At 29.5% G+C, this 1,153,433-nt stretch overlaps 5 protein-coding genes across 10 annotated transcripts; 3 read left to right on the forward strand and 2 right to left on the reverse strand.

Annotated features, from left to right (window-relative positions):
• The first annotated feature begins 189,087 nt into the window (after nucleotides 1-189,087).
• On the forward strand, nucleotides 189,088-205,843 carry LOC129973604 (meiotic recombination protein SPO11-like). Its single transcript, XM_056087506.1, has 12 exons — nucleotides 189,088-189,195; nucleotides 191,784-191,872; nucleotides 191,954-192,020; nucleotides 192,108-192,216; nucleotides 193,044-193,130; nucleotides 194,280-194,316; nucleotides 194,410-194,519; nucleotides 199,077-199,176; nucleotides 199,397-199,434; nucleotides 202,730-202,806; nucleotides 205,506-205,617; nucleotides 205,724-205,843. The coding sequence occupies exons 2-12, from the start codon at nucleotides 191,809-191,811 to the stop codon at nucleotides 205,841-205,843; spliced, it is 921 nt and encodes a 306-aa protein (XP_055943481.1). The 5' UTR covers nucleotides 189,088-189,195; nucleotides 191,784-191,808.
• Nucleotides 205,844-211,841: 5,998 nt separating this feature from the next.
• Nucleotides 211,842-212,639, reverse strand: LOC129967954 (H/ACA ribonucleoprotein complex subunit 2-like protein). Its single transcript, XM_056081924.1, has one exon. The coding sequence runs from the start codon at nucleotides 212,532-212,534 to the stop codon at nucleotides 212,034-212,036; it is 501 nt and encodes a 166-aa protein (XP_055937899.1). The 5' UTR covers nucleotides 212,535-212,639; the 3' UTR covers nucleotides 211,842-212,033.
• Nucleotides 212,640-213,042: 403 nt separating this feature from the next.
• On the forward strand, nucleotides 213,043-229,828 carry LOC129979278 (conserved oligomeric Golgi complex subunit 6-like). The gene is made up of 15 exons (XM_056090702.1): nucleotides 213,043-213,314; nucleotides 213,404-213,547; nucleotides 213,958-214,029; nucleotides 215,448-215,506; nucleotides 216,135-216,246; nucleotides 217,215-217,297; nucleotides 217,402-217,472; nucleotides 217,977-218,147; nucleotides 220,823-220,966; nucleotides 222,462-222,621; nucleotides 223,541-223,787; nucleotides 225,903-226,070; nucleotides 228,092-228,253; nucleotides 229,244-229,323; nucleotides 229,424-229,828. Exons 1-15 carry the CDS (start codon nucleotides 213,210-213,212, stop codon nucleotides 229,569-229,571), a joined length of 1,926 nt encoding a protein of 641 aa, XP_055946677.1. The 5' UTR covers nucleotides 213,043-213,209; the 3' UTR covers nucleotides 229,572-229,828.
• A 23,721-nt stretch (nucleotides 229,829-253,549) lies between these two features.
• LOC129971512 (maltase-glucoamylase-like) lies at nucleotides 253,550-377,831 on the forward strand. Of its 4 annotated transcripts, none has more exons than XM_056085377.1 (21): nucleotides 253,550-253,625; nucleotides 335,253-335,871; nucleotides 351,132-351,307; nucleotides 352,310-352,460; nucleotides 353,634-353,727; nucleotides 354,831-354,943; nucleotides 355,951-356,076; nucleotides 356,745-356,975; nucleotides 359,388-359,501; nucleotides 360,865-360,949; nucleotides 362,632-362,761; nucleotides 366,285-366,456; nucleotides 367,740-367,865; nucleotides 370,160-370,308; nucleotides 370,407-370,491; nucleotides 371,675-371,731; nucleotides 373,707-373,846; nucleotides 375,997-376,085; nucleotides 376,306-376,355; nucleotides 376,479-376,652; nucleotides 377,467-377,831. In XM_056085377.1, exons 2-21 carry the CDS (start codon nucleotides 335,296-335,298, stop codon nucleotides 377,530-377,532), a joined length of 2,904 nt encoding a protein of 967 aa, XP_055941352.1. In that variant the 5' UTR covers nucleotides 253,550-253,625; nucleotides 335,253-335,295; the 3' UTR covers nucleotides 377,533-377,831. The 4 variants fall into 4 exon arrangements, with proteins under 4 accessions (XP_055941352.1, XP_055941343.1, XP_055941324.1 ...); XM_056085368.1 differs by lacking the exon at nucleotides 253,550-253,625 and adding an exon at nucleotides 292,658-292,807; XM_056085349.1 differs by lacking the exon at nucleotides 253,550-253,625 and adding an exon at nucleotides 306,493-306,607.
• Nucleotides 377,832-378,467: 636 nt separating this feature from the next.
• On the reverse strand, nucleotides 378,468-847,021 carry LOC129964882 (tyrosine-protein kinase RYK-like). Of its 3 annotated transcripts, none has more exons than XM_056079139.1 (14): nucleotides 846,365-847,021; nucleotides 443,410-443,537; nucleotides 434,425-434,524; nucleotides 427,982-428,119; nucleotides 423,717-423,749; nucleotides 422,681-422,813; nucleotides 396,824-396,915; nucleotides 387,679-387,828; nucleotides 387,460-387,549; nucleotides 386,517-386,716; nucleotides 383,658-383,767; nucleotides 382,257-382,416; nucleotides 381,361-381,497; nucleotides 378,468-380,186 (listed from the first exon to the last, which is right to left on the reverse strand). In XM_056079139.1, the coding sequence occupies exons 1-14, from the start codon at nucleotides 846,498-846,500 to the stop codon at nucleotides 380,075-380,077; spliced, it is 1,719 nt and encodes a 572-aa protein (XP_055935114.1). In that variant the 5' UTR covers nucleotides 846,501-847,021; the 3' UTR covers nucleotides 378,468-380,074. The 3 variants fall into 3 exon arrangements, with proteins under 3 accessions (XP_055935114.1, XP_055935113.1, XP_055935116.1); XM_056079138.1 differs by having other exon boundaries at nucleotides 422,681-422,816; nucleotides 846,365-847,016; XM_056079141.1 differs by lacking the exon at nucleotides 846,365-847,021 and adding an exon at nucleotides 515,328-515,843 and having other exon boundaries at nucleotides 422,681-422,816.
• Between the last annotated feature and the right edge of the window lie 306,412 nt (nucleotides 847,022-1,153,433).

Below are 1,153,433 nucleotides of genomic sequence, written 5' to 3' on the forward strand. Positions count from 1 at the left end.
AACGTTTTCTACAGGTATTATTATTAAAATTTATTGCTATTTAAAGTTATTTTATTTTATTGACAGTTATTTTATGAATTATTTACATGTCATTCTTTAACTGGTGATTTGATATTAGGCAAATCATTAGTTTATGTAATAAAATGTTATAAAATTTCCCAATATTTATATCCAAAGAAATCCTTGATATTTGAGAAATATTTATGTCAAGAAACATGCTCCTCTTGCAAATACATTCCCCATACAAAAGTTTTTTTCTTTAAAAATAACTCTTAAAGAATCGACAAATTGATTATTAATTCACATAATATGGTATTTAATCAACGGTTCTAAGAGACAAAATTTATCAAGGTTTTTTTAATAAAAGTGAATAAATGATAGTAGTGTAAAAGTAGCATTTAAAGAAATTTAAATGCGTATTTCTTAATGTGGCAGTAGTCTTTAATATGGCAATTCATCAGTATGTAAATTAACTTAGATTTAACAAACGTATAGAGGAACGCAATGCATTTCTAAGATAAAACTTTATTTTCATCAATTGTATTTTGAAAATTTTAAGAAGCATTTTAAATGCATGGGACAGAATAAAGAGCATTCAGACATATTTCTGGTCTGTAGGCAATATAAGTAGTACAAGAAAAGTTATAAATGGACAAAAATTTCTGACATTTCTCATTTTAAAAATTTTTGACAACTTTTATATTATGTAAATCTCATAATTTTCCTCTAATGTTATTAAAAATATATATAATACTTTTCGAATCCATATATATATTTATATATATAATACTTTTGGAATCCTGTCGACTAAATAATATGTAACATTATTTTGGTTGAAGTTGAATGAAGGTTCCAACAAGCAATGAAGAGACTTTGTATTTTTAATTTCGTTTTATTCTGTCTCGAGTGGCAAACATGATTATTTACAAGAAGGCGCAGCGTGGAACAAAAGCAAAAGTAAGAAAGAAGGCAAAAAAGGGACGACTAAATGATCACTAGTCTTATATAACATAGGATTTCTGGTCAGGCGCCAATTCAATACACGTGGTAACCTTTGACACCTTTTCAAGGGCAACCGGAGATATCACTTTCTCTTGATACGTAGTACTGATGGCTCATTATTTTTACAGAGAAATTAATTAAACCGAAAGTGGAATTGGATCATGATATAAGAGAATATTTTAGAATGAAGTTACGATGGGCTAAATTAAGAGTTTAAAATATCATTATATTGAGAAAGTAAAGAGACAATAGCCAACTTTGCAAATTCAATTAAGTTCTCGTCTTCTTTTCCGTAAATGAAACATATTGCATGCTAAAATTCCCTATCTCAACCATAAATAAGTGCCTTTATTTATTATTTAACTATAGGTTACTAAATTTAATTTTAAAAAATATTGTAAATAATTTTTGAAGTAACTTAATTTCTTTCATTTTATCAGTCTTAATTCAAAATATGTTGGAATATATTATTACTTAAAAAAGAAAAAAAAATTTAAATAATGAAAATGTAATTTTAAGGTATAAAATGAAATAGATTTATGACTTTGCATAAGGTTATAAGCAGATTTTAAGTAAGATAGATGTTAAGTCATCAGAGAATGGGTGCATCAACGAAGAATTATAAAATTCTTGTTGATTGCTCTAGGGAATTATAATGCTCGATTAGAGGTTCGCGTTGCCAGATGTCGCCTAGCTCATTTATCTTTTGATTAAAAATATATTTTTCCTTGCAAATGCTATATAAATGTGTGGAAAAATAGGAAAATTACAGTAAATTAGGAGAAGCTTGGGATTTATTTATTCAATTCAGTAATCTTAATAACGCTTTTAAACAAGGCGTCCTCAAAAATGCAATATGTATTTTTCAGGGGTTTTTTTTCCATTTCTTTGTGATGGCCTAAAAATTAATGAATCATTTATACATCATTCTGCAATGTAATAAAAATAAGATAGGATTAATTTATTTTTCTTATGCTTAGATAACGAATATATTATTTTTTTAATGTATGCACATATTTTCATTGCCCTCTAATCAAAATGATATCTCAAATAAACATTTTCTGCACCAATTGGATGCGAAAATAGCTACTGATTTGTTGAAGAATGCAGGGAAAAGTATCGAGTTGTGTGGAGAGTCAGGAGAATTTTCAAAATTTTTTTTCCCCTTTTATTCCTGTTGTTATCTTTTTTATACTCATCTGACAGACACAGTTTTCTGGTTAGATTTCAAAGCAATATTTTTTAGACAGCAAACGAGGGACTTCAGAAAGTGATAAGTTAGTAGAACAGAATGATCTGCTAAAGAATCGAATCAATATATATATATATATATATATATATATATATATATATATATATATATATATATATATATATATATATATATATATATATATATATATATATATATATATATATATATATATATTCGCTTTAAACTTCTGAATTTTCAAAAACTGTAACGATGTTTTTTCAAATCTTTATCAAAATACTATTTATTTTCTGATTTTAGATTTGTTGGAAAGTAAATAGTGTTTATTTCCTCTTATTTTATACGATTGTAGTGTATTTTATTTTTGATAACTCTAAATAGGAAGAATTTTTGAGCACAGGGCAGCTTAAATTATTGGATTCATTTTGTTCTTACAATTAAGTTTTAAAAAATTCGAATAATCCTCAAATAAAAAATATTGTATTTTAATATTTCTTTTACCGAAATTAATCTTTGAAATAATAGTTATACAGATAAGAACATATATTTTGTATTTTAATTATTATATTTGAATTGAATGTATTTTGAGGAAGTACAGAAAAAACTATTTGGCTCTTAATTCAATCTATTAACATACGAAATTTAGGTATAAGCATCTAAAAAAGCAGTAAGGATCCCTAAGCACTAACAGAGCAATAAAGAAATAAATTCCATATGTTAATATGTTACGTCATAAGGTGTCTTTTTAGTTTAAGCCAAATATATTTGGAAGTGAAAGAAATTTATTTTAATAAATTCTTTAAAATTCAATCATTAAACTGTATTTAGGAATCATGGAATTTAACTCTCTCTCGTTGATAAAGATGATGTCTCAATGAGATCTTGTTTGAATTTTATTGATTCACCAGCAGTGTGATGATAGAACAATTAAAATAAATACATTGCTTCTAAGAATCATTAAGGAATTTACAAGTTCACATTGATTCTAACAATAAATCATGCAATGCGAATTCAATGCTTGGTGCCATATGAGTTAACATTTAATGACATTTATGTTCTTACATTAAATTTCATAAAACACCACGCCAGCCGGGGAACATTTAGTCCCGATGACTTTAAGGTGCACCCGACAGGCTTACACTGAGGTTCTTTGGTGAAATAGGGTCTCGAACTCAACATCTTACCATGAGGCCCCCGCAGTTTATCACAAACTGAATTGATGCAAAATCAAATGCTTCAAACATCACTGACATTAAAAAAGATACAATATGTCTCGTAACATTCATTTCTAATGTCGAATCCCTCGCACCATTCTCAGCAAGAAAAAGTAAAAGGATAAGAGAAAACAAAGGCTAAATAAGGTAGAGTAATCATTCAAAATTGAAAGATAGATTAGGTTTGTAGTATTACAAATTCCTTCTGTCTCCGTTCAGAATATTTGAAATTGGACTTAGATTTCCATAAAAAGACTTACGCTGAAGGATCGTAAAGAAAGGAACGCTGCAGAAATTCTGCTGTCTTATTTTGATTTTCGAAGACATATTTTGAAATATCGATAGCACAGTCTGATTGTAAAACAGAGAGCTTAGATTCTCTGTCATCGATGACATCAAAGAAAGAGAACGGAGGCAATGATCTTGCAGGAGCAATTATAAGGAGTTCTTGTCTACTCATATATATTACACAAGTTTTATTTAAAAATATTTCAGAATTTTTTTTCATTTAGATTTTATATTTTTCGGAATATACAGAAAACTATGCATTCACTTTTTACATTATTTATATGAGTGCTTAATAAAATTTATTAACATATAAATGCTTAGTACATGAGTGAAACACTCATATATTTATTAATATATGAGTGTTTAAAAGATTTTTTAATTCCATTTATTCATAGTCAAAAAACATTTATTTTTGAACTTAGTTTTCAGGTTCCTGCTTCATAAAATTTGATTCAAGTATATGTACTTTAAATTGTAAATGGAAATTGAAACTCACAGTTAAAAAATGGTTAATTTCACATTATGTATTATAAACACATTTTTAAATTGCCGCTAACAATATTAAAATAGCTTTCATTTTTTTAAAAATTATTATTAACATGTGTAAAAATTTGATTTCTGCTATTTCTAGAGACTGCTTGTCTAGAGCAAAACTATTCAAATATTAGAAATTCAAAAATCTTTATGGCAACAGTTAAAAAATAAAGGCGCAGACAATAAAAACATTTCTTGATATTTAATATTGCACATGGCACATTCTTTTACAAAATTTATTTAAAAGCGTTTGGTTACAGATGCCTTGAAATTTCACCAACCTTAATATTTCGCACCTTTTTACTTTTTCACAATCTACGTTTTACAATCATTCCTAAATATAAAATTGTCAAACAAAGACGCATTGAAATTTTGGTGAATATAGATTTCATATTTATTCTTTCATTCATAAAAATAGGAAACTATCAAATTAATAAACATTGGGCATTTCAGAAAGTTGTAAATAAAAACAAAGACAAACAAAATTTATAACAACATTAGAATACAAAAATGGAAGTTTATCATATGGGAATGGAAGCAGGTATTTAAATATTTTGTAAATTCCTTGTTCTACTTGATTTTGGCTTGGTTATAAAATGCGTTCTCAATGAAATATTCAGCATCTGAAAAATATTAATTTTATTATCAAGTGAGAACATTATGTTGTTTTGAAGATCGAAATAGCGTAGGCAATGAATATTGAAGCTCGAAATAGCGTAGGCAATGAATATTGAAGCTCGAAATCGCGTTGGCAATGAGTAAAGCATAAATGGCAATTTTCATCATCATATTTTAATCACTTATATTCTTTACCTGCTTTTACCAGTATTGCATTACTGTTGTGTATACTTCTTTGAAAGCAGATGCGTTTTTAAAAGATTTACCTGCTTTTACCAGTAATGCTTTATTATTACATATGCTTCTTTGACAGCAAATATGTTTTTAAAAGGTTGATGTAGCACTATGACGTCATAGCTGTTATTTCATCTCAAAATCGATCGAGTTCCAAAACCTTATTTGCCAGCTAGAAAAATTGAAAATGAAAGTTTAAAAAAAATTATCATTATATATATATACAGAGAGAGAAACTAATAGAGAAGTCTCCTGATTATTTCAACCCGGTTTAAATTGGTAAATGACTTAAATTAATTAAGACAAATAATGACTCAAAAAAATTTTCTCACATGATAACTTGAAATTCGTGATCGAAGATTTCATTAAAATTTTTTTATTATCTTACTTTTATATTCTATTTAATCCTGTTATTGATGCAAATGAAGCCGAAATGTATTGAAATTACCCCTTAGTAATTCTAAATTATAAATTAATGCTTTCGATTAGAGAAATGAAATTACGAATAATCATAGTTAAATATTTAAAATTTAAACTGTAATAAATGTAATCTGTATTTGATCCCTGTTGAAAAATGGAAATTGAATTCAGTATTTCAAATGAATAAACCACTTAGCATAATTTATAGCTTTTCAGGTGAGAAAATTTAAATATTTAAGACTAAAGATTTTTCTGTAAACCTAACATTTATATTATATTCCTGCATCTTCGATTATTATTCTATTACCCTGACGATAGAATATTTATCCAAAATCTTTGGTTATAACTTTAATTAAAAAGAGTTTAGCTCAAAGAATTGGCCTACTGAACATTATGTTTATATTTTTTTTGAAGTAGCTTATTTTCATCTCAATTATCCCAAATAAATCTTTTCATGATTTGTTTAATGAAAATGATAAATTTTTTTTTAATTTTTTGAAAACCCTAAGCTAAACTATAATTATTTTGAATCATATAATTAAAAATATATGTTTCTATTACATAATTTTCCCGGAAATATCATGAAAAGAAAAGCAAACAAGTTTTTATTTTAGAAATCATTGAAAATATTTTTTGGAAGAAATGATTTCATAAATTTCAGCTATGCTAAAAGAAATAATTTAAAAATAAATAACACTCTATTAAGGCTTAATTCTATTAACTAAAAAAAGGCTTTCTTTTGGCCCTGCCTAAGCAATCGGGATAACAACTGATGAAGTCAGAGAATGGAAGTGATATAAACCCCACACCATTACTTTAATCACCAGGGAAGAGAAAATCATCCATCATATCAGGAAACCTCTTATTCCCATATTTGAAGTACTTCCTTTGGGGCTATAAAATAATAGTAATAAAGCATTTTAAGTCTATGTTTAAATAACCACATTTTTAATAGAATTTACCCAAGAAACTAGAATTATAAGTGTTTAAGTCTTGCAAAAGTAGTCTAAAATGTTCGCTTTTATTTCTTTACATAACATTTGTGCTAAGGCACTTTCCCAATAGTTTTGTTAGTTTAGTTTCAATTAGTTTTTTTTTTCAATTTAAATAATTGCAAAGTTATGAATATTATAAAGCGGCCCAAAACGTGCTAATCAGTTCTTCCTTTTTCCCTTTTTGTCAAAATTATTTCAATTTTTAACTGCATTATTATAAAATTGATATGAATATAAAAAAGTCTCATCAAAAATGAAACATTTCATTATGTTCCTTTAGATGATGTTTCAAAGCAAATAGTGAAATGAATATAAGATTTTAATAAAAATAGGATTGAGTCATGCACTATCTTCTTTCTCACCTGTCAAGTGTTTCAATAAATTTTGGGCATCAATTGGTCAGTTTTCAAGACGAAAGTAGTGGAGTAATGAAAGAAAACACACAATAAAATAATTAATCCTTACATAAAGGGAGTTAATTTTGTGCATCTGCAAACTATTCCGTCACGTGAATAGATTACTTTCCATTAAATGAATAATAAATCTGGTTAAAGTCAATTCTGAATCATTAAACCATTGGCTATTTATTCACATTTCTTTTTCTCTCTCGTTTCATTCAGAAATATAAGAATTGATGTACAGAGAAAAATTATTGCAATGAAATTCAAAAAGAAAAAAAAAATCAATTTTCGAAAAGAAAAATTTTATTTCGTATAGAGATAGGAAAAGTTGTAATGTATTTTCTAAGAAAGTTTAAGTATGGTAGCTATACTTCTATTTAAAGAAGCATCGCTTATTTATGAAATGAATTCTAGATATGTATTTGAAAATATAAAACTGAATGAAACTGAAATGAACGATTCCTTGAATTATCCTAATGTTTTAGATAAAAAATTCTTGTATCATTTATTCGATAAAAAATTCACTTCGCCTTCATCTCTTAAATACCTTAATATTGAAAATATATTTCCAAATCGCATTCAAAAGATTCCTTATTTTACTCCCAAATCCAAATTTTAAAAAATGGCATATATTCAATAATTTCTTGCTATATTACGAATCGAAACTGCTCCACAGAAACTGCCCTATTTTCATTTAAATCATCTCTCTCTTGGACTGATCATTAATATTGTAAGCTACGAATGACTCTCTTACCCTACCGTCTTGAACATCAATAAAAATAATGCAGAGCTAATAATAGCCCTTTCTACGGGCAATGAGGTTTCTATTTCATGTGTATCCTAAGTCGCTGTGCAATTACCCCTACACTTGCTTCGATAAATCGCATCTATTCCTGAAAGGGTGTTATGCATTCACTTTAATTACACTCGCAGTGTTTGTTCTCAAGGTTCATTATGGAATCATAACTTGTGAGACTTAATAAAGCACAACATGATTGACGTAGCTTTCAAATCATGGTAATTAGGCATTAGTTGAACTATAGATGCATGGTTTGCTGGAAGGATGGCTTCGACATGCACCTGGAATAGTGGACCATCGTGATTAAATGGAAAGGAAGTTGCAAAGCAGTTGGTGGGTTATTGATACGAACAGTGGAAACTCATATTATGACAGTTGAACGGTGTAAAATGTATATGAAGAGTGTAGCATTGTTTTTGTAGCCGAAAGGAGAACTCGATTATTTTTTAAGTATTTAGCACTGATGAGAATTGAATTCGTTATAATAATTAATTTATTTCAGGGTTATTAATAAATTCATTTCATGCTGAATTGAAGTGCATTCTTTTCTCATGGTAGAAAAAAAAAGTCAACTCATTTTGAAGCGGGGTGATATAAAATGAAAAAAATGTTAATTGAAAAATTCAAAACATAAATGTACAACTTAATTTCTATACATTGAAATTAATTGAATCTAATATCGCTATGCAATCACCTCTACACTTGATGGGATAAAGCGCATTTATTCCTGAAAGGGTGTTATGCATTCACTTTAATTACACTTGCAGTGTTCTCAAGATTCATTATGGAATCATAGCTTGTGAAACTTTATAAAGAGCAACATGATTGACGTAGCTATCAAATCATGATAATTGGGCAATAGTTGAGCTATAGATGCATGCTTTGCTGGAAGGATGACTTCCTAGAATAGTGAATGATTAACTGGAACGGAGATTGGAAAGCAGTTGGAGAATTATTGGGGACGAATATTGGAAGAAAGCAGTTGGAGAGTTATTGGGGACGAATATTGGAAACTCATTTTATGGTAGTTGAACTGTGTGAAATACGTATGAAGAGTATAGCTTTGTTTACATAGCCGAAAGAGGAATTCGATTAATTTTTAAATATTTAGTTCTGATGCGAATTGAATTCATTAGAATAATTCAGAAATGTCACGGTTATTAATATATTCATTACATGCAAAACTGGCCTGTATTCTTTTACAATGGTAAAAAAATCAGTATCAACTCATTTTGAAGTGGAATTATATAAAATGAAAAAAAAATATCAATTGATAAATGCAAAGAATAAATGCACAGAATAATTTCTATATATGGAAATTGATTGAATCTAATATAATAACTATTCGATTTTTTTATTATATTATGGGAAATTATTGAGACTCTAAAAGTTTGGCACAGAATATATAAGATTTTCAGGGCTGCTTTTTTTATCCAATTAAAACTTTGCTTTCTAAGGAAATTTACAAATTCCTTAATTGTAAGACCATTGAAAAATAGGAATTTGTTATTTTTTAAAAAATCTTAGCACTCGACTGTCCCCTCTACGGGGACATAACTCCACATATATACCTTAAATTTAAAATATACATACTTTATTATTGTATTCAAAAAGAACACAGAGCGTCTCTGAGATAACAATGACTAATTCTGATTGCTAATCAAAATAAATGAATCGTTTTTTTAATAAGTTTAACAGGGAAATATGATAATCAAAGCATTATAATCATCTAAATTGCTTTTGAATAGTAAAGGAGCTTTTAGGATTTAAAAGAAAACGCCATGTATTCAGGTCAGTATATAATAATTTGAAAAGATTCTACAAAATTTTTCAGCAGTTTTGAAGTTGATTGCAGAGAAGACTTAGGAAGAAATTAGCTGAATTTTACTATGCAATTTTAATTCATTTCATTCTGTTCACCGGATTTTCATCAAAAGAGATTTACCTGAACTATGAAGTTATTTGCTCTTTCTTTAACAAATTAGTTGTTAATTCCTTGTACTTGGAAGTATTTATTTTAAGTGATTTTTTAAAATCACATGATTACTGATAATACATAAATATTTATATAAAAAATTCCAGTAAATATAAAATTTGGCGCATTTTCATAGGAAAGTCGCAGACTTACATAAAGCAAAATGGTTTTTTAATGTGAAAAGAAGGATGGCGAAATCATAGCATTATCTAAACAATTTAAAATTCAAATGTATTTTAATTATTATGAAATATTTATTTAACTTTTTTTTTTAATTTTAGAGCTCTTACTTTATGTGTTGTTCCCCCTCGATAAAATATCATGTATCTTAACAGCCAACTAAAAACATTAAGTTGTGAAATTTCGCATCAGATCAACATGAGAAAGAGCTATCCTAATCCTTGATTTAAACAAACTTTTAACTAAATTTGAATTCTTTCAAATAAAGTTTTTTTGTTTTGTTTTTAGTTTACTCTAGAAAAAACATTTCATCAAATTTACACCGTAAATATTTTCATTTTTTCATTCTGATTCTATAATTTGAACAAATCAATAAATTTTAGGTATTAATTATCTGAATAAAGATTAAAAAATTTTAATTGGCTAAAGAATGCGGTATTGCTATTCATTTAATTACTCTCGGTTTCCAAAGCATAGTATCTCTCAGAAATTCTAGAATGGATTCTTCAATTGTTTTGAAATGAATTTTGTTTTCTTAAATGTTTATTGTAACACAATTAGTTTAATTGTCGTTATTTTTAGGTAATTAAAAGCAAATCATTCAGATGTTCCTCTTTTAAAGTTTATCTTCATTAGTAAAAAGAATTAAAATTGACTAGAATTAGAAGAGATTGATTTGTTCGTTCTATAGATAAAAAAATGAAATCAGAAAAGTCTTTACTCAAAGAAACAAAAGTTATTCGTTTTCCCAATGGGGCTAATTTTAGTGTCATGTGTGCTATGTATATGCAAAACGAATTTGAGATTTTTCTTGAATCTTCACTTTTCAGATCTCTCTGAATCTGAATTATGTCTCGTTGTAGGTGAACTTGATAATTCTAAAACGTAAAATACTAAAAAGGTGAATTTTGGTTAACTTTTTAGAGTTTAAAAGAATAGATTTGCACCATGAATTTATAATCGTGCTTCTCTGCACAGTCACTATCATAGTAAGGAAAAGAGTTTCCATGATAATTCTCATTGATCAGTGAACTCGGTGTTGATTACATATTTTTCCATAATTTGGCGACTTCGCTTAGAATTTGTTGACTATCGCGAAAAAAAGGAAGTTTTTGAAACTGATAGGACAAAGAAACTAATAGAAAAATATCCTAAATTCCTTCCTAATCGATATATTACCAAAATTACAGCATTTTCAAGAACTTTCGAATTTGGCAACATTGCCAACTAAAACGAAAGTTTCTAAAACTGACAACAGACTTGAATTGGTAACAGTGTTCTGATTAAATCTGTTTATATAAAATCTACCTTTCTGATTGTATGGGCCTATGAGAAAGGAATAACTCAAATATGGAAATTTCTAAATATAATAAATTCAGAATATGACTTAAAATTCTAAAAAAATATTTATTCAAAATTTAACTTTAGTCATCTCCTTTTGTTCTCATTAGAATAGATTTATAGAAATTTTTAATTGTGAAACATCAATTAAAATAGCATTCAAAACTTCACAATTTATTGTACTAGGTTTTGCTGTTTTTAAGATACAAATAGATCTATAAATATTTCTTCTAAATAAAAAGGATAATTTCAAATTTCTAATTTTTTATCCTTAACTTATCCTAAAACCCCAAATTTTATCTTTAACTTATTTTTTACCCTAAAACACCAAATTTTATCTTTAACTTATTTTTTACCCTAAAACCCCAAATTTTATCTTTAACTTATTTTTTATCCTAAAACGCCAAATTTTATCTTTAACTTATTTTTTATCCTAAAATGCCAAATTTTATCTTTAACTTATTTTTTATCCTAAAACGCCAAATTTTATCTTTAACTTATTTTTTACCCTAAAACCCCAAATTTTATCTTTAACTTATTTTTTATCCTAAAACGCCAAATTTTATCTTTAACTTATTTTTTATCCTAAAATGCCAAATTTTATCTTTAACTTATTTTTTATCCTAAAACGCCAAATTTTATCTTTAAATTATTTTTTATCCTAAAACGCCAAATTTTATCTTTAACTTATTATTTATCCTAAAACCCCAAATTTTATCTTTAACTTATTTTTTATCCTAAAACGCCAAATTTTAGGGGTGTGTCAAAGATTGAAACATAACTTTCCCATCTGTTTCCCTTCCTTTCAATTCACTCATCCAAAATTTAAGCTTTTCACCCTCCTGAACAGACAGCTTAAAACCTTTATAGACTAGAATGGAATACAGAACTCTCAAAGTAAAGGTCAAAAGAAGTACGTTAAGCAGAAGCAGAGCAGCAGAATTGCAAATTTAAATAGCAGTGTACTCGAACGAACAGATTTCTATTTGAATAATGTAAAAGTCTCGCGCTCTTCAAGACATGAATTAATTGCATTGAAGCTCCCATATTTTTTTCTACTTTCAGCTCGAGTGTCGTGAAAGACAGAGGCAGACTGAAAACTTGTTTCCTAATTTGTCCCTTTCTTCAATTACCGTTGCATTTAATTCCTTGCGTGGATTCTATTAGAAGAAAAAGAAGAAAATTATTGAATATTGCTAATATTCTTCCTTCTCAGTTCTTGGCTTAACAATTTTGGACAGAGTAGAAAATTGCTTTGATTATCGTTTATAGAAATATGTAATTGCATTGACAGATGAAAAGAATTAGGTTATTGAAATCTGAAAATTGGAAACGTGTTGGGATTTATATTTATTTTAACAAAGTTTTAAATTGATAAAATAAATAAAAATTGCCATACCTTTAAAAATTTAATGTATCAACCCTTTAACCCTGATAACGATTCATATTTTATTTATCGACATTTTTTATTTAATCCTCACAGAATGGTTATGATAGAGAACAGAAAGTTGTAGTTTTTATGATAGATAAGTCTCTCGACTAATTATAGAATTGAAATTGTATTTAACGAGTTAAAACCTGTAATATCTAACGAAAAAAAATTAAAGATTACAATCATATCGCTAAAAATTCTGCACTTTTTCTTGGATAGGATATAAAAGTAACAGAAGTTACAGAATAAGAATATTCTATTGATTTTATGAAGAAAAACATTCCTATTGCAGCGAAACCTATAAGCAGAATGTGGTTTACTTTAGGCGCAGAAGTAGGAGGAGAAACCTTGAGGAAAAGAAAAATATTTGGACATTAGATGATTCCAAAAAGAAAAGGAATTATAAAGATGATCTTCTGAGGTTGGATATGAGAACAGAATGGCACTATAGAAGTATGGCTTCAAAAAAGAATTTCGGAGAGAGAAGATGAATGACTGTATGAACTTTATTGAGAAATGTGTTAAATAACATTCAGTCTCTTTTAATGAGCATTTCGTATAACGAGTGATTCGAATAAAAAGTAAAATAAAAAGTAAAAAAATGACTCGCTTAGTGAATAATTTTACTCAGAACGAGTGTTTGGAGATGCCATGACGTATATGCTGGTAGGTTCGTATCTGTCTGAGATGAGCGCTTATTTGAAAACAACTATTATATTTACATTGAAGAAATTTAGTCCGGATAGCGTTGTGGAACGCGATTCCGAAGAGTTTGAGTAAATGCTTGTGGAACCTTAATCAACGAGATTTTGCCTCTGACCAAGATTATGGGGCTGGAGGTGGATAGGCAGAATTATCGAAGAGCTTATGGAATTACATTATGTGTCATAGCAAAATGCTGCAGAGGAGATTTGATCAGGACAGGAAGAACAATACACGCAACAAAGTAACAACCTTCTAGTGCTATAAGGCAAGAGCTGAAAGCTGAAAGAATGACAAATTATCCCATCGTATGCTTAGAAGCATTGACTTGATAAGAAAATTGCTATGAATGCCACAAATTCATTAAATGATAAAGATGCGTGTCATTTTTGCAAAACACAAATGTCTTTTCATCAATGCTATTTTTGCATCTCATAATCACTATTTATAAAACTGATTATATCCGAAAGAACTGTCCATATCGCAGACAGTTTAATACCAAAATATATTTCTTGTTTGGAAATGCCACAATTATTTATTCGATAGTTTTATTCACCGAAACAACGAGTGAAAAATTATTCTTAAAATTAAGTCATTTAATCGATGATTTCAATAATAGATAAACTTGATCATAGCTAAAATAAATATATTACATTAGAGGAAATATATCATTTTAAGAAATGAAAACGAATATTTTAAAATTATTTTTGCTTTTGTAAAATAGTAAAATCCATATTATGTCTTTTAATTTTCATATTAAATGGGAAGAACAATCTTTTTTCTTTAGAAGTGCGTGCGTGTGCGTGTGTGTACATTATTTTCAAACAAATATTTAACATAAAAAGTACTTCATGCCACTGCTTTTAACTTTAAATAATACAACATAATTAAAATCCACGTTTTGTCATCTAACAGTTTTTTACCATTCTTTAGTTTACTCAGAAAACCATTTCTTTACAAAATTACTGCATGGGGTATTCCAATCAAGATTCTGTTTAAAAGCAATTATCAGAACTTTTCTTTTAAATTCCGTGCTGATTCCCATTCAAGCAATACCCTCTTTCTATCTAAAAGAACAATGAAAATGACCTATGTTAATTTGATACAATGGTTCTCTCACTGATAAAAATATATAGCAAATCTTTAGCAAATGGCAAGCATTAATCTTAATGTGTTTTAATATAATTTATAACCTACGAGATGTGACGTTTATGAAGTTAAGTTTTCATTGAAACAACCTTGAGAAGAATATTTATGGGAGAGAAGGGACGGCATTTCCATTCCGGTTGAGGGGATAAGTGAGAGCTTTGAACTCATTAAATAAGAATTTATTATCTTCCATTTTGATGTGTTTCTGGGTGAGCTTTAGCGATTGCTGATACGTAAATGAAATACTAAAGCGAGATTTTTCAGTATAATATGGGATATGTAAATTGAAGGATTTACAATGGAAATTCAATTATTATTGATTTATCATATATCATATTATTATTGATTTATCATATATCATATTATTATTAATTTATCATATATCATATTATTATTGATTTATCATATATCTATTAAAATGAGGATAGGTTGATATCGATAAGAATAGCGTTCAGTCATGTAGAGTTATACATTTTAAGAATTCTTTCTGAATAAGACTAAACCTCATTTAAAAATATTCTAAATTAATGGACAAGGGCAAAGAAGTGCCTTGAAAAATTAAATATTTAATGGGGTTATTATACAAATAAATAAGCAATACATTTTTGTACTTGAATTAAGTACAAAACTTGATTCATTTTTTCCACATTCATTCAACATGTTAATTTTATTTTAAAAGCAATCGAAAACTTTACGGATGCTAACTTACTCTTTTCAATTTTTAGGTTATTTATCAAAAAGGATAACAAATAGAGTAATAGTTTAAAAATAAAACAGCATTTAACATATAAATTATTGTCCATCAGTCATCTAGTGGATAAAGACAAGACATTTCTGAGGGAAGCGAATGAGGGAAAGATGTTTATGGTTCTCTTTTCCGTCCCTACTGTTAAACAGCATATTTCAAAAACTGGCAGATCAACGTGTCATATTCAAATTCCGTGCAAAAGTAGAAGGTAAACAATGTTTGAATTGAAGTGGACTTCAAAATACAGGAATTTGAGTTTTTATAGAAATGCAAGTTTTTGGAGGAGCATTGTATAAAAAATAATAAGGCCAAAATTTATGTTTTCTTCCTAACACTTTGCAACACTCTGCCATCATACTTCCTGCTACTGACAATATCTTGAATGTATATCATTTTAGATACGAAAGAAAACTTATTTCCTCTCAAGAGTGAAGATTATTGTTCACATTCGACATGCAAATAATTTCATTTGTCAATTCGAGCTTTTTCAAAATTAGATTTTAATTATTTTTAAGTACATAATCAAACATTCAAGCTTATATGCTGCCATTAATGCTTTGCCACAAATATTTTTATATGCCTCGAATTTGACGTATTTTTGTCAATTTATATTTGTATCATGACTTGGTTCGAGTGTCGTTTAGTAAAGAATCCATTAGTTGAATTAGTTGCTGGAGGCTGTCTTCTATGTGGAACAAACACGTAAGCTTTGCCTGAGATGACCGAGACTCTAAGATGACTGAAAAACATATAAGCCAGCCTCAACTGAAAGAGCTCTTGGAAGTTAACCAATTTTCCTTCACCGGGTGCCATGTCACTTTTCTTTCAGATATTTCGTAATGGCATTGGCCAATAGTAAATACCTAACTTCCTCTTTGCCATGAGTTTTAGGTCAATTACACGGGGTAATCACTACAAGAAGAGATTCTCTGTAGCTTTGAAGAGTCTAAAGTTATAACAAATAATTTTTTTAGGATTTATTCCAAGATTTGGGGCTGCAAAAAATTTTTAGTTCGTATTTAAGATATATCATATCTGAGCATGACTTTTACCATTTTGAGTCACGTCATAAAAGAACATCGTATCCCCAATCAACAGAAGATTTTATACGGTATTCTGAATGCCGTACTATTTCGTTAAGATATCACAATAATATTGTTGGATGCTAGTAGAGCTTTTATGTTTTCCAATCACAATAGAGAATCCTCTGCAATCACTGATGACCTTCAGGTTTAATTCACCTTAAGCACGTTTAAATAACAGATCTTTGGTGAAATCGAATTTTGAACCCGTCCAAATTATGTGTTCGTTTCAATTTCTAGTCTCGTTGCTTAGGATCTACTAAAAAGCTACTGAATCATCTTCTACTGTTGCTAGATATTAAATTTTTGCATTAAATCAAAAAGAAATTAAGCTTACAAGATCAGATATTTAGAAGAAACAAACGTTTTATTAATTCTTTGCACTCCGATGTCGTATGTGACTTCCATTCTGAAGAATGCATTATTTTCACATTCTTGTTAAATGATAATTATCATAAAAACCTCAAACATTTATATAATAGCAAAACCTCTCATATTCATTTTAGAAATTTTAACATATTTGTAATTATTTTTGAATATGCTAAGCACTAAAGCAACTTTATCTCACATGAGAAAAATGTTGCATCTTATTACGTTTTATATTACGAAAGTGAAGAAAGAGATAAAAAACATAATTATAGCATTATTGTACTTATGATTTTTACTAAATACACAGTTACTTACGTTTAACGTAAGAAATATAATAATATTTCTGCAGCTAATCTTGGGTTCATTTTTGAAGAAGCTTCTTTTCTATTGCATAACATATTAAAAATAGACTCGATAAGAAATATTTAAATTGTCCCTAAATATGTCTTTCTAGAACACAATGCAAAAGCATTGAATTTTTCAAAAAATAATAATAACTTTCTACACTCACCTCTTCTATGATGAAAGAGAATGTACGTCATCATCCAGTTTCACATAAGCCCATCTGAAGCTAAATTGAGTTCTTATATAAAGATTTTACTCGGCAACAAAGTATCTACTTTCGCTTGTCACCAGCTGTCACTAGATCACACTAAGGCCATATAAAGGTCTAGTAAGATAGAAAGACCGTAAAATGTGAATGAATTTCGAAATATCTTAATAGCATTTTCTTGTTTTTCTTGAGAAGCTGGCAGCCGTTTCACATCAGGTGACTGTTTTTCTCCTCTTCACTGTTTCAGTTTGGTAAACAATATTTTTATTTTATGAGCCATCCTTTTATATCCGCCTTTATTCTGAGAACCTAAAATCTATGAGAAAAATACTGAAAATTTAAAAATTTCTGAAATCAGAAATATTTTTTTATGCTCAAATGAACATAAATCATTTTTAGCAAAAATAAAAGTATAAAGAATTTTACAGCAAGTTAACCCTAGAATGCATGACTTTTTATTTTTTTATAAAAAATTGGTGTTTTGAATACATACATATAATTTAGGAAATTTATTTAAAAATTTTTAAATTATTTTTTTTTGTGAAATTTAAAAATTAGAGTGCGTGAAATAGCTACATAATGAATTAAAGAAAATAATTATTATAAATCACAGTATAACAATTCTGTAATACAAATAAAAGCCTCTTTTTATCAATACAAGAAAAAACAGATAGAATTTTTAATGGTAGAATTTTTTATACAACTACCATCTTGATACTTTTGCAAGTTTCGAGTTGAAATTGAATTCTAGTATCGATTTTGCCATATATCGGTCTTTTCTAAATATGCTTATCAAAAGGATTAAAAAAAAAGATTCCCAAATACTCAATGGTTCCCTTTGTAACAGTTACGAAAAAGTTTTACGAAACAGAGAAATGCATTGATACAGAATCTTTAAATAACTTGTCAACGCAATTCATAGCATCCCTAGGAAAAAATATTCAGAATCCATTTTAACAACATAATCAAGATTTAGCAGAACCTCAATGAAATCTTTGTCATAGTTGCAAACGATCTTGAACAGAGTCACATAGAGTTTCTTGGTAAATACATTTTACTCCGTTGTACTATCTTCTTCCTGGAGTGTAATCTAAGAAGCTCAAAAAGGTTAGTGTAAAGTTTAAGGTTAGTTTTATATCAATGTATGTATAATTTTACGAGTAGATGTATAATAGTTTTGGAACAAACCGGCGTACAGTCAAAAAACTATTTTTCTAGTTTATATTTAAAAGAGTTAAATTAGAAAATAATAATTTTGTTTGAATTTGAAAACTAAGTAATGGTATATAAATTTGTTTCGTACACCCGTTTCTGCAATCATCACACCACTGAAGGGTTAAATAGGCAAGAAAACGTCACCATTAATAATTATTCAACTAATTTCCTTTTTAATTACATAAGTAAGGAACACGTTTTAGTTCGCAAATATTGGATTAAATTTAATTAGGAATCCGTGGAGCATTTCCTTTATTATCTAATTAGGAAACACTTTCCAGCTCGTACACTGAATGAGTTAATTATGAATCCATGGAGTGTTTGAAGTGGCTGTGGATTATGTGTAAATTGGTATTTAATAGCAGAACATATAAATAGTTTTATTTTAATAACTGGAGAAGCGATAATTCAATAGATGTATGATAAAAAGGTATTACAATCAAGGGTTAAAAATCACACAGACAAAATAATTTGAATATTATTCAACTGATTAGGAAAACACGGAAGAAAGGAAAAAAATTCAGTTGTTATGCTGAAGTCAGTATTTACTTTCAAAAGAGCATAAATTAAATATATTTGAATTTTTTTAAAACGAGAAAAAAAACACTGATAGTTCAGAACATATGATAAAGGAAGTAAAATGGCGTTGCAAATACATAAAAGATACAACATAGCCTAACATTGATAGATCACAGGGGCAATAACAAAAAAAGATTTTTTACAAAATTCTCGCATTTTATGAAATGTTTAAATTTATAGCATACGATTTGATAAAATAAAGCTTCACGTAATAACACAAGATAAAATCCATATGAAGGAAAATTTACACATACGAAAAACGACAAAAGTTAAGAGTCTTATAAATTTTTATGATCGAATTTCGCTGATAACTAGTAAAAAAAGTCATTCGAATTTTATTTGAAAAACTCGCCATCTCACAACATTTTCTTAGACACCCAAACAAACTCGCAAATGTATTCTTAAATTATGCCCTTTATGACAGGTATTAACTTAATGTTTTGTAAAATGATTTCAGTATTTTTATATTTTCAGGGGCGTTTTCCAAGTTTCTTACTCTGTTCACGCATGGCTGTAAGTAGAGTTTAAATCTAATAGTTTCACGCGCAGCTAACTTTTGCGACGGAGGGATAAAAAATGTTCTTGGAGGCCTATCAACTTTATGTCAGCTCTGGTGTGTGTGAGCAAAAAGATGAAAAAATAAAGAGGGAATGTTTCCAAATAATGCATTCAGGCTTTTCAGTTCTTATTTATCTTTGCATTCAACGCCTCATGCACTATTCATACGGTGGATACATCGCTTGGAATATTGATGGCGTTGTAACGTGCTGGTAAATGATTTGGGCCATATTTATTTTGCAGGAGGGGAAACTGCCGAATATTAATAAAGATAAACATTCATGGGGACATGAAGTGGGAACAAATGATTTCATTTTCAGTTTCGTGGACAGTATTATTTATCATAAATGGCTTCATTTTTATCGTGGTAGCGCATCTAAATTTATTATATCTGTTTTATTATTCTTAGATTCTAGTTAGAGTAAACTTTTATTCGAAATACATAACACTCATAGAGTTATAGTGATTATATAAATATTTAATTATGATAGAACTACTCAGAATAGAATGAGACATTAAATTAAGAGAATTAATATAAATAAAAGCCATGTTTGCTATTTATGCTTGATTGAATATTTCACTTTTCTACTAAACTTCTAAAAGCATTTTACCATTATTTATACACTTATAATTTAAGGCAGAAGAAAAAAAATTATGGAGCAAAATTTAATTAAATTATTAATAAATACAAAATTAATCGTAGTTTTTATCGTTTTTCTGCAATAACTTTAGATTAATTTATTCTGAAAAATATATATTCATGCTCTCTTGAAATTCATAATTGAACTTTTCTTAATAATATCGACTTCATTCCTTCATTTTTAATATTTTTTTATTATCTAATAAATAACTGAATAGACCAGACAATTTTGAGAAAAGGAAAATAATACATGTTCCGTTGCTTAGCAGCGGTAAAAAATTTGAACAATTCTACTTTAATTTTTGATATTTCTGTTTGTTTGTCTGTTTAAAAAAAACCCTAAAATTTCCTTATTAAGATTAAAAAATTTCTGCCATTAATATTTCGTACGGCTTTTACTTGAATCTTTTACAATTAAATAAATAAGTATTATAATTAAGGAAATTATATAACTTAAATATGAAAATTAATTGACGGCGAATTTTAAAAATCGTCTGCTTTATTTGATATTCTCATTTTAATTAAAAAATTATTCCAGAAGATAAAGTGACATTTATATTTTATAATATTTTATATAAAAGTAATATTTGCATTAAAAATATTAAATATAGACTTATTTTAACTGCGAGCAACGTCGGATGTATCAGAGAGTTATAAATAATTATTTGTAGCATCTTTGGTTGGACGATTAATATCAAAATCTAAAGTATGAACTAAATTCTATTTCAAAATTAGCAGTAGCTGTTTTAAAAGGTGATAGAATAGACAAGTCCAAATTAGCTTGCGGTATATGCTGGGAATTATAAGGCGCGGTCCAGCATTCTATATCATTTATCTCGAATATAAAACTAAGGTATTTAATTTATATTAAGGTATGTTTTCTTATATATAAACCACCATATGTTTCAAGAAAGTTGAAAATCTCAACCGAATTCGTAAACGGATCATCCATCATAAAGCCAATTTTAAAATACTGAGAGAGATTGGAATTTTCATATTACCAGAACTCTTTTGCTATTGGAAAGCAAATTCTGATATAACAAATAACTCAGTGTTGAATATTTTTCGATAGCTGTAATTTTACAGAAGTTACGAGCTGAAATATCATTTTCAAAGACTGAATGAAAAGAAAATTTCTGTTTCCTATATGAATTAATACTACATGCAATTTTCATAAAGACTTTTGAGGATGGATGAATTTTAGGAATGAATACAACTCCTCGATCCAAAGATATGTCAAAGACTTCAGTTAAAGGTAGAGCAACGAAAATCTAATATTTATTTATATCAAAGTTGTGGTGCAGAGTTTCGAAAATACATTTCATTTTTGCACTGAAATCCATTCTGTTTTTACTATTTTATCGAATAATTAATTGCATAATATTTCTTCCTTCTTGAAAGCGAACGAAGAAAGATTTAGCTTCTTATCTACGCACCTTACTTGAAGAATTAGAAAGTGAAATTTCATTGCCAAAAGAAGCTAATGTGCCATTTAAAATAAATTACTCAGACACTTAAGACTTTAATACTATTATGACGTCAAGGAACGTGACATCATTAAAAAGATTTATGCACACAAACTTAAGAGATGTCAGATTATTTAAACAACATGGTATAACGTCTGCAACAATTTGATTCATAAAACGTTTTTGTCGAGGAAAATATGAACATCACGTAATGCGTAAGAGATTAAATAGACATTAAATGTTAGAAATGTTTGCGACAATCAAACCAATTGCCAAAGTAATTTTTTAGATGTTTTAAATGTACACTATATTTATAAATCACATAAAAATACTAATGAACATCAAAAAGTTTTTATATTGTTTAAAATCAAAATTGTATTATACGAATATATAGATATATATCGTTTAAAAGTCAAGAATAATGGATTTATGATTATTTTTCAGAATGAAGATGCCATCAGTATTTCATTTCTGAATATAATAAAAAGATTATAATTAAGAAATGATTTTGGAAATTAATCATATTACAATGGAAACATTAAATGTCAAAGTGACTTATTTCTAATTAGACTATTGCAATGCTAAGTAAAATTTCATTATCTAAGAACTATTTTTTCAACGTATTTTTCAAATCCAAGATTCAGGAAGAATTTTATTTCTGAATGTCATAAATAGATTATTGTTATGGGATGAAAAGTTCTTCATCTCTTCGGAAATTAATCATATTATTAAGGTCAAAGCAACATAATTAGAAAATGGCAATTCTGGATAATATTTTATTCTCTGAATAATATTCATTAAAAGTTTAGTCATAAATTGTTTTATTGCATTTGGCATCTCTACTTAACAATTCCGAATTATATTGTTTAATGAAATAAGTACAGATTTTATTAAATTACGGATTTATAACTCTCCTATTTCTTTTAATACGTTTAGAATAACATGATTTCTTTTGATAAATAGTTCTTAGAAGAATGGAAATTTCTCAATTTAAAATGAATAAATCCATTAATCTACTTTAAAAAATTATAAAAAGTTATTTTCATTAAAAAATTGGATTGTCTGGAAGCCGCAGTCTATTATTGATTCTAAAGGCGAAAGAGTTTCTTTTCTTATGCTCAAAAATTGCATATTTCTAAATTTTTTCTGTTCGATTTTCTGAATTTAATTACATAAACTTCTCAGGCAAGACTTATTATTTATCATTGCATTTCACGAATGCGTATTGAGAATATACAAGTAATACAGATTATTGTACTTATTGTGTTATTGATTTTATTGATACCATCTATGTATTTTAACTTTAAAATATTTTTAAATATCTTATGCTCATATAAATTTTTCATTTTCTTATCGAATGTATATGAAAATTTTCAATTAAAACATAAGTTACTTGGCAAGGCTGAATTACCATTGAAATGCTTCTTGAACCAGAACTCACAGAATTTATGTGTTAATGTCTAAATGTTAATGTCTAAATACATTATGTTTAAATGTCTATAGATGTTGAATGAAAGGTTGTTTAGAAAACTGCGTAATGAGTAATTTTATTGAAGTGTGGAAGGTTCAGTTTACGACATCAGTAAAAAAGTTATAAATGAAAATACCAAGTGGCATCTTTAACCAGTTCTGCATATCAAAGAAGAAATGTTACTTTTGTCTTAAAAAATATTCTACTAGGCTCGGGAATTAGTTTAAAAAAAGTATATATAAGAAATCTTTACAGTAACGAATAACAGAAACAATTTTAAAATGGCACAATTAGAAGAAAATATTACCATAGAATTTGCATATAATTATAAGGTTATGTTAAAATTAAATACGAGTATATGGAATAAGAAAATATGTATACGGGAGCTTTATTCATAATCACCTAATATAATATTTGATTACAAGATGTTCCTGCTTTAAAATTCTTCCTTTCATATATATATATATAATGATACTTTAAACTCTTAATTTAATCCAAATTAATTTCCAAAACTTTAATCTTAATTTAGCCCATAGTAAAATATTCTCTTATTTACTGATCTAATTCTATTTTCGGTTTGATTAATTCCTTTGTAAAAATAATGCGTCATCAGCACTGCGTATCAAATGAAAGTGATCCCTTCGTTGCCCTTGCCAAGATGTCAAAAGTCAACACGAGTATTCAATTGGCGCGTGGCCCGAAATCACATGTTATATAAGATTAGTGAACATTTGTTTCTCCCCTTTTTGCCTCCCTTCCTTATTTCTGCTTTCCTTCTTTACTACGCGCTGCGTCTTCTTGTAAATAATTATGCTTTCACGAAATGAATATTAAAATTAATTAAAAATACAAAGGCTCTTCACTGCTTGTCAAACCGGCATTCCGCTTCAAACGAAAATATGTTATATAATATGTTATATAATATATATATATATATATATATATATATATATATATATATATATATATATATATATATATATATATATATATATATATATATATATATATATGCTACTTAAAATGAACAATGGAATAGGCGAGGGAATGTTGAACTTAACGCATACTGCTTTAAAAAATATAGAGACAAATTTGAAAGTGAAAATATGAATTTACAATTATTTGGAAAATGTAATGATGTCCTGGATTTTATTTCTCGACAATTTTGTAGCAGACATTCTTTTAAAGTTTTGAAATATTTTCATCAGATAACTCCGATTTGTTACTTTTTTTTTAAAGTTATACTTCAAAAATTATATCTACTTTGTTTTAATTTGATTTTCATTTAAACATTTTAAATATATATATTCAAAAATATACCACAACTCATTAACAATTCATCGACTTTCTGATTTTTCAATCTAAAAACAACTTCCATTTTATGATGATATAAAGAGGTGCAACCAAAATACTTTCTCTCTAAACTCATACTTTGCTTTCATTCAAATAATTCTACCCATGGGAATCTCTTCTTGTATTTTATCTCCCATCACTTGGTCGATAAAGCGATTTCATTACTTAAACGTTGAACGTTTCTTGTAAAAAGAAAACAAATATTTTTATACTAGAAGAAATTTGGCTACTTCAAAGTATTGATTGCAAAATTAGAAAGAATGTTCCCTAATTTGTTCGATAATTCAGATTAATTGCCGTTTTGGACCACAGATTTCGGTATTTCCACTTCTATGGCTGTTTCCTTTTAAATCGTCCCTCGTTAGCAAAGTTGTTTCTTTCCCGAATTTCCTAATAACGATGCCATGGAGACGTATCTATGCGACTTAATCATCATTTACCGAGTGTTCCAGAGATCCCGCTAATACTCCATGCCGGTAAACAGGAAAATAAAAAAGGACACTTAGCTCTAAAAACTCGCGGGATGTGAGGATAACCATTGGCAACCAAATCGCTATTGCATTCAGGAAGTATAAATACTTAATCCTTTAGTCATATTCGTAAAATTCTAATGGCGTTTATTCTACTTTAGAATCTATCCTTTGATGTGTTTGAAGAAGCTTATTTTATTGGATGCGAAAAGGATTAAAGTAACAATAATTATCGCTTTGAAATTTAGTGGTAAGCGGTAAAGACATTCGTATCTGTTGGAATAAAGACATAATTAAAATGAGCGCCAATGATATGAAGAAGTAAATATTAAACTGTATTAAAATCTTTGTACGTTCATAGAATGAAGATAAATGATCTTCGGAGCTAAATGCCAGAATTTTACTTTTTCTCTACTTCAAAGAATGGAACTGAGGGCAATTTGTTGTGTGCTAATTAAGATATTATGAGGCAATAATATTTGATTAAAATATTCTTTAAATACTATCCAATTTGAAAGATTTATCGTATGAATTAACTTATTAGAATATATTGTAAAATAAAATATTTATTTTTGTAATTAGTGAAAGAAACTTTTTATTTCTTTTCGTGGTATTAATTAAACATTTCATTTTTATTATGCATTTTGTTGAAAATATCCAGATTATGTAATTGGCATATGTAATACTTCCTACCTTTTTAAGTTTTTTTTTTTCTGAGTTAAAATACCATTTAATTTAAAACCAAGAACACAAAAATAATTATATAAATATTATTTGAATTTTTAAATAAGAATAAATAATCTCAGATTTTAGTAGTTATTTTCTTTTTATGTAGTGTTTTTGATACTTTCAATATTTTTTCTTATATTAAGAAAAAGGAAAATAATTCAGTAATAAACGAAAACGAAGTTTTTTATTCTTCTTCCGAATTTCTGCTTTTATGAGTCAACAGTATTTCTCTAAAGTATCTTTTCTCTACACTTTGATTCTTTTAATCCTTTCATTTATTTTGAATCTATATTTGGCTGTTCTGATATTCGCAATATTATGAAAATAACTTCTTATGTTAAAAGCTGTTATAAACCAATTTCTTTTGTTGTAGGCATGATTTTTAAGTAAGCTAGATTCATCTTTGGCTACTAGCTGTTTGGTTTGGTTTAATTATATAAACGACCCGTTTGAAGCAACACTAGGGCTATTTTGGGACGGACCTCGTCATTTGAAACCGCGGTCAGATGATGAGGACGACACCTGAGCTGGCACACCCCCCCTCTCCACACCACACCAGCAGGAGGACGTTTGGTCATGACGGATTTAACGTGCAACAGACCCCCTTCTTCGGTGGAATCGGGTCACGAACCTGAAACCCTCCGGTTCCGAAGCCCAGACCAGGCTACTGCGGTAAAACTAGCTGTTTGCCAACCATATTAATAGCACTTATTTAATAGTGACAATCAAGTGTGAGGAAATGTATCTTGTCACGCGAAGCGAAAGTACTCAAAATTGGATCTTGAGCAAAATTGAACAAATTTGTCTTCAAATTTGGGCAGCCGATATTGGTTAGGATAGTTTCTTTAGTTTTCTAAATTATTTTAACAAATTTAATTTTCTCATTCGTATAGAATTGTTTCTACGCGAGTAAAATAAAGCTATAATTGCGCTTTAAACTTCATTACACGTCGAAATAGGTGACAAGGTGCCATATTAAGGTGTTTTATCCCTTCTTTCCTTTCTTCTGCATGAAGTTCTTTTCTTTTTTGTTACTTTTTTTTATTAATGTTGCAATATTTGTACGCATTTATTTTTTTACTTATTTCATGTTTGAATAATAGAAATTTGTATTCGATTTTCTATGCAATTTCTGACATATCAAATATTTCAATTTTCGTACCTATATATTATTGGTGGTAATACATTATTCTAATATTTTCACTTCTGAATCATCATTTAAATGGTTCAGATAAATATATTTCTTTCTTTTTTTTTTTTTCTTTTTTTTGTATCAGTGGTGTCAGTCGAAAGAAAAAACTGAAATAAGTTATAAAAACTGAATTAGAAGTTAAAAATTTGAAAACAGAAATTATAAAATATTATATTTTCTCGTATACTAATAAATTTATTTTTAAAAAATGTTTGTATTAAATTTACTTTTTCCTCTAAATTGTTTTGCTTTTATTAACCAAAGTTTGTGCCACAAATATCATCTACGATTGCTCTTGTTTTTACTTTGAATAGTAAAAAGAAAGTCAGGCTTCATTTTATTGATTACTAAAAAAATTTATTAACGGTCATTATTGATTTATTTCAATGATATTTGTCTTCAACTTAAAAGATATTAATGTAATTTAATAAATTTTTCGTTCAAATTTATCAATTAATCTTCTAAAAATGAGTCACTTACAGATTAAATAATTCAGACACTAAATAAAAGGCTATTATTCCATTAATATTGAATTATAGCTTTGTATAAAAAAAACGAATATATTTCAATTGAAAGACATTCCAGTATTGCTTAATAGAATGTCGAGTCATTTGACTGAAGAAAAGAGCCTATTTGATATTTTTTTCTACTGAATCCATGCCTTTATTGATAGGTGTAACATCCAGAATTAGAGATTGAGGTATGGAATTTTATTCTAATAAATGAATGCGTGATTCGATACCTTTGCCATATGAACATGAGCACGAAGTCGGATTTCAAATGAGAAGCTACTTAAAAGCCGATGGACTGAAAGAAGACTCAGGCAAGTTCTTTAAAAATGTTATTAACCTAATTGTGAACTAATTTGTAAAAAAACACCTTTTAGAATTATAAAATATTGCAATAATATGAACATGATGTTATCTATAATCGATCATTTACCCATTTCATTACGCTTATTTAATTATTAAAATATTTATAAGTTTGAACATTGGCTTCAATATAATACAATAAATTTGCATGCCCTGTAATAAATAGGAAAGATATGTGACCGATTTATTAAGGCCCCATGCTGCACAATGTGCACTGCATTTAGCCTTAAAATATACTTAAAAGCCATTGACTGTACAACATGATGGACCTATACAGAATCAAGGTGGAATCATTTGAAGGTGAACTTTTATTCCTGATGCAAAAATGTTCTATTGACCATTAATCATATACTGCAGAAGGAAAGCAATGGCAAGTTACCCTAAAAGTATACCACCTGTTGGACTTGAAGGGTAAGAACGTTCCATCCTATATTATGATGTACCATCTCTGGAATACAAGGACAATATCGTTATTTTATTATTAAAGTAATGACTACAGAAGCGAGTAAACCGTCGTTCACCTGATTTAATTTTTCAAAGATTGAAAAAAATGGAGACTCCAGGACATGAGAATAATCATGTAATTTAAAGAAGTTCGTTAATATTCTATATTTGCGATTAACAGAGAGAATAAAGATTCGGCAACAGATTTTGGTTAAATTTCGAAAAAGATTAACAAATAAATATATATTAAACGGTTGTTAATTAGCATAATTCACTGAAGAAAATAAGTCTTTCTCAGCATATGAAACATTTCTGTGAGGACCTGGAAGCTCGAAAGATAATACAAGAGCAAAATGACCCTTAACTCCAGCTATTGTTAGCAACTTTGGAAATATACAGTCTTTTCAAGTTTTTTAAAAGCAAATATATATTTCCTTTGACTGCTGATCAAGCGAATTGATGAATTTGGTAAAAACATCGACTCATTTGATTCTTACATGCCACTAGAGACTGAAAAGTTTGTGAACAAAAATTCCTCCAAAACTCTTGCACATCCCTTAGAGTTTGATCACGTGCCTGAAAGAATATTCCCCTTGTCACGCAGATCACTCAAATGGAAATATAAAAGAAATGTTAAAATAATGTAGAGTCGATAAAACTTAAAAAACGAGAACTTTCACAGATAATTCGAGCAATTAAAATGAAGATGCATTAACTTCCTAAATAAGAAGGGTATACTAGAAAGAAAAGGAATCAAATACCATAAAACCAGTTAACAGTTTTATGACTTGAGTTCGTATATTTATTGGAACGATTGTCAACCCTATTGGAACAAGATATTGTACGAGGGGTGATCCAAAAAAACGTTTACAAGCAGCAGCACTTGGAAAGTAGAAATTGTGGATGGAAATATTGTTACCCAGAGTGGAGACAGATGGCACTAGTTCTCTTCGAGCAGATAGAGTTAGTACCGAAACCTGAAACAGCGACAGTAATGGCAAGACGTCTAAAGAAATGGTCTCGCACAGAGGTGATACGATGGGCCAAGAATGTGTCCTCATCGGACATTCACAGACAAATCGCTGAAGTGAACGGGGGCGAAGCAATGAGTAGACAACAGGTAGCGAAATGGTGTCCTTCTTTTGAAACGGGCAGAGAGATTGCTGGAAACGTTTAGGTGAGAGGTCTGGAGCCACCCCCATATAGCCCAATTTGGCTCCCAGTGACTGTTAGCTTTTTCCGGCATTGAAGAAACACTTATTCGAAAAAAGTTCATATCAGATGGAGATGTTCAAAAGGTGCCGAGAATTCGCTCAATAGCCAGAGACCTGATTATTACCAAGACGGATTAAACAAATTGTTCCAGCGGAGTGATAAATGCCTCAATAGGTTTGGTGATTATATAGAGAAGTGACCACCAAATAATTCTCTTGATTGTCATTTATATCCTGTGTCTATTGTTGATAAAGCATTTTTCCTTTTCCTTGTAAACTTTTTTTTGGATCATCCTTCGTACGATATCAACACGATGTTATTTGATATTTTGAACGCTGGGCATTATCGTGGAGATATCTTACAATGTTGTTGAGTAAATTGTGCTAATTGGGAATAAACAAGAACTACTTAAAAATTTTATTTTGGCTATGAAATAGGGGACATAAATAATATATATATGCATCATAGAATTTTACAGTAATAAAGGATTTCTACTCACTAGATAATAATAAAATGAAATGAACGATGATAAACATTTCAAGTTCTTATTAAAATAAAAAACACTTTCATACTTACAAAAAGAAACAACTATATAAACTAATTTAAAAATAGCTATTTATTCACCTAATATATATTAAAAATGTTTTTCTATTTATGTCAAACATTTCTTTTAAAAAATATTAATAATCATGTCATTGATTAATTTTTGAACAATGCTGCATAAATCAAAAATTGTTGGTGCTGATGAAGTAATATAGAAAAAAAAATTCTTCACACAAGTAAAGTGCCTTCAAAAGAAACTTTTTTTTAACTGTTTACAAAATAACTATTTCTCAACATCAAAATTTTATTTAATAAAATAAGATATTCCATTTTTTGTTCTTTAAATAATTTTGAAAAATCAAATGAATCCGTCTTAATATTTATTGTTTTATTTTTTAAGCAACCAAATGTTTACTAAATGAACTTCATTTTTTCTTATTATTATTATTTCATTATTAGTGTTTCTTCATTATTATTATTATTTCCTTATTATCATTTCTTCATTATTATTATTATTTCATTATTATCGTTTTTTCATTATTATTATTATTTCCTTATTATCATTATTTCATTATTATTATTATTTCATTATTATTATTATTTCCTTATTATCATTTCTTCATTATTATTATTATTTCATTATTATCATTTCTTCATTATTATTATTTCTTATTTATTTTTTTAATAAATATATTTTTACATTTTGCATAAAAACAATAATTTACTTATTCCGGATAAAATTTAATCTTGTTAAAATCTTCCTTGCAATAAATGAACTGCAAAAAACAATATATAAAATAATTATAGAGTTGCTATTATCAGCATAAAAATAATTTTTCTGCAAGAAGTGATTTTATTTTTAAAACTTATAAAAAAGATAGAATGAAAATTTTGAAAGTCGTTTGCATGAAAGTAAGTTTATTTTTACCCGTTTCTAAATTGATTCTTTTCAAAATAATTCATTAATTTTTTAACTACACATAAAATATCCATTAACCTAAATGGACGCTTTTTTGATTAATTGTATTCCGAATAGGATTAAACTGAATAGAATGTTTTATTTTTAACTTTATAGAAATTCTCCATTAACATATATATAGTTAATTTTGATTAATTGTATTCCTGATAAATAATAATCCTAGCGTAGGATAATCATTAAAAAAAAGCAAAAAAATAATTGTCTTTTTTTAAGAAAAATAGAAAAAATGATAATAAGCAAATCAAATCTTTGTAAAAATCTAAAATTTATGAGAGCTTCATTCATCCGAGGAAAAAAAATTATCCATTTATGCGAGAATTAAAAAATTGTCTGCTATTATTATTGATTAAAGAACACTTCACTTAAGCCGCTTGATCCGGTTATGAAAGTATTTCTTTTAATGTAAGATTTAAATTAAATAAATTTCTTCTTTGTTCTTGAGATTCGTCAAAATGCAGATAAAGGTGTTTTATGAAAAAGAGTTTTTCTAAAATATACGAGTTCCTTAAAATTAAAATGTATTTAATATTTTGTTTACAATTTGCAAGTTAAAATTTTTAAAACAGTTTCTAATTTCATTAAATTTTTTTATTTAATTGATATTTTATAGATTTCAAGAATATGCGCCCTTGATTATTTTTCGAACAATTTTGTAATCACTAATTTCTATCTAATATTTTTTTTAATTTAATGTTACTAATGTCTTTTTGTAAAGTTTGCAATGACACCACAAAACAATAAGTACTAATACTAAAAATGAGAATTTATGGAAAAAACATTTGTAGAAAAAAACTACCCTGCCCTTAATTAAAAAAAAGGATTTTACTACTGTTAAATTCTTTTTTAATTAAATGAAACTTAAATTATAATTGCAGAACTTTCAAGAAGCAAATTTTTAGAATAGAAAATATAAGCTTTTAAGTAGTTTTTGGAGACGGTGTTATTTTAAGCAAAACAATTGATGTAGACTTATTTTGCAAATAAATGATTGCAGCATTTTAAATTTCATTTTCTACATGCTTAAATCGAATAATGTAACAACATATTATGCTAACTATAATTTAGGAACTTTATTATTTACTTTCTTCCATTTTCCAAATAATTTTTGATATTTTATATATGGTACAAAGCCGTTTTTAATAACTGAGATAAACTTAGCCATACTTTAACTTGACATTGTCAATTAGTTTTTCTACATATTAAACATATTTTATATTAAAAAATTCTACATAACATCGAAATTGTTTTTTTTTTAATTTATGAATTTCAAAAAAGTATTCAGTTTTGAAAAGGTTTAATTTTTATATCATAACTGGCTTTGAAAACAATATCAAATAATCCATATTAAATAATTCCCTTATCAACAATATCTATGACATATTATATTTTATAAAAATAATTTAATAACTTAATTCAAAATTTTAATAAGGGGAAACTTAAAAATGTTGTAAATAGTTAGCCTGTTGTCGCATTTGAAATTCTAATCATTTTGATAATAGGATGAATCTAATATTCTTTTGTTTGATGCATGTTTTAAAAATTTTTGACAGAATCAACAAAAAAAAAAATTTCATTTATTTGCCTGAAATGTTTATTTAGAATACTTTCCAGCGAATATTTTCTTCTGTTTTGAAGCTGTTTATCCAATTCTCGAAATTATTTTATGTTTGCTCAAAATAAACATTTCAATGAGATATTTACATAAGATTAAAAAGGCACTTCCTATCTAAAAATCAGATTGACTTTTTTGGTTCTTTATTTCTTTTTATTTCTTTGTTATTTCTTTTTTCACTTGTTAAAAGAAATAAAAAATAATACAAGTTGAAGGAATATTGCGAAAATTTTTATTGCATACAGCAAACGTATTTTGGAAGTAAATGGTAGCAGTACTTTAAATTTCATTTTTAACATACATATATATTATTATCTTTTCAGCATTTAGATTTTTAATTTAATACTTTATTTTAATTTCTGATATTGTTAGTTTCTATTATTTGCTATAAATATTCAAGCTAACAAGGAAATTTTTTAATTGAAGCATTATTTTATATTTTATTATCTTCCAAATTTCAAATTTTTATTTGATTATTTATTTATAAATTATTATTAAAAATAATTTGATGATCTAAGTTTAATCTAATTTTTAATGGTTATTTATTTAATATTACAGATATTATTTTATTATTTTTCCCCTTATTTGTCCAAATTGATAAGGGAATTTTAGCTACTACAATTATTCAAGGAATTTATTGGATTAAAAATGTTTAAATTAACTAACGAATAAGTATTTCCTTAAATTATATAAGTTAGATATAATTTAAGGATAATTTAATGTAATTTAATTATATTAAATTATCCTTAAATTAAGGATAATTTAAGGATAAGGAATTTTCTGTGTGATAAGAAATTCAAAAGTAATAACATCACAACATACTTAGCTTTAAAAAATCGAAATATTTTCCTGCTGTCCTTTTGTGTCAAAAACAGTGGGAAGAAATAAATTTAGAGATTTATACAGGAAATTTAGGGAATTTTACTCTACATTTTGTCTTTAAGTAAATAAGACTCAATGATTCTCTTTGGATTAACTTATATTTCTAAATTTGAATTGATGATAGAATTTCTAAGAAACTATTTTGTTAAAGTATTTCAAAACAATCTATCTTTTCTTATTTTTCATTAACTCAATAGTGACGCGTTTTCAAAAACAAGAGAGTAAAGAGTATCTTAAATAAGATAAGATTCCATACGCTTTACAATTCTATTGCAGTTTAGACTTAAAATTATTATTTAAAATGTCAGTTTGTATGGTAAATGCGCTTCACTTTCCTTTCAGTGCGTGTAAGTATTTTATTATCTGTCTTGATAACGATATATTTGTATAAAAGCTTACTTTTAAGAATATTTTCTAAATATTTTAGAATAATTATGTCTTGATGATGATGATGTTGAGTTCACGTTAAAACGAAAGGGGGGATGCTGTAGCTTCTGAAGGTAAAGACCTCTGAGCACCCGAGGGCAGAAATCTGAAGTCTAGCTCATATGAAGATGACACTCACACATTGGCTTGCAAAATCCTATTATACAGAGGGGGAGGGACTCTTCCACACACCTCACAGACAGAACACAGGTGAAGAACAACCACGCCCGAACCGGGATTCGAACCCGGGACTCCCAGATGACGGGAAGCCGAGCGGGCTTCCCATAGGCCAGGACGCCAGCAATGCTTTGATTTTATTATAAATTATGCCTTGATTATATTATAAAATAAAACATATCAACTGGAAAAGTATTTGCCTTAGAATATATTATTAATATTACATTTATAGCGTGCATTGTAATTGGTAGACAATTAAAGTCTAATTTTTATAAAACTAGAATTTATATATATATATATATATATATATATATTAAAGCTTTAAGAAGCAATTTTATTTTCATAAATAATGATTTTTATAAATCCTCACATGAAATTATTAAACATTAGTACTTTCTCCCGAGCAATATTTTTAACTTTGAATTATCTTGAATTCTATAAAACAAAAATGTTAGGAAAACGCTGGTTGAAAGGCTTTATTAATACGTATATTATAACTTGAATGAGCAAAAATGCTTCCTGCAGTTTAATATATATTAATGAAAAATTTACTATTGATTCAAGAATCATCTGATCACGCTATGGGAATCTTCATTAACTTGAAATGTGTATTTTAATTTTACAATTCTCACATTTTAAAAATTAGGTACAGTGACTCAGTATAGTTAGTACTATCAAGAAACTCAACAATTCGCGAATAACAAAGATAGAAAGGTGACGTTTGAATAGAAAGATTGGTAATGAAATCGGATATTATTTGATAAAATTAAAATTCATTAATAACAAAGTTTCCGAGTCAAGTCATAAGATTATTTTGATATTGATGGATGGATAAATATTTGTTCCGAGTAATTGTTAGCCAATATTTATCCTTCATGCAAAACTGTAATCTCTTCCGAGGCAATTTTAATCAATATTTCTGCTGAATATGTTATTTCATATTATTAGAAATTATGTTTAATATTGCAAAACGTAGTACCAACTTTCGAAAATTTTGGTCATTTCTGATATTATTTCTTTGACACGCACACAAACAAAAAAAATTATTTAAATTCATAATGTACCAGGAGAGTTTCTACGAGGTTCTTTAGATTATTCTTCGAATGAGCCTTGCTCTATAACTATTAACTATATATATCTATATAACTATATATATAAATATATAGCTTTATGAATTACTTGAAACCGTCACCATGTATGGCGTACATAAAATCTGTCATCTCGTATGAAGTCCGTTGACTATGATTTTGATCTGAATGACTTTTCAAACATTATCTATCCTTGTCTAGTGACTACCATTACTGATAATTAACAAATCCTAAGATATTAAGCAAATCCTAAGCGTTTGACAATACATAAAAGTCATTCAAATTTAATGATTATAACTGAAGCCCTGAGGGTTTGATTTTCTTCCTTATTAATATAGATTGGACACCACTTAATTCCAAGCGTAATTCGTAATTTTACGTTTTGGAGTATCTATAAATTACAGTTCTTTGGAATTCGTAGTTCCTATCGTAAAGTTATTTTGTGCTCAAACTATATATTTAATATTATAATAAGATATTATAAATAAAAAATAGGATCTTAAGATTTTTTTTTTAAATCATAGTACCTTAATTTCATCCAGTTTAATTTCTTAATTTTCAATCAAGAAGTAGTTTATTCAATAGAAAATTTTAGAACGCAAAAAAGGCAGAAAAAAAGAAAAGAAAATGGTGATACTTTATCTTCTCACGGATATGAAAATTATGTACATTTCTTAATTGTCATTTACATATAAACTTTGAGAGAATAAATAAATCTGTAATATTATTGTTGTACTTGTAAGGAATCTTAAATGATTTGAAGCGACTTGAATTTATGAAAGATCTATTTCATGAAAGAAATTTTATGTGTGTCACTTTAAGATTTGTAATTATTATAAAAATAATTGTTTTTGTATTCATTCGAGTAATATGCACTTAATCTTATTAGGCTTATTTTCATGATGGATCATTTCATAAGCAATCTGCATACATAATTTTTTACAGTAATTCGTTTGGGTTAGCAAAGATTACTTCTTCAAGTGCGAAATTTTTATAGATTTGCACAATTGTGTGCTTTTAGTAGCAATATATAATTTCCAAATTTTCAGAATTATAAAATCGGATAATTGAATTTCGTTTCCATGAAAACGTCGTCATCAACTAGCTCATTGGAGAAACGTAATATTTAATGATTCTTTAATATTTATTATAAGAACTTTTAAACTTATAAATAAACGAATATGAAAAATTTGAAAGAATAATTTTAATAAAGATGATTTTACTTTGTTATGCGCTAATTAAAACTGGGCTAAAAAACTGTTTTGCTTGTCAAGTAACTAAAAAGAAACTTAAAGCTTTAACATTACTGTTTTTTCTTTTACAAAAATGTTGAACTGAAATCGTATATATCAGTAATAAGTCCTAAAAATGCCTCTCTTTCTAATATTTTGATATCTAAGAAGATATAGCAGAGGAAGGTACAATTACAATCATTGGAGAAACGTAAATAATCCATATTCAATTTTCCTACAGAAATTTTTAACACAAGCTGCTGGCGCCGGGTTGAAAGTCTAACATTTTGTTTCATTGCTTTTTCTTTTCTTTAAAGAGAGTTTTGTTTTCAAGAAAGAAGGAAAAAAATTCAAATTACCTTCGTCTTCCGACAACGAAGCATCGTTCCACTTTAGTACTTCAGGAGTTACTTTTCTCAGCTTTTCCTTCTTCATGGTTTGCATTTGGAAATCCCCCAATCAGATTTCTGAAATTATTCGTTCTTTTTCAGTTGTTTCTGAAAATTACATTTCGTTTAATGTTCTGTGTTTTTAAAAATTATCATTGTTTACGCAGTCTTGTGGTATGAGTTTTTAGATATTAAAAGTTTATCTTAACAATTTATTTTGTAATGATAGAACAAAAGTTTGTTTGTTTGTTTGTTTTTTCGTTTTAATGGAAAATGTGTAGAAAGCAAACTTTATTTTATGCGTCTTTTTCTTTTAACTATTCGTAGTGTGTTTAACTGGTAGAATTTCAAAATTAACTTTACAGAACAGCTTGAATTTTTTTATTTTTTATAACTGACTTTAGTTTCAGTCATTAGCTCTTCTAGCTTCGTTGTTCAAACACCAAATATATCTTTTGCTTCAAACATTTTATGCCAGAGTTATGTAAGAATTTCACACACTTTTTTTGAATCACAGCTGAAACTAATCAATATAAAATAGATAAGAGTCTTCACACATATTCGTTTGCAATTCTACATAGACTAGTAAATGTTTATTAAACTATCGTCGAGTAGCAGAGATTTTTCTTAGAAATAACAAAGCGCGTTTTGTTAAGAATCATCTTTCTCAAATATTGAACAATGCATGGGAAATAGAAAGTGATCATTTCCTACCTTACTTTGAAATTATTAATGAGGTCTTCGTGTTTTTCTTTGATACCGTTTCCAGCATTTGACCAGAAATGACTCAATTAGTGAATTACAAGTACGCAATATTTATCAAAGAATTTCAACCTAATGTCATTCAGAATAAATAGTCAAATAATTTTCTCAGATCGAAGGATTTTATTGTAATTTTTTTTTAACTTTGCGATATTTTTATTTTTAAGAAAAATGTGAATGATTCCTTTTAGACTGCCAGATAACTGAATATTTCAGTACCGTGGAAATCGTATTTAATAAAATGATTATACTCTCTCGCCTATAGTTATTGTGAGAAATTCATACAAAAAATGAAACCTATTGAGGATTTTAAGAATATCTTAACAAAATTTAAAAGGCAATATCAGACAAGTAATTTGAAAAGCGATTTCTCTGCCTTGTAATATGAATTTCGGACGATATAAAACTACAGATAATGCTTAAACAATTCAGTTTTGATTTAGGGATTTATCATCATGCGATATGTTAGCACTAGATTTTACTTAATAAAATTGAGGATAAATATCCCCATAGATTGATAAAGTATTGTTACGGAACTTCAGTTCTAATGAGTCCTTAAATTCACCGGATTTGATTATAGTGGGTGCATGGCGTGAAAACAATTTCAATCAACTGGCTTGAGAAGAAAACAACGACGACATTTATTAAACACGAAGACACTAATACAAAGACGACAAATGCACAGCCGAGACGAGCACAGGACAGCACACAGCAGCACATTACAACATACAGTTGCCCACAAGTAGTAATCGGTAACAATAACAAAATTTTGTCAGAATTCCGCAGAAGGAGGGAATTCACGTCGGTTCACACTATGGCTTCTCCAAACGTCTGTAATTCTCCACTGTCTCCTCGCTTTAGCTATATCCAACTGCCAACTCACTACTACACGATTGGCTACTCCCCACACGACATGATGATGCTTTTATAGTAAACGCCAGGACTCGGTACATAGCTCAGTTCAGCAATCGCTTGAACTCCACACAACGCTGATCCAACTATTCCACCGTTGCTTCGCTATCTTCTCGTTGACTCAATTCTTGACTACGACTGACTGCAGCGAGATTTGGCGAGATTTGGCGAGATTTGGCGATTACAGGAGCATCCCCCTTGAACCCGAGGCTATCTTCTTCTTGGCGTGTGAGGTCTGGCTTCTGGGATGGATCTGAACTGTTAACGTCCTGGAGACAAAATGAAGTAGGCTCTGATTTCCGATCCGAGCAGGCACTAGAGCCTGGGAGAGGGAGAAGAGGAGATGTTTTTGGAGCAATAGGATGGCTGTTTCTAAGTGGAGTAGGAGTAGGAAAGGGTGAGTTGTCTGTATTTTCGGAATTCTCAGGGTGTGATGGAGGATAATCTATTGTTCTTACGTGTCGAATCGGGAGCTTACTTATGAGAGGTGGGCGGGTGAGGTGGAACTTAGTCAAGTAGAGCATTAAGGAGGATTAGTTTTCTTTCTGCTTTGGAATTGGCTTCTTTTAATTTTGCTGCTGCTGTCAGGAGTCCAAAGAATTCTTTAATCAGATTCTTAATTTCTTTAAATGCTTCTATTAACTCTCATTTCTGAGATATCAGGAAGAGAGTTATGGACTTCTGAAACTGGGACATTCTCTAGTGACTGTTGTGGGTACCTGGCCTTTGTTGTTGTATAGGTGGACTCTGAGTTCTGGTAGGAACTTTTTTAGTGAAGCGATTTCGAAGGGCCTCGGCGTATGACCTTTTGGGTCCTATAATTTGGGTTGTAGATAGGAAGGCAGGGAACTCCTCCCATGAAGCCAGGTATCCTATCCCTTTGCAATTTATGTAGACAGGATCGGGGATTCTTTCCTTTAACTCGCACTCCGCCGTTGTGTGTTTTCCTTTGCATTTGATGCAGCACGGATTGCAATTGCATTTCCGCGCGCTGTGGTGGAATCCTGCGCATCTGTAGCACATCGTAGCTTTAGCTGGTCTTCTGTAGGTTCGATTTTAATTCTCATGTAGGACAAATGACTTGGGTTGTAGATATTGTTGTAATTATCAGTTTTCTTTATTTCCACGAGAAATATAGGATAGAAGGTTTTTGCTTGGAAATTTTTTAGTTGTGAGATCTGTCCAGTTGTGTACTTTAATGATTCTAATTCTATCTTTAAATCCTCTTTGTTGTGGTTTCGGTGGTGTCCCTTGATAATAATTTTTATAGGTCTATCGGAAGGGGTCTTCAGATATTACATACTCCTTCTTGCTGTTTAGCATTTCGATGATTCGCAGTCTGTCTTACCGGAGCCTGGGGTGATTTTTCTGAAGCCATTTATGTACATGTTGTCTGTGCTGGGATATTTTCTGCAGATTTCTTTTAATATTATTTTGTAGTCTTCAGTTAATTTCAGGTGGATTGAGGGCGTTTCTTTACTGAGGAGGCACTTTACTTATTTCAAGATTACCTACGGATTTTTTTTTCTTTTCTTGAGAATGTCCGACTTTGATAGTTCCTGGGAGGTGGTCAGAGAAGGTTCTGGACCAATCAGACGTATCTCAGTTCCTATCAGCTCAAATGCTAAAATTCTAGAAGTTTCCAGTAATGTCTATATTGTGGCCAAATTCGTCGCCTAATCACCAAATGGTCGCCAAGTTTGTCGCCAAGCTCTGAGATCACTGATGCGGCACCCGATCAGTACTGAACAGAGCTGATCGTAAAACGGTCTGTCCATGCTGGGAAGCAACATTACAGGTTTGTAACAGTATCAATACCTCCAAAATTTTGAGACTACAAGAAAGACTCTCAAAAGATCAATTAAACTCCCTGAATCACCACTTAGCAGTACACTATTGAAATGACACAATATATTGAAGTCATAGTTACATGTTGATCAACTCTTGCTTATTGAATGCCCTGGTAAGAGTGAAATATTGGAACTTTCTTGATAAAGATTTGATTATAACCATATTTTGAAAATATTATGATGTCTTTTCAAAAGAAAAAAGATACTGAAATAAAGCATTAAGATTTTACAGAAGTGTGTGAAGCTGTCGATCCGGAACAAATATATTTGTTGACCAGCAAATAGCTAAAACACCAAACATTCCGAGACATCGCTGCAAAAATATCTGAATGTTTGTTATGATTAATAAAAAAATCAGTATATGCATGGCAATATGCATCAAGAAGTATTGTACACTAAAGAAATAATGATGGAGTATGCATCGAAACCCATCAAATAATGATCAATTTCATAAGATCACGAAGCTTAAACGGCGACATTTCTCTTCTTTCTTAAGCGTATTTGGAAACTCCTGTCAGACATTTACCAAAGAGGAGAGCTGAAATTAATCAAAACTGACAAGATTCATATCTCAAAAAAAAGCTTCTATTAGATAAGAATTCACAAATGCCAGAATGGAAACATTAAATTTATCACTGTCCGGTACTTTTTTAAACTGTGTATTTGAAGTAAACCTTCATTTTTGTAAATAACAAGAATTTTTTGAAGTCCATATACATTGCCTGAAAATGAAATCGTTTTATAGTTTTTATAAAACTTTTAAAAAGAGAAATGCATAGTATAAAAGCTTTCATATAATGCATAAGTATAATATATTCAGAATTTAATCGAATTGATTCACGTGATGTGATTGCTTGTGGTAATACTCAAATGATTATTCAAAGAAGTTTCTTAAGATAAAAAAAAACATTTCTCATATATTTAATTTTTATATAAAGAAGATATGGAAGCTGATTCGTTATTATTTCTGGCAATATAGTCGTCTCTTTTTGTTTTCTACTTATCATAATTATATGATTTTCTTCTGATCTTAGAATTTTTAGTAATTTTTTTTATTTTTTATTACAATGTAAAAAAAATTATAAATAGCTTTATGTGTGTGTAATGATATCCTCTTTACCTAATTTGTCTTAATTAATTTCCTTATATCTTAATTTAGCCCATATTTACTTCATTCTAAAAGGGTTCTTTTATTCCTTGATCCATTTCCACTTTTTATTTAATTACTTTTAAGAAGTGCTCTAGAAAACTATAAATTCAGAAGGTTCTCAAGCTGTGAGAGAAAGGATAAAAATGCCTAATGCTTACCATACTCTTTTAAAGATACCTAAAATTCCCTTGTCTAAATCGACACGTGTCAAAGAAATAACCTATCAAATTATCATTTTAAAAACCACTGAAGGCAAAAATTTTGGTCTCTTTTGCTCTTCTGTCGCAGTGTAGACTGACGTATTTTTTATTACTTTTTATCAGTACAAATTATGCCTCCCCGGATGGAATAAATAGAAAATTTTCTTTATACATATATTAATTTTTGTTTTTTTTTGATAGTTTCAACAAATAAGAATCGCAAAATGTAATATCAGCTTTCTTTTTCAGAAGTATCAGGCGGCATATATCGACATTTAACTTTAATTACCACTCAGGATGGAAATTAAATACCCCTGACATTTTAGAATTTATACACTCATTTAACTCATTGCTAAAGATTCCATACTAAGCAAGCTCTTTTGTTGGCTTGCAGACCAAATGCAGATTTTTCCTCTGCATTCATATCATTCATCACAACATGACTTTCCACTACTTGTGGGCAATAACTCACCATCTGCTTTGCAACCACCATATCTGACAATTACTATGGTCTACTATTCAAAGATGGACGACAAGGCCATCCTCCCAGCAAGATTTCCAGAATCTAACTGTCGTCTGATAACCATGATTCGGAAACTGCATCGAGTCATAATGCTTCCTACCGTGTTTCAAAATCCATGCTTCTTAAATGACTAGAGACCACTGTGAATATAAATGCATAGCGCCCTTTCAAAGATAAATGCAGTTAATCTTGGCATGTGTCGTAATGATTAAATGCAGAATGAGGGAAGTCAAGGAATGGAACCCTCTTTGCTCGCGTGAAAGGGCTATTATTAGGTCTGCATCATGTTTACTGATGATCGCATTGCTAGGATTTAAGGCGGTTATTCTGTGCGAATTATGAATACATAATTAATGAGCAGTTCAAGAGAAAAGTGGATTAATTGGGAATGGGGAAATTGTTCTAAAAAGCATTTGAATTCTTATGCTGTAAATATATAATAGAATATTTGCAGTTTTTCATTTTTTTTATTTGAAAAAATTTTGAAAACCATCGGTGTAGTTTCTAAAACAATTTAAATATTAAAGAATTTTAATTTGTTCGATATGAATTTTCTCTAATAATTAAATGATAAAAATGAATATTTTTTTTATTTTAAAAAGTAATATGTAAAAATGATAGAAAGGATCACTAATTTTGATATTTAAAACAATATTTGTTATGAATTTATAAATGCATTCGATAATAATCTATAATACATTTACAAAGTTTTATATAAGAGTTGTTCCTTTCTTACTGTTAGTGTATTATGATGCTTCCTGGATCTTACCTAAGTATGTGATTTTAATCACAATTTTTCCTTTTGAAGTTTAAATTATAATTTTTTTAGTTTAAATGTCCTATTTGTATTCCTTACGCAGTAATCTTTATTTGTCCCAAAAAACTAGTAATAATTAATGCTTAGATTTCCCATAAAAATGTATTGGAAGTGTAAATATAAACACACAAAGAAGCGTTTCAAATATTCAGAGCTAATTTTAAGCAAACTAATTTTAACTCACGTGACGTCAATATTGCAAGAAAAATGCTATTTCGCATTCTGTATGATATTTAACAATATTTTATTTAAACTTCTCTTTTTTTTTCTCTCTCTCCATATTATCCCCACCATGCAAAATAGGCGCATAGATCCCAGAACTACTCTGGCCCAATTTAATTTGGGATTTTTTCTAAAATCTAAACTTATAGCGATGTCATCTTGAAGCCTTTCCATGCTATTAAAGATATATAAATTAAAGATATTCCACGTTAGATCTAATATCTAACTCTGCGTTATTTAAAATGGCTCTTTTCCCCACTCACAATGCTCTTTTTTTAATCTTAAATATATATATATATATATATATATATATATATATATATATATAATTAACTTAAAAAGGATGAATTACACAAAAAAAATCATTATAGAAGACGTAAAAGAAAATAAAAAAATGAATACCATAAATGCATATATGAATAAATTAAATTGCAAAAATCATATCAATATCTCCTTGAAGCGTTTCTATGGTTTTCCGTTTTTAGAAGTCAATCAAATGTTTCATTTTAGACAAAGAAAGAAATTAAAGGAACAAAAAAAGAAAATTTATAAAGAAAAAAGATAGAAAGAACCTATTGGTATTATTGGTGCTTCAATATAACATTTATCCTATTTACAATTAGATATAACTAATTCTGTACAGGGATAGATTTTTAACAAAAAAGCCAACAGTAAAACGTTTTGACTATCATTTAAAATGATAGCTTAAAATTATCAGTTTTAAATACTTATATATCATACTAATATAATTACAATAAATACCTCCTGGAGGCAACTCGGATATGGGAATGTAGCGCTACCTGTAGTAACTGGTTCTCACTGCCCTGTTGAGTACAGAAGCAGTGTGGAGTCAGCTACACACTACCAATGGCTGGATAGGTTTCCTATGGGAGGGATTGAGCCGTGATGCCCCTTACAACTCAACCTTTATTCCTGCCAATGATGGCGCGGCGTCTGATCATGCAGATTTTTCAATAGATTTCTGGATGAACCTACGGAAAATATTTAATTTCCTGCCAATGGCAAAAAGTACCCCCCCCCCCCAAAGAGGGGGCGGCTGCGGTGTAACAGATGATGGACATTAGAACTCAACCATAAGTCCCTCCTATGTTGTCGCAGTCGTTCAATCATTTTAATAACTGTAAGCCATCCAGTAGCTCGCAGTGATTTAATTACGCTTACTATTACAATAATGTATCGAATTAACTGATAAAATGTTGAAACTTTTAGACTTTTAACATATACCTGCATGGCAAACGTATTAATAACGAATAAAATCGATTTTAGAATAATTGAATCTTAAAAATTTCTCATAAAAAATCACTAGCAATAATACAACATGAAAAAATTCGTTAATTTTCTCTTTCGATAATTTCTGTTTTGGATAATATTACTTCGAATTATATAAATCATAATATAGAGTATATGAAGTTAATATTATCAAAATTATACTGCTAAACTCTGGTTTCTATTAAATAAAAATTTACATTTCTATTGCCAAGAGTGATCAAAATACTTTTCTTGAAAAGAAAAATGAATGAAATATTCTTAGAACGGAGATATAATTTTTAAAAATTGTAACAAATAATGGTGAATAAATTTTCTACTACCAAAAGAATCAAATTTATAAAAATAGAGAATTTAAGTATTAGATTTGCAACAGTCTGCAATCAAAAATAATTTATTTTTCTATTTTGAAGAGTTATTGTCTTTGAAACTGTTTCTGAATTCAATTTCAACTTTTGAAATAGGATCAAACAGAGAGTATGCAGATTAAAGATTTAGCAATTACTAAAGGAATAAATGGACTCATTTTTTAATGAAAGCATTCATTCGCAATTGAGAATTACCAAGGAACAGTTTAATTTTTTTCAATTTCATTTATAACAAAAATAGTGCTAATTGAAACAAAAAATATTTCTCATATATCGATTATAATTATAAATAAAGCCTGTTAGAGCCAAATTCATAATAAAGAAACAAAGCCAGATCAGGTAGTCTCCCTGTGATTTCTTCATATACTCTCTAATAAATGTACTTTTGTATTATTAATCGTTTGCCATTTTGGAACAATAGTTACAAAAAAAAAGGTCTATAAGTGTGCGATATTTGGCAATTAATCATTGAAATACGGTTACTATAGAAGCACCAGAGCATTGATTGTGTATTTTTGACGCCTTTTTCTTTCAGCTGGCTGAAACAAAAATTTAACACAGTATTCCATTTATAGTCACAAAATCATATTCCAATTTCTGCATGTTTTATATCACTGCATTTACTGAATCATCTTGTTTACATGCATATGAATGTACAGACCTAAAAGCGGTCATTCCTAGGTGAAGGTTTTTTTTCTAATTTCGATTGATATCTACAAATAATAAGATGATAAATTTGTGAGCCAGAGTTCTCTATATAGCTCTTCGTTTCGTAATTAATGTAAAAACTAATATTTTGACAGCGGACAAACATCCATCCTCTGAATGGGTTTCGGTCAAAATTTGATGAAACTCTCCAAATTTGGTGTCATTTGGTCATATCTGAAATTTAGTCCGTCTAGCTTAAAGCATTTATAAGATTTTTCCCACAGATAAACATAATTTTAAAAACAAATTTTCCGGACTCTGGGTGGTCTAAAGCGCGGAAATATGTCAAAATCTTGAGTTCGAATTTCTTGGAGATAATAATATGTTCCTCTTGTATGCGTTCACAAAATAATGGAAATCTAAAATATTTTTAAAAAATTACTCTATTTTTTTTTAAACTTATTCATGTTTTTCAGATAGTTTGGTTTGTTTAGTTCAGTTTAGTTATATTAACGCCCCGTTTAAAACAACACTAGGGCTATTTTGGGACGGACCTCGTGATTTTGAACCTCGGTCAGATGACGAGGACAACACCTGAGCTGGCACCCCCCTCGAATTGGGACACGAACCTGAAACCCTAAGGCTCACAAGCCGAGACCTTACCACCAGGCCACCGCGGCCCCATGTTTTTCAGAATAAATTCAGAACAAAACTTTAATTAGCAACTTGATTGAGGCTTTTTTGTCATATTTTTATATATAAATTTCGTTTGCCTTTGTTTTTATTTTTTGCTAAGAAATATCCCCGGAATTACTTGAGCTGAAATTTTCATATTTTTTTATTAATAAATAATTAATAGTTTAGTTTGTTTTCTGAAACAATTCACTAAAACAATGCTTATTCTGCGATATCTTTTTTAAAAATTATAGGTACTGGTCGTTTGCAAATATATATAAAGTTATTTGATATTTACACTTGACAGAATCTCAACTAAATTTTTGAATTCATTAAATGTTTTGAGAAATATGGTTGGTAGCGCTTAGAATTCAGAATTCTAACCTTTGATTTTGCATAGATCTATGTTGTATTTTCAAGAAATTTCGATATGATTTTTTTATAACATGTGCATATTTAGGAACAAAATATTTGTTCCTAGACTGATAAAAGGGTCTCAGAAATTAAAATTTAACACAACAGAAATATTTGCTGGGTGGCGTACATCGAGACGTAAACATATCCTCTCGAAAACTCATTCAAATGTTAATTCTGTATTCAGTCTATTGCATACGCGATTTGACTTTTAAATTGGGAATAAATTATATCTCAAAATATCCTTTTAAGGGCATAAAACACAAGGCGGCTTCCGAATAATAAAAACGAACTTAGTGAATTTTATCTAAGCTATTAACTTTGGTAGGCGCTAATAAATAATCAATTTTAAACCGATACCACTAAATTTTCCATTACTTTGGCGCAAGTTATTTCTTGACTAATATTCCAGACATCTAGATGGAATATTTTAAACCAGAAAATGTGGGGTTTTTTTTTTTAAAGAAAAAAAATATAAAATTGCTTAGTTTATGGAATGAAAATATAAACATATAGATTAAAATAAAATATAAACATTAGAGTTAGTTAGTTTAAGAAAATATTTATTTTAATCAATATCGTTAAACATTATAAGTATCACCGCACATGTTTTAACTAGAACACAATATTATCTCTGGCAAAAGAACAAAAAGTCTTCAATTATCCAGATAGTTTTTACTTACCTTTAAAGAGATGACGTAGAATGAGAATTTCCAGATATGTAGAATGAATTTTTCGAACTAGAAAATGGAAGTTCTTTCTTTCTAAAAATAATACAAAATTGCTTAGTTTATGGGAGGAAAAAATAAACATTCATCAAGTATAATTAATTAATTTAATAATTTTTTTAATTTATTTAATAACATTATATATATCACTGCATGTGTTTTAACTAAAACTTAACGTTATCTCTCGCAAAAGTACAAAAAAGTTTTAAATTATCCAGATAGTTTTTACTTGCCTTTAAAATGATAACATAAAGTGAGAATTTTTGAAGAATTGTTATATCTATCTATCTATCGATCTGATGTAAAATTTCTGCGTAATATAATTTAAGCAGACATAATTATAAGATTTTTAGGAATTGTATAGACTACCAGAAAATTAAAAACCCAAAGAATTTAATGAATAGATTTTTGAAAAACCGGTATATAATGTAAAATGTCTGCATAATATAATTTAAGCATACAAAAGAATAGAATTTTTAAGATAATGTATACACTACAAGAAAAATTAAAAACCCAACGAATTTGAAGAATGAAAATAACACTAAATTTCAACTTTTATGGTACCACAATGAAATCATTAATATTCAGAAATTCATATTCTATTATCAAAATTAAAGCAAACTTGCAGATTTCTTAGAAATTCAATTATAGAATTCAATAAATGATCCTTAGAAATTCAAAGCTTGTTTTAATTATATTATCATCGCAAATCTTAGTGAAATAATAATCTTCCAGGAAGATCTCTTTATGGCTTTACCCTACCTCATCAATGTAAAAGAGTGAATTTCCTTGAATCCCAAGTTATAATTTAATCATCAGAATTCTTGTCAAAATTTAACGTACTGATCTGATGAAATTTCAATCAATTCCTTCAAATATTTCGTCGAGTATATTTCTCAATCATGTAAGCATATATTTCGGAAGTTGTCAAGTATTTGGAGCATATATCGTTCATTTTTAAGAAATTTAATTAAAATTAGAGCTGAGCATCGGGAAACAGACATCGATATTTAAATAAGCGGATGTTTAGAACTGGATCCGTTAAATTGAGCACTAGTTATAATCACGTTCGAGAAAAGTGAGGGTTGACAATTTCAGAATTAAGTATAAGAGGTGAAATAATGATTTCCAGCTAGATCAGGATGTATTCTAAATGTTGTAACTTTGAATATTATTGGCTCTACTATAATAACATATAGCATTCATTCATTTCTTTATCACATTTTTAGGTGGTTATTAATGAAATTCATTAGTTGAGGAACAGTTGTAGAAGAAAAGATTTTTATATTGTGTTAAAAATAAATGTAGAACAAGTAAGGGAAAATAAATACTGAAATATTGTATTCGATTACTTTATCAAATGCATATATCGCATTGAACATAATATGTTGTATCAAATCAAAAGATAGATCGAATTTTAAAGCTTCTGTGTAAAAAAACATTTGATTCAAAAGAAATCATATAATTTACTTCCAAATATATTTATTTATCTAGTATATAACAAAAAAAATTTAATAAATTTAGATGAAAGAAATGGTTAGATGCAATTCTTTTATTTAAAGACGATTCTAAAATAATTCAATTTTAGAGTAAGAATAGATTGATTCCAATAGTTTAAACTTCACAATGTAAGCTTTCAGCAGTTTTTCAAATATATAAGGAAAATAAGCGCAATTTATTTTTGAACAAATTTTCAGTTAGAAAACAAATATTATTTTAGTAGAGATTTAAAGAAACATCGATATAGTTTTTAAAAAGCTTTATAGTAAAAATCACAGATTCAATTCTTCAGCAGATCATTTCTATCATCCACTCCGGGAAATTTTTTATTTGCTTCTACGAAATATAGCTTTAAAACAAATCAAAGCAGACACTGCCCTATGTCTTCTCAATACATAGTAAGTAAAGTTCAAAAATAAAAAAAAAAGCAGAAATGCTTGAAAATAACGCAATCGTTTCGACTTACTAAGTTTTTATCTACCATTTTGCAACAAATATAAGACTGCATTCATACACAGCCAATTAAGGGGAAAAATAAAATTTCCTTTGCCAAATTCTATTGATAAAAACAGCAGAATATAATATAATGTCTCTATACAGAACATCAGCAAAACACATTATGATTTTTACTATTAATAAAAACAAAACATAATAAACTCTCTAATAAGATGACAATGAAAATATGTACGCACATTAGGAATTTATCTCTGCCGTTTAAAAGGAATCAGGTACGCCTTACTGCATTATATCATAGAATGGCATATAACAATTTTCTGGCTATCAAAAGGACAAAAAAATTAATACTACGAAAAATATAGTAAAAAATGTGATGGAGTGGTTTAATTTTAAAGGAATGTCATCCTTCCAATCATTATCCAGATTTGAAACTGTGTATAAAACCTAAAATAATTTCAACTGTTCGACTTCTCTTTTTTTGACATGTATCCACCTCATTTTGAAATTAATAAAGGGTATTTTGGGGAGCACCTGATAATATTCAATAGCAGAAAAATAATGCGGAACGATGATTCAGTAAACTTTCAACGGCATATTCACATCTCTTCAGTAATCAGTATGCATCCTGTAATTCTTCAGTGATATCTCCATTTTCTGATTTTTTATTGCTATTACATAACGTAAGCGCAGCCTAAACTCTCCATTTAAATGACTTTTTATAAGTAAAGTCAGTTAAATACATTTGAGGATAAACTCATAAAAGAACAAAATATTAGTTTAATTCATAAAAATATTTAAATGATTTTTAATTAAATTTAATAATTAATTATTAAAATAATTCATCATGGCCAAAATTAAAAAATCAAATCATATGTTAGGTTTTTTTATTTAATAAATTGATGGAAATTTAAACTATCTTTATTTACACCTTTAAATAAATGGTCATAATAAATACAAAAGGGTAACAAAAATAATGAATAATTTGTTTCTTGAAACCATTAATCATCGAAAAAATTTCATAGTTAACATTTTTCATTAAACGTAGTTTAGATATTGTAAATATGTACTGTACTTATGCACCAAAGACTGAAAATTACGAGTAGCTAAGAATTCTTATTTTTTTAATAACATTTCAATCAAAATTATCATATTAAGAGATAGTGTTTTGTCAGATACATTTTTGTATTTGAGCAGCTTTCGCTTAGATTAATAAGATATTAATCGATATATATTAGTAATTTGATTTAACTCAATTTTTAATGTGCATCATTTATTATAATTTTAAAAATATTACTCTTCGTTAAGTACAACTCAACAAAAAGATTTACACCAAAATGTTACTCTGATTAAGCACGTCAGTATAAATATTTTCAAGTAATATTTATTTTTATTCTAAAGAACACTTTAAATTATTAGATCTACATGATTGAACTTCTTTCTTATCTACATCCACAATTTAAGAAATATTATTAAATCGAAAACATTTGAATTTTCTAGTAATATTCTTTAAGTATCTGTTTTTAGTACTTTATTTTTTATCATAAATTATTATAACTTACCAAAAAACAAATCAAAATGGCGGATTTGAAACATGCCATAACTTGGAAGATTATAAATTCTTATTTAATGAGTACAAATCTCTTTTACACCATCCACTTGAAGCAAATTGCTTCCACTTCTCCCCCCCTCCACTTCCCCCCTACATACATACCTTCTTCTTAGAAGTTCTATTTTGTTGAAAACTTACGACATCATAAACGTCAACTTGCCATAGATTATAATCTATATTAAAACAAGATATGATTAGGAACCACCCTTTACTGCCGTTTTTCATTCATTTTCATCACTGTGGGGGCGTTTGCATCGAGTTAATGCGTGAAGTTTTCATCGTGTTTTGTAGACAGATGAGGGATATTTCCTGCCTGTAAATAACGTTTTTTGAAAGAATTCGAAGGTTTTGAAAATTGTTTTCTAATCAGAACGCTCATTGTCATGCCCTTTGTGATAAATTTTGCATGGAGAATGTTTCCTGACTTAAGGAAAAAAAAATGATTTAATCGGAAAAATATTTGATATAATATGAAGTTTAATCAGAATTAGAATACGATTTTGAAACTAAAATCAAAGTTGTTTTTATGCAAGAAAGTTCTTTTAAAATAATATCAAAAATTATTACATTTTGCTTTAAAGGAAAAAAATTTCCTTATTTCAGGTAAGAAATCAAATTTATTAGATAGTTTTATCAATCATGATTACTTTTCTTTATAATTATTTTTCATATATTTATGATTAATATGATTAATTTTACCAATTCCAGAAATATCTGTGTAATTTTTTTTATTTTATTTTTCTTTTTCATATTGTTTATTTACTTTTTATTAGTTGCATTTATAGAATTTATATATTTTTTTTATTGAAATCCCGATTTAATACTGTACAATGTTTTATCATTAACCCTTTAAAGGGCCATTTTTTTCTAGTCATATTATGTTAAAATATTTTTAGGCTTGAAATTAGAATAAGAAAAGGTATTCATTTAGTTTATTAGATGAATTTAATTTGATTAATTAATTAATTTGGTTAATTAATAATTAAGTAGCAAATCAAGACATCATTTTGTCTGAGATAAGGAACTGAAGCATCCAAGTTTCTGACTTGCTAAAAAAAATTGTCAAAACATGCCACCTACATAATTTCATACAAAGATTGAGTAATTTGGTGGGAACCATACTTCCCACGGCCCTAGAAAGGGTTAACATGATTCTTCAAGAATTGTCTCCATAAAGAAAAATAATTATTAATGGAGATGAAGTTAGCAAATAGATCTTGCTTCTCAGTATTAAATCATTAATCATACAGAGTGTTTTATACAAATGGGTAAATTATACTTTTATTTATTAACTATAATTAATAATAATATATTATTTATTAAATTATAATTTATTATATTATTTATTATTTATTTATAAATTATAATAAATGAAAATTTATTATGTTATTTTGTTTATAAATTATAATTATTATAAAATTGGAAATAATTACAAAGGTTTCATGAAGATTTCCAACAATAAAAGGCAGAATACATACTACATTTTTATTGAGTCCCTTTAAGAGTCACTTAAGGAAATTCATAATGTTAAATTTGGTATTATCATAAAAGGGAAATAACAAACCCACCCGTCCAATCAGAAATGTGAATAAGTGTCATCTATCACTCTGATGTGCCATTTATGTCAAATATTTCATCACAAATTATTTTTATTTAGTCCGCTCTGTTTGTCTTTATATTTTTGCCAGATATTTTAAAATAGCAATGTATGAAAGATATTATCTATAAAATAAATATCAACTTTTATGCACAGATATAAGAGTGTTTTTATTTTAAAACAAGATTTAAATTGTATGTTTTGAGGACAGATCTTCGAAAACCAACTTAATTATTCTATACACAAATTAATTATTCTATACACAAAACTTAACATTCCTGAAGACCAAACGATAAACGAATGTGACTATAAAACAATGATGTAGAGAAGAAAGAACGCATGAGTAAATATATCCAACAACAAAAAATCAAGAAAATATTTTATTAAAAAATGTACTTAGATTCAAATTTAATTGGAAGGCGAAATTTGACTTCATTCATTGATTCTGCGGATTCAAATTATTTATAAGACAGAAAATTATCCATCGAAAGGAGCTTTATATAACAGACAGAATCGAAAATCGTCAACATGAAGACGGTCAGTAAATTAATTATGGAAAAAGAAAATATAAGAAGAAAAAGTCGAAGACGTATGACAGAAATTATAATTGTCTATTCATTATTTCTGTTCAACCGCTACTAAAAAATAATGAAGCAATTACAAATATTGTTTAACTATCATTATTTGGAAACAAAGCTGAATTATATGTGAAAAAAATGGAACAAGAACGTAATAGAGAATATTAATATTTTGGGTTCTAGATATTTTTGTTTTTCTTCTAGAGAGATTCGTGTTAACTTTCTTAGTTTTGTTTCCCGCACATGACAAAAAATATAATTTGTTATGTATGAATGTGGCCCTATCCTTTGGTAGGAATTTTATATAAATAACGGTGAAATATTCTTGAAGAAAGAAGACATTTAATTTGATTTTTCAACAAAAACTTTTTAAGATTTCTCTAAAATTGATTCTTTTACTGATTTTCTATTGAGTTCTATTAAATAGTCTGCATTACTTTTGCCTAAACTATTATTAATTTTTTTATCATTCAGTTTGCTTATTTTTCAAATAAATAAACTAAATAACTATTAGAAAATTATTATAATATAAAAATAAATTATTCCTAGAAAAATCCGGCAAACAGAATTCTTTTAAAGGCAAATAAATATCATTAAAATTCCTTTAAAATAAGAACGTTAATAAAAGCGTTAAAACAAAATTATTTTATATTCTAAGATGAAAATGAATGTTAAATATAATATCCCTCACTAGCAATTCTTTTATTTCGCATAGAATGACAATACGATATAAAGAAAATTTTACTTTTGTCTTATAAACTATATTCTTAAGTACCATTTCAGCCATGTAAGAATAAAACATTTAACATTTGTTAATAAGCATAAATTCACTTGCATAATTTGTCCTAATTTGATTATCATTCACTTTCTGTTAAAAAAGCTTCATCGAACTAAAGATATAAATTTTTTTGAATTTCTGAAAATTACATTATTTTTTACTCTACTTTTCATTTCCCTGACCATTGAAGGTTTTTTTAGCAATAAATGAAGTTTTAAACTGATCAAAAAAATAATTACACTAAGAAAAATGTTCGTTCTTTTATCTTTAAATTAATTCCACATCCTCCAAAATTAACTTGAATAGTACATTACTTATGAAACAAGCGCAACCTATTTATTGTAGTCAAAAAGACTTTTAATAAAGAAAACCCGTTTTAATTTTGGCAGACGACTTTTAAGAATGTTGATATTGTTTCTCTATTAAAATACGTTGTTCTTGAAACAAAGCTATATTCGGAAGTTTATAAACAAATAGCTTCCCCGTTATTAATATTTTGTTGAAAATGTAATTTTACCACATCAAGTAAAATGCAGAATCTTTTTGAAAGAAATTTTTTTAAAAAAAATTATTTCATTTTAATATATAATTTTGGTAGTATTGACAGTTTTGCTGCATTATCAAAATAATTTTGAATATATAGCGAGAATAAAATCATTTGTGCAACAAATTTCTGTATCTAAAAAACATTTTTTTTAAATCCAAATTCTTCTTGCACACTTGTCTAATAAAATATAATTTTAAAACTGAAAGTAAATTGAAGTTTACACAATATTCCCACATCTCTCCAAGGCCGAATCAAGTCTTCTAGTGACTCTTAGGCAATGTTAACCTTAGAAACGCCCCCCTCATTTCCAGTCTCCTACTTCCTATACCAAATATTTTTCATCTATTTTAATTATTTGAGTAAGAAGTTTAATGTAGCAAAATCCTTATTATCTTACGAAATTTTTAACTATGAAGAACTTTTGAGATAGTTATTTCAGTATTTCTCGAATAAAAAAAAATCAAGGCTCGAACTTGAATCTATTTTTAACAAGATATTAAAATTCTTTGAGAGCAATTTAAATATTATTTCATTATACAATCAACCTTTTATATACATTACACTGATTCTTTAATGAAATACTATTTAGATTATGTTTACTGTGTGTGTGCGTGTGTGTGTAAATTGTTAGTTATGTATAATTAACGATGAGTATTCGTAACTACCAATAAATTTAGTGGTGATTAACACTAAATTTATGGTGGTGATTACCAGTAACTATCATAATCACCGGATTAATCACATTTATCGTAGCAAATATATAAAGTTTGTAACATGATATAAAACATAAAACATAATAAAGTAGGAACATTAAAACAATATTTTAACATTTAATCGGTATGTAAACTAAATTTAAATCTGTCCGATTTCAAGACCCTTGTAAATTCATGAAAGCATAATTAATATAAAAAGCATAATTATCACAAAATGTCTCAAAATCCTATATTGAAATTTCGGAGTCCCTAGGCACATGCCTGCTTAGCCTATTTCATAATCCGATCTTGTATCTTCGACAAAAGATCTTGTATCATTAAAGTTTTAAATGTAAATAATTTTAAGTCTTTCTATAGTTGACATTATTTTTTACCGAATTTATAAAAAAAATTTAAAGTTGATAAAATCTTCAGGAAGTCAAATATTTTGAACATTTTTAAAGTTCGGTGAAAATATATTGTTTATATTTCAGCATAATATGCTAAGATATTTTATTAAATAAAGCCTCATAAATATATAGCATCGATTTAAAATCAGATTTTATTTTTCTTTTCAGTCTTCTCTTCACTGCTTTTAGGCATATATGAGTTAACAATACAAGGCAATTTTATATTATGTTTCAAAAAATGTAGATTTATACAATATGCATAGCGTCCGCTCAATTCGTTGCCTATTTCATGATTTTTAAATTTAAAAAAAAACATTATTTATGCTAAAAAAAACAATGTTCTAAATGTTGTTGTAATTGTTTCCTATAGCACTTGTCATAGATAAGGCCACTAATGAAGTTAGCGATTCCTAGCCGAATTTTAACGTCTCTTGTTTCAGCAGCGCTATCTATGGCCGTCTACGTCTTAGCTACTCATCCGTCACGGCCCTTTTCAGGCGCTGGACCCCATTCATACATTTCATTCACTCATCCACAGATCGTAATTTAGACCTGAATCAGAGAACGATCAGCTCTGAACTAGTAACCACAGTGGTATTGTCTCGACTCTAAGGATTTTGTGGCTGTGACAGATTTATACGTGCACTAGTCACCATGTACACTGAGAGTCTTAAGCCTGTGGGGTTCGCATTTACAATCCAAGGAATGCACATCCAACGTCCTACCAACCAGGCTATCCAGGCCCATGCTCTAAATGTACTAGATAGCTATATTTTATCTTATTTTAAGCAATTGTATTGCTGAAATATTACGAATTTTAGGTTTTTATAAAATTTTCCATTTACAATAAAAATGTTTAGTAAAATATTTCTGACACACTAAGATTTTAGGCAAAATAATTCCACTTTTCTATTCAAAATTGACAAAGTAGGAAATATTGAAGATCGCTATTTCAAAAGATTGTTCATTCATTTTAAAGATCTAAGACCAACTCTAGGGTTGCTTCAAAAAAATTTCTTCTACCAAGGCGCGGCAATTCTACAAGGCTGCCGCTGATTAGTTTAAAATAATGAAATTGCAAGTTTCGCAATTTTTTTGATTTTCTTCGCAGAAAGAACCGTTTTTCATGTTAAAGTATCAAATATTTTACTAAATATGAAAAGAATACTGGAGGACTGCATAATTTTTTTCTCGTTTATTTCTATTTGCCCTTGACTTAAACAACACAAAATCTAACTCTATGCATCTATTAAAGAATGTTTAAAATTGGAAGAATATGTTTGTAATGGTTTAGAAAGTGATTATTAGACCGTAATTAAGGTGGAAACTTTGTATACTTAGAGATATTCTTCCAATGTTAATATTTTAGGAAAATGGGGAGAATTGATATGTCGAGATAGATTTGGTTTTATATAAATCTCCATTAGATTTGGAGCAACATCATTTGTTTTAATGACATCGGTTTCTAATCTTATAGTTACAGATAAACACAGTCGTTACATATTTAATTTTAAATGATATTAATCATAATTAGTCTACCATCATAAGTCTGTTTGAATACATTAATCATTTATTACTAAGGATAGTTCCTAAATCAATGTGATTCCATTAAATATGCGATAATAAGAAAGTCAATAAATCAAATTATACAATATTTATCATTTCATGTTCAGAATGATTAATAATTCTATTTAACTATATTGATTCATCAGCTTAGAAATCTAATCTCTCTTGACGTAATAAGTAACCTGATAATTATTATTTTAAAACTAGACAAGCGCAATGAATTGACATGAGCAGCTATTAAATTTATATAAGTTTTATTTAACTGAGCGATTAGTTTATCTGATGTTAAATAGCAAATAAGCAAGCATATTTACAAAAATTAGGTGACAACTAGGGATTGCAATACCGGTATACCGGGATACCGAATACCGGTATTTCGAGCCATTTGTACAATTTCGTGATACCGGTATTCACAAGTTTAAATACCGGTTTTTCGGTATTTACCAGAATTTTTTTAAATTTTCTCCACTATATGTTCAGGGATCGCAAACACAGCAAAATAGTATGCGTTTTTGTTTTTACATGGATTATCCCTGAAAGAAGATATTGTATCCTTAACGACTGATGGAACAACAATTATGAAAAAAGTTGGAAAGTTGATGGGTGCAAATCAGCAGTTGTGCCACGCTCATGGAATTCAATTAGGAGTAATAGATGTATAATGCCAAAAAAATAAAGAACAGAAGAATCCAAATACTGTGGATATAGAAATTTCGGATTCCAACTTTGAAAAGAGTAAGAGTGAGAGTGATATTGACAATGAAGATAATGACAATGTAATTGTTGAAGAAGATATTGCTAATGAGGCTTAATGACAGTACAATTGATGCATTATGTTTTTTAAGATCACATTTCAAAAAGTTGTAATAGTACCCCAGAATAGTGATATTTACACTTTTTTGTGATTTAAATAAATAAGATGTTTCTTTACTTTTTTGTGATTATATACTGTTATGATTTATAAGTTACAAATTATTTTTTGTGATATTTACACTCTCTAATAAAACTGGCAAATAAAACAAAGAAACACCTGCGTTTTCTTTCTTTTTCTAAAATTTCTAATACCGGTATTAAAACCGGTATCCCGGTATTAAGATTTAAAAAATACCGAATACCGGTATTGAACTTTTGGTCCGGTATTGCAATCCCTAGTGACAACAGAGAGATTTATCTAATATATAAAAATGAATTTTTGTTTGTTCGTACCTTATGCGCTGCCGTACTTTTCAATCGATTGTGATGAAACTTGGCCAACTTATTACTCGCACTTGTCTGAAAGTTATGTTTTTAAATTGACAAAAGACAAACAGTAAACGACAAACGGCACATGTGATTCGGAATTAATGGCACATATATCAAACAAAATAAATTATTATGATTGATGCCTATCAGTGTCGGTGAAATGAAACCGAAAATATTTAGTGCCGAAAATATATAGTCCTCTTCACAGGATGCTGTCATTCAGCATGCACTATATTTTGTCTGCGGGAAACCACATGCATTATTCAGAGTTTATCTCATACATACAGAGTTGAATTATTATTATCGATGCCAATCAAGTTCAGTTATTATATAACAAAAATTTTCCAGTAATTTTTCTATTTATTCTGTGAATCGACAAACGATATTTCGGTTATACAAGCATATATCGTATCGACAAAAAAATGTCCCCAAATATGTATCAATTCGACACAAAAATATATCCCGAAACGTTCATCACTTGATTTATCTACCAAAGCAACACGTAGAAAAAAGCGAATTCGAGCTTCTCAAACAAACGACAAGCGAGCAGTAAGGCAGAGCGCTTACGAATTGCAAATTCTAGTGTGTCAGAATCTCAAGATCAACATGTGGCAAAAATCGAAAGACAAGGTTAATATACTACTTGATCAAGCGTTCAGAATCAAAAGACCAACATGCAGCAAGAAGCGAGGTAACTATTCGTAATGGAAAGTCGATTGGTGAAGATGTGCTCATTCTACGCATTGCCATTATTCCCACCAACATGCCTTTTGATTTCAAACGACTGTAGTTCCTCATTCGACCTGCATTCTCGATGACTATCAATAAGGCGCAAAATCAATCTCTTCAAGTGTGCGGACTGAACCTAGAAAATCCATGTTTTTCACATGGCCAATTATATCTTGGCTGCTTACGAGTCGGACAGCCAAGAAATTTATTTGTTTTTGCTGAAAATGGAAAAACAAAGAAAAATATTGTCTACCCAAAAGCACTTGAATAATAAAGAAAAAAAATAGAATATTATTTGTACTACTCCTTTATGTACCATTAAATTTCAATGAATGTATTCATATCCGATAAGGAAATAAATTTCATTCTTTCTATCATTCCTAATTAAACAAGACAGCTATTTTAAATTTCGAACGATATTTCCAAAATTATTTCTTCTGAGGCAACAATGCACCGGGTACCAGTTAGTAAGGAAATAAATTACATTTCTTAAAACCCACTCTTAAGAAGTTAGTAAGTTTGGTATTTAAATTCGGCAAAAAGATTTTATGATGATTCGTTTTTATATTCGGCAGACACATTTCACACATAAGCACTTGCCTTTTAGTGGGAGTCACATCCATATTATTTAGTTCGAAATATTCTATTTAGTTGTACCTAAATTTAATCGTATGCCCAGTTTTTAACTTCAAACGACTATTATTTTAGTGCAACCGTTTTATGGCTTAACGATAAGTGGAGGGAGAAGGGATCCTCGCCTTAATATTTTCTGTGTTTTATACTTGATTTAGCTTTTTACATTTGAATGATTGATTTTATCATCATGTATACTATCTTTTAACGACTCAAAATGAGTAGATTTTAATTAATTTAATATGTTTCACCTTGTTTTTATGTTACTATGTACCTATGCATTTGCCATATGCTTAGTGCTGTGTAATCAATTTTAAGCTTGTGTTATTAAAACCAAACAGTGGAAAAAGTTTGTTCAGATTGAAAAAAAAGGAACAATATTTTTTTTTTACTGTTAATGTATATAGAAAATTCATATTTTACAATAAAGAACAGGTTCTAATAAGAATTATATCAATTTATTTGTTATTTTTTATGTAAATGCTGTAAACATCTTTAACCCAGATGAAATGAGATAACCCCTGCCTAAATATTGATAATTTTTTAAAATGTAACATATACCAAAATTTCCCAAACTCTGGGGCATGAATCAAATTTTCTTGGATCATCATATTATAGTGAATATATATGTATCTTACCACAATTTACTAAAATATGATACTAGGATAATATCTTCATCAAACTAAACATTAGAACTATTTTAGTTAAATGATTATTAATAAAAAATGAAATTTCTTTTCTTCATCCAAGTTCCTTCTGGACTCCTAAAACCTCTTCCAGAATGATCGTGTGTTGTTTATATCTCAAAAACTTCAACTCCGTCAGAATAAAGGGGATCGCAATACATCCGATTTTTTGAAAATTCGATAGCAATATTTAAAAGTTTGAGCACTAATCATTAACTACTTAAGCACTCCATTCACTAAGCAAGAACTATTAACAACTGGTCCCTTTTAGCACAAAATGCTTAACAATATTTCTCGATATCTGTCCGACATTGCCGGCATTCAAAACATCAAACAACATCGTGGGAATATAGTACAAAATCTTGTGCTAATAAGGAAGTATCTCCTTCCGCTCAAAAGTTTTAAAGTGGATCATGTTTTACCAGAACAATTAATGATACTGAAATTCATACTGAAAATTTATGTCTATTTATCTATTATAACACTCTAACTAAATCAACATGATCTTTAAAAAAAATTTGACTTTTGAATAGTATTTTATAAACCAATTAAATATATCCATCATAGAAAACGAACCTTAATTTTTATGAAATGCTAAATAAGTAAGACTTTAGACTTTAATTTCACTGCTTATTTTCAATGTCTGATTGAATAGGAATAGGAACGTAGTATTTTTAAAGCCAGTTTTTTCCTTTAAAATTCTTACCAAATAATATAAACTTCCAAAATTCAAAACAGATTTTAATGGCACTAATGAAAACTGTTCTAAACATCTTTTATATATTAAAAGCATAATATATCAAAGTGATAATATTATTGGTCTTTATATCATTGAGTAAAGTCGGGATAGCCCTTGAGTTATAAGTTCGGACCAGCCAACCGAAGACTCTCCGTGTGTGGTGGTGGCTGGCGCACGTATAAGTCTGTCTTGGTCGCAAATTTCTCCATGCCGAGAGTAATACTACTAGGGGTACAGGATCAAAGGTGATCGTTCTCTGGTTCAGATCTAAATTATGATCTGTGGTTGAATGAATGAAATCGGCCCCGTATAAAAAGTTGTGACGCATGAAGTAGCTAAGTCGTACTCTCAGCTCTAATTGGCGCTACTGAAAAACAAGAGACGCAAAAATGTCGCTCCAAATTCGCTAACTTAGTCAGCGGTCTTGACAAGTGCTATCAGAAACAACAACAACAGATCATTGAGTTCTGAACAATCACCTATTCCCTTCCCCCTCAGGTATGTTTTATAATATTAACACATTATATTAATACTTGGCTTCAGTGAAGTATCTACCCATTCATGAACAGATGAAAATGAAGGTGTTATAGCTTGAAATTAACCCCGAAAGCATGGCACAGTCTCGAAAGTGATGAAAGAAGTAGCCAGTGATGCGAATAAATTTTTGAACGGCGAGAAGAACCGACTCGATGTCATCGATTCTCTTGACTTCTGGAAAAGTGGTCAGAGGGGAATCCTCTATATCTTTTGTCCACCTCTAATATGTCAACATTAGACTAGAAATCAAGTATATACATTAACATACATCCACAATCTTTTTTTATTACACCTTCATTTGAACCAAAGTAGTGATTTAACAATGTTTTAAAAGGAAGCTTATATCAATCGCAAGAAAAATAAAACACAAGTGAAATAGATGGACGTTATGAAAAGATCAATTCATATTTTTTCATTATTTCTGCGAACACTTTGGAAACAATTACATCATGAAATTAAAAATCTTAGAAGTACTCTAAAACTTTGTAGGTACTACGCTGCTGAGCAAAATTTAGTTTTTGACATATTCTACCGCTATTTTTCTTAACTTTCCCTTTTATTTTATACATATCTTCAGACAACATTTTTAATTGTATTGATGTAGTGATTTAACTTTGCATAGAAACAAGCACAAAATCGTTCAGACGGATGTAGAAAAATTTGTTTCCACACAAAAAACGAAACAGATATTCAATAGCAGCTGCGGCGGCTTCAGATTATATGATGCAATCAAAATTTTTCTTGTCTTCCATAATATATTATGATATATTTTTTTCCATAATATATTGTGATTTATTTTTTTCCATAATATATTGTGATTTATTTTTTCCATAATATATTGTGATTTATTTTTTTCCATAATATATTGTGATTTATTTTTTTCCATAATATATTGTGATTTATTTTTTCCATAATATATTGTGATTTATTTTTTCCAAAATATATATTTTTACACCATTTTAAATTCAAAATTTCACCTTCCCTATTATATCACATTGGCTTTTGTGCAATGTTTTTAATCGATATAATGTTTTTTAATTAATACAGACGATTCTGAAGAAAAGAAAATTTGCAAGTATTATTTTACTAAGCAATGTTAAGAATTTGAATTACTATACCGCTATCTTTTTATTTTTAAAATTTATATGTTAATAATTTTTTTGTTTAAAATTAATGATTTAATAAGATTAAAAGTAAGCATAATTGCACCTCTGAAAATCAAATGAAAATTCGAAAAATATTTTGTTTACAAATAAAATGTATTTCATTGTTAACGAAAAAAAAAATATATTTACTAAGAGCTAAGAACCCCCGGGGGGCACCTCGAAATGAGGAGGAGATGCTTCTGGCATGGTAGTTGAATCTCGCACCCTGGAGGGTACACAAATAGGGGGGGATCTGACTCCTCCCATCGATGACGGGACGAACTTCCTTTTGGAAGGGTTGTAACGTGGCCGGTGGTGGCCCTTAGGACTCAACCACAGTTTCCGCCAGTGTTGCTGTTGCGGTGGTCCGATCATTCAGTTTTATGGTTTAAATCCGTGTGCCTTCTTGGCGGGTCAGAAAATCAGATGGAGGACTTACTAAGAGCTAAGACTTTTGCTTTCAGCAAAATTCTACGAAAAAAACTGTAAATGCAAAGGCAATTAATAATTTGCATCAGAAAGATTTATTTAGTTTATTTTTAAGTAGTTTATTAATTTAAAAATTAACTATTTAATTAATAGTCCTTTAAAGTTTTCTTGGCATTTCAGCATTTGTGGAAACAAAATTTGTAAGACTAATAATACAAATATTTCAAATTTATGGATAAAAACTCTATATGCGATTTTTAAAATCGTCTGTTTTAATTTATATTTTAATTAAAATACATTTTAGAAATTAGCTATTTTAATATTGCAAAAAGGCAAACGATAAAGCGATTAATTTATTTTATATAAAAAAAAAATGTTTGTTAAGGAAAAAAAATAAGGGCTTGATAAACTTTCATAAAAAGATTTCAATTCCGGGTAGAATCAAACATATCATCTAATAAATAAAGAAGTTATAATCCACTAATCAATTTGTATAATAACCATATTCACTACCTGTAAATCAGAAAAATAAGAAATTATCTTTGGAATAACATTATCAAGACTGAATACTAAAAAAAACATTTATAATAAGAAATGATTCTATTTATTATCTATATCTATACTTATAATAAAGCTCAATGTGTGTGTGTGTGTGTGTTGGCGCTCTACAGGCCAGGTCATTTGACATACAGCTATCAAATTTGGTACATGTATACCTTAGAGGTCGGGAATGTGCACCTGCGGTCCCTTTTTTTGAAATTTTAATTAGAATTTTAATTATTAATTAAAAACTAACTTTTCCGCCAAAAAAATCTTCCATTTTCCCCATCGCCAAATAAGTAAGGCATCAGTTGTTTTTTTCTCCCAACAGTAATTAGGCTAGGGTTAACATTTTTCGACGGATTATTTCAAACGATTCTGTTTATTTTCTGAATGTTTTATGCATTTAAAATTAAACATTGTTAATTAATCCATGTTTCAGATTCATTCTGAAGTACTTTTGAATTAAAATAACACAGAATAAAGGAAATAAAAAATGTCTAATCTGCATAGCGTTACCCCAACTGGCGTAGAAAAATTTACGCATTTGCGTTAACGTAACTGGCGAAGAAAATCCACGCATGCGCATTGTTCTGATTGTTGGCATGACAACCAACGGACGATTTAAATTATTTTTAGGTTAGTTGCATGCTTTTGTAAGTAAAATGTATTTATGTTAGTTATATATTTTTTGTATATGCTTATAGTTTTAAGTACATCGTTTTTTAAGTAGTTTTTTTTAAACCTGTTTTCGACGGATTATTTTAAACGATTCATTTTATTTTCTTAGTGTTTGATGCATTTAATATTAAACATTGTTAATGAATCGATCTGTTCATGATGAATCTGAGAAATTTTTGTTGACAAATTCTTGAGATATTACATAAATTAAGAAAGATATTCTTTAGTGACCATAAAGTTTAAACGCTCAGTGACTCTATTATCAGTAATCATATTATTAAAAAAAATGCTTTGTTTCTGTAAAAAATATTATATTAATTGCAGATTAATCATTTACACTTTAATTTAAAGCATAAATTCTACGGGTGCTAACAGAAAATGAGAGAGATATATATCACGCTATAACTGAAGGCCTTGATAATATTATGAGTGAATTATATGACTATCAAAATTTGAAGTTTTAAAATATTTTGCTGAAGAATCTATTAAAGTTGGAATTGCGTAAAATGTTTAATGGTACGACCGGAGTTTTATCCCCTGCTTGGCGAAATTTTTAAAAATCGCAAACAACGGCCTTGCGAAATGTTCAAAAGCAAAGAAGCAGATGTTCAATTATAGTGCATAATAAAAATTGCCAGCTTTGGTGCGTTATCGCAACTTGGCGAAGAAGGGGGTTAAACTCCGGTTCAACCTATTTAATTATTAAAATTTAAACGAACATTAAGATTGGCGAACCGGCTGGTCGCCAAAGGCGGCTAGTCTTTAATAAAAATGAATATAAATTTGCAATTCTGTTTTAAAATATTTTTAGCTTAATATTAATGATATTATTTTTGTAATAAATAAATGGCTTGTCAAACTATTTCCTCATAAGAGCTGTCCAATTATTTTTTTAATTAATTTTGCTGAAAAATTATGTTTATATATAATTTTGCAGATATTATAAAATTTCAACTAATTATAACTTAATAATATTATGTCGCAGTTTTAGATAATGTCTTCAGTATTTTGTATTTTTCATCTGAAAGTTACTTATTTTATTCATTGTTATAATATTAAAAATAAAATAATGTAAACTTGTTAAATGATTTCAGATTATAGTAACTAAACACTTTCATCCGTCAGGCCAATTTTATAATCGAATAACAAATAGTAAAAGCAATTTCCCACCCTATCTTAATATCTGTCTAAAACTGTTAAATCAATAATTGTTCAAAGAAGGTAGCAATATTCAATAATTTTCTTCTTTTTCTTTTAACAGAATGCATGATATGAGCGTACTACAATCGTAACTGCGAAACGGAAAAGCCATGAAGATAGTTTCTTGGTTGCCTTTACCTTTTACCGAATTCGCGCCGAAGACCGAAAGAAGGAAACTTCACTGAAATTAAATCACGTCCTGGGGCGTCTCAGACTCCATCATTATTCAAATAGAAACCTCTTCGTTCGAGAGCACGGTTGTTTAAATTTTAAGTTCTTCTGTTCTGCTTGTAGCACTCTTGTTCCAACTTTCACTCTGCGAGAGTGAAATTTCAAAGTTTTATAATCTCTTTTAGCACACAAAGGTTTCAAATTGTCTCTCTTCAGAAGAGCGAAACACTTTTAAGTTGGTGCAGTGAACTGCACCGCATTGAAGGAAAAGATAATAAATGTGTGTTTAAAATCTTTTTAAATCTGTTAGATCACAAATATTTTCGGATTTTGTCATGGAACAATAATAAAATCATTCATGATTTTTAATTTCTAGAAATATACAAGAGGAAGTATTGCAATTGAAATTTTTTGAGAAGTATATTTGTATATGTGTGCCAAATCGAAATTCAACTTATTACAGACATTTCTGCATCCTAAATACATACTCTGTCAATGAACATAATAACTGAAATAAGTTTTGAGCTAGAAAGACGAAATTTTATTTGTATTTTTACATCATATTTCATTAAAAATTTATTACACCACAATTTACACCATATCTAATTAAAAAATTAATACCCACAATTTTACTAAAAATGCACAACCATTTATTACAAACGCAATACCATTAATTAAAAATACAATACCATTAATTATAAATACAATACCATTAATTATAAATACAATACCATTATTAAACCATTTTACCATTATTATACCATAATTAATACCATTATTAACCACAATACCATTATTATACCATAATTAAACCATTAACTACAAATACAATACCATTATTAACCACAATACCATTATTATACCATAATTAAACCATTAACTACAAATACAATACCATTATTTATAAATACAATACCATAAATTACAAATACATAACCATATTTAAAAAAAGTTAATACACTTCAATTTACACCAAATCTAATTAAAAATTTAATACGCCACAATTTACACCATATTTCATTAAAAAAATCAATACATCACAATTTACACCATATTTAATTAAAAAATTAATACACCACAACTTATGTCATATTAAATTAATTATTATTTATAAAATGAATCTCCTTATTTCAGATACGAAATCTCTGCAGCTAGATTTTGCTATTAATCATTACTATTTTTTATTTATAGTTACTTTTTCACAGGAATCTCTATTTATGGTAAATATGCTTAATTTTATGAATGCATAAAACATCCATATAAATTTTTTAATTATATATATTTTTTTCTTAATCTTGCCTTTTTTATTAATTGCATGTATACATTCTATCCTTTTTTTAATTGAAATCCCAATTTAACACCATTAAATGCTAAATAGTTATCTTTAATACGATTCTTCAAAGATTGTCTCCATGAAGAAAAACATTTATAAATGGAGCTGGTGGTAGCAAATATCTCATGCTTCTTAGTATTAAATTATCTACAATGTAGATTGTTTTCTATAAATGCGTAAATTATTCTTTGGTTATAAATTGTAATAAAATGTAATAATACAATTTGTAGTTTACGTTATTTGTAGTAACTTAACGTATTTGTAGTTTTCCCAACAAAAAGTGATAGACCAACTGCTGCATTTTTATCGCATTCACCTTTTATAGATTATACTGTTTAAGACCCTTTTCAGGAAATCCATGCATGCCAAATTTGAGTTTATCATGATGGACAACTAACAAACCCACACATCTAAGCAAAATTGTCAATAGCTGCCTTATACTACCTTCATGTGCCCTTTATGTCACATAGTCACTTACAAAATATGTTTAATCAATAACCTCTATTTGTCTTTATATTTTTGTCAAATATTTGAAAACAAAAATATATGAAAAATAAATATGTGTAAAAATATTCAAAATCTGTTATGCTCAGATATAAGTGCCTTTTAATTAAAAAAAAAAACATTTAAAAGTTTGGTTTGGTTATATTAACGTCCCGTTTGAAGCAACACTAGTTAACATTTAAACACTAGTTACATATAAAACATTTAAAAGAGCATTGAAATATATGTATTTTTAATATATCTTCCAAAACCAAACTATCTATTCTGTGCACAAGCCTTGACTTTCTTGTAGTCCATGAAAAAGGCGTGAAGGTTAACACACTCAACAAAAAAAAGAAATCAAAAAAAAAATTTACTTTACTATATATTTTATTACTAAAATAGGGAAAGTACCTCCAAACTTAATTATAAAATAAAATTTGGTTTCTTTCAATATATCTGTGGATGCAAATTATTCATTATCCAGAAAAATACACACAGAAAGGATTCTTATATAAAGTGCATGACCGAAAATCATCACCAACAAGAAAAAAAAATCAGTAAATTAATTATATGAAAAGAAAATATAAAAAGAAGAAGAAATCCTAGAAGATTGCCTGGAATTTTTATTGTCTTAATATTCTTTTTCTTCAGCCTCTGCTTAAAGATAATGAACTGATTTTAAATATCGTTTGGCTATTTTTTTTCTCGAGACAAGACTTAATTAGGCATAAATAAATTGAATGAGAATATAAACGGATTTATTAATACTTTATACTCATTTACTTTCTATTTCTTCTTGAATAAGTTATGGTGTAACTGATTTTTGTTTTCTGGGATGGCGGAAAATACAGATAATAATAAAGAATAAATAAAATTTTGATTAATAATTTTTTTCTTTTTAAATTTTTAAATTTTTCTAAAACAAGTACTCTTACTGATTTTTCTAAGCCTTAGTTCGAGACAAATTAAATGTCCTTTAATGCATTTGCGGAAACCACTATATATTTCTTACTGTTCATTCCGTTTCAGTATTTTTTCCGACATAATTATTTAATTATTGCATACAGAATACCTGAAATTTCTGAAACGTGGTCAACAACAAGGATTAGAGCATTTTTTGACATTATTAAGAAATATGTTTTTATTTAAATACTTTTTATTACTTATTTTACTCTTTAATTTCTAATATGTAATCTATATATATTTTTTTTAAATTATGATACCAGACGTTTGATTACTGTTGATTTTATTTGACACATATAATAATGATAAATCATCTCTTTTTCCCTTATTTAATTTTTTAAATATGTTATATTTTGTAAATAAGTATTTTTCCAAAAAAGATTAAATATATAACGTATAAAACTTGCATACTATAAACAATAGATAAAGCATACAGGAACTCAACAAACTATAAAAATAATAATTGATAAAAATATAAAATTCATTGAATATACAAAAATTAAAAAGAAAAAAAATTTCGTTATATTTACAAATGAAACTAGATATTAAACATAATATCTCATACTAGCAATTATTTTCTTTCGCGAATAACGGTAATCCGATATAACGAAAAACTTTATTACCGTATTTGCAATTTCTTAATATCATTTTTAGCTTAAAAGAAAGTGATAATTGTTAATAACACTAATGGCATTTATTTAATTTAGCGTAATTTTATTATCTCTTCCTTTCCGTTGAGAACGCTTTCAGAAAATACACTGTTTTTGTTTTTAATTTCTGAAAATCAATTTAATTTAATTTTCCATTTCCTATAACATCATAATTTTCTTCTTGGTAACAGATAAATTCTGATTATTAATAGAAATGATTACTGTAATTAAAATATCTTTTCTTTCTTTTCTGTATTAGCTCTCTGCGAAATTAACATAAATAAGATGTTAATTAAAGGCAATCTATTTCCTTGAATTAGGTTCAAGTTTTTCAACAATTTTGCTTTAATTTTAGCAGACGACTTCTAAGAATTTCTAAGCTGTTTCTCAATTTAATATATTTTGTTCATTAAACCAAACGATACTTGGAAGCTTATAAATTAATACATTTTCAATTATTAAAAGTTTGTGGAAATTGTATTTTTATCTCATAAGTTAAAAAAAAATTTTTTTAAAGAATTTATTTAATTTTATACTCATGTAATTAAATCGATAGTTATACACATTTTTCTTACTTTTTCAACATTAATGAAGTAGAACTGATAATTCAAATAACTTATTAAAATAATTCTAAATGTATAATGAGAGTAACACCATCTGTTCATTAAATTTCTATGTCTAAGAGCATATTTTAAATATCAAAAAGGAAATTCTTTTGTTGATAAATGCTAATATATATATAATAAAACTATAAATTCAGTAGTTTCCAAAATATTTTTTTCTCATTTATATAAATTTATCTTTTTTCCTGATATTTGAAACTCGCTTATCTAATGAAATGTAATCTAACCCATAATTATTAATTGAAACTCCAAGTAAATTGCAGTTTGCATGTCATTCAAACTAAATTTTAGTAATAATACAATCTAAAAAAATGCATAGTATCCAAAATATAAAAAATTCCAAAATATAGAAAAAGTTTTAAAATACATTTTGGCCCTAAATATCTTGCTTATTATCAAATTATTAAAAATATAATAATTGTATTTCAACATAAACATAGAATTCACTGCAAAATCTTATTAAATAATGATTCAAAATTATGCAATATTGATTTAGGGACATAATATTTTTCTTTTCCATCTTCCATTTGTTGCTTTTAAACATATATCACAGCACAATATAAAGCAAAGTGTTAAAACAGGTTGCGAACCATAATTTATTAGATGATTATGGTATGACATGAAATAAATCTGTTAAAATTCTGAATATAAACATAGAATATTATATTCTATATATAATTATATATTTAAACTTTCTTTTCTTATGAAAAGAAATTTTTATATATTTTTTATATTTTATATATTCAAATATATCAATATTCTTATCAATACATGCCAATTTTCAGTACTTACTAGGTAACATCTAAGCAACAGCCAAGTGGTTCTCACCATATAACTAATGTCTTGGCAGCTGAGGATATTAGCGCTTTGGGATGATTCAGGTAATTTAATTGATCCCAAGAGAGGAAGTCATAATTGTCCTACAGAAAGTTTGACGTGTAGACAATTCATTTATAGATTATTCTGTTCATCCGTAATCTTGAAGAAGGAAAGAAGCGTTTCCATCTCAGATGGCGGTATGCTGCCATATTTAAAATAAATTGCAAGCTTATTCCATATGGTTTCCTACAAGAACAACGAAATGTTTAACAATGTTCCTTCATGTCAAATGAGAAGCTTTAAGCATGCTTAATAGTTTGCAATAAGAATAAAATTACTTAGATAAATTTGTTTGAAATATACTAATATTTAGTTTTAAGGTAGTTAGAATCCTTTTCTGGCATATTTTAAAACAAAACAATGGAATTTCTAAGAATTGAAAATAGATGTTTGGTAAAATTACGTTTTTCGAAAAAGTTGATTTAACTGCTTTTACTCGATAATAGATTTTAAATTAAGAAAATCCTTTTGAAACACATTTCATATAAATATCTAATTGTATATCTAAAAAATTTTATTAAAATGAATTTCTATAAATTTTCTCAGAATCACGACCAAGAATCCTTTATATATTAGAATCCAAAATAGAAAATCTCACAGTGTTCTTCGGAACTTTTTAAAGTTCTAAAGAACAGTGAGACTATGAGATATAAAGTCTTCCCTTCTTAATCAGATTCAATTTATGTCACTGGCCCTCACAGTCACTAGGTACTTACCTTTGGTGAAATGTGCTTTCAGTCACGCGCACAGGATAAAGAAGGTATCGTCATTTCTTCGAAGGCAGAGTGAGATTCTCGAAAAGAATAAAAGAAAGAGAGAGTGAGGTGAATACATCTAAGGTGCGTGAGATTTTTCGATGGCAGATAACTGACTCGATGTCAACTATCCACCTATTCGCTAGAAAGAAAGTCAGAAGAAATGCATTAACTATTTTTTGTTCTGTCTTAATAAAATCGTGATATCTTCTGAAATTATTGAACTTAAAAAACTATAATTAAAAATGCAAATTCATATTTTCCACCATACTATAATAGATTGAATCCCTTTATTTACAAATGCTAATTGCATACTTATAAATGTATACAACATAAAAAAACTAAATCATTAGAAAACTACCTTCAAATATAACACAAAACTAAAATTTACTTGCATAAAACATTAAAATTAAAACTACATAAAATAAATTTAAGGCCCCCATTTCATAATTTAATGAAATAGATTTTAATTTCTTATATTGATTGCAGAAAGGAAAATGAATAAAAAATAAATAAGTAAAAAGCTTCTCAGTGAAATAACAGATCTAATAAATCGATGAAAAATAAGAAAACTTCAAACAAAATGTCATTGATTTATATATTTTTTGATGAATTGTAATATTTAAAGCTGCAAATCAAATATTATTATTATAACGAATTTTTATACTGATGGTGAAAATATTTTGTTTCTATGAAATATTTCTTCATAATAAATGTTTTTTAAATAAAATTTATACCATAATTTATAAAAATAACTGAATTTATAATTGCAACATTGGTTCTTTATACTAATTGTATGTATATCATACATTTGGAACAATTTTTCGGATGGATTATGTAGAAAGCAATTTCAAGCCACAACTAAGACGGATTAAGATGAATCCTTTCATCTTGATAACATAATAATTACTTATTTAAGCAGTCATCAGTGTTTAGTATAAACAATAATTTTCAAGCGAATTAGCCGTCTTTTAAGACAGGTTTTTCGCCTAGAATTTGGAACAAATTTAATTGAATTAATCAAAGCAAATTTATAAGTTTTAACGCTTGATACTTACATGTACATATAATACAATATAAAAGCAGAAGTGAAAAGCCTACTTCGAAATTAGTGTCCAGAGGAAACTTTTTTAAATCGCAGTTGACATTGGAATAACACACAATTGAATGTTTTGATTGATGAGTTCAAATTTCAAACCATTAAAATGTAATTGTTACAGTTTATGTAAAATATTTTTAAATTTATTAAAAATAAAGAGAAAATCGCATAGGAATGAAATTGATGTTATTAAAAAAGTAATATTTTGAATTTTAAGATAATGCAATAAAACTTTTTTTATGAAAATAATATTTTTATGGGAGATATTATATTCAATTTCTATAAGTACGGCATAGCAATAATTCATTTGGCAGTGATTAAATTCATTTTCACGCAAGATTAAACTTTGTTTGATGCCTTTTTTTATTTTAATGCCTCTCGGTTCTTTTAAGTGAATATAGTTTTTAATCAGAGTTCTTTTTAATAATGTTTTTCACCTTCATTAATTAACGAAGCATTGAAATAAATGGAGTTATATAAGCGTTCAATGAAGCGATCTTAAAGCGCTCATTTAGGTATTTGTTTACATTTTACTGTTGCCATTCGACAATTAGTAATAAGAGTGATATCTATACCATGCAGTTAGAGTTTTATATTGAGAGAATATTTCTTGTACGTTAAAACATTCCTTAATAAAGATATTAATAAATAAATACGCATACAAAATTATATTAAGTTTTATTATTATACTCATTAACTTAAATTCACTAATTTTTTTAAAAACTGTATTATCATATTTCTGTTACATGGATAGATTGTGTGATTTAAAATATCACGCATTCTATTACAGAAAATGAAGTCGGACTTTGGTAGGCAATTTGTTTTCTTAAAGGCTTTATTTATGTATATTCTAAATTCTTTTCTCTCTAAAACATTCAAAAGAACAATAATGTTTTCTTTATTTTTATGGACAAGAAACTAAAAGGGGTGTGTATTGTTCTTTAATATTTCTAATTTTTCAGCTGCACCATGTTGATATGTGAAAGAGTATTTAGATCAAGCAATCCGTACTCTAACTTTCGAATGCCCTCTTCTCTATTAAGACGTAGATCTTATAACAATTGTGTAATATCATTTTCTGTTCTACCGATCACATGAATTTTCAGACAATATTCGTGTTTCTGGCTTTTCAGCCGATCATGTGAAGCAAAACATGAAACTTTAAGGTAAGCAAATAATCTTCAGAAATATGAAATTTCGTCCTATTACGATATGTTCCATTGATCTTTTGCTCATATTTGCGGCTTTTTTTTTTTCTTTCTCACTAAACACGTGACTTTTAAGAATTGATATGGGGGTTGAAGTTCACACTCAAAGAAAAAAAATTACGATATGATAAAGTGAATGATAAATTATTTATCAGAAATTTTGCACCATTTACAAACAGTTGTGCCCCCATTGATAACTAACTTTATTTGAGTATATATTTCATATTATTCCTCAAATATTTATATATCAATAAATGATTATAGTAGATATTTATAATATTGCATGGCAAATATTATTATTATTAAATCTACTGAGAATTGAACTGCTTTTCTTACTTCAGGATCAATGCATGCTCCTGATGAAGTGTTTCTATTGCATGCCATTATTACAAGAAATAAAATACAATAATTTTCATGATTTTTTTTACTCTAATCACTTGCCATCTTCTTTTACCATCTTTAGTTAAATCTTAGTTAGTATTAGTTATGGAATATATTGCCAAAAACCAGTTGACATACGAAATTTACATATAATCCCAAATATTCTAATAAATAATACCATAATACAGTCAACAGAACTGATTATAGTTCACTCTCTGAATTGGAAGTTCAGCCTACATAATACAGATACGGCAACGGGAATTTGATTTTCGTTACGTCAAGAGGCGCTACAAATTCTTCTGAAGAGGTTTCCTAGGCAACTGGAGGTTCATTTGTTTCCTAGCAATCTTTATTAGCCTTACTGCTATGAAAGACGGTAACGAGACGATTAACAATCAATATACCAAAATATCGCTTCAAAATTTGCAAACTTAATGCACTAAGATTTTAAAAATGGAGGATACTTATGACTTATTGTTTTAATTTCGTGACTCTAAGAAACGTGAGGATTTCCTTTGCTTCTCAGTATTATATGCAATTATATATTTTCATAATTATATTAAATGAAGGATTGAAACAAATATGAATATTTAATTTCTAAAACATCTTTTAACTATTTTACATACAATATGATTTTAAAGATTATCATTACATAGATTATACATCAAATTCTTACTCATATATCTAACAAATCTTGAGTCTACATTGCAATAGGTAAGCGTTAAACTCAAATGTGAATCCGTAAGAAGAATAAATGATTAAACCAATCGAGTTATTCAACATACAAAGGTTTTTTTTTTATTATTCGCATCAAAAGACATGCAAATAGAAATTCAAGGCTGAATCTATCTTTCTACAAAATAATAGAATAAATTTAAAAACACGCAAATTACCCTTATAATACATAAAAAAATATTCATATTGCGTGGAATTAAATGTTAAATCGATATTTCAACAGAATTTTTAAAAAAATACTAAAATAATCCTGAACTAAGTATTAAATTATTATATCTAGATTATAACTATTAATTACTTTCTACTTGTCTTATGCATACAAGCATATTATTGTATAGTTATAATTAACATTTTGAACAAAATTACGTATCTATAATGATACAATCAGTATCAAAGGACGTCACTGGCAGATGGAATTAGGGATTATGCATGACATTTAAACATGAAACTAGATGTTATATTATTCAATGCAACATTTACCTATTCTATAACATACATCTTTTGCTGTGAGAATACTTTGTTGAAATCCAGTGATTAGAAATAATTTTTTTTTAATTCTAAACATTAATTTCTTAATGCATTAAAATATAGGAAATATTTAGGCAAAAATACAGAAGTTGAAAAAGAATCTTTAAAATGGGAAACGCTGACACAGGAACTCTAAATAATGAGGTATTTTTCCATATGTAATACTTGTTCTGTAGGTATTCTTCTCGCGTTTTTTATTGTGGCTTAGTTTCTGTTTGAATTGTTTTCAATGCTGGGCAATTTCGTTTCACTTTTCATTTTTTTTCAAAAAAAAATTTCTACTTCTTTGTATGATACCAAAAGTGCGTTTTCTTAAATATTTTCCCGTTTACGAAATTTAAAATTTTTAATTCATTTCATCTTGATATAAATAACTGTTTTCAATCTACAACAATTATATATTTATCTAAATGTTTAATTTTCATGAAAATAAATATTTTTCTTACTTTCTCCTATTATAATTATTTTTCCTGCTGCCAGATATGTATTTTTAAATATTTTGATACTTTTTTCTGATTTATAGCTTTTAATTTATGTGGTAGGTTAATATTGTTACGGAATTTCCGAGGTTCGTTTGGATAGTGGGAGTTATATGGTGTGGAGAACACTCAATCAGCAGGCGGCAGTAGAAAATAAAACAACGACGTTTATTTACACGAAGACACACAGGACAGTACAAAGACGACAGCTATATACACCACAAAAGACGATTATCTTCAGCCGAGATGTGCAGAATACAACAGTACACACAGCAGCTCTACTCCGTCGCTGCTCCGCTAGTCCCTGGAAGACGAGTTCTTCACCGTCGCTTCCGACTACTCTTCGACTCCACTGGTCCACGACTACTCGGCAGCGGCAGGACTGCTTCCTTTTATAGGCATCAGGAGGCGGGGCTAGAAGCCTCTCAACCAATCAGGAACGTTCGAGGCTTATCTCCATTCCTACTGGACGGATCGGGGAAATTCTCGATGTTTCGGGTATAATCTATTTTGGCGCCAAAGTCACCAAATTCGTCGCCAAATGGTCGCCAAGCTCTGGGACCTCCCATGGAACCAACTATGCTGGAAAGCCGCATCGCAGATTCGTAACAATATTAAACAACAATACAAGATAAAAAGCTTTTGTAGGAGCAAGAAACTTTTTTTGGAATAACATTGCCATGACTGAAACTCCAAAAAAGATCTTTGGTAAGGAAAAGAAATTATTTTCTTTCATGAAAAATTAACTTTAGTTTCATGTGTATATGTGCTTATATTTAAAGATTTTTTTTAGATTTCTATTAATATTATTAATATTGCATCGGTAATGAGTCATTGTCTTGTTAAAATATTTTCAAATAAAATTTATCCTCTGTATTTTTACTTTTTATGGACAGATTATGTTATATATATATATATTTGCAGGCATTAAAATTCATTTAATTTGTTTCTTAAAAGTATTATTCTGTGATTTCAGATTATACCCTTAGTAAATTTAGTGTTTGAATTTAAAGTAATATTTTTTCTTCAAGACTTCCTTCTTCGTTATAATACAAATAAGATAAATAAAAAAAAATTTCTAAGACTTCAGATTTAATAAACTAAGTTCCTTTCATTTGTCAATTCAATACCACAATCTAATAATAAGTAATACAAAAGAACCCCATAATGTAATAATAAGAAGTGAGACGATTTTCTTCTCGATTCTCAATTCTGTCCAAAAATGTTAAGACATTAGTAAGACAATTAGCGATATCCAAATATATGCTCTGCCAATGGAATCTGCGGTATGAGCATACTGCAACCATAACTGTGAAGAGGGTAACCATCAAATATAGTTTCTTCCGTGGAATTCACGCCGAAGAAAGAAAAAAAGTAAACTTCAATGAAATTAAATCACGTTCTCAGGCTCTGTCATTATTCGTATAGAAACCTCTTCGTTCGAGAGCACGGTTATTTAAATTTTCAGTTCTGCTTCTGAAGTTCTTGTTCCAACATTCACTTTTCGAGAATAAAACTTTAAAGCTTTGTAGTCTCTTTTAGCAGAAATAGTTTCTACATTTGGAAAGTGGGATTAACTGAAAGAAAAAAGAGAAAAGTATGATAAAAAATATTTTTCAATCCGGTAGATCGCAAATATTTTCGGATTTTATAATTGAACAATACCAAATTTATGCTTACTTTTTACTCTCACGTGTAGGAAGTATGCAAAAAGAAAGTATTGTATTCGTAAAACAGTCGAATCCGAGATTTTGACGAATTTTTTCGTTTCAAATTTGTTTCAGTCCAAAAAACATATTTTTCTAATTATATATGTCTGTCTGTTTTCGAAAATGTTGAGTCAAAAATTATTTGATCTAAACTGTAAAAATTTGATATCTGAACTTTAAGCCAAATTGTAAATTTTTATTAAAAAGTAGATTAAACCCATTTTGAGAAGTGTTTAGTTATATTAACGACCCGTTTAAAAGCTATTTTTGAAAACTCATTGTAATTTTGAACTGCTGTCAAATATTGAAGACTACATTTGAAAATTTGTAATCGATTTATAAAGTTTAAAATTTGTAGCTAACTACTAAATTCCCAAATTTCCTGAACATTTTCACTACAGCCTCCGGGCTGTCTGGTTCATTTTTATTCAATAAGGCTTCCATAGATCATAATTTTAATGTATCATTTTGAGGAAATTTATACCTTACTTATAAAATCTATTAATCTTGCTGATCAGGCCCTTCTGTTTACTCAGAAGTAGTATTAACTCCTTAGGTATATTTGACGCCTAAGACTCGTCATATACCCATTTCTCCTAAGTTATAGATGATGCTTTATTCATCAATAAAACTTTTGTTTAACTTTATTCTTCTTTATAATAATAAATTTAATAAAACCATGATCATCAGTAAATCTTTTATATACTGTTCCCCACCTCACCAATTTAAAGCTACTCCCTTATAAAACATGGTACCCAGGGCCAGTCTACAATTCGGACTATCTGTTTGTGTCATAAATTGCAATACAGAATGCTCTTATTTCAATCTTATCTATCTGCATTACGGAATGTTCTTATTTCATTCTTATCTATCTGCATTACGAAATGTTCTTATTTCATTCTTCTCTATCTTCGTTACAAAATGTTCTTATTTCATTCTTCTCTATCTTCGTTATAAAATTTTCTTATTTCATTCTTCTCTATCTGCATTACAAAATATTCTTATTTAATTCTTCTCTATCTTCGTTATAAAATGTTCTTATTTCATTCTTCTCTATCTGCATTACAAAATATTCTTATTTTATTCTTCGCTATCTGCATTACAAAATGTTCTTATTTTATTTTTCTCTATCTGTATTAATATTTTTCTATATATTTGAAAGGCATTGTGTTTGAAATATATCGCATATATAGATAATCACCAATTTCCATGCAAAGATATCGGTGCCTTTTGTATTTTAATATGCCTCTTAAGATATCTTTTAAGATAACTATGAAAAACAACACCTCTCTGATGGGATCATTCCAACACAAAGGGCCTATTCTATGTACGAGCCATTATTTCCTAGAATATAAAAGCGATGAATAAATATGATGCTAAGGAAATATGTGCGGTTCAAGCAAAAGGCAAAAAAAAGGAATTATACTTAACAGAAAGATTATGAAAAGTTTTTCACTTCATCCGAAATTTAATTACAAAAAAAAGAACATACATTCAAATTTAATTATAAGAATAAACTGGGCTTGGTCACTGTTTCTGTGGATCCAAGTAATTCATTTTCCGGAAAATTACCTACAGAAAGGATTATTATATAATTCTAGACAACGTTTCGTCAACAAGAAGAAATTCAGTAAATTAATTATTAACAAAGAAGATGTAAGATGGAGAAATCCCAGAAGTTTGCCCAAATTTTTATTGTGCTTCTATTCTTTTTGTCCATACAGTAGTGAAAGGTAATGCACGGATTCAAATATCGTTTGGCTATACTGATTTGAAAACCATCTTGAATTAAATATGAATAAGCAGAATGAAAATACAAATAAGGTTATTAGTATTTGGAGATCCCCATTTCTTTTCTTTTTCTTCTTGAATAATTTGTGATGTTCTGAGCTTTGATTTCGGGATACAAAAGATGTCCTTTTATGCATGATTGTGTTCATTTTTATTTGGAAAAATATTATATAGATAGTGTTATTAAAGTATATTTGAAAAAGTTAGGGAAATTTGTTTAGTACTTCAACATGAAGGTATTTAACCCTATGATCCCTGACCACCCGATATCGCCCTGTTCGATAGGAGTATAATTAAGGCGCTTTGGGGCGGTTAAAGGAGTTTAGGGGTTGAAAGGTATTTCTCGACGAACGCTCATTTAATCTCATTTAAACTCATTTAACCGCCCCAAAGCATCTGAGTCAGGCCTTTAAAACTGGCGATATCGGGCGGTCAAGGCCCATAGGCCCAACTTTTCTGAGGCATATATCTTTACAGCTTTTATTGCCTTAGTTTAAAAAATTATTGAATGAGCTTCAGCTCTTTTTTGAAAATTGTAATATATTTCTTTTTGCTAAATAATTTTTACCACACCTTAATTATTTAGCGAGGATATGAGAGATATCAGAAAATCTTTAAACGAAGTTATTAAATCTCAAGAAGAAGTAAACAACAAAATGTTAGAGCTTTTCTTCATGTGAAATGTATTAATATACTGGTATACTGATTACACTTGGCACTAGCATAATAATAATGAATTAAAATATGGCCTTAAACTTTGTAAAATCAAAATCTTTTTTCTTCCTACATTTTATATATATTGATAGTTTGTAAATTGCTAAGTGACAGTAATACAAAATTTAACGAATTTAAAAAAAGAAACTTTAGATGTGTGTGTCTATGTCGGGTTGAAATTTTGAGAAACGTTCAAAAATAGTTAATATAATAGTGAATATCTTGCATAAAGTGATTAAAAAACATCTATAAAACAAAATACACCAGTAAAGGACCAAAGTTTTTATAAAATTAAAGAAAGGGACCTTTTTTTTGGCTGCTTACCCATTTTGCATTTATAATTATCAAATTAATTACTAATTCGTTCAAAATTTGATATATATATACAATTTTGATCGTAATTCCAGATACCAAGTTTCATCCGTTTAGCAGAAAGCATTTTTGAGTCATAATATTCACAACTAAAAATAAAGACTTAATATCCAATTTTTAATAATAATTTTAAGTACACATGATAGTAGAATATAAGGCATTGTGTAATTTTCCAATGTGAGAGGGAATATGAAGCTAATTTAATGCTGGATTATGATAATCCCTTTTCAATCCTGAATATAAATTCCATATTTATATAATTACATTTTCTTTTCTTCTGGAAAAAACATGCAATATGAACAAAACAGTAATCACAACATTATCATGAAAAGAATTTATATACCTGCTAGACAACATTTAAATTACAGCCAGAGTATATCACCATGAAAACAATGCCATGGCAACTCAGAAAATTAGAGATTCATGATAATTCATGTAATTTAATTAATCCCAAGAGATTATCTTGTTTGGGCCCATGAAATCATGGACTTACTGACGCTTTAGTCATCGATTGGTCTATCGGTCAATAATCGTGGAAAATGAAACCTGGTATTTCCACCCCAGATAGTACGATTGTGAAATGAGTTGCATGTTTATTCCATATAGGTTCACGCAATCTTAAATACCCAACAGATATAAAACCCATCAAAATTAACCAACAGGTAAAAAATCTATCTAAAATATCCAATAGAAGCAAAAAAACTACTTTTCTTAATATGTGTCTGAAGATTAAAATATTGTTTAAAATGTTTGAAGGACTTAATATCTTAAATATTTCTTGCGGGACAGCAAAAGCAAGATCCAAAATCATTTTAATATATACAGCTTCCATATCCCTAGAAAAAAAATTAAATATTTTTTTTTATTTCCTTTTATGTATATGACAGTTTTAAATCTTTTCCCCTCTTCTTATGTTATCCGGAAAGTAAAGCTTATATCACCTTATACAGTATATGAGATAAGATTATTTTTTCTGAAATACTCAAAAAGGAAATTTTCTATAGATCGATGCAATATTTCAACTCCACTAATATTATATAATGGAATACAAAATCAGCTACTAAAATAATAAATGTATGATTTATGTCACACAAATTTCAATTTTATGGGAACATTTCTATCCAATATAACAAAATTTATAGGCGTCAACAGAAATTTGCTTTCAATTTCTAGAGAATTTTGTTCGAATAAATGATGAATGATGCCAAACAATTGGAATATATATCAAAGAGCAAATCACTGTTATATATTGCGTTATTTTTCTGTCTGGTATTCTAAAAATACCTTCAGAAATTATGTTGTAGACGGATTTCTTAACAGTTCATTTTTGAAAGGGAAAGCTAAATAATAAGATTAGAACAAACATATTTAACATATAAAGTAATATAAATTATGAAACTAATATAAAATTGAAATATAGCAATATAATATGCAGAATGTGCAGTCTGATTTTAATGAATTAAGTTATTAAGTTTTAATGAATTAAGTCTTTCTCCTTCTATATCGAAAGAGAAAGACTTGTTCTTCCAGTTAGAAGTATGCGCTAAATGCCGTAAAGAAACATATATTATGATGCATTTATAAATATTTTTAATGATGTATATTTATGAACTCAAAATTTATATACTGACTTTATGTTATATTTATCATGTTTAGTAGAACAATTTTAGAAACACAAAGATTTTAGTCAAGAAAAAGCCTCTACTCGTCCACAAACAAACCTACCCGAGTTATGAATCTCTAAGTATCGATATTTAAAATATTCTAAAATCAAAGATAAATGAGAGGAGAATCCGCCTATCAATAACATGGCACTTCATTAAGACGATGATTACAATATAATTTTAAAATTCGGGGTTCTGCTGTTTTGGTGGTATAAGTAATTCGATTTTTTTAATGCGAATGTACCAAGAATAATACGATAAATAAATAATATAATATCAAAAACTTGAGTCTTGTTTTTTCCCCCTCAGACTTAAGCAACTTAAAATATAATTCTATACTTTATTTAAAGCATTTATACAAATGCAAAATTATGTCCATCTCTATCATCTTAGAAAATATCTATTGAGTTACGATTAGAATGGAAATATTACATACATTAGGAAATATTCGTTCTGAAGCCGGCGTCCTTGCATACGGGTAGCGCATCTTCCCCTTGATCTGGACATCCCGGGTTCGAATCCTGGCTCGGGCATGGTTGTTCTTCATCTGTGTTCTATCTGTGAGGTGTGTGAATGTGCCTCCCTGTAAAAAGGGGTTGTGCAAACGAATGTGTGAGTTTCATCTTCATATGAGCTAGAAGTCAGACTTCTGCCCTCGGGTGCTCAGGGGTCTTCACCTTCAGAAGCTACTGCACCCCCTTTCCGTGGTAACGCGTACACGACATCATCATTCGTGCTGAAAGTTTAGGTAGTATGGAGAGAAGATATACCAAGAAAAGAATTTTTTTTAAAACCTGTATTAAGTTTCAGGTAGCATAATTCGTTCCAATAACATCGATTGTTAATTACGCACTTACAGCTAAGAATAAATATAGGGTTATATAGTTAAATATAGTGTTACATAGTTAAATAAAGTGTTAGATATAAATATAGTACTTAGAAATATAGTGTTAACTGATCAACGGAAAATCATCCGATTGTAATGACGGTAAATAAATCATTTAGATCTTAATAATCATTCTTTTAATAAGGATAGTTGATGAATCAATTTGAATGCATTTATTATCCGATATACGGTGTTTAATGAAGCAGTTTTATTTTATTATTTTTTGCCGTAAAATACTTTTTTATTAGTAAAATAATAATAACAGAAACTGTATTTAATATTTAGTATTAAACATATATGCAGAATTCCTATTTAGTAATATAATAGCAGAATTCTACTAAAAATTATATTATTTTTCTATCTCCATTTTCCAACCTCTTCACTAACGAATTTCTTTAATCTCCTAATTAGGTGAGCCATCCTAGTTGAACCATTTACTGTTATTTCAATTCCTAAAATAATATAAAAGACACTTTAGATATTGAAGCTATTAGATGATGTATTAATTTCACTTAATTTTACATTTAAGTGCTAAAAATTCAATAATTCATTGCATGTGGTCGATACATGTCGGAAAATATTAAATTCTACATTAATTCAATAATTTCATAATGAAAATTCAATAATTCAATGCATATGGTCGATACATATCAGAAAAGATTAAATTCTGCGTTAATTCAATAACTTCAAAATAAAAATTCAATAATTCATTGCATGTGGTCGATACATGTTGGAAAATATTAAATTCTGCGTTAATTCAATAACTTCAAAATAAAAATTCAATAATTCAATGCTTGTGGTCGATACATGTCGGAAAATATAAAATTCTGCGTTAATTCAATAACTTCAAAATAAAAATTCAATAATTCAATGCTTGTGGTCGATACATGTCGGAAAAGGTTAAATTCTGCGTTAATTCAATAATTTCATACTAAAAATTGAATAATTCAATGAATATGATCAATACATGTCGGAAAAGATTAAATTATACATTAATTCAATAATTTCATACTAAAAATTCAATAATTCAATGAATATGATCAATACATGTCGGAAAAGATTAAATTCATACAAAAAAAATTCAATAATTCAATGCATATGGTCGATACATATCGGAAAACTTTAGATTCTACAATAATTCAATAATCGCATGCTAAAAATTCAATAATTTAATTCATATGGTCTATACATGTTGGTAAACATTAAATTCTACTTTAAGCTTTGTCAAGTTTCTTCCCAAAAATATACGCACTGAGTTGGCAAACAGGGACCAAATGAAGGTGGAGTGCGACTGCTTTATGCTCATATAATAACATAGTACTGGTTGATTTTGCTAAAATTATATCTCTTTTTTTTATGCAAATTTTATACATTTGACAAACAATGGGCGATAATTTCACTTTATATGTACACTGATGCAAGAAATGTGCAATGTGGTATGTATCACGATATTTGCATAAAGTTCTAGCTATTTACATAGTTCTACTCATGAATGAAGTGGCAATTATTTACTTTTAAGAACCGATTCGAAATTCATCTCAAACATGGCACATGAAATAGTTTATGTATATGTATATGTATGTATATATAATAGCCTGAAAATGTTAACCATCCTGCTGTAATAAAATTTGAAAACTATCGTAAGTGTATAAAAAAAACATGATTCTCTTGGAGAATACTTGAACTTTTTTTTATTTGCTCAAACAAATTCCTATTCCTTCATTACACCTTTTACAAAATTGCATAAATTTCTGAACAATAATTTTATAAGCAATTTTAAAATAGGACCTTTTAATTATGGGGTACCATGTGTAAGGGAGGGGGGGAGGGGAATGCGTTCTAGTAAGTTATTTCCTATTAAGAAAAAGAAACAAACATATATTGTAATGTAATTTTAGAAATTCGATTCCCATATTCAATTTTATAATTATGAAGCAATTAATTTTTGTTTCCTGGTTTATGAATGATTTTTCGTATATGTAACTGAAATGCTAGCATCATAAATATATAACTCACGCTTTTTCAGTTTCGTATTCGTTTTACATCAATTTCTGTCATGTAATTAAGAGATATAAATGACAAATTACGAGAATTTGCCCGGTGTTTGCTTTAAAATCTTCTAATCAACTTTGCACTAATCCTGGTGCCGATACCTATAGCATTTTATTCCCCAAAAAATATTAAATGAAAAATACAGCACCAGAACAATTAATTAAAACAAAGATTAACAATGTGTGTTTGACGCTTTTGAAATTCTAGTAAATCAGGTAATTCTCAGAAAAAATTCTAAATACGTTTTAAATTTTTATTCTAAAATACATTTTAATCATATTTTATGAAATTGTCAAGGAATGGTGTTTATTTTAATGAAGTGGTAAATAATTAAAATGCGAAGTCGCTGATTTCACTGTCCATGCTCAACGTTAATTAATCCATATGATCGAACGTTTTTGAAAGTATGAAAACCCCATTTAAATAGCTTATCAAACCATAGAACACTTTAAAAATTTAGTTGGATAAAAGTTGGAAATTTTCTTAAAACAACCTTCCAAAAAATCTTTCATTCATTAAAAATCAAGAGAAACTATCATAATGGTAAAATCATTCATCTTTCAATCACTGAAGCTATAAAGCTATAAACTCGTATCTTCCTCTCTCAAGTCCACTTTAAAACATTGGCATAACCCTTCAGTACTTGCCTTGGGTGAAATATTCACTCAGTCATGGGCACATGTCAAGAAACAGATAATCGAATTCGAACAGATAATCGACTCAAAGGTATGGTGAGAATCTTGTAAAGAGTAAAGGAAAGAGTAGTTGAGATGAACATATTTGGAAAGGATGAGAATTGACGGTGGCAGAAAATTTACTCGGTGCCATTGATCCGCTTGACGTCTGGAATAAGGGTCATATAAAGGTCATTTTCTACTTTTATCCATTTCTAATGAGGTCACTATTATCACTTTCCTCATGACAAAATTTACATTAACTCTTCTGCAAGATTCCTAGAGAATAAATCATGTGCATAGCTCCGGAAGAGAGTTGAGTGAACTTTATATGGATTGGTGCAGGATATTGTGATTTATCTCATTGTTTTAATATAAAAGGAAAATGAATCAGACAAAGATATTGACAATCCAAAATGATGACTAAAGTTCTCTTATATAATGGGGAGACAAATTTTATTAGAGTTTGTATCTTATTTAAAGAGAAATATAAGGGTGATTTGAAATACTTAAAAATAAATTTAGGAAGAAACGTATTCATCTAGGTATAAATATATTTTTAGAATCGAGCGTTTAATTATGCTATAGTATTTTAAGCATTTTTAAATTATAAATTTTTTTAAATTACCATTCCGAAAAAATATTTTATATTATAGCGATAATATAATAATCCGAATATAAACAAGTCTTTCATTAATGGTGAGAAAGTAGTAAAAAGCGTAACTGTTTTAAGTGAAACTCATTGTTTAAAATATTTTTTAAAAAACATTTTTTTTCACGCATTTAGAACGCATTGTAATCGTCAGAATTACTCGAACTAGAGTATTTGAAAGAATCTCTACACTTGGTATTATGTCTGCCCATTTGTCAATCTATAACAAATATAACTAAAAGACTCTTTGAGCTAGACTATTGAAATTTTTCAAACCAAAATTGTACATTTTTCTCAAATTTCGAACCAAATTCATTCGGAAGAAGTCTGGATGTCTGGATTCCAATTATAAATTAACATTATAAACACAAAACAAAATGAATTAGATTAAATTTGATTACCGATTTAATAGCTAATATGTAGATACCTATCAAATTTTGAAATCTTGAAATGTAATAAGGGCTTGACTTTTTTTTCGTCTGTGCTTTCAATAGCATATAAACTCGACAATTAAGTAATAACTTAATGTATAACATATGATATGTGATTTTATGATTACAGTTGTAAATTCATATCAGATTGTGGTTTTAAACAATAGGACACAATATGTATAGATCATCAATTTGATTTTTGGGTATCTATGGCTAAATGCCAGATATTAATCGCCAAAATAATTGCCGTGGATAATCTGATAGATTTAGTAAGAATACTGAATTCACGCCATAGATCTATATTTCATAATTATTGTTTACCAATGCTATGAAAGTCATTAGAGAACTTAACCAAGGTCCACAATTTTATGGGGAATGAAGAGACATATCAGTTTTACTAAAGACTGAGAGAAAATTTTGCGCAAACCACTCCTACTCATATCTATTTGTTGTTTTCTTCATTGCTATTTCTTGATACGAGTTAAACGATTCAGATTTTCTTTCTTATATTTTGACACAAAATTTTGAAAAGTTTTTCTGCGCGTTCACTCGTTAATTAAGTATTAGTTTGTGACTCAGTAACTAATATCTAAAAATTATTAGAGATAGGAATATACCTCTGCACATAAAAAATAATTTAAATGAAGTAAAAAATATTATGTTAAGTTTTAATAAACGTAATACAGAAAAATATGAAATTCAAATTTTAATAAATTCCTCTCTGCTATTAATTTATTTAGTAATACAGCAACTCTTTAAAAAATTGCATTACAAAATTTTCAGTCTTCTATGATTAAAACTAACCGAGTTATGCATCTTTAAAGCAAATAAATAGTAATAAAACAAGCAAATATCATTTGCCTTAAGACGCTTTTAACGACTGAATTTTGCAAAATCAAGAGGCATCTTAATGGATCATATTTAAATAAAATTTATGCACGTTTGAATTCTTTATTAAGTTTGAATTTCTTACGATTACTTATTTTGAGGAAGAAAGAATACAGCTTCGAAAAGATTTTATTATTAATTATTTCCGGAGAAGAGATTTAATATGATTTAATTTTATATATCTTTTTGGAAGGAATATACGTATAATATATATTCGAGAAAAATTATTATAATAATTAATAATATCTGTTTGTGAAAGGTGAACTAATTTAATTATGGATATAAAACAAGTGTTTTTAAATCTAATATTGTAAAATAAGATATCTTCAAAATTTCCAAAAATAATTCATTTATGTAATTAATGATAATAAATATGTTGAAAGATCACTATTAAGTTAAACCAGTTGTGTCAACTTTAAGATATAAAAGCAAAAATATATCACTTTAAGTATATTTGCTAGGTGGTAAATATACTTAATATTTAGTTTTGGACAAATTAAACAATTTGCTGGTATCATTTAACACAAAACAAGAGAATATTTAATAACTGAAATTAAGTGAACTTAATTTTGAATTAGATTGCTTGTAAATTTCACTGCTTATACTCAGCGCCAGATTTCTAAAGTAAAGAAGTATTCTTAAAACCTAAAACTTGAATATGAAATTCTCGTTAAATTGTATAACAGTGAAAATTAGAAAAATGCTCCGAGAAACACCACATATCTTTTGTATATTTGAACTCGAGTTAGAAAATCTCTCAACAAAAATAAATTACTCTTTAGAACACTAAGCTATACATTATCGACTCTGCCTTTCACTCTCAAGTCTCCTTATAAGAACTGCCCATTCAGTCAGCGCCTTAGGTGGAAAGTCCACCTAGTCAAGTGCAGACAACAGAGAAGAGACCGTCGTTTCAAAATAATCCCGAAGGCCAGCGAAAGTCTCGAAAGGGAGAAATGAAAAAATGAAGCGATGCGAATGCTAAAAAAGCCCAGCGCGAATGAGGTCTGTCGGTAGCAGTAATTGCTTCGATATCATCGATCCATTTGCACTCTAGAAAAGAGGCTGGATGCTGGTTGTCTTCCTATTTTGTCATTACCCTTTGCTATAATAAGAAAGCAATATCTTCTAAAACTATTGAAATATAATTTATTATTTAAAAAAATTAATTGAAATGAAAGATTTGTACAATAACAGAAATTATACGTAACAATCTATTTATTAATGAATATAGTATAAATACGCTATAAATATTTCCTTTCCAAAATGCAGTATAAATATTTTCATACATGAATTGCATATCCATCTAGTATAACAATATAGAAATAAATATTATTACAGAAAAATCAAATCTAATGGGTATATGGTGAAACTTTCGACAGGCTAAGTAAGGGATAAAAACGCTTTATCATAAACGAAAAAATATATTCACTGGTTACAAAGAATAGATGAAGTGCACACACAGAGAGAGAGGTGAAAAAAACGTCACTTTTTGTTAACAAACGAGTCACACAAGCATTAATCGTCACCAAATAACTGCAACAACACGAAACGATCAAAAACAGATTTCACTCAAAAAAAGACTACACTACTCGCCTGATGAGACTCGGTCTTTCGACTTTTTATAATTTTAATGACAAAGTAAAAGAAGTTTCTGAAAGGATATAGTATCTTCGCTCATAATCGAAACATTATTAAAATTTCAGTAGTTTCAGGAACTTTTGTTTTTGACAGTAAGGCAGCTTTTCATTGACTCCAGCATACATTCAGAATTCATTAGAGCTATCTGTAAAAGTCTCTTCCTTACCATGAAACTAAATATGCAGGAAGGCAATATTACAAATTTGTGATAATAGTAACTTCACCATTTGAAACCTTCTTTATAAATTTTTAGATCAAAACATTAACATAAAAACTGTTTTTTTATGCAAAATAAATTTAAGTTATCTTTTCTGTACTTTTGAGTTAGATTTTAATCTCTTCTAGTTACTTCAGGGAAGAAAATTAATCAAAAGAGATAAAAGAAAAAAAATATCCTGTGATTTTTTTTTTCAAATGTAGCCATGTAAAATAAATAGAAAAGCACGTGCCAGAAGGTATTCAACTTTCTTAAAGATATTTCTCAACTGCTAGAAATCAAACGTATATCGTATTCCAGAATGCTATAACACTCTGAAATTTATCTGACAATGTTTTAATTTTTTTCAAATAAATTGTAATTTGTAAAAAGTTTTTGTATAAAAAAATTTATTCTAAATAGATTTGGGATGAAGTATAAATGATTACAACTAAATGATTTAAAATTTTAATGTTGACTCATATCATTTATAAATTAATATCTAGAACATGTTTCGATAATCACGTGGCTCAACTAATGTGTTGAGTTGAGAAGAGTCTTTTCTTCTAGAAAACACAAAAATTGTTTATCTTGCGCCATCTTTGTTCAGTAACCATTCTCAAACAAGTGTTGTTCGTTTATTGTATCGGTGTAATTAAAAACATTATTTTAGCTTTATTTCCTGATTTTTTCTGGTTGTTGTTAAAATTATTATATTTTACTGGATTTATATACATAACAAAGAAGTTGTCATAACATTTCTATCATTCATAGGCTACTATCATTTCTATCATAGAAACTACTATCATTTCTATCATTCTTTTGTGATCTGCAGAAGCGAGATTCATCTGAAGCAGGTCAAGCAGTGCTTAGTAAACAGTTTGTTTTCTTGAACCCATCTTACTGTGGATTTTTTTTTATTTCTTCTACCCCAAAAACATCATAGATCTGGTTGTATTTCCCTTGTCAGTATAGACTGCATTAAAAAACGAGTTGAAAATTGATTCGTACTTCTCATTATTTATCAGCTGATACAAATCTGGTATTAAAAAAGCTCGTTTAAAGCATATAAGTGATCCATCTCTATAAATGGATTCGCAGAGTTTGTGTCAATTACGTTATACAATTTCCTATCTCCACAAATGATATGAAGTTTCGGAGTGGTTCACTGTTCCTGGCTTGTCACTCAATTACAGGAAGGTGAATAAAAATTTTGAAGTGAACAAGTGATGATGTTTCTTTTGGTTCCATTAGGTCCATATTCATTACTTAATATTCTTTCATTCATACTGACTATTGATTCTATGAGGCGAAACAGGGACATGCGCAATTTACCCAGGGGAGAAAATTACGAAATAACTTTTCTGAATAATTATTTCTGATTGGCATTGCATCCTTTTATATCTAGTTGCACACCAGTTTTGTTTATTTGCAATTTTATTAAAAAAAATTTTCATATATTTACTTACAAATAATTAAATTTTGTGCTCTTTAATACTAGTTTTACCATGACATATATTTCTACCAAAGGGGTAATTTTGTCTCTTTTCAGTAGAAATAGAAATTAATTAGAAAACAGAAGGTAGAATATTCGATAGAAAACAAATTAATTAGAAAAAATATAAATTGACCTATCTATTATGAAGTAGAAAAATAAAACATATATTTTCAATATATTTGTTGAGGGGTGGTGGGATGAAAAGGCAGTTCCTACTTGTTTATTTACTAAAAAAGTGCTTATTTTTTAATCTAGGTCTTCAAGACCATCTAATCTCCTACCAAAACATTGACTCACATCTTCTTACTAACAACCTGGACTTCTATTTGATTGACTTTCGACTTCGTCTTCCTGCTTCTTATGTACACACAGTTTACTAACACATACTTATTTCTATATTTATACCTATATCTATATCCGACCCTATCAAGCAGTTACATATTTCAATATAAATGTATGCATTCTCAACAAAATTTAATCGAATGGTCAAAATGATTCCTTCGGTAAAAATTGGTATACTATATACATTCCGCCGAAACTGCAAATAGAATAATAGAAGATAATATTTGCAATCATATGACTTAAGTAAAAATTAATTAATCATGTAAGTAAAAATTAATTAGAATATTCTCGTAAAATATGAAAATAATTTTTTTTAGGAAAACTCAAAGTTTTCTCGGAGTGAGGGTGGTTTAAAATGGCCCCTCAGTAAACCTAATATCAAGTCTTCTAAACTTAGGATTGCTTACGTATATTTAACCCTTTATTTACTGAATTATGTTGCCATCAATTTTACAACTTCCTTTTTGCACCAATAGTTAAGTTTCCTTGCAGAATAATCCCAGGGAACCCAAGAAAAAAAATTAATAGAAATATCTTAATTTAATTATTAATTAAATATTTTTAATTCTTACTAAATAGCTTATATGAACTTTTTGCTATTTCGGTTACATTTTGCTATTTCACCGCTTTCTTTTGAATATCATCAGCAAACTTAGTTATATTACGAAGATATAAGCCAGATTTAAATGGTACTTTTAAGTACCGTCAGTCAATAAAGGGTTAAAATCATTGCCCGCAATGTCATAATGCATCTTACTATATATAGCAGAGTTAAAATAAATTAAATATGTTTGATAAACTTTCAAATCAAATTCCTCGATATATCCCTTAATCATTCAACGTTTAAAATCACTTTTCCATACTGTCAGATTTCCACACCCACATTTTCCATAAACTAGGTTAACTACTTAACACTTTAATTTACATCCACGTCCACTTTTACATCTTAAATACCGTGAGTCACGGATACGAAAGAATTTTCTGTAAACAAATTAATTGCTCAGACTCTTGGAATAGTTAATGCCATTATACATTCCAAGGAGCAGAAGACAGTTCATTCCCAGAATTGGAAGCGTCAGCGCACGTAATGGAGAAAGAGCAGCCGGAATTGGTGTTGACAAGGCTTGACAATAAGGCCCGATAATGCAGATTAGAAAAGACATCGAAAGCTGCTTCTAATTTTCCTTATGACACGAGCCGAGCATATTTTTCTGAAGATGTCTCCTTGGCAACAAGAAACGCATTGGTTTCCTAGAGATCTTCATTCGCTTCAATGAGGTGAAAGACAGAAATGAGGTTAATGAGTGATCAATGAACTAAAATGTCGCTTCAAAGAATTTAAATTTGGAAATGCTTGAATTTTGATTCTTTTAATTTGCGAATATTTTTTTTTCTGTTTTCTGGCACAAGTACCATGTTTAATTATATTGCGCCAATCAAAGTCAAATCCAAGTGTAGGTAATAGAGCATACACTTGTTAATGTACGAAAACAAATGAACCCAGATAGAAACGGCTAAAATATGAGGGGAAATGTATTTATTTACAAAGATGTTTCTTTGGTGATCTGTAAATATAAATATTTCGTTTTAACTTTTCTACATATATTGACACTTCTGACGACCAGCTGGTTACCTATCATAACAATTTAATTAAAATTTATGCAAACCAATAAATTATTTCCCCTTTTTTTCGCCCATCATAACAGCATTTCATATATTTGCTACTACTCATTTCTTGTAAAAAATACATGCTTCCTTCAAATTATCAATTTTTTCTTAAATACTAATTTCCATAGCCAAATCATAGCGAGTATATATTTGGCAATGATTAAGCCTATTTTAACGCTCTATAAAAATTTTTGTTTGAAGCCCAATTCTTTCATCTTGCTTTTTTTGCATATTTTTCCTGTGACTGAATGGAAGTTTTGATGACTCGACTAGTACTATTCCGCGCATTTCTAAAAATATTTTGTAACTCCATTAATTAAATAAATTGAGTGTTGAATTAAGTACCGCTTTTAAAGCGTTCATTGAAGCAGACTAACATTTTTAATGGTTTAATAAATTTCATTGTTGCCATTCTACTATAAGTAATAAAGGCGATTTCTATCCTGTATTTAATACATATATATATGTTAGATATAAGGTGGAACAATGTTTAAATTTTTGAATATTTCTCAACATGATGCACGTTTATGAGAAGTTGGATTAAATCCAATATTAAAATTATTGCTATATGGACTATTTCAAAAACACTATCACATTGAAAATAACACACTAAGAAGAGAAGAAAAAAAGGTTCAGTCGTGAAATTGCAAATTAGTATAAGGAAATCCGATATACAAATAATCCAAGTTTCTTGCCAATGAGCATGGACATGCAATCTGCGATGGAGTTGCAATCAGGGTCCTACATAAAACAGTGCATAGTGGAAGATTCATAATCGTGACGTTCACATTCCAAATCGCGAAGCACTGCAGTAAGAAAAGAATGCCAGATTGATGAATGGGAAGACATTTTTCCCGCTACAGCGAATTTATGAAGTTAAGCGAAGAACGTTGATGGCATTTTTCGACTCCACGAGGGACTTTTGCTAAAAGGCCACCCAAGGGCAATTTTCCAGAAAGACAATGCTGCTCCACAAACGGCTAGAGCTGCTCAAAATTTTTTTACATCAAGCTCACTCTTCTACGGCTTTATTCACTATACAGAAAGTGTGGAAGAAGCTGAAGAAACAAATGTCGGCGTGTCACTCTTTGCATGATTGGTAGGTGACATTTTAAGATTTGCAGACCTATTTGCCTTCAGACAAAATCAGATTTCCAATCAACATAACACTGGACTGTTTTGCGGCAACATGTAGTTTGCTGCGTTATTGAATTTTCAGTGTATTTTAATAGTACACACTGTATTTATTTAACTGTTTTGATTTTGGGATCAAGTAAATCTCTCTTGTATATCAGTATGTGTATTTCTTTTCAATCCGATGCTCTTCTCTAGGTGCGTCAATTTTAATTCACCTGCGTGTATAAATACTCAAGTTAAACGCGTTCATTATGATTAGTATTAAAACATTCTCCACGGATTATTTCAAACATGAAGAATTGCATTTTTACTATACACAATTAAAGATATTTAAAACGTTTAAAATTACATAGCAGATCTATATTAAAAGGGAAATAACAAAACTAAATTATCTAAATGTCGTCACTAGACATTTAAAAATGTGTAAATCATTTGAAAATGAAATTCGAATTCATTTTCTCATCGAAAATAGTGGAGAAACCACATTTAAAACTAAGCCAATCTTTATAATGATACATCCCAACTTGAATGGCATATCTATATTTCAACAGAGATAACAGAACAACTAAAAACATGCTAAAGAACAACTAAAAATATGCTAATCGTCTTCATTATGCAATAAAAAAATTTGCAATAATAAACCTGAATATCTTAGAAACACTCAAAAGTGAAAAGGAAATCTATATTTCAACCGAAAATTAATGTTCTTTTAGGAATCATGTATAAACCATTAAACTTTTAAATTTTAAATAGTTGTAATTTCTTCCTCTTTCATAAATGCATGAATATATATTCATAAAATGTTCTACATTTATAATTATATCTTTGTCAGTAGCATGTGTTATCTATAATAAAATAGTCATTATCATATGACGTCACACTGATAGGGGATAGAAAATTTCAAATATAATTTAATCATGTATAGAATGCTGCATTGATCTACTAATCGTATATTGCACATTTGCTTAAAATATTTACAATGCTTACAATTGGTTGATTAGAAATTATTGATTAATTAAGTTAATACAAAGTTTAGAAACATGTTTTTATAAATGTATTTTAAATGTAGAAAATAATTAAAAATATTGATGCTGAAAACAATCAGTTAACAAGAAATTGCATCATAATACATGAGCAAATGTTAATGAATGTTTAGTATCTTCTCCCAACATTTATTACGGCTTAATTCCTGTATAGAATTGTTTTCAATTCTCTCGGTTACAAAGATTTATTTTAACGTTCCTTTCTTTTTGATAAAAATTCTAATCGAGATATAATATATAAATAATTGAGTACCATGTCACATTTATTCGGGTGACAACAAAAGTTCGCACTCTTTTGTTGTTGTTGTTCCATGATGACCTCTGAAAATGTATGTGTTCCAATAAACTGAACTAGAATTTGATGCGAGTTGAACACACGCTTATGTTTAGTATATATCTCCTTGTTTTATTTCATTGACCACATCGCATGTGATTCACACCTAATAACCAGTTATATATCCTCTTCTCGAATATAATTAAGAGGTAGTTAAAAAGAAGCATCTTATTAGATAGTCACCCGATTCACAGGCATGATTCATGGCAGAGAACATGTTGATATGGAATTTAGATTGGCACTAATAAAAACAACGAATGTCTGTATTTGAATTTGTAGCAGAACAGAAAGTTGGTTCTAGATTTATTATATTTGGATGACAGAAATGTGAATCTTGGGGTGATACAAAAGTATGTTTTTATTAGTTTAATATTAAGCAGAATTTTGTTGATTGGTATTAATAACATCAGCGAATGTGTACATATTTATTTGTATCAGAGCAAGAAGTTGGATCTAGATTTATTAAATTTGGCTGAAATAATTTTTGGATGTTGGGAATGTGAATCTCAGATAAATACAAAAGTATGTTTTGATGAATTTAGTATTAAATGAGACTTTGTTGATGTTCCAGGATAACTTCGGAAAATATTTGTGTTCGAATAGATTGATAAAAATAACTTTATTTCTATCTCTTTTGCTTCAAACCAGTTCCCTCCTCTATCCTGGAAACGTGACAAGTCTGAAGAGAAGCATTCTTAAAACTTTCTAGGTTAAAATTGATTACAAACTTTGAAATTTCGATCTCGCAGAATGAATATTAGAACATGTACTTTAGGTTCAGAAGAGGAAGACAGCAAATTTGAATAATCGTGCTCTCGAACGAAGAAAGTTCCATTTGAATAATGATGGAGTCTGAGAGGCCCCAGGACGTGATTTAATTTCACTTGAAGTTCCCTTTTTCTTTTTTTTTTGTCTCCGGCGAGAATTCGGTAAAAGTCAGAAGCAGACGAGAAAATTATTTCCGATGGTGCACCTTTTCACAGTTACGGTTACAGAGAGTTCATATCGCGGATTCTGATAAAGGAAGAAGAAAATTATTGGATATTGCTGGGCTGTCTTTCCAGTCAGTTCTCGGTTTAACATTTATGGACAGATGTTAGGATAGGGAAGGAAATTGCTTTTAGTGCTTACTATTGGATTACAGAATTGAATTGACAGGTGAAAGGAACTTAGCTTCTGAAATCGGAAATCGCGTAACAGTTTTCTTTATTTTTGTAAGTATTATAACAAAGAAGAAAGTTTTGCAAAAAAATAATTTACCACAAGCTTAAAAATTTTATATATTCAAGACTTTTTTATAAACTGATATGACACTATTACGCAAAAAATAGATACTTTTTAACCTGCAAAGAAAGTTAGTGCAATTTTTACTGTGTAATTATATTATAATTGAATAAAGATATATCTTTGGAGAAAATAATTTGAAATAAAATATATCCATAAAAAAATATAAGATAGTCAATACAAAGTTATTTTTAAACAAAATTTAACTCATCACAGAAACAGATGGGTTCCTTATTTTATTATTAAAGACAGTATATAAAATAATTTGTTACAATATATAAATAATTGCAATCGAGAAGAGGATATATAACTGGTTATTAGATGTGAATCACATGCGCGGTGGTCAACGAAATAAAACAAGGACTTCAACTCGCATCAAATTCTAGTTCAGTCTATCGGAACAACTATTTTCCGTGATCATCATGGAACAACAACAACAAAATGAGTGAGAACCTTTGCGGTCACCCGAATATGTGTGACATGGCACTCAACGTGTTAATATCCGTTTCGACACAACAACGCTATCACAGTCGCATCTTCGAATGTTCCTAGTAATCATTTTCATGTCGTTTTACATTGTGCACTAATGGCCATAAAATCAAAATGAGTAGCAATTAAAAGCATTTCCTTCAAATCATCATTATCGTTCCGTATCCGCCATAGAACTTGCATAAGAAATGTAAAAGCACAAGGAATATTTCATTTGTAATATTTAAGCGATTTTCTCTCAGTTTTCCTTCAATTGTGGTGGATTGTTGTAGTTTGTTACTTAAGCAACTGTAATCTTCATCTATTAATCATTGCGTTACCAATTGAAAAGTCAAAATTCTCAGGATTATATAAATACCGGTAGTATATCAGATTTGTAAATAGTTGTCTCTAATATGGCATAATTAATGTTTGCTGATGCACAGAATAGAATGCGTATATAAAACAAAATAAAAGTATGGCTGCTTTTTTTTATAACGTGTTTCTGTTCTCAGTAATTCAAATAACTGTCATTATAATTGACAATTCTTTGCTGTTTGTTGTTTTTTTTATAAATAAAATGTATTGTGGTGGATTGAATTGAGCGAGGATAGAACCTGGGATCTTGTGGTTCGCAGCCGAGTAATAAGACCACAATACAAAAGCAATTGCCCGTGTTTCGTAGCTGTTAACTGGCTTATAAGGTTCACCATAGTACTCTCCCTCCAGTGAGTTGAGATGAACGACATTGTTGTTGAGTGGTGATGTATTTAGTTGTTGGGTCTAATGTGCCTGTACCCGTTTGAGCATTTGAGAAGCGCCAAGCGTTATGGCAAGCGTGTATGGGTGAGGGGTTGCTGTTGCGCCAAGTGAGTCTGACGTCTTTGTGTTGCTGCGTCAAATGAATCTGACGACTTTGGGTTGCTGCGGGTAGATGTCGTCACAACAGCTGTACGAAAGTTGAAGGTTCATCGTCCGAAGTCACCAATATGGCGGATTGTTATGAGCGAGGATAGAACCTGTGACCTTGTGGTTCGCAGCCGAGGAACGAGACCACAATACAAAAGCAATTGCACCTGTTTCGTAGCTGTTAACTGGCTTGTAAGGTTCACCACAGTATCTTTAGCATCGATCTAGCAAACTGTTTATCTATATTCTGATTTCAAATACCATGACAATCTTCTTCAAAAATTTCAGAACATATGAACCTTTATTTAGAAATATCATGATAAATAACTTCGTTGATTCAATTAAACAGAGTTTCTTTGTATCAATTACAAATTCTACGACCATTTTATCATGCATCATTTCCTTTCAGAAGTATTTGAGAAAAAAATTGCATGTCAAAATACAAGTAAAAATCAGAATTTTAAAAAGACATATTTGAAAAATAAAATATTAATGACCATCTTTACAATAATTGTTTCAATATAACCAGCAGAAATCGGATATCCTCATATTCTGAGTGAATAGAAAGTGCTCTGTTCATAATTCCTCGCAAGAGTTTACATATCCAGTGTATATCAAAAGAGAATGTTCAAAGTCAACTAGAAAACTATGAACCAAGAGACTGCAACAAGCATTTAATAGCTAATATCAGCAGAGATTTCTAGTAACAACCGTGTATTCCGATATACTTCTGGTAACAATCTTGTGTTCTGATACACTTTTCGTGACAATCATGTGCACGTGCGTGGTGCGTTTGTGCTTCGTTGTATCGTGAAAAGAACTCGCAACCCATTTTAGAAATCTACATTTCAACTGATTTATGCAAAGTTTTGCGCTTTTGAATTATTCTATTATCTGTATTGCATATAAACAAACTAACAGATACTCAGACCGTTGTCGAAAATTAATGTACTTCCATAATTCTGGATATAAAGTCATGCGCAGTAAGGCATACGGTCGGAAAGTTACACCTAACACATATAGGTTTCGTCCCAAACTAGATAGAGACTACAAGTTTGGTGCAAGAGTCTTATATCAAATTTTATTCGTCCATTTAAGTGCATTTTGGGGCTTTTCAGGTTCACAAACAAATAAATTCAGACATTGTAGAGATTGAAAATTACAGATGAAACAAAATCTTAAAGTCGAAATATTTTTCGATTGCAATATATTCTCTTTATCTATAAGAAAGTAAAGTTAAGTTAAAGGTGAAAGTGTGGGGAATCGCATATAAGCCTTTCTTTCACTTTGTGGGTTAGTGCTAGTTTCAATTACCTAACCTACAAATTTTCCTGCCTAATTTAAAATATGCTAGAGCTAAGAAAACAAGGTTTAAGTTAAAGAAAATTTAATTACAACATATTTACAAGACTTTGTAGAATTGCGAGATTAGTGAAAAAACGCTTAAAAATTCAGTTAGCATCGTTCCGGTCGCGGCAGCGTTTTTTTGTTTTTCTTTTTTCTCTTCTTGCTTCGCGAGCTTACGCGTGTAGAGAGCGTACGCATGAGACTGAAGGAGTCGCTGATTTGCATACTTGCCGAGATCAAAAATAACCACAAAGCGGCACTATCAATTTGATTTGAACCTCGTGGCAAATGTCAGTTTTTAGTTGCACGTTGTAGTACCGCTACGATTTTGCTAAAACAGCTGCTCGGGCAGAAGCGCTGTTACTGGCTTATATGCGATTCACCACAGTACTCTCCCTCCAGTGAGGCGAAGGGGAGACGAACGATATGACGTTAAGTGGTGATATATTGAGTAGTAGTAGCTGTTGTCTTAATGGGCCGTACTCAGTTTAAATAGCACCAAACGTTATGGCGAACGTTTTTTTTTTTTTTTTTTTTTTTTTTTTTTTTGTGGGTGCTGATGCGCCAAGTGTGTCTGGCGACTTTTGGGTTGCTGTGTCACGTGAGTCTGACGACTTTGCTAAGCCAAGTGAGTCTGGCGACTTTAGTTGCGGGTAGATGGCGCCACAACAGCTGTACGAAGGTTGAAGGTTCAGCGTCCGAGGTCACCAATGTGCGGGTTGAGGTTCGAACTCGCAATGTTAGGGTTCATAGCCGAGTAACATAGCCACTAGACAAAAGTGTACACTCTTCTCCGGAAGTTGTTAACTGGCTTATAATGTTACCACCACAAAAGCGATAAAAACAATGTTTCTTTCAATAAAAGATTTCTCTTCATTTTTCATAGTTTCTTTTTGAGAGAAACAAATTGGGTCTTTCTATTTTAGCAACAAAACGAGTGCAATGATTAAACTCTCATTTCCTTCATTCATTCATTGCCTAATTTACTTTTAATAATAAGATAAACCTTTCCTATTAATTCCTTAACTATTAATTGTTTAAAGCTCTAGTTGATGAAACTAAACTAACAAAACCAATTTCGCAATGGCAATATGTAACCTTCACAAAATCTTTGATATCTCGATTCTAGAATTTCTGAGTTTGCTGCTTTTGATATAAAAAAATAAATAATAGAACACAGAAATTATGGATCTTGAAAATTACAAATTTTTCCATTCTGAAAATCAATCCAAAAATTTTATGTCCTCATCATATAATAGCTGATAAATTGATAAAGTAAAACATCTTTTGGCACAAATTCGATAAAATTTGTTCCAAAAAAAGTTAAAAAGAAAACTAGAAAAAAACTTTAAATTAAAAAGAAATCGGTTTCAAAATGAGAAGGAAAAAAAAATAAAGAAAAACTTATGAAATATGTTTTTTCTTTAATCCTTATCATGGCAAGATTGATTTTTTGAAGAAAAGCAAAAAAAAATGTATATAGGTAGCTTCTTTACGCTATAAAAAATTATTTATTTCTTTATTTATTTTCTTTTATTTTTTATTTATTTATTTATTATCTTCTTTATTCTCTTAAAAATTATTTTATAGTGGTAGTATATTTTTATAAAGTTGTATGTATGGTATACTATACAAAATGAACATATGAGCTAATGAGTGATAGGATTCGTTAATTTTATGAAAATTACTCACGCTATTGTAAGATGAGATCAGTAAAGTTATTGCGTTTTTGAGTTACAGCGTTTACATGTTTTACATTTTGCCGGCGTCCTGGCATAGGGGTGGTGCATCTTCCCGTGATCTGGGCGTCCCAGGTTCGAGTCCCAGATCGGGCATGGTTGTTCTTCTGGTTCTATATGTGAGGTGGGTGAATGTGCCCCCCTGTAAAAAGGGCTTGTGGAAACGAATGTGACGCATGAAGTAGCTAAGTCGTACTCTTGGCCGTAATTGGCGCTACTGAAAAAGCAAAAACGCTCACTCGGCTAAACCGCTGACAGATCTGGCAGCGGGCTTGTAAAGTGCCATAAGTCACAACAAAATGTTTTAAGGGCACAGACCGATAAGCAGACAACCCTTTTTTGGGTTTGGTTCATATTTTGATTGCTGTCTACACTATAGATGTTACATCTGTGTACCGAATTTCATCTATCCAGCTCTCTTCGTTTTTTAGTTATCGTGTTAACTTATATTCGAGCCGGTGTCCTGGCATATGGGTAGCGCGTCTTCTCCATGACCCGGACGTCCTGTGTTCGAGTCCCAGTTCGGACATAGTTGTTCTTCATCTGTTCTATCTGTGAGATGTGTAAATGTGCCCCCCTGTAAAAAGGGGTTGTGCAAGCGAATGTGATGCGTGAGTAGCTAAGACGTACTCTTGGCCCTAGTTGGAGCTACTAAAAAAAGAGACACTCCCTTGGCTTAAAATCGCTGACTACGTCAGCGACCTTGTCCATGGCAAGTGCCATTATAAACAACAACAACTTATATTCGAATAGCAAAAAGTCTTCCGAACGGATTTTGCTCAAAATTTGATAGAAATCTACGAATTTGGTATAAAGACCATATACTAATGTTCATCTATTTCGTTTCAAGTGTTTTTTCAGTTATCTTTGTCACAAACAGACAGACGGACATTTTCCAAAAATGAGTTTTTCGAATTAAGGGAGGTTTGAAACATGGAAATTCATCAATATCTCGAGTTCGAACTTTTTGGAAGATTACTATACTGTCTCTATACAATGTATACGAGCAAGTAAACAGTGAAATCTATTCAGTTTCAGACTGTCTGAACGCCTTCTTTGGAATATCTTTTCTTCATTTGCTTTCTAGTCATACATCTACTATAACACACGATTTCGCACCTCTCGTGTATAATAATTCTCCAACTGCTTGGCGACCTCCGCACCTGACAATTACTACGGTTGCGCTGTTTAACATAACTGACATCCCCCCCAGGAGGCTCCCAAGTCTGTCATCTAATTTCCATGAATTAGAAACGAACCAGATTTCGCAAGCTATACTTCCAGAATGAAATACTGGAAAACTACAAAGGCAGTTTAACTTAATGCATAACATCAATGTCTATTATTATAGTTTCTTGTGTCTTATCTTAGAAGATCATGTTACTGTGATTAAATATAGTCATTCTAATAGGAAAGTGTGGCATTTAATAATGAACATACAGGAGAGAAATGAACTATTAGATTTCAGCAATTATTGTGAATCAAATTGGAGTTTGTGCGTAAAAGTAATTAATTGAATATTTACCGAATATCTTTTTAAACTTCCATGGAAGATTAGGAAATGTTCCTAGTGAATTTTAGCATTAAATTTTAAATATTAAGACAGTTAACTACTTTCAAAATGTTTTGTTGGTGTTTTTTGCCATTGGGCTATTCTTAGAGAGATTTTTTTTGTAGAATTACAAAAACATAAAATGCAATTCAAAGAATTTTTTAAATTATAAATTATTACAGCTTATGACGATATTTAGTCAAAAATTTACAAGAAGTTTCAATACATGCCAAACCTTTAATTTAATATCAATCATTTATCTTGTCTTCTTTCGAATATTGGTGTAGTTTTTAGTAAAGTGCTACAAAGAAAATATATGACAAAGTATATGCATTTTAACATTTTCCTGTTTAATAAATTCTTTAATTAATAATTTATGACAAAAAAAAGATAAACTTTATGTCAAATTATGGCAAGTTTCCCAGTTTAATACTTTAGGATTTTCTAAAGGAACTGAAAACATTGGAAATGAAAGCATAAACAAGCCATTGAATAATTATACATTAAGTATAAATTTTAAACAAATTTATCCCAAACGTACTTTATTATTGAACTGAATCTATTCATGTGACTTCGCAGTCTTAAGATGAACATTTAAAATTGTTGAATTTTCACCAATGTCTCATTTGAAGATTTTCTATGCATACATTCTTTCTTACAAGACAATGTTAACTTTTCAATATGATTTCTCTAAATTTATATTTTCTTTTCTGTAGGAATGCAGTTAGCAAGAGAAACTACTTCAGTCAAATGCAAAAAGTTAAAGTAAAATAAGGAAGGAAGGAAAAAAAGATTTTTTTAATTAATAATATAAAATGGGATAAATGATTTTTTAACAAAAAATGATTTTAAATTTAGAATTTAACGAAGTTAATTTAATTAATTTCGAAGTTTAATAAAAGCTTATAAGTATAAAATTTATAAGACAATTTATTAAATTTAGGCTCAAAAGTTTACAAAAAAGTTTATTAATAAAGCATCCATAATTGTATAATAATTTTTTTATAAATTTGAAACTAATTACATAATGAATTTTTCATTTTTCTTTAACAACTACCATTTAAAATTCGTATGAACAGGAATGAATACAAGAGAATAACGCATAATTCCATAAATTTTTTAGCTTTGTCTTAATACCTTAAACATAGTTTTTAGTTCTGCTTCTTTCTTTTAAAACAAAATAAATATGCAATATCTACCTTTATGCAATACATACATAAAATCTATATAACTTTTATGTAGATATTGCATGATTATGTGCATGCAAAACAGTACATTAAATGTTAACAAAAAGCATACATCTTCATCAAATTTTGACAAATATGTCCAGTTATATGGGTGAAAAAAAGACAAATTCAGCGCTTTTAAAACGAAATCTTCCTATATAACTTACTCACAATTTGGAATTTCTTAGAATCGTTCTTGCAAAATAACAATTTTCCTTTTTCTTCCTTAGTATTATTGATCAGAAGTCAATTAAAATCTCTCAGTTTTATAATCGGAATTTTCTATCCATATTTCTGAAAATATCTACAGATGCCCGAAGCCAATCTCCATTACCATCTTTTTTAATCATTATGAAGATATTTCTCTGTTTCCGAAGACTGAAGTTCCATTTCAAATATCCAATAAAGACGAAAAGCAAAATGAATGGAGTTAAAACGATGAGTGCCCCATCTATTCATTGGTTTAGAATATTTATTCTCCTCTATTTTGTCCTCGAAATATCTTCCTATTTTACTTTATGTCCCTTTAGAATTTATATTTCAAATTTACCATTCGACATGAGTATCTCTTAGAGTTCATAGCTGTAATATTTGATTTTGCATTGATCAGGTGTTGAGTTTTAAAATAATTTCTGTAATATTACATATGATGCTATTAATAAAGACGCAAAATATTAATATAACAGCTATTTTCATTTTTATAAATTCAGTAATATAAAACATTTTGGGCACTAACTGAAAAGTTTCCGAAACTAAAATTTATCTTAAAGAAAAATTTACTTAGTAATAAGATTCAGTCTTTTTCAAATACTGAATATTATAGGGGCTGTTTATTGTTTTTATTAATAGGGAATTAAACCTCAAAATATTCTTTTAAGGCAGAAATATATAAGAAGGTTATCGCCAACTCCCTTAACAACAGAAAATGAACAGATCAAGTTTCCTCTGAACAGCGGTGCCGATTCATTTTTCAAAAGTCACTACTTGTGTTTTTTTATATATCACCAACTTTAGTTGAACTGTTGATTGGGTATACTTCAGACGTCAAACGCAGATATTTATAAGAAGCATTTTTTTTTTTCTTTAACAGGTATTTGGTAATGATGTGATAAATATTTGCATAATTCATTTGGAATGACAACAATAGGAATATAAAATATTATTTCTAGGTTATTAAACATCGATATGTTTATTGTTTGAGGAAAAAACATATTTGGTTGAAAAACCTTTTTTTTTTAAATATGATATAATTCAGAAAGTTTTCAAACCATATGAATTATAAAAGATGAAAAATCATTGAAAAATTAGTATTATAAGTAGGAAAATAGTATTTATCATAAATATATATCAAACAATATGAAAAACAAAATTTTTAGAAAACAGCATGGACCAGCAGAAAAATTTAAGACCTAAGAAATTTATAAAGAGAAATATCATTAATACATAGTCCCTCTAATGGCATAATTAACTCATATAAATTAAACAATTCTTGATTTATTGTCTATATAAATCAAATAATCAAATTTTGAAATGAATTTTAGAAATTCCGAAGATTTAATTATATTACCATTTTAAATTCCAGTGAAATATCCCTGAATTAAATCGATATGTTTTAGTGACATTGTTCTCTTCAACGGGTAAAATTCCCTTAGTACAAAGTTAACATTTAATCAGCGAAATTCTTACCAAGATGTAATCAATACTTCGAGAAAATTTCTTTCCTTTTCTCAAAGTACATCAGTAGCATAGACCTCAATAATAGACGTAGATTTCGGAATTTGATAAGTATAAATCCAGTAAATTTCTAATTGATGGCAACTGGAGTGTTGTTAAGTAACAAGAAATAATGCAACTGAGTGGATGTCTAGCCTGGATTGTCTAATAATGTCTGAGTGGATGTCTAGACCTGGGAGACATAAACTGAATCCAATTAGAATCAGGTTCGAGAAGAGTAGAGATAAGAGTTGCAATATTAAATGTAAGAATTAAGGGTTAAACTTTCTTCAAAGATTAGACCTTAATGAAATCAAACTCTCGTAATTTCTCATTTGATCTTAAATTAGAATATGAATTTACGATGTAACATGCAGCATTCTATTCTTTATCTCATGCATGCAATTAAGTTTTTATTGATGCTCATATCATACAAACAAGTTTATTTATCTGTTAACCAAGTATTGAACTTGATTGATTTATTAATTGCATATTACTATTCATTGTGTGATAAGGTTAATTATGAAATATGAATGCATATTATTTTCAGAACTTGTGAAAAATATATTTCATTTTAGTCTAATCGGTTAAAAAAGAATTCAACATATATTTTCTTTTCTAAATAACTGTCATTTTTAAAGTGAATTCCACATTTCTCATTTGATTTGTAGAATTATAGTGTATATATATATATATATATATATATATATATATATATATATATATATATATATATATATATATATATATATATATATATATATATATATATATATATATATAAATTTCTTATAGTTTCAAGAAATGTTAAGAACCGCTCATTCAGTTTTTTTGATAGGTCATCTCTACTAACGTATCACTTACTGAAATCTTTCATTTCTCGTTCTGAACGAAACCAATCAGGAGCCTGTGTGTGCCATCTCGATTAACAGAAAGAATGGTATAAAGATGAAAATAAAAAAAGAGATCCCATTTTTAAAAAATGGCTTCTGTAGTTAATTACTTTAATATTTTTCTACGGCCTTTTTAAGCAAATAAATAGCAGTTTTCACACGAAGCCTGTCAAAAAATGTATAGTCGAATTTTATTAAATATACTCATGTGAACATTGCATTCTGTTACAAAAAAAAATCAATATTTTTTTTATCGGAGAAATATTGAAAATATGTAAATATATTAAGAATTATCTCTATCGTATATAAGAAAAATTAATACGGTGATGGAGAGTAAGAGAGCTTAACAAAGATATTTAAAAATGATGAATTTGAATTTAAGAATATTCTTCCATAATACCATTTGAAGGAATTAAAGTATCAGTAAGATTTATGAATTATTTATTTTCCATAACTTCCACTCATAACAAATGCGAAAACGCTACATCACAAAGATTAATCCATTTCATTGGAGGGTAATTAGGATAAAATTCTTATATGCATTATTTGTATATAAAAGCGAAAGAAAAAAAATGCGAGAGTAGTAGCATCCTTTCTATTTTAATTTTAAAGGATGTTCCAAAATGAATGCAAGATATATTTGAATATGCTACCATTCGTGCAGTGAAGTGGTAGTAACCTATTTAAAAAAAAAAGTTTTGACAGTTGATAGTTTAGGGTTAGTAAAAATGGAATGTTACACGATAGAATAAAGTGTTTAAATTTTTGAACAATATTTCCAAAATAATGAGAGTCTGGCGGCTACAGTGCAAAATTCCCCCACCCCTTTCAGATCGTGTGATTTAACACCATTGGATTTCTATTTATTTAGTTATTTGAAGTCAAAGGTCTGTGCCAACAAGCCCACAGGCACGCACTAAAGGAGGAAATTCAATGCTTCATCAACGAAATTCAGCCACATTTATGCAAAATGGTCATGGAAAATTTTGGCAAAAGAGTGCAAATGGGCCAAAACAGCCGTGGAAGCCATTTCTCTATGTGTTATTCCATACATATCCTGTGTACTTTAGGATTTAATAAAAATGTAACAATTTAAAGAAAAAAACTTATTTAATTCAAATCTTGCGTTAACACATTTTTCTATTATGTAACCTCCAGTTTTATCAAGCCTTATCTATCAGCTGTCTAATCTTTTTTAATAAGGTTGCCAACACTTTACTATGAATGGTGTCAAATAAAATCTTGTATTAATTTTGGGACACCCTTTATTTCAAATAAAACTATCATATTTCTAAGGTTATAATATGTTAGCAGTGAATTTTTATTTTAAAAATGTAAATTAAAAAATATTAATCAATTATTAATTTATTCTTTTGTTACAGCACAATAGAAATCTTGATTCCAAGATATTACTCTGATTTCACATTAATATAAATTTTTTCAAATAATTATTATCTATTCTAGATGCATATTTCTTCATGAGTGAACTTTAATGAGCTTCACCAAATCCTCCTTTTAAAAGACACATGTGAAAGATAATATTAAAATTCCTGTAATAAACCCTTTAAATCGAGATTCATTCTGTACTGAAAAATCTCTTTTGCACTTCTTTTACATACCATCAAACGCTAAACTCCTCCGGCAACAAATCAAAATGGCTCAACGAAATAAACTGTACCTTGAAACGTTATAAATTCTTATTTAGTGATGAAAACGCTCTCGTTTATGCTTCTATTCTTCCATCAAAATGCTATCCTTTCTCTTACAAACGGTTGTTCATAGCCGTCATTTCAACGGAAACGTATGACATCGTAAACGCCAAACCGTCAAAGATTATAAGCTGTGTTAAAACAAGATGAGCTTGGAACTCCTCGTTTACTGCTATTTTACTATCCATTTTTATCAAGGGGGAGTTATTTCCGTCGAATTACTGTGTAAAATTTTCATCGCCTTTTGTAAATCAATGGGTGGGTAGCACCTTCGTAAATGAGTGGGGTTTTTGAAAGAACAGACGGTTTTCTAAAATTGCTTTTTGATCAGAAATGGTATTTCTATAGCAATGGAAAAAGGCTTTCAGATAAAAGACATGATGGCTGATTAGAAAGATATTTGACCGAATCTGCATTTCAGTAAGAATTATTATGCGTTCTAGGTATATTATATTATATTATATTATAAACTCTTAATTTAATCCAAGTTAATTTCCAAAGTTTTATCTTAATTTAGCTCATAGTAAATTCTTATTTCCTGATCCAATTCCACTTTCTGTTTAATAAATCAACTGTAGCTGTATAAAAATTACTGCGCCATCAGTTGCCCTTGCCTAGTGAAAGTGATCCCTTCAGTGCTCTTTTCAAGGTCAACACGAGTATTGAATTGACACATGGCCAGAAATCCCATGTGATATAAGACTAGTGATCATTTGTTTCCTCCCTTCCTTACTTCTGCTTTTGTTTCACGCTGTTGTGGACGTGTTCCGTCCGCGCCTGCTTGTAAATAAATTGCCTTCCCGAGATGGATTAAAATTAATTTAGAAATGCAAAATGTATCTTCTACATCTTCGAATCTGCCTTCTACTTTGAAGAATTAAATGCTTACACACACACACACACACACACACACACACACACACACACACTTATATTATATATATATAAACAATTGGAATATGTTGTTAGAAATGTAAAAATCTTGGACTAGTTCGTAAACGACCCATAAAGCTCATAGGGCGTTGAAATGGTGGAGAGTTGAAATTTTCATTTCGATACAACTTCCTTAATAATGAAGATCGAAAAATAAATGAAATTAGCGGCTTTTTGCAACGAACAACTTTTGCATTTCCAGTTTTTCGATAACTGCAATATCTTAGATGTTAGAGGGCTGAAAAGTGATTTTCAAAACCTAATATTGACTTTTTCTAGCATCTATAGTTTATGTTGCCAGATTGTAAACTTAAATGCAAAGGAATCTTTTTTTTAAATTCTAACTATATTGTTTTAAGAAGACAACAATTCAGTATGTTACTTCAATATGTTAATTCAAATTAAAAAAATAAATATCAACCCGTGCTTCAAAGTGGAAATCAAAATATCACAATTTTGATAAGAATCATTTTATTTTCTGAGTATTTCACTTAAATTTAAGAATCAAATTCTGGCATTTTAATGAATTGAATAAATATCAATATTTAATTTGAATTTGAACGATATTTTTCTCGCTATAAATTTTATTTAATGGTAATTAGCTGCATAAATGCCTTGGGAGTTTTCCTGAAAGGGATGGTTAATTGCTATACGCCAAATAATATCTGATGATATTTAACGCCTTATATATTTTACTTAAATATTTCAAATGAAGCCACGTGCTCTGTGAATAGTAATATTCCGTTTTGTTGTTTACAAATGCGATCAATACATTTCTTGGTATTAAAGCATCATTAATACATAGCGCAGCCTATAGGCAAGATAAATGCTCACTGTTTTGAGTTTGATAGTTATCAAACATGCAATGTTATCAATGAAATTGCTATTTCTCGCTGCCAATATAACTAGATTAGGATTCAGTACAAACATGGTTCCGATTTATCTTGAAAACAATATAAATGTTTAATGCCTTATTAAAGTATATCTGCTTCGGAAATAGTGAATTATTAGTTCGTTAATATCAAATGTTTAAAAATTTAAAGAAGCATTCTACATATATTCGAAAGTTCAATAATAATGAAAGAAGGAAAAATATTAAGAGTTTCGGACTTCAAATGGGAAACATTGTAACAATCATATTTTAGCAAATTTCATATAATAAATATATTATTCATATATTATTAAACATATATTTCATATATTATTTGTATCTTATTATTTTCAAATTGACTTTTATTGATTACTAGCCGCCTTTGGCGACCAGCCGGTTCGCCAATCTTAATGCTCGTTAAAATTTTAATAATTAAATATTTTATGTAATGCCTACTTTAATATCTTCATCAAATATTTTAAAGCTTCAAATTTTGATAGTCATGTAATTCACTCATAATAATATAAAGTCCTTCAGCCATAACGTGATATGTATCTCTCTAATTTTCTGTTAGTTCCGGTAGAATTTATGCTTAAAATTAAAATGGAAATGACTAAACTGCAATTAATATAATAATATTTTTTACTGAAACAAAGCATTTTTTTTAATAATATGATTACTGATAATAGAGTCACTGAGCGTTTAAACTTTATGGGCACTAAAGAATATCTTTCTTAAGTTATGTAATATCTCAAGAATTTGTCAACAAAATTTTCTCAGATTCATCATGAACAGATCGATTCATTAACAATGTTTAATTTTAAATGCATCAAACACTAAGAAAATAAAATGAATCGTTTAAAATAATCGGTCGAAAACAGGTTTAAAAAAACTACTTAAAAAACGATGTACTTAAAACTATAAGCATATATCAAAAAATATATAACTAACATAAATACAATTTAATTACAAAAGCATGCAATTAGCCTAAAAATAATTTAAATCATTGAAAACAGGTTAAAAAAAACTACTTAAAAAACGATGTACTTAAAACTATAAGCATATACAAAAAATATATAACTAACATAAATACAATTTACTTACAAAAGCATGCACCTAACCTAAAAATAATTTAAATCATTCGTTGATAGTGGTTGTCATGACAACGATCAGAACAATGCGCATGCGTGAATTTTCTTCGCCAGTTAGGTAACGCAAATGCGTGAATTTTTCTACGCCAGTTGGGGTAACGCTATGCAGATTAGACATTTTTAATTTCCTTTATTCTGTGTTATTTTAATTCAAAAGTACTTCAGAATGAATGTGAAAGATCGATTAGTTAACAATGTTTAATTTTAAATGCATCAAACATTAAGAAAATTAACAGAATCGTTTGAAATAATCGGTCGAAAAATATTAAGCCTATCCTCATTAGCATTGGGAAAAAAAACTGAAGCCTTACTCATTTGGCGGTGGGAAAATGAAGATTTTTTTGGCGGAAAAGTTAGTTTTTAATTAATAATTAAAATTCTAATTAAAAATTGAAAAAAGGGATCCCAGGTACACATTCCCGACCTCCAAGGTATACATGTACCAAATGTGGCTAAAATGTACCAAATTGAGCTTTATATAAGTATAGATTATTTTCCAATTTAAATATTTAATGAAACATTCATGAGAAAATGTAAGCAGCGCAGTTGTATTAGCCGATATTGTATTTTTGTTATTAGAGCTATAGTAATGAGTGCAATATAAAATATCGTTATGATTTCTTTTGTTTGTCTCAAAACAAAATATTAAGTTAACGAAATATTTTTGGCTAGAAAATATGTTCGAGTAGCTTTTACAACGGCTGAATGTTAGAGTTGCTTGCACTCACTGAAGAGAATAATATCGATTTCCGAAGAATTTTTTGGCGAAAAAGTTGGCGGTGGGGAAAATGGGAGATTTTTTTGGCGGGAAAGTTAGTTTTTAATTAATAATTAAAATTTCAAAAAAAGGGACCCCAGGTGCACATTCCCGACCTCTAAGGTATACATGTACCAAATTTGATAGCTGTATGTCAAATTACCTGGTCTGTAGAGCGCCAACACACACACACACACATTGGGCTTTATTATAAGTATAGATAGATATAAAGTCCAATGCAATAAAAATGTGTAATTTAAACGTATTTAACATATTAGTAATGTGGTTGAAATAAATAATGATACGAATTTGTAATATTGCTTCCCAGTGCAATTAGTTCCATGTTAAAAAAGACAATTTTACAGATAACCCTGACGGATTGTAAATGGATATTGAGTCAATGATCCCTGCTCTTGCAGACGAACTTTGCAATCATTTGGTGAATTGGCAACTAATTTGGCGTCCAAATCGAAAATTCCAAAATCTACAAGAATCTTTGGCAACAGCTCTATTAGAATGAGAATTATGAAAATACTTATAGAAACTTTTGTGCTCTGCCTCGGAAACTATAAAAAATCCTGGAAACTATGGCGTAGTTACTCAACAGTACTAATTCCAGTAGTCAGCCAGTACTGTGCCAAACACTGAATCATTACTGAGACAGCAGCTGAGTTAATTTCAAACAAATAGTCAATGGAGAGTGTGTGACGACTGAGAGGCCTGAATAGTTGCGTAACGTCTCTCTACTGCGGATTTCTTTCTGAACTTCCTGCCCTGTTCGGTTGCTTACTACCTATTTTTCGTTTGTCAGCTGTTGTTTACTATAAGTACACTCCATGTGAACGCTCAGGCTTCGTTTTGTAAAGAGTGTTCGCTCTTTGTGTAGAAGCAATCTTATTTGTTAATGAGCCTATTGGGTTATGTTCACCGTATCAGATTGATTTTCGGAAAATTTTTCCATAGCAATATCCAGTAACTAAAACAATATATATTGTTATATATATATTATATCCAGTAATATAACAAAAAATATTGTTGTAAAATATATTTAAAAATTTAATAAATCTAGGGGGGAAATGTAACTGATATCTCTGGCATGCTTATTTTTATATAATAAGAATAAAAATATTTTTTCTGTGATAAGTGATTGGAAGATGATTAGCAAAAATGTCAAGATTTTATTTAAATATCTTATTAAAATGCTTGAAAAATCCTCCTTAAAACGCATCTATTATGCAAGAAGTTACAGCTGCTAAATTTGGTAGTCCTAAGCATAACACTATGTACAAAAAGGCCTTTAATGGTGCATGAAATTTATGCTTGAGAGATGGAGGAATTTCATGTCTTATAATACAATTGACTCATGTATAATGATGCAATTGACGCATAGTATTTCAATATATAATATAATAAACCCTTACCGTAATAAAAAAAAAATCCATTGGTAGGGAAAATGGCTTTTCCTCTGCAAAATCGTAATATAATACGGTCTCCTAGACATAACAGTCTCATAGTCCCTTTTCTTCTTAGAATCAGTCAATGGGAAAAACCTCACAATTCCAATAGTTTTTTTGGAATCCTATTGTATGCAAATAATTCTATAACAATGTTTCATCTCTTAATGACATCTCTGTTTACATATTTATTCTGAAACCCTCCTGTCAAAAGTTTTCCTTACAAGGAAGTTAGAATCAGCATATTATGTAACTTGAGTATCTCAAAATATATCTGAAGGATTTCTACCGAATAAATTTCTTGGATTTCCTTCGGAAATCGATATTATTCTCTTCAGTGAGTGCAAGCAACTCTAACATTCAGCCGTTGTAAAAGCTACTCGAACATATTTTCTAGCCAAAAATATTTCGTTAACTTAATATTTTGTTTTGAGACAAACAAAAGAAATCATAACGATATTTTATATTGCACTCATTACTATAGCTCTAATAACAAAAATACAATATCGGCTAATACAACTGCGCTGCTTACATTTTCTCATGAATGTTTCATTAAATATTTAAATTGGAAAATAATCTATACTTATATAAAGCTCAATTTGGTACATTTTAGCCACATTTGGTACATGTATACCTTGGAGGTCGGGAATGTGTACCTGGGATCCCTTTTTTCAATTTTTAATTAGAATTTTAATTATTAATTAAAAACTAACTTTTCCGCCAAAAAAATCTTCATTTTCCCACCGCCAAATGAGTAAGGCTTCAGTTTTTTTCCCAATGCTAATGAGGATAGGCTTAATATTTTTCGACCGATTATTTCAAACGATTCTGTTAATTTTCTTAATGTTTGATGCATTTAAAATTAAACATTGTTAACTAATCGATCTTTCACATTCATTCTGAAGTACTTTTGAATTAAAATAAAACACAATAAAGGAAATGGAAAATTTCTAATATTCATAGCGTTACCCCAACTGGCATAGAAAAACTCATGCATTTGCTCATGCACTCATAACTGACGTTGAAAATTCACGCATGCGCATTGTGTTCTGATTGTAGACAATACGGACTTGGTTTTGAAGGTTTAATATGTTTTCGACAGATTATTTCTGTGCATTATTCTGTGTATTTTCTTCTATTTGATGCATTTAAAACTAAACATTGTTAATGAATCGATCTGCTCATGATGAACCTGAGAAAATTTTGTTGATAAATTCTTGTGATATTACATAAATTAATAAATATATTCTTTAGTACCCATAAAGTTTAAACGCTCAGTGGCTCTGTTTTTCAGTAATCATATTATAAAAAAAATTATTTGTTTCAGTAAAAAATATTATATTAATTGCAGATAAATCATTTCCCTTCAGTTATAACATAATATGTATCTAATTTTCTGTTAGCTTCCGTGGAATTTAAAGCCTAAATTCTACGGGATCTAACAGAAAATTAGAGAGATACATATTATGTTATGACTGAAGGACTTTATAATATTATGAGTGAATTATATGACTATCAAAATTTGAAGTTTTAAAAGATTTTGATGAAGAAGCTATTAAAGTAGGAGTTGCATAAAATATTTAATTATTAAAATTTTAACGAACATTAATATTGGCCAACCAGCTGGTCGCCAAAGGCGGCTAGTTATGTTATAAAAGAAGGTAAAATTTTACAACTGGAACAAATGTTTCCAATATTGTTCAACAATAATTGTGTCATTATTTAAATGTCACTATTAAATAAGTGTATAAAAATGATAAAATACGATAGAATACGTTTTTATTTGCTTATTGGAAGTTTAACAAGACATAAGGGTTTAAGAATAGATGGATTTTTAATGTATTATTTTGTTACTAATTCAGCAGAAAAAGTTTTATTAACTGAATAATCAGTAAAAGTTTCTGCGAAATTATATTACATTGATATTTCTGAGACAGTACTTAACAGAACATTGCAAGCAAATAGTGCAAAAACTACTACAAGCTGCTAATGTATTTTCTGTTTTAAATCTATTTTTTCGTTAGAATCGGTTTTACATCATTTCCACAGGAAGAAAAATTACTCTTCACAAAATTATCTTTAAATTTTTTCTCAGAATTAGATTAGCGGTATATCACTGAAGCACTGAACAGAACATCAAAAATTTTAGAGACAGAACTTTTCGCACCAAAATCTGCATATTCTCAGACCTTCTGCCTAAATGTGCCTATGTAAGTAATAGAATATTTTTTAAGCGCATTGTAAAATTTAAAATACAGTCAATCCTCCTATAACGCGGTAAGTGCGTACCGCGTTATATTGAAACCGCGCTATAAGAAACTCGGATTTAACCGTAGAAACCAGGCTAATTCGTAGCACGTTGTATGGAAACCGCGCTATAAGAAACTCGGATTTAACCGTAGAAACCAGGCTAATTCGTAGCACGTTGTATGGAAACCGCGCTATAAGAAACTCGGATTTAACCGTAGAAACCAGGCTAATTCGTAGCACGTTGTATGGAAACCGCGCTATAAGAAACTCGGATTTAACCGTAGAAACCAGGCTAATTCGTAGCACGTTGTATGGAAACCGCGCTATAAGAAACTCGGATTTAACCGTAGAAACCAGGCTAATTCGTAGCACGTTGTATGGAAACCGCGCTATAAGAAACTCGGATTTAACCGTAGAAACCAGGCTAATTCGTAGCACGTTGTATGGAAACCGCGCTATAAGAAACTCGGATTTAACCGTAGAAACCAGGCTAATTCGTAGCACGTTGTATGGAAACCGCGCTATAAGAAACTCGGATTTAACCGTAGAAACCAGGCTAATTCGTAGCACGTTGTATGGAAACCGCGCTATAAGAAACTCGGATTTAACCGTAGAAACCAGGCTAATTCGTAGCACGTTGTATGGAAACCGCGCTATAAGAAACTCGGATTTAACCGTAGAAACCAGGCTAATTCGTAGCACGTTGTATGGAAACCGCGCTATAAGAAACTCGGATTTAACCGTAGAAACCAGGCTAATTCGTAGCACGTTGTATGGAAACCGCGCTATAAGAAACTCGGATTTAACCGTAGAAACCAGGCTAATTCGTAGCACGTTGTATGGAAACCGCGCTATAAGAAACTCGGATTTAACCGTAGAAACCAGGCTAATTCGTAGCACGTTGTATGGAAACCGCGCTATAAGAAACTCGGATTTAACCGTAGAAACCAGGCTAATTCGTAGCACGTTGTATGGAAACCGCGCTATAAGAAACTCGGATTTAACCGTAGAAACCAGGCTAATTCGTAGCACGTTGTATGGAAACCGCGCTATAAGAAACTCGGATTTAACCGTTGAAACCAGGCTAATTCGTAGCACGTTGTATGGAAACCGCGCTATAAGAAACTCGGATTTAACCGTAGAAACCAGGCTAATTCGTAGCACGTTGTATGGAAACCGCGCTATAAGAAACTCGGATTTAACCGTAGAAACCAGGCTAATTCGTAGCACGTTGTATGGAAACCGCGCTATAAGAAACTCGGATTTAACCGTAGAAACCAGGCTAATTCGTAGCACGTTGTATGGAAACCGCGCTATAAGAAACTCGGATTTAACCGTAGAAACCAGGATAATTCGTAGCACGTTGTATGGAAACCGCGCTATAAGAAACTCGGATTTAACCGTAGAAACCAGGCTAATTCGTAGCACGTTGTATGGAAACCGCGCTATAAGAAACTCGGATTTAACCGTAGAAACCAGGATAATTCGTAGCACGTTGTATGGAAACCGCGCTATAAGAAACTCGGATTTAACCGTAGAAACCAGGATAATTCGTAGCACGTTGTATGGAAACCGCGCTATAAGAAACTCGGATTTAACCGTAGAAACCAGGATAATTCGTAGCACGTTGTATGGAAACCGCGCTATAAGAAACTCAGAATTATTAGAAATCACATCATTCGTACTACGTTATATGGAGACCAATAAATACAAAAGACAAGCGATATAAGCTTTCTTTTTAATCCTTTCCTCGTTTCTTTTGTGTTTGACATGATGCAAATCTAGGGTTATAATTACTTTATTATTATTATATTAGAACAATTGAAGAATATTACTTACAGTATTGTGTAATGTTGTCCAATTATAAACCACAAATTAAGCAGCAAAAAGCCAAACGAATGGACGGTGCAGACAAAATTTTAGAAAGAATTGGTCACCAACGAGACGTACTGTGAAAGAGCTCTGAGACGACTAAAACCGATGCCGTAAACGGCTAAGAGATAAGCTTGAATGTTCATATAAACATATCCAGTTAAAACCATTCATTGGGTGCACGGAAAGAACTGACGAGACGTTGTTGAACGGAAACCGCGCTGTAAGAGTACCGCGTTATAGGAGGGCTGTCGCAATTTCAGCTCCGCGTTATATGGAAACCGCGTTCTGAGAGTTGACTGTATATACGAATTTTGAACGAATGATGGTTTTGGGTTTTAGGAACCATGATTGAGGAAGAATTTTTCTCGGAGTCTTGCCATGCAAACCATCGCAATAGATAGTCTTCCTATAGGAATTTACTTTAAAAAAATTGGCGTACAGTCTTGTGTACAAAATTATAGAATCTGTATCAAATTTTGGATCTAATCAGTGGAAACGAGGGCGCCCTAAATGCATACACATTTTATTACCTTAAGAAGCACAAGAGCTCCGCGTTATATGGAAACCGCTTTCTGAGAGTACCGCGTTATAGGAGGGCTGACTGTACTGGAATCGTAACAAATGTAAAAACAATGGATATCACAGTATATATTTTTGGTTTTATATAAATAAGGATTTTAAAACAAAGCAAAAAAATCCGTGATTATGAATATCTCTACATATAAAACACTAACGTACGTGGAACAGAAATCTCTTTTAATACTTAAATTCTAATGGCAACAGTAATGTAAACAAATCTGTGTACAAATGTTACTGATTGCTTCATTGGATGGTATCATGCTTCATAGAATATAATTATAGCTGCAATTAAACCAACGGTTAGCTTTGCTAATATATGGTGCCTTAAAAGAATTATTAGAAACATTTGTGAGAGATTCATTTAGTCACCGAAAACTCCAAACCAAGATGATAAAATAGGCGTCAAACAGAAAGATTTATCAATCTCGAAAATCGTCTTAATAGTCGCCAAATGGGTCATTATAATGGCTTGCCTATGGAAATTGATGTTTATATCTTTAAAAAATATTAACTCATAAAAATTGATATTGCATAATCTTAAAATTGGAAAAAAATAACTTTTTTAATTAAATCAGTTTTATTCTAAAGATTTTTTCTTTACTGTTAATCATTTTAATGCAATACACTTTTTGATATTATGATTTTAATGTCATGATGAAACTCAAATTCATCCATCCAACCAGCCAAAATACAAAAACCAAAATACGCATACACCAAGCTCGTCCATCAAACCAAAGATAAAATTATGTCTTTAAATATTGATTTCTTTGCCTTTTTACTTCGAAGTAAAATTTTCATTTTATTTATAGAATTTTTGCTTTTATTTTGTAGTATATACATTTTTTTTTAATTTGCACGCATACCTCTAATAATTTGTACTATACATATTCAAATAATTTCCCATTTTTCTATTATATCCAATAAATTGAAATTTTTAAATAATTCCATATTAATCGCTTTACAACCTAAAATGTCAATAATCTGGACGAATAAGCTGGTCGACAAAGACGGCTAGTTCATAAAATACATATTTATTTTGATACGTATACGCATGTAATGTACACAAATACTCAAATTCTCCATAAACTGATTAATTACAATGTATTCTAGCACTTGTGACTAAAGGGAGATTTAACGGTCAATTCAGTTTATATTCAGCTATAAGGTAAGCTGATAAGAGGTGCCTCTAGAATATTTTGGACCCTCAATACATGTAAATAAAACAAATTTTCAAATACGAGAGCTTTATCTTTTAATATTATAAATTAATTGAAAGAAATATGGGTGTTAGACAAATTTTCGACGGCTTTAAGAGATCCACATTATTCATTTTGTGCGCAAATCTTTTCTCTCTAGAGAAACCAATGAACATAATGCTAAAAACGTATAGTACAGGCAAAAGACAAATACACCAACAAAAATGAGAAACATTTTATATCTCATGTACTTAAATATAAGAAAAGAACATATTTCAAACTTAATTATAAGCGAAGAGTGCGCTTTATTCACTGTTTATGCGGATTCAAATTATTCATTTTCAGGAAAAGTACTCATGGAATGGATTCTTATAAAATAAAAAGGAACAACAATCATTGAGAAGAAAATCAAATAAATTCATTATAAATGAAGATACAAGAAAGAGAAAATAAAGAAAATTACCCAGAATTTTTATTATAGTTATATTCTTTTTTTAAGTAATTACTTAAAGGTAATGAACCGATTTCAAATGTTGTTTGACTATCTTTATGTGGAAATACGTCTGCGTAAGATATTAAAAAAATAAATGGAGAAATAATATAAATGAGTTTATTAATATTTTGCAACCCTTATTTAGTTTTTTTTTTTCTTCTGAAATAATTAATGACTTTCTGGATTTAGCTTCTTGAATAAAAAAGTTGTTCTTATCAGTTTGAAGGAATATCTTACAAATAATGGTTATGTGGACAAGAAGAATGTAAGAATTCTTATTTAGATTCTCAGCATAAATTAATTTAATTTTGCTGAAATGGATTTTCTATGAAATAAAATGTTTAAGTAAAATATTAAAATTTACATTAAAGGGGATTATGTAATATTTTTCGTATAGTTATTTTAGTTTTAAAAAACAGCAGTAAAAATCTTTACAGATTTATAGAAATTTTATTTTTATTATCTATCAAGTACGGATGAATTATAAGAATAACCCAGAAGAAACATTAAAACCCAGATAAAGGAAGATATACAGTATAATTTCTATAAGTGAAATCTTTTATGAAATATCAAATGGTTACCTACTTTTGTATAAAAATATATTTTTAATAAATTAATTTCCGGGACTTGTCCACACTTATATTTTATATATGCTGTTAAAATCGTCAGCAAATTCTGAAATAAGAGAAACGAGAAAAAATAGAAAATTTTTATAATTATTAGTAACCAGCCTTTAAATATATTAACAAATTTTTATCATTTAAAAAAGGTATATGTAATTTTAATTATAAATTTAAGATGTTTGACCTCCTTATTTATTTTAATTTTACTATCATAATTAATACTTCTATGTGAGTATATTAATAAGGAATCTGGATACGAAATTAAGCCATTGGATATTTGAAAGATACTTTTCTCCCATTTGGTTTCTAAACTATTTGCTTTAACATTTGTACCGTTTACTTGTTAAAAAATAAATATATTTACGAAGATCTAAAATATTCTGGAAAAAAGTAAAGAGGTTTAAAAAAATTAAACAATTTAAATGCGAGAAAACTAATTTCTGTAGTTAAAAAAATTGAATAATTAATATAAAATTATCATGATTTAAGAAAGTAGTAATTTTAAATAAATCAGTACAAACTACTAACGAATTTTTTTAATGAAATATGTAATGAAGAAATACAGTGAAATACATGAGGCAAAAAAAGAAATGTAAAAATTGTCATTACATCTATATACATATTTCTATAGCACACATTTTTTTAAAAAAAATTACTGATTTCCGGATTTTGCAACATAAATTTCAACTGGTAAATCACGCAATTTAATTTTCCAAATAAAATCTTGCGATTTGGTTTTGAGTTTTATGTTAAATTAATCAATTTAATCTCCGCGTTTCACACATCTATAATTCAGAAAATACATTTATATTATGTCTGCCAGTAACAGAGATGATTAAAAATCCTTTTGAGATAGTCGAATAACATTTGATACATGGTTCTTACACCTGATTTATAGATCCATACTTAAGTTGCACCATTTTATACATAAAGTGTAAATACATGTCAAATTTTGAATTAAATCCGTCAAAGGGCTGACTTTCTGGTGGCCTCTATTTTCACATGCAAACACGATAGTTAAAAATCATAATGATTTGAGAATCTGAAATCTAATATGTCATTATTACTAAATTTTTAATCAGGTGTCCAATTTTGATATCAATCAAAAACGCCTATAAAGCATAGATTCGGTTTTAGAGTACCATTATCCGCATATCAAGGATTGGTAGAAAGAAAATCCGTAAAGAATCCTACAATAAATTCAGTAAAACTGCAAATTCGTACTAAATATCGATATTTCATAACTATAGTTCGCCAGTGCATTCACGATCTTGCATGAAATCCACAATTTAATGCCAGGGGAAAGAGATAACACCTTTATTAGAGACTACACAATAAAGTTGTGTAGACTTCAGCTACTTATTAATTGATTAATTTAAATAAATTAATTTTTTGCATTATAATAATTGCTTCAGAGAACTTTCACATTCATCAATATATTTATTATTTACATGATTGTAAGCGTACTATTTATAATAAAATATAAAGCTATTGCAGTTTTAAACCTTTTGTAATTTTCTTCTTTCATTTGTTAAATATGTTTTCTTAATGCCTTCGTTATACAAAAAAGGGACCTTTTCAAGGATGACAAAATTTAAAAGTCGATTGTCTTAAAAACAACCAAAGAAGTTCAATACATGATGTTTTTATTCTATAAAATATCTCCCATTTATATTAGTGGAGATAAGTTCGTACACACTAAATTCTTAACTTCTAAACCTATATAATTTATTTCCAGGATTCTCTTTATGTAACTTGAAACTTTTATTTAAAACTTTTAGGGCACTCATAATTTCATTTGTAAGTCATCGGAATAGTTCATTAATGCAATAGCCATAAGTATAAGAATACGAGTTCAAGAGACAAAAATTCAAAAGTCAAAAATTGAAAATAAGTTTATAGTTGAATTTACCGTCTAAATGTTTACTAAACTCAAGGAAAAATTCTTCAGAGGTAATATATTTTGTACTGTGTTTATTTAATTTAAACCATCAAAAGCCAAAAATTAAAAAGTCACCATTTTTATTTATAAAAAAAATAATGATGCAAAACATCCTCATTATACCCAGGGTAGGGACCAGAGTTTGAATAGCAGTTCTGTTGAAAATGGCGAGCGTCAGCTTAACGAATACATTCCTTTCATAAAATAAATATTGTGAAGCTACATTTCTATTCTAATAATTAATTTTGATCCGCATTCAGCAATCGCTCCAAAAATTAAAAAGTTTTCTCTTCCATCTTGTAAAGATTCTTCGTTCTTGTACACATGCAAGAATGAAAAATTCCATCTATTAATTACTGGTAATTCATTCGTTTAACAATCTTGATCATAACTTCATTACTTTTAAGGACCAATTATAAAATTAAAAAGGCTTTTTCACAATTTCTGAAATTCATTTTGCCCTTTTTTAGATATTTCAGTTTCGTAAACAATGAGAAATTTATATCGGCAACGATGGTTTTGCAGTGTTAACGAAAATAAATTTTCTATGGAAAAATGCCCACACTTTCACTTTAATTTTTTTTTAATTTCAACAAAATTAGTAAATTACGGTGTTAATTTGCCTCGTCATTCAATTTTAATTAATAAGCTCGTTTTACATTTGGTCAATACATTATGAATATCAGAACTGTTTCTCTCTTTAAAAAGCTATTTTCATTAATTTAACTCTACTTGAGCACTTATTGACAGATTCTTCGTAATTATATTATAGAGGAAAAGTACATTTTTAAAAATTAAAAAAGTAGTACACAGAATTTAATACTTATTCTATAATAATAATAGCAGAATTGGTTTAATATTCAAATTGTCATTTAAGTATGAAGAAATAATTCTTTCGCTCATAAAAATGGTTTAAACGCTATTCATTTAGCTAGAAAGAAAGTTCAAAACTGTATACGTTTGAAAAATTTAGACTCAATAACCAAAAAAGTTTTAATAAATTCATCTAATACTTTAAAAAAAAAAGGATAGTTCAGATTCCTTTTACTTTCTATTTTGTTACTTCATGCCACTTCTAGAAGAGTTCAAGTGGTTCATTTCAGTTTTTTATAACTGTTTCTAGGAAATAAGTATTGGATTTCTGTCATGAAATAAAAATTGAAAAATATCTTCGTCTACAAAGTTTTTTTTTTTTGACAGTTTGTTCAGTTTTAATTTTTTTTTAGATCTCATCCCACATTTATTTTGCTAGCATGGAAAATTGAAATGTTTTCGACAGAATACTAATGATGGCATTGAAGTACAGTAAAAACTGTTACAGGTGTGTATATACAAGTAATAGAATTATGCAAACAATCATCAAAACATGATGTTGTCCTCAGCACCTATATTAGATCAAAGTTGTCTGTAAAAGCTGTTAGATCGGTTATTGTTGCTCCCTTTGAAGGTTATCAAGATTTAAGTGATTTTACACAGTGTTAAAGTCGAAACACTAGAAGTGGGACACAGCATCTTCGAGTATGATGATTTTAAGTGTTCCATGAATATCGAATATCCAGGAAAACATCAAATCCCCGATATTGATTAGGCCGGGAAAGATCTTGAAAGAACAGTACCATCGAAGATTGACGAGAATCGTTAAACGAGATTGACATGCAGCACTTCCTCAAATTGGAGCAGAATGCAATGCCGGGATTTCAAGAAGTATCATTGTGCAAACTATTCAACTGACCATCATTGGTATGGGCTTTTGGAGCCAAAGTAGGTTCAACGTCAAAGGCCACCTTCAACACTATCTTTATTTTACCTTCCAGGAGTACGGAATCATTTTTATTATTTCCAAGATTAGTTTTTTAGATAATTAAAATTATATTTTGAATTATGTACTCAAGAGCCTTTTCACCAATCACATAAGGAGGAAGATAACTGGTCATTCTAACTTTCTTTCTAAAAAAAAAATTTGCATTCGAAACCAAAAGCATTTTAGATAGTCTTTACTCACCAGGATAATATTTTTCAACAGGTCTAAACTTCTTCATTTATAATCTTATTGTCAAGAAAATTCTGCAATTTTTCTAAGCAGCTCAAAGATTTGGCCTTTTTTTACTCTGCCTTTTTTTCTTCTTTTCAAATCTGCCTTTTTTACTCTGCATTTGTCTGAATAAAGGGTTCCTGATTGATGACTGACAAATGAAAAAAAAAAAATCGAGAAGCAGAAAAGTGTGTGTGTGTGTGTGTGTGTGTGTGTGTGTGTGTGTGTGTGTGTGTGTGTGTGCCTTAGATATACTCTGCCATTAATGTAAAATAAGGTTGAAGGGAAGTGCTTGACAAAAGAAGATATAATATAAAAATTGCTTGAGTTTAATCTATTGATTTTTAAAATTAGTATATGTCGAAAATTATTTTTATATAGAGCAGAGAAAGTACTACAGTAGGGTTATTATTTATATATATTCATTACAATATATTTTACATTTAATAATATATTTAGCATAATTATAAACTCGCTGCTTTAGTTTATGTTTTCATGTCAGTCCATCCTTCGAAGTATTCCTTGCTGATATTCATCCATAAAACTTTTAAACTCTACAGAAAAAAACTCCTGCAAAAACACAAGATTTTCATATAGTCCAAAAATCTGATTTTCCATCGTCTTTCTTAAAAAAAATTGACAATATAAAAAAAAGCATTTTTTCGAAACAAATTGTTGGGTTCATGGAATATTTAACGCTGCTATATATTCTTCAGAGTGGAAGACAGTTCACTCATAGAAATCGGAAGTATCAAAGCGTGTAATTGAAAATGGCAACTGGAATTGGTGTTGATAAATCTTGACAATAAGACCAGATAGCGATCTAAAGATGCAGATTGGAAAAGACAGCTAAAATCGCACCTAATTTGCCTTGACAAGAGCCGTGTTGGATTTTTATAAAATAAGCTTCTATAGTAACAGGAGATTTGTTTATTTCCTAGAAAACTTCAGTCGTATTATAGCAGTTAAGGATTCTAGATATTTATAGGTTCTAGGTTTTATAGCATTATAGATATTCAGTGTACAAAAATTGCGCTTCGAAAATCTTACCGAGCCTAAAGGGTAAACATTGAAAGTGATTCAAATTTATTTTCACCATATGGACTGGATTTCACAGAAATGCCATGTTAACTGGTTTGATACATACTAAATTTGACGAACTCCATTGCAACGTGTTCCTTTTCGTGTGGCCCAGATGGGGGATAAGGAATGCTATTCAACATGCTGTCCTCATGAAATGACCACTGTTCAAAATAAGGTGATCTATCACAAAAGAGCCCTAACATTGCTTCATAGTGAGATGCTAATATGATTTACAATAATATAATATATTGTTGAGTTGCAATGCGTATCTTCACAAACTTCAGCTTTCCAAAATTATTCTCCTTTTTTCATAATCTGTAAAATCTTTTTCAAGTGGGGGAGTTGAAATTTCTCCTTTTGTTTTCCACTGTGAAACGTGCGTGTTGCAACTTATCTCTATTACAGCTAGCCCCTGGCTCCCTTAATTAATCTTAATTTGTTGCTAAATGCATGCGAAATTTAAATAATAAATTTTATAAAAATATGGTTTTTAAAAATTGTTTATATTTTTTTTTTCTTATTCTTCAAAAATATCTTTGTCTTTGATACAAAGCAAAATAAAAATCAATTAGTAACTATTACAATGATTTTAAAAACTATTACAATTTTTATGGCGTATATTTAATACCGTCAAATTTCAACATACGTTCCATTTAATTGGGTTTTTTTAACTGAAATCAAAAATAAAGGATGCTAATTCTCCTATCGCATTCATTTAATAATTTTCAATTTCAGTTAAAGCTATACAGTTTTTTCTTTTAAGGTTAAAAAGAAATGTCCTCTCTTGCATTTAAAATGAAAAAACTATTTTCATGATGAACTTAATGTTTTTCAAGTGAAAAATTATTTATATGGAAGAAATTAATGTTTTGATAATAACAATTTGTAGTTCTTTATCATAAGCTTCGAATACTTTAAAATTATCATAAAATAAGAATGTTTTCTTGATATGCAAATATCAAAATAAATTAAAAAAGGGGGGGATAGACTTTCGCAATATATTTTGAACAGCTATATTGCATTAAAAGTCATCAGTCTGGAACATATCGAATGCCAAAGCTTATTTTCTTTAAGCTTTTAAGTTTCTAGAATATTTTTAGAAAGTTTTGCAAATAGATTTTGAATAAAATTTGGTTTCGAAATTAAGGTGTTTTTTTTAATTTATTTGATAATACAATCTCATTTTTAAGGAGAATTTGTTATTTGAAAATTTATATCTCAATGTTTTTTCTACATATTTAATTTCCCTTTAAAGAAAGTGGCATTTATTTCATAAGAATTTTTCTTTCAACCAAATTAACAGATGGTCTTGAAAAAAATTAAAATTTCCTTTCAAGTTTTTCTATTAGAGCGAATCATCAGGTAAAAAAAATTATTTGAATACATATATCATGAATTTGCATGAGTTCAACAGCTGAGAAAACTTTTTGAGAGGAGAGATGATGATAAAGTGCCTTTAGAACTATTTTAGTTTTAGATACTTTAGATGGGATAAATATCAAATAGGTCGAAGCGTGTTCGATAAATTTAAGAATTTCTAATTCCAATTTTTACTTAAAGTTATAATATTTATTTAAATAATACATTTTACCATCGCATTGTTCATTCTTCTTCATAAGTAGTCTCAATAAAAGTCTTTACATTAGCTTCTTAACGGTATTATCTAATTAAATCTATTTCCATAATATTTTGTCTTATTTATCCAAATAAGATTCAATAAGGTTTTTAATGGATTATGAAATATTTTTATGAAAAAATAAGCCTATCTGTATAAGCCTAAAGTTTCATTTGAAACTGCCATAATTTAATGCACTTCAAGTACACCAGTTAAGCAGTTAAATTTAAATACTAAGACAAAAAGCAAATAAATTCTATTTTCAATACCATTTTCGATGCAATTATTTAAAGATTAATATTTCAAAAGGATCATTTTGCAGAAAAATTCTCCATTTTATGATCATTGCCAATTATAAATGTAATTGTATTTTTTAATTCATATGTCCCTTTACAATTCATTGCAGTGTAATATTTTTATTAATTTTAATAAAGGTCACCTACATTTATATCAAACCAGAAAATATCCACATAAGATCAAGAAAACGAAGTTCAATGTGGTGTTAAAATCTTAAGGTGATTGTCAAAATAAAAGAAAAAGTATTTGATGCAACAAAGGAAAAAACAACTACTGAATGATCAAAAATACATTATTCCTCCTTATGTGCTGGGATAATATACACAAAAAGATATGTTCAAAGTTCTTTTAATTTGACAGATCAATTTATAATCCAAGAACAGAGAAAAGTAATCTTCAGCTTTCTCCTCTCATCATTTAGTTCAATATTGTTAGGAACGTTTTAGAAAAATAACATAACCAGCAATTTTCTTTTCCTTTCTTTAACAGACGATATAAACTCACTACAATCGTGACAATAAACCAGTGGGAGTGTTTTCCTTAAAAGTTTCTGGCGTCCTCCCTAATAAAATTGTCATGCCAGACAACGGTTTGCATAATATTGGCGAACAACAGTTAAGAAATATTAACCTTTGGCGAGTTTTCCGGCGATATTTTCTGCCGTTAATATTATCCGGAAATTAAACTTGTCCTTTAGAACAGGTTTTTCTCAACCGATTGAAACAAAGATTTGAATAAAACTGCACTTTTAATCGCAAAATCCCACACTAAATTTCATATATTTAAGTCATTGCATTTTTGAACTATCGTGTTTACATTTTTCCGAAAATACAGACCGACAGACAGACAATCAACCCGTCGTCGGTTTTGGCTCAAATTTTGATAGATGTCTACACCATAGATGTTAAATCTGTGTTTTGAATCTTATCTATCTAGCTCTCTTCGTTTTGTAGTTATCGTGTTATATTCGCAGAGACGGACTTCCTCTGAATCGAATTTGATAGAAGTCTGTAACTTTGGTGCAAAGACCATATACCGAATTTCATCCATCCAGCTCAAAGATTTTGAGTTATCTTTGTCACAGAGAAAATTTCCGTCTGTCACAGATATAAAAACACACTTTTAGAAAATGTCTAATTCAGGGAGTCTAAATCTTCGCGATTCGTCAAAACGTCGAGTGTGAAGTTTTTGATGATTACTATACTTTCTCTATACTACGTAGGCGAGAAAGTAAAAATACCCTTGAAACAAGAGTAATTGTTTCGTTTATTTTTACGTTTCACCATATTAGCTTCGAAAAAAAGAAAACTTCTAAAACTTTCCACTGCAATTAAACCACGTCCTGAAGCGCACGAAATTTCCTCATTATTCAAAAAAATCCTTCTAGAGAACGGTTGTTAAGATTCGCAGTTCTCTTCGTCTGTTTTCTCTGCACTCTTCTTCTAGCATTACACCTCCGAGAGACTGAAATTTCAAAGTTTTGTAATCTATTTCACACTAGAAAATTCTCGAATTGTCTGCATTCGGAATGGTGGAACGATTTCAAGTCAAAGGAATGTATTAGATCGAAGAAGAATGAGTAGAAAGTGCGTTAATGTCTCTTTCAGTCTGATTGTTCACAGTGAAAGAAATTCGAAGATTTCATGGGACGATAACAATCGAAAAGTTAGCAATCACAATGAATTCATCTGATCATTAAAAATGCATATTTCTTTTATAATATTTACGTCGAACTCGCATCATTTAATGCTTCTACTTCATTAAAATCTCTCGGAATTAAGAGACCATTAGAGTTGAATCTACTAACCAGAAGGAATAAAACGAATTACCAGATTTATTTGATTGTTGCTTCAAATGCATCTATATTTAAGAAAATTTCGTGACAGATGTAGTTGCTCTTATGATATTAAAGAATCTTATAAATCATTAGGTTGACCTGTTTTTTTATGACTTTTTTAAATAGCTATTTTGTGAAGAATATATGTTACGTGTACTACTATAACATGATTATTGCTCTTTTACTTGCAAAAGTATTGATCACAATGTTTACAATTAATTAATGCAGCTTTTAAAGAAATTTCCTTGATTTTTTTATTAAACATAATTAAATTTTAATAGCAATAATATTAAATAATGTTTCATTTTATGGAGGAAAACAGATACGAGCTTGCGTCCTGGCATAGGGGTAGCGTGTCTTCTCCCGTGATCTGGGCGTCCTGAGTTCGAGTCCCGGTTTGGCATGGTTGTTCTTCCGATGTTCTATCTGTGAGATGTGTGAATGTACCCTCCTGTTAAAAGGGATTGTGCAAGAGAATGAGTGATGCGTGAGTAGCAAAGTCGTACTCTTGGCCCTAGTTGGCGCTACTATAAAAATAAGAGACGCTCCCCCACCGGCTTAAAATCGCTGCCTTCGTAACAGCGGGCTTGTCCGTGGCAAGTGCCATAAGAAATAACAACAACAAACAGATATAATCCTATAATTATTTAATTTAACTTCTTGACGAAAAAGTTTCTTGATCTTTTATTTAAAAGTGCCAAGATAAGGAAATGCTATATAAAGGATTTGCTATAAGTGTCATGGTATATTTTTTTTATTAATTTCACATTACAGTTTCAGTTGGCACCTGCAGAATTGATATTGTATTTTTTTTTCTCGTTTTATTGAACGAGCTACAGTCTAAAAAAGGTTGCATTTTTGAAAAAGGGTTAGTAATAAAAAATAAGAGTCATCATCGTTCTTTCAAACAAACCCTTTATATTTGCCTTATTTCTCTTTCAAACCAACAAATCAGCCTTTTATAATTTGGCAACAATGATCACAGAATTTAATATTCTGTATTTGTATTATTTAGCTTACTTTTTTAATAAAAAAGAATGTCAACACAAAGAAATACTTATTCTTAATTCTTTGAAAATTTTAATAAGAAAACTTCTTAGACCAACTTCTCAATATTTTTAAAAATTTTCAATATTGTTTTCCAGTACCATAAATCTCTTGGCAGGGACGATAGTTTTGAGAATAACTTTGATGGATATTGTATGCATGACTATTTGTTGAATGCCAATCTTGGCGATAAACTTGGCAACGAATTCGACGACTTCGGTAACAAAATCGGAGATTCCAAAATGCACAGGAATTTTGGCAATATTTCCATTAAGATGTAACTTATAATAATCTTTCTAGAATTTTCTTTGCCCTGTCAAAGAAACTATCAAAAGCAAGAAGGCGTAAAAGACAGTCGAGTATTGAAGCAATATTTGGTCATGTGCTGAGCAGCCAGTCAGAATTGAGTTAGTCATGGGCTGAGTAACCATTCGTATAATCAAGTCACTTCAGGTGAGCTCAAGTTAATATGTCAGCATGTTCTCTCTGAGCGCTTCGTGCTATTTATTATTGATTTGCCACAATTCTTTTTGTACGAAGTTGTGTACGCTTATACGAACTTGTGTACGCTTTGGTTTTTTTTGTTTTGTTTGTTTGTTTGTTTGTGTGTTCATGCATTCAGGTAAAATAAAGCGTCGATTTTTGTTACAAAGCCCGTTAGACTATTTCATCATACACTCACGGAACTGGATCAGTTGATTTACGGATTTTCATTTTCCTTAAAAATACTTGCAAACTTTCTACCAAAATAGTGACGCATCGATTGAAAATTTCTGGCATCATCTGCTTGAGATAAAAACATTTGTGCTAGAAACCAAAATTTCACATCCGTTCGCTTATAATTTTTTTTTTCAATATTCTGAAAAATGTAGCTTCAAATTTAATGATTTGGCCAAACGATAATTAAAAAAATGAACAAGATGAAAATATCATCTGCGTATAAATTCAATGAAATCTTCGCTCTAGAGCGAATTAGAAGAAAAAAATATTTTTGGTTGAAAGTTTGAAAACGACGAGAAAATGAGAAAATTGCTGCCTGGAGTCTTTCTCTTTTAATGAGTTATTGGATTAATTAACTTTTAGAGATTACATGTAGCAGAACCAAGAGAATAATTCCAATAAGCGTCTTTTGTTTTCTATTTTATAATCTTGTAGTGAAGACTTCGAAACTTAACAAGTTGAAATTAGGAAAAATTTATGTAATGGCTTAAAAGTAAAGAATTATTAAGCTCACTAATCATTTATATACTACTTACTTACTATTTTTCATGTAGATCTGCTTAGGAATGTTTAAAAATTAATTTTTATCTATCATGATATTATTCTTATTATTTATAAATTTTAATTTTAATTTATCTTAAGGTATAGTAAACGGTAATTAGTTCTTAATGATATTTGAATTTTACTTTAATATGTAGCATGCGTACATAAATTATATATAATTTTAAAATATATTTTTTTTCATCATCTTCTTTGCATATAAAAAAATAGATAAGTGAAAAATAGAAATTTCATATCCGTGTTTTAATATCAATTTTTTTTATTTAGAAAACTGTATCCCTAAGTTTTAAAACTTGACCGCATATTATGACAAAAAATAAACAAGATAAATACATTTTTGGCACAAATTCAATGAAATACAAGAATTGTTTAAAATGGCGCAGGTAAAATTCATGAGAAAACTCTTGTTGGGAAAATTTCTAATTAATGAGGTGTCGGATTAATTCATTTTTAGATTACTCGAGAGGAAGAAAACGAATAATTTTAGAGGAATTTTTGTTTCCTAGTTTTAATTTATGTAATTAAGTTTGTTTAAATTCATAGGCTGTAGGTGGTGGAAGTTTCCATATGAATTAAAAATGAAGTAAATGGATTATATTGTCTGTCCGTCTTTCTGAAGGCCTTCTTTGGGATAACTGTTCTTCAAATTATGCTGACAATTGATAATGTTTACTTAAGATATCTGAAGCCGATTACCTTTCATCAATCATGATATTCTTCTGTTTATCCATGACTTTCATTTTCGACATTACATTAGTTAAATAATTTTATTTTAAAAGAAATCTCTAAGATATACCATGCAAATATTTTTTTCGTTTTGTTTTATTTTATTTCGGAATTTTTGCTGAAGTTTTTATATCATAAATCGCCATGTGTTTTACTACTAAATTAGAAATATTATTAAAATATGTGAAGCATGTGAGAATATGTTCATTTTTTGATAATTTACAAGTGAGCTGAAACACGTGAAAATCCACTAAATGATACAACCTTGTCATTATATTTTATTACATTTTTACTTTCTTGTATACGAAGTGTGCAGAAAATATTGTAATCAGCAAAAAATTCGAACTTGAGATTTTGACGATTCCTCACGAATTAGACCACTCTTTCCAAAACGCATTTTTGGAAAGTTCCTATCTGTCTGCCTGTATGTTTCCGACAAAGATAACTCAAAAACGCTTTGAGCTAGACAAATGAAATTTGGTATATGGTCTTTACATCAAATTTGTAGATTTCTATCAAATTTTCAACAAACTGAGGAAGTCTATCTATCCGATTGTTCGATTATAAGTGAACACGATAATTACAAATCGAAGAGAGCTTGAGGATTAAAATTCGGTACACAGATTTAACACCTCCAGTGCAGGCATTTATCATAATTTGAGCCAAATCCAAAGAGGGGTGTTGACCGTGTATCGGTCTGTACTTTCATAAGCATGTAAACACAACTCAAAAATGCCATGACATAAATATATCAAATTTGATTTTCGATTACAAGTGTAATTTGATGCTAAATTTTTTTTTCAATCGGTTGGAAAGAACGCTTCTAAAACACAAAGTCTATTTTCGAATACAATTAACCACATGTCATGAACTAATCGCCCCAAAAAGAAACTCGTCAAGAATTACACATTAGACTCTGAAAAAGAATGATAAATTCCCGCCAAAAGTTTATATTTCGTACGCCAAACAAGATGTTCTCCGAGTTAACACCTTTATTAAAGAGTATTCGAGAAAGTTTTGGGGAGACCATGCATGATGGTTCTCTCTTATACAGAAAATATATTCTAAAAACATAAGCCATTTTCATTCTGAAATTATTTATATTTGCAAGATTTATCATTTTTGATATCGGATACGTTATTACTAAACTTACTCTTTCGAATACCGAATAATACTGAATTTCGAATAAAATTACCATTTTGTTACCGAAAGGCACATGGAAAACCTTGAAGGATCGAACCGCCGAAAGAGTAACACTGTTGGGAATTGTGGTTGAGTCATATGGGCCATCACCGGCCACGGTACAATCCTTTCAATGGAAAGTACGTCCCGTCATCGATGGGCGGAGCCAGCCCTCAAATTTTTCGTGTACCCACAAAAGTAGTGAGAACAACCACCAAGCCTGAAGCTTCTCATCCTCAATTACAAGGTCCCCCCTCTATGGGACTGGCTATGAGAATAATCGAAATTTCTTTCATATTTAAGACAAAATATTGACTGATGAGATTAAGATGATTATTTCATCATATTTGGCAGTTTATATATTATATAATTATAATGGCAATTTAAGTAATTAAGATCTTCTAATAGCTTTTCACTTAAAAATTATAAAAACCCTTCTGGTAAGTTTGATAGAATTAAAAACAGTTAAGTACCGAAAGCGCAATAAAACAAATCAGAGCAATAAAGCCGGATGTGGTCAGATATCTTTGTAAAAATAGTGGTTTCTGATGGTTTATCTAGTACCTCTTATGAATTTAAATTGGATCCTCTAAACAAAAAAAAACAATAGGGAAAGTTCTATATGGTAAAAAAAACATCAATTCACCAAAGGCAAGTCGCTGACAAATTTATTATTATTATTACTATTACTGTTGAAGTAAGGGACTTCCAATATTTTTCGAGTATTATATGTTTCAAAAAGCGCAGATGTAGGGCTAAAATTAAGGGTTTTATGTTATCTTACTTCCAATAATATATTTACTTAATAGTTTATTAATATTTTTAAATGATAATGAGAATTTTAAAAATTCAATTTTTTCCGAAGAATTATATGTATAATATTTTGATACAAATAAAAGGAGAAAGACTCCAAATCTCAGTCGAATTTGTTTCGTCTATGCAACTAAACCAAATAATCATCTTCATTTAAATTACAAAATAAAATTCAATTAATTTATCCCAGTTTATTCGGTGCAAACAGCCTCGAGAATTGTTTAACAATTTAGTATCGATAGCTGAATTCTTCCTTAAACAAATTCTATGAATTCTTAAATAGCCTTATTCATGTTCCATTTTACGATTCTACATATCGTTTGGTTGAATGAAATATCGAATCAAATAATTAATAAAAAAAATCAAGACTTAATCAGTTAAATTAAGATTAGAGAGAATATGTATTCTGTGCTACATAATTAGAAATTCTTTGATTTCGAATACTGAAATGTTGCATTCGTTATTAAAATTTTAATTTCATTTGAATTCTGTATTCAGAAATTCCGTAATACATTGAGTTTATTATTTAACATTCATTCATTTTATATTAAATCATTGAGAAACATTAATTACTTTTACTGTAAATATTGTAGATTTCAATTTAGCATGTATTGTGTACATAAATACGGGAAGTAGATAGTTTATACATTTACAATTGAATTTACATCCGCGATAAAGACTTAAGGTATGTGTCTACATTCGGGATGAATTTTTTGAAAAAAAAAAAGAAGAAAAAAAACGTTGGAAAACTAATATTTTTGTGAAAAAATATCTAAAAAAACATTTTTGAAACTAAAGTATACTTGTTAAGTGACAAAAAGTTTTGAAAAATTGAAATAAAGGCTGTTTTTTTTTTTTTTTTTTTTTTTTGCCAAAAAGAGGTATGAAGCAAAAATTTTCTAGTTTTTAGGTTATCAAATGATTTGCTTATCATTTTTCAGATAGTATATTATCTAGGTCCTGAACTAAAATATAAACAGTATTTCCATCCATTCTTTAAATATTGGGTATAAATCCGCTAATAAATGACCCGAAAACATTTTTTTTCAAAGTTTTGAAGCACTAAACCAATTATAAAATATTTCTAAATGAATAGATTATTTATCCTCTAGTTCAGGACTATACAACATATTGAAAAATTATTATACAAAATTTAAACAAAAAATATGCATTAGATTTTAATTTATGAGATTTTTGTAACAAAGAATTATTAAAGATTAGAACTGGAGAAAATAGCATTTAAACATGTAAAGTAGTAATGAAATGTGCGTACATGCAAAGATAAAAATCAATGTAACTTCCCAACAAGTAAACTTAGAAACAAAATTTTAACGGTTTTATAAAGAAATCAGTTCAAACATTAAGAATATTAAATGAAAAAAATTTCATCATTTCGCAAAAAATCGTCTTTTTAACGTAGTCATCTACCACCCAACTTGGCTCTCCGGTTGGTTATTTGAGCAAATCCGGAGGCTTTATCTTCATTTCACGCCGTTTAGTTACCATAACACCTCATTTCCCACACCTCATATGCAAGAATGCTTCTTCTCATTCCTTCCGAAATGCACTGCGACCTCAGCATCTTATAATTGTGTTCAACTGTTCAAGGTACACGACGAGGCAACGCTCCGAAGTCTAATTGTCGTCTAATTACCATGATTTAGAAACGTCGCTGACTTAAAGTGCTTCTGGCCGTTTCACAAGCTATAGCTCAAAGATGAATAGCGCAAAGATTGCAAATGCAGTTTAGGTAAATACATAACACCTATGTACTATTTTACCTCATATTTATTGAAGACCATGTTTCTAGAATTACATTATTCTGTTTATTTATGAATAGTCAAGAGAGAGTTAAATGAGATTTGGGCAATTATTGTGACAGTGAAGTTAATGTGATTGTGATATGTTAGTTGAATATTTACCGAATTTTTTTGTTAACTTCTGTGCATTGGAGAAAAATATTTAAAAAATGTCTGAATAGTTTTTAGAAATAATTCTTAATACTAGGACCTTTGACGGTTTTCAAGAATTATCTGTGATAATAAAATAATTAGCTAATTTATCTTATTGAAAAAATAATAATGTAATGCAAAGAAATTCTAACATTTAAGATTATCATAAATATTGTTGCGAATTTGTAATATTTATTCTCTGCGCAGATATTTTCATCGTAGAAAAGAATTTTATTCTTAGCTCTATTGGAAAATGATCGGATGTGGGCTTGGCGACAAACTTGAGGACCATTTGGCAACGTTTCGACGAATGGGGCGACTTTGGCTACAAAATGAATGATACTAGAATCTTTAAGAATTTTGGCGATAGGACCAATAGGAGACGACTTATGCTCGATTCTTCCAGAACCTTCTCTGGCCTAGTTCAAGAATTATAAAAGGCCGTGAGACTGAGCTGGAGTCAGATATTTGAGTTCATGTTATTTATTGAAAGAGTTCTCTCCTGAAGTCTACGAGTTGTTTATCATTGTTGTACTGCTTGCACTCTGCTGTTTGCTTCAAGTGCTGCTGTTTCTTGTTTGTGTTAGCCTCTGCTCTGTTTTGTCATCTATGTACTTGTGTCTTCGTGCTATTAAAAAGCATTATTTGTTATTGAGGCCTGTTGACTGCATCACCATACACACACTACAAGTGAACCCATTAACTTTACAGATTTTGTACAGGAAGTTCCTTGACAATATTTGTAAGCCCAAATTGTAAAAATATTTGCAAAAACTCATTTAAAAACAGAATTTAAAATAAACTATACTCTGGTCCCATTTTAAATCTTATTATAGTGTGCGTGCAATATATATGTACACACACTCTAGTGTCAGTATGCATATATGAATAGAATGCCATAATGCATTTTCCGAGTAATCAGTAAATACATTACTTAGAAAATAATTTGAGATTATTTCCAGAAAATACATGATTTAATAAGTTGTTTATAACATTTTCTCTCTTTTCAAAATGATAATGTCTTTGCAAGAATCTTATATTTTCCATTCCTTGAGTTTAATTATTTTATTCTTAATGCAATAATTTCTACTGTTCCAAAAGCAGTGAACTCAATAGAGATGCAAACGTAAACAAATTAATGAAGTTTGGCGTCATTTATAACAAATTTTTAATAAATTCTCCATTTTTTTAATAAAATGAATTTTATTCACATGATGTTACACTATAAAGAAAAATATATTTCCCTTTCCTGTTTACCTTTTAACTGCTTTTGCTTAACTGATACGTTGCTTTTAAATTGCTTTTTTCTTCATTCATCAAATTCAGATTCTTTTTTCTTCTGGCAAAATGATAAATTCGAAAATTAGTCTGGCGTGTTGCAGTTCTGAGAAGAAAATTATACCCCATATTTATATCTGAATCAAATCCGAGATTTTTTTTAAAAAATATTAATAACATATCAATGCCAGTTTTGAATAATTTGTATCATTTTCTTTCTTATCATTCAGTAAAATGTTTCATTACAGTTGTTAGTTTCTTGCAATCATTATTTCTGCAGGAATACAGATAATAATAAAAATTATTTGTCTAAAGACAAAGAATGAAACAGCAAAAGAGAAAATGAACGGCACACTTCTCTTACTTCGTTGGATAAGTATAATTGAGGGAAGCCATTTTTTAAGGGAAAAATAATTTTCAATTGGACTAGCCAAGTTTATATAAGATCCACCTATATAGAGTGCTTAAGAAAATCAATTAAATGTGTACTAAGTTCTTTTAAAAATAAGTTTATCATAAGGCTTCCATAATTTTACAGTTTTTAAGCTAAAATTGGTAATATAAAGTTAGTTTCTCTTTCTTCTTTAACAAACGGCATTTAAAAATGGTATGGCATTAAGGAATTCATTACTTGACTACTCCGATTCGCTCTAAGGCACACGGACCAGAATGCCAGAATGACTGTATCTAAAACAAAACCAGAACGACTGAACAACCACGACAAAAACACAGACCTGAACTATGGTTAAATCTTAAAGTCGCGTTCCTACGCCCTGTGCATCTGCAAACATGGCACACTTTCCCCCGTTTCCCCTCTCTTGAGGTTTTCCGGGATTCTTTTATGCCTGTGAACATAATCCGGAGTTTCTCGCAAATTGTCGGTAAACAGGACAGACATCAAAGAACCCCAGAAAACAGTAAGAGAAGGGAAAGGGAGAGGGGAATGTGCCATGTCTGCAGACGCAGAGGTCATCGGATCGCGGCTTAAGGGGCATCACCAACCACGTTGCAACCCTTACCGTGCAAAGTACGACCTGTCATCAATAGGAGGTAGCCAACCTCCACCATTTCTGTACCCAACAGGGTGGCGAAAACCAACTACCATAACAGAAGTTTCTCATCATCAATTTTGAGATGCCCCCTGGTGTTAATGACAAAGAAAAAGCGCATAATTTCAAGAAATTTATTGAACAAAATTTTTAGTTCCTTTTTTTTTATTATTATTCTTGTTGTCAGTGCACATCCTTATAAACAGTACATAAATCCATGTTCAAACAAAATGCATACACTGTCTTCAAATTTTAAAAAATACTATGACATGAAAGTCTTAAAAAAATTGAAATCTGATGTCACAAATTTCAAATTATCATGCGAGAACAATTGTGTTTTGTTTGACAATACTAATTTTGAGAGTAAAAATTGAATGTTTAGATCATCGTTCCTTCCATGAAATGCATTGATAAATTGAAACATCAAAATCATTTTGAAGAAAAGGACTTTAACTTCGCACTATGATCATTCTGCAAAAATATTTTTAATAAAACTGTTGGATGGTTTTGATTCAGAAACTAACATGAAATATTCGAGATTTGGAATATTTTCTCATATTTAATGGTTCCGAACAAAAAAAAAATCCTATAATTTATGAGTTCAAACAAATCATACTTTTTTTTTCTGCATACACAAATTAAGGTTTCATAAACTCTTAATGGTAATAACATGTTCTGACATGATAACAATCCTTTTCCTAAATAAAGCCCAAAATAATAACTAATAAATGAAAGATGGAAATGACGCTTTCTTTATGATTTGATGTAAATGATGCACCTTTTATTTTCTGCTTACGCTTCAAAAACCCCAAACCAAAACATCTTGTTTTCACATGATAAAAGGAAACAAAAAGAATTATTTTAAAGCAAAACCTATGTAACCTTACGTATGCCGGAATTCCTTATAATCGCTTCTAATATAGTTTCTTCTTCTTATAGTTTTCTTTTTTGTATTATGGCAGAATGGAGTAGAAATGCTATGTTTAACTATCGAATTCGTAATCTATATTTTCGGAAATGTCTCCAAAGAACATATAAAGACAGCAGCCTTTCTCCAAAAATAGAAGTCTGGTATCAAACATTCTCATTGAAAGACTGAAGGAAGTTGAAGCGTCAAGTTACCCCACCTAAACTTCAGTTTCGAATATTTATTCTCTCCTATTTTGCCTTCTTCCCTTTTACAACAGATAAGACATTCGAAATGAATGAATAAAGAATTTATCTTGGAATTCATATTTCCAGCATTAGGCTTCGCAATGATCCGATGTTGTGCTTTGAAACAATTTTGTAATTCTATGCATAGAAATATTATAAACATGCAGAATTTTAGTATAATAGCTCTCTTGTCTTCTTTATTAATTCAGTAACCAAAAAACGCTCTAACAGAAAGGTTTCTGAAACTACTACAGAAAGACTTACTTGTGATAGAATTCAATCTATTCTATTTACGGCTTAATCCTTAGATTAGAAATCTATTAAAGATGAAAATTTATTTTTAAGGGCAGAAACATATCAAGACTTTATTACCGATTCTTTTAACAACTAAAGAGCTGATTAAGTTACTTCTACGCAATTAGTCCGACAGATGATTATGCAGATTCAATTTTCGATTGAATCCTGAATCGAAGAATGTTTAGTTTAGTTATATTAAATTCCGTTTTATAGCAACACTACGGCTATTTTGGGACGGACCTCGTAATTTTGAACATCAATCATATGTTGAGGATGACACCTGAGCTGACAGCCTCCTCTGCAAGTTTCCACACCACACTAGCGGAGACGATTGGCCCCGACAGATTTAATCTGTATCCGACCCGCTTACATGACGGTTCTTTGGTGGAAGCGGGTCCCGAACCTGACACCTTCCGGTTTCAAAACCGAGATCTTACCACCAGACCACCGCGGCCCTTCAATTAACTTTCGGGCAATAACTAATCCGAATTAGCAAAGCTTCCATAGTTATTTTAAAATGATAAAAATGGTAGTAAAAATAATCCCCATAGCTCTATAACAGTTTAAAGAGGCACTAAGGTATGATAAAGCATTCCACTTCCACTCCGCACCAGTATGAGAAAATTACACAACTCTAATGTGCATTACTTTTGTCTCAAAAGTAAAATGAAATTATTCCCATAAGCAGCAAAGTATTCTAAATGTTTTAATCAAAATTTCAAGAAAAAGTATTTTATTTCTTATATCTTGTTTATATTATCTGAAAATTTTAATTTTTATCATTGTTGCCTGAATAAAATCAGTGGCTGCAGGCTCCCCATAACTGGCTCGCACACTCTCTAATAAATATACTTTCATATTATTAGCCATATAGAAATGACAGTTCTTTTCAGAACAAAATCTCTGAATTGATTTCTTTCAAAATCTACAAATTTGATGTAAGGTCCATTACCAAATTTCGTTACTCAAAAACATTCAAAATCTTTTGAAGTATAGTGACAGACAGACAATTTCAAAAATGTAATTTTTGGGAATCTGAAACGCGAGATTTCTCAAGATACCTAAATTTGGATTTTTTTCTTGATACACTTCGGATACGAGAAAAAAAAGATTTAATATATATTAGCAAAATAAAAATTAATTCAATTATTAATAAGCATCAGTTATTATAGTTTTAATGATATTTAATTGCTTAATTTAATTCTCAAAACAGATAACAAATCCTCATTTTAAGATTTATATACATAATCGATATTATTAAAGATTTCATAGCAAATCCTTTATATTAAGAGTTTAATACTGAAAAATTACTCTATAGCCTTTATTTCACACTTCATCAATCGCTAAATCTCCCCCAACTACAAATGAAAATGGCGGATTCCGAACAATCAATATTTTGCAAGATTATAAATTCTTATTTAATGAGTACAAAGCTCTCGCTTATCTGGAATCAAAATGCTTCCCATTCTTCTAACCAAGCTCATTCATAGCCGCTGTTTCGATGAAAAGTTATGACGTCATAAACGTCAAACCGTCCAAGATTATAAGCTGTATTAACTAAGATAAGATTAGACTTGCCATTTACTGCTGTTTTACTATCCATTTTTATCACTGGGGAACCGTTTGTGCCAAATAACTGTGTAAAGTTTCATCGCCTTTTGTAGATCGATGTGTGGTATAGCTTCTGAAAATTAGTGAGGCTCTCGAAGAAACTGAAGATTTCGAAAATTGCTTTTTGATCAAAACCGTAATTGGCATGTCCCCAGTAATGGAAGTGAATTTTCTGGTAAAAGAAATGATGGCTGATTAGAAAGATATTTGACAGAATATAAATCTTGGTGAGAGCTATGAATTGTTCCTGAATTTAAGAGAAAAATTGTCCAATTCTTTTAGTCAAGAAGTATTTTTAAAAAGATGTCAGAAATTCAGAAAGTAAAGAATAGTTGTTAATGTTTCAGTTTGAAAACCACACTGTCATTAATATGACAAGAAGAATTTTATTCTATAAGCTTAATTCTTTCAATGAATTCCATAAATATCAGATTCTGTTTTTAGATGGTATTTTATTCTGTAGTTGTTTATTTACTTGTAATTAGATGTCAAATTGCATTTACGATTTTTCAGAATGTGCTTATTAAATACTATATCGAATCTAATACCACATTTAACCTAAATAAATACTATATTATAACTACTCAGAAAAAAAAAAGAAAATTATATGTAGCATTTATTATGTCGTTTTGTAGTTTACAAATGCTCATCGGGATTTATTCGTCACCAGAGGGCGCTATCTACAGACATGGTAATCTCTTATTTTATAAATTTGAGTTCAGATTTGCAAATATTAGTAAAGAAATTGTTTCTGCTAGTAATAAATCCAACAGTACTTCAAATTCACTCTCAATTCCGGCTTCATTTATAAAAAACGCAATAAATAGTTGATGCCTTATTAAAATATATCAACTTCGAAAACCGTGATTAAAGAATACGAAAATATCAGATCAATATAAATCTTTGGTAAGCTCTTCTACATATATTCGAATTTTGAATGATAATTAAAAAAAATGAAGGAAAAGAGATTCTGACTTCAAACTAGTCCAAACATCATAGCATAATCAAATTTTAGGACAAATTCATATATAGTTATACCATTTTCAAAATTAATGTTTAGTTATATAAGATTGCATACAATGATAACATATATCCAAAATATATAGAGAGTGCTTTGTTAATGAATCGACAAACTCAAAGGATTGTTAGTAAGTATGAAGAGAACAAAAGTTGTAATGGAACATGGTGTTGCAAACCACGTCGAAAGACACCGAAAATCGCTAAAAATGCATATTGGGGACACAAACTCCAGAAGGTATTGTCGACGCACATTATACACAAACATGGCCTAGGGGCAATCCCCAGTCCCCTAGTGAACCGTTGAAATCATAACAGAGGTTTAATTGTAATGATATTTTAGAAAACTATTAGTCTTGATAATCTTGGAGAGAGAAACTTGGTGATAGCATACTAAATGAAAATGCATGAACAAATAAAATCTGGCATGTGGTCTTGTTGCTTAGATGGCACATTTGCAGCAAATATGGGTTCGGTCATGAAAAAGAAGACAACAAAAAACATTATTCAAATTGCTACAATGCATTATAAAAGATAAAATGTACCATATTGCATTAGTACCATACATACTACCACAGGATTAATTTAAAAAATATTTTAAGTATCTTATCTTCATATTATTATACGTTTCATTGATAAATTAACAACAGGCGTTGTACAAAAATGGCATTAAAAAAAGTGACTAATAGTTACAATACCGATTCATAGACTTCATTGGCAATGTCCAAATAATAGATATCACATCAACGAATGACTTTTCAAAATGCATCTGTCACTATGTTTTAAAATACTGATCAAATTCTTTACAACTTATTTCAGCAACCAACACCGTAAGTACTCCTAATAATCCAATGATACCAACTTTCCAAGAAATATTTCAAAATACCACTTATGTATTAATATCCAAGATAGAAAATATCTCAGTCGTAATAAAAATGTTCTTAGGTTTGTGGGGGTATGGATTGTTTGCTGCATTTAAATGTTCAGATCTTCAAGAAACGCTACGGCATTTTCAACAAGAACAAGGGTAGATTTATTTTATACAAAAGAAAAATTATCAAAACAAGTAGAAGTAGCTCTTTAGAATTGGGAATGAAATATTAAATTCTTGCCGGTCAGATTACATGGTGGGTAGTGATACAACAGTTCCCACAAGCTATAATGCTGTTAACTTTTGCCATTCTTACTCCAATTCACTTTATGCCGCTGGCTCATACTGTCAGTACTTGCCTTGGGTGAAACATCCACCCAGTCACGCGCAGATGACATGGAAAAGGTCGTTATTCTAAAATACCCCGCAGGCACTACAAGAGTTTCGAAAGGGATCAAAGAAAGAGGAAGCGAAGCGAATAAATCTAGGATGGATGAGATCTGTCGGTGGCAGGTAATTGACTCGGTGCCATCGATCCACTTATCTTCTGGAAAAGGGGTCAAAAGAAACTCGTCTGCCTCTTTTGACCATCTCTAATAAAGCCACCATCTATGCATCCCTTGAGACAAAGTGGAGCTCATCCAAGATTTCAAAAGAACGAATTATATACGGAATTATATGGAGCGAATTATATGGAAAGAATGATAATTATATTTTGGATGGGGTGGGACAGGACATTGAGATTTGTTTCTCTCTACTGATATTTACAAGATGAAAATGGTAGGACAGAATCAAATTAAGGTATTAATAGGTATATGGTATTAAAGAAAGGACGGTAAGGTAAAATTTTATATGCATAATTTACAATTAGCCTACTAATATATAATGAAAGCTAAGTTTTCCCGACAGATTTCCATAATGCGTCTCCACAAGCACTAAATTAATATGAATGGTCCATTGATAAGAAAATAATGTGAACTATATTTCTACTTTTAAACTTTCGTTTATGGCTATTCTATAATATTCGTTATTTAATTAGTAGGCAATCCATATATTGTAATTTATTATACTTTATTATTGGAAAAGTATATATGCATGAAGTATACAAGACATTTTAAAATGGCTATAAACTGTAAAACTAATACTTTATCTACCAAAGGGGTCAAAATGGCCCCTTTCGGTATTTAATTAGAAAAAATATAAATTGCCATATCTATTATGAAGTTAAAATAGAAAAAACAAACTTATATATTTCCAATATATTTGTTGAGGAGTGGTGTGATAAAAAGACAGTTCCTCTGTGTTTATTTACTAATTTAGGTCTTCAAAACCATCTCTTCCTCTACCATCATTTTCTACCAAAACATTGACTCGCACGTCTTCTTACTAACAACTTATACTAGCTTCTATTTGACTGACCTTCGGCTTCGTCTTTTTGCTTCTTATATACACATATTTTACTAATACATACTTATTTCTATATTTATACCTATATCTATGTGCGCTCCTATCAAGCAGTTACATATTTCAATATAAATGTATGTATTCTCAACAATACAATACGGCAATCTAAGATGGACTTGCACCATTTTCAAAATAAACTGATTTTCAATACTGTTAAGAGCTAAAACTTCCATCTCCAAAATACTAGAATCTAAATATTTTTTTACTATTAAATTTTTACTCATAAAAAGATCACAACAAGTTTTATCTATAACTACCACTATCTCCATTTTTTTTTCCAAAATGGAACTTGCCCCACTTTCAAAATAAACGGCTCATATGTCTTATGAATGCAAGTAAAAATTAATTAAAATATTCTCATAAAATATGGCAATAATTTTCTTGAAGAAAATTAATGAAAAAATTTCTCAGAGGAGTCAAAATAACTCCTTGGTAAACCTGGTATTAATATATCAAAAAATCTGGGGGGGGGGGGTTCTCAATAACTACCATGAAGAAAGCATTTAAAATTGTAAAATAATCCTATTAGAAATTAACTTTATTTTCACACCAAGAATTGAAATTGAAAAGTATTTGTAGATTTTTTTCGACAAGAGTCCCCTCACCCTTCCTTTTTTCTCTTTCCTCCAAAGTCATTAATTTAAAAAAAAAAAAAAGTAATTCGTTTATCGATCTGGAATTTACCACATTTCCTCCTTTATTGTGAGTATTTCCTTGGAGCAAAATCTTCGCTCAAATAAAATCTGCTAATACATTTTTACAGCAACTTCCAAACATTTAGCTCTAAGCAATTTCTATTTCACGTGCTCACATGCGCAAATATGCAAACTTCCCGCTGATGGATTTCGTTCAAAGTTGGATAAAAATCAACAACTTTGGCATTAAAAAAACCACATGTCGCACTTCATAACTTCCAACTCCTCAAAAATAATTGCTTTGCTTAAAATGGGTGGTTTAAAAAGCGGTGAAAATCTTGAAGTAGAATTTTTTGACGACCACAGTACTTTCCTATCGTAAGCGAAAAAATAAAGATATTCACTATAGGTTTTATTAAAATCTTGATATAACTTGTTGGTCCATGGACTGTATTAGAAAAGAATGTGGTTAGGAATATTGATTTTCTAAAGTTTAAATATTTGAAATTCGAAACAGAACCGAATATGTCTTCTGGTTAAATGCTGTTTTACACTTCTTTGACGAAGAACCCTAATAAATATTGAGAGGTATTCATAATTTCACATTTTTTTTATGGAATTACCCTTATTATTATTCAATCAAGTCGGATTTACCTTTAGGCAGAGTACATTATGTGAATATTGTTTTCGTAATTGTCACATTTAGTTAATAATTAGGAAATATTTTTAATTTATTTTTCACGTTAAGATTTGTTTTAGACTAATTTTTTATTTTAGTAACTTTCTGATGATTCATATGTTTTATGCATATATTATGATTCATGGGTGTATAACTTCTTCGCAAGTACACAATTTTATCTAAGTAGACATTCCGTGTTAACAATTACAGCAATGAAATTGAAGGTTATGAAATAGATAAAAATCTGATTAATGATATTGACAAAATGTTTATATTTTATAATCCACAGCATTTGTACTTTTTGCAAATGCCTTATTTGGCAATTAGGCTTATAACATATTTAAACCAGCTATTACCATATTTAACCAACCTATATACATCCTCATGACTGAACACAGGCAGTTGTTTAATTAAATTTATCGCAATAGTTTTTCAATTCCTACTATCAGTTCACACTCTCCCTATATATATGTTTATATATCTTGTTCAAATTTTGAATCGTTAATAAAATACTTTTTATTGATCAACTCGGGTTCAAATACATTTTTTTTAAACTTGTAGTGGATGACACTTGATGTTAATGAATTAATATTTGAAAAAACTGTATTAATTATTAAATTTAATTAATTTTTAATACTTGAAATAGAGTTTTAGCAGTTTGCAATGAAAATTGAAATCAACAGACAGTAGTTCAATCTGTAAAATGCAAGGATTTCAGTATTTTTCATGTGAAAATGAAGATAGCTAGCAATTCTTGCGAAAGTAAGAATCGACTTAAAAAAAACTTTTTTGTATTACTTGTTTTTCTTAAACTTTTAAAACAAAAAAATAGTTATTAATATCAGAGCGTAAAAAAAAAAGACATGTTGATTTTTAGGAAAACTGACAGCCTGCCACTTGAATCATATTCACATTGTGTCTAGCATTTTTTATAACTTTAGTTTCAAACTAATACACTAATTTTTTTATTTTTTTTACTTCCTTTATAGGAAATCTGTAATATAGCTTCGCAGCAGTGTCAAAGTGCTGTTAACCCCTTGCATATAATGGCACGCGCATCGAATTACGAATCTTTAGTTTTAAGTTCTGCAATTAAGCGACGAAATTAAGTTTAAGTTATTTGTATTGCTAACAGCAGTAAAATAAATAAAATTTTAGAAAAATACATGATTCTTCAAAATATTTTATATTTTTATCTAATTCTTCTAAATTATCTTTTGATACGAACTAAAATAAAAATCGATGCAACGATTAGAATGATTTTAAGAAGTTTTGCCTATTTTTTGTGCCTATTCTATCGTAAATTTTCATTACAAATTCAACCCAATTCATATTTTTAATGAAATAAATAGAAGACACTAATCTTTTCGTTGCATTCATTTAGCAATTTAATTTTCAACTTGAATTAAATGTATCCATTTTTTTTCTCTCCTTTTAAAAGAAAATGTGGTTTTTTTTTTTTTTTTTTTTTTTTGCTTTCAAAGTGAAAAAACTAATTTCATGAAAAAACAATGTAACACAAGAGAATTCAATTACGATTGGTTACAAGGATTCAATTCTTTAGAATTATACAAAATGAGAATGTTTTTTAGATGAAAATATCCAAGGTAGCAAAACAAATTAATTAAAATTTCGTAATCTTCATTGAACTAATGTGTTACATTAAAAATCGCCAGTCTCGAATAACCGAATATCAAAATTCGTTTTCTTTTATGCTTTGAAGTTTTCCATACACTTTTAGATAGCTTTTTATAATTAGATTTTGAATTAAAAAGTGAATTTCGAAATATGAATGTTTCGGTTTTCTATTTATATACTAACAAAAAAAAATTCTTGATTTTTTTTTTTTTTTTTTTTTTTTTTTTGTTCTAGCCGTCAAAAATTTATACCTGAATGCTTTTCTTTCAATTAAATTTACATTTTGATAAAGATGCGTGTATTTTAAGAAGTCATTTTTTTTTTTGTTCAAGTTTCTACATAGTCTAATACAATCAGAATTTCTTTTCGAAATTATCTGCCATAAATATACCATTCGAAAGAAAAATAAATTTTTAATGTATATTTATCCCGAATTTTTCTAAATTAAAGTAACAGATTAAAAGGGCAAAAATTTCTTTATCAATTGAAATGACAGACTATCATAAAATGTTTTTGAAGCATTTTATTTTTAGGTGTATTCCATGAGTTAATTAGTAATCGTTAAATGTGCTAAGTGCACTTTATATAAAGCAATTGTTACTTTAACTAATATCTTTATTTAAAGCACACTTCTATTAAAGTGCTGAAAAGTAGAATTTTTTATTTTAATATTTAAAGTCTTTACTTCAAAATACATAACTGACAAAAAATATTCTAGTTATTTCAATTCATTCAATTCATTTCCAGATCGCATAATTAGTTTCAAAATTTATTTAAATCATTTTATTAACCTAATATTAAGTTCTGAGAATATTAAAATACTGTATTTTCAATAAGAATTCATAATTGTATAATATTTTATAACATTTTATAATTATCAAAGAAAGTAGAATCAATCATAAAATTCAAATTTTACAATCATGAAACAAATCAAGATAAATAAAATTTTGTAAGGAAAATAGAATATTTAAAATGAAAGTGATTAATGATTTTCTGTAAGAAGCACAAGTCAAAAACAGAAAGGAATGACAATATTTGTCGCTGTTTCCTCCAACAAACGATTTCTATTTTCATTCTTTAAAATGAAAACATTTCTGTCTTGATATAAATGAATACAAATACATTTTTTTTCTGAGTCCAGAATTTATTAGTTCATTTTTCGTAATGAAGATCAACTTAGATGTGAAAGAATCGGGATACTTTTTCTTTTAATGATTGAAAAGAATAACAAAGTTTAGTAGCCAATAGCTATTTCTCACCATTTACAAATTCCCCAACAAAACTAGTGTTGCTGCATTTATATAATTTTTGTTATCATATTCTTTAAATAAGTAAATAAAATTGCAAAATTTCCATTAACTCACTAATTTGTAGTTCTTATCTTAAAAATGAATCTTAAAATTTAATAATTTGACCTAACTATAGTAAAAAATGATGCATATAAAAAAATATATATTTGGAATAAATTCTATGAAATTTCCTTTAAGAAAACAAATTTTAGAAATAATACTGAAAACTTATTGCTAATCGATTTCGAGTTGGAAGAAATATGAGAAAATTGTCGTGACTTCCACTTTAATGATTTATCAAGTTAGTTAATTTTTAAAGATTATACATGGAACATATATGAAGAATTATTAGGAGAACATACATGGGGAATTATTATTAAAATTACATTATTAGCTTTGCTGTCTCCTAAATGCACAAAAGGATTTGCAATATCATAATTTTACGATACTGAGTAATATTAAGAATACCTGGCAATATTATCTAGTTTCGATTTCGTATTCAGAATAATTTTAATAGATTTATAGTGTGTAATACAAGGATTGATTGAAACACTTTCGAAATTGAATATGTAACTGAATCTTTGACAAAGATAGTTTAATTTTTAATATTCCTCATAAAGATTACATTTCATAATTAATACATTCATGATTTTATTTATAAATTTATTTTTAACTCTATAAGAACTTGCCTGAACAAGCAATTACTTTCCCTTAGGAAAAGAAATAAGACTTCTTTTCTTTCTCCTTTTCATTTGATTAAGATCTTCTACGTGATCCTTAATTGCTCACATTCATCTTGGATTAGTTTTGAAATTAATGACAGCGGACAAGATTCTCCTTGAAGTAGTAAAGATGGTAGCAAGAAAAAAGATTCTACGTATCTGATCGAAAACATTTATTTTATCACCTTTTCATACTACATTTTCGAAATAAACCCTCATTTCTGTAACTAATCAGGCATGTCAGGCAAAATATGTCCTATATTTATAGAAAGAAACTATATCTTCTATTTTTATTATTTTGATTTACATATCTTTTACCCCTTTTATTATAGCCATAAATCTTAGCTCCTCTCTTGTTACTATTGTGATCACAAGGATGAAGGCAATTTTTTTTACCTGATACATATCTGATAATAGTATGTTAATTATACTGTTATAATGAAGTATACTTAACTGAATTCGGGTGGTTTTCAATACTGAGGAGTTTTTCACACAACAATGTGCAAGCAAGTCTGGTATATTTGGTTTGATTAGATAATTAAAGTTAATTACCTACAATTTACTATTTTAAAAATCAAAAGGACAAGAAAATCAATTCCAAAACGAACAACACTTGAATAAAAAATATTATGGAGTTTAAATGTATAAGTTTATGGAGTGCAAATACAATATATTAAAAATTTTAGAAAAGCTTCCGAATTTTCGTTCAATTATGAAACAAAAGAATCAAATAAAAGAAAAATTATATAATACCATTAATATAAATGCAACAAAAGAAACAACCAAAACTCAAAAGCAATGTTCCTGAATATTAAAAAAACATTTCCTCTTAATCCATCAACAATTTGAAATTCGAAATGAAATTTAAAAATGAAAATCAAAATAAAATATGAATTATTAAAATGAAGGGAGAAAATAAAATAAATTATATAAAGACAATTATGGATTAAAAAATTACCCCTGAAATAATATTTATCTTAAAAATAATAATTCCACGAAAAAAAATTTCAGTCAAATTCTGGAATTTAAGTAACTCAAATTACTGTGGATTTTAAAATAAAAAAGCATATGACTGAAAACGGAAAAGAAAACTGTATGGAAATCTGAAAAGAGCGCAACATATATTCTAGTCATATATACTGAAATAAATCAGACTAATAAATATTGATCCATTAAAAATAATCTTTACCTTAAACGCAAAACCAAATAATTTAATAAAAAATGTATTATAAAATTGAAAATAAGCATTTTTTAAAAGTTTAAAATCAGCAAAACTATACATTTTTAAAAATATAAGCACATGTACTTCTAAGAAACATGCGGATTAGAAAATAAAAACGTACTTTCCATTCATATACAAAACAATGTTTTTAAATACAATCCCTTAATATTCTTTTGATTGATTATCGATATTTAAGAAAATCCAAACAAGACCAATCGCGCACTCGAATCAATTTTGAAAGAAGTTGGAAATTCTAATAGCCACTAATGGGCAGTGTTTTAGGAGGATTGGTTTATTTTTTTATGATCCATTCCTGCGTCCCTTAAAGCGAAGAGGAAGGAATTCCCACTCACAAAAAAAGGCATTTACATAAAATTTCAATTCATTTATGTAAAAACCTCTTGTTGGAACAATCGCATGAGATATGTTATATGTGTAGAAAGGATTTTATGGTTTAAGTTTCTATAATTCTTTCTTGCATTAAAAACACTGATACCAATCGTAGCAGTCTCCCATAAATACATCATTGTAGGATGATCTAAAAAAAATTCAAAGAATGTTACACTTTTTTTAAATTCAGATTGTATGAAATCACATACAGATTCATACATATGTGTAAATTTTTAATTCCAATGCGCTACTGAAACTTTCAGTTTTGCACTTTTATTTTTATATTTTTTGTATTTTGAACGCAGAAGGAAGTTATCAGTAATACTAACTTTGAGCAATGCCAGGGAACAAAACTCGTCTGTATTTAGTTGTTAATAATGTATTATATAAAAGATAATATTTGTATTCCTTACTAAAGGAAGTTACATTGTAATGTGAAGTTTATATTAAATATATTTATTGTATTAATATATTTATATACTGGTTGGAGAGGAGGGACTTCCGTTTACTTGGCTTTCTAGAACGACAGTATAAAAAAATTTTTAATGTCCGCTTTGATAATAATGTTTTAAAGAATTTATTATGATGAATTAAAATTTTTCGATGTTTTTAAAAAATTATTAGAACAAGAATTTTGAAAAAAGGACATTCGTTCTATTTGTATGCATCATTAAAATGGAAGCAAACTGAGTTCAAACAATTGTGAAAAAATCAGGGCTTTAAAAAAATTCAAGAAAAAAAAAAAGAACCGAAAAAACTGCATTCTTAATTACCTAGTCGGATACTCATTTGTTTTTAATATTAAAATAAATCAATCTGTCATCCCCATTTGCGATTATTATTTCTAGATTCAATTACTTTCTATAAAAAGGAAACTTCAACAATTTCAAATAATCGCAGGAGATGCGAAATCGCAATTTTAACAGTTAAGACATGATACGTTTCCCATATTACATACAACAGCACGCCCTGCACATGCATCTAATTACATGAATTTTATTTTGTTCAAAAACAATTTATACTTCATAAATGGTTTGAATGAGAATGGTTCACATTTTCCAAAAATGATGTGTCACCTAATTAAGAGGTTAATTAAATTCGTAACAGAAGGAGTCATTTTTATTACCATGGTACTGGACCTAAAAAATTAGTATATGATATATTTATTAGCATAAAATATTACTATTTAGCTTAAATGTGACATTTATAATGTTTATGTGCAACCCAATCTGTTTATGTGAAAATATTATTCTTTAATGTGTCTTTATATAGTGGCAAGTCATAATTACCACATTTTTTTCACCGATTTGATTTCGAAAAAGGCCGATTGCTTTTTCTGAGAAAAAGATTACATTTCAGCTTAGAATGCAAAAATAATCTTTGAATGGGAAATTTGTAAAATCATTTAAATTTGCATCAGCACTAAAGACTTAAACTTAATCCAGCTCTTATTTTTACTAGCAGAGGAAATAAGCTTTTCATCTACGTATAAAACCGTTCAGCTGTTATCCAATTCGACTTCCCACAGTAAGAGGGCAGTAATTCTCCAACTGCTTTATAATCTCTTTACCTGAAAATTGCCCTGGTCTACTGTTCCAAGTATCAAACGAGGCCATATTCCTAGCTATCTTTCCAAAGTTAACTGTCTAATTGCCATTTAAGAAGCTGCGTTGAAGTATGTTTCAACCTAAATCTCAAAAGCTGTGGTTGCAAAAATAATCGCAAAAACACAGCAAGTCTATTTAAAGTAAATGCATAACACCCTTTCAGAAATGAATGCATTTATTTTTCACAAGTGCTGCGATCATTAAATACAGGCTTAGGAGAAATAAAATAACGTCCTCCCTGCTTAAGTGGAAAATATTATTGTGGATTCGTCATGATTGTTGATGTCATTGGTACTTAAGAGGGGGATAGTCCGCAAACAGTGGATAATAATATTAAAGTATAATTCAGAAATTATAGTGAGGCAAGTGAGATTTGAACAAATATTGCGCAACGTAAACAAGGTCAACAGCAGAAGCGATGTTAATTTAATAAATATCAAATTTTCATACATGAATTTGGAGAAAAGTAATAACAACCGAGTTAAACAATTTATTAAGATTAAATAGAATTAAACGTTTCAATATTTACAATATTAGACTATTTACAGTAAGACTTTAAATAAAGAGCATGGTTCATCTGTCAGATGGGGGTGCCAAACATGGTCAAGGCCTAGAGAATAGGCCCATAGAATCATCAGACCTGACACGTCCATTCCCGACGAAAGAAATGACTTTTCTCTCAGAAGCCTTTAAAGCGCCTGAAGTCATGCGCGCGCGAACTTCTCTCATTGGGTGTTAAAATTCCACTAGATCCGATTTGACATGATTGGTGTCGCCATCTCTTACCATAGAAATTAACTAAACATTTTAATTATTATCCCTTAATTGAAACAATTTTACAGTTCTTAAAATTACTTTCAACATACGTGCACCTATGACTGCTTATATGGTGTCCATTATTCTTGCTCTTAAATATAAAACTATTTAATATATTCCAAATTTATTTTATCAATAATTTTAAAACCGCATTTTACAGTAAATATTAATGAAGAAATTTAATACTTCATTAAATAATCCGGATTAAACTTTTGCCTTTTTACTATGTAACTCATATTTTCCAACATAGGGGACATTTCTCTAGCGAAGTATTTCAGCACTGTTCGTGAGCACATACCCAGTACTCCTGTTTTCAAAAAAGAAGATTCTACGCGAGAAAAACCAAAAATAAGTTTTCTTGACCAGTCATCCATTTATTCACCTCGAGCCACTCCTTATTTTTATGCACTTTCCGATAAGCACTTAATTCCATATCACGGTTACGAATATTTCTTAAAGACAAATTTATTTTCTTCTTAAACTACTAATTTCCCGAGAAACTCGTTGGGTTTCCGTATGATCTCCGAAATAAATTTGCTCTGCTTTTTTTTTAGCGAGCTACTGATCGCTCACACTCAAGTTAACGTCTACTTTTCTCGACTGCCAAGCAAACAAGAAATATTTTCTGTATAACTTTCAGGACAACCGTGAATGCGCTTCCATCGAGTTAGGAAGGGGAAATAATCCCGGCACATGCGATGGACAAACTACGTATAGGCGTAAAAGCATATACTATCTTCAAAATTTAAAGAATGCATTCAAGTTTTGAGAAGGGGGAAATATGATTGAATTCTTTCGAAATAAAATATGTTTAATTTATACAAAGATGGTAATTCTTTATATTGATATCCTGCAAGTACGTTCCTTTCACTATTTTCTGTGGTATCATTGGTAAAAGAGTCAAAAATCTTCCTTTACAGTCGGATTTCATTTGTCGATATTTTTGACGACGTCTCTAAAGAGAAAACGACAAATACTGCCGTTTTCCAATAACATCGTTTTGAATCATTATGGAGATATTTCTTTTCCACCGAAAATGGAAATCCGATATCAAATATCCCATATGAAAAATGTGTGGGATGAATACGAAACGTTGTGTGCTTTGCCTATCCTTCCGGTTTCGAATATTTATTCCCCTTTATTTGACCTTGGACCTACTTAATCTCTTACCTTCTTTCCCTTTGGATCGTCTGCATCAAATCCAACATTCCAAATGGAGGAATAAAATCTTGCTTTAATGTTCAGATTTCCACCATTTGATCGTATCGATCTGGTGTTTCGTTTAAAAGAAATTTCGATAATATCTCTTGCATCACAAATTTCATAATATGCAAAATGACTTTTTTTTCATCTCGTAAGACTCAATAATTAATTGAATGCAAAATGAATAATTTAAGGCTCTACAATAATTTAACTTAAACACTCATTTAAACGAAAAGTTGTCTAACACCTTGGGTACCTTTAACATCCAAGAATCTTTATATAACTGATTTGCCTATGTTACGGCTGACTTATTTCATTCGATAATAAAAACTTATTTCACTTTGTCTTTATAATAACGACTAATGAATGAATTTAATAAAAAAAATATTCACCAGAAAACGTTTTATGTACTATTACACCGATCTAAAAATTAAATCGGTTCTAAAAATCTGTAATAAAGGATTAATCTCTTGAAATGAAATGACCAAACCAACTCGTCCTGACAAAGTTCACAAGAAGCAAACTGATGCGATTTTCTTGAGTAATCTTTCTTCGTAAGAAAATTCAATTTTCTGCCTGAGAGTGCCGACTAAAAATGTATTGCAGTTCATGAGATTCATCTTCTTTTGGATAGTAAATCCATTCATATAAATTATTATTCTTTCACGACATTAAATGAATCTCATTCAAAAAAATAAATATATGTAGCTATATTTTTATATTTTTTTCTCGTATTATTTAAATTTCATTATAACTCGCAGTGTCTTAGTTAAGAATCATTTATATGTCTATATCATAATAGATAAATTTGCCGGCGTCCTGACATAGGGGTAGCGCGTCTTCCCCGTGATCTGGGCGTCCCGGATTCGAGTGCCGGTTTGGGCATGGTTGTTCTTCTGTTGTTCTATCTGTGAGATGTGTGAATGTGCCCTCCTGTAAAAAGGGGTTGTGCAAGCGAATGAATGATGCGTGAGTGGCAAAGTCGTACTCTTGGCCCTAGTCGGCGCTGCTATAAAAAATAAGAGACGTCCCCCTCAGGCTTAAATCGCTGTCTTCGTAACAGCGGGCTTGTCAGTGGCAAGTGCCATAAGAAACAAACAACAAACAAACAAACAGATAAATTTGCTCCAAAATGTGTGCGAAACTTTCCGTTGTTTTGTGACTCCTCTTAAATGTTTTTTTTTTTTTAAAAAAACAACGAATGCACTATTTCAATGTACATTTGTAAATAATATCTTAACTTTTTTTTAAGGAGCATTAATCTTTATTAATTATATATAATAAAAAAGGCATGAAAAGAAAGTTCCAGTGCCGGCAAATGATGCAAATTCAAAGCAAAATCGCTCATATTTTATCTTTATTCTTTAAAATAATATTCTTCAAATGATCGTGAATTTTTATGACTTTCTCATTCTCAATAATTGATTATGTCAAACACGCACTGTTGACAGGAGTTCTCCATTTTAAAAAATAGTATTGCTTTAACAGCCAAAACTTTTGATGCAACTTAATACAAATAAAAGTCAATGTCGCTATGTATGTACTATGTTCCATATCTTCTCTTAAGCAAATGGATCAAGTTCAATCAAATTTTGTACTCTAATATTTTAAATAATAAAAAAAAAATACTGCCAAATTTTCAAAGCTCAAAAATTAAATACTTAATAAATTAGAAATTAATCAAAATTTTGAATTTTTTCCAAAAAATTTAGGAAATTTTTTTTCAGAATATATTAAAAATTTTAAAACTATCTTAAAAATCAAAATTTTACAATTTCAGCTGTTAATTTCATTTCTGAGCAACATTTTTTTCAATTATTAGTTTAAGTTTAAACGCAGTGAAGTTAATGTGAACGTTGAATAATTCAGCCATTATTTTTCTAATTTCGATTCTTCTGTTTTAATAGTACTTTTTTTTACCAAGATTTCATTTATCTCAAAAAATGATTTAACAATGTCTGAAAACAAGCGTCAGTCAATCGCTGAAACGCAAGCAATAAAAGTAAAGCACTAAAAGTAAATAAAATAGATATTCGAAGGCAGCAGTGGTTTCAGATTATGGGAACTAAAGTAATAGCATGCTTTTTCGCCATAGAAACTTCAAAAGATATTATTCCAAAATAAGTTACACCATCTTAACACCAAACATTATCTTTTCAACGATACCCTTTTCACTTTTAAGAAATTGTTTCAATTATTAATTCTTTAGAAAATTTAATACAGGTGGTTTTAAAATAAGGAAATTTACAAGTTCTGTTCTGCTAAATAACGTTAAAACTTCGCATTACTTTACCATTGTTATTTTTTTTAATTTCTCTTTATTTCAACACATATGTCTTGAAAAAAAATCTTGTATATTTTAATATAGAGAATAGTTTTTATTTAAAATATAATAAGCAAAAGAATTTATTCCCAAACAATGCCCAGTGTATAAAAAATGTAATAAATTTGTGTTTTTTCCCAACGATAGTAAAAAAGTTTCCAAAATCCATCTGCTTTGAATAAAAAAAAATGAATGGACAACAGAAATTTAGCAATAGTTCGACAATTCCAAATTTTAAAATAAATACTTAAGAACTTAAGAACTAAATAACCAATTTAATTTGAAAAATGAAAATTTCCAAATATTTTCCTTTATTCTTGCCCTATAATTTGTAAGTGAAAAAAATACTCCTATATTTGTATAACGGAAAACACACCGATTTTTTTACAAAAGTTCGAAACTTTTATCCTTTAGAAGTGAACCCAAAATGTGTGGTGAAGTAACTTTTATGTCATCAGGCAACTAAAATAAAATATTTGGGCACTATCAGTATCATACATAGTTTCGGGCTAATGTAAATTTTAATTTATTTGGTAACATGTAAAGTCCCAACCTTTGAGCAGAATTCGAAGTTGGAAAAATCGAATTTTGCCTCCAACCCTAATGTAGTATATTCTTAGATAGTACGAACAGTTATACACATGCAAATTGATGTCCTTTCTTCAATTCCTAAAATCTGACATCCATAATTCACAAAAAGCGAAACTAAACTCCTCGATAGAAGTAACAAAAGTTATTTGTATCTAGATTATACATAAGTCATAATTCTTTATAATCATTCTTGCGAAATCAGTTTTCATTCTTTTTTTCTTCTGTGTTATTGGCAGAAGAGAATCAAAATTCTCAGCTTGTAATCGGATTTCTTTGTCGATATTTCCTAAGATGTCTCCAAAGACCATATGAAGGTAGAAACCGTTCTCAAACACCACCCATGTGAATCATTATGGAGATATCTCCCTTCTTCCGAAAATGGAAGCCCAATATCAAATAACCCATACGAAAGACAGAAAGATAAGTGGAATGAAGCTGAAACGTCGAGTGACCCAACTATCTTTCGGTTTCGAATATTTATTCCCTTATTTTGCCTTCAATCTGCTTTTTTTTATTCTCTCCCCCCCCCCCTTTAGAATTTCTACATCAGATTTAACATTCGGAATGAATAGAGTATTGCTTAGAGTTCATAATTCTAGAAATATATTTTCTGTATGGATTCGATTCTGTGCTTTAAGCGGTTATTGATGCTAATTTTAAACCTTTAATTTTTTGAATTATTTTATTTTATTTGATAACTGAACCACTTCTGGACATTTTAAGGTATTGCGCATGTGCAAACAATAGTTAGATGTAGAAAATATATAGTCAAAAACGGGAAGGTCAATGTTGACTTTTCACTCAAAAACGTGAGGGTCAATAGTATTTAATTGTGGTATTCACGAATAGAATGATTTTTTTTTTACCCTAAAGTCATTTTTCTCAATACTGCATTTTCGGGGCTTGCACTCAGTATTAAACAAAAATAGTCCATGGTATCATAAAAAAAACTTGCAAAATCAAAGCATTTTTATATACTTTTTCTTTTAGTGCTTGCTAAATGCTAAAAATGATTTTTTAAAGCATTAGCATGTTTTTACAACATAAAAAGTAAAATAACTCCAGTAAATATATTAAAATATTTGATTTTGCGTGATTATCAAGTTATATTCTTTGGGTGTAAATTGGAGTAACATTTGTTAACATGAGTTGCTTATTTTCGAAAAAAAACTTTGAGCGCAAGCAAATTCTGTCTTTGACAATTCATACGGAACATGCTACTTTGTACATATATTTTAATTAAGGAAAATTATTTCACTGACTTAAAACTCATTATATTAATGTTAAATGTCTTATAAAACTGTGATAAAAAACTATTAAGTTTAAGAATTTTTTATATTAAGAAGAATCACACTTGACCAGCTTTAGCCCATAAGGGAATTTCGATAATATTCTAAATATTAATATATTCAGTAGAAAGTTAGAATGACAAACTTTTTTCGTTATATTCCTAAATTCAGCAACCAAAAAAAAAAATTTAGCGCTCACAGAAAAGTTTTTAAAATTAAATACCATAATTAGAAAAGCGCTTAGTGATAGAAGATTCAGTTGGTGTCAAATTATAACTTGCAATTAAGTCTTCAATAAATGTAATATAATCTTAAATTTATGAATAAAACAATTCTCAAAACATTTAACAATAAAAACATAAGTTCATTGACAGCGACTTCTTTAGTAGCAGAAGACAAAAAGAGTTTATTCTAGGAGAATTTCCCTGTAAGACAATGCCAATTCTGTTTTCAATACTCACAACTAGGTTTTTCACTTGAACACTATTAATTGAACTATTGACGTATTATTACTCCAGTCTTCAGTAATGTATATTACGAATAAAGATTGACTCAACATAGCCAATTCTGGCTTTTGCGCCATAAAAATGCAGATGGAAATGGTATAGATTTCGGGAAGCTTAATAAATACTTCAGAAATGGCAAAAGCAACAAATATTATTTTTATATTAATATAAATATCTGTTTTGTATTTACAAAAATACCGACATATGTTTGACGAATGAACATAAATAATCAAAATAATAAAAAAATACTTCCGAATCCGAAAGTAATCCGAATAATCTAAGAATCCGAAAATAATCCGAAAGTATTTTACTTACCGTCACAGAGATTATATTAGGTTAATAAAAAAATTAGTATAAGGATGTAAAGTAACATTTCTAATAACATTTTTTAAAAAAACTGAAAAATTGAATATTTTCATGATTTTGTGGACCAAAAGAAAAATATAAAACCTTAAGTTGATGAATAAAAGTATCAACATTTAATTCACATTATATTATAATTTATAAAAATTCAGCAGTTCACATTCTATTATTCATATAAATGCATCCAGAGTGAGTTTTTGAAATACCGATTTCTATTTTAGTTTTATTGTCATCTAAAATTGTCATATATTAGTTATATTGTCATCTAAAATTGTCATATATTAGTTATATTGTCATCTAAAATTGTCATATATTAGTTATATTGTCATCTAAAATTGTCATATATTAGTTATATTGTCATCTAAAATTGTCATATATTAGTTATATTGTCATCTAAAATTGTCATATATTAGTTATATTGTCATCTAAAATTGTCATATATTAGTTATATTGTCATCTAAAATTGTCATATATTAGTTATATTGTCATCTAAAATTGTCATATATTAGTTATATTGTCATCTAAAATTGTCATATATTAGTTATATTGTCATCTAAAATTGTAATGAAATAAGAGTCCGCAAACTAGATCGTTTTCTGCCATAGAAGACATTTACATATCTTTTAGAACTATTTCAATAAAAAATTTCAAATAAACAAATGTTTTAAAATAAAAATTTCTGGCAATAGATTATTTGAAATGAGGATTATCGTCCGTTTCTTTTAAAGTTATTAATTTAAAATGTTGCATGTAAACAAGCTGTGGATTTAAGAATATATTTTTAATTCGAAAAACATGTTCTTCCTTCCATGGTTTATTCATATTCTGCAATTCAAACACATTATGAAAGTTTGGCATTGAAGTTTCTAAGTGCAAAATAAGCAACATACTTAATCAGTAGACAAGAAAAAACCATTGCTTCTAAATGGATTCCAAACGAATGTCTGAAACGGGTAGAACCGTTTCAAATATTAATAAAGTAGAATCGATGGTAACAAAAGAAAAGTCGGTGCAGAAATAACAATATCTTTAAATACATTTGTACCAAAATAAAAATAAAAAATAATAAACCAAGATTTACAACTTTAAAAAAGCTAAAATGCCTAATGTTATCACCAGCTTTTACAGAGGTTGCGGTTCAATGCAAAGCAGTTTGTAGTACCCGAAAGAAAACCATTTAACAGGGAATGACTGAAAATGCACTCTCACTCTTGACGAAGCATAGGTTTGCCCTAAGTTCACTGCAACAAAACTGGATGTATTTATTATCGAAAACGAAGAGAAAAAAATGTGCAATCTTTGTTCTATCAGTGCGAAGAAAGTTTCAGTAACAGGTTTATGATTATCAAAAGGTTTTTCTACAATGAAAAATTAAAAATAAGGAGAACGAAAAGAATTGAAGTCAATTCAATATATTGAACTGGAGAAAGTTTTAAGCCCGATATTTACAGAAGAGATTCCATTTCTTTATCCCATTGACTTACAAAGAGTGAAATTTCATTGAGATAAAGCTATAACTCATGCTCCGAAAAGTATCCTACATTTTTTTAAATGATTACTAGTACAGATATTGAATATATATTTCTTCAAATTATTCCTACATAGTCTCCTAATGCTTCTCCAATGGACTATTGTGCATTTTGTTTGCTGAAAATAGCTTTTTCTAAGTACAAACGCACCACAATATATTAACTTCGGAAAGCAGTGGAAGAATAGAAATAAATAACCCCGGAATGTTTAAGAAATAACGAGGTATATTAATAATCCAGCAAAAAGCTATAAAATTTAACTTTAAAAATAATCTTTACATTTTAAATATTATTTAAATGGCTCCAAAATTATCCTGAAAAAAAAGTAAACACCTTTCCAACGATTCTGATCTATGATTCGATACATCACCGCCTTCGAGCTATTTATCAAGTTAATATTTAACCCTTTGCATTCGGAAAGATAATTCGCTGCATATTTACTCGCTTAAGACAAGGACTCGTTCATTATCCGAAAAATAAAAATATATATACAATTATTTTAATTTAGATTTTCCTGAATTATTTTCCACATATTCTTACCATTCTGTAGATGTTTTTAACAATCAAAATAAACAAATAAAACGCCAAATTGATGCACTGGCTTGAATGGTGAGTAAGTCACCATCCGAGTTCAAAGGCTTAATAGCGAAATTCTTACAAGATTTAATGCATTAATCTTGGAAAATTTCGATGATTTGCTTAAAATATATTGACAGTATATTTCTCAAACCTGTTAGCCGAGATTTGAAGAGTTGGCATTTGGAAGTGCCAATTTCGCTCAATTCTAAGGGATGGTAATTGGATCATAGTTGGGCAGCGAGAGCATTGCATCAGCATTTATCTAAGCGGATATCTAAATCTGTAATAATTAAACTGGAATTTTCTAATAATCAGATTCTCTGAGTGTAGAGATAGACAATTTTAGCATTAATAGTAAGTCTGAAAGGGCTTCAGACTGCATTCAAACAGATGCTCTTTAACTTCTGGCTTAATCTTGAATAAAAGTTATGACGCAACATGCAGCATTCATTTCAATAAATCTTCAATGCATAACAATTTATATTTAGCAAAAAAAAAGAAGAATATTTATACATTAAAAAGAAAAATGAAATTTTCGTTTATCGTACTCCATTCTTTTTTTTCTGATGCATATTATTTTAGATTGCACGGGAAGTTGTATTAAATGACGAGTCTATTTTCAGAGCTTTTCCAAAAAAGTTCCATTTTAATTTAATCAATTAAATTGGATTAAAAATATGATTTCTTATCTAAATTATTGACATTTTTTAGGATCAATTTCAGCGAGATAAATAATTGTATAAAATATTGAAAAGAACTTTTGAGTAACAGCGGAATAATTTCATTATTTAAACAAGTTGTAATTTATTAGGAAATTATCAAAAATGAAATACATGTACTACAATTGTGAAAAATCAGATACTAGACAAAATTAGATTAAATAGTTAAAAATATTTCAACATTCATCTTAAAACTGATATATTCTACATAATAAAAACAAAGATAAAACGATCTTTGAAATCTGAAGATCTGAAGAAAATAACTAACATTAACAAGTGCACTAGCGATAAATGTGATTAAAAATTGAATACAATTTCGGGCTATTGTTTTTATAGAAAAATAAAATTTCTACAAATGGTGCTTAAGTTTGAAAATTGATGAAAAATTTGAGAAAAGCTGTACGAAAATGAAATTAATGTCGGTGAAGGATAAATTTTTAAATTGAGTTTTAGGACTGTATAGAAATAAATTGTGCATAATATGATAAGAAGTTATGATGAGAAAACATTAAAACGATTCATCCCATATTTCACCTTTCTAAAGAGGGTGAGATAACTTGATTACTCAATCTTTCTAGATGCACGTGTGCCAATTTTCATTAAAATCCATCGGGGGGGGGGGGGGAAGAATCATATAAGGTTCAAGTAAACTGGCATTCAAATTTAGATTTATGAATTTTTAATATTTATTCTTTTTAATTATTTCAGAGATATTTCATATCATTTCACATAGATAAATATAACGAATGATATAAGATGTCAAATTAGCTTTTAACATTATTCTTTAAGAATCCAGGAAAATATTTCAACATGATTAAATGTTATTCTGAATAAATTCAATGAATCAATTTTTTTTTACTAAAACAAAATCGATAATATTAACATTTTCGTATTAAATTCTTCAATTTATAAGTTTAATTAAGCATTGAAAAATTGCTCTTATCCCTTTAATTCACACTTCATCAATCGATAAACCTCCCCCCCCCAGCAACAAATCAAAATGGCGGATTCGAAACACCATGCCTTGACAGATTATAAATTCTTATTTAATGAGTACAAAGCTCCCGCTAATCTTGAATCAAAATACCTTCCATTCTCCTACACAAGTTCATTCATAGCCGCTGTTTCGATGAAAAATTATGACGTCATAAACGTCAAACCGTCCAAGATTATAAGCTGTATTAACTAAGATAAGAATGGACTTGCCATTTACTGCTGTTTTACTATCCATTTTTATCACTGAGGAACCGTTCGTGTCAAATTACTAGGTTAAATTTTCATCGTCTTTTATAGATCGATGAGTGGTAAAGCCTGCTTATTGATAGAAGAGGGAAAATTTTGGAAATTGCTCTTTGATCAGAAACATAACTGACAATCGAAACGGCTTTCTGACAGAAGAAATAATGGCTGATTTGAGTGATAAATAATTGTGAATTTTAGAGAAAATTATGATTGCCGTTCTTTAATATAAAGGGAAAAGTTGTCGGTAATATTTTTATGAAAGTTTTTTTTTTAAACAATTACCAAAAATTCAAAGTCGCTATTAATTTTTCTTCAAATTAAAATAATTGTCCGTGTTTTATGTTGGAAAATATACTATCATAATTTTAATAAAATTCATAGATTTAATGCGTTTTTTTTTTACTTGGATGAATTCAATAAATGCCAGGCTTTGTCTTATTGTAAATAGCATTTTTCCGTAATTATTTACTTTTAATTAGATCCATAAATTCCTTTTATTTTTTATGAATGTTCTGATTAAATGCAATATTGTAGATTATATCTAATCTGAAGCTACAAATTATACTTATAAAATATACAAAAAACTTTACTCGCCTTAATAAGAGGAGTTTCGTTGCATGCAAATACAAGTTCTCTTGATAATAAAATCATCCTGAATACAAAATTCTTTCAGCAAGCATCACAAAAATGCATTGATATATAAATATTATTTATCATAAATTCAAATGTTACTAACTCCTTGACCTACGAATTTACTTATCTTCTTAATTATATGGCACATTCTATTTGGGACATTTATTATCATTTTAATATTTAAGTGCGTTTCCATCATTTTTTTAAGTTTTTATCATTTTAATAGCATAAGTGCGTTTGGCATATTGAATCGATTTTAAATTATCCCTATATTTTTGATTACTTAATAATTTTAACAAATTAGAAATAAATTCAAATTCAAAAGTGAATAAAATGGAATAAAAAAGAAGAAAATGATGTTTCGGCCTGAAAACTTCATGAAGAGTCACCCTCAGGAAGAGATTCAAACCGCGGAATTTTTTTTTTTTTTCTGTAAAGGGTCTGATTTTTGTTTAAGTATAGACCTCTCTTGGTCCTATTAATCTCAAGAAATTGATGTTTTATGAAGACAAAATTAATATCAATAAAACAATTGCATTAAAATTAGACAATAATAATGAGCAAAATATTTCGAATTTCAAAGCTAAGCAAGGCCGTAGCAAGATTGAATCAAACCAAACCATTATCAAATTATAAAATCAAAAAACATCAATAAGATATAAAAGCAAAGAACATACCTCTCCAAATATACTCCAAAATATTTTGTGAAGGAAATTGAACTTATTACTGCAAATAATTATACTAAACTAAATTCAACTTTCCCGCTTAAAGCTGAAAATGCCTATAACGCTTCGGCAAATGCTTCGTCATCAAATGAAATAAAGTGAACGACCTCAGCGCCATCTATTGGATTGGGCAAATGCCTCGTCATCACATGAAATAAAGTGAACGATCTCAGCGCCATCTATTGGATTGGGCAAATAACTCGTCATTATATGAAATAAAGTGAACGATCTTAGAGCCATCTATTGGGTTGAAAATAACCAAAAAGAATAAACTAAAAATCATATCATTTGTTGTGAAAATATAAGAATTAGGTTAGAAAATAGATAAACCTTCTTTTGTTAAAACTCCTATATAGCAATTGTTTTTCAGAAAACAATTAAAAGTGAAGTTTTTAATAAAACTTTTGGTTGTTTCAATATCAGAAATTTTGTTATTACAATTTTTTTATCCTGCTAAATTATAAGAAAATCAAATTTTTGAAAACTTTAGACTTCAAATTAGAATTGTAATAATTAAATATAATTACTTTGAAGTTAAATTCATCCCTTTTACCGTGAATACCTATCAAAGCTTTTCCATTAGAAAATTTTTTTAATCCAAATAGACAGTTTTGTATTGGTTTAAATACTTGGACGAAAGTCAGATCCATCACAGAAAATCCCCCCCCCTGAGAGTGATCCTTGATAAAGTCTTCAGGTCGGATTCATTATTTCCTTCTTTTAATTCCATTTTATTCATTTTTTGCAATTTAAACTTAATATTTATTTTTAATTTGGTTAAGTTAATTTGTGCTTTAGATGTAGCAGCATTGGCGTGCTCTAAATACAATGCATTTTCCTTTCAATAGTTTTGACTCAGAAAATATTTATTTATTTTTTTTTTAGTTAATTTTATAAAATTGATTTAATTTTTGATCGGTAGTTTCTTCATACTTTCACTTAATTGCAGATCTAATTAAAAATTCGATAATTTGATGCACGAATCTGACTAATCGTATGTGAGGTTTTGTGCATGAATCCAGATTAGTGTTGGAATTCAGGGTGGCTACCAATTTTTAATAAAAGTGTAATAAATATTTCGTGCCTAATTAAATTATTAGAATCAGTCCATACAATCGGATCTATACAAATGTTTAATAAATAGCTCTACAAACATTGGAAGTTGAATAATAATGGAAAAGGAAAACTTTAAAGCGATAGGAAGCTCTAATTCAAAACATCGTAAGATAAGCATGTTTGAGGATTAATTCTTGTATTTTTGTTATTTTTTAAAGTTAATGCCTACTTATATATAATAACATTCAAAAATGTATTTAACATGGCCTTAACGTTCGGGAATATATCATGACAATAACTAAAACAATGAAAAATGTTGTTCTAAAATATATATAAATGTTTTCTAAGTTATTAAAATTAGAGAAAAAAATTAAATAAAGAAATTTTAATTGGACTCACTAACAAGTCATTTTAAAATTTTAGAGAAGTGTAAATATGGTTTTTATGCAATAATTTAAGCTTCAAAATTATTAAGGAAAAACTTAAAATTTTCATTAAATTTAATTTAGATTTTGAAAGTTTTTAATAAGCATTTAATACCCTCTCCTCACCTAAAAAAAATACCTTTCGAATGTAGCAGTTCAAGATCCGACGATCAGCGCTGTAGATAGTTTGGTATGTTTCTTTGCGGTTTCAAAATTAAATATCAGTATAAAATTTTGTTTAGTTTAGTTATATTAATACCCCGTTGTAAAGCAACACTAGGGCTATTTTGGGAAGGACCTAGTAATTTTGAACCGTTCTCAGATGACGAGGACGGCACCTGAGCTGGTGTTGTCCATACCATGCCGCATCAGTGGAAGGGCGTTTGGCCCTGACGGATTTGGCGTGCAACAGGTCCCTTTACATGACGGTTCTTCGATGGAATTGGGTCTCGAATCTGCAACCCTACGGCTCACGAGCCGAGACCTTACCACCAGGCCACCGCGGCCCCTATCAGTATAAAAGTATAGAAATGTAAGAAGTAAGAAAAATAAACCTCTGCGAATTACTAATATATTATTTTTGACATCAAATATCAAATAACAAATTATGGATAAAAGCATGTAGTAAAAAATGAAAATGGCATTTTTTATATATTTTGATAATTTTTATATATTTGGCATTAAATATAATTTTCCGTTTTTCTTCACATGTATTGACTGCTCGAAATGTTGAAAAGCTTTCTCTTCAATCCTTTAAAGGATTTTAAATATAATCTGCAATTGTATTCAAATAGAATATTCTGTCTCTAATGAATATCTTTAGAGATTGGTTAGTTTCTAAAAGTCAACTCGTCTTTATTAAATTTTTGAATTACAAACAACGAAAATCCCATATTAGTAATTGATGAGATCCAACTTGAGAGTCTTAATAAAAGTAATTACTCTTTGGGAAAATGCCTTTGCTTTCACTTCTGTTCAATTTCCGAGCATCAGGAAAATTAGCTAAATTAATTCGTTAAATATTAGTCAAGGACAAACTCTCCGTTCACATTTTAAACGTAATAAAACTCTTTCTACTTTTAGCCGATACTTTTATGGATATTAAAAGTATTCTTTTCATTAAAAGGCTATTCTCATCAATTAAGCACTAGTTGAAAGCTTGTTAAGGAACAAATTTTCCGTTCCTTAATTTTAGAGGAGATGTGCCTTTCTAGCAAATAACCCTAGACAAATTTTTAAAGGAAGAATCTATTTAATGTTTATCGTGCGGTAATTACGTTAGAATTGATTTTAAATTCCACTTCTCTTTCAAATATAAATAAAGTAGAAATATTAGCCCGCTCATTATAATAGTTTTGAATTTATAATAAGAATGAAATAAACGATGGAATTGTAATGAAACTTTACAGTTGCATAATTCTGTAAAAGGCAGACACAATAACTAAATTTTTTCAATCAAAATTGTATCAATGCATTTAAAAAAAATTAAAATACAGATTGTATTTATTTTTCTATTAAGTTATTACATGAATTTGTTTTTAAAAAATCCACTTTTATAAAGGTTTAGTCGATTTACCTCAAGCATTTTGAAAAGACTCATTGAAACAAGTATTGGATTTCCAACATAAAATTAAAAATATTCCTCTCGCAAGCTGTAAGGCAAAGATTTACATCTGTGTAAGGTTACATCCTTTACATCTGTGTTACTATCTGGAAACATAAATTGTTAATGTTAGAAACAGTCAAAATTTGGGCGTGAAAATCACCTTTCAGCCCCCTAAGATATTGCAGTTGTTAAACACTTTTAAACACAAAAGTCATTCGTTTTAATAAGGCGCTACTTTGACTAATTAGATTTATTTTTCTATCTTCAATATTAAGAAAGTTACAGCGAAATGAAAACCTCAACATCCCACCGTTTCCACCCCCTTGGAGCTAGAAAAGCCATTTATGAACTCGTCCGAAATTTTTGTATATCTAACAACATAGTCAAAGTTAGTTCAAATCCAAACAAAATTACTCGAGTTATCCTGTTCACAAGATAACGTGAGCAAAGCGCTACATGCGTTATGTTATGTTACACTATGCTATGCTATGCTAACTTTTGAACGAAGGGTAGTTCTAGGGACCCTGATCGGTGAAGAACTGAAGAAATTTTCCCGAAGCTTTGTCATGAGAACCATTTCAACAGGTAGTCTTCCTATAGGAATCTGGCTAAAATGCAAAAATATCTTTGTGTATTAGTTTTTAAGAAAGGGAAGTAATAAATAAGAAAATTCAATACAGTCAACAGTCAATTAGTCAAATACAGATTATAATAAAACAGCCTTCAAAAAAAACTTTTTAAATTGCTTGAGTAGAAAAAAATTATATCTAAAAGAAGTTAATTTTCATGCTTTTTTTAATTATTTGACTTTTTGGAGCATTAAAACAAAAAAGGTAGTAAAATTCAAAGTGAATGGCGGCTGAAAATTAAATATTACCCATTCGCACGCACACCTAAAACATTTTGTGCAGCGAAAAAAAATACATAATAATTATTGTATATGATTTTTCATTTGTATTTATGCCTTAGATTTTTCAAAAAAAACATGAAAAGGGATAAATTCTTAGTATTCTTTTTTTAATAATATTTATAAAACTCCTTTAAAAATTGCTATTAAAGATAAGAATTTACTCAGATCTTATTTAAATATCTCATTAAAAATATCTTATAATGGAAGAAAAGTCTGAGTATACAAAACGCATTTTTTTTTCATTTATTTAATCTATCATAACTTTTATTATTTTAAATCATAACATGGATGAATTTCAGGAGTAACTTAATTCTGTAGATGTACATATACAGGGTGTTTATAAAGTCCCGGACCCATTTTGATGTTTAATAACTCATAAAATAATAAAGATATAAACAAACTTATGGCATTTATTGATGGAATAACTCATATATTTTCCTTTTCAGGTTTGAATATTTTTACTTTTGTAAATATCGTCTGCACGTGTGGTTATTTTCAGATAATTTCCTTTTCCAGTCTAAATATCTGTACTTTTCTAAATATTGTCTGCTTATTAATTGCATTTTTCTCTCTTTTGTTTTTGGCAACTATTGCAATGTTATGTTTACTTTTGATGTGTTTGTTCCATGTAGTACTTTTGTATGTGATGTTTTATTCGAGTGGATATTAAGGAGAATGCGTACACCACAAGAGAAAGCACAGATTTTATGGTGGTTCATAGAAATGAAATCGATAGTGCAAGCACAGAGAAATTTCAGAAGAATTTACCAAAAAGATCCTCCATCCAAAAACAGCATCTTGCGGTGGAAAAAGAATTTTCTAGAAATTGGAAGTATCGAAGATAAGAAACGTTCCAGACGTCCTTGCACAAGTGATTTTGATGTTGAGAGTGTCAGAGAGACATTTTTACACAATCCTAGAATATCTGTGAGATCAGCGGCAACAGAATTGGATATCCCAATTTCGACGGTGTACAAGGTTATTAAGAAAAAATTAAGACTGCATGCATACAAAGTTCAAATTGTTCAAGTTTTGGAACCGAACGATAGGCCTAGGAGGATGGCCTTTGCAACACATATGCTAAGGAGGATAGAAGATGCTGCTGATTTTCTGAAGAGCATAATGTTCTCCGATGAAGCATCCTTTCATGTTTCTGGCATTGTTAATCGCCATAATGTGCGCAAATGGCTCTGTGGATGCCGACATGCTTGTCGCTACCTGGCGTGAAATTGACTATCGACTTGATATTCTCCGTGCGACGAAGGGGGCACACGTGGAAGTTCATTGACAAGGGTCATGAAACTTTTTGAGTCTATTTAACCATTTATGTTATTAATTTTAATCTATCTTTATTATTTTATGAGTTATTAAACATCAAAATGGGTCCGGGACTTTATAAACACCCTGTATTTGTGTATTCAAAATAAAGCAACTGAAATTTATTAAGAATATATTCCCTAAATATTTTCTTTATTGAGGTGCACTCTTGAATTAACAGGTTTCTAGTTGTATTTTATAAATTGAGTTTATGTATGATTGATTGATTTTTATGCATAGATTACTTACAAATGGACTCATAATCTTCAACTGATAGTTAGGTATCTTTCTCTTTTAAGAAAATATTTATTAACCCAGATTTTGCACGAATCAGAGTATTAAGAATTCCGTTAACCACGTGATCTTCCTGGGAGGAGCTAGCTGCAATCATGCATCACGTGGTCTCCCTGTTGTTGTTAGTATATTTTTTTTTCCAGTAGAAAAACACTCTTCCTGTACTAGAGGGAGTGTGATCTCGGCTCTCACTCTCCCGAGAAATTTTATGTGTAGTTCTCTAGGCCTACTACACTTTGGCGTAATCATGTGCCTTTTGTTGTTGATGTTACTAATAAACCCCATAAAAGACAACCTGCGTCTTCAAGTCATTTCATCCAGACCACAATCTTCACTATCAAATAAATTATTGTGTAATCAAGAAACGCAACGATAATTTAATTTACACAGAGGGAAGATGATTGACGAACAAAATTACATGGTGTGCATTAGTGCATCAGATCAAATCTCCTGACGAATCTTCCGTACAAGTTTAGTTCAGTTCAGTTCAGTTATACTAACATCCCGTTTTAAAGCAATCACTAGTAATATTTTTAATTTTAAAACACAGTCAGATGACGAAGGCAACACCTGAGCTGGCACCCCCTCCCAAGCTTCCACACCACAATGAAGTGAGAACATTTGGCCCCGACGGATATAAAGTGCACCAGGCCCGCTTACACGACGGTTCTTTCAGTAAAATTGGTTATCGAACCTGAAACTCTCCGGTTCCGAAGTCAAGACCTTACCACCAGGGCACCACAACCCCTGAATCTTCTGTGATATCGAGAAATTTTTTTATCGACATAATCTACAAGTTTGATCAAAGATTTCAAACCATTAATCAGAAAAAGGTTTCTTTATACGATATGTTACAATGATCATTTCATTTATTTAATATAACAGATTATACAAATTTTAATGAAGCATAAATTTCACAAATTGCTGCTGATCAAACATGAAGGAACTATCTTTTAATTATCTAGAATTGATTGTAATTGAGACTGTTATTCCTGATATAACACTCACAAATGCATCGCTTTGATTTAGTTATAAAATCCGTTTTGCATCGTCCATTTGCTGCTAATTTCTTCGAGTGCTGTGATTTTATCGTTTCGAAAGTTTTTAGATTTCATGTAAAAGATTGAATCTGAATTTCACTAACACTTTTAAAATTTGAAGGTAATTATACCTTTATCTAAAAATTTCGATATTCGATTTCTTTCAAGCAGTATTTAATAATCTCAAGGTATATTGCTATAGTATTCATTTTTATTGTAATGTAAAGTAATATAAATGCAATAACATAAAATTATAATCCTTATTTTGATATATTCAAGTCTATATAGCATTAATTTTTTTATAGAAATAATGGCTAATTGATTCATTGCATATTTTTCTACGAATATGTTAAACAGCAGCTAAGTGACTTTCATCGAAAATCCGACGTTTTGACAGTTCGTTATATTACCGCATTGTTTTGCTTCAACTTAATTGATCTCAAGACAGAATCTGTCAGATCCTTGCAATGATGGACGTAGCGAAATTTAGGGAATCATCTGGTCTCTTCTTCAGTAATCTTGTAGTGACGAACTTGGTTAATCTACATGTTACATCTTTTGGGTTTCTATTTTTTCTTCTTTTTTTTTTCTTTTGCAGTAAAGTGAAATCAAATGAAGAGATTAAATTTTGGGATCAAGTGAGATCAAACTTTGGGATCTATGTCTATCACATACAAGGCGATAGTCACAGATTCCAAAATGTGTTTTTTGGTCTGAAGCATAAAGATTTGCCAAAATCTCGCGATTGAATTGTTTGAATATTACAATGCTTTGTCTTTGTTTACTTCGCGTACAAAAAAGTAAAAGGATAGATCTTATTGAGTTATAAACATCTACTGAAAAAATAGTATTAAGAAGATTTACTTTAAAAAAAAAGGTTAGAACGTAAGAAAGTATATAAAGGTTAAAAAGAAGTTTATAAGTAACTCTATAATAATATGAGAACATGTAAGATTTCAGCGAAATTGAAATTTATATTATAATTATATTAAATCACTTATTGACATTTTTTTTTATAAAAGATCATTTGTGCGATGAAAAAATATTTTTCTTTGTATCCGAGTTTCCTTTGTGATATTTTGTTATAGCAATAGTTTTATTTCAGAAATATCTTTGTTTTATGGTTATTAGATTGATTTTGTACTATTACTACTGTTTATAACTTTAGAACTAATCTATCCATGAGGCGACTGCCTACACTTCCACATATTTACGAACATGTGAATGTGAGAACTGAAAAATCTCACCAACTCAAACAAATAAAATTTAATACTTACGTCATCTTTCTACCAACATTATTGATAAGTGTAAGAAAAACTTGCCCAAATCGTTTAAAAAGACGATGAAAATCCATATTCAGTTTTAATCAGTGTATTATGTTTCGTAAAACCCGCCACATTTTATTAGTATAAGCAAAAACCCTTTCCTTGGTGCATTTTCATAAAGAGATTGTTCAACTTCCAAATTATGTTTCATAGATATATTAATAATATGCATAACACAAAACAGAATTTTAAAATTAGCGACATAAAACTATCTTACATACTATAATATATGTACTTATGTATTATTAATTATGTTTCATAGATATATTAATAATATGCATAACACAAAACAGAATTTTAAAATTAGCGACATAAAACTATCTTACATACTATAATATATGTACTTATGTATTATTAATTATGTTTCATAGATATATTAATAATATGCATAACACAAAACAGAATTTTAAAATTAGCGACATAAAACTATCTTACATACTATAATATATGTACTTATGTATTATTAATTATGTTTCATAGATATATTAATAATATGCATAACACAAAACAGAATTTTAAAATTAGCGACATAAAACTATCTTACATACTATAATATATGTACTTATGTATTATTAATTATGTTTCATAGATATATTAATAATATGCATAATACAAAACAGAATTTTAAAATTAGCGACATAAAACTATCTCGCATACTATAATAAATGTATTTAGGTATTAATCCCATGACATCGGCGAACAATAATTATGAAAGGGCCTATTAGAGCGCAATTTTTGTCGATAAATCGCAAAAGTGTGATTAATACAACATAACCAGAAAACCGAATAATTTTTCCCGGTAGTTTGATATCAAAACTTGACATAAAATATTTTTCCTTATATGTAATATGAAGTATTGTATTACTAATCGCATGGCATCGGCGAACAAGTGTTATGATAGGAACTATTAGTGTGAAATTTTAGGTGAAAAATCGCAGATGAGATTAATGCAAAATAATCAGAAAACCCAATGCGTTTTTCCGGCTGTTTGAAATCAAAACTTGACACAGAATATTCTTCGTTAAATTTCGAAGCACAAAAACAAGTCACAATATCACATAGAAAGTTGTGGTTTTTGAGTCATTACGTTTATATGCTTTTGAAAGTACAGACCGACAGACGATCGTACAAATAATGAATTTGGTTCCTACTATGAAGGGCATCTACATTTTGGATGTTAAATCTGTGTTCTAAATTTTAACCATTTTGTTCTCTTCGTTTTGTAACTATCGTGTTCACTTGTTCTCAAACAACCAGGTATACAAGCTTCCCCTGAATGAATTTCGTTTAAAATTTAATAGAAATCTACAAACGTGGTGTTTATACCAAATTTCATTCTTCTAGCTCAACACGTTTTCAAGTTATCTTTTTCACAGACAAACAAACACTCATTAATTCCAAAAAAGTATTTTTCAGACTAGAGGGGGGGTCTAAAACGTGGATATTCGTTAAAATTGCGAATTCGAATTTTTCGACAATTACTGTACTTAATATACTTTATATATGAGAAGGTATAAAGGGAGAATTATTAATATTCGCATTAGTAAAAAACGTTATTTATGCTTATATGTCTGATATCAATTAAAAAGATGTCATTTTCAAAATCCAACTACAACAACTAACTTCAAAACACTAACTGGACTCTATACGGCTAACATTACTAAAAGCCAACATAAATTTTTCTAATAATCCAAAGAAATATAACCAGTTCTCTTAGAAGCACCTTAAAATAACTTTTACCCATTACCCTTCAAGACAGAAAACATCTCAGTTATAATATAGTTGCTCCTTTGATCACTGAGCTATAAGCTCTCAACTCTTCGCTTCAACCTTCTTTAGATCCACTTTATACCACTAGCTCATACAGTCAGTACTTGCCTTGGGTGAAGTACCCACGCAGTCACGTGCAGACGACATGGAAAAGATCGTTATTCCGAAATAAACCCGAAGGCACAGCGAGAGTTCCGAAGGGGATAAAAGAAAGAGGAAGCGAAGCGAATAAATCTAGGTTGAATGAGGCCTGTCGGTGGCAAGTAATTGACTCGGTGTCATCGATCCTTTTATCCGTTGGATAGAGGTCAGAAGAAGATCGTCTGTCTCTCATGTCCATTCCTAAGGTCACTATCTACGCTTCCCTTGAGACAAAGTGGACATTAAGGTTCGTCTAAGATCTCTGGAGAAAGACTTATGAACGGAACTTCTGACAAAAGCTGGACGGATGTTATTTGCAATGGGATAGGATATTGAGATTTATTCTGCACAATTGATACTTTGGAAGGGAAATGGTGCAAAAGAATAGGAACAAGGGATTATGTCCACAGGGAGAAGGAAAACAAAATTCGATATACATAAATGGTGGTTAACTCGCTCCTAAGTAATGAAAATAAGTTTTATCCTTATAAGTTTCTTTGAATTGGAATAAGAAACTTCTGAGAAGTTATAGGATAGTTATATGCAAGGATATTGGAATTGAGAAAAATATGCAAGGGATAATATGAAAATGAATTATGCAAATAGAAATAAGAATAAAGGAAAAATGTTTGAATAGTTGTCTACTATCCTTGACTTATTTTATCCTTGTAGATTTTTCTTTATTGAAATAAGATACTTCAGGGAAATAAAGGATAATTATAAATATATTGTGGAAAATATGCAAGGAATAAGAAGAAAAATAATAATTCAAAAAGAAATAAGAATATAGGATAAATGTTTGAATACTTGTCTACAAACATTGTTTTGTTTTATCCTTGTAATTTTCTCTGAATTGAAATAAGATACTTCTGGGAATTATAGTTATAAATATATTATGGAAAATATACTAGGTATAAGTTGAAAAAGAATTATGCAAAGATAAATAAGAATATAGGATGAATGTTTGAATGCTTACCCAAGTAGCACAGCCTGCTGCACAGTATTGTGTGATTTTTATGATATTAAACAATATTTCACAATATTATACAATATTGCGAATATTGATCAATGCCATACGATATTGTACACTGTACACCGTTTAGTTTCGAAAGAAATTTCTGTAATATCAGAAATTAAGACTTAAATTAATGCAGTCAGAAAGTAGTGAAAGTGATCTCCTGGAAAATTTTCTCGTGTATTCTCTATTTTTATACATTATTAGCCGTATACCATTGCGAACAATTATTACAAAATAGTATATTAATGCGAGATCTTGGCGAGTTTTTGGCGATTAATCGCAGGGATATGGTCACTACACAAGTACCGGAACACCAAATGTATATTTTGGACACCTTTTTTTCCGACTGATTAAAATCAAAATTTGACAGAAAACCACAAAATTACATGCCAAATTTCATAATTTAAGCCTGTGTTTTTGAGTTATTGAATTAACATCCTTGTTAAAGTACGTACCAACAGATAGCCAAACCCTAATCCCTTGACGAATTAAAATTAAACGATATGGTCAGCGAACTAAATTTTATCCGTATAGATCTCTTCGTTTTGTAGTCATAAACTTATATTCGGACAGCGAGGCCACCTCTGAAATGAATTTCTGTTCAAATTTTAAAGGGATCCACATATTTGGTTTTGAATCTCGTCTTTTTAGTTCAAATCGCTTTTGAGTTATCATTCACAGACAAATAGACGGATATAATTCAAAAAATGTATCAAGGAGATCTGAACTTGGATATTTGTCAAAATCTAGAGTTCAAGGCTTTTTTTCATGATGACGACGACTACATTTTCTTTTTGAGTATTTTGTAAATGAGAAAATAAAAATCGGTAATACATATGTCATCTCTCTTTCTCTGTCTTACTATTGGCATGAGAAATTTTTAACTTTGTAGGTTACAAGTAAGATACTGCTAAGGTTTCAAAGTTAAAAACTATTTAAGTAATTGCTCATTGTTTTGACTTACGGCACTTTACAAACCCACTGACAGTTATCTGTCAGCGATTTAAGCCGAGTGAGCGTCTCTTGTTTTTTCAGTAGCGCCAACTAAGGTCAAGAGTACGACTTAGCTATCTCATGCGTTACATTAGCGTGCACTACCCCTTTTTACAGGGGGCCACATACACATCCCTCACAGATAGAACACAGAAGAAGAACAACCATGGCCGAACCGGGACGCCCAGATCACGGAGAAGACGAGCTACCCCAATGCCAGGACGCCGGCGCTCATCGTTTTAAAAATAGAATAATCAGTAATAAAAATAATGAACAAGAACATAGATGAAAAAAGGAATTCATACAAATTAAATGTTATTTTACTAAAATTCGTTCTTTGTAAAGATCTAAAAAAAAAAAAAAAAAAAAAAAAAAGGAAATTCGAAATGATAGGAAAATTTTTTTAGAACTTGTTTTCCTTTCGCAACTTAAATGCAGATAAAATTTAGTGGATTGACAAATAAATATCAAATTTATTATTAATTTTCGGTATTAATAATTGTCTTTGCCTTATCAGTAGAAAACTCTAGTTAAAATCATACATCTTAAAAATATTAAACTTTTCAAATGAATAAAAAACAAATTCTTCTGTAAATACACATGTTTTCATTCCTACACATCTACTTTTTCTATATATCGCTTTATTGAAAATATGTTTAATTCAAAAAATCATATGATAAAAGAATCAGGAGAATTAATAAAAATTTTCATTCTCATTTTGAACTGATATTTTTAAATTCAATTGATTTCTACCCAGGGAAACTTCATTTTAGCCGTTTCAAACCGTCACAGAAAATGCAAGACCCAGATTTCAACCATTATTCACGCCACTTTCCACCCATTCGCATACAGTGGCATGTCTTGCACGTGAATCTAATTATATAATTCTGAAAGTAATTAATTTATCGATCATAAATCATCTGAACATATTTAAATATTTCAATTCTTTTAAATTGAATGAATAGGGTAGCGTCTTATTTTCCAAATGGGATGTGCCATATAATTAGAATGTTGAACAATTTCGTAATTTAGTGTTTAAACTTTTCAAAGTATAATTTATTAGGTATGCCATTATATGATTTATAAAATAATATAAAAATTTTAACAGTTATTTACATTAACAAAAATATTAACAGTTATACTATTAATATTAACAAAAATATTAACATTCCGTAAGTGTCAAATAATTTATTCTCTTTTTTGTTACCGATTTCGTTTTAAAAAACACTGTTTAACATTTCAAAAAAGAAAGGAAGTTCATTTCGGTATGTAATGAATTTTTCATTAACACTAGAATCAGAAAATTTATAAAATCATTTAAATTTACATCAGCACCAAATACTGAAGTTCAGTAGCTCTCCTGATAGCCACTGAAGAATCTAGACACGTCAGCTACCTTTAAACCCATTCAACTAATATTCCGTTGTTAGAAAGCAATAATTCTCCAAGTGGTTTATGAGCTGTAATACCTGATAAATACTACGGTCCACTGTTCCAGGTACTCGGCGGGGCCATCCTCCCAGCAAACTTTCCAAGGTCCAACTACTGCCTAATTACCGTGATTTAGAAACTACGCAGCCTTATGTTTCATCTAAGTTTGGCGAGCTATGGTAAGCGTTCACAAGATGAATCGCGGAAACGCTGCGATTGCAATTAAAGTAAATGCCTAACACCCTTTCAGAGATAAGTGCATTTAATTTTGGCAAGTGTTCCGATGATTAAATACCGACTTAGGGTAGTCAAGGAATGGAGCTTTCTCTACTCGAATGAAAGGATTATTATAATGGTTGGGTCGTGTTGATTGATGATCATTTTATGTGTATTTAAAATGGTCACACTTCGCAGACAAAGGTACATTACATTAATAAATAACTCGGAAATGCTTATGAGATAAGTGGATGTTAAATAATTATTGTGCAATGTAAAGAAGCTCGTATGCTCAGAAAATGTTAATTGAAAGCTAGCCAAATTTTCATATACGTCAATTTGAGATAAATAAATAAAATTTCACGTTGGGAGGGGGATGTAGATACTCTTAAAAATTACGAACTTATGATTGTTTATGTGGTGTCCTAAATCTTGGATTTTAAATCTAATATTAATCCTCCAACTACGTATTTTCGATGGTTGGCAATCCATTCTATTGGATCCCGCGTTTTTCGCAGTTTAGTGCGTTTATTTTTACGATTACAGATTTTTATTATATCATATTATTATCGTGCAACATATAGTATCAGTTCACTTTGTTTGAAAAATATTTGGTCTTATTTGCAAACGTCGTATCTAAACAAGAATTTTTAAAAATTTACGAAGTCAGTGGGTTAATATTCGGCAAACTTTAAAATTTATTTTATGAATGACTTTAAAAGCAACATTCCGTTGATAAATATTAACATAAAAAAAATAGTACTTCATTAAATTATCCTGATTATTTTTCATTTTATTATGCATCTAAAAAGCAGATAAAATTTTGGGAAAACTACGTATAGGCCTAAATGCATTGTAATGTCTTGATCTAGACTGATCAAATAACGAAGCAGAATTTCGAGACAATTCTTTATTTTACAGCCCTATATATACAAAAACAACTTGTTCTAATCTTGGTTAAATAAATAGTTATTTACACCTGTAGTAGGAGATACAACAGTGGAAGTCGAAGGCTTTCTTGAAACTCAGTTGGTTCTCGGACTCCGAACTCGTGGGCGTAGTCCAACAGTCCGCCTGCAATTCGTTTCTTCTCTCCTCCTAAAAAAAAATCTCCGCACTTTATTTCGGCGACAATCTCTGCCTCTTAATTTACATTGGTCATTTGAGCTCTCTTTCGGCCAATCGGGGTTCAGCAATATGCTCTCTCAGCGGCGCCAGTTGGTCGTGGGGAGGTCCTTTGTGTGACGCACCTTTCACAAATGACTATTCTGGAACACGGAGTTATCATAGTCCTTTCACAATGAGAAACATTTAGCATCCAGATGTTTGGACACCCCTTTCTCTTTGAAGGTACGATCAATACCTCTTGGACGAAGGATTCCACATGTGGTCTCTCACTGTAGTCATTAATGAACAGATGCGAGACCACCCAGGTGAAAAGATCCACCATCTGGCTATCTCGAGGAGTTTAGTATTTAACAGCGTCGACACAGCTGGCTGAAAATGTTTTATCAGTACTGGGAAACGGGGAATATTACAGCATATACTCTCTTCAAAATCTAAAGAAGGCGAAATCTTGCACTGTAAGGGAGAGGGGAATAAACTTTTTCAAAATGAAAGATATTTATACGAATGGATTAATTCCTTATAATCATGTCCCGCAATATCGTTGCATTCCTCTTTTCTTTGACATTATTAGCAAAAGTGAATCAACGCTTTGCAATCAGGTATCATTTATCGACAATTTTGAAGGCATTTTCCAATAGAAAACGATAAGTACTGCCTTTCTTCAATATCTTCTATGTGAATCATTGTGAAGATATTTTTCCTTCACTGAAATATTTTATATGAATGTATTAATTCCTTCTAATAGTGCCCAGCAAGATCGTTGCCTTCTCAATTTTTTTCCGGTCTTGTTGGCGTGAGAGTCAGCTTTCTCCATTTTAGAATTAAATATCATTTGTCGATAGTTTTGAAGGCCTCTCCTAAGAGAAGACGACGAATACTGCGTTTCTTCAATATCACCTATGTAAATCATTATAAAGACATTTCTCTTCCACCAAATTACCCGATACAAAATAGATGAGTGTGCGAATCCCAAATGTCGAATACTCCGTTTCGGTTTCGAATATTTTTTCCCTTATTTGAATTTCCATTTACCATTCTCTTTTATTTGTTTCCCTTTAGAATGTATATATCAGATCAAACTATGAAATGAATTAATAAAACATCGCTTCTGCCGGCGTCCTAGCATAGGAGGTAGCACGTCTTCCCCTTAATCTAGGCGTCCTGGGTTGGAGTCCTTGTTGGGGCATGGTTGTTCTCTACCCTGTGTACTATCTGTGAGGTGCGTGAATGAGTCCCCTTGTAAAAAGGGTTGTGCGAGCGAGCGAGTGTGTGTGTGTGCTATCTTCATATGAGCTAGAAGTCAGACTTCTGCCCTCGGGTACTCGGGGGGTTTTACCGTCAGAAGCTACTGCATAAAAACTTGGCTTAAAATAGCCACACGACAAAAAAAAATTAGTTATTACTAGCATCTGATTTCAGGTCCATTTAATGTTTCTCTAAAAAAAAATTGTATAATATATCATAATTTGCAGAATAATCAAATCCTTTTTTTTTTCTTATTTCATCCTTATACCATTTTATATATATCATATCTTACATCATTATTTTTTCCTCATATCATTTTTTTTTCCTTATTTTCTTTAAGGACTCAGTTACCAATTAAATGCAAAACAAACGGATGTAAGACTTCTGAACTACGTTACGATTCACAGAAAGTTGTGTTTAAATGTATGCTTAAACTTTTTCTTCAGAGCAATACAAATTATGTACCATCAACCTATTAGAATTTCTTTTAATTCGCGACCTTAATCAAAGGAATGTTTATGAAATAAACATGTAAAGTTACATTTTTACAGTCCTTCTTTATTTAAATTTCACTTTGTGTCACCTAGAGTGCCAATTACATCATCAATATAATCAAGAAATGTATCAAATAGAAAGAGTCAATTACATGTCTGTATCTCAACAGATCGTGTTTTCTGAAATATGAATGAAATTAGCAATTGTTTGGGGGAGATCTCTTTGCATACTTGTGAATTTAGCAATTTTTTTAATTTTAATGGTCACTTTATAAATGATATCCTTCTAAAAAAATTATCTATTTATTTGCTTATTTTTTAAAGTAATCTTCTCTTATATCTAGTAAAATGCAGGAAAATGAAATTCTGAAGCATACCCGGTATTGTATACACATATCCCATTTCAAGCACATATGGTATGAATTTAAAGAAGAAAGGGTCATATATTCATTCCTAAAAATGATATTTTTAGGATAAATGATATTTACTGATGACGGATGATATTTTCATGATTTTCTCTCGTCTATAATAATTGATAAAAGCTGTCAGAAACGCGCAAAGTTTTCAAAAATCTATCATCTTAGAACAGATCTGCTAATTCCTCACTATTTTGCTCAAAATAACGAAAAATAGATTTAGAGCAATAGTCCGTAAAAAAAGGTTAATTTTTAAGGAACAAACATTCTTATGTAAATATTTTATAACTTTAAGTGATCCATTATGTGTCTAAAACATTTAAAAGGGTTATAAGAAAACTTAATAAAAAACTTTTTTTAATTTTTACATCGCTAAAATTGGATTATTAAAGACTGTTTTAATTCAAAATTATCTAGTTAAAAATTTAACTCTTTCAAAAACAAATAATTATGCCTCATAAAATTGTACTAAAAATCTCTTGAAACAGTTGAGAATAAACTTCAGAAACTATGTCGGAGAGACTGATGTATTAATACTTTGTTCTCAAAAATATAATAAAGTTGGATCTCTCTTTAACGAAACATCGTAGTCCTTTATACAGAAAATTGATTACAAAGCATTTTGTAATTTAGTTATAAAATAGAGGGGAAAAAACAAAAACTGAAACAAAAATTAGATTTTATTTACTTTTTCATTTATTCTAAATTGTGGAAATGTACATTAGCATGCTTTGTATATGTTTAATACGACGAACACGTTTCTTTTTGTAAACATTGAAATAAACTATAAGTAACGCTTTCTTGAAAACTTAATCCCCTTCCTCTTTCAAATGACATTAGATTTTTTCTTGTAAAGGCTCTTTAATAACTTCTTTATTTATAATCATTACTCACTAACTTGTTTTCGCAATTTTTTAGGTCACTGCAGAATATGTCATACTTCATACAATATTTAGCAACTCCAATATTTTTATCAAAGTTGAGAAAATTAGACAACTCTGTACCTTCTAAGCCTTTGGCTAATTGAAGTGGCAAAAAGCCTTTCAGGAATAGCCCGAAGAATATTTGTAATATCCATAAATGTAATAGATTATCTACAGCTATTAATCTTAAAATGTTATCAAAAATTCAATAGCAAAAAAAAAGCGTTTTAACATAAAAATAATTATAATTTTATAAAAAGGTGAATTACCAAATTTTACGAACAGAAATCTTTCGTTTATTCATCATAAATTAATGTTTAGGCCCCTTATAGTAAACACAATTTACTCTATATTCTTTAATCAATAATTAGTATCTTTTTCGGACAATCTTGCAAGTTATCCACAAGTTTTAGGCTTCCTAATATCGCGAATAATCCGAATCCACTTTATTGTTAAATGTAAATATATTTTCTCATCCCTATTTTGACAAAATAAACGCACCTTGAAACATGCGCTAAAGTGCAAAAGGTTTTCAAATCCGAGAATGAACATTACTTCAAAACAGGAGGAATATACAGTTATATAAAGCAGCCTAATCAGCTCTTAAATTCGCATACAAGTAGAGCATTTTGAAAGTTGACTAATTTAAGATGGTCCTCTGTTTTCAGATTTTCTTTTAAATCGTATTCAGATGCAACGTCTGCAAACAGGCTCACATATTTATAATGTGAAGCAAGCTGTTATTATACGCTAACAGATGACAGCATAATGTAATTCAACTCAGTAATAGCGAAAGATAAACAAAATAGTCTGCGCAACTCGCGGGATAAGCAGAAAAATAAATTGATTTCAACCATCGGAAATCCCAGGAAAAATTCTGTTCACTCATAATGGTTCACATGGTGAGAGAGAGCACCTGTACTGATTTTACAATTCATCATATTTTAATCGAATGCGCTACTTTTAATGTTCGTCGCAACCAGCTTTTTTTTCACTTATTGTCTTTAACTCTCATTGAATTATTGGGAAAGAACCATCATCTAAATATATTTAATTTCTTCAACAGTTTGAATTTTTAAAATTGCTGTTCATTTTAAATGCATAATCAATTGCTGTCGTTTTACCTACGTGTTTTTTTTTTTTTGTATGTATATAATTAAACAAGATTTTATATAATTTTAAGCGAGAATTTGAAGTTCTACTTTACCATGTTTATAGCGCAGTATGACTAGAAATGGATTTTGTGCCAAAAAAAATGCATACCAACTAACCCAGAATAAACACTTGGACAGTTAATCAATAACTTTCTGCGCTGATAATTACTTGAAAAGAATATTTACCTTATATTCTGTTCTATAATACTCTCCTAAAAGTGCTCTTATATTAACTAGACGTCAACTGTATCCACTACTTGGTGGTTAATTGTTGAAACAGAATATTTGGAAAGTTGATATCCAATATTTGGATCCAAAATATTGGAAAATTGATATCCAATATTTTGGAATATTATTTCAAAATATTGGAATTGTTAGACGGAATAAGTTTAGCTAAAATTTAGCAAGATTTAGTCTCAAATTTAGAAATAATGTTTTGTTTAAGAGTACTGGTTTTAAAAGAGGCCCATTACTTGATTGTCTCAAAGTTTAAAAATGCAACTACCATTTATTGTTGTCAGGAACGTAATACTGACAGAAGAAGAAGCATTCATCTCAAGGTATCAGTAAATTCTCCAGAGAGTAATTTCTTTAAAAAATTTTATAATAACCATTAGATTTCGAAAATCTCTTTCAAATGGAAACAAAATATAAGAAAAACATTATTTATAAAACAAACTATGAGATACTAGAAAAATGTGGTAATAAATATATAAATAAACACAAAATACAGGTGTTTGGAGCTTTTGCGAAATGCATTTCATTTATAAATATTTATTTGAAAAAAAAAATCCAAATATTTTCCTACTATTCTTTATAATTTTTTAAAATGAAATGAAATGAAATATATATTTATATAAAACATTTTTATCTAAGAGATTTTTCGGATTATTTTAATTTTAGACTATGATTGGAAAGGTTCAAATATTCTGAATTTTATTGAAAAAAAATGTGCTTTCTTCTTCATTTCTCTCAAAATAAAATATACACTACAATTCAAAAAAAAAAGATAATAATTCCATTTCCTCTCTAACACATCTGTCGTTTGAAAATAAATATTATTTCAGTATAGATTTCAAAAACAAATATTGCCACGGATTTAAAAAGTAAAAGACCTGAGAAAAATCGAAAATAAAAAGTACAAATTTAATTCTTTGATAGATCTTTTTTATCTAATCAACAAATGAAATCTTATTTGCAGTCTGCGAAATATCCCTTTGAACCAAAACAAACAAGGAATTGTATTTGCCATCTGGGTAAATAGTACAAAAGGCACAAAGACAGAAATAAAAAGAAAAAACATTTGAAAAATCGTCTGTTTGTTTACTTGGCTCGCTATTTTCCTCCACAGTTCTACAAAAAATAAGTAGTTGTTTTCACACCTAGTCTGTAGAAAAGAATATAAACTCTATATCGACAAATTTTGCTCTTGTCAACAACAGTATGTATGCATTTTAAATGTGATAAATATTTTTCAACAGAGAATAAATAACGTCTGTTCTTGCAACCAATGTAAATATTATTTGAATAAGACTAGAGCCCACAGCATCAAAACATTTAAAAATTTTAATAAAATTTTAATTATTTTTGTTTCTAAATGGCTTCTTTATTTGTAATTTTAATTATTATTTTTCTAAAGTATGCATAAATTTTGATAATAAAATATCATCCAAGTAAATGATTCCTTCAATATTATTACAAACTTAATGCAATTCAGCGTGTGGAAAAAAAATCGTAAAACCATTTATAATACCTTAAAAATTCTTGTATTTGTTTATTTACTACAAGAACTTAGATATCGAAAACAATAGCAAAATGAAATTTTAATATGTTTATATATGAGTCAACATTGTTTCTTTCAACATAAAAAAGTAATTGTTTTTAAAGATATTTAATTAAATAAAACAAATTGTCAAATGTTGGTAATTTTGTTAAATTTTTTCTCTAATACTTTCTGAAGTAATTGTAACACAAAAATTATTTATACACCAATTCAATGATTCACCTTTCTAATAAAGTCAGTTTAAATAATATAGGATGCCCAACCTAATTTTTACAGATTTTCAAATGATCACGAGTGCTTCAAACGATCGCATTTGCGATCATTATACGAGGTTATAGTGTCACATTTCTAACAAGGCGTTGGAGGAGAGAGGAAGGGTGGAGGGGGGGATGAAAAGACCGTAAATTATTAGTTTCGGTTTCATATATCCTGCATTTGTATTTTAAGTCCAGTATCGTACCATTTATTTATTTATGATTTTTGTTTATTTGCTTTTATTTTTTATCTAATATCAACTGCAGATGAAATAAAGAATTTTGTAAAACAGATGACAATATATGTGTTCGCAATGTCTTTCGAACAAGGTGGTTGATTCTGTATCAACCAGATGCTTTGTATTAGGTGCATGAAACTAATTCAGATTAAGAGTATCAGATATTAAGTATTGTTTTTGAATACGATTCTTACTGTTTGGTAATCTATACCTCATTCGTCTTCAGTCGGGTGATGCTGTATCCATCTCATAAAAAGTATTACTTCGATAAAGCCTAGTTCGCCTTCCTGAAATGACAATACGTTATGAGCATAACTGTCCTTTACTCCATGTAATGGTGCAATGAATTAAAGAGATAAAAAAAATAACTGTTTAATTCTCACAAATTTGTCTTCAAAACTTTCTTTAAGCTTGCTTCATTGTCAAAATTTATAGAAAATATATTGATTAATTTAGAATTCTGAAACATATAAATTACTTATTCAAGTGTGTTCAAGTGTGTGTCATTTTCAAATGTGTGCGTGTGTGTATTTACAAAGAAAATTTTAAAGGAATATGACAATAAACAATAAAAATGGCAGAAATAATAAAGAATCATGAAATAGGTTACTCAAGCACATAATAATAAGCGCATAGGTTACTCAAGCGCATAATAAATAACTTTGAGAGGTTAATAAATCAGATACCTAAAATAGTTGCTTGCTTTAAATTAAAAATATTGAATTATCATAGAATGCTTATAAAACGTTTAAGCTCTCCGATTTTTGTTCCATACAATGAAAATTCGTTGGAAAAAATCTGAATATGCAAATGGTTAAAATGGAACAACAGATTATTCTATTGTTTTTACTTAAACAGTGCACTACTGGCTATTTCTGTACAGGGAACAAGTTTCTATAAATACTATTTTGTATTTATAGAAATACTATTCTGTATTTATTATTTTGTATTTTGTATTTCTTTTGTTTGTCATATACTTTTCTGAAAGCTAAGAATGTTTAATGGAAAAAAAAACTTTGGATAGAATCGACATATTTCTCTTTTGAATCTAATTAAAAAAGAAGAAAAATATTTTTTTACTTTCAAGAGAAAATTTTATGACTGCGACAGAGTTTTTATGAAAATTGAAATTCCTGATGAAATAACTGTAAAATTAGTTGTTTTTAAATTATAAGGCTTCTATATTTTTGCCATTATTTCACTCGCACAATATGTAACAGGTTTTAATTATGAATTAGTTTTATAGTTTAAATTTCATCTTTATTCATCCGATCTTAGTAAATAATTGTTAGATGATATTTTTAACATCATATTTGTAATTCCTCTTTCTATTTTTATCTAAAACTAGAAACTAATAATAAATACAATGCAAAACAAGCACGACTGAATTCAAGAATTTTAAAATCATATTTATGTTTCCAACAAAATGTTAATTATTTTCGGTAGAAAAAAATAGTTCATAGAAATAATATCGTACTTCAAATATTGTTTGCTAATATTTTTAGAAAAATATTGTAATTAATTTTTAAAACAAACTTTTTAATGAATGGCACTTCTAAATATCGTTTGCACATAATTTTTATTATGAGAAACAATAAAAAAACGAATAAGAAATAAAACCAGTAAATAGAAAGAGGAAAATATGATGCATATTGAGTAAACAGTAGTTAGAAAGAATTTGATTCGTAAATATGACTTTTGAAATTCAAACGCGATATGGAAATGATGAAACTTTTTGGACAAATATTGATAAATTACAAAGAATTCTTTCCTGTTTTTCGAAAGATACTGTGACATCAGAAGTTAATTTGCAATCACAGCCTTTAGAAGATCAAAGCGAAGTTATGGATTCAAAAGTTTTAAATCAAAAGAATTTTGAGTCCCAGTGTTTGAATAATAAGTAAGTATAATCATGATTCTTTTTCTTTTTTTTTTTCATTCTTGTCTTTTATTTGTTCAAATTTACATTTTCCCTTTCGAACTTTTCTTCTTGCTAAAATATAATCTTTTTTCATTAAGGGAAATTCTTCTAAAGAAAATAGAACATATATTTCAGAATTATCTCATTAAAAATGGAACGAATAAATTTGGTTCCATACAGATACCAAACAGACAATCATGGAAAAACACAAGGTAATGAAACAGCTGAATTTTACTGCCTAAATATTTACAAAAATACGTTCCTTTATTTGAAAAATTTAAGATAACTTGTTTAACTTTATTCCGTACATAAAAGGCTTTATTTTTTTATCCACTATTGTGGAATTATAAATAAGTATTATTACTATAAGAAAACCATTTAAAATTATTTTGAACTAAATTTTATAGTTATTATAATTTAATTCAGCATTTGTTCTGAAATATTTTGCAGCATTTAGTCAGAGTCATAATAGGCATATAATGTCATCTGTTAATTATTATATTATTGAACACTAAATTTAATAAATAAAGTGTAATTCATGAAATATATATTACTTTTCACTATAACGTTATATAGTATTTGTATTTAAAATAGGTAAGCTATATTTTCATTTTACAAACATTTATACTGTGTTAGAAATATAATTTTATTCATTCATTTCAAAAAAATGAAGAACTAATCTTGGAAAACATGCTTTGGAAATGAAATTGAGAAAGAGAGGGTAAATATATTCTCGCATATCTTAGAGAAAACATGTAAATTCATATTAATTAAATTTTCTTATTAGACAAGCATCACAATTAAATATTTTTGAGGGAAACCGAATGAAAAAATATCGAACATATTCCTGATTTCAACTTTACGGAATAATGATCAATATATATATATATATATATATATATATATATACACACATAACAATCTTTAGGAATATTTATGAAGTTTCGAAAGAATTCGACATTTCACATCTCATTATCAGGAAATTAAATAAGAAATTTTCATCTCGACCTTTTCTTCTTTTTCTTTTCCAATAGTTATTTTAGAAAAGAACTAAAGCTTAAAAAAAGTAATGCAATATGTATTAGATTTGTTGCATTCTTACATGAACTTTCAAAATATTAAAGAAATACAAATTCGAAAACCTTGCAATTACCTCACTTTCTTACAGATATATTTTATCAATTTCTGATAAAATATTATATAAAAAAATATTGCATATCCCCAAAATGATTACGATTTATGCTTTGCGATTTTTTTTATATCTTACTTTTACTCTTATCTTTTATATATTACTATAATCTAAATTCGCTTCTCATTTTATCCAATTGCTACTAAGAGTATATTGTTCATATTATCATCAGTACAAATTTCCATAACGAATGATGATGCCATGGTGAATAAATGATAATAAATGCCTCTGCCGCCATTCTTAGTGGAGCCAAGAAGTCAAAATGTTAGTGTGCATATGACAATTTAAAAGCAAAATATGACGAAGGGAAGAGAAATATACATTTGGCACCATTTGCCATTTTTATATCACTGACGGCTACTATAGACGAAAAATAATCATCTTGTTGTTTCTGATGGCACTTGTCAAAAACAAGCCCGCTGACTAAGTGCGAATTTAAGCCACAATTTTTAAGTCTCTTATTTTTCAATAGCGCTATCTAGGGCCAAAAGTATAATTTAGCTACTAACATCACAACCTCTTTTATGGGGCGGGCTTCATTGATGCATTTCATTCATTCAACCACGGATCGCAATTTAGACCTGAACCAGAGAACGATCACCTCTGGTCTAGTACCCCCAGTGGTATTACTCTTGCCATAGAGGACTTTGTGACTACGACAGATTTATACGTGCGCCAGCCACCACCACACGCGGAGAGTCTTCGGCTGGCGGGTTCAAACTCACAACCCAAGGGATGCGAATCTAACGCCCTACGAACCAGACTATCCCGGCCTTCAAAACAATCATTCTACCCCATTGGCGCCATACGTTCTCCTCGTCAAAGTGATTGAACATTGTTTAATTAGGATCAAATTAATAAAATGTACCCGGTAGTAAGATAAACGGAACAGCTAAAATTATTTAACACGCAACTGTTCTTTACATATACTTTTTTTCTTCCTCGTGTACTTAGTATAGAGAAAGTACAGTAATCATGACAAAATTCGAACTTGAAATTTTCACTTCACTTCGCGTTTTAGAACTCCCTCAATTTGAAAAACCTATCCGTCTGTCTGTCTGTGACAAAGATAACTAAAAAAATGCTTTGAGCTAGACGGTTAAAATTTGGTATACAGTCTTTACATCAAATTTGCAGATCTCTATCAGATTTTGTATAAAATCTGCTAAGAGGAAGTTCGTCTATCCGGCTGTTCGAATTTAAGTTAACACCATAACTATAAAACGAAGAGAGCTAGATAGATCGCCAAGGGTGACACGATTGATTCAATAAAAGTGCTAAATTCACGCCAAAAGTTAATATTTCATAACTATTATACGTCCAGTGCCATGCAAGGCGTTCTCTGGCATGACAAATTTGTTAGAGAGTATGCGAGAAAGTTTTGGGAAGACTACTTCCGCTTGTTCCCTGCAAAATTGTGAATGCATTCTAAATTTAATGCGTAATTTAACACCATTTACATGCGTCTAGCAAGCATGAACTCGTAATTATAAACAATCGAAAAAAAGTTAAGGTTTCCTGCAGCAATACGTTTAAACTTTGAAAATAATCCATTTTATATAACTTTCAAATGTTTAATTACTTCGTCCTCTTATTCATCATTTGGTTTAGTTTCGAAATAAATAGGGGAATCAAAATGATAGCAAATCCGACTTTGAAAACTGTTGGCACTCAAAGAAAAGGATCAGAAAGAAAATTGGGTAAATCTTGAATTTATTTTTACAATTTTTTCCAGAACTTTAAAAAATATGTACTTATATGAATTTTTTATACATTTTCAGTTAAGTTCTTGCATGTCCTTACTAAGATACATAAGCTTCTTCAAACGAATAGCTATAGAACTAAAAGGTAATCCAATCTTAAAGATCTTCTAATATATATTTTCAGTATATACTGGCTGGCAAAGAAATAAAAAACAATTATTTATTTTTTCAGAGAACTTTTCTACGAAGACGTCGGTTTATTCAAAACACAAAAAACGTTGGATGATATTTTGGACGACATAGCTTGCCTGTTACAAACTCCAAAAATAAAACTTCATGTGGTAATGTGTATAAAATTAATATTCCAACGTTCTCACTCAATATTCTTTGAAAACAGGGCATTGAATATTAAGGCGATTCAGTGGCAATTTTGAAAAGTGATTCAACAATCAGATTTTTTCAAATTTTTATTTATAAAATGATCATAGTATGTCCCATTTCAAGTGTGTATTTGTTGTATACATTCCTGAAATATAAATAAACAAAATCTATGTTTTTACTAAGTTTCTGGATTAAATTATTAATAACTTAAAATCATTAATATTAATAATAATTTCTTGAAATTCATAATAAATTTATAAAGTGTGAAAAATTTGATTATACTACCAAAATTTTATCATTTTTACATTAAATGAAAGATTACGTTTTGCAAAAAATTTAAAAGAAGGATTTTGCAACAAGCCACAATGGTTGAATTCTCTAAATTCATGGGTTGAACGTAAACAAATTTTTTTTATATATATATTATACACTTTTTTTTAAAAAAACTACTTTTTTTTTTTTTTTTTTTCTAGTTTTGACAGAAACATTTTTATTCTTCATAGTGAATTCTTTGACAGCAGAATGAATTACATTTTCTCCAAACTGATAGAGAAACGGTGTTTTGGATTGAAAACAAGGTTAAAAAGATGAAATCATTTGACTTTGAACATCTTAAAAAAATATTTTTAGCCATTTTTTTATACAAATCTTTCATTATGAGTGCTTGTTAGATGAAACAAAAACATCACGCAGAAATGATGTTTCATTGTAATTATCATATATTAAACAATATTTTTATTTAATTTTCTAGAGAAAGTCTTAACCAAAATTTTATTTGTACCTACAGTTAACAACATCAAAGGGCTGTATTTCTGGTAATCTGAGATACAAAGAATCAGATGGTAGCTATATTGATTGCAGTGAATCCAATCAAGTAAATTTTTCCCAATTTCTTTTTCCTTTTAGATTCTATATTTTTAGATGGACTTGACTTCAATATCTTTAATCTATTTAATGCATCATACAAAATAAAATTTATTAAAACTAGTTTAAATACAAAAAAATTTACTGTCTGAATGTCTATATCAACGGTTTCAAAAATCTTGACTTTTCCATCAACAGTACGATTCATGATAAATTGAAAAATTCCCAATAAATATGAAAATCGAGGGATTCTCTGAAATTACAAAAAGATTTTCTTTTTCTATACTTTATAAGTGAGAAAGTAAGAAATGAATGGATTAAGCAATCAATGATTTCGATTCCGTCCAGATTAATAAGTTCTGTAAAGTATCTCTTGAGTTCATTGTACAAATTAGGGCTAACACAATTTAGTCTATCAATTTTTATCTTTGAAAAGACTAATATGTTATGCTTTACTAAAAAATCTCATTTTCTAGCCCTCTTTTAACAAAGATAAAAATTAAATTGTCTTTATTAAGATTTTATCATTATTTATTATTTAGCCTATTTTATATTATAAAACTATAAATCAATGTAAGAAAACTCCTTAAAAAATAGCTATTCTAAATACAATACTTTTAATATCTATAAGGAAAATCATTTATATATTATAATATATCTTTATCACATATTTCTCAAAAAGAATGGATTTTCAAATTGTTACTGTACCATTGCAATTAAAATTCAATAAATTACAATATCATTTCAATTTTTTAAAAGATTTAGATAACTTTATCTTTTTTTCCATTTTCATGCTTTTTTTTAATATTTCTCACCTTTTAATAACCCCTACTAATTAAAGGTTTACTCATTATTTAAAAAAGCTTCATTTTCAAGAAATTTAGTTACTATGTTACTGCTACCTCTCAGCACAAAACTGTCATAATAACAAACTTCATAAATTTCATTTCAGTATTTAATTAAATTCTCTTTAAAGATTAAAAGAAAATATAATGTGCAATAACTACTTCATTAATACACTTGCTTTTTCACTGAAATGACAGTAATTAAGTAGATAATTCACGAATAATCACAACTCTTCAAATGAATTTTTAATTTTCTGTTTTTCACATTTCGACATGTCTTTTAAAATTCCATGAATGATTATTTTTTGTTTCAGGGTGTTTTAATCTCTAATGATGTTGACAGTATAAGCTGTATCCTTTCATATCTAAAAATGGGATAACTTTTTTTAATTTTTCTCCTCTAATAATTTCATTTTTTTAAAAGAAATATCTTAACATAATTAGATATTCAATCTGACGCTCGCTTCATTTTAGTGGTGGAAAAAAGTGCTGTTTTCCAGATGCTTCTTGACTGTAATATCACCAAGCTACTTTATCCTTGTATTTTGATCACAGTATGTAACAAAGTTTGTTAAGATTGTATAAGTTTGATAAGATTGCTGTTGAATAATGAATTAACAGTGTCCAGAATTATAAAACCTTATTTTAAAAGTGTCTACAGATAAAACTATTGTTCAGAAAGTCACATAATGTTGTATAGGACATAATAAAAGGACTGGAATTTGTTTGAAAAAATGAAAATTTAGTTTCAAATTTCGCTGATAGAGGAAGTTTTTTTTAATTAATTACAACATTTACATCTGGTCCTTCATTTAAATTTCACCACCGTTATATCAAAAGGTTACTTTAATACAATAACTCATATTCATTAAATTACACAATCTCTAAAGTAAATGTTAATTAAAACGCTTAAAACTTCTCTTGGTTACACCTTCGATAACAAGATCATTACACACATTCGATATCATAGTTCTCAACATATTACAAACGGATAATTAACGCGAGAAGAACAAGACATTAAAGCCGCGAAATGCCTTTCGATACAGACATTCGAGTTCCCTTACGAAATTTATTTTATCTTCCAGTGCAACTGTTAAGGTACACAGCACAGTGTCTTTTAACGAGGTGTTCTTCGATAACTGCCCTCGATCGAAAACTTGCTCAATAACTAATTTTCGATCAAAAGATTTTTAAAAAAAAACAAAGAGGAAAAACATAAACGTAAATTTTTATTCACGTTACGCAGCAATTGTAATAAATTCTATGAAATTTCGTTAAAACTTTGTTTTCATTAAGCTCGATATTGTTAATTAGAATGCCGTTATATTATCAGTTCAAAGTTTGTTAGTTAAATTTTTTTACTAGAACGATAATACTGCAGTAGTTGCTCTACGAAAATCTCGGGCTTTAAAGGGGATTCAAGAAAATCGAATGACTTTTAAAAATCTTCTACTAACAGTAAACAATTTTGAAGAAACACATGCTCTTGTTGTTCGTTTCAGAAGAGGTAGAGAACCTATTTCCACAGAAGCAATAATAAAAAGTTGTTTTTCAAATAATTCAGGTGGAAGACAAAGTTTCCAATGTACAGGCTATTACTAGTATTCTTCGTGTAGCAGAAGAATTGGATATCCCACGTTTATCGTCCAGATCATGAGGTGTATTCTTCAGTATTATCAATATAAGTTTCAACTTATGCAGTGTTTACATCTCCGTGATTTTGAAACTCGACGCCGATTCTTATTTCGGTTTCTTACTCGCAGAATGACATTGGAACATAGGTCAGACGAAGCGTATTTTTATTTGGACGGTTCGATGTCAGTTTTAGCTCTCGGGACATTTGAAACACTTGATAAGTTGATCAAATCTTTGATAACTTGATCTTAAAGATAATATTTCAAAACACATTCGTACCTTATCGGAACATTTTACGATTAACTGTTCGAACATGTTATCTCACGATTTAAAATGGTAGCTGAAAATGATGTTCATCTTGTTGAACAAAGTTTGAAATTAAATTTCAAATAACAGGAAATGTGTGCTGAAGCCTAATTAGCTAAAAAATACCCTATGGTAGTGAATGTTTGAACTTTTTTTTTTCTGGCTCAAACAAATTTTCAATCCTTTATTTTGTTCTATACAAAATTTCATAATTTCCTGCATAATAGTTTCATCTGTAAACAACTTTAAAATAGAGTCGTTTAATTATGGACACCCTATATATGAAAATGGATGTAAAAAATGTTTATGTTATGCGAATCGGTGTTGTATTGAAGAAAGAACTAAAATCAGAAACAGCAATCTCTCCTCAATTTCCTCGTATAGTTTACATTACAGCTTATCTTTAGTTTAGTCGTGCCATAATGAAAGAAATCGATCATGTATTGTATACTTTTATCCTTTGATATAAAACATGATATGGATTTACAATTTTTGTATGAAAAATCTATACAAAATTTAGTTTATTTAGCTTACTAAGTTTTAAAGTATTCACATTCTAATCCAGTTATGCAGATAGTGATAGAGTAGCCGTATTTGATTCAAATTTTGATATATAACTACAATTTGGTAATGAAATCATATCCTTATCATGCCTGAAACCATAACCTATCATATATCTAGCTCATTACGTTTTTGAATTAATATCTTTTGCAAACAGGTTGACAGAATGACAAACTTCCCTTTGATCATTTTTTTTTTTTGAAAAATTATTATAAAGATCAAATAATAAATTCCATTTATCTAGCTCATTTCACTTTCGAAATATCGTATTCATAGACTGATATAATTTAAAAAATGGATTTTAAAATTTATAGCAATCTATATTAAATTAACTTTTTGAGAGATCTAAAGTATAAGGCTTAAACATTGAAATTTATCAAAATTTCAATGTCGAATGATTTGATAATCATTTTTTCATATATTTCATATGCAAGAATATAAAAAACGCTATTAAATTTTAAAACGCATAGTATTGTATATTTTTAATGAAGAGAAATGTCTATATTAAAAGAAATTTCGTGTTCAGTACATCATCCCTAATAAGTAACTCTAACAGAAGGGATGTTCCTTTTTGGAAAGACATATTCAGACTCTAAACCATTTTCAATTTTATTTTGGTTTTTATCCTGTACTTTTTGGAGAGAAAAAGATGCCCCCCCCCCTTAGATTACTTGCTTTTAGCTAAGAGATATTTATAAATCTCGTTATATTACACTACACAATTCTGAAGTTCTGACTCAAATTTTATGATGCTTTCAGTGAAAGTATATTTACTTAAAAAATTGAGTTGTACTTGTTTCTTCTAGGTCTTTCCTTACTACTTTTAGAATAAAGTGCTTTCCTTTGCTTCCTCTTGTGCAATAGTCTCCTGAACTATGTCGGTATACTCTAAATGTCATTTCTAATTTCTTATGATTTATCGTTTGCGTTTTAAAACTTTTACTGCATTTTATTAGGAAATATTCCCAATTATGCATCTTTGTGCAAAAACAGCAAACTGCGCGAAACTTTGTCGCAATTCTGGATAAATGTTATAATGAAAAAGTGTAATTGAAAATTTCATTTTAAATCTCATTTTTTTTCACCATCGTAATTTGAATATAAAAGACTATATATTTAAAATAAATAGCGAAATAAAAAAATTTTTTAAAAAAACAGTTCTCCAGCCCCAAGTAAGGGTCTAATTCGTCAATTTTTAATTTATATGAAAGATTATGACTTCCAAATTTCTAATCAATCATCTCCTTTAGATATGTAATGAATCGACAGAAATTTTAAAAATATTATTTCCCAGAATAATTTCTATAATGAATAAAAAATATTGATAAAATTCAACAACCATTAAATTAATTTTGCAGCTCTATATTTCATATGAAATATAAATGCATAATTGGGAATATTTCCTAATAAAATGCAGTAAAAGTTTTAAAACGCAAACGATAAATCATAAGAAATTAGAAATGACATTTAGAGTATACCGACATAGTTCAGGAAAAGTGGTCGTCTATTCTACGTCACCCCCCATCTTCGAGAAATCGCAAAATAAAACTGACAGAGGTCGAGCTTCAGGAATTAATTTCGCCGCTTTGAAAATCTTAGCTAACCATTCAGAAAATTCTTTATGCTCATTAAACAAATATAATTTTGCATAGTATTTATTTTATTAGATCTGGTTCACCACAGTTCCTTGAAATGACTCAATTAAAATTCTTAAGATAGTAGGTGAAGAGATGGTAGCCGAAGGCGATTAGTTAATTTTAAAATTGAAAAAAAGAAACTTAACCATAAATCTCTTTTTGGCAATTTTGATTAAATTTCATTGGAAATTTCCAACGTTAGCTTTCGACCTTCGTGATTTTGAGTCTCAACTATACACACACAAATGCTTTTGAAAAGTAAATTTTAAGAAAGTTTATCAAAATAATACTTTTTGCAAGATTTTATTTTATTTTTTTCGCCTTGATTAATGGAACTGATGTACTTATAAAGAAAACAATTAAAGTTATTTATTCCTACCAACCATGATCTAACAAATTTATTATTCATGCACATATTGCGACAATTTATAAAATTATTAGCAAGTAATTAGTTCAATTATCAACAACTATTATTAGTTCCATAAAATTTTATTACCTGATACCATCTTAACTAACAGATGCCTGAAATTTTAAAAAAATGATTACATTAACAGATTAATGAACTATTTGAAATCATTAAATAGTGGTATGTATCATTGCATGGATTTTTTTAAACCAACAAATAAAGGGGGGAAAATTGATTTTATGAATTGCTGGTATTTAGGAAACAATGTCATCTAAGAAAAATAGTGAACATTTACAAATTTTTGAGAAGTAGATTTTTTTTTTTTTTTTTTTTTTTTTTACTTATTTTTAGACAGCAAATTTTTTTTAACTTTAAATCCTTTTATCATTTTTCTCAGTGAAAATTTGATATAAAGTTAAGGAAAACGGGTCTATATTGATGAATTTATATGCATCACTCAAAAATGTTCCTCAATCTAATATGAGTAACGAAACTTTGACTATTAATACTTTGTTTACAGCATTTTTTTATTGGAAAATTTTTTAATTAAAAAAATTTTCTTGCAGGGAAAAGGATTTCCCGATGTTAACACAAGAGAAATGCTTCGAAAACTATGGAATTGTCTAAAAATTCCAGTTTTAGGCTTGATGGATGCAGATCCTTATGGTAAGAATAAATTAGTATATGTTTACAATTAGTTAATAAACTACCATATGTTTACCATTAATTAAGAAATTACCATATGCTTACCAATAATTAATGAATTACCATAAATATTTCATTGTAAATGAAAATTAAAGCTTAAAATATGCATATATATCATACAATAATAAAAATAATACAGTTAAAATACAGTCCATATAAATAATGAAGTTTTGTATTTCAGGTATCGAAATATTAAGCATTTACAAATATGGATCAAAGGTAAGAATTTTTTATTTACATTTGAAAGAATTTTTAAATATTTCATTTTAACTTAATCAGTCCTGTTCTTATTAAAAGTGAGATTATTTAACTGGTGATCTGTATTTTCTATGGAATAGCAGACATTTAGAATAATTCTTTTATTCCAGAACATTTTTACTTGCTAATCCTTTTAAATGTTTTCATGTCTGTGTCCGATAATATTATTCTCGAATGTGTTGATGATCATTATCATAAAAAATTTGCATTCTTTCTTATATCATATAATAAAAATTCCTTCAAAATAATAAAAACATTTTTATTATTTTGAAAGAATAAAGCACGTGAAAATAGATAATAAAATAATAAAAACATATTCATTTAAAATAAAAACATTTTTTTCCCACTCCTACAGTTTAATTTTGCTTGTTTTATTATAATTAATAACTATAAATTTGAGAATAACTAGAATTTGCAACTTAATATTTTTTTATATATAAAAGTGTGTGTGTAACATATTAAAAAAGCACGTGAATAGATAATTAAGTTAAAATTTCTCAGTTATTCCAAAAAAAAAAAATAATCGAAGAATAAAACAGTCATATCGTTCTTCAAAGCATTGTTTACAGCTTTCTAATCATAAATTAGATATTAAATGCATTATTATTTGCCAGTTACTATTCAGATAATCGGAGGGGAAAACATTATAGCGGAAAAGTACATTAGATGTCTTCAGAATAGAGGGAAAGCCATTAAAACGGAAAGAAACATTTTTGTTAATAATTAAAACCATACATATAATTAATTTCCACCAAAAGCATTGAAATAAGCAAAAATTAAATCTATGATAATTGTGGAGCTTATACTTAGCATAGAATTCTAAGATAGAAATAAATAAGTAGATCATGCAAAAAATAATAACTACTGATTCGTTTTATTTCAATCATTAAAGTAAATGCATTAATAATATCAATGCAATTTTATACCTTCAATACAGAAGAATCTAAATTAAATTCATTCGGAATATATATATATATATATATATATATATATATATATATATATATAAAAATTCAGGAAAAAACGCTTGATTTTTTTTTTTTATTGCCATCAAATGTTTTATTGCACTCAACCCAACATACAACGTGTTCATTCTAATCGAAGTCTTATAAATACTGTACTTCAGATTGCTCTAAATGACATAAACAACTATATTTTATGTTTGAGTGAATAAATGAATTATTTTAGTCCAATCAAAGGACCAGTTCAAAGAAGAGCAATGGCTTTAATGCCCACTCAAGTTTTCTATAATAGTAATAATCTAAGCTTCACGGCTCTTTAAATTTTCATCGTAGAAAAGTGGATTTCTTTTTGTTTGTTTGTTTGTTTACGATTATTTACAACTAGCCGCCTTTGGCGACCAGCCGGTTCGTCAATCTTAATGCTAGTTAAAAATTTTAATAATTAAATATTTTATGTAATTCCTACTTTAACAGCTTCTTCATCAAAAAAATTAAAACTTCAAATTTTGATAGTCATATAATTCACTCATATTATAAATGTCTTCAGTCATAACGTAATATGTATCTCTCTAATTTTTTTGTTACCTCCCTTAGAATTTATGCTTTAAATTAAAGTGGAAATAATTAATCTGCAATTAATATAATACAAAGCATGCAATTAACCTAAAAATAATTTAAATTAAATTTGGATCCGTTTAAAATAGTTGTCAACAATCAGAACACAATGCGCATGCGTGAATTTTCAACTTCAGTTGGTAACGCAAATGCGTGAATTTTTCTACACCAGTTGGGGTAACGCTACTCAAATTAGAAATTTTTAATTTCCTTTATTCTGTTTTATTTTAATTCAAAAGTACTTCAGAATGAATCTTGAAGATCTATTAATTAACAATGTTTAATTTTATATCCTTCAAACATTAAGAAAATAAACAAAATCGTTTGAAATAAACGGTCGAAAAATCTTAAGCCTAACCTTATTAGCGTGGGGGTAAAAAAACTAAAGTCTTATTCATTTTGCGGTGGGGAAATGAAGATTTTTTGGCGGGAAAGTTAGTTTTTAATTAATAATTAAAATTCTAATTAAAAATTCAATAAAAAGGGACCCCAGGTGCACATTCCCGACCTCCAAGGTATGCATGTGCCAAATTTGGTAGCTGTAGGTCAAACGGTCTGGCGTGTAGAGTGCCAACACACACTCACATTGAGCTTTATATAAGTATAGATTTTTACTAAATATGAACTAATAGACTAGGGAATTGACTATCAAATAGGAAACTGTAAAAATTCAGATCGCAGTTTTTTCGCAAATGATTCTAACAAAACATAAAAATATAGTTCTTTACATCATTTATATATGTGTGCGTGCGTGCGTGCGTGCGTGCGTGTGTGTGTGTGTATTCCAATGAAAGTATATACTTATCTCTAAAAGTTTAGAAATTCAATTGCAGTTAGAATGGGCACCCAGAATTTAAAATGCCTCGTTTCTGAACAGCAAGAAAGTATTTCCTTCCTTGCAGTTTTTGTTAAATAACTTAATTGCTTGTATTAGTTTAGAATAATTAATTGCTTAGTGATAAACTTATTATCTAAATACAAAAGAAAATTAGACATTCCGTGAGAAACGCTAAAAATTTCCATTTAATTTAAAGTACCCTAAATTTAAAAACAAATGTTGCATTGATAATTCCAACTCTAATTATATTAGACACAAACTGATAATTAAGTTATTCAAAACATGATTCTTTATGTCATCAATTAAGAATAAAATAAAGCTATAGAATTAGTTCAGCACATTTTCCAAAGTCTTTCATTATACAGGAATCCCTACATTCATGATATGAATATAAATTACGATAAATGAGAGGATTGCATCAAACTAAATTTAAATTTCGATTGCCTAATCTGATGTCTGCTGAACATTTGGAGGGTATAGAAGCGGAAAAAGAAACGTACAACGCTTAAAAGACAGAATTAACTAAAGTAAAAAAATTGCTTTGATATATCAAAATCGTTTAAAATTCAAAATAATTGGATCATATTTTAAATTGAATAAATTTTTTAACTTGTTAAATAATTCACTATTCTGCTTAAAGTTAAATACATTCCAAACATCTTTATTTCTTCAACGCAGCAAAATATTTTAACTTATTTATTTAATTAATAACTTAATAAATAAATTAATATGTTAAGAATTTAAGAAATTGCTTTCATACAAAATCTTAAACTATGTATATTAATCTCATAATATCAATTACAAAAGTATGTTCAATACATTGCAATATCCTTTTTTTTAGGCAATGTCTTTTGATGTTGAAAAGTTGGCAGTACCTGAATTGCGCTGGCTTGGTCTCTTACCATCCGATATCCAGAGGTATTTTTAGCTATTTTATGTAAAGAATCGTTCTAATCTAGTGTTTGAATCAAATGGATTAATAAAAGAAATGAATACTGAAATAGAATAGAATAAAACCATATTAGAAAATGATGGGAGGGTGGAAATTGATATTATTTATAGAACATGTAGGATACAAAAATTATATATATAATGATACTTCGAAGTTAAATCTAAATTAATTTCCTAATTTTCATTTTAAATTACCCTCATATTAACTTCATTCTAAAATGTTCTCTTATTTCCTGATCCCATTCCCACTTTTTATTTAATTATTTTTTAAATGCTCTTTAAAAAACTGATGTCTTTAGTATTTTTACAAGCTCCGAGCGAAGGGATAGAAATCCTTAATGCTTACAATATTCTTTTAAAGATACCCAAGATTTCTTTTCCTAAGTCTACACGTGACAAAAAAGAAAATCCTTATCAAAATCTCATAGTAAAATCACCGAAGAGAACATTTTCAGTTATTTGTTCTTATTTCGCAATATAAACAGACATCAATTTGATCATTGTTCGGCTCTTATACAAATTATGACTCCCGTGGTGAAATAAATCGAAGTTAAAATTTTAAAAATTTCTTCCCTTTGGACATGTATTTGCTAATATATATATATATATATATATATATATATATATATATATATATATATATATATATATATATATATATATTCCACTAAGTCAATATTACACTGAAGAGTCAGAAAAACTGGTTACCTAACTAATATGATGCAGAGCCCCCCACCCCCACCCCACGAGCATACAAAAGTACCACAAACGACGTTGCATGAACTCAACTAATATCTAAAAGTGTATTGGAGGCAATTCATATTCTGAATTACCCAGGGCAGTTTGCATATCTATAGAAGTGTGATGTAATGAAAATCTCTTCTGAACAGCATATTGCAAGACATCAAAGATGTTTTCAATAAATTTCATGTCTGGGGATTTAGGTGACCAACAGAAGTGTCTAAAGTCAGAAAAGTGTTTCCGAGACCACTTGATAGCTACTCTCAATATGTGGGTTGTCGCATTGTACAGCTGGAATTGTAGAAATCTGTCGGAATGCAAATTGAAAATGAATAGGTGTAAGTGAACGGACAGAATGCTTAAGTACTTCATTTGTCAAAATTATCTCTCGACTTATCAGAGGTTTCATATTACACTAACAGCACATACCTCATATCCCAGACACTACACCAAATTGAAGACAATATGTAACGTTCATGGATTCATGAGGTCTGTTCATTGTATTCATGCGATATATTCAGTTCCATACAGATCCATCCGCCCATACAATTTGAAACAAGATTCTCCAACATGGGAACGTGTTTCGGGTCATCAAAAGTCCAATAGTAGTGTTGGTGGTCCCAGATAAGATTTAAAGCTTTGTGCCATGCAATTAAAAGTATGCACAAGTGGGCTTTCGGCTCCAAAAGCCCCTATCAATAATTGCCCATTTAATAGTTCGCACACAGACACTTGTTGATACCTCAGCACTGAAATCCACGGTAATTTTAGAAAGTGTTTGCACATCTATCTCGTTTAAGCATTTTTTCCAATCCTCGATGGTCCCGTTCTTTCAAGGTCATTTTCTGACCACATCGTTGTTGGAGATTTGATGTTTTATTGATATTACAGTGATACAGTATTCGATATTACAGTGTACTCGTGAAATTGTCATACTAACAAATCCTAATTTCATCATTACCTCGAAAATACAAAATCCCATCTTGAATGTGTCTACTTTAACACCACGTTCAAACACATTTACATCTTGATAACTTGTCACTGTATCAGCAATAATTAATCTAATAGCTTTACAAGACACCTATTGTCTTATATAGCCGCTGATGATGATATCATGTTAAGCTGATTGGTTTTATAGTTCTTTATTACATATGCACGTCTGTACCAGTTTTTAAAGCTCTTCAGTGTATTTTAAATTCTAGAAGAATTTTATTTATTTTGATCAAAATTTTTAAGTATGGTTTAGCGTCTCTTATTAGTCTTGTTGGGAATAAGTAAATTTACGAGAAGTTTCAAACTTAATATAACTGAACTTGAAGATTCCTGGGAATAAATTCAATGCATAGGAATTTCAATACACAGAAATAAATATTGAAATACTGATTTATATTTCTAAATTAGTAAAAATCCTCTTACTAAAATTTATTTCGCATAATTTTTAAAGTTAAAGAAGATATAAAGGAATTAAAGTATCAAGGAAATTCCTTTTTTAAAAATGTACAAATAATGGTTTTCAAATTTGTTAATTCAAATTAGTCGCAATTTCATACAGGCTTTTTTTTACACTTAGTTTTTATTTTTGGTTCTGGTTTTCTGCATCTTTTAATAAGTTGAGATTTATTTTTACACTTAAAATTTCTGTTGAGGCCATTCTCACAATAAGAAATGAATTTTAAAATTTCACTTTAAGTTAGGAATGGGATATTTAGAACAGAAACTAAAAGTAACATACGACACAGGTAAGTATTTATTGCTTCATCATAAGTAGCTTCCAGTCTTCTAAATTTTTTTATAAAATTCAATATAAATTTATGAAAGCAATCACTAGAAGTTTTTAGATTGCAAAAAGGATACATAATCTCTGATGTGAAAATGATTATATAAAAAAAATTATGTTCAATGCATAATTTTTTCTCTTATTTCAGACTCCAGTTTCCAAAATCAGCAACAATACCCTTAACTGATAATGACAAATTAAAAATTACAAAACTATTACAACGACCCTACATTCGAAACAATGTTCAATTTCAGAATCAGGTAAGGAATGATTCTTAAAGAAATAAATTCAAATAATTATAATATGTCATTTTTTTTTCTAATTTCAATTATTTTTGATGCTATTTCAAATATATGTATGTTACAGATTCAGATTCTCCAGGAGAAAGCAATTAAAGCTGAAATTGAAGGTCTCAATAAAATAAGTGATAATTTTTTGTCCAATATTTATCTGCCTAATAAAATAAGATACGGAGGTTGGATTTAAATATTCAATGATACTTACCAAAATTTGATGAAGATGAATTTGAATAAAACTTTGAAGTACGATTGAGTGAAATGATTCTTTAGAAATAAAATAAGTCAACATTTTTTCAAATTTTACATACATGGAGAAAAAAAAAAATTAATTCAAAGTTGTAAAGACCCCCAGAAAAAAGAAAATGGATTAAAAATTATAACATCCTTAATTATATTTTAATTTTAGTATTATTAATAAGTAATTGCATGAATCAATATTTTATTTTTCTACTTAGCAGTGATGTAAAAAAAACATTACATTTACTTATTAATGATGTTTTTGAGTTTAGAAGAAAAAAACATGCATATAATCTTCACTGTATGTAAACTAGTCTACTGTAATTGCAGTCAATCTCTCAAAATACTGTAACTGCAATACATAGCCGTATTATTAAATAAGGAAATGAAACATTTACCTAATTACCCTTGAAAAGCTTAATTCGAACCTATTACAGTTTGTTCTTACTCTAGGGATATTATGAAATAACAATGTTTTAAACTGTCTTTTGAAGCTAAATTTATGCATACATGCTATGATGAATAAGAAAAAAATTACTGTTTTATATAATAAAAAGAACCTAACAAAAAATTTTTATGTAACTTTTAAAAGAAATGTTCAGATGTAAGCTTAGAAATATCTTAATCCAAGAGGACATATATCAGGCTTCTGAAAAAATATTTTTAGCTTTAAAAAAAGCTTCTTTTGCAAAAAATCGGTTTTTCAATGGGGATTTCAAAAAGCTGCATTCATGGTCATTCGGAAGGTCTTTTAAAAATTTCCCCCATTTTCTTATCTCAGAAAATACGAAAGATCTGATGTGTGCCATTGTATTTAATATTACAATCTTTTGTTATCAATAAATAATGATTTCAATTTTTCATTTTTTTAAAGTACAATAATCCTTAAATTCCTTTTAAAAGTTTTATGCTTAAAATATTTATGTGAAACTGTAAGGGATTATTCATCAGACAATATTCTTTAGTATTTTATTTATTGTGCTTTGTGCAATTAACATTTTCTATAACATAAATATAATTTTGTGTTTTGTTAAGTAAAATTTCACTAAGTCTCATATATATTCTCAAATAAGTGCAAGGTATATGCTTCTTTACAGGTTAAAGAGAAAATTTTGTTAAAAAATTTCATTTACATTCATGACAACAATACTGAAAAAAATATATATATATTCTCCAACATTTGAGTCTTATCTTTAACGTATGAAGAAATATTTTTATCAAACTGAAAAACTGTATTTTATGAATTTTTACTATAAGAAAATGCATATTAACATATAGCAAAGCTTCAAGAATTTAACTATATATATATATATATATATATATATATATATATATATATATATTATTATGATAATAACAATCTTTTTATTTATTATTTTCCTGACAAAATTCATTATATTTTAAAAATAATTTCAAAAATATGATTATATATATATATTGCATTTTTTAATTAATTAAAAATTAGAATAGCTAATAGAAAAAGTTTATGTACAATTATAATAAAAAAATATATATTTTGCAAGCAAAACGTTGATTTTCTTATAAACACTTATATAATGCAGGTAAGTAAACTTACAATACTGCATTTTCGGGGGTTTAGAAAGATAAACTGAGTAAAAATTAAAATAGATTTAAAAAGAAAAGAGTTAAACTAAAGAATGAAAAAAAAAAATTCCATTCAAGAATATGTTTATATGCATTTCTCGAACCAAAGTGTTATTAATAATTCATTGAAATGTTATTGCACACTTACTTAACAAATACCTATCCAAGATGAGATCCAAGCCCAAGCCCATGAAAAGAGATACATTTCTAAATCCTAGCATTACTGCATCTCGAATTGCAAATGATATTAGAGAGTGATAACGACAAAATATTTCATAAAAACATCATGCAGAAATTTAAAAAAAAAAAATTCATTATTATGACACTATAGTTTATAGAACCTATCATCTATCAATAAGCAAAAGCATTAAAATTTAGCAGAGGAATATATTGATAGGTCTCCAGGTTAGAGAAAAAGTTATTTGCCCTGACAAGCTAGTATGAATAAAACATGATTCAGAAGTAGAATCTTGTGCTAACAGTTAAATACATTGGAGAAAGATTAATGATTTAGGAGTATATGGCAGTCAGTGGTTTCGGTTATTTAACCTTTATAGATTCAGTACTTTCCAGGTCATATTGGATATAAAAATATTTTAAAAGAAAATTTGAAATAAAGAGCACAGAATTTGAACCTTAGAAATTACTTTTGGTTTATGAAGGAGAATGATTCTAAACACACTGCTCAAAATGTGTTCTAGCTGCTATATGATGTAAAAAAAATCAGTTGCATTCTCCTCATAATCACTGAACTTAAACCCAATCAAGCATTTAAGAGACTTGTTGGAATGAAAAACTCATGATTATGATATAATCTCATAAGACACATTGAAAAGAATGATTATCTCAGAGTGGAATACTATTTCTTCTATAGAAACACCTAAACGGCTCTATCTATACCTAACTATATCATGGAGCAACTGGTTTAGCTTACACTCCATGGTAATTAATTTTTGCAAGTTTTTTTTATATGTATGCAAACTTTTTCTGGTAGCCATTTATCTTTTTTTAATTTTAATTATTTTTTTAAAGCAATGCGATTTCATTTCTGAAATTGCTATTAAACGCTAATGAATTATTTAAGGAATATAATAAATAAAAATAAAACTGCTATCATCATACTATGCTTTTTTTTAATTCCTGAATATTTGCTAAGCATTTGAATATATATTTTTTTCTCTGATAAAAATATGATTTCAGAATCTATATTAAATATCTAAATATGAAATAAAATCATTACAAAAATCATTTTTAACCTTTATAATGCACAGCAAAAGCTAATCTTAAATAATAAAAGTTTTAGATTACTTCTCCTAATCAATAAAATGAAGTTGAATAAAAAGGATGCCAAAAAAATATTTTATCAATAATTTTAATATACAGTATTGAATGTTCTGCAAAATGCATCAAGAATGAGAAAGAAAAAATTATAACAACATTCGTTCTATAACTGTATGGCTAAATTTCACATGATCAACCAATAAATAACTCATACCAAATAAACTCTTTTTTTTTTTTTAATTCAAGCAATTGATATTTTACCAAAAATTAAACATTTTTTTTCCCATCAATAAAAATATATATATATATAAATAATAACATGAGAGAAATAATATGCTCCACTTCTAAATTATATGAAACCAGTATACCAACAAGAATCATATATCATTTTGAAAGATTTCATTACTGAAAATAAAAGCCATATGCAATTTATCATACAAAACTTAGCCCAACTATAGTAATAAAATAACAAATTTTGACAATTGTAATATCAAAATTTTTCTTTTTAATTGAACTAAAAGAGTTGTGTCATAAAATTTTTACTTTATAATTTTCTTTAAAAAAATTTATAAAAACTATCTAAAAGATGGCAAACCTACTTTCCCTTTTATTGTTTTACTAATCACTTTTGGCAACTAGCTGGTTTGTTGGGAAAATTGGTTAGATTTAATTTCAGTTAAATCATTGAAATATAAATTCATGTCTACAATATCATCAAATGGTCAGACATTAAAGTTGTATTATTTTATTGGTCTTACATTCAGTTCATCATGTGTATTACTTTTTTAATGGAAATCAGTAATAATGGAAAGATATCATTCCAATATTAAAAACATAAATGTTCAGTCATCTATCTTCTAACTTTGGCAGTACTGTAACTTAACATTTTTTTTTTTTTTGTCTTATAATGATGCACAAATATTAAATGAATCCGTCTCCTTTACCTTTAATCAATGGAAGAAAATCATACCATTTTCAAGTCTTTGATGAAACAATGAAAACAATTTGAATTTCAGGGTAACAAAGTAATTTATTGTCGGAAATTACACAAAAATTATTTTTAAAAAAACTGCCAAAATTCAACAAATATTTGCATGGCAATTAAATTGGTATCACTAAAGAGACATTTTTTTAAATTTTAAAAATAGATAAAAAAATTTAAAAATTGCACTAAGAAGCACATTTTTACATTCAAAAGAATATAAGCTTATGAGCTTAATTAAGTACCTGCAGGTCAAATACTCTGGCCTGTAGAGCACCAACACACTTACATTCATTATTATTATAATTAGTAGAGATTTTGTAATTGCAATTTTTTCTCATGTTAACCTAAAAAAAAATTCAAAAAAAATCATACTATCAATAAAGAATTAATTATTCAATCAATAATGCCAATAAGATTGCAAAGCTTTTCAGTTTTTTTTTTTTCAGCTTTTTTTCTTAAGCAAAAATAATTTTTGCTTATAGAAATGAAAACTTATATTTAAATAAATTTATTAAACAGTTTCATCAGGACAGCAGCAATGTGCATGCAAATAAATATTAAAAAAAACAAAAATGCATATATTTTCTTTGAAAATAAAAAGATATGTAATGGCAAATAAAGAAAATAATTAATATACGCAACATTCCCTCGGATACGACACGCAAAAATACCATTTTAAAAAAAAATCTGCAAACATAACTTTTTTGCATAATCCCACAGTATAAAAAGAAAAAATTATAATTATTTTTGGATAGTCATTAAAATATATCTTTACATTAATTAATGGAATTACACCAAAATTGAGAGAGACCTGCAATTTTGATATTAGGATAGCATATTAAATTTTAAGCATAAGTTGTGTGTTTTGACTTATTGAATTTATATAGAGAAAGATATGCTTTTCATTTATGAACTACCATGCTTATATATATATATATACCTGCTTTTTCCAGACTAAAGCAAATCTGGAACTTTATCAAAATCAAAAAGCCCAATTTGTTGAATACAGTATTTTCCGAAGATATACTTCCTTTATCAGAAAGTAAATATATCATTTAAAATACTTTTCGAATCAAATAACATTTCATTTCATAATAATACATTTCTTACACAATTAACTCATCACTTAGTTTTCCAAAATGATATAATTTTATTATTTAAAGCTAAAACAGATCATTAGTTTTCAATAAATATTGTATCTTAATTCATTTGAAATAATATTTAACAAAATTTCTTAGACTTACTTTAATTTTTCCTCCGATAAATATATAAAAAAAAAACTATAGTAAAACTTAATATGAAATAATAATCGACTTGTTCGGCAAAATAATATCTATTCATTTATTATTTTCCATTCTTAAGCAGGCTAAACCAGTAAAACAAAAAATTCAGCAATTAATTTTTTAAAAAGTAAAAAAGCTTCATGAACAAAAAATATTTTAAGGTTTTTAATATTCATTATTATTGCCATTAATGTAAGACCAATTGCATAATTTTTTACAAATATAAACATGGAGAAATTAAAATTATGTAACAATAAATGGTCAATGACAAAGCCTGATGTCTCTTAGATATTGAGATTGAATATGTTCAATAGGATAAATAAGAAACCATCCTTATTCTTATAAAAATTAATAACAAACATTTTTCAATAGATCTAAAATTGACTGGTTCTACACTTAAAAACCAGTGAAATTCAATTAAATTCACAAAATAATTTTTAGATTTATTAGTTAGTGTAATAAAATGTAAACTTAATGTATGTTCATTTTCATATGAAAATATAATAATTTGCATGACTGTTATAGTTTAATGGAAATTATTTTAGAGTTATCTTGAAACTATATAACAGACTGATTCATTAATATACTTGGCAAAAATAATTACAATTTAAAGAGCCAGATAAATGATCAAAAATTGTTTAAACATAAAACACTCTTTTGGGTGAAAAATAATTCCTCAATTCAGAAGCACAGGCATATCTTATATTCAACTAACTGTTGTTTATTTTTAGTATCACTATGATAAAAAACAGTGTACACAAAACAAATAAAAAAAGATGCATGTCAAACAAATGTACAAAAAAAAGACTTTATTCTTACCAAAACTTAAGATGCTTCATTTAATATATGATTGTACATATGATCTGCACACATGAAAGAATAAAATCACAAAATGATCTGGCGGACATTAAAGGCAATCCTCGTATAACAGAAATCCCCAATATGATGAAATGCAGTGAGTACAATATATTATGTCAAAAGTACAGTTAATTGAGAAAGGTTTCATTAGCAATGGATTTCATCTTTTTTCTGCAGTCATCATACAAATCTTTGTAATCTGGATGCTCCTTTATCAGCATCATGAGACAACTTCGCTTAACACCCATGGCTAAACCCAAATCTTCTCTAGAAGGAGTGTAAATATAATCAATGCCTTTTTCTTCACAAACACCAGGCATATGGCACATAACTTCAATAGGAGTTACATCACCTGCAAAAATAACAAGTCCGGTTTCTCCTTTTCGAATACAGGCTTGTACATCTTTTAAGCCATGGCGCAGATAACCTTTGTATTCCGCTGCTTTCTTAATAAGCTTATACAAACGCTTTGCCACTTTTTTGGTTGCAATAGGTTTAGCTATGATGCTTACATTTTCTAACTGTTCTTCGTACGATAAAGTTGGTGCTTCTTCTATTTGAGAATCATCTCCAGCTTGAGAGTCATTGGCATCTGCAACATCTTCATTTGATTTTTTACTTTTACCCATTTTGGAAGAGGAAAGAAAATATTAAAGAAATAAGAAAATAAAATCACAAACACGTGTCCAAGACCCCACGTTGATGAATGAACGTGAGAATAAATACAAAATAACAGATTAGATCAGCAGTTACAGTTACAATGAAATATTTCAATCAAGCCGGTTTTAAAATTTATTTTTAAGTACATTCGGAGGATAAATTCTATATTATATTTTATGAAAGTTGTTTTCAAAGGAAATAAAATCTCAATCAAAATTTATTCTCTGTAACTGTAAAATTATCTTAAAAATGTCATTCCATAAAGTCGTGCTGGAACTCCTGAAAATGTTTTTATCGAGAATTCAAGGAGTAATACCAATTTTCAACATATAGAAGAAACTAAAACTGTCTTTAACATTAAATTAGTTTACTTTCTTCAAGAATTTTCAGTTTTTTGCTATTCTTTTTTCAAATTTATTTTAAGCAGGCGACTATTCATCAAATCATAAGAGGCTAAGCCGATTAGATGTCGTGGCAAAAGGGGAAAAAAAAAGAAAAGAAAAAGACAAATTTTGTTTTTATTTACTTAGTTTTCAGCCGCTACTGCAAAACAAAATTTTCCAACTTCATAAAAAATTCTGTGTTATGGACAAGTGACTTATTAAAGATATGCATTTGTGAACTTTTCAAAAAGAAAAATTAAAATGAGTAATTTGGAAACCTTAGAAAGTATTGATCCTGATAGATCTTCAAATCATTTGTCAAGAAAATTAACTAAACTTTTAGAAGCTCGTTTGGATACAGACAAAGTAACTTATTAGAATCACAGATTTTAAATGTTTTTATTTCAGTTCGCAATGATTTACGTACTAAATTATAATTTTTTTTATAATTGCAGGACACACTTGATGCTCTTAAAGATTTGTCGACTTTCTTTACAGAGAATAATATCAAGAACAGGAGAAATTTGCGTAGTGAAATAGAAAAACGAAGTTTAAGAGTAAACGAAGAATTTTTAGAATCTTTTCGTGATGTTAAAGAGGTATGTAATGATACGGTTACATTATGTTTTATAAAAGTTGTGGTAATATGACATTAATTAAGATCTTTCCCTTTTTATAAAAATATGTTAATATCGCATTAAGTGGGATCTTTTCCTTTTTATTAATTTACTAAAACATTATTTTAGTAAAGATTCTGTAAGAATTGATGATTTAAAAGTGCTTGATATTCTGCTACAATTGCCTTTTTTGATTCAATGTTGTGAGAAGAATGAAATATATGTTTTCTTGGTTTCAAATTTCATTGCTGTATTTTGATATTGAAATGTCCGTTATATTTTTCCAATGTTTTATGGCAGTAACATGTAACAATATTAATTTTCATTAACTTTAATTTTGCGTAATATTTAATCACTTACCTTCAATCATTTACTGTTTCTTATTATTTCAGGCTCTTGATCATTTATATGAAGATGTTGCAGCAATGAATGAGTGTTGTAATGATATGATGAGTCGACTGCAAGTAATTGTCAATTTCTTCTTCTTTTTTTCTTTTTTTTTTTTTCCCCTTACTGCCTTATTATTGAAAAATATGTTGGAATATTTTTTTTTTCTGTGATAATTTGTAGTGACAAAAGGATTTAAATCATATTACTTCTTCCAGCTTCATGATGGGCAAGAACATACTCTTAAAGATGTAAAAGTATACATTTGATATTTAATGTCAATCAACTTTTAAACTTGGGGCTTTAATTTTTTAGTGTTCTAAAAGCATTAATTGAAAAACCGTGAAATAAAAAACACCCAAAAATACATTTCACTAGAAATATATCATGATTTGAATTGAAATTTGATGCATAAGCAGAATGAAAATGCATTGAACATTTTGTATCTAACAAAACTAATAATTTAGACCCTTACATTCAATTGTTAAAGGAGTGCTATTCAGGAGGATCCTAAGAATGTGAGATTTAATTAAAATTGCTTTTATTTCTGTCTTCCATAGTTCTAATTTAAATTACAATAATGGCTTACAATTTCACTAATTATAAGGTTTATATTTAAGTTAATTATGAAATGTAAATGAATGCTATAATGTCAAAAAATTGTCATATAATAAATGAGAATATAATTTTTATTTTGTAATTAAAAAGTATATTTATAAGAATTTGGGTTTATTATTGTAATTAAAGAGAAAATCTATAAGAATATGGGTCTATTCTTGTGAGAAAGAATAAATTTACAAAATGTAATGTAAAAACATATTGTTATTTTTCAAGAAGGTTAGAAAAAATGTGTAAAAAATATTTTTTGAATCAATAAGAAATTTATAATTTAATTTAGAATAATTGAAGAGACCAAACATTAGATTAAATATTGTTAAATATTAATATTGGTAATATTTACCAATAGTAAATGAAGATTAAATATTGGTAAAGCAATGAAAATGATTTGCACTGTGTTACAACAAAAAGAGTTGATGTTACAAAGTATATTAAAAAATTAATTTAAAAATGTCATATAAGCCAAAATTAGAAACATGATGTCTGAAATACACACTCCTGCTGTCAAGGGTAATTTGTTTATGTCTAAATTTGCTACTTAATGACCAGTGTTTTGTTCTGCTGAACAGTGACTGTCAGTAACATGTATATTTCTTCTTTATTATAAATTAATATGGTAATTGGAGATATGTTTAAATTAAATTTAATGTTAAATATTTTATATATTTGTATTTAGTAGTTGAAAAGGATAAAATCTCTAGATGCATTCATTTAAAATATATCTGCTAAAGTTTTTAACAGTCTTAACATTTGGATTAATTTTTATTAACAAATTAGCTCCATTTCAAATTTATGTTTCTTAATATATATGTGCTGGGTTTTATTTTAATACATAGTTCCTCAACATTCTTATTCAATTATATTTATGCATTTGCAGGCAACTAAATCTCAAACGCATGACCTAATAAATGAAACTACAAAATTGCAAGCAGAAAGGTTCGTTATATTTTTTTTCCTTTAGAAAATGCATGTAAAATTTATAAAGAAAATCCATTTTGAGGCATTAATAGTTGTTGATTGATATTTATGTGATAATTATGTCATCAATTTTTATGTGATCTACTTTCCTCCTAGTACTTACTTTGACCAGAATAAATAATGCTTTCCAATATATATTGTAAAAATATTTTGCTCCTTTTAATGTTGTCTATATAAGAAACTGTAATAAATGCTTTGTTTTCTTTTATATAAAATTTTAGATTTAGAAACTAAGTTATTTATTTTTTTTTTTTTTTGTCTGTTTGTTTTTCTAAGTTTGTTTTCTAAATTTGTAAGCAGTTTTTGTTTTTATTTAGAACTGAATTTAGTATAGATATTGAATATTTATTTTTTAATGATTTATGTTAGGAGTTTATATAGTATAAAAAATTATTATGAAAATATTTTTTATTATTAGAATTTTTTATCCCATACTAATATTTTTTTTAATTTTATGATGGCTTAATTTACTTCATTTTTTTTCATTATTTTGAAATTGAAATTTGATTTACTGTGTTTTATCAATATTATTTTTTATTATTTGCAATTGTTGCTTTGCCTCATCTAAATTAATTTAATTTTTCAGCCAGAAGATTCAAATGAAACAAGAAGTTACTCAAGCGTTTCTTGACACTTTTCATCTTAAGCCAGAGGAAATTAAAATTCTTCGAGGCACTAGAGATGGTGGATTAGATAAGGTTAAAATTAATTTTTTGTTTCCATAGAATTATATATATATATAAATTTATGGAAATATTTATTTCCTAGTTAGTTTTGTCTTTTTTGTTTATATATTTCTTCATTCAGTTTTTAAATAAAGTAAAATAAAATTAATTTATTTCTGTCCAACAGAAATTGTAGAGAGGATGATCATTTATATTATTTTGTATGTTATAATATAAATTAAATGATTCTGCAGTTATATTTAATTGTGTAGAAATCCTCTAATTTAGGAATAAAATATTATTTATTTTAATATAATTTCAATTTAACCATGTTCTAAAAATTATTATTTTCTAATCACTCGAACTCTAGCTTCGCCTTAACTTTAACTTCTGCATTGCATGGGCTTTTAGCCTTTCAGACTGACTAACACATACTGAAACCAAATATAATTTATTGCAAAATTCCATATTAAGGCTATGCAAGTTCAAATAGTTTTAAGATACCACTAAAGCCTCTCCTTCCTTTTTGTCTTTTTCTTCAGACTGTTCATCAACTATTACAAAGAAATCTTAATAAGAGATAAAAATTTATCTCTGTCTTTAACATCATGAAAAATAAAAGGCATTGTTTAAAAACTCCATGCATGCTTCTCTTCAAATCAAATAGTGTTTTAAATGTATAGCATTTAGTTGTGATGTTAAATGTTTGGATGAGATTTAACTAGAATGTTTAATATTTAATAAATTATTGCTGAAATGTTTCATAACTTGGTCTTAATTTTTTCAAATTATTGTTAGTAATGATAATCCAGTACATTACTGTGTTGAGTATGTGCACTTAAATAATTTTTACATTTATAGAGCTTAAATAAAGTCATGTTTTAGAAATTGAATCTTTATTATTCATAATTAACATAGAAAAATAATTACTGAAATTTATTAAAAGCATTTTAATTATTATGAATTTTACTTACCATATATATATTTTCTTAACTTTTCAGCAATTCTTTGAAGTTCTGTCTAAGGTTAAAAAAATTCATAATAATTGCAAGGCCCTTCTGAGAAGCAGTCAACAAACAGCAGGGTAGGTTTTTTGTTGTTATTTTATAATCATGTTTTTGTCTTTAAATTTATTTATTTGCATTTATTTCTATCCTCAATTTCAAAAGTTGTTATTAATTTTTATAGAATAGAAATTATGGAAGCTATGGCATTACAGCAAGAAGCTGCATATGAAAGATTGTATCGATGGACTCAAAGCGAGTATAAATTTATGTATCTGTTTTATAGTATTTAATTATTATTTCTAATATTTCCAAAAAATTATTTCTTTTTTTAATATAAATCCATTATCATACAAGCACAGTTATTGTTTTATGTTGAAGTTAAAGAAGCTATTAAAATTTTGAACAAGAATAAAAGGATTTGTTTTCCCAGCTTCAAAATTAACATTTACTCAATAAAAATGATATATATTTTTAAAATTTTTCCAATTAAAATTGGTCTTATTTTTAACCAACCATGTATCCTTTCAGATATAAATGAAGACATTTCTTATCATATTAGAATATAGCTGTCTGCTGTATTTCTTCTAATTTATTTAAATTCTCCTTTTTTTTGTTTGAAAAACCATAGGTAAAAGTATTCTTAAAACAGAAAAATAGTTACGATTTCAAATTCCCTAACCATCCCAATTCCTCCTCTTTGTATCTGAGCAAATTTATTTTGATTTGTCAGTTTTAATGTGATTCCCTCCCCCTTAGGCGAATGTCGCCTTCTGAATGTAGAATCACCAGAAATAAATCCTTTACTTAGTCAAGCAATGGAAAGTTTGCAAGATCGCCCTGTATTATTCAAATATTCAATAGATGAATATGCTAATGCCCGAAGAGCTGCTATTGTCAGAGCTTTTATTGATTCATTAACCAGAGGAGGTAAATATCAATTTTTTTTTCTAAAATTATATTTTATTTTATGATTTTAGCATATTTTTAATTAAAAAAATATTAATTATTCTAAAAAAGTTTTTTACAAAATAATTTTACTCTTTAGTTATGTTATAATATTATGAGAGAAGCTATCTTTATTAGCCAGTGATCGAACTCTCTTTATTTTTATTATTTATTATCTCTACATTGTTGAATTCTCTTTAAATTATACATGTTATTCAAAAAAAAAATATTTCCATAAATCCTAGATCTGCATACATTTTGTATTTATTTCAACCTGAATATTGTATTTTTATAAAATTATCATCCTGTTTCCAAAATGTTTTATTTAGACACTTTAAATGTGTATTAATTTAATTTTTTTTTTCATGTTATTTTGTATAATTAGTTTTCTTGAAAAAGCAATATATATGAATGTGAAGCTTATTTTAATTGTGGAAAATTAATTAACCAAGAATTTAATGTGTATACACTTGATTATTGCAATTGGTTTTGATAATTGTGCCAAAAAAAGAAATTTGCTCTCATAGCAAGGGGGGAAAAAATATGCATTATAAGTAGTTGCTAAAGTACACTGGGTAAAGTTTGCTTTTTAATTTTTTTTTTTAAGTAATCTTTAATGAATTTAAATTATTAGTTTCGTTAACTGAAATTTTTTTTCAATTCAAAGATATAGATTTCAGATGCACTTCTCTGGGTAGAAGCCAAACATCTTTTAAGCAAGCAATCACAAGCTCAAATATTTAAGCACTGATGAATTTGCCTTAACAACTTTTCACATTCTAGCACCAATTCTGCTAAACTGATGACAAGTCCAGAAGATTTGAATATAGCCATCCTATATGCATAAGTGTCAAGGATAACTGATATTTGATATTGTTAACATAGACACACAATGATACTTGTGTATTAATTGCATGCCATTGATGAACTTAATCAGTAAACTAGCATAAATATCTGGTAATTATTTTGACATTTAATTGTTGATTGCAATGAACATGATACTTTTGACTACTAATTTTTGACATTTTGGTTAATACACAAATACCCACAGAATATTTTCTGTTTTAGAGCAGTTTTCATTGCATATAGCATCTACTGAAATATATATATATGCATAAATCATGTTTTGAAGAATTGAGGAAGTTAGCCTTGATACAATTAGACCCATAATATACCTTGATTCTATATTTTTTCACCATCAAGTTTCTTTGCAGCTTTTTCAACAAAACCAGCCTTAGAATCCTGATGAAAGGACTTTTGATTTCCTTCTAAAAGGGTCAAAAACCTACAAAGCAACAATTTTTGTTAATTTGCCTGAAGAGAAAAGAAAATTTGTATCCTGCGGGCCATAACTTTTCTTTACACATAGTAGCACATTTATTTTAGAAAAGCATAATGATAAATGGCTGTCCATTTCTATACATTATATGGTAATAAAAATGTGTGCTATCAAAATTAAAACCTACATTTTACATAATTCCTTACGAAATTTTTGTGATGTAGTTGTTCATGACAATAATGGCCATCTTCTCAGAATAAACTGTATCAATCACTATTTTGAAATCAAAAATATTTGGAGAATTTATAAGTCCACCAAATCTTTGACTTTAACTCAATAGACAATTTTTGAAATTTCTTTAATTGTGAAATTGCTGCTCATTATCTTCTATCCAGAACTGTAGGACCTATGAACAAATTAACAAAGAACAAAATTCCTCTTGGCAAGAATTATGGATAGCTTCATTAAAAATGCATTTTGCTTTTATTATTTATAACTTATATCTGTTGTATAAATGTTGTTAGTACTCAGAATGTATATTTTATACATTTTTAGTTAATATACAGATTTTTTTTAAAAACTGTTCACTCTTTTCATGTTTAAGTGACAAACAAAACTGTTTTCTTCAATTCATCATTAATTGTGATTTTGCCCTGTTGTTGTAAGTTAACACCATTTTTAGAATGCATTCTTATTTTTCTTCCCGGTCACTGTATCATGGTTTTTGTATACTAGAATAACAATGCACTGACAGTGAAACTTAGTTTATCCCATGTTTTATATGGTACTTTTAGTGCTGAAGGCATGTGTATGTGTTCACTGTTTTAATGCATCCCTTGAATTTTGCTATGAGGATTTTAATATCTCTGTCTGTACTTATAAGTACTCATTTTAAAAGATTCTAAAATTGTCAGTAAAATAATTGTTTACAAATATTGAAATTTTATAGATAAGAAATAAAATTTTTAGTAGATTTACTTTGGTTTGGGTATAATAGTGCAAAAGGTAGAATTCAGGTCATACTTTTCTTGTAGAAATTTTACTGTTATGATAAACATTAACTATTCTTTATTACAATTTAAACTCTGAAATTCTTTTTTAAAGTCTTTAATTACTTTAAATATTTATAGAATAAAAGGCTAACATTTATTCTCTATAGAATTGAATAAACCAATTCATTTTTAGATTATTCTTTGTATTCTTGCAGTGTTTTTTGTATTCACTGGATATTATGAAAAATAATCTCCTTTTATTCAGTAAAGTTTTTTAGTGTTTCTTGTAGGTTTTTTTTTTTTTCTCATATTAAATATAATTCCTTGATATAAACAACTGGCTGTAAAATAAATATATTTAAAAAAAATGAGCATGTTTTATTTAGGTGTTAGTGGAACTCCTCGTCCAATAGAAATGCACTCACATGACCCTTTACGCTATGTTGGAGACATGTTAGCATGGTTACATCAAGCAACTGCTTCAGAAAAAGAGATTCTTGAAGCTGTTTTAAAAAAGTGTTCAAGCAAAGGTATTTAAACTTTTTCTACTTAAAATCCAATATCACTCTTTCCCATACTTGTATTTTTGTTCTTTTTGTAAATTGAAATGAATTGTTTATGTAAGAATAAACTTTACTTGTAAAAAAAAAAAATTCGTAGATTTAATTAATTATTTTTCCCAGTTTTAAGTTATGAACATTAAAAGAATTTCAATGTAGCAGTTTTTTCCTCCATTAAAGAAGAAAATTTCTATGTAGAATTTCAAGAAGAAAAATAGTGAAGTAAACATTGGGAGCAAAAGGTGATAAGCACAGTAAATTATCATTTTTACAAATTTACCAACAAACAAAAAAAAATGTTATGAACAAAATGTTCATTACAAATCCCCGTTGCCATAAGAAAAAACAGTTAAAAAAATTTAAATATTTGTATGCTTGCTTTAGTTTTGAAGATTTGTAAGATGGTTAAATTTATTATGCTTATTTATTTATTTAATACTTTCATTTACCAAAAAAAAATGAACTTCTAACTTTAGATAGCACTCATAATATTGATTATAATCAACATTTGTTTCAAAAAGCTAACTGTGCATTCTTACAGTGTTATCTTCTGTATTTGAATTTCATATTCTGAAAAATATTTTTCTTTTATAATTAAAATAATTTTATGTAAATTGATGAAACTTTTTTAAGATAATGGAAATTGTTACATTTTTTAAATGTTAAATTGAATTAAAATAATTTACTTTGTAGTTTAAAAAAAAAGAATGAAATGTAGTCAGTTCTCTGTGTTTCATTGTGTATTTTCTTCCTTTTGACTCTTTTCTTTTCTTCAACAATTTGTATGCCTGAGTTATGTCTGTTTAAATAACAAAAGAAAGTAAAAAGAGAAAAATAATAATAATAGAATGGTGCAAAAAGGACAATTCATGCATTTGTATTTCACTTAAAGAAATTGGAAATCTGATTTATATTATTGTTTATTTTTTTATCTCAATATTATTTCATAAAAAATTATTAATTTGAAAAAAGTCATGAGTTAGGTTTATTTTTATTATTATTATTTTCTGGTGAAAGATTCTTAATGAAAATGGGTGAAAATAATAATTTTATTCTGGAATTCATGAAATTATAGGAAAAAAAAGATTAACAGTGAATGAAATGTAGTCAGTTTTATCAATTAAAATGGCTCTCTGCTTATTGTTAATTTTGAAACTTAAAAAGTTGTCCAAATCTGGAAAAAAGGAATTTGTAGAATTTTTTTTCCAAAGTATCATTTAATGAAAAATGAAAGATTAAAATGTAATTTCTTATTAGTAAGTAATTCATAAATACTCTAAATATAAATATTATATTCTACCCATATATGCAAATTGGTTATTGAAAATAAAAAATAACAACATTCTTATTTTAATCCTCTGCACTCTCTTCTATTAAACATTGTGTATTTTTTTATGTTTAAAAATGTGCAGTAATCAATATTATTATTTTTAATTTTGTTAATACACAATAAATTTCCTTTCAGAACTTGAAAATGATATTCAAGTTGCATTAGCACACATAACAGAAGGTTTATGTAGGCCTTTGAAGGTTCGAGTAGAACAAGTTCTTATTGCTTCTGAACAAGGAGCAGTTACTCTTTTTAAATTGGGATCTGTACTCAAGTTTTATTTGCATACTATTCAGTAAGTTTTCATTTTTTTTTTCCTTTTTAATGTTAACTGTATTTTATCACAGTATTTTAAATAAAAGAAGCAAAAATATTATCACCTAATAATACTAATGAACTATATATTTAGAAAATGTAAAGTTAATTTTTTAAAACTATTATTCAGTTTTAAAAACTGCATATTTATCCTATAGCTGATAGCTGTTTTCTGTATCTTGGATTAAAATGCATATTGCTATAATTTTTATTAATAATTATTTTTAATTTTTATTAATTAATTTAAGTGTACTTTTAATTTTTTATTGAGAATCTAGAATTTGTTAACAAGTGTAAACAAAAAATCTTAGTTATATTATAGCTTTTGTACGCATTGTCATATGGTTTTTAAAATTTATGTTATCTGCATAGTTCTAAAATTTTTACATTATTTTTCCTCATGTTGATGAGTTACTGAGCTATATAAATGCTCCCTTTCTTTATATTAATGAAATTAAACAGTTTTTCAAATAATATTTTACATTTTTCAAGGGTCTAAACAAATTGTTGTGTAGATCAAGAGAAAATGTGAACTACAGGGAGCTACTTATATTAAATTGACCATTTAAACTTAATTTGAAAAGTTAAATAAAAAAATGTTGTAAATGATTGGGAAACATTATAGATAGAGACATAAAAGTGTAATTATAATATATTATAATATTATAAATATATAAAGTAATTATATAAAATAATATTGTGTATGCATAAAAAAGGGCTTACTTAACTTTGTTATGATATTTAGTATGACATCTTTCAAATTTCCTTTCATAAATGTGATATTTTTTTGTTATATGTATTAAAAACTATTATATTTGTATGAATGCACTGCACTTAAAATATATAATGAAATTTCTTTTAGATCTGTTTTGTTATACTAAATAATTATTTTATTTTAGGCAAGTGATAAAAACAGAAGCTGCCCTTTTGACTACTCTTGAAGAAATGCATACTTTATCTCAGAAAATGTTTTACAATAGTTTGACTTGTCATTGTGGAAAAATTTTGGAGAAAATTGAAATGCCTCCTGCAGATTTAGGGCCACCTGAAGCTTTGAAACAAACTCTAACCCTTTTGAGAGAAGTATTGTCATGTCAAGATGCTTGTCTTGTTTCAGTTGATGATCGTCAAAAAGATGTACCTCAGGTAGTAAATTTAAATTACTGATTCTAAACACATTGTTCCTTTAAATATTTATAACATTATTTTATATTTTTATTAGTGTTATCTGTAGGTGCATATTAAAAATATGACAAGTACGTAAACACATAAAATGAATAATTTTGACATAACATAAATAAAGATGATAATTAAGCTGCAATATTTATAGTTGATAACATAAAATTATTATGAATCAATTTTATCATCTGAAAAAAAAAATTCAGTATTAATCAGAAATTAAAATTTTAAGTGAAATTATATATTTCTACATTTCTTTGAGTAATTTCAGTTTTAATAGTTAATAGACTACAATTATTGGTTATAGCATTACTGATTATAGCAATAGTGATTGGTTTTACCCATATTTAATTAATAAATGTGTGATAGAACTTCATGAATAAGTTTCTAAAAATCTAACAATGCTTAAAAAATCTAAATGGAGTTCTTTGATGATCTTCTAAAAATCTTTATAATGATATCTTTTAAAAATTATTCTTCAGTCCTGTCCCTTAATAAGATTAAGTAGAATAAGAAATAAATTGATATATTGATCCTTTCCTGATTGGGATAAAGAATTGTATCTCATTTCTTTAATCACATCATCTTTTTCAGAATTGTCGACGAATCATTTGCTGATATTCTTTTCATATATTTTATTAATGCTCTAATTGGTTTTGACTGACAGATAATTTAATATAATTTTATAAATGATTTTAATATAATTATTACAGACTTAATAATTAAGTCAAAAAAAGAATATTGTTTAATGAATTGTAAATATATGTAGATAACTATAGCAAAGTAAAATGTTTTATCAAAATCCTAGACTCTATATTTTATCAATTCTCTATGCACTTATCAAAGCTATTGCAAGGTATATCTGTAATTGAATTTTAGTTTCTGAAACATTTTAAATAATTTAATTATGTTTTAGGAACTAATTATTAAGAGATTGCTATTTAAAAATTGTTAATATAATTTTTGTAGGAAAGTATTTTTTACTTAATGATATTCAAAAATCATGATCTATTTTTCTAAATTAATTAAGGATTTTTTATTTCATTTCTTTTATATTTATTTGATTTTATATATTTAATAGCATTATAATATGCATATCTAAATATTTTACTTGTTTTTATTCCATAAGTAATTTATTTCACTATAATGTTCTTTCTATAAATCAAAAAATAATTATAATATCCTTTACCTTGAATTACTATAATCTTCAAATACACTCAATGGTGAAAATCCTTGTCATTTAATTTTCCCGAGAACATAAACATGTTTTTCATAATTTTCAAATAAAATAATTTCAGCACTTTTTAATATTATTGAAACATAACTATAATTTTGTTTTGAAATGACTTGCATATACTGTTTGCTATATTTATTTTAAATTACTTCTTTGACATTCAAAATGCTTAGTCACTATCCCTTTCATAAATGAAGTGATACTGTTGTCTAAATGAAATGTGCTTATCTTTTATCAATTTTTAGTCTTTTAAATTAAAACAGCCAACTGTCTGAAAATATAATAAATTTTGCTATAAATTTATCCTTTTTGTTCTGATCAGTATATCATATTGTATTGTAAGTTTAGATTCAAATCAATTTACTATTGAAATATGATTGCACAGAAAGAAAAGCCATTTTTATATTGAGTGTTATTCTAGATTGTATAGCACTAATACTATCCTGTAGTTTTTGGAGCTTTTAATTAACACTAAACATATCAGGTTTTCACCAACAGATCCATTTAACCACTTCCTTTAGATTTAAAGTTTATACATTCCTATAACATGGTTCCTATAAGTTTTTCTACTTATAAATTTTTTAAAATGTGCAAAAATTCATTTCTATTATTTATACGTATTATATCATTCCTAAAAAACAGGAATATACATTGTAGCTTTTTCTAATCTTGAAAAAAAACAATAAAAATAATTTTCATGTGATTTGAAACCACTTCTAATTTATCACTGATTTTTTTAATTATTTTAGGATTTTTTTTATATTAACATGAACAACTTGCTACTGTTTTATTCAAATAACCTTTTCCATTCTTATCATAAATGCATTTTATAATTCATTTATTTATAGATTTTAACAACTGTAATTGAACCATCACTGCAAATGTGTCATGTTTCTGCCTCTAAATTAGCCAGTGCTGATATGGCAACATACTTGGCAAACTGCATTTATTTAATCCATTCAACCTTGATGCTCTTTGAATATACTGATCAGCATTTGGAAATGCTTCAAGCACAGGTATGTTTTTGTGCATGTGTGTGATATATCATTAAGTCAGTTTTGTTGCATCAGCAATTATATCTGCTTTCAAATGTAAACACCAGTTATATTTAGCTATTGCTTTCTTTTTTATAAATAGTATCATGAAGAAAAAATTTTATTCAATACAGAAATTTTATTTACATAAGTAAAAATTGCTCTATATGTTTTCACTTGATTATACAAGCAATGTCCATGCATTTGTCCATTTCAGACCAGAAACAGCAAAGTATTTATAAGCAAATATTCTGCTCATGAATAAATATTCCATAATCATGTGCATGTTCTGCATAAGGTTATCTAAATCTTCTAAATTTACTTTTTGGATATTCATTCATTGGGATGTGTAATGACTGCCTTAACTTTATAAATACTGAAAGGCCTCACACTCCCATTCAATGCAGCTATGGTAGGTGCCTAAGATGTCTGGATTTACTGCAAATTTATCTCTCTTATGTTTAGTTTGAATGATTGAATATCCAAAGCACTTGCTTTGTTTATTAAATAAGCTTGCTTAAATGAGTTTGGCAGATAAAAAGGTTTCCTTAAAATTCTGAAAAGATGCTTAAACATACAATTATTTACTAGCCATCAACTAAGTGGGTCTTCTTTTGTATATCACTCATTTATAAACACAGATTATTATTGCAATTTTTGAGGAAGGTTTAGAATCGTTCTTATCTTTGTAAGAAATTCAGGCATCCCAGTATTGTGAAATACTTGAACTTGAATAATCATAAGAATGCAAGAATTAATTTTTCTTTTATGTGCAACAATGGGCAAACTGAAAGTCATGAAGAAAATATTTCATATAGTAATGAAATGGACTGTTTTCTGGATGATGCACATTTAACTATAGGGAATCCTATTAGAAAATTTATTACATACTGAAAAGCAACTTAATACTTTCTTCTGTTCAGTGTTTATGCTTTTTCTACCTATCATTGTAAACAAAAAATTTTACAGCTGTTTTTAATCTACTGAGTAACTCTTTATAATTTTTCAAAAATCAAAGAAAACAATTAAAATGCTTAGTATCTTTGGGATAGTATTTAATTTGATTTACTACATGAATTAACTATAGCAACTTGAGTGCTATGAAAATGCATGAAACTTTTTATTACACTGAGAGGATTTTTTTCTTGAGGAATCACTATTTCACTATCCTAACTAAAGACAATTCAGCTCTTGAGATCTGATTTTGGGAAGAAAAATTATTTAGAAAATCATCCTGAGGTCCATTACAAATAATTTATTATTTTATAATTTACAAAATGTATCTATTTTAAACCAATTAGCATAGAGTAGAATATCATAGAAATTTTGTAATTATTCTATATTATTATATTACTTAGTAATTTAATACTAAGTCATTTAAATGTCTTTCAGTCTAAAAAAGTTTTGAAATAAAGCTAACTTTCATAAAATACTTTTATTTCATATATCCCTTTAAATTGGAAGATTTACATAAGTGATTCCATCTTATTGCTGATTTGATTGTTACTTGGGATAATTGTATTGAAAATTTGTTAAATGAAAGTTTGGTGTTGTAAATAGAGTTATTTTTCAACATCAGCGTTCTAATTATAATATATTATCTCTAAATACAGATTATTGCAGAAATTTAGTGTGTTTGTTACACTGCTAACTGTAAAAAGATACTAAAAAACTATTTTATTTTTTAGTTTAAAACTATTTGTGTTAATCAGTAATTGTTATTTTAAAAACACACATATTAACAAATTTTTTCATTATTTGTATGCAATTTTATGTGTTAGAATTTTGTAAAAAATATCTGTTTGTAAGTACATATCTGTTACACAGTTAATTAGTCCAGTTCAGCAAACTGAAATTTTAATTTCTTTTTTTATCCTCAATCTGGAAACATTTAAAATATCTACATAAATTTGTCTAATTGTTATTTTAACTATAAAAATTAATTAATTTTCATCATAATTATATTAGAATTTTTTTTTTTCAAATATGAATAATCAATTTAGATGGATGCTCATCTAGACACTTTAGTAAGTGAACAAGCATCTACCATTGTTGGACAACTAGGATTAGGTGCACTGTATACATCTTTGCAAGATTTTCAACCAAAACATGGTCCTTTGTCTAGTTTACCTGGATGTGATGCCTTAGCTATTCAAGCAGCTGTGGTAAGGAATGTTATGTTCCCCTACATTCATAAAATAAGGCTTCTTTCCAGTTAATTATGAAATTTATCTTAATGGCACAAACTTTGTTTCTGACCTCATCTCAAATGCAAAATCATTGTTTGATTTTTTTTTTAATGAAATGTTGCAGTTTTGTTGAATAGCTGGACAAAAAAAAAAGAATGACATTATAGTGAACAATTTGCAACATTATCTGAAAAACTGGGGAGGGAATTATGTATTGTGAAATTCATTAATAAACCTAATGACCTTTTTTTACTATGAATTTTCATTAAATAGCTTTAATAGGAAAAAAGAAAGGAGAATTGAATAATCTTAAAAGCAGTATTTTAGAATTTTTAATTCAATTATAAAATTAAGTAGAAGAAATGAAAATTAAAAATCTAAGACAACATATACAAATACAACATACAGTGTGTAATTTCTTGCTGCATTCACAATCATTCCTCCCTCACATACAAATGTTTATTCAAATTTCAGCATTCCAAGGAACATATAGTAAAGTTATCAGTTTATTCAATAGAATAATTGTGTTGTAAGCAACATTCAATTAAGAGATCCTAAAAATTTTTTTATCTTCTTTGAAAGGCAATTTTTAAAATTTCTTATAACAAATAGCATCTTATTGAAATCTTTTATAATTGGGAAGGGGGGGGGGGGGGTTGATGATAAAAATTTCTGCCAATCAAATGTGAATCACGACAAAACATTGAAGGATTGTGAATTTTATGTAAAATGATACATTTGTAGAGTCACTGTTTGCAATAAAATCCCCTCACCCACCCACAACAAGATATTGTTCTTCATTCAACTTTTTAGATAAGTGTAGTTAAGATAATCAGAATTTTAATCATATGTGATACTTTAAATATGATGTTGCAATTACTGATTATAATTCCTTTTAATTTAACTCCTTATAATTCCTTCCTAACAATAAAGACCATTATTTATTTATTTTTCTCTTATTTACAGAAAAAATTGGACAGTTTCCTTTCAGCACCAGATTCCTTAACAATACCTCAAAGCATACTACTCCTTTCGGCATCTCTGAGGTAATTTTAGTGGAATATTTAAATTTTATCTTGTTTTTGCCCTGTAATCGTTCACTGTAGAAAAATAAATTGCTAATATAGCATTTCTACTTTTTTTTAGACAAACATTGAGAAAACGTTCTATGGAGTTGTTGTGTAATGCATATACACAGATATATGAAGCTGTGAATTTGTCCAGCAATAATTATATGGAGCCTCAACTCCTACTCCCGAGGACACCTGAACAAGTGAGAACTTTGCTTCTATGAACAATATATCTGGGATAGTTTTACATAATTGGATGAGGGAATTGCAGATATTGCAAGATTTAAATAAAGGATATTCACTGTTAAATGGTTAAATAGATTCCATTATATATTGTGTGTGTATAGTTTTGTACAATTTCTGAAACTTTTGCAATGAAAATATTTTTTAATTCATTGTTTCTGTTAAATAGAAATATTCATGTTACCATTTAGTAATGATATGAAATTATGTATACCTAATAAATTATTTCTATTCTTTATTTGTTGATTAATGGTCATTTATTTTTATTGTTAAAGTATTTCAAACAAATTATCTTATTTTTCATTACTACCATGAGTTGCTAATTATTACTGCCAAAACTTCACTGCCAGCTTCAGACAAAAAAAAAATGAGATTAATTCTACATTCAGTATTGTTTAAATTTATTTGAAAATGTTCCAAATTTTTTGCTAGACATGAACAGGCTTATTTTATTCAGTGGGTTGTTGTCCAGCAACACCTCTGTTCCAAAAATCTCTGCCAAGATTTAACTGTATTGGCTTTTTTTTAAGCCAAAAAAATTATTTTATTAAGTTTAAAATATATTAAAAGTGTGACTAGAATATGTAATTAGACAGAGATTTGTAGGAGATTGTCATTATTTGAGATTCTCATTAATTATGGTGAAAGATTTAAGTATTTTTGATAGAATATGGCATATTAGAAAATACTAATCAAGCCAAAAATATTAATAATTTGCCATAAATGTCATAAAATATTTAGAAATTGAATTAAACATATTTATATCAGTCAAATAAAAAATTTCATAATGTCTTATAATAATTTATATTACTTATACATATAAAATTTGTTTACTTGAATAATGCTTTCCTTATTCTATGAATGCATATTATTGTGTTAACTAAATAAACATTTTAAGTATAATCAGAAAACAAGTGTCTTTTTTTTTTAGCCTCATTTTTTTAATCGATAAATATTTTGTTGTGCCATTAGCTCACCAATTTCTAAGGACAACTCTAATATGGGGCTCAAATTTGTTATTGTGGCCCTGGATATGAGATGTTAAGATAGATCTTTTATAGATTTAATATAATTAATTTCACCCATTCTCAGTTTCTTAATATTTTAAAATTTTCCCTTTAAAAGAAAAGCAACTTTTTTTTTTTGGACTCAGTTTTCTAAAAATGTACATTCTAAAGATGGCAAAGGTTTTATTAATGTTGATTCTGTTTTTACTTAACTTTTTAATTGTTACAAGAAAAAAGATTTCTTTTCACCCATAATTCTTGTCTATTTTTGACAAAAACTTTTCGATGAAAGTAGAAAATCCTGTTTTCTTACAAAAAAAAAAAAAAAAATGTTTAAAAGTATTCTGTATGTTTAAGTTTTAATTAATCATAATTTGTATCATTTATTTAAAAAAAGATAAACAAATAATTTTTTTAACTTATTAGCTTGGCTCTTACTTCAGTGCATGCTGACAAGTATTTAATACATTTACATTATTCATACATTATTAATCATACATTATTTCATTTAATGTATTTCTATTAATAATAAGAATGAATATATGTGAGTTTGCACTCTATAGACCAGACCATTCGACCTAAATATGCTAAACTTAGCATATATAATATATTATATGTATACCTTTTAAAACACGTGTGTGTGTGCGTGTGTGTTTTAAAAAGTAAAACTTTGCACTTAAGCGATTTTTTAAATAATTTCAGTTAATTAAAAATTAAGTGTATTGCTCTGATATTAACTAATAACTGAATAACAAACTGATGTAACACTATAACTTCCGAAGATATTGCAGCATGAAAATAGTTTTCATGTCATCCTAATAATTCAAAACAAAGTATATTTTCACTGATACAAATATTTTTATTTTTAAGAAGTTAAGAATATTTTGCAATAATATGTTTAATTGTTGAAGTGAAACTCGGATCCTTTTCATTGTTGCTATTAACATTTCATCCCTTTTTTTTTTTTTTTTTTTTTTTTTTTTTTTTTCATTGTTGATAATCAAGATATGAAGATTCAACATATGTTTTCATGTTAAGTGAATTTCAGTTTCTTGTTACTTCCAACATAATTTAAGGTATGGTTGTAATAAAATTTCCTGAATTAGACAAATTCCAGACAAAGTAAACATTAAGCCAATTCACTTTCAAACACAATTGCTCTTTCTTCTTATTTAATTATTCATCAAAAGATATGCATACAATATTGAGAAAATGTCTTGTGCAATGAACAGAATCGTGGTTGATTTCTAAAAGAATATGATTTATATATCAAAACTTGATATTCAAAAATGTTTTCCTAGACATAAAGACCAAATTACATAAAATATTTAATTGAAATTTTTAGGAATCATTAATCTTGGTGAATCAACTGATCATAAGATAATCATATCTTATATGCATAAGATATGATTGCACCCCATTAAGATTGTTCTTTGATATAATTTTATATTGTTTTCAATTACAAGAATAACTCCTGAACATGTCAACCTATTGTTTAAACTTCCATATTACATAAATATAAAAATATTTGATGCACAGCATCAGATTTGATGTGCTTTAAACCAGTGTTGGCTTTTGGATTTTGAATTCTTGTGCACAAAATTGAGGGGTAACTTTAATAAATATAAAAGTATTTGTTATTTAATTGTTCCTCTCTGTTAAAATATGTTGTTATAATAACTAAGCATTAATTTTTAAGACAAAACAACAACAATTCTTTTATTATTATTATTATTATTATTATATATATTGGTTGCCTGTTTTCTATGATGCACCTGACCAAGCCTACATACTTGGTGGATCAGTAGTATGATACTTCAATGTTTCAATTATATGAATCAGCAATGCATGCAATTTAATCCACACTCTTATCACTGGGATACCACAATATATATTAAATTGATACGGTTGTAGAGCCTTTTTATTTTATAGATTGTATAAATCTTACTCAACTGTATTTTTTTGAGTTTATATACAATTAATGTATAGCATAAATATTTAATAAAATTTATGTGGGGAGGGGGTGAAAATGAATATCGAAAACATTTTAGACAATTAAGAAAGCTTTTTATTTTAATGTTTCAAAACTCCAATAATTAATATATTGCTAAGAAATTGTAACCGATGAAGACTAAAATCCACTAATAAAAAGTTGGCTAACATATTTTGCACTGTTACATTAATAAATGTTAAAGATGTAACATAGAATTTATTTTTTTTTCTATTGGTTAAAATTTTTTTATTGGTGAATAATAATGCAAACAAGGAAACCTTTCTTTTTAAGGTAGATTGAAGACAGTAAATTGACTATTTATATTATTATTAAAAAAATTATTCTTCTCATCATATAAATGATAAAAGTTTGCCACAGAATTGATAGTTTAGTAATTGATTTAATATGAATCCATGACATGATCTTATTTCAATTTCTTATTAATGCAAGGCTTTCATTATCGAAGTTTTAGAAATGTTGTTTAACTTGATTAATTAAACATCCTGTTTTAAAGTAGTGTGGTTATTTTAGTATCGTTCAGAATTTTAAATCATTGTCAGATGATGTACCACTGTTGTTCAATATCTTGTGCAAACATTATTTCACATCGGTATGATGATTGACCTGATGGATTTTTATGCTCCTGATATTCGAGCTTTAATTCTAAAAATTTTGGTATACTGAATTCTCTCGAATTCTTACAGATTTTTTGAATGTGCCTATTTATTCTGTGAAACAAGAATTAATAAGTGAACGATAAAAATATTTTAATTCTGAAGTATTATTATTTCCAGTATTATTGGTATTTGAAATTATTACTTTTTAAAACTAACACAGATTTTTTTTTTCTTTCTATTTTCTATAGTAGTTAGTAGGATTATTTCTATAGTATTTGCTATAATACAGGGTGTTTCAAAAACCTTGACAGCAGCTTTTATTCTTTAAATATTGATCACAGATATATAATGTAAATTACAAAGTTGTGTTAAAAATGGTGCAAAATGTTATGAAATCAATTAAAATTTTCAGGAGATAAAGCTTTTAAAAATAAAAAATTTTAATTTTTATACGGACTCCGTACAAAAAAAAATCTCCAATGAGTAAAATATGCCCCATCCTCTAATAAAGTCATGTACAAAATTTCAGAATTTTATCATGAAAACCCTCAAAGATGTGTTAAAAGAAAGTTGTTGAAGGGTCAATCTCAAATTAAAATGAAAATGTTTACAGCTTCAGTGCAGAGACGCGACTCGGGAATGCATCATAAGGAAATAAAATATACTTCATATCTTTAGTTTTAAATACAAATTTTAAACTCTATGCATCCTGAAAAATACTTTAAAATTTTATATCAGGAATTACAGAATATAACTTAAAAATAGCACAGTCAATGAACTTGTAAAAAAACTTATGTAATCTCTCTTTTAAGTTATTATTTCTACAAATTTGTAATGCTTTTGAAACAATAAATATCAAAATTATTATTTATTTATTCAATCATTACTTTCTTTGTTAATTTGTGTACGACCCTTAAAACACGAACATCCGACATGATTTTTCCTCTTTGCGAACTCATATCCAGGCATCGAAAAGTGGTTTAAGTCGGCATTTATGTAGTTTCATATCTTTGAAACTTTTTTGTGATAAATTGCTGAAATTTTGTACATGACTTTATTAGAGAATGGGGCACATTTTACTCACTGGAAATATTCTTTACTAAGTCCGTATAAAAATTTAAATTTTGTATTTTTTGAAGTTTAATTCCTTGAAAATTTTAATCGATTTCATAACATTTTACACCTTTTTTTTACGCAGCTTTGTAATTTACAGTATATGTCTATGATCAATATTTGCGGAATAAAAGCCGCGATCAAGGTTTATGGGACACCCTGTATAAGTTATATTAATAAAAGAAAGGGAAAAAATATTTCAAATTTAAAACTTTAATCAAAAATGGGAGAAATAACTTATTATATGATACAATGAACACCCTAAATATACAATAAATATAATATTTTATAACACTTATTTACTAAATTAAATTTTTTTTATCTGTTAAAATAGCAACATTAACTGCAACTATTACAATGATAGCTATGGCTTCAGTATTATTTGTGCCTTAGAGTATTAATCACAATGAAATTTAGAAAAACATCGCCCTGAAATTAAGTTCTGAAACGTATGATATGTTAGAAGAAAAATAAACAGGTATAATAAATTTCATAAAAAGTTGTCAGATTTCATCTAATTTTTTTCGTTTAGCGAAAAAATAGATTATAATAAGAAATTTAAAATGTCTACAAAGTAATCACTAGGTTTTATTTAACGTTATAAAGATTCTTCTAATTAAATAAATGAGCAACAGAATGAAATATATTCAATGCTCTTCTACAGAAAAACCGTTTAGCTGTTTAAACAATGTAGAACATTTTTTTTTTTAATTTTTTTTTAATTTTTTTTTTTTTTTTTTTTTTTATCTTCTAAGGTAATTCAATTTTTTAGTGAAAAAAAAAAGGTGCCATTTTTTTAATGTACACGATAATTAAATTTTTCCAAGCAAAATATTTATCGTTATACAAAACATTCACTTTCAAAAATAATTCAAATGGAATTCTTGATGCCCTCGTTAAATTCAGATTTTTTTTTTTTTTTTTTCTCGAAGTTATAAGTAAAATTCTAATAGGAATTTTTTGCAAAATTGTCAGTTATACATACATACATATATATATATAGTAAAATTTAAAAGTTACCGAAATTGTTTCATGTTATATGAACTTTTTTTGAAGTAATAAGCGTAATAACCGGATAAACCTTTGATCATTATATATTTTCACAAATCTTGGATTTAGACTGAATTCAGTTTTCCTCAATGAACTCTCTTTAAATAATGAAAATTAGTGAATAAATATTCGAATCGAACTCAAAGAAATTAATAATTATTTATAAAGAAATTCAAAATTCTATTTCCTGTTATTTTGCCTGGGATCTTAATATCATTCTAAAGTGTCAGTGAATCATTAATTTCCGAAACATTATCCTTCAGTATTATCATTCATTAGAACTTTAATATTGTTACCATTCTTTGAAGTCCATCAAATAATACACGAAATCGGTAGATGTATATAAAAACGTTATGAAATTTTTTCTGAGTTGAATTTAAATAGCTAATTCTATCTGCTTCCGTAATCTATATCTATATCTATACTTATAAATAAAGTTCAAAGTGTGTGTGTGTGTGTGTGTGCTGGCGCTCTACAGGCCAGGTCATTTGACATACAGCTACTAAATTTGGTACATGTATACCTTAGATGTCAGGAATTTGCACCTGGGGTCCCTTTTTTTGAATTTTTAATTAGAATTTTAATTATTAATTAAAAACTAACTTTCCCGCCAAAAAAATCTTTCATTTTCCCCTCCGCCAACTTTTCCGCCAAAAAAATCCTCCATTTTCCCCACCGCCAAATGAGTAAGGCTTCAGTTTTTTTTTTTTTTTTTTTTTTTTCTCTCAACAGTAACGAGGCTAGGGTTAACATTTATCGGCCGATTATTTCAAACGATTCTGTTTATTTTCTTAATGTTTTATGCATTTAAAATTAAACATTGTTAATTAATCCACGTTTCAGATTCATTCTGAAGTACTTTTGAATTAAAATAACACAGAATAAAGGAAGTTAAAAATGTCTAATCTGCATAGCGTTACCCCAACGCAGAAAAATTCACGCATTTTCGTTACCGTAACTGGAGAAGAAAATTCACGCATGCGCATTGTGTTCTGATTGTTGACATGACAACCATTATCAACGGTTGATTTAAATTATTTTTAGGCTAGTTGCATGCTTTTGTAATTAAATTGTATTTATGTTAGTTACATATTTTTTTGCATATGCTTATAGTTTTAAGTACATCGTTTTTTAAGTAGTTTTTTTAAATCTGTTCCCGACCGATTATTTTAAACAATTCATTTTATTTTCTTAGTGTTTGATGCATTTAAAATTATAAATTGTTAATTAATCGATCTGTTCATGATGAATCTGAGAAAATTTTGTTGACAAATTCTTGAGATATTACATAAATTAAGAAAGATATTCTTTAGTGCCCTTAAAGTTTAAACGCTCAGTGACTCTGTTATCAGTAATCATATTATTAAAAAAATATGCTTTGTTTCAGTAAAAAATATTATTATATTAATTGCAGATTAATCATTTACACTTTAATTTATAGCATAATTTCTACGAGGGGTAACAGAAAATTAGAGAGATACATATCACGCTATGACTGAAGGCCTTCATAATATTATGAGTGAATTATATGACTACAAAAATTTGAAGTTTTAAAATATTTTGATGAAGAATCTATTAAAATTGGAATTGCGTAAAATATTTAATAATACGACCGGAGTTTAACCCTCTGCTTGGCGAAATTTTTAAAAATTGCCAACAACGGCCTTGCGAAATGTTCAAAAGCAAAGGAGCAGATGTTCAGTTATAGTGATAATAAAGATTGCCAGCTTTGGCGCGTTATCGCAACTTGGCGAAGAAGGGCGTTAAACTCCGGTTCAACCTATTTAATTATTAAAATTTAAACGAACATTAAGATTGGCGAACCGGCTTTTACTTTTAACAATAAAAATTATATTTGCGCAATTATATTCATTAGAAGATATCATACTACTAAACATAAATCATGGTATCGTAGACATTAAATAATCACGACATTTCCACATAGTGACTATCAGAATTGCTTGTCGACATTTAGTTTAATCTTCTTATTTTCCTATAATTAAAAATTATTTGCATATAGGATTTGTTGCTTCTTTCTAAAACCATTAACAAAATTACAGCTTCCATCAAATATGACAAACATTAATTGGTTCGCAAAATTACTGAGATTTCCACTATAAGAATTTTGTCAGAATTTTGTCCATGAGAGTTAGCAAGCTGGCTTTTCACGTTAAAATTAAACTAGAAGCCGATATTGAAGGGGGAAAAAAAAAAGATGTAATTTCTGGATTGAACAACTAAACGTGATATTCAAACGATTTTTTTTAAATAAATCACATAGTTATAAGGTATACTAACTCATGAGTCTTCTCTGAATTTGTTTGGAAATTAAACTTACGAATGTCGGCATATGATGCCGGTACCCCAAGCCTTGAAAAATAATTGAAAATCATTATTTTGATAATCTATTAAATTCTATATTACCATCCTTAACTTTTATATGAGTGGAACCGAGATGAATTTTTCATTATTCCATGAAATGTTACAGGTATCAAAAGTGTATTGCTAAAAACTTGGCATGTATGACAAATATTTATATATTTAAAAGAATAAGTAAAAAATTTTTAATTAAATACAACAGAGAGTTTATTGATAAGTGTCTTTATTAAGATTGTGATATTCTATTAAAGGAAAAAAATTCTCTCTGCAAGCTGGACGGCAAAGGTGGATTCTTTTGCATATAAGTTATTACATTCAAATTCCTTTCAATCCTTAGACAAAACCTCACGGGATATTTTGGGCTTGGAAATCACTTTGTAACCCTTAACTAAATTGCAATCCTGATAAACTCTGCAATTATCGAAAAACTTTCAGTACATAGGTTGACCGTCTTAATAAGACGCTAATTTGACTAATAGGATCTATTTTTCTGTCTTCACTACTGAGAAAGTTATAGCGAAATGAAAATTTCATTCTCTCACCATTTCCTCCCCTTTGAGCTAGATGGGCCATTTACGAGTTCGTCCTAGATTTTTATATTTCTAACAACATAACCCAAGCCAATTAAAATCCAAACAAAATTACTGTATTTATCTTGTTCACAAGATAACACTGTCAAAGCGTTATACACACACACACACACATAAATTTTTGAATGAAGAGTGGTTTTCGCTTCTTGGGATCATGATCGGTGAAAATCTGCAGAAATTTTCCTGAAGTAGTGTCATGAGAACCATTGCAATAGGTAGTCTTCCTATAGGAATCTGCCTAAAATGATTTTTTTTTTCGTTCTTTTATGCTACATTCTAAATATGAATTTCGTCCTACATTCTGAATTTTTTTTTCTTTTTTTAGATTTCGTTTTTCTTTTATTATTATTAAAAAAAATTGTAATTTTTTATGACGCATGATTTTTTAAAAAATACTATTTAATGTCGTAATCTATAAATTTGTTGATTGATGATCTAAAGATTTGTCGATTCCCTTATAATTTTTTTAATTGTGCATAACATTCCACCCGAATCTATTAAACCTAACATTTCTTTTGTGCACTTTTTTTATATCTAATTGCAAGTTATTGCATTAAACATTTCCCTTCCTTTTCAGTCATTTCCTGGTCCGATTCAAATAGAACAAATGGCCTCTTCGAAATACTGCGCGGCAGTATTCTGTTTATCTCTTTCACCTTGTCGGCTTTCATTTCGCTTCATTTAAAGTACCCCATCCTGCGGCTGCTTGTATGTGTCCTCACACCAAAAGCAGGGTCCGCCTACGTTCTAACTTAATAATTCGACTGACCCCCTGCCGTCTATATTGAGGTTCAAGGAGAAAATTGGAGAACTCATGGAACGTGATAGGCATGCTCTTTCTTTATCCCGCGTAGAAAGCAATATTGTTTGGCTTCCTCGTTCTTTCTTCGTGAGCCAGTTCTGGCAGAACGTTTAGCTGAGTTATAGTGTTTTTTTTCACTTCCATGATTGCTTTCGAAGAGTCAGTTTTTGTTTTCACTTCATTTCAAGGTGGAATTTTCGTTTGGTAATTCGAAGCTTAGTGAGCTTTTGCTTTATCAGAGTAGCTTCTATTATATTTACAGTCATTTTGATTTTTTAATATAATGCATAGGCACTAATATTTTTGTCTTTAGTTTAATACATAAGAAAGTATACTTTATTTAATTACATACTACATAAAAGATTATTGCTTTTATCAAGCTGTAAACTGTCAATCAATTCAAAGACAAATAAATACCCAAATTAGATATAATTGTGATTTATTTTTCAATGAATATGATTGTTAAATATATTCATATTCGTAATATTATGGTATGCACAGAAAAAGAAATTAGACGGTAAAGAAAAGTATGTGTCTCTCAGTTTCTAATTGATAAAAGTCCTTTCAAACAAAATTACTGAACAAGCGTTTCAATTTGTCAAATCTAAACTTTCTGAAAGAAAATTAATTACTTGTAATTTTACTTGCATTTAAAGGAAAAAAATTATTATGCAAATGATCATAGGCTTTTTTTTTTAGTATCTAAAAAGATTGTATGTTTCATAGAAGAAAACTAAAATATAACAAGCACCATTTCCAAACCCATTTGTGTTAGTTTATTAAATGTTTTGAATTATTCGAACCATCTATGAAAAGGATGTCATATAAAAATGTCAAATGACTTCTTCCTTCATTTTTACTCTTTCTGTCAGTTTTTGCACAGTAATAAGTGTCCATATATTTCGTTTTCACTTAAGATCAGAGATCTAGTGTAAAAATACACTCTAAAATGTGCTGACTTTTTTTAACGCTGGCCATTTATCTTTGTCTAAATAATTAATGCAGCAAGAGAAATAGAAAGGCATTGAAATCGCATCTTTGAAGTGAAAAGTTGATCGAATATAAAGTAAATATATTAAAAATTAAGTGCGTCAGAAAAAGGGAAATTAGAAGAGAAAGTATTTAGCTCGATATTTTTAGACTATTTAGATTTGCAACTCCAATAATTCCGGATTTTTTTCTCGTTTTGTCGACTTACTCATTAACCAATTTTTTGAGTGCTATTGAACAACATCGAGTAACAGTTCAAAGTTCTTTCGACTCGTGTTGAAACTCCAAAAGAAAGAGAGATTAGATTTTTTCTGCGAAATCGCAGGTATTGTATGTAAATAAAAAATTATATCTATTTTTAATACCAATAAATCATTGAAATTCGCGAAGGAAATCTTGTCACATTTTGCAAAAACAAAAATAAATAAATTTTTTGAAATAATTTATAGAAAGACTTCAGTTCTGCAGCCCTAATAACGGCTAATGCATTGTTTTCCGTTATAGGGATTGTATTTCTGTAGAAAATGTCGTATTTTCTATTTTTTTTAATTATATCTTTATTTTTATTTTCTTTATGTAAGCTTTTTTTATCGTGTATATATGTAATGATATTTTTAAATCTAATGCAAATCTTAATTAATTTCTAAACTTTTTTCTTAATTTATCTCATATTAATTTCATTCTAAAATGTTTTCTTGTTTCTTGATTCAATTCCTACTTTTTTTTTATTTAATTAATGTTATACGTGCTCTACAAAACTTCTGTCTCAGCGAGCTCTCATGCATCGAGTGGAGGCATAAAAATTCTTCATGCTTAACACATTCTTTTAAAAATACCTAAATTTCCCTTTCCAAAATCGAAGCATGTCAAGAATTCCCTAACAATATCTCATTGTAAAACCCACTGAGGGAAAAATTTCACTCTCTTTTGCCCTTGTATCGCGATGTAGACTGACGTATTTCTTATCACTTATTGTTGTACATAAATGATGCCTCCCAGGATGGAATAAAGCAAAGTTTTAAAATTCATCAACCACACACACACACATACATATATATATATATATATATATATATATATATATATATTTGAGAAGATACAATTTCAATCTTAAATTGTATTTTAATAAAATCGTTTCATTTATAATTAATTTTTACATTTATTCTTAACTAGCCGCCTTTGGCGACCAGCCGGTTCGCCAATCTTAATATTCGTTTAAATTTTAATAATTAAATAGGTTGAACCGGAGTTTAACCCCCTTCTTCGCCAAGTTGCGATAACGCACCAAAGCTGGCAATCTTTATTATGCACTATAATTGAACATCTGCTCCTTTGCTTTTGAACATTTCGCAAGGCCGTTGTTGGCGATTTTTTAAAATTTCGCCAAGCAGGGTGTTAAACTCCGGTCGTACCATTAAATATTTTACGCAATTCCAACTTTAATAGATTCTTCAGCGAAATATTTTAAAACTTCAAATTTTGATAGTCATATAATTCACTCATAATATTATAAAGGCCTTCAGTCATAGCGTGATATGTATCTCTCTAATTTTCTGTTACCGCTCGTAGAAATTATGCTTTAAATTAAAGTGTAAATGATTAATCTGCAATTAATATAATAATATTTTTTACTGAAACAAAGCATTTTTTTTTTAATAATATGATTACTGATAACAGAGTCACTGAGCGTTTAAACTTTATGGGCACTAAAGAATATCTTTCTTAATTTATGTAATATCTCAAGAATTTGTCAACAAAATTTTCTCAGATTCATCATGAACAGATCGATTAATTAACAATTTATAATTTTAAATGCATCAAACACTAAGAAAATAAAATGAATCGTTTAAAATAATTGGACGAAAACAGGTTTAAAAAAACTACTAAAAAAATGATGTACTTAAAACTATAAGCATATACAAAAAATATATAACTAACATAAATACAATTTACTTACAAAAGCATGCAACTAACCTAAAAATAATTTAAATCATCCGTTGGTTGTCATGTCAACAATCAGAACATAATACGCATGCGTGAATTTTCTTCGCCAGTTACAGTAACGAAAATGCGTGAATTTTTCTACGCCAGTTGGGGTAACGCTATGCAGATTAGACATTTTTAATTTCCTTTATTCTGTGTTATTTTAATTCAAAAGTACTTCAGAATGAATCTGAAACATGGATTAATTAACAATGTTTAATTTTAAATGCATAAAGCATTAAGAAAATAAACAGAATCGTTTGAAATAATCCGTCGAAAAATGTTAACCCTAGCCTCATTACTGTTGGGAGAAAAAAAACTGAAGCCTTACTCATTTGGCGGTGGGGAAAATGGAAGATTTTTTTTGGCGGAAAAGTTGGCGGTGGGGAAAATGGAAGATTTTTTTTGGCGGGAAAGTTAGTTTTTAATTAATAATTAAAATTTCAAAAAAAGGGGCCCCAGGTGCACATTCCCGACCTCTAAGGTATACATGTACCAAATTTGATAGCTGTATGTCAAATGACCTGGCCTGTAGAGCGCCAACACACACACACACACACACACACACACACACATTGAGCTTTATTATAAGTATAGATATAGATTACGTAGCAATTACGTATGCACACAAAAAAGGCATTTAACAATATCGCCATATGTGTAAATTCAATTATTAAAAAAAATAAAAAATATTGTCTTAAAATATGCTTTAAATATTTTTAAATATTTATACTTAGTAAAACAAGCGAGAGTAGTCTCTCTAAAACTTTATCGTATAGTCTTTAATAAATGTGCTTTAATATTATCTGTATGCCATTGACGAATAGTAAATACGAAAAAACCCATTAGCGTGCGATCTTCGACGATTAATTCCTGGGATGCGGTTAAACACAAATACCAGAAAATATGTATTTTGAAAAAAAAAAAAAAAAAATTTCGATCAACTGAAACCAAAATTGATCATAGAACTACGATTAAAGTCACAAGATCGCGTAAAAATTTTCATAAATTTAATTTATTTTATTACATTTTTTCCTCTTATCAAGCTTACATTCTTGTGAAAACACAGGCCGACAGACGGTCAACAATGGACAGATTTAGTTTAAAATTTGATAAAGACTTGCTTTTTAAATGCTAAAACTGTGAATCAAATTTCATTTATTACATTTTGAATTTTTGCGGTTATATGAGAGGAAAAGAACAAACCAACAGATTGCCAATTTTTTTGAAGGAGTTCAATTCCAAATGTAATACATGTTTACACTTTAGATGTTAAATTTGTATACAAAATTTTATCTGTACAGCTCTCTTCGTTTTATTGTCATCGTGTTAAATTATAATCGAACAGCGAACTTTCTTTATACGCATTCGGTTCCAAATACGATAGAAATCTACTTACAAATACTATATAAAAGACCATGTACAAGTTTCATCCGACTATTTCAAAGTGTTTTTTTGAATTATATTCGCAGATAGACAGACTTAATTCCAAAAATGTGTTAACATTCAAACATATTTGAAACTAGGAAATTCTCCAAAATTTCTAGTTCCAATGTTTAAACGATTACAATACTTTTATATTGTGTGTGTGTGTGTGTGTGTGTGTGTGTGTGTGTGTGTGTGTGTGTGTGTGTGTGTGTGTGTGTGTGTGTGTGTGTGTGTGCGTATGTGTGTGTGTGTGTGCGTGCGTGTGCGTGTGTGTGTGTGTGTGTGTGCGTGCGTGCGTGCGTTTAATAAAGCAATTATTTTCTTATTCTATAGATGAGGGAGCCTATTCGTATACGTATTTCATTTTCATATACAAGATTAAGTAAAAAATGTATGGAATTAGAATTGGTATCACTAAAAAAGAAATTTTTCAAATTTTAAAATGGTGTAAAAATATACAATGATTTTTTTTAAAAATCATACATTCGAAGTCTTCGAGAAAGAACATAAAAATTTGTTTTCCTTTTTATTAAAAATTTGATTAAAATTCTAAAAATTATCATTTATAAACACTTAGCCTGAAAGAAGAAACTAAGTACCGAATTTCATAACTGTAGCTCCAGTGGTCTGTCTGTTGAAATATTTGAACGATTTTTCTATCATGGATATCGCGGCACATAATTTACAGATAACATACTAACTTATAAATATTAACACCTTGATTGCCATAGAGCTCACCGGTGACTGGCGGGCTGATATAAATTACATTGTAAGAAATTCAGCTCGGCAGTCAATATATTAAAATGTTTATAGAAGTAAGAATATTAAAGTAAGCATAAAAAATTCAGATCAGCTGCTCGAGAAAAAAAAAGATTTATCCCATGTATAAATACTGTAAATAAGATCGTCAGAAAAATTCTGAGATATTTTCTACGATATTATTTGAAAAGGAATAAGACGGTCACGCTTTCTTAGCCTCATCTACTAGAGCGCAGAAATAACTTATTTTTCTCACTTTCTTTTATTGCTCTCAATATGCTAACGACTTTTTAAGTTAATCAGCTGCTCGTCTTATAGTTCTTTGCCAGTTTAAAAATAGTTATCCATTTCTTTGCTTGTGTAAGTAATATATGTGGCGGAATCATGGACTGCTGAACTTTCCTGAAAGAGTAAACATCCCCAACTTACAGACTGATTTCGTTCGAAATAAGAAAAATATATGTTCTAAATCTTAAGTGATTTATGTATAAAAAAACATTTCTGTTCAGAAAGGTAGTGATACGTAACAAACGATGAACCATTTATAAAAGTGAATACTTCTATAATTTTTATTCTATTTTCAATCGAGGTTGTGAGCAATTATTGTAGATAATATTTGAATAAAGGAACAGATCCGTTGTGAGTTGTTGGTCAAACAAGCAGGAGTAAAAAAATGCAATCCCCAGCCCTTCATTTAACTTTCCAATTAGAATTTCAATTTCATAAATAATATATTAAAAAGAGATGGGCGAGCAGACGATACTTGTTTTTAAATACTTCTTATAAGAGTAGAATTTAAATTATATTTATACATATTTATTTATGTGTAAAATATTCATACTTTTATATATTCTTTTCATAAATGCAATGTACGCATTTATGAATAAACGCATTTTTAAATAAAGGAATAACATTGGCTCTTTAATCTGCAAATCTGAATATAAAAAAAGAATTTTTATCACCTTCAAAAAAATAAACTAACATGCAATTGTGAATGATTTAAGTAATGTTTAAGATTCTAAACCAAAATATAATTATCTAAAACTTCATTAACTTTAAAATTTAAAAAGATCGATTATTCTTTCCCTTATCAAAAATTTACTTTCAAAAAGTGCTAAAATATATATCTATATTTGAATATTTGAAACAGGAAAGTTTCTGTAATGTAGGAATACTCTGACCAAAAGAATTATTTTGCTTTGTATGGAATTTTACATTTCGTTTTTATTCATAAAAGAAAATTTTTTGTCTCTTGTATGTGTTGCGCTCAACAGTATAATACATTTGATTTGGAACTATCTAAATGAAATACAGATATATTTTAGAAAATGAAAATGTCCACCTGAAAGTGAATTTTCTTTATTTTAGTTAATTAAAAATTAAGCGAGATTTTGGCATTTTCCGCAAAAGCTTCCTAAGATGTCGCATAAAAATTCTTTTACACCTTTCTAAAATTAAAAAAAATTAACTTCTGAATGATACCAATTTAATAGAGCAAATTTCTTCTAAATTTTGAAAAAAAATTTAAAAGTTTTTTGTATAATTTGTATAATTTTAACAATAGGTTTCATTGTTGCAATAAAATTAAAACCAATTTCATTGCTTCAACTACTTAATAGCATAATACTCTCCTTTTTTATAGCAAAAGAAGAAAGATATTTATTATGTACTCAATTTATTTGAAGATCAAGAAAAGAAAATTAAGGTAACTTGCAAACAAAAAATAGCATAACTGCGTCCTGGTTATTTCTTTAATAGCATTATGATATCATTATACTTAATTCTATTAAGAAGGGCCATGTGCACAATAAGTGGAACAGGTGCAAGATTAAAAGATAAAACGACTTTATGCTTATCTTAATCTAATGCTTACAAATATTTTATTGAAGGAGTCCTGAACGCTTAAGATGTTTAATTGAATTTAAATAGTATCAATGTTTCCGGCGAACCGATTGGCCGCTAAGGGCGGCTGGTAATGCTCAAAAAAGTCTCAATTTCTTAATAAGAAATCTCGAGATGTTGCAAATCTTCGTAATCTTAAGTAGATTTTTAATTCGTTTTTATACATCTCGACTTTTTTATAGATTATTTATCACCTAGATTGAGAAATATACCCTCAAAATGATGATGCCGATAGTTTTTCATGTTTACAGAAAATGATCAGATTGAGTTATATTGTAAGATTCATTAAAAGAAAATTTAACAGCTTGGAACTAACTGAGTTTCGGTTGTCGGAGTAAAAGATGAATATGAACTCTTTAGTAATGAAGTTCAGAGACTGTTCCATTTATTTCTTCGTATTTGTGGAATCCAACTGTTTTACAGTTGCTTTCATAAAGAGTAACTGAATCTACTTCAGAAAAATGGAGAAAATAAGTAGAAAACAAATTCATTTGAGTAAATTGTAGTAATCAACAAGTTCATCCACCCCGCAAGTTAATTATAATTATCAAAATTTGCTCAATAAATTTTTATATAGCCTGTTTGAATAATTTTATTATATGTTTTCAACCAATGGAAGTTTTACAGGGTTTCCTTCGAAAAAAAAAATATGGAGCAATAACAGCATTGAAAATCGAAATAGCTTAATATACAATGCTTCACATAGGTCAAAACCCCATCTTCCTTGTACTTTATATTCGATTAGAACTTAACTTGTTGATTTTGATTCATGAAAGGACAAGGGATGGTCTTTTTTTCGATTTTTTCATGCACAGCGTCCATTAAAAAGTGAAAAATTCTCATTTATTACGAACCAAATTCAAATAATATCTCTAATTATTATAATAAATAATAATAATTCAAAATAATATATGAATAATTTATTAATAATAAATTGGAAATTGAAGATAAATTGAATTTTATCTCATCAATTGAAAGCATCGTCATTAATTTTGAAAAGATAATTTTTCTGAATTTCTAAACTATGCTAAATTTCAAGTAAACATTTATAAGTACACCGAAGGAGAAGATGCCGTATAAGTAAATAAGTCTCGCTTCTTTGATATGTGTAGCATTGATGTGGGATTGTTACTTGAACTCCATTGGAGGAAAGTATCTCCAGCGGATGGGGTAGAATCATAGCCGTCAATGACTTTTGGGTTCCACACACGGTCACAGTGACATTGTCACAATGAATATTATTCAGTATAACTCGGTTACTTTGGGAAGATACTTTTTGCTATATATTTTTAAAATAAAATTTCGAAATAAAACCCAAAAATACACCCCTCTCTACCTTCCGTCCATGCAAATCAGCGTCATTCAAAATATATTTGACTGTTCTAATATAAAGATTTCAGTAAAACAACAAGCAGAAATTTATTTTTGTTTTGTTTTGAACTTTTATTATTCAAAATGAAGAATTAAATTGTTAAGTTAGTAAATCCAGAATAAAGAATTGATAATCTATCAAAATAAAGAGTAAAGAACCGATGGATATGAAATAAATATCGTTGCAGCCAATTATTTTATTCTATTTCGATTTTTAATATAAAATAAAAATTGAACGATCTCTCAACTCCACTCTTTTACAAACTAATTCTGCTTATAGATACATCGAAACCTTCCATTTAAAAAACACTTTTTTTTGTTAACTGTTCACATTTCCAATAAAGATTAAAGTAAAAATCAATGAATGCTTTTTTGGAAATGCTTACTTAAAAATACTTTTCTTTTCCTGTGGAAAATTTAAAAGGAGATTATAAAAATAAAACTCGCATCCTATTAATAGCGTCACCAAGGATCAAAGGGATTTTAATATTCATGAAAAAAATATATTATTTATCGGTTCACTCAATCACTCCTACGCGATCCGGACTCCAGTAATAATGATCCATGCCCCTATCCGGCACATATCCGGCATAGTTCTCCCACTATGCATTAATTTTCCCTTAAGCTTTATCCTTTCATACGAAAGAGAAGGGGCTTTTTTTGTTTATGAGAAGAGTAGATTTATTGTGAGATATTTATGTCTATAACCCGATTTCTTATTCTGAATTTCAGTGATAGATATCTAAATTCGATTTTGGCGAAAGAAAGAAATGTTAATCTTTTTATTCAAGAAACAAAGAAAAAATAGGGATTAAAATCTAAAATAATAAATCAATTAATATGAAGAATTTATGTTTATTTATTTTTATATTTTTATACATATCCATTACAAAAGATGGGATTTTGATTATAATATTTTGATCGATAAGCATTTTGGTGAAGTTTTGATAAATTGATTCATTTGTTAATCCATGGCAAACTTAAATAAAGGGAACAATTTATAAACATACTTTAAAGGATTATTTAAAGATTAATTGCATTTAAAAAATGAAATATTATTTCATGTGAGTTGAGAGTATCATAGATTATTTTCAGTAATATGAATTCTGCTAAGCCACAAAATTCATCACAGTAATAAAAAGATTGTGCAATGTATATTTAGACATCCATTTTTACTAAAAATTATTCTTTTGAAATTAAAGGATTATAAAAAGAACAAATAAAATATTTCAAAAAGCTTAATTATATATTGTTTTCAAAAAATGATCGTCTGTTGGAAGCATTTTTTTTTTTTTTCAATTTATGTTTAATTTTGATTTTGCAATTATTCCAATCTTGGTAAAAATTATCGTCTGCAGAAAAATACTTTATCTTCTTAAGAGTGAATGTAATGAAATTAATTCATGCTCTCAATGTGATATATGAGAACTGAATGCTGAATTTTTTCCAGATAAGAAAATATGCTTGAAGAAATTTAATTTTTCCATTTATATTTTGACAACGAATAGTTTCTTCTAATAGGAGTCGCGTTAAAAAAGGTAATTATGTTTAAAATGTTAGTAATCATTTTTAATAATTTAACAATAAAATATTTTTTATGAAAATATGAAAATAATTTTTTTTATTTATCAATTTACTCAAACATTGTTATTGTTATATTCTATTGTTAGTTAATTACCATATCAGTGCCATTGAAAGTGGTCTTGTGCGGAAATTTTTTGGAATCCACGTCACATTCTTTCGTAATGTTTTTACTTAACTGAAAAAATAAACATTCTAAACATATGAAAACGCAATAATCTTACTATTTTTTTATTTGACCGATATACGAAATCTATTTCTTTTCACAGATAATTTAACAATTTTTGTAAGTTGTATACTATCTACAAATTGCATCGTGTGTAGTGCAAAATGTATTTAAAATACTGTATAGGGCGAACAGTTGGACCTAGTGCTGACAAATTTTGTTATTAAATACTCAGTAAGAAAAGGGTTTTGAAAATTTTAATTAGATTTTTAATTAAAAAATATTCGAAATTTTATGCGTGTTTTTTTTTCTTAAAAAATCGAATTATATCATAACACAAATCTAGTTTTATCAAACAAAAAATTAGTTCTTCATAGATACTAATTTTACTTTTATATAATTCTTGTTTATAATTTTAATAAATCTGTATTAAATATTTTATACATGTTTTATGACAGTGCTTTTAATTGTTTTAGTTATTGCATTTAAACACGCATGACGAAATAAAATGCATTTTTTTACACTGTTGTTTCTATTAAGAATAATTTTTTTTTAATTAATATAAAGAAAAGACGAATCAAGCTTTTAACATTATCATACTACATTGTTTCAGGTTAGAGAACAAATCTTCTTTAAATTTGTGGATATTATGACTAATTTATTTGTTAACATATTTTCCACACAATACTAAATAGCCATTGCGTGGAAAATGAGTTAAATTGCGAAATTAAAAAAGATGGACCTCCTAAAGAAACGGAATAAAATACTATATAGAGTTCAGAGGGGAAAAAATAAGTCATTTGATTGTTTATTAATAAAAATTAAGAAAATAATTTTTTATTTATCCATTTGTATAAAACATCATTATTGTTTGTAAAGGTTTGTTAATTACTATGTCAGTACCTTTAAAAGTGTCTTGTGCGCGAAATTGTTAAAATCCGCGTCTGACTTTTTCATAATGCTTTTACACAACTGAACCCATAAATATTTGGAATATTATATGTGTGTGTGTGTGTGTGTGTGTGTGTGTGTGTGTGTGTGTGTGTGTGTGTGTGTGTGTGTGTGTGTGTGTGTGTGTGCAAAGATTATGTGTATTTTGAATATAATATTTAAATTATAATATTTATTATACATAAAGAATATATATATATATATATATATATATATATATATATATATATTACTTTTTTTTATTTGACAGTATACGATTTCTGTTTTCTTGTCAAAGATATTTGAAAGCAATTGATAAAAAAATAAAAGTCATTTGATTAAATTTTGTTTTTGATAAAACAAATGAGCGTCAATGGCATTTGAAATGCGCTTCGTTTTTTTTCGGCTGTGCTATTTAATTCAGTTTTTTTCCTCTGAATTCAACATTAAATTATCTTTAAAATCATTTTTCAACAACAAAATTCGCTATAAAATAACGCGTCATCAAATAGCTATTTTTAAAAAAAGTGCCATAATTTTGACATTTACTGCATTCCCTTTTTCTTTTAATAATGAAATATGCGTCTGAGAGCTCAAAAAGGCATTTGAAAGCTTAAAAGCATGATGAATCAATAAGGCAGAAAAAGAACAAAACTGCACGTTAGTATAAGAATTCTATTTTTTTTTTTATCTCGGAGCATTATTTGTGTGACATATGGATGGGTTTATCCATTACGTATTCTTCCGCCGACTTACATAATGGACTCCCTGACTAAATGCATTTTTAATTGCTTTCGGTCCCCAAAGGTTTTCAAATACTTTTTAAACATCCTTTGAAAACATGTTATTAAATAAAGAATAAGCAAACGTTGAAATTTCCAGTCACATTTAGTCTTGTTTTAATACAGCCAATTCAGCTTAATGAACGGCTAAATGCGCTCCTTCTTTTGTTGCTGTCGATTTTAGTAGTGTCCAAGAAGTTGGTTCACTGTGAAATTATTAATCAGAGATTTTTTTTTCAAAATAGGTTTACTACTGTTGTGTCATATTTTAAATGAGAAATTATCTATTTTTCTTAATATGAAGAAACATGTCTAATTTCCGTAACTCGGGAAAAATTCATTGTGAAACCAGCGGAAGTGGTCTTCGTAAAACTTTTTTGCATACTCTCTAATAAAGGTGTTATTCCATAGAATGCCTTGCATGACACTAGTTAGCGTGAAATAGTTAAGAAATATTAACTTTTGGTGTTAATTTAGCATTTTTTCTGAATATATAATGTTAATGTGATATTTGGCAAGATTTTTAGCGATTAATTCCTGGCATGCGGTTAATAGTATCCGGAAATCGAATACGTGTTTTCGGCGCATTATTTTTCAAAACAGATTAGATGAATTATCACGTTTTTATGCTACTGAAAGTAGAGACCGACAGACTATCAACCTCTTATTGGATTTGGCTCAAAATTTGATATTGTCTACGGTATAGATATAAAATATGTGTATCTAATTTTAATCATCTAGCGCTCTTCATTTTGTAATTATCGTGTTAAATTCTATTCAAATAGCCGGACAGACCGATTTGCTCTGAATTTAATTTGCTCACCATTTGGTAAAAATCTGCAAATTTAGTATAAAGATTGTATATCAAATTTCAACTGTCCAGCTCAAAGCGTTTCTGATTTATTTTTGTCTCAGTCAGACAGACGTATATTTTCCAAAAATATGTTTTTCGAACTCAGTGAGATCGGAAACATGAAGATTCGTCAAAATCTTGAGTTCGACTTTTTTTACGATTACTGTACTTTCTCTATACTACGATATATACTCTCGTATATATACTATATATACGAGCAAGTAAAAAAGAATCGAAAAGGAAGTGGGATTGATGGAAAGTGGTGGTCATCTATAAGTGGGAGTCATCTAACTTTGCATGTAAATACATTTGAAGTTTATTTGAAAGCAAAGGCTAAGAAATAGATACATTGAAGAAAATATGTCATAAAGTTTGTAGTTTTAATGCATATACATAAGAAATAATACATATTAAAATAAATTTGTATTAAGGTAGGTAGCTATGTTAAAAATTGATTTTTTGTAGTATTATGATTTTTTTTTAATAACGTTTGATCAGGTTTCTTTATAAAACCATTAGAATTTTGTTTCAAAGTTTATTTTTTGAGAAATTGTACTAATATTTGAATAATATTTGAATTTACATACGTTTTAATATCATTTTACATTTTTAGATACTATTTTCTCAAATTTCAATCTTTGGTAGAATTTTCTTACAAAAAACCTCATAAATAAAAATGTAATGCATATTTTTTGTTCAAATTTGGTAAAACAATTTCTCGTTCTGCAGTTCCTGAACTAGAGAATAAGTAATCTATTCTTTTAGAAATATTTCATAATTGTTTTAATGCTTCACAATGTGAAAAAAAATGAAAATTTCTTGTTATTTATCAGTTGAACCCTATTATTTAAATATTAGTTAGAAATACAGTTTTGTTCAGGAACTAGATAATATATTTCTTAAGCTATCTGCAAAAGTTGAAGCAAATTATTTTATATACTTCAAAACTAGAAATTTTTTTATTCATACTCCTTTTTTTTGTTTTATTTTTTTTTCAAATGCTTTCATGGCATTAATATCAGGGCAGAACATAAAAAAGGACATTAATTTGTAGCCGACAGCTTCCTAAAATTTAAAAAGCTCATTTGACAACTCAATGTCTTTTTCTCCTCTCTTCAAATATCTTCATGATATTTTCTTTTAAATGTTTTTCAACTAATAACTATAAAAGTTTCTCACTAGAGTACATCCAAAATCTATAATTCTTATTCAGCTTGAGCCTAGAACTTTTATAAACCGGTCATCTTTGCAGTTTTCGTTTACTTTCATGTCTAATATGGTTCTGAAACATAGACGGGGCGAAAGTTCGGTAGCAACGTACTGCTTTTTGCTCGCTTGGTCTTTACTGAATTTTAACCTGCAGAGGGTGCTGATTCAGCTACATGGAACAATCATTTACAGCAAATGAATATCGTCGGACTATGACCAACTCCCTCCGCTTTGGCTCTATTATTAGATTTTTTGAAATAACTTGAGTTGTTGAATTGTTGGCGTTACCTTATCAATTTTTATACTTAACTGCGGCAAAACTGTTATCTTTCTCTCTTGCACAAACGACTTGATTAGTGATAAGTATTATTTTCTTTCGAAATTTTTGGCGAAAAAAAAAAGCATGAACAGCTCTTTAAAAAAAAATTATTATTTGTTTTTATCTCTGAATTTTGTATTTGTATCATATTCTAAAACTGGAAGTATTCGAGCGGAAAAGGAAAATAAAAAGCACGTAATTTCGCGTTCATGTAAGTCAAGATATTTCTCTTTTTAATACTTTTTCTACACAGGGGATTATACATGATATATGCTATCTGAAAAGGTGTATTGAAAACGATGATAATTATGATTTTGATTTATCATTTAAGACAAAAATAATAAAGTTAATAAATAGCATAAATTTCAGTATGTTTGATGCAAAATCTGAAAACATTTATTCAGTATCAAAAACTCAACCACGCTGTTTACATTTTGGCATCTTTTTTATTGTCTAATTTGAATAATTACGCTTCTTATGTTCTTTAATGTGACTTCGTTTTTTTCATAAGAAATAAAGTTTTTAAAGTTTCTAAAAACATTATTTTGTAATCGATTTTTTTTTCATTTCGATGAACTAGAATAATAAGATTTTGTGCAGTTTTGTGTTTCTATGACAATACAATATTTTAATACTTTCAATGCTCAGTTACGAGTTAATCAATTCATTCAAATTAAAGTTCGATTCCACATAAAAGGCTCCTCCTGATAGTGAATTTAAAGATGATTCTATTAAATTTGTTAAAAGGAATCATAAAATATTACAGACTAAAATTAAAATTAAAAGTGTTTATAATTTTTTTATTAGTGTCATAGAAGACAGTATATTTTATTTAAATATGAATGTTAAAACAAAATTATAAAAATCAGAGATGCTGAAAATGATTCTTAGAAAAAAATATCATAAAAAAAGGATTGTTATTCATTAAAATTAAAAGTGCATTAATGCTGGTAAGATTTTAATTTACATAGAATATTTCCATTAGAATTTCAAATTTTTTTATTAGTGTCATAGAAGACAGTATATTTTATTTACATGGATTTTAATTTACATGGAATATTTCCATTAGAATTTCAAATTTCCATTAGAATTTGAAATTTTTTTTATTAGCGTCATAGAAGACAGTATATTTTATTTAAATATGAATGTTAAAACAAAATTATAAAAATCAGAGACGCTGACAATGATTCTTAGAAAAAAATATCATAAAAAAAAGGATTGTTATTCATTAAAATTAAAAGTGCATTAATGCTGGTAAGATTTTAATTCACATTGAATATTTCCATTAGAATTTCAAATAATTTCATTTCGATATTTATGTTTTAGAAAAGAAAAGAAATCATATTCTGATTTGTGTGTGCACTCGCACTAATGGAACTGTAGTCTTAAAATGCTTTTTTTTTTCATTCTTAAATAATTTTATTTAAATTAGTATTTCGGAAATCTACATTACAAGATATCATATAACAAAATTTAGATTATAATTTTACTAAATTGGTTTATATGAATCTACGATGCTTAGGAGATCTGCATTACAAGCTATCACATTATAAGACTTAAATTTTAATTTTCAAAATTGATATAAATAACTCTAAACATTTGGAGTGTGAAACATTCCGAGACCATTGTTTTAATTCCGAAATGCATGCATGATATTTTTTCCTCAAATGCATAAATTCCCTCATATTCAATTCACGAATGCATAAATACTATAAATGTAAATATAAACTTCCTTATGCACTTTCAGTATGGCATTTATTATTTTCAAAATGTCTAAACTGAATAGGTGATTTGAAAAAAAAAAAAAAAGACTTTTTTAAAAAGTCCAGAAAATGGAACTTGGTTCAAATTTAGAAACTGTTAAAAAGAACTGTATATTTTAAACGTCTATTTCAAACCCATTTTTCACTCAGTTCCAATAACACAGAGACCTTCTGACAATAATTCATAAGGTTCTTCGCACCATTTCATTCCTTGCTATTTTTAACACTAAACGCTTCTGTGACATCCATTAGGAGCTATTTTTTGTTCTGAGAAAGCCCCTGCTTCTCTTTCCTTTTGCCAAGTCAATCGATTCGTTTGATTGACTTCTAAACAGCTAAGGTTTGAAGAATTGGCTAAGGTTTGCTGCTCACATGCAAAATAATTCTTGCTTCCCAAGTTGATATAAATGGAATTTTTACAATAAAGTAGGAACAACTTGAGAGATCAATGTGGAAAAAGACAGATTGAATAAATAAATTTGTATGCTCGCGTGCACGCACAAAAAAAGAGATGTTACATAAGAAATCCAACGACTAAATGCCTAAATTCTGATGAAATAGAACATTAAATTTCATATAATCAATATATCAAGATCATGATCAATACCTGTTTCACATATAAGCTATAGCTTAGGTCCCTAGCTTTCTTGGGACCTCTCTAAAATATTGTACGAATGGCATAGTGTCATATGTTCTAAATGCACAACTTAAATGTATTTTCAGAAGGGCCTAAATCTCAAATATCTTAGGGGCACACCAATTCTAAATCCGGCTCTAATCATAACCATTGATAAAATAATCATGCAGAACTGAGATGCCCTATTCCAGAACACCTTAAATCAAAGCAAAAAAATCCAGTCTAATCATACGCCAATAGCTAATTACTAATCCTTTGGCAATAAGTATATACAGGAAACCTTAAAAAGGGTAGATTTGGTATTATTAAATCTACATTTTTATGAAGGATATTGCATTTAAAATGAAAAATTTATATAAAATGTAAACTTATATTTATCTGTAAAAACCACTTAAAAAAATTCAAAAATATCAAAGTAAGACTATGGAGGCCACATATCTCCAAACGTCCACTTCACAAGCTGTTGGCCATTACATTTCCATATTCCTTACCTTTACTCGTTTGCAGATTTTATTGCTCATCTACCCAAAACATCAACATGTTGGTATATAGCCAAATGTATTGAGATATCAATGGGGGAATTCTTCCTTGGACTTTCTTATATGGTTACATATTATAGCATCTTCTCTTATTTTCATTTGAGATTGATTTCATTGATTTATTTTCTTCTCTACAAGATCTGGATGCATAATCGGGGCAAGATGGCATAGAGACCAAGGTGGCAAATCCTTGTAGCCCATAGCAGTCAGCATGTAGTAATGCTGTTTAGCGCATTTTATGCTTCATAATAGAATGCAGAAAACTGAAAATCTATTTGGGACAGCTTCATTACTATCAATTGCATCCAAAATTAAATACAGACCCTAATTTTGTTCGCAAAATTGTATGCAAAATTTTATTTATCTATGGTCCTTCGAGCAATTGTGTTTAATACGCATATATACGCACGCGAATATATAGACCAACAAGTGTTCAACTCCTTAAAAGAAATGGTCAAGAAATGAATATATGTCTAAAATTCTGGGTAAAAATCAGTATACCAAATTTCATATAACTTATTGCATTTTTAAGTTCTTGGGTTCACATGCGCATTGACAGATAAACAAATAAACGGATTAACGGATTTTATCCAAGTTCTGACAGATATTTTCAAGTTTAGTGTTAAAACTCTATACCAAATTTCACCACTTCGGCTCAGTAGGTTTTTCAGTTTTCGTCTTCACAGAGAAATAGATATAATTCTAAATATGTATTTTTTATAATCTGGGAGAGAGCGGTGGATCTATAACATGGAGATTCGTCAAAGTCTCCAGTTCGAATTTTTTTACTGATTTCAATACGTATTCTTTGCATATAAGCGAGGTTAAGAAATCAGTATTAAATCAATGGGCAAATAATTCCACGCCTACTCGCTCACCTATAGGGTCCTGAACAGTTAAATAATAAATTTCTTTTATACAATACACTGAATTACAAAGATCGATGCACGTAAGGCATAATCTCAGATTAAGAAATTGATTGGCTGAGGGCTTAAAAACATCAACAAAAAAAATCCATTCATCTGTCATTTTAAGCAGCAAATAGGTGCAATTAAAGTAATAAATTATCTACATTTATTAAGCACAGTGACTTTCCGTGCCTTTCTCCATTCTTTATAATTAGTGTTAATTACCTATAATCTATTACTTGTTCTACACCCTGTATATTTTCTTTGCTGAATGACTTATTGCTTATCAGTACTGCAAATTACGCGTGCCTGCAATTATTGCACTTAAGAGATAAATAATCTTGGTTCTACACGAAGTCCACTTAGTTTAATTATGTTTTCCTCTCTTGGAAATAACTTCTACGAATAAACAGAAGTTTTCTTTTCTCCTATTAAAAAATAATTAGTAATCTCTAAAATAATTAGTAATTTTTTTTTTAAAAAAAACCGCATTTTGTGTCAACACTATGAATAAACAGATCATATGAACAAGATAAGATAAAATTAAAGAATGCATTTATGTGTTTTTTATTTTCATACATATGAAGAGAAAATTATAATGCTGGTTAATTGACAATCAATGGGTTAATTATTAAAAAACTTGCAAATATTTTTTCCGAGAATCTTTTCTGTGGGAGTTTTCTGACAAGGCAGACTAGGCAACTGTTTTAGATCGCTGGATTTAGTGGAGGCCACAAGTAAGTCGATTAAAAAATATTTTTAGCGTAGCTGCCAAATAACTTTGTAAAATATGAAAATTCTATTAAAAAATTTTTAGATAAAATCGAGTATTACAAAATAATAAGATAGAATCAACACTTTGTCTTATATAATTGATGAGAGTCCTATCTATTTCATTATTTTCATATAGTTATTATAATAATTATAAGTGTACTGTTGTTATGTAAATGCTGCGCAAATCCTCAGTTATAATAAATTAATTAATACAAATATATAAATTTTCTCAAAAATAATAAAATAAAAAATGAAGTTAAGATAAATAATTAATTTGTTTATTAAATCTGTTGAATTGTAAAATTAAATTTATCAGTTTATTAAAAAAAAAATCTTCATGATGTTCGCTATCTAGCGTTGTAATATGCTTTAATCCGTGATTGTACCTTATAATCACTAAACAAGCATTGAATCAATTTAGTATTTTTAAGGTGTGGAAAAACTAGCTTTTGAATATTTATTAATATTGTCACTTAAATGAAGTTAGCTTAGATAAACCGTGTGTTAACTAAAATCAAAGATAACACTCGCTAATCTCAACTCGAGATTTTATTCAAAGAACTAAACTTTACATCTGTTTTTATCTACAAGATGAAATGATTCGAATCTTCCAGATTTGGAAAGATACAGAAATTATAAGAACATTCTAGAATAAACGAGATATAACATAAAGTAAATCAATAACAACACAATTATTAGACAACTTGCTTGTAGTCAGATACGAATTTGTGAACTGTCGCTTTCAGTTCATAGCATTCAACCACTGAGCCATTCAGTCCGCGCCAAGTTAGAACAAGTACCGTTACAATATTGTTACAAACCAGTAATTTGCTTCCCAGTACGACTAGTGTCATTGTAAGAAAGACAGGATGTACGATCTGTCCTGTCCATGCTAAGCATCAATGAACTCAGAGCTTGGCGACCATTTGGCGACAAAATGGATCATACTGGAAAGTTCGAGAAGTTTCACCAGAGACGTCCTGATTGGTCTGAAGATTCTAGCCCCGCCTCCCGGAACTATAAAAGACGGGCACTCTGAAGCTGCAAAAAAGAAGTTGTCGTCGTGTAAGTGAAGTCGTGTGAGAAGTAGCGAGTCGGCAGCTAAAGCGAGAAGGTCAGCCGTTGGAGAGACGGTAGAGCGAAGCTCCCAGGAACCCCTCTCCTGCTGGATTCTGTCTATCCGCTTCGTGTGCTGCTGTCTACTGAAGAGTGCTACTGTCGTCTACTGTGTTCTTCTCTGCTGTACATAGTTGTCGTCTTTGTGCTCGTCGTCTTTGTGCTTTCCTGTCTTCGTGTAAATAAACGTCGTTGTTTTTTTTCTACTGCCGCCTGCTAATTGAGCGTTCTCCACACCATATCACTTCCACTATCCAAACGAACCCGGAAATTTCGTAACAATATTATATCATAAAATGTTCAGTTATATACAGGGTTAGCAAGAAGTAAGTTACCCAATTCAGAGGGCTCTAAAATGCGTACTATTGATACAAATACAATAAAATTTGAACTACAGATTATTCAGAAGATGTGCTTTACATTTATTAATTAAAAAATTTAGTACAAAGATTCCCCAATAGATGGCACTGATTACACATGCACTAAATTTATGTCGATAGCTCTCACATTATTAAAAAATCACACCACAAGAATAAATTTGGACTCTTTTTTCCTTTTATTCTGGTCATCATTGCTTAGCAGGAGCTGCCCTGCTACCGCACACACACTCGCTAACGCTACACGATACACTGAAGTGTTTTTCCCTTTGCCGCAAGAGGGCAGCACAGTGACAGGTCGGAACATACCGCCCGCCTTGACATAATGTTGTCAACACACACACACAAGGAAAAACTATGAAATATCACAATTAAATGCACAATGCTGAATAAAAACACACAAATTCAGATTTTAAACACTACACATTACAAGGTAATAACATTAATCACACAATAAAGAACACTAATATAAGATTACACATCAATAGGTAAAATACAAATTTTTGAAATGGCTCTTTTATAAACTCCAGATTGAGTTTTAACTTTTACAACTCTGACCCTTTTATCTTCACCCAGATAACACTCAATTATTCTACCTAATGCCCATTTTTGAGGGGGTAGGTTTTCATCTTTAAGAAGCACTAACTCATTGATTTTTACATTATCTTTTTCTACCTTCCACTTGGACAAAGCTAGAGAATAGAAAATATTTAATAAAGTAAGTAATATGCATAACAAAATATTTTTTTTCTATATATTACTAACAGATATTAATCTCATATTCAATTTTCACATGAGTTTGATATAAATAGCTGCATTAATTTAAATCACAATTTCTTATGCAATACTATGAAGCAGTTCAACAGTTAATATATAAAAGTTTCACAAAATTGCTATAACAGAATAATTTCCATAAAACAGCAGTTCTATCACATTACCATAATAGTGAAACAGAATCGAAAGTTGTACAATTTTCATCAATCCATAATAATATTAAATCTTTTATCCGATGACATACTTTTGCCAAGAACAGGTTTATTTTTATTTAAACACCTTAACTCTTCTGAAAATTCCCTACTCTGGATTTCCTTTATTATGAAGGTTTCAGCCTTCCTAATTTCCTTTGTTTTCAAGGGACCCAGTCTCCTTTCAGTTGGACTTCTCAAGTTGTGGAGAAATCTGAAAACATAACTTATTACATGCAATATTTTAGTATAACTATTACTACAATTAAGAATATCAGTAACACATGAATTGTTCAAAGTAGTAACTAAAACACTTTCACAGTCAACTTTTTTGAGTTCACAGTCTACATCGTCCTTTATCACAGAGTCAGAGATTTCTCTGCACAGATACTCACTGTCTTTTAGAAAGGCAGGGCCTTCCCACCACAAGTTACTCTTGAGCATTTTGGACGGATTTACACCACGACTGATAAGATCAGCTGGATTATCACCTGATGAAACAGGTCTCCACTGCTCCTGACACGAAAGGTCTTGAAGTGTGGCTACACGGTTTGCCCCGAAGGATTTTAACTGGGACGTCTCTTTTTTAATCCATGACAGCACAATCATACTATCGCTCCAGTAATAGATATTGGACACTTTCAGTCGAAGAGCCGACTGGATACGCTGCATCAATTTCACCAGCAGCACAGCAGCGCAGAGCTCCAATCTCGGGATCGTGAGCTTCTTCAGTGGAGCCACTCTGGATTTACTGGCCACCATCTTGACAACAACCTCACCAGCAGGTGTTTGGGATTTGCAGTACACAACAGCTCCAAAGGCAGCTTCAGAAGCGTCGCTGAAACCATGAAGCTCTATAGCTTCGACGTCGGAAAATGGAAGAATACATCTGCTCACCTTGATGTTGTTAATGCACTGTAACTCGGTTGAAAACTTCTCCCATTCACTATGATTTTCAGGAGGAAGCTGATCATCCCATTGAAGATTCAGAAGCCACAATTTTTGTAGAAAGATTTTCGCTAGTGAAATCACAGGACCAAGAAGGCCCAGAGGGTCAAACAACTTGGCTATTGTGGATAGAACTGTTCGTTTAGTATGAACATCCGTTGAAGTTATGGACACCTTAAAACGAAAACAGTCATTAGTATGGTCCCACGTGACACCTAAAGTTTTGTTATCACAGTCTGCAAAGTCGTAGTTGCATCCAGAAGTGGTAGACAACTGAGGATGATTGCCTCGCCATTTATGCAAGTTCATGCCAGCTCGTTTTAACATGGAAGTGAGCTGCTGTTGCATCTCTATGCATACGGGTAAAGTCTTAGCACCAGATAGCACATCGTCCACATAAAAATCTTTCTCAACAACGGGTGCTGCAAGGGAAAAATTGTGTCCCTCATCCCTTGCAATTTGAATTAGCGTTCGAGTAGCTAAAAATGGGGCACTAGTAGTACCGTAAGTAATTGTCGACAGTTCAAACGTTTTCACTGAACCATACTCACTGTCCTTCCAAAGTATTCTTTGTAGGTTTCGCTGACTGGGATGAATGTAAATCATCCTATACATTTTCTCAATGTCCGCAATAAATACATATGGATGTTTGCGGAATCGCATCATAATTGAAATTAAGTCCTCCTGCACAATTCCTCCATTAATTTGTAAGCTATTGAATGAATTTCCATTCGTGGTTGCACTAGAGGCATTAAATACTACACGAAGCTTAGTGGTCATTTTCTCTGGTCTATATACTCCATGATGGGGCATGTAATACACTGTTTCTGGTTCTGTCTCATGCGTCACGTCTCTCATATGTCCCAACTTTTCATACTCATTAATAAATTCTTCATACAATTTTAAATAAGTTTTATCACTAGATAGTTTACTCCAAAGTGAATTTAACCTTTTTAATGCTATACTTTTAGACTCGCCTAAACAACTAGGTTCTTCTTTAAGTGGGATTGTGACTACATATTTTCCACTAGGCTCTCTATAATGAGTTTTAACAAAATGTTCCTCAGCGATTTTTGCCTCATGGGATTTAGGGGTCTCTAACTCAACAGTTTCTAGTTCCCAGAATTTTTTCATGGTATTGTTTAAATCTTCATCAATAATTAACCCACAATGAATTTTTGGGGAATCAAATTCCATTACATTACCGCAAGCCAAAAATCCAAAAACACTATTTTGAAAAAACAACTCTGCATTTGATGAGTAGATCTTTTCTGGCCTCAACAAATGATAGAACGATTTAGCACCTAGGAGACAATCAACTTTTTGGGGAACCATAAAATTATCAGCCAAATTAATATTAGAAGGAATTTGTTCTTTAACATTTAAATATTTAACTGGGGTTAACTCAGTGATTTTATCTACAACAAGAAACTCAAAATTTTGCTTAAAGCTCTTATCAGCATTTGAAATTTCAGCTTTAATAAATTTGTTAACAGTCATTGAGGAATTATTTAAACATGAAATTGTTACATTTATTTTTTCTTGTTTAAACCCTAATCTGTTTGCACACTCCGAAGTCATAATATCGGACTGACTTCCTACATCCAGCAACCCTCTAACACATTGCAGATTCCCAAATTTATCTCGAATATAAAATTTAGCCGTGCTTAACAATACAGTTCTCATTTGTTTATTTTCAACCGTACTCGTAGCTGAAAATGTCGATTGCACATTTTCATTAGTTGCGCAAGAAGTTGGATAAAAGGAATTAACTTCCGGGTTTAAAGTTGAACTTTCCCCTTTATTAACTATGGTACTAGTTTCGGTTTTACCACTCCCACTGAAATGATCAAACTCTCTGGGATAATGAAGTAACCTATTATGAGGTTTATTACAAAAGCAATTTCTTGCAGAACACTTTTTCACATTGCACATTGGTGAGAGGCATTTAAAACATAAGTTTTGGGATTTCACAAATGCAACTCTATCACTAACAGAAAGTTTTTGAAATTCCTGACATTTAAATATTGAGTGGTTGTTCTGGCACATAACGCATTTAGAATTAGTATTCGATAAGAACACTTTAGAAACATTTCTATTACGATTCTCAAAATTTCCTTTACCGAAATTCCTTTGCTCATTTCTATTCGTAACGAATGCGCGGGAAAACGAAACGCACTCAGTTTTGGTTTTGGTTTTAGAAGCCACAAATAAATCACATTCTCTACTTAATTCCTGCACATTAAAAACAGATTCTCCTTGTTTAATACTGATATGACTTTTTAAATCTTGAGGAAGAGTGCTAAAAATCTGATCAGAAACCATTAACTCACACAATTTAGAAAAATCATTCACATTACGAAGTTGAATGTAATACTCAAAAACAGATCTAACTCTTGAAGCAAATTGCGCATAATTTTCTGTTGACAATTTTACTGCACTTTTAAATTGTTTTAGACATTCTTGATAAGTTGGTTGAAATTGTTTTAAGACAATAGATTTAATTTTTTCATAGTCACTCAACTCTTCTTCTTTAATGTAAACCATTAAATTGCCAATTCTATCCCCTAATAGATTTAATAGAATTTCCGCTTTAAATTTATGACTAACTCTTTTTGTTTTGAAAGCTTTTTCGAGCGAATTGAAAAAGAGATTAAAACATTCAGCATTTTTGGGAACAGGAATCGTCAAAACTTTGATACTCTTAATTAAATTCTCTAAACTAAAACTCTGTTCATTATCGCTAAACTCACACGATGAGGATTTGAGTTTTAAAAGCTCTATTTCTTTCTCTACACGCAAAAGCGAAAGCCTTTCAATCTCCAATTTTTGTTCTAATGAACGCCTTTCGTTTTCGGCTTGATCCGAATTTTTACTTCTTTCGTCTGAAATCTCTTTAATTAAATTTTTCACAACCTCAATTCTTTGCTTATAAATGTCACTATTCTCAATTATACTTATCAAATCTACAACTTTAGCGGAAGATGCAAATTTAATATTTAATTCCGTACACAAACTCTTTAATTCGTCTTTCTTCAAACTAGACAAAGACATAATGAAAATTTAAGTAATTGAACACTTACCCACAATAATTATCCTTGAGAATTGGGACGAGAGAATAAGCGAAAACACAGAGAACAGAAACAGAAAACACCACTCAAGCACAAGTTTCGTTTCCTAAGCCTACGCTAATCCACTTCGCATATTTTCACACACAAAAAAAAACGTAATCCATCGCTGATCGCTATTTTATCTCCTCCGAGACGGACCATATGATTACACATGCACTAAATTTATGTCGATAGCTCTCACATTATTAAAAAATCACACCACAAGAATAAATTTGGACTCTTTTTTCCTTTTATTCTGGTCATCATTGCTTAGCAGGAGCTGCCCTGCTACCGCACACACACTCGCTAACGCTACACGATACACTGAAGTGTTTTTCCCTTTGCCGCAAGAGGGCAGCACAGTGACAGGTCGGAACAGGCACTTTAACACAAATGGCATTTATTTGCATATATTGAAAATGTGAAACATAATTTGCGTTACAGAGTATGTCTATTACCATTTTTCTTTGCACGAACGTTAGTTTCTTCTCTGTTCGTCATGCCTACATTGCAAGAAAAAGGGCTACTGGTGAAATTGTTCTACCAGAACCAAAAAAACTCCGTTGCAGCTCTAAAGGAATTTCGTCGTTATATTCAGATACGAAAAGGTCCAATGTCTCCAGGTGGCCTACAAAAAATGATGCAGAAATTTGAAAAAACTCGGCAACTTGGCATTCTTTCAGGTAGACGAGGAAAAAAAAACCCGTCTTCTAGCGTCGAAAATGTTGCGACCGTGCTCGTTGAAGCCAGCAGTCAGTCGTCACATAATAGTGTGAGTTTGCCAGTTGTTTTCCATGTTCTGGATGTGCCGTATTCAACTATACGAAAAATCGTACGGCAGATTTTGCATTTTTATCCATACAAAATCAAGTCTGTGCGCCTGTTGCAAGACGGGGGCTTAGAGGTCCGTGAAACTTTTGCACTTCAGTTCATTGTTCGAATGGTGCTTGACACAACTTGGCCATGAAACACCCACAACTGTCGAATTAGGGCAGAGGAATAATCCCACGTTATCCAGAAACAAACCTTGCATCCTGAAAAACTGACAGTATGGTGTGGTTTTACAGCTGCCTTTATCATCAGACCGCATTTCTTTGAATAGATAACTTCAAATGGAATACAAACCTGTTTCCTCACAGGACAACGGTACCATGATATGCTGAGGGATTTTGTAATCACAACTCTTCTACAGCGTGGATGCCTTCAAGACATCATTTTCAGGCAGGATGGTAAACCACCTCATATTGATCGTCGTGTAAAGCGATTGTTAATACAACATTTCACAGAAGCACGAGTTATCAGCCATCATTTCACAATAGCATGGCCTCTCTGCTCGCCGGACATCACCCCTTGCGACTTTTGGTTTTGGGGTTATTTGAAAGACAATATCTACCGACAAAGGCCATCATCTCTACCAGTTCTGAAGGACAACATTCGGCGCTATATTCTTAATATTCCGGCAGACTCACTTCAGTCATCTATAGAAAATATGGTTCCCCGATTACAGCATATTGTTGAAAATGAAGGAGAACATATTGAGCAATTTTAATTTCCCTTTATTTAACCATTATAAACAATATTAAATGGTTTTATATGTATTACAACGCCATCTAACGGTAAATTTTTGTACTATTTTTTTTTATTTAATAAATGTAAAGCGCGTCACCTCAATAATCTGTAGTTCAAATTTTATCTCATTTGGATCAATAGAATGCATTTTAGAGCCCTCTGAAATGGGTAACTTATTTCTTGCTAACCTTTTACATTAAATGAATTTCTTATATAATATTTATCTATCATATGAATTTTCGAATACTTTTGGTTATCCTTTCCAACAAATAATTTTTAAATTCTGATATAGGACCTTTGGAATGATTGTATTTCCAGCTGCTTGCAATTAAATTCATAGCTGCGCACCTGTTTATTTTCTGAACCCCATCCGATACATTAGCAGTTTCTCATGTAATTACTCAACTGAGAAACAACTGGAATTGAATATCGATCAGTAAATTGATGCTCTCTAATTTGGCAAGTTTCCTTTTAAGCCAATCCTTTTGGATACTCTTATTCATAAGTTTTAACAGTTTCCGAGAGAGAATAGATTAGATTAGAATGTAAAAGGAATCTGGTTTGAATTTTTGGAAATTTCAGACAAACGACATGCTATTTTATTCTGAAGTGAGAAAAGATTGATGATGAATAAAATTGCATAAATGTCTTTAGAAATCGGAAATTTTCGGGCAATTAAAAAAAAATCGGTTATATATATATATATATATATATATATATATATATATATATATATATATATATATATATATATATATATATATATATATATATATATATATATATATATATATATATATATATATATATATATATATATATATATATATATATATATATATATATATATATATATATATGGAAATCAATCCATATATATACCGTATATGTGTATGTGTGTAATGATACCTCTTAATATGTTGTAAATCTTAATTAATTTCTAAATTTTTATCTTAATTTAACACATGTTAACTTCATTCTTAAATGTTCTCTTTTTTACTGATCCAATTACCACCTTTTTAATTACTTCTAACACGCGCTTAACAATATTTTTGATTCCACCAATCTTACACCAGAAACAAAGGGATAAAAATCCCCAACACCTACACATCTTTTTAAAAAATATACCTATGATTCCTCTGCCTAAGCTGACATGTGGCAAAGAAATCTCTGTAAGAATCTCATTGCAAAATCACTGAAGGGAAAAATTTCTATCACTTTGCTCTTTTGCTGCTATGTAAACAGACATCAATATGATCATCGTGTGTGTGTGTGTGTGTGTGTGTGTGTGTGTGTGTGTGTGTGTGTGTGTGTGTGTGTGTGTGTGTGTGCGTGTGTGTGTGCGTGCGCGTGTGTGCGTGCGCGTGTGTGTGTTTCGGTGTGAATTTCGGCAAGTTCGAAGCCAAAAAGAAGAGACTTTTGGATTATAAAATCAATTTATCTTGCCACTGGAGACATATCTTGAACAAGGGAGCGAAGAACAGACCGCGTTCGTTCGGACCAGAATAAAAAAGAAATGGTACAAAAAATTTTCTCTTTAGTGATTTTGCTAAGAGTTTGATAGGGATTTCTTTGACTCATGTAGACTTAGAAAAGGGAATCTTTGGTATCTTTAAAAGAATGCCTTAGGCTTTAGGGAATTTTATTCCCTCCTTCTTGGAGTGGTAAATTCCGTATTTTTCAGAGCGCGTGAAATAATTAAAAAAAAAGGAGGGTAATTTGGGTCAGAAATAAGATAACATTCTAGAAATAACATGGGGTTATTAAAATTAAGAACTAGGAAATAAAAATTTCAAATTTGATTAAGAAATATCAGTACATATATATTATATAACATTTTTTTTATGTAAATCTATAGATTTTGACCAATATCGATGAAATTCGATTCTTGTCCTTTTCAAGAAAAGAAAAAAGATTACAGTCTTTTTTACAAAATCGGAAAGTTCATTGAATTATAAGATAAAAACTAAACAAACTTTTGCTGCTTTTCAACTATATTATCCAAAAATATTATCTCGGGAAAAAAATTTCAGATTATTTTAAAATTAAAGAACCTACCTTTTTCTGTGATCAGTTTCATTTCCATACTATTTTTTATTTTTAAAATTTTCATTTTTAATTTAATGCAAAATATGTAATGATGATATCATTCTTATCTACCGCGTGCCTTTTACAAAGTTAAAAAATACACCTCTTTGAACGACAATATCTCTGCTAATAATAAAAGATGAATGTGTGTGTGTTGAAACAGATACGAAATTAAACGCATAAATACCTTGGAAGATGAAAACATCGAATTAACTTTTAATTAGAATTTTAATTAATTAAAAATTGAGTTGAATTTTGTTGTTTTGCTACCATCACTTCTGAAAGTATTACACCATAAGAGTGATTTTTACATCTTAAAATTCAAAAAGTCTTATATTCAATAATATCAATGTAAAAGTGTACAAATTCCTGTAGAATTTTTGCAATTTTTGAAGGTGTTTTTTGCGCAATTTCCAGCTATAAATTACATTGTTTTCCTGGAATGCAAACCGTTTTCATTATTTCACCCATTATTTAATCATATGATTTTCTTCCCCTATTAAAAGCTTCAGAACCAGATTTTATTTCATATTTATGTAGTTTACAAAAGGAATAAAAAAGTGATATTACAGTATGAAGAATCAATTCTGAAGACAGATGAATCTTACATTCATCTATCTTCAATTATTAACACAGCTATGATATTATGGAAAAGTCTAAATTTGAAATGTTCATGCACACAATGAATGTAACGTATGTCAGAAAATTAAAGTAATGTGACTTTAATGTCTGTTAATTTGACAGTATCATGAACTTCTATATCTATACAATTTACCTATATTTAAGTATAATCAGTATTTTCGGCAAACCAGCTAGTCGACAAAGGCGAATAGTTTTAAATAAATGTACTCCATAATAATAATTTGATAGCTAGAAAATCCAAAACTCCGAACGAACAATCTACTTGCCAAAAAACGATTGGTACTTTTATTAATAAGATCAAAATGAAATGGTATGCAATTTCAAAAGTAGAGATTCTTTGCATCTTAAATGATGCTGAAAACAACTCTCTTAAAAGAAACGTTATTTTCCGAACTGAATCAAAATGTTGTTTCTAAATATTCTGATAAATTATTTATTCGGCTTTCTATTTAATGCATTGAATTGTATGCATTCTATTTCATCTCTTTTTTTTCTTTTTGCAAAACGGTGCATAATAATCATTATATGCTAAAATAACTTTCAAAAGGCAGATGTGAATTCGATAAGAATTTCAACGGAATTATTTGGAAAAGTTCTATACCATTGACGTCATCAGCGATAAGAGACTTTAATTTCACAACAGCTTCATCCATCCAAATTCATCAGCTATGCAGCTCTCCTGGAGATCTAAATCAATTCCATTTATTTCAAAGTTATATTAAAAATAAATCCTTTTGTTTATTTTCCGAATTCTCATTCAGAAATTTTGAATAGTTTCAAAGATTTACACAGTTTCATAATTAAAAAAAACAGTTTTTTACTTTCTAGTATACGTAATATAGTTATCGTCAAAACATTCAAACTTGAGATTTTGACGGACCTCTACGTTTTAAACCCCCCTGAGTTCGATAGACACATTTTTAGAAAATTTCCGTCTGTCTGTCTGACGAATATATATATTGTAATGTCTTGATCTAGACTGATCAAATAACGAAGCAGAATTTCCAGACAATTCTTTATTTTACAGCCCTATATATACAAAGGAACAATTTGTTCTAATCTTGGTTAAATAAATAGGTTTTTACACCTGTAGTAGGAGACACAACAGTCAAAGTCGAAGGTTTATCTTGAAACACAGTTGGTTCTTGGACTCCGAACTCGTGGGCGTAGTCCAACAGTCTGCCTACAATTCGTTTCTTCCCTTTTCCCTAAAAAAAAAAAGAACTCGCAATTTATTTCGGCCATAATCACCGCCTCTTAATTTACATTGGTCATTTGAGCTCTCTTTCGGCCAATCGGGGTTCAGAAATATGCTCTCTCAGCGACGCCAGTCGGTCGTGGGAAAGTCCTTTGTGTGATGCACCTTTCATAACTGACTATTCTGGAACACGGAGTTATCATAGTCCTTTCACAATGAGAAACATTTAGCATCCAGATGTTTGGACACCCCTTTCTCTTTGAAGGTACTCTCAATATATCTTGAATGAGGAATTCCCACATGTGGTCTTTCACTGTAGTCGCTAATGAACAGATGCGAAACCACCCAGGTGAAAAGATCCACCTTCTGGTTATCTGGAGGAGTTTAGTAAGTAACAGCGACGACACAGCTGGTTGTAAATGTCTTATCAGTACTGGGAAACGGGGAATGTTATAATATTAAATACTCATTAAAACTCGAATTTGTAGCATGATGACTTGAAATTCATTTTTAATCATTTTTCGTAATTGCTATATTTTTCTCTGATCAAACGTAATTTGAAAAATGTTTTCTCTTTTAAAGAATTTTAAAAAGTGATCCTAAAATTATTTTATTGAATAAAAGAAGAAGTCGATATATAAAAATTATCATCTTAATCTAGATTGTTTCCTTTTTTTTTTTTTTTCCTTTCATATTTGAATAAACTGCCATCTGTTCCAGAATCTTCATAGCGTATATCTTGCAAAATAAACTATTTAGACTCGTAGTTTGCTGGTAAAGAAGTCCCAGAATAAGTTAATAAATAATTGATGTTTGAAGCACCTTTTTCATTCATAATGCATGGCAACAGCAGAGTAAGCAATCTGTACCATTTATTTTTCTGAATTACTTATTAATGAAAGAAATTGCACCAAACAAAATAATGAATTTTTTATGGCAGTTCTTTAGCTAGAAGCATTTTTTTTAAAAACTCAACATCATTAATAATAAAAATTCTTTGATTAATACATTTTTTTAATTCAACTACCTAAGTAAAAAATATAGCATTTTTCATTATTTTTTTTTACTACAAAATATCAAATCTTTTTCCGGTTTTTAATTTTGACTATACATCTTGTGAAATGAAATGATTTAATGGAATATTATTAATGACTACTTGATATAATTCTTTTTTTTTTTCTAAATTTTACGAAAACGTTGAAGGATATTTAATTAAACGTCATGTTAAGAAATACTACACAGCCTTTTTTTTTCAACTTTTATTTCTGAATCCCAACATAAGATCATAACAAAAAGAAGCAGCAACTTTAAAAAATCATTTGTTTTTGATGTCGTTCTGAGGAATCGAAATTAGGAGGAAAAATTAATATCTTGGAACATTTTGCTGCGTTCAACTTCTGCTTTTTATTGCTTTGTAGAGATTTATTTCCACATCCATTCATTCATTTTTTTATCGAAATATGATATTCTAGTAAAGTAATATCTTTCTTAAATACGAACGTCGCTCAGAATTTTTTTTATATCGGATTTTCTCTTGCGATTCGATCACTCTTTTTTGTTTTTTATTATTTTTATTATTCGAATTAAAAGGATGGGAAGAAGATATTACTTTCGTTTCCGATATTTCTGCTGATTCGCCATTTTTTCCCTTTTTCCGTTTTCCTTACCTTTCTGCTTTCAATGAATGCACTCGTTGTCTGTCTGTCCAAACGTTTTCACAAGAAATAGTCTTGGCTCTGGATTACTGCTGGTTTCATTATAAGTCCAGTGGCGAATATGTAATGAGCTCTCACGTTACATTCGGATTACTTAATGAATTATTAATGAGTGAGTTGTTTTTCAAAAACCTTCTTTACTCGTGTCTGAAATGGCGCCTTGGCATTGATAAACCTCTCTGCCAATCAGTACGAATTTAGTTCCTAGAAATGTCGGGATTGTCAAAAATATCACTACATACATATTCATTAATTGACAAATCAGCTGTCATAATCGGTTAGATATCGTACCTGAAAGTTATATTTTGATACTTATATCTACTTCGACTGTCTACAGCTAGGATTTTATGTTACTTTAAGGTGCGACTATAAGATAAAATAGAATGAATTAAGACCAAAAGCTGCATGGAGAGCTTATTGAAATATTCTCTTGTAGAGAAACTACCTTACAGCGAAAGAGCTAAAAAATTTCTTTGTGAAGGCTTCTAAGCAATTGAAATCATAATGGAATCCTGATAAAAATTACGTATGTTGCAAAAAATACTTAAAAAAAGATCATTAATTTTTTTGTAAAGACAAAACCGCGCACAATTTTTGAAAAGCGCTGAAAAAATTGTAAACATAAGTTTGAAGTAATAACTGAAAATATGTAATTTCAGATCAATGTTCAGCTTATTTTCATTGCGAATACTTTATTTTTTTCACAGCTATTATATGTGCACACAAAAATTCTGTGATCTGATACGAATACAAAAAGAAATTCTTCATTGACTACTTATCTCCGAATAAGAGTTGAAAATTAGAGTCCGAATAAGAAAGAGTTTTTTCTGAATAAAATTATTGCACTAAATTATTTGTAATATCTTGTTATCCATGAAATTATTTTTTAACGGTACCACTCCAGTTGTCGTGTCATTTTTTTCTAAGTTTTGATCATTTTTAAGACATAATATTTAATATCTTATTTTCACCAATATTAATTGTCCTTATGATAAATTAACAGATTTCTGAAATATTTAATCACATATTTTTTTCATTATTGAATGTATTTCTTTTTATATCTTTTAGAAGTGTCGAAATCCATTTTTACTCCTTATCTTACTTCAGATAATTTCGAAAACTCTATGATGTTAAATAATATGTCCATTCTGCTGAATTTTTTAAATTCTCTTCATATTTTAATTTAGCTAACATACTGTCAGATGTGCACACATGATAGAAATAAAATGCGTCTAATGGTTTTAATAAAATCATTTATGTACTTTACATATAGAGTAAGAAAATAAAAGTGACAGCACAAAGTAAGACAATATGCAATTAGCTGTTAAGATGGCGAGAACAGCTACATTTTTCTTACACAGATGATGCCGCGTGATTTACTTTTTTAAGAGAAATTGAGTACATAATAAATAGAACAAATATATAATTAATAAAATACACGATCTTAAAGGCTGTTCCAGTTTGAAATTTAAAATTATTCTGCCGATAGAGTATTTAATAAAAAAAATATGAAGGCGATCGTAAAAGGCACTGAAGTAAATAGAACATTATAAAGTATGTTTATTATTAAGAAATTCTGCTTTCGTCAGTAAATAAAATCGTAAGTAGTTACTTATTGTGATTATGGATGTAACGGTCATTCAATTGCATTGATTAAAACAACGAAGGACAGATTTCCCATATCTAAATACATAGAAAACCGTGTCTAGTAAGCATCAATTCGCTTGTAGTTACGATTTTCAATGTTCAGGTGGTTCGGCTTTGAGGTTTTATGAGGTCCAAACAAGAATACGAATCTGATCCATTAAAATGTCAATAGAAATTCACAAAGAAGATTGTGAGGCCAGGTTCAACGTTTGGCCTAGTTAATATGAAGTAACTACAAAAGTGGCAATTTGTTTTTCAAGGATGATTTGAAAACATGACGGCATACACCTCGAGGGCAATGCTATGTCTATCTATAAGCATGATAACTCAAAAACAATTTAATCTAGACGGTTTTACCCTATGAACCCTGACCGCCGATATTGCTCCGTTCGACAGGGGGCTGACTCAAGCACTTCGGAGTATTTACATGAGTTTAAATAAGCGCTCGTGAAGAAATACCTTTCTTGCAACTCTTAACTTCCCCAAAGCGCCTGAGTCAAGCCCCTGTCGAAGGGGGCAATATCGGGCTGTCAGGGCTCATAGGGTTAAATTTGGTAAGTCAACCATCTAACTCTCCGACCCGCCACGAAGGCACACGGATTTAAACCATAAAACTGAATGACCGGACCGCCGCAACAGCAATTGGCGGGAACTGTGGTTAAGTCCTAAGGGCCGTCACCGGCCACGGTACAACCCTCCCCGAAGGAAGTACGTCCCGTCATCGATGGGAGGAGCCAGATCCCCCACCTATTAGTGTACCCTCCAGGGTGGCGAGATCCAACCACCATGCCGGAAGCATCTCATCCTCATTTCGAGGTGCCCCCCCCGAGGGTCATGGTTAAATTTGGTAAATGGAATTACGACGAAATTTGTTGTTTCTATAAATTTTAAAAGATATCTATCCATAGAAAATCTGTTTTTCTTGCTGTTTGAGTACAATAAATTCGATAGCTACAAAGCGAAAAATGCCAAGTAGATAAAATTTGATGCACATGTTCAGTATCTAAAGCATAGATTGTTATCAAATTTTGAATCCGTCGAACGGTTGATCATCTGTTGGTTTGCACTTTCACATGCATGTAAGCGCGGTAATTCATGAAAACAATGGCTTGAATTAACGAAATTCGTATGTTATCTTGTGACTACAACTGTAGTTTCGTAAAAAATATTGGTGTCAATCGGCATGCAAAAAAGCGTCCAAAGTTCATATTCCCCCAAGCGATTCAATAAAAATGCTGCATTCATGCCAAATATATATATTTCGTAATTATCGTTCATCAGTTTCATGCAAGATATTCGGGGTTTTATCCAAGGTCGACGATTTTATACGAATGAACAGGGATAAGACACTTTTATTGGGGGGAATGAAAGAAAGTTTCTCAGACTACTCCCACTATTTTTTGTTTGTTTGTTTGTTTTTACTATATGTCATCTCTATATTTATTCTCACTGTCTCTCTTTTCAACGTCATTTTACGCCTTCAGCATTACACCTTTTACATTTACACCTTCTCCAAAGTCATCGAAATCTTCGTGTAGTAGAAATAAAATATTATTAATTTTCCAAGTATGCCCCTACCCTTTACCAGCCACTTCACACAGATATATCAAGAAGTTGGAACAGAGTACAGGCAAAGTTATCGAATCCTGCTGATCCAAAATTTCGAAAAATATATTTTTCTTATGTTGAAGAGGAGTTATCTTCATTGTGGGATTGCTCATGCCAGTGCTTTGCCTTGGCTCCCAGTTGAGGTCTTGGCATTCCTAATTACTGTCATTTTTTCCCATCGTTAACTTATGTAAACTATTTAACTTTATATCTACAAAAGAGCCTTTATGTTGGTAGTGTCGATTAATTCAATCATACAGATAGATGCATTAAATTGTAGGATATCTTGTATATATTTTTATTAGGAAAGAAATAATAAACCAATATAAAAAGAAACTTTAGTATGATTTCTTAAGGAAAGGTTATAATCAAACTTCAAGAATTTGCTTATTTTATATCTACATTTTCAACTAGATTGCCACGCTGTCCCATTCGCATGGACTTTTTTCCGTATTCTCAAGAGATTTTTTTTCCTTATGAAAAAGTGTGTACACAAGATAAACATTTCACTACATTGATTTACGTCTTTCATGAATATTTATCAATAAATATCAATTTCTTTCTATTTTCACCTTTTAAAGAGTTAGCCAATCTAATAAAATAATCTATTAAATAACTATCTTATATTAAACAGCGTGCTAGCTAGTCAAGAAGAACAGCTTCAATGCTTCCTTGTTAATTTTTATTCTTAAAGTTGTAAATGAATCGAATATAAAGTGATAATGATTTAAAAATTTATTCGATTTTCCTCTTACTATCTTGGATGAATCAGGTAGCTCGATTGTTTTATTAAAAAATGAAAGAAACGCCCGCTGAGTTAGAGAGAAAAAGACCCATTGAAATCTTTCGAGTTGATGGAGAAGGCAATATAATATATCCCCCGCGATGATTTTTCCCCTTAAGTAATGCAGCGAATGGAGTTTCCAACCTCATGTAATAATTAACAAAGTGATGACCCCAAAATAATTATAGCTGCATTGTCTTCAAGTTCTTACGAAACTGATATCTTATATATCAGTCTTTTTTTTTTCGGAATTTGACAGAAAAAATTCTTTTCTCATATTAACTACAAACTAGTCATTGGGCTTAGATTCACCATACTTCAAAAAAATATTATTACTATGAAAATAAATAATGTATATATTTAAAGATGAATGCTTGTCTATATGTCTTTTTTAATCTTTTGTTGATGAGATTTGAAAACGTTTTTAAAGAGAAAAAAAAGTAATTATCACCTTCCAAAGTCCAAACATTTATTAAAATAAAAATTTAAAAATTAAGCAAGTTTTTGATGATTTTTTTGTTCATATTATCTCACAAAAATATGCACATACACATACTATTTTAAAATCATCTCTCTAACTATTTTAATCAATTTATCAATTTATTTTATCATTTAATCGTTAATATTTTAATCCCGTATAATTTATAATTATAATAAATATAATTTCCCGTATAATTTAATCCCATTTTAAAGCAACAATAGGGCTATTTTGGGAAGGACTTCCTAATTTTGTACCGCTGTGATATAATGAGTACGACACCCGCGTTGGCACTCCTTCTCTAAATTTCCACACAACGTTAGGAGGACCTTTTGCCCCTACGGATTTAGCGTACACCAGACCCACTTACATGACTGCTCTTTTATGGAATCGGGTTTCGAACCTGAAACCTTGCAGTTCCGAAATCGGGGCCTTACCACCAGGCAACCGAGGACTTAATGCTTTTTTTTTTTTTTTTTTTGCCAATCTCTATCTCTATCTAAATTTTTATTCTCATGGTGCCCCATCTCTATCTAGATTTTTATTCTCATGATGAAATTCAGACGAATTTCTTTGGTTCATCAAGCCATTCAATCGTAATGAAATTCAAATGTGTAATGAAATGTAATCAAAAATTAATCCTACTTATATATAATCCAGTTATTTAGCGTCATATTATTTCAGTGCTAACTTAAACGGTTAGCATTTAAATACCTTAAAACTACACTATCTTTAATTCACTTTACCTTAACACTAAAAAGAAAACTGCATTCTGAATTCTGCCAATTTAATTTCCATAGAATTTTTTTCTTTTTTTAACAATTTAATAAAATTTAATTTGATGCACAATCAATAACAATGTTTGAAAGGTTATGTGGAAATTCAGACTAATTTCATCAAACAATTCAATCGTGTGCTTTTGCCTATGTTAATTTTAAAATAAAAAGTTTCTATTTATGGATATTATCTCAGATGTAGGATTTTACTTCCGGCTTTATAGCGTAGTTTACACACTTTTTATTTCACACGAGAAGTTACTTGTAGTAAATAGATTCCGATAATTCATATTTTTTAGTCTGATCAAATAATATGGCAAAATTTTAAATAAATGCATTTCATATTAACAGTTTAACAGTTAAGAAAGCCAAAGTTTCGAGCGGACAAACTGGTTGCCAAAGGCGGCTAAAGTATAAGAAAAAACATTTCATTTCTTTAATGCTAATAGTTACATGCATTTTATATGTCTTCTTTCCGTTATGTTGAATAAAAGCAGAAGTTGCTGTGGATTTAGTGGATGTGTGAGGTAAAAATAGACAAGGCTTTAAACAAAACATTTATTATGCAGCACCTCACTCCAAGTCATATCAAAAGAAAAACAAAGCATTAGATAAACAAGTTTCAGCTCTCCTAGCCGTATATCAAACGTCAAATATTTTCATATCAAAAATAGCAGCCAGTGAATATAACATGAATACATTTACATAGTTTTTCACAAACTAAAGTTTATGCAAATTCTCGTCGCACTAAAATAAAATAAATGATATTCAGTTGTCACAGTGAACAGGAGATTCCTATCACATTATATAACGGATATCTATAATGAATTCAATTCTCCTTTGAGATGTTGGAGTCTTAGATAGAGGTCTCCAGCATGCGGTACGCAGACCTTATTGGGCACTGACAAACTGACAAAAGTGGAGCTCAGTGCAAAATTCAGTGTGGGCCTCAAAGCAAATTTCGTACAACAAAATAATCTTTTATTTCATTTCACTATTTATCAAATAACACAGATAGGTGCAGTATTTTAACTACATCAGGATGTAGTTTAATTAATTTAATTAACCTATTTATAGACCTATAGTTTAATTCATTTAATTAAACTTAACATATTTAAGAAATTCGTGGAAATGCTAAATAAAGGAGTTGTTTTTATTCATTTACACAAATAATCCACTAATGGTAAATAAGAATGTTTGTATGTTTTCATTCTACAGGACAGACCTATAGTTACCAAATTTGGCGCAGATATACTTTGGAAGACGGGAATGCGCCAGTCAGAAGAATATTCTGATATTTTAATTAGAATTTTTATTAATTAAAAATTAAGAGGAATTTTAGTATTTTTCCGTGTATGACTTACAAAAATATTACAACACAAAAAACGATTTTGCATCTTTAAATTGAGATAATTCTCTTTATAATGCTACCGATTTGATAGTCGAGCAAATTTATACATGATTATGGAAATGTTTAAATTTTTTTTGTCTAGTTTTAGACGATTGATTATATTTTTGCAATAAGATTCAAATCGTTTTCATTACTTCGTGAATAATATTTAATCGTGCGATTTCCTTTCATCGTTGAAAGTTAAGGAAGAAGAATTCTGTTAAATATCCGTGTATTTTACATGCTGAATAAGAAAGAGAAGTGGCATCACTGCGAAATCTAGAAGATAAATGGACCTGACAATTACATTTTTAAGTGTAGTGTTGACATGGTATTAAATCTAGTAAGATGGCTTGTATGTACAATGAACAGAATAGGTGTTAGTCTGTTAAATTATAAAAAGCTCTAACTTTTTTTTCATAATTTGTAGCTTAAAAATATGTTCTTGAACGAATCATGAACATAAAACTATGCGTAAGAAAGTTAACAAAAAATAAAAACATCTAAAGTTCACAGCAAACTGGCTGACCACCAACGGTGTTAGTAAATCAAATAATAAAAGTAATTGATATAAATGCAATTTGGTATGTGAATTACAAGACGAAGATGACAAGATCTGGTATTTACTAATATATTTTTATTAACTCGTTTTCTTCTCTGGTTATCTGTTCGGTACAAATTTTGCATTCGATTTTAAGTTAATTTTTGATGAGTTACAAACTTAAAATTTTAAACAATAGTTTAGAATTAAAAAACAAAGACGATTTTAACTCGCTTTCTTGTCTATTCGGCAAAAATTTTGTCAGTGAATTCAACTCATCGGAAAGTTAGTTAAAAATCGATTGCAAAATTTCACACACATAAACAAAAAAGTAAGAAATAATTATTTAAATAAAAAAAAGTCCACGTTATTAAAATGAACTAAAAAGTATAAAATAATTTCTCCTAGCTCTTTAAAATTTATTACTCCTTGCCGATTGTCTTGTAAATTTGTATTCATGATGATTGAGAATTTTTAAAATTAACAATCATAATTATAAATTTGCTTAAGGTCAAAAGGAATTATTTTATATTTTTGTTTGTTTTAAAAATGTAGTATATTAGGTTTTTTTTTATTTAAATAATCATGGTCTTACTTTTTAAAATGTTTTATTGTAAATTCGTTTATAAAGCCATCGCAATTTATCATGTTGACTTCTAATTTCTAAGGAAATAAATGGTTAATAGCTAATACAAGAATTAAAATATTTTTTTTAATTTTATTGTCTTCAATTTTGAATTTTTCTTTTCTGCAGGTGGAAGGTGGACGGTAATTAACTAAGCTAATAAAATTTTTAGAACCGAAATAAAATTTAAATTCAATTACAGTAAATTATATTTTAAAAAATATTGTAATTCTGCTAATAATTTCTCAAATGTAGTAATGACTTCAAAACAAAAATTGAAAACATCAGTAGAGAATAAATTAATCAACAAAACAATTATAAATACAATTTTTAAATCATTTAATCTTTTGCTTCGAAAATTGCTGTAAAATTTCGCGCAAATTTCTATTGAAGCTGATAAATTTTATATCTCAGTTTAATTTTCATTAATAAATTTTACTACAACTCTAACAATTAATACATTTTTATAATCCAAAGTAATTTATTAACTTAACTGAAATTATATACTTATATTCTAAAAAATGAAGTTTTCTTTCGATATGTCTTTGATAAGATGGAATGAAGACAAGGCCTTTTTCTTATATCTTCTGCGTGCGACGAACCGTAACAGATACATCACGTGCCATTCATATCTACTCATCACCGGGGATTCGGTTAGGCAATGAGTGTTGCGTTACATGCAGGAATCTTTTTGCATTCGTTTCGTCACCTTCCATCTCAGAGATTATTTTCCACTAGCATGAGCGAAGAAATATGATTAGAATTATAAGATGTTGCATTTTTTCCCATTTTTATATTTTTCTTATTGGTAGCAAAAAGGAAAAAAAATCACAAACTTTGTAAAAAAATGAATTATTATGAGTAAAATTAATATTAACACGCTGATAAGATTTAAATTTACTCGATTTGAATTCATTAAATTTTTCTATACTTTCCAAAATTAATTTTCCTATTAAGAGTTGTAGTTGGTTATTTGTTTTGCAATTTTGATATTTCCAGTGATAAATTTGAAAAAGATTATTAAAATTTAAATACTTTTTTATTGAAATTAATTTTGTTGCCTTGCTATTTTTTTAATAGATTTCCATAATATTGCTTCACATCTGTAGTATTGTTTCCCTTCTCGGTTCATTTCATTGTAAGAAAGAAATTATGGATGTTTACAATTAAAGGATAGCAGATATATGATTCCCGTTCTTGGCGACAAACGTGCTGGAAATTTAAAATGTTTTTCGCAGAGCAAACTCTCTACCTGCATTACGGATGTTTTATACTGTTGCTTTAGTTTAATAACAATTTGATGGTTGTGTTATGTTATTAATTTCTGCTATACAGCCTTTGTGTGCATCTCGATTGTGTTTTATTACATCTGTGTTTTTGATTTCCTTGTAGAAAAAAACATATTTATTGAGCTTGTTAGGTTTCATACCTTATATATTTTTCTGTTAATTATTATTACTTTTATCTTATGTTGTTTCAATATTCTAATAAATAAACACATGCACTAAAAATGAGTTAAAATGGATAACCGAAAATGTCAATATTTTCTTCCGATGTGAATTGCAACGTATTAATAAATGCAATAAATAACATGAATTCAATGTTTTAATTCAACGTAAAGCGCACCGTATGTGATAAAAAATATATCTTATTACATAATTTTTGTTACTTTTTTCACCAAGTTTTATGTAGTATAAAGGAGAGATACTATAATTGTCAGAAAATTTGACTGCAAGATTTTTATGAATTCTTGCATTTTATACTTCCTTACCTTGAACTTTCTTATATACACTCTAATAATGATAAAACCCATTCTAAGAAATTCGCGGCAAAATGGTGAACGCCTTGGTCACTCGGATCTTTACTGGCCTCTAGGTTGGATTGGTTTAAAATTTGATATATTGGTTAAAGATTATGATGATAAAATTGAGTATCCAAAAAGTTCTGTTGCTAGTTGCCTTTTTAGGTACCTTCTTCATAGAGAGAGAGAAAACTCAGAAACAGTATAATACAGTAAACCGAATATGTATGCAGGAAGCTTTAGTTTCGATCAATTGAAACTAAAACATGAGAGAGAATTACGTTTTCAGTTACAATAACATACATCAAATTTCATTTATTTAATTTATTACGTTTTTTAATTATCTTGTTTATATACTTGTGAAAGTATATAAGCAAGACAATTCTTTTCTCTTACCAGATTAAGTTCAAAACTTGATATGGATCTATACATTCAATGTTAAATTTGTACACAAAATTTTAGCCATCTAATTCTATTCGTTTTGTAATTATCCTGTTCATTTGTATTTGTTCAACCGGACAAACAGATAGAATTATTTCGTTCGAAATTCACTTGAAAAATACAAATTTAGTGAAAAGATTGCATACTAAATTTTATTCAACTAACTCATCTAATTTTCTGGAGATTATTGTCCTCTAGTATTCTCAGGGAGCTTTGAAATGTGAAAATTCTACAAAGTCTAGAGTTCGAATTCTTGAAGATTTTAGTATTTTCTCTTGGTATATTTTTATACGAAAAAGTAAAAAATTAGTAGCTGCAATTGTTTCTTCAAATTTAAAAAAATAAGTTTCATTTCAGCCCATCCCCCACCTACCCCAATAATTGAAATTGCTATTTTCTTTTCGGAATCATTTCTAAAGTTTTCAACCATTCAAAATTTAGAAACTTTCATTGGCTTACCTTTTTTTATACATATAAAAATAAATTTTTAATGAAAGCAAATATCAAAAATGTTAAACACTTGGAATGAAAACAGATTATAATACAAATTTGAATTTAAGTGTTATGTTTTATTTAACTATGAATCAAAATGCTCTATAGATATTCGCGTTTTCTGAACGAAAAAATTTAATTCATTATACACATTTTTTGATCAAACCGATAAAGGAAATAGTGTCTATAAAACTTTACATTGATCGAGAAATCTAGAAACGAACTTACTGCCAAATTAATGGATGATGCAACTGAAGAAGAGAAGAGCATTTGTCTAAATTGTTTTAACAAATCTTCTCTGAGCTGCTAAAGAGCGTAAAACTTTTCTCATTAGTCTAAAACAAACCAGCCATTAGTCCTTTACTTTTATTAGTTTCGGAATCTCTTTAGACAGAATCGGCTGAAGTTTACAAACTTCCAAATACATTCAATGTTTTTATTGTCTAAAAGATGAGTACATACATAGCGTTAATTTAAAAGAAGTTCGAATTTCATATTCGAATGTTTTAGGTTCGATGCATCTATATTTATTAAATTTTTAAAATAATATGGCTCTAATGACGTAACACAAAAAATATTTAAAAATAACATACGAAAATATCCAAAAAATATAAAAATATTGCAACTTGTATTGAGTAGAAATCTAATCATTCAAACAATGAAAATTATTGTTGTAAAGAATAGTTCAAATTAATTAAAATTTGGAAAACAAGTTGAACTGAAATAGAATTGGCATCATAGAAAAGCTTATTCTTTATAATTTTACAGCGGTGTAAAAAATTATTTGTTTTCAATAATATGCTCCAAAGTTACTTCAGAAAAATACAAAATGTGTATTGATTTCTAATTAAAAATCTAATTGAAATTATAGAAAATACTTTTTATTGAGTACCTTCCATTCAAGAAGGAACTAGATATCGACATAATCGATTGCCCAACTATCGTCAGGTAGAATTTTGAAGGATTTTTTCATGACATAAATAATAATTTTCAGATAGAATAATATTCTATATACATTTTCATGTTATTATAACATTCAATGACATATTTCAGTAAATTAAAGCATACCTTTTTAAATTAAGAAATTAAAGTTAAAACCTCTTTTTTTTATTTTCCTTAAAATAATTGTTTTTCGAAATAATTTAGTTTAATTCAAAGGAATTGACAAGATTTGATAGTTTTACATTTCAACTAAAAATTTTTTTCTACTAAAATTTTTCATTAAAAGAGCAAAATTTCTAAATTATTGCACCAAAATTAGCTATACTCAATGAAAGCTTGAATATATGAAAGCCATCTTTTTAAAGGAAAGGCAATGGAAGTTAGCAGATGGTGACTTCTCTTGGTCTAATAAATGAAAATCTTGGATTTCTTGCAGTTTTTAAATCATTTTTGTGTAATATAAATCGTTGTTTCCACCAAAGATGCAAAGAGAGCTCTCATCAAATGTCACATGTAGTTTCCATGATATTTATAATCAGCAAAATATTGAATTATCTATACTTATAATAAAGCTCAATGTGTGTGTGTGTGTGTTGGCGCTCTACAGGCCAGACCGTTTGACATACAGCTACCAAATTTGGTACATGTATACCTTGGAGGTTGGGAATGTGCACCTGGGGTTTCTTTTTTCGAATTTTTAATTAGAATTTTAATTATTAATTAAAAACTAACTTTCCCGCCAAAAAAATGTTCCATTTTCCCCACCGCCAACTTTTCCGCCAAAAAAATGTTCCATTTTCCCCACCGCCAACTTTTCCGCCAAAAAAATCTTCCATTATCCCCAGCGCCAAACGAGAAAGGCTTCAGTTTTTTTTTTCTCCCAACAGTAATGAGGCTAGGGTTAAAATTTTTCGGCGGATTATTTCAATTGGTTCTGTTTATTTTCTTAATGTTTGATGCATTTAAAATTAAATATTGTTAATGAATCAATCTTTCAGATTCATTCTGAAGTACTTTTGAATTAAAATAAAACAGAATAAAGGAAATTAAAAATTTCTAATCCGCATAGCGTTACCCCAACTGGCGTAGAAAAAATCTCGTATTTGCGTTACGTAATCGGCGAAGAAAATTCACGCATGCGCATTCTGTTCTGATTGTTGCCATGACAACGTTATCAATGGATGATTTAAATTATTTTTGGGTTAGTTGCATACTTTTGTAAGTAAATTGTATTTATGTTAGTTATATATTTTTTGTATATGCTTATAGTTTTAAGTACATCGTATTTTAAGTAGTTTTTTTAAAACCTGTCTTCAACCGTTTATTTTAAACGATTCGTTTTATTTTCTTAGTGTTTGATGCATTTAATTTTAAACATTGTTAATTAATCGATCTGCTCATAATGAATCTAAGAAAATTTTGTTGACCAACTCTTGAGATATTACATAAATTAAAAAAGATATTCTTTAGTGCCCATAAAGTTTAAACGCTGAGTGACTCTATTTTCAGTAATCAGATTATAAAAAAATGCTTTGTTTCAGTAAAAAATATTATTATATTAATTGAAGATAAATTCTTTCCACTTTAATTTAAAGCATAAATTTTACGGGTGCTAACAGAAAATGAGAGAGATACATATTACGTTATGACTGAAGGACTTAATAATATTATGAGTGAATTATATGATAATCAAAATTTGAAGTTTTAAAATATTTTGATGAAGAATCTATTAAAGTAGAAATTGCATAAAATATTTAATTATTAAAATTTTAACGAACATTAAGATTGGCGAACCAGCTGGTCGCCAAAGGCGGCTAGTAAAGAATAAATAATAAAATTATTTTGATACTTCGATTATTTTGAAATGGATGAGTTGATAAATAGTCAGATTTCAAATAATTTTATTTTTGATTTGCTTATTTTTCAGTTATATAAGCAGTTTATTAATTTTCATCAGTTCGCTCAATTCCACATACAATTTTTCAGAAAATTTTTTTTTTAATTTTTTTTTTAATTTTATTTTCTAAGTAATTAAATCGATTGTCAGATTTTTTACAATATTAAATAAAGTAAAAATTAAAGTTAGTAATTGAATGTATAGACATTTAAGAATTAAACAAATATAGTCGAAAGTACAAACATTTACGCAAACATGGAAAGACCTGGTACAATGTGCTTTGATTTTTGACTCTCTAGATATTTGATAAAGGGATTAATAATCTTGAACAAAGAATCAAAACCCGGACTATCCCTACTAATTGCGACTAAATGGTTCCGATTAAGTGACTTTTGGTAACTTTTATGTAAATATTCTGTCCCTCGGTTTTTATTTCAGAGCAGCAGTTTATTTTTATTCAATCTAAAACCAGCGCATATTAATATTAACAGAACGCAACATTAGTCTAAGAAACCCATAAGTATCAGCTAATGACACAATATACTGGATAGCGAAAAAAAATCGATTGTAAATATCGAATACCTTGCTTTGATATTGATCTTTATGATAGCACGATGGAAATAATGGTAATGTAAATAATATGGTTATGAGCATCTGACTCATTATCTTGATATTGACCATAATGATAGCTATATTTATACATAATGGAAATAAATAATCTTCAAAGAAATGAAGCAATACTTCGTAGATAATTATATGTTATGGATAATAAAAGTGGGAAAGAAGCAATCTAGTTAATATTTTCTTATAATTTTTTTAATATGAACTACTTGACTTCGACTATATTTTGACTACGCCTCATGTTTTTTATTATTAAAAAAGGAGGACCATTGTTTATTTTTCAAGCTAGTAAAAACACTTTTAACCGATTTATCTGGGATGTCTGATCAGTTACTAAAAATAAAGTAATACTTCAATCAAAATCCGACAATTTTTAACACGCATAGCAAATGAATTTTATAAACCATCTGAGAAACTTAGGATTTTTAGATGTGTCAATTTTCAATTAGAAACCGATGCATATAAAATTAGTACATAGTTATTGCATTTTTATAAAAAAAAAAAATCAATTGATAAGGAAATTTTTGATTACATCATGCAATTACATATTGTTTTTATATATTGGAGAACAACATTGAAAAACAGGTCAAGCAATCTAATTGCAAATTAGAAACAATACATTTGAATAACAAGTTACAAATTAAGTGTGTGCGTGATGACTTAATACCGTGGATATACAGATGAATATTAGCATATGCTGTAAATTAGTTCATACTGATTGAACAAATATTTATTCAGACCGGTCAGAACGAGTTCGAAGGAATAGAATATTTACAGAAGGATGAAAATTCATTAATATATACTTGAGTGACAAAATTAACTTTATAGAAACACTTATAAACGATGCAGGCAATGTATGAATTATATTTTGTTGAAAAAATTCACAATATCCGAGGACATTTTTGTTCATTTAAAATATAAACTAAAATTCCATACAAGATGAAAGTACAGACATTATTCTATAAATTCAAAAATTAATTTAAGGATAGATGATAATAGGGAAGATACTATACCCTGGCACAAACTGCATCCATCTGCCAATTAATGTAAGAAAGAGTCTATCTGAGAGCAGCATTGTTGTTACATATTTAGTCATCAACATTAGGAAAAATTATGTTATAGCAAGTAGATATTTTGCTATAATAATCTGTATTGTCATATTATTATTGCTGCTGGATGGCTTCAATTTATTATTAGTGTTGCTATTTGTATTTCATTTATTATTAGTGCTGCTGTTTGTGTGAATTACAATTTTGAAATATGGTTTATGTAAAAGTAGGGTTAGTAAGGTGAGGTGAGCTTCTTACAGAGTTTTGCCTTTCTTTTTCGACAAAGGTAAATCCATTGACGTGCTTTATTTGAACCCACTGTCTGTTGTTGTTCTTTCTTATGGCACTTACCATGAACAAGCCCACTGTTACCAAGACAGCAATTTTAAGAAGATGGGGGCGCGTCTCTCTTTTTTTTTTTTTCAGTAGTGCCAACTAGGCTTAAGAGTACGACTTAGCTACTCACGCATCACATTCGCTTGCACACACCCTTTTTATAGGGTGGCATATTCACACATCTCACAGTTGGAACAGATGAAGAACAACCATGCCCGAACCGGGACGCCCAGATCACGGGGAAGACGCGATACCCCTATACCAGGACACCGGCACCCACTGTCTTACTCATATTAAAGAGCATGCTATGCCTCCGGACGTCACCAAGTACAACAGGGTTTATATGAAATGTCTTTTATGATTTTAAAATCAGATCATCTGAATCAATTATATCTAAAGGTGTGTTTTTATATAACTTCTAAAATAATTTTATTTACTAAGAAAAAAAACAATATTTCCTTTAGATGGCAAAAAATACCATTAATAATAATAAATATTATTTTATTTAATTGTTAATATCAACAAAATAAATACATTTTTCTTTTCCTAAAAATAATACATTTTTATTTTAATCTCGATTACAATTGTGTGTTAAACTTGGAACACTTTCAAGGATGTGAAGAAAGAAAAATAAACATTGTTTCACTCTTTTTTAAATAGGAGTACGTTTTTAAATGGTTTATCTTGAATAAGAGATTATCTTTAAATTGTTGGCTTGAATAAATCATATAGCTCCTTAAGTACATCATATTTCTTTATTACTTTTATATATTTCTTTAACAGTTTTTAAAATCCACATTCAGACCATAAGCTATATTATTAATTGTTTCTTTACATTGTTTTCTTTTAAGGAAGCACGCATCTAGTTTGACATCTTTTGTATTCAGTACAGTCAGAGTATCATAAAAGTTGCAGTCTAAAAGACCTATTACTCTCAAATGGGTCCCGTTCTAAAGGGGCCCCATATGGGAGTGCAATTTAATCTTGGCGCAGTTTAGTAGTGTAATTAAAGAGGGACGCAGATAGAACACATGGCCCGCATACTATTGCAAGAGAGGTCAAAACTGTCATGAATTTAAAAGATTATTAATTCTTTAACTCAGTCTTTAGAATCTATTAAAAAAAATCTAACTAAATATGGCAAGAATTAGCACGCATAGGGCATTTTTTACACTCTGATTTTGGGCCTGGTAAAATAAACCTCTTGGATCTTTTTTTGTTTTGTTTTGTTTCAATTTATATTTTTATCGCACCATTAATAACAAAACACTCACAAAATCTGATTTCATTTTTTTAAATTAATAAAGATGTCATAATAAATTCTTAGTTCGAGTTATTTTTTTATTGCTGCTGTTGTTAAATCCAATTCTTTTTTAAATCATAGGGAAAACCCTCCTCTCTGTATATTGAGTCACCTCAGAGCGGATACCTAATTCTATTTCCATATAAGCTCTACGGTTAATAAGAACAAAATTGTTTGCATACTTGAAAAAAATTTAAAAGAAAACACACAGATTATTTTGAGCATTTATAAACTAAATAAAAATTATATTTATCATTTTTATTTTTAGGAATTTTTGATGAATCCTAGAGATAGCAACTGTTATGACACCCAATAGATCTAATAATAGTTAAAAATGAAATCATATCAGATCTCTTTTCCAGAAGCCAAAATATTCATGAAAAGATAATTATAGTTTAGAAAATCTTAACTTAATTTATGCTTCCTTAGCTATTTGCACTATTTAGTAAATGCAAGAATACCATCATTTTTAAAAATCCGATTGGCTTTTGCCTTTACATTGCTTGATAAGGAGAAAGGAACTATTTCTAATTGTTGATTTGCAATATTTTTATTTTAATTTCTGCAATTATTGGCTGAGTACGTCTTTGCTCTAATTTACTTAAGCACACTTTTTGAATAAATAGGATTAGATTCACCGCCTTTCAAAGTAATAAACTGATTGGATTTCCAGATCATTTAGGAAATTGAAGGGGAATTTGTTTAATAAATAAATTATTTCTCGCATAAACTTTCAGTCATTTCAGGAATTCATGTGCCTTATATGAATTATTCAATTATATAGCCCATTACGAATAGATTCACTTGGTCGAGAATTTGTAAATTGGATTTATACTGCAGTTGGAATACATCTGCAAACCAATTTTCCAATTAAGCTTTGATAAAAAAATATATATATATTTTAATAATTTAATAATCGAAATGAAATAATATAATTTGAGAACATTTCCCAAATACATGAGAATCTGTAATATTCTAGTTTGAAAAGTTATTTTTATATTGAAACAAATTTCTTTATGAAAAATTCATTCTATACAGAAAATATTTTTTGTTAAAATGAAGCCTTTCAGACATGGAGATAAATAAAATGTTCAGAATACCCTTTTAACGATATCTTTGAAATTCAATTAAGACATACATTGTCGCTTTATTTCCTTACAGTAGATGTTCCGATACAAATTTCTATCTCCTCTTTTCTAATTTTATTAAAAGAAAGGCATCAGTTTGCAATACACTAATAAAATCTCATTAATTTTTTTTCAATTTTTATTATTTTCTACTTTTTAACATTAAATTATTTCATCATTTGTTATTATTAATAATATGCGATCGTTTAATTATTTTTTTTCTTTATTTTCTGTTCTAATGGTGCTTCTCTTGTGGAATTGAAACTGAATAAAATCAATTAGTTAACAAATAAGTAAGTCCTAAAAATATTTAAGTATTTATTTGTCACCAGGAACACAAAACGATTCAAAATTTTAGAACTACAGGAAAGTGAATGATAAATCAATTAGAAAATTCACGCTTTACACAACTGAAACCCTCCAAGATAATTATAAAATTATAATAATTCTAATGAAAATGGTTTTAGACGTTCTCTGTTAAATAGTAAATAAAAAATAAAATTTCGTATATTTCAATTATTTAATATATTTTAATTTTTAATTTAAAATTCATCATTATAAAAATTTTGGAATATTGATATCAGTTTTTGATATCAGTACTCCTTATGTTTTAAAATAGTTTTGCATCTTAAAGCTGTTAAAATAAAGCCTTTTCATCTAGAAGACACAAGTTTTAAGTGTTGTTGAGCCTCAGTGCATCAGGAATCGAATAAAAGAAATCTATTATAAAATTCCATCTTTGCAAATATGGACGAAGTCAAGTTAAACACAAGTATTTAAAAGTTTTTTGATTTGTTTGAAAAATGCGAGCCTAAATTTACCAATGCAATCAATTCACCCGATATTATAATTGAAACGTAATTGCAACCCAATAAAAATTTGCAGTTTCTTTATTTCCTTTATAATAATGCTAAATCTTTTTTCTTATTCCTGTATTTACAGTAAATTCCACAATTATGTATTTGACGTACATCCCGGTCCTCCTGTTGGTGTAGTTCGAGAGGGGGTGCCAGCTCAGGTGTAGTCCTCATCATCTGACTGCGATTCAAAATTACGAGGTCCGCCCCAAAAATAGCCCTAGTGTTGCTTTAAAACGGGATGTTAATATAACTAACTAAGTAGCTTAACGTGCATCCCATTAACTTGAATTACAATTCAAGCCCTTTAACTGAACTGAAGGGGAAAAAGCAAGGGATGTTTCAAATAACAATTCCTTCGATTTAATCATGGACATCTAATCCATTCACATCTTACTATTTTTATCTCATTATAGTATGTAAATCTAAAATGTTCTGAGTGTAAAACGAATTATTTTTTTTTGTCTGGCTACATTTATGTCCTTTATAAAAAAATTTACATTTTTAAAATTACAGTTGGTACATCGATTGTGTACTTAGTTCATAATATATGAATTACTCGTTCAAAACACTCCCTAATTTTTGTGTATTTCTTGATTCCATTCCATCATTTTCAAGTAGCAATGTCTCGTTATCCTTTCATTAGAAAGACGTCATTCGGAGTTGATTTGCCAGATTTTTACCAAATCTTAGGTCAAATTAAAATAACATTTTGCGTACTGTAGTTTCTCTGCTGCTTTAAAAAAAATGACAATAAACGATGTACAAATGGTTACAACTGGTTCAACTATCACTTTTAATTTTCAAATTAAAAACTAGTGGGAAAACTAAATCTTTCTCGCATACTGTCTAATAAAAGTGTGTTCAGCCTATCAACACCTTCATAGAGTTGTGGTGCTTGAGTAAGATTCGAATGCCTTGCATAATGTAGAGGAACAGTTGTAACATAATGTAGTCTTTTAGCGGAAATCTGATCTCTTTTTATCTAGTCTAATTACATTTATTGATTCTAGTATATAGTCTTTGGAAATTAAACCCTGGCATGCGATTAATACACAAGTACCCGAAAATCAAAAAAAAAAAAAAAAATTGAACGTTTTTTCCCCTCCCGATTTGAACCAAAATTTGATATAGAGTTACAGTTGTAGTTACGAGATCCAAAATGCCAAATTTGCTTTATTTTAACCATAGTATTTTTGAGTTATCACCCTGATATACGTAAAAAAATATTAAACCACAGGCGATCGAACCTCTAACAGACTTCTTTCAAAATTTGATATAAATATGCAGTTTAGATGCTAAAGTTATAAATCAAATTTCAATAACTTTTTGATGCCACTGTTTCTGAATTATTGCATTTAAATGAATAAAAAATTACAGACTGACAGACGGTCAGTCTCTTGACAGATTTTATTTAAAATTCGATACAATGTAGATGATAAGCATGTTTGTTAAATTTTATTATTCTTGCACTTTTCATGTTAATTTGTATTCGGATAGTCGGACAGACTGATTTCTACTGAATGGAATTTCGTTCGAAATTTGAAAGAAATCTACAAATTTGGTCTTAAGCCCATATACCAAATTTCATCCGTTTAACTCAAAGCATTTATGAGTTATCGTATGCATAAACAGTCAGACAGAGAAACATCCAAAAATTTTAGTTTCGGATTCCTGAAGAATTGAAACAATTAGATTCGTCAAAACCTCGAATTTGAATTTTCTGACGATTGTAATACTTTATCTTTAAATAAAGAAAGGAAAACTGATTTCCATATTCAGCTGGATAAAAATTCTAGACTAATGAAATAAACTATATGTAACTAAAAGAAACTGTCTCTGGAATTTTTTCTTCTTTTTTTAGGCACGTATCCATGATTAAGCCGCACAAATGTATATATTATTTCTGAAAAAAGTTGAAAGGAATGAATTACGCCTTCTTGATGAATTAATGAGCTGGTAAAAAAACAAATCGCTTGTATCGTGCGCACCATAAAGTACATAATCGGTTCAACGGGTGGCGTCCAAATTTCTCACAGCCACGCTTGTTTTATAAAAGAAATCTTCGCTCGTAAATTTGGGCCAATTGAATTCGTTCTCAGGATGACGTCACTAAGTCATCCTGCTGCTCGCTGAACGAAAAATACTCGAAATTTAAACAATCGAATTACATCAAGGCAGAAAACAGACCGTTGTTGATCGCTTTCGTTAAAAGCTGTGAGAATTATATTTTCATTCATTTTCTGTTCAGTTTTTGGTCAATTAAGGGGCTCATTTTGTAAACTCAATTGCTGATGATTTTACCAACTTTTCTTCTTTTGCAAGTTAGGTAAGAAAATTTATTTGGTTTCATTTTATATTACAACAATAAAGTTTTAAAAGGGGTAAAAAAGAGCAATATTTTGTAAAAATTTGTAATAATTTTTTTTTTAGATCTGAAGTTTTTAAATTTAGTTTTCTATTTGTGTTTAATGTACTTGAAAAAAGTTTAAAGGAGATTGAAAGCTTTTATATGAAACATTATGTAACTAAGAGTAACTTTAACTTTTAAACTAAATTTTCTACGTTTATTTTATTTTTCATATTTTCCTCATAATTGTGACAATGACGGCGTGCATTCAAAAAATTGTAATTAATATCTTGCGAATAAACACAATAACAAAAAGAACGACTATAGGATTGTAATAAACAAATAGTGTTGTAAAATATACTTAAAAATATTTTATAAATCTATGTATAAATAAAATTATATACTGAAAAGTCTATTTTTTTAACTTTAAAATAGCGTAAAATGATTTGTATGCAATAAAAAATTTTGAAATTATTGGAGAAAAATGTTAAAACTTTGATTAATTTTTAATCAAAAATCAAAATCAAAAAAACTTTTTACCTAAGAAGTAGATACGTACAAATTTTGTTAGCTGTAAGCCTAATGGTAATTCTGCAGGTGTTGAACAATTTTTATGTCATGCATGTCACATCTTACAAAATGAAATTTACAGGTATTGTCTAGCTTATAAACAATGCTAAAAATTAATTTAATTTAATCCATATTTTATATTAAAATGAATTAAGTTATGCAGCTGCATGAAGAATTCATTACGAGAAACAGTATGAGGTTATAGGACGAAAGTTTACACTTTCAAATAATAATAATAATAATTAAAAAAACTATCCACTGAATTGAATATTTGTAGCAGTTGTACTACTCTATCTTCTCTTTTGAATAATAGATGGCGAGGCCTAACTAGGTATGCATCCCATGGTGCACTGCGATTGTAATTATAGTGAGATGAGATGCTGTTCTGTTAAGAGGTGCGCGCGTTAATGTCTTTTCGTGTTTGGGTTTATTTTATGTGAAATGTGATCATTAAAGCAATGTTCCCGAAAACATGGGTCCTCCCTCTTGCTTCCACTGCACGGATCATAATAATCTTCATTCCACCACATATTTTTGTTTCACTTCTATTTCATATATTTATGTTCTTTTCTGTTTTTTCTTTTAAGAAACGTAAACAAAGAAAAAAAAATTGTAATCGTCAAAAAATATGAATTTGAGATTTTGAGAATTTTTATATTTTATACCTTCAAAGTACGAAAAACGAATTTTGAGAATCCTCCGTCTCTACCTGTGAAGACGATGATTCAACAACTCTTTAAGCTAGACGGATGGAATTTGACGAGTAATCTTGCATTAAATTTGTAGATATTTGCCAGATTTTAAACGATATATATTTAGAGGAAATCTGGCTGTTTAAATACAGGCGAACACGATAACTACAAAATGTAAAGAGCTAAATAGATAAGTTCTGGTATTAATATTTAACATTTTAAACGTAAAAGAGGGTTGGTAAACTGTTCTTTGTATGCATGTAAACGTAATAATCAAAAACGCAAAGACACAATTAAATGAAATTTAATGTATCATCGTGTTGCTAAAATTGAAAGTATGTATCAAATTCTGGTATAAATCTGTCAAGAAAAAAAAGCGTAGAAAATGCACATTCGGTTTTCTTTATTATTCTACGAAGCACAAAATTCTCATGTTTAGAATTGAAAATAAATATCCGAGCACAGGCTGCTTTCACAGCCTTGCTTAAAGGCCATTATTTTATGGGTTTAATATATTTATAAGAGATTATTTGAGAAAGTGTGAGAAAGACTGTTCCCATTAATTTAGTAATTTTTTAATTACTGATATTAAACAACTGCTAATTATCTGGAGGTGAAGAAAAGCTAATATTATTGGAATTATTATCAATGTTAACAAGGCATTTGAAAGCATCTTAGGAATATTGTTTCGCATTTATTAAACATTTAGGAAGGATTTAGGACTTAAGGCATAACTTAACCTCTGAGCTATGAATTCTTGATGCGACTTCGTTCATGAAAAAAATTTTTTTTTTCATACATTAAATGCTTTTTAGCATTTTACAAATAGAATATAAACTAAATGAGAGAATAATACAGAGATAAGCATACAAATTAGTGTAAATAATGTCCTGTCCATTTTTATTTTCTAGTATACGAAGAGAAAATATTGCAATCATCAAAATATCCAAACTAACAGAACAGAACTGTGCAAAATTCATAAACTGATCTAGGTAATTTTCGACCACCTCATTTGAAGAAAAGTTTTTACCATCTGAAAACATTTTGTAGAGACCAGAACAAATAATAATCAGAAGGTGCCATATCTGGTGAATATGTTGAGTGTGGCAGTGTGTCCTATTCAAGTTGTAAAAGCTTTTGGCGAATTACCAAACTTGTATGAGGTCTCGCATTATCTTAGTGGAACACTACACTTTTTCTATTGATCAATTCTTGCATTTTTTGCTTAAGTGAATCATTTAGTTTGTCCAAATGATGACAGAACGCTTCGGAATTGATCATTGTGTTATCCGGTAGAAGCTCAAAAAAACACCGATTCGTTTGAAATCCCACCAAACAAATAGCATCACCTTTTTTTTTGATGAATATCGACTTTTGAAATGCTTTGGACGGGTCATCTTTTTTGCTCCATGATCTCTTGCTTTTAACATTGTTGTATACAACCCACTTTTCGTCCCCAATGATGATGTGCTTCAAAAATGGATCGTTTTCTTGTCGTTTGAGAAGCAAATCATACGTCAACACGATGGCACAAATTTCTTTCCGTAAGAGCATGAGGAACCCATATATCGAGTTTTGAGATTAAACCGTTCCGTTTGAAATGATCATGGACTGTCTAATTTGATACATTTAATCTCTCAGCGATCTCAGAGCCATCACGGTTTGCTTCAATTATAGACTTTATTTTGTCATTATCCGCTTCAACCGGCCTTCCAGGACGTGGTGCATTTTCAACATCAAAATTGCCGGCACAATTTTGGCACTGCCGTTCTGTCAATGCCTCTTCTCCAAACACATTGAATAATTTTTTTGTTTGTTTGTTTGAGCGGTGTTTTTACCCTTTCTATAGTAAAAAGGTGAAATATGCCTAAAATCTTCCATATTTTCACTTTGAAAGGACACCAACCAAAAACTACTGCGTAGAAGCAATCGAACTTTTTCACAAGCAAGCTTTGTTATATCAAGTGTCAAAGTATAGAATTATGCATTTTAAGTTTAAAGTTGGCTGCGAAAAAGTACAATTAAATCCTCTGTTGAGAAAAGATGAAATTACTTTCCGAACAACCAGTAAATAAATAAAAATTATACATTACCTATTTAATTTTTATCTTTATATAGTTTTTGTTTGTTTAGTATAATTTAAATAAATGATCTTCTCTTCATGGGCGAATGATTTGCATAAAAATATTCAGATTTTTCTTCTTTAATGAAATGTAGCACTTACAAATTAGATTTTTTAAAAATTGAAATCATCCAATAACATCCAAGACAAGTAAAATAAGTTTCTGTTAATTCTGTTTTCTGTTTAATTTAATACGTAATAAGTCAAGAATTGCCATTTTTATGAAAATAAATATTCTAAGTATTCCATTCTTATTATTAATTTATTCATATTTTTTTTTAATTAACTGACTGCCAAACTCCATATTTGTAACCACAATTTAAAAGGAAACACTGGTATATGCGAATGTACACTTTAAGTTAAACAAAATGAAATATTATTTTAATTTAAAATTGCAGTTTTATTTTTATATTATGTAAGTTTCTTTTATTTCTGAAGGCAAAATTCAATAATCAAAACATTTATTAAAAGAATTTTTTTGAATAAACAGAAATAGATTCAGACACTCCTTGACCTGATTTCTATTGGTTCTCACATTTTTGGAAGACACTGCTAATTTCTGCACCTTTTAAATCAGCTAGTCAACTTTTTACATCACTCGAAACAAAAAGAGAAAAAAAATCTCCCGAGATTTTATTATTGCTGTTGATGTAATAATGATAGGCTGGGTACCACACATGCATCTTTTTTTTTTGTCAAGTCAAACAGCCAACGCTCTTTAACGACGTTAATAAATAGTTTCACGAAACAATAGGGAGAGCTAACACGGAAACGCAAGAGGGCAGTAAAAATATCACTAGGTGGTTAAGAACACAATCTGTGAATTACAACTCGAGGTCAAACGTAGTAATGAGATAACAGCCTAGCGCGACACTTGTGTTGAAACCGGCAATTAACTCTGAAAGAACTACTATAGCATAAAAAAGGGAAAGAAAGAAGTATAGCGTCTTTATTTTGTTGATCTTCAAAACGTTGCGTAGCTGATGCTTTGTTGAATTCGGTCAAAGAAGGGAAAAGGTCTTATTAAAAGATATGTGAATATTTATTCAATTCTTTCATTTTCATTGATGCAAAAGCTCTCTTACGTTTATTTCAACTTGTGAAGTTGGCATCACAGTTTCTATACAAACGATTTTTTTTATTATTTCTTTGCCTTGATACAACGGTTCTCTTGCGTTTATTTCAATTTATGAAGTTGGCAATGTAGTTTCAATGCAAAAGATTTTTTATACTTCATATTTGAAATCCTTCTGAGAGTTTCATACAATCAACTTGTTTGCCATAAAACACCTGTGCCTGACATTTACCGCGCCATAACATTTTTATGATTATAAAAAAGATAACAAGCTTAATTTTTAAAAAATATATATTGTGACCAACAATATCATTGTTTATAAAATAAAATCGATTACGTAGATATAAATAGAAATTAATTTTATTCTTATATTTTTGAATGTCTGTCACCAATCTTGATTTTAATTTATCTAATTTAACATTTCAACTTACATTAATGATATATTCAAAACATAAAATGAAAAAAAATAATTTTTTTCATAATTAAGTGAAATAATCGGTTTTGTATTTAATTTTAAAATGCAGAAATTAGAGATTAAAGCCATTATAAAAAAAGATATTACTTCTGTTATTTCTCAAATGTCTCCAATTAGGTTCAAATGCATTTTTAACAATAAAATTGAAAAAAAAAAGATTTTTCATATTTTTCTTATTTGATATTGTTAAATGGATAATTTTATGTGCCATATTTTAAAAATCATATATGGTACTACTGTTTTTTAAATCGGCTGATATTTTTCCATACTTTACGAAATAATGTATACCAAGATATGTATTTACGCTAATTAACCCAACATTTTTCAGTCAGCATCATTAATTTTTGACCATATATTATAAATGACTTTCTTATATAAAGGGAAAAACCTTCCTACTTTTTTAAATATCATTCCTACTCTTTTAAGTTTAAAAGGACACACTGGTTAGCTAAATAAAAACAGAAATTGACTAAAGTAAAAAATAGGTTTAAAGTAAGAGCATATTAGTATTAAAAAATGTTTGTCAAAATAAATTATCATTTAATTGAAGGCTCTTATTTTTATTAACAAAGAAAAAGATATTCAGACTTAAATAAATTGTTAATTTTTGTTCTTTAAATTTTAGGTTACACGTTGTAACATTTTAAAGGATACCATTTATTTAATTTAGTAACAAATCATGAGCTTGCCTAATTGATATTATTTGAAAATTAGAAATTTGTGACAAAATTAAAAGTTTGCTGAGATTTGTAATGCTATTTAAATTTAAAAGCAAGATTAACAACTATTTAAAAACAAAAAGAAGCAAAAAATATTAGCTTTGGTATAATCATGAAAAAGAAAACGATTTATTCTGAAACAGTTGTTTTCGGATTGAGAATCACGTTAAGAGCAACAAATATCGACATATTAATAAATTTATATTTCCAGGACTGAAGATACTAGCAAGTAAAATTATAAATATAATAAATACATGGCAACCGTCGGATTTATTTTTAAAAATTATTAAAATATTCTGTAGTCGGAATTGTTTATATTTCCAAGTTATTTTTAGCCACACTTCTTGAATATCTATGCATTTTAAAACAGCTGGAAATGAAATTTTCTCCGAAACCAACATTTTCCGTCGCTGTATGAAGACGAAGTAATAGAAAATAAAATTTTTGTCATTCTGTAAGCAAGATACATTCTTTGATATATTTTTCAATATAGAATACTGATATGGACTTCGCCGAAACAGATTGATTTCACGCGATTTAAAATTTTATTTTTCTCTTAGCTATGCAGCAACTATTCGTAAATATCATGTCTGGAAGTTTAAAATATTTTATTTTCAATGGTAATAATCATTTAATTTAAAAGAAGGATTTTATATGAAACTGTCATTTTTAAATTTTTATCCCGTGTACTTGTATTTTAATGTTGATAGATGTATTTAATAATTGATAGCTTTCAAATTTTATGCAATACATTTGTACTTTATTGTTCATAAATGCACTAAATAATTGAAAGCTTTCAAATGTTATGCAATAAATTTATACTTTATTGTTCATACATGCAGTAAATAATTGATAGCTTTCAAATTTTATGCAGTAGGTTTATACTTTATTGTTCTTAAATGACTAAATTATAGATCGTTTTCAAATTTTATGCAATAGATTTGTACTTTATTGTTCATAAGTGCACTAAATAATTGATAGCGCGATAGAATTATTGCAAACGTAAAAAAACATTTAAATTCTACTAAGTCTGTGCAGTTTCTTCACCTATTCTTTTTAATAACTTTGATATTTATAAAGAGTAATCGGTTTCTTTATTCTTTTCTTGATGTGTTACAATTTTGAAGTTTTGGATAGTTGTATTTTCCCAAAGACAGTGCAATATTTTAAAATTTCCAAAGCTTAATTGTTACTTAATCTAATGATAATTGTTTTTGTTGCACCTGAAGGACGCTGTTTAATTGTAAATTTTAGAAAACTGTTTACCTGATTCCAAAATATATATATAATTAAATTATGAAAAATATTAAACATTAAAAACTTTACTAGTGATTATAAGGATTTATAAAACATACTGCTATTTCCGAACAATTCTTTAAACAAAAATATATTATGATGATGAGTATTCCTATTAATACCTCACACTTTTAAAAATCTTATTTTTATTTTAAAATTTTTGTAAAAAAATTTACTTTTTTGTTATAAAATAAAATTTACAAAAAATTTATAAATTGTTTAATTATTTGTGCAAATTTCTAGAGAACGATGTAGATTCTGGGATCTAAACCACGTTAAACAACGTTAAAGAACTCACCCTCAAAATTTAAAATTAATTTATGAACAAATAAACATTTAAATACTAAAATATCAAGTATTATCAGAAAATAATTTTGAAACTCCATAAAAACACGGAATCAACTGATCATCGCCAAAATAGATTAATCAAACTACTTGAGGAAGAAAACCTATTTTTTAATCCCAGACGTCTCAAAATGAAAGCAAAGCAAATTAATAATAATAATAAAACCATGAGAATTGACCTATGATAGTAATTGCAATAAATCAGTGTATATATTCTAACTGATGATTCACCAAAATCTAAGCTTAAAAAGACACATACTTCTAATCGTTCTACGTAATTTTTTAGATAGACAAAATGAAATGGGAACTGTTTTTCACTGTTTCACTGTTGTTTTTTTTTATAGACAGCAATAACTGTAGCAACGATTGATCTAGAGAAAGAATAAAAATAAAAATTTGACGTTTACATTTAGATGTAAACTTCAAATAAAAAACTAATTGAAAAATATTACTAGAGTAGATTATTTTATAGAGTTATTATTTTATTATTTATTTATTATAATATTTATAATTTTTAATTTTGATTTTTTTATTATAATATAATATATTTCGATTTTTTTCTAACGATAATTTATATTTTTTCTAAACAAATGCCTTCGTTAAAGAATTTATTTATCGTTTTCAGTTCAGAATTCAATATTTCTCATGTATCAAACCAACTTTTAATCGTTCTGCGTAATATTCTTTTTTTTATAGACAGCAATGACTGTAGCAAAGATTGATCAAGAGAAAGAATAAAAATATGAAGTTTACATTTAGATGTAAACTTCAAATAAAAACTAATTGGAAAATATTACTATAGTAGATTATTTTATAGAGTAATTATTTTATTATTTATTTATTATAATATTTATAATTTTTTTATTATAATATAATATATTTCGATTTTTTTTCTACCGATAATTTATATTTTTTTCTGAACAACCGCCTTCGTTAAAGAATTTATTTATCGTTTTCAGTTCAGAATTCAATGTTTCTCATTACTGTGTTTCAATTATTTTTCTCAGTATTTTTATACCTTATTAATTTCAGAATTAAAAAACACAAAGCAACATTTTTTCTGTTAATAAAAGGAGGTGCTACTCAGAATCACATTCTGATTACATTAGATGCAAGCAAATCTCTTTCAAATGAAGAATATTTTAAGTAATGATAAACATAAACTAGATAAATTGATAATTGTAAAAGTGTTATATTTAGAATGTGGCGAAGTGCTGAAGGATAGGCGGAGTTCTCAAATTCAAAAGCTCTCAACTTCTGGGCATAATTGTTAAAATGGTTTTACAATGAAATTACATAGCAAAATGGTTTAGAATATATCTCCATATTTTCTGAATAATATGTGTCATATGAATTACATTATTTTATAAATAATTGAAACTGAAATTTAGGATTGCTTAGATGATCACGCATTCATTTATATAATTTTGAAATTTTTACAAAAAATATTAAAAAAATTAAATTAAATAGAAAAATGTAAGAATAAACAAATACTATCAAAATCACTAAATTACTGTTAATCTAAATTAAACGTTGCCGTAGAGCCCCATTTATTCGGCTGAAATTAAATAAGTTTGTTTTTAGAAAAACATCACCTGTTATCATTTTGGACATTGAAGACCAACTTTTAAAATAATCACTTTTCAGCAGTTTTTCAGTCAATGAAGTTTCAGAATTTACAATTAGGTAAACTTTAAAAATAACCATCCATCTGCTTTATTCTCTATGAAACTAAATGAACAAATCGACAAATGAAAAATAATCAACCATCTGCTCTTTTTTCCTCAGACTAAAAGAAAATGAGTCTTGGAACAGTTTGCTTTCTGTTCCGATTCTTTTTCTGCCTGCTCTTCTATGTAATGGTAATTGAGAAGCGATGAATAATTTCTTCTTCAGACGATGCTCGTTTCGTATTATACCAAAGAAAGATTAATCGATTAATGTTAATTGGTACGGAATCGATACCACCTCATTAATGATAAAACTTTCTAACCTGATCTTTACTGTTATCTCTTTTATGTTCCGCAAGTCGTCTGGACATGAATTCGATCCGTATGGTTTTCAAGGATAGGTTGCTCGAATCATAATTGGACGAGAGGAAAAATCTATAAACAAAATAATTGCTTTTATTACTTGCATAGGAAATAAATGCATATGTTTCATAACTTAATAAATAAATTTTCTTCGAGATATTTTTAATATATATAGGCTTATATTTTATACTAGCTGGGTTTTTTTTTTCTCAACTAATGTGATGATCACCTCACTTAGGTTTTTTTTTTTTTTTTTTTACTTTTTCGTATACGTAGCATAAAGAAAGTATAGTAGTCAAAAAATTCAAACTCGTTATTTTGACGAATCTCCACGTTTTAGGCTTCCCTAAATTCAAAGGATATATTTTTTTTTTAAAATGTTCTGACAACGATAAATCAAAATAGCTTTGAACTAGCGGATTGAAATTTGATATACGATTTTTACATCAAATTTGGAGATTTCTATCAAATGTTGAGTAAAATCTGTTCAGAGGAAATTCATCTGTCCATCTGCACGAATATAAGTTAACACGATAACTGTAAAATGAAGAAAGCTAGATATATAAATTCCTTACATAGATTTTTTTATCTATAGCATAGACACCTGTCAAATTTTAAGCCAAATTCTACAACGGGTTGATTGTCGTTCTGTCTATACTTTTACAAGTATGTTGTGGCGAATTGGATTGAGCGGGGACAGAACCTAGGACTTTGTGGTTCGTAGTCCAGTAACATGACCACAATACAAAAGCATTTGCTCGGGTAACGTAATTGTTAACTGGCTTATAAGCTATTCACTACAGAATCTCCCTCCAGTGAGTCGGAGGTGAGACGAACGATATGGCTGCTGAGTGGTGATGTATTAGCTGTTGATTCAAATGTGCCTGTACACATTTGAGTAGCGCTAAGCATTATGGCGAGCGTGTGTGGTTGCTGATGCTGTTGCTGCGTCAAGTGAGTCGGACGGCTTTGTGTTGCTCCTGCATTTTTTATGTTTTAAGTGAATCTGACGACTTTGGCTTGCTGTGGGTAGAGGGCGCCAGAACAGCTGTACGAAGGTTGAAGGTTCATTGTCCGAGGTCACCAATGTGGCGGTTTGAGATGAGCGAGGATAGAACCTGGGACCTTGTGGTTCGTAGTCCAGTAACATGACCACAATACAAAAGCAAATGCTCGGGTAGTGTAGTTGTTAACTGGCTTATAAGCTATTCACTACAATGTGAACGCGATAAATTAAAGATGGAATGACTTAAATAAATGGAATAAAATTTGGTGAGTGAAGTGATTTTATGACTATAAATGTAACTCTGTGTTAAATTTTGGTTTCAGTCAGTTGGAAAAAATCTTCGAAAACCAAAAGTCGATTTTCGGATACTATTAACAGCATTTTTGAGGATTAATCGCAAAAAAAGTCGCCAAATATGGCATGACAGATTCAGTACAAATGTTAAATTCACGCCAAAAGTTAACATTTCGTAACTATTGTACGTCATTGCCATGCAAAGCTTCCTCTGGCATGAGAAGTTAGAGAGTATGCGAGAAAGTTTTGGGTAGACTACTTCAGCTGGTTTTGTTGAACGTTTTCGTACTTTTAAATATGACCTGAAATCTTATGATCCAAGTGCAAAAAATATTGAATAAAATAGTGTACTGCGGAAAATTTTCGAAATGGATATCATTTCGATCCATTTGTTCTATACCAAAATTCAATTGTTCTATGTAAAATTTTTTTAACCTTCATTTAACCTTACATATTTCAATTTTTTAACCTTCCCGTTTAAAAACGTTTGTTTCCTTGCTACAATCCATTTGTTCCAGTTCTCAAAATGAATCCAGATTTTTTAATACTTAAGTCTCAGTCATGAGCGGAATTTCGCTACAAGAAATTTCCTTGAACTTGAGAGAATAAAATAAATTAAGTATGAAAGACGAACAAAAGCCTTAGATTTGTTTATAATTTTACTAGAACACTATTCAAATCCAAATGATCATTAGATAAATACTTTTATTTAGCTTGATTTATTTCAGCTATTGGAATTTTAAAGCAGATTTTTAACTGACATCTTGATGCATTAGATATTTGAAACTGATTAGTTAAATGGTCCCGATGACATTACAATATTTTAATACTTTCGGAATATGATTATTAGTTTTAAGATTAATTTCATTTAATTTCGATTCAATCTCTAAGATGCCATCAGATAAAGAATTATTTACAAGATTTCATGATAATTTTAATATTCAATTACGAAATACATTAAAAATTAAAAATAAGAAACTGAGAGAATTTTTTTAATAAAAACTTTTATTATTGTTCTTTGTTGCAGAAAAAAATTCCTGTGATAAAACTTTGGTCATGAAATGATGAAAGCAATATAAAAAGAACTAAGCCACAAGGAATATCAACAAGAATAAAAATTAATTGAAAATAGATATATATAATGTGATAAAAATTTCGATACAGCTATAGTATTTAAACCAGTATTTCACACTTTTGCGATTTTTGCTTTTTTGTCTACTTTGAGTTATTCCGAGTTTACACTTAGCCAGTAGTTAACACATGCTTAGAAATGCAGAAAAATGCTATTCGGTCGATGACAAGTAATTGTCACGACGGGACAACAACATGCCGCTGTAGTGCATTTTTTTCTTACTGGCGATGCGTTTGTAGAATTTGGCATTTTTTTTCTTTTTTTGGTGTGAAAAAATTGATCACATATCGTAGATTAGTTCCGACATTTTTTGCTCATTGTTCTTTCTGATGAGAGATTATGTTTTTTTTTTTTTCATTTTATTTGGTCATTTCTTTTCTATAGTTTTTCAATTTTAGGTGTGTTTACCTTTTTTTATTTTACCTTGTGTCTTTGTATAAATATCCATCATTTTAATACAATACTCAGTGAAAAAAGAATTCAGAGACGCCAAAACGACAATTTATTGCCAAGCATGGAATGCCTGAATCTATCTTATGAAATTGTGGCAAACATAAGTCAGTCCTTTTCTGCGCATGCGCAGCCTAGTGGCTGTTTTATAACTGGCCAGGTGTAAATCCGGAATTAAGCTAAAAAAAAAAAATCTACATTTTACGAAAATATAAGAGCGTACTTTTAAAAAACATTTTATCCTGATGACGTGAATGGGCTGGCATACTATGAGTGAATTACGATATACATGTTTAATCATTCAAAACATTTTAATGGACAGACCATTATTTCTATAATTATTTTATAGGGATTCTATATAATTGTCAAAAAGTGCCAAATTTAGTACATTTTGGGCATTTGGTGCTCATTAAAAAAAGTTGGCAAAAAATTTTAATAATTTTTTTATTTAAAAATTAATTAAGGTAGCAGTTTTCTTCAATCTCTTAAAAGAATATTTTTTTTATTAATTTTTACACCACTTTAAAATTGAAAAAAAAGCACTTTTCAATGCTGCTACATGTTTGTGAACATAAATAAATTCTTAGGAGATACGAAAATATTTATTAAGTTATACTAATAGCAATTTTTTTACAGACAAAAGTATGATTAAAGTATTTACATACAATAGTATGTGTATCTGTACGGAAATGAAAAAAAAAAATATCTTTAACGAATAATATAGAGTTTTAAACGATTTATTTTTGATATTTACGTGAGTTGAATCGGGACCTGAAACATTGCCAGCTAGAGAATAGAAACTTCTTTTCGGATTATAAATAAGAAAAAAAAAAGTTAAAGCGCGACACTAAATAAATGATGCAGTTTCTTGGGTGTAAACATCAAGTTTAATTCCAAGCATTTTTTTCTTTTATTTTGATAATTTTTTAAAAATACTGTTAAATATATTTTGCATCCATATTTTTCAGTTTTTCATTCGGTCTATTTATACCTACTAGCGTTATGTCAGTTTGAAATGTATATTTTTCATGTTCATGATATCGTTTCCATATAATTAAAAGTAAAATGTAAAATTAAAATTAAAACAGACGAATTAACATTAAAATGTTGTCATGCAACGGTATTTTTAAAACAGAAGTTTAAATTCCATGAAGTTCTTTTATCAAATAAAGGCAAATAAAATTATATTTTTACACTTCATGTATGATAATCGTACTCAAAAATAAACATTATTATTTCCTTTCTATATTTTACTTTTTTTTCTGAATGCCATTGGAATGAAAATAAAAAAAAATCTTTTTACAAAACGAATGACGGAAAACAGAAACATCCATAAAAAATTGGGATTGTTTTTTTTTATTTCCTAGGGGCCATTGATCTTATCTTCATCGCGTATATATAAACAGTCAACTGATAAAAAGTAGTGAGTGCTTCGTCATGCCTCACAGACTCCCAAACAAATTGATGTGTAACAGAACACATGTCTTTCGATTAACTACCATGTATTCGGTCACACCTAGACGGTCAACAGGTTGCAATTCAAGTTCCAAGCAAGATTTTTCTAAATGCAGTAAGACTTCTTTGGCATTTTCATGTTTGGAGAAATATCGTTATAAAAAAACTTGTATTTTTACACAATTTTAATTAATGTGTAAATATGTTTGTCGATTCCAGTGACGGATTTGCGTACTTTTCGGTCTTAGCAATGCACATTATCAGGTTCTTTTTTTTAACTAGATGATTTCAATTTAATTTCAAAATTTTTAATGTGTTTATTTTTTATTATGGGTTGGTATTTTTTATTTAATTTCATGAATATGTATTTGTTTTTATTTATATGGTGTGACTCCAAACTACGGAGCATTCATTTTATACACAACATTATTAAAGCAAAAATTCAATTTTTATAAATATCCTAATAATTAAAAGAACAGAATGAAACAGATAAGAACCTTACCAGTAAAGTTTTGATAAATTGTTAATATTATTATCTTAATTTTTTTATCACTTATGGAATTTTACTAATATCGAAATAACTATTATTATTTCTTGTTTAAAAAAATCGGAACGAATTCTAAAAAAACCTATTTTGGAATAGAATTTATTAAGTAAATGAATTATAAGTAAATAATACAAACATGATCACTACTAATATCCTAATAAATATTATTATTTCATGTTTAAAAATCGAAACGAATACTAAAAACCAATTTTGGAATAGAATTTGTTAAGAAAATGAATTATAAATAAATAATACAAACAAGATCATTACTAATACCCTATTAAATATTATTATTTCATGTTTAAAAAATCGAAAGGAATTCTAAAACTCAATTTTGGAATAGAATTTACAATTATAAGTAAATAATGCAAACATATACATTACTAATATCCAAATAACTATTATTATTTCATGTTCAAAAAATCGAAATGAATTCCAAAATCTTCATCTCTAAAACTTCTTCTTTCAAATGAATATTTTAACCTACTGTAAAGATAAAATTTCATTGTTTTCAACTTGACAGCAACTGATACTGTTTTCCCTTCAGAAAAGAGTTTTATCGCAAAATCCCTTTAACGTTCCCAGCTCTGCGGAATGCAATGCAAATTTTCCGTAAAATATTCTTAGCCAACAGTATAGCCTATTTCGAAAGTTATTTTAAATTCTTTTGAGCCTTTTCATGGAAGATTTAATCCCTCTTGAAAGGTCTGAAGTGGTGAGACTGCCTTTTAAGCCAATATGTTACTATCTTGACTTTTTTAAATTTGAAACTATTTGGGTTTCATGTAAGCTTACACTGTGTAACTGAACACTAAATTTTTTTAAACGTTTTTTAAAGCGGAAAAACTTATTATTTTTAAAGCCGGAATTCAAAGGCGTGAATTCATTGCTTTTTTTTAAAAAGCATTTTCTGTCAACCCATCTTTAGTTTTTCAGGCAATATACTTGAAAGAAAATAAATCATTGTAAAATCTTATAAAAAGAAGTGTGTGTGTGTGTGTGTGTGTGTGTGTGTGTGTGTGTGTGTGTGTGTGTGTGTGTGTGTGTGTGTGTGTGTGTGTGTGTGTGTGTGTGTGTGTGTGTGTGTGTGTGTGTGTGTGTGTGTGTGTGTGTGTGTGTGTGTGTGTGTGTGTGTGTGTGTGTGTGTGTGTGTTTAATAGTTACTATTTAACTTAGAGCTACCAAATTTGGTCCAGGTATACATTTCCTGCACATTAAAGTGATTTTAAAAGTTTTTAATTAATTAAAAACTAAGCAAAAGTTTTATATTTTCCCATTATAACATGTGAAGATATTATAGACAAAATTTGATTTTTACACTATCTTAAAATTCCAAACAATATTGTTTAATACCATTTAGTTGTCTTGCAGGTTACTGCTGAAATTCGGCACATTTTTAAATATATTTTCTATGCGTATTTTTCAACAAAGATATCAATGTTGCAGTGAAATTCAATAATAAAATCTTTAGTTTTCAAAATAATGAAAATTGGTTTCATTTTTTTATCAAATGCTAATTAGTGGCTAGCGGAGATATTGATTATATGTAAATCCATTTAAATTGTTTATACATAACTCCATATCCAAGATTCCATTAAATTGTCAGACATTAAAGTCGTATTAATTTATTGTCGTCCATATGCTCTGTTAATTATTCTGTACATGAACATTCCTAATAGAAATTAGTACCATGATATCATAGTGCTATTAAAGGCATATTTATTAATCGTCAAAATTTCTTGGTTTTTAACTTCATTATTTTTTTTATTCATCTCGTTAGAAGCGCAGATCTTAAACGGAATCCTTCTTTTTTAGCTTTCAAAAATGAAAAAAAAATCACACGATTAAAAAATTTGAAAGAACAATAAAAACAAGTTAAATTTCAATTCAACAATTGTTGAAAAAAAATACAAAAATTATTAAATTTTGAAACGATGTGAAATTAATTTTTGTGATATAATATTTTCTGGACTTATTTAACTTAATTTTTAATTAATTGAAATTCTAATTAAAATTTCAAAAAAATCGTTCCGAGGTGCTCTACTCTCTAAAGTGTATGCATATGCCAGATTGATAGCTATAAGTCAAACAATCTGGTCTGTAGAGAACCAATAGACACACACATTCATTTTTATTATTAGTACAGATTTGATAGCTTGATTTTCATCCAATATTTATTGCTAAAGAAAAAAGATTCTGTTAATGATGCAGAGGAAACTTCTGAATAGTTTCCGTGAAGAATCCTCAAATGTAGCTACAGTACCACACAAGACAACGGGGTAGTTTGAAAAAAAATTATTCAGACATTTGCGTTTTTATAATTTTATGATATCACGGGATTTAACACTATTAAAAAAATCCCGTATACATTAAACAAACTAGGCAATTCTATTAAAATGACATGACTTTAATCTCTGTCATTGTTTAATCTTTAAAGACACTTAGTTGAGCAATCCTGAACACCCTAATTATAAATCGGTTCAATCAAAATTAAACACAATCAATAACCCCGGCGAACTAGTTGCTCACCAGAGGCAGCTAAATGATTATAAAATAAACAAATCTGATAAGGATATTTTTTTCATTTTTATTTTCTTGTGTATGAAACATATAAAAAGAAAACTTTTAAATCGTCAGAAAATTCGATATATTCAAAAATATGTTGGATCTTCACATTTTAGACCTCGCTCGACTAAAAAAAAACGGGGATGGGGGAGGGGAATGGAATTAATTGTATGTATGTATTGATTTGCCTTTCTGTCTGTTTATGAAAATGGCAAATCAAAAATGGAGCGAATTTCAGTATGTGGTATTTACACTAAAATAATAGATAAGTACTGGATCCGAAATTCCATACAGATTCCCCTTTATGAAATAGATCTACTATAGTTGCAGATTATTTCTCTTCTTTTTCAGAGAAAAATCTTCCTATCGGTATAGTGGAACGAGCTACATAAATGAAATTTGGTATATATAGTTTTATTATAAGAATCTAAAATTTGTATCTCATTTTAGATTTAATCCGTCAAATCTGAGACCGCCTGTTTGTTTTTCTATGCATGTGAACATAATGGCTGGAAATTGCAATGAAAGAAATGAATGAATGAAGTTTCGTTGAAGCTTTTATATTAAGATTCATAGATTTATATGAAATTTTGTACGAAATCATTGATGGCTAAGATATTTGCTTGGTTTTCTGACTATGCAAATTAAATTCAAAATAATTAAAAACCAGGTAGTGTGTGATTTATAGAAGGTAGGATTTAGTGTGTGGTTTCGGCTCTAAAACTGTAAATGCATCTCAAATTTTGAGCATAATTTGACTAGAAGAAAAGATCCTAAATATAACGGGATTGTCATTATTATACAGCGAAGGTAAGCAGAAAACGCTTTGTATCGTTTTATATATCTATGCAAGTTCAGGAAAGGATACGCCAATAAATTTTTAATTTGAGAAAAAAAGATTTAAAAAATTGCTCATATTCATCAAAAAAAATTTTTTTTTCTTTTTTAATGCAACTTATAACAAAACGATTTATATTAAATTTTGCAAATGACATTATTAGTATCATGCAAAAAAAATTAATAATCAAGGCTATTATTTTTCTATCAACATTTTAGAGTTTCAAAAAAGAAACAATTAACAAATGAATGGCTCGAAATAAGAATTATCATAAATAACTTATATAATTTAAAGCTACTCAAAGCTAAATCTTGATTTTTAAGTTTTTATTTAAAAAGTAATTATTTTCAAGAATATTATGATTAGAAATAAATTAGTACATTTAAATTTTTTAATGAATCATTTAGAACCTTTTCATCAGTGCATTTTCAAGAGTAAAATCATAATTGAATCATCAGTTACTAAACTATTTTGAGAATAATTATGTTGCATTGTATATATTAGTAGAAATTTTCATAAATAATTATTAATATCTATTTTAAATGTCATTTGCCTTAGACTGCTATCCGTCTTTGATTCTAACTTATTTTAAATTTCATTTAAGTATATCGTCACTAATCCTTTTAAATTTAAAGTTGACCTATAATTTTTTGCCTAGGATAATTATTTGCAGATGAAAGAATAAATCTGGGATATCCTGACATTTTCTCTGTTTACACTGATTTGTTGTTCCATAATCAAGTATATACAGAAATATAAAATCTATGACTAGAAAAATAGTTTACGAAAATTGTTTGCCAACGACAAAAAGAACTAAAGTAAGAAAATAATGGTAAACGTAAATTTAATTAAATATCTAGATTTATTTCAAGTATATTAAGATATAAAGTTATGCTTCTTGGTATATTGCAATGTGACCATAAACTAATCTTCCTTGTTTGGAAGCAACTACAGTTGAAACTAATAAACGGAATAAAGTCAGTTTTCATGTTCATACTGTATACGAACATGAGGAGAAAAAATTTCCTCAAAAAATAATATTTGAACTCCCTAGAAGGTAAAATCTTGGCGCTATCTGTATCAAAAAATGAGTCGACAATTAAAATGAGCACAAAATTTAGTTTAAGTTCATGTATATCTCATTTCAAAGCAGTATTAGGTTTATTTTGGAGTAGATCTCATAAAGTTGGACAATAATCGCATGTTATGCCAGTACCCTCTTCTCCAGGTTTCCGCGCCACACCAACGGATGGATATTTGCCCCCAAAGTATTTAGCAGGCATTTAGCCCACTTATACATCAGTTCTTGGGTAGAATTTGATTTTGAAACTGGAATTTCTTATCCCAAAGTAAAAACCTCATCTCCATGCAATTATTGTCTCTAATGAGTGGAAGAAAAATGGATTATGAAAATTTTTATTATTATACTGATAAAAGATGCATGCACAGAATTAAATGATATTCAGTTTAAATTTTTAAAAAAATAATCTTTCCTTTATGAATAATAATAGCGTCCCCTTAAATACTTCCAAGAATTTATATGTGCTGATCTTTTTCTTGGACTTATCTAGCCCAATATCCTGGCAAATGACCAAAAGACCGACGCCATATATAACAAATCAAGAAAGAGAGAATTTTACTTCATAGAATAAATCATGTTTTTAAAACTAAATAAACAGTGCTTTTTTATGATGTTACTGATTAACTGAGAGTTGGATTTGAAAACCTTATCACTATCTATTTATATAAATAAAAATTAACTCGTAAAAAGTTTTGTACCCAATAGAAATCGAAACTATTCTTTGAATTTCTTTGCATTTTGTTCGCAAATGCTATAAAAATATCGAGGCAATTCATTCAATAGTTATTTCATTATCGTTTAAAATTAATGTTTAAATGTATGTAAAAATTATTTTAATACATTATATTATATTTTTAAAATAAATTTCATCATTCTTACCGACTGAAAATATTACATATAAATTAAATAATTTTATTTTTTTTCCCTCCAAATTATTGCTATCAATTTTTATTAAATATTATATCATTCTTTAAAAATCAGTAATAACGTTTGGGAAAGAAATTGGCTTGCGACTATTTTAAACAAAAATCGTTTGGTTTTTAAAATATGTGGCAAGAGCTGCCATATTTAAAAACTTTTTCTTGAAATTTTATTCTCTTTTAATTAAAAATAAAATTACAGATGGCAAAAAGAAATTTCTGTAGTATAAATATTACTTTACCAAAAATTATCTTTTTATTATTGTTTCCGAGTGCTAATTTTTAATATTTAATTTTTTCTCATCTAACATTATGATATAAATACTTTAATTTTTGTTTAAATATTGAACCGCAGTTATGGTTTAATTAAAAAAAATTCATGAAAAAAAAAAACTTTTTTTTGTTAATATACGGTATGAAACTGTTTCCATTGCGGGAATTTTGCCGTGTATATGAACTGAGACTTAAGAATCACTTCTTTTCCTTAAAATGTTACGTTTCGGTAGATTTCACACCACATATTCCTACTAAATTTCTCACAATTTTTCCTCAACTCGGTCAAGGGATCTAAGCCATCCCAATGGACAATCCGAGGACGTGGACCCCATCTCTTTACAGCCCACATCCTCCTCAACCCCGTTCCGCACGATTTTTTTGAGACCAATCTCTCCCGAGGTTCGATTGTTCCATAACCGTTAATAAGGCTGTTCCGGTCCACTTGCGGAAACTGCTCCTCCTAAGAGGCGCAGCCGAAGAATCGGCCGCAGATGCTCCTCGGGTGCGCTTCAGTTCACTTCTTTACTCCATCCCCGTGGACGAACACTCCCGATTTATTGCATCGCTCTCTCCCTTTTTGGATTACTTGGACAGCTGGTCGGCGATGGTGACGATTTCTGGCCAACTGTGAGAGATCCCCGCTGGTTTTTCATTTTTATTGATGGTGTTGGTAAGTTGAGTTAAACGTTTTCTGGAATTTTGTAAGATGGATTTGGTTTTCTGGCTTTAAACCACTTGTTGCTGAGAATAAAATATGGGACTGTGGAAAGTTTCTTTGCAGTGATGTAAATATGAATATAAATTAATAAAATAGTACTATTATACCTTTTGAATATTTTGTGATAAAAAAATCCATGAATTAGAACCTTTTTTTTTAATTAAGTGGAAAAATTTTACGATACATATTTTTTATCAATTCTTATTACTGTTACTGAGATTTTCTTAAATACCATTTTATACGAAACTCATGATAGAGTAGTTAATAAATTGGCAAGAAAAATTGATATATTTAGTTTGTTAAAATAAAATTCTTTTACTGAAATGTTTTTCTGATGGTTTATTATATGAAATTTTTCGTGATATTTCTTTATGTTAACAATAGACTAGAAAAATATTTATTATAACAGATTGAACAGAAAGTATTTTTATTCTGTAAAACGCAAGAAATAACCAAACAATTGAATAAAACAAATCTTTGTTGTCTAAAGCTCACGAAAATGATATTTGAGAAGTAAAGTCTTCTTTTCCTTTTAGAATTTCTTTTCATAGATTTGGAAAATTCGAGCAAGAACAACTATCATATTTGCAGTATCTTTATTTTTTTTACCTTGGTAATACATTTCAGAAAGAAATTTTAAACAAAAAGACTTATATGTACAAATAGAAGTATCCTGGTAGATACGTAAAAAATATGAATTTATTGTTTTATTTTCTTGAAGTTATATTGATTCTTTGAGCAGAAATTTCTTGTTCTATTAAATGCGTTATGGCACAATATAAAAATATTTCAATGAAAATATCTCTTCATAAATATAAATTTTATTATTAAGTTTATTTAACCAAATGTCAAATAAATACTTAATAATCTTTCTTTTTTTCAATACTTGATAACTTTGAATCCAGAAATATCGAGAAATTTCAATTCTGACAAAATAATTAAGATTTTTTTAAAGTAATTGCTTATTGTTTGCTTTTACATCTTCTTTATCTTTAAAACTTTCTTGGTCTAGTGTTTATTCTCTTATGACTGTCTTTTGGTTTCCAATTTTAAATAGAAAAGTGTCTCTTTTAAGGACTAAATAACACTAATAAAAGGAGACTATTGTTAAATCAAATCCAGATTGTTTTTTGATTGATGAAGGTGTGTGATAAAATGAAATGAGAATTGATTTAAAATGTCTTTAGATACTATAAATGTTGTCATATGTAAATTGAAATGAGAATTGATATAAAATGTCTTTAGATACTTTAAATTTCTGAGTGACTGCTATTACCACTAGATGTTTATTATGATTATTATTATTTCAAGTAGTGATACTTTCTGTCTTTTAACTGTCTTTTAACTTTTGACATTCATAATTTAAGTGCGTACCAAAAGTTAATTTCATATTAAATGAAATTTTATTTATAATTTTCAGTTTCGTTTCGTGAACGAAGTACATTAATCAGTAAATATTAGCTAATTAAATTTAGTCAATATTAATTAGTAAATAAAAACTTTATTATTAAATATGGCTAATACTAATTAATTAAATATGGATATATAATTAAAATTTGTCAATATTCATTAGTAAATAAAAACTCTATTATTAAAATCTAATGAAATTAAATACGAATATATAATTAAAATTAGTCAATATTAATTAGTAAATAAAAAATCATATTATTAAAATTTAATGGAATTAAATATGGATATGTATTATATGAATTATTATGAATTGATTATAAATCTTTCGAAATATTTAGAATGTGAAGTAAATTAATATTTCAGTCACTAGGAATTGTACAATGTTTAAAAGTAGTGAAATAATCATATTTTTAAAAATGATGTTCATTTGATTTCGCATAGGGAAATAATTTTCATGCTCAAAATTAAATAAAGTTTTTTTTTCTTGTACAATTTTAAAATAAATATCAAAATTTAATGTTAAATAGAGATTTTTTTTTCAATTTTTCATTTTTATTTTACGATTTGTTTTAACAATAATTAACATCTTTTATAGTTTGTTGCTAAATTCAGAGATTTGATATAATATTTCAATTAATATAATTTTAGCAACAATTTAAATTTTTTATAAGATATTGATTTTAATCTTTTAATTAAGATAAGGAAAAATCAAAAATAGTATCTTAAACATTCTAAATTCTTACAGGACATGTTTATTCCAGCGACTGATTTTGTATTTGAATTTATGTGAAAGAAGAAGAATGAATATTGGGTACATAAACATGATTCTGTTCTTTTCAAAAGTTAGAAAAAGGGCGGAGTCATCGGAGGGAGGATAAAATCTTATAAAAATTAAAGATATGTTTATTCAAAATATTTATTTCACCTTCAGGGCAAATAAACGATTTCCTCAAGGAATAAATGTTTGGTTATTTAGAGATACAATCCAGTTGTGAAGCTGGTTTTTTATATTTATTTATGAACTGAACCTCTTTATATGAAATATTTTACATGGAACGAAACAAATAGTAGTCTAAAGGAGCAATATCTGGTAAGTATGACGAACGATTCTATTGAAATGATTCTAAATTTTTTTTTCACTGGTCTTACAATATGAGAAAGCATTATCGTATTGTACAAAAAATAATCTTGTCTTGTCTTTTTCCATATTCTGAACATTTCTTCTTTAATGTTTTGCTTAAATTAATGAACTGTATCTTCTATAGGTCAGTATTTATGGTTTCACGAAGTTATGTTTCCAAATCTTAATCTTGGGTTTTTTTGGGTGGTCATTGAATTAAAATTATCATTTTTTTAAACCTCCGAAACCACTCTTTGCAAGTTGTATTTCATAGGTTCATGTATGTCTAACAGCCATAGATGCATTTCCAACACAGTTTCCTTTGCAATGAATTAACGTAACATAACTCCCTGCAAATGTTGTTTGTTTGGTACAAAATTCATTATGTTTCATGAGATAAAAAATAAAATATCTTTTTTAAATATTAACCAATGGCCGCTCATTCAATTTTAATAGCTGTTGCCATACCTTTCGAATAGATCTTACCCACTTTCTTTGCTGGAAAATAGCACTACCGATGAAAATAGCACCACTTAAAAAAGGGAAGAGTCATATTTATGTACACAATAAGTTAAATATAAAAGCATAATCTAACTACTAAGTGTTGAAATCACGATTTGTTCTACAATGGAATTTCGACGTCATATTTGTTTTGCTAATGTAGGAGCATTTAGCCGAATTCTAAAATTAAACTCGTATGGTGCATTTGGTATATATATATATATATCTCGTAATATCGAATTGATTCGATTGCTTTACCTTCTGTTCGATTTGATGAGAGTGAGGTTTAAACATCTCAAGCAGAAAAATTTCTACCAAATAAGAACTGTTCGAGCATCAGTATTCAAAAATAGAGAGAGTTGCAGTGTGAAATGCGAAGTTGTGATCTTGTTAACAAACAAATATTGAAATCACACAAAACGAATCAATTTTTATAAACCACCAGAAGAAGTAAGTTTTTTGTGTAAGTTTCTTTGCGTGGAATAAAAGTATCGAATTTTTCACAACTCTGATAAAGCAAGCGTATTCTTGAATTTTTTTAGGACAATTTCTGTTTTTCTTCTTATTGATGTTTTGTATCCATATTTTTAGCTTTTATTTTTAGCACAAACAAATCAGTTTCAAAGAATTTTTTTTCCTCATTTTGATTCGCAGTAAATCTAGAAAGTATTTTTTTTATTTGAACTCATTCTTTTATATTCTTAGCAACGCTCTGCTTATATTTAGTTTTTATATCCCAAATATTTTTCACCATTTCATTTTTTTATTTATACTTTCTACTGTCAAGAGATTCGAGCAAGAGATTTTGATAAATTTCCATATTTTAAATTATCATTATTCCGAAAACACCGCTTTTTGGAATTTTTTTTGTGAACTTTAATTAAACTTTTATACCATTAATGAATGGAACTGGTAAGATAATGAAATGCAGTATCTGCTCTTCAGACAAAAATCAAAAGTCTGTATTTCATCTTCGGCGAGATCCGTCTTTTTATATGCATATGAACTTCGAAATGCTATGAGCTAGATAGATGAAATTCGTCATATAGTTTTATCATGGGAATTAAAAAAAACCATACCAAATTCTGAACTAAATATGGAAGGCGTTTTTTTTTTAGTGTTAGTTTACTTATTCAAGTACAGATAAATACGTTAATTCAATGATGCAACAAGGTAGAAGTATGAGTTTTCATATATATTTTTATACTAAAATTATAAATTATGTTAAATTTTGGATATAATCAATCAAAAAATAAAGAAATACTTTTCTAAATGTGAACTCGATTTTTTCATATGACAACGAGTTTAAACTCAAAAATCACACATTTGGGAAATAAATTAGCTCAGCATAGTTTAATTCTATTAATGAAGGTTATACTGAAACGGATCTTGTTATTTCGAGCTGCAATCAGAAGACGAGATCAGTGCCTGAGTTCATCATATTACGTATCAATGGAAGATTCAATTCTCTCACACCAACAGGAAAACATACGACTCCCGACAGACATAACATACCTTAAACATATATGTATACAGGGAAGATCTTTCCGGACACGAAATCTAGATTCTGTTATGATCCACTATGATTATTGGATTTTATAATAATCTTGGTAAATCTTTCTAGACGCAAGATTGAAATGCTGTTATGATCCACTAAAGGCATTGGAATTTTACGATAACGCTGGCAAATCTTTCCGGGTGCAAAGCTGAGATTCATCATGAGTCACTTCCTCGCTGTGGCCACTGAAATTTGAGATATAAATAAATGACATACAAACAAATAGCATATATGGGACGGACATTCTCGCTGTTTGGTATTAAGATGTTATATATTTTAATTTGAACCTCAAAGAGAGTTTCATTTTTTCAGAGCGAAAAGAATCAGTTGAAGGATATGAAATTTATTTATAGAATAAAAGTAATGTATGCATAAATGACTGTAATTAACAAGTGCACATCAATACAACCATTGTACTTTTATAGGAATATTTTTCACTTTTTCGCAAGCATTAATACCGCCATAATTTGGAATCAATATCGGTTGAAGAAAATATATCTTGAAACCCGTAATAAGGTAGATGAGTTAATATTTTGCTGCCATTTTATCACCATAATTTTAGTTCTGCATGAATTTTTGGTCAAATTTGCCTACTGCTTAGCTGTTGGGCTGATTATTCTTTGCTTGCGCAGCAGTTGCAAAAAAAACGTAATGAGAAAAATTATTATCGTCGATTATATTACTGAATAAGCTGTTTTCACTACTCTCACCTTCATATTTTTAAAGATCTTATCCTATTGCCTCCGCATAAATTTGCGGATCTTAGGTACAGCCGCAAATAAGTATGACATTGGCGAACAATAGTCTCGAAATATACATCTTTGGCGTAAATCTAGCATCTTTACTGATTTTATCGTTCGATTGGACGGCTTTTTTCTCTCCAGATTGAAGCCAAAATTTGAAATGGAATTACAGTTGTAGTCACAAGATCATATACTGTCCACTAGTTTACATCATTACGTTTATGAGTTATTGCTATTACATGCATATGGAAGAACAGAACGACAGACGGTCAATCCCTTTACAGATTTGGTTCAAAATTTAAAAATAATCTATATTTTAAAATTTTAATCGGTGTACTCATTTTATCGATCTAAACATAATTTTCGAATTCACTTGTTATATTCAATATCAATAAATAATACAATTAATATTGAAATAAAGCTATTTGAATTTCATTGCAGCAATAAAAGTATTGTTGAAAATTGTGAAATAAATAAACTTTCAAATTCAGGAAAAATATTACACTAAACAAAGTATTTATAAAATATTGTGACGTAGGTACTTTAGTGTGGAATGCAATGACACACACAAGAAGTACAGCTAAACCAATTTATTAACTCAACTCTGAACTCAAAGCACAGTGACTGACTGATCTTCTGCTTTTATACTGGCAAGGAAAGTTCCAGAATACTTTTCTATAGACAGTAAGAAAAGTCCAGAACACTTATCTGGTAAATTAAAGAAAGGTTCAGTATCTTCTGGAACATGAAATAAAGGAAAACATAAAATCAAGGAATTAAATATTTACACAGGCTGTGAATCGCATTGTCTCTAGCGGGATTCGAACTCACTATCTTTTAAATAAGAAACCAGTGTTATGACCATTCGGCCATGGAGTGTCGACTGCCTCTTTTCAATACGGCAATATTAACTAAATTAAGCAAATGTTAAAAACGTATTTTTTTATTTTTTAAATTATTTAAAATTCTCTTTGTGTAATATTGCTAGACATAATCAAGGAAAACCTCTCAAAATTCATAATTAATTAAAATTTCAAAAATAGTCTTTCTGACGTGCAGAATCCCACATTCTAAAGTATGTTTTTGTTATATTTCATAGTTCTAGGTCTAATGGCGCTAAATTAACTTTAGAATTTAAGTCACTTGCAGGTCACCAAGGTCTCTGATAAAAAGATTCTCTATCAAAAAGTCTCTGACCACAGATACATTTCTCTTTTATCACAAACCTTTGATTCCCAGTCTTTGTTGATATAAACTATATATGATACTCAGATGGAGTTAAAATTATTTTATTTGTTAGCAATCTGACGTCTTACTATTCTTCAGTTTTGTAATTTAAAAATAAAACTTCGGTTTTTGTTGCTTTTTCGAATACCATACACATATACATCCCATGCACACACCCAATTTTAATTCCTGCATCTTAAGAATAAAAACTCACAAATAGTTAAAATCTGAAAACTCCTTTGTAAAAACAAATAGAAATGCGATAGAAAATATCTTCTGATCTGAGCATTTCATTAGAAATAGTGGCATTCGCTGTTTAAAAATATGCAAATAATAAAACGAGTGTTAGTACGAAAAGAATTAGGTTGGTTGGTTGGTTGATGAAGTTTATTGGCGCAAGAACCATTTTTGATTAAACTGCGCCAAACATATGGTAAGATTAATCCTATTTTAAAGGTTTAAAAATTTCTTTCTAAATTGCATCATTTTCCTGAACTTGTCAACCTGTAAAATCTACAAAACGTAAGAGCATGGTAAAACAGAATCTAAAAGTTATTTAAGAATCAAATCGAAAAGTAAAAGCCAATCATTTTTAAAAAGGTAAAAAGGTGGGGATGGGGTACTTTATGAAGAATATCTTTTAATTTAATTTGAGGAGAGTGAAAGTAGCGAATTCGTTCATTGTTAAATTGTGGACATTCTATTAAAATGTGAAGAACCGTCATAGGACACTGACATGCTGTACATCGGGGTGCGGGTTCCCCCCAACAGCAAATGTTTATGTCTGAGCCGTGTATGGCCAATTCTTAATCTGGTAAGAATGGTATCAAATTTTCCACTAGGCAAGCAAGGCCAACAATCGATTAGATGTTTTATTGTTTTAAGTTTATTTAAAAAGAATTAGGATTCATTTTTATAAGAAGAATTAGGATTCATTTTTATAAGGAAAAGTTGTCTCAGAATTCATTTGACTTTATTTTTTAGAAAACAAATGCCTTGGGTTTTATAAAAATAAGCATAGTGTGTTTCCAGATCACTCTTGATACATTACGATTCTCTCACTTGTTTAATTCATGTCACATGCAATTTATATTTTGTAAATCGAATGATTCAATCTTGAGGTCATATAATGAATTACACTAAAAGAAAAAATAATATATTCTGTTCTGCTCCGGAAAAAGAATTATCAAATCGTCATTAACGGCAGTTCTATTAAGTGGAAAAAAATGCTATCAGATTCTCGCCTCACCCCTCTACTGTGTTCTTATCATTTTAAAACAAACATTATTTGTATTGAAGTCTGTGAGAGAAGCATCTCTGTTTTTCTATTAATTTTTAATTGGCTGTAAATTTGCACCTCGGCTGTTTGCACGCTATTGTGATATTGACCTTCCAATTCCAGAAGTGATTGATACGCGAATATCCAAGATTGATTGTTTGTAAACATTGAATGGTCTATCATTAAAGAATTTTCTTAATCTTCAGATCAGTCTTTTTTTTAGATTGTATGAGATAACACCTCTTTTGATCACTGCCTTTTATTGTTCATACATCTGAATAATCTAGTCTGTAAGTTGGCGATGCTTTTTTGGCGATCGTTTTCTGTTTTTGTGGCAAGAGTGTTTGCCTTCTTTGTTCAAATTATGCATTAAATGGCCTGAAAAAACGATGATGGCGAGATGGTAGCATTTTATTCCTTTTTTACTGGCGTATAAATATATATTATATTTGGCATTAAAAATTCAAGTATTATTGATAGGCTTATCTAATTGGCGCCCTCTCCTTCACGAAAATTGTTGCCCAGGGCGTCTATGCATTCTTCGCTAAACATTGTGACTCAGCAATTATCTTGTAAACCAAAGCAGTCTTGTTGACAGGTATAGAATTATGAAGAAATACAGTACAACCATTTTAGTGCACTTCTGGTTATTATGTCTTTCTCATTATCTTGTCGTTTTACCTTAGTTCTAATTAATTCCAATTCCTTAATTTCAGTCTTCAAAAGCAACATCATCCTTATAACGTTCCAAATATTTAATATTGCTTTGCTTAATAAAACGGCGACCAACATTACGTTTTTGTTTTTTTTTAAGTTGCCGACAGAATTATGAAATTTTCTCTACACATACACGTTTATATAGTAAATTCAATTTATCCACATTTTTTAAAGCTCTTTACACCCCTATCACTTAAATTCGAACTTTAAAAAATTATTTTATCTTTTAAGCTGCTTGGGCATCTGACTTTCCTACACTTCTAAGAGTCTAATTTCTGTAATTGGTCAACATGAAGATGCAGTATTATGTGAAAATGACACAATTAAAATAAAATGAGCAAGATAAAAACTAATAATTTTTTAAGCTTGCACTGCTATATTTCGGTAAAACCTTCTTTTGAACGTTTATGAGCTTTAAATGCGTTCCAACATATTTTTTTCCTTTCTTAGATATCGCTATGATGACCAGATTGTTCTAGATCTTGAACGTGAATTAAGTAAAGGATTTCATTCAGGAAAAAAAAGCATTCTGAACAAAACAAGACATTTTTATAGTTTCATGCAGAAAATTTTATGTAACTTTATTTTATGCATAAATATTAAATTTTTATTATATTTGATATTTTGTATTTTTAAATTACCAATTTTAATAATTGATATTGAATTATCTAAAAAAAATCGTAATTTAAAATGCATACCCAGATTTATTTTAATGTAAAACAGTCCTCCTTATTATAAATTTTATCGTATTTTTTCAGCAATTAAAACATATAGAGTACTTTAAACGCATTTAAATCTGACAAGAAAAAAAATCGTCTTTAGAAAAATTCATTATAAACGTTCTTATTCTCTTGTATCCATTAAAAATTACTTTATTTAACAATAAATGTTTTAGCATTATTTTATTCACAGATCAGGTATTTGGTAGATAGGATTTTTATTTTGCTCATTATTTGCTAAGTTCTAAGTCGACCATCCCTTTAAAACCATGGAAGAAAATAATTTTTTTAAAAATGTAATCCAAATTGATCAAATATTTGATTAAAATCTAGAATCAAACTTTTGGATATACAAAATAAAAATAAAAAATTATTTTTGGAATAAAATTAAAATTTGGGCACTTTCTTCAAAATTTCTTTACGAAGAAATAATTGCAAAAAAAAAAGAAAAAAAAAGATTGTTTGCATAAAGAAAAAAGCATTTTTATTTCTGTATAATGTAGTAAAATAAATTAAAATATCGCAATATATCCAATAATAAGAATTACATTTTGTTCCCTGCCCTATGATCAAAATTCAAGGAATTATTAAGATATAGATCATCCTGGACTGATCTGGTTTGTCATTAGTTGAACTGGCCGTAAACATATATTTTATTTTTTAAAATTGCTTGCTTTTCAAATCAGTTATAAAAATCTATATATTTAAAGATGAATGCCCTTTGCATACCTTCATAAAAAAATTTCTACTTTGTCCGAACTTAATGAAATTTATTACATTTGTTCTTCAAAAGAATAAGAAAACAATGTCAACTTTTCAAATTCCAAAAGTTGATTAAAACGTTAGTTAATTAATAATCAAGAAAATGTTTTATGTTTTTCAGCTATATCTTCCTCAAAAGTTACTTTTATATTATTTTAAAACTCAGAAAATTTCCTAATTAATGATATTAATTTCATTTCTGTACGAAATTTTTTCTAATTTTAATAATTTTTTAAATTAAATTTGATACACAATCTGCTAATTATTTATTATAATACTGAAATTCAAACTATTTTTGTTGTTTCATCAAATCTTTCAATTGAGTATTTTTTTATTACACATTAATTTTAACATTTATGTAAAAATTACCTTCTTTAGACATTAACTGCGATATTAACTTTTTGCTTCCACTTTTTTATTTCATAAGTTGTATGTATATATATTTGTATGTATAATGTAAAAAATGCACATGCACTTTATGTATGTCTAATGCATATAATGTAAATGAAAATATAACTTGGAACTACGTTTTCATTTTGAAATTTATTTTTAGTCTCATAGCTTGTGAAGTAAGGATGAGTCTCAAGTTAAAATCATGAAAATTTATACTAAAATTATTATGGAATTTGAATAAAAATTAGAGCGTATTTTTATAACTATAGTAAATAGTTGTATTTTCAATCAAGACTCTAAAGTTCGTTGAACCTTAAATGCCATTAAAAAAAAACTTTTTCGTGCTTCAGATGAAATACTACTATCAAAATCAAAATTGGCAATCTACCACATTTGGCAATAAATCTTCTTCTAATTACAACAAAGTAGCCTGTCAATGACCATACCCTGACCCCATTACCTTGCAACAGGTAGTTTATAACGTAATGGCCAGCAGCCTAATTATATTAGAAACAATTCCATTCATTATAAATTAGCCATAAAAAGGTTTGTTGTGGTGAGTATTGCCAGATGTACGTTTCTCACGTTATATAAATTGCATGTTTGTATTAATCCGATGCCATCAATTGTAGGAAGTAGAAATTTCGAATCACTCGTCCATGACGGGAGAGTTATTTTATGCAAAGCATTTCTTTGGCTTTTACTGCTGGATGCCTCTGACTACCATTGTTATTGTACAGCTTGTAGGTCGATAGAGTTGACGGTACAATTTATTTTTATATGCCTGAATAAGCTTATGGGCAAAGCTTGTGCAAGAGAGTGGAGATTTAAGGCTAGTCTTATCAATGAAGTTAAGAATAAGAACACACGCTCTTTTTCTTCAGTTTATCCTCACAAAATATCTCTTGTGGAAGATGAACTGAAAGCTGTTTTTGTTTACACAACTTTCTCGAGGCAGAATGTTAGATCCGTAATCCTTATGTACAGTAGTTGGAATACTTAATTTGGATTTGCTCAAATCCAAGTTGATTTTTACCTTCTCCTGTACTTACTATTGTAATCATCAAAAAATTTGACCTTGAGATTTTGAGGAATGAACCTCGAGATTTTTTTACATCTATGAATCTTGTGAAAGTCATTTTTGGAATTCATCAAAATTAGGACACATTCTTTATGTGCAAAGTGATGAATGGATGAAATTTGACATGCGATCCTTACTTCAAGATTGTTGTTGAATTAAATTTTAAACGTATTTCCTGCGAATAACTATGCGATTTTGCATCATTCTTTTTATATTGAAATTTAGGCAAAAAACTAGAAAACAAATGGGGGGGGGTCGAAATCTCTTCTAATAAGAAAGATGAATGTGTGTTGGCGCTGTACATGCCAGATCATTTGATCTATAGCTACCAAATTTGGAACATGTATACCTTGGAGGATGGGAGCGTGCATCTCGGACAGATTTTTTTCTTTCATATTTTGATTAGGATATTAATTAATTATAAATCAAGCCGAATTTTGACGTTTTTTATCGTTAATTTCCTGAACATGCCAGATTATTTGATGTATAGCTACCAAATTTGGAACATGTATACCTTGGAGTATGGGAGCGTGCATCTCGGACAGATTTTTTTCCCTTCATATTTTGATTAAGATATTAATTAATTATAAATCAAGCCGAATTTTGACGTTTTTCCTCGTTAATTTCCAAAAATACTGTTGGACAAAAAGTAATTTTACACCGTTTCACAATTTTAAAAATTATCTTTTTTAATAATGCCAGTTTAATAGTCAATCAAGTTTTACATAGATATTTGCCAATTTTTTAAAAATATTTTTTGTTTCATTTTCAACAATATGTTTTATTGCTGCACCAAAATTCTAATCGTGTTCGTTATTTCATCAAATATTTAATCGCTTGCTTTTCTTCCATTGTTGAAAGCTATAGAAGAATTATTATGATTAATATCAATTTAGTTTGCATGGCGAATAAGAAAATGGAGTTACTATATTGCGAAAGTTTGAAAATCGATGGAACAAAAACATGTTTTCAATAGCTATATTATGCCATCGGATTGGTCTCCATTAGAAAGATTCATGTTCTCATTGAACAGAACATATGCACGAAAAGTAAAAATTACACTTCTTTAATGTCTAACAATTGACGGAATCGTATACAGTGGTGTGCAAAACGGAAGCAACAGGTGTGTTTCTTGCCATAATTCCACAAGAAATCATCTGAGAGACATGAAATTCAGAAATCAGAGAAAGCATTTTATACCGTTGATGATGTCGAAATCATAGTTGCGCAAAATTGAATGCGATTCATATAGTATGAAATCAAATAAAAAAAAGGCTTTTTTGAACTCATAGTATTTTTACACATGATTGGCTGTTCAAGAGGAAGAACAACAAGCAGATGTTGCTTAGCATGGGATATTCCCTACCCTTATTGCAATGATTGCTTCTCACTGTCTCTCCATACACAGCACCATATTGTCCATCAATTCTTGAGGTAACATTGTCCATTCCTCAATCAGCATCTGTTTCAGTTGTTGGGTGTTCCCCGGAGGATATAATCATGCCGCAATTCGTCTCCCCAAAGCATTCCACACATGCTTTATGGGATTTAAATCAGGGTAGGACGTTGGTCGATCCATTCGAGTGATATCTACACTTTCCAGTAGCTGCTGAACATCAGCATCCGGTGTTGCCGTGCATTGTCATCCATAAAAACGAAGTCTGGTCCAATAGCACCTCGAAACAGACACACATGGGGAAGGATCATCTCCCTACAATAGCGACCTCCGGTTACAGAACCTTCGTCGAAAACGTGGAGCTCAGTCGGCCAGTTCAGCATAATGCCTCCTTAGAGGACAACTCCATGGCCACCGTAACGGTCTCTTTCCGTGATGTTTCTGGGATGAAACCGAGTCCCGACCTCTCTCCAAATCAACTGGCATTGAGATTCGCTTGTGGCACTGAAACGACTCTCGTCTGTAACGAGGACACTACTCCATTGATGAGATGTCCAGTTTTTGTGCTCTTTACACCACTCTAAACTGTACCACCGATGGCCAGCTTTCAAAGGGATACAGCGTTCAGGGTGGTGGGCGAATAGGCCACCTTTGTGAAGGCGTTTGGCCATAGTAAACCGCATCACTTGCTGCCTTGTTGCTGAGCAATGGCACTTGCTGACTGGTATCGGCCTTTTTTCGCCTGCCTGACGATATATCGATCATCTACTGCAGTTATTTTCCTAGGGCGGCCACCACTAACGTTTCTAGCAGCTGTACCTATGGTTTAAAAGGCTTTCCAAGCGCGCGAAACTACACTATAGTTGATTTCGAACACTTCAGCTACACTGATCAAACTACGCTCCTCCTCCAGCTTTCCGATCATTCTTCCACGTGTGAAGTTGTCCAGGTGATTTCTTCTAGCCATATTTCACTAAAGAACTAACTTTCACTTGCACCGAATGTCTTTAATTGCTTATCCATTCTTTCTTCCTTCGTAGTATTCATCTGCGTGCTCCGGCCGCACGCGTTTTGCGTACACTTACGTCACCTATGACATTTTGTTCCTGACATTTGCATACGTATCACCTTTCTACTGAATTTCTTGTTCATTGTTCTGATCGCAATAACTCCTTTTCGGCAATTTCATGGCTATATGCTTAAAATTTACATTGTTGCTTAAGTTTTCCACACCAGTGTATAAGAACTTATATCCAAACGATTTAACAAAAATTAAATATAACCAATCTGTGACGATTTAGTGACGAACTAATTAGTCACTAAACACGATAATATAACATTAATAAAAAATAATTAACTAGATTGATATTACATAAAATTGTAATACAACCATCTTCTTACCTATAGAGAAATCTTTTTCAGATTTTCTAAATTGAGATTTAAACGCTGAAACATTGATAATATCATGAATCCAGAAAAGTCAAATTTAACTTCCTCTACAAATTTTATCACGGTGTTTGCAATTTCCCGGTTTCCGGAGAGTGTTACAATTTGTCTTATGTCAAACTCTCCATTGATAGCACATGCTAGATTACTCCATTACCTTAGTGTTATCATCATATAAAGTGGTTCGAATGTTTGAAGCGAAGTCATTTTGGTTATCACCAAACTGAAATGAACGAAATCAAGCATGTTTGATTTATAAAGAGTGGATTTGTGGCCTAAACACTGTCTTTGTATAAAACTAAATTTTATTAAAAATTCATGTTTAAAGATAAATATTAAATACGTCTGAAAATATATCATTATTAATCATGTTTGGATGAAATTACACTCAATTTGAAAAACACGTTTTGTATGTTTTTGCTTAATTAGAAAAACAGAATCCATGGGGAGCGGACTTTAAAATCTTGCGTAGCTAGAAAAGAGGTTATTCTGCATATACTAATAACATTTTGATTCTAAAATAATATTTTAATTATGTTAAATTAATTTTTCTTTCTTATAAGAAAAGTGGAATGATAGGAAAATACGAATATTTTATAAAATTTGTTTCTATGGAATTTTATTGAATGAAAGCTGAATTTTATTAAAATTTGAATTCATATAATCTATACTTATAATAAAGCTCAATGTGTGTGTGTGTGTGTGTGTGTGTGTGTGTGTGTGTGTGTGTATGTGTGTGTGTGTGGTGTGTGTGTGTGTGTGTGTGTGTGTGTGTGTGTGTGTGTGTGTGTGTGTGTGTGTGTGTGTTGGCGCTCTGCAGGCCAGACCGTTTGACCTACAGCTACCAAATTTGGTACATGTATAACTTGGAGGTCGGAAATGTGCACCTGGGGTCCCTTTTTTAAAATTTTTAATTAGAATTTTAATTATTAATTAAAAACTAACTTTCCCGCCAAAAACTCCTTTAATTTTCCCCGCCGCCAAATGAGTAAGGCTTCAGTTTTTTTCCCCCACTCTAATGAGGTTAGGCTTAAGATTTTTCGGCCGATTATTTGAAACGATTCTGTTTATTTTCTTAATGTTTGATGCATTTAAAATTAAACATTGTTAATGAATCTATCTTTCAGATTCATTCTGAAGTACTTTTGAATTAAAATAAAACAGAGTAAAGGAAATTAAACTAATCTGCATAGCGTTACCCCAACTGGCGTAGAAAAATTCACGCATTTTCGTTACCGTAACTGGCGAAGAAAATTCACGCATGCGCATTGTGTTCTGATTGTTGAAAATTATTAACAACGGATGCGGACTGGATTTAAATTATTTTTAGGTTAGTTGCGTGCTTTTGTAATTAAATTGCATTTATGTTAGTTATATATTTTTTGTATATGCTTATAGTTTTAAGTACATCGTTTTTAAGTAGTTTTTTTTTAACCTGTTTTCGACCGATTATTTTAAAAGATTCATTTTATTTTCTTAGTGTTTGATGCAATTAAAACTAAGCATTGTTAATTAATCGATCTGGTCATGATGAATCTGAGAAAATTTTGTTGACAAATACTTGAAATATTACGTAAATTAAGAAAGATATTCTTTAGTGCCCATAAAGTTTAAACGCTCAGTGACTCTATTTTCACTAATCATATTACAAAAAAATACTTTGTTTCAGTAAAAAATATTATTGTATTAATTGCAGATTAATCCTTTCCACTTTAATTTAAAGTATAAATTCTACGGGAGCTAACAGAAAATTATAAAGATGCATATTACGTTATGACTGAAGGCTTTTATAATATTATGAGTGAATTAATTATATGACTATCAAAATTTGAAGTTTTAAAATATTTTGATGAAGAAGCTATTAAAGTAGGAATTGCATAAAATATTTAATTATTAAAATTTTAACGAACATTAAGATTGGCGAACCGGCTGGTCGCCATAGGCGGCTAGTATAAAAATAAATTAAACATTTGCCACTTAAATCATTCTTTAAACTTTCGTATAATGTGCATTTCTTCAAAATATTTTTAATTTTTCAAGGTGTTGTATTATCATACCCTTTATGCTTTAACAGTACTTGTATTATCATTTTCTGTAATGATGAGTAATGACCAATGGCATCAAATAAAGGGAAGCCCATTAACTGCAACTTGTGCATATTAATCTTTATTAGCAATTTTATGAGATACATTAATTTTCGGAGATAATTTCCTTGCGCACTAAACATTACAAACAATTGTCGTTTATCTTCTTCAATTATCTCTTTCTTGTAATGGAAATTACGAATAATTTTGAGATATTTATTACAGGTACATCCACAAAAGTCAAAGAACTAAAACGAAGCATAGAGTCTATCGTAGGAGGAGGAGGGAGGGATGTTTGTTGTATATATAAATCCTTCTCTGAAATTTTAAACGTCGGTAGATAACGATCGAAATTTCATTTAATTAGTTTTATTCTAATGTATTTTATAAATTATTGCTGTGTATTATTAAAAATAAAATCCTACAAAAATTAAATTTCTTATATCACGTTCATTTAAATGTCTTATAAATAGAAGTATAATAATTTTAAAAATGTTTAGAGTATATTAAATTGTTATAAAAAATTTTAATATTTTTTTCGAATGCATTTTAATTAACTTAATACACAAAAAAAATTATTCCGTCGTAAAAATTAAATTAGATAGAATTTATGTTTATCCATTATGTCTTGGAATATAAAATTCACTTTCTTTTATCCTGAAGTCAACAATGAAACGAGTTCACACATTATTTTATCTTTAAATCGAATATTCATTTATTTCAAAACTGTTTACATAAACGAAATATATATATATATATATATATATATATATATATATATATATATATATATATATATATATATATATACTCATCGTTTATTTAAATTCGCAAAAACAATTTATCGGAAGTTTATTACTTTCTCGTATACGTAGTATATATATATGTAGTATACGTAGAAAATATGGTAATCTTAAAAAATTTTGAAATCGAGATTTTGATGAATCTTCAAGTTTCAGATCTCCCTAAGTTCGTAAAACACATTTTAAAAAAATGCCTGTCCGTCCGCCTGTTTGTCTGTGACAAAGATAACTCAAAAATGATTTGAGCTAGACGGTTGAAATTTGGTATATGGTCTTTACATCAAACTTACAGATTTCTATCAAATTTTGAGTAATATCTATTCAGAGGATCTATTCTGTTCGGCTATTTGAATATACGTACGTTAACACGATAATTAAAAAACGAAGAGAGCTGGATAGATGAAATTCAGTACACTGATTTAACATCTGTAGTGTAGAAATCTGTCAAAGTTTGAGGGAAACCAACAACGGGGTTGACTGTTTGTCGGTCTGTACTTTCAGAAACAGGTAACTCAATATTCGAAACAAGTAAACTCAATATTTTGAGTCATGGCGAAAATATTTCACTATGACTTAAATATATCGAATTTGGTATGGGATTTTATGTTTACAAGTGCAGTTTTGTGTTAAATTTTTGTTTTAATCGATTGAGAGAAAGAAGTCTAAAACACAAATTCGATTTTTGGATACAATTAATCGCATGCCAAGAACTAATCGCCAAATAACTCGCCAAGGATGACACGTTGCTAAATTCCTGCCAAAAGTGAATATTTCTTAACTATTTTACGCCAATGCCCAAGGGTTTCTCTGGCGTGATAAGTTTATTAAAGAGCATGCGAGAAAGTTTTTAGGAGACCATTTCCGGTAAACAATCATTGGTAAAAACAATGATATGAGGCTTTTTATGATATATATAAAACTGGGCAATAACATAACAGGAGGAAAATACGTTATTACGAAGAGGTTTTCATATACAGGTCTATCTTAATAGGAAATAATCTTATACTTTTTACTATTAGATACGCAAAACATGAAAAAGACAGTCATCTTAATGTTCCTTTAAATTTAATTTATATCCTTTCCTTTTTAATTTACACCCTTTCCTGCCTTTAAATTTAATTTGCATAAGTAAATTTAATTTCGAATTCATCTAATCTAGAGAATCTCTCTATCTTACTTATATCAAATTTATTACAAACTTTACAATATACTTGACAACTATATACTTGAAATCAGCTTATGAGTTTTCAGGCAATTTTGTAAAGATGTTTATTGTTTTTTTATGATTAATTTTACTATAGACTTCAGTATAATGCAGTAAAAAGTCGTGCGTTGCATGAATATGATTTATGAAAAATCGCCAAGTATATCAAATTTATTTACAAGTAGCCTCCTTTGGCGTCTAGCTTGTTCAACTTAGAATATAGGTTTCCTTGGCTGTTAAACTATTTATATGGAATTCATTTATTTAAGATTTCACTTGTTTTTGATAAACTGAAAAATAATAATTTTATTAAATCAATTTACAACAAATCACTACACATACATTTACAATTTTTTTAGGATACTTTTAAAAGAATATTTTAAGAATTTTTAAAATCCATTGACAACCAATTTGCCCTCTCGAAATATTGGCTTTTCTGATCGTTAAACTGTTAACATGAAATGTATTCATTAAAAATTTTCCTTCTTTAAGACTAAAATTTTTCTTTAATAAGACTGAAAATGTGCATTCATTGAAATCTATTTGCTACAAATTACTTCGTGTGTAAATTGAAAAGTGTGTAAATTACGAAATAAAACCGGAATTGGAAATCCTACTTCCGAATCAACGTTCCGAGAAAACTTTCTAAATCTTAATTTTAACATGAGCGTAAACGCGCAATTGAACGCTTTGATGGAGCAATGAAATTATTTTCGATTTAGTAATAGTTAAAAATATTGTTACAGATTGTGTATCAAATTTAATTTTTAGAAAAAATTATTAAAATTGAAGAAAAAAATGTATAGAAATAAAACATGTATTTACATACAAAAAAAGAAGCCTCTAGTCCAAAATATTGTAGCAGGAAATGTAAAATGCTGATAAACATTTTATATTCTTGGATTTTTGCACAACTCAGTTTTTTAAAAAGTGTTGACGTAAAATTATTATCACGCCAAAAAAAAAAAAAAAACATTATTTATTTTATTGTCTGCTCTTCTGGGATATTTCCTTAAATTTACAAACGCATAAAATGATATTAAAATAATGCAGCATACGAGATACTTCCATTAAATTTAAGAAGAAGTATGCAAGCATGTTTTTAAATTTAATATTTTGGAAATGTAAATATACTTATTTTATTAAAAATTACATTGTGAAAACTGACTCCTCAATAAAACGGACTTCATTTGAGAAAATTAAAAGTTAAAATATATTATATTAGCCATTGAGTTTTAAATTTTGAAATTATTATTAGAATTTAAGAAAAGAATTTCATATTTTAACTGTAAAGTAAATTTTAGAATTTTAAGTTGGTGTATATAGGCTTTTGGAGTTATGATATGCTTCGAAGTTATTGAAGGAAATCATTAACATTTCGATTGCTTTAAAATCGATTAAAGATCTAATTACAATGTTTAGAACTGTCCAAGAAATAGTTAATTGAATACTTTGGTAGCATTAATTCAACAATCCTATTCAGTATTTTAAATGATTTTAACATGGTACAACGTTTAGTATGTAGAACAGGTTGAAAACATTATTATGTTAAAAAGATAAATGTGTTATTTTCTGGGTTAACATATGAAAAGTAGCAAAGGAAAAATCCAATCAGATGAATTAAAGACAAATTATATCAATCCATTTAATGTAATAATGTATATCTATATTATCTATCATTTTACATTAATTTCGACAGTACTGAAATGAATTAAATAAAACAATTTGTGTATGATAGCTCTTTTAAATTTTTTAAATAATTACGTGAGTTCTAAATTTTAAATATGTTCCTATAAGAGAGAGTTCAACAATTTAAAGGCTAATTATTTACTCTTATATGTTTATAAATTTTCCCTGTACTATTTTATTTAGAAATTTACTAAAGAAACCTTAATAAATTTCCAAAAATTTGCATTAAATATTATTAAATAAAATATAAAGTCATATTTACATTAAATATTACCGATGAGAATTAAATAAAATTTGTTCCAAATGGGCCCATTATTCGTGAAAGGATTAGTTATTTATTAGTATTTTAATGAAAATAAAATAACAATACCGATTTATTTTCATAATATTCGAGAAACAGTGTAGTCAGCCGAAAGGAGCTGTTGTCTAAATTAAAATAAATGCTGATAGAAATAAACATCTTTGGAACATTTATAACAATTATTTATAATGCTAGAATCTTCATATGCCCACAATAGATGCAGAAATGTTTGAGTAATCTTTATATAGTTAAAAGAAGAAATAGAGGCAGTGTTTTTGTCTCCATATATTTCATAGTGAGGCTCTTTTCTTCCTTCTTTTGTTTAACTTTGTCACATAGGGAAAAGATCTAGTATGTATTTCTGTATTCTTCTCTTTGATCGACTGAATATAAAATTTAATACAGATGCACAATCGTATAAAAAATCATATTAAAATTCATTCATCTGCCTCGTTGTGCTTTTTTATTTATTATATTCACGTGCACAAGAACAGAGTCCACATACCATCAATTGATGAAAAAAATTGATGAAAAACTGAAATTTTAGTGTAAAGATTACGTAACGAATTTCATTCATCTAGCTTTTTTTGTTGTTAAGTGGTCATATTCCAAAACAATTAGTTTCAAAAAATATTATTGCTCTTAGGGAGGTCTAAAGAATAGACGTTTTCCAAATTCTTGGAACTTTTTTTTTCTTTGCTGCTATTACAGAATTTTTTTTCTATACTTTCAGTAAAAGAAAGTAAAAAATATGTATTTCATTAATGGACCTTTAAACCAAATGTATTTTTCACCAATAAAAAATATGAATACCATTAAGCAAAATTAATTGAATAATATTTTATACATATACCTTAAGATCTGTTAGTGTCCTTAATAATGTATTATTTATCACATGAGATATGTGAGTTAACACTGAAAACCATACTTCTGCTATTTTATAAGCAAATTTAATTCATATTTTTAAAAAAATTATCAAAGACAGAATTGTAAATTGTTCAATTCAAATTCAAGAAATTATTTTCTTCAAAATAACACTACTTAAAAAATAATTTGTCTTTCGTGTAAACCAAGAACAATTGTCTTTATTCAGATTCAAGTAAATCGGTTGATGCAAAATGTGGTTATGAATTGAACTTTTGTTTTTTACGCTTTATATAAAGCATTTAATTTATTCTGTCTTTTTCTTTGTTTCTGTTCATATCTGCTAAAAAAAACATTTATTATTATTTAAATGTTTAATATAATACATTTAATATTTTCAATCTCTTTTTGTTGATGTAAGTAGTTTCTACAAGAAACTTCTAACCTACAAAAGTGAATTAAATATGTATTTAATATGAAACGTTCAACATTTTCCATCTTTTCTTTTGTTACTATAGGTAGTTGCTGATAGAAACCTTACTTCCATCCGATAAAATAAAAATGACGAACACTCATACTCCAGTTCCACAAACACCTGTGCCAAAATGCAAGAAAAGAATTTGCTGTTCGGGGAAAAAGCTAATTTCTTACTCCTGCAAAGTCTGGTGCATGGTTACTATCTGTGTGATCCTCGTAGCAGCAGCTGCGGTTCTCCTGTATTTCCTTCTCAACAAGAGCAATAGTGGCAGACCTGAGAATATCTTGTCACTTTCTAAAAAGACAGATTGGTTCCCTGAATGCCCATCTGAACTGATCAAACTTGAAGAACGTTTCGACTGCTATCCGGATGATCCATCTGTGACAAGATCTTCTTGTGAAGCTAGAGGCTGCTGTTACCTAGAAAAGTCGGATCTGGTGGAAGATATAGAAGGCAATATGACGACTTCTGAGGAGAAAATGCCTAGTTGTGTTTACCCAAAGAATTATGGATACGTTTCGGAAGGCAAGACAACACCCATTTTCAACGGATTTGTCTTGCCACTTCAGCGGGTGCCGGCGCCATCCAGATATGGTGACGATATACAAGTGGTTCACATGAAAGTTGAAATGCAGACCAAGTATCGTCTTAGGATCAAGGTGAGTTTTTTCCTGCATATATAATTTCGCCAATCAAGCAGACAAACTCATTTATAATTTAATTATGGACAACTTTCTTTTTTTTTATCCTCCGTTATTTATTTGTTTAAAACGCTGCTGTCTGGATATAACAAAAAAATTAACTGTTGATGATTAAGACTTTTTCCATTTCTGAAATTTAATTCTAATGTAGATTCGAGCAATTTCGAACGATTATATTCTTGTTAATTAATGGGAGCGTAACCCCTTTTAATTATTAAATAGTTAAGACATACTCTCCCATATATGAATCTTAATTTTCTCTCATATAATTAGATTCTCTGAAAATTCAAATAAAACCCAAAAGTTACTCCAGTAATTTCTCAAAATATAATAGTAATGTTCCAGGGCTTCTTTAATATTTCGCTGGTTAAAACTTTTGAATATGAAAGTTAAGTGCTGACCTACATCTCAGCTGAAAATGTTAGTCGCAATTGTTTTGACTGTTTAAATGACATTAATTGCCCTAAATTAACCATTTGTAGAGGCCTTGAGCTTTCTGATTAGCTCTATCTCTAGTGAATACATTTATTATTATTTATGACTTCAGGTGTGAAATTATTTATTTATTTATTTTATTTCATCATCGTACCTTCTTATGAATTCAAACTAAAGACCTTTATTATTAATCTTAGAATAATTTCTTGTGATACCTCTTTTACTGATTGTCTAAAATCTTTTAAATAAACAACGTTTCTTAAAATAAGAAATAGATCTAATTTCTATTGTTAAATTATTATTTTTCCTCTATTTTAAAACATAAGTTGTTATTTTTTTTTTATTCATCGACAATCTTGGATCTTTATATAACAGAATGGGTCACTGCTTCAATGTGAAGTTAGTAGAAAATAGCTCTTTTTAAAATCCCCGTTAATCCGTGTAATTTCTGCTGTGAGGAAATTTCTGAGATTTTATGAAAATTTCTATATTTAAGTGCGCAATAAACCCTAAATGAGAAGTTTTTCAAAATTTAATTAAAAATTTGTTTTTATTAAGCGGTGAATATGAAGCATTTGCTGGAAAAAGGCAATAAAATCACCAACAGACTTTTTAAAAAAGCTAAAAGAAGATTAATTATACCGCTTTAAAAAAGTTAAGAAATTTTAGAAAAACTGCTATTTTCTTAATGAGATTTTTTTTTTTCGAAAATTAAATTTGATGTATAATCTTGACGTAATTTTTTAAAAAAAATAGATATTAAAAGAATGTACGAAATACAGAAAATTCTACTCAATGCTTTATTTTCTCCTACAAAGAGCATAGAAAATAATTAAAAATAAATTAAAAGTTAAAATAATTACACAACTGTGTACAAATCCAAGAAATATTTATTAAAATTCGTAATAGAATGCCATTTAATTCTGAGACAATTTTTATTATTTTTCCTTTTTTTTTATTTCTCTAAAACTGTTAAATGGAAAAAAAAAATATTTTGATTGACATCATGATCTATCTTGCATGTTATACACATTATTATTATTCAAAACGATAATTACTTTTTAACGATGGAAAATTTTTATTAAATCAATTTTGTTTTAGTACCGTTTGGTTCATTTCTAAATGAGGTAGTAGTATTACTTACTGTTCATTCACACATCAAATAATTTTGATCAATAATTTGAATTATCTATACTTCTAGAATTACTCAAGATACTTTAATATTTATGAAAGTAAAGCATTATCAGTGATTATTAATATTATGAATTTCATTATTTTAAAATATCTATTATCGGTAGCTTCGAAAAACAAACTAGTAGAAATCAATTCTATTTTTTATTGTAATACTTCAGACGATAATATATTATAATACTATAATAATAAAATATACTTCAGACAATTTTAAAAATACTTCTTATTCGTTCGTTTTATATTTATTCTTACAAAACTAACACGATCTCTTTCGTTTTTATTTAACTAAAAATAAAGAAAGTAATTTGATTTCGAGCTTTGTCTGGGGATCCAGGGGGACAATATGTGAAAAAATAAATATATGTAAAAAGAAGAATAAGAATAGAAGAAAAAATGATTCAAAAAACAAAAAAGGCTTAAGAACCCATATTTTACCAACTGACAGAATGATACTTTCATACTTTCTGGCGGAAAATGTGTGAAACCGATGAAACTTGCAGGAACGGGAAAAAAAAGGGAAGAAAAAAAAATTGTATGTCAGCAGACGGAACGGTAACTTCGAAGAATAAATCTTGAACGTTTTCTGAAATAGGGTGTAAAAAATATTTCTTTTATGCATCTGGATATATTAGGATATATCTCGTTGGAAGGAATGTTCCGTATTCTGTCAGCGAAAAATTTAAAAGAATTTATATATATATATATATTTCTTCTCTATATTTCAGTTTTCTACCCAGACTTCCTTTGCATTTCATTCAAAAATCCGCGATAAAGCATACCAACTGTAGCGATTTTGTGAGTATGTCATAAAAAAACTGACTCTATAGGATAAGAATAAGATTATTACATTAAAAATAAAAATTCTTTTGGATTTTTACATAGTTTTAAAAGTAATTTATCTTCTGATATATTGTTTAAAAATATACTAGATTTAGCAAGGCATATCTACGGCCAAAAATTATCATTAAAATCCCATTAAGCATTTTTTATTCAAGGATTCATTAAATCCCATGTTATTCACTCTTATCTAACTTAACTTATTTCATGTTTGCAGTAACGATCGACTTATTTCATGTTTTGGAATCAATTCCTCACTCACTTAATAATGCTCTATATTTTTGAAAATTTTTAACGTACAATGGCTCAAAAAATTGAGAGTACACCTTACTTTTACTTGATAAATCCGACTTTCAATATAAATAACACATTACCGAGAAGTTTTTATTTTTACAAAAAACAAATGCTTTAATTTAGAGTAAAAATAAAGAAAAATCAACGGAAAACTTCTAAATTGAAAAGTTTCAGAATCATTTTAAGTTAACATGCGCAAAATTTTGCATGAAAAAATAGAGAATACACCAATGAAATCCTTGTAATATCTCACATAGAAAGGACATGTCAGTATTTAGTTGCATGTCTTTTGGCTTTTATAATGGCCTCTAAACGTCGTGGCACCGCTTTGACCAATTTTTGGTGGTATCTGAAGATATTTTACCACATTCTTCTAACAACACTTGTTTTAAATGGGTTTAATGTCGCCTCAATCCGCGGACAAAATATGAGATTTTCCGAAACATTTTTCTTTTCTTTTTTTTTTTTTTAATATAGATGCAGCTATGGTCTAATGGCAAAATCTCGGAGTCGGGAACGGAGGTCTTCGGATTAAAAATGAGATTTTTTTAAAAATCAGCTGTTTATTCTATCTATTGCGTACTAAATGCAAGATTGCGGGCTAAACATTTTGCTACTGGAGTAGAGTGGAAGTTTGAAGAAAGAGGTGCAAGCTCAATAGACGCAAAATTATGATGTCAGTCCCAAAATATCCTTCATGCTGCTTCCAAAAAAAAAAAAAAAAAAAAAAAAAACATTAATGTGTTAATTAACTCCACGTGAGGGCGCTCTACATTCTTCCGATAATAGCCAGAAGGCAGAATTCAGAGAGGAGAGAGGGACATCAGTCGAAAAGGGTGTGACTAGAACTCAAAAAGACCTGATCTTCTAAAAAAGGCTGAAATTGGAATTCTTGCGTAGAAGAATTCATCTGAAAATGTCTTATGCACCACGCATAGGCGGAAAAGACCCTTTGAACAACATCAACTATCCATCTTTATGTAATATAAATTCCTTCTTCACCATTGAAGTCTCACTTGTAAAAATCATCCTTCGTTAATCAAGAAATAAAACGATTAAGCTAATCCAAGTGGACTGGTGCATTAAAACCTATCACACTCACATTAATTTAAATAAATTATCTTGAAATCCATACAGAAAATCTGAAAGAAAGGAATTCCGATTGAAAATTCACTCATATTATTGTAATTTCATGGATTTCTTTTTATTATATTAATATTTGTTATTTTTTCATATACGTTATAGATAAAACACCAACAATTATAAGAAAAAAATAAATTGAACAACAATTTATAACAAAAAATTATTTTAATATTTGATTTATTAGACTTCCTACGACTCCCACTGCACAAAAATTATTCTTGGAATTATATCTATATACCTATTAGTCTATCCGTTTCTATACGAACATAATTACTCAAAAATCCAATAGCGAATTTTAAAAAGTTTAGCAAGCGGTCTTTTCATCAAAATTCTGGATTAAATCCTTCCACAAGAAGTACTAAATGTGCTTTCACGATTGCGCTGTGAAACTATTAAAAAAAAGTGCAATATTTATGAATTTTTTTTCAACAAGCAAATTACAATTCATGTCGAAAGAATACCTGATAAGAACTTTTCGTTGTTACATTCATTTGCCTTACCATTGCAACTTTACCATTTACCTACGTATTATTACACTTATTTAAATTGCTATTATGCTTATTTACATCATTATTACGCTTAATATTTAGCTACTGGTAGTCAAAGAACATATAATACGCATTTTTTTCAGACTTTAGTCTTCTAAAAAAGTGAAAGCTTCTAGTGATAATAGTAGTAACTCAGCAAACTATGGTAATTTTTCTAATGCTTAAAAGACTCTCGAAAGTGGAAACAATGGTATGAATTTATTTAATTTTTTCAAAGTATAATAATGATATTTTATTTCTTACATGATGTCGTGGAAAAGGGCTTTCATCTTTTCCATAAAAGCTAACGAATGCTCCCTCGTGAATTCTAACTTCCATTTTAGAATGAAACGAATTAGTGACATCCGTTCTTATTCTTGCCGCTCTCTTTCTTTTCTTTTGTAATTTTTTTACCACCATTTCCATTCTTTTTGATGCTGTTGTATAACTACATTCGTTTCCCCCGCAATGTATATTTAATCCCAAAATTGGCCCTTTCATAACGACTCTCGACTGCAGTTAACTTCTCTCAATTGACCCCGCTTTCAGTGCAGATGTTTTTCGCTGTTTTTGACGCAGATTAAGTGACACGGGCTATTCGATAAGATGAACGTTGCAGGGTGGGGAAGAGAAAGACGAAAAAGAAGTTTCAGAACAATTGTTGCATCTGTTCTGAATACAGCCTATCATGAAGCATTTCTGCACTTCTTATTAAATAAGTTTTATCGACCGTGTCGTATTACTAAGCTTACCACAACAATTAAGTGTCTACCAGTTTAATTTTTAAATCTCATTTGAAAAGAATGAACAAAGCTAGAATGTAAATTCGAAACTACGGTGGAGTTGCCATCATAACAAGATAAAATTATGATGTTCAAAAGAGTATTAACAGGAGCCGATTATAGAATAAGAAATTATTAAAAGTTATTAAAGTTATTAAGTTATTAAAATGATGCCAATCTTCTCTGAAAATATAGAAAATAAGAAGTGGTCGTTCTTTCACTCGAGAACCAAACATTCTCGTTTGACACTGTAAAAACTCAAGTATATAAGATTTCAATTCTCCATTTACGGCTTGTCACTTTGGACTTTTAAAACTACTTTGCTTTCACTATTGGAATTCGCATTTTTAATTTTTCATACATAATTTTGGGACATATTAATCAAGAGAAACCTTTCTTGAGTCATCTTAAAAAACAACTAATATTGTATTCTGTGATGCATGTGGTTTCATGCTAGTATTTCTTTTTGATTGCTATATATATTTTAATAGTATCACGATAACTTGCATGCAAAAAGCTATTAACATGCAAGTCATGCCATATTTAATATTTTGACGAATCATAAATACACATATAAAGAAATTCCACAATCTAAAAATGTATATATTTTCTTTGGAATGAATGGCCTTGACGCACGAAATTAAATAAAGTGTAAATCAGTTTTCGCCTCCTAATAATATCTACATTTAAAATCTACAAAATAACCTATATATAAAAGGTAAATATAAATTCTTTTGTGAATTTTTGATATTTTAAATGTTAAGTTGATGTAGATAACGTTTGATATGTGGCTTGGGGGTTGTAGACTCTTAAATGAAATTGCAGTCATTAACAAAAAAAAGCCATAACTTATTTTATAGTTAACTTGTGTGATTCAATAAGAAACTTAATTACAGTTTCTATTAATGTAATATGAATAGAATATGAAGCACAAAGAGAACAAAAAAGCAAGTTCACGACGTTTTAGCGGTTCAGAAAAGGAACTTGCCATTTTGGGAAGTGATGCTGGAACCGCAACTAAAGAATTGCATCGGCAGCAATTTAAGACAATTAAAGTTACTGTTATTACATATCAACAGGTGTGCGAAGCCTGCGTGGTTGAGAGGTTTAAAAAATTTTAAATCTCTGAAAGTGAAAGAAAAATAATTTCATGAAGGCAATCAAAATGCAGTGTGTGTGTGTGTGTGCGCGCGCTACACTTATTTGAAAGATTCATGTTTTTAGATATCAACTCTGCCTTCAAATACATTCATGATCTAATTATATTTATCCACCAAGATTTCAACTCTCTTAGCAAAAATATTTATCTAAACGAATTAAGACTAATCAAAAATCAACACTTTGCAATATTTTAAATCTATTTCTATTAGAATGAAACAATTTAAAAATTGTTATTTAAGATAAAAGAAACAAATTCAAATTTAGCTTTAACAGTTATAATTTTTGGGATTCTAATACCTCCTACAAAATTACTATTATAAAACAACTCCTTAAAATGTATAAAAACATTATTATAAATCAGCTTATAAGAAATAAGAAATACGACAAAAAAAAAAAAAAAAAAAAGAAACTCAATCATATATATCAAATCGCGTTTAATAAATAACTTTACTATGAAAAATATCCCCGTCTCTACCTTTGAACTTTTGATTAATGGCCTTAATATGTAAGCTAATGAATGTTTAGTGAGCAATGCTGGTGCAATTGTAAATTGCAGAAGTATAACCCAAGTCAACAAGGTGTGGTGGTAACTTCATAAGCCAGATAACAACCTCCGGCAAGGAGTGTACACTTCTGTCTAGTGGCTTTGTTACTCGGCTTTGAACCCTAACGTTGCGAGTTCGAACCTCGACTTGACCCTGTTTCTGAACAACCACATTCTTCGTTCAGCTGTCGTGGCTCCATCTACCGGCAGCAACCACTCACACACGCCCGTCTTCGCCCGTCATAACGCTTGGCGCGATAACAACGTTCGTCGCTCGCCATAATGCCTGGCGCGATAAACTCCACCGACTCACTGGTGGGGAAGTATTGTGGTGGTAACTTCATAAGCCAGATAACAACCTCCGGAAAGGAGTGTACGTTTTTTTCTAGTGGCTTTGTTACTCGGCTATGAGCCCTAACGTTGCGAATACTAACCCCAACTTGCACAAAGGTATATTTGTGAACTTCGAAGGCAGAGAATACTTTGCATGGCAGTGGCAAACAATAGTAACGAAATATTTGCCATTATCCTGAATTTAGCATTTTTACTGGATCTATAATGTCATCATTAGCGATGTTTTTTTTTCGATTAATTCTTGGCTTCTTAATAATACCCGAAAATAAAATTTGTGTTTTAAACATGTTTCTTTCCGACCGATTGAAATCAAAATTCACTACAATTATATTAACAAAATCACATATTATATTTCTTGTATTTAATTCATTGCGTTTTTGAGTTATCGCGCTTATATGTTTGTGAACTTACCGACCGACAGACAGTTAACCCTTTAACCGATTTGGTTCAAAATTTAAAACAAATCTATATTTTAGATGCTTAACTTTTGCATCAAATTATATTAACCTGCCTCTATACATTTTAAAGTTATTGTGTTAACTTATATTCGAACAGCCGGATGTACAGACTGTCTCTGAATGGATTTTGCTCTCAAACTGATAGAAACCAACAAATTTAATATAAAGACTATATACCAAATTTCATTCTTCTAGCTCAAAATATTTTTTTAATTGTCTTTTTCACAGACAGACAGGCATTCCAATACGAGAAAATAAAAATATTCAGTTATGCGAACCTTTGTTCGAAAAAATTGAACAAGTGATAAAAAAAAAGAATTTTATTTTTGTAAAAAAATTAAGCCCTTAATATTATGATCAAAAGAAATGGGCCTGTACCGACTTTGTCATTGTCATATTATCATTGGTCAAAGTTAAAGGATTCGTCTTAAAATGGCCCTCAAATAGTTTCAAAATGGAGCATTAATCTTAACTAAACTAAATCAAGAGAAATCTTTTCTAACACAATTTTTAAAGGAATTGTTATGATGTCTTCTTTATCATCATCACCGAGCGAACATTATTTTTATTTTTTGACAATATAGCTTTATTCCCTGTACTTTCTTCGGCTTAAGTTTGGTTTGTGCTATGCACTTTTAAAAAAGAAAAAAAAAAAAAAATCTTATTTTAGATTGCTTGCTTTTAACTCAGCGTTCTTTAGAATTTTTTTATGGTGCTAAACACTTCGAAGCTCTCGCTTAAACTTTGTATTTCTAGTAAGTCGTTTCTTTTAAAGTAGGCGGATGATCGATTTGGAAGTATAGTTTATGTTCTGTAAGATTTTTCGAACAATCTTTTTTTTTCTATGTTTTCTTTCAGCAATGAAAAAGTATTCTTTATTGCTTAAGAATTTTTCTAGAGTCAAATTAACTAACTTTTTTTCTTAAACGCTTATATTATTCTACTTGATAATTGTGAAGTTTATTATTCACAAATCAAAGGTTCCAAATCTTGTAAAAGCGAAAGCACTTTATAAAATGGGCAAATCATGTATCGCTATTTGTTTTTCAATTGCATTTTCATATTTCCTCGCTTTTTCATATTCAGTCAATTCATTCGTTAAAACTGAATATCAAAAAAAAAAAAAAAAAAAATGATGAATTTCTACAATAGTTTTCACTGAAGTTTTCTTTCAAAATATAAATTTCAGGAAACATGTTGCTGAAAATTGATCTTACAATGCATTTTAATATTAAATATTTCTTAATTAGTTTACTTGCATATTTGTAAATACAGAATTTTAGAATCGATTTTTCACTTACTTTCATATGCATAACATTAAAATTGTAAAAATTAAAAATGCTTTTATTTTTATAATTTTATAAAATAAGGTTATAACAAAAATCGAAAAAGTATGAAGAAGCGCAGTAACAGAAACCTATAAAGTCACAGTGAATATCGTAAGAAGTAATTAGTGGAAGTAATTTCCCTGAAACTTTTTCATATACTCACTAATAAATATACTTACTTACTATTAACCACATTAGCATACAATAGTTACAAAATAGCCAGTTAGAGTGCTATCTTAGGCGATCTTTTTTTGGCGCTCAATCGCTGGAATAGGGTTATTTTACAATCACCAAAATATCGAATGTACAATTTGAATGCCTTTGTTCCGAACGATTGAAATCAAAATTTGACACTGAACTACAATTGTAATCACAAACTCACATGTCAAATTTTGTTTATTTAAATCGTCACGTTTTTTAAGTATTGTGTTTATATAGTTATAAAATTACAGACCGACAAACAGTCAACCTTTCGACAGGTTTGGTTCTAAATTTGGCAGCTGTTTTTTTCTATAATTGTTGAATTTTTATACCGCATTTTTTCCGTCTGTCTTTCTTCGTTTTGTAATTATTGGTCAACTAGTATTCAAAGAACCGGGCAGAACAGACTTCCTTTGGATAAATTTCGTACAAAATTTGATAGAAATCTACGAATTTGCTGCAAAGACCATATACCAAATTTCATTTGTCTAGCTTAAGACATTTTTAAATGATATATTCACAAGCAGGCTGCATGATTCTAAAGTGCTTTTCGGACTCAAAAAGGTCGGAAACGTGGAATTTTATCAAAATTTTGAGTTAGATTTTTTTTTTTTCAATTACAGTACTTTCTCTTTTCGGTTTTTATATAAATAAGCAAAAGAATCCCAAATCATTATATGAAAAATATAAGACATTATATGTGAGATTACTACTCTAAATCTTTAGAGCTGTATAATATAATATTACAAAGAAATGTATAATAATTTCACAGAATTTTTCTCTAAAACAAATTTTGATCCTTTACTTTACTGAACTTTAATTGAGATCATTATTTACAAGATGATCAATAATTTAACTATTATCATACTTTTTTTTTTCAAAATAAAATTGCAGTATTAATTCATACGTTCATCACATATTCATTTGATTAAAATTGAAAATCAACTCTAGTACTAAATTATCTTTCACAAGCTCCTGAAGATAAAAATGGTGCTAAAATGATAGGAACAATTTTGAAAAGTGAAATTAATTATAATTTAAATGCTACCTTTGAAATAGATATAAAATTAAGAGGTTTATTTTCTTGTATACGAAATATGTATACTAAAGCATTGTCGTCGTCAAAAAATTCGAATCTCAGATTTTGATGAAGTCCTTACTTAAAAACTAAAGCGCTAGAATAAGTACTAAAGATTTAGATTCAAGTACTAAAGATCTTATTCATTTATTCATTCTAATTATTTTATCAATATTTTTATGATGCATTTAAATGTGTACTTTATGTAGATCCGTTCAGTATACAAAAGTAATAAATTTTAGCAAAGTATCGTTAAGCGTAATATCTCCATAGAGTACCAAAAAAGTTTGCAATACAGTACAGTTAAAAATGAATTTTAGATTGAAAACTAACTGGAGAAAAAAAAAAAACTTTGAAATTTCCCAGAAATTGGATTTCTATTTACAGAGGTTTGTTCTTGCTAATTGCTTATAAAGTTTTCTGCGAATTTTTGAGTAAATTAGGAAATTTAGAAAGCATTATGTTAAGGTCAATGAAGATTAAATGAACGAATGCAGATTAAAACAATTCAGGAGCAATATGTTTTAATTTTTACTATGAAATAACCAAAATATTTTCGAATTAGAAGCAATATTTTGACATGATTTTAGTAGAAAGTTCAGCGCAGTATAGCCAGCTTTGGCTTTTGCGCCAGTAAACCAAACAACAACAAGTAGAAAATTCAATTCATCGGTAATTCAAATGGAATTACCGATGATTTTGATTTTAAAGCTTTCAGATTAGCTAAATGTCACTGAAAATGGAATCCTTTGAATAGTTTACAGGAATTGAAAAATACCTGGCAGCTTTTATAATCTAAGAAAAATAGTATCGAAGCCTTTGTTTTTTGACATTAAAAACATTCAATAAATATTTTCCATTAAGGTGCTTCCAAGACTAGCTTCCAAAACATTATATGACCTCTTAAATTCAGAATTAATCTTTTCATTATATTCTTAACTTGTGTTAAATCTTTGTAGTCTGATTATTTTTTGTAAATATCATATTACAGTTTAATAATTGAAAAAACGTCTGATTTTTCTTTACAAATCAAAAAATTGTGTAATCAGTAAAAACATATGTATATTAAAAATTACGAATAATGTGTTCAAGATACTATCTGCTTTGTTTCTGTTGCCATTTGTTTCATTGTTAAGATAACGAATTTTATGCTACTCCATTTAATTATTTGTCTTTAGCAACTTCAACTTTTTTTCGATTAATCACATTGCTTATGTGATCTAATTAATCGAAGGATATATAAGATGATATTATGGACTATTTGTTCATCTATATAAAAATAATGAATTTGGAATCTACTATTAAAAAGCTGATTTTGGCGATTACGATAATTACATTGACATGAAAAAAAAGCATAGAATTAGGTTGTTGTTTTTTTTTTATTCGTAGAAACAACTTTTCCTTTTAATAACTAACTTATTTCAACAAATTTTCCATTAATATTCTGTAAAATTACTGACTTGAAAAGTAGAATTTCTTTTTTTATAGTACTTCATATTTATCTAAATGTCATTGTTGTGCAGAATAAAAAATGACGTTCGATTGTCGGTTCAAATATTGCCTAATCTCGAACAACAACAACAACAAAAAAAAAAAAAAAAATCTTGGTGGAGGGATGGAATCACCTTAATCACGTGCCCTTACTTCTTGCGTCACGTGCGTGGTTCATAGACAAAAGATATAATCTCAAAAATGTTTTTGTTTTTTTTAGATCAGAAAATGTATAAGGCGGAAAGATTCATCAAAACCTCAAGTTCGTTTTTTTTTTTTGGTGGGGAAGGGAGGGGGGTAGTTAAAATCTTACTTACACATTTCATACCAGGGTAAAAATGTATTTAGCATCGTGTGAATGTACATTTATATAACTCCAGCAGATAAAGCAATGCACATTTTTTATACAAATATTTACTTTTTTTTTCTTTAAAGAAAATAATTTAGACAGCATTACTATCAGTAGAGAGATTCTTAAAAAAATTTTATTTTAAAAATATTTTTGTAAAATATTTATTGTAAAAATATTTTTGTATCATAATATACTCCGAAATAATAGACGAGGAACGCTAAAATTTTGATTCATTTTCAATTAAATATTATTCGTTAAATTTTCTTTTTGACGAAGAGACCATGACCAAGAAAATTCTTTCTTCGTCGCATAACTGTAATGACACAAATATTGATTATTATTAAAAAAATATTTAAATTCATAATAGTTGAATAATAATCAGTTTCCTAAATAAAGTCAAAACGAGTAATTAATAAATTCATGATGCAAATGATGCACGCTCTGAAAAGTGCATACTTTTGTTTTAAAATTTACTGCATTGGCTTGGTGTTTTTTTTTTTTTATCTAAAAGGATTATTGTTTCTAATCTAATATATAAAAATCACGTGTCACGGTGTTTGTGTTCGTACTCCTCCGAAACAGCTTGACCGATTTTTATGAAATTTTTATGTGTTTTCGGTAGGTATGAGAATAGGTCGTAAAGTATATTTCCTAACGCTAAGTAATTAAGATGTTCCTTTTCACGTTCAACGTTCTCTGATGAGATCAACGATTGCTTGTAATCATCGCCACTGTGGCGTAATGTTGAAAAAGTCCAGCTAAAAATAAACTTGCGCGTCCAAATACTACAAGATCCATCTGCTGACACATTCTCGGATCAATTGTTAGATATCGGCGATGGAAAAGTTGCTGTCTATGAAAATACTGGATGCATAAAATTGCCCACTAATTTCTGCACTGTCGTTGATTCGCAAAATGTTCTCATTGACTGCATATTTCCCGATGTACGCACACAATACATAAATCATGCGTGGCTCGCAGAAATATCCATTTTGGCAGCCAAAAATGTGGACATTGACGATTTAAACTTCAAGATACAGCAGTCGTTGCCAGTCAACTTGGTATCATACAAATCGATCGATACAGTTTGCGATGCTAGTGAAGCTGTAAATTATCCAACAGAGTTTTTGAACTCACTGGAATTGCCAGGCATGTCACCACTCCTTCTACGACTGAAAGTTGGATCTCCGGTTATTTTACTTCGGAATTTGAACCCACCATGGCTGTGCAATGAAACGTGATTGGTCATTAAAAAATTGATGAGAAACGTTATCGAAGCCACCATTTTGAATGGTAAATTCCGAGTCGAAAATGTTTTGCTGCCACGAATTCCAGTGATTCTCACAGACGTGTCAATTGAATTCAAACGCGTTAAATTTCTTATTAGATTGGCATTCGCAATGACAATCAATAAGTCGCAAGGCCAAACGATATCTGTTTGCTGCTTAGATTTGGGCACGCCATGTTTTTCACACGGACAATTATGCATGGCATGTTCTCGCGTGGGAAAACCATCGATCTTATTTTTGTTGGCTAAAGACGGACTGACAAAAATATCGTACACTCAATTCTTCTTCGAAATGAATACCGATTTTCTATATTTCATTTTTAAACTTTAGGATAAAAATATATTACTTTTTAAACTTTGCGTTTTACTTTTAAGAAATCAAACAATGTATATGTTCGTTACGTTAATGAAATACATTGCATTCAGAAAATGAATGGTTGGTGTGTTTTTTTGTTTTTATCGACGATCATCGTCTACAGCGCTCCATTCCTCTTTCTGTCATAGATCCCATCCCCACGCACTTGCAATACATTCGTTATTTTTTAATTAACAACCAAAATATTCATTAGAAATAATGTATATGGCAGAAAAATGTTTGCCGGGTCAGCTAGTAATATTATATATACTCAAAGTTAACATTTAATATATAACATTTAATATTACAAATTACATTTAATATATAACATTTAATATTACATATTAAGTATTTTAATATTAAACAGTATAAATTTTTTGAAGGTCCATTTCTATTTAGATACCATACCATTCGGCTTTAGGCTTTGATCAATCTTAGTTCCTGTGCGATATTTTGAAAAATATCAAGTAGATCAGTGGAAATATGAAGTGAAATAACTCGAGACCGATGTTTTTATTTAGTTTAAAGGTAGCGGAGATTCGAGAATTTCGCGGAAGTTTTAAAAATTAATTCTACATTTACTGCTTGCATTATATAGTAAATTTGTAAATAATTTTTTTGTTTTTATTTTTCTAAATAATTATGAATGATTGAAATGATTTTGAAACTTGATTATTCTGTGATCTTTTCTTTTTGAAGTCCATTTTTGTTCTTGATATATTATGTTCGATATTTAATAGTATTAAATTTTTAATGATTTGCATTACTGCTACATAAAAGTGTGACGTTTGTATTAGCTATTATTCTCTCAAGAGACTTATTTAATTTTATTATGGAATTTCTGGATCAATTTAAATTATTTTCTTTAATTAGTTTTAATTTATTTTAATAAATACTTAGATGAGAAAAAATTATGTATTTTAGGATAGTTTTTTAATTATCTCTATATTTTTGTGGAATATTTTCTGCATCATTAGATTGAATTCCGTTAGGGGATCAAAAATGAAATTTAAAACTAAATTGGACAGTTTTAATTAATTTTTAGAATGATACTTTTATTTGAATAGATGTATTGGGTGAAAATATTTTTTTTTCCACTTGCTATATGTAATATTTCTGTAATACAAATTTTCTTTTAATTAATTGAAATGATTTTTTTTAAAGATTTTGGACAAATTGTTATTTTAAAGTAGTAAGCTTCTGCATTTGTTACACTAAAAAGCTTATTGCAATTTTTTAAAATCATATGCATATGCTAAATTTTTTAAAATCATACTTAATGACTTTTATGTAGATTTATTACATGGTTAAAAACTGAACTCCTTACTGATCAAAGATGAAATAAAAATTTTTAGTCTTGCCAATCAGATAATTAAACAATTTTTTACCTTTTCTTTAGTTTTATGATCCTGAAAATTACCGTTTTGAAGTTCCTGTACCTAAAATACAAACACATTCTTCTACTAAAGATCCAGGACAGAATGGTCGAGAAGTATATTTATATTCAGTGGCTTATGATGTTCATAGTAAAGTTTCTTCAATTAAAGTTAGAAGGTCTAGTTCTGATGCAGTTATGTAAGTTGCAATTTTATAAGCTTTATTATTTGCTTGATAATTTTGCTTTTATAAGTTTAATAATTTTAGTAAAAAAGTAATCTATGTTACATAATCTTGATTTCATGGCCTCCATTTTTGCTTTTTCATGTTTATACTTTTTACTAATGTAAGACTCCCTCACTCACCCCCTTTTTTTTTTTTTTTATCTAGTAGGCAGAATAAATAATTTCCTTGAGTCGCATTTTTTCAGTTTTCAGCTTATTATTATTTTTTTTTTAATGCAATGTAACACTATTATGTCTATTATTAGTTACCTAAATTTTCTCCACCATGTCTTGCACAGTTCGTGAGAATTTTAAATTCATATTTTTGTATTTTCATCAAAATATATCTTAAGTGCTAGATTTCTCAGCATGGCATAGATTATAGTATCCATTATACCTTTCAATAAGTTTGAAAATTTTGTGAATTTCTTTTTCTTCTTAGCCAGGCTTCTGACTAAGAAGGGAATATATGTATTAAAATTATGATGAGAAATGTATTGTACCTGGGATATTCTAAAGTTTTGTTTTATAAAAATAAAATGAAAGATTAATTTCACCTAAATAAAACCATATTGTGAAATTGGATTACATTGACCTTTTACTTCTGAAAAATTGTGTAATTTTTCATTGTGTATTAATGCCAAAGTATTATTTGTATATATGTAGCTTAAATATATTTAACATTGAATGAATCAAAACGATATCAATGCATTCAAACTACAATTAAAAAGTTGTGTAGCTGTGGTAAGATTATTAAAAAGGGGTTTTGTATAAATTTTTAGTAGCAAATTACATTACAAATACATTTTAAAAAATTACTCATTATAAATCACTTTATATATATATATATATATATATACTACCTTTTTTTACTATAACTACCTCTTGTTACACTGTGTATTTTATTGTGTACTTTATATTCTTTTATATATGCATATACTGATTTTTTTTTTTTTTTTTTTTTTTTTTTATGTAGATTTGATACATCAGTTGGAGCACTTTTGTTTGCTAACCAGTTTCTTGAGCTGACAACAAAATTAGCTTCATTAAATGTTTTTGGATTCGGACAACATGGAAAGAATACATTTAATCTGGAGTCAATTACCATGTTTTCATCTAAGTCAAAGGTATATTTTTAAATCAGACTATAATTCCGGCAAAAAAATATTCTAATTGGAAATCTATAAGTTATATATACAATTGCTGTCATTTATGTGCTTATGATATATCATCAGACATGTGGTAGGGGCTTGTGTGATTTTACACAGAATATTGTTCTTCAATTTAAAATTAAAATAAAATCTATTTCATAGTTCATGACCATAGAGGAAAAATTTGAAGTTTCTTTCTGTGAGGGGGAAAAAAAAAAAAAAAAAAAAAAGCTAAATGTTTAACTTATTAAACCTGGCTAGTGCAAAAATCTCAATATCTCAAAACTTCGTAATTGTCAATATAATCAGCTGGTAATCGTCAATATAAGCAGCTGGCCATGGATTACCTTTCACACCTAAATTTCAATTATAAGTAAAAAAACACTTGAACAAGAAGGAATGGAGCAGGACAAGTTCAGGCTCAAATTTTAAATCAGTTAAGTAAATTTAAATGAGGTAATGATAAATTGTTGAAATGTAAAAGCAGGAAAAATACAATTTTATTAGCCTCATATATTTGTAGTTATTTGTTATAAATATTAGTGTTTAGAAGAAAATAACATTATATATTATTATCACATATTAAAAACTAAGATTCAGGTTAATGATACATTTTTTCTTTATTGGAGGTTCCATTCCATATTTGTGAAATTTAAATTGCAGTATAGATTACAAGTATCTTCTGACCAATTTATAGCAAAAAAAAGTTATTTGTGTTTTTAATAAACTAATTGACTTGTGATTGAAATGGTTTAAAATTGTCAGATTGATTATTAGTAATGGAATGGGAAGAATAATGATATTGTATATTTTGATGAACTAAAGTGTCATTATTAATAATTGAAGTTTTAAAGATTTAAAAGATGTGTCTGTGAAAGTTATAATGTACTTTATACATAAAAAAAAGTACATATCATTATTTTAGTATTTTTGAGCTACATTTTCATTTAAAATGGTTTTGTTTTATCTGTATTCTCTTATTGTTTTTTGACCTGATTGAGATTTTGAAATACAGCTGAAATTGTGAGTATAGTTTATAAATTAAATTTTGTAGCCTAGTAATATTTAAGTCTTAGTTTTCAAAGTGCTCATTTAATGTTCGTAATTTGCATTTAATATCACAAGTTATGTTTATTTATTTTTTTAAAGGATGGCACCTCTTCTAGTGTCCATCCCATGTACCTTTGCTTGGAAAATGATGGTAATGCATATGGAGTATTGCTGCTCAATAGTAATGCTTTGGGTAAGTGTTGACTTGTTTCATTTTGTAAAGATGTAGCCTATTTTTCATTCATTTTCTGATATATTTGCATTCTGAAACTCTATATCTTTGCATTCTAATGATAATACTTTATTTTGATACAATGAACTCATCCCCCCACCCCCTGCTTCCTAACTGACAAAGGATTATATAGCAATCCTTTCAGGTTTGCACACAAACCATGCTCACTTTGCTCATTACAATGTACAATGATTATATTGTGTCCTAGTACATTTGTTGTAAAGTTCAATTATGGCTGAGCTTAGTTCATTTGTTTATAATGCCTCTTAATTCAAATCCGAACTGAATAAAATATTTTTATCTTTTCTTGATTTATACAAATACTTAACAGTTAAAAGAAAAGAAGAAAAAAAAAAGAAAATTGTGTAAGTGCAAAATAATGGATATAAGAGTTGCAAGATTATATAAAGCTAAACATAAAGACAAATTATTTAAATTTAGCAGCAAAATAATTGTGATATCTGAACACACTTATAAAAAGGCCAATTGTTTGAATTATTAAAAATCCTAAATTGATTTCCCTTTGATGACTTCATCTTAGAGTTGCATCTTAAGTAAAAAATTTTCCCTGTAAAGGGCCACCGTTTAATGATGGTATTGCGTAGACAAATTGAGAAGACGAATGAAACTACCTAAGTGTATGAGAAAAGTGTAGAGTTGACTTAACAATATGCCTGCAGTATGCAAATAATCAATACGTTGATGTCTCTTAGAATTTTCTAAAACAATCCATAAACATTTAAAAGGATTAATGCAATCAGGTTCAAAATATAGAATCTAAATGCTATTTCAGAAAAAGGTTATATGGAAGGTTATAAGGAAATTTATTATTGCAAACCATAGTGGTTTTAAAGGTCGGTTTACACTCAGCGAGTTGCAAGATTCCAGTAAGATTGAGCATGCATCCAGAGACCGGACATTAGCAAGTTCTTGAATCGACAGAACAAATACCTGCTACTGTTCAGTTTCTGCACATGCATGGTCGTACTGGATAGATTGTAGCTGGCTGAATGTAAACCCTACTTAATAATGAATTGATTTTAATATTGTTACATTTCTTACAGAAATCCAGTTTCATCCATTGCCTGCTGTTACCTTTCGTACAATTGGTGGTGTATTGGATTTTTATATATTTTTGGGACCATCTCCAGAAGAAGTTATTCAGCAATATACAGAGGTAGAATTTTTAAACTGGTGAAAATTTTACATTACTTTTTATCTTTTTAATGTTATATTATTTAATGCTTTTCCAATGACCAAACTTCTGATAAAAACTGTCAAATATTAATAATAATTCAGCAAATCTGATTGATGGCTTTTTTAATGGTGAATCTTATTGCCAAATATTGTCAGCATTTTAGTTTGGTACTATTAATTAAAACATTCATTATTCTTTATCCTTTGTAGCTCTTAGATTTTGAGAATTTCATTTTATATTTAATTTTTGGATGTGAAAGATCTGAAATATGGTTTGAAGGCACTTCCTTTTTTTAATATCATGATTACTATATTCTTCTTTATCCTCTTTGAAAACTATTCTTCCTTAATATAATATAGATTATTGCAACATTCATTATCATTGTTTCTGTGCAATTATTTTTAAAAAATTAAAAATGAGTATTATAAAAAAGTTATATAATTGTTTTTTAGATACTAATTAACTATGCTGATAAAATATAAGAGCTTTATCAGATCAATTATTCAATTCATCAATTATGTGGTCAGTTATTTGCTTCTTTCAAGATTTGCTGCCACACACATGAAATTTTGTAAATTTTATTTAATCTTATTTAAAGTATCAGAGATCGGATTTTTTTTTAATAAACTTTATTTTGAAACTTTTTGATGGGAGGATATCACTTTTATATTTTTAATGTTTTATATGTTTGTGGAATAATGTATAAATCACTAGATTTTTAAAAATTAGCTTTCAGTTGCCCATAGCAAGATAATTTAATTTAACAAATCAGATTTGTCATATAAGTATTGTTATGATTAATATGATTTTCAAGCATAATATTATTTTTTAATATGGAAATAATTAAATATTCTTCTGTGAGTGTTGTGTTATTTTTCAAACTGTAATTTCTTAACGTCTTTTAAGTCAAAAGTCTTAATTTATTTATTCCCATGTAATATTTTGTTTTCTCTTTTAATAGTATAAATATTTAATTATTTCTTTAGGCTATAGGTCGTCCATCTATACCACCTTATTGGTCTTTAGGTCTTCATGTGGGTCAACTTCCTCATCAATCCATAGATGAGACAGAAAAGTTACTAAATGAGTTGAAAACAAAACATATTCCCTGGGTAACATTTTTTATTCATTTTTTTCCCTTAGAAATTGAATAATTTTCTTGAAATTAAAAAAATTACCATCCAGTCTGAATTACTAGTTATAAATTTTTGAAACCTATATTAACGGCTCATATGATCAGTAACGATTTTATTTTCAAAAGTAAATTACATTCTTTCACATAAAACAATTAATAGTTTGATGTTTTATGAAGAGAATTTCTCAGCTGTTCAGAAAGTTTTTAAATGATTGAAATAAAAAAAAATAAAAAAAAAAGGAGGAGAAGAAGAAAAATATTACTTATAAAATGGGTTTTTATTATTCATTTTGCTAATTTTTTAAAGTTATTTCTTGTGTTTAAAATATTTTACAAAATGTGACTGCAGATATGAATAAATAAAAGTGTACATTTTATTGATTTTATTTTGTTAGTACATAACACAATTGTTTGTACATAGCAATTTTGTTTACATAACATTAGTAAGATACAGAAACGTTTTACAGTTCTTTTCAATTTACTTACTGTTATGTTTGATACAATAACAAATTGATACAAAAATAAACATTTAATTTATTATTTAATCAGATTGATGAACAAGGTTTTTTTTACTGTTAATTACTTTTTTTTTTTTTTTTTTTTTTGTAATTTTAATTTCCAAAATTTTCCATTTCTCTTCTCCAGGAGTCTCTTATTTTAAATGACAATATTGTTTTGAAGATTCCATCAGGAAACAAAGAAAAACTTTCAAACCTGACTTCTATTCTGAAGAATAAAAATCAAAAACTAATTTTCCAACTTTCAGCCAGTATTCCAAAAGATGTTGTTCTAAATAGAGATTCTGTCTTTAATTCAGCCTTGGTAAAAGATGTTTTTATCTGTGATAAATGGGGATGGAATCCTGTTGAAGGAAAGGTATGTTTTTTTGAAAATTTATATTAATTAGTTTTTTTTTTAATTTGAACATTTTGTACCTGCATAAAAAATTTATTACAAAATATCTATTTATACAGAACTATTTTATTTGACTTTATTTTTAGTATATTTTTACTATGCTTGATAAAAGCATATTATCAAAATCTATCTCTTTAATTTTGATGACTAATGTATAGATAGAATTGAATTTAAAAAAATAATTTAGATTTGCAATTGCTTTACAGTTACTCTATTTTTTATTAATTTGATACTGATTTGTAAATAAATTAAGACTAAGATTTTATCAAGAATTTAAATTTAATTGAAAGATTTCTTTTAAAATAACTCAAATATTTATTCTTTTTAGAATTTCTTGTTAGAGATTAACATGCATGATAATATAGTGAAAATCACTGTTATAATTGGCAACTATTAAAATGAAATATAATCTAAACTTTTCAAATTCCAATAAATGAATGATTTTAAAATTAAGATGTACTAACTTTAAAAAAATGTTTGTTTTTTATTCATTGTTTTCAAATACTCTATGGAGGTTTATGTGAATTAGTAATTTTATTAGTTCTAATTTATGAAGAAACACCTCTTTAGAGTATAAATAGCATATCTGTTAATTATGTATCTCATTCTATGTATCTATATCAAAATACAATACAACCCCAGTTGACCAAACTAAAGCGGATGGATAATTTCAAATAACAACTTTTCTTTTAAGTTATGGATATCTGTAAACTATTTTGTATCTAAATGCAGTATGTAATTGTGAAATGTTGTATGTGTAAAACAAATTTAAAACTCTCTCTGAAGGCTATAGTTATGTTCTTTATTAAAGTTAAATGTGCATTTTTAGGATTACAGTAGGTATTTATCAATATATACTAGTAAAAATGTGTCGCTTTTAAATTATTCATAAAAAAGAAAAACAATAATTTGTTTCTTGCATCTTTACTGATGTTTTTGAACAACAATGTCCCAACATGATTGGATTAGAACACCAACTGCTACTGATTAATTACATTGTTCAAAAAATCTTAGAACAATCTTAATAACAGTACATGTACTGTAGTTTCTGCATTGCTTTAAAAAAAAAAGTATTAATATATAATATGTGAATGGTTTCAATTGGTACACTTTTAATTATTATATTAAAAAAGGCAAGACGCATTGTGGGTTATTGAATGATATTGCAAACTAATCTAGGCTTACACCCACTGATCTAAAAGCATCATTAACTATAACTCAGTTGTCTATTTTGGACTCTTCTTGCAGTGAAACCGCTTTTACAGTTTCTTGGTATTTGATTTCTTCCGAATTTTTTATAACTACACATTCATCCACATGCATGCATATATATCTTTGCACCCGAGAATTCCTTTTATCATTTCTGGCAATTTTTTAAAAGATTTCGCATATTCTCCTTCATGTACATCTTTTTTTTTTCTTCTTTTTTTAAGAGTTTTTACTTTTGCACTCCCATGCTGTTAAATACCAATACATTATGTGTTTCACATTTACCGACTTGTATCATATTTTTGTTTTGTAAACCATTTTTCTGCAGGATGATTCTCAGTAATAACCTACTATAGTTTTATTTAAATATCTGTTACACTCATATAAATAGCTGGATTATATTGATTACATTTTGAGGCAGTGAGATCAGGTGTTCACATTTCCACTAGCCATATTATAGCATGTTTTTACCTTCACTATTTTTTCTATGCAGTACAGTATAGTATATGTTTTTTTTTTTTTGTATTTTCAATTTCAGAGGCATTTTAAATAATCCAAGTTCATTAATCGGCTTTAACTCTATGTATCCTTATCAATTAACAGGGTTTTATGTATTTGTCTTACTGATCTATTATTGAATATTAAGATTTCGACAGAATTAATGTCTTAATGTATCATATAAGTATAGACATGTATGTATTCATACATTTTTATACTGTTGTAATTTGTGTGTATATGGGGGGGGATTATAAGGAAAAGGAATATTTAAGTGCAGAACCAAATTAATACATTTTAAATTCATAGTAAGAGGCTGGAAAATGCCATGTTTTCATTCATCATTTATATTGTTATTATTACTTAATGTAACCACTTTATCATAAAGAGGCTTCTTTGCCAACTATTCGAACTTTTGATTTATAAGGATAAGATACATATGCTAAAAGTTAAATAAATTCATATGTATTTTTTTAAAATCAATTCATGTTTATTGTGTTTCAATTATATATAAAATTATAATTATTATTTTGCTTAGGTTTTATAAGCCATGCTTAAATTTCTGATCACTGTTTTAAAGTCTTGGGTATAGTTTTCATATTTGCTATGCCGTGATCTATAGATTAATTGGTTTTCATAAATTCAATCCACATTTTCATTTATTCTTAGTATTATGGAAAAACTGTTGTGTATCCTGATTTTGGAAGTTTTGAAAGTGCTAGATGGTGGTCCAAAGTTATCAAGAAGATGTCATCTTCTTTACACTTTGATGGCTTATGGCTTGTATGTAAAAGTTACTATATGGATTACTTTGTTAAAGATTTTTTGTTGTTGTTGTTTTTAAATTCTATATTATGAGCAATAAATAGTAATCTAATATATACTTAGAAGTTTATTCCTTTAAACTCTACTGCTGGCAAGTCATTATATTTATTTTTGAAGGCAATCTATTCCAGCTGTTTTAAGGGCTAACAGTACACAAAAAGATAAAGTTTACTGATACTGAATGCATGTGCGAAAATGTAAACTATTTACTTTTTATTTGAATTGCATTCATGTATATAGAACTTTAAATTATTAATGCATTTCTAATGTGACAAATTGGTAATTTTTTTATGCATTAATTTATTTTTATGCAGATAATTTTTTAGTTTGTGTTATAGATATTTAAAGAATATATAGTATGTTAGCTTCTATGTGATCAGAATTCCATCCTATTGAAATTTTTATTTTTAGCAGTTGATCTCTTCTTTATGTTGCATGAAATTGAGTTTGAAAGCACATTAGTTATAATAAGAATTATTATTTCTGCTTCATCTCGATTCTTGAATGTAAACAGTGTGGGATATAGCGACAATGATTGTTATCCCCTATTTCTTCTTAAAATGTTATATTCTAAATATGCAGATTTTATAAGTAATTTTTTATGGTCATTTAGACAGCAAATGTATTTTATTAAAAGCACATCATTGCTAAAATTAAAATCATTGAAAAATATTTTGTATATTTTGAAAACTGCTATTTCTGTATTTGTATATAAATTTAATCGAATAATAAATATGCAGAAATATGTTACAAAAAAAACACACACAAAATAATATAAACACAAAGTTTAATCAATTTGGGTTTTAAATATTAAAACATGAAATAAATTCAATAGTGAGTGATAAAACAAAAGATAAATTTTAATTATAATAAATATATAGCTCAAAGTTTTTAACAAAGTTTAAAACAAATAATAATTATCAGATCTTTAAATATCTCTCTAATACTTGAGAGTGTTTTCATAACACTATATCAGTAAATTTGAGACAAATAAGCCAAATTTATCTCCCACAATGTTTAAAATAGTTCAAAAACTCTAAATAAATTTGAAAAAGTACTTAAGTAAGAAAAAATTTTCAATTATATTTTATTAAGAAAATGTTGAATAATTGTAGAGCAAATGCATGGTACTCAGATTTCATGGGAAAAGTTGTGTTCATCAGTTCATTGTTTCTATTGGAAGTCATAGCTTTTCTATAGCTATAGAATTATAGAAAGCATAATTTTTTAATATTTCTTCAAACACAATTCTGAATTGACATAAGTAATTTGGTTTGTTTATTCAAAGTTGCTTCAATTATGATTTAACATTTATTTTTAGATAAATAATGAACCTACATCTAAAGCTGATGGTTCTATCAGTGGTTGCTTAAGTGATAATCTTAACAGTCCTCCATATGTACCTGGTATGTTAACTATTTTTTTTTTTATTGAAAATAAATTGTGAATTAGTATTTAATCTTAACTGCCATATGCAAATATTACAAGATGATTGCTACAATACTAAATAATAATTATTATTAATGAAGCATTACAATTATTTTATTTCCGACTTATTCTCTTATTGATTATTACATGGATTCCAGAACAAATGAAGCTTACGTATCATTGATTTTAAAAACTTCATATTCATGTTTAAAAAAATAAATATTTAATAGAAAATTTTTAATAGAAATTGAATTTTTGTTTCCTTAATAATTATGGTAATTTATTAAAATGAACAAATATGTGAATATCATGTTACTATGTATGTATGAACAAAATAGGATTTATGCAAATTAAGATGTTATAAATGTGTATTAGCAAGATGCGTGTAATAGTGCCTGTTGTAGCAATGCAATGAACCTTGCTTGCCTACATTCCTTTTTAGGTTCATAATTGTTTGCACCAATATATTTCATGACAATATTTTATAAGCAACCCAATTGTACTTTCCTGTACTTAGTTCCTTTATTCATAGTTATCTATATATCTTTTTAAAATTATGGTAGCTGAAAATGATTTTAGTCTCAAATATTTTTTTTTATTTAAAAAGATGGTTTATTGACTTTTAAAATATCATTCATCCATGTTGAAATTCAAGTAATCAAAATAATTGTATCTTAGAGTAATGGTTTTCAAATTTGGTACTGCGATTATGTTTTTTAAAGGTGTCACAAGAAAAAATCTAGAATCTGCTCATTACCGATATACTGATTGTAGCAAACGTTTTGGTGCTGAATTAAAAAAATGTGTGTGCAAATATAGCTAGATTTTAATGATTTTAAAAAAAATGCAAGCATATCCTAGGAAATATATGCAATGGCATAAATGTTAGTAATGTTGGTAGCATGAATTATGCTATTGTTCAGATAAATGAAATAACATTATGCAAATTTTAAATTTAGCTGCACATCTTTTCTTTATTTTCATTATTTCTTACACCTGTATAGTGTAATTAAAGCATCTAGCTTACAGTTTTAGAGAAGATTAGATAGTTCCACCTGAAGATCATATAGTTCCAAAGATGTGATGAGTTTAAAAATTTAAGGATTAACATCTCAACATGATGAATCTTTTTTCAACTTATTATCTGCTATGAATTGTTGTGAGATCACCTCAGCTGATAATATATACAAATTCTAATATTTAAGAATTATACAAATTTTAATAATTATGAATTATACAAACTCTAAATTATATTTTCCCATTCTTTAAGGGCTATATGAATAAGATATTTATCCACAAAGAAGACTTTTTATGCTTTATTTTGTATATATTCTGTTACATCTCTCTCTCTCTATCTATCTCTTTATATATATATATATATATATATATATATATATATATATATATAATTTCTACTGAATTATATATGAAAAGGCAGTTCGTATCTTTTATTGTGAATTCAGTTATTTTTCAGTCTTTAGATTATTCTTCAAATTCAGTTAGTTCTGGATTTGAATTTTTATTTTTTGCTTCTTAGTTATTTTATTTTTAATCTGTATACTATTTTTTGTTTTCATATTCTAAAGTAAAACTAATCCAGAGAATGGATATAATGTTCTAATTATATTTTAAGAGGGATTTATTTCATTTTTTCTGTTAGGAATATCTGGTGATACTCTTTACCATCAAACACTATGCATGGATGCTTTGCTTCACTGGAAATCAGATGTCATGTCTCATTATGATTCACATAACTTATATGGTCATTTGATGTCTATAACTACTGAGCAGTAAGTGTAAAATTCAAAATGATTAAAGAATTGACATCCAACTATAAAAAGGAAAAAGTCATATTTTACATGCATTTTTCATACTCTTTTATGTTTAAATTTATATACAGAATGTTAAATAATTAAATTTTTTTACATAAGATTAAAATTTTATTTTTATATTTGCAATTGAATTGTTTTACTGAATATCTTAGTGTTGTGAAGGGAAAAAAAAAGATAAAAAAAAATTTAAGTACGTGAACAGACTATTTAATAAATTACAAAAAGAAAAGATTTACAGATAAAGGATTGATTGAGATTAAAATAAAAGATATTTATAGTTTCACTAGGAGTTATAATGAAATCAAAATGTATTTGCTTGAAATTTAAAAAAATTATTTTAAATCAGTTATTATGTCATTTTGTTGAAGTGAATTATTTAATGCGCATTATGTGTTTCAGAAAAAATTTTCATATTAATTAGTCTTTACTATTTAAATTTGATTATCAAATTTTTTATGTTTTAAAACAAAAGAAACTTTTTAATATCTTGATAAAAAAAGGCATTTTTTTTTTTTTTTTATTGTTAATACCATCCAAAATAATGTGTAAAATTTGACAGCTATATGTAACAACAAGACTATACTATTTCAACCATATGTTTGAAAAAAGTATAAATATATATTTAAAAAAAAAATTCTTTTTCTCTTTCTGTCTTAAAAAAAAAAATAGTAACATCTATTTCTTTTCTTTCAAATTTTAACTTTTTCTTTTCTCAACAGATAGTTAAGTGCATTATGCATTTTGCAAAGGAAAATATGTTACATATTTTTTATAATTAAACATTTTTGGCATTGCACATTTTTTTAAATATACTTTAATTATTTTTAAATAAGTAAAATATAAAAATAAATTTTACACTGCATTAAATTTTCTTTGTCTGTGCAAGAATGATCAGAAGGAAGAGGGATTGAGATCCGACTACACCAAAAGGCTTTCAGCCTGGGTCAAAATATGTATTTAAAAGAAACCCACTTAAGTGCAAGTAGCATATGGTGAAATCAAATTATAACTGTAATGTAGATTTATCATGCTATGACACTTTATTTTATGAGAGAGAAATCCCTAACCGGAAATATCAGGTTTGTCTGAAGCACATCCAGTTCTACTCGTGGTTTCTTAGTTGTATCGTGGCACATACACCATTTTTCTTATTTACATGAATATTTGAAAATCCTGCTGAAAAGAAAAAAATTTTAAGCCAGTGTTATTTATGTTTTGAGCTTCTTTTTTTATTAGATATGCAGTGAGCCTTATTTTTTAGTAACACTGCTAAATACCAGAATAAAAGATTAACAATCTATAGCTCACTCACTTTATATAAAAGTAAAAAAAAATATTGATTTATTTGTAAATTGCAATGCAAATAGTCTTTCTACCAAAACATTTCCTTTTTATATGTCATATTCTATTAAACTGGAACTTATAAGTTTCTCCTACCATATACAAATTAGCATTCTAACAAAGTTAAAGATATAAATGATCTGAAGAATTCAAGTTCACTTGTATAGTGCATGACATAACCGTGCATTTCGACGAATTTTTTAAGAGTGCATGTTTGATTCCTAGAAAGAAGTCTCTACTCCCTGTAGCATATGATATGAGCCAGTTCAGTTATGCATATTCACTTAAAAGTGAAATTTATGATTCAAAATGTATTATTAACTTAGGCAAGCAGTTTAACTTCAGAAACAAATAGTATGAGAGATAGGGCTTAAGAAATACATTGGTTAATCAAAGGAGAACACGAAGTCACCTCCCATTATAGCTATTTTTATCTGTGTGATCTCTTGGGAGTCAATACAATATTCTAATATTAGAATTTCTTAGAGCATTTGTAATAACCTTTATACCAATAAAAGATAACCATAATTGTCTGATAATTATTTAGAATCATTAGCAAGGATAATATTTAATACCTATCTAAATAATACTTGCTGTAAGACAAACATAATCATTATATTTGTTTTGCATTTTATTCACCTTGGTAAAATTATGTGCATTACATCTCAAAATGGTTAAATTAAAGCTTTTACTGCCTTTTTTTACTAAAAAAAAGTTATTGGTCTCATTGAAATTGTGAATCTCCACTACTAATAAAGATAAATGTGTGTCCTTCTGTATGTTGGCCCACTACATGCAAAACTATTAGATATAGTGTTAACAGATTTGGCACATATACTTTGGATGGTAGTAATATGTATCTCAAAGCAATTAATATATTAATTAGAATTTTAATTAAAAATTAAGCCAGAGTTTGTTTTACTGTGATAATTTAAAATCTTACAGCACAAAAATGATTCTACATCATCTTAAAATTCAGAAAAATATTTTTTCAGTGGCTCTAATTTTTGCCGTATTACTTTTATAAAAAAATTTTAAATTGATTTTCAAAAAATATTTCTAAACATATTTTACAATAATATATTCTATTGCTGAAGTGAATTAAAATTGTTTTCATTGTCACTATAAATATTTCATTCTGCCTTTTTCGCCATTATTGATGATCCAGACTTATTTTTTGGAATTGGCTTATTTTTCCATTTTAAATAAGTTTCATTATAAAGCATGCATTTAATAAAAGTTTTGAAATTTTATGGTACTTACAGTTAGGATTTAAATTCAAAATCAAGCAATGGTGTAAGATTTTTTAAGTGTGCACATTTTGAAATACTGTTCTCTTTCCTGTAATTTAATTGGATATAAAACACAGCACACAGAAAAGAATAATATATAGCTTCTAAAATATTATGGGTTATATATTTAACAAAATTTGATAGATGTATGTAATTTTAAAAACATTTTTCTGAAGAAGCCTTTAAGACATAATTACACAAAATATTTAATTGAAATTTTTAGCAGCCAGGAATCTTGATGAAAGCTTACAGATTTTTTTTCTTGCACCATTATTTGATGTCTATGCATGACCTTTAATAGATAATCTTAAAACTTAAATTTTTTTTTACTTTTAAGCTCCATAAAATGAAAAAGTCATGTTTAATGCATTGAGTAAATTGACAGGTCATATCAAAGTTATGTTAAATCTACTGATGAAAATTTTGTCTTCAAGCTGATATCATCTGAAATTAACCTTACATATATTCAAGGAGACAGTTTCTATCTAGAATTGACTTTAGTAGTTACTAATAATAGTAGGGATAAGCTTTCATCAATCTTGGAATTCACTTTGAGAAACCCGTATTTGTTCATGGAATGTTGTATAGCATTTTCAAGAATCCCCAAGAACTTCCAAGTCAAAGTAATCCATGCCATTTAAAATAATTGATTATTAACAATAATTGCAGCTATACGGTTTTAAAACATTGTATGATTACCTCATGCAAATCCAGTGTGAATAATTATTCTATATATTTAAATTTAGATGAATGTTTATTAGTGTACTTTTGCTTCCTTTCTAAGAAAAATTGCACTTTTGTATATCCAAATTATTCATACAAACCAATTTATATTTGTATTTTTTTAGAGCATTGACTTCAAATTTTCCTTCCGAAAGAAAATGGATATTGAGTGATTCCACTTTTGTTGGAACAGGGCAGTTTGCAGGACATTATTTAAAAATTCCTCACAATAGCTGGGAAGGGATACTTGATTCTATATCTACTGTGCTAGAATTGGGAATGCATGGAATTCCTTTGGTAATTATATTTCTACTATCTAAAGAGGATTTTTAAATATTTTGCTTTTCATTGAGTTTGAATTTTACAATTTAATAACTGGTGTAGAAAACATTCTTCTTTCTTCTTTACTATGTCGCCATAGCATTTCTAAATTTACATCTTTTTATTACAGTGTATCATTTTATGTGTGAAAATAAAATAAGTAATTGATGGAATTTTAAGTAAAAATTACATATTTTAAATTAAGAATATAAATTTAAAATAGTGTTTTGTTTATTCCATGAGTTTTGAAGTTCCTTTACATTTTTGTAAAATGAAAAAATGAGATTTTTTTTTTACTATAACAAGTGGTTTATAATATGAAGCATAAATAGGATAGGATTGGCATATTTTGAACACTGATATCTTGTTTTGTTATATACTTTTTCATCTGATAATATATTATTTATATGATTTTTTAACTAATATACTTAGATTTTTTTTCCCTTATTTTGCCTATCTTTTCTCTTGTCAATATTTTAGACTTTTCTATTTTTACTCTCTTTCTTATATGTTCTATTGGTTTTTTAATAAATAATATTGATAATCCTCTTTACTTATTAATATTTTCATTTCTTTTGAATTATTGCAAAAATTGCAGTTTATAGAAAATAAAATATAAATTTTGAAAGTCTTCTTGTAACTTTAATAAAAGGTAACTTAAAAAATCTTTTTCTTAAATTGCTTTTATCTTTTTATTTACAAGATATCCAAATATCACTAGGTTCATGTAATGTCTATATATTATTAAATTTTAAAGATTGTTTAGTTTTTCAAAACATTTTATACATTATCATATGATGTTAACATGTTAGAAAGTTTATTTATTTATTTACATTTGCTGACAACCAAAATAAAATAAACCAAAAGACAAGAATTTTAATCAAAAATGAATAATAAATAAACAAATGAAATTGGATTATAATTATTACTTATTGTGGCAGTTTTTGTAAATTTCTGTTACTATTTATGATGTAATAAACCTAAATTAAAAATTTCTTCTTATAAACTTAATTAAAATGGGGTTTAAATATTTTTATTTTGGTAGATTTATTAGCTTTTTTATTTCTTATGAATACTGCTCCTTTTAATAATTTGTAATTCAAATATCATTTTGTGAATTGTTTTCCCCAAGTATTAGAAACAAGTGTTTTAAAAAAATGACCTATTGTTTTTTTATATATTGTTATAAAAGGAAAAATTGAATTTTGCTTGTTTCTTTTAATTTTAAATTTTTGGCTTATTTAGTGACTTTCTTTTAGACAGGTACAAGTGTATGTGAAGAACCATCTGATGGTGATGAAAGAAATGAAGAGTTGTGTTTAAGGTGGCTACAATGTGCTGTATTTTTCCCTCTCCTTCAACTACATAATGGTGCTGTTGATTATGTGAGTTTTCTCTTTTGTGAAATTCCATTGTTCTGACTGTCAGTCGAACATTACATTTACATTTTACAGTTACATTTCTTTTCCTTTCTTAAAAAAAAAAGAATAGAAGTAGACCTACTTAAGGATAACTTGTAACACATTTTAATTCCGAGTGAAAAAAATTATTTGCAAAGCACTTAATCCCTTTAAAGTTATAATTATTCTTTCATGTAAAATTAATTTTTAGTGAAAAATATTAAATTCTTGTGAAAAAAATTTGGAAGAATTAGTTTCGAAATTGTTAAATAACAAGGAGTTTAAATGTGGTGAGATAAAATAATAAATAATTTTTTAACGTAAAAAAAATTGTCCCTTGAGAAGTTTCAATACAATAGCCATGAGACGATTTACCTTTAATATACATATGCTTTAAGTAAGTTTAGTGTGTGGATATCTCACTCTAGTATCTCTTATTCAACTGATTTTGAACGATTTTTAATTTTATTCTTTGTTCATAGCTAGTAATTCTACATAATTATGATACTGTTTACCAATATGTATATTCAGGTAATAAAAATGTTTAACATATGCTTAGTGTAATTTTAGCTAAAGTCATTTTTACAGTCTTCATTTGTAACAAAAATAAATATTTTAGTGAATTAAATAGTGACAAGTTTTTTGTTAATGATAAATGCCTATATTTATCATAATTTCTCTCTGTTTCTATCTTACTATGAATTTATTTTAAAATAAAATAAGTAATTCATTAAAAATTGATTGATTTTTAAAAAAATCTTTGTAGATTTTTTTAAATATAATATGGAGTACCACCTGTTTAGTGCCTTCTTACTTATCTTTTTACACATGTTACCTGTTTTGTAAAAATGAATTTAAGATGTGCTTTCACCCTTCTCTCTCTTCAGCTATTATTTTCTCGTATATGAAGTATGGAGAAAATATTATTGTCGTGAAAGAATTTGAACTCCAGATTTTGATGAATTTCTACATTTTAGATCCCTCTCCCTGAGTTCACAAAACATTTTTGGAAAATGTCTATTTCTTTATCTATGGTTAAAATAACTCAAAAATGCTTTGAGCTAGATGGATGAAATATGGTATAATGGTCTTTACACCAAATTTGTGGATTTCTACCAAATTTTGAGCAAAATCTATTCAGAAGATGGCTGTTTGAATGTAAATTCACACAAAAACTACAAAACAAAGAAAGCTAGATGGATAAAATTCAGTACACAAATTTAACATCTATATTGTAATCATCAAATTTTGAATGAAATGGAACAAGTCTGTTGATTGTCAGTCTGTACTTTCAGAAACAGATAACTCAAAAACTCAATGACTTAAATATTTCAAATTTGATATGTGACTTCGTGACTGCAACTGCAGTTCTATGTCCAATTTTGATTTCATTCAGTGGAGAAAAAACACAATTTCACCTTTATTAGAATGTATGCAAGAAAGTGTTAAGGAGATCACTCCTGCTGGCTTTGTTAATAATAAATAAATTTTTCACGGATTGTTCAAACTAAAATATTTTGATTTTATTATGATGAATCTCACTTATATTCCTGTATATTATCGTTCTTTCCTGTTTATTAAGAGAGCTATCAAATTAATAACAACCAGTTCAAAGAATGTTTTATTTCTTTTCTTGTCCAATTTAAGATTTTTATATTATTGAGTGATTAAAATAAAAAATCTGAGATAATTACATTTTGTAACAAAAACATTTCTTATCATTACAAAGCAGTTATAAAATATTTATAATTCCTTCACAAAATAAACCATTTGGTAATTAGTGAACAGTATAGCAGCTGAATTAATTATTGAATAATTTTCATGAGATGCATTGTGGATTTTGTATCATCTGCTATGTTGATTTATACCATAATTTTTATCAGGTGAAGTATTTTCTTATTTGAAATATGAATTAAATATTTCTTATAACTTTTTGGTTTTTTTTTAAATTTAATTTGAATTATAAAATTAAAGTTTATTAATTGGGAATTCATGTATGGAATTCTAATTTTCACAGAATTACCATAATTTCAAATTTAAAAATGAATACTGAGTTTTGTTAGTAATTTTTTCTTTCATCTGAACTTTTTAGTGGTAATTAGAAATATATAGATTCCACTTAAAAATTTCCTTAGAATGTTGTTGCTAAAAATTAAATATAGGGATATTTTTTTAGATAACTAAATTGAAACAAATTCTGTGTATAACTTTACCAATCAATAATTAGATAAAAATGAAAAAATCTATATGTTTATTTAATTTTTTTCTTAAATTTTCAGTTATTTAAATTAGGGTATGAAAATAAAGAAGTTTTTCATGTGATTCGCAATGCCCTATCGAGGAGATATGAGTTGTTACCTCAACTTTACACACTTCTTTACCTGGCACACACTAAAGGCTCAACTGTTGTGCGACCACTTTTCCACAAGTAAGGTAGTTTTTGAAATATTGAATGAATATTTTTATGAGATTATGGATATTGAACTTCTTGTCTTAATGGTGATTAGGTACCTTTATTTATTTCAGTTTTCCAAATGACAATGAAACCTATCCCATTAATTCACAATTTATGTGGGGCTCATCTCTTTTAATATCACCAATTCTAGAGGAGGTAATAAACTTTTCCAAATAATAATATAGTTCCTATATAAGTTATTACGCAATTTACTAATTTTAACTCTATTTTCTACTATTCTCCATTCCACAGTTCCATTTTAAACATGTATATTGCATTTTTTTCTTATCATCATTATTATTATTATTATTATATTGAGTTTAATGTATTAATTTATGTAAATTAGTTTTTTATTATATTCAAGATCATTCTTTTGTTCTGTAATACAAATAGAAATGATGGAGTTTTTGAACTATTGCTTCAGTTAAAAATAATGTAAGGAAATGCCTTTGTTTAATGATCTTGCTCATAAATAGGTAAATGTAAGGGGAAAAAGAAAGGGAGAAATCTGTTGTAGATATTTATCATGAAGAGAATGTAGTAGTGAGTCAATAAATTGAATTTAAATTTGTTTTTTAGTAATTAATTTTTGTTAGCAATTTAAAGGAAATCTCTGAAGCATTAAACTTATATCGACAATTTAGAAGTTAATTTATTCAACATTATTAGTTAAAAATAGCTACAGAAAATTAAATGCAAAAATTACACAGTCATGGTGTTTGACCTCCTTTATACAAAGTTAAGTCTGTGAAACTATATATAGCATATAATAGCTTTATTAATCTTTATAAAGTTTTGTGTGCATAATCTAGTAATGCATCATATTGAGTGTCTAATTTAAAATTAATTAAGAAATAAATATATCTATGAGTGAGTGTGGCTTCATTTGATAGATAATCTTGACTACTTTTAAATTTAGATACATTATGGGCAATTTTGAAATTTTTGCCAAAAAAATTAATTTTCATTCTTCTGTTGAGACAGTGTTGCAACTTTGTACAGGAGCATACTAAAATAAGTATATTTAAAGTTGTTGGTATAATTCTGTACAGCAGAGATCACACAAGGTATATATCTAATATTCGTGAGACCTTGATTATATCTGGAATTGTGTGCCATGAGTTTATTATAACAAAACAATGATATATCAAAAATTGTATCAAATTATATTAAAATTATAATTTTATAACAAAATAAAATTATATCAAAATTTGCTATGTCTGAAATGTTATGTATGTTATAAAATTTTGAGCATAATGGCTTTCATGAGTTATATTTCTAACATTTTATCAAGATATTAATCATACATTCATCAATAAATCATTCCTCTTCCCTACAGAATTCCAGGAAATTAAATTTCTACCTGCCACAAGGTATTTGGTTTGATTTTTATCAGGTAAGATACTCTGAGAAATTTTTAAATTTCTATGTATAAATTTAAATATTAATATAAGGCTCAAATCTTCATTATTGGGTATGTAAATGTGATGCTTTTTAAAAAGAAAAATAGATGTCATGAGATGAATGCTGCTGATTCTGGAAACACTTATACTTAAAAATTTAACTTAATATTTTATAATTAATATACAAAATCTGTCATTTGAATAGTGATATTTTTAGATCATTAAAAATACTGTTTCTCAAAAATTAATAATTTTAGAAAGATTTTACGTCAGTAGTTATTGAGAGGAAAACAATAGTAGAAATATACCTTTACCATTGGAAATTTAAAATGAACAGCCTACATTGATTATTACACCTTGAGAACTATTTTTTAAAAATTAATGATTTTGTTATGCATAATAAAAATCATGCTACCTCAAAAATCACAATGTAGATTAACTTGAATTTACTGAAGTATTGAAGTTTAAATGTGTCCATTTTCCTGAAAAGTAGAGCATAGCTTTTTTTTTTTTTTTTTTTTCCATTTCAATAATCACTCTACACACTAAATATATATAATATATATAATATCTATACTGAGCAGTCTTCTTTTAAAAAAAAGTTAAGTTCTTATAACAACTGGATTTCTTCCTTGGCAAAATCTGTTTCCTGATAGCAATACATATAAACATATGCAACTTCTTTTAGTATTGCATTGTGTCTTCCTCAAATAAGTTTGCATTTAAAACAAAATGTTTTATATACTGTAAAAAGGGTGTTATTATATTTAAACAGCAAATATTAGTAAGAAATTAATGTTATTCTTATCTATTTACCTATTATGAGATTCTCTTCTAAGATACAGTTATTTCATTCAAATGAAATTACGATTTTTAGAAACTTTGTGAATAAGAAAATTAAAAAATTAAAAACTTTAATCATAAATTTTTTTTAAAACTTAATTTTTCTTATATTAAAAATATTATAAAATTAATTTTCAATATTTTAAAGAGTAATAAAAAAAGTTTCATAAATTTGAATCCTTTTAATCTGAATAGTTTATATTTATCCATATTAATTTTTATTCTAAAAATTAAAGGGTTTAATATAATTAACTCTTTGATGAAAATTAATGTGTTAATAAGGTTTGATTAACAATATTGTTACAATTTATTCTTTTTTAAAGATTGTGTCAGATTTGTTATTGAAAGTAGCAAATTTAATTATTAAAATACTCTTCAGTGACTTCATTAAAGAAAATATCATTACAGCAGTTTTATGCAGAATCAAAAAATCAACAGTTACATGTATGTTGAAACAGTCCAATAGGCTCAATAAAAAAGAACGATACTTTGTTCTACATGAAGACTTGAACAGATTCAGTCGAAGTTTATATAACAACTGTTTTTACTAAACAGCAATGCACAATCAATAAATTGGGAATAAACAATATGCAACAGAGCACAATTTGCTTAGAGAGAATTCTGTTGAAGGGGGACTTTCCATAAATATTGATGCTTCTCCAACATTTGCTATTTTCCATTGTCTATTGTCTTGAATTGAACTTGACTACTGACTCGCTACTAATGCATTGCTTATCTCAGTTCATGATTCATTGACTAACTCAACATTGATTACACGCCTCACAGCATGTTGACTAACTTAGTATTATTATGCTCCAGTTCCATCTACCAATGTTTTATAATGTCTGTGACAGAACAAAGAATGTTCTAGAGGATTATTATAGCTACCGTCCTAATGGATCTGTCTGCAAGATTCTTGTAGATTCTGAAATCTTCTAATTTGTCCCCAAATAACTTGCGAAGGCTGGGAGGCAGTATCAAAAATTTATAAGAATATATATATATATATCTTACTGTGAGCATTTTTCAAATTGCATGTTTAGTGAATGAATCATATTACATCATATTAAAAAAGAATTTTTAAATTTTGCGTATAAAGGTATAATTGTACTAAACATTTTACAGGGAAATCCTATTTATAGCTCTGGTGAATGGTTTACAGAAACTAGTGGACCCTTTGCTGATAATAAACAGCCTGCAGTTCTGCATATAAAAGCTGGTCATGTTATAACCTTGCAGAAACCTGCTGAAACTACTACAATAAGGTTGGAATTATTTATTTCATATATATTCAGTATCAGCAAAATAAAATTGTACACATAGCATATTGAATTTAATATTTTTAATGGCACCTAATTGTGAATAAAAGGCACATGTTTTTTTTAATATTTGCTTCCTATCTATTTAAAAATCTATTATTTCTTAATGGATTCTTTAATAAATAAGTTTTTAAGTAACTGATTTCATCATCTGCTTTATAATACTTTTCTGTGAATATAAGAATTTTGCTGGTTTATAAAAGCACTTGTTCCTTTATTAAAAAAAATTTACATCTCTGTAAATGCCTGAAAATGATAGTTTGATTACTTGATCTTAATTTTGGTATAAAGTAATTATCAAATGAAGACTCGATAAAAATTGGCCCTCTATGCAGACTTTGTGCACTTTTTCATCTGGAGAGTTGGATGACACTTTTTCAGGTGTGGCAATGAATTTTCTTTAATTTCATGCAGATGTCTTTTTACTGTTTCATTAATGTTAGCAATTCATTGAATGGAATGTTGTTATGCTCTCAAAATCTACATTCGCAGATGCTTAGTTAATAATAGTCAACTAAGCAAATGCCTATATGCTCTCACTGTCAGAGAATTTTTGCCAGTTTTTTAACTTTCAGTACATAAAAATTTTCCAAAGTTCTATATTTCTACGATTTATACTTTCTGAGAAAATGCGAGATGAAATTATGGCAGCATATCCAATGTAGAGAAAAAAGAAATTATCAGAAACTTGAATGAATATTGGCATTTGCATATAATAGAAAGATTTCAAAATGCTACCGTGCTTGCATGCGTGTGTTGCGAGAAAAACTAACCACCACATGCGTTTCAGCTGTGTGGCATCCATGAAAGTAAATGCAGCATGAAGATAAGCAGCTAAGTTGCTTTTTATGATAACTAGGTCTGCATAGACCAAAAAGGTTTCAGATGGCCCTTAAGAAATCTAAGAGTGTCAGATTTTGTGATTGTAACCATCATAAAACTGGTCCAGTGCATCCATTCCATATCCAGACAATCAAGTGCAGGAGAATTAAAACATGTCAGGGTTCCATCATGCTGGAACCAAGCTAAGCCATGTATTACCTCTTATTTTATGCAGAAGTACATGGCCTATAAGAGCTGGAATGAGACCACCAACAAAATGGAGATTATGTGACAGTCGGTATTTCCAATATTTTCCAGTAGTTGATTTTGGCATTGAATAGTGATAGGCAATGGGCATGTATCATAGAAGTTCCTTGGATATTTTCATTACATTGACCAAAGATAATAAAGCATATCCATACAATATCACTGTGTGAAAATTACCATTAGCTACCAAATTCAGCTTTTGAAATAAACTTCAAACAATGGCTTGATGTCTTTCCACGGAATGAGCATGTTTGCCTCCATATGTGTTGTAGATATTTTGAACATACACTTTGATGCAAACATATGCATATATCGATTTCATCTTTCAATGGAGTGTCAAAAGTATTCTTCGTACATCGGATATGATATGATATTTTTCTTGAAAACTATGGATTGTAGAAGCATAGTTATTTTAACTTTTTTTTTTCTCCCCATTCTGAGCGAGAAATCTGGCTGTGTAGAATTCGGTTGATCATTTAACCTATATAAGTTCAGTGTGATGTATGATGCATAAATCATATTAAAAACAAAGGAGGTGAAATTTGTGAATGGTAATTTTTATACAGAGGTAAGAGAGGTAAAATAGATTCCAAGCTTTTAAATTAAAAATATGCTTTTTTGTTGTTGAGTTTGATTTGGATTTGTTCTGAAATATGATGTTCATTTAATTTTTAATAAATTCATACTAGAGTCTTTATTGAATATATTTATATTATCTAAGAACACTGAGTATGTTGATAATTAAATAAACTATTAATACAATTCATAAAAATCATGATGCTTTGAGCCTGATTTAACAATTATGAGTTTTTGGAAGTTGTGGATAAGGCTTTTTAACAGAAAAGTGTGATTGTTTAATACTTCATTAATCAATTTCATTAGGATAGAAGATGAATTTTGAATTATTTTTCGGACTTATATTGACATTTATTTTTATTTAAATGAGATGTTTGTGTTTTTAAATTTTGTGAAATGGTATGTAATTTTATTTCTTTTCCTGGTTAAAGTCGTCAGAATTCTATGAGTATTTTGGTGGCTTTGAATTCTTCTTTGGCAGCCAATGGAGTACTTTATTGGGATGATGGTGAAACTAAAAGTATGTATTGCATAATAATTCTGAATGATTGTTTATTTTTAAATATTAGCGTAGTTAGATTTTGTATAAAGTTTTTAAAGATATGCAAATGTTGGCTTTTTTTTTTTAGTTTAAATGTGTTCAATTTAAAATAGGCAGCAGTGCAATGAATTTATTTATTTGATACGACAATAAGTTATCTTGATGTTGCTTGCATAAATTCACTCTTTTTATTTTCTAGATGCACACGAACTTGGTGAATATCTTTTGGTTGAATATTCTGCTAAAGGAGTAAGTTAAGTTTGAAATTAAATTTTTTTCTATAAAAAATATATATATTAATCAACTCTTGGTACCTAAACATTTTTTAAAATTTAAAAATGTCTGAGTGTTTTATTTGATTTTTATTTCTAGAACTCCTTGAATGTAACTGGTCATTTTGGAAAGAAGGTTTTGAAATCCAGTTTTTACAAGGCTGCTATTGAACAGGTCCGTATTATGGGCTTGCATAAACCACCCAAAAGAATTATTATTGATAAGAGCTACATCCTTTCTAATAAACAATATCATTGGAATTATGATACAATGGTAAGTATATGTTCATTTTATATCAACTGATACTGATGTAATTTTTGAAAGAGCATTTCTTTTGGTCTGCAGAAATTTAATTTCTATTCATCTGCATAACAGACGAATGAAACTCAAGGGGGTAAAATATTTCATTGAATTTTACATTTTTCAAAAGTAATCATGTTCTCCTCCATACTATGCAGAATTGAATGTTGATATTTCAAGCGGAGAAATTTTTATTAGTATTTAAACAGTAACCATTTAATTATACATATTTGAATTTTTCTAAATTCCCATTCTTTTATGTTTTCAAGTTTTGATTTCTTAATAAGAATTTTTAACAATGGACAATATTTTGACTTTTTTTCACCCTATCTTTTACCATCAGAAACTATTTGGATATAAATTCCTTTACAATATTTAAGGTTATCTATATAGTTACTTTTTAAAATTTGGAGAAACATGCTTAGAAGTTTGTCTTTGAAATTGTTAGATATGTAGTGTATTTGAATTTTAATGAAAAATGTGTCAATAATTTTTATCACATTTATTCATTCTATTTTTTTAAAAAATGAATTATATTTGCGATAAAAGAAATATATTTGCAATGTTTTAGGTATAGAATTAAATATTTGACAGTATAAATCAGTCAGCTATATTAAATGTAAGACTGCCAAATAATTTTTTCTATTTTATTTAAAACATCTTATTGCAACTTATACTTGGTTTAGATTAAGATAAAACTAAAATTATCAACTCATTTTAATGAAATTCATACATTTGATTATTTTACACCATTACGCTTAACGAATAATTGCTGTCTTGGCTACAGGTTCTTGATTTGAAGCTGATCCTCATACCTTTGGGAAGAAAGACTGAATTGCAATGGTTCTTTTAAAATGTCTGTATGTTTGCATGAATGTTTATATCGTATACAAAACCTGCTGGCAGGAGTTTGTATTTTTTTGACTGTGGTATTTTGTTCCTGTTGCATTATGTATATATTCAGCCACTTGAGAAATAAGTTTCATGCTACTGAAAAATATTTTTTTATTATGATTTGTTTGGGTGCTATTTATGAATACATTGTTGGATGCTGCACATAAGTTGTATTTTTCTGTGTGCCAAAAATTGTTCAATGCTTGGCCTTTATGTAAATATTACTTTTTGCAATTAAATTTTCTAAGAGGTGGTGAATGAAGTGTCTGTCAATGAATTAATTATTGATGTATTCTAGTGACATATAATTTAATTTTCAAATGAAAACTTATCTTTGGCATTGGGTGTTGCCATAATGCTGTGTACTCTTATCATGGTTCGATAACGGTTATTGATAAACATACAGTTCCAGTTGGGAAAATGATGCAACAAATTATAATTTATTGATTTGATGCCAATATTTTTATACAAGCCTCAGATTCTATTAACCCATGCAAAATTTCACTGCAGTTTCCTACGAGATATCTTGTAAATTGCAGTTGCTGTGTCAAGAATATTGAATATCACTATTTTAGACCATTTCAATGGATGCCTTAAGAAAGATTTATCAATGCAACCATTGGTTAATGAAATTCAAAAGTTACTAATTGGTTTCAACTCAGCTGAAGAGGTGTGGAATTTTGTTTTAAATGTTAGTATTTAATAAATTTTTGACACATTAATAGGATCAGGCAATTGTATAAATATGGAGACTTCATAATTCTTTATGTCATTTAGAATCCACTGATTGGGATACTAAACAAATTTGCTCCTTACAATAAGTTTCATATTAAGTGTTATGACATTAAACAAATCATCTTATTTTTTTCATGGTTTTATTAAAATACAATAAACTTGATCAACAAGTATTTAATACCAACATCTCATTTGAAACAAAAGCAATGTTTTCAATAAATATACATAAATATTTTATAATCATTATTTGACATTCAGGCTATGTACAATGTATATAAGTAGACACAAATATACCCCTGCTTTTCGGAAGGAAGTGACCTCTTGAAGCACAAAAAAGTACGTATGATAGGACACTTCCCTCGCTTCTTGCAGTGCAGTTTCAGTGATTTTATCACAGTTCTGCTGTACATGAAATAGGTTTAACTAAAATCCTGGTAGCTTTGATGAAGGAAAAGATTAAGTTATTACATATTGATGTTTGTTATTTCATATATTTTTCTGGCATGGACATGTCACTTCAAAAGCTGCATTAATGCTGAACACATGCCTGAGTAATAGATAATAATAATTGCAAGACATTTTTGTAAAATTGTTATTCAGCAAGTCATTTTACATTTTGTTTAGCTGTTTTGATCCCAATTAGAACATTTTTAATAATTTATTAGCTTTTAATTATGGAAATTCACAAAGATATCATTAAATTACAAAAGCATATTTCGAACAATCTTTTCTGAAATTATATAAAATAGAATGTTTTATTAATTATATATTTAAAAAAGAGGAATCCCAATTAATATTATATAATAGTAATTTATATCTGATTAATATCCGATTTTAAGTAGTTTTTTTTTTTTTTCAACAATTCTAATACGATCCAAATAATTCTTAGAAAACTGTTTAATTTGTTTTCTATATATTTCCTTTCTTTTAAATTCATAAATTTAAGCTACAGTCTCTTACACTAACTTTTAGCTAGTGCCATTCATTTTGAAGCTATAATATGTAACCTAATTTAATCCTATCCTTTCACTGTGTGGTAATTCTTCCAAACTAGAATCGAGCTAAATTCCATGCATTTAAAAAAAAAGTATCTTTCTCTTCAGAAAGCTGAATAGAAACACACCTCGAACATGCAAACGATAAAGGCTATTTGAAGACAATATACAAATATATCAAAACAGAGCCACACACACAAATAACAAATTGAGACTAGATTTGAAAATGGTTAGCATGCACCTTTAGCACCCCAGCCACGAGGCATTTCATTGGGCGCAAGCAATTATCCCATTCTTCAATGCACCAGAATATAAACTTAAATATGTACAATGGTTGAGAAATTGAATGTTTAACTGAATCATTTCTCCAATTCTGCTTAATATTTTCCTCAATACAGATAAAGGTTTGAAATTTTCTAATCCATGAATGTTCCTGTTGTATTATGCATTATTCCATGGAAATTATTCCATAATTGGACAAATTTCGATTATAAAAATAATTAATGCAGAAAAATGAAAATTTTCTTTGAATTTTGCTATAAATTAGAAATATAAATGTAAGGATGCAGTGAATAAGTCTCCCATTTCTGTGGGAAAACTTTCGCTTTGAAGATTTTTTAAACAATTTTTTTTTGCAAGCTATTTGTACTTGCTTAAAATATATGTTGAAAAAAGTGCATGAGTTCAGAGAAAAGCATTGAAGAATAAATTGCTTGAGCCGAGTGGCAGTGAAAGCACATAGAAATGTTTAAAAACACTTCAATGAGAGATTCAAATGAAACTTCCCAGTGCTTTGTGAAAGTTCTGTAAGCATTTCATGAGATACAGCACGGAGGGCCTGTCCTCTGGCATTGTTGACCAGCAACAACTCATCACTTCAAACCTAAAAGTAAGAAAGAAAAAAAAAATGATGATTTGACACAAGACAAAAAATGAATTGAGATGGGAAGATTATGGCATATTCTAGGATTGAATGGCTAGACTATGAATTTTGTGTATCACATGAGTAGATTTACAAAGGGTGGAACCTTTAATACCACTCCCCCCCCCCAAAAAAACAATATTTTCTTTTTTGGCCATATCTCTTTGGGGATAAATTTATTTTAAGGAAAGAAAAAAAGCAAAAATATTTTTTTAAGTAATTTTATTGAATTGTGCACTAGGTACTAGATTGCCTTGGTTGGAAGTAAAAAAATATGCCCAATTTAATAATACATAATTATTAACAAACATCAGTGAAAAATTACATTTTAAAAGAAAGAGGAAGTTAAATGTTGATAGATAATAGGTTATTATCAATATTAAAGTAATACGAAATATAATACACACGAGTATCTGGTTCGCAGCTTTCCGGCCTAGTTTTCTTTATCGTAATTAATTGTGGGAGGCATTGCATTGGTAACATTGCCAAGCCGACGATCTTCCTACATCTTGCAAAATGCAAATTGTAAACAGGAAAAGAGCAGCGTTCTGCTCGTTGTTCATTGTTTCATCTCTGTTGCCGCTGTTTCCGATTATAACTGCACCTTGCGTACAGGATTCATAAATTGTTCTTGGGGTATGCTTAATGTTGTTTTTTTAAGTATACCGCAGTAAAGTATACAGAATTCATGTTAAAATGTGAACAGGTTATATACTTTAACTTATTTTTTCTTTAATAAATTCTTGTAATGCAATATATTAACATATCAACTACCAGTACAGAGCCCTCTGTTTTAATTGTAAGCATTACCGGCAACAGCTTCTATGATTTACCGGGCTGCATTCACATTCTACATAGCTTGAGGTAAATTACTAAATAAGAAGTGAGAAAATACGTATTATAACAGTGAGTTTTAGTATAAAAATTTTGTCTTCTGATATTGGTGGGCAAAGAGATGAGTTCATAGAACTCCGGCTTTTATGTTATCCGGCCTGTCCGTCCACCACATTAGGCAGGATACTGGGGAGTGTACTGTGTGTTGACAAAACAAAGAAAGATTTGTTACATAAAACTTTAAAATGCTGTGAATTTGTCAAATTGTTTTTAAATAACAGCATTAAAGAATTATACTTACAGATCGTCTGGGCAATTTTTAGGCTGATCTAACCTATAACCGTCTCTCAAATATAAGTGCATTTCAAATGGGTCGATTTCAATGTAGGGTTGTTGTCCAAGAGTTATCAGTTCCCACATGGTCACTCCAAAAGCCCACTATAGAATGAAAAGAAAACAAAATAATCAGGGACGAATCTATTTTATAGATTCAAAAGTTACTGAGAACATGTAAAAGGTGTACAGTTTGAAAAGAAACATGTTTTAAAATTTTTGTTCTTTTTAACATTAATATAATTTTAAACTTAAACAAATATTAAGTGTATAAAATATTTAGAGTTACTAATAAATTAAATGTGAATTGGTAAAATTTTAACTAAGATTTGATATTTGGAAATCTTATATGACATAATAGCAAACATTTAATGATTTCATTCTAATCAATCATTCAATCATAAAATGACATTTTTTTTTAGAAAACTAGTGATTTCATATTAAAGCATGTATTCAGTAAATCTTTTTACATTATTTAAAAAAATAAAAAGAAAAGAATAAAAGACACCATTGCCAATATCTTTCAGCAAAACATAGACAATATTTTTAGTACATAAAACTGAACAATAAATTAAAATACTAACTAAATAACATTTTAAAACAAAACAAGGTAAACTTTATATGAGCTTTCAAAGGCTAAAAAAAATTATATTATTTTATTATTTAATTTTTTTAAGATGTAATGAAATGCATCATGTATTAATAATCTGACACTGAAGACTTATTTAAGATAGTTTATATGAATAAATAGCATTTTTAAAAAATTCTACACCATGGGGGGGGTATCCTATTAACCTTAAAAAAGTTTTTTTTGTTTTGTTTTGTTTCCCCTTCCATTTATTTGTATTAGTTTGTACCACTCACCACATCACTAGCATAGGAGAATTCCTTTTTCAACAAGCTTTCAATAGCAAGCCATTTGATGGGTCTGTTCTCATTATCTCCGAGACAGTGGTAGTCCCCTGGGAATAAATCACGAGCCAGTGCATTATCTGTCAGCCTTACTTGCAGCCAGTCATCCACCCTGGTTTTGAAAATATTCAATAAATAAAAATACAGAAATGTTTTTCCAAATGTATTATTGTAAGATATATATAAATATATTATTCAATGAAACATATTTCATGCAAGTATATTTACTATATATTCATAATACATAAAACAGAATAATTTTTTATATAATAATAATTGTTATTCCTGAAAATTTTGAAACAAGTCTATATAAATGTTTCATCATTCCGTAGGAACTGTTCTCCAAATAATTTGAGAACGTTAAAAGCTATTTTAGGATAAAAGGAAATAAAGAGTAAACATTTGTTTTTGCTCTCATTTTGAAGGAAATTTTCAGATGAGCACATGGTGATTTTATTACATATTTTTAGGTTTTATATTCGATATTTTATCTCTTTCTTATTCATTGATATTAGTTAATAGTATTATATTATATCTTGATGAAAAAAACTTTTCAAATTAAGAAAAACTTCACTTACCCAACCCATGTATGAAAACTTTTCATTAGTTGGAACATCTTTAGCACTTATAATCATCATGATTTGTTAAGGTTAATATTTGATATGGATAACTAACAATTTCTCATATTTCAAATATATAAATTTTCAGATTTTTTTTACAATTAAGAACCAAGCTGACAGAGAAGAATTATTATTAGAGAGAGATTTGGTGTATGCAGTCCAAATCTTTAAATTAGTCGAGACAACATATAATTGGAATTTTTTTTAAAAGTTATATGTTGGAATTTTTTTTAAAAATTAAAATTATACTCCGAAAATATTAATTACTATTTATATAAATTTATATTAATACTTCTTTTAATTAAAGATTATTTGTATATTTTGGCTTTATATCAGTATTTCAAGCTGAGCTTTTCATTTTTAGATATTATTTTCAATCCATTCAATAAATAATTAGTCACTGTAGACCGAGGGCATTGTTGCCAGTTTTCAGCAGCGCCATTAGAACAAATCATTATAGTATTTAGATCACTTTTTAAGAGAAATATCACGAGCGTGTGCCAATATTATGCTATCCACTTGGACACCATTTATTTTCGCTACGCCACTGAATAACCTATCCCCAAAATTCACTTGAACTACTTGATTGCTCCTTATTCGATAGATTGTGTTAATTATTATATCTTCTTTTCCGGTGAAATGCATTTAAATGATTAAGTTGCAGTCGTCAGTGTCGCCTACTATGTGATAAATGATTAGGAATTTTATATAGGTATCTGAATCAAACACTTACACACAGTTTCTTGTTGCAATGTCCCGGTGAATAATTCGTCTGTCATGTAAAAATGCGATGGCTTGAACGATTTGCAAAGCCATTGCTACGAGGTCCCTGTGCATCAAAGCCTACAGGAAAAAACAAAATTATTGTTATAAACATAACTTTAATTAGTATATCAGTATATTTAAGTAAATAACAAAACCAAAGAGTTAGTACTCTAGGCCCTACTACTGATCCAATTTCGTCAATTTTTACTTTTTCGTATATGTAGTGTAGAGAAAGAATAATAATCGTCAAAAAATTCGAACTTGGTATTTTGAAGAATCGCCACGTTTTAGACCACGTTGGAAAATATCCGCCTGTCTGTGACAAAGTAATCTCAAAAACGCTCTGAGCTGGATGATTGAAATTAGGTATACAGTCTTTACATCAAATTTGCAGATTTTATCAAATTGTTAGTAAAATCTGATCAGTCCGTTTGTCCGGCTGTTCGAATATAAGTTAACATGATAATTACAAAACAAAGAGAGTTAGACAAATAAAATTCGGTGCACAAATTTAACATCTATAGTGTAGGCACCTATCAAATTTTGAGCCAAACCCAACTTCAGGTTGACTGTCTTTCGGTCTGTACTTTTAGAAACATGTAAACGCGATAAGTGAAAAACACAAAGACTTAAATGCATCAAATTTGGTATGGAATTTTGTGACTACAACTGCAGCTTTGTGAAAAGTTTTTGCTTCAATCGGTTAAGAAAAGCGTGTCTAAAACACATATTCGTTTTTTTTTATACTATTAACATGTGCCAGAGATTAGTCGCCAAAGAGATTGAATAAATTCTCTAAAAGTTCTTAATTTAGGCCAAGAGTTAATATTTCGTAACAATTGTATGCTAATATCATATAAGGCATTCTCTGGCATGACAAGTTTAGTAGCGAATATGCGAGAAAATTTTGAGAAGACCATCCCGTTAGTTCTTTTTTATGAAAGCTTATAACTTCCCACACATACATCAACGGTCACTTGCCCTACATCTTCCTCCATTTTTAGGCGATATCTCAAAATAAAACTGACAGCGCCTCCAATCTCAAGAACTAATTTGATTTCACCAATTTTATTCATCCATTTATTTTTCTCCTTTGCAAGCATAATTTACTGATCAGAATACTTTATTTTTATAACGCAAATATAATTTAAATAAATGCTTATATTATTGCGATAACGTGATGATTCGAATAGATCGATGGAATGAATAATAATTAGTTCGAATAAATATTTAATCTTATTACCATTAATGGCTTCCAACGACAATTTGTTCATCGATCATATCAATAATAATGTCTTAGTCTTAACGACCATATTTGATAAAATATATATTATCAAAATAGAAGAAAGTATTATTTTAATTTGTACTCACACTATAAAGAAAGAGTCTGATTGGTTAATTATGCGTTTAAAGTGTGAAATAAATTGGTATAATCAATCCATTTGTTGATATTTGGGAGTTCTATCGAAATTTTAGTTCTCGATACGTCTCGAAAATGGAGGCAAATAAATTATCAAAACATTGATAATTTATTTACAGGACCATAAACTTTTATGTAAAATAAAAATTGGCGGAATTGATACTGTGACTTGGGAACTCTATCAAGAATTTTCTCCTTGAAGAAGGTACAGTGAAGAAATGTTTCTGAAATTTCTCGAGAAAAAGAAAAATGTATGGAGGGCGGGGTTATCGACCATTAATGCTATATTTAGGAGTAACGAACCCTCATATAAAATAAGAATTATCAAAATCGGATTCGTAGTTGATGATGGAGGACATTCTTAGGTGGGCTACCAATTAATTCATCGCTGATATTGGTTATGTTTAATTTCAGTTAAATCATTTTGATGTAACTTATTATTCGTGTGCCGTCAAATTGGCAGGCATTTAAGTTATTTGAATTGTCTGACAGATGCACTGTTTTTATTGCGTACATGGACCTTTCTAATGTAGATTATTCCCATGAAAGTATAACACTATTAAAAACGGTAAATGTTCGGTTCATTTGTCTTCTGGCTTTCGAGGTATTGTAATTTCATTTTTTTTTTTTTTATTCGTTTTGTAAACTTACACAGATATTAAACTGAGTCTTTCTTCTTTAGTTTTCAATAGTGGAAGAAAGTTACGCGATTAAATATTTGATAAAACAATGAAAATTATCTGAATTTTAAAACAGTAAAGTAAAGTTATTGTTGGAAGTTTTGAAAAATTGCTAAAAATAACAGGAAAAATTCGCATACCTTTTAAATTAGTATAATTTTAAGACAATTTCTTCAATTTTGAATCGATGTAAAATTTATTTCTTGCGGAGAAAACGGCAAAATTCAACTTAATTTTCAATTAGTTAAAATTCTAATTAAGGAAAATAATTGCTTCGAGGTGCGCCTTCCAAAATATATAGTATAAACCAAATTTGGTAGCTTTAAGTATTAAGTATAGAATGCCAACATATACACTTATATTTTTATTATTTGCAGATATAGAGATTCTTCCTCTAAGACAGATGTGTTTATATATTTGGATAATGTTCAGATTTGTTCAATGACAAACAGTCAACCAAAATTAATAACCAAAAATTATTGGGAAAACCAGTAAATTACTAAAAAACAACAAATATTACGAACATTAATCAGACTATTGAATGTTATATTTAAGTCATCAAAATAATATCAAAGGTATCTGAAATTTGGAATGGGACATTTTATTACATTTGGTAATACGTTAACACGAAATTATCTTGTATATTTTGGAAGTTCATAACTTTTCAATCTACTTAAATCCTGCCAAAAAATATTAATTTTTCTAAAATAAAAAGCAAAAGACTTACATGGCAATGTCCTTCAGCCAGCAAGCATTTGTGGAGGAATTTCTTAAGATTGCCCTGGTTCATGTAGGGGTAGACTAGCATGGGATGGTAGGGATCGTCAGTGCACAGGCCAATCAGAGGCAAAATGTGCTTGTTGTTCAGACCAAGCATCATCATCCCTTCGGCCGTCAGTAAGGACACCTGGATAGTGGAGGCTTGATCTGCAATGAGAGATGCATTTTCTCTATGTTAATAATCATGTGAATTCTTTCATCAATCATTTCATAAACTTAAGCAATATGTTTCTATTTTGTGTTTAAACTCGTAAGATAGAATCAGCAGGGGTTTTGAATATCTTCCTGTTTACCCAGGTCATCAAAAATATGATACAATTATATAGTTTAGGTGTCATTTAGCATTTTTCATTTACTTCCCTTTCGCTCTCCATTGGGGAGTCGTGTACCGTCCTTGTTCTGTGTGTCTGCTCCGTTTGCTTCTGTCGTTTGGTGGATGCCTAACTCATCAAGATCACGTGGCCTCACTAGCACAATGGCAAATAATTGACCAATGAGAAAATTATTTGCAACTGTCTCATTGTGATCAAGCGATCTTCTTGAGGCAGCCGTGGCTTTCTATTGTACGCAATAGTTGGTTGGACTCGTGTGAAAATTGCATTATATATTTTGGATCGTCCTCCATAGGTAGAAAAAAAGTATCATTGTATAATAAAGTGATGTCCATGTGATTATCTATAAAGCTCAGACATTCTTTATAATCCGATAGATGTCCAATCCCATAAGTGTCGGATTAGAGAGTTTATTGCACATAAAATCAACCAATGACCTGGTATTTTCAGAATTCGTATTTTATTCGGTTATGTAAGTGCTATAATAATTTATGTCAATGCTATATTTATGATAGTGAATTATAATAAAGGCTTCCAAAAGAGTTCGCTTTGCCTCACCTGTAACAGTTTTGACCATCGCAGAAAATCCATGTGGGGTCAGCATATCGTCATCTCGGACAATCGCGTGGTAAATCTGCCCGAAGGTACCTAAAAACAGAAAGCTCATCAGAAATAAGCCTAGATGTATTAGATCATTCTTCTTCCAATAAGACTAACCACTTGTTTTGAATATAATATCACGATATCATTTAGGATTCTCAAACAAGAGCAACTTACCTTCTTGTAATCTTTCTTGGAGAATAATATTCCTCCGGTCGATTCGGATTTCTGCAATTTGTTGAGAAATGTCCATGGATTTACGCTCGTTCACTTGTACAGAGGTCGTCGTTGTGGTAATGGGCGTGAGCCGTTTGAAGCTGGTGTAACCTGTGGAGGGAAAAATGGGTAACTTTAATTATTTCCGGTCGGTGCTCAAATTCGTCGGCAGTGATAAATTAAAGTCAGAAATCCAATTAATTGTTATTATAGGTAAAGAATAATTTTAACTGATTTTCGCTTAGAAGTAATTTGAAAATGTCCGTTCTGGGTGGAGTATGCAAAAGTGCTCTTGTTTGAGCACAAACTCATGCCGCTCATTATCTGTGAATTTTTGAAGCAATGCTAAAGTTAAGTAGGGATTTGGAGTATTTTTTTTTTTTTTTTTTTTTTTTTTTTTATGATTATCAGATTTATACAAAATACAAAATTTGTCTGTTAATGTTTTCACAAAAAGATCCTTTTTTTCATTTTCATGATTTGGGATAGAATAAATAAATAAAATAAGAAATTTAAGAACAAATTGTTTCACAATTTATAACGAAAGAATAAGGTTTCACGAACGTTTGTAAAAAGCTGTGTTCTGTTTAAAAGTATGTTTCAAAAAGCAAGGAATATTAAGGAAGAATAGAAATATTTAAGATAGCCGTTGAAGTCATGATTGTGAGTATAGCTTACAAAATACTATTTTTGGCTCTTTGGTGTATTCGATTTTAAAGACGGGGTAAAGGGGATTTTCGAAGCTGTTTGAAATACACAAGAAATCTGGCTACGGATATTTATGATCCAGATCGTTTTGAGGACGGGGATCAGAAATATAATCTTTTGGAAAACAAGACAGCAAAACAACTGACTTTGGCGACCAACTGTTCGCTGGCTGTACAATAGAAATAATATTGTCATGTCAACCAACTTTAATTAACTACATTTTATCGTCAAAAAAAAAAAAACATTTGGCATTATATTTGCATTAAAAGCACAAGGATTTCGCATTTGTTAACTATGGTTGCAAAATGGTGAAATCAGTTGGCAAAATCGGTCTAGTTGTTGAGGTAGAGATATTCTGTCGAGGTTTGTTTTCCCATAGAGAAAGTATGAAGAAGTAGTGTGGGAGGAGTGGAGTGAAAAGCCGGTAAATGCTAACGATATGAGGTCATGAACTTTTATATAAATTAATAATTGATGAAATCAGACTAATGATTCAAACTGGAAGATTCGATGTTTGATTCTGCCAATTATTTTAAATAAATTGAAGTAAAGAAATATAAAAGACATTGTTTTCGTAACCGTTAAATATATCTTCTAATCAAATTTCATTTCTAAGAAATGGCTCTCTTGTATATTAATTATTTGATTGAGTCTGGTTCAAATTATTTCGAATAATCCTATCCTAATTGAAATTTCGGGCAATTTGAAAGATTAAAATGAATTCTCACCGCAAATAGAAATGAGAAATAACAGTAAGAGTAAAATTATACACTTTGGGGATCAGATGCATATCAAAATGCAAATGCTTTCAAATGTTTTGATTCATAATTTGAATCAGACTCAGTCAAGTAACTGATACAAACCAGATGGAGTGGTCTTCTCAAAACCTTCTCGTATATAAAGGTGTTATCCTAGAGAACGCCTTGCATGGCATTGGCGTACAATAGTTACGAATTATTAACCTTAGGCGTGAATTTAGTATTTTCACTGAATCTATCGTGTGATGCTTGGCGACTGTTTCGGCGATTAATTCCTGGTATGCAGATAAAGGTACTCGAAAATCGAATTTGTTTTTTAAACGCGTTTTTCACTACCGATTGAAACGAAAATTTGTCACAGAATTACTCTGATAGTCACAAATTACCAAACCAAATTTGATATATTTAAGTCATTGCGTCTTTGAGTAATCATATTTACATGTTTCTGAAAGGACAGATCGCAGGACGGTCAATCCCTTGTTGTATTTAGCTCACAATTTGATGTTGGTTCTGTCTATCGAATTTTTATCTATCTAGCTCTCTTCGTGCGTAGTTTTCATTTTAAATTATATTCGAAGAACCGGACAGACAATCGGTCTTTGCTCAAAATTTGATAGAAATCTGCAAATTTGATATAATGACCATATACCACATTTCATCCAGCTAGCTCAAAGCGTTTTTTTAGTTATCTTTGTCACAGTCATATAGGCAGGCGGACATTCTTCAAAAAGTTGTTTTTTTGAACTCAAGGAGCTCTAAAACGTGATTCGTCAGAATCTCGAGTTCGAATTTTTTTGATAATTACTATTCTTTTTCTATATTATATATGCGAGAAAGTAAAAAGGTGCTATTCCTTACAGGGAGAAAAAACAAAATTTGACTAAGATAAATTTAATAGCATAATATTTTCAGTGCTAAATTATTTTTATATTAAATATTTTTAACACTTAAAAATTGATTTTAAAAAAATTTACAAATTTTTTCTTTACATTTTATTTATTGTTCTCAAAACGTATGAATCATGGCGTGAAAAATAGTTCTTTGTAGCTATTCACCGCCAACATAACAGAAAAATCAAAACACACAAAAGTCAGCTTTAAAAAATTATCATCTTTACAATAACAAAAGAAACGTTGAGAACTTCCATAGTTAAGAATTGTTGCCAAACTACGTGGGGAAAATAATCATACAAAAGAAAAAAGCCCGTGAAGTCACTAGAAAAACAAATAGCTACTATAAAAAAAGTACTGAATATTATTAAGAAGATTAGAACAGGAAGAAAAAAAAAAAAATATATCTACGGTACACTATGGGGTGGAGAAACCCTATTAGGATTCAAGTCACGGAAACTGCATCTTTGCGCTTTAGTTAAGAACTGAAAACTCAAAAGCGGTTGGAATGGGGGTGAAAAAAAAATCGTTTGAAAGATAGGATGCTCGTGCTGTGGCATCTAAACGAGTGATAAAGTAATGTACGGGGAAGGGTAGAGAGAATGTTGGGGGAAGGGATGGAGCGCAGATACTACTTGAGACCTAAATAGGACCGTACAAAATGCTCACTCAACAGCGAAATAAGAGTTGACACTCGAACTTTGCCTTGGGTTTTCTTTTTTTTCCCGAGAAAGAGATGGTTGGATGACTTGTGACGACCATTTCATTTTGAGAAAAAGTGTAAGAAAGAATCAAAATGTTGATTTTTACGAACATATTTTATCTCCTACATAATCGAGTATCCAGCTTTTTGGCGGCACAGAAAAACGAATTTTCGAATTGGATTTAAAATAGTAATAACAAGTAACCAGAAAAGTTATTCTATTTTCTTTGCGTTCATTTTTTTTTTTAGTTGCGATTTTATTAAATCTGATTTACTTCTGAAAAGAAAACTGTTTTAAATTCAACACTACAACTACTAACGGTTTTCAAATTCATGTTTAAAAATTTTGATATAATCTATGTATTGTTCTAGAACTTTATTACTTTTAATAAAATGTAAGAAAAATTACATATACCTATTCAATTTCCACTCAGTCATTTTAACTTCCGTTATCAATATAACCTATACTTATTTATGTCAAGATCCGCCAAAATGACGGCTTAAGCAATTTCAAAGTTTATAATATTTTATGGATCATCTATGCAATGATGTATCATCAATATGTATTTACGTTCATTTATACATCGCTTTCAGACAACATTTCCAGGAAAAATTAGAATTTCATTTTTAATATGAAATTATATTGATTGAGCCAAAGCGTTCGGCAGCCGCTATAATGGGATCTATTTTATTCCGATTATGATTCAGTAATTAGAACTAAAAGCTCCGACTAGATATCCTATAAATACAAATTGTTTTTCTTGTTTGTTTTTTAAATTAATATTTAATAAATTACTATATCAATTGTTTTTGTTAAATTATATTCTTTTACATAAACTAAGTCAAAAGTTACAGTGAAAATCAAGACGATCAAAAACTCGCCAATTTGACGGATGTGGTAAAATGAGGTATATAGTTAACATTGGTAGTTTTATGTTAAGACATAAAACGTGAAAAATGGTATTACTATTCTGCCAAACACCAGCTTAAAGTTACTCAATCATTCTGCCATAATTTAGTAATTCGTTTCCACTATGTATATCCAAATTGCATTTCGATCAGTTAGATCTTGCTTTAAATCGATCAAATACTTGTTTCGTTTTTATTTTCTCGTATATAAAGCATAAAAGAAAATATTGCAGTCGTCAAAAAATTCGATCACAAGATTTTGATGAATTGTAACGTTTCCGATGTGCCTGAATCCGAAAAACACAGTTATAGAATTAAGTCTATCTACTCTGTGTTTTATATCATCTTAAAAGTTCAAAATTTTATCTAATCAATAATAATACCAATTTTATTCCTATAAAATTTTTCATTCCATTTTGCTAAATTTTTAAAATTTAATTAATAATTTGAATAGATGCAGACGATTTTGAAATAAGGAAATTTATAGACACTCCGTTGCCTAGCAACGGAGAAATTTTAAACCAGATATATAAATTATTTAATACTTTTCGATATTTCCGTTTTATTTTTTAAATATTTTTGGCTACGCTTTTTACTGACTTTAAAAAAATTCTGAATTTTATTTAATTGGATTTAAAAATTACAGCCGTTAAAAGCTTTTGCCATTTTTATCAGCGCCTTATAAGAAATAATGAATAGTCTAATAAATGATAATAGAAAAATTAAAAAATTAGGCGTCCGTGATGTTTAAAAATCTTTTTCAATTTATATTCTCATTTCAATTAAAAAAGAATTCCAGACGAGAAACGGATTATGTGTATTATAATATTTTTATATAAAAATAGTTTTTACATTAAAAATATTAAAAACAGTATTTTAATCCCGAGTATTTTAATGCCGCTAACAGTATCCAAAAATCGAATTTGTGCTTCAGATACGTTTTTGTCAACCGATCTAGATATCTTCGTTTTGTAGTTGTCGTGTTAGCTCATATTCGAAAAGCCGGACAGACGAATTTCCTCTGAACAGATTTTACTCAAAAATTTGATAGAAATCTGCAAGTTTGGTGTAAAGACTGTATGCCAAATTTCAAACGTCTAGCTCAAAGTGTTTCTGAGTTATCTTTGTCCCAGATAGACGAACAATTTCCAAAAATGTGATTTTTGAACACAGTAAGGTCTAAAATGTGGAGATTACTATATTTTCTCTATACTATGTATACTAGAAAGTAAAAAAAAAAAGTTTTGCATTAAATTTTGAAATTAATGAAATACATTGAATTATTACAACAATCAATGCGGCAGCTCCCACGGCTGTTAATATGTTAGATTTGTTTCACTACTTGTTCAAGCTATTTAACTTATCATTGAGTAAAATTGTTGAGAGTTGGGATTAAAAACCAGCTTGAGTTGTCTTAACAAAACTTTCTTACATACTCTCTAATAAACTTTTCCTGCCTGAGAACACCTTGCATGGCACTAACGTACAATAGTTACGAAATATTAACATTTGGCGTTAATTTAGCAATTTTACTGAATCTATCGTGTCATAATTGGCGAGCTATTTGGCGATTAATCCGTAGTTAATAGCATCCGAAAATCGAATTTGTGCTTTAGACACGTTTTTATCAATCAATTGAAGCAAAGACATGGCACAAAATTGCATTTGCAATCACAAAATCCCATACTATTTTTCATTTATTTAAATGATTGTGTTTACATGTTTCTGAAAATATAGAACAAAAGGCAAATAATCCGCCATTGGATTTAGCTCAAACTTTGACAGGTGTCTAGACTGTAGATGTTAATTCTGTGAACCGAATCTTATCTATCTAGCTCTCTTCGTTTATCAATCTAGCTGTCTTTGTTTTGTAAACCGTGTTAACTTATATTCGAACAGCTGGACATACGAATTTCCTCTGAACAGATCTGTAAATTTGGTGTAAAGACTGTATGCCAAATTTCAAACGTCTAGCTCAAAGCCTCATTGAATTATCTTAGTCACATTCAGACAAACGGACTAACATTTTCCAAAAATGCTTTCCGAATTTAGAGAGGTTTAAAACGCACAACTTTGCCAAAAATCTCGAATTCGAATTTTTTTTTTTTTTTTTTTTTTTTGACGATTACTATACCTTCTCTATACTACGTATAGGAGAAAGTAAAAAAAAAAAAAAAATCATGAATACATTAAAAGTCTTTTTTGAATTTCCATCAAAATAAAAACGATATTATTTGGAGAATATCAATTTAATTAGTATGCTGCTTTATAAAATATATTAATAAATCTAAAAATAGTTCATGATCGCGTATTTTTTCTCTCGATATATATATATATATTGAATTTTGTATTCCCGTCACAGATAATAACCAATGCAAGACGTTAGACCAACATAACACACGCGATTGGAATAAATTAATTCAGATATTATCTAAGACCGACAGGTACTCATGATCTCTTAGTTTTTATCAAACATCAGAGATACGATGCAAACAAAGGCCGGTAGCATGGAACGAGAGGCCATCTTGACAGATTAGTTATACTTGTGACAGGAACGTGTTACTTTTTATTTTCTCTGTCGGTTTCTATTCCGCGATTTTTATCTGAAATGACAGTTCTCTATCGCCTCTGTCATCTCGGATGTGCAACACCGAATGTTCTTCCCGAACGTGACGCGCTTCGCAATTCGGGGAAAGAATATTCGTGCCAAGACCGGGCCGTTCACTGGTTCGCTACGTTCTCCATCCATCAACTTCTGAAGTATACCTTCTCGGTTAAAATTTGAAAAAAAAGCAATAAAAGAGTTTGAAACGCCTTGTATAACTACAATGTAAACAATTATTATTCATCTACAGGTAGATAACCATTCGATAAGAATTATCCGTTAAAATAACACTCTCTCAGCGAAAATAAGAATAATAGAAGAGGAAAATATATATACAAGTTAACAAATAACAATAAGTCAAGAAAATAAATCAATTATATACGAGATTGCCTTGATAGCCGCAGACGATTTTGTTCTTATATTGATCATGTAAGTTGTTTCAGATTTAACTAATCGTTTGGCATTGTTTTACTCATCACATGCTCATTTATTTTTTCAGTAGTTGTAAAATAAATACCTAATACATAATGTAATTGCACAGTGAATACATTTTAACGAATTATTATTCATCTACTGGAAGATAACCATTCTGTTAAGAATTACTTTTAAATAAACACTCTCTCAACGTAAATAAGAATAACAGAAAGAAGAGGAAAATATATGCACAAGTTAACAACAGCAAAAAAAAAAAAAAAATACTATAACCAATCAAAAACAAGGTTTTCTTGATAGCCACAGACGATTTTGTTCTTATATTGATCATGTAAGTTGTTTCAAATTTATCTAATCGTGTGGCATTGTTTTACTTATCATATGCTCATTTAATTATTCAATAATTGTAGAATGAATACCAAATATATAAAATATAATTGCACAGTGAATGCATTTTAACGAATTATTATTCATCTATTGGAAGATAACCATTCTGTTAAGAATTACTTTTAAATAAACACTCTCTCAACGTAAATAAGAATAACAGAAAGAAGAGGAAAATATATACACAAGTTAATAAAAAAAATACTATAATCAATTAAAAACAAGGTTTTCTTTATAGCCGCAAACGATTATCTCTTGTTTCAAATTTAACTTATCGTTTGGCATTGTTTTACTCATCACATGCTCATTTATTTATTCAATAGTTGTAAAATAAATACCGAATACATAACGTAATTGCAGAGTGAATAATTTTTAAAGAATGAAAATATCAAAATGACTGAAATTTGACTGAATTTGAATATTGAAAGTCTATTTCAGTAATGATACTCTGTCGAAGACGCATGTATATGGTACAAGATGTTTGAAACTGGTAGTGAAATTAAAAATTTGACTCATAAAAACATTGCCTGGGAACAAATAGGGTAGAAAATTCGACAAATTCATGACTTTTTTTTTTCCCATGACTGACACAGAGCAGATGCAATATATTAATAGCTAAATTTTGGTGAAAATTCTTTTCTGATTTGCAATGTTCAATACAAGACTTCACAAAGCTGATGCATATCAAGAAGGAGGGGGGAAAAATACTTCACTGAACAGTACTTGAACTTTAAAACCCTTAAAAAGAGAAGTATTTTTAATGGATGTTTTCAGAAACTAAAGAAGGATATTCAGAAAATAACTGGCATCAATTAGGTAGGTAATATTTCAGGAAAAAAACTTTTTAAAAAGTATGATTTATATTTGATCCATTCTTGTATTCAAGCTGCTATAATCAGTGATGCATCATGGGAGGGGGGGAGGGCTCGCATTAGCTAGTATTAGTATTTCTTAATTTTTTTTATCTGCAACGATGAGGCTACAAAGGAGGGCTCTAGAAGGCCTACTCCCAAATCCGAATTGTCTTTCCTTCCACGCCCTTTCCAGTACAGAGTAAATAATCAGTTTCCATTAATTTTGTTAAAATCGGAGATAACCTCTTTTGAATCTAGGGACTCCATTAGGTTGTCACTATTTTATAGGCACGTCATGGAGGCAATACTTAATGAATTTGACTCTTGTAAAAATCAAATATGAGAGAATGAAATAATAATAAAATATCTTACTAAACCACAGATTTTAAAAAAATCATATATCGAGGGGACCAATTTAAACAGCTAAGCCACTGATTTTGAACTATAAATTTAATGATGTTAAATGATTTTTTATATATGTAATTAATTGAAATTACAAATCATTTATTTTTAGGATACCCAATATTCAAAGACAAAAAAAATTATCTAAATTTGTATAATATTTCTTGTTTAATCTGTCAAGTTGACTATGACCCGTTCTATGTGTGGTTCATGTCTTGTCAGTAAGCACTCCATGAGAGAATTTGTACTTCTGGTTGCATGGTATCTAACTAAATACTATTTTCCAAGTTAAAACTTGAGTATGTCAATAACAACTTTCTAAAACTGAGTGGCAAGTTGCCGAATTCTTGGTGAAAGGATATGCAAATAAAAAAAAATTATTGAAAAGATATGATGCATTCAAACTATTGAAGTGTCTTATATTTTGAAAAGGGAAAAAAAGACATTGACGGAACACTTACTGTTGACGCTGCTGTTGTTGTTGGGCGTGTCGGGTCTAAGGAAGGTGTGCCCCTGTGTGGTTGCGGAAAGGGCGGGAGAACTGCCACCGTAACTGAAATAGAAGAAAAAAACAATCATTGCAGTAAATGACAACCGAAACATTGAGATTAGAACGGGTTAAAAAATAAAATATAATCGATATACAGTCTTTGTATATTTCTATTGCATGAACCAGTTCCGATTTTTTAAAAAATTTCAAAGTACAAATTGGAATTTTTATATATTTTTTTTCATAAAAGTTGAAAGTAGTTCTTTATAATGTTGACAGAAATGGTTTAAAATTTAATAGTAACGAACCACTATTTAACAAGCTAAGTCATTGGTTAAACGATGGTTCGTTACATTTGACCAACAATATTCCAGCTGAACAGCTGATTCAACATGAATTGCATTCGATTTCAATTAAATCTCTTAGACATAGCTTTATATTCATGATTTTTTCCAATCATCAAATTATGAGAGACATTTAAGCTGTCTTATTTTATTAACCTAAACCATGTATAGTTATTGTGTAAATGAACCTTCCTAATGGAGTCCCGTGACATCATAATGCCTTTGAAAACGTAACTTTACCGGTAATCTAACTTCATGGGGCACTAATTGCTAGGTTTTTCTTTTTTTAATAATGCTATTTCATTTTCTGCATTCTCATGAAAATTAACAGATAATTAAAAGAATCTTTCTATTGTTGCTTTCAAGAATTAAAGATCGGAATTCATTTTGAAAGATTTTTTTTCATCATGCATATAGCATCACGCATATTTTTTATAGATAGTACACCAATCTATAGACATTATCAGGTGATAAAAAAACTTTTTGTTATTTGGTATCTTTTTTCTTGATTATTTCTTTTAACTTTATATCACAGCTCACCAGGTTAAAAAAGAATTCACGTTTTTAAACTTTAGTACCCTTGTAACCCATTAATCCTCTGAAACAACCTTCAGCTTCTAACTAATCGAGAGACTTAACACAATGTAGCAGAAGCTATTTACAAAAGCTTTATTTAATTTAATAGAGTGACCTCGTTCGTTCTTCCTGATATATTTGAGCACGGAAAACTCATTGTTCCGCGTGTTAGCACGTCTTTCTATAAGCATATCCTTTAAAATAAAGCTCTCCATAAAAATTTAAGTGCTCTTTAAGTTAAGACTTTGACATAGAGCTACAGAAATACTTGCTGTTTATTCTTTAATTAATATGCACTAGACATTTCCATCAACGTTTAAAAAGAAAACTAAAAAGAAATAAAATAGTTTTATATATTTGAACTTTCCCCTTTTGTTTAAAACGGCTTTATGTACATGACTCAAGCATGGAGTTCAGAACCTGTATCACTGTTGGCATATGTATACGGCCTACAGTTTCACCTTCGCCTCTTTCATCAGTTCCTGCAAAGATTTATGATTAGGAAACAGACGATTTTACTGGAACCGGTTTCGATTCTTAACCCACCCCCAATTCTATGGGTCATTCAATTTCATTCGATTTTTTTTTTTTTTTTCCTTTGAATAGAGCTTGAAAAATAGCCTCTCAGAAAACAAGGCGTAAATCTATTTGTAAGAAATATTGTGCTTTCTGAATTTTGTTTCTTTATAAGTGGAGTTTTTAAATATTTATTTTAGTGGCGCTTGGTTTAGAGCAGTGGTTCTTAACCTTTTTAAGCCGCGACCCAAATTTGAGAAATATTTGAGAAAAAGTCAAAATTTTTTCATTGCTTTATTTTAGATCGTATTTTTAAAAAATCTTCAATCCTATGATGATGATTTTTTTTTTAACTTACAAATTTTTACTTACAATTTTTTTTTAACTTACAAAAGTACTTTTCGATCCAAGGAAAATTTAATTAATAATCAAGTGTTTTTAATAATTTTTATTGACCAAATTAAAATATATTTATAACTTTTTGAAAATAATTGACATTTTAACTTATTCCTAAAAAAAAAAAAAGAAATATCAATACATATGTTAAGTCTTTTAAATTTTAAATGCAAGTCATACAGTTTTAATGAGAACCTTGTGCTTGAATACATTTTGAAAGATCTTCAAACCTTCTCTTGTACGCCCTCGCCAGCTTTGCTCCATTTAGTTCTCACCGTTATTATCATCACACGTACTTTTTTTGCTCTCGCTTTTTAATCAGCTGATATTTTTTGATCTTGTTAATCACATTCATTTTCGATTGTTGATATTTATTCAAGTCGTCATTTCTAAAATGTCTGAAATTTGGTGTATTACTAACTTTTTTGGTTCGACTCAGCGCGACCCAAGAAATATGCTTCGCGACCCAATTTTGGGTCGCGACCCATAGGTTAAGAACCGCTGGTTTAGAGTTATATCTTCAAACTCGGGTTAAATATTGAACCTAGATTTAACCTGCAAGATGCGGATTAAATCTAAGCCCAATGTTTGGTTCGAGTTTTAAGGAAGCGGATTAATTGACATATCCTTTTTTATAGTATATTTCTATGCAGCCTTGGTAGGAACGTAGAACTGATAGGCACGAAAAAGAAAAAAAAATCCTGCTTAGCCAAATAAATAAAACTATAAAAACTATCACTTCTATGAATGCTAAAATATCAGGATAATATTAACACTTTATCAAGTATATCTCTTATAACAGAACATCGGCTTCAATAATATTGCGGACAAATCTGGAGCCAAAATAAATAAATAACAACAAATACATATTAATAAAATATAAATTATTAAACTTAAAATAAATCATTAACATGTGATGAAATGTGAAATTTAAATTTATTACCTTATTAAGAGAGATCTCATAACGCTTACAGTTTAGAACCGCAAAATACATAAATCCGCCACTGCTTTTGTGTTTTGTTTAAGAAATTGTTAATATAAGTTTGAGCTTTTGAGTTTCATTTGGCGAATTTCATCACGGCTTTGAAGCAATTAGATAGGATAGGAAATTAGATCACAATGGGTTTGAAAAGAAACAATACAGTCCGAAATAGTGCTGATAAGATCTAAGACATAAACAAAAATTCTGAAATTACTCGATTTTTTTTTCCTACTTTTTCGCATATTTGTAAACGAAAATTTTTAAGTATAACAATAAGTATAATATAAATGAATAAAATGAAGTTATGAAAAAAATATGCAACAGCTGGTAGCCTTTCTTTAATATTGATTATCTTGAGAAATTAAACGTTAGTCAACTTTGAAATTACATATTGCGTTAAAAATATACAAACATTACGGAATAAATGTTCATCAACATAAATAATATACTAATTACATAGTTAGAATTAAGCTAAAATATATTTCGAGTTCAAAGCTTTATCTTCTTGTTCATACAAAAATAAGAGTTTTTTTTTTTTTCTTTTATTTTATTTTTTCTTTCTGGAATAACTAGATACAGTAATACAATCCCGAACAAAATTATCATTTTATATAGTTTTGGTTCACGATGGAAAAATATATTAAGATAAATATTTTGCTAAATGAAACTTTGTCAACTGAACTCAACAGAATACTTGTAAGAAAAAATAATTTTATGAAAACATAGTATTTGAATTTTTCAACAATGCCGAGCAAAAATATTTACTATTCAGAATTCTAGACCTGGATCCCAGTGGGATGGTAAAGTCCAAGCATGTAATTTAAGACCTCCATTGAAATTTATTTTATTTATTTATTTAGCGTAAAATTTAAAAGAAACTTAAGAAGAAAAAGAAGATGTCTAATCTTCCGAAACTATGTTATTTTATTTGGCCACTACGCTAATAATAATAATTCATATCAATCAGTTTTGATGAATAAGGTTTAATAACAAAAGAAAATATTATTTTAAACTACACTTGCATAATACTTGTGAAAATGCTGACTGGTTAGTTATACTTTCAAAGAGAAATGCAGCCCAGTTCTTGAAGCTCAAAAATTCAAATATCGGGAATTTATTTTGCAATCTTTTTTAAAAATTTGCAATCCTTCTCCATCATTTTGTTTTGTGAGCCTAGAAACATAAATTTAGTCCAATTCTTGATGCTGGAAAAGTCAATTATCAGGGCATTATTCTGCAATCTTCCTCAAAAATTTGCAATCCCTCTCCAGCAATTACACGCGCATAATATTTGCCTGCCTGATAACGAAATGTTGAACAGAAAAATTCTGTTTTATATATTCGAAAAATGATGAGATTAATATGGTTTCTATCAACTTTCATCAATTCTTATGCAAGTATCTCAATACTTCGCAAAGGTGCATAACGTAGCGCAGAATAATTTATTGACTTACAAAAACAATATGAAAATGAATCGAATCTCCCAATAAAAATGCTATAAAAACCACAACTAATAATTAATTGAGTATCTAAAATACATAGTATTGACTAAAAAAATTCATGTATAAAGTATTTGTGGTTCGTCTCAGTCATTGGTCTGCTGGCCTCAGGAAAAATAAATTTCAGAACTTGTAAGAAATAATAAAATCAAAGCATCCGGACAGTAAATGAAAACATAACGTGTCCTTCAGTGGACTTAGGGTATTGCCCATACGGAATACGATACGGACAGATAGAATTTCTGACTGTATTTGATTTCATATGGGAAAGTTCGCGAGTTCTTTCGCAAATAAAGCTTTAATTTCATTTTAAGCTTCATCTTCTGTTAACTTGATGGACTGAAATAACAAAAAAAAAAAAAAAAAAAAAAAAAAAAAAAGGGCTACTCAACAGGATATGAACATATTCGAAAAGTTTCAAGTACCGAATAGGCAATGGTAATAAATTTAAATAAATAAAGTTTATAAATATAAATCAACTGATAGTTTGTTTGATTGTCAAACTCAAAATAATAACAGCAACTATCCATCTTCGGCAACCATCTGCTCGCTCACTATATTAATAGAATCAATTTAGAGATGCAAATCAACAATGGTGGAATTATACATTTTATTATACAGGCAGAAAGCAGTTTTTTTTCCCTCAATAGAAAGCATATTTTTTTAATTAAAAAAAATTAACTGCGATTTTCTCAAAATTTTGTTTATCATTAAAAAAAACAACCTCGCTGTTAGCAAAATCCAATAAACTGCTTAAAAGTTACAATATAGATAACAAATATGGGTAATGAAATGAGACAATATTTGCAGTTGGTGAAATACTTTTTTTTATTTATAGTCGTTAATTTTAAATCGACTCAGTAAATTGATGGAGAAAAAATGTATATTTACACAAATTCCCTCCCCTTTTTTACCTGACTTCCAACTGATTATGTCATTTTATAAATCAATATTATCTATAATTTGTACGTAAAAAACATTTCGATTGTGGCTCTATAATTTAGTGTAAAGTATTAACCATTTAGTCAAATTTTATTAAAATTTACTACATATTTACCTTGTTTCTTAAAAAATATTATATTTATAAAAAAAACATTCATTTATTTTCGTGTTTATGATTGATAAAATATCTAAAAATAATAACAAGGCATTAAAAATGCCATTTTTCAAAAATTGTGCTCCGGACGTGGAGCCTTATTTGGAAATATAAATTGATATACTCTAAAAAAATATTATAAAAAATATATATTGAAATTTCGGATATCCGAGGCTGCTGTCTACTTTGCCTAATTGAGACTTAGTATGTATGCAATATAATGTTACTTGCAGCATACATAGTTAGATTAAAAACAGATAATATCAAAGCACAGATGTCAGTAATGCAAAGCATAAAAAATCCAGGTTATCAAATTTGAAAGTGATATTCTTGGTAGGTAAGATTTAATTAAACAAGAGAACGACTATGCCACAGCAAATAAAAGGTAAAATTTAACTTCAGAAATTCTAAGAAAAAATATATACAGAAACCATTAAAAAATAAACAAGGTTAAAAAGTTTAAAGTCTACAGACAAATTAAAAATTAATTTCAATCTTAATAAAAAAATTTCAATATTTTTACATGCAGTTTGAATTATAATCAAACATGGGGGGGGGCAAGAAGGAAAATTTTATTAAAATAAGAATTGCAACTTAGCCGCTTGTGATTTCTGCAAACATCCTTATTTTGCTAAATTCAACATTCAGATTAAGATAAGAGACTCGTGAATCTAATTATGGCATCTTGCTGAGCGTCCAATTTTCCCAGAGTCTTGAAAAAACAAAATTTAAAATATACGAAAAAGAAGCTGAGTGCTTCTCATGTGGATGACGTCTGGACGTTAATTCATTAAAACGTTTCCTTTGAGTTAACTTTGTAAACGACCCCTTACGGCGGATGGAGGTGGGTGACATGCCATGGGGGTAGAGGGCCGAATGAAAGGACAAGACAAATGAGTGATGCCAAGCGATAAGCAGAACCGTGGGGCGTCCGAAAACGTTTTGGCTTTAAACGAAAACACAGCAGGGGACGAAACACATACAGAAAAACGAAGGCCAAAACCCCAGCAGTTTTTTTTTTCACTTTTTCATGGTATTTTTCTCTCTTTTGCTCGATGTGGAATAGGATATCTCGCGCAGAGCTGGTAAGGCAATAGGAGAGATAGAATTGCGGTCACGTGCGCTTGTTTTTCCAAAAGAAATAATAATGATAAAAAAAAATGAGATGGGAATACATCCGTACAATAAATTGAAAAATAATAAAGAAAAAAAAATTACATTCAGAAACCTTGTTGACCCTCTTGCAAAAACATTGTGTCTCAGAGAGCGAGGCATGCTGCTGTGAGGAAGGTTTCTTAACATGAAAGGTACACCTACAGTTAAATGTTGTTGTCAGGAATATAGGGTTGAGATTTATGACCAAACCAACGTTGGTAAAAGAGATGTGTAATTTATCTTGGAGGATATAAAGTTCATCAAACGAATGGGTTGGGATTTGTAGAAGGCTTACTATGGTATTTATCCGGTGCTGGAGTTCTTTGAAGTGGAAATTTCATGCCTGATTGTTACCTTGAAGACTGGCAGCACCATTTGATTGAAACATCTGGATTTATGCAGGAGTAATTTTTTCTTTACTTTTATCGCAATTTGATGGATATGATTCGATATAGAAGTAAGTAAATAACATGATTTTAAAAAATAAAAGGTTAATATTTACGTGGGGCAAATATTTGGAGAGAGCTCACATTCCAGACAGAAATTTGCCAATATATGATTTTGCTACTACTTTGGCATGCGTGAACAAGAGTATTTTTCTTGTTCACGTATGCCAGCCACCCCACACCCCCCCCTTTTTTTTTTTTTGACAGAAAAAAGGACATATAAACCAGAACTATTTTTAATATTTAATATTTTGTAGTTATGAATATAAATTTTACTTAAGAAAGTTCAATTGCAGTCAGTGGCGGATTTAGACTTTTTGAGACCCTGGGCAGCACATATCAAGAGTCCATCCCCCTTTTCATGAACTAGTTAATCAAACTTTATGTTTAAATACATTTTTAAACTAATCAAAATGTAATGTTTTTATTTTAGTAGTTTTTTTTTAATAAAAATGTTAATATTTATTTATTATAATTCACAATTGCACAGCATCCAGGTTTGTACTGTTCGTTTCAATATCTTGAGACGACCACTTTTAGACAATTCTATCTCACAGAAGGGTGAGTTGCGGAAGGATGTTCTCAATCCCAGAATTTACTTTAAATGGAAACATCCCTTCCATGCATCTTTCCTCTCACCCCTATTTTGTCGAATTAAACCTATCCTAACGCATGAGCAAAGGCGCGGAGGGTTTTAGAGTCCTTTGGCAAACAATATACAATATTATTTACGCAGACGTTCGGTGTTTCTAAATATTGTAAATACAAAGCGCTCAAAATGAATCACATAGGAACCTAGATAATAACATTTGACAAAATGTTATATTATTCTAATACTTTATAATTCTTAGAATTTGCATTATTTATAAACTTATTTATTCGACAATACAATTAATAGTATCATTTAATTCACCTACATACTAACCCCTCCCCTTCATAACATATTGTTACGAATCTGTGATGCGGCTTCCCAACATAGTCGGTTCCATAGGAGATCCCAGAGCTTGGCTACAAACTTGGCGACCATTTGGCGACTTGGTGACGAATTTGGCGCCAAAATATATTATATTCGAAACATCGAGAATTTTCCCGATCCGTCCAGTAGGAACCGAGATACGCCTCGAACGTTCCTGATTGGTTGAGAGGCTTCTAGCCCCGCCTCCTGAAACCTATAAAAGGAAGCAGTCCTGCAGCTGCCGTGGTGGTGAACCAGAGTCGTAGTCGGAAGCGACAGAGAAGAGTAGTCGGAATCGACGGTAAAGAACTGGTCTTCCAGGGATAAGCGGAGCAGCGACGGAGTCAAGCTAGGGCTGAACTCAGCTGTGCGATACTGTCTGCAGTAGAGTTTTGTTGTATGCTGCACGTCTCGGCTGAAGATAATCGTCTTCTGTGCAGTATATAGTTGTCGTCTTTGTGCTGCACTGTGTGTCTTCGTGTAAATAAACGTCGTTGTTTCATTTTCTACTGCCGCCTGCTGATTGAATGTTCTCCACACCATATCACTTCCACTTTCCAAACGAACCCCCGGAAATTTCGTAACAATATCTACTTAGTCTGCCTATTCGGAAATCCACTACTGATTGTTATACTTTCCAAGAGTATGAGTCTTATTTGATTTTCATTAAATTTTGTTCATAAATTAAACAGTGAAATATTAATCACCTATTCCTTTCCTGACTTTTATTTGCTTTATTAAAATTCACATGCTCTTATCATCGGGAATCTTATTCAAATTGTTCCACATCTCGCAGTTTTTTATATCAGATGGATGAATTACAGATTAGCAGTGACATTGTCTTTTATATAAGTAATCTGATCATCTTCTAAAGAAGGCAGTAATGACAAGCAGATTAATGGCCATTACCTTCGATAATATCACACAAATCGGACAATAAGAGGAACAACCAAAAGTTTGACATTTAAATTGAAAGAATGTAGAATTTGAATAGGATGTTTGAATGAAATCTTTTAAATGTTTATCTGAAGACAATGCTTTATTTTAAGCCAGTTGTAATAATGACGTATGGCATTTTTATTTAACCAAAGATTCAGTCAGAGTAGTCATCCTCGGATCATCAGTCACTGTAGGAACAAATCAACTAATCCTTAGAAATAAATGAATAGAAATAATAAATGATTAAAAAGCAATTATATTCACACATCAATAGCTAAGACGAGATATCTCGTGGGCTTAATATGTGCACACCTAGTGAATAGAAAAATCATTAATCGTCGCATGGCGAAGCTAATAAGCTAAAAATGCCCAACTAATCCAAAAAAATTTCAGTTGAATTTTGATAACAGTTATAGTCAAAGGGTTTATAATATATAAGAAGCTTATGCTTTATGATAAACATTTGAATTCATTTGGGGGTTATCTAAGATCTAAACTGACAACAGACAGGAAATTTGCAAATGCAAATTTCCTGTCTGTTAAGCCACCACTTTAAAATAAAGAGTTTAAAAAAGTTAAGTGACAGCTTAAAAGTTAAGCCACCGCTTTAACTTAAAATCTAAAAGTAATCGTTTGGCATTTTTAATTAGTCATTTTTTTTCCCAAGGTAACATAGAACAATTTGAAATTTTGTTTTACTTCTTTGGAAAGTATTATTAAAGAGTCTGAGAATGTTTAGTAACTTCAAAAAGATTCGATTTCTTTTCCCCCCATCTTTTTAATAAATGATTAAGAATTACATTAAAATTTTCTTTGAATTTTATGCACGTTCTTATTAACATCGGTATTCTTAAATGAAATTTATAAATAATGAAATGCAAAGTTTACGATTGTAAATTTTCTTTTAATTTTTAATTGTTTTGATTGAAAATTGTAATTTATTTTTTACAATATGCATAAGGAATTTAAGCTTTTTTTGTAAGACTTTCTATGAATTTTAATGTATATTTAATAAATATGTATTCTAGGTTCAGGCATTAAGTAAGAATATTTCATCATATCCGTTTTCAAAATCAAGAATTTATATTTAATGCATTGTTCAAATGCTTGTTTTATTTGTGGTAATGTTTTTTAGACTTGCACTCGTTTTGTAAATACGTGATTCAAAAATCATGCATATTAAACTACAAAACAGACTTAAGAGTTGCCAAATTTCGTATATAGTTATTAGTTGAATAGTAGGTATTCAATAAGGAGGCCGTCTTTAATATTTTAATCAGATTCATAGCAAATTTTAAAAAGTAGTCGAATTTGTGATGTTTTTTCTGAACATTTCCGGAATGTATACATAATTATACAAAAATAACTTTTATGCTATTTTAAAATTCTCTTATTTTAAAAAAAATTCTTTGTATTGGACATTAATTCTAAAGCACAACTTTTACCTCCGCTTTTTACTTTCTTGTATACGTAGAATAGTAATATTCAAAAATTAGAACTCAAGATTTTGGCCAATCTCCTTGTTGTAAATCTCCCCCAGTTAGAAAAACACACTTTTCACACATTTTATTCTTTCATTACGTATTTCCTCCGCTGCTCTTAGCAGTGTTAAAACTAAGATTTAAAAAAATTCTTTGTATTGGACATTAATTCTAAAGCACAACTTTTACCTCCGCTTTTTACTTTCTTGTATACGCAGAATAGTAATATTCAAAAATTAGAACTCAAGATTTTGGCCAATCTCCTTGTTGTAAATCTCCCCCAGTTAGAAAAACACACTTTTCACACATTTTATTCTTTCATTACGTATTTCCTCCGCTGCTCTTAGCAGTGTTAAAACTAAGATTTAAAAAAATTCTTTGTATTGGACATTAATTCTAAAGCACAACTTTTACCTCCGCTTTTTACTTTCTTGTATACGCAGAATAGTAATATTCAAAAATTAGAACTCAAGATTTTGGCCAATCTCCTTGTTGTAAATCTCCCCCAGTTAGAAAAACACACTTTTCACACATTTTATTCTTTCATTACGTATTTCCTCCGCTGCTCTTAGCAGTGTTAAAACTAAGATTTAAAAAAATTCTTTGTATTGGACATTAATTCTAAAGCACAACTTTTACCTCCGCTTTTTACTTTCTTGTATACGCAGAATAGTAATATTCAAAAATTAGAACTCAAGATTTTGGCCAATCTCCTTGTTGTAAATCTCCCCCAGTTAGAAAAACACACTTTTCACACATTTTATTCTTTCATTACGTATTTCCTCCGCTGCTCTTAGCAGTGTTAAAACTAAGATTTAAAAAAATTCTTTGTATTGGACATTAATTCTAAAGCACAACTTTTACCTCCGCTTTTTACTTTCTTGTATACGCAGAATAGTAATATTCAAAAATTAGAACTCAAGATTTTGGCCAATCTCCTTGTTGTAAATCTCCCCCAGTTAGAAAAACACACTTTTCACACATTTTATTCTTTCATTACGTATTTCCTCCGCTGCTCTTAGCAGTGTTAAAACTAAGATTTAAAAAAATTCTTTGTATTGGACATTAATTCTAAAGCACAACTTTTACCTCCGCTTTTTACTTTCTTGTATACGCAGAATAGTAATATTCAAAAATTAGAACTCAAGATTTTGGCCAATCTCCTTGTTGTAAATCTCCCCCAGTTAGAAAAACACACTTTTCACACATTTTATTCTTTCATTACGTATTTCCTCCGCTGCTCTTAGCAGTGTTAAAACTAAGATTTAAAAAAATTCTTTGTATTGGACATTAATTCTAAAGCACAACTTTACCTCCGCTTTTTACTTTCTTGTATACGTAGAATAGTAATATTCAAAAATTAGAACTCAAGATTTTGGCCAATCTCCTTGTTGTAAATCTCCCCCAGTTAGAAAAACACACTTTTTAGGACAATATCCGTCTGTTTTTGGCAAAGATAACTCAAAAATGCTTTCAACTGGACGGATGAAATTTGGTATACGATCTTTATATGGAGTTTATAGATCTCTATCAAATTTTGAACAAAATCTGTTCAGAGGAAGTATGTCTGTCCGGCTGCTTAAATATAACACGATAACAACAAAACGGAGAGATCTTGATAGATAAAATTCGGTACATAGATTTAACATCCATATTGTAAATACCTAACGAATTTAGAGTGATATTTATCAAAGGATTGATTGTATTTCAGTCTGTACTTTCAGAAACATAATAAACGCAATAATTCAAAAACGCAGTGACTTAAATACATCAAATTTGTTTTGAGTTTTTTGACTACAACTGTCGTTTTGGGTCAAATTTTTGTTTCAATCGGTTGGGAAAAACGCGTATAAAACATGAATTCGATTTTCGAATACTATTAAGGGATTAATATGTCAGGGATTAATCGCCAAAAAACTCGCCAAGTAGGATGTGATAGATTCAATAAAAATGCTAAATTCACGTCAAAGGTAAATGTATTTTGCAACTATTGTACGCCAACGCTATGCAAGGCATTCTCGGAATAACATCTTTATTGAAAGAAAGTTTTAGGGAGACAACTTCCACTGGTTAATTTGGCATTCTTTCTAAACAACTATGTGAATCAAAATTCATTACATACTGAATGTAATCAATTCAAATGAAGACATTACAAATGAACGAAGCTTAAAATTGTGCTAGGATCAAATCTCCTTTGTTTAAGACAAGTATTCTATAACTTATTTTATGATTACTATTACTACTAATATAATTTTCTAAATAATATAACATCTGTATATATTTATAACACTATACAAATAATATTACAAATATTCATAATGACATTAACATTTCGGTAAATTTACAACTATCACCTGTCTGGTCTTAAAGGCAAAATGTCATACTTTTTACAGTTTTCTAAAGTTGTTCTTATTTTTATGGCACTTTCTCAGCCTGTTCTTCAAGGACACGAATTGAATACATGATTTGAAGCTCATTAGAATTTCTAAGCATCACTTGTCCTCGAAATCAGCGAATTTAAAAATTCTAATCGAATTAAAATTCAAGATTGGCGCCCGATTATGAAGGTCGAGATAAGATATGTCAAGTAAATATATTGTTTAAATTCAGCGATATTGAGAAATTTATAGCTAGTGACCAGGTGACACCATTTACTTAATAAGTACATTAATAGTTATAGCACCGTAGCTTTAATTCTTGTCAGTTTATCAAGTTTATGGTACAGTTTGGTTAACTTATATAAAATATTAAAATTTTTCAGGTTTCGCTTTGTGAATATCAAATGATAAAATGTCATAATAAGAATGAATGCGAATTATATAAGCCCACCAACGAAAAAGAATTTAGAATTTATTCTTAGAATTAAATCTTCTCTAAGGTGCGGCGATTTTTATGATAAGAATATTCATTATGAGAATATTATTTTATAGGATTAGTAGTGAGTGTCTTTTTGGGTTTCGCACTGTGAATATTAAATGATAAAACAGCTGTGAATTATATAAACACACCAAAGAGAAATAACTTAGAGTTTAGACATGGAGTTAAATTTTTTTTCTAAATTATCGCGATTTTTATGATAAGAATATTTTTTATGAGAATACTATTCTTTAAATTTAGCATTGAAAACTTCAGGTTTCGCACGAAGAATATCATCCAATCAAATAGCTACGAATTAAAATGCGAAAGAAAAAAAAAAAAAAAAAACTGGCTGCGAATCGTAAAAATTCACTAACCAGAAACATTTAGAATTTATACAAGAAATTAAAATTTTCTTTGAAGTGTAGTTATTTTAAGAATACCTTTTATGGAAATATTATTCCTTAGGATTGATATTGAAAACTTGTTCTAGGTTTTATGCGGGGAATATCAAATAATAAAAAATGTCGTAATTAACAAGAATGTCAATTATATAAGCCCACCAAAAAAAAAAACAATTTAGAAATTTTGCATTAATTAAACATTTTTTCTAAAATATTGCTATTCTTATTATAAGAATATTATTCTTAAGATTGGTATTGAGAACATGTTGAAGATAAGCATAGTAAATAATTTTCTTAGAAAAATTGTAAAAATTTTTTAATTCCGTTTTTAAATACAAGGAATTGAAAAAAAATATAACAAACAGGTTTTTAAGTTGATTTCTTTATTTTTTACAGGTATGAAAGCATATAGTTTCATCGTCAATTTACTCTCCCAATTTACCTCAAACCGATTAAAAATGTTTTATTAATCTACTGTATTTAAAGTACACGTCTTCATAATATGTATCTGAAAAATAATATGCATAGCTTATTCTTTATCATATACATTCACCGTTTTTATTACTTTTTCAATGTAACTATTTTTACTTATCCAGCAGCTGCCACAAATATTATTGAACGAAACACCTGTCCTTCGAGTTCCACCATCCAAAAAAACAAAGTTCTCCAACAAAAACTTAGTAAACTTACAATCAAAGCAGAATACTTTATTTCTTTTTCAATTCCTACTATTAGTTCACACTCTCCTTATATATATTTATATATCTTGTTCAAATTTTCATTCGTTAATAAAATACTTTTTATTCATCCATTCAAGGTCAAATACATTTTTTTCAAATATTAATTCATTAATTATTAAATTTACTTAATTTTTAATACTTTAAAATAGAGTTTTAGCAATTCGTGGTGAAAATTAAATCAGCAGACAGTAGCTCAATCGGTAAAATTCATGGAATTCAGTATTTTTCACGTGAAGGTGAAGAATGCGAGTTCAATTCTTTCGAAAATAGAAATTGACAATTTTATATTATACTAGCCGCCTTTGGCGACCAGCCGGTTCGCCAATCTTAGTGTTCGTTAAAATTTTAATAATTAAATATTTTATGCAATTCCAACTTCTTCAGCAAAATATTTTATTCTTCAGCAAAATATTTTAAAACTTCAAATTTTGATAGTCATATAATTCACTCATAATATTATAAAGGCCTTCAGTCATAACGTGATATGTATCTCTCTAATTTTCTGTTACCCCTCGTAGAATTTATGCTTTAAATTAAAGTGTAAAGGATTAATCTGCAATTAATATAACAATATTTTTTACTGAAACAAAGCATTTTTTTAATAATATGATTACTGATAATAGAGTCACTGAGCGTTTAAACTTTATGGGCACTAAAGAATATCTTTCTTAATTTATGTAATATCTCAAGCATTTGTCAACAAAATTTTCTCAGATTCATCATGAATGGATCGATTCATTAACAATGTTTCATTTTAAATGCATCAAACACTCAGAAAATAAAATGAATCGTTTAAAATAATCTGTCGAAAACAGGTTTAAAAAAACTACTTAAAAAACGATGTACTTAAAACTATAAGCATATATAAAAAATATATATAACTAACATAAATACAATTTAATTACAAAAGCATGCAACTAACCTAAAAATAATTTAAATCATTGAAAACAGGTTAAAAAAAACTACTTAAAAAACGACGTACTTAAAACTATAAGCATATATAAAAAATATATATATAACTAACATAAATACAATTTAATTACAAAAGCATGCAACTAACCTAAAAATAATTTAAATCATTGTAAACAGGTTAAAAAAAACTACTTAAAAAACGATGTACTTAAAACTATAAGCATATACAAAAAATATATAACATAAATACAATTTACTTACAAAAGCATACAACTAACCTAAAAGTAATTTAAATCGTCCGTTGATAATGGTTGCCATGCCAACGATCAGAACACAGTGCGCATGCGTGAATTTTCTTCGCCTTTTACGTAACGCAAATGCGTGAATTTTTCTACGCCAGTTGGGGTAACGCTATGAAGATTAGACATTTTTAATTTCCTTTATTCTGTGCTATTTTAATTCAAAAGTACTTCAGAATGAATCTGAAACATGGATTAATTAACAATGTTTAATTTTAAATGCATAAAACATTAAGAAAATAAACAGAATCGTTTGAAATAATCCGCCGAAAAATCTTAACCCTAGCCTCATTACTGTTGGGAGAAAAAAAGAACTAAAGCCTAAATCATTTGGCGTTGGGGAAAATTGAAGATTTTTTTGGCGGAAAAGTTTGCGGTGGGGAAAATGGAAGATTTTTTTGGCGGGAAAGTTAGTTTTTAATTAATAATTGACTACCCCTAACATTTAGGGGGATGAAAAATAGATGTTGGCCGATTCTCATAGATACCGGATAAGCACAAAAAATTTCATCAAAATCGGTCAAGCCGTTTCGGAGGAGTATGGCAACGAAAACTGTGACACGAGAATTTTATATATTAGATATATATATATATATATATATATATTAGATATATATATATATATATATATATATATATATATATATATATATATATATTACTTGTTGCACTTTAGGCCGAAGAAAAATGTGATCGTAATGACAAATCATGCGAGACCCGAATTTTCTCATGATAATAATTAATTGCAATATATACGAACCCGAGATAACTCGGGATAATCACAGAAGCGGTTAAATGATAAATGTTATTTTTCATTCATAAAAATGAATGAAAAACGGCAAGCTTTTTTCATGTAACAATAATTAAAAATTTTTAAGGGTATTCGAGCTCTTAGTCCGGAGCATCACTACACGAAAATGTTTCTGAGCTTATTCGATTATGTTAGTTTACAACACGTTAATCGCCACGTGAATGATTTGCTTACATTTAATTTGTTTCTAACACGTTCATTTCCACGTGAAGTAAGTGTGTCTCATAGGTAATGTATTCGCTTTGCTGTACGAATCATACATGTACATAACATGAAATATTTTGCTTTTTATCATCCCTATCTTAGCGATGATTCGTACTCAATTCGTACAAATGCATAGTAACTAGCAAAATATGGCCTATATTGGCCTTATGCTTATGGTAGCCTCCCTAATTTTAACAATAATGTATTGCTATTTCGTGAAGAATAAGGGCTTGTATTTGTCTCCAAATATTTATTATCCAGGAATTTGGCTGACTTGTATTCGTCCACACTATCCTGGAATTTGTCATCCTTTTCATCAAATTGCATTCATATTATATATATAATTAAATGGAATTAAAATGTATCCTAATAAACTGCAGGACCAGATAGGTTTATGTTTAGAATTTGCCTGGTCTACTTAATTATTTTGATTCAGGAGGTCAAATTTTCAATATTTTCATGATTTTATATAATGAATTAGTTTTTTAATTTCCCATGATCCAGCATGCTCAAACAATTTCTTTTTTGTATGGCAATAATTATACTAAAACTAAATCGTAATTAATAATAACATCCAACAACCACTTTCTAATTAATAAATAAAATAAAAAGCAAAAAAAAATTATGCATATCCGAAAATACAAAATATATTACATTTGTGTATCAAAACCATTTACAATGTAAAAAATGAGAGAAGGGGAGAAGGGGGAGTGCATTCGGAAGAGACATTCGCAATTACAACGCTACATCTGGAAAAGGTGCCACATCTACCATAACAAATCTATCAGCAACACTAATCAAAGCAATTTAACACTCTTAATGCAAACTTCACGCTTACTTACAAACATCTTTTTTTCCCTTGAATGGCAACGGCGGAAAAGTGAATGGGAAGCCGAAAAGAAGACAATCGCGCGCACGTTCTAATGGGAAGGGGAGGGGCGGAGGAATGGGGGGTATGGCGAGCAAAGCACACAGACGATTGTATCCGCAGAAGAAAAGGCAGGTAAGAGGCACACGGGGTGAAACCTGGATGTTTAACAAGAGTTAGATGGATGATGCTTAAAGTGGAAAGGTTGGAAGGGTGTGGCAGCCTCTGTCACCACCTACCCCTCCGCACGACTCCAATGCGGGCGCGATCACAAATTGCAATAAAAACGAGTTGATAAATAATGTTTATTTATTTTTTTTTAAAAAAAAGCTCATCAGCTGCTGCAGACGATAATAAAAATTTGTATAAATATCTGTATAAGAAAAATAATACAATTATTCTTTTAATTTAAAATGTGTAGTCATTGATTCAGCAGCAACGAAAGTTTGCAGATGGAAAGCAGCTTTTTGAAACTGTCATTCTTATCATTGCTCTGGAACTTAAATTTTTCAGTTTGCAAAACATTCTAACATTAAATAAAGTATCATTTTTGTGAAATTTTGAAGTTGAAAGTATTGAAATAAGAATTATAATATGAAAAAATCGTACTATTAACAAATAAAGATACAGTGGCTCAAAAAATTGAGAGTACACCTTACTTTTACTTGATAAATCTGACTTTCAATATAAATAACACATTACCTGGAAGTGCAAACATGTTTTTATATTTACACTTAACAAATGGTTTAATTTAGAGTAAAAATAAAGAAAAATCAACGGAAAACTTCTAAACTGAAAAGTTTCAGAGGCATTTTAAATAAACATACGCAGAATTTTGCCTCAATAAATTGAAAATACACCAATGAAATTCTTGCAATATCACGCATAGAAAGAACTTGTCAGTATTTAGTTGCATGTCTTTTGGCTCTTATAATGGCTTCTAAACGTCATGGTACTGATTCGACCCATTTTTGGTGGTATCTGAAGATATTTTACCCTATTCTTCTTGCACCACTTGTTTTAAAATGGGTTTGTTTCTAATTTTCTATTTTTGGACCACTGCTTCGTGTGTGGCCCACAGATATTCAATGGTATAGATGTCGGGGTACTGTGACGGTGTGTGTAACTGCTGATTACAATATAAAAGACACCATATTTTGACGTTACATGCATTCGGTTTGGGGTCGTTGTCCTACTGGAAAATGAAATTTCCATCTAAACCCAAATTTTTGGCACTTTCCTTTAGATTGCTGCGAAGTATATCCAAGTAAACCATATCGTTTATAATGCCATCTATAAAAATTAAATTTTCTACTCCGAATGAAGCTATGGAACCTCAAATCACGACGGAGTCACCATCATGTTTAACTGGAGGATGTAAAATCATTTAAACCAAAGCAATATTAAGCTTTCTCCATATTGTACGATGGCTGTCACTGCCAAAAATGTTGAGTTTTCTTTCATTATTAAATATAGCTTTCTTCCGAAGGTTATTGAATTTCAATTCATTAGTTTTTGCAAACTTCAAAGGCTTTTTCTAAGTTTGCAAGCTGAAGAACGGTTTCTCTCTAACAATGCGATTTTTATATCCAGCTTGTCTAATGGCATTTCGCACAGTTTTAGCACTTGTACTTCTGCCTATGATTTGAAAAGTTTCTGCAACAAGTTGGATGAACCATATGGTCGCAGCAATCTAAAGGAAAGTGTTAAAAATTTGGGATTAGATGGAAATTTCATTTTTTATCATTAGCATTTTTAGCATTAGCAAATAGATTGCACGTAACGTCAAAATATGGTGTCTTTTTCTTTGTAAACAGCAGTTATACACACCACCACAGTACCCCGACATCAATGCTATTGAATATTCGTGGGCCATACTCGAAAAAGTGGTTCAAAAACACAAAATTAGAAACAAAACCCATTTAAAGCAAGTGGTGCAAGAAGAATGGGGTAAAATATCTTCAAATACCACCACAAATTGGTTGAATCTATACCACGACGTTTAGAGGCCATTATAAGAGCCAAAAGACATGCAACTTAATAGTGACACTTTGTTTCTATGTGTAATATTGCAAATATTTCATTGATGTATTCTCAATTTTTTGAGGCAAAATTCTGCGTTGTTTATTTAAAATGCCTCTGAAACTTTTCAATTTAGAAGTTTTTTTTTTGGTTTTTCTTTATTTTTACTCTAAATTAAACCATTTGTTATGTGTAAATATAAAAACATGTTTGCACTTCCCGGTAATGTGCTATTTATATTGAAAGTCGGATTTATTAAGTAAAAGTAAGGCGTACTCTCAATTTTTTTGAGCCACTGTATATCTGCATGATAATAATTGCATAACAGTGTGTAGTTATTAGTTGCAGGATAGTCATTTTTAAACACAGCAGTATATTATAATTTAAATGTAATTGTAAATTTTTCCTCATGTCGCAGAAAAAAAAAAGAAGAAAAAAATTATTTACAAGCCGAGGCATCATATAATTTTTAAAAATTTTTATTGCATTTTTTTAGTTTTTACTTATTGATAGAAATTTCCTTTGCCAAAAAATAAATTACGACATTTGAAACTAAATCTAATATTAAAATATTTTCCAAACGAAGAAAAAATATTTGGCCAAATAAATGTATAAAAAAAATCAAAGATTATATATATATATATACACACTACACGAAATAAAAGGCAAATAATGAAGAAAATCTAAGTAAAAATGCAACTATAAAAAAAGAAGAAAAAAGTGAAAAATGGAATAAAGAAGGAACATATCTAAATATATGAATTAAAAAAAAGGAACAAAATTTAAAATGGCTCAATCTACTTTCATTTCATCATTTTATAAGCATTTGATGCATATTTTATTTATATATATATATATATATATATATATATATATATATATATATATATATATATATATATATATATATATATATATATATATATGCATCAAATGCTTAGAAAATGATGAAATATATAAATATATAAAAGAATTCTTAATTAATTTCCCAATTTTTATTTTAAATTAGCCCATATTAATTTCATTCTAAAATGTTCTGTTATTTCCTGATCCAGATCCCACTTTTTATTTTATTATTTTTGACAAATGTTGTAGAAAACTGATAGCTTTAGCTTTTTCTCACTCTCGTAGCGAAAGCATAAAAATCTCTAATGCTTACGACATTCTTTTAGAAATACCTAAGATTCTCTTGCCTAAATCGACACATGGCAAAGAAATCCTTATCATAATCTCATAGTAAAATCACTGAAGGGAACATTTCTGTCACTTTTGCTCTTAGATCATGATGTAAAAAGACATCATTTTATAATCGCTTCGCTTCTTTGTACAAAAAGTATGCCTCCCATATTGGAATAAATCGAAGTTAAAATTTCAAAAGTTTCTACTTTTCGGCCACGCATATGCACAATTATGTTTATATACGTGTTTATTACAAGTTTGAATGATAATTCTCTTTATAAACTTATTTTACATTCGTTTTTAATTTTAAAGAAAATTTTACCTTGGATGCTTATAATTATTAAGGTTATGGACAATCCACATAATTGTATAAAATATATGCATATAAAAAATTTGTATTTTGTACTCCCAGGACAATAACCTAATAATTTATAAACCATGACGGAAATGAATGAAGTAAACAGAAGTGTAAGTTGCTAAAAAGAAAAGTAGGACACAATTTCCTATCTGAGATTTATAGTTAAATTGAGTTGCTTCTATTGCTGGCTTATTTTATGATATAATAGGCTGTTAAAATCAGACTAAAAGTTTAGTAGTTATATAAATAGATTTAAGATTGGATAGTTTCTTTTTATTTCTTAATCACCATACTATGTAAACACATCCAAAAATATCCACTGCGCAAAAAATTCAGATTATGGCTACGAATGTAATAATAGAAGCTTGGAATGTCATGGATAACAAAGCCTGTCTTTAAAAACACTCACATTTCGCTGAGTGTTTTAAATCTAGCATAGAAAATGAAGGTTAAATTGTGTGTCTAAATGGAGGTGGCAAAAAATATAATTCGCGTCAAAAAAAAAAAAAATCTTGTATTTATATCAATATGACATAAAAATAATTTATAACATTTGTATAAAAATTAAACAAAACGAATTATTGAAAATTAATTTGACATGGTTTTTCCCTCTTCTCTATTTACGACAATACTAATTTTCCAAACATCTCCAATCCATTTTCTGTTTGTTTCCAGAAGCTACGCAGATTTTCTCTGATCTAGTTTATAAAATTAAAACACATCGGATTTCTACAATGCTCATTTTCACATGTAATATACTGGCTAGGAATTCCGAATAATTTCTGTAAGAGAATTTAAAAATAAAATTCGTCGAAATCGCACATTTTAAAATTTAAATCATATCAATATATCGTATTTTAAATGACAGAACAACTTCATAACTCTAAAAAATACGTAATTACCCTAAAATAGATATTTTTTTAAATAATTAAAAATTATTTAAGTGTAACCATTTTTATAAAAATTAATTATAATTTTTAATAATTATTGGTAATGGTAATAATAAACTTTATTATTAACTAATATCATTATTTATTAAAATTATTATTAAATTTTAAGAAATTTTAAATTTTATAAACAAAAATTGAATCAAATTTCTTATATTTAATAGATTGTGGTTTTCGCATAAGCGCAATAGGAACTCGCCTCGTGTCTGGAGACTCTATGTGTGAGATGGTTCAAAATCTACTCAACGGATATCGCAGTCTTAATTCGAATGGCGAATTTACGACAGTTTGAAACATTAAATTATATTTAAAAAATCTAAATCCACGTCATAATGTTATATTTAATCACGAATGTTGCAAATATTAAATGAAATGAAAAATTTTTTAAAATGTTGTCTGGATTAAAATTTATTTTATTTTTCAAAAAGACAAGTCAAAAAGTAACAAGTATTTCGCTATGTTAATAATTTTTTTAAAGAATATTTAAATCTCATAGCCTTCGCGTAATTTTAAAACTATCAATAGTTATGAATAATTAAATCAATAGTTATGAAAGCAACAGATTTTTAATAAAACCATAAACTAAATTTATAATTTAGAACTTCAATTGACCTTCTTATTGTAAGAAAAGATTAAGAATTAAAGCTTTTTTTTTTTACTTTTTATTTGCATTAAAAAAGGCAGCATCTTATATCAATGAATCATATATGAGAGGCAAGCAGATCTGCGCAACACTCATGCAATGTGGGAAGAACCCCCTATCTGCGCAAGGGACAGAGAGAGAAGAGGACTCAGATGTTGCTTGTCAGTGCTTTCCATCGGAAGTCTTAACAAGAATCCTCGCCCTCTCCTTCCCTCCGCAATGAGACTTTAGGGTTGCCATAACAAAAGAATGCCAAATGAACTCGCCAATAACTATCAAATATCCCTCTGTGTCTATTCAATACAATGTATATATTTGATACTTTTTGGAAGATTTGCATTTTGAAGCTTAAATAAACCATTAAATACTTTTACATTGTAAAAAATCTCTTATTCTCTAATTTGTAAGTGAAAAAAAAAATGTATTTTTCATCATATGTGTGTCACGATTATTGTTATTATTAATAATGATTTAGCAGTCTGAACGACAATTAAAATATGAGTTAATAGGTAATATGTTTATACGCCTCTTACAGAAGTGAAAATATCTGTACGTTGTCAGTTAAGATATTTTAATATTGCATTTTTGTGTAAATTATTCATACAATTAAATATTCCGATTGTAAAATAAATATTTAGGGGAAAAAGATAAAAAAAATTTAAAAAATATTATAGATGCATATGCATTTTTATTTGACTAACAGATACTCAACAAAGGTTAATTGAAAAATTACTATTAATAATATCTCTGAGTACGTGTTAAAAGCATCTATATTTCCGAAATAAAAAAAGGATGACTAATATATATAACAAATATTTAATTTTGAAATAAAGCACAAGAAAAAAATTTTAAGTTCAATTTAAAATTAAAAATTTATTTAATCATTTTGAGCTTGCTTTTTTAATAATAAATTTGATTTTATATAAAATTTTTAATTACTTGATTCATAAATTTTATCATTTTCCAAAGACATTAATTAAAACAACTGCGATTATTTCAGACTTTGCTAACCACATTTTATGTTTTTTTCATTTACAAAAACATTGATATAATTGAATTCCGCATTAAAACTAGCTAAAAAACCTTTCATTTCATCTCGTTATTGCAGCAACAACGCCAAACCTAGTGATAAGTCGCCAACTGTTGGCGCGAGAGTTTTAATATCTCATAGCGTGATCTCGAACGCTCACAAGGAGGAGAATTAAATCGGAGTCAAGGACTCCCTTTCCCTACCTGTTGAGTTCCATGAACCGTTCGCTGGTTATTAGGTGGATTTATTCGTTTTCTTACACTTTTCTTCAGGAGGTGGATTTTACTATTGCCATTATGCAAGGCAAATTTATAACTGGGGAAGTTTCAGAAACTTTTATCAGTTTTAGAGATAATTTTTATTAAATTTTGTAGTTTCTTAATACCTCAAAATGAACAAACTGCCTCTCATTGTAAATTAGCGTTTATTATAAAAAAAAAGGAAGAATAATTGACAAATTATCTTGTAATAATTAAAATTATATAGTGTAGTAATTTTAATTATTACAAGATATAATTAAAATTTATAATAAAAAAAATACAGATTTATAAATAATTTGTTATTAATTTTATAAAAAAAAGGAAGAATTATCAATTATTTATATAACAAGATATAATAAGAATTTATAATAATGTACAGATTTTAAGATTAAATTCATTAAAATCGTTTGTATGAGAAAAACATTTATTTTCATGTCCGAAGTAATATTACAGAAAATAATAAATTTATTCTGGCCACATGCTGCATGTGGAAAAACATACACCATTACCATTCCTATATTATGTATTCTAAAATTTTATTTTTTTTACTAAGAATTAAAAATGTTCCGATTTCTAAATTTCTTAAAAATTCCTTATATTCTAATTTATGAAACAAATTTTGTAGACTAAAGTACAAGTTTATAAAAATGGTTTCGATAGATTATTATATCGTCTGTTGTTCATCGGTATCGCCATAAAGTTAGGTGTTCAAAAACAAATGAATTGCACAGCACACAAGAATATATAAATAGAAATGTTATGTGTATATATTAGCAGGTGTTGTTTAGTGAGAAGCGACTTGGGAAATAAATCTCATTATATTAGTATAGACGTAGAAAAGTTGTTGTTACTGTTCAAATGTAACATTGGATTGCTGTTCAAATTACGTTACATTTGAGAGGTCGACATGCGTTTAGAGTATAAGGGGCCTAATAGGAAAGGAGAGTAGTGGAAATGCTCGCATCATGAAACCAAGATAGTTTGCACAAAGATTGAGCGATTCTTTTTTTTAAAAACACACAATTTCCGCAATTAGCAATTATTCTCGTAAAGCATTCAAATATTTTGAAACTATAATGAATGCATTGTTTCGTAAACCTATCTGTGCGATTATTTTTTCATCACAGAAAAGCAAACATGGCATTTTGAATATATGTTTAAACATCAAAATGACTTGCTTATAAGTATTGATTTATCCTGAAAGTTTTTCGGAATCTTTAGAGTCACCCTGCATTTAAAGCTGCTTAATTACTTAAAGCAGTTTTGTAAAATATGTATTTAAAAAAATTAATTAAAGCAAAGATAAATAAATCAGATATTTATAACATATTCTGAAAATGTTCAGATAATCTTTTTTATTAAATAGTTAACTGAAAGTTAAATGGGAGGAAATGTAATAATTTAATACTTATATGAAATTTCCCGTTATAAAAGTAAGCATGTGGTGGTAACTTCATAAGCCAGATAACAACCTCCGGAAAGCAGTGTACACTTTTGGCTAGTGGCTTTGTTACTCGGCTATGAACCCTAACGTAGCTAGTTCGAACCTCAAACTTGCACATTGGTGACCCGGACGTGATCTGAACACCGAACCTTGGAATTTCGTTTAATTGAAATGCTATTGAAAAGATAAATGTCAGAAAAGGTATTGAAATTGGAAATACGTCTCAATAGCCGCAAGTGGAAATCAAATGCCACATATTTAGCATATATTTATGTGCAAAACATATATAGCAAAATATTTAGCAAATATATACAACATCCTTAGCAAAATAATATTTAAAATTTATAAATTTATACAGTTTTAGCCACCTGCAAATAATAAATGTCCGTAAGCTTATTTTATTAATATAATTCGTGATTCACGACAAAGAAATATAATTAAATGCTTTTGTAAATGATTTACTTACTGGATGACATCCGTTCGTCGAGCTTTCATCGTTTTCAAATAGAAAACGACAGCTACTATCGCTATGATGACGACAACAGCGCATGCGCATCCTACTCCAATATAGAAGGAGTTGCTTGTTGCCACCATCGCATCTGCTAAAAATAGAAAATGATAATGAGAAAAAAAAATTATACACAATAAAATTATATATAAAGCATATCAAAGCATCAATAAAAAAAGTTTCCTGTTACACTGCTATTGTTCTTAATGCAATTCTAATTTTTCTAATTTTGTAAATTATCAAAGCATCAATAAAAAAAGTTTCCTGTTACACTGCTATTGTTCTTAATGCAATTCTAAATCTTCTAATTTTGTAAATTATCAAAGCATCAATAAAAAAAGTTTCCTGTTACACTGCTATTGTTCTTAATGCAATTCTAATTTTTCTAACTTTGTAAATTACATATCCCAATTTCCAATAAGAAATCATAACACCTACATAAATGATCAAACAGCAATAATAGAATGAAATAGGTGTTAACAGATTGCACATTACAGAAATACAAATATGCATTTTAACTTAATAAATTATAATACATATTCCTGTATCATCATCTTAAAAATTGGTAAAAAAATCCTCTTCCTTAAATTAAGCGAAGATTCATAAATCATAGATAATATTGGATATCCATAGTTGGAATTAAGTATTGGATAGCGAAATTCTTCACATGTATTTTTTTTAATACTTTTAGTTTAAACATTCTTAAAAACAATAAAACTTCCGTTTTTTTTAAAAATTAAACTTGTTACTTATAGATAATTAATTATTTCTTTTCTTATTTATTTTGTTGGCACAAATTTTCAAGAAGAAATAGAAGAGCGAAATCTTATTCCAACGACGGAAAAAAAATTGTCACGGAATAAAAGCAGTTTAAAGAGGGTAGAAAAATCGATAATTTAATCTTTAGAGATTCTTATAAGCATAATTTGAAACATAGAAAAAAAAATTGATAAATAAGAGTTCTAACAAGAGACTGTTCCATATCTATACTCACCAATCATGAGTGTATCACTTGTCGTACTATTATCTGAAAATGAAAATAAGATAAATATTATATAAGATATTATATGATAGATAAGATAAGAAATATATTATATGATACTGTAAAGATAAATATAATATAAGAATATATTATATACAAAAAAAAATCACCATTGAATTCATATATTATCAAAACAGAATAAAAATTAACAGAACCTGAAAACGATTTCGCTGTTGATATGAAATCATTTTGAAGTGACAATTATTAGTCCCTCTCACATATGCGCAATTTTTTTTTTTTTTTGCTTTCTTTTTTAGTTTAATTAAAAAAGGTTCAGTTAAAATATTTAATTCAAAGTTCGCAAAGTTTTTTTTTTTTAAAGTAACATCTATAAAAACATTATTTTAGTAAATCGCACTTCTAGAAGAAGCATCCTGGAAGCCGCTAATTATAAATAGGGAATATACATTCACAAGTAATCTGTAACATCTTTTAGATAAACTGATAAAATAGCCTTGTTTCACATTTTCAACAGACATTAAATATATAAAAAAAAGAACAAGTTATTTATAATTTATCAAAATAAACCATCTATTTCAAACAGCTAAATTCATTTAAAACAATAAATAAAAAAATATGTCGTCTGAGCTTCCTGTTGATTTTTACGACTAAAACATAAATCATTATGTAGCTTCAAAAAAAAAAAAGAAGAAAAGTGGACGATAAATAAGAATTTTAAAAAATAATAAACGGAACTCAAATCTGCATACGACTGATATTTGCGGAATGAAAAGCAATCGATTAATCGCATAATCGATAGTTTACTTTCCTTTCAACAACAATGAAGAAAAATAATGGAGCGAAAAATGTATCTCTGCGCGGGAAAAATAACAATGACAGAAGTTAAATTGAGGAAAAAGAATAGGAAAAATGAATAGAAGTTTTACGCGTGAATATTGATGTCGCAGTGTTTATAGGAGCGGGAAAATTAAATTGCTCACGAAAACTCGTTTCAGGAAAAGATAAAATGATTTTCAATAGTTTAAGAGCAAAGTTTTAGTCGTGGAACTCTCCTAATTTGACGTCCGTTTTTGAGGACCATTTTTCATTTTCCGCTTGCAGCTTTATTGAGATGAATTGTTAAAAGGTAAATCAGGTTTGTTTATTTCATTCTTCTCAACCAGCCAGTTATTTTAATTATTTTCTTTTTCCGCTTCTAGTGAATTTTCAGGAAGAACCATTTATCATTCATGATTAAACAATTTACGAATATTCTGGAATTAAGTAAACATTTTTCTTTTTCTAGCCATTTTTGTTCTTTTTCAGTCCGTACGAAGAATTCTATTGTTCTTGTTGGGGAACTGAATCCAGGGTTGCCAAAAATATGAATGATTCAGCTAATGGAGTTAAGAACTAATTCAATTAATTTATAAAATAAACAAACAGTTCTACATCTAATTTAAAACGTTGCATACAAGAGCTTTTTTTTTTTTTTTCATGCTATCAATTTATTTTCATCCAAAAGATTAAGTATAAATACTCTTGAGGAAGAAAAATGAATGATAATTTTTTGATTAAATCAATGAATTTTTGATTAAAATTCAGTTTTTATTTTAAAGATAATTAAAAATTTAATTAATGAGTAAACTAAATAAAAAGAAATGCAATTGGCACGTCATATATAAGGACAACATTATTTTTCCCCCCTTCTTATTCTGTTTTAAAGATCGACTTTTGAAATAAATCACTCTGTTACCAGTTTTCGGAGTTCACTAGATAAATACAGCAATAAAAATTAATATGTGGAATTGGAATAAGTTAATAATGAAATGCTACAGAATTCCTCAAAGCAATTCTAATTTATAGATAGCAATTTATTTACTTTACATCTAGTTTTTCTATGCAGATTCTGAAAGAATTATATTTCTCTCCCATATAGATTATCTTTAAATTTATTCCCAACCACATTCAAACTAAATAACAATTTAGCGATTCTTAATACTTTTATTGTGTGTCAGAAAAGTAAAGATTTCATGTTCTCAAACCAAAAATAAGCAAGCTAAATCGTCATGTTTGAAATGAAATGGGTCCGTTTTCAACCAACATAATTTTTTAAAAAAACTCTTTCCTACTTATTCATTAAATTTTAATGCCATTCTAACCACCTTTTTATATTGGAAAAAAAATACTTTTATGTTTGATTCTTTACTCTTTAAAGAATTAAACTTTTTTTTTTTTGTATGAAGTTAGAAGTTTAATTTTTAGAAGTCAAATAATCCAATATTAATTTATTTAGAAAAATATGGCAACATGTATAATAAATTTATAGGTTTTTTATGAAATATCATCATATACTAACCCTAATAATTAACTGATATAATGATATATTAACCTTTATAATGAAATAGGCACGCAATATGTACGTTATGTCTTTGACAACAATTTCAAATAAAGAAATATCGCTGAAAGAAATCAACTACTCGCTCCATTCGAAACTATGTTTTACAATATAAAGCAAAAGACAATGCTTATTTTTATCTGCTTTCAATGTTTATTTTTTCTAAGTTGTTCATTCTTTATTCAACTAACGTAACAATGCGTAAAACTAAAGCAATAATTTAATTTGCCACTTTCAGTTAGGAAACATATTAGAAAGATACATAGCTAGCTATCTAAACCTATTTTTACTTCTTTTTCTTAATTTGATGAAAAAGGCAAATTGAACTGCTCAAGTTGAACTTAGTGAGCATTATTAAGTCCGTTTTTCAAGCTCAATGGTAATATAGTCAAGTTTTTAGTTTCTTTCACATATTATTGAAATTCAGGGCCCAGAAAGGATTATAGTTATCTACAGTCTGTGTTCCAAAGTTTTGCAAGCAACTTTTCAAACTGAGAATTTACTTCTTTAATGTGGTAGCAATACACATAGCATAGTTCTCTGAAAATGGTAGCCATATTTTATTCCCCTCTCTTTCCCCCTTTTCCACACACGATTTTCTAGTAGGACGGTCCAACTAAATATTTATTGCGTCTATAACTCAAGCCACCTACAAGGAAGACCCGTTCAGATAAATTCTGTCCTAGTTTTCACAGTTCTTCAGCGTGGAACATTTTTATCTGTTAAGAGTCGAACTGGGACCGCATAAATTATGCCCGGTAGGAAGCAGGATTCGCTAAGGTTGACCCCCTGGGGACTGAAATGAAGTGAAGTGTGGGAATAACGTCATGTCTTATTTATTTTAAATGCACTTGCTCATTTTTTCCTCCTGTGGTTGTTTATTTATTCCTTTAGGTTTAGAAGCAGCGGCTTGTAGCAGGATCATGAAATTCTGGGTTTTTTTTTTTATTTATTTTTCTTATGATGCTAAAGAAAATAACTTTATTTCCCCAAGAAAATATTATGGCGATAAAATGTGTTTCCCAGTTTAAAAAAATGAAATATATTTACATGTATGCGAGGAATAATATTTTAACCACTTCTTTTTTTATAAAGAAAAGGTGAGGAAAGAATTTCATGTTCCAATAGACAGACCTTTTCTAAGAATGTTTCTAAGTTGAATAGCAATTTCAAGAACGATACCATTACGTTACACAGTTGCTCATTTTTGAGTGCTAACTGATGCTAATATTTCATTTCAATTCTAATTCTGAGCAGTAACAATATTATGTTTTGAAGTACAAAAAAATTTTGTATACAACAATTTAAACAGAAAAAAAATTGGAATTAAAAACTTTAATATGAATATGCGATGTGGTGTGGTTTTACGGGTTTTGATTTTTAAAAATATCAACGATGGCATAGGTAATTTTATTTGTTTATTATTCATTAAAAATTTTTTAAAAAAGAGTTTTCATAAAATTAATTCTTTTCAATTTTAAATTCTCATTTTGTCAAAAGATAATTTAACAAATAATCTTGTGATAATACTTATTTAAGACAGGCAGACGATTGTTTAATAATTATTCTTAGACAGGCAAACGATTTATTTATTTCAGACAGGCAGACGATTGTTTAATAATTATTCTTAGACAGGCAAACGATTTATTTATTTCAGACAGGCAGACGATTGTTTTAATAATTATTTGTAGACGATTTATTTCACATAATGGCGGAAAAGAGAAAGAGATATAACAAAATACTTCAAGGTTAACGTTATATTTTGAAGGAATATTGTTTTTCAACTACCAGGATAAAAGTAAAATTATTTTAATTTTCAAATAACAGCTGAATAAGAATTAAAAAATAAATCTAAATAGGAAAAAAAAAATGATTTTACTTTTGTAACAGATCTTTTTCCTCTTGAGCACCAAGTGAGTAGAATTGGGGAAAGGTGGCGGCATGCTGAAATTCATGTTCATACTCATTTCCACTTCGGCACTGACTTTGCCAGTACATTGAAGCACAACGCGGAACACTGAAAATAAAAATAACATGAACGCATTGACAACGAAACAAAAGCAGTTCAAAACATACTCATTCAAATAGAAATATTTAATACTGTATATGCATGAATGTTAATTAAATTGAAATCAGTTCGAAAACAGTGATACTGAACTAGACAGGCTAAAGAGACATGATGCTTGGATTTTTACAAACACATTCAGCAAACGATTTTTAACACAGAGAGATCAGAAGCACGTATGCTAAAATAGTGGAATTTTTTTTAAAGTTTTCCTATGAATGTGCGCATTATTTTAAACTAAATTCTATTTCTACCATGAAGACGATTGTATTACTAATCATGATAAAAAGAAAAAATAAATCTAACAGGGCACAAAAAAACTGGAGAAATTTCAAATATTGAAAAATGAAAATTATTTAAGGGGAAGGAAAAAAGGAAGAGTCGCATTTTGAGTGAATCATATTTAACAAAGCAAACAATGAACAGAATGTTCACTGGATGCTAAAATGAAACATTCAGGGAGAAGAGGGTACAATTTTATACATTAGAAGAAAAATATCGCATATAACATTTTACAGGAGAGTTCTTGAGTGAGAAATTCTTCTAATTTCATTATGTATTTTAGTTTTTGAGAATAATTATCAGTCGACTTTTTTAGATCTACAGTTAAAGCTTTTTTTTAATGCTGTTAGAATACTGCAAAAGCAACAAAAACATCAAAATTTGAATTTAAATAGTTTACTTTCTGAGGAACGGAATTGTAATTATGGCAAACCAATTACTGATGAACGACTAAGTTAAAAATAGAAAATTAACCAATAGAAATATGGAATTTAATAAATGCCAAAACAGATTGAATAATGCAATCTTTGTTATTAACAGAGAATTTAATGAATTTCAAATTCACCTGAAAAATTAGTTAATTTTTTAACTGTGTTATCTCCACTTTCTAATTAAATTACAGTGGAACCTCACTTAACAAGTATAATTTATTCCTGAATCTTACTTGTAATGCCAAATATTCGTTAAATGAAAATTTTTCCCACAGAACTTTATGTAAAACAAGCCAATCCGATCTATCACGAAAAAAAAAAAAAAATACTAAAAAAATTATAATATTGTAATTTATTAGTTACTAGCCGCCTTTGGTGACCAGTTGGTTCGCCAATCTTAATGTTCGTTTAAATTTTAATAATTAAATATTTTACGCAATTCCTACTTTAATAGATTCTTCATCAAAATATTTTAAAACTTCACATTTTGATAGTCATATAATTTACTCATAATATTATAAAGGCCTTCAGTCATAGCGTGATATGTATCTCTCTAATTTTCTGTTAGCTCCCGTAGAATTTATGCTTTAAATTAAAGTGTAAAGGATTAATCTGCAATTAATATAATAATATTTTTTACTGAAACAAAGCATTTTTTTATAATCTGATTACTGATAACAGAGTCACTGAGCGTTTAAACTTTATGGGCACTAAAGAATATCTTTCTTAATTTATGTAATATCTCAAGAATTTGTCAACAAAATTTTCTCAGATTCATCATGAACAGATCGATGAATTAACAATGTTTAATTTTATAAATATTTGTTACAGGAAAACAAGAATACTTCTTACAAAGAAATAAGTAACGGTATCCAAATTACCTCCTTTATACATTTAGAAAATGCAGTTTAGCTTGTTTACAGATATGCAATGGTAAAAGAAGAACGATATTCGTAATAATGCTCTAAGAACACTCAGTAGAACGATATTCTAACAGTGTTATCATATATTTTACAAGCATTGCACAGTGTCTTAAAATATTAACTAATTTATGTAAATTCTAAAATATATGACAAAAATCTTTTATGGGCTTATAGATGTATGCAAAAAGATTTCTTCATGCCATTCGGTGAAAGTCGGCATCTTTCGCTCACATATAACAAACCAAAAGCTAGTTTGCAACACACCGTAAAGAAACGGTATTTATCTGCAGGCGATAAAAAGCAGCCAAGAAAGACAATTACTGCGCGCAATCAATCGCAATGGCCGTTGAAGATTGATATTTACTGCTTTTCCTACTGACAGAACACGAGAAGAAACGCAGGTGCTTAAACAATGTTTCAGCTCAATAGATTTCTCTGATCAAATAATCACTTTCCGATTCAAAGAACGATCAATCGCAGTAAAAAAACTTATGATGATGCAATATATTTAGTGCAATCCAGGTGGTGGTGGATGTGGTTCTTTCCTTTTTTGATCTTTTGATTTCAGTAAAAACATTTATCTTCATGTTTAGAAAAATGCAATATTACAAGTCTTATTTTAGCGATTAGAAACAAGGCGGGAAGCGATTAAGATTTCCCGCCATATCTCTTTAAAAAAATTATTATTAATTTTTCTTAATTAAAAAAGAAATTCATGCCTTTAGTATTTCCCAATTCAGAAAAATTATAAAGATGTTTACAATTTTACTTTTTATTCAGCATTTTCATCGCTAGTTTTAAAATATCTTCTAAATGCCGCGCCATTTTCTGATATTGAATTTTCTGTCTAATAATTGTTTTCTTATCAAGTCATTATTAATTATTAAAAATTATTATTATCAAAAATCAACAATTGTATTACAAATATTCTTAAATAAAATCTGAACAGCCTTTACAAGAAGATCAAGATTCAACAATTGATATTGCAAACTGTCAGTAACGAGAACTCGCATGGCAAAAGTAAAATATTTACGAAAGTTTTGAATTATCAAACTGTCAATAGATTTAAATGATTAAAGCTGAAAAAGACTCAATTCTAAGTAAGAAGACTATAATAGTATAACCTCTTAATCATTCATTTGCATTTTTTCAAGATCTTATGAAAAACTCTTCTATCGGTAACTGAATAACAGAAATACACACAGAGAGAATGTAGTTAATCTTATAATTCAGTTATTGATAACATTTTGAAGACAAAAATAATTGTCTTCTAATTTTTTTTTTTTCATGAATAGAAGAGAAAAAAAATCGAATATAATCGCAAATCTTCGATCGAAAAAATCGAATCGAAGTTACCACTAAAATCTAGTGGTAATTTCATTCTAAGTACACAGCAAAAATTAGAAAAATAAGTAAAATTTAAATATCATTTTAGAATACAGAACTAAACAAAGTAATTCTCTTTAGCAAGATTAAAAAAAAGGCAAAAGATTTTTCGAGTACCACTAGATTTTAGTTTTATTATATTTAAGTTCCATTCGAAGCAATATTAGGACCACGAGGTAAAACATGGGTAAAAAAAAAAAAAAAAAAAAAATCAGCCAGCGTCATATTCTTAACTTTGTCATAAATAAAATATTTTGGAAGCTTTGCGAATACATATTTTGCTTTTACATCCTAAAATCTCCCATAATTTTTGCACTTAACCATATAAAGTTCCATATATAAAAACAAACTAGTGGAAATTATATCCAAATAACATCGCCTAGATTCATAAAGTGTCCCTTGACTGATGCACTTAATAAAGGCTCATTTGAAAGCAAAGTCCCAGTTTGTAAGATAAAAGCTAAACAGCAATACAATAAAACATTTTATAGATGTCATTTTATTCTTATCTTTTTTCTACTGGGATTACTTTATTCCGAAATTTGGTAGTAAAATTATAAGCGATTTGTTCTTCTGTTAAGAAAATGGCAAAGGCTCATAGAACTTTATAAGCAACAAAGCCTATGGCTTAAATACTAACAACTTTTAGTTCAGATAGCATGCACTTAAACGAGATTTATGTCCGAAAAACGTCCAAGGGACAAACCAATCCTACATTTATGAAATGCCAAAAAGCATACACCATTCGGCACAAATGCACCGGAACGAAAAACCGAATTTGCATTCCAATCGCCAGCCATTCTACAAAGTTTACGACGCTCCAAAACTTAGAGCAAGAACCACAGTGCAAAACAAAACAAAGAACAACAAACAAACCATTGCGGCCCACAGTTACTGCAAAATGGCCAATGCCTGAGTTGAAGAATAACCACTTTTATGCTAATCCGGAAAATCTTTTTCTCCACATTAAAACTTAGGTTTGTTCCAAGATGGCAGCCGTTTTCTGGAATGGAAAATATTTATGGCGCGACGCGGGAAGAGAGAAAAATAAAAATAAATAAAAGCAACAAAACACTGACAAGCGTACTGTGTCATATTTACGAGAAAAAGACACTCGTAATAGGTTATAAATCCAGAAACAAAACAAATATACGAGATTCCCAAATGAGATTATTGAATGCCTAAGTGGAAGACAAAGAAAAATTCTCAGAGTGGATGATGGGATATGGAACATAATGTCCTCTGGGAGGCTGAAAGCAGAAGGAGGCAAATTTCCGAACATTTGAAGTGACAAATATGTCAGCCGTGGGCGTTATTCGAATGTCAGTAAAAAATAAAAGAGAATAGCTTATGGAGAAAAATATTCTTCCTTCTCATATATTTTTATGGCACGAAGTGTACAACCGAGCTTAATGCATTTGGCAACTTTGGTTATGTGCTTTTGATTTGAGATGTAGTTTATATTCAAATAGGAGATAAAGAAGCAGCGAACGTGGGTAACTTAAATGACGGGATTGGAGGGTTCTAAAATAAGATTTCGTTGCTTCTAAAATGAGATTAATAATGAGGTCGTAAAATTCCTTTAGTCATCAAGAAACGTCTTTTTATTTTGCAAAGGGTGCGAGGAAATAATGCTAAGGACGATGGCATAATAAAGCATTATCTAAAAATTATATGAAAACAATATTAAATAAGCAAGTTATTAAAAGTGTATGTTTAACCCCGTGTATGAAATGGCATGACAAAATCATGCATCGAATTACAGAATTTGATATTTATATTTACATTTAAGCTACAGTAGCTTTTTTTTCTTTTCTTTTTTAAATAGAAAAGTTACTTGGACACGCTTAAATATTTAAGGTGTCATTTTCAATCGTATATGAATGGAATGAATAATAAATATACTAATATGGCATATTATTCAAAAAAAGAATTCTGTTCGAAAATTGCAATTTTTTTAAATGAAATAATTACTACAAATATTTTGTTCATTCATGTTTTTTTTTCATTGAAAACAGATTAAGGTATTAAAATATAACAACAGAACAGCATTTAAAATTAAAAAAAAAAAGAGCGGTGCTAAATAACTATTACTTTATAAATTCACCTGAAATATTTTTAATTTTCTTTTCTTAGATTGGTTTGAATACTCTAGGTGTATTATACAAAAAATATAATGAGTCTGCGCAATCGCACAATAGAACTTGTGACAATTCAGTTAAATAACGCAATAAATATTTTAAATGCGATATAAGTTCATATAGAGCACAATAAATAAAGTTTACTCTTACTTTACTTAATTTATATAAACTTTCATTTGCTATATATTTGGAACTAAACAATGGATATTTTAAGAATTAATTATTTTGTAATTTTGAACAGCAATAAAGTGACGAAGAAGATTTTGGTGCCGCCAATCTCCTGTCAGGAATTTCATGGCAAGCCAAGGGAAAGAAGTCTCAGCCAAAGATAAAACACATGCTAGCTAAGCATATGTGCCAATCTTCGATGTAACTGGGTCTAGAACTTGAAGAATGTGACTAATACTAAATCGCCGTTACTCTATCATGATTTTGAGAAAGCAGAAATTAAACTTTTAAAGCTCCTTTAGCACCAAAAACTTATTAGATGCTTATAATTGATTTATTGGTATTGCATTTCATCGGTTAAGTTCTTTATAATATAAAGTATTACTTTGATTAACAACTAAAATTAATTGCAATCTCATTGAAGATTTGGCAGTAATTTTTGTATAAAAAATTGAATTATATGTGCTTTAAGCCCAAAGCAATCATGCAACCCAATGTCCAAAAAACGATGTCAATGGAGTGCAAAATGTTATAAGAATCAGGCAATAGATCAAACTGTTCATTTCCTTTACTTTTGAAATTTTGTATTCATTTTGAAACAATGAGTTGGTAATTTATGTAAACAAAAGTTATTATTTTAGGATCATAATTAGTAAATGGATTAAGATCATAATTATTTGTAAATAGGATCACAATTAGTAAATACCAAACAGTTCATTATAATCTTATTCCTAAATAATATATATATAATCCTTCGTGGTTCACTCCATAAGTTTGTTTCTTTAATTATAGAACAACAAAAAACGTAATTTAATGAACTGGTGAAATTCCTATTGAAATAAGAGAATTGTTGTCTAATGATGGTCGAAACTTTTATCCAGTTGTTCCGGTCAAGATGAGGATAATATAGCGTTCTAATAAATTACCTTCTTCGCTAGTTGGAATGTTTCCTTTCCTGGAAATGTTGAGTTGAGGAACACTCATGGCTTCAGGATTACTCAGGGTGAAACTGATGGAATAAGGAACCTGCATTAAAAAAATAATAAAGTTAGCAGAGTGAAAAGCAGATACATCATTTTTGAAAACCACATTAAATAATTTGATAGGAAAAACACATACCAATTAATTCATTGCCATAAATATATGCTCTGGGCCCAAATTTTTATTTGGATAATAACAAAACAGCAACAGATCGTAAATAAAGTCTTAAGCAACTAAGAAAACTTGAATTTTCATATGTTGGTAAACTATTTTATACTGTTCCGGAAGAAGAATTACGAGAGTTTATGGATTACAACATGGGACACTTATAAGATGGCTATCATATGAAATACTACAAAAATATCACCATAACTATTCGAATTCATATAAGACGGTTAGGCAACTTGGAAATTCCTCATATAGCATCACTTTTTCTGTTACAATTTTAATAAGGATGGGAGTTCTAATTCAATTAATTTTAGAATATACAGGCAAATCCATGCGTCAAGTATTTATGATACAGATGAATTGTGACATCTTTTTTTTGTGAGATATCACCCAAGAAAGAAGTTTGTAAAAGTAGGAGTCATACCAGAATTTGTGTTTCACTAAACAGAAAACCAACAATCATTCATACAACAAGAAAGACCAATTTTTTGTTTTTCGAAAATGATAAATTTCAGAATATAAAAACGATCTCTAAACTTTGCAAGTGAGATTTATGGTTACGCCTTTTAAAGCGCTATATTTTTATTGATTTTATATTTACATCTAATATTAACACATTGCATACGGGTCACGAGATTTCTCGTTTTTAGCAGGCCGAAGTTTGTGGCCGGGTCACGTGATTTCTCGTATTTAGCAGGCCGAAGTTTGAAGCCGGGTCACAAGATATTTTGTTTTCATTTTTTTTTTCCGGCAAAATCGATGCATAACCAACCAGTGGCAAATATTTAACACATTAAGGACCGCAAAGAAATCTGTAAGGCATACGCCTGGGACAGAACGTTTTTGGGCAAACGTACATTCAAAAATCATTGCTTCATAAATAACAAAGTTATAATAACAGAAGGGAGACGCAACACGAGAAAATTCGTGAGTGGTCCTTAATGTCTTACTGCTGCAAATCGTGCCGAACACCATTGCACAAGGGAATATGCTTTACCAAATATCACACTCCAAAGCATTATTCAAGTATGTGAAATAAATAATAGTTAAAATTTAAAAAAAAACATATAATAAATACATGTATAAAATATATAGTAATATTTAAGAATACTTTATGTAAATATAATACCAAATGCAAATTAAAAATGTGCATATATGCATCCTATTGCTTGCCAAGCATGCTTCTAGAACGTTCAAAAATGTGCGAGCTCTGGCAGCGCGTTGAGCGCCGTACACAATGTGTTAATAAGATGCAAATGTAAACTAAATCAATTATTACTACTTTTCTTTTTGAATATTCTTCGTAAAGATTAAAATGGTTTTGTCGAACAACTATCTTGCATGTTTATTCAGCTTATATTTTAGCAACAAAATTGAGAAAGAAAAATAAATCTGAGGCATTGAATAGAGGATTTCAAAAGTAGAAAAACTGAAAAATGAGATAGACAAAATTCAGGATAAAAAAAGAGAGAGAAAGAGAGAAAACAAAGTTAAACAAGTGACGATATTAAATAAATAAATGACTTTTTCTGAAAAATGTGAAATAGGGTACGGTGTGGAAACGCCTGACAAATAGTTCTCGAGCCACCTGCCCGATAATATTGGTCACGAGAGGAGGAAAAACATATATTCACCAAGGAAAAAGGTTTTAAAATGCGCCCGCTGTGGCTTTCGTCGCTGCCCCACAATTTGTCACTTCCTTGAGAACGGTTTGACGCAGGGCATGGTTCGAAAAAATATAAAAGAAAAAGACGACGTCATTCTTTCGAAAAACACTTCCCCACTTTTACAGACTTTCATTTTTTCTTTGTCCAATTTTTTTAAGGTAAAGAAAAAAAAATAAACGTTTGCCTAAGCTTGTGGCCATATCAAACATAAGTGTGGTTCGTTCATTTTTTTGTCTCTCTTTCTTTTAAGATTAAGTTTTTGTTAGATGTAGCATTTCTTTTCTTACTTTTAATACGTATTAAAGGAATTTTCTTTGTTCTCGATGTATTAAACAGAAAAGTTGGTGATTTTTAACATCCGATACATTAATTAAAAATTCCTCTCGGCAAGCTGGAAGGCAAAGGTTCCTCCTTTTCATCTAAGTTAATATTTCATGAATCTGATTTCAGACAAAATTAGGATTTGAAAATCACTTTTTAGCCCCTAACTTCTAAGATATTGCAGTCATTGAAAAACTTTAAACACAAAAGTTGTTCCTCTTAAGCAGCCGCTAATCTGGCTAATTCGATTTATATTTCTATCTTCAATATTAAGGAAGTTATAGCGAAATGAAAATTTCAAACCCACACCATTTTTACTCCCTTTGAACTAGATTCGCCATTTCCGAACTTTTTCGAAGTTTCTACATTTCTAACAACATATTTCAAGCCAGTTAAAATCCAAATGAAATTTTTGCAGATAACATTGGGAAAGCCTTGAATGTATAAACTTTTGAACGAAGGATGGTTTGGGATTTTAGGCACCTTTGATTGGTGAAGATCTGTAGAAATTTTCCTACAGTCATGTCAGGAGAACCATTGCTGTAGGTAGTTTTTCTATAAGAATCTACCTAATTATTTCAAAATGGCGGTTAGTTTAGTTTAGTTATATTAACATCCCGTTTTAAAGCAACACTAGGGCTATTTTGGGAGAGACCTCGTAATTTTGAATCGCGGTCTACTGGCATGATGTTATTTTAGTTTAAGGCTTTTGAAGCCTCAAAATGCATTGGCAGAAAATTAGTGATTCATCGCTTTTGAGGCATCAATTTTTCGTCTTTTAGGGTTATTAGAAAATGATAAAGAAGGGTGTCACATTTGGCGACTTATTACCAACAAAAAGTTACAACTTGGCACGAAAGCCCACCATGCATCCGATTCTCCTGTCTGGCCAATAAAGGGCATGGATCGTAAGAAGTAAACGCCCAAAGAAGCACAAAGAAGAAAACGGGAATCAACACGAGGGGAGGTGTCGAACTGTGTGTGTTTATGTTTGTATATAAACTAAAAAAAATTTGAGATGGAAAAAAAAAAAATACCCATGATTTTTCTAAAAATTAACGACTGCACAAAACAATAGTCACGTGATCATTCCAAACCGGTTTAAATTGGTTAATAACTTAAATTAATTAAAACAAACGATGACTTAAAAAACAATAATGTTCTCACATGATAACTTAAAATTTGCGATAGCAGATTTCAATTTTGTAATTTTTTTTTCTTATTTATTTCCCTGTTTAGAAGTCACAACATAATTATTTTATAATGAAAAGTTATAGCAAATGTTTTCTTGCCCTTAAAAGTGGTCTCAAGTGGAAAAGGTTAAAGAGGCCCGCTGTTTGAAATGAGTAAGTATCAAGTTATTTAGTCACATATATTTCTTTAAATTATGAATAATTCTTAATGCCCCTCTTGCTTGGCAATTTCCAACTGCACATGTTGGCTCCAATTAGCAGAAGAACTCTCTCCTGTAACCGCCACATTAAATTCTTTCTACAGACATATTATGACACTGAAGTCATAAATTCTTGCATCAAAAATTTAACTTCGCATTCACAGCAGCAATAGCAATTAGAATGCAAAAAAATTTTAGAAGATTTATGTCCTGGGAATAATCGATATAGCTAGGTGTGGCCTTTTCTCTCGCTAATTTAATGAAGGCGTAGCTGGCTGCAGCGTTCGAACAACATTTCAGTTTTCTCAGAGTACGAAACGGTATGAACCATGGCCCATTATGGGGCCCGGTTTCCTAGGAACACAACTCAGAGGAAAAATCAACATAAAAGAAAATTATTCCACTTGGGTGAGTGAAGCATCGTTGATTGGCTAATTAGAAGTCGGGAAACGTTCGAAAATGTCATAAATATAGCGAATCGTTTTCCACGGCGTTTAATCCGCCGTTAAAGTTCTGGAAGCGGTCCAGATATGAGCCGGTGCGCGGTCTGGACTGTTTTGTTAATTGGGGTGGCTGTAATTGCTGGCAAAGTCTTGGAGTTGGAGAAGTAATGGAGATTTTGGAAGTCAATTTCTTTCCAAAGAAAGCAATTAAGACCTCTTTAATTTCCGGTTAATGTGCAGTTGTATCCGGATTGACACCGGTCATTCATTTTAATGGAAAAAGTACACACTACATGCTTTGCAGAAGCACAAGAGATATTCAAGGATCTAATTCTGTGGTTGTTTAAAAAGTTGCGTTGCTTTGAATTATTTTATGTATCTCTACTTATAATAAAGGAGGAATCTATACTACTATTATAAATGTGGAAGTTTGTATAGACGGATGGATGTTTGTTAGTCAATCACGCCAGAACGGCTGAACAGAATTGGATGAAATTTAGCTGAGAGATTATAGTCTGGAATAGGACATAGCCTACTATTTATTCCGTTTAATTGAGTGGTTAATTGTTTATTAATTAAAAACTAACTTTCCCGCCAAAAAACGCCAAAAAGAGTAAAGCTTCAGTTTTTTTTTTTTTCCCCACACCAATGAGATTAGATTTAACATAATTTTGACTATTATTTCAAACGATTCGGTTTATTTTATTAGTGTTCGATGCATTTAAAATTAAACATTGTTAATGAATCGATCTTTCGGATTCATTCTGAAGTACTATTGAATTAAAATAAAACAGAATAAAGGGAATTAAAAATTTATAATCTATATTGCGTTACCCCAACTCGCGTAGAAAATTCATACATTTGTGTTGCCCCAATTGGCGTTGAAAATTCACGCATGCGCAGGAGTAACAGAAGATAAAGCCATTGATGCTGTAAATTCCAATCTATTTTCACGCGTACGAAGTCGCGAGTAGAAGCTAGTATAATATAAGCATGTTGGGACGTACCCAATCAGCAATTGAGTTCAAAGAACTTTTTCCCATCCCCAGTGTAAGACTTTATTAAAGAATAAGGGGTGGAGGAACGTACGAAATAGGCGAAAGGAAACGGCGTGGAGGGCGAAAGAACCCTGGATGCTACCGAGGAAGAATGGTGTCGAATGTTGGTGAAGATGTTATATAATGATAATTTAATTAACCGTTTGTACTCGAGATGCGACTCTCACCCACCATTCAAGACGGTGCATCATTTTGACTTTTTATCTATATAATTTTGATTGTTAAAAATACGTGCAGAATAGTAAGAAGATGCAAATTAATTAAACGGGAGAATGGAACTCAAAAATATTATATATATATTTGGGTGCAATAAACTAGTCTTTGTATTAGGTGAATAATTATGCATCGAAATTCTTTTCCGAGTGCAAAGAGTTAATATCCTTGTTGTATATAACTAAGTGTATATGGAGAATATTGTTTTAATCAGGATATTACAAATAAACGATGTACAAAAATCAATTTATTCATGGAATGGGGTAGTTTTAACCATCTACATCTCCACGATGTTACAATGTCTTTCTTAGAATATTTTTATTATAGTCAATAGCTCAGGTGAATGGATACTTAAAAAATGTGGTTTTACCCAATTTTTATAACAATTTGAATACATTCACTGCTTGTGATTCAAACTTAGTATCTCGTGAGATGCCCTTTTCACTACAAAGGGTAAGAGATAGCAAACACGGATAATCTAATTAGAGGAATGGTCCAAATCACAATTGTAAAGCATGGCAGAGCAGATGTTAAAATTTCTTTAATGGAAGAACCAAAATATCAAATTATATATAAAAAAATTCAACTAAAATTAAAGAAATTCTTGGCGAACAAAATGGCTGGTGAAGGTGGCTAGTAAGATACGAAAGAGCAGCTGAAACAACGAGATTGTGTTTTCATTCCCTCGTCGATCCTTTTTAGAATTATCTTTCATAAATAATAGCCTACAAGAACACACCCTAAATATACTCGTGCATGTCGCTATAATGTAAAAGAGGCTAGGAATAAACAAAATTCTTGCTTATCGGGAATTTTATAAATAAAAGACATGGCTGGGGTTTCCTGGGTGTGAAATGGTAGCACTTTTCTTTAAAAAATTTAATTGGAAATCATCCCTTTTAAAATTGTTTAATGCATTTCGTTCATTGTTAACGTACGAAATTCGCTGTTGTACAGAACGTGAATCGGATGATGACAAACTTGGGTTCTGTCCAATATGCCCTTAGCCAACATTATTTAAACGATGGTATTTAAATTAAAATAGAAGCCAGACAGTAACAGATAGATGGTAATTAAAATCGAAGCCAGACATTACCAGAAAAATGGTAACTAAAATCGACACCAGACATTAACAGAAAAATGGTAATTAAAATAGAAGTCAGACAGCGTTTGAATGGATTTCTTTTAAACTTTGATAGAAATCTACATATTTGCCATATTTCATCCCCCTATCTTAAAAGCGTTTCTGAATTATCGTGTACACAGACACCTGTAACCACACTGGCTACTCCGCCCTACTTGGTTAAAGGCATTGGGATTAGATATGATTGATCAGACCCTACGACAGCATTGGTGGGAGCTGAGGTTCAATTCTAAGAGTCATCACCGGCCACGGTACAGCCCTTCCGGTGGGAAGCATGTCTCGCCATCGATAGCAGGTAGCCGACTTCCACCATTTTTGCACTCACCAGGGTGGCGAGAGTCAACCACAATACCAGAAGCTACTCGTCATCCTTATTTCTGAGGTGCCCACCCCTACCGGTGGGGGATACCGACAGATGTAATTCCATGTTCTGGACACAGAGATGTTTGAAATATATAGATTCGTTAAAATCTTGAATTCGAATTTTTGGTTGATTAAAATATTTTCTCTTTGTATACAAGAAAGTAAAAAGAGAGTAAAGAATATACCAAGAAAAGAAAAAATCCAACAGAAGTTGAAATACAATAAATCGACATAAACTGGGACAATAACCTAATGTTCCGAGTTTTAAAAAAAAATTCCTTGCTCGGTTATAAAATAATACTTTTACAGCCTTATTTGCAAAAGGTGACATTATGTCAAGTATTTGAAACGACTTTAATTTCAGTAATAAGCTTATCTTCAGTGTCTAAAAAGCAGCCAGAAACTCCCATTAATAACACTCTGACTCTGCAACAAAGGAGCCTTGTTTTCTGAAATCTTAAGGCTTTCAATATCCATTAATTAAAACGAATTTTTACACATGTTTGTTGGTGCCCTCGAGTCCACAAACGACGGAGGCGTGAAGCTGTCATCGGGAAAACAAAACACGGGCGTAAATCCTTTAATTACAGCCCAAGTCTGACGATCGGAAGCATAAATCCAGAGCTCCGGGGCAGCCATTAATTACTGGATAAATACATTTTTATGGGTTCCGTAAATAGAGCTACGTAAATCTCCCTAATGTAATCAAAGGATAATCTACTGGCCTCTAAATCTTGTTACGGGATGTCTAGATGCAAACTACATTCTCTTCACTAGGTTAAGAAGACAAAAGGACGAAAAAGTTGAAACAGAAAATTTTTCTTGTATTGTGGTTGTGTCAGACTACAGGTTGAAATTTTAATATAACCACAGATATGATATGATTCTAAAAGTGAGGTCACAGTCACAGTATGTCACCAAAAAATGTCATAAATCTTCTTTCAGATTCTCCAATGTTATGAACTAAAAAGTCTTAAAAACATTTTATTGAGACTGACGAATACTCATTTTAAATCGTAAGAGAAACTACAATAATCAGAAGGGAAATTAAACTTCAAAATTTTGATGCAATTTAATGATTTAAACCCGAATTCGAAAAACCAAAATTAGGAATTATATCAGTCTACCAAGGGTAACGATAAATAAAAAATATAACAAGCTAGAAAGATGAAATTTTGTATTCTGTTTTGACACAAAAACTATAAATTTCTTAAACACCTTGCATTAAACCTGCCCCAAGTATGTCTATAATGCTTACGCAAATAATAGCTAATGCTAGACATATTAATCTTAGTTCGATTTTTTTACACCTAACTTGTAGGCCAAAGTAAAAGTTTGTTTTGCAGAAAAATAAATTCAGTTGGAAAGCTTATACTTCATTTTAATTTTTTTTTTTCGCGTACGACAATGTGAAACACAAAACATCCCAAATTGCGAATGTATACCAGAAAATTGTAGTAAAAACATTCTGGCCATTTCTTTTTTTATTAATTATTGCTCGATTTTTACATTTACTTTTTGATTTTGGAATAAAAAGATCTATCATATTAAAGAAGCATACCAGATTATAGTGGTAAAAAACATTTCCGTTTTTTTCTTTACTATTAATCAATGTTTGATATTCATTTGATTTTGAATTTTGGAATAAAAAAAAGGTACACCATATTGTGGAAACATACTAGAAAAAAATGCTGAGAGCATTTTGGGACTTAAAGCTTGATATTTCACACTTGTTTTAAATTTTGGGATAGAAATATCTTTATACCTTTCTAATTTGAAAGAACATTTTTTATTTCTGGTATATGCAGTAAAAAGAGTTTATATCCAATAATATCCGAATTCACAATGAAGCTAATGAAATTGGGCATTTTCCAATAACGTAACAATCTATCAAACCACATAAAATCAAATTGCCACTGCATTTCGGGACCATAATTCATAAACCACCATATGTCATAAGAAAATTAGACATTTCTATTACTAGAAACCTAAAAGCCTAATGTAAACCCGCCTATATGCCTCGTTTGGGTGGAACGATCCTGTCAACCATCGGAAAACACGACATTAACTCAATCCCGCTACGCTCAACTGACCGAACCCTATTACCTGTTGAATGGAAAACATTATCCTAATGACATGGCCGAGTGAGTGTGTACTTACCGGTGTGGGCCGCAGACTCTGCCAGGTGAAGTAAAGATCCCATATGGGGTCTGGAATCATCACCACGAAGCTGAGAGCGTAATCGTTGACTGTCCCGTTGTTCACATAGCGAACCTCCGCATTCAAGCCTGTCGAAGGAAGGAAGACAATCATTAATATCAAACGAATCACTGGGCAGCGGGAGGAAATATTACTTGTTGATACATAATTATAAGAGCAAACATATAGCCATGCCTCGTTTTGGTGTGGTTAGGGACATTATTAATGATGGCGATATGAAAGGTTTGAGGATATGTTACCGGGATTTGAAAGGAAAACGATGGACAATTCACTGGTGATCACTGATCCATCTAAAATGCCTGTCTTGATGTTTGTTTGAGATTCAGATGAGAAATGAAACGAAACATTAACTCTTTTTTTTTTTTTTTTTGAATTGTAAGTAAACTAAATTGGCCGTGACTATTTTCAGTTATATTATGTATTTTGATTCTGTGTGTCATATATCATCTTGTAGATAAAAGTACGTTTTAGTTATCGTATCATGTACTATTTTGGGTATAAGTCGGAGATTAATATTTTAGTCTTTGGGAGTTCTGGAGTTAGTTTGAATTAATTATGCTTATATGTATTAATTCTTATGACAGAAAACCATAGAAGAATCTCTATGGAAGAATCGAATGTTTCATTTTTTAAATAAATTCAATCAAATTTTGCACATTTATTAAATAAGATAGAGAAAGAATACTATTCATGTTTCAAAGATATTAAAAAAAAAATATTTCAAAGATATTCAAAAATCAATAAATATTTCAAAGATATTCAAAAATCAATAAATATTAATTAAATATTCAAAATTAGAAATTAACAAAAAATTGTCTCTTTTACACTTTGAATTACTCCATCGTCAGTTTTCTTTTTAAAAAAATTACTTTTATCACAATATGTCCTTTGACATTATTTTATTGGTCTTTAAGCAATGATTTAGCCATGCTTAAAATTAAGCTTAAGTCAACTGTTTAAACGAAGACCACCTTTATTATACTTTAACATTTGTAAGTATAATAATTAAGTTTTAGAATTTTATAATAGAATTGTATTTTTAGAATTGTATCATAATTAATTTGTAAGTTTTAGAATTAAAAATAAATTTCAAAAATAAAACAAAGACGAATAAAAACATTATCATGCGACGATACTTCGGACCGGAGGCTGGAATCTCCTTTATTTTTAAAATTTTTATTTTAAATAAATTAAATTATAAAAATAAGTTAAATTTTTATTTTACTATGAACATTTCAAACATCAACATGAAACAACTATTTCAGAAATATAATTTTAAAATATGTTATTCTAAAAATGAAGTTAAAAGCTTTTTTAACTACCTCAAAGAATAAATGATTGAAAATTATAGACAATTTCTTACATAATAGTATTTTTCGTAAAACAGTTTATCATAATATATATCAAAATTAGACTGTTGATATCCTATTAGAAGGAATTTTTACTATTTTTACTTACCATTTTTCATGTTTTCAAAAATGTGAAAGAGTTTTGCAATCCATCACAGTTCTTAATTTAAAAAAAAAAATCAGGGTAAAAAGTGCCGAAACACTTTGTTTACTTTTAGATTATCAATTATTTACAAGAATATGGCACATATTATAATGCAAAAGGAAAAGCAATGAAAGAATTTCTGGAAAAACAAAACAGTTTGAAAAGTGCTTATTTTATTTTATATATATATTTATAACACTTCATCTCAAATGATTTAATATTTGCTTCATCCCTAAACTCTTCAAAAACCCGCCGCACAATTATTCTCAACTGTTTTAGGGAAGATAAATTGTCGTGAGAAAGAAAAAAGAACCGTACGATGGCGCTGAATGCAATCTTCATTAAACGCTGCCATTTAAAAACAGAAAAAAAAAATTAAATAGAAGAATATAAAAGGAGTGAAAATGCTCAGCGAAAAAGAAAACGGAAAGAAAAAAAATGATAAAATAATAATGCGTGTTTTCGAATCAGTGAAATTTTACGAAGCATCTGTGACCGCAAACACTGTTAAAAAGAACGTCCCTTTTAATTAAGAGAAGAGAGAAAATTAAAATTAAATTATTAGTCTACGTAAAAATGAAACGCGCCAACAATAATCAAAATTGTAATAACATACAAGAAAAAAAAATGATATTCTTCTGCAAGAGAATTACATGTATTCGACGATAATTTTAGAATTTCTTTTTTCTTTTATTGAATAAGTGACGCTGAATTTCTATTAAAGAATGTATGTTTAAAGAATAAAAACAACAGTAGCCTATTTCACTTTTTTTCTTTTTCTAAAATTATTCACGAACAAATCCTGACATCTTTTTCATTTTATTTTAAAATTAAGATTGAATGAAATATTTCCCCTGAGGATTTAAAGAGTAAAACTAAACACAATTGATAATTTAATACCAGAGATAGATAGAAAATTAAAAATGTATGTATACGTTTCGAATGATTCGAAATAAGATTAAATTTTTGAAAAATACAACGATGTGGTGAAAAGAAAAGTAAAAATTTTGCAAGAACAAAAATAATTTCAATGCACTAAATAAAGGATTTAAAATAAACATTTTCTTAAATAAATATTATTCGCAATATAAGATTTTGATCCAATTTCTTACTCACCATGGGAACCAAAATCTTTCAATAAATTATTACAAAAAAATAGAGAATTATGTTATTCAAAATGGTAGCTTTCGTCGATTCTTATGTTAACTTAATTTTTGTTCGGATGCAAACGATTCTTTTTAAAATTATTTATAGAAAGATTACAAGCATCTGAAATTCATTTTTCACTTTTCATGTTTTTGAAAACCTATTCAAAGATAAAACTCGGAGACCATTTTAAAATTTTTTTATTTATTAAAAAATTTTAGTAAAAGATTTTTAATCGATTTATTGATTATTCTTCTAAATGGAAATATCTTTTTTAAATAATTAATATCGGAATAAAAATAATTGAAGTGTATTAAATTTTACATCACATTTATTTTAGTTTCGGTGTTTTAATATAATTTAAAAGAATTTTATTAAAATATATTCTTTAAATTAATTTAAGTACTAAACATACAAACTTCTTAATTCAATTTGATAATTATTATTAAGCTCCTAATATTACATTTAATGGCTTTTAAAATTTTAAATGTTTTAGTATTTTGTAAATAAGTGAATTACATATAATGATAATTACATTTTTTCATTGATATTTTTCATTGGTACATGGATTAATATTTTTCGGTGATATATGGATTTTTTCATCAATCCAAAGCATATTTAAAATTTCTTGGATTTCTGTCACAGTATTTAGAACAAAATGAAGCTCTTATTATCGGGTATATTAATAGTATTTTTGAAAATAAGATTATATAAGATAGAAAATAAAAAGATTATTTTTATTTTAATTAATTCTTCTTGGTATTTCTTTCCTTTTAAGAAAATCTAGAAAGATATGTTTTGTTTTAAAACCTGGATTTTAATTATAATTGGGTAATTGTAAATCCTTTAACATATTTTTACTCATAGCTTTAAACGACGCATTATCGAAAACATGCGATGCGAAAAAAGATTATTTTTAAAAGAATGAATAGAACACAGAAATGAATAGAAACGTTTAGTCTATTAACCCTTGAATAGATAGATGTACCAAAGAGTTTTTTCCTGCAAATATCGTTTAATATTTATGCAATTTTTAACCTAATACTGTAGTAATAAATAAAGAAACTAGCATAGGTAATTTAACATACAATTCAAACATAATTAAACATGAATGAAATCATTAACAACAGGTTCATTTATGTAATTAAGTTTGAAAAATGACCACAGCCAAACTACAAATTTTAATACAAGCGTCATATTTATTATTTTCATTATTATTTTATTAAGGGCATCAACTAATTTCCGTCCCTAATTTTACTAATGCCATCCTCAAATGCAAACAATTCAGGCACGTAACAACAAGGGGCACTTTAAAAAAAAACGAAGCAAACTTCAACCCTGCCCGGTGCGTGCGAACATCATTCCGCGGACGATGTATGTCCATCAGATAAATGCGCTGGTCATTTGAGGATAACGGTCTTCGTTTAGTACCTCGTACCGGAACGACCAAGGGACATTTAATGCACATGGCGGTGATCACGTGATTTGGAGCTGCAAATCACAAATTCGGAAAGTTAGTAGTGAACAAGCAGAGAAGTCTCGCCAATGAGTAGCCTTTCTGGCCATTTGGAAGAAGATATTGCTTTTAACAAATTGGGTAGATGGTGATATATAATCGCTTTACACGAACATGTGTGTGAGCATTTCGTCTAATCTGAAGGCCTTCTTGTCGTATTAATGTAATGGTAATGTTATAAGTACTAAGTGCTTTGAAATGACTTCTCTGTTTCATAAATGCTTTATGAGTTGAGTTTCTCGAAAAACACTGTAGAGGTGAAATTTCGAATTCGAGCTTCTTTTGAGTATAAACATAAAATGTAAAAATATCTTACAACTAAAATAACGGATTTTGAGAAAATATACTTTTGTAGTACTTTTAATTACTTTCAAAATAATTCTTACAAAACACATATTGCCGCTTATATTCAATGGCGGATTTAAATATTTTACAAAGACAACAATATAGACAAAGTGCATTATGAGTTCCACCCCACCCCATCCCATTAATAAATTGGACGATTTAATTTCATATTTCAGCATATTTTTTAACTTGTAAAGATTTATTTTGTGTTATTTTTTATTTTATTAATTTTATGAAAATACATTAGTTTTTATTTATCTATTATAACTTCCGACTGTCCGGTATCCATATTTCTACACAATGTATTCTATTTCAAATCTAAAAATATACACAACAAATTTCTACTAACCAAGTGAGCATAATAAAACATACAGACTTGATCAATTATACTCGAAGTATTATCTAATTATTTTATAATCTATAGAATTTGCATTTTTTTCAAATGAAAATAAAATTTATTAATCAGCTTCCTTGCGGTCCTTTTTCAGCCTCGCGGCGTAGGTATTAGCTTAATAGGAAATCAGCCATAGCTTATTTGCTAAAGGATTTATATCAAAAATTCTATTCTTTAAATCTACTAGTATGTACCTCTTTATATCGTCAGCATATGCCAAAAAGCCAATACCATTTTTTTTTTTTTTTTTTTTTTTTTTTTGGTATTGGCACCTTTTGGCGATTTTCAAAGATGCCAACTAAGGGATTTCAACCAAATAGAATCTTAATACAGGACTCTTTGTACGATGAGTGACGATTTATATTTTGTTCTCAAGCTTAACCTTTGTTCACTGCAATTTGTCTGACAAAATTCATTGCGAACTATCAATGGAATTTTATGTTAAGTCGCAAATACAACTTTTTATTTAAAAAAAAAAAAACCTATTTCTAGTGTGAATCTTTGATAAAAAGTCGTAGAAAAGACTTAAAATCTCAATCTTGCATTGTTCTTACCTGGTGGTTAGATCTTGGCGAATTCACCGAAACGGAATCATATGAGTTCTGAAGCATGTTTTACTTGGTTCGGTGTGTCAAGCAGCCTTAAATTGGAGTGGAAAAATAAATTGCGACTCATATGTAGTATTTACCCTCTGATAATAGTGTCAGAAGAACGAGGTATATTCCAAGGTAATTTTGTAGCTTTCTAAAGTAATTTTAAATGTTTTAAGTGCCAGTTTAAATATAGAAAGTTGAATGCAATAGCTCAGTCGAGTAATGTGAGAATGAAATCAACATATAATATTCGTTTCTATATAAAATATTTAAATAACAACCGATTTCTTTTTTCAATAAAAAAGTATAAGAATGATAATATTTAATAAAAGCATACCATTATTAGGTAAAATAATTCAAATGTCAGATTTTATCTTTAATTTTAAACAATTATTACTTTCTCGTATACATAATATAAAAAAAAATATAATATTCGTCAAAAAATTTGAACTCGAAATTTTAATGATTCTTCAATTTTTAGACCTTCTTGAGTTCGAAAAAACACGTTTCTGAGAAATGTCTGTCTGCTTGCCTGCGACAAAGATAACTTTAAAAAAAAATTGAGCCAGCTGGATGAAATTTGGTATATGGTTTTTACAGCAAATTAGTAAATTTCTATCAAATTTTGAGTAAAATCTCTTCAGAGGAAGTCCATCTGTCTAACAGTTCGAGTGTAAAAACGAAAAGAATTAGATAAGATTTCGTTCACAGATTTAATATCTAATGAGCAGGCACCTGTCAAATTTTGAGCCAAATCTATCGTCTGTACAGATTGTCTGTAGGTCTATATTTTCAGAAACGTAAACACTATAATTCAAAATCGCAATGACTTAAATATATCCAATTTGGTATGGAATTTTGTGACTACAAGTGCAGTTTTGTGCCAAATTTTTGTTTCAATCAGTTGAGAGAAACGCGCCTAAAACACAAATTCGATGCTTGGCTACTATTACAGTGATTAATCGCCAAATAACTCGCCAAGGATCGCACGATAGATTCAGTAAAAATGATAAATTCGAGTGAAAAGTTAATGTTTCATATCTATTGTAGGCCACTGCTATATAAGGCGTTCTCTGACATATATGCAAGAACGTTTTGGGGAGACAATTTCCGCTGGTTTTTAAATGGATGACAGTATAATAAACTTATAAAATATATTTAAATCGAATAGTTCGTGAAAAAAAAGCTACTGATAGCTCCAGACACAAATTTAACATTTGTATTTATTTGGTAAAATTTTTAAATTTTTACTGATTAATCATTAAAAAAAATAAGTTAATAAAACATTTACAAAGAATTGTAGAATGAAATGCAATTGAAACAGCGATTCTTTTTTTGTGGCCATCTAGAAAAATAATAATAATAATTGTAACAATAACCCTTGAAGCTTCATGGTATATACATCTTTCATAAATAAAGAGAGAAATTAAATTTTCATATTGCAACTAAAATGGAATACAGCTGCACACATTTAAATAAATTCATTCATTCACACAAAATTCATTAACCAGCTTACAATGGGAGTAATTTTTTTTTTTTTTTTTCCTAGAACGAACAGAGCTTTTAAAACAAATCTTTGCGGTCGATTTCTTTCTTTCTCCTTTACGCAAAAGACAGGAAATGACTTAGTCAGAACGAAATTCATTTCTTTTAATTAATGACAGGAGAAACACGAATTTCGCATTTTCGAAGAACTTGTTAGTTTTTTACTGGAACTCCAAGTTCCACGAATTTTTTTGCTTGCTGTCCACGAAAAGTTAGGCTTTGAATTAAATTATTCGAGCAATAAAAGAAACAATCCAGATTCGCTTTTCTTATTTCATTTTGTTCTATTATTTTTAAAACTGAAAAAAATAGGTTACTTGGAAATTGAACCTAAAATGAAACGAACTATTTAAGACTACAGGGCGAACATGTTAAATGTCTTACGTATGTTATGAATTCATGCTACAAGAAATCGTGCAAGATGAAAATTAATTATATATTAAAATTTTATTATAATGTTTATAGACTGGCATACTATCTGTAAATTAGACAAAAAAATATGAAAAAAATCATGCAAAATATTTACAGGTCATATCATCGAATCTAGATTATCAAATACGGAGAGTAGCTATTTCTTGTGTAGCAATTGATTTCCAAAAAAAAAAAAAAAAAAAAAAAAAGGTTTTTAAAATTTTAATTCGGGTGACTAATTGAAATTGAATCGAAGATTTAACATTTCCCTCCAATAACTTCGGAACATATTATTGCACAAAAAGTACAGCAATAATTTTTTCAATAAAATCAATTTTTTTACGATTTTTTTTGTGTGCCTATTTTTATATTCTTTCCAAAATACTTTAAGTATATTTTCAGAGGTGAATTTAGGCATTTTGTAGCCGCTTGGCAATGTACTTTATAATGCCTCTCTTTTAATTAAATGGTTAGTTCTGTTTCAAATTTCAGCATATTTTTGGCGTATTAATGATTTATTTTAAGTCAATAGTTTTTATTGTATTGCATTTGTAACTATGAATTTGTTTTTCTTTATTTATTAAGATTCCAGATTACTCGGTACCCATGTTTGTACACAATACTATTAAAGCAGACACTCGGTTTTATAAATACTCCAATTACTAAGTAAACGTAATGAAATAAATGGGAATCTAGTCAATTACATTTCATGAAATATTAATATTTTATCATTCAGAGAATTTGTATTTGTTACTTAATAACTTATTTGGAAACTGGGAAACTTTTTAATCAACCTGCTTAGCCTTTCTCTGAAATTGAATCAATGTCCGTTTGTTTGTTTGAACTTTATAAAATTCTACACGTATGGACGGTTTCAAATAAAATGTGGTACATAGATTCCTTCCTCGTATTAAGGATTAATTGCGCCATTTAAAATTTTTACGCCCTTCTGAGGGTTAAAAGTTTTTTGCCATAACTTTTGAACAAATTATCGCACAAACATGATTTTTACACCACCTTAAAAATTTAAAAAATTAGATTTGTGCTGACATGAATTTTGTAACTATATTATTTTACTCTGATGTTTAATCAACTTTCAAAATAAATTTTAACATGATTCTTATTAATTTCATTTTTTGTGAGGCTATAAATTGCAAGATTTATAAGTATATATGTTTTGCTTTTTCTAATAAATAAATAGAACAAATAAATATAGGCGAAGTTACGGGTACAGCGGCGATTAGCGCACATATAAAAATAAACTGATTTAACATAGATTAATAAGTAAAACGTTTTCTCAAATTTATATTTGCAAAATTTTAATAAAATATCTCAGATTATGCTTTTTGCTTTTTTGAAAAACATTGATGGATACTTTCACAGAAGTATTCATTACCAACTTTTGGTACATTAAATGTCATATTTTATTGGGGGGGGGCATTTATTCTTAGCTCAATCTATTTAAGAGAATAAAGAGCATGTCAGATGCTAAATCATATCCAAGAGACTTTTATCTTTTAAGTTAGCTGCCATTTTCGCTTAATCATATGCTTAAATACTGAAGGTTCTAGAATTGAATGAATCAGTTTGATACCATGCGTCCATGAGTTTCCATACCATGAGTTTCGAATGCGTCCATAGTTTACGAAAGAGTTAAGAAGCCAAGCATCTGATGAAAAAACAAAGATCGTAGGCTACGAATATAACGTACTTTCGGTCTCTAGAGCCATGAGAAGTATATTTCCCACCAAATACGGCAATCCTTGTACGCAGTTATGTCGATTGCCAAACATTCTTACAAATTTTTCAATAAAGCAGAAACCTAGATGTTTCAATTTCTTATCTCATATAAAATGATGCATCTTGATTTGTTATATAGTTATTAATTAATGAAATTAATTAATGAATCAAATTATATTTATTTAATAATTTGAATGACTTCCCTTTCTTATGTCTATCTCAATTCTGAAATTATTTTTAATATACCATTACTAGAAAAAAATGGCCCTTTAAAGGGTTAAACGATGTTGCATTTTCGAAACATTTCCTTTAACAAAATCCAAATCTACAAGAACATTTTACTTATTCGAAAATGTGTATTTTCTACTGATTGTTTGAAATGCTTTATGATAGCAATAATAATCGCGCAATGATGGTTAAATTATTTTTTTCCTGATCAATCAATTCGATTCGATGTTTTTAATTTCCATTCCACTCAGAAGAGGCAATTCTAGAAGAACGAACGTGCCCATAAAACGACGAGTGAAGTTGAGTTGCACTAGGCATTCATATGCGCCAATCGACGACGCCTGTCTTGACGATGGGGCATTGAATAATACATGACACGAAAAGACTGGCGATAGTTTGTCTTTGGTTTAGTGGAACGCTTAATTGGCGGTTGTCAGCAAACTAAATGACGTCTTGTTTCAAATGTTAGGGCCGAGACACTGGAAGTGAATTCATTGGTGGGCCGTCTCCCCAGCAGATGTTGCTACAATTTGATGGGCTGGGAGACTCAATTATTACCGATACCGAAATTAAGGAGGACGTTTTCGGGGAAGGGCAGTTAGTCGTATGCTGCATCTCTTATTAATAAGCAGAGCTTCCTTTTCCAGATCTGCCTGTTGAAAAGGAACGATGGCTAGAGGCCACCTTAAGAGGTTCTCTTGACAAATTATGAGGGGATGTGCTGCCGTCACGACAGTAATTAATTCCGAACATTTCTCAATAGATATTATGGAAAACCAATAAAAATGGCAATATAGACAGTCGAAACGAGCATTTTGGTATGGCCATAGAATATAAATATGATTGCAATAAAGCTTTATACATATATATTTTAATAAAAATAAAGATAAAAAAAAAGAACACCGGAAGAAAATTAAAGCTTTTTTTATGATTTTTTTGTTTTTATAATTACTTTTTAAACAAAAATAAATAAATAAGTTTTAAAAAGCACCACACTAAAATAATATCAATCATTACTTTTAAATATTGTCGGTAGAAACTTTTAAAGTGAATAATTTTGACTAGGTACAATAACAGATATATGTTACGTATAATAAACTTCTTTGCTAAATGCATGGGTATCAACTAATTTGGACAACAGACAAATAAATGAACCAAAAAAAAATCGTCTTTGAAAACTCTTATGAAGATTATTTCATAACTTAGCACCTTAAATGCTTCATTTTTTCAAACTATATAATTCAATTCCGTAGCGTAAACATGCTGTTTTATTGATTTTATTAAATAAAGCATTTGAAATGCATATGTATTATGTGAAATTTTTTGTGTCGCATTAAAAAGTCTTTGAATGATTTAATTTATTAGTTTAAAAGGCGATAAATCGAGGCAATGTCCTTTAATGCTTACCAGATAGATATTTCATCAAATTGGATTTCAATCTATAACTTTAACTACAAATACCCCATAGGAAGCCACAGTAATGGCAATCTGAAGACTTTTCCTACAGAATTTTCAGCAGACATAAAGGGATTCAAAGACTTAATAATAATAATAATATTGAGTTGTTAGGTAAATAATTAAACAAATGCATATGAAAATTTGTATAATAATTTTATTTCTTCAATTTCTTTCAATTAAATATTCATTAATTGTTTACTTAACCTCTGACAGTTAACTTGGGTGCTGCTGAGAATCATTTAACTGTTTCGCTTTTCTGCTTAATTATTGCATGTCTTGGAAAATAAACATTATCAAAGAATTTGTTTTTGAAATAACTGCATCTCACTGAATCGATTTTTCTCAAGATTCATTGATTGCAACAGATTTTACGATTCATACAAATGTTTCCACGGATAACCTGCAATTTAATGAGTCCCATTTGTAGATATCTTTTGACAATCATTAAAGTAGTAACGTTTTAATGGTACTTCTTTATTTAAGTGAACTCTCATTTGTATTTAAATGCACATGCAAAAATCATAGTGTACCATTGTTAAAATTTATTGCAAAAAAAAAAAAAAGTATTCGCCAAATGTATCATTTCAACAATGCTTTAACAAAGATATAAACCATACTAAGGACATAAAAGCCACGGTGTCATCTAAAATTTGGAATCCACCATTTATCTTGTAACAGGTGATGTAAACACATCTTAAGACAACTTGGGATTAGATATTAAACGATAGACATTCAATTATTTTTATCATGCAATTGCGAAGCCTATTGCATGATAAAAATAGGACTCATAGTTAGATTTGAAATGAGCTTATATAAAATCTCACAATTTCTTTTCATTTTTATTAAGTTAATAATAAGAAAACAAATATTCATAAACATAATCAAAACAGAAAAAATTTATTTATAAAGGAATATATTATGAAGGCCAACTCTTTGTACTGTTTTATAATTTAAATAAAGTGTCATAGTGATAAATTCTATAAAATTTTCATATAAAATAAGCTATCTATTAGGTTAAGTTAATGAACTTAAATGGGATACCAAATATATATCATTTTTATAAATTTCTTATTCAAAATTTTCAAAATTCTTAAACATTCAAGTCAAATGAATTTAAATCTGAAAGACACGAATCTGAATTAATTCTTTGCAATCTGAATCAATTGATTGTATAATTTATTAACTAAATTCAATTATCTTAATCATTTGCAAAGAAACCAAACTAAAGACAAGAAAACAATCAAATGCAAAAGTCGTAAACTTTTCTGCTATTAATTAAGAGACTTTATTTTCAATATGAAAAAATGGAATGAAATCTCCTCCCTGCCTCCACACACGTTCACACTTATTAATAGAACTTTTAAGCCTTCTTATATCAGCAATTTCTGTAAGAAATATAAAACATTATCGTTTACGGATAGGAAACTAAAATGTAAGTAATATATTCATGAAGCAAAATTTCTGCGTACATAGCTAAGGATAATAAACATGAGGATATAGATGTATATACATTTTAAATCTTACTTTAAAAAACAATCCACCATATTTGTTGATAAAGGTAAAAAAAAAAAATTAGCAAATAATATAAATGTATATTAACAGAAAATCTGACGAGTGTCCACAAAACTTGGATAATGTATCCCAGAATGGCAACCATGGCTTTATAGAGACTCACAGACCGACAGAAAAGAAAATAGCACTGGGCGCTTATAAGAGTCCAATGCCCCCTCCCTGCAAAAATGGTCATAAAAAAATGCAAGACAGCGATATGGAAAGGAAAAAAAAAAGAAAAAAAAAACGAATATAAATTTGGTCGCTCAATCAAAGCCTATAATCGCTCCGCCCCTGCAATTAAGGCCATGTCAGCGTGATGCAGCCGGAGTCAGTTATTACACGCTCATCAGCTGCTCGAAATGAACGTGATTATGCCTCACCTGCCCTGCAATTTCGCCGGCATACCGCCCATTGCATAAGACGTACGATGATGAATAACAGGGTGGTGAAAGACGAATATTAGCTCTTGGCATCCCCTTTCCTTCTTCGAACTTAATCGTCCAAACGGCCTTGTTACCAACCAGGAATGATAAAGTCGTGAGAATGATTATCCGCCATTTTTTTTTCTTTCTGTCTTACATATAGTAGAAACATCTTGACTAGAAAAATTGCAGCCATCCATCTATCCTAGGCGATGAACATCCATATCTGGTTTGTTAATTTTTCATCAACAAAAAGTTTTTCAAGGTTTAGAAGGTTAAGTACACAACTTCCAGGGAGGTCTCCAATAGGTCAACCGCAAAATCTTCGCCAAATTCGATTTCAGCCTTGTTTATTAAAAAGAAATACTGCATGTCACGTTTGCTCTTGGCATCAAACTTGGCCCCGGTATTAGTCAATCCTTGGCGATGGCTGTAATGAATTTAAGAATTCTTGGCGATGATTAAGGACCAGGGGGGTTGAGCAAACATCGTCTAGGGAGGTCTGGGTGTGGGATACCAGCGTGTTTTTCCTTGCCATGTTCCTTCCAATCCGTGACTTTCATACAGAAATTGTTTGGCCTGAAAAAAAGTCTCATGTCCATCCTAGTATATGGATGCAATTTTAATTCATTATTCAGAATAGCCATTTAAAGGTTCTGGGGGTTAAATAACCATCATTCAGGGAGGTCTTGGGAGGGGTCAACCAAAGTACGCTGAGGATCGTGCCCAAGAAATAAAGTCATCCTGGCTTGATTAATCGGTACATCTCAAAGGGTGGAATGCCGTTCCACCCATATTCCCAGGTATCTCCAATCCTCGCTCTGGTACCAGTTTTGGATACGTTTGTTAACTTGTCTTCATCCATGAAAATTGATTCTGTCTAGCAATTACATGGTTACATTTCAAGGCCGTAATCAGTATGTACTCCTCCTCCTTTGTGCGAAATGATCCGCTGTCAAGTTTAGGAAAATATTAATGAGACCTTTCAAGAAGTATTGTTTCTTTATTTTTCATGACGAAGGTAACTTGAAGTATTTATAATAAAGAAAAGTAATGAGTTTTTCTGATTGCTTTTCACGAGAGAGGATGGCGAATGCGCAACTGAGAAATGATTGCAAGCCGTGTTCATCGCTAATTGATGGTAAGAATTCAGCGATTCAGTATCCATTGCACGAAACTGAAAACGGCCGTCAGCATATTTTCTGCGTAATGATTATTATCTAAACACTACTTAATTTGCCAAGTTGATTGCGAAAGAATGATTGCTAAATTACTCTTTTCTGGAATTACAGACTAAATTGCATAGAAAAACAACAACTATGTATGTAACGCAGACATATTTGAAAAAGTGTTTTACTAGAGTTTATGACTGAAAGCGCTTCCATAAGTTCAAAACAAATTTTAAAAAATGCAATGAGGAAATTACAGGGAAATTGCGTTTTATTAAGCTATATTAAATCCTATAAAATAACCAGAAATAATATATTCTTTGAAAATAAAAAATGTCTCATTAGAAGATCTATTATATTAAATCGCTTTGGCTAATTTAATGACATTAATTCAAAACTTGATCATTATTTGAATTTTCTCTTCCATTTTAAGATAATGTTTTTCGTCTATTTGTTTAACTTTCTTAATTCTTTATGGTTCAATGTAAATGATATTTTGATTAGCTTTTATAGGTTTAATTTATTTTAAATATAGCATTCGATTTTCTACAAGACTATTTTGGTATGAACCTTGTAATTCTGAATCAAGGGCAAATGAGAAAGATGATCCCTGATCTATTATCTCACGATCTCATCGCATTAGAGAGAAGATATTTGATCTTTCCGGGACATATATATTGTTCTAAAAGCACCGTTTATGATCTGATTTTTTTGAAATCAGGTTTCTAGTACGGTAATAATGCCCTTCAATTATTGAAATCGAGACTTTGACATAAAGCCAAAGGGTTTTTAATGTTTATCTGTTTAACCTTGTGGGAATCTTCTGTCATTTAATGGGAAAAATATATTTGTCTACGTTTAAGCGAATTAGAAAGGTTTAGACTTTGAAAAAATATCGATTTCGTAAGGGAATAGGGGATATTTAAATGATTGCGAAATATGTATAAGTTTGAAAGGCCAAGAGTTCAAAAATCTACTTTTAAAAATGAATTAATAGTATCACTAGCATAAAAAAATATTAGCATTTTTTTTCTTTTAACAAATTTTTTTTCAAAACAAGGTGTTTTTTTATGCATTTTAACAATACACACATATAAATTTCGTTTTATTTTATTCCCGTGAAATTTTATTCTGTAATATTTAAAAATATTATGCATATTTAAAGAAGTTTTTAATTGTTATTGGGGGCAATAATATATTTTAAAAACCATATAAAATAATCATTTTTTAGGATTATCAAATTGCACGATATTTAATATTTTTTTTAAAAAAATTTTCTTTTAAATATATTTAAATGTAAATAAGTTTATTACAATTATTGAATCTTTAATATAATGCTAATTTTGGGATTATTTTATGTAGAATTTTTTTTTTCTTAGTGAACCGATTTGAGATTATGAGTTTGCACTCCATCATATCACAACAAATTTCTGAATTTTCTAATAAAACAATTGTTTTAAGAAGCTGATATTTTTACTCTATTTCATAATTAAAAAAATCTCAATTTTTTAAGTATTAAATTTTTTTATCAGATATATTAAGTTGTAAAAATCCTTTTTATTTACATTTCAGATTTTAAATATTTCCCATCCCAGTCTCCAAAATTGCCCAATCTGTCATTTTTCTTCACATTACGGGGAGACAAATTCAAATTTGAGAAAAATGATTGAGATAGCTTAACAAATTTCTTAAATTGTAAGTATGAGCAATTCTCAAATTCCCTATTTGTAGATGGCAAATTAGGAACCATTAACAATCTAGGTCACAACATTCGATATTGTTTTCGATCAAGTTTATATAAATTATGAAAATTTTTGTAATATTACTTGTGTAAACAATAGAAAATGTTTGGAAAAATGAAGCAATGAAGCTGTAAGTAAATAACAATTAGGAAACAAAAGAAAAGAAAATTCAGCTTCCTTCGGCATTATTTTACAATTTGGATTTGGTTTCAAAGATATATTTTACCAATATATTTAGTTATTAGGCTTAATGTTTCATATTCTAAAAATATCACATTCTTTTTGCCACATAATCTTTATTTTTATTTATTTTTTTACATCCGAACTCTAAAAAAGACAATATTTTTTTCATATAAAAATGCAAACGATTATTTAAAAAATGTGAATGTATTCTGACACGGTTGTAATTCAACTAAGATTCTTTTTGTAAAAGTAAAAATATGCTTTTTTTGTGTTAATAAAATAGTTATTTTTTTATAAAGTTTTTTTTTTTTTTTAATTTATCCGGAAAGCTTTTTTAATGAATCTCAATTTTTAAAGATTCCCAAAACTTATTCTTTGCTGCTATATTTTCAAATAAAATACTACATAAAATCAATAAGTCCATTTTTGTTCTTTTTATATATTTCAAATAAATAAAGATATTTATTATTAATGAGATTGCTAATTTTAAACAAGAACAAAGGCAAATCGGACAATTCCAGATGGACGAAAGGGGTATTAATTTTCATCGCCGATGATTTTCCAATGCAGAATTTTGCATAATAATATCCTAATATTTCATTTTTTATGTTTAATTTCTCACCAATAAACTTTATCCAAAAACCATGCGCCCAAAATCTCATCTGATATTAAATCAGTTCACACCAATGGCTGTCTATTCTTTAAACACCATACATTCTTTTAGCCACACAAGCGAAAAAAAGAAGAGACTCTAGCGGAATGTCAGGACAAAGATAATAAATTACCGACTTATCTTCGGCGTTTCAGCACATGCAAGACAAATAAAAGGAGCTAGGTGCGATCCGTCGCGTGCTGACTAGGGGCTTTTACGACGACGCATTACACGCACGAATGCACTTTAACGCGGTAATCTTTATTTAAAATAAAGTGGCGCCACGAGACTTAGAAAGTGCTTAACATATGTTACGGTTTTGCGGTACACGCAATGATGATTTTCATTCAAAATTATACAATGTGATTAGAGTTCGGTAAATGCGATTTTAAGAACAGTGTTTGCATTGGCATTCATTGAAATATAGCATTCATTTGAAATGATTTCAAATGTTTATAATAAATGCATCGAGAATTCTAGGAGAGAGATTCAAGGGAATGAAAATTATTCCAATATACATTATTGATTTATGCAAAAAGAGCAAGGAATAGTCTTGTCTAGACACACCCAGCCATTTATATTCGTGCACATAACAAGCACTTGTAGATGCTTTTATTTGTGAATGTATCTATTAATAATACTAATTGTCCGATACAATCAATTTCATCTACGTTCTTCTCAAACATTATCTATTTTTCCTTACTTTAGCGACTTAATTAAAGTTAATATCTTTTTATGTTGTATCTAATGTAAGCTAATGAAGGATATAGATATATAATAGCGATGCAGTTGAACAAGACATGATTATGAGAGTATTAATTATTTTACTATCATGTTATTCAGAGCAAAATGGTGCATTTATGTATTTTGTGGAATAAGTCAATACCTTCAAGGGTTTTAACAAAATCTGAACTAACTTAAAATATCTCTGTAAGTTAATGGATAATATATGACTGAAATACTAGTAAAATGACAAATAAAACACTAAATGGTCCAATGATCATGTTACCCAATGTAAAACATTGATTCGTTTCCTCAATGCATCAGAATTTTTCAGACATGCCATTTTTTTAGCATGAAAAAAATAATAAAAATTGAAAACTGCGTAAAATAATGAATTTTTCTAAACATAAACATCGAGTAGTTAAGTAAGTATGATTAATTGAACGATAAAATGAATAAACGATACATTTGTACAAAAAGTGCTTGCAATATTAAAAATATAGTAAAATTATTTCTTAAAAGGAAATTAATCGATCTTAAAAATGATGAAATTCGATTTTCTAAACATAAACATCGAGCAGTTAAGTAAGTATGATTAATTGAACGATAAAATGAATAAACGATACATTTGTACAAAAAGTTCTTGCAATATTAAAAATATAGAAAAATTATTTCTTAAAAGAAAATTACTTGATCTTAAAAATGATGAAATTCGATTCCAAAAACGCTGAAATCCACATTTGCGTAGAAACGTGTCATGTCTGATCTTTAAAAAGTGTGGCACCTGATCGTATAATAAAAATTTTATGCGTACAAGAAAAAGCCGTTTCAAAATATTTTTTTTAACTCAAAGTATCCTTATTACTTGCAAATAAAGAGTATCCATATCGAATAAAAGGCGGAAGATAAATACAGATTATTTTAAATTGGTAAAAGATGGTTTTTCCAAATCTTTTCTTCCCTTACTTAACGAAAAATATCAGCGATGTATTTTAAGGTCTTAAGCAGTACATATAATTATAATTTCGATTAATAAACTGATCTTGGAGTTTAACATTTTACACTTAATCAACAGGTTGATGATGTATTTTAGATTAATTTTTTAAACACCTTTGCAAGAATTTCTATATTTTGTTTATTTATTATATAATGGTTGCGTTGCACTCACTTTTATAAGCAATAATATTTTAGCCGACGCTTGGAGTTTATAAATACTATAATAACTAAATGAACATAATGAAACATGAATATCTTGATCAATTATATTCGTCAAATTAATAATACCACCCTATTATTTTATAATTCTCCGAATTTGTATTTATAAATTTATTTATTTATAAATAGGATAACATTTTCTCAACCAACCTGCTTGGACCCACACTATCAGCCTTAGAAAACCGCCTAGCCTACCCACTAGGAAACTCACAACAAACAAATATTGAATTAGATCATTTAAAGGCTACTGAATATTATTATAACTGATAGTGATAATTTTAGCCTCTTATAATTTAACTGCAATTTACATAATCAAAAAGGTGATTAAATATAAATCATTATCTCAAGTGAAATTTCTATCAATTTAGAATTTGCAACAAAGACGTAAAAATGAGGATCTGTTTGTGTTTCAAAGTATTAAAATTTCCAAATAGTCAGATATATCGCTACGGAGGGGAATAAATATAACAACGGAATAGGAATCTTTTAGAATTATAGGCAATTATATAGCAGATGTTTAAGGTTTATAAATACTGTGATAACTAGCTTAACATAATGAAACAGACAAGAACTTGCTCAATTATATGCGTCAAAATAATAATACTATTCTATTATTTTATTATTCACAGAACTTATGTTTTTTTTATAAATTTATTTATATAGAAATAAAATAACAGAATTTTCTCGACCGACCTGCTTACACCCTTCCACACTAGCAGCCCTAGGCAACCGCTTAGACTACAAACTGGGAACTCGCAATAAACTAATATCGAATTTGATTATTAAAAGACAATTGATAGCGATAACTGATAGCTATTATAACTGATAACGATAATTTTAGCCTCTTATAATTTAACTGCAATTTACATAATCAAAAAGGTGATTAAATATAAATGATTATCTCAAGTGAAATTTCTATCAATTTAGAATTTGCAACAAAGACGTAAAAATGAGGATCTGTTTGTGTTTCAAAGTATTAAAATTCCCAAATAGTCAGACATATCGCTGTAGAAGGGAGTAAATATAACAACGGAATAAGGATCTTTTAGAATTTTACAGCAGTACCAATTGCATTTTCTCAATTAAATATTCAGTAGTCAGACATATCGCTACAAAAGGGAATAATTACAACGGAATAAGAATCTTTTGGGATTTCACAACAGTACAACTTGCATTTTCTCAGTTAAATTCTCAAGTAGTCAGAAATGTGGCTACTGAATGGAACAATGGAATAAAGATTTATTAATTTCACGACAATAATATTCACATTTTCTCAAATAAAGCCTCAAGTAACCAGATATACTGCTCCAAAAGAATACAATCTCAAAAATGAGAAGAAGAAAAAAATCCTTTAAATAACAGTGAAGATCCTATTTTTTTCTAGCAACTCAACAGACTATTCCGTCAATAGTAATTTAAGAATAAAATAGGTGCATAAAAAAATTGTCGAAAAACAACTTTTTTTATTCTGTACTACCTCAGAACTCGTTGAAGGTGAATTATAATGGATGTTCTAAGAACAAGACAGAAGATTCCAGATCTTCACACGTTAATGAAGAAAGGAGGCCAAGCGTTAACAAGGAGCAAATTCCAACTGAGAACTGTGGGAGTGCAAAAATAATATGGATATTCTATCCCTCTTGCAACACTTATTTTAATGGGTATTACACCCATGTCATTTCCTCTCAAAATTACAAACAGAATGCGAAGAAAAAACACTCAGGAATGAACTACGTGTGAGTTCTCTTTCTTTAATTATAACCCAAAGCCAGCAGGGTGAAGCGAAAAAATTTTGTTTAATTCCCCATCCAGATATAACTGGGAGCGTATTACGGCGTAGGTGTACTGCATTAGAAAGTATTCGAGATTGCCCATTTATGTTGAGAATAACAGCTTTTAACTAGATGCTTCAATGCACATAACAAAAATTCGTCCAATTTCTTCAGTTAGTAATTGGAACTTAAAAGAATTCAGAAATCCAGCAATTACGAATTTCCAGTCCAATTATATTGATCTGTTAAGCAAATACGATTAAATATTTTATTGTATCCTGCACACCACTATTTGGCTTTCGTATTATCCAGCCTAGTTTTCTTTTATAGTAATTATTTTATTGTTATTATTGTATTATTGTAATTTATTGAGGAAGGCAAGGTGTTGCAGAAGCAATCATCTATTAAGGACTTTTCAAAAACTAAAAACTGTAAGTTTTGATTCTTCTCTTAGGGTAGCCTTTTCATATTTGTGTAATCATTTATCAGTGAAAAATTAAATCAGTTTGAGTCACTTTTATTTAGAACTAGGCTTACGATTTACTTTAACGTTTTGTTTATGTTTCCAGCATTTAAGTTAAGCATTATAGAATGTTAAAATGTGAACAGTTTATATCCTTTAACTTTTCTCTAATAAATTCTTGAAACGTGCAGTGCAGTATACAAACATATATAAACTACCAGTACAGAGCCTTCTATTTTAACTCTACATGCTACCGGCAACTGTTCACCGGTCCGCGTTCACATTCTTGAAATAAATAAAGGGCCTAATACTCAATAAGAAGTGAGAAAATACATATTATAATAGTGAATTTTGATATAAAAATTTTGTTTTCTGATGGATTGAGAAATGAGTTTATAGAACTCCGGCCTACCTCCTCTGCTGCATTCGGCCGGATACTCGGAAGTGTACTGTATATATATATTATATATATATATGAACAATAAATGGGAAACATATTTCTATTAATGAAGGCAGTGTGTCTGTGTGAGCATGTCCGTCTGTCTACGTATCCGCTGGAATTCTACGGGCCAAACGGTTTAATCTACAGTTACCAAATTTAGCACAGATATACTTTGGAGGCTAAAAATGGGCCCTTCTGTGTTATTTTTTAAAATTTTAATTATTCAGAAGTAAAGCGACTTTTCGGACCTTTCCAATAAAGTTATTATAGCACGAAAATCATTTTAAAACCATTTCAAAATTTATTAAAAAAATTTTTTTTTTTTGAATTATACTAATTTAGAAGATGTGAAATTTTTTCACAATATTAACAATTATTGAAAACATTTTTTTTTTTTTTTTTTGCATAATTTTCAACAATTGCAACATTTTTCATTTTAGAAATGAAATTTAAACCACTGCCACAGTTTCATCAAATATTTAATCGTATGAGTTTCTTCCATTGTTGGAAGTTAAGGAAGAAAAATTCTTCTTATTGTTTGCGTAATTTTTATGAAGAAATAGAAAGTGAAGTCTCAAAGCCGTAAAAGACAACATGTAATTAGAAGATGATTTACCTGGAGAATTACACATTTAATGGCGCTACGATGTCATAGGACAGAACTTCGTTGGAAATGCTTACTCAATAAATAGAATGGATATATAATTTTAATGTCTATCATAAAATTTTATTTAAAATATTTTGCTGGGTTAATAATAAACATCAACTCATATTTAAAAAAAAATCGCCATTTTGTCAGGGGCCTGGACATATGCCCGGATGACTGACTTTAAGAAAGATACTGGGATATAAGTAAAGTACAACCCTGATCAACTGAAGTGAGATGAGAGACAAAGATTTTTTTTTTCTATTAACTTATGAACTTTATTATTATTATTTTATATTCTAGTTGCAGTATGTAATTCTGAAATGTTCTGAATGTAAAACAATTTCAAAATTTCCTTCGTAGATTAAATAAATTCTTTATTACAGTTATATTACGTTTTATAACAGTGTTACAGTTTTAGGATTGCAGTAGGATAAATACATTTTTCATGATTACAATTTTAGGATTACTGACTTCTACTAATAATAAAAAATAATATTGTCATGTATGCTAGGTAGACCGAGAGACGATACGATTCGTTTTACATACACGCAAAGAACATTTATTAGTATTAAGATGCACAGGCACGAACGAGCATAACAACAACTACACCGAACAAGTACAAAACTAAGAACTACGGGAAACAAAAAGGCAAAAAAGCAGGCGCGCGTCACACAGCCTGGAAGGTTCTTTTATAATCTGGCTGTTGCCAGATACATAACAGTTCCTTTCTCTAATCTGGCTGTTGCCAGATACATAACAGTTCCTCCCCGACAAAATATAGAGTCACAGGACCAGTCTCTCTGGAGGTCTCCTGATTCGGTTTGAGCGTCGGAGTGGTACATCAGTTTTCGGCTTTCCGGAAGCATCTGGTACAGGCCCAGGTGGCATCTCATCACTTGGAGTGGCAGATACAGGTACATCCTTAGGTTCAGGGACAACTTCAGGTACAGGTGCAGGCGGTTCCGATTCAGCAACATCATCGGATACTGGCTCATCTGGAAAATTCAATTCTTTATCGTAAATTGGAATTTCAGTATCAGCTTGGGATAATTCAATCGACTTCCCACATTTCCTTATTTGATCTACGTGTCTCTTCCAAATTTCATTTCCAACTTGTATGCTATAACTCAAAGTTCCATCTCGGTTTATAATTGTTCCAATTTTCCATTTGTTAGGTCCGGAATAATTTCTTACGGCTACTTTCTCCCCTTCCTGAAACTCACGCAAGATAGATTCTGTGTTAAGTCTCGAACTCTGTTTCTGAACAACTTTGTCTCTCAAATTTGGTTTAAAAAGATCAAGCCTAGTGCGAATACATCTCTTCAAAAACAAAGCACTCGGAGTTTCTCCCGTGAGTGAATGTGGAGTTATTCTATACTGTAATAAAAATCTTTGTAATTTCACATTTAGATCTCCAGAATCACCTCTACTGGAATTCAACGAAGCTTTGAACAACTGCACTATTCTTTCTGCCTGTCCGTTCGAAGCAGGATGGTAAGGTGCTGAAGTTATATGTTTAATATTATTCAGTTTCAAAAAATGTCGAAATTCGTAACTAGTAAAACTTGCGCCGTTATCACTAACCAAAGTTAAGGGAATTCCATAATGAGCAAAAAGAATACGAAGATGATGAATTGTAAAACTAGCTGTAATATTTTTCATCGGAATGACTTCTATCCACTTCGAATATGCATCAGAGACTACAAAAAACATTTTACCCATAAAAGGACCAGCGTAGTCAACGTGTATCCTTTGCCAAGGTCCATTTGGCCATTCCCACGGATGTCGATTTATCCTTGCTGGTTCGTTCCTCGTTGCGATACAAGCTGAACAGTTCTGAACAAAATTGGCTATACTGGCATCCATACCTTGCCAATAGCAGTAGCTTCTAGCTAAGGCCTTCATTTTGACAATTCCAGGATGTCCAACATGAAGTTCTTCCAAAACTTGATTCTGGTACTTTTCAGGAATGCATACTCTATGACCATACATTATGCATCCATTTTGCAATGAAAATTCAGATTCTCTACCTTTCCAAGGCACAGGTAATTCAGTTCCAGATTTTAAACTTTCATACAGTTCGAACAATTTCCTATCAGTTTTAGTAGCTCTAGCTATGTCGGTTGCTGTAACAGGCATTAATTCAACTTGCGAAATATTTGTCACGTCTGCTTCAGTCAAGTACTCACAGCCCTTGTCAACTGCTAGTGGTAACCGTGAAAGTGCATCTGCATTGCCATGATTCTTTGTGTTTCGATACTTGATTGTATAACTGAATGCTTGGAGAAAAAGTGCATAATGAACCATTCGTGTTGCTGATAGACATGGTAAACTACGATTAGGTGCGAAAATTGATACTAGGGGTTTATGATCGGTTACGAGATCAAAATGTCGACCAAATAAATATTGATAAAATCTCTTTACTCCCCATACGATACTCAATGCTTCCTTGTCTATCTGCGAATAATTACGTTCCGTTTTAGTCAATGACCTTGATGCAAACATTGCTGGTTTTTCTGAACCATCTGGCATAATGTGACTTAAAACTGCTCCTATTCCAACTGGTGATGCATCAGTTTGTAATACAAGAGGTAACTTAGGATCATAATGGCATAAAATTCGGTCTGAAGCAATTTCTTGTTTCAATGCCTTGAAAGCTTTTTCACATTCTGCAGTCCACAAAAATTTAGTACCTTTCTGCAGTAATTTATTGAAAGGAGCGACACGAGTAGATAAGTTGGGAATAAATTTTCCGTAGTAATTGACTAACCCCAAAAAACTCTTCAAATCAGATACAGTTTTTGGAACTGGTACCTTCGTAATTGCATCGATTTTTTCTTGTGTTTTGTGGAGGCCAAATTTATCAATTGTATGACCACAATAATTCACAGATTTCTTAAAAAATTCACTTTTCCGCTTATTTACTCTGAGACCATATTCTTCTAGTCTCTGTAATACTAATTCTAACCTTTCAAAATGCTCTTGATCATTTCTCCCCGTTACGGTAATATCGTCTAAAAATACGTGTACCCCCGCGATGCCTGATAAAACTTGTTCAATGGCTCTCTGCCACACTGCCGGAGCTAAGGCTATACCATAATTCATTCTCTTGTAACGGAACAAACCCTTGTGAGTATTGATCGTCAATAGATGTCGGTCCCGCTCATCAACTAACATTTGAAGGTATGCCTCAGATAAGTCGATTTTAGTAAAGAACTCCCCTCCTGCCAGTTCAGCAAAAATGTCCTCGATACGGGGTAACGGATATTGCTCAATTTTTAGTCCCGGGTTGATAGTCACCTTATAATCACCACAGATTCGTAGGTTCCCATTCTGCTTGATAACAGGAACAATTGGTGTAGCCCACTCACTATATGTCACCGGCTCAATGATGTCTTCTGCAACTAACCTCTTAAGTTCAGTTTCTATTCTTTCTTTTAAAGCAAATGGTACTGGTCGAGGTTTAAAAAATACCGGTTTGTAATTAGGTTTCATTTGAAGACGGCAACAAAACTTTTCCAGTTTCCCGATACCCGGAGAAAAAATGTTCTCATACTTTTGAAGCAAGATATTTAATTTATTGGTTCGAGAATTACAATTTCCAACCCGAACTGCTTTAATTGAGCTCCAGTCTAATTGGAAATTTCTCAACCATTCACGACCAAAAACTGCATTTACTTTTGCATGTACCAAATAAATAGTTTCTGTATTAATTTGATCTTTGTATTGAATTTGCACCACTGCTTGGCCAGCTGCTGTTATCATAGAATTATCGAAATTCCTAAGCAATAATTTGGTAGGCTTAATGGCTACATCCGGACAAAGTTTCTTAAATTCATTCACATTCATACAACTAATAGCAGCACCAGTATCTAATTCAAATAAACACTTATTCCCTTCAACAAAAATTTCTAATAAAATCTTATCCCTTGCATGTTGTGGTGATTTAACGCTATTAACTGGTACAGTTTCAGAACAAGATTCTATTTGTTTAACTGTTTCGTTACGTTTTGAGCGGCAGACTTTTGCCAAATGCCCGTTCTTTAAGCAATTCCTACACTGAGTGTTCTTGTGCTTACATTCGTGAGCTAAATGTTGAGTACTATCACATCTGTAACATTTCCGAGATTTATCAAACTTCTTTGTAGGTTCAGATTTCTTAAATTTAGAAAAATCTTTTTTGATAGTTTTATCTTGCGAACTATGTAATTTTTTTATCGATACCATTTGATTCTGAATTTCACGCACATCTCTCTGAGCAGATTCCATTGCGAATGCAATGCTCTTAGCTTTTTCGTATGTTAACTTATCCTCTGCTAACAGCTTTTTCTGTATATTTTCGTTTTTGAGACCCATCACCAATTTATCACGAAGCATCGTACTTAAATTGTTCCCAAAGTTACAGTGTATCGACAGTTTTTGAAATTCGGCACAATAATTTGCAATGGACTCACCTTCAAATTGCTTCCTCTTGTAGAAACGAAACCGTTCTGTCATCTCCAGTGGTTTAGGATTCAAATGTTCCGAAAGTAATTTTACGATATCTTGATAAGTCAATTCAGAAGGAATGTTGGGAGTGGCTAGATTCTTTAACAATTTATACGTTGTTGCTCCCATAAGGCTTAAAATAGCAGGGACTTTCATTTTATCTTCGATCCCATTAACAACGAAGTAAGATTCTAAACGTTCCACATAACTGGACCAGTCTTCCACAGACGCATCATAAGATTCAAAACTAATGTTCGAAGATCCCATCCTCGTCGCCAACTCTTTTGTCATGTATGCTAGGTAGACCGAGAGACGATACGATTCGTTTTACATACACGCAAAGAACATTTATTAGTATTAAGATGCACAGGCACGAACGAGCATAACAACAACTACACCGAACAAGTACAAAACTAAGAACTACGGGAAACAAAAAGGCAAAAAAGCAGGCGCGCGTCACACAGCCTGGAAGGTTCTTTTATAATCTGGCTGTTGCCAGATACATAACAGTTCCTTTCTCTAATCTGGCTGTTGCCAGATACATAACAAATATGTGGAAGTTTTTGCTCTCTACAGGCCAGACCGTCTGACGTTTGATTTAATCTTGATACATATATACATTGTAAAATGGAAATGTGTATGTCAGAACGATTTTTTTAAAAATTTTTATTTAGAATTTTAATTAATTAAAAATTGGAATTAATTTTGGAGTTTTTCCACGATAACTTCCTTAAATACTATAGCACAAAAATAATTTTTACATCATCTTAACATTCAAAAAATTATTTCTTCAATGATATCATTTATTTTGCCCTATTTTTTCCAATTTTAATAATATTTAATTTTTATAACTAATCTTAGATTATTATTATTATTATTTTGCTAATAAAAGCGATAATGAGAGGAGAAATTTAGAAGAAAGGGACGTTGAAGATTTTGTACTGAGATCAACATGTAAATTTGCATGAGGATGGATATTTCCATCATACTGTTTTTTAATTATTTTATATTATATATTTATATCTGGATTTTTTTCAAACATTTTTCTTTTAATCAAGAACATGAATTATATCAACTTGATTTATTTTAGACACACACACACACAAAAAATCGTGCAAAAAAAGGGTTAATTATTTTTTCAATTATTTTTGTTTGTTTTTTGCATTGCCGACTATCTCTTCAGTTAAAGGAAGTCAGTAGACATTGGCCAGCTATATTGTACAACAAATTTTAGGACAGCTTAAAATAACGATTTTCCATGTTTTTTCGGATTTGTAATTTCAGAGACATTCCATATAACCAGAATTCAGTTAACCGGGGCTATACCGTAACAATAAAACTGCGTTAGAGAACGAAAGTGCTTCGTTCTCAATTACATCAATCCACCGTCATGTATTCCTTCCTCTTACTCTATTTACACAAAATGAATCGATCCTTAAAAAAAAAAAAAAAAAAGGGTTAGAAAGGAGACAATAAGACCAAACCTTAACGACGTCCCAATGCCATTAAGCAAGTTAACCTTTGCCAGTTCCACTGGCGGCGACCGGGAACAAAACGCGATAAAACAAATCTGGAGTGAGAAAAATGGTTGCACTAACCAGAAAGACAAAAGAAATAAAAACGAAGATAAATTATTGCCGCAGTTAAATTCATTGCCGAGTGATCCACGATACTATTCGAAAAATTGACGGCGGTTGCTCATGGTAATGGTCTTTTCCTCATCGATTAACTTGGATGGCTTGCGAGGTTGGGTTTTTTTTTCTCTCGTCTCTCCACCCTTGCGCTTTTAAATCATTTCTTTTTTGACGGATGATTCCTTCGAAAATTCGATAAAAGGAACAGATTACGATTTGAAATGAAAAGGGCAGGTAATGTACTTAAATGGAATGGTGGTTTATTTCATTTTGTTCCTTGAAACATTGCTTTTCAGGATTTGTCAAGGGTGAAGAGGTTTATGTTTTAAGGCGTCATCCAGCAAATGAGCTCCGAAATGACTAGATACACTAAAATACGTTCATCAGATAATAATTCTCATAATTTTATACCATTAACGAAACTTAATTTTTCTTATTTAATTTTAATTTTCTTAAATAAATTTTTCTTACTCAGTTCTGATTTTCTTAAATAAATTTTTCTTACTCAATTCTAATTTTCTTAAATGAATTTTTCTAATTCAATTCTAATTTTCTTTAAAAAAAACTTTTCTAACTCAATCCTAATTTTCTAAAATAAATTTTTCTTAAATAAATTAATTTCCTAAATTAATCAATTAAATAAATGATAAATTAAAGACTTATTAATATTTGAATAAATGAATTATTAAATATAAATTATTAAAAAAGTCAAATCACAAAATATATATTTAAAGGAAAACCTTTATTTGGTATTAAGTATTATAATGAAAAAGATAAAAAAATATATAAAAACTTTTTCAAGGAGATTTAAACTTTTGCCTGAAACATCTTAGCATGACATAGAATTTATTCATTACTAGCAGTATCCTCACAGTGTTGCCCGCGGCATAACATTCAAGAGGAAAAATTAGCTTTAAATTTAAGTCTAGTCTCCACTTGATATGACGTGGGCATGTCACGCAATATCAAACAAACATAAAAATATATTTAGAAATGATCAAAAATACCCACAAAACAATTTTTTATAGCAAACATTCAGAAATATAACCAAACGAAGCGTTTTGGCATTTAATGTGCTCCGGCCAAAGTTGGATTTACTTTTTTTTTTTTTTTTTTTAGCATAATGAGTTTTGAATCGCTGTTTAAAATCATACGTAAACACAAAAAATATATCGCATATGCATACCACAGCTTTTGCTATTTGCGCATGCGCTGTTTGAGGTTTTCGCACATGCGCGGATAAGTGCAAAGCACAGATACTATTTTTTTAAGTGCGCGAATTGTAGTAGGAAAATAGTTAAAATCACAATTATAAAACTCCCCTTTTTTTATTTTTATCTGACTTCAATATACTAAAACTTTCTCAATTAATGTTCTACAAATTGGTACAAATTTATCCAATATCAGTTAAGTATTTCCCGTGTTTTTTCTTTCAAACTTTCAGACACCTTCAAGAGACTTCATTTTATACTATGTATAGATTTCAAATATCGTGTCTTCTTGGTATCGTTTGTATTTTTGGAGGGGCTTAGAAGGAACCCTCACAATTGGCTTGAATTTATGTTATCAACTGTTATTTGTAAGTTCCGACAAACAACAAGATTGTACTTTGTTTTGTTTACTCTTAATAGCCCTGCAAAGTTGAGATATTCATATACAATCATCCTGTGTATAATCTGAATCTGTACATTCCAGATTTTAGATATCAGAAGGGATTTTAACACATTTTCCTATGAATTAGATGATTCTTTCTTTGTTATCTGGAAAAAAAAGGGTAATCTAGTTAGATAGAAGGCTTGACTCATTAACATTAAAGCTTGAAAATGAATAACTACTACAAGACTGACTATTCAAGATCGAAAGTTCTCAATTTTACTAAACATTCATCAAAAAAGGTGAATGCGTTTTTGAAAGCACATTTAAACTGATTATATACTAAATGTCCAAATGAAGTGTGTTTCTAGGATGGAGAATTTTTGGATTTTGGGCGTTACCAGCTTACAGAATTGAGCTTCTCTCACCATTCAATCAAAATACAGAACAAATTTTTTTTTCTATGAAATGTCTTCGAGCTTTTAAATTAGACAAAGATTTCAGAAATTAAATATATTCTTGAGCATATTTCGTCTATCAGATATCAAATATCTCCATTTTAATAAAGTATTTCAAGGATGGAAAATCAGCTAAAAAAATTCCTCCACATCCGCCAGAAGTTCACATTTAAGAGACCGAAACCTCAAACAAAAACCTCTCTACAAAGTATTTCAATAAGATCAAACACAATGTAGTAGAAACAATCTTCGTTCGAATATTCCGTAAGCCAGCTTAACATTGTGGTGAAGAAAAGCCAAAGGAACAATTCAATCAAAACCCATCACAGAATTTTCTTTTCAATCCAATGCCTTCCACGACTCATTACTCACCAAGCCCTTAAATAAACACACCAACCCAATTCAACCGCAATTAGATGCACCTTTGAGGGGAAATGTAGGCTATAAAAACAGTACCCGCCACACAACATTGCTCACGTGAAGATCCCTGTTTGTTTTTAGGACCTTCTAACAAAACAGTCCATCCAGCAAACTACACAGAACCTTCCTAAACGACCTGCCTCTTCCATGGTTAAATTACTATAATTCAACAGGTGGAAAACTGCGGTCAGGTCAAATAGCCCTGCTTTTGTGTACATAAGGAGAACATGAAAAATGACTTTTTCTTTTCTTTTTCTTTCTTTTCCGCACAGATGCATTGTGGGATATACATAAAAAAAAAATGGCAGAACACAGGGAAGAGGCTAAAATCGACGGGGGAGGGACGGGGGGGATCTTGAGCTGAGGGGTGTGTGGAACTATCTCTACTAAGAACCTGATTATCTGAGGACTTGGAACACGCCCCTCTAATGACGGGAGAGAAGGTAGTCAAACGATGTTCTGTTCCAGACAATTTTTATTTTAGTTCGAAGGCAGGTACTGTTTGCCAGGGGAAGACATTTTATTTGTCTACCTCATCTGATGAAAGTAAAAGAAAAGATAAAAGTTTTTAGAGAAACAGGTTTTTATTTGCTATTATTCAGGAGGATTTTTCTTTTTTTTTCTTTCTTCTTTCACCGTTTGGAATGATAAAGAAATATTTCATGTGAGTTTTATGACCGAGTCATTGTGCTAATATAGAGAAGTTGTTATTGCTGAAAATGTTAAATGATTGATCTGAAGGATTTGGATTAAATTCTTTATATATTAACTTTCACATTGAGTAAAGGTTAAAGAAAGGAACTTTGTAACAAAGTGCGTGTAACATATCTAGGACTGGAAGACTCTTAGAATCAGTTGCATCAGATGAAAATTGGGCAGTTAGAATGCTAATTTCAGAAATTCTGACATCTGAGAAATATTATGAGGGGAAAAAAATACGTTTATAAGAAATCTGATATTAAGAATATTTCGATACTGTTTTTATAGTTTGCTCGAACCTTTTCCGTGAAAAAAAAAAAAAAAAAAAAAAAAACTGTTTTTTTTCACAATCACTGGTGACTGGCTTTCTGTTTTTTATTCAGGCCACAACAATCATTGATGACTGACATTATAATTTTCGGTCAGGTTGCATTAATCATTGATGACTGAAAATATAATAATATATATTTAAAAATTTATATTCTCTAAACAAACTTCAATTTGGAGATCAAAAAACAATGCACCCAAATGCATTCAATCTTATTGCAAATTTATATAAATATCTGATTGTCAAAAATCGGGAAATCTTTGATTGCTCATACCTTTCAGAGGGGGGGGGGGGGATGTTGTTATGTTCGCGTCATCGGTGACTGACTTTTTGCTTTTCGTTCATATCACATCAGTCATTGTTGATTGATATTAATATTTTCGTTCAGGCTGTTTTAATCATTGATGACTGCGGATATATATTTAAAAAAATTATATTCTCTAAATAAATTGTAATCTGGTGATCACAAAATAATGCACCTAAATGCATGCAGTTTTATTGCAAATATACATAAATCTCTGGTTGTCAGCATATCAAAGAAATCAGATATCACGGCCAGATAGAAAGAAAGCCAAAATAATCTCGATGCTTGAAGTGTCAGCTGTTATAATGCAAAAAAAAAAAAAAAAAAAAAAGAAAGAAAGAAAGAAAAGAAAAGGAAATATTAGTGCACAAAATTGCTGTCATAACGTGTTTTTTTTTTTTTTTTTTTTTTGTACATTGTTTAAGCTATTGAAAGCACAAAGTATTAAAGTTTGAAATAAAATCTAAGCCTACATTATATCGTTTACTTTATTCTTTTATAGTCATTGAGGTTTTATCTACACTGATCAACATAATATCAACTCATAAAAAAAAACAATCTAATAATATTTTTAAACTAGCCTAAATTAATATAAATCATATTCTTTTTGTTTTTAAAAAATGTGTTCAGTTTTTAGAAATTTAATTTCAAAACTGAATTTTTTAATAATTTTTAAAAATAGAATTAATAATAAATAAAATAAATAATAATAGAACAATAAATAAATTTAAATAGAATTAATATATTAAATGATAATAAAAAATAATAAATAAATTTAAATAGAATTAATATATTAAATAATAATAATAAAAAATAATAAATAAATTTAAATAGAATTAATATATTAAATAATAATAATAAAAAATAATAAATAAATTTAAATAGAATTAATATATTAAATAATAATAATAAAAAATAATAAATAAATTTAAATAGAATTAATATTATATTAAATAATAATAATAATAAATAATAAATAAATTTAAATAGAATAAATAATAGAATTTCATTTTATTTTTAGATATAGAATTTCCAAAAATTATATTTCTTTTTTTTAAAAAAAGAAATGAATTATAAATCTTGGGTTTTTTTTTTTGTTGTTGTTGTTTGTATGGGCGAAAAACAAAGTATAATTTAAAACATTTTAAACCATAAATATTTATCAAAAACAAATGCTTAGGTACAATAAAATAAAAATTTACAGCAAAATTACCAAAATGAATCCGGCATAGTTTTCCGGTCCACACATTTCGCCCATTTCACAAAACATTAAAAATCTATTAAAAACTCTTTTTTTTTCAGACGATAATTTAAAGACTCAAGACAAATGTGCATGTGGAAACGGTTGGATTTGAAGCTCAGGAGTATTAAAACGTTATTTTTAAAGAGAAGTAAGGTGATTTTTCACGCGTATAACGAAAACGAGCTCTGAGGGCGGATATTTTGGAAAGACTCATAAATTTCAAGCGGAAAAAACGACTCGCAAAGTCTCGGTAGGTTTTTTTAATTAATGATTTTCGCTTATTTATGGCAATATTATACGAGAGAGGTACCCTGGGCGATGAGCTTTGGATATTTCACTTTTTAATTTTCGTCGGTTTTTTTTTTTTTATTATTATTATTATAGCAAATAAATGAGCTCAGTTACAGAAATTACCTGTGAGTTTTCCTTTTTATGGTTTTACACAGGACTGCGAGGTTACAGTATATTATGTTAGATTTTAACTTTTAATTTTCAGCCCTTTTTGTTTTTCGGGAAAATAAATAGGCAATTAAAAAAATGAATACCAAATTTACATAAAGTAGAATTTACGTATGTTGTGTAAAATGGAAAAAGATAACTTTCACAGATAGAAGTATAAAGTGATCGCAAATTCAAAGAAATCAAAATGAATTAAACGCTTAGAAAATTAGAATTTGTGTTAGAGAGATAAGTAATTAAGTTAAAGAAAAAAAAAATCCATTTACAGCAGGTATCTATTCAAATTTCAATACCTAAATGTCAACATATTATTGTTTTTGAGAGGGTTTTTCTTTTTTTCCCCTGGGCTAATTTTCACTTCTTTGTATATAAAGTACAAAAAAAAAAGGGGGGGGGTACGTAATTGTCAAGAACTTCACTTTTTTTTTTTTTTTTGAACATGGAATTGTTTTTACGAATTGTTAACAGTAAAGACTCGGATTCATGATTTCAGGATTCCAGCCCTAGACCAGATTCCACTAAGATCTACAGAAAATGTAAACATGATACATTTTAAACCTGCTATCAAGACATAAATGTCCTTAGATCAATATGGCGCGAAAATTCATAAAAAAGGCTTTCGGAACATATGACTCCTCGTCATCTGCTTATTGCTCGGAATTACGACATACGTCCTTATATAGTTCAAAACAGCATACAGTTGTAACTAAACTGCTACGGAATTCATATATATCATCGGAACTTAAAGACCATATAATTTCTGAAAATTATATGGTCTTGTCTAAAGATTATAATTACATAATTTCATTGTCTTCTGGTTTCAAATATCTAACATTCCATAAATATAGCCAATAAATTCATTAATTAATACGAAAGAAAATTAAAATATTGAATTGCTAATCATCCCTTGGACATTTTTTTAAGGATTTGCTTCCAAAAAGTGGAAGGAGTAAATGACATGCAGTTTTTTTTTTCTTAATTATTTCATGTATTTGAATATTATCTAGTTAAATGGCTAATATTCATTTAATAATACTGATCATGTTTATATATGTTTATCAGAAATGAATTAAACAAACATTAAAATAATATAAAAAAATAACACATAGTATGCCTTGAGGAAACAACTAATACTTATTCAAATATTTCCCGGCAGCGCCTCTTAACTTAAATTAATATTAATCTACTAGTGATAATCTGACAATACTTGATAACTCACCTAATGGGAAAATAATGTCCATTTTCGTGGCAAATGATTAGTTTATAGCAAGCGAAACATTCCATTTTCGCAGCCTCATTACGTAGCACGATTTTAAAAGTTTATTTTAATCGGAAACAATTCGAGGCCACGGAATGAGATGTTGCGGAATTTTCTCCGATAATTATCCAGTTATAGCCACAGGAGACGGCGGCTCAAGATTTATATTATCCCTCATTATAAAATGCAAACAAGGGTTAGCGAAATGAATTGCGCTATTTTCCGATAACCTTATTGCTTAGTGAGAAAAATGGTGAATTAATGTTCCATTGTGGACCATTTGTTTCGTTACAAGCTAAAAATCGATGGCCAAATTCTAATGTTCGATTTACTATCGTAAGCCTAATTTTTATGTTTAGAAATTTATCTGTTTTGCAAATAATTCGCAATTAAGGGATTAAATTCAATAAATTGAATGTCAAAAATGGCAATTAAATGGCAAAAACAGCAAACGATACAAAGTCGAATTTAAGGCATTGATAGCGCAAAGATGAAGAGATGGCACATTGTTTAATACTTAATAATATCTAAAATTAAAAATCACAAAGAAATATATACGGATTTTGAAAAAATATTCCAAACTTTTGTTACTTCATATATTCAGCATTCCAGTTTGCAAATACTCCTGTATTATTTCTTTTTAAGCAGGAATTATATAAAAATAATTCTACATTACTATTTCTACAATTGTTTTTAAATAAATATGTTGTTATTATTGTTTCTTATGGCCTTTGTCATAGATAAACTCGCTGACGAAGTCAGCGATTCTTATTTTTAAGCCGAGAGAGCGTCTCTTGTATTAGTAGCGCCATCTAGGGTGAAGAGTACAACTTATCTATTCATGCGTCACAACCTTTTTTACCAGGCGGACTTCATTCACACATTTCATTCACGCATCCACAGATCGTAATTTAGACCTGAATCAGAAAATGATCACCTCTGAAACAGTACCCCAAATGGTATTCTCTCGACATGGAGGTCTTTGTAGCCACGACAGATTTATATGAGCACCAGCCACCACATACACGGGGAGTCTTCCACCGGTGGGGTTCAAACTCATATCCAACGCCTTACCAACCAGGCTATTCTTGACTTTAAATAAATATAGAATTATTTCAACCAAATTTATTTTTTCAAACTAAATAAACCAACAACATCAAAATCAATAAAATTGAATTCTTCTAAATCATATTCGAAGTCATTTAAATTCTATTATGCATTTTACGTCTCATAAACTGAGTTCCGCAGCTTCGTAAGTAATGAAAATCGTTTGCTAATGAAAAATAATAATAATCGTTTGCTAACGAAATCTCACCGGCCCTAGAATAATATTCATATTTTATTTTCTTAATCCTTTTTCTATTCAAAATTTCTCAGAACATTTTTATCAATTTACTTCAAATATATCCTAAGCACCAAAATGCAAAATTTATAAACTGAATGAAATCTGCATTTTTACTGAAAAGCAAACGATTAGTTTTTATCAATACCAGTATTCTCTTTTTTATGCATTTCATGCTGGCAACGCCGAGCTTGCGGTAAACAAGAGGCGGCGAGTGAAAGATGCAAGTATTCCCATCTGGGACTCAATCATGAATAGGGTGTAACCATTTCTGTCAAAACGCAAGAAACGCTGGTCTGGAAAAATTGCTTTTATTATTATTATCCGTTGAGTTTAAGGGACCGGATAATAAATGATGAACTAAATATAACTGCTTTGAAATATCTCTTTTTCAATTTTTGATCAAAATATTTGATTCAAGAAATAAAATAATATAAATGAAAAAAATGTTAAAAAATTAACTGCATCATACATGATGAAAAAATGGCACGAAATGCTTTACAGGACAGATCATAGGACTAGGACTAACATGTTTAGCAAGTGTTAACTTCTTGAATAGTAGGCGCGAATTCACTAATAAATTTTCAAACCTAGAATTAGAATTTTATGCAAAATTGAATAGATATTTTAATAATTTCCCTTAATTACTTTTTAGCTAATTATTCCTTGGAAAATCCCTTTTACATCACTTTCAAATTCAAAAAATTAACTTTGTATTAATATCAATTTTACATCATATAATCTTATCTCTAACTTTACTAATTTTTTAAAGAAAATTATTTAAATGAATTAGAGAATTATATTTTAGAATCTTCTTCATCGCTTTGGAAAAACAGATTCGTGCTGTACATGAAGATTTATATATATAATAAATCGCCAATCACTGCAACGATGTTAAATATATAATAAATCGCCAATCACTGCAACGATGTTAAATATATTATAAATCGTCAATCATTGCAACGATGTTAAATATATTATAAATCGTCAATCATTGCAACGATGTTAAATATATTATTAATCGTCAATCATTGTAATGATGTTAAATATATTATTAATCGTCAATCATAGCGATGATGTTAAATATATTATAAATCGTCAATCATTGCAACGATGTTAAATATATTATAAATCGTCAATCATTGCAACGATGTTAAATATATTATTTTCATTTTGACGCAGCTGATTAAATAAATAAAAGCAAATTTTAAAAATGAGATAAAAATTAACGAATTAAACCTAAAATACTATAATACTACAAATGTTTGTTATTTTATTATTTATTACATATATTGTAAATGTTGAAAATTTTTATTATTTTGGGCTTTTAATTTTTAACAGTATTTTAGGTTAAAAAAAATATAAGTTATGTATTTCATAATACTTAAAAACGTTATTATGTCTTATTTTTTCTGTTCTGTTGAATGGAGAAATATCTTTTTTTTAAAAAATATGTATTTAGATTTTCATCAAGTTTAAACAGCATCATAAAACTGAAGCGACATCATAGCTGCAGTAGCAGCAGCAGCTACAACATCTTCCACCATCAACTAGCCCGCTCAAAACCATCAAACGATGGATAAAGTTTAACTATATCAAACATTCACCACACAGAAACGGCACAACACAAATCAGCTGTTGAGACAGCACAAACATTTGTCCTAGCAACTGAGTCATCGTTAGGCTCAAACATTGTATCAACGTTCGAGTCACACTGCGATGTAGTTTCAAATTTATATCAGTTACAAATCAGGATTGCAAAGGAAGATTCCAGTTCCTTAGCACTTTCGCGAGCATAGTAATGGCACTATGGAGACGACCCCTTTAAAAAGACACCGTGCAACTGGTGACCCGATTGCCGCTTTTTTATTTACGACGAACTATGTGATAAAGCGCACATGCCTGTTGTGCATCATTAGCTTCCTGAGTTCTCCCCACTTAGCCATCCCGAGCCGGAATAAAACAAACTTCTGCATCCCTCTCACAAGTCGCTCTTTCACAACTTTTTTCTTTCCTTTTCTCATCCCATTTCTTTCTCTGCGCCCTTTGCAGCGGAGTAAGAAGCGTTTTATTTATTACACATTGCTCATAAGTCGTTGCTCGTTTTCCCACCTGAAAGAGGGATGGAAAAAAAAAAGCCCATTATAAAAAAGAATGAAAAGTGTGCGAGAGGAAGTCGTAAAAATGAAGAGCAAATACGCATCCAGTTGTCTTCATTAGGTCGAGTTAATTTATTTTCTCGCATTTCCTCCACCCTCTTACTGAAGGAGGGGGAGGGAGAGGAATAGGCGACGGTCCGTAACGAGGGAAGTGTTAACGCTGGTGCCAAACGATAAAATAAAAAACTAATAATGAAGTGTGAGAGCGGTTTCAGATTTCACTCAAAGAGAGATGAAAGGGGATTCCAATTTAGATTCCATCGTCACAGCGAGGCAGATGTGGAAAAAGTGGAGACTGATGATGCGTGGTAGATGTAGGTGGGGGGGGAGGGGAGAGAATCCTAGCAAACTAAGTTCCGATTACGGTCGTAGTTAATAATGTGATAATAATTCAACGAGTAAATGCGCATTGATTAAGGTATCTGTCTACGTGCGAAGACAAATTTTTGAAAAACTGTTTAATTTTCATTTTTAGTTTATTTTTTAGGTTATTGCAATTCAAAACAATGAATAATACCATTTAAAAAGTTTTATGTAATTTGCAACTCAGTCAAATGGGGAAATTTGGGTAAAAAACTGTGAAAATTGGTGTAAAACGCAAAACATCCTAACAAGAATTCTAATCAAAATTTTCAAATTCTTTTTCTACAAAATATAGTTAGAGCTTTAGTGAAGGCAATGAACTAGGATCTAAGAAATATTTGCATTTATAAGAAAGTTATAGCAGTTCGAGTATTTCCTAACTGAAAATTTATCAAAATTCTTATGCATAAACAACATTAATGAGCTCTAAATAAAAAACTATTCATCTCAAAACTATAATCCTAGTTCATTGCCTTTAGGATAGTATAAATAACATACATACAAAATTTCATTAAAAAATATTCATAATATTTTGAGATATCATGTTTTGCGTATCAAAATTTTTACAAAATTAAAGTTCCTCAAAAAATGCATTTAAAGTTTTTAATTGTGTTTTATGAAAAATATCTCTCTTTATTTTTATTAATATTCACCACATTTATATGATACACCTTCTTTGTTAACAATTTTATCTGTTTTCTTCTTTCTAACAGCTCTTAACTTTTTCCTGGCAACTTTTGTTGTACCCAATGACTGCCTTTTTGACGTGATGATTCTTTCTTTATCGAGAGAAAGGAAGTGTCTCAGGGTATAATCCCCAGGAGTTATTCCCAGTTCAAAAAAAATTGCCAAGAGACCATAAAATCCATCATTAAAAATTATTGCAGTTATTGATGCTCCCAAACGTAAAGTCTGTAGCTCCACAAATGTGTTTTTGGGAATTATTCTCCACAAAAGATTATTGAAGCTTTCATTGGCATTTTGAGTCTTACCGTGTAAGCATTTTTTCAATAAGTTTTGATCGCATAGCTGCATATATGTTGGCTTAATGATTTTAATAATGTTCTTTAGAAGACCTGCATTAGTTTCTTTGAATTTTTTTCCACAGGAAATTGCACGTTGATATTTACACCAACTGTCCTTTCCTGTTGGGCACTGTCCATGCATGGGATGTTTATTATTAGAACATGTGTGAGCAAATGCAGCAATGGTTGCACTCTGCATTTGCAATAAATTCCCTGCATTAGCTCTAATTGCTATCCCATAGTAATTTTGCAACTTATTTATGAAGGAGTCTGTTAATTTCCCTTTGCCACCAAGAGATATATTCGATGACTTTAATTTTCTCAAACGAGTGCCTACTCGCTTCTGAATATGGCCAATGCATTCCAGTTTTGAAACGGAATCTTTCCCATAAATGTCTTTAACTGTATCATAGCCCTTAGAGTCACCATCTCCATAGTATTGTGAATAAATGAGTTTACGACAACTCTTGGAACGCTCAAATATTCTGTAAGCACCAAGCACTTCCATACTTCCAGATGAACCCTTATGATTTGCACACTGATGTTTTGATGCACATGATAAATTCAGCTTTTTCGTGTGACACCATTGGCAAAACTGAGACATCACTTCAATATCCAGCACCTTACCACATGTCACAGAGATTGCACTCACTACTCCATTCAGTGATGAAAACCCTCTCCGTTGCTATGTTCCATCAACAGATACACCACATTCAGTAATAGCAGCAGGGTTTTTATTGTCTTTTAACTCAGTAGCAGCAATATTCATTGAATTTTCTGCAACAGAACGAGCAGCACGAAGAAGCTTCAGTTCCTGCATTCTGAATGCTTGTTTGGAAAGAAAAGATGGAAAATTGAGGGTAGCAAAAAATTTCTTTCCAGCTGTATAACCCTTTCCAATGATTCTAAGTGCACACACAAGTCGAGTGTTTATTTCATTGGATGTGTTTTTCTTTTTAGATGAAGAAAAACCTTTGTAAAAGGAGCAATTCTTGCATTTGAGGCAGAAATTCGAACACAATCCAAAGGTAGAATCCTCTATCAAATACAAGTTGCTTTTGAAGCATAAAGGACAACATAAAATACTAAAAACACTTATTAATATCTCGATATCCATAATTCGAAATCCAGAAAGGTTATTTGTTTTCAAATCAGGAACATTATCTTCACATAACTGCGAATTCAGCAGTTTCTTTTCGCTGCAAGTCTTTTGTTTTGAATCTGATACACCAACAGAGTCTGCAGCTTGCATGGAAGAAGAATGCCTATTTCCATGAAACTTTCGTTTCTTACTTCTGTTAATGCTTTTTCCACCCATTTAAAACACTTTTTAAACAAAAAGCAATAAATATTCAAATCAAACTAAGCTGTATTCACTCGAAAACGCAAAGTAAATAAACATATAACACGAGACGAGCAGATGTTTTCAAACGTAAACAATGTTCGAGAAGCAGCTGTTGCCAATCTTTTCTGTATATAAAGAGCTGAAAATTAATTCAAATTTAGGTGGCTTGCACATAGTTTTGTATAAATTTAAAAAAATAATTAATTTATGATTTTAGGAGCGTATGTTTGATGAAACGACGAAAAACATTCAACTTCCGGTAAGCACTTCCGGTTTCGTTTTCGACTCTTTTGAATTACATAAATCTTCATATCTCCATTTCTATCAATCGTAGGAGAAAAATAAATACAGATTTAGAAAGCTAAATAAATGCACTTTAAAATAAAAAAATAAAAAAAAAATTGTGAATTTTGACCAAAAGTGGCCTCAATGAAGCGAAGTTACACATTTGTATTAACGGATATTAAAATCTGTATCAATTCTCAGTAGCAGACATTCAGTTAGACAGCTGTCTAGAATCGCAAGGCCACTTAAAGAAGTTTATTTTCCTAGTAACCAAATAAATAAATTTGTGAAAAATTATAAATTCTAGGAATTATAATGTGTTAAGATAGTATAAATATTTTATCAAATAAAATTGATCGAGTTTTTATATGTTTCGTTATGTTCACTTTGTTATTAGAATATTTTTAAACACCAAAAATCTTTTTCAATAATAATGTGTACAAACATGGATGCCGGGCAGTCCGGAATCATAATAGATAAATAAAAAAAAAATTCATAAAGTTAATAAAATAAAAAAATTTTTTAATGAAACAATAACTTGAAAGAAATGCATAAAATGTGCAACTAAATGGACAAGTTTAATGAAAGAAAGATCTGATAATGTATACTGCTTAGAGTCGCAAAAGAGCCAAATCTTCACCTTCCAATTCTACAAACAAATTTTTCTTTTAAAAATTGAATCAAATTATGATTATAAACATAAAAAAAAAAAAAAAAAAAAAACGGGATTTGTAAGTTAGATTTAAAAAAGAGAAACAAAGTCCATTATTACTTTATGATTTAAGTATTGAAAATATTACAATAAAAAAACTCCAAAGCGTCGATTTTCTGTTAATATTTTAAATACTTAATTTTAATCATTAAAATATCAGAATAGGGTACCTTAGACCTACGGCCATTTCTGGAGTTTCATAAAAGACTTTCTAATCAATAGAATTTATTAATTTTAACTGTTTGTACTGAATCCAATAGGAAGTTATTAGTATCATTATGAGTGCATATCAACTGATATTCACTCGATATTGCTCCACTTTTTTCTTTTGAGTTTACATAATGGATAGAGTTTTTGCAACGTCAGTTAAAAGTTTTGATACATTCAATGCTAGCATCATAGATGCTGCGTCTATTGTGACAGACGACATGTTGGACAATCCGTGGCGATAACTAGAATAACGCCTTGATATTCTTTAACCCTTTAAAGGGCCATTTTTTTTCTAGTCATATTATGTTTAAATATTTTTAGGCGTGAAATTAGAATAAGAAAAGGGATTCATTTAGCTTATTAGATAAATTCAATTTGATTTATTAATTAATTTGGTTAATTAATAATTAAGTAACAAATCAAGACACATCATTTCATCTGAGATAAAGAACTGAATCATCTAAGTTTCTGTCTTACTAAAAATATTTATCAGAACTTATGCCAACCTACATCATTTCATACAAAGATTGATAAATTTGGTGGGAAGTATACTTCCCACGGCCCTAGAAAGGGTTAAGTTACCAAAATTGCTCACATTGAAATTTACTTACATAAGTGATTCAAGCAAAAATTTTATCCGCATTTTTACATTATATTGAAAATATGCTAATAAATATAATAATAAATAAAATATGATTTTTTACAATATTTTTTTTAAAATCAGGGAACGACTTTAGTATCACTCTGTATTTGCAGAACATGCTTATTGTGTAATATCAGTCCCAAAATACTTCTAACAGGAACACGAATCCACATACACTACAAGAATCAAAGATTTCAAATACGACGCAGAGGAACTTTCTGCGATCGTTTTGTTCTCTCCAACAACAACAACACATGCCAAGCGAAGCCCCGCGCAATGTGCGAGAAAGCCAACAACTCAGCATTTGAAGACCTCTTGACGCAGCCAGCTTCTGTTAAGACAACACGAGCTTGGTTCTGAGATCACAATATTGAGTGGCAGGAAACGGCAAGAATAGAATTATTTATGCGCTGTTTGTCTTTGCGCTGCTGGAAGGAAAGTTGACGTAACCTTTGACCTTCGACACACAGCGTCTTGAAACAACTTTTAGAGAGAAGAGCTTTCAAAGAACAATAAAAATGTGGCTCTTTTTTTCTGGATGTGTCCATAAACTATGACTGATGTGAAAAGACTCGGTGGGAGGTAACCAGTCGCAACACAGCACTCCTTTTTTTTTTCGATAACTTTGACTCGTTCTTTGAACAATCGTCTCCACTGTCAGGATGAGTCAGAATCGAAGTTAATAATGGGAAATTTCATGCTGGTTTGTTTTATGGAGTGTTCCACGCTGGATATGGAAACTGTGTTTGCCTGACTTTTTATAGTTATTTAAAAATACGCTTCGAATAAGTTTTTATTTTCCCACACTCAAAATGAAAGACAAGATAGTGGAGTGAATTCTTAATTTGCAACTATTAGGGTGTCCAATAAGTTTCTTATTTCTAATATGAAATGTATACACAATATTTAATGTTTAAGATATTATTTATTTTGCTATATAAGAACACTTTTGCTCTATTACCTTCTTCCATCTCTCAGGAAGCCTCATTATGCTTTCTTTCTAAAACTGTTGTGTTTTTGGACAAGAAATAATCCTCGAGGTGTGCTTTTATACCTCTCGAGCGCTTATCGAGGAGAGAATTTTCTAAGGACAAAGAAAAGTAATAATCAGATGGAGCGAGATCTGGAGAGTATGCAGGATGCGGTAAAGCATCCCAATCAAACTGTAAGAGCTTCTCTCTTACGACTAATGCAATATGTGATCTCGCGTTATGATGAAAAATAACGCCTCGTCTATTCATTAATTCTGGCTGTTTTTTTTTTTTTCTCTTACTCTCTCTATGTCAGCTTTCAATTGATCCAGTTGTTGGCAGTATTTCGTAGAATTTATCGTTTCACCTTGAGGAAAGAGCTCGTAGAAAATTACGCCTTTTCAATCCAGCCAAATGGACAAAAGAACTCTTTTGGGGTGCAGTCCCGGCTTCAGGTGTAGTAGAGCTCTGGTACGACTGAAACCGATGACACAGATGGCTAATAGATACGCCTGCATGTTTGCACAAGCACAGCCAGACAAGGCCATTCATAGCCAATGAGAAAGAAACTTTTGGGACACTCTAATATATATATGGTATGAATGCATGGTAAAGTCTGATTCAGTCGGGATAATCGAATATTGGAATAATTGTATAACTGATGATAAAAAGTTATTTCTTAAAAGGAAAAAGGAGAAAGTAACTTAATTTACTTATAACGTATTAATTTAACACTGCTTGAATATTATATTAGTTAAAGTCAATTAATTGCTTTTACTTGTTTCTACAATGAAAAATTTTGTGAACAGATTTCTATATCTCTTCAAAGCAATCCACATATTTAGATCTCAGATAAATCAAATTTTACTGCAAGTCCGTAAAAAAAAATTAAAAGCAGCCTATATAAAACATAAATACTGATCAAACAATTGTTAGTGACCTAAAAAAAAATTGATTAATTTTTTTACATAGTTTTCACATTATTGGTGTATTTTATTACATTTAGTGTTATTATACTGTGATCCAATTGATGCATTTTATTACTGTTTAAGGCATGAAACCAAGATTTGTTTTTTTTTTAAGTTCATTGTTCAGAAGGAGCAGTTAAGCAGTGTTAAAAGAAAAATATCAAATAGGCATACAGATAGGCCTAAATATCAGATAAGTGCAACGTATACAGTGGCGTAGCGACTTGAGAGGCAAGAGTGGGTATAGATACTCCCAGCGTAGTCCTAAGGAATATACCATGGTGACAAAATGTTAGTGCCTGTAAATCACTTTTTGAATTAAATGTAACGAAAGGGTGATAAAATAATATCACGACCAAGTTAGCGACATTCGCCGAACAATTGAGAACAAAAATTCATTTTATACCTCAGTCGCTAATCATTTGCGCTACGCCATTGTTTGATGATGTCAGAAACGTAAATTACAATCGTGGTTATTTACTTTAAAACAGAAAAGTCTATAAGATGAAAAGATTTAATTTCCAAAGCCCGATAATATCTCATATTAGAAATATTTCAGTTCAGGGGGATTTTTTGGATTAGGCTAGACTACTTCCCAAAATATTTAAAATTATTTTATAAGGACTTTTATGTAAAAACTTTCTTACACCATAACTATTTACAAAGCAATTCAATGCTAATAGTTTATATTTTCGAGATGGCTTAATCTACATTAAAATTAAATTTGTTGTTAAATTCAGATGATTGTTTGCCAAAGAGAAAAGAAAGTCATACATATCAATAATTCGTACTTTATTTCGTAAATTTATTAGAACATTCAAAAATAGACTAATTGAGTTATCAAGTTTATATAAACTAACTGGATTTTATAATAATCTATATGATATAAGAAAATCATAAAAATAACACTAACATAAAAATAACACTAATCCAAAAAAAACTACTGGAATTTTTTAAACTAGATGCCTTTCCAGGCCACAATTTTTGAAATTATTTTAAACTGTTTTAAATGAATATTGTTTAATCAGAGACTTCATATACTTTTTGTTAATTTTTCTTTGAGTTTACCTCCCCCCCCCCTCTTCTTCAAGACAAAATAAAAGTTCCTATTCTTTTTAAAAACCACAAATTTAATTGGAAACAAGAGGATGTGAAACCACATAATGAAGATTCATAACATTTAAGCGTTTCTCCAATTATATATAATAACTGAAACAATCATCTTTTAAAAACAAATTCTGGCAAAATAGTAAATTTGTGTAACAACTGGCTATCTGGTTAGAGAGATTACTGTAATATGTTTTGAGGAACTGTAATTTTCTCTGTAGGGTGTATTTAATGTTTTGCATGCCAGTTCAAAACATTTTTAGCAAAACTAAGTAAGAAACAAGATTGTTTGACAGTAATACAATAGAAAAAAAAGAAAAGAAAATCGCAACTAAGAACACAGTTTTGCAAGTATTTATAAACTAACCCCTTAATCGTTGAGACAATGCGTCATATAAGCATTAGATTACGGTTTTTCAAACAAATAATCTGAAATTAAACATTTACAGATTCTAAAACGCGCTACAAAAATTACATATAATCCCCAAACAACTGAAGTGTCTTATGAATTCATAATTGAATCATTATGGTACCCATTCCCGAACGATCGATACCATCTAATTAGATAATAATAAAAAAAAATAATTCAAAACATTCATAGATTCTATAATGCGCTACCAAAATTATACATAATCCCCAAACTACTCAAATATTTTATGAATTCATAATTGAATGTTCGATAATTCATTTCGGAACGATCAATGTCATCTAATTAGATAATAATAAAAAAAATAGCAAAACTTTCATAGATTCTATAATGCACTACAAAAATTATATATAATCCACAAACAACTCAAGTGTTTTATGAATTCATAATTGAATCAATTCGGTAGCATATTCCTAAGCAAACGATGTCATCTAATTAGATAATAATAATAAACAGCAAAACAGTTAAGAAGTTAATAAAAAATATATTTTACCAAAAAGAAAGAAATTTTAATAAAAGTGAAGAATACTCTCGAGTAATTAATAATTATTATTAGAAAATGGCCGAATGTATAAGATAGCGCCAAGTATTAGCAATCGTTTAAAATATTCAACAAAAATTATATCAAAATAAATAATAATTTAATCAAATTTAAAAATAAAAAATATTATTTATTTGTAATAAAAGTAGATTATGGTAATAATTTAGAGAGATAATATTTAATATTTTTGACATAAAATTAATAAAAGAAACAAGAATGCTATACTTCATAACAACAAATCATTTTTGTTTAGATTGCGAATAAATATTTTCATTCATTTAAAATGTCTGACAAGAAGTGGATGCACCACATCCACTTGTCTCACGACTCTCACAATTAACTTGAAAAAATTTAATGATTTGTGAACTATTAATTAAAATTTAAAGCATTCACATTTACAAGAATAATAAAATTTATCATTTAAGTGGAGAAGTTAAATTTAACATATTCTAATTCTAATGTTAGAATCATTTTTCATTTCGTCTCTCACTAAAAATGTTTTACACTGCATATACAACCAAGCAATTTATCACGATAATAAATCACAACAAACTAGTTCTGGTTAAGGATCTAAATCACAGGAAACTAGTTCTCGTGAAGGGTTCAAATCACAGCAAACTAGTTATATTTCAGGGCCCAGATCGAGACCTCTGCTGACTCTGCCCATAGTTGATAGATATGTTAAATAGCTCGAGACTAATCAGGCTTTCACTTATGTCAGCAAAAACTGCATGCAATCATATAACCAGCATTCCTGCGGTCGCCAAACACAGCAATCTTTTGTAATAAACATAGCTCCGTCAGACACAAAACAAACATACCAAACCCGATCCTTTCAGTAGAAAAGACACGCCTTTGGCGACATTCGAACGTCATCGGCGCGAAAATGTCATCGGGCTGCTTCATTAATTTAACTCGCCAAAAAGACTAAAACAAACAGCTAGAAGATAGATAAGATGTAATTGATGATTGCGCGTCCGTATGGACAAGGCATATGATTAATCCGATGTCGATGAAAGGATATCGATGATGGAATATCGATTAGAGGTAATGAATTAGCTAAACAACCTCCGGTTATTGAGGGATATTTATCGTTCTGTTTTTAGGTTTGTGTTTGTAGAGGAAAATCGGGGTGGAAAGGGTTTTAAAAATTTTAATTTTACAGAATGTTCTTACATTGGGTTTTGTCCCCCCCCCTTCAAATAGTGATTGAAATGTAGTTAAAATATCTGATTACCAATTTATAACCACTTACCGTACTTATGAATTATTAATAGTAATTTATCGTCTATTTTAATTAAGCAGAAGAAAATAAAAATAAATTTATTTGGAATATATTTACCTAAACAAATCTTATCTCCTAATTGGTTTGAAAAATTCGCAAGTTGCTAATTAAAACATTTTTCATATTTTAAAGAAAATGTTCAATATCATCAAATTACAAATTATTTGAAAATTCTAAAAAGTTGCTGTCTCTTCAAAATGCAATAATTACTATAAATAATTAAAGCAAGACAGAAGTTATCTATAACTAAATCAATTACTTAGAAATAAAACTTACAAAAACATAGATTATTTCTTTTATCAACAAATGCAAAATTATTTTTTATAACCTTCAAAGTATAGTTCCAAAAATGACCTAATTCATGTCAAATAATTTATTTATAAATAATATTTTATTTAGAAATTTAGGAACTTTTTAAATCATTAGGAGAAAAAAAATATGTTAATTTAAATATATCCAAAAAACATTTTTATTTTCGCGTGATCAGTTAAATTATATAATTAGTTGATATTAACACTACAATTATAGTTATGAACTGTTAATCCGATATTTTGACTACTTTTCAACTCCAATTTGATAAAAAAAAAAAAAAAAAAAGCAGAGCCTTATGCCAAAGAGATTCTATAAGATTAATCATTTCTTCGTATTCCAAATGCATTGCGTATGATAAAATACAGTAATAAAGAAAATGCATTTGAAAATGATATTTTAATATTGATCTTTGAAGTAATTAAAAAATTTCTGTTATGGAAATATCTTATTTATTATATATTACAATATTAATATAAATTAACTTACATTATATACTTTATAAAAAAAAGATAAGCAAAAATGGTTGCTCTGAATTTAAATTTTATTGTGTTATACGTAGCCTCTGCATTTCTTAGAAAAACACATACTTTATGAGGTACACATTCAAGTTTTGAATACAAATACCACATATATTCAGCGTAAGCTGTTTTGGTTAAAAGGTATACAAACTACCTGTAACACAGTTTAAACCAAACTTTCAATCGCATATTTCTGACAATGCTGATAATAATCTGTGTTAATAATAATTGTTAACCAGCTGAAAGCATTCAGAATTCTAATATATCTTGAATTAACCATCATCTAGCAATCATCAATCAAAACTAGCAATTACTCATTGCCCAGCCCAAGAAGTTTGAAAATATGCAATAATTTTAACTTAGCCTGTAATTACTATTATGTCAAATTTTATTCTCATTCTAACTCATTTCCGCTATAGAACATTTCATACATGGAGATGGATAGTTTCCTGTATGGTGGTAGGTGGTTTCTCTGGTAGACATATTAAAACTGAGGTGTCTATTAATTCCAATTCCATGAATATCCCGATATGAAAGGTCACCGATGATGGCCATTAGAACTCAACCTTAATTTTCATCTTCATAACGTCGGGGCAACGGTCATTCAGTTCACTGCGAATGCTTACCAAGGACACGGATAACTCCAAAGAGGGTGAAGTTATTGTTTTGTTATCGTAAATTCAGTTAGCTCTTTCTAAAGAAACAAAATGTCGACCACGAAATCAAATAGTTCCTGCTTCTGTTTTGGAAGTGAAACGCAATACAAAAAGTGGCAGCAGTTTAGTAAAATGAAGCTTCGACCATTTTGATCGAAGATAAGTTAATAAAGGGTGTTTCAAAATTAACACAAGATTTGAATTTGCCACCATTCGTGCAGTAAAGTGTTGGTAGCAATACTAAAACATTTGACAGCTGATAATTTAGGATTAGTAAAAATGGAGTGTTACACGATAGAACAACGTGTTAACGCAAGATTTGAATTAAATGAAGAAAAAAAAAGTTTTTTTTAATTGATATATTTTTATTGAATCGTAAGATACATACGATAGGGTTATGTATGGAATAACACATAGGGTAAATGGCCTCCACGACTTTGCGAGTACATACGCAATTTTTTGTTGAAATTTTCCATGATCAATTTGCATAAATGTGGCAGAACTTCGTTGATGCAGCTTTAATTTCCTCCTTCAATACATGCTTGTGCTTGTTGGCACAGACCTTTGACTTCAAATAACCACATAAAAAGAAATCCAATGATGTTAAATTACACGCTCTAGGCACAAATTCTCAAATTTTCGAACTGTGACAGCCAGATTTTCATTAATTTTGAAACATTGTTCAACAATGAAAACAATTCGTTCTATCGTGCAACGGCCCATTTTTATTTCCCTAAACTATTAACTACTAAATAGTATTTTTAATAGGGTTGCCAACACTTTGCTGCGCGAATGGTGGTAAATTCAAATCTTGTGTTAATTTTGGGACAACCTTTATAACAACCTTCAAATTATGAAAATAGATTAAAAATATCTTGCAAATTTACTAGCAAATAAATTACTAAAGTATTAATTAAATATACTGATATAGCTAAAAATAAATAAAAGCCATAAAAATTAGTACAAATAATGAGACGTGCCTCAAAAGAATAATACAAATGACATTAGCTGCAGATATTTGCAGCATCAGCTTGCTAAATACAAGCCTAACTTCCATGGCATTTAGCAACGCGAAAATCTCTTTTCTGCAGCAAATAATACATGATTTGAGTTGATTGAGTAAACGAATTACTGTCTCCCCAAACATCGAAACGCTTTCTCATCTGCTAATGAAATCTACTTCGTTTCATTGGTCGCATAAAAAGGTTAAAGGAACACACGAGAAAAAAAATAAAAACTGTCGAATGTTCCAATTTTGCTTTTTTTTTTTTTTTTTTTTTTTTTCACTTCTTGGCTTCAGAATTAAATCCGTAATAATCGGAGAAAAATTATTCAAATTAGGTAGCAATTAACTACCACGCGATTCTATGCAAATAAATTCGGCATGTGGAAAGGTATATTTTTGCTACTTTATGAATCAAATCACGCAATTTGACGTGCATCCAAAAAATGGCGACGCGTTTCTGCATGTTTTTAAAACTTTGGTATTAAAAATACGGTATATTAAGTAGAGTAAATATTGCACTACAGGGCATGCTCGACAAGTAATTTATATCATGATTTTCGAATTTTTAATAAATTGAAAAGAAGAATTAAGACATTAAATGTTTTTTTAATAAATGACTATATCCGTTTTAATGCAGCAGAAGTGCGGGCTTGAGAAACTAAAGTGCCTGCCACTCAATTTCTTCCTTATTTAAAGTACTAGTCGTCTCGCGCGACCAGCTGATTAACCGAAAATATTGGTAAATTTTAGATAAAAACTTGAGATATAGCTACATGTTCAGGATTCCGTCAAATTGTTTGCTATTAAAGCTGTGTTAATTTAATTTTTTTAAATTGAGTTCTGTTTACTGCGCACATGAACCTTTTTAACGGAGATAATCCCATAATATCATCGAGCTATAAGAAATGCAAATGTCCGATTCATCTATCTTCTAAATTTCACGGTATTGTAATTTAACTTTTTTTATTTGTCTTTTAAACTATACAGATATAAAATGAAACAGAATCCTTCTTCCTTAACTTTAAACTATGGAAGAAAATCGCGCGATTAAGTATATATGGCGAAATAATGAAAACGGTTTGAATTTCAGTACGTCCTCCCGCTGGTGTGGTGTGGTGTGGTGTGGAGAGGGGGGTGCCAGCTCAGGTGCCGTCCTCGTCATCTGACCACGGTTCAAAATTACGATGTCCGTCCCAAAATAGCCCTAGTGTTGGTTTACAACGGGACGTTAATATAACTAAACTAAAACTTGAATTTCAGTACAATAATGTAATCTATTGTTGAAAATCAGGAACAAAAAACACTTCTAATTTTCGAAAATTTCTAAAATTCAGCAAAAATTTGTATAGTTATTAAATTAGTATCATTAAAAAAAAAATATTTCTTAAAATTTTGAAACGATGTAAAATTTATCATTGAGCAATAATATTCTCGAATGATATGTCCAAAATTCAGCTTCATTTTTAATTAATTAAAATTTTATAAAATCCCTTCAAGGTGTACATTCCTGGATTACGTTACGGGGATGTGTGCCAAATTTGGTAGTTGTAAATTAAATAGCCTTGCTGTAGAGCGCCAACACACATACACTCATTCATCATTAGTAGTAATAGAGATATGAGTCGAAATAAATAAAGGGGGAAAAATGTAAACATTTTGAATAATTTTATTTAAAAATCTAATTAAAAATTTTAAAAATCCATTCTTAGTGAGGACCTACTACCCAAGATACAATCAGTACCAAATTTTATAGTTCAACTATTTTTCCATTACGCATGTTCCAAATCATAGATAACATTCTGCCTGTAAATATTATTAACAGCTCAAACTCAGGATAAATATATTAGCTTGTATATCTCTCTAATAAAGGTGTTATCGCTCAATCTAAATTCGCATAAAATTGTGGACCTTAGGCAAGGGCATGACGTACCAAATTTCATTATTCTAGCTTAAAGCATTTTTGAATTATCGTGTGCACTAACAGACAGATATAATTCCAAAAAAATGTGTTTACGAACTCAAGATGGTTTGAAACGTAGCGATTCGTCGAAATTTCGAATTCCAATTTTTTGACTATTACAATATATTTATTCCCTATTTTGTAAACAAAAAATAAAAGAGAGGGGTGGGGGAGTAAAGGAAAAAAAAATCATTAGATGACATATTTTAGAGTAAAATTTAAAAGCAAATCTCCCATTTAACGATCTTCCAATATTCAGCAATTACTCCCTAGATGCTTTACGAACTTATTCAAATTGACAGACGCTTTGTGTACGAAACAAAAGTAGCATTATTTTTCCCATTGACCTAGCATACACAGCATATCAGTTCATGTCTCCACTCTGGATTTGGAAAACCCCACACGTCAGTTTGCGTGCGCTGTCTAATACAGATCCATTAATCGAAACGCGCCATAAACACCACTCTAATAGTTTAACTGAACAACCAAAGGAAATCGATATTGTTATGTACTTTTCAAAATGGGATTTATAGGAAGGACTGTGGTGGAATGACAGAGGCAGGTACGCTGTCAATATTGATTACGGACGAGAAAGAAGGGCCTGTGGCGACTTCACTTGTTGACAAACAAACTGTGGGTGGGTTCAAGTTGAGAACAAAAATTTATAACCCGATAACATGACTAAATTTATAGAGGGTGTGCTTTCTAATTATTATAATGAAGTTAAACTTTATATTTTGTAGCATATACTTTATATATATGTAGCATATACTTTATATTTTGTAGCATATACTTTATATTTTGTAGCATATACTTTATATTTTGTAGCATATACTTTATATTTTATAGCATATACTTTATATTTTGTAGCATATACTTTATATTTTGTAGCATATACTTTATATTTTATAGCATATACTTTATATTTTGTAGCATTTGAGTCAATAAATGAATGCTGAAAACAATTATGACGCTTAAATTTTTATACATAACATCGCTTCTTGATCTTGCATCTATAATCTACTGGTTATTCAGTGTAAAGAGCATAAAGTGAGAGGGGTATCGGTAGATGCTGCCGTACTATATCCATCGCTGTGACTATATTCCAAATTGTTCGACATCTGACATTCATTGATTAAAATTTGGTAAAGGGATTTTAATATTAAATAAACAAAGCCGAGAGCAATGAGCTGGTTGAAGTTCAAATGGGAAATGGTAGTGACTTATTAAACAAACTATCAAAGAGAAACTAAAAAATGCTTTTCTACATAAACAGACTTGGTTTGTTTGTCAAAATTCAGGGAGAATAATAATTAGGAAATTATTAATCAAATTTAGTAAAGTAAATTTGTTACATTAACGTTTTAAGTCCTAAAAAGATCCACCATTCTACGACAAATACTTATGAAACTTTGAATAGCTCTATTTCAAATGATTTTAGAACTACTATTACTTCAAGGAAAATTTTTCAATCAATCAAAAATGTTTGACAGAAGTGGTCGTTGATTGGTTAAAAATAAGAAAACAGTTAACGTGTAGTTAAAATCATAACACGCAAGTTTTAATTACGTAGCTTTGAACACTTTTTAACTCTTTCTTTCTTTAATACATCAAGAATATTTTACTAAATGAAGCCATGCTGGATTAATCGGATCAGAGAATTGTATAAACATTTAGATTTCATAATTTTCTCAGCATCATATTCGTAGACTCAACTACAAAAAATATAAATATTTAGACCATTTAAGGCATTTTTCCAACTGGAAGTATGCGGTGATCTCTAACGGTTTAGAAATTAATTGTTGTGCTAATATTAGAGTGGATATCCAATATATTTTCTTTAACTATAGGATTCGCAAACACTAAATAGAATCCTGGTGGGTTAATAAGTATTATTATGAATACAATCGATATTTTTTTCAAATAAATTTTTTATATCAACAATCTTTATGTATTCAATACAACAAATGAAATATTCAAAAATACACGAGTATTCGGAATTCACAATCTTACATACGCTTGAGTATTGGCAATTTTATTTATTCAATATAATTTTCAGGGTATATTTCTAAGTTTCCCATGGGAAAAATGAGCCACTTATAGTTTCAGCTGATTGTTTAACATTAAAAAAAATGTTTCATATTCCTGCAGCAAAAAATTAAATTAGTTATGAAATTTCGAATTGTACATTTTTAGCCGATTTTAGTCCATTTCAGCTGCTGCTAAAATAAACATCGTATGAAAAAAATAATCAATATTTAATTAAAAAATAAAACAAATCCGATTTCTTAAGAGTGTTTATACAAAGCTGCATAATTTTAAGATTTTTGTTTTCCGCCCCAAATTTTTTTTATAAAAAATTCATTCCCTTATATTTTGGGTTCAGTAATTATTAATTGATTTTATTTATTTTCATTATAATATATATTTACATACAATAACACCAATGTATTAGTGAGGATAAGAGTAACATAGAAGGTAAAGCATTATTTTATAGCCTCCTCATATTTGGCATTAAAAGCGAAGCGAAAGTTGTGCGGCAACCCATCAGATTAACGTCCGGGGCATCCATTCACACTTACTGGACCTGCTTAACACGTTGTTATCGAAAAGAAAATTTCTTCCTATTTCCGTCATAGAATAGTTAACCCGTCGTGAGTAATCGATTTCCTAAAGATACAGTTTTGCATTAGATCTCATTACAAAAATGGGGAAGAAAAACGACAACCTGTTTCTGTTTCTGATTATTTCCTTAGAACATCAATCCCATTTCCTATTGTTTAATAAGAGAAAATTATTAATATAAAAAAATGCAAGTATTTGAAAACGAGCAGTATGTGAACGACCCCCCACCTCAGATCAGCATCAGTTTATTTATTCTAAGCATGTGTCGCGAGCCATTGCGTTTTTAAAAGAAAAATCGAAAGACATATTTCGGCGGTGACACGTGGACTAGACGCTACGTGTTTTCAAAACATATTTCACGCCAAAGTGCTCGCTAACATTTCTTAACCAGCTTTCAACAGCCACGAAACACATCCTGAAAGTAAAAAGTGGGAAATAATTTTGATTTATAATTTTTCTGGGAAATTTTTCACCTCTTCCCTTTACGTCACATAAGAAAAATCCTGCAGGAATACTTAACACGGAAATTCAACATAACTTATTATTATTTTTATACGCATTACTGTTTCTCTTTTTATTAATAATATAAATAAATGCGCGTGTGTGTGTATTGGCATCTACAGGCCAATCTGTTTGATCTAGAACTATATATATTTCACTATATATATATTGAAGACTAAAAATGTACATCTCGGAGCAATTTTTTGAAATTTTAATTAATTAAACTTGAAGTGACATTATGATGTTTTTTGTAATAATTTCTGAAAATATTACTGACAAAAAAATTTTTTTGCATAATGTTAAAATTTAAGAAATTATCGTTTCAATGTTACCAGTTTTTGCAATATTACTTTTTTAAATTTTAAATTGATTTTCAAAATATATTTTAAACATATTTTATAACAATATATTTTATTGATAAAGTTAAATTTTAAACGCTTACATTGTTGCGTACAAATAATTCATCCTGACTTTTTTCCCACTGTTCATAATCAAGATATGGTGATTTGGTTTATTTTTCCACGTTCAGTAGGTTTCAATAAAAAACTGTCAGTTTAGTTAATAAATTTTTTTGAAGTTTTGTTGTATTTACCATTAAGTTTAATTCCAATATCAAACAATTGTGTATATTTTTGTAAAAATACATCCATTTTCAATTGTCGTTGCGTTTTTTCCTATGATAGAATTGGTTGTATAGATATAGATGATAAAAAAAAGGAGGAAAATCCACGGCACAATGAATAGAGTAGTGTAAGACTTCTAAAACAAGTATGAATTTTAAGACTGTCATCATGATAAAAGTAAAAAATAAATTAAAAAAAAGGTTTAAGTTTTGAAGTTGAAAAACATTTTTTAAACCCAAATTACAAAAAGTAATAAATTGAAATTTTGTGTCATCATTAATCCCGGCGATGCAAATGGTCTCCAAAGGCGGTTAGTTATAGAAATGATTGGATTTTTTTTTCTGCCGATAATAGTTAAAGGATACAAATTAATAAGGTTAAAATGCCTTCATTGATTTTATTCCCTCGATGATTGAAGTTTGAAATCATTTAAATCATTTGTTATGATCTTAAATTTTAGAACACGCTATACCATGAAGAAGATATTTGTGACAATATCCAGTCATATCCAAAATTTGGGTCTGTAGTGTCGGGCAAGCGATTATCAGCAAAATGTCGAAGAAGCAATTGGCGGTTGAAATACATTGGCAGCAGGTGGTTGGTGCGTATATATTTTTCACCAATTTTTTGGAAAAACTTTTAGCAAAGGTACCATTTCTTTTAATAACTTTTCCGACACTTCTGCGTATTCGCCACCATTGTTCAGACATTTTTAAGCTATTTTTTTGAAAAAAATTGCTTTAATCCTTTAACAATTAGAATTTAACACATTATTAATCACTCACGTGTTAACTCGTGCCTTTATGCATCATTGAATCGTTTACGAGTTAACTCGCAATACATAATTTTCACACGCAATTGTTAAAACAGCCACCGATATGAGATGACTCTTGCACCAAACTGCCGGCTAACAATGTATTTATAGCGAAGTGGTATTGAATTTTTAACTTCACAACAAGAAATTTCAAGTGATTCTGCTAATGTTTGATATACCGTAATAAAAATTTAATGAGTCAAGTGACAGCTCATATATAGTTCTCTACATTTGAGTATGATCCAAAATAAAGACGTCTATATTCAAATGATCCTCATATAACTTTGCAAGAGGCGAATCTTAAGAAAATAATACTTCAAATATTATTCAAATGGTGGACTGGCGATTGTCCAAACGCAGAACTTCCAAAATGATGATACATCGAATATAATGATAGATTAGTTCACAAAAGACTTTAATCGGAACAACACTAATATCATAAGAATTTGTGGACTCGAATGACGGAGAAATGTTATTAGAACGATCACTCTTTTCTGATCCCCCACCCCACCCCTCGGAATTCTGCATTCCTCATCTTATGTGCGTTGTATACTGATAGCACTATATGATTGGAACAGGAAATATAAAGTGGTTCTTTTATTAATGAAACTAAAACGAATTCACATTTTAGAAGAAAGTGTATTAAACGCATTTTAACTGATACAATTGTCAGGCACCTAAAGAAATTCAAAATAAATACAGTTACCAAACAATCTCACTGAATACAATTTTCTAGAAAATACTGACAGGGAAAAAAGAAAAAAAAAAAGTTCGAGCACAATTCAGCAGAAAACAATGTTTTGTTTATACATGTAATAACGGCCTGATATTACTTATCTTGGTCATGATGCAGGCAATATTCATGCGGTAATTTATTTCATGTCAAATACTTTGAAGCATGTTCGCAGCCATTGACACGCATTCGATATCCATCATCATGTGATTAACAAAAATTATTCCTCGTAGATTTATTTCGACCAACAACATATACCTGACATTGTACGGAAAGGGGAAGGGCACAAACATGTATGACTTTATTTCATGGAATCTGTCGTAGATTCTGTCTTAATATGCCCTTTGTGTGAACTAAAGATAAGCTCAGAGAATGCACATGACAGCAAAAAGAGTTTTACAAAGATGTCATATATGTCACCAAGAGAAATGACATAGTTGAATTATTACGCATCATAACTAAACATTGAGTTTTTGTATTGTTTTTTCAAATTATTATCCACCAATATGTGATTATCTAATATTATTTCTCGTGGATCTATTTCGACTATCACCATCGACACTGTGCGAAGGGGGTAGAGGCACAAACAAATATGTCTTTATTTCATTGGAATCTATCATAGATTTTGTCTTAATATCACCTTTTCATGCAACTCAATGAACTAGATACGCTCAGAGAATGCACGTGACAGCGAAAAGAGTTTTACAAAGATGTCATATGTGTCACCAAGAGAAATGACATAGTTGAATTATTACGCATCATAACTAAACATTGAGTTTTTGTATTGTTTTTTCAAATTATTATCCACCAATATGTGATTATCTAATATTATTTCTCGTGGATCTATTTCGACTATCACCATCGACACTGTGCGAAGGGGGTAGAGGCACAAACAAATATGTCTTTATTTCATTGGAATCTATCATAGATTTTGTCTTATATCACCTTTTCAATGAACTAGATACGCTCAGAGAATGCACATGGCAGTAAAATGGGCTTTACAAGGATGTAACCTGTGTCACCAATAGAACTGACATAGCCGAAATATTAGGTATACTAGCTAAACTGAGTTTCTATATCGTTTTCAAATTATTTCTTCCTATTGTAGTTTACAAAGAAGGCATGCAATTTGGTCAATTAGTTTGAATACCCTGTAGTAACTTAAACCACTAAAAGGAAATACAGTACACTGCCGAGTATCCGACCTAATGTAGCCGAAGGGCAGGTCGGATAATACAAAAATCAGATAGGCTGGATTTCTATTCTTTTGCCCACCAATACCACAAGACAAAGTTTTTATACTAAAACTCACTGTTATAATATGTATTTTCTCACTTTTTATTGAGTACTAAGCCCTCCATTTATCTCAAGCCACGTAGAATATGAACGCGGCGGCGGTCCGGCGAATCAAAGATCCCATTGCCTTTACAATTCACATTTTAGAAGAAAGTGTATTAAACGCATTTTAACTGATACAATTGTCAGGCACCTAAAGAAATTCAAAATAAATACAGTTACCAAACAATCTCACAGAATACAATTTTCTAGAAAATACTGACAGGGAAAAAAAAAAAGTTCGAGCACAATTCAGCAGAAAACAATGTTTTGTTTATACATGTAATAACGGCCTAATATTACTTATCTTGGTCATGCAGGCAATATTCATGCGGTAGTTTATTTCATGTCAAATACTTTGAAGCAATGTTCGCAGCCATTGACACGCATTCGATATCCATCATCATGTGATTAACAAAAATTATTTCTCGTAGATTTATTTCGACCAACAACATATACCTGACATTGTACGGTATATGTTGTTGGTCACTGTTATAATATTATTTTCTCACTTTTTATTGAGTACTAAGTCCTCCATTTATCTCAAGCCACGTAGAATATGAACGCGGCCGCGGTCCGGCGAATCATAGATCCCATTGCCGGTAACGTGCCAAGTTAAAATAGAAATCTCTTTATAGGTAGTTTATATAATACACTGCATGTTTCAAGAATTTATTAGAGAGAAAGTAAGTTAAAGGATATAACTATTCAAATTTTAACATACATTCTGTAATGTCTAACTCAAATGCAGGAAACATAAACAAAACATTAACGTAAATCGTAGGCCTGATTCTTAAGAATATTGACTCAAACATATTTTATTTTTCACTGACAAATGATACAAAGATATGAAAAGGTAGCCCTAAGATAAGAATCAAAACTTATAGTTTGTAGTTTTTGAAAAACTAGGCTGGATAGTCGCGAATCGGATACTCGGGAGCGTACTGTATACGAATTGATTAAGGAAACTGAATCATTGTATTCTGAGTTGAAATTTATTTGATTTTCTTTTAAAAAAACTTTTCTCTGTAACGGAAACAATAAAAAACGCGAAATTGGAAAATTTATACAATACATAGATAAAATTAAAAAAAATCATCAATCAAATTTCAGCAAAGAATTTTTAATTCAAGAAATAAATTATAAAAAAAAATAAAGAAATAAAAGCAGAAAGGAGACAGAGGAAATAAAAAACGGTCACAACGAAGTACAGACGATAATTTTGGTAAAACGAATCCTAAAACAAGTACAAGTTTAGTTACACTCTATTTCGAAAGAAAAACGGCGGGGGGGGGGGGGCAGAGAAACACAATTGGAAAAACAAGTGAGCAGCATACAGTCTTTTCACTTAACTCCAAGTAAATTTACCACTCCGTTTTCTGATGGAAATAAATCTGTCTCCCCCCTGCGCAAGACGCTTTTTCTTCCTGTTACTTGAGTCACTGCTGCAGTGTGATTTAAACGACATTTCCCACAAGTGTCGGGCGGACGTTTTTCTGGGAAAGGTATGCGTTTTGTCACCTAGGGTCGCGCTGATGCCAGATTCCGAAGATAGGATATCGCGAAACCGACGCCCTGTGAGGAGGGGGGAATAAGAGGGAGGGAGGGAGGCTTTTTTTTTTCTTATGGTCCAAGGGGGAGGTCTCGAAAAACACAAGAGCTGGTTTTTCCAAGCGATTTACGATCAATTGTGTCGCGCCCGTGCAAGTTGTGCTTCAAGAGGCGTCTGTGACATTCCGGGGACACTGTATACACATATATTTAGATACAAGAGCATGTGTTGCGTTTATTTATGTAAGCAAAGTGGAAAGAGTTATGGGATGTGAGTTGATGGTGGGAACGCGTTTATAACCGTGCAATTTCTGGAGCGGACAGATGACATTGGTTGGTTAGTTGATCTAGGAGACATTATAATATTTCAATCCAATCTCAAACTGGAAATCTCTATTTCTACTAATAATAAAGAAAAATGCGTGTACAGGATAGACTATTTCACCTAGAACTACCAAATTTGGCACAAATATCCTTTGAAGTATGGAGTGACTCGGAGGGATTCTTTAAAAATTTTGGTAAGAATGTTAATCAATGAAAAATTAAGCCAGATTTCAACGTTTCCAAGTGATAATTCCTCAAAAATATAATTACACAAAACTGATTCTCACCCCATTTTAAAATCTAAAGCATTTATAATGATACTAATTATCGTACAAAATATTCTTGTATTAATTCAAAATTTATTTATTTTTTGCATACTTTCCACAATAAACTTCATTATTGAATTGAAACTCAAACCGCTTTCATTCTCCCACCAAAATATTTAACTATATAATTTTTCTTCCGTAATTGAAAACTAATAAAGAATTTTGTCAAATTTTTATGCACTAATAAAGAATTTTTGTCTAATATTTATGTAGTTTAATGGAGAAATAATAAAATGAAGTTAAAAAAAAAAAGGTTATAAGATAAATGTTCAAACGGTTACATTTTTAATAGTATTATGACCTCATGGGAAATTAGGATAGTTCATATATATAATAAACAAAACAGGCGTAAGGTAATTAAAGAAACACGGTTTTGATGTCGGTCGTAATTTGACGTTTAAAAATATTCCTTGTGGGAATCGCAAAAGATTTGATTGAAAATAAACACAATCAATATTCCCAGCAAACTACCTGGTCGTCAAAGACGGCTAGGATACAATATTATTGAAGAAATATATATCTAATCAGATCACAATAAAAAAATGTGTTATTAACTATCTGTTGCATCACCAATAGATTTATATAGCAAAACTTACTACTGTCAGATTCATACATGTTAATTAGTAACTTAAATAATTTGACAAATTACTGGATCATGGAGAAAACATCGAGAATTTTACATTTGTTTCATTCATCTAAAAAGAATTACATTAATTGGAATTAAAAACTGAAATGTTGAAAATGGTTCCACATAGAATGTTTTAAAATAACAGATGGCGACATTTATATTTCTCAGTACAAAACCTTCTCTATTAACGATTGAATTCTATTCGGTTTAAATGGTCGTAAGTCAGATTTATATTTTTCAACACAATTTTCATTCAAATAGGTTTTAAAAACTACATATAAAACAGAAAAGTTTAATGCTTGAACTTGTAATAAATGGGTAAAAATCTTAAAGAAGGGGATAAAAAGAGAAAAAAAAAAATTTTTTTCTCCAGAGTTTTTTTACAAGTAAGTTCAAAACAATTCTTCACAATTACTATAAAAAATCATAATTTTTATTAATATCTTTCTGGAAATACTGGTCTATTCAAAAGATTTTGAGGAGAGTTTGCATAATGAGTGACAAGAAAGGAAGCAGTTGTTTGTTAAAAGAATGGTATTTGGAGAAGGAATAGAAATCTAACGATTTTGATGGTTACAGCAGAATAATGGTGTTAACTTACATGCAAATTCAATCTGGAAGCTGAATTTTTTCAAACTTCTCTTCGTTACCTAAGTTATCATCACTTCTCTGTGGAGAAGAAGTATCTCAAGTACGGAGATGTGAAGTAGTTGGATGAGGTAAGAATGTCCTCGTTTGCATTAGTCATATCTCGATAACGTGTCATATCTCCTACAGGAACAGTTGGTAAGTGAGCCAGTAATCGCTATTTTGCAACCAATCTTATAACCCGTGTTATTTGCAGTGGCCGGTCACTGGGCGGGCAAGTGCCAGAATAAAATGATTTATTTGGGATTACCTAAATGACCCTTCTGGCAGTACTTTATATATAGGGATTAAATCAATAATTATTATTACAACTTAATAAATAAGCAGATTTTCGCTTTCCTGGAGGGTATAGCAGATACTGTTGCATTGGTCACATCTCAAACCTTCTACGGGAGAAGTTAGTGCATAGTCGGGGTGTGGCTGTTTCCTTTAATGATATGAATTATTATTATGAGCAGCGATTGATCATTTAGATACACCGCGCAATAAAGTGTCCGGGCAAGATTATTTCGTTTGATCACCTAAACTTCTTTACAGCATGTTCTATAATAAGCTCAAGAGTTGAACTACATGCTTACCTAGTTTTCAGATCAACAAATAACGTTGCAGAAAAGTACGAGGGCTACTAGTAAACACATAATATATTTTCGCTCTGAAGTTCAAACAAAATCATTAAAAAAAAATTATTATTATTGCTGGAAGATTGCAAGTAGCTACATTAATGATTAAAAGAGAACTTATCTCTTTTTCCATACTACAAGACGGATTGTCTGACCTTGCGCTGCCGAATTCGGTATAATTATAAATTGAAAATAGCGCTGTACGTCTCTGAGATATCAGCTTAAAATCTAAATTATTATTTTAGTTAATTAAAACAATAATTAAGTTTTAATTCATTATAAATTTTATCCCCTTAAAATAATATCTTTCGAATGACATTATTTTAGTTCTCGAGCACATTCATTCGTAATTTTGAAATTTTTTTTAAAAAAATATTTTATATATAATGTCTAACAAAGCCTTCAATTGATAAAAATAATTTAAATCGTTCTCAATGAATTTATAAATATTTTATCGAATGATTTTCGATAAAATATTTGAGAGTTTTTGAAAGCTTTTGCTTATTTACCGAGTAGTTTACATAAAGAATTAGAAAGAAATATAACATTGATACAATTTGCAATTTGAAATAGATTGCCTAAGAACTTTTATTTAAACTTTACTTTAACTATTACTTTTAATTTTATTTTAAAACTTTTAATCGTTTAAAACGCTTTGTAAATGTTTACTTGTTGAGTTTCTATTTTTGTTTGTTCTAAATGCAGCGAAAAACAGAGGTAAAACAAAAATTTTCGCGAACAGGAGAGAACGGCGAAAGGGTTAAATTATATCAGATTATTATTGGGTAGCATAAAAGGATAATTCTTTTCGTTATAAAGACATATATTTGCAAATATTGCATTTAAAAAGCTAATTTTTTTTAAAAAAAAATCGCAGTCAGAGGGTTAATATCTCTCATAATTTGGTTAAAAGAATAATAAACATTTCGATAAATACAAGAGGTTTATTTGAAATTAAACAGACCTAAATTCTCGGCAAACTAGTAGATCACAAAAGGCGGCGAATAAGTTATAAAAGTTCAATCATTAGCGAGAGAACATGTATTTACTAAACACGTTGATTTCAAATCAGGTAAATCATTTCAAATAGATCAAGAGTCAAATATGATTATCCAGCGACATTTCAAACGCAGAGTTGGAAGAGAGCATTTAGTTTCTTTGTAAATGGAGAAATTTCAACCTTTTATTGATTCGACACGAGCGTCGCTATATTTTCCAAATATTTTATCACAGATCACTTCATGTTAGGAAATATAATGTTCATGTTTTCATGCATCACATTTTTTCTATTTTCTTTTCTATCTGTAGATCACACAGCCATTTATTTCAATTCACTAAACGCTGATATCAGTTTCAAAAATGTCTCCATGTAACTTTCTTGACTATTGATAACAAATCCACCCAAACTAAGCGATACACTTAGGTTAAAACAAGCTTCTTTCTTATCTGCAAGTAGCTGAATAAGATTAATACACGGCTGTCCTAACGAATTACACAATCATAGAACATTTTTTTTAAACATAGGGAAGGTGTACTCGAGATAAATTTTGCAAGAGGTATCTTTAAAAATAGACACCACACTTCAGAAACTTCCCAGCCAGCCCCCAAACAAGTTAAATAATAGCATCTGCAGCAAATTACTGCAGACCGTTTTAAGGGTTATCTAGGTTATCGCTACCTGCCATGCACTGTGTTTCAAGAATGGAAAAAGATGGGGTGGAGGGGAGGTATAGGTTGGATGTCACATCAAGAATAAGGGGACATAAGTTCCAAACATGGTACAGATCCCACTCAATATTGCCTGGAACCATGATGTCGCGACAGTCCCGAAGTTTTGTGGGAGCAGATACCCCTTATCCCCCCCCCCCGCTGTAAAGGTACATTGGGTGGGTCGTATGGATGTCAAAGTTGAGCTGGGAAGTGATTACTTATTTTTGTTTTGAAAGATACGGTTTGTGAGCTTTGCTGTTGATGAGATAAGAGCTTGTGGGTTTAAGGCGAAAAGGAAATTCGAATGCCTTGCAGGGGTTCTAGACTTTGAGGTTGGATAGCTTAAATTGGATTATTAATTATTTTTCGGAAGAAAAAGCTTATGAAAGAAATATGAAGAAACGCATATCTTCATGGGCAAAGTTTAACTAATCTTTAGTAAGTACAGATTTTCTTACTTTCTCGTACACGAAATATAGAGAAAGTATCGTAACCGTGGAAAAATTCGAATTCGAGATTTTGATGAATCTCCGTGTTTTACACCTCCCTGGGTTCGAAAAATACATTTTTGGAAAATGTCCGTCTGTCTGTGATAAAGATAAATCAAAAACGCTTTGAGCCAGATGTTTAAAATTTGATATACGATCAATACATCAAATTTTTAACAAAATTTTTTCAGAGGATGTCCATTTGTCCGAATATAAGTTACCACGATAATTACATAACGAAGACAGCTAAATAGATAAAATTCGGTAATATCCATAGTGTATTTACTTGTCGAACCTTGAGCCAAATCCAACAATGGGTTGGTTGTCTGTCGGTCTGTACTTTCAGAAACATTAATCTCAATAATTAAAAAACGCAATGCCTTAAATACATCAAATTTTTGGAAAATGTCAGTCTGTCTGTGACAAAGATAATTCAGAAACACTTTGAACTAGATGTTTGAAATTTGATATATGGTCTTTACACAAAATTTGAAGCTTTCTACCAAAATTTGAGCAAAATCCGTCCCATAGGATGTCTATCAGTCCGTCTGTTCAAATTAAAGTTAATATGATAATTGCAAAACGAACAAAGTTAAACAGACAAAATTCAGAACACAAATGTAATATGTGTATAGTGCTAACACACATCAAATTTTGAACAGAATCCAACAACGGGTTGACAGTCTGTAGCTCTATGCTTTCAGAAACATGTAAATGTAATAAGTCAAAAAACGCAATGTGCCAAATATAGTATGTCATTTTATGACTATATAGTTCTGTGTTAAAATTTTATTTCAATCGGTTGGGAAAAACGCATTTAAAAGATACTATTACTGCATACTATTAACCGCATGCCAGGGATTGATCGCCCAAAAAATTCGCCAAGTATCACACGGTAGATTCAATAAAAATGTTAAATTTACGCCAAAGGTTAATGTTTCGTAACTATTGTACGCCAATATCATTCATGGCGTTCTCTGGGCTAATGTCTTTCTTTATTAGAGAGTAAGCGAGTATGCTTTGGGTAGACTACTTCCGCTGGTTCATTTTGAAAATCCAGTCCTAACAGCGAAAATCACAAGTTAATACCATCGCCATATTCTATCTTCCACTTTAAATGCTTGACAATGGGAAACATATTTTAAAAATAAAATCGAACATTTTCGCGATTTGAAAGTTCGCCATCTAGAACAATGGAAGACATGTGCAATGGTGGAAATTGAACTTAGGAATACATTTCAAATATGAGAAAATGATAGATTTAAAAATTTAAGCAGCTTATAAATTTTTGTTACACGAATGGTTGGATAATAAAAGTTAAATACACAAAATAAAAAGCAATAAAGTATTTGTAATTTCGATTTTCATATTTATTTCGCAATTCATTAAAAATGTCGCATCGAAAGAGCTTCAACGCACCCTTATTAGTATAATATCTAGAATATTTCTGGGACGAAGACTTCGAAAATTAAAACTTGAAAAAAAAAAAAAAAGGAAATTTTTAATCAAGTATTTTCATAAATTTGTCTTTTTTCCTTTTCAATAATTCGTTTTTACATTAATAGAATCATTTAATAAAAATAAAATTTTCGCTTTCAACTATTTTACAAAAATATTTATGTTTAAACGGTTCAAATGAATTATTTTAGAAATTTTTACATTAGTTTAAAAAATAATTTAAATCTAGAAAAAAATAAAAGCCAAAATGGCGAATAAATTGAAAAAACAAGTATGCAAGCTTGTGCATTTGGTAATATATATATATATATTGGAGTAAAACAAGTTTATTAAAATGCGGTGCACTCACTTTTGTTTAAAATTATAATGCACACACACAAAAAAAATCTTTTTTTACAAAATAAAAACATAAAAGATAATTTTCATAACATTAAGATTCATGAAATCAACATCAAACGTAATTGGGCAAAAGGTATTTCAGCACATGGAACAACTTTTTACTTTAAATAATACAAAGTAAATATTTTTCTGAGCAGACGATAACAATTCAAAACAATAAACAAACATTCGCAGAACACAAGAACAAGCAAACTTTCATTCTAAAAATAATAATGCTAATATTTGTTGGAAAAAAGAATTCTAACGAATAATATTTTTACTGCGAAAAGCAATTCGTTTTCTTGCAATTTATTTCTGTCAAAAGGTTCGGTTGCACCAAAGAATCTCGAGTAGGTGATGTATAAGTTTCCCGCTCTTGAATTCAGTTTGTATTCATTTTGCTTTGTTCGTTCGGAGTGCTCTTTTTTCGTGACTTCTGGATTTCGCCTTAGCACGCGTATCAAGAATGAAATTTTATGCGTCTGAAATGGCATTACTTTAATGCTTCTTTTTTATATTGGCACAATGTTTTCTTTCCCCTTCCTTCAACAATACTGTAAGAATAATCGGGAATTTTCATGTGGGTGATGTATTACATCGCAGGTATATTCCAAGCCTGCATTTAGCATCGAATATATATATTTATATGTTCTTTGCTTCGCGAGAAAAGTTTCGAATTCGTTTCTATTGTAATAATCGCGCAGAGCTTCTTTCAGAATTTCGTTTCATCAATCATGAAAGTGAAACAAATTTCAAATAAACGTCGAAGTTGCAACTTTAAAATAAGCATCACGTATATTAAAAAGAGAAGAATGTATATATTATATATTTTTATCGGTCCTTTTCATTTTACAGGCTTTTATTTTATGCTTCAAAATATTAGATTATAAATTAAATTGAAATACAATATACTTTTATACTTAAAGCAATTTAAACAATTTTTTTCTTTTCATTTTTTCTATATTTCACAAGATACTAAAGAAGATTAAAAAATGCATTAAAAATAAATAATGAAAAAACGTATTAACAAAATACTGATAAATAATATTTTATTGTGATTGGACATTTAACGTATGTCTATACGAAATATTTAATTGATAAGTGAAATTACATTTTTAGCTTATAGAATATGAAAATTGTAAAATGAATTGCAATAATAGAAGAGTTTAGAAAATGATATATCTGTATTGTGAATGTTAATCACAAGAAATGCTAAGATTTCAGTTTTAGAATAACTTTGGTTCGAAGCATTCACCATCGTTTTTAAATTCACATTTATTGCTATTATTTTACAGACACCACAGTTATCACTGATTCAACTGAAATCAATAACAAGGAAATCTCACTAATGAGTCATTGAAATATTCTTTTTATTTCAATATGAAAGAATCTATTAGAAAATACTTTCCCACGAAATGTCGAAATTTGATGTCCAGTTAAAGAATGCAAGACAAACGATTGCTCCAAAGCCTTAAAAAAATGAATCAAAACAAAACAAGTAGGTAATTCTAAGTACTTTTTCTCAAGAATTGCTTTCGATTCTTTTGTAGTTTTCGTCTTTTTATTTCTAGAAAAGAGTTTCAATTTTTATTTGTTTGTTTTAAGCGTGTGAATCTACAGACTGTGCGACCATTTGAAAAGAAAGAAAAAGAAAAATTATACTGAAGCGAAGTGGACAAAAAAAGGAAGAAAAAAAAAAGTATTTCACTTCCAATCTTTTAGCTGCGCTAGCTTTGTTTTACCAACTCGTTAAAAAAGAAAGGGAATTACGTTTGGACATTCTAGGTATAATTTGAAAGCTATCTCTGAGTTTGTTTTTTTTCTCCCTTCCTTGCTAACTATGTGTTTTCAAGAGGGCGAAACATTACTTTTTTTTTCATGCTATCTCCCTCATTTGACGTTACTATTCTTTGGATTTCTTTTGTTAAAATTTTTTTTTCATCTGCATTTTGTTTTGCCGAAACTAACAGAAAAGGTTGAAGGTTGCTTTATTCTAAGCAAAGTATATCAACAAAGGATAAAACTCGTTTTGTGCGAAAACAAGTTATTATACTAGCAGAAGCTGTTGACAGTTTTTAAACAATAACTCAAATTTTGGGCCAAATATTTGTTTTTCGAGTATAATTAGCTACATACAATAGATAAACAAGCAATTTCAGCCCACTGTTTTTGTTTTTATATATTCACGAACTAATTCTGGAATGAATTTTTCTTTTAAGCAAATGTTGCGTTTTGACGATTTATTTTTCGAAAACAGCGCAAGACAAATCGTAACCAAATCGATCATTTTTCATTTCAATAGAATCTTTTTTTTTTCAATGTAAGAATTTGATTTTAACAATGGATGTTATAGAATTTCAGAATCTGCAGAATAACAATACAAAAGCATTGTTCACTACGAATGAAATACAAGAAATATTTTACATTCGTTTACATAATAGCCTTACTCAAAATTCATTTCTTGTGCTGCTGATGTTGGCGATTTCAACGGAATGTTTTATTAAGTATTTCATAACAAATTTATATTCCAGTTCAAAATTCTTGTAATACTCATTGCAAACATTTTATAAATAATTCATACTAATATAAAGATTTAAAATTACACGTTTTATTTCATTTACTAAGAAAAGTGCTTTCGCATTTCTTGCAGAGAATAAACGCTCTCAGTGACTTTTTGAATAATGAAAGTCATAAAAATATGGAAGAAAACAATGAAATAGACTTGGGACAAGCAAAAAATCTATTCTAACTTTTCTTTGCTTTTAGTATGATTATCGAATTAAAAAAAAAAAAAAAGATTGCCATGGTTTGAGTGCTTTTATAAATTATGAGCTTAATTCAATAAAAAAAAAAGATTGATATCTTGATTTTTTAAATATATATATATATATATATTAGATGGCACTTATGCAATCAGAAAAATAAAATCGTCCTCATATCTTATGCTACGATTCTATCGCCATTCCTTCAAATATCGCTTGAAGTTCCATTACGGCCGAAGAACCAAGAAAGAAAACAACTAATGGGAAACAGCGTGGTTAAAACTCAATCTCAGAATCGTCTGCAGCATTAGTTGGGACGTGTGCTTTCTCAACAACAGGGAGCAAAACATCGATTCCATCAACAATGGGCGAAGCTCTAGACTGTTTTCTTTTGGGGATATCTGCCCCCTCTGGCCCCCTCAGAGGAGATTTCCCCAAAGGGAGCTCTCCTCCTTCATCATTTTAAGGTTTAAGTACCTGATCGTCCGCAAACGTTGGGGAACAACGACTAGAAATAGAACGCATTGGGATTTGTTACCGAACCAGCTCTCAGATTGGTTACTATTTCTTAAAATAAAATAATAATAATGGTACAAGTAATCAAAGAAAAGGTTTTTTTTTTTTTTTTTTTTTTTTTTTTTACAACACATTAAAAAAGAGGGACAGATTAACGCGAGTATGAAAGATATTATACCAGGTGTTCGCTAAATCTCTTTACTATTTAAAAAAATTAATAAAAAAAGATAGTTATTGAGATACTTTAATGAAATTTATTACCTATACCAGCTCATTATAAGATAATTTTGCATTCGTTTATTTCTGGCAATTTAAACTATTGTAGAGAAAAGAATTTAAAAAAAAAAAGAAAAATGTTCTCAAGAAAAATGAAATGGAATGTAGTATCATGATTAATATATAATCATATATCATACAATAACAATCGAAGAAAATAACATGAGATATATACCTTTTAAACACGTTGCATTAATTATGATATTTATGTCGACCAAAAATGCAAAACTAAATCAAATGCCCAATTAAATAGACTCTTAGAAGATTTTATCTTATTATGGTCATAATGGCGATATGCTATAGGGAATATGGCAATCATTTTTAAGATGTTTTTGAGCAAAATATATTGATCATACAGATGCATTAAATAAAACAAAGACAAAAAAAACGGGTATTATTTTGCAATAATTTTCAGAGATTTGTCTACTTGTTTGTTTCCTTAAAAAAAAAATCTTAAAAGTGCAAAAGTACCTTGTGGACAAACTGTATACTTATAATTAGAAAAACTTAATATAATTCTAAACGATGCTATTCTTAATAAAACTTACATTTTTTTAACACCTGCTGCATACGTTAGAGAATTCTTGCACATGTTTGGATAAGATTTGCTTTATAATTTCGCATACAAAATAAATATATTATTTCATACAGGTAAAATCGTTAGAATTTTATTACAGACAGATACATTGCAAAATCTTTGAGCAAACTTTTAAATTATATAATTTTTACATTTTTTTTGTCATATGATAATTTCCAAATAGCATTAATCGCTTTATAATAAAATTTAAGTTCTTAAAATAAAGAGTAGCATCATTCTAATTTTGTTAATTTGGAAAGAAACACAAACAAACTTTTTATAATACCTACAGAGATTTTTACTTAGTAATAGAAGAACAAAGAAATAATAGCATTAAGAAAACAATTATAATTAAAAAATTGTAAATCAAAAATATTTAAACAAACTTACCCAATAATCGTTTCATTTCTGGTCGACTAACGAACAGATTAAATGAACCATTAACAGAGCTCAACATTAGAAGTGTCATGCATAGCACCACTCTAATTGCAGCTGTGCGAGACATAACACAGCCAGTTATTGTCTGTCTCAATAGTTATATTTTAACGAATATTTTTATATACACGAACAGAGAACAATTTATATCCACATTCTAATCTCTCGAACAGAAATAGAGCTATTTCTCTTTGTAAGTTCATTTTTATGAGTTTTCGATATCGTCTATGTTCTTCATCACGCTTAATAATAAAATCGAACTTTTCAACGAACACAGGTGGGTATCATTTCAGTACTTTTTAATTTGCAATAAGTTTTTCTTTCTTATTCAAATCATAAATGCTAACGCATTTTGATGGTTATATCCATAATATTATAAACGATCGTGCTGATATTCCGAGCACAAGGTGGGAATCGTTTGCTAAGTTCAGAACAACTTTTCAGAACTCCCACCCCAGTTGGTGGTTGGGTCTTGTGTGAAGAAGGAACGAGTTGCTAGGATACCGCGTTCGAATGGCGACAGGAATTTGGCTGGATATTAACTAGTAGTCGCCAAACTGTGGTCATTTTTCGATCGCCAAATTGCAGGGTTGTGGATTCTTCGCCGTTTTACCTTCAGAAATTCTGAATTGGTATGTAGAGATGTTCTTCCTCGTTTACGGAGTGATTTATCGCGGAATTTTATTGTTTTGAAATGAGAGATGCATTCGTTTAATGTTGGATTTTTCTTTTTTGTAAAAAGATTTCGTTACCTTAATTAGGATGGGAAGAATTAATTTTCAGTACCATTTGATGATTAACAATTCAACTGCATTTTAAAATGTTATTTCCCCCCCTCTCTTCGCTTTTTTTTTTTCTTTTCTTTTCTTTCTTCCTTTTTTTTTTTTTTTTTTCCTTTTATTTCAAGTTTCAAAGAAAAATGTATACAGAATTGATTATTGCAAAAATAACTGTGTTATCCCTGAAAAAGGAATGCATAAATTGTAACATTATGAAAACCATTATTTATTCCAATTAATTGTTTTTTCTTTCATTTTTAAATACCTTTATTATTTTTGTTTTTACTTTCCTAAAAGTACCGATGCATTTTACTAAACAAAATTATCAATAATTTTAAAAAGATTTTTGTGGCTTAATCATAAAGTAATGAAAATATGTTCTATCAATAATTATGCAAAATATGGAAAAAAAATAATAAATCTAGCCTTTAAATTCTTCATATTAATGAGAAGAATACAAGCAAAATTTTGTTGGAGGCTGGCAGCTTTAATCTGTGCAGTTTATTTCAATTTTAATCGGCACAAAGTCTTTTAAGTTCAGCTTTTGTAATTAAAAAGAAATAAGTGCCATCAGTTTTAATCAAAAAAAATTATGCTTTAACAAACGAGCAATCTGCTAGTGGATAGATTTGACTCAAAATTTTATATGGATTGACAAATCAGGTAATAAAATCATATCCCATTTTTTCCCCCATCTAATTCATTGTTGTTTTTAGTTATCGAATATGGCAGCACACGCAGATAGACAAATACAATTAAAAAACAAAAAAATTTGAACTTGAGAAAGTTTAAAATATGGAGATTTATGAGAATTTTGGGTTCAAATTTTTTTATAATTACTATATGTTGTCTTTTCATATTTTGCATACGACAAAGTGAAATATAGTAATCTCAAACAAAAACAAAAAAGTCTTTTAGACTTCTTATTAATAATTATTTTTATGGAATCAACGGATTTTTAGACAGAAAAATAATTAAATAATATTTTTATAAAACTGTACCCTAATTTTATTTTTTATTTTTGATACTTTATCCTTATTTTATCTTGTAACAATAAAGTGAAATTTTGAACTTTAATACTGAGTCCTACGGGAAAAATCTATTTTTGTAATAATTATTTTGAAAATTTCCAGCAATTTTATATTTTTATCCATGAATGATAGGTCAGAAATGTATGATTGACGTCAGACGGGGTATAAAGGCGTTAACTAACTTCAACACTTTTTCTGAAAAACAACGAGTTAAAGTATACTTTTTAAAACTATTATATTATAGGAAGTTTGTTCTGTAAAACAATTTGGTTTTTCAGTAACGTGATCAAATTTATTTTGTCTTCTCTTGATAACTTTTACTCTATATTTTCTACTGTTGTACTGATGCCTTTAAACCATAAGAAATGCATCAGAAAGGTAGAATATTGGCACATTCGTCTCGAACCAACCAAACCTGAAACCCCTCTATTGACAATCGTTAGCCAGGCGAAAGGTAGTTATTGCTTCCATTCTTCTTCCACGCTTCAGACGACATTTTTCCCCTCTGACCCTTCTCGGAACATCCCTCCCGGAGGACTTTCCTCTGCCCTTATTTATTTCCTCCCCCATCCCTCAGATTCCAGCAGGATGATAAAGAAAACCAGGGACAGGAACTCGCTCAATACCGGTCCCGACTTCTGGCTGACCAAAAGTCACGCCCTATTCCATCCCCTGTGTTCGATTGTTCCAGTTTGAGGGGAGGTTTCATGGGCCCACACAAATTACAACCTAGGTGTGACGGTGATTATCGAGTCCGGGGATGTCAAGCCACTAATTGAGTCGCGTGTCAGTTGCACGCAAGTACAGGTGTGAGATGCCCCCCGACTTCTGATGGGGAAGGATTATTTTTACTTTTTTTGTAGTTAATGATTATAAATCTTCTGTAAACTCTGTTGGTTGCCAGATGTTCGTAATGGTCTATTGCTATTATTTTATTGTTACAAATGCAGGAAGCAGTTCAGCTAAACATTTAAAGCAAATAAAAACTGACAAATTGGATCATGTGTAATTTGAATAATTGTTAACTAGTCAATACCAGATCGTTATCTTCTTTACACGGATTAAATGAATTTACTTTTGTCAATTCTTGTTGTTGTTGTTGCTCGTCCTCAAGAACAACAGAGTTAAATCAAGTCAAGTCTACGAAATTGTACACCCTGAAGAATCCAATACTAAAACGGGACTGTCAATAAGATCCTGCCCTGAATGGTCCAGACAAATAAGAATATGATCAGGTGAAGCCTTTTCCCTAAAACTCTTGGGAAAGACTTCAAAGCGCTTAGAACCATCAGAATATTTCATAGTTCCAAGGTACCCACTGAGAAAGCGAGTAAGAATAAACTGATTCTTTATACTACAATTAAGAGTCTGATTACTCTTATACAAGTGCATCTTAATTCCTTGAGTAGCAGATAAAAGAAGCGTTTGCAGATTTGAGTGGTATGTCATGCAGTTCTTGAACTTAAGGTTTATAACCTCCGGACAGAACAGGTAATTAGAATAATAGATCTGCTTAAATAAATAAAATTACATAGGAAAGTTACTAATAACTTATATTTCGAAAGAAAAAAAAAACATATTTCACATGGATTTTTTTTTTTTTTTTTTTTTTTTTTTTGGCAAATTCGATCCAGAGTCAAGTTTGTGTAGTAAAGCTATGACGAAGACTTAGATATGAAGAAGATGGCGAGGTCTCAAGTCGGGTTTTTTTTGGGGGGGGGAGGGAAGGAAAACTTGATTTGATTTGATGAATTCGGAGATGGAACAGTCATTATTATGAACCTTCAATGAAACCATGGAATCAGTTTGATACTTGTGCTATGAGTAGCCGATTCAGAAAATGTTGAAACTAAATGGGAGCATTTCTTTTTATTTACTAAAATGCATTACATATAAATTTTATCGTTTTAATCAATTGTATTAATTAATTATATAATAAGTAGTTAGTAATTTATAGGCTATCGCATGAAGGGAATGTTGGTGAACCAAATATGACATTTTGGTTGAATTCTATTTTTTAACCACTTTGTTAATTAAAAAAAAAAAGTCTTCTAAGAATCTGTAGAACATTGAACATTTTTGCTTGGTTCAGTTTGATTCAAAAAATGAAAACTTAATTCATAGAGTTTGAAAAACTATTAGATAATATGGAGAAATCTAATTCTACATAGACTGCATTTGTTTCTCAATTGCGTTGGAGATTCTTCGCTCACTTTTCGCTTTCGTATATACATTTTTTAAAACTCATTTCCCATTTCAAGTGTTACATTCAGAGCCAGGTTATCAAATAGGTAAAACAGGCAACTCCCTAATGTCCCCCGAAAATTCAATATATTCTTTTGAGATATTTTCTTAATTTTTTTTTTAAATTTTCTAGAACTATGCACTCAAACTGATTCGAATTCAAATCAGATATTGATAAAATGCTAAATCATTATTCTGATAAATCTAATTAATTATCTTTTGCAAGTTTTAAGTTAAATTGTTTAAAAATTTAAAAAATATATATATTTATATTTAAAATCCGTTTTATATAAAAAAATATCCGTTTCTATAATTAAATAGTATTTATATAGTGCCGAGAAGTCTTTTCTCCTCCTCTCTCTCTCTTTTAATATTTTGTTTAAAATTGTTTTGAATTCGAATCTTTAAATTTTTCAAAGAAAGCGAAGATGCATTGACTAAGGGCTCCCAGAGAGCTTAATAAGGTCATGATCACAATGGAATGTTTAATTTCTGAGATGCTAATATATTATAATGTAAATACAATATATAAGCTACATGCTATGTTTTTTTTTTTGTTGTTGTTGTTGTTGTTTTTTCTTCCTAAGCTTAAAACTTTCAGAAAAAAACCCTAATACATGGATAAACACAAAATTAGTTCCAAACAAATGATTCAGATTCTGATGCCAATATTAAACAAATAAACAAAACAAGATGCCTAAATCACAGCGATCACTTTTTCAACTTAAACAATGCTTGAGTAATTTATAGAATATGTTGAAAAGTGCATCTTATATGCAAAAAGCTTATTTGTTTTGTCTGCAAAATAGACCAAACAGGCAAAATTCGAAACTGCAACTTATTCTAGTTTCAAATCTGCATCCTCACCAAATAAATAAATACGCCAAAACGCATGACATTTTTGAAGAAGCGAGTTTCAGAAAACAATAGTCTGTGTACCATTCCGATAAAAATAATTGCAAAGCATTTCAAAACATAACCAGAATAGTATATGAAATAGCAAACTAATAGTTAAAACTAGTGAACATAACGAAAGATGCTAAGCCAAAATAAACAGCGGAATCCAAGCATCATTCCATTTAAGTAATGAAATATTCGCTTAAGTAAATATTTGACAAAAGAAATAAACAACATCGAAAAAGATACATGAAGGGATCTGCAGAAAATGGAAAGTAATCTGTTATGCTTCTGTTTACATTATTTATTTATTGTAATTTTAAGTCTTAAAAAATCGCAATTTTTAAATTCGTTGCTCAATTACAGAGCAGTTTGGTTAATTCGAAGCTGGCAGAGCCATTATGATTTATGGGAAAATTCGAATTAGGACAAATGTGTCTAGAAATTCGAAGCTGGCAGAGCCATTATGATTTATGGGAAAATTCGAACTAGGACAAATTGGTCTAAAAATAACTACGGCAAAAAAGTGAGATTTTTTTTACTATTTACGGAAGAAATTTTTTTTTTATTTTTAACAAATTTAATAAATAATTAAACAAACAATAGCTAATTTTATTATTTAAAGTAATAATAATTATAGTTAAAATTATTATAATTAAATTATTTTAATTATAATAATTAAAATATTATTTATTTTTATTTTTCATTATTATACAATATTTAATATTAAAATATTAATATATTTAATATTTAATATTAAAATGTTAATAAAAATTAAAAAATATTAATTTCAATCAATACGTACACACAAAGTTTTTTTTAAAACTGTAAATAGTGCTCGGCATTTTGCATACAATAAATGTATAAAAGTGTCAACTTAAATAGTAAAATTTGCATTTAATGTTTGAAAAGTTTTTCAAAATTTTTTTAATTGTTACTTTCATTTATAAATTACAAAGAATATAGTCCCGCTTTGAAGTGAGGATCTTAAAAATTATTCATTAACGTTAACATATTTTAACTAAAGAATTCAATTCAGAAATAAAGCTATGTTTTTATATTTTTAGTTTTAGAAATTATAATTTTTTTAAAATTTTTTATTATAGTTAAAATTTTTAATATGTTCAATATTCAGTTGTAATTCAGAGTCACAAATTATTAATTCTAAGTTAAAAATTTGTTTATTCAAAATTAACAATTCAATTTCCCTTGAATTTCTAAAGGAAATTCAAAGAGAGAAAGTGAAAAAAAAAATCAGAATGAGAGAGAGAAAAAAATCAGAGAGAGAGGGAAAAAATCAGAGAGGGAGGGAGAGAGAAAAATTCAGAGAGAGAGAGAGAGAGAGAGAGAGATTTCTAGCTCGCTGAAATGAGTCGTAATAATATCCTCCATGCAAAAAGAAAACACAAGTGACAAAAAATATAAAAAGTATTATTTCATAAAAAGAATTATATTATCAAAGATACAACAAATCAGTTCAATTTTTCAAAGGATCCTGCCAGAAAACTCTTGGAATTTCCTTTGACCTAGATCGAAGTTGAAATTTAGTATTACAAACTCAAACAATTCATGAGCATATCACAATTTTACCCTCGTCTGATCCTTTCTCATCTGCACCTGGCTTACGTCAGTTCTGCAGATGGTGATATCTCGAGATCTTCAGATAGAATTTATATTTTGTCATTAGAACGTGATTCTAATGGCAAAATATGAATTTCGAAAACAGATCCGTCTGCAATTTGGTAAGTGAAGTGGCTTTCATTAGTTGTTCCGTTTTAATGGAAAAAAAATTAATTAGGAGCACCATAAGTCATAAGACATATTATCAGTCTTTTGTTTTTAAAGATTTACATTCAAAGAGCATTCAGATAGATTCTTATTTTGTCATTAAAAACGTGATTCTAATGTCAAAATATAATGCGCAAAAAAGAGAGAAAAAAAAAACTAATCCATTTGATGTCTGCAACTTCGTAAATAAAAAGAACGTGATCATTGTTTTTATTAATTATTTCGTTTTAATGAAAAATTTAATTAGAAGCAAGAGATACCATAAAAACATAATCATTTTTTTTAAAGATTTAATGTCAAAGAGCATGTAGATAAAGCTTCTACATTGTCAACGTGATTCTTATGACAATATATGTAAGATAAAGACTGTTCCATCTGATGTCTGCAATTTAAAAGATAAAATGAAAAAAATAAATAAATAATATGAGCTAAGGATAAAAATTTTGACCATAAAAGTATCTTGAAAGTAGAAGGACAAATTGAATTACTACCAATTTCTATTCTTTATCGTGCATATACTTTTTTCAGTGTACAATTAAAAAAGATATGGATAAAGGATAATTAAAATTTAGAATAATCTTAGATGACGATGAAATATTTTATTATAAGAGTATCCTATAATTAGCCGCCTTTGGCGACCACCTAGTTAACTCTTTAAAATTTTCATTTAAATATTTATGTACCTTGATCTTTTAATAACTTCCCCAGCAAAATATTTTTAAGTTTCAAATTTCGATAGTCACATAACTCATATTATTGTAGAAATTTAACAATATTTTGTTCATAATGTTATATATTTCTATAATTTCTTATCAGCTGCCGTAAGAGTTAAATTAGAATTTGAGATGGTAACTAATTAGAGATCTCGTTTCTAGATGCTTATAGCAGAACAGAGAAACAGAGATGGAAACTAATTAGTAATCTCGTATTCTAGATGTTTATAACAGAACAGAGATGGAAACTAATTAGAGATCTCGTATTCTAGATGCTTATAACAGAACAGAGATGGAAACTAATTAGAGATCTCGTATTCTAGATGCTTACAGCAGAACAGAGAAACAGAGATGGAAACTAATTAGTAATCTCGTATTCTAGATGCTTATAACAGAACAGAGATGGAAACTAATTAGAGATCTCGTATTCTAGATGCGTATAACAGAACAGAGATGGAAACTAATTAGAGATCTCGTATTCTAGATGCTTACAGCAGAATAGAGAAACAGAGATGGAAACTAATTAGTAATCTCGTATTCTAGATGCTTATAACAGAACAGATATGGAAACTAATTAGAGATCTCGTATTCTAGATGCTTATAGCAGAACAGAGAAACAGAGATGGAAACTAATTAGTAATCTCGTATTCTAGATGCTTATAACAGAACAGAGATGGAAACTAATTAGAGATCTCGTATTCTAGATGCTTAGAACAGAACAGAGAAGCAGAGATGGTAACTAATTAGAGATCTCGTATTCTAGATGCTTATAGCAGAACAGAGAAACAGAGATGGAAACTAATTAGAGATGTAAAATTTCAATGAATACGAAAACTTTTTTGCTGAATATAAAAAAAGCTGAAAAAATTTGATGAAAGTTAATTTTCCCATGCTTCAAAACTTAATAAAGTGAAGGTTAATTTTATTTTCACTTTGTGATAAATAATTATTAAAAAACATAATTAAGATTTTTTTAAAAAAATTAATTAAATACGAAACTTAATTTATAGGTTAAAACATTGGTATCATTGAAAAGATTATTTTTGTCCTTTAAGATGTTGTAAAAATCATTTTTGTGCTACAATATTTTTGGAAGTTATCGTGAGAAAACGCCAAAATTTCATTGAATTTTTAATTAATTAAAATTCGAATTAAAATTTCCAAAAAAAATCATCTCAAGGTGCACGTTTCCACCCACCAAAGTAAGTATGTGCCAAGTTTGTTAACTTTGGTTCAAACGGTCTGGAATGTGGATACAACACATTCATCTTTATTATAAGGAAAGATCAAGATTAATAAAAATACGAAGGTAAACTAAATTACTTCCGTTTTCTTTCTTTATCTCCATATAATTTACTAACTGTATAATATTTTTAAAAAATAAATAAATGTAATAGTAAATCAAGAGGAGATAATCTGAATTGAGGATAAAGAATTTGATCAAAAAAAATATCCTGTAATTGACAAACATAGAAGGCGATTTTGTTCTTTAGAGTGCACAATATTTTCTCAATGTATATTTTTAAAAAAAATGTATGAATAAAGGACAGTCGAAAATTAGATGAGGATAAAAAATTTTATCATAAAAATACCCAGTAATGAGTAAAAATACAAGCGCAAACCGAATTATTCCTGTTTTTTTATCCTTTACAGTATCCTTTCGATTCACGTGCCACTCCGAAAAAGGCGATTACTTTCCCGCATGCAAAAAGAAGGAATATTTGATTAAATTATTTCGAACAGGACAAGGATTACTGAAATCAATCGTTGCCATCAGGGATTCAGGGTTTCACCCGATACAAAAGCATCGAAAGCGTATTCATTTCCAATTTATTTTTCAGTGCGGGAGGTGGGGAATGCAAAACTTTTTTTTTTTCCCGTTCGAATATTCGATCCTAACAGCATGATACAAAGAAATGCTCCTGGTTGGTGTAGTTTTTGCATGAAATCTAATACGAATTCTCATCGATCTGGCGTAATGCAATTATTCAGTTGTATACATATGCATAAAAATGACCCTTCCCTCAATAATTTGATTTTTGTATGTATGTACGGAAGGACACATGTGGTTAAAATCATGTGAGAGGGGGGCTAGACTCGCATTACTAAAAGAAGAGAGTCATTGATATGACTAAAGAATCATGAACTATACAGATTTATCTGGCAGTGTATGTCTTAATGTGTGAAAAAATAAAGAGAAAAAATATGCATTCCATCAAGAATTCGAAAAGTTAACAGTAATAATTGGAGAATAATTGCAGAATAATTGGAATAACTGCAGAATAATTGGAATTAGAGGATTACACTCCCTACTTGTTCAACTCATGAAACCCCGAGAAACCTGCAGAATAATTGGAATTAGAGGATTACACTCCCTACTTGTTCAACTCATGAAACCCCGAGAAACCTGCAGAATAATTGGAAATAGAGGCTTACACTCCTTACTTATTCAACTCATGAAACCCCGAGAAACCTGCAGAATAATTGGAATTAGAGGATTACACTCCCTACTTGTTCAACTCATGAAACCCCGAGAAACCTGCAGAATAATTGGAATTAGAGGATTACACTCCCTACTTGTTCAACTCATGAAACCCCGAGAATCATGTTGTGATTATTTTGGGATCACTATCCCATCCCAATTTTCTTCACTCACTTTCTATATAAGGCAGAATAATTAGAAATTGGCCCAGAATAATTAGAATTAGAAAGTTATACCCCGTACTTGCTCAACTCACCAAATCCCAAGAATCATGCTGCGATTTTGAGATCAATATGCCCTCCCAACTTGCACCACTCGCTCTCTATATGATGCAGAATAATTAGAAATTTGTGCAGAATAATTAGAATTAAGGGGTTACATCTCCTATTTGCACTTCAACATGAATCATATTGTGATTATTTTAGGATTTAGCTGTATGATGGGGGAGGGGTATCTGTACGGATTTCTTTCAGTGGCGTAGCGAGAACAACAAATGATCGGGATATTACATGGTTTTCTCTCGAGGTAGTCAGTAGTGGTCTAGAAAATATAGATGGCATAGCATTATTTTTTCACTTAAGGTGCGGAAAGGGATAGTTCATTTCCAAAAATGACATAAGCGCACTGTTTTGTTACGATTGTATGATTGTGGTTTGGGACATCCATTCCTATGCCTTCAATTCCTTTTTTTTCACCAATCAAACCAATCCGGTTAGCTGGAATTCAGCATAAACATTTTTTATTGTATTTCAAAGTAAGGCAGTTTTTCAAGAGTCAAGTTGTTGCTATTCTGTCGAAATAAAGAATTATACCTTCTATTCAAAACCAAAGAAACGTTACTTAATCTCTTTCTTCAGAGTGAAATTCAAAAGCAAACATAAAAACGAAATTGTGTTAAAAGCAGAACCATCTGCAGCAAAGCATATTTGATTTTTGTTGTGCCGAAATCCCTAACCCCATTCCCCTGCTTATAAGCCATTTTTGCGATTTGCAACAATAACAGACAGCTGCAAAGAAATGGGTAGGTTCGAAAAAAAAAAAAAAAAAAAAAGGAAAGGGGAAAAGGAAGTGAATGAAGGATGGGTCAAGAAAAGACCCTCAGAAGGGAGGAGAGACAGGTATTGTGACCGCTGTCCACTTTGTCACCCCCACCACAAAGCCCCCTGACAGGTCCGTGGCAAAATCTGTCCCCCTTGCAAGAAAAGTCCAGTGGTTCATAAATCGGTTCTGGCCATTTGTTTAAATAAACTGTCTTGGTGAGAAAGGGTCATTGCAGTTCTTTTGTGGACCGTCATCCCAAGGAGGGAATAGCTTCCCCTTCACTTTATCTATGGCAGCCATCTAAGGAGCCAGATAAAATTCCTTTACTTCACCCTGCGTGGGATAAAATCTCAAAATGAGCATCGTTTTGAAAACTATTGAGGTTTTGACAAATAGTTGAGGGCTGAGGGCCAACTTTACCAGCGAGGCTGAACTGAACTAACAGATAAGGAATATCTCCGAATTCCGTGAAAAGCATACTGATAAAAGGGACATGCGGAATTCAGGTGATAAATTGCTTCTTGTCCAGAATCCATATGGAGATCTATATATTATTTTAAAGTAGACTCATGTTGTTTTCGAAATACCTTCTTTATTTTCACAACATGTATTTATTTCATTGCAGTTAAATGTTTTCTAATGTCTCTGACTATATTTCATTATACGTATGCATGAAGGTCAATACTTAATATTTCGGATTTCTCAGATCGTACTGAATGATTATTAATAATTGACAGCCAACTTCACTTCCAAACAACTGCAGAAAACATCAAATAAGAGCGGAGACATATCGCTGCATTCCTTGGAAAGGACTTTGAATGGAATTCCAGAATTCTTATGGAGATAAGTATTTTTAAGATGGCGCATATTATTTTTTAAATCTCAGCATCATTGATACAAGAAATGTATATTTATTTTATTGAGGTTGAATTTCTTTTCTTTTCTCTTTGTTTTTGCTTATATTTTACTAAACAAGAGCTTTTAAAATGAGTGGCAGTATTAATATTTAGGTTTGTGCTAATCGTATAAATTATTGAGAAACAATGGAAAGCCAAGCCCAGATATCTGTAGACATTATTAGATAAGAATAAGGCATTTCATTGCTTTTCTCGAATAGCATGCTGTTAATTACAAATTAACATCTCCGATCCGCCCTGAGGCACGCGGAAAATTCTGAAAGACCGGATCATTGTGACAGCATTGGTGGGAACTGAGCTTGAATCCTAAGGATCATCATCGGCCAAGGTACAACCCTTTTCGTGGCAGCAACGTCCCATCATTGGTAGAGGATAGCTGACCCCGCACCATTTCTGTATCCAAACTGATGGCAATAACCATCCACCATGCCTGAAGCTTCTCATTTTTATATCTGAGGTTCCCCACGGTGGGATAACATGCCGATAAGAAGAGCAAAGAGAATTTTTTAAAAAAATGTTTTCTTTCCAGCATTGTTAAGCAGTTTTGAAACTTCAAAATCATTTCTCAAAGTATATGGAGAAATTTGAAATGCGTATTTCATTGAAAAATAAACTATCTTGATAATTTTATGCATACATTTTTTTAAATTAAAAATTTTTAAACTGAGAATCAGTGAGCAAAGAGGCCAATTGATGTCTATTTGAGACACGTGAAATTCGGCGTGCCAAATACATTTTGTACAGTTGTGCGTCTTTCAAAAGAAAAGAAAAGAAAAGGATGTAATATCGCATCAAAACATAAGACAACATGTATTAAATAAAGTGCTTGATAATTTTCGGCATAATACTACGACGACCTTTGATTTACCTTTGCTGTCGAAGGCTTTTACTTACTCAGATTCTTCAGAGATAAGCAGTTTTAAAAGATACACTTTATAAAATAATATATTTTTAATTTAATTTATTTATTTTGCTTTTTAGTATTCAATTCATAAAACAATATCATAAATTTTATTAAGTTAATCGATTAACTGATGATTAAATTCAACAAATAGGGTTTTTCATCAAAACCACATAAACTTAAAAAATTTCAAAATTCTTGTTCACAAGAAATCAAGTGTGTTACAAACACATGAAATAAATGGAGTTAAATAAAAGTATATCCAAACAGTTATAATATTTATTTAAAAATCCATTAAATATTACAGTTAAACAATGGGTAGATTACTCAAATATAATATTATCGCAACTTCTTTCTTTGAGTTTTTTATACTCTTTGGCTCTCAATTATTCAATCAGCAATTGTTTTAATTTTTTTTTTTAAATTCTCGATTTAAAAAATCAAATATTTGATATATTTCGATATATTCAGAAAAAATATTCGAAAATATTTTCTCTGAAATGTTTATTTATTATTGAACAATTTTTTATTTGGTTACATTATTAGTAATTGTGGTGAAATATTTCTGGGGCATTTATTTCTTTTATTTAATCCCTAAATAATGTTTGAATTTAAAAATATTAAACTTTTAATTAATTAATCGCAAACTAAATTTCTGAATCACTTTAATATTTGAAAAATTAATAACAAATTTAATTAAAACTGAGACATAGACACTATTTCCCGATCGATAATGGAATGTGTATTAAAATTCCCTTTTGCGATCATGATTTTGTATCTGCGAAACAATTTAGATTTAGTTCCAAAAATCTATATAAAAAAATTGGTCCAAAATCTAATCACTTTAATGTGGGTTTTCATCTATTCTCTTTCACGGAATTTTTATTCGTTCTTTATCATTATAATTCGTTATAATAAGAATTTCAAATTCTATTTATAAGCAACAGTCTGTGATAATATAATATTGAAGGGTTTCATTATTTGGCTCATTATATTTCATTCTTTATTTTGCTATTAATTTCATCTTTTAAATAATATATATTCCCTTTGAAATAAAATCAGCTCTAAAACAATTGAACATTTTTAATAGAGAAATTTGCCAGTGCAAGTTTTACAAGTCATTGACGTATGATGGATGTAAAAGTGCTTGAGGAGTAATAAGATTTTTTCGCCCCAGTAAATGGCGATCAAGGTATATTGTTGCTTTGATGAGGAAGTACATTTCCCGTCTACGATTAAATTTTCATCGCAATTATTTCAACATACCTTGATGGCATAAATTATCCTGCCTCTGAATTCCTTATGGTAGATGACTCCGCTAAAAAAACAAAACAATTTTCGTTGAAAATATCGAATGTGTTTTTTTGTAAATTATATTTAATTTCTGAACGATTTTCTTTTATAAAACCTTTTGAATTTTGTTCTTGCATTCATTTTTTGGGAGAATACATTAATTTTTTATTAGGATAATTTACATTTTAACATTATGCATATTTTTAAATGTTATTTTTTAGTGTTCTAAATTTAGGTAAAATCTTCGCACAAAAAACAAATATTAAAATAAAACGCATGATTTTTCAATTTGAATTTGTGTACTAACTTCTCAATATGTGTATTGTAAATAATAAGTAAATTCTTCACTAAAAAAGATTTTAGAGTTATTTTAATGCTCCATAATTAAAAAAATTTTTTGAGGTTATCGAAAAACACCATTTACATATCGGATAAAAATGTTGTTTATTTCTTAGTTCAGGAACGGTATAAAATCGCTTAAAATATCTTCAACGTTTTTAACAAGCTATTGAATAAATTTCTAAACCAGTAGGTTTTTACTTTTCAGAAAGAAAAAAAAAAAAAATCAATTTTAGAAATATTTTTGTCTTTTAAGTGATTATTTTTTTGTTCCATTGGGTAGTTTTTATTCTATTTTATTTAAAAATATGCAAATATAAGCATTTTATAATATTTTTCCTTGCTATGATTCTTTACAAAGAATTATGAACATTTTTCGCCATACTGTAGATTATTATCAACGTTTTTACCAAAGACCCAGTACGCTCCCAATTTTCTAGCGAAGAAGTGTAATTAAAATGCTGAATATTTCGTAGAATTCAAATCAATAAACGGATAGCAACATTTCTATCCAATCTACGAAATCTTCCATCTCTAGATAACACTATGGATAGAATTTTAAATTCACTTTAATGCATAATCAATAGATTGTGGCTCGAGATTAAAAACAAACGGACGCACGAGTCGATACTTGCGGAGATACGTTAATCCAGCGATGCCAACGATTATTTTTCCGGGAGATTTCGAAAGTTATATAGCAATAAATCAATAATCGAGATTATATCGGCACAATGCTGTTTCGAAATCAAATAAAAAGTACTTCAGTTCTAGAACTGAAATCAATTGAGACTAATGCTTCAAAGATAAGGCACATTAGATAATAACTAAAAGGGCTGACAATCTCCATTAACTAATGTTCCTGCAAAATGAGGAAGCATCTAATCATTATCAAGGCATTCTCACTGTTCGTTGTCAACCCCTTCTGGTGATATATATTTAGAACAGGGTCTCCTGTCACGATATGGGCCCTTCGAATTCCACGGAGATCGTGCTAGATTCCTATTCCTCTGGGCGATATCAGGCGGGGGTCATTCATTGAATTTCCATTAGAGGGTCAGCCGTCATAAATTAACTCGTTTCATTAAGTCTGAGTGTTGACGAAGACACTTCGTGTATCGCGTCGTAATTTATCGACTATCTTCGACACACGTCGGAACTGTGAGTGAAGTTATCGGAGTTGGGGAGATTTGCATGTTAATTTAATGAGTAAAGGAATTTTCCGGGAAATCAGGACTTGTCGGAATGGATTTTCTGAGAGATTAGGTTGGTTCTAAGAATCGAAAATTATGACAGACAGTGATTTCGTCCTAGGTTGTTTCTAAAAGTATACTTATGTAAAATATATAAAAAAACAATGTTTTTCAGGGTTCTATCTAAAATTATTTTTAATTAAAGCATGTAACAGTTGCATTACTCTATCTTCACTTTTGGACATCAGATGGTGATGCCTGATTAGGAGCACTGCCCTATGCATCCCATAGTGCATTGGGATTGTAATTATAATGAGATCATAATGAGATCTGCACGTTATTGTCTTGTCTTTTCGTGTTTGTGTTTGTTTTGTGTGAAATATGACCATTAAAGAAATGTTCCAGAAAGTATGGGTCCTCTTGCTTCCACTGTACTCATCATAGTAATCTTCATTCCACCACAAGCACCAAATAGTGTTTCATTTGGTATTATGGACAGAAAGAGATCTTGGCTATTTATTACCACATCAGGAGTGTTGATTAACCACAACATTTTGAAACTGGGCAAAAAATGAGTGAATAACGTTTCATGACTATGGATTCATCCCGTTAACTATGAGAATATATTCTTTTGAAACATATGTATCAGATAACAACTGATTCACATTGAAAAGTCTTCTCCTCTTTTTACCATATAATATATTAAATGAATTATTTAAATTTATATTTATATTTAATACTTTTTATGAAAAAATTATGAACTTCATCTGTTTTCTTCGGTTCGGATTATCAAATAGACAAATTAGGCAACTATCTAACAGTTCCATATTTATTGAAGGCTCCGAAGACAAGAGATAGAATTGCGGTATTTTCAGAATAATTTAATTTTGTGATTAAATTTGATTATCAAGATTATTATTTTATTTAAATTAAAATCATGTTCTAAATTTCAGAACATTATGTTCAGAATTTTGTCAGTAATTCAAATTCGCTTATGAGTTACTGTGATCCAATTTTTTTTTTCAGTAGTTTGAATGATTCACAATTCAATAGTACTGAAACACTTTATGCTTGACTATTAAGAAAGCGTTAAAGTTATTTATATTTTGTTTGAAGCTACCTTTAAATTAAAATTTTTTATATAAAATATATAAGAATCCACTCTCTAAAATACGGTCCATGATGACTTGTTTTGAAAATTTCAGATTTTTTATACTATTTTTACTTAAATAGTATGAAAATTTAACTAATCTATACTAATTATTTATATGGATTTTAAATTAAAAGCAATAAAACGCACCTTTTCTCAAAAGGGGTTCTTGGAACGTCCATTCCATTGCTTAAGGGCATCCACAAAGTTCAATCGGGTCATAGTTTTCTAGCTTGTTCATAAAAACTCCCAGTGTCCTAAAATGGTTATTATGCACAAGTCTTTATTCTGAAGAAGTTCCTTTCACCCACCAGTGGACTAATCAAAATATGAGATCATTTCTTTGATTGTATTCTGAATCAGGATTATTTAAAGACTGGTACACCTATCGAAGCCAAAGAAAAAGTTTTTGTCGGTGGGTTCAAGCTATCTTTTAGATTTCTATTACAGGTTTTACCTATGTTAACAATGGTCACTTTGGTCAACAGAAATTGAGGCATTTTATCTTTATCAGAAATGCCTGATTCAAGGGCTTGATTGGATATTTCAGACCAAATGGGATTAGAGGCCTGGAAGTAAGAGCTGTCAGTATATTCAGCTGTCAGTTATACTGTGTCAGTACGAGTTTTAAGAAACGGTTTAAAAAAAATAAAACGTTAATGCTTTTATGTCATTTTTTAAAGACTTTTTAAAGAGGGAAAGGGGACAAAAAATTAATGCCATATCTGCCGCGTCATAATATTGTTTAGAGCCATCTGGGTATAAAACAGAGTTAATATAAGAATCATATTAATTTTGATAAGGTGTTAAAATATGCATTTTAAAGTCAAAAATAAAATTTCTTGATCCAATAAATTTATCATTAGTTTGCAAACTTGCATCTTCTTTCTCAGGAAACTAAATGGCGCATCTTAAATTCTACTGAATTTTGTTTAAATATATTTCCATTCGTTATCTGTGAATATCCTTAAATAGAATATTAGAGCTGAAACTTCCAGATATTTTAAGCGTTTTTGCGTACAATCGAGAGATAATTTTATTGCTCTTTAAATACAAAGCCACAATACCAACTATTAAAAAAAGTTGAAATTTAATTTCTGCATTTTAAATAAGGAAAATAAGTTAAAAAGCCAATTAAAAACTTATAATGACATTTGCTCTATACATTATAAGTGAAAAGAAATTCTGACTTTATTTCTTTACTTACCAAATTATTGTCATGAATTTTTCAAATTTATTTTTAAACCATTAGTTAAGTTTTGATACAGAATAAATCCAGGAAGAAGAAAAAGAAACTTTTTTAATTAATTAAATAATTTAACTAATTAAATTAATAATAAAAGATTTTTAATGTTATTTTTAGTTTACATCCACTGGTTTCTTTTGGAAACACGTCCTTCCTGTTCTTTCATATACTATTAGAAAAAACAGTTCTACTGTGAAGATATCAACTGGTACTAAACGGTACTTTAAAGTACCGTCAGTAAATAAAAGGTTAAAAGCAGTTTATGAAAAAAAAAATGTTTTTTTAAAACATTTGTGATTTAATTGATAAGTCTGAATCTTACTGTTGTGTTTTTACGAAAATTCCACAATATATTACTGCTTTCTATTTCTTGAAATTCAGTCATATCAGAAAGGAAGGGTTCTCCTTTTTTCTTGAGATGAATTATTAAAACTTTTTAACGTATTTTAAAAATGAAGTTTGTCGATTGTGGACAGCAGAAACGTATTAAACTGATACTAATTGATTTTGTAAAAAAAATTGAGGAAAATGGCTGATAATTATTATTGCTTCTAAAGCACAGTATTGGAAAGGGATTTTCATTAAATAGTACCGTATTATTTACCAGTTATATCAAAAATTGGTTGGAATTAACACATGCAGAATTTCAATTCTAATTTAAATGAAATCCTAAAGCTTCGGCATATTTTTTGATATATTCAAATTCAGCTCTCAAAATCAGAAATTTAATCAGCATCCTTTATGCTCAAAAATTAAATTCGCTACTAAATATTCTTGAGAATAATAATCTTAAGAAAATTAAGAAATCACGCGATAAAGACATATCTTCCATCAAAAATAAAACACGCCAAAGATTTAAAAAAAAAATCTATTGAAAACGCACTTTAAGTCGAAGTTCAAGCCATTTTTGTTTCTTAGATTCTTTAAAGTTGGAGGTGTACCAAGTTTTGGCATAATAATGTGGCATTGGTCGATAGTCTTCAAGATAAAAGTGACTACAGTGTGTAGGTGGTCTGCAACTCAACTCCCTCCGTTTTCGGGCATTTTATCTTCTCTATTTATTCGAACGCCACCACTTGAATATTTATGAGATTGACACAATTTTTCATTCTTCGCTCCCCCCCCCCTCCCCCGTTGCTTTGTTTACCTGTTTGGTAGGGAGCGCTGTGGTTAAACAAATAAACAGAAAAGTCTCTGCAGTGACTTCTGAATGCGAATGAAGTTTTTCTTTGATTGTTTATACATTTAATGGAAGGTTTTCCAATAGGGGGAATGCTAGACAATTTTTTCTTAAATTAGATATATTTCTGAAAATATAGGACGTTTTTGTTGTTAGGCAGAGCGTTTTCTCTAAGAATCAATTCTTTATTGCCTGTTCTTTCAAAAATTTCGCAGACAACAGTTTGATGTTCACTGAAACCGATTTCTACAAAAACATATAAATTCTAATCAATTACGTGTCTCATTCTTGTGGTTCGACAACAAACCCAGGAAACATAACATTGTATGTAACAAAATATGTCAGACAGAGAATTATCTCCCAGAATTAATTCTTTTTAATCAATTCTTTCAGAAATTTAGCAATGAACAGTTTACTATTCGCTGAAATTCACCTGGTAGTTTATCTGAATAATACTGATTTCTACGAAAATATATAAGATCCTAATCAATTGGGCGTCTCACCAATTTGTACGAAAATATATATGATTGTAGTCAATTAGGCGTCTCAATCTTTGTTTCGAAAACAAACCCAAAAAACAAAACATGTTAAACAGAACATTTGATCTAAGAATTAATTCTTTGTTATTTGTTTTTCAAAAATTCCACAGTGAACAATTTAATGTTCGCTGAAATTCACCAGAAAGTTTATCTGAATAATACTGATTTCTACGAAAATATATAAGGTCCTAATCAATTAGGCGTCTCAATCTTGTGGTTTGACAATGAGAAACTCAGAAAGCACAACATTGCATGTAACAAAATGTTTTTAAAAAATTCGTTGCTTATTTTTTTAAATCATCTTGAAATCAAGTTGAAATATAAGTTTTTGTGGCAGTTATAAATTCAAAATCTTTAATATATTCTTTTTTTTTTTCAAACTGCTGCGACAAATATTGTGAAGTTAATATTTTTTATCAATTAAACATTATGTTTCCTTTGCGCTTGCGCAGTACTGCACCACCAAACAACAGGGCGAAGCGCAAGATATTTTTTTAAAAAATAATAATAATAATAATAAAAGTGAAACTTAAAATAACAAAAACAAGTGAAAGAGCGAAATTTAAGTAAGTCTCATTTCGACTTAATGACGCTGAAATTTTTTTCTTGAACTTCAAAATTGTTATGCGGTTTCTTTTTATTTAGAATACAAATTGATTGCTTGCTTGTGAAGGTCGAAGGAGATTGAAATTTACTATTGAAAAGGGTTTTCTTCAGCACACATTTACTTTGGCATCTAAAAAGAATAATTACAATAGCAAAATGATTCTACGACCCTCTGAAGGGGTGAAATGGAAATTCAAAGATTTTTAATTCTTCAGTCAAAATTTCTGAGCAATTTACGCAAAAATTTTTATATCATCTTTAAAAAAATAGCTTTATAGTGATATCAATTTCTTGCACTACTATTTTTTTCCAGATTCTTTAATTAGTTTTTCTAGTGTTAATTTAAGTATAATTTTTATCATTTTTTTCAGTTGAAATATTAAATCTATTTCGTTTTAGCAGTTTAAAAACGTGTATTATTAGCTCGCTTTTGTCAATGGTAATGTTATTTTGCTTTTTACTAATATTTTTGGCTTTACTTTTAACACGTTCAGTGAGGGCAAAAAATTTTTATGTGGGCTCACGTATTGCCATTTCTTTAACCGTCAAGCATGGTTTTAGAAATTTTAAGATTTTAATGAGTTTAGTTGAAGAATAATATGCCTATGTTTTTATTTTTTTAAAATTCTATTCATTAATTTTGCTTTTGTTTTTTTAGTTTAAATTCATTGAATAAGATTCTTGCACATTTTATCACATCACCATCAAAGAAATAATTTTTAAAATAAGACAACAAACATTTCCGAACTACGAGGTTTTGACCATTTCTTTAAATTCGTAAAATCTAGAGTTGAGGGATTTTTTTCTTCTTTTTTTCTTATTAACAGTTGTTGAGATTTCATTATGCTCAAAATCTCAATATTGGTATTTGAATATTTTATTACCAATTATAAAAAATTAAATAATAAGCATACAAAACGGAACATAAAATCTGCACCAAATCAAGAATATTAAAAAAAAAAGTGAAAGAATGTGAAAGAACAGAGCTAAATGAAAATTTTCGTTATTATCACAATTTTTAGCTTGTTCACATGTAGACTCGCAACTCAAAATTAAAAAGAAAAAAAAAATCTTATTATATGTTGAGAACTTGGAAATTTAATCTACATGAGTAAAAAATCTGATACCGAAGATCTAGGTATTTTGCTAATAAAAATTCCTTCGTAGCATAGTCTACTCACGTATCAGATAATCCTCTGACATCAACAAAACGCCGGAAAAGGTAAAATACGAAAATGACTGAAATAAAAAAAAAGAGGTGTTCCAAAAACAGCAAATGAATTTTACAAGAAAAAAAATGGCGAAAAAAGTCTGTTTGGAATATCATACGGTCGGCCAAACAGCGCTTCAACAACTAGTGAAAAAAACCTATGATGAATCACCTGTCAATAACAGATAACACGCTTAGAGACTTATTTTAAAAATAAAAATAAAAAAATCTAAAATAAAGAACGAAAACTGCCAGACGACAAAAGGCAGGAAAAAAAAGCAAAGGTACATCTTAATATCATTTACGCAAAATGAAGCCTATAGCAGACGATAGTTATGGCTTTGAAAGAAACAAAAGAAAAGAACAAAAATGAAGAAAGCCTAAAATTCCAATTTCGCGCATGGTGACACAGTATGTTATAAATATGTCGGAGTACGGTTCGTTATCGTGATGTATGCCTATTTGGCACGCCTGACGGAACTTTTTTCTGGGAAGGGGACCTTTTGCAAATGGCGAATTTTACGTCACGTTTAGCACGTTGAGTAAACACGCGAAAAGAGTGTGGTTATGTACGTTTTTACGAATCAGTGAGAAAGAAATCTTGCGTGGAACGGGTCCAAGTTAGATGATCAGAGAAAATATGTTGGGAGTGTGAAAAAAAAAAAAAAAAAAAATTAAAACAACGCAGCTGTTAGAAGTTGTGAAGTTTATAACTGTGAGAATATGAAGTAGCTCTTCTGTTTGTTACGCGGTTGTAAAACGTTTTTAAACAGTCAAGTTGACTTAATTTGTGCAGCAATTTTTCGTAGAGCTCTAAGGAGGAAGTTCTGATTATAAAGAAGAAGAGATAACAAGAGAGGATACACCAGAAAAAATAATAAACGAAAGACATTTTACAAGTATCATTGTGACAAAATATAAATTAAGAAAGAAAAGAATTATCTTAAAATATTTAATATGATTTTAACTGCAGTTAATTTTACATTATTTCACTATACGACTAAAAGCAACATAGTAGAATAATCATAAGCAATGTAGATAAATAAATAAATAAGACATGATAAAAGACTGTTTACATGAAGCATGTCTTTAATGTACTTTAAATTTTTTTATAAAGGAGAATAAAATAATATTTAGAATTACTGAGACATAAAATAAATGCTGCAATAAAAAGAATAAAATGTCTAATATGGATTAAACTTCAATTATTTTATTTCTAAATTTATTTTAAAGCATTACCTATATCTATATCTATACTTATAATAAAGCTCAATGTGTGTGTGTGTGTTGGCGCTCTACAGGCCAGACCGTTTGACCTACAGCTACCAAATTTGGTACATGTATACCTTGGAGGTTGGAAATGTGCACCTGGGGTTCCTTTTTTCGAATTTTTAATTAGAATTTTAATTATTAATTAAAAACTAACTTTCCCGCCAAAAAATCTTCCATTTTCCCCACCGCCAACTTTTCCGCCAAAAAAATCTTCCATTTTCCCCACCGCCAAATGAGAAAGGCTTCAATTTTTTTTTCTTCCAACAGTAATGAGGCTAGGGTTAAAATTTTTCGGCGGATTATTTCAATCGATTCTGATTATTTTCTTAATGTTTGATGCATTTAAAATTAAACATTGTTAATGAATCGATCTTTCAGATGCATTCTGAAGTACTTTTGAATTAAAATAAAACAGAATAAAGGAAATTAAAAATTTCTAATCCGCATAGCGTTATCTCAACTGGCGTAGAAAAAATCACGTATTTGCGTTACGTAACTGGGGAAGAAAATTCACGCATGCGCATTCTGTTCTGATTGTTGCCATGACAACAGTTATCAATGGACGATTTAAATTATTTTTGAGTTAGTCGCATGCTTTTGTATGTAAATTGTATTTATGTTAGTTATATATTTTTTGTATATGCTTATAGTTTTAAGTACATTGTTTTTTAAGTAGTTTTTTTAAAACCTGTTTTCAACCGTTTATTTTAAACGATTCGTTTTATTTTCTTAGTGTTTGATGCATTTAAATTTAAACATTGTTAATTAATCGATCTGCTCATAATGAATCTAATAAAATTTTGTTGACCAACTCTTGAGATATTACATAAATTTAAAAAGATATTCTTTAGTGCCCATAAAGTTTAAACGCTGAGTGACTCTATTTTCAGTAATCACATTATAAATAAAATGCTTTGTTTCACTAAAAAATATTATTATATTAATTGAAGATTAATTCTTTCCACTTTAATTTAAAACATAAATTCTACGGGTGCTAACAGAAAATGAGAGATACATATTACGTTATGACTGAAGGCCTTTATAATATTATGAATGAATTATATGACAATCAAAATTTGAAGTTTTAAAATATTTTGATGAAGAAGCTATTAAAGTAGAAATTGTATAAAATATTTAACTATTAAAATTTTAACGAACATTAAGATTGGCGAACCGGCTGGTGGCCAAAGGCGGCTAGTAGAATAATAAATAAAACAATGATAAAAAAATCGTTTGCATAAAACATGTATTTATTTAGCGGATGAACTTTAAAATATGTTGTAAATAAGGATCAGATTAAATTAAAATCATTGATATTTAAAATTTGACTGTCAGCAATGGAAAAAAAATATTTTAAAATGTTTAACATGACTGATTTTACAGTAAAACTTACAGTTACAGATTATATTATTTCATTATTAAATTATTGTAAAGCACCGTAAAATACTAAATAAATAAATAAAGCAATGAGAAAAAAAAATCGATTGCATGTATTTATTTAGCAGAAAAGAAAAACGTCATCGCTTCCATATATTTAAAAAAATGCCAAAAGAAAGCGATAATAAATAAATAAATTTAGAATGAATGACTAATTAAACTAATCATTAAAATGTTAATAATCGAAACAGTCAAGAAAGAAAGTCTTTAAAAAGTAAATTGCCAATGTCATTTGTAGGTTGTTTTAAAAATTGTTTAGCAAAATGATTCTAAAAGCGGATGAAAATTTTATTATTATTATTTGCTATCTCTTGTTATAGCATATTATGTTTGTTATACCCTTTAAAGTATGGTGCTCGTTCAAAAGAGCTCCCCTAATAAATGTTTTTTTTTCTTTTTTATATTATGGTTCAAATTTTCTTTTTTTTATGCATGTGAAATATTTGAGCAAAATAATTACAATTAAGCTATACTTTTATGTTTGATTTAAAAATAGCATAAAATTAACTGCTGAAAAGCTTTTTTTTTTCAATATAAGAATTGAAAAATGTACAATTAAAATTAATATATATATATATATATAGTAATAGGTATATATATATATATTACTATACTGTTACCATATACAGTGGCTCAAAAAATTGAGAGTACACCTTAGTTTTACTTGATAAATCCAACTTTCAATATGAATAACACATTACCGGGAAGTGCAAACATGCTTTTATTTTTACACATAACAAATGGTTTAATTTAGAGCAAAAATAAAGAAAAATCAACGAAATTCTTCTAAATTGAAAAGTTTCAGAAGCATTTTAAATAAACATAAACAGAATTTTGTCTCAAAAAATTGAGAATACACCAATAAAATTCTTGTAATATCTCGCATAGAAAGAATGTGTCAGTATTTAGTTGCATGTCTTTTAGCTTTTATACTGGCCTTTAAACGTTATGGTACCGATTCGATCACTTTTTGGTGGTATCTGAAGATATTTTACCCCATTCTTCTTGCACCACTTGTTTTAAATGGGTTTTATTTCTAATTTTGTGTTTTTGAACGACTGTTTCGAGTGTGGCCTACAGATATTCAATGGTATAGATGTCGGAGTACTGTGGTGGTGTGTGTAACTGCTGTTTACAATGAAAAAGACACCATATTTTGACGTTACGTGCATTCTGTTTGGCGTCGTTGTCCTACTGGGAAAGGAAATTTCCATCTAAACCCAAATTTATAGCACTTTTCTTTAGACAGCTGCGAAGTATATCCAAGTAAACCATATCGTTTATAATGCCATCTATAAAAATTAAATTTCCTACCCTGACGAAAACGTACAACCTCAAATCATGACGTAGTCACCATCATGTTTAACTGTAGGACGTAAATTTTTTGGATCCGAGGCAGTATTAGGCTTTCTCCATACAGTACGATGGCTTTCAGTGCTAAAAATATTGAGTTTTCTTTCATTACTGAATATAACTTTCTTCCAAAGGTTATTGGTCTTCAATTGATGAGTCTTTGCAAACTTCAAATGCTTTTTCTGAATTTGCAAGCTGATGAACGGTTTCTCTCTAACAATGCGAACTTGTCTAATGGTATTTCGCACAGTTTCAGCACCTTCACTTCTGCCTATGATTTGAAAAGCTTCTGCAACAAGTTGGATGAACCATATGGTCGCAGCAATCTAAATGAAAGTGTTAAAAATTTGGATTTAGATGGTAATTCCATTTTCCAGTAGGACAATGACTCCAAACAAATGCAAGTAACGTCAAAATATGGTGTCTTTTTCATTGTAAACAGCAGTTACACACACCACTATAGTACCCCGACATCAATGACATTGAATATTCGCTGGCCATACACGAAAAAGTGGTTCAAAAACCCCAAATTAGAAACAAAACCCATTTAAAACAAGTGGTGCAAGAAGAATGTGTAAAATATCTTCAGATACCACAAAAAATGGGTCGAATCGGTATCATGACGTTTAGAGGCCATTATAAGAGCCTAAAGACATGCAACTTAATAGTGACACTTTGTTTCTATGTGTGATATTGCAAATATTTCATTGGTGTATTCTCAATTTTTTGAGGTAAAATTCTACGTATGTTTATTTAAAAGGCTTCTGAAACTTTTCAATTTGGAAGAATTTCGTTGATTTTTCTTTATTTTTGCTCTAAATTAAACCATTTGTTATGTGTAAAAATAAAAGCATGTTTGCACTTCCCGGTAATGTGTTATTCATATTGAAAGTTGGATTTATCAAGTAAAACTAAGGTGTACTCTCAATTTTTTGAGCCACTGTATATGTATATATAGTAATAGGTATAATCCAATTAAATCACACAATGTCACATTCATATACCAACACAATTCCGCATGTCATTTAATTTTATGAAGCATTATGAAGTCACATGTCTCCTCTTATGAATTTTAAAATTAAAGTGACTTTGAATTATCTACTAATAAGCTAAATTTTATTCCATAAAAGTGATGTCACTTAGTTGTGAATTGATTGAAAAAATGGTTTTCAAATTTATATAGTATTTATATTAAGTAAATAAAATTTTTAAAGAAAATAATTAAAATAAAAGAATAGGTGTTTTTTTAAACATTAAAAAAAGTGTGTTTTTAAACACTGTGTTTATTAAATTTATTTCATCAGTCTAAATTGCTTTTTCCTTTTCACTTTAACGAGATAAAGTATTTTTATTTTTTCAGTTTCCTTTGGTTCTCCAGGTAACCTACAATTTTTTTCCGATATCAAATGAAGGTATTTATTCTACTTTAAATTTTGGATATTTGTCCTAATTTGTCCTTTTTTGTATTTTCTATTGTTTGTTCCTTTTGTTTTAGATTTGCATTATTATCTTAATTTCTGTTTAGAATATATTGTAAAAATCATCCTTTGCTTCTTCGAGTTCGATTTCTCAAATGATCTCAGTTTGTATATTTGATATAATAATTTCGTCTCCATCTTTGTATTTTCATTCTTTTGATAAAATATTCTTCTTCAGATGAGTTACGTAAATATTTATTCTTATAATAATTAGTATTATTCCGTAGTCATGTATTTTGTATCAATTCTACTTATAGTAAAGTCTAGTGGCTATTTGGGGACTAAACTATAATAAGATTAGTCACTGATTCATTGAGGATAGTGGTTATATTTAATTTCAATTAAATCGTTTAGATATAACTTTATATCCAAGATAACCACAAAATTGGGAGGCATTCATGACGCGTTACTTTAATTGTCCTACTGATGCTCCGCTCATTATATGCTAGAAACTTTCTAATGGAAAGTGACCCATGGCATTATGATGCTATTAAAAATTCTAAATGTGTATTTCATCTATCTTATAAATACATTTCGCAACATTATGACTTCACTTTCATAGCCAGTTTCGTAAACTACACAGATACTAAACAAAATCCTTCTTCTTTAATTTTCAACACTAGAAGAAAATCCCACAATCAGATAATTCATGAAACAATGAAAATAGTTTGAATCTCAAGGCAACATTGTAATCTATTATAAAAAAATTGCCACTTTTTTAAAAAAAATTATTAATTTTTAAAACAGTGTATAATGTTTTGTTCTGAAATAATTTTTTAGAAATTATCGCAGGACAAATGGCGAAACAAGCTAATTTGTTAGTAATTAAAATTTGATAAAAATTATCCTAAGGGGCACATTTAGTGCCTCAAACTATATACATACCGAATTTGGTTGCTATAGTCCAAAGGTTTGATTCGTAAAGCGCCAACACACACGCAGACATGCGCGTACACACATTTTCATCTTTATTATTAGTATTTTCATCTTTATTATTATTAGTGATGAATGTATGTGTGTCTGTGTGTGTTGATGCCTTACAGGTCCGGCGTTTGGTCTAGACTTATCAAATTTGGTTCAGATATACTTAGAGGGTGGGGATGTGCGTCTAAGAACAATTTTTAAAAAAAATCAATTAGAAATTAGTTTATTAAAACATAAGCTAGATTTTGAAGTTTTTTCACGATAAATTCGGGATAAAAAATAAAAAGAAAGTAGAATTTTGTAGGATTTGCTAAAGAAAATTTTTAGGATTTGCTAAAGATTTCCTTTGCTAAAGAAAATTTTTAGGATTTGCTAAAGATTTCCTTTGCTAAAGAAAATTTTTAGGATTTGCTAAAGATTTCCTTTGCTAAAGAAAATTTTTAGGATTTGCTAAAGATTTCCTTTGCAAAAGAAAAATTTTTAGGATTTGCTAAAGATTTCCTTTGCTAAAGAAAATTTTTAGGATTTGCTAAAGATTTCCTTTGCTAAAGAAGGATTTCGTTCAATATTTATTTAGTTTACAGGACGAATAAAAAAGTGAAGTTGCAATACAGCTAAATTTAGAAGATAGATGAACTGGACTAATAGTGCTATGTTATCTTTAAATTGATTTCCATTAGAAAAAAAAAAAAATTGTATACAATGAACAACACATATGCACAATGTTTAAAATAACATAGCTTTAGTGCCTGCCAATTTGACGGAATGATGGTCATAAAGTTTGATCTTTTATTGAAATTAAATAATTAAACATCTCCGGCTAACCAGTAGGTCACCAAAGGCAACTAGTTTATGTATGAAACTGTATTATTGAAACGATATTAAAGTCTTGCAAACAGCTTATGTTATTGATATCTTCGAGAAGTTTTTTAAAAAAACCTATAATTTGATATTTAAGAATCTTTACTTTTTAAGAAATTCCAGAGTGGTATTTTTTTATTATCAATCTTGATCAAAATTATTTTACCGAACTGTAACTACTACATGAATGTTTTTGTTTTAGAATGTAATGCAATTTCTGCTAAAATCACCCCCCTCCCCTCTCCCCCAAAAAACTGAAATATGATTTTTGAAGTGTTATGAAACTACTATTATTACATTCCCTTCATTTAGTAAAATTTCAGACAGTCTGATAAATGTATGAGACAAAAAATTTAAGATTTCATTTATTTAATTAATTAGTTAAATTAAAACAATATGCATCATTCAAAAATATTCAACAGAAATTTACAAAATTTTCCAATTAAAATAAAATTTAAAGCAGGTCTTTTTTTCCTCTATCAAAAAGACGCTCCACTTCAGTAATATCAAAATATCCCATGACTTAATAAATGTCATTCGGAGATTAAAAAAAAAATATTTTTAGTTAACCAATTTTACGCTAGATGGCAGCACAAATATTTCCGATTTTGCAGCGCTTCGCGTTTCTATCATCAGTAGATACTAGTCCAGTAGATATTTGCGCACATTTTAAAAGATTTGATAATGTAGATGCGCATTTTTTTCAAAAAAAATTGTTACAGAAATTTCTTTATTTCGATATGAAGCTACAAGTTTGTATATGTAACAAATTATCTTTTATCATATTAGTCTTAATTCTAGAAATAGTTTTTATTGGTAATATGAAGTTTTTGAAATTCTAATATTTTAATCTTATCACAGGCTTGCGTCACTGCACATTGGCCTAGTGTAGATAAAATAAAGTTTGGGTATAATGTTAATTTTTTTTTCTTCCCGAATATTTGGCCAAAAAAAAAAAAGATGAAATAACTACACAGATAAATTGTTTATGCAGCGACTCCTAAAAAAAAAATCGACAGAATCAGGAATCAAGCCTTCTAAACATCAGAATGCGAAATCTAAAAAATTAAAAAAGCAAAAAAAAAAAAAAAAAAAATGTTGGTAGAAAATCTCACCTCGAATATGTTTTAAATATTATTTATCAATTGCACGAGATTAGTATTATTATTTTATACCTGATAAATATACGAATAAAATAATTGAGAAATAATGTATATTTATGAATAAATAAGAGATTTAAGGACGTAATTTAATAATCTTTTTATTTTAGATATCTTTCGGAATTATTTATTTAAAGTTTATTGCTCTTGAATGAATTATTGGCAATTAAAAAAATGCATCAGAAACTCATTAGCAAAAATGGGACTCGCCGATGCCGTATACGTGGTTTTATTGAATAATTGAATATAGTATTACCCTTCTTTTACATTTTTCATGGGACCAGATAAATAATGTAGCATACCAGAAAAAAGTTAAATCTGTGAAAATAACTTATAAGAAAACGTCAAGGAAATGTATAACAATAGTGTATAAATGTTTTTGGAACTTACTTGCTCATGCTCTGTATTATAATTTAGAAAGTCCAATATAATTATATATGTTTATAATGATATTTCTTAATTATTATTGAAAAACTTTCTAATATATCTAACTTGTCTTTCCATCCACCACTTTATTTTAAGGAAGAAATCGTTCTAAAATATTATTAATTTTTATCAATCCTTATTTAACCACTAAATTCACGTAATTTATTTTTGAAGGTAATAACTGAAGATATAATTAAAAATATCAAAACGCACTTTTACACGTAAGTCCAGTATGACCTGAAAAATCTTTATGTAGAAATCTGTATGTGTATAACAGTTTTTTTTAAATCGATTTTAAAGCAACATCAGAAATGGTTTAGTTTTAACTACCTGCATAAAGTACTGTTTCTGATACAATACTGAAAAAGGAAATAAAACCAGTGGAAGGGTCTTTTCTAATTCTCACATACTATCTAATGAATTTGTCATACCAGAGAGCTCCTTATATGGCATTAACGTACAATAGTTAAGAAATATTAACTTTTGGCGATTAATCCCTGGCATGCTTTAATAGTATACGAAAATCGTATTTGTGTTTTAAACACGCTCTTTTTCAACCGATTGAAACAAATATTTGGCACAAAATGGAACTTTTACAATATAATATCCAATATCAAATATTATATTGGAAAAGTTGATCGTAATGATTTAAATATATCCAAATTTGATATATTTAAGGCATTGCGTTTGCATGTTTCTGACAGTACAGACCAGCAGACAGTCAACTCGTAGTTAGATTTCACTCAACATTTGACAGAAATCTGCAGATTTGGTGTAAGGATCGTATACCAAATTTCAACTGTCTTGCTCAAAGCGTTTTTGAGTTATCTTTGCCATTGACAGACAGACAGATATTTTCCAAAAATGTGTTTTTTGAACGAAGGGTGGTCTATAACGTGGAGATTCATCGAAATCTCGAGTTTGAAATTTTTCTGATGATTACTATACTGTCTCTAAACTACGTATACAAAAAAGTAAAAAAAAAAAAAAAAAAAAAAAAAAAGACGTATAGCTACATAATTTGGGTGTTTCGTGTATTCAGAATTTTATTAAAATTCCTAATTATTCGAAAATTTTGAACGTTGATTAAAAAAAAAAGTTTGTGTTTCGTGAGATTCGCAAATTTACATTGTTTGTTGTATTACTTAAAATATCTAAAATGTAACGTAGGTAATTCCAATTTTTATAAAATTTTGGCTTCAAAGTGCATATATAAACCGATAAAGTAGCTGCAATAAGGCATCCTAACAAGTTTTTGTCTTGCATTTTCTATTGTAGGATGTGCACAATTTTTTCACAAAGAATGCAAACGAAGTCTTTCAGTTTAAAATTTATTTGCTTCATAAAAAAAGGCCGCAAATAGCCGCACGAGGTCACTACTCTGACGGAAATATGAACTTTACTTCCCTTTTTTGAGTTTATGATTATCTCACCCCAAAGTTCCCTTAAAAAAAGACTTTTCTCCCACATCAGCCTCAGCGTTTGAATGGAATCTTCGGCGTTTATAGTGTACCCTCCTTTTCCGAGAGGCAATCCCTTTCAAATTAATCCACCGGTAACAAAGCGTCGCCATGGTTACAGAGGAAGCATCTTTGGAAGGATTTAGTTCCTTATACTAAAGATGGAAAGCGAGGTTTACATTCCCCCCATAAAAGCACAGACATTTTTGGTTTCAGACGTCACAACCTGGGCAATGCCATTGACAAATGGAAAAGCTTCTTTTTAAGCAAAAGAATATCACTATCCCATTAGTCAATTTCTTAAAGGTAAAATGGATATTCCTAAAAAGAGTGTCACACTTTCTGATCTATTATTTTGAAATTTTACTCATTTCTTTAGTGCATCCTTATGCGATGAAAAAATTTCAGCTAATTTTTTAGAATCATATTTGCTTTAATGATTTCTTGGTAAGAAATAAATAAAAACGTTTTTAAATGCTATGACATTGCCTGTGTATTAAAACATAATACAAAACTATTTTCTCAGATTTTTTAAAAAATATATACTTTAATTCTTCATAATATTTTATTTTGATGCTTAATATCACTGAGACGTTTTTTTTTTTTTTTTTTTTTTTTTAAATTAGAATTATTTAATATCTTTCATTAGAAGTTTGCAAAATAATAATAATGATTATAACTGCAGTAATGTACGAAGCCCTTACTAATATTAAAATAATATTAATACATTATTTAATCATTCAAAGTTCTCTCATTATATATTTAAACAACATAGGAATTTTTTTTTTTAGAATTTTAGCTGAAATTATTATGCTTGGGGAATACTTTAAAATGCGGATGTCGTAAAATTTAATTTTTAGAAAATGCTAAAGACTGTTCTCAAAACGTTACTGATAAAAAAAATAAAAATAAAAAATAAATAAAGGGAGGAACAAAAAAATAACAGTTTTGACACATTTTTCATATTTTTAACAAGTTTATTAAACTTGAGGCAGGTAAAAGGAAATTGAGCTCATAAAATTCATAGTTTAGTTTAAAGTCCTGAATATCGTTGACAAATTGCATTCGTTTGATATGTAATTGTTGTTTATAATCCCAGGTGTTATAGCTGCGCTATACCCCCTCCATAAAACCAAAGGTCTCTAAAAAGTTCAAAAATAATAGCGGATCCTTTAAAATCTAAAAAATCGTAAAATTTAAACATTTAAGAATGTGACTGGGGGAGGCTTGATCTGCCTTGCATCAAGGACATTCAGCAAAGATCCTCCGCCCGTGTTGGAAGGTGAGGGATTTGGTGTGTCCACTCAAAAAGCGAGAGAGAGAGAGAGAGAGCCGTTTGCTGTTTTCTAGAGATATTCAGACTGTGACACCAACCGGGACTCTTACCAAAGTACCAAGGGTGAGCAGGTGGGACTCTCCAAAGTGCACTCGACTCCGTCTTTTTGATAGAAGAGATTTCAAAATAAGTTAGTGTTGCATCACAATGAAATATGTCAGCAGAGGCAGACTTAGCTAAGTTATCCGCTATCTCATTACCATTTAAACGAACATGTGAGGGGACCCACTGAAAGTGTATAGAGTGTTCACCGGAGAGCCTGATAATAAGATTTAAGATATTCATGCTAATCTTGTCCCCCACTTTCGTCCAATGAGAAAGGTGCTGTATCGTGGGACGACTGTCCGTTAAAATCCAAATGTCACCGAAGATAATTTCAGAGGACGTGTCGATATATTGAAGTCTCTTATAGATTGCAAGAAGTTCGGACCTGAATACAGAGCAGTTGACAGGATTTCTAATCAAAATATCAGTAGCTCCTTCAGAACTCCAGGAGTCTCAATGTGCACGCCATTATCAGAAACGCCACCATCTCCTTTACTGCCATCAGTGTACATTTTCAGAGCCGAAAATGGAATGCTATAAATTGTTTCCAGAGACATTTGTCTAGTAAATTCAGGTAACTCTGACTTTTTGCTAACCTTGGCCAAGAGATCAGTCTGGAAATGAATTCGATCAAGGTCAAACTTAAAATTCCAATAAGGCTTTAAGGAATGTGGTTCCACATCTCCAGAAAGTAGACCCATCTCTTTTGCGAAGGAAAAGGGCTGTGCTTCTTTAAACGCTTATTATTATGCTATGAATGAAGATAAGCAGAAGTTCTGTGCTGATCATTGTAGCTAAAGAGCTTGTTGTAATATTTTGAAAGACAGTGATTTCTTCTCAGAGAAAGAGGTGGTAGATCACTCTCGTACAGTACAATAGATATGTAGTAAAATTGTTTTTTTATAATTAATTTTAGGGTTTAAATTAAAGCAGATGTTCTCATTGTAAAAGTTAAAAACATCTTTTATCGATTATTTTAATTGATCTGTCAAATGGACTGCTTTATATTTAAAAGTTCACTAACTATTAAACTAAATTTAGTTGCATGACAGCCCATGTGGGCCAAGGTCTACAGTACCGATATCTGCTTTCTTGACCGAAGGCCCTGAGGTGCAAGGCATATGTCCCGGTTAGGTTGTTAGCCTAACGCGGAACCCCCAAAATTTAGTTCCCAATCATGCTTGGTCCTCAGTTTATCGACTCACTGAAGGGATGAAAGGCTGAGTCTACCTTGCCCAGTCCGAGGATCAAACCTCGGAGCTGTGCATTGATAGCACAACTATACCACTGGGCTTCTCACTAACTATTAATGATAGTTAAAACTGATAAACTTTATTCATGGTCATTACATTATTTCATCTATGCCGTGACTAATTTTATGGACACTTTATTCATAATGAAGATGTTTGTTTGGGGGGAATGTCATGCTAAAATGTGCTACGATCAGTGAAAATCGAGACCATCTAAAATAGGAAGCGAGGAATATCTTCTGGAAGAATTGTCTTTTTCCCGACAATGCCCGCTCTCTCATTGCTGTTGCAATTTAAGAATTGTTAAATTAATTCGTATAGGAAATTTTTGATTTTCTATCCTATAATCCGGTCCTTGCTTCTAGCAATTTGCATCTTTTCCCTGAAATGTTTTGGGTGGTATACATTTTAGAAGTGATGAAGAATGTAGTGACCACTTTGCTTAATAAACTGGCGGTTGAAAAGTATAACAGGGGAATTTTGAAGTTTGTGAACAGATACGACAAAGGTTTAAATGTAGGAAATGATTATGTAGAAAACAGGAGGAAGCTTTAGGTATGTAACAGAATTGTTTTTTCCCGACAAATATAGTATTCTTTTTATTTGTACTACGAAACGATCTTTATTTTCTGAATGATCCTCGTAATTGAAGTACCCAATGTTGCTTGAGATTAAAATTCTTTCACGTGCAATATTTTTAACATAAAAATAACTTTTATGTAAAATATCATAAAAAACTATACCCTCTTTTTTTTGCTAAAACAGTTTTAAAATTTGAAATTAAAATATTAATTGAACCAGACTATTTAAAGAAAATCACCCATAACTAGTTTTCTAAGTAAGTATATAGTACCGCATAATATATATAAACTTATTAGTACTGCAAATTTTGTTCACGAATATTAAAATATAAGAAATGTTGTTCTTGTTAGATAAGGTGAGCGAGGAGGACCAAACTGATGAGAAATAAAGATTGATCATCCGTTCGTATAAGATAGTTTGTCGTAATAAATATCGAATAGTTCGAATTAGTGAAGAGATGTTGCATCATGTCGAGTTATGTGAGGAAGACATGATATTCATTTTGCAATTCTGGCATTACAAAATTTGTCAATTGTCATAATATCATTCTCCTATCATGGAATAGGTTTTAGATTATCTGGAAATCGCATCTTCAAAAAAAGTTAATATTATTATTGAAGATTTTGCAGAACTGCGCATCAGTTTTTTTAATCATTTGAATATTTTACACATAAGTTGCGCTACAGGAACAAAGGCATTTTATTTAGGTGTTTGCAAATTTCATATGGTATAAAGGCACTTCTTTACGTATTTTTACATTTGTACTTTATTTAATCCAATGTTTAAATAGTGTAACTTTCTTCCATTGTTGAAAGATAAGGGAAAAAAAAATACAGGGTGTTTATAAAGTCCCGGACCCATTTTGATGTTTAATAACTCATAAAATAATAAAGATAGATTTAAATTAATAACATAAATGGTTAAATAGACTCAAAAAGTTTCATGACCCTTGTCAATGAATTTACACGTGTGCCCCCTTCGTCGCACGGAGAATATCAAGTCGATGGTCAATTTCACGCCAGGTAGCGACAAGCATGTCGGCATCCACAGAGCCATTTGCGCACTTTATGGCGATTAACAATGCCAGAATCATGAAAGGATGCTTCATCGGAGAACATTATGCTCTTCAGAAAATCAGCAGCATCTTCTATCCTCCTTAGCATATCTGTTGCAAAGGCCATCCTCCTAGGTCTATCGTTCGGTTATCGATTTACATATCAAAATCACTTGTGCAAGGACGTCTGGAACGTTTCTTATCTTCGATACTTCCAATTTCTAGAAAATTCTTTTTCCACCGCAAGGTGCTGTTTTTGGATGGAGGATCTTTTTGGTAAATTCTTCTGAAATTTCTCTGTGCTTGCACTATCGATTTCATTTCTATGAACCACCATAAAATCTGTGCTTTCTCTTGTGGTGTATGCATTCTCCTTAATATCCGCTTGAATAAAACATCACATACAAAAGTACTACATAGAACAAACACATCAAAAGTAAACATAGCATTGCAATAGTTGACAAAAACAAAAGAGAGAAAAATGCAATTAATAAGCAGACAATATTTAGAAAAGTACAGATATTTAGACTGGAAAATGAAATTATCTGAAATTAACCACACGCGCAGACGATATTTACAAAAGTAAAAATATTCAAACCTGAAAAGAAAAATATATGAGTTATTCCATCAATAAATGTCATAAGTGTGTTTATATCTTTATTATTTTATGAGTTATTAAACATCAAAATGGGTCCGGGACTTTATAAACACCCTGTATTATGTTTATATTCTTCGCTGTTTTCATTAGGAATCAGAAAGGGACATAACCTCAGAAAGGGGCCTCAAAAGACTGAGTGCAAATTGAAACATATTGCCCAATCTTAACAAATAAATAAAGCAAGTATAAAGTTATTAAAATAACAAAGCTTTAATGTCTACCACAATTTGAAGTTTACAAATTTTTTGCTATATTAATCATGATCATCAAGTTATGTATAAGTGATTTAATAGAAATAATACAGAACAATACAACCAATATTCACAGTGAACCACCTGTTCACCAAAGAAATATAATTTTAATATAAATAAAACTCATTATAGCTAGGCAGGCATGCATATTTCCCATATTCTAAACATTTGGGTCGTATTCAATTAAATTTTACACTTATTATAGACATGAGAAAAAACATGAAACATGAGACAAGACAGGAGACATAAACATGAGAAAAAAATACTGTTACTGCTAGCTTTGAAAATACAATAAAAATTAGTTTTAATTAGTAGAATTGTTTAAATATTCAATTAAATAGAGATTAACAAAAGATTTGCTTATTTTTGTATTTTGAACTATTTTGCCACTATATTTTAAAACTACTCTTTAATTAATTCTATTATGTTTTTTTCACAATGCTTTTATTGGTTTTTAAAATAGTTTCACCATGCTTTTGTTTAAGTGATCACTGAATGGGATTTCTGGTTACCAGATATCTCAAAAGACCAGGATTATTCAGAAAATACTTTACATACATTATCTTTTTACTTTTTCGTATACAAAATAAACAAATTATTAAAAAAAAATTTCGAGATTTTGACGAGGCTCCAAGTTTTAGATTTCCCCCGAGTCCGGAAATTATATTTTTGGAATGATGTCTTTCTCCATCTATTTGAGAATATGTCAAATAAAAAATGATTTTAGCTAAGCGGATGAAATTTGGAACATAGTTTTTATGTCAGATTTGTAGATTTCTAGCAAATTTTTAACGAAATTCATTCAACGAAAGTCTGTCTGTGTTTCGGACAGCAAAAGAATACGATAACTCCCATGATAAAACGAACAGTTTTATCATTGAAAGATAGATTGAAATCTACCAAAAATTTTGAATATACTGATCATTCAGATGTAGCGATCCCTTTAGCTTGTACCCAAAGTGTCGTTCACTGTATTACTATAGCATTGGAACTATTCAAAATAGTTGCATTAACACATGAAAATTTCTTAAGCAATGACGAAGAAGAATGAGAAGAGTTTCTTCTGTATTCGGCTCATTTGTAAAATTTTGAAACAGTTTTTTTTTTGTCAAAACGTTAGTGAAAGAATTCAAAGAATTTAATTCGATTCATAATACGCGAAGTCAACGCGAGAGACAACATTAACCTTTTCATTTCGAAAATTTATTCGATGCATAATTATTCATCAAGTACAAAAACTTGTTTATTGCTCCAAATATATAAGTATATAATGGTATAATGGTTTTAAGTTGAATTTTCTTATACGGTACTCTTCACTCAATACGCATTTCAAAGGTAAAAAAAAAAGCCACGCAACACACACACACACACACACACACACACACACACACACACACACACACACACACACACACACACACACACACACACACACACACACACACACACACACACACACACACACACACACACACACACAAAATAATGAAATATCTTGAATGGTATCAAAAAGGAAACATTCGTGAGCAAAGATTAAAGATTTCTATTATAAAAATCTAGAAATATGGTGTAAACCCTATATTTCAAATTTCTTCTCTCAATTCAAAGATTTTTAGAGTTACCGTGTTCATAAACGGACGAATGGACAGATAAATGCCATTTAAAAAATAGATTTTTCCAACTCAAGGATATTCAGTGGAATTCAATTTCTGTAAAAACATCAGAATTCGAAAAAATCTGGAATTCAAATTTTTTGACAATTACAATTTTTTTTTAATATTTCGTGTACGAGAAAATAAAAATAACTGCTAATTTTTCGCTTTTATTGATAAATTTTGATGCTTTTATGAATAATCTGCGCTATATGTGATATTTCGCAATTTTAAGACTTCTTTATTCTTAAAAAAAAAAAAAAAAATGGATCGCCAAGATCGCGATGCTTATCTCCATATGACCATAAATGGCGCTTCATGAAAGATCGCATCAATCGGATGCCGAATCGTTCGATTCCTGTCTTAAATCTGCAAGGGGGGGGGAGCGGACAAGGGCGCTGCAATTTTGTAAAGCTATCTCTTCCATTTCACGCACCCACTAAAAAGTCAAATACACGAGCGGAGAAATTAGAAGAACATGGGAAGCCAAAGGTATGCGACCAGCACACAGACAGCATTCGTGTATATGAGGGCGATAAATCGTGCGGGGGGCGATCACAAAGTGCCAGAGAGTCGATAAACATTACAAGGGTGGCGACTGGATATGATGGGAACGGGCATGTTTCCTATTCAGAAAAGACATCAAAGGAAATAATTTACAAAATTTGGAAATATTATATAAAGAAGCATGATAGTCTAGACTGTGTCATAAAAATTATTTATTAAAAAAGTTACCATCAATAGGAAAAGTTTTTCTTGCCATAGAATTTTAAAACAATGACCAAGGTGTCTAACAACAACAATAATAATCAATTATTTGTTATATTATCACATGGTAGTTGTACGAATTTTAACTTCTAACAGTGTTAATTATCTAAGTTATGAATGGTAGGATTAAATGGATTTTAAAAACAGCGTGGAATTTCCAATGCACTATGTCTCTGTGAAAGTATAGATTTAACTACATTTATGCCCACAAAAACTATTGGGGGTGGGGGGTGGATCTCATAATTTTGAACCGTTGTCAGTTGAAGAAGATGTCACTCTAGCAGGCATTTTTCAGTCCATAAATCAACTCCATATCAACGGAAAGTCATTTAGCCCAACAGATTTAACTCGTAGGGGATCCAATTCATAGTAGTTCTTTAGTGAAATTGCGTTTTGAATCGAGGATTTTTCAACAGGAAGATTTTGAAAAATCCTTGATTTAACTCCTTTTATGCCTCTCTTCGTCTCTATGAAAGCTGTTTGGGAACGGACCACATAATTTCGAACTGCAGTCAACTGATGAAGATGGCACTCGTGCAAGCATTTTTCAGTCCATACATCAACTCCATACCAACGGAAAGACGACGGATTTAACATGGCAGTTCTTTGGTGGAACTGGATTTTGAATCTAGTATTTACTCAGCAACGAGGCTGACACCTTAACTACTAGCCCACCGAGGACATCACTGCTAAGATCATTGCGGATTCAAAAATATGAGGTCGGTATGACTCGTACTTGCCTTCTCTATGAATCAGTATCACGAACATTATTAATTATCATTGTGAGATCAACAATATCTATAGTAGTTATTACAAGAAGAAGAAAAAAGGAAGGAATACAAGTTTAGGACAAATTACCAAAAGCAAACACGGAAAATAAATCAAATAAAATGTGAAAAGTAAATAACAAGGAATAAATTACTATAGTTTAGTAATATTATCACTCCATCTGTAGTAATTCAGATGGAGTAATTGGGTAAGAACCTTTTAATTTGAACCACAGACATCTACTTTCTCATGACGCCAGAGGGAAAACATTTTATTTTTGATGCCAAATTTAATGAGGCCAAATCCATATCCATGATTGAAATTTTTTGTAGAATCGGATTTCGGAACCTCCGAAGACGCAATCAAGACTTTATGAATAAATCCCAGTGTCAGAAAAAAAGTATCTAGTTTATTTACATATAGTGGTCATTGTGTAAGTTAAATTTAACCATACTGTTCCTATATTTAAGCCTTTTCCAACTCAAAAGACGCAAGCACGTTTAGTATGTTCCTGCCAGAAGGTTTGGTTTGGTTATATTAACGTCCCGTTTGAAGCAACACTAGGGCTATTTTGGGACGGACCTCGTCATTTTGAACCGCGGTCAGATGACGAGGACGACACCTGAGCTGGCACCCCCCTCTCCACACCACACCAGCGGGAGGACGTTTGGTCATGACGGATTTAACGTGCAACAGGCCCCCTTACGTTACGGTTCTTCGGTGGAATCGGGTCACGAACCTGAAACCCTCCGGTTCCGAAGCCGAGACCTTACCACCAGGCTACCGCGGCCCACCTGCCAGAAGGACAATAGCATGCATACACAAAAATAATCAGCAAATACGCATCATAGAATATTATACATAGGTTCTAAGTCATGAAAACATTATTGAATTGTTGAACTCAATAGTGTTTTCAGTATCCAATTATTTAATTGCTTCAATTATTGGTAACATTTACTGAAAGAAAAAAAAAATTAACTACAGTTAAATTTAAGTTCTAACGATATAATTCATAATAATAAATGCCATTTTGAAAAGATATAACGTAGATATATTTCCTTTTTCTTCTTCCTTTCTTTATTTTTAGCAATAGATCGCTATTTGGCAGCACATAGAAATGTTTACCAGCTTTTGATTCAGTATTCAATGTCAAAAAAAGAATGCGAAGAAGTCTAGAAAATCAATTCAATATCAGTAAGATAGAATTTAAATTACTGTGCTTTTTTTCTTCTAAATTTAAATAGATTTTCAAAATTTTACTCTAAATATTATACCCAATTACGGGGGGCATAGCTCCTACAATTCTGTTCTAAAGGAAATGCATCAGCTAGGATAAATAATAAGTATCATGACCAGCATGTATGTAGAACGTTAAATAAATAGTATGTAGTATTTTCCCACATTTTATTCCTCCGTTATATATATATTTATATATCATTTTGATTTCTCTTTTCCCATTTATTTAATAATAAAGTGAATCCATATACCGAATTTCCAATTCCATCTGCTTTCTTTGCTTTTCCAAAGTAAACATGACTGCAGAGATAGCTTTTAAAATTATAGTTCCACGAACATGAAGATATCTATTCATGGAATATATGCCTGCCATTCGACGCAATAACTTTCCATTCACCATGGGGGGAAAAAGATAATACGCTCTACAATATTCTTCGGACAACTGGATAAAAGTTTCTTCTTCGCTCTTGTGTAAAGAAGCCAGTGGCGCACATAACTATCACTCTCTGAACGGATTGGAAAAGCAGCAGAACGGCGCCTATATTTCAGCCTTTATTTTTCCTTTATTTTCAACCCCTGAGGCTTCTTTCTCCGGTGGCTGGCTTGTTTTTCATCTAATCTGGTATTCATTTATTCCATTTCCGTTTGTCAACAAAGCCCGGATAGAATGCCCATCCTTTCGGCACTTTAAGATTTGCAGAAAATAGATCTGTTTCTTTCACAAAAGCAGCCCGCTAAGAGAGAAAACAATTTAATTCGGAGATGTCCGAGAGCTTTCTTTTCTGCCTTTTTTTTTTCTTTTGCCTTTTCTTACCGCCCTCCCTCTTTTTCTTTTTCTTCTTTGGTCCAACGCTTTTGAGACACATCCATTGGAAATGCGATGCTTCTTTGAAATGAGGTTACTGGATATGTCTTTGTTAAAATGCCAAAGAATGTACTGCTCCAGTCATTTACCACATTATGTGTTCTATTATCAAATATGAAATAAGGCTAAACGATTTGCAGGAAGCGGTTCATTTTTTTGCTATTAATTATATGAACCATGCTTTTTCATAGTTTTTTTCCCCTTTATTATGCTGGAACGTCCTTACTAAATGGTAGAAAACATCAAGTGTCTTTTAGCAAGATTGATGGTAAGTAAGAGAAATGCTTTTTTGCAATAATATGCTTTACATTTATGGACATGATGCTTATAAATTGTTTAGGTTATCTAAGATATATGGTAATATACACCAAGACGAAAAGTATTTATTGTAAATCCTAGGATGACACTACCCATTTAATGTCAGAAAAGACATTAACATCTCTTCTAGTCGAACTCTTAAAATCCTACAAATACATGTCTTCATCTTGTTCGCTTTGATAAACATAGTTCCTCTTCATATTTTATTAAAGCATTTTACGAATATCCAGCACTAAATTTCATTTATTCTACTAGTGACTTTCATATATTTATACAGTAAGTTCCAGTCCCTTTATTTCGGTACATTCCAGAAGGAGAATGAAGGGAGCTTTTGCGATGTATAATAAATTTCAGAGTGACAGATAAATCTATCATATTTATAGTAAGATTTAATTAATAATATATTATTTAAAAACTGTTGTATGTTAGGCCCATAACCTAGATTATTAGTATGGATTATAATATTGTTAGGCCTATTAATTTGTGTTGAGTTACTGAAGTAGTTAAGGTAAACTTAACTGGCAACTGAGACTAACCCGAATGTACTCGGAAAATCCTATGGTTAAAATGGTTAAATCCTAAGAGCAATCACTGGATGCGGTACAACCTTCCCATGGGAAGTACGTCCTCTTATCGATAGGGGATTGGCAATCCCCACCATTTATGTATCCACCACGGTGGTGAGAACGAACCACCATACTGGAAGCATCTCATCCTTATTTCAGAGATGTCTCCGATGGGAGTACTGAACAGGTAAAAGATTATAAGACTGTCATATTTATGTTTTCATATTGTACTACTTTATAATGAAATATCATGATTATTGATAACGGCGAGTGTAACATATGCTTGAAACTGCTACGAAGTTAATGAGTTACACATAACAAGAATATATATATATATATATATATATATATATATATATATATATATATATATATATATATATATATATATATATATATATATATATATATATATATACTCTGCTCAGATATTATGTTCACATTATCAATTTTGGTTATAAAATAGACAAAATCATGTCCGTTCCTGATTAAATAACTGTATGTTTAGACGTCAAGTAAAAAATGATTAATTCAAAGTAATGACGTAACGTCATATAGTAAAGTACGAAAGACAATTAGGATTTGGATATGAAAATAAGTTATTCCATCAAATTTGGTTGTCGAAACACTTAATAATAGTTAACAAGATTTGGAAAACGAATTTAAGATACTAGACATTCTCCCCCCCCCCCTCAAAAAGAAAATAATGAAATATTAGGGAAGTTTGAGTTTCAGTTTTTATACTCGAGCATCCAACAACCCAAAACTGTTCAGTCATTAAGCATACTGAAATGATAAGATAAATATTATTTCTGCTATGTCCCACCAAGAGAAAGCCCCTCTCGTGACAGACGACAAGATTTCTCTCAGCGGTCACTCTAATTAGCGCCCTTTGGCGCGAAATGTCTGGCACAGGGCGCAGCCCTCGTGTCTGCGGAGCAAACAATAATCCCTTAATGAAATACACTCACCACATTTGCAGGGGCGCTCTTAATCATTGTAACTGCAAAACCCCCAGACTCTTTGTCATTGGGGTCGCTGGACGAAATGTAGGGGAGGGGTTCAACGATTGCAGGTGTGGCCCTCATGCAAACGATTGCACAAGATGCAGTTGAAAATAATGGTTTCGAGTGTTTTATGGAGCTCTAATTATATATCATTTCCAGGTGATGCATTAGGGTCATTTTAGAGTAATGGGGTCGTGTTTCTTTTATGAGCTGTGAGGTAGATGAATGAACTGGATATTTAGATTATGGATTTTTAGTTGTTGGAAACAGAATTCTTTTTCCCTCGACTATGATGGGAATGTTATAAAAGAGTTTGAAAATATTTGTTATGCTTTTTGGAGTATACAAAATCTCTTTTATTCAGTGTTACTGCTGATATGTTTAACTTCAAATTTGTCTTTAGATTATCACGAATTGTGTGGAACCATCAACAAATCAGACTCCAATGCTATTTAGCAAAGTTTGAATAAAATAATCTGTTTTGAGTTTGGATATTTTGTTAAATTTATTAATATTTTATGGCCTTTGCATTATAGAAATTCATGCTTACGAAATTATTCTGCTTGTCATGATGATATAATCAGTATCTTATTTAAGCAAATTCCACTTTAAAAAATGCATTTTTTCGAATTGAATCACTTTAAATAATTAGATTATTTAAAAATTCTCACTAGTGGTTTTATGCTTGTCGTTAAAAATATATCCTGTACAGTTCTCCACACTATAGATCAAAAGAAATAGACCAGAGCACAAAATATAAATATGGAATGTACCGTATTGAATTATTAATAAGGAAACAAACATATAAAATGAAAATAAATGAATTAATTTCTAAAAAAAATTTAATTTTTATCGAATGAACATCTGCGGAATGTAATTTCAATTCGAAAAGTTTAAAATCAACCGCAAGAAAAAATTATCGCCGAAAAAAAAACTTAGAGTTTTAGACGATTACATATAAGAACGAATCGAATTCAACTTAGCATTTTTTCAAGTAAGAAAAAATTGAATAGTAAATTATAAAAGTCATTGAACAGTAAACTATAAATTAATTATAAACATCTCAATTTTATTAGCACAGAATATAGATAGAGAAAGAGTACTGTTTCTGAGATTTAAATTTGACTTAAGTGATTCAGGCTGCAATATGGATTTAAATAACAGAAGATACATTTCATTCTCTTTATCATATGGATTTATGTATTTTAACCGATATGCTGGACCAAGTGAGAATAGAATCACCACAATTCTTATGCCGGCGTCCTGGCATAGGGGTAGCGCATCTTCCCCGTGATCCGGACGTCCTGGGTTCGAGTCCCGGTTTGGGCATGGTTGTTCTTCCGTTGTTCTATCTGTGAGATGTGTGAATGTGCCCTCCTGTAAAAAGGGGTTGTGCAAGCGAATGAGTGATGCGTGAGTAGCAAAGTCGTACTCTTGGCCCTAGTTGGCGCCACTATAAAAAACAAGAGGCGCTCCCCCACCGGCTTAAAATCGCTGTCTCCGTAACAGCGGGCTTGTCCATGGCAAGTGCCATAAGAAACAAACAAACAATTCTTATTGAATAGTTGTTTATAGTAGGATTCATTCTTCTTAAATTTTTATTGGGTTAATATTACTTTATAAAATTATATGAGAACAATTGATGATGGTAAATTTTAAACTATTGGTCAAACAACAAAGGACACAGCTTAGTTACATTCTCATCTCTCCAAACTTCCATGTCATGTCAACATGAAGGTATTTGGTAAGGAAAAATTTAGCATGGTGAAGTGTAGTTGGAACTCCAATCTGGAACCAAAAGCTCCGCCATATGGTGTTTTTTCTATGTCCATAGAACAGCTGTAGCTCATGCTAGAAAAATAGCTCATTCTTAGGTCGGTGGAGATCCACTAGATTAGCTTTCAACAAATAGAGTCTGTCCAAAGGTTCTGTTTCATTTGTCATTGTACATGAATAGTGCAAGAAGACGAACGAACAAAATTTGAAATTAAGAAAGAAAAGATCAATTTCGACAAGAATATCCCTTAAGCAAACAACAATTCATTCTTTAATTAGATGGATAATTACTTGATTAGCATACACCAAGAGGTGTAGGAACTCCAATGTCAAACCTAAAGTTCTGCTGTAATAACACTGTCCTTCTCTTCTGTGTATGAACAATACTAGAAAGGCGATGAATAAAATATAGAATTAAGAGAGAAAAGATTATTTTTGACAAGAGTATTTTTTTAACAGTTTATTCTCTAATTTTATTGAATGTTCAACTTTTAATGTTTTTTTAAATACACTTTAAAAAAAAACGTTTACAATGTAAAGTTTTTTGTTCCATAAAAATAAAGGGTGTCCCAAAATTAACGCAAGATTTGAGTTTGCTATCATCCGTGAATTAAAGTGTTGGCAACCCTATTAAAAAACCATTTGGCAGCTGATAGTTTAGGATTAGTAAAAATGGAGGATTACACGATAGAACAACGAGTTTTTATTCGTTGAACAATACTTCAAAAATAATGGAAGTCTGGCGGTCACAGTTCGAAAATTTGGGAATTGATTCCCTAGATTGTGTGATTTAATACTATTGGATTTCTTTTTATGAGATTATTTGAAGTCAAAGATCTGTGCTAACCAGTCCACAAGCACGCATGCATTGAAGGAGGAAATTCAACGCTGCATCAACGAAATTCAGCTACATTTATGTAAAATGGTCATAGAAAATATCGACAAAAGAATGCAAATGTGCCAGCGAATCCGTGGAGGTCATTTGCCCTATGTATTGTTCCATACATAACCTTATTCTGTGTACTTTACAATATCATAAAAATATAACACTTTAAAGAAAAAAATTATGTTTTTTATTTAATTCAAATCTTGCGTTAAAACGCTGTTCTGTCATGTAATGCACCATTTTTACAAACCCTAAACTATCAGCTGTCAGAGAGTGCGTTTTTTTTAAATAGGGTTGCCAATAACACTTTACTGCACGTCTTTAATATTGGGACGACACCCTTTATTTAGAAAATACATAATAAGAATAGCTATCATTCTCATATTTTTAATTTGATTTATTATCTGTATTTTTTTTATCAAGCATTACTATGGATTTCTATTAAGTGTCTCTTAACAGCAGCCAATCCGATCCATTGAAAAGAGTTATCCATCAAAATAGTCCTCTTTCCGACCAAAAGGAGTGAAAATAAATCACTCTCGCAGTCTTTTATTATTTGCCCAGTCTTCAATTTCCTGTCACATATGATTGGTTATTTTTCTGCTTTCTTTTCCGTCCTATTCGGTGACATTTGTCGAAATAAAATACCGCGCATCGAACCAAAGGAAAAACGAGAGAGAGAGAGAGAGAAAAAAAATCCCAATTTTTCAACATTATTCTATTGTATGCTTCTGACATTACAGTTGGGAAAATATTTTGGGATATGTAGAGTCAATACAAAAAGATGGGGAAATCAGATGACAGATACCGAAAAGAAAAAAGAAAAACAGGGGGAATTCAGAAAATCGTGTGATAGGTACAACTTCGATGGAGAGGCACTGAAAAACTTGATGATACTGTTGTGAGGCGCTCATAATCCTTCTTTTTGTGAGGGGGGCGATCTATATAGTGAAAAGGGGAAAACATTGGTCAGATTTCAGTTAATTTTATAACTGCTGTAATTTTTTGTTTTTTAACAAGTTTAATTAAATTAGCGCCCCGTTTTGATGCAATAAGAGGGCTATTTTGGGATTCACTTTGTACTTTCGAACCGCGGTCAGATGACGATGACGGCACTTAAACAGGAACTTATTCAGAGGCATAATACAGAAGATGAGAAATGGAGAGCATTTTACCCCAATGGATTTAGCGTACCCTCCCCCTCTCCTCGGCTTACTTATTTGGTAATTAGTCCTGAAGCCGATATCTTTCAATCTCAGTAGAGTCTTGCATTTTAATTAACAAATTATTTATATATCATATTTAATACAAAAGATGCTTTGTAATCTGACAATTCGCCAATCCGACCTAGCAATAAACCGGTGTTTTCAGAAAATCAAGTTAGGAGCTTAAAAAAAAACTACAAATGGGAACATGGTCACTGACATCATGGTCAATTAAGATATCAGTGACCATGTCGCTTTATAAACATTGTGATTTTGAATCAAGTTCATTGGTGGTTTAGTTTAGTTTAGTTTTATTAAAGTCTCGTTTTTAAAGCAATACTAGGGCTATTTTGTGATGGACCTCGTAATTTTGAACCGTGATCAAACGACGTGGAAAATACTTTGAGACACCTACAGCATCGACCACCCCCCTATCGAAACTTTCTCAGCACACGTTTGGGAGAACGTTTGGCCTCGATGGATTTAACATGCACCAGACCCGCTTACACGGCCGGTTCTTCTATGGAATTGGGTCTCGAACCTATAGCCCTCCGGTCCCGGAGCCGCGGCCTTATCACTAGCTTACCGCAGCCGTAAGTTCATTGGAGGGTATAGGTATTTTCTGACCATAGGCAGTGATTATAATAAGACTTCTTCCTCAAAAATTAGTCAATTTAGTTTAATATCAACATTTAGTTTATAATGAACATTTTAAATTTAATCTCAACATGCTAAAGGTTTATTTCATTTTTTTATTGCAGTAACTTTTCTGAAATATTTACGTTTTCATTTATTTATTTTTAAAATATAAACGTAAAAAAAAAAGTGACTAAAGTAGTGAAATCTTGGGAATCAGTTAGTAAATTAATTAATGATTTTCTTACAAATGAAATCATTCAATTATTGTGATAGATTATAAGGAAATAATAAACTTCAAATAAATATGTTTTAAAATATTGTTACGGAACTTCCTCTACTAAGTCCGTAAGTCAACGGGTTAATTTGTAGTAGGTATATGGAGACGCACAGTCAACAGGCCTCAGTAACAAACGATGACTTTATTAATACGAAATCACGAACACACACAACAAATACACAGCCGTAATGCACACAAGGAATACACAACAGCACTGTTAGTAAACAGCAGTACGCAAGTGGCAAAACAACGATAAGCAGCTCGAAGCCTGCAGGGCGAGAACTCGTTCAACTATTAACCACAGTTGAACTGAAAGACCGATTACAGCTTGATGACAAGGCTTTTATAGTTCCCGAAACACGGCAGAGAAGGTTCTCGAACAATCAAGCATATATGGGCTCCTATTGGCTCTATCACCAAAAAATTCTAAAAATTCTGAAAGATTCCGGTATTATCTATTTTGTCGCTGAAATTGCCAAATTTGTCGCCAAGCTCTGGGATCACTGATTCAGCATCCAACACAGCTGATCGTAAAACGGTCTTTCCAGTGATTGAACCAACCGTGCTGAAAAGCAACATTACAGATTTCTAACAATATTTTCATTTTGCAGGATCTGTCAACTGGAATTTGATATAATTAGTTAAACGAATGATAAATATTCTAATATATTACGAATAATAATTAATTATACTTAAATTTGCTAAATAATTACTTTAAATACTAAATGTAAGTACACTTTGTAATTAAAAATTAATGATTCACAGAGTTAATATATTATTTATGTATGAACTAGACCCAACCCGAGTTCAGTGACCTGAGGCAGCGGATCGAGTTACTTCCATTGTGAATATGGGTCATAACATAGATGTTAAGGTATGCACTGCCCCATTATCTGTGCATACAGTGCCAGTTTTAATTTTCAAAGCGATTCAGTTATTCAGATTATTTCAAAATTCTATAGTAGCGTGAGGAGGTAGCTCTTTTGTGATTAAGCAGCTGCTACTTAATCTGAAGCTATTCATTATATTTTGTAATATTCATATGTAATATAAATTTCTGTATAATTTGATATATTTTGTAATACTTTATATAACCAACATGCTATCATGTTTCTGCTATCAAAATATGAGTTTCCCCTAAATCGCTGTTTCCTCTGTATCTATTTATTTTAAATCTAACATATTTTAATATTTATTGTTTATGACAGTTGAAGCTAAGAATATATAGGAATTCGAAATAATTATGCCCATTTAAATAATTCTGAATATACTTTTAAGATACTCAAAATTAACCTATGCAGTTGAAAAATATTTAAATATTTAAATTGGTATAAAAAATGAGAACTTTATTGCTAGTGAATGAAAATTCAGTTTTGAAATATGCTAATAAAATGTTTCTTTTTTATCTTAGTGTATTAATAATGTAAATCAAGATTTCGAATACCATTAGAAACGAGACAATTAGATATGGCAGATTCCCAAAACGGGAATTTTCATTACCTGATATTAACAATGTTTATCTTCATTTTCGATAATTATCAGCCTTATATCCGAAAGAATTTCGTAACTGCATTTAATAGAAATCACAAAGACAATTAATGCCAAGAATTATGATGAAATCTCATTAATACCAAATTGCATTGCTGTAAAATTGATATTCAAAATTAATTTTTACAGCAATGCAACAAATGTATGAAAATATATTAGTAGGAATTGTAACTTTACATTAAAATTTTTTATTTGAATAAATTTATTGAATGTAATGAAATGTGTATGATTCACTACTTTACATTCATCTGAAGACGTATTTCTAATGCTCAAGGTATTTATTCAGTATTATTTCAAATTAAAGGTTTTATTGGAAATTATTTTACATTAAAAAATGAATTAAAAATAATCTTATCAAAAACATTAAGTTTTTTTTTTCACTGCAACTGTTCCCATAAAGATGGATTTATTTGTTTTTAACAATATCATCATTTACCTAATGATCGCAATGATTAAACGTTCTGACATATGTCGACTCAAGGGAATGGATAGACTTTTAATGCAATAATATGAACTTGTGCTCATCTGCGAAAAATCATCTATTTTTGAGTCTATGAGTAAAAAATAAATTTCAATCAATTCAAATATTGTGCTTACATGAAGCACAATTGACATTTTCTCTCATGTAACTTCAAAATGCTTTATAAACATAATTAAATGAATAAATAAACTACGGAAAATAGGACATTTCTGCTGATTAATGAAGAAGGATATGAAATTTTCAATCCTACGAACTTAAATTCTAAAGATAACTTTGTTTATCTCTCTTACTAACGTTCATATTGCAGATAAGAAACTGAGCATCGGTTCACCATTTTTCAAAAAAATGTTTTATCATAAATGGTTTATATACTGAATATTTGAATTGGGGATTTTAAGTTAGTGTTTCATGAGTAATTATTAAGATATTTCTTGAGTAGTTAAAAATAATGTATACATTTTTAAATCGTTTATAGAACTCATTATTTTTTCATTGTTTTAAAATTTAAATTATTATTTTTAGCTTTCTGCTAGTTTTTCCTGAAAACAGCAGGGAAAAAAATGCTACGATAGTTTATTTTTATTTTCAGAAACATTTTAATGGTTCTTAAGCTGCAAAAATATTAATGTGAATTTTTTAAATAATATTTGTAAACTATTTCTATTAGCAGTCTGCTTTCAAATTAAATAAATAATAAAAGAATATGCTTTGTAAAGTGAGTATATTTCATAAGTATTTACTTTTGAAATCCAAGTTATTCATTTGGAACTAACTTTCATAGATTTTGTATCATTTAAGAACATTCGGCTCATTCGCAAACAATCTATAGAGTATCTTTCGCTAAAGTAAGGTTTGCATTCAATCAGCTACAATCCATCCAGTAAGACCACGCATGCGCAGAAACTGTAGAGTAGCAAGTACTTGTCCCGCCGAAACAATAACATACAATTATTCGCTCTTTCAGCGCATGCGTAATCCTCCTTCTGTGCATTGTAACATTCCCCGTTTCCCAGTACTGATAAGACATTTACAGCCAGCTGTGTCGTCGCTGTTACTTACTAAACTCCTCGAGATAGCCAGATGGTGGATCTTTTCACCTGGGTGCTCTCGCATCTGTTCATTAGCGACTACAGTGAAAGACCACATGTGGAATTCCTCTACCAAGAGGTATTGATCGTACCTTCAAAGAGAAAGGGGTGTCTAAACATCTGGATGCTAAATGTTTCTCTTGTGAAAGGACTTTGATAACTCCGTATTCCAGAATAGTCAGTTGTGAAAGGTGCGTCACACAAAGGACCTTCCCACGACCGACTGGCGCCGCTGAGGGAGCATATTGGTGAACCCCGATTGGCCAAAAGAGAGCTCAAATGACCAATGTAAATTAAGAGGCGGAGACTGTCGCCGAAATAAAGTGCAGAGATTTTATTTTTTTAAGAGGAGAGAAGAAACGAATTGCAGGCGGACTGTTGCACTACGCCCACGAGTTCAGAGTCCGAGAACCAACTGAGTTTCAAGAAAGCCTTCGATTTTGACTGCTGTGTCTCCTACTACAAGTGTAAATAACTATTTATTCAGAACAAGTTGTTCTTTTGTATATATAGGGCTGTAAAATGAATAATTGCCTGGAAATTCTGCTCCGTTATTTGATCAGTCTAGATCAAGACATTACAGCATGGATGACTTACTGGAATCTTATAATTGGTTGAGTGTAAGCCCACCTTAATTTTAAGCGATTTTTTAACACTTTCAGTAATCATATATATAATTTAACACCTTCAGTAACTAATCATATTGATAGTATTAGTTATGTCAACATTCTTTGACGAACTACATATTAACACATCAAAAGAGAAGAATTATTTTAACCACTTAACTGTTTTACCCGAGTGCCATACGTGCATCGATTTATCGAATTTTGATAGTTGCAAGCAAAAAAATAAGCCATTCATGATGATTATAATTCAATATTAAAATTACTTCAAATACATAGATAAGTCAAGTATGCAATGGATTTCTATTTGAATCAAAATAAGAAAATATTCCCAAAATATAAGGTGTCATCTTATTAGATAGTAAAGAAAATGAAACAGTTAAGGGGTTAAACTAAATCCGATCATGAAGCAACACAAAGAATTTTGAATAGTTAGCCATATAACAATTTGCCAAAATTTGTTAACTGTTAATGCAAGGGGTTATTTAAAATTATTATTTTGGGATATATCACGAAACGCAGGACTGTGGGAGTGCAGGGAATCATTGACGATTTAACTAGGGGTCATGAGCTTTCATATGGAAAAAAATTGGCAAAATCCGACCAGTATTTGGAGCTGAGAAATTGGTTCTTTCGTAACAATCTATAGAGCATCTTTCGCAAATTTTCAGCGATTATTAAACATTTTCGGTAGTCATTTGTTCGCTTACAGTATTGATAGCATTAGTTAACCCTTTAAAGGGCCATTTTTTTCTAGTCATATTATGTTTAAATATTTTTAGGCTTGAAATTAGAATAAGAAAGGGGATTCATTTAGCTTATTAGATAAATTTAATTTGATTAATTAATTAATTTGGTTAATTAACAAATCAAGACACATCCTTTTGTCTGAGATAAAGAACTGAAACATCTAAGTTTCTGTCTTTCTAAAAAAAATTTATCACAACTTATGCCAACCTACATAATTTCATACAAAGATTGATAAATTTGGTGGAAAGCATACTTCCCACGGCCCTAGAAAGGGTAAAGTCATGCTGACGAACTACATATTAATACATCAAAACTGAAGCATTATTTTAAATTAATCCTGAACATGAAACATGGAGAATTCTGAATAGTTAGCCATATAAAAATTTGGCAAAACTGGTTCACTGTTAATGCTGGAGACTTTCGCATTTAATATTTTACGATATATCTTGAAACGCAGAACTATGGGGGTGCAGGCTATCAGTGAGGATGTATCTAGGGGGGTCATAAGCTTTCATATTGCAAAATACGAACAAGAGTTGGAGCTGTGGAATTAGATTTTCCGTATTCCTAGTTACATTAAAAGTAAAAGTGATTGTTTTTGGGAAACAGCAATAATCCACATTACCGATGTTAATTGTATAAAATAAGCAGAGAAAACATAATCACATTGAACCTAAACGACAAATGGTGGCACAAGGTCATGTCCTAAACACTTATGATTAATACCACATGTCACAGAATGTGATGAATTTTCTCATGTAAGATAAGAAAAAAATTGAGCTATCGCAAAAATAACATGACAAAAAGGATAGAAAAAACGTCAATAGTAATACGACCCCCTTTTATAAAAAAAGCCGCTCAAACAAGTAGAGAAAATATGAAAACGAAGACGCACATAAGTGGCGCTGTCAGGAGAGACTCATTTTTCCTTGACTGTTGCCAGATGCCTCCTTCAACATTTTGTGACGTCACACCCAAAAGACTCCTCCTTGTTTACGAGAGAGCGTTATATGATGCCATTCTCCAGCTAAGAAATATTTTTATCAAAATGATCGGAAAAAGAGCAACGGATAAATTCGGCATTCCTTTGATGTTTTGACTTTTTGCTCGAGTCGAATGAAATACACAGTTGCAATTTTTTTTCTGCATACGTTCTTGTCATCGTATACGTTTTTGTTGAGACATATGATTCTTTTACAGCAAATATAATGGAATTTTTGACAGAAAATTTTGATAAATATATTTATTATGTATTTTTTCCTGGATTTTTGAAGATCAAATAATAATTGACAATGGAAAATATTTTGGCTTTTTATATAAATAAAATTAATTAAATTTGCATTAAAATAAATTTATTTAGGGTATTTGCAATTTAATTCTGAAAACATGTAAAGTATGGCACTCATTGAAAAAACAGAAAAAAATTATTTATTACTCATTTCCTACATTGATTATTCAATAATAATAATAATAAAAAAAACTGGGAATAATTAAAAAAAAATAATGTTAAAAAATTTATTTAATATTTATTTGAATGTTAACTATGCAAATTTATAGGAACTAAATCTAGATTTTTTACAAAACAAATAAAACCCAAAGTGAGTGGTAGGCCTCAAAATTTTTCCGCAAACTCTTTAATAGACATTTTACACGGCATTGATGCCATTGTTACAACATATTAAATTTTGGCATGAATTTAGTATTTTTTCTGAATTTATTTTATTATAATTTGCGAATTATTAGTCCATTTACCCCTAGCATGATTTAATATTAATCAAAAATCTAATTTATGCTTTAGGTACGTTTTTCTGAACTGACTGAAACAAAAATTTAACACAAAACTACACTTGTAGTCACAAAATCCTATACCAAATTTGACATATTTAAGTCACTGTGTTTTTGAATTACTGCATTTACGTGTTCTTGAAAGTGCAGACCGACAGACAGTCAACCCATCGTTGGATTTGGTTCAAAATTTGGCAGATTCCACACTATATATGTTAAATTTGTGTACCGAATTTTACCTAACTTTCTTCATTTTGTAGTTATTGTGTTAATTCATATTCGGATTGATGGAATTCCTTTGAACAGATTTTACTCGAAATTTCATAGAAATAGGCAAATTTGAACTGAAGACCATAAACCAAATTTCATCTGTCCAGCTCAAAGCGTTTTTGAGTTATCTTTGTCACAAACATATAGACAAATAGTTTCCAAAATAGTGTTGCCACTGAATATACCATTATCATTATGCCAATAAATATACCACTATCATTTCGAACTGATGCAGGTCTAAAATGTGGAGATTCATCAAAATATCGAGTACGAATTTTTTGACGATTACTATACTTTCTCTACACTCCGTCTACCACTACCATTATGCCACTAAATATACCACTATCATTATGCCACTTAATATACCACTCTCCTTATGCCACTAAATATACCACTATCATTATGCCACTGAATATACAACTATCATTATGCAACTGAATATACCACTATCATTATGCCACTAAATATACCACTATCATTATGCCACTGAATATACAACTATCATTATGCAACTGAATATACCACTATCATTATGCCACTGAATATACCACTATCATTATGCCACTAAATGTACGACTATTATTATGCCACTGAATATACCACTATCATTATGCCACTAAATATACTACTACCATTATGCCACTGAATATACCACTATCATTATGCCACTAAATATACCACTACCATTATGCCACTGAATATACCACTATCATTATGCCACTAAATATACCACTATCATTATGCCACTAAATATACCATCTCATTATGCCACTAAATATACCAGTACCATTATGCCACTGAATATACCATTATCATTATGCCACTAAATATACCACTATCATTATGCCACTGAATATAGCACTATTTATAAGGCTGAATAAGCCGAATTACACCATTGCTTATAAGCCGAAATTCTCACATAATTCCCGTATTTTACAATGCTTTCTTTTGAATTCGTAATGCTTTGAAGCGTCTTCTTCCCACAAATTTGCAGTTGGAGCTTTCGTTTTCCACTTAGAATAGCAAAGATCTTTCTTTTATCCACGCGTGCTTCATTTTACAATAGACTGACTTAAGAATTAAATGAAAATAAACATCGGTCGAGTCTTCGACTTTTGCATGGGGACACAAAAAACAAACAAACAAGGCGGGGAAATAAAAATGCGAGAAAACTAAATGTTTTGGAAACGCGGAATGTTTTACTAACGGAGAATGAAAGCAAAAAACAAAGAAGAAAATATCTTTCTAACGGCTTTTAAAGAAAAAAAAAAAGCTTCATTTTCTAAATGCAGAAACCTGTCAGTGCGTAAACAAAATGGCTTAGTCGAGCCATTGTTCGACCAAACGAAAAGTGAAATGGCTCGAATATAGCTTCAGAACGGTTTTGACTGCAGGTCGTTTTTTATTTTTTTTCTTATTTACCGAGAAGAAGGCGGAAAACATTTCAACTCGAGTGGTTACCATGTAAACGATGTCAGTCACTCGAAGAGAAGTATTTATCAAGTTCGTTTGGCCAAAGTGCTCTGTCGGACTGTATTTTTGTTTGTGTGAATTCGTGATTCTACGAGAAAACTTCCGCTTCTGCTTTTGGAAAAAAAAATCTTTCAATTGTGTGGGAAATATTTTTTATTTCAAAATTGCTTTATCTTCATACAAAAATACACGACATTCTCTTGTCAAAAATAAATACTAGGAAGGCTCATACTATTTGCCGAAAGACATATATCAATATATTCTTACAATACTAATTTAGTTCATCTTTATCGGAATTAACATTCAATTTAAGACATTCATTTCAATGGTTCAATTTAAGAATCGAAACGAGCAGGAAATATACCACTGCAAATATTTTAATTTGGCACCAATAACCTATCATTAACTATTTAAGGATCAAAATTTTGATTTTTCAGGTGTAAGTGATCACGTTGACTTTTAAGTTGACTTGCAAATGGTAATTCGATTCATTTAAATATCGGATCAAGCTTTTGCTTCTGTTATCGGATATTCACAAGAAAGCATGCTATGTAACAATTATTACCAATGTTATATATTATCATGTGAGAACATGATGTAGTTTAGGTTTGAGGTTTTGAAGCCTCAAAATGCCTGGGCAGAAAATTGGCGATTTATCGCTTTTGAGGCATGAATTTTTCACTTTTAGGAGGATTAGAAAAGGGTAAAGAGGGTAGTATCATTAGGCGATTTATCGCCAACAAAACGTTACAACTTTGCGCGAATGCCCGCCATGTACCAGATCCTCCTGTCAGGCCAATAAAGGGCAAGGTCGTAAAAAGTTACCGTTCGAAGAAGCACAAAGAAAACGGAAATCAACACAAAACAGTGAGGAGATGTTTCAAAAGATATATATATATATATATATATATATATATATATATATATATATATATATATATATATATATATATATATATATATATATATATATATATACAGGGTGCTGCCGAATTCGACCAACAAATTCAGAGGAGTGATAGTAGGCATCAAGGGGATAAAGAATCACCGTACAACTTGGGATCCCAAAGGCCGTTATTAGGTGAAAATCACAAAAATATAGAGAGTCGGAGAACAGTTAGAAACTGTAAAAAATTACTTAAAAAATAACAAATGGTGTTTTAACTACGAATTTTTTAAAAGTGAAAACGCATTCTTAAAAGTTTTTTCATGCGATTTTGATAATCTAGGGAGTCGTAAATTACTGAAAACGAAAAAGCAGTTTAGAACCCATATTTGCAAAAATATTATAATTGAAGAAAAATGAAAGCTTGAAAATGTAAGGAATTTTGTATTCTATAATTTTATATGAGCTTGTAGTGCGACAACTGAGGAGTTTCAAAGATATTCAAGAAAAACTACAATGGGAACCAGAAAACATCGCTGCAACATCAGTACCGATGTTCGCAGAGAGCGATGTGCAATTCGAAAGACAAATTCAGAGCAAGAATAATAGGCCTTAAGTAGATGAAAAATTACTAGAAAACATAGGGTCGCAAGTAACTTTTTTCAATGCAAATCGCAAATCGGGTGCAGTTTGCACACTGGATGCTTGATGCCACACAGGAAGACGCAAACTTTTCTGCTAGAGTTTTATTCTCAGATGAAGCCTGCTTTACGAGAGAAGGTGTTCAACAGGCACAATGTGAATATTTGGTTATTCGAAAATCCACACATCACTATCTCGTCGAACGTACAACACATCTGGGCAGAGTCATTTATTTAGACCGTATCTTCTGCTCGAACTCTTCAGCGGCACAAAGTATCTTGTTTTCTTCCAACAAGTTCCTCCGGAGTTACTGCAAGGGAACACCGACCACTGTACGGTAGAACATTTGGTTAATGCATGATGGTGCACCAGCACATTTTAGTTACATTCGTAAAATCCGACTTGTTGTTTGCGAATGAAGTTTAACAACCATCAATACTGCAATACTCATTAATGAATACTTGCTCGCCACTTTTATTTTTTTCGAACGCATGAAGAATTTATACACCAGAAGGCTTCTTTTCGATTATCTTGTTCCTAATCCTCGCATTAATAGGGCCATTCTCTTTGCCAGACTCATTGTCTTCTCGATGTCTGTTTTTGCGACTTTCATTGAACAACCATTACCTGCGAACCTGTACTTTATGGTAATTTTTCATCTACTTAAGACCTATTATTCTCGCTTGAAATTTGTCTTTCGAATTTTACATGCGAACATCGGTACTGATGTTGCAGCAATGTTTTCTGGTTCCCATTTTAATTTTTCTTGTATATCCTTGAAACTCTTCAGTTGTCGGACTACAAGCTCATATAAAATTATAGAATACAAAATTCCTTGCACTTTAAAGCTTTTATTTTTCTTTAATTTTAATATTTTTGCAAATATGGGTTCTAAACTGCCTTTTCGTTTTCAGTAATTTACGACCCCCTAGATCATCAAATCCGTATGTTACTAACATGAAAAAAACTTTTAAGAATGCGTTTTCGCTTGAAAAAAAATCATAGTTGAAACACCATTTGTTATTTTTTTAATTAATTTTTTACAGTTTCCAGCTGTTCTCCGACTCTCTATATTTTTGCGATTTTCATCTACTAAACGTCATTTGGAACTCTAAATTGTATGGTGATAGTTCATCCTCTTGAAGCCTACTATGACCCTTCTGAATTTGTAAGTCGAATTCAGCAACACCCTGTATATATATATAATGATATTTTAACTCTAATTTCAATTTAATTAATTTTCAAGATTTTATCTTAATTTAGCCCATAGTAACTTCATTCCAAAATATTCTCTTATTTCGTGATCCAATTCCACTGTCTCCACTTAATTAATTCAAGAGAAGCTTTGTTAAATTGCTGAATCAGCTAACAGTAACTTTCCTACACTCCGCGGGAAGAGGCAAAATACCGCTGCACATTAAAAATTTTTAATGTGTAAGCATTATTTTATGTGAAGCAGAATGCAGTTTGAAGGCAGTGAAGGGACTAGCTATTTCGTGACGTCGTTTTATTTCATTTTGAAGAAGCAGGCATATTTACAAGCGATGAGCACACAGAACGAAACAGAAAAGGAATGAGGAAAAAGCTCTTGGACATTTTTTCCCTGGGTTTATATAACCTATAATTTTGATAGGGAAAACATTTCTTTACAGTGCTAATATATAATGAGATTTCGATTGGGATTTTCGTTACACGCGTGGACAAGGTAGGGGAAACACAGGGAGATTTTAAAAAAGAATTTGCCTCATCAGCGGTATTTTGCCTCTTCCCGCGGAGTGTGGGAAAGTTACTGTTAGCTGATTCAGCAATTTAACAAAGCTTCTCTTCAATTAATTAAGTAGAGACAGTGGAATTGGATCACGAAATAAGAGAATATTTTAGAATAAAGTTACTATGGACTAAATTAAGATGAAGTTATTATGAAAATTAATTAAATTGAAATTAGAGTTAAAATATCATTACACACACACACACACACATATATATATATAATGAAATAATATAAATTTTTTTAAAAACTTTCTTTTTTAACCACTTAACTGTTTCATTTTCATTACTATCTAATAAGATGTCATCTTCTATTTTAAGAATATTTTCTTATTTTGATTCAAATGGAAATCCAATGCATACTTTATTTATCTATGTATTCGAAATAATTTTAATATTGAATTATAATCGTTATTAATTTATTTTATTTTTACTTTCAACTATAAAAATTCGATAAATAGATGCACGTATGGCACTCGGGCAAAACAGTTAAGCGGTTAATTTTTCTAGCTGGCAAAATGTTTTGGTGCTCGAAAGATTTTGAGGTGAAAGAAGGTCATCAATTTTCTAAATATCGATACATGCTTAATCTGATAATCACGCGATTGTTTCAAACCGGTTTAAAACTGGTTAATAACATAAATTATTTAAGGCACACAAAAACTTAAAAAATAATAATGTTCTTCCATAATAACATGAAATTTGCTGTAGCAGATTTTAATTTTTTTATATTGTTACGGATTTTTTCCTCGTCCGTAGGGGTTCTTTTTAAGATTTGATGGCCCATGCAGAAATAAACCGTCCTTTAGGAGAAAACAACGACGTCGTTTATAAACAAAAAGGACACGAGTACACAGACGACAAATATATACAGTCAAGGCGAAAACAGGACAGCACAAAGGAGCACACTACAGCAAACAATAGCCCACAAGCAGTAATCGACCACAGCACACAATGCTGCCAGATAGAATTCAGCAGGAGAGGGGGTCCTCGGAGCTTCGCTCTACGTTCTCTCCAAACGACTGAACGTCTCCTCGTTTTAACTGCGTCCAACTGCCGACTCACTACTCCATACAGAACTTGATACTGCTTCCACAATAGACAACAGGACTCGGCACACAGATCAGTGCAGCAATAGCCTGGGCTCCACACAACGCTGGCACTACGCCGTTGCTTCGCTACCTCCTCGAAGACTCGTTATTTGTCTACGACTCCGAGTACAATTCCGATCATGATTCCTCGCAGCTTGACAATGCCGGCCTTTTATAGTTCCTGGGAGGCGGGGCGAGAAGTTTCTAGGCGTTTCTCAGTTCCTATTGGCTGGATTGTTCAAATTCTCGAAATTTTCCAGCAGTATCCATTTTTTCGCCAAAGTCGCCAAACTCTGCCAAGGTGTTAAACGGTCGCCAAGTTTGTCGCCAAGCTCTAAAATCACTGACGCGGCACCCGAACAGCACCTACAGGGTTGATCGTAAAACGGTCTTTCTTACAATGACACTATTCGGATGTGAAGCAAAATTACAGGTTTATAACAATATTTTATTGGTTCTAATTTTTTTTAATAGTTGGATTGCATGCCATACAAATGATATATTGACTATCAATCCGATCCTCATCATATCAAGCATTTACAATCGGTATTGGATGTCTACCACAAAGCATGCTATGTGACAATTCATTACAAATGAGTCAATGGTTCCTTTTTTGTTTTGGTTGGATTGCACGGCATAAAGCTGATATATTGATCATCAACCCGATCATGACCAATTTAATCATTTACATTCGGTATTGAAGGTCCACCATACAATATACTATGTGAAAATTCTTGTCAATATTAATAATGGAAGCATTCTTTTGCGTTGGATTATGCTTCGTACAACCAATATATTGGCCATTTTTTCAGTCCCTCAAAACATTAAAGCATTTGCAATCATGGTAAGAAGTTCATCACATAATATTCCATTTTATAATTTGTTGCCATTGTAGTTCAGTGGTTCTAATAATTTTGATTTTTGTCGAAGACTTCTTTCCATGTTTAAAATTAATAAGAGATTCATCGAACTTTTTATAAAATTGTCATTTATTAAAAATTAAATGCATTAAGAAAAAAAAATTGATAAAAAAGAAGAATTTCTTCATTCTGCACGGATATAATGAACTTTCTAATGCAATTTAAGAAATGATTAGTTATTTTTACCTCCCTTTTTATTCTAAGATCAAAATCGGGTACTCTAAACAAATAAATCCTGAATATGTGCTAGCAAAAATTTTAAAAATATGAAAACAACACAGTGTGTTTTGGAAAATACTGATTACAATACAAAGAAGTAAATGGACGTTACTTGCAGTATCTTATTGTATTTATTTCATATCAAACAGCTTCAATGGTCGCAGCATTTTAAATAAATTCTTATTTCAGTGAATCAAAATATTCTGTATAAGCATAAATGTAATCTTCAGACATGTCGATATTTATCGTCTTTTTGGGCATACGAGCAGAGATAAAAAGTACCTGGGAGATCGAGTTTCGCTAGATATTTTTTTTTGTTGCAAAATCGTGTTTTTTTCGGAGAAAATATTTAGATACAAATTAATTATGAATATTTTTCAATTTTACCTACATATGAACTGGTCATTTAGATAAAAAAAATCATGAATACACTTAGTTTAACATGTTATTCGAATTGGTTAACACAATAATAACATTGTCACTATTGAATATGAGCCGAACGTATTCGTATTCGGATAATGTCATATAGCGCCATCTCACACAATTCTGAGGTACCAGTAGGTTATCATTCTATAACACTAAGTTATCTAACCAGTTGGATGAGCACAAGATGGAAGGGGGAAAAGAAAAGAAAGAAAGAAGATAAAAAGAAAGAGACGACAGACCATCCAGGGTTCACCAGAGAGAATCACATTGGTGTCAAATCCTACATGACTATATTCAATTTTTTGGTAATGTAATAACTGGATAGAGTGGGCAAGAATACTTAAACAAATGGTGACTTTGAGTTGAACTTACAGGGAAATGAGATTACTAACTGAAAAATTGATAAATTACATTGAGAATATCTGTATGACATATATTAGCATATAAGTAATCACTAAAGAGTCAGAAATCTGTGGCGTCCGTCTGAATCCTGTGGTTTTGATTTCCTTCGCGAGAACTGCACTTTTGGGGACTTTTGAAGTTATAATTTCGGCTGATTTTGACATGTGGCATTTTGGTCTCAGCTAATGTGTAGTCTTGAATAGGTCTTGGTATTTGTGAATATGGTTTACTATGGAGGGGATCTTGCCACGTGAAAGGGTATTCGATGCAACTCTCCTGTACCATTCTTCTTCGAGGCTTGTTTCTGGCTTTCTCATGTGCCATGACAGAGTCAGTAGGCATTCGGTGGCATAGTGAATTGGGGATCCTATCTCCCCACAGCTACAGTAAGGAGAGTTTGTCAGATGGAATCTGTGTAGGTATGCCGGGAATGGACCGTGTCCAGTGAAGAAAAGGACATCCGTTCTGTTCCAGTTGGCAGCGTATAGAGAAACTTTCGTTATTATATTGAATGTGGAGCGACCTGTTTCGCCTTCTTCCCATTCCTTTTGCCACATTGTCATCATATCGGTTTGGAGGACGTTCTTCAGGTGACATCTTGGGAGCTTCATTATATTCCGATCTTGTGCAAATACAACAGAAAGATGGCGCTGTATGTCATTGTCTGAATAAGAGCAGATAGAAAAAGGCTCTAATAGTTATAAAATTTTTTTTGAGTAAAATCGCTCTTTTTAAAGCAAAGATACCTATATAGATAAACTTAAAAAGCAAAATTTTATTTAAATATAAATTTTGATCCAAATCGTTAGAGCCATTTCCGAGATACACAGAATAAATTTATATATAGACAAGAATTGCTCGTTTAAAGTAATAAGATCTCATTATAATTATTTCATCATTTTAAAAATTTAAAGAATGCTTGTTTTACATAAGAAAGGCCAATTACCCATTTTATGATGTTAATTATTTTCACGTATAGTGTTTTAATCCTAATAGGGCTCTTAAAAGCAACCAATTAAAGTTTAGAGCAATATCGTATTTAGCAGCCATAAAAGTTTTACCTCATTAAATTGAAAGAAACCGAGACTCTTATTTTTCAGGGCACTTAAAAATTCCCAGAAATCACGTCAATATATTGATTACCCAGTCTTAAAAGTTAAGTACTTTTGTGTCTTTTATGCCGGTAATTGAATTTCCATAAAACTTCCTTTCCCTTTTGATGGAAATGAAATAATGCGTCTACTAAACTGTGCTTTTACGAGCTTGTTTTATGAGAGCACCCATTTTTAAGTTTTTCCTATGAAAATTCAGTAACTCGTGATGAAAGATTCTCTTTAAAAGTTTGTTGGAAACTTTAAAAGTTGTCCATAATAACACCGAGAGTAAACACAGCTCATTTTCTCACAGTTTAGTACCTATTTTAAGAGCGTTTGTCGCAAATTTGCATATAGGATGATTGAAGAATCACCTGGTTTTATTGGTCTTTCCATGGAACAGGGATCAAATGATCAAGCAAATTTCATGCCAGGGTAGCCATGATTAATTAGTGGAAGGGAATATCGTGTGAAGAATTCGTTGAGTTGGATTATTTATTGCAAGCGTGAAGAAATGTAACTTTAATTTAGGTCTTCCCTATGTTAGAAACTGTCAGCGCGAGAACTGTGATCGATATTAAACGCAAGAAAACTTCAGTTTTAGCGATCATGATTGATTATGCGCTGATACTGGAAGGAAATAGTTTACTGGAAATTAAATTGTTTGGCGACTTTGTGATAAGTAATTAATAGATGTTTGATCGATATTTTCTATTGTTCCTCAAAAAATGCAGGGTTGAAGATGAAAAAGTTTTGTGAATTGAAGATAGTCTAATTTTTAAAAATGTTTTCTGTGTTACATTTTTTAAATCAGCGGAAAGCGGTCTGCCCAAAACTTTCTTTTATACTATCTAATATTGGCATTTAATAGTAAAGATATATTGAAATTTGACCTGAGTTTAGCAATTTTACTGTGTGATCTTGGCGAATTGTTTGGCGATTAATCTCGGGCATGCGGTTAATAGTATCTAAAAATCAAATTTGTCTTTTAGCTTCATTTTTTCCCAACCGAATGAAACAAAAATTTTAAACAGAACTAAATTTTTAATAAAGTTCAAATTTGATATAATTTGTATCGTTGTGTTTTTGAAAGTACATATCGACTGACGGTCAACTTCTTATTGGATTTCCTTCAAACTTTTATAGATTAAAATGTTAAATCTGCGAACCGAATTTTGTATGCCTTGTTCTTTTCGTTTTGTATTTATTTATCGTGTTAATTTATATTCGAACTGATGGAAAGACAGACTTCCTCTGAATGGAATTTGCTCAAAATTTGATAAAAATCTACACATTTGGTGTAAACACTGTATACAAATTTTCATCTGCCTAGTTCAAAGAGTTCTTGTCAACTTTATCACAGACAGACAGAGAAACAGACATTTTCTTAAAAATCTGTTTTTCGAAATCAGGAAAATCTAAAATATGGAGATTCGTCAAAATCTGGAGTTCAAATTTTTGACCTCAACAATACATTCTTTATAAAAGAGCCGAAAGTTTCAAGACGCATATTTCATAAGAAACTTTCTAATAATTGTGATTCTCTGCTGGGTATAAGATATATGGAAAATGCAAAGTTTTGTTTATTCTTTTAACTAATATACAGTTTTTTTTAATAATTTAAGTATTATAATTATTTGCATTAAACAGTTTGAATATAATATTAAATTTCCGAATAGCTAGCTATAATTTAAAGTATTTAATTTGTAGTATACATGTGAAAATACGAAAAAACGAAACTGTGGATGAAATTGGTATACTGAGGACGAATAGGTGAAGAACTGCAGAGAATAAATTACAACTTGCTGAATCTATTCCTGATCAAATTATCTTTCAGGTTTACTTTAAAGTCAGGAATACAGTCTCACAATATTGCAGCTTATTTCCGTTTTTTGGGCATGAAAGTTTATTGAATGAAGTAGATCGGAGGGCATTACAGATTATTTCAGATAGATAGGTGTATGCAACTTTCAAATGATAGATGTGGAGTCTTATAGTCGTTATGTTTATGCAATTAGCGAAGCAAATTAATATACAGTACACTCCCGAGTATCCGGCCTAATGTGGTGGAAGAGCAGACCGGATAACAAAAACGCCGGATAGGCTCATGAACTCTTTTCTTTTACCACCAATACCAGAGGACAAAGTTTTTATACCAAAACTCACTGTTATAATATATAATTTCTCACTTCTTATTGAGTGCTAAGTCCTCCATTTATCTCAAGCCAAGCAGAATGCGAACACTGCAGCTGCCCGGTCAATCATAGAAGCTGTTGCCGGTAGCGTGTCGAGTTAAAATGGAAGTTTCAAGAATTTATTAGAGAATAAGTAAGTTAAAGGATATAAACTGTTCGCATTTTAACATAAATTTTGTAATCTTCACTGTGGTACACTTGAAAAAAACTTTAAAGAAGAGCCTTTTACGAATACTCTACGTATTGTGCAGTTGTAATCAAGAACAGTGGCAACAGTTGAGATCCGTTACACACAGAGGAAACCATTAACAACGAACAGAACGCTGCTCTTTTTCTGTCACAACTTGTATTTTGCACACTATATATAGGATGATCGTAGTAGACGTCCGCTTCTAATGCCGTGACATTATTGCCAATGCAACGCCTTGTCTGCCTCATTTAATTATGATAAAAGAAAACTAGGCTGGATAGTACGGAAGCCGGATAGTCGCTACCCGGATACTCGGGAGTATACTGTACATATACGGACATTCTTACAAAGAATTTATTAGTAAAGCATATCATCTCTTCTATAACAGAAATTTTATTTCTCTAAAAGTATTTCGTAAAAATACTTATATGGGCCCTAGACAACAGCTGAAAAATAATCCGGGAAAAGAACACGCCACATCCCTTTGCCGCAAATTAATTTATCTAAAAGATAAAGAGGAGGAAAAAAGATGGCCTGCCGCTTAAATCTTACTGACGTACGATTAAAACCGCGCCACTGCGGCAAAGCGGCACATAAATATCTAATTCGCAATCATATATATCCATCAGAATCTTCCCAGCATTCCTTAAGAAAACGAACGGACAGACAGACAAACGGACGAATCGCATTCATCATAATCCCGACCCCCTCTCGAGAAAAGCGGGTCCATTAATAATAACCATTTCCTTGCAGAAGTAGTGTTGTTATTTCATTTTGTGGTTGTTACGAGAAAAGATCGATCCGCTTTCGGGATCTTGTTGAAAGTTATGCCCCTGTTGCTCGTGTGCAGCTTTCCACGTGTTGGTTGAAGATGAATGTTTGGTGCTTTAACAATCACCCCCCCCCCCCCCTTCACGAAGGGAGGAATAAGAGTTTTAGACATGTCAAAATCACATGGGTTAGTTTTATACGTGTTTTATGGGGAATAAATGAGCTTGTTCAAATTCCGGTCTTGTACCATATTTTCGTGGGAAAAAGTTGAAAAGGATAAAGTGATGGCACTTTCATACTTCTTCCTTTTAATATGGACTATTTAACATTCCACAAAATATGGACTTTATTAAAGTCCATATTTTGTTCCATTGTAAACTTTATGCTTGCTTTTTTTTATATCAATCTCTTTAAAAAAGTCTTTTATTAATCTTTTAAAAAATTAGTGCATTAGTGCAGCATGGTCAATACTGGCCCTTGTGCCATTAAACCCTACAAACCAGCCAACCTTTATTCGCTAAAGATTTCGTAGTTTTATCCCGTATTTCATACAATATAGCTGTGATGATAACAACTATGTACAAAAACTGTGATGATTCAATAATATAACTATGATACAGATCACTGCTATGCAGATTACAATTTTTCGAAGCTTAATAAGCCCTGTGATATGAAATTATTTTAAAAATATATATATTGGTAAATAATGTTTGATGATGAAATTTTTTATGATTTTTTTTAGCCTTAAAGAGAAATAGTTGTAACTTAAGCTAACTAATCGTGAATTTTGCTTTAAGAAATAATTGATAAAATAATACTATTTTTCATTGATTATGGAAGCTGAAAAGAAAGAATTTTCTTTTTATCTGTGACGAAAATATTTGACATGTAATGCCTTTAGCTATTAATGATTTACATTCAGATATTTTTTTCGTTTTTTTACGAAAAATATTTGCAATCGAAATTAAATTAGTTTGTACAGTGAAAATGTATTATCGCCACGTTTGAGATTCGAAATCTGTTTTAGGGTCGATCTCAGAATTTAGCACCCATCAGAATCAGAATAGGGATCTAGTTTTCCAGCTTTCTTCGAAAAAATGTTATTATATAAGAATTAAAATCGGAAATAATGCATAATTTAGAATAAAAAATAAAGCAACCCGTTATAAATTCAGTGTATATTACGTAGTGTAGTGATAGGATCAATATCATTTATTTTTGAGAGGATAAATATATTGCATAAATTATCTCAGATACATGTGCAATTTTCAATATATAAATAATATATATGATGATGCATTGCATACCTGATTTATAATTTAATTCTTCAAAAATAAAAAATATATATACAATATGATAAAAAATTAAATTGATTGAAAAATGTCTACTTTATGATGGGGACTCCACGGGATACTCCACGGGAAGTGTTGTACCGTGGCCGGTGATGGCCCTTAGGACTTAATCTTAATTTCCGTCAATACTGTCACGGCGATCCGATAATTCAGATTCTCCGGGTGGGTCGGAGTTGGCAATGTATGATAATGATGGTATTATTATTCCTAGATAACAAGATACATTTTCTAAGAATATTGACCACTTCAGACAATGTGGCCAGAGAGAATCCAGAAGGAGAGGGGATTCTCGGAGCTTCGCTCTACAGTCTCTCCAAATGGCTGAAGTTCTCACTCCTGCTTTAGCTGTTTCCAACTGTCGACTCACTATTAAACGACTGGCTACTCCCCACACGACACGACGCTGCTTCCACAGTAGACAACAGGACTCGGCACACAGTTCAGCTCAGCAATAGCTTAGGCTCCACACAACGCTGGTACTCCGCCGTTGCTTTGCTATCCTCTCGAAGACTCGTTACTCGTCTACGACTCCGATTCACATTCAATTCACATTCATTGCAGCTTGAGACTGCCGTCCTTTTATAGTTCCCGGGAGGCGGACTGAGAACCTTCTGGGCTTGTCAGGAGTATCTCAGTTCCTATTGGATGGATCATTAAAATTCTCTAAGTTTCCAGCATTATCTATTTTGAAGCCAAATGATCGCCAAATTTGTTGCCAAGTTTTGGGATCACTGGCTCGGCATCCGAGCAGTATCCACTACAGATGATTGTAAATCGGTCTTTTCAGTGATAGAACTAATCGTGCTGGGAAGCAGCATTACAGGTTTGTAACAATATGCTTCATTTTTAAATAATATGATGCATGTATAAGGATAAATGTTGAAGTAATCATTATGTATGATTCATTCCTAGACAAGATGAGAATAAATGTAGAATGATCATTATATATGATTTGTGAAATGAAAGCTTCTTTGTAATTTATATTTAAGAATTCAAACTCAGATGATTCTTCTTTGTTTAGAAATGATGAAATAAATGTCTTCCTACGCAAAGCATATTTTTTTTTTTTCAGATATCGATATATCATATCAGTAGGACGTTTTCGATTGATGTTTCATGACTAGAAATCAATACGATCTATTATGCAGCTAGGCTTATTTGTCATTCAAAAGAAGGACATGGAAGATATACAACAAGAATAACGTCATCTGGTACCACCTCCAGTTCCTGCTAATGACAATTTCCTAAACTTCGTATTCAACAGTTTTTCAAAATGTCTCTAAGAATTAATATTATATTTGCACAAAATTAGAAAAATTTTCCCAGTTACTTTGCAAATTTCTTTATTCCGGGCACTTTATCCGGTTCCTTTCGAATATATTATGCTGGTGGAGTGTTTGTGCTTTCAGAAGGTTTACTATCATCACTTAATGATCACGTAGCATGTTTCACCTTTTTACTAGTAGAAGACTTTCATTACTAGTATCAAATGAATTTGTACGTGCATTTTTAATGCTTATATATATATACTGCCCTATGATATTTATGTCACATCACATTTGCTTAAGTAAATATATTGACTGACATTCAAAGGATAGTTTTATTTTTGATGTTGTTTACAAGGATAAAATTGGACTGACAAAAAAAAAAAAAAAAATAGACTCTGATATATCTAATAAAGGGTGTGCCAAAATTAATAGTTTGGGTCATCTTTTATTAACTGCAGTTAACTTTAACAATCATTTGCAGTTTGAATTTGCCATCATTCGTGTAATAAAGTGTTGGCAACCCTATTTAAAGAAACCAATAGACAGTTGATAGTTTAGGGTTAGTAAAAATGGAACGTTACACAATAGAATAACGCGTTTTCATTGTTGAACAATATTTCAAAAATAATGAAAGTCTGGCGGCCACAATTCATAAATTTAATAATTGGCTTCCTAGATCATGCGATTTAACGTCTTTGGATTTCTTTTTATTTGGTGATTTGAAGTCAAAGGGCTATGCCAACAAGCCCACAAGTATGGGCGCATTGAAAGAGGAAATTCAACGCTGCATCAAGGAAATTTCGCCACATTTATGTAAAATGGTCATGGAAAATTTCGACAAAAGAGTGCATATGTGCCAGCAAAGCCGTGGATGCCATTTGCCCTATGTGTTATTCCATACATAAACCTATCGTATATACTTTACAATTCACTAAAAATACAACAATTTAAAGGAAAAAAAACTATGCTTTTTATTTAATTCACATCTTGCGTTAATACTTTGTACTATAGTGCAATGCTCCATTTTTACTAGCTCGAAATTATCAAACGGTTTTTTTAAATAGGGTTTCCAACACTTTATTGCATGATTGGCTCCAAATTCAAATCTTGAGTTAATTTTGTGACATCCTTTAATTTTAATGATGGCAACACGAGACAATGATCAGTGATATTGATTCGGGTAATAAAAACAGGTCAATATTGCTGGATTCAATACATTAGGAATTTTAAACTAATTTAATTGTAATCATATTCAAGAATTAATAACATGACGAATGTAGCTCGTCATTGCATGGTATGGTATGAAATATCGATGACGAGCTAGAGTCATTTCCCTCCAATTTATATCTTAGAGTTGTTCCATTCATAAATCCAAGAAATGAGTTAGATAATAGAAGGGGAGGGGAGGGATCTTAATAAACGAAAGCACTCCAAACCGGAATCCGACCTCGGAAATGCAGGACGGCTGGAGGAGAGTATCAGATTCCTCATCACCCCATCTTTCCAGGCAACCCATTTTTTCTCTGTTTTTTTCCCTTCCTTTTTGTGGATGGGTGGTGATCATTAGTCCCTCATCGGAAAACAGACAAGAGGGGGGTCGAGGTCTATTAACAAAAAGCGACGGAGTCAACCGTAAATAGAGAAGTCCCTCTCAGAGGAAGTCATCATCGGTCAAGCTATCGTCTGATCCCTCCCTTTTAGTTTTCCGGTGGGAGGGATTCCCCCCCCCTTTATTTTTGGTTTTTCTGGTAAGGGGCGTCGTTCGCTTATGATTTACGTTTTTGTCCTTGGATAAGAAATATGTTGCAGAGAAGTGATGCTGTCTAGTTTATGGAGTGTCTTGAGGTTTAAGGCGACATTCTTGCTTTGACTTACAGATGATATATAATGTGTGTGTGACATAAGACTTTTTGCGATATTAGTTTGCTCAAAACTGAGGTTTCGGTAAATAAAAAAAGGTTTTACACCCATAGTTCATTGAAGTTTGTGATTCATCAAGTCTACTGGATCGTATTCTATATAGGCGAAACTTTGGCATACTATGATTCTAAAACCTACTGAACCAATTCAATTTCAAGTACCTATAATAAACATTATATTATCCAAAGGTAGATGTCTAATTTGGCAGCTGCTTTAGGACCATTGGAGTGAAGAGTGCCGCAGACAAGTCGGTTAAAAATTTTGTCAGTTTTCTTATGCAAATAAATAAATTTGCAAAAAATACAAATTCTATGAATTATAAAATATTAAAAAATTAATTTTCCTAATATTTTAATTAATTTAATTTTAATTAATTCCTAATATTTTCCCAATAATTGAGTTTCAGCAACTGGTCAGGCTTCTATCTCTTTCATTACACACACCTCATTGTTACGGCATTTATAAAAAATAAGAACAACAGTGATAGTAATATTGTGAAGAAATGTGGATGCCTCGCAAATATTAATTATAAACCAGGAAGAATGGTTCCTCTCTTGTATATCTCCTACTTATTTGATTAATTTTTAGATTCCTTCATTTTTGTAATTATTTCCTTCATTTTTTTTGTTAACGCTTGATTAGGAAAAATAACCAAGCAAGGTTTACAAATCAAAAAGCAGAATTTAAAAATATTTTTAGAAGTTATTGGAATTCTGCAATTCTAATGGATAAATCAATATGGATGAAAAGTATTAAAAAAATGTTACAAAAAATCTATATCAATTTACTTACATTATTTTTAATTTTTAGAAATTGTAGAATTGGTTGAAAAGTTAAGCAACATTTAAAGCAAATAGTATCCGAAATCTAAAATTATATGCCTCTGATTTTCCAAAAGAAATGAAGTAACTTTCAGTTTTCCATTAAATAATTGTAGGAACAAAACTTTCTGAAAGAATATTTTGATCCATTAATAATTCCATATTAAAAAAAAAAGGTGTAACGTATTTTTTTATATTAAAAAAATTAAAATCCACGAATTAAATATAAGGTGTAAAAAATTATTTTGAAATTTAATTATTTACTGATATTTTTTTTTCAAAATTAAATCATGAATATCGTGAAATTTAGTAATGAGCTCAGATTATATATTTTTTTTCCTCAAAAACGGTAGTAAAGTTAAAAATAAATAAATTTGTTTCTACAACATTGAAACATTTTATACTCTTCTTCCATTAATCATTATTAAATCCGTCAATAACAAGAACAAAAATAAATAAAATAAAATAATCCAACCTACTTTTCCTTCTCAGGTGAAAATTAACTAAAAGGTAGCAATGCACACCTCAACTTAATTAATTATTAATCAAATATGCACAATAAAAAATGAATTTTTACTTGGGTAAAAAAAATTAGAATGAAAGCAATCATTCAAAGAACGCTTCATAGAAGGGGAAAAAAATGGCTTTTTGGAGGAACAGAAAAAAAAAAATGGCACAGCAGAAAAGTATCATCTGGAAGAAAACCGGTAAATAAATAAAAGAAGCGAAATAAAGAAGCGTCGTCAACAGTAATAATATCGATATCGTCATCTTAATCGAATTAACCGAAGGGGAAAAATTACTACAACACACGGAAAGTCAGGGAAAATTTTTTTTCCCCTGCCGTTTTCTGTTCTTTTTCTGCGGGACAGTTTTTCCGTGAAGTTGATGGCGGGAATTGAAACTTGCTGAGAGAGGGATTTCTTTTTACTTTCTTCCTGGAAATGGAAATTGTACGGCCCGAGGATAAATTGAGCATTGAGAATTATTTAATTGAGTGATTTCGAAAAGTGCCTCAGGAATTTTGTTTCGCTGAAGCTCTTCCCCAAAGACGTCGCAAGGAATTTGTCAGTTGAATGATCATGGGCTAGTTTTTATTTTCATTAAGGGCAAGAATTGTTAATCAGACACGGTTGGTTTTTCAAACTGATCCTCCTTTTCTTTTATATAATCTCTTTTTTTCCCCTATTTATACTTGGAATATTTTATTATTTAAAAAAATCGTTTGTTATATATCGTTTGTTTCCAATTCATTTTTTAGAATAATTCTATTTCTCAATAGTTACGTCCAAAAGATTTTATATATATACAGTGGCTCAAAAAATTGAGAGTACACCTTACTTTTACTTCATAAATCCGACTTTCAATATAAATAACACATTACCGGGAAGTGCAAACATGATTTTATTTTTACACATAACAAATGGTTTAATTTAGAGTAAAAATAAAGAAAAATCAACGAAACATTTCTAAATTGAATAGTTTCAGAAGCATTTTAAATAAACATACACAGAATTTTGCCTCAAAAAATTGAGAATACACCAATGAAATTTTTGCAATATCACGTATAGAAATAAAGTGTCACTATTGAATTGCATGTCTTTTGGCTCTTATAATGGCCTCTAAACGTCATGGAACCGATTCGACCCATTTTTGGTGGTATTTAAAGATATTTTACCCCATTCTTCTTGCACCACTTGTTTTAAATGGGTTTTGTTTCTAATTTTGTGTTTTTGAACCCCTTTTTCGAATATGGCCCACGAATATTCAATAGTATTGATGTCGGGGTACTGTGGTGGTGCGTGTAACTGCTATTTACAATGAAAAAGACACTATATTTTGAAGTTACGTGTACTCTGTTTTGGGTCGTTGTCTTACTGGAAAATGAAATTTCCATCTAAACCCAAATTTTTAACACTTTCCTTTAGATTGCTGCGAAGTATATCCAAGTAAACCGTATCATTTATAATGCCATCTATAAAAATTAAATTTCCTACCCCGGATGAAGCCATATAACCTCAAATCACAATGGAATCACTATCGTGTTTAACTGTAGGACGTAAATTTTTTGGATACAAAGCAGTATTAGGATTTCTCCATACAGTAAGATGGTTGTCACTGTCAAAAATGTTGAGGTTTCTTTCATTGCTAAATATAGATTTCTTCCAAAGGTTATTGGTCTTCAATTGATGAGTTTTTGCAAACTTCAATTGCTTTTTCTAAATTTGCAAGCTGATGAACGGTTTCTCTCTAACAATGCTACTTTTATATCCAGCTTGTTTAATGGCATTTAGCACAGTTTCAGCACTTACACTTCTGCCTATGATTTGAAAAGTTTCTGCAACAAGTTGGATGAGCCATATGGTAGCAGCAATCTAAAGGAAAGTGTTAAAAATTTGGGTTAGATGGAAATTCCATTTTCCAGCAGGACAACGACCCAAAACAGAATGCACGTAACGTCAAAATATGATGTCTTTTTCATTGTAAGCAACAGTTACACACACCACCACAGTACCCCGACATCAATACTATTGAATATTCGTGGGCCATACTCGAAAAAGTGGTTCAAAAATACAAAATTAGAAACAAAACCCATTTAAAACAAGTGGTGCAAGAAGAATGGGGTAAAATATCTTCAGATACCACCAAAAATGGGTCGAATCGGTACCATGACGTTTAAAGACCATTATAAGAGCCAAAAGACATGCAATTTAATAGTGATACTTTGTTTCTATGCGTGATATTGCAAAAATTTCATTGGTGTATTCTCAATTTATTGAGGCAAAATTCTGCGTATGTTTATTTAAAATGCTTCTGAAACTTTTCAATTTAGAAATGTTTCGTTGATTTTTCTTTATTTTTACTCTAAATTAAACCATTTGTTATGTGTAAAAATAAAAACAAGTTTGCACTTCCCGGTAATGTGTTATTTATATTGAAAGTCGCATTTATCAAATAAACGTAAGGTGTACTCTCAATTTTTTGAGCCACTGTATATAAAATCCAGCTTTTTATTGAATTATATGTGAAAGTTAATTTGTTTATGTTTTAAAAAAGTTAAAATATGATGGTTTTGTTTGTATAATTTTATTGCTCAATCAAATACTTAAATTAACATTTTGATCTCTGTGAAATTTACTGTTATATTGAATATATTGATATTGTGAAATTTATTTTTTATATAGACTTACAGCTTGGTGTAACAGACCGATATTTTTTTAAATATCTAAAATCTATTTACGGTAGAATTTTTTAAATCCAAATTACACTCTTTTGGGTTTATTTAAGTCTAATAAATTCAGAATAGTTCAATATGTACCTGCTCTTGTTAATTAACAAAAACCTTGCAAATCAAGAATATTATTAAAAAGTAATAAATCAATCAAAACGTAAAAACTGAGAATTAAGGATAAGGAATTAAAAAAGAATGTCAAATTTGATTCTTTAAATTAAGCTAAAAATGGCCGGGAAAATGAAATGAAAGAATCTTGAATCTTGAACTAATATAATTATTTAAATTTTAATTCACAAATTGATTATGTGAACTCTGTAGAGCATAATAAATATTTTGACCTTGAAAACATTTTCGTAATTTTAAAAATTATGCTCCGTTTTTGGATTATATCAATTAAAAAAAAACGCAATTGACTATGTTAGTTTAATTATATTTGCTCTGAAAATTAAAAATTACGAGCATTTCTAAATAATCTTACAAAGTAATTAGCATTTCCAAATAATGTTTAAACATAAGAATATCACATTTTTTACCATTGTAATATCGAGGCGTCTATATAAATTTTAGAAACAGAGCTCTTTACACTAGATTTAATTAATTATAGAAGAATATATAAATTTTTTTTCACTTAATATTACTTAATTAGTATGGAAGTAGAAGAGAGATACCAATATAGTGGATATAGAGAGATTTTTAAGGAAAAATTGAGCCAGATAAAGATATGATATGAAAAACACAGTTTGAAACATAACTGCACATTACATTTTGTTTAAAAAAATACTTGAAGTGTTAACATATTTAAGGAATAGAAATAAAAATTTTTGAAATATATTAAATTTTACTCAATTTAAAGAAATTTTAATCAAGTATTGAACAAAGGGACGATTAAAAAAATTAATAAAAGAACTGTTAAAATAAATCATGTATAGCGTAAAATCTCAACAGATTGAAGGAAAGAAAAAAATATTTAGTTGGAGATATTCTTTTATCATATTTTTCAGATGTTAAACTGCAATGTTATAAATGATTCATGGTTAAGGCTAAAAGTCAGACATTCATTTAAAATATTTACTATATAATAAGCTGTGTTTGAATTGATACAAAAACCATCTTTTATTTCATCATTCATTTTTTACAATTTTGTTACTGCTAAATAATATCGTATTAAAGGTTGTTAGATAGAGCTTTGTGCAATAATCTCAATTAACCGATTAAACACCATAATTCATAAACGAAGGCTATTAAACCCAATAAAGTTTATTTTATACAAATATTTTATTGTTTTTTAAAATTTCGAGAATATTGAAATCACGAAAAAAACTAATGTTAATATATTTTTGGATGTTAAACTAATGTTAATATATTATAAACAGGAATATATTTTTGTAAATAAATTTTCCAGTACTATGTAATATATTTCATGGTCGTTTATTTTGTTATAATGAAATTGCTATAACTGTACAAAATATTTATGTAATTTGAAATTGAAGTTCCACAGAGAAGAACTGATATTTGTTGAAGTACATTTTTAATTATCATATCAGAACATAATAAATTGACATATATTTGGCTTCGAAGTTATTTTTTCATTTTTATCTAAAAAAAAACTTTACAATATCAGTGGCAATGGACTCTCCAAAATTTTCTTGCATACTCTGTAATAAATTGTCATGCCAGAGAACACATGGCAATGGCGTACAATACTTACGAAATATTAACTTTTAGAGTGAATTTAGTATATTTATTGAATTTATCGTGTCATCCTTGGTGAGTGTTTTGACAATTAATTCCTGTCATGTAGTTAATAATATCTGAAAATCGAATTTATTTTTTAAATGTGTTTTTTACCCAACCGATTGAAATAAGTGTATGATACACAACTACATTTGCTATAAAGTTTGCATATCAGATTTGATATACTTAAATCATCGTGTTCCTGAATCATCACGTTTCTGAAAGTACAGATCGATTGACTGTTAACTCTTCGTTGATTTGGTTCAAATTTTAATATATGTTTAAAGAATTTGATGTTAATTATGATTAAAGAATTTGATCTACCTACCTCCTTTTGTTTTTTTTGTTATCATGATAAATAATATTCGAACAGACGCACAAACAGACTTTCTCTGAGCAGATTTTATTCAAAATTCGAAAGAAATTTACAATTTTGGCATAAAGAGCGTGTACAAAACTTTATCCGCCTATATGAAAGCGTTTCTGAATTATCTTTGTCACAGACAGACAGACGGATATTTTCTAAAAATATGTTTTCAAACTCAGAGAGGTACAAAATTTGAAGATTAGTCAAAATCGCGAGGTCAAATTTTTTAGCGAATACTATACTTTCTCTATACTACTTATAAGAAAGAGTAAAAAAACTGCTCAATCTGAAATTAACCTTTCATTTACTAATACTAAAACGTTATCATACCTTTTTTTTTTTTTGCCCAGTTCTATTTCGTTTTTGATGTGAAAATTGTTTGACCATGACTGAATATATTTAGTTTAAATAGAATTCAAAATAAAGATCTTATTTAGTCTATTTTTTAAAAGAATATATTAAAACAATGCATTTTATCAAACGGAAGTGAATCTGTTAAATTCATAATTGTTGAAAGAAGAGGGGGAATGGTTAAATTTAACCTATAAGATCTGTAAAATGTTTATCTTAAATGTGCCTGTATTTATGTTTTTGAAATATTGTAAATGGAGAATTAAGTTTAGAATTAAATAATTTATGCACAAGAGAGTTGATAACAAACGACGGAAAACATAATTTTCTGTCGTAAGCCAACTATCAATTTTTTTTCATTTATGATACTATTGGCAACAGTATCAATCTATTTTAATTTCCCATGCCATGCTTGCATAATACAAATGCAGTATAAATGAAAAAGTAATTTAAATAAATTATAAAATAAGTTATTAATAAAAATGCAATAAAAGTAATTTAATAAGTTTAAATGAAAAAAATAATAATAATTGAAATCTTCTATCGCAAATTTCAAGTTATTATGCGAGAACATTATTTTCTTAACTATTTTTCTGGCATCAATACGACAGAAAAATAACATCATGTTTTCACATGACTTATATTTTGAAGTCACCAATATTTAGAAAAGCGATGGTTTTTGAGTATCTCAAAATCAATCGAGTTCTAAAATTTTTTTTCTCTTCTGGTCAGATTTTTTTTCTCGAAAATCTGGCTTAAACTGGTTCGAAATGATCACGTGACTATTGTATTGTCAACTTTTAGAAAGCGATTTTTTTTTTCTTTCCCACATCTCAAAATCGTTCGACATACAAAACTTTTTTTTGCAAGCTAGAAAAATTGTAAAAAAATAATCTATATATATATGTAGTGCTATTTTAAACTCTTAATTTAATCCAAATTAATTTCCAAAACTTTACCTTAATTTAGCCTTTCCTAACTTCATTCTAAAATATTCTCTTATTTCGTGCTCCAATTCCACTTTCGGTTTAATTAATCCCTTTGTAAAAATAATGCGCCATCAGAACTACGTTTAAAATGAAAGTGATACTTTTACCCTTGAAAAGGTGTCAAAGGTCACACGTGTATTGAATTGGCGCCTGGCCAGAAATCCAATGTTATATAAGGCTAGTGATCATCTGTTTGGCCCTTTTTTCCCTTTTCTTACTTCTGTGTGTGCCGCGCTGCGTTTTCTTGTATATAATCATGCCTGCCACTCGGAATAGAATAAAACGAAATTAAAAATACCAGGTCTCTTCACTGTTTCGAACCTGCATTCTACTTCAATCAATATATATATATTCCCATTTTTTTTCTTTGTGTTTCTTTGGAAGATAACATCTTACGACCCTACTCTTCATTGACCAAACAGGAGAATCGGGTACATGGCGGATATTCGCGCCAAATTGTAATTTTTTGTTGGCGATAAGTCCCTAAATGTGACAGTGTTCTTTATTATTTTCTAATAACCCTAAAAGAGAAAAATTGATGCTTCAAAAGGGATAAATCGCCAATTTTCTGCCCGCGCATTTCGAGGCTTCAAAAATCCCAAGTCAAAACAACATCATCTTCTTACATGGTAATAGGTTAACATGTAATAATATTAAAAAAGCAGTTATTAGTTTTCCGTGATTAAAATGAATGCTTAACTTTGAAATATATCGGATTTTTTATGTTATCACCATTTTCCCCATTTTCATAAATCACCCCTAGTAAGCAATTAAAACCCAGATCCTTTGTTGATCTGCAGCAATCCTTTCACATTAAACCAATTACCTGCAATAAGCCTTCAACTTAAAATCAATAACAATCCCACCTTCACAATCTGGCAGAGACCACCCCCTTCGAATCATGCCGGACACTCACCATCTCCCAGCTTTGCCGCTATCCTCTGCATTCGAAACCGGACTTCCCAATATCAGTCCGGCTGCAGAGCTTACGGATAAATCCCACTTGTTAAGTAAATTGCCCCCTTCGCGTAATTAACCGAAGGATTAAAGGCAGCTGTAGGGGCGCTCTAACTGCCGAGGATTACTTCGATAGCGCTCTGCTAATGAAGGCTTGTTTTCACTCTCCAATGAGCTATCAGGAATTCGATGTCCGATTTGCAATATTGCAGTTTATTTTGGACTCTGGAATGGCAACCTCGTGAAAGTTTCGATTTGTGGGGTACATTGGTCTTTGACTATGTTAACGACCGAAGGAAATGGCCGGTAATTTTGGAAGGAAATAGATTGGGCTGGAATCAGGCACCTCATGGCTTGCAGTACATTTTAGCACGAATTTAATGTAAAGACCAAGCAAGAAATCAGTAGCTGAACACGGATTGATGATTAAACAGAATATATTTCAAATGCGTTCGTTCTAGATATTTAATGTTAGCCTTTGGGTAATGTAGTCGTATTTTGGATTCTCAGCATAAAAACAAAACGAAATTAAGTAACAAGTATAAACAAAAGTAATGGATTTTAAATTGTATAAAACTATTAATATTTTTTTCTCATGATATATATTCTCATTTTATCTGAGTAGTATTTTTGACATTCTTAATTTAAAATCTTGGGGAAAAAAAAACTTTTTTGTATGTCATTTTTTTTCTTGTATGCCAAGTACAAAGAAAGTATATTAATCGTGAAATAATTCGAACTCGAGATTTTAAGGAATCTCCCCGTTACAGACCTTCATAAGTCAGAAAAACACATTTTTAGAATTTATCAAATTTCTTACGAAATCTATTCATCCTCCACATCAGTCAGCCAATTTTGATTAACTCTGGTTAAGAATACAGGCAAAAGAAGATAGAAACTATAATATTTCGAATACTTGTTCTTTGAGTCAAGCAGTACATTAACATATGAAACCAATGATAGATATTATATTCTTACGAAGTACAAGTAGATTTATAAATAAAATGTCAAATAAATAACTTTTTAAATAAAAACATAAAATATAATTAAATTATTCTAATTAATAGTAACATTCATTTCCAATACTAGAATCAAGCTATGTTAGAATAAACCTCGATTAAGATAAATAACTTATAATTTGTTGATTATGACCGTTTGCTTTACTCAAAAATTCTTTGAACTATTCTAAAATACAACTCGTATAAATCTTTTCTGAGTTTAAAAATTTTTAATTTATAAAAAAAATTCATCTTCAATTTTGATCAAAAATATAATCACATAAAAATGCTATAATCATTGGATAATTTTAATCACAAAATTAATAAATTGTTCTCAACAACATATTTCTTACTAGAGTAAATTTTTTTAATAGCTCCCTTAATAAGCATCAGTATAAAAGGATTAAAAGGAGAAAAACATTATATCAAGAAATAGCAATCCTCATTTCTTACTCATTTAATAAAATTCTTTTAAGAAACTACTGATAAGACTTCTAACCAAAAATAACTTGGTTGGAAAATACATCGAAATTCTGTTAATAGTAAACTATTGGACGAATTCTCTTCAAAGAGTTCTTGATATGGTCAGGAAACTAATAAATCTCTTGAGGAACTTTTAAGGAAAAAAAATCGTTAGAAATCAAAAAGCTATTAAAAATAATAAAAAAAATAGTAAAAAATAGATTGAGAGAAATTCTGCTAAGAGGAGATTATTCTAGCTGGAAAATTGTTTAGGATTTTAGGTATGAGATATTAGAAGTTTCATAAGATTTTCTTAAGTGAAGGTTAAATCGTTATATTATATTTGAAAAATTCCTTTCGATTTCTTATTTGTTGCATCTAAGAAATAAAATAAATAAATGCAGAAAGAGAAAATCCGTGGAAGAATTGATACAAAACTTGTTTTCGTCTATAACCATAGGTTATATGGACATAAGTCCTATGTGCATAGATCATTAATAGCTAACTTTTAAACAGTTAGAGAAAGGCATATAATCCCATTTGGAAAAAAACTTTAAATGATGCAACATTTTATATTGTTTGATCTCATAAATCTTATGTTGAAAAAATTAAATAACCTAAGCTTTATATAGTTTTTTCTATCATATTGACACAATTCGCAAATATAAATTTGAATATACTAACATTTTAAGCCAAAATGATTCCATTCTTTTATGACAAATCCTTAACGAATTATGAAACTTTGAATATCACTATTTAAAAAATTTTAGATAATTATCTCTGAAACCTCGAGGAAAATCCGCCAATCATTTCCCTATACTACTCCGTAGAGGTCGTTGATTGACCTATAATAATGAAATTAGAATCTCTGCAATTTGATTAGTGTTTTTGGCAACAGAAGTGTGTAACTTTTTTTTATTAAAAAAGGTTAATGTGTCAAGAATATTTTGCTAGTAAACTAGTAAAAATTGACTAGTAAAGATTGTAGACTAGTAAAGTGACTAGTAAAGATTGTAGAAAAACGCTGACTTCTTAATTAAGATAATCCATAACTAAGATAGATCCATAAGAACAATAACGGCTCCAAATTACAGGAAATATGATTCTCTTCATCATTTAAAAAGCAGGATCTTAAAGGAATATCTCAACTTGTAAGTCCATAAAAAATTAAGTTCACAGTATTGTTGTTTTTCTTAAATTAAAAAGGACAGTTAAAAGTTTAAATTCAAAAGTAAATTTATTCAATAAATACAGTTATAATTGTTCAATGTGAACCTTTCCCAGAATATGAGCGATATCGAGGTGTTACAATAAATCAGCCCACACTTTATTCTGCATCTCTAGTGTGAAGCTTTAAAAGACCGTGGATATGTGTGGGAGTCTACAAGCTGTGGCGAATATGTGTGCACGTCTGTAGTTGACGCCAAGAACGCTGCGACTAGGGATTGCAATACTGGACCAAAATTTCAATACCGGTATTTGTTATTTTTTAGATCTTAATACCGGGAAACCGGTTTTAATACCGGTATTAGAAATTTTAGAAAAAGAAAGAAAACACAGGTGTTTCTTTGTTTTATTTGCCAGTTTTATAAGAGAGTGTAAATATCATAGAAAATAATATGTAACTTATAAATTATAACAGTATATAAAGAATCACAAAAAAGTAAAGGAACAACTTATTTATTTAAATCACATAAAAAGTGTAAATATCACTATTCAGTCTGTGGTACTATCACAAATTTTTGAAATGTGATCTTAAAAAACATAATGCATCAATTGTATTATCATTAAGCCTGAAAAGTAATTTTGTGTAAAAATTACCAGCTGTCGAAAACGTTCTTTCGGCTTCTACGCTAGTTGGTGATACTGTTAGCAATGCGCGATATACTTTTTCCAAGTATTTACCTCTAAATCCCTCATCTTCAAATAAATCAATTTCTCGTCGGATGGTTTTGGATATAGGTGATTTCTGTATTGTATTTTGGTTCGTTGAATTTTTTTTTTTATCTATCGCTAATTCTAATTTTTGTTAAATAGACAATTCCTTTTCTCTATCGGCATTAGTGTCATCATAATTTTAGATAACTGAACCGAATTCTTCTGAATGTGGATAGGTTTGTGAGTAAAAAAAAATTAAGAAAATTTTCTATAAACTTAATCAGATTTGAAACTGATTATTTTCTTTTCTTCTTTTTCATTTTCATTTTTAAAATCATTATAATTATGTAAATACCATAAGACATTTTCTATTTCGGTATGCCTTTCTTCTGTGCGATTTTTCAATGTAATATATAATTCTTCAGATAGTGATGTGTGCTGTTCTTTCATGACTGCAACATGAAATTTATTGTTGCATTAGCTGTTAATAAATTAAAATCTCTCCGACATAATGCCTCTATAGTCAGTTTTATTGGAAGTAGAGATGATATAGTTCTTGATATTAAGTCGAATTCACTATCTGAAAAATTAATTTATAGGTTTAAGTCGATTATTGCTTTTTGGATTGGATTTCTAAATTTCAAAAATAGTTCCATCATTAGGAGTAAACTGTTCCAACGTATCTTAGAATCTATTATTAACATATATTCTATTTTATTTTCAGTTAGTATATATTTTTATAATATGGCATTTTTTGTAGGGAAACGTTTAAATATCTTAACAATTTTTCGAATTTTATAAATTATAGGAAGCAATTCTTGATGGGTTAATATTTCATCCTCATTAGCAATATCTTCTTCAACAATTACATTGTCATTATCTTCATTGTCAATATTACTCTCACTCTTACTCTCTTCAATGTCGGAATTCGAAGTTTCTGTATCTACAGTATTTGGATTCTTCTGTTCTTTATTTTTTTGGTATAATACATCTATTACTCCTAATTGAATTTCATGAGCATAGCACAATTGCTGATTTGCACCAATCAACTTTCCAACTTTTTTCATAACTGTTGTACCATGAGTAGTTACGGATACAATATCTTCTTTCAGGGATAATCCATGTTTCGCTGATTTAGATTTAAGCAATTAGTTAAGCCATTCATAAGCCATTTCGCCCGCAATGGAGATATAAAAACAAAAATGTATATTTTTTTGCTATGTTGGCGATCCATGAATTTATAGTTTAGACAATTTTAAAAATTTCTAGTAAATACCGAAAAACCGGTATTTAAACTTGTGAATATCGGTATTACAAAATTGTACAATGGCTCAAAATACCGGTATTGCAATCCCTCGCTGCGACTTTCACACATGTAATTCATTTCTCGCTATTATGTAATATTGCTTCCCCGCGCAGTTAACTTCATGCTAATGAAGAGAATTTTACAGTTATTTTAATGATTGCTGAATGGATATAGATTCATGACCTCCCCCCCCCCCGGTTTTGGCAATAAACTTGGCAACTTCTAATTGGGTTGAATTTAAAATTTCAACTATTATTTTTTTTTTACTTTGTCGTACGTGTAGTATAGAGAAAATAGAGTACTTTTTTAAAAAAATTCGAATTCACGATTTTGACGAATCTCCACGTTTAAGACCTCACTGAATTTGAAAAATACATTTTTGGAAAATGTCCGTACGTCTGTCTGTCTATGACAGATAATTCAAAAATTCTTTGAGCTAGATGGATGAAATTTGGTATACAAAATCTTTTCTCCTAATTTGTGGATTTTTGTCAAATTTTTAGCAAATTCCATTTTGAGGAAGTCTGTCTAACCGTCTATTCGAATAAAAGTCAACACGATAACAACAAAGCAAAGAGAGCTAGATAGATGCAATTCGGCACACAGATTTAACATTTATGGTTCAGATATGAATCAGATTTTGAGCTAAATCCAATAAATGGCTAGCTGTCTGTCAGTCTGCGCTTATCTGTGAACGCGATAATTCAAAAACGCAGTGATTTAAATTAAATTTTGGAACTATAAATGCAGTTTTGTGTCAAATTTTTGTTCCAATCGGTGAAGCAAAATATATCTAAAGCACAAATTAGATTTTGGGATACTATTAACCTCTTGTCAGGGATTAATCGCCAAAATGTTCGCCAAGGATGCCAACTATACATTCAATAAAAAATGTTACATTTACCCCAAAGATTGATATTTCGTAATTATTGAACGTCAAAGTCATATAAGATGTTTTTTGATATAACGCCTTTATTATAAGTATACTAGAAAGCTTTGGGGAGATATAACTGATAGGATTCTGGTTACCCTCTGGTTATTTCTGATGAAGTGGAAGACTGTATTTCGCTCAGTTTTTTTTATAACGAAGGAATGTTTGGATATTTATAAATTAACATTACATACTTTTGCAAACACGAATTATTTAGATGCCTCTCTCCTTAACGACTTTGAAATTATATATCGATCTATTATCAGAGTTGACACACTGCATATTTTCTTAAACTGTCAAATTCAGGAAAAACATCAAACCATGATAATCTCCAGCTATTAAGCCTTATTATGAATGTAATCGATGTTTCTTTTAACGCATATTTATTTTATTAACATTCTTTATGTAACCAATACATCAAACTCAATAATCATAAATATACACGTATTGTATATCATGTATTCTTATTTATTCATTACAATTTTAAGGTTATTTTCTACTGATTTTTTGCTGATTGTTTAGTTAAATGAAAGAGAGACACTTAAAAGAATTTTCATATGTATAATTGCAAATTGAAAATAGCACAAGTCAACATGGATTCATTGGTGTTAATTTTAATTTAAGTCATGATGAAAGAATTTCAGTTCATTGAAATTACAATTTGAAAATGCTGAAACACTCTGTAAGCATCAAAACTTCCTTATTTCAAAAATTATGATATTTCTTAAGGTTTCCGACAAGATTGGAAACAAGAATTTGGATGAAAATTTTCATTAAAAATTTTTTCTTGGAGTTTCAAAAAATAGGTACGTTTCTGTTTCCAGTGATATCTTAATTTTTTTCTATATAAATTAGAAGCCAAGTTATAACAAACTATTGACATGTAAGTGACGCTTATTTGTAAGCATTTAAAAATTTAAAAGCATTTTTTAAAGAACGAGTTTTTTCATAATTATACTTCACGAGTATCGTCATATCTCAAAAAATAATCAAGATATTTTAATGAAATTTATAATTAGTGCTCGTTATGTTATGTTGATAGTAATGAACTATGGATTTGATTTTGAATGCTCCAGAAGTGGATTTATGATTTTTTAAGGTAAATATTATTGAAAAAACGATCAAAATTTCGTAAATAATTTTATATATCACGTGCAAATTTCTTTTTGAATATAACAGTTAGTTACATTATAAGATATGTTTCACATGTATGAAGAAAAATAAAAAATTGTAACAATTTTTTTCTCTAGTACAATCATAGTTTTGGTAAATAAATGCTAAAATATACATCAAAATATGCTTTTTCTTCAAAAGTTGCATATATATTTAAATATTTTTACTTTTATTAATCCTTTTATCCTTATATTAATAAAAAACATTATTTAAAGATTAAAATATTTGTTTTGTTTCCAAATTCTTTCCAAACCTAGTCTAAATTACCTTAAGTTAACTTATTGCTATCCAAAGTATATATTATTAATGATTTAGAAAAGATAGAAAATAGAATTAAAAGAAAAAAATTATATGATTATAATAAATTAGTAATCTTAATTATAACTAAGTTATGATTACTAATTAGAATTAATTAGTAATCATAATTTAGTTAAGCAAACAGCTGCTTACATGAGCGGAACTAATTTGTCTCGTATTTATGTACATCAGTGCTCAAAATTCTTTTGAAATATTTAATGAAAAGATAGGCATTCATTTAATACTTTAATAGAAGGTCTTCATACAGGAGACTCAATAAATGAAATAAATTATTTTATTTACTTTTAAAAATTCTTCCCAAATCTGTTTAACTCAGTAAAAAAAATGACGCTATATCAGAAGAAAAAAAAATTAGCTTTTTTTCTGAATAAAAATAAGAAAAAGAAAGAAAGAAATTCCCAGAAAACGTATATTAACTGTATCCGCAGCGGTAAATCAAAAGGAATGAGTAAAAAAGAAAAACCAATAAGAATTCCATAAAAAAATATCTTAAGATCACATCCGAAAGCTAAATTTCTTTTCGAATTCTAAAGAGATTTAGTATTGGTTTTATTCTTACAAGTAAAGCGATTTTTTCTCGAGTGGTTTACTGAATTTTTCAATGTAATGGCCAGTAACAAGAAAAAACATTCGCCATTTTTTTGTCTTATACTGACTTCATTACTTCATCTTACGCTTGGCGTACAGGAAGATTATTCTTGTCAATTTCGTTTTTTCCCCCTTCATTCTATTCTCTTTTTCCCGTGGTCCTTCGGGTTTGTTAGAAAGGAATTACAGACAAAATAATCGGATGTTTACTCGCTTGTTTGTTTTGTGTACACAATCTTTGATCTTTCTTGAACTCTAAGACGATCGTTTTCGCTTTCTTCGGAGAAAGCTTTATGTAATTTTTAGATTTCTTTTTTTCGTTTTCTTGATTGCCGGAAGCAACTTTAAAACGAAGTTTTCTTTTTTTCTGGAAAGCAACTAACTTATGATTTTTATCATTCTGGAAAAAGCAATCATGTTTGTTTATCGTTTTCTTTGTTTCTTAAAAAAGAATGAAAAATAAATTATATATGAAAATAGAATATTACGTTTAACCCTCATTGATTAGTAGCCGCCTTTGGTGACCAAGGATTAACCCTTTGAACTCGAAAAAATAATGCGATACATAATATTCACCAAGTACAAGAGTTTGTTTATTGTTCTGAAAAATGAATATATACAGGTGGTTATCAAAATAATGGACGCTCCTTAGATTTATAAAGAATCCTTTTTTAGTATGGTGTAGGACCGCCTTTGGTATGTAATACAGCTTGGATTCGCCTAGGAATCGATTCATAGAAGTGTTTAGTGTTTAGAGGAATATTGTACCATTTTTATTGGAGATAATGGGAAAGTTCTGGGAGAGATGCTGGTGGAGGATATCGATTCCGTATTGAACGTTCTAAAATAGACCATAACGGTTCAATTATATTGAGGTCGAGTAACTGTTTAGGCCAAGGCATATGTTTAAATTCATCCTCGTATTCATCAAACCACGACTAGACATGTCTCACTGCATGGATAGGGGTATTTTCATCCTGGAAAATTCCATCGCTTGGAGGAAATAAAGTGTGCATCATAGGATGGATCTGGTCAGCTAAAATTTCTCTATACTTCTCCCCAATGATCGTTCCTTTCAGGGTTACAATTGGTCTAGCAGAAAACCACGACATGGCTGCCCATATCGTGACAGATCCACCTCCATGCTTGACAGTTGAAAGAAGACAATCCCGATCATACGCTTGTGCAGGTATCCTCCAAACGTGCACCCGTCCTGTTGCAGGGAAAAGTGTGAAACTCGATTCGTCAGACCATATAACTTTCTTCCACTTATCAATCGACGAGGTTTTGTGAGTAGAACACCGCCGTAGACGACATTTACCATCAACATTTGTGACAAGTGGCTTAGGAATTGCTGCTCTGCTATAAGTATTCAGTTTATGAATGGGCCTTCTAACTGCAATCACTGACACTGGAGAATCCACATGGATATTGAGCTCTGCGGTGGCTTTTGTTGCAGTTGTTCGCTTTTTGGAAATTACAATCCGCTTCAATACCCGTCGGTCTCTTTCACTGAACTTCTTTTTCCACCCATTATTTTGTTTCGTCGAGCTTGTCTTGCAGCGCTGTGTGGAGGCTGTCATGATTTCAGACACCGTACCTCTGAAATGCCTAAAAGTTGGGATGTTTCGGTCACACTTGCTCCATCTAGACGGCCTCCTACAATTTGGCCTCTTTGAAAATCTGAGAGGTCCGACATTTTACGCTTTTGAAAAAAATCCAAGAATTACAAAACTTCAATAAAGTTAACAAAAACTACGAGAATATATAAATTGCTATTTATAAAAAAATTCTGGTGGTTATTATTATATTTTAATGCTTACGAAGCTCATTTAAAAATGTCACTTTTATTCACAGGTGTTTCCATTATTTTGATAACCACCTGTATATATATAAATATATATAATTGTTTAAAGTCGAATTTCTCTGAAGAATTAATCTTCATCTTTTTAACATTCTGTAGGCGTTTTTAAAAATAAAAATTGAAAAATAAATAAAAAAAATCAAAATGAAGCACAGTCTTGAAGGGTGTGTGAGAGATACCATCCGAGTGCAAAAGGGTTAATGCTTGCTAAAATTTTCGATTAAATATTTCGTTCTAAATTAGTCTCTGAATAACTTTTTCAGCAAAATAATTTTAAGTTTCAAACTTCGATAATCTTATTTTCTAGAAGTTTTCATAAAATATGAACATTTTATTGAACCGGAAGTCATCAAGTTCCAACTGAAACAAATATGTTTTTTTTATATGAGTACACAAAGCAGAATCTTTTGGTATTGAAGTATTATGTTCACTACAGAATATTTTTTTTTACTAATTTAAGAAACATCTTAAATAATTATTCAATAAAAAGTTTTCTGATTCCTCATAAAATTTCAGTTTTTAATTTTATTCTCAGAAGGATATAAATGATGTAAATAATGATATTTTATTTTGTTTCAGTCAATAAATATACTTCTGAAAAATCTACGAAATCTAACTTTTATACAATCTTTGATCCTTAGGAAAAATATTCAGTGACATATTCTTAACATTTCAATTTTGAAATAAAATAATAAAATAAAACGTTTCTATATTCTGCGACCAAATCTGACCGAGTTATGAAATTTTCATTATCATCATTTTAGGACAATTCATAAATTTAAGTTAATAAGTCTTGAGGAATTACTGGGAGCTGATTAGCGTATTTTCCTTGAGAGGGTCAGTGAAATAGTCTAAAATAATATACTTTTATAAAATAGTAATATTTAAGTTTTTATAACTCATTGAATTTCAGTCGCTATGGAGTGAATCTTTACTTTTATTTAAAGTATTAGAGTATCAAAAATGATATAAGAGTCTGTATAAAAATATAAAATTCGTAATTCATCGGAACTTTGATAAATTTACACTGCAGAAAATAATATTATTGACTTTTTTCCTGTTTAATGTATACGTTCGATATTTATGTGCTAGGGGTTCAGACACGATTAGAAAGGCATTTTCTTCATATATAAACCATGTTTGCCTTAAGTACTACAGAATTATTAAATTAATAATATAGATATTTTAAAAGTTCGCAAGAACCTTTTTCTTGGATCTTACTTTACGCGCTAAAAATTACACTTTTCTTGGTTTAATTTGCAGCAAGATTTAGCTCAATCTTTTCATTTGAACTTTTGTCAAGTGATGGAAACATTGATAAAAGATAATTTTTTTTTTTTTACAAAGAAAGCGTAATCCGTTTGAGCAGATTATATAAAAAAAATCTTCAAAATTTCGCTTAGTTTTTATTGCGTTAAACATCTAATTAAAATTTAAAAAAAAATCTCCCCGAAGTATAGAGTTCTACTCTCCAAAGTGCATATGTGCCAATTTTCTAAACTTTAGATTAAACGATCTGGCCTGTAGAACGCACGCGCTCAATATTCCACAAACAGATTTAACAACTATAGTTTACGACACCTGTCAAAAACATGAGACAAAACGTTGTTTGGGTTGATTGTTTATTGATCTGTACTTTCAGAAAATGTTAACGCGATCATTCAAAAATGCAATGACTTAAATATATCATATTAGGATGGGAGTTTGTGAGTAAAAGTGCAGTTTTGAGTCAAATCTTTGTTTTAATTGATTGAGAAAAACGTGTCTGAAGCACAAATTCGATTTTCAGGTGCTATTAACCTCATACTCGGAACTAATCACCAAAAAACTCCCAAAGGATGTTACGATAGATTCAATAAAAATGCTGAATTCACTCCAAAAGTTAATATATCGTAATTATTGTACTCCAAGATATGCAAGGCGTTCTCTTGCATGATAAGTTTATTAAAAATTTTCGTGAGAGTTTTAGGTAAATCATTCCCGCTGGTTATTATAAGTAAAAATAATGTTTAAATAAATTCTGAAATGACTATATCACATTTTTCAATAAAAATACGTTATACATATGAAAATAAACATTATTGTGAAAAATCATTTCTTGCTTCTCTGAAGAATAATAATCGTATCAGTTAGAACAATTATCAGGTAGCAGGAAAGTTATGTAAAGCATAATATTGCTTTACCAATCAGGCTGATGTAATTACATTAATTGAGAATTCACTATGTTGAATTCTATTTAAACAGTTTTAATAAAGTGATTTAGAACTTCGGTTTTTACTAAATTTGAATGTTTGAAATATTTCTTCTTTCATACGACAGAAAATAAGGAAAATTTTGGCTATTCATTCATAGTCAGCAAGGATCATATAGGGCATAAGTGATTTTTTTTCCTCCTCTAATAATTATTCCATGCTTATCACTGAATGATTCATCACATACAAATGAAATTAAGTGTTTGACTGATATCCATTGCTTCAGAAATATTTTTTTTGAAAGATCAGAACATGGAAAATGGATTATTATGTGTCTTATGAATAATAAAACTTCATTATCATTGAAAAATAAAATAAAAAAACTTACCCATATTTATCTAATAAATTGACATTGGATAACTTACCTGAAAAACAAAAACAAAATAAATATTAGTAAAGTAATTTAAATATCGGAATTAACATACTTAAATCTATAATAAATTAACATATAGGATAATAATAATTATAATGGATGTTATTTTGCGATATATTTAAAAAACTGGGAACAAATGTTGAATTCTTACTTTCTCCTACCCTTAATATAGAGAAAGAATAGTAATCTTTAAAAAATTCGAACTTGAGATTTTGACGAATCTCTATGTTTTAGACCTCCCAGTTCGAAAGACACATTTTTAGAAAATGTCCGTCTGTCTGTCTGCGACAAAGATAACTCATATACGCTTTGAATCAGACGGTTGAAATTTGGTATACGATCTTTTCATCATATTTGCAAATTTCTTTCAAATTTTGAGTAAAATCTTTCAGAGGAGATTTTAACATCCGGTTGTTCGAATATAAGTAAACATGATAAGTACAAAGTGAAGAGAGCTAGATAGATAAGATTCGGTATACATATTTGACATCTATAGTGTGGACATCTGTCAAAGTTTGAGCCAAAACCAACAAAGGCTTGACTGTCTGTTGGTGTGTACTTTCAGAAAAAATGCTATAATTCGAAAACTCAATGACTTTAATATATCAAATTAGGTATGGGAATTTTTAACTACAAGTGCAGTTCTGTGTGAAATTTTAATTTCAATCGGTTGCGAAAAATGCCTCTCAAACACAAATTCGATTTTTGGATGCTGTTAACCGCTTGCCAGGAATTAATAGGCAAATAACTCGCCAATTATGACATGACAGATTCAGTAAAAATGCTATATTCACGCCAAAGATTAATATTTCCTATCAATTATACGCCAATTCCATGCAAGGCGTTCTCTGGGATAGAACTTTTATTAGAGAGTATATGACGAGAATGGAGAGTATAAGGTAGACCAACCACTCCCTCTGATTAACCCCTTAACTGTTTTATTTTCTTTATTATCTAATAAGATGACACCTTCTATTTTGGGAATATTTTCTTATTTTGATTCAAATGGAAATCCATTGAATGCTTGACTTATCTATGAATTCGAAGTAATTTTAATATTAAATTATAATTCATATGAATGGTTTATTTTTTGATTACAACTATCAAAATTCGATAAATCGATGCACGTATGGCACTCGGGCAAAACAGTTAAGTGGTTAAAACTTAGAAACCAATAAATCTTAAGAATATATATATATATATATATATATATATATATATATATATATATATATATATATATATATATATATATATATAATATTTTTATCATTTTTTTATATTGCACCAATAATAATAATCAATTAAATATGTTGTTGTTTCTTATGGCACTTGCCATGGACAAGCCTGCTGCTACGAAGACAGCGATTTTAAGCCGGTGGGAAGCGTCTCTGGTTTTTATGGTAGAGCCAACTAGGGCCCAAAGTACGACTTTGCTATTCACGCATCACTCATTCGCTTGCACAACCCCTTTATACAGGAGGGCACATTCACACATCTCACAGATAGAACAACCATGCCCAAACCGGGACTCCAACCCAGGACGCCCAGATCACGGGGAAGACGCGCTGTCCGTATGCCAGGGCGCCGGCATCACTTAAATATAGTTTAAGAAGATAACTATCTTCATGTTATGATGTTAGTTACTTTATGGTTTTTAAACTATTACTTCTATAGTAACAATTTATTTCTAAATGAATTTTAGATACGTTTTTAATAAATTTCATTTATTAAATTATTTTTTAAAAATTTTTTTTAACAAATGGTTGGTAACATATTATGATAATATTTATGATTTTTGTGAATATATTTAGTTTTTTATAATGTATTTTATATATTTGAGCTATATTCGAAGAGTTATTTCAAAAATTCATGAGGTGCCTAATGAGTATCGAGAAATCACTGAATGATTAAGATGTTGTGAAATAAGCAATAAAGAGTCGAAGAATATGTATTGAGAAGTCGTTGAATAAGTGAGCAGATTTTCGCTTCTCTGGAGAATGTAAAAATGAGTATTATGATCACTAATGACAGATAGTACCTTTTACGGAAGTTTTGAAGAAAGTGCCGGTAATAACTATTTTATAAATAGCTGTCATCGGTATTACAGTTCGCGGCAGCCAGTTGCTTGGATATATAGGATAGACGGATATTAGGGTGGGGTGAATTTTTAAAAGTTCCGGAGAATAAGATGGAAGCAAACGAAAAAAACATTTTTTTTTGGGTGTATTATCAAATTCTGGTATTCATAGACTTATATTCCAAGTGTTATATAAAAATTCATGAAGTACTCAATAATAACGAGAAGTCGCAGAAAAATTAAGAAGTTGTGAATAAGTATTAATAGCAATATATGTAATGAAAAATCGCGTTATAAGTAAGTGGATTTTCTCTTCTCTGAAGAATATAAAAATGAATGCTATCATCACTAATGACAGGGTATGATTTAGGGAAATTTTGAGGAATAGGCCAGTGATAGCTATTTCGTAACTGATTTTACTACCGGTATTATTAGTCGCGGCGGCCAGTCATTTAGATACGCAAAATAGATATATTTTAGTTTAGGGTGATTTTTTTAGCAGTTCCAAAAAGTAAATTAGAAGCAAACGAAAAAAAAATTATTAATTTTAGGAAGAAAACAGCAATTTAAACATTATATTTGTTGGATATATTTTCAAAAACACTTCTCAATGAACGTTTTGAACGAAAAACGTTCATCAATGAACGGCTTAGACTTTGACGTCCCTGCTAGTCAAAATCTTGAATGTTTGACATGCGTTAACTTTTGTAATTAGTCCATTGACACCCATAAATAAGCCCATAAAACCATTTAAATCAACATGCTTCCTGAAAAATGTTTTTCGTAGCTTGTTTGTTATTAAACATTATATCTTCAAAAAAAAATAATAATAAAAAAGCCCGAATAACTCGCTGATTAATTGATATACAACTCAGCGGTCAAGAGTCAGAAAAATAACCCCAAGGAACATAAATTCAAATAATTTCTTAGAAGAATGACATTTATTTCCAAGAGTGATATCATCAAGCCATAAAGTCAAATAACAAATTTTCCCCCGAAATGGGGGATAAAAAAAATCCTTCTATCCAGAACAACAAGGGGAATTATCCTCGCTGATTATTCTCCAACCCAGACCTGTCCCCAGTGCGTTATTCATCTCGTCTGACGTCTCATCCCCAGACAGCGTTAAATCTGTCTCGGTTCGCTAAACAGTTGGCCACAGAACGTCAATTAACGGCCTATCATCCGGCTACATTATCTCTCCCTAATTGGCGATACAGGGGGATATTCGAGCACCAGGACTGAAACCGATTTTTCATTTTCGTCTTCTTCATTTGTCTGTGTTTGGTATTCATTTCTTTCGGTTATTGCCCATGTGGGTGTAGTCTGTGTTAGAGAACGGAGATAATAAGTAGTTGGATCTGTCAAGGGAATGGGTCGAAGCTGATTGGCCTGTCTTTCGGATGATGTCGCGATGTCGTTAGGTTAATCAAGTGATATCAAGAGTAATTAACTTCGTCTGATGATTTCGAGCGTTTCTACCGACGAATTAGAAAGAAAAAAAAATCAACCTCTTTTGTGAAGAGATTTGTTCACCGATTTATATCATATTTTGATAAGCGAGCGGAAGTTATCTGTCTTCGATTTGTATAGCTAAACAATATGATATACTATATTCGAAAGAGAAAAGAATTAAATATGCATATTGGCTTCTTTCCTTTTACCAACTGGGTCTCCTCTTTATTTTATGGTATAAGTAGTATAGAGAAAGGGTAGTAGTCGTCAAAAAATTCGAACTCGAGATTTCATCGAATCTTCAGGTTTTAGATTTCTCTGATTAAAAAAAAAAACATTTTTGGAAAATGTCGATCGGTTTTTCTGTGACAAAGATAACTCCAAAAAACGCATTGAGGTAGACAGTTGAAATTTGGTATACGGTCTTTTAACACGATAATTACAAAATGAAGAGAACTAAGCAGATGAAATTTGATATTCAGATTTAATATCTATGGTGTAGATATCTGTCACATTTTGAGCCAAATCCAACAACGAGTTGACTGTCTGTCGGACTGTACTTTCAGAAACATGTAAACGCGAATTCAAGAACGCAATGACTTAAATATATGAAATCCGATATGGAATTTTATGACTACAAATGCAGTTTTGTTTGAGATCTTTGTGTCAATCGATTGAGAAAAATGAGTCTGACCGCATGCTAGGGATTAATCGCCAAATAACTCGCCATGGATGGCACGAGGAATTCTGTAAAAAAGCTAAATTACGCCAAAAGTTAATATTTCGTAACTATTTTCAGCCAACGCCATATAAGGCATTGTCTGGCATGAAAAGTTTATTAGTGATTATGCGAGAAAGTTTTGCGGAGACTGCTACCGCTGATTATATCATATTTTGATAAACAAGATGGAATGCTCAACCCTGCATTTGCATATGCAAAAAATATTGTAAGTTTTAAGTTTAGCTTCGCTGGTAAGAAAAAAGAATCCTCAACGCATTTTGGGATTCTTTTGTTTACCAACAGAATGTCGTGTCAATATTTATGTTAGATTTAGGAAAACAAACAGAAGTAGTATGTCCTTGTAAAAAAATAGGGTGTGCTTTATTTTTAGCTTCGTTGAGAAGAGAAAAGAATTAATTACGCATTTTCGACCTCCATCATCTGGGTGTGGCAAACTCTTTCAGTGAAAAATGTTATCAGAATTTTTTATATGCTTTGGCAAACAACTGAGAGTATTCAGTTTTTGACTTGTATATACAAGCCTGTTTTGCGTTTAACTTCGTTGGAAAAAAAAAAGAATCTAATATGCATTTTGGATTTCCAATATTTCATACAGATCATCAATTTGTGTATGAAGACCACATCTCAAATTTTATTTAGCTTGCTTGTTGTAGTTTGGAAGTATCTTATGTTCAAACATAACATAAACAGAAATATGCATTTTCATGGTTTATGGTTTCAGTTCAAAATTAGATGCAAATCTACTATTCTAATGCTAGGGTCATACATTAAAATTTATTTTGCTGGTTGTGTTTTTGAATTACTACTTTTATTTTCTACTCTTATAATTTTCGTAATCAGATATGCATGAATAAATATATGAATAATTTTAACCCTTTACAGAAGGAAATTTATAAATATTTAGTTTAAAAGCAAAAACGAATTGAAAGAAATAAAAAGCAAAGAAATAAAGAATCCGGCCTGAAGACTTTTTCAAGGGTCACCCTCAGGCAGGGATTCAAACTAGGAATTTTCTCAGTGAGGAGTCAGATTGTCTTTCAAGTATTGACCTCTCGTGACCCGAGAATCCCAAGAAATTGAGGTTTTTGAAGACAATAAATAATTTCAATAAAGCTATGGAAGTAAATTACACAATAATAAATAGCAAAATATTATTTCAAAATTCAAATCTAAGCAAGACCACACCAAAATTGAATATAACCAAATTACAAGACCATTATCAAACTATAAAACCAAAAAAACATCAATAAAATATAAAAGGGAAGAACATACCAGTTGAATTCAAAAGCTTTTATAAAAAATGTTAAACTTATCCCTGCAGACAATTCCCGCCTTTCAACTTTCAATCACTTTCAATCAACTTTCCCGCCCTTAAAGCTGAAAAAGCCTACAATGCTTGGTCAAGGTGCCTCGTCATCAAACGAAATAAATTGAACGATCTCAGCACCCACTACTGAGTTGAAAAAAAAAACCCAACAAGCATATCTTTAAATGTGAAAATATAAGAATATAATATAGAAAATAGATAAATACTTTCTTATTAAAACTTCTATATTGCAATAGTTTTGGGTAAAATCCTTAAAAGTTAAGTTTTGAATGAGATTGTTTATTGCTTCAATATAAGAAATTTTTGTAAAAGTTTTTATAAGTTAAATTATGAGAAAATCAAATTTTTGAAAACTTAGAATGGTAATTACTCAGTTTAATTATTTTGAAATTAAATCAATCCCCTTTGTCATAAATACCCACCAAAGTTTTTCCTTTAACAATTTCTATGTTTAAATCCAAACAGGTAGGTAGCATTGTGTTGATTTTCATTTGTTTCAGTTTCGCTCAGTTCAGTTTTCGTAAATTTATACAAATAAGCCCAGTCAAATTATTATCAAATACAGGAAAAAAATTCATAACATTTTCAATGTTTTGAGATTCATTATCGAAAACGTGCCATTATATTATTCACTAAAATATTGAATCCGAGAAGATAATTATTGTAGATAATTATTTAATTAAAAAACTTTATTCTTTAAGTATTAAGCCTTAATAATTTAATTAAATTCATTGAATGTCCTTTAGTTTGGTTTAGTTCAGTTATATTAACCTCCCGTTTTAAAGCAACACTAGGGCTGTATAGGGACGGACCTCGCAATTTTGAATTTCTGTCAGATGACAAGACGACACCTAGACTGGCAATCCTTATTCCAAATTTCCACACCACACCAGTGGGAGGATGTTTGTCACCGACGGATTTAACGTGCTCCAGACCCGCTTGCACGACGGTTCTTTGGTGAAATCTTGTCACGAATCTGAAGAACTCCGTTTCCGAAGTCGAGATCTTACCATCAGACCACCTCAGCCCTTTGAATGTCATTTGATTCTAATGTGGTCTTAATCCTTTAAAGAGCCATTTTTTTTAGTCATATTATGTTAAAATATTTTTAGGCTTGAAATTAAAATAAGAAAAGGGATTCATTTAGCTTATTAGATAAATTTAATTTGATTAATTAATTAATAATTAAGTAACAAATCAAGGCACGTCATTTTGTGTGAGATAAAGAACTGAAGCCTCTAAGTTTCTGTCTTTCTAAAAAAATTTGTCAGAACTGATGCCAGCCTACATAAATTCATACAAAGATTGATAAATTTGGTGGGAAGCATACTTTCCACGGCCCTAGAAAGGGTTAAGGGAAGGAACAACTTCGTATTCTTCCAAATTACTTAAAATGACACCAGACGATTTGTCTTCTATTAATTCATAAATTTTGAATAATTATGACATCACGATATTGGTATCACAGCTCACATACTCTTCGTAAATGATTACTGGAACTCATGTGATTAAAGTTATCTTTAACATCAAAATATTCTTATATATGAAATATTATGTTCTTTGCCTCATGCAAACGAATTAATTTATCATTACAAGGCTAAGAATAATTTAGAACTGGAATGAAGAAATGACGTACGAATGAGAACTTTTTAATGGAACGTTATCGTATTGCTCACATTTTAAATCTTTATTTTACTAATTCGTATATATTACATTAGGTTTATAATTCGTCATCTTCGTATTTTGTATATGCGATGCATTACTTGTCTGTTCCTGATATTTTTGGGCTTTGTATATACAACGCCATTCATTGTCTATTGATTTCTTTTTATATAATCTGGAAGTTATATTTCTTTGCATTCATTTGCGATGTATCTTTTATTAACATCACTTGTCTAACTGTACAAATAACATGTAGGTATAGGTGGCTCGACTGGTATGTGACTACGTTCGGGATGAATTTTTTGAAAAATGCCCTGAAAATAGTTTTAATTTTTAATATTGCTTTCAAAGATTGAAAAAAAAACATATATGAAACCTAAATATACTAGTTAAGTGACGGAAGTTTTTTTTAAAAACACGAAAAAAGTCTTTTGGTTAAAAAATGGTATAAAGCAAAAATCTTCTAGTTTAGAGATTTATCAAATGATTTGTTTACAATTTTGCAAATAGTTTAAGAAATATCTAGATCTTGAACTAAAAAAATTAGCTGTATTTCTATACATTCTTTAAATATTGGAGTGTGACCCATAAAGAGCACGAAATTTTCAATTTTTTTTTCATGTTGTGAAGCACTAAAACAATTAAAAAAAGTATGTCTAAATAAATAGATTACTTATTCTATAGCTCAGGAACTGCATAACATTAGAGAAATTATCATATCAAAATTGTACAAAAATATGCACTAGATTTTAATTTATGAAAAAACTTCTTAAGAAAATTCTATCAAATTCAATATTTGAGAAAATAGTTTTAAAGATGTAAAATGGTATTAAAATGTATTAAAAGCAAATAGAAAAATCAATGTAACGCAACTCCCCCCCTCCCCCCAAAAACAATGGTTTTATATAAGGAAACCTGTTTAAACATCACAAATATTAAATAAAAAAAATCCCATAATTTTGCAAAATATCAATTTTTTAATGTAGCCACACACCTTAAGAATATGGTGTTGTAGATGAGGTTGAATTTTTTGCCGATTTGTTTCCAAATAGGGTAATCCTGATACATTATAGATGATGGACTTTTTTTTTCGAGTTTTTGATTGTATTGTACGATTTTGACATAATAGGCGAGAAACGCAGCATTTTCTTAAATCTTACCAGATAAACTTAAATTTGTATAGGAGTTACATTGTAGTGGAGTTACGAGGTGCAGTGTTAAGATATGTTGAAATTCGATCGATGTTCTTAACTATTTCAGTTTAAAAGTTAATCTTCAGTTTTTCCAAAATTATTTTTTATCTAGTTAAACTCTTATTCTAAAATACGTTTTTTTTGTAGTAAATCTCTCAAATTTCCAAATTTAAAGAGAAAAAAGGAAGAAAAAAAAATTCACTGCGATATAAGTTACTGAATTTTGATATCAGCATGGAACTTATGGGCTTGCTATAATTACTTTTATTCAAAGCTCCAGAGAAGGGATATCTACATCTTTTAAAAAGATTAGTTTAAATTAAATTCTTCGCATCCACAAGAAATTTGATTTTTCACTGTTTTTAATAGCAATCGGAATTGGAAACACTTAATTACGAATCACAATCTCGAGAATCGTGCACTTCAGTCAGATTAAAAATCTATTGCTGAGCCATTTTAAGTAATGAATGGAATGTTTTAAAAAGACGAGTCACACTAAGAGAGAAGAAAAGCAGTATTTTCTTAAGAAATAGATGAAGACAAAAGAACGAATCCCTTATGAAAATTCACCGCAGGGGAGGGTTAAAATTTAATTAAAAGGAAACTAAGTTTGTTAATTAATTTAAAAGCCAGTACCAAGAAGAGATCCCAAACGCTTCCAGCTAGATAATATATCTATATATAACGTCCTCTTTCAATTTTTTTTCTTTTCAAGAAAAGGTGAGAAATATTTTCTAATTTTGTGAAGTTGTTTGGAGTGTTTTTTTTTAGAGTTTTTGTTGGTGTTAATTTCCTTTATTGTTATTATATCTTTTTAACAAGTAAGCGTTTAATTAGGAGTTTTTTTCATGCATCTTAAAATGGATTTTTCAAGGAAATAGTTCTCTTAGAAATGTGTGGAACAAGAATATTAAGAAGACGTCTAGGAAACAATTAAGGTGCCAACTTGGTTAATAGTTCCTGAGTTTCTTTTCTTAATTTCATTGGGAAAACAGTTTGAATTAGATTAAAAGCAGTGTGCGTATGAATTCCAAGTTTGTTAAAAGAGAACATAAAGAGAAAATTGCTGAACAAGTATGCAGTAATACTCCTCTTATAAGTAATGTTTGTCAAAAATTGTATTTTTAAATTGTTTTAAAAATGAAACCAAAAATCAAATTTCATCTTAAGTAAGCTGGTTTTTGTGTGAAAGTGAAAAATATGATTAATTCAAGAAACGTAAATAAAATCGCAGGATGCGCTACAATTCTTGTTTGTACCAATAAAATGAAATTTATCTTTGATATTTTGGTTTTCAACTGACATTCTCCAAATTCTCCAAAAAGGTACAGAAAATGAAATAATAGAAAGAATTTCAGAGTTTCAAATAAATTTAGCGATAAACTTGAGTTTCTTCCCTGGAAGAGTTGCTCAACTCCAAATATTGGTATATCATACATTCATTGATTCAGTAGTTCATTGCCAGTGGCATAGAAAAGGTAAGTGGAGACCGGTGTATAATATGATTATTTCTACTCCTTTCATTATATTTGACTTTAAAATTTGCATAAATAAGTTAATATTTTGTTTGCTATACACTACCTAAAACTACCACCTGGAGCATGTACAAGGTGGCCATAATTAAACTGACAGTGCTCACAGTGTTCTGTAGCGCGATCTATTTGCGAGAATGACGTCACATTTTGTAGGAAGATTAAACAAGACGGGGGACAAAGGATTCCGCGAAAAAAAAAATAGTTCCAAAAATCACCACTAGGGGAATATGTGGCGCTGTGTAATAGAAAATAGAGTGTTAACAAATGCAAATCGATACGGAAATAAAACTACCGTTTATTTTGCACATTTGCTGATTTAGTTCAAGTGGCTGATTTAGTTCAATATGGCAACACTTTTAAAAAAAGAGAAAAATTAACATAAACACCGATAAAGTCTCTTTATCTGCAATTTCACTTACTGGGTAACATAGAACGCTGAGTGACTTCTGGCTATGGGGTTACCTTAAGTCCAAGGTCTATCAAGGAGTTGTCCAGGACCTGGCTAAGTTGAAGGATAACATATCACGGACTGTACGGGAGATTCCTGCAGACATGTTACTTTCTGCTGTTGAGAATACTGTTCACAGAATGCAACATGTGGTCCACAAACACGGCAGCCACATTGAACATGATTTGAATGTGCAAAATAAAAGGTAATTTTATTTCCGTATTGATTTGCATTTGTTAACACTCTATTTTCTATTACACAGCGCCACATATTCCCCTAGCGGTGACTTTTGGAACTAATTTTTTTTTCGCGGAATCCTTCGTCCCTCGTCTTGTTTAATCTTCCTACAAAATGTGTCGTCATTCTCGCAAATAGATCGCGCTACAGAACACTGTGAGCACTGTCAGTTTAATTATGGCCACCCTGTATATTCCGGTAGCTATGCCGCTGTTTGGTATCTTCTTGAAACTCAATTATTGTGATATTAGAAATATACCTTTCCTATGGAAACGCTCGAATTAAAGTCGAATTCCTTTTTGCCGAAATACTAGAGTTTATCAGCAGCAAATTTTGTATTTTAAATCGCTAGATAGTTCTGGGATAGAAACAGAATGGTACAACAACAACAGCACCAAAAATAGAACACCTCTGTAACTTCATTACTTATTATCGCATTTTCACAAATTTAGTGTCGATGGAAAGTTTGTCTTGAGCGGACAAGTTTGTTGAGATAGACTAACAGAATAATCAAGTTAATTAACATATTTAATTAATTATTATCTCGACATTTCTCTATAACGGCTATCAATTTTTTAATCGATTTTTCGTAATGGAATAAACTTGGAAATGAAATTTTACGAAATTCTGATGATCATGTCGAGAGTTATAGGGTTTTGAAAAATGAAGCTCCCAGTATTAAATAAATCTTACGAACTCTCGGCGATATCTCGGAAACTAATATATATTTCTCAAAACATTTTCCTCTCACCTAAAGTAAACGATCATATTTCATAATGTCACGAAATACATAATCATGCATAAATAATTCAAATTTAATATTTTTTTCATGAATTTTTAAAGATGAATGTGGGAAAAAAAGTGAATTATAGCTTTATAAATTTTTTACATGGGAGCAAAGCTGATATGCTAAAATATGAGAATCCAAAAAATTGTGCTCGTACTCCAAAGATTTTTCGAAATATTTATAAAAATTTTAAAATTTCCACAATCGATTTGCAACATCCACTTTTGGAAGAATCATATATTAAATTTGTTTGCATTTACAGATCTAATTTTTATGAAGTGTGAGCTTTAACGACAATTATGATATCGCAATTAATTAAATACTAAGTTTATTTTCAGATCAGATGATTTTAATTTAACGTGCATTCTGCTTTCTTTAAAAAAATAAAGTTTTTTCCCTACTCAGACGACAAAAAATTAGTTGTTTAGTAGGACAGATTGATTGTTGGAAAGTTTAATTAATATTTGCTCTTTACCGGCATTTATCGTTTGCGAGTAAATGAAATAGAGAACCAAGGAAATTTGTACAGATTCTTACCATTCAGTAAATTAATTAACGCTAAAATAAGGAAATTAATTAGCATCTATTATTTAAATACTTAATGGCATCATTCATAAAGCTCTTTAATTAAGAGGAGGATATTTTGAAAATATCTTTAAAATGATTCCATCAGAGTTATAAAATAATTTCCTCTTTGTAATTGCGTTTATGAAAAAAAATTGTTTTCAAACTTGCAGTTCGAGGGACAAACCTGTGCTTTTAATCCATTTCCATTAACTCCAATTTTGTGAAGATGTGATAATAAATAGTAAAATTACAGAGATGTTCCAATTTTTTTTATTGACGAAAACGTTGATCCAAATAGTGCTTTACGCATTACAGTTTCGCTCTCTATTCAGGAAATTAGTTACCATACAAGAAGCCACATTTTCTATAAGATTTTGTATTTTTTAGGTGGTATGACAGAGTATGAAATGCAAAAATCTCGTTTAAAGGTGTAAAAAAAGCACATAATTTAATGATTTAAACTGTAAATGGGATTATCAGTAAATTCTGATTTCGCTGAAAAAAAGTTGCTATAACTTTATCCTTCTGGTACAAAGAGCATCTTTCTGTCTATTATCATTTAAAAATTATCTATTTTTATATTCTCGCATACGTAGTATAGAGAAAGTATAGTAATTTTCAAACAAATTTGAACTCGAGATTTTGGCGAAAAATGTCAGTCTGTCTGTTTGTAACAAAGATAACTTAAGAACTTTTTGAGTTAAACGGATGAAAATTGGTATACGATCTTTACACCAAATTTTTAGATTTCTATCAAATTTTTACAGTTGAAATTTGGTAACCTAACACCAAATTTGCCGATTTCTATAAAATTTTGTGTAAAATCTATTCAGAAGTCCGTCTGTCCGGCTGTTTGAATATAAGTTAACAACTACAAAACGAAGAGAGCTAGACAGATAAAAATTCGGTATACAGATTTAACATCTGTAGTGTAGATATTTATTAAATTTGAAGCCAAATCCAATTGCAGGTTGATTGTCTGTCAGTCTGTCCTTTCAGAAATATGTAAAAGCTATAATCAAAATACGCAAGGACTTAAATATGTGAAATTTGGTATGTGTTTTTGGGATTACAAGTGCAGTTTCGTGTCAAGTTTTGGTTTCAGTTGGTTGAGAAAAACATGTCTAAAACACAATTCCTTCTAAATTTTGATACATTTTGATATTTTAATACACATATATGATTTTGATATGTTTCCAAAATCAATCAGTAAATGAAAATCCTGTCTTTCTTTCCATTGTAGTGAGCTGTTTTCATAAAAAATAAATAACGTGCTCTTTATTGTTTTTTTATTTCTTTCATATACTTAAATTTAAAACTAAGATAAAAAAAATTGAAATGAAACATCGATTCTCTCAAGGATTTGTTTCAGTGCATCGCAAAAGAATGAAGTAATCTAACAAAAAAGAAATCGTTTCATAACTGTCAGTTTAAAGCATTTCAGCTCAATTTATCAAATAGGATTCGGTGTTTTCTGCGAAAAATAAAAATCTTTTAGACCATTAGTTTCATATCCATCAAAACGAAGAGCAATAGTTTTTTTCCCAGCTAGCGAGTGTAATATAAATGGAAACGGTCATTTAATAAAAATCCGGAAATATATTAAGAAAGCGCTCCTGCAAAAATGAATTATTCTAAAAGCTTGGTGCATACGAAGCTTTATGTTTACATGCAGGAGCTAAAGGAGAACTTTATATTTAGCGCGAATAAAAAATATATATATAAATAAATGAAAAGTTTCAGACAAATAAATTCCGTTTCAAACACTTCTAACACCTTAGCTGAAAAGAAATCTCAAATCTTTAAATGACATTGAGGAACGCTTTATATGAAATATTTTAATTTCATAAGAGAAAAATCTCGAAGAATTCGAATAGCGCATTTTTCTTCAAAGATTCTAACGTGTTATAGGAGTGCCACAGGGACGAGTATTAGTACCTATCTTATTTCTTTTTTCATAAAATGATTTGTATGGGTGTCTTATTGAATTTGCAAGTATCCGCCTGTCTGTTCATTATGTTACTGAATGCAATATATATTTCATTTCGAATTCAACTCTGAATATATGTGGAAGAAAAGTTGTAGCTGTTACTGTGGAAAACTCATTATTTTGGCTCGAGTCTTTTCTAAGGATCGCTTGGATGGTTCAGAAGCGAGAAGAACCCTTTGAAGATCTTGTTATGGATTCAGACTTGTCCTGTGTTTGTGTACACAGAAACAAATTGCCTTTGGAGGTGACTGGGAGGGTTGGGGGTTGGGGATGGAAGACTCGCCATGAAAAGTTTCGTCGTTTCCCTCTTTTGAGCAGGAGAAAAATGCCGTAGTGATCAAAGAGTTGATTCGGATGTGATTTGGCTTTCAGGAATTTGATTTATTTGACTTTTAGAATGTTGGAAGCAGCATGCCGTTTGTGAGATAGGGTACATATCATAGCGGCAGGGACCTGGAATTCTTGAATTCGCGTCTTTGAAAATGCGATACCTCTTCATATCCATTCAATGCCAAGTTTTTTTGGGTGTTGTGTTTATTTGATCAAGTTTAAAAAAGCAAGAAACCTAGGATTTTAGATTCATATCTTACTATAACATAATAGGCTGACTTTAAATTTAAAACATAGCACATTTTGTTTTCGATACATATTCTCATCTATTAGAAACTATAAACATTAAGGAATAAGTTGGTTTAAAAATAATTTACTATTTTCCTTAAAACTATTCATTATCATTTTAATAATCAGAAATATATCATTACTGATACAAATGCATCTTCCATGAAATATAAGTTCCAATCGAAAATTCTATTCAGATAATTAATAATCTATATTGAAACAAGGTGACTTGGCCATTCATTTCAATTTAGTAAATTTTAAAAGAAAAGAAATGAAGATTTTTACGATCTATATCTCTGATTTTTTTTACATATTAGCTTGAGACTGCGTGTTTAAAGGCGGGGAAAAAAATCAGAAACATTAATTATTGATTGATAAAAGTACAAATCTTTTCTTCCCGTTAAAAAAATTGTAAAATTATGATTAGTAATATTGGTTGTGAAGCAATGATATAAAGCATTAAAATTTTTAAAGATGCAATAAAAGATGCGCCAGTATACCTCGTGACATAAGGGCAAAAGAGAAAGAAATTTGTCCTTTCAGAGATTTTACTTTTATATTATGATAGGAATTTCTTTTCTATGGGTTCACTTAAATTCGGTATCTTTTAAAAAAATGCATGGGTGTTAAGGAGTGTTATCCCTTTGCTCCCAGCATGGGAGCCACAGAATCACCAATTTTTTTAATCCTATGTAAGAAATAATTAAATAAAAAGTTGGACCAGGAAATAGGAGAACATTTTAGGATGAAGTTAGCATGGGCAATTTAAGATAAAAATTAAGAAATTAACTAGGATTTAAATTAAATTAAGAGCTATCATTATGCACATATGTATATGTATAGACGAAATGCTAGAAAGAAAAAAAATCAAAACTTTATGTACCTCTCCCCCCCCCCCCTTTTATAAAATGTATTTCATCAAAACTAATTCATACAATGTGAAGAACATTGAAATAATCGTCAAAGTCGACGAATATTTATAAGATTAAATTAATCATATCAGTAAACTTTGATGAATTTATCTTAACACAAAAACATACACTAATACTATTATCGTATTTTAAATAATACTTGAGCGATAAAAATAGAGCATTCTGAGTGATTAGCAGAACTTAAAAATGGCGATTTAATTGGCGACAAAAATTGGCGTTCTTGAAAATTAATTGGCTTCTGGATCTTATTGTTTGTAAGCTAAAACTTGTGCATCTATCTTTCGTTTTCCGAATTTTAATTTCATCAGCTCGATTTACGCCAATTTTTGCATAGTATCCAATTTCATAAAAAAATAATTAATATTTCAGAAATTTTCAGAAGAGATAAGCACATAAGCAATCCAAAGCGGACGAGCTGTTGTCTAAGAAAAAGTTACAAATTCGGCCTGAATTTGAATTTGTTTTCACATAAGCATTTATATATATTTAAGCTGAAGTTCGTTTACATTGCTATACAAGTGCAAAAGAGGCAGAAATTTTTCAATTCGGTAATTTTATAATGAAATTTTGATAGGAATTTCTTTGTCACGTGTCAGTTCATGCAATTAGAATCTTAGGTACTTTTAAAAGAATGTTGTAAGCATTAGGGGATTTTATCTCTTCTTTCTAAGTGTGTGAAAAACAAATTATCAGTTTTCTAGAGCGCGTGTAGAATCAATTAAATAAAAAAACATTGGGATCAGGAAATAAGGGAACATTTTAGAATGAAGTTAAAATATTCAAATTTAAAATAAATTTGAATTAATAATAATATCCTGATTTCAAATAAAAATTAGGAAATAAACTAAGATTCAATTTAGATTTTAAAATATTATTACACACACATACACAGAGAGAGATCTTAGCAATAAAGTTATGGAAAGCTATATAAAATTATTCTGAATACAAAAGGAATTTTTCTAATTCAAAATTCATTCTTTTTGTATTTAGTTCGAATTTTTCTTTTTAACACTTTCTACAAAAAACTTAATGCCATATCTAACTGTAACAATTATTTTGAATTAAAGTCTGATTAAAATTACAATTCCTGTTTATCCATATGTAATAAAACACTATCAAATGATTATGATGCCACCAAACTGCTTACTTTCCAGGAATTTCAGAAATATAAGAACATTCCCCCCAAACAAAAATCACAGTAATTGCTGCATATTGGGTCGGGGGCTATAAAAACACAGACCGACCTCTTCGCAAAAAGAAGAGAAGGGAGAAAAAACAAAACAAATAAAATAAAACCCACAACCTCAAATAACCACCGTAAGTATATAAGTCCTGAGAACTTGGCCAATCTTCATCACATATCACAAGAGCAATCACTTGCGGCTATAAAAACACGCCCGGCTGTCCAATATACCGAAGTTGTGTCTGCTGGTTCATTTTTTTCTATCCGTATCCCTGCATTCCCCCTTTTTTTATTACAAGGTCCAATCCGATGGTCCAAACATGCCACTAAGACTCATTTGTAAATTATTCATCTAGAAGTTTCGTCTTTGCTTACTGAGATAGAGAGATTCCAGGAAATTAAGATTTTTATGGGGTTACTTTTGGGAAAAACGAATTGCAATTTCATTGGCTAATGTGATCGAGAGGGAAAAACGAGAAAATAGAGTGCGGTTTCGGATATTAATAGTAACTTTGAATTAGTTTTGCTCGACTGTAGGTGGAAATAATCTCTGTTTTTTATTGAAGGAAACTTTGTTTTCAGTAGAAAGTTACTTAATCTTCTCCTGTAATTGAGAAGTTTCCAGGAAAAGTTTTAGCTATAGTTTCAAGAAACAAACGTTAATCAAAAAGTATTTTCTAGTTATTATTAGGATTAGAATTTCAGCATGGAATAAAATGGATTTCGTGAATGTTTGTAGAAAAAGGAAGATGGCTGTTTTTTTTTATTTTTAGTTGGAATAATTTCATCTTTATTATGGTCGGAATTCTTTTAGTTGAAAAATAAGCTGGATTTATTTTTCATTTTATTTTTTCTTTAATTCTGAGAAATATATGGACATATTATAGATAATATAATTTATTTATTCAGTGTCATGAAATTCGAATTCGTTTTAATTCGAATTCGTCGGAAATTTCAACTTTTTTTCTTATTCTTTGAAATATTTGTACATTCTTCAGTAATGTTGTTTAGTTTGAAGACAAACTAAAGCTTATTTTGATTCTAAATTATTTTTATTAATTAAATAGATTTTTACCTAATATTCTGAATGATTTTAACGCTTTTAATTCATCTTGGAGCTTTATTTTTTAAATCAAAATAGCGATTTATTTATTTATTTTTTAACAAAGCTTTGGGCTAACGTTTGGAATTTTACTGTAAGATTTATTGTACAATTTTCGTTTGCTAAATTTTTCGTAATTAAAAATAAATTAATTAAATATATAGAGAATTTATTATTTTTGAATTTATTAAAAAGTATTTCATTTGTGTTTATTATTACTATTTTTATTAAGATTTAAGATTCTAATTATTAAATTTAGTTTATTTTATCCAGAATTTTTGCTGAGATTGCTTCAGTTTTGTTCTAACCAAATTTTACTGCAGTATAAGTTTGGTTTTCATTCTTTCTTGCGTAAGAATTTTATTTAAAGTTATTTACCATTTTATTATTTATAATGTTATAGTGGAATGGAGTTTAAGTCTCTGCCTTAATCTGTTAGGGAATGATAATTTTTATTAAAATAATTATCATTTGTAGGCAAAATCTATTCCAGGAAACACATTAAAAAAGACGAAATTGAATAATTTAATTTTAGATAAAAGGAAAAAGCATATTATATAAATTTATCTTAATGACAAAAATCTCATTAAATACGTGGGATTTTTTGTATTTAAGATTGTTTCATAGAAGGGAGGGCATTGTTGCAGTTTTAAAAGTTGCATTTTTTAATTGAGATATTAATACAAAAGCAAAAATTCTTAATAAGAATTTTTTATTCTTGTTAGAAATTTTTAAAATAACTGTCATATCAATATGGAAAATTCTAAATGTAACTGATTGATGACTTGCATATTTACACATTAGTGACTGCTGGTCATTTTTGATGATCAGCTTCTTCTTACGGAATATTGGTTTCTTTTGGTTGTTTAATTATTATGGAATTTATTAATTTTAAATCTCGTCCTGTTGTTTGATGAGGCCCAAAAATGAATTAAATGAAACCAGTCCGTTACAGATGCTCATGCAAATAATGAAATGAAAGTCAGAAGTTATTAATTCGAAGTTAATGCCCAAAGAAGTAATTTTTTTTTAAAAAAAATCTTAATTTTAACATTGGTAAAAGCACGCTATTCATAGCTTAATGGAATATTGGAAATAGTTTGAATTTCATCATCATAATAGAAAACAAATTATAAGAAACTGTGCATCAAATTAAATTTTGAAAAATTATCTAAAAGAGAGAGAAATTGTGCGAAAATAATACTGATATCATTATAAAGATATTCTTTTTAGTTTTAAGATAGAATAAAATTAATTTATGAGTTATAATTAAAGTTATAATTAAATTTTGAGTTATAATTAAATTTTGAGTTATAATTAATTTTTGAGTTTATTTAGCGAAGATATGGTTGAAAACTAACTTGAACTGCTTATTTTTTATTTAACTGATATTTTAATTAAATTTTGGACTTTGGAAAGCTAATAATGATCTTTCTTTTTGTCTTGAAGGGCATATAAGCCAATTTCACCAAGATCGAACAAAAGTTGATTTGTGTAAAAGGCTCAAACATCATATTTTTATCTATAATTATTTTTTTTTAATTTGAGAGAACATTTGAGCTGATAAATTTTTAATCGGCATATAATAACGGAATACTTAAAATGCTTTTTACACTCTGAAAATGACTTAATTAAATTGTAAACTTTAAAAAGCTGATAATGACCTTCCATTTTGTCTTTAAGGGTATGTAAGTCGAATTTGATCAAAGTCAAACAAAAATTGAGTGATTAGTATAAAATGCTCAAAAATTATCTTTATCTATAGATAATTTATAATTTGCAAGAATATTCGAACAGATAAATTTTTAATAAATAAATAATAATAGAATACTTAAAATTCTGACTACATTGTGAAAGTGACTTAATTAAATTGTGGACTTTAAACTGCTGATAATGACCTTCCTTTTTGTCTTGAAGGGCATGTAAGACGAATTTCACCAAGATCGAACAAAAGTCGAAAATTTGTATAAAATACTCAAATAATCATGAATATATCTATAGATAAATTTATAATTAACACGAATATTTGGACAGACAAATTTGTATACAACAAATAACAAAAGAATACTTAAAAGGCTTGCTACATTGTTAAGATGACCTATGCTGACATGCGATATACATCAATAGCAATGCAGTCGTATTTTGGGGTCATTTTTGTCTCTGACCAAAGGTTTTCCCCTCAATGATTTCACACGCCACTGGCTATAGGAACAACATTTGTCCATTTATTCCGGGAAAAAAGGCGGAATGGACGGACGTGGAAATATTCGAGATGCACTCCGACATGCTGGCGACATACTGAATCATATACGCCTTCTGCGCATCAGCACGAAATGCATTCCTAAAAATACATTACATCACAACAAAAAGTCGGGGAATATCCCAATAAATATTCATCAAGAGATGTCCAATATATTCTCTAGGATACTTATTTCGTCGTAAGATTTGAATTAATTGACATTTTCTATTATTTGATTCATCATACACTAATATTTTCAATGAACATAATATTGAAAGTTTCTATTATTATTAATATTTTGCTCAAAAGAAATGTGAATTAGGCAATTAATTCACTTTTCAGGTTCACCAAACTCTTTGAGTATGTTTATGTATAAAAATATCCATAGAATAAGAAACAACGGACATAGTTTTAATATGTTTGCCATAATAGCAAGTATTGTTGAAACATTTTTGTTATTTGATTCATCATACACTAATATTTTCAATGAACATAATATTGAAAATTTCTATTAGGCAATTAATTCACTTTTCAGTTTCACCAAATTCTTTGAGTATGTTTATGTATAAAAATATCCATAGAATATGAAACAACGGACATAATTTAAATATCTTTGCCATAATAGCAAATATTGTTAAAACGTTTTCAAGAATTATTTTTTAAAAAAATTGATAAAATTAGAAATATTCTACAAAGTAATTATATGGTATTTTTAAAAAGACCTTTTTTCCCCTCTGAATTTTAAAATGGTGTAAAAATTATTTCTTTTCAATTTTCGATAATTATCTCAGACAAACATTAAAAATTCAATTAATTTTCAATTAATTAAAATTTTTAAAAATGGCACAAATTAGCTCTCTTTAAAAATTAGCATACTCTAAAGTAAATTTAATAGCTTTAGAATCAAATCGTATAGCTGTAGACAATTAATAGATAATTAGACATATTCTCTTATATAATTAGTAAGGGTAGAGAATTTTTTCTCTTCAAGTGCCCGATAATTAATGTATTTTATTTAAGCATTTAAACGGTGCTCATATAATAATGATAAATGATGTCTTTCATAATTAATGGAAAATGTTATACGTACAGCAATTTTCAACATATTAAAAGGCAAAATGTACTCCAATTATCAAGCTAGCATATGACATTAAGCAAGTATTTCTAGTCAAGTTCTTTCTCTCTTACGTATTAAGCAACATATGGAGAAAATAAACAAGCAGTGTTCTTCAGTATTATTTTTTCATATTGTTATGGAATCTCTTCTAGTTTGAAGAAAAGAAATTTCGATAAAAAAATAACAACGGTTTATTCGACATTCAAAACACTGAGAGAAAAACGCAACGGAAGCGTTCTGAAAGATAATATCTGGTAGATATCATTAACACATCAGTAGGTATTGAATCGTTTAATTATATCAATGCAAGAAAAAAGAATTCAGGGATAAAAAGCCAGAGAGATCGCTCTGCAATCAACAATCCAAAGTCAAAATTCACTTGACAAACTCATTTTAGTTCTCTCGTATTTATGCTGGAAAGGAATAGAATTTTCTGGAAGGATCTTGGAGTTTCGAGTCCTGATAGAAGTATGGCCAAACTCTTAAATTTTCTTGAGATTTCATTTTGTTGCCGCTTTCGCTACCAAGATACCAAACCGTTGCCATATTTTTTGTTAGGCTAGGAATTCATAGACCTAGCATCCATTAAGAATATCTATAAATCCTTTTTTTCAGCAATTTAAAATATATTATATTAAGACTGTAAATTATTTTATTTTTATTTTTGGGTTGTTTTTTTTATTAAAGTTTACACATTTCTCCCCTATGTGTCTTATTTGAAATTCTAATGCCTATAATATATTGAATACTTTCTTTTTCTATGAATTAATAAAGTTGCATTTTTTTTAAATGGCATGTTGAATTTTCCGAATTATCCCTTTAAATTTTATTTACTTTATTTCTAATTTATTTTATTCGTTTTTACACAATATGTATTCCATCAAGCATTTATATATACATATATATATATATATATATATATAAACTACTAAATTAACTCTGAATTATGCCTTATTTTCCTTAGAAAAACTTTAACAAAAAATGAAAGCCTTATCTTTTTTTAAAAGGATTCTTAAAGCGCCGATTTAGAAATTTCATTAGATTCAGTTTCCCCAAACAGCAATAAAAATGCTAAAATTTTAGTATTACATTGGAATATTTTAAAATGAAAAATAAATTTGTTTTGCTAAAGAGAGGATATCTTACAATATTTTTTTTTAAAAGGAAAACTTGGAGCATGTATCTAAAAAGCAAAATGGAAGTGAATAGCGGTCGTCATAGATTATTTCTTGAACACTTGAAAGTCAATTACTTAAATTCAACGCAAAAAAGCTTTTAACTAGCTTTTAAACTGTTTCAGTTTATTATCGGATTATAAAAAGGCTTGAAGTCTTTATCCATTAGACGTAAAATCGAATGATCTTAGGGATTATTTTCGAAAAAAGATTTATACAATTTTTATATAAAAAAAAAGCCATCTTGCTTTCTAGAAAGCTCGTATTATTGGCTAAAATTTTCCAAGCAATTTTAAAGAAAATTCACTTAGTGGTCTGGTGTAGTAAAAAACATCATATTTCTTAAAGAAACACGTATTTTCTTTATTATTTTTGGAATCTTTAATGGATTTAAAAGTTTCAGTGAATAACAAAGAAATAAAACTATAATATCTGAAATGAAAAGATTATTAAAGTATAAATTTAAAGATTTAATATCCGTTGAAATTATCTAAAATGATTTTTGAAATTGTCAGGCAAATTTAATACTAATTTATAAATAAAATTCGTGTTTAATCTTCTTTTATTATTTAAAATTATTATTTTAACTTCAAATTTTGAAAACCTCATATTTTTATAGGAACAAAGTCCAAAATTCTGAGAAAAGTTTAAAACATTTTAATACACGATCGCAATACATAAAAAATAAAAATGAAACAAACATCGACTTGTTATTTCAAGAATTAAATTTAATCATCTTTAATTATTTTATGAAGAAAGAACTATTTTTATACTGCGCCAAGTATGTGAATAAAAGAAGCATCTACGAATTCTCCACAAAACATATCAAAATACAAAGATAGATAAAAGCTAAAACGCGACATATAAATAATTCTACAGTGTATGATATATGAAAATGCTACTGATGTAAAACCATAAAGCATAAAAGCAGGCAAAGAAAGGTTAAAAATTGTTCAGCAGAACTAAAAAACAGAATTTCTTCGTTCAATTTTTTAAAAAAAAATCATAATCGTAATGTCTTATTTTATTCCAGTTTACAGTTTACTGAAGCTTTTGTTTATTTCAATATTCTAGGTGCACGCTTTCATGTACAGTCGCCAAACATCCAACTTTTAATTTCCAATCCAATATATTGTTACGAATTTTCCGGGTTTCGTTTGGATAGTGGGAGCTATATGGTGTGGAGAACACTCAATCAGCAGTAGAAAATAAAACAACGACGTTTATTTACATGAAGACACACAGGACAGCACAAAGACGACAGCTATATACAGCATAGAAGACGATTTTCTTCAGCCGAGACGTGCAGCATACAACAAGACTCTACTGCAGACAGTAGCGCACAGCTTAGTTCAGTACTAGCTTGACTCCGTCGCTGCTCTGCTAATCCCTGGAAGACCAGTTCTTCTCCGTCGATTCCGACTACTCTTCACAATCGATTCTGACTACGACTACTCTGGCAGCTGCGACTGCCTCCTTTTATAGGTCTCAGGAGGCGGGGCTAGAAGCCTCTCAACCAATCAGGAACGTTCGAGGCGTATCCATGAGCTAATGGACGGATCGGGAAAATTCTCGATGTTTCGGGTATAATCTATTTTGGCGCCAAAGTCGTCGCCAAGTCGCCAAATGATCGCCAAGTTTGTCGCCAAGTTCATGGACCTCCGACGCAACATCCGGACTCCATCTAATATAGATGACTGTAAAACTGTCTTTCTGATGATAGAACCAACTATGCTGGGAAGCCGCATCACAGATTCGTAACAATATATAATTTGTTTCAAGTTTGTAATATTACTTTTCAGGACAGTTAGTCTCATTGTAAGGAAGAAAGTTTTACAGATAATTTAATGGATGTCTAAACAACGACATTTAGTCATTGCAATAAACTTGGCGATTATTTGGCGACTTAAAAAGAAATTTGGCTATAGAAACGAAAGCAAAGGAAAGTGCTGTAATTTTGACATGAATTAAGAGCTAAAATACGACAACCTTAATGGTAGCTGAAAGTTATCTATTTCGGCGATGAAACCACCTTACATTTTTGACGTTATCCACAGTAGTGGCCTTTGTTGAACCAATGGTTGGCGAACGTTTTGCGTTAATAGAGAAATAAGTTTTTTATTTGGGGTCATAATTCAGGAAATTAGAAATCCTTGGCTTAATAAATTTATATGAAATTGAAAATATTTTTTTTTCTTTCCTATCTTCACTGGTTTTAAAACTGCAGATATTATTGAATATTTTGATTATCGCGCGGGCGTTCCATATAGATCAAATTGCTATTTGTAAACTTAAAAGCTTATATTAAATCAAAGATTGATGTCTTAAGTCCATTGAAATATGGAGTGAAAGAAAATGGCCACATATTTCTGAAACAAGAAGATTGTCAATTTCTATCACCCGAAATATCAACAAATAAGATTTTTTTTTTAAAAAATAAGATTCTTTTTAAAAATGTAATTTTTAATTTAAAGCAAAATTTCTTTTGATTTTAATTCTTCAAGTTTTTTTTTGCATTTGAAGTGCCAAGGAAGTATTCTATGATATTTAGAGTGAATTCAATATCAGTTAAATATCAGATTAAATATCAGTTCATTATCAGATATATTTTCTTCTTCATATTTTATCATATAAAAAATATTAATTTAAAAATCATATTTCAAATTAAAAATTTAACTTGAATTTTAAGTTTTGGTCCTTCCATAATTACTTGTGATTATAGCAAATTTTCAAGAGAAGCAATATTTATCACTAATATTTCTTTTAATCCTTTAAAGGGCAATTTTTTTTCTAGTCATATTATGTTAAAATATTTTTAGACTTGAAATTAGAATAAGAAAACGGATTCATTTAACTTATTAGATAAATTTAATTTGATCAATTAATTAATTTGGTTAATTAATAATTAAGTGACAGACCAAGGCACATCATTTTGTGTGAGATAAAGAACTAAAGCATCTAAGTTTCTGTCTTTCTAAAAAAATTTGTCAGAACTTATGCAAACCTACATAAATTCATACAATTTCATACATGATAAATTTGGTGTGAAGCATACTTCCCATGGCCTTAGAAAAGGTAAAAAGAGAAATATCAGCTTACAATAAAACTGACAAAGCAATAAAAATTCTGTATTATGGATTTCGAAGTAATATATATTTTTTTTATTTAAAAAGGTTTGTTCATTTCAAATAAATGAAGGAAAAAAAAACCGTTCACACTCTGCTATTTTACTGTAAAGATTTCAGAGGAAATATTCTTTTCCCAAGTAAAAAAAAGTCCAATCATTTGAAATGTTTTGTTTTACGCAAATACATCGGTGCAACTTTTTATCAAATGAATCCTTTTCATTGCGATTTGAAATCGACATCTTGGATCCTTTCTCCATAACAGGGGCACCAATTTAGCAGAGTGGGTTTTTTTCCCTCACGATTGATGAACAGTACTTTAAAATGGACTCCCATGTAAACCACTCCGCGTCTTCTCATGGGTCAATAAGTGAAGCCTTCCCTTCTTCCAGGGGGTGAGGGGGATGATAGATTGCATCAAATCAACCGTGGAATATTGTGTAATCGATGGAAGAAATGTCCTCGGCTGAGAAACTAACTTACAGCCTGCCCAGAAAACTTACATTAAATCATGTCTTCATTACTATCTGCTGCATTTTTCTCTCCCCCTCTCCCCAAGTTTGGAAGGGAATGTTTTTCTTTTGCATTAGAAGTGTGAAGAAGCAGTAGATTTTTCAAGATGAGTATAGAATAAATAATTCTGGAGATGAAAATATCTAATTGTTGAAGCCTTCTTGCCATTACTTATACAAGGTAAAGTCAACTTTTTCAAAAAGATTCAATAAATATAAATTTGGAAATCTTGAAGGAGTTTTGAGCCATTTCGATAAAAAATTTGAAGTATTATATACAAAATACTATACTTTTGTAATAGAAGGAAGGTATTATTGTTATTAAATTTTTGTATTTAACATAAAAATTTTGACAGAAAAAATCTTTTAAAATGTTTCGTACAAAAAAAAAATAAATAAATAAATAAAAAATAATAATAATAAAAAACATTACGGAAATAAGTGCAATAAGCTTGACAGCGGATAACGACGCTTTCTGAAACCAGAAAACGCGTAACACAAAACGAGTAAAACGCAGCTCAAACATAAACAAGGCTAACGCTTGCAGAAAGCAACAACACACGCACGAAAAGCAAATTGTTAATTGAACATCAGCAGCAGCACCTTGGCACTCAGCTCACAGATTTGTAATACAATGATACTTCAAAGAGTGAACTGATCTTCAAGTGAACATTTCGGCTTTTATGGTCTTCCGTCATTATATGGAATTTTCGAAAAGAATCTCCTGATCTCAGGTCCTAATAGAGATAGAATAAAAATTTTAGGATTTTCTAAAACCTGCTTATTTTTGTCCAAGTGGCCGAGGTCAAGGGTCATTGATCTAGCATCCGTTCAGCATTCATTATGAATATTTATAGATTTTTTTTCAGCAATGATATTAACAATGCAGGAAAGTAATATTATATATTTGTACCAATACTGTAGTTTAGTCATGGATGTGTGGTGTTGTTATCATATTTTTAAAAAAAATTATATTTTTATATTTAATTTATTAAAGAAATTTTACAAATCACATAAAAACTTGAAATTAAAACTTTCTTAAACTTCATTTTAACTATGAAACTGAATTTAGAGAGCGCACATTCCTCTTCCAGCAGACATACTCAGACCCATACTCAAAGATCTGTTCAAAGTAAAATCATTCTTATTTTTTATCCAGCTAGAATACTTAACAAGACAGAATCGTTTAACAATTACGCATTGCCTTTATTTGCGCATTGAATAAATTTTCAATTTTTGTTGTTTAATGGAAAATACAAGAAATAATTAATCCTCGTTTAACAAGCTATATAACTGTCTCATTTTTCCAAATTTTACAAGAATAACTAAAAAAAAAATCGAATTTTTTACAACCAATAGCAATTTCTTTTTGAATTTTTCCACACCTCGAGAAAAAAATGTAATTATATTTTTTAATCAGATAGAAAAAATGAAAAATATTTTTTTTGGTTGAGAAATATTGAGTTTTTTTCTGTATACTAATGTTTTAATTTAGATCTTCTTTTCCTTCGTATTTTTTATTTTATTAAGAATTTAATTGGTATTTTCTTATATATCGATGTTTAAGATTCCCACATTTTATTTAAAAAGGTATTGTTTGTACAAATTTAGACAAGGAGTTGTCTTTAAACTTTTTAAAAACTTTAAAATAAAAAAATTCCTTTTTTAAAAGTATTTTTAAAACATTTTTTCTTGTTAAATTACAAAGTCAGAATACAAAAAAGAAGTATTTTTAAAACTCATTATTTGCAATATAAAAGTTCTTTAAATGCATTTGATTTAGTTAGAAAAGACGATTAAATTTTTAACTTAAGAATCTGTAATTTAGTCCATTAAAAGTTTAATGGAATCTCTTAAAAATATTCATGGAATTTTGGAATTTCCATGGCTTTTTTTATCTTATATGAATATATGCTAATACCTTTAAAAGTTCGCTATTTTAATAAAATCCATTCGTTAGAACCCAATTAAATTATGAGCAAATATTCTAAACAGTTTCTAATAATCTATTATGATATTATATGCAAAGAAGCTTCCAAATTAAATTATATACATGATGTCCTAGGTAGCTTCATTTGAAAAACCAATCGCGTTTCTTAAAGAAATATTTACTGAACCGAAAATATGCCAAGCGAAAAATTAAAAGACAAACTTAGTTAGAAAAGAATTGATTCTTTATTATATTGCTGGCATAAATATCAAACACATTGAAGATAATAACGCTAATTAAAACATACACAAGCCTTCATATTGCAGAAAATATGCATTACTATGTTTGACGAATCCATAGTGGGAGCGAATTTTGTATCTTAAATGTAATTTTCTCGACTGTTTTGAAGCAAATTGCTTCACTTGCATCTTAATTGGGAAGGTAATTTGTGGAACTGCAACCTAGCAAAAAAAGAAATAATTTCAGATTAATTTTTTGGTCATCCCTTACTTATTAATTAGACGAGGGATTATTAAATATGGCTAAGCGTAGCAAATATTTAATTATTAAAACAGCTAGAAGTGCTTGGAGGGAGAAACGCCAGATTTTGTCATTTTCTTAGAACTATTTCTGTTTTCTTCCCTTAAAAACAGCGAAGCCTTGGCGAAAACCGTCTTTATTTTTAAAGATATAAACACATTAATATTTAACAAAGTATCTGAAATAGAATTTTTTTTAGTTATTCAATCAATTAACTTTTTTCTCTCTTCATTTTGGATTCACCGAGAATTTTCTTCATGTAATCGAAACGTAATTATAGTTATTTACCTTTTGTTTTTAATTCTTGCAATTAATTAAATGCAAGGTATTAAAACCCAAGCAGAGAAGATGAAAAATTAATATTTTATATGCTTGTTTATTCATCGAATTCTTGTTAAAGTATAAAAGATGTTTTCTTTCTTTTTCTATTTTTTTTGGAAAAAAAATCGTTTGCGTTGTTAAAATGTACGGGAAATGAAATGCAATTAAAGAACGACAAAAGAGATTGAAACAATGTTTTCATTAAGACATAACGGGTAAAAATAACAAATTAATTCGAAAGCAACATTGAATGGTTTAAAATCGAAATAAAAGGTGGAATTTTTCATGAGTCTAAATAATGTATTCGAAATGTAGATAAAAATATTTGAGGATTCATGCATTACGAATAAAACAATCAGAAATTTAAATTCTGGATATATAAAAAACATAATAAAAACCATTTTTGATATAAATATAATTGAAATTGAGAACTGAGAATAATATATTTAAAATGTACGCCATCTTTTATGCATGTTAGTAGATTTTGTTGAAATGACATGAATGTTTTAAAAGGAGGAACTAAATTAAAGTTTCTTTTATTCTATAAAGAAATGTATTCTCTTTAACAATGATTTACTGAATTAAGGCATAGAGTTACAAATGCAATAAGTCGCCAAGAAGAGTTTCTGGTTTCTGTTTAGTTTGCAACATTGGATGTGCGCTTTAGCAGAAAATAGCTCATTGTTATCACGTTGCATTCTGATGGTTTCAGTTTCTCTAAAATTAAAAAGCTACTCCTTCTCTTCTTGAATGTTGAATAAATGATAATAATAAATTTGCTTTTGAATAATAAATTTGCTAATCAGAATGTGAACCAGTTCCACTAGAAATTTGCACGAGGGCTTAATATTTATTGGAGCTAAATGAGATAATGATTACTACAAAATTGGACAATAGTTTTTCTAATCTCATTTGATGTAATTACGTCCAGGTATTAAAGATTCATTATAAAATGAAAGAGTATCGGCCGATGTGATGTTGGAGAACCGAGGTAGCACTGAATATTGATGTCGTATTTAGATAGAACATATGAAAATAACTTACCTGCCTGGTTTATTTTTGTTAAAACTAGTACATATTTATATAGTATTCCAGAAAAAACTGCTGTGGCCAGCTTAGTCATAGTGAACAAATCGTTGCTAAACGCATACCGGTCGACATTTGACTAAAAAGATGCATTAAATTCTTTTCACTTCTTTTTCTGAGCGATACCATACTTTGTAGATTCATGATGAGCATACAGTGGATAACTCATTTAAATAACCATTAAAGTATCTATTTTAAAAATATCAAGAAAACAATAAATGTTTTTTTTCTGGTACGCAATACTGTGCCTGCATTGGAGATAGGAACATTGATTTTGCTTAATAATTAAACAATTATATTATATAATGGAGATTTAGGGAGACAATACACATTATGGTAATGATAATTATTTATATATTATCTAAAATCAAATAGCTGCGTTTTTTATGGTGGTATTTTTTTATCATCGCTAGTCGCTAAATAAGGCTAAATTAGGCTAATCAAATTAATCAATAGAAATAATTGAAAAAATCTCATTTCCTAAAACTCATTTCAAATTAATATTGAAATCCTTCAGGTAGGTGCATGATACAATACGTATAACAACCTGGATAACAGACAACGTTACTTTATTCCACTAGAAAACACGAAAACATGATTAGAAAACACAGTAGAAGCGTATACAAATGTCGTCATGTAGAAATAAACAATACCCACCCAAATGGCAAATTATTATTAAAGAGCAAAAGCAACACAATAACGTTCAGATAGCAACTGGAGAGCTCACTCTGCGATCAACACTCTAAAGAGTGAAATCACTAGACTGACTCGCTTTAGCTTTCTCGGGCATATATGGAGTGCATATAAGAGGGTACAGTTTTTTAGAAGTCTCCTAAGCTGGATACCGTCAAAATTCTTGCATTTTCAAGCAATTTCATTTTTGTTTCGGACATACATTCACCAACCATCAAAATATCTCTCAATATCTTTTTTTCAGTGATGAGATTCACATTGCAAGAAAGAAATATTACAGATTCGTAACAATATCTTATAATATTTATTTAAAAAATCGGTAAAGAAAAGCTATTTACTTTTAGAGTTTCGAAGCTATTTAATTTTAGAAGAAAACTCGATGCATATTTTAATGGATTTACAAATGCAGACTCAAATTCGAATGGAAGCTTTTGTTCTGAGTATTGTTTGCACTGAGTTACAACAAGAACAACACTCGATTTGATTAGAGGAATCACTTCTCAAAGCCTTAAAGCGAAGTGAAAACAAAACAAAACAAAAAAAAATGAGAACAGCAACACGTCTTCTAAATTACATTTCCTGAACAATGAAATAAAATTCGTCTCACACGGGAAAACTGAAATAAATAAAAATAAAAGGAAAAACAAAGGAAGACTAAATATACGAGTCGGAGAAAACAGAATGAAAGCCAGCAAAATGAACAAAGAGAAGGCAGAAGTGAAAAAAAAAAAATCACTGCCGTTATGAGGTGTAGCTAAGTAGAAAATGCTACGGTTGCAGTGAGAAGGCCTGCAAAGTAGAGATAACTTCTGAGCCGGAGAAATTTTTCCGCTCTTTCTACCGGCGAACAAAGAAAATGAAATAATAATAATAATGGAAAGAGAGAAATAACAATGAAATAAAACTGACATCTGTCACGGAAGTTTTTATCAAATTTATTTTGCCATTCTTTAGTTGAAGAATGAAAAAAAAAAAGCTGGGGGATATTCTCAGACCTTGAAATTTGTCCTATTTCTGCTTTTTTTTATGTTAAAGTTATATTATGATGATATTACTAAATCTAGATTAAGAGAGTAAATCATATTATTTAAAGTATTTAATTAGAACTATTAACAATATACATTTTAAAAGCTTGTCAGAATGTTAAAATTCCAAACATGAGCTAAAACGAAAAGAGAACATAAAAAAAAATTGGGTATGATGAAATAATTTTATATTCAGTATTAAATGGTAGATAATAATTTAAAAAGAAATTCAAAATTCATAAATTAAAATTATTAATTATTTTCGTGTATAGGTGAGAAATACCTAAAAAATTCATTCTAAAAATTCTTCACTAGAATATAAATAAATACTTGATGCTTTTGGACTTATCTAATTTGAAATAAAAAATATTTTTAAACATTTATTTCTGTACATATGTGTACATGAACATAATAATTTTAAAATGTACCAGGATTTAGGGATGAAACACTGTATGTTGCTGTTACAAAAAGAAATATTCTGAAACAAGTCACCAATAAATTCTGAAACAAGTCACCAAAAAGTAAGTCTCTTATCGACAGATGGAACTTTTAATTTCTTTTTATGGGATTTACAAATAGGAGTGGATTTACAGCTATTTTTTCTGATCGAATTTTTTGAAATTTCAGTTAGAATTTTAATGAATGAAAAAATAAACGAGGTTTTGGTGTTTACTTTCAGATCTTATTCCTGCACAAAATTTTTAAATCATTTTAAAATTTCAAAAATATATGAAAAAGATTGAAGAAAATGAAGTTTAATTAAATCCAAAATATGTTTTAAAGAGCCTGATGATTTTTAATTTTTTATATTTTAAAATTAAATCATATGTTTTGGAATTCAATTTTAGTGCGTGTAACATAAAAGGGACATATCAGGCAAAAATATCAGCATTAATTTTTAAGAAATGTGATCTTGTTGAAATAACATCAGGGTCATGTTTTTCACCACTTATTTCTAAAGACTGACAATCATGATATATTTGATATCATGGAACAACATTATTAGAACAGAATTATTTTTTGGTACTTGAATTCTGATTTATAGAAAAATACATAAAGGCATTTTTAGACAAAATATGATTTTTTTCAACAAAGCAAAAATTTTGAGAATCAGTGCAGGAATTGATTGATCTGAAATTTTTACCAGTAATGATGATGATGATGATGTCGTGTCCGCGTTACCACGGAAAGGGGGTGCAGTAGCTTCTGAGGGTAAAGACCCCTGAGCACCCGAGGGCAGAAGTCTGACTTCTAGCTCATATGAAGATGAAACTCGCACTTTCGCTTGCACAATACCTTTTTACAGGGGGACACATTAACAAACCTCACAGATAGATACAGAACAACCATGCCCGAACCGGGATTCGAACCCGGGACGCCCAGATCACGGGGAAGACGCGTCCTATGCCAGGACGCCGGCTTTTACCAGTAATGATTTTCTATATAAAACATACTTAAATGGAATTCCCAAAATTGTCTTTTAATTAAAAAAGTCATAATTTTTTTTTCAAATTCGGACATTTAAAAAATTTATCATGGATTTCATTAATCTATCATAATGTTCGACAGTTTATTTTATGAGGCCTTTCTAATGCTTACAATCTTTTAATTTAAACTTGCCATTTGTTTGAATAGTTTTTTATTTAAATTCGAAAAACTTATGTTTCACAGTACTCCCGGCATATAATACCTGAACAAGTCACCCTTATTCTGTAGCAAACTGAAAGGCTTAACTTAACAGCTTTGGACAGCTCACTTAACAATTTGAACTAATGAAATTATTGTTATGTATTTTTCGCATTTTTTTACCTTGTCATGAAAATCTGAGAGGTCTACTTGATTAATAGACACTTTTTAACGTTAAAGAACCAGATAATAAAGGTCGCATTTTACATTGTTCTAACATTTCTGGTGTTAAATATGTTTAATAATATCAGATAAAATTAAGATCGAAAATAACTAAGAGAATATTTTTGATTACAAATTAACACTCAATTCATGTATGGAAATTCATGCTCATAAAAATCATATTATCCAGACAAATAAAGGAAATTGCAATAGAATTTAAATATTTTGTATAAGTTTCTATAATATAAATTTGTCTTAATTGCTTTTATCATCCAAATAACTTATACTTAAAAAAACTGCTACTTAACTTATTTTTAAGTATTATTAATTTATGAAATCAGAGTATTATATGAATAATTTATCCATGTCCGTATTTTATTTCAGATGTTTTCATTTTCAAAATTGAAAAAGATAACAGATATTAATAAGAATCTCCAGCCCAAAACACCGAGAGCTAATGTACTGATAAAAATAAAATTAATTCATTTTAAATTATAGTTATTCAAGGAAAAAATTTATTTCTAAAGAATAATATTATAATTTCCCATAATTACTTGCTTATTTTGTGTAATTTAATATGAAACATTTAAAGGAGCTTATTTTAAATTACAAAATAAGGAAGAAAATCTTTTTTCTAAATTCAACGTTTGAGTTTACTGAGATAAAAATGAAAAAAAAAAAAAAAAGACTTTGCTTTGAACATGCGATCTAATTAATTAATCAATGTGTTAATTGTATGTGTGGAATCATTTTAAGAACATTAAAAATTCTATAAAGTATTTCACAGTTCTAATATTTCATTATTAAATGGAAAAATTATTTTAAATTGAATAAATGCGTATAATAAAAAAACGAGTTATTATAAATAAATGACATTAATAATGAAAAATTACAATAAGTCAAGTAAAAAATATTTTATTTAAAAATTTTCTAAAAAAATAAAAAATTAAAAAAACTTATTCAATATTTCAGGCAGATGGATCAAATTAGCTTTTGTAATAACCAAATTAATTTGGAAAATTTAGAAATAACTAAACAAAATTTAAAAAAATATTTAATATAGAAGCTTTTTTTAAATGAAATAAAGAAATCAATTCATTAAAACTTTCAAATGAATAAAAAAAATAAATGTAAAGACAATAAAATAAGTTCTTTTGTAGAAAAGCAATTTCCCCCTTTTATTGATTTTTATAATGCTTTTTTGTTTTAAACTCTTTCAAGTCTTAAAACATTTCAAGCTGTCCTGATTAATTTATTGCTATTTTTTTAAATTTTATTCATGTCTTAAAAATAATGCAGAACAAATTAAGATAAAAAATTTCCAGTTCCAGAGAACATTTTAGATTAGAAGTTTCTGTTTGTTTTTATCTTAAATCGCCTCTATCAAATGCTTTCTTTGGTTATTTTTTCTATAAATAATTAAATTAACTTTTGAATCGTTCTTGGAATTCCAGTCTCAAGTTTAATAAAGAAAATAAATTTCATTTGAGTTGTTTTGCGCAGACGATAATTTGTGAAGTCAACAAGTTTACTGCCAGTATGTTTATAAAAAATACTTTGAGAATAATTATTATATTGTTCCCAAAATTTGGGCACTGTAAAAATAGAAAGTTTGCTTAACTTTGAAAAAAAATTATATTATTTTCTAAAAAAAATATCAGAATGTTTATTAAGTCAATAACGAATATTTTTCTCATTTTCTGTTTAAAGCCATCAAAATTTTTAATCTAATAAGTTGACAGTTTTGGGTAATCATAATAATGATTAATGTTGACAGTATAAAAGGTGTCCACTCTAAACGTGGCCCAATAAATAAATTCTAAATCTTAAGATAAAAGGAAAGTTCCAATCGAAAAATTCTTTTATGACGCAAATATTTATATTTTGTCTTCTTTCAATAGATAAATTTACTACTGAAAGATTTGCGGGAATCTTTAATCTACAATTTCATGAATCATCTCTACAAATACACTGCTATGCAAATGTATAAACATTAACGTCAATCGGCTTTAAAATTAAAATTATAATAGTAAAATTGTCGTTATAAACAATGCTTCCATTACTCTGCAAACAACACAAAGGTCTTGTTTAATTCTTAAAACATAAAAGTTCTCTTTTGGTCAGCATGGAATACAGATCTTAAACCAACAGAGAATCTTTGTGTATTCATAAGTCCCAAAATTTACAACAATGGTAGACAATACAGACAATACTCTTCTTTAAATGGACACAAGAGATTCATGAAGAATGTACAGGACAAAATCGAGCCTCAAAGCATGCAAGATTTTGTTTCTCCCATCGAAATTCGTACTTATAAACGGCTATCCGATGTATTTTATTTTGATTTCATTTTTGTTTAAACTTTTGAAACAATGTTAATTTTGTTTTTAATTTTTTAATAACTTGCTGTAAATTCAACTCAAATTTTATTGCCATAATACTATACATGTACTAGTAACACATTGTATAGTAAGGAAAATGGATTAAATATATTTCGAAATCTGTGTGAATTTGTTCATGGTATAAACCTTTGCATCGTAATGTAATAAAAGATGAAAGTATGTGTTTGTGTTGCCGTTTTACAGATCAGACTGTTTGACTTAGAACTATCACACTTGGCATACATATATTTTGGAGAATGGGAAGATCGTTTGGAAATTTTAATTAGTTACAAATTAAGCCACATTTTGATGTTTACCTACAATTACCCTCGAAAATATTATTGCATAAATTAATTTTTAATTGCACTATGATGTTATGCAACTGTGACTATTGAGATGGTTTACAAATTTAAGGAAAAGAACAGTTATAAGACTATTGAAATATCACAACTTCGATGTCGGTCAGAATTTGATGCTTAAAAATATTTCATTCAAATAAATATTACGTATAAGGGATTTAATTGGAAATAACTCAAACAATAATCCAGCCAAACATATGGTTGCAAAAGGTGGTTAAGGCTTAATAATAATTTTCACATACAAATATTTTAAGTAAAACAAGTTCCACACTTTTGGAACCAAAGTTGACCGATTTATGAAGTTTTGAATAGACGATTTTAGCTCTCAAGAATATTCATGATTCTAAGTTCGGCGTATATTCGTTTTAACTAATGAAATTCAAAGTTTCAAATAACCTAGGCTGTTTTTTATGAACATTTGTTTTTCTGTTACAGTGGCCCTTGGTATATTGTGGCTTGAGGTCCTATATTCCTGTTTTATAACTGCTTGAAATTATATTCCTGACTATCTTGGAATTATAGAAAAATTGTTTTTGACTAACTTGAATAAAGAAAGCAAATGCTCATGCTAAAAGAATAAAAGAAATATTCTTTTTATATCTTTTAATCTTTTAGCTTTAGAAATATTCTTTTAATAGAAATAAAAAAAAAATATTATACTTTCTGAAATGTATAAACATTTCAGGAAGAAAAGTTTATTCTTATCAAAAATACTACAAAAAGATGGAATCTTAGACATTAAAAATTTAAAAATACAGTGAATATTTTAATGGAAGTGATTAAAAAAATAATAAACAGGCCAGTAATTTTTTTGTGGTCTTACATATAGTTAAATTCAATTTAGATTACAGCATTATCAGCCATACGTTTTTTTATCACATTAATTATAGATCTGTAAATGTATTTCAAGAAGAATATAAATTTATCGTTTCAATCTTTTACTGAAAAGAAAGAATCAAACGATAAATAAACAATAAAAAATTTAATGATTAAAACATATCGCACTTCGCAAACAACACTAATTTATTGAGAGTTCTTAAAAGCCAATATACTCACAGATGTTCAAGTTAATACAAACGTATAACATGTTTCAAAAAATACTTTTTAAAAATTCTCTGTGTATCTTTTTCGGAAAAGCATCCAATCAGGATAAGTGCTCTTCAAACACTGTCTTGTAGTTTCGATTGGAATGAAAAAATAAATTCTTTTTTGGGAAATATTGAGTGCTGAAAGATTTTCAGAAAGAGGTTGGAGGGAGGAAAAAGAGGAGAAAATCAAAATGAAATTTAGAAGTATTTTACAAAACGTTTCAACGGAAGATTCTCTGTCCAAATCAGCCAATAACACGTGAGGAATATTTTTGCTAAGTGAATGGTCGCTTTTGCGCCATTAGTTTCCACTCAGAAAGCAGTTAAGGGAACACCTTCAGGGCGCTAGAAAAAGAGATTTGGTGCTGAATTTGGCGGGAATTACTGTATTTTTCTATTATATTTCAGAATATCTGTTTATAAGCAGATAAATATTTAACCGGAAAAAAAAATATTAAACTTTTTAAAATTTTGATTTTGAGAGAAAATAATAACTTGATGCGGTTGATTTATATTAGACAGAAAGATAGTAAAAACAAAAATTGAAAGAATAAATGTCTTTCTCGGCTATACAATATTCTATTAAATGGGAGATAGATAGTTTTTTTTGTTTTATTGTACTATTTTTATTATTTATTATAAATGTGAAGTGGTTAGTTACTACGTAAAAAATTATTGCATTTCGCAAATGAAATTTAGTATTGTTTTCAAAATGACGAAAATATGTTCCTTTTTCTACGGAATTATAAATTACTATAAAATTCCTGTGATAATGTGATCAAGTATTCCTTTGTATTTAAATAATATTAAACGAAGATATGGAATATAATGCTTTAAATTACATTTGACATCGTTTTCGACGGCCTTTCCAAAATTCTGAATGAGATTCGAAACTTTTATCCTCTTATTATCTGTTATAATGTTTTAAGTTTGGTTTAATAATTTAGATTTTATTTCTGAAATTTACTCCTCATAATTACATTAAACAGATCATTGAAAAGTATTATTGTGAAATATAGTTAAAACAGTTTTAAAAATTCATTAAAAGTAGAATAAGAAAAAATACACAAAAATAAAATTGTTGTAACTTTAAAGCATTTAAAAAAAAATCTAAAGTAGCGAAATAATAGGTTTTATGCAATAAGCTCAAAGTTATATCAGAAAATAGTTAAAATATTGATTACTTTCTAATTAAAAAACTATCTACAATCTTCAATGAATTCTTTCTTAGCGAGCATTTAATACACAAGAGGTATTTACATGTCAAATTTAATATTCAATTGCTTGCGATATAAAGTGTTTTACATGAATTTTATCCATGCAATCAACGAAGGTGTGATTTTATCCATGCAATCAACATGTTGTTGCAATCAACGAATTATATGACAGCTTATAAACATTATTATATGAAAATCTTTAAAATTTAGGAAAACGTTTTTAATTGTTACTGACAATAAAATCTCGTTGTTTTAATAATCTTACACTTGCTCATAGTGTGCATTACCTGTCCTAAAGGATTCAAGTTCCATAACATTATTACGTGCTATTAAAAACGTAACTCTCCGATTCATTTGACTTCTGATTCTCACATTACTGTTAACTTCTCTTTTGGTTTCTCATGTAAGCACACAAATATTAAACAGTATCCTTCTTCTGTTTTGTACACTGTAGAAAATGAAGCGATTAAATATTGGACGAAATAATGAAAGTGATATCAATTTCAAAACAACAATCAAATCTATTGCTTAAAGTTATACAATAAATATTTCTAAAAAAAATTGACAAAATTCAGAAATAAAATTTGGTTCTATAACTAAATTGGCATATTTAAGATGGAAATTCTTTAGATTTTAAAATGGGGTAAAAATAAATTGTGTAATAATATTTTCGGAATTTATGATGAAAAAAACGTCAAAATTTTACATAATTTTTATTAATTAGTTTTCTTTTTAAAATTGTAAAAAAAAATCGATTTAATGTTTACATCAATACCCTCCAAATGATCTGATCATTGAGCGCCATACGCACAAATAAAGACACGCACATACATTCATCTCTGTTATTAGTAAAGACGGCGGAAATATGCTTTTTTCATAAAATTTTCCATGAATCAAATTTATATTGATTACTGATAAAGAGTATCTTTATAAATGTAGTCTTTTAATCAAATATAATAAGAATTTTTATTTTTAATCCAAAGTTCTTTAAATCTGGATAATGGAAATGAAAAATATTGAATAAAAAACAAAAAAACTTTTTTTGAACTTAAATTTTTAGATATATTAATTAAAATATCTGTAAATGCTTGATTAAATTTAAAACATCCTTATTACAAGAATGTATAAAGTTATTTTATTTAATACAAGATCAATCAAAATTCATTAAAAGGAATGATATAGGGAATGCACTTTATGGAAAATGTAAGGAATGCACTTTAGGCTTATTTGTATATTGTATAATGTAGATTTAATTACATTTCGAATAATTCTCTGGTTATTGAGGCATTATAGAAGTGGAAATCTGTTTAATTAACAACATTGAGGAAAACTCCAAATACAATTTTATAAAATTTTTATTTAACAGTTATTTAATAACACCTTTTTCTAATACAACTATTTTTTGGTATTGCAATTGTTTTTTCCGTAACATCTTTTTTTTAGTTTAAATTGCAGCGGAACTAATGACTCATAGATATGTTACAGACATATTTGTTTATAGAGAGAAATGAAACGAATTACACTCATTCAAATAAAGCAGAATATAAAATAAAATAAGTCAATATAAGATAAACAAAATGAATCACACTAGAAGAGACGTAGTCATAACAAGTCTACAGATTAGGTTGGCGGAGTGGGTGTTAGTGTATTCTGGAAAATGAGTTTGAATTTATAATGAATTTATATTATTCATTTGAAAGAAATAAGCATCTAATATTTCATAAAAAAATCATGAATATATTAAACTGTTAAATTTATACAAAAAAATGTCCAAAAACTGCATTTAAAATTTATTCTTTCCGATTTTACTCATAATTTAAAATTTGCGAATATATTTTGAAACCAAAATTAGTTTTCGCGAGTTGTCTAACTTTGGCGAAAATCCCAGTTTACAGCATCGTTGGCGACGATTTATTCACAGCAACCTTGCCGTTGTTGAAATCGTTCTTGTTCAATTCCAAAATACGACTAACACCTGAATCACAGCAAGAGATTTAAAGAGGTTCGCAGAAAAGTACCAGCAAAATGTTTCTTACAATGCAGGAAAACTTTGACATTTAATGTGACATTTATGATAATTTACTTAAGTACTTTCTTAGTGTTGTGTTTATAAGATGAGTTTTTTTAAACATTCTGTTTGATTAATTGATTTTTCATATTCAAACAATACAATATTTTCTTACAAAGCAAAAACTATCTTGTGAAAAAAGGCAGCATGATTTTTCTTACCTTCAAATATTTTAAAAGAAAATAAAGGTTGTAAGAAATTTCAACAGACAGCAATAAAATAGCCGGTGCAAATTACAAAGAAGAATGTGAAATGTATGTATTAAGTATGCTCCATAGGTCAGACCATTTGACCAAGAATTATCAAATTTGACCTAAATATACTCGGAATGTTAAAATGGACATTTTTAAGGGCTTTTTTTGTTAAAAAAATTATTTAAAAAATTAACTAAATCTTCAAATTTTTACTTCATAACTTAAGAAAATAAAACTGTACAAAAATGATATATACAATATTTTAAAATTTAACTCTTTTTTAATGCTAATGATTTAGTTGTGAATTTTTATTTAAAAAATGGATTTTTTTGCTAATTTTTAGCAAAATTTCAGTGTTGCAATAAAATCCAAATAGTTTTCAGTGTTTCATCAAATATTCAATCGCAGGATTTTCTTTCGTTGTTGAAAGCTAAATAAAGATTCTGCCTATTGTGTATTAGTTTGCTTACGGAATCAGAAAGTGAAGTCTCATTAATATGAAAGGCAACGTGCAATTGAAAGATGGATAATTGCAATTTTAATGGCAAGATAATGTAGTCGGATTGGACTCCATAAGGAATACCTATGTATACATTAGTTGAACAGGTGAAAGGCTATTAAGATAATAACTGACCCTCCGATGTCCATATATCTCTAATGTCTCTCACAATTCTCAAATTATCCCATCTATAATATCTCTACAAAGAATTAAATAAGTAAATTTTAAACATCAAATTATGCAAGTGATATTTAATTGAAAATTAAATATAACCAATATTTTTGAAGAACTAGTTGATCGCCAAAGGCGATAAGTTAATAATAATACAAAAGAAGTTGTATAAAGAAACTAATTTGGAGCCTGATTGTATAACTAATAAGTTTGATGACTCCATATGCATGATTATTCGAGGATCGATAATCTTCCAAAAACTATAATTGATGGATCGAACATAGCAGCCGGTAATAAAATACGTTACATAGAATACGTTTTTAACCGGTATGAATTTCTAGAAAGTCGTGATATTTCTCATATAAAATCTTTTATACTTAGAAATAATATTCACTTAAGAATTTCGATTTATTTTTGTGAACTGGATACTTAATTTTTTTATACTAAAAATTAAAGTATTAGTATTTTTTTTTTTTGCTGATTGTGTTATCAATGCTATGCCGAGATGAAATAATTGACACTCCAGTCGTGGAGGACTAATCGTTTGCAAATATTTTTAGTTACCAACCCAAAAGCCATAGACATGACACTCCTTGGAGGGAGGGGGTTCCTACAAAAAAAAAGAAAAAAAAAAGAACTATTTAATCTAATCTAATTCTTTAATCAAAGCCAGGAACCTCCGATAGTCGTTTGCCTTTACGGATATGATCGTAAATCTGCCATCTGACACACTGTAGGACATCTGTCGCCTGTGGGCGTCATTCGGGCTTCCCGCAAACTGTCGGTAAATTTTTACTACTTATTTGAGTATAAAAGAACCCGAAAAACCTCAAGTGAGGAGAAAGAAGGCAACAAACTTTGGACGCAAGGCGCACACGGGCATTCAGAACGGAGCTTCAAAGTGGAATTTAGAAACAACTTGGCCGACAGAGCTGATCTCTTTGGATTCCCGCCTCAGACTGGAGTTTAAATTGAACTGGATGAGCGAACTTGCTGTGGTTTTAAATGTGTTTTTTATTTAAATTATTCTCTATGTACCATAACCCCGTATAGAGAACTGTAAATTGTATAAATACATATGTTTAATCTAGACATATCAGCTGTGCCTACTTACGTAATTCAAACTTGTCTCAATATGTTATCAAGTACAAAAAAACAGTTATACAGAAAATAGCTGTAGTATTGCCATAAGATTGATTTCAATATGAAATGGAAACTCGTTCCATCATAATTTTTTTTATTTCTTTAAAGAATTGCTTGCAAGAAAGAACTAATTTAAATATTGATGAGAAAACATTACTTTTGTTTTGGATACCGACTTTATAAAGGGAAAAATATAGAATCGAAAATAACGTCAATAGAAACTAATTATATAAAAAGGAATTATTTTCGTCATCAAAACATTTTGCAATGAAAAAGAAAAATTGGCAGTTTGACAACGACAATTATCAAGCACTAAAAAACAAGTAGCGCGATAAGTATTTTGATTATTACTATATTCTTTGGTTCTGACGGATGAAATTTAATACTAAATAGAAACATCTTTAATCACATTTTTTTAAGTTTTTTTGAAGAAGTAATTTTTATTTTAATAAAATAAATTTACTTGCTCGATTGACAAGATAGCATTGCATTTGTGTACCGATTTCATACCGAAAATGCAAATAATTGCAACAGAAATTAATTACACGAATCTGAAAAATTTCAAATAATGATTAGAACAAACGATTATGATTTATATAAATCTCAAGAATTCTAAATTATAATTGTAAAAATGGAAAGACTATTATATGAACCTCGCTTATAATATTTGTTAAATTAAACTTTTTTGTCAAAATGTTGTATTAACTATCTAATTTTAAGAATTTCAATTTCAATTCCGCATGCTACTATGTTATATCAATCATAGGAATGAATAAATTTATTTAATTAATCTCATGAAATAATGTAACTTCGGAAGTTCAAGATTAAAATAGTAATTTAAAATGAGAGATGTCGAATAGAATGATAAATCAGAATTCGAAATTAAATTTATTAAATCAAGCAAAGGAAAAAAAATGTTAATCGAAGACACGCTTGTTTCGTTTGAGTGTCATTAATTAAAGAACTTTACGAAACTATTGTCTCTCAATTTACAAAAATTCCTCATTCTCTGAATTGATAGGAAAGAAATATTTTAAGGCATTATTAATTCGAAAATATTAATTCATGTTATCCGAAAATAGCTGTTTCTTTCTCTCTTCTCAAGTGAACATTTTAGGAAATCAATTATAAATATTATCTTTCTTAAAGTAACAAGAGCTAAAAGATAATAATTTAGTAAGATTGATCTAAAATTGATTAATGGATATAAGGAATACAAAACTTAATCAGCCTTATATCCTGAGAATTTTTTTTAGCCTTTGAATTTTGTAATATAAAGGTGTGCTTTTATGTTAGAGTCGAACATGTTTAAAATATCTTTTGAAATTTTGACTGTATATTGTGACTGGAACTCAAAACAAAAGGAGACAGAAAAGAATTCTATTCTAAATAAATTTACTCTTCCATCAGAAGCAGAAAAAAATATGAACAGACAAAAACGATAATGCTCTCGTTTATTTACTAGAAGGCATATTTTATATATTTTCAAATCGATTATTAAGAGTTGAATATTTACAAAAATACATTTAATATTGAATTAATTCTATAAAATGGGAAATATTTTCTATCTTCTTGATCTTATGCCCGAATTTTAAACAAAATCTATTTTAATTTTTCAATATATAAAACTCTATAGATTCTATGTCATCGTTTACGCTGGAACATCGATTTAAAGGCTACAGGGAACTTTCAAATATTGTAGAATCAAATTTATTTCTCTAAAATCAAGACTGAAAACTGTCCAAAACGAATTCAGTTTGACCTTATTCTAAATTTTAACACGAACTGAAAACAGCAAGTTTCTTTCAAAAATACATTACAGAGAAAAATTATTGGCCGCATTATAAACATTAAGGGGGATGTTCTGCTTAGGGAGTCCGAGAAACTGGATAATGGAAAACGACGATTTAGAAAACAGAAGATGTTAACAAAACAGATAGAAAGTAACAAAAACTCAGCCAAGATGTACACAAGAAAACCGCATTTGTAGAAATCAATCACAACAACAGATGGCAAAGCGTTAAATAGAAAATAGTATAGCGGTTGGCATAAAACTTGAGAACTTGCTCTGCGATTACTACTTCAAAGACAGAATTTATGCAGTGCTTTATCCACTAAAATTAAAATTTTTTCCAACAGAACAGGGAACTTTCGAGAAGAATCTCTAGATCTCGATTAATAATTGAGAATAGAGCTGAAATTATTGTATGTACTGGTAGCTAGCTACATTTTCGTCTCCAAAAGTCAAGAAATTGGTTGCCAGGATCGGGGCACATTGATCTGGCATCCATTTACCATTCTTCAAGATTTGCTGTAAATCTATTTTTTCAGTATTGTCACTAACTTGACAGAGAAACAACATAACGATCCTTAAAACTATTTTATGATCAGTGGAGGGCTGTGGCAGCTGATGACAGAATTTTAGATTCGTATTTGAAGGATTTTAGATTGCAGTATTTTTTTTTTCAAAAATTCGGTTTTAGATTTCGGTTTGTATACAAAATAAACAATGTACATGAAATTATTGTGTTAACCATTGGAGGTAATCGTTCTTCTTTTGTTGTGGCGTGCAATGGAAATTTGGATAAGAGGTATGAGGGATATGATATCGATCTGTTACTTGATTAATGTGCAATGTTGCTGCGTTGTTCTCCAAATCATTCTTGGATGGGGTTATAGTTAGTGTGTTAGAACAAATATGCACACTATTATTGAAATCTATAATTGATGATTTAAAATTATTTCACTGAACCCCCAAAAAAGTCATGGAATTTTATTACATGATAATGGATATTGAATATTTAGACATTTTTTAAAAATTTATTACAGCATAATATAAATGAGGAAATTTTATTCAAGACTAGCCGCGTTTGGCGACCAACCGGTTCGCCAATCTTAATGTTCGTTAAAATTTTAATAATTAAATATTTTATGCAATTCCAACTTTAATAGATTATTCAGCAAAATATTTTAAAACTTCAAATTTTGATAGTCATATAATTCACTCATAATATTATAAAGGCCTTCAGTCATAACGTGATATGTATCTCTCTAATTTTCTGTTACCCCTCGTAGAATTTATGCCTTAAATTAAAGTGTAAATGATTAATCTACAATTAATATAATAATATTTTTTACTGACACAAAGCATTTTTTTAACAATATGATTACTGATAATAGAGTCACTGAGCGTTTAAACTTTATGGGGACTAAAGAATATCTTTCTTAATTAAGTAATATCTCAAGAATTTGTCAACAAAATTTTCTCAGATTCATCATGAACAGATCGATTCATTAACAATGTTTCATTTTAAATGCATCAAACACTAAGAAAATAAAATGAATCGTTTAAAATAATCGGTCTAAAACAGGTTTAAAAAAACTATTTAAAAAACGATGTACTTAAAACTATAAGCATGTACAAAAAATATATAACATAAATACAATTTACTTACAAAAGCATGCAACTAACCTAAAAATAATTTAAATCATCCGTTGATAGTGGTTGTCATGACAACAATCAGAACAATGCGCATGCGTGAATTTTCTTCGCCAGTTATTTAACGCAAATGCGTGAATTTTTCTACACCAGTTGGGGTAACGCTATGCAGATTATACATTTTTAATTTCCTTTATTCTGTGTTATTTTAATTCAAAAGTACTTCAGAATGAATCTGAAACATGGATTTATTAACAATGTTTAATTTTAAATGCATAAAACATTAAGAAAATAAACAGAATCGTTTGAAATAATCCACCGAAAAACGTTAACCCTAGCCTCATTACTGTTGGGAGAAAAAAAAACTGAAGCCTTACTCATTTGGCGGTGGGAAAAATGAAAGATTTTTTTGGCGGGAAAGTTAGTTTTTAATTAATAATTAAAATTCTAATTAAAATTTCAGAAAAAGGGACCCCAGGTGCACATTCCCGACCTCTAAGGTATACATGTACCAAATTTGATAGCTGTATGTCAAATGACCTGGCCTGTAGAGCGCCAAAACACACACACACATTGAGCTTTATTATAAGTATAGATAACAGCTGAGAATATTAACTAAGCCTTTGATGGAAGTTTTGAATTATTTAATGGGATTTAAATAGGTGTTAATTCAATTTCAAAATATAAAATCAATTACGTTCCACTTGTTTTAATATCTAAAAATGTTAGTTAAAATTCTAATAATAGTTTTCGAACCTATTTCTGCATTAAATCCATTAAAATATACTTGTGAAACCTTACAAGAACTTTATATATTCAAAACTAAATTAAAATTTTAAACAAAGGGAAACTAATATCATTTTAAGAGTGGGTAAATTTATTGCTAAATTTAAAAAAAAACCTATTTAATCCGATGGTGTTGTTAATAGAAATAAAAATAATTCTGGAATTTTTCATGTGTCCTCGGATTATCTATTCTTCGATATATTATAGACCCAAAAGAAAATAAACTAGATATTTTACCAGGTACATCTTCACATAGGTTCTTGGTTCTTTTCAGCATAGCCCACCTGCATCATGGAATCGCGTTTTCGAACAGGTAGAAATAAAAATCCTGGAATTGCCAACGAAATGAAAAGGTTTAGCGAATGGGCGTCATTTAGACGCATCGGAATTGCTGTTGAGAATATTTTCTCGTCTCCCCCTCCCCTTCGAGGGGTGACAGCTGGCTAGAAGTTTGACGAAACGTCGTTGTTCGCAAAAACGTAAAACATTTTTTTCCCCTTTCGTTGCTGTTAACTGCAACTGCCATCAGACTGTCGTTACTAAAACGACCATTCAAGCAGCCGTTCGTATTTTTCACTGCATTTCTGAATGTCTGATGTATTAAATTTAGAGGTTTGTCGTAATGTGTTCTGGAATAATGTTATAGATGTCCATTTCTTGATGGCATTTCTGCAATTAAGAGCTCATCCGATGGTATGAAATCAGTTGCTGTTCTTTATTTTTGTCCCAAAATCTTAATTCTTTATTAGATGTCAAGTCAATAATTTTTCGAAAAATTTATAATAACATATTGATTTTCTTATATATATATATATATATAATACTATAGATACAGAGTAAATTAATGGTCAAATAATTTCATATCGAACTTTTGATTATTTTTGACTTAATCGTCGAATAATTTAATATCGAATTTTTGATTATTTTCGACTTAATCATCGAATAATTTTTTATCAAATTTTTGATTATTTTCGACTTAATCGTCAAATAATTTGATATCGAATTTTTTATTATTTTCGACTTAATCGTCGAATAATTTGTTATCGAATTCCTGATTATTTTCGACTCAATCGTCGAATAATTTGATATCGAACTTTTGATTATCTTCGACATTAAAAACTTCTCTGAGATCAAAAGAAATGCGTTTTGGATGAATGCTCAATTGTCTGTTCGAATGAATATGATAAATCAAAATTATAATTATGTGGGCGATTGATTATGTAGTATACAAAGCAACGGATTTTCGATTTCGGACTTTAAGCTGTTGTTTAATAACACTGGACTGGGAAGGAACGACAAGTAGGTCGATTTAAAATGCCGTTTGGCAAACTGCTAAACAAACAAATTTGGGGAAAAAATAAAATTTTTAGGAATTGCAAAATATAAGGATTAGAATATTTGTTGAAATTGAATTATTAAATACAGCATAATTAGTGACTTATTTTTTAATAAATTAGGATAATAATTGTTCATTTAATTAGCTATGTTATAATCCACATTACAGGTATTAAAAAATAAATTTTTGTAATATTATTTTTTTATTTTATTATTTTCTTCTAATGTACCTCAATAATTTGCATATAAAAACACTAACGTACGTGGCATAGAAAATGTTCTTATTACTTCTTGCCGAATAGTAACAACCAAATGTAAAAAAACACCTTACAAGGACATTTTACACTGTTTAAGTGGACATTTTTTACAGCTGTATTTAATTCAACGCTTCGACTAGCTAATTAACAGAGCTTCGAAATATTTTCGGAAATGCTGAGAAGAGAGCTCACCGTAGCTTTTGTGGTGAATTGCATATAAGCCAGTTAACAGCTCTGCTACCCGAGCAATTGTTTTTGTATCATGGTCATGTTACTGGACTGCTAACCACAAGGTCCCAGGTTCTATCCTTCGCGCATTTCATACCCCTAAACTTTCATTCATTCAGTGGATAGAAGATATAAAAGAAATCAAGATGATAAGCATCAAATAGAAGGTTTAGACGAGCACGGAAATAGGTTTAATACGTTTTCTGCTTCTTCACTTAGTTGTAGTTCACGCCTTTTCCATTTCAGTTAAGAAATATCAAAGAAAGGGTTCTAATTCGATATATTATCCGAATTTCAGTCGTGAGTCTGGATAATAACCATCATCAGATAAACAACTGTTATGTCCCGCTTGTGAAATTGATGTTCATGTTTTTCAAAGAGTTATCTCACAAAAATTGTATTTGTATTATCTTAAAAATACTTCTCTAATTACACGAGTTCCGTTTCCGTACAATTCCTTTCTTCGTTTTCAATAGTTTTTTTGAAAATATAATTTAGCATCCAATCTGCAATAATATTTTTAATATTATGATAGGATTCAAACTCTTTCATCAAAAAAATTCAATCGTGTGCTTTTGACAGTGTTATAATTAAAATAAAAAAAATAATTGTTTCCTCGGACATTAACCTAACGCTAGTTGTGTGTTCCATTTCTATTTTTATTTTGTAACATATGAATATTTAACTTTCACGCTCATTAATTTGTAATGAACTGGTTCAATTACACATATCTTTTTCAATCTTATCAGATAACAAAGGAAATTTTGAGAAAAGAATGCATTCCCAGATTAACAACCTAAAAAAAAGGTCAATAACCTGGATGAACAAACTGGCCACCAAGTCTATTAGTTTATAATACTGCAGAATGACGAGACTCTTTATAACTTCATTATGAGGTAAATGAAAATAATAGATGAATTTCAGGAACAGTTATTTAATTATTTTCTATGTTCCACATTTCACAAGACGAAACAAATGCGAACACGAAAATACATGACATTCACTTAGAATACAATCCAACAATGCCACCAAGAAGGATCATGGGAAATTTACCTTGATGTTAATATGGTAACGCCATCTGTTGTAACAAAGGAGAAGGTACTAGAGTTATGTAACCGCTACAATACATTAATAAACATAATTACTAATAATCAGGATTGATTTTTGAAAAATTAAGCCATTAACATATTTATTAAGTTAAAAATATCTTGAAATATAAAACTTTGCTGGCGTAATATTTATTGGAAACTTATGGCTTCAATTCACTTCATTATTAAAAGAGGGATCTCATAGAGCAGTGTTTCCCAAAGTGTGGTACGTGTACCCCCAGGGGTACAATAAGAGTTTGATGGGGGTACAACTGAGGCGAAAGTCAAATCCCGGAAAATCACGTGACTCTGTCCAAAATGAAAGAAGACCCCATCATCTGTCCAATCAACTATCTCGAGAAAAGGTTCTGAATAGATTGTTTAAACTTAGACATGAACTTCAATGTTTTCTTAAGGAGAGATTTGAGGTGAGAAATTGTTTACATGACTGGAAATGGCTTTGTAAACTAGCATATTTAGCAGATATATTCTCTGTTTTAAATTGCCTCAACTTATCGTTACAAGGCAAAGAAATTTCATTGTTTCACGTTCAAAATAAAGTGAATGCTGCCATCGCAAAACTAAATTTATGGCAAAAGAGAGTTGGTAGTGGAGAAGTAGACTCATTAACTCTCTTCATGAGCTTATAACAAGTTCGCCTACTAAAATTGATGCTGATAATCTGAAATGCATAATACAGCATTTGGAGAGTTTGCAAGTGGGCTTGAAAAGCAATTTCCCTGATTTAAACAGAAATATTGAATGGATAAGAGATCCGTTTAACATTGACACAACAACCATGCCAGAAGTTTTGAAGCATGCAGAAGCAGAACAGTTGTTGGGATTGGCTTCAGGCGGATTTTTGAAAATTAAACATAGGGAGAGTACCTGAACATCATTCTGGTTACAAACGCAACATGTGTATCCGGTCTTAACAGAAAAAGTTCTGAAATACATCTTGCCTTTTCCAACTTCATATTTATGTGAAATTGCTTTTTCAGCATTTGTAGAGATTAAGTTGAAAAAAACTAACAGACTATTGGACGTGGAACCACATCTGGGATTAAAACTAACAAACAGGGAACCAAATTATGACTTTTTGTCACCTCAGCATAAGTAATTTCATCCTTCTCATTGATCCAAATAAATGTTACTTACAATATAAATTTTATTTATATTTTATTATGAATAATTTTATTTCTCTTTTCTTATTATTTTGTGTATGTCACAAAAAAAGAAAATAAATAAATATATCTTTGATTGTTATTAAAATACATCCATTTTTTGACGAGGGGTACTCAGCATTACGAAAATTATAGGAGTACATATATATCAAAAGTTTGGGAAACACCTACCATATAGGATAAAGAAAGAGGGACCTCATATAGGATTGCCTAGGATAGCAAAATGCCTAAATCCGCCATTATGTACATACTAATATAAAATACCTAAAATTAATAGGCAAACCTTTTCTTTACCTACCGGGGAAAAAATGAAACAATTTTAAAAACAAAACCAAAATACAAAGAAATAAAACAAAACAATAATAAACTGGAATACCTTCAACTCACGTCCCAAAATATTTACAACCCAAAAACAGGAAGAGACCCTATTTTTCAATACTGTCGCGGTATAATAGGAAACATACCATCCGGCCCGCTTAATCTGCATTATAGAGAATGGGGCATTCAAGGGATTCACTTTGGTAATAAGTATCAGTCGGCATCCCCCGCGTAACCCTTTGAGCCACGTTCCTGTAACGGATGGGCCAAAAAGTTGGAGCTGACATTTAATTTTCTTTCAGAGTACAGGAAATAAATATAAATCGGACCGGAATCGCTGAAAGTTACAATGCTATGTTCCTCGAGGGAGACCGGCGAAATAAGTAAGTGAAACAAAGCGATATGTTTTCCTGCGTTAAATGAAAGAATTGCGCTTCGTTTCCGGGGTGGTTGATTAAACAGAATGCCGTTTTCTTCTTTTTTTGGTGTGTGAAACTAATCATGCTTAGGAAGGAATAATTTCTTCTTAATTTTATGAAATACTGTTATCGGCATCTTTTAATTTAAAATTGTAAGATTTTTTTTTATAGAAGCGTTCTTTTATTAGAGTACTGAAAAAAAAAAAACCCAAAATAATTATTTTTATCAAAAAAAATTTTAATAAGTGAAAAGTTGGAAGGAATTAAAAAAGAATGAAACTTAATCATACTCATAATTTTTAATTGATGTTTTATTTATGATAATAATTGTAACTTATTTGCCTAAATCAATAATTTTCAACGCCTCATGTTTTTATGACTTTTCCTTTATTCCTAAAATTTTGAATAAAAATGTATTTGTATATGTTAATAAACATTAAATGGAATGAAATTTTAGTAAACATTTCTTTTCAGTAATACGCTTTTTAGTTCACTATAATAAACATTAAGTAATATTAAAATCAATTTTTATCACATCCAAATGATGTCTTTTATATTGAATTAAGATTTAATTAAAATTAACCGATTAAATAAAAATCAAATTTGCTCCGATCAATAAAAATGAGTTGTGGCAAAGTCTTTTTATGACTACCCTATATGTAAGATGTAAACACATATTTTTGAAGCAGAGTCATGTCCGAAGACAGTGTAGACACTTTGAATTTTTAACTTAGCTTTATTTCATCCCCGGAGGCACAATTTATGTACAAGCAAGAAGCGACGAGATACGTCAATCTACAGCACGACACAAGAGCAAAAGAGAAAAGATCAACTGAAATATTTTCCCAATGATTATATACCATGGGATTCTGATAGGGATTTCTTTACACGTGTCGACTTAGGTAAGGGGGAAATAGATATATTTTAAAAGAATTCGTTTAACTTGACAGATTTTCGCCTCTTTTCACTCGGAGCGTGACAACCACTGATTAAAGCAGTTTTGCAGAGCTATTGTATCATTCATTAAATAAAATAGGTGGAATTGGATCAGGAAATAAGAGAACATTTTACAACTAAGTTAATATGGGTTAAATTAAGATTGATTAGGTTTTAATTTAGATATATCATTACACACACCCACACCCAATCGAAAACTAAGCGAGATTTTGACGCTTTCCCTACAGTAGCTCCTGAAAACATTTTTTGCACTAAACTGAATTTTCCTTCACTTTAAAAATTCAAAAATTGTATTTTTAAAGGCATTAATTTTGATACAGCAGAGAAATGTTTTGAAATCTTTAAAATTAAAAAAAAAAATTTTGTACAATTTTTAACAGTTTTCATTGTTGTATCGAAATCCAAACTGTTATACTCATTATTTCATCAAATATTTAATTGCATGAATTTTTTGACATCGTTAAAGACAAAATCTGTTTAATATACCATTTAATACTACAATGTGGATGAGATGATGGATTCTCACCAACCATCATATCTATCTTACACCATTTTCGCACTTTATGGATAAAAATAAAAAGGATGTGCCTCCTATGGGAGAGGCTGTACCTTGGCTGGTGATTATCATTAGGACTCAACCATAGCTGCCATCTATGCTATCGCAGTGTCCGATCATTCATATTTATCTATGAGTCTCATTACTGGTTATAGTTGTCAATTGTATTTGTTACAATACCAGAAAACTCACCGAGAATGGGCACATAAGATATGGGTTTAAGTAAGCAGGTTCTCGCTTCTTCTGCTAGTATCTAAATGAAGTGACACTGAGTTGCTCTCCTTACCGATGGTGGGCCATACTCCTGTTTGTGGGGGAAGCGGCATATGTGATATAGCATACAAACACTTTTGTGTTAACTTGAGTGTCAGACTTCTTTTGTGGTAGCTTGATCTTTAAATTATCCCAGCATGACGGCAGTACATCGGTTCTGATTAGAGAATCGAAAAAATTAGGAGCATATTAATAGGTCAGCTATGTTTTAACAGCACTATGATATCATGGGCTAGAACTTCATACATAACTCTTAGAAGCATTTTCTACAAATCAAGATGAATTGCTTCTATAAACTTTTTTTATTGGTACAACGCAAACGATTTTAATAGAATCCAGGCAGACAAAATTTTCTCTTGCATCATCAGCTAAAACTTCGAAACTCCCCTTCTTGAAAAATAGAATCTAATAAAACTGAATCCCATATTTGGAGTTAGGCTAATTCGAATTCCATTTAATGGATTTCAACACTTTCGCGTATTCAATTCCACTCGTATAGAAAACTCTTAAAACGTTACATATCGAAACATGGTTCCAACTATTTGCCCTCTCAAAATCGCAAACACCCTCTTTTAAAAGCAATCGCCACTCCCCGTCCCATCCCTAGCTCCCCACCACCCCCTTTCTAAACACGAGACGACAATAAACCACTCCATTAAATTCCAAGATCTTGCATATCGTCCCCTTCCCCTCCAGCTATCGTCAACACAGAGCATTAGACTGCACTCTGTCCACATTCTGAGTAACAGCCTGGTGACTACTTCCTAAAGCCGGCAGACGATTTCTCTATAGAACAGACGATGATGCCAGATTTGCGGTGCTCGAGGAAACTCTTCAAATATACGCGTGGGATGTAAGAGCAGAGAGGTGCGGGCAACAGAGGGTGGGAAATAGGGCAAATAAGGGGATGTTCCGATAAGGTATCTGAGGGTGGATCCTCTAGGGATCGAATTGTTAGAGAAGGATCAGTATAGATTTTCTGATGTCTGTACCTCAGGGCGACCTCTTAAGGGACATTATAAGCAAGATAATGTAATTGGAAGAGATTTATGGGATATAAATTTTTCATATCGAAAATCAGGATTTTTTCTTTTGAAGTTAATTCATTATATTGAAACGGTTATAGATAAATACAATTAGTTATTGATGAACTTTATTTAACTTTTTTTTATATATAAGAAATATAGAGAAACTATTATAAACGTCGAAAACATTCAAACTCGCGATTTTTCCGAATCTATATAATTCAGAACCTCCTGAATCCAAGAAATATATTTTTGGAATTATATCTGCCTGTATGTAAACACAAAAACGCTTTAAACTAAATAGATATTTGGTATTATATAAAATTATCGACTCCCATTAATTTTTGAACATGAAATTTGAAATCAGTGCACAGGAAGATTATTTTTCTGACAAGAGATAACTGCAAAATGTTAAACACAGATACGATTTCATACTCAAATTTAACATCTGAAGCGCCATCAAATTCTGTACCAAATTCCACGAAGGGTTGACTTCTGTTGGTTTGCATTTTTGAATGCGATGATTTAAAAGGAAAAATGGATAAATGAAATTTGGAATGTAATCTTATTAATAAAATCGTATTTTTATGTTACATTTTGATTTCAACTAGTAAAAAAAAAGCATCCATAATGCAAATTTGCTTTTCCTTATTATGTTATGAAGTATAAAACTTTCTTATGCGAGACACTGAAAATAAAAATCTGAGCAGACTTGGAATTATGGCCTTGGCTCAGAGTCTACAATTTTATGCGGAGGAGGATAGGATATAATTTTTTAGAGAGTATGTTTAGGGTATGTGTGCTTAATAGAGCGAAAGCTCTATACCACTGATTCAATTAGATATAGTTGCAACTGAAAATTGTTCGACTGATATGATTTCCGAATTCATCAGCAGGCAAAACATAAAGATTTCAAAAATTTGATCACAAGATGGTAATGGCAGCACAATTTCTAACACATTAAAGCCTAAGCGAATTAATGTAAAGACTTTTCTAAAATTAAAGGAAGTTGAGCGCTACTTGTTTACCGCAACGAGTTTTTAATTTCCAACGTATCCAACGGCTTTGGAAGAGAGTTGATCTGATGTTAAGATCTCGCATCTGGGGCTGATGGGTTTCAGAATCAAAACCCAAGTTTATCAAATATTCATTATATAAGGTCTGGTGTACAGCCATTAAGGTCGTAGTTCTTTCCGCTGGGCGATGCGAAGCCACAAATGCCATCCTCAACAGAAATCATTTAATGTATAAATGAATAATAATAAAGCAATCTTTACTGATAATGAAGATGAATGTGTGTGTATTGGTACTCCACCGGTCAGACCACTTCATGAAGAGCTACAAGTCGGCAGATCACGGAGGATAGAAATGTGCAGCTCGGAGCGAGTTTTTGACATTTTTGTTAGAATTATAATGAATTAAAAATTAAGCTGATTTTTTTGCGTCTTTCAGCCATAACATCTGAAAGTATTATTGCACAAAAATTAGTTTTACATTGTTCCAAAATTTATAAAATTTTCCTTTTTAATGATTCTAGTTTAATAATCAGGCAAAAGTTTCCTGAATTTTGGATATTTTTAATTCGTTTTAAATCTAATTTCCAACAATAGATTATATTGCTGCCCTGAAAATCTTAGCCGTTTTCGTCGTTTCGCCAAATATTTAATCTTGTGATTTTTTATTTATTACTTAAAGCTACTGAAGAAGAATTCTGTTTAATTTATGTAGAATTTATTATTTAGAAGAATTTATTATTGTAGTTAACGTGACAAATAATAAGTGAAGTTTCCAAAATCAGGATTAGATGAAATGTACATTTTCATTTTTAATAGCGTTCGGTGTCAATTAAAATAATTCATATACAGAAAGAATAGAACAAAAGTTAAAATAACACGGCTTTAATGTCTAACAATTTGAACATGAATTTATGACATGAATCATGAACATGAAGTTATATCTATGCAATTGATACTAAATATAACTTTATCGCCAGCAAATTTTAAAACGATTTTTCACCAAAACGACTATTTACAAAAAAAAAAAAAAAAAATGATTACATATATTTTCCCAAAAGCAAAAAATGCCATTAGATAGCGGAAACATTTCGAAAACATTACTCAAAAGTCATGATCTTAAAATGCAGTTTTCTGAGCCATTACACAAAACAACAATCACATCATCCACACCATAATGGTCCAAAAAGTCGAATGGAATTTGCTCCATCTGGCACCCTAATTGACCAAGATCCGGACACGAAGCCGATTCCCAAAAAGTCACATCGAAATGAGTTCTGATTGCGGCCGGGTGGGGTGCTCGGCCCTTATGACCATTTCGCGTGACCACTAACTCCCCGAAAGTCGCCCAGGTCTCTCCCCTCCTTGAAATAGGTTTCTATTTCTGTCCTCCCCGACAGCCATGCTTCGCTGCTTCAAAAAAGAAAAGAAAATTAATTGTTTTTTGAGAAAGTTTTAGACCCGACGACTGTATAATTTAGTAGTTGGTACTTAACTCGGGATCACCCCGTGAAGGCATTTGTGAGTGGCTGGGAAAAATGGAAAATGTTAAACTACTGCACGAAAGGTATTGATTGATTCTTATTATTTAATTGACAGGTTGTTCTTTTGTTTGATATTTATAGAATTTTAATAAATTATTTTGTTCGCTTTCGTTGAGGCATAAAATAGCCTAATCTCACTTTCCTGCTTTTAAGTGACAAATACTTGGAAAATAAATGATGTCAATATTGATGAATATTATGTGTAGGAACAAGGTCTATCAATACTATCATATTTATCATGTGAGAACATGTTGTTGTTTTGGTTTGAGGTTTTTGAAGCCACAAAATGCACGGGTAGAAAATAAAGAGTATAGTACATCCCAGATTTCTTCCTGAAGGAGCACAGAGAAGAAAATGGGAATCAACGCGAAACAGAGATGGGAGGTATCAAAAGGTATATAATTTTTATTTCAAATTTTAATAAAAAGTTTTTAGAATTTATTAAATTTTTTTAGAAAAAAAAACAACAACGTTCGCCTTTCTAAAAACTGACGATTGTACAATATAATAGTCACATGATCATTTCAAATCAATAAAAACTATATTTTTGCTTAAAAAAAAATAATTCTGGTTTTGAAGAAAAGTTTGGAACTTGAAAGAACTATTTTTAGATGGAGGGGGGGGGGGAGGAATAAAACATCATTTTTCTAAATACCGACACATGCTTAATTTGATAGTCACGCTCTTATTTCAAACCGATTTAAACTGGTTTTTCGAGAAAAAGAACTTCTGACCGCAAAATAATACCACGTGACTTAAAAAAATAATATTTTCTCACATTATAACAACTTACGATAGCAGATTTCAATCATTAATTTATTTTTCTTTCTTAAAATATATTTTAAGGAACACGCTTCTACCTTTAGTTTTCATTCAATAAACCCAAATAACAGAAAGAAATAAGCGAATCTCATATCATATTCCTTAACAAAAATGGTAGAATGATAAAATATTACTATAAAAGTCTGACTTAGAAACTCCTACTACTAAAGGTAGAAAATAATTTTTGAATAAAATTTTGTAAAAAAAAAAGTGCAGGATAGAATACTCATTTTTATTTTTTAAGGTATGTGATTATATTCTGGATAAATTTATAAAAAAAAAACCCATCGAAAATAGTTATATTTTTGAATATTTGCATTAAAAAGAGTGAAAACAACTTCTATGAAACCAAAATATTTCAGTTAATTAGTAAAAAATTGTTTCAAATTGGAAAAAAAATGGCGTGGTTTTTTTTTGTGTCTAAATTAGGTATAAAGCAAAAATCTTCTATATCAAATGATTTGCTTAAAATTTTGCAGGTGCTTAAGAAACATATTATATAGTTCCTGAACTAATAAATAAACTATAGTTCTATCCATTCTTTAAATATAAGTTTCGATTAATAAATAAAATAAATTTTTCAATTTTTTTCACTTCGTGCACAACTAACTAAGCACTAAAGCAACTATAAAATATTTCTAAATGAATAGGTTACTTTACTTATGAATAGGTACAGAAATTGCAGAACATACTTAAAAATTATTACACCAAATATGAACAAAGAATATGCATTAGATTTTAATTTATGAGGTTATTTTGTAGGAAAATTCTATCAAAGATTATAATTTTAAATAATAATAACTGAAGATATAAAATGGTATTAAAACATATGTAAACGCAAATATAAAAAATAGACAGAAAAAGAATTCTAACGGTTTTACATAAGGAAACCTGTTCCAACTTTAAGAATATTAAATAAAAAAAATTTCAAATTTTTCGCAAAAAAAGAAATAAAATAATTGACTTTTTGACATAGTTACTTACCTTAAAACAATAATGGGAACAATACGTTATAAATTGTTCAGACATATTAATTTATTTCTAAAATAGGCGGATAATAATTTTATAATGTTTATAGCTTGGCATATATTACTGTATTTTGTTTTGAATCATACATGATGTAAAAATTTTTCACAAAGATTTATAGAACAGTCTATAGGATGTAGAGCTATCAAATTTGTTCCAGAGTTACATCTTTAGAAATAATTGTTTAGTAAGAAGGAATAATTCAAATTTTTAACTAAAAATTCGATAAAAAATGTTAATATTTTCGTAATGAGAGAAACATAATTTTATTTTTCATACTAAAAAAATAAAAAAATAATTTATAAAAAATAAGAGGATAAAAGAAAAATATTAAAAGCCTAATTGATACCATTTAATTATTATTAAGAAATTGATCCAAAAAGAAAGATTTTAACTCTCAATTGAAGGTTTAGATTACGCCATGTTTTTCTTTTTTACGGAATTCACTGAATTTTTTGAAGTTTCTCTGTAAAAAAAAAATATTTACTTTTTTTAATGATTGTTTAGATTATTGTTCGTTTCAGTATTCTGAGAAGACCACTTTTCGACGATTCTATCTCATTCTTCGTCATTCTTTGACCTTGATTTTCGCCCTATTAGATACTTTTTTGTTCCATTTCTTTTTCATGTGTTTGTGAATATCGTGTCGTTTCTGACCGTATTATTTTAATCCAGTCCGCGAGTAATCCGAGTTGATTTTATTGTTAAATGTAAACATCCTGTTTTTTCCTCTTTCATTTCAATTCTATTTTGACAAATTAAACCCATCCTAACGCAAGTACAAAAGCCTGGAGGGTTTTAGAATCTCTTGTCAAACAATAGTCTTGTTTTATTTTTTAATAACTATTATTCTTAAATATCATTACAATATAAAATAAATATTACTTTTTAATGGATATTTAACTAATGTCATGTTTTACTTTTTAATAAATGTTTAGGAATTTTTTTTTCTTTTGTGATATTATGATAGTTAATGGATTTCTTTTCTTACAGTAGCAATTAGACTTTTACGATTTTCCATTTTATCTTCTGATTTTATTTAAATTATTTTCTATTTTTCGGGGTATTAATAAAATTATGATTATACTGCCAGAAAAATCTTTACAAATTTTGATTAATTTTTAATTGAAAATTTAATTAAAATTTTGAATAATTTTTCTTACTAAGCAATTATTACAAAAGAATTTATTGTCTATAAACTGTTTTAGCTCTAGATCCTGTGAAGTGTTCTGTAGAGTATTTTGATCGATTTTTAGCGATCCTACATGCCACCAGACGAAATCTACAAATAATATACCAGCCTATTAATATTATAATATCAAAATTCATTTATTTTGAAAATAAATCTTTTTGAACCGTATATAATGTACTGTTCCCTAAAAAACCCGTTAGGGCATGAAACATCACATTTAGTAAACTATTATTAATATTTATAATGCAGTTGCTGCTATGGATACCCTATTTTAATAACAATCTTTATTGAGAATTTTTGTATATAATTATTTTCTCACCATAATATAAATTAATCATACGATAAGGTAGAGATAATGAAAAGAATAACATGAGAAAAGTCAATTATCCCCGAACTGAGGTGTTATTTATGGTATCTTTCACTCTATGGGATGCATAATTTCCATTCTACATGTAGATTCTATTGTAGCATGATTAATGATGCTTAGACGAATGATTTTTCATGACTTCATTTTTTCGATACATATGACATATAATCCTATTAATGGATATTAACCAGACAAGGCAGACATATGAAATATATTAGTATGAGGATATAATTTATCACATTATTTTTATATGCAGATATATATTCTATATATAATATAAAATGAAGTCCCCTGAAAGCGTCTGTATGTTTGAAAGAGAAAAGCTGAAGAAATACTTAACTGATATTGAAGATATTTGTATCATTTTGTAAGGCGTTTATTGGGGAAGATTTTAGTATATTAAAGTTATATCAAAATAAAAAAAAGGAGTTTTATAATTGCGATTTTAATTATTTTCCTATTACGATTCGCGCATGTCTAAAACAGCAGTATCAGTGCTTTTCCCTTATCCGCGCATGTGTGAAAACCTCAAACTGCGCATGCGCAAATAGTAAGAGTTGCGGTATGCATACGCGATAAATTTCTTTGTTTCGTCTGATTTTAAATTCAAAACTCATTATGCCCCCTTCCCCCTCAAAAAAAAATTCAACCTTGGACGGAACACATTAAATGCCAAAACACTTTGTTGCGCGATAATGAAAATGTAGAGGAAAGAAACGTTCCGGTTAGCGAGTGAATATCAGAGAAAGAATGCTCACTCTTTCTCTGATATTCATTCGAAAACAGAGTCTTTTGTAGAGCGAAATTACCATCTCTCTTTAAATCGCACTGCAATTGAATTACAGAGATAGAATGAATCTCATGAGAAGCGAAGTGATCGCCCATCTAATATAGTTTCCAAAAAAATATTATGAAGCAAGCTGAATTTTACTTTCATATCAGATTATACAGAGTTGATAAACAAGTGTGGAACAATGGGTCAGTGACTTATTTGTATATTTTTAAATTTTAAAACAATTTTTCTGTCGTATATTGTTTTGTCGATGAACATATCATATTTTTACCTTTTTAATAGCCTAAATATATCTGAATGTGTGCTATAAAAATTGCTTTGTAGTTATTTTTGATGATTTCTAAATATATTTTTATGTTTGATGCTGCATGACATGCGCATGTCATATCGGGTGGAGGCCAGACTTAAGTTTAAAGCTAATTTTTTCTTTTGGATGTTATGTCACGGGCAACACTGTGTGGGTACAGCTAGTGCTTATATAAACTGATGTCCATAAATTAAGGGGCAACCATAAATCCTACTTTTCGTGCACAAAAATAAATTTTGATTTGTCTAACCAAAATGGCAAAGGTATAAGTGAGAGAAATAGATTTTACTGATTTGGTAATGACTATGCAAATATTTTGAACCACCTGATAGGATACTCACTGCCATTAAAATAAAATTTGAAGCACAATGATATGAGTAAATGTTTGTTTACTCTTTATGTAACTAAGTTTCTAAAAAAAATCCATAGGATAATTAAATTTATCAGTGAAAATAGTGATCTATTCTTGCCTCCTTAGCTCACAACATCAAGTATCACACTCACAAAGAATAAGGGGAGAAACAAGCACCACAGCTTCTTCACATACATTTGCATTCATAAATATCAATCAAACAGAGTTTCTCTTTGTTACCATTAACCAAGTTATTTACCATTGATTTTCATAACTACATCCTCATCTGATAATAAGTGAACACAGTCATGATAATAAGTGAACACAGTCATGATAATAAGTGAACACAGAATTCATGAATATTTTCATACATTTTATCTTTATGCATATTATTATTCCAAATAATTTGCAAAGTTGAAAATCTTTGTAAGCGGTTTCATATCAATGTCATTTCTTAAATGCTTGTAAATTCTGAACACAGTTATTTTTTTTTCTATTGTAAATATTTTGGTATTTAAATAAAATTCGCGTAACATGCCCACCAAACCGTACAGTGACCAGAATGATTACGGTTTAGTTTAGTTTAGTTATATTAACGCCCCGTTTAAAGCAACACTAGGGTTATTTTGGGACGGAGCTCGTAATTTTGAACCTCGGTCAGATGACGAGGACGACACGTGAGCTGGCACCCCCCTCTCCACACCACGCCACACCAGCGGGAGGACGTTTGGTCAAGACGAATTTAATGTGCAACAGATCCCCTTACACGACGGTTCTTCGGTGGAATCGGGACACGAACCTGAAACCCTCCGATTCCGAAGCCGAAACCTTACCACCAGGCCCAGAATGATTACGGATACGGGGGTATAAGACGGCGTTCTACTCTGTACAACAAATGAATGCATGTAGATTATTTTATCTATAGAAAAATTGTGGTTTAGCCAGAATAGAGCTTCTTCTCAAATTGTAGTACACGTATCTCTAAGTATTCGTGAAATGGTCTCAAGGGGTACATAGAAACAGGATGTAATGATATAAATTGATTCATAGATTGAACTTTAGTTGATTCAAAATTCAGTTCAGTGACCTATAGGGATATTCATATTTTCAAACCAATTTTCTCCTCATTATGAAAAAATAGAAATAATTGAATTGAATTCGAAATAATTTTAATTTAAAAACAAATGAAAACTTCAAAGTCGCTTTTAATATATATTTTATCTGCAGTACGAATGCTTGTCAAGAACGATAGGATCACCGGCCGGCATCTGACAATAATTGGTATATTTTTAATTTTCCTACACAAATCAATCTGGCAATTTGGTATTGATTTCTGTAATAAAATTTTATTTTTTTCAAAGAATCTAGGATAATGAAAGTGTTAAGAATTTGATATATATGTGTATATATTTAGATTTAATTAAATATTTGTAATTGCCAATTATATCATTTTTGCATGATTTGTAAAAATATCTCTGAATTATAATGTTATTAATATCAACATTCAAATTCAGTAATAAGTATACATAATTGGCCTGGAATATGAGGAGTAGTGATGATAGATCAATACGTATGCAAATAAAAAAAATCGAGAAACGCTATGATCAAGACAAGTCACATAAAACATTTTTTATGCAATCAAGATGCATGCAATTAAGAAAAATTCAAAAAAATGCTGTGACCAAGAGGAGTTACATAAAACATTTATTACGCAATCAAGATGCATTTAAGTAAAAAAAGGTTAAAAAATACTGTGATCAAAAGAAGTCACATAAAACCTTTATTATGTAATCATTGATGCATTCAAGTAAGTAAAATTTAAAAAAAATGCTAAGACCAAGAAAAGTTATATAAATCCTTTTTTACGCAATCGAGAAAAACTTCAAACCTTCTGCATAGTATTCAACTTTTTGAATTTCTGCCGCATAAAGAGTAATTATAATGATTTTTAATTAACTGAAAATAATTGTCTGATGTCCCGCATTACCAGCGGACGTTTTCTCCACTTAGATAATTACCAATATACACCCTTTTTGCATGACTTGTAAAAATACCTCTGGATTATAATGCTATCAGTGTGCTTGTGTGTAGATGTTAATAAGTATATATATAATAGACTTGGGTTATGTGGAGTAGGAATGATTGGTCAATAAGTATGCAAGCAGAGAAGAATTTCGCGAAACTCTGTGACCAAGGGAAGTCACATAAAACATTAATTACGCAAGCACAGATGCATATAAACAAGAAAAGTTCAAAAAGTGCTGTGATCAAGAAACATAAATTATTTATTACGCAATCCAGGAATACTTTCAGCTATCTTCTGTATAGTATTTAACTTTTGACTTTCTGTCGTTGCTTACGGGATAATTATAGCTATTTTTAAGGACTCGCAAACAAATGTTTGAAGAAGCGTATAACCAGCAAAAGTTTTCTCTATTTAACTTTCTTGCACTTTTAGATAATAAGTATTTTCTTTTCTGTTGTTTTGAATTAGAATTTTAACTATTAATTAAAAACTAACTTTCCCGCTAAAAAAAATCTTTTCATTTTCCCCACCGCCAAATGAGTAAGGCTTTAGTTTTTTTTCCGACGCTAATGAGGCTAAGCTTAACATTTTTCGGCGGATTATTTCAAAAGATTCTGTTTATTTTTATTTTTTTTTAATGTTTGAGGCATGCTAATTAATTGATCTTTCAGATTCATTCTGAAGTACTTTTGCATTAAAATAAAACAGAATAAAGGAAATTAAAAATTTCTAATCTGCATAGCGTTACCCCCAATCATTAGATAAAATACTTTGAGAATCATAATACATACTTAGTTCTTCGTATATAGGAAATTAATTACTGCCCAAATAACAAAAAAAAAAAAAAAAATGTTTGAAATTTTCAAAGATTATCGCATAGAAATAAGTTTCATACGATTGATACGTGTCCATTTGATTTTATCATTATAAAGTATTCGTATTTTTTTTTAATCTCTGTTTATATGTGGACCCTTCAAATCTTTTTATCAAGTGAGAACATGATGTTGTTTTAGTTCGATGTTTTTGAAGCCACAAAATGCATGGATAGAAAATTGACGATTTATCGCTTTTGAGGCATCAATTTTTAGCTTTTAGGGTTATTAGAAAATTATAAAAAAAGGTCGTCCCATTTGGTGATTTATCGCCAACAAAAAGTCACAACTTGGTGCAATTTTCCAAGAGGGGAAGTATCGAAACTTATGCATATAATTTTTTAAAGTTTTCAGTTTTTCCAGTTGGCAAAAAAATTCTGGAGCTAGAATCAACTTATTCCTAGTCTGATAGTCACGTGTTTGTTTAAAACCAGTTTAAATTAGTTTTTCACAGAAAAAAATTTAAGCCTCGGGAAAAAAATTTTAGAACTTGATTTTGAGATGGTCAAACCCATCACTTTCCTAAATGTTGGTGATTGTAAAATATGAGTTATATGAGAACATGATGTTTTTCTGTCTGATTGATAACCCGTGACTTAAAAAAATAATTTTCTAAAATGATAATTTGAAATTTGCACTAACAAAATTCAATTTCTTTTTATTTTGCTTTTTTTGAAGCATTTTAAGTATTTTCTTATCCCTATTTATATACTGACCCTTCAAATCTTTTTTTTTTTTTTTTTGCTACTGTGTAACTACAACCAGGAGTTACTTCCAAAGCATGAATCGCATACTGTATATCTCCTTCGTGGGGTGGTTCTATTTACATGGCAAATGGAATGATCTGTCATGTTTACTTATTTCAGTTTCCTGTGCTGTGCTTGTGACCTTCGGGAGGGAGCTTTACAACTCCCCAGAGAAAGGAAAAAAAAAAAAAAAAAAGGAGCGTCAGACCGCAAAATAAGGGGGGAAAAAACTTTGTCAAGATTAGGGAGGGAATCCATTCCCATCTGTTTTTCTTCTGGGTGTTTTTGTATAACTACACACACACACACACAGCAGATTTCATAGTGAATGAAGAAAAAGTTGTTTGGTCAAACAAAATTAATCTCCTTTCTGAATTCAGCAGGAAAAAAATATCTGTGAATCATGTGATAATCTAATTTGATTAGCTTTAAGCATGATATGAGAAGTGAACTAATTTGATTGCAACTTAAAATTTCTTTTGATTAACAGAACAATATTTATAAGCTATTTTACTTAGAAGAAAATTCATCAGTAAAGTTGAGTCTAGGTAACAAGCGTCCGTTAAGCACTACGATATTTCATCTGTGTAACTAGTTTCAAAATCTCAGAGCAGTTACAGTTAAAATTAGTATTATTGTATTGCGTTTTTGTAATTTATTGACAGCTTTACATTATTTGGAAAAATGTGAGCTGTTACTAAAAATGTTGCAGTTTTCAAGAATATGCATAACAGTTTTTTATTATAATAAAATATTATATTTTACTATAATATAATAAAAATCAAAAACATGTTTCCGTTATTTCTCTAATAGAAGAATTTTAAATCTAAATCTATTATATAGTACGAGCATATTTCAAGGAGCAAAAACGTGCATCTTAGAACAATTTAAAAAAAAGCAATTACTCAAATATTTACCGAAATTTTGGGTGTTTTTTTATAAAGTCTAACGATATTATCGCACAAAAATTATTTTTACTCCAGCACCAAAAATTTCCATTTAATGATACGGAGATAATTGTTATCAAATTTCTCCTTTAATATATTTTTACTTATATTTTTCACCATATTGATTCAAGACGATAATACGATTCACGACATTGTTGATTGAATTTAATGTCTTAGAATATTATAGTTAATTCCTAAAATATTTTACATTGTTGGGGATAATTCATATATAATATTTTATGCATTTTTTCGTATGAAATTTGAAATTTATTTTATTAAATTATTTAATGGTACTATTTTTCATTATTAAAAAATGGTTATTCATATTTATCACATTCTTTGATATATTATCTAAATTAATTTATTCCAGATTTTTAATCTCCTATGGAATATTATAATGTTTTAAAAATATCCTTTTCAGTTCTAACTCAATGAAATGTTTTTTTATTTCAATTCATAATTTTTGTATAAGGATTTTTTTTTCATATCAGCTTCAAATGAACATTTTAAAAATAAGATTGTAGATGTACAGCTTTTAGCTAACATTTCTAATTATTTATTTTTAATTTATAGTTAATTCAATTTTTCTTTCTTTCAGATATTATGACTAAGAATCTTATAAAAAAGTTTATACTCAAAATTTTATTACTTTTTATGCTTAATTATTTATAATGATCTTTTAAATCTTTTACTTCATGCAAAATTTTGAAATTTAAAGCAGTTTCAGATTATTTAGTTTTATTTTCGCAATCATCTTATTATAAAAGGAGAATTTCATCTACATTATTCTTTTAGTATTAAAAATTTAATAGACAAGACACGATCCTTTGATGCTAGCCACCAAAAGTGGCTAATTACTTAATAAATAACTTTTATTTACTAATTTAGTATTTCAATATAATATCTAATAATTTATATATACGTATGTACAGGTGGTTATTAAAATAATGGAAACACCTGTGAATAAAAGTGACATTTTTGAATGCTCATCCTAAGCATTAAAATATAATAATCATTTATAGCAGAGCAGCAATTCCCTAGCCACTTGTCCCAAATGTTAATGGTAAACGTCATCTACAGTGGTGTCACACTCACAAAACCTGGTCGATTGATAAGCGGAAGAATGGTGAATATGGTGAAACAAATCGTGTTTCACACTTTTCCCTACAACAGGATGGGTGCACGTTTGGAGGATACTTGCACAAGCGTATGATCGTGATTGTCTCTTTCCAACTGATGTGGATTTGTCATGAGATGGGTAGCCATGTCATGGTTTTCTGCTGGAACAATCGTAACCTTGAAGGGAAGGATCACTGTGGAAAAGTAAAATTTAGATAAGTAGTAAATTTCAGAGAAATTTTAGCTGACCAGGTCCATCCTATGATGGAAACTTTGTTTCCTGCAAAAGGTAAAATTTTTCAAAATTATAATGCATCTATACATGCAGAGAGACTTGTCCAATGATGGTTTGATGAATACGAGGATGAAGTAAAACGTATGCTTTGGCCCATATAGTCACCCGATATCAATATAACTGAACAGTTATGGTCTATTTTAGAGCGTTCAATACGGAATTGATATTCTCCATCGGCATCTCTCCCAGAACTTTCACATTATCTCCAATAAAAATGGTACAATATTCCTTTAAGCACTACTCAACACTTGTATGAATCGATTCCTAGGCGATTCCAAGCAGTATTACATGCCAAAGGCGGTCCTACACCATGTTAATAAAGGATTTTTTTATAAATCTAAGGTGTTTTCATTAGTTTGATGACCACCTGTATATAATTAATATAATACTTTAATATTTTAATTGTAGGCTAGTTACTAACTAATACTATTTTTGAGATTGAATCTCTGATACAATTTTATACTTTTTCAGTCTAGATTTCATAACATTTTAATTTTTAATGTGTTTTATAATAGTTTTAAATCGATTGTATCCATACACTTTCTAATATTTTTTATAATTTTCTTATTCATTTCTTATAGCTTTTATTTCTTGTGTGGTTATTCTTAGTTTTCTAATAAACTCTGTATAAGTAGGTTTTTTTTTTGTATTTCGCATTCTCTTTTAATAAAAAAATAAATCTGACTTGATATACAATTTTGATTTGATATAGATAAGCGCTTTTAAGTAATTAACTGTAAATAAAAATTTAAATTTGAAATGCATTTTTCAATTATTTTTATCGTCTAGAACTGAGCCAAAAATATCATGCAAAGTTTAAATAAATACACACCGAGGAAGATTATTTTCTTATCTGTACGAGAAGAAAATTTTTTAGCCAGAAGAGATATAAAAAAATAAGCTTACTAAAATATTATTTATTAGTACACTTTTTAATTTTATTATTATTTATCTAATATTTATTTGGATTAGAACGATATTTTTTAAAAGCGAAAAGTATTACTTTTCTTTACAAATGTTCTCCTTGCTCATATTTTAATACTAAACAAACTTAGGATACCCACTATAAGCTAAGATCATCAGTCAGACTTGTCGCTGAATGACAAATCTATGTTCAGATATAGCATGCTGGCACATTTGATAAATTACAAAAGCTACTGAGGCAAATTAGAATTTTCAGTATCCATAGCAGCGCGTGTTGGGATTGACGAAAGATACTTGATTGAATAATATATTTAAAGACAATTATACTTTGATCTACATTTAAGCTGAGTATAAAAAGAAAGAGCAATTATATAAGGTAAGAGAAAAAAATTGTGGGGAAATTAATAGGATAAGAATCTTACAATTTTCATGAAAAAAAGTAAAGTTAGGTCTTTGGTTGATCTGAAAATAGCGATATTTGAGAATAACGGCAGTCAACAGGTGAACAGAGGGAGACATGGCGGCAATTATTTCCTCAGTCATCCATAAGACGTTCTGTGAATGGATTACTGACACAAGAGCTAAGAGATTGTCCAAGAGGTTGGTATTAGTGTGGAAATCGTCCGTTGGTTATTTGGTCCAGCAAACCTGATAACGGATAGCCGCGTTTTATTACACGAAATATAGAAAACTCTGGTAAAATAAAATGCAATCGAAGCGTACACAAAGAACGATAGTTGTAGAAATAAACACAAACCGACAGAAAACTGTGCGTAGAATGTGGCTACAATGTTCGCTTCTTGATCGCCACTCAAAAAAAGAGAATTCAAGTGACTGACTAGCTTTAGCCCTCGAATTTATATAGATTTTTCGACAGGGCTTCTAGAAGAAATTTCTGATCTCGGTTCCTAATAGAAAAATCGCCATAATTCTTGTCTTTTGCAGAACGATAAACCTTTTCATCAAAGCATCCAGATTCATCACCAAGTTGCCATATGATCATAAAGTTTCTCACCAATGTCAAGGATCATCTAAATGGCATCCATTAAGGATGAATTAAAAATATCTCTAATTCTCTGTTTCTTATTACGAATCTGATAATACAAGGAGGCAAACCGATTTCTAACAATGGTCAAGCATTTGTCTTTGCTATAGTACCACAGTTAGACGTTAGTATTCAAAGCATCACAACAGTGGATAGATGGCCTTCTTCAGCGATTTGACTGTTTATTAGAAAATAGAAAAAACACAGCAAGATACTGAAATACTTAAACGTGATCTTATATTCAAATCATTGATTATTTTTTGACTGATGTGGTAATTAAAAGCGACCTCTAAAGATAGACGTGAGAGATTAAAGTCAATTGTCTTATAGAAAATGTAGTCGTAAAAAATTCAAGCGTTTAACTTTATGATGATGACTCAGAAAAGGCGATATGATTATATTTATATATTTGGTAAAACGGAATTGGTAAAATGAAAGGACATTCATTCAGTCACAATCACTGATTCAATCACCTATTTCATTTTTCCTATTATTATAATTATATTATAGTTAATGTCCTCTAGATATGTTATCAACACAATGGAACGCCATCTCATACCCCCTATATCCGTAACCATTCTGTTCACTGAACGGTTTGATGGACATGTTACAGGAATTTTAATAAATACCAAAATATTTCCAGTAGAAAAAACAAAAATAGCTATGTATAGAATTAACAAAATGTAATGATAACAAAATGTATTGATAATAAAATGAAACCGTTTGCAAAGATTTTCTACTTTGAAAAATTATTTGGTGTAATAATATGCAGAAAGATATTATGTATCGAAACAACACACGAATTCTGTGTTCACTTGTTATCATGACATAGTAGATGAGGATACATTTATAAAAATCTATAAAATAATTTGGTTAATGGTAACAAAAACATCTCTGTTTGATTGAAATTTATGAATGCAAATGTATGATTAGAGATTGAGGTGCTTGCTTTCCCCCTCAGTCTCACTTAACAATTGATGTTGAAAGTTATGGTGGTAAGAATAGATCTCTAATTTCAATGAGGGCCGCGGTGGCCTGGTGGTAAGGTTTCGGCTTGTGAGCCGCAAGGTTTCAGGTTCGAGACCCGATTTCACCGAAGAACCGTCGTGTAAGGGGGTCTGTTGCACGTTAAATCCGTCATGCCAAACGTCCTCCCTCTGGTGTGGTGTGTTGTGGAGAGGTTGGTGCCATCTCAGGTGTCGTCCTCGTCATCTGACCGTTGTTCAAAATTACGAGGTCCGTCCCAAAATAGCCCTAGTGTTGCTTTACAACGGGACGTTAATATAACTAAAACTAAAACTAATCTATTTTCAATGATAAATTTAATTATAGTACGGATTTTTTTTGCTCGGTGGGAAAATTGCTGGCGATTCAGCCGTTCTTGTTCATGGTTTGGTGATGGTTTTTTCATATGCCAAGAGATTGTGAGGATGCATTCCGTAGCATAATGAAGTGCGGTGCCTATCCCACCACAACTGCACTGATCACTCTCCGAAAGTACAGCCGTTTGTTTCGAGAAAAATCTCCAAACCTTTACTGCGCATTCTCCTTAAGATAAAAAAATTAATAAAATCTCTCAGGCAATAGCCACTTAAGCGTTTTCGAAAAGCTTTATTTCATATGAATACTCATGACTTAAATAAGTAATAAACAGCTGTCTACTTCTTACAGTTTTGAGAGATAATATCATAAAATAAAAGGCAGAGATCTCCAGTTTCAGCAATTGATTGCCGATATGGCATTTTTAGTAACACCAGTTAATATTAACACATTTGAAACGTATCTAATTTGTGAGATAGTTCCATGATTAATGTGTTGATAAAATTTAAAGTAAGACCTTTGTTCTTGTGATAAAATGTTGTTTTTCTAATTTGTTTGGGAAGATTTATTTAATAGTATTGATGGTCGATTTGCTGATGGGACGTTAAATGTTGCCAGTGCGAATAAATGTAAATTTTTATGTTTGAATTGAATGAATGGAAAATAAACCAGATTATCTTAGCCGAATAAGCTAAACTAAGACATGAAAAAATTAAGACGAATCCTCAAAATAAGCCCTACAGTATTTTGCAGCAACAGTTACTAAAGCACAAAGCCTATTTTTGAAAAAAGCATGGCAATTAAATAATTAACCAGTATAGAAGATGGCAAATTAAAGAATTTTTGTACAAGACTTTTCTGCAAATGTCATTTGTTTTACCAGACACACACACACAAAAAAAACACCTTAAATCATGCCCATGCACCTTGAAGAGTATGAAACGTATATGAACTCAGCAATTCTAAAATATTTTTATATCCTAAACCGGAAAATAAGTTTACTCTGTGTTACTAAAGGATAGTTTTCTGAATCATTTTCATTTAAGTACAAACACAAAGTAGTTTACGAAATGATAACGTATATAAAAGTACTAAAACAAATTGATCCAAAAATAATGTAAATACCACTTGTTCTATGTCTCCTCTTAATGCAGATAATTAAATTAATACACTAAGTAACTTTATTAAAAAAATTATTCCAAAATAATCGAAAGATAAATTTATATAGAAGACTTAAGTGTGTTCAAATTCTGTATCATTCATAGGTAGACATTTAATCATTTAGAATTAATTCCAATATTTTCAGGATTTTTTTTTCAATAAACTTATTTTTTTCATTAATTTGTAATGCTATGTCAAATTATATTAAATCTCATTCTGAATCTCAGTAATGTGGTTAAAAGGTAAACGGATTTTTAAAGGTCACATTAAGGGCATCAGAGTTGCTACGCAATTTGAATTGAAATAATATTCACATAAAAATAGATCAGATTTGTATTGCTAAATTTACAAGGAAGAGAGGCACAAGTGGACTCGAAAATCAGTTATTCAAAGGAAAGTTTTTATAAGAGTTTTAAATAATATTTTTATAAGCAAAAGGAAAACTCTTCAAACTAGTTATTAGGATTATAGAATTAACTTTGTTTTATGACTCTTTAATGAAGCATCTGACAAACAGTAAATCAACTCACCATAAGAAATGAAAAGAAGAAAAAAGAAATAAATACAAATTCAATAAATTCAAATTTTAACGCCTCACACATTTTTAACTTCTTGTTATCAAAGGTATTATTTAAAATTACATTCTGAGAAAAGGATGACTTTCAGTTACTGAAAGGATCAAACTGTTATTTATAGCTTCCTCAGAAAGATAACTCTACTATTGATAAGATATCACTTACACCACTTATCCTGCGAATGGAGCGAATTTATGTTGACATTAAAGATCAGAGCATTAATTTACGATAGGATCAAAGTTGCAAGTTCTAATATTGAAGAAATTATTTAAACTCCTTGTCAGATAATCAGATTAATTTATGATGGTATCAAAAGTAAAAATATTCGCTACTGAGTGAGTTAAAAATAACATATCTTTGCGTCGTATTCATTACATGCATATTTATGTATACAATGCTATATTCTTAAGAGAATATGAACAAATTAAAGTCGTGTTATTAAACGAACTCTACGTTTCAGATTACAATTAAGGTTTTAAAATATTCCTTGCTCCTGAAATTGTTATTTTCAAAGCTTGAGACCATTATTTTCGACAAAGATAAGCTCGCTTTGATATTGGAGCAAGTTTTAATTACAAAGAAATAATACCAACCTTCTCGAATATCACTGAGAAAGAGCAAAGAGTAAGAGTTCTAATAAAAAAGCAAGCATCTAAGAATAGTGCAGATAATTCCTTTGGCTGTTCAAAGCAATTCGCCTTTTCCCATGAGCATTTAGAAAGGAAGAAAATCCTCGCAAACTATCTCAGCAATAATTAAGGCAGAACGAAGGAGGAGGAAACAAAATATGATAGCTGGATTTTTCATTTCTTCTTCTTCCTTTATCGGAAGAAAATTCTAGTTTCTCGCCATTAGAGAGATTATAATGTGAAATAAGTTTTATGTACGCAAATGTTTTTTTTTCAAGGTACTGTTTGTTTCATAGAGGACTGGTGCAGTTTTCTTTTTATGGCCTTGAATTGAACGCTAGTTTATCCAAGATAGTTTACATTTTATCTTTGCATTGAACGGTTACTTTATCCAAGATAGTTTACGTTTTATCTTTGAATTGATCGGCTGCTTTATCCAATATAGTTTACGTTTTATCTTTGTATTGAATGGTTATTTTATCCAAGATAGTTTACGTTTTATCATTTCATTGAACGGTTACTTTATACAAGATAGTTTACGTTTTATCATTTCATTGAACGGTTACTTTATACAAGATAGTTTACGTTTTATCATTGCATTGAACGGTTACTTTATACAAGATAGTTTACATTTTAATTTTGCCTTGAAAGGCTGCTTTATCCAAAATAGATAGACTATACTAGATTTATCTTTGTATTGTTGATGCAGAATTTTTTTTTTCGTATTTTTTTTTCTGTTTGTTGAAAGGATAGATGTAAATTTAAAATATATTATATATACAATTTACTTAGTCTGGCAGTATGAGATAACATCATTGAAACGGATAAATGTATTTTGGGATGGTTGATGAAGCTGGAATTGAAACATATTAATATGGGACAGACAATGTTTTAATATTGTCAGGAAAGGATTTCCGAAATTGAATCGAGGGTATATGTTGAAATGTCCAACAGGTTTAATAATAAATAAGAATTATTTCTTCTCTATATAAATAGGAATATGCAACTACAAAATACAGAGGAAGCGTACATATAAACAGCACCTGTAGCTTAATAGACAATAGAACGCAAACAGAAAATCAGTAATAAACAACAACCAAAACAGCACAGAACGCTCAGAGCGAATTCAACTACCTTTTTTCTACTAGAGTACTAACTACTTCTGCCGAATACAAGATTAAACTCAATTCAATTGACTGATCGACTTCAATTTTTTCTCTTGGCTTTTTACTTCCTTACTGGGAAAAGAAAGAACAAATAATCTTCGCTCTAAAAGGATAACTCATCTTCGTCCCAAATTGGGATATCGCCAAAATTCTCGAATATTCTGGGTGATTAACTTTTGTCGTCAATTCATCAAGTGGTCTCCAAACTTTTCTACAAATTTGGGGAGCGTCTTTATTTCACCATTTGTTAAATCTCTCTGTAAAACTCTCCTCCTTACCAGAAAACTTATTGTATAGGGAAGCATTATTACAAATTTGTAACAATATCTTGAATATGAAGCATGAATAAATGAAGTTTCAGATTAATAAATTAACTCGACATCGATACATTAATAAACATTTAATAAATCGTATCATTAAATGATTATAAATGTTTGTGTTCCATAATTGCAAATATCAATAACTATCTCACCCACCCCTCCAAAAAATATTAGCATCTATATCTGTTATTTCACACTCCCAGACTATTTAAACTGTTGTGTACTATATTTTAAATCAGCATCTTCCTACCTCAAATAGAAAAAAAATATTTTTACGTGACTTAAATAATAAAATTTTATGTAGACAAAAAAAAAAGATTTGGTGATAAAAAGACAGCAAATATAAGCAGAACAATTAAATTTCTATGCATTTCTACATTTAGTCCTATGAGCTGTATGTTCAGAAAAAAATATTATTGACATACTGATATATTCAGACTCAGGACATGACTCATGTCATCAGGAGATTAAATCAGCCTGATGACAAATTTTTTGACGATTAAAAAATTTCCCTTGCATATTTTGTATACAAAATTTAGTATATATTATTAGTGTATTTTAAAACTATTTTGTATTAACTCAATTTCCTTTACTTTCTGTTTGAAATTTAATTTTAAGATTTATGTCAGAAATAATAATAATAATAATAATAATAATTAAATACTCAATAAGTTTTTGTTCGTATTTTATCCAAATACATTTTGATACACTCTGTTCCATTTTCTGTTTCCATTATTCTATAAATTGTTAAATATTTTCATTGTTAGACTCTCTCAATTTTTACAGCAATTTTAATTAATTTAAATTAAAAGAAGAACTTTATACCCCCACAAAATAATTTGAATTGTGAGGCACCATTCAGCTATTCGAATAATTACAAAATCAATGGAGATAGAAGCATTCATGTTCTAAAATCTTTTATAAAATAGAATGCTCTCCCATTCTTTCAGGAACTCAATTCAAAGTAAATGATTTTAAAAGAGTATTATATTATTACAAAGGCCGAAAATCGATGAAAGTTTACCCTTACTTCCTTGTTAAACGACAGCAATTTTAATAATTGCTTCAGTCTTGGATGCTTTACTCCTGTTTCACGGCACGCATATGGTAAAGGCAGAATAAACAACTTTACATTCTTCGTTAATGATGCTACCTTCAGCATTATTTTTGGATGGAACATGAGGACCACGATGGTTATTGATTGGATTTTCCAAACTTGAAAATTTTAAGATGGGATTTTACTATTATTATTTTAAGGCTGAGGAAAATCGGGTATATGTTTGAGCATTCTGTTTGAGATATTTTGTTTAAACTTAAACGGCGATTTGCAGTTGGAAGCGAAGATACCATACACAATAGAAAATGTATAGACTCTAGTAAAAAGATTCAGATTTCCACGAATCTCTACGTATTAAGGATTACCTCAGTCCGATGAACCATGACACGGTAACACAAAAACGCTTTGAACAAGATGAATGAAATTTGGTATATAATCTTTACACCAAATTTGCCGATTTCTATACAATTTTTGGACAAAATTTATTCGCAGAAAATTTGTCAGCCTATATATCTGACAAAAAACCGACAGTGAAAACTGCAAAACACAAAAATCTATACAAATGAAATTCTTACACAGATGCAGCATTTAAAGTCAAGATACGTATCAAAATTTGAATCAAATCTGCCAATAACACGTTGTTGCCATAACTGAAAAATGTAACAACTTATGTAACTAAAATTGAGCATATGACCTTGTTATTCAAAATATAATTTTTTTGTTAAATTTTTTAGCTGGTAAAAAAACTCCACTTTTCTTAAGTATATTACGAAGCATAAAAATCCTTTGTGTGAGACAGTGGAAATAAAAATCTTAGTACTGGTACGTTCACAGTTTCATTCAAAATTTTATACTCGGTTGATAACACCTCTATCAGAAAGTATGCGAGAAAGGTCAAGGGAAACCCCCTCCCGCTACTGTTTACGCTTATAACATTATTTGAAGGTACAGTAACTGAAGATAAAACGCTGGTTTTTGGTACAATATCTAAGGATGAGACATTAGTGCATTAGTGCTCAGTTAGTGACATATTGCAGCATTGACCCACTTTTGTCTGATCACCTCAATAAAGCAGCATTAAGAGCGATCAGTGCAATGGAAAATAACCGCTTGGGATCAACTGTAAGTTGATCGCATCTTTTGTAGTGTTTGAATCATGGATTTGATTAGTTTCAATAGATTAAGCGGTATTAATAAAAAAAATGCATTTGCTGAGAGTAAATAATTATTTGCGATTAAAGAATGTATGATAAAACTGCTAATTCTTTCTCTAATTTTAATATGGTTCTTAATAAAGCATGTAATTTTTTGAAATATTTTATTTTGTTGTGCTTGGTTTCAAACAGCTTCCACTAACTTTACAAACTTGTAGCTGTTTGTTTTTAATCTATTGTTAAAAATTGGGAGTATTAATGCAGTTTATTTTGTGATAATGTAATTTGCGCGTATTTTAATAATTAGCGCTTGATTTGCTTGATTAAAGTGTTATTTATATGTGCTCTATACTCTGTTCAATTAAAAAAATTTTACTATGGGAGCAACTAAAAAAGAACCCAAAGAAAATATTTATAAATTTTTAAATTTAGAATACATGCAAGTACCGATAAATGAGACAGAAGTAAGAATAAGTACATCTCACTACTCTGAAAATCAACTAATATTGAAATAAAAAAAAGATGGAAGATTGGTTATTAGTGCTTTTAGAAATAATTAATCATAATTCAAATTATTGAATAAATTAGTCATACTACTTTCATTATTTAGGCAAATATAATCACATCCCACTTACATAAATATTTAATAAATAATTATAAATGAACTTACCAATATCACATTTTAGAGAAGCACTTACCTAAAAAAAGAGAGAAAATGATAATTAGTTATATAACATTATATCAGAATTATACGACCATCAATAATCTAATTTAGTCCTAGCATATGAAAATCTGTAAATTTTCATGATAACAATTTTTACAGAAAAATATTTGCATGTAAATTATCTAAAATAACTTAACAAAATTCATATTTTCGAACAATACTATTTGACAAATCGACAAAGGAGTGGGTTACTTTATTACAGTAAGGGTTGCGAAATATGTACTTAACCATAAAGATAACTACAGTACACTTTCGCGTATCCGGCCTAATGTGTGTGGTAGAGCAGGCCGGATAACAAAAAAGCTAGATAGGACGGGGTTCTATGAACTCATTTCTTTGCTCATCAATACCAGAAGGCAAAGTTTTTATACCAAATGTATTATGTAATGCGTGAATTCTCACCTCTTATTGAGTACTAAGCCCTCCATTTATTTCAAGTCATGTCGAATGTGATCGTGACCTTGGCAAGGTGTCTAGCTAAAATAGAGAACTCCGCACTGGTAATTTAAATATGTTTACATACTGCATTGCAAGTTTCAATAATTTATTTGAGAAAAAGTAAATTAAAGGATATAAACGGTTCATATTTTAACATAAATTCTGTAATGCCTAACTTTAATGTTTTGTTTATGTTTCTTGCATTTAAGTACGTCGTAATCCTAATTATTAAGAAAATGGTCTCAAACTGGTTTTATTTTTCACTGATAACTGATTACACATATACGAAAAGGTTACTCTAAGATACGAGTCAAAACTTACAGTTTTTAGTTTTTGAAAGCGTCATTATATAGATGACTGCTTCTGCAAAGCCTTGCCTTTCACATTTAATTACAATAAAAGAAAACTAGGCCAGATAGTACGGAAGCCGGATAGTCGCGAACTGGATATTCGGGAGTATACTGTTGCACTTTATTCTGGTATCTTGAATTACTTGTTTTCATAATAATAAGACGGGTATTCTAGGTAATAATTTAATGAATCCGTGTTATATTGAAAAATACGATAATACAGGTATTTTAAATAATTCGGTAATTAAAAAGTATCCTACTAATGGCTAAGCACTAGCCTCCAAAAAGGAGCGCATCCTTGCCCTATCTATTTCTGGATATCAATTGCATGATCTCCGTAATATAGCATTCGGAAACTGAATCTGAAGTTCTACAATCATGTTTTTTTCCCCCACAAGATATGCGCTCCTAGATCGGAGCGAAGGTAATTCGATCACGCAACATAATATACCAAGCTAAGAAGTAAGGCATTGTTTGTTTAATTTTGCAAAATTTAAATTTTCAAATTTCTATTGACATAATTGTGTCTCTTCCTCCCTTTTACGACCCCCCCCCCATGAATGAGAACTGCCTAGATTTTTAGTGTGATCTAAATGAATATTACTGCAACAGCGGAAAGCAGAAAGCATGGATTGAAGTTAGATTCTTAAAGCCCTTCACCTTTCATTTCGCAAACCCTCTTGTTGCAAGTACGTCTTGTCATTAGAATGGAGGTTATTCGAGGCCACAAATTTCTGTATATACCAAAGAAGCGACAGCTTGCTTACATATACTATATATTATCACCCCATACTTATGATATTCTAAGAAAGATTAAATATATAATTGAAAAAGGAATAAAAGAGAGAGGTTTTACAAATAGATAGAAATTTGATTGAAAGCTTTATTGCAAAGATAAATTTACAGCTGTTTGCAACTACTCTCAGCATCTTTGGATGTTTTAGGCCGGTGTAAAAAAATAATAGATAATTCAATAGTAATAAACAATACAAAGAATGTTTTCTAAGAGTCCATGACTTTTTTTTCATGCAACAAATTAATTTCCTACGATAAAATTTATAAATTTGTATATTTTGAATAAAAATAAAACATGACCGCTGAATTCAAAGCGGCTCAATTTTCAATAGTAAAGTTCAATTAAATCTCAATTTTCCAGCTGAATTACATAAATATTAAAAATAATTAATATAAATTACTAGTAATTATTTCAATCCCATGTGGGGCTAAAAAAAGTTATACTGATTAAAAGCACCTAAAATTACAGAATTTAAAAATGTGAAGAACGATAAGTCATCATGTGCAGGTTTATATGTGGTATATTTTCAAGAAAGCCCTAGAAAGAAAATCTGACAAAAAAAAAACCCTTCAACAAAGTTAAATCTATTCCTTAAGTGTTCGAAAAAAAAAGTATTAAATCATTAATTACGTAATTTAGTATAAACAATTAAAAACATGTAACAATTAAACAATGCCATGTTATTAAAAAACAACGGTGTGGATTTTTGTTACTTCAGACGAATAAAAGAGAAATCGAATGAATAAAAGAAAAATCAAATCAATAGGAAAAACATATTTTTCTTGAACTCCAAACTGCTACCTTTTTATCTTCGATTACTAAGATATGAAATATCAAGACCTTAACAATTATTTTTAATCAACTATTCTATTAAACTGAAACTTTTGCCATTTTAGATTACCATATTGTTCTTTTGAACAAAGACAATTCCAGGATGATTTATCAAATATTTCAATATATATTTAAACTTATTTATTATCATAAAAGTGATAAAAACAGAAAAATTCCATAAATTAGAATAGTTTATGAATCTTCTCTAATCTGAATATATTATCGAGAGAGTGGCGAAAGAATAAGATCTCAAGATCTGCCAGATAGATTTTTGCATAATTGATAAAGACTTCATTGCAGACGATAAATTATTCTTTATAATTTTGTATAAACTTCATCTAAGATCGTAATAAATATTCTATTTTCCACATTTTCAATCTAAGGATGCATAATTTATTATTCGCTTAATAAGTATGGAATTGCTTTGTGAAGTTCATTTCTAAAGATAAATTTAATCTTTTCTTTGAAAGGATTCTTTTCACAAGAACTGTTTTTCAATAACCTTAATTTCCATAAGGTTTTTTTTCTGAATGCACTGATTAAAGATTTTTAGAATCCTTTTTAATGTCATTATTTTTACTAATTAATACCAGTTTTCAAAACAAGTTTTTCAGTAAATGACGCTGAAGATAAACATCCAAAGACTTTTAATTGGAATTTTAAAATTTTGCTTTTATTTCTATCTGTCTTCTTTGAGAAAAATACAAAACGAAAGAATTCTAATTATAAAAAAATCGGTCTCGAGATTTTGGTTACTTTTTATGTCTGAGATATGTTTGGATCAATGCACAATTTTTAGGAAATTGATAATGCAAAAATGGAACAAATTAAATAAGTAGTTTAATGTGTAAGTTTAACTCCGAATATGTTGCTTTCATTAAAATTACCTATAAAATATGTAAAAGATTAGATTACTTTTTTAATCTGTGTATTAGAGCTGAGCTGGATAAATTAAAAATGCAACAAATTAGATGAATTTTGATATATTATAATTACAATAAATCTATAGATTTATATGTAATTTTTTACTGAATTGTTCAACTGTCAATTTCTTTATTTGCTTGTTTATATGTGAATACAAAGCAAGGAAAAAAAGATGAATGTTTTGTCTGAAGTATTAACACCAAAGGTATTTATTTTTCTATGTTTTTTACAAAATATGCTGAAGTTATCAATGGTGAATTTCTTATTAAACACACGAGGCAGCTGCCTAGGCCTACTAGGTTGAGAAGGGCTAGTAAATAGGCTGATTAAAATGCTTCTCTTTCCTAGTTGCCATTAAATACAATAACAAATAAAAGAAAATAAATGCATATTCAGAAAGTTAAAGTAAGTAAATGGCCACAATTGCTAAAAATGTGCTGAGATGTGAAACCATACAAAATATATATAAAAAAATATTCGCTCTACTTCTGTTAATGCAGTTTTTAGTTCTTAATTTAAAATGAGACAAAATCGACATTTAAATATGAAATTTCAATATTTCGCATAATCCTTAGATTATGATCTAGAATGGTCCTCTTTTCACAACATTAGAGAACATATGATCCGAGGTAATGTTAACATCCCTTCCACTTCCGCCAGGGGTTACCTACTTTTGTTTTCCCTCTATAACATTAATTTCAATGATGATAAATAAGAAAATGAATCCCTCTGCAAAAGGGATGGAAATTAAACTAAAATGCCTCTATATTGCAATAAAAGAAAGAAAAAATAACTTTTTTTTCAATTCTTACTATTAGCTCACACTCTCTCTCTCTATATATACATATATCTTGTCCAAATTTTCAATCGTTAATAAAATACTTTTTATTCATCCACTCATGTTCAAACACATTTTTTAAAACTTGTAGTGGATGACACTTGATGTTAATACAGTTTTTTTCAAATATTAATAAATTAATCAAATTTGTCCAGTAATTTCTATTCGGTCGTAAAAATCGCCAAATCCATCGCCATGTCTCCAAATGATCGCCAAACTCTATTTTGCCACTTAATATTGTAATTATGTCATATGTATGTATATATTTATATTAATTGTAATTATTTAATAAAAAATAACTAAAATAATTTTTTGTTGTTGACCTAAGTAGGAATTGACTGATTTTTTTTTATATATATTGCTTGTTTCAAAGCTGAAAGCTGATTGGGGTATGAGATTTTTTTCATTTACATACGACTGTGACTTTTGATTCGTATATCAACTCGTTTAATATTAAAAGAGTGAGTTAATAGAGTTAAGATTAATAGAGTCCCGCGATTAATAGAAATCTCTATTAATCGCGGAGTCCTGAACAGGATATATCATTAAACAAACCAAGAATTACCAAATCTGGCTAAGATATACTTTGGAGAATAAAATATGTGACTGGGTAATATATCTTTTATTTATTTCTTTATTCATTTTTGAAATTTTGGTTATTTATAAATGAAAACGATATTTTGGTATTTGGTATTGACCTAGCTAATTCCTGAAAATATTATGAAATAAAACTAATTTTTACTCCTTTAAAAAATAAAAAATTGCCTGACTAACTATAAGGATCTAGTTATTTCTCATTTTTTCCCGAAATTTTCATAATTTTTAATAAAAAATTGTATAATGTTAACAATATTTTTATTACTGCAATAAAACCCAAACTCTTTTCATTATTTCATCAAACATTTAATTGCATGGTTTTCTTCCAATGTTGAAAACTAAGTAAGATTCCACTTATTATTTTCACTCTTCAGATTAAAAATCATAAAATCAAAATAATTTCGAAAGACAGCATGTAATTAGAAATAGATAATTCAAAAGTCACATTCTTATTGCCACTGTGACATCATAGCACAGAGTGCTTCATAAAGAAGTATACACTTTCCAGATGCTGTAAAACAGTAACAATCAAAGACACGAACCACCTCAACGAATTTTAAGGTAGATGTACTCTTAAAGTGTGTATCTCACCCTTGATAGAAGTCACATAGACAAAAGAATGTGCGGTTTTGTGTTCTTCAATTTAGCAAAATGGAATCCGCAACAGTTGTGCAATGGTATTTTCGATCACAATTCGGCAAAGAAGTTCCAATTAGAAAATCTATCTATCAACGGCATGAACAATTTACAACTATGGGTTATTTACGCAAAGGTATAAATCCTGGATGACTGATTGCATCGTAAAAAATCATCATGCAATGAAGCCGGAAAAATCAAAACAGAGGGTGAGTCATGAAATGCAGATTTCTCAGCCCACCGTTTAGAAAATTTTGTGAAAGAAGCTGAAAATGATTCCATACCAATTCAGGTATTGCAAAATCTGAACGACTTTGACAAACAAAAGCGCTTCGAATTTTATTCCGATATGTAGCTTCGTTTTGAAAATGACGATTTTTGCCGATCTCTTAGTTTTTATTGATGAAGCAAAATTTCATAACGGTAAGAAGGTACACAAGCGCAATGTAGCCTTTTGGGGAAGAGAAAATCACAAATTCACAGTGCAATACACGCGAGATTCTTCTAAGGTAAAGTAGTTCCGTGCAGTGTCCAGAAAGAAAGTGTACGACCCCTTCTAAGGGGTCACACATTAGACATCTGAGACTGTCTCTAACAAATCTTAAAATAACCTCATACAATTCTGTTACAGGTGATTTATAATATTTCATTATTCTTGATTTATACTGCATTGAAACTAGATACTTCTTTATGAATCACCCTGTTTTTGACTCCATCAGGAACAACCAATGAACAGAACAGGTTTAAGGCTATTAAAATAAGGTAGTTTTGATACTATAAAATAAATTAAAATATAATCGCAAAACATCATCAAAATGATATTAATGAAAGTGAGAATCATTGATATCATTTTAACCCTTTAAAGGGCCATTTTTTTCTAGTCATATTATGTTAAAATATTTTTAGGCTTGAAGTTAGAAAAAGAAAAGGGATTGATTCCTTTAGCTTATTAGATAAATTTAATTTGATTCATTAATTAATTTGGTTTAATTAATAATTAAGTAACAAATCAAGACACATCATTTTGTCTGTGATAAAGAACTGAAGCATCTAAGTTTCTGACTTACTAAAAAACTTATCAGAACTTATGTCAACCTACATAATTTCATACAAAGATTGATAAATTTGGTGGGAAGCATACTTCCCACGGTCCTAGAAAGGGTTAAACGAGAGAGATTTATTTGAAATTTCACTCAACAGATATCCTTCGAGAGATAGCCAAAATCGACTAGTATTTCATAAAACGCCGAATCAAGAAGTTTTTTTTTAATTTTTAAAATTATTTATTTAATACATAAAAATGAAATTTGTTTGTTCGTATTTCATGCGCTGTCGTTCAGTCCATCCGATAGCGATAAAACTTTGTCAACTTATTGTTTGCACCTGGGAGAAGGTTATAGCCATAGTTCAATTATTATATCTAAAAAATAAAAAAGAATTCTTGTTCGTTTCATATTTGACAAGCGTAAAAGAGAAACAGTAAACGACAAACGGCAAATGTCTTTCGGAGTTAATTGTACTTATATCAAACAAAATAAAATTAGTATCATCGATGCCAATCAATGCGAGTGAAACGAAACCGAAAATATTTAATGCAAGTGCTTATTTTTTTTTCTTTACGTTAATGAATTGCCATCTACACAGAATATTGTCATCACCAATAAAATATTATCCCAATATTTTAGCTGTGGCGAACTGCACATATAATTTAGAGTTCATCTCATTCATACAAAATAAAATTATTATTATCAATGTCGATGAAGGTAAGTTATATATAATGGAAATTTTTCAGTGCAAACAATAATTTTTCTATTTATTCAGTGAATCTACAAACGATATTTTGGTTACAAGCATATATCGTGTTAAGTGGTTCATCAAAAAATATGCCTCCCAAATATTTATCATTTAGTAGATCAAACAGCGATCATAATGAAGTCAAATAATAAAGCCAGTCAACTAATTATAATAATCAAGAAATAGAATAAATATTATTTATACTTCTCCTTTATATATCATTCAATTTCAATGAATGTTTTCATTGTCGAAAAGAAAATAAATATAATTTCTTTCTATCATTCCTAATTAAACAAGATGGCCATTGCAAATTTCAAACGATATTTCTAAATTTATTTCTTCTGCGGTAGCAACGCTCTTGAGTACCAGCTAGTAAAATAAATAAAATCCTTTTTCGAAAGAATCACTGATAACATTTTACACATTAAGAGATTTATTTATTTGAAGTTTTTCTTAACCGATATCCTCAGACAGCTAGGTGGTCGCCAAATTTAGCTGGTATTTCATAAAAGGTCAAATCGCGATGTTTTTTTTTTGTATTTTTTATATTATATATGTTTTATAAAAATAGAAATTAATCTGGCATTCTACTCAATAGAAAAGAACAAGTAATTTCGTTGTAATATTAGTAGAAAGAGCATCTTCATACGAGAAGTGATTTCCTTAGGCAGGTGTAAGAAGTCAGAAGTGATAGAAAACAACCATATGTCTTTGGATTCGGTTATATGTTGTCGTCTATTGCCTGTGGGGAAGAAAAAATATCCCATGAATGGCTGATAGCAACCAAAAACATTTCCTCTTTTTCCTTCCATTTATTTATTTATTTGTTTACCCTGGAAGGTTTTCCCTTTTTTTTTCGCACCTTCATCTATATTTCCTTCTCCCAATAATTACCTCCCTTGATGGGGAGGTGGAAGGTGAGAAAAAGCAGCGAAAACGAGAAATAGAAAAAAAAATAGATGCCGACGTTAATGCTAGAGACGTCATCACTGTGCTGAAACTCTTGCTTTTCATCTAGATCTGCCTGCTACCTTTTTTTCCCCCTTTTCCTCTTCATACAGAGAAATAGGGATAAATAATGACGTAGGTTTTTCTTCGGCGAATGAAATGCTGCGAGACTGAACTGAAAGGGAAATAAATAGTAGAAATACCGTTTCATAAATTATCAGTGCTCCTGAATAGGGAATGAGAGTGAAAGAAACAGCGAGACCGGCGTGTGAATGTAAATAGTTTCTTTCCAATTAAAAACCTTAAGCTTGAATAAAGAATAAATGCTTGAAGTAAATATTTTATATCATTTTTAATAAAATTCAAATTTTTAAGTTTAGAAATATCTTTCTCAAATTTCTTATTCGGAGTTTTTTAGTGCATTTAAATGATGTTCTTAACAAGATTTGTAAAAGAAAGCAAAAACCAATCGATTCCACAAGAATCTTGCAGTTTTATGAATGCTTTTTATTTTTGCTTTGCGAAAATTTTCTTTTCATTTTAATATATTATGCAAATGATTATTATTTGAAATATCTCAGTGAATATTGTCGTCAGATATATGCTCCATGATATTAAATTACAAAAAACAAAACAAGTTTAAAGTTATGGCTTTCAGTATTTAGTGTTAACCATTTAATCAATAAAAGGCACGGTACATTGATTGAAAAGTTGCCTTATAAGAAAGTAAACTCTCGCTTCCCTGGTAGTTAAAGTAATGTTGTAAATTAAAGGTACTTCCATTCCAACAATGACACACAACTCCTACGGGAGACGTTGTACCGTGGCCTGTGAGGGCCCTTAGGCCTTAACATTTGTTCCCACCTTCTTGCAATGGCAATAGAAGCTCAGTCATTTTCCAAAGTTTATGGTGGAATCAGTTAATGCTTGATTGATATCATAAGTTATTGTAAAAAAGCGCAGTCCTAAAAGATATATTAAACTGTGCAAAACTTCTGAAACTTAATTACTCCAGTGATTAACATTTGTAATCATAAAACTTAATAAGGCCAACTACATGTAGTAAAACTCTTAACTACTGTAATTCTGTAATATTTTGTGAAAGATTATAGAAAATCTTTTATATTTTAACTACCTGTTACACAGATCCTACTACAATAATTCATGTCTGATTATACGGCGACATTATGATGACATAGATGACAAGATCATCAGGTCTATATTAGTAATGAAATTTTTTTAAGGCACTAGAAATTATTTTTACTAAGGTGACTAATGCACCAGACTACATTTACGAATGGACGGTATATAAATACGATTCGCTGCCTTAGAAGTTAATATTCTTTTACAGGTACATCACAGTATGAGTTAATTAATAGGACTTCTAGTCAACAAAGCACGAATCTCTTACAGACTTCTGGTTAGGGATTGATTCTAAAAGAAAAAAGATAATAAACAAAAGCAAGATCAGAAACATCATCTTTCTTCATTAAATAAGCTGGTAGAACCCCATGCAGCACGATGTTTCTATCAGTATCAATAGATCTGCATCTAAGGCACAATATTTGGAAGGACAAGATTTTCGAATAGTTTTCGAGAAATATTTCCAAGACATTTAGATGAACATCAGGTACAAAAATCATTGCATTGCAAAATGTGATTCTAAAATGATGAGGGCTTTTACTCATTTCAGCAAATGCTAATTCATGGCATTCTTGATAAAGAAAAAGAAGATTTCATAATTTTATAATTTCTGAAACTATCCTACCTTCATTTCTTCAATAAGCAATAAAAATACCTTGTATCATATTTAGCTTTTTCATGATTAATGCTGAGATACTGTCACACTCGTTCCTATATCTCTGTAGCTATCTAAAAACTCCAGAAATATTCCAAAATATACATGATTTCATAATGAGACGAATAATAGTAAAACAGGGATTCTTCTCATTCCTGTGGTAATTATTATATTTTAATGCATAACTTAGTATTCTATTTAGTTGCGATTGTTCTTTGAACCACTATTTTTAGAATAGTGATATGTCACATGTAACATTTCGTATGTAAAATGCCATGAACATGACTTTGAGAACTTCTTGTAACCTCTGGATATTTCGGAAATCATCACAATTTAAAATAATAAACTTACTTGGGTTTATTTATTTTAATATCTCTTTACTATTTTTTAACTACTACTTTCCAACTATCTCATGTTACATGATTCCAATTCACCTTAGCAATCAACCGTCTCATCAGAAATTTGCAGTTGCGGAACAAAATACTTTATATGCCATTAGAAATCAGATAAGTTTCCAAATAAATCTTAAATTAGTAATCTCTACAAAATTTTGCAATTGTTCTCTTTTTAAAAAAATGAATGAACAGGCCCTTCAAAAGCTATGTAGCCAATAAACGAGTCCAATCGGCTAAATTTTTCTGTGATTGCCAACATTGCCTGGTCTGGATTTTAAACATTGGCACAGATTTCGGTGTACAGAGAGGCAGTCATTTTAAATTAACTTTTTAAAGATGATAATAGAAAGAAAAATAACCAATAAATAGAATACAAAGATATGCAATAAAATACAATAATAACCACTGGAATGAGAGAAATTTTTATGTGAGGACTGTTTTGAGACACTTTGCCTCATTCCTATTGCATGTAAAGAAAAATCTCTTCATATCTAACTCCTCAACAGTTTAGTATGGATTCATAATTTATATATCAGCATGTCCTCTCTACTAATTGGTTCTGATTAATAGCACAACAAATGAAAATCTGACAGTTTTCTATTAATCAACAGTTTTCATTGTTATATCTTAACTCAAATGGCCAGAGGATTTGTCTAAATAAATGAATAGTCTCCTCAAAACAATCTCGCATACTTTCTAATAATCTTGTCATGTCAGACAAGATGTCAAGCGTTCCATGTCATTGGCGTACAATATTTACTAAATATTAACTTTTGGCGTGAATCTAGCATTTTTACTCAAACTAAAGTGTCAGACTTGGCGAGTTATTTGGCGTGTAATCCCTAGCATGCGTAATTAGTATCAGATAATCAAATTTAGGTTTTAAACACATTTATTTCAACCGATTGAAACGAAATTTGACACGAAACTGTACTTGTAGACAAACTGTACTTGTTTGAATTATTGAGTTTATAAGTTTCGGAAAGTACAGAACGACAGACAGTGAAACCTTTGTTGGACTTAGCTCAAAATTCGACAGATTTCTACACTATAAATATTAAATCTGTATACCGAATCTTATTCATTTGGCTCTCTTCTTTCTGTAGTTATCATGTTAATTTATATTCGAACATCCGGACAGACGAACTTCCTCTGAAAAGATTTTACTCAAAATTCGACAGGAATTTGCAGATTTGGTTCAAAAATTCTATACTAAATTATATCCTTCTGTTCAAAGCCTTTTTGAGTTATCGTTGTTCACAGTCAGACAGACATTTGATACGGCACTCCACCCCAACACCGTGCACGAAGCACATCGTTGGCGAGTCAGACAGACAAACGAGCATTTTTAAAAAATGTGTATTTTGAACAAAGAGAGGTCTAAAAAACATGGAGCCAAAATCTCGAGTTCGAATTTTTAGACAATTGCTATACTTTCTCTATACTACGTATACAAAGCAAAAAAAAAATGTAAACATCAGTAACTTTTAATACTTATTCTGTATTGAAAAAACAATTATGCCAAATCATTACTAAGATTTGTGCTGATTGATGTTACTAAATTTATTTTGTTTTGTATATCTAACCATGTATATCTATTAAACATCCATGATAAATTAAAGATGTGACGTCTTCTGGCAGACAAAGGCATCTTATAATAAACCAATCCAAACTACGAAGATGGATGACTTTCAAGAAGGAATTTCGGATAACATAACCCACTTTTTTGTTACGCTTGGTAGTATCTGTGGATTACTTCCAACAGACAGAGCAACTGCAGCAAATAACTCGGTGGTAAAATGCCTATAAATCCATCATGTTTTGAATAATTATGATAAATCAGCGGGAGTGGTCTTTTCAAAGCCTTTTTGAATACTCTCTAATAAAGATGTCCCATGGCACTGGCATACAATAGTTTCGCAATATTAACCTTTGGCAAGAATTTAGCATTTTTCTGAATCTATCATGTGATTCTTGGATAGTAAATTTGCGATTAATTCCTGACATGCTATCAAAAGTATCCGAAAATCGAATTTGGCTTTCAGACGCGTTCTTCTCAACCGATTAAAAAGAAAATGTGACACAGAACTCTACTGTAGTCACAAATTCCCATACCAAATTTGATATATTTTATTGCATTTTCGAATTATTGCGTTTGCATTCTTCTGAAGGTACAGACCGAAAGATGATCAACTCCTTGTTATATTTAGCTTTGATAAGCGTCTATATTTATGATGTTAAATCTATATGCCGAATTTTATTTACTAAACGATGTTTTCGTTTTGTTGCTACCGTGTTGAATTATTCGAACAGCCGGACAGACAGACTTCGTCTAAACGGAATTTGTTCAAAATGTGATAGAAATCTACAAATTTTATGTAAAGACTTACAAATGTGGTGTAAAAATCTACAAATTTAGTATCGAAGTTTTATCCCTTTAGTTCACATAGGTTTTTATTTATCTTTATCATAGATAGAGAGACATATGGACATTTTTTCAAACGCAGGGAGATCTAAAATGTGAAGATTCATCAAAATCTTGAGTATGAATTTTTCGAAGATTACTATATTTTTCTCTATACATGGTATACGGCAAAGTAAAAATACAGACACAACTAGAAATTAAGCAATCAATAGTTTTCCTCCAAATCAAACAGTCATGGCATTTCATTCTTTAACCTTATGGGATATGATCAATATGTTCATTTGTACATTATTTCACTTGTTTATTTTTATTACTGTAGTTCTTAAAATATAGTTTATTGATTCTTATTTTATTATCTTCTTATTCTATAATATGGATGATTAATTAATATAATTTTACATCAATAACTAATTTATTTATCCACTAAACGAAACATGTAAATTCACATTTCTTCAAAGCAAACATTTGATGAGAAAAGAAACATTTTCAGTGTGAAATGCATTTGAAATCGAAATATTACTCCCATCACGATGGAACAAAGCAGCAGCAGAGCTCAAAATTAATTTTAATTCCACCTATCGACCTGTTTACCTTCAAGCGATATAATAAAAAAATAGAGAGAAAAAAAACAACAATTCCTTTTATGCAAATCAAGGAGCCAGTTCATTTACGCGCTCTGTCGCCAAAGCGATCTATCTATTCCGTTTCTCTTGCATTAAGAGTGGGATTTCTGTTCTTTTGCGGAATTAAAAAGAATAACAAAGGAATTACCAGAGTGAAAATATAAAAGATCTGAAAATTTTCTTAAACCCTCAGGCATTAGAAATTAAGGTATTGATGGAGTCACTTGAAATAGGGGCCGTATATTATATTACGACTGAATACTATCGATGGAAATTGAAAGACCCGATTTTAAAAAAGTCTTCAGTTACTGATATACGGATAATACCAACTCATGAATATATTGAGTAAATGTTCAATAAAATGGAAAAATTAAGGATTTATTTTAGATTGGATTCTGGAAATATCACTTTATTTCTTTCTCTTATACGAAGTATAGAGAAAGTATAGCAATCGTCAAAAAATTTATACCCGAGATTTTGGCGACTCTCCACGCTTTCAGACCACGCTGAGTTCGAACTCACGATATCTTGACTATTATGCAACGTTTGTACATAATTCCACTCTAAGTTATTACACAAATACACCAGAATCAAATTTATTCACTGCTACTTAAATGGCGATTGAATATAGGAAATGGACTGTTATTCGAAATCGAAATGGAGGATAAAGCTTCATATTGAATTTAGTTTGTTTGTTTGTTTGTTATGGCACTTGCCACTGACAAGCCCGCTGTTACGAAGACAGCGATTTAAGCCTGAGGGGGACGTCTCTTATTTTTTATAGCAGCGCCAACTAGGGCCAAGAGTACGACTTTGCTACTCACGCATCACTCATTCGCTTGCACAACCCCTTTTTACAGGAGGGCACATTCACACATCTCACAGATAGAACAACAGAAGAACAACCATGCCCAAACCGGGACTCGAACCCGGGACGCCCAGATCACGGGGAAGACGCGCTACCCCTATGCCAGGACGCCGGCTGAATTTAGTTTAGTTAGATTATATTAATATCTAGCTTTAAAACCCCACGAGGACAAGATTGGGATAACTCTTGAAATTCTGAGCTGTGATCAAACATGAACCAGCATCTACTTTCCATCTTCCCGCATCATACCATATCAGCTTGGAGATGTTTGCTTCTTTACCGGTTGGAAGTTCAAAGTGCATGAAGTCAGTATACAGAGTATTTCTTCTTTGAAATCAAGCCGAGACTCTGAAAAGAGCTCGCTCGGCCCCTTTCCTTGTATTAAAATGGAAGGCAACTTAATTTTTTAGAATTTTTGCTGTGATTAGTACTGAAAACTGTTGGGGGTTGATGCCTTGTTTGTCTGTTTCAGCTCATCTCCAGCATGATTAATTTACACCAGTTATATTTCCACTTATTATGGGAAGCATATTCAACTATCGGACTTTCTCTACATAAGTAGAGATTGTCTGAAACATTTCAAAGGTATCAAGTAATCTTATGTATTATTATGTACCTTATGTATTAAATTAATCTTATATATTATTTCTATTTTCAACATAATCAAGTTTATCTTATGTTTATTTCTGTTTAAAAGGTATCAAACAATCTGATGATTTTTTAAGAATATTATATATTAAATTAATCTTGTGTATTATTTCTGTTTTCAGCATCCCATTTTGTCAAATAATGCAAAACCTACTGATATGATACTGATACTGAAACTGATACTGATATGATATTGCTACGGTAATCTGTTCGGCTGATACAGGATAAAAGAATTCAAATATGTTGAATTATGGAAGATAAGGCTTCATTCTACTAGAAAACAAGGAAATAGGTAGCAAATCATCATTTGATTTCTGCAGCACTTGCTGAAATCAGAAATACACAGACAGACAGCAAACCTTTTAAGGAACAAGAATTGCAGAATAGTGCCCCAAGTATCCAAATAACCTCGCTCAACAATCCAAAAACAGAATTCCCCACTCGTATAAATGCCTACGCTTACGGGAGAGATAACGAAGTTTTGAATGAGGATTTAAACGAGTTTGAAACATGAGTTTCTCAAGAGTTTAATATTTAATTTATTACTCGCCATCCTTAGTGAATAATTGATTCACTGGAAATGAGTATTTTTTGAATTTCGATTAAATCTCTAATTAAAGCATTTTTAAGCATTAAATTGTATCAAATTTTGTTATTTTAATACTTTTACACCTATTCTATTTTCCACAGAGGACACCATAGATTTGAGAATGAGAAGCTTACAGTTTGGTGGTTTGTTCTCACCACCCAGGTGGGTGCAAAAATGATGTGCGGTCAGCTAAAACCTACAGTTGATGGGACGTGCCTCCCATGGGAGGGGTTGTGCCGTTACCGGTAATGTCCTTCAGGATTTGACTTCAGCTCCCACCAATGCTGTATTGGCCGCTGGGCCATTCATATTTTACCATGGGCCTTAGACCATCTCGGAATAGTCAATGTGCGATTGTCCTAAAGCTAGTAAAATTGCAGAATCTTATTCTACAGGTCCTTTGATTGTGCATAATGTACCTAAGTGATTTCACGCTATGAATTTGAAAACACTTGAGGAATAATAGACAGCAGTTGTGATATGTCGCTTTAAACTTTACAAATTACTAACAGTACTTCAAAGAAATTACGTAATTAAATATTTGATGATAATTATTTGAATTGCAGTAAGTGAATTTGTTGCTGAAGTTAATAAATGAAAATTTATTGTTATAGAATTTCCAAAATTCAAGGAAAAAAAATGCACAGACAACCAAAATGATATAATTAACAAGTCAATATTTTAAATTTTAAAATGGTGTAAAAATCAATTTTGTCTGATAATATTTTAGGGTGTTACCACTATAGATTCTAAAATTTCTCCTATTTTTTAAAATTAATTACATTTTTTTAAATTACATTAATTACATTTTTTAGAGAGTTAACATATACATGAACACACACATTATTATTATTAGTAGAGATAAGAAACTGCAGCAAAATTCGCCATTATTGTACACAAATATTATTATAAAATTTAAAATAAATATCACCTTCTAACAAAAAATATAATGTAAATTGAAATGAATATTGTTCTATCCTTCTAAAAGAAAATTTGAGAAAATGTATTTTTAAGAAAATAAGAAATATATTCAGAAAGAATATTTATTAAACATGAAATGGCACCAATAGCTTTAAACATAATTAGATTTTAAAAATTGCCGAAATATCATCTTATTTTAAAATTCAAATCTTCCTATCCTTTATATTACTCGAAAATTCAGTTTTACATAATTGCTGACACTGCAGCATGCTTTGAACTAGAAGTGAAATGAAATCGTAACTTGAATAGATTCGAAATGCGTAGGCGACAGCAAATAATAGCAGCTTCTGACGCAACCTTAGTTGCCATGGCAACGTATTTGCTAATGATAATGCAAAAGAGCTTCTTTATCAAGTGAAATGTGCAAATATCGAAATGGCTTTCAAATTAATGCATTCGTTGCATTTGAAATAAAATCGAAAGAACTTAAATTACCTTCAAGTATTATAGAAGAATAATTTTAGAAGGTGATTACCTTAAAGATATGCAAACCTGCTTATTTTTGAAGTGCATATTTCATATCGATTGCATATTTTATTTTGATTGCTCTTGGAAAAATTTATTGTAACAGTTTGATAAAAAGGTATGATTTGTTTATTAACATTGAAAGTCAGCTAACTATTACAAAAGTTTAACATTAAGTAGTTTCTAAATTTATGATTTCTTTTTACATTTCGTATATTTAGATAGAGAAAATATAGTAATCGTCAGAAAATTCTAATTCTAGTTTTTGATGAATTTTTCGGAGTTTTTGACCAATTAATACAACGTTGAAAAGTACTGTTAGAAAATATGCTTAAAATATTTTTAGCAATTTATAAAAACGAAGAAAAAAAGAAATTCATGTTACAGAAAATATTTTTTAAATACTTTAAAATTGCATAAATATGACTTTTTTGTAATTGTATGGTCTGAAGTAATTGAATTAAAATGTTCGTTAATTTTGAATTAGAAATTCGGCTTTATTTATTTGGGAGATTCGTTTTATTAAAGATGTACTACTCAAGAATTAACTTTGTGCCGAATGTGGCAGCTCTTTAACTATCAGTTTTATAATGTTCTATAAAGTGTTTTCTTCATCTGCATATTGCATCAAGCAGTTTACAGATAGTATGCAAATCTTTAACTATTATTATATTATTAGCATGTTAACCTCTTCATCGTCCGTAACGTGTCTAGCGCATTCAAGTGAAACTTCTGCAGGGCGCCCTTAAAGCGCTTCAAGCGGTCTTCTACCTGTTAAAACTTTTAAACGTTTAAACGCTTTGTAAATGTTTACTTGTTTGAGTTTTTATTTTTACTTGTATTTTTGTACTTGTACTTTTATTTTTACTTGCGGCGAAAAACAGAGGAAAAACAGAAATTTTTGCGGACAGGAGAGAACGGCGAAAGGGTTAAAGAAATGAATTTCGTAAGAGCATTCTTAACTTTGAAAAAAATTTTAAAAGGCGTAATGACAACTTATTTTGTATTATATATTTCCTATTCTATGTACTTTCAAAGGCAAAATTGAACACAGTAATTTAAAATAATTTTCAATATCAATTTAAAAAAATCTTTAAATTTTCCCCAATATGAATCATTTTATCACACATATTGTAAATACTGAACGATATTAAACAGATTATTCACGATATTGTATAATGCTGTTAAATATTGAACAATAAAATGTATTATTGTACGATACTTTGTTATAGGCTATGCCAACTGGGAAGGGTCTTAATGTAGAATTATACAAATTACCAATACATTTTTCATTTAAATTTAAAGAATATAAAGGATTACTATCAATTATATTTAGAAGTTATATATTCATATACTTCGAGTTGATGTTGAATATATTCAAACATTAAAATTTGAGACATTATACATCAATCTTTTTAACATTAACATTCTAACTTTTATCAATACTTAATAAATAAACTTTATTAATCTATTATTTTGCATTTTAAAATAAGTTATGAACATCTGAATTTTTTTTATGTTAATAATGATTTCTAATTGCACATGGTTTGAATTAATAGTTGTAAAACAAGTGTGGAAAAAAATTATTAACGGATTTATCTTCTAATAATTTGTTAATAGATTGTAATGTTTCGATGCGCTACAATCAACCAATCAATGAACCAAAATTTAAGTTTAATAGAAATTTAAGTCTCAGCTGTTTTGCAATCATAAAACCTTCAAGTTTACTTACTGTCTACTGCTACCATCTGGAAAATTTATGTATAAACAGACAAATCCTTTACACATAACTGATCTTTTATAGAATTATCATCCAGACTTTTGAAATTCCATTAGCAAAATGAAGTATAAGTATGCAGACGATAATTCTTTTTATAGATTTTACGTTTAAGATAATATATTATTTGACTAGACAAAGAAATGATACATATCTGTCACTATCCTTTCCTGAGATTAATGATAAAATGGAATGCAAAAACAGAATTTTATTTTGCACTTTTAAGATTTACTTTAAAGTTAGATGATCTGGTAGTCAAAGATGCGTTTCAGTTTCATTGTCACGTGACCATAAGCATTACACTCGTCCCATTCTATCCAGTCATTTTTTACAGATATCCATTTATTTAAATCCCAGAACCCATTACCGTATTGGAAATCGGAAGAAAAAGCGATACATCTTGTTTTTCCAATTGAATAAATCGAGTTATCTTCGAGTATTGGCAGGTATACAGCTTATATTGACATTTAAGGGATATTTCACCTTGGTTTTGGAAAGCAAGATTTGAAATGGAATTTAAACTTAAGCCTCGGATTCGATGCGTCGGATCTTCAGGCAAGAACTAAAACAGATAGCTTACCGTTGCAACTGAATATTTGATACGGCTTTAACTTGCAAAGTCTTGTTTAGAATGCATTTTTGGCTTTGCAATTTTTTTTGTCAAAAAGAGGGATATTTTATAGATATTCCCATATATTATTTAAAAAAATATATATAAAATTAAGAGCAGTTAAAAATATTTTCTAGAAATAAATAAAATCTTACTGGACGGAAAATTTTATGATCATGCAATAAAGAAGGAATTTTCTTTTGAAATCCATTAAACACGTTAGCAAATGTTTTTTTTTTAAATTTCCATTAAACACGTCAGCTCATAAATTTTTTTGAAATCCATTAAACAGTTTAGCAAATAAATCAGGTGTTGCTCGAGATAAAAATAGATGCTTTTGTAGGATTTCTTCCATTTGTAATAAAAGAGTTGCAAAGAACCTGAAATATCTCTAAGAATACAAGCCATACTTCGGTTCCAATCTAAAGGACATGTGGGTGACAGTAGGGTATAAGTAAACACTTTCCCTTTTCCCGGATATATAATGGTGTGAGATCGAGTTTAAAACATGAGTGATAGCAAATACCTCCTACGGGAAGTGCTGGGTTGTCGGCAATAATGGTCCTTAGTTCCCTAGGTTTTAGCCTTTTACTGTTGTAGTGATGGTAATTTAGACTATATTTAACACTGAATTAGGATGGAGATAATTCATTGTAAATAATACCTCAGGAGTTATAGTGCCCAAGACCGGTTTGAACAAAAGAAAATATTAACAAGATGGTTTCCTTATTTATAGACTTGACTAGATATGCTAGAATAAGTTATGTTAAAACTATAACCACCGCTCTTTGTGCAATTATTTCTTCCTCGTTTAATGCAGATATATTAAGTAGTGGTATGATATAACTTATAATTCTCTTATATTAAAAATATAATCTTAAGAACACGTCATTCAAAGGAACACTCTAAAACGGGTGGTATTGCAATTTGTGCAATATAATGGTATGTACCAACACTTTATAATATTTTTTATAAGTATATTATCACACAGAAGGAAAAGAGATTATAAAAACACAAAATTTACATAAATACATTCTAGCAATAAATTAGATTCATTACATCGAGACAACTCGTAACATAACAGAATGGAATCTACTCACAACTTAACCATCAACTGACCTGAGAGACTCATTATATATATATATATATATATATATATATATATATATATATATATATATTCCATAAATATATATATATATATATATATATATATATTCCATATATATATATATATATATATATATATATATATATATATATATGGAATTTTCTGAAATAATCACCTAGAAGTTTGAAGAAAGATTTAGAATAAACAAACGAGATTTTCAAATAAAACGACAGTTTTTGAATTAAATTGCATAGCTGACTTTCAAAACACAGATACACAAAATAACACCTTGATAAATTACTGAGTCACAGGTATTGCTGGTAAGGTTTATTTTTGATGAAAAATTAGTGCCTTATTATTTCAAAGAATATTAATAGCATTGAAAAATTCCAATTTTTTTCATAATTCAACAGTTACGTAGTAAAAATTATAGCATTTTTGCTGCTATAGCAACTTTTTAATAATCATATATAAGTAATTTTTAATTTTTTTGTTTTTTAATTTTTTTCACATATGACATTATGTAATTCTAATATATAACTTTGAACAAAATATAATTCTAATTGATTCATATGTTACATTATTTCAATAAACAGAAATTAAAAAAAAACTATTTTTATTTCATTATTGTTTCTTGATTTTAGGGATCCTTGCCGTAGCGTAATGGCTCGGCTCCCGAAAGAGAGAATTTCAAATTTTAAGTCCCGTTCCACAAAACACCTGGCATGTGTGTGAGTCTTCGGAATGTGAAATCTCACATGTAAAAACAAACGTCCTTCCTCTGTTGTGGCAAAGAAGTCCGGAAAAGAGTTGGACCTTTGAAGCTTTATCCCCTGTATGTGACCATTTTGCAAGATAGGAAACTGCTTTCTAAAATAATTTTCATTTTATATAGAAACTAAGAAAACTAACTAAGGAAAAAGCACCCTTCAATACTTTTTTTCTTTCTTTTTAGGAAATTAAACGAGAAAGCACCCAAATTTGTTACAAAAAAAAAAAACTTTTAGATCTTATTTTTGAGACATTTGGTTTTGGGTTCAAATTATACATTATGAATTGATTATCGATTCTTTAAAAATTTTGATCAATGAATTTAAGCGATGAATTATCAAATATCTAAGAAGCCTTAAAGACATTTTTAAACATTGAAATAAATATCGAAATAATACCACGAAAAAAATGGCAAATTGAAGAGATTTCACTACCTAATTTTAAAGTAAACAATTGATTTTATAATTTTTGTTAGGGTCAGTCTTAACTGCTTTGGTTCATAAGGTTTTAGTTTGCCTTCACTATTTAATATGATAAAACATTCATTAGAAAAATAATAATATAAGCTCTAGACATTTCGATGTACCAGCCAGATATTTTAGAGTCAGTAACTTATTTGAGAATGTGCTTGTAAAATTTAATTATGCAAAAAAATTTCTATTATATGTACTCTATAAATATTCAGCACATTTTTTGAAGAATTTGATATTTTTAACATGTCGTTTGGTGTTTTAAAATCAAAAGCGACATTTATTAAATTTTTAATAAGTTTTTAAAATGATTTAAGATTAGAATTTTTAAAGTTGAATGCATTCATAGTGTTTTTTAATGTTTTTAAAATTTATTATGTTCGAATTTCTGCTCTGTATTTAATTTTTTAATTTTAATGTGTTTAAAATGTTTTTTTCCCTTCGATTGAATATGTTTAGATTTTTTTTTAACTTTTCGTAGAATTTTAGTGTTTTTAGAGTTCACCACTTCTTAATTTTAATTTTTCTTTAATGTATTATTGCATATAATTTTAAAGTACCTAATATATTTTATAATATTCCTATCATATTAAGTATATATAATTTTATTATGTATCGATTATTGTGAGGGTGTTTGTTGTTGATTTCGTAATAAATTCTTGAGATGGAATTTTTTTGTATTGTGCATTTTTATTTAAATAAATAAATATTATGTGTTTTCAAAATTGTTTCTTAAAATTTTTTCATAGTGGTATTGAAAGATTGCGTGCATCAGATGTCTTGTGGAAATTTGTTGAGTTTAAAGCAGCGTATCATAACTGTTATCTATAACTCTTCAAATGCATAGCATTAAATTGAGCATCCCTTGAATATATTATGCATAATCAAAGAAACTGGTATCAAGAATTAGCAATTTTACCAGTTAAGAAATCACACATTGACTGCTCCGAACCACACCCTGAGGCGCATTGAAACACCTGAATGATCGGACCGCCGCGACAACATTGGCGGGAGCTGACGGTGAATCCTATGGGGCCATCACCAGTCGCGGAATAACCCGGGAGAAACTCGTTTCATCATTGGTAAGAGGTAGTATATGATACAAAATTTCTGTACCCACTTGTTTGGAGAGAATCAACTGTAATACCGGAAATTTCTCATAATAATCAAAGAATTTTTTCTTTCTTTATCTTAAATTTTAGGTTGAATTATAGGATTGCAAGGGTTCTCATTACAAGAGTTCGGGAAAATTTCTTCAGTTCTTTACCGACCATGATCCTTAGAATCCAAAACCACCCTTCGTTCAAAAGTTTATCATGTTATATATGTATTATGTTATATACTTACACTTTACCCGTGCTATCTTGTGAGCAGAAATAACCAGAATAATTATGTTTGGATTTCAATCTGTTTGAAATATGTTGTAAGACATGAAAAAATCTCGGACGAGTTCGTAAATGGCCAATCAAACTCAAAGGGGGTGGAAATTTTCATTTCGCTATAACTTTCTTAATACTCAAGATAAAAAAATACATCCAACCAGCCATATTAGCATCTCATTAAAACGAACAATTTCTGTATTTAAATTTTTCCAATAACTGCAATATCTTAGAAGTTAGGAGCTGAAAAGTGATTTTCAAGCCTTAATTTTGACTGTTTCTGACAATAACAATTTATGTTGCCAGATAGTAACTTAGATATAAAGGAAAACCTTCGCCTTCAAAGTTGCAGTGAGGAGCTTGTGGTGACGCTTTATAAGCCAGATAACAGCTACGAGACATGAGAAATTTCTTTTGTCTTGTGGTCATGTTACTCGGCTACGAACCATAAAGGTTGCGAGTTCGATCCTCGCCTATCGCTAATAGCAACATTGGTGACCCGGTGACGAAAATACGCAAACTTCATACAACTGTTGTGGCGCCCTCTACCAGAAATAAATAAGTGAAAAAAAAAGCTGATAAAAAATCAGCCAATAAATAAAAAAAAGAAGCTGATAAATAATCAGCCAACAAAAAAAATAATAAATGAAGCTGATAAATAATCAGCCAATAAATAAATGAAGTTGATAAATAATCAGCCAATAAATAAATGAAGTTGATAAATAATCAGCCAATAAAAAAGGGATAAGGTGCAACAGCCAATATACCACCACTTATAACAGCAAAAACAGGACAAAATATCGTTCGTCTCACCTCCGACGCACTGGAGGGGGAGTAATGTGGTGACGCTTTATAAGCCAGATAACAGCTACGAGACATGAGAAATTTCTTTTGTCTTGTGGTCATGTTACTCGGCTACGAACCATAAAGGTTGCGAGTTCGATCCTCGCCTATCGCTAATAGCAACAAGCTTTTTTAATTTATCTAATTTTGTAATTTGTCTAAGTTTCTTGGATACTCTACATTTATTATATATTTCTGATTTTCATATTTTAACTTTCCATCTCTTATCTATTCTCCATACCAAGAAGTCTAATGGGTCTAAGATGCAAATAGTAACTATTGAGTCACTTTATTCAAAACTCCAACACTTGGTGAGAGTATCAAAATAAATGGAATATACACCAAACTATTTTTGTATACACATACAGCAACCTGGGCATCAAGGGAGATGCGTTTTATTCTAAGTCCGTATACCGACGATTGAGTCCCCGCGTTGAAATAAAATATCGCTTTTGAATAAAAGTTTTGAAGAAGTGTGTCATCGCGCGTTTTTTTCATCGCAGATTCAGAAAATTGAAAGACATTCGCGAGTAAGAGGCACATCTAATCTTTTTTTTTATTTTCTTTCAGTTTTTCCTCGTTTTTATCCCTTTTCTTTGCTCCTAAGGGAGGCGAAAGGAAATCTTCTTGACTTCAGATAAAATATTTTACTCCCTGGAGTATATGGACTAGAAAATAAATCACTCGCAGAGATGCGTCAAGAAGATTGTTGGACGTCCTATGATTTTAAGACCTGGAGTTTTTTTTTTTTTTTTTTTTTGAGAAAACAAGCTATACGCGCAAGGGAGATTAAACGTATCTGGGTAATATGCCAATTAAGTTGGAATTTGTTTAAATAGGTAAATAAGCATAAGATAATATCCCAGTTAAATCAGCTTTTACTGTTGAGATTATTCATATACAGTAAACCATCAGGAGAGGTTCCCCTAAAACATTCTCGAATCTTGGAAATAACCATGAACAGTGACAAGGGGAACACGTAAAATTCTTCTCATTTAATTGATTGCTACCAGAATGGGATTTTCAATATGATATAATTGCTTTCAATTCAGGTTCCAAGATTGAAAACCAGAGTCATTTCGACCATTTCGCTCACCATTTGTTACATCAACTTATTTTGCGAGTTACGTTCAACATTGCCATTGCAAAGTCATTTGAAATTAATAAAATATTCATTCGAATATATAACGGAGAGATAATAATAAAATATCATCTCTCTGTTTTGCATATTACTTATGATCAATCGCAAACTCACCAATAAAAAGAGGACGTTTAAACTTATTATCAAATTATTCTTAATAAGATTATTAGCTAACATTTTAACTCCAAGAAATAATAGCTTTTGAAAATCATCTATCTTTTGGCGTTACTGCCCACTACAAATCTCTACCATTATGAAAGAGAATGTCTTTGTGTGTCTCGTGCGTATGTTGATTCTTTACACATTAGCAGAATTAGGCTTAATGTTATGACGTTCTAATCTGGAAATGAAAGAGAATGTCATAACATTAGGCCTAATTCTGCTAAATTTGCATAAATATACTTTGGTGGGTGAGAATATGCAACTCAGCTCAATGTTTTGAAATTTTAATTAGAATTTTAAAAAAAATTAAAAATTAAAAGAAAGTTTGGCATTTTTTCTGCGATACTACCGAAAATATTCCTGCACAAAAAATATTTTTTCATCATCTTAATGTTTAAAAAACTTCATTTTTAAATTCATTTCAATTAAATGAATTTTAACGCCGAATTTCTTATTTTTAATAACTTTTGAAACATATTTTACAATAATATATTTCATCGTAGAAATGAAATTTAAATCGTTTTCATTGCTAATACTAATATTTCATCCATTTTTTTTTAAACTACCGATGACCAAGATATTTATTTATTTACTTAGAGCAGGTTAGTTTCAAAATCAAGCAATATATAAATATATTTAATAATGCTTTTTTTAAAAATGTACTGCTCTTACTAATGTTACCCATTTTTAAATATTGCTGCTCCTTCTTAAGATATAATTGGATATATGACGATATAGAATAAAAATTAACGAAATTCATAGTATCATGAACAAAATGGTGTAAGTCTTCTAAAGCAATATGATATATATGCCTGTTAAAATAGGAAATTTTACAACACTTTTTTGAAAAGGACATTAAAATATAATTACGCAAAATAATTTATTGAAATTTTTAACAGCTGTTAACCCTAGCGTACAAAATGGTTCCCGGCTGTTTTCAAATAATATAATAAAATTTTAATTTCACTATATTTACATATTTATGAAAATATGAAATCCCATATTTTAGAAAACGTATTCCCATCTGCTATGAAATAATTAATATAAACTTTGTACATATAAAAAGAACTTTTTATGTTTGTTCCAAAGATTCTTCTATACTGTTGGAATGTATCTGCCAACAGCTATTATTTATGTTTCATTACTCGGTTTTATTGATGCGAAAAGTATTGTTGCTCTACTATTTCCCCAATTTTCATTATTTTGGTAGAGTTTTTTTATTTCCTGGAAACTATTATTTGGATTCCATTACTAGACTTTATAGATGAGAAATCTATTGTTGTTCTGACGGCTAGACAGGTTTGGATTATTAATCTTCTTTAAAAGGTCAAGCTCTCATACAGGAACAAAAATTGTTATTTCTAACACCTGCTATAAGAATATCAATATATTTCTTACACTTTTGGTTTTGATAGTATTCTTTTTTCTGACACTCTTGTTGTGTTTGTATTTGACATCAATGTACTTTTAGTTTTATTAAATGTTAAAGAAGAACATGAACTGAGTGATTTCTCAACCGTATATTAAAGTTAAGATGAAATTTTATTGTAATAGTTTAGATGCAAGCCCCATGATTTTTCTTTCTGAAATTAAATTTCATAAAAAAACTATATATAGTTTATAATCTAGTTAAAGTTTTTATTAATTTCCAAATTGTTATCTTAATTTAGCCCATTATTTCCACATCCAAATCCCACTTTTTATTTAAATAATTCTACAAGCGCTCTTAAAACTGCTTTTCTCAGCATTTTCTCACTTTCCGACTGAAGAGATAAAATTCCTTAATGCTTATTCCTTCAACATTCTTTTAAAAGCACCTAAGATTCCCATTCCTAAATCGACTCTTATCAAAGAAATCCCTATCAAAATCCTATAGTAAAATCACTGAAGGGGAAAATTTTGGTTTCTTTTGCTTTTTTTAAAAAAAAGTTTTAAAATTTCAAAAGTTTATTCTATTCGGCCATGAAACTGTTAAAATACATTTACATATATGTAATTTTGTGATCAATAATTTGTATTAAATCACAGCAGTTTGAAATTTTTATGAAAAAAAAGTTAACAAATTCTATCGATGTGTTGTTCTAGACATCAGCAGAATTTGTACACTATGTCGAGGTCGGCAAAATAATTGGGTCTGAATTTTAGGCATAGCTGTTTACGGCATATGAACGTTCTTTAAAATTATACGTCAACATGTTTCTTCTTCTTTAGATCTTAATTATTCCGCGTTAAATTATACCGCAGTGAGAGTTAAAGATGGTTTGAAAGACGTTTTACATAACATCTCACTCTCCGCACGCACGCACGCACACACACACACACACACACACACACACACACACACACACACACACACACACACACACACACACACACACACACACACACACACACACACACACACACACACACACACACACACACACACACACACACACACACAAAGAGTAATTAAATACTTTTCTCTTAACGAACAATATTAAATATGGAGAGGTGATTAAAATATTTCGAGGTTGTTACTGTTATAGCAATGTTTTAAATATATGAATTTCGGCATAGAAAGGAAGGCGGTCAACAAATGGAAATGAAAAAGGTTACGATTCCATTTTGTTTCGCCAAAGAAAAAAAATAAGGACTGAAATTAAGTGCAAATGCATTAACAATGGAAGAAGCTCTCATAAGAGCAATAAATTGTATCAAGAATTTTTCAGTTTTTCCCAATTCTTCTAGATTCTAATTAAAAATTGAGTTTCAAAAGAATTTTTTGCAATATAATAAGATATTTCTAAAATTCATTTTGCACAACGTCGAATTTGGGTACAAAAATTCCGAGTAATTCTCTACGTGAAGAACAAGCTAGACTGATTCAGTAAAAATAATTTTTCAGTGAGGTCATTTCTATTGCTAGTAAATCGCTATAACGAGGTGAGAAAATTAAATATAAAGAAAAAACTATTTACAGGAAATCATAGCCAAAATCCTTCGAATGAAACAGATATGATATCAAGCGATCTGAAATATTAATAATCGTCTCTAAAGGTTGCTCTTAACAATATTATATTATATATAAGGCATATATTAATACTTAAAATATAAAATCACACACACATATTCATGTTAAATGCATTTAATTCTAGTTCTTCATTTACTACTGAGATCTGAAACAATGTTATCTGACATCCTGATTTCACACTTACAAAAGCCAACTAATTCAGTAAAGTCATATCATATCACTGACTCTCCAACCCACCCGAAGGCGCACTGATAAATAATACTGAATGACCGGACCACCGCAACAGCAACACTGGCGGGAACTGTAGTTGAGTCTTAAGGGACATCACCGGCCACGGTACAACACTTCCCTAAGGAAGTACATCCCGTCCGGGAGAAGCCAGATCCCCCACTTTTTGAGTACCCACTAGAGTAGCGAATACAAAACACCATGCTTGCAGCTTCTCATCCTCATTTCAGGGTGCCCCCCTGGGGAGGTTCTAATTCAGTAAAAATCCGTTTTACTGAATTAGATTGCTAATAAATCGTTCTATTGCTAATAAATCGCCATAACCAGGAGAGATAACTGAATATTAAAAAAAAAACAATTTTCAGCAATTATAACTAAAATTATTCAAATAAAACAGAATGTCCTATCAAACCATTTGAAGCATTAATAATTATCACCAAAAGGGTATTCTTAAATATATATAATGTAGGAAAAAATTATTAATAATTAAAATATATAGCCAAGCACACATATTCATGTTGAATGTATTTAATTCCAGTTCTTTATATACTACTGAGATCTGAAACAATGCTATCTGACGTCATCATTTCCCATTTACAAATCGATCGTACTCTAAACAGATACAACTTCAATAACCTCGTTTGAACGACTAAAACTGCTGTCTGCAACAAAAATCAATCCACTGCTTGCAACCTCTTAAATCCCTCTTCTTCAGCATATTGGGCCTGAAGCTCAATTACGAACAAATCAATGAAACTTTATAATTAGAATATTGGTATTTGCTGTTCCTTTGTCTTTTTCACGCTTTACACCATGTAAACATTGATTGCACAACGCACGGAGTATTGAAAAATGTTGCAAATGAAACTTGGGCTATGAATTTGAGATTAATTATCGACTGGCTGGAAAAAATACCTTGAGAATCGATTAGACATTCATGGGTATTTGTTCGTTTACTAATGTATTTTTTTTACTTGTAATATTTCTTTAGTCGATGATGATTGTGCACGTGTTATAATGGTATTTGGAATGAAAAAAGTAAAGCAAATTTATGGATCTGAAAAAAGAGAGATTATCAGAATCGATTAACGTTTCTGAAACTCATTTTTTTTACTTTCTCATGTGCGAAATACGGAGAAAGTGTTGCAATCTTGAAAAATTCGAACTCAAGATTTCGACGAATCTCCACCGCTCAGACTTCTCTGGGTTCGAAAAACACTTTTTTGACTCTATGTCTGTCAGTCTATCTGTGAATATAACACAAAAATTCTTTGAAATTTGATAAATGGACTTTAGACCAAATTTGTAAATTTTTATCAAACAAAATCCATTCATGTCTGTTTGGATGTACAAATACAAAGAACTCAATCGCCACAAAACATAGCTAGACAGATACAATTTGGTGCATATATTTACAATTTAAAATGTAAGTACTTTTTAAATTTTGAATCAAATCTGTCGAAAAGCTGAAAGTCTGTCGGTCTGCATTTTTGCCTGTATATAAATAAAATAATTCATAAACATAATGACATTAAAGAGCTTGCATTCCTCATGTAAACTTGTGACTGCAACTGTAGTTTGTTATCAAGATTTAATTTTGATCAGTGGGGAAAAAAGGCTTCCAAAATACATATCCGCAAAATAGATTTAGTAAAAAAATGAGATTCTTGCCAATATATAAGTATTCGTAAATATTCTATATTTTGTAAACATTGTTCACCAATGCCATGCAAGGTATTTGTGGCCTCACCAAAGGGCCCGCAAATTTATGTGGTGCGGGATAGGATAAGAAAAACCACTCCCATTGGTTCAATAAACTACTGAAACATTTTAAACTATACAATCTCTTATTTAAGTTTGTTTACATTAAAATACAGAGACATTTATTTGATCCTTGAAATGTTTTAGTGATATTAATATTAAAAATTAAAGTCATCTTTACGGTTTCGTTTTTTTTAGGAACTTAGACCATATTTTCTAGAAAGAAACTATAAAGAACATGACAGAGCATATATAAAAAGTGCATTTCTGTATTTGTAATAATAAAATTTATTCATTAATATGTTTATTCATAATTTAAGGGAATATTTTTCCGAAGTCACAGTTAATTTATATATCTCCAGCAATTACTCTTTTCATGGGACAAGTTCATCAAATGGATTCAATTATTTTCCCTATTTAAATTATCAGATCAGAAATATCTAATTTGAAATATTATGATACTCATATTCCTCAACAGATATTGAATTCAAGAAATTATTCAGCATATATGACTTTATCATATTTCTTTTATATGGTTAATAAGGTAATCGACGATTATAATTTGACTCTAATAATATGGATAAACCACCGTTACTCCAATTATTCTGAATTGTAAACCCCTAAAGCATATAAAGTGACTTCCCCAATTAAGATAAATTATTTGATATATATGCTAGATTATGCAGTAGCATAATGATAATTTGATTTGTTGAAACATGTAATGAAACACGACCCATTTTCCAACATATTTTAACGTACAAATAATGTATGTTCACTGGTATCGAAATGTTTAGTTATAAATACACTTTTCTTAAATATTTAAAATAACTATCACTAACAGTCGGAAAATTTATATTCTTTGCATTCTGATTAATTCAAGACACGTTGGGTGGTGCCTCTAAAATAAATCTGAAAGCCAGCAGGAGCGGTCTCGCCGAAACTTTCTTGTAAGATCTCGAATAAAGGTTTATTTTCTCCCGCATTAAATCGCAGAACTTGGAAAAGGCCATGGACACCACGAGTGATGAGATTTTTACTATCATAGCCCTGTATATGAGAACTAAATGCCTCATAATAAAACAAATAAAACCGAATATGTAATTTGGACGACTCTTTATTTGTCGACTAAAGTCAAATTTTGTTTCAAAGCTATAATCAAAGTCATGAAACTACACATCCATTTATGTTTTTCAGTTATCATGTTTATATGCATGTGAAAATACAGACTAGTAGACGGCTAGAGCTTCAGCAAATTTAGCTCAAAATTTAATACGAGTCTATACCTCAACTACTAAAACTGTATATCAAACTTCATTTCCCTAAGTTATTGCCTTCTTGGGTTACAAAATTCTCGTACAAGAAAAATTACAGCTCTTTGGTAGATTTGCTTAGAAATTTGATATAAAACTGCATTTCGGCTGCAAAATTTTATATATCTTGTTCTCTCAATTGAGAAGTTAAGTAGTATCATGTTCACTTGTATTCGGACAGCTGAATAGACATACTTCCTCTGAAGGGATTTCGTTTGTGGCCGATTATGGTGAGCGGAGATAGAACCTGGGACCTTGCGGTTTGCAGCCGTGTAACAAGACCACAAGACAACAGCAATTGCTCGTGTTTCGTAGCTGTTATCTGGCTTATAAGATTTCACCACAGTACTCTACCTCCAGTGAGTTGGAGGTGAGACGAACGATATGGCTGTTGAGTGGTGATGTTTCAGCTGTTGAGTCTAATGTGCATGTACCCATTTGAGTAGCGCTAAGCGTTTTGGCGAGCGTGTGTGAGTTTGCTGCTGTTGCGTCAAGTGAGTCTGACGACTTTTGGGTTGCTGTGGGTAGATGGCGTCACAACAGCTGTACGAAGGTTGAAGGTTCATCATCCGAGGTGACCAATGTGGCGGTTCGTGATGAGCGAGGAAAGAACCTGGGATCTTGTGGTTTGCAGTCGAGTAACAAGACAATAAGACAAAAGTAATTGCCTATGTTTCGTAGCTGTTATCTAGCTTATAAGCTTTCAAAACACGTTCAAAATATGGTAAAAATCGACACATTTTGTGAGAAAAATACATACCAATTTTCATCCACACAGATCAGAATGTTAAGAGCTATCGAGTTCACAAAAAGATAAAAATAAAAAAAAAGTGCTTTTAAGCCTCAGGAAAATTTGAAATGTGAGAAACCTCTAGCTCGAATTTTTCGACTATCACAATAATTTGTCCTGATATATCTGGTATAAATGAGTAAAAATCAGCATCTAAACGTTTTCTTTGTTAACATTTAAGTTTAGGAATTTGATTCTTTGCAGAATATGCTCATGATCGATCGGTATTATTTAAATGATGAATAAAGATGAATTGCCGTCTAATATACTGCTGGATGATTCAAGAAAGCCATCTTAAGCTTATGTCCTCCAATTCTAAAGAGTGTTTGATAGTACACAGATTTTGGAATCCGATTCTTAACTATCAAATGAATCATCATTTCACCAAGAAGATTGTTAAAGTTTGCCCAAGAGCTGAAATTTTTTTTAGTTGTCATAGCCTCAAATACAGAATGGTATAAAAAGAAATAAAGCTTTCAGAACTTCGCTACTGAGATTGGAATAACATTTTCTTGATAAACAATGACGGTCTCAAGCAAATCATCTCAAGTGGGCATTCAGTAATAAAAAAATATCAAGTAATATCCAGATTATAGAATCAAATTCTAACTGTAGGCATAATATCAAGAAGATCGTTTAAGTTTTCTCAAGGATTATGATGACTCATACTATTTTCCAGTTGATTCATACTTTGCATTAAATAGTGCATGCCATAAGGAAATAACACTTTTAGAAACTCGCTGTAGTGACCGGAACAAAATTTTCTTAGAAACCGGATTTTAAAAGTAACTCATTTCGAGTGGAAGTCACTCGGTAATTAAGAAAGTCTGGTAATAGTCAAATTGTCTAATAAATTCTTAACTGTTGGTGTATCATTAAGAAAATAGTTGCCCAGGAACTATAACTTATACAGATGACATATACGCGGAATTAAACTTAGAAACCATTAAGAAATAATTTAAGGACTTTGTTGCTGCGTCTGGAGCAACTTCTTGCACCTCCGTTTATACAACTGCGAAAGTCGTTTTCAAGCTCGGAAACCATTGCTATCCGCACTCTCCGACATATCGCAGAAAGAAGCCAAGAACATCAATTTTTAAACAAAGCAAGAATGGGGTATTTTTCTCTTCTCTTATCTCTATCAGACTCTTTAATATCACAAAGAAATTCAATTGATAGTAAAGAACAAATATCAATTACTAGCAAAAAAAAAAAAAAAGATTACTCCCAAAAAATAATGCATATCTAAAAATAGTAAATAGTAAAAATTCAAATTTGATTTTAAGTAACTGATAGTTGCTTAGATGGTTATTTATTATTTGAGGGTTACTTAGGTGGTTACTTATTATTTGATGGCTGCTTATTACTTATTTCCCAGCACTGAGGAAATTAAGATTTTTTTAAATTCAAATAAATATGAAATGATGATATTTTATTATAGCCAGCGTTTTTATTCGAAATTTCTTATTACAAATCAAGTTCGTTCTCTCGCATTTCATGATTCTTCAGGGGTCGACAACAAGTTCGCTTACAGATTTCTTCAGACATAATTTTGAAATAAATATATCAGGTAATTTTCCCCCCATTAAAATGAGATTGTTATTCCAATCGAGTTATGAGAGCTAAATTGAATTTTTACAGTTAAATAAAATAAACCTTATTTAAATCAAAATTAGATTAAATTTAAATATATAAATTTCGTTATTTTTTTAAAAAGTAACGTTTAAAATTGATCATCCATCTTATCGAATATGGGATCCTATATGTATTAAAGATACGAAAGATTTTCTCTGAGTTTCATAGATAATTAACAAGTTTTGATAAATTTTATAATAATTTTTTAAATAAAATTTCAGTTAAATATTCGAATATAATATATAATAAATGAGGGAGATATTGATGAATAATATTGGTATTGTGGAATTTTTCAATAGAAATTCAAGAATATAATGTGCATATAGGGGTCCTTCCATCAATGAACATTGTTTTATCAGCCTTAACTGTTAGTTGTATATGTTGTCATTGCTTTATTTATATTATTTCCTGTCTTCAAAAACCTCAATTTCTGTTTATGTTCGGGTCACGAGGGGTTAGTATTTCAATACTTGGGTGGAAAATAATATCCCTCACAGAAAAAAAACAACAACCGAGTTTGAATTCCTGCCTGAGTGTAACCCTTGATAAAGTCTTCAGGCCGGATTTTTCAGTTCCTTTTTATTCCATTTAATTTAGTTTAGTTATATTAACGTCCCGTTGTAAAGCAACACTAGGGCTATTTTGGGACGGATCTCGTAATTTTGAACCGCGGTCAGATGACGAGGACGACTCCTGAGCTGGCACCCCCCTCTCCACACCACACCACACCAGTTATTCCATTTAGATTTCAAATTAAATATTTATTTATTTCTAATTTGGATAAGTTCATTTGTGTTTTAGATGTAGGAGTATTGGCCCGCTCCAAATCAATATATCTTTGTTTCTGTTAATAATTTTGACTCAGTAAATATTTACTTTTAAGTTAGTTTCATAAAAATTGCTTTAATTTTTGATTGGTAATTTCTTATGTGTGTTTGTGCTTAATTCTTTAACTGTTTTGCATTTTTCCTAATCAAATTAGGTGATACCTTCACATTCGGGAATATGTTATTTTATAGATTCAATTAAAAATTCATTAAAATTTATGTGGATTATGAGTAATTTCTATATCGAATTATGTCTAGGTATTATTACGAATATTAGGTAGGTATTATTACGAATATTAGGTAGGTATTATTACGAATATTAGGTAGGTATTATTACGAATATTAGGTAGGTATTATTACGAATTATGTCTTCAAATCCCATAAGAAGCACAGGCCCAAAGATTGAAAAGTTAATTCATAGCGATAAACTGCAAACTAAAATCGTACAAAAAAATATTTCAAAGTATGTTTTTCCAAAAGCCAGCGATTAATTTTTAATTAAATATTTTTGATACACCATTTAATGAAAGGGGAAACATTGGAAATTAAAATGCAAAGGATAGGAAAGTATACCAAATTTAATTATAAAAGAAATCAAAGTATTCATCATTTAATAATTTCCAAAAATTGTCTTATATTTAAGCAGAAGTATTTTTGCCAGCGAATAAAGCTACTAAAATTTTTTAAATAAAATTTTCAAGATTGTTTTTTTTCTTCTTTTTTTTCATTTTTAACTTTCGAATAGTTTTATCGTTGAGAATTCTCACGTTTTCTGTTCAACATTCTTCATAAAGTATTCATGCTCAAATATAGAAAGCTCTTTCTAAGATTTCTTTTTAAGATTTCCATTTTTTTTAAAGCTTTTTCCCCCTTTCTCATTCTTTATCTTTGTGCACACCGGAATAAAGAAAGCAATGGAAACTGAAATACTGGAAATTGAATGAATTCAGCTTTTTAGCTCTTTGAATTATTAAATGCCTTTTTCTTTCTTTTAAGTACCGCGTTTCCATTTCTGACGTATGTTTTTAAAAACGAAGAAAGAAAGATAAAGAAAAAAGAGAATTAGGTAAAGCTTTAAATTTTTAAATAACGAAGAACTAAAAGCGCGGAGGACGTCTTGGGAATTAAGACTAGTGTTTTTAGTTTTTCCTAAATAGCAAGCGATGCTGCTGCATTTATAACTTGATAAAGATGTAGCAACTGTTCTTTATCATAAAGAAATGTGTTTTTAGATCTTTTTCCAAAGCTGTATTGATTGTTTGAGCTACAAAATTGTAAAAAATGCATCCGTTTTTAATAACATTATCTTTCAAATGTAATAAAGATGCTTTTACACTTTTGAAAAAAAAAGCAATAGAAGAAGGGAGTTAGATTCAAAGAAGGAAAGGGAAAGTATAGAAAGCTGCGTTTAGACGGCTTACTTAATAAACAAAGGCATCATTTTAACCGATATATGTTAAAAAATTGTAAAACTGAGAATGAAAAAATAATTTTAAAAAATCATATTGATGATGATGGCGTGTCCGCGTTACCATGGAAAGGGAGTGCAGTAGCTACTGAGAGTAAAGACCCCTGAGCACCCGAGGGCAGAAGTCTGACTTCTAGCTCATGAAACTCACACACATTCGCTTGCACAACCCCTTTTCACAGGGGGGCACATTCACACACCTCACAGATAGAACACAGATGAAGAACAAAAATGCCCGAAGCGGGATTCGAACCCGGGACGCCCAGATCACGAGGAAGATGCGCTACCCCTATGCCAGGAAGCCGGCAATAATCATATTAAATTGAATGAGTGATATTTAATAGATGGTATTTTTTGGAATGGTCAGTTAGGAATACTCGATTATGTCTTGTTGTATTAAGAATTTATTATCAAAGCATTTATTTGATTATTCAACTTGAATTAAGCTTATTTACAGAGTGCCAAAATTTCCCTTTTACTTTATCGTATATGTAGTATAAAGAAAGTACAGTAACCGTCAAAAAATACGAGAGAGAAAAATAAATATTAGAGTTTTTTACGAATCTCCAAGTTTTAGACTTCTCTTTCGAAGAACACATTTTTGGAGAATATCCGCCTGCCTCTGTCTGTGACAAAGATAACTCAAAAACACTTTGAGCTAGAAAATTGAAATTTCATAGAATTTGCAGATTTCTATCAAATTTTGAGAAAAATCTGTAAGAAGTCTGTCTATCCGAATATAAGTTAACACGATAATTATAAAACGAAGACAACCACACAGATAAAATTCAGGACAAAGATTTAACTTCTATAGTATAGATATATGCCAAAATTTAAGCCAAATCCAATAAAAGGTTGACTGTCAGTCGGTCTGTACTTTCAGAAACATGTAAACGCAATAATTAAAAAACTCCAAGATTTGAATATATCAAATTTGATGCAGGATTTCGTGACTACACTTTTGTATCAAATTTTTGCGCAGCAGGGTTTGATGCAAGATTTCGTGACTTAGCTTTGTATCAAATTTTTGCTTTAATCTTATGAGGAAATCGTGCCTAAAACACAAATTGGACTTTTGGATATTATTAACGCATGTCAGGGATTAATTTTCAAATAACTCGCCAAGGATGACACCACAGTTTTAGTAAAAATGCTAAATTCACTCCAAAAGTTAATATTTCTTATATTATATACGGCAGTGCCATTTAAGGAGTCCTCTGGCATTACAACTTCATTAGAGAATATGCGAGAAAATTTTAGAGAGACCACTCGTTGGGTTTTTCGTATTTCTCAAAAATTTATTACGTGACTTGGCTTTAGCAATGCTTATTCCATATATTATAAAGTTAATGTCGAAGCGTATGGTAGTCATGCTATGTTTCTTTTTCTTTATTTGAACTATAGAATTAATATTTGCTTAAAAAATTTTAATGAATTAAAATTAGTAATGAAGCTTTTCTGTATTTTGATTTGAAGAAACTAATTTGCCATAGCAGCTTTGATTTCAGAGAGGAAAAAATATATCCTTAGAAAATATTTAGATTTCCTTTGCTTTAGTTTACAACGGGTATCCTCCCCCCCCCGAATTATTCGAAAACAAATTTTCAACTAATTCATTATAAAATCTGCCTCAAACAAACAAACAAACAAACAAACTAACTAAAAACATATCTAGTCGACTGTAATAGATTTAATTTTTTACTTAGGTTATTATGTTCTGCATTCTGTTTAGTTAGAAATTGTATGCGATAATTCAGAAAAGAATAGTATCGTCAATACATTTTAAAAGTTTTGAAACATATTTTGGTACGGAAGAAAAAATACGAATATAACCTGCTCCTTTCTCTGTGCAACTTTGCAAATTGCCATCTTTCAAAGAAAGGTAATATTTCTGCTAATCATCTCCCCTAATGACTTATCCATTTCACTTTTTTGGAATGTAAGAATCGATGCTGCTTATTCTATGCTCATTCGAGGAATTTCCTTAAGGAGTATCGAAGACAAGATCAAGGGTATAAGATGACTATAAAAGCACCAAAATTTGTTGTTTTGATAAATCATTTGACTCCAGGAAGGGTCTATTAATTGATGTTATATTGTGATGGAGTACCCACGGTTTGCACTCTGTTCAACTGTAACTTTTAACTGTCGGTAATTATTGCTTTAAATAATATTCAAGCTACCTTTTTGATTGCATTATGAGCTATGCATTTGGATTTGGCTTATTGATCATATGGTACTACTTTCCTCTACTTCTGCAGAAAATGGTATAATTTATTGCATCTAGGTAACATTTTAAAATTATGGAATTTTTCTGAATGTAAAAGTATTTCAATTTTGCAACATAGGCAGATAAATTGTACTATTTTCTGAGAATATTCTTATAGAATTTAAATGTGATAGTGAAGTATTTAATTTTCTTAGCTAAATCTAAAGTTTATGGATTGGGTTGTTTGCGTTTTGTTGGAGAAGAGACAAGCTTGAGTATACAATATCATACACGTAGATAAAAGAATAAATTATGTTTAAGACTAGAAGAGTGTCGTTTTTTATTTTTACTCATACAAATAATTAGGAAAAATCATGAATGAACATAAAAAATCCCCACAGAATAAGAAAGGGAATTGCTAAGTTCGTTTACTGTAAAAATGACTGATGCCGTCTTTCTAGAGCTAAAAGTTTTAAAAGGAAAAGTGTGTTGATTCAGTCTTAAAACGACTAGGTTTTACTATTTAGAAAATATAAATGAAAATATTAAATGCTTAAGTATACAAAATAAATAATGAAATGAAACTAATATTTTGTTGAGTCAGTTCCTAAGATTGAAATATTATACAAGAGCGATGAAATTATATTTATTTCAGATATTTTCGCCTCATATATGAAATCTTTTCCCGCCTATCATTCAGAGAGAGGTTCTGTATTTTTTTTTTATCTATACTGCTACTTCTAGCTACTTACATTTTTCTCCACTAGAGAATTACGGGATACGGCATGGAATCGATGAGAAATCCTATTAAACGAAAAGGGGTTAAGGGCTCCATTCTATATATTTGCTCTAAATCAACACTATCTAAAAAAATCTTGATAAATCGGTGAATAGTTTAGCAATGACTAACTCATCATGGTTGAGCTAGTTAGTGGAGTTTTTTCCATTTTTAGTCTTGGCCAATTTTAAATTTAGGCCATTTATCTGAAAGTTGTTGAGAAAGGCAAAATATTCCGAATTCAGATTTCTACCTCAGGTGCTACCTAAGTATCTCAAGGTTGATATCTTTGGGGTATCTTTGATCTTCATAAGATATTCCAAATCGCCTTTGTCATGGACTTACGACTCATGGAATTGCCAAGATAGACTAGACAACATGGGAGTAGAAATCTCATTCCTGTATTTCTGACGCAGCTGAAAGGAAGAGGGATTTCTGAAATCGGGGCATTCAGAAATCACAGATGTATTAAACCACTATTTATCCTATGAGATCAGGAATTGAATAGTTGTTGACTTATCCCTTTACTCAAAATGATATTCTGGAATGAATTTTATTATCATGTGGAGTTTTTACCCAACGTCCAATGGTAAAGTTTTATTATTTTAAAGTTTTCAATTTCCGTCCAATTATAAAGTTTTTGGGAGGTTTCAAGTGAAAGATCCGATTCCATTTAAAAGATCCATCATGTATGAGATATTAAAGCACGTTAAAACTGAAGTCATGAGTTTCAAATCCTTCTATTGGCCGGCAAATTTTGAAATATATCATACAGAGTTTCCTCCAGGTGGACTTAGGGTAAGATCTTAGTTCCAGAACAGGCGCGATCTGGTTTGAGATCAGATTCCATATTAAAGATCCTACATGTATACGATGTGGAACATTTTTAAATTGACCTCAAGAGTAGTAGGCCCTTCCACTAGTGTTGTGTGGAAAATTGAAGAGGAACATATTGGCTAAGAGTTCGTCTTCGCTATCTACCTATCTACCTATTTCCACACATAAATCTTGTATTAACCAAATACAACTTAAAGGCCTGCCCAAGTTTTGTATTGTCTAAGATCTATCCAAGAGTGGTTGTCCTTGTATTGAGTCAAAGCTAGGCATTAATGTAACTAATCTAAAAGAACCGCCTCCATTATGATTTAAATTTTATTTGAGAAGTTCTTTTTTGTCTAATATGTATTTTACTGGTTCAGTAGATGTTTCGGTACAAATAAAGACAATGTATTCAAAAATGCTTTTAAAATTTTCTTCATAACCGGGGAAGCAGATTTTGCAAATCTTTCAAATAAAGGAGTATTTCCCTCCAGCTTTTCTAAAAGGGGTTTGGCTTAAAACCAGGGGTCGGAGGGAAGAAATCTGGAAGAAGAAAAGAAACAGACTGAGAAAAGAACAGACAACCACGGAACGCACGACTTCGCTTCGGGTTATAAATCTTCTTCAGAAATCCCGTTTTTCCCACGGGATGCCCGGGATCTAAAAAAAAAAAAAGAAGAGGAAAACGAAATACCATAAAGAGAAGAAAAAAAATGTATCAAACTTAGAACCGAGACTTATTCTTTCACTTCGCGTTTGTATATCACGAGGTTCTTTCTTGAAATTTTTTAAAGTATTTTTATTTAAGATTCAAAATGAAAATAAAAAACAATCCAGCTTTTTCTGCATGGTCCTAGTCTTAAAAATCTGGAGAAAGACCTTATCTTTCTCTTTAAGCAGCTTTATATTTTATCCTATTTAGTTTTTTTATTCCCATTTTTTTTTTGTTTCTCAAAAGAGAATCTTTTAGCGCGTTATTCTAGCCGAGAGACGGTCTAAATATTTTAGGAGCCGAGGGGAGGATAGGGAATATACCACTGGAGGGGAGGGAAAACGCTAAGATTGTTCTTGATTTTAATAGAGATTCATGAAACATAGATGAGTAAATGGAATACATTTTCTTTTTAATAAGAACAAGTCGTCTCCATCCTTTACAGGATTACTTCCGACAAAAAAATGTGTACAATTTTATCAAACATAAATTCTTTATGTTATTATGTACTTATATTATTCCGTTTTGAAATTGCTTCGAAAACATACAGGAAAGTTTTTAATTAATACAGTGCGCGAAAAAAGTATAAGGACAACACGTAATTGCATGAAAATATGCTTTATTTCCATTTTACCTAAATGAACTTTTTATATTTCTTACTTCTGCTGCATAATTTTGTGATAACACTTGTACCACATAAAAAACATAATTTAGCTTCAAAATATTGATTTTACAAAATTTAACATTAAAGGAAATACGGAAAAATTATAAGGACATGTTGTAAAATACTTAAACAATGTTTCAATAATCAAGAAAACTACCTTTTTTTTCAATCACTTGAAAAAGCCGAGAGGTCATAGATCCTGAAAGATCTTTTAAAATGTCCACAGATAATTTTTCCCAAGAGTCTTTGATAGCGACGACAAGATCTTGTGTACATTGATACTGTGTGCTGTTTTTATAAACTTCTCGGGCTAGAAGTTCCCATAAGTTTTCGATTGGATTAAGATCGGGACTTCTCGCCAGCCAATCAAGTAAATTTAGAGAATTAGCTTCAAACCAGAGTTTTGCACTCGTAGAAACGTGTATCGAAGCATTATCCTGCTGAAAAATATAGTCCCCTGAAGTAATTAGTGGCGCTTCAGGTAACAAACTTTCTCCTAACATATCAACATACCTGTCCGAATTCATTTTACGGTTGATAAATACAATTGGAGTGGTTCCATTTGCCACAAAAGCGCCCCATACCATAACCGAGCCACCACCATATTGACGCCTGGAAAACACTTCTTTGGTCTTTCGCAGATCATACCAAAAATAACGAAAACCATCAGGTCCATCAAGATTGAACTTTCTTTCGTCCGAAAAAATTACATCAGCCCACTTTTGACCAAGAGAAATGTATTTTTCGGCAAAGTAAACTCTTCTTTCCTTATGATGATTTGTAAGAGGGGGGCGTGACACTAATTTCCCATAAGAAACTTGAGGATGTTTACTCAAAACATTTTGAACAGTCCTTGTTGAGCATGGTAAACTCAAATTTTGTCTAACTTCATTTGCGGCTTCTCTTTTCTCGCAAGCTCTCCTTACAATCATTCTTTTTTGTCGACGAATGAGAATTTCTGGTCTCCCAGTTCACTTTTTCATACCATACATCCCAGGATTTTTTAGAAAATTATAAATTACCGTTTTAGATCTCTTGATTCTTTTTGAAATTTTCCATCCACTTAATCCACATTCTCGAAAAGCAACAATTTTTCCTTTTTCAGAGTCAGAAAGTTGAGTTCCTTTGGGCATCGTTTAAAAATTCACACTGAAAGTCACCGAATGGGAAATTTTTTTCACTAATGAGTCTTTTAACTTGGAATTGTCATTTTATGCTTTCAAATATGCAAATTTTTAAATAATTACTGGAGAAAAAGCAATGTTCTTATACTTTTTTCCGTTTTCATTTAGGTTTAAAAATCAAAATTTAAATTTTAGCAGATTTAAAATTGAAAATTTTAATTACTTTACACATAAAATATTTTAGTTTTACTTCTATTTTTGCTGCAAAAATTTGCATACGATTCTGTAAACAAGGCTTCTAGATTTGGTGATTTTTCGAGTGTCCTTATAATTTTTTCGGGCACTGTATTACAATGAACTATATGTACTGATCGATCTATGGAAAGAAATATCTCTAAATTTAGTAGAAGGGCTAATGAAGACAAGGGAATTGAGATTTGATAAAAAATATAATCACAAAATTCTATAACAGGAGTATCAGGATTATACGAAATTTGAACTTAGTTAACACTTCTAAATTTTATGACAACATGGTATATTGATTTGCTTTAATATTCTGCAATTCCAAATGGGAATATATGGCTTATGTAAATCTTTTGATTTATGAACATTCAATATACATTGATTGATATAATAGTCTATTGGTGCAACAGTTAAGCCATCATTAAAGAGAATTTTAAAATGATTGTAACTTTTTTGTATTGATTTCTCCCTTCATTTTCTGAATCTAATACAATGCACATTTTCTCTATATACTTGTCTGAAGTCCAATTTCCAACTTTAGGGGATCCCAATTTGAGGTCTTTCATATTAACATAACACAGAAGATGATGAACGCTGTTAGTGAATCATATTTTGCTTCATGTGTTGTATAGAGGATGCAATGTGGTCACTTTGAAAGAGGTAAGTATCAAATTACTTAAAATCAACATTAAATTGCCAAAGTCTGATAGCAATTATTTATACTATTTTGATACTTTGTTTCCAGTATTTAGCTTGGCGATGACCGCACTATCCTTAAAGAGTTAATACGCCAGTATTTTGCCTATTTTAATGCTACATTATGACGTTGACGAATTATGTAGAGATTGATGATTGAAAGAGCCAAAGTTTTAGTTTAACGACGAATATTGCCGTCTTCCAGTGTTAAAGCGCCAATATTTGGCTACTGTGTTTGGTTTTAATTTATACTATGCTACGGACGTCGATAGCAATTATTAACGATTTTGTAGTGCTTGATGACAACTATCACTAACATTTTAGTTTAAAGACGACGATCGGTTCCGTGTAAATTTAAAAGCACCGATACTAACAATGAAGAAATGAATTTATTCAATAAATTTCCAATCACGCACAGAATTTTCATTTATAATCAATTAGTTTGTTTAGATTTTAGCTTTTTACATTGACGCAACTTTATGCATTTAAGTATTACTTATTAATGTTAGTTCATTCTATCCCTTATAAAAATTGATAGATTAGTATGCCGATTTAAAAAAAAACTGTTAAAAACTCAAGGTTAACGCTATACAATATTATTATAAAGGAGTTAAAATGTCCATATGTTACATTTAAGATGTTGAATTTCCGTATCAATATTTAAGTTCTCCCTCTATCTGGAGAATCATTAATTGTGGTATTGGTTGGTTAACGTCACATTGCTAATGATGGTCAATACCTATTTATGAAGATTCAGTCCGTGAGACGCTCGTAATTGGGTCTAATGGGTCCTATGTTAGAATTTTGCTTTAAAAATAAAACTAGTGAGCTAATGAATGAATTAAAATGTAAGAATAAAATTAATATAAAATATATTTTATTAGTAATAAAATATTCAAATCATTTTTTTTTTCTAAATATAAAATTTGTAAAAGATTTTTTTCGTTTTTAAATTGGCGTTTAAATTATTTTCTTTCTCGTAATCATTATTTTCCATCCCTTCAATCCTACACAATTTAATAATAGACAAGGAATACAAACAATACTGAGGAAAGCAGATAGCTCAAAGCAAACGATATTTATAGAAGCGAATGCTTTCAATTTTCCGGATAATTATTTCAGGTCTACTTTAATTTTGAAGCTTTTAATCATAATCAATTAGATCTGCCAATTGACTTTTTAAAAAATTGCAGTTTCAGATAACCCTCCATTATCTAAAGTAAAAAAAAATAAAATAAAAAGCGCATGGAAGACTTCCTTATTAATTATAATCCATCATCATCTGTTTTTTCCTAAAAAGAAAAAAAAAATCTTTTCAGTGATAACAGTTAAAAATTAGACGAAAATCGATCCGTTTCTTGGAGGGCATGAAAGCTTAATCCTTTCCTTCATAGTTTCATTTAGGGAGCGTGCATTTGACATAATTAAATATTTATGTCTGAGCTTAAGTAGATATAATGAATTACAGCTTGTTTTTTATACTTTGTTTTTGCTCAAAAGAATAGCCCGAGTTTGTAGCAGTGTTTAATATTTTGTCATACTTTTTCTTGGGTAAAAATTCTTTCAGCTTTTTGGTAATACTTTCGATGATAATGATTAGAAATGTGAGAAGGTGAAGGCTTTTTTTTTGCCATTTAACAGTTTGGCCTGTCTATTGCTGCTTTGCTTACAATTTTTTAAATTTTTTTATTACATTACCAAGAAAGAGGGTTGAAAGCTAGATGGCAGGTTTTTGCAGGTTTTCAAGCACTTTGGGAATATTATTACATTCTTTTATCATTTCCCCCTTCCCCAAATTGTTTTGTTGTGTGGTGTTTGTAGACCCTATGTGTGACTATTTCAAGCCATTATGGAATATAAAAGTGATGAAATGGAAACACCACAAACGAATATACAATGCCTGATTAATAAAGTGGTTTTAATAAGTGATTATAATTTGCAGCACAAGCAACAACCTGAAAGTTTTGAAAAATTTACACCAATAATTCTGGAATGCTGTTAAAATGCATATTAAAATTATACATGGTACAGAAACCATGAAAAGTTCAGTAGAGAGACTATAGATATCTTCACGAAAACAGACCACAATATTGGGTCAGGTGACAGCTAATGTATGATTTTACTTTCATAATTTTTAATACCCAACTTGATAGAACAATCAATAGATTTAAGCAATTATCGCTTTGGGAAATTGCATCTCCAAATAATAATAAAGAAAGGTGAAACTGCTAGAATAAAATGTTCACAAAATCATATCCAGTTACTGAATGATAATAGGACTTGCAGAAAACTATAGGATCATTGATAAATAATGACAGATCGCCACAGCCATATTTTTACAAATGATCTGTTACACAGGTCGTATGCTTGCTAAGAGAATTGAAAGAATTCAAAAGGACTGTTAGAAAAAAACGACGTGAACGATGCATCATCGGGTCATGTAAATTTTTCCTTGTCTTGTTGAATCACTTTCCTTTGATCAAGACACCTGACATTTTAAATGACCCTTATAATTTACTTTAACTAGAAGAGGCTTGGCATTATTGTTGTACCGTTTATCTATTATTATTATTATTATTGCTTTTTCTACTCGCTTGACCACTTTTGTTGATGTAGGGAACACGTAAATATCATTCGAGTTCAATGGTGAGTTTGGTTGTTGTCCTCTTTTTTGCACCTTACTTTGTTTTAACATTCTACAAGAAAATTCACGGAGGTTTAATTTCTGTACAGAATTCTTCTTGGCTGAATTTTTTTCTTGAAATAGAAGAAGCAATGACAATTTTTGAAGCAATAATTGCTTAGTGAATTCAAGAAACATATTGGATGCTCTATTACCGTTACTCCTAGCAGATGGGCGCCAATAATTTACCTTCTTTCAAAGTTTGTGAGGTTTAACATTCTGGGCTGTAATAAAAAAAAAGCAGTGACCCGAGCTTCTCATCAGGATACTGATTGTACACTAATATATCATTACTTGCATTCAAAAGACAGTGATGATAAAACTTAGGTAGCATTGCGGAGGTATCCTTTTCCAAACCTTACAGCCAATGAAAGATGTTTTCATCATTTTGACCACCAACAGTATGTGAGGAAATATATAAGGCAGTAATTACATTTCCATGAATTCATTTCTTCGGGCCTATTGTACCAGAAAACGACGATAGCTATCTCAAGTAGTCGCAGCTATGACTATCTGAGATAACTATCATCATTGAGCCTGCGATGATGATTGATGCAAGTCATTGCTTTATGAGCTATTGTATTTACATGCATGCGAAAATACAGACAAACGGAGAACCATTTAACGATTAAAATCTGATTATTAGTTATATTTTCGATCCTAAACCTGTGAATCTAACTTTTTGAGTTTTGCAGCTATCAAGTTAACTTTTACTCATTCAACCAATCAGCCAGATTTCCCGTGAATGAATTTCTTTTAATACTTGAAAGAAAGCTAGAAATGTAGACATCATTTCGTATGCCAAATTTCAGCCATCTAGCTTAAAGGGTTTTTGAATTTTCATATTCACAGATAGACAGACATAATGTCAAAAATATGTTTTTCGGATTCAAGGATGTATGGTTTGGTTTGGTTTAGTTATATTAACGTCCCATTGTAAAGCAACACTAGGGCTATTTTGGGACGTACCTCGTAATTTTGAACCGCTGTCAGATGACGAGGACGACACCTGAGATGGCACCCCCCACTCCACACCACACCACACCAGCGGGACGACGTTTGGTATGACGGATTTAACGTGCAACAGAGTCCCTTACACGACGGTCCTTCGGTAGAATCGGGTCTCGAATCTGAAATAAAAACGGCTCACAAGCCGAGACCTTACCACCAGGCCACCGCGGCCCCCATTCGGATTCAAGGAAGTATGGAACGTCGAAATTCACCAAAATCTCGATTTTGAATTTTTTGAAGATTACAATACTTCTTTTATACTTCGAAAGAGAGAATGTAAAAATGTGTTTGTGGAATAAGAGTGTTCTTAAATGTAAGAATTGTTCAAAATCACGAGTATGGATTTCTTGACGATTCTACTACTTATTTCGACTACAAGAAAACAAAAATGAAAAGAATGATGGACGTCATTAGGATTTTATTGATTGAAAATGAAAAGAACATCTAAAGTGGTTCGATGCAATTATTTTCGAAATTAAGTTACACAGGTTTGCATCCTTAACAAACTCTAATTGATTTAATACCCTTGCCATGGTTAAAGAAATTGGATTACATAATGTCAACGTCACAATGCTATTACATATTTCTTGATGTTTCTATGCCTCTCTTAATGAAATCTATTTACACGATGTAAAAATCGCATTACAGGCATAGATGTGCCTTTGAAATCAGTTCGAATATTACATTTTTCGTCAATTTTCTATTCCTCCTGCAAGACACACCCATGAGAAATTAAATCGGTTGCACACAATTTAAGAAAATCGCAAGAGCATGAATTGGCTTTGACTTCCTTAATAAATATTTTTGTAGAATGTTTGTTAAAAAAATCAACTTTTATAAATACATAATAGTTTTTACGTTTGATGTAGAAACTATTATTTTGCTATAAAAAAATTTGCTTTTATGATAAAAAAATAACTGATTTCCAACTGGATAAAGGGAAATTTTTCACTAAATACTATGTTAGCGAGATACCTTTTTTGATATTTGGATACTTTGATTCCAAATTTCATATAAATTTTAAAAAAATCTTAATATACCAATAATATATATTATAGTACCAAATGGTATTATTAATTATACTCAATATATAATTAAAAATACCATTTGGTACTATATTATGTATTATTGATATATTAAGAATTTATTAATAATAATATATAATATAACAAAATATATAATCAATAATACCAAAGTGAAAGATATAAAAAAATAAAAATATAATATAAATTAACGAAAAAAGCAGTAAATATTTGTAAAAGTAATAAAAAAAGGATAAATGGAGAACGTTAACTTTAAAAATATTTGATATTTTCAAATGTACTTACCAGTTTGATGAATGAGACAGAGAAACACTTACCTAAAAAGAAAAAAAAATATGATTTTTATATACATGGCAAGAGAATATTTATATTTAAATTATCAAAACAATACATTTATAGTATAAATAAATAATAAAAATCTGCTACAAAAGTTCCATAAATATATCATTTATTACTCGTACATAAAAAAATACGATCAATCTTTAAGTGACACTCATATTTCGTAATAACTTCATTTGGAAATTAAAGAAAATATAGGTGTGCAGGCAGTTCAATTTAATGGTTAAAGACAGATCTAGTTGAAAGGAGTTTTGTGTAAGAATGAAGAAATGAATAGATTTTAACAATGTATATAGATATCAGACTCCAAATTTATTTTACAATCAATCTTACAACAATTATTCATAACAGTCATAAGATCTCATTTCTGCTCTGGTTTCGCATACATTTAGACACAGAAAAATGCATAAAAACCATGTTCACTAATTGGCAAGAAAGAATTTGTTATAAATGCTGACAGGGGAAATGCTATTTGGGGCAAACTTAGAACTAGACATACAAACATAATATACGATGCTATTTGGACCAGCAAGGATTTTCTAAGTTATCTTGAACAGCCTCCAAATCGTAAAGAAGTAGAACTACAAGAACTAACAAGAAGTGTTCGGAGCCATGTAACGTGTTATGTACTGGAAGAAATATAACAAAATTTAGACATACACATTAAAGTATGCGGTTTTGATTTGTAAAAAAAAAGTACCATAAAACGCCGATAATTTCCACAAACACAGCTACACTACAAAATTTACAAACTCAATAGATAATTAGGTTAAAGAAAACAGTATGGTGGAAGGATTCCACCGTTTTCAATCGAAAGCATTCGGCGTTAGCGCAAGGGTTGCGTACAGAGAAAAAGTCGACCTCAGGATGAAGGTCTCCCGTACAACTGCTTTTCTTCTGTAAAACGCCACAAGGGGGCACTCTCTGCACAAGTGGAAAAAGAGGTGCTACACTTGTAGATTTCAGGCGTTACGATGACGATAGGAAGAACGGAAAACCATCTTTATTTGAAAAAAAAAATATTTCATAAAAATTATTGATGAAAAACATTTCAGAACGGATTAATACGCATTTTAAATTTATTTCAGGATTAGTCAATTTGCAATGACGCAGGTTATTTATTTTGTAACTGAATAATGCTTTTAATTTTGCGTGTATATTAAGAAAAGCAGCGCCACCTGGATTGATGAATTATAACTAAACCTGTTGCAAACTTTTAGACTTGGTAACAAGAATAAGAATGATTTGAATTGAAATGAAATAAATTACCTAATAAACCATTTCAAAAATTAAAGTTTTGTTCTAATACATTTGAAATATTTATCTAAAATATGTAACTTAAAATAACTTTTAATTATCATTTCACTGAAGAAATTTAGAAATAATTGATTGGAATGTAGTTAAAACTGAATCGAAGTGAATCATTTTTAAAATCAAGATGATAAAATTCAGATTTTTATACCTAGAATTTTATATTTTAACACTAGAACGTCCAGGATTTCAATTACCCTTAAACGTCCGCCGGTGTCGTTTCGACATCGCGGTATAAAATATATAAAATAATTGTAATAACTAAATAATTGCAGAATTACTGTTTAGTAGGGTTTAGTTTTAAGACTTTTTAATATTATTTCATGTAATTATCATATATTATGACCCTTTATATTATAAAAAAACTGTAACAAAACAAATTACCTAATCTTGTAAAATGAAATAAAACAATAATATTCTTAAATATTAGTATAATAAGCAAAATCGTAAATTTTGTATGAATGAAGTTTTTTAATCATTATTTATCGTTGTTATGCATAACATTTTGTACATACCTAGTTTGCAATGGATACAGTGATATTCAATTTTTCCTGTACATTTTCCGCACAGCGTTTTCATGCAAGAGGGGAAGAAACACTTAGACACATCAATTTTAGAATAATTGATTCATTTCTGCTGTGAACTCAATAACACTGCATTTAAGGTCAAACAAATATGCAATAGTATTTTGGGAATTTTTTTTCTAATGGTGTCTACTTACTGCAGCTATTTATAATGATAAATTGCCTTGGTCTCGAAATGATACCAGCTGACGACCCAGGTATGTTTAGTTGTAAAATCTCACCTAATTAAACTATAACCACAAAACATTTTCTGTGTAATCACCACGGAAAAAGATTAAAAGTTACGAAAAAAATTTCAAATTCTCTGCTAAAATGCGGAAAGGAGAACAATCTAAACAGTCTCCGGTGTCCAATCGACACCGAGGGACATTCTAGTGTTAAAAATTTCCGAAATAATATTCGATTTTTTTTAAAATTAACCATCCCTTTACTTTTTACCAATTTCATTCAATACTAAACAAACAGCTGTTCAAAATACCTTTTGACTGAAAAGATTTGACAACAGTTGGACTCAATTTTTTTTCTTCTTAAAAATAAATTGAATGTTCAAAAAATCGAAAGTCATTTTATTAAGGGAAACCAACTTTTCATACTCAAGTTATATACTTGATCCAACTTTCTTGAAAAATATTTAATTTTTTAAACTTTTTTTTTCCAATTTTCACACGAAATTCTTACCTTTTTCTTAGAAACAAACAAACTGCAGAAGAAAAGTTTTGTAATCTCTTTAAAACATTTCAGCTTGTTTGATCTCTAGTTTTTCGTAGTTCTTTTCCATTTTTTTTTTTGCAAGAAAAAAAGACGGTAAAACTGTTTCGCCACATGAAAGAAATAAAAACAGAAATCAGAGAGAGAGAGAGAAAGTGAACTACAAAAAAGTAATGAAAAAAATTGCGGAATCTTTCCTAGTTTTATCGTTCCTGTCAAACGTGATCAATTTAATCCCCAAAGAAAATCTTCCTTCTCTATGAAAAGAAGTAGTTTTTAAGTTTTATTCCATTTTTTTTTCAGAGAAGCTTATATTACGCCACGGCTATACGAAAGACTAAACTTCTTCAATGAGTTTACATTTGGAGTTCTATCTCATATTTTGAACGAGATTAATATTTAGAAATATTTCAAAATTAATCAACGTTGAAATAAAACTTACTGCACAATTTAATACGTTTAAAGCAACACACCATTTTGAAGTTATCAGAGAGCATTGTGTACGGCTATATGAAAGACTAAACTTCTTCAATGAGTTTACGTTTAGAATTCTATCTCATATCTTTAACGAGATTAATATTTAGAAATATTTCAAAATTAATCAACGTTGAAATAAAACTTACTGTACAATTTAATACGTTTAAAGCAACACACCATTTTGAAGTTATCAGAGAGCATTGTGTATGCCATTGTGTACAGCTATATGAAAGACTAAACTTCTTCAATGAGTTTACGTTTAGAATTCTATCTCATATCTTTAACGAGATCAATATTTAGAAATATTTCAAAATTAATCAACGTTGAAATAAAACTTACTGCACAATTTAATACGTTTAAAGCAACACACCATTTTGAAGTTATCAGAGAGCATTGTGTACAGCTATATGAAAGACTAAACTTCAATGAGTTTACGTTTAGAATCCTATCTCATATCTTTAACGAGATTATTATTTAGAAATATTTCAAAATTAATCAACGTTGAAATAAAACTTACTGCACAATTTAATACGTTTAAAGCAACACACCATTTTGAAGTTATCAGAGAGCATTGTGTATGCCATTGTGTACGGCTATATGAAAGACTAAACTTCTTCAATGAGTTTACGTTTAGAATCCTATCTCATATCTTTAACGAGATTATTATTTAGAAATATTTCAAAATTAATCAACGTTGAAATAAAACTTACTGTACAATTTAATACGTTTAAAGCAACACACCATTTTGAAGTTATCAGAGAGCATTGTGTATGCCATTGTGTACGGCTATATGAAAGACTAAACTTCTTCAATGAGTTTACGTTTAGAATCCTATCTCATATCTTTAATGAGATTATTATTTAGAAATATTTCAAAATTAATCAACGTTGAAATAAAACTTACTGCACAATTTAATACGTTTAAAGCAACACACCATTTTGAAGTTATCAGAGAGCATTGTGTATGCCATTGTGTACGGCTATATGAAAGACTAAACTTCTTCAATGAGTTTACGTTTAGAATCCTATCTCATATCTTTAATGAGATTATTATTTAGAAATATTTCAAAATTAATCAACGTTGAAATAAAACTTACTGCACAATTTAATACGTTTAAAGCAACACACCATTTTGAAGTTATCAGAGAGCATTGTGTACGGCTATATGAAAGTCTAAACTTCTTCAATGTGTTTACGTTTATTATTCTATCTCATATTTTTAATGAGATTATTATTTAGAAATATTTCAAAATTAATCAACGTTGAAATAAAACTTACTGCACAATTTAATACGTTTAAAGCAACACACCATTTTGAAGTTATCAGAGAGCATTGTGTATGCCATTGTGTACGGCTATATGAAAGACTAAACTTCTTCAATGAGTTTACGTTTAGAATCCTATCTCATATCTTTAATGAGATTATTATTTAGAAATATTTCAAAATTAATCAACGTTGAAATAAAACTTACTGCACAATTTAATACGTTTAAAGCAACACACCATTTTGAAGTTATCAGAGAGCATTGTGTACGGCTATATGAAAGTCTAAACTTCTTCAATGTGTTTACGTTTATTATTCTATCTCATATTTTTAATGAGATTATTATTTAGAAATATTTCAAAATTAATCAATGTTGAAATAAAACTTACTGCACAATTTAATACGTTTAAAGCAACACACCAGTTTGAAGTTATCAGAAAGCAAATTTTGATCAGATCTGTACATTTTAATATGTGGTTAGATAGCATTAGATCCCTTTATCCAAATTTTCATTTTCAACAAAATATGGCCGGAGTCTCAAAATCAAACTTCTTCTTGCTCGAGTGGTGTGAGAGTTTCGAAAAGGGGTATGCTATTTCTGGGCTCATCCTCGTCATCTAACTGGGATTCAAAATTACAAATTCTGAGGTCCGTTCCAAAATGGCGCTGGTATTTTTTTTAAATTTGTGACTGGGCATTAATGTAATTAACTAAACTGGAACTTACAACTTCAATGGATTCAACAAATTTTCTTTAGCCTTGGATTGAATATGGAAGCACATCTTGAACCCCAGACTGTAGAAAACCGCTGTTTTTTTATATAAAGGTTTATCAAAGAATTTTTATAATTGAATGTTATTTTACTGGTGTAAAGATTGCATTTTATATAATTAACAAATAAAAAGCCTAATAAATTCTCAGAATCTGATAACATACCGACAAAAAATATGAGCAATTAAAGATATCATAAATGAAATGTCACACCCATTCCTTTTTAGTTTGTTTTCTAGGCTGTCATACGTAATCGAAGATTATGATAAACAGTCATGTATATGTGATGAAAACTCAACAGTATTTTTCAGAAAAAAATATTTTTAATTTAAAAAGGAAATGAACCATATACTCAGTGAAACACAAAATTCGATAATTTTTTTTCCAACTCTTTTTGACAAGTAAAAGATATTAATAATTAATTCTACACCTATGAAAACTTATTTTTGTTCAAAATGATGAGCCAAAAAATTCTCCCTGATAGTTTACAATTTCCATTTCTACTTTTTAAAAAATTGTCATTTAATTGTTAAAGTTTTCCAAAACAAGTCTTCGACGATAAATTACCTACAAAGCAAAGGATATTTTGAAAGCTAATTATTTTAAATACAATGAAAAATTCTCATTAGTGAAATTTTAGTTTTATCACAAATAAAATATAATTTTCCCCCATTAGTAAATTAAAGTGGAAGAAAGTGTAACTTATATGATTTGGTAAAAAAGTTAAACTAATTTTTAAAAGTAAATTAAATTTATTTTAATTTATTTGATATATTTTAATTAAATTACATTTATTTTTAATTAATTTGATTTATTTTGATTAATTAATTTTATTTTGATCATTTTATTTTAAATCTGAATAAAAATTATTTTATAGATTTCTAACTAACTTGATTTGTATCATGTTTATAAAGACGATATTTTCAAATCGACTTTTCATTCCTTTTTTTATGCTGGGGTTTTATGAATAACGACACATTATTTTAATTCTTTCATCAAAATTGGTTAATATAATTAAATTTTGAGTCCAAATGTGAAGCGCTACTTGCTAATGAATTTAAAATAACTGGTTGCATGTTGATAAAATACTTTTAATGAAATATAAACTAAAATTCCGAAAGCGCAAAATGGTTAAAATAAAAAAAAATTAAAGTCTAAAATTATTATTAAAAAATGTTTTAAAAATAGTTATTAAGAAACGAATTCAATGTTTCTTCATCTCTTTCATATACATTTACACTGATACGTAATAAAAATAAATAATTATAGAGTATAGAATAAATAATTAAGATTAACAAATTTCCCAACAGAAATTTTTTTCTCAAAAAAACCTGGTTACGAATTTTTAATTTGCTTTTCAGTGTAATAAGTCTCCCGATAAGGAAAATAGTTTTATAAATATAATAATGATGGCTATTGAATAGATGACGAATCAATCATATCCGGCCGTGTAAACTTTGGTGTCAGAAATGAAGGACACAGGATATTCGAGAATTTTGCCAAATAGTTCAATTAGGATTCGAATTTAGATTTTATACTGAAACATTCAATGCACTGTCACGAAGATTATAAAGCCTAGGGAACGGAGTCAGTAATAGTAAAATAGAGAGACGTGAGTAGTCGAGCGAAATCTTTCTTTGGAGAATGTTGATTTCTATCCAATTCTTTATGAATACTCTGTGTTGTTATGGTTGTTTACGACCGAATTGCCCTTTGTGAGCTACAGTTTATTACAAGCGCTTTTGGGTACACTTAGACTTTGTTTCGCTATTTGTATTTTATATTTTCATGTAGAATAAAACGTCGTAATCTGTTACTGAACCTGTTAAATTTTTCACTGTATAATCTAAATACGGATTTTGGACTTTCTCGTGATAATCTTACAAACAATTTTAATAAATTATTTTAGGCAATTTTTTAAGAAAAATATCCCTAGTAATTACAGTTGAAATATTAAGGAATCAAAACGCGGATAAAAAATAAAATTAGCAATTATATAGAAAAAAGGAATTAGTGAAATTCTTAAGAGTTGACTATCGAAAAAGACAGTATCGTGATGTATGAATCTAAAAGCAATACCTCTAAAGAAAATGTCTGCAGTTTGTATAAACATACTACCAATTACCGTTCTGTATCATTAGCCTTCACAATTCATTATTATTATTATTAGCAAAAATTAGATGCAGTTGTTTTCGTGTTCTCTTAATGTTGACCTATAGTCTCTCTTGCCGAAACTTTTCCTTCTGCAAATAAAATACGATTGTAATTCCATAAATAATTACATCTCGTAATGATTTCTATTTCGGTGAATTGTTTGTTTGTTTTCTGGATCGGTGATTAGTTTGTTTACTTTGTAGAAGGTAAACAAATAAAATGCGAAATATCATGATATGGTGCCTAGAGACAGAAATTACTGTTCTACATAGAATTGATCAGTTAAATGCTATCAGCCTATTCTGATAACCAGTTCGCCAGGAATATTGGTTGTGGTTAATTTCAATTAAATCTCTTATGTATACCTTGATATCTGTATCTGCTATTTTATATTGATTTGAATTTTTGGCATAAAATATTCATAAGCTTCAAAAATTAATAACATTAAGGTCTTGTGTTTAATGGACTTACATCTGTTCCTGCCGCGGTCCTGGCATACGGGTAGCGCGTCTTCCCCGTGATCTGGGCGTCCTGGGTTCGAGTCCCGGTTCGGGCATGGTTGTTCTTCATCTGTTCTATCTGTGAGATGTGAGAATGTGCCCCCCTGTAAAAAGGGGTTGTACAAGCGAATGTGATGCGTGAGTAGCTAAGACGTACTCTTGGCCCTAGTTGGCGCTACTAAAACAAGAGACGCTAATTTGGCTTAAAATAGCTGACTTCGTCAGTGAGCTTGTCGATGGCAAGTGCCATTAGAAACAACAACAGCAACATCTGTTCCTTTTATAATATTCATGAGCTATGTAATCTATTGGTATCATCTAATTATCACCATTATTTTTTAACATTTGCAGCACTATAATTTTCGCTGCGTTAGTCATGGTTGACTGATGACTTACATTAAAAAATTAAATTCTCCAAAGAAATTTTTATCTGGGGATCACAAAATAATGCGCCTAAATGCATGTAAGTCTTATCGCAACTTTATGTTGATCTCTAGTATATGAAAAAAATCAGATATCACAGGTTAGACACAAAGGACCCCAAATTAGGTTTGGCTCTTAAGTTGCATTGCTCATAATGAATTTAGACTATTTGGAATCTAGACTTGGTTGTTGAGAATATAATTCGATAGTTTGTAACAGCGAAAAAATTATCAATAATGAAGTTTCAAAATAAAATACGAGAAACATTAAAAATACGATAAAATATTTTCACCGAATCTGGACCAGATTCCAAATTCATAGAAATAATTGACAGTAAGGAAATATTTTTTAACCATAATTTAGTTTAGTTGTATTAACGTCCCGTTGTAAAGCAACACTAGGGCTATTTTGGGACGGACCTCGTCATTCTGAACGGCGGTTAAATGACTAGGACGACACCTGAGCTGGCACCCCTCTCCACGCCACACCACACCAGCGGGAGGACGTTTGGCATGACGGATTTAACGTGCAACAGACCCCCTTACACGATGGTTCTTCGGTGGAATCGGATCTCGAACCTGAAACCTACGGCTCACGAACCGAGACCTTACCACCAGGCCACCGCGGCCCCGTTTAACCATAGAGAATCCGCATCTATAGATTTAAAGTTGCGATGAGACACATCTTTGAAAGAATAGGGGCAATCTGTGGAACTCGGACTGCAAGTAGACCACCTATCTTAGTAAAAAAAAATAATATATATGCATTGCAATTTCTAGACGAAATGCAAACACATATCTGCAAATAGGGTAATGGCTAATGGCAAAGGCATTCCAGAAGGAAAAAAGAAAGTGCTAAGTATTGTTATCTGTAGAGCTGCCCCGTGTACATAGTTATTGTTATTTATTATCCACGAATTACCACAAATAAGCAATTTTATGAAGAAAATGCATATGTGGAATCATTTCTGTGTAACTAGAAAGGTACAGAAAAAGAACAATAATGGGATGCGAAGATAATTGATAGAGGGGTACATGGCGAGAGAATGTGGCAGTAGGGAAAAAAATCCCCATTATTTTCTACTAAAACTGGGTGATGAACCTTTTAAGGCCGTACAAATGAAGTGCCAAGGAGACACGTTCCAGAAGTCTGAAGTGGGGGTTATGATGCATTTTATGGCTTCTTTTATGAATTCGTCTGCGTAGACCTCGCGCTAGAGGCTCTTAAAAGCATCATAAAGAAGCCCAGCTACAATAGAAAAGATTTGTCGCTTGTATGTTGCGGAAAGAATTAGCTCGGTTAAGATGGTTGCTATTTTTTTCGTAGGTCAAGCTGATTTTGGTGGCAGAAAGTTTCCTGTAGTTTTTGCTGTTTGGAAATGGTGGAGAAATTATTATATGGACTTTTCATGTTATATGCTTTAAATTATATACAATTATTAAATACGATAATGTGTTATAGATCGTGAATGAAGAAATGGAGCATAATACCAGACGGTAATGATATAAAATTCACTTGGTGCAATTCTTGTATATTATGAACATGATTTATATCATTATGATTATGGTTTATATCATTATGATTATGGTTTATATCATTATGATCATGATTTATATCATTATGATCATGATTGTATATCATTATGATTATGATTTATATCATTATGATTATGATTTATATCATTATGATCATGATTTATAATTTTAATTTCATAAGTCGTGCCAATCAACTTAAAAAAATTACATTTAACAACAACAAAATAAAATATAATCTAAAATAATATAGCAGCTCAAGACATACCAAATTCTGATTGGTTAAATATGTTTGCAAAGTGTTAAAATTAATGGCTGAAATTAGGCCAATTATTATGATTGCAATCAGTAAAAATTTTATTTTCCGATATGTATCAAAAATAAGTGGTATCGCGGGTATACAGCTCCTGATGACATATCTAAAGAAACTTGCATATTAAATAATAATTAATGAAATCGATAGAATGGTTATAGCTAGAGAAAATATGGCTAAATATTAGATTTCTGTGATTATTTTTCTATATAGTGAATGTGTAGAGCTGTAGTTTTTTGAAATTTCTTTTAAAATATATAAGGAGGAATATAAAGTGGGTAACATTTGATTATGCATAAGTAAATTTTACTTTTTCATATGAGATAAAAATCGGCAAAATCCTTCAAGTAGTTTTAGTTTGAGACATTTTCAAGGACTTTCCTCATAGAAATATACAGTGAAATGGTATCTTGAGAGTTTTTATTACAAATGTCCTAGGCAAAAGAAGCTCAGTACTTTAAAAAATGGAAAATAGCGCTTTATGTTACAAGAAAACACGATATACAGCTGGCAAAACATAATCGAGGCATACACAAATAACAGCACATGAAGAGATCCACAGAACAAGCAGATAGAAAACAACACTAGCGTTCAAAGCGTAATTTATGATCGACATTCGAAAGAGACAACTTTATGGAGTTTCCTTAGGTCTCTCGCATTTATATAGATTTCTCCCTAACAAGGCATGGAATTTTCTTGTAGAATCTGCGGATCTTGACTCTTTATATCGATATCACCATAATATTCGCATTGTTTAAGTTAGTTTGTTCTTGTGTATTATTAGCATTTGAGAAAAAGAAGGGTGCTTTAAATTACATTATTTTACATGTATAAAAATCAAATACAGAATTACAAATTGGGAGACATTACAATGATAGCAATTGCTTACTTTATAATTTCAAATCCATTAATTACTTTCAAAGAAACATAAATGTAAGAAATACTATTCAGTTGGTCATTTTTCATAGCTTTGAGAAGGTTTAGGTTTTCGTTTAGTACTTTAAATTGCCTTGGCCTATGCTTCCATCTTAAAGAAGTGAAATTTTGAATTTAATGTGGTACTGGTTGCAAATGCAAAATGTTAATTTTTTGTGAAGTTGAGATAGATAGACAGATAACGTATTATAAGCTTTCAAAAGAATTTGATTTTGTGAATTTTGTTCGAGCAGTACATCACAAGTTCTTTATATTATTATCTTATAGTATTCGAATATGCTCGCAACACTTTTCGGAAAACATGGTGTAGATAAACTTTAACCCTATTTCTGTGTTTAAGACTATTAAATATTAGCAATAGAATATCAATATTTGAAATAAACATTAATAATTTTTGAAAATTGGAATTTAATACATAAATTTAAGCAAATTCTTTAAAAAACTTAAAATTAGCTACACCAAAAACTATTACTCTCATCCAAACCAAACTTTTACCAAAATAAACTACATAGTTTTATTTAGGGAATGATCTACAAGCGCATGGTTATAATAATAAATAAAAATTTTAGAACCAGTCGGAGATTTATCATGAAATTTTTTTGGTGATGAATCAGTTTGGGTGATTTTTGTGTATCAAAAGTTCTATTGGCGATTCATATGATTATGTGAGATAAAAGTAGCTTTCTTGTTAGATGGATCGCTACAAAAGAAATTGCACCTTTATATGTAATTAGGCAACATAATAAGATTATGCTTTCTATATACCGACCTCTATTCACGAGCTAAATTGATGGTTCATCATAAGAAACACAAGCGAGATGAAGAATGTTCTTATTCATTAGGCAACATAATAAGATTATGCTTTCTATATACCGACCTCTATTCACGAGCTAAATTGATGGTTCATCATAAGAAACACAAGCGAGATGAAGAATGTTCTTATTCATTAGGCAACATAATAAGATTATGCTTTCTATATACCGACCTCTATTCACGAGCTAAATTGATGGTTCATCATAAGAAACACAAGCGAGATGAAGAATGTTCTTATTCATTAGGCAACATAATAAGATTATGCTTTCTATATACCGACCTCTATTCACGAGCTAAATTGATGGTTCATCATAAGAAACACAAGCGAGATGAAGAATGTTCTTATTCATTAGGCAACATAATAAGATTATGCTTTCTATATACTGACCTCTATTCACGAGCTAAATTGATGGTTCATCATAAGAAACACAAGCGAGATGAAGAATGTTCTTATTCATTTAAATTTTTCATTCATGAATATGTATTCTTGCCAAAATACTACACTTTAGCATTAGCGTTGCGATTGAATGGCACACTTTATTTCTAACAAATAAATGTATTTTTTGTCACATAATACTGTTGAATTCAATGAAATACATTCAACTTTCTTTCTACTTTGATTCCTAAAACGGGTCTTTAGAGTCTTTCTACAAAAGCGAAGAAGAGACGCTCCGTTAACTTTAAATTACTTTCTGGAAGATATATTTTAAACCACGGGACACGATTCCGAATGACACTCTCCAATCGCGGATGCGGTCATTCGAATCGAGCGAAATCGAATCCAGGGGGGTGCTTATGTAGGTTATTCGAAGCATTCCTATCCCAACCACCTGACGTGCTCAATCAATCCTGCATCTTGACCGATTGAGCTACATAACACACAAAGAGAAGAAAAAGCAATCCCAAGAAATAGACAGCGATGCTAAACAACTGAGCTAGGCGATGAAAAATTTAAGGTTCCCGGAAAAAAAAACAGGAAAAATTTCCTGGAGTACATAAAAGGAGTCCGGAAAAGTGATCCTCCATCCATTTTTGTGCGTCCCTTTCCTGTATTTTTTTTTACACCGTGTCTTCTTTTATGATATCCAAGCCCATTACTTCAAGAAACTTTTTTCCGGATTCTGGGATTCTTCCCGTTTTTTTTTCTCCCGTTCCTTCTACCGTTTCTTTTGCCACGGGGTTGACTTGCGACTTGGAACAATTGGAGTGAAATCTGGCGAAAGTGTCCTGGGAGTCCCCACCCCCTCCGGGTTGTGAGAAAATAGTTCTCGAAATTGCAAGAGAGAAGGGGAGCGATACTGTATCTTTTTTTCTTCTCTCTTTCCCTTCGTACTGAAGGAGAGGTGGCTGCAGTGAAGGAATGGGTCGGACCATTTGCACGTAGGCGAGTTCATTCAGTTTTCGATTTCGGAAAGGTTTCTTTTTCCAAAATCTTTTTTTTGCTAATGTTGTTGTTGGGTTCGTCGCTCCCGGACAACATACGTGATTTCAGATGATATGGAGTTCGTGCGGGCTTACAGGAAATGGCTCGATCTACCAATATGAGCCCCTATGTCTTATTTCTGATACAAACATGCCTGGAGTGACGATATATGTGGTCTTTCCATTCCGCTTGGTGTGTATTTTTATGCTTTTAGGACAGAATCATTAGCCGTTTTTTACCGACCCTTTTTGGAGCGAATTCATTCCTGGCCTCCATGAAACAATTTTCCTAAATCGGTAGCGCAATGCAAACGAAACATTTATGAATTAAAAAAGCAATTAAATTCATCAGAACTGTATAAAAGGCTCGCAACCATATAAACATGCTAAACAATAAATATATTTAATCCCTAACTAGACACATGAATTTCCTCACGCGGCCAGAGACATAGAGTCAAAATGACTCCATTGTTATTTTTCGTTTTTATCCTTTGCATTGCAACAGCTTTGTAATAGCATTGGAATTCATTTTGGAAATACAATACATTCTGAAAATCCCGTGGTTACCAAAAATACTAAAAATATTAATATTAAAATGTTAAATGTTATAATATTAAATGTTGAAAAGATGTTGTAAGAAAAACCTAAACAATCTTTTAATGAGTATTTACTTCGTTTAGATAATACGTAATGACACTAATGTTAATAAATGCTAGATCTTAACAAATAAAAATGAAGAATACAATATTTTAAAATGTTATTTTAAGAATGTTTCTTTATTCTTTCTGCATTATTCAAATTAAATTAATCTATAAATAACAACAAACACTTTGAAAAATTATAACTTGCTATACATGCGTATTCATACTTAGACTTTTGCCAGCACATTGCTGAAAGAACAACTTGAAGGTACTGAGGAGATGTTTGTATACAAGAACAAAATACCACTTGATGATAAAAGATAATGAACAATGTGGAGTCATTTTGACTCCCGTTTCCTATTACGGGTTAATTCTTTACTTCTCGTTTTTGGTAGAATATATTGTTTTAAAAGAGTCATGTTTTTCTATAATAAAAACATTTCATATTCTAACTATAATTTTCAAAGAGGAATAAAGTAGCTTATATTTCTCCTGGCTACTGAGAGGATAGACAGATTGGAATTAGACAAAATTCTTCAATATTGACAATTCTTTCTCTTACGCGATGAAGTTTGCCGTCTTTCATCGCTTGGACTTGTAACCTTATTTTAAATTTTCCTTAATAACAATATTATGAAATCTATTATACTCATATCGTGTTGCTGCAAACACTTTTCAAAGTATCCTCGAGTTCAATGTTGAATTGTAACATATTGTAACAAATCAATTTTGAAGTTACGCCATGACTATTAAAGACGAAATTCGTAATTTTGAGCCGTAAGTGCTGTGGTGAGTTACGATAAATGGACTTGGATACTTTTTTACTAGCTTGCTTTCTATATTAGTTTGCGGATATCTGATCATTTTTCATTGCTATAAACTAATTGAAATTCTATAAACTATGAAATATTAGGGATATTTAAAGTATAAACAAATAATTTTTATCCTCTAAGAATGAGAAAGTATGGAAGAAGGTTTGACAGAAATGCCGTTCCTTAATTTGTTACAAACTTTTCCCCTTAGATTATGTTGGGAACGAGATTACATATAATATTTTAGTTGTACAGTTGGCAGCATCTATTTGAAACTAGTTTGTTTCTTTGAGTAAAATAAAGAGATGTCTGTTCATACCTTTCAGTCTAATTTAATACCTGCAGGTTAACAGATTGTCATCAACAACACGTTTCTACAAACTATTAAATAAATTAGTTGACATATAAACTACGGAAAGCATTTTCTGAAACAGAAATATTCCACTCATACATGAAAAAAACCTATTTTAATCAATAAAATTGAATGAATTAATACATATAAATAATACATAGTACATTATTGAATGAATTAATACAACGTCCGAAAAAACCACACATAAAAGGTTATTTTCAAATAAATAATTTCTGTTAACTACACTCACAACTATGCATCGACAGAATAAATCTGTCATCTTTCAAATAATCATTTGGATGATCCACTGAGAATCCACACGTATAGATGCTTGTCAGTAGCGACATATCGTAATCGAAATCGACTAGAGTAATGCATATTTGCATATCGAGGCAATCAGTGCCATTGCTTGAAGCAGCTGCGCGGTTCCCAGTGGTCTTCTGCGAGGCATCAAACCGACGGTCGAATTTATTTACTTCCAATATGAGTGGGATATGATTTCAGAGGTGCAAACATGAGAGATCGTACCATTAGATAAGTAGTATGGTAGCTCTCATGGCAGCTCTTTTTTTATTTGAAATATGAGTTATTAAAAGCTATCTCTTTCAAGCTAAATTTGTATATGTTTAATTAGAAACCAAACTAACTTGTATAAGTATAATGGAGGAACGAAACTTTAGTATGATTCATCATATGTTTTTAAATCAGTATGAATATTTTATTTTATTTAAAATATCCTGTATCTTTATAAATGCAAAAACTGCACACATTGATTATGGCTACATGTAAAAATAAAGCAGGCAATTAGAAATAAACACTCACATGCGCACATATTCCGTGTGATTTTTTTAAAAGAAAAATGTGATATATGATACCGCAATCATCATACCATTCACAGAAATGGAATAAAGTTTTGTTTCAAGGTATTTTGAAGCATGCGCTCAAGAACCATTTAAAAAACAACAGTTAAACTCTAAAAGTCCATACAATAGAATCCATTCCAATAAAAAAAAAAGGCAGTTAATATTGCCATTCGAAAAATTTGAAATTTTGACACTGTAACCATAACTACTAAAGTTTAATTGTTGTTTTTCATATTATTCTTGAGCGTATACTTCAAAATATATTAAATCAAAATTTTATACTGTTCCTGTGAACTGTATGATAGTTACAGCCTCATATAGCGGGATAGTTTTTTTATAATCAACAGTTACATATATAAGCTAGGAAAGATTACTTACCCACAACTCATTTATAGACTATGAAACACGATTCAAACAATTAATTCAAAATAGCAAAAACGGATTCTTAAAAAATACCTCTGAAAATGGATAAAAACTGGTCAAATTTTGTAGCAAATTATAATCATTAAAATGTTTCCCATCTCACTTTCCCTCGACATCCGGGTTAAATTTCATCAAGACTGAAACTGAGGATGAATCCCTAACACTGACGACTGAAATACTAGTCTAAATATTTGGTGTTAAGTCCTCCTCAAAGTGTTTTTGAGTTATAGTGCTCACAGACAGACAGACATGATTTCAAAAATTTATTTTTTAAAGAGGTTTAAAATATGCAAATTCATCAAATCTTCAAGTTCAATTTTTTTTGGTAAGGATCAAAACAAAGTGTAAAAAAATGAAATAAATAACTCGGTTAATGAGCGATGTTTCGCAGAGCGCGTGGCTATGAGATACCGTGATATCACTTGCTGATTTGGCCTCTATTGAATGCTTGTTTGAAGACAGCCTTTATATCTTCATAAAAGAAGTTTTGGCCAAGCAGCATTGTCGAACGCGACTCCATATGTGAGCAAGTGCATATGAAGCCTTAATTGAGTGTGGCCAACATTATGGGGCCAGAGGTTGGTAGCGATGACATGGGTGAGCTATTGGAAGAACATAGCCAGAAATCTGAACAGGAGAGGAAGAAATAATAGATTCAGAAGCCCAGCCTTCATCATAAGGGAGAGGTAGAAAGCATGGGAAATTATTGCATCTTATATTGAGAAGCATAGACTTGATAAGGCAGTATTTATCAGCTTTATAAAATCCTTTAACGACAATGCTGTCTCATTTTTGGCAAAGTGTGAAGCGTAGTTAAAGCCTAATACCTTCTAAAAACATACATTGAAAGTAATAAATTACACCATTATGAATTGGTTTGAGTATTGTTTCGGAATAGAACGTATTTCCTATTTTACGTTAATTACTATGAGAAAAATTGTTTCGGAATAGAACGTATTGCCTATTTTACGTTAATTACCATGAGAAAAGTTGTTTCGGAATAAAACGTATTGCCTATTTTACGTTAATTAATATGAGAAAAGTTGTTTCGGAATAGAACGTATTCAATTATTTTATATTAATTACTATGGGAAAAAATTGTTTTGGAATAGAACGTATTGTCCTATTTTACATTAATTATTGTGGGAAAAAATTGTTTCGCTTATCAAATGTTCGCATTACGAGTACAATTCGTGTATAAATTATGATCTTTAAGCTGGCTAAGTTACCCTGTGTTGCCGAGTTGTATTTTTGCCTTATCTTGTTCAGATGTACAAGGAAGGAAAGACCGACAGACATTTAAATCAGTTTAGTTTAGTTATATTGACGTTCTTTTTTAAAGCAGCACTAGGGCTATTTTGAGACGGACCGCGTGATTTTGAACCGCGGTCAAAGGACGAGGATGGCACCCGAGCTGCACCCTTTCTCCAAACTTCCACACCACACCAGCAGGAGGACGTTTGGCTCCAACGGATTTAGTGTGCAGCAGACCCGCTTAAACTGTCAGGAATCGGGTCTCGAACCTGAAACCCACCGGTTCCGAAGCCGAGAGCTTACCATCAGGCCACCGCAGTCCGACATTTAAATCAATACACGACTGAAGTCCTATTGATGTGGATATACTATTGGTGTAAAACCAATAGATAATCATAAATATAAAAATACCAATTTCAGATTAAGAAAGACCTGAAACGATGAGATATATCATTTTTATAGATGAATATTTTAACTACTTAGAAACTAAACTGTTCTTTTGCGTGTAAGTAAAAAACGCAAGATGCCAATTTTTCTACCTTAAATAATAAATATTTTTTCTTAAACTTTTTACGTTTGAAAACGCATTTATTTAAACTGCAGTAAGATATCAGTTTCATGTATTCAAATACTTCATTCTTATTGCTACCTTATTCTAAAGAACAAATAAAAAAAATTCAAACGATACAAAGAAGGAAAATTTTCATACTCCTTCAAAAGCTCTTCTAGAAAGTGGAGATACTTTTAAACAAATAAGATGAAAGGAAATTCGACCAATTTCTTTGTTTTTTTATGCGTTTTTTAAGGGGGGGATTTTGGAAAAAAAGAGAAAGATGACTGAGAGGATATGTCGATATTTGTGAAGGAAGACCGCAAACGTCGAAAAAGTGGGGCAAAAAAAAAGTAGGCGTGGGGGCCTGTGGAAATCGGGATCACTCAATCAGAAAAACTACATATCTACTCCCCCATCTGTTTTTTTATGCATCTTTAGAAATTTTAGAAGTGTTTGAAGGAATGGAGAGTCAAGTATCGTTCAAATTTCCTTTTGTTTTAGGGGACCTTTATTTGAGTAATGTATATTTACGTGTTCACTTTGTGTCGATTTTTTTTGCATGATATTTGTGAAATGTTTCTTATTTGAAAAGAAAGTACATCTGAAATGAAGGAAGAAGGAGAAAATATTTTTTTAGAATATTTTTTATAGATATATGGAGGTTGTTATCTACGCATTTTATCAGAATTGGCTCATAAAAAAGTATGTGTTTATTTTTTTCTTAAAGCAAACTGGTGAACATTTACCGGATATGAAAGAATGCCAACATACTAGATGCCTTAATGATATATCTCCATCGTTTGTCCTTTCAAAATGCTTAAAAATAGATGAATATTTATGAAACCTAAATGCATACAAGCATTATTCTATAGAAGATTATATTCCGGATTTAAGCAGATAAAATATAATCATTATATTTATAATATGCATCAGATAAATAGTTTACATTTTAATTGTAGCTTCAATTTCAATGAATCACTCATTTTTAATAATGTTTAGAAAGTAATAAAGGTTTTTTTCTAATGTTGCACATTATCAAACTATCTTAAAAATTGCAGATGCCATGGATAAGTTACATTGCCAAAGCATTGGTTATGTTTAATCGCATTTAACTTTCGTATTGTTACGAAATGGTGGGGGTTATATGGTGTGAAGAACGCTCAATCACCAGGCGGCAGTAGAAAATAAAACAATGACGCTTATTTACACGAAGGCACACAGGACAGCACAAAGACGACAACTATATACAGCACAGAAGACGATTATCTTCAGCCGAGACGTGCAGCATACAACAAGTCTCTACTGCAAACAGTAGCGCACAGTTTAGTTCAGCACTAGCTTCACTCCGTCGCTGCTCCACTTATCTCTGGCCAGTTCTTTACCGTCGCTTCCGACTACTCTCTTCTCTGTCGCTTCCGACTATTCTCGCACTCCACTTGTTCAAGACTCTCTTCTCTGTCGCTTCCGACTACGACTCAATTCACCACTACTCCCCGGCAGCTGCTGCTCCTTTTATAGGTGTTAGGAGGCGGGGCTAGAAGCCTCTCGACCAATCAGGAATGTTCGAGGCGTATCTCCATTCCTACTGGACGGAACGGGAAAATTCTCGATGTTTCGGGTATAATCTATTTTGGCGCCAAAGTCGCCAAGTCGCCAAATGGTCACCAAGCTCTGGGACCTCCTATGGAACCAACTATGCTGGGAAGCCGCATCACAGATTCGTAACAGTATACTATATTCTCAACTGAAAACTAACTTGGGTCAGCTCAGATAAGGGAATGGAAAGCTATTCTTGTCTGGTGGTTGGTCTCGCCATCCTGGTTCACGTAGAAATTGTGTAGTGTTGACTATCCTACCGATGACGGGCTGTGTCTCCTAATGGAGGGGTTATTACCTGTCCTAGCGTGGTTCTTAGGGCTCAGTAACCTATGCTGTCTCGGCATTCCGATTAATAAATTTTTCTGAAAGTCTAAGGGTGCAATGGAAAGGGTCACTTTTAATTCGTTACCTGATTTAATAACCATGGTTCCCTCAATCAAGTATTTTAAAACTTGAAATTTTAAGTTATATTTATATTGTGTCATTTTAGATGCATTCCACCTGTTTTATACATTGTGTACAAGAACCTTTCTAAAGAAGTCTCGTGCCATCTCATTAACATATAAAGCCAATTATTTACATCTCTTTCTCTCCTTTAATATAATAGTAAAGCTGTATTGTTTTCTCCAGTACGCTTTGATTACATAATGCTTCTTTTTAAAAGCACGCATTGATTTCAAAATAAAAATGTGTTTTCTCTAAATTGCGCCTATATTTTTATATAATAATGCTCCTTTTGTAAAATGCGCTTTGATTTTTTGATGTACATCAACATAATCAATAAAAATATTCATCAGTGCAGTTAATAAGATTATGCAGCAACATATATATAATATGATATTCAATATATCGGCTCTATTACTTCATATTTTAGAGGTCTTAAATTATAAATTCCTCAAAAATTTTAATAAATTTTAATAAGAATTTAAAAAATACATTAACATTACACATGGTAAACATAAATTAGCTGGACTAAAAGAATGGTTTATTATATATACTTATTACAAACGAGTGAAAAATACTCTATTTTTTTACGAATATTCAACATGGTTGGCTTCCACTGATCTGCGAATTTTCAGCGTAATTTAATTGATTTTTGAGCATGCTCAAATCAATCAAAAAAATTTACTGCAAATCCTACCTCTATTTTCAATCCATTTTTTTTTGTATTCTAAACTGTTAATTCGTTGCAATTTTTTTCCGATGAAAAAAAATTTTGGAATTATAGTCAATGTATCGCTTTTTCAGCTGTGCTATATATCTTTATGAGAATGGCAGACAAATACGAACTATTGTCAGCAAATTTTTCTTGAAAATGGACCTGAAACATCTATACCCTCAAACTTAGGATGAAGTGCTACTAATATTCCATTCTGTTAATAATTTGCAAGTTGTTCTGTTATGACAACTGTCCAGTTAATTTGCGTTCACACTGTATTAAATATTTAGAGTTCAAATATTCGATTACATGCTTATTGATTAATAAATGAAGCTTATCACCTCTAAAATTAAATGAGGAGGAACTACATCCTAAGAAATTCCAATTTTTTTTTTCAACCATGTTGTTGCTGAAATAAGTAATTTCTTTCTTTTTAAATAATTGTTAAAAATATTCTTATGGACTAGTTAAAAAGGAAAGATGTTTACCAATTTTAACCATTTTAATTATAACATTCAGATCCAAAAAGCTCTTTTGGGGTTTTGCTGAATTTCCTTATTAGCTCCTTAAAGTAACTTTATATTATATATATATATATATATATATATATATATATATATATATAAATATATATAAATTCCAATCACAGAAATATCTACCACAAGAGTACACAGTTTTCGAGTACTTTATTAATTGCACGTCAGCAATTATTCGCCATAAAAATTGTCAAAGATCACATGCTAGGCTCAGTAAAAATGCTAGATTTGTGTTAAAGATCGATATTTTGTATCTATTGTTCACCAATGACATTCAATTAATTAACAAGCACTAGTTTTCTTTTCTATACGCAAGAAGTACACATGTGTAGAACTTTGAATTGAAAAAAAAAATCTGAGTACTCGCAGCTTTCAGGCCTTTTTCTATTTTATGAAGGAGGGGGAGAAGGATATATTTATTAAAGAATACGTGAGAAAGATTTGGGCACTTCCGTTGGTTTTTCAGCTGTTGTTTAGTTTCAATTTGTACAGCCGTCATAAAGTTAAATTCCATTACACTGGTGTCTGGCCTGCCAGATTTATTCTATGAGAACAATCCGCAATGAACTTTCTGAGATGTTAGCAATATTAGATAAGCCATACAGATCTAATTTTCCAAGGAAGGATAATTTGTCATTTTTTTTATCCCAATTACAAAATTCCGTCGAGGGCACCTCAGAAATGAGAATAATAAGCTTCCGTTATGGTGGTTGATTCTCACTACCCGGGTGGGTACAGAAATAATGGAGGTCGGCTACCTCATACCAATAACGGGACATACTTCCCACGGGAAGGGTTGTACCGTGATCGATGATCGCCCTTAGAACTCAACCACAATTCCCGCCAGTGATGCTGTGGTGATGGTCCAATCAATCAGATAAATTCGTGTGCCTTAGTGGCTCATCGGTGTAACCGGTTATAAGTATCCTAGAAGCAAAAACATAACTTCTTAGAGTGCGTATATCGTAATTTTGAATCGTTGTCGTAGATAACAAGAACGATATCTGAATCCGTATTTTCTTTTCCTAATTTTCATGTCCCAATAGCGACAGTACATTTCTCTCCAAAGAGCCCCAAGTTCAATTATATGACATTTTTTCGATGGTTTATTGAACTTTGAGCCCGCAATTTCAAAGCCGAATCTTAACAACTATGGAAAAAGCTCAACGGTTAGTTAGCTTAGAATCCGCCTTTAGTTCATAAGTAACTTTTTCTCCTATGTGATTAACTGAAAGTTATTAGTTCAAGAAATTTGAAGAACTTGAACATAAACATCAATGCATACTATACATTTTTTGGTGGTATATTAAGTAACTCAGCTACTCTTTTTTCACTTCTCCTACACGGAGACAGGAGAAATTGTAATCACAGACACCTCCTCCATCTTTGTCTCATTTCCATATTTTTTCCTTCGGCTTCCACCCTTTCCCAAAATAGCACTCTTCCCTGTTTGAATATATCAATGCGCATGGTGGCAACAGCTCTGATTGGCAGTTACGCATTCCGAATGGCAACATTCATTCATAATACAGCAGAGAGCAAGAGCACTCAAATACGTATTAATGAGTCAGCAGATATTTTCTCCCATCTGTGCCGTGACAGTTGCAATTACAGCAGCTTTTGACACAAAAATAGGGCTTTGATTTATGAGCCTTCCCTAGTTTCTTCAGAAACATAAAAACACTAGAGAAGGTGTCAGTTACGGTACAGATGAAATGAAGTTGGGCTATAATGCAATATGTATCGTTTTATGTTTTTTTGTTTATTCAACTTTTCATCTTTTTATTACTGTATTTTTTTTTCAAATTGTTTTTGGTTTGAAACATGACATTTTCGTTATGTGATAGAATGTGACAGTTCACTTTTTAAAAAAGGCGTTAAGTATAATTTTCCTGCTAATATTATAATTAGATTTTTGTAACAAAATTAGATTGAATAACGAAAATTAAAAAGATTTGAAGGATATATATATAAAAGAAGTTTCTTTCGAAAACAAAATCAAATATGTTTTTTCTTTTAAAATTTAATCGGACTTTTTTAAAAAGTAAAAGATGGCTCAATAATGATTTATATTTTAAAACTGCATATGATGCATAAACTAAACTGAATCCTAGCATGTCAAATAAAAATATAATTCTATACAAAAACAAATAGAGCACCAAATTTTCGTTCTATCTAGAAATTCAAATTATAGATTAAAATTTATTCAGTTTTTCTTACCGAGACTGTAAAGCATTACAGTGAAAATTTTGTGACAATTATTAAAACAGTAAATCTTACCAATTAAAAATTCTGTTTTCTTAGAACATGCGCAGTTGGTACTCAAGATTTATTTAATGAATAGAACATAAAATAGTTAAAACGTGGAGATATTTCAATAAGATTTAAGAATGTTTTCTTTAAGATGAAAATTATTTTTAGGTTTTTCATTATTTAAAATTAATTCAAAACATGATTACTTGCTTTTAACGATTCGACGGAGATCGAATTTGTTGTTAAAAAAAGCTGCCTCTATATTTCGTTTTGTAAATCCATATTTAACTTATCGCTCACAATGTTCAATTAAATTTTATATTATTCTTTAAAAATTATTATTTATTTATGCCAAAATTCATGATTTTAAAAATCGTTTGAGACAATCTATAATTTTTCGAGAAATGGCAAAATATTAAAAATCTTTGATGAAAAAAAATTCTTATTTAAAGTGAATGTAATACTGCAAACGATAGAAATATTTTTTTATTATAGCATTTTGTACAAAATAATCTTTTGCGTTAAAGTCAAATTATTTAAAACGTGTTTGTTTACAAACGTGTTGAGTTTCAGGCGAGTGATAATATTAAATTTGTTATTATTTTCCCGTATATTACATTTACACTACATAGGTATTTGCAATTGATATGACAAGCAATATCTTTAATTTTGCTATAAAATGTTTCAAATTCTGTTCGCGAATATCGAATAATAATAATTGTTTCAATGAAGAATTTGAAAACAGTTAATTAAATAATTTTTCGTTCGTTAAAAACATGAAAATAATTTCAACTCTAGAAAATTATTTTATCAGTAAAAATTATTAATTAACCATAAAAGGAATCGATTTTTATCCACCAATATTAAGCTATATTATATACAGTGGCTCAAACAATTGAGAGTGCACCTGACTTTTACATGTTGAATCTGACATTCAATAATAACACATTACCGAGAAGAGCAAACATGTTTTTATTTTTACATAAGAAACGGTGTAATCTATACTTATAATAAAGATCAATGTGTGTGTGTGTGTGTGTGTGTGTGTGTGTGTGTGTTGGCGCTCTATAGGCCAGGTCATTTGACATACAGCTATCAAATTTGGTACATGTATACCTTAGAGGTCCGGAATGTGCACCTGGGGTCCCTTTTTTTGAAATTTTAATTAGAATTTTAATTATTAATTAAAAACTAACTTTCCCGCCAAAAAAATCTTCCATTTTCCCCACCGCCAACCTTTCCGCCAAAAAAATCTCCCATTTCCCCCACCGCCAAATGAGAAAGGCTTCCGTTTCTTTTTTCTCCCAACAGTAATGAGGCTAGGGTTAATATTTTTCGGCGGATTGTTTTAAACGATTCTGTCTATTTTCTTAATGTTTTATGCATTTAAAATTAAACATTGATAATGAATCCATGTTTCAGATTCATTCTGAAGTACTTTTGAATTAAAATAACACAGAATAAAGGAAATTAAAAATGTATAATCTGCCTAGCGTTACCCCAACTGGCGTAGAAAAATTCACGCATTTGCGTTACCTAACTGGCGAAGAAAATTCACGCATGCGCATTGTTCTGATTGTTGTCATGACAACCGCTTTCAATGGATGATTTAAATTATTTTTAGGTTAGTTGCAGGCTTTTGTAAGTAAATTGTATTTATGTTAGTTATAATGCTTCCGGCATGGTGGTTGGATCTCGCCACCCTGGAGGGTACAATAATAGGTTGGGGATCTGACTCCCCCCACCGATGACGGGACGTACTTCCTTCGGAGAGGGTTGTACCGTGGCCGGTGACGGCCCTTAGGACTCAACCACAGTTCCCGCCAATTGCTGTTGCGGCGGTCCGGTCATTCAGTTCTATGGTTTAAATCCGTGTGCCTTAGGGCGGGTCGGAGAGGTAGAAGGTTGACTTATGTTAGTTATATATTTTTTGTATATGCTTAAAGTTTTAAGTACATCGTTTTTTAAGTAGTTTTTTTAACCTGTTTTAGACCGATTATTTTAAACGATTCATTTTACTTTCTTAGTGTTTGATGCATTTAAAATGAAACATTGTTAATGAATCGATCTGTTCATGATGAATCTGAGAAAATTTTGTTGACAAATTCTTGAGATATTACATAAATTAAGAAAGATATTCTTTAGTGCCCATAAAGTTTAAACGCTCAGTGACTCTATTATCAGTAATCATATTATTAAAAAAAATGCTTTATTTCAGTAAAAAATATTAAATTAATTGCAGATTAATCATTTACACTTTAATTTAAAGCATAAATTCTACGAGGGGTAACAGAAAATTAGAGAGATACATATCACGTTATGACTGAAGGCCTTTATAATATTATGAGTGAATTATATGACTATCAAAATATGAAGTTTTAAAATATTTTGCTGAAGAATCTATTAAAGTTTGAATTGCATAAAATATTTAATTATTAAAATTTTAACGAACATTAAGATTGGCGAACCGGCTGGTCGCCAAAGGCGGCTAGTTTAAAATAAAAATAAGGAACAATCAACGAATTTTTTTTTATATTGAAAAGTTTCAGAAGCTTTTTAAATAAATATATGCAGATTTTTGTCTCAAAAAATTGAGAATACACCAATGAAATTTTTATAATATCTCGGATAAAAAGAAAGCGTTAGTATTTAGTTGCATGTCTTTTTTCTTTTATAATGGCCTCTAAATGTCATGGTACCGATTCAACTAATTAGACCTTGGTATCTGAAGATATTTTACCCCATTCTTCTTGCAACACTTGTTTTAAAAGGATTTTGTTTCTAATTTTGTGGTTTTGGACTGCTGTTTCGAGTGTGGCCTACACATTTTCAATGACATTGATGTCGGCGGACTATGGTAGTATGTGTAACTCAATTTTTTAAGACAAAAATCTGCATATGTTTATTTAAAAAGCTTCTGAAACTTTTGAATTTAAACATTTTTCTTTGATTTTTCTTTATTTTTACTTTAAATCAAACCATTTGTTAAGTGTAAAAATAAAAACATGTTTGCACTTCTCGGTAATATGTAATTTATATTGAAAGTCGGATTCAACAAGGTGCTCTCAATTGTTTGAGCCACAATATTATATATATGTAAGAAGATAATTCCTAAAAGCAGAAGGCAGGTTTGAAGACATAGAAGAGACATTTTTAAATTCTCTTTAATATCCATCCCGGGAAGGCATAATTATTTGCAAGCAGAGACGTGGACACGGCACGTCCGCCATCAGAGCGGCACAAACACAGAAGTGAGAGAAGAACGAAATAAATTATCCCTGGTTTTATATAACATGAGATTTGCGCCACGCGTTGATCCAATACACGTGTTGACCTTTGACAAGGGAAACGGAGAGATCATTTCCACTCGACACGTGGAACTGATGGATGGCGCAAAGCTTCAGTTGAATTAATTAAACAGAAAAGGTGGAATGGGATCAGGAAATAAGATAATATTTTAGAATGACTTTGACATGGGCTAAATAGGATAAAAAATTAGGAAATTAATTAGGATTAAATTAAATTTTAAAATATAAATATATATAAGTTTTGTTCTCATTAAGTAAACTGTAATATAATACAGAATCGTTTTTTCACAAATCAGTATTAGACTAATTACTATAATTTATAAATAAACTCTGTCTTAAATAAATTATTTTCATAAAAATTCAAATGCTGTGTTATTAAGTATTAAGTATATACTTAAAAATAAATGTTTAATGAATATACATTAATTATTTTGTCTTTAAATTCTTGAAAATGAGTTGTACTATATTTTCAATATTGCTAATTTTTTAAAAATATTTTGATTGCTTTTTAATTCTATACACCTTGATAGAATAATCATGGAATGTAGAAAATATCGAAGGGATTAAAGAAACGATATTTTTATGTAACTACTTTTAGAAAATAATGCTTAGATATTCAAAATTTGACTGTTATAAACTATTAAACAAATATATCCAGCGGAAATAAAAATAAAAAGGCAGGATATGAAATGTTTATTTCAATACACGCTTGCAGAAAGATTAATACAATGTTAGTAGATATAACTTTCAAAATGCTGATTTTTTCACAAAATGAGGGGAAGAGAAAGCTAACATAAAAGCAGCAATGAAATGCTGTAAAAAAATTTAATATCAGAGTAGAATTTCATAGACATATTTCCGATATTTTACAAGAAGAAAAATAAATGAGATACCGTAAAGGAAAGCAAATATATATTAAAGAGAAAAAAATTAAACTTAAGTTTCAAATTTGAATTAAGTGCCTGCAAAAGTGGGAAAAAAATTTCATTGTATTTTTTTAATTATAAAAAGTAATGTTTATATCGCTATGATTTCATTTTATAGATGTATTCTGTTTCAGCGTTTCACTAGGAATATAAGTTGAACGTCAGTATTTGAAACTTTTAACAGATGATGAAAATAGTATATATTCTATATGGAGACATTAAATTGTAAAATAGAATGTTCGTTATCTCATATTATGTGTATTTTTATAATTAAAATTTTTAGTTGATACTTTCATATTTGAATAATATATTGAGTATCTTATTTTAATTAATGGATCTAATTTTTAAAACAGAAATTAAGGTAGAAAGAATTTTATTAAAGATAACTGTTAATCTCAGCACCTTAAAGGATCATGAAAATAAATTAATATGAAATATCGAAACCTCTGTTTAAAGCGTATTTAAAGTGTCATCAATCTAATATGACGCTCACAGATTTGATTAAATTATCTTATGAATTTCTAAACAGTAATTTGTCTAGTATGCCAGGTGAAGATTAATAGACATTTAACTATCTTATATAATGCTAACTAAAGAACTTTCCTTGTTTTATTTCGTGTGAGTCTATTGATTTCAAGACTTCGTTTCGCTTAGTTAATCCGAACTTTAATAAATATTCGATATTTTTTCTTTTATTAAATTAAAGAATGACTTTTAATCATTTAATTTAGTTTGAATTTACCAAGATTTACCGAATAGATAATTACAGTTGCTTTTGGCAATGAATTTTCTTTTAATCTAACACTTAGATTTTACTGTTTTGAACACGGAACAGAAAAGAGAAAAATCGTTTTAAAATAAACCAATCTGAATGCTTTTCCAGCATTTTCATGTCATAGAAAATATGATAAATTTGTAATATAATGATATGGCTTATTTTATTCCCGACTTAAGATTCTCGAATAATAAAATCTGCTCAGAAAACTAAGAATGCGATGAGGACTGCACTAAATATATTAATGATTAAAATCAAATGAAATCAGTAATTAAAAAAAAGATAATACTATTCTTAAGGCACAAAATTAAAAAAACCAAAGCAGCAAAAAAAAAAAAAAAAAAAAAAAAATTATGAAAACATCAACGTTTTTCAAGTGCACAAAAAGACTAAAATGTGGAATTTTTTTTTGTAATAACCAGTGGGAATAATTTCCCCCAAAACTTTCTCGTATTCTCGCTTATAAGGACTTAGACTCACCTCCCCCTATCCAGGCATTGTAACATTCTCCGTTTCCCAGTAATGATAACACATTTACAGCCAGCTGTGTCATCGCTTTATTTACTAAACTCCTCGAGATAGCCAGATGGTGGATCTTTTCATCTGGGTGGTTTCGCATCTGTTCACTAGCGACTACAGTGAAAGACCACATCTGGGAATTTCTCGTCCAAGAGATATTGATAGTACCTTCAAAGAGAAAGGGGTGTTCAAACATCAGGATGCTAAATGTTTCTCATTGTGAAAGGACTATGCTAACTCCGTGTTCCAGAATAGTCAGTTATGAAAGGTGCAGCACTAAAAGGACCTTGCCACGACCAACTGGCGCCGCTGAGAGAGCATATTGCTGAACCTCGATTGGCCGAAAGAGAGCTCAAATGATCTATGTAAATTAAGAGGCGGAGATTGTCGCCGAAATAAAGTGGGGATTTTTTTTTTTTTTTTTTTTTTTTTTTTTAGGGAAAGGAGAAGAAACGAACTGGAGGCAGACTGTTGGACTACGCCTACGAGTTCGGAGTCCGAGAACTACCCCTGGAGTGATCCTGTTGACTAACAACCTGTTAGTTCCCTGTGGTGTTGTTTCTCCGTATTGAGGGAGAACTGAGTTTCAAGATAAATCTTCGACTGTTGTATCTCCTACTACAGGTGTAAATAACTACTTATTTAACCAAGATTAGAACAAGTTGTTCTTTTCTATATATAGGGCTGTAAAATAAAGAATTGTCTGGAAATTCTGCTTCATTATTTGATTAGTCTAGATCAAGACATTACAGCATAAATTCTGAACTTTCGATAAATCTTCAAGGTATTGACGGACAACAGTTCCGAAATATTGATATTTGGCATGAATCTAACATTTTTATTGAATCCATTGTATAAATATGTATTTTAAATGGCCATTTTCCCCATTCGAATGAAACTAATTTTGACTCAGAACTATAGTTGTTATTAGAAGATAACTTCCGAATTTTATTGTTTTAAATCATTCCGATTATGAATTGTTGCGTTTGCTTGCATACGAAAATACAAACCAACAGAAATCAACTCTTTGACAGATTTCGTTAAAAATTTGATAAGAATGTATATTTTAGATGCCAAACTTTTGTCCCAAATTTTTTCTAGCTAACTATTTGACATTTGAAGTTACAAGTTTACATATAATAGAACAGATGGACTTACTGTGGTTGGAATTCTTTCAAAATTTGAGAAAATAAATCTACAAATTTGTTCGTAAGTTCAAATACCAAATTTCATCCATTAAGCAGTTTTGAGTTATCGTATTCACATACAGACTAATAGGTATATGTAATACAAAAAATTAATTTTTCTAACTCGGAGAAATCTCAAACGTGTGGATTCAGGAAAATCTCGTATATTTACATTCTCGTATATCTCGTAAAACATACCATATATTTTTTGACGTATATATACCATATATTTATACGTATATTTACGCATATACCATATATTTATATTATACCATACCATATATTTACATTCTCGTATATCTCGTAAAACATACCATATATTTTTTTGACATATATATACCATATATTTATACGTATATGGTATATACGTATATACCATATATTTATATTATACCATAACATATATTTTTTTATATGTAATACAAAAAATTAATTTTTCGAACTCGGGCAAATCTCAAATGTGTAGATTCAGGAAAATCTCGTATATTTACATTCTCGTATATCTCGTAAAACATACCATATATTTTTTGACGATTTCAATTCATTTCCTTTACTTCGCGTCCGAGAAAGTATAAAAGGTAAGTTAAAGCAACTGTTTAAGATAAAGTACATGGATAAATGTTTCATGAAGGCTACGCAATCTATAAAAATGTATTGGACAGACAATGAATCGTCACAGCGATTACAAGTAGGATATGACTCTGTAAAAAGCGTATATTTTGGTACAGTATATGTTCCAATACAAATTCCATGTTATAAAATGAAGAAAATCGAGCATATATTTTAAAACTCTTGCCCTCAATTTTGTATAAGTTTGCATAAATAATTTGTATGTATTTTTGCTGCTTAATTTTGTACAAATCTACAATCTGTTTCCCAAGACTACATACCAAAGTTTATTTATCTTATTTATTACACTTATGAATAACAACTCTCTTATATAAATAAATATATAAATCAGCAGACTATCAACATATTAGCAGATTTGGTCTAAAATGAGATGCAAATAGCGATTAAATAATGATAAAATAATAGGATAATTTTTTTAAAGTTATCTTGCTGTGAAGTTGAATTGCTGGATTAACTTGAATACGGGAGAATAGATTTGATTTCGATAAATTTCTTTCAAATTTTGATGTGTAGATTTAAGATATAAAGAACAAATATCAAATTTTCCTTTTTCTCTTCCCGATTCTTAATGCATCCATAGACAAACATACGTATCTCTATCTCAAGTCTTAAAGCCGTAAAATTATTTAATAATTAATATGAACATGAAACAGAGAAAATAGATCATTCCAGCGATTAAGGTGCATCGAATAAAATTATCAGCACGTTTAAACTATATAATATTTTTTATTTGGGACAAGCAGTGAAGAGATTTTGTATTTTTAATTTCGTTTTATTCTCTTCTGGGAGACAGGCATGATTTATTTACAAGAAGGCACAGAGCGGCATAAAAGCAGAAGTAAGACAGAGGGAACGAAGCAAACGATCACTAGTCTTATACAACATGGGATTTCCGGCCACACACCAATTCAATACACGTGGTGACCTTTGAGAAGGATCATTTTCATTTGATGCGTAGAAGTGATTGCGCAGTAATTTTTACATATCTTCAGTCGAATTAATTAAACAGAAAGTAGAATTGTATCAGGAAATAAGAGAATGAAATTACTATTGGCTAAATTAAGATGAAGCTTTGGAAATTTTTTGGTTTAAATTAAGAGTTTTAAATATTATATTATATATATATATATATATATATATATATATATATATATATATATGAAGAATACAGAAAAATTGGAGTTCAACTATTTTAGAAGTCACTATGACAGAAACTGATTGACTGACATAATCCCAAAAAATGGCGTTTTTTGGCTCAAATAGATATAAAAAGGGAGGATTTATCCAAATATCAATAAATAGAATGCTTTCTTATACTAAAAGAGAAACAAAATGTTAGAAAAATATAATGCATTAAAAAACAATGATACCAAAAATACATGAAAATAAAACTTTTTATATTAAAAATAAGAGAATTCATATATCAAGAATGATTTTTCATTTGTAAAGCCATGCATATGCAATTCTATATTCATTTGAAAAAAAATTCTTTATTTCCCTTATCACTATCCTTCAACCAAATCACCTGCACATGCTCGATAAAATTTTTAACCCAACCGCACATGCATCACATATAACAAGACATCAAAACCAACGTTCCCTCACCGCCATTCAGAAAGGGCTCCAAACGACCAGTCCCCGAACATTTTCTCCATCTTCACTGGCCTTATCACTAAAGCCTTTAACCGAAAGCAGAAGGAATAAAAAGGAAAAGATTCTGTCTGCCAGGGAAGGCAAGGATAAAAAATCAGATCGGTGAATGAAATACCCGTCCACAATGGTTCCCGCCGGTACGATAAAACAGGAAAAAATAATTTATAACCCGGCTAAGGAGGCCGAAATTGGAGAAATTCTGCCATTCCCCCAGAAGCCCATATTAATGCCCTTTGGTGGTGTGGATGGGGCTTATTTTAGACGTGGGAACACCAGGGTATAAATCAATAGGAAAGGTAATAATCATAATACGAATGGGAAGAAACGGTTTCTTGCATTTGCATTGCTCTAGGAAGTTGTATGGGAATTTTTTGACCTAGGCAGACCTTTCCTTCTCCGTAAACTACCACGCATAGGGCGCCTTTTTTATTTTATACTTCCATAAAAATTCTGAGTGGAACTTCGTGTATAGGTATTTATTACAGTTTGCACCTTTAGTGTACTTGAGTTTCCATCCCTTCTTTCTATTTCTGGTCTTTGGGAAAGGGGTTTGGATGAGGTTTCTTTGAAGGGTGAGATGGAATATGCTAAAGGAAAGAATGTGGCTTTTAAAAGCTTTAGCTAATAAGAAAGAATGAGTAAAAAGAAGGAAGGCACCTGGATTAGAAACGTTAATATACGAAGAAAATTTAGCAATTCAACATGTACATTTATAAATATAATTATATTTAGCATGCTTCTCTAAGATTTCTTTCAGTGACTTGAACAAAGGCTGAGTATTATCATAAATATAACTTTAAACGAACAATTTTTGTGTATATATAAATTCATTTCATGTATCCTGGGAAAGGGATCTAACGATTTTAATCAAACTTTACATTTAGATAAGGTTTTGCTTTTTAAGTTTATCTATATATCTCTCATTCAAAAACGTGGCTTTACACATGCAAAAAAACAACAACATTTTATAACTAAATATTGATATGAGGCTATTAATGACCTGCATAAGCGTATGAGAGGTGGAGTAGTGGTTAGGGCTTCGGACTCCCATTCATTTTTCTCATGTTCGATTCCGCATTTGCAATTCAATTAGATTTCACCTGTAACTTTAAACAAGGTCTTATTATAAACTTCAATTAAATTATTAAATATATTCAAGCATATTGATAGTAGTAAGAGGTAATGAGATTTACTTGGTTGTAATTCATTCCAAATTTGTGTTTGTTGGCCTGTTAAATGCATAGATGCATGGACTTTTGGTTAGATTAATAAAGGTAATAAATGCATGTACGCTTTTAAAAGAGCGCCATGTATTGACCTGAAATGTATGTTTGAGTTTTGTGAAACGAGAAGCGAGTTCTCAAAAACCAATGTTTTTGTTAATATTTAGAACTTAACGTAGACATCTATCCTTTGCGTGAAAATGGGAATATTATAAAATAAAATTTGAAAAAGTTAGATGATGCCAAACGTTTCATTTTTATGACACAGATGAGCTATATTACAATAAAGATATTTCTGATTTCAGTCGAGCAACAGTGGGAACAATTACCCTGAAGTCCCTTCCCAAATGCCCACATTAACCAACTAAATGGAGGATAAGTAAAAGTACAGGATAACGCTCCATAGATTACAAAAATATTGTTTATTCTTGATAGAATCAGTTGTTAAAATATTAATCAAGGAAAGTTTGAGGGGAAACATAATATATTAAAATGAATAACATTTTTTAATAACGAATACGGTAATCCTCTTATCCGATATCTAATTGATTATTTATAGTCTACCATGTAGTATTTCAACAAAAAGAATTAGAAAATATTAAAATCAAGAGCGACAATGTTTTAAGAAAATCAGTTTCATGATACTTAGAGTTAATAAAAAATTATTTAAATCATTATTCCTTAAGAAGAATATTCGGGGGCAAAATAGTTAGTAGAAAATTACAACGCTTCTGCCCTTTTTGAAGTTTATAAATGAGGGAAAAAGGCAATGTCATCACAATGTCAAGAAAAGAGATATTTAATTACAGCAGTGATTGTCACTTACAAACAAGGTTTGGGTCCCTAATGACTCTTTGATGACTGCGCAAACAACTCATAATCATCTTCTGATGAATCTTTGAAGGTTGAAAAAATGTTACAAAAAGATCACGAGCCGATAATGAACAAATGTCGCCAAACGATCTCTGGAATTTTTCATTAATTTTTTATTTTAATCAAGATATTTAATTTTTTTCTTATAATGATTTCTTTGCATTAAAAATCAGTTTTAAATAGCTAGATTAAATAGTTAACGTTAGGATTTTTCATTTGAACTAATAGTTTCCATATTTTATCGTTTGTTGAGGATTGATAGAATAGGTAAACATAACGAATACTTACATAATAATAGGTATACATAGAAGTTAAGGTATATATAGAATAGGTATACATACATATAAAGGTATACATAAACATTGAAAAATATCTTTTGAAATAATAATAATAATAAAGAAGTGCGTACCCAACATACACACTAAATTCTACAATAAAATAATTTTACTAAAATAAAATAAATTATCTTTAAAACAATGTTAGTTGCAGTCGCAAATTTAATTGAGCATGTTGTCATCTCTATGCTGTAAAATCACATGATTTTTTTAAATAAGGAATGGGTAATGGAATCTAAAATCACATAGCAGCTGTGGCAATGAAGTATATTGGAATAACATGAATTGACTCTATTAAATGAATATTAAGCAAATTGCTCTTAAAGTAATTTCTTTTTATTTGTTTGCCACAGCCACATTGGTAAATTTTAAAATATATTCGTGACCAAAACGATTAATAAAATGTTACATAAATTCATGTATTCCTTAAGGAATGTGTTATTTTGCTTAATGATAAGTAGAAAAAAAAAGTCATTTTGGTTTTAGAGATTAAATCAGAGTATATGAGTTATTATTTACTGGATAATTAATAGTAATTTGAATTGTCATACTGATGCAACATTAAAGAATATGAGAATCCACAGTTTACGTGGCTTTTTTTCCCGCATCTTTGTCTTACGCTTGTTCTTGATCTATAAATGATTGCAATCTTTCCGATTTCAAACAATAAATAAATAAAATAAAAAATAAAACGCATCATCGAATAATAAATGTTTGTCAAATTTGTGACATCTAAACCAGGTAGAAAAAGTTCTGTCACGTATATCAGAAAGTTCAATGATATATAATATGCATGTGTGTTTGCTTTTTAGGCTTTATTTTCCAAAGATGCGACTAAATATTTGTTTTCTCGTGCATGAAGAATGAAAAAAACTGTATGTGAAAATGATTATTCAGAAAATCAATCTAAATAAATAATATTTGGTTTGTAATTTCACAGTTAAAATTTATGACCATTCACCGCTTAAAATTATTATTAATTAATTAAATTTACAATATTAATTCCAATCGGACAATAACATCACGTCGAAAATTGACACTCGAATCTGTTCATTTAGCAAATAGGTTATACTGGAAAAATGCCCTATTGTATTAATACATGAAGTTGGGCAGGGAGGTTGCGAAACTTTCTATAGCTCATACAGTAATTATGAGCTTAAATCATTTTCTTTTTCAGAACATAATTTAAAATTTAGTGTATCAAAAACAATGTGTACGACTTTTATACATGAGTTTGAATATTACGCTCAAAGTGTGGAGGATTATAGAATTAATGGCAAGATACCACAGCGATGTTTCCTTCACGCTATTAATACATTAGAAATCTCACTTATCTGAGTTTAAAAATCTGCATCTCTTTTCATCCCTCGCGTGTCAAAAATACGCCCCCAACTCTGTGGCGACTCCCTGCTGATAAGGGGCGCCAAGGCCGTAAATTTAGGGGTGAGGCGATAGAAAAAATGCCGAGAAGAGGGAGTTAGGATTACTTTCCAATAATCTCAACACACGTGCCTTCCATTAGGCACACATTTCACACAAGAGGTGCCATGACTCACTAAATACCCTTGTGCATAATGCAAATGGAATCTTAGCCCGACCCCCTGCCTCTCACATGTTTTATGAGGCAGTGAGGGAATTCAGGCAGTTTATCATATAGGCCTAATAAGGGTGATACTGCTAAGAGAGGGTTTCTACATCATACGGGGAACATGGTGTTAAACGTGGGGAGCGATAGCATATTTGCCTCCTTTTGGACTTTTTTTTGTGCAATATTCATGAATATAATCATGTTTCATGAATTCAAACTTTGCATGAGCTTTACTTCAATTATTTATCTCTATTATTCCGCAAATACAGTAGCACAGTGAAGATTAATGGAGACTAAGACAGAAAATATTTTCGTCTCCTTATCAAATTCGGTTTTAAAAGGAACATATAAGTATTAATAGACGATTCTGTGGTACCCCTTCTTAGATATTTATAAACCTTGGCTCTCTATGCAACTACATAAAGAGAAAAGGAGTCCCCAGTTTAACAAGAAATCTATTTCTCTGTGGTCGTTGTAAATGGATTTTAATGATACATTATAAAAAGGTAGGCCCTTATAGGTATAGATCTGCATTGAGTTATCCTTAATATTTTAAAGTCCTAGTATTTTAGGAAGTAACTTGATAAAGAAATTGATCGCCTTAGCAAAGATTTTTCATCAATCTGAAATAAGGAATAGGAAAGATGTGGTAGCTGTATTTATCTCAATGACATTAAGAGACATATCTGATGTATATTTGAGGAAATTCATATTATATCATGTACAATATATTCACAATAACATGCTTATCTCCATTTCAGTGAATATATTACAGATACATTTATAATCAATCTTTACTACCAGTATTAAAAAAAACTGTTTATATTGAGGTCAATACAGAATTGATCGATTTTCCTCTTCCTATAAGCTACGCGAAAAATTTGTATACCTTTCATATTATGAAAAGGACAAAATACTTCGCCAGTCAGATGCTATAACCTGAATTAAAAAGTCTTCTTCCAGACCAAAGCCACCTGGCTAAGAAAAATTAAAAGTAATCCCCCTCTTCAGATCGCTCAAAAGGTCTTTGTCTTATGGGGTAATTGCAACAAGAGTACTATAAGGCATTTATACATTTGCCACACCATACGTAAAGGTTACACGATATAAACCCAATGCACGAGAAGATTTTTTCTAACATATATCTCTCCATCTTTTGAATACTTCATTTATTTTTCTTTAAGAATAAATGGTAAAAATTTCCATATTTTTCAAATGCCCTTTTTCAGACTATTTTACATAAATAGGCTGCTTATATTTGTTTTGAATCACTAAAATTTGGAAATATTATTAATTCCAAAAATAAATTATAATTTTCCAAGGGAATTTAAATAGCTAAAAATATATTGTTCCCAAGATTTTGATTCAATCTTTTTAAATAAGCTATTCCAGTAGTTATTGCATACTTCTAACCTTTTAGATACTCAGAATATTTTAGTTCATGTTATATCGCAAAGGAGTAAAAGGGAGAATATATCCAGCAAATGTTAAGGAAATATTTCCACAATGTTATCAGTCAAAATAATCCTGCTTTCTTCAATCGTTAGCAAATAATTTTTTTTCAGTATTTTCATTTATAACAAATGAAGGTACTTTTGCCAGCACAAAAAGTGCTCTAACATTCTAAGTCTATAAACATATTTAGTTATTACAACTTCTGCTATCCGAATGTCTTTGTTTCTGCCATATATTTGGCTGGCAAAAGCAAACATGTCTTTTGCGTCATCAGACTGAATAAACCAAGCAACTTAATTTTATATTATTTTCACAAATTGTTTTAAAATACTAACAATGTATTAACATAGCAAAATAATTACCAAATTCTTGTTAAATTAGCTCTCAAACGACTATTAATAAAATCCAACATGGCCACCTATTAAAGAGTCTATTTTCATTCAAATTGAGAAAAAAGTGCTTGGCGCCAAGAAATTCTTCTAAATTGAGATTAGGTTTCATAAATGCATAGGATGTCACAATTAAACTAAATATTACGATCAAATATTAAGCCACGATTAATACAATAGCCAAATAATGTTAAAAGCTTTAAAAAATTAATATTTAGTATCAATGCGAATAATAATTATCATTTGTAAAGAAAAAAAAAATACTAAATTACCTTACCTTAGGTAAGGTAATTACTAAATTACCTTACCTAAAAAATTACCAGATTACCTTTAGAAACCTGGTGGTAAACAGTTTTGTTGATTAAATTGTAAATATTCAATACCATGCGGCATCGTGGAAATGAGGAATTTATACTAAAAAAATTCCCAGCATAGCATCAAACAGCTAAGAATCCAATTAAAATATATATTTATTTAAGGTAATTAATTTTTGATTCATGTAGCAGAAAAATCTTTCAAACACTCCAACAGACGCATCAACAAGTTCTTCCATTAACAATACAAACCTCGCTGTCTCGTCGTCTCTCGAGGTCGTCTCGAATTGATTTTTACGAAGAGAAGAAGAGAAAGAGGTGTGTGGATCTGTGCCATCTCGAGAACTCGGTGGGCGTTATTGATGAGTATCCCTTCTTGCAGTGAAAAGTGATCGCAGATTTCCATAATTGATGATGGCGTTAATCGGCTTCCCAGGATTCTGGAGCAATTACCAGAGATTAGGGCAGGCCTGAAACCGAACCCGCTTTCCGTGGTTATTGTTGCTGCTGAAAAGATAACTTCTGAAGGGAGCATTTGACAACACTTTATTTCTTGGGTAATTGGTGCCAGATAGGCAACATCTTGGAGCATAAATTATATCTTGCCCGAGAATAAAAGGATCATCTTCGGGTGATGAATCGATTTGAGTTTTCTTTGGGATTCATGTATCATCCTTGAATATTCTTCGATTGAAATGATGTGAAATATGAAAGTTACCTCCATTATGGTTAGATAAAAGAAAGATGTATGGGTCATATTTCATCTCTGTTAGACTACTTCAAATAGAATGTTCACAGATGAGTTGCAAGAGATAAAGTTTTAGACAAAAATGAATTATTTCGGTTATTTTTCACATCTAGTTCAGATCATGCAAATAAGTTAGGAGCGGAATTTTCTTCCTTCTTTCAATTATGCCTTCTAGGGGGTGCTTAAGTAATGCAAAATTTGGGGCGCCCTTCTTTCTCCAAAATTTCAAAATCAGATATTCTTTATTTATTTCAATTTGATCCAAATTTAAGCATTTTAAATAACATATTTTGGCAAATTGAAACAGCAGAATTCTTAACTCTAAATAATTTTTTAAATTATTGGTTTTAGTAGAGCATATAAAAAATGCACATTTGAAATTATTTTTAAATATCAAAATACTAAAAAAATGACAATTTTTTTTAACATAATCCAAATAATATTTAGTAGAAATATCGGATTTTCTTTTAAAACTATAAAGCATCACATATTTTTTCAGATTTATAATATTACCTAGTAAAAAACTTGTAAATAATTATTAATTATGCTTGTTACTAGAATAATATTCCAAAAGTAATTTAAATAATTCAATTTTTTTAAATAAGTTCGATCGCGTGTCCTTTACAATTAAATGAAAGCACAAAATTAAATAGCTCTCAGTATACCCCAAAAAATGTCAAGGGTTCAGAACTCCTACGTAATTGTTTATTTTACCTACCTATTTAATGATTCCACTCTGAATAAAAGGCACAAAATGATAAATAAACTTTTACAAATGAAGCTTTAATTAAAAATTATAAACAAAGCAATTGGATTCAGTGGTGAATAGTTATTTTTATAGACGTTCTTGCTTAGATAATCATTTGCTATAAGCAATTGTATGTTTCATTCTCATATTTTTTGTTTGTTCTCATATTTGTATGTTTCATAATATCGATCGCGAATCAAGATTCAAAAACGAATATTTGTGACCTATGCATATTTTTCAGCTGGTGTGAGGGAAGGATTTCATCATTAACGGATACCACTGAGTCTTGTAAGCCTTTCAACTTTAGTGTCAAAAATCTAAGCCGCGGCTTAGGAGTTTTTACAATAAAGGCTTCAATAATTCATTAATACAGAAAGAAAACAAAACTAGGAAATACAAATTGGATTTTAAAAAATGAATTATTGTCGAACAAAATGCTAGGAACTTTAAGCAAAATTAAATTTTAAAAAAAGATCCTGCAATCAAGATACCGATCAGAAAATTGTCATGATATAACACCTGCAAGTTTATAAAAATAAATGTATAGTAAAAAAAAGAAACGTGAAGAAGTGACAATTCTTGTCGTATAATCTAGAATAAACTACACCGAAGAGAAGAGCAGAAAATATAAAACTTGCCGTATATTATTTTCCAAGTGATTCATTTGTTAGCATCAGCATATTTTAAATCTGAAACTAGCTTTGATGATGATATAGATAATCCAATGTAAGTCGAAGACAAAGAAAAAATAAAATATTTCAATATATTTTTTTTTCTGATTTAGTTCTAAGTATTTTTTGTTGAAAACGCTATTTACAACGAAATACGTTATTGAGAAATGTTAATTGTTTTCCATAAAAAATTTCTAATAGGCACAATTAATATTTAAATTTGCCTAATGAATTATCTTGTTCACGGAGAGGAGACAGACAACTACAAACAAGCTACTCCGACCTGTCAGAAGGCACATGGAAAGGACCAGACAACAGCAACACTGGCGGGAACTATGTTCAGTCCTAAGGGTCATAACCGGCCCCGGTACAATCCATCCCTAAAAAGTACGTCCATACATCGATGGGAGGAGCTAGACTCCCACCTTTTTGTTTACCTACTAGGCTAGCATGAACCAACCACCATGTTAGAAACTTCTCATCCTCGATTACGAGGTGCCTTCCCCTTCCCCTGTGGGATGAGGATACATACAAATAGGACTTCATTCGTCAGATTCAGCCTAGAAATATCTGAAATTTGAAATTCTCAAAATACTGAAGTTTACATTATGACCATTTCAATATTCTTTCTAATTCGCGAAAGTAAAAAAACGAGACACAAACATTCTCGCGGGGTTCTCAAAGCTGGAGGATTGACATCGAGGCCGACTTTCACTTCCAGAACATTTCATCTGCATATAAACGATCCCAATCAGGATTCCCTATCAAAGCAGGAAAGGAAAGCGCAGACGATAGATAAAGATCTATCCATTCCGAGGAACACCGATTAAAAACTTTTCCCTCCTCCCTTCAAGGCCGCCGCTCCACCTTAGACGTGTAGAGACGTGATTAAGAGTAAGCCCTGGCAGGAGGAAGGGCTGTTAACGAGAGACCAGAAACTTGTGCGAGGAATAAAAGGGGTGGGAATGGGCTGGGCTTCAAAAAGACACCTCGCTGTCGAAACAAATGGAGGACGATCGTTCTGTCTGTCTCATGACAGGGGCGGATGGGGCATGTAACGATTTTAACTGCTGCTCGTAGTGTTTCTGGAAAAGTTTGGAATGGCTTTTAGTAGGCTGCAGGGACTGTGCGTTAAGTTAAAGCAGCGGGCGATAGGGCATTGTGCCTTAATGTTTTAGTATTTTTAACACATTTTAAATATGTGTTAATTTTATTTCCGTTTATGAAATATTTTATAGTCACATGAAAAAATGAAGATAGGAAGAATAAATGTAATTATAAATTTTGATTGAAATGAAAAATTTAATATTGAAATAACATCTTATAGATAAGTGTTTATTTTTTTTAAGGAAAAATAAAATAAATTTTGTATTAATAAGAATTATCTTATAAGATATTCTCAATAGAATCCATTGCAATTACTTTTATAAATTAATTTCAATTTTGTTTTGAGAATATTTTTAATACACATTTTCTACAAGCATTTTGCTCTAAAAGATTATTATTAAAAGTTAGAAGAAAGATACCTTTAGAAATATTCTTTCTGTTTGTTTATATTATGCGATAGCGTAGTTACATAAGAATAAAAATAAAATTACGTTGGTATAAGCATAAACATATTCTGATCTCTGCTAGTTAGCATAATTTTCGAAGCTATTTATGATTATAGATTTGAGCATTATTTTCCAATGATTTTAAACGAGGAAAACTTTCATACAGACCTAAACGACCGAAAACATTTCATATACTGATATTTTGATTTATGTTTTTGCATTATGTCAAGTTTTCACGGTTATATCAAGATTATTTCATGACATTTGCGAATTTTATATATAATGGAATACTCATCATATTCTCCACTACATGGTTCTCCTAATGTAAAGAATTTTTCAAAAGAGTTTTCGCATATAATACAGATACTATCATCATTCTTGTATTTTCCAAAACCTTCATTTTTGTCACTAAATTTGTCATGATGGTTAGGACTCATTGATTTGTCATCCATTCAGCACTCATTAATATATGTAATTCTTTCTCTATGGGACTAAATATGTAGCAAAACTATATCAGAAATTCATAATATTTTTCCTTTTAATTTAGTTTCAGAAAAATAACTCATTTTGATAACCAGATCATTCTGATAGAAAAATGTTATAATCATATAATATACTCTAGCATATTTACATCTTTATCAATGTAGTTTATGGAGAAAACTGAAATTTTAGAAAATGATTAACCAGTTATTAGAATCAATCTGATATATTTATTGAAATTAACCCAAGGAATGATAATGATGGTGCTTATTATGCATTCGGATGAATTAATGAATAGAAAATTAAATCCTGGGTTTTCGCCTAATCAAATGCTTATTAATTATTCATTTTTATCATTATTTCAATAGCATATAAAATATGTAACAATAGCATACGAAATATGCTATCAACATTTACCTGCCTCCTATCCCCTCTTTTCCAAAGTAATTTACAAATCATTGTGTCATGATACATTCTCTAGGGAATAAACCACAAAACAGACCCCCCCTCCCTAGTCTTAACTACCGTGCCGATTTGACCAATTTTTTATTTCATTTGAATGTTTATTATATTTAGATGCGTCATCAAAAGCAACTTATTCCTATTTACTCTCCATTTTCGAGAGATGTTGCAAAATGAAATTTCGGTAGAGCCCATGGCTTCAAACACTGGACCCATTTCGCATTTTTCCGTGCATATTGTTTGAATGCGAATATTGATTTATAAATATTGAAACATTATGAATTTATTAATTGCATATGAATATAATTGAAATAACCTTAACTGAAAGAGAAATATTTTTCAACACTATCCCTTTTTAAACGATAAAAATGTTTTTTTTTCATAGAAGTGGTTCATTATCTGTGTAAATTATCTTCAAATATGCGATGTGATAATTTTAAAAGTTTTGTTTGGTTCCATTCTGTAGAACAATCTGCTGAATGGTGAGCGATATTTGCAGTTAGTTTTAATTGGAATTATCTCTGAATTAAGGGATGAATTGTCATTGTTATTACATTTTCGCAATCTCTTCCGATAAATTCTATAAGTCTTCCTTTAAATTACAAGTGATGAATTCGATATCATACGCGCAGATACTGTAAAAGAATGCAATAAATATGCAAATTGGGAGTAATGTCTAGCTGTCGAAAGCATTCATTTTGAATAATTTTTAAGAGATTATATTAAAGTATTATCTAATCATTTTTTAAAACTTAATGAAAGTTGATAATTTTTTTATACTTTGAACTTACCTTTTAAATTATATTTCATGCCATGTGTATTCCCTCAGGAAATTACAACGAACGCCTAACTCAAAAGCATGAAAAAATGGTTTAAGTCAACACATTTGTGTTTGAATATCGCATAAAATTCTACAGATAAATCACAAAACGTTTCATCCTTAGAAATAACCGTACATTTTTATTTACTCATTTACATTTTTCCTCTATAAAGAGCAAGTAAAAATTTAATTTTTATATTTTTTTTAATATACCCCTCCACAAAAGACAGAATATTTTCATATATTTAGATTACTTTATTTGATAATACTCCGTAACTGGAATTATTGTGAAGTGATTATCAGATAAGATAAAATTGCATTAGTTAAAAAAATTAATACTTGTTTTACTTTTTTGGGACACTCTGTATACAGAGTGTGAATTAAAGATCTTCTACTTCAGATTAACTTGAGAACGGTAGCAATGATTACCACAAACTTGGACTTTAGTAATAGTAAAATGAATATAGTAAGATACATTATTGAGCTATTTAGCAAGAAACAGCGGAGTTAGCTAGCTTTCTCATCTCGTAAACGGAAAAATATATGAAGAAAAAGTCAATTACAAAAAATTATAGAACATTTTCGATTTAGTACGAAAGAACAGCTTGAGAGAAGTAGTGTAAAAGAATAAAACATGTAAAATGCTTATTTGATGTGTCACGACTTCGAAAGTTTTAAGTTAGGAATAAAAGATTTATTGTCAACAAAATACTTTTATTTTCTGTGTCTTAATTATTCTTCGTCAGCCACAGTGCTTATTTCGACATTTATTGTTGAGAATATACGACATTTTCATTTTGACACAAAATTGGAAAATCTCGAAATATGCGCCTTTTTCACGTTTTGCTCACTACTTCATCACATTCAAGGTATACTTTCGGAATCAATCGAAAATGCTTTCTAGTTTTGTAATTGTCATTTTCCGGTTGTCTAGTACGGTTTTTTTTATACATAGAAGCGCTAACTCTATTGTTGCCTCTAGGTAGCGCTGTGACAAATAAATCGTATAGAGCAAGGCCACTTTTCTATGCCTTGGCGAGAATAATTGGCGTCTCTTTCAAATTAATGTAGAGTAGAAGGACTCTAGTGGATACTTTGTATGAGATGCGTTTTATGTATATAAATTTGTAATCAAAGAATGATTTGAATTCTATTGATCAGGAGTATAGAAGACAAGCAGAAGGTTTCTTAGATCCGCGCCACGAGAACCATCTCAAATTTATTATTTCCTATAAAAAAATCTAACTTTCCTTGTTATTTATTTAAATCGTAGATAGATGTTCCTTTTTTATTATATCTAAGATATACAAAGAATTTTAGAAGGAATTATTTCTTTCTTACTTTCTAATAATGAAATGGCACTTGAACGAGACTTCTCGAGATTTGTGCTCGCCCCTGATGATCCCCCTTCTGACTGACAGAGACAGAAGATTCGCAGTCAAACCAGAACCTCCTTTTAATGAAGCGGTACCAACACATTAAACACCCTGCCTCGCACCCCCACCGGACGAATGTTTCCAGAAACACTTTTCAATGTGTTCATTACTGCGCGTCACTCACTGGTGATGACAGATTCAGAGAGCCATGTATTTCCAGATATATCCTGCAAAAGGATATCTGAATAGGGAAGTTATATCCTGGATTGTCAGTTCTAATGACTCGCGTAAATACGTAATGTACCGGTGGAACGGTTGCGCAGACTTTTATTTCACATCCTTTTTCCATTTCGGAAGTTGGCTTCTTTTTTTCCGTCCTGACATCATCGTCTGAAGGCGGAGGAATGGAATGAATTTTCATTTCTAATTGAGTTCCTAACGATGGTAATTGGTAAAAAGGGGGGTGGGAAGGTTTTTAATGGGAAGGGGAGATACGTAAGGGGTTTTAAAAGTGATTTTTCTTCATAGAAAAGTAGTTGATTGAGTATTTTTAGAAATGTTTAAAACGATATTTAGTTACTCTTTTCCATTCTTAAATTGTAGAATTTACAAAGAAAACATTTTAATCGCCTTCGAGATTTAGATTTTTATCCGGAAAACCACTTTTTAAATTTATGTCTGTCTGTGAGCGCGATACTTAATAAACGCTTTGTTGTAGACCTACAAATTTGATAACTGATTTTGACACTAAATTTTTAAAATTTCTATCCAATACTGTTAGAAATATATCTAGAGGAAGTTTATTTGTTTCAATGTTCAAATTTACGATAATTTAAAAACGAGAAAAGCTAGATGGATAAGATTTGGTACACATTTTTATCAAGAGAATTGTAGATCTATATGAAATTTTCCGTGAATTCCATCAAGGGCTGGCCATTTATCAGTGTGCATATTCTTTTATATGCAAACTTGATGATTCAAAAACAGAGATGTAAACAAATGAAATTTGGTATATATTTCTTGCACATAAAATTGCAGATTGCGCTGTATTTTGGTTTAATTGCTCCAAAATAAAGTATACAAAGCACATAATTGGTTTTCTTCTTTATATGATGTGAAATATGCATGATATTGCTTTGTTATATGCTAATTTCGATGGGGAAGGGGAAATATTCTTGCTTTGAGGACTTTCCTGTGATTATCTTTGTCACTTTATTACCAATATTTAACGCGATATGCATTCAGACTCTTAGGGTCCGGGTTATAGACTCATATAATGCGAATTGAAAGATGGTACTTAATTGTCTTAGTATAAGCAACGAATGGACTGGAACTTGCTGCTGCCATTTAATTCTATATATTTAAAATATTTGATATCAGTTTTGTATTTGAGACAAAAATTAATTCAGATACCTAATTCTACTAAATATATGTCATATTTATATGTACGTTAAAGCTGTCATGTGTGTTCAAATATTTGCAAGTGGAATCGAAGATAAGTATTTAGGAATGAGAAGACAGTTCGAATGGATATCATTCCAATCATCTGACAACAATTTTTAAACCAATATATTTGAAACACAATATATTTTTGAAAAATTTGGAAGTCAAAGCAAAAATAATAGTACAAAGCGCTTATCGAAATACTCTACGATAGTAGTCTTCAAATATTTTAAACTGTTGGTATATGATTTTTCTGGTGGAACCATATATTCGTCTCCAAAAATGTTTGTAAGTTAGACATGTGTAATTATATAGGTGTCAGTAACGATACAATTAAAAAAGAAAGAAGTAATTAAATTTAAAATTTGCATTATTTTATAATTTATTCATTTGTTTAATAATAGCTTAATTCGCATTACTTACATTATTAATCCGTTTACATCAGCGTTTCTTTTACATCAGCATCCTTTTACATTCAGTTACCAAGTTGTTCTATATTTTTACAAAAGAAATTAATTCAATAGATATTATGTGTAGGTGCATTTCCTATTCTTAATTAAAATTTAGTTCGAATAAGTGCTGCTGGCATTCAGTGGACTCTGGATTTTTCTTCTCGCGGTACTCTAGGGTCTGCAGAAACCAGTTTGAAGATCACGTCCCTACGAAAGCTGAAAATTATTCATGTTTACAATATATTTTGATGTTTAAGAATCTGTTTTGTCTTCGTATTCATTATCGCTTCATTTACTTGCAGTTTTGTTTCCATAAGCTCAGAGTTCCACGATTTTGGCGCACGACCTCCGTAAATTTCAGCTTACCTCTCTCTCGCTTCAGATCTTGATTTTAAAATTCACTATCGCTTCTCTTTGAAAACTGGGACGAAAACTATTCTACATATGTAGCGGTAGCTCCTAAAATATCTAGCAAAAATTAAAGACCGGTAGAGCAAGGAAATAAACTGCTCTTATCATGGGAAGTGTGTGTTTAAACGATGTTTGTCAATACTAGCAAGATAGGAAAATATGAACAATAATTAAATGAAAAAGCGGATGAAATTCAAGGGTACATACATTTTTAATTATTAAACTTTTTACAAGAACCATGAATTTCTCTAAGGAAAGACTAGCTTGCTCATCTGCCTACCTATGTAAACGAATCATATGCTATAATTTACCTATACGAAAAGGAATCGAATAATATCGAAAGTGGCGGATAACTACCTTAATACCGACTTTCTTTATCGATGGATTAAGACCTTTTTTGGCCTAGAAAATAAACACTATAAGTCCCCTCTTTTAATAAAACGGATGTTTCATAATTCAATGCATTTCTAGCTTTATTAATTTGTTGATGATTTATTTTATTCATTTTTATTTAACGAATATATATAAATTATGACGGAGAGGCTTCCTCATTTAAACACAATATTATTTAAGAAGGCAGTTTATTACAGTAATTTATAAGTGCCAAATGATTGTTACTAAGTACCTGAAAACAGAACAAAATTCCCTGATCAACTGTATTTGACAAAGTATTGTCACGGAACTTCAATTTCACTAAGTTCGTAAAGTCACGGGGGTGTATAATGTGAAAACAATCAGCAGGCCTCAATAACGGACGGCGACTTTTATTAAACAAAAAACAAGAATACGGAGACAACAAATATAAAGCCGAGACGAACACAGGGAACTCACAGCAGCACACTACGACAAACAGAAGCTTACAAGTAGTAATCGGTAGTAATAACAACCACAGCACACAAAGCGACCAGACAGAATTGAACAGGAGGAGGGAATCTTCGTAGCTACTCTCTACGGCCTCTCCAAACGCCTGCAACTCTCCACTGTCTCCTCACTTTACTGTATCCAAATGCCGACTCACTACTACACGACTGACTACTCCACATACAACTCGATGCTGCTTCTACAATAAACACCAAGCTCGGCACACAGCTCAATTCAGCAATTGCTTGACTCCACACAACGCTTGCTCTTCACTGGACTGATCCAACCATTCATCGTTAACTCTTTCCACGAATATCTTCAGCTTACACTGCCGGCGTTTTATAGATCCCGGAGCCGGGCAGAGAAGGTTCTGGAACAATCAGGCACATCTCGGTTCCTATTGGCCCTCTCATCAAAATTCTGGAAGATACCAGTGTTAGCTATTTTATCACCAAAGCCGCCAAATGGTCACTGATCCGTCATCCAATCAGTCTCGAACACAGCTGATCGTAAAACGATCTTCCTTACTATGGAACTATTCGTGCTAGGAAGAAACATTACAGATGCGTAACAGTATCGATTTTATCTTATATTTTACAATACATGAAATTTGAAAATTTTGCAGTTTCTTTATTTAACAGCTAGGTTAGCGAATCGATTTTTTATCGACTTGTATTCCCATATATATCAGAGACTCTAGGCAGTTTCCTATTTCGCCTTATCGAAAATCCGCTTCTGTGCCCTTGATTCCTGGTTAGCTGTGTGGAATTTCCTTTATTTTTGATTTAAATTTTAAATTTTAAAACTGTAATTATTCTGAAAGCCTGCGAACAATATATCTCAAGTTTTGCTTTTGTATAGAATTAAAAAAATTAAAACATTTATTGAGATTAAAAAGAATCAAAGCACATAAAAATAAGAAAATTGATGAAAATAGGAATCATATAAATATAGAATATATTAAGATAAATAAATTTATAAAAACAAAACTCATGTTAATAACTGATAAAACCTGGTAGCATGATTCGATGTTAAAGATTGAAAAAACATTCTTTCAAATTTATTCGAAGTTTATATATCATATAAGATGAAATTCATAAATCTTGTACTCGAATCGGGGAAAGAAAAGATATGTTGAATACAAGTTACCATCCTTTATAAATTTTATATGATCTGATTTCCAAATAACTGAAATATCATTGCTTGAAGAAAAATGTAACTTTATTCCAATTTCATGAGCAACAAATCGGTGACTTATTATATTTTTAATATCACTCAATTTCCTCTCACATCACATATCTTCCAAACGAATATCACATCGTTGGTAAATGCAGAAACCTGGCAACGAGGTGGAACGTTGTCATAACAACCGGTTCATCAAATGATATCGCAATGGCGGTGATCAAATCATGATGACTGTTTCTTAGCAATAAACTCTGAAAATTCTCCTGAAAGATAAAACTTTCCAATAAGATATTTTGGCGTGCGAAAATAGTTTTTGAGAAAACCAGACAAGCTAAGCATAACCGAACCTACAGTTGCTAAGAAACCGGCTATCTACTTTATAGGCAAATATATATATATACTCTCCGTGGTTCTGGATTTAAGTCCTGTTCGCTGAAAACTAAAATTTACGTTCTGAAGACGAAGCGATTAAGGAAACGACTGACAGTAAATAACGCCATCGTATGGAGAACTTCAATGGCTTAGTGGGGCAGCCATTCTAAGGGGAAACTGGGTTTTAACTCCACCGCTTCCACATTCGCAGTTTTACACAACATTAACTTCGAACAGCCGAACAGTCTTGCTATCGTAGTTGGTAATAAAACCTCTCGACTTGAAAAGATAGAAAAATTAACTCGCATAGGTTAGATAGAGAAGTATAAAAAGTAAAATAAAAGGTAACATTAATGTTGCTGCTGAGTTTGGAATGTTAAGTTTGAATCGATTCGTTAAGACGTTCTTTTGATTCTTGGAATGGAAGCTTTAAAATTGTCCTGAGCAGTCTTCAACTTCGATAATTAAGATAAGAATTAATAGCTGAAGCGGGAAAGAGGAGGAATTGACGTTATAAAACTCAAAATGTGTTTCTATCGTTTCTTAAAGATTGTGTTTGTTTTAATTTTATTTTGAGAGAGTAGGTAATAACTTTTGGAATATGGTTCTGCTTGATTTTCTACCGTAATAAAATAAATTGGAAGTGAGATTTGTTTTTGAAGAAAATGCAATGGATGAAATGATTTTCGTAATGAAAAAAAAAGAGTTCTTAAATTCAAGAAGTGTCTTATGTTTGCTAAGAATGAATATTTACTTTTTATGCATATTTAAATGCGATTACTCTTTTAAAGGAGTTGTTTATTAAAGCTTTCAAGAAAATATATGTAGTTTTTGTATGCTTAATTAACATTTCAGGGTTCATATTAGTAAAGCCGAGAAATGTTATGTCACCATTAAGTTTTTTCAAATTTTTCAAAACATTTTTTGAATATATTATATACTATAAAATTCTCTCGGTATTGATTTTTAGAGAATTACTCATTTTTTCATGGATATGTCTTTCATTTAGTTTTATAAAATTTACAATATTTACAATTTGGGATCCCATAAAGATGTTTATTGAACGCTGTTTTTTAATAAAATTATTGAAAAATACAATTGATTATTATTAAATATTAAGTTTTACTCATTTCGTGTTACCAAACAGAAAAATATGATAGAGATTGTTTCAAACTGCTTTATTAAATTTAACTAAATTTTTTTTCTTCATAAAAATTTTACTTAATTACTAAAGAACATTCTGTGGTACCAACCAAAAAAAATACGACAGAGACTATTTCAAACTGTTTTATTAAATGTAATTACATTTTTTTTTCTTAAAAAAATTACTAAAGAACATTCTGATGATAATGATGTTTACTACGTATATTTTTCAATATTTTTAAGAGTTAAAGCATTTAGTTTTTAAATTAATAATTAAATAGTATGTCCTTTTACTTGATAATTATGTTCTTTTTTGAAAGGCCACTACTTTTTATGCTCCTTTTCTAATTCAGTGTTCTTTATTTCATGTGTTTCTTTAATTACATGCATTTTGTCTGTATTCATTTATTTGTTTTCCTTATCCTGGAGCACTGATTTTTCTATAATGTGCATAATAAATGAGCATTTCAGTTCCTGATTTTCTTTTTCAAAAGAGATTTGCGAATTCCCTGATATTAAGAAAATCCCATATAATTTATTGTTATGAATTTATACTAAAGATTTCTTGCCAAATGGCCAAGTTTCAAGGTTGAAAAAAGATTAACAGCGATTTTTAATGGATATTGAATGGAGGCCAGGACAATGAGCCACCACCTCCTCCTCCTTCTGTAACGACGAATGTGGCGAACATAATGAAGGTTTTAGAAGATACAAGAATTTTAACCATCTCAGTTAGGCCCAGAAATCATAATTTCGTATCTTTAAAACAAGGTATGCAATATTTAAGAAGAAAATTTCATATCCTGTTGGGAGACTATAAAAAGGGAGGCATTCACACAAGAAATATTTCTCCGGAGTGTTGATTCCGTTTTGACAGGTGGGGGTGGGGGTATGAAGTTGAATGATACCGATTTTACTTTGATTTAATTCGTGATTTTTTATTTGTTTGCTGATGATTTCTAAAAATGTCCTTCTTTGTGTTCACTTCCTGCATCTTTGTTACCTATGCTTCGGCAAATTATTGAACTTTTTCCATTGTACAACCACAGAACAATTTCTTTAATAACATTCAAACTAAACCGACATTATATTAAAAATATTTGAAGAATAATATAAATAAGTATTATAAGAAGGCAGAAAAATTCACTACTTATGTGAATCTTCAAAACTGATTTTGATTATAAGCTACTGCTTAGTTTAGAATATGAAAATCTTAACCATCATATCATAGAAGACTGATACCTTATTCACACTTCGATAGAGAAATTCTTCCCCCTTGACTTTATTTGACTTTTTTATTGTTTCTGTTACGTAGTATACAAAAGAAAATTATTATTATAAAAAATTTAATTAGGGATTTTGACGAATCTTTACACTTTCAGATCTTACTGAGTCTGAAAAGCATATTATATATATATATTTGGAATAACGATTATCTATCTTTCTGTTTGCTGTGAATGCAATAAACAGCTCAAAAATTCTTTGAGCAGGATGGATAATATTCAGTACATAAATTTAATATGAAATTTGGATTATCATCAAATATGGACGAAATCCATTCAGAAGGAAACCTTTGTATCTGTTGTCTGACGAGTAAATGAGCACTATAACTACAAAATATAAGGATCTAAATAAATAAGATTTGGTACACAGGCTTAACATCTAAAGCGTAGATCATTTTGAACCAAATCTGTCAAAGAGTTCGGTCGATTAGTGCAATAAAATTAAAAAGTGCAATGTCTTAGATCAAGTAAAACTTTATATTTGATCTTGTGACTACAAATTTAGTTAGATGCCAAAATTTGGTTTTAGTCGAAAAAATAACGTATAATATACAAATTCAACTTTCGAGTACTTGCATCAATCGCATATCGGGGATTAATCGTCAAAATTCGCCTGTTTTATTCAGTACAAATTCTAGATTCAAGTCAAAGATCGATGTTTCGCAACTATTGCTGGTCAGTGCTTTTAAATTAGCACACATATACCGATTTTCTTTACTATAATATGGAACACATAATCTCGTGTTTGCGACTAGAAAAATGAATATATCAGCAATCGAGACATTGATGGTCTTCTCCATGGTCCAAAATTTAATGCTGTTGGAGTTAGATAGCACTTTTAATAGAATATGTGTGGCAAAAGGTTACCGCTCCCTCTAGTTAAAAACCGTCCTTAGGTAACAAGGCTGATATTTTAGTGATTAAATCCAATTTCTTGGATTAAAGCTTTCTCTTTTTATTTCTATTGTCCAAATTGATCGGTAATTCAGTCAGGTGAAACATGAATCTGTTTTCTTTTCCTCGCGTTTTACAAAAGTGTATCCGATGTTTAAAATATATTAATCCTGGCAGCGCCTTATCTTGATGGCTTAGAACCTGTATAGTTTATAAGAGTTCGTATTGCCAAATAAATAATTTCAGCGATTCAGTTTCTAATTAACTGATTTCTACCTTTTTCATTTTTAAAGATATATTCTTGTCTCACTTTCATGTAAAAACATTTACACATCCTATATTCAAGATAGAATAATATTATACTAAAAATACCTGAAGCATTCTGAATCAGCATCAAAGAAGCCAGGAAACAAATTAAAATGTCACTACTTCATAATTAATAGTTGACGATTACATTGGGCTCAAATACTATTTACTTAGGTAGCATGCGAGGTAATAGTATGAGTTAGTCCCTAAGAATCTAAAGATTGTCTTCAAGACGCACACGCACACACGCACGCACACACACACGCACGCACGCACGCGCGCACACACACACGCACACACACGCACGCACGCACACACACACGCACGCGCACACACACGCACACACACACACGGAAACTTTCATTTGTACTTTGATTGGAGAAAACTATGAACACATCTGTAAATCAATCTGCGTGATTTTACATGTATTAAATTACTCATCAAAGGAAATGCTATTAGATGGAACTCATATTTAGTTTATGTTCCGTAGCCCTACTTTGCCTATCATCATAAGGCCACTTATTGCCAAAAAAATACAGTAACAATTTTGTGTTTTCTTAAATATTTGATAGTTTAATTCAACAATTTTATTTTATTTGAAAAATAATAAGAATATGAATATAAATTCTATAACATTATCCCAATCGATGGCAATAGGCTCTCTAAAATAAATTATTATAAAAAATAATTTGGCTTTCAAAATATATTTTTTTGTTTCAGTTATTATGAAAATACCATTGAGAATTCAAATGACCTTACAATTAAAGTTTTGAAAATTACATAGAGCTTTGGATTACCAATTTATAAAAACAGTTTAATTTTGGAACGATGGAGAATTTGGCTATGCAATTATTTTCTATTTTGACTCCTATGCTATTTTTTGACATCTGAGTGCACTTTGATTTTGGAAATATTTTATACTTTTAATTTATGATTCCCAATTTATTACCTTACGAATTATTTGGCACACAAAATCGATTCCTTTGCTTAAAAAATATTTATATAATTTAAAGTTTTACTTATATGCATCCGCTTTAAAATATCAGAGAGGAAAAGGAACTACAATCGCAAAACGAATATTAAAAAAAAATGTATTCATAAGATTTTAACCTCATTCAAAAAAGTAAAAAAGGAAAATAAACCATATTATGAGTTGAGTATAATTATGTAAACTAATTATCATTTTATGAATTTGGAATCTATTATTGAAAACTTCTGTGTATAGGTTCTATTTCAAAAGTAAATAACATCAAACCGTTACATAGTCACTATTTGCAATGACTTTATTTTTGAATTCTTATTAATTATTTAATAATTTTTGAAAAAAAATTATAAATTTTTAAACAGTATTTTGTGAAAACAGCAGTTTGACAAAACGCGATTTTATCGTTGGTTACCAAATGCGTGATTACATCCAATTTCACTTAATATACATTTTTTATATATAATAAAGAAAAATATGAAAGTTTGATGTAAATTTTCTTTGAAAAAATTATAATTTCAACCTCATTAATTATATTTTAAATGCTTAATTAATGTTTAGAATTATTTTCTTTATGTCATTTATTCTGACTATATTTTACTTATAGACTCTCACACTTTTACAAATGTGTTTCGTTCTCCATATTTTGAAAAAAGAAATATGGAGATTCCTTTTATAAGTATTAAAGGCTACTACTAAAAGTATTTTTAAAATACTTATTTTTTTATTAGATTTTTTTCATTTGTTTTATAATTAATTATTACAAATGTTGCTGAATCCTGCATTAATTTTTTTAGATTAAAATTTGGATAAAATCTCTCATATTGAGTAAAAAATAAACTTAATTTATTTACTGATAATTAAGTTCAGAATATGTTTTATTTTTCACCGGAACAAAAAACAGTACCCAATTCCAATATCCTAATACGTCAAGCATTGAATGAAGAAACTAGATTGTTAATTTCTGTCTTTGCAATCATAACAGTACTTGCAAATACGAAAAAAAAATTAAGCATCTAATAAATTTAATTAATATTCTGTGGTTTAGTATATAGAAAATTTATTAATATACTAAGCAGTAGAAATGCTTTTTCATTTTTATTATGTTATAATTCTTCTTATATATCTAATTTTTGGGATCTGACTTTCATTAACTCGCTAACAGATGGCGCCATGTGGGCGAAATCAAAATGTAATTAAATTTAATTGAATAATAATTTGAAAATATTAAAATAACATATCGACACCTAGTATAATGATATGTACAAAAATTCAAACTTCTATCATAAAAGAAAAACATATGGTTTATCTTTACGAACATGAAATAAATTAAGTTAAATAAAATTGTTAAATAATGGAATGGCTTACGAATAGAATTCAATACTTTAATTTTGACACTTATCCAGCACTGCATCTTCCCTTAATTCCTTTTTCACTTAAAAATAATATCTCCCATTTTATGATCTTAGCTGCAACACTTCACATAAATTAAGTAGGCATTAAAGTCCCGCAACTTTCAAGTACCGACGTGGACAGCAATCTATTAACTCAGCAGTGTATCCAATTACGCTTTCTTAACTCCAACTAAATTACTTTAAACGAAAACTAATTTTCTTACCCTTTAACTATCCACTTAGTTCTTAAAATTTAAGCTGGAAGACAAAACGTGATGATTAATGGCACAGGGTGCTCAACTGGCGTGCATTATCCAACAAAGAGTCAACAACATATGGTATCCCTAGTTTTTTATCCCACGCATTTTGAGGAAGAACTAACTTTTCCCTCTAAAAAGTATTTTTTCCCTCTCCTTATATTTTTCATCAAGGCATTGTTTTCGATGAGCTGTTCTCACAGACTATCCACTTTAGTTTATTTTTCCCATTCCGAAAAAAAAATGTATATTTAATAGTTTTCAGCTACTTTTTTTTTTATATTCAAAAGTTACAAGTATCAAGCGACTGAAAATTGAAAGAAACTTTTTTTTAATGCTGAGTTTTAAGATTAATGAGGTAATGGCTGAATTTTTGGAATAATAAATGTGGAAAGCTTTTGTGGTGGATTAAAATTGCATTTCTTATTAATTTAAATAACTGAAATTTCAACATACTCATACATATTTTGTTTTTAGAATAATTTTTTAAAAATTTAGAATAATGATAAATCATATTTTTATGTAGTTTTTCCTGCACAGTTAATGTTTTTTTTCGTAAGTATTTTAATGAACAGAATTTTATGAAAACGATTTGAAAAAATCTAAAAGCAAACTCTTTAATTAAAAAAAATAAATCGATTCAAAACTGTTTTTGAATAGGTTTTACGATTCTATATCTATTCACTCCACTTTTTTTTTTCACAATAAATATTTGAATTCGTTACGTAGTGAATCGAAAAAAAAAAAAAAAAAATGTTATCCCATGTAATTGCAAAAATTATAAAAAACGAATCAAAACGTCACTGAGATCAGAAGATATTTTAAATCAGATACGAAATAGGAGTTATGAAAGCTATGAATTTCTCAGAATTCATGAATATATCGTACAAAGACCTGTTTCCTTTAACAGATTCATTTTTGTTGAGCTGTGTTGCTTTCGATACAGTCGTAAAGTATGGCTTCAGGCTTTAGAAATAAATTTCTGAAGAAGGTCAGGCACACTGAAGCATAAAAAAAATTCCTGACCCTTATGTACACATTCATATGCGTCCTCAAAATATTGTATACTCAAATCTATTCGTAACTGATAGCCCAAGTGTTGTTTTAAAACGGGACGTTAATGTAACTGAACCAAAACAACCATCTCTGTATAAAATCTATGCATAAAATCAAGGGCATAAACGCTATGAAGGTTCAACTTTTTTATTTTCAGTATCCCGCCCATAAGAGTTGCGTACTCCATAAAATAATACCGAAAATCGGTACCTGGCCATTATTAACCATATTTGGCAAACCATAGTTTTAGAAAAGCCTGTTAGCGTGTGAACTTTGTCCTGCTTTATTTTGGAGGCTAATCTCTAAGATACATTTAGTACTCAAGTAATAGAAAATGGAATACATATTTTGGACATCTTTTTTCTAATAAATTGACACGAAATTACAATTGAAGTCAAAATAAATAAATACCAAATTTCATTTATTTAAATCATTTCGTTTTTCAAATATCACACTTCCATGCATGCAAAATTACAGATCAAGAGACGGTCAACTCCTTGATGGATTTGAATACGAAAGATAACAAAAGGTAGTTTATAATCCATCTTAACATTTTGATATGAATGATGGCAAAAATACGTATATGTGTAGGATAGTTAGCTTGACGGAAACACCAAGTAATATCAAGTAAAGTAAGTAAGTTCTGTATCATTTTTCAGAATCAATTTTTAGAAATTTTAATTAGAAATTTTTTTATTGGAGTGATTTAATAAAAACTGCATAATTCTAATTCAATTAATTTATTTGCCGAACAAGTAAATCAGTCTCTTTTTGAAAGAAATAATTTGATTATTCTTTTTATTTAACCTGTCTTTATAAAAATCTGTAAAAACGTATTAATTCAATTAAAAATCTAGAAGTATAAATATTTAAAAAACATCAACTAAAACCTGAACATTTTCAGTAATCTTCTTATTTTAATAAAGAAAGCGCATGACTCAAAAGAAACAGTTAGTAAAAAAAAAGTTTCCCTATAATCCCTTTGTTTAAAATTCTTTCAAATCCTAATTCTACTTGTGCACGAAGAGTTAAAGTGTGTTAATTAGACAAAAGAAAAATAAGAAAGTAAAGCTCTAAGGGAAAAAAACCCATCCACTTTGTCTATTAATATAAGTAATTTTCCCCTTATTAAGCAGTCTTAAGTCTACAAAAAAAATTGTAGTCCTTATATTTGCCTTCGACTGGCAAACCTCAAAACAGCGCTTATGAGAATGGTTCCCCCAATTAATAACGGCTTAGAGGGCACCAATTAAAGCTTAGTTCTTACATCAATTAATAATAAATACAGCTTAATGAGTGCGCAGTGTTGCGTCGGAAGCCCATACAAATAAATAAATAAATAAAACAGGAGGAATAAATACCCGTCCATTGTGCACAGGGGGGCTGTAAGAGGACTCTTTCCTGTGTCCTCTTAATTAGAGGACAAATCCCTCGGCCTAACTCGTGGGGGATTTTCTTGGGGATTAAGGGCAATCTAATCCCCTCGATGATTGGTGGAGTGTATTGGTGAGTGGGTGGAAGTGGGGACGTCTCGAGGGAGGATAAAGAAGAAGACAGCAAGAAGGAAATGGTAGGTTAGTTTGGAACGGTGATTGGGTCCAATTGATTAGATATAATCAAATTACCAACAATGATTACAGCGTTCGTTCCAATCGGTCATTTGGGCGAAAGTACCGAAAAGAAATTTTATAGAGATAAAAGTGTTGCTAAAAATTTTTGTTTGAAGGCGTTGTTAAGTTTGCAAAAGGAATAATCTCAACCTCCAAATGCTTATCCAGTGATTTTAACGGTTTGGGAGTCTGTCTATTTTCTACTCCATCCTATGATTTTCGTGTGCTGATATGCTTATATTTTGCAATGAAAGATTCGGATTATATTACGCTATTATAGAGAAGCACATCTAAATTTTTTTGCAAACACTGCAAATAAAGAATAATTTTAAAAATTAACTATCCAATCTTTAAATGTTGATATTCGATTGATAAATAACGTGAAACGTGAAATTTTTTTTTCGCTATGTGAAACATTAAAATAACTAAAGGATATTTTTAAATGGGGTAGATAGTTTATACTCTACTTTATGAACATGAGGACATATTGAGAAATTATTATACCAAATTAGAACAGAAAAAATGTATTAGATTTTTATTTGTAATATTTTTTTCAGAAAACTATGACATATTTAGAACTTCCGAAAATAGCATTTAAAGAAGTAAAATAGCATTAAACCACGTATTTTGCAAACAAAATCAATGCAGCTACCCAAGGAATAAGCATAAACACAAAATTCAAACGGTTTTAAGAAGATTGTTCAGAAAGTAAGAATACTGAATCAAAAATATTTGATATTTTTGCAAAAGTTCGATTTTTAACGTAGTCACCTAGTTTAATTCAGTCTTTTCTTTTCTTTTTAAACTAGTAAGCTAGTAAAGATAGGAATTAACACTATATTGTTACAGAATATTATATGATATTTTTAATAAATTCTTTCGAATTCTTCAGTGGCTTATTTTATAAATTATCAATGCCTTGTTTCAAATTAATTTAGTTCATTTTAAAAGTTTCATTTGAGATTTACTGCTGGAAAATCTTTTATCCTATTGATAATATATTTGAAATGTTTCGATTCTAAAAGTTTGCATTTTGCTTGTAGATTTTTTTTTCATGTGCTGAGTCACTTATGTTTATGCTTTTAGAAAGAATTGCATGCTCAGGTCAGATTATCTGTTTGCTTTTTTACTGATTTTCGTCACTCGAAACAGAAGTTTAATTAGTTTCGTTTAATTATATTAACGTCCCGTTTTAAAGCAGCACTAGGGCTATTTTGGGATGGATCTCATAATTTTGGACCGTGGTCAGATAACTAGAACGATACCTGAGCTAGAACCCCCCTTTTCACACCACACCAGCGGGATGACGTTTAGCCCGGACGTTTAACGTGCACCAGACCCGCTTATACGACGTTCTTCGGTGTTTTGAACCTCAAACCCTTCGGTTCCGAAAGTTGAGACCTTACCACCAGGCCACCGTGGCCTCTCAATCGAAACAGAAAGTTGCAAGAAAAGAAAGAACACGGGAAGTCTACCCTCTATACTGAAACCAATTAGACTTCAATTATATAGGATGATAAAATGCTTCACAGTTGCTTTGCTAACAAAAGATGCCACTTTTCATCCTTTAGATTGACTTGGTTGGAGATTCTAGAAATAGTTGGTTAAAATCTTCATCATTATCGTAACAAATAACTTGCAGCACCGAAGAAGACTTTATGTCTATTTGGAAAGCCGAGTGAAAAGTATAAATTAAAATGCTTATTGGTATTCAAATAATAATTTCTAATTTAGTTTTAGTATTTCTAAGATTGGATGTTTCTCTATGTGATATTATTTTTCATGTTTCGTTACTTGAGATTAGGATTTACTATATATCTAAGTTATATTTGTGAACTCGGAAGACAAATTTGTATAATAATTTTACATGGAAAATCGCTTGTGAGTGCTTTCAATATTCGATATTCCTCTATGAGATGGGTATTTACTTAAAAAAAAAACTCAGATTAAGCTAATACTTTATAGTATTAAAATAGAAATTGAATGAGCCTTTCAATTATTTTGGGAAAACTGGCGATTTTTTAAAAAAAATATATAATTTTGATTTTAATTTCATTTTTTATAAAACATGAATACATTAAATTATAACTGTCAACAAATTATGATTCAATAATTCTATGAATCTAAATGTTTTAGACCTCCCTGGATTTGTAGCATAAATAATTCTTGGAATAAATTTGCACGGGATTCACTGGACCATTTGAGAACCGAGAAGAGGAACTATTATACAAGACTGTAGGTTTACTATTCATTTGGTAATACAACCCAATAATATTGATTAGTCAATGATCCCATCGCCAATGATCTATTCCGCATGGGTGGTTCCGGAACAAATCTGATCTATTCCGGTATCCACTACAAAATGATATGATATCCACTTCAAAACTAAATATATGCATGAAATTTTGAGCCTAAACGGTCTTAACAAATCTGTTTGTCATTCTGTCCGTAACCATAGGAACATAATATCTTGAAATGAAATTCGGCATATGATTTTGCAACCAGATTTGACAATCTCCATAAATTTTGGTCCTAATGTTTCAAAAGATTTCCTGTTTATGAGTTGATCTATTCGAGGGCACATGGCTGCGTTAGCTCGAAGCTTATAAGATTAGATAAACGAAATTTGGTGTATTCTGCCTATATCAAAATTGAAGCCAAGATTTTAACCCTTCAATAAGATAGAAAAGAAAAGAAATAGAGCTGCATTGTGCAAGCAAAGGAAGGAATCCTTTTTCAAAAAAAAAAAAAAAAAAAAAACTCAGTTTATATTTTCAAAAACAATATGGCCTCAAATATATTATCAGGATATAAAAGATAAACTAGTAGCAGTGACAGATTTGAGACCTTTTATTATAAAAAAAAGTAATTTTAAGAGATACAAGAGCAAGTGCTTTCTCAAGAAAGATATTAATCTTCTGTGATCAGGACAGCCCAAGGCTTTTAGAGCGATTAGTTATCGTTTTCATGAAGAAAATCTTCAGTGACCAGAAGAAGTAAAGGATTTTAGAAAGTTTAGGTATTGGAACTTTTACTTTCAATGAGTAGAAATTTATCTTTAATGATCAAAAGAGATCTAGGTTTGAAAGTGATTAGTTAATGGAATTATTGTTTTCATTCAAAGAAGTTATTCTTCTATGATCAGGATAGTCTACAGTTTGTACGAAAAAAATTGATCTTCAATGTTCAGAAGAAGTCCGGGGTTTTAGAAAGTTTAGGTAGTAAAACTATTACTTTCATCAAGTAGAAATTTATATTAATTATCAAAAGAGATCCAGGTTTGAAGTCGATAAGTTAATGGATTTCTTGTTTTTACTAAAGGAAATTAATCCAAGATTTTAGAGTTACTGTTTTCACTGAAAAGAAATAAACCTTCTATGATCGGAAGCGATCCAAAGATTTGCATAGCATATTCTAAAATAATGCAAAAACTGCACTGTCGATACGAAAAACTATCAGACTGCTCATTTTTTTTCATGCAATTAAAAAAATTGAATCAGAAAAACACATTCTAAAACACGACATAACCGTAACTACCTATTCTCAGGAAAAAGAGATTGGGTAATGAAATTATTGTTTTCACTAAAAGCAATTAATCCAAAATTTTAGAGTTGTTGTTCTAACTAAAAAGCAATCAATCTACTATGATCAAAAACGATGCAGGATTTTGCATAGCATATTCCGAAATAACTAAAAGGGGAAAAAAAAAAGACTACACTGTAGATACGAAAAATTAGCGGATTGCTAATTTCTTTTTATGCAATAAAAAAAAAGTATCGGAAAAATGTATTCCAAAACACACCATAACAGTAACTAGCTATCCACAGGAACAATCTAAAAATTGATGATCGACCCACAAAAATTCAGTTGACGAATGTGAAAAATGTGGCTTGGAAAACATTCATCATTGCCATTCTTAAGAAAACGGAAACTCGTCCGCGTCTATTTACATCGACAGGGGGGCGGGGGGTTGTTTACTTTCTCAGCAAGGAGCGAAGAGGAGCTAATAAACGACCCAAGAACTGTCATCGGTCACGTGATCGTGATCGGTTGTTACAGTGACAGTAGAGGTTAGGTTCTGCTCTTTGTCATTGTCAGAGCTTGGCATAGTTTAGGACGAGCGAGCTCTTCTTGTTTGCTTCTCGGGTTTCGCCAGAGCTCTTTTGACGACGAAATGACGGTCGTCTTCGTTTATTAAAGTGCGATTACGCGTACTTAATATCAGAGTTCGTCGGAAAAGTTCGCTGGCATGGAAAATAATAAGGCGCTCGAAAGGGTGATGGCCTTTTAACTGAAATACTGACGGCTTGATTTTGGAAATTGCTGGTGGATTTTCTGCTGAATCGGATTAAGAAAAGTTTCCTGCCTTGCCTTTTAGTTCATTTGTGAAATAATTTGTTATATTTTTTTTGTGAATGAATATTTAAGATTATGTCTAGGTCATTGTATTATGCAAACAAGATTTTTAAATTTGATTTATCGCAAAATTTCCTTTCATTATTTAACTCATATTTTTATGGTCTTTTATTTATTTATTTTTTATTCTAAGACAATTTTTCTTGGAATTTCAATTTTCTCTAAATACTTACATTTATTCACCAAACGTCTTTAAATATTTAATAAATAATTTATTTTGGTACAGCAAGAAGAAAATAAATAATTTTGACCTTCTCCCAGAGAAAAAAAATAACACGAATTTGTGAATGAATAATGAGTGTTAATGAAAAAAAAAGAGCTTGGAAGCCTTTTTTTTTGTTAATCATTTATCTAAGCACAGTATTTCAAAAAATTTTCAGGGTTCTGGAAACTTAACCGATATTTTCAGATAAAATCTTCATTAACCCTCTGACTGCGCAATCGCTATTTAGATGCGATGTTTGCAAATAAGTTCAAATATCTTTCAAAGAACATGAACTGAATTATATGTTACACGATAATAATATAATAAAAATCTGTATTCGTAAAAATAAACTCTCTAATCTACGAAAAACGTGGTGTGCAACAGAAAACGAACAGATTACCAACCCTCGGAAATCGCAGGATACGCAGCTGGAGGGTTAAGCTTTTATATTAATTGAAACCAGCGTCAATTACAGCTACTGCAGTCAATGTCAAGTCTCTGTATTATTAAGTAATGTTTACAACAATCCGATCCATCAGGTTCGTGGATTTGAGAAATGACGGAAATATGAAAATTCTATTTATATGTAGACTAGAGGTATGTATTCTATTTATATGTTGAGAGATTTCCCAGGAATCTAGTCAATTAAAAAATTATCGTTTAAAAAAGGTATTGAAAAGGAAATTCAGTGGTTTCTCGATGGAAGCGCGCAATAAATTAATTTATATTTAAATAAATAAGTTGAGATTTTTGCCATATCTTTTATATGTAAGTAAAACTAATTTTTGTGTAAGGTACTAATAGGCTTGTGCTATATAACTAGAAAGAAAAAACTACGAATATATTTTTTATGCTAGTACTTGATAAGAAAATCTCAATTTGATTAAACATTAGACAGATCGTCACAGATATTGATTGAATTCGAAATAAGCAAACAATGTCTTAAAAGATATTATTGAATATCCCTATTTTGATATATTTAGACAATTTTTTTAAATTATAAACTCCATTAAGATCATTTATAAATTATAACTTTTCTTTCTTACTCTCAGAATTCTCGGTTTTCTCTTCCAACATATAAGTTATCTTCAGTACAAACTCCAAAATGTAAGCAAACTGACTTCTCTTTTATTTATCCAGATCTCTCTCTCTCTCTCCCTATATATATATATATATATATATATATATATATATATATATATATATATATATATATATATATATATATAATATAATGCATAAAAAACTATCTCGATATATGCGACGGTAACAATATACCATTCATAGGAAGGGAGTAAAATTTTGGTTCAAAGTATTTTGAGGTACTTGATCAAGCATCACATGAAAAAAACAAAAAAACTAAGCTCTATCAGTTATGGCGAAAGTGGCAAAATTTCCAAATGACAACTACAGCTTTTTTTATTGGAATGTGTTCTCCATAGCAAAAATCAATAGATAGCTTTTAAATGATATTTGTAGCACTAAAATCACCAGCCCTAGACAGACTAAGAAGAAAAGAGAAAACGACTGTAGTGTGGCTACAGAGATGTGAAGTTCAACATATTGCTTTTGACATGTCCCGTGCTTTGGTTCCAGGCACCATCTGCAGCATGCAAAGTGCCATCGTTGTTGAAGCAGGTCAAGTAGAAAATTTGTGAAACACTATAAAACATTTTTCTTCTTCTGCTTTTTCTCTGCTGTTATTGGTTATTTTCTCTTTTGTTTTTAGTCTGCCTAGCGCTGATGATTTTCTTGCTACAGGTACCGTTCCAACACTATAGATTGTTTTTTGCTATGGAGAACACATTCCAATAAAAAAAGTTGGGGTTACCATTTGAAAATTTTGAAATGTTTTCACTGTAACCTTTGCATTTAGAACTCAACTGTTGTTTTTCATATTATTCTTGAGTGCATACCTCAAAATACCTTGAACAAAAATTTTATTCCTCTCCTGGTTCCAACGGTATGGTAGTTACGGTCTCATCATCGGTACAGTTTTTTTTAATAATCATCATGTACATATTATATATAAGTGTGAACCCAGTTTCTATAATTTTTTATGGACAAAAGGCTTTATATATTGTCCTTAACTATAAATTATATAATAAACTATTCCATTACTATACTAATTACTGAATGATCCATGTGCCTCAGATGCCAGTTCGGAACTAGATACAAAGCTTGCACCATTACGCATTTGTTCTCTCTCTTTGACTGGCCTGATTGTCCGCATTACCACCAAAGCGAAATTGCATCCAAACATTGTTATCTATGGCTCCCATCTCTCTTTTCCCTTGTTTCCACCCACAAAGAAAGCAGCCCATTTCGATGGGAAAACTGCATCGCCCCTCTTTGTCTCAATTAAACGTTGACGGAAGCTGACGGCCCACACCGGAGAAAACATGAATCTTCTCCAATGCATAATTACATCCAGGCCGGCCATATATATATTTGTCCAGCTCTTAACAGCAGCTGCAGCCTGCTCCAGTTAATTTATGTTATTACAGAGCTAGAGTCATTAAGTCTGCTCCGCACCTTCCTTGGCTGTTATCGGAACAAGCCATTTGCCTAATTATGTCTTTCATTATGATAGCACCGCTAGTTTAGACTGCTTTCTCTTGAAAAAGGCCTGCTGTCTACATCGGCCTGGTGTTTTCTCGCCTTTAGGCTGTTTATGTAAGCAATTTGTTTCTTATATGTTCTCTGGAGGGAATAATCCAAGTATTAATTAATTTCTTTGGTGCTGTAGGTATAAACGTATTGGATGGTTATGAAGAATTTATTTTGATTCAGGTTTGGGGGAAAAATTTGCTTAAATATGAGGCATTTTTTGTAGTACATTGACAAAATAAGATGGCAGGTAACAGCTTACATTTAAAAAAAAAACTTTTATTTAGATGCCAAAAAAGTTGTATTACTAGTATACTCCTAAACTGCATAACACTCTGATTCTTTTTCATTCATTTGTCTGGTTTTGTCTTAAAATGTTTTTCTTCAAAACGGTACGGAAACTTGACTTCAGATACTTGCAGTTTTTCTGTATATGTGTACATAATACGATACTGGATTTTTTAAAAAGCTGAATGAAAATTGATTTTAATGAAGATTTTCTAAAATAGATTGTGCCTAGCATCAATTATGACTCATTAAAACAGCGGAAGAGGTTTCCCAAAAATTTTCACGTTCACTCTCTAATGAATGTGTTCTCCTAGAGAACGTCTTACATAGTACAGGTGTGAAATAATTATGAAATATTAATCTTTTATGTGGATATAGAGTTTTTAATGAATCTATCATGTAATTGTTGAATTTATTTGGCGATTAATCTCCGACATGTGATTAAAAGTATCCGAAAATCGAATTTGAGTTTTACACTCGTTCTTCCCGATAAACTGAAACAAAAATCTGACACAAAACTACACTTGTAGTCACACAATTTCAGCCAAATTTGATACATTTGTCATTGCATTTGCATATTTCTGAAAGTACAGAAATATGTAAACCCCTTGTTGGATTTGGTTCAAAAACTGGTAGGTATTTATGCTAGAGATGTTGAATCTCTGTACCAAATTTTATCTATCTAGCGCTGCCTGTTTTGTAGTTATCGTGCTAATTGATATTTGAACAGCCGAACAGACAGACTTCTTCTGAACGGTATTTGCCCAAAATTTGATAGAACTTTGCAAATTTGGTATTAAGCCTTTATACCAAATTTCTTCCGTCTGGCTCAAATAAGTTTACGTTTGAATGTTTTAACGATGTTATTTAGAACATTGTCCCATTAGAACAATGGAAATTATTATTAAATTAAAACAATGGAAATGTTCACGAAGCAAGTGAACAGATTTTTAATTTATACTTCGGCAATTTACATGTCATAAATAGTGTGATAAAAATTGTAGCTTTTACTCAGAGGAAAGAAAGTGGAAGAAAGGAAAAAATACAATGGTTATTAAATTACCAAATATCATGGTACAGACGAGTAAATAGAGTAAGAAAACAATCATCATTCAAGAGCAGAAATTTAATAGCAACAAATAATTGCGAGCACGATATAAAGAAATTCTAATTACTTATTTTGTCTCATTCGTGAATGGACTCGTCCATCCAAATCAGCCGTCAATAACTGAACAGTTGCAATATATTTTGTAAATTCTGAATTAATGTGCAAAACCATATTGCAAAATACATACACTGCACATTTTGAATTAATTTATAGGCATAAGAAAAACTGGGTCGCGATGAATATCATATAACTTAGTGAGGTGCAAAAAGGATTCCTGATTCCATTTACGCTATCAGCATAACTGGCACTGTTGCAAGTGTTATATTGTTTCCTCAAATCATTAATAACGGTTAGCGTATAACTTTAGTGATTACATTGAAGGCATTATTATTAGTATAAACATTTCAATCAAGTACTTGTAGTGTAACAGCAGTAATTATAAACTTGCTACAATAAATTTTCAATCCTTGTATGAAATGATGAGTTGGACTTATTAATGTGTTTCGCCGAATTTTTTCCCGTCGTATGTTTTAAAAATTTTTTTGAATGTTTCCTCCTTTGTTTAAAAAAGTATATCGCTAAAATTTAGTTTTTTTTTGTTAATAATAATTTTTCCCCTCTGTAACGCTCTGAAATTTAAATCACTTTTATATATTTTTTTGGATAGGATTGATTTCCGTAGGATTAAAATGTGTTTTTATTTCATCCCGCTCTTCTTTAATGTACTGTTTATTAACATTTTTTACTAGTTTAATTCTAATTTATTGCATCTTTATTTTTTTTTTTAAACTTCATTTTTTTTTCCAAAAAATTTAGAAATAGCGTTGCATTTTTTAGTTAGTTATGGGAAAGCTAAACTAAGTCGATTTATTACTTTTTCAAGTATTAGCAATAAAGTTCCAGTGCGCAGTATATTTGGCATGTTTCATAAACTTCATAATCCATAAATAAGAACGAACAATAATTAATAGCTCATGACGGCGGTAGAATGTGACATCTTGTAGCTTTTAATTACCGCAAAAAATTTAATTAAATTGGTTTCACTGAGAAAGAAAGTGATGAATCATTATCTAATTTCACTTTTAAAAATGGCACATTAATATTAAGAACCAACAAAATGCATATATTTCACATCTGAATTTTTATTGGAGGGGTTTCCCTTCCGAAACATTTTGCTTGGCGGCGAAATGAGAGGACAATATTAATAACTCAAGCTAATGTTACACCGTTAATTACGCCAACGATGAGTTAATTAATTAAGCTTCCCATTAACTCTAAAAAGAAACGACTTCATTGATTTCATTATTTATGGCACGAGGCGCAAGTAACTGCTCTTTAATCCTTTCACAGCCGTTACGCAGGGGCACAGTTTGCAAATGTGGAGCCCTTTGTTTTCTCCAGAATGGATATTTATAAATTATTATCGTTATTTTTAATAAATTTTGAGTGATACTGGAATTTTTTATTTGCAAAAAAAATTGTTTATGATATAAATGCATTAGGCATCTCGAGTCTATGTTGGCAATTTATTATGTGTAATGATTACTTTTCAAAAGTTTTCTGATGGCGATATTATTGATTTGAGTTGAATCGATGCTTAATGTTTTTTTCTGTCTTTCTGTTTTCGAAATCATTAATTATAAAATAAAAATTTTCAACTTAACATCAGAATTGAAACATAATTATTTATTTATTTCAGCAGTTGTGTAGATATGTATTGTCTTGTCTTTATGCCTGAACATAATAATGATGCATTCTGTGGCAAAATGTACAACTTTCTTCATTTCTCATCAATTTGATATATTGTATATCTACCAACTGCTTACATTGCAGAGAAATATGAAAAGTGTTCCATTACCACACTGATTGCATCTTCACTATAGTGTGCCATGAAAGCAGAATACTGCATGCCTATCCAAATGCATTTTTTTAAATATCAGAATACACAATGAAAATGCATTCAATAGTGAAGTTAGCAGTTAGCAAACTACCTTTGCAAACAGTTAGGTAGATATATAATATTTTTTTTTTATTTTAAATCTCAGATCATTGTGGATGGATTAGTTGTAACATAGCTTCCATTCCAACACATAACATCACAACTTAAACAGTTGGGTAGTTATGCAAAATCTTATTTTTTATGATAGGATTTAGTGACGATGCATTATTTGACGTAGTGTAGCACTTCTATTTTTCCGCAATTTAAAATGGTATATACCTACCAACTGCTTACGTTGTAGAGGAAGTGCAGATACTTTGCCATTGCCGTAAATCTTACATCAAACCCCAGATGGAATCTTCATCCCTTCTTGGCATTAAAGTAAGTTATGCCACGTACCTACTAACTTTTTTTATGACAGAGCAGTAACCCCCGGGGGCACCTCGCAATGAGGATGAGATGCTTCCGGTATGGTGGTTGGATCTCGCCACCCTGATGGGTGAATAAATAGGTGGAGGATCTGGCTCCTCCCATCGCTGACGGGACGTACTTCCTTCGGGAAGGATTGTACCGTGGCCGGTGATGGCACTTAGGACTCAACCTCAGTTCCCGCCAGTGTTGCTCCGGTCATTCGGTATTCTTTATCCGTGTGCCTTCGGGCGGTCTGATACATGAGGTAGCATAAAACTGTTATTATTTCTCCATAATGCAATAGTCACTCACGATGAATCTGAATTTCTAGAAGTGGCCATGCTTGGAGTGGAAATTAGTAACATTTTCATCTTGTGAGTAATGCACTTGACTTGTGGTATTAATGCATGAACTTGACGACTGACAAAATTTTGGCATTTTTGCCGGCAATAAATATATTTCAAGGTGGTTGTGATGAATTGACTTAAAGGTGAAATGAAGGGTAAAGTTGTTCATCCTATGCTGCGTATTTGTGGCCAATTGAACAGTTTTTTTTTCTTATACGATGAAAATGCACTTTGGAGAATGTTTGCTGTTTTATATTATAAGAAACAACATATTTTTTTATATTTTATATATATATATATATATATTAATTTTTTTTCTAACCCTGTAAAAACATAATTTACATTCAGCATAATATCAATTTCATTGGTTTTTGATATTATATTGAATTTTAAAAATAGCAAAACTTCAAAAAGAAGTCAAAGCTATATTTTTATAGCATTCTTGAATTTTGATTTTTCATGCCTTTACCATTTTCTTCCTTTTTATGAATGTGTTCCTTCAATATATATGACGTGATAATTTTTATATTTAATTTCATCAGTCTTTAAAAGTTAATATTCACAAAAGTGTTTACTTGCATCTATCAATTCATTAAATAACGAAACGTTAAAGTGACGTTATAACATGTTTATTGTTAATTTTAAACAAAACAATGACAGCAAAAACTTTTCATTATAGAGAAAGTTGAAAACTACGGAAATCAAAATATTAGAGAAGTTAATCTCAATTCATTACTTAGCAATTTTTTACTACACTTTAATTAAGCCTCTGTTTCCATTCTTTATTAAACAAATTGGAGGAAATGAAGCTTCAAACTATGTCTTGTTAATGGCCTCTAAAGTTCATCTGATGTATTGGAAAATTCCTTAAAAATAAAAAAAAGGTCGATTTTAAGTTTTTGACAAATTAAAATATATTTTACTTTTACAAAAACTTGTGCTTAACTGCTCTTTTATTTATACAAGTTGATTTATCCACCGCTTTCCGGAATTAAAATATTTTTATTCCTAATATTTTCAACGAAAAACTTCTTTCAAATGAAGTATTAAATCGTCTGAAATGCTTTTTAATTAAAGTGAATTTTTAAAAGCCACCGATTGGTAATTTTCTCTACTTTCAACATTTCCAACAACATAGCTCTTCATTAAAATGTTATTAATATATGGATTTCAAATTTTGTACAAATTTATGAAGTGCAAGAAAGATTTTAATCAAGGTTTTGAAGGCAAATGATTACTTTTTATTAATAAAAAGCATGAAAATAAAAATAAAAAATTGGAAGTCATTCCTAATATTAATTGTTAATCGTCTGCTTTTAAAATAAAAATAAAAAATTGGAAGTCATTTCTAATATTAATTTTTAATCGTCTGCTTTTAAAATTTCCTTTTTTTCTGGAATTCTGTTAAACTGTTCTGTCAACAATTCTTCATATTTATTCTTAAAAAAATAATAAATAATACAAATTGTACATAAAGGGAATTTTGAACAATTTCTTAAAGTAAAAGAGACTTAAAAGTATGGAAATAAAATTTGTGCGACAGAAAAAAACAATAACTACCTTCTTGAAACTTAATACGGTGTAAAGATAGTTTTTCGCAGATATTTTTAAAAGATATCCCAGATAAATATGAAATTCTAGTTTTATTTATATTTAAACTGAAATTTTAAGAACATTTGAGTTCTGAAAAGCTGATGATAATCTTTCTGTTGTTCCAAAGCCAGCATATGCGAAATTTCCTCGAAACAATAGTTTTTATCCAATGAATATACTTTTTAAGTATTTTCTATATATTTAAAAATATTTTTTTGGCTTCTTTTGGCTTTGGTAATTTTAAATCATTACTCCAGATTTTTCTATTCTGTTTTCATCTATGGTATTACTCACTGTACTCATCTCATTTAATATGTTACTAATTTATCATTTCACCAAATACTTGAGTAAGATGGGAAAAGGCAGAAGATTTTAACTGCAATAATTTCAAATCGAACTAAAAAAACTTTAAATTTCTTTTAAAATTAAGGAAATATCTTGTCATAAAATATTTAAAAAATAGGATAGACATAATAAATGTCTGATCTTCGTTTCTAGCTATTGAATTTCCATAAATTTCTTTGTATCTAAGTCGTCTAAATTTTTAAATTATCAAATTTTGAAAAATTAATTAAAATTGAAGACAAAATTGCTCGAAAAGGAAATTGGGATCACTAAAAATGTAGAACTTTAAATTTCAAAATGATATAAGATATTTTTGTGGGATAATTTACTTTGAAAGAATTATAAAATTTCGAATTATTTTAATTAACATTATTTCTGAGTATCCGTGTTCTTTTCTTAAATGTGCAACGTTTAGTTGAATTCACCCCAATTTTCTAGAAAATATGTATTGGGTTGGCAACTAAGTAATTGCGTATTTCACTCATAGATGGCTTCAGTTGAATTTTTAGGTTTGCAGACGTAGTACAGATGTAAAACACATTTTGTTATTTGATAGTTGGCAATTCAGCTGTCAATCAGTAAAAAATGTTTTTTGATCGGTTGCGTAGTTTTCGTTTGGCGTTCGTTGAAAAATGGAAAATCAAATGGTACATTTTCGTCATATTTTGCTTTTTTATTTCCACAAAGGGAAAAACGCATCGCAAGCTCATAAAAAGTTATGTGCTGTTTATGGTGTCAAAGCCTTAAAAGAACGGCATTGTCAAAATTGGTTTGCCAAATTTCGTTCTGGTGATTTTTCACTCAAAGATGAAAAACGCTCTGGTCGTCCAGTTGAAGTTGATGACGACTAATGAAAGCAATAATCGATTCGGATCGTCACAGTACAACACGCGAGATTGCAGAGAAGCTTCATGTATCACATACATGCATTGAAAATCACTTAAAACAACTTGGCTATGTTCAAAAACTCGATACATGGGTTCCTCACGAACTGAAAGAAACGCATTTAACGCAACCCATTAACAGCTGCGATTTGCTAAAGAAACTTAATGAAAATGATCCATTTTTAAAACGACTGATAACTGGCGATGAAAAATGGGTTGTTTACAACAATATCAAGCGGCAAAGATCGTGGAGTAGGCCAGGTGAACCAACTCAAACAACATCAAAAGCTGATATTCATCAAAAGAAGGTTTTGTTATCAATTTGATGGGATTACAAAGGAATTGTCTATTTTGAACTCTTACCACCCAACCGATGATGATGATGTCAAATCGTACCTGATTCAGTTTTTTGCTAATAAAAACCAGAAGTTTTATGAACGTGGGATTATGATGCTGCCTGAAAGATGGCAAAAGGTCATTGATCAAAATGGGCAATACATTACAGAATAAAGTTATTTAGTTCAATGAAAAAATTGTCTTTGATTTTCTAAAAAAAAAAAATCCGCAATTACTTAGTTGCCAACAAAATAGAACGGAGCACGCACTCTTCCCCCCCAACACACAATAAAACTTAATTCCTACTAGGACAAATTTTAACAACTTAGAACAATGTTCTTAAATTAAATCAGTTTGAACAGAATATTTTTCTACTTCTGTAATTTTAAAGGCTCAAATGTTTTGCAAAATTCTGGAATAAAGAGATGATATAATATTATCTGCAACGGTATGAACCATTCTCCATCATTCATTATTTGAACAAATATCAATGTCGTCGAACTTAGCCATAGCCTTTCATTATCATTGTATCAAACAACTAACCTTATACTTTATAACAACATTTGCTTACAAAAAATTACTCATCAATTGTTATGATTGTGATCTTAAATATATTTTGCAACAAAGTGAGAATAATTTTTATAAAATACAGGTGATAATGGAAGATGATGATTGTAATAAAAAATATATATTCCCATTTTATTTATGGCTACTACATTAATTATATTAATGTCTCGTTTTAAAGGAACGCTAAGGCTATTTTGGGACGGACCTCGTAATTTTGAAACGCAGTCAGATGACGAGGACAAAATCTAAGCTGCCCTCCCCCCCCTTTCCAAGTTCCCGCCCACACTAGTGGGAGGACGTTTGACCCCGATGCATTAACTTTGCACCAGATCTGCTTACATAACGGTTGTTCGGTGAAATCGGGCCTCGAACTTGAAACCACTGCGGTTCCGACGTTACCAGGTCACCGCAGCTCCATGGTTAGTAGGTAACCAAATATAGGTGAGCATAAAAATATATTCCCCTGCTTTGCATTTAGTCCAGTTATCTAAAGGCTTGTGCGTTCCCTGCGATAAAAAGAATTTTATTTTAGTACCGATGATTGAGAGAACTAGTTTTGCCGTCTTTTGTTATAGAAAAAAATGTCCGCTACATTAATCTGCCTTCGGCCATATTAGCACTTTGTTATGTGGAGAGTTTCCAATTAATCCTTACTTCTGAAACGCCTTCAAATGAGAGGAAACATAAGATCTTTTTTGCTGTATGCTGCTAATCATTTAGCCACATTAACTCATTAACAAAGGACAGAAGAGATGGTACCGAAGAAGTGAATTTAGTGTAGTTATATTAACATCCCATTTCAAAGCAACACTAAGACTATTTTGGGACGGACCTCGTAATTTGGAACCGGGGTTAGATGGCGAGGACGACACCTGAGCTCGCAACCTACCTTTCCAAACTTCCACACCAGCGGGAGGACTCCAAAAAAGTGCTAATATTATGTTTCCTAAAGCTGGCGCTGAGTGATATATATGTAATGATATTTTAAAATCCAATTAAAAACTTAATTATTTTCCTAATTTTTATCTTAATTTAAACCATATTAACTCCATTCTAAAATGTTCTCTTAGTCCTGATTTAATTGTACCTTATTTTTTATTTAATTAATGCCACATGGGCTCCGCAAAACTGCTTTAATCTACATTTTTACACTCTCCAAGAGAAGAGATAAAAATCTGTTAATTCTTTCAAAAGAAAATTCTTTTAAAAGATACCTATATTACCCTTTCTTAAATCAGCACATATAAAGAAATCCCTATCAGAATCTCATAGTATATAATCAATGAGGATAAATATTTAGGTCTCTCTTTCCCTCTTCTTCTCTACCATAGCTTGTGACGGACGTCAGATTCATCCTTGTTTCTTGTACATAAATTATGCTTCCCGGAATGGAATAAAAGCGAAGTTTAAAATTACAAAAGTGTCTTTTCTCTTCGGGAACGAAACTGTTCAAAAATATATGCTTTACATACACATGTAATGATATATCATAATTTTATTTATCCTAAACAATTTCCTAATTTTTATCTTAAATTAGCCCGCGTTAATCCCATTCTAGTATGTTTTCTTATTTCCTGATACAATTCCAATTTTTCATTTAATTATTTCTAACACGCGCTTTAGAAAACTGATGACTATTACATTTTCTCACGTTCGGAGAGAAGGGATAAAAATTCCTAACATTCCCAAGCGCCTTTCAAAGATGCCTAAGATTCCCGTGACTAAGTCGAGTCGTTTAAATGAAATCCTTATAAGAATCTCATAATAAAATTACTGATGGGACATATTTCGCTCTCTTTTGGGCTTGAGTCACGGTGAGTCACTTTCTTCTGAGTCACTTGAGTCTTTTCGTTTCTGTCTCGCGTGTAAAATAAATTGAAGTTAAATTTCAAAAGTTCTTTTCACCACGCATCTGCAGTATTATGCTTACATATTTTCTCTCTAAAATGAAATTTTAAAATTAATTTAAATACTAATTAATTTTAGAATTTTTATCTTACTTTAGCCATATTTTCATTCTAAAATATTCTCTTATTACCTGATATAATTCCAGCTTTTTTATTTAATTCATTTTACATGTGCTCTATAAAACTAATCACTTCAACAGGTTCTCACGCTCTAAGCGAAGGGATAAATATTCTTATCTTATTCTTTTAAAGAAACCTAGATTTCCCTATCCTAAGACTATGCAGATAAAAGGAATCCCTATCAAAATCTCATAGTAAAACCAGTGAAGGGGAAATTTTAGCTTTCTTTTGCTCTTCTGCTCTTGTGTCGCGATGTAGATTGACTTCTTTTATGTTACTACTTATTCTTTGTACGTAAATTATGTCTCCCATACTGAAATAAATCAAAGTTTTAAAATTTGAAAAGTTTCTTCATTTCGGTGACACAACTACTACGAATATGTTTGTTTATATTATATATATATATATATATATATATATATATATATATATATATATATATATATATATAGATCAAATGATTTTTCTATCCCCTTTTTTTAAGTCGCTATGTCAGTAATCAAATTCCTTTTGATGAAGTTCGAATTTATCATTAAATATTGATACATGATATTGTGTGAATGGGTTTATATTCGTTTATCATATGAACAAATTAAAATTTGGCTATTCGAATTCATTTTAGATAGTTAATTTTCACACAGGAACGCACAAACCAATGAATACTCCGGGCCTTTCTCTTCTAACAATATATACAACACCAATGTATTTAAATACAAGTTAATTACATCCTACACTGCTTTTACAAGTAACAATCCAGTAGAAAGAAAAAGCTCAAACTCATTCAGTTATGTACCGCTACACACATTAAAGCAGCACCAAATACAAGGACAAGGTAAAAGGAAAAAAAGGACTAGTCCGATTGTAATTCTTCTACTTTATCTTATCTCATGAATAGAGATGCCTTGCTGCTAAACAGCAAGAAATTATGCAAATCAAGCCACCAGGCATTAAGATTTCCCTGCCAGATGTAGTGACTCAGAAATTTCCAACTTCTCTTATCTTTTTTCCTCTCTTTCCTTCCACAAATCAGATCCGATTTGAAGCAATGCTGTCCAAGCGGAAAAAAGGACCGATTGTGTTAAAGGGTCTTTAAAAAAAAAGGGGGGAATCTCCCTGATCAAATCAGGGTCCATTTAAGTGAGGTCTTTCTTTGAATGTCTGAACAAAAGAAGGGTAAGAATGGCTGCAGAATGGATTAGGGGAAATTAAGTCTCTTTCTTCTACTAAGCATGTGTGACATTGCCTTGGTTCCATTGATTAAGTGACGCAGTGGTGGAGTAGCTTATGCTAAAGCCAGTTGATGACATATAGATCAGTATATATCAGGGGTGGGCATTAAGGTGATCGCGATCGATCGGTGGACCACCAGGCATTTAGGGGTGGCAGCCTTTATTAAGGCCTAAGATGCGCATATTAAAATGAACCAGTTGTTACATTCATATGTTATTCATTTAGCAATATTTATATAGAAGAAATAACTCAAAATATAAATTACATATACTCTGTATCTCTTGAGGAAAACGAAGTTTTTTCTCCTTCAAAACGACATAATTTTAAAAGCATTTAGTTCAGGACCTAAGAATAACTTTTGGAATCAAATGGATGAAGTAAACTATCCTAATTTAACATCTTTTTTGTCTCTCCCTACTTCATGTAGTGTGTGAATCTGCATTTTCTGAATCCTGCCTACTGTGTGAATCTGCATTTTCAAGGGTGAATATAATTAAGACAACATAAGTTCCCATCTCACTGACGACTACTTAGAATCCAATGCAAGATTAGCAGTTAGTAATTATATACCGAGATATTCTAGATTGGTGAATAGTATGCAGACTAAGTCTTCTACTAACTATAGCTACGAGAACTAACTTCTTTAGATGAAAAAGATTTTTTATATTTATTTTGAATCATTTGATATTAAATGCATCATTTGATATTATATTTGTGGCTATTATTATTATGTTTGTATCTTGCTTTTATTATTGTGTTGTATATCACCAAATTTTCCAAATCTATAAAAAAATCTGCCTACCTTTGGTATATATAATAGAATCGTGTATTTTATATCAAAATCAATGCTGGGCTACCTATCTTTAATGACACAAGAGAACAATATGTAGCTTAAGAAAACACATCAATATCTTCATAAATAGTCCAAAAGTTTGCAACCAAGAGCATTAATTTAAAATTATTGTGTTGTATATCACCAAATCTTCCAAATCTATATAAAAATCTGCCTACCTCTGGTATATATAATAGAATCGTGTATTTTATATCAAAATCAATGCTGGGCTACCTATCTTTAATGACACAAGAGAACAATATGTAGCTTAAGAAAACACATTAATATCTTCATAAATAGTCCAAAAGTTTGCAACCAAGAGCATTAATTTAAAATTATTGTGTTGTATATCACCAAATCTATATAAAAATCTGCCTACCTCTGGTATATATAATAGAATCGTGTATTTTATATCAAAATCAATGCTGGACTACCTATCTTTAATGACACAAGAGAACAATATTTAGCTTAAGAAAACACATTAATATCTTCATAAATAGTCCAAAAGTTTGCAACCAAGAGCATTAATTTAAAATTATTGTGTTGTATATCACCAAATCTATATAAAAATCTGCCTACCTCTGGTATATATAATAGAATCGTGTATTTTATATCAAAATCAATGCTGGACTACCTATCTTTAATGACACAAGAGAACAATATTTAGCTTAAGAAAACACATTAATATCTTCATAAATAGTCCAAAAGTTTGCAACCAAGAGCATTAATTTAAAATTATTGTGTTGTATATCACCAAATCTATATAAAAATCTGCCTACCTCTGGTATATATAATAGAATCGTGTATTTTATATCAAAATCAATGCTGGGCTACCTATCTTTAATGACACAAGAGAACAATATGTAGCTTAAGAAAACACATCAATATCTTCATAAATAGTCCAAAAGTTTGCAACCAAGAGCATTAATTTAAAATTATTGTGTTGTATATCACCAAATCTTCCAAATCTATATAAAAATCTACCTACCTCTGTTATATATAATAGAATCGTGTATTTTATATCAAAATCAATGCTGGGCTACCTATCATTAATGACACAAGAGGACAATATGTAGCTTAAGAAAACACATCAATATCTTCATAAATAGTCCAAAAGTTTGCAACCAAGATCATTAATTTAAAATTATATTCTCGAAATATAATTTGAGCTTTCTGGTTAGGAATCAAATACTTTGAGAACGCATTACCAACACACCAGATATTTAAACAGAAAGTCGCCATATACGCATACGTGTTTTAAAAAAATAATTATTTAATATTTATTTTGTTCAAAATTTTATAACTCAGAATAATAATTTAAAGCGATTTTTCACAAAATGTGAAGTTTGAAGCTTTACATTTACGGAGACATGCTAATTGCATTATAATAAAAAGTACATATTCAACTGGCAGAACAATGTCGGTAGAGAGTGTAGAAAATGCGAATGACATCTAAATATTAGAATAAATTTCCATTCATTCCAATGCTAGGAGCCAATTATGAGAGTTGTTCACAAAATATTGAAGTGTTCACAAACTGATGAATTTCATTAAGGTATATTCATTCAAAAAAGAAATGACGGACAAACACGACGTATTTTAAGCAAGAATACCCCACAACTTGTTGTCTAAATAATGGGGTCTTAATGTTTAAAATTCGTATGTGCAGCTACAATTTAGAAGCTTTAACTTTATATTTGGTTTAATCAGATAAGTATCCAATTTTAAAATTTATGCTCACATTACTTATTTTTTTCCTCCACATAAGTTCTATTAATGAATTTTTTATATCTTTACTTCACTGATGGGATATACACAAGATCTTCCGAAATATTTACATAGGTGATTTAAGAGTTAGACAGTCAAAAACAAGTCATTTCTGCACTAGAAATTGGAATAAGAAATAGAAAGAGATTAATAGGTGGCCCTTTGTCAGTAAATTAAGAAAATTATATACCAGATAAATGTATATTAAATATTTAAGGGAATATAAATTCACAAAATTGAAATGTCCCATTTGTATTCCTAAAAAAATGGAAACATGTATCGTTTCAGATGGTATTTTAAGTATCTGATTTATCGTTGAAACAATGTACTACTTGTCATTGCAGTAAATATCATGTAGCGTACAACTTGCAATTTTGGTATTATTACAAATCTGCAATATTGCTTACCTGCAAAATGAGTTGCAGAGTAAAGAAGATAGATTAACCTAATAGATGTTGAATGAATGCTAGGTCAATAGCACCAGGCCTTGGTGACTTACGCAACAAATTGGAAGAATCTAGGAAATGTATATGCCATATCTATTAGGAATAGAGATTCCAAGATCCTTCTAGAAAATACTGAGAGTTTATATCAGCAGCTTATCAATTCTCTCTTCAGATTGTTGAAAGTGGAGCAACTTCTTTGATTGCAATCTGAACGCTACTTTGCTATTACTGCTGTTTAAGAGGGATTGCTGTTTGCTTGTGTGTAGATAGTTTTGAAAAGCTTCAACTGTGTTTTGTTTTCTGTGCTCGTGTTTTATTTCGGAACAGAGAATTGCGTTTCATTAAACGAATATTTTGGACTACTTTCACTGTATACCCTCCGGAACAATTTCTAAAAAATAACTTTTGTAATTGATTATTTATATTATCTATATTCCATTAAATCTGAGTTCTACATGTTTTCTGGTATTTTTTTTTACGTTTTACTTAAATCGTTGTTAAAGATCATATTATAGTGGCTTTTCGTTTGCGTTTACGAACCTATGTTCTATTGCGAAATTGTTGCTATTTTTGTATGCTTCAAAAACTCTGAAGATTTGTACGATTTTCTGGGATACTTTTGATGTTTTTATATCCACAACAGTATAATAAGAATTTCGCTAGAATTAAATAACAATTGAGGTCATTTTTTTTAATTTGTAAGAAAGCGTTCTCAAGATAACTCTGAAATTATTAATCAAAGAGAATTAGTTAATTTTTTTAATATTTGTAAATAATTTTCTGTAGTTGCTTAAAATTTAAGATGGCAGTATATTAAAAGATGCAAATTACAACATTGTAAATGAATAACGTAATAAATAACCATAGATAAATAAATAATTTCAATGTAGAATACAAAACTTCATTATACTGAATATCGATTTATAAATAATTTCAATGTAGAATACAAAACTTCATTATACTGAATATCGATTTATAAATAATTTCAATGTAGAATACAAAACTTCATTATACTGAATATCGATTTATAAATAATTTCAATGTAGAATACAAAACTTCATTATACTGAATATCGATTTATAAATAATTTCAATGTAGAATACAAAACTTCATTATACTGAATGTCGATTTATAAATAATTTCAATGTAGAATACAAAACTTCATTATACTGAATGTCGATTTATAAATAATTTCAATGTAGAATACAAAACTTCATTATACTGAATGTCGATTTATAAATAATTTCAATGTAGAATACAAAACTTCATTATACTGAATGTCGATTTATAAATAATTTCAATGTAGAATACAAAACTTCATTATACTGAATGTCGATTTATAAATAATTTCAATGTAGAATACAAAACTTCATTATACTGAATATCGATTTATAAATAATTTCAATGTAGAATACAAAACTTCATTATACTGAATATCGATTTATAAATAATTTCAATGTAGAATACAAAACTTCATTATACTGAATGTCGATTTATAAATAATTTCAATGTAGAATACAAAACTTCATTATACTGAATATCGATTTATAAATAATTTCAATGTAGAATACAAAATTTCATTATACTGAATATCGATTTTAATGTTTAAAATGTTTCTCCAAATGAGTAACTCTTAAGTTATTAACATTATATTCAAAATTTTTTTGTGGATATACGTAATTTATCCTCCGCTCTCAAGTTAATTTGTTACTGATAATGAATCTTAATTATGCAGTAGTAAGTTACATTTTTCTAGTATTTTAGGATTAAATGATGAACTTTAAAGCCTTGACGAAAAATTAATGAATCAATAAGACATGTTCAGACTTAGAAATCTATTGTTTGTAAAAACAAGCATGTCTCAATTTATTAAAAGTAACACTTTGATATAAATAAAATTATATCTTTATAATTTTTGCAATATTTAGGCTGCAAAATCAGTTTATACCTATTTTTTCTTACTAAACCATATATGAGAAAGACGATAAGTTAATGAATAAAATTCAACTTGAATAACTATTTTACCTCATATTTCTTTAAAATTTAGCGAAAAGAAGCGTGGAATCCTTTTAAATTGACTTATAAGTAAAATGAAAATAAAATTGAAAGTAAAAAATAAAGAATCATAAAATTATATGACGAGCAGTATCTACTTAAGAATAATTTCATTTATGGATTAAAGGAAAATCGATAGTTAATGAAGAAACTTTGGATAAGCTTTAAATTAAATTAATAATGAAAATTCAGATAAAAAAGAAATTTACATTTCGAAATAGTTTTTAACTTTTCAAATTTTCTAAAAATGCTTAAAGAGTGAAAACAATTCTTTTTTAAGAAAATAATGAAGCGAAATTTGATAAGAGCAATAAATTATTTTCTACAGAGATAATAATAAAAAAAGTTTTTATTTACTTCAAATTGAATTACTTTCAAAATAATTTGAGCAAAATATTATTTAAGTAATTCAAAAAATAAACAGAATAATTAATTGAGAACGAGTTTTCTTTTTACACAACTGCATATTTTCTATAGTATTATAATAAAAATTTTCTTCCAAGTTAAAAAAACAACAACTCTGAAATATCATATTTATAAGTCCAGATGTCACATCACCGTTCTTTTTAAAGTTACTTATTTAAAATTAAAAAGTTTTTTCTTAAGCTAAAATATAAACATATAGTTTTCATTTAGAGAGAAAACAGAATTACTTATCAAATCTATCTATCAAAAGAAATAAATCTATCAAAAGAAATAAAACATAGCTAGATAATTATTTAAATATATAAATATGTGCAAACATTAAAAACAGACATTTCTTGCATTTCATATTATATATATATATATATATTATGCACCATATTTTGTTCCAAATATCCATTTAATTAACTGATTTGTTACAGGCTTGTATCCGGTGGAACTTTTTTATTAATATTATTTATTCACTTTCCAAATGAAAACTTTTCCAATTTTTAATTTTGCGCACATATATATTTATATATGAATAAATTATTTTAATATTTCGAGAACTTATTTATTAGTTTATAAATTAATTTTATTTAACTAATTCTATAAGAGAAGGAACAACAGTCAATGGAGTCGAGAGAAAAATCATTTTAATAATTCTGGTTGTAATGCACAATATTCATTGTAATTATTTATGAATCAAAGATTAAAAGTTAAATATTAAGAAAAAAAATAATTTTAGGGTATTGGTTAATATATGTTTTTAAGATTATTTGTACAGCATTTTTTGTATGTTTCTAAAATTTTGTTACTTAGTATGCAAATAATTATGAGTAAAATGTCATATGATCTCCAAAGCAGTGTTAAAGTGCTGAATATATCAATTCTCTTAACCATAAAGTGCTTTCAGAGAAATAATTAATAACATTTTAATGAATTAAATAATACTCTTGAAGTGTATATTTAAAAATCTTTAAACTTTGCATCAATTTTTTTAGGGAATTTTTTTTTAAATGCAGAGAAAAAATGCATAAAAGAAAGAAAATTCAAAATTTCCAGCCGTTTTTAATTCTAAAAAGTAGTAGATCTTATTCAACAAACCTCTTTTATGAAATAAATTTTTATAAAGCTATCTTTCAATTAATTTCAGTTATAAAATTCATCCTATCTATTTCGGAAATGTCAAGCTATTTTTTTTATTACTTTCCCAAGTTCCATCTCACCCTTATTACCTGAACATCCAACTTGCCACTCCCCTGAGGCTGAAAGTGAGGCAGTTATTCATCATGTTCGAAAAAACAATGAAATTTCCGTAGAGGGCAGCCCTCAGTTATTGACCTACATAAAAGTCATCCAAAAAAATGGATGACAGAATAATATTAACTGACAGTTTCGGGTTATCAGTGACTGATGAGAGTTGAACTAAGGATATTTCACTTTTTATATTTTCATATTTTTTTTTTTGATAACTTTGATTTATTAGGTTGAAAAAAAGTAGATACCGGATATTTGCACAGTGAAAAATCACTTTTTCATGTCTGTTAAGTGAAAAATTCTCTGAAAACTCAAAACAGGATTATTGCAGTTTATGTTTATATTACACGGCTTCCTTTATTGGCTGCAGCAGAAGAATATCAATTTGATGATTGGATAGTATTATTTAATTGAATGATTGATTGCTATTACTTATTTCTATAAAGTTTTTGATTTGAAGACACGTCTCTTCTGAAGCAGGCTAGAAACCGAAATCTCAGAGTATAAATTAAGATGTTATTAAATTTTTAGTTTGAAATTTCGTAAAATGATAATCTTTTAGGCTTGATTTTTCTATAATTAAATTATTTTTAAAACATACTTTTAACTGTACAGCAATTATGATTTGCACACATAAATATGTATTTAACATTACCGTAATGTTCGAGTATAAGAAAAGTATGGGAAAAAATAGTTTTTCAATAAAAAAAAATCCATAGTTATAAAATAAATCTATAAAATAAACTTTAATGCATTTTGAGAATTTGAGGAAATTAAATTAATATCTCTAAAAGGTCTTGAATTTTAAAATATACCTATGTCCATAAATTAAGGATAATTCAGAGTCACGCGGAAATCGAACTCTAAAATACACATATCATCCGTAAAATGACTACAAACATCTTCAAAAATCATACGCAAATTGCAGGAAGCCACCAGATGACACCGATAGCACGTCACACTGACGAGAGTGTAAGAGTAAAATTGTTCGCAAGCGCTTTATAAGCCTTTCAGTGCAATAACCGCATAGTTGTGACACGAAGGACGGAATTGGATGATGTTTTACGTGGTAGAATTATCCACCGTCTGAAATGAAGGCGTACCCAGCTGGAAATATCCGAGGAACTTGGAATCGCCCAGAGTACCATTTTCCAGGCTTTGGCAACGATTCCAAGATTATAGTAATGTGAGTACAAGTTACAGTACAGGTCGCCCCCGAGTTACAACGCCAAATGAGGACCAGTATTTGGCAATTACTGCCAAATACTGGTCCTCAGTTACTACCAAAAGAAACAGACGGAGCACAGCATCAGACCTGTCTCGTCAGCTCTCTTCAGCCACTGGCACGGCAGTTTCAAGGCAAACCGTGTACAGACGCTTAGGGCAGATTGGTCTATACGCTCGTAGGCCTGTCAGATGTGTTCCGCTTACTGCAACTCACGGTGGTTCACAACGCCTGTGGTTAGCTTGTAGTAGAGAGCAGGCATTGTTGACACCGGAACAGTGGGCTTATGGGATGTTTTACGACGAGTTCAGGTTTAGATTGCAGTCTGATTCTTGCCGGATTTTCATATGGAGAGCGCCAGGTACCCGTTACCACCAAGAGAACATCATTGAACGAAACCGTTGTGGTGGTGCATAATTGCACGTTTGGAGAGGAATTATTCTTTGTTCCAGAACTGACCTGATTGTTCAAATTTGGAACCATGACAGATCAAATATTTCGGAACGTCATTCTGGATCAAAATGTACGTTTATTTCGGGGTGTCACGGGCACAGAATTTGTTTTTACAGATGACAGCGGCCGTCCTCACCGTGTAAACATCGTAAACGAATGCCTTCGATCGGATGATATAACCCGTATGGATTGGCCAGCATTCTCACCGGACTTGAATCCAGTAGAGCATGTGTATGACATGCTTGACCGAAGAGTTGCAACCCATCAACCACCTCCTACGTATCTACCGGAACTTCGGAGAGCATTGCTTGATGAGTGGTGTAATATTCCCCAAGATCAGATCGATAATTTGATACTCAGCATGCCTAGGCGTTGTACGGGCTTTATTGTATCATCTGGGAGACATACTATGTGTTAACCATCATACCGACCATGTAATATTGGTTTTTGTAAATATTTTTTTTTTGTAATTTGCTCCAAAGAGCAAAAAATCGCAATTTTTATTAATTATATCAATTATATAGCATTTTTTTTGCTCCTTACCTTTTGTTTTATAAATAGGCTTCACAAATAAGTCACATTTGTTTTGCTTCTGACTTTTTTTTCCTGAACTTGCATTATCCTTAATTTATGGACATGAGTATAGTATAATGAATGTTCTTGTAGAAAAATTTCACGATTTCGATTAATTAAAACTCTTAAAATAAAAATAAACTTTCTCCATTTTCAGAGTGCATCCTTTTTCGAAGAAGTAAGAACATGCCAAATTTAATTCTCGATAGAGCGATTTGCTCTGTTTTATACTATTTTTCGTCATGCTTTTCTATGACGCGTATACTTAAAAAGATTTATAATAAAAAGACAGTTCGAGAATTTTAAGATTCGATTTTTTTATTGTCTTTATTTTTTTGTTATAAGTAAGTAATTTTTTTTTACAGCAATAGTTTTAATATTTTTTTCAAAATGTTAATAAACAACAACAATAGTTTAACCTTTATTGACTTGACGACGTTTATCCGTGGACGTAAATTCTTCAAGCTTTGTTATCGTATTGTTATCTTGTACAATGAATTTTGTTATTCTATTTTTGCGTAGAAAACGATATAGTTCCGAATCTGTAATGTTGTTTTTCAGCTCAGTTAGTTCAATCGCAGTAAAGATAGTTTCACGGACATATTTATTGAATGCTCATCGGATGCCGGATGAATGATATCAGGGCTTGGGGACAAAAAAAAGTTAATACGAGAATCTTAGGAATTTTGGCGATAGGACCAATAGGAGGTAAATTATGTAAATTCTTAGAAAACCTTCTCCACATGCTATGAAAGGCTATTGGAACTAGCCGGAATCAGTCGTATAGTGAGTGTGTGTTTAGTAAGCGAGAAATTAGTTGGATTAGTACAACAAAATTCAAGGGATTTGTGAATTGAGCCTTAAGACAAGTCTTGAAGAAAGCATTGAACAACATCTAGACATGTGTTGAGTAACCAGTCGCATGGTAGTGAGTCATCAGTTGAGTATAGCTAATGCGAGGCGATAGTGGAAAATAGCAGCCGTTTGGAAAGGTATGTATAGCTCATTGAATTCTCTCATCCTGCTGAGTTCTCCCTGGCGGCTTTGTGTTCTGTTGTGGTGACTGTTTATTACCGATTACTTGTGGACTGCTGTAAGAGCTACTTTTTCTTGTATATGTATCTCAACAGTTCCTTCGTAGTTTGTGCATTCTTATCTTCGTGTTATTAAATGTCGTTACTTGTTAACGAGCCCAGTTAACTACGTCACCATATTCCGACTATAGCGAACCCGTTGACTTAATTGACTTTGTGGAGGAAATGGTAAGGAGATAATATCCTTGAATAAGGAAAAATTGAAAACCATTTGAGAAAAAGGTCTTGGGTTGATTTGCTGATTATATATTGAATACTATTTTGAGCCATTATTTCAACTTTTTGATGATATTTTGAATGCTTTATTTTTGTTGTTCTTTCTGATCTGATATTATGTAAGTACAAATGCTTGTGAATCGAATTGTACTATAATCATTCTACTTTTTGTTTTAAAGAAATACAAATTTTATTGCTAAATCCGATTTAAAACAATACCCCATTAACACAAAATGCCTAACAACAGTGTTATGCCATCTTAACAATAATGTATGACATTCAGAATATCAAATAACATCAGGGAAATAATATACAATATCTTGTGTCAATTAGGTTGCATTCACCATTTCTGTATTTAACAAGAAATCTATTTGCTTTGGACCATGTTTCCTCTTTTAATATGATGCCTAGCTTAGCTTAGAAAAACATTTGACTGGTTTAATTTGTATCTCAATAGCTAAAACGTAGCTGAAGAGCGATTTTAATTCCATTATATCGGCTAAAAGATTTCATTCGTGTTGCAAGATGTACCGTATTAGTTAATTTTTGTTTCACAAAATTTCAATGATACGTGCTATTCAATGTATTCATGAAATGCTTCATAGCTTGATACTTAGGAAAAATCGATAAATCCATAGTGGCATACCTTAAAAGTACTTACCCTATTAATTGCAAAGCAAGATCGATGTTGCTCGTGAGAAGTTTGAATCGATTATCGATAAAATCTTGACCAAGAGAGTGGAAGTGATTAGTTTCGCAATGAAGTAGAAAGACACACTTGTCTGAAAATTCCTGGCGTACATGTGATTAAATGAGCTACCTTATTTAAATATTAGAAGTTAATAAATATTACATACATTAGAGTGGAAAAATAGCGACACTTGTTAATGCCCTTTAAGTTAGGTGGCCACGTTATAAAGTTTTTTTTTATTTATTTAATATCTTTATTGGTTGAACAAGTTTCTTTATAAAACCATTAGAATTTTGTTTCTACATCTATTTGTTGGGACGTTACACTAATTTTTATAATTAAAAATATTATTTTATATCTTTAAATGCTATTATCTCAAATTCTAATCTTTGGTAGAATTTTCTTACGAAAAACTTCATGAATTAAATTATAACGAATGTTTTTTTAAATGGTATAAATATTGCCGAAAATATTCTCTAGTTCCTAAAATAGATAATAAATAATCTGTTCATTTAGAAATATTTCATATTTGTATAAGTGCTTCACAATGTAAAAAAAAATGAAAAGTTAGGGCTATTTATCAGTTGAATTCCAATTTTTAAATAATGGATAGAAATGAAGCTTACTTTTTAGTTCGGGAACCAGATAATATATTTCTTAAGCTATCTACAAATTTTTAAGCGAATCATTTTAGAATCCTTTAGAAGATTTTTGCTTTATACCTCTCTATAGCCAAAGAAATGCCTTTCTTCCCCCCAATTTTTAAAAAAAAATTTGCCATTTAACTGGTATATTTGGGTTTCATAAATATTTTTTCAATATTTTTAATACAAACATTCAGAAAAATCATTGTTTTCGAACGTTTTTTATAAAATTCACACCGAAAGGTATTCACACATCCTAAAATCGGCATTTTTTGTTCAAATAGTATAAATAACTTAATTTGTTACCTTCTTAAGGAAATTTTCTTGGTAGGGGATTTTACCCACAATTATATTAATTTTTGAAGCATCAACCGACAAAAAAATGAAATATGAAATTAATGGCTTGAATCATAGATATTTTTTAAAAAAATAAGTTGTATTAGGTTTTCGTATTTAACATCGATAAGTTTTATTTTGTAGGAAACAAAAGCATTTGATTAGAATTTTCAACCACAGTCGAAACCGAGCATATACATGCAATAATCGAGTAAACATATAGTTCAAGCTCCTGCTAGTTTCTGATTAACTCCCTGACCAACTCTTTGTACAAAAAAAAACCCAATTAAATAATTATTAAAATATTAATAATTATAATATTAATTTATTAAAAGTACTGTTTAAAAAGCAGTTTGCACAAAAACAAATAAATTTAATACCATCACATTTAGCACTACAAAATCGCCTTAAATACACATATGAAAATTATAGATATTTCATCAGTTGCCTTTTATTTAGTTGGGTAATCCGTATATTTTATAATTTTTGGAGAAGTGTTATTACATTTTATTGATAATTAAACTTATGTGCGTTCCCTATAATGGCGAGAAATCAAAAATATGAAAATGGCAGCAACATATATGGAGAAGGGCATTTAATTTAAATTTTATTGTGAAATATCTGCTTTTAAATATGCAATAGAGTGCGACTAAAATTGTCAAAGCAATATTCCCCTATATTTAATGAAAAATATTGAGTTTATTTTGAATTCTGAAAAAAATTATTCATCTATTAAACAACATAAATTTAAAAATCATTAGGACAACCATCAAAGTTTTAGTACCATTTTTACAAATAAACTATAATCGGGATGGATATAAAAGAATTTCAAATGATAATGTCAGCAACTGAAACAAATGAACAGGATCGTATTTCCTATACAAGCAATCAAAGGAACAAAGAAACGAATTTCGCAATAATTTTTTTTAAACCAGAATTTGGAATATCTCATACAGAAGTATGGGTAGCATTTCGAAAATATTGCATCTGGCCGAGGAGACCCAAATGTTTTTTAATAAAATTATTTTCTATGAGTTCAGTGTTTTCAACTATTCATTCCTAACTTTATGCATTTTTTTTTATCATTTGAAAATTTATAAAATTTTATAATTCATGTTTTGATAATTCCTACTGACTTTCTTTATTCCAACAACACTGAAATCTGTTCTATAGAAGAATTTAATTACCACATTAATTTATTGAAGATTCTAGCCCTTCCATTTAACTTTAGTTTCATTTTATTCTTAAATTTTAACTGCATATGCTTCCAAAGAGAAAAAAGTTATTTCACCACCAGCACAAGTTTTAAAAATATGTATTGCATTTAGCTATTTTTAGAAAATATTTATCAACTGTAATAATCAATTCTTTTCGGCAAAACATTTTTTACTTTAGTTTAGTTATATTAACGTGCCGTTTTAAAGCAACACTAGGGCTATTTTGGGACGGATCTCGTAATTTTGAACCACGATCAGATGCCGATAAACATCAAAACGACACATGAGCTGGCACCCCTCTCCCCACACCACGCCACATCAGTGGACGGTTAACGTGCACCAGAACCGCTTACAGAACGGTTCTTCGGTGGAAGTGGGTCTCGAATCTGAAACCCTCCGGTCCCGAAGCCGAGATCTTACCAACAGGCCACCACGACCTTCAAAACGTTTTTTAAAAAGATTTTGATTAAAATCTGTTCAGAGGCAGTCCGTCTGTCCTACTCTTCAAATATAAGTTAATTCGACAACCACAAAATTAATAGAGTTATATAGATAAGATTCGGCACACAGATTTAACATCTACCGTGAAGATATTTAAGTTTGAGCTAGAACCAACAAAGACAGAACTGTCTGTTAGTCTGTACTTTCAGAAACATGTAAATACGATTACATAAATATATCCAATTAAGTATGGAAATTGTGACTGCAAGTGCAGTTTTATGTCGACTTTGTTTCCAAACGGTTGAGAAAAACGTGTTTAATATATAAATTCAATTTTTTATACTATTAGCGCATGCCAGGGATTAATCCCCAAATAACTCGCCAAAGATGACACGACAGAGTGAGAAAAAATGCCAAATTCACGCCAAATGTTAATGTTTCGTAATTATTGTACGCCCATACCACGTAAGGCATTCTCTGGTTTAACATATTTATTAGACAATATGTGAGAAGTTTTGAAAAAACCATTTCCGCTATTTTAGATAAACAAACATAAACGGTTCTTTTACAAACAAACTGAATACAAAAAGGCCAATGCTATCCGATAAAATAAACATTGACTTAATGAGTTAATTTAATAGACTGAACCTTATCGAGTTAACCTTTAATATGGTTGAAATCTTTCCAAGTGCTTACGAACGATCTACCAAATTTTCGTAACCCGGCAGCAAGCAAAAGCCGTCCAAATTTTTTTCCCCCTGATAAATAAGTCAGGTCGTCGTGTACGTGCCGTCATTACGGAAACTTTATCTTTGCATGCCATTCAAGTTCTCCCGCTGAATGCCAGAAGTAATGTCTTCCCCTATTGGGCATCCCGATTAAGGAACAGAGCCCCTCTCTTTGTGCGTGGACAAGCCCTACATCAGGGATCGTCACTTAAAGAAACACCCTCATATCTAATTCAGGCGATGGTCCCGTTGCTGCTGTATGCAATGGACATAAAAGAAAAAGGTCTTTTTTTTTCTTTTTCTGTTCGAACCAAACGATTGTTTAGGAAGGAAATAGAAAGAGGGTTGCTGGTACTAACCGAAGTGATCAGAACTCGAAATCCGAAGCAGCAATTGCCGGATAAAGGATTACTTAGAAAATAGTTTGCGTCGTGGGAGAACTTTCCGGCAAATACTGAATGGAGAGAAGAGGATAAAAAAGGCAGACAAATAGAAAGAAGGAAATCCAAGAATGACGAAGTAAGCCGTAGATTTGGTAGACAGATTTTGTGGATGAAAATGTCCAGTCCTATTCGGGTATAAATGCCTGCGTATCGTTTTTTTCCGACCTAAAAATTCAATGAATGACGTTGAAGGAGGTATAGAACGGATTTTTAGCTAAGCTTCTGAGATAGAAAAAAAATGCGTGTGTGTGTGGGGGGGGGGCGTGACGGAACAAGAAAAGAATCTTAAAAAATTAGACCAACGTTGTTGGCATCTTCTAATTAGTTTGAATGTAAGGTATATTTTAAAATTCGGAAATGGGAATTGCAGCATCTGGCAGAATTACTATACTTATAATGAAGCTCAATGTGTGTGTGTGTGTGTTGGCGCTCTACAGACCAGACCGTTTGACATACAGCTACCAAATTTGGTACATGTATACCTTGGAGGTTGGGAATGTGCACCTGGGGTTTCTTTTTTCGAATTTTTAATTAGAATTTTAATTATTAATTAAAAACTAACTTTCCCGCCAAAAAAATCTTCCATTTTCCCCACCGCCAACTTTTCCGCCAAAAAAATCTTTCATTATCTCCAGCGCCAAACGAGAAAGGCTTCAGGTTTTTTTTCTCCCAACAGTAATGAGGCTAGGGTTAAAATTTTTCGGGGGATTATTTCAATCGGTTCTGTTTATTTTCTTAATGTTTGATGAATTTAAAATTAAACATTGTTAATGAATCAATCTTTCAGATTCATTCTGAAGTACTTTTGAATTAAAATAAAACAGAATAAAGGATATTAAAAATTTCTAATCCGCATAGCGTTACCCCAACTGGCGTAGAAAAAATCACGTATTTGCGTTACGTAACCGGCGAAGAAAATTCACGCATGCGCATTCTGTTCTGATTGTTGCCATGACAACGTTATCAATGGATGATTTAAATTATTTTTGGGTTAGTTGCATGCTTTTGTAAGTAAATTGTATTTATGTTAGTTATATATTTTTTGTATATGCTTATAGTTTTAAGTACATCGTTTTTTAAGTAGTTTTTTTAAAACCTGTTTTCAACCGTTTATTTTAAACGATTCGTTTTATTTTCTTAGTGTTTGATGCATTTAAATTTAAACATTGTTAATGAATCGATCTGCTCATAATGAATCTAAGAAAATTTTGTTGACCAACTCTTCAGATATTACATAAATTAAAAAAGATATTCTTTAGTGCCCATAAAGTTTAAACGCTCAGTGACTCTATTTTCAGTAATCAGATTATAAAAAAATGCTTTGTTTCAGTAAAAAATATTATTATATTAATTGAAGATAAATTCTTTCCACTTTAATTTAAAGCATAAATTCTACGGGTGCTAACAGAAAATGAGAGAGATACATATTACGTTATGACTGAAGGCCTTTATAATATTATGAATGAATTATATGATAATCAAAATTTGAAGTTTTAAAATATTTTGATGAAGAAGCTATTAAAGTAGAAATTGCATAAAATATTTAATTATTAAAATTTTAACGAACATTAAGATTGGCGAACCGGCTGGTCGCCAAAGGCGGCTAGTCCCAAATAAAGGAACCTATGAATTTCATATTTAATTCAATGAAAAAAATAAATAAAGCATGTTTATTAACATTAAAATTTTATATTATCAGCAAGTTACTTAAAATATTTCTTTTAGATATTTTTTTTCACTAATCTGTCCTCAATAGAGGTTTTGCCATTCTTATACCTAAATGATTGTTTATAATTCAACTCTTTCTTCTACTTCATAGCATTGTGGAATTTTGGACTTAATACGAAATTTTGGACTTAATTGTGGAATTTTGGACTTAATACGGAATTTTGGACTTAATACGGAATTTTGGACTTAATTGTGGAATTTTGGACATAAATCTCCGAAATTTACGCCTGACAACTTAATTGGATAAATTAATGTCATGTTTACTGAACAATGGAAGAAAATTTTCGGTTTTATCCTCTATTTTTTTTAAAAAAATATCATACAAAAGCTGTTAGACATGAGCTAAAGTAACGTATATTATTCGCTATGGTGGACCTGCTGTTGGCGATTTTTTCCTTCAAGCAAAGAGCAAATATGTGTAAATTCCTCTAAAAATCTTCCAAGTAAGCAATCCACTTGTTGGAGTCAAGTCAGAATTCTACCACAGGTGAATACATAAGTGCTCCAAGATCATTTTGACCATACGTTTATTCAAAAGTCTTTGCACATGAAAACGGTTCGATATGCCCGATCTAGTAATATGAAATAACTTGGAAGATATTTATATACAGGGCGATCATAAATTAACGTATAGGTGTTTAAAGATCAGTTGAAAAGGATACATAGAATGAAACGCAATGCCATCTTATATATGGGTCATTAAATGAAAAGAAATATATACTTATGGAAAAAAATAGCCCGCATTTTTGTCGTCAGAGGACAGCATCATGTTTAATTTTAGTAGTTGTTATTGTGACTTATGGCACTTTACAAGCCTGCTGACAGTTATCTATCAGCGATTTAAGCAGAGTGAGCGTCTCTTGTTTTTACGTATCACCAAATAGGGTCAAGAGTACGACTTAGCTACTCACTCTTCACAACCCTTTTTACGGGGCAGACTTCATTCATGCACTCATCCACAGATCGTAATTTAGACCTGAATCAGAAAACGATCATCTCTGAACCAGTACCCCCCAGTGTCATTACTCTCGACATGGAGTACTTTGTGCCCACGACAGATTTATAAGGGCACTATCCACCACCACACACGGAGAGTTTACGGCCGGTGGAATTCGAACTCACAATTTAAGGGATACGAGTCCAACGCTCTACCAACCAGGATATCCTAGCCCTAATTTTGGTAGTAAAAGAAATATAAAAAAGAAAATGACGAAAATTTAACGGACGTTTAACAAAAAAATACACTTTCAGCTGTTACAATCGTTTGTTACAAACTGTTGTTTCAGCTGTTATAAACATTAACAATACTTTTTGCGAAAAGGTGTGAAAATATGGATTAGGTAAATGTGTTTCAATTGCAGTTAGCGTCAAACAGTGACATATTTAAAATTTCTTGTGTATTCCAAGAATAAAAAAAAATTTAGCCAATTTAAAGACTAGTATAAAACTGTATGTGAAACAAATCAATAAAAACATATTACATTCAGCTTTTCGATAGTATTCTGTTGAGCAAGGCGTAACATAGTGGAAGAAAGCATACCGAGTACATTTTGTAATTTAAATTATGAATTATAAAAACAAAATTGTAAGAAGTAAGCTATAAAACTTAAAGTCCGCAAGTGTGTTTTAAATGTTTAAAAATTGAATTAAATATTAAAAAATGAAATTTAATGTTTATCCTGCTTTACGAATATTTTATTACTCAAATTCTATTTGTGTTGTCACTTTTGCTCCTTTAGTAGGCACAAATGCGCACCAAGCACTATATTAAGCTTGGTTCAGTGCGTTTTTTGCAGTAGAAGTATTTGTTAAATATCTATATATTACCTACGATTATCATATTTTAAGTTCGATTATTAATGGCTCTTTTGACTCAGATTAAAAATATTTGCGCTTACAATTCAAATAAATATTTTTCTGAAAAAACCTTTTCACCTCTGGAGAACATAGTGTTAAAATATGCAAGCAATACTCTGACCTAGTCAGAGAGCATGCGGGAAACTTGATGGCACCGGCAAAGATCAACATCACCTAGCTCGAAGGAACAAACGACACTTGATGATAGTGGACACTTGCCAATAATAAAAGATTGTAATGTCTTGATCTAGACTGATCAAATAACGAAGCAGAATTTCCAGACAATTCTTTATTTTACAGCCCTATATATACAAGAGAACAACTTGTTCTAATCTTGGTTAAATAAATACTTATTTACACCTGTAGTAGGAGATACAGCAGTCGAAGTCGAAGGTTTATCTTGAAACTCAGTTGGTTCTCGGACTCCGAACTCGTGGGCGTAGTCCAATAGTCTGCCTGCAATTCGTTTCTTTTCTTCACCATAAAAAAATCTCCGCACTTCATTTCGGCGACAATCTCTGGCTCTTAATTTACATTGGTCATTTGAGCCCTCTTTTGGCCAATCGGGATTCAGCAATATGCTTCCTCAGTGGCGCCAGTAGGTCGTGGGAAGGTCCTTTCACAATGAGAAACATTTAGCATCCAGATGTTTGGACACCCCTTTCTCTTTGAAGGTACTACCAATACCTCTTGGATGAGGAATTCCACATGTGGTCTTTCACTGTAGTCGCTAATGAACAGATGTGAGACCACCCAGGTGAAAAGATCCACCATCTGGCTAAAATAGTTACTTACTGGCTTAGTAAGTGACAGCGATGATACATCTGGCTGTGAATGTCTTATCAGTACTGTGAAACTGGGAATGTTACAAGATCCTCTATAGAGAATGCATATTGGTCCAGAAATAAAAAAAAACTTTACATTTTAACATTATATACTAAATTGTGAAGCATTAAGAAGGCATTAAATACATTAAACGTAACTCTTTATATTAGGGGAGAGCTAAACAAAAGAGTTTTGACAAAATATATTGTTACAGTATGAAGATGTTTAAGCATTAAACAGCACTGATACCTCTTTCAAGAAAACTCGTATTCATCATTCGAGGAACAATATTTTACGTCCAAACTGATTAAGTATATTATATTACATTACGGGAAGTTATCTGGTTACCTTATAACTATCCGTGATGAATTAACTCCAAGGACGAATCAGTATCCAAGATAATTTTGCCTTTTTTCCGGCCAAGCGAAACTGATCCCGTCCAGTGGACAAGAAAATTCTCCCTCTGGATAAACACATCTCCCGTCCCATCCCCGTCTTGAAGGTGAATGAGGGAAGAGTATTCACCCCCTCAGGGAAAAAGAATTGGAAGAGGGGGAAAGAAGTGAGAATGGTAAAAGAAATAGCAATCAAGCCAGTCGGATAAGGATCTAGCAAAGTGAGATAATGAGTGTTTTCTTTTCTTTCCTCTCCTTTTTGTTTTATTCTTTTCAATGTCTCATTTCTCTTTTCTTGTCTGTCACGTGATTATACTGATGGTGATAGGGGGTCGCAGAAACTGATCAAGTTACATCATTTTGTCGAATCAGAAATTTGATTCCATTTCGGTATTGTCTGCCGATAGGACTTCATCTTGTAGATTCTCTTCTGTAGCATGATAGCCTAAGGCATTGTATTACAAATAATGTCTCGAAAACAATCTGCTGTCGAGGAAATTTGATATTTTTATTTTCTATCGTCTATATTGGTCTAAGTTTGTTGATGGTCTAAAAATGGACAGAAATCACTATTCTCTTTAGATTCTGAAACAAGGTATTTAATTTTTGGAAAATTATATAAATGTAGATGGTATCCAGCAGCAAACACACATCCTGTTGGTAAAATTTGATTTAACTTAAATTAGCATTTGTTTAGGGCCTCTAAGAGATTTCAATGGTTTTAAATAATGTGGAAACTTTTTGTTCAGACATTGTTTATTAATCACATAAAGGATAAATTTTACAAATGGGAAGCACATATTTACAAATACAAATACTTAGATAATCGCTCGACTACATTATAAATTTAATAAGAGCTTAAACCAATTATTCCAATACAAGGTACCATTGAAGTTAAAAGTCTTGAAACAATCTCTTTCTAACATGCAAGTAACAAAATTTCATTCTCTTAGAAGGACAGAAAAAAAGAGGATAAATCCTTTGCCCTTTAAAAAGTAATTCGATTAAAAATTATTCACCTAATACAAGGGTTTGTTTATTGTTTCGAAAAATAAATACATATAATTGCTTCAATCTGAATTTCCCCCCAAAAATAATTTACATCTTTTTATATTCTATAGGTATTTTTAACAATCAAAATTAAAAATAAATAATAATAAAATGTCAAAATGAGGCGCCGTCTTGAATGGGGACCATGAGTCACCTCTCGAGCGCAAAGGGTTAATTAGAGAGAAACTGAAACCATTATGGTTAAATCTCGCCCATAGCGTAAAGAGAGAAATACTGCGTTTAAATAAATGACAAATAAGAAAGGAATCTGCATTTCTTTTCACGCTCATCAACAGTTTTATTCTTATTTTCTGGTATGAAAATGGAAAGAACTGGAGATAAGAATATATGTTACCATCCATTAGACATCATGGCTAAGCCTATAATTTCTTGTTATTAGTAGAGGGAAAAAGTTCATAAATGTTCATTAAAAGATGGCTTGATTCTTATTCAGGCATATCGCTGACAAGGATTCAAGACAAGAAAGAAGTGTGGCATGTCACTCTGATTATTTCGATGTATAGCCATTAGAAGCAGACATCTGATTTACTGTCTATTTGTAAACAAGAATTGATTGCATTTTCCGAAAAGCCCATAGACTTCATTTAAAAAGAAATCTGTGAAACATTTTCATTTGTCTAGGAGGAAAATTTTCAGATGCCAAATCGACAGCAACAAAAGATTCTTGTAAAAGCACAATCCGGTTTTGAATAACTTAATTGAAATAACAATCAGAGAATATAAGCTATAGTCTTACTCTTCTTAAAATTCTTCAGCATTCTGTGCTATTAAAAATTCTGAAAAATTGCGAAAATTATTGTTTTTAATGTCTAAAGCATTAACACAGAATTAACAATAGAAATTTTTAGATAATAACAATGTGAAGAAAAATGTTTGAATAAAATGAAATAAATCGACGATGAAAATGTTAAAAAATCACTGCAGGTTTAGGTTGATGTATGTTTCTTTTTATTTAAGGATTATTAAAATTTAAGCATAGAGAACTACATCCTTGCAAAACATACATCGACTTTAACGTCTCTCAAATTTGAAACAAATGTGCAGAAATTTAAGTTTTGGGATAGCATTATTATTGTTCTCCAATTAATGTACTTCAACGCGTATTAAAGCTTCAGACCGACTGACCCTGATGTCAGTGTGATGCTTTGCATTTGGTGGGAGCAAATCTGTATGATATATTATGAGCTGTTGAAACCGAAGTAAGCCAATGACGGGTATCGAACGCAACGGATGCGTTTGAGTCAAGCATTGAAGGAAACACGACGGTAATACCAATATAGATAAGACAAAGTTTTTCTCCATCATGACAATGTCCCACATGTCTCAAACTCCCACATGTCTCAAACTGAATCAAGGTATACTTTGAAACATTAAAATGGAAGACGGTACTTCACCCACAGTACTCTCCAGATGTTGCTCCTTCCGACTACCATTTATTTCAATCGATGGCACACATCATGTCTGATTAATATTTTAGTTGAGGAAGCCCAAATGTCAGTTCATGGATTGTCTGAACAGACGCATCGCTTTTTTTTTTTCGAAATTGTATCCAACAATTATCAAAAAGATGGGAAAAGTTGTAGTTAGTGATGGACAGCACTTTTAACTATAAATAGGTTGTTTTTTAAATGAGGTCTCAAATATTGAGGAAAATTGGCAGAAGCAAAGCTGTACTTTTAATACAGATACGATTTTTAAAAAAAAGAATTTTAAGAACTCTGCTAAAGGACATTTCTTAAATTTCGTTAATTAATTGATATTGCTAACAGAATAACAGTCTTCAGGATTATAAATCATTAAATCTACCAAACGAACGCATCTCCTAGTAGATTTAATAAATCTTTACTGAAATTCGATTCCTTAATAAACAACTCACTTTATCGAAAAGTCAGTTTGTACTTGCATCCATATTACATTATTACTTTAATCCACCAATGATAAACCAGTCCATGCAAGCCTGCCCTTTTCAAACAATATCCAAAATTTGAAACACTGAAATAAATATTAAACTGACAGAATGGTTACCCAGTCTTCATAATGAAGCCATATTTATGACGGGGTTGGAACTTATTATGATTCGCGCTATTAAATAGGAGATTCATAATTAGAATTATATCTAGTGCATAATATGATCGCGTAGCACCGAATAATGATGAAGGGAAATTGACTGATGAATATGCATTCGCAGTGATTAAAACACGATACTGTTTGCCATTCGGTGGTTATATAATATTCAGGAAAGTAATCTTGCGCGCTGCTTGGGTAAACAGCAGCAGAAGTAAACATTTATGCAACTGTTGCTCCTAAAAATCGTTACACGAGATGAATTTGATTGAATAAGTAACAATACAATCTCCACGCTGAAAAAGTCTGGATGTTAAAGGGAGTGCCACTTGAAAAGTGCTTGGATGTTAAAGAGTTAAAGTCATGTTGAGCCTACTTAGAGAATGAAAACTATTTTACTAATAACTGAAGGTTTCTCAAAGTTTCGTGCAAAAACTATTTTAGCCAGTGCTAGCCTGTTTCAAATGTAACATAAAACAAGCAATACATATATATATATATATATAATAATTTAAGTCAATTCCTACTTAGGTCAACAATTTTTTTTATTTCAGTTATTTTTTATTAAATAATTACAATTAATATAAATATGTATATACATATGACAGAATAACAATATTAAGCGGCAAAATAGAGCTTGGCGACCATTTGGCGATGGATTTGGCGACTTTGGTGACCAAATAGAAATTACTAAACATTTAATTAATTAATTAATTAATTAATATTTGAAAAAAACTGTATAAACATCAAGTGTTATCCACTACAAGTTTAAAAAATGTATTTGAACTTGAATGGATGAATAAAAAGTATTTTATTAATGATTGAAAATTTGAACAAGATATATATAGAGAGAGTGCGAGTTAAAGTAGGAATTGAAAAATAGTTATTGAAATACAGCACAATTCATTTATTTGAGCGTTTTGAAAATATTAACAGAAGCTAGAATGATTTTCTTTTGTTTGATATTGCTCTATGTCTATGTTTACTATATCTTCCATCCTTTGGACATTGTGATATTTTTGTTATGCTTATGTGTGTTATTGTTTTCTATACAGTACCTTTCAACTTAATCTCCTGAACCCAGAACTGGTTTGCTATTTAAATTGCTATTTTTGCTATTATTTTATTTTAGTTAAATGAACCATAATGTATACCCTTATTTACCGCCCATATTATAGTGGTGACTGTAAGCCGTTTAATAAATAAATAATGGTTTTCTCCCCGATGACCTTCAAGATCTTACACTCTTTCGGGGAGGCGGGTCGTCGTGGGTTAGACCAAGACTAAAAATGATTTTCTTGTGCATTGTCAAAAAAACTGGAAGAGATTTCTAGCTTTTTTTCCTAAGAAATGGTAATTAACTTTTCGCTTGTTCGTTTGAGTGATATCACATTCCAAAATATCTGAGTGACTTTGCTGTACATCATTTTGCACTACTTGTCTTTCGCGACCAGCTCGTACTTCTAGAATGTTGACATTTAGGTTTTTAACCCTTTAAAGGACCCTTTTTTCCTAATCATATTATGTTAAAATATTTTTAGGCTTGAAATTAGAATAAGAAAAGGGATTCATTTAGCTTATTAGATAAATTTAATTTGATTAACTAATTTGGTTAATTAATAATTAAGTAACAAATCAAGACACATCATTTTGTATGAGATAAAAAACTGAAGCATCTAAGTTTTTGACTTACTAAAAAAATTTGTCAGAACTTCTGCCAAATTATATAATTTCATACAAAGATTGATAAATTTGGTGGGAAGCATACTTCTCACGGCCCTAGAAAGGGTTAAATGATTAATATAGAATGGACTTTAAAAAAATGTTACCTTGTCATTTTATACGACTAAAAAACTTGAATTTAATTGCTGCGTGTGCAAATCAAAAAATGAATATACTTTGAAATGAAAGACGAAGTGGAAATCCTAAGTCGGAATTGATGGCTAAAGATAGCAATTTTTTTTAAATCTGAAATTTAATATTGGCAAAAGAACGTGATTCAATAACTTGAAGGATGAGTTTGGCTCTCATTATAATAATAAAAAACATAGCTACAAATTACGTAACAAATCAAATTTAGAAAATTATTAAAAATAAAGAAAAAATCGTATAGAAATAAAATTGGTATCATTGAAAAGGTAAATTTTTGAGTTTTAAGATAAAGTAAAACACTATTTTGGTGAGATAATAGTTCCTGAAGATATGAAAATCTATTTCCATAGGCTAACTTAATGATTACCCATCTGGCAACGGTTAAACCCATTTTCATCCTCAATTAAATTTTCAGTTCGGCAACTATTTCTATAATCTTGACTTCTTTTGCGTTTTCTTACTTCTGACTGAAGAGAGTTTGTGGTGACAAGGCGAGCCTTCTTTCCAGCATTTCTAATAATATTTTACAGTTCCATTAATTGGAAAAGTTAAGTCTTGAATTTATTATTACAGTAGAAATGGTCAGTAAAACAGGCAGGAACATGTGTACACTGGTTCATTTACATCTCACTGCTGTCATTCGACACTAAGTAATAAAAGCGTTACGTTAGTTTTTTTTACTATAAATGCTTAGTTAAAAGGGCTAAAACATTTGATGATATTTTATTATAGAGCAGATTCAACAACATAGATACAAGAGAAAGGTTCAAGGTTGGATTAAATAGATAAAGTAGACAACTGTCTATAACTTTAAAAGCCACAGGAACATCCATGTCTTTTTAAAAATTATTTTGAATGTTATCGAAATTTGTTTTTTTAAAATTTAATTATAAAGATTGTGTAATAAAACTTATTTTCAAAATAAAATATTATTTAAATTAATTTCACAACATTATTAAGGGACGCTCTTACTTAATTGTTGGTTTAATATAAAAAATCTTAATTTTTAGTTTTCAAATTCATCTGAACTATTACTGAATATTCTTTGTTTTAATGTTTTGTTTAAAATTACTTTTAAATATAAATTAGGTATTTTTTCAAGCAATTACTTTTAAATATCAATTAATCAAATTATCAATAGTCAGATTTCATAATTTAAATATCAATTATGAAATCGAATTCTTAGAAAGTGGTTTGCCATTAAGCGTTTTGCTATCAGTTCAGTTTTTAAAAATTTACTACATAAAATTACTTTTTTAAAAGATTAAAATAAAATCTATGGAATTTTTTTTTTGAAAATTTGAACGAGAAAATGGGTCTTGAGATTTGCATTGCCTAAATATCATAAGAATTTTAATTTGGCGTTAGAAAGGACAACACATAGTTATAACATGCAACCAATGGTACTGAGAACGAACACATGAAAATCCAATTATGATTCAATTTCTTTTTCAGGTACAACAATTAAATTAATCTTTCAAGTAATCATTTGTTGCTAATTTCATATGGTGCATGACGAAATCTTTACAAATTCTAGGTCCGGAAAGTGACTCCATAGCATAGCTTCCCTGTACATAAACTTCGTATATGTTAAATGTGAACTGGAAGGATAATCGTTTTCAGTTGACGTGACAAGGAAGTAAGAGTGTAATTCACCGAATCAAGTGTAGTCCTTGTCATCTGGCCATTGTTAAATATTAAACATTTTTCCTAAAATAGCCGTTGGGTGCTTTCATATAGGTACATTAATTTAACTGGTTAATGTGTATAGTTTAGTTTTATTGAATTTTTTATTGTTTTGTGATTATTAGTCTGATGCTTGGAAATTTCTTTACAAGATAAAAGAATACTTTACTCTTTGCATATTGCACAATGTAATCTATAGGAATTTATTCACACTTAATATCTTCATCAATAATATAACTCTGTAAATATGATCAATCCTTTGAATTATTCCTTTTTTATAACTGGAGTCGACAAGAATAGGTAACACTATAGTTGATCAAAGAAATTGCAAATATTACCTTTCATTGAATTATAAAAATTTTATTTTTTTCCCTTTTTTGAAATAAAAACCTTTATTCGATGAAATTTTTGAGGGATTTTTATCGTAATCTAAAACTTGAGCTTCAGAAAGGATACTTTTCGTCTAAGCATTAATATCTGGATGACCCAAGCTTCGTTCGGCAGTGTCTTTTTATAAAATCGTGTTTTCTTGGTGAAAATATTTAGATATGAATCCCATACTGAATACATACGACTGATTTTCGATCTTACCTATATATGTACTGGTCATTTAAATTTAAAAAGATGATGAATGCACTTAGCTTAACGTGCCATTCGAAACAGTCTGCTATATTACAGAAATAATTTTACAGTTTATTTATCATTACTTTATCATGGTGAAAATGGGTTTGAGATGGAGCTGTATAACATTATCAGCACAAGAGCAGATAAAAAAAAAAGCTCTACTAGTTAATAATAAAAACGTTTTTTTTTCTGTAAAATCACATTTTTTCAGATTATCTCAGACATTAAGATAATCGCAAAAAGATTATCCAAGACACATATATAGATAATCTAAAAAGCAAAAATATTAAATGTAAATACATAAGTAAAAAAATAAAGCATAAAGCGCAACTTGAACCGAAGACCTACAGCAAACGCGTCATTTAAGTTATTCTGACCACTATATTGGACTGCCCACACTTCGAAGCAGAAGTTGAATATACTTATTATAATAACAAATTATTAAAAAATGGGCAATCTTGTGTGAAATCATGTTTTTTTAGAAGACACCTATATAAATATAAAAAATAAAACCTGATCTAAGTATAAAATTTGATCCATATCGTTAGAGACGTTTTGAGATATACAATAATATATAAAGAATTGCTGGCTAAATGTTATAAGATTAAACAGACATAACATCAATTCACGATTCGAAGTTAAAAATAACGCAAATAACATGAAGGCTATATAGCAGCAATTATAAGGCTTTATTTCAGCAAGTATAAATACTAAGGTTTATAAATTTAAGGTTTTTCTGTTTGCATATTCTAACTTCTCATATATTTCCCCTGAAAGTATATTATCAGAATTTAAATCCACAAGTTAAATCTGATATATATTTTTTATGTATAACCGCAAGTGACTCTACCATTCTGTCTGTTATCTGACACTTCCAAAAGCGAACAACACTCAACAACTCTTAAGCGAAAATTAGTTAGAATAATAAGCAGAGGTCATTTTCCATTCCACTCTAAATTTTAAAGGCACTTAAAGGACTAAAATTACAATTCCCAGTTCGATGAGGCGGCAGCAATTCACCAAAACACTTTCGCCTTATCGTAAATCCTCTGAAAGGTAATGGAATATATCCATTAATACAGCCGAATTAATACAGATGAGAATATGCGCCTATCAAGTTGCAAACGATTCCACAAGGGGTGTCCGGTTGACAGTGACAGCCATCGCGGGCCATTACGTAATGTTGAGAAGTGTTTATCCTTCTGGGATGTGTAAAATTTCATTCGGGGTTCGAAGTACCTTAAGAGCAGTAAAATGAAGTCGCGTAGTGAGGGTGGTTGTCAGCAGAGGAGAAGAGTTTGGAGTTGTTGACGGGTGAAATTGGATTAGATAGCGAAGTAAATGTGGTGTGCGAAAACATTGCAAAGAATGTTTACAGATAAGTTTTTTTCTTCTTTTTTTGGGGGGGGGGTTGGAAATAAAGAATATTTTGTTACCTTTGATTCAGACAAATGAATTCTTTTTTCAATTAAGAATTTTTTAGAATTGAGCTCTTTTTGTTTAAAAAAAAGGGGATTGTTGATTTTGAATTGAGTACGATATATTATAGATGTTGTATGATGAATTAATATTAAAGTATTTAAAAGATCTTTTTTTTCTAGAATAGTCCCGTGATTGTTATAAATCTGTAATATTGTTTTCTTGCGCAGATGATCTCATAGTTAGTAAGAGAGATTTTCTGAATCTTTTAATGGCTATTAGGTCAATGGTCCAAACTCTTGGAAACTAAAAAAGGCGATTATTAAATAGGAAAAGAATTTGTTAATTTTGGTGATATGTTATTGAGAATATAAGAATTATAGTGATATCTATATTAGGAATTGAAATCGGTGGATTCTTCTAGAACATTTCATGCCCTATTGGGAGACTATAAAAAGCAATGCAATCGCATAAGAATTGAGTCTTCTTTTTCAAATTTTAATTGTGAAGTGAGCTGTTATATAAAAACGATTCATCATTTATGTATATGAATTTTATGCACTTTTTAGCTGTTTTTTTTTTTTTACTTATGCTCTATGTTTATGGCATGGTGGTTGGATCTCGCCACCCTGGAGGGTACACTAATAGGTGGGGGATCTGGCCCCTCCCATCGATGACGGGACGTACTTCCTTCGGGGAGGGTTGTACCGTGGCCGGTGACGGCCCTTAGAACTCAACCACAGTTCCCGCCAATTGCTGTTGCGGCGGTCCGGTCATTCAGTTCTATGGTTTAAATCCGTGTGCCTTAGGGCGGGTCGGAGAGTTAGATGGTTGACTTATGCTCCATGTTTCCATAAACATAAGTAACAAAGATTATTTTCCGTTATCGAACTTGGACTTCTCATCGTTCACACATGTAATTGAATCAACAGCGATGACAACACACGAAGAAATGTCTCCTCGAACTAATAACGATACATCAAAACATGCAATAAAAATAGCTGTGAATAATTAGAATAGTGAATAAGTATTCTTTTCAATGAATTAGGCTATTTAGAATGCTAGTTATAGATGTTACTTCCCATAAATAAATAATAAAAAAATATGTAGAATAGCATTTTATTGCATAAATGGTTAACCTTCACTGAATAGTTTTAATCAATAAATTCTTTAAAATTTACTTCAGTGCAACTAGATTAATGTCCTATTTTGAAGCATCAGCAACGTTTCTGAATATCAAAATTCATGAAAGTGATAAATCCTTTTCCAAATATTCTACCGACACGAATAGTTGAATGTTTGATCTTAAATATTATACTTAAGTTGCACTAAGCTTACAAAAGCAGTGGCGTTTTGATGAGTTTGCGCTTCAAATTTGTAAATCTCTCAGGTTCTGAGCCGGGGACTTGTCTACCAGGCCATCTTAGTCCACATTCACTATTTAAATTCAACTTTAAAAAAATCATTGTTTTATTTTTTAATATATTTTTAATATTGTTTTTAAATATTGTTTTATTTTTTATTACGAAAGCTATCTAATTCCTTACTTCCTGCTTAGTTTAATATGTATTAAATCTGTATTAATAATGAATTTTATTCAAGGACAATTTTTTTTAAATCTGAATGGCCATTTCTAGCAGTAACGCCTTCTTTGTTGACGAATAAACATAGCAACTTTAAAAAAGAAAAAGAGTATTGCAACAACAAGGAGGATTATATAAAAGATTTCTATATCAGAAAAATATTGATAGTTGTTTACTAGGTATCTTTCCTTGGTATTGGTAGATAAAAAAAAGATTACATAAAGTCATTGCTTCAAAATATTTCTTGAACAATTTTCGATTTTAATAATTGAGACCTTTTGTAAAGCAGCGCATGCCCTGCAGAACATTGGCAAGCAACAGTTGCGAAATATTGATCTTTTGCTTGAATCGTGTATTTTTACAGAATTTATCATCGTATCATTGCGATTTTTCATTAGCAATTAATCTAGCATGCGGCTAATGTATAAGTAACCTAAAATCAAATTTTGTATTTCGGACGTCTTTTTTCCAAACCGAGCGAAACTAAAATGTGATACTAAACTACAGTTGTAATCCCAAGATCACACATCAAATTTCATTTATTTAAGTTTGCGTTTACATATTTGCGAAAATACAGACCGGCAGATAACCAACTTTTAAACAATTTGGTTCAAACTTTAATAAGAATTTTAGATGCTTAACCTATGCTCCAAATTGTGTACAGGATGGTTCCCCCATAAATAGCATCCAACAACGCAAACGGGTGAACGTATTGCAACGAAATTTTGTATATAGACTATGCACGAGATACGCTCACGAAATTAAAAAAAAAAAAAAAAAAAAGGTAAATCCATCCAAAATATCCATTAGGGGGCGCCTTTTCCGAAAAAACATCAAATTTAACCCAATAAAAGACTAAAATGGAATACAGAAACAATATTAACGATCCAGAATAAGAATCAAGAGGAAAATCCGTGGATGCACACTGAAATTCCCTTATATTCTCCAAAGGTGATAGTCTGGTATGGATTCAAGGCGACATTCATCCTTGGGCCATTCTTCTTTGAGGAAATAACTGCATGTGATCCTATTGAATGTTCCGTTACGGGCCGTCGGTATCATGAAATTCTGCTGACGTTTATTGCACCGCAACAGTAACAATTATTTAACAGTAGAAATTTATTTAAATTGCAAAAACCAGTTAGACACATTTAAGAACTTCCTGCTCCTTCAACATTTTTGTGTGTATTTAAATAATGATGATCACAGATAGAGTAAACCATAACATAAGGCGGCTAAATTAATGCGTAAGACAAGAAGACAAAACAAATTTAGCACAAAAAAGTTTAAAATATTTATTTTATGTCTATTTTTGAAAAATTTAGACAACAAAAAGATAGCAAAATGTAACAAATTAAAACTTTTTCTAGGAAAGACAGTCCAATCCTTAAAATCCAAAAATCATCCCACTAATTTTTATTTCACAGGCATAGAATTAAATTTTGCTTCTTGATATTGATTAAAAACATTATTTTAAGAATAATACTTCTTATAAAAATATTATTACCTAAAGAATATTATAAGAACATACTTCTTATAAGAATTGTGTACATTTTATTTTATTCTACAACTTTATTTAATAAAGTAGAACAATTTAAATTTAACAAACTTTCTATAACACTCCATAAAAGATCAATTTTGGTTGAATTCAAAGCAAAAAAATTCTTCCAAATGATTCAAAAAAAAAAAAAAAAAAAAAAAAATGGATCAAAATCTCCCATGTTTCGCAAAAGTTTATAAATAGCAGCAGCTTGTTTTAGAATTATATAAAATATGTTTACTATTCGTAAATCATTCAAACTACAAACCGAAATTTTATCAAAAGAATGAGAAATTGAATTAAGAGGTAATTGCACTTGGTAATTAATAGGAAGAGATATTTTGCAAAATAAAAAATTAATTAATTTTATTAATTTAACATTTATGAAATTCAAGACTTATTGAATTATATATTTATATCAATCATATTCAGAATTAAATAAAGGCAAACTTTCAAAAACTTTTACAAATACAATAGAACTTGGCTAATTCGAATTCTTTGACAATTCGAATTTTTCTCTGTTACTCATGTTTTCGATTTAATATAATATCAACAGGTCTTATCTTTATTTAACTTGATATTTGAGATACTCGCATTTTTCTTTCTTAATAAGCTTCTAATTATTCAGATTCAAATGTAATTTTAAAATACATACTTAAAAATAGTTTATATTAAAAATGATTTTATTACTTAATTAAAAAAAATATGAACACCATAGTAGATCCAAATCCATAACCTCTTCAAGAAGAATACAGACAATGACTTATTCAAACATTATTTCAAATGTATTGTTTTACCATATATTACTTAGAATGCAAACCCGAATGCTATACACTTAATAACAAAATCGAAAAAATTCTGTAGGATGGTAAAAACATAAGAAAAAAAATCTTGGATTTTTTCTAATAAATTTCCTACCAAATTTTATAATCGGGAAATAACTGATTTATACTGTAATATATTTCGCTTCATATATTCAGGTTTAAATAAAGACAAACTTTTTAAATTTTTAAACCCATTTCAAAATTTTGTTTGAAAATATTCAAATCTTGCTCATCAAAAACTATTTCGTAAACACGCTAAAGAAATAAAAACGACAAAATGACAAAGCAACTTCAAATCCATGATCATTTCGCAAAAACATGTAAACAGCAACATAAATCTAAACTTATGTTAAATAAGTTAATTAGTCATAACTAACCCTCGGATATTAACATTTACTTCATTAAAATTATCCGAATTGAATCCTTGCTGTATACTCAAATACCTACAAAGCATATTAAATTTTTTTATATATAAGCATACATTTACAAGGAAAATTTAATAAATATATTTTTATAATAAAAAAAATTGTCATTATAAGTATAAAATTCAAACAGATTTAGTATTTCGGTATTATTTGAAACCGAAATTCAAAAATTACCAACAAAATAACAAAATCGAGTGGAATGCCAATATAAAAGAAAAAGTAATTTACAAAATCTGGAATTTTAACATTTGAGTTGAAAATCATATAAATCAATACTAATTTTAATATATATTTGTATTGATAGCATATTTTACTAATTTTAAATTAAAAAAAAACTTGTCAAACATTTTAAAGCAATCTTTCATGTTTGTCCAGATTAAAATGAAAAAACAAACAATATCTAAAATATTGAAATAAAATACATAATAAATGCGGAAGAAATTAAATAACACGGCAACTTCAGATCCACTTTTTCTTAATAAAGTATAATATTAAGAAATGCTAAACAAATTGCTTAAACACAACTTAATCAAGATAACAAGCGGATTAACATGTAAGAGAGAGGTACGTAGCAAAAAATAGAAAAAAATTTGTAAAATACAGCATTTTACCTTTTAATTCACAATAGCATAATTCAGTATTATTACACCTTAGTCGCACAAATAGTAATGTTTAAATAAAGACAGATTTTTTTAAAGTTATTTATGAAAAAACTTTCATTTCTGCTACATTTAGCAGGAAAAATTCTATTCACAAAATATTCGAAAGAAAGAAAGAAAATTAAGGCTACAAGATAACAAATTCCTCAACTAAAGCAAATAAACAACAACTAAATTTATGTTAAATTGCTTAGGCGTAATTTATTCAAACTCCAAACTTGCCAAATATATTGGGCGAAGTATACTCAACAGAATGAAAGAAACAATTTATAAAATACAGGATTTTACTATTTAAATTCAGTTCACAATCGTATTATTCCTTATCTGTTTTATACATTTTCATCAATCACAAATTTTTGTCCAAATAAAGACAAAGTGTCAAATATTTTGAAGTAGTCTAAAATATCTTTCATTTTTACTCACTTTAAAGCCCAAAAATATCCGTTTCCAAAACATTGCAAAGAAATAGAAACGACAAAATAACTTCAAATCCTCAATCTCTCAGCGGTAGTATATAAAAAAACAAGTTTCTTTAAACTTATGTTAAATAAGTTGCTTAGGCGTAACTTATTCAAAACCCAAACCAGAAAGTTACCAACAGAATAACAAATAAAATCCGGAAGAAGCACTCACCTAAAAGACGAAACACCTCGTGTCGCTGCACATAGAGGTTGAAGAAGCTATCTCCCCCGGGCGAAAAAGCGAGAAACAAAATAAAAACTCCAAAAATCCTCGCCGGATCAGGGCGAAATCTCCCGGCGCTCGCCATTCCCAATCCAGAAACTGTCCCACTTCGAGTTCAATCAGAAAACCCAGCTCCCGTGACAGACTTCAAGTGGCATTCCAAGTTTTCCTTCCCCTCTTGCTCGAAAAAGTTCTGCTTCTTTATTTTCCAGAAGTTTTTTTTCCCGCCAGAAAATAAGAGAAATTCCAAGTTATACTTCTTGAGGCACAGAAGAGTTTTTAGAGAGTTGAATGAAATCGGAAATAGCTGGCAGAGTTTTAGTTGGCGTGGATTCGAATTTATTTCTGAATAGTCACTCTTTTAGAGAGATAAATATTGTTCTGATCATTGCCAGTTTGATATCTTTGAAGGTGGATTAACTTCTGAAAAAAAATAGCTAACAAATCAAAAATATATCATGAAATCGATAATAAAATTGTGATATTTACGTTGATAACTGTATTAATACATTATGAGATATTTACTTCTCATGATCAAGTTCTGCATATTCATTCTTGATTGCTTGATTTGCAGAAGATTTGAATCTTCGAAATTTTAAATGATTATTTATTTAGCTTCAGTTGGTAATAAAATAAACAAAAGTGAAACTCGAACTGCAGTGGCTTAAACTGAATACAAAATAACCACAAATTAATTTTTATCTGTTATGCAAATTTATTTAAGTAAGTCTGAAATAGTTTTAGATGAAAAGTTATAATAATAACAGATCATTTATAAAACGTATTTCGAATTGCTAGTTATTAAGTTTAAAATAACAATTCAAAACCATTCGAATTCCACCTGGAATTAAAATTGTCTTCTTTCTCAACATTTAATTCAAAAAGTAAAGATATTTCAGATTCTAATGATTTTTTAGAATTACCTCATACTCCAAGTAAGATATGAAGTGAATTGGATGAATTATTGTTCTTTCAAAGTACTTAATTCAAACAATTTCACACTTTTTTAGTCTTATCAAAATTTTATCAAACTGGATATCAGTATCACATCATTCGAACTTTTTTCCACACTCATGAAGAATTTTCTTCATCAAAACGCCTCAAAAAAGCAGAAATATCTTTCCCACTAAGCAAAACAGCAGACGATTTCTCGCCGTCCGGTATCGGCAGGAAAACAATCCCCCACGCTCCTGATCCAGTGCGGAGTTGCAAGGAAAATGACGAAACGGGGTGTTCGGTGGGTTTGTGGGGGTGTGGGGATCAGGTGCGCGTGGGTGGATCGCGAGATGTGTAGCAACCGACTGCTGCGATTGGATGGAAGCAAATCGTTTAAGTTTGCAGCGGGAGCTTTCCGCGATGTTTTCGTGGTTGGAACTACACGTGGTTTGCGGTTCAATTTAGTTTGCAAGCTTTCTGTTTGATTCAGTTATAAGTTTGGGGCTATCATAAAAAGAAGCAGAGGAATATTAACCTGATTTCTAATTTTATGAAGGTGGTAATTCAGCTTTTTAATCCTTTAAGCTTTGTTGTTTAATTCAGTTCCTTTCTGTTTAATTCAGTTATAAGCTTGGGGTTATCATAAAAAGAAGCAGTGGAATATTAACCTGATTTCTAATTTTGTGAAGAAGGTAATTCAGCTTTCTAATCATTTAAGCTTTCTGTTTAATTCAGTTATAAGTTTGGGGTTATCATAAAAAGAAGCAGAGGAATATTAACCTGATTTCTAATTTTCATATAAATTCTAATTTATAATAATTCAGATTTCTAATAATTTTTATAGAGAATTTTAAGAAATTGTATTTACAATTTCTTTATAACTAATACAATATTTTGATCAACCGGTGCGGTTTCGACGAAACTCCCACACATATTTTCTAATAAAGATGATATCTCCACACCCCTCCTCCTCAGTATAAAAATTTTGGATAACGAGTAACTAGATGTTTATTTTCAGGATTTTATGAATCCTCAAATGAACGTTTTGTGCTTCATATCATAATGAAGAAACCTTAATATGCATTTTAGATATCTTCATATCGATCAAATGAAACCAAAATTTGAATCAGAGCTGAAATATTGGTACTAATCTAGATTATATCTAGATAATCTAGATATAATCTAGATAATATCATGTAAATAATCTCATATATTCCTAGTCACTGCGTTTTGAAATTATCATATTTGAGCCCATTCAAATGTACAGATCTGTAAATGGTCATCTTACGTATTTGGATCAAGATGTCCTTCACATGTGTACTTTAGATGCTAAATCAGTGCAATGTTATTTATATAACTTATTATGATTTATAGTTATAGTGATTGATCACTGGTACTTGGTGAAACTGGCAAAAAATTTCCTATGAATCGATTTGCTCAAAATGTGATAGAAATCTACAATTATATGTAAAACCACAAAATTTCAGTCATCTTTCCCGAAGTATTTTAAGTTATTGAGTTCATAGACAGGCAAAAATTCTAAAAATGTGGTTTTAAAATTCCGGAATGTCTGAAACATGAGATTCGTTAAAATCTCGAGTTTGAATTTTTAGATCATTCCAGTAGTTTTCATATTCGAGAAAGTTCAGAAGAATATCTTTTATCATATTATAATCTTTTAATATATATATTATGAATGAACATCTTGTAATGGTCACTTGTAGTTATATAGTAGAATATTAAATGGTATAACGATTAATCTAGATAATGTTTTAGTAAAATTCTGGCAGCAGTTTACAATTATTTCATGGTATAAAATGAAACTTGCATTTTTTAACACACCTCGTCAAAAGAAATAATTTTAGCCATTTTAAGTTAAACGATAAAGGATATCTATGCGAATAAACTTTCCCTTCAACAAATACATTTAGAAGGAAAAGTGTTTATTGCATCACTAGAAGATATATCTTTCTCCTGCTAATAAGCGCTTTGGCTAGTTATACTGACCCATATAAAGCAAACAAGGGATTATCGAAAGGAATTGGATCGAATATATCTTATATAAACGAAAGTCGTATTAGAACCTTGATATCTCTTCTTAGCATTAGGGCTAATTAGAACCACTCTATCTCTATGGCACTAGGAAGGTATAAATCTCCTATTGCTAATTTAATCGAACCGAATATAGTCTTGATATGAATGTACATTAAGTCAAGGTTATTATTATTAATATTATTGTAAAGATTTGAACTACTGTTAAGCTAGTTATTTGGATGTTATTGTGAATTTTTAAATATCTCCTTTTGCAATAAATATCTCTGTTGCCTTTTCACTAATGAGGATTCGTTTTAAAGACAAAGCATCACTTTAAGACAACTGTTGAAATGCTAACTAATGATAATTGCAATTTGAATTGTTGTATTTAATTAAAATATAAATATCACAAAAGTTGTTTTTCATAAAAAAAATTACAAAGTCATAATCGCCAAGGCAGGACATAGAATTCAGTTCCATAATTATTACAGATCTTTCACTCCACGTTCATATAATGAATTTATTTATTCACAAACATACTGAAAAAGTAAAAAATTTCTCATACATTTTGCTTTAGTTACAAAATCAATCTGAGCTTCCATATGTTTTTAACTGTTCACAATCAACAAAGGCAGCTTTCGTCCTAGCTTAGGAGTAGTGCGTCTTCCTTGTAATCTGGGCGTCCTGGGTTCGAGTAACGGTACGGGCATGGTTTTCTTCTTCTGAGTTCTATCAGTGAGGTGTATGAATGCCCCCCCCCCCTGTAAAAAGGGGTTGTGCAAGCAAATGAGACACATGAAGTAGATAAATCGTACTCTTGGCCCTAGTTGACGCTACTGAAAATCAAGAGACTTTCACTCGGCTTAAATCGCTGACAGATAACTGTCAGCAGGCTTGTAAAGAATCATAAGTCACAAAACAACAACAGCAAAGGTAATTAATTCAAGTAGCTTTAAAGCAATATGACAAGGATGTAAAAATATATAAGAGTGTCCACTAAAATCATTCTAACTCTCATTAACTTGAGGACGGTAACAACTATTGCCTCAAGCATGATATCTAGATACAGTAAAGTGATGATGCACTCGATTATGATGATACAATGAGATCGATTACAACGCATTTGGCGGCAAACAAAGAAGTTAGTATTCTTATCTCGAAAACAGTACAAGATACAGAAAAGAGCTAATTGGAAATGCCCATTTTACATGTTTTGCTCTTATTATTGCACTCAAAGTATCTCTTTGTTTTAACTCAAAGACTCACAATAATTTTCAAATTTTCTTTTTACCCTATCTTGCACTGATTTAAAAATAGGAACCCTAACTCCATCGTTTGCAGCCTGAACGGATTTTATTTTTGCTTTAAATGTTAGGGTGAAATATATATTTTACTTATTATGATTAAGCAGACCTAATAAGCGCTTAGGAAATGGATTGTGTAGTTCTTTTTAATAATATATTGACTGAAGCAACACAAAGTATATTTATTTATGCCATTTCAGATGTTTTCCGCAACTGTAATTATATGCTTGTCTCTAATTATTTATAAATTTGCTGTTGCTACAACGATTAAAATGAACAACATGGATCTTCTGAAAGAGTGGAATTAAGTGTTAGTTCTTCATACCAAATTTAAAAGAATTTATCAAATTTTGGACAAAACCTTTCAATGGGAATTGTCAATCACCACCTCTGTATACATTTTTAAACAATTATAAAATGGTAGAAACCAGGCAATTAAAGTTTGAAATTTATTTTTATTGTTAGAATTAAACTTTGGAATCAAAATCCATAACCGGTTAATCAGCATTTTGTTCATATGTATGTACTTGACTTAAAATAAGGACATTATAGGTCCCATGAATCGATCAGTTCTGAAAACAGAAGATTGGAAATTTCCATGCTTACAATATTAATGGACAGAGAAGTTTTTTTTTTAATAAATAAATAAAGGTACAGGACCAGAAGACTCCTTAACCTACACTTTGTATTTTTTTTAGAAGCACATTCATTAATTCAAACAACATAAAATATTTTAAAGAGAAATTCTGCCAGTAGATGTATGATGAAAGACCCAATAAGCTCGATAACAGCTTCTTATGCCGCAAGATGTACGAAGCACAGGCATAAAAATACAACTTAAGGGAACACAGTACAAGATAGTACTTCCAGAAATCAATAAAACAAATCATTAATTAAGTCCAGCACATCAATATTAAACATAAAACAACAGAAAAACTCAATCAGTTATCAACAATTCAAACAGAAAATTCCTTTGACAAATTAATTCACTTTTACCTCTCGCTTTATAAAGACTTTCAAACATAATATAGAAAGATCTAGAAGGATATCCGAGTTTTAATAGAGATATCGCATAAATTTCTGCATTGTCGAGGGCCTTATTTTTGTGGCTAAATGTTCGGCAAGATTTCCCCAAAACTGTGGCTCTTTGATGTGGCATCGCTTGAAATATCTGAAATACTTTCTTCCTTACTACCAGACTAATTAATTGCTCAAAGAAGTCATCGAGTGCAGAGGAATCAAGTAATAATGAAAAGAATTTTAATGACTGCCCATTTGTAAATATTGCTATTTGTTCCAATGATATGTACACATATGGGCAGAAAATTTAGGAAATGCATAGCATATGGACAGAAAGGTGAAGGCTCCTAAAATACTATGAGTTATATCTGTATTAAAATTAGAAGTTTTAAAATTTTTCTACGAAAGTGAATAAATTATAATTACAAAAAATATTTAATTGAAATTTTAAACAGTCATTTGAAAAGTTGAGAAGTCATTAATCTCAATAAACCAACTGATCACCAAACGCAATTAAAAATGCATAAATGATTTATTATAACCATGTAATTTGCTCATCAAGAACCAAACTCGCATATAAACACTGATCAATCCTCCATAGTTTCTTTAGAGAATAAAATCTATAAACAATTTAATTTTGCTACTAATATATAAATCCATGAACAATCTATTAAGACTTTTCCTATAATGTTAGTAGCAATATAAGGCAAAGTGTATTAGATGCGAGGTGCTTTCCTAAATTCTTTTTGGGAAACGAAAAGAAGCGATCATTTTTTAATATATAAATAAAGAAATTTTTAATATATATCATACAGAAAAATAAATTAGCCTTGAAGGATCACAGTTTTCCTCAGCTGTAACTAATTTGATTCAATCTTGGAAAATATCTTGTTACTAAAAGCCAAAACTGTCAGAATATTTTTCTTGGTAGTCTTTTGATACTCAGAAAGAATTTAGTAAAATAATTTATATAAGTATTAAATAAAGGAAATATTTTTGATAAAATTCAACTTTATATTGAATAAAAATAGCCAAATACACCAATAAGTGCTTTGAAAGTAAATATTTCTCTTAAAAATTCTTTACTTTAAGAAAATTCTTATTCTTTACAAAATTTATATTAACTTATTTTTTATCGATAAAAATATTTGATGCTGATTATGTAATTCTCATATTCCAACTTACTTTAATAGTTTGATAGTAAATTAATAAATTTGCATAACAGATCAAAATTAATTTGTGGCTATTTTATATTCAGTTTAAGTCACAGCAGTTCGAGTTTCACTTTTGTTTATTTTATTATCAACTAAAATAGTTTTTTTTCTGTTTATATTTTCTGAATCTGAATATCTGAATTTTTATTTAATGTTATCTTATTTTTCATATTATTATATATTTAGGTTCTTTAATGGGTTTTCATTTTATGAAATCATGAAACGCAAAAAACATTGTAATATTTTGTAATTTATTTCCTACAGTATCCGATATTGGGTTTAGTTTCCTGTAATAATTTTGTGGTTGTACTTTCACATTGATTATTAGAACCTTTTTGTCTTTTTTATAAATATCTTCAACTTCTTAAAATATTAAAAGCAATTCCAGAAAGTGTTTTTATCGAATGGAATAAAAATTTGTGTTGAATGGAGTGAAAATTCTTATATATTTTGTAACAAACTGGTTGCTCAAATAAAAAACTTAAACAAAAATAGATAGTTTCATATTTGTGAGATGAATTAACCGATGAACTGTTTCGACCACTTCGGAAAATGCATATTTAAATTGTGTCGCAAAAATGTAACGAGTAAACTCGTCAAACATAGAATCTGTGTAGTATGAAATTATGTTGTAATGAAATGACTTTTATTTTCTTATTTCAATAATCGCCTTTATTTTATTTACTTAGACTAGCATAAAGTTTTTTGCATACAAACAAAAAAAAAAAAATGAAATCTGCGAGCGCAAATTTCAAGTTATCATGTGAGAACATTATTATTTTTAAGCCATTATTTGTCTTCATTAATTTAAGCCATTAACCAATTTATACCGGTTTGAAACAATCACGCGACTTCTCTATCAGTCTCTCTCTATATATATATATAAAGAGAGAGAGGGATATAATTTTTCTAGCTGGCAAACAAAGTTTTGGAGCTCGACCTATTTTGAAATGAAATAACAGCTAGGATGTAATAGTTCTACGTCAACCTTTTAAAAACGCATCTGCTGTCAAAGAAGCATACATGATAGTAAAGCAATACTGGTAAAAGCAGGTCAACCTTTTAAAAACGCATCTGCTTTCAAAGAAGCATACATAATAATGATGCAATACTGGTAAAAGCAGGTAAAATATATATGCGATTAAAAGATGATGATGGAAATTGCCATTCATGTTTTATTCATTGCCTACGCGATTTGAAGCTTCAGTAGTCATTGCCTACGTTATTTTGAACTTCAAAACCCACTAAACAAAACAAAAGCATGTTATCACATGATAAAAAATTAATTTATTATTTTAATTTACTGTTGGAGAATGATACTGAGCAAAACTTGGTACAACGCATAGTAATCTCCTATTTGTTTCTGATTTGGCTTCAAGATATTTGAAATGTACGAATATGTTTGAGTTTTTACTAAAATTGCAATTCAAACTGCAAATTGTCACTACTTATTACTCCTAACGAATAAACTCGTCATATGTTGTATTTTTTTAGTATCAAAATGTTGTATTTTTTACATGACGAGTGTACTCGTCAAAAACAGTTAACTAGTTAAATGATAAGAGTTGCCTTATATAAATAATCTAATGCATTCATAAATTTTTCTAACATTAGGAATGATGTTAAAATTTTATTTCCCTTCGATTTTTTGAATATTTATTTCAAAAAGAAAGAAGATTATTTCCATTTATTTCAGTTAATTAATATAAAATTCTGGTTATTTTAATTGATATGTATAAATATTTATAAAACCACTCATGGAAAAAAAACTCTCCTAATTACGAAATCATTGCAAAATAATTCCTCGAAACCTCAAGAAACTCCATCTAATTAAATATCTTTCCCGTGGAAAATATTCCCATCTTTTATGGAAAAAAATTCCATTCTTGACGTTGCTAGGGTCTCATCTGGTGCCGTTGCCATCCTTATTGTCTAATTATTGCACTATTACCGTTAATGAGTATCACTTCACCTCCAGCTCTGGAGGAAAAATCTGTAATAATAACAATAAAACGAAAACTTTTCTTTCCCCTAGAGGTTATTTTCATTCTCACGATAACAAATAAGCAGCAACTCGAGCGGGGAAATTTCTGGAACAAAAGCATTCCGAATTCTTTCTAGAAGTAACTTCACTATTTCTTCTTGTTGTAATTCCGAGATATTCACTGTATTTTGTTGCCTGGTGTTATTTTTCCTTTTATGCTATCTGTTCTAGAATTTTTAATAAGATTTCACAGTTTGTTTCGCTTACTTTTAAAGTAGGAACTAAACAAAAGAATTGTCATGTTTACGGGATTTCTCAGATAGCTTAGATATACCAGTTTTGCTGGAGGTGTTTATAGAAAAGTATTCTAGAGTTATGAGTCTCAGGAGATCTTAAATTCTCGCCAATTAAATTTGAGCGAATATTTATACTGGAAATATATTAGATAAATTAGGCAAATTGTATGTTTTGAATATCTTAATGTTTGTTTTACAGCAGTGTTTGTTGGAAAGCGAAGGAATAATTTGTTCTTGCATTTAAGCATTCTATGATAAACAGCCCTTCTAAAAATTGGAGATGTTTACATAAAGCATTACGAATTTAATTCTAGATTAGTTAAATCTCAAGTTGCGAAAGTTTAAATTAACAGTTCAGTTAGTAATTATTTAGATGATTCTACAAAAAATTATTTGAATTATTTATTTGCTATATTACTAAAATTATTCTTTGAAAATTGAAATTAATCCTCTTTTTATCAATATTTCACCCTTAATTCTTCAATTTTATTTTTGCATCATTAGTTATGTTTTGATGCAGAACAAGATCCCGCCCTCAAAAGAGAGATACATTTTAATTAATTCAAATATCCTGATTAATTTTTAAAATTTTTTGTTTATAGCTGATATCTGCTTGCTGTTGGAGCTAGTCTTTTTATTTTCTTTTAAATATTATAAAAAAAACTATTATGTTACGAATATATTAACATGATATTAACGATCTTTTAAGCACCGACGGGACATAAAGGGATAAAACTTTGTGTTAGAAAGAAATGAACTAAAAACAGCGATATCTTTGGTATTAAAAATAGTGATTTTTATGGCGTAAGTAATTAATATCCTATTTCGAAATCATAAAAAAGCAATTATGAGTTGAAAACGATTTTGAAAGTAAAGGGAATTGAAGGAGGTATTTCAAATCTAACTTTAAAATGAGAATAGATTATTGTTCAAATTATAACGCAAAATCTCCCACTTTTTTTCATTTTAATCATCTAGAAATAAATTTTGAAGGATTGGCAATATCTTGTATCAGAATATATTTTATTATTTTTAATGAAAAGTTAAATGTTAATAATTCTTCAAACTGTATTTCTCGAGAAACAGCTCATATGCAATCATATTAAAAATAGTATGCTATTCGTGCATCAAGATTTGTGGAAAAAAGAAATTTGTAGATGAAAATAATCATGGAAATAATCGTGCATCAAGATATGAGGACAAAATAAATTTGTAGGGGAAAATAATCATGAAAATAATCGTTCTCTAAGAGATGAGGGCAAAAGAAAATTTTTAGTTGAAAATAATCATAGAAATAATCGTGCACCAAGAATTGAGGATAAAACAAATGTGTTGGTGAAAATAATCAATAAATAATGTTCAGTTTTTCAAATATAAATTATAAAATAAGGTTACAACATAAAACAATGTTAACGTTTGGAAAAATTATCAGTTAAAACTTGTAGACCGAATACATTTCAGTTCCAGAAAGGGGAAGTGCGCTTTCACTGAAAGAAGGTTCCGTTGCGTGCCACACTTTTAGCTGCGAAACAACTTGTACAGGTATTTAGAAAACTTAGTGGAAGCTAGACTTGAATATGTATCTTTGTCGTGTAATGAATTTTCATATTTGAAATGAAGTAGTCACAAATTTTGGAGAATGCAAATATGAAGTTAAAGTTTGAATTTGATACGGCATTTAAATTTAGAGTGCAGGTGAGAAGAAAGAATTTTGAAAGAAAACTTTGGGTGCAACTTTCATAGATTTTAGTTTCGCTTTTAAGGTAAACGATTGATTGCAATGAATATTTTTGAAGGAAAACTATAGAGAAATTATTTTCTCTATTTTTCTATTTTATGAAATAAACGAGAAAGTACGTGTATGAAACAGAATTCTATTCAATTCAATGCCAAAAGAATATAAAAAATGGAAAAAGTTAAGCTTTTTTTTTCTGATATGAAATAAAATACATCTAGTTTAAAAGTTTGTCAAATAATTGGTTCAAAATTTTGCGAATGACTTAAAAATATATATTACTTTGATCTGAATGAAGAAATAAGCAGCATTTCTGTGAAATATCTGAATACTAGAGCTCGATCAATAAATGGTAAGAAATTTTTCAACTTTCTTCGTTTTATAAATTATTAAACAAATGTAAAATATTTTTATATGGTTCATTTTGTAGTGCACAAAATACAACATATAATTAAAATTTATTTTGCTGAGCGAGAATGCGCATTAAATTTTAATTAAAAAGGTTTTATATATGGAGATTTTATTAAAATTAAGAATAAAAAAAACAACTTTAAAAAATGTAAAATAACATATAATAGAATATTATAACATGTAATATAATAAATATAATAGAATGAAAGAATGAACGTAGAAATTGAGAGTTCTTAACGTTCCTAAAGAATGAATGTAGAAACTAAACTTAAGGTGTACGTACACACTAAAAGGTTTTTTTTAAAAATTTTAATTTTAAAAATCCAGTTTTTTTACAGTAGATCATTAATATATGTTTAAACTCATTTCAGTGAGAAAAAGCCATATTACACTAATTATTAATTGATTAAATAACATTTAATGAGCTAATTAGTCTATTTTTTGAAACATGATATTTTAAATTCTAACTTGTACAGACACACAATTCTAGTTGGAAATGATGCCTAATATTTGTCTTCATGTTGTCTGCCTCAATCAAATTATAAAAAAACATAGATTTTTTTAAACAATTTTTTCATCAACGACCAACAGAAAAAGCGAGATTTTTTCTGCAATTTTAACTTTTAAATAGCTATTAAAATTTTATTTCTATAAATATATCTTTGATTGAGGCACAAAACATCCGCTATTTCATACAGATTATTTTGAAATATAAATAATTGTATTTGGTTCATTTCTTGTTGATTTATGATTGTTTGAATGAAGCAACAGAGTGGAAAAATATCATTCTTCATAAAATAAGTTTTAAAAATACCGTAAGTAGAGTTTTTAATGAAAGCACCTTAAGAAAAATAATTATAACTCGAGAAATATTCCGAATATTGACAACATCTTGGTATGGTTTGAAAGATAAAGGATCAGAGAACATTATTAAGCAATAAAAAAATATTTGATATTTTGAACGATTTTCGAAGTTTTAAGTGTGTACATACACCTTAAAGGAAGAAAATTATTCTGAAATTAGCACTATTGAACAAAAAATACTGAATAATTTTGGAAAAAATAAATCTTTTAACGTAGTCACATAATTTAAATGGAGTGGCAGTGGCTTCAAGATATACCATATACAACTAAGTTTATGGGAAGCTTTTGTAAAAGAGTGGCAGCTTTATCTTTTTTCAAATATGTTTTATATACGATTATTATATATACGATAAATAATATATATACGAATATATAAATATTATAAAAACAATCTATATTTGTACAGATATATTTCAGTACAAATATGTTTAAAAGTCCATACACAGAAGTGCACAAATATTCAAAAATTAATTAATCAATCATTGACGTGTATAAAAAAATTATGTTTAAGTTCATCCTTTTAATATTGAAAATTAGTGTGCTCGCCAGGGTTAACTTCAGTTTTATAAGAAAATTCAATGGTATTTAAATTGAATTATTTTATTGCGTGTTCTCTGACAAAATAAGTCATTTTAAAATTCCTTCCAATACGTGTTTAAGAGCTTAAGATCAAACTTTTGATAATTTATTAATTTATAATTATGTTTAGACAATATTATAAGATTATATTGTTAAAAAAACAATATTTACCATTTTATATATTTTTGAATCAATTGCAAACTACCAATGCGGAATTCCACATCATCTATATTGATGATATTAATAAAAAATTAAATCAAATTTTAAAAAAATCGGGAATATTTATTGCTAATTTCAAAGTATGCAAAAATAGAAAATATTATATATATATATATATTTCTCCATTTATATGTTATTATTGATACTCTGATTAAATGACATGCGCTGTTTTATTATTATAATTTTTAATATTGAAATATAATATTAAAAATTCTGCATAGATATTTCTAAAATTATATTAACCAAAACATTAATATATTTGAAAATCCAGAATACATGAATACATAAAAAAGAGACATATACATTTACTATATACCCTTCTTTTTTGAGTTATTTTCAGAATTCCAGCTTATGAATTGTTTTGCTTTATTATAAAACAATTGAGTGAGAAAATGTTATATAAAACTAGAGTTTCTATATATTTTCTGGGAAACCTGAGCACTGATCTCTCTGATTCCACATTAGCCTAAATTTTAGAGCACTTGAACTGATGTCATAGACAAGAATTCAAAATATCTGTGCCTATTTCAGGCTATTTTTTTGGCAAAATGAAGAAAACGTTCGATGCTATTAATCATTTATTTTTAAAACAATATTAGAGCTGATTTTCTTTCAAAAATTTATAAAATATTTATTTTTTGAATTTTTGTGAAAATGCAATAGAAAAAAAAGAAATAACATATGAATTAAAGAATAAGGTATTTTAAAAAATATATATATATGATATATATGGTCTCCTTTTTTTGTTTAAAAAGAGATCGTAGAAGAAAGCCTAGATTTGAAGAAAGTTTATCAATTGATTTATTTGAAACAGTATAGATTACTTAAGAAATATATCATTTGTTTCCTGAACTACGCCATTTATATCTAATTTATGCAGTATTAAAATGCTGGGTTTCAATTGATAAATAACATGAAAGTTTCAAATTTTTGGAAGCTGGGAAGCATTAAAAAAAATGTAGATTTTTTTTTTTTTAAAAACTAATTGATTGCTTGTTATTAAATCAAAATCTCTAAATATATTGAGAAAATATAATATCAAATTTGAACAAAAATATTGATTATAATTTAGTTTATGAGACGTTTTGTAATAAGGCTTTAACAAAATTTAGAATTTGGAGAAATATTATTTGGAGATATAAAATGGTTTTAAAATGTAAAATATGCACGAACAATCCAATTTCTTTGATATTTACGCTACTTGAAAAAAATCTTTTCCTTCAATAGGACCTGGTACTATAACTTTTATTTGACTGTCAGAAATCGCAAACTGGAATTTCGAGGTCTCGAGCTCAATTTTTTTTTTTTTTTTTGATTTTTAAAAGATCTTGAGTTTGAATTTTTTGAAAATTATTATACTTCCTTTATAATGCGTATACGAGAAAATAAAGAATGCAACATTTCCGTTTAATATTAGTCTACTAACTTAACAAAGTACGATGCTTCATATTCAGTGATTTTAAAACGTTGATAAATTGTCGTTAGAAGAAATAACTTTTTTACATAAAGGATATGTACCACAGATCTGAAATTAAAGTACAAGTGCCATTTACCTGATTTAACTCATCCATTATATAAATCCTTTCATCCACTAGTTTTACATTTAAATGAGGAGCTAAAAATAAACTGATATATACACGTTTTTGTATTTAGAATGCAAACATAAAATCAAATTTGTTTTAAATTTTCTGATGGTTTCGGGAATCAAAAGCATTATTAAGTGATTGATGCTTAAGTATTTCAGAGATCAAAAATGAAAAAAAGTTCTCTCGGCTAACTGGAAGACAAAAGTTGACTCATCTACGTTACTATTTTCAAATTCCTTTCAATTTTGGGATAAAACTTCACGGGAAAAATAGTCAAAATTAAGGCTTGAAAATCATTTTTCAGCTCCTAACTTCTAACATATCGCAATTATAAAAAAAAAAAAAATAGATAAAAAAGTTGTTTTCTAACAACATAGTCAACAAACATTTCTAACAACTTAGTCAAAGTTAGTTAAAATTAAAAAAAAAATTACTCTTATTATCATGTTTACAAGATAACATAGGCAAAGCGACGCACGCGAGCACACACACACACACACACACATGCACGCACTCTCTCATTCACACACACACGCGCACGCACGCACTCACTCACTCACTCACTCACTCACTCACTCACTCACTCACTCACTCACACACACACACACACACACACACACACACACACACACACACACACACACACACACACACACACACTTTTGAACGAAGAGGGTTTTGGTTTCTAGGGACCATAATCGGTGAGGAACTGAAGAAATTTTCCCGAAGTCGTGTCATGAGAGCCCTTTCAATAGGTAGTCTTCCTTTGGAATCTACCTAAAAAAGACATAACAATGAAAGTTAGAACTTATTTTGTATAATAACTTGAAATTTTCCTCAAACACATATATTTTTATCTAAAGGAAGACCATGTCATTTTGTGAACGTTCCCCCTTTCCTCTCTTGAAACAAAACTCCTTAAGAGACAGAGAACAAAAGTCTGTCCAAGAGTTTTGCCTCGAAAAGATTGCCCCGGGGCAACTAATTAATTAATATATCCCCTCTCTCCGTCCCGCGCGCTCGCAAAAGGTAATCGAGCCAAAAGTGGAAGAGGAGGAAGAAAAGTAATATGATTACTCGGCAAGGATTTCAGTCGACAAGATGGCGGGGGAAAAATATCCTCTTCTCTTTATCATCAGAATCTTCATCGTTTTCGTGATCAAAAGAAAACCGAAAAACAATGATATCATATTATCCGAGATCCAAAGTTGTTCTTTTAAATTTTGATTACGGAAGTGTTGTTTGATTTTTGAAATTCATAAATGTGAGATGAAGTTCCTCAAGTAGCTTTATTGAAAATGGAAGAATGTAAAAGTAATTTATTACTTAGAATAAAATGTTTAATAACGGTTGTTTTGAATTTGGAATGAGTGTCAAGATTAGTGTAGAGTTGTTTAGAAAGTGTCAAAATGGGGATAAAATTTAAAATTTAAGGAGCATGTTTGTTCAAAAGAAAGTAAATGTTGCATTCCGAAACACAAGGAATATTTGGTGTTTGTTTGGGAATATTATAGCTATCACAGCAGAGTTTAAATAGTACTTATCCAATATAAAAAATATTATTTGCTAAGGGAGGTAAATATAGTAATAAATATAAATTGAGGGTATGTTCTTAAATGTTCTCACATATGCCCTAATAAAGGCAATATCTACCTCTCTCCCCCGCATTAAAATAATGGTTCCTTCGACAAGGCCATGAATGAAGCAACGAAGGTTCATATTTTTATTTGCAGAGATTGGTAGATGAGCAGTTTTTGCTTCCTAATATAGAGAACAACCAGAACACTTATTTCGGATACCTCTAATTGACTTATTGAAACCAAAACTTGATAAGCAACTTAATGTTTAATTGCAATATCACACACATTTTTTTATTCATCTATGTGCTTGCACTTTTGAATTACTGCGTCAGGGGAAACCCTTGAATGAAAGGGTCAATAGAAATAATGAAAATAAATTTGGCTTTTACTTAAACAATGAAATATATTTTTGTAAAATGTTATTAAAAGAAATCCAAATAGCCAAAATAACATAATATTGATTTAATTTATTCAATTTAATGATATCAAAATATTGATATCATTAAAAAGATAATTTGTTTGAATTTTTAAGATAATGTAAAGATCAATATTGTGCCGATGTATTTTCGAAAGTTATTGCGGGGAAACGGCAACATACTTTATATTTTTAATTAATTTTTAAAGAAAATTAAAGATAAAAAAAAGATATCACTTCCAATCCATATACGCTTCACATTTGATAATTTTAGTCAAACGATTTCTAATGTAGAATTCCAGGAACATGCTCATGCATACATACGCACATATTTATTATTATTCGAGATATTTGAACAAATCAATGACTCTAAGACTCATGGCGAAAGGAAAAGGGAGCATTTTCTTTTTTGGAAAACGAGTTTAGAGATACAAGTTATCTCTTACTGTAGCAGTCTCTCTTTATATATATTAAAGCAATTTGACAAAAGTTCACATTGGTATGCCAATTTATGAATAATGGTAGTAACAGCAAAGTCACTGCGTAGAATCTCAAAATTTCTTCATTCACTTCATGTTTTTCAGCTAGATCGTCACTGAGGTCTCTCTTTTTCAATGTCTTTTTCCTACTGTGCTCAACTATAAGTCGTCAATAACCTCTTGAAAATCGAATTTATTAAAGTTACTAATAAGTTATCATATATTATTTGGGACATTTACGAGGGTGGGATGAAAATTTTCCGGCCTAACCTAGAGGTGGCGCTCCCAGAATTACTTTGACTAAAGCACTTCAAAGTACCATCTTTGTTTAGAACTTCTTGCATATTTTAGAAGATTTGTGGTTGGTTGTTTTTGTACTGTGCTGTTGTTTTAGAATTGTCTTCTTTTATTTTTAACCGAGTATGGAGAAAACTGAAGTGCGAGCTGTGATAAAACATTTTTTTTTTATATAAGTCTTATCTTCAACGAATATTAAAATTGAGCTAGATACTACACTGGGAGAATGTGCTCCTTCATTTACAATTATTGAAACATGGATTGCAGACTTTAAACATGATCGTAAAAGCATTCTCGAGCCGGAGCGTTCTGGAAATGCCAAAATCAGCCACTACAGATGAATTCAGTATGGAGAAAACTGAAGTGCGAGCTGTGATAAAACATTTTTTTTATATAAGTCTTATCTTCAACGAATATTAAAATTGAGCTAGATACTACACTGGGAGAATGTGCTCCTTCATTTACAATTATTAAAACATGAATTGCAGACTTTAAACATGATCGTAAAAGCATTCTGGAGCCGGAGCGTTCTGGAAATGCCAAAATCAGCCACTACAGATGAATTCAGTATGGAGAAAACTGAAGTGCGAGCTGTGATAAAACATTTTTTTATATAAGTCTTATCTTCAACGAATATTAAAATTGAACTAGATACTACACTGGGAGAATGTGCTCCTTCATTTACAATTATTAAAACATGGATTGCAGACTTTAAACATGATCGTAAAAGCATTCTGGAGCCGGAGCGTTCTGGAAATGCCAAAATCAGCCACTACAGATGAATTCAGTATGGAGAAAACTGAAGTGCGAGCTGTGATAAAACATTTTTTTTATATATAAGTCTTATCTTCAACGAATATTAAAATTGAGCTAGATACTACACTGGGAGAATGTGCTCCTTCATTTACAATTATTAAAACATGGATTGCAGACTTTAAACATGATCGTAAAAGCATTCTCGAGCCGGAGCGTTCTGGAAATGCCAAAATCAGCCACTACAGATGAATTCAGTATGGAGAAAACTGAAGTGCGAGCTGTGATAAAACATTTTTTTTATATAAGTCTTATCTTCAACGAATATTAAAATTGAACTAGATACTACACTGGGAGAATGTGCTCCTTCATTTACAATTATTAAAACATGGATTGCAGACTTTAAACATGATCGTAAAAGCATTCTGGAGCCGGAGCGTTCTGGAAATGCCAAAATCAGCCACTACAGATGAATTCAGTATGGAGAAAACTGAAGTGCGAGCTGTGATAAAACATTTTTTTTATATAAGTCTTATCTTCAACGAATATTAAAGTTGAACTAGATACTACACTGGGAGAATGTGCTCCTTCATTTACAATTATTAAAACATGGATTGCAGACTTTAAACATGATCGTAAAAGCATTCTGGAGCCGGAGCGTTCTGGAAATGCCAAAATCAGCCACTACAGATGAATTCAGTATGGAGAAAACTGAAGTGCGAGCTGTGATAAAACATTTTTTTTTATATAAGTCTTATCTTCAACGAATATTAAAATTGAACTAGATACTACACTGGGAGAATGTGCTCCTTCATTTACAATTATTAAAACATGGATTGCAGACTTTAAACATGATCGTAAAAGCATTCTCGAGCCGGAGCGTTCTGGAAATGCCAAAATCAGCCACTACAGATGAATTCAGTATGGAGAAAACTGAAGTGCGAGCTGTGATAAAACATTTTTTTTATATAAGTCTTATCTTCAACGAATATTAAAGTTGAACTAGATACTACACTGGGAGAATGTGCTCCTTCATTTACAATTATTAAAACATGGATTGCAGACTTTAAACATGATCGTAAAAGCATTCTGGAGCCGGAGCGTTCTGGAAATGCCAAAATCAGCCACTACAGATGAATTCAGTATGGAGAAAACTGAAGTGCGAGCTGTGATAAAACATTTTTTTTTATATAAGTCTTATCTTCAACGAATATTAAAATTGAACTAGATACTACACTGGGAGAATGTGCTCCTTCATTTACAATTATTAAAACATGGATTGCAGACTTTAAACATGATCGTAAAAGCATTCTCGAGCCGGAGCGTTCTGGAAATGCCAAAAGCAGCCACTACAGATGAATTCAGTATGGAGAAAACTGAAGTGCGAGCTGTGATAAAACATTTTTTTTATATAAGTCTTATCTTCAACGAATATTAAAATTGAGCTAGATACTACACTGGGAGAATGTGCTCCTTCATTTACAATTATTAAAACATGGATTGCAGACTTTAAACATGATCGTAAAAGCATTCTGGAGCCGGAGCGTTCTGGAAATGCCAAAAGCAGCCACTACAGATGAATTGTTAGAAAAGTTCACAAAAATATTGTGAGTGATCGCCAGTTGAAATTGGCAGATGTTGCTGAGTCTGTTTTTATATCTAAAAAACGAACATATCAAATTTTAATCGATATTTTGGGTACGAAAAAGTTATCAGCAAGATGAGTGCAGTATTTGCTGACATTGGATCAAAGACTGCAGAGCATGACGGGATCGAAGCTGTACAATTCAAACCCAACTGATTTTTTTGCGGCGTTCCCTTACTGTGGATGAGACATGGATCCATCACTATACTCCAGAGGCCAAACACCAATTAAAACTGTGGACAGTGAAAGACGAATCAGCACCAAAACAAGCAAATAGTGCGCCATCTGCTGTAAAGGTTATGACAAAAGTTTTTGAGACGTTGAGAATTTTATTATTGGATTATTTAGAAAAGGGCAGGACCATCACCGATGAATATTACGATAATATTTTGGATACATTTCATTCCAAAATCAGAGAAAAAAGACCAGGTTTGGCCAAGAAAAAAATCCTGTTTCACCAAGACAATGCTCCCTTCCATGAGGCTGTCATTGTGATGACAAAACTTCATGAACTGAAGTTTCCAATTCTTCCTCATGCACTCGATTCTCCTAATATGGTCCCCTCAGACTACAATCTCTTCTCCAACTTGAAAAAATTTCTGGCAAGAAGGAAATTCTGTTCAGATACCGCAGTCGTCTCATGCCTATTTTGAAGCCTTTGGTGAAACCTCTTACAGAGAAAGGATCCAAGCTTTGCTGTACGGCTGGAGCAAGTGTAAACCTTTGGAAGAAGACTACGTTGAAAAATAAAGCAATCATTAAACAGATTTTTTTTTTTCATTGTTAGGCAGGGAACTTTCAACCTACCCTCGTATCATTATTTCCATCCATATAAGAACAAAAAGAACACTTGATCTATGTAAGATAACCAAGTTATTTTGGTCTTTTGAATTAAAGCCTACTTTAACTAATTCTTTAGTAGAAAAACTGCTTTTCTTGCCATTAAATGATAAGTATTTAATATTCCGAACAGTTATTTTAGGGTTAAATACAAAGTAAAAAATTCTTTAAGTCGATGTAAGAATCTGACATTCGAAGCAATGAATAAAACAGATATAATTTCTAAGTTGTTTGGTGAAATTTAAAAATATTTCATCTAGGAATCTATTAAAACATAATGTATTTAAAAAAATATTTAATTGAAATCATTAACAACTATTAATCCTGGCAGAACAACTGGTTACCAAAAATTGCCAGGACATTAAAAGCCATTAAAAACTGGCTTATTTATTTGACAATAGAGTTTTAAATTTTTGCACTTTGAAATATTTCTTAAATGGCACTTTGAGAAGAAAGTACGGAGAAATTCAAATTCATTAAGAATAGCATTATTAGTAAATTTATTACAAGATTGAATAGTCACAAATTTAATTTTCGTTTACACTTAAAGAAATATTATTAACGAATTAAAATATCTTTCAGTAAATTAATTAACAAAATACTTTCGTGGGGAAAAATAATAATTTAATTTATTGTTTGTGTTGAAAAAATAATACTTTAATTGAAGTCTGAAAACCTTATCAGGCTAGATACTTTCATTTTTCATACCTGATTAAGCAAATCAATTGAATAAATTATCTTTATTTTCAGAGCATTCAGCCACGCTCTGAAATATATTTGTAATGAAAAAGTTTTTGTCTATATTTGCTTACTACTAAATTTCTTATTAAAAATGGCTACGAATTTTGAAAATATGAAAAAATATAACACTAAAAAAAAGATATATCGATATTTTTTCTTTAAAATCGTCTTCGAATGGCAAGATTTAGAAGCCTTATTAAGTTCAGATTTTTTTCTGTTTGGTTTAATCATATTATCATACTGTTTTCAAATGATACCAGAGTATTTTTTTATTTGAATAAAATGTTCCGAATTCTTATGTTTTTTGATTTTGATAGTTTTGAAGTCACAGTACAAATGCAATCCTATTAATTGACGTTACTGAATCATATTCCATTGATACAACAGAAATCAAGTTAATGTATGCGGTATGGGGACATCGGCATGAATTTTTAGTTGAATTTTCTGCTAAAGAAAAAGCTCTGATAATTTATATAAGATTCATTAATAAGCTATCAAAAGTTCGTGTGCTTTAAGAATCAATTAATAATTTGTAAGGCACAGAAGATATGTTACTTTGTAGTTTAAAATCGTCAAATGACAAGAATTGCATCAGCTTTACCAACTTCCAAGATCCATCATCGACAGGATTATTATTTTAGACGAATGTATTGTTCAAAACTGTAGAATGTAGTTTTTCGCATAACATTCTTTGATGGAATGTATCCTCAAAGTTACAAATATCTTTTGCCGAGAGGTAGTTGAGTTCTCGAAGCTTTTACGAACCTCATTTGAAGTCTTTTTGCGTAATATATTTTTAATCGGATTTCTCGCACATGAACACGCACGATCTGTGCGCTTTACTCTCACGAATAACATCTGGTGTCTATAATTACCCACAAAATATTAAAATACTCAGTTAGCAAGATTTAAACACAATATAATACGTCTGGAGAAAAGCAGAAATTAAAATACGAAGACAAAATTAATAAGGAAACCGAAATAAAAACAGTGATGATGTAAAAATGGAGGAATACTGATGCAAAAAAAGTACAGTCTATGTACAATTGTTTAAAAACTGCTGTGGATTCTGCAGAATATCCTATAAAGTTCTAATTGATCAAAATATAATAATATTTGTAAATATGTAAATCTTTAATACGTACGGTTTTTTTTTGTTTCTTTTTGGTTATAAATATTTCAGCGAAAATTCTTAAATTATTTAATGAAATAATTATAGATATTAATTAAAAGATTCCGATTCTAAAATATTAATATCTTATAATGGATAAAAAAATATTTTATCACAGTTCGTAAGTGCATACGAACTCATTTGTGAGTTTCTGTACACACACACAAAGATACAAAACCCCGGTAATTTACCAACTTGTGAAGAAAAATTAGTGCATTATTATTTTAAAAAACGCTAATAAATTTCAGAACTGTTAAAAATACCATCTATTTTTTACGTAATTGAACAGTAACGTAATAATAATTATAGCATTTTAACTACTAAAACATCTTTTTAATAATCATATATCGATAATTTTTTTTTTGAATTTTTATCATATATAACACTATATATAACTCTAATATTAAAAGTTTATATACTTACCTAAATTTGGATATTGCTATCTAAGTTTGTGTTACATTATATTAGTACCTATGGTAAATGTCAATATTATTGATCAAATTATAACATAAACTATTAAACATGGCTATACAATAAAATAGAGCTATGAAAAATCAAAATGCATTTGGCCATTTCTAAAGAAATTCAACTAAAATTCTTCAATTAATTATATTCCCTCGAGTTCACATGGAATGCTGCGATAATGAAAAAAGTAATTTATACACATTTTCAAACAAAAATATTTCCTTTTCGCGAAATAGGAATCCACGTAATTAATTTTTCTTCCCTTCTTCGGCTATCAAAAGCTCATATTAAGAATATCTACAATTTGGACCATAATGGGGGAATAAGAAGTAAGTAAGGAAAAAATAATAATAAAGATCCCTTCTGAAAACAAAAGGTAAGCTTCTTACGGGAGCGCTCTGGAATATTCTGGAATAAATTAAATTCCACGACTGAATGAAGATTTCGAATAACCATGGAGCCCTTTTCCAATTACATTCGTTGGCTCTTTCTTATTAGTTTGTGTCGTCGAGGATATTTTTCTGTACTAGAAAAAGAATTAGCGAATTCATTGATGAGTCGGTTTTTGTTCGAATATTTATCGTGATTAAATAGCGTTCCATAATTAAAGAGGAATAAACTAACGTTCAGTTGGAATGGTTTTTAGGGAAGAAAATCGGCAGGCAATTAAAACAATTCCATTCTTTCCACTAATGAGGGGAAATTTAATCCCTTTCTCCAATTTTCTCAGACACAGAAATCAATCAATAAAATATTCTTAAAAATAAGTTGGCATAATTACTGAAATGATGCATTCATTATCCGTGGATTAAAATTTGGGAAAAAAATAATTCTCCAAATTTCGAAACGTGACCGTTGTTTAAGAAGATATTAATTTAGCTGATTTTGGTTTTCTAATATCGAGGTTTTTTCTTTTATTTCTTGTTATTTAGTATTAAAACATTGCAATTATTTAAATTATATTCTAAGGTTTTCTTAAATTTCTAAGTTTCAGATAATCCTTAGAATGGAAAAGTCATTATGCTAATTATTGTACAAGTCGTTCAGTCTATTCTCTAGTTTTATGTCCCCGTGAGGCAAAAAACGTTTGCTCCGAAGTCTGCCGTACTACGACATGATTACTCGATATCTAAAAGCAGACGATTTTTTTTTACAAATAATGCAGATGAAATTTAGCAGGTGATTTTTAAAATGAAATCATAGTCGATATTTTCACAGAAAAATATTTTTTTTTTTGAATTTATAATGAATCTTTTTGAATACTAAGTAAGCAATTAAAAAAAAGCCATAATTGCAAAGATATATTAATATATAAATTGCCATATATATTTACTGAAAACACAGAATTCATTAATTATTTATATGGTAAGGTTTTTAGTTTGGCATATAAATGAGTGGTTTTTAGACTGGCACATTTTCTATAAAAATATGAGTACATTTTATTTATTATCATGGTAATATTTTTAGGGGGAATATTTCCTGTGAAATTATCAGATATATTTTTATGGCATCATTAACATTTTTATGACTAATGTGGGTTTTAGATTCATATATATATATTTTTAAATATCAGGTGCATTTTAATTATTAGTATGGTAATGTTATTAGGCTGGAATAATTTTTGTAATTACGTCTTGCAAATTTGATTAAAACGGTCTGATAAATCATGCCATTATTAGCATGGTAATGTTTTTAGGCTGGAATTCTTTTTGTATATAGTGTTATGCAAAAATTAATTAAAACGGTCTGATAGAACATACCACTGGAATTAGTATGTCATACAGTGCCCGAAAAAATTATAAGGACACGCGAAAAATCTCCAAATCTAGAAGCCTTGTTTACAGAATCGTATGCAAATTTTTGCAGCAAAAATAGAAGTAAAACTAAAATATTTTATGCTTAAAGTAATTAAAATTTTCAATTTTAAATCTGCTAAAATTTAAATTTTAATTTTTAAACCTAAATGAAAACGGAAAAAAGTATAAGGACACTGCTTTTTCTCCAGTAATTATTTAAAAATTTGCATATTTGAAAGCATAAAATGACAATTCCGAGTTAAAAGATTCATTTGCGAAAAGAATTTCCCACTCGGCGACTTTCAGTGTGAATTTTTAAACGATGCTCAAAGGAACTCAACTTTCTGACTCTGAAAAAGAAAAAATTGTTGCTTTTCGAGAATGTGGATTAAGTGGATGGGAAATTTCAAAAAGAATCAAGAGATCTAAAACGGTGGTTTATAATTTTCTAAAAAATCCTGGGATGTATGGTATGAAAAAGCGAACTGGGAGACCAGAAACTCTCACTCGTCGACAAAAAAGAATGATTGTAAGGAGAACTTGCGAGAAAAGAGAAACCGCAAATGAAGTTAGACAAAATTTGAGTTTACCATGCTCAACAAGGACTGTTCAAAATGTTTTGAGCAAACATCCTCAAATTTCTTATGGGAAATTAGTGTCACGCCCCCCTCTTACAAATCATCATAAGAAAAGTAGAGTTTACTTTGCCAAAAAATACATTTCTCTTGGTCAAAAGTGGGCTGATGTAATTTTTTCGGACGAAAAAAAGTTCAATCTTGATGGACCTGATGGTTTTCGTTATTTTTGGTATGATCTGCGAAAGACCAAGGAAGTGTTTTCCAGGCGTCAATATGGTGGTGGCTCGGTTATGGTATGGGGCGCTTTTGCGACAAATGGAACCACTCCAATTGTATTTATCAACCATAAAATGAATTCGGACAGGTATGTTGATATGTTAGGAGAAAGTTTGTTACCTGAAGCGCCACTAATTACTTCAGGGGACTATATTTTTCAGCAGGATAATGCTTCGAAACACGTATCTGCGAGTGCAAAACTCTGGTTTGAAGCTAATTCTGTAAATTTACTTGATTGGCCGGCGAGAAGTCCCGATCTTAATCTAATCGAAAACTTATGGGGACTTCTAGCCCGAGAAGTTTATAAAAACGGCACACAGTATCAATGTACACATGATCTAGTCGTCGCTATCAGAGACGCTTGGAAAAAATATCTGTGGACATTTTAAAAGATCTTTCAGGATCTATGACCTCTCGGATTATTCAAGTGATTGAAAAAAAAGGTAGTTGTCTTGATTATTGAAACATTTTTTAGGTATTTTACAACATGTCCTTATAATTTTTTCCGTATTTCCTTTAATGTTAAATTTTGTAAAATCAATATTTTGAAGCTAAATTATGTTTTTTATGTGGTAAAAGTGTTATCACAAAGTTATGCAGCAGAAGTAAGAAATATAAAAAGTTCATTTAGGTGAAATGGAAATAAAGCATATTTTCATGCAATTACATGTTGTCCTTATACTTTTTTCACGCACTGTATATGCTTTTTAGCTATTTCCTAAATACTAGGTTCCCAGTGAGAAATTATTTTTCAAAGTTTTTATTACTAAAAAAATCAATTAATAATTTAATTTTTTTAATACCTCTGGAGCACATAATTACAAGAAATCTACTTATAAACCAGCTTAAGTTTCAAAAATAATCCATTCAATGATACTAAATTTATTTTCATGATATTTATTCAATTTTATTTAATTTTTCTAAATTATTTTTTAAGTAAATTTTCTTTTTATTGCAACGAAATTCATTTTAAACCCAATTTCAATTTCATGCAATATTTAACTTTCAATTCTCTCTATTTTTTCATCAATTTTCAATCTTCGCCAATATTAACAAAATTCAGTGATATTAAATACTTCACTTGCTTTCTTTACACATGGTTAATGTTAGAATAAAACAGATCTTTCTTTGAATATTAAATTCAAAAAAAAAATTTCAATTTTCAATTTTATTAATATAAAATTGCTTTTAGCTATGAATTTTCTCTATAAATTGAGTAATCTAAGAATGGTTATGTATGGAGAGTAACAGCAGTTGATGAAAGAATAAACAATTAAGACTAGAAAATTATCAATCAAAGATGTTGCGTACAATTTATTCATTTCTTTTTATACATCTGCTCCTCCATTGTCATTCATACATAAATCATATAATATATAAATATGAAATTATTCATGCGCATATTGGTATGAGCTAACGTATACAGAAATGAAGTATAAACATATAAATCCTTCATTGCAAGGAAAAATTACAATATGTTTTTATAATCGATTTATAATGTCAGTATTTGATTTACACATTCCAAAAAGGCTCTTATCTAATTTGCGAAATGTGAACTAAATACTTTTGCTTTAATTACTGAGTTCGTTCGCGATTTTAAATAATCTTCTTCGGCAAAGTTCGTTAATAATATTTTATTTCATCTTATGACACCTGATTCGATTATTCACAGGACATACATTATTAAGTCAGAGCGAATATTACTTATGAAAACAATTCACAAAATGAACGATGATACTAAGCACATCTCGAAACAAAATACTTAATTCCGCATTCATCCCTTAAGAATAATCCTACCTTCGAAAGATGCATTCATCCCGTTATAACACCAGTGATAACATATCTGAAATCCGATAATTTTTGCTCGCAGTTATTTTATCTAAGACAAACAAAAGTGAAAAAGTTACGGTAAAACGAACGACGACATTACTAGGAATCGGCGTGTGAATCCAATTAGTAAAAGCGTAACATTTTCTATCTTAGCGAGAGACAGAGAAGTAAAATATCTTCTCCACACAGCTTGTAGCGCGTATCCGCGGAAAAATCGTCCCAGCGAATTCCCGGGGCTCGCTCGCTAGCACAGCGACAACCTAACGAACCGAAACTAATTAAATTTGCAGTCAGACTCGCTTATGTCACGCCAGAGGGACATGGAGTTCCGAATTCATGCCCTACAACTTCGAATTCCCGTTGAAAACGGTATCGTGGAATGATGCTACTAAATAAGTGGTATGTTCAGAAGGTTTAAATATCGTTTTATTACCAGAATGAAGGACGATGTTTCAATTATGGAGTCATGGTGATTGCATTTTCTGTTCGAAATGGGACGCGATGAGTGGAATTAACGAGTAAAGAAAGCTGCTGCATCTGTTCTTGTTTTGGGAACAGTTCCCCACTTATTTCTCGCTCTTCATAACAAGAAATTTGTGACATATTGTCGAGGTAGTTTACAGATGACTAGTTCTGAAGAAAGCTTGTTTCTCAGATTATTTCTTTGTAATGTTTGATTCGATATGAAAGATGTTATTTAATGAAAGCATGTTTATTCCCGCTGTAACTGCACTGAACTATGTAGGATGTCATAAGAATGAGTTTTATTCTGAAGATGCATGAACAGACTAGAAAACTTTTAAATTTAAGTAAAAATTAAAGACTTTATTTTAGTACCGCATTGTTCAAAGAAAGCTTTGTTTAAAAGTGATGTTTATTACAGAAAGAAATTTTATTTAAATTTTATAACATGGTTTGCTGTATGCAGGGAATTGCCTAGAGGGAAGTAAGAAAACGATTTAAAAGAGATTCGAACATCTAGTATCGAAGTGAGATAAGTTTCAGACTTGTTCTGTAACTCCTTATTTTTTCTTCAAATTTACTTTTGATTATTTGGCATCGTTAACGTGTAAATAGAATATGAATTTATTGTCAAAACGTGCTTGTGTATAAATTCAGAAACGGAAATAATAATAATAATAATAATGTTATAAAATATATTTAAAAATATTTTGAAAAAATTATTAAAATTAGAAAAAAAATATACAGGAATAAAATCAGTTTCATTAAAATACTCCTTTTTTGAAAATCAAAGTGGTGTAAGAATAACTTTTATGCAACCTTTAATGTCACAACAAAATTATTGAGGAAAAATGGTGAAAAATGAAAAAAAATATAAGATTGTGATTACTTTTCATAAAAAAATAATAAAAAATAATAACTTTAAAAAATAATAAAAAATTTGGAACGCCGTTTTTCAGTAAGAACATACTTCTCAAGAAATTATTGCATGCGACATTTGGTAACTCCTTGAAAGGTCTCCCTGAAATGAAAAAAGTATATAATGAATGAATGCAAAATTTTGATTACTTTCAAATTAAAAAAATACAAATTTTGGAAAAGTAACACAAAAGTGATACAAATTTTGGAAAAGTAACACAAAAGTGATACAAATTTTGGAAAAGTAACACAAAAGTGATACAAATTTTGGAAAAGTAACACAAAAGTGATACAAATTTTGGAAAAGTAACACAAAAGTAATACAAATTTTGGAAAAGTAACACAAAAGTGATACAAATTTTGGAAAAGTTCACATAATCGCATACTTTCAGGAAATAACTGCATTCCAAATTTGGTAGTTCTATATCCAACGGTCTACCTGAAATGAGTTTTGAAATATTTTTTTCTCTATGTGTACCGCAATTTAGCTTAGTAATACTAGTTGTATGCCAACTTATAAATTTTATATTGTGGGGAAAATTAAAGTTTACAGAAATAATGCTTTACTTTTTATGATTAGATTAAATTATTAGTTCAACGATTTAAAAACATTAAAACCATTTAAGAATTGGAAAATTAGTGCTAGAATTTTTGATGTTTAACCATGTTAAATTTCCTTGAATATTGTTAATATTGTTAAGTAAATTTGAAATAAATTAGCTATGGAAGCATCTCATGTAATATTGATTGAATATTAATTAATTTTTCATTACGCATGTTACCATTCAGTAATTCTACTTGTATTCCAGTTTATAAATATTATGCTGTGAGAAAAATCTAGAGTTTTGAGAAATAATGTCTGATTTATTTATGATTAGCCGAAATTATTACTTAAATTACACAAAAAAATTAAAAGCAACCAGGAATCTGTAAAATAACACTTGAATTTTTGATTATTAGCCACTTTAAATTTCCTCATTAGAATTTATAATACTGCAAAATTGGTAAGTGAATCTGCTATGTAAAAAGTTTATGTAACGTTAATTGAAAATTAATTCATTTAATAACATTAATCAATGGATAGCTAGCTCTCAATCGCAAACAAACTATTTTATAATTAAAATATATGATACCTTCTTACGTAATAAATCAACATTGATAACTGTGCACACAATGATCAGTATTAAGAATTGTGCACACATTGAATAGTTTTGTGACTAATTATAAGAAAATATATTACCAAACACAACTTCATAATGAAATATTGTATATAATGCATTATAACAACACGGAGCAATATATTGCATCACTAAATATATCTTACAGTAGTACAATGCATCAAAAGCATGTTTTGCATTACTTAATATATCATAAAATAAAACATTTTTTTTTTCAAAAATGAGTCAAAATTCAGAATTCAGTGCAAATTGAGCTTCTTTTTATATTGTATCAAAAATGCACCAACATTCATAGTTCTGAGCACCAATAAGTGAGCTTCTTCGTATATTGCATCAAAACCCCTTCCAACACCTCTCGTCTCCATGCATATAAAGATCCTTAAGTCCCCCTTCTCAGTTCAAGCAAATCCCCTCCGATCCCCCAACAACTCCATTATGGGGATTTAACAACTTCCCATTGTGATGAAGCGGCCTTGTTTAATCATCGGTCCCCTTTGGTGACGTCACGGACATTACATTCGATTACGATTCACCCTTCTCACCTACGCCAGGCGATTCCCAGGGACAAAACCTCACAGGATTAAGCGAGCGAGGGGAGGAGCTGTAATTTCGTTTTTCAGAACGGATGCAGGGTTGCTCACTTGATGGGGTTCTTTTCACCCCTATCCGGATATATCTGCGGTGTATTTCAAATATTTGCTATAAAGATAAGTTTTAAAAAGTGCCAAAACATTTTACAAGGCTGGTAAGGGTCATAAGTATAGTACACCATGTTTTATATATGCTAATGGTTTCTATTTTTATGTTAAAGTCTAGGGGTATTCATTTCTTCGCGCTATTGAAAAATTAACACAAAATTATATCTACCTCATTTTATTGAGCTTAAATATATTGGCTAATATTTTTATTTTCATCATTTTTGCAAACTTAGAAATTAATCTGAACTTGTTGTAGTTTCATTATCTCACACTACTGGATACCATTATTTTTTTTTCTTTTTTTTGGAATTGTATACAACGAAAAAGCGACCAAAGCGACAATTTCAAACAATTTTATTGAACTTGAATGGTATAATGATAAAGTTACAAAGACTGCTATCCCCTAGATGCTGGTTCCTCGGAGGGGGCACCTCGTAATTGAGGATGATAAGCTTCCGGTATGGTGGTTGGTTCTCGCCATCCTTGAGAGTATACGAAAGGGTAGGGGTGGCTACCTCCCATCGATGAAGGGACGTACTTCCTTAGGGAAGTGCTGTATAGTGGCGGGTGATAGCCCTTAGGACTCAACTACAGTTCTCGCCAGTGTTGCTGTCGGACAGTCAGGTCATTCAAATTTTTCCGTGTGCCTTTGGGTGGGTCGAAGTAGTCAGTCTGTGATTCCCTTGGTGCTGAGAGGTCACAGTTAATAGATACCAAAATATTTGAGGACTTGAATAAAGATTCTTAAATGATGCTTGCTTGAGGGAGCTTGGACAAAAAGAAAGACAAAAAAGATATTCAGTTCTTCAATTTTAAGTTTTTTTCAAAATGGAATTTTGTAGGTTTTATACTTTGAGCACTAAAATAGAATGTGGTAAATATCAGTGTCTTCGTTGCATTTCATGCACAAGGAGTTGCAAAAAATATTGAATCTGTATAAGAGACCAACAATTTTATTATTCCTATGAACGTTAAGCTATGATGTTTCTAAAATGCAGACTAAACGACAGAATTTTGAGACATAGAATGAGCCTCACTCTGTCAAATATCTTGAATAGCTTTAACTTCTATAAACGAGCAAATACAACAATTTCGGATACAACTAATTTGGGAATTGAACATACTAGATTTAGTTCACATATAGTAGATCTTCACATGAGAGCGTGAATAATAGAATACAAACAAAAACATCCCCTAAAACATAAAAAAATGAAAAAACGCAGAGTGGAATATAATTTAAATGTATAAATAAAATTTAAAAAAATGAAATTTACTATCGAAAATTTTAATTTATCGTGTGAGAACATTATTATTTTTAAGTCATTATTTGTAATAATTAATTTAAGTCATTAACCAGTTTAAACCGGTTTGAAACAATCACGAGACTTCTCTATCGGTATCTATACCTCTTTATAATGATAATTTTTTTAAACTTTCATTTTCCATTTTTCTAGCTGGCAAACCAAAGTTTTGAAGCTCGACCGATTTTGAGATGAAATAACAGCTACGATGTCATAGTTCTACTCCAACCTTTTAAAAACGCATCTTCTGTCGAAGAAGCATACATGATAGTAAAGCAATCCTGGTAAAAGCAGGCAAAACATATTTAAACGCATCTAATTTCAAAGAAGCATACATAATAATAATGCAATACTGGTAAAAGCAGTAAAAATATATGCGATTAAAAGATGATAATGAAAATTGCCGTTTATGCTTTATTCATTGCCTACGCGATTTAGAGCTTCATAAGCCCCTAACCAAAACAACATCATGATTTCATATGATAATAAAAAAAGAAAAGTTAGACTTTACATATAGAATCGAAGATTTTAAAAAAATCATTAAATTTTAATGGCTAGAGCTATTATCATTGTTATTTTATTACTATCTGCAAGTTTATAGAGACGAAACCTTTCCATTTGGCAGCAGTTAAAAGATTTGCGATCTCTATTTCTGCAGATATCGAGTGTAGATCGAGAATTTCAAAATATTAAAAAAAATCATTATGTTGAATCCAATTGTAGAAATAAATAAAAATTTTATTTTTAAATAAAAATTTTGTTTTCACTTTTTAAAGAAATTTGAAGTGGCTCTTCAACCCTTTATCATCATAATCTTAGCATATTTCCCAGTATTTTCTTATTTTCTTTTTTAATTTTGAATCTGATATGAGAATAGAAAGCTGAGATGTCCATTCCTTCTCCTTTAAAAGTCATTACTTTGGTGAAGTGGTCATTGACTGGATTAATGACATACCCTTTCATCCAGGTAATTCCCACTACCTACAGAATTAAAAGAAAATTATTCATGATTTTAAAACAAATTCGATTTTTAGTTTACCATTCGTTTTTTGTACACTTTTTTACTGTACTTTTTGTGAATTCAGACTTCAGTATTTTTTCTTTCTTTGTAATTTTACCAATAATATATGAAAATATATAACTCTTCATTATATCTGAAGATAAAGATAATAATAATAAAAGCTTAGAATTAAAGTGCTCGAAATAAATTGTAGATTTAATTCTGAACAGGTTATTCAAACTCTACCTATGAAAAATTTATTTCTGTCGAAATTTTTCTTCAATACGTTAGGAATTTTAGGAGAGTGCAAAAATATCTCAAAAGAATATGATAAATCAATTACGCGTTGGTATCCGTGATTGAGAAAGAGTAACAAATATTTCCATAATTTATAATTAAAATTTTTAATTAATTAAAAGTTAAAGGAAATTTGGCATTTTTGTGCATACGTTCCGAGAATATTATTGAATCGAATTGATTTTCACTTCATTTTAATATCTTAAAATATGCTTTTTTTAATGGTACCACTTTAATTAATCGCATTTTTCTGAAATGTGACAATTTGAAATTTGATTTTGAAGAATTTTAGAAAGTAAGTTCCTTCATTTATGAGCAATAATTTTAAAAATATCTACCAATGTGTTATTAAGAATATGTTCTTAAAATTGATTCAAACTCTGAAATACTCACTAGCAATATTACACTGTAAGTATGTACTTAACAAGATGATAAATGTTTACTTGCAAAATTACTGTACTTAGCTCAGATAAAAAAATATAAAAAATGTTAAGGATTCAAATAAATATGCTAAGTTAATTTTATTTTCAGATATTTGCATTTGAGAACGCTTGTTTTTTAAATTGATTCAGCAATCGATATTTAATCTTAGATTTGTGAATCAATCACTTTAATGCAACTGCAATATGTCATAAAATATAAAATGGCAAGTGTTTTTTTTTTAAATATTTAAAGTATGCATCTTTTAGGAAAAATTTGTCACTCACTGAAAAGCCATGGTTTGTATTTTTATCCAAAAAGGAAATTAACCTCTTCGTCGTCCGTAACGCGTTGTGAACTTCTGTGAAACTTGAAGTGAAACTTCTGCAGGCTGGCCGTAAAGCGCTTCAAGCGTTCTTCTATATTTTAAAACTTTTAAACGTTTAAAATTCTTTGTAAATGTTTACTAGTTTGAGTTTTTATTTTTGTTTGTTCTAATCTGTACTGAGAAAACTAATCTGTACAGAAATATCTGTATATATTAGTATATATACAGAGTATATGTACTAATAATATATATTAATATAATACAATTAGTATAAAGAGATTTATACTAATATGTACAGAGAAAACACCACTACATGTGTCAAAAAACAGAGGAATGCATGAGAGAAATTTTCGCGGATAGGAGAGGACGGCGAAAAGGTTAAGACTACTTGTTTTTTACGTTTTAGAGAAACATTCATACATTATGTTACAAAATGATGATTGCTTTTTCTACTGCTGGTTTAAGATGTGTACAGAGAAATCCATTTTACAGTATCCAATCGAAAAAATGAAGTTGTATTCTTCTATGTTTAGCAACTGAACTATTAAATGTTTATTATTATTATTATTTTACCACGATGGTGGTAAATGGAAGAATGAAGAAGTATGCAGAGAAAATTTAAATTTATTGATAAAATTACTTTAACTCAAGGATCTAATGAAAGTTTGTCAAGTATTTTTAAGAAACCATAAGCTATGTCACTTTGCCTAGAAATGCCATATTCATATATACTCCAATTGGGAAAACAGGGTGATATTCTGATTTTAGCTATTTACTATTTGATGATTTTTCTGATGAGATGATAATAAAGTTTGAGAACGAAGGAATAGATTAGTGAACATTAGAGGTTTAATTTAAAAATTATTAACAGAAGGTTCTGGAAAAAAATTGTCAAATGTTTAAAATAAAGCCAGTCCGTATTTTTTTTATTCTAAATCCTGGTTTCATCATAATGACTGCTTGAATTTCACATTTTGGTTGGAATTTTCAAATTTAACGTTAAAATTGATGAAAATCTATTCGCTGTCTGAAATTAGACACGTAGAGCAAAATTGGATTAGAAAAATTAATCAATGTTTTGCTTTTAATTACATATTTGATATATTTTTTCTTAAGAGAATGACAAATTTGAGATTAAAGAAATTGAACAAAAAATATTTACATTAACAACATGAAACTACATTCAATGGTAAAATTAGTTTGACTTTAGGACCAGATTTGAAGAGATAAACATAAAAAAACTGAAAATGAGTAGAAATTTGCTCAAAAAAAGCAAAATTCACTTATGTAACGTTCATTTGATGCAATATGTTACTTTTTTTCAATATGATTCTTTTTTTGTTATATGATATGATAATATGATATTTTCTTTAATAAGGGAAGGGGAAATCCTTTCAATAGGTATGGTGAAAAATCAAACAGACTCAATAACAGATGACGACGCTTTAGTGTAATAGGTAAATGCGAAATACAGACAGCATGTACATAAAACAGATTTTAAAGAAAACGATAGCACACAAGGAGCAAATACTTTAAACAATCACAACAACTCAGAGAGAGAATTCAATCAATGACTGCTTTGAACTCTACATTCGTTTACTGATTGACTCTCGTTTGTGCGACCTATTTTTATAGTTTCTGTGAATGAGCATAGAATGTTCTAGATTAAACGGTAGAACTCGGGTCTTCATGAAGCTATCACCAAGAATCTCTTAGGGATCTTTCAGTTTTGTCTCCAAATTCATCATCATGACATCGTAGTTTTCGCCATAATCGGGAATTATTGACTCTTCATTCCTTCAACAGCCATTACTATAATTTCCTTACCAAAAACTTATTGCGCAGGGAAACAACTTTATGAATACATAGCTGTATGTTTTGGTCAATTTTTTTTTATTTATGTTATCCAATAATGGTAACATTTTCTTTATATTTATTCAAAATTGTAAGATACCTCTCCTATTTTACTAACATTTTTCTATTTTATAATAATTTTTTTATGAACAATAATAAGATATGGTAAAATAAATGATACGTAATGCATTCTAGACATACGTAGATGGTCTGAAGATAAGCAAAAACAATTATGCTCTTAAATATAAAGAAAAATGATAGCTTACAAGGTGGAGGAAAACTATGAGTAACAAATTTATTTAAAGTTATAAATTTATAACACACTTTCATTTAATATTGAAGAACATTTTCTAAATGCTTGCCATATATTTACTTTTTCAAACATGATAAATTTTTCTTCGAAATTATCCCACATCTCCATCATGGTTGAGCATTTTTATCCCCACTTATTTATAAATAGCCATCACTTTATAAATTTAATAATGCAGTTCGAGTGAATATATATATCCATAATCGTCTCGTCTAGTTCCCAAAATGCATAACATAATTTCATTTTAAAAAACTTCCATATGAATAGCTTCTACCGTAACTCACACTTTAACAAAGTGAGGCTCTAATATCCACTTCACTCTCTAACAATTTCCCCATCCCCGGTTATGCAGATGGCAAGATGGAAGTCCATATGAATTGAGTTTGACTTGCACACCCCGGGCAGACCCAGACAGCACTTACTTATAGAAAAGGCAAGGGAAAATTTTATAAGGGAAATAATTCATAAAGCCCCTTAAACCAGTCCATTGGAGGAGGGAAGCACCCATTTTTCCATTCAGATATAGAAATATATGGGGGAGATTTTCTTCGTTGCATCTGAAATAATCCCTTCCAGATTAGAGGCGTAGGTGAAAGAAGTTATAGGAGAGGAAACGGGTCGTGAATCATTTTTTTAACTTCCCCCCTTCTAAAGGGATACTTAAGGGGTATATTGTATTGAAGGAATATAGGAGGATGGGTGGAGGTAAAAATATTGTATTTTTAAGAATCTGAAGGATGCAAGGTAGAACTAGCATTATCAGGCTAGAGCAGGTTATGCAGGTTGTAGGGTCCTTTATTGGGGAAGGAGGGGGAGTTATCGAAAATAATGGGATGATTTCTTGATCCATTTTTCAGGCTCAGAATCAATTTTAAGGAAATCATTCACTTTAAAGATTTATATTTCAAGAAGATTATGGCATCCGGGCTAAGAATGTTAACGAATTTGCCCTTGGCCATATTCTAATGGTAGAATAAATTCACTTAAGAGGAGGCGCTTCATAATTAGGTTTAATGAAAGATTAAGTACACTGAGAGTCAGTTTTTCTCAGTCAGGAAGTTTAAGTAAGGAAGTCAAAAATAAGTAAAGTAATTAAAAAATTTTAAATTAAATTTTTCATTAAAATGTATCAAATAATAGTATTAAAAGTCCTTCTTTATAATTTCTTCCCTCTATTTTGTGAATCAAATATTTTTTTAAAAGTGAGTGTTTGAATATTTTTGAATGAAGTAAAAATGAGAATTAGGATACACTTCTAAAATATATGTTTATTTTTGTTCTTTTATAAGATGATGAAAAAAACATCAAAAGTCTCACTTTTCAGATTTGACTGTATTATATATTACTGTTATGACTTATAACTTTAAACGAGCAATGCTTGTATATATATATATATATATATATATATATATTGGATCACATTTTATATTAAGATGAGGTTGCTTTTTAAGTTTCTCTATGTAGGTTTCTCTTCTGAAAAAAATGTGATTTTGCACACATTTTTTTTTTATAACTATCAGAGCCCTTTGTTATTTCATCTCATGCTGAAAATGTCATACAGCTCTATCTCGTAAATTTTTGTGGTATTTGCATTGTTTCCATAAAGATAACTTACTTGTACCTCGAATTTGTTTGAGATGGCGCTATATAATATAATGCGAATAAGTCTGACTCAGATACAATAGCTACAATGCAATTATTGTGTTAATCAATTCGAATAACATGTTAAACTATGTGCATTAGTGATTCTTTTTACTTAAATGACCAGTTTATATGTTGGTAAGATTGAAAACTATTCATATGTAATCAGTATGTGATTCGCGTCGAAATATTTTTTCAGAAAAAAAAAAAAAAAACTGCCGAGCTATGATTTGTCTTCCAGATACTATAAATAATTATTTGCAGTTTTTTTTCTTCATGGGTTATTTAATCGTTACATTCAAAATTTATTCTAAACCTGTCAAGATTTCACTCATTTATCAGTAAGATTACCTAGTAAATAAGAAATGCCATTTCAGCAAACCAAACATTATACAATTAAAGAAAACGAATGATGACAAATGTTAACAAATGGCAAGTGTTTAACATACGTACCTCCGAATTCATAATGATGAATGAGTGGAAAAATTCCATGGATCATTAACCCTTAAAACATTTATTACGAGTTAATTATATGCAATGAATTGCATTTTTTATTGACAGATATAAAAATTGCTAAGTATTGACAAATGGATGAAAGATTAATGCGTTAGTAAAGTGGGAGTATCAAAAATATCGAGAAGTTAATTTCTTTTAGTATGCGATTATATGATGATGAATTTTTTTATTGTGTTTATATCCAAAGAAAAAAAATGAATAGTAAAAAGCAATCAATTTTAGCTGAATTTAGGTTAGTAAAGCCATCAGTAATCGATATTCTATGCTATAAATGAATTTTAAAAAATCTTTGAATTATTTCTGAAGGTGGGATAAGTTTATAATCATTTCCATAAATCAATGAAGAAGAGATCGAAACAATTCTTTTCTAGCAAAGTAAATGCAAGGAAATTTTAAAAACTTATTCAACGATTGTTTAACCAGTAAGATTTGTCTTTACGAAACTTTCTAGCAATTTCTGTAATAATTATACCTGTGCATCATAAACCTTATGTCATTGGTTAATAGTTGCCTTAATAGTTACGAAATAATCCTTTAGGATGCAATATTTGGCACCCTGTAAAGCAACTGATACAAAAGTACCAGAAAACTGAATGTGAATTTTTGATGGATTTTTCGGTTTGATTACAACCAAAATTTGATATAGAACAACGGTTGTAGTCCCAACATCAAATATCAAATTTTATATATTTAAATAATTGCACTTTTCAATTATTGTGGTGATACGCTTATATATGAACATAACGGTTCAACATGTTCTAGAATTTAATTCCAACTTTGTCAAATACTTAACTTCTGATGTTAAATCTGCGCACAGAATTTTTTTCACCTAGCTCCCTTTATTTTGTATTTAAGGTGTTAATTTATATTCGGAAATCAGACAAGTAGATTTCCTTTTATTTAATTTCCTTCAAAATTTGATATGACCTCTATTATAAATTTGTAGTAGAGTTAATATAAAGAATTTAATCCATCTATTTTAAAGAACTTTTGATTTACCCTTTTCACAGACAGACAGACGAAAAGATAAGCATAATGCCAATAAAATGGTTTTTCAATTTTAGGATGGCCTACAAACACAGAGATTCGTCAGAACCTCATGTTTCATTGTTCCGAAAATTAAAATACTTTCTCTTTGTATACTTCATGTACAAAAAAAAAAAATGAATGCGCAAATATTTGTGAAGAAAATGCTTTCGGAGCAATGCTTTTTGATTATCGAAGTTTAATTTTTAAAGCGATAATAATAACGATAACAAAAAATAAGATAAAAGAGGAAAAATATATATACGAAGGAAGTTTACTGAACAGCACGCACTATTACTATAGTGTTACAGAAATCGTTCACTCACCGCTTGTTGAATTTAATATAATTAGCTTTATAATCACAAACAACGCTTTGTTTCACGAAAAATACGAAACGCTGTCAACAAAATCATATTTGAAGTGTTTACAAAGAGCAGCATTACTAGAAAGTAACTATACTAGTGCATGACAAATCGCTACTTAAATAACAGTAATAGCACAATTGTGTTTGAGAGTAAGTACCAGGTCACAATGAGGAAACACTCCTAAGTTGGATAATTACTTCAAATGACTCGCTTCCTTCCTTCACGTTATATAAAGTGGTACTCCGAAAGGACAGATTCTTCTAGAAATTTCCAGAAGAATCTCTTGATCATGGTCCTCCAAGAAACAGAACCAAAACTTTTGTATTTTTAGAGTATTTATATTTATAGCCGTAGTCGCCAAATGATCGCCAAGATGGGTGGTCTTCATTTACATATCCATAGAGCATTCCTTTAAAATGCCTGTAAATTCATCTTCTTTTCTACGAGACTGACTGCACAGTGAAGCAATATTACAGATTCTTAACAATGTACATTGTGTCATTTTCTGCCTATGCATTTCACATTCCATTTTAATAATTATTATATAATCTTGTAATCAATCTTTCCCTAACAGATAGTTTAAAAGATAACAGATAGAAATTCCCTAACAGATAGTATTTCTTATATGGAATTAAAAGTTTACTAAAATTCATTGAAAGTTGTTTAAACGTTGAAAAGCTTGAAAAAATTAAATTGTCATTGGAAATACTCAGCTGTATAATTTTCAGAGCTTCAGTACATAACAAACAAAATTTCGTCTTTGTATACGCGAAATAAAATAAATAAAAGCGTGAAAAATCTGTCCTATATGCAAATGGAATATTAAGCCTTACATAATAAAAGATTTGTTAACTATTACTATGGCGGAAAACATTTCAAAGCAAATGCATGCTTCTCTTATAGGCAATCTCATATGCTAGCAACTACAAATTGGTGTCCAAGTCATTACTCAAAGTCCCTGGCAGTGAACTGGACACATTCGAACCGCCAAATACTTTCGGAATCATCTGATATTCATTATTTCCGAAAGCGACATTACTGGCCCTAATACGTGTCTGCTCCCCAAACGACAAGGCATCTCCGAATTCCTGGCGTTTGCGAGAGAACCTGCAATTTTTCAGATCCCCCACCACATTCCCCAATGCGCCACTCCTATAATGCATTCCGAAAAGTCGTAATTTGGCGGCACCGCTGACGTTTATAAACTATTTTCCTCGCCAACGCGTTGCATTCTTGGCGTTCGCACGGTGCGTTGATAATTGGAATTCGACATGCAAAACAGCACCAGAGGTTGTCCACGTTGCAAATGGATACCAGAAAATTTAATGACATTAAGAATTACTTTTTCCACGTGTAGGATTGATAAAATTCAGATAAGAATGTAGATAAAAATAAAATGACTTTTTGGAATGCTTGGCGTGCTTGGTGCAGTTTTGAAATCGTTATATCTTGCTGTAGTTGGGTCTTTTCTGAAAAAGCAACTTCAATTATCACCATCCAGCCAGTGCCGAGACAGTTTTGATATTCGTTGGTATCTTTTCTGTTCGTAATTTTGTTTAGCTGTCAGGATATTACATTTTCATTTCGGAATATTTCGAGAAGTTTTATTTACTTTTAAAATGAGCGAAACATTTGATATTTTTTTTTTCGTATGATAAAGGAATGCAAAGAAAGAAATAAAATTTTGAGCTTAATAAAGTGTATTGAGTAAAGATCTTATGATTTGTCATAAAGTATATTTTTAAGATTAACGTTCAAAGAATATTTGTGTCTTAGGAATTTTGATATATACGAAACTTTTATAATAAAGAAGGAAAATAAGTCTTAGAAAGATACTTTGTAAAACTTTCATAGAAAAAGTTTTGTAGGAAACATCAAATGTTTTCAGACTACAATAGGAACTTTTGCTTTTGGACAGTTTTGATATATGCGAAACTTTTATAATAAAGCAGAAAAATAACTCAAAGAAAGATATTTTGTAGATTTTTCACAGAATAAGTTTTATAGAAAGCATCAAATTTTTTCAGATTTTGTTCAGATTTTCAGATTCAAATTTTGTTTTTGAAAAGGCACTGTATATTGAAACTAGAACAAAGATGAAGAACGAGTACTGGATTTTATAAAAGCAACATTTCTTCTGAAAATAACGATAAATATTTGTGTATGTCTGAAATTGTATGTATGATGCTCTATAGGTCAGAGTACTTGATTAAGAGATACCGAAAGTGGCACAGTTGCATTTTGGAGGGTTGAAATATGTTTTTCAGTGTAAAATGTTTTTTTTATTTTAATTCGAATCTTAATCAATTAAAATTAAAGCAAAATTTTGGTGTTTCATATTATGGCAATTTTCGAAAATATTATTTACAAAATAAAAATACTAATAAAAATTATGATTCTTTGATTCTAACACATCCAGAAGAGGTATTAAATCATAAATACTTTGCTAAGTAAGATTAAAATAGAATTTCCGAATTCTGGATTAGAAGAATATTCTTAAATTCTCAATACAATGTCAGTTGCATATTATTTGCCTTAGAACAAATTGAAATTTTCATATATCCTCGTGCTATTTCATTTAAATATTTTATATATACAATAAAAATTGACGAAACATTGATGATAGAATTCTGAAACAATATTACTTTTTCTTTTCCACAAGTCATGTTTAAGTTACCTAGTCACTTCTTATAGAATTTCGGTAGGTCTATTGGGGATTTATGAGGCAATCAGAAGCTGGTGGGGGAATACATGTGTATGTTACATTTGCATAATGGGAAGGGGAGGAATTTTCTTTCAAACTTGAAATGAATTTTTTCTTGTTCAGATATTAAAATCGATGCTACAGATTATTAAATAAAACCTTTTTTGCAATATTCATCTTAAAGATTTCATTTAGCTTGTATTTGATAATTATAAACTCAGATTAATTTTATTGTAATATCTTTGCTCTAGATAAACAGTTAAAAAATTATCTCGAAGCTACACATGTCAAAAATTTGGTGAATGTCGTGATAAATAATATTATTTTTGTATTTATTTGTTACGTGCAAATTCTAGTATTCAAACTTCTAATATCTTTAAATGTTTACAATTATTCTATTTAATAATTACAGCTTTTAAAATCAATTTTACAAATTACTAAATATAAAATCTGATGTGTTGCCAATTCTTTAGTTAACTTAGAAATTGAAGGCACACTGCTTATAAAATCCAGCTATTAATTTCAGAAGACAGATCGAACAATAATTGAAAGCTTACTTAATTGTAGATAAAACTGAAAATGTTTCTTGTTAAATATACTGTTACGAACCTGTGATGCGGCTTCCCAGCATAGCTGGTTTCATAGGAGGTCCCAGAGCTTGGCGACAAACTTGGCGACCATTTGGTGACTTGGCGCCAAAATAGATTATACCCGAAACATCGAGAATTTTCCCGAGTCGTCCAGTAGGAACGGAGATACGCATCGAACGTCCCTGATTGGTTGAGAGGCTTCTAGCCCCGCCCCCTGAGACCTATAAAAGGAAGCACCCGCAGCTGCCGAGCAGTGGTGAGTCGAGTGGTGAACCAGTGGTGAATTGAGTAGTCGGAAGCGACGGAGAAGAGTGGTCGTGGACCAGTGGTGTCGTCGTAGTTTTGAACCGACGGTGAATTGAGTCGTGGACCAGTGGAGTCGAAGAGTAGTCGGAAGCGACGGCGAAGAACTCGTCTTCCAGGGACTAGCGGAGCAGCGACGGAGTAGAGCTGCTGTGTATACTGTTGTATGCTGCACGTCTCGACTGAAGATAATCGTCTTCTGTGCTGTATATAGCTGTCGTCTTTGTGCTGTCCTGTGTGTCTTCGTGTAAATAAACGTCGTTGTTGTATTTTCTACTGCTGATTGAGTGTTCTTCACACCATATCACTTCCACTATCCAAACGAACCCCGAGAAATTTCGTGACAATACATTTTATAGAATTTCTTTTGTTCTACGAAATGAGAATTTAAAATTTGCGCTTATTAGGACCTGCTATTTTCAAATATAAATGTCCCTAAATTAATTCAAAATAAGAGAAGTAAATTTTGTAAATTTTGATATAGCTCAAAGCATAAATTAATTTTGCTTCGTTAATTTTCAAAGACTTTATTAATATTTCATATGGAATTGAATATTCCTATATTAATATTCCCCATTTTTATCGTAAAAAATTACTATAAACAAAAAATGACAGTATCCATTCACTTACATTATGGGTATTAAGATGTCCTCTTAATCTTCCTTTATATTCTGAAAAATAAAAAAGAATGATTAATTATTAGAAATAAAACCATACTTTCTCTTGATTAAATTCATTTTTATAATAAACAAATTGAAATCATCACATGATATCATTTGTAAGAAAAATTAGTTAATTAATGAAGCTTAGAAAAAAAAAGAGCATATGATAGAAAATTTCCGTAACTGTAAATTATTGGAAAAAATGGTTTGATGCAAAAATTCATCTCAGTGGAGTTTATGTTTAAGTTTTTTTTATTCGTCTGTGGAACAAACCACATAAAATTTTTTCAATAACTGAAGGATTATAGAACTTGTTTCATGGCAAGCAATGTATCTAAGCAGCAAAACAGAATTTTAAGGTAAAGAGCAGAACTTTCCAAATTATTTTCTCCCTTTGTTGAAACCAAAAAATACAGACATATAATATTTAATAATGTTAAATAATCAGAAATGTTATGTTAAATAATCAGAAATGTTATGTTAAATAATAATGTTAAATAGCAAGAAAATTCTATATCTTAAAGAAATAAAGGCTGCCTCTAAGGTTTGAACTGCAGACATGTAGAATGTTCTTCATTTCATAGAAATTCTATTCTTAAAACCCCAAAATCTGTTTTTGAAACATTGTGTTATAATTCTCAAAACCAGCATATTTGTTGAGCGTGCTTCATTGTAAGCAGTGTATCAAAGCAGCAAAATAGAATTTCGACAAAATTGAAGTTCCACCGCCCCGCCTCCAAAGTTGAAAGAAAATAGTGATTGTTTCTAATGACATATTTTAAATGATAAGTAACAAGAAATTTTTGCTTTGTAAAAAAAAATAAAACTTATATTTGAAACGTTATAAGACAATTCTCAATACCTGCATATTTGTAGAGAGTGTTTGATCGTGAGCAGTGTATTTAAGCAGGAAAATAGAATTTCAACAGAATTAAAGTTTCAGCCCCCAACCCCCTAAAGTTGAAAATAAAAACACTGTTTGTTTCTAACCATATATTTTAAATTATAAGTATTAAGAAAATTATGCTTTCTTAAAAAAAAAAAAAGAAAAAAAAAAGAAACCTGTCTCAAAACTAGCCTATTTGTAGAGCGCGCTGCATTGTGAGCAGTTTATCTAAGGAGCAAAATAAAATTTCGACGGAATTAAATCTCCCCCACACCCCACCCCCAAGTTGAAAGCAAAAATTCTGATTATTTCTAATATTTAATGCTTTAATAAGTAACAAAAAATGTCTGTTTTGCAAAAAAAAAAAAAAAAAAAAAAGACTATTTTTGAAGTTTTATGAGAAAATTTTCCATATCAACATATTTGTAGAACGTACTTTATAACAAGCAATGTATCTAAACAACTAAGCAGAATTTTAAGTCCCAAAGTTAAAGGTTTTCAGATTTTTTTTTTCTTTCTTGAAACAAAATTACAGACAACAGACAATTTTTATTCGCTTAAATTAAATGATAACCAGAAAATTCTGTTCTGTAAAGAAACAAATTTTTCTTTAAAACACGACGAGATTTACAATACGCAATCAATTTTATAAGATTTAACTATTTACTAACCATCTTTTCCTTCAATTGGCTTATAGTAAGATAATTCCAAATTTATAATAATGTCTGCCACAAAGGGGCAGATTAGAATTCGAAGATTTTTTTTTGAAAAAATAATAACTTTGGAAATATTACTTTTCCATTATATAGAACAGACACAAACTTACACCAAGATGGAAAACTTATTTTCTCACAAAAAAAACCCCTTCCTCTTACGAAAAGCATTCCTTTTAACCCGATTTACCAGATTGAAACTGACTGAAGGTAAACACCTGTAATCCATTTTTCCGACTGCAGTTATTTTTTCTGTAGTGCAATCTTCAAACAGGATGAGGGAGGAGAGAAAAAAATATCTCCAACATCAAATATTGAAAACATGTTTTTCGTCAACAGGGATTTGGGTTTTTATCTTCGAGCCTGTATTTGTTCTCTTGGAGCTAAAATGATGCAGCAGTCTGGCAGAAAGATTAACTGAGGACTATACATGGAATGAATAGCTAGTGCATAATAGCACAACGGAATTTCAATTACGTTACAGAAAAAAAGCAATTTCGATGTGTGCAGTGAAAAATTTTTACATAGAAGCATTGAAGTTAATCTGCAAAAGCTCTTTTATATTAGTTTCTAAGGTAGGCAAAAGTATGAGAAGGGTATTATATATTTTAGATTCATTCTACGCTTCTTAGGAGAAAAATTTGTTTCGATAGCAATACTTCATTCTATGCCTAGAATGTAGGATCGTTGAAAATTTGAATAAAGAAGGGTTTTTTTCTTGCATAAGAAAGTAATAAATGTACCAAAGGTTGACACGTCAAGAAAAATGAAACTCATTACTTATTTCTGCATTAAAAAAAAGTAATTGTGCTTTTTTTCTCTTTCTAGAAATAAGCACATTTTTTGCATCCACAAAGGCTGAAAACTATTGAAATGATAAAAAGTATTATTTAAATTTTAAATTTCAAAGCAATTGTTCATAAATGGGAAAGAAGTTGAAACTTGGAATTCAAAAGTTTAGAAACAAATTGGCGAAAATTAAATTAAAGATACTATAATAAAATTGAATAAAAGAGAAGTGTTGATCTGTTTTATAATCAAAAAATTTCAATCATTTATGACATTACATAAAATTTTGACATTTTACAATATTTAAAAAAAGTAATAATTTTTTTATTCCAATAATTCGTAAGTACTATAATAATTAGAAATGTTGATTGGAATGCTTGAAATAAAATTTCTTATAAATTTGTCCGATGTTTTCAATAATTTTTATAGAAAAATTTTGAATTCGAATGCTTAATTTTAAATTATAAATTGTTCCTGTCTGCCAAATAATTTCCAAATCTCAGATAATTTTATATTCTTTCAGGTACATTTATTTCTTAAGCTTTATTATTTAGTAATACTAATATATTTTAATGTTACCGTATTAATTTTAAATAATTTTTTTAATCATGAAGTTTTAAGTTTCGTATTAGTTAAAATATTACGGGTTAACATTGCTCGTATTTCATGAAAAAAATATTCAAAACGGTTTCTTTCTTAATATTATTTATAATCTAATTAAGAATATATTTAATTTGTTTATTTATCCTTCTATTAAATATTACAGAACAGCACAGTATTTCAGAATAAAAGAAAAAAATATATATCTATTGAAATATACTTAATCGATACTGCATGTGATTGTTCTTAAAACTGTTCCCAATCAGTATCAGTTGGAATGGGAAAAAAGTGAATCATATATATTTGAAAAAATACAGTTGAAAATACTTTTTAAAATACGAAAGACAGAGACGCATTGAAAGCATGCTTTCAATGTACTGAAAACACATACAAGGAGAAATCGCAGGTCTTGATTATAGATTAAGTTTAGATGTAAAACTAGAACTAAAATGGTTATAAAAAATAAAATTAAGAAAAAAAAATGGATAAACAAACAATTTGATGCTTAAGGAAGACCGATACGTTTCTTTTCTTGTAAAAAATGATTTCTTCAGCATCACATAGATCAATATTCCAACAAAGACCATTATATCATTCATCGATATGCAGAAAAATCCAACTTATTTCTTATCAACCTAAACAAAACAAAACACAAAAAGGAAGGGGGGAAAAAGCAGGCAAATATTCCAATATTATCCTTCGAAGCAGAGGGCGAAATATGTCCCAAACATGAAGCAAACAACTTTAACTTCCTACTTCTCTGACATCGCCGCGGTGACTTTATTGCATTTCCAATCCTATTCTCTTTGTTCATGTTTGTTGTTCGGAAGAGACCTCGCTTTCTTTCCTTTTACTTGTTGTTCCTGATAGAAAGGAATGAGGGCATAAAGAACTACACGAGACTTGTGTCAATAAACCTGCTTAAAATAGCTGCACGCAATTTCCTCTTATGCGGAAGAAAGGAATAGACCTGTTCAGTCGCCATCTTGAATAGGCGGGAAAAAAAAGTTGCCAACGGTTTGTCAAGTGGAGTTCATTTGTAACTTAAAAGGCATCGAAAGGAAATTGTCTGACACAAGGGGAGGTTTTTCTTTTAAATAAAATGTGTCATGTTTTGCGAAAAGAGACTGTTGTTTTGGCTGCCTGGATAAATAAGAAATAACTTCTTAAAGCTTGAGAATTTTCTGAAGTGAAAATATTGGAACATGTGGAACATATCTGAAGAATAATAATCTTATAAGGAAAAAAATGTTCAAAATAAAAAAAAAAGTGTTAAAACAATTGTGAAGAAATGAATTTATTATTTTCTACAAGAGTTATGTGCAAATAATTTGCAAACAAATATTATCAATCTTATTTTTTATTTAAAAAGCAGTTAAGTGCAAAAAAAAGCACCCTCTATTGATTTTAATTTCACATTCTGATTTTGTTTTCTTAATTTTTTTCATCTATATTAATAATTATATAATTAGTAAATATAACCTTTTCAAGAACACGTTATTCCATTTCTGCTATAATCGCTTAATATTTTACACAAAGTTCTACAAATTAAATGAATGAATTAATTAATTAAATTTTAGAAATTTATTAAATGTCAATGTATTTTTATCTAAGAGATTTTTTCTTTGAAAGGCGTCCATTGAATTTCCACAAGATTGAGATAGAGTAAAAAACAATTATTAAAATTCTTTTTTCTAACTCTTTAATTTACAAACATTTTTACTGTATTTCCCTAAATGTATAGAATTTAAAAGCATTGTTATTGTTCATCATCTTGTTAAACGCGAATGATAATATTTATGAATTTTTTTTTCTTGAAACCTAACGAAAGTCTATAGAAATTTTAGAAATGAAATATTTGAAAAGTAAATAAAGAAGACTTTTACAGGAAAATTATAACGCTATGTAACCCACCGACTGAATTAAAAACGAAAAAAACCCGTTATGCATGCCGGATTTGTTGCTTTCTTATTTTTGACAATACCTGATGATGTATCAGTCGCAATGGCACATTTGTTTGAATAAGATTATATTCAAGACGAGATTATTTATTGATTAAGAAATCTTCCAAGCCTAAAGATCAGACACAACCATCATGCCTTAGAGGTCTCGACGTACAGCATTCGGACAGTAACATGTTAAACATTGAATATCTTATCAATTAGATTGTCAATGTAAATAAGTTATATTCTTATTTTTGTGACTACAATTTTATTTGAATCATCCATTATTTGTCTTCATGCTCCAATTGTATCATCCATGCACGATGTGCATCTTGCTCAAGTTTGTGCATATATCCATCACACATAGATGATTCTTCCTCAAATCTCAGAAAATCCCCGAAGTCATCAAGAATTATTAAAAATCTGCCAATCTGAATCAAGCGCCAATCATCCATTCTTAGCCAAAGCAAATTTATTGCCCAACATGGAATCCGTTAGTTCGTTAGATCTCTCCCCCCCCCCTCCCTCTTCACCCTACCCTTCCATACAATACTCATCAAGCGGTGGAGAATTTGTGAGTCCAACAACTGGGAAAGTTTTGATTAAACCGTCCTTTGGAATTCAAAAGGCCCTGAAAATATGCTTTCAATTCTGAGCCAACTGTTTCCCGTTGGCGATTTTGGGCATGACTGTGACGCTACCAAATGAAAGGACGAGATGAATTTTAATATGTTATTGGCGTGAATTTCCTGAGAAAGGTCCGGTGTCGGTTCCGTTCTCAATTAGATCTTTAGTGAGTTTAATTCGCTTCTCTTGGAAAGCTAATAATACTGTTAGATTGAGATTTCAATAACGAAGTAAGTTCCGTCTTTTGAAATCTCAGAATAGGATTTCTACGAAATCCTTTCGATGGAATTTAGTGTTATATCTTTTTGTCATCTATGACTTAATTGTTAGAATGTTGGAAATTGAATAATTATTTTGGCGAAGTTTTAATTGATTTTAATTAAATTCTTGATATTTTATTTATTCTTTCAATTTTGTAATGTTCACTGCAGTCTTTTCAGTCTATTCCAAAAGAGCCGACCTTATATAATAATTATCATTGTGAAATGCATATTAATAATGTTGAATAAATGTAGAATAATGTAGATTAATAATGTATAAATGTATAATGTTGAAAATATATAATTTATTTGACTAAGTTTTAATTAATTATATATTAAATTCTAGATAGTTTATTTACTCTTTCTGTTCTGTAATGTCAAGTGCATTCTTTTGAGTCTATTCCAAAAGAACCGACCTTATATAATAATTATAATTGTAAAATGTAGACTGCCCAAAAATATATGTACTCACTTAGATTAAACAGGGCATTGACAATGCTACATTTTCTATATTTTTCATAACACAAATTAATTTATACAATTGGCAAATCATATGATTTATCTGTTCGTTTCGAATTGTTGACAGTTACGGCGTATGATTTTCTGGTATTGCAGCCTTCAAGTAAACATCTTAAATAAATAATTTTATCATTGGGCACATTCTTGTTCAAATACCACATTCAGTTCAACAAATCAAAATAAATTAATGGAACAAAACACACAGATATACGCAAATGCAAACATCTGCACATATACACTCCTGAATATGCACATATGGATACACAAATCGATATGCAGAATTATACATATATCGATACACACACACACACACTCATGAATATGCACATATAGATACACAAATCGATATGCAGAATTATACATATATCGATACACACTCATGAATATGCACATATAGATACACAAATCGATATGCAGAATTATACATATATCGATACACACACACACACACTCATGAATATGCACATATAGATACACAAATCGATATGCAAAATTATACATATATCGATACACACACACACACACTCATGAATATGCACATATAGATACACAAATCGATATGCAGAATTATACATATATCGATACACACTCATGAATATGCACATATAGATACACAAATCGATATGCAGAATTATACATATATCGATACACACACACACACACTCATGAATATGCACATATAGATACACAAATCGATATGCAAAATTATACATATATCGATACACACACACACACACTCATGAATATGCACATATAGATACACAAATCGATATGCAGAATTATACATATATCGATACACACTCATGAATATGCACATATAGATACACAAATCGATATGCAGAATTATACATATATCGATACACACACACACACACTCATGAATATGCACATATGGATACACAAATCGATATGCAGAATTATACATATATCGATACACACTCATGAATATGCACATATAGATACACAAATCGATATGCAGAATTATACATATATCGATACACACACACACACACTCATGAATATGCACATATAGATACACAAATCGATATGCAGAATTATACATATATCGATACACACTCATGAATATGCACATATAGATACACAAATCGATATGCAGAATTATACATATATCGATACACACACACACACACACACTCATGAATATGCACATATAGATACACAAATCGATATGCAGAATTATACATATATCGATACACACACACACACACACACTCATGAATATGCACATATAGATACACAAATCGATATGCAGAATTATACATATATCGATACACACACACACACACACACTCATGAATATGCACATATAGATACACAAATCGATATGCAGAATTATACATATATCGATACACACACACACACACTCATGAATATGCACATATAGATACACAAATCGATATGCAGAATTATACATATATCGATACACACTCATGAATATGCACATATAGATACACAAATCGATATGCAGAATTATACATATATCGATACACACACACACACACTCATGAATATGCACATATAGATACACAAATCGATATGCAAAATTATACATATATCGATACACACACACACACACTCATGAATATGCACATATAGATACACAAATCGATATGCAGAATTATACATATATCGATACACACTCATGAATATGCACATATAGATACACAAATCGATATGCAGAATTATACATATATCGATACACACACACACACACTCATGAATATGCACATATAGATACACAAATCGATATGCAGAATTATACATATATCGATACACACTCATGAATATGCACATATAGATACACAAATCGATATGCAGAATTATACATATATCGATACACACACACACACACTCATGAATATGCACATATGGATACACAAATCGATATGCAGAATTATACATATATCGATACACACACACACACACTCATGAATATGCACATATAGATACACAAATCGATATGCAGAATTATACATATATCGATACACACACACACACACTCATGAATATGCACATATAGATACACAAATCGATATGCAGAATTATACATATATCGATACACACACACACACACTCATGAATATGCACATATAGATACACAAATCGATATGCAGAATTATACATATATCGATACACACACACACACACTCATGAATATGCACATATAGATACACAAATCGATATGCAGAATTATACATATATCGATACACACACACACACACTCATGAATATGCACATATAGATACACAAATCGATATGCAGAATTATACATATATCGATACACACTCATGAATATGCACATATAGATACACAAATCGATATGCAGAATTATACATATATCGATACACACACACACACACTCATGAATATGCACATATAGATACACAAATCGATATGCAGAATTATACATATATCGATACACACTCATGAATATGCACATATAGATACACAAATCGATATGCAGAATTATACATATATCGATACACACACACACACACTCATGAATATGCACATATAGATACACAAATCGATATGCAGAATTATACATATATCGATACACACACACACACACTCATGAATATGCACATATAGATACACAAATCGATATGCAGAATTATACATATATCGATACACACACACACACACTCATGAATATGCACATATAGATACACAAATCGATATGCAGAATTATACATATATCGATACACACTCATGAATATGCACATATAGATACACAAATCGATATGCAGAATTATACATATATCGATACACACACACACACACTCATGAATATGCACATATAGATACACAAATCGATATGCAGAATTATACATATATCGATACACACTCATGAATATGCACATATAGATACACAAATCGATATGCAGAATTATACATATATCGATACACACACACACACACTCATGAATATGCACATATGGATACACAAATCGATATGCAGAATTATACATATATCGATACACACACACACACACTCATGAATATGCACATATAGATACACAAATCGATATGCAGAATTATACATATATCGATACGCACACACACACACTCATGAATATGCACATATAGATACACAAATCGATATGCAGAATTATACATATATCGATACACACTCATGAATATGCACATATAGATACACAAATCGATATGCAGAATTATACATATATCGATACACACACACACACACACACTCATGAATATGCACATATAGATACACAAATCGATATGCAGAATTATACATATATCGATACACACACACACACACACACTCATGAATATGCACATATAGATACACAAATCGATATGCAGAATTATACATATATCGATACACACACACACACACACACTCATGAATATGCACATATAGATACACAAATCGATATGCAGAATTATACATATATCGATACACACACACACACACTCATGAATATGCACATATAGATACACAAATCGATATGCAGAATTATACATATATCGATACACACTCATGAATATGCACATATAGATACACAAATCGATATGCAGAATTATACATATATCGGTACACACACACACACACACTCATGAATATGCACATATAGATACACAAATCGATATGCAGAATTATACATATATCGGTACACACACACACACACACTCATGAATATGCACATATAGATACACAAATCGATATGCAGAATTATACATATATCGATACGCACACACACACACTCATGAATATGCACATATAGATACACAAATCGATATGCAGAATTATACATATATCGATACACACTCATGAATATGCACATATAGATACACAAATCGATATGCAGAATTATACATATATCGATACGCACACACACACACTCATGAATATGCACATATAGATACACAAATCGATATGCAGAATTATACATATATCGATACATACACACATACGCTCATGAATATGCACACGTGGCTACACAAATCTATATGCAGAATTATACAAACACCGATACACACACACACAACACATTAAAGAAAACATTTCAGAACGATAGATTTATGACATCAATTCTAATTATTACAAATTACTAACTTGTGCAAATACGATATAATTTTCCTAGCTAATGTTTAGTAATTTTTTATTCTGTCACTATGTATAAGTGAAATTTTAACAAATAAAAATATGCCAATAAATTATGTAAGTTATAATTAGTGTTATAATAAAGGTATGCTAAAATTTTTAGAAGGAGAGTAAAAATCTAATAACACATACATTTAAATAACTTCTTAAACACTTCACAAACATGAATAAGTTCGGTTTTTATAAACATTTTACGTTTAAATATAATATGAAATATAGATTTTTATATGTTCTGGATTTTGTCCTCCAGTCAATTGAAATTAATCCAATAATGAAATATTAAAAATATATTATTCGGCAGACTTTTTTTATAGGAAGTCTACCTATTGCAATGGTTCTCGTGACAAGGCTTCGGAAAATTTCTGAAGATTTTCATCTATCATTGTTCCTAGTATCCAAAACCACTCTTCGTCCAAAACGTGTTATTCTATAGAATATGCTCACCTATGACATCCGGTTAAACCTAATGTACATTGCATGCAGACAATACACAAATTATGATATAACAAGTTTTGGACGAAGTTATATATAACAACTGATGATCTATTCCTCTTTATTTCAATTAATAGTTATAATATTCAAAAGATTAAGAGGATATCTTACCAATAGATGAGATCTGAATTCCAACATTATTTAAAAAATGCAGACGATTTTTTCCATCCAATCTAATTGATAAAAATCAAGCAATAAATTCTCAATCTGTATCGTAAAACGCTATTTTTTGCCTTTAATAGAAAGAAAAATAATTGATTGCAAACGATAATTTCTTCAAATATATTTAAGGACAAACGACATATGGAAATGCCAAACTTTAAGTTTTTGTCAACTTAATACAATATTTTTCGCATTTGCTTAAAATCTCCAAAGTTTGTCCATGATATAAACAAGTACTTACTGTACAGGTTGTACATTATTTTTATAAAATAGGTTACCTTAATACTTACTGTATATATATATATATATATATATATATATATATATATATATATATATATATATATATATATATATATATGAATTATTAGATTTACAAAAAACAATCAAAAAATCGAATCCAGGAATCTTTAAAATATTGACAATCATTAAATTAGCGAAGTCATTTTTTTAAGGATTGCAATACATTCACTTTACAGGAAAGAAATTAAAAAATATACTATGACAGCGATGTGCACTTAGTTTTTTTATTATTCTAAGTATGAGAGACCGAGTCGGCAATATAAGCGAGTATCCCGCCACTTTTTCAGCCATCGCTAAGCGAGAGTGAATTTCGCCCATGAGCATTTTGTATTTGGTATTATTGTGAAGACAAACAAAAGTGCATTTTGGATCTCGCCTTTTTTACAGAATAAAACTAAAATTGGATACAAAACAACAATTTTAGTTACAAAAAACACACATCAAATTTCATATATCTAAATAGCTACTTTTTCAGCTGTTTTCTTAGTACAAATTCTAATATTATCAAGACAACTGTTATGATAGATCAATTGAATGTCTATTAAAAGGCGGATATGGTCCAAAATTTGATACAAAATCCACTTCAGATGTTGAAACTATGCACCAAATTTTATCTACTACTTTATCCTAATTTTAGGTTTTGTGATTTTTTTTTTTGTTTATTTGTATTCAGAAAGTTAGATGACCGAATTTATCGGGATGTATTTCGTCAATATTTTTAGAAAAATTTATAGTTTTGGAGAAAAGGCCATATACAGTATCAAGTTACATTCACAGACAGACAGATGTAATTTTAAAAAAAAATGTTTTTCTGGGACTAAGAAAACTTTAAAACACGGAAATTCTTTGAAATAATATTTTTAAGATGATTTCAATAGTTTCTTTATGTATACTTCAAATACATGACAATAAAAATTTATGTCTCAATTCCAAGATCAATATCATTTATAATTTTATAAAGACACGCGCTTTCTGGAAACACAAAGTTTTCGGTTAGTCTTCATTTCACAACCTCTCAAATATCCACTCAAGCAACAAAACTCTCAAATGATTCCTTTAAACACACTGATCAATCAGCTTTCTAATTACTTTAAACAAACTCGCTCAGTCCCTCTTTACTCAGAACTGACTCACAGAAGACCTACTCCAGCGTGAATAGCAACGCTGTTGCTAATTAAAGCAACGGGCCCGAGACCTTTTATCTGTGCTCAATCAGGAATGAGGGAATGCCGAAGGTATTTTGATTTGTAGAAAGCCATCATGGACAGGAAGCCAAAATGGTGCATATTTTAAGAACAATCCTTTAAATTTCGGAACGCTTTTAATCAAGGCACCTACGGTCCGAGCGAGGGAGGGTTGGAAGCAGAACTAATGAAAAGGGCGGGAAAATCTCTTTGTTTGATGCTAGATCAGTTCAGGGGAGGGTGGTAGGTGGTATAAATCAGGGGGATGGGGAATTTCGGGAGATCTCTATTGTCTTTAGGAGAAGGTATTGACATTGTTGACGGAAAAGTGTTGAGTTGCGCCGTTACCTTTTGTGACAATTTCAGCAGAAGTTGAAGCTTTTGTCTGAAGATGATGGAGAAGGTGTGGGATGAATCAGTAGAGGCTCGTGCTCAAGAGCAGATTAATAAACTCTTGAGCTTAATGGTGAAAGTTTATATTACAAGATCTTTACTTGATGACTTGGAAGTTAGAGAAACGCTTAGTTCAACTTCGTATGTATATACGAAGTTAGAGAAGCGCTTAGTTCAACTTCGTATATACACTTTGTTAGACTAATGAGGGATCTAGATGAATGTATCTAGATAAATATAAAATTCTTTATTAGTTATAAATCGAAGAAACTTTGCCCAATTTCGTATATACACTTTGTTAGACTAATGAGGGATTTAGACGAATGTATCTAGATAAATATAAACTTCTTTATTAGTTAGAAATCGAAGAAACTGTTTGTCCAAATTCGTATATACACTTTGTTAGACTAATGAGGGATCTAGATGAATGTTTCTAGATAAATATGGATTTCTTTATTTAAAAGGCAGAACATTAAAAAGTGGCAAAATTTGCGGAATTAAAAAAAAAATATTATTGCTTATTATCGTTTATGACATTTTAATAATAAGCACTAAACAATATTGTGGTAATAAATTATGAGTTTAATGGTAAAAATATATATTACAGAATCTGAAATCATAACTGGTGTCCTGGAAGTTGGAATTAAGCCTCCTTTAATTTTGTGGGAATATTTTGCTTAATAATATATTTGATTAAGAGTACTGATGAAGATTTTAATATTGTGACCAATTAATAAGTGTTTCAGAGAACTGGTGAACTCATTGAAGAATCAAGTACCTACTCTCATTGATTACATGGCTAGTAATGATGAGGTATATTCAGACATTATTCAAGAAAATTCAAAATCATTAGTTTGATACCAGAACAAAATGTTTAATAAAATGTTTTATTGTCCTCGTGGCAGACATTGCGTCTTGAAGCACTGGATTCTAAAACGCGAACTGTGACAAAATCAGAGGATTGAGTGATTCAAGAGATAGTTTGTTGGCTTGGTTAAGACCATTGAAATCACCATTTCCCAATATGAAATTCGTTTGTCTCCTTGAGTCTACTATGGATGGGTGGTTGATGTTGAGAGTTATAAGGTAACTGTGTTTTCTGTTATTCACGGACACATTATACGAAAACGTGATGAATCTTAAAATAGAAGAGTCGCTGGCATTGTGGCGTTTGAGTTCCTCAACTGAGAAAAATTATTTTTTGCCATTTCATCCTTAATTCGAAATGACTTTGACTAGTAAGTGATTAAGATTTGCCATTTGTATTGCTTATACTATCTTTAACATCAAACACAAAATATTGAAAAAAAATGTCAAAGTTTCTGATACTTTACCAGAATGTCATGTCTCAAAAGAAAAGGTGTGTTACTGGGTTTAAAATGAATCAGGAAATATCCTTTCTATCACTACAGAAACTACAGTATCAAGAGAAGTACATTCTTTTTTATATACGGGAAGGGAATTTTTCCAACATGAAGCAAAATTTGCTTTTGCTATAAAAAAAATCAAACTATTAAAAAAAATTAATTTTGAAGATGGAAAACTAAAACAAGCAGGTTTAAAACTATTAGTTAATACAACATGCAACCGTTTATGTTTTAAATATTTCTTTTGGTATATTAGTTAAAAACAATGAATTTCGCTGTTCGATGGTAAGAAAAGAAAAAAAAAATGCAGGTGGATTTTTAAAAAAAACAAAAATATAGTTTAACAAAACAAAATATAGTTTGAAAATAAAAAAAAAAGCAAGCGATGCATTGAAAGAGGATCAAAATGCTTTCTCTATATTCAGATAATAATGTTACATATAAAGCCACATCGATTCAATTTGAACTTATTTATTTGAAAATAATTTCAGGGCTGTGGGCTGTACTTTGAGTAGCGGATAATTTCCAAGTGGAAATTTTGTAACTGAGGCTAATATTTGGTATCTGATCGTAGTTCAAAATCAGGAATAGTCATTTTTAATGATTTTTTGTATATTTTCATTTGAATTTTATCAATATAATATAACGGTTGCAATTACATCAGAATGACTACAGCTATACTTATGTCCCCGAACAGGGATATAAAGGGCAGTAGAAGGTGTGCACTGCATACTGCGTTCAATAGTGAAAGCTGTTCGTATTGAAGAAAACTAGTCAAAGTAAAGTCGTACTATACATGGATGCGTCCAGTTCGGAACAGCTCGCGGTAATATGGTTTTTGATTCATTGATTGCCGTGGACTACTCTTGATTGATTTCCTGCTCCAAGGGAGAAATATCAATTCAACACAATACTGCAGTATTCTGACAAAATTACGAAAAGCAATCAAAATACAAACGGCCAGGCTTTCTCATACAAGTGATCTTTCTCCATAAAAATGCCAGCCCACATTTCTCCTGTGAAACCCAGACGACCGTGAAAAAATCCTTTGGAAAGTGGTGAAACACCCGCCATACAGTCCGAATTTATCACCTTGTGACTTTCACATCTTTGGACTACTTAAGAGGGCCTTAGAGGAGACATGTTACGAAGAGGAGGCGAAGTGAAGGAAATTGCACTGGGCTACCTCAAGAATTAACCACTATCCTTCTACAGCAAAGGCATAGATCTTCTGCCTAAACAATAGGACCTGTGTTACAACGTCCATGGCAATTTCTCTTAATTTCCAGTTAAGGTATTTTTTTTTCATTGAACTTATCCACTTTTCATTTGTTCAACCTTTCTACTTCGAATAAAACTCTATATATTTTTAAAAAAAAAGATACATCTGAAATACTTGAAATAAGATGCATGAAGGGAAAAGAATAAATAAAAAGAAAGAAACTGCTGATCTCAAATTATTTTTTTTTTAACTTTTAGATACGTTCTATTAGAGATAAATGGAAAATGCCTTCAATTTTTCAAATTACACCACCCACGTTTTTTAAAAGTCTTACTTCAATTGCTTCTAAACAAGCTATTCTCCAAGCAAATATAAAACGAAATTTATGTCCGGGGCAAAAATATACATAGTTTCAAAAAAGCATCGGAAAAAAAATTTCATGGTTTCCTATTCATGCTCCTATAATGCTCTTAACTATTGGTTTTGTACGATTCTGGGTGGATCGTCATCATTTTTATTATTCGAAGAAGCAATATACATTGCGGTTTGAAAAAGAGAAACGCAATTTTACCAAATCAAATAGCCGTCCATAAAATCCAACTTCATCCAGAGCCATAAAAAAAGTATTTTTAGTAGCTTCGAAACAATGCATAAGAAGTAATAACAATAACAGCGTTATTTTTTTTATCCTTATCTTTTCTCAAAGAAATCCTTATCTTTTTTTTTCCTCCTGTATCGCCGCATACTATCCTTTCGACGAAGAGCAGCCATAAAAAATATTTCCAAGTTATCGGAAACCTAATAAAATTTCCGAATTGCGTTTCGTAACGAATTTAAAATCGATGAAAATAGGAAAATTGTATTCTTTTCAATTCGGGAAAAGATGAAGAAAGGAAAGGAAAAGGAAAAAGAAGGATGTTCCTATACTTTTTTTTCTTTCCTTTCTCATGAATATTTGTGATGTAGGAATGGAAAAATAACATTTTTGCTGAAAGTCGATTCCGATTCTTCATGAACTTTCTTCTTCTTCTTCTACTTCATAGAGCCGTAAGAAGAAAATGCGATTGAGACGTTAAATACGTCTGCCGAGAAACGCGCGATAACCAATATTTCGAAGCACGTTTTGGGGTTGGAACAGCTGCCTCCAATCGATATCTAATCAAAGTTTATGTTTATTACTTTCTTCGGATGAGGTATCTGCTTCCGAATTTCGAAGAATGCGTGAATTTTTCGAATTTGAGATATCTATTAAGATTATTTCAGCTTCTAAAAATATGAAAGCTGATATCTTTTATAAAAATATATGTAAAATCTCAAAGATTCGTAATTAAATGATAAAACGTAAAATAATTCGATAAAACATAAACTAGTTTGTATAAAATCTATCATTGTCGTTATGTTGTTCGTGAATATATTTTAGTACTAATATTCTATTTACACCTTTGGCTTGTATTGCTCGTTTCAGGATGCAGTGACTAGAACATTTCGACTCTGGCTATGGGTTGCTGCGTAGAAAGATGGCAGTTATAACGTCACCCAATTTTGCGAATAATCTGAGTTTACTCTATTTGAAAAATGTGAATATCTCCTCTTATTTTTCTTCTCACCTCTTTTTTGACGAAATAAACTCTTCCTTGCGCATGCGCAAAAATGCTGAATGTTTCAGAATCCGTGAATGAACTGTATATATTTTATATCGTTATTTACTAGACTTGCTTAATTATTTGATAGGATATATTTTTTATCACTATTTTCGGTCTCCGATAAACCACAATAAAAATACAAGAGTAGAAAGCAAAATGAAATTATTACTAAAAGCAATGTACAATAATACATTTGAAAACCACTTGGATTTCCTGAAGAAATACAAAATCCCGACATTGCTGCAACAGAAGACTTTTTTCAGGGAACTGATGAAGTTATTCGAAAGAAACAGAAAAAAATTAGAATCTGAGGTAACGAACTAACCGATTAATATACCAAAATTACAACTTTTTAAGCCAAAGTCTTTTAAATATTCCAGTTCTGTAGATTTTTCTGAAACAAAATTGAAAAAAAATCAGACACTGAGGACCTTCAAACAAACATTATCTCCCAATTCTGGTTGTAAAATTCTTTGAACAGTTTATCATCAAATTGTGTCCATTTCTATATCAAATATCTGAATCTTTACAGCGATTTTATTGGAAAGCAAACGTTTTTATACGTAACTTATATTTTCAATAAAATATGAGTCAAGGTAATAATTTATTTTTTTAATAATTTTATTTTGTTTTAATAACAATAATTTTATTTTGTTTTCATCACTTCACCTTTTAATAGCCAATCGGAGTTAGAAAAAGATTGCCCTCGCATTTAAATCGATTTCCCGTTAGTTTAAGTTTTGTTCCGTTATTTTATTAGTATCAATTGCTCATTAATATAAGTTTAATAAGTCATTAAATTCACACTAGTTACTCGATAGTACATTTTATACATATTTCTTAATAGCCTATTTTGCGTACTTTTGTTCTATTTATTTTATTTACTCAGCATTGCTTACTTAGTGACACTAATCTATTTAAACTGCTTTCTCAATAGTTTATGCTTAGACCATTATTTTTCGAATAATACACTTATAAGACATGTACGACTCACTTATATCGTTATTCGAATTAAAGCACTTACACTCCAATTTATTTTTCGTACCACTAATCTGTTTGCACTACTCATTTGGTAGTACATACTGGCTATTAAAGAGATTTGTACAAAGAAATTGCACATACTCATACTTCCGATCTAACGAAGGAAGCACGCATGTAGGTTATTCAATCGCATTTAACGAAAAAATAAAAATTGGGATATTTGACGTTTTCTGCTTGAGCATGAACTTTGAGCACTTTAGCAATGACAGAGTTCAAACATTATTTTCTGCACTCAAACCCTGATTTGATTTTAAAAGTCTGAGTGTATATTTTTAATTTATTTTTATCATAGATTCCAATTTAGTTTGTAATTAGATGCCAAATATGATAGAAAATTTTACATTGAGTTTTGTACAGTTGACTTAAAATCTGTTTAATATTTCTTGTAACTTTAATGATTTTTCCACGTCTTGTCTGCAAGTGTACCCCACCGGATTATTTATTATTTAATTTTAAATCTAAACAAAAAGGCGAAATTGTATTTTTTTTCATGAAAAGTTTAAAAATAAAAAGACTGAAGAATCTTATTTTAGATGAATGGAGTCAACACAGAAAATATTTTTTTTTTCTAAATACCAATTTAGTTCTCGAAAGAATCAATAATCACAAAAGAAGAAAACAGATAAATTACACATAATGCATTATTTCTAAGCATGAATTCACACTTAGCCAAAAATAAAATCTCCCACAAGGAATCAGTCACTTTTAAAAGATAAGTATAAAAAAATACACCAAAAGAACGAGGTATTTAAACAGCCAGCGTCTTCATAAATGGAAAAATCCCCATTCCCGCTTTCTAGGGAAAAATCTGCGATTGAAAGCAGCATCTCTTCATTCACATCTGCAAATAGAGGAAAACGAGTTCTTTTCAGGTCTTTGGTCCCATCCATCACTCTGCTATTTGCGATGGAAATGGATTGTCTCCCGATCGGATAAAGTGTCGGAATTCTACGACTTGATCACCGATTTCTTTTCATCTGTCGGCATTTCTTCAGTTTGTTAACTGAGATCGCCCGCAGGAATGTTACCTGGCAATGGAAGAGGTAACAATGGAAGGCATAGAGAAAGAAGTGGGCGTAGCTATGCATTAGGGAACCATCTCGGATTTCACACTCTGTGAAAATATAATACAACTTGATGAATTTGAAACTGACGGGACCTATATTGTGATTCTTTTAGAGGGTTGATTACTCAAAAGATCTAATTAAAAAAAATGAGGTAAAAATGGGTTTAGAAGGAGAAATAATAACTTTTAATTTGAAAGTGATAGTAAAAATTTATTTTTAATAATAAAGTGTTTTAATAAATAATACAGTAACAATAAATATGAATTTAATATTTGTAAGTTGATTAAAAATTTGAAATTATTTTTTTAAGGGATGCATTGCATAACGGTAATATCCTTGTGTAAATTAGGGGCCTGCTAACTCATTCACTTACAACGAATGATATTCCCACTGGGGAGGGGGGGGTCAAAAAAGAAGATGAGAAGCTTCCAGCATAGTGGTTGGCTCTGCCACTCTGGTGAGTACAGAAAAGGTGGGGGTTGGCTACCTCTCATCGACTACAGGACGTACTTCCCATGGGAAGGATTCTACAGTGGCCGGTGATGGTCCTTAAGACTTAGCCATCGTTCCTGTTGCCAGTGTTCAGTATTTTCAGTATGCAAATCAATTTTTGATTACAATAAATGATAATATATGATATAAACAAATTAAACTAATAAGAATGTTATCAAAATAAAATATTTGAAAATTTTTATTTTGCTTGTAGATTTTGAAAGAACAAAATACACTTGAATTATGTATCACATTTTATCATTAAAATAAAAAAAAAATTAAACATTACTAGAAACAACCAAACTGTTAATAAACTCAATTTGACATTTCCCAATTAATTACAGATAAATTTTTCTACGCTATGTTATGTTACAGTTATTACAGTAGTTTGAGTAAGCTGCTTCAAATTTGCACATATTTAAAGTTTGCAGTATTTGGTTCAGATTTGCATATCGTACTTAAGGGAATTTTTAATGGTTAATCCGAAATCCATAAAATGTTGATTGAATCCCGAAACGTTGCATAACTGCTGCATGAAAATTTTTTGTTTCCAATACCAGTATCATATTTTAAAGATGTGTCCGAAGTGGCTTTTAGGTGATATTTGAATATCCAAGTGGCAATTAAAATAAGCTCTTCTCAAATAAAGACCATAAGGCATGCAAATGGTAATATTTTCCAAAACATGCATTTTGAGTTATAACTCTTTTCGCAAAATAGTACAGAAAAACGCTGGGGTAATTTCGTATAAGCACTGTATTGGATTCGAATTGGTTCCATTTCTCACAACAAATTATATACATTAGTATAAATTTTAATAGCTCAATCCAAAATTTATAAAATGAAAGTCAGTTCCTGTCTACACATCTGAGACCTTTTGATTCTAGATGAAATGCTTCAGATAATGGATTTATGGAAAAAAAAGATAAATTTTGTATTTAGAAGTAAAATCTACCGGGTTCTTCAAAATGTTATAAGTTTTGAAATTATCAACTCTTCTTTAAAACGACTGGAATAATATCGTTAAGAAATGTATTTTAAGATTTAGTATAGATTATGCAAAAGAAAAGATAAGCAGAATAGATAATACAAGATTACATTTAAGATACAACAATAATAATAAGTAAAATTACAACCATATCTAATCCGATGTTTGTATCCATCTATAATCCATTATTCTTATAAAACCTTTGATATGCCATATAATATCTTATTTGCACAATTTACCACATGATTTAATTTTCAACATTAATCATAAAATAAAATAATGAATAAAAATGTCAACTTCTTTTAGATAAAACTGTTCTTTATACAACATAAAGCCATTTCAGCAGTATGCCTTTATGAATCTGCAAAATCTGTGAAAGTTCTTAAGCGTGTATCACATGCTATCATAAGTGGAAATGACATTGTTCTTATCTTTTTAGAATCTCAAACAAAAAAAAACAAGTTTGTAATATGTTAGATATTTATTGAATTTCACAGGATATTAGATAACAAAAATTTAAAATACATTTTCGTATAAACTATTACCATGTGCGATAAATATATACTGGAGTTTATAATTAAATACTGACCTATATTATTCTAGAAGTATCAAATCAAACTTAATGTTTCATAACAGTGGTAGAAATTCATTCAAACTTTGATAAATCTGCAAAACCTATGAAAGTTCTTTAACGTACACATGTATCCAAAGTTATCGTAAATAACTTTTTGCTTGTACAAATTCCGCGTAACGAAAAAAAATAACGGAGCAGTAATCAGCCAATTCCACTTGACAATTTAACGGAATTAAAACGGTTTGTATAAACTTGTAATAACTATGATAGATATAACTGCCATCTAACTATCGATCGATCGATATGTATATATTAAGGTTTACAAAGTTCCAGAAATGTCAGTTAGATTTACGCGGTACAAAACACTAAATTCACCTAAACTGCGCCGAGAAATGTTTTAGAAATATCGCATATTCTACATAAATTTAAAGAAGGCTCTCTTATATAGTATGTAATGATATTTTAAACTCTTAATTTAGACCATAGTAAAATATTCTCCTATTTCGTGATCCAATTTCACTTTCCGTTTAATTAATTCCTCTGAAAACTAACGCGCCATCAGTACTACGTATCAAATGAAAGTGATACTTTATTTGCCCTTGTCAGAGGTCAGCATATGTATTCCATTGGCACGTGGCCGGAAATCCTATCTTATCTAAGATGAGTGATAATTTGTTTCGTCCCTTTTGCCTTTTTCTCTTCTTTATTTCTGCTTTTGTGCCGCGCTGAACCTTCTTGTAAATAATCATGTTTGTTTCCAAAGAGAAGAATAAAACGAAATTAAAAATGCAACTTCTCGTCTATTTCAAACCTGCACTCTGTTTCAAACAAAATATGTTGTATATTATTTAGCCGACAGGATTCGAAATTTATTACATATATATTTAGTGAGCAGAAAGAAAATGACACTGGTTCCAAACATTTGAAAAACACTTTACGCAAATTAAGTTCTGTGATATATATAATTATATACATGCAGTCACACAGATTTCCCGAAATATTAACTCTAATATTATATTGTGCCATACTAACTGAGCGAATTTAAATTCTCAGAAAACCGATCTCAGAATTTTTAAAAAAATATCTCATTCTAAGCTACCTGGAATTATATAAATATATATGCAGTCTCACAAAATTCCAGACATATTAACTCTAGTAATATATTATGTAATGCTGACAGAAGGCTTTTAAATTTTCATAAACCTGAGCTAGGATATTTGATAAAAAGAATTCATTCTAAATTACCTGGTAGATAACTTCCATTATTGCAATTCAAAAGAAAAACAAGAAGGAAAAAAATAGCAGAACCTGCTCTTTCCTAGACATTTAAGCTCTTTTATATAATATTGTTCCAAAAAATTGAAATACTTCTTATAAATTGAATCTGAAACTAATAATATCCACGACAGAAGGCTAAATTTCCAATTTTTCTCTCTACAGCGAGCTAAAAGAGGAAAGTGGGAAGCATCTTCTAAAGCGAAATAAAGTATCTTGACGGAGGCAAAATAATAATCCAAGTTTGAAGACGAGCGCCTTCTTTTGCCATCAACAGCTCATTAGTTGAAAACTTTCCTCGTTAAAATCTCTTCCGATCGGAAAATAAGAAGAGGAATTTTACTCTAAACTCTTCGCTCTCTCTCTATTGACTTAATTTTCACTTGCCCGGGTTTGAAGCACTTCGATGAAGACATAATTACCTTTAAATGACTGCTGCCAACGACATTGAAGCGAATAAGAGACCCGCACGGCACTTCGCTATATATATATATATATAAATAAAAAGAGGAATCAGTGCTTCATATAAATTAAAGTGCTCTTTCAATGATATATTTTATAAATATATTTATTACAAAGTAGATGAGTACGTGAAGCTTTTAAGATTTAATAAAATTGAAAAAAAAAATGCAATGTACCGAATTTAGTTCTTGAATTGCTGTATTATACTAAGCACTATAGTGTAGCAAATAAGGTAAAGAAGTAATGCTTATAAAAGAGCTTTTAGGAATTATAAATATTCTAAATTCTATTTTATTATTCGGTTATTTTCATTAATATTTGCACATTACATTAATAATGTTGCTTTCCTGCAATATTAGCATCGCTGAAAGGAGAATTTCACATGTATTCTTAATAGGTGCTAAATGGATTCTAAATCAGTGATCATTTAATAACTTGGTCACGAATTTGATGACAAAAATGAAGGTATCGGAAAATATGAAAATTATGGTAATATATTTATTAAGAGCTGAGATCCAAAGATCCTTTTAGAACATCTAGTGCTCGGTCATGGAGACTGAATAAGTGGTGATGTTCACTCGAGTATTAATTATGTCTTTAAAGTATTGTTCGTTGAGTGTGCTTTCTACAAGTATCCTTTGCATTATTGCTGTGTTCTGTTGCGAGATTTCCATAGTGCTGTTTTTAGTGTAAGTATAGGTTGAATTTTTCCTACATGGACTTCGCGATGACTTGTAGAATAAAATGATGTTTGCCCTTATCCAGACGATGTTTCCCTTATCCATTGGTGTAAAGTGAATTTTGTTCACTTTACACCAATCAGACAATCTTTGTAACTTACTAATTTTTTGTCTAGAATTCAGCATTTATTGCTGGCAGAGCTAGGAATTTAAACCAAGACTGAATATAAAAGCTATAAATAAGATTATTAAGATAAGTTATTTATTAAAATAATTCAAATTTTCAGAATGTCCATTTCCATTTTATAATTCAACTATCAAAAAGGAATTTCATTTTAGTCTGAATTTCCTTTGTCTGTAATGCTGTCTTTTTTGTATTGAAGGGAATAATGCCTCAACATTGTTTCGGATGCCGCCTTTCATTTTCGCACGAAAAAGTTAGAAAAAGAATTCTATATTTAGTTGTAATTCCGTTATCTGTACTTATCTGCCAATAATGGTCGAAATAATGATTTAAATACATTCAGCGTGTCGCCCATTTTCGCATTATATAAAAGTATATGAAAAGTAATTATATTAACATTTTTATCTATATTTCCTTTGTACGAATTCATTTATTCTATATTTTTACTGGTATTCATTTTAAGAAAATCAAAAGATAATTTTTAAGAAGATAGTAATGTAATTAATTATTATTTTATGTAATCAATGTAATTTATTCAAAAATACTTACTTTTCTCCATATTGTATTTGTAACTGTGAGAAAATCAAAGGAATTGCTGATAATTTATAATTGTCGACACATTTTGCTTCACTCCAAGAATAAATGATTTGAATAATTTTCTCATATCTTTCACCTTCTAAAACTTAGCGTTAAACTTAAAAACTTTTGCATTGTGCAATATTCGTTCCTGTATAATTTTATGCAACATTTGAAGGAGCTGTTGAAAATTTGTAGTACAAAAATAAAATATATGCGCGTTTTTCTCATTTTTTTACATTTTTAAGTGTATCTCGTTGAACTAAAATGCTTATTTTCCATTATAGAATTATCTTAATTATTATTTATTTATAAATTTTGGTAGAATTTGAAGGAATTGCTGAGAATCTGTATCTATTGACATATTTTGCTTCAGTCTAAAAATAAAATATTTCAGAAATTGATTTCATTTTTTTCAACCGTTTACACTATACCATCGCAAAAATATGTTTTCGATTTCATTTCATAGTACTCAGGCCCAAATAACTTTACGAAAGATTCGTAGGAACATCCAAGAACTTAAAACTGTTGATACATATTTGTCTTTATTAGAAGAATGAAATGTTTGAGAACTTTCCACATTTCTTCTGTCCTCTTACCCATACCTCAGCAATGTTATATTCCAGGAAAACTCCGATAACAAACGCACCTTAACGAATTCGAACTGCAGGTTGGTGTGTGTGGGGGAGGCACAGGAAAAGGATTACATTCCGGGATTAAGGCGAAAGCCCAAGTTTCCTGTTTCTCCCGATAACCGGATATCTCCGGAACGGATAATTGGATCCCGGTTCCCGGATAAGTCTCTGGCTGGTAAAAGTGCTTGCTACAATGTAGAGCACTGTAATGCAAGACAATATTTACATTGAAGAGGACCCGTTGAGTTATGGTGGAGGATTTCAAGAGGGGCAGGGATGGTTTCAATGCATAATCCGATTAGAACATCTTCAGAGTCGAATAAGCTGATTGTTTCGTGGGAAAGAATGGTTTTCCCTCTCTTTCTAGGACGAGAGTTATTAATGAGCAGGAATTTGGATAGAATTGCTGCCGTAGTCAGCGTAATACTGCGGGGGTAATTCCATACTTGACTATTTTGGATATTGTAATAAAATGCTCGAGTACGGAAACAAGTATATAAAGAATCTAGATCTAATTGTTACTGTAGAAATCCAAAATCAGTCAAAATGCGAATTAACTAGTTAAAATTCATTTTAACTAACAGCTGTAGTGAGAAAACAACAGACGACTGTACTTGCTTTGAAAATTTCGCAAGCAACAAATCTCGATTCTTACGGTTTTAACTGGACAAAACCGGATTTTTTAGTTTTGGTTTAGTTACATTAGCGTCCCGTTTTTTTAAAGCAACACTAGGGTTATTTTGGGACGGACCTCGTAATTTTGAGCCGCGGTCAGATGGCGAGGACGACACCTGAGCTGGAAACCCCCTCTCCACACCACACTACACCAGCGGGAGGACGTTTGGTCATGACGGATTTAACGCGCAACAGACCCTCTTACACGACGGTTCTTCGGTGGAATTGGATCACGAACCTGAAACCCTCCGGTTCCGAAGCCGAGACCTTACCTCCAGGCCACCGCGGCCCGGACAAAACCGGAAGTAATTATTTAAAAAAAACGGTTCTCCCTAACGCTGTCAGTTAGAAAACGCTTTCCCTAGTTAATTCGGGTTCTCCCTAACACTGTTAGTTAAAACGCGTTTTACCTAATTAATTCAAGTTTTAACAGTAACATAAATATTGCTTAAAATATCGGATTAGAAAATGAGGGACTGAAACTTTTGAACAGTAAAAAGAATCAAAGCTCGGACACATATACTTACAGAAAATGAATTCAAGAATGAAACAAAAAAATTCAAACAGAAAGTTTAGAGGAAGATAGGCAAGCAATTCCAAATATAATTTGAATTTACAAAAATTTTTGAAATTCGTAGAAATTTCAAAACTCAAAATTTTGAATAATTTAATCAAAAAGCATTTATTGATTCTAAAATCATTAATTAATAATAAAGTCATCAATTCTGTCCGGAATTGAATTTTCCTCAATAATCCTTTAACTTTTTAAACATTTTATTTCGTTAATTTGTAAGATGTTATATATGATGATAGGAACATTATATCTTCTACAGTCATTGTAAGGATATACATTTCTTTCTAATCTATACTTTCAGGCAGTCATGTAAATTGCAATTTAGTCTTTTAATCAATAATACAATACATAATCAAACTTATAATAACTTAATTTTACATAAAACAAAATAAGAAAGTATTAAATATAGTATGATTTTCAGACTTTGGATATATTTCTTATGTGTATATATTTATTTATGAGTTTTAAAAAGTATAGGAGATCTGCGCTCTATAATCAAAAAGGCCAAGATGTCTGTATTGGATAAAAAAAAGAAGGTTGATAAGAGATATTGGTTTTCCCAAGTAACAAAACAAGAATAATCAAAATTATGTTTAATTGCATCGATTCAGAAAAGGATTTGCCTTTTAAATTTCTTTAAAATCTTTTATTTACAGACTTAAATAATTGCTAGAAATCGTTTCATATGAATTGTGTTGATATCATATTTGTTTTTACTGTCAGATTTTATCGATATATTCATTACCTAAAATTTAAATATTTTAAAAATATTTTTTTCTGCTAACTTTGTAAAATTAAAGTACTTTTGCAATAATTGATGTAAATTTTGTTCATCTTGCCGCGTATTCCTTTATTTCTAATGTTTCTTCTGACCTCTTAATGGCTGGGATGTTTCTCTATTAGAGAATCAATTGTGTATTTAAAAAAAGGCCTTATTGTCTTTCCTAGAAATTTAAATAGCTGAAATGGAATTAGAATGCACTAAGTGCGAATAATTCTCACAAAAGGCAAAATCTAAGTTGATATGTAAATAAGTATCAGTAAGCTTATATATTGTCCATAATTATCTGTATAAATTGTTTATATTAAACGATTTTTTTCTTAGTATTTTTTGTGGTATTTACAATTTTTTGTGTTTATCATTGATATTTGTTGCTAATTTGATCAGAAGACATTTTAATCTACAATACTATAGGATATAGTATTGTAGTCGCATGCACTTAATATAATATGCTTTGCATCAAGTTTTAATGTTTCGAAAGCTATCAAGTTTGCTTATTATATTATTATTATTAAAAAAGAATGTAACTGTGGTACCGTTTTTAAACCATTATTGTTAAATAATTATTAGAATAAATCACTTTCATATAATTAAAATGAAGAAAATAAGGTAAAGTTATTAACATTGGCAAAACTTCCAGATAAATTATTTGACTAGATCTGCTTTCACTAATCATTTTATCTTATATAACTATGTTATAGGAATACTTATAATTTTTATTCTTTGCATCTCAATATAATTTCTAATTAAAATAAAATTACTTTTATAACTAATAAAGTTATATATATATATGTGTTAACGCTCAGCAGGCCCGTTCGTTTGATTTACTGCTAGCAAACTGGCTACATATATATCTTAGAGGATATAAACGTATATTTCCAGAAGACTTTTTTCTCAAAATGTTTTGTTGGAGTTTTAATTCATTAAAAATCAATTTGAATTGCGCCATTTTCTCGCAAAGACTTTCGAAAATGTTATTGCATAGATATGAATTTTGTATTGTTCCAAAATTTAAAACAAATTTCTTTTTAATTATATTATTTCGAGAGTCATGCAAGCTTTTTTCTGAATGTTGGAAATTTTTGGACTACAATTTTGCATTATTTCCATTAATAGATTACATAGTTTCCCCTGAAATGCAAGCCTCTTAAATTTTTTTCATGAAATATTTGATCGCGTGATATTCTTTCATAGTTGAAGTTAAAGAAGGATTCCACTGTTGAAATTGTTGGAGATCTGTTACAACGGTGTGAAATACAGATATATAGAAGATATATGAATTTTTTATAGCACTATTATGTTATATGAATGGTCACCATTAGAAAGGTTCCTGTACGCAGTGAGCAAAAGATATGCAAGATAATTAAAACAACATGATTCTGATGTCTGTCAGTTTACCAGAATCATGAATATGAAGTTATGTCTCAGCTACTAAACTGAAATAAAATATAACTAATATACCAGCAAACCAGCCGTCTCCCAAAGAAGATGAGTATGGAGTAAAATATCATTGTAAAACTGCTGAAAACTACTAAAACTCTAGTTATTTGGAACATAAAAATATGTTTTGATAAGACAACTTTCAATAACCTATTTATATGATCCTCAAACTAACAAGTGTCCGCCAAAATTCTAAGGAGAATCGTAATTTTGGTCAAGAATAATCCACGTATTAATTCAAAAAATAGCAGGAAAGACATATTATTTGATAATCGACTTCTTAGTCCGTCAGTCTTAAGTGCAGATGAATAGATGTTTTTCGTTTAAAATTTTAAATATGTCAAAATTATTTAATTAAATATGACCTATAAATTAGCATAAAAGTTTGAGCAAATGCGTTTTGATGCAGACAACATAAATATAATCCTTAGGTCGTTAAATGCACTTTTCCATTTGGAAGTATGTCCTTTTCTTAGAGTTTAGAAGTTAACAATTGAGCGGTGATTTAAATAAATACTCAATATAATTGATAATATATGTCATTTAGAGAAATCAGACGCGAAAATGTAATACCGGATTATAACTGAAATTTTCAAATTAATTCTTTAGAATGACTAATCCATTTAAAAGTAATTATTTTTACATCTCACGAAGAAATGATATTATTAAAAGTAATTAACTGCGAAGGAGTGAGTAAAAGCTTTCTGTAAACCATTTCATTTTTCCAGAATATTTATTGGAATACAATGTATCATCAGCTTTGCGTCCTCCTTAATTTAATCACGAGTATATGCTAGAGAGTATTCTAAAATGTTTGTTTCTTGTTACAAGATTTCCTTGTTTCTAAACGCACTCTATATTTGCAAGCATCTTAGAATTTTCTCATAAAACCATAAAATGCTTGCAATGTCAAATGAGTACTGATTATCTCATGGATTTTTTTTCCCTCTCGAATATGCGATGCTTATCAAACAAGAGAAGAAAGAAGGAAAAAAAACTGAGTGCAAATATTTCATCCAATCTTAACATTCTTCTGAGAGATCCAATTATGCTCTAATCTGATTAAGAATAATTAAAATCAATGTAGAACATCTCTTTACATTGAATGGAGACAAAACTTCTCTCTGGCGCTTAAGCGCGAATTCCTTTTGAAGAATTCCTCATTAAATCCTTCCTAATGTAATTATACTAGAGCTTTTCTCGCCTTCCAAACTAGTACCTTTTGTTCGAAAAATCTGATTAATCAAAATATCTGCTCAGACAATAGAGAACGGAACGGAGCAACTTTGCGACACTCAGAGGTGTTTGGTAAACAAGGAGCAGGATTTCACTGAACAAAGGTATTCACATTTTGGGGTGAACTGTCTTCAAGTAGACATGCACTTTTATTTCAGCCAAATCAGCATTTTGTGAAAGAAGGGTCTCGGAGTCCATAAACGAATTATAGGAGAACTTCCTGGACCGGAGGAATGATCCAGGCTTTTGAACATCAAACGGAGCAGAAGATACGTTCTTGTTGAGAATTGCTGAGCAGGAGAAAGAGAGCTTGTGGTTTCTGGGGTTGTATAGCTATGAAAAGAATTCTTTAACTAATTCGTGGCTTGAGGTTTAAGTTTTAAGGAAATATTTGGCTACTGGTTAACATAAATGTTTCTTAATAAATAATTAGAAGATTTCATGTTCTTAATAAAGTATTTTTAAACATTTGCAAGTAATTATACCGCGGGATTTCTAAAAAAGCTTGATTATTTTCCTTAATTGGTTTAATCATACTAATTTCTTTGAAATTTTGTCTTATCTTTTATTAATTCTGATTAATTTTATTTAGAATGGGACAGCTCGGAATATTATTACTAAGAATTTAACTGAATAAATGGAAATTCTTCAAAAATTATTAATAAACTAATTTGGGTTCTGATGAACCAGATACATTATTAACTTATTTTTTTATCAAATCGTTTCACAAAATATTTTACTTATAAAGATGAACTTAAACAGAATTAGGCATAAAAGGTAAATATTTAATAAAAAATCGATTGAAATAAATATGTAATCTATGTAAACTAATTCATTTATAATCTATGCAAATGTTTTTTCATACATTCTTGTCTTATCAATTAGTAGCTATAAATTATATATAAAGACAATATAAATATTTATTTACAGATGTGGAAGCTAGAAAACAGGAAGTTATGAGAAAATCCATTAGAAAACCAAACATTATGGTACACTTATTTATATTTTTAATTATATTATAAATTTAAATTGAAAAAAAAAAATAATACAGAAAAGAAAATTATTATCGATTCGCGATTGCAGAGCATGAATACATCAGTGTTTTACTATTTTTATGTCATCATTTAGCGAATACTTCAGGATTGTTAAAATAATTTTAAAATTTTGAATGGTATACTTTATACGCAATAATGATTATACTATAGTATATATTATATACTATAATGGTAAGTATATAATAGTATACAAAGTATACCATTATATACTTTAATGGCATATAATGGTATACTTTGAATGGTAAATTTTGAATGGCATAGAATGGTATACATTGGATACTATTAGATCCAATGGTACATTGGATCTAGTACTCGCTCAAATGATATGCTTATTTTTTAATATAATATAAATTCAAACTTTTCATCTCCAAAACTATGTAGGATTTTCTGTCATCACGGCGTCGAAACTAAGATAACAAATGCATGAGTATAAATGTAATGACTTTAAATTAAAATGAAAATGACTTTTAAATAATAATGACATTTCAAAATGATCTAACACAGTGCTGTCTTTGAGTTTATGAGTGACAGAATTTCACGAAAACTGACAATATAAGATTATTTAAATACAATTTTTAATATTTCTGAAGATTTTGCATTTGAATGTAGTATTTTATTTCCTCTTGGAATGCCATTTTATTTTTCAAAATCCTTTAAATCGTATCCATTAAAAATATCACTTAAAATTGAACTTAACGAATGTTAGACAAAGTAGAGAGAAGAAAAATAAATTTTTTCAAAGAAGTGTGATGAGAAACGCCAAGTGGATTAGCCACAAATCACATCTTTTTCTAGCGTCATAGCTGGTTATCAGACAAAGCCATCTGAAATTTTGATGGCATATAAAGAGCGAGTAAAAGTTGGTAAATGTTGAGAGGGCAGACAGCTCAGCTTCATTGCAAGAATTACCACCGCAGTTGCAAATGTTCCTCAACGTTCTAAATATTTTTGAAAGAATTCGTATTCAAATAGGCTTTTCTAAAAAGCTAGCATAATTATACAAATGGAAATTTTAAAGGGCACAAACTAAGCAAAAAAAAAGTTTGGCAAACTACAGAAGTCACAAGCTACGAAAGGATTCACGAATCAGTGTAACTTAGGTGACAAGTGACCATAGCTATGCATAGTAAAAATTTTCAGAAAACATAAAATAAGCTAGTCACTAAAAGAAATGGAAAATCAAGTCACACTCACATGCAAATTATGGCATTAAACGTCAAGGGAATCAGAATGAGGTGCATATTATCTATATTGCATATAGAGAGTATGCAACAGTTATATGGAAAATTCTAACCACATTGAAAGAAACTGTCATCCTCATTATTAATGTTCTCAATATACTATTTTAGGAATAATTCGTTTTTCAATTCGGCTTTGATGAAACACGGACACAATTACGCCTGATAAAAATTTTAAACGATAAAAAAGGACACACACAAAGGAAAACACAAAAGTCTCACAGAAAGATATGGCTGGAAACTCAATAATAATCTAGAGTCCTATGTTGGATTTCAGAGATGGTCACTTAGCATCCCGACTGCATATAAACAACGTCCAACACTTAGCAGATTTTGAGAAGGCGGATATACTGCAGATATCCTCAATATGCTGAATGTTTTAATAATGACTCTCCAATCAATAAGATGCTATTAAGGTGATAAGCAACTGTGCATGGTAAAAATATTGAGCAATTCTTGAGAAAATTTTCACTCACTATTCTGCATTTCTGCATTTTCTGGTATCTCTGGATCATTAAAATACCATTTCCGGTTAAAACTTTATGCGTTTTTGTACTTCCATTTCTAACAGTTGATTATTTTAATGATTTTATGAGGATTTTAATGATTTTTTATTGATTATTTTAATGGTTTTATGATGATTTTAATGATTTTATGATGATTTTAATGATTTTTTATTGATTATTTTAGTAATTTTATGATGATTTTAATGACTTTTTTATTGATTATTTTAATGATTTTACGATAATTTTAATGATTTTTTTATTGATTATTTTAATGATTTTATGATGATTTTAATGATTTTTTATTGATTATTTTAATAATTTTATGATGATTTTAATGATTTTTTTATTGATTTTTTTAATGATTCTATGATAATTTTAATGATTTTTTTATTGATTATTTTAATGATTTTATGATGATTTTAATGATTTTTTATTGATTATTTTAAATCATTTGATTAAGAAAGCGTGAAACCACTTTTCAAGAGCAAGTGAAATCAACGTTTATAATACCAAATTGATTTTTGATTTAAATTCATAATAGTTCTGCATAGTTAGTAAACAGTCTGATCAGATATTGAAAGTTATTACTCTACTCAGAGTTTGGTCCCAATGGAGCTCTGTGATATATCATTTAAGAATGGTACTTGGATACCAAAAAAAATATTATCTTTTCTAGCAGTTTAAAATCCATTTCAAAGATATTTTCCACAACCTCAAAGAATTCCAAAACCATAAAAAGCATCAATATCCCCTCAGTAAGTGTTTGCTATTAAATCACACAAATTGAATTTCAAAGATTTCGTAACTTGAAAGGAGAGTTATTTTAGCCTTAACCACTTGAACACGGATTTTACTTTCAGCAAGAACCATCTTTCCGAGAACCGATCCCTTCCACTCTGCTCAGAGAAAGTGCTCAAACAATTCCTTTCAACGGAAAAATGGAATCTTCTTTCATTTCTTTTTGTATTGCGAAACGAAATCTGGAAAGAAACAGACAAACAAAACGTAGGAGGTACTTGAGCACGAACTACGATATTTTTCCTCTCTGGTGCTATGTATTTTTATCCCTCGACCTAACGAAGGGTGATATTTTAATGATCCGGAGTCTGGATCCGTAAGTTATTTTATGCCTGGTCGAACATAAAAATCTAAAGAAAAGATTCACGGAAGGGAAAGAATATGTGATGGAGATTTACAGTTCTTTCATTTCTGCTCTAGAACTTCTTGTTTAATTTTTTAAATGGAAAATTCTATCCCTATCTTTTTTTACTAAGTATATATAAATTACTGAAAGAAAACTAAACAGAGATTTCAAAAGGTGTTGGATGATTTTGAAAATAATTAATGTAGGAAAATAAATTTAAAGTTCTAAGTATTTTTTAAATATATATTTTTTTTCTTTTTACCTAGTATTGAAACTTAAAGAAAGTATTCATTCATGTTTGTAAACTTAGTTAATAAAATTTTAAAGAAAAAAAAATAATTTAAATACCGTTATGAATCAGGGTTTTAAAATGAATTTAAAAAGAAATATTTACTAAGGTTGAGTGAATATTCTATTAAAGAACAAAAACAACAAAAAAATGTTAACACTTCGTCCATTGATTAAAGCCACCGTACAATCTACTGGTTTGTAACTTTTTCTCTGTTGTTCAGGAACAATGAGAAAAGAGTTGAGATTTATCTGTTGCTGATAAAAAAATAAACATAAATTTTAAAAGGTGTTGAAGGTTTTGGAAATAATTAAGGCAGGAAAATTTTAAATATTTTTTTCACTAACATTGATGAAAAGTATTTAATCATGCTTGTAGACTTAGTTAATAAAATTTTATAGAAAAAAATAATTTAAATAACGTCATAAATCAGGCTTTTAAAACAAATTTTTAAAAGGGAATGTTTAGAAATATTTATTAAGTTTAAGCGAATATTCTGTTAAAAATCAAACAAAAAAAAACGTGTTAAAATATAAACTTAGACTATTGATTAAAATCACCGTCTACTGGTTTGTAACTTCTTCTCTGTTGTTCAGGAAATGTTGAAAAAAGAATTTAGAATCTATTTATAGTTTGCTAAGATGCAAACGAAATAAACTCGGGCATTTAATTAAAGTCGCATTTAAGATTTAGGAAAAAAGAAACTGGTTATCTTTTTTTTCTTCTTACGTTCTTCTATTTAAATAATGAAAAGAAAGTAATAGTAAAGGTAAAAATATGATGTTTATATTAAAAAAAACACACTTTTTAGATCGCTTTTTTTAATGTCCCTATTCTGATCGTTATGAAGCAAAAAATACTATTTTTGGAATTAGATCTGTCTATATGTCTCTATATTATTTATTTGCGACCGTGATATTTCGAAATCCCAAAGAGCTAGAAGGATAGGATTTGTTTTGTATTGGCTACACCAAATTATAATTAAAATCTGGATGGGATTTATCGGTTTGACATTTTTTTTCTTATGTCAACACGATAGATTAGAAACTAAAGGAAAATACAATTGAAATTTGGAATATAATTTTATTGCGGAGTTTATAACTATGTCCCACTATAAAATTTTAGATGACTTCTTACAATGATGTTCGGAATCGAACACCGAAAGAACAATATGCATGAATTATATTTTGTGATCGTTAAATGAAATTATATAAAATGTCATTAAAAATGTAAATTTAATTAAACATTTCGTTTGGATAGTATTAAATAGACTTTGAATAAACAATATACGATCAAATAAAGTCTTAGATTAATGGTATAATTAAAATACAATAATTTAGGTTTTAAAATATTTCTTTAAGCATTACTTTTAAACAATGCAAAATTACACTTTAAGACTTACAGACCTTCAAATAGAAAGAAAAAATATTTAAGTTAGAACATTTGATAAAACTTGTATACAAATTTTCCAACATGTTTGTATTTTTCTTTTAGTCAAGAAACTAAAAGAAAGGATAATGCACCTGAATTATGAAAAGTACAACAACATTATAAAACGTTTTAATAAAAGGAAATATTTGTCCAATAATAAATCTCAATTTAAGTATCATCTCATAGAGATAAATCTAATGTTTGCTTACATTAGATTGTTTCATGATTCATTTCGAACTCATCTCAAAAGCAATTCTCTTAGTCAGAAAAATTACGCATCTAGGAAAAATCATTGTTGACATTTAATCGAATTTGAGTTCGCTTAAGATTAAAAAGTCATCAGATATTGTAATTACATGGTATAATACCTGCGGAAAAGAAATATTAAATGTAGACCTTTCCAATTATTTTATCTCCGTTGCGTCTTATATACGTTTTATTCTGATGTCAATGTATTTTCTCTATATTATACCTCTACTTAAAATATATTTACAATTAGTTAACAACGAATTTAATATTATGTTTAGTAAGTATTACAAATCAGAAACTCGAAATTTTTCATCTTGTAACATCCATTTTCATGGGAAAAAAATCAATAAATTTCCATCAAAACAAAGTACATTAAAAGAAAAATTCCTTATTATTTACTTTTTAATATACAAGTATGGGAAGAAAAAATGTAATAATGAAAACAATTCGGCTTTGGAATTTTGAAAAATCTCTACATTTCAGACTTCTCCGAGTCCAGAAAAAACTTTTTTGAATTACATGCCTGTTTCTCTTTTTGGGAAAGCTATCTCAAAAATGTATAGAAATGAGCAACGCAATTCTATATGTAGTCTTACTTTCAAATACATAGGTTTGAATCAAAATTTCGACGAGATTCATCGTTCAAATACATAGGTTTGAATCAAAATTTCGACGAGATTCATCGTTCAAATACATAGGTTTGAATCAAAATTTCGACGAGATTCATCGTTCAAATACATAGGTTTGAATCAAAATTTCGACGAGATTCATCGTTCAAATACATAGGTTTGAATCAAAATTTCGACGAGATTCATCGTTCAAATACATAGGTTTGAATCAAAATTTCGACGAGATTCATCGTTCAAATACATAGGTTTGAATCAAAATTTCGACGAGATTCATCGTTCAAATACATAGGTTTGAATCAAAATTTCGACGAGATTCATCGTTCAAATACATAGGTTTGAATCAAAATTTCGACGAGATTCATCGTTCAAATACATAGGTTTGAATCAAAATTTCGACGAGATTCATCGACGGAAATTGTCAGTTTGTATAACTATGAGCTCGATAATTCAATAAAACTAAGAACTGCTTGTATGAAATTCAATATATAGATTTATCCTCAAAATTGCAGATATGTATTAAATTTCGGATTGGATTTGTCAAAGGTGGCCAAATTTTTTGGTCTGTATATTTGCATGCATGTGAATACAATAACTGAAACATGTAACACCTTAGATAGTCAAAGTCAATCACGAAATTGTCTCAAATTTTGGATCCAATGAGTAGAAAGGAAGAAGTCTAAAATGCATACCCAGTTTTATCAGTATATTAAGAAACACAAAATTCGCCATAATGCCTTTCTAGCATTGCTAGAAAGGCATTAGGATTGCTGTGACTTTCAAGAGTTTAATTCTCCATCCGTACAGTAACTCAAATCCATTATGTATTTTTAAAATTTTATAATATTGCTTCCCTGTACAGTAAGTTTCCTGGTGAGGAAGAGAGTTTTTCAGATATTCAATGTCTGCTGAGAGGATATTCAATAAATAATCCTCCCGACAAAATACGACCAGAATCATTGTAATATCTCTAATAGGACTGGAACTCCAGTGTTTGTCCTATAAAATTCGATATCCTGCAACGAGCAGGGTATATAAAAGCAAAAACTCACAAGCGGGAGTAGACAGTCAATTAATTGAGTTGAGATCAAACAAGTAGTTGAGCGAAGTCTCTCTTTGAAGTGTAATCTTTAGCAACCTCTCTCTGTCCGCTTTGTGCTATTATGTTGTTTAATCACGATTTACTTCTTGTATGTTATTGAATTTAGCAAGCGCTGTTTTGTGTACTCTTCGTCTCTTATTTGTTATTTGTGATTAGCGAGAATAAAACACCTTTATCCTTTACTGATTCTGTAAAATCTTTTACCGCACATTTATCGGATTTAATTTTTAGTAACGGCTATGTGAAGAATGATAGAAAGAGAAAAGAAACTATGGAACTAAACTGTATAAATATACAAGAAAGTCAAGAGGAGAACAATCCTTTTTAATTCTATTTATAAAAGAATTATAATAAACCGAAATCCAGATATAAGAATTTGAAAAAAAGAAAGAAATCCACAAATGCGTTTTTCTAAAGTAAAAAAGAGTGAAGACAGCGAAATTGTTGAATTTAACTATTATGCCCCAACAATAACATGTTAATACAGTATAGAAGTATACAAAATGGGTATAACATTCCATTTAGTTAATGGGTCCATGGGTTAACATTCCATTAACAAGTAATATAGAATTACAAATACTTAACAAATAATGATACAACCAAAAAAAGTGTTATTTTATGTAAAAAGCATTAATATTTATGTTCTTTCTATTGTAAAATTTTCCTAAAATAATATTTAAAATATCTCTACCAACTCCATTCATAATATAATATTAGAGTAAGAGTTCCCGAATCAAGCTGAAGCATTTTATTTAAAAAAACTTTTTTAAAAATCTAAATAAGACAGAATTACAGAAAAAGCAATTTTAATAATATAAAACAGAAAAGAAACCAATAGCAGTGATATTTTAAACCCAAAATTAATAATTTATCTTCCTGCTCCAACAATCTCTGAAAATAATATTTGAAATATTTATATTAACTCTGAGCTTTCGGAATGATCTTTTATTTTTCTATTTTACAGATTAAATTTATTAAGTGTCTATAAATAGAAATTCATTAAATTGCAAATTCTTTATATTTTGAAAATTGCATTTCTTTTCGAATATTCTATCACAACAAGAAATTTAATAAAACCCGATTTGTAATTCTTTATTATAGATGTATTCCGCAATGTTAAATTTTTTTCCCATGAAAGAATTTCTGACAAACAATAGATTATCGTCTGAACGTATTTCAATTCAAAAATAATTTAATCAATATAAAACAGATTTATGATTTATTTATAAACTAGCCGCCTTTGGCGACCAGCCGGTTCGCCAATCTTAATGTTCGTTAAAATTTTAATAATTAAATATTTTATGCAATTTCTACTTTAATAGCTTCTTCATCAAAATATTTTAAAACTTCAAATTTTGATTATCATATAATTCATTCATAATATTATAAAGGCCTTCAGTCATAACGTAATATGTATCTCTCTCATTTTCTGTTAGCACCCGTAGAATTTATGCTTTAAATTAAAGTGGAAAGAATTTATCTTCAATTAATATAATAATATTTTTTACTGAAACAAAGCATTTTTTTTATAATCTGATTACTGAAAATAGAGTCACTCAGCGTTTAAACTTTATGGGCACTAAGGAATATCTTTTTTAATTTATGTAATATCTCAAGAGTTGGTCAACAAAATTTTCTTAGATTCATTATGAGCAGATCGATTAATAAACAATGTTTAAATGCATCGAACACTAAGAAAATAAAACGAATCGTTTAAAATAAACGGTTGAAAACAGGTTTTAAAAAACTACTTAAAAAACGATGTACTTAAAACTATAAGCATATACAAAAAATATATAACTCACATAAATCCAATTTACTTACAAAAGCATGCAACTAACCCAAAAATAATTTAAATCATCCATTGATAACGTTGTCATGGCAACAATCAGAACAGAATGCGCATGCGTGAATTTTCTTCGCCGGTTACGTAACGCAAATACGTGATTTTTTCTACGCCAGTTGGGGTAACGCTATGCGGATTAGAAATTTTTAATTTCCTTTATTCTGTTTTATTTTAATTCAAAAGTACTTCAGAATGAATCTGAAAGATTGATTCATTAGCAATGTTTAATTTTAAATGCATCAAACATTAAGAAAATAAACAGAGCCGATTGAAATAATCCGCCGAAAAATTTTAACCCTAGCCTCATTACTGTTGGGAGAAAAAAAAACTGAAGCCTTTCTCGTTTGGCGCTGGGGATAATGGAAGATTTTTTTGGCGGAAAAGTTGGCGGTGGGGAAAATGGAAGGTTTTTTTGGCGGGAAAGTTAGTTTTTAATTAATAATTAAAATTCTAATTAAAAATTCGAAAAAAGAAACCCCAGGTGCACATTCCCAACCTCCAAGGTATACATGTACCAAATTTGGTAGCTGTATGTCAAACGGTCTGGCCTGTAGAGCGCCAACACACACACACACACACACACACACACACACACACACACATTGAGCTTTATTATAAGTACTAGCCGCCTTTGGCGACCAGCTGGTTCGCCAATCTTAATGTTCGTTAAAATTTTAATAATTAAATATTTTATGCAATTTCTACTTTAATAGCTTCTTCATCAAAATATTTTAAAACTTCAAATTTTGATTATCATATAATTCATTCATAATATTATAAAGGCCTTCAGTCATAACGTAATCTGTATCTCTCTCATTTTCTGTTAGCACCCGTAGAATTTATGCTTTAAATTAAAGTGGAAAGAATTAATCTTCAATTAATATAATAATATTTTTTACTGAAACAAAGCATTTTTTTTAATAATCTGATTACTGAAAATAGAGTCACTCAGCGTTTAAACTTTATGGGCATTAAAGAATATCTTTTTTAATTTATGTAATATCTCAAGAGTTGGTCAACAAAATTTTCTTAGATTCATTATGAGCAGATCAATTAATTAACAATGTTTAAATTTAAATGCATCAAACACTAAGAAAATAAAACGAATCGTTTAAAATAAACGGTTGAAAACAGGTTTTAAAAAAACTACTTAAAAAACGATGTACTTAAAACTATAAGCATATACAAAAAATATATAACTAACATAAATACAATTTACTTACAAAAGCATGCAACTAATCCAAAAATAATTTAAATCATCCATTGATAACGGTTGTCATGGCAACAATCAGAACAGAATGCGCATGCGTGAATTTTCTTCGCCGGTTACGTAACGCAAATAATTGATTTTTTTTCTACGCCAGTTGGGGTAACGCTATGCGGATTAGAAATTTTTAATTTGATTTATTCTGTTTTATTTTAATTCAAAAGTACTTCAGAATGAATCTGAAAGATCGATTCATTAACAATGTTTAATTTTAAAGGCATCAAACATTAAGAAAATAAAGAGAATCGATTGAAATAATCCGCCGAAAAATTTTAACCCTAGCCTCATTACTGTTGGGAGAAAAAAATACTGAAGCCTTTCTCGTTTGGCGGTGTGGAAAATGAAGGATTTTTTTGGCGATAAAGTTGGCGGTGTGGAAAATGGAAGATTTTTTTTGGCGGGAAAGTTAGTTTTTAATTAATAATTAAAATTCTAATTAAAAATTCGAAAAAAGGAACCCCAGGTGCACATTCCCAGCCTCCAAGGTATACATGTACCAAATTTGATAGCTGTATGTCAAACGGTCTGGCCTGTAGAGCGCCAACACACACACACACACACACACACACACATTGAGCTTTATTATAAGTATAGATATAGATGTCTTAAAGCAATGCGATAGTTTATGGTATATCTAAATTTTGATGCTACGATTCTAATATGACAAATTCAATTTGTCGAAAATTGAATCTTTAAAATTAATTATATTTTATGCAAAGATATACAGATGTGAAACAATGTTCGACAAGTTCACTTATCTATTATTTATTGCTAATAAAATTAAACACTTTTCAACAAAAAAGTAAATAAATAAAATTCATACACAATATTAACAAATGCTACTTTTTAAAAGGTAATTTTAATAACAACTAAATTTTATTTGAGAATTCAACAATTCGAATATCTATGTCGTTATAAATTAAAATAAAAATTATTAAAATGATCTCTGTACAAAAGTATGCGTTCGATAGATGCAAGTATTGATAAGAAGGAATTGTAAATAGATAAAAGAGAAAAAAAGTACTGATTATTTTTTAAGAATTTAAGCAATAAAGATAATTTTATTTTTTTATCGGAAACACAGATATTTGAGATTAAATTTTCTCTTTTGTGTTTTTGATTTTCAGAGGAAAAGTTAGAACTGCTTATATCTTAGGAAATAATTTGCAATATTATTATTCATTTATTTGAAGAAAAAAAAAATCACATATTTTTCTAAGCCTAAAATTATAATAGCTTTGAAGGCTTTAGCATAAATAAAATATGAAAAGAACATTAATTTTAATTATCATTAGAAAAATAAATTAAGGAAAATAAAAATTTCTTCAGTTAACATTTCCTGTAAATATTCGGTTGCTTTCAACAATATGAAATAAAATATTTGTCTGGATATTTTAAGGGATTTACGTAGCTTTGAAGTAAACATTGAATATATTTAAATATATATAAATAATAAAATATATATAAAATACATTTCGTATATAAAAATAAAATAACATACATAAAAAAAGATTATATATATAAGTTTCTTTATATTTGAATTTTAGATTTATCAGGTGGTTTTCCATTATCGGCATTTTTTCCCTCGCAATTGAATTCTTTATTTGATCAATGAAATTCTGGCATTTTATTTCTTCGGTATAGAAATTTTGTTTCTTCTTTTAACTCAAAAAACTTTGAAAAAAAAACCCCGAAAAGTATTTTTTTTTCAAAATTTGAGCTGATGATTTTTAAAAGCTATATAGAAAAAATAGAATAAATATATGAAGAATAAAAAGCCATTGAATTATCCTATAATTATGTTCCTATGTTAATATCTTGATTCTCATATATATACGAGACAATGTAAAAGAATGATTATGTAAGATAATTTAAAAAAATAATAACTTTGAAATGATATTTATAAATTAAAAAAAAAATAGGCTTCGATCTTCAACCATTATTTTACTTCTGCCAATTATTTGTATTTTGTAGAAAAGATCGTGATCGATAGACATGTCATCAAGAGATGCCTATCGACTGTCAGCTCTTATGTTTGAGGGAAATATCTGTATCACTATTTCAGTACTCTATATTTGAGAGAAAAAAACAGTAGTTTTACTGTTCTATTACACCGATTGAATCATTGTTTTAAATTTCACTTAAAGGACCATGGTTTTGGGATATGTCATCAGTGGCCAATATTACAGATGTATGTTATATAGCAAAAGAAAGTAATTTAGGAATTTTGTTAATATTCGAAGCTAATGAAAGTGGTTTCCCTAAAACTTTCTTGTATACCTTTTTAAAAATGACATAAGTAAACCCCGATCAAGGCTGAGAAAAAATGTACACTCTTCCTCCTCCGCATAAAAATTTAAACCTTGAACAAAGTTGCGAAAGCTACAAGGATCAAAACAACCTTTTTTTTCGCAACTGCAATTTCAATAACAGTAACATATATCAAATTTCCTTTATCTAAGTCATTGCGTTTTTGAGTTATCTCCTTTACATGCATGAAAATGTAGAGACAGACGGTTAACTCTACAAAGATTTTGATTCAAAATTTGGTAGAAATTTACATTTTTGATACTAAAACAGTGTTCCAAATTCTATTTATCTAAGTCATTGCGTTTTTGAGTTATCTCCTTTACATGCATGAAAATGTAGACAGACAGTTAACTCTACAAAGATTTTGACTCAAAATTTGGTATAAATTTACATTTTTGATTCTAAACCAGTGTCCCAAATTCTATTTATCTAAGTTGTTGCGTTTTTGAGTAATTGTGTTTACATACCTGCGAAAATAGAGACCTTTAGAAGGTCAACTTTTCATTGGATTTGTTTCATTGTAACGTACCTATACTTTAGATACTAAATCTGTGTGCCAGATTATATGCATCGCGCTCTTTATTTTTTATAATTATTATGTTCTCGAACCTCCAAACATCAAGAGTTTGTTCAAAATCTCACAGAAATCTAGAAATTAGGTGTAAAGACAACTTACCAGTTTTCGTTTGGTTGATGGATAAACTGCCATAATTATGAGAAGCAGTTTTCGAATTCGGATATGTCTAAAACGTGGAGATTCGTAAAAATCTGGAGTTTAGTTATATTAACTTCCCATTGTAAAGCAACATAGGACTATTTTGGGACGAACCTCGTAATTTTGAACCGTGGTAAGATGACGAGGACGGCACCTGAGCTGGCACCCCCCCTCTCCACTCCACACCAACGGGAGGACGTTTGGCATGACGGATTTAACGTGCAACAGACCCCCTGACACGAAGGTTCTTCGGTGGAATTGGGTCTCGAACTTGAAAGTCAACGGCTTACAAGCCGAGACCTTACCACCAGGCCACATCGTCCTCGTAAAAATCTGAAGTTTTCTACTTGCGAATGCTCCAACGATTACAATACTTTCTCCTTTCACAAGTCGTATACTAGGAACAAAAAATTATTGCAACTTAGAACATACAAAATTTCTTATATAAAGCAAATTACAAGCGGAATCATCATGGGAGGCATATTATATACAAGAAATGATGATGAAACTAACGTCCTTTTACTTCGCGATAGAAGTGAAAAAGGCAAAGTTTTCCTTTCGATGATTTTTCTATGAGATTTTGATAGGGATTTCTCTGATACGTGCAAACTTAAGAAAAGGGAAATATAGGTATCTTTAAAAGAATATTGTAAACCTTAAGGTTTTTTTAACCATTAACTCGGAGAGTGAGAAAAGGCCGAAGTGAGCAGTTTTATAGAGTGTGTGTATAATTAACTATATAATAAAATGTGGGATTGGATCAGAAAATAACAGAACATTTTAGAATGAAGTTAATACGGACTAATTTAAAATAAAAATTAAGGAATTAAATTAAAATTTAAATTAGATTAAGATTTATCATCTCTCTCTCACACACACACATACAGTTTAAGTCGAGTGAAAATAATAAAAGTCTCCTGGAAAATAATTTTGTATTCTTCTTAATTTAATTAAAATTATTAATCTCATTTCGTATTCCTCCAGTGGATGCACAGAGGAAGATCTCTTTCTACGGATCGAGCTCGAGTATTCAATTCTCTACATCTCCGAAAAAGCTCTGGAATTGAAATTTCAACAAAGTTTAGAAACCAGTTTAATAAATAAGCTAAAATTCTTATGTACCTAAACTCACATGCTGGATGATACATGAAAGGGAAGAATAAATATGTAAATAGAGGAAGAAATTCTTTTCCGATTTTTTTTCTTTCTCTTCCGGTCTCTACTTTATAGTTTTTCTTATTCTCCAATTTTCTTTCTAGAAGCCCATATTACAAACTCTCTATCCTCAATGATTCGACTTTATCAAGATTACGACTTTAATCCAGATTCCTAATTTTAATATGGGTGTGAAAGTTGAAAACATATTTAAAAAGTATGCGAAAGATTTGGGAGAAAGAATTATAAATTATTAAAGCTATTTTTTCCTTTTGAATGAAAATTTAACTGAAAGAAACCTTTCACAATTTCTAATTTACAATAAAAAGAGAGAGAAACATGGTTAATTTATTTTTTAAGAATTATCATAAGAACTAGTACTTATTTCATTAAAGACATAAATTATTAAATAAGTAAATGCGTCAAGGTGGAAACATTATGCGATTAACTCATAAAATCAGACCTAATCTCTCTCCTACTTCTCCAATCAGATGAGTGCTGAGAGCTCAGGAATCTGTGCATTACGTCATAGAATCACGGAACTTGTGCATCACGTCTGGGTGGCGTCTGATTACGATGAAGGGGGTGGTGTTACAACGAACAATCCCAGCTGAGACCTTTCGCACACCCCGATCCCCTACCCGAAATAGTGAATAGCTAATAATGGAACCGTAGCACTGCGAATTCGTATATTTTGACAGTTGGCGTGTGCCCTCTGTCACAACACTGCAGCTGAGATAGGTTTTGCTAAGATGCAAACGATTGCACCATTAAGTGTGATTTCTGTTATTTGAAGGCCCTTATCTAGTATTAGGTAATATTTGGAGTGATTTGATTATATTGGTATCAGACTTAGTCATTCGGACCAGGCGCGGATGGCACAAGCTAATAATAATGATAGGAAGATCTGTTTATTATGAACTGACTCATAAACTGAAATAATTACACATTTTTTTTGCTTTTTTTGCATTTTTTAATCTTTTTTTATGTTAATCTCAATGTATACAGAATGCAGATGATAGAATCAAGTTTAAATAGAAATAATTCGAAAAATACGTGTATATAGAATTATGTATGCGAGACATAGAAATAAAACCCGATATTTTTGTAACGACACCAAATTTTATCCGTTCTGCAATTCAAAGTTTAAATCATATGAGATTTCTTTAATTAATGAAGAGATATAAAACATAAAACAATCGGTGAAGCTTCCAAATCTCCCTTGTTTATGCAGAAATATTTTCCCTATACAGATAACTTATAGATTAGGGAGCATTAATTTTCACAATAATAAATATGTTTTCTATTACATAAGATATGACATTAGAAGAAAAATAACTTCAAAATGTCGTTTATTGCATTGTTCGCCATTCAGGAGCATAACTGTTAATCCAAGATAAATAATTTATTCAGCATTAATCATCATTTATTTTTGTATGATAAATGAAGAGTAGTACAAATTCCCTGATGTAAATTCTATTTATTTCTTGTTTTTACAACTTTGTTCCTAGGCGAAAGATAACAGAACGAAAACAGGTGTCTACAAATTACTACCGTGATATCAAAATGACTCCACAGAAGATATACTTTACTCTCAGGTATTTTAGTGAGAGAGCATCAATTTGTTAATTGTATTATGCTTCGAGTCGCATTTTTCTCGGTTGCTTTTTTAAAAAATTTCATCGTGGTCATTGTTTTCATTTATCATTTCTAACCTAGCAAAATTTGGCGTGAGATAATTATTAATCAAATATTTTTTTAAGTATTTTGATACTCTTACTTCATACTTAGGGATTGCAATACCGGACCAAAATTTCAATACCGGTATTCGGTATTTTTTAAATCTTAATACCGGTATACCGGTTTTAATACCGGTATTAGAAATTTTAGAAAAAGAAAGAAAACACAGGTGTTTCTTTGTTTTATTTGCCAGTTTTGTTAGAGAGTGTAAATATCACAAAAAATAATTTGTAACTTATAAATTATAATAGTTTATAATCACAAAAAAGTAAAGAAACATCTTATTTATTTAAATCACAAAAAAAGTGTAAATATCACTATTTAGTCTGTGGTACTATTACAAATTTTTGAAATGTGATCTTAAAAAACATAATACATCAATTGTACTGTCATTAAGCCTGAAAAGTAATTTTGTGTAAAATTACCAGCTGTCTGAAACGCTCTTTCGGCATTTACACTAGTTGGTGGTACTGTTAGCAATGCGAAATATACTTTTTCCAAGTATTTACCTCTAAATCCCTCATCTTCAAATAAATCGATTTCTCGTCGGATGGTTTTGGATATAGTTGATTTCTGTATTGTATTTTGGTTTGTTGAATTTTTTTTATTTATCGCTAAATCTAATTTTTGTTCAAGTGACAATTCATTTTCACAATCGACAATAATGACATCATAATCTTCGATAATTGGACCGAATTCTTCTGAATGTGGATAGGTTTGTGGGTAAAACATTTGAAGAAAATTTACTCTAAACTTAATCAGATTTGAATTTTTTATTTTATTTTCTTCTTTTTAATTTTCATTTTTAAAATTATCATAATTATGTAAATACCATAAGACATTTTTTATTTTGGTATGCCTTTCTTCTGTGCGATTTTTCAATGTAATATATAATTCTTCAGATAGAGATATGTGCTATTCTTTCAGTGACTGCAACATGAAATTTATTGTTACCTTAGCTGTTAATAAATTAGAATCTCTCCGACATAATGCCTCAATAGTCAGTTTTATTGGAAGTAGAGCTGATATAGTTCTGGATATTAAGTCGAATTCACTGTCTGAAAAATTAATTTACAGGTTTAAGTCGATTATTGCTTTTTGGATTGGATTTCTCAGTTTCAAAAATCGTTCCATCATTCGGAGTAAACTGTTACAACGTTTTTTAGAATCTAATATTAACATATATTCTGTTTTATTTTCAGTTAGTATATATTTTAGTAATATATCCTTTTTATAGGGGAACGTTTAAATATCTTAACAATTTTTCGAACTTTATAAATTATAGGAATCAATTCTTGATAGGTTAATATTTCATCCTCATTAGCAATATCTTCTTCAACAATTACATTGTCATTATCTTCATTGTCAATATCACTCACTCTTACTCTTTTCAAAGTTGGAATCCGAAGTTTCTATATCCACAGTATTTAGATTCTTCTGTTCTTTATTTTTTTGGTATAATACATCTATTACTCCTAAGTGAATTTTATGTGCATAGCACAACTGCTGATTTGCACCAATCAACTTTCCAACTTTTTTCATAATTGTTGCTCCATCAGTCGTTATGGATACAATATTTTCTTTCAGGGATAATCCATGTTTCGCTCATTTAGATTTAAGCAATTAATTAAGCCATTAATTAGCTAATTTATTTCGCCCGTTTGGGAGACATAAAAACAAAGCCGTATACTATTTTGCTATGTTCGCGATACCTGAACATATAGTGGAGACAATTTCAAAAATTTCTAGTAAATACCGAAAAACCGGTATTTAAACTTGTGAATACCGGTATTACAAAATTGTACAGATGGCTCAAAATACCGGTATTCGGTATCCCGGTATACCGGTATTGCAATCCCTATTCATACTACTTTCCCTTTGTTTTCGATGATAAACATTGTATCAGACAAAATAGTTTTCGTTTTCGTCACATTTTAAAAGCCAGCAGTTTTCCATCAACTAGTAAGGACAAGCACCATTTTACACTGTGGTGACACTCATGCTGAGATCATTCATAAAATATGCTATAAAATTACTCAGTAGGAACAAACAGGCTTTAAATGAAATGGTCGATTCTGAAAAGGAATGAAATAGATCTGTTCAGCATAAAAAATTTAAATTGCAGTTAATTTTATATTTGACTGAAGCAAAACTAGTTATAATTGGTGAAAATTTATATTTTTATAAAAGTAACCAAACAAAAAACGAATGAGTGTAAACTGTTAATTTTTTTTAACTAATCAACATGAAAAAAGCATAGTGAATCGAGAATAATTAAATGATTATAAATATTTTCATATGCAATGAAATAAGTTAAGATCCGGCAATAAATATAAATGAAAATTTAATAAATTGTAATTAATTGCACTTGAGATCAAACAAGAGACTCACAAAAGCATTTTTAAAAATGAACTAAATGAAAACTTTTGTTTTGCCATTTTACTTGCTACTCGCCTTTCCCTTATTCTAAATATGTTCATTGTTGGCTAATTTAAATTATTGTTAAATTATACAGAATAACAACTCAACCGTGTCAAGAATGAAACCATAAAAGTAATTCCATCACATCCCCGGACCAGTTAGTCACCAACCACCTTGTGAGAATCTAATCTACTCCACCAGACCCTGTCTCAAACGTGGTCTAGTCCCAGACACTGTTTGTATTCACAAGATGATCTCACTCACCTAATCGCATCGGAACGATGCTCAGCAGAGGAGGTGAGGATCAGAGGCCGGTGGCTCGCCATCCCCCTTATATCCTCTTTATCAAACGCCGCCACATACCCTGCGGAGTTATTTGGGCACGGAGCTCTGACTCATAACCCACATTCGAAACTCCGCTAAAACTGAATTTCTACAACTTTTTCCTGCATGAGTCGTGCTGGTCTGTTCCATGTCCCCCCCTTCTCCCATCTGTAGGTTCTGACAAACGATAACAGTATTGCTTTGGAATGGAAATGCTGCATTTTTTTTTTTTTTTGAAAAAAGTAGCTATTTTTTAAGGTGATGCTATGGGACGGGGGATTGTATCTAGGGAGGAAGGTCACGTGGCGTGACTAAGTGAGTAGGACAGGGAGATTTCTGAGGGAAGGCGAAATGGATAGTGTAAAGAAGGCGGAAAAACACTGAAAAGTACCTATAGAGATAGAATTTTGTGCTTTTGGTGCGGTTATGATGGCTTTGAGATAACACGGTTCCTTGCATTTCTTCAATGTAGATTTGCTCGATTAAAATGTCCTGTATATTAAGTAGAACAATAAATGTGTGATTCTATACTGGCAACATATTAATTGCGATATTCAATATAATATATTATCCCAACTTTCATTCCGTATAAAAATAATCGCCTCCCGGAGGTATTTATTCAATTTTATGACAGTGGTTTTTGTTTTTTAAACAATCAATGATTGCTTTTACTTTGCCATAATTTTTTAATGTAAATATATTGATGTCATGGTTCTAATCCAATTTGGATTAGCTTATGAAATCTCACCTATGAGTCAAATACTCATAAGTAGGAAGATAAGCGATGCCTTCTGTTGGTACAAATGACCTTGGAATACCGAGGTATAACCTGAGAAAAACATCACTTTTAGCTTCGATTTAAGGTGTGCGTACACACTTGAAGATTTTTTTTAAAATTTTAAATCTAAAAGTCCAGTTTTTTCACATTAGGTCGTTAATATGTGTTTAAAATCTTTTCAGTGAGACAAAAACCATATTACACTAATTATTAATTAATTAAATAATATTTAATGAGCTAATTAGCCTATTTTTTGAAACATGATATCTTAAATTCTAATTTGCACATACACATAATTCTAGTTGGAAATTATGCCTAATATTAATCTTGATGTTGTCTGCCTCAATCAAGTTATAAAAATATATAATTTTTTTAAACAATTTTTTCATCAACAATGAATAGAAAAAGAGAAATTTTTTCCGTAATTTTAACATTTAAATAGCTATAAAAATTTATTTCTATAAATATAACTTTGATTGAGGCACAAAACATCCGCTATTTCATACAGATTATTTTGATATATAAATAACTGTATTTGGTTCATTTCTTGTTGAGTTATGATTGTTTGAATGAAGCAACATAGTGGAAATATACCATTCTTCATAAAATGAGTTTTAAAAACACCGTAACTAGAGTTTTTAATGAAAGCTCCTCAAGAAAAATAACTATAACTCGAGAAATATTTCGAATATTGACAACAACTTGGTATCGTTTGAAAGCTAAAGGATCATACAACATTTTTAAGCAATAAAAAATATTCGATATTTTGAGCGATTTTCGACGTTTCAAGTGTGTACATACACCTTAAAGAAAAATTTTTATTTCCCGGATTACTGTCGGAAGAACCAGGTCCACATCTAAAACAGGGATTTCTCTAAGAGAAGATTATGCAGTCACCCTGACTAAGAATTCCAATGCCAGCTCCTCTAGACGCATCTGACTATTTTGATCACTGAAGAAACATTTTATTTAAACGTAAAGTTATTCGATATTTATAATGTCCTAGATAATTTGATGCAAAGCAAGTTTTTATTATATTTTATCTGCATGAAAAAACAGGCGCAATTTAATAAATAATTATAATACATATTCACTTATTTTCATATCGTTGTGAATGTGAATTCACTTATTTTCATATTAAAGCTCTCCATTATTTTACTTTGAAATTGTATTATAATGTACGATCCCAAGAAAAAAGAATAAACAGATTAACATAACTTGAAAATAATTATGGTAGTTGCTCCGATTTAAATGCTTCTAATTTGTACTTATGAAATTGTAAATATCAAGAATAATAATAAACCAAATTATATTATAAAATATACTAACCCCCAAATTCGGTGCTTATTTTATGTATTATCTTAATATGGAGTTATGAAACGGTATAGAAACAGCTTCCAAATTAATTTGATCTGTTAAGTTGCGAAATAGAAAGTCTTTAAATAGGTATACACATATTACTATGAAAAAATATCCAGAATCCAATTGTGGGATATACGAGGGAAAATCCAATAAGCTCAGTATCAAACAATAATGTTTATTCTATTCGAAAACATAAATAAATAGGTAATAAATTACACATAAATCCTATACAAGAACGGTACTTGCAGTAAACAGTTGCACAAAAACTTCAAATTTGTAATGAATGATTGTAACTGCATAGAGATCTCAGAGAAAACTCACAGACGAAAGTCTTCGCTCAACTGTTCATGTAATTTGGTTCGTCTGATGCTCTTACTGACTCAACTCTTGGTTTATCTACGTTTTAAATGAGCTGACATGACAGGGCATCGAATGTTTTAGAATGGCCATCGGAAATCGATATGGATGTATAGCCAAGATTCTTGAATATTTGGAATCCTTCATTTGCTTGTTGCCAAATCAGTTGCAAAGTTGCCAAATGCCATGTCAAATATATTGCCAAGTCCAAAGGTCATTGACTCGATATCGGTTCAGCAGTCATCGTTGTATCTGTAAAGCTTTCTCCCATACTAAGAGACTTACTAAGCAGAAAAGAACTATTATATGTTGGTAACTGACGAAACTATTGTACTTTTTTTGTTATTATTAAGGTTGAAGGCACAGTTTCAAACTTTGAAGACACACGACACTGGGCGGGGGGGATATCCTTATTTTCATAGATAAGTTTTGATTATCTAATTATTTTTTTCAGTAATTAAGTTGATGGAGACACTTAACCTTTTTTAAGCGAAGAAGAGCCTATCTATAATTATTAATCTGCTTCTAAAGATTCCATCAGTCAACGAATTTTTGAGTAATGTTGGTTAAGGCCAGAGCTTCATGACAGAACCAAAATCTTCTTCCTTAGGTCCAAGTTCTTAACCATATCTTAACGTTAAAAATCAATTTACTTTGAAACCAAGTGTAATTAGTCAATAAATTTTATAATACCTACTATTTTATAGAAAGTTAATTGATTATTTTATGAGATATATCAATTAGTTCTTCAGTTTAAATAAGAAATTTGACAAAACTGATTACGACTGAAATACTATTCTCGTTGGTATGTTTTGAGTCATTTTTTTCTGCTAATTTGTTAAGACCCAATATTTTGTTGCGAAAAGTGTGTTAGATCTGTAAATTATTCGAGGAAAATAAATATATTAAATTGATGCATTAATTATACGGAATTTGCATTGTATTATATAGTTCATCCTTTCCAGTATAAAATTATTTTTACAGCTTCATGAATGTAAAGCTTATTATAAATACCCCATATCTTCAATGTTATTCTCCGTAATATTATCTGCATATCTGTAATTTTATTAAAATGATATTTGTATATTAAGATTAATTCCTTTCTAATACTAAATATGTACAGTGAAATTCTCATAAAGTACCAAATATATATATATACATATATATAAAATCTGTTACTAAGAAATTCTTTAAAATATCCTCTGACTTCTATATTAACTCTCTATAAAGAAAAAAAAAAACGAAGTATAATTTGAAAACTTTTAGTATAAACTTACTTTTGGTACCAAATTGATGTACACTTTTTTGGAGGTACCACGATAACGAAATATTTTTGGCTGCATTATGTTCAACACAACGGTAGTCGCAGTATCTATCAGGTACACATCGACGTTTTTTACGCATCATAATTTCAATATTTCCTGCGTTTAGTCTCCATTAGTTAATAATCTCTAACAAATAAATATTCATTCTTCATTTATTAGTCATTTTTATTCTTCATTTATTACATTTGAATTTGAATCTTCTTTTCAAAATACTCCTTTCCATTTCCATTAAGTACTAATACAATTAGTACTATATTAGATTATATAATAGAGTCACCATTTAAAGAACTTCTAAAAATGAGAATCTTCTACAGAACCTTGAGTTTGAATGGTATTTCCATATTATTTACTTTCCATATTGAAAAAAATAATTTCTAAATGAAAGCCTTCATATTACATTTTCCCTTCTTCGTATTATTATTAAAACATCAAAATGGAATATATCTAATAAGTTCAATGATTACACAATACACTCTTGGAGAAAAGATTATTCCAGGATATGAGTGAACAAAAGAGGTAAATACAATAATTACTATAAAACACATCTTAGAATGTCGAACGAATATCTTAGAATTTCATGAAGACATTTAAAGTCATTCTAATTTAATGAAGATACTACACCTTCGCCCTTGTAGGAATTTCATAACCTTCTACAAGGAGCCAAAATATTTTGAGAAATATTTTGGCACCATATTGATAAATTTACTGAGCTGAGATTAGCGATATCAAAGATTTTTATTAAACATACAGTAATATAATAAACGGGGGTATCATTGTTTCCACTAACACACCGTATAAGCCGGACCTGTAAAAGATGATACAAAGGGCCCGTGTTCTGCAATGAGCCGATAAATTAAAAAAAAATCCTCGGTTAATATTAATTTGTAATACGAATAACGAATCTGACACACTGTATCTGATAAGTTCCCTCTAACCTGACAATTTTCCAAGAAAACAAATTCTGAAATTTTTCTTATGTCTTAATTTAGGCAGCTTGATTTTATTACGCGCAGCATAATCCGAATAGTCTACCATTTAGCCCTCTCATGAATCAAAGAGGTAATTTATTTTTCGATAAATGCAACGTTTAAAAATCTCGTTTATCAAAGTTTCTTCAAAATCGGTTTGAATCTTGAAAAATATCAAAATATGAAAGACATTGGAACTATTGAAGAAGGTGAAAACGGCCTAATTTTCCCCATAATAATGTAGGATTTATGGTTGTTTAATATTTTATGAAACATGTCACATTACATTGTGTTGTGAAATATTATACATACACCACAATAAGTGACGAAGATGATAATGATTAAAGAAGTATTAGAAGTAGATATACTGGCAGAATTTGATACAATGTAAAAAAAATTACAATTACAAAAAATTTTCACAGATGTTTTTCAATACCTATAAAAGTATGAAATTTTTTAGGAAATGTAAGTCTATAATCTATTAGATTGAAATATATTTTTATAAATTCTTATGAACTGAGGGAAACAGGATTACATACATTTTACAGTTACAATTTGTATAGTGCCCATTATTGGACTTCATACTGTAGTATCATGTAGTTTACATAAATATAAGAACAACGGAAAATTCTTTTTTACCCATTTTACAACATCTTAAGGGTTATCTTTCTACGCTTTGAAAACTTTGTATTGTGCATGTATCAGGATTTCTTCCAGTGACTTTTAAATTTTCAAATTATCAAATTTGACATACTTATATAGAATATGAATAGATACCTGAATTTAGAAGATGAACATGTGTACCTTGAAGCGATCCTTACTGAACTTTTATTAGAATTTTATTTAAAAACTAAGCGATATTTTGACTTCTGCCTGCAAATACTTTCAGAAAATTGATGACAAAAACAGACATTTGATTCCATTTTAAAATTTGAAAAATTCTCTTTCGAATTATAGAATTTAAATATAGAACAATTTTATTCTGGAATTTGATAATTTAAAAAAAAAAAAATCTTTCTAGGATTTTCAACAACAAATTTCATTGCTGTCTTGAAATTCAATCAGTTTTCATTGCTTCCCCAAATGTTTAAACATTATTTTCTTCTACCGCTCAAAAATATGTAAGAAACATTATGCTAAATACCTGAACAATTTACGCGAGGAATTAGAAAATGACATTACATTACATCAAAAGACAGATTGCATTTGGAAATAAATTATCTAGAATTTAATTGTCCTATACTGATGATCGCCTAGATCTCGACTTTATTAGTGAATCTCTTTTGTTGGAAAAATCATGAATATTAAACGCACAAAAGATTTCATTCAAATTACCGAATTAAATACAGCTGATATTCCTTATGAACTTACTGGTCGCCAAAGGAAGTTAACTTCCATTAAATACTATACGAAACCAAAGCAGATAAACCAATGAAGAACTCTACTGAAAACTAAAAAAACCAAATTGGATATTTTTTGTCACCAAGCGAAAATAGCCTACGAGCGTGGGACCACAGCTCCCATGGTAGCAGCCAGACCTGCCATCCCTTTGTACTTTTTGACCCCCTCCTGGTTGGTAATCAGATGAGAAGTGTCCCTGATGACCTATTGTTAAGTCCATTAATACCTCAAATAGCCAGGCTGACTCAGGACAAGGGAGCGGGAGAGGGTGGTAGAAAACGCGCGAATCAATCATGTCAATAGATGGGTAGCTTGACACCGCTAACCTTTTAGATAAATGGATACGCATTTAGCTCTGAATTTCAAGTTGTCAGTTATTGGGTAGGGTTTTTTTTATCACGTAATAAATATATCTTCCCCCAAATGTGGAATTATTTTCTGAATAAGGAACGCATATATGCAATGAAAATAAAAGCTATACAGCTGTTTTCTGACGTGAAGATTGTGCATAAAATTTCGTATAGTCGAGCTTAAAACTTGAATTCTTTTGAAAGACATGCATGATTTTTGAATAAAAATCCATTTTTTTTTTTTTACAGAGTCATAAACTTTATAAGTTTGGTTAACTATTTTAAATGATGTACAATGTTTATAAAAAGTACATTACTTTCGGAAAACTGGAAGCGACATTTGTAATAAACGGCTTGAAAGTTCTTAAAAGTCAAATTGTAAATATTTTAAAGAAACGAACAGATTCTATTTTAATTTTAAAATCTTAGCATAAAGCAATTCTTCAGAGTAATCTCTACTAATAATAAAGATGAATATGCACGTATGTGTTGGTGTTCTACAAGCCAAGCTTAGTGTGCCAAACTTGGCGCATGCTGGAGTGCACATTCCCACTTTGGCAATTGGGAATGTGCACTCCAGAGCGACCCTTTTTTAAAAATGTAAATAAAATTTTAAGTAATTAAAAATTAGCTGACCATAATTATCCCTGTAACTTTCGAAAATATTACAGTCTGAGAATACTTTTTTTTGTGATATCGTTTATTTTTTATATCGTTTATTTGTGATGTTTTTTATGTATATTTTTTTATAGTTTATTTGTAGTATCGTTTATTTTTTATACTGTAACTTTCGAAAATATTACAGTCTAAGAATACTTTTTTTGTGATATCGTTTATTTTGTCTTTGATTTTCATATCGTTTATTTGTGATGTTTTTATGTAGGTTATTTTTTTATAGTTTATTTGTAATATCGTTTATTTTTTATACTGTAACTTTCGAAAATATTACATTCTAAGAATACTTTTTTTGTGATATCCTTTATTTTTTATATCGGTTATTTGTGATGTTTTTTATGTATATTTTTTTATATTTTATTTGTAATATCGTTTATTTTTTATACTGTAACTTTCGAAAATATTACAGTCTAAGAATACTTTTTTGTGATATCGTTTATTTTTTATATCGTTCATTTGTGATGTTTTTTTTATGTAGTTTATTTTTTATCGTTTATTTGTGATATCGTTTATTTTTTGTACTGTAACTTTCGAAATTATTACAGTCTCAGAATAATTTTTTTGTGATATCGTTTATTTTTTATATCGTTTATTTGTGATGTTTTTTATGTAGGTTATTTTTTTTATAGTTTATTTGTGATATCGTTTATTTTTTATACTGTAACTTACTAAAATCTTACAGTCTAAGAATACTTTTTTTTTGTGATATCGTTTATTTTGTCATTCATTTTTTATATCGTTTATTTGTGAAGTTTTTTTTATGTAGTTTATTTTTTTATCTTTTATTTGTGATGTCGTTTATATTTTATACTATAACTTTCGAAAATATTACAGTCTAAGAATACTTTTTTTGTGATATCGTTTATTTTATCACAATTTTTTTCAATTTATAATTAATATTTAGAACCATTTTACACCCAATGTAAAACAATATATTTCAATGTTGAAGTGAAATTCGAAAAATTTTCATTATTGCTAATAATATCAGCATTTTATGCCGGTTTCTTTTCCATTGCGGAGGATCAAGATATGAAAATTAGGTCCATATTAAATAGGTTTTAGTTAAAGTATGCTTTAAATAAAATTTTTGAATGTTTGTTGTACTTACAGTTAAGGTTCACCTTCAGGGCCAAGAGAAGGTGAAACATTTTTTTAAAAGTGGTCATATTTTTAAAGTGTGTGCGCTGCTCTTTTCCATAATAGGATTGGATATACGAAGGGTTAAACAAAAAATTAGGGATATGCATCCTACCACAATTTAGAGAACATTGCATTTCTTCTAAAATAGTAAAAAATTTTACAACTATCAAAATCTGAAATTTAAAATATATTTTATTAAATGAAATTAAATATATTTATACAATATATTATTTGAAACTTCTAGTAATCATCAATTCTAATAAAACATTTGGTCTTCAAAATTCAAAAACACATTCCACCAATCTAATAAAATGCTATATTTCAATATGCTTCCATTGTAAAAAAAGTGCCTCTGCGAAAAAAATGTAATCAATCCTTTTATAAATATATTGAAATTGTGATATAAATAATGTTCTTATAAGTTCTCTAAAATACGAATTCCAAATTTTAAAAAAATCTGAACTACAGATTAAATTTATAACAGTTGCATTACTCTTACTTCTCTTTTGGATAATATATGGCGATGCCTGTTTAGGTACGCATCTCACAGTGCACTGCGATTGTAATAAAAATTGAGATGAGATGCTGTTCTGTTAATAGGTGCGCGAGTTAATGTCTTGTCTTGTCTTTCATGTTTTGTGTGAAATGTGATCGTTAATGTACCCAAAAACATACGTCTTCTTGCTTCCATTGCAAGGATAGTAATGATCTTCTTTCTACCACATTTGTTTCCCGCATTCCACCACAAATTTATGATTTTTCGATTGGATTACCAAATTAATATATGATTGAGTGTGCTGAATTTAAAAAAAAATAATTTGAATGCAAAATAAATTTCGAATTACATAGGAATAACAACATCCATTACACAGCCTTTCATATATATGCGTCAAATGGTTGCTTCTTTTTTTATATCAAATCTTTTTTTCTTTGAATATTTGTAACAAGACGCAGTGAATATGTATACGAGAGAAAATATATTTAAACTATCAATTTATAACCTAGAGAAGATATAAGAATTTAAAGGTGAAAATCTTAAAAATGGATTATATCATTTTAATTTCCCCCCCCATTATTTTGTAAAAAAAAAAAAAAAAAAAAAATGAAAATCAAGCATTTAGTAGCTAGGATCAGAGAGTTCAATGCAATTCTATCTTACAACATCATTCAAATCATTGATATAACTTTTATAATTTATGTATGTTTTGTAGCTTCATTTGCATTAAATTCCATTTTGCATAATTTTTAATTATCCTTTTATTATATGTCACAAATTTTAGCTAGTAACGTGAATATAAACGATTGTATTTACTTATCTTAAAAAAATAAATAAGTGTCTGTTTAGATACTTATTTCTTTTAAAATTTTTTTATCAGCTAGTATCCATATGAAGCCGTACAAAATATTAACTTATTAACTTTTGCTATAGTATTTCCAATTGATTTAAAGCGAAAGTCTATATTTCGGATGGATTTAAAAAAAAAAACTTATAAAATTCAAACCATTTTTTATTTTTATTTATTTATTTTGTATCAGTAGATTGAAAAACGCTTATGAAGCACAAATACGTAAGACCAAAGATATTTTGTAAATTAAAACAATTTTTTTAATAAAAATAAGTATAAAGCTAAAAACTTATATAAGTTTATCATGTCAGTTATTCATAATATTTCTGGTAAATTAAAAATATACTACCTAATTCTTGAACATAAAAATAAACTATATTTCTATCCAATAGTTAAATGCTGCGGTACATTTATAAATAATAATACATTTATAAATAAGATGAAATTTTCATTTTTTCCCTCGCATTTCGAAGCATTCAAGCAAATGCAAATTCCTTTAAATAAATACATTTTTTTTTTTATTCTGTAGCTCAATAATTGTAGAACAAATTAAGATATTCTCAAATCAAATGCAAGCAAAAAACATACATTACATTTAAAATATTTTAGAAGATTTTACGGTAATTTAGGATTTTTGAATTAACATCTGAAGAAGTAAAATAGTAAGTTATGCAAGTATAAAAATGAATGTCACTATTCAAAAAAAATATTTGAACGGTTTTCTAAAGGAAATTGTCCAGAAATTAAGAATATTAAATTAAAACAAATATTCAATTTTTTTTATGAAAAATTGATTTTCCAACGGAATCACATATCTGAAGCAACTTTTATGTTTTGCCCTACAATGGTGGTGATTTTCCAACGGAATCACATATCTGAAGCAACTTTTATGTTTAGCCCTACAATGGTGGCACATCTTATTTAATTTATATTATTTTTTCACGATTAAAATAAATAATTTTTTTTAAAATTGTCACCCATTTCAAATTATGAGTATTATCAAAATATAAAAGATGAGAAAAAGAAATTTTTTATCAAAAAACCATATATAATTCTTAAATATCATAAATAAAAATAATCATATTTCTAGTAGCTATTTAAAATATTATTCTAATAATACTTTTTGTCATTTCAGAGCTATTTGGCTTTTATTTATGATACTACTATCTTTTTTTTCCCATCCGCGCATGCTCCAGTCAATTTTGATTTCGACAAATAAGGGTTGAGATGAAAAATTGTGGAAGATATGTTTATTTTTTACTAAGTAAAATGACACAAGTTTCCAATAAAAATATATTAATGCAATTAAAAAAGAATCTGAACATCAGCACTCGAAAAGAATAGCTGAAGGGAGGGGGGGGGGGGAAGAGCCCAATCAAGACTTCTAAAAAAATGGGTTTTTCTTACTCTTTGCTTATCATCCCTTTTCGGTAGAAAATCATCCAAAAATATAAGGATATATTTGTGAAACGAATTTTTTTCTTACTATCAAGCATAAAAAAATACACAGTGAAAATATTGTATTTGTTAAAGCAAACCAAATTTGACATTTTGACAAATCTCCACTTTCAGAACTATATGAGTTCGCAAAATACATTTTTGGAATTATATCTTTGTGTCCCTCCATATGTCTGTGAACATTATAATTTGCGAACATAAAGTGCCAAACAGATGAAATATGGTATTAGATTTTTTAAAAAAATTGAAGTTTCTATCAAATCATGGACAAAATTCTATTCATAGGAAGTCTGACTGTCTGAGGGTAAGCGAAAACGATTACTACTAAGCACGAAGGCTAGATGAATGAAGTTTGGCATACAGTTTCAATATTAAGAGTGTGGATCTTAATGAAATTGTATGGGTTGACCGTCTTCTGATCTATGCATTTGCGTACGTATAAATTCCTAAACTCAAAAATGCAACGACACAAAAAATGAAATGGGTCAGTTAGTTTTCACCTAAATTATAATACTGTATTAAATTTTACTTTCAACTGGAAGAGAAAAAAGAATAAATGCATACACACTTTTCTTTACTTTAAGTACAAAATGCTTATATGTGGTACTATGCAAATAAAAATCCGAGTACTCATGAAGTTCACAGCCTTGCTCAAGGTCAACAATTTATTTTTCAGGAGCAAGGAACTCTTTTTTTACGGAGTATGCAAGAAAGTTTCTATGAAATCACACCCTCTGATATATTAAGGGATAAATCTGAGCCTTAATAAAATTTAGTTTTTTTTTAAATAGTATTTCTTAGAAACCTTTCTTATTCAGTGAATAAGCTGATTTATGTGGAAGATTATGGATTTTACTTATTTAACATTTTACTCAGTTCAGACAATAATAAATTAAAAAAGCGAAAATGACTTAGATATTTTGAAGAGCGTCTTACAATATTTTGAATGGGTTCTAATAACAATAATTCTTGCAAATATAATGGCATTATATTATATAATTTTAAAATCTTGTATATATGTTAAAATTTTATTTGAAAATTAAAAGAATTAGTAGGTCAAAACGTCATGTAAATTTAATTGTAATAAATTTTATTTTCACTTCTGCTTACCTGTAGTAAAGGGGATGCTGTGCTTCCTAGTGTTTTGAATGAAATGTTATATATGATTCTTTCTTATAATTAGTTACTTCAGATGATAAGTTTTCCTCCTTTCAGTGTTATAGCTTACATTAATTTAAATATGAAAACTCGGGTTATTTTGAAACATAGTTCAGAAAATAGCATTGAAAAAAATAGTAATAAAAATAATTACAGAGTAATAATTACAGAATTCTTAAACTGATCCTTCAAATCATTATCAGCAATTTGATTCAATGCTTAGGTATTAAAATTTACAATTTAATAATAATTGTTTTCTTTAAAACTGTTCAACTATTTTTCATATTTTCTATGCAAAATGTGATTTGGTATGCCATCTAAATAGTCTAATTTTAATTGCAGTCAGTTTTTAATTTTATTGTAATCGTAAAATCCAAAACAATTAATAAATTGAAAACCAACATTTCCTTTTTTTACATATTATTTTCGAAGTATTTTACAATATTCTCATTTTTTTAAAGTATTTCTGGGCTGAATTTGGCAACTCTATGTCTAATGACCTCTTCAGTGGAATGCCAAGAAGAAGAAGAATTAAACAAATACTTCCTTTATGAAGTATAGAAGCATAAGAAAAGAATTTTCTGCTGTTAGTAACTTGTTATTAAGTACAATATATACATTAGGTCATAGCATTCAGGACAAACATTTGCTCAATTATTTCACCAACCAAAAATATTAAAATATAGCTCATTATTGGATAGCTAACGGATTCTAAAACATTCTGTGCTTTTGCGCATGCGTTAGGATGGGTTTAATTCAGCAAAATAGAAGCGAGATGAAATTGAAAAGAGGTGTTTACATTTAACAATAAAAGAAATCTCGGAAATGCGCATGTCCTTCCGCGTCTAACCCCTTAGAGAGATAGAATCGAAAAGTGTTCGTCTCTGGATATTGAAAACAGACCTCTATAATTTATTTTCAAAAATCATCCCATTTAACTTTTTCTTTATTAACTTACCTAAATAAGAACATTCGTATTGTATTGAATTTGTATTTTGTTTTGAATTACTTTCTGTCATTTTTTTAACGCTCAAGACTAATAATAGAGATATTAATAAGAAAGTAATTCAATAACTGAAACCGTAATTATTCATTGTGAAATTTTCAATCTTTATCAGCAATCTTTCGGCAGACCCCCAACCATACGCATGTGCCATTATACACTCCTTTTCACCCCTTCCAAATCCCTAGATATTAACAATCAAACCTTTTTTTTTTTTCATTCATGTAAAAGCGCAAGCGGTTAAAAACTCAGTTACCCTTTATCAGACACGCGACCTTAATGTAAACACTACTTATATGAAGGAGGGAAAAGACTGAAAAAAAATATTCGGGAAAAGCAGCTATATTATTTCGATCAGTTGTGACTCAGAGAATAAGAATGGTAGGGGTTGAGGGTGGAAATGAAACAGACTGGCGTCCAATCAATCTTGTCGATCGGCCTGCCAATTGTCACGTGGTGTACGAAATGAGACAGCTGATAGGTCATTAGCTTCTTTTCCGATTGACTCCTTGTTCCGATCTGGAAAGTGGACGAGGGTATTTATTAGGGAGGGATGTTGACCGGTGGTCGTTGCTCGGAGATCTGATAGGGTCAGGTACAGGACTGACAAATGATTTGGATCTGAAGGGAAGATTGTACGTTGAAATTAGAGATGAATAAATAACATTAGAAAGAGCCATACGACCACGTGAAGAAATTAGTGTTGTAGATGGCTAAATAAAATATATAACTTTAGGTTAGTTTGATATAATAGACCATTAAATATATTATAGACAGATTATCTAGTCATGCTGTAGTTCTTTCAGTAAGTTATTTTGTTCATGAATCTATTTAAAAGTTTGCAGTAATTGGTATAGAATCCAAAATTTAAATCCATGTTAAATCCATTAAATATATTATAGATTATCTAGTCATGCTGTAATTCTTTCAGTGAGTTATTTTGTTCATGAATCTATTTTAAGTTTTCAATAATTGGCACAGAATCCAAGGTATAAATCCATGTACAAGCTATTTCTTCCGTACCAGTTTGCTGCTTAAATTTTCATTTGAAAATTCTAAGGGGAAAAAAAACTTCATTTTATAAACTATTAAACGCCATAGCTGTTTTAACTGAAAACACTCTAACCAGAACCTTCCAGACGATTCCTTTTAAAATAATAGTTGGACAACACAAATTTCGAATGCCACCGTGTGTTTCGCAAATGTATAGATTTCTATTAATAAGAAAACGCATTGCATGTTCCATTAACCTTATTTTCCTGTTATCTATTCCATATGGGCTTTGCTTTAAACCATATTGCTATATAATTCCGATTTATCTCTTAACGTCAAGTGATGACATTAATTGCATGTATTTAACTACATATAATATGAGCAAATTTTGCATTTAGATTAAATCATAGGGGTGGGCAAGCATATATTATAAGAATTGATTATTTATCATTAGTTATCATTTGAGAGTAGTAAGGAATAGTAAAGAACGTTTCACTTTATAAACTATTAAACGCCATAGCTGTTTTCACTGAAAACTCTCTAACCAGATTCTTTTTTCATAATATAAGGCAACACTTAGACAGAACAAAACTCTTTATGTTCTGCGCGTTTCGAAAATGTATCGTTGCTATTAGTAAGAAAGCATATTGCATGTTCCATAACCCTTGTTTTCCTGCAATCTATCCCATATGGGCGGTGTCTCTCAATGTTATATGATTCCGATTTATCTCTCAAACCAAATGATGACATCAACTGCATGTATTTAACCACATACAGCATGAGTAAATTCTGCATTTAGATTAAATCATAGGGGTGGACCAGCATATATCATAAGGGAGGAGCACCCTATCAACCGAGATAATAATCCTATGAGGATGATGGTACCCGATCAGGATCTTCGTAGAGATAATAAAACTTGAGCCATTAATTACAAACTTAACCACTAGTGTCTATCTGCGTATGTTTATCCTAGTACGCTTTTTTTAAGTTTATTAAGGCTTACATATTCATGTATCTAAGTCATCCTAGCAATGATTACAGTTGGCTAATAAGTCATCCTATCAATGATTACAGTTAGCTAATAAGTCATCCTAGCAATGATTACAGTTGGCTAATAAGTCATTCTATCAATGATTACAGTTGGCTAATAAGTCATCCTATCAATGATTACAGTTGGCTAATAAGTCATCCTAGCAATGATTACAGTTGGCTAATAAGTCATCCTATCAATGATTACAGTTGGCTAATAAGTCACCCTAGCAATGATTACAGTTGGCTAATAAGTCATCCTAGCAATGATTACAGTTGGCTAATAAGTCATCCTATCAATGATTACAATTGGCCATTAGCCATTTTTTTTTCTAAAATCACCCAGAAAGTTCATAAATCAATGATCAAAATCATACTTATCAGAAATCCACGAAACGTTGTCAAAGCATTTCTTAATATACCAACTCATATTAATAAAACATATGTTGCCACTTACTTATGAATGCATTTTTTTCTTTTATTCCACGATCTATTCATGGATGCCGATATTTTGAATCTTGCAAAGATATACGACTTCAATTCTCCTGACAATCTCCAGTGGACATCTATAATACAGGATTCTTAACGTTAAAAGGAGGCAAATACTTCAAATCGAACACATAATAAGAATACACATAAGCGCACGTGGTCAAATATGGACATTAAAGATTTTTTGAAAAAAAAATTACTGATACTACACATAAATAAACATGCGTGAAACATGCCAAATTTCATCCTCTAACTCTAAAGGTTTTTTAATTATCGTGTTCAAAGACATACAGACATAAAGCTGAAAATATGTTTTTCGTGCACAGAAAGATCTGAAACGTGGAGATTCATCAAAATCTAGAGATCGAATTTTTTTAACTATTACAAAAATTCTCGTATAACTTGTATATGAGAAAGTACGAAGACAGCTACTTCCTTAATTTATAAAAGTCGGCACAATCGTTTGTGTTATAACCTGAAATTTAGAAATTATTTCCACTTTACTGTATTGTAATGATTAAGTAATTATAATTTAGAAATTAATATTTATGATTGACACATTAAAGTCATAAATTTTCCACTTGGAGGTTTTTTTTTTTTTTTTTTTTTGGCAAATGGTACAGTTTCAGAAGACTTAGTGTTGAGAATTGAAACATCTGTTGTATGACTTGCGAACTAATCAATAACTCGAGACGAGAAAGAATTGGTTGTAACTTGCTGGATCGTTAACTCTACCATTTTTTTTCTTCAAAAGTTTTCTACAAAAATTGCACATCTCAAAGAAATGCAATTAGTAAAATACAGATCTTACATCCATATTCTTCTAATATAATTTCTTATCAATATTTTTTATTAAAAAACTAATAGAAAAATAATTTATACAGTCAATTATGAAAATATTTAATGAATCGAGTTTTTTTTTGTTTGATTTGTATGCCTTTTATTATTTTTGTTTTTAAACGTAAATCACAATCAATAAATACACATAACGAGCTGACCAGCCATTTTGCCAGGATTATTGGCGCAATCAGCTGTTAGAATCTTAACCCTTTAAAGGGCCATTTTTTTTCTAGTCATATTATATTAAAATATTTTAGGCTTGAAATTAGAATAAGAAAAGGGATTCATTTAGCTTATTAGATGAATTTAATTTGATTAATTAATTAATTTGGTTAATTAATAATTAAGTAACAAATCAAGACACATCATTTTGTCTGAGATAAAGAACTGAAGCATCAAAGTTTCTGACTTACTAAAAAAATTTGTCAGAACTTCTGCCAACCTGCATAATTTCATAAAAAGATTGATAAATTTGGTGGGAAGCATACTTCCCACGGCCCTAGAAAGGGTTAAAAACGGATTACCTTTATTAAAAATTTCCTGTTTCTTTGGTAAGACTGTAGAATTTAAATATAAGAGAATTAGTTTTATGAAATCACTGCGCTTGCAAATTAAAAAAGTATGTATACTATAAAGAAAAAAAAATGGAAATGAAAATCCTACTTCAGAATGAGATTTCAAGGACAACAATTTATTTTTCTCAGTTTCCACGTGAGCAAAATAAAAGTAAACTTATATGAAAATCGATTTCATATAGCAATAAAGTTAGAACGAATTTCATTATAACAATAAAAATATTATTACAAATTCGGTACAAAATGAAATTAAAAAGCTTTATTAAAGAAAAGAATTGCATGGAAACGAAAATGGCGTTATCAATGAAGTGTTTTTGTGCGTGTGTGTTTTGAGGCAGTGTATAAATCCTTTTTGTGAGAGAATATGATTGGAAGATATTGCTGAAAAATTTCATAAACCTACTTAATTTTTAATTAATTAATAATGTAATTTACTTATAGGCTTTGAAATAGTTTTTTTTTCTATCTTCAAGACTGCGTTCATCAAATTTATAAAAATCGGACATAAACTAAAGATTTGTAGATTAAATCGTATTATAATAAAATATTTTACTCAACTTTGTTGGATTTTTCTTTTTAAAAAGTAAAGAGAAAAATAATCCTTCAGTCTCCTTGCAAATAAATCTAAATTATCAGTAAGTTGTATTCTATGAAAATAAATTGATGTAAATTCTTTTAGATTTCATATTTCATCTACTTTCTCATATAATTTTAGGAATTCGAAAAATATTTGTCTCTATAATCACCAAATAAAGAATTCCTTCAAGCTAATCAGCAACTTCCAGATAGACGTTGTTAGCTTTTCACGCAATAATTCAGGTAATTCAATATAAACAGTTTTAAAGGCAGACAAATTCAGTTTTTTTTTCTCCTTACAAATCTTATACTGACAAAACAAATTTTTGGTAAGATTGAAAAGCTTGTTTCGAGAAGAGTTAAATATGCTTCCATGGTATTAAGAAATGGGAGGGGGGGAGAGAATTATGATTTATTAGTTATGAAAATATGCTAGAATTCAGTAATGAAATTCCAGACGGACGCTGTTATTTTTTTGCACAGTAAATTAATATAAGCAATATAAACTGTTTGACACAGAAACAGAAAATTTTCTCAAACTGTTTTATATCAGCAGAAGAAACTTTCTAAGACTGCAACATTTATTTTGAATCTAGTTTTATTTGCTTTCACATGATCAAAAAAACAACATACAAATAGGAATTCGCTAACATAGTGTCTTATCTTTATAGAAAAAATGATATCTTGTTAAATTCCTTGAAATACAACAACGACGATTCATTTTTTGCTCGTTATGTTCTAACGTTTTGATAAATTGGTTCGAAATTGGAACGGAAGCTTAGAAAATTGCTTTTAGTCAAGATGAAAAATTTGCAGACATTCTCTTTTTGATTACAAAAGCAATTTCACGGGGAAATTAACTGAAAAAATAATATTTTCTCTTTCATCTATATTTTAAATTGATAAAATACAATATATGCATAGAGAGAAAAGGTCCCAAAAAAGAAGAACAAGCTTTTACTTCCTTAAATATTGCACCTATATATATATTTTCTGCTACAAAGTTTTATTAAATAAAGTGGATTATTAAATGAAGACATTTAGACTTCTGCGAAAATTGATACTTAAGAGTTAAAACACACACACACACACACTTTTTATACTTGCATCATAGTGTAAAAGACTGATAGTAACACGTTTCCCTTTCTTTTATCTATGCAAACACAGAATTTCACATTTCTATTAACAAAAATTTGTAGAAATATACTTATTTTTAAATTTAGAAGAATTAATTACTAATTTACGTAAAAATATTCATCTCAGAAATGCAAATTTATTCAATAGAGGAAAACTACCATATGAAAATACTGATAACCGAACACCATGATTTCAAAGAAATTGGTTAATCATATATATGCTGTTCACTTTGATTCATTGACAGTTGCAACTTTGACTTCATAAAGAAGAGAAGAAAAACTTGAGAAACTTGAAATTCATGATATTTCAGTATTCCCAGGTAAATACTCTAATACCGAGAAAGAAAAGAAAATTCTTTGTTGGCAGTTATATGCTTTCTAAAAGGAAGTTATTTTTCAGCGACAAGGAATACTTGGATATGTTGATGATTTATGTTGTAGGCACTCGTAATGCCGGCCTAGATGTGGAAGAATTCAAACTTCATTTTCCAATTTCCTATTATCGTTTCAGTAAGAGTTTTTATGAAACAGTTTTACTGTTACAAACTATAGGATTTTTACTTTCCAGGAGAGAAATGGGCAGTGTGAATTATTATAAATGTGATGCAAAATTAAAATGTTGGCTTACTTTTCTGATTACGCTCAAGCTAGAATAAGAATGGGGAAGAATCTATTATTTCAAAATCGACAATACAGATAATATTTAACCTCATGAACGGTATCTCCATTGGTGAAGTCCATTAAAATAGTTACGTGAATAACTATTAAAATAGTATAACTAAAGTAACTATTAAATCAGTATAACTAATAACTATTAAAATAGTTACTTGAATAGCAACACAACTGATATCTAAAATCTTACAATTAAACCTTCCCTTATGTAAAAATCTCTTTTTTTTTGAAAAATGCAATTAAGATAGAGAATGTTGTTTTAATTGAGGTAGAAATATCCATCTTCAAAACCCTATTTTTGGAAAGCTGAAAATCTGCTTTTTACAATAGAATTATTACAATTATATGAAAAGAATGATTCATGTAAATTCTCCATGTTCAGAGTTTCGAAATTATATGCAAACATGTCTTTTGATCGCAATACACTATACTTATGTTTTCAAAACTGAATGAATATTTAATCAATTAATTTGATAAACTTTCATTTACTGCATTTGGAGCAACATGAAAGTGATTTTTTTTAAAAATGATATCAGTTTCCCTAAAATATATAATAAATTATAGTAATTAAAGAACAGAAAACAGTCTAATATTAAAAATGCCCTTCTTAGAATGTATGTTATAAAAACTATTTTGATGCGTTGTATTTTCTTGGGAGAGATATTATGTATTTGAGATAAATTTTTATACCTCAAACTTCATATTGTCTAATAACTGAAAACTTGTTTATGAATATAAACGCAATTCAATAATAAGAATGCCCTTTCTTATTTTTCCAAGGTACATTTTAATGTATAATGTGAGAAAAACATACAATTAAATATATCACTTCAAATTTCAAATCGAAACATATATTAAACAAAAGCAAATAAGATTTTCTTCGCTAGAAATATAGCAATAAAATTTTCCAAGCATCCTAGTATTGTATAAAAGAATTCAGGACACTTTTATAATCTTAACCTTTATTTCTGCCTATCCTATTCTCTTTTATATTATATATATATATATATATATATATATATATATATATATATATATATATATATATATAGAGAGAGAGAGAGAGAGAGAGAGAGAGATAGAGAGAGATCTGATTCACTTAGAAACAAAAGTCAAGAATATGAAAACCATAATATTACTAGAAATATTTTCTTTTATCCATCTAGAAATGAAAGTAAAAGATATAGATATTTTCTTCGGGCGCTTATTTTCCATTCTTTCGAGATCCAAACAACTCGGAGTAGAAAAGAAGGAAAAAAAATCATGCCAGGCTCCAGCATGCATTTTCCCTTTCCATGGCATATGTTATCTGGATATCAAGCAATATTGTCAAAGTGTTGCCACTCACTACAAGAATGTCTATAATGGAATACCAGAGAGCAAGAAGTATTTTATTTTGGAACGTCAAAAAAGGAAATGGAATGCGTCATGCAATAGGCAAAGTGTATTAAGAAGTCTGTTTTCTTATACATAAAGGTTGTCTCAAGTTGTCCTGGAATAACGCATTTTTATTCCATGGGATGTTTTTATCTGGTAGACATTTGTATCAGAATAGAAAGTATGAGATGTCCAGTTGAATAGACAATCAGGCTTTCGCAGCTTTCGAATTTGATAGTAACAAAAGAAACAAACAGGTATATCTTCATATAAGAATAGATATTTTATTTGAAGAAAAGAAATTTTACATTTTAGAGTGACTGAATTTTATTCTTTGATATAGTTTGTTTTTAACTTGAATTAGGATACAAGAGGAGATAAAAAAACAAACTGAGATAGAGGTATTAAAAAAGTAGTTTTTAATAAATCTATCATTTGTACAAATCATTTTGATTTTACCCTAATAAATGCGAAAAGAAACGTTTCACTTGCACGTTTTATTTCCCTTTGATTAATTTTTTACAGCATTTAGCAATGTAACACATTTTTTATTGTATTTCAATTGAAAATATTCAATTGCTTTTTCTTTTAATATCCTTTCATTTATCTTGTTTTTATAAAAAAATTCTATATAGTATTCAACCATTTAATATCTCATATCACGTGCATTTATTCTCAAGTCTCATGTTTCAAAAAAATTGAAAATGTTCATGCATCTAATAAAAAAGAAAAACGAAATTGAATGAATTATATAAAAATACTTATTGGATTATGTAACAGATAAATCACAACATGTTATTTATGCATTAAATATGTGTATGTATGTTTTTATTCTTTAAATGTATAGAATTGTATTTATCATGTACATATATTTAATTTTGTTACATTTCTCTATTCCAAAATGATTTAATTTCTTCACGTAATATGAAGTAATTAAATCGATTCATTTATTAACAACAACTCATTTCAATGAAACTTCAGAGTTAATGTATGAATGTTACTTGTTAAAACATTAAGCATCAATACCAGTGGTTTATACTAAATTTATGATAATGAAAATATTCATATGTAGATAATTTTCAGCGAAATTCTTTCATAAAATAATGAAGTTACTTTCATTAATTACATTAGAATTAATATTAATTCAAGAATTAATTTTAAATTACTTACTTAACATTTCATGTTAATGAACATTTTCAATTCATTTAATAAGTAATTAGTGTAATATGAATTAATAGAATGTAATTTAGTAAAGCAGAATATAAATCTTATAATAAGATTTATTTATTTTATATCTCGGAAATTGTAAATGGTATTTTAATGGACTCTATTTTCTGTCATTAATATTATAATTTCAGTCTTTTAATTAACAGTCTTTTCGAAAATATTTAAATCATTCTCTTGCGTATGTAAATGTGAAATCTCGAATTACCTCAACTATTCGAACAAAATTTGTTACCTTTATGGGATTTTTTGAAATAATCTTTTTTTAAAATAAGAGTTCTGAGGTTTAATTTTTAAAAAATATACGAATATAGGCATAGAAACTATCCGTTAAAATATGTCAAATTTTATATATATATATATATATATATATATATATATATATATATATATATATATATATATATATATATATATATATATATATATATTGTTACTTTTATGCTTTTCAAGACTTGATGATGATCTGAATATAAATATGAATTTTATATTTGCATATCTATATATTATGTAAGCATACAGGGTGTCCTATTATTAGATTTACAGACTCCAGAAAGTATAACGTACCCTTACACGAGTCAAAATTGCACAGCAACCAATAAAATAATATAAGTAATTTTAGAAATCCACCATAAATCGTCAACAGTAAGGAAACTGAAGAGATTATGCTAAATCTGGTACAAGAAAGTTTAAATTCGAGTGTACAATTTATTACGTACTAGTTCACCTTTTCGAGTAACAAAATCTAAAGAATTCTTTGCAAAAAAGACATGGAAACATTTGCATATAATACACATTTGGTAGATAGAAAGACCTAGCTCCGCGCATTGCAATAGCTGCTGAAGATATCAAAGCAACATCTGGAATAAGTCCGTTCTTCCATAGCGCAAAGATGTAAAATCGACATTCAAGCATGTGGATAAAATTTAAAAACTTCCTTTGACTATTTTATTTAGCGATCTTTGTTAGTACTGAACATAAAACTTTTGTTTTAAAAATAGACTTCATATTTGCTTTACAGATGATTTTTTAATATTAATATTTACCTTACATACTACCACCAGTAGCCAAGAAAGCTTTAAACTTTGAAACTCAAGAAATATATTTTCATGAATCCAAAATACAACTCAGAAATAAGACTAAAAAAATTAATAATTAAGGATTGGCAGGAGATATGGAATAATTCCATCAAGACCAGAACAACCTATCAACATTTTAAAAACGTTTCCATTTACGGAATTGTGGATGATTTTAATCTCAGCTATGGTGTAACTTTTGTGCATCAAAGTCGTTTCTTTGACCAAAGTTTGACTTTTCGGTATGGCACCGCAGAAGGGTCTATAAATCACGTGATCAAAGCCTGTGCAATATGGATAGAACACAGACTCAGATGACCAAGAAATTGAATGTCTCTTGAAGTCAAAGAACTCAAAAAAAAAAATTCCAGGAATTAAATCTTTTATTAGGGACATTTTGTCAAATCTTTTATATTTGGCTATCTACTAATGTAAAAAGTTAATACTCATTTAATGTATTTTATGCATTTTTAATGTTTTACGATTTAATATATAATGTAAAATGTAATGTTTTTTCTATTCTTTTTCTGTAGCAAACTGCGTTTTCTCTAGAGGGTTCTTTATTGTTTGCAAGGGTCCGATGTCATCCAGTGTAGTTTGTTCCTTCGTACTAGATGGGGTAGCTTTCCGGCGGCCACATCAACTTTCACGTATGGTCTGTGGTTAGGTCGGAGTATCGCATAGTATATTATCACCAGTATATATTTCTGCCCACACATTGTTATGTGATCACATCTCGTCTAAGTGTACTCTACCTCTCCAAGAAATTTGTAAACATGCCATTGGAAAATATTCGATGATTAAAATTATTACAACACAAATTATAATTTTTAATAACATTAAAATTAGAACCATGCACTCAGAATTACATTTCGAATAAATGATTTTTAATTCCATTCCTAAGAAAATTTTAATACAAGCATCCATACTATGAATTTATAACATGGAATTGAGGATTAAAAATGTAAACGTCATAAATATCAAAAGAGACAAAGTTAAAAAATAATTTTTAAAAAATTAAAACTTACCACAGGAATATTCACATTAGAGAATTTTGTACAAGGGCTTCTGAATTATTATTTAGAGTACTTTTCAGGAAAGTTTCACATTTTATCTCATTTTGACGTGTAAAGTTAAAACTGATAGTCGAATTATATATATATATGTGTGTGTGTGTGTGTGTGTGTGTGTGTGTGTCAGTGTGTCTGTGTCAGTCTGTCTGTGTTTCATTTTGATTGCGTTCGTGAAATGACTTACTATCCACTTAAATTCAAACTTTAAAAAACTTAAACCTCAAAATTGTAATGGGTTTCCACTTACTCCTGGAACATATTAACGGTAACTTTAAAAGCATAGTAGTACTGCCTTAAGAATATTTTAGTTTCAGCTCCAATAACACTCCCGTAAGCGAGAAATACCCTTGAGGAACTGTTAAAACACCTGGAATTCGCGCTTTGTTCTCTTCAATGATCATAGTTCGGATTCACTGAAAATAACATTGAAAACAATGTCCTCTTCAATTAATCAAGGTAATAATGAATAGTTATGTGTTTTTATCAATTCTTTCCAGACACTATTGTGAAATATTTATTTACGTATCATTATATATGTAATGATACCTTTCAATCTAATTAAAATCCTAATTAATTTTCTAAAATTAATCTTAATTTACCCCATATTAACTTTATTCCTAAATACTCTCTTATTTCTTGATCCAGTTACCTCTTTTTTTATTTAATTCTACACGTGCTCTGCAAAAACTGATGAGTTCAGCGTGTTCTCATGCTCTTGTTGAAGGATGCAAATCCCTAATGCTTACAACATTCTTTTAAAGATACTTAAAATTCCCTCGCCTAAATCGACAGATAGAAAAGAAATAGCTATCAAAATTTAATAATAAAATCGCTGAAGGGAAAATTTTCTGCTGCTTTTGTGGTGCGATGTAGACTGCCACATCGCTTATTCTTTGCATGAAAATTATGCCTTCAGTAGTGAAATAAACTGAAGTTAAAAAAATTTTAAGTTACTTCTTGCATCAAATCTACTAAAATATATTTACATGTACGCATACACACACACACACATATATATTTAAAAGACCTAATTTTAAAATATAGCTTATATACTGACATAAGATATCTGCTATTAAAATTAATATATGCTACTAAATCGATAACTAGTGCTTTTGAGATATTTAATGGCAAACGCTTAGAAAGAAATTCAAAGACTGATATTTCGATACCAACATTCTTCGTAACATGCTTCCCCTTTCAAGTCAGCAGACGATACTGCATTTCTACTTGAAGTCTCACAAAACTTCCTAGCTATTGGAAAGGGAAGGGGGGGGGGGACAATCCCAGAACCTTCGACAAGAAGTCTTGATCGTCTGTCACCCTGCTTCACAGACCTCTTTGAAAGCCCCGATGGGGGGTCAACACAAATTCCTCTCCCCCCTGCTTCAATGGCACGTGACACTGGCCTCGAGCACTCAATCGCGGGAAATGTGTGACAGGAACACGTGCTTCATCTCCGCGTCCGTTGTGCTCCGCCGCATCCGCTCTGATGAGATGCAAACATTTTCCTTCGATCGCAGACGATGTGGACGTGATTTTGGAGTTTAAAGACCGTGATTAGTAGCAGTGATTGACTGCAGAATAGCAGTTCATTGTTTCCAAAGTGTTACTAGAAAATGAGAAATAGTTAAAGTTCTGCTAATATTATCTGACTACAAAAATTTATTGGATTATAGGAATTATAAAATATACATATTTGAAACTTTTATTGGAGCATGAAAAATAAATGAAATTTTAGATTTCAAAATCAATTTTATTTCATTTAATTAAAATTTATTCAATTAAAATATTTAATTAAAATTTAGTTACAAATTTTAGTTATCAAAATTATGCTAAAAAAAGCTTGATTTGACAGAAATAAGCAAAACAGAATTTTTCACTTTTATAAAATTTGTAATGAATTGTATAGATATTTTTCTTATGATATTCTTTAAAACCATAATTATTAATAATATTCTTTATTTTTAAAGAATTTTATAATTTTTTTTTCTTGTGATGTTCTTTAAGGTTTATTTTTTTAATATTATTCTTTATTTTTAATGAATTTTATATATTTTTCTTCTTGTAATATTCTTTATTTTTGATGTATTTTATAGATTTTTTTCTTGTGATATTTTTTTAAGACTAAAGAATATCCTTATATTAAGGAAGATTAAAAATATTACAATAATATGTCTTAAAAGTATTCTTTTGAGTGCCTTCAGATTAAATTTATTTTACTTTCATACTTTTTGATAAAAAGGAATTTTCATCATTTTAGCTCTAATAAAGGTACTTAAAAATTTATCTATACATTTACAATTTTCAATATTTCAACCCATCAGTTATTTTGGAATTATTTATAATAATTATTTTGGAATCTTATAAATAATTTTTTTTCTCTTATTATTCACCAAATGTTGTGTAAGTGAAAGGAAATAATATTAAGCTATTAAATGACAAAGAAACTTTGAACATGTTAATGTATTTTATAATTATCACTAATCCGGAAATTTAAGAAATTTCAAAAATTCTAGGACACTAAGAAATGAGCGAAAAACTGAATAATATTTTTCGCTTTTACAAACATAAAACAAGTCCAGTTAAAAAAATTACAATAAATATTGCTTGTTGTTGTTTCATATGGCACTTGCCATAGGCAAGAATGCTGTTCAAAGACAGCGGATTTAAGCCTGGGAGGGGGGGGGAGCGCCTCTTGTTTCTATAGTAGCGCCATCTAGGGCCAAGAGAACGACTTAGCTACACACACGTCACAACCCTTCTTACGGAGCGGACTTCATTCACGCATTTCATTCACTCAAACACAGATCGTAATTTAGACCTGAATCAGAGAATGATCATCCCTGATCCAGTACCCCCAGTGGTATTACTCTCGACATGGAGGACTTTGTGACCACGTCAGATTTAACGCGCGTCAGCCACCAAGCACGCGGGGGATCTTCGGCCGGCGGGGTTCGAACTCGCAACCTAAGGGACGCGAATCCGACGCTCTACCAACCAGGCTATCCCGGCCTAAATATTGCTTAATTTCTACTATCAACATCTATACAGTAAACACTAAAGTCTTGTATTGCTTATTCAAGCAAGTTCGATAATAGCGATTGGCTATAGAATATAGCCATTACATTTGGAGAATGGTGATGAAATTTTGAGATGCATGAGTTAAATTATTTCAAGTTCCAAATTCTGAAAGATTTTTTCAAAAATACAGAAAATACAAAATGAATAATAAAAATATCAATATAGAAAGTAAAAATCTATGTTATCAAGTTTCAGTAGTACACTTCAAAATATAAGTTACTATTTTGCAGCTGAGCAAAGAGATAGATATATCATTGCCTAAAAACTAATATTCTTTCAGCAAGATACCAAAATGAAAAAAAAGCATTAAATTTAATTACTAATAAACATTTATGTAATAATAAACACAATAGAATCATCGAAGAACATGCAATTTATTCTAAATTCTCTTTGTGTAAATAAAATGTAAATTTATTAATAATTCGAATAACAGATTTTTAATTATAATGCTTTAAAGCTTCGTAAAGTAAGTTTTAACAAAGTATGATCGATGAGCCATTTGATTGGCAAATGCAGCTAGTATACACTATAACAAAAATTTATGAAAAATCTATTAATTTTTCTAACTCGTATTGTGGTAATAATTATTGTGCTAATTGAGAGCTACTGATACGTTATAAAATAGTCTGTGTATCTAATTTATGAATTATTTATGGATAGAGGGCTTATATTCTGATTCTCATAAAGTTTAAACAAATTATGATATGAATGAAATGGTATTTTAAATTTATTAATTAATGTGAAGTCTACTTTGCTGAAAAAACTTATAACACATTATAATTTAATTAAATAACATAGACTTTCCAGGAAAATGTTACTCACTCGTAGTCATTCTCCCAGAAAAACACAATTATTTCAAACAAATATTAAATAAAAGTGTTGTTTGTCTCTTTATTCGCCATTCCTGAACAACAGTTGTTTCTTTCATGTTGAAAAAGACGCGAAGCCATGCAAATTTAGTGTTCCGTTGCGAAAGGAAATTTGGTTTGTGCTTTTATTTGGATTCTTCCTGGAACAAACTTAATTAACTGTCACTGTTGCTAGAATTTCATTGAATGCACTGAATTAAATAGAAGAAGTTCTTTGAATAACTCAACAGTGCATTTAAATCTCCAGCAGAGCAGAATTTTTTTGCTTCTTATCATCAAATTTGTGCAAGTTAAAAACATTCGCTTTTTCACTGGAACTCAATCATGGGTTTCTATGAAGAATTACTATAAGGTAAAAATTATTTTTTGGGATTCCAAATATATTCTTCTGCAAATGAAGCGCATGTGATTTATTATTTTTTTTTTTTATCTAACGAGATATTAATATTTATTATTCCGATATCCTTATAATTTTTTCGCTGAAAAATTTCCGCTAATATAAAAATTAAATCGGTTCTCCACATTAGAACCGAAAATAATATCTTTGAATGACAGGACTTTAACTCCAAACTAATATTCTAATCCTTTTTCACAACATAAGTCTTCAAATCTGCAAACCAGATAATATTGTTTCGAATCTGTTATGCTTCTTCCCAGCATTATTAGTTTCATCGTAGGAAAAATAGTTTTACGGATAACTCTGTTGAATGCTGATAGAATGCCAGATCAATTACCCCAGGATTGGCGGCAAACTTGGTGACCATTTAGCGAATTCGGTGGCAAAATTGATGATACTAGAATCTTCGGGAATTTTGGCTATAATACCAACAGGAGAGGAATTATCCCTGATTTTCCCAGAACTTTCTCTGCCCTGCTCCGGAAGCTATAAAAGACAGACTATCCAAGCCGAAGTATTTTTAAATCAGCGATGAATTAGTTGGATCAGTTCAGCGAAGCGCAAGCGTTGAGAGGAGCTCAAGTGATTAGTGGATTGAGAACAGAGCCGTGCACCAAATCTTGGAGAAAAGCATTGAAGTAGCTGGAGTAGATATGTTGAGTAACCAGTTGCATAGTAGCGAGTCGGTAGTTCGATACAGCTAAAGCGAGGAGAGAGTAGAGAATAGCCGACGTTTCGAGAGTTCTTAGCAAATAACTACGTGAATTCTCTCTTCCTGCTGAGTTCTTTTTGGACTCTTTGTGCACTGTTGTGGTTGTTGTTTATTGTCAATCACTACTGTAGGTAGCTGTCTGTTGTAATTGCTGCTGCGTATTGCTTGTGTCCATCTCGATTGTGTTTTGTCATCTGGGTTTCTGTATTAATAAAAGTTGTTATTTGTTTTTGAGACCTCTGATTGTGTCACCATGCCCCCACTACAGCGAACCCGTCGATTTTTAAGCGGAATTTTCGGTATCAGTATATTTTTAATAGATACCGACAACGAACATGGGAGGCTCTACTCTAAATATTTATGACATACTTAAACAATAAATATCAGTACATGTTTATTTATACGCCCACATGCTTATGTGACGATTTTTAGATGACACAGATCATTAAGTTCTATTACGCATAGAATGCCTGGATTTCACCAAAATGTTTGGCGACTTTTTGGAATTTTTTTGCGATTTATCGCCAAACTACATTATGAGTAAGATGCTAAGATTTCTCTAAGATATTTAGAAATGGTTTGCATTTATTGAAAATTAATCGCGGGGCCTGTAAAAATAAACAAGAATCTAAGCGCCTTCTTTTATATTAACCTTCTGTTTTCACTCTGCATCCAGAAAATGTATAGCTTGTTTGATATGCTTTAGAGGAAAAAAATACCTCGAATGTTATGCATAAGCTTAAACTTCATAATAATACCTACAATAGAATGTAATATATAAGCATGGACTTTGTAATAATACATATAATTGAAAGTAATACATAAGCATGAGCATAATATATACAATCGAAAGTAATACATAAGCATGAGCATAATATATACAATCGAATGTAATACATAAGCATGAGCATAATATATACAATCGAATGTAATACATAAGCATGAGCATAATATATACAATCGAATGTAATACATATATATGCCGCCTCCAAATTCCACTTGGAGTAACGTAGTATGACACGTTTTGTACTTCGTAATATGATGAAGAAAACTGAATATGCATTTTAGAATCTTTCCTTTTTATTTATAGGATTTACAATTTGATGCAGATTTATAATTGCTGCCTGAAAACAGCGTACGAAATCTTATTTATTTATGCCGATTTTTTTTTTATTTATCGCAAACATACTCATTTGAATATAAAAATGCGTTCTCCATTGACAGATTTGGGTCAAAATAAATACATATCTATAAGTCTAAAGATAAATTTGTATACCAAATTTCATTAAGGTCTTTGAGATCTTAATGGAAATTCAACCAAACCGATGAACTTTTCTTCAAAGAATTTGGATCAAATTTTGGCAGAAATCTACAAATTTGATGTTAATATCGCAAACCAAATTTAACTGCCTCAGCTCAATTCATTTTTGAATTATCTTCAGACGCAAGCAGACATCATCCCAAACAAGCAAGAATTATCTCCCCAAAACATTCTCTCATAATCTCGAATAAAAATGCCATGTCGCCTTGAATGGCATTGACGTACAATATTTATAAAATATTGACGCCAAATAAGCATTTTTATTAAATCTATTGTGTTTATTCTTGGCAAGTTTGTTCGGGCTATTAATCCAAGGCATGAGGGCAATAGTATCTGAAAATCAAATTTGTGTTTTGAATGCTGTTTTCTCAATCGATTGAAACAAAGATTGGACACAAAACTACAATTGCAATCTAAAAATCCCATACCTAAATTGATATATTTAATACAGTTCGTTTTTGAATTATCGCTTTTACATGTATCTGAAAGTACAGAACGACAGATTGTCAATCCCTTTTTTTATTTGGCATAAAATTTGACAGGTTGTTGTTGTTTCTTATGGCACTTGCCATGGACAAGCTCGCTGTTCGAAGACAGCCGTTTTAAGCCTAAAGGGGAGCGCCTCTTGTTTTTATAGCAGAGCCATCTTGGGCAAAGAGTACGACTTGACTACTTACGCATCACTCATTCGCTTTCACAACCCCTTTTTACAGGAGGGCACATTCACACATCTGACAGATAGAACGGGAAGAACAACCATGCCCAAACCGGGACTCGAACCCGGGACGTCCAGATCACTGTGAAGATGCGCTACCCCTATGCCAGGACGCCGGCATAGATGTTAAAAGTGTGTACTTAATCTTATCCACCTATATCTGTTCTTTTTATAATTATCGTATGAACTTGCATTCGAACAAATGGACAGACGAACTTAATCTGAACAGATTTTGCTCAAAATTTGATAGATATCTGCAAATTTGGTACATTCGGTATATTTGATAGAAATTTGCAAATTTCGTAGGCCAAATTTCAACCGTCTATCTGTCTTTCAACCATTTTTGAGTTTTCTTAGACAGACAAACGGACAGACATTTTCCAAAAATGTTTTTCCGGAACTCAGATCGGTCTAAAATGTTGAAATTCGCTAAAATCTTGAGTTCGAATTTTCTGACATTTACTGTATTTTCTCTATACTACGTATATTAGAAAATAAAATGTACTCTTTTGGATTCAGAGATATCTGAAATGTAGGTATGCGACAAAACCTAGAGATACTTTTATTTTTGGTGATAACAATACCCTCTCATTTTATACTTCACTAAAATACAGGTGGAGTGTAAGAATGAAAAGAGTTTATTATAGAAAATTATATAACTGAGACTATTTTATGGAATATTGTGCGCTTAGTTTATAATAAACTATTGTCCTGTCCGACCCTGGCAGCGGTGGCCTGGTAGTAAGGTCTCGGCTTGTGAGCCGTGGGGTTTCAGGTTCGAGACCCGATTCCACCGAAGGACCGTCGTGTAAGGGGGTCTGTTGCACGTTAAATCCGTCATGCCAAACGTCCTCCGCTGGTGTGGTGTGGTGTGGAGAGGTGGGTGCCATCTCAGGTGTCGTCCTCGTCATCTGACCGCAGTTCAAAATTACGAGGTACGTCCCAAAATAGCCCTAGTGTTTCTTTAAACGGGACGTTAATATAACTAAACTAAACTAAAACTAAACTTTTGTCCGACCCAGCTGTCATAGAGCAATGCTTAATAAGTGTTATTTATTCTCAAGGATCGATAGAAAATTCCCATAAGAACATTATTAGTCTGTATTCTTGTTATTCATGCTTTATTTCCATAAAAATATTCCTTTATTATTCTAATAATTCCTTTCTCTATTACAACTTATCGAGGGGAAGTAATTGGTTAAAGGACATGATGCGGTAACTATCTCTTTCGTGACGTCATTTCCTTCTCAGTGCCATTAATTTCTTCGTACTCCATTTAACAGGAAAGTGCCTCCGTCCTTATCTTAAGTGGGGAAAGGGAACATCTGTGGGCTCGAGGGAAAAAGGGAAAAGACACAACAAAGAAAAAGAGGGAAAAACCAATACCAGGAGGTGATTACAATTTCTCATCCTTCTTACCTGATGGTAATTCCATACAGGCGTAATTATTAGACGGCGGCCTTAGATGCTGTTTTTTTTAGTCCGGTGCTCACGAGAAAAAATTTCCTATCTTGTTATCTTGATGCAGTTAAGGAAATGCTTAATGTAGTATGGATAATTTGCTACAGTGTAAGTATTATAACTTAACTGCCGTCGTTAAAGAAAGTGTTTAGTAATTTAATTTCGTTGTTGATAACTTTTAACTACATTAGAAAATTTTTCTAATCTTAATTAGAATCTTGTTCTTAATGCTGCAGTTTTATCCGAAAGAGATTACTCTAAGACGTTCCCGAGTTTATTATGTTTTTTTGCTTTATTCTTCCTAAATTAGCAAACTACGTCGTAATGCTGAAAATGACATTACTAATCATAATTTCACGCTAGAGATTATCGGTCGTGACATTAAACAAAGGTTGTTAGTAAGTTGATGATTATAATTTTTTAAAATGAATCTTTAAAAAAGAGCCTAAGAAAAATTAAATTAATATTACATGAGTAGCAAGATATTTTATAGCGCATGTTCACAGTTATGGCGTTATTGCTGTGACATTGACTTATCGCTTTCACCTATTTCAAAATTGAATATGATATATATCAAACACATTGCAGTTCTGATTTTTTACATTAAAAATCGTCAGCTGACGCTTATGCGATGCTACAGAAAGTTACCTGGGAGTCTGTCTTTCCTTATAACACAACAAAGATGTTTAAAATATATAAAAAGAGAAGAAATTTCAAAGAAGGCGGAGCTGGCGTTCCAGTGACTATTCTAATGGAAGCTCATCAACACAGCCGTTGTGACAGTGAGGGAAGATAGAAGAAACATATTATGAAACCTATCAGAAAAATGAACATTTGATTAAAAGCTACTCATATGCTGCTTACAGATTAAATACAATAGAGTGTGTCCATGCTAAAGTATTTTGAGAATTCAAATCATTTTCTTACAAAAATTAATGCCACATTCCTTATCTTCTTTGCAATCCCGTTTTAGCACCCACAAATTTTTCTTTTTGTTGATTTGAAGGAGTCTTTCGGGGGTATGAAAGGAACCTTTCGGGGGTATGGAAGGAACCTTTCCATCAACAAAGACAATGGTAAAAATATCTAAGACAGTTTGAATAATTCATTGAATATTCAGGAATAGTTTCCAACATGCGGAAAGTTTTAAAAAAGATTTCAAAGTTTAAGCATCAATATTTATTTATTTATTAATTTATTTGCCTTATAATTTTTGCCTTTTTAAATAAATTTTGAAAGATAATTTCAGCTTATGTTGTAAAAATATTTTTCATTGTTGAAGTGAGCCTCAAGTAATCTTCATTGTTGCTACTAATATTTCATTCGAGTTTTTTTCCCAGTTTTTGATGAAAATACATTAATCAAAAATGAAAAAAAAGTGTATAATTTTAGCCTAGTATAATATTTTTCACACCAGGTAAATTTCAATATAAGGCATGTTCTTAATAAATGTTTTCATATTTTATTGTACTTAAAGTTTCATTTTAAAACTAAGTAAAAGTGATAGATTTTTAAAGCTTGGAAATTTTCAACACTTCTGCCATTTTGTGACCTTCAATAAATATAGACAAAAAATAAGGGAACATTTAATTTGAATTATATGTCTATCAAAATTTAGAGTTTAAAAATATTTTGATGTGTAAATAATTAAGATAAATTACTGAATTCGCAGCTTAAGCACAATTTCCATAAAGGGGTGAAAGAGATCTTAATTAAAGTTGCATTATGCAACTCTAACTTTAGTTTTTCTTTTAGAATTCATTACCTTTTTTGATTTAGAGCAATGTTTTGGCTGGCACAGGCTCATCTTTATCTAATATTTTATATCCAGACTTCTTTTCCTAATGTTAAATTTCGGATTTATAATCACCGAAAATTATCTTAACGATATTATTAACATAATTTTTTGTCTAATATCTGTTCCATCTAAAAGGTTTAAATTAAATCTAATCCAAACTGTAATTAAGTTACTAGTAATTGTCAGAATCCCAAGGTTTCTAACAATACCATTTGTAGAGAGGATGATATAATATAATTTTTATTTTTTCATTCTTTCTCCTTTTTTGAGATTTTTAAAAGGAGAATAATGTCAGGAAAATGTCTAATTACTTGATCTGTCCTCTAACCAATCATTTTTGTACAATAATACAGAGAAAAAATAATGTAAAATAAAAATAACAGAGTATAACGATATATATACATTTCACGAATTTCAGATATTTTAATTTTTTTAAAAATTATGAATAAACAACAAAACAGAATAGATTACAGCAAAACATAATTATTCGAATTGCCTTAGATGTTCCTAAGAAGTTCTCCGCAAAATCAATATATATCCATCTTGCCATAATGATTTTATCCTAATGTATTCATAAATTTAAAAACAGTTTATTTTTTGTATTTATTTTTGGGCAATTTTTTGAAAAAAAATTATTTAATGATTAATTAAACTTATTTCAGATTTTCTCTCTTCATAGTTATTCCACCCAATTCCTAAGATAAGGTTTTAATCGATTAAAAACCAAATATAATACTAAGAATCTTTAATTATAATACTAAGAATCTATTGTTCGACTAATAATTTTTTGAACATTTCATAAAATGAAGAAATTCATATTGTGATTTATTTTTAAATTTTACTTTAAAAACCGTATTTTAATGGATAAAAATACAATCCCTATTTATGCCAACATTACTTACAGCCAAGTAAAATATGGTGCACGATTTTTTTATCTATGAATGTTAGAATCAACAATTTTATTTCAGTTTCGCCACTAATTTTCACTCAGAAGACATATAAATTCAAGTAATATTTGACATATATATGTGCTAAATCCAAAAATTGCCAACGCATAAAACTGAACGACAACGATTTCCTTTTCCACACAGATCACGGCCTTTTACTTGATGCATTAAGAAGATAGAAAAAGGATATAAAAACATAAGGAAGGATACATAGGGGGAAAAAACAGGATAAGCTTTGATAAGGATCACTTATCCACTTCTGGCATGCCTTGTATGAGTCCATCGGACAGTTTCTTAATGTTATTGGAAGACACTGCCATCGGCCATCAGAGTCGCAATGCATCACGGGAAAAAGCGTTGTTCTGGTGTCTGGGGGAAGCTATCCGTCATATTTTGCAGAAGATGGCATCCCTAAAAATGAAGGTACAAGAGAAACCACTCAACTTGTCACCAGGGCACCAGAAGACTGCAACCGCGAACGTTCGACGGTGAATTTTCTTTCTTTATTTTTTGTTTCTTGTTGCTGGTGTAGGCTTTTATTGTTTATATCTTGGAGATGAAGTGCAGAATATCCCGGAACCCATAACCAGGGAAATGGTTGAGGCGTTTTCGTAAATTGCTGCTGAGTGAAAAGTAATTTCGGTGTGAGACACAGGTGGTTATAAGAAGAATCGATTTTTATAGAAGGAGTGCTATAATGGAGAAAGATAGGCTGTCTGAATATATTACTAGGAGGATGAGTTTAACTTATTTTTGCAGATATAAGACTGTATGTCGATAAAAGTTGTCAGCAGTAATATTCTGTTGAAGTTGGGCAGATGTTAGAATAAAATATGTTGGGTTGGTTTCTAGGCATGATGTGTTTTTGTTGATTTGTTCGCCCCAGAGCAAGCACCACAGTATTACTTTTGCTGTTTCATATAAAACAATGAAGATACAATGAATGCAGCATTTCTTTTCAGGAATAGTTCAATAATAGATTAAAGTTAAATTTAATTGGCGAGTTTTGGCTAAAAAGTTATATAGTTTATAATATATTTTTGTTTATATCATTAAAAAATAATGCTTAATGAATACATATACATATGTTTAACATAATTTAATTATTATTAAGTGTTTTACCATGATACAGATCATCAAAAGATTCTTAAGGCATAAACAACATGTTTCTATCAATTAGAAAAAATAATGTTGCAAAGGGTGTTCCAAAAGTAACGAAATATTAGAATTTGTCACAATTTATGCAGTGAAATGTTGGTAATTCTATTTAAAATAGTTCAGCTGATAGCTTAGGGTTATTAAAAATGGAATGTTACACGATAGAACAACGTATTAATACAAGATTTGAATTAAATAAGGCTTTTTTCTTTTAAATTGTTATATTTTTTATTAAAACCTAAAGTACACAGGATAGGGTTATGCATGGAATAACACATAGGGCAAATAATGGCCTCTACGGCTTTGATGACACATACGTATACTTTGTCTAAATTTTCCATGCCCAATTTGCATAAATGTGGTTGAATTTCGTTGATGATGAATTTCCTTCTTCAATACCTTCGTGCTTGTGGGCTTGTTGGCATAGAGTTTTGTCTTCAAATAACCCCATAAAATGGTGTTAAATCACACCATATAGAATGGTGTTAAATCACAAGCCAATTCTCAAATTTTTTGAGCTGTGCCCCCCCCTCAAATTTTCATTATTTTTGAAATATTGTTCAACAATGAAAGCACGTTGTTCTACAGTGTAATACTCCATTTTTATTAACCATAAACTATCAGCTGTCAAATGTTTTTTTCATAGAGTTAGAAATACCTTGTTGCACGAATGGTGGCAAATTCAAATCTAGCATTAATTTTGGGGGCCCTATAATATGATGCTTTCTCTATCTATTACCTATATATACACTTAAATAGATACATATGGAAAATTACGAGAGCATGGCTATTTGCATGTCTTTTTTTCCCATATATCTACTATTAAGAAATTTGTCAACAGTCACAAATAAACATCGTATAGTTTAAATCAGGTTGCTAATCTAATTAAATTAAGCATGTTCGAAAGCTTTACGACTGCATTTATACTACAAAGTTGCAGAAAAAAAAGGAAACATATAATTAGTTGCAGATTGTGGATATAAGTTTCAGATACATTTACTTTCATGTATCGTAAGTTCACCTTTATTTAAAGACGGTACATGCTACCGTTGAGCGTTGACATGGTGAATTTAAAATCCTTTTTAGAATACTTTTCTGTTTACAAATGAGATTCAGAAACAAAATGCACTCTTTCAACACAGAAAATCTAATGAAGAAACGGCTAAATTAATCAACCCTGTGCTCTCTCTCTGTTTCTAAAACCTTCTTCCTAATTCTGTTTACACAGAAGACTAATTTCCGAAATTACTACTCCTCTGTTTGCTCATTTTAGCACTTCTGCGACAGCCTTTCGCCACTTGGCGAGCATGGAGATAAATAATCCCCATTTTTTTTCGCCATTTTTGTGTACATTTGTTTTTGCTACTGGGGGTGAAGAAAATTAATTTATAAATTGCTGTTTTCATAATTGCATTAGAGCCTTGGCGAAATACCGCCTACGGCGTTTTCTTAAATTAATTAAGGTGCATCGAATAATAGTGAGAAGAAGTAGTTATGCATCGAAGAACCGCCTGAATAAGGAGTTCAGTTCAGTTACATTTTAATTTGGGAAAGTTTGGCTGTAATAAAGTTATCGTTTCTATGAAATTTTTATTATTATTACGCTGAATATTAATTGAAATTGCAGCAATATAATTGATTGAAATGCCTTAAAACTGATTTTTTCTCTTTAAAATGAAGTTAAAACATCTCTGAATTACTTCCAAAATGTCAAGTAAAGTCTTCTTGAAAATATATTCTAATTAAATGCAATCTATTTTCAAATCAAATATAAAAAAAAATCATATCATATACTTAAATAACCAGTTAACTGTTTTTGACGAGTATACTCGTCATGGAAAAAGTGAAACATTTTGCATTATGACGAGTTCATTCGTCAGGAGTAATAAATAGTGACAATTTGCAGTTTGAATAATAAATTTGGTCAAATCTCAAAATATTCTTTAAATTTCAAAATGTTTAAAATACTTTGAGGTCAAGTCGAAATCAAGGAAGAAATAAAAGATTATTATGCATCGTCCCATACTTTACTCAATGCCATTCTCTAATAGCAAATTCAAATAACAAATTAATTTTTTTTATGTTTCTTTTTATCCATATGCAAAAAATGCATTTTAGTTTGTTAGATATGTTAAAAATGCATGTTAGCTAAATAAATAAATGTTATTATTGGAATAAAAATAAAAGTCATTTCATTACGACATAATTTCATATTACACATACTCTGTGTTTGATGAGTGTACTCGTCATCGCTAAATTTTTGCTATATAATTTAGATACGCTTTTTCCGAAGATGTCGAAACGGTCATCTGATTAATAAGAAATAACAGTTTAATACAAATGTAAAAAGCATAAAAATAATTATCTCGCCAAACATATTGTATAATAACCAACCAGAGTGGTCTTCCCAAACCTTTCTCGCATACTCTCCAATAAAGGTTGCATTTTTCTCACGCAAATATATGTGTAATGATATTTTAAACTCTTAATTTACACCATAGTAAAATATTCTCTTATTTCGTGATCCAATTCCACTTTCGGTTTAATTAATTCCTCTGTAAAAAGTAATGCGCCATCAGAACTACATTTCAAATGAAAGTGATACTTCGGTACCCTTGAAAAGGTATCAAAGGTCACCACATTCGCGCGTGGCCAGAAATCCTAAATCCTTTTTGCCTTCTGCTTTTATGCCGCGTTGCGCCTTCTTGTAAATGATCATGTTTGCCTCTCGAGAGAGAAACGAAATTAAAACTACAAAGTATCTTCACTGCTTCGAACCCTCATTCTACTTAAACCAAAACAATGTTACATTATATATATATATATATATATATATATATATATATATATATATATATATATATATATATATATATATATATATATATATATATATATATATATATATATATATATATATATTTATATATATATAAATTTGAATGGCATTGAATAGTTACTAAATATAGATCTCATATTTTTATTGAATCCATCAACAGAATATGCATTTTTTGACATATTTTCTGAGACCATTTGGATCCAATTTGATATAGAACTACAATTATATTTATTATAATTTTTAGGTTAGGTCTAACAAAATAGAATCCAAAAGTCATTAGCTTACTACATTTTTAAAATTTAATTCTGGGACAATTGATGCTCTTGTGGAACTTATTTTTCAGATTTTAATAAGTGCAATCATTATAGTTCATTTAATTTTCATAGAAAATATAAATTTCCATTAGACCATCAATAAATTTAAATGTTGTTTCTTTGCAGGCTATTTTATGAGAAAACACATATTATAAGAAATTCAAAAAATATTTATCCTCGACTCATAGTACTTATGATCCTTAAATCATAATTTCGGCTGTAAAAAAATTTGAAATATTCTAATCCGAAATGGTCAAGCCATTGTTCATAGCATTATAAGATTATATATTTTCCCATTTACCATTATCAGAGTTATATTTTACAGACCCCCAAACAGTAATCATGAATTAACAGACTAATGTGCTAGTCATATCTCTCCACAACCATGCTCTCCCACAAACTGATCAGTACCAGAAAGGGCATACATTCACAATTAGCGAAGCCCCATAATACAAAGCCACTGCAGCCTGACAGGAAACAATTGAATTTTAACTCCGATCCTTTGATCATCTGCTTTCAGCCCATTTCCCTTCTCTGTTCCAAAAGATCAAAGACTCGCAGTCGGTAATCAACGAGTCCATCCCTCCAAACCGATCCCTTACTCGCCTTTCCATCAACTTTTATAATCATGTTACATTACCTCTCTTAATACACCATGGTTAATCGGATAAGGACCAGTAAATCATCCAATTTGGGATCGTGCCGCGAATGCGTGGCCTTAAATAATTTTGGGTAATACAGATATCGAATACGACGACTGTCGAGAGAGATACGAAAGACTTTCTTGAGGAATATATCATTGAGTTAATTAAATTTGTTCGTAACGAATTTTCACAGGAGACAGAACATTCGCTTTGGGAGCGATTAGATTGTCGAAAGCGGAGAAGACCGTCTAAAAATATCTTCGATATATTACATTAAAGTGGACATTTAAAACTGGTTAGAAGTTTGTTTGTACAATGAACGATTTTTTTAATCAAACGGTGAAAACCGTCTAAAAATATATTCGATATAATACATTAAGGTGGGCATTTAAAATCCGTTAAAAGCTTATTTGGACGATGGTTGAATTTTTAAAATATAATTGTAATATAAGTTGAAAGTAGAATGAACAATTCTTATTGAAATGAAATCAAAATCTTTAAATAAGCTATAAGTTTTCAAATTAACAGTAGATTTATATCATATTATTGAATTAATTAAATTTATTGGTAACGAATTTTAATTGAAAAAAAAAGGTTTTCTTTGAGACAGACTGGAAAGCCAAAAACGGAAAAGAAATATCATGCATGTACAGATATCAGCATTTAATAACTGATTAGAATTTTTAGAATTTATGATTAATATTTATATATAATTTTGATATAAATTGAAAGTAGAAAAACATATTTACTGGAATAGAATCAGGGTATTTTAATCATTTCTAAACTTTGAAATTAATAGTATATTTAAGCTAAAGTTCATTAATATTAAAAATAAGCTACATTAAAAGATAGCTAAGACAAAAATTATTTCTCAAAACATTTTTAATTTATAAATGTTACGCTCAAAATAAATGATATAATCAGATTACAAAATTATTGAGTTCTAGCAGATATGAGGATGATTTATTCAAAATTCATGATAAATCCCCACTATCGAATGTATTGATAACATCTTATTCTCTGAGTTTATTTTTAATCTCTGAAATAAAATATAAATTATTTGCTTCAGGGCACACTATTGAGACTTGAATTTATTAATTCTTGAATCAGACTTTGCTCGAAAGTATATTGGTTATTTAATAATGATTATCTAAATGAAATTTTTATTATTATAATGAAGTATTTTAAGAATTACTATTTATTTTTGTTTATTTGAGATATCATTTTCCTTTTTACTAAATTTATTTTTCATATAATTTTTGTAAGTTAAGCTAAAATTTTGGAAAAAGTTTAATGATTTACGTTTCCTCAGACCGTACCAATCTTTTCGAATTTGTAAAGCAGTTGTGTGAAATGAGTTATCCGAAAAAGCAAAACAAAATGCAAATCAGTTGAAATAAAAAGGAACCTATCAAATTTGGAAATAAATAATAAAGGTAAATCTTATAATAATCAAGGAATGAACACATGTTGTATTCATATGAAATAAATGTTAGTGTTGTTTATATAATAGATACTTTATTAGAGAATAGTAAATACAATCAAAATATATCTTTGCAAATTCCATTTTTATCGGAATTATACTGAAATTCTATTATTTATTATCAGATATAAAAATATTCTATTAAATCATCCTGACAAAATTGCAGCTTTAATTTCCAAAAAAGTTGTATCTGCTAAGACGTTTTTAATAGAATTTCCAATGGTATACGATACTTAGTGAAAATATAAGCTGTATATCTTTAAAAGAAATAAGGTAAGGTCATATAATTACTTTTGTAGAAAGTATTTTGTAATATAAGGTATATGCTATGACAAAATAATATTTTTTGGACTATCTGCTATTAAAACTGCTTACTCTATTTTTTAGAATTCACAGTAAAAAAAGGAAGTAAATGTAAGAAAAATATTTAAAGAATCTTAACTACGATAAACTCGTAATTTAATTTTTGCTGTTCGAGCACTTTATACAGAAAATTTGGAAACAATGTCTGCATGGGATATTTATCGATGTATTGTATATCTCTATCTTCAAACAGCGTGTTTGCTGGATTTAATATTCCACTTCTGAATGCATTTGTTTTCAGCGCGTGTTTTTCTTGTCTTATTATTATTGTTTTTCTGCTTAAAAATCAGAAGAAAAATATGAATATATAAAAATACGGTGAATGATTTTTCACAATTGGATCTCTTATTCTTAAAAGCAATTCTTTTTAATGAACGTATATTTTTTCTTATATATTTACTATATCCGAAATTAAATGTCAGTCCTTGCTTTTTTAATTCTCTGAAATTGTGGACAGGAATTTTGGCTTCATCTCTACTTGCAACTTAAACTAAACTTGTAATCCCAAGGCTTACATAATACAGAATTATTATAAAGAATCCCATATATATCCCTATATATATGAGATAGTAAATAGCCTACCATTCACAGGAACGGGATAAATGCATTTGTAGGTATGCTGTCAAGAATCACATGAAAGACAATTGTTAACCTGTATTAGTTACGGTAATAGTGATACAATTTCAAAATTTTCAAATGGAAACACCGACTTTTTTCTATTGGAATGTGTCCTCCATAGCAAAAAATAATAAACAGCTTTGGAACGATACATGCAGCACGAAAATCACGAACACTAGATAGACTAACTACTGTGGTGTGCCTAACAGAGACGTGGATTCCTTTTGGCATGACACGTACTTTGGTTCTAGGTACCATATGCCGCATGCAAAGTGTCATCGCGGTTGAAGTAGGTCAAGTTGTAAATTTATGAAACACAATAAAATGTTTTTTTCTGTAATTTTTCGGCTGTTATTGGTTATTTTCTCTTCTATTCTTAGTCTGTCTAGTGATGTTGATTTTCGTGCTACAGGTACGCTATTTATTGTTTATTGCTAAGGTGAACACTTTACAGTTTACAAAAATGGGTATTGCCATTTGAAAATTATGAAATTTTGTCACTGTAATCGCAACTGTTGGAGCTTAACTGTTGTTTTTTTATATGATTCTAGAGTGCATACCTCAAAATACCTTGAACCAAAGTTTTATAAAGAGTCTCATTTATCGGGATTGTTTTTTCATACTCTCTTTTTCGTTTTTTTTTTTTCATTTACTCTTGCAATATTTATGAACTCACACTCAGAACCGATCAATGAACGAATGCACACTCACATAATCTCAAACCATGATGAATCACTCTTTCCTGAAGAGTCCCACAATAAATGAAAACCCACCCTCGAATCCACACAGGACATTTGCAATCATGACCCGTTTTATTTCATTATGATGATCCCACGCTCCGGACTCGTGGCCACAGCTCCTGCTTCCAACAGTTTTCAACACACTTCATTTACATCCTATATGAAATTTCACCCCAGGGTGTTGCAGGGGGCCAGGGCTCCATCTGCCTCAAAGACGATAATCATGGTCCCATTGTTGGAGATGTGAACTTTCTGTTTAAGGTCGTTACTCTTCAGTGTTATTAGGTCTGTTCCCCATAGCATAGTTATCGGCTATGGTGGTGGTGAATAAATGTTTGAGCATGGATTTACGCTTGATTTGAAAAGGGACGTCCCCTATATGGAAAAATAAATGGATATTTCCTTGAGTATTGGGGACCTGTCAAGGTCATTTCAGTGTGACCTTCAACAATGTTTCGAGGAACGTTTTTGCTTCCTTAAAAAGAAATACAATGCTTAATAGAAATTCTGAATTCATTATTTTCCTTTTCGTATAAAAATTCTTTTTTAAATCGGTATGATGATTGGATGATAATTATTAAAAAAATTTCATCAATAAAAAATATTTGTTATTCTTATTAAATCCATTACTTAGAACAGAATCCAAGCTGCATCAACAGAAGTGCATGGTATTCAGAAAAATCGTATTTGTTTGTTGGAATATATATTGAGTAAACAAAGAATTGCAACAAGAGCTTAGAAGAACATAACAAATTTTCTTTTAATTAAGAATTTAGGTATTACTAAATAATTTATAGTAAAATAAATCGAATATCTAACCTTTCATAATCCAAAAAAAAAATAGTGTTTAAAATGTTTGAATCAAAATTAAAGAAATATATCTTTCTATTTTAATTTAAATCTAATTTAAAATAAATTTTATAATTTTGAAAATAAATGAATTCCTAGTCTTACTTAGTACATTCCGACTTTTGACCTCATATGTATTTTATATTTCATTGAACTTTATAACTCTTTCATAGTATAAAGGTCCAAGCTATCTATAACTATAATGTAGCTGAGCATTCGAAAGTTAGCTGCTGTTAATAATATAAGCACATAGTACAAAAATGTTAATTAATGTAGATTCTGAAAGATATTCAGTTATGAATGCATATTGAAATAACTTCAATGGAATTTCACAATTTAGCGAATAAGAAACGGGAAAAATAGAAAATATTTATATTTTAACAAACATTTATATGTATGAATATATTCATCTTCAAATAAAATAGCTGATATATAAATGTTATTTGTTGTTTTAATTGAATCTTTTTGTAGATATAAAAAAATAGTAAAACAAACAAAAAAAATAACAAATGAATGGGCTATATATTGAGTAAGTGTGTCTTATACATACGATTAAAGGTGAAATTTCATTTTTATGAATTTCACTATTCATTTGAATTACAGATTCAGACGAAAATTCTTGTTCTCAAATTATTAATATTGTCATGCAATATTCAAGAAAACTTCCACTGAAGTTTCGCTAGAATTACTTGATAAATAAGGAAGAGGAAGTCTCATTTGTTTGAACTCGAAGTATTCTCAGAAAATTCTTCAAATCCAGTCACAATGTAAAATCCATGGCATCAACTCTTCCTGCGTATTTTTAACAGTTCCGCACGAAAGCTAAGAAATTAGGCTTAAGCTTTTACCGATCGATTATCAAAAGGCAGATAACATAAGTTAAAGAATAGAATATGGCACTCAGGCAAGGAACTGAACTTCTTAAAATGCATTTAAAATAAAGGAACTAAAATCTTTCATTTGAAATTGGATGCCAGAATGGCAAGATAATATCGATGGATAAATTCGAAATTCCACATTCCATTTAATGAATAAAATTCCTCGAAATCTGCATTCGAAATTAAAGTTTGAGAAATACGAATCGTTTTAAAGTAACACTGGCAATTCAGAATTCACAAAGCTACGTAATTCTAGACAGCTTAATTTATACCACTCGGAGATTTCTGGCATTGAAAGAGCATTTCACTTCATTTGATTCGAAATCCTCCCTCAAGCCATTTAGGTAAAATTGCCTAAATTAGACGCCAGGCACTTTGCATTCAGTCACTCTGCTTTTGTCGTGCCAACACGCCATGCCATATTATAAATTACCATTTTCCTTCAGTGTACCGTGCCTTAAAATTTATTCGGACGGATTTATCTTAATTACCGTACATTTATCAGAGTTCGCTGAACTTAATCTCCTGGAAAATGTATAAAAATGTGTTTTCCATCAACTGAAAGCAGGTATTTTTAATCCGTCTATCTTCTTTTCTCTTCCAGTTACCCATCTTATAGACAATATTCAAAAAGTCTAAGTAAAAATGTTCGTTGCTGAAGTTTGTTCCAAGCTTTTATTTTCCCCCGTCTTTGTTTTCGGAACTGTTGCCAATTTGGAAGGACAAAAGCTGTTCGTGTCTCTAATAAATAACAGAAGCGTGTGGCTCGGCGGTAGTGCCCTTTTGGAAAAATTTGCATGCGTCGCTTCATTTTCGTCCAATTAGTCTCGTTTGTTGCGCGACGTCGAGTAATGAATATGCAATAAATTACGCCACAGCGTCAAGGGGTACAAGTTTTCTGTTGCTCTCGTGTTGCTAAAGCTGGCATATGATGGTGTCATAATTTTTCACTCATTCATTTATTTACACAGTCATGTTTGTAAATGTAGCTGTATCCCTATTGGGGTATGAAAGCTGTCTATTTTGCAATTAATATTAATAACTAAAGCTAATAAGGAACGGCTTCCAGTGAATATGCTAATGCCTTACTAATAATGCCTGGTGAAATGCCTTCAGAGGTAGAAAGTATCTACAGAGGAAAAACGAAAAGAAAATAAGGATTTACTAAACGAGCTTCTTAAAGAATTATTTCTAAATATAAAATGGCATGTTATTAAGCTGAAATTGGTAGAAGACTTAAATCCCTTTAAATATTTATACAAAATAGATAAAAAAATTAAAATCTTTTGGAATATTTTGTACATATTTGCAAATGTCATACAAACTTCTAGAGCAACTAATTATTTTGGAAAATTAATCTTAATAATAGCCAGAAGCGAAAACCCTTATTTTCTATCTTTTACTTTGATACGAATATTTGATTCCTAATATGAGACTGAATTATTAATTTGTAGGGAATAATAATCATGTTTGTAATAAACCAGACATGATTTTAATAAGTTATTTTTTAAAATGTTCATTCGTTTTATTAATTAGTAGTAAGTTATCCGTAGACTAAACAAGCATATTCGAATGGAAATGGCAATTATGTTTTAACTACTTATCATAGTTTTATTAAATTGATAAGCAATTTGAAAAAATTAGCTGTTTAAAGTTTGCTTAGTTACTTGCATTTTTAGTTATGTAAAAGTTTACGAATAAATTCAGGTACATTTTTAGAAGACTAATTATTTTAAAAATAAAAATAAATTATGGCCTCAAGTAAAAATCACTATTTAATGAGACGAATACTTTAAAAAATTTATTTAGAAAATAATTACCAACCTTAACATAAACAAAATATAGAACATAAATTTAAAAAAAAAACTTACATTGGAAATTTTACTTTTAAATTAGCTGAATTTAGTATAAAATTTATTCACAAATTGGATTAAGATTTTTGCACTTTAATATTGACAGTAAGTTTCTAACATGCCAATATATCAAATGAGAATTTATATTTTTTGTCAATAATCTTAAAATCTCGATATAAAGATTTATTGATCTGATAAACAATGTACCAATGATAGACATATATCAATGTTATTTAAAACACATCTCATAATTAAATATTTATAAATACAAACCTTTTATACATTTTTAATGGAAAAATGAAAAGATGAATCAACATTTTTTAAACTTTTCTGTGTCTTAAAACAACCTGTCATATTGTAAAACTTTTCGGTTAAAAATTTGAAATTTTTTCAAATTTTCTTGACAATAATAAATTAGTTCCATACATAATTACTAAATATTGAAAGACATTAAAAATATTCGAAATATTATAAAATATTATTGAATATTGAGTACTGTAATAATATCATATCGAACAATATTATATAATATTGAGCAAAATTCTAAATTACTTGGATTTGAATCTATCATGTGATCACAAATTCTCAAATTCTTGACTAACATAAATCCCTTTGGAGAAAAAAAAATTAAATGAAAACATATTTTTTTTCTGAATATATTAAGGAGCTTTAGACAACCTTTAAACACATATTCTGAAATGATTGGATTACATGCTTTAAGAACATTTTTTAAAATACTTAGTCCTTTGTGCTTGATAGAGACGTTTATACAGCTTTAATATTCATTGCTTGGGTTTCCATTTGGTCTTTTCAAAAGTTGTAATAAGGAAAATTGAAATGATTGCTTTACAATTAGCTAAATGTAGTTGACTCGAAACGTATACTGATATTGCACATGAACAGAAGAAAAATTGAAAACTGAGAAAAGAGCATACTGTGAAGAGAAATTCAAATGCATTGTTCTGAAAATTCTTTTTCATAAAATCATTTATGTGGTATTAAACTAAATAAAACCATTAGGGAAGCAGTACCTTTTTTCTTCTGTGTTTTTGCATATTATTTTGTATTAACTTTCACCTTGAATGATGCATATTTTCAATTTTGTATTTATTGCTATGAATAAAGCAGTAATGTTAACTACAACACAATGATAAATAAGTTATAATAAAATAACAAAATAAAGAAATTACAAATAAAAACATTGAAAGATTAAATTCAAATCGTTAATCATTTAATAAGTATAATCTAACGCATCATAAGCATTTTTCAGCAATAGAATATTAAATTCTTAGATTAAAGCTAAATATCTAATATTTTTTGTGCACGATACTTTACTTCCATATTGACCAAACAATATCTTCTCGATTTTATTTAAATGATTTCACCGCAACGTTTACAGTTTTTAAGGAAAACGTGGAATTTAAAAAATTGTTAATATTACTTTGGTGCTTTCACGATTTGCGATGTAGAATTGCATCGTATTTTTAAAACATTGTATCTCTGTGTAGCTTAGTTTGGTTCGGTGTGGTTTAGTTTAGTTATATTAACATCCCATTTGAAAGCAATACTAAGCCTATTTTGGGACGGACCTCGTAATTTTGAATAGAGGCCAGATGAGGAGGACAACACTTGAGCTGTCATCCCCCTTTTTAAACTTCCACACCAAGCCAGTGGGAGGATGTTTGGCACCGACGGATCTAACGTCATTTATGTTTTAAATATTATATTATTGTCTGCAGTAGATTTGTAGATCTTAAGGAGTAACTTTTCATGATTATGAAAGAATACATGAATATGTTTTATTATTATTATTAATTTTTTTTAAAAAAATATGTGATTTTTTTCCATTAACTACACCCTTTTTCGGTTGATTTCAAATTTTATTTATTGAAAATAAAAATTCATGAATCTAAGGCTTAAAGACAATGCATTGCATTTACCAGTTCTTGAAATTCTACAAAAGTAGCTAAAAGGGTCCTGGTAAATACAGCTGATTTTAATTAAGATTCAAATTTTTCTAAAATAATCTTAACGATCACTCATGTCTAACGAGTTCAACTTGAATTCGATTAGTTTAAATCGGTTTGGATTCGGCTCGGTTAATAGTTATTGGCGTAAGAGTTAGGCTTTGCTACTTGAACTCGATGAACAGGGGCTGTAGGTTCATTGTCACAAAAATTATTTCTAAAAGTGAAAAATAATTTAGACTCAAATTCAAATGATTCCTTCATAAAGTGTTCTCAAACACTTGATGCTGTTTAAGTTTCTCAACCCATTTCGTGCCCTCCTCATTTTTAAAAGTACTCTAAACTAAGAGGTTTGAAATATCTTCTCAAGAGATTATGCATTTCATAACATATTTAACGAACATGAGCATCTTGAACCTTAATTAAGTCAAATGAAAATCCTTGCATTTCATCATAGCATCTGAAATGTTCGCAAATTCTCCCTTTAGCAAGCTTACAGTGTTGTAACAACATATAAAGTGGATGGGAAAAGATATATGCGAGTGTGTTTTAAAAGGATTTCCGTGCTAATTAGTACGAAACGCAAGAATCATTAACTGTCTCAAGGAATCGAAGTATTTTCCTCCAGCTCCAGTGAATTAGAACAGACACCTCAGAAAGCAGATCGAATTAGTCATGATTTTCGAGGAGCGAATCTGATATCTCTACTAATTAGGGAAGATTCTGAAGAATTTAGGTCTGCTGCAGGTTCATTTTCAAAATGGAAACCAAGAATCCTAGATTGCGAAGATAAAGCTTTTGAGAAATTCCAAGCTGTGCTGATAAAGATCTTGTAAGACAAGTGATAATTCAGGAATATTTTAACAATAAAGAGGATTGTATATATATTTTGAATATGTCTGTATCGTTATAATATTATATTTAAAAAATTCCAAAACTTATTTATTTCTTGAGAATAATATGAATAGCCTGTTTAATTATTGCTTACTTTGAATTAACCAAATTAGAAATAAATATTAAGTTTAAAGGCAATAAAGAATTAAATGGAATAAAAAGAAGGAAAAATTGAAAAGGATGAACCCGGTTTTTTTCAAGGGTCATCCTCAGGTAATGATTGAAACCAGGGATATTTTTGTGTGAGGGGTCTGACTTTCGTCCAGCCCTCACGACTGACTTTCGTAATGACCCCTCATGACCCGAAAATCCCAAGAAATTGAGATTTTGAAGATAAGAATTAATAACAAATAAATCAAAGACACAAATTGCGCAGTAATAATAAATAAAATTATTATTTCAAAATTCAAATCCAAGCAAGATCACTGAGAAATTGAATCAAACCAAACTAAAATACGACTACTAAATCATAATAACAAAAAAAAAAAAAAATCAATAAAATATAAATGCAAAGAACATACAAACAGAGAAGGTGTCAATAACAGGCCAGATTCCTCCTTTCCATTTTTCCTTCTTTTTATTAATTCTTTATTAATTTATTTATATAATTCTTTATTGCTTCTAAACTTAATATTTATTTCTAATTTGATTAAATTCATTTCTGTTTTAGATGCAACAGCCTTAGCGCGCTTTAAATACAATGTATCTTATTAGTTTTGACTCATGAAATATTTACTTTTGATTTATTTTCATAAAGATTTCTTTTTATTACTGATAGTTACTTTGACTTAACTAATTTTTCTACATTATGCTTTTTTATGATCATTCACACAAAGATGTTAATATGAATTCAAGTATATTTTCATCCTCTACACTGGATCCTCTTCTTCGGGATTTGAGAGTGATTTTCCTTTAAGCAAATTTGTCATTCGAGAAAAAAGTCGCAAGGATCGAGATCAGGGCAATTCCAAAGTTCTTAAATATTATACTTTTACAGCTATTAGGAGAAGCATGTTACAATTAGGCCTTTTTGGCGAAGAGAAATTTCGAACGCCTATTATAAGGAACTGAGCACAAGTGTTGTGAGAATTTAAACTGAATTAAACGTGCTGAAACATGAAATCGCCTGATAATCTTAGCTTGTTTTTATAGAAAATGACATAATTTATTTATATTTCAAAATAATTCAAGACATAAGGACACTTTATAATTGTCATATACGGTAGAAGAACAGCAGTTTGAAATTGATGAACCTAACATAAAAATTTGATTTGACTGGAATTTATAACTGAAAAATCGTACTGAAAATAAGTAAAGAAGATATTGATAATTTTAGCTTGAAATACAAATAAAGATTTATTTTTAATTATGCATAGTTTTAATAAACAGTTCATAATAAATATTTTATAAAGGAAATTATTATTTTTAAATAACGAATAACTTTAGAATTTTTTTGATAAGTGAAGCCGTAATCATAATAAATAAACAGCATAAATAATTTTGAATGCAACGGATGAATTTTGCAAATAAAATTTGCAATTGACAGCTAATATGATCAATATATTTAAAATGTGATTCAGACATATACGTCTGATTACTTTTTGATAAACTTATTTTCCTATTTCTTATTGATTAAAAAACTTTCAAATGAAAAAAATAATTCATACTATGTTAGTTGTTAGCTGAATGTAAAAAATCAATTTTATAATAATAACAAAGTATAACTCTTTATATGGTCCCCATTATTAGATTTAGTGAATTTTCATATATTTTAATGGATGCAACACAAAAAAGTTCAACTTCTGCAAGACAAAAATTAACAAAGATGTAACATCTTAAAATGTTACATCAATGTCTGACTCAGTTTATATGATAGCTAAATCAATACACACTATAAGTTTTTTAATTGAATCCAAACATCGAATTTGGTAGAATCAATACATTAAAAAGGAAAAATACTCAGTTCCGCCAAATGAAATAATTCTATATAATTCCATCCAATTTTATTCTATTATTTATGTTTTGAGAATTTTAAGATGAGTTAGTTCGAATTGATGGATGTTATATTTCCGCCAGTTTTTGTCCTACAAAAGACACTTCTTATGCAATATCCGTCAAAATGCGAGTAAATGTTTAGTAAAAGTAATTATAGAAAACGAGAGAACTTATGAAATATGAAGTATTTTATAAACCAATATTTAAGTATAATTTTAAAGTCGGACTTACTCCATGTACTTCAAGTTTGGCACATTAAAAAAATCATATAAAACATTTGCTTCCACTCAACAATTCTTTATCAATATCTTTCAAAGAATTAAACATTTACACTAACTCTTACACATATATATTTTAATTTAAAAATTCCTTTATTAAATTTAAATAAAGAAATTGTCATTTTAAGTAGTCATAAAATGTCAGACAGCATTTCAATTAAAATGTAGATATTATTAATGGAGACTGCAGCTTACTAAGCCTCCCCATATTCAAATTTTTAAACAGCTAAGCCCACAGACTCTAAAAAAGTATATGCAGGATAATACAAATATCATTAACACAGTGTATTAGCCATTTATGTATATTAGATAATAAAAAAATGTGCATCATTAAAATTATTTAATTACAATATCTAAAAATCACTTGTATCATTTAAAAATTATGAAATTTGTTAACTAAATATTGCAATTAGTTACAAAAAATGTTATTTTATTTAGAATGTAATGTTTCTAAGATTCAAAATTATCTTTATGTACCATTAATTTCAACGCTCAGAAGCTGAAATTAATGGACGAACGTTACATTTCACTGTACTGTAAAGAAATAAAATAAGTATGATTGGAATAAATAATCGTAAAAATAAATTTGAAAAATGCAGATTTTTAACTTAAATGACGGAAATACTTTTTGTTGCAAATAAATAAAATTAACAACATACGTTCTCATCATTTACCAATATTATTCAATTTTAAGCTGTTTAAAAATAGTTAAATCTAAATTGGTTTTTGATAATAATTCATTTATAAATCATCAATATGTAGTTGAAGTTCATCTAGTCAAATGAAAAAAAGTAGATAATGTGTTCCTGTTATTTGAAATGCTTGTAATAAATTTAAACTTTACAGCATAAAATTTTGTGCAAGTGAATACATGTTGTTGCTTATCCCCCACGGATTGAACTCCAATTCAAACCAAGGCCAAGTGATCGGGGAAAGAAGGGTGCAGTAGCTTCTAAGGGTAAGGACCCCTAAACACCCGAAGGCAGAAATCTGACTTTAGATCATATGAAGATGACACTCAATCACTCGCTTGCACAACCCTTTTTTACGGGGGGGAGGGCTCTTTCACCTCACAGACAGAACATAAGGTAAAGAACAACCATCCCGAATGAGAACTCCAACCCGGGACGCCCAGAACACGGGGAAGAAGCGCTACGCCTAGGTCAGGACACCGGCATGTGAATATAATAGCATTATATTGATTTATAACCATATATTTATATACAAGATGTTTTTCATTTTTAGAAATGTTATTTTAAATAATAACTCCTTAGCATAGTTTTTTTGTGCAACTTATTTATAAAAGTACTGGCTGCATCTTTTTTGATAGAAAAAATTGTCTTAACTAATTCTTTTCAAACTTTCCAAAGACTTGAAATTCGAAACACTTTTAGTTCATTATCATAAGTGATTTCACTTCACAAAAATGAAGAGTGCGCCTCAAAAAAATATCGTTCTTACGCATGCATGAATATGCATTGTTGCACCTTATTTTTTTACTTTCACTGCCTTATTTTTATGTGAAACAAGCACATCAGGAGCAACACTCAAGGGGACCGAAACTTTTAGAAAAGGGTGCATAAAATAAACCTGGTAATAATCCGATTAAGAACTCAGGAAATTTAAATTGCTAACTGAGTTAATTATTTTTTTCTCTCTCTTTGCGAGTGATGTTGACAGGAAACTTTAACTGAATGATTATGAAAATGAGTTTTAATATCAATAGACTGTCACTTCACTTCTTTGTAATTATACTGCCAGGTTGTCAGAAAATTTATATGAGAATTAAGGTTGATGTCAGGCTGTCAATACGTCAGAAGTTTTATTCAAAAGTTAGAGTAATTTATTTAGAACTGAAATGTTTAAGTGGCGTTTTGACATCTAGATCTTTACCTGCAGGAGGAGAAGTTTTGAGTTTTCTTTTTGAGTGAAATTTATCGATGAAAGTATTCACATTTTCATCGATAAGAATTACTTTGAAAGGTGACTGTTATACTTTACCTTTGAAATAAAGCGAATGTGCAGTGAAGGAATTTCAATAAGATTAATTATTTTTTGAAATTAGTTAGAAATAATTCTGAGGAATAAGCAATTTTCAAACTAATTTTAACAGAATCAGGAAAATTAATACATTAAGTAAGTAAACTATAATTATTTTGATGAATTATTTCAATAATTAGCAGATTTTGACGATTTGATAATTCATAGGGATTACTGGTTGCGCTTAACTTTTAAATCTCATACATTATTTGATGGTCATGATTTCTTCAACAAAATATTTTTATTCGCATAATTTTCATATAAATTAAAACTGTATTCTGAAATAACCTCATACTCATTTTATTTATTGCGTGTTTTATGGAAAAGTATGCAGCTTTTTTTTTGTAAAAAAAATATTCCAAAATTCAAAATCATTTACATGCTAAATAAGTTGAAATCATGAAAAAATATTTTTAATTTTTAAAATGCTCCAAAAATTGATAATTTTTTGATGTAATATTATAGCAAAAATTAATTGGTATTATCCACCTATGTACACATTCTCACCCTTCTAAAAATATCTGTGCTGAATTTGATATTGGTAGGTAAAACAGATAGTTCTGTGCAATTCCAAAGCACACACTCACACTCACGCACGCACGCACGCACGCACACACGCACGCACGCACACACGCACGCACGCACACACGCACACACACACACACACACACACACATTCTCTCCCTTATTCTTAAAAAACCGCCTTTAGCGATCATGATTAATTTTTGCGAAAAAATTATGTCATAAATCATAAATGCACAAGTGTTGAAGATTTATTTTCTGTATTTTGAAGACATGCAGTGCTTTCTATCAAACAATAATCTACTTAATTAATAACTAATTTTATTAGTAGCATCTTCCTTAATATCTATAAACACATTATTCATTCATTATATATATATAAATGATATACAATTTTAATTGAAATTTCTATTTATTTCATCCTGTCTATATGAATATTATACATATTTTCAGTCTCTTGTCCAAAAATAGCTTCTATTTCAGAATTATCACAATAATTTGCCTTAAATAATTAAATATCGTTTAAAATAACGAAATTATTAAATTGATAATTGTCAAAATTTTGGAATAAATCCCAGAATGGGATTTGGAAATTTGAAGTAACGGTCGTTCTCAGTTTTGGAGAAGTTAGAAGTTATTGTGCCAAACGAATACGAATTTTTTTTGTATTTTATATAATAAATAATGAAACCTCTTTCAAACTTTTTATTTTGCTCACATAGATATTTTATTTTAAACATCAAATTTATCAAGTTTTATTCCTTATAGCTTATAAATTTTTATTCCTTATACCTTATACTATAAGTTTTTATTCCTTATACCTTATAAATTTTTATTCTTTATACCTTATACTATAAATTTTTATTCCTTATACCTTATATGTGATATATGTGAGAATTTTAAAAATAATTATTAAAATTTCGCAATAAATCTCAGAATCGGATGTGGAAATTTTAAGTAGTTCTCATCGTTTTGGTGAAGTTATTGCGGCAAATAAATACGTATTTTTGGTACTTTATACGATGAACACGGAAACTTTTTTTAAACTTTTTATTTTGCTTACATAAATATTTAATTTTAAACCATAACTTTATCAAGTTTTTGGTCCGTCAATTTAAGAAGCCTCTTAATATTGCAATGACGCAAACGAAATTTCAATATTTTCTCCTTTCACTACATAAATGCGTTTACCTTCGAATCCCACTTAAAAGCCTCCTTTCAGATTATGAATACACCATTCAGGACCTAAAGTAGCTCTACCAAGGAACCCTTCGCCTTCGATCTTTCAAGCGAAACTTGCTAATCTTCGACAAATGCAGTCTCAGCGAAATGTTTCACCCGCTAAAAACTTTTCGCTAACTTCGCAAAATTTTCCTTTTCAGACTTGGCACTTTTACGAAGGGAGAAGAAGGGGGTGCGCGTGGGGGGTTTTGAAAAATCTGTGGCCCGGAGAAAATTCTTCTTATCTTACTTCTCGTTTCCCTTAACGAGACCCAAGTGTTTTCCAGAGACTTTACTCTGCTTCTTCTAACTCTTCCTGACTAAATGTTCATTCTGCTTCGTTAAAGAGACTTTTACCAGTCGCTGAGTATTAGCGAAAACGTAATTGTCCTTATCTTTATAGTTTAGGATTTTGGAATGTGATTCACATTTCAACGTGAATTTTCTGATGGTTATTGAAGCTTGATGACTCAAATTTAGAATTCCAGACTAGAGTATAATGTGATTATACTTCTAGTTTTAATGCTCCCGGAGAGATTTTTACTAGTCTCTAAGAATTAGTTAAAGCTTAATTGCACTTACCTTCATAGCTAAGCATTTGGAAACGTTACTGGAGTTTAGGAGTAGATTACCTGATGGATGACTATTGCCACTGTACCATGTCCCATTCATGTTCCTTGACCTTCTAATCAGTTTCGGATTGATGTGATTGTGACTCTGTTGTCTGAAAGCTGATGCTTGACTTCATTAGCAGAGGATCAGGCTGCCATTGGGTCTAAGTTCTCAGATGATTTTGGCCTGGATAATGGTGTATCAGATTGTGAGTTGAATGTTATTAGAGTAGCATGATGAGTTAAATGTAGAAAACAATTGATTATTCATTCCATTTCAATAACCAAGTACAAATTCTCATCTCCAGTAACCTTTATTTAAATTCAAAAGCAGAATATATATATATTATGTACAAGGTGTTCCCGAATTCATGGGGTGAACTTTAAGGGTACTAGAAATGCATAGAAAGATACAATTTTTTGCAAAGCAAATGGGGTCAGAAATGAAAGGTGCAAACGGACAAAAAGCAAGAAATGGTAAGGAAATGAAAAAACAAGAAACACCTTTTTATTTACTACATAATATTTTTAGAGTAAATGATATACAAGTTGAGTGACGGATTGTCGTCAATAAAAAAAAGGGGACGCTTCTGTAACCTTTTTATTTAGTGTCGCATCTTCGCAAAATCGGTGTTGATGGAAATAGATTAAAGGGGCAAGTTTGTTGAGATAGACAAACGGAATAAATGAGTTAATTAATGTAGTTAATTAACACGGTTAATTAAATGCTATCTCAAAAACTTTTCCATTATGGGAATCGAGACATTTTAATTATTCGATTCAGTAGGCCTTTTTATGTATTTCCATAAAATTTCGCTCCAAAATTTATAGCAGTTCTTGAGATAAACTTATTTTGTTTTCTGACAACTCGTCCCCAAAAGAGACAACCCATCGGGGATCATATATCAAGTAACTCTCAGCTTTTTAATAATGCCGGTAAATAGAAAAAAAGTAATCGACTCAGCTAAAATTTCGGGATAGTAGTTAATTAACCATGTTAATTTACTCGATTAATCAGTTTGCCGATTGGAATAAACCTGTCCCTACGAGCATTCCATCGACACCAACTTTGTAAAGATGCGACAATGAATAAAAAAGTTACAGTGGATTTCCACTTTTTTCTTTTGTTGACGACTCTACTTTAAATAAAAATGAATTTGGGGAAAGGAAAATATTGAATAGTTATGGGGGATTTATTTAGTTTGCATTATCAAAACATCTGATAAAAAATTTTATTGGCCTCGATTGGGACTACGCAAGCTTCAAACGATACTTTGATATTCAAGAATTTGTTAGCGTGATGAAGCGATTTACGATCGCTAAAAAGGCAGATATGCAATTTATGAGGGGGGTGGGGTGCGCTAAGTGAATTTTTGGCGCTTTTCCTCTATAACTTTCAATGACATTACTTAACAAAAATTAATTTTACACCTTTTCCAATTAAAAAAAATTAATGAGACTAATTTAATAATCGAGGCAGATGATCGCCAAATTTTGCATATCTTTCAAAATATTTTTTGCTTGATTTTAACAATAGATTGTATTGGTTCTAAAATTCGAAACATCTTAATTGTTTTATCAAATATTGAATCATGTGTTTATATTCTAATGATGAAATCTAAACAATAAGGATTCTATTTAATAAGCATGTAATTTACAAAACGAATAAAAAAGTAAAGTTACGATTTCAAAAAATTTAGAAGATAGATGAACCAGAAATTTACGTTATTCAAAGTACTATGGGGTCGTGGGTCTGGTCTTCGTTAGAAATACTCATGTGCACAATGAATAGAATATAAAGCAATTAAAATAACATGGGTTTAACATCTGACAATTTGGTGATAATCAGGAGAAAAAAGTTATATCTAAGTGATTTAAATGAAATTAAATATAACCAATATTTGCGGCGAACCAGATAGATGCTAAAGGTAGATAGTGCATAATATGAATATGCAAAAAATATTCAACGACATTGTTGATTTTTAGGATTAGAAATTTTTTTCAAAGCTGTTTGGATATTACAATTTGCCCATGACATTCAACAAGTTGTAATAGACTCGGATAAAATTTTAATATAAAAACAACCATATTGAAGATTATTTTTTCATTACCATTCCTTAGTTGATTAAAGTGCATAAGAAAATTGATAATTACTATGACTTGGCATAGTGATGCTAAAATATATCAAATGGTTTAAGAAAAAAAATTGTTAAAAATTGAAATCTCCTATCGCAAATTTCAAGTTATCAAGTGAGAACATTATTTTTTTAAGTCACTAAGTATCAATCCGACAGTAAAACATCATGTTATTACATGACACATATTTCGTAATCACTAACATTTAAAAAATTGATGCAGTTTTAACATCTCAAAATCAATCGAGTTGACGAAAACTTATTCTCGAGGCCAGAATTTTTTTTAACCAATTTAAACCGGTTTGGAACAATCCCCTGACTATCATATTACGCATGCGTCTATATTTAGAAAACGGTAACCCCATACTCTCCATATCAAAATCATTCGAGCTCTAAAACTTTTTTTTTTGGCAGTTAGAAAAATTGAATATTATATATATAAAGTTTCCATACCTATCCTCGCTGATTCCCATTTTCTTTTTTGGGCTTCTTCGGACGATAACTTCTTACGACCCTGTCCTTTATTTTCTGCCCGTGCATTTTGAGGCTTCAAAAACACAGAAAAAATAAAACCATGTTCTCACATGATAATAAAGATAAAATTTTTAACCAGACATAAAAATCAGTCTATATTTAAATTGATTTTAACGCAAACAAATGATAGATTACTTCGTATCGCACTCATTTTAAATCAATATATTGGTTAAGGATTGAATCCATTCTCCTAGATCAGAAGTAGGGGCTACTGTGCCCTGATATCTATTTCGGAGTTGGAGGGTTTCAGGTTCGAAACTTGATACTCTCATACAGCCACCGTATAAAGGAGTCTGGTATACCCTAAATCCGTCAGGGTCAAATGTCCCCTCTTTGGTTTTGGTATGGTATGGAAGGTTGGAAGGGAATGTCATTTCCACAATATAAAGGATGCTATATACAAAATATAAAGGATGCGAAATTTTTAAAATTTTGTTATACTTATAGTTAAGGATTAAATTCAGAATCAGAGAGTGATGAATTTTTTAAATGATTTCCTTTTTAATCATTATTGCCCTTTCCTGTGATGTAAATGATGTATAAAGATATAGATAAATAAATTAGAAAAAACGCATAGCACAATGAACAGAAGTGGGTAAATATTTTAAAAATAATTATATATTACATGTCTATCAAAATAAGAAGTGAATATTTTTCTAATGAAGCTATTAAGATAAAATTTCAGAAAAAATGTAATTAGAATTTTTAGCTACCATTTATACCATCAAATGAATTGGTTGGCCTAAGTGGTAAAAATGATATGCAAATAGGCAAAATATTATACACTTCTTTTATGAGTCAAATGTAATTACGAGAAAAGAGTTAATTTCAGATTCTTTTATGTCAAAATTTTTTAAAGTATATAAAAAAATAAAATAATTAATGAAATAAAGTAATAACAGCTTAAATATCCAGTTTAAATTTTAGTTTCAATAAAGGGAAAAAACCAAATCTATCTATGTTAAGCATAGCATGATCAATAAAATGTAATGCTGAGAATCTGTTTACATATCTCCTTTAATATGACATAATAAATCCTTAAATGTTTATTTCGTTATTGAATTAGACATTACATATATTAGATAAGTAATATTCCATAATGAATTGCATATAAAAGAGAAACAATGGAAAATAGCACCAGTTTATATCGTTCCATATTATTCATCCTTTCTATTACGATCTCGCATTTCTTTCTTTATTTTTTGCTTACACATGTTGAAAAGGAACATAATATCGCATTGTTTCCTACGAAAGAATGCTGCATTTAATGAATTCGTTTACAATAGCATTGTTATCTAAAGTAACAATGAAAGCAATTATGAAAGAATGAGTATTTCTGGAATGTCGAGAATTTTTCTAAGGCGTTCATAATCACTTCATTTCTTCGGCGGATAATGAGAATTAAATTGCTGGTATTGTCGCGTTTTGTAAGTTTTGTCGAAATCGATTATTTCTTTCATGCAGCTGACGTGTAGAATTCATAACGCGAAGTAATTAATTATACAAAAAAATGCTAATGTTTTAGAAAATATAAAAGGAATTTTCTTTTACAAGACTCTGGGTAGTGAATCTTACTTTGAGTTTTAAATATTTAGTAAAAAATAGTTTTTTTATTAAACAATTTGCCTCGAAACTGGAAAGCTAAAAATGCAGAAATTTAACTTAAGAACTACTTCTAAATATCTTAAACTAAAAACTTTGATAAGCTTTTATAAAGTTGTATTTTTAATATATAATTATATTTCTATTCTCCTATAAATTTATATAAATTTTATTGAATGTATGTAAGTTTTTCCTAGTTTTAAGTAAAGGTGCATATTTTTATTGAATTTAGAGCAAAATCTTCAACATGTAGTGAGTTTTCTTACCATCTTAACATTCGTAAAATGACTTAATTTTTTTTTTTTTGGATCTAGATAACTTGAGAAAAAGAATGATTTGGCAAATACAATTTAATAAGGGTTTTTTGGAAGAAAGTTACAAATTGCTTATCTATTTACTAGTTTATTTGATAATTTATCATTTTTTTATATATGTCAAAGCGATAATTCAAAATCAAAGCAAATTAGATGACTAAATTCGATATGTTATCTCTTCAACAAAACTGAGAAATTATTTAAAATTTTGAACTTAATCGATCAAAAAGAAGAGTACTTCTACCAAATTTTGAACGAAATTTATTTAGAGGAGATCTATTGGTCCTTCTGTCCGAATACAAATGAACTCAAAACAATGAATAGATAAAATTTGATATACAGGTTAAGCATCGAAAATATAAAATCGTATCAAATTTTTAAGTACATTTATCAAAGGAGTGTCCGTCTGTCAATCTTTATTACCGCATACGTGTTAAATCAATAACTTATAAACTGCAATGATTTAAATAGATGAAATTGGGTATGTAATATTGTGACCAAATTATAATTCCATGTCAAACCCCTAGGGGGGGGACACCTCGAAATGAGGATGAGATGCTTCCGGTATGTTGGATGGATCTCGTCACCCTCATGGGTACATAAAAGGTGGGGGATCTGGCTCCTCCCATCGATGACGGTACGTACTTCCTTCGGGAAGGGTTGTACAGGGGCCGGTGATAGCCCTTAGGATTCAACCACAGTTCCAGCCAATGTTGCTGATGTGACGGTCCGGTCATTCAGTATTCTTTATCCGTGTGCCTTCGGGCGGGTCGGAGAGTCAGTGATATGACTTATAATTCCATGCCAAGTTTTAGTTTCAATCGGACCGAAAGAAAAGGGTCTAAAATATATATTTGATTTTCTGACTCTTAAGTATTAACTGCAACCAGCGATTAATCGCCAAAGATAGAATTCTCAGATTCGTTTTCGTAACTATCTTTTGCCAAAGGTATATGATTAATAATTCACAAGTATATTTATCAGAGAGTGTGCAAGAAAGTTTCTGGGAGACAGTTCTGTTAGTTTGACAATCTTACGAAGCTAAAGGTAAATTTTTCAATATTATGTATACTTAAGTGAAAATCAATAGGTGACATCGGGTGATTATTTTTGTTTTCGTTTTTCTGGTTTATCTTTCTATAAAGATTACCATTCAACATTCGAGTTATAAGGATATGTTATATAACTATCACTTTAATATTTTGAATGTCAGTGAAAACATTTTGATGGTAATGCTCAAACATAAACTTACTTAGGGTTCAATGTATAAAATATTCAAATAAAACTTTAGAAACTCGGCAAGAAGGCAATAAAATAGAATAGTAAACTTGAAATAAAAAATACTACTTTTGATATACCTCTTTTTAAAAAAAATTAATATATTTTTTTAAAAGATTGCCTCTCTTTAATTTATTATTTTTTTTTTTTCAAATATAAGTATTTAAGTTCCCTAGTGGTACAGTACACTTCCGATTATCCGCGGAATTGGGTGGCGCGGCCGCCGCGGATAACAAAAATCGCGGATAATCCGAAAAAAGCTAAAAACGGGTATAGCAAAAGAGAAAACAGTCATTCCAACTTTGAAAAATCGTTTTATGTACAATAAAAAGTAAAATAAACAGCAGGAAATGTTTAACTAACGCTTAATATTTTAGTATATCCCTCAAAACTAACCTAAAATGCATTTTTTAATGAAAACAGAAAAGTGCTTTGTACTTACGAGAGGCGTCGAGGGTACACAGAAAAATGAATACATATGTACTGTTTTAATACTGTTATGTATTATATAATTACAAAAGCATAACTGTGAAACTGCACCTTTTTGAAAAAATCAGTCAAAAAAAAAAAAAAACTTAGTGTGGGCAGACGCGGATAACCCGCCCGCGGATAATCGGGAGTCTACTGTATTTGTAAATTCATCGAAAATACACAAAACTGTCAATGTATTTAAAGATACATTGATATTAAAATTAATATCACATTTTTACTGTTATGTACAGAAAAAAAATGAGAAAATTTAGTCCTATCTCATTTTATATCTCTATAAAAAAAACTATACAGATGTCTTCTTATTGTATGCAAAGTAATAATGTTTACATTATGATAACCAAGCACAAATAGATTGAAAGCTTAAACTTAAAGGGAGAAAAAAGTTGTAGCATTTTTAAAAAAAAATTAATGATTAGAAACGAAGCATAGAAAAGTTCTTTAAAATTCTCATTTGCGTATGTATTTCATTTGTTTTCCTCAACAAAAATCTAAATAACTTTTGATAATATAAAAAATACAAATTTGAACTTCTGTTGCAATGAATAGAAATGTCAGAGCATTGAAATTTACCAATAAAATGAAAATTGATATTTTGACCAATTTTTAAGTAATGTGTGTCCTTCAATATCTCCACTGTTCCACTGTAATTTTCAAAAGTGTCTTATAAAAGTCCTTTTCCTTTTTTTATTCCAACAACCCAGTCCTGATCTCTTGCAAAAGCCCCTACTCCCATCAAACATATTCTTCCACACAACACCAAACCACTTTCATCCCAAATGTCCGAAAGACTTACCAACTTGTGCAAAGTAGGAAAAATTCAAATATCTTTGCGAAGATATGAGCGCGCGAGGAGAAAATGGGAGGATGGAAATACACAACAGAAGGACAGCAGCTTTTGTGACGCGCACTTGGAACCACACTCCACGCTGCGTCATTAAAATGCATGAGATTTCAAAAGTAAAGTATATAAATATGACGGCAGAAAAAGAGACATTTTCCCTCCTCTTTTTTTCCCTTTTCTTGGCATCCATTTTGGAGTAATGGTCACGGAGTTCTCAGGGCGACGATCATGGCTAAAGGCTGAAGTGTAATGTCAGTTAAGAGCATGAGACGAATTCCCTAATGTAAAATTAATGTTCGCACTGGCGTGGAGATTTAAGCCAGCGATGTCAGCCAATTTATTCTAAAGCAAATTTTAATCTGCATTATTTGAAATGTTATTAAATATATATGTGTCATAATGGATGGAAAATTTGATGTTTTTTTTAATATTATAATGCTTGCCGTCTCTAATGCATTTTCATTTAAGTATTTATGATAGGTCTTCAAGTTCACAAAGGTTGTATAGTTATTGTCTGAAAAGGAATTGGAACAACCCCTATTTGTATATTTTCTTTATAATATAATAATTAGGGAGAGGTGATTATTTATATGCTACAAGCAAAATGATGCAGTTCGTACAGTGTTCAGAGTCAATAATTATACTGTGATTATTGAAAATATTGATATAGTACAGATATTTGATTTTGTTTGTCTTTTAAACCCGCCAGTTTTGATAATGTAAATTTATTCTATTTTTTTTAATATAATTATGGAGCTGTAATGTAATATCAATTTTGATTGGAGATTCACTGATTTTTAGTATAATCTGACAAATTTTCCATTATTTTTTCTTTTCTATTTTTTGCATGATTTACAAGATAATTTATTTTCTTAGCTATAAAGAAATATCGCTCAGCGGCTGTAGTATCTGCAAGCTATTATTTTATCAAAGCTCATCAACAAGTTTTAAAATCCTTATTTTGCACTACATATCATACATAACATACATTTTAGAGATAATTTTAAATTTTTTTAGCGTTTTATTTTTCAGAAATTTATTGATTTCTTGAAATTTTTACCTTTGAATTATTTCAAATAAAAATAATAATTTTTTTATCATTGCTTCTTTGTTTGATGGAAATATAGTCCAATATTTAAAAAAATTAAAGCTGTGAGAAAAATATAGTTGGATAGAGTATAGATATAAGATAGAGCAGAGTATAGAATAGGAGCATATAGTAGAGTTTATAGACAAAGGTAGTTGAAGGATTATCATTTTTGACCATTTTTCCTTATACAGAGGTCCTGTTTACAAAAATTTAAAATTTGAAAGGAAAAATCAAAAGTGAATACAAAAACCCTTTTAAAATTTAAAGAGTACTAATAGTACTAACTAATAATCTACTAATAGTACTAATGATGATGCTTTTTTATTTTTTCAACATTATTACAATCATTATTGCTTTAGATTCAGAATACACTTAGCTGCCTTTAAAAATTTTACATGAATTGTATAAAAATTAAACAGCATAGATTTGCAAGAGAAACTACTGTCTTTGTTAGTCATATAAAATTATACACAACTGAATTTTGTTCATGAGCATAAAGCATGTAACGTTTTTTTTTTCCTTTTAAGCTATATATCCTTTATAGCTTAAAAGATAATAAGCTACATATCAGCTATATATCCTTTCAGTTTAAAAAATTAATTAGGGCTATAATGTGCGTTTATTACGAAAAATGGAAATTGAATGACGCAAATCAAATGAGGACTACCAAAATAATGGAATGCATAAAAATATATATTGAAATATTTCTAAAGATTTCTCAAATTTTTCACAATTTATGCATTTTAAATATTAACAAGTATTACTTACTTGCTACAAAATAATAAAAATTTTTAAATACGAATGTTAGTGCTTATTATTATTTCATATGATTATTAATACGCATTATTATTATTATTACGTATTATTATTAAAAATATTTAAGTCGTAGTAGTGTTCATAAAAATTAGGATTTTTCGTGAAAATTTGATGTCAACGTTATTTCCCATTCTAGTTAGTATTTACTAAAAAATTTTAACAGACGATAAAATGATTCTTCGCCTCATCATTAAACGTTATTAAATGAAAAATCAATTTTTTATAGATTAATATAAAATAAAATTTTCAAACCATCTCAATTATTAAAAATAAATTTGCTTTTAAATGTGTGAAAATCACATTTCCATCGGAATTTCTTGCCATCTTTCAATATCACTTTCTATCCTGGATTAGATTTTAGTTTCAAACAGGTGGGATTATCGCTTTAAAGCAGCTGCAGCACAAACGTGAAATTTTCTTTCCTTATTTCGGCTACAAATTGCATTATGATAACAATGCGACAGCTGAAATTTATTTTCTTTCAAAAATTGCACAATTCAGTATCCATGGAACTTGACTGTGTTTTCTAATATTTTTCTCTAATGCTATATATTTTCTGTCAACATAATGTTAAAAATATTATTTGTAATTAGAATTTATGTTCATAAATTCAAACTGTAAAAAAAAATATGTATGAAAAATGTTTCCATGAATTAAATATATTTTCTTTGTTTTTTCAAAATTAAAATCAATAATTTTTTATGGCCTCTCGAAGAATTTACAGTTGTAGAATGTATTCAATCTAAAGTAATTTTTCAGCGCGTTAAATCAAAAATAAATGAAAGAATCAAAAACAAAATTCCTCATAATTTTAAATCTCTTTGTTTCATTAGATAATGATTGTATTGTTTTGTTTAAAGCTTATCTCAATTGCTATATTCTAAATTCTGCATAACATTCGTTTATTGAGAATACGAACTTATTAACTGAAATTACATGTTATTAAACAGGTTGATTTTAATTATTATTGCTTTATTTTCAAATAATGCCTATTTATTAATTATGTATTACATATTATTATTATTATTATCAATATTTAGTAGACATTAAAAATAAGTCTTTAGTATTTTTCCATTTTAAATCAGCAGAAGTAGTCTCTCAAAACTTTTTCGCATACTCTGTAATAAAGGTGTTATACCAGAGGACGCCTTGCATAACAAGTGGTGTACAAGAGATACGAAACATCAATCTTTGACGTGAATTTAGTATTTTTACAGGGTTCCTCGTGTCATCCTTGGCAAGTTATTTGGCGATTAATCTCTAGCATACAATTAATAACATCGAAAACCGAATTGCGTTTGAGACGCATTTTTCGTAATGGATTAAAACAGAAATTTAATACTGTATAGTCACAGAATCACATTCCAGGTTTTATATATTTAAGTCATTGGATCTTTGAGTTTTCACATTTACATGTTTCTAAAACTACAAACCAAGACAAGGCAAGCTGTACAAGAGGCCAATCACTTGTTGGATATGGCAAAAAATTTGATAAGTATCCAGGCTATAGATGTTTAATTTGTGTATAGAATTTTATCTGTCTAGTTTTTCTTCCAATTTGTAGCTATCGTAATAAATTATATTCGAACAGTCAAAACAGACAATTTTCTTCTGAGAAGATTTTGCTCAAAATTCGACAGAAGTCTACAAATTCGATATAAAGACCATATACCAAATGTCATCCGTCTAGATCACAGCGTTTTTGAGTCATCTTTGTCACAGACAGATAGACAGATGGACATTTTCCAAAAATGTGCTTTTCAAATGCAGGGAAGTTTAAAACATCGAAATTCATCAAAATTTTGAGATGGAATAACTATACTTTCTTTATATTACGTTTAGTTTCGTTTGCTGCAGTTATTTTAAATCCAGTTTTACTTAGTTTCAAATTTTGGGAAATAAAAATTTTATTATAGCTGCCTCCGGCTTCATATTAGTCAAATTTTATTCTGTTTCTATGTCCACTTCTTCAGTTATAGATCACAAACTTAATTCTGCGTACATAACTCACAAATTATTGAATCGTTTTGATGAACACAAACCTTATGAAGTTCATTTCAAGTTCTACGTTTTATGTACTTATTCCACTAGTGCAAGTAACCGCCTTGTCTTTATTCTGATACGGCATGGACGATGTTTTTAAGTCTTCCATTATAAAAAGAAGGGGAAGAAAGGGAACGATATTTGAAAAAAGAATCCGACACTGCTTACCATCACAATAGCGTGCCGGGGCTGTTCCCCCTGTTATCACAGAAGCCCCAGCAAATACCGAAAATAGGATGTCATTGGAATCACCCTCCTCCATTCTGTAGACGCTGCAGCTCTTGTAATTTTAAATCCTGCAGCCTTAGACTGAGATTCTGACTTTTTTTTTTTCTTAGGCTTTCAACTGTGGGATTGTGCTTTACATGCTTAGTGGAATGGAATAGAAATTGAAGAAGCCTGCAATAAAGGACCTTAGGCTCGTTTTTATAACGCGTCTGCTGCGTTATTCAAGAAGGAAAGATCCTTTCATTCTTGCCAAGAATAAAGGCACGGAAAAGGAATCTGCTATCATAAGACAATATATGGCGAAGGCTTCGTCAACGCAAAGGGGTTCGTGTAAATATTCATTGGTTTTCTAGCATATTTAAAGGCGTCTTTTCGTTTCTTAAGCTATTTTCATTTGAAGACAGTTTTTTTATGGTACATCCAGTCCTTGATGATAGTAAATTCAAGTAATCCGGTTTCATTATAAAAATATGCAAACGGTTGATCGATAGCATAGTTTCCTGGCGTCTTGGCTTCTATACATATAAAAAAGTGTTTGTGTGTCCTTGTGTGCACGCTTCGACGCTCTACAGTATAATAGACCAGTTACTTTAGTTTGGTTTAGTTTAGTTAAATTAACGTCCTGTTTTAAATCAACACAAAACTATTTTTTAATGGACCCCGTAATTTTGAACCGAGGTCAGATGCTGAGGTCGACACGTGAGCTTCCCCCTCTCCAAACTTCCACACCACACCAACGGGAAGAAGTTTGGCCTCGAGGGATTTAACATGCACAAGACACAGTTATACGACGTTTCTTCGGTGAAATCGAGTCTCGAACGTGAAACCTCCGGTTCCGAAGCCGAGACCTCACCACCAGACCATCCCGGCCTTGACCAGTTACATGTAGAGTTACAAATTCAGCAATGATATGTTTAAAATGTGCAATTCGAAGAGAAGGAGTTAAATAAAATTATGATTAGAATTTTAATTAAAACTAATCGCTTCTAGCGACCAGTTTGTTCACCTAAATTATTGCCTTTTTTTTGGTTGTTAGACATTTAATATTTAATGCATTTTCATATGAGTGAAAAACTGAATTTAAATGAATCAATGTTCTGCAAATTACAATGAAAAAGTTTACAAACTACGAAATAAAAGTAAAAATGAAATTATTATTTCAGAGTTAGTACCTAAACAAAGCAATTTTTTTAATCATAATCTTAGCATTGGCAAAAGTACGCGAATAAATGTTTTGATAAATGAATATAAATTTCTTTATAGCATTAAAAACAGTTAAAAATTTATATACAGATTGCTAAATTTACTAGATTTTAAAAAATGAACAGAAAAGAAATTAATACCCTTAAAAGATATTTCTGAGTTTCATGATAATGTAAACACCATTTTTGAGGGATAGTAGTTTAGAAAGATATAGCCAACAGTTTCCGCGAGAAAGCCATACATCTGGATAAGGTAGCTTATTTTCTAACACAATAATCCTACACTTTGACGCGTATTTCTTGATTTCATTGGCATTTTTTTTTCATTTGACTGAATGAAGATTTTGGGAAACTTGCGAACCTTCTTCAGAGCATTTATAATAATAGTTTGCAGCTCCATTAAATATCAGAACATTGAATTAAGTGAAACGTTCAATTTAATAGTTGAAATGTTCACAATTTACTTTTGCCAGTCGCAATAAGTAATAATAACTATTTCTGTGCCACGTACTATGATTTATGCATAGATTCTAATAAAAATGTCAATGAATTTTCAGTTTCCTCGATTTTAACATTAAAAAATACATCACGAATCTGAATTTTTACACTAAGTTTAAATCTAAAAAAATCTAAATTAAAAATTAAATGATAGCAATTATCCAAGAATAAGTTAAAATAAGTTAGAAAGAGATATTTCAATGTCGTAAAATGGCACCGTTCAATTTAAAAAAAAAGCACCTAGTCATTCAAATTGTTAATGATGCTATGATACTGTAATATTGGACTACATAGAACAAAATTCTTTTTTAAATTAAATAAATAAAATAACCTCCAAACCTCTAGAATTAAATTAAAAAGAAACCTATTATATTAGCGTAACAACCTAACATTGTCGAAATAATACGACAATGCCCAAGAATTTTTTTAAGTATAATTACTTTAAAATAGCCAAAACTTGGGAAAAAAAGAAATTTAAATAAGATTTGTTTTAACTTAAACATACTGAAAAATATGTTTTATATTAAACTTGTTCCGAACTATTATTACTTAAAAACTAATTCCCAACTTTTCGTTTAACGGTAGGTAATTAATTTACCATTCACAATAATTATTAATAAACTCCATGAAGATAGTTGTCTACTAACTATCATTGATCATTTCGGTCAATCTATAGTTCTTTGAGAGAACATGAGTTTTCAAAACTCTTCGCTATAACAGACGTTCTCATTTTTATCCAAAATAAAATTGAATAATTAGTAAAAAATTCCATTGTAATGTATTTTTTTCAAAATAATCTTTTACGTTAAAATTATCTTAAAATAAGCTGTCTAAAACTCATTCGTTTGTAAGGGCCTTAGAATTTTGATGAAAATTAATATATTTTCAACTTTACGTGTACGAATCTTACATCAAGTAGCTTTAGGTAGCGGTAATGGCAATAAATAATAACTATAGTAAAAAAGTGTATTATAAGTACTTCAATTTTTCTCATACATTCTGAAGTGTAATTATTTTTTGTAACAAGTAATGAAGCGATTGAATTTTTGTTTGCCAAGAAAACGCTTGTTATACAAATATTGAGTAATAAATACAATTGTTAGTATTTTGTGAAATTTTATATTAGTAGGTGTCTTGAAAGCTAGATTTAGCAGTATATAAGTAAAGACAGTTTTTACTACACTTTAAAAACAACATATTAAAACTGAAGAATAAAAAAGAGAGTCTAGAGTATAATGTTTTCTATTTTTTAACACGTTTCTATTTGTTAACCTGGTAGCAGTGCATGCCGAGAGGAGAATCATAGAAAATTGTAAGCTCAAAACTTTCTCTATAACCTCAGCATAATGTACGATATTGCATATTATCCTATATTTTAAAATATTATAACTTATGACATTATATGATATTGCAAATAATGCATAATATCATCTAATTTTTTTTTTATTATTATGCAATAGCTGTTTGTAGAGACGCAGAAAAGTGACAACTTAAAACTTTCTTTGTATTCCATTTAGTGTACAATGCAGTAAAATGTTGTAAAATATTATTCGATATTTTTTGTGTACATTATTCGATACTGTATTACATATATTATTCGATATTCGATATTATATTGTATATATTATTCAATATTGTACGATTCTTTTCTTGCAATATCATATTATGTATCATCAATATTTTACGATATCATTTTATATTGCACAATAACTTTTAACTATTGGGAGTAGGAATATCAAAATGAGAACAAAATTAATATTATTCTTACAAGTCTATTCTTTTTAAGTCTTTGTATTTTAGCTTATAAGTATATAGATTTCACAAAGTTTCCTTAATTAAAATAACTTTGAAATACCAGATAAATCTTTTTGATTCTGCTCATATTAATTCTTCCACACTTAACGAACTTCATTTTAAAAACTTCCTTGGAGCAAAAATCATGCTGGTTATTGATTAGAACTCACCTCCCCTCTTTCAATAAAGGAACAAAATAGCTTCATTTTCAAAAACATGTTTTTCTTTTCTTTCCTTTTCTTTTTTCTACAAGAGGGGAGAAAAATAATACAAACTACAAAAGAAACATACAAAATGCTCTGTTTCAAAGCCTAGGTTAATAAAAGAAAAGCTAGAGGGAAAAAACCCTATTTTATTTCCTAATAAGACAGAAAAAGTGCATAAACTCCGTCTACCTGCATCCGCTCAGTTTTCACTAAAAGAGCAAAACGTGATTTCATGTGACGATGCCAATTTTAACATTTATGCTTCCGGTTTGTTAGGAACATACTTTGTCAGATCCCTTAGCCTTCGGGGACAATAGAAAGCAAACGTTTTAACGAGCTCTTACACCCACTTCTCCCCCATCCCCTTTACTCCCTTTTAGAACACCTTTGTTTAGTTCTTTAGTTCTTTTTCGCTTCCATCCTAGCAATTATCGTTGTGAAAGGCGACAAAAACAGTTTTTATTTTGAATTTACACTTTTTTTTTACTTTATTGTAACTCCTTCTTTCAAGTTTTAAAATTCCTTTTCTGCTGAATTTTGCATGGGGTGTATCCTTTCTTTTATTTCTCGAATTTATATCTTCTGTTTGGATGCGGATTTTTGCTTCATCCTTCAGAATTGCAATGGAATTTTAGATTCGAGATGAAGAGTATTTACATAAAAAGGATTGTTGTAGAAGATACACTCATCGGCTTTTCTGTTTTAATAGAAAATCATTTCGGTTTCAAGAAATATTGAAATAATGATAACGCTTCAAATTTATTATTATAACTTTCAATTGTCAAATGATGAAAACACATAGTAAAAGAAAATTTTTCGATGCTTATACTTATTAAGTTGGATATATATAAAAAGAATCAACTGGTAAAAACAAATTTTTTTTTAAATTTAATCTGAGCCAAATTTTACCTCACTTAACCACGATAAATAAAATCTGATATTCAAGAATATCTTTTCACTTTTTTTCTTAATATTCCAAATTCATTTAGTTTAATTTTGTTTCTGGCTACATGCAGTTGAAATTTTGATCCTATTGTTATTAAACAGAAAGGGATTGAAGATTATCAAAAATGGTTCGGTTGTTGACACTTCCACTCAACATCAAAATTTCGAGTTGTCATGGAAACTCAGACTATCCCAAAATTGGAAACGCATTACTACCGCTCAAAATCCAAAACTGATTTGCAAGGGATTATGGAGTGGCGTCCACATTATCCCCCATCTTCCCTCCCATGATGCCCGAAGTGCCACCCTCTGGCAGCATACGCTTCCCCTACCATCTCGTTCTTCTAAGTAGCTTTCTTCCTCACCAACCGTCAGACCATTCCTACTGCAGTTATCAAATAGGCTTTTCGTCAACTGAAATGCGAAGCAGTCAGCCCGAAAAGTGAGAAGGACCTCCCTTTTCAGTGGAAATCCCCTCCAGATGACAATGTGGAATCGGATGGGAAAGAGATTTTAATCCGACATTGTACTCTATACCCTCCCCCAACCCCCCTTCATTCAAAAGCAACAAATGGAGAAAATGGCCGGAACACACGTTTGTATAATCGATAGGTTTCCCGTCGTGAGGGAACACAATGGACTCGTGTCTCTCCACAGTGTTATTAATGTTTCTTAAATGGTAAACTGTGGCACGTGTCGAACTGTTGCGCAGAGTATGTTGATCCCAGATCGCAATTTTTTTGTGGTTGCCCCTCTTGATAAATATGGCATTATTCACAGGAAGCGTATTTTATTCCATATAAGGGGCTATAGGATCTTTAAACTTTTAATGTTTCGATTTTTTTCCTTTAATAATTTCATTTGATAGCCGAAACTATTCTGAATATTTTAAAGAATTGCACATGATTAGTTTAAAAGATATAGTCAAAAATATAAAGGAAACTGTTAGTTCTTCACTCAGAAATGGGAATATCAGTGGTATTCGTAAATGGAGAAATTTAATAAGGGATTTTTTTTTTACTTTAAAGTCATTTTTTTCAATGTTACATTTTAAGATCTTGCGCAATATTAAACAAAAAGGGTTCGTCGCATCAATATGAAATTTTCCAAGAGTACTTATACCCATATAATAAAGAAAATCATGCAAAATCGAAATATTATTATTTATAATTTTTTTCAGTTCGTACTAATATGCTAAAAATTATTTTTAAAGTGTTATCATGTTTCAACAGCATAAAAAATAAAATAATTCCAGTAAATCTATTAAAATATTTATCACTTTGCATTATTATCATATTCTTTAGAAGTAAATTGGTGTAACATTTGTTAATATAAGTTGCTTATTTTCTGAAAACTTTTGCACACCAGTAAATATTGTCATCGACGATTTATACGGAACATGTTTTTTTACCCATGTATTTTAATTAATGAAAATATTTCATTGACATAAAAATTCATAATTATAAGGTTTAATGTCTTATGAAAATGTGTTAAAAAACCTATTAAATGTAAGAATTATTTCTTACATTAAGGAATCGCATTTAATCAGCTTTTGATGTCTGTTTTAGCTGTTAAAGGTCCCAAAACCCCTTAAATGTAGAACAGCCTAAAAGTGAAATGATTTTTAATAAATTTAAAATCAGCACTGTCTGTAAAATAATTACATTGTACTGCAGGATTTAAAACTATAGAACCTTATTAATATAGCCCAAATTAAAATATGGTAAAACATACATGAGTATATTTTGAAAACAATATATAGTTTAATACATATCTTCAGTTATAGGATGACAAATTATCGATAAAATTTAGAAATAGTAAAAAATCTATCATTTGAATACTGAAAATCTTATTCATTTTTTTTCTTTCATTGGATTGCAATTACAGTTAATATAAAATGCTAGGATTAGTCCAGATAATAGATGTGATATATAAACGATTTTACTGATAGTTATAAAGTAAAATAATTCACTTTATAATAATTTATAAAAAATTGAGACCAAATTGATTAACTTCCAGAACTGCAATTTTTTTTTTAAAAAAACTCCTAATTATATGTCATATTTTATTTTGGATATTGGATGTCATTTCCTTTCATAAAAGAAAGTAAATGGCACGTTGGGTACTTATCCAGACTCGATAGTTACTTGGGCTTTAAAAATAATTGCTACTTCAGGAAGACAGGATTATAAATGCAGACTAATAATGAATGAAAATTTGTTATAAATAACAAAAATTTCAATTTTGTCATAATTGAAACACTATAAAACATATTCATTCTGTTTCTTTATTATATAAAATGTCGCAAAAATTATATCTAACGATAACAGAAATAAATCTATTTTTTAAATGATTTCCATTGAAATAAGTGTATTAATTTCAACTAAAAATATATGAAACTTTACGGTTTGTTGTATCAAAATTTATTCCTAGAATATCTGATAGAACAGCATAAAGCTTGATGTTATAATGAATATATGGGCAATTACTGAATAAGACTTTCGTAATTTAAGAAAATTACCTGTTAGTAAAACAACTCTTCGAAAGAAGAAAAAAAATACTCTGTATTCCAAGCAGTTTGAAAACATGAAATATCTGATGCATTCTTAAAAAAGATATTTACATTAGCTTGATACCATGATATACACACTGACATGCTCTCTATTATTGCATGTGACAGAGTGGTTCAATATACTTGAAAAAAAAACCATTCATATCGCGTTACAAGTAGACAGATAGACTTAGTTATCAAATTCAGTACATTATTACTTCTTGGATCGTAAATTTCCATTAATCCATTAAGGAAACATGTTAAAAAAAAATTAAAGTTAAAATTAAAAGATTTTTTGTAATTAATTTCTAATTAAAATTTTTATTAATTTGTAATTAAAATTTTACTTGCAATTAAATTTAATTTATAATTTAAAGTTTTATTCATTTGTAACTGAAAATTAATTTTAAACAAATTAAAAAAATTTTCAGTAACTTTAAGATACACCATTACTCGAAATCTATTTTAATACCATTTTAAAATTCGAATAATAAATTTATCAATGATGCGAATTCTATTTTTCCTAATTTTAATAACGTTTTAAAAAAAATCTTAATTCAAGATCTTTCAAAACGATTAAGTCAAAGATCTTAATTTTTCCGCAATGATTATCAATGCTTTGGTTATGAGATTTAGAATAAAAAATTTTATGCCGAAATTAAATATATTTTTGTCTGTGAAGATTATCGTTGTTATATAAAGAAAAAAATAATATAAAAAAATAAGAAGATAATAATTACGCCTAAATCATTATCCTTCAGTGATATTTCGGAATAAAGGTTCTAATCTCATTTAAATCAGATTTTGGTAATGAGTTGATAACTTTTTTAACTCTTTATTTGACACTGTTACTCAAATGCAACATGTGCTTTTACTGTCTTAAAACTATATATGCTTTTTATGAGTATCGTAATTATGAATTCGTATACAAATTTCTGAGTAATAATTTAAGCATAATTCTAAGAACTAACTAAATTGTAATTAATTAATCAAAAATGTTCTAAGAACACATAAATAATATTGGCTTCAAGCATAGAAATTTTAAACCTTTAGTGCTGTGTTTAAAAAAAAATGAACATGAAATAATGAATGGAAATTGCAGCACAATTGCTATAAAATTCTCTTAATCAATAATTAAATGATTTAATTTAAGAAATGGTTAAATTTTATGAAGATCACATTAATAGTTACTGAGATAAAAGTATTAATAATATTTAACCCTTTCACTCATTTATTTTCACTGTTATGTAATTAGATGACACCTTTCAATTCAGCTAATAAACCATAGAAAATTTAATGTGTATTATGTATTATGCAACTATCTATTATGTACCGTTTAGTATTAGGCAACGCTTATATTATAATATTTGATATACTTTTATATTATAATATTTGAAAATAATTATATAATATTTGAATGATTTAATTTTATCTCATATGTTTCAGATAGGATAATTCGTCGCACGTCCAAACACGGACTTGAGAGTTAAGAAGTCATTTACTTAAAATGTCACAGATATAAGTGTTTTTTATCGCATTTCTTTGAAAAGAGTAATGTTTAAATAATTATTTTTCAGCTATAAAGAACTGGCATCTATCTACAAAGTATATCTGCCTCCTAAAGCAGAATCTGGAAAACGTTTAATTAAAGTATTTATTTATTTTACAAGTCTACGGAGAAAATTCCAAATATAGAAACTAGAGCATTATTACATTCCTGTCTAAAATTATGAATATCTTGCTTTTCGATGAAAAAAAATTGGAAAAATAAAAACTAAATCTGATTATAAAATAAACTTAATAATATTAATTCAATCAGAGTAGAAAAGTAAAACTCAATGCATTTTTTTAAAAAGTGCATTGAGTGTGTCCAAAGTGTGTTGTAAGTCCACCAGATCTCTAAGCATGGTGTAACACATAGACATTGGAAGAAACTTTACTGAAAATGTATATTCCAAATATCTCATGTGAAACATTTTCATCTTACGTTCATTAACACCCTTTTTAATTCAATGTAACAGGAGTTCTACTGTTCCACTCTTCATTTTTGATCATTTTTCAACCTCAGTGAGAAGAATAATATTTGTATTTATTTAATGCCATGATAATAGAATTATGTAATCAAAAAGCTAGTTTTGTATGTGCCTCTCACCAGATTACAAAAATGTGTTCAATTATATGGACCAATAAATATGTCACTTTAATCAGCTAACAGAGAAATCTTTTATTCTATTTACAGATTGGTCCAAATTTTCCTTAGAAAATTGAACTCGTAGGGCTCTTATTTGGAGAGATAATTCAATAAGTAGATTAAGTATTCTATAACAACCACTACATATATATGTAGTATTGTTCATTGAAAATACATCCCCCTAAGATTTTGGAATATTTTATACTCGAGACTGATAGATCCACAAGATTAAATACAACCAGGTTCACAATGGCAAAAAGACTTGAAGAAAAGAATTGTAGAGAGGGTGGAAGTGCGGTTTAGGCTGGAGTATCTTTGGATGAACAGCCCTGTATTTAATGTGGTGAAAAAGATTTGTAGAAAGAAAAGAATTACAGAAGTGACGGACGCATGGTTTGGTCTGAAGTATCTTTGAATGCACAGTTCTGTCCACCATATGATGGAAAAGATTTGTAGAAAGAAAATTACAGTAGAGGCGGATGCATAGTTTGAGCTGTAGTATCTTTGGATGAACAGCCCTGTCCTGCATGTAGTGAAAAAAATTTGTAGAAAGAAATGAATTACATAAGGGACGGAAGAATCGTTTGGACTGAAATATTATTGAATGACCACCCTGTCTCTTTTCGATATAAGAACTCCGACTAGAGAGAGATATCGATACGAGATTCTAGGTTCATGTACATGAGTTAAGATAGGTAATATTGACGACATTTCATATCTATTAGTACAAGATTTTGCACGATATCTCTGCGATATTGTCCTTCAGAATGTCGTCCAAAATCGTGTAGATATCGTAGCAATGCCGTTCGGAATTTTGTGCTGATAAGAATTAGAGTTATTCTTTTGTATAGAGAAAAAAATTTAAAACAATGTTTAAAATAAATGACAAAATATTTATATATATAAATTATTTTTACTTAAAAAAGATTAGCATTTGCTGTATTTTGAGAAACATTTGATTTTAAACATATTTAACTTTTTACATTTTACAAAGAAAATCAAATTAAATCATGGATCCTTTCTACTCCGAACTACTTTCAATAAAATGCCATATACAAACAAAATATTATCGTTTTGTTTATACCTACTCAAAACCTACTCAAATCCCTCAATACAGACTCCTTTTTTAAATTTATATTTCCGATCAGCTGAGGGATTCTTTCGCGTTATTTGGGAGACAATTGAAGACCATAATAAAACATACTTTAATCATTTAAATATGCACTAAGTGAACTAGAATAGTCTTATCAATTCAATGAAATCGCAAATAAAAATTAAGATTCATTATGAGTGTAAAGATTCCATTATAATTTTATGGCAAGTATGCTCTGAGATCTCTTGTTGTCTTAAGACGCAAATCCTGAACTCTTGGACGAAAGGCACGGCCATGCACTTAACTGGATTTAAGTTTGGGAATCCCTTTTGAAATTGGAAATCCGAAGAATCCATTATGTATGGGATATGGAAATGTTTCCGGCCTAAGGCTCCGGTGTCGCTAAAAACATTGAGCGTAAACAAATCTTTTACTATTTGCGATACATTTCCATAGACGTATCTCTCTGTCACCGGTTCGCCGTTCTCCAAATCCACCGTAATCTCAGACAATCGATTCAAATCACGTTCAGAGGCACGTGACTCGGCCTCTATTTCGTTCACCTTTCGGCAAGCAGAAAGGAATCGGTTCCTCGAAATAAGAATCGGTTCATATCTTATATACGAAAAAAACATTCAAGAATATTTTATCAGAAATAAATTGTATGTTAGAAGGATATCGGGTGGAATCATCTGGTTGTGCCACAGCGAGTTTCGTAAAAGATATGAAATTTAATAAAAATAATTCTTTAAAAATTATTAATAGTGCCCAAAAAATTGAATAATTTTATCTAATTATTTTCCACTTTCCGGGCTTTAATTAATGATTCAGTTTTATAAATATTAGAGAAATCATTCAATAAATTTGTTGCAAATTCATTATCAAGTGTAGTTACTAGAAATGAATCAAAATATAATTAAACTAACTGAGTGTTAGTTAAGTTCTAAAATTTTAAAATAACGCCTTTGATCAAGGACATTCAAATGTATTGAATTCAAAAATTCTAACACATCAAAAATGAATTCGATTCTGAAATTCTATCTTTAAAAGTATGATAAATAACAATATACACAAATGAGATCATTTTCTAACATAGCCTGCTTATTATCAATTTATTATTTTGATTCGAATTCAATTCACTCGGTGACTTATAACGTTTTGATGATAATGTCTTGGCTCTGAGATTGAAGAATTCTAGGCTCTTGGCTCGATTAAACCAAAAATTTAACAACCATGTGGCTCTAATGCAAATTGAATTTGATATCATAGGTCAATCGTCTGTCAGCTTGCGTGGTATAGAAACCTGAAGGAGAAGAACCAGTTTAGGTGTTAATTCTATACTCTCATTAATTTCGAAATCAGTCCCAAAATAATCATCGAGTGGATTCGAAACAATACTTAATATAATTAATCTCAATGATATAAAGAATATAAAGTCACAATGACCTTTGTTTAAAGCCAATAATTGATATTTCTAGCGTTTATAAAATACATTTCCTTTCACATATAATTAAAAACATTTTTTTTATCTATTTAGTTTTTTATATATTATAAAAAATAATTCTACTTCTTGCTAAATTTAAATCCTTCGAGTGTGAAATAAATGTTGCGATTTAATTAATTTTGTTTGAATGGATCATTTATACAGGCTTCAAATTTTTATGATAAATTTCTATTTAACTTGACTTGTTGAAATTTTGCAAACATGAAATTTTAGAATTGGTTTTCATTTACATACTGAAGAGCTGGAGTTTTAAAATCCTGCATACTTTTGTATTAGTGCTGTCATAATTCCAAAATTATCGGAATTCAGTTTCATTTAGTCGTTTACTTCATTTAAATTTTGATTACATTCATGTGGCGCCACCTGGACGTGAATTCGAAGGAAAAATTGATTACAAGTTTCTATAACATTAATTTTTGTTTAAACTGTGGAAAATGATGAAAATAAAAGTATTTATAATTTGAAGATATGTTTTAAACTAAGATTTCATTTTGAAAAAAAAAATTAGATTTTTTCTTTTCTGCTTGGATACTTTATTTACCGCTTTAATGACTGAGTGAATATTACTGATTTGTAGAAAGCAAAATGATTCATTGTATTCGAAAATCTCGATTGCCTTCGAAACTGTTAGCGAGTATCATTAAAATCTCATTAGTACATTTACGTTTCAGAAGAGAATTGATTTCTTATTGTTTAGTCTGATTCTAAAGGGTCTGTCAGAATCACAATGTATCAAGCATATATTATTGAAAATCACAATTTTGGTTTTTTTAAGTTAACATAATTTTAATAGAAATTCCTCATAATGCATTTAAAAATTGAATTTAGAATGTAGAATTGATTTAAATTATATTATTCTTAGTTAATTTATAGTTTATTCATATAAATATTGTGGAATCTTAAAATAAATATTTTTTTTCAAATCCATTGTTTAGATATATTCTCTAAAAGAATCAAAACTAATTTAATCGACGAAAACTAAATTAATAAATGATTGAACAAAATTAATCGATTTGCTCACAATTAATTTCTGTCATGATTAAATCAGTTTATTGTCATTGAGAAAATATTAAATCAGTTTATTGTCATGGAGAAATTATTAAATAAGTTTATTGTCGAATCTACAAATTATCAAATTTCTGTTAGACAAGAAAGTGAATGATAATATTGATCATGAAGTTCCTTTTTACAAACACATAATATTTCAAGTTAAATAAATAATTCTGATATTGAGATGAATAAAAAAAGAAGAAAGATTTCAAAATGATATTCATTAAAATAAATATATTGAATTCTACATATACATTACTCCACTAATTATGCAGTATTTAATGTTATCTCGTATCTATGTCGCTTTTAAGTGAAATAATAGCCCCATAGATTAATTCTATAGTAATTTAATTCAAATAAATTACAAAGAGAAAAGAATTCTTCTCAAAGAAATGGCAATATAATTATTTATAAACATTAATACATAAAAATATATTATATTTTAATGTAACAAAATCTGTTATTAATATTCACTTGTTTGTTAAAATTATATTAGTCCTCAAAAATTCTTGAAATACAATTCCTCAGCCCATGCACAGTTCTGTGTATAAATTTTAATATATAAAAATATATCAAGTATTAAAATAATGGAATGTCTTATTAATATTCACATGTTTGTTAAAGTCATGGAAATCTTCGAAAATATTTGAAATACAAATCCCCTGCCAATTACTTTCAGGTTTATTTATACACAATTATAATTGCATACTGTATACTGTATGTATTGTATAATGTATGTATTATATTGTATTATATATTGTATATTCCCTCAGAAGAGTGGTAGGAATTTTCCACTTTGTTTCCAAATTTTCCTAAATCTAAATTCCAAACTGGGTTGTATTTAATTGTATGTTTCTACCTTTGAAAATAATTTTAGTTCCTGATTGCCGACGAAAATATTATTTATTTTATTGTGATCAACGGTCTTCTATTTTTTAGTACGAAAATTAACAAACATTCTGTATGTTGCTTTCTTTTAAATTCGAACAGATATTAAAGAATCGTATAGCAACCAAATGTATTTTCTGTTCGTATATACATGTCAACAATAATGAAAAGTTATATGAACAGAAAATACATATCGTGGTGTATGACAGAAAATACATATCGTGGTGTATGACAGAAAATACATTAGGTAAGGAAGGTGGTCTATAAAATAAGTACACATATGAAATTTTTAATTGTTTCACAGATTTTAAAGAAAGCCTTTTTTTCCCATGAATATTTATAATGTCTGTAGCAGTTAAATAATAAATAAATATTGCTATATGTAATATAAAATTTGTTCTTTATATTTCTTAACATTAAATGTGTATTAAAGATCTCTTAAATTTTGAACAGTATCATCATCATCTGAAATCTTTAAAAGTAATTAGCATAATTAAAGATAAGTAGCCTAACTAAGGTAACTAAATCAACATCTTCAAATAGAATAATTTTCAGAATATAAAAAAAATGCATTTTTATTTTTTCTATTAACTTTTTCTCAGTTTCTCAATGTTTTGTGTAAATTAAATACAATGAAGCTCTAAAATAATTCTAGGATGTCAGCCTACTTCCTATATAATTGAAATTAAGTTATTACTTTATAAGCTTTTAGCCAAAAAGATATCACATTTTTTCCCTATTCATGAAAATCCATATATTTTGATGTCAATATTCAAGACCAGGCGCCATCAGAATCAATACCATCATGGTTTTTAACTGATAATAAACTTTGAACAATCTATAATCTCTGTTTACAAACATGAGAAGAATAGCTACTAGTTTACCGTAGAAACCAAAAGTTGATTGCATCAATAGATTATATTTTTATATTACTCTTAAAAATAATAATTATTTGTTTTTAACATTTATCATTGTTTGAGTGATCTAAATTATCTCATGATCGACTATATAAAAGTTAAGATTTTGTGAAAAAGATTGTCATTTTTATTTCTGATAAAAAAGTCTTTCATTTAATAAAATCACCATAGAAGGAATTCTTATAATACGCCTTCTTAACAATATCCAAATAGCACGAGTAACCGTACACAGCCACATTATAGTCACGATATTGTACGAGTATATAGAGGAATTATAAATGATTATCCCAAATTTGCAGGTCTGTTAAAAGAAAAGAAGAAGTATAACTTGTTGTGCATGTATTTTGAATAACAAGCTGTACTTTGTTTAATATTTTGATCAACAAGCTGAACAAAAGAAGACAAAAATAACAACTGAAAGTTTGAATTCAACGTAATGATTAGCGTACAGTATGAATCTCTGCAGAAATATAAAGGATATCGAAGTGGTACAATAACTCAGCTCTCAATTTCTTTCTGCATGATTGGTATGAAGCTTTGAAAAGATATAGACAAGAGTGTATGGAAATATTTGACTTTATTTTATAGGCTACATCAAACAACAGATGTTTTTTCATTGCTAACATGTGGCGTTAATGAATTTAAAACACGCATATCTGCAGGTTTTCAAGGCGTCATATCAAAGATGCAGAAAAAATATGGAATGAGCTATCGTATCGCCTTGATATCGTTCGTATTTTCGGAAGGGTTTACAAAGAACATTTATAAATGCATTTGAATTTAAATTTTTAACTGTTATTTGTAATTTCTGACGAGCAATAAGGGTGTAATTTGTTTTGTTTTCTTTTAACATCGCTACAATGTTGGCATATTCATTTAGGATCACCCTGTAGAATTCTGAATATCGAACACCGTGAAGAATATGCCCAAGTGATTATAAAATACATTGGGGATAGATGCAATAAAATGGATGAATGGAATTAAAGTAAATTTCATATGTGAACTACAGAAGTTATAATAAAGCGAATTCTGCAAACAAAAAAAAAAAAAGATTTTCTGATGTTGCTGACATTACACATAAGGAAATGCAATGCTCTGGAAAACCTTAATGGTGATTAGTTAAAGACAATTTTCTGAAAGCTTTCCTTTTAATTTTGGTGCACGAAGTATGCAAAATGATATAATCCTCAAAAGATTCGACCTCGGGATTTTGATAAATCTGCAAGTTTCAGACTTCCTCGAATCCTAAAAATACATTTTTAGAATTATGTCTGTCTGATTATTTGTGTACACAATAATTAAAAAAATTTTGGAGGTATGAAATTTGGTTTATAGACTTTACGTCTCATTTGTATTTTCATCTAATTTTGTACTGAATTCATTCTGAAAAAGTCTACCTTTCCAGCCGTTCAAGTACAAGTGAACAAAATAACTGCATAACATTAAAAGTTACATAGATAAAATTTGGTACAAAGGTTTAATATATAACATGTAATTTCTTATCAAAGCTTGAACAGAATTTGCGGAAAGATTGATCGTCTGTCGATCTGTATTTCTGCATGAATTCAAACGCAATGAATTTACATATTCGAAATTTGTCATTCTATCTTGTGGCTATAATATCCAATATGCAAATCAAATTTTGGTTTCGGTTGGTCGAAAAAAATACACCCAAAATACAAATTCTGTTTAAGGATATTTGTGGATTAATCGCATGCTAGCAACTAATTGCCAAAAAAAAAATCGCCAGTGATCGCATGTTGGATTCAATAAAAATACTAGATTAACGCCAAAGATTAATATTTCGTAACAATTATCACCCGTTTCATGCAAGACAATCGTAGCCTTACTTAAATTCTAGAATTTTATGAGGGGAAAAAGGAGACAACACCTTTATTAGATATCACGTAAGAAAGTTATGGCAAGACCCCTGGAATTTAGAAGGTGATTTATTATTAAACTATAAACAAAATGTTCCATAATTCATTTAATTAATGGGGGAGGGAATACTGTTCTTTCTGACAGAGCCAGTATATTTTTTATTGCCGAGTTTTGCTACTTACCTATGTCTTCTGCAATATTTGTGTAATATTCAGAATAATTCGGTTCATTAACTTTATACCTTTGCTTTGTAGCAGAGAAAGCAATTTTATGATCCCTTTGTCGAGAATCTTTGTATTAATAGGGACAATACTTCTTCGTGATAGAAAATCATAATAAAAATAATAAAACGAACAGTATCATCAAAACAATAAAGACATTAACACTCATGTTAATCAAAAATAATAAATTATTCGCTTCTTAAAATTTTTCCCAAATTCAAAGGATTTATATTGTCCTTCAGGAGACATGTGCTGTGGAGTGCAGTTAGCTCTCTTCTGCATGATCTGAAATACATTTGAAGCAAAACGCACCTGAGGAAATTCCTATCTTCACTGCAGAGCACGTTCCGAGCTGGAATGTCTCTGAACCCTCCCCCTCCGCGTTTTTTATGTTTATTTCGTTCTCTCTCTTTTCAAAGAAATATATTCTTTTTTTAAAAAACAAAGGAGAAGAAAGAAAAGTGCTTACGCTTCCTAAAGACAAAAGAGTAAGTTTTGTTCTGAAAGAAATATGATTCAATATTTTCACCCAGACAATGAATGTTCAGGGAATATGATTCTAAATTGTCTTCCGTGCTTTAAACGAAGGTTACGTGTGATTTCGATCTATTCTAGAATCTGAAGCATTTCAAATAGCTTCATTCATTTTTGCATAAATTTCAATTATGTCGAAATTTGTGCCATAAAGAGAAAGAATGATCCTAGATCGATGATCGATAATCGAATTTCTGATCATCGTAGTTGCTAAAGCAGTTAAAAGAAAATTAAAATAGCTTTTAAGAAGTTTCGCTATAGTAATTCTTGATGCATTTCAAGTGAAACAACCGTTTTACATCGACAAACATTTTCTCAAAATCTTAATTCAACTAACACCATATACTTTTATAAATTCATTGAATTTTATGCAACTAAAACTTTTAGATACTTTCATGCTACAAAAACCTATTTATGGCTCATATTCAAAATAAAGTAATAATTTTATATATTTTTTTAATTATTTTGCAAAAATGTTAAAAATATTAACTATATTAAATTTAATACTTGATATTTATAATAAATTTATATTAAATGAATTTTATAATATTTTTTAAAATTATTTTACAATTTTTTTACTTTGCAAAAAATAGAACAATAATAACTACTTAACTTATTAACATATATTATTTGACGTTTTGAAGACCATTTTTTTCAGTCTCTGAATATATATATATATATATATATATATATATATATATATTTATATATATATATAACACTTATAGTTATGGTTCATAAATAATATATTACATCCTAAGATTTATGAAAAAAAAGTAATAAAAATATTGCTGCTGTTTCTCATAACAGATAATTAAAGTGAAATATTAGTTTTAGCTTTATTAATATGAATATTCGTTATTTGACATTTCGAAGACCATTTTTTACCTATTAACCAGTTGTAGGATAATAAATGGTGAATGACTTACTACGTTCGAGCCGGTATATAAGTGTTTCGTTGGGACGACTTTCTACGTTCCAGCCAATTGAGGAATTCAGTTAAACAGAATTCATCAGAAGGAATTCAGTTAAGCAGAATTCAGTTAAATTCATCCATAGTTTAAAGGACATTTATAAAAATAAATATTAAGTTTTGACTCAAAGTCTTATACAAAATTTTTGCTCAATTCATTCTTAAGATTCTTAAAAATTTTTGAGATCAATCTAACAAAAATTTTATTGGAATTGTAACATTCAATTAGATGACCAAAATTAAAAGAAATTCTTAATTTTTACATTTTAATTTATACATTATTCAGTTTTAGACTGATAGCTTTATCATGTCGATTTCAACGGTATTATAAAAACGTTCTTTTGCTTTGATATAAATTACATGTAATCTAATACAGTACATAAAGCACAATGCCACCAGTTCAATAAAGCAAAACTGAAATATTCAAATGAAATCCATTAAAATCATAATTGTACAATTTGATAGTTTTAGGAAATTCTCGGTGAAAAAAAAATCGTTCATCTTAATGATCTCTTAGGCTAAAATAAATTTGTATCATCATAATTACATCGTAAAGAATAATCTTTTCAAATTAGCGCAAATTTGAGAAAAAGTTTCAGCCTAATGCTATTTATTAATAACAAGTCTTCAAAAACTAATCAATTTTAATTGTCAAAAAAGGTTTAATTGTTGTTTAAAGTTGTTAGAATGGAATATAAGGAATTTAATGCTGATCAATTTTGATTATTTTATCTCAATTCTATAGTTTAATTTTATTTATTATTGATAACAAAGAACCATTTAATATGACAGTTGTATTTTTTGATAGAAGAGTTCTTTTTTAAATCTCCCTCTTTCTCTCTTTATATATTGTGCGTGTGCAACTATACTTAATTAATTTCATAATTTTCATTTGAAATTAGCCTAAATAAATTTCATTCTAAAATGCTTCATTTTCAACAGCATTTTTTTCTTTAGCTACATTTAAAAAAGAAAATAAAAATATTAAAATTATAAGTATTAAAAGTAAATATTAGTTTTTAAAATGCATTTTTCGAATTATTTAATTCACAAAGACCGTAATAAATCTATGGAATTTTTAAATATTTTTTGCCGTAGATTTCCTTGATAGAAACGTATGAGCATTTCATTATATCGCTTTAAACCTCTAATATGAACAAGAAACAGTTTTTGAATTCTTATAATTTCTGCATTTTCTGTAGTTTTATTACAGATATCTTAAATATAAAAATAGTTTTTGTACTTATTTTAAAAATGCTTATCATCCAGAATTTAAAAATAACAATCACCAAGAATTTTTCAAATTTACTTTCTCTAATAATATCTTTCTAAAATTTAAACTTATTGCTTTTGAAGGCAGTAGTTAATTGTTTTAAAGTAAAATGGATTTGCTTTTGATAATCCGGAATTTCAACTCAGATTCTGATATTTATCATGGTATAATTGTACTATAAGAACAGTAACATTTTTTTAACAATTATCACGAGTGCACATTTAAAAGTTTCTTATATAAAAATCATGTGCCTTCTCTTCGCACTTTATTTCCAATACCGAAACTGTCTAACATTCTTAAACGAACTAAAGCTAGTTGAAAAAAAACATGACTATAATTCCCACAAATCCATCATCTCATTCTCCTTAACGTACATTAAACTAGCAAGACATCACCCACATTGTAAGTAGGCTATGGATACAACCGCAGAAAACCCCTGAAAAACGTCAGACGATGATGCCTCACCCATCCATCCCTCGTTCCCTTGATGCTTTCAAGGTTATTGGCTTCCGTCACGTGCTTCACTGACTTCGAATGCACTTTCCTGATTCGAAAAGGAACTCTCCTTCCAACAATCGAACTAATGCACAATCGACGGCCCTGCAACTTCTTTGACACCGGAGTTCTGAGCCGATCGGCCCTGATTAGTTCTAAGTTCTTCGTTTCCATCCTTTTTGCCCGAGTTCTGGTTTCTTGTCGTTAAGGTAAAAGCACTCTCTGTTCTCTTTCTTGTTCGGTTTGCGTCGGGTGTCGCTGGTGATGTATCGTCACCAAGAACAGGAATGGTAATGAAAGAAAGTACAGGATTCAGTTTGATTAGAAGTTAGTAAGGACAGGGATATGTTAAGAACGACAAATAGTTTGGCCATCAACAAAATAAGTTTGGGAAAGATTTTATTTGGCTAAAATCTAGGAGGGCACCTAACATAAAAAATATTTAATTTTGTCACTCAGTCTGCTAATCATTAATCTAAAAATAGATTAAGCAGTTAATTGTCTTCGACGAGTATACTCGTCATGGAAAAGTATATTTTCGAATTGTGACGAGTTTATTCGTCAGAAGTGACAATTTGCAGCTTGAATTACAATTTTCGTAAAATCTCAAAGTAACTACTAGGAGGTAATCACTACTGTAACTACAAAGTAAACTAGAAGAGCACATAACAAAAATATTTAATTTTGTCATTCAGTCTGCTAATCAATTAATTTAAAAATAATTTAACCAGTTAACTATTTTTGACGAGTATGCTCGTCATGGAAAAAGTGCACCATTTTGCGTTATGACGAGTTTATTCGTCAGGAGGGTTAATTTACAGTTTAAATTACAATTTTAGTAAAAACTCAAACATATTCGTAAATTTTAAGACATTTAAAATATTTTGAGGCCAAAATCGAAATCCAATAAAAGATTATTAATAATTATTATAAAAAACCCACATATAATAAGAATTGTTTTTCTTAAATGCATCGCTGTGTTGTGTTAGTCATCCCAGAAGCAATTAAACAACCATAAATTGTTTTAGATTATTCAATAAGTGGCGCACCTGGTAGTAGAAACCGGAATGAGGATAATTTTGTACCAAGCTTTGCTCAATACCATTCTCTAACAGCAAAATAAAATAAATTAATATTTTTATGTTTCTTTTCGTTCATATGCAAAAACTGTATGTTAGCTTAAGTAAATAAAGAAATGTGATTAGTGAAATAAAAAAAAAAGTCGTTTCAATACAACATAATTTCATATTAAACATATTCTGTGTTTGACGAATATGCATCATTGCTAAATTTTTTACCACACAATTTAGATACGCATTTTCCGTAGAGGTCGAAACAGTTAACCGTGATTTAGAACCGTGATTAATAAAGGTGATTTAAGTTGATAAGGTGATGGTTATGATCTAGATTGTAAAGTTAAATGACACAACAGTCCTTTATTGACTAACCTACGCCGAATAAGTGACTAAATCATTTTTAATTTAAAGGTAAAAATTTACATTAAAAGTTTAAAATACTAAATGGTATTTACAGAAACCGTTATTTGTTATGTAAATTCAGATTTCAAATGAATGATAAAACTGAAAAAAAAAATATCAGTAGCTATTAATAGTATTAAAACCCAATAATCCAATAAAACCAATGTTTCTTAAAAAGGACAAACATTGCTATGGAAATTTTCCTTCACTAAGTCAGTCATGGAAAATCGTAAAAATTTCAAAATAAGAATGCATTTATTATTAAAATTTAGGCATTTATTAAAATATTTAAGACACTATAAACAACAGGCCAGGTTAAATTATCCAGGATTTTATTAATAAGAAAACAGTATCAATTATCAAAATATAGCGTAATACGATTGGCACTAAGTATATGCTGTGTAGCAGTAGGCGTGTTTTTCAAATACTACAGTTTAATTAAAAGAATAAAAGAAGATAATAGAAAGAAAGAATCATACATATTCGAGGATTCCATCCTTCTATTATCTATTTTTATTTTTTTAATCTTTTAACTAAATACACTCACACACATATTATATATATATATATATTAATACGAAATTTATCAAAGCACAATGTTAAAGAAAATGACAAAACATTTTACGAAGTAGCAAACGATATCTAAAGAAAGAAAAAGTTCCAAACGATGTTTGTAAAGAAATCACATTTTACGAAGAAGCATAAAATATCTAATCAAAGAAAGAGTTCTAAGAAATATTTGTGCAGAAATCATCCATGATTAACTAAAAGTAACGGATATTATGTATAGTATCTATTACTACAACGGACTAACAGATATTATATATAGAAGTAAAATCTTATAATATTCTAGAATATCATAGGATATCTTAGAATAATCGAATTATAAGCATAAAAAATATAGAATTCATCAAAACATAAATACTTATTTATAAAAAAAAAACTAACTTTTTATTGTGTGATAAAACTAAACTTTTATATTAATACAATATATAAGAGGTATTTAATATATATAAGAGATAATATAATATATATAAGAGATAATATAATACATATAAGAGATAATATAATACATAAGAGATATTTAGTATATATAAGAGATAATATAATACATAAGAGATATTTAATATATATAAGAGATAATATAATACATAAGAGATATTTAATATATATAAGAGATAATATAATACATAAAAGACATTTAATATATATAAGAGATAATATAATACATAAGAGATATTTAATATATATAAGAGATAATATAATACATAAGAGATATTTAATATATATAAGAGATAATATAATACATAAGAGATATTTAATATATATAAGAGATAATATAATACATAAGAGATATTTAATATATATAAGAGATAATATAATACATAAGAGATATTTAATATATATAAGAGATAATATAATACATAAAAGACATTTAATATATATAAGAGATAATATAATACATAAGAGATATTTAATAGCATTCGCACGACAGATCAAAGATTTAAACTAATCTTTCTGCGCATGCGATGAACAACTCTCTAAATGTTCTAAATGACCAAATAAATCTATTAACGGGTATTCTTTGTGCATTGACTCTTCAAATTTCCACTATAGCCTGCATACTGAATTGTAACTTCTAAGATAAATGTTACAGACTTATTGTATGACGCATATAAAGTCTATCCTTGCTCGTATCAGAAATGACACCATATGTCTGAAACTTAACATGAACCGTATCATTGACTAGTGGGATCGTGATTGTATTTCAACTCGTGTCTCCCATAATTTTAAACTAAGGCAACATTTTAAAATTTAAAATACTATTTCAATTGGTCCTTTGTTTCTTCAAACTTCAATTGTTTGTAAGCCTTTTTATTTCACTGTCATACATCTCATGTTACGGTTATCTTTTATAACATATAACATTGTCAAATGCACACATCTGTTGTGAATATACCATACTACATATTATTAAAATAATTCGATTAAAATAAAAAATAATTACTTTAATTTCTGAAAAAAATATTCTGATTCCGTCATTTAAAGTTTGCATGCATTTTTAACCAAATTTGTACTTTCTAATTCAACTAAATTTTAATGCAATTAATTGTATTATCCTTTAAAGGAATAATACAAATTAATGCCCATCAAATATTGCGCCGCTTTCTCCAATTTAAATTTCACTCACGTCATTTATTCTTAATATTAAAAAAAAGTTTTCCAGCAAAAGTTCAATAATATCTTAAAAGAAAAAATATCTCCAAACAAAAATTCGAAATCAATTCACGAAAACGGATCAATTATTTGATCCTGCACTCGCCTCTCTCTAATCATCAGAACGAAAAATGAATCCTTAACAAAAGAAGCCAAAATATTATAAAGGATTGGAATTCCTCGCCAAATAAAACCTCCACGATCCTCATTTAAAACAAAAACCTCGAATTCTAATCACAGTGGAAGCATTTAAATAAATCTCCACGATTTAATTGAAAGCACGCACGTTAGAAGAGTGCTTTGTGGGGCTATTATCCTTAAATGCAATCTAACACTCATTTTCCAAGGAGAGCGAATTCATTAAAATAAAGGCTCCGTGACCGAAATAATGCCCTCAAGACGCCATTCAGAAAGGATCTAGGAAGGCTCTTGGTGAAATTTTTGCTGACACTAGAATGACCACAGTAGTTCTCACAAAGCTAGAAAGTATTTATTCAAATAAATGCAGAAAAAAATGTTTTTATAAGTTCCATGATTAGATATTTCAGTAAAATTTATTCGGCTTTAAAAATAATCAATATTGTCGAAAAATTCTAATGATTATCTTCTTATTTAAGTTATGGAAACAACTGGTTTTTAAAGAACGGGAGAAATATTTTGTGATGGATCACATAATTTGGGGTACGGGATGACCATAAAATCCTTCCTTGATTTCAAAAGATTTTAATGAAAGATTCATAGAATATAATACAATAACACTTTTATTATGGAATAGTCGTATTCTTAATTTTTATTTTCTCGTATGCGATGTATAGAGAACGTATGCGATGTAACCCTCAACAAATTCGAACTAGAGATTTGGACGTAGAGATTCTCCATGTTTTAGATCTCTCTGAGCTCTAAAAACTCATTTTTGGAAAATGCATGCATGTGTCTGACTGTATGTGAGAAAGATAAATGAAAGACGTTTTTTGCTAGATAACTGAAATTTTATATGAGGTCTTTACACCAAATTTTCATATTCCTATCAAATTTTGAATAAAATCTGTTCAGAGAAAGTCGGTCTGTCCGGCTGTTCGAATGTAAGTTAACACGATAACTATAAAACGAAGAGTGCTAGGTAGATAAGACTCGGTACAGAGATTCAACATCTATAGAGTAGACATCTTTCAAAGTTCTAGCCAAAACCAACTATGGATTGACTGCCTGTCTGTCTGTACTTTCAGAAAATGTAAACGCGATAGCTGAAAAATGCAGTCACTTAAATATATCAAATTAGGTATTGAAGTTTTTGACTAATACTATAGTTTGGTCACTTTCTGTGTTCTACAGTTCTATTCACTTTTTTTCGATCAAATCTTTGTTTCAATCGATTGAGAAAAACCATCTGAAGAACACTTTTGATGTTCAGATAGTATTAACCGCATGCCTGGGATTGCCAAAAAACTCGCCAAGGATTACATGATATATTCAGTAAAACTGCTAAATTCTCGCCAAAAGTTAATATTTGGTAACTATTGTACGCCAATGTCAGGAAAGTTTATTAGAGAGTATGCCAGAAAATTTTGAGAAGACCACTTCCGATGGTTTAATTCAATAAAAAGCGCAACTAATTCAGAAATAGTGACTTTTTCAAATTCGCATGATACTACTCCACCAAATCTTTTTCATTTGGGATTAGATAAGGGACTGAGTGCTTGGATTGCCAATTAAAGATATTGATGCATCCAAATTTAAGAACGCAAATGTAATATCTGATCTAATAATCAAAAAATTGAACAAGAAGTAGAGAGAACTGAAATACCATCTTGACATTCTTCAAGATAGCAAGTGCGCTCACATTAAAATTTATTTACATAAGTGATTTTATAAAAAACTTTATAACCATCTTTACAATGTATTGAAATAATCATATACCAAATTATGACATATTTTTACAATATTCTTTTATAATTAGGAAATGACTTAGTGATCTACTTGTACTTTCTCGTTCTTTTGTTTCGTTTGTTTCGAATTCTAAAAGAAAATTCGATATCAATATGAAAGAAAACGAATACTTCTGATTATTATCAATTGGAAAGGTCTCATATGGCCTTTAAATGGAACTACGACAGGCGCCTGAGAGGCCTGGATACTACTGTGAAATTTCCTCCCCCTTCCGTCAAGTATGATTAAGATAATATCCAAGGCCCGTGCTTTGTTCGTAGGAGACATTGATCTAGAAGGATTTTGCAGACAGGAAGATTTTCTGAGAACTTTCAATGGATATCCGAACATACATTTTCTTAACAGGTATCAACTAAGCAGTAATTTAAAACTTTATAACCGTTTATATAATATTTCGATATATAAATTTATAAAATGATTTTTTAAAATATTTTTATAATAAGAGAAAGACTTCATGACCAATACATATTTTAAAAGTGACTTCTTTAAGTAGTGATGATTTTAATATAAGTCTCTCATAACCAATACTATTGTTTACACGATTTAAATAATATATTATCTGTTTCTTGTATTGTCAATTAATATATTATCTGTTTCTGTCTTGTATCTCATTTATCGAACTTTCTACAGTTTTGTGAAAATTCGTTAGTGTTCTGCGGCAAGGTGATTAATTTCTTCAAATTATAAAATGTAATCATAATATAACTTACCCTCTTTGAAGACATCTGCAACTTAAACAAATGGGCAAAAGTAAACCAGATTTCATATACACACTGTGGGCAGGAAATGACACATTTTACAAAGTAAAGGAATCAAAAGTAATTAGTGGTATCATATGTCTCCAAAAGTTTATATATGAAATGCCATTTCATCAATTTCATTATTTTTACTCAGAAACATCTACTCAGGGAAAGTTATTTTATGGTTACTTTGTATAATTTTAACCTTTTGACTTAAAATGTCATATCTGATTTTAGAGAGAATTTTACAACTTTTGACACTGAAATTCATAATCAAATCAAATAATAAAATTAAAAGATAAAAAACATGTACATGGGGAAATATCTCAGTAGATACTAATCTCATTGGCAAGTTTGTAACAGAAAGACGTCAACAGAATGTGTCAGAAAGTAAACAGTTATTTCAACTTTATTTTAATGTTCTATAATAGAGTTTCAATTATGAATTCAGTACTTATTTCAGAATAGGTATTTTAATTATTTAGTTTCCAGAAATGATTTTCTAATGAAACCAATATTTTTTTATTATTCATTTTAGTTTTCAGTTTGTTCATAATTATAGAAATTTCAACTGTTGACAATTATTCAATTGAATCTACCTTTCAGTGCTCCATCATCATTTAATTGCTGGGAATTGGAATGCAAATATTGTTAAAAACTACCATTTCAAAAAAATTGCGATTATCTTTGACGTAGCGGTCGGGTTCAGAGAGGATATATAGATGCTCCGAGAGCTTATCACAAAGGGTGGAATGCAGCTAAAAAGATAGTACATTTATGATACATTTTAAACCATAATACGATAAAGCATAAAACAATAATTCCATACTTTAAAAGTCATCAACCATTGCCGAACCACTTTTAATAATCTAGAACATATGATTCTTCATTATACTGTCACTGGTAGCGTAAGCCTACTTTCTGAAATAAGTCATCAAGAATTGTCTACCCAAAATTTTCTCGCAAACTCTCAAATAAAAGTGTTATCCCTCAGACCGCCTTACATGGCATTGGCATACAATAGTTACAAAATATTAACCTCTGGCGTGAATTCAGAATTTTTACTGAATCTATCGTGGCATTCTGGGCGAGTGTTTTGGCGAGTATCCCTTGGTATGCAATTTATTGTATACACAAAATCGCATATAGAAATAGATATATTTAAGTCAGAAAGTTTTAGATGAATCGCATTTGAATATTTCTGAAAGTACAGACCGACAGATGATCTACACCTTGTTGAATTTGTTTCCCAATTTGAAAGATGTTTAAACTATTGACGTTAAATTTATTTCTCTACTTCTCATCCTTTTGTGGTTACCGTGTTAGCGTATCTTCAGATAGCCGGGCAAACAGACTTCCTTTGAACAGATTTTGGAAAATTTTGATGTATATACCCTATACCAAATTTCAACCATTTAGCTCACTGCGCTTTTTAATGATCTTTGTTACAGACAGGCAAACATGTTTGAAAAATGTATTTTTCGTATTCGAAGAGGTCTAAAAAGTGGAGATTAGTCAAAATCTCGAGTTCGAAATTTTTTATGATTACAATACTTTCTCTATACTTCGTATTATATATATATATATATATATATATATACAAAAGTATAAAAATCAAGTTAACATGGAAAATCAAAAAAACCAAATAAAAATTAAACCAAAAAAATATAAAAAAGAATCCGGCCTGATGACTTTTTCAACGGTCACCCTCAGGCAGGGATTGAAAGAAAGGGATTTTTTCTGTGAAGGAATGCAGACATTAGTCTAATAATGATTCCTCGTGACCCGAAAATCCCCTGAAATTAGGCCCAAGAGATATACCATTTTAACAGAAAGGAAAATATGAAACAACAAATTAGAAAAACATAACCACCACAAAGTAAAAATACAATAACAAAAATAACAATGAAAACAAAAATATAGCACTAAAGGAAAAAACGAAAAGGCCAGAACATACTATCAGCAGTCAAGGAAATTTTAAGCTATCGATTGTGATTCCCGCTTTTTAAAAACACTAACGGTAAAACAGCTAAAGGTAAATTAGGTAAAAAATTGTAGGCTCAATTTTCCCTTTGAAGTTTTTTGCCAAACAAAAATCTTAATGTCACTCCCTTGTAAAATAATTAGTTGATTATCGACTCAAGCAAGGAACATCTTTTTGATTATTTAATAAAATATTTCCTTTTTTATATCTGATTCCTTTTTAATTCCATTTATTATTTCTTCTAATAAATGGAAAATTAAATATGTGGCTCTGGTAATTATATAATTATGCCATCAAAATATTTTTACCTGATCATATTTAAAAAGAATGGCAAATTTCAGGCTATAAAATATTTCGTTGCCATTTTTGATTTTTATCTAAGACAAGGTTTCCTAAACTATGGATTCTAACTTCATATATTTTCGTCGATATCACTAACCTTCTAATAAATAAAACATCATGTGTGTATTACATGATGGAAACAACTTTTTATCAGATTTTTTTAAAAGATACATCCTATTCCTTTTGAAGTAAAATAACAAAATCAATATCTGCTATTTTCTAGGAAATTGTTTGATGAATTATTTACAACATATTTAAATCAGTAATTTTGCTTTTCAAATACATAAAAAAGATTAGAAGCCTAATTAAGATATTAGCGTAAAAATTTAAATCAATCGATTAAAAGGATCATCATTTAATTGATTGATTAAAATCATTTACAGCAATAGAAACTTATCTTGAAATTACTTCATAAAACCGTATTTTCTGCAGTAAAATATTTTTATTAATTTCATTCCAGTATGCTTGAGTTGAATGAAAAATTAACTTTAAAACAGAAAACGATATTTTTACTTTGCATAAATTTCTAAGAATATTTTGCACGGTACCTTTGAGGTTTATTGTTGAAGCAAAAAGACTGTAAATTATCCACCATAAAAATTATTTTAGAAATAGTACTTCTGTGAATATTTAAGCATTTTCAACAAAGAAATGCAAAGTTTTTCATTTGGAACTGCGTAACTTAACTTAGAAATTCATGCACAATTTGCTTAGTAATTTAACTCCTTAGTTAATATGCTGCTTAAGGCTGGTGAGAATAAGAAGTTAATCAAGATAAAAATTGCACTTAGAAAGACCATGTGAATTTAGATAATTAAGGTATAATAGATTAAAAGTATTTAATTCGAAGCACCATATAAGCAATTTTATGCTACGATGGTGTTTACATTAAGCAATTTAACTAATAGTAAATGTAGTTGCTAGTTGAATATATTTAATTCAGGAAATGAGTACAGCAATTATTTTAAAGTTAATAGGCAAACTTTAGTATGGAGTTTTCAGAAATGATAAAACTCTTGAGAGCTGTAATAAGAGAAGAAAACTAAATATATCAAATGGTTCAAAACTGTACACATGCTTTTTAATTTAATGAATGAATTCAATTAAAAATGTCAAGTCTAATTTACAAACGAATTCAGTACTCTGATAATATTATAAATGCTAAATATTTTAGAGCAATTTAATTTGCTTGAATTCAAATTACATCTTTGAGAACTATAACAAAACTATTTTACAGTAAGCATTATTGCGTATATATACACTGCAAACTTTATTACTTCCTTTACATTATATAGAAGCCTTATTCGTTTGTAGTAAAATTAGATGAAGTAATTAATTTTAACACTTTTTATTTACTCTTCTTCTATTCTGTGTGTCCGGAGCAATTGATTTTAAATTAACTTCCCGATGAACTAGTGACTTGAAACATTTAACATAAATCATAAATGGATGACAATGTAATATTAACTCACTTTTTTGTCTCTCTGTTTGTTTGCCTTTTCGATACAAATTCTGAAATCGATTTAAAACTTTCTCTACCGGCAGATGGCGCCATACCAAATCATTACCTCATCGGGAATTAAATTTAAAATTGATTGTAAAATTTCGCATACAAAAAACTAAAAAGCAAAAAATGATTATATAAATAAATAATTATATATTAATGTATAATAATAATGTATAAAAATAATTATTATTTAATTTATATTTAAAAGTATAAAATAATTTTTCTCAGCTTCATACAGATTCCAAAACCCATTCATAAAAATTCACGATTGTGAATTTTCAAAATTCACAATCACAAATTTTTGGACATTTTTTTTTTCTTTTTAATCCTTTTTTAAAACATTATGCTTTAAAAAAAATATTTAAATAATTATTTTAGTACCTTTGAACTTATTCATTTCTGATTGCAAACTTTTCCCCTTCATTATATATTCTCATTTCGGATAACTTAAATATTTCCCTATGGATTACAAATATAGTGATTACATTAGTTGTTTGCGAAAATTGTTGCTAAATAAATTTTTATTTCTTTTTTGGACAGATGCTATTTATAAATTTATTGGTATATTTTTTGTTCTATGATTACTGTGGGAGGGACGGGATTCATACGTCATAAGGGTGTTAAAATATCCTTCTCTGAGGTTTTAAAATTCTATTAAACATCTTGAAGCTAAAAAGAACTCACCCTATAAGAAGAAAAGAAATAATCAGATCAGAAAAATAAATAGGCATTATTTTACATTGTAAAGTAAGTGCAATAGCTAAATAAATAAAACTAATGTCGCAAGAATTTACAAATAATCATAAAAAATTAATAATATTATCTACAACTTAGAGAAAAGAAAATAATGGATGAAATAATTTTAAGAATCTGACCATGGTAATAGTTCTAAATCATTGTAATAGTTCAAAAGTTAAGGTACTAATTTTTCAAATCTAATAATTTTTTTCTGGTTGCTGATTCATTTAGATATGGCTCAATGTCGAGAATCGCTACTTTATGCATTTTTCTCCAATAGACGTGAATTATGCACTAGGCCATGAAAGTGTTTTTATTGATTATTCAAAAATAAGATCAATAATTTCAAAATTATACTTCCATATACTCTGGAAAGATTCTTCATTGAGATTAAATTCAAGGATCATTTATACTTATTATTCCTATTTCAGTAAATATCTTACAAAATTAATGAATATATTATGATAGTAACCCTTCAATGAATGGTAAAAACGAAAAAAAAAAAGAAAAGAAAATAGGCTACAATCTTTATAATGTTGGTTATTCGTAATTCGATTTAATCTAGGAAAAAGAAATTCTAAACAACTATCATATTTTGTTTGTAAATTTATGTTGGTATTAAGATCCTACTTCGACCTTAAGTTAAAGATTGTAACATTCTTTAACTGTGGTTTTATATGCATTAGAAGAAATCTCTGAAAGACCGGCAAAAAAGTTTATTATTTATACCGACTCTCTAAGTGTGTTACAATCACTAAAATCATTTTATCTTCATCGTCATAATCATCCTTTGGTTTTCAAAATTCTAGATATTTTTAACAAACTGACTTCTCGGGATTTTATTATTTTATTCTGTTGGGTACCCTCTCATGTAGGAATTCTGGGCAATGAGGAGGCAGACAAGGCTGCTAAATTGGCAAGTATTCCAGCGGTCACATCTATTCCTGTAAGCGACTTAAATAAGCACACTAAAGGCTTCTTTATTCCAAATGGCAGGCTCAGTGGGACCTTGAAACTAACAATAAACTACATGCTATTAAACCTCATGTACAACCATGGTCTTCATTATCGAATCGAAAAGCAGACAGTATTAACCCGTTTACGTATTGAACATACGAGATTCACCCACCTCCACTTGTTGCTAGGTGAACAACCACCTCTATGTTCCCAGTGTGACTGTCAAATGTCTGTCCAACATATATTGTCAGAATGTCCAAATTTCAATGTTCAACGTTTGCACTTCTTTCAAAATACGAACACTCCATTACCTTTCTTACTTGGTAAGACACCACATGTTCAAATTTTCGCATTTTTGAAATCAATAGGTTTTTATCCACATATTTAAGTTTTCTTCATCTTTCTAAAACGTTTTCTCATTGTTTTTACAGCTGAAATTGTATACTTCAATCCTGAAAATTACAGTTTGGCGCAGTATAACCAACATCATGGCTCTTGTGCCAATAAAATCCAAATCTAAATCCAATGTAACATTCTTGTGACAGCAATGCGATATTAAACATTTTATTTTGTGTCTAACTTTTCTAAAATCATATATGAATTACACATATTTTGCCACATGTAATCTTATATTTAGAATTCTACATATGTAATCTTATATTTAGAATTCTACATATGTAATCTTATATTTAGAATTCTACATATGTAATCTTATATTAGAAAGTTTCTACATATTCCATTGCTATAATTATGACAGAAAATTTTAGCTCAGATAAATCAAAATGCTCTGAAGATAAAGTCACATAAAACTGTATCACAAAATTGTTCCATTGTTATTAAACTGTAAAACTTGAAAGATACTCGAAAAACTAAAAGCCATAGATATTCATCTTGAATTTTTACGAGTATCTTATGCTAACTAATAATATTCATATTTGGGAAAATTCAAAATTCACTTCCCATCTAACTATTACAAAAGTATCTGAAAGAACACATTTGCTTTCTTGTAAATACCAATAAAATAGAAAAGTTAAAATAATATAAAGCCATCTCCTAGATTTTAGTCAATGAAAGTTACACTGCAAGACGAGCCAATTATTAACCATGATACAGCGAATTTTCTTTCTGGTTGAAATACAGCTTTTAAAAGAGGTAAATTTAAACACAAGCCTTTCACTTTCTGTCAAACTATTCTAAAAATATCTATAAATATACCCAAGCTGGTAGCAAGTAAAATCTTATATTAGGTGCTTCATCGCGTAAAAAACGTTATTAATGAAGGCATCTGTTAGAGGGAGACTAGTAAATTGATTGGATCTTTCTTGAGTAGCGAAATCCAATTAGTCGCGGGCTCTCAAAATCTTCGATTAAGCTCTTAAAAGTGAAAGAGGATTTTCTTTCAAGCACTCCGATTAGCGGATTTCTTTTCTTAAAAGGTTTCTTTGCTTTTTCTCTTCTTCTTCTAAAGCTAAAATAGATAAGAAGGTACCTTGTTCAGTTCTTTTCGTATATATTTTTTTCTACCTTAGATATATTTAATTAATCTTCCCCGAATTTTTTCTATCTTGTGTTTCTGTCTCTGACACCATGGTTCTGTATTCTTAAGGTGTTTTGATTAATCAGGGAATTGATGTAAAGTTGAGTTGTAAAAAGTAAAAGAAATGTTCTTTATGGAATAGTTGTCTCCAAAATATTCTATCCTTTTTCTTTTTATTCAAAAAAAAAGTTAATGCTTGTAAAATTTGACAGATAAACAAACAAAGAAAGTACTTTTTTTATATAATTTGATTTAACCCCCCCCCCGCCAAAGAGCATTATTTGGATATTTATTATAGTACTAAAAATGTTAGGAGTGTTTTGATGAATTGCATTATTTATCAGCAATTATATTAAAATCATTTCAAAGTTAAATAAAGTTTTAAATTTAATTATTGAAATAAAATATTTGATTTACATTTTATGAAATCAATTTTCCTCTCTTTCAGATACTTCGAATCAGAAGGATAAATCAAACTAAAAACTTTATTTGTTACAAAACTACTTCGGATGAAAAATTTGCAGGTGTTTTTACCCTAATCACTTACTATAAGTTTTGAAAAAATAAACTACAGTAGACATTTAGATAAAAATACATTTCGCCTATTCAACCTTTTCAAAAGGAGAAATTCCGACATCAAGGGAAGAATTTATCAGTCTAATGAAACTGATACACAAGATGGATCTGTAACTCTAACCAGGTAAACTAGTGACTTGCTGAAGATTTATAAGGTACTTACATAAAACTATTTGCAGATGGATATAAGATGAACAAGTAATATAAAAAAAATTAAGTCAATTCCTACTTAGGTCAACAAAGAAAATTTTTATTTTAGTTACTTTTTATTAAATAATTACAATTAATATAAATATGTATATACATATGACAGAATCACAATATTAAGTGGCAAAAGAGAAAGCGAATTTCCTTGCAATTGTCCATTTTCCTTTCTAAATATGCTTTGGACTATTATTTTTGTTTGTTACTATTTATTCGCTTTCTATTTGTTTTCGCTTCTAATTTGATATTAAAGCTGATAGTGGTCTATAATTTCTCATTCTTTCCATCTCTTGTAATGCTTCGTTATTGCAAGGAACCTTTCCAGTAAGTTTCGAGCAGTCCAGTCCATCTAATAATTTCACACGACTCAAAGCGACATATGCTTGACCTGCTGCGAAGAGTTTTCGTCCTAGATATATTACTGCATAATCTACAATGCTACCTTGCATCTTGTGTACTGTTGATGCCCATGATAGTATTAATTGTAGCATTCTTCGTTCAGCAGTACCGTAGCTGCAATTGCATTGATATTGACTCCCATATAAAAATAAAATTAATTAATTAAATTAAATTAATGAATTAATATTTGGAAAAACAGTATTAACATCAATTGTCATCCCCTACAAGTTTAAAAAAATGTATTTGAACTTGAGTGGATGAATAAAAAGTATTTTATTAACGACTGAAAATTTGAACAAGATATATAAATATATATAGGGAGAGAGTGAATTAATACTAGGAATTGAAAAATAGTTTTAGTTGTTGAATAGTTTGTTTGGAGGATAGAAGCAGATTCCTGTTGAAGATGGAAATAAGATTTAACGATGTAGCAAGAATATTTACAACAGATGTTGTCATCTATAAAGCCATTCAGCTTTTAGAACTAGTTCATCTTTTATTAATTCGAGATCATTTCTATTGGAAGGTGAGTTTTGGTGCAGTTCCAATCCTATAACTTTCAGAACTGGATTATTTCGATCCAATCTCATTCTGTGATTGAAAAAATATTTTCCCATGAAAACAAATGGAATCGTTGAAAATTATTATTTGAAATTATTTGAACTGGGTGAAAACTTACATTGGTATAGATGGATAAAGGATTTCAGCACCACTGCCGAAAATAATAAGCTACGTAATTGCTTCGTCGGAATGAATCTCTTTTTCTGTTATTATGCTAACAGACGATGGATTACACCATTTTTAAAGTTTGTTTGTTACTTCTAAGTATATAAAATATACAAAGAAAAAGTCTTGCAATCGTCAAACAATTCTATTTCATGAGTTTTATGAATCCCCACGTTTCAGACTTTACGAATGTATACTGAGACGAGAAATCAAAAACGCCTTAAACTAAAGGTATAAAATTTGGTACGAATTCCTAAACACCAAATATTTATTTCCACCAACAGTCTAGTCTGACTGTCTATCGTATACATGCGAATACAATAAATACAAAATGCAAAAAGTTAGATGGATAGAACTTGAATCAATATTTATCATCAGAATTATATACCAATACTAAAGTTTGAACCCATTAATAAACATTTTTCCGGCACCTTCTCCTGTATGCCTGTATGGGTGTGGATGGAGAGTGCAAAAAATTTTGCCTTGACATTTGAGATTTTGCCGTCTTTCTCCACACTATTTTTGATTCGTTCGAAGGGTGTACTTCTGTAAGAAGAGAAGAAAAAACGAAAATAAAGTAAACAAAAAAGTAGAATGGAGAATACGTCTCTGTTAGCTGATCTAAATTGGAGGACTTATGAAAATCTGAAATATTTCAGATTGCAATACAGGACGATAAGCAAGTTTTTTTCCACGTTACAAAAAGTTGTTTGAAAATTATTATAAAATAAAGAAAAACCTGTATTATGGAATAATCGTATTCTTAACCATTACAGGCCCTACGTAATTAATACAGAAATAAGGATTTTACGGAAAATTGTAATCAAATGGCATGAAGAAAGTCATAATAAAAATGCCGCCAATGACATCTACGTTCACACGATACCACATCAATAATTTTTTTTTCTTTTAGATCAAATGAAGGACAAATTGTTGAAACGTCTAACACTTTGAAATATTGATACAATCAAAGTTATCAGTGCAGCGTCTAACTTGACAGCTGAAATGTCGGACAATACTTGACGGGAATTGATATTCTTCGCGCAACGAACTTTGCTTACATTGAAATTTACTGGCGAAAGTGGCTTTATTAAAAACGTTATAAGTATCTAGTAGTAAGTAGTAATAAGTATAATAATAAGTAGTTTTTATAAGTATAGACTTTATAAGTGATATATTGAAACAATCATATGTCAAGTTATAATAGATTTTTACAATATTCCTTTGTAATCAAGTAAAAACTTGGCGACAAACCCGTAATTTCTGGTCGTTTGTTTTGATTCTGAATAGAAAATTTGATACCAATATGAAAGATAATGAATACTTCTGGATATTAATTCTATCAATAGGAAAGGTTTCATACGACCTTTCAATCGAATTACGACTGACTAACGAGAAGCCTGCATACAACTGCGAAATCCCCATCCACTTCCGTCAATTATGATAAAATGAATACCCAAAGCTCGTGCTTTGTTCATTAGAGACGTTCATCCAGAAAGATTTTGCAGACAGGAAGATTTTCTGAGGTCCCTCAAGGAATATCCGAACATACATTTTTTTAATAGACATAACGGTTCCCTTTTGAATACTACCCACTTTAGAACAGAGATAGTCATTACAATTTTTGAGGGTGGTAAGCAATTTTTCTCAACTTTGAAAGAGAAACTCGGCCATTAAAGTCTTTTGATGTACCTTAAGTCAAATGTTCTTCTAGGAATGAGAGGGTAGTATTTAAATCGAGAATCTTAAAATGCAATTGTCGTAATTCCGCTTTGAAGAAGGTTGGATTTTTTTCCCATTTATTTGAGCTTTATATATAAGCATTATTTTATGTGAAGCAGAACGCAGTTTCGAAGACGGTGAAGAGACTTTCGATTTCGTGACGTCGTTTTATTTCATCTTGGAGAAGCACACATTATCAACAAGCAGGAGTTACGAGCACACACAAAACACAGAAAGAAATGAGGGAAAGCATTTTATTTAATACATATTTTTTTTAATGAACATTTTATTCCTGCTCTTATATAACCTGAGATATTGATAGGGAAAATCTTTCTCCATGGTGCTTATATAGAATGAGATTTTGATAGGGATTTTCTCTAAACGCATCGACAAGGCAAGGGAAACACAGGGATCTTTTAAAAAAGAATTTGTCACGTCAGCGGTATTTTGTCCCTTCATTCTGAGTGTGGGAAAGTGAGGCTTTTAGCCGATTCAGCAATTTTACAAAGCTTCTTTTGAATGAATTAAATACAAAAAGTGGAATTGGATCAGGAATAAAGAGAATATTTTAGAATGCAGTTACTATGGAATAAATTAACATAAAACCTTGGAAATTAATTAAATTGAAATTAGAGTTTAAAATATCATTACATATATATATATTTAAAAATAAATGGTAAATGTATAGATACAATCTATTTTGGATGAAAAATTCTCACAAAAAAGAATTTCATTTGCTAATTTATAACAGTTTATGTTTATTTCTTTAGTTACATTTGATAATTTTCTTATGTATTTGTGACTGCGACTTAATTTTTTAAATTTCCAGCCTCTTTCCTAATCTACATTTCTTTTAAAAATTAACTTAAATAAAAAATGTTATAATCTGAGCCGCATGATATTATTTTGAGAAATAATACAATATTCAGTACATTCGCATCTGAAATACGATCGCATATCTTCGATCTGTAACTTTGGTAGCCTTTGCGTCAAGAAAGGGTATCTTTTATCCAGCGAATAATTCATAAAAATTTCAACAATTTTTTATGTATTTATTTAAAGTTTTTTTCTCTCCTCTGTTCCTTCTTATCTCCTCTGTTCCCGAGGACATTCTTTCAAATTCGATTCTTCAAGAGCGTGTGAGTCGTAACGTGTCGAGTGACTGCAATGCGGAAAAATATATTATTCATGTCTTACCTAGTGGCGGGAAGCGAATAGAGAATTTGTTTATTTTTTGGCGCCATTTTTTTATTTATTTCTTTTCTTGGAATTCTTTTTTTTTCCTTCGCGTCCGCGTGTCAAATTGCCATCAGGCTTCAAGCCTGTTCTTCGTCTGGTTTCTAATTACGTGGCGAAACTGGATACGACAAGTGAGAAGCAATATTTTTTCATGTTAAGTAAGGTGTTGGTGACAATGCCTGAAGAAAATTTTGATATAAGTTTCCATGTAAAAGAATGTTGAAATCAGAGGGGATGATTGAAGTCGAAAGCAATTTTCGGAATTGTGAATACGAAGAGAATGTGAATATGGAAAGATAATCAATTTAAAAAGGATGAAATATTAAGCAATGTCGGGTAACGAATGCATAGATTTGTAATTTCTAGAGAAAAAACAATTTTTCTTTTATATTTGAAGAACATATCTGCTAGAAACGAAAGAAAGCTATAATATTTTCGTCATTTCTACAGTTACTATTTTTTTTTCTTTTATTTTATAGAATTTATTTACATGTTTATTATCTAACATGGCTGGGTTTTAGGTAGTTGAAGTTGTTTAATATCCGTTTTTACTTTGACAATATATTCACTTTAAAATATATAAGTAACATTAGAAAGCAATAAAACGAATTACAAAAAAAATTTGTAGGAAGAATACGAATAATTAATATGCTATGTCGGGAGAGAAAAAATTAAATTATTAAACAAAGTATATAATACAATAATAAATAAAAGAAATACGGAAATAAAAAAGAAATGCGAGAAAGGAGAAACATTTATAGAAAGAATATCAAGAATTATTATGATACATCAAGAGAGGAAAAAATTAAGTTGATATAGAAAGCAGATTTTTTTCTCTGCATAATATTCAACAAATTAATGTTAAGGAATAAGGCTATTTATATCACCAAAAAACAGGACCCTAAAGAAATTAACAATTCTAAATTTAAAAAAAAATATTTACAGAAAATACATGAATATAAAGAAAATTATGTAAAATATTTAATATATCTGAAGTAAATGTTTTAAAAAATATAAAAAAAAAGGTTCACGTATGTGAGAAAATTATCTTATACATAGAGGTTCATGTTTGATTAATGACCCCCAAAATTGGATTGACTTTACAAGGCAAAATATGAAATACAAATAAGAAAAAAAGAGGAAATTTTATATGAAGAATATCAAGGATTATTATAATACAACGGGAGAGGAAGAATTAAATTGATATGCATAGTAATCTAGTCTATGCATCTTTTTTTTCTGTATAACAGTCAACAAATTAAAGTTAAAGAGTAAACTATTATATCTTTAAAAACAATGTCATAAAGAAATTAACAATTCTTAATTTTTTTAAAATCTTTACGGAAAAATACATAAATTTGAAGAAAAGTATGTAAAATATTTAACTAAAAATATTAAAATAGGCATAAATGTATGAATAATTGATATATATATATATATATATATATATATATAGTGAAAAACCTCTACAAAGGAAACAAATAAACTGATTTAAAATACTAATAATAAATTCATTATGTAGGAATGGATTAATATTAAATATAAATGTTCTATAATTATGGATATACACTTTTTAATTATAAAAAAAACAGGTTATTTAATTACTTAGCTCAGAACCACTAAAATATTTCCGAAGCGTTTTAGGATTTAAGAATAAAATCTTCAAGAAAACCTACTTAGTATTTCGGATTTTTGTAGCATATAAAATATTTAAGAATATGCCTTTATATATAGAGGGATTATTTTTTTCAAATTTTTATAATCTTATTAAAAGGAAATACAGTATTATTATTTGATTTATGAAATTAAAAGCAGTACTTTTAAAATGTATTATGACCTAGAAATCAGCTTATATCTTTTGAATCATAGGAGTTAGTAAACCTTGGAGGCAAAAAACTGCTGTTCATTCTCACTTTTCAAAATTTTATTGCACACTTGTATGAAGACTTGAATCGGCTGCTGTGACTTATTAATAAGTTTATTTAACCTTATCAAACCTTTCTATGCAAAAAAGAACAATTTTAATTTGGAGAATGATACCAAGAGATAGATTATGCCTGTAATTTAACCTATTATAGGGCCTTGAGAAGTATGCTTCCCACCAAATTTATCAAACTTTGTATGAAATTATGTAGGTTGGAAAGGTTCTGACAATATTTTTTAGAAAGACAGAAACTTAGAGGCTTCAGATCTTTATCTCACAAAAATGATGTGTCTTGGTTTATTACTTAATTATTAATTAACCAAATTAATTAATTAATCAAATTAAATTTTTCTAATAAGCTAAATAAATCCCGTTTCTTATTCTAATTTCAAGCCTAAAAATATTTTAACATAATATGAATAGAAAAATATGGCCCTTTAAAGGGTTAACATATCTGTCCAGTCCCACCAAAAAAACCTATATCAATTGAGAATTCTATAAAATAAACATTGTGAATCAAAATATTCATACTTTACACTCTGCTAATAAAAGAAATATTTTTTAAAATATTTTCCTTTTTTTTATATTTATCTGTATTTCATTTATCCACAAGAGACTACAATAGCAGGAAATACAAATTTTCTTTCAATGGCATTCATCAGTTTACAAATTCGGCAAAACAGAATAGTGTTAGGAATTATTAGCTGAAAAGCATTTCGAATCTATTGTATTGTTATGAATAATAATTAATAAAATAATTTATTTCAAACGATAATATAGACAAAGTAAGCAGATTAATAAAATACTCGAGAAAGAAATAAAACAAATCTGGAGGGCAACAAATAAGAAGATTAGGTAGTTCCACATAATTGTGTACCTCATTCATTTATCATCCATACAAATGAAAAATATAATAAATAAAACGGCTACTAATAAAAGAAGTAAAATGATAATAAACTGAAATTAGTAATTATTTTATTTCGTCGCAAGACAGCTATTAAAATGTGTGCAACAATTGTTAAAAAAAATATTGTTATTTTCTTGCTAATGACAAAAGGTTTTAATCGCAGTTGTTTAGATAAAAGATTTTATTCGTTTCCCGAGAAACTTTTTCTCCTAATTTTTGATAAAATTATCTTTTTATATTTTTTTGGGGTGGAGAAATTGTGAAGTTTTGGTTTTAATAAGTGATAATGTTTTTCTTATAAATATGTTTTTATTATATAAAAATGATAAATCTATATTTTGTATCAAATCAGCTACATTTAATTTTCAAGACATATGAATTATTCTTTTCAGATTTAGACATCAATATATGGCGTACCAGAAATTTCAAAGTTTTGTTGCATTTCAAAATTATGAACTAAGTTATAAAAAAAATCTTTGCTATATTCCACATATTTTCGAAAGGCACTGGGAAGTCACTTTTATTAAATTTATTTCATTCTTATTCCTATATATTAGGCAACTAATCAGTTGATTGTTAAGTTGGCATGTTTCTTGAAGTAGCATGTAAAACGAGGTGAACCACATTTAACATTTATAGTGAAGATCAAGGCCAAAGATAATCAAATTTTATTGAAGCTAAATCATTCCGGTACATAAAATCTGTGCCATAAGGACAAGATTCCCTAGTCAGAATGAATAAATCCCATCAATAAAATATATTTGCTTGTTAGCCATTTTAGATTCTAAATAGGTATCCACTTACTTTTCATTGAAAACGGACTAAGCATTTGAACTCAATTTGCTGAAAGAGCTTGCTGAATGTGTCTCTTTTTAGTCCACAAAAATTACCAAACTTTTGATTCGGAAAAATATGCTTTTATTTGAAAATAAAGGCCTCTGGTTAGTGAATTCTCTACTGTATTAAAGCTGCATCATACTAGTACATAAACTCTGTAACGTACTGTACTGTGAGTGCAAGATTTCCATAGTCAGAACGAATAAATCCCACCAGTAAAATATATTTGCTTGTTAGTCATTTCATAATCTAAATAAGACCCACTACCATTTCTTTTAAAACGAATTAAGCATTTGAAACAGCTTGCTGAATTTGTCTCTTTTTAGTCCACAAAAATTACCAAACTTTTGATTCGGAAAAATATGCTTTTATTTGAAAATAAAGGCCTCTGGTTAGTGAATTCTCTACTGTATTAAAGCTGCATCATACTAGTACATAAACTCTGTAACGTACTGTACTGTGAGTGCAAGATTTCCATAGTCAGAACGAATAAATCCCACCAGTAAAATATATTTGCTTGTTAGTCATTTCATAATCTAAATAAGACCCACTACCATTTCTTTTAAAACGAATTAAGCATTTGAAACAGCTTGCTGAATTTGTCTCTTTTTAGTCCACAAAAATTACCAAACTTTTGATTCGGAAAAATATGCTTTTATTTGAAAATAAAGGCCTCTGGTTAGTGAATTCTCTACTGTATTAAAGCTGCATCATACTAGTACATAAACTCTGTAACGTACTGTACTGTGAGTGCAAGATTTCCATAGTCAGAACGAATAAATCCCACCAGTAAAATATATTTGCTTGTTAGTCATTTCATAATCTAAATAAGACCCACTACCATTTCTTTTAAAACGAATTAAGCATTTGAAACAGCTTGCTGAATTTGTCTCTTTTTAGTCCACAAAAGGGCAGTTTGTGTTGCTGAACTTTCGAATCGGTAAGATCTGCTTTTATTTGAAAAGAAAGGCCTTTGGCCAGCAAATTCTCTATTCCCTCGTCAAGAGGCCATGCGTTTTACTTAGCGGCGGTAAATATTTGTCTCCAACCGTTGTCCGGCGGTTGAACTCGTTTGCTCCGAGATGACCGCATCGACGATTGTGGAGTTTAGGTCGCCAAAAGAAATTTCTCTAGAGTCCTGCATTTCCTTCTTTACTTTGGCTTTTCTTTTCCTTTCCTTTAAAATTACTTAAGAAGTAAATTCATACCCCTTGGAAAGAATTCGAAACAGATTATTCTGTATTATTCAAACACATAAGAAAAATCTTTTTTTTTCTTTCAGAAATTTAAAATTATTTCACTTTTTTCTTGTGCTATTCTACCAAATTAGACTTCATAGCTCTTATGCTTAACAAAGAGTTAATGACAAATTATTTCATGATTGGAAGGCTTTTTATGAGTTTTGATTCAACCGACTTTTCAGATAGGCTTTAAAGGATTCTCATTCCTAAGATCTTTCTTCATATATCTTAATATACTGGAAGAACTGTATTTCTTTTTCAAAGACCAGAAACATTTTCTATACCTTCAAAAACCGCAATGACATCTCATGTTTTTAAAGGATTTGAAAATCTCGCTAGCTGATGGCCACTTAACATTCCTTAAAGTATGTCCTCCTGCTGGGATATCCTTTGGAAATTCGTAGGATATCTCTCAAGCCTATCTGGATGAAAAGCTTTAGTGAACAAAACACATGCCACGGATATTCAATTAATTACACTTAATGCAAGTGCTTGGAAATTTTGCCATGATATTCAGGCTTCTCGAGTAGTGTCATTGAAAGGGGGTGCATATTCAGTCAGAATCGAATACCCATGCCATAAATATTGATACAGTTATGCTCGCTATTACACGTTATCCATAAAAAAAATTTCTTTAGTTGTAGATCTAATAGTTCCTATTTTCTGAAAAAGAGGTGAGAATTTTAGGTTTCTTGCCCAATACTCTTTTTAAGAAATCATTATTCTTTTATTTTTTCATGTCACGCTTGAACATCTCCACTAATTAGAAATCTTCACGATTCCAAGTGTGGATGCGTGCAGTGGTGCAAATTTTTTTAAGTATTTTATCAATGAATCTAATAAAAATTTATTTCAATTTACTTTTCTTTAATACGAGTTAATAATTTAATTTTTTAACACAATTTTATTATTCTGATCCTTATTTATCACTGTTTAACGATTTAGCAGGTATCTGATGACTACATCCCGAATTCAAAATTGTGAATAATGAAGTTTTGTTCCATTTACTATATAGATAAGCGTTAAATTGGATGTTATCAAACGATCCCTTTCCCCACTTACTATTTTAACATAAAAGGAAATTCTAAGACTTAGTGCTGGTTCAGATTTTATCAATTCCCGTGGCGATGCGATTTTTTTTAAAATCATGAAATACGTCACAAAAAACAGACACAGACATTGCATTTATCTATTTTTTTATAGTTTTTGCAACGCATGTAGTTTAATTTTCGGGGCAAACCACCAGTTTTATATCGCTTTACATTTTATCAAATTTTTTCTTGCCATAGAAAAACAGAAAATTTAAATGATTAGCTAGATATAAAGAAAAAAACATAATAAAGTGCATAAGAAAAATTTTATCATTTTCAGATAACAGTCAAATAATCTTTTATTAAGAATTTTAATTAAGAAGCTTTTATTTAAATGTTATCGTTTTTTAAGAAAAGGTCTACACGTTCAAAAGAATTATTCCGTGTGATATTCATTTGGTATTTATAGAAGCTACAAAACATTTTTTAATAAATAAAATTTTATTGTAAAAGAAATTTAACTTTCCAGAAATATGCCAAACTTTTTTAATATAATAAAAATTAACTCATCAACTGTTTTAATCTTTTTATTATCTAATTAAATGGCACCTTCTATTTCGAAAATGCAATTCTCGAGTTAAAAATTCATAAATTCCTTAGGTTATTCATAATTTTCATATTGAATTATAGCTTCCTTTAATACTTTCATTTAAAGATATAAGTTTGGTAACTAATCATTCGAAGCCTATATTTCACAAGAACCAAGATATTATTGCAAGATGGACAAGTCTTTTTACCGGTTTCGATTAAGTCATAAGTTTTATGTGAGAAAGAGCGATATCTCGTTTGAAATAAAACAGTTTCAAAAGATAACTTTAATATGAAAAGTAGGATGCGTTTATCGAGAAGAAAAAGTAACAAATTTAAACAATAATTTGTAATTTCATTAATACTCCACTAACCAATAAACTTCATAACAGGAAAATTTAGTGAATTCTGAAGATGCTCTGTAGTCAAAAAACTATTCCGAATGAAATTGCATTAAATTTTTAAAAATGTTTTTGAATAGATTAATAAATTTATTTAACTTGTACTACAATTATTATAAACTGCGCTAAAAATTATTTCAAAATTTATACCATAATTTTTTACAAAAAGTATATAATGCATTTCAGTAATATTCATATTTTACTAAAAAAAATTGTGCGTGAAAAAAAAATCATTTTTTTTATTTCTGTATTTTATTTAACATTATATCGAAAAAAATAATTCTCCAATTTATACTTTCATAAGCTTTAAATCCTTAAGGGCCTACAATAGATAAGAAAATACACTCAAATATTATCTCAGACAGAAATAGAATTTTCATCTCCAGTAAGCTACACAATGCTGGAGATAAAAGTCATCTCCTTGTAGTATCTACACAGCGTCTCCCATATATAGCTTTCACTTCCTCACTGATTTCACGGAATCAATACTCTCCCGAAGAAGAGGTATTCGCCAAGAAGACTTATTTTCATTCCTTTTCCTTTTCAATAACTGTTTTTGTTCCGATCCTTTTGAGCTTAATGTTACCCGGATGATTTGCTACCTGCTTTTTCGAGAGCACGGGCGTCGTTATTTTCTTTTATGTTTTCTCATGACCTCTTCTGGCCTTTTCTTTTTTTTTTCTGACTGTTATAAATCCAAGTTTTTCTTTCTTTCTCTCTTTCCTTCGTTTCGCTTTCATTTGTATTTCATGGAAGGTGGTTTTGCTCTACAGTCCATTGCTTTTGGGTTGATGATGTGATTAGGTCTCTTGTTGAAGACCCTCCTTATATTTTTATTCTTTTTACACAGAAGAGATACAAAGAGATATATTTAGCCTGGAACGTTTTATATATATATATATATATATATATATATATATATATATATATATATATATATATATATATATAAGAAATCTACAGAGAGAGCTATCAGGTATTTTTAAGACTTGGAATTTAAAAAAATGGAAAATTAATATGTTGATAATTATAGAAGCTTTTTGATGGTTACGGAAGGGCAACGATTTGGAAATTATCTCTTCGCATGTGTATGATGTCTTTAAGACATCTTTTAAACTTTCTGCGATTTCAACAATTAACGAAATAATTACATTCCAGCACTAAGGCTAAATCGCAATTTTATACAGTTGAGAAATATTTAGTCTGAAACGTTTGTTTTCTTTTTTCAAAAGAAGTGCAAATAAAGAAATATATTGATGAATGTAGAAGCTCTTTTTTTGTTACTGAAAGTCCATGAGTTTAGAAATGAACTCTTAGCTTGTGTAATTTCGATAATTAACCTTCTGCGTCTTATAAAGAAATAATTACATTTCAGCTCTAGGGCTAAATCGCATTTTAATGTTTCTTTTTTACTTTGTCTAAAACATCAATATGCATTACTGAAGTAATAAATAATTTTCAAACGGCAAACAATCTTTGCTATTTAAAATTTAAAGTTTAATTGTTCTTATTTTGATTTTCTTTCTTTTTTTGGTTTTGATTTACTTTCAAAGAAATATAAGTAATTAAATAATTTTTTTTTTTTAATTTTACAAAATGTTTCAAATTACAAAATTTTTTTACTGCCAATGCACAAACAATAAAATGAGGAAAAATGTAATGATATTGTATTGTAAGTTAACTGAAGGAAATATTGCATTTGTGAATTTATATTTTAAATTAATTCCTTTTATAAAACGACTATATTTTTAATAATTCAGTATTCATATACTTTCACAAAAAGTTTAATTTATATCTATAATACATATTTATTATAAATCTGTAAAATTATTTCAATATAATTTTTAAGATGACTTTTGATTATATTTTCTGGTATGTTGTTTAAATTAATGAATGCAAAGCATTTATTTAGAGATTTAATTTAACTTTTTAAATTCTTAATCTTGACCATTCTAGTACAATTTAAAAGAATTTGAAATCGATGTTTTAAATTAAATTCAACATTAATGGGTTAAACAAATTATATCATTTTTGTAAGATATTTTATACATTTATTAGAAATTGCAGATAAATTTTTCGGAAAAGAAATGTCCTTATAAAATTATATATTTGTACTTTTAGAGGTAATTAAAGAAACTTATTACTTTAAAATACTAGTACTTTGTGCTTGCTATTTCTCCAAGCGCAAAAGTTTAATTTAATTATAATTGCATCTATGCCTTTATTGTAAGTCATTGAAAAATTTGCAATCTTCTTTGAAACTTCACAAGAACTGCACTTTCAGACAATCACAATATCCCTAGCTTTGAGGAAGTCAAATTCGCGAAATATACTATCATTCTATCTTCCTTAAGAACAAGGGTATTTTTTCCTTCCTTTCTGCACATATAAATACACAAGGAATGCAATTTTACATTGTTTCTTATTTTTTATGGATTTTTAGGTTAATTACAAAAAAATTAAATGGTGGATAATATTTAATACTATTAATGCATTTTTAATTATTTATTAATTTCTTAATTTCAAACTTTTATTAGTTTTTGAAAAAAAACAATTATTTAAATATATAATGGTAAAATGGGCTAATTGGGGTTTATATGTTAAAACAAGGTGCAGATGAGGAATTTAAATCAGAAAAAGAAATTAATGTTTCAGAGATTAGTTATGACTTTCACCAGCATTATTCAAAAACTGACAGACTAATATAAATTTTGCTGTCAATTATTCTCCGCAAGCTGAATGGTTTCCTGTTTTTTCTTTTTAATAAGACACTTGTGGACTATTTCGGTATATCTATACTGTAGCGGTTACATAACTCTACTACCTACTCTTTTTATACAACAGATGGCGTTACCATCTTTTTATGCAACAAATAAGGTCATTATTTGATTGTATTCTAAGTGAATATAGTGTATTTTCGTGTTCGTGTTTGTTTTGTCTTGTGAAATGTAAGACTTAGAAAGTAATAAAGTAACCGTTTCTGAATCTCGTCTATTATTTTCATCTCTCTCATAATGAAGTTATAAAAAGCCTCGTTCCTCTACAATACAGAATTCATCCATTTTCATAAAACAATTGACATTCTTATGAAAAATTTTAATTTTTTTAATCCTCAAAACAGAAAAAAAAATGCGGAAATGAATAAATTAAAACTCGTATGTAATTTTTTTATCTTGTGGAATCTGCGATACCACCAACATAATTCAAACACTCATTTTGTATTTAAAGAACAGTCGCACTTTTATTAAATCAAAACTAGCAAGAAACATAGTTTTTAATCTCAGTCTTTAGTTCTACCATGGAGTAAATTGAAAAAAAAAGTATGGAAAGTATAATTTCTAGAAATCCAAAACTATCTGATCTGAAGGAGAGTAGACAGATGATGATTTGCTCCCGACACCCAAGTGGAAGGAAAACTTTCCTTCTCCCAGATATGAGTTTTGTCACAGGCGAGGTAAAAAGTAAGAAGCAGATAATCAATTGCACATATGGCCTTCAGCTGCACGCTAAAAGATCGTCGGGATGCGATCAATATTAAGAAGTGGGTTCCTCTCTGTCACCGCCATGTTTGGCCAAACGACTTAGTTTCATGCTAAAATAACTTATAATGGGAAAAAGGGATAAGACAGACATTATTGGAATTATTTATATTTGAAAAAGGTACGTAATTTCAAAGATGTTTAGGTTTTTATGACAAAATTTCTGATTTAGACTTGCAGCATTTTGATTTAAAAATAACTGGAAGATAAAGTATTCTTTTAGTAAGCATTGGATTTCTTAAGCTCAGCAAGTATCTCTTTATGACAAACCGGGTCAGAATATGTGGCCCTTTTAAGGAATAAATAATTTAAATTTGTCATTAGTAAAAAACAGTCAATTTATGCTATTTCTTTGTTGATTGTTGAACTAATATTTTGCATTCGGCTAGGTATTATATGACTCATAGGTATAAGAAGATATGACATGATACTGAAATCATGTCTTGTCACCTTACGTATAACTATAGTAGGATTCATTGAAATATGCTGAAATTCTGACATTTCCTAAAGGCAAATGGGTGAAACTCGTTATTATTTAAAAAAATATTATTTATCGTAATCTTATTTATATCTATTATTATAATCCTATTATATTACAATCCTATATATTAATCTATTGTTAATCTGCCTTACTTGTATGGTTCTACATAATAGAAAAATTTCGATGATGTGATGTGCTATGATATATGCTATGCTTGCTATGATATATGATATGCTGTGTTGTGCTGTGATAGGCTATGCTATGCTATGATATATGATATGATATGATTGGCCGAAATATATAAAAAAGAAATAGAAAATTTCCAGAATGAATGCAACAAATTCGTCATTATAAAATTAGGAAAAACATAATTTATAATATTCCTCTATTAATCGTTAATATTCTATCTTGAATTAATCTAGATTGCATATTATATAATTCATCATCAGAAATATTACAAAACAACAACAAAAAAGTTTTCAGGGTATGCTAAGAATCTATGAATATTTCTTATGAAAAATGTTGAAAATTCGTTATTATTTGAAAAAATACAGTTTATTGCATTCCTTTTTTGATTGCGAATCTCTCCTTTTTTGCATGCAACAAAATTCTACATGATATGACACATCGTGATGACTTGACATGATAAGACACTGCAAGTAGATAAATATTGACGAGATATGCAACGGAGAACTTGTGCCAGTTTCCCAAATTAATATGTTAAAGTCGTTACTAGTAAAAATAATATTTATCAGTTAATTGTCAATATTCCTTCTTTTATTAAATTACATATTACAACAGGCGATTAATCACCCTAAGATGACATGATATTACACTTCAAGAAATGAGTCACTGGAATATATAAAGATTCGTGACTCTTTCTTAGGGAAAATATTTAAAATTAGTCATTATTTAAAATTTACAATTTATTATATTCCTCTTTTCACTGTTAATCTCTACTTCTTTTATGCAACTAGGTTTTACATAATATGATGCATTGCATTGAAATGACATGACACAATCCTGCTAGTATATAAGAAATACTAAGATATATAACGGAAAACAAATGGCAATTTCATATGATTCATTGACTGAAGATATAATACATTATAATTAAATATAATTTCTTGGGATATGCCAAGCATCTGCGTCATTTACTAAAAGTAAATGTGTCGCATTCATCTATATATTAAAAACTAAAATTTGATTTATTCCTTTGTTGATTAAGGTATCCGACTACGTTAAAAACACTGGTTATCGACCACATTGGCGAATTCTTCTTTTATTATTATTTCTTGTAGTTCAGGCGTTCCTCTTTCCAAAATAGTATTTTCTAGGAAAAGGAAGGCCTCACCTATCATCCAGGATAATTTAAAACAATTTTTTAGCTAAAATTTTTCTTTAACTTCAATTTTCTCAAACTTTAATTTTTATAAAAATTATCCACCGTTAACATGATATCTCAAAAACTAATAGAGGCATTTACATAAAAATTTCAGCTTGTGTTTTAAATACTGTGGGCAATAAAATGAACCAAAAGTTTTATTGTTGGTGAAATACTTTTTCATTTATAGGTGTTTTTAGAAAAAATTAAGTTGTAAATTTATGGAAAAAATGCATATATACGTATATTTTTACCCATAATTTCTTTGCATCTCAAAATGTTTCTTAGATTTTGGTTCATTTCATTCATCATTATATTCTATAACTTGTGTACAAAGAAAAATACGATTGCTGCATTACAATTTTGTGTCGAGTGTTAACCGTTTAGGTTAAATTTCATTAAAATTTACTACAAATTTTCCTGTTTCTCAAAATATATTATATTTCCAAATAATTTTTTGCATATATAGTGTTTATAATTGACAATACATCTAAAAACCATAAATAGTTTTTAAAAAATCCCTTTTTTCAAAAATATTGCTTCGAACGTAGTCGGTTACCTTAAAATACCGTTTCATTTAATTACAAAGAATTTCAAGATATGAATATACTTGCTTTTAATAATCAAATACAATTGTTGAAGGACTAAGTATTACGATATCCTTTGTCCGTCAATGTATTGGTAAAAACGTAAACTAAAATTCGAAACCACTACACAGGAGATAAAAGAATCTTTATTTAATATAATTCACTTTTGTTGTCATTAAACAATATCATAATATTCTTTAGGATTTAGTTTTAGTTTTAAAAATAAATTGACGTGTTTTATCAAAGAAAATCGGTTATTAATCGGAAATGTTATTGATAAAAAATATTTTTTTTCCAAACTCGTTAAAAAAATCGCAACGTTGGATTTAAAAAAAAAAATGTTTTCTTATATATGTATATAACTAACTAGCATAACTAATGATGATAAAAATTTCATTTTAAAATACAATACTAAAAGAAAAATACGATCCGATGCAGCAAATTTCATGTTATCATGTTTTTGAATTTTGATGTTATTACACCTTTTTATTAAAGTTGATAAAAGTATTTTGTAATTATTATAAATTTTCCTTGATATTGCATTCCTTTGATATGTAATGAGGCATTTGGATTCGATTGTAATCAGAATAATCTTTTGCTTTCAGAATTAATTTAATTTACAATAGAGCAAATCTTTGTGATAATTTTATTGAACGATGTAATGTGTATCAGAACTATATTTTCAAATATGCAGCTTTACTTTTTTATATAATGTATCTGAAAATATATATTTTATCATTCTGTCTTATACTAACTTTTTTAATTCTGTTTTAATATTATTATTATTGTGGTGTTTCAAGTCTTTTTCATATTTTCTAACTTTTAAAATTATTTATTTTTCTTATTTTTAAATTCATTACTATTTTCAGTAATAAATTATAAAGGATTTTTTCTAGGCTGTTAGTGATTTCCTATTAGCACAAGTATCATAATAGATTTAATGGATATTTTATACTAATGGATTTTCTTATTTTCCTTTTGTCATTTCTTAAACCGTGAGTTTTTTTCTCTCGTGTAAACCCAAGAATGCAGACATTCCTTTTGGGTTTTTTTCCTACACTATTTTGTAGACATTATAAATCGACTAGTCCCTAGAGTTTCATTTTTTTTTTTCGCTTTCTTGATCACGACAACATTTTCGTACTCATTCAACCATTCATTAGCCGTAATAATTACAGGCATAATTGTTCTAAAATAATACATTTCTTATTTTAGAACATAAGGCTTCAAAACTATTAAAATAACTCATTCGTAACAACTTATGCAATCACAAAAGATTTAAAATTTTTAAAAATAAAAGTCATGGTTGCGTGTTTTGTAATAAACAGTGGTTTGTAAAAGACAGAATGCTTTGTAATAAGTAAGTACAAGATAGTGTGCTTTGTAACAAATAAGTGCAAGATAGTGTGCTTTGTAACAAATAAGTGCAAGATAGTGTGCTTTGTAACAAATAAGTGCAAGATAGCATGTTTTATAACAAACAAAGTTTACTACAAAGCATCTTCACAAAACAATCACTATCTTTTTCAAAAAAAATGATAGTGTGCTTCATAATAAAACGAGCTTTGTAATAAAAAAAGTTTTTCCATTTAAACTACAACAAATGTAATATAATTTTTCCTTCCCAAATATTTTACTTGTAAATACCTTTACTTTATTACGGATATTACGAAAGTTATTTATTATGTATTAAAGACAGATATTAGTATTATATTACTATTAGAAGACCATAAATGGTGGATATCCTTGTCAAGACCGCCCCGATGATTGAGTAGAGAAAGCCCAAGGGCCAAACAGGAAGGGCCTCCCTTAATGGCCATGTAAACAAAGACCGCCTCGGACTGCAGGCCGGAAGGGGGCCGAGGAGTGTTGGGCATTATTAGGGCCCTGCAGTAGCAACTACACAGGAAAAGGAGGAGAGATAAAAGCGGCTGGCATACAAGCGAATCAAAACATGCCCTCGTTTCTGTTTTTGCCCGACACTGTCTCTCGTAAATGTCTAGAGGAAAAAGAATAAGAGGAGACTAACAAATTACTTAACATTAAGTAACATGGTATACTTAACATTAGTTATTTTTAGTAAGTATTTGGGGGATTTTAATAGTTTATAATGATTATAAAGGAAAAGTCCAAGAGACCTTTACTTTTTGCAAACGAAATCGAAGTATCGATGCTATATCTAAGTCTAGGCAAATGAGGAGCTTTGAAATAATATTTGTATGAGATAGATAGATAAATAGATACTTATATGAGATATATAGATCTTTTTTTAGATAGATTTTAGTGTGGAAAGCTTCCATTTCCAGGAATTTGAAAACTGTCATTATTGTAGTTTGAATATGCTGTAAGCATTATAGTTACTTTTGTTGTCAATCTGACAAGCGTTGACACGAAATCGATCGTAATTTATTGATCAAGAAGTTTATGGTGAGATTTAATACTTTTGGTGCCGTGTAGTCACAAAGTAAAGGTTATTTTCAAGAAATGGCATTGTATAAAATTATTTCTTTTATATTCATGTTTTCAATATTTGAATCCGTTGATATAATATATGGATCAAATATTTGGATTCAATGTTTGATTCAAATAATCATTTAAAAATACAAATGAGATATTCCTTCGACAAATAAAAAGAACTATATCATTTTCAAAAGTACCTATTATTAATTATATCAAGACTTCGAATTACAATATGATTGAAAAGATAACTTTGCAAATTATTGCAAGTTTTTTTCAAGTTGCGCCATCAAACATTTTTAAATTGTATGCAAGATTACATTAACTATCATTTTGTTTCCTTTAATGAAGAACTTTAAGCTTATTCTGCCCAAGCAATTTATTTAGAGAAAGAAATGGCTGCATAGTGTATAACATCTATCAATAGAAGTTATGTCATTTTGTAGAATTAACATACGGAAAAAATCAAGTCTTGAAAAGAAGAAAAAAAAATCCTCACTTAAACATTATGGAACGCAACCTCAATCATTGAAAAGTATATTATACAGGGTGTACATAAAAGAACTTCGGGGTTTTAAAAAATCATATCGAGTTAAGGAGGGAGGAACTTTCGGCTGGAGTATGACGTTAATGCGCGTACGATCAAAATAATTCGTCAATGGCTACGTGCGTTTAAAGAAACGGGAGGTGTATTAAAACAAAATTCGTCTGGTATTCCAAGAGTGTCTGAAGAGAATGTCAATAAAAGCATTGGATACTCGATTCGACAACAAATGGAAGGGCAGGTTTTATTTCTTGGTCTCCAAGGAGCAGCTCGGATTTGACTCCATACGATTTTTTTTCTTCAGGGGATATGTCAGGAATCTTGTTTACGCTGAGAAAATTAAGACTGTAAACCATTTCAGGCAAATTATAATCACTGGGTGGCAAACGTCACTCCAGACATGCTAACCAGGACATGGGAAGATGCTGAAAATCACTTAGATGTGTGCCGTGCCACAATTATCCAAGTAATATAACATATTAAATATGTACATATTTAAATCTACTAAATGGTAAAAATCTTGATAAATTAATCTCTAAGTATATATATATATATATATATATATATATTATAAAATTAACGTAATTTTATAACTGAAATAAAATTTGCATCAAAACCCCAGGGTTCGTTTATGGACACCCTGTAATATATATATATATATATATATATATATATATATATATATATATATATTACAGGGTGTCCATAAAGAGAGAGAGAGAGAGAGAGAGAGAGCGCATATGTCTTATAAGCATGGTTTCCTTAAATCATAAACCATTTCACTGAATCAAACATCAGATTTAATGAAAATAAAATTAAGAAATATATTATTCTAATAAATATTTCCAAATTACATTTAAAAAATTTATCTTTTAGAAATTTATACCACTACTTCGTATAAAAGAAGTTTTCATATCTAACAATTGAACCTTTCCACTAGTTTGAAATCAATTTCTTCTAGGGTAATTTAGTCATTGAAACGACTTCATCTTTCCTCATTTTTTTTATTCAAGTCCCTCTTTTCCCTATCATGCCCTGACTTCAATTAACACTTGAAATAAAACAGACCTTATTATCTGAGACATAAAAAATAAGATTCAAATAAAAAGAATCATAAATACATTGAAAGAATTAGGATGTAAAATAGTTTGGAAAGATTTTCCACTCGCTAATTTTTCACTTCTTTCTCCACACTCGGTGTACCCGAAGAGAGAAAAAATATATTTCAGATTAAAATATCGAGCCAATCAAATATATTTGGGTGAGAATAAAAGTAAGGAAAAGTGGCTTATGTTTTTTTGTTGAATTTTAAACTAGATCCTTTAATCGCTTTATTATCAGATCGTAATTTAATATTTTATATTAAAATAAGATCCAAATAATAAATAATCAAAGAATTTCTTTTTTAAATTTATCAAAATAGTTTTCCTAACCCTGCTTATTAATTAAAGTATTTTCGAATTTAATCATCAATATTAATATTTATAATATAAAATTAAATAATGAATGTTAATCATTTACACATAAAAAATAAATCTTGTTTTATACAATTCTTTGAGTTGATTGGTATTATTTCTATTGTTTTATAACTTTTTAATTATTGAACCTATAACTATGGATTATGAAACTACCTTAGTGACAAGTACAGCAATTAAATTATTACCATCAATATTCATAAAAAATAAAAGAATATTCCAAATTGTAACCCTAATTTTACACATTAATTATTTATATTCCATTCGTTGACTTTTGTTTTATTTTTAAAAATTTTACTTAATTGTTTAGTAGTACATTTTTCTCACAAAAGTATTGTGATAATACAAACGTAAAATATTTTTTTTTTTAAATTTATACAAATTCGATGAGACAAACTGTATGAAAACTTTAAAATCTGCTACTCAAGAATAACACCTGCCAAATTTTGTAGTTGTAACTACAATGATGCTCTGTGCGGAGTGTTTTAAATGATTTTTCTTTATACAAATTGCATGAAACAATAAAATGCAAACCTATTGTAAAGATAATGCTTGATAACATTTGATACAGTACTTTCTTTTGACTACAGAGTGAATTTTAAGATACTCAGTTTTTAGAAAACAATTGATTTTAGGATATTTCTTACTTGTCAGATACTTGTCAGGGCCATTGGAAGTATGCCTCCCACCAAATTTATCAATCTTCAAATGAAGTTGTAAAGATTGGTATAAGTTCTGTCGCATTTTTTAATAAGACAGAAACTTAGATGCTTCAGTTCCTTATCTCGTACAAAATGCCGTGTTTTGATTTGCTGCTTAATCATTAATTAATCAAATTAAATTTATCTAATAAGTTAAATGAACCACTTTTCTTAAGCCAATCTCAATCTCAAAAATATTTTAATATACCATGAACAGAAAAAAATGGCCCTTTAAAGGGTTAATAACAATCGAAACATCGTTATCATTCCTTTGAAGCTCTTTCTGAAATTAAGAAGTTCGAACGAATTTAATCCCATTTATACTTGATTATAATGTTGTAAGCCACAAATTAAAAGTCAAACCGTATAAAGATATTTTTTACTGCGTACAGCCGATCACTTTGCCACCATTAAACGAAGCAGTATCGCAAGGATTGCTGTGGTCAAATGCTGTCTTTATCATAATCCATTCATAACACCTGCCGATTTACCTAGCTGACTTCCTCTTCGAGACTGGTGGTCACCAGCTCCTAAGTGTTCAATTTCAGACCTTCCTCCTCATCTTCCCACATACTTATCAACTTGTTAACCGAGCTGCTGACAACAACTTTAAGAAAGTTCCTTCAAAATTCTCACTATTGCTCCAAATTCTACGCCACAACAAAAGAAAAGCAAACACTTTAAATAGTTGGTAAAAAATTATGAATTCTTAGCATGTCTTTCAGTGCTTTGAAATTTTCCGATGTCATCAGTACTATCTTTAGTCATTATTTTTAAAATTCTTTCTTAATTTCTGTGCATTCCTTTAAATAACGATAAACAGTTCCAATTTCTCCATAAATGCATTTATTTTCCCGCTTTTTTTTTCAAAATCTTTGGAAGTATGCGGAAATTCTTCCATATCCCGATATAATTTGGATTATCAGTGAATGTATCTTCTTATTTTTAATTCTGGGTTACAAATAAAGTCATAAGTTACTCTTTCTTTTTCGGACATATAACATTTATATCAACACTTTCTTTCCGTGCCACCAACTTTGCACATAGTTCTGTATTTTCATTACCATATATTACATTATGGGACTTTACTTAATTTAACTGTATCCACTTGTTAACTTTTACATTCTTTATCTTTCCTTATTTCCTTAGTACAATTGTGATTGTATGGCTGACAGAGAATCTGAAAAAATTGAGCATTCTGCTCTTCTCCATTTTTTCACACTATTCAATGGAAGTCTTCAGAGTTTGCACGTCTGCCTGGAAACTTGCGGCAGAGTTCGATAATATCACAAGACTTTTATCGATCTCTTTCACATAGAGCATGCTACTATTGCAGCTCCTACTGTATTACCAGATTTCAAACCATCGATGAAATTTGAAATTAGGTCATTCCACTGTAATATATCAATTATTATGCATATTATAATCAAATGTGTGGTACATTCCGTATATTGTGTGGTACATTCCGTAGATCAAAACTTTAAAGAAAGTACAGATTCATTGGATTTTAGCCAACTCTTTATTAAACTGTATAAAATTAAAGATTTCCCAAAGGCGCAAGTATTTATTTTTAAAGCCACTTTCTTTTAATAGAAGTAGAATAGAATTTCATAATCTGAAAAAAATTTATTCTTAAGGCATTCTAAATAATTTTAAATACTACTTATTTTTTTCCCAGATATAAGAAATATTCAAATATATGTCAAATCACTTTTTGTGATGGAAAAACAGCAAGTTGTTCTTCCTCCATAAAAACAATAAAATCTTGAAACGGGAGGAAAAAACAGTGTCCCACGATCTCGCAGTTCAGGTGTCGTCGTCGTTATCTGAGCGAGATTCAAAATTACGAGGTCCGTCCCAAAATATCCCTAGTGTTGCTTTAAAACTAAACTAATATAACTAAACTAAAAAGGGGTGAGATTAATTACCTCTAGGTTTAATGTTCTGCCCTATTAAGTGCCAACGTAAATACACACAGACGCACAAACTCTTCCTTTTATGAATATACATTAGAAAATTTAACCTTTGATATATATTGAAAAGAATTATCGTTGTAATTACTAGGTGTTAATAAACAATTAATAAAAAAAGAATGTGATCGTAAATTATTAGCAATTTTATTTTCTATACGATAGTATTAAATCCAAAAATTACTTATGCCATTGTAAAACTCAAGTATGCTGTTCTTTCATAAAAAAAAAAAAAAAAAAAAAAAAAAAAAATTCTTTAAGGACAAAGTCTTAAATTTAATTATTACAATCAATGCGTGAATGCACTGACTTAATGGGGCTTTGTTTTTTATCCAAACTCGATGGAAAAAAAAAGAAAGCAGTCAATGACTCTTAAAAATTATTATCACCCCCTTTTTTTTACCCCTTGAAGAAAGAAATAAGGGAAGAAGAAGGAAATTTTTTAAAATTATTTTTTTAACCCTTTACACTCAGAAAACTAATTCTATGCATAAATTAATTAGTTATTACATGGACTCCAAAAAATAAATACATACAATTGTTTTGAGTTGAGTTTCCCTGAAAAATTAATCTACATAGTTTTACCACGCTGCAGGTGTTGTAAATAATAAAAATAAATAGTGTCAAAATGATGCATCGTCTTGAATAGTGGCTGAGAGAAGATATTCGAGTGCAAAGAATTAATCATAACAAGATTTTTTTTTTTTTTTTTTTTACTTTGCAACAAAATTCCTGCATTGGAGGACATTAGTTTTAAATTTAAAACATGATTATATGGGTAAAATAATAATAAGTGTAAGAAAATTATATATATATAGATATATATTGGAGTAATTGTGGTTATTTATATGTTTCCACACATAAAAAAATCTTAGCAATGAGAATTCAATTATTTCAAAATTAATGGAAATAATTACACATTTTTGTACTATAAATTTAAAAAGTCAGGTCTATATTAGAAGCAGCAATAATTATATATATATTTTTAAATATGCAAAAGATATAAATACAAAATATATATTTGAAATTCCAGGAAGTGAATGATAGACGTTTGGAAAATTTCAGAGAAGCAGTTTTGAAATCAATGCAATCTATGTTAAACGTTGACAAGCATATATCTAAAATAAATGACAATATAGATTTTTCAACTGATTTTTGATAGCTGTTCAAGTCTAAATCTTGTCTGAGATCAATTCTAGTGTTTTTATTTGGTCTAAGGAGAATATTTCTTCCAGTTTTAAAAAAGATAAACTTCCTTTTTGATGCTTCAGCTTTGAAATCAATAAAATTTGTATAGAATGTTTGCAGACATATCTATGATAAAGGGCATAGATTTTTATGCTGATTTTTGACAGTCTTTCAAGTATAAAAATTGTCATAAATTAATTCTAGTGTTTTTATTTGGTCTCATGGGAATATTTCTTCCAGTTTCAAAAAAAAAAAGAAAAAAAAAGATAAACATTATTTTTGAAACTTTAGCTTTCAAATCAATAAAATTTGTGTGGAACATTCGCAAGCATATATCTATGATAAATGTCTTAGATTTTTATACTGATTTTTGACAGGCTTTCAAGTATAAAAATTGTCATAAATTAATTCTAGTGTTTTTATTTGGTCTCATGGGAATATTTCTTCCAGTTTCAAAAAAAAAGAAAAAAAAATAAACATTTTTGAAACTTTAGCTTTCAAATCAATAAAATTTGTGTGGAACATTCGCAAGCATATATCTATGATAAATGTCTTAGATTTTTATACTGATTTTTGGCAGGCTTTCAAGTATAAAAATTGTCTTAAATTAATTCTAGTGTTTTTATTTGGTCTCATGAGAATATGGCTTCCAGTTTCAAAGAAAGGTAAACTTTATTTTTGAAATTTCAGCTTTGAAATCAATAAAATTTGTGTGGAACATTCACTGGCATATATCTATGATCAATGGCATAGATTTTTATGCTGGTTGTTGATAGCCGATCAAGTATAAAAATTCTCTTAAATTAATTCTGGTGTTTTTATTTGGTCTCTTGAGAATATGTCTTTTTCAAAAAAGATAAAATTCATTTTTATGAAGCATTTATTTCGCCTCTCTTCAAACAAGAATTTAATTTCACAAATGAGGCTCAGTTGGCTTTCCTTCCCAAAGGCGCAAAAAAATTAATCGAAAACTAGCAAAAAAACCCTTCTCAACTGATACATAGGTGAACTTTTTTTTTGTAATGCTAATTTATCTAATCTGCCAGACACCATTACACAAAAGACCTATGTCGCCTTTTTCCTCCTTTCTTTCTGAAAGCCTACGACGGTGGATAATTTTCTCCAGAATATTCATACAAACTAGAATCGAAAATTAAAAGGAAAAAAAAATTGGGTTCAATAAAAAGTTCTAAAAAATCTTTTAGAAAGACTTTTCTATTAACCAACTTCAAAAGAACTTAATTAATATACTTACATTTAAAAGACTCCAAAGTTTCAAAACTCTCTTCTCTGGAGGGATTTTTTTTTAATTCTTTCTCTTGATTATCTAACACTCTTTCTGTAAAGAATGAGAAGTTGGAAAAGAATACTTTCAAAAAATAAAAGTAAAATTGAAACCGAATGAAAGTCTATTCTAAAGCATTTTTTTTTGAGAATTTTTTTCTCATTTCTGTTTTAATCGTTTTTAGAACTTTTTCAATTAGGATTCATTTTAACTTCGAAAACAAATCGAATTCTTTCTCATGAAATATAATTTTAATTTTCCGAATCAACCAATCAGAAAACTTCATATATTTGCTTCATATTGATACATAAATGACAAAATATTTTTTTTCTCTGTATTGATAAGTAATGCGAATTTTAAATTGGCATTACCAAACTTAATTTTATATTTTGGAATAAATTTATAAAATAAAAATGAAAATAATATTTTGCAAATTAAAATTCCTGTTTTTCGTATTTTGCATCCTATTAAAAAAACTAAGATGTAGATTTAACTTTGATGTTGTGAAAGAATAAATATATAAGTAGTTTTTAATCAAATAATTCAACATTTGAAGTGTAATGGAATTATTTTAAAAATGACTTATATTATGAGCTAAAATTAAAAACTTCCTTAAATGTTAAAAACGCAAAACACAATTATAATAAGTCAGTAAATGTTACATATATATTAATATTTCAGCAAAAAAAATAGCAAATCAATTTTATCAAGATATTTCATGATTCAGTTCTTTATTTTCATCAAAAAAGAGATAGAAAAAGACTTGACAGCAAAATTATTTTTTTGCAAATATATAATTTGAAATTCTTTACATTTTTTAACACATTCCATTCTAAAACTAATTCTAAAATTTAAAGAATAAAAAGTGTTTTTTTTAATGCTTTGAAGTCAATAAAGAATACATGAAATTTTACATATTACACACAAAGTTTTAGAACAATGATTTTACAAACGAATCATGATTTTAAATTTAAAAAAATAAGATTATTATTATTCAGAATGATTATAATCAACATTTATTTTTTTTACAGTATTTCTCGGGATTTCCTATTTTGTAATGAATTATTTTAAAAATCAAATCTTCAAAGAAATATTTTCTATCTGAAGACATTCGCACAATGAGGTTTCTTAGTACTTGCCGATATATTGCTCATTTGCTTGAAAAAAAATTCTGCATCAAACTTGAAAGACATTTCTTTTTTCAATATCTTCATAAATAACATTGCTATGACATTTAAGAATCTGCATGCTTCCAAAAGAGTTACCACCTCTTATAAATTGTGAATTTGTCCAATTTGCTACGAATCTATAAAATGGATTTTCTGTAATATAGTTCATTACTAAAAAGAGAGATTTATATATATATTCTTAATAGATGACAGTTTAATGACTCCTACCTTTCAACAAACATAGAGACTTTCTGATTTTAACAATAAAAATAAAAGTTCTGGAAAATATAAGAATAATGGCAACATTTATATTCAAGACTCAAATTTGGATATTCATCTAGAAAATTCTTTTATTTGTCACGGCGACTATATAAATTAGAGATGCTCATTTGAGCATTAATTCTCTCTTTTGAATATTGATCACAGATGAGTTCTCTAACTCCACTATGCTATGTTAACTGCTTGATTTGTGAGTTTCTACAAAAATTGTTCTTTGCGTTCCTCTCGCTTTGTATTTATTATCTGACCTATGTTTTGCGTTTTTATGTATAATTTTTTTCATGTGTGAAATTAATTTTCATTCTCTGCCCTATTCTGCAAGCTTATCATTGAATACTACATATTTATAATATGTTTATTAGTAAACAAAATAAGTGCAAAAAATGAACATGATTTCTGCTTCCGTCTTTCAACAACTTTAGAAATCACCAATATCCTAGGCTTTGATTATATACTGTATAGCCCTTAAAATGAATTTAAATAAATTTTTATTCTACAGAAACAACAGTTTTACAATTTTACTTAAATTTATCGTAAAACATATAAGCATTAAGAAGTTTAATTCCTATTGCAAAACGACACAAAATGAACGATGAAAAACGTGGTTCCTGCTAATTTCTTAAATTAAGCCTTATTTCGGAAAATAATCGCTTTTCCTTTAATAAGAAATAGCAGGAATAGTTTTTCTGAAACTTATTTATACTTATACTTAATGCACTTACTTACTTATACTTAATGCACTTTATACTTATTATTGCACATTTATACTTATACTTAATGCACTTTATACTTATTATTGCACATTTATACTTATACTTAATGCACTTTATACTTATTATTGCACATTTATACTTATACTTAATGCACTTTATACTTATTATTGCACATTTATACTTATACTTAATGCACTTTATACTTATAATTGCACATTTATACTTATACTTAATGCACTTTATACTTATAATTGCACATTTATACTTATACTTAATGCACTTACTTATTTATAAATGAACTTGTTTCTTATGAATAATTGCGAATAGACGATCGATAGTTACTCGAAAACTTATTAGAGTGAGATATTTGACGAATTTTTCAGGCGAATAATTATTCAAATGTAGTTAATAAGCAAGTACCTAATAACCGAAAGCGTATTCAAGAAGCCTTTCTTCCAACCGATTAGAACCTAAATTTGACACAATATTACAATTGTTACCACAAACTTTAATTTTTACGTATTTAAATTATTGCATTTTTTAATTTTCTCATGAAAGTACAAATGAACAGACAGTCAACCCTTTGAAATATTTGATTCCAAATTTGATACATATTCACTCTTAAGATGTTTCATTTGTGTATTAAAAGTTATCCATCTAGTTATTTTCAGTATTTATTGTTGAGTTAACTTAAATCCGGATAGCCGGAAAAACGGAAATCCTCTGAATGGATGTCATTTAAAATAATAATTTGGAATAGACACCACATACCAAATTTCATTCATCTGGGTCATAATATTTTGTTATGTTTACAGACAAAAAGATCGTCAGGTAGATAAATATAACAGAAATGTGCTTTAGAGGCTTGAAGATTCATTAGAACTTTCGATTCTTTTTAATGATTGCTGTATTTTATCCTTGTATACTTTGTATGCCAGAAATTGATAAATATATTTTTAAACTTATGTATTCAGTCTACCTGTTATGATTCAATCCTTAACATTAAACATATCGCGAATGGACAAATGGCCATTTTCCAATGGCACTTCCAATGTATTTTTAAAATGCCCAGTAGTTTGGTTTGATTTAGTTATATTGACGTCCCGTTTTAAAGCAACACTAGGACTATTTTGGGACGGACCTCGTAATTTTGAACCGCAGTCAGATGACGAGGACGACACCTGAGCTGGCACCCCCCTCTCTGCACCAGCGGGAGGACGTTTGGCCAGGACGTTTAAAATGCACCAGACCCGCTTACACGACGGTTCTTCGGTGGAATCGGGTCTCGAACCTGAAACCCTCCGGTTCCGAAGACGAGACCTTACCACCAGGCCACCGCGGCCATTAAAATGCCCGGTAAGTTTAGTGTTAAACATAATAACTCGAAAAGACAATCGTTCAGAAAAATACAATTTTGTTGTGTTGTGAATATATTTCAAATACTTTTCGAAGTACATATAAAGAAATCTGCCCATATATATATTCATGTGAGCACAATAATACAAAAAATATGTATTCATGAACAAAAAAGTTAAAAAAATGTGTATAAGAACTTTACTCATACTTTAATGAGTATTGAGTAAAATAATGAATATAAGAATTTATATAATAATTCCTTTCATCTATTAATATAAAAATTTCCATTTCATTTCTTTATAATAAACTCTTTATCATCCAAATCGGACCTATAAACTTCTAGTCATTACGCGACACTTAATACTTGCGGAGAATCAAATTAACATCAGTTTTAATAGCCATTTGCTTTGAAAAAATTCATTCCAATTATCTCATGTTGCTTCATCTCCTTAACCGGCTGGTTGAAAAGCACGCATCCAATAAATCGAGACCTTGGAATCACTTTAAAAGGGTAATGAATCTCAAATACCAAGCGAGTAACTGAGATTACCATTTTCTAAAGTCAGTCACTGCGAGTCCTTCACCCGCTTAAGTGACTGACTCGGAAAAAAGGAGACTCTTAAGCAAATAACGGAGTTCACATTCTTTCCTTTTCAGCGATGAAAAGCAATTAGGTTTATTAGAGATTTCCTGTCAGCGGACACTTAGAGAATCTAAGCTATTCCTAACAAGTTGGCGGGGAGGAAAGGCCCTCGAGAATCGAGTTCAGACAACCCCTCTTGATTCTCTGAATGTGAAGAATCGTCCCCAAATCCCCAGAGGATTTCCTCCCCTTACCCTAAAGCGTTGTCATTCAGTTGTCATACTGTCAAGTTTTAACGAAGATGTCACAGAAGCATGTGAATGCTGACAAACTGTTTAGAGCATATAAAAACTGGATATTTTTTCCTTTTTTGCAGATATAGCTTAGCATTTTCTAAAAAATAGCATTTGGTATGCATAAAAGCAAAAAGAAGAACCAAGTGCATATTTGTTTAAAAATTACTTGAATAAATAAGATTAATAATTTTTATAAAAGTTTTAAATCAAAAAGCATTTTTTAAACGGAAATAGAGTCATTACATTTTTTTTTTTTTTTTTTTTTGCATATTAGTAAGAGAATATCACATATTTTAATTTAACAATTTTAAAAATTACAAAAAAATTTAAAATTATAATAAATTACAAATATTTTTTTAAACAATTAATTACAAAAATACCGTTACTTATACATATTCATAAGGCACTCTTACGTTTTTATTTAAATAGTTCCACAATTTTTAGTTTAGAACTTTATGATATGATTAGTTCAAATTCTTACTGATAATTTTAGAAGTATATAACTTAGTTCCTAAGCTATGAAATATACCACATTTCTTTAAATCTTTTAATAATGGAATTACATTCATCAGTGTCATGAAATTGTGAGAATTTTTTTATTATGAAGCTTTAATCAACTGTAAAAAAATTTTAGACGAAAGATAACTAATTCTGTATTCATAAAATGAAGAATATACTGGGAAATATTAAATTTGAAAAAATATATGCATTAGATTATATTTTAGGAAGTTTTAGAAAAAATTACCAAAATTCAGAATTTGTAGAAATATTATTTAAAATTGCAAAATTATGTAAATAAGTACATTATACAATTATGAAAATGAACATAATTTCCCAAAGAATGATCATGGAAACAAAACTCAAACGATTTTATAAAACTGTTCAGAATTTAAGAATGATGGATAAAGAAATATTCGTCATTTCTTCAAAAAACAGACCTTTAACTTAGACATCAATCTTAAAAAGCATATTATCTTTTTAAATAGAACATTTCCCATTTTTAAAAAAATAAATCATTAAACAATTAAATAAATTATTAAATTTAATTATTATATATTTTAATAATTTCGCAGTTTCAAAATGAAAGAATTGACAATTCGTACTAGTTTGGATAGTTTCCGAAAAGTAGGAATTTTCAAATAAATTATGATATTTGTCGAGATATCACGTCTCTTGAAGCGACAATTTATTACATTTATATATTATTCTTCCGGTATAAGTTTTCTACCATTAATTTTAGCAAAGTTTTATGGAAAATTTAACAAACATTCATCACTTACAACTAATTAGATTGTATTTCCTACAAACCTAAAACATGCTCTTTGGCTTTTGAAGTATTCAAAGTTAGAACTTTGGGTATCGTTTAAAATGATAAAATAATTTAATTTTCTTCTTTATTTCTTTGCAGGAAAACATGAGTATGAGAATATAAATAGAAAAGTTAAAAGTCAAATTTTAGAATAATATTTTACGATTACACAAAGGGTGCTCTGAGGCTTTCTGATTTTAAAGCATTATTTTTTTAAGTTAAAATATTTTGGCGTAAATACAAATTTTTCGAATATATTAAATTCATTTGATTCCATTTTAATGCTTTTTAATTTATTATATAAATTAAATGAAAACTTGCTTAAATTATTGTTTTGGGAATTCGAAAGTTGGCTACGGTAACAATAGCCTTAACAAAATTTCCAGTATAGTTATATATTTTATATTTCAAATCAGAGCACACAGAATTCTGTGCTAATAGATTTTTTTTGGCATAAGAATGTCTAAAATATTATATTAGACAAAATGTATACATATTTTATCTCCAATACATGCCTCCGGAAAAAAAAATATGCCGATACATAACTCAGTAGAGGTATCGATGTTTTCAAATGTATTTTCTTGTCTCTTAGACAATTTTTAAATCCCTGTTTCGAAGAATTTCTTCGGGCTGGATTCAAAATTTCCCCTTCATTGCAATTCTTACATTCTTTCTACAATAAAAATTTTTAACAAGAAAATGGTGCATTGAATTACGTAGGTAATTATGTAGAAAAAATAATGTCAAAGCATATGGTATAAAGAAGATTATCTCAACCAGAAGTATTCAGCTAATAAGGTCTAATATAGGGTGTCCAAAAAGGTATGCAGCGCCTAATATTTACATATTCGGACAGAACACGACAAAATGAGTATTTTGATGTATTACGTATGGGTTTCCCGAATATAGCGTCATGCTCTGTTTAGACTGTTACAAATACATCAAAATACTTGTTTTGACTTGCTCTATCCGAATCTATAAATATTTGACGCTGCATACCTAGCGGGACACCCTGTAAATAAATAGTTCCTTATGCAATCGAGTATCCGACTTGTTTAAGTATTGCCCCAGATTCATCGGTTGCTGGATGATCAATTAGATTTTGAAATCTTCCATCTAACGTTCCAATAATGGACTGATTATTTTCTAAATATTCTTAATAGACAATACCATGCATATCCTAGCACAAAGATATACTTTAATGCAATATTACTTTTACTAAGGCCGAACGCTTCTCTTTTTAAATTTAATCAATTTTTTAACAATGATGGCAGTGTTTCCTTTAATTGTTGCCAATGATAATCAAAATCGTTCTCGTTAATGGTGCTGTTTAGTTGAGAATTGTAGAAAGCATAATATTTCTTAACAGATGGTACAATGCATATCCTAGCACACTGACTTCCTTTGGTACAATCTTGCTGGTTTGGTTGGTTTCTTGCTGCATCTCTTTTTAAGCTTAATCATAAGTTATTCCCAATTATGGTTGTGATTTCCTTTCCATTTGGCCAGTGATAGACGACACTGTTCTAGTTACTGGCGCTCTTTAGTTCAGAACTTTTATAGAAAGCATAAATCAGCTAGAGAAAACTTACAAATTTGCTTCAAAGGCTTTGCTGATACAGAATGAAACTTCTCAATTATTTTCCTATTGATGTAATGTGAATCTAAGTTACAGATATCCTTAGTTTATCAATTTAATTTGTTTTGGCCATTATCATTTAAAGTTGTTTATAAAATTAAAATCCCCATCGCTAAATCGCTTAATTCATTGTTGGAACTAATATTCGCAGATAGCAATTGAAGTAACTGCAGATGGCAATTCTGCAGTATTTTCATGATACTAAAATTCTTTTATCTTTAAGTTACGGTATAAAAGAAAGCTCAAATACCATTATTGACGTTTTAAAAAATTAAACAGGAAAGTACTTTTCCTGTTTTCAAGTAATTAGAAAATAAATGTTGTAATCTCCCTTCACCACCTGTGTAGTTAACATTAATATTTCCTTTAGCTATCTGAGAATTATAATAATCTAAAGAAACTGCTGATCATGCAAGGATTGCAAAGACAATGGGAACTGCAAAGAATAGGAGAGTAAATAGATCAACTAAGTTATTACAGCAATGACAAGTTGCTTCAATAGAAGAAGAGTCAAGTCTTGGTCTTTTGCTGATGCAGCAGTTGTAAAATTCTGGTTTAATATAAATGATATCGTCAGAAAGAAAGGAAATGAAGCATCAAAACATGTATAATTTCTCGTAAATCAAATTTTGCAAGAAAAAGGGAGACATAGTTAGAAAGGAAGGGAAATAGTATGAATAAAAATATCAAATGCTTTAGCAATTTATGATTTTTTTGCATCTTAGAATCAAAATCCCTGAACATTTTTACAATCTTTTATCCTGAAATGAGTATGTACTTAGTGGATAGTCCCCTATTTGTGGCATACTGCTCCGATGATCATTCCCACTGCTAGAAACTTAGAGAACTGCTCACATTTTCTAGATGTTACATCTGACATCTCCAACCACCCTTTAAACAGAAATGTTCAGAAGAACTGATGAATACGGAGTGGTAGAGAACATTAGATCAACTCCCTGCTAGAAAAACTCTTCTCCCTCTTCCTACGAACTTAGGGGGCTGCAGACGAGATTTGACACAACAAAGTGAGTAAATGGGAGAGGGGAACTGAATTCCACGTGAATTCCCTTCCCCAAGTGCATTCGGCTGAATCAGATGGTCAATTTAACATGTCACGCACAATCCAGAAACTGCAAGTGAAGCTGTACAAGACTTAGCACATTGTTGTGCTTCAGGCAAACATTTAAAAATATTAATATATTTTGTTTAAATTCAGGGCAATTTAATTCTTAAAGAATTTCCTTTCGCAGAGACCAAATATTTTTTCATCAAATATTCTTGATAAAATTCAATGCAGTTTAAGGTATCTGTCTACGCCTAAAAGGCCACTTTTGGTCAAAATTCACAATTTTTTTTTATTTTTTTATTTTAAAGTGCATTTATTTAGCTTTCTAAATCTGTATTTATTTTTCTCCTACGATTGATAGAAATGGAGATATGAAGATTTATGTAATTCGAAAGAGTCGAAAACGAAACCGGAAGTGCTTACCGGAAGTTGAATGTTTTTCGTCGTTTCATCAAACATACGCTCCTAAAATCATAAATTAATTATTTTTTTAAATTTATACAAAACTATATGCAAGCCACCTAAATTTGAATTAATTTTCAGCTCTTTATATACAGAAAAGATTGGCAACAGCTGCTTCTCGAACATTGTTTACGTTTGAAAACATCTGCTCGTCTCGTGTTATATGTTTATTTACTTTTCTTTTTCGAGTGAATACAGCTTAGTTTGATTTGAATATTTATTGCTTTTTGTTTAAAAAGTGTTTTAAATGGGAGGAAAAAGCATTAACAGAAGTAAGAAACGAAAGTTTCATGGAAATAGGCATTCTTCTTCCATGCAAGCTGCAGGCTCTGTTGGTGTATCAGATTCAAAACAAAAGACTTGCAGCGAAAAGAAACTGCTGAATTCGCAGTTATGTGAAGATAATGTTCCTGATTTGAAAACAAATAACCTTTCTGGATTTCGAATTATGGATATCGAGATATTAATAAGTGTTTTTACTCTTTTATGTTGTCCTTTATGCTTCAAAAGCAACTTGTATTTGATAGAGGATTCTACCTTTGGATTGTGTTCGAATTTCTGCCTCAAATGCAAGAATTGCTCCTTTTACAAAGGTTTTTCTTCATCTAAAAAGAAAAACACATCCAATGAAATAAACACTCGACTTGTGTGTGCACTTAGAATCATTGGAAAGGGTTATACGGCTGGAAAGAAATTTTTTGCTAACCTCAATTTTCCATCTTTTCTTTCCAAACAAGCATTCAGAATGCAGGAACTGAAGCTTCTTCGTGCTGCTCGTTCTGTTGCAGAAAATTCAATGAATATTGCTGCTACTGAGTTAAAAGACAATAAAAACCCTGCTGCTATTACTGAATGTGGTGTATCTGTTGATGGAACATGGCAACGGAGAGGGTTTTCATCACTGAATGGAGTAGTGAGTGCAATCTCTGTGACATGTGGTAAGGTGCTGGATATTGAAGTGATGTCTCAGTTTTGCCAATGGTGTCACACGAAAAAGCTGAATTTATCATGTGCATCAAAACATCAGTGTGCAAATCATAAGGGTTCATCTGGAAGTATGGAAGTGCTTGGTGCTTACAGAATATTTGAGCGTTCCAAGAGTTGTCGTAAACTCATTTATTCACAATACTATGGAGATGGTGACTCTAAGGGCTATGATACAGTTAAAGACATTTATGGGAAAGATTCCGTTTCAAAACTGGAATGCATTGGCCATATTCAGAAGCGAGTAGGCACTCGTTTGAGAAAATTAAAGTCATCGAATAAATCTCTTGGTGGCAAAGGGAAATTAACAGACTCCTTCATAAATAAGTTGCAGAATTACTATGGGATAGCAATTAGAGCTAATGCAGGGAATTTATTGCAAATGCAGAGTGCAACCATTGCTGCATTTGCTCACACATGTTCTAATAATAAACATCCCATGCATGGACAGTGCCCAACAGGAAAGGACAGTTGGTGTAAATATCAACGTGCAATTTCCTGTGGAAAAAAATTCAAAGAAACAAATGCAGGTCTTCCAAAGAACATTATTAAAATCATTAAGCCAACATATATGCAGCTATGCGATCAAAACTTATTGAAAAAATGCTTACACGGTAAGACTCAAAATGCCAATGAAAGCTTCAATAATCTTTTGTGGACAATAATTCCCAAAAACACATTTGTGGAGCTACAGACTTTACGTTTGGGAGCATCAATAACTGCAATAATTTTTAATGATGGATTTTATGGTCTCTTGGCAATTTTTTTTGAACTGGGAATAACTCCTGGGGATTATACCCTGAGACACTTCCTTTCTCTCGATAAAGAAAGAATCATCACGTCAAAAAGGCAGTCATTGGGTACAACAAAAGTTGCCAGGAAAAAATTAAGAGCTGTTAGAAAGAAGAAAACAGATAAAATTGTTAACAAAGAAGGTGTATCATATAAATGTGGTGAATATTAATAAAAATAAAGAGAGATATTTTTCATAAAACACAATTAAAAACTTTAAATGCATTTTTTGAGGAACTTTAATTTTGTAAAAATTTTGATACGCAAAACATGATATCTCAAAATATTATGAATATTTTTTAATGAAATTTTGTATGTATGTTATTTATACTATCCTAAAGGCAATAAACTAGGATTATAGTTTTGAGATGAATAGTTTTTTATTTAGAGCTCATTAATGTTATTTATGCATAAGAATTTTGATAAATTTTCAGTTAGGAAATACTCGAACTGCTATAACTTTCTTATAAATGCAAATATTTCTTAGATCCTAGTTCATTGCCTTCACTAAAGCTCTAACTATATTTTGTAGAAAAAGAATTTGAAAATTTTGATTAGAATTCTTGTTAGGATGTTTTGCGTTTTACACCAATTTTCACAGTTTTTTACCCAAATTTCCCCATTTGACTGAGTTGCAAATTACATAAAACTTTTTAAATGGTATTATTCATTGTTTTGAATTGCAATAACCTAAAAAATAAACTAAAAATGAAAATTAAACAGTTTTTTCAAAAATTTGTCTTCGCACGTAGACAGATACCTTAAGCTTTAAATAACTTAAACATTTTTGTCACATGATTGAAAGTTTCAGGAATAAATATATAATCATGAGTGAAATAATCAGCAAACAATTTTATAAAAACAACTTTGGATTCATGCATTTAAATTCAATGCATAAAAAGTCTGCAATAATGGACTCGAAACGGTCCTTGCGAATTACTACTTAATTGAGTAAGTAATAATTTCTTCAATAATATATTGTTGAAATGCAGTAACTTCCCACATTACTGAGAAATTCAAGTATAGTATTTTTTCATATTTCACAATGCTTTATTCCAAACGAATATGTCTCTTTCTCAGATCTAGATGACATTGAATCATAGTTTTCATGAATTCTGTTAGGAATCTGGAAAATAACTTTTCTTGCAATATTAGTATCAGCATTGAAAAGAGAGAATTACAGACATTTTTAATAAATGCTGAATGTATATCAGATTGGCTAGAAGAATTAAGATTCGGGAAAATACATACTATACTATGGCGATATTTCTAGAAGGATCTGAGATCCACAGATCCTTCTAGTAAATTACATTTTTTCCTGGCTACTATGAAAGGAAAAATACTAGACCGAGATTTGATTCCCTCTTTGAAATTTTGTTCGCAGATTTATAGATCTAAACAGTTAAGATCTTTACTTGTGCAATTTGAGGATTTTTTCTTGTGTTTCTCTATCCTTTGGTATTGTGAGTTTGTACAAGTTCAGTTCTTTATGTATGCCTCATCTGTATGTTCGTTATATGTCTTATAGAATAAAGTATCATTTTGTAACATGGTAATTATTCCACCTCGAAAGCAGCGATTAATATTGTTACGGAAGTCAATGGGTGGGTTTACACCGATTAGAAGTAACAATATATAATCCGATATCATCTTTGTTTTAACTATAATTTTTGTAAAAATATCATGAACAAACAATTACAAAATTAAATAACAATAGGAGAAACCACAACAGTGAATTCGCTAATTTAAAAGCAACTGTGAAAAAATACGATTTTACATGCTCATGTTAGTTTAAAAGAAAGCAACAGGAAAAATGGTCAAATGGGTGAAATTTTTTTTGATAGTTTTTTCAAAAGTTGCTAATTTATTCTGTTGTCGATATTTACCAAATAAATAAAAAGTAACTTTTAAATTTTTTTTCTATGAAAATAACTAGTCAAAAACAGAAATCTAGCAAAAAAGTTTTTACTGCACTATGATAACTGTATAACGTTCGTTTATGTTTGACTACTTTCGTGTTTATAAAGGCGGAATTTTATACTCAAGATTTTACTCTCTTCATAATATGCTTGAGTTTTGAAACTTATCACACCTGTATCCATCGATGAAATAAATTAAATTGTTCGGTTGGTGCATAATTATCAGGTGTTTTCAAATTATCAGGCGATATCATAATTATCAGACGATTGGAGAGTGAAGGTGGTCGAGTTGAGCAGGATAGACATCACTGTTGATGTTGAATTGTCGCTTGCCGTTTTTGTCTGGAATCAGCCACTGTTGATACTCATCGTCGCCGTTCCACCAATAACAAATACCGTTAAAGCTAATTTCCCAATAGGTGATTCCGCTTCTGTTCCATCAAACATACCACATTGCCTTCTTACAGTTCACGTCTTTCATTATTCCTTTTGGTGAAATTCATGGCGAAAACAAAGTTTTTGAAGAGAAGCCATGATTCATACCCAGTGACAAAATCCTTCAGAAATAGATGCCACTCGTTTCGTTGAAGCGAATCGGTAAAAATTCGGACACATTTTACCTTATTGTTGTCACTGAGTTCGTGGACGACCTATCCAGCTAATTTCCATACCTTTAAAAGCTTTCGAGATGCCGAACGATGGTTGAATGGCCCACATTGAAATTATCGGCCAGCATTCGAATTGGCAAGCTTTCGTCCCCTTCCACGGCTGCCAAAAGTGCCTGGTAGTCGAAATCCGAGGGTCGACCTATTCCTGACTTATCTTCCAAGCTAGTGTCGCCAGATTTAAAACGTTCAAACCATTCCCTGTATCGACTTTCGCTGATTGTGCCCTCACGGAAAAGTTCGTTGAGATCGCGAAATGACTGCGCTTCTTTCAATCCTTTCTCAAAGTGGTACAGCATAATATGGCGAATATGAGTATGATTATTGAAACGCATTTTTATAACCTAGGAGTAGAAGAATATTTTCATTCATAAATTTATAAAATGTTGTAAATTTTTATTAAAATATAGCACGTCAAAGAAACGCCTGATAATTATGCATCAACCCAATATTTAAATATCTTTTTAGAATTTAACTATTTATTAATTCATTCATTGATCTTTGATTCTACAATAAGGGTGCAACTGATAATGAATTTAAGAAAAAAAGTTCAAGAATTTGTAATGTCTGTAATTCTGAATTATAAATTAAAGACTAGAAAACAAAAATATATTTCAAAAATTCTACTTTTTAATTCTTGTACTAACTACAGTTAAACTGATAAAAACTGCTTTTATAATAAAAAATTATTCGAAATTATTCGAAACTCCCTTTTATATCACAAATATTTTTTTTTCCCATTACAACACTTTTTTAAGTAATTAAATGTAGCTTAAATTGAAAAATTCTTTTATTTAGTATTTTTAAAGATATTTTTTTTTTTTTTTTTTGCATTTTCCATCTCAGCGCTCCAACTTCCAAAACGTTTACAAGCTTCCATAAATCAGGAAAAAAATATGCAAATATCTAAAAAGCTTGAAAATTTTAGCATGGAATGCGCATTTCGTATCCAACTTTTATGCTTAATGAAGCACTTATGAAATGAATATGTATTACATTGAAATGAGAAAGTTTCATCAAATTTCTGTGAATATATTTGGCAGTTTTGGAGACAAGAATGAAGGTTCTGGAAAATACAAGACTTATGACGATATCTCTATTAGAAGATATCTCTATTATGCAAGGCAAGCCAGTAGCTTCGACATATAAGTACCATTCTAATATTAAATTAAGAAATTTCTTTTCTGCAATATATCTTCGTACGTATTCGGTATCTCATATTATGAAGTAAGAGCATTGAACTAGAATTTAATCTCTACCACTTTCAAATATTGCGGATCCTATATCTAATGTATTGTGAAATTTCAAACTTAATAAATGAATCCGAAAAATATTGAACAAGACAATGAGATATCTTGCCACTCTTTATCAAAACATCATTTATCAAAAACAACACAGAGAAAAACAAATGGAATTTCGACGTAACATTGCATCCACTAGCATCAGATGGTGTTTTGTGACAACATACTGTTACGAATTTATTGCATATTTTTCTTGTTCAGTAAGTCTCATTGCGACGAAAAGATATTTATTAATATCCAAAGATAATTTCAAATAAATCTTAGATCAATGGCTCTTGAGTTTAGTTTAGTTAAGTTATATTAACGTCCCGTTGTAAAGCAACACTAGGGCTATTTTGGGACGGATCTCGTCATTTTGAACCGCGGTCAGATGACGAAAACACCTAATCTGGCACCCCCTCTCCACTCCACACCACACCAGTGGGAGGACGTTTGGCATGTCTGATTTAACGTGCAACAGACCCCCTTACATGACGGTTCTTTGATGGAATCGGGTCTCGAACCTGAAACCCTACGGCTCACAAGACGAGACCTTACCACCAGGCCACCGCGGTCCTCAATGGCTCTTGAGCATGGCAATATATTTGGCAGTTTTGGAGACAATAATGAAGGTTCTGGAAAATACAAGACTTATGACGATATCTCTATTAGAAGCAAAGATCAGGTAAATTTGATTTTCTAGAAAATTCAAATCCAGTTGAACATTTTAAACGATAGGCGATCACACGAAGATTTAGTACTCTCTTAGGAGTATCGAAAGAAAAAAACAGCGAGTTCTTGATTTCATTTATGCTACATGCTGCTATTTTGAGGTATTATTTAGTAAGAGACTTTTTTTTTTCTATTTGTATATTGTTGGTGTCTACGATTATTGTTCTTCGTGTACATCTTGGTTGCAGTTTTTGTCACCTATGGTCTATGATTCTTGGAATATTCCAAAAATAAAGCGTCATTCTATTATTCAACGTATTGACCTTTTCTTACCATACGCACCAAGGATAATTTCCTTAACAATACAGCAACACATATCTTAATATTTTAAGAACTTCGAAGTAGATGCAGTAGTACATTTATATAAATGTTTTGTTTCAGTAAAATTTTTGGCAAATTTGACTTACACAATTCATGAAAGTTGGCAAATTCGACAAAATGATTTAACAATGAGTATCTTACATATCCCTTTTCATTACCAATATTTCAAATTGCTTGTTATTGCCTTTTAAAAAGATGAAAAAATGTGAAAAACGGAAAAATACAAAATATTCATCACACATCTGTCTTATTCCTTTGTTTTTCATTTTTATTTTTATATCCTATTCAAATAAATAAAATATATTGGTTTTATTTATATCGACAGATAATTGAGGAACAAATTAAATATATTAACCCTTTAAAAGGCCATTTTTTTGCTAGTCATGGTATTTTAAAATAGTTTTAGGATTAAGACTGGCTTAAGTAAAGTGATTCATTTAGTTTATTAAATAAATTTAATTTGATTAATTAATTAATATGGTTAATTAGCAATTAAGTAACAAATCAAGATAGACCATTGCTTGTGAGATAAGGAACTTAAACACCTAAATTTTTATCTAATTGCAAAATTTGTCAGAACTTGGGCCAGTTTACATAATTTCATACAAAAACTGAAAAATTTGGTTAGAAGCATATTTCCCACTGCCCCTGAAAAAGTTAAGAAATCACTTTAAGATTTTATTTTATAGAAAATAAATAATTAAGAACATCAAATTCTTCTATAATTAGCATTTTTTTTTCGACCACTGTTCTAATGTGGCAAATTATCATACATAGTTATTTCACCTCCCCCCCCCAAATTACTGTCCATTTTCTGTAACGTTTCTGTTCATGTAACGTTCATATCGCGTTTGATTATGGAAAATAACTTGCTTTTTTCTGGTGTGCTAATTTTCAAGATGTTACAAAACCAACTTTCCAATAAAAAAATGATTTATAATTTTTTTTATCGAAGATCAAAAATATTTTAAATAATTTTACCATACTGATCATAAACACGCTAATGAAAAATTTTCTTAGACACAAAATTTAAAAATTAAAAATAACAAATGCATATAGAATCATTTTTTTAATCATACATATTTCCGTTCCCATTAAAAATACTCGTCATTGATCCATACATTATCAAATGACTTATCCCATTTTCGCCCGGATTCATGCTTCATATATGCGAGAATTGTAATACTCATTTTCATCGCATTTTCGAAATGGAATTAACGATTTCAGTAACGGACTTGGATGTTAAAAATGGCTGCCTGCGAATCCTTTCCTATCATTTGTTTCTGCAGTCGATTAAAGCGAGAATGAATTGCATCTATTATTCGCGCGGAACAATTTTTCTCCAAAAATACGGAGTTGGATGATTAATTATTACGGTTGGAGGAATTAAAATAACGGTAAAGTATTAAAGAGGGGACGCACTTTATGTAAATGGGAAATGGTTTGCACGAACGTGTTGAAATCCAGCGTTGTTGATAATTCCAGTTAGAATTATTATGCGCTTCCTTTAAATAATTAAGCTGGCACGTATTAAATATGTTGTTGTAACAATGATTCCATTTCATTGAATATTTGTGAAAAATGGCGTTCTTAACTAGCATTCCGTTATCTTTCTCAAGGTTGAATAAATTCAGACGTCATGATTTTGATTTTGACTAGCATTTATCCCTCACTTTTCACAAGTTGCGAAAACAATTATTAGAATTCAGCACTATATGAAATCATAAATTTACATAATTTAATTTTAATTAAGAAAAATATTTATTCTGTTCTTAATTTTTAATAAAGTTACGTTTCTTATCCTATTGATAAGAAAAATTAGTGATTATTTTCCTTAAGAGAACATTGTTTGCGTAATGTATTTTTTAACTGTTTTGACTAGAGCTATATATTCTGGTCAAAAGGTTAATTTCTTCTTTGTTTGTCTTTATTGATAAAGCTTCGCCCACTGGGGGACATCTCAAAAATGGATGAAAAGCTTCCGGTTTGGTGGTTGGTTCCCCTTGCCCTGCTGGGTACAGAAAAGTGGGTTCTGACTACCTCTCCTCAATGATGGAGTGAACTTCTATAGGGAAGGGTTGTGCCGTGGTCGAGAATGGCCATTAGGACACAATCACAATTCCCGTCAGTGTTCCTGTGAGGGTGGTCATGTCATTCAGTTTTAATCTTGCAGTCAGCAATCGTAAAATTTTTATAGAGCGTGACTGTAAAGAGTTGGCCGTTGATCTTCGATGTCAGACAAAAGAATGCTCTTTCTGAAGAGAGAAAAGTATGAAACGTAGAACACAGAGAAATAATGAATCTATACAAAATGTGTTTATTTTGAATTTGACTGATTTTGACTAAATTTGAACATTTCTCCTAGTTTTATATAGAAACGTGTTAAATAAATTAAAATTTCCTTTCTAATTTTTATTGAGTTAATTTGAAGAATATTCAAATTTCTACTTACATCTCAACTTCCAGTCCCATATTGGTTAATGTCCAACTAGATATACAAAGAAAAAGAAATCACAGCCTTTTACTATAATTGTTAACAGCATTATTTAAAAATCTTGTGCTTATTTTTATCGCGTTACTTTTTCACTTAAAATCCCTAGGGATAAAGTCAACTCATTTTCTGCATACAATATTCAAACTTATAGAAACCTCGTTTTTCAATTTGTAACATAATATTTACAGCAAAAGTGCAGAAAAAAGCACCATATAATAAATTTCTCCCCAAATTAATTTTTAAACACACGACCCGTGTATTCTAACGTTTTTCTTTTCCCCCAATTACCCCAATACATCTCTCTGGTCCAATAACTCTATCGAATTTTCCAGGCTGACCTGAAAAGCTATTACCAGAGGTGTATTCCCGACAAGATGTCACGCAATTCGATCGTTTGTATCTGTCCCCGTGGCCCTCCCACGACCTGCCCTGGCAGGGGCGTGCAACGTGTACATGTCACCCCAAGCCCCGTTTGCGTAATTGCTTTGTAATGGCCGCTTATCTTTTCGAAAGGGATGTTTCATTGCAGAGTCAATGCATTTTGATGTGTGTTGGCATGCTCGCCAGTTAATGGTGGGATTCTTTTGACAATCGGGGTTCGAGAGTTATGGGATGCGTTGTAGTAAACGTGGAGTGAGGCCAAAGTAGGTCATGAAAGTGCCCATTGGTCAGAGAGTAGAGGGCCTTGCTTTGATTTAGATTCTACCTGCATCCATGACTTTCAGTTCAAATGTATTCTAATGAGGATTATTTGGGAGTTGTTTTGTGCTATGGCTTTACTCTTGATGCTGGTACTGTGTTGTGGGTTATTTAGCGTGTATATATAAATTATGATACATTTGATGATCTATTAAACTTGATATTCTAGGCATTATATTCCAGTTCCATTTTCAGATAATTTAAGAGTTTTAACAAAAGCAGGAAAGTTTTGAATCATAAAATAATAATAAATTCACAAGTTTCATACATAAATATATTCGTGATGTTTTGATGCAAGAGCAAACAATAGCTGATAATGGAAAAATCTTTTGTTATTTAATGGTTTAAAATAAATACACAAATCCATTTTCCCTTCATTTAATGGATTTCTTAAACATTTCTTTCGGCAAATCAGGATCTGAGGGTAAACTATGTTTCATAATTGTAGAATCATGAAATTATCCTTAGTCCCCATACATTTACATGTTAAGATTTACTTTCATGTTTACGTCTCTTTCTCATGTTAGTTAGGATTGATTATTTTGAAAAATAGCGTCGAGTACCGAGTCTCTATTATGTTATTCATCCCACGGTGCTAACTGTTCCTCAAAACTGGACTTAAATTTATCGCAGTAAATAATTATAAAGGGTGTCTCGAAATTAACGCGAGTTTTGAATTTGCCACCATTCGTGCAATAAATATTGGCAACTCTATTAAAAACCATTTGACGACTGATAATTTAGGGTTTATTAAAAATGGAGTGTTACACGATAGAATAACGTGTTAACGAAAGATTTGAATTAAATTTTAAAAAAAAAACAATTTTTTCAAAATGTTATATTTCGTAAGTACATGGGGTAGAGTTATGCATGGAATAGCACATAGAGCAAACGACCTCCACGGCTTTGCCGACCCATAAGCACTTTTTTGTCGAAATTTCCCATGATGCAGCTGAATTTCATTGATACAGCATTGATTTTCCTCCTGCAATGCACACATGCTTATTGGCATAGACCTTTGACTTCAAATAACCCAATAAAACGAAATCCAATGCTGTTACATCATACGATCCTGGGGACCAGTTTTCAAATTTTCGAACTGTGACCGCCGGATTTTCATTATTTTTTAAATATTGTTCAACAATGAAAGCTCGCTGTACTATCGTGTAACGTTCCATTTTTACTAACCCTACACTATATTCTGTCAAATGTTTATTTTAGTTTAGTTTAGTTATATTAACGTTCCGTTGTGAAGCAACACTAGGGCTATTTTGGGACGAACCTCGTAATTTTGAACCGTGGTCGGATGACGAGGACGACACCTGAGCTGGCACCCCCTCTCCACACCGCACCACACCAATGGGAGGACGTTTGGTCTGACTGATTTAACATGCAACAGACTCCCTTACACAAAGGTTATTCGGTAGAATCGGGTCACGAACCTGAAACCCTATGGCTCACAAGCTGAGACCTTACCACCAGGCCATCGCGGCCCATTCTGTCAAATGGTTTTTTAATAGGGTTGCCTACGCTTTACTGCAGGAATGGTGGCTAATTAAAATTATTGCGTTAATTTTGGGGTACCCTTAACTAACACAAAATTTTCCCTGTTGGAGTGGTTTAAAAGTTATAAAAGTACTATTCTGGTGCAAAAGTGGCTTCTCTTGTAATCCTATGTAGTCTCCATATTGTCACAAAAAGTTTTCCCACTCTGTATGTAAATTTAGCTTTGCTTTTGCAGAGGTAATAATGAATTACCCCAATTATTTCTTTGTAAATTAGTAATCAATCTAATTATAGACTTTATTAAAACTATTTCATGTTTGTTGCTTGAGATTTGAGCATGATTTTAGAATTTAAAACATTACATATAAATGGAAATCACTTTCTAATTATAGTTTAAGTTTCACCGATTCGTAATTTGATAAATATTTTCATTTAAAAATTAGCTTTGCACTTCAGATAAACAACATGATTTTTTTTTATCCAGCTTAACAAATAAAAAAAATATTAAAACTTTATTTCAAATATTTATCATCACGTTCTATCTCAAAAAATTGCTGCCAAGAAAAACAGATAAAAAGTTTAAGAAAAAAAATATCTTTCAATTTTTGCCAAACCACGTAAAGAATAATATTTAAACAGCCCGAAAAATGTAATTCGAAACTAATTAGGATCAGAAATTATTTTAATTTTTTTCTGTCAAAGGATAATTATTTACTTTTTTTTTTTTACTTCCACATCTTAATAATTAACTTTATTTTGCTATGCTTCGATGCCCGTCTTTAAAAAATAAGATCTCTAAAGTAATGAGAATCCATACAAAAAAAAAAGCTCAGAAAGACAAATAAAAAAAGTATATAACAGAAGATGCATTAAGGATTTTTTTCCCCTTTCGCATGAAATGAAAACCCACATCAATTTTAATACCATAAAATCCATTAAATAAAGAATGATTTCAAATCCTTTACTGATCAGAAAGCTTAAAAAATTCTGCTTGGAGAAATGCTTGAAAAAAGTACAAGCTTATAGAAAAAGCCATGTTCTTAATCTTTCAATCAAATTCAATATATAAGCATTATTTAATACTATTACAGAATCAAATATTAAAAAAGTCAAAAGTAATAAAAAAAAGATTCAAACCCGAATGTTTTTAATCCTACTTTAGAATTACTTTTTTTATTTGAATATTATATTTAAAAAAAAAAATTCATTGCAAAACTTTTTAGGGGATTATAGAAAAGGAATTAAATGGAATGAAATCAGCTACTTATGTTTTATGACAGTGTACTTTTTTTTTAATAATCTTGAAGAAAATTTCCTAATTGGAAGAAATTTTAAACCCCCCAAAAAATTCCATATAGTACATGAAATGATTCTAAATTTTCTATGCTTTTAACGTAAGCTAAAATATGACGATAATGAAAATAGAAAGAAAAATGATATTTTTTCTTTTAGCATAGCACCGTAGCATGTTTTGCAAGTGCATTTGCTTACTATTTATATGACATTTTCACCTGTATTTGGAGAAAATTATGTTATTAATAAATGTCGCTAATAATTTAGCTTGGTGTCAGTTCTTTTTCACGAACTTCAGAATAAACATATTGTGCCAATTTAATTTTGAAAAAAAAAGTATTATTTTATTTAAAAAATGAAGTGCTGTCGTTTAATATATGTAAGGCAGCTTGTTGTTTTATGACTGCAATCTTCCTTTGTGTTTAGCACATGCTAAAATATGGTGAAAATGAAATTATAGACATTTCAAGGTGTAGTTTCGTTAACACAACACTAGTGATAACTCACAGAGGTGTGATCTGAATATTTAGTAACTACGTTTCATTATTATTCATACTATGATGTCACCTGCAAGTGGCGAAAGCATAATGTTCGGTGACAAATGGCACAGATATTTTAGCTTGGCGGCAGCTAATATCGTATTACTGATAAAGTATCAAAATAATAAAGTCAATCTTTGTTCACTTGCTGCATAATAAATCCATCGTTTAAAAATGACGTGGGGTTGCATATTATAATATATACTACAGTTTGGATAATAATACTGCATTAATTGACTATATACAGTACTGTGCAAATTAATTGGGACAAACAGATTTTTTACGAAAATTGTTACTTCCTCAGGGATTTTCTGCCTCAAACCGTTTTCAATTGCATTTTCTTAGAATGTGTCACTGCCCTTGCCTAGTCTAAATCAGTTTGATCACATGATCATGACATGTCGAAAATTTTTCCCTTCAGTTCCTGTAAAAAGGGGTCGCTTGAGTGAATTGTCTCCTTCTGACGGGTATTAAAAAAATGGATATCACTCCCAAGAAAAGGACTAGAATTGTTCACTTAGTCAGCATATTTCTATGGCTGTGAGGGATATTGCTGCAGTAATTGGAGTTGGAAAATCCAGTGTTTCTAGTATTATTAATCAGCAAAAGAATTTCGGGGCAGTGTCTCCAAAATGAAAGAGTAAACGCGGACACAAACACACGACCACACTTCGAACAGACATATTTCTTGTACGAAAAAGTACAATGCATCCTTACAAAACAAGTAGAGATCTTCAGAGAGAATTATTAGTTACTGGTGTGAGCGTGGATTCATCGACAGTTCGATGAAGGCTTAGTGAAGCTGGGAGATTTACAAGAAAACCAATAGAAAAACAGTTATTAACACCTGCAATGAAGAAAAAACATTTGGATTGGGATAGGAAATATCAATCCTGGAACTGCACAAGATTGGAAGAAGTTGTATTCAGCGACAAAACGCATTTTCTTGTGCAAGAGTTCCGACCAAGATTTGTCAGTCGAAGTGGTGGAGAACCCATCAGGGAACAACATCTTGTTCAAACAGTTACGCACCCTCAGAAACAGATGTTTTACGGTTATTTTACTACTGAAAGACCTGGAAGCTTAGTACCAGTTGAAGGGATGATGAACTCTAACAATGCATTTCTATAATAGAAAGTAAAATTGTGCCTATGATGCAAACATTCGCTGGTAGTGTTGGTATCTTTCAACAAGATCTTGCTCCATACCATCCTTCTAAGCTAACAACAAATTTTTTTCAAAAACAGAAAATAATGGTTTTGGACTGGCCTGTTAATTCTCCTGATGTAAATCCCATAGAAAATTTGTAGAGCATTGTAAAGAGACATCTGAGTAAAATGGACAACTCAACAAAGAAAACAATGATTGAGAATGATGTAAAAGTTTGCTTTCGTGATGACGAGATCAAACATTTATGTTCTAACTTAGTGGAATCCATGCCAAACCATTTACAGGATCTCATTCAAGCTAGAGGAGGACATATTTTGTATTAGATTGCTATACTGTGCATGTAAGTTAACCTATACTAATTAAACAACATTTGTGGAAATTTTTGTGTTTGTCCCAATTAATTTGCACAGTACTGTACTATAATATATACTACATTAATTGATAACAAATTCTCTAGGCATTTAACGATAAAATTCGATGATAATGAAACTATAAACAAATTATGAAATTCTTCCATTAACATCGCACCAGCCAGAACTCGCCAATGTTTGACAACAATATTTGATGACTAGTTTGGATACTATTCATAATATGCTGTAACCTGTATGAAGTGAAAAGATAGATCTTGGTGACAAATGACACCAATATTTTAACTTAGTGACATCAAGCCCATATTAGCGGTAAAGTACCTAAATAATAAAGTCAATTTTTGTTTGACTGCTGAAGGTCGAATCCCCTGACTCATTTTTGTTTTGAAAAAGTAATTTCACTTTACAAATGTAGTGTACTGGTTAGATGTTGTATGCCATATGGAGTTACATCTGGTATATGACTATAGAGAATGTGATTTATCTTTATTATGACAGGACTAGAATAAAAAGTTTTAATTAAGCTTTTATCATTGGAAGATATTTAAGTAATTAAAGTTTTATGTGCCTAAAACGAGGATTTAATAATGTTACAGGAACTGTCCAGTAAGTTTACAATGAAAGAAATCTGAAATACTGGACAATGAAAAATGATTGTTTTTTCCACAAGAAATAAGGTAAGTATGGGTTGCAAAACACAACCGAGGCATGCACAAAAATTGACACTTGTTGAAACTAGCAGAGGGGGGAAAACAATGGCGCTTAAAATGCATCTAGGAAATAAACTCCGTGATCAACACTCAAAAGAGATAAATCACATGACTTCTTTGCACTAACTTCTTATAAAGGTTTTCCGAAAGAATCTCTGGATCACATTTTCTATTAAAGATATCGCCATTTTTCTTATATTTTTCAAAACCATCATTTTCTTCACCACAATCGCCAATTTTTTTGACATTATCAATGATAATTGATCTGTCATTTCTTCAGCATCCATTACGAATCTCTGTAAATCTATCTTTCCTATCGTGACACTTACTTAGCAAGAAAAGTGAATTACAGATTCATAAAAATATGGTTAAATAAGCATAGTACAACTTCCTTGCATCGTAATTATTCATTTCATCAAAAAAAAAAAAAAAACCATCCAAAAAATATTATTTCAGTTTTACAGATATAAGATTGGTAATTAACACATATTCGGCAATGCTGTTTGTAAATTTTAATTATAAATTAAAAAAAAGTATATCCGCTTTTTTATTTCTGTATAATTATTGATTATGAAATCTTAATTTCAGTTTTGGCATTTAGAGAGAAAGCTTTCTTAAGTTTAAATTGACTAATCTATCGGTGTGTGAATAAAGCTATGAATAAAAATTAGTCATTCTTTTGATGGATCACTATTTGTTTGAAACCCATCTTAATGATTAGTTTTAATTTGAGTGTTCAAGAAATTATGAATGTTATGACGACAAATCCCTGGGATGTAGTTAATAACCATAATCTAAATATCGAATTTGTATTTTTAACGTTCTTTTTACCAACTGTTTGAAACAAAATTTTGTCAAAAAAACTTCAATTATAGTCACTAGATTACATGCTGAATTCCATACATTTAAGTCATTGCATTTTTGTTAAGTTATTGAGTTTACATTCTCATAAAAATAAAAATAGACAAACTATCAATCGCAAATTAGATTTGGTTGTAAATTCGATAAGTATCTGCACTTCAGATAACAAATCTGTGAACCAAATTTTTTCCACTTTTTCTTCAAGCTTTCATCGTTTCTTAGTTAACTTTTAACTTACATTTGTGAGGCTGGCAAGCAGACTTCCTCTTAATGTATGTCTTTCAAAATCTGATACATCATCCAAATTTCATTCATCTAGCTTAAAGCGTTAAGTTTTTGTGTACATAGACAAACAGAAAAAAATACCAAAGCCGTGTTTTTGGCTTCATGGAAGTATGAATTGGGTACATTCGTCAAGGTCTCGAGTTCAGCTTTTACACAATTGCAATACTTTCTATTTGTGTACTCCATATAAGAGAAACTAAAGTTCATTTTCACTTTCTTTTTCATAATGAGGACCTCACAATTGTATCAGAAGTTGTTTAAAATGCCAAAGTTGTTATTCGAGACCCTTTTAAAATTTTATTACCCAGCTTTTAAACAACAACGCTATTTTACGAAAAAAGACAACGACCTTCTCCCTGCGGCTTTCAATTTTCTGGACATTGCATGCGAAGCCCCTGGACTCTGTTTCAGCATTTAGGGGCTATAAAAGCCTTTATATGAGACGCCATAAACAAGGGCGCCAGGGTTATCTGTCAGCGTTAACGTCGATGCTCGAGACACAATGCATCACCGGAGCGTCTCTATTCTGAGGTGTTTATGGGGCGGCGAATGAAAGCCTATAATGCCGCGGAAAACGAGCTTTTAAATAGCTTTTATAACATTACGACGAAGGCAGAACAGAGTGAGGGAGTTAGTGATTTTCAGTCGTAAAATGTGGGTAAGGAGAATTAAATAGATTGCCTGCAAGGGAAAGGCATTTTCCTTGGGTGCATTGACCATTTTTGTTAGTAATTTCAGTTTTTAATGTTGGGGGTGGTTTATGGGAACTAAATCAAATTTTAGAGGCGTTGAAAAATAAAAACGTTAACGAGCCAGTTTTGTGTAAGGGTGACATACATATAACACTTGCCTGTAATATATCATTCCATTAAAATGCATTTGTTTGATTAAATGTTCTACAATAACAAGATTTGTCTTCAAACATTAAAATAAAAAAATATTATATAATTTTTTAGCAAAATAAAATATAATACCAGGAAAATAAAATATAATACTTAGCTTATTCCGACACCTAAGGTTGTTTCCAATGATTAAACATTCGTTTCCTTCGAATAGGCAATAACAAGTTGTATATTTTAGAGTATAAAAAAATAAAAGGAATTATGGAAAATTTTCTGCAGATAATGCATGAAATGTGGTTTTTATGTATGATTAAGTTTAAATTAAATTTTTTCGCCTAACATTTTAGATTAGTGTCTTTTCGTGGAAAATTTAAGAGATTTTATTTTATGATTGCATATCTTCAATAATTTGTGTAATTTTTATTCTTATGTTTAAATACAGAAATACTTTCTGCTCTAAATAATTAGACTTCCTTTTATTAATTTAACTTCAAAAAACGATTGTTTTCCCATATCCAATAAACTATTTTCTCTATGCAAATGTCACTGAAATTCGAGGAATTTTCGCTCATGATCTCAGCGATAGATAATATATGTATAAATCGACAAAAAATTACTAAGCTCAAATAAATAATGTCAGAATAGTCAGATAATCTGTTGAATCGTTTTTCTGAAATATGCTTTTATTTATTACTACTCATTCTCTTCTTCTATTTCACCTACGCAATAAAAACATTCGCATCATATAAAATTATAATGACACTGTTACGAATCTGCAAAAACATTTTTCTGTTAAGTTAGTATCAGTGTTGAATAGAAAATTTTATAGCAATTCTCAATGGCTGGGACTAGATGAATGAGTATCGATTTTCATGGCGGCAAAAATTAAGATTCTGAAAGATACACAATTTTCAGCATTATATTAGAAACCGAGATCTGGAGTGTCGTCAAAAAAATCCATGATCCATCTAAAAACTTAAACGCAAGAGGCTGAAGCGATGTAATTAATTATCTTTAATCTTTCAACTAAACGCGGTGCGAAATCTTGCTCCGGTAGGAACTGAGATCTGAAGATTCTTCTGAATAATTTCATGCCTGTTAAAAATCCTGCTTACATATGAGAGGCCGAAACGATTTTGTTAATCCCCACCTTGGAGTTCTTTCACTGCGTGAACTCCAGATGTCCGATTTGAGAGCTATAACTTGCTTTGATCTGCAGTTTGCTGCTTGCTTGTGTCGACAGTTTCAGCAATTAGTGTTCTTTAAGTATTCTTCGACAACGTTTTTGCTGCCTGTTCTTCGGGTTTATCATGGAAAAATAATTGTTATCCATTATTCTTCTTGTGTTGAGAAATTCACAAAACACCCATTAGACGCTTTCTTATAACAATATAATTACTCTTATATTTTAATGTCGTTCAACAACAAAAAAATTCGGTTACTTTATCAAAAAGATAGATGAATTACAAATAAATATTGATTTCAAGCATTCCATAATTTTGTTTCTAATCTATGAGAATGGGATGATGATTTTACGGTACTATAGATTGTATCTCTATAAGGTAGTGAAAAATTGTTTTTTTTATGTCTTCTATATGAATTTAATGGGTTTTTTTATTATTATTTAGAAAATGTTTGGCATACGAGTTCTTCACGACAGGTGGACAATCATTATATTTTCAATACTCAAAAGCTAATTAAAATAATTTAACAAAATCCAAAGCAATAATTTTATTAACAAATTAACAATAATTTTACTAAACAAATTAAAATTAAAAATAATTTTATTAAAAATAGTTACATTTATATTTTTTTTCTGTTATATACTCCAAAACATTGTCCCAGGAAAACATTTTTATATTATCATAACATCCATAACTATTTTCTCCAATTGAAAAAGTAACGATGATTTAATTTCCACTCAATATTATTGATAATTTTAAAACCTTTTTAAAACTTAAGTGGGTATAGAGACTATAACAATGTTTCAATTGTTATGATAAAATGTAAATTTCATATCTCCATCAAACCACTTAATGAACTTCTTTTGCCAACGGTGAAATTAAGAAAAAAAAATTATTTCTTCGCTCAGAAATAAGATTTTTATTTGGTATTTATTTCATAATAAATTCACTTTTTAATTTACACGCGCAATATTGTAGCGGACTGATTGCATTAAATTCGCATGTTTTAATCCTATTAAATTAATTAAACTATAAATCAATGTATTCCTTATTAATAATTTAACATGAGGAAAGAGGCATTAATCAGCAAATATGGGTAGTCTGCCGTGAAATCTATGGTATAATTCACTATATTTTAGCTACTTGAATTTTACCCAAGATATGTCTTTTTCTATATGGAAATAGTATATCGCAAAGAAGGATAAATAAATGCATAAAATGTATTTGTTTATTTGTACGTTATTACATATATTCACACACATTAAATAACATGCCTTTCCTTACTTGTACCGAGATATTTTTATTTTTTTTAATTAAAAAATAATTATATCAAAAGGTGGTATCTAAAGTTTTATCAGGCATACATACTCTGTTTCTATCAACTTAATATTATACGAAATTATTTTTTCTTACTAAGCATTTAAAGCTTGATTTCACATTCTGTATATCTAACTGCAAAGCACAAGTATAATTAAAGATAAACATGACTTAAAACACCATCAGTTATGGAGACCAGATGAAAGTAATCCTTTTCTTCCAAATCGATAACACAGATCGATAAATCGATGAAGAGCTTTGATAGTTGCGCCTTTTCCCGCCAAAACTTAAGCCCTTCGATCGTCCGTGGAACAGGTGTATTGATGGAACAAACTTCTACCACCCCACTTATGTATGTCGAAAGCAATTTTTTTTTTTCTGTTCCTGTCCCAAAACTCCTTGGCCTGCAGTGGGTTCGCCCCAGAAATCTTTAATCTCAACGCATCCATCTTATTTATGGTGAAGGTACTTTAGGATGTCAGATGCCCTGATAATGCGAAGACTAATTAATGTCAGCAGCAAGCGTTCGATATATTTGGTTGTCTGCAGGGTGTGACAAAAGAGGAGATTAGCAGAGTGAAAATGTTACTGATAGGCTAGAATGAAATGGATAGCATCGTGCAGTTCAGCGAAGATTGGCTTTCTGTTCCCTTATTGAACTAATTTTTTTTTGGTGGAAATGATCTGACGATAAGCTAGAATAGTTTGAGTTAGTCAAGTGAGTTAAAACATTATCTCATTCGGTTCTTACATTTTGGAATTGTTTCTGGTTCTTTTTACTTTCTCGAATACGTAAAATAGAAAAATTATAGTAATCGTCAAAAACTCCGAGCTCGAAATTTTGACAAATTTCCAAGTTTTAAGCCTCCTTGAGTTCTAAAAACAGATTTATAGAAAATGTCCGTCTGCTTGTCTGTCTGTGGCAGATAACTCAAAAACGCTTTGAGCTAGTCGATTGAAACTTGATATACGATTTTTACTCCAAATTTGCACATTTCAATCGAATTCAGTAAAATTTGTTCAGAGGAAGTCCGTCTGTCTGGCTGTTCGAATATGAATTAATACGACAACTAGAAAACGAAGAGAACCAGATAGATATAATTCAGTGCACAGTTTTGACATCTGTAGTGTGGACACCTGTCAAATTTTGAACCAAATCTGACTACGTGTTGATTGCCTGTCGATCTGTAATTTCAAATGTCTGTAATTTTCAATGTGAAAGCGATTATTCAAAACTTTAATATATCAAATTTGGTTTTGTTACTACAAGTGCAGTTTTGGGTCAAATTTCTGTTTCAGTCAGTTGAAAAAAAACCTATCTAAAACATAAATTCGATTTATGGATATTATTAACGCATGCCAGGGATTAATCGCCAAATAACTCGCCAATGACGATACAATAGATTCATTAAAAAAGCTAAATTCATGCCAAAAATTAATATTTCCTACAATTGTACACCACTACCATGTAAAGTGTTCTTTGGCATGACAAGTTTATTACAGAATACAAGATAAAGTTTTGGACATCACTCCCACTTGTTTTGTATACTTTAATATAAAAAACTTCGGTGGCAGTAATACACTTATTTATCTAGACAGAAAACTCTTTCACTCTTTAAAACCAATAAATTATATTTTTAAATTCCAGTGCCATGAGTTAAGTCTCAACAGTGTTAGACAGCTTATAAATTTGTTATAAAAATTAATTTTCATTTTCTCGGATAAAGATATTGTATTACAGCCGTTGAAAATTTGAACATGATATTTTGATGAATCTCCATGTTTCAGAATTCTGTTATTCAGAATTACGCATTTTTAAATTATGCCTATTTTTAGTCTGCCTTTCTATCTGCATGAACGTGATAATTCAAAAACAATTTCATCTAGACAGACGAATATTGATATCAACAACTTTGTATGTTTCTATGAAATTCTGAACAAATTCCAAGCAGAGAGTCTGAAATCAGAATTTATAAGAGTATAAATGTACGTAATAATAATTTCAAAATATAAATAGTTGCATTTATAAAATTTCATACATAGGTTTGGCATATAAAATGCAGATTCTTATGAAATTTTGAATTCAATTTGTGAAGGCATTGAGCTTTCTGTCGGTCTGTATTTTCGCATTCTTGCAAAAGGGATAATTAAGAAACAACGACTTGAATACATGCAATTTGGAAAACATTTTTATCTAAAATGTACATTCTTAGTAAAATTTTACATCAAAGCCATTAGTATTAAATCAGGCGGATTGATTTCATCATTTGAATGCAGATAGAGGCAATAGATCTAAAACATAGCAATTTATATAAATGGAATTTTATATTGAGTCATTACTAAAATTGTAGTTCTGTGTCAAATTTTACTTTCAAGTGGTGGATAAAAAGGTGTCCAAAATTCATATCCTTAATATATTATGAAGCAAAATATGTTCATTTACGGAACTGAAAATAAAATTCTGAGAATTCGCGGCTTTCAATGTTTTGCCCAATGTCCACAATGTTATGCAAGGGGTAGGGGAAGCAACGCATTCATTAAAGAGTATGAGAGAAAGATAAGGAAAGATCATTCCCTCTTGTTTATGTATACTTTAGTCCCCAGGAGAGAAAATGAAGGTTCCGCTTTAATTTTAATTCTCGTAATGGATTAACTCATATAATGCTGCACTAAGAACTTTTTACAAATTCTTCTGATTTTCAGTTTTTATTCCGATATATTATTTTATTATAAATGTGAGATTAATTTCCAAAAAAAGATACCTCTGTAGTTTTAAAATTTAATCTAACTCGAATATGGCTTGAGAAATTCATCTTTATTTGCAGCATAAATCAGCTATCAATTCTCCATGCATCATCTTCTATGCATTAAATAAGCTATCAATTCTCTATGCATTATCTTCTATGCATTAAATCAGCTATCAATTTTCGATGCATTAAATCAGCTATCAATTCTCTATGCATTAAATCAGCTATAAATTCTCGATACCAAATAAGGATTAATGTAAATTCTCAAACCTGTTCTTCGTATTTTAATAAAAGAGAATAATTTTAGCCGCTGAAAATACCAGATCGTTGGTTTGGAGACACAAACGTCATGAAGACAATCATAAGAAATCTTGCAAGGTCCAGGGAAACTTGAAATTCTGAGCATTCATGTAATTCCATTCTAATTAAGAAATGTACTCATCATTTTATTTTAATTGCGCTTAAAATTAATAAAAGAAATAAACATATCCTAATAATTTTTTACAAAATGCAACAACATGTTGTTGCATTTTGCACGCAAAAATACGGTTGATCAATAATTTTTGATTATCTTAAACATATTTAATTGATAATCAACAAAAATCATTGCATCAAAATATTTATGTTATAATAATGTATTCTTCAACAAATACTATTTCATGTTCAATAAAATGATTTCATTTCAATCAATATCATTAACTTTCAATAAAATTTAAAGTCTATGCATTAAAAGCCTCCGTTTCATTAAAAAATGTAGATTAAATTTTATTTGATGCGGATCCTTGCCTTGAAAGGAATATCTTATTTTATCAAGTATCGAAAATCAGCACATAATCTCTATATATCATAATTAAAGGTGTTATGAATTAGTTACCTTTTAGAAGATAGAAAAATCATCATCATCAGCCTCATTAGGTTGGCATTGAAATAGGATTTTAAATAATCCTGTTTCAACGCCAACCTATTGCTGCTACGCACACAATTTTTGGAATCATTATTTTGGAAAACCGAACCGTCAGCAACTGCGAACGAAAATTCCAATTACGCTAATTATTCACTTGCTACTACAGCTTCTTGCTGATATTCAGATTTCTAAGGTATCTAAATTTTTCTGGCAAGGTTCATTAGGTGATTTAGTCCAATCATGTTTTATTATAATTATTTCGCTATATTGAGCGAAGTGAAAAATATTTGTATTTTCATATAATGACCATTTCTTGATTTTTCATAGAATAAATCAAGAAATGGTCAAATTATGATGATTTTATTTTGCAGAAAATTTCAGACTTGTATAAGTATTACATAAAAATGTTTCTTAAAAAATTCCTTGATATATATATAATATAAATAAAACTAATTTTAGAGGGAAAAAATACGTGACGCTGTAAAATGAATCAGAAAATGGTGGTTTTAAATTTTTCATTGAGAAACGAAGGATTTGGAGAGCAATGTCTCAAAACATCCATGGTTAATTCTGTGCAAATATACAGGGTGATTCAAAAATCTGTTAACACATGTAAATTCACCAATTTTCAGAACAATGTAGAGGTAAAAATTGACACGCATGCTGGGAATGACATGGGATTTTATTGAAATAAAAAAATAAGTGTTAAAGAATTGCAGCATTCGTAGCCTGACTGATACACACCTACTTGAAGGTATGTCTTTCATGTCATCCCATATTGCTACACGTGTGAAAAATATTTTTAACACATCGTTTGGTGAGAATCGCATTCTGAGTCGCCACTTCTGTTCTGGCCTCTCAGTCAACCTGAAGTCGAAAGTCGAAAGTCCGACCTCATTTGGAATGCTGAGAGACAACATCCGATAACAATTTCTCACCACACCCACAAATATGCTGTACAGTGCTGTTCATAACCTTTTCCTCGACTCCAAGTATTGTTGATGAATGACAGCCAGCATATTAAGCATTTGTTATAAAGAACATAGTCTTTACCAAAAATCAAATGTTATGCTAATTATTGCTTTTGCTGTTTCACGAAGCTCCTTCTGTTGTCCATTTTTTGTATTCTTTGGCACCATAAAACCCACGTTTCATTTCAATCTTTACTTCTCTACCTACATTATTCCGTAAATTATTGAACTTTCACATGTTAACAGATTTTTTTAATCATCCGGTGCATTTATATTTTACGATTATATTAAGTGCATTAGACTGAATTTTATTCGTTCATCAATAGGATTAAAGTTGAGGTTGGTCAGCTGAATAAGACAAGTTTCATAAGACAATCAGTCTGATTAAATCCAAGTATATTTTACTGATTAAGCATAGTTTGAGATTTTTGAAAGTTAGATGAAAGTTATGATACCAGGTTCAATCAATGAGTACATTTGTTTTCAGGTAGCGTAAATGTCAGATATTTTTTTTTATTGAATTGAAGATTAAATGTTCTACTCGAAATAAGAGTTATTTTCTACCACTAAATAAACTGCTAATCCTCCTAATATTCATTTTTAAATATGTTTCTATATCTTGCATATCCATTTTCATTTCTCAAAACATACAACTATTTCTGAATTGCAATGGTTTATTTTCCCGATATTTCAAAGAAAATTGAGAATAAAAGGATTATAAAACACATTATACTGAAAATATTAAATAGCTATGGCAGTTTATATGCGATATTCCATGATAAAAAAATATATATATAAATTTATTGAAAAAAAAACAGAAAAAAGCAAAACTTCAAAGCGAGGGGTAGAACTGGGAACGAGCGTTAAAATAAATTATGAGACAAAAGGCAATTTCTTATTACAAATATCTTCTCTTCATATCAGATCATTTCTATGATCAGAAGAGAAACTACTTGTTCTCAATTACCCCATATTTTCTGAGGTAATTATGAATGCTTCTTTAACTAAGGCTGGTTAATTGACGTATTAATTTGGGAAAAAGGCATTCTTCGACGAGTCTTCCAAAATAGGATTATGCAGTCAATATGTTATAACATATTTTCCCTGTCATAAGAAAGTTTTAAATCGAAGAAAATGATAATCTCATGCAAAAATCATTCTCAATTACTCTAACTGAGTTGCTAGAAAATTAAAAAATTTCAGAATTTGAAAATATTTTCCAAATGTTGATGATTGATAACTTTTTAAACAGTCTAAGAGCATCATGTGATCAACTAATCCAATAGGTTTTATCGAGTTCAAATATGTACAGCGCATGCGCTTAGCTCGTCACAGCAGCATTCAAAATTTATCAGTACTAGGAATAATAATCCATCAGAATAAGTTGCCTCATAATGGTATCCCCTGATGCAAAATTACCTTTCTAAACATCACATTGCAGTAATTTTAAGTCAGTCCTCTGATCTTTCCTTTTATGATAATGAGTAGCGATTCTTTAGTTCTGAATACCCTTTGAGCACCCTTTAATGAGCACCGATTCCCAAGTTCCGAAGAAGTGCATTGGCAAAAGTAATAGAGTAGGAGGCAAAATGAGGACTGAATTTCACATTTACTTATTTATATGAATGATGGTAAAAATATATAACTAATCATAATTATAACTATTTCGGAAGAAGGAACAAATATATATTTATTATTTCATAAAAATATAATCATTATGTATTTGTATAGATTTCAACTTGTTTTTATTCCATTGGTGAATTATATAAATCTCAAAATCAATACTATACATAATTTTTTCACAAAAATATTCTTTTTATGGGAACTGGCACATCAGTTTATCTTGCTTCTAACCATCTGTGCTTTAAATTACTTTAAAACATAAGCTATTCATTCTTAAATAATAATACTAGTATTCTTACGAATATAAAACGCAATGAAATATCTGTTATTTTAAATTCTGAGAGGTTAAATAAATAACCAAAAGCTCTTCCATACGTGGAGCAATCTATATTTCCAATAAATACATCTCGGCTTATTTTGATCCGCCACATTTTTTAACTGCCAGAGCTATGAGATAAAAATAAAAACAAAATATAAAAAATCGTCTGGCCTTTTCTTTCTGTTATCATAAGACACTATTTTAGACAGCTGAATCCACTTAAAAATGACACGATCAGAAATAATATATATACCCAACAAATTCCTAGCTTTTTTTCTTCCCTTTTTCTTTAATCCCATGTTATACTTACGTATGAAAGGGGATTTTTAGACTTTATTACCAGGATTTTTAGAGATTTCCTATGACAGTATTTCACTGGCTTTTTTTTTTATTTCGTTATAGAAATTCAGTGTCGCTAAATCTGACGGCTGATATGAGAAAAAAAAAGAGTCGTTTAAAAATAGAAATTCGGAATCAAGTGAGGTTATGCTATGAGATTCTAAAGTTTGTAAGAAAGACATTTTTTGAAGTGGTTGTGTGTTTAAAAAACGATTTCTTAACGCAAAAAACGCTGATTTTTCCTTTACTGGAATAGATGTCTATTCTTTGGGTAATCCTTGTTAAGCTTAAGAAATAGGAACGCTAGCCTGGCCAATCAAAGAAATCAAACATTATTTGGTAAATGTTTTTGTGCTGCATTTATTTTATTTCACATTTTTATTTGTATTGAATACATTTTTTTTTTAAAGAAGGAATTTTGAAAATATTGAATTTGTATAGAAGGAATATTCTTTTTAATTATTTGCTAGTTTTGAAATTAAATACAACTGTATATTATTGATCTTAACAATTTTAATACTATCAGAATTTATCTACTATTTAATAAATTGATATTAATTTAAATGCAACTCGGAATAAAAAGGAATCACAACTAGGGAATTTCTGGATTTAATTTAATTTTATAAATATCATGGAATCCATTAAAGAGCTGGAAATAGGAAACATATATTATTGTTTAAAATATCCACTACAAAGAAAACATATTGATTTTAAAAAATATTAATTTTAATCAAAACTTTTTGGATAAAAACAAAAATTTATAGCATGAGACTAGCATGAAGGCTATTAGGAAATTGAATTACTGTTCTGAAATTCGTAAATATTTATTAAAAATAAAAAAAATATCATGATTTTTATGAATAATTTAAGTTTATTTTAACTATTTCTATTATCTCTTAATTCTTTTAACTACCAGACTTTTTTTAAAGGAAGTATTTATTTTTAATACAATGGTAGGCGTGTATTAAAAAAGAATTAAGAGATTCGAACTCTAATCAGAGTAATTCTAACATGCGAATAATTTTTGGCTTAATCCATTTATCTATATTTTATTTTTAAAAATATGTATTGCTTATACAGCAGTGATACTGTGCATAGAAAAACGTATCAAATATTACGACAACGATTATAAATCTATTAAGCAATTAAAAGCATTGGTGGAAAATGCATTTCGAAATATTTTTTTAAATGTATTAAAATCAGGAACAAATTTGTATGAAAATAAGAAAAAATAAAGCTTTTTTTCATAAAGCATACTTTTATTTTTAAAATTGAGTACTAATGATTTTAGTGCAATCACATTCTGAGAGAAATATTAAAGTTTGTCTAATTTTTAATAGACATCTACTTAAAATTTTATTAATAAGGCTTGGGGATATCTTTGGTACGCAATATGGTTTGGATTTGTGTGTGAATAGAATCTTTCAAGTGCTGAATAACGCTTAGAGGAATCCTGTACCATTCTTCGTGGCGATATTGTGAAAGTTCCGGGAGAGACGCAGGCTGAAAATATCGATTACAGTTTGAACATTCTAAAATAGACCATAACAGTTCAATGATATTGAGATTGGGGGATGAAATTGAACGGGCTAAGGAAGATATTTTTCTCCATGCCCGTGCTCATTAAACTTCTATTTGACAAGTCTCGTAACATGAACAGAAGCATTATCATCCTGGAAAATTCCATCTCTTGCAAGAAACGAAGTTTCCCTTATAAGATGGATTTGATCACCTAAAACTTATCTTTACTTTTCACCAGTAATCCTTTTTTTGGGTAAAAATTGCACCAGCAGAAAAACACGATACAGTTGCCCATACCATAACAAATCCACTTCCATACCTGACAACTAAAAGGAGACAGTCATGTAGGCATCCTCCAAATGTGTGACCCTATAACTGTCTTCCACTAATCAGTCTGCCAGATGTGTTCGATATGACACCACTAAATGAGGTTTGGCATTTATATGTCTGTGACAAGTGCTTGGGAATGCTGGTCTGCTGTTAATATTCTGTTTATGAAGGTGCCTCTTAACTGGATAATCTTGATGCTGATTGAGTTTGCAGATATTTTAACTACAGTTTTCTTTTTAGACATCACAATCCGCTTCAATACCCGTCAGTTTTTTTCACTCAGCTTCTCCTTCCGTCCTTTATTTTGTTTTGCCGAGCTTGTCTTGTCGCGCTTTGTGTATGCTGCCGTTTTTTAGACACTATGCCTCTAAAAGCTCTAGAAACATTTAAAAACTGGAATGTTTCTGTCACAGATGCCTAAGCTGGTAGGCTTCCTACAGTTTGATCTCTCTAAAAGTCTATGAGATCTGATATTTTCCGCTTTTGACAAAAATCCAAGATGTATATAACTTCACTAAAGCTATCATATACTATCATTTTATGTTGAAAAAAACTGGTACCTTGGACTATATTTTAATGCCTATGAAGTGAATTTTTAATCGTCACTTTTATTCACAAGTATTTCCATTTTTCTGATAAACCATCTGCATCTAAGAGGCTAGGATATGAGTTTGCATGTTGAGCAATGCATTGTAATAGCATTCCAATAACGTACATCTGTATTTTGAAATGTTTAATTCCTATTATATTCTTTATTCACCCCCTAAGAAATTATCTTGAATATACACGAAGTAAAACTTTTATTTTTAAGAAGGAAAAAAAAGACCTTAAAATTCATGATATTAAGATTATACTTATATAAATCAAAAATAATCATATGGATCCACGCATCGAAATCATTTACCCAATAGCATTCCAATAACGAAGTCTACATTTTGAAATGATTATAATTCTCATTATATTCTTTATTCTTCCCACATTAGATATTATGCTGAATATAAGTTCCGAAGGAGAACTTTCATCCTTTAGAAAACATTAAAAAAAATCTTTAAAATTCACCATCTTAAAATCATTTACATAAATCAAAAATAAATTCATGTATCTAACTTGAACTTTCATATATTATGAAATACATCAATATTAAATTTTAGAATTCCAATCCGGAACCAAAATTTCCTTTATATCTCATTCCCCCTCATTCTTGAAGACCAAATGTCAAAATTATCATTTAATTGAATTAAATATCACTAAAATGTAACAGAAAAAAGAATGCTGGAATGGCCACCATGCTCATCAGATCTAAACAATGTCAATTATAATCAATATGCTTCCAATCAATATAATAATTCTTCACGAAAAAACACATGGGAACTTTTTTTACGAATCATTTTCTATTTGATCATGAGTTCACTAAATAATTTTTTATATGTAAATAAGATGCTTTTCTGTAATACTTATTTGTCCTTACTCTAGCCTTATTATATCTGCTATAAATTATTATTTATCAAAAGACAGCTTGTCATCTATAAAATTCCTCCAAAATTATCCATAGATGAAAAGAATTATTCCTGAACTTAACAAACTCTACTTCGTTCAGACGCAAACAACTACTGCACCTTTTCATACCTTAACGAACAACGCCAAAGCAAAGTTTCAGAATTCAAATCCCGGAGCGAAACTCGCAATTCCATTCCATCCCATTCTCGGCAGACCCATTGTCAAAACTCTCATTGAAATCCAGTGAAACAGTAAACGGCCTTCAGTGCAAACATTAACTGGTAGCGAGCACAAATGCCGGAAAACCCGGCTAACAATGCGTAGCTTTTGTCCCGAGAAAATGCTCCGCGAGAATGAATTCGGAGCCTGCAAGAGACATTAAGCGAAGCGTTCATTAGTTCTTTATCATTTGTCCGAATGACGCGTGTGCGTTACGGAAAAGGCCTGAAATGAGATGACTGTTATTGCAAGGAACTTTCATTTCTAGGTGGATTTGCCATTCCTAGGAATCTGGATTTGTCAGGGGCGCGAGTGCTAAGTTATTGATCCTAATTCGAAGGTCGGTCGTGCTTTTGTGAGAAAGGCTGAAATCATGGCGTCTTGAATTTTTCCTCTTCTAAAAAGCCATATTCCTTCTACGGATTGTTTTGTGATTCATTATATTATATATGATATATACTCGAATCGTGATTTCTTAACCATTCTAACTAGACATATTCTTTCAATTTGAATCTTATAACTTTAAATGACCAATTCTTGTATGTATATTTTATATATAACATTATTTTGGTTGAAGCAGAATGCAGGTTTGACAAGCAGTGAAGAGACTTTGCATTTTTAATTTCGCTTTATTCTCTCTCGGGAGGCAAGCATGATTTATTTACAAGAAGGCGCAGCGCGACACAAAAGCAGAAGTAAAGAAGAAGGCAAAAGGGACGAAACAAATGATCATTAGTCTTATATAACATAGGATTTCCAGCCACGCGCCAATTTAATACACGTGTTGACCTTTGAGAAGGGCAACGGAAGTATCACTTTCACTCGATAATTGATTGCGCAGTAATTTTTACACAGCTTCAGTTGAATCAATTAAATCGAAAGTGGAATTGGATCAAGAAATGCGAGAATGAAATTACTATGGGTTAAATTAAGATAAAGCTTTGGAAATTAATTTGGTAAAATTAAGAGTTTAAAATGTCATTACATATATGTATGTAATGATCTCTAAATCTAAATTAAATCCTAATTAATTTCCTAATTTTTATCTAAATTTAGCCCATATTAACTTCATTCTAAAATGTTCTCTTATTTCCTGATCCAATTCCACCTTTTTTGTTTAATTAATGCTACAAAAGATCTGTAAAAATTCTTAAATCAACGATTATCACGCTCCTGAGTGAAGGGATAACAATTTGTCGATCTAAACGAATTCTTTTAAAAGATCCCTATAATTCCTATACCTAAATCGACTAGTGTAAGGAAATCCCTATTAGAATCTCTCAGTATATAATCATGGGGGAAATATTTCTGTCGCACTTTTCTCTTTTTAGCTCTTGTGTCATACTGTAGATTGACGTACCTCGTCGCTTCTTGCTTGTACATAAATTATGCCTCCCGGGATGGAATAAAAGCGGTTTAAAAATTCAAAGTGTTCTCTCTCCCTTCGGCCACGAAACTGCTTAAAAAATTATGTGTTTACATTATATATATAGCGTGGACATACGAATCGTGACTTCTTAAACATTCTTATTAGACATGTATTTAGAATTTAAATGCGCTTTAAATAATTTAAATAATTATTTATACTGTTTTAGTCAAAGGAATGGTTAAAAATTACAGAGTCATAACACTTTTATACTGCTCCAATATAATTTTATCTATATTACACTTAATTATATACAATAATATATTAATAATAATCTAGGACTTTTAATTAAATAAATTAAATTTCCCCTCTTCTTCGATTAAACACAGTCGAGTTATAAAGCTTTGAATATTCCTATTTTAGACTATCTCAAAGACCACCTTAAAGAACATCCACCTATCAGTGAGCAGTACTTCTCTGCGGTGGATGTTGACGAGCTTAAAATAATGAAATTCAAATCTTTATGATTCTGATGAAGAGTGGATCTCTTTTTTTTAAAATAAAAATATAAAAATGCCAAAAAAAATATTTTACAATGCGTGCGTTTAATAAGGCCAAAAGATAGCAAACATTTACACTGTCATGTTTTCAGCACTATATTTAATGATTCAAGCAGCATAAAATACAATTGACATCATTTAAAGCATTTTTATATTAAAAAGCATATGTCTATTCTCTAATTGTTTAAAATTTATAAACTGAATATCATTAATGATTAAATTTTTGACTTTCATAGTATGTTTTCCTTTTAAAAGTTCCACACTAAATCTTTGACTTCATGCTCTTATAAAGTGTCATGCCCAGATATTTATTGTTCTAAGTAAGCGCCAAAGCGATTTAATTTAAAATTCAAAAGATACGGTTTATCAAATTGCAACCAAATTACTTTTATATTATTTTTCCGATATTTTTTACTTTCTGTTCCTTTGATAAATTTAGGAAACATTTGAGATACATCTATTAACCCTTAACTGCGGAGGTGAAACTTTAAGATTGAACTGGGGAGATGCGGTCTACGAGACCGCATTTTATTTACACTCCAATTAAATTTTCTAATGAATGTATTAGCATGAAAAACTGCCAATATATTTTACAGATATTTTTCTTGATATATATAGATATATCAAGAAAAATATCTAGATATGTTTTAGAAATTTTTCAAAATATATTATCATTGAAAAAAGTAAATGCGTTGGAACATACATTTTCTTCTCAAATTACATGTTACAATAAATAATATTCTTGAAAAACATATTACTTTTTACTTTTTAAAGCATATTTATTTTTACAGTATATGAAGGTATATAGAAGAACATATAATGTAAAATTCAACAATTAAATGAAAAATAAATTGACAATTGGTAAAATTGGCCCTTTTTTTTATCGGCTTTTGCGACTTTCACAGTACCGTTTACGGCATTTTAAACATACAGATTAAGAAGTAGTATAAAAATCAACCTATAAATTCTATATACATATCTCTTGGTATATTAATATATTTTATAATTTTTTTCAAAATACATTACAATTAGAAAAAATTATTATATTTAAACATACATATCAGAATCAGTTGAATGCAATTTTTTTTTTTTTCGAAAAACTCTTCTGTACAATTATCTTTATAACTGATATCACTTTCTGCTTCATTTAAAAGTGCCTGCAGCACTGCTTCATAATAGGATCAGTAAATTGGATGATATTTCGGGACCCAAGCTTTAGCGCCATCTGCTAAGCCTTGTTTATCACTGGGTCTCTAACAGGGAGAAGCGGTCTTAGAGACCGCGCCCAAAGAAATAACTGGATCATTTAAAAAAAAGCATCTGTTGAAATAGGTTGAAAAAGTGCACGTGTATTGAAGGTCACAAAACAGGAAGTTACAGGGTCAATGCATTCAATTGAGCTAAAAATAGAATAGGGGTGACAGAAAATCCATCGCTGGTGGTCTCACAGACCGCACGTCCCCAGTTAAGGGTTAAATCCAGATCACATCTATTTGTCAAAATCTGACAGAGAAAACTGTCTGGCGATAAACACTTCAAAGATATAATTTTCTTGACATTGGTTATAACTGTAAACGATGTTTGGCATTTACGTCTGGGATAAGGGACTGCTCGCTATTCAACGAACCTTTCACACTTGCGCAACTTCTTTTTTAATAGCTCTCATGACAAGGCATCGACTGTTCTAAAACAAATGAAGGAAATTGAGTCTTAACTTTTTTCCGTAACGTGTCTAATTCTTTCAAGTGAAATTTTTGCAAGGCGGCCGTAACGGGCTTCAACAGTTTTTCTACATTTTAATACTTTGTAAATGTTTACTTTGAGTTTTTATTTTTGTTTGTTCTAATGCGATAAAAAGCAGAGGAAATACAGAAATTTTCACGGACAGGAGAGGACGGCGAAAGGGTTAATAGAGATATTGCCAAGATTCTCTATTATTCGTGGACCTTCATTTTTATCTAAAAAGTCAATAAATTAATCATCGTTATCCATTTAGCAGCCATTACATTATCTGTAACACTATCTTTCTTATGAGATGATTTACTGTTCGGAGAACTAACATAAAAAGTTCATAATAATATCTAATGTACAAAGTTCAGATTAGCATGTTGAAAGAGTTCATGTAACCAATTCTAATATAATATTTGATAAATGGATATTTTCCACGAGCACCATACTTTACATCAGTTATGCTCATTTATGCTCATTTTTATATCACTCAAACATTGTTAAAATACCCCTTTGCCCCACTTTTTTTTTAAATTAAGGATTGGTTTTCATTCCGACAATACTAAAGGCTTTTGTTACTTTGCAGAAATCATCTCCTGATACCTCCATTGTGCGTATAGGGAATTTGATTACATTTTAGACATTAATTATAGCTGAAGATGCATACAAATATTAAAAGTTACTTTATGCCCACCCCCATAATGATTTCAAACAATTCAGTATGATTTCAAAGAGCTACAATCAATTATTAAAGTAAAATTTATATGATTTCAGAAAAAAGATTTTAGAAATGAATCAAATAATAAATACCAAATAGCTGATGATTTCTCTTTAATAAACCCTTAACTGTAGATTAGAAAGATTCCAAAACATCCACCAAGAAACCCGACATCCATTACTTTATTTTCTAGGTACGAAGAAACAAAAAAAAAAAAAGTTTTTAGAAGAAGCTCTTTAGTTGAAAATTCAGTTTTCCCCAGCTCTGTTCAAACCGGTTCTTTGTTTTATTTTCTCACCTCCCCATGCGGTTTCCGATGACAATAAAAGAAAAAAAGAAGAAAAAGTCAGGAGTGGAAATCAAAAACGGATCGAAATAAGAATGTCGAGAAGAAATTCTCTCTTCCCGTGACTAAAGAAGTTTCTCCCTCCTTCAATTCGTCCTGTCAATAAAAACCACAGCTGTCTCACTCTCCCGATCGAAGACACCCGAGTAACAACCACTTCACCAGAGGGGGACTGAGTCCAGGCCTAAATTATGAAGGACAGTGTTGCAATTGCATCGGGCTTAACCTTTCATTGAGAAATATTTTTCATCGACAACACTGCCAGGTGAGAATCGAACGATATTCTTTTATTCCATTCTTATAAAAAATATTTTTAGTCAGTGAGAATTCAAGAAAATAGAAGGCAACATTCACTTCATCATTATTAAAAGATTTAATAAACGATTTTATTTCCGTTACTGATATGAAAAAGTTTGAACAAGGAAAATGCTCTCCAACACTTTGTATGCCCATGTTTAATGTCGGTTTTCTACGTTCTAATAGAATGTCTACATTTTAATAATCAAAGCATTCCAATACTTTCATTCTCCTTCCATCAATTTAAGATGCATCCATCAAAGTTACCCTATCCAAATCTTTTTACTTTCTTAAAAGTAATTGGATTTTACCACTTGATCTGATTTTTAAAACATGTTTTAAAGTTGCATTTTCCTTGCTACTAGTTTTCTGAAAATCGCACATGTCTAGAAACGTGGCACAGATTTTAGCAAATTTTCGAAATAAGATTTTAACTTTCTCCACATGTTTGGCACAGTTTAATCATATATGATTAAACTATGCCCACTGAGCTCAACCAATCAATCAATCAATTATAGAAAGTGCTATATGAAATAGAAACATTTTTATTTTCAACAGAAGGTTTCTTTCATCAGAATATCAATTATTGGTGTTAAAAACCAAATTTAATTCCAATATATCTATATTTCTATACTAACAATGTTTTGGTACCAGTTGGTTCACCGGAAATGCGAGTTGATTATGTTTAATTCCAATTATATGCCTGATCCATAACTTAATACCCATGATTTCCGCAATAAAGCCTCAAATATCAGTAAATATTAAAACCGTGCTATATTAATAATCTTACATCTCTTCTGATTATTGTGCTCCCTAATGGAATCAAGTCCCATGACATCATAATACTATTAAAAATATATGTGTCCTAATAATTTAACTTTTGATTATAAATTATCTTTCAAAACACTTAGCATTAAATTGGTAGAAAATGAATAGAATCTTTTTTTTTTTAGCTTCTAACAAGAAAAACCATGCTAGTAAATATAAAACAATGAAAACATTAGAATTTCGAATGCAACAGTAAAATTATGGTTAAAAATTATGCAAAAATATGCTTTTAAAAAATAAATATTTAGGGGAAGTGCATCATTAAAATGATATAATTAAAAAATTGCCTGAATTTTAAAATCACTTTATGCTCCAAAATCTTCTAAATTAGATCTAAAGAAGTTAAAAATTTTGCTTTATTTTTAATTTAAAATTCTAATAAAATTCCAAAAATTACTGTTAGGGACACATTCTTAGCTTTCAAATCATATCTGTGCCAAATTTAGTGGTAGCTTTTAGATTAATGATGTGTCCTGTAAGGCACCAAGATTCACTTTCACACACATAGAGAGACAAAGAACAACAAAATACTTATTTACAAACATATCGCTGACGTAGTTTCATACATATATATATTGTTTATATATATATATATATATATATATATATATATATATATATATATATATATATATATTGGAAATGAAACATTGGATGTAGATATGAAGCATATGTAAATACAATGAAAGCTCAGTTATCTCAGAAATCTCTTACACCATCATTTACCTTTTGAATGACAACATCAATACTTATGATACTGATGCCTATGTACAGTAAACCGATAAGATTGTCCACAGCGCCATCTGGGGAAAAATTTTGGTTAACGATTTGCATCTCGAAAATTGTGCAAGATATGGAGAAAATATCAGTAACAAAGCTGGGAACGTTATCGATTTAGTACATGTTACCTTGTGCATATTAATATTCTGAACATGATACCCAAAAGGCATGTTTGTTCTTTTTCCAAATTGTGACATCATAAGACATGGAAAAAAGGATGGATATATATATATATATATATATATATATATACATATATATATATATATATATATATATATATATATATATATATATATATATATATATATATATATATATAGGCCAGAAAAAATAATTTTATTCCTTTTTATATTGCATGAAATAATTTAAGCGTGTCAAATATATGTGACCATTCCACCAACGTTGCAGAATTTTTAATGATATATTGTAATCTGTGCTGACATACCACCTAATATGATTAAAACTGTCCCAAGCCAAACCAAAATAATTTCCTTAATCTGAACTGTCGAGGACAGGAACCTTTTCAATAACAAAATAAAAATACTACCTAGATAATTAAACTGTTTTTCTCTTTTTTCTTATAGATATTATGCCATCTGTGAGATTTTTTTAAAAAAGAAGATATTCATTTTAACTTCTTTAGAAAGCATATGCAATACGTTTAGAGATGCAACAGAAGAGCAATATTTTTAATTATAGCTTACTCTTTAAAAAATGTTCCATAATTTTATATTCCATTAAAAGTTTATATTTCAAAAATTAATTAATTTTACATTGCAATTTGAAAAATTCGAACTGAATATGTTCCTTATCCAAATGCATCTTCTTAGACAGAAATTACTTATAAGTTCTGAACGAAAAAACACGCAATTAAGATAACAAACTCCAAAAATTTTTAAAAATAAATAAAAATTAAACTATTTTTGTTGTAACTCTTAGTACAAATCACATCTTTAAATTGAATGAGACAGTCATTAGATTTATCATTTTTGATGTATTAGAGACAAAAAAATTAAAATTAAATTCTTCTCAGAACAATTTCAAATATAATGCAATTGTTTTTTTTTCTATGAAACCTTTCAAATATATTCCTTCAAAATATCTTATGCACGATTTCGGGAGTAAAAATATCAAGAAGCGTTTTAAAATTCAAAGATGGTCCGGTACCACTAAGTCAACATGAATAAAATATACCGTTTGTCATACGAACCTTGTCAAATATCCGGTCTGTGATTTTTTTTCTGTAACCACTATCGCAAGTAAGATATTTGTTTTCTGAGCTCTTTGAAAGAACTGATCTTGATATATGTCTAGACTAAAAAATGGTGGCATTTTGATAGACTATTGTGGCCAAGAAGGAGATATAGACAATACGATTGCACAAAAAAAAGTCTATATGAAATTATACAAATTTTTAAAAAGCGATTCATATGGTTAAATGTCAAGGGTTTGACAAATCCCAACACTTAATAATTTTTCAGATCTTAAGTAGAAGGGATTAAGGTAGCTAATATTATTAGATAAGTATTCATCTAATAATATTAGCTACTTTAATCGACCAGCTTGCTCGCCAGTATATTGGCTGTATCGTCTGTTAAAATATTAACCTGGAAGGCATTCATTTGAAATTTCTGTTATTTGATGAGCCATAAAAATCTAAATTTAGTGGAAACAGACTGCAACAAATTACTGCGAATGAAATTTAAAAAAATGTGTTCTTTGAAATTAAAACAAAACTAAATATTTGACTCAAGTTTAAAGAAAAAAGTTTTCACCATAATTTTAATACTGAGAAAAGTATGCAACAGATTTGCTAAATGGAACAATCAAATCAGTTTGAAATTCAACGTAATAATAAATTCATTATTACAGAGTATATATAAAATTAATTTTAAAAAAATTATTTAAATTAGAAACATTGTGCCAAAATTAAACTGATATCGTTAAAAAGGTAATTTTTGTTTTTTAATATGTTATAAAAACCTTTTTGTGGGGTAGTATTTTTTCAAGACATAGCATAGCAAACATTTGCTTAGTTTTTAATTAACCTTTTAGACTTGGGCAAGTTAGAAACCTCTTTCTAATCTTAAAGAGCACGTATAAACAAACAATCATCCTTGTTTCGATGGGTTTTTGTATATTAGTATATTATTAATATTGATTTAATATCATAATGGGCAGAATGCTCATTTAAATCTTAGTTTAAATGCTCGTTCAAATCCTTATGCCTCTCTTTGTCCCCAGCTTTCTCAAATATTCAAGAGATTAATTCTGTATGTTGTAATAGTATCTCTCATACATAGAGAAAATGATCGAAAATTTCGCGAAAATCTACAGTCGAAAAGGCTTATTAAAACCCATTCCTTTACCACTGGCGGCCCTTCCATTAGAACTGCAGAGCAGAAACTTTAAATTATACTTTACAGCATTTTTTTTCTACGTTTCCACTCTAAGAGTTCGATGCTCTTTGCTTACTTTTTTCGATTCTGAGAGTTATAAAGATCCAGGAAAAAAAGATAATAAAAATTTAAAAAGAGCATAGAAAATTAAATAAAAAGAAAGAAAAACGCAGGTCTCAACATTTCATGAAATCCTACTGCGCATGCAACAGATTTAATTGATTTGGAGGAAAAAAGCAACCTTTGCTCCGTTTGAAATGAGAGACATTGGAGCAGCAATCAAATCAGTCCGTGTTCAGCATAACAAATTGATTCCTTTTTTTTTTTTTGTTTCGCTTCTATCCAAAGTTTGGATCCTATCTTTTAATCCCTCCCCTATCCATTTATGAGTTCTGGTTATCCCATTTTATTTCAACTTTACTTCAATATTGTAAAATTCTTACTGAAGTATGTTTTGATAATATAAACAAGCTTTATACGACTAGAATTTTCGATGTCATTTTAGAATTATTTTTTTATTTTTAATTAATTTAATAATTTAATTTTTTTTCATTTTTTAGTTTCTTTTTTTTATTATTATTATTGCATTCGAAAATTATTTCAAACAGAAAAAAAAATTATGCTCATAAAAATTCATAAAGTTGTGTTTTTACCATTTTTTTTCGCGTTATGGAAATATAATTTCCTCAGAAATTGATTTACTGAGAAATATGGTGAATTAGTCAAATTATTTCCGCTGGTCACATTATTTTTTGAAAAAAATACTTTGAAGAATTTCAAATTTGAAAATGAAAATTCGGTATCAAAACAAAAATTGTTAAAAACTAAAGCCAAATATCATTAATAATGAAATACTTTCCTTTTTTTACAACGTTGCCACAATCTTTACAATTTAAAATTTCAAATAACTATCAAAAAGCATAAATATACAATCATAATTTTACATTCAAGTAACCTAAATCCAGAGATAAACGTGAAAGTATGATATGTAATAATTCATGCAGAATATAATTTAAAATTTTAATGAAAAAATATCAAGCAACAATTTGTTACAACATGATATCAAGTTGCTAGTCTCGCCCTTTCATTAACACAAATCCATACACCTACAAACAACTTTTAATTTTCTAAACACGGTAGAATCTGCAACCATTCCTCATATTCCAAGACAACATACCCCAAAATTTCTCAGCCAATAACGCCAAATCACTTAGCCAATTTCACATTACTGCGAACACACGTTACGGCTTTATAATGGATAAACATGGTCCATATTTAATAGAAAGTCTCCCTAAGCGATTAAGAGTAATGTGTACCGAGCTCATGGCATCTCCGGACTGAATTTATCGCTGCCGGAGATTCATTCCAAAAGTGTATTTTAATTAAAATGCAGCTAATATGGCCAGCGGTGGAGGATCTCAGAATGGATTCCTCTTACGGGAAATTAAAGCACGCGTAGCAATATGCATAACTTGGAAGACATTTCGTCGCGTCTCTATTCAAGCCGGTTTATGTTTCGGTTGTATTTCAGAGAGCTTTTGTGTTAAACTATCCAATAGGTTTCAAAACGCTCAGTGCTTATTGTAAGATTTATGCGACGGGCCTTGTATTGTGTGCCTTTGGTTAAGAATGGGAAGAGAGACTGTTTACTGCAGTTCGGGCTTTGGCAGATTTATGAGTTGTATAGGATTTATGCAGAGAGACAGAGTAATGTTTATGCATCTGATATTATTCACGTGTGAATGTATTCAGAATAGTCATTTAGAGGGAATACCTTTTATTTAAAGTTAACCTTTGTCATATGTTTAGCAATAAAGTTTTGATTTAATTAGTATTTGATTTCCAGACGCCTTGTTACTACGGATTTTGTTCTACTTATTTCAACCAATAATGGATAATTTAGATTATAATTCAAAACTGAATTTAATTCTTTAGTTTGAAATTTTTATATTCTTACACATAATATTAATCTTCGTTTCCATAATCATTCATTTCCTTGATAACATTCATTTATTTCACGAGCAATTCAGTACTAATTTATTCAATTTTTGAGATGCCGATTTCTTAAATACTAATTCATTCAATTTCTTAAATACTAATTCATTCAATTTCTTAAATACTAATTCATTCAATTTCTTAAATACTAATTCATTCAATTTCTTAAATACTAATTCATTCAATTTCTGAGATACTAATTCATTCAATACTCATTTATTCAATTTATGACATACTACTTCATTCAATTCCTGAGATGCTAATTCAATCAATTTCTGAGGTGTCAGTTCATTCAATACAAATGCAATCAATTTCTGAGGTGTTAATTCATTCAATACAAATGCAATCAATTTCTGAGCGTGTTAATTTATTCAATACAAATGCAATCAATTTCTGAGCGTGTTAATTCATTCAATACAAATGCAATCAATTTCTGAGCGTGTTAATTCATTCAATACAAATGCAATCAATTTCTGAGGTGTTAATTCATTCAATACAAATGCAATCAATTTCTGAGCGTGTTAATTTATTCAATACAAATGCAATCAATTTCTGAGCGTGTTAATTCATTCAATACAAATGCAATCAATTTCTGAGCGTGTTAATTCATTCAATACAAATGCAATCAATTTCTGAGGTGTTAATTCATTCAATACAAATGCAATCAATTTCTGAGCGTGTTAATTTATTCAATACAAATGCAATCAATTTCTGAGCGTGTTAATTCATTCAATACAAATGCAATCAATTTCTGAGGTGTCAGTTCATTCAATACAAATGCAATCAATTTCTGAGCGTGTTAATTCATTCAATACAAATGCAATCAATTTCTGAGCGTGTTAATTCATTCAATACAAATGCAATCAATTTCTGAGCGTGTTAATTCATTCAATACAAATGCAATCAATTTCTGAGCGTGTTAATTCATTCAATACAAATGCAATCAATTTCTGAGCGTGTTAATTCATTCAATACAAATGCAATCAATTTCTGAGCGTGTTAATTCATTCAATACAAATGCAATCAATTTCTGAGGTGTTAATTCATTCAATACAAATGCAATCAATTTCTGAGCGTGTTAATTTATTCAATACAAATGCAATCAATTTCTGAGCGTGTTAATTCATTCAATACAAATGCAATCAATTTCTGAGGTGTCAGTTCATTCAATACAAATGCAATCAATTTCTGAGCGTGTTAATTCATTCAATACAAATGCAATCAATTTCTGAGGTGTTAATTCATTCAATACAAATGCAATCAATTTCTGAGCGTGTTAATTCATTCAATACAAATGCAATCAATTTCTGAGCGTGTTAATTCATTCAATACAAATGCAATCAATTTCTGAGGTGTCAGTTCATTCAATACAAATGCAATCAATTTCTGAGGTGTTAATTCATTCAATACAAATGCAATCAATTTCTGAGCGTGTTAATTTATTCAATACAAATGCAATCAATTTCTGAGCGTGTTAATTCATTCAATACAAATGCAATCAATTTCTGAGCGTGTTAATTCATTCAATACAAATGCAATCAATTTCTGAGGTGTTAATTCATTCAATACAAATGCAATCAATTTCTGAGCGTGTTAATTTATTCAATACAAATGCAATCAATTTCTGAGCGTGTTAATTCATTCAATACAAATGCAATCAATGTCTGAGCGTGTTAATTCATTCAATACAAATGCAATCAATGTCTGAGCGTGTTAATTCATTAAATACAAATGCAATCAATGTCTGAGCGTGTTAATTCATTAAATACAAATTCAATCAATTTCTGATGTGCTAATTCATTAAATACAAATTCAATCAATTTCTGTTATGTTAATTCATTCAATATAAATTTGTTCAATTTCTGAGATACCGATTTATTCAATATTGACTTTTTGCAGAATCTGATATTTGCAGCATATGTTCTACAATATTCGTCATACGCACATTTCTTAAATCTATGGTGAAAGTTTATTCAGTTTCATGCATTCAGCTGATTTTTTTCCCCTTCAAGAAAGAAATGGGCAGACGTTTGGCTAATTTTTGCATTGAGGCAAATATCAAAACGATCAAATGATATGTTAAGGAAAGCTAATTATCCACTTAGTACATTCTTTTCGATGTTCATTTAATTGCGTAATGCCGAGAAGTACAGATATGCTAAATGCCAAAATCTTTTGTTTAAATTTTATTTGGAGCAAATTACTATGACTGGTTACTTTCGAATTAAATTTTAAGGATCAGCAATGCATATAATATCAAAACTGCTTTAGGCAAACATATAAAAATACTTTCATGTACCTCGAATTTCTATAATTCTTCTAGATTTCAGAACATTTAAACGTCTAAAATAAATTTTCATTCCGTAATTTTGATGTAGAAGCAGTGCTCACACAACTTTAAAAAATTCTGTCATTAGTGTCAAACATTAAAGAAAACTCTATTTACAAACTGTTACAAACTTATTAGTTCATTAAATTATAGTTGATAAATTAAAACGGTATTCAATGATTAATGCACGATAAAAAAAAATATTCTCAACTGCAAATTTTTAACGAAATTTATAGTTATTTATATGACTATCAAGTTTAAACACAGATACATGTATAGAATTGCTTGATACAGATTTTATCATTGTTGAGGAACATTCTTTCACGAATAAATTATAAAATAACTTACCTTCAATTCCAAAGTCGCATTTGAGTCCCCAATACTTTTTAATAACTTACTATACATTCTTCTATTTCATACGCGAAAGTATAAACAAAATGAATTCCTTTTTGAAATAATCACTTCACTTCTCTTCTAATTCTCAGTTGCTTAATTGAATACAAGAGAGATTGAGTTGTCCGACAACCACAGCTATCAAGTAAATAAGTCAATTCGAACTGTGTATAAAATACCAGTACATATATGTGTAATATTAATATGTGTAAATTAATTAGAAAAGTAATCAGATCGAGGTAAAATATCTAGTTAAAATTTGATCACTTCTACTTTATTGAATTTTATGTGGTAACTGAATGTAGAGTAGATTGTGAACAACTGACTGTTCTCGGATGCTTGTTGTCCTTAGGATTTTGTAATATTTAATCTTCAAAATATGTGTTTTCTATCTGTAATTGAATAAAGATTTATATATTAATAAAATGATTTTATAAAAAAACTTTCTTATTTAGCATCAGCTGCTTATAATGGGAAATTTATTTTGTCATCCACTGCATCTAAATGGCTATCAATTATTTTTTATAAAAGGCTTTGAATCTGAATGAAATGAATGGTTTGGTTATCGGCCAGCTGAATAATTTTCTTAACATTTTATTAATTAACAAAATATCATAACTTAACAATAATTAATTTCAAATATTAAAAAATAAGTACAAAAAGTAATGAATGATTAAATACAAACGAAAGATGTTAAAACATTGGAGTTCCAAACTCAAAGAAAGGCATTGGATCGATATTCCAATCAATGCACAAACCTTCATCTTTGGGCTCGCTCACTTACAAAATTAAACTATTTTGATTGTCAGATGTCTAGTTTCGACATTTTTTTTAATTAATCAGCCATATGAAAACAAAAATGCAGGATGTTTAAACCATAAAAATTCTAATGTGATATAATTTCTGAAAATATTTTTAAAGTTAAATTTTATTTTTAATTTTTTTTAAAAAAAGGGATTGTTTAGGGGACATTTTTTTGATAAATGAAAATTATTTTAATCAGTAGTTTATAAAAATATTTAAACATCTGTCAAGTACAATATCTAATACATGCTAGAGTATAGTATAATCAATAGAGATCTCGAAATATGTGACAATCCACAAAATTTCAGTTGCAACATTTTAAAAAGAAAATAAATGCCTAGCAACTAAAAATTTCGTTTTCTGCCACTGTTCATATGGCAACATTAGATGAGCAAGCACTTCAGTGCTTGGCGAGCATTTTGCAAGTTTGGCGATGAGACCATATCTTAATCCTAAGTCTATCCAGTTACTGAAATGACGAAAAACTGATTAAAACTAATGACCTAACATAGAGTAGAGAAAATAAATGCTTCGAAATACTTTTCGAGAGATATTATTTCGGCTGCAGTTTGACGCTTTCTGGGATTCTTTACAAAGAATTCAGCAAATGACATAAACTTCATCCCAGACGGAGCGGTTATCCCTTCTCCGATTTTCATGTATACTTCGACAATATGATGCATTTTGTTCACAATTTTGTCTACATTATAGAAATCGAGTACTCATTTTGCAATAGTATCTAATCCAAACAATTGATATGATCCAATATTTAACACATATATACTGTTCTGAAAAAAATGCTTATTAGAATTTACATTTCTAATTAGCTGAATTTTTAAATTACTAAATTCACATATATTCAGGTAAACCAGGCTCAACAAACTGTCAGACAGTCAATCAGTAGATATATTTATTCTATAATTTAATGCATATCTTTAATTCTATAAACCCAATTAATTCGAGAATATCAGTAATAAAAAAAACCATTTAATTTGCCGTGTATGGAAAGTAAAGGGATCTGTCCCTTCCAAATGAGCAATTACATTTTGTTCTTTAGATTTCAGCTATAAGTTCTAAAACGCCCGAATCAGGATTTTGTAGAGCGGAGCAATTTGGGACGAGTTCGGTTTAAAAGGGTTAATTGAAGAGATGAAACCAAATATCAAATTTCATTCATGATGTTCAATGAATTTTTCAATAATCGTATTTGCATGCAAACGGAAGTGCAGAAGAATATTGACGAATTGTTAGATGAAAATTAGAAACAGGTCTAAAGTTTTAATGCAAAATCCACAAATTAAATTTTATCCAATTAGCTTATTTCGTTTTTCAGTCATTATGTTCATAAACAAATATGAATCTCCAAAAACTGATTTTCAAGCTCAGGAGGTCTAAAAAGTGTAATATCATTCAAGTACTTCTCTATTTGTTTTTTTTTAGAATATAAAAATGTAAAAAATAATTTAATACTATTTTAAAAAATTCTTATGTAAAAGGGAAAGTACATGGAAATATATAAAATAGTTAAACAGGAATTGAGTAACTAGACAACTAAAAAAAAAATCAATCATCGGATTACTAACCCCTTAATTAGTTTATTTTCCTTAATATTTATTTAAATGAAACATTCAATTTTGCCAATATACTAATTTTCTTTTTTTTTTCTATAAGAATAAAAACAGGTAATTTAAACATCACTGCCATTATAAATATGATGTTTGACGATGATAAATAATGCCTTTAACTATGAACACACAATAATTTTAACTATAAAAAGGACAATAACTGAAACTCCATTTTCCGTTTCAATTTAAGCCTCCCCAACCATTCTAGTAGCGTCTTCCAAAAAATATATTAATCATTTGCAAAACTACCTAATCTCACATGCTGATATGTAATTATCCTGTCAAGTTCTAAATTTGGTTCATATCTTTTACTCAATCTTCTTGTGCATTTCAGCATGCACAAAACGATATGTCTCAGCATTCCAGCATATTCGGCCCATAAAGAAAAGAGGATAAGGAAAAAAACTTGAGATAAGCCCATAAAAAAAGTCCCAGCGCCATCTCAATCCAAGAGTCAGAATATAGAGTTTCTGTCAAATTCCCCTTTCTTTGTATTTTTCTTACCGGCTGCATCTTGGCATTCCGGCTACGAATGCGGATTTTTTTGCCTCTCCTCTAAGTCTGCAGACGTCAACATCAATCTTGACTGGGACAGGTCTTCCTGATCCGTGGGACAGGCCCGGGTGATAAATGGCCCGACTGACTGATGGAGGGTGGGACAAAAAGAGTTGAGTCAAGGAGTTTCAGACGGGACATGGGAGGCACGTCGATATTTATGCTCCATACGAGGCTTAAGCCCACCTCTTCCTAACTTCATCAGAAAAGGCTCATATATTCCGAGGCTTATGCTCTTGACAACGTTTCGGGGTTAGATGACCTTTGGGTTACCTTTCTCCATGCTTAAATCCGAGGAATACTTCTTCCTAAGGTTCTGGTAAGTGCGCTTTGGGGTTTAGGGTATTAGCTAGGGGGACTAAGAGGATGAAAGGTGTTATCGGAGATGATAAGTTTCGGTTGCTGAAAAAAGTTGTGTAATATGTGGTCAGTATTAATGTCTCTTAAACAGACTGTACTGAATAAAATATGTTGCGATTGAGAAAAAAAAATAAAGGTTCGAATAGATGCTTCAAATCAGAAAATTAAATTAAATAAGTGATTTTTTCATAAATAGGTTTGGTATTGATTATTCCTAGAATATATATTGTTTATTTATAAATAATTTGTTGTTAGTGTTGCTCTGTTTGAAAACGTATTTCTGTCAGAAAACTTAAAGGAAAAGAAATAAATTATAGATATGCATTATTTTTTGTCTAAAATTAAAATTACAATTTTAAAAAATAAGAAATCCATTATTTTTAAAATTTATAGGAATACATAAATTTAATCTCTTTATTCTTATACTGTCCATTAAGCTAAGGTGACTCCGTTAAAAAATCGATTTTTTTGCGAAATTATTAATCATTAATAAAAATCTAATGCATGTTTTTTATTTAAATTTATATAATAACTCTTCAGTAGGTTCTGTACTTCTTCAATTAGGGAATAAGTAATCTATTCATTTAGAAATACTTTATCCTTGTTTTTATGCTTCACAATGTAAAAAAATAGAAAATTTCGTGATATTTATCATTTGAACCTGAATATTTAAAGAATGGATAGTACTTGGATACAAGTGAACTTTTTTAGTTCAAGAAGTAGATTATATGTATCTTAAGCTATCTGCAAAATTTTAAGTAAATTATTTAATAAACCTCTTAACTAGAAGATTTTTGCTTTATACATCTTTTTAGCCAAAAAATGCCGTTTCCCCAATTTTTTTAATTGCCACTTAATTAGTATATTTAGGTTTCATCAATGCGTTTTTTTTCAATCCTTTTTATGTAAATATTTAAAATTATAACTATTTTCGAACGGGTTTTGAAAAAAAAAAATCCTCGAACGTAGCTATATACCTTAATAATTAAATAAATAATTTTTGTTGGCATAAGTTTAAATCCCAATTGTGATAAGGATGTTTGATCGCTCCTTTCCAAATTATCTTTCTTCGTAAGAGGCAAACTATAAAGATTATTTCAATCAGATTTCATTGCTTCTCTTACCCTTTAAAACACGTAACAGAACCTTCATTGCTTATAAATAAGCTTATTTGGGAATTATAAACGTAAAATCGATTGTAATAATTTCAATTCTCATTTTCAACCAATAAACGTTACTAAAATATATGTTACAAAATGTATCTCTAAATATCTAGATTTGGGCATTCTAAATTTATCTTTGCAATTAGAGGATGAAATTATATTTGAGAGTATAAATTAAACTAAAGGAGTAATTAATCCTTTAATTTTTTGCAGAAACTATGTACTTCCATCAAACGGTATCAGAAAAGAAAATAATAATGAAAATCGCTTTTCCACGTATTTTAACTTCTTATCCAAGGAATCTATTTAACTTGACATGCCCATTTACTGTCATTCCAACCTTTGAAACTCTTAAGACACCTGAGATAGACCTTGCCTAAGTAGCTTTCACTTTTTAATTAATTGTTACGTAATTCTACATTTAATTAACAATAATTTTGCTATTCAATGCATGAGTCTAGCATATCATTATAAGCAAAAAGGTCAAACACTAAATTATAACAAACACTATTTTATATTTACATTTTTTGATACGTCATTCCAAACCTTTATTGAGTTTGTAGTGAAAAGCTTATAAGCCAGTTAACAGCTACGCTACCCGAGCAATTGCGTTTGTATCGTGGTCATGTTACGGGACTGCAAACTACAAGGTACAAGGTTCTATTCTTGCTCATAACAATTCGTCACCTTGGTGACCTCGGACGATGAACCTTCAATCTTCGTACAATTGTTGTGGCGCCATCTACCCTTAGTAAAACCAAAGTCGTTAGATTCACTTGATGCAGCAACCCAAAGTCGTCAGACTCACTTGACGCAGCAACACAAAAGCGCCGCAGCAACCCAAAGACGCCAGACTCACTTAACGCAGCATCAGCAACCACTCACCCACACACGCTCGCCATAACGCTTGGCTTTACTCAACCGGGTACAGGCCCATTAGACAACAGATAAATACATCACCACTCAACAGCCATATTTTTCGTTTCACCTCCGACTCACTAGAGGGAGCTGTAGTGAAAAGCTTGTAAGCAAGTAGAAGAAGAAATTGTTTTGTATCGTGGTCATGTTCCTGGACTGCGAACCACAACCACAAGGTCGCAGGTTCTATCCTCGCGCGTCTCAAATTCGCTAAAAGTTTAATAAAATGTTCAAATAAAACCCTGAAAGGCATAACTCAATTTGTAAATTCAATCATATGCAAAAAAAATTTAGGTATATGTGTTTTTTTTTTGTTGTTGTCGTTTTAAATAAGAATTATAGAGATATTCCTTGATTATAAGACTTTTGATGTAGCTTAAATATATTAAAACGCATGAGAGGCATCTCCGGTTCTTGCATTTGCAGACAAATCTTTGATGATTTCTGAAATATATTGGCATCTACCTTAATGACTAAACTATTAAATGTCTTATTTGAGTTGGGTAAAAGAAACTCCCCATCTGTGTACATCATGTTATGGTTCACCAAAGATTTCATACGACTTTAGAAAAGGGAATCAGTACAGGATTAATTAAGCAGTTGTGTCAATCCAATTTACCCTTGTCTAAATGCTTCATTAAATAGAATGGATAGATAGGAATCTCTCATTACTGATTAATTTGATTCCTTAGATAGGATGCCTTCTTACTCCAACCACGCTTTTTGAAACGAAAACTGCTGGATCTGTTATACATCCAAATTCTAACAAAAACTCTTCCAGAAATAATCAGTAAACTCTATTCACACAGAGTTGCAGAAAAGAACTGCACAGTTAATGAGAGGTGTGCCAAAATTCCTAAACCAAATATTTACGGAAAATAGATTAGAATAGACTAGATTAACTAGATTAGAATAGAGCAGACTGAAATAGATTTTTCAAGACCAAGTATCTTCTGACGATGATGCCACTAATCTGACCTAGTTATACTGCCGCATTGAAAAGAGGCAGTAGTCTCTCCATAGCCGAATGGTCATGGCACTTTATCTCATAATCAAGAGATCGTAAGTTCGAATCCAGCTAGAGACAATTTATAGTTTGTGTAGATATTTAATTCCTTTATTTCATGTTCCAGAAGATTCTGGAACTTTCTTTAGTTTATCAAATAAGTGCTGTGGACTTTTCTTACTGTCTTCAGAAAAGTATTTTGGAACTTTCCCTGCTAGTATAAAAGCAGAAAATCTGTCAGTCACTGTGTTCTCAGTTCAGAATTGAGTTAATAAATTGGTTTAGCTCTACTTCTTGTGTGTGTCATTGAGTTCTATACTAAAGTACCTGCGTGACAATATGATTCTGATTTATCCCTCTGCAGAATTTTTCGCTAGCTCCATTAAAATACTTATTATTTCCTTGCATTTCCTCTCCTTTGTACAAAAGTAAAAAATGCCGATTAGATATTGGAATCATTATGAAAATTTTTAAATTAGATTTTTCAAATATTAAAATTTATTCTCAATAAAAAATAGAGAATTTTCAGAATAAAATTTAATTCTTTATAAGTGGCAGCTGATTTTGTATTATTATATAAAATTATACTATTAAATTACGTTGGTTATTATTATCAAAATTCGTTTTCAAAACTTTTTTTGAAAACTAATAGTAAATAGTAAATAAAATCAAAGAATAAAGCACTAGAATAAAGAAATGGAAATTTAAGTCAATTTTGCAACATATGTTAAAATGTTAAGATGAAATAAACCTTCTTCTACGATGACTTATGTTGTAATGTATTTTAAAAATCGAAAATTAAAAAAAAAAAACCACTTTTTTTATTGAGGTTTATACAGAGTGGTTAAAATTAAAGTGATTCTATTTAGATCCCTGTAGAACCCGTTCTGCCAATCGGATTTTGATGAAACTTTGCATATACGTTTTATCGACCATAGCGAAAAGATTTCTGCAATGACAGAAACAGTTCAAATTTTGATCACCAGATGGACTTTTTGAAAATTCCTTATGAAAATTAGTTAAACCTATAAAGCGACTTGCAATCAAAATCCCTGTGACTTCTGGTTGTAGTGATTCTTAAAAGAACGTGTTTATGGAGGAGGAATTAGAACTTTACTTGAGTTGAAAAGCAACATTACACGTCAAGTTACTGAAATCTCTCCAGAATTTCTTCGCGCTGCCATTGACTGCTTTTTCAACATGTAATTGGTGTCAATGTAGCATGCGTGAGCACATTCTGTAACTGAATAAATTTTAATGATTCTGACAGTTTTTTTTAGTTCTTTTTTTAGGCGCCTCAATTCATTCCCCCTGGTGGTCAAAATTTTAACTCTTTTTATTGCAGAAATCTTTTTCCCCATGGTCTATATAACATATATACCAAATTCCCTCAAAACCGAAAAGCCGAAAAGGTTTCAGAGGGTCTAAATAGGGTCCCTTTAATTATAACCACCCTTTATATGCATTAAAGTATTTTATTCAGTAACCAAATTATGAAACAATTTCTATAAGTATAAATAATACAATAATTATTAATACAAGTACTAAATAATACAATAATTTAAATTAACATTTGAAAGCAATTTTGACAATTAATTCATAAAATATTCTTGTAGAATAAAATATCTTTTTTTTATTTCCTCATAAAACTAAATTAAGTTCTGTTCTACAAGTGTATTTACCAGCTCATTTTCTTAGAAATTGATACAAAAGAAGCCATAGTTCATAATTCACTAAAACTGACGACACTTCCTGTGAAACTACTGTTCCTGTCACCTTACCTTCGTAATGTTTCCTCTATTTAATATTTTCTTCCGACAATGCCCTTAAATATACTTAAGAATGTCACTTAAGTAAAAATAATAGCTTGTTAGAAACATAAATCCAAAGGACAATTCCCTGGTCTTAGAATCTCCTTGGCGAAATTCCAAAAATAAGTCCATGAAAATGATGCAGGATCCGTCTTTCTTAATTAGGTTCCTTTTATCTGATGACTTCGCAGAACTCATAGCAGAAAAGTATGTGTATTTAATCGGCTTAGATGGCTTTTAGCTTTTAAAGATTCCATTTGGATAGATTCAGCTTCTTTAATGGCTATGTATGTATATTTGTTTCTCTTCTCTTCCTAAACAGACGCGTAGATTTCAATCCAAGTTTGCATATATAGTTTTTAGCACGAGAGAAAAAATATCGTTAACTTTTTTTTAAACCCAAAAGTTAATTAAATAATCGATTAATTAGCAATTAACCGAATTTTGGACTTTCTTCAGTATCTTTAAAACAAAGTTTCTTATAAGAAATATTTTATTACCATGTTAAAATTCAAAAATTTATCTTTTGTACATACCAAATTTCTTTCCGTGCAAATTTGGTTTGGTTTGGTTATATTAACGTCCCGTTTGAAGCAACACTAGAGCTATTTTGGGACGGACCTCGTAATTTTGAACCGCGGTCAGGTGACTAGCACGACACCTGAGCTGGCACCCCCCTCTCCACACCACACCACACCAGCGGGAGGACATTTGGTCATAACGGATTTAACGTGCAACAGACCCCTTTACACGACGGTTCTTCGGTGGAATAGGTCACGAACCTGAAACCCTCCTGTTCCGAAGCCGAGACCTTACCACCAGGCCACCGCGGCCCTTTCCGTGCAAATATATCTGTGGTTGTTACTAATTCTTTTAAAGTGTAACAAGGACGATTTTGAAATACAGTAAGACTTTGATCTACTCTACCACTACATTTTTTTAAAAATTCTATATCATATATTTTGGAAATTTCTTATCGGTTTTAAGTAGTACGTAAAAAGGTGAAAAAAACTAACTAGTGTACTCTTCAGTTTAAAGCGATTACTAAACTCCAAAAGTAGTGAATCACGTGGTTTGGAAAGGATTATATGTATAATAAAAATTAATGCAAAAATAATTTTTGTTTTTGAAAAAAAATTATGCATCAAAGTATTTTAATACCGAGTAATGTTTATGTATATCAACTAGTATGCATATAAAATTGTAAATGTTGAATATCAGTTAATATGTTTCCAGATAACTTTATTTCAAAAATCTGGCATTCGTGTAGTCACAACAGAAAAACTGTGACACTTCTTTTAAAAAATTCATTTATAATAAAGAAAGAGATCATTTATAATAACGAAAGAAATAATAGATCCATAAATATCCAAATTATAAACCATTTGCTTTATATTAAAATTAGATATGTGAGTTAGCTTAGTCTTAAGTTTTTTACTTTTTTCAGAAAAAGAAAAACAGTTACGTAAAAACACAATATTTCCTCTTCAAAACTTGTATTCTGTACTAAAAATTAAGCAGAATTATATTTTATACCCTTTTTGCATTTTTCCCATTATTTAGTAAGTTAATCCTTTGGATAAATTTAAGATCGAAGTTTATTTATATGCAAATAAAAAATAAGGAAATGAAATTCTCCATTTTTTATAAAACATATTATAGCGTTTATAAATTTCCTTTAACATTTCATACAATGTCAGACTCCAATCAGAATATACCTTTATAAAGATACTATCTAATGCAAAAACCGAATCCTCTTCGAATAAATATAACCACAAAAATAAAATAAAAAAATAGAATCCCATTTAAAAATTTTATTGAATAAATTTCAGATTTTTAGAAAAGAAAATCAACTGCTCTCTTAACGAAATACATATTTTTCCTAGTATACGAAGGTTTCACATAGTACAGAGAAGTTTGAAATCTTAATGTACGCTAGTTTTCAAAAATTAATGTAAAACAAAAAAAAAATATGATATTGTGAAATTTTTATTGGTTTCAATATAATGAAATTTCATTAAAAACCTCAATAAAATCACCAAAAGTAGGCATAAAAAAACAATGGAAATATTTTCTGTCTTGAAAATATACAAAATATAAAACATGTAAAAAATATAATGATGGAGTCGGAATGTGTGATATTCTTCTATTAGGAGTGCGGTAAACTTCAACAATTTTACAGATGCAACATTGATTTTTATGCTCACAATTATATTTTTTTAAAGCATTCTAGATCAATGCTTTGTCAAACTAATACAAATATTTTGAAATATTGTAAATGGTAGGTTAGACACAGTAGTTCTACTCGCGAGAGCATCTCAAACATGCTGACTTGAATTCAAATCCGACTGGGCAAATCATGTAAAAAAAATTTACTTAAGAAAGGTTTTGCGTCAATGAAGGTCTGTAGTATTACGACCTAAAGACCTGCAGTATTACGAAAATAACCTTTACTGAAGCATATAACGATTTACACATTACTAATTATGCATGATAGCACAGTTAGGGGAAGAAAAGCCCTCGTATTGTGCCATTAATTCATATTTTTCAGGTATCTAATGGTTTAACTTAATCCTTTCACGTCTATAAAGTAGAAATATGAAGGACAGCAAACAACAAAACTCATAATCTTCCTCCCGATGCATTATTTTATGTTAAGTCTTCCCACATGTAGAAATTTGATGAAATGATTTGATCGACATGGCAGCTAGAAAAGCTAATACTTTATTACCAATTCGAATATCTCTTTCCGATGACAAGAAATATATATATTATATTTTAAATTTCCGGTGACAAGCTGATTGGGACGTACAGATCTCAAAGAAGCTTCGTACAACTACGCCTAAAATAAATCTTTGGTCCAATTTACCAAGCAAAAAAATTGGATATCATTTTTACATAGCTAAGAATTGGACACACCTGTCTCATCCACCAGCATTTGCTCCGGGGAGGAGGGGGGAAGGAAACTGCACCTTTTGCATATACCACCTGCGCACTAATGGTACAAGGAACATCCCCTGACATTCTGCTGGAAATCAAATATGACCATGGCTCCCAGATTGCTCTGGCTAGACTAAAAAGTGGCCAGTTTAAATGTCTTTTCTTTGAAAGGAGTAGAAAAATCCATCCCACTTGTAAAAAAATGCAGTGACTATCCAGCTTCACTGGATCACATTCTGGGTTGCATCGGACTTTCTAAGGGATACTTACATCCGAACCCCTTATTATTATAGATATTTCGGAGGTCAACAGCCTACTGGTGCTGATCTGATTTATGTCAGATCTTTTGGGAATAAACAACAATAACAATAACACAGTCTCAGATATCGAATAAGTTTTTTTATAATCACCTGGTATGTAGTAATACATGTCATATATATTGTTTGAACAATACATAATACTATAAATTAATTTAGTTTATCTATCAAAATAATTTACTGAATATCCATTTTTTCATTTCCAATTTAAAAATTATTAAAGTAACTATACTTTTGCTTTACTAACTTATTTGATATATTCTTAAGACACGAAGTGTGTCATTTATATTGCTACTTAACGACAAAATTCTTCAATAAACAACGCCGAAAAAATCTACGTATCTCTAAAACCCTTATCTTGGACCTTTCTTTCCCTGTTCGCAACAAAATAACATTAAAATAAAAATAAAAAAATACATATATATACAAGCAAGAACACCTAGCAAAGAACAGCATGCCTTAGAATAAAAATAACTAAAAAGGGGCCAAAATAAAACGTGGGATCTTATTTCCAGTTTCCGCGAGGCTATAATAAAACACTTAATGGCTTAAAGTTTCCTCTTACCCGGAGGTGAAAAAGAAGAGGGGGGGGGGGAGCAGGAGGTATAGGAGGGTTGACGAGAGATAGAAGGAAGGAAGGAAAGAAGGTATCACTTTTGCTTCAAGGGGGCTTCCTAAAGAAGGGGGACGCTGAGAAGGTACCTTTTGTACCGCAGGCAGTATTATTACGCATTGAAGATAAGAAGGTTTAACACAAGGCTGTAGGGGAAGTTAGCTGTAAGGTAAAGGGAGATGTCAGTTTTTTTCTTGTAAATAGGATCATTTGAGGGGATCTTAGAGGCTGTTGGTTCGAGATATTGAGAAATATATATTTTTCAATTAAATCTATTATGAAGTTTCATATTCAGTCATTATGCTAAAATTTTGCTCCAAGCTTGATATCGTAGAAGATAAATGCTATAATTTAGGACTTTAAATTGGACTATGACAGATAGGTTTTTTTGAGCAGAGAGGAAATTAAGAAATAGGAAACTTATAGGAAAAGAACTAAAAATAATTGACCAACAAATAATTTCCTTCTACCATAAACTTCGATATCCGAAACAGTTTAATAAGTGGGCATTTTTTTTTTTTGTTGTTGTTGTTGAATTGATTGAAATTTTCTTTAAGCTTCACTTTCATTCCCATAATGCTTAGTTTCTGTAAAAATATATTTTTGAACATATTTTACAAATCTCGCAAAGATTAATCTAACAACATTTCATACGATTCTGCTAGAATCGACGAATTCCACCAGATTCAAGTTATAATTATTGACTTTCCTCATAATGTCATGCTTTGAAAACGTTTTTAATCGATTTAATTTAAATAACTCTTAGGCATATATTGTGTTCATTTTGCTTAAAACGAAAATCAATGGCAAAAAATTTTAGTTGTGTGTGAGATTGATATATTTTGTACAGGGAACGATTTAAATTATTGATATGCGATATTTATACATTCGGATTATGCCGGACCGGAAATGATGAAAGTCAGTTTATAATTATTACTTTCATCATAATGTCATGCTTCAAAAATGTTATTTTCTTTCAATTTGTTTCAAATAACTGTTAGATGAGGTACAGTGTTCGTTTCGCTTAGAATGGGAAATGAATGGCAAAAAAAGTCTTAGTTGTGTGTGAAATTTATATACCTTGTACAGGGAACGATTTATATTATTGGTATGCGATATTTACTATACATCCAGATTATGCCCGGACAGGAAATAATGAAAGTCAGTTTATAATTATTACTTTCATCATAATATCATGCTTCAAAAATGTTATTTTTATTCGATTTGGTTCAAATAACTGTTAGATGAGGTACAGTGTTCGTTTCGCTTAGAATGGAAAATGAATGGCAAAAAATCTTAGTTGTGTGTGAGATTGATATACCTTGCACAGGGAACGATTTATATTATTGGTATGCGATATTTACTACACATCCAGATTATGCCCGGACAGGAAATAATGAAAGTCAGTTTATAATTATTACTTTCATCATAATGTCATGCTTCAAAAATGTTATTTTTATTCGATTTGGTTCAAATAACTTTTAGATGGGTAAAGTGTTAGTTTCGCTTAGAACAGAAAAATCAATGGCAAAAAAAAAATCTTAGTTGTATGTGCGCATAAGGAACAGAATTTTATCTTTTTGACAGTGAAAATAGCAAAGCTGAGTACCTTATACAGGAAAATGTTTATATTTTTTTTATATGCGATGCTTATTATACATCCGAATTATGCCCGGACAGGCTTCAATCAAGCGTATCTCCGAAGTACTGTACAGAGCTTCAAAATGTGCAGATCCTTGTTAATGAATGCAACATTATTCGGTTGTGATAAACAGAAAGTCTGGCATAATCGAAACAGTCGGCAACACTTCATCAATAAGAGAAACTTCATTGTAAATGCACTTTCTCGTCTTCTTCCCGCTCTTAAGAATGGAAAAGTTTTAGCTGGCTTTTCTATTTTATTTTTCATTAGATGCAATTCCCAGTGCTGCACCTGCGTGTATTTATAAGAAAAATCAGAAATAAAAATATTCCTTTATGTCTAACAGTTTTCTGATTTTTTTTTCAATCCCTTAAGAGTTTTAGTGTCCTTAATCTTAACAATAACTAATTAACAATCATTAATTAATTACTACTCTAAGCTTTGGGATAAAAGAAAATATTTTTTTCGCCGTTTGGAACATAATAACGGTAATTCTAAAACACGATAGCAAACTTATCAAGTAAGATAAAATGTTATACAGTGAGCTAAAAAATATATTAATTAATTAAAATAAAATAAAGATAAATAGATGCACTAAAATTTTTTAAAGTGCTAAAATATGAAGCAAAATAAAATGAAGTAGTTACAGAAATTGCAGAAGTTTCCAGAAGACAATACATTACCTGTCCGAACTAAAATTTTGCTTTTATTTCGAGTAAAAATATAAATGTTTATAGAAAGAAAAATTATTCATTAATATAGATAGAAACGCGCGATTAATGTTTATGGTTAAACAGTGAAATGAATGTAATATTTTATAAAAAAAATGATAAAAAATAATTTTAAATTATTTTTTTTAAAATGATTAAACTAGAAAGATAATGAAATTAATGTCCCTATAAAGCTATTGTTCTAAATTTTAAAATAATGTAAACATATTCCATGCGCGGTCTTTTGATCAGAGGATGGGAGGAAAAAACATAAAGAGAGAAAGACGATATAAAAAAACAAAAAACATAAAGGGAGATAGATTTTAACTCATAAAGAGTAAACCCTTTAAAGAAAAATTTTTAATAGCGCATTTAATCATTCTAAGTAAGCATTCAATCAAACTAATAAGGGACATAGTTGTTTGATTGAATGAAAATTTCGTTTGAATCTGTCAAGAGATACGGAATTGTATAAGGTTCAAACAAACAGACTTTCAATTTTATTTACATTGATGGTTGTAAATTAGAATAATCAAGCATAAAAAAAAATTATATTTTCTCTCCGAAACTCTGTTCCAGTACTGTGAAAACGTATTGTTTCTAAACGGCTATTAGAATTTTCCTTCATTGCATCTATAAACTTATTTAAGTGTTAATATGATTTCAAGAGTTCAAATTGCCTTTCTCATCCAAATGGTGGTAGTATTTGTCATAGGCATAACTGATTTGAAACCGAAGCATGTTCGCTAAAATGATGGAGTGCATGTTTCCTCTCTTTACAGACTTATTTGATTTGATTAAGCTAGTAAATAACGAAATTAAGCAGAGATTGAAGCAGATGTCACTGACTTTACTCAAAATGAATGAGTTAAAGTTTGGAATGAAATTTCCTAGGATGTATGATATATGCCTCATGGCACCATACTTTCTTATTAAACAACTTCAAAGAGAGATTATAAATACCACTCTCTCACTTTATGTGTATGTGTGACTTTATGCATTAAAAGTACAGTAAGCTCAATGGACCTGCTATAGAACATTTATGTCATTTAAAAAACACTCTGTATTACTTGGGTTTATGGCCATTTAAGAAAAATTAGTTTTTGAATTAAAATAACTGATTGTACAAATCCAAGAATAAAAAGAGTAAGAGAGTACAATGAATGTTTATGACGCAATCGAAACTTGGCACTTATCCAAAAATCAAGGCATGATTGGCGTTAGAGTGAACTAATACTCGCTTCAATCTTTTAAATGAAAATACGTGATACAATCAGATTAATAAAAAACATATCAAAATGAAACGAATGTAAAAGTATAATAATGATTGCAATCAAAATGGCTTTTACTTTGCAGGTATACAAATTATAGGTTCTTAATACTTTCACATCGTTCGTGTATTGATTTAAAGGAAACCAACAATTCAGTACCAAATAATTCGTAATAAATGTGGCTTTGAGAAACACGAAACGATTAATCATAATCTCCGATAACTATATGGGATACAAATATATCTCTTGGTATATCACCGAATTTATATTTAGTAAAAGGCCGTGATTGCAATTTGTCTGCTAGGACTATCTCATAAATAAGTAAGATTATGACCTTCACATTCTTAAGTGCCTCTGCGTTTTCTACATATTCTTTAATCGAAAGGTAGAAATGCGCCGTAGGATGGAAAAGAAATTGTAGATGACCACACATGAGTAATTAATGTATTATATGTCTATTTTAGAATAGTTTCAACATTATAGAACACGAAATAACAGTCACGATAATTGAATGAAAATTATTTCCATTTCTTTTATTTTCTCAGATGCTAAATATATAAAGAGTAAATATTACAACCGGAAAAAACTCTAATTTGTGATTTTGACGAATCTCCACATTTCAGACCCACCTGAATCCGAAAAACACATTTTTAGAATTATGTCTGTCTGTGAACACGATAATTCAAAAACACTAGATTGTAGATTTCTGTTAAATTGTAAGCGAAATCCATTCAAAAAAAATTATCAGTCCGAATACAAATGGACACAATGTCTAAAGAAATTGCTAGATAGATAAAAATGTCTTCTATCTAGCAATTTTTTTAGACATTGTGTCCATTTGTCTTTCAAGTCGTAGCATTTAGAGAGTCGATTCAATTCAGTTTGGAACTCAGTTGAGAGATAGATTGTGCTGCTGGTTTGTACTTTTATATGCATGTAAACGCTGTAATTCCAAAACGTAATCAGATAAATGAAATTTCATTCACAGCTTTATCATTCAAAGTGTAATATCAAATTTTGGATTTTTTTTTCAAAATTTTGACCATTGGCCTGTATCTTTACGTGCATATAAACATGACAACACAATAATCCATTGACTTGAATAAATGAACTTTGGTTTATGATCTTGTGATTACAAATGTAGTTCTCTGTCAAATTTTGGCTACAATCAGCCAAGAAGAAGGTTATCTTTTTTCTAAATCCATAATTTTATGCGTGAATAAGAAGGAAATACTTTTCTTAGAGAAAATGCGAGAAAGTTTTAAGGAGACCACTCACGATGATTTCTTATTATTTTGTATAGTTTAACTACTTGAATAACTTTCTTGGAATTATTTTTGGCTATACTATGCGATATTATGTTCCTGAATATATAAATGTGTTGGTAAAGGATGTAAAAACTATTCTTTGCATAGGGGCCCTTGATGCTCTTTCTCCTGTCCTACACTTGTTGCTCAACAGATAATACCATGAGTTCCAATTCTTTTTTCAGCATTTTCAAAAGAAATAAAAAAATTGCTAAAGATTAAGAGCGCTGTGCAATTGCAGGATATTATTTTTCCATTTGATAAAGTTTCAACGCTTCAAAGGTTGTCAATTTATCGTGTCTATCTAGGTTATGTTCGTTGTTCTCTTCCTATCGTTGGCGAGAAACCTAGAAAACATGCTGAGTTTGGAGCCATCAGTAGACATTGTTCTGTGCAACTGATTCAGATTCTAATTACGATACTACCAGATCCTATACAATGATTATTTCAAAATTTTAGCTGTTGGTTCACCAAAAACTTTTGTGTGATCAATATAAAGATCTCTTTGGTTCATCGTTAAATCTACACCTTTATATAAACTATTAATGATAAAATTCATCTGCAACTTGAAGAAAGGTTTGGAATTTGTAAAAGAAGTAATTATATACCGAACAGTCACCCCCCCCCCCGTAGCAGTCTTTCTAGTGGGTAATGATGCACGGAAACCCTGTCAATAATTTTGCTCTACTGCATCCTGGTTATTTCGCCATTCTTTGATTTCAGAGAAAGTATAGTTAGAACATTTATAATTTATAACTTCCGAGTCTTTCTAGATTCTAACACTAATTATTCTTTTTTCACAAATACATCTAAGTGCCCTCTTTAATATCAAACTTCATCAAGCGTTTTTTTTAATTATTATTTATTTATTTTTTCTTTTCTCATATATTGAGAATAGAGAAAATATTGTGATCGTCAAAAAATTTGAACTCAAGATTTTGACAAATCTTAACATTTTCAGAACGCTCTTTGTTCGAGAAACGCAATTTTTGGCATCATGTGGCAGCATGTTTGTCTGTCTGCTTGTCAGTAAATGTATATGATTGTAAACCCGATAGCTCAAACGCTCTTTGAACTAGACAACTGAAATTTTGTATGTGGAATAAAGATCAAATTTGTAAAACACTTCAAAATTTTGAAAGAAATCCATTCTTAAGAATTATGTTTGTTTGGCTGTTTTACTAAAAAGAAACTCGATTACTCTAAAACACAATGCGCTAGGTAGATAAAATTTAGTACACAATTTTAACATTTAAAATGTAGATTCTTTTCAAATTTTGAATCACATCTGTGAAATGGTTGACTTTCTGTCCGTCTGTATTTCAGCCAGGATGTAAGCACAACAACTCCTTAAACGAGACTGCATCAATACTGTTGTGTTAAATTTTGGCTTCAATCCATCAGCAAAAGGCTTACAAAATACGTATTTGCGCAATAGATTCAGCAAAAATATTATATTATTGCCAAAAATCTATATTTCGCAACTATTGTTTGCTACTACCATGCAAAGCATTTGTAGAATTACCCACGGTCCATATTTTTATGTAATAGAGGGAGATCTTAAGAGGAAGATCTTAGTTGGATAATATGCGAGGGAGTTTTGAGAGGACTGCTTCTGCTGATTTCTTATTTATTCAAAAGAAATTTTTGTTGTCACAATTTGAGAAAACAACAGGTGAGACGGTTTGGTAGCTTACTGGACTTTATTCTTCTTTCCAGTTGCTTACATGTTTAAACATATCAGCAATTTCTGATGTGTGCATATTCACACATTTAAAGTTTTCATAAAAATTTCTTGTAGGATGAGCAGAATTTTCTTCACGTTATTTCCAGATACTAGTCCACAACACACGTTTTTTGGATATGAGTATCATATAAATTTTTAATGAATACAGTTATATTACTTCAATAGCAATAGATATTTCGAAATTAAAATTATCTTTCACTCTTTCCAAAATATTTCAGCAAAATTCTTTGAGCCAAAGTAGATTAAATTTCTTCGACTCGATTAAATGTCAGAATGATAATTTGATAATGTCAGCTGAAATACTTCTTTGACTCATTGATAATGTCAGAATGTTTTTTCAAAAACTTCTCACAGTATTAATATTATACATTCAGGATTTTCATAAAATTAATCAATTTATTTAAAATTAAATTTAATAAGTTTAATTAAAGTATATGCACTTTAATTTGATATGTTAGTTGCTTAGTAGGTTTAATTGCAAAATAAGAATACTAAACCGTTACGAGGTAAAATGACACTTAAAATTTTTAGCTACATTGCAGAATTTAATAGGGTTTATCGAATTTCTTACTTCCATATTAATTAACTACAAGACCACTTATGAGATACAACCAGTTTGAGAGACCTTATTATGTACAAACAGCTGCAAAAAAAGTTGTTTTATAAGTAAATACAAAATATATAGCAATCCATAAAACGCACTTTTTATAAAGAAAAGTTTGCTTATTTTGAGAAACAAATGTTCAATAAACTTTTCATGTATTTGTTTATTCATCATATTATATGCGTCTCTTCATCACATAACAAGCAAGAGCAGCTGTGCTCAACAGAACTTTGTTACTGTAACAACCATGTACCCTTCAACAATACCAACAATAAAGATCTTGAATCCATCCTTAATTCTTGTAAAAGTAAATATAAGATATATATTAACCAATAAAACACACTTTTTTACAAAGAAAAGTTTTCTTATTTTGAGAAACAAATGTTAAATAAACTTTTCATATATTTGCTTATGTATCATACCACATGTATCTTTTCACCACATAACACAGCGAGAGCAGCTGTGCTCAACAGCACTTTGTTACTGAAACAACCATGTACCATTCCACAATACCAACAACAGAGTCTTGAATCCATCCTTAATTCTTGTAAAAGTAAATATAAGATATATATTAACCAATAAAACACACTTTTTTACAAAGAAAAGTTTTCTTATTTTGAGAAACAAATGTTAAATAAACTTTTCATATATTTGCTTATTTATCATACCACATGTATCTTTTCACCACATAACAAGCAAGAGCAGCTGTGCTCAACAGCACTTTGTTACTGTAACAACCATGTACCATTCCACAATACCAACAACTGAGTCTTGAATCCATCTTTAATTCTTGTAAAAGTAAATATAAGATATATATTAACCAATAAAACACACTTTTTTACAAAGAAAAGTTTTCTTATTTTGAGAAACAAATGTTAAATAAACTTTTCATATATTTGCTTATTTATCATACCACATGTATCTTTTCACCACATAACAAGCAAGAGCAGCTGTGCTCAACAGCACTTTGTTACTGAAACAACCACGTAGCATTCCACAATACCAACAACAGAGTCTTCAATCCATCTTTAATTCTTGTAAAAGTAAATATAAGATATATATTAACCAATAAAACACACTTTTTTACAAAGAAACGTTTGTTTATTTTGCGAAATAGATATTCAATAAACTTTTCATGTATTTACTTATTTATCAAACCACATGCATCTCTTCGCCACATAACACAGCGAGAGCAGCTGTGCTCAACAGCACTTTGTTACTTTAACAACTATGTACCATTCCACAATACCAACAACAGAGATCTTGAATTCATCTTCCACAATAGTTGCGTTTCAGAGAACGCTCGGCATGAATCTCTGAAATCTATTTCTCCCATGATCTTCTCTATAGATGGCCAAAGAATGGACTGAAGATCTTTTGCTTTAGAAAGCCGCGGAAATGCACGTACGACAACTGGGGAGAAGAGAAAAAAAAAGAACAGAATTTTCTTACGTTCTGTTCTATTGATTCCACCATCCGTTCTTGAGACCTCATTTTTCTTTGGAAAGAAGGAAGCGAGGGATCATTTTTCACCCAACAGTACAGAACACCGGTCATGCGGATTTTTTCCGTTTCCAGAATCATTTTGTACTCTTAGATGATGATTTATTTTTTGAGCCTCCCGAGTTCGACCTTCGATAGTGATTGAGAGGCGGTCTTTTCTTTTTCGTTTGTTCTTCTCTTGATTTATTTTTTTCGGGTCGTTTTGTTTTAGGAAAGATTGATTTTAGATCGATTTTTAACTCGCTTTGTTTCCCACAAGCGATAGCTCTCTGTCAATCACAGTTTACATTCTATTTTTCAATCGCAGTCCCGGAGAAATAAGCGATACAAAGATTTTGATCAGTTTAAAGAGTTTTTTGTAACTTTTTTCTGCGATTTAACTTTAATTGAGAGGTACTTATGCTAAATGTGGAACGTAAGAATATTAGATTTCAAATCCAATTTCCCATTTCTTGGATAAAGAAAAATCGTTAAATGGAGATGGCGAAGATGGGAATCGTCTGTTAATGCAAGATTCCAACACAGAGTAATTCCACAATTCAACTTTATAAATTTTAATGAACCAAGACCACCTTGAATGTTGTCATGGAGATATTCGTTATTATTCAAATTTTTTCCACTCATCGCTGTTTTCTTATCCATTATATTAATCTCTATTATAGAGTCCTTTACATATAGACAGCAATATTTGACTTTGATCTGCTAAGAACCAGAGATTTATGTAATGTTGCAAGAAGGCTCATATATTTAAGAGCATTAATTTGTGTCTTCCAGATTAAAATATTAAAAGAATAATTTTTTAAAAATCGTCAATCAACAATGATTAACTCAGTCTGAAACGAAATTATTCCGTCAGTCATCAGTGATTTATGAGTCACTGAACAATGACAAAAAGTGCAAAGTCGGTCACTGGTGACTGATGTTGTCTGAATAGAAAGGTCATTGTCGTTAAATGACAAGACGTTAAATGTCTTAACATATGGTTTTCTTGGTGGCCCACAAATTACGTCACAGTTCCACAATGGAATTGTGTCATATGAAATCGTGTTAATGACACAGCAAATTGTACAAATATGTTATAGTTCCGTTATCATTTGTAAAATGGGATATACAGCTTTATGTATATAGACATCCAAATTTTTCGGAGATTATGATAGAGTTTTGTCCATCGAACTATCCTATGCTGGATGTCTTGGAAGATTAAAAATAGTAAATCTTATAAGGGCCTGAAACTTATTCTTATATAAGGAATGTTGAACGTTTCTCTTGAGGTGGCAAGAGTATTAATTTTGCATTGCATATTGCTTTATGCAAACTGTTTTACTATTTTGTTTTTTTTCACGCATTACTATTTTTATGCTTTTACTTTCCTTTCTTTGTTTATTCATTCATTTATAACTTTTTCATCGATAGCTATTTTTATTTTTGTATAAAAAATAGAATGATTTAAAGTAAACCAAAACATCTGAAATGTCATAGCGAACTGCAAATAGAAAGAATCGATTATTTGATTTAATATATTCTTATTCTTCTCAGTGTTATTATTTACAGAAATTTATTTACCGCCATGTATCAGCAAATATGCAAATTTTAAAGTTACCTTAACTGCTGCATAAATATGTCAAAGCATGATCCCTCAGTCTCATGTGAAGAAATCTTAAGATCCATATCCTTACGACCCACAATTTTAGTGAAAATTATACATTAAATACAATGGTGTCACATCCGTTTGCAAACAAATTTTATTTCATATACAAATCAGAGACACACATATTATTAATACTAAAAATACAGACGCACACATGAGGTGTAGTATTTACGGAGTCAACTCTACAAAATAAAAAAAATATACAAACATGATTAGCATGGTAGACTGAACATGATTATTTATTCATTTATTTGAAATATGCACACTACAGAGACTAACTCGATTTACAGAGTGCATTAATCAAAAACACAGAGAGAACATTAACTACAAAGTAAATTACGATACACAAGGAAAAGTAATAGCAAAGATTAAAGAATTACAAAGTTCTAAACCATATATAAATAAAAATTCAAACAACTCTAGCAAGGTTCAAAAAGTAAAAGACACACAGTCACAATAACAACACAAAAGCATGAGTACACGTAAATATTCATGACGTAAAATTGACAAACATTTGTAAACAGTACATGATGATTACAAATTTTTGGGATCAACAGATGGACAAATGACTAAATATGCTTATGCAGTGATTGAAATTGGATCGCTAATTCGTTTAAGGTGGTATATATTCCTTAATTTGAATTCAATATCATAATTTGTTATAACTTTTTGTAATTTATCATTATTTTACCAATCGTTATTTTTGTAATATTTTAATAGAAACTGTTAACTTGTTTGGCGCAGTACGATATATATATATTCATTTTGGTTCATGCACCAAGAAACCTCATATCAAACCAAACAAATTTATTTCAAATATATATTAAATATTATACTTTCAATCTAAAAGACTTTATAATTTGATTATTTTATTATTTTTATAATTCCAAATTTAATTCTTTATTACTTGCGAATGATACTCCGTAGTATGAAGGTGTTGTTGCACTTATAGGTGAAAATAAAATCTCACAATTTTATTCTAACTTCCCTTCAATTTTATTCTTTCCCTTACTAAGATTTACAAATTTGAGATTTAAAAAAAAAAATATTTTTTCTTTTCAGTGTTTAAAGAACAGAGTAGTTCAACAGCTGAAAAAAACCCATGAGACCTTAGGAAAAGCGTTCTTCCTTTCATTTATTGGAAAAAATAACTTCCAGTGGTTTATCAATGTCTGTATCAAAATGGATGATTATGAATCGATTTCAATGAAATATTCTGGCATCATGTCTCACAAAATAACATCGATCAATGTCAGCTAAGATCTTTCTTATTAGATTCTATTTCTTCACAAATTTTCTTTTTGCAGTCAATAAAAGAACTTAATGATTCGCATATTTTTACAATTTATTATATAGAAATCAAAGAAAGCAGTAATCCGATTCATTCAGCTAGTCGATTTGTTTGTCCAACCAAAAATAATTTATTCATATGTGAGCAAATCCGGCATAAATGAATAAAAGAATATAATATTTTTATAGAAATGTTTCAGGGAAAAAAATGAAATGAACAGTGAACATATCCATTGCATCAAAAAGATACCCAGACTGTCACCATGTGCTGAAAGACGCTAATTTAATATATATTTATTTTCTTAGCGATACGTAGACGTTACAAGTCAAAAAATTTATTAATAGAATAACAACAGTAAGAAGGTGGTACTTCTCAAGCTAAAAGTTATTGTGCTAAAATGTTGACTTGCTTGCAGCAACATCATGTTATCAGGAGTGTTGAGATCTTTACCATGGCGCAATTAACCTTATCTTTACAGGTTTTCACTATATTGTTAAATAAAATATTGGAGATTTCTTGTTTCTTACAAATAATTTTAATAAGTAAATAATAATATTTATACATTATTTAATAGTTTAATATTTATTTAATAAAATTAATTTAAAATATTTAATAATTTTAATAGTTAATATATAATTTATCGTTTATTATATACTCTTAATCACAATTTAGATTTACTATAATCTAAATTGTGATATTTATTTGAAATTGCATTGAAATGTTCTAAATTGTGATTTACTAATTATTTTAAGTGTGAAATTTAGATATACTATAATCTAAATAAATTTTCATTAAATCTCTTTTATTTTGATTAATAAGCTGTTCTTTTTATAATACGAAATAAAGTCTTTAGCTGTTATTAATAATCTCCACTTCTGTAAGCAACACAAATTATTTTAAATAAATATGAAATAATCTCACCTGCATTATTTTCCTAAATTTCAAAAGCCATTTTAACAAACCATTCATTCAAGCAAAAAGAAACTTTTTTTGTGGATAAATCTTGTATGTAATACTTTTTCCAATGACATCTTGAATAATGAATAGTTACAAGAACGAGAATGCTTATTTAAAGAAACCGAATGCTGTACAAAGTAAAATGTATCTCTTCTTACATAACGTAATCAAAAAAGTTCAGTGTGAAAGGCATTCGAAATTACGCTGGCTAACAGAAAACTCTATTGTTTAAAGCTCTTTTCATCTTTTGAAGTAAGTAAAAAGAATTCTGTTCCCAGAAAATCTGCCTCGGGGGTTCGAAAGCGCGGGAAAAGATGACGGATCAATAGAATTGCATTCTATTTAGAAGCGTTGCCACACGCTGAAAGTAAAAATATTATTAATGAGAGAGAAAGAAATTCCAAATTCAGTGGCTGACAGAGTTGCTACTGCTGGGACCTCAGGGCATTGCGGGGGTTCTCAAGACTGAAACAAAGATTTTTATCGGAGTTCTTAAGTCTCATGGGTATTAATCAAACATTTTGTTTACGGAATGTGGCAGCATGAAAGATAGAAATGTATTAGAGTGGCAAAATACAGTTCTGAATATGATCCATGGAATATATTAAAATTGAGTGCACTTTTTCCTAAGATACTTACTTTGATTTTCTTTTTCAGTTTTAAATCTGATTAAAATATGAAGATAAAATGAATTGTGCTTTTAACTTATCCTAGAAAACATTAGGAAAAAAAAATCTGAAAAAAATTAATCGTCCGAATTCAATACAAATTATTAGTTGTTGCATTTTCGCATTTAACTAACAATTAATTTTCGAAAACAAATGGAAAAACTCCGCATACTTTTGTTTAAGCAAAAAAGTTAAGTTTTATTTCAAAAAGGAATTTCAATCTTGAATAAAGAATATGAAATTAGTGTGAAAATGAAACCATATTTATCTATGTATACTTAAAAGTGTTCCTTGAATTCCCTTAAGTATTTAATTCATTTTTAAATAAAGGAAACGAATAAAGTATCGAATAATAATGAATTTAATATCAAAGAATATTTAAAATAAAATTAATAACACATCACACTTTAATTCTGAAATGTAGTTCGCTCTTTGTATTCTGAAATGCAGAATTTTTTAATAATTATTTTCAACATTTTGTATGTAATTCATTAAATAAAATATTAATCTTGAAATTTTTTTCCCGAGTGTATTATCAGATAACGTATAATTCCCTCGTATGGTAGTAAAATTTAAGTAATGTGTTTGATTAACTGATGATTAATGTTTTTAATGAGAAGTTCAAAATTAGTATAATAAGCTTTAATATCCAAACAGGAAATAAGTCAAATTAAGTGAAAATGCATAAGAACAACTTACATATCAGTCATTTATTTCATTACATCAATGAAATAAAGTTGTAAATTTCAAATAAAGTTGTAATAATAAGTAAAGCCTGATAAAGTTGTAATAATAAGTAAAGCCTGATAAAGTTGTAATAATAAGTAACGCCTGATAAAGTTGTAATAATAAGTAACGCCTGATAAAGTTGTAATAATAAGTAAAGCCTAATAAAGTTGTAATAATAAGTAAAGCCTAATAAAGTTGCAATAATAAGTAAAGCCTGATAAAGTTGTAATAATAAGTAAAGCCTGATAAAGTTGTAATAATAAGTAAAGCCTGATAAAGTTGTAATAATAAGTAAATCCTAATAAAGTTGTAATTTTCAAAAAAAAGAGAGTTTTTTTCTTAATGAAACATTTTACATTATCTGAAACAACCTAAGATTTGAATTTATAAAACAAGCAAGTTTTTCATCGCTGAAATAATTTTGAACATTTTGCATTATGTTTCTTAAAACACATTTTTTATTATTTAGAACTATGATATTGTGAGGTGTTTCAGATAAGACTGTTATTTCTAATTGACTAGTAAATAATGAAAATAAATTAAGTGAAATCTCATAAGAGTGAATTATCTTTCCTTAACATATTTCTTTACTTCAGATTTATAAACTTACAATTTTCAAAACACAAAGATGAAATTTTTTATAATGATACGTTTTATATTATTTCAGGAGATAAAAGATTTTAAATTTATAAAAGAACGTGAAAATTTCAATTGTTGAAACAATGTTAAATGTTTTGTGTTCTTTTGCTTGGAATACGAGACTTATTCAATTTTATTTATTGATGTTTTAATTATTATTTCTAAGAAAATTAATGATAATACTTGATATTACGTTTTTAAGATTATATAAATTAGGAAGAAGAAGATTTTAAACGAAGATCAAAAACTTAGATAAAATAATTTGCCATTTATTTTCCAGTACTTTTTATTTATAGCTTTAAATATTCCTTGTATTCAAGTTAAAGTTGTAAAAGAACAGTTTTAATTCATTAAAATTAATGTAGGATATTGAATATTTATTTATTTATTTGAGAGAAAGATATTTTCTTAATATTCACATTTCTAAAACTCGTTCAATCATGTGTTGCGATCTGGTACACTGTAAATCTGTCATCTTGGTTTAAAAATATGGACTCTATAGAAATGAGGGTATAAAGAAGACGAGTATAGTTGTGTAAAGAAACGGCTAAGTTGATATTCTACTAGACTAACACTGGTCTGAAAATGCTAAATTTGTTTTATAAATAGATGTCACATAACTCCAAAATGGGATTAATCTTAGTAGTGATTCCATTAGTATTTAGCAAAGTAGTTCTTCAGCACTGTTGGATACTTCAACAACTTAATTATACATATCAATTTCATCAACTCTAATGGAGCCAATCAAAAATATTGGTTTCTTGCAAGGAGCAACAGTTATGAAGGCACGCTTCAATAAATTCTAAATATTTTACGTGGTTTGTCCTTTTTCTTCTTGTTGTTGTGTATCGTCTTTTCTACAGTCTATGCTATAATTCAAAATTTCTATATTTAATGGTAAAAATCTAGAAAAAAAACATATCTTTTTCATAGAAGCATTTTTTTTTTTTTTACTGATATCTCAATTTGAGCATTTTGTTTCATCTTATGAATAATCTGATACAATTCTATGCTTCTAAGAAGTTTAAGTAAAGACTAAATTTTAAAATAATGAGACATGCTGGAATTAATTAAGTAAGCCTTTCTTGTTTCATTCCTAGCTTGCTTTTCTTTTAATTTTGCATAACGTCGGTGAATGTTTATGCAAGAAATTCATCTTGGTGAAAACGATGTCTGCTTCATTATCTTAAAAAGATGCAATGAATATAAAATTATATACAATATCCCTCATAAAATAAACTCTAGTCAATATTTTGGAATTCAATCTTAAATTAAATGAATTTTTAAACAATAACTAATATTTTTATACCCGGATTTTTAATATATAAGTCTTTAAAAAATTGCATTGCCACTTCAGTATTGTCATATATTGTATGACAGTATTCTTCAGTTTATTCAATATTCGGTATATTGATTCACAATATTGTTCAATTGCGGTCGTCATGCGCAATACTCACAGACGCAATATTACCACTTGATACCTCCAAAATAGTGGGAGTATCAAGTGATTATATTGTGTATGAGAGTATTTTTTTTTTTTTGTCGTGTGACTATTTAAGCCAAATTTTTGCGCAGTAGCTTCTGAGGAAAAAGACCCCTGAGCTACCGAGGACAGAAGTCTGACTTCTAGCTCAAGTGAAGAGAGCACACACACTCGCTTGCACAGCCCCTTTTTACAGGGGGGCACATCCATGCACCTCACAAAGAGAACATAAGAAAGAGAACAACCATGCCCGAACCAGGACTCGAACCCGGAAAGTCTAGGTCACGGGTAAGAAGCGCTACCCCTAGGCCAGGACGCTGCCGTTGTGCGTGAGTATTATGACTTATAGTTGTTCTAGAGATTAGTACTTCGATTTTTTAGCTTGGAGGCAAATTCACTTATCAAAAAGTAAAAACTGAAAAGTTATTAAGGGTATTTATTTTATGCACTAAGAGATAAATAAAATTTGTCAAAATCACAATTTTGCATTTTTGAAGCATTACGAATGTTATGCATTAATATTTATAAATTTCTGTAATATTTAAAAGAAAGACATTATATTTGCATTAAATTGTATATTCGAAACAGACTTTTATTTAAAATGATTGTTCTGAGTTTTCAAAGTCGACATTTTGTAAGCAAGCACTTTTCGCATATTTATTGATACACTAGAATTCTGTATTTTTTTTAAATTTTCTAATGGCAATAAAATGTTTTAATTTCAAATAACTGACTTATTTTAATGAAACTTTGATTAAATGTGCATGATGACATCTAGTAGGGAATTTCAGAAAAGAGTGATTTTATGATTCCATAATATTTATAATGAAGAAAAATGAAATACTAGAAAGAAAAAAAACAATATAAATTTTTAAAAACATCTGATTTTTATTATAAAACATTAAATATTTTTTAAACTGTTTCAAATTTACTAGACTTTAGTGTTGAATCAATTTTTATATTTTCAGCATGGTATTTAAAATATTTGGTTGTATTAGTAATGATCTTATTAGTTCTTTCAAAGCATATAGTGAAAATCTCGTGATTAAGATATAATTCAAACCATAAAATGAATTTATTTACGCTTAAAAAATCCTATTGCTACTAATCTATTATTACGTAATTCATTACTTGTTTAAACTTGTTTACCTCAGGAAATACGTAATTAATTTAATAGTTATAATTATATATATCAATTGTTTTTCTTTTCAATTATGCAAAGGTTCAACAATTTGAGCCCTTAATTTTTATCTAACCCATTAATTTCAATTAAACTTTGATTGCATATGCGTGGTGCCATCTGATAGGGAATTTTCGAAAATAGAAGATTTCAGGATCCCATAAAATTTATTTAAAATTATAAAGACAGATAAAACTAGAGAGACAAAAATAATATTTAAAAAATGTTTAAGCATAAGTAATCTATTAAAAGTATATATTTAAAGCTGTTTTTATGAAATTTATTTAGTATCGAATCCATTTTTTTTTTCAACATTGTGACCTAAATATTTCTCTAATGTTAATAATGTCCTATTAATGTCCAATTCTTAATTATACAATGTTTCAACACTTTTAGGATTTAATATTTATCTAATCCATTAACTTAAATTAAACTTTGATTATATATGCGTGATGCCATCTGGTAGAAAATTTTAGAAAAGGGAAGATTTCATGATTCTATAATATTTATTTATAGTTATGAAAATGAAGAAAAAACTGGGAAGAAAATTACATTTTAAAAAAGGGTTAAGCTTTAATAAACTATTAAAAGTATAAATTTAAAGCGGTTAGCATTAAATTTATTGTGTTTTAGATACGAGCCCATTACTTATTTTTATTTACGGTATCATATTGTAAATATTTCTCTAGTCTTCTTGAAGTCCTATCAATGTCCATTTCTTATTTAGTTCTTTTAAACATACCGAGAAAAAAATTCCTCCGACAAATTCAGTCCAAGTTAATGAAACAAGTTTATCTATACTTAAAAGATCAGATATCTTCCTCTGGATACTCTTGCTGCTGGATACGTTACTTCTTTAAATTTCTTTATCTCAGGAAATATGTAATTAATTTAATAATTACAACTATATATAATATTTTTTTTTTCATCGTACAAAGTTTCAACATTTTCAGTAATTTATTTTTATCTAATCCATTAATTTAATAAAATATGGATGGGTCTATCTGGTGGAAAATTTTAGAAAAGAGACGATTTCTGGATTCCGAATATTTATTTATTTATTTCCGAATATTTATTTATTTATTATTTTAATATAAATACGGGGGAAAAACTAGAAAGAAGAAAATATTTTTTTTTTAAATATCTAAGCTTTAATAAACTATTAAAATTCTGTTTAAATCTGCTTTCATTAATTTTTTTGTGTTTTAGTGTCGAATCTTTTTTTTTTAATTTTCAACATTGTATTCTAAATATATCAATGCTAATGATATTCTATTAATGTCCATTTAGTTCTTTTAAACCTACTGAGAAAAAAAAATTGCTTCGATGCATTCATTCCAAATTAATGAAACGAGTTTATCTATACTTAAAAGATCATATATCTTCCTCTTGCTGCTAGATACGTAATTCATTACTTGTTTAACTTCACTTATCTCAGGAAATGTATAATTAATTTAATAAGAAAAGACATTATCCCGAAGCAAAGGCGAAAAAACAATAATAGTAATGATCGTTTACATTGATAAGATATACCACGTGCCGAGCAAAATCACCAACAGCAGATTTAATCTCTGTAACGAAACGCTGTCTTAACTTACTACAAAATCTCTCCCAAATTTCAGAAAAGAAAGCAAAATACTGCCTTTTTCCGTGGAGATTCTTCGCAACATGATTAAAGCCCTAATTTTCGCCCTTGGTAATAACAACCTCTCTCCTTATTTTTTTTTAATCGGAGGTTTACGGTGGTTACTTTTACAGTTGCTTTTTCTTCTAACTTCCTAAATTATAAAGCTGGGCTGTATGTTACTTGACAGTTAATCTGAAGGTCTTGTTAACGGAGAAGATTTTTTTAAAATTTCTTGCTACTTTGATACAAACTTGGCACAGCGATAAGAGAGAAAATTTTCTTAGAAGAAAGTCTTGAGCTCTTTTTTTTTTTTTTTTTTTTCTTTTCATTTCCTTGCTATCTTTAACTTTTAAATTAAAAGGGAGGAAAGATGATGCTCGTTTGGATGTAAACAGAGATTAGAAAAGATTATTTCTATAAATTACTCACTGATTTTTTCTTCTTTAAAGCATTATAACTTTCGAAAATTTATGAAAATTGATTGAAACA

Source organism: Argiope bruennichi, chromosome 1 (genome assembly GCF_947563725.1).
Source record: "Argiope bruennichi chromosome 1, qqArgBrue1.1, whole genome shotgun sequence".
In the NCBI taxonomy this organism is placed as follows: domain Eukaryota; kingdom Metazoa; phylum Arthropoda; class Arachnida; order Araneae; family Araneidae; genus Argiope; species Argiope bruennichi.

Excerpts from the sequence above, each read along its gene's own strand:
- LOC129973604 (XM_056087506.1), top strand. The coding sequence starts at position 191,809 with ATGATAGCAAATCCGACTTTGAAAACTGTTGGCACTCAAAGAAAAGGA. Across the intron at positions 191,873-191,953 it reads AGGATCAGAAAGAAAATTGG|TTAAGTTCTTGCATGTCCTT; the intron begins GTAAATCTTGAA and ends ATACATTTTCAG. Across the intron at positions 199,435-202,729 it reads TTTACAAATATGGATCAAAG|GCAATGTCTTTTGATGTTGA; the intron begins GTAAGAATTTTT and ends CCTTTTTTTTAG.
- LOC129967954 (XM_056081924.1), bottom strand. The coding sequence starts at position 212,534 with ATGGGTAAAAGTAAAAAATCAAATGAAGATGTTGCAGATGCCAATGAC.
- LOC129979278 (XM_056090702.1), top strand. The coding sequence starts at position 213,210 with ATGAGTAATTTGGAAACCTTAGAAAGTATTGATCCTGATAGATCTTCA. Across the intron at positions 214,030-215,447 it reads ATATGATGAGTCGACTGCAA|GCAACTAAATCTCAAACGCA; the intron begins GTAATTGTCAAT and ends ATGCATTTGCAG. Across the intron at positions 215,507-216,134 it reads ACAAAATTGCAAGCAGAAAG|CCAGAAGATTCAAATGAAAC; the intron begins GTTCGTTATATT and ends TTAATTTTTCAG.
- LOC129971512 (XM_056085377.1), top strand. The coding sequence starts at position 335,296 with ATGACGAACACTCATACTCCAGTTCCACAAACACCTGTGCCAAAATGC. Across the intron at positions 352,461-353,633 it reads TGTTTTCATCTAAGTCAAAG|GATGGCACCTCTTCTAGTGT; the intron begins GTATATTTTTAA and ends ATTTTTTTAAAG. Across the intron at positions 376,653-377,466 it reads ATTGGAATTATGATACAATG|GTTCTTGATTTGAAGCTGAT; the intron begins GTAAGTATATGT and ends TCTTGGCTACAG.
- LOC129964882 (XM_056079138.1), bottom strand. The coding sequence starts at position 846,500 with ATGGCGAGCGCCGGGAGATTTCGCCCTGATCCGGCGAGGATTTTTGGA. Across the intron at positions 434,525-443,409 it reads AGAGTCTGCGGCCCACACCG|GTTCCTTATTCCATCAGTTT; the intron begins GTAAGTACACAC and ends TTTTTAATGCAG. Across the intron at positions 422,817-423,716 it reads AAGTGATACACTCATGATTG|CAGATGCGATGGTGGCAACA; the intron begins GTGAGTATAGAT and ends TTCTATTTTTAG.